This window comes from Balaenoptera acutorostrata, chromosome 7, assembly GCF_949987535.1.
Source record: "Balaenoptera acutorostrata chromosome 7, mBalAcu1.1, whole genome shotgun sequence".
NCBI classification, from domain to species: Eukaryota; Metazoa; Chordata; class Mammalia; order Artiodactyla; family Balaenopteridae; genus Balaenoptera; species Balaenoptera acutorostrata.
In genome coordinates, this window is record NC_080070.1 from 47,845,568 (window position 1) to 48,999,000 (window position 1,153,433).

General features: G+C 41.7%; 11 protein-coding genes, 2 long non-coding RNA genes and 1 pseudogene across 37 annotated transcripts in view; 7 read left to right on the top strand and 7 right to left on the bottom strand.

The window, feature by feature from the left end:
* Positions 1 to 52,169: 52,169 nt before the first annotated feature.
* On the bottom strand, positions 52,170 to 82,708 carry MTURN (maturin, neural progenitor differentiation regulator homolog). Of its 4 annotated transcripts, none has more exons than XR_452098.2 (4): positions 82,122 to 82,695; positions 72,011 to 72,133; positions 57,374 to 57,535; positions 52,170 to 55,972 (listed from the first exon to the last, which is right to left on the bottom strand). XR_452098.2 is itself a non-coding variant. In XM_007193514.2 (4 exons), the coding sequence occupies exons 1-4, from the start codon at positions 82,281 to 82,283 to the stop codon at positions 55,892 to 55,894; spliced, it is 462 nt and encodes a 153-aa protein (XP_007193576.2). In that variant the 5' UTR covers positions 82,284 to 82,698; the 3' UTR covers positions 52,170 to 55,891. The 4 variants fall into 4 exon arrangements, 3 of the variants coding, with proteins under 3 accessions (XP_007193576.2, XP_057406247.1, XP_007193577.1); XM_007193514.2 differs by having other exon boundaries at positions 57,440 to 57,535; positions 82,122 to 82,698; XM_057550264.1 differs by lacking the exon at positions 72,011 to 72,133 and having other exon boundaries at positions 57,440 to 57,535; positions 82,122 to 82,708.
* Positions 82,709 to 84,482: 1,774 nt separating this feature from the next.
* LOC102998959 (protein FAM32A-like) lies at positions 84,483 to 98,114 on the top strand. The gene is given in 3 exon segments (XM_057549650.1): positions 84,483 to 84,560; positions 97,756 to 97,867; positions 97,870 to 98,114. Coding segments are annotated over 3 exon segments (435 nt in total).
* A 36,329-nt stretch (positions 98,115 to 134,443) lies between these two features.
* PLEKHA8 (pleckstrin homology domain containing A8) lies at positions 134,444 to 228,868 on the bottom strand. 6 transcript variants are annotated; one of them, XM_057550322.1, is made up of 15 exons: positions 228,534 to 228,868; positions 225,640 to 225,802; positions 166,663 to 166,779; positions 165,494 to 165,649; positions 163,638 to 163,762; positions 159,983 to 160,141; positions 158,900 to 158,940; positions 156,917 to 157,074; positions 154,610 to 154,769; positions 154,118 to 154,203; positions 150,868 to 150,926; positions 150,353 to 150,483; positions 148,899 to 148,969; positions 140,074 to 140,135; positions 134,444 to 134,695 (listed from the first exon to the last, which is right to left on the bottom strand). In XM_057550322.1, exons 3-15 carry the CDS (start codon positions 166,682 to 166,684, stop codon positions 134,498 to 134,500), a joined length of 1,428 nt encoding a protein of 475 aa, XP_057406305.1. In that variant the 5' UTR covers positions 166,685 to 166,779; positions 225,640 to 225,802; positions 228,534 to 228,868; the 3' UTR covers positions 134,444 to 134,497. The 6 variants fall into 6 exon arrangements, with proteins under 6 accessions (XP_057406305.1, XP_057406306.1, XP_007193569.2 ...); XM_057550323.1 differs by lacking the exons at positions 225,640 to 225,802; positions 228,534 to 228,868 and adding exons at positions 168,344 to 168,501; positions 204,055 to 204,491; XM_007193507.2 differs by lacking the exons at positions 225,640 to 225,802; positions 228,534 to 228,868 and adding an exon at positions 204,055 to 204,490.
* On the top strand, positions 206,185 to 217,439 carry FKBP14 (FKBP prolyl isomerase 14). The gene is made up of 4 exons (XM_007193512.2): positions 206,185 to 206,575; positions 209,664 to 209,815; positions 212,635 to 212,762; positions 215,130 to 217,439. The coding sequence occupies exons 1-4, from the start codon at positions 206,379 to 206,381 to the stop codon at positions 215,286 to 215,288; spliced, it is 636 nt and encodes a 211-aa protein (XP_007193574.1). The 5' UTR covers positions 206,185 to 206,378; the 3' UTR covers positions 215,289 to 217,439.
* A 60-nt stretch (positions 228,869 to 228,928) lies between the features above and the next one.
* SCRN1 (secernin 1) lies at positions 228,929 to 288,076 on the top strand. 3 transcript variants are annotated; one of them, XM_057550326.1, is made up of 9 exons: positions 228,972 to 229,111; positions 233,663 to 233,720; positions 248,564 to 248,723; positions 260,763 to 260,944; positions 268,590 to 268,792; positions 269,815 to 270,009; positions 272,192 to 272,357; positions 281,394 to 281,574; positions 284,050 to 288,076. In XM_057550326.1, the coding sequence occupies exons 3-9, from the start codon at positions 248,565 to 248,567 to the stop codon at positions 284,206 to 284,208; spliced, it is 1,245 nt and encodes a 414-aa protein (XP_057406309.1). In that variant the 5' UTR covers positions 228,972 to 229,111; positions 233,663 to 233,720; position 248,564; the 3' UTR covers positions 284,209 to 288,076. The 3 variants fall into 3 exon arrangements, with proteins under 3 accessions (XP_057406311.1, XP_057406309.1, XP_057406310.1); XM_057550327.1 differs by lacking the exon at positions 233,663 to 233,720 and having other exon boundaries at positions 228,977 to 229,111; XM_057550328.1 differs by lacking the exons at positions 233,663 to 233,720; positions 248,564 to 248,723 and having other exon boundaries at positions 228,929 to 229,111.
* A 1,442-nt stretch (positions 288,077 to 289,518) lies between these two features.
* WIPF3 (WAS/WASL interacting protein family member 3) lies at positions 289,519 to 375,799 on the bottom strand. Its single transcript, XM_057550325.1, is given in 12 exon segments — positions 289,519 to 289,604; positions 289,949 to 290,066; positions 293,207 to 293,327; positions 295,509 to 295,585; positions 303,069 to 303,170; positions 304,208 to 304,357; positions 307,519 to 307,741; positions 307,743 to 308,257; positions 313,519 to 313,650; positions 315,796 to 315,928; positions 350,847 to 350,990; positions 375,668 to 375,799. Coding segments are annotated over 9 exon segments (1,443 nt in total). The 5' UTR covers positions 350,934 to 350,990; positions 375,668 to 375,799; the 3' UTR covers positions 289,519 to 289,604; positions 289,949 to 290,066; positions 293,207 to 293,303.
* Positions 375,799 to 529,926, top strand: LOC114235457 (uncharacterized). 2 transcript variants are annotated; one of them, XR_009008885.1, is made up of 4 exons: positions 375,799 to 376,822; positions 468,252 to 468,329; positions 509,810 to 509,919; positions 529,767 to 529,926. It is a non-coding gene; the product is annotated as an uncharacterized LOC114235457 (long non-coding RNA). The 2 variants fall into 2 exon arrangements; XR_003621628.2 differs by lacking the exon at positions 468,252 to 468,329.
* Positions 487,233 to 490,325, bottom strand: PRR15 (proline rich 15). 2 transcript variants are annotated; one of them, XM_007193497.2, is made up of 2 exons: positions 490,076 to 490,325; positions 487,233 to 488,317 (listed from the first exon to the last, which is right to left on the bottom strand). In XM_007193497.2, the coding sequence occupies exon 2, from the start codon at positions 488,174 to 488,176 to the stop codon at positions 487,787 to 487,789; it is 390 nt and encodes a 129-aa protein (XP_007193559.1). In that variant the 5' UTR covers positions 488,177 to 488,317; positions 490,076 to 490,325; the 3' UTR covers positions 487,233 to 487,786. The 2 variants fall into 2 exon arrangements, with proteins under 2 accessions (XP_007193559.1, XP_057406313.1); XM_057550330.1 differs by lacking the exon at positions 490,076 to 490,325 and adding an exon at positions 488,708 to 488,783.
* Positions 503,381 to 504,748, top strand: LOC102998408 (major facilitator superfamily domain-containing protein 1-like; annotated as a pseudogene).
* CHN2 (chimerin 2) lies at positions 511,619 to 840,610 on the bottom strand. Its single transcript, XM_007193498.2, has 13 exons — positions 839,929 to 840,610; positions 679,904 to 679,942; positions 670,212 to 670,267; positions 638,661 to 638,692; positions 633,762 to 633,875; positions 628,257 to 628,542; positions 545,683 to 545,760; positions 529,938 to 530,022; positions 525,619 to 525,792; positions 521,927 to 522,004; positions 519,147 to 519,284; positions 517,365 to 517,470; positions 511,619 to 513,404 (listed from the first exon to the last, which is right to left on the bottom strand). The coding sequence occupies exons 1-13, from the start codon at positions 839,975 to 839,977 to the stop codon at positions 513,233 to 513,235; spliced, it is 1,407 nt and encodes a 468-aa protein (XP_007193560.1). The 5' UTR covers positions 839,978 to 840,610; the 3' UTR covers positions 511,619 to 513,232.
* Positions 840,611 to 888,645: 48,035 nt separating this feature from the next.
* CPVL (carboxypeptidase vitellogenic like) lies at positions 888,646 to 1,001,057 on the top strand. Of its 2 annotated transcripts, XM_007193500.3 has the most exons (14): positions 888,646 to 888,835; positions 892,249 to 892,324; positions 901,407 to 901,595; positions 908,238 to 908,356; positions 924,647 to 924,761; positions 925,751 to 925,809; positions 927,221 to 927,300; positions 932,238 to 932,304; positions 944,707 to 944,829; positions 945,497 to 945,628; positions 949,430 to 949,528; positions 951,089 to 951,262; positions 974,815 to 974,997; positions 1,000,857 to 1,001,057. In XM_007193500.3, the coding sequence occupies exons 3-14, from the start codon at positions 901,430 to 901,432 to the stop codon at positions 1,000,959 to 1,000,961; spliced, it is 1,422 nt and encodes a 473-aa protein (XP_007193562.2). In that variant the 5' UTR covers positions 888,646 to 888,835; positions 892,249 to 892,324; positions 901,407 to 901,429; the 3' UTR covers positions 1,000,962 to 1,001,057. The 2 variants fall into 2 exon arrangements, with proteins under 2 accessions (XP_007193562.2, XP_007193561.2); XM_007193499.3 differs by lacking the exon at positions 892,249 to 892,324.
* On the bottom strand, positions 988,162 to 1,046,397 carry LOC103011907 (uncharacterized). 7 transcript variants are annotated; one of them, XR_009008884.1, is made up of 10 exons: positions 1,046,279 to 1,046,397; positions 1,030,092 to 1,030,224; positions 1,025,379 to 1,025,489; positions 1,022,411 to 1,022,512; positions 1,020,071 to 1,020,412; positions 1,019,860 to 1,019,970; positions 1,016,422 to 1,016,494; positions 1,012,901 to 1,013,119; positions 1,006,747 to 1,006,915; positions 1,005,958 to 1,006,079 (listed from the first exon to the last, which is right to left on the bottom strand). It is a non-coding gene; the product is annotated as an uncharacterized LOC103011907 (long non-coding RNA). The 7 variants fall into 7 exon arrangements; XR_009008882.1 differs by having other exon boundaries at positions 1,022,270 to 1,022,512; XR_009008881.1 differs by having other exon boundaries at positions 1,020,071 to 1,020,177; positions 1,020,331 to 1,022,512.
* On the top strand, positions 1,044,005 to 1,129,832 carry TRIL (TLR4 interactor with leucine rich repeats). Its single transcript, XM_007193503.3, has 3 exons — positions 1,044,005 to 1,046,743; positions 1,059,931 to 1,060,036; positions 1,129,677 to 1,129,832. Exon 1 carries the CDS (start codon positions 1,044,311 to 1,044,313, stop codon positions 1,046,741 to 1,046,743), a length of 2,433 nt encoding a protein of 810 aa, XP_007193565.2. The 5' UTR covers positions 1,044,005 to 1,044,310; the 3' UTR covers positions 1,059,931 to 1,060,036; positions 1,129,677 to 1,129,832.
* Positions 1,129,833 to 1,147,594: 17,762 nt separating this feature from the next.
* Positions 1,147,595 to 1,153,433, bottom strand: part of CREB5 (cAMP responsive element binding protein 5) — a 408,270-nt gene continuing 402,431 nt past the window's right edge. For all 6 annotated transcript variants that reach the window (XM_057549812.1, XM_007193493.3, XM_007193491.2 and 3 more), the window contains one exon: positions 1,147,595 to 1,153,433. This exon is cut by the window's right edge and continues 650 nt beyond it. The gene's annotated coding sequence lies outside the window, so the exon portion shown is untranslated.

Consider the following 1,153,433-nt stretch of genomic DNA (forward strand, 5'->3'; position numbering starts at 1 on the left):
GGCACTCAGCAAACAAGGCTTAAGGGCATGTATTACCACCAGCTGTATTTCACAGAAAGAGAAATTCAAATAGACTCTTGCTCTTCCTTTTCACATCTTTTTGCTCCAACATAATGAACTCTTTATCGAATCTCAGTTTTCCAGTGATGCTAAAGTATTGAAAAAAGTTCCGGCGCTGTGATTTCTACAATGAAGCTTCCATTTTTTGCTTTTCAGGACAAAGAGGCTACTTTCCAGAAGGCAGACCATTTTGAGCTTGAGTAAAAATTGGTCAGCTGGGAGGCAAGGATGGGAAATTGCTACCCTCACAGTCTAAGTTGGCTTACACCAAGGCAGAGAAAGGACTTCCAAAGATTGGAATCCCACTAGCCTTTTATCACTGCAGTAGCAACGCTTTCCCTTCAGTGATTGTGTGTGAGGTGGGGTCTCCAAGCCCACAGTGACCAGCAAAGTCTTGGAACGCAGCCCACCTTCAGCTATGTCAGCCCTTCCACATGTGGGCCTGGGCATCAGGTCCGGCCCTAGGCCTGCCCCTAACATTGGTGGGGCCCAGAGCAAGAGTACAACTGGATGCCCCCAGCACATGGCCTGCTCCATCTCTCCTCCCACCCTGCTTCCATCTTGCCCTGAGAGGGACTTCTGTACACAAGCTCCATCCATGCTCCCCAAAGACTGCCCTTAGCCACAACTCAGATCAATCGGAGAGCTCTCTGGGGGTGTAGCTCATTCTTGGGAGGATGGATCCAGGGAAGAGGTCCACACTGGCCTTGGAAATCAGCTTCTGACCATGTGAGCACGGAATTCTGAGTAACCGGAGCGTGTTCTAGAATCTCAGGCCCCAGCCAGAGATCTGAATCTGAATCTGCATTTCAGCATGATGCCCAGGTGATCTGTGTATACATTAAAGTTCAAGCACTACTGGCTGGAAGCAAACTCGGAGCTTGTAGAAGGCAGAAGGGAGCTCTCTCCTCCCACCCCTCCTTCTCTGTGCCTCGTTTTCCCCATGGCTTGCCAGAGGGTGCCAGCCCTGCATTGAAGGCCTCTCTAGAGAGCTTTAAAATGTGACACGTGGACCCTACTCCAGAGCTCTTATTTAATTGGTCCAGGGAGGGACCTGGGCAAAAGGTATTGCTTAAGAAGCTCCACAGGTGATATTGCCACGCAGCCTGGGCGGAGAGTCACAGGCAGGTCCAACACCCAACATGTGGCCTCCTTCAGAACTGCCATGTGGCGGGGTAAATAAACACACCCAAACTTACATCCTTGAGGGCTCTGGAGCAAGTCTGCTTGTATAAGCAGTCAAATCTCTGTAAAACTGTACAAATAGTCCTGTCTCACAAAATCCCAGATATTGATGCTGTATGTGAAAACAGTACCTCTCTGAGAAACTAAGTCTTTCTTAATTTGGCCACTGCGGTCCAATCCTGCTGTCCATGGCAGTTTGCTACCTCAGCTGATTCCTCTGAGGTGACTGAAATTTGGGAGAAATATCGAATTCATACATCTATTAAATAATTACTTGTTCTAATGAAAGTGCCCATGTTGAACATATTGATATAGCTGGTCCTTTCCGGTCATTTATTAACAAATAGATATTTATTGAGTCCCTACTGTGTGCCAGACCTAATGGGGCTGCAAAGATGTTTCAACATGACAGACTCTACCTTCGAGGACCCCACCACCTCATGGGGACAGGCAAGGGCCTAGAATTCAGGAGAGTCAAGTCCTATCTGCCCTTCAGTTTCTGAATCTGTAAAGAGTGGAATAAAATCTAAAATCTTTATGATTAGTGCTTAGGGTGTCTGAGGGATTTGAAGCACCATCACTTTTTTATATTATAGTTAGCATTTTCTTAACCTTAAAAAATAATCTGGAGTGATCTAGTTCCCTCAAGTCACCCAGCTGCTTACAAAAAAAAGCTTTCTGGATGAGGCATAAATGTAATTGTAAATGATTGAGGATCCAACTTGATAACTTTTTTCCCACAGTTTTGCAATATTGTATATTTGCATAATAATGAAATGGACAGAGATAGGAAACTTTTTATTATGCAAATCATGAACAATGAAAAGGAAGAATTTGGGGCACTCTCTTTCCTTCTAGAATGTGTGTGGGGGGAATGGGGGTGGTGAATGGGTGTGCACCTGTGCCCGTGCTTGTATTTTCTTGCCTGTTTGGGACCAGGGAAAGGCAGGAGGGCAGAGAGAAAGGGCAAAGGATCCTGGCTACAGCATAGCCCATCAACGTGTGTTCCTGGATATCTCCCTCAGACAGTACCCTGGCATTTGGATGATTAAATGGCAAGCATAGCCGGCAAAATGTATTTCTGCAAAAAGTTTAGTGCAAACTTAAAGCAGAGAGTCAGAAAGACAGTGAGAGCGGCAGAGGGTCAGCAGAGAAATATAAGAGAAAAGATGGCTTTGTCAGGCTGCTTGGGAGGAGAGCGCAAGGGCTGGTAAGACCAGGAGAGCAGCTGTCGGAGGCCAGCCTGCCCCACGCGCTGCTGAGGAGCTACGTTTTCTCCAAGAGCAGCCTGGGCTGCCCTGGATACAACTGACAGGACTTCCGCCGAGATAAAAAAAGAAGTCCCTTTTTAAGAACAAATCAATTGGACCGAGTCTGAGCCATTCTGTTGTACCACGGTTGAGTCTTCGCGTGGCCACCTTCAGAGCAGTTGAACAGACGTCGGGCTGCCTGCCACAGCCAAAGAGGCTCCCCGACAGAGCACATGGCAGGAGCTGGGTGCAGGCAGGCACCCCTGCATCCCTGGCATGCTCGCTCTCCACCCCACCCTTCTGTCACCAGGTGACAGAGCTTGGCAGGCGCCTCTCTGGCTCCGGCTTGCAATCCTTCATCACGGACCTGCTGCCCACGCTTCATTTGGGGGATGAAGACAACTGTTTGGCCCATGAGACAGTAAACACCAGCCTGCCATCTCCTGTCTTTCTGCGTTCATCATCCTGAGGGGCAGAGCTGACCTGAAGCAGACAGTAAGCACCATCATGGCAGGTAAAATGGGTACTTGGAGCCAGTGGGATGTGAGTAAAGGTCCAACTCCCTTCTCTTCCCATTCCTGGGCACTGGCCTGCTGAGACCCATCTCCCTGGAAAATTGCCTTTGTGACTGTGTGACACCTAGGAAAGAATAATAGCATGTTTCCCCAAGTGGCTTCTTTGTGACAAGATAATATGTCAGGAAGGAGGGAGAGAGATGGAGGGGCAGGAGGGAAACTTTGCAGCTGACGCTGGCAGTAGCTAAGTTCCCATCTTTGGATGCTGCCGAGGTAAATGAAGCCTTGTACGGTCCTGCTAAGTGGTGGGTGAGCAGCTGGGGCAGGCAGGCAGGGAGCTGGGAGCCTGGCGGTGATTCAGGCACAAAGAGCTTGCTAAGCCCGTGTATTTTAGAAGAAGGTGGCAGCAAAGGGAAGTAAGTGGGAAGTGAATGACTAATAAGGAAGTATTTGTGAAATAGAACCTGTCTAGGTTTGGAAGCCAGTGTGACAGCTCCTGGTGGGAGAGGTAGCAAGCCTATTATTAGGACTGATGGGCACAGAAGCGTCCCATCACCCCGCGCAGCACAGCCTGCCCACATCTGAAGCTCAGTACAAGTGGCCCTGAGTCAGGAGTGACCCACACAGGAACAAAGTACTTAAGACAGATACAGATTGACACTGCCAGGCCAGGAGCTGAAGAGGCCTAGATAACTGAATGCATGCAAAATAAAAGGATCGGGAGATGAATTCTAAAGAAAATACAGCAACACCATAGCAGAACATTTAGACAATTAAAGAGGAAAATCCATGGTATTCTAAACCCATGGTATTCTCCCTCCCTAATGAAGGTATTTTCATCTTGCAAGCTTTTCTAGCTTGGCTCACACATTTTCACAAAATTTTCAGTCCACCCAGAATTTCATATGGCTTTTTTCATTTGCCCTCATGTCATAAACATTTCCCAGTGTTACTTCATACTCTTCTTATCACGGGTAATTGCTATAAAAGATTCCACTTAATGGATATACCATCATTTATTGAAATATTTCTCTCTTCTGTAAGTAGATTGCTTTCTTTTTAAAAATAACTTTATTAAGGTATAATTGGTATACAATAAATTGTACAAATTTAAAGTGTACAATTCGGGGACTTCTCTGGTGGCCCAGTGGTTAAGAATCCACCTGCCAATGGAGGAGACGTGGGTTCAAGCCCTGGCCCGGGAAGATCCCACATGCCTCGGAGCAACTAAGCCCGTGCGCCACAACTACTGAGGCTGCGCTCTAGAGCCCGCGAGCCACAACTACTGAGCCCACGTTCCACAACTACTGAGCCTGCGTGCCTAGAGCCCGTGCTCCACAAGAGAAGCCACCACAGTGAGAAGTCCGTGCACTGCAACGAAGAGTAGCCGCCGCTTGCCACAACTAGAGAAAGCTTGTGCAGAGCAACAAAGACCCAACGCAGCCAAAAATAAATAAATAAATAAATTTATAAAAAGATAAAAATAAAGTGTACAATTCGGTAAGTTCTCTCTATATATATACGGAAATAAAATTTATATTTTAAGGCAGGACAAGAAAATTTAAACATAAAATTCCCTCTCTGTGCTTGTTTGGGCCTCCTCCCTCCCCCACTAATATGCAGTGTGCATCTGCGTTACACATTAACCAGGCTTCCTCAAAGATGGGAGTGCCTGCTCCACCATAAAGATCTTTTTTTTTCTTCTGACGCTAGCAATGCAACTTCTTAAAAGAATAGCGTTCCTTCCCAGCTCTGTAGGGGGTCATGGTGACTTGCTGCTTGCTTTGTACACTTGCTTTGTATGTGCTTACCTGGACTATGTATCCTTGCTGAACTTCATGTAAAATATCAATATGACATTTTGATGTAAGATTGTTTGTCTCAAAAATGTGTCTGACTGTGCCTTCTACTTCTAACAGGTGTAACAGCTCTCAGAGCTTTCTGAGAGTCTGTTTCCCTGGATTATAATCCTCAGTTTGGCTAGAATATAATCCCCCCCTTTTTTTTATTCTTCTTAGTTTGATTGTTAACTGAATTTTCACTGATATATATCACCTATGAAACCATCACTACAACCAATATAAAAAGATACCCACCACGTCAAAAAGCTTCCTCCCACCCCTTTGTAATCTCTCTCTTCCCTCCAGCGTCATTTCCATGTGGTAGACTGTTATTTTGGTGGTCCCCAAAACCTCCTTGTATTCATATACTTATGTAGTCCCCTCCCCTTATATCTGGCTGCCCAGTGATCTATTTTAAAAGATTGTGGTGAAGGTGATGCCATGCTAGTTTCAGGTCTAAGGCTTAGGAAGTACTAGCAGCTCATGCTTTTATACTCTTGAAATGTGTTTTCTTGGAACTTGGCTGCCATGCCACGAGGAAGCTCAAGCAACCATAGGGAGAGGACCTCTGGTCAATAAATAACCAGCCCTTTGGGCCTTCCAGACATCCCAGTGCTCCAGCCCACATCACATGAAACATGTTAGCTCAGTCATCCCACAGAATCCTGAGAAATAGTAAATTATTGTAGTTTAAGCCACTAAATTTTGAAGTGATTTGCTACACAATCATCAGTAAGCAAAATAGGTAGAGAATATAAGCAATTATTGTTAGGATAGGTTCCTATTCTTTGAGAATCCCATAAAATAGTACAAGAGAGGTGAGGCAGGATTTTTTTTCAACTCCATGTCATGCTCCAGTTATTACCTAGCTATTGCCTCCTTTACAGCTAAACTTTTTGGCAAAGCACTTATATTTACTGTCCATCCTTCCTCACTTGGAGTTTACTCTTAGAATTGAGCTTCTGATGCTATCACCCCTTGAAAATGCTCTCACTGGAGTCGCCAGTGAATTCCTTTTTGCTTAACCAAGAGGATGCTTTTCAGCCCTCATCTTATTTGACCTATTAGCTGCATTTCTCTCTGTTAGTCACTCCCTTTTTAACTTGTCTTTTCCCTGAATGCACTGGGTAGGATAGATATTGATTCAGCCACATTTAAGAGATCTAAAGAAATAGTTGCTTAAAAAGCATAGGATTTTATTTCACTTTCATGCCAACACTGGAGTTGGTGTTTTGGCTCTGCTCTGTGACATTGTCAGAGGCCCAGGTTCTTTCTATCTTGTTCCTCCAACATTCCTAGATGTTCCACCTGTGTGTATCGCCCCAGATGGCTCTTCACCACAGCTTCATTCCACCACTGGGAAAAAAGGAAAATACATAGGGGAGGACACACCTCTTCCCTTTAAGAGAATAACCTGTAGTTGTCCACATCTCTTCTGTTCAGATACCATTAGCCTGAACAGAGTCACATGTTCATATCTAGCTGCGCTAGAGGCTGGGAAATACAGTCTTTAGCTGGGTGGCCATGTACCCATTAAAAATTCTACCACCATGGAAAAGAGAATGAATGTTGGGGCAACTAGTAGTCTCTGCCACACCGACTTTTGTGACTACTATTTCTCATTCTGCTTTGTAAGCTTCTCTTCCTCAACCCCATCCTCAAATGCTGAGACCCCAGAGGCCTTATCCCACCTCTGCTTTTCTCACTCTACATATACTCCTTGATATTTAATAACCTAAAGGATGTCCTCAGTTTTACCCTCCTATGGCTGTCTTGAATCCTCCCCTCCTTTACCCACTGTCTCTAAGGAAAAGCAGATTTGTTTTGATATTAGCCATAGCTCATCTATAGATATAAGGTATATGTGTGAAAGGAGAGAGAGGTTAGAAAGGCTTTCCAAACTTAGGAGGATGAATATTTTAAAAATATTTTTCCTGTTTTGTGTTATTAGACTTTTTTTTTTTTAAACATAGAAAAGTATAAGAAGATTTCATGGAGAAAAGCCATAAGAAATCTGAATTCCCTGAAGACGGTTATATTATATAGCAGTTTATAAATTCCTTTCTCTCATGTAATCTCCAAAACAAATCCATAAGGACAGTACTATCCACATTTTAAAGATGAAGGTGAGTGAGGCCCACCTGCCAGAGTCGCAGAGCCAACAAAGTGAGCACATGTGTCAGGCGGGTCTGCACTGTTCTCCCACCTGGATGCTTTCTGGACATGGCCGGTAGTGTTACCAGAAAGAATACTTGGGGCTAAACATTCATAAAGGGGTCTGGTTGCCTGGGGGTGGGGCATGCTCACATATGGACAGGGTACAGGTTCAACTGCAGGTCTATGTAGGAGCAGGGAGAGTGGAGAAGGCTGATAAAAATTATCATTAAAACCTGAGTCCTAATTCTGGGAGGGGCCCACAATCAGAAACCTGGAGTGCAGGCAGATCTCAGGTCCTGCAAGGGGACCCCACCTGGGCAGCGTCGGTGTTACTGTCAAACGCTGATCTTTCTACTTGAGGCTACAAAGTCATCAGACTTCGCCCTAGCTGGGTGTTGGTGGCTGCACCCGGTTTAAGATCTCCTGGTGGTATCATTAATGGCTGGGCTTTGAAGGAAATTTCCTCTGCCGGTTTGAGCTTGTGCAGGTGAAAAGAAGGTACAGCTATTCCAGAGCATCCAGAGGCCTCCTGTGGTTCTGGGCATCACCAGGCCATCCTTCCACCTGCCTCTCGGACAGAGGAGGCAAGAGCAAACTGCAGGGAGGGTCTGTGGCATGTCTGGGGACTGGGAGGGAAGCAAGTTCCTTCCTCACCATTTGTCCTAATGTCGCGCCTTCAGTGATCTCACCTACATTCCTGAGGTTGGTAATGGGGTGGGAAAGGGTCAAAGCAGTGCTCAAGGCATCCCATTCACCCTCTCCAAGAAACAGCATTTATAGAACAATCATGCCAGGGTTCCCTCCTCCTAGAGTAGCTGAGAGGCTTTGGGAAAACATTATCACTATCAATATACATCACGCCTGCTTATTGTGCATCAATCAAAGGAGAAGGAGATGGAAAAAGAAGGCTAAAATTACCCATAATTTTACCGCCAAGAGATAATAAATGTTAATATTTTAGTGTATGCCATCCAGACATCGGAGTATTTAGCAACATGATTTTTTTAAAGATGGGGTCATACCATATATACAACCAGATTTTTTGGCAACCAGAGTTTTTTTCACTCATTAATGTACTGTAAATGCCTGTGGCATTAAATACACTTCAGCAACATTATTTGCAAAGATTGTATAGTGGAATATCATATGTGTGTACTGTAATATACTCAACTAATCCTCCTTACTGACCATTTGGGTCATTTCAATTTGTTCTTTATAAACAATATTAGGATGAACACCCTTGTGATTTCCTCAAAATAAATTCCTTGATTTGGGCCCAAAAACATTTCGAAAGCTTTTAACGTATATTCTTCTCCAGGTATGGCATTTCTTTAGTCTAATGTTCAATTTTTCCATAAACCTGATTCAAGTGAAAGCCCACAGTTGCTACCCATTTAACTGATTAGATTTTTCAACTTTATTGAGGTGTAATTATATACAATGAATGCCATCCTTTTTTGTAAAATTTGTATTTTACATTGGAGCATAGTTGATTAACAATATTGTGTTAGTTTCAGGTATAAAGCAAAGTGATGATCATATTGGGCTGGCCAAAAAGTTCGTTCGGTTTTAAGGAAAACTACAAGACGCATTTTTCATTTTCACCAAGAACTTTATTGAACAACGTATTCATTAACCATATGAACTTTTGGGCCAACCCAACACACATACATGTATCTATTATTTTTCAAATTCTTTTCCCATTTAGATTATTACAGAATATTGAGCAAAGTTCCTTGTGCTATACAGTAGGTCCTATTGGTTATCTATTTTAAATATAGTAGCGTGTACACGTCCCCAAATCCCAATCTATCCCTCCCCCCAACCCTTCCCCCTGGTAACCATAAATTCATTCTCTAAGTCTATGAGCCTGTTTCTGTTTTGTAAATAAAGTTATTTCCATCCTTTTAAAGTGTACAATTTGATGATGTTTAACAGAAATCCACACCTGTGAAATCACCACAGCAATCAGATACAGAATGAACGTTTCCACCACCCACAAGTTTCCCGATGCCCATTCCAGTACTTTCCTCCCTCCACCCCTCAGCCAGCACTGCTGATCTGTTTTTTGTCACCATGCAGATTAATTTACATTTTCTAGAATTCTATATAAATGATATCATATAGTCTGTACTCTTTTGCTTCTGGCTTCTCTGCATTAGCATAATGATTTTAGGGTATCATCAGTAGTCTGTTCCTCTTTATTGCTAGTATCCATTTCATAGATATGCCCTATTTTGTTTATCCATTCACCCATTGATGGACATCAGAGTTGTTTCCAGTTTTTAGTTCATGTGAATAAAGCTGCTCTGAGCATTTGTGTACTAGTCTTTGTGTGGACATGTTTTCATTTCACTTGAGTAAATAGCTAGGAATGGAATAACAAGGTCATACAGCAGCAGGTGAATACTGAATTATCAAAAATATTTATTTATTAAATAGACTTTATTTTTATAGCAGTTTTAGGTTCACAACAGGAAGTACAGAGAGTTCCCATATATCCCCTACCTCCACACACGCACAGCCCCCTCACCATTAACATCCTGCGCCAGAGTAGTAGATTTGTTATAATTGATGAACCTACATTGACATACCATTATCAACCAAAGTCCATAGTTAATACCAGGGTTTACTCTTGGTGTTGTACATTTTATTTTGACAAATATATAATCACATGTATCTACCATTATAGCATCATACAGAATAATTTCACTGCCCTAAGAATCCTCTGGGCTTTGCAGATTCATCCCTCCCTCCCCACCAGCCCCTGGCAACCACTGATTTTTTTTTTTTACTGTCCCCATAGTTTTGACTTTTTTCAGAATGTCATATAGTTGGAATCATAAAGTATATAGCCTTTTCAGATTGGTGTCTTTCACTTAATATGCCATTAAGTTTCCTCCATGTCTTTTCATGGCTTGATATCTCATTTCTTTTTAGTGCTGAATATGATTCTATTGTCTGGATGTACCACAGTTTACTGTTAACATACTGAAAGACATCTTGGGTGCTTCCAAGTTTTGGCTGTTATGAATAAAGCCGCTTTAAAGATCCATGTGTAAGTTTTTGTATGGACAATACTGTTCAACTCATTTGGGTAAATATCAAGGTGCCATTGCTGAATCATGGGATAAGAGTATGTTTAGTTTTGTAAGAAACTGCCAGTGATCTTCCAGAGTGGCTGTACCATTTTGCATTCTCACCAGCAAAGACTGAGAGTTCCTGTTGCTCCACATCCCCCCCCAGCATTTGGTGTTGTCAGTGTTCTGGATATTGGCCATTCTAATAGGTATGGAGTGGTATCCCATTGTTGTAAATTTACATTTCCCTAATGACAAAAGAAGTGGAGCATTTTTTCATATGCTTATTTGCCATCTTTTTGTCTTCTTTGGTAAGGTGACTTTCAGGTTTTTCTGCCCAGTTTTTAATCAGGTTTTTTGATTTCTTATTTGTGAGGTTTAAGAGTTCTTCGTATACTCTGACTCATAGTCCTTTATCAAATGTCTTTTGCAATTTTCTCCCAGTTCTGTGGCTTGTCTTCTCAACCTCTTAACAGTGTCTTTTGCAGAACATAAGGTTTTAATTTTAACAAAGTCCAGCTTACCAATTATTTCTTTCACAGATTGTACTTTTGGTGTATTAAAAAGTCATTGCCATGCCCCAAGACATCAAGCTTTTTCTCCTGTGTTAATTTTAGGAGTTTCATAGGTTTGCATTTTACATTTAGGTCTATGATCCGTTTTGAGTTAACTTTGGTGAAAGGTATAAGCTCTCTGTCTAGATTCATTTTTTTGCATGTGGATGTCCAGTTGTTCCAGCACCTTTTATTGAAGACTATCTTTTCCACATTGTATTGTGTCTCTTTCTAAGCTCTCTCTTCTGTTCCATTGATCTATTTGTGTATTCTTTCACCAAAACACACTGTCTTCATTACCATAGTGTTATAGTAAGTCAAAGCCAAGTAGTGTCAATCCTCTGACTTTACTCTTCTCCTTTAATACAGCGTTGGCTATTCTGGGTCTTTCACCTATTCATACAAGCTTTAGAAGGAGTTTGTTAACATTTACAAAATTAACTTGCTGGTGAATGCATTTGGTGTCACTGAACTGTACCTTCAAAAATGGTTAAAATTGGGGCTTCCCTGGTGGCGCAGTGGTTGAGAATCTGCCTGCTAATGCAGGGGACACGGGTTCGAGCCCTGGTCTGGGAAGATCCCACATGCCGCGGAGCGGCTGGGCCCGTGAGCCACAACTACTGAGCCTGCGCGTCTGGAGCCTGTGCCCCGCGACGGGAGGGGCCGCGATAGTGAAAGGCCCGCGCACCGCGATGAAGAGCGGTCCCTGCACCGCGATGAGGAGTGGCCCCCACTTGCCGTAACTGGAGAAAGCCCTCGCACGAACCGAAGACCCAACACAGCCAAAAATAAAGAAATAAATAAATAAAGTAGCTATAAAAAAAAAATGGTTAAAATGGTAGATTTTATGTTATGTATATTTTACCACAACAAAATAAATAAATAAGAAATGAAGGAAGAAACAAAGAGAGGGTACAGGGGAGGAAAAAGTTTCCTTGACCTTCTTAGGGTCTCTTGACATTTTAGGGTCTGAAAATTAAACTGACAAAGACGTATTAACAGGGAAAAGCACACAATTTATTTATTTATTTATTTATAATTTTTTTGGCTGCGTTGGGTCTTCGATGTTGCACACGGGCTTTCTCTAGTTGCGGTGAGCAGGGGCTACTCTTTGTGGTGCACAGGCTTCTCATCGCGGTGGCTTCTCTTGCTGCAGAGCACGGGCTCTAGGCGCGTGGGCTTCAGTAGTTGTGGCACGTGGGCTCAGTAGTCGTGGCTCACGGGCTCTAGAGCGCAGGCTCAGTAGTTGTGGCGCATGGGCTTAGTTGCTCTGCTGCATGTGGGATCTTCCCCGACAAGGGATCGAACTCATGTCCCCTGCATTGGCAGGCAGATTCTTAACCACTGTGCCACCAGGGAAGCCCCACACACAATTTATTTAATAGAAGTTTTATGTGACATGGGAGGCTTCATAAGGAAATGAAGATTATGACCTGTTTCAGGGAAGAAAGTTTGTGGGGGGAGGTCAGAGTGACCTTCCTGCTTTTGCCTTTTTTCTCAAACTCTTTCAGTTTAAAATGTTTAATATGCCAAGATGCCATATTTTGGGGTAGCCTGTCCTGATCACCATCAAGGGCAAGTGAGAGAAAGAGGAAGGAAGAAAGGAAGAAACAAAAGAAAAGGAAAGAAGGCAGGCAAACATCTGCTTTCCAACAGCAGCAAAACTTGGTGTTATAAAAATCTATTAAAAAATAATCCAACCCATCTTCAGCCCTAGACCTGTGACTTCTCAACTGAATAAAGAAGTGTTTCATTTCATTTCATTTGCATATTAATGCAATGCAAATACCAGAATGGCAGGAAGTGAATGGGGGGGGGGAGTGCCACCAGCAGTAAACACTTGGTTAAAAAGTTGAACACAGCATGTCAGTGTAAAGGGCATGCAGATAACAGATGAGGAGACATAAGTTCTGATAAAATAGAGTCAGTTTATTCCAAAGACCTAAGGACAGACAGAAATGTTACTCAGACAGCCGGCAGCGGGCTAAGTGGGCGTGACAACAAGACATGTCTTTGTTTAAAGTTCATTTGAGTTGTTGTCGTGACTGTAGTGATAGGAAAGGCAGGGAAAGCACGGATGCAGTTGTGTTCAGGCTGCACAGAAAAGAGAGCTAGAGGAAACACAACTTTTCACACCATGCCTCGGAAGCACCTGCTGCAAATTGAAACCTGTCCTTAAAAACCCACATTGCATGAATGGTTTGTTTGTGCAGACAGTTTTGTTGAAGATTGGAGTGTTACTTAGGTTTCCTTTTTCCTTAAAAGAGAAAACAGTTTTGTTTGGAATTGTTAAGTAGGAACATAGATTTCACTATTAGATACTCAGGGCATTGTCTGTAGATGCTGTCTGTCATGGTCTGCCTGGCATAAATTAATTAATAGGAATTAATTAATATGTGAATTAATATGCTATGTGCTTCCTGGCCTTTCTCTCTCCTAGCCGCATCTCCCACTCCTGGGCTGGACCCTGCTTCTCGTCCATCTCTCTCAGCCATGCAGTTGTTCTGGTGGTTCAATCTATCAGGTGCTCACTAAAAACTCAGAGAAAGAGTGGACTGTGGATTAACGAGGCACAAGGGAGTTGAAAGTATCTCTTGAAGAGGAAGGGATCAGAACTGGGCAGGGGTCTCTGACGTGAGTGGCAGCCTGGAGTGCTGGTGGAGAAGTACTCAGAGGCCTGGCCCTGGCCCTGTGGGAGAGCCGGCTGTGACCTACTAGCCATGTCCACCTGGGGCAAGTGATAGGGGACTGGTGACACTGGACCTGCATATTTGCATTTTTGGACTGGGACTATTCCCTCTTTCTAGTCTCTTACCTTTCAGTGACAGTCCCAGCCAGTTCATTCTTTCCTGGGGTCTAATTCTATGCAAAGCGCCTATACTAGTTTCCTAAGGCTGTCCTCACAAATTACTACAAACTGGGTGGCTTAAAACAACAGAAATTTATTCTCTCAGAGTTCTGGAGGCTGGAAGTCCGAAAGCAACGTGTCGGCAGGGTTGGTTCCTTCTGGCGGTTCTGAGGGAGAGTTGGTTCCGCACCTGTCTCCCAGCTGCTGGTGTTGCTGGTGACTGCTGGCATTCCTTGGCTTGCAGTGGCATCCCTCCCACCTCAGCCTTCATCATCGCATGGCCTTCCTCCCTTGTAACATCACAGCATCTTTTTATAAGGACACCAGTTGTACTGGATTAAGGGCCCACCCTGCTCCAGTGTGACCTCAAATTAACTAATTACATCTGCAATGACCCTATTTTCAAATAAGTTCACATTCTGAGACATAATTCAACCATAATAATGACTAAAGCTGAAGTTTTTTACTGAAGCGTTAAGCCACCGTGGTGCAAAGGCAGAATTGTTTTGCAATCCATCTCATCTGTTCTTATTTTTAAAAAACCCAGGATAATAGGGAGGTGGGGGGATGCATGACTTTAATCTGAGGAACTGTACCCTGGGTTTAAATATCTTCTCTTTTTAAAGGACTTTTCATTCCATAAGCTCATTGTTTCTTATATTTGAGAACTTAGGGCAGAATTTTCTCCAGACTCCTGGACTCTGGAATTCAGCCGAGCATGGTCAGAAGACACTTTGAAGGTCCCTCTGTTTCCTGTGTCCATGGCTGACTCCATGGCTGAAGTCCCATAGAGAATTCCCAGTACTGTCCTCAGCATGTTAACATGGGAAAACATACATGAAACTAAATTCTTCTACAAATTCAAACAGACCTGGTGCAGAGTATAAATTCATGAGGACGGGCCTTTAAGTCCCTAACAAACCAAAGCATTGCTTTTCTGAGCCTCAGTTTTATTCATCTGCAAAATGGAGAGGTTGGCCTCTAAAGGAAACTTTAGGCTTCTTTCCCCTCTCCACTCAAGCTGAAGCTCTGTGTGGTCAGGGTAAAGGCATTCCCTGGTCACTGCTGGTAGGTAAAACTTTTAGTAGGTCTGGTTAAGTGGACAAGTGTAGTATGTCCTTACTTCTATCTGTGGAGACTGTATTAACATCAATCAAGCCACTGGAATGGAGTGGGTGGGTGTGTTTGTGACACTTCAATTGATAACGCATGGACAGTCCCTGCTATGGACTGAACTGTGTCCCCCCAAAATTCATAGGTTGAAACCCTAAGCCCCACCATTGCGGCTGTATTTGGTGATGGGCCTCTAAGGAGGTAATTAAGGTCATAAGTGTGGGGCACTGATCCAATAACATTAGTGTCCTTATAAGAGACACCAGAGAGTGGCAGATGTGAGACACAACAAGAAGGCAGCCATCTGGAGCCAGGAAGAGGACCACTGAAGAGGACCAGCATCTTGATCTTGGGCTTCCCAGCCTCTAGAACTGTGAGAAATACATTTATGTTGTTTAAGCCACCCATTCTAGGGTATTTTGTTATGTCAGCCTGAGAAGGCCAAGACAGTCCCCTATTTGGTCCTAGGCAGGACCAGCTACTAGAGTGAAGGCTCCTTCCCCAGCCTTTCATGGACCAAAAGTGGCCATGGATGGTCCAGCAGGACTCCTGTGGGGCAGGACTGGTCATGATTACAGTCACTGAGGAGTGTGCTGTTTGTTTTGATCCTGAGGTATTTACTCACTTCCGTGAGTAAGTCAGGGGCTCTGTGTACCGTCCTGCCCTTGACCAGTCTATGCCCACATGCTGGGTCAGCATGAGCCTGTTGGGAAGAAATGTCCTCAGTGTGTCTTTGGGTTGCTCAGCAACTCTCAGAAAAGTGCTTCAAGACCTTTCATCCTCTCCCTGCACTAGTTCCCGCCAGGCATCCGCCAGCAGCACGTGCAAGACTTAGACACCACTTCTTTTCCATCTGTTCCCCCATTATTCTCCATTCTCATCACTGTCCATTCACAGTAAACTAGCAAAGAACATTTGAAGGGGTATATGCTCGGAGGCGGCTTACTACTAATTAAGAGCCTCAAACAATAAAAAGATTGGGTCATGCTTGCCATGGAAACTTAATTTGATCCACAAAGGGAAAATGGATTTCCATGTCCTATAGTTTTGATTTTTTTCCATTTACTTCTCAGCAGTGTCCAGGTAGTGGGCTCATCTTTTGGTGCTGATCAATTTGATCCTGTTTACTGGACACTTGGGATTTAGAAATGTGTCCCTACCTTAGACAATGTTCAGTGGCACCCTTTCATTCCCATGTGTGATCTCTAGATCTGTACTTTTTCCTCCTACTTTCTCTCATATTGTTGATTTCTCTAAAACCATTCAAATCAAATAAGCATATCTCCCTTTACTCCCCCACCTCCTTTTGTTAAGAGCTGCTTAAAAAATCAACAAATGCTGGGCTTCCTGGTGGCACAGTGGTTAAGAATCCACCTGCCAATGCAGGGGACACGGGTTCGAGCCCTGGTCCGGGAAGATCCCACATGCCACGGAGCAACTAAGCCCATGCGCCACAACTACTGAGCCCGCGTGCCACAACTACTGAGCCCGTGTGCCTAGAGCCTGTGCTCCGCAACAAGAGAAGCCACCACAATGAGAAGCCCACGCACTGCAACAAAGAGTATCCCTGCTCGCCACAACTAGAGAAAGCCCGCGTGCAGCAATGAAGACCCAACGTAGCCAAAAATAAATCAATAAATTTATTTAAAAAAAGAAAAGTCAGCAAATGCCTTGTAATCGGTTTGGAGAAGCCCTTGACTTCATTTTTGCATGTGAGTCTCTGCCCCCCATGAGCAGTGAGGATTAACCACCTGACACAGAGATTCCAGAAGCTAAAAGTGCATGGTTTCTTTTCAGAGGGGGAGGGATGGAGTCACCTCTCTGCTACTCTGGTCCGTGCAAATGACGGTCTGCAAGGAGAAGTCTTAGGGGCAGAGCTCTCGGAGCAGATGGACAATTCGGAGTGTACACCCCAAAGAAGGAGCTCTGCAAAGGATGGTGAACCACAAGTCAAATGTCAATGAGCTTAACCTGTGAGTCAGAGTCAAGCAGGCAGGCAGCAGGAACCTTCTGGCAACTTTCCCATTGTTCAGGCCATATCATTAAAACACCCTTGCCCTTTTATTAGTCTTTGCACTAGGCACAGTTCTAAGTGCTTGACACACTTATCTCAGTGGTTCTCAAACTGGGGTTCAAGGACCCCACAGGGACTAAGAATATCCTGGGAGAATTTAAACATTTTGTATTTTCACTTCAATAAGGTAGGCATACCTTGGAGATATTGTGGGTTTAAACCACTGCAAAAAGTGAATATTGCAATAAAGCAAGTCACATGGATTTTTGGGTTCCCAGTGTATATAAAAGTTATGTTTATACTATCCTGTAGTCTATTAAAAGTGCAATAGCATTATGTTTAAAAATCAATGTACGTACCTTAATTAAAAAATACTTTATTGTTAAAAAATGCCAACCATCATCTGAGCCTTCAGTGAGTCGTAATCTTTTTGCAATAATAACGTCAAAGATCACTGATCACAAATCACCATAACAAATATAATAATAATGAAAAAGTTTGAAATATTGCAAAAATGACCAAATGTGTGACACAGAGCCATGAAGTGAGGAAATGCTATTGGGAAAATGGTGCCGATTGACTTGTCCCACACAGGGTTGCCACAAACCTTCAATTCGTAAAAAAAAAAAAAAATGCATTATCTGTGAAACACAATAAAGTGATGTGCAATAAAACAAAGTATGTCTGTAATCTTCCAACACATTTACATAAACATATTTGGCTGGGTCATCTAGATGGACCCCTTATAACTGAATACTCATAATTCCAGCAACTCTTTTGCTCTTGGGTGTCTCACCTTTTGTGGGTGTCTTGAAGTGCTGTTTAATTGTCACTGGCTAGTGAAGAAAGAACAGATGCTTTTCAACAAGTCACACAGGGAGGGGTCACAGACCCGAATACCACAGGGGCTGGCAGCTGACATGAATGAGTACAGCCGGGGGAGTGGAGTTGGGGGCAAAACCGAAGCCCAGGCTTAAGCTAGAGGGGCCACCGTTCAGCTCCAGACTCTGTGGCCTTGTGGGAATGTGGGCCGCCTTTCAGCTCCAGACTCTGTGACCTTGTGGGAATGTGGGCCTCGTGGGGCTAGATCTTCCAGCCATTCAAGAGAAGCTGGAAAGACAGAGTTTGTGTGAAATGTCTTAATTCTTCTATAATAGCAACTAACTGAAAAAAACCCCCAAATATTGTGAGGGGCAAATGAAACATGTCTCTGAGCTGCAGACAGCCTGCAGTCCTCCAGGGTACAACGTCTAAGACTCAGGTTGTAGGTGAGCCGAATCATCATACAGCATGTAGTGGACTAGAGATGACAAGCTCAAAAGAACCATGCCCTGGCAGTTGCTAGAAGTGAACGTTTCAAGAAGCTGAATTAATTTCAGCAAAAATAACGTCTTCCCTCACGTTAATCGATTTTAATTTTGTTGGCTTTTTGTTTGTTCTTTTTACTTGTAAACTTGCCTTTGGTTTTATAGTTGTATAAGAATATATTTGTCAATATTTAAGACATGTTCTAATTTAAATAATTCAGATCAACAGTGGGGATCTGTAAGACAGAGTCATTCTCAAGTCTGAGAAATGACGTCCTATCTCATGTAATCTTCTCATAAGTCCTTAGGAATATGTATCACTATTTCCACTTTATAGATAAGAAAACTGAGACTCAGAGAGGTTAACTGATTTGCCCAAACTCACACAGCTAGTAAAAGGCAGAGCTGGGATCTGAACCTAGGCCAAGACTGACTCCCAAGCCCAAGATTTCAACTCTGACTCCCAAATTAATAGCACTAGACATGTAAATGATGTCATCCTTCTCCCATTGAGTCCTCTCATCTTGCTTTTGACCTTCCACTGCCATCTGCCAAACCAAATCCACACACCCTCCGAATTTAGAGGGCCAAGACAAGGGGAAGGGGTTCAGACTTGGACAGCTGAGATTCGGGTCTCAGAGGGACTTTGGAAGAATCTGTGATCAGAACTGTTACCAACGATCTCTCAGTTACGTTGTTGGTCACTTCAGTTTTGGTGAACTGGCCTGGAAATCTAAACACCATTTATAATCTTGTTTTTATAGATAAATATCGTGCAAGTTCCAATAAACGTTTGGAAACAGCTCAATGTCATCTAAACTGCCTGCATCAGGATCAGATCTGTGGTTGGTGGGGAATCTGCTGAGAAGGTGGTGGGTTTGCATCCTTTATGAGCGGATTAGCTTTCTCTCTGTTCTGGGTCACACATGGCACTCCTGGCTCCACCTGTGACCGTATGCATGAGTGGCGTGTAAAAGGTTTAGTACAGGTTCACTGGCACACCTGGGGCAGTGGGACCTGAAAGAGGCATGTGGCTAAAGACTTTAAACAATGCACGGGAAAAACTGGGAAGGAGATGCAGTAATAAGTTAATAGTGGTTGTCTCAGTGGCTGTGGCATAATGGGAGATTTAAAGTTTCTTCTTTATAATTTTCTACAATATGAAAACAGCATATTGCTTTTGATATAAAGAAAATTATTTTTGGATGAGAGAAAAAGGAATATATGAAAAAAAAAAAACCCACTCCTGACAGTGGGGAAGGAGTACTCTTGCCACACACGGCCATCTGTTACATCTTCCTAAGCATCTCACAGTGTGAGAAGACAATAGGAATCACAGATTGGATTCAGAGCAAGATATGGACAATTGTGACAGCTGGAAGTGTTCCAAGGCACTCGTTAAAGGTGTAGGCAGCGACACACTTCTTGGTTTCTTCCCCATTGACTCATATCCAGCTCTGAGCACGTAATTCCTCCCCTGCCCCTCAAGCCCAGGCTCCCTCCCCTCCCTCTAGTGACTGGCACAGGAACAGGAAGATTATGTGGTCCCATAAGCTCCTTAATCCACTGTGGTTGTCCTGGGTACTTGCTCTTTTGCCACTTGTGTTGCTGCCAGTGTCAGCGTCTGCCACCCTACGTCCCCTTGGTGGGCATGTCCTCACAGGACTGCCATGCTGTGTGCATATGGGCACCTGCCCTTGAAGCCCCTTACTGCAACCAGTGACTCCTTCTTCCAGGTATTAACATAACTTCCCACTGGGGCCCCAGATCCCAAATCCACAAACCCCCAACCCTTCCTGACATTGGGGCTGCAACCTCTCCCAGCCCTTCAAAGCCCCCATCTCAAATTCCTAGGCTCCACTTCCCTGCTCCAGCCCATGCCCATTTGGGATAACTCCCAATCCTCCCTAGATGGGTCCAGAAAGACCAAATCAACACCCAGGTGGGGTTGTCTTTTAAGCGGCCTTTAAAACACAGAAAAGACGATCATTCTCAATGGGAGAAGGGGGCAGAACACCAAAGAACCCAAACACCTGACTCTTCACTGTGAAGGAAGAGGAAGAGTTTGTTGTTGTATCCTTACGCTCAGGAGTGTAAAGCAGCAAAATAAATCACTCACTGGGTGCTTATATGGAAACTAAATACGTAAATAAATTACTCCAACTGCCCAGGTGTGTCTGGGGTGGGAGTGAGGAGAGGGGATCATCACCTCCTCCCAACCGATTCTTCCAATGTTGTGTCCCTGCAACAATTTTAACTGTGGTAAAATACACATAACATCAAATTTCCATCTTGACCATGTTAAAATGTACAGTTCAGTGGCATTAAGTACATCATATTTTGTGCAACCATCACCATCACCCATCTCCAGAAATTTTCATCCTCCCAAACTGAACCTCTGTGCCCATTAAACACTGACTCCGCATTCCCGCCTCCCCCCATCCCCTGGCAAGCACCCTTCTACTTTTTGTCTCTATGACTTTGACCACTCTGGGTACCTCACATAAGTGAAGTCATACAGTATCTGTCTTTTTTGTGACGGGCTTATTTCACTTAGCATAATATTCTCAAGTTTCATCCATATTGTAGCATGTGTCAGAATTGCCTTCCTTTTCTTTTTTTAAATTAATTAATTAATTTATTTATTTTTGGCTGCACTGGGTCTTTGCTGCGGTGCATGGGCTTTCTCTAGTTGCAGTGAGCGGAGGCTACTCTTCATTGCAGTGCACAGGCTTCTCACTGCGGTGGCTTCTCTTGTTGCGGAGCATGGGCTCTAGGTGCGAGGGCTTCAGTAGTTGTGGCACATGGGCTCAGTAGTTGTGGCGCATGGACTTAGTTGCTCCGCAGCACGTGGGATCTTCCCAGACCAGGGTTTGAACCCGTGTCGCCCACATTGGCAGGTGGATTCTTTTTTTTTTTTTTTTTTAATAAATTTTACACTTTATTTATTTATTTATTTATTTATGGCTGTGTTGGGTCTTCGTTTCTGTGCGAGGGCTTTCTCTAGTTGTGGCGAGTGGGGGCCACTCTTCATCGCGGTGCGCAGGCCTCTCACTGTCACGGCCTCTCCCGTTGCGGAGCACAGGCTCCAGACACGCAGGCTCAGTAGTTGTGGCTCAAGGGCCTAGTTGCTCCGCGGCATGTGGGATCTTCCCAGACCAGGGCTCGAACCCGTGTCCCCTGCGTTGGCAGGCAGATTCTCAACCACTGCACCACCAGGGAAGTCCTGCCTTCCTTTTTAAGGCTGAATAATATTCCATTGTATGTATAGACCACACTTTGTTTATCCATTTATCCATCAATCGACAAGGATTACTTCTACCTTTCAGCTGTTTTGAATAATGCTGCTATGAATATGGATGTATAAATATCTCTTTGAGTTCTGCTTTCCATTCTTTTTGGTTTCAATAACTTTTTTGAAGATTCTATGTCAGTATAATGGCCATTAAGTCTATGTTGAAAGATCAGAGGGTAAAATTAAGAAGTGAGATGCAGAGAAGTTGGTCCAAGGGCGACTCCTTTTCACGCTTATTCCTCGGCTGATGATGGCAGCTCATTGAGTTTGCTCTGCCTCTGACAGTGAATTTCTCAGTGATTCACTAGATAGGTCATTGAAGATAGGCAAATAAGAATACTGAGAAGAGATAAAGGGAACTAGGGCCTTTCAGTTTGTCCAGGAGCAGACTCAGGTGCCTTTTCCCTGATCTCAGATAATCTTGATGGATTCCTGCTTGAACATCAAAGCAGGGGGGACTCTAGGGGACTCTCCAGGGCCCAGGCTATGATTCTGGCTTGTCACATTCCAGGTAGTGTGACCTCAACCGAAGCAGGAGGAAAACTCACCAAGGTGTGAATGTAAGGCAGAAAAAAAGACATTAGCTATCTTCACACCTTGGCTGCCCATCCCAAAGAGGGACATGGCTTCAATAAACATCTCTGGACTTTTTTTTTTTTAATATGTTCTGTCTTTTTTGTCAAATCAAGTAATTAAAACATTTTTAATAGACTCAGCATTAACAAAAAGTGGAACGAAGGCTGTTTTGATTTTTGTTTTTAGAGAACTAAATCAGGCATCTGAAATCTAAAAGGCACTAACTTACTAAAATCCTGCATAGTGGTTTCCTTATGTAACTCTGCTTTTCACCAAACAACCAGGGCAAAGGGAGGGAGCAGGAATCTTTGGAGCCAAACTTTAAAATGGTTGTTACTCAAGATGCCAGGTTAAAAGTCAATTCAACTTGAGGGTGAAATCTTAATTAATATTATTTTTATATGAAAGCAAACTGAACGTATTATAGAGAGGAAGACAAATTTTCCATTCAGAAGCCTAAGAGGAAATTGAAACTTAAAGCAAGCCATGTGGGTCATGAGCCCCTGTATGGAGGACCAAGGGGAAAGGGCTGATCTTAGAGACATTCCTTAGGAAACAGCAGCCAGCCTGCTGATAGATGGAATGTGTTGGAGCCCTTGGCAAAGAAACTTCTATTGAATCTGCAGTTGTTTGGTCTCCTTTGAAAATACTGGTATTAATCCAAGTCTATTATTACCATTGAATTTTCATTTCCTCTTCTCTTTTATGTTTATATTTCTTGTTGCCCACACTAGTCCTGAATGGTTTACCTGCCATTTTACATACAAGCAACGCAAATATTTTTAACCACAGTGAGGTCACATCCGAACATTATTCATACGCCTTTTGTTCATTTTGAGTCAGAGGAAAAATTCTCCTGTTCTTCACGTAGATCTTAATTGGGCTTGAATAGGAAAATAATTTGAGTTTCTCCTTTAATATTTAGTAAGCACTGTGCTGTGCTAACATTTATCTGGGAGTTCAAATGATTTTGATGGAGTAGTTGGATGGAGGGACATCCGCCCCCAATTATCCCTCTTTTTCTCTGCCTTTTATTATTCTCCTTCCACACCACTTCCCCCAAAGAGAGTTGCCTCATGGGTCAGTCAAAATTCACAATGGAATCTTTCTGCAGTGCCCACGTGGAGCCTGCCCTCTTGCTCCATGGCAAATCTGTCATCTAGCGGTTGGTCCCTTTTCCTCACTTACACAATGAAGCTTATGATTTATTACAATCGGGGTCCAAGGCCTAATTTCTGTTCATAATACCTGTCATCTTTGGATAAACTGTGCTGTTTAAGGGCCAAGATTATAATGAAACACTGGTTTGACAGTTCACAACAGTGGGAATTAAGGAAATATAGGAGATGCTGTCTTCAGCTGTGAACAAAGACGTTTAGGATACCCAGCGCCACTGCTTCTCAGCTGTGGGTGGAGGTTGTTCCTTTCGTTCACTGTGCTGACATTTCCAAGCTGGATCCTCATACATTTATTGAACAACTAGTCTTGAGATCAGTCCAATGTCCTTATTTCAAATCTTTTAAAATACCACCTCTTCCAAGAAGTTCACTGAAATTAAGTAGAAGTGAAGTAATGATCTTCCTTCCTTATTCTGTTGCCTTGGAACAGTTTCTCACCTTACAGCACCCAAACTGGAACCACCTATTAACTTCATCTCCAGATGAGTTCCTTTATCTATAAACATGTTACTCTAATGTTTTCTAGAACTTAATGGCTAAAGACATCAAGACAGAGCTGGCACAGAAAATATTAAAGAACAGGAAGTTTGCCTTATTTAACTTTGTATGTTCCAAAGGGCCCAGTTCATAGCTGATGCTAATCATCGGGTGGATGAATTAATTTAATAATAAATAGGGGGGACTTCCCTGGTGGCACAGTGGTTAATAATCCGCCTACCAATGCAGGGGACACGGGTTCGAGCCCTGGTCCGGGAAGATCCCACATGTCGCGGAGCAACTAAGCTCGTGCGCCACAGCTACTGAGCCTGTGCTCTAGAGCCCGCAAACCACAACTACTGAGCCTGCGCGCCACAACTACTGAAGCCCACGTGCCTACAGCCCGTGCTCTGCAACAAAAGAAGCCATTGCAATGAGAAGCCCGCGCACCGCAACGAAGAGCAGCCCCCGCTCGCCGCAACTAGAGAAAGCCTGCGCGCAGCAATGAAGACCCAACGTGGCTAAAAAAATAATAATAATAATAAATAAATTTAAAATAATAATAATAATAAATAGGCTACTGGTTTATCACCCAAAAAGACTCTGAGATGCTCATAAGACCCTCCCGACCATCTTTTAGGGCTATTTAAGACTGTGTCTGTGTTTCAGAAAAGAAAGTATAAATAAAAGAAACAATTTGGATCTTGGACAAAGAGTAACAAAGCCAGACAAACCCAGCTCTGAAATGAGGAGTGACAACAATCCAGCCATTGATTTCTTAGAATCCAGACATTTACAGGAATGATGAGATGCTGCTTTGATAGTGATTCCAAACTGCTGCTTCTTAGTCACTTAGCTTCTACAAGATAATATTTTTTTTTTAACCCCAAACCACAACGGTCAGAACCACAGAGCAACATACTGTAACAAGAGAAGTATTCACTGCCATGGCATTTCTCAAATTGTGTTCAACCAGCGACCATCTGTGTCAGTCCCAGGAGCTATCTGTGTCAGAAAGTCTTTGGGGCCCAAATGAATTAGTCAACATCACGTATTATACCCCCATCTGGAGCATTACAATGTGCAGTTCTATATTAAAGACTCTGAGAAGTTGACCTGCTAAATATATCTGGTCACAGATTCCTATTTTCATATAATATCTATCACTTTTGCACGGAACCCACTTTAGGAAAAACATATCTGCCTGAAGTTCATTGATAGTGTTTCCATGCACGTGGAGCAGAGATTTGCACCTGCAAGAAATTTGTGCCAGAAGAGACATGCAGGCCCTTGGCAACCAACACATTTCCCCTTCTTCTTCTGAAAGGTGACCTTGACCATCTGTCAGGTTTCTTCTTCTGTATGACCTTGACATACCCTGCAAGTGAGGTTGGGCAGGTAGACCAGAAGGACCACACCTGAAGGACCAGAAAGTGGGAAGCTTGAAGCGTAGTCTTGCAAAGGCTGGCAACTATGGGATAGAGCTGCCAACTCCCAGCTTGGGTTGAGTGTGCACTCATTCCTAGAGACACGGCAATGTTCTGCTGATCAGAGGCAGACTCTTGGCCAGTCACAGGGATGAGTGGCAGCCTTGGAAGCACATCTGACACTTATGTTGGCAGCAGATCAGAGGCTAGCACATTTCCTATGAATGTTGGATTTGAGAGAATTTTCATGGTATTTGCTATTACTTTGAAATTGGTCCACAACCTAGCAGATGAGATGGGGAAAAGTGCACAGTTTTCTCTACAAAATTCAAATAGTTTCAGGGCTTATTGAGGCTTCCAGGGCAAAATATATCCCAGACATAGGTGTGTGAAACAGGTTTCCAAATCCTGATTACAGGAAGCTATGGTATCCTATTCAGTTGTAGCCCTGTGATTTTCCTGGTGTGGTCAGGTGCTAGAATGATGTATTTTCGGATGTGTTTCTCCCTTCCCCTCTGCCCTTCTACTCTCTGTCCTTTCCTTATCAGTCAGCCTGACACCCAGCTTGCCACAGAGATGAAGAGACACTGCAGAAAGCTGAGCAATATGTTAAAGAGTCGGTTCTTAGCTTTTGATTTTTAAAAGCCTAAGCCTCAGGATTAGCAAGAAAAATCGAGGGGATCAAAAATACATTTGGAAGAACACCTGATTAGGGGCCATAGTTTACCCTTATTCCAACTTCCTCACCCAATCTGGAACTCTCCCAGTTGGGGAAAGGAGAGGAAGGAGTAAGTAGACACTAATGGGTCCTGGAGGTGCACTGTGACCTGCTCTCCACTCCTGACTGAGACTCAGAGAGGGGGACGGATGATGGAAAAATCTAGAAGGTGGGAGGAATTGAAGTGTGCAGATTTGTGGAAGTGGCAAGATGGCAGAGAAGATGTTTGCAGACTTTCCTGAGTTCTCTGTGAGACCCACTGGGTTCCCAGGTGCCCAAGAAGGGCACTAGACTCACACAAAGAGAGACCAGGGATGGGAGGGAACAAGAGGTTGTTTGGTGGTGAATCAACAACCCAAACAACAAATAACCGTAATTCAACAATCTGAAGGGGTAGGGAGGCCCTGGGTGGGGTCCCTAGAGAGGATTCAGGCAGATCTGTACAATGCAGCTTAGTCGGATCCCGACCCCCTTCCACACCTCTGGCCCTGGAAATGCGTCCTGGCTTCCTTGTCCCCCACTGTCCCTCATCCCTGGTCCTGGTCAATGCCAACACGGACAGGTGCCCATGAAGGCCAGATGTGACTCATATATCGGTGCTACTCAAGTCCTGGGGAACTTAGACAATCTCAAAGGAAGGGGTGGTGGGAGAAGAAGAAAGCTGAATTTATTGAGATTCAGTTTCTTCCTCCTCCACCCCCAGAAAGGAGGCTTATGATATACATTAACTTCTGCTGAAGTAAAACAGTTTTATTTCATGCACACTTATGTTTGTGGGCTAAGATTTGCACTCAGTATGCTAGAATAGACAGTGATTTAATCCTAAATTACATGATCACTTCTTTTTTTTTTTAAATAAATTGATTTATTTATTTATTTTTGGCTGCATTGGGTCTTCACTGCTGCGCACGTTCTCTCTAGTTGCAGCGAGCAGGGGGGGTTACTCTTTGTTGCGGTGCGCGGGCTTCTCATTGCAGTGCCTCTCTTTGTTGTGGAGCACGGGCTCTAGGCACACAGGCTTCAGTAGTTGTGGCATGGGGGCTCAGTAGTTGTGGCTCACGGGCTCTAGAGCTCAGGCTCAGTAGATGTGGCACACAGGCTTAGTTGCTCCGTGGCATGTGGGATCTTCCCAGACCAGGGCTCAAACCCGTGTCCCCTGCATTGGCAGGTGGATTCTTAACAACTGCGCCACCAGGGAGGTCCCTACATGATCACTTCTATTATGACAAGTTATTGTTTATCATGCTGAATAGTGACAGAAAAAAGGGTATAGCCCCATGGAGCTCAGAGATAGACACACATACACACAACACACACACAGACACAGGTACACACATAACCCCTACACACACGTATAAACACAAATGCATACATTAGAGACACAAAGACACATAGAGCACCTCGTACTCACAGACAGACACATACACCAAACAGACATGCCCACACACACATGCACACACAAACATACCCCCAATCCCCTGAATGAATTTGAAGAACGGGTAACATTGGTCTTTATACGAATAATCCAGGCATAGCTACTACAGCAGAATGACCCTCGGCAGCTGCTGTTAGACTTCAAGCACATGTTTCCCATTTTGTTCCCATTTAATCCATCTTTTCTGACCATGGACTCAATCCACATCCCAGCGGGACACCATCTGGAGTTCCTCAATGAAGTCTGAAAATGCACATTGCCAACTTTGGCTCGATTGCCAGTGAGAGCAAGGAGGAAGTCTATGCCCTGAAATGGATTTCAGGATCTGTTAAATCTGTAGAAGTGGATCAAATCAGAGACTGAGAGCCTGTGCAGATTGCTGAACTATACAGACTAAGACACATCTGTCAGTATTTCTGGTACCTACCACTGAGAATAAAAACACTTGAAATAACACACACACACACACACACACACACACACACACATACACAGACACTTCCTCCTTTAAACCTATTTAGTTTGTCCACACCACCCATTGCCTGATGGTTTCCTCACGATTAGAAGTGTCATGGGCATTAATCAGCATCTACCACAGGTGGTGAAGTAGTGTTATATGTCTTTGATTTTCTAAATCAGATTTCATCTGCTCCGGGGCAGAAGAGCTTTGGTCTCCGCTACTATGGTGGAGACTGATCTTGTTTCTGCATCCCACCATATCCATACTCTCCAACTCTCCCTAATTTTTAGCTTGACACCTGGACATAGGCATGGTTGAGACCCCTTCTGGAGCATGTCAGCACCCTAGGATGATGGGAAGACAATATGGAAGGACCTTGAACTCCTGACAACGTCACAGGGCCAGGCTGCTATACCACCATGAACTGTCATGTGAAAAAGAGATACACTCTCTCGTTTCAGGTATTGTTATTTAGGGTCTCTGTCAAAGCTGCTTATGTCAATACTGTATCCCAGTTAATACCACATTCAAGGTGTTTGAGTTTGAATGTCCTTTGAGAACAGGAGAGAGAGCCTTGGGTCCATGAGATGGAGAGTTAGAACTGAAACCTACTCCTGAAAGCAGAGCCCCATCAGGGCTACACACTTAATGAGCCAGTTAGCCGGATACAGTCCATTCATGGCAAAGGGAGACGACAGAGAAAGCTGTCTGTCTTTGACTTGGCTCTGGATGGGGAAAATGTCTTTCATGATTATCCGTAACTCCACTTGTACTGGGGCTTTAAATTTGCATTGCTTCATGTCTGGTAAAAGAAAAGAACACAAAACTTGGTCCTAAGCCTATGATGTCCCTGAGACATTCGGCAGAATCAAAGGCAGAACCACCCTGAGGGACACATCTTCAACCCAGACTGCGCAGACAGAGGCTTGCTGGAGTGAGATTACAAAACATAAACATAAGAAAAGGATCCTCCATGAGCAAGAGTCAGCAGGTAGAGCAGGGTTATTGCTGAGGACAACAGGTTATTGCTCCAGCCTGCCAGAGACCTTCTGAAGTGCTGAGGAAAACATACCTCAGAACTGCTGCACCCAGGAGTGAGCGGACTGGGGAGCTGATGCCATAAATGCAGTCCCTTGTTTGTTGAAGGTTTGTCCTCAGGGTTCTAACCCCTGAGCACTCTAGCCTGTCCTGTGGTGGGCTGAGCACACTCCTCCAGGCAGAGAGACATGGGTACCCGAGGAGGAAGCTGATGATGAGTATGGACATGGTCCCTAGAAGCTGCAGGAGACGTCCAGACGTCCAAGGGGGTAGAGGCAGGGCACCAACGGCATCTGCTGCACCAGCGCCTCATCCATCATGCTTTTCTGCCTCCCCATCTTCCCTCTATTATAATAGCGTTTGTCACATTCTTGTGAAGTAGATTTTCTGCCTGTCTGCTCTATTAATCAGAACTCTTGATTTTAAGTGAAGAAAACCCCAAGTTCAGTTAACTTTAAAAAGGGAGTTTGTTGGTTCGTGTAGCTACAAAGTTGGTTATCTATCCATCCATCTAGGATGAAGTACTGCTGGGCCAGGGACTAAGGTGATGTAATCACACCCTTGCTCTGACTCTCTCTCACCCATTTCTTAGCTCTTCTCTCCTCTAGGTTAGCTCTCATTTCAGGCAAGATTCTTCCATGAGGTGGCAAAGGCGGCTCCTAGCATCTCCAGTCTTACACTGTCCTTACCTTGCTACCTCAGGTGCTGAAAGAGTCTTTCTTTAGTTCCATCAGAAGTCCTGGGGAAGGATTTAAGTGGCTGAGCTCAGGTCACATGTCCACTTATGAACCAGTCACCACAGCACTCTGATTAGCCAAGCCTGGTCATATGCCTATCCCTGGAGCTAGCGGAGGTGAAGATAGCACCCCTGGAAGCACGCTGACTGGGAGTTGGACTCCCCACAAAGAGATGCTGGGCAGAAGAAAGTGGGCACCCACTCTGCTTGTCTTCACGGCTAGAGCGCAGTCTCCTTCAGTGTCTGGTTTCACTTCATATTCCCAGCTCCTCACCTAGCACATGGCACATAGAAGGTGCTTACTTAACATTTGCTGAACAAATGAATGAGGCTCAGTAGCATTCTGAACATCCACAGGGCACCCAAGAGGCTTTGCGAAGTTGTTATAGGACACCCTGAGGTTAGGGTTCTCCCAGGGTTTGTGTTACCTGGCACAGGTGTCCTTCAAATTCAGACCCACTCTTACGTCTCTGCCTGGTCTCCTCCTATGTATCAAGGTCTCACCTTGAATGCCTCTTCCTCAGAGACAGCTTTTCCATCTCCTCAATTAGGGAAAGACTCCTGCTGTAGGCTTCTAGGACACCTCATCCATCCCCTTCGTCAGACTCATCACCTTATTGTAATTACTTGTTTCATTATGGACCTTCCCTGCTATCCTGTAAGCTCATGGGGGTGAGGGAACTCTGGGATGTTCTCTGACAACAACCAATATTCTGTGGACATCAGCTGGGTATCCTACAATTCAGTTCAGTTCTGGCACTAACTTCCCAGAGTTAGCACAGACCCCCACAGAGTAAGGACTCAGTCCCACAAAACTACCCCCGTTTTAGATGCCAGTCACAAGTCCCAGGCCACTTGTACTTCTGACCAACCAGCTGTAAAATCAGGGGTTCCCACAACCCCCTTCTCAGGTTCAATAATTTGCTAGAACACCTCACAGAACTCACAAACACACTTTACTTATGTTTACTGGCTTATTATCAAGGATACAAATGAACAGCCAGATGAAGAGGTACATAGGGTGAAGTCTGGAAAGGCCCTGAGTGCAGGAGCTTTTGTCCCCACGTAGTTGGGGTGTGTCGCCCTCCCAGCAGGGTCATGTGCTCGCCAACCCAGAAGCTCATCAAATCTCCACATTCGAGAGTGTTTGTAGAGCTCGATCTCTAGGTAGTCCTATCACAAAATTCCTAGGGTTTTGGAAGCTCAGTGCCAAGGACCAGAGACAGAGATCAAACACGTTTTAAATTGGGGCAGCCACTATGGAAAACAGTATGGAGATTCCTTAAAATTTTAAAAACAGAGTTACCATATGATCCAGCAGTCCCAGTCCTGGGCATATATCTGGAAAAAACTCTAATTTGAAAAGATAGATGCACCCCAATGTTCATAGCATCACAATTTACAATAGCCAAGACATGGAAGCAACCTAAGTGTCCATCAACAGAGGAATGGATAAAGAAGATTTGGCATACAGATACAATGGAATATTACTCAGCCATAAAAAAGACCAAAATAATGCCATTTGCAGCAACATGGATGGACCGAGGGATTGTCATACTGAGTAAAGTCAGACAGAGAAAGACAAATATCATATGATATTGCTTATATGTGGAATCTAAAAAGAAAGGGTACAAATGAACATATTTACAAAACAGAAGTAGAGTCACAGATGTAGAAAACAAACTTATGGTTACCAAAAGGGAAAGGGGGATTGGTAGCGATAAATTAGGAGTTTGGGATTAGCAGATACAAACTACTATATATAAAATAGATAAACAACAAGGACTTCCTGTATAGCACAGGGAACTGTATTCAATGTCTTGTAATAACCTGTAATGGAAAAGAATCTGAAAAAGAATATATATATATTATATATATATAAAATATATAAAGTTTTATATATATATATATATATAAAATATATAAAGTTATATATATATATAAAATATATAAAGTTATATATATATATAAAATATATAGTTATATATATATATAAAATATATAAAGTTATATATATATATAAAATATATAAAGTTATATATATATATAAAATATATAAAGTTATATATATATATAAAATATATAAAGTTATATATATATATATATATAAAATATATAAAGTTATATATATATATATATATATATATATATATATATATATATATATAACTGAATCACTTTGCGGTACACCTGAAACTAACACAACAGTGTAAATCAACTATACTTCAGTACAAAAAAAAAAAAAAAAGCCCAAACACGTTTCCTATTACACCACAGGAAGATGCAGACCATGTTCATGGTTGTGCCGTGCCTGGCACACAGTAGGCCTGCAGTCAGTATTTGTTCAATGAATGAATGAGCTCACAGATGAATACATTATTTCCTCTGACGTGTGCGAGAAGCTCCCCCAGGCACTGGGGTGACAGAACCAAGCCTTGGCCCCAGAGCCCACTTAGGTAATTAAAAACCGCTCACGCCAGTTTTCCAGCAGCACCCGGGGTGGATTTGGAAGTGTGGCTCTTTACTACAAGAGAAGCAGGGTTTTGGTTGGCTCCCTGAATGGCGGGTCCTAATGGCACCCCAGGGGAAGCAGCTGTCCTCGGGACAAAGGGGCCAAAAGCCACCTGGTTCCCAGTTTCCAGGCCAGCCCTGCAGCCCCTCCCTCCTCCTCCTGGGAAAGGCAACCTCAGAAGGGGCTTCAAGGAATTCGGTGCTGGCAGCCACAGGAAGCTCTGGCTATCAGTCTCCCAGTAAATCAGTCAGTGTAAAAAGAGATCCAAACCCACTGGGAATGCAGTTAAATAGGATTGTGTAGTCCCAAAACTGAAGAGAACTTTTTTTTTCTGAGAAACAGCTTCCCAGAGGTATTGAGGTAGAATGGAATCAACATAATTCCAAATAGAAAATGTCTATCGGGAGGTTGGGGGATGGGGGACAAATAACCATATTAATGATTCTGTTCAGTCACTTTCCCATCTGTTGTCTAAATAAAGCCCAAAAAATACGACAAAAAATCAAAGACAGGCATATTATTTCCTCTCTTGCCAAAACCAAAAAAGTGTGACTACTATCATAAATGAGAAACCTGGATCTTATTTCATTGACATTAATGCTCAAAGGGTTATAAAGATAAGACAAAATGGTATTCAAAGGATATAAAATTTGAGGATATTTTCATCAAATAATGTAAATTAAAATGTAAAAAAATTTAAAATGTTATCGAATATGTATTTGTCTTCTAAAACTTTAAAATTTATCTTTAAGATTCAAAGGCAAAATACAAATTACAATGAATGCTAAAAGTTTGAGTCAAAATTATTTAAATAAAATCATTTTAGAAAAATAAAACCATTCACGGTTCTAGTGTCCAATGTCCATCGAGTCACCAACGTAACAAATGTGTCACATTTCACTCACATTATAGCAAGACCTATATAAAAAATTGTCTTAAAGTAATGTAAGTTGTTTAACCTTGCAAAATGTTCTCCAGTTGCCACGTGCATCTGTTGTAAATACCGTGCCAAGCTGAGCACCCCCAGAACCAGAACCAGGAACTGAAACTCAACGAGAAGCCAGGATGCCTGGCTGCACCAGGAACTGATACTTTTGTTATGCAAGAGTCCACCACATTTCTGTTGTCTGAGAGGAAGGATCTGAGCAGTTAATTGATTTGTCATTTCTGTTATCTAAGTGCTTAGGCAGCTCAAATCGTCCTTGCACCCCAAAGCGGTGCCCACCTGAGTCAGGAACACAGAAGCCCTAAACCTTCCTTTGATGGACACAAGGCCGACGTGGAGGTCTGGAGCCTGAGGTGTGCTAGTCATGATAGTGGCTCTTAAGGGGTATGGGTCACCCGCTGCCAGTGCAGATCCTTAGATGGCCAGGGACAGGACGGCTGTGTGTTCTTTAATACTTTTTTTTTTTTTTGGTGTGGTTTGTGCTATTCGGGTCCTTGAAAGCAGGAATGGGCACATTTTTTCTGTAAATGGTCAGAGAGTAAGTATTTTTGGCTTTGGTCTCTACTGTGATTACTGTACTCAATTCCACTCTTGTAGTACAAAAGCAGCCAAGGATAATTCCTAAGTGAACGAGCGTGGACATGTTCTCATAGAATGTTATTTACCCAAACAGGCTGGATTTGGTCCAGTGGGCAGGCTAGCTAACTAACACACTAACTAACTCACTAACGAACACACTACCTAACTCGCTAACACACTAACTAACACACAGGGTGCTGGGCAGAGGCCTCTCTTCCCTGAATCTAAAGGCAGCTCTGACTGTTCCAACTCTACAATCCCATGAATTTAAGCATTTCTAAAGCAATGGATTCAAAAGAAATATGAAACCTTTGTGTTCATCAGCCGGATGAGAATGCTGGTGGTCATGGTTTCGTGACCTTGGGCAAATCCTTTAACCCCTCTCAGCTTTGGTTTCTTCAACTATAAAGTGGTCAACTTGCTCTATCTAGTTCCCCCAGAGGATTGTTGAGAAAGTCAAAACAATGATGACGATAATGATGGTAACAATACTTTCCATTTGCAAAGTGCTTTATAGTTTTCCAAATTGTTTTCCATTTAACCCTTGCAAGAATCTCATGAGGTAATTAGTCTCAACCCCATTTTTACATGTATGGAAACCATGAGGCAGAGTAAGTAACTTGCTGAAGGACTCCAAACTGGTAACCAGCAGAAACCAAGTCTCAAAACCATATATCTTAATTCCTAATATAGGGCCACTTTTATTTCAGCTTTGTGGGACCTCCATGTAAATATTAAGGGCAATGTAAAAGCAGTGATATTTGAAACATTATTTTTTTCATCTTGGATCCTTGACCCGCTGGGTTATAATTCTCCTAATATTTAAACTTACCATAGACACTAGACATTCTCCCACAATGTCTATGACACATTTGAGTTATTAGTGAACAAACACCATTTATACCTATATCCTTGACTGTGCCAGTAGGAACAGAAAACATGCCAACTTTATTAATTTCTCCCCATAAGGGCTCTTTCATTAGGCTGTCAATGAGCGAACTCATTGCCAACTCAGAGTGGGTTACATAAGCACTGCTTCCTCTTTTATCTTCCCCCCCAAAATGACTCTCACCTGTACAGGTTTAACATGTACTTCGAGAAGGACACTTAGGAAACTCTCCTCTGCTTGATGAGATCTGATGCTGCCTCATTTGTGCATTATGGCTGTTTACCAAAGGGCACAAATTTTGTGATTGTAAGTTCTGAGTCAAAGTTCAATCTCTTTTATTCCAGTGGAATTACAATTTGCCAGATAGCTCTAAAAACCGGACTGTTTGACATCTAACATTTAGAAATGGTTCAGATTTTGCTTGTTTTTACACTAAAGGGATAGAATAAGAATGATGTTCATCACTCATTAAAAATTTGGTTCTTTCTGATGTTTTCAACCCTACGAGCTCTATGCTTCCTTATATTTACCTTTAACTGCTCCCTGACAGTGTTTGCCCTTTCTCACGTAGATATGGCAATTTTAATCCTAAAAAGCTCTGCTGTCCAACATGGTAGCCACAGATCACATATGGCTATTTAAATTTAATAAATTTGAAAATTCACTTCCTGTAGCCAAATTTCAAGTGCTCTCAATATCTTATGTGACATGGCTGTACTGTATTGGGCAGCACAGATACAGGACTTTTCTATTCTTGCAGAATGTTCTATTGGACAGCAGTATATAATGGATTTAGAAACTAACTTGACAAACTTCATAATCTGGTACTAATTCATCTGAGAATTGCTCTTGACCCACCTACTTCCCTCTTTTAAACTGCTCAGACTAATACTAAGACCAAGGTTGCCAGTGATCACAGGTACCATTTGTTGATTACATGTCCTGTGCCAGGCACTGACTGTGCCCTTAGTGTATACTATCTCATCGAATCTTTATAAGCCCATGTTATAAAGAAGATGTGGTTTACATGTACAATGGAATATTACTCAGCCATGAAAAAGAATGAAATTTTGCCACTTGCAACAACATGGATGGACTTGGAGGGTATTATGCTAAGTGAAATAAGTCAGACAGAGAAAGACAAATACTTTATGATATCATTTATATGTGGGATCTAAAAATATAGTATAAATGAACTTATTTACAAACCAGAAACAGAGTCATAGACATAGAAAACAAACGTGTGGTTGCCAAAGTTGGGGGGAGAGATAAATCGAGAGTATGGGGTTAACAGATGCACACTATCATATGTAAAATAGATAAATAACAAGGATCTACTGTATAGCACAGTAAAGATTCAGTACCTTATAATAAACTATAATGGAAAAGGATAAAAAAAGAATATAGATATTTACATATATATATGTATAACCAAATCACTTTGATGTACACCTGAAACTAACACACTATTGTAAACCAATTAGACTTCAATTTTAAAAAGTTACTGAAAATAAGAAGAAAAACAACAACCCATGTTACTGTAGAGACTTAATTGGAACCTGAGGCCCAGGGTCATAGAGTAGGAGGCCGACTTGAGATTTGAACGCAGGTCTTTCTGTCTCCAGGGCCTGAACTCTTAAACACTCAGCTCTACCAACTCTTTCTCCTCCTCCTCCTCCTCCTCCTCCTCCACCCTCCTCACTCCGATGTGGGCCTGGCCAGTCAACCTGGGGACAGAGCCAAAACTGAATGTCATGCCGGAGGGGTACCCTGCCAAAGGCAAGGGCAGGGCTGGACATGAGTAGGCAGCAGGAACTCTCCAGGTGGGGGTAATTCAGCCCAGGCTAATTTTGTGCCCAAATGAAAGTAGTGTCCTTCATAACACAACCACTGAGGCTTTTCACAAACCGGATACTTTTCCACTGGAAATACCCAAATAAGAATAATCACTGGTGGGTCTGTTAGGATTGGTGAGAAAAATTTGATACTAACCAAAAAAACTGAATGTGTGGGCGGCAGCTCCTCCTCCTCCTCCTCCTTCTTTTTTCATTTTTTCTTTTTGAAATAACTTATTTCATCCCATAGGTCTCATGCACCAGCTAGCATTACAGTCTGTTTTTTAAACTTTTTCTCTGGGTCAACTCTATCAGACTGGCTGCTGCCACTCATTCAAAGCAAACAGTCTATATGTCTGCCCTGAATGTTGAGTGTTTGCTCTGAAGCTTAAATTTAGTTTTGCTCTTAATGCAAATAAATCTGTAGATTAGATAGGAGGAAATTGCGTCTCTAGGGGGCAGCCTAGAGGTTTTTTCTAGCTTGTTATGAAAACCCCGTGTTTCATTATGTCATGGATTTCTTACTAGTCCTTCTTTCCTAACATTCCTTTCTTTCCTTTTCTTCTTTCTTTCCTTTTCTTCGTTCTTTCACATGATTCCTTGAAATTCGGCTTTTCAGTTGTCAGGACTTACCATATCTATTATTACTTTTTTATAGGTCACAACACTGCCAGAGTGAGCAAATCTAAATTGGAACAAGACAGAGTTTTCCTCAAAATGAGTTTGCACAGAAAGTATGCTAAGCCCAGGATGCAGGGGAAATTTCCTTGGAATCAAACAATGTCATGGGATCTTCAGGATCTAATCTGGGCTCCTCAAACCTGCTCTAAGAGGAAAGGTGCTGGATGGTAGAATGGAGAACTGCACCAACCTCCTTCCCAGGACCGTGGTTCTCTTGAACCTGAATGTGGTGTGTCAGATTTCGTCATTAGGCCATTCCTTGAGCGTCCATCTGGTATATTGGACACATTGGGTAATTAGCAATAATGAGTAAGAACACAAGAGCAGACCAATTAAACAAACCTCTACCTATTAGTCACATTTGCAAGTTACTAATTATCAAACACCAGCCAAATCCTGTCTACAATCAAGAATAATAAAACACCCATTGAGAAGGCAGACCTTTGAGATCATGATGTCAGAATTGGGTTGAACTACATGAGTCAGGATGGAAATTCACCGGGTCAAGGGACAGAGTGAATAGTATAAGATAATAAGACTTGCAAGAGTCATAATCAATGGGCTCAGACATAAAATAATCATGTGGTCAAAGCTGAATTTCAAGATTTCAAGACTTGGGCAAAATTGTTACTGGACTTAATAATGTTAAGTGGTCTGTAGGCTCCAAGTGTCATGGACCATGTCTATTTTTACTTCCGATTGTACCTCTAGCACCAAAGAGCACTCAGCATAGAGTAGGCATTCAGTAAATATTTTTTAAATTAATTAATAAATGAATAAAGTGAAATTTGTTTTCTATCCTTTGTCACAAGTCTACCTCCCTTGGTCAAATATCTCCAAGGTGACTTGAGAAGTTCTATGGCTGCCCAGATGCCCCTAATGGGCAGACCACGATGAACAATGGTCTGTTCTTCAGGAATTCCTGTGTTGTTTTTCTGCTCTCCATCAAACCTTAACTATGTTGAATTCTTTCCCTCAGAGCCAGTTCATTCCATTAACTTGTTTGTTAATGGGTCAATGAACGCAAATAAGTGTATGGGAATAAGTGTATTCATCCCTTATAACGCATTTTCATTTTAATGCCATGGTTAAGAGTGAAACTTCGGTTAAGACTTTGGAGTCAGACCTGGATTGGAATCTGCCACTTAATAGCTGTTAGACCTCGAGCAAGTCACTTAGAGTCTCTAAGGCTTAGTTTCCTCATCTGTAAATACGAGATATAAATAGTATAATACCTACCTCAAAGCAACGTTGTGAGCACTAAATAAAACTATCTTGGTAAAGTGCCTGGCGAGGTGCCTATCACACAGAAAGCACACAGTTAATGAGCAGTTCTCAAAGTGCGTTCCCAGACGCCAGCATCAGCATCCCTAGGAATCTGTTACAACTGCACATTCTTGGTCCCTCCCCAAACCTATTGAGTCAGAAACTCTGGGTGTGGGCCCAACAACCTTTGTTTTAATAAGATTTCTAGGTGATACTGACGCAAGCTAAGTTTGAAAACCACTGCAGTAAATGCCAGTAGTAATAATAAATAATAATAATAAGCTAGTATTTATATCATAATATTGTCTTGATATTATTATTGCTTTGACAGGGACCATGCAGAATACTTTTAGCTCAGCTGTTTTCCAACCAAGTTCTGGGAAGCTTTGGGGCTCACAGAAAAATGTTGATGGGCAGATCCCAGACGAGGATCTAGGCTGTCCCCAGCTCTGCTCTGATGAGTAAGCTCCACTTTGTCAGTTTCATATACTTCAGTTCCATTCCAGGTTAAGTGCTTGACACAAGAGTTCTGCTCTGAGATAAATCTTAAAAATCACTCCCTTGTCCAAAATGCCAGTGGGAATTTGGCCAGACTATGGGGGAGAAATGGGGGATAGGAAGATTTTCCCGGGCCTGCCCTGCATTCCAATCCAAACTGCACAAGTATTCATTGGGAACTGTGCTAGGTACCTTTTGTCATACATCATATCATTAAATCCTTACAAGGTGTTCTTTCCCCTCCTTTTTGAGGGAGAAAATAAAAATGCAAAGAGGTTAAGGAAACGTGTTCAAGGTCACACAGCTAGTGCAGCTGGGACTAGAAGCCAGATCACTGGATACTGAGATTGGTTCTCATTCTCTAAGAATGGCTGCTGGTCGCACTTGAGCAGATAACCTCTCCATGCAGGAGAATCACCCATGGGGGCACTGGATGAACTCTTGCAGGGGTGTTCAGATCATACTTTTGGACTAACAAGTAGAAGGCAGCTGGCTTTTGCTCCACCATTTGCTCAGGACCAAGGCCTGGGACAACTGATTGGTTTCTTCCAAAGTGAGTCATGGTCACAAGGAATTAGAAAGTTCTAATGGGGCTTTTCCCTATTAGAACTTTCCCTATTCAGATGGGGCTTTTCCCTATTTGCTAAATCAGTCAGGCTGGGAAGATGACCTCAGCATACTGGATATGTAGGAACTTTGAGCTGAGAGTACAAGAATCTGAATCCCAACCCTATAACCATGCCAGCTCAACTATATGGTCCTAGGCAAGGCAGGCCTACCCCTTTGGGCCTTGGTCAAATGCCTAAATAAATGGCCAAACTTGTTATTTATCATCCAAGCTGGACTCTGAATTAGATGATATTGAGACATCTTTGAGCATCTTGGAAAGATGCACTAGATAAATATTTTGTCATTAACTGCAGTATTACTTATTCATTGATTAAGCCATTTCACAAATGTTTTTAAAGCACTTATCATGTGCCAAGTGTTGTACCAGGTACTAAGAACACAACTGTGAACAAGACAGATGTGGTCCCAGGCTTCATGGAGCCTAGAGTTTGGTGGGGATGGGGAATCTCTGCTAACGGTCTGTCCTGTGCCTATTGCATAGAAGTATTGTTAAGTATTTACCACGTGCTAGGCATGATACGAAGTGCTGCACACAAATTATTTCACTTAATTCTCACTATAGTCCTACAAGGTAGGAATAATGATCTTCAAATTACAGAAGAGGAAACTAAGGTTCAGAAAGTTTAAGTAACTTTCCAAAGGAGAGTTTCCTGTTACTAAATGGCAGGATCTATCTGACTTCAAAGCCATGCTCTTAGCCTCTATCTCCTAGGTATCTATGTACATGTATACCCACATACAAGCACTATCTCCTTTACAGTGCCTGCAAGAGTGTCCATCCGGCCTATGGTGGCTTCTTAATAAATAGTTATTAAGTAAATATGCCCATGTGGCTCAAGCTAGAGACAGAGGTCACAGACGATGAGACGAATGAGGGTCGTGGGAACTGAGTGAGCATTCTGAGGGGGAGGCAGGGGGGAGAGGAGACCCACCCAACAGCGGCCTGAGAAACAGGTATGAGCAGAGGGATGTCCGAGACTGTTGTCCAAGCTGCCAAGAAGCCACAGTGCTAGAAGCTGTTCGTGCCAGGAGTTTTCAGGGTGCGATGGCGGTGGCTGAGGGAGACAGGAAGAGAGGGCTGGCACTAACCATCTCTCCCAGCTGTCATCACAGAAGGATGTTACAGCCGTCAGTCAGGCCCTGGTCCGTCACACAGACTGGAAGCTGTCTACACCAGTGGTGTGGATGAAGGTGGCTCCCAGAGAAGGCTGCTGTGACCGTGTGCGGGCTGCTTTCCTCATGCTCTTCTGCCCCACCTGTTTCTCCAGAGTGGCAGCGTTCCATTAATGGCCAATTTGCCGGGCCGGGCATACAGAGATAATTTACCAGTGGTCTCTGAGTGCAGGACTGCGTTAAAAGGTGAGGACAGTTGGGACTTCCCTGGTGGCACAGTGGTTAAGATTCCGAGCTCCCAATGCAGGGGGCCCAAGTTCGATCCCTGGTCAGGGAACTAGTTCCCACACGCGTGCTGCAACTAAGAGTTCACATGCCACAACTAAGGAGCCAGTGAGCCGCAACTAAGGAGCTCACATGCCACAACTAAGGAGCCCGCCTGCTGCAACTAAGACCCGGAGCAACCAAATAAATAAATAAATATTAAAATAAAGTAAAATTGCACTCTCCCCTTTCCTGTTTAAAAAAAAAAAAAAAAGGTGACGACAGCTGTTATCAGCTGCCTTGATAACAGGACAACATTTGCTCCTCCCTTCATCACTTAAGCTGCTCAGCTTTAAATAACACTGTTTTAGAAAAGTGTGTTGGGCTTCCCTGGTGGCGCACTGGTTAAGAATCCGCCTGCCAATGCAGGGGACACAGGTTCGAGCCCTAGTCCAGGAAGATCCCACATGCTGTGGAGCAAGCCCGTGCACCACAACTACTGAGCCTGTGCTCTAGAGCCCACGAGCCACAACTACTGAGCCCACAAGCCACAACTACTGAGCCCGTGCGCCACTACTACTGAAGCCCACATGCCTAGAGCCCATGCTCCGCCACAAGAGAAGCCACTGCAGTGAGAAGCCCGTGCACCACAACGAAGAGTAGCCTCCGCTCACCACAACTAGAGAAAGCCCACACAGCAACAAAGACCCAACGCAGCCAAAAATAAATAAATAAATTTATAAAAAAAAAAAAAAAAGAGAAAAGTGTGTTAATTTGAAAGTCCCAATTATTACTTGTTAAATTCAGGTTGCTCAATATCCCTGGCTAAGAGTTTTTAGTTGATGGAGTCACATGATGAAGGTGATATCACTGTTACCTTTTTGTTCAGGTCATAGCAGGGAACAAGCACTGAGGATCCAGGCATGCATAGAAAGAAGAACCCAAACATTGGAGGCTGACAGACCTGAGTTAAACCCCCAGGTGTTACTTCCTGGGGCAGGCTGACTCAGATGGCCCCCCATCCTCCCCCCTCCTAGAATTCATGCCCCTGCTAGGCCAGCCCTCCCCTTGAGTGGGAGCAACTTCATTCTAGCCAACCAAATATAGCAAAGGTGATGAGATGTCACTTCTGAGATTAGGTGATAAGAGAGTGTAGGCTCTGTCTCATTAGCAGGCACTCTGTGCCTTCTCAGCCCACACACGCTGATGAAGTGAGCAGCCACACCACACAGGCCCCCACGGCAAGGAACGGACAGTGGCCTCCAGCCAGCAGGCAGCAAGGAATTGAGGCCCTCCGTCCAACAGCTAAAAAGGAATGGAATTCTGTCAACAACTGAGTGCCCTGGAAGTGGATCCTCATCAACTAAGCTATCAGATGAAACTCCAGCCCTGGCTGACCCTGATGTCGGCCCATAAAAGACTCTGAAGCAGAGGAGCCAGCTAAGATGTGCCCAGGTTCCTGAAGCACAGAAACTGTCAAATGATAGAGGTGAGTTGTTTTAAGTTGCTACATTTGTGGCAATCTGTCACACAGCAATAGAACACTAAGACACTTCCCATCTGGGTGAATTTGGGCAGGTTATTTCTCCTCTATAAACCTCAGTTTCCTCATCTGTCAAAAAGGCAGGGACAATAATAAAAATGATAATACGTCTGACTTTGAGGAATTAAATGAGAAAGTGTGCCCCAAAGTGTGCAAATGTTGAAATCTCCTGAGTAAGGGATCTGGGCTTTGCCTGGGCTGGAGCTGGAGGAATGGGGGTGAGTGGAGTGGTTGGAATTACTCAGGAGTGGGAAGGGCTTCCCTGTAGCCATGGGGCTTGGAGCACAGGGATCTAAAGACAGGATGTCAAGTGAAGACAAAGTTAGGGGTCCCAGAGACCACCAAAGGAGTTGAGCCAGACAGAGCTGTAGACTCAAAGGAAAAGTGGGAAACAGTGCTAAGAATGAGCTGGAGGGAGCCTTTTATATGGTGCCAGTGATGCGATGAGTGGGAAGAATAGATTAGGACACTATGACTGCTTAAATACATGGCAGAAATCAATTCGTGTCAAGGGCACTGGAATCCAGGGCTTGGGTACCCACTGCACTTGGCTCCAGGCCCCCACCCCATCTTATTCGTGGAACTCCTCTCCACATGGCCCAGGAATCCCAGGGGACCCCTTTTTAGTGGTGATTCCCAAACCCTACATCAGCCTTCTCTATCCATCTGCCTGCTCAGCATCTCGCTTTGTATCTAATGGGCATCTGAAATTTAGCATGTCCAAATCTGAACTCCTGATTTCAAATTCGTCCTCTAGATTCTGCTCCAGCTACAGCCCTCCCACTTTCGTCTTGCTCTGACACCTCTATAGGGAACTGGGATGATAGAAGAATAACCTTACAATACATATTGTGAAAGATACAAAAATGGAGATTTAAGTAAAAAGAGTAAAAAGCAAACATCTTCCTTTCTCTGTCCTGCTGTCCTCACTCCTCTCCCACCACGTAAGTTAGAAGTGTTTTTGTATCGGAACCTATGGAGCTACCTGCACTCACCTGGCCATGACTTACCACCTTTCTGTTATTGATGAACAGATTGTTTCCTCCCCAGCCCCCATGTTCTTATTACAAGCAACACTCCAATGAACATCCATGTCCATATGCACAATTATTTCTTCAGGATAGATTCTTAGAAGTGGGATGGTAAAGTCAAAGTGTTTACACGTGAAATGTTTGGTGGAAACTGACGAAACGCTCTTTGAACGTGTCTGAGCCAATTTACACCCTCACCAACAGCGTGTGACGATGCCTCTGCACCAATGCCGGACACTCTCAACCTTTTAAAAATTTGCCACGAATGAGGTCTTGTCTTAATTTGCAGTTCCCTGATGACTAGAGAGCTTGAACACATTTTCAAGTATTTATTGGCCATTTGTATTTGTTCTTCAGTGAATTGTCTCTCTGTAGCCTTGGTTCATTTTTCTATTGGGTTATTTGTCCCAAATCACTGATGAAAAATCCGAGCACTGGAGAAATTAACTTCTAAATTGGCTTGAAGTCTCACAACTAGTAAGCAGCTGAGCTGGGACTTCAGCTTGGCTCTGTTTCTCGAAAGTACAGGTCAGTTGTTCTGCTTTCTCACATATGGTCAGTGTTAACTAATGAATGAAAACCTGAAGGCTGGAACTTCCCTGGCAGTCCAGTGGTTAAGACTCCGCGCTTCCAATTCAGGGGGGGCACGGGTTTGATCCCTGGTCGGCTAACTAAGATCCCACATGCCATGTGTCCAAAAAAAAAAAAAAAAAAAAATCCTAATTATTCTTAGCCTTCATCTCCTTAAACAAAAAAACCAAAAAACCTGAAGGCTGGCTATCACTGTCCTGCAGAAGCCTGGCCCTTCCTGCTTTTAACTGAAACATCCCAGCTATATGATGCAGCTCCCACCAGGGGCTGGGCCTCCAGGAAGGCCCTGGGGAAGGCCATCAGGCTATCTGACTGACCACGACTGTTGCGCTGCACTGGCCCTTGCTGCCCACGCTACAGCATTTAGCTGGAGAGCAATTACATTGCCCCTCAAGACACAGGCAGCCAGAACTAAGTAGCAACCTCTGGTTTACAGCCATTTCCTTACTTGCCGATTAGGGCTAGACAGTCCTTGGCTTTTGGTGCAATTCATTCTCCAAAATCTAAACCTGATACGGCTCCCTGGATCTGGCAGAGCTCAGCTGGAAAGTTGGAGAGGGAACGCGCAAGCCGCTGCTGCCAACTCATCTGACATCATGCCAGGGCCACCCGACCATTGTCTGTGGCAGAACAAGGCCTTTCTTTGGCAGGGGTTTGCAGCCCGCCCTTCAGTGCCTGTTGGGAATCTGGCTACTTCTCAGCAGGCCCGAGAGCGTCTGAGTGCCCCAGGAATGCCTTCTCTATTAATAGAAGTCCTTTTCAGGGTTTCCACTGCCTGGCAGCCCGAACAGCATCCGTACCATGTTATACATTCTGCAGAGCACCAGCTGTGGGCGTGGTGGGAAAGATAATCTTGGGAGAGGAACCGGTGCTGTCAATAGGCAGCTGTTCAAATCCCCTAGCCTGGGGCCATCACAGACCAGCACGGGGGCAGACCCTTGCTGCAGGCGGCTGTGCTCAGTTTCACAGTGAGTCCAGGCAGCTCCGAGGTTTGATTTGACTAGCAAGTAATGAACCTGATTCTTTTGTCACTCCAGACTCACTGATCCTCTTGGACAGTGATTCCAGCTGGGTCTTTGTAAACAAGTTACTATGACTTGGGGGCTCCCTGAGGTCAACACAGACCCTACTGGAAGAAGATGCTATGGGGGGGAACCTGGTCCCAATCAGAACCCAGTTCTGCCACCCAGTGGCCTGGCTTTGAGGAGGTGTCAGAGCTTTAATACAGCTCTCTCAAACCAAAATCCCTGTTCCCATCTTTGGAAACAGCAGGGAAACACCACTCAACCTTCTATGGGGTCTAAAGCGGAAGGGTCAAGTCTATGGCTGGAGTGACCATTCCTGGGAACCAAAGCCTGCTCCAGTAGTCACAGGGAGAAGGGCAGGCCTACAACGGGAAAGCTTGTCTGTGCAGGACTGAGAAGGGAGGTGCAATCCCAGGAAGGAGAACAGCAGGTGCCACGGAAATGAGCTTGTCAAACACCCATGAGACACCACAAGGCCCACCCCAGAATATCTGGGAGGAATCTGAGGAGGGCTGAGAATCCCCAACGTAAGTGTCAGAGCCACAGAAACAAGAATTCGTGTCTGTAGTTGTGAGTCTCTCCTCACCCCAGGCTGGTGCGGTTTGGAGAAGATGGATGACATCAGTAAATGTCCAGAGGTTGGGAAACAGAATTAGTCACCCTGCCCAAGAGGATGAATTCCCTAGTTTCTGCCTGCTTGTGACATCACCGCTCCAAAGCATAGCCCACTGTGGTGCCAGATGAAAAGTTCTATTTCTAGAGGATTCACAAGAGTGCCATTGTCTTGATGACGAACTAACACACCAAGGCCATTGTATTTCCCAGCAGCTGCTCTGCCCAACTCCACATCCGTAACCCTCTCCCTCAGCAGCAGGCAGGACCGTCCCCGGGAGAGGGGCTCTAAGCAGCGAGTAGCATACCGAACTCAGTGTTTATTGTCTTCCGTCAAAATTCTGTCCGGAATCACCACCACTAGCTTCCAAATGGAATTTTCAAGAGCATGTGGCCAGTTTTGTTTGTGCTTTTCCAGAGCTGAAGAGCACAGGGTCAGAGTAAGGTTTGAAGGGCACCTCAGGGAATAAGCTTTCAGGCATTAAGCAAAGGTTTGGTCAGAGTTCTAAAGAGACTGGACCATGTGGATGGCTTGGATGAGTTCATTAGCTTTGAGCAAGATGATGGCTCTGGCTTGCTTACGGATAACAGATCTTTTTCAAAAGCTTGGGAGGTGTAAGTGGAGACGGTGCTTCCCGCCTGCCACAAGAAGGGCGCTGGTTTGTGCTTCCTGCACAACGAGAGCTTTGCACGAAGTCACTCATATTATCTCACTAAGCCCTTCTTGTAACCAGTTACAGGAGTCGCCGAGGAGCTGGCCAGAGTCAGAAATAGTCTTTGAAGGAAGGAGGTGGATAGTTGAGCTCTGTCACCAAGTATCACCCACTCTGCAGCCAAATCACCAGTTTTAATGGCACTGTACAAGCTAGCTAGTAAATGGCACGGGTTAAATAACAGTAACTTTCCATGCAGGGGTTTTCCTCTGAGCTAAGGCCGCTTGCAAATATGAAGGACATGCTTCTGAAGTAGTGGTGTTGTCTAGTAAAGAATTTCATTAGATCCCCATGTTAAATTTAGATGAACTTTGAATTATAAAGGGCTCAATGTCAGGCGAGCTGGGAGAGGAGGGGATGGAGGGAGGGTGGGTGTGGTGGGAAACGGAGGCCTGGAGACAGCCCTCAGCAGGGTGCACCTGACCAAATTCGCGTCCCATTGCAGAGTGACATCTGGGGGAGGCTGTATAGTTCGTGTCCCTTCAGTTGCTAGATTTCCATTTCTGATAACAGCGACTGCTGGAGTCAGTTGTTAGATTGGACACCTTCCAGACCCAGTTTACAGTTGATTCTCCACAGGAGTTTGTCTTTTTAGAGCCCCTTGCAGCCCAAGGCTCAAAGTGGCCCATAACATTTCTAAGCAGGAGAAACTCAAGATTTAAAAGACCAAGGCCATGTGGGAAGCAAGACTCCCATCCAAGACCCCCACTTTTCTTCATCACCATGTGACATCATCCCCTCCTCTTTCCGAGCCTGTGCAGCTTCATGTTCCTTGGAGAATTTGTATGCTCAAGGGTTTGGTTTTGACTCACCTTTTCTGCTCTCCTTCCTCGCATCCCAGCATCATTTGGAAAATGGAAAAGCACCGCTCCCGGGATTTAGCACCCTCTCCCTGGAGCCACTCACCAGCAAGCCCACGCTCGCGTGCACGACCCATGGGGTCCCAACCATGACGGATCTGTGTGACGACACTTGGGATCTCAGAAGCAGGGAAAGTAGGTTTGGAGCACTAACATTTCTTATGGGATATGATGTGGCCATCTTTTCTTTTCCTGCACTGGTGGAGGAAACAACGGCAGAGATCATCCAAACAAGCAGGTGAGACTCAAAGTGGAATTTGTCTTTGAAATGTGTTCTCCAATTCCCATGCACTCCTGCATGATACTGTACCAAGACAAGCCTGAGAATTCCGCGGCGGTGATAGGGTTACTGAGGGCGTGTGCTAGTGCCTCAGCAGGGACGTGGGAAAGGAAAGGGCTGGAAGGCAGGCTGGAAGGGTGTTCTCACGGTTCGGGGAGATACACAGACTGAAGTCATCAGGGTGTGCTGTGGCCCTACTGCGCGGCACCAGGTCTGAGTGGGTGACAACAGCTTCCTTCTGGTTCTCAGGGACTAGCCTGACTGCAGAGTGAATTTTTGCTCCTGGTTATTTCAGAGTAAGCTTGAGTAAAAGCCGCTTCATCATGAGGAGTCTGTAAGAGCCTCTTCTGCTCTCAGAAGAGTCCGTAATGGCCTTGTTCAGGGGGCAAGACCTAGGAAGAAGGGTCCAGATAGGGGGGCACGCTGGTTGTCTCCACGGCCTTGCCCTGCCTCAGGATCCTCTGATTTTATCAATCACTAAATTATTTCAACAAATCTGTTGCTCCAGTTCTTTAGGGCATTTTCAAATCTTCGTAACCACATGGATACTGGGAAAAAATGTGTCACTTATCATCCCAATCCACTCAGCACGGCCAACCTGGTCACAGGCAAGGCAAAGAGCTGATGAAACTGAATGAGGAGTTTTCCTCATTCCATCCTGTGCACGGGCAACCATGCAGACCAGCAGCGTTCACCACATCAAGTTTAAGGGTAGGGCCTCTGTGATGCTGAGCAAAAAGGACCAGGGATTTCATTAAAAGACCGATGCTGATGACACTCTTTGGAGGAGAGTAGGTAAGAGGGCTCTGAAGCCACACTGCCTGGGTTTGAATCTCAGCTCCAGCACTTACCAGCTGTGTGATCTTATGAAAATTACTTAATGTCTCTGGACCTCAGTTTTCTCATCTATAAAAGGGGGATATTATGGGAAAGGGAAGTATTGGGAGTTTGGGATTAGCAGATGCAAACTATTATATACAGGATGCATAAACAACAGGGTCCTACTGTATAGCACAGGGAACTATATTCAATATTCTGTGATAAACCATAATGGAAAAGAATATGAAAAAGAATATATATATGTATAACTGTGTCACTCTGTTGTACAGCAGAAATTAAACACAACATTGTAAATCAACTATACTTGAATAAAATTTTAAAAACACAAACCTTGAGATATAGAAAGATTAAAAAAAGGGGGGGTATCAATCCTAACATCTACCTTTTGTTGGGAGCATTGCAGGAGTCAAAAGGAGTTTAGTACAGTGCCTGGTACTTAGAAGGGGCTTTATAAATGTTTGTTTTAAAAAAATTATTGCATGTAACAGTGCACACAGCTGGGGTATATTCACTCAGCACTGTTTGCTTTATGGCAAAATGAATGAAACCTCCTCGGGCTGTTCCACACTTGCAAAGAATGCAAGCAACACTGGGGAGCAGGGTAACCTTGGACCTTGTCCACATTCACCAGAATCAAAAAACATCATTTTGAAACTTAACGGTAGTAGTGAGACTGCTGTTAAGCCACTGTTAAAATGTTTCTTGGGGGAGCAGGGGCTTCCGTTATGCTTGTGACATGTTTATTGTCCTTTTCACCAATATCCCTTCTCAGGGAGTGTCCCAGGCTCAGCCAAATCACCCAGCAAAATCTCATGACTGTGACATGGGTTAGACCTAATTCAGTAGAAAGAATAAAAACCCTGAACAGAAGAGGCAACACGGAGAGAGGGGAGGAAAGGCCTTCCTGTTCCTTCTAGGGACAAAAGGAAACCCTGGGGCAACTCTGGGAGCCGCTGGGAACTCCCAAGTCTGCCTCCAGTTCGGGCTTTGGCCTGCGGTGGTCTATGACACCTGTGGCCACCACCACATCTTGTTACTGCATCTTGTGCCCTGGAGCCCCCAGGAGTGTCGACCAGTTTTTAGGGGCTCCCAACTACCTCACTTCTGGCCAGATATACTACAGATGCTCAAATCCTTCCCCACCCACCCCTGATCTGTGCAGGCCTCAGGCAGCCTGATTTCAGCCAAGTAGAAACCCATGGTTCCAGCACCGCCCTCGGCACCCTGAATTTGGGTTGGAAGTCACAGGGCTTCACAAAGCCTGCCGGCTGATCATCAGAAAATCCCGGGCTGCCTTGGAACACAGAGCAGCCTTTCACCTTGCTCAGAGCAAAATGAAATGTGCCATCCATCTCCTCTTTGGCATTTCCCCAGCCCTTCTCAGAGTGAGCTAAATGCCACGGTTCGTCGATCGGTCAATAAGTCATGTTTATTGAGCTGACAGTGTGTACATACGGGGGTGTGGGAGCTGCAGAGAAAGATGGATGAGAAGGGAAGAAAACTAACCAGAGTCAAATGTTAGGGTTTATGTATAAAGAAGGGACTCTACACCTTCGTCTCCTATGCACAGCTGGGTTGCTCGCTCCTTTCACGCCACTCTGGGGGTCTGCTAGCACGCCGCTCCCAAAGGCTCCACAAGGAAATGGGCAAAAGGCTACCCAGCACTAGAAAGCCCTTTCCTTATGCAGTGCTGACCTCTAGAGGCTTCCAATTAAAAAGCATCCCACAGGACCAACTTCGTTTTACTGTAGGTTTTTACATCCCGCATCGTTGCCATATTTTCCTGGAAAACAAAGGGGAGAAAAATCTCTCTGCTCCTTTAAATGTTGCCTAATAGGAAATGCCTGCTTTATTCTTTGGCTCCCTAATTACAGCCTGCTCAGATTTTTAGAAATGTCATTGTTTTTTGCTCCAAAAAAGGGAAAAGCGTAGGTCAAAGATCAGGAATGTATTTCAAAGTATTTGCCCGCTGTGAAACTAAGAGGAAAAGCACTGTGCCAGCTATTTCGGGACACATTTCTTCAGTTTTCAAAGTACCAGATGGCCAGGCCCGCCAAGGGAGGAAGGCATGTTTGATCCTCACCCCGCCCCTCGGCCTGATTCAGCAGGAGAGCACGGGGTGGGGAGTGGGTACTACCTGCCAGCCCCTCCTGCACACACGCAGCCAGCCCACTGGCTCCAGCCCCGCGGCAGGGTCCAAACACTGGGTAGTGGGTTTTGTTCTGCTTACTTTGTTTCATTTCAACCCGTTCACATCCACAGCGAACACTAGGGACAATGGGGTATCCCACCTGGCCTGACTTGACTATGAAAACCAGACTCGTTTCTAAAGGAAACGAGACTATTTGTTACATCCCTAAGCAAAACACCCCAAATATTCCTAGCTTGTGGTAGTTTTTATCCTGTATTCTTGATCACAGAAAGAAGGGACATGTAGGAAGGCAGGAGAAAGTACCCAGGGATGTCAGCACTGGAGCTACTATACACCCACTATTTTGGCTGGGATCTTTATTTCTTTTCTTTTTATTAGAGTTGACTTTTTACAGTAGTTTTAGGGTCACAGCAATTTTGAGCAGAAGATACAGAGATCTCCCATTTAGCCCCAGCCCACACACACGCATCTCCCATTTCAACATCCCCCACGTAGTGATGCATTTGTTACAACTGAGGAGCCTACAACGGCACATCTTATCACCCCGAGTCCATAATTTACACTATAGTTCACACCTGGTGTTGTACAGCCTACGGGTTTGGACACATTTATAATATGTGTTCACCATTACAGTATCACATAGAGTAGTTTCCCTACTAAAAATCCCTGAAAATCCTCTGTGCTCCGTCTATTAATCCCTCTCTTTTGGGGTCTTTATTTCTAAAAGGGACCTTAGAGAAGATAGGTCAGTGTCAGTCACCCAGCCCTCGTTTCCTGAGACAGTATTTTCCTTATAAACTTTGCTTGCCACCTGCCCTAATCTCACTAGCCAAGATACATTCCTACAATGCTAGTGCCTGGAGGGAACTTGGAAATGAGTCCACACTCTTATTTTTACAGATGAGGAAACAAAGATGGGGCAGGGGGCGAGGGGGAGCTGGTGACAAGCCTGTGATCACACAGCCAGTCAGGGAGGAGACTGGGCTAGATCCTTGAACCCCGGGAACCAATTTGAGAAAGATTCATTGCAAAGGGGAAAGTGGCTCTTTCCAACACCAGTCCCTGCACTCAGATAGAGGAGCCAGCTTACATTTTTAAAAGGCTATCTGTTTCAAATTCTTTGCCCATTTAGGTTGTTACATAATGTTGAGCAGAGCTCCCCGTGCTATACAGTAAGTCCTTGTTGGTTATCCATTTTAAATACAGCAGTGTGTACAACAGAAACTAACACAACACTGTTAATCAACTATACTCCAATATAAAATACAAAGTTAAAAAAAAAAAAGTCTATCTGTGAGAGCGCTCAACTAACAGTAACAAAGGAGTTCTCTTGTAAGAAAGCCTTTGTCTGGGGAAGACCATGTCACCGCCCGCTGAGGTCAGAATCTTACACTGAGCGAGGTCTGGAATGCTTGCACACAGCCGACCACTCAGTACAATCTCTGACAACACCTATGTCGAAAACAAGGAAGCACGAATTAAGTTACCTGAAACACACACAAGAGCCTCTAGGCTGTGCCTATTAAGGCACTTGCAAATCTAATTTAACAATCTTTGGAGACCTATTCATTTGGGGAAAGAAAATTGCTCTTGATCAAATAATGGGACTTAGCACCAACCTCCAGACTTATTTTTTAAATGCCATTGTTTCTGAATAACAATTGGGCGGAAAGTAATGGGAAATGGTGTCATGTCATCGTAGAACGACCACAGGTTTCTAATTGGTGCCGTGAAGGATTCCTAACTAGGACGGGAAAGAATCTAAAGTTCGAAGGAAGAGTGGAAAATTACTAAACACCAGGTACCGCATCAGGATAGATTAATGTCTCCAAATACATCAATTATTAACATCTGAATCGTATCAGTGGTTCTTGTAATCACTCCCCCCTCCCCATCCCCCTGCCCCCCCCACCCCCCCCACAGCCAGGCTCCAACATCAGTAACCACAAAGCTGGCTGATGGTCCCTATTCCCGGTCCTCCTTTATAGCAAGTTAGGCGTCCTTTAGGACCAAACGTGGTGGAGAAAGTAAACAAGAGGCAAATAGCAGCGGAGTTCGGAAGGCTCTTTAATAGCAAGCGTATGGTAATTACATCGTTGGATGAGATCCTCACCCTCAGGGGAGAGAGGAAGGAGCAGGTGTGCACAGGGTTCAATTTCGCGTTTACACTGCTGAAGCATCTAATGAAGGGCAACGATTTTGGGCAACCCATTTCACAGTTTTGTAATTTACAAGAGATTTCTTTGAAAGGAAATATAAAGGCAAAGAAAGCAGAGACACCCTGCATGAAACATTTCTCACCTAAAAAACAAAACCCCCAAACCATTCCTTGCTTTTGCTTCTTACTGTAGATACTAAACTTTGCCCTCTTACACAAATTAAGACTGGTTCACAGATAGTTTCAGGTTTTCCCTAGAACTGATGACTTACTTTCTCCTCTAAAAAGCTGACATTTGTACAGAGTACTGCTCTGTATCTTATCTGCGTAGCTATCAGAAGGTACTTAAAGTAAAAAATGAATCTGAAGAAACAAAAAAGAAAAAAAAAAACAGGCAAAGGCAGTTTTACAAGGAACAGACTGTCAGCTCTCTCTGTGGTACTGAATAACTTGAATACACAGTTCTCAGAAAATTAAATGTTTATTTGTATGTGGCCTGGTGCCTGATTTTAACTACTTGGGCCTATTCAGCCATACCGTGCTTTAAGTAGACTTTCTACAACATGAAATGCTCATAGGTCCTCTATTTTTGTAATCCAAATTTAAATAAAAATACCAAAGACAACATATTATTTAACAATTTGCCCAATGAACACGAGCTATAGATATTTTACCATGGACACCACGTTGCCACGGATACCAGTGGCTACCGGCATTCTGGCACGTCTGAGAATTATTCTGTATAAAATCTAAAAGACTTCAGCCTTTCATGCCATACCTGGTATCACCAAACCAAGATAACTGCTTGTGTCTTTATGGAAGAGGATTAGTTTTTAATTCAAAAAACTTTGAGGCTTCTCTGATCATCTGAAGACTAAGCAATCAGGCAATGACATCTCTTTGGAGTTAACACTCACTAGAGGGAAGAGGGATCTGTGATCCACTTGAGTTTTAATTGTGCTCTTTTACAACCCAGAAGCGTGGTGGAGTAGGTGGGCTCTGCCCTCTGGCCGGCTGGGGCATTCCTGATCTGCAGCCTCCTCTGCAGCTGACAGCGAGGTCAAGTTTGGTCCCCGTTCTGCCTGCCAGGTGATTGGAGCCCCTTTCAGATCTGTCAGCACTTTGGAAATACAGGCTTCTCTGGCAGCTGGCTTAGTGAGGAAGAGAACTCCACCAGATTTGCAAGACACCCATTGTCTCCTTGGCTGGGGGGCATTTTTAAAGCCACAAAGCCACCCCCAACAGAGGCCTTGCCTCTCAACATGCAAGCAGTCCCTTTGAGGAAAGCAGGATCCTGGTGAGATAGCCAGGACAACAGTTCTCTTGTATTTTATATGATAACTGCCTCTTGCCTTTATATTTATGTAAAAAATCAGACCCTAACTCTCCCATTCTACCTTACTCATCTCCTCCTACCCCAGGTTAAGTCCTGCCTATACCTATGTGTCTCACAAACCAGGAGAAATAAGATCTATTCATACCACAGCTTCCCAACTTGTATATTTTAATATGAGGCAGATTCCTAAAATATAAATTCCAATGATGCTCTAGTATCACAGCTCTCCTAGGTCCATATACTTTGTGCTCTTATGAAACAGAAGCAATATTTAGACATGTACTTGTGCTAGGGAAAGGTTTCTGCTCCTATGTGGAAACACAGTGACTACGAGAGGAGAGGGGTTTTCACTTAAGGACACTGGAAACCTCAATTCTGGCACCAGGACACAAGGAGAATTCCTAAATTAGAGACTTTTCATGTTCTAGGCATGGGGAAAAAAAGCACTGTGTTGCTGGGAGCCTGGGAGACTTGAGTGGACACCATAGTGTCCATGGTGTTGGCAGGCATACTGTGGGGTCTCACCTCCCTCCAGAATCTGCTCTCTGACTCCCCGAAGTCTCCTTGGTATGATTATCAGGCAGGGAAAGTAACCAGGTAGCCACTAGAAAAATGTCTCTGTGATTCACTCAAACCTGGGACCAAGGTTTTGGAACGTTATCACAGGCGTGACTTCACAGCTAGCCCACAGTGATCAACAAGCAATCAACCATTCCCCTATTCACACACACACACACACACACACACACATACTCACACTCAGTCACTTTCTCTCTGTTACTTCTCTTTCTCTCTACTGGATGACACGGCAACAAAGTACTCATCTCTCACTCTCTTCCAGCTATTCTTCATGCGAATTCCCCGTCTCAGTTAAGTTAAACTTACCCTACTTCCAAAGCCCCAGTCTGTCAGAGCACAGGCAAATCCACACCTTCCACGGCACAGCAGCCAACTGGGACAAGTATTGATATGCTTTCCGTATCTCCGGGGCCCCCCCTTTACCCTCTCATCTAAGGACAGAATCTCATCGGCCCCTAAGCATCAGACCCGAGGGGGTTTCAACACTCAAAGACCAACACAAACATGTTCTAAGGTCATCCTGTGGCCAGGATCCTAAGGACAGCAAGATTCAAAATGCATTTCCTTCGCGTTTCTCGAAAAGTTTCCTTGATTGCTGCTCTTCATACACACACACATAGTAAGGCAGTTAAGGAAGGACAGTGGTTCAAGCAGGAAGGGCCAACACCCCTTTCTTCAGGCGAGTTAAGTGGCCTGTCCAAGGGCACGTACGTGGTCACTGGCAGAGCCAGGACTAAACCCGGGTCCGGGTCTCCCTCCTAACTCCCGGGTCTACGCTTCTCCTGTGGTACCACCCTGCCTCTCGGTAGGTGCGTTTACATGTTTGTGAGAGAGAACCACTTCCATAACGAGAACCACAGGCTGCCTGCGGCCCTGAGCGGCCAGGTGAAGCTCTGCACTGAGCCAGCTCTGATGCCGCCCACGACCCAAACAGGGAATCCACAGCGCAGGTGAGTGTGTACGTGTGCGTGTGTGTCAGCATGCGCTGGCCGGGATGCGCACAATCAGAGAAAACGACGCTTTAGAGGAAACAATCCGATTCGCGAGGCCCTTTGGGGTTTTGCCTTGAAAATAAGTAACACACAGCGCGATGTTCTTTCCTACCCCTGGGGCAGAACAAAGGCCAGATTTCTCCTCGGCCCACTGAATGGCTGAGTCTGTCTCAGCTCAATTTTTATAAACAGAAAACATTCACATAATAATACCACAATGCATTTGGTCAAAGCCTAAACACTTTTTTCATAAAATACATTTTATATGTCCATTCCATTTTCAAACGTATGTAAATTTAGATTTTAAGCCTCTACGTACAAAATTCCAGTTTACCTTTGAAAGGAGCAAGCCAGTCAAGCTTCTTCATTTCGGTGGCAGAAGTCATTCTCTCAGACTACTGTGTGAACACGGAACTTACAGACGTGGGCTCTACCTACGGGAGGCATAGCTCCCAATCACCTGTGCTCACGTTCAGAGCCAATCAGAACACAGGCAAGGGAGCAAAGCACGGAATCCGCTTGCCCCACTGGATAAAACCCCAAGGTCTGTTTTGTTAACAGGCTACTCCAAAGGAAATTCATTTCACTTGAAGTTAACCTTTAATATGTTTTTCCAAGAAACGAAAAAAACATGGGTACTGAAGCACGGATGGAAACCACGAAATTATTTTACCCGATGACTTAAAACTGTAGGACACCGTTTTACCACGCGCAGCTGTACTCCTCACGGCACCAATCAATTAAACAGAAAACGTTGAGATAATCAGGTTTACACCGACATGCCTGGAAGATATACAAGACTCCCGTAAACTTTGTGGCCTCTGCTGCTTTATTTTTTTTAATCTAAAATTTTGACAACCCAACAGGCATGTGTGTGCATGTTAAAAACAATTCCACCCCAGATGTTATGTTTAGTCAAGTGTTGTAAAAGAGGCATTCTGCATCTTTTATTAGAACCAGAGATGCAGAAGGGTCTAAGCAAAATGAATGTTTTAAATAATTCCATGTTAGCATTGCAAAGAATTTCCCCCCTCAGTGTGTGTTGCTAAATGATGACAGCAGTGTTTCCAGTTATGATAGTACTTGTTTCTGTGAGTTGTCTGAATATTTGATCATTAAAACTTCCCTTCTGAACCAAGCTAACCCACGATTAAAAGATTCCCACCTTCATACCACTTTAAAACTTCACTGCAGTTAGGTTCCTCAAAGCACTTGATTACAATTTTTAAATAAATTATACAGTGGGATCCTTTCTTGACTTTTTTTTGAAGAATAAAAGTCAGATTAAGAAAGTAAAGAAGGATTCCATCATATTTTTAAAAAATTTATCCTGGTTTATTTTCCTATTAAATTCATCTATGGCTTCAAAGTTTAAGTGGCACTTGGATTTGGGATGTTTTCATGATTTAACAAGTTGCCATCTTGTTATAAAGAGAGAAGGTAAATGTTTCATTTCATATGTGGGGTGGCTTATAAACATTTTAAAGAAATCAATAATTTATGTCACCCCATTTATATTCTCCACTATTAGACTTTAAAAGTGGCTTTGGAATCAGCATGTTTTAAAATAACTGAACATGCAAATAATGTTTCTTCCTAACCATGAACCAGTTGCTATATATCTAGGTAACTCAGTAATGGCAGAACACTTAAACAAAGGCTTCTTTGCCTCTCTTACCCTCTTAATCCAAAACTAAGTAATTCTCCTTTTCTGCCCTTGTATTTGCACTTGTGCAGTTTAATGACTAGATATTAAAACTCATGCTTTATAAGCAAAACCTTCCATTTTCATACACTTAAAAGGTACATAAAAAGTGCAGACTGCATTTCTTCTCTGCCATGCTTTCTCTCAATAATGTCACCTGTGATGACTCAAAACATATCCTTAATACATTCAGAGTTCTCTACTTTGGAGTCAGCAAATGTTAGTTCTCCAACATAAACTCAAGAGAGAACAGTCAGCCGCAAAATGGACTCTAAATTCAAAATGGCAAAGGCTACCGAGACAACTCCATAGAGACCCACTGAAACGGGAGTAAAATTCAGGTCACTTCTGAGCAAAGCTCATCCCAGATATCGTGTGGTTGTTAAAAAGGTATTTCATTTTAATTTGGATGCTGGGAGTCAGACGTCCTGTTTCGAAGTGCTATTGCAAAATGCTAACCCAGGAGCTTGTGACCCCACCTCGGGTACCACAGGGCCCACTCTCCTTCTCAGGTGGGAGCCCTTGTAAGTCTACTGCTGACTGACCCCCATTTGGGGGTGGTCCGCCTCTGGCTCCTCCTCTTCCACGTCCGCACTGTACTCTTCAAATGCGTCGTCATCTGCATCCGGAAGCCCCAGTAACTACAGGGGAGAGAAGAGAAGCAGCTGTGAGTGCCAAATGGCCCACAGGCAGGAAGACAACCAAAGGCATCTGATCCAAATTCAACAAAGGGGGCAAGAATATACTGTGGAGAAAAGACAATCTATTCAATAAGTGGTGCTAGGAAAACTAGACAGCTCCATGTAAAAGAACGAGATTAGAACACTTCCTCACACCATATACAAAAATAAACTCAAAATGGATTAAAGACCTAAATTTAAGACCAGAGACCATAAAACTCCTAGGAGAGAACACAGACAGGACACTCTTTGACATAAATCGTAGCAATATTGTTTTGGATATGTCTCCTAAGGCAAAAGAAAGAAAAGCAAAAATAAACAAATGGGACCTAATGGAACTAAAAGCTTTTTCACAGAAAAGGAAATCACTGACAAAATGAAAAGACAACCTACTGAACAGGAGAAATATTTGCAAATGATATGACTGATAAGGGGTTAATATCCAAAATATATAAACAACTCATACAACTCAATATCAAAAAAACCACCCAATCAAAAAACAGGCAGAAGACCTGAATAGACATCTTTCCAAAGAAGAAATACAGATGGCCAACAGGCACATGAAAAGATGCTCAACATCACTAATATGAGAGAAATGCAGATCAAAACCACAATGAGATATCACCTCAAACTTCAGAATAGCTATTACCAAAAAGTCTATGTACAGTAAATGTTGGAGAGGGTGTGGAGAAAAGGGAGCCCTCCTACACTGTTGGTGGGACTGTTAATTGGTGTAGCCACTATGGAAAACAGTATGGAGGTTCCTCAAAAAATTAAAAACAGAACTACCATATGACCCGGCAATTCTGCTCCTGGGTATATATCTCAAGAAAACAAGAACACTAATTCAAAAAGATACATGTACCCCCAATGTTCATAGCAGCATTATTTACAATAGCCAAGATATGGAAGTAAACTAAGTTTCCATCAACAGATGACTAGATAAAGAAGATGTGAGTTACACACCACACACACACACACACACACACACACACTGGATTATTACTCAGCCGTAAAAAAGAATGAAATTCTGCCATTTGCAACAACGTGGATGGACCTAGAGAGTATTATGCTTAGTGAAATAAGTCAGACAAAGACAAATACTCTGTTATTACTTATATGTGGAATCTAAAAAATAAAACAAATGAATGCATATAACAAAACAGAAAAAGACTCACAGATATATAGAACAAACTCGTGGTGACCAGTGGGGAGAGGGAAGGAGGGAGGGGCAAAATAGGGATAAGGGTAGGGGACTCAAAGATACAAACTACTATGTGTAAAATAAATAAGCAACAAGAATATATTGTATAGCACAGGGTAATATAGCCACTGTTTTGTAATAACTTTAAATGGAGTATAATCTGTAAAAATACTGAATCACTATGTTATACACTTGAAATTAATATAATATTGTAAATCAACTATACTTCAATAAAAAAATTTCAACAGCACTTAACAGGAATTAGCACAGTAGCTATGGATTTCTCATGGGAGTCAGCTACCTCTATAATTATTTTCATAAGCTTATTAGATGGAAGTGTCAATCGTACAATGGATTGGTGCCCAAAGGACTAGGTTTTACTGGAGAGCCTGGAGATTCTCTACTTTTAAGTATCATCCATGTATACACAAAGACATAACATCTATGCACACACACACATATCTGGGCTGTCAGCAGTGGTACAATGAACAGTGCTGACTATCTCATCAAGATGTTAAAAATCTATTCTCCTCTACATCTTCTTCTCTAAAAATGCATGCTGCTATTATTCGTAACACACATATAAAAATATAGAGACTACTGAAATGTTCAACAAAATGGTTAAATAAATTATGGTACATCCATAAAATGGAATCTTATATATCCACTTAAAATACTATTTTTGAATTTAATGATATAAAAAATGTGCTCATGTGTGTAAAAAGAACGTGATAAAAATTGCATTTTCATTATGATACAAATTTTTAAAAAGGTATACACAAATGCATAGAAAAAAAGACTTCAATGAAATATATCCAAATTTTAAGAGTACTTTTTTAGGCAATGTGATTATGGGTAAATTTTTTCCTTTTTATCATTTTGTATTTTCCAAATGCTCTATAATTATCATCAGGGAAATTCACAATAAATACACAGTAAACGTTTTCTTAGAACACTGGCTGGTCCTGGGATAGAAACCGTGAGTGCCCTTTGCTGGGCCTGATCAATATGGACGAACGCTCTGGTGCTGGCAGGAAGCCAAGGCTGCAGGCATCTTGGCCTTGTCTGCCATCACAGGGATGCCGACCCACAGCATTTTGATGAAGCTTTCTCACATGGTAGCCCCTTGGTTGACCATTTTCAGGCAACTTCACTGAATGGCCCTATGATCCAAACACTGACTGCATTAGGACAAAGTGAGATGGACCATTCCATTTACTCTGCATTGCTTCCCAGGGCCCTGCCACCCACCCCCCGACTTTCCATTCCCTCCCAAAGGCTTACAGGAGGAAAGGGTAAGCAGAGTCCTGATCAAAACAACACCTTTACTCTGAAGTTCTCAGACCACAACTCTTGCAGGTCTCAGAGAGCCCTCTGAACACGCTCAGGACAAAATCATCTGCCAGGCATTATGGGTCATATGATGCACGTGGCCTGCCAAGGCACCACGGCCAACTGCAGGCACGTGCCTTCCCCTTAGAGCTCAGGGCTACAGCTGTCTCAGAGACACTGCTGACTGGGGGGAGGGGCGGGAGGGGCGCATCTCAGCTTGTTCGCATAGTCTGCACCAATCGCATAGTCTGCACCAATCTCGTGTGTGCTGGGGAGAAGGGAAAAGCCCCTTTCCCCTACTACTGTCTCCCTTCCATATCTTAGTGGGTGGAATAAAAGGTAAAGTTTGCCTCTAAAGAGGGAAAAAAATGGCTGGTTACAATGAACACAGATGACTAATATTTTGGTGTTCAAGTTTATTTCAAGAGCTGCTAGATGACACAGCAAGGTGAAAGTATCAGAAGAGTGGTAACATTTAAATAGTTGATAAAATATATTTTGGGGGCTTCCCTGGTGGCGCAGTGGTTGAGAATCTGCCTGCCAATGCAGGGGACACAGGTTCGAGCCCTGGTCTGGGAAGATCCCACATGCCACGGAGCAACTAGGCCCGTGAGCCACAATTACTGAGCCTGCGCGTCTGGAGCCTGTGCTCCGCAACAAGAGAGGCCGCGATAATGAGAGGCCTGCGCACCGCGATGAAGAGTGGCCCCCACTTGCCACAACTAGAGAAAGCCCTCACACAGAAACGAAGACCCAACACAGCCATAAATAAATAAATAAATAAAAATTAAACTTTAAAAAAAAGAATATCACCAAACATTCCGAGAAGCAACTGGCCCTGAATCTGATCAGGGACCACTTCTAATCTCCTAAAAAAAAATATATATATATATATATATATATATTTTTGCCACTACCAAGAACTCCAGAATCACCTAAATGCCAAAAGAAGATGCATTAATTCAATAGTAAATGTAACTCCTCATTGCACTGAAGGGATGCTCCTTCAAAGAGGAATGGTCAGTGGGTTCCTTCTCAGTTAACAAATCTGACTGGATGCCTGGAGCCTTGGGTTCAGCAGGATTCTGAGGCTCAGTGGGAAAGATCCTGGTCAGTTAGCAATGGCTGTCATGGGTACAGGGGGCCCAGTTGAGGCATGCATCCACATATTTGCCATCTTGTCCTAAAGTGACATGCCACTGATTATTCTTTTTCATAATACGTTTAGATAATTCACATGGACTCAAACTGTAGGTACCCCTTAACACCCACCCTCTCCTCAGCTTAGGGTGGCTTGGTAGAAGAGGTTCCAGCAAGCCAAGCGTGAAACCCTTCCCCTCTCTCCTCTTCCTAGCTCTGTACCTTACCTTGATGTGAATCCAAAGCACATAGTTCTAGGTCTGTAGCATCAGCCACATGGGAGGCCCTTCCCTTTGGCAGGAAATCTTCAGATGCTAATTTGAGAGCTGCTCTCCCCCTGTCCTTAAAGGAGGGAGAGAGAAGAGAAGCAGCTCTCAATGGCTGTCAGGACGTTTAAGGCACCTTAGCGGAGAATCTGAAGATTGGTTGAGAGGCTGTGTGGAAATGGCACTGGACCTCGCATCGGGAAGCCAGGGCTCTAGTTGGGGACCACTGCCTTTGCTGAGCCTCAGTGTCCTTCTCTGTAAAGTGGGAACCATGACACCTGCTCTACTCCAGAGAAACTATGGCGATTCAATGAGAAAGTGCATGGGGCCATGGTCTGCAAACTGTAGAGTCTTAAGTGAATTATCTAATTATATTATATTATCTTGCTTCTCATTTTAAAGCACAGCCAGTTCAATTATTCAAGGGGAGTTACTGCTGCATCAGTAGACTGTCTCCAGACCCTGCTTCTTCCTCTCTCTTCTGCTGGGCTTGCTTCTGGACTGCCTCATTGTTAATTAGTACTGTAGGAAGTAGGAAGAGAACTAAGAAACTCAGTTCTATCAGCCTCTGCATTAGATTCTCAGGCTTACGTTCCATTGAACCAACCAATTTTGGCACACTTCGGATTCAATAATAATAGTTTATATTGGTTAAGTTACTATCTGCTAGGCACTGTATAAGCAGCTTTTCTGTACATTAATTCCTTTGGTCCTCATAATAACCCTGTGGGGTAGGTACTATTATTATCTCCCTTTCACAAAGAAGATCTGAAGATGTTGAGTAAATTTGCCCAGAGTTGCCCAGTAAGCATCAGAGCAGGATTCAAACCCAGGCCAGCAGGTTGTAGACATTACACGCCTAACCGCCAGGCTACCTGGGAGATATCCTTCCAGCTGTCCATGCTGCTCCTATAGCTGGAGCCTTCAATGTTTTCTACTCGGTAACACACTTTAAAAAATTCAATATGCAATGTTAATATCAACATTTATGAGTATGTACAATTTGGAAGCATGAGGAGGAAAACAGAAAAAGCACAAGAGCTAGAATTTGCCTGGGATTCCAAAGGAAATCATACAGATATGTAATAATCTAGCATTCCCACCTCTGTCTCCATTCTCATTTATGGTAGGTAAGTCTAACTTCTGGGTTACCAGAGGCAGGGGTGAGGGGAGGGAAAATTGGCTGAAGGCAGTCAAAAAAGTACTAACTTCCAGTTATAACTTAAATAAGTACTAGGGATATAATTTACATCATGATAAATATAATTAACATTGCTGTATGCTGTATAAGAAAGTTGTTAAGAGGGGCTTCTCTGGTGGCACAGTGGTTAAGAATCTGCCTGCCAATGCAGGGGCATAGGTTCGAGCCCTGGTCCAGGAAGATCCCACATGCCACAGAGCAACTAAGCCTGTGCGCCACAACTACTGAGCCCGTGAGCCACAACTACTGAGCCCACGTGCCACAACTACTGAAGCCCATATGCCTAGAGCCCGTGCTCTGCAACAAGAGAAGCCACCGCAATAAGAAGCCCGCGCACTGCAACGAAGAGTAGCCCCTGCTCACCACAACTAGAGAAAGCCTGCACGTAGCAACAAAGACCCAACGCAGCCAAAAAAAAAAAAGTTGTTGAGAGTAAATCCTAAGAGTTCTCATTACAAGGAAAAAAAGGTGTTTTTTTTCCTATTTCTTTAATTTTATATCTATATAAGACCATGGATATTCACTAAACTTACTGTGATCATCATTTCATGATGTATGTTAGTCAAATTATTATGCCAGAAACTTATACAGTGCTGTATGTCAATTATATCGCAATAAAACTGGAGCGGAAAAAAAAGAATAGATTGAATAGCCAGATTGGAAAAAAAAATTTAATTTCTGGATCCAAATTTTTAACAGTCAAGAATTCATATCAGAAACAGGAGTATAAACAGACTGGGAAGAATCCTGAGTCCTTGCTTTTACTGCACCCACACGCTCTTATAAGGGAAAGGAGACAGGCCAAGAAATCCTGTCAAGTATATTTAAATTGCTCCTGAAACTTAGAGTCATTCGTTCTTACTTCAGTAAATTTTTTTTTCAGTTGACGGGAAAAAGTCTTTATGATCACTCTGGACAACAGTGTTGGCATTCCCAGGGTCTTGCTTCTTCAGAACAGTCTCTGATCACATAAGAACTACTGGGGCCCACCCATCCTAACAGGGTTGTACCTGGTGGGTAGAGACGCCAACCCTTGAGAATTAAAGCTCTTCAGACCCAAGAGAGTATCAGTTTTCTGTAGGACTAACTCCAGGTCTTTTTGAAAGTGTTATAAACTAGTTGAGGCTCTATTCAGTTGGCACTTAGCATCTGCTGTCTCTGAAGGTGGCACTCACTCAAACACTTGGGCTAGAGTGTCTTTATAAAAGAAGGGGAGATAGTATCTAGGCCCTAGAGAGCACAGGCAACCAGCTAGGCTTTTGGGGCTTCCAGTAAGTGCCCTGTGGCTTTAGAGGTTCCTGTAAGCTCCTTCCAGAGGATTCTTTGAAGCAGCATTTCTCACACTTTGCTGTGTATGACTCACTCAGGATCTACCTAAAATGTAGATTCTGAGTCAGTGGGTCTCAGGTGGGATCTGAGATTCTGCTTTCCTAACAAGCTCCCTGGTGACGGGGATACTGCTGGTCCAGAAACCACACTCTGAGTATTGAGACCCTAAAGTATTTGGGGAATTGGTCACGATTTATCTTAATGATCCATGATGCTGGTGGTACCAAGAAACCTCTGATGGGATCCTGGTCAGTCTGTCTTTTCAATAATAGAGAGAAAAAAAAAGGGGGGGGGGTAGGTGGCAAGACTGATGTAAGACCCAAATGAGCAAGAGTAATAGGTACCCTCTTATTTTAGGGGCTATCGCACGTTCTACAAAAGACAAGGGTTTGAATGTTCACCATATGAGCAAAAAACAAATGCCATGATAAACTTAAATTGTCAACATTCAGTGTGTGTGTGTGTGGTTTTGTTTTGGTTTCTTTTTGGATGTAGTGGGGGTTTTTTTGTTTTCTTATCAATATTTTTTACTGAAGTATAGTTTATTTACAATGTTGTATTAATTCAATGTGTTTTTATTAAAACCCACACTTGTGCATAATCTTTCCTACCAGACTTTCTGACCAACGGGGGCAGCTTCCCACAAGTGGATTCTCTCTCTTCTTCCAGACTCTTGACCAGACTAGAAGAGTAGAAGCAAGAATTGAACTTTTTCTGGGTCACAATGGGTTTTCCTGTGGGGTATAATCCCTGGCTCTCCAGCCACTAGTGGCAAAAAAAAACACAACAACAACCAATCTTGCTCATGCCAGTAAGACAGAATTAAGGGAATTTTTCTGGTGGAAGGATCTCTGTTTCTCAAGAGAAAAAAACGTGGAGTCACACAGCAACCCCAGGCAGGGGACCAGGGTCAATCAGAGTGAGAAAACCTGGGGAAGCACAGGCTCTCACTCCAGGTAGGGCCATCAAAGCCACAATGAGGACCTGCTGTATGGCACAGGGAACTCTACTTCACTTCGCTGTACAGTGGAAAATAACACAACATTGTAAAACAACTGTACCCCATTAAAAAAAAAAAAAAAGAACATCAACCAAAACAGCACAGAAAATCGTCATAGCAAGAGGTGCCTCATGACCCTAATGTCCACAGTGCTAGTAAGAGGAGGAGTAATACTCCAGGAGAATAGAGTAAAGCTTTGAGAGAACTGAAAGGCAAAGATCAGTTTTGGTTTTGCAGCTAACTTGGAAATGGTAAGTTCTCTCTTCTTTTGTGAACTGTTTTCTAGTGGGGGGGGGGTGGAGGGGAGGAAGGACTGTTAATCATCACTAAATAAAAGATATAAAAACATGGAGGGAAAAAATGAATGGCATGGCCAGCATTATTTAGACCCATAACCACTATTTCATTATCTAACTCAATCATGTGATGACTGGCGACTGTCAATCCAGGGCCACTTAAACAAAAAAAATGTAGGACTCCAACGATTCTCCAATTCGCATTGATCAAGGCTAGTGACAGGTGTCTCCGAAGCCATTACGGGTGCCAGAACATGGATAAACCCTCCTGCTCACAGATGGCAATGACAGCGCTGTCATTTGCACACATGTATCATTTGGATATGACATTCCAGCAGGAAGGAAAAAAAAAAAACTAGGTAGAAGCCAGGAGGCCCCTGGAGTGGAGCAGAATATGGGTCAGTCCAGGAAGGAAGCTGCCCCACTGCATCCATGGAGCTGCATATCCACCCAATAAGCATTTCCTAACAGCAGTTATGAGCTAGAAATTGAAACAAACCTCAGTGGGGTGGCTGGGCTTTGACAGCCCTCTGTGTTCTGATTTGGAAGCTCCCCATGCATCCACAAGACACAGAAACATGTATGACCCCCATTTTAAAGATGGGGGCACTAAGGCTGAACAACACGGGCTGGGAGCCGGCCAGGCCAGGGCTAAGCCACCTGGCCCCACCCAGGGACATCTCTAAGGTTCTCTGAGCTAAGGGGCCAAGATGGGCCTTCCTGGTCTTTCTTCTTGGCCGGCCCTCCTCCTGCTCCAGCATTGTCCAGATCTCGCCCTTTCAAGTCCCCCCTCCTCGTGAAGCCACTGCCAGCACTTTGTTCCTCGATGAGCCCACTCACATCTGATATTCCCAGTCCTTATGACACACAGTAGATAAGGCAGTTTTTTAAAAAAAAAACACACAATAGTTCCTGATTATAAATGTTTTCTGTGACATCATGGAAAATTTAGAAAATCCAGAAGAGAAAATAAATATCACCCATAACTCTGTCACCAGAGGCTCTTTGGTCGTATGTCCCTCTGGGGGACAGGAGCATCCATTCGTCCCCCTTGTAGCACTAGCCTCAAACCCACTGAGTTGTACGAATCAGGTACTGAATGGATGATTATTATTTTGCCAAAACCAGTGTCGACAAACTTTTGGCAATAATACCCCAACACTGCCCCTTTAAAATCTCTTATCTTAGCCAGATGCTTCTGTTAAGCGTGTGTTGAAATCACTTAGCAAATTGTTTTCTTCCTCCATCAAAAACCTAAGGGTCGGGCTTCCCTGGTGGCGCAGTGGTTGAGAGTCTGCCTGCCGGTGCAGGGGACACGGGTTCGAGCCCTGGTCTGGGAAGATCCCACATGCCGCGGAGCAACTAGGCCCGTGAGCCACAACTGCTGAGCCTGCGCGTCTGGAGCCTGTGCTCCGCAACAGGAGAGGCCGCGATAGTGAGAGGCCCGCGCACCGCGATGATGAGTGGCCCCCGCTCGCCGCAACTAGAGAAAGCCCTCACACAGAAACGAAGACCCAACACAGCCAAAAATAAATATAAATAAATTAAAAAATTAAAAAAAAAAAAAAACCTAAGGGTCCTATGAAAGCTTTCACTACTGAGCTCACTTCTCAACAGTACTTTGCCGAGTGTCCCCATCCCGTCTGTGTCAATCCCAGCATTTACTCAATGCTTATCCTCTGTGCCGTGCGCTTCGCTAAGTCCCCAACAAGAATCGTGTCATTTAATCTTGTAGCAATCCTAAGGTAACTATCATCATTTGTTTCCTACTTTTACAAATGAAAAAACTGAGAAACAGCAAGGTCAAGTAACTTGCCTGAGGTCACACAGGCAGCAAGTGACAGAACTGGGATTTGAATCCAGGCAGCCTGCCCCCAGAGCTTGGGTTCCTCATCACTGTAGTAACCTGATTCTGCATAACTAGGTAAAGGGACCACAACCAACACCCTGTGGTCGGTGCACACTCACTGACATCCTGTCAGGAAACACTTCCCCAGAGAACCAGCAGATCAGAGTAAGCAGAGCAGGGAATGGAACTCTTTTGCACTGTACCTAGCAGAGCGTCTAGACCAAAATAAATGCTCGGTTTTGTAACCTGGAGTTTCTCTGTACGTTTTTGTGGCTCTGTCTCCTACCAGAAAGCCAGCTCCTTGAGCGCAACGACTAGGCACCCTGCCCTGCCTCTTACTCTCCAAAGCGGTGCTTTGGCAAATAGCAGATGATCATACATTTTGTTGATCATGTGATGAAGAGATAGAGAAAAAAGAGGAGGAGTAACATGGTGAATAAGAAAAAGAATAATTATTTTTTTCTTGTCAAATCGAACAACAGATTTCTTTGGTAGGGCATGGACTTTGTGATATTGATTGTTTCAGTGGGGGGAAGGCAAACAGAAACGGGGTGGGGGGGAGAAGGCAAACAGAAAGGGGAGGAAAAGCACACAGTCTACAAAATTGCAATGTCCAAAGGTAGAGAGTGCTACTGTGGCACGCAGAGCCTTGCGGGCGGGATCGCCGAGGACGGCCAGAAGATGACCCCATTCTCTGGCCCATGCAGGCAGGCACGTGTGGGCTTCAGCAGAGTTAACTGACCCTGCTTGACTGACGCCCCAAGAGGCAGCAGAAGGCTGTCGACAGAAAGGTCCTTATCTTTCTGGAGAGACTACCCAGGGTAGGGGCTGGCGACGGGCTGGCCAAGGTAAAGCAAGAATTCAAAGCCATGAATGAGACTGTTCTAAGATGAAGGTAAAAATATTCCTTCTGTGGTTTCCCCAACTAGAAACAAAAAGGAGCTACACAGATTGATCAGATTATCAAAAATTTTCAGGGAATGAGGTGCTCAAGCTTACCTGCGTGATAACCTTGTAGCATTTGGGTATGTGTTACTTCAACAAATGCTTTCAGCTACAACAGCAGTAAGACCCTTTCCGGGGTCTTATTTCTAAACCCAAAGCTCCTTTATATAAAACAGATAAATACCAGTGGGAAGAAATACACTCTTCAGTGGAGAGGGAGAGGGTAAAAGCTTCCCCACCGATCTCCAGCAGTCCTTCACCTGGGTGTGTAACACTCCCTCTCATCCGATCTGGGGCACACCCTGACGGAGAGAAACCCAAAGCTTGCGTGCATTTCACCCTCACTAGTCCTGAGAAGGCCTCCAGCCTCTCCCGAAGGCAAAAAGACCCAGCCAGAGTGCCCAGCACGCGACAGCTTCCCCACCAAAGGGGGCGCCGTGCCAGGTGAAGGCCCCGCCTTGGGAGCACCAGCCCTGCCCACTGTGGCGGAAGGCTCTGCTTTAGAAACCAACTCTGGAAGCCCGACGGCGTTAAATGAAATCTGTGTGTCTCCACGACACAAAGCAGCTTGATCTGAGAGAAAGTATTCAACCAAGTCAATCGCTTTTAGCTGTGCATCTGGATTTTTTGGACTGCAGTTTTTTCCATTTACGTGTGGCGGCCTGGTTGCTGAAATACAGCCATAGACTTGGTAAAGCAAGATGGCAAAAGGAGCCCTGGTGGGCGCTCACCTTCTGCAGGTAGGCCCACTCTGCAGGTAGTCTGTTGCTTGCCACCCCAGATGACAGCCACATACAGAGAATCAGGTGGCAGGCTAATGAGTGGAACCCCCCTGAGGAAACCAGCTGCACAGTGAGTATCATTTGCCAATTAGATAGTCTGGGGGGGTTGAGATTTGAGGGAACCAATTTTTTAAAAAAATTTTGCTTGCCTTGATATCTCTAGTTGGATGTCTAACAGGTATTTCAAACACTGGCGTGTCCATAACCGAGCTCTTGAGAGTCCCACCCCCAAACTTTCCTCCTGCAGCCTCACCCACCTCAGTCAAGGAACACCATTCCCTTCACTGAGTAGATGAGGACCTCTGGAGTCATCCATGCCTTCTTTTTCCCACACCACACCTCCAACCCATCAGCAAGTCCGGTTGGGTCTACCTTCAAGGCATCTCCAGAATCCCGCCCCTTTCTTCCACCTTCACTGTGACCATCCTGGTCCAAGACCGATGGCCTCGCCTGGAGGAAAGCAACAGCCCCCTCACTGGGCTCCCTGCTCCCACGCTCCCCCGCACAGCCTGTTCTCTACTCAGCAGATCCCTCCTGCGCTTAAACCCCCCCAGCGGCTCCCCAGCACACGGGAGAAAAAGCCCAAGTCCTTCTGTGACCTGCAAGCCCCTGAGGTTCCTCGGACTCATCTCTCGATGCTCCTCCCCTACCCCCCCCCCAACTCAGGCCGCACCAGCCCCTCCTTGTTCTCTGAACACTGGTTTTCTCTCCCTCTGTGGTCGTATTTGCTGTTCTCTCTACCTGGAAAGCTCTTCCTGTAGCTCTCCTCATAGCTCACATCTCACTTCAAGTTTTACTCACATTACCTCCTCAGTGAAGCTTTCCCTGCTCCCCTAATCAAAATTGTCAGTGCCTCTGACACTTCTCACCCCCTTTCCCTGACTCATGTTTTTTTCTCCTCAGCACTTGTCACTAACACATTATGTGCTGTACTCATTTACCTTATGTTGTACTCATTTATCTTATCTCTCTGCCACTAGAATACAAGCTCTGTGAGGTCTAAGATTTTCATCTGTCTGGTTCAACTGCTAGGAACAGAGCAGTAAAGAGTGCCAAGTGCCTACTGGGTACTCAGTAAATACATCTTGAATGAATGGAAGTGGAATAGACCAGTATCTTTAAGTCAAAAATCTATTTTGAATAAGCCAAACAGGCTTAGAAAATTAACAAACAACAACAACAAACAGAACTGGTTGGACAAATGATACAAATCAGATAAAGTGACAAAAGCCACTTGAAATTCCACTTTTTACAATGATGGATTAAGTGATAGTGATCGGGACAAACTCTTGCAAAGAGAACTAAAAAAATCTGGATTCAATATGAAAAATGCCTTCTTAAATAATTGAGAATTAGCACCCAGAGAGGTAAACCTATCAAAAAAAGCTGCTTTTGTCCTAAGGACATTTGCTGACCTGGAAGAAACTACTACTGCATTCTTGGCCTACTCTAAGAGCTAGGGAGACCAAAGTCAAACCCAGGGCCCTTCAAAGGAGCAAACTGTTATAAACACTCCTCACTTCAGGCTAGGACCCCAAAAGCCTATGCTATGGTCTGAGTATTTGTGTTCCCCCCTCCAAATTCATATGTTGAAATCCTGACCTTTGAGGTGATGGTATTAGAAGGTGGGCCCTATGAGAGGTGATTAGGTCATGAAGGTAGAGCCCTTATAAATGGCCTAGTGCCCTTATAAAAGAGGCCCTGGGGCTCTCTCTCTCTCCTTCCACCATGTGAAGTTCAAGTGAAAAGATGGCCATCTGTCTAGGAAGTGGGCCCTCACTAGATACCAGATCTGCTGGCACTCTAATCTCAGACTTCCAGCCTCTAGAACAATGAGAAATAAATTTTTGTTTATAAGCCACCTAGTCTATGGTATTTTGTTCTATCAGCCTGAACAGACTGAGGCTGCTCTCAGAACAAGGATGAACCAGAATAAACCAGGCCTGCAACCTGACTGTCCATCACCTGGAGAGTTCTAAGAACCACAAGTCTCAAACTGATTGAGGGTGGTCTCTGAATGACAGGGCCCCTCCAGCCCTGGCAGAAGCAAATAAAAATCCTCTCTGGAGGAAAGTACCATCATCTTAGGCCTCAATATACCCCTATATATAAATTTTCAAATACAAATATACAAATTTTCAAGCACGCAGAGATAATCCAACACGCAAAGAAACAAGATACCAGGACGGGGAACCAGTGGTAACAAAAGCTGACAAAACAGACTCCCAAACCTTGAAATACTGGAATATCTGACAGTCTCTTATGCAGCCAAGCCTACCATGTTCAGAGAAGCGAAAGACAAGTTTGAAAATTCCAGGAAAGAAGTAGACACTATTTTAAAAGATTTGAAAAAAGAAAAAAAAAAAAAGAAAAAAAGAAATTCTAGAGCAAATAACACTGAGCATGTAGAGTATTTATGGTGGGCAGGGAATTGAACTTGGGGCAAGTGTCACGTAATCTGACTTTCTCTTCCAATAAAAATAAAGAGAGAAGTAGTCTTCAAATTAGGGGTGAGTATTCATTTTACATGTTTTTCAGCTATAATGAAACAAACTGTCAGCTAACCATAGACATACAGATTCCTAAATCCTAAGGGGGTTAGGGGAAAGCAAGCTCTCTATAAGAGACTTCATAAAAAGAGAAAAGAACAGAACAACTATCCAATTTCCTCCTTCTCCATATCCATCAACATGGAGGTACATCCTTTATATAGCCTTCTGGCAATTTCCTACCATAAGAGAACCTCCATAGCACTTCCAAGCATTTTGGTTTTAAGTCTACTGGATGAGAACCAGAATACTCAGTTGTCTCATAAAGGCTCTGTTTGCTTCCCACCCAATCAGAGATTCTTAACTCAAGTGATGCTAGAAATAACCATCATCCCTGCAACAAACAGCTGTGTCGCATCCCGTTTCCCCCTCCCTCTCCGCCCTCAGCCTCCCTCCACTAGCTGCTATCTTTAAGCCACAGGGCAGACAAGAGAAAAACAATTAGTCACCCCAGGTTTTGCCCACTTTCCCCACAATCCATGTTATTCAAAGCACAATCAATGGAGACAACAAGATGGCTTTAGAAGCCAAGCAGGCACCTACAGGTCTGAAAGACTTGAAGACTTTTTCCAAGACTTCATGGAGCGTCTTCTTGCCGCAGGAGGAGATGTAATCCTGTGCTAGCTGCAAAAAAGGCAGGCAGTCCTCGCTCTCACTCCACACGTGCTACATGCCCGCCGGCAAGGGAAAGGAGAAAACAAAGACACACAGTCATTATACTCAGTTTGAAATACACAAAGCCAAGAAGATTTTTTTTCTTTAATTACGTGAATTTGAAGAAGGCCTCCATTCCAGAGTAAAATCCATATAGTCATTCTTGATTTGTTTGCATTGAAGGAGATCAGAAAACGCATACCCTGCAGAAACCCCCCATGCTTCTGGTCCATAATCTCACCTGCTCAATTTTCCATCAAATCTGCTCATACGTAGTAAAAGCGGCATTGGGATCAATATTCCCCCACCCATGATTTCCACCGCCCCCCTTCTGGTGCCAGCTATGGGTGGTTTTAAAACAGGAGGAAGGAGAAAGGAGAAAGGAAGGAGAAAGGCTGAAGGATTAATTAGGCATAGTTTGTAACTGCTTACTTGGAGATATTCTTTACCCAGATTAGCCTGTGATGGTAAATTTACTTCAAGATGAAATGAATTCAGGAGAACACACAGAAAAGTCATCACTAAGTCACCAGGAAACAAAGGCTTTCTGAAAGCTCACCTTCCCTTAAAATGCTTTAAGAGGGCATCATACCCAAGCAACACCTTGCAATGTTAACACGCACCAAGAGGAGACTGATTTAGGTTTTATTTTTTCTTAGGGCTAGACAAGTGGTTTTTTTTTTCCCCAAATGAGGATATCCATTTTAGCACATCTTTAAGACTAGGCTAGTTTCTCCCATAAATGTTCAAGGATCTGGAATAAGTCCAAGAAACAGGCTTGAGAGATGTAGATGCAGAAGGCCCCTGCATATCTGAGCAATGGAGGGGGCACTGAGCTACCAGGATGACATCAGGCTATCAGTCAGGTACCAAGAATCGCTGTTTAGAGGGGCCTGAGCAATGACAGCTCAACGCTGGTGAAAAAAGTGCAGAGGAGAGGAAGATATTTGGCAGATGAGAGCAAGGAGCAGGGACTAGGCAGCAAGAGACAAGATCAGTTTGGAGAAATGGTCCATGTCAAGCACTTGCCCCCTCCTATTAATACAAATGATTAGAGCATCACCCCAGAAAGTCATATGCCCAACACTCAATAAACATATTTCACTTCCTTCTTTCTCACTGCAGGATCTCCAGGAACTAGAAAGAACTTAAAACACTGCTCAGATCCAAGAGAGAATAACAAGGTGCTAATATGCCATCTTTACCACCCAATTATCTGTGTTTCATAGATGTGAAGGTCCATTTCCGACACGTGCTGCTCTAATTCCAGCAGACTTCTAGAGTAGCTATCGCCTTGACCTAATAACGATAACTTCTAGATTCTCCAACCTTAGAGAATAGCTCAAACACGATTCCCTATTAATTAGAGGCCCTTAAAGTTGCTGAGCCTCTGAAATGCCATTTATATAATAGTCTCTTGCATTGTACAAAAGCATAATAGTACAAAGTGCTTTTATATCCATTACTGCACTTGATTCTTAATTAGTGGGGATTCTGCAATACCAAATATGAAGTCCCACTTTATATAAGTTCAGCTCAGCACCCGTTTTCAAACTCAAATTTTAAAAAGTTCAAGCATATTTCAAATTCTTATCCAAGTCAGAGATGGGATTAACACCTAGCACCACAGAATGGAAAATTTTAAGCCTGCCTTCCCTAGACTTGTTGTGAAGATTTAGAGAAAAAGTAAAAAGTTTATTTAGTGTCTGGCACAGTGCCTGGCTGGCAAATAGTAGATATTCAATAAATGGTGGATATAAATCGCCTATTTCCCCTTTTGCATCTGCAGGAGGATTGGGGTTAGGGGTTTCCACCTGCCACAAGGCTAAATCAGACACCCTATGTGACTTCACTGAGAACACTATCCAAGGCAACTTGGGATATAGTTCATTCAGAAGCAGGTGTATCTATGAAAACCTTGCATGGCTATTTTTTAACTACATTTTTAAAAAAAGTACTTCAAATTACAAAGTAAACTAAGGAAAGTATATCACTCAAACAATAACAGAATCACAGAGTATCCACCACTGCTTGGTAATCAGTTTATTCAGTTTGAGTGTTTCTAGGGCATCTATAGCCTCATGAGGAGATTATTCATGCCACAATTTTCATTACTCCACTTTTGGAGTTGTTGATTTATGAATATATTGAAGAAAGACCTAACGCCTGCTGAAGGGCCTTATGTCCAGCGTGCCTAAATTTCCTTCCCGTGGCTGTCTAACTCATCCTGAATTCCCAGTAGTGTTGGTTTTGTGGTTTAAAAGAGTTTTAACTGAAGCCCTGCCCAAATGATAACATGAGGGAGCAGGGGGTTGGAATAAGACAGGCCCAGGTATACACGGCCGCTTAAAAGACATCACTTACTAAATGTTAACTGTTTCATATCCATTGTATCTCATAATAAAAGGTATTCAGTTTTATTTATTGAAACTGTCCCCTTCTACAATTAATCAAGGCAGTCAGCATACAAGATAAGATGAACTAAAAATTAAGTCTGCAGTTGAGAACATAAAGACAAAGGGGAAACAACAGAAGAAGAATAATGTAAAACCAAGTGAGATTAGGACAAACAGTGCCGGGTAAACAAGCCTGGCACTTGCCATGGATGGGACACAGATTTGCCTCCACTGCTTTCCAGAGGCCTATGCTATGCAAAGAAAGACATGCCATCAGTGCCCCGAGGCAGCGCCCACATATAAAACAGACCAGCTCTTCAGAACTAACAGGAAAGGGACTAGGGGCAGGAGGGTTACCTCTTAGGAAAATAGAGAGGCCCATTCCAAAACCAAGGGAAGGCAGAGAGAGCGTGCGATGGCTGGGCTGAAGCTACTGAAAGCAGGATCTGGGGTCTAGTCTTGTACAAAGACAAATGGGCACCTGAAGACCCAGAGTCCTGCACCACAGGGCGTGGCCACAAGGCCTTCAACTTGGAAAATATCAAGCATATGTAACCAAACACCCACTTTGGCCACGAAAAAACTATAGCAGGGGGTCAGAGAACCTGTGGCTTTGAACAATGTAATTCCCTGGCAAATATAAATCTGGGGACAGAATGTATTCAATTTCCAATAGGGTAGTAAGAGCCAAGGCAGATCGCAGACCTGGACTATTATAATAGGGGAAATGCCAAGAAAAGGCTTCGCAAGAAGGGGAAAGCAGTGGTTCTTAAGCTTTAGCTTGCATCACAATCACCTGGAGGCTAATTAAAACACAACTGTTGGGTCCTACCCCCGAGTTTCTGATGGGGAATGGGGCTGAGAATTTGCATTTCCAACAAGTTCCCAGGTGATGCTTCTGCTGCTGGTTCTGGGGCCGCAATCTGAGAACAAGAACCAGAGTGGAACTTTGACCAACTACATATTTGAGGGTGGGCGTTACATTAAAAAAAAATCTAAATGTCATTACTGACTAAAACCACCTCCAATTTTCAGGATGGTATGGGTTGCAGTGAAGTGGCCCCCCTTGTACCTACCTTGAGCAGCCTATAGATTCCTGCTCATTTAGAGTTGAAAATCCCCAGTGAGAACTCTGATTTCAGCACACACCATCTGTGGCCGTTCTTTCTGTTTTTAAGTTGGGTCAGAGTTTATTATCAAAGCTCGCCCAGCTTAAGACATTATAACAATGTCATCTGCAAACAGGAAAATGAGCGCCTGTTTTCTGTAGTATAGATGAGAACATCCAGCTTACCCAAAAATGGAATTAGGTCATCAAGGTAATTCAATCCTGCAAACATCTTATTGATCAGTCTGTGTGCTCCTACTGTTCTACCACTTGTGGGGATGGCACTTGACTTCCTGGTGCTTAGGCAGAGTTGGGGGTGGCAGGGGAGCTAAGAACACGCCCGTTGCCCTCCCAGGACTCAGTTATCTGTGTCAAAGGGCCATTGCCAAGGGCCTCCCTCTCACTGCATGGGTTTTCTGCTGTCAGCAGTACTGGGGGGTGCATTTTAAGTTGGTGCAGCTTAACGCACAACTGACTGCTCTCCACAGAAGAGATGGTGTAAGAGGGTAAGAGCTACAAGCCATCTCATGCCAGCCAACGTATTTCTGCCCAGGGAAGAGCATGACTGGCCACACCTACCATCTGCTCTTGGTGTCAAACACTGATCTGTTTTACCAACGAGGAAACTGAGGCTCAGAGAGGTTAAGCAACTTGTCTGTGGTCACACAGGAAACAATGGGCAAAGCCAGGATGTCAAGAGAGGTGTCATGCCTTCAACCTGAGCCTCAGCTCCTTCCTTTGTAAGTCGCAGAAAATAATAATACCCACAGGGTGGATATAAACATTCCAAGAGATAATCTGTAGATAACCCTGCCTCTCATTTGGCAGGGGCCCAATGAGTGCTTATTCCCTCCTATTTGAACTTATATTAGCAGAATTTTACTCTCCTCAGGATTACCACCCATGAACGATGAAGGACATATCTTTTTCCCTGAAATAATCTCTCTGTATGAATAATGCATGGCCACCGTGGAAGGCATTACAGTCTACCACTATTGCTCATTTAATCTGCAAATAATAATGTGATATAGGTATGATTATCCCCATTTGACAGAAGAGGAAACTGAGAAGAGAGTTTAAATTTAATAAGAAAGTGCCTTCTTTCCACTCTACCACCATGTAAGCATGATGCAATCTCATTCAAACAAGTTGTATTTTCTTTCTCCAAAATGAAAAGGTTGTTATTTAGTCACATAGTTAAGAATAGAGACATGCCTAGGACGAAAATGGAGAGAGAAAGACATAGGCATAGGCACACACATAAAATTAAATCACATAGTCCCTCTATAAATAAAACATTTTTCTTCAATACTATGACAACTGCTACCTTTGTTTTTGCATTGAGGAGGGATTAAACTCTACAAAACTGTGGACCCAAACATGTCGTGGACAGTAAGGGAGCACCCCCCTCCCTGTCGGCAGCGCCCAGGCACCAGGGAGGGGCCGGGCAGTGAGCTTTGAGAGCTCCTTTCTCCTGGCCTAGGCGAAGAGGGAAAGCAGCTGGTGCTGCCATGCCCAGGAGCACGTGCCCCTCTGTCTGTCTGGCATGTTAGTGGCTGCCAACACCCCATTCCTCAAGCCTGACCGAGCTCTCAGGACCTTTTGAGCTGGCAGAAGAGGGGAGCACACTGCCTGTGTGTGCTGTCGGCCACTTCCCCATGACACCTGAAGAGCCAGGCAGAGTAGCTGCGTCCTTGAACTTCCAGCACACACAAGGCACTGGCAGCATTTTATCCCAGGACCTGAACTCCTTGGCCGTCCATGGAGAGAGACCTGAATCAGGGCAGCAGTTTGGAAACGGACTGCAGGGACGGGATGGCCTATGAAGCAAGAAGGGGAAGGAGTGCACAAGGGACCCAGGAGCTGCCAAAGAGAGGGCAGACAAAAAGAAGTCCTTGTTCCTAGGCCTCTGGAGCCCCCAGCCTGATGCTGCCTGGGGTACAGTCTGCATGGCAGAAGGCACAGCCCTCTGGGCTTTGGCTCAAGTCCTGACTCTCTTACTTCTTAGTGGCATAGTCCTGGATGAGTCCCTTAAACTCATTAGCCTCGGTTTCCTCACCTATAAAATGGGGATATAATAATACCCACCTTAGAGAATATTTGTGAGGCTCAATAAGAAGTAGCCCTTGAACCCACAGTCTGAATTGGGTCCCCTGTTGTCACTCCTGTGGTGCTATATACTCACTACAAGGCTACCGTTCAAGATGCTCTACCATCTATTAGCTGTGGGTAAGTTAGTAAACCTTGCTGGGCTTCACTTTTCTCATCTGTAAAGTGGAGATAATTACAGAGTAGCTTGTGAGATTACTAAGATTAAATGAGTTCATATATGCAAAGTCTGACACACAGTGAACTGCACGTAAGTGGTAGTTGTCTTTGAAGCTGTCACTCTTGAAATTTAACATCTATCTTCTACACTAGACTGTTAGTCATTCATTCTTACAAACATGGATTGAACGCCTATCACATGTTTGACACTGTTCCAAGCGCTGCAATACAGTGATAAGACAAGTTCTCGTGAAGCTTACAGACTAGTGGGGCAGGCAGAAAATAAACAGTGGACTATCAAGTGCTGATGAGTGCTATGATAAGAATAAAAGGGTGAGGGAGGGAGTATGTGGTCAGGAAGGTTTCTCCCAGGCCGCAATGGCAAAAAGGAGCTGGCCATGTAAAGATGTGGGGGAAGAGTACTTTAGGCAGAGGGAACAGCACACGTAAAGGCCCTGAGTCAGGAATGAGCTTGGCTTGTCTGAAGACCAGAAAGGCCAGTGTGGCAGGAACACAGTAAGCAAGGGGGAAGAATGGTCCAGGATGAGGTCATAGAGGTGGCAGGAGACAAATCATGTGGGGACTTGAAGCCAAGAAAGCTTAGGTTTTATTGCAATAATGGGAAGTCAGTTCAGGAGAGGTAGGGAGTGGTGAGAACATGACTTGGATTATATATATATTTTTTTTTTATTGGATTTTTTTTTTAAAATTTTATTTATTTATTTATGGCTGTGTTGGGTCTTCGTTTCTGTGCGAGGGCTTTCTCCAGTTGCGGCAAGCGGGGGCCACTCTTCATCGCGGTGCGCGGGCCTCTCACTATCGCGGCCTCTCTTGTTGCGGAGCACAGGCTCCAGACGCGCAGGCTCAGTAGTTGTGGCTCACGGGCCTAGTTGCTCCGCGGCATGTGGGATCTTCCCAGACCAGGGCACGAACCCGTGTTCCCTGCATTGGCAGGCAGATTCTCAACCACTGTGCCACCAGGGAAGCCCTGGATTATATTTTAAATAGATCCAGAGGGACTGCTGTGCAGAGACCCTGCCAGAGCCACTAATATCATCACCCCCACTTTAGGCACTTTTCCCAAACAAGTCTGCTAGGGAGGTATTAATATCATCCCTATTTTACAGATGTGGAAATCATGGCAGAGAGGGGTTAAATAACTTCCCCCAAGGCTCAAAGTTAGATGTGGGGAGCTGGGGTGCAACTCGAGTAGCCTGACCCCAGAGCCTGTGCCCCTAACCATTATACCACTCTGCCTCTTAGATGAATAGAATGGCCCCATTCTAGGTAGCCCTGGCCAAGTGCAGAGTGAGCCCTCAATAAAAGTCTGTTGAATGAATGAATGAATGATATAAAGACACTCTGTAAATTGAGAAATGCTATGTAAATATTCTTATTGTTAAATCCTTCAGATTACATTCCCTTCATCTCAAATTTTTTCTAATGTTTAGCAGATTTTTCTGGGAAAAGAAAAAGAAGAGAAGTAGGACATTTATTTCATGTCTGAGTTCCCTTAGCTAGAGGCAAACAGCACTTGACAAATCTGGCCTGGGACAGATAAGAGGAGAAGTTTTGGGCGAAGAAAACTCCAGTGGTTGGCATCTTGTCCATTATGGCCTCTAGAAACTGAAAAAGTTCCAGTCTACCCAGTGAATTACTCCCCCCCACCACCATTATCTTTCTTCCCTATCTATTTCATTTAATTGTCAGTGAATGAATACTTTCAAAAGAAATACTTTCAAGCACTTTACTCATACAGGTGGGAAAACATTTAAAATATAATATGGGTGGCCTTGAAAAAGGCCTGATATACTTAATGTTTCTGAATGATGGTTTGATAAATATATTCAAGGCAAGAGAATAGCCTTGCTTTTCTCTACCTACTTATTCTCTTTGGATATGTCTCCTGCAGTGCCAGCAAGAAGGCTGTGTGGAACTCTCCCCCATAAAATCCAGAACCATGAGTGATTCTTGTCCCATCTCGAACAATAAAGAGGGGGAAAGGTCACTGGCAGACCAAGGAAGCCCAGGGCTAGAAGGGACTCCTAATCAAACCCTAACACTGCAATTACTTGGACCCTGATGCCCTTTCCACTATATCCCTGGAGCTTACTTACACTTTTACAATGGAGTAAATCCCTTTTTAATGATCTCCCACTGACAACACTAATTTACTTATTTTAACTACAGTTAACAGTGTTCTTACATACACTTATAGTTTACTTGCTCTTCACAAGTACCTATGATGGAGGCATTCTGATCAACCTCATTTTACAGGTGAGAAATTGAGGCTCTTAAAAAGAGACAAGTTCTGGGCTTCCCTGGTGGCGCAGTGGTTGAGAATCTGCCTGCCAACGCAGGGGACACGGGTTCGAGCCCTGGTCTGGGAAGATCCCACATGCCGCGGAGCAACTAGGCACGTGAACCACAACTACTGAGACTGCGTGGCTGGAGCCTGTGCTCTGCAACAAGAGAAGCCGCAATAGTGAGAGGCCCGCGCACTGTGATGAAGAGTGGCCCCCGCTTGCCCCAACTAGAGAAAGCCCTCGCACAGAAACGAAGACCCAACACAGCCAAAAATAAAAAATTAATTAATTAATTAATTAATTTAAAAAAAAAAGACAAGTTCTAAACTCTGGGGAACCCCAGATCTCTGACCCAAATTTGTGGGGCCCTTGCTGTGCACTGGAGACTATTAGGTGCTTTATCTATTTGATCACTTGGCAGTTGGTATTATACCCATTTTCTGGATGTGTACACTGAGCATCTGAAAACATTAAAATGCATCTGACCAGAGTCACACAGCCAGAACTCAAATCTGGCTGTCCCCCAATGCCATCCCTCTTCTAGAGTGTCGCAGGGCTGGGGCCAGGTGGGTTGTTCACCTTTGCAGGGTGGGGTGGAGGTGGTGGGAGGGGCATGCTTTATCGACAAGTCATACAGAAGCCTTCATCTCTCTGGGGCCAAGAGAGACAATCTTGCTGTCTCTCTAACTCTTTCTCGAACTTCCCGTGGGTGGTAGGGGCGCGCGACAGCCTGGACCTCGGCCCAGCTTTGTCTCACCCTACCTGAGGAGCCAGCGCCAGGCCTCGCCGAGGCGCTGCCCCACCTCCGTCCGCAGGGGCGGCAGCAGCGCCAGCTCCAGGCTCAGGCCGGCGACTCAGGCTGGTAACCTGAGCCCATAGCCGCCTCCATCTTACATTTGGGGACCATTATTTTTTCCTCGTCCTTACAAACACTTCATGAAGCGCCATCCTCGCCCAGTCTCTGCACCTCCCAACCCAACTCCCCGGCCCTCTACATCCCCTTCCTAAACTACCAGCGCCAAGATCCCAGGTGGGCGCAGGATGCAAAGTCGAGGTTTTGGACACCGCAGTTCCAGGTCCCGGTACCTCCGAGCCTGGGGCAGGGCGGGGAGTGGGGTGGGGAAGAGAAATTCCCCCTTATCTAGAAAAACCGAAGGGCTTTGGCAGGGCCGAGGCCGCCGCCTCAGCTGGACAGAACCTCTCGGGCTCCACACACCCCGTTGGAAGCTCACAGAGAAGCAATGGAAGCACGAGAGGAAAGGGGGATAGGCGTGCCTGTGTGTGTTTGTGTGTGTATGCGCACGCGCGAGTGCGTTTTTAAGATCCGAGGTGTAATTCCGCAAAGAAGGTCCAGGAGATGGGGCATCGCTAGTGTGGACATAGGCTTTGTGTCCAAACACCAATGAGAATAACATGGGGGAGGGGGACGGGAGCGGGTTCTCCTTGGCAGGGACAACTCGAGGAGTTGCGTCTGCGCATTTAGAGGGTAACGGGGTTCCTCACCTGGGCGGGACGCCTGGGTGTAGGAAGCTCCCGACTCCGGATCCTGCGGGAGGGGAGGGTCCGCGCGCCCTGGCCCGCACTGGTGCGAGGCTGAAACACCCCCGGAGATGCTCCAAGCCGAGCACAGCGCTCGAGCCGTGGGGTCGCGTCCCGGAACCAGCCCTCTCTAGCCCGGCTCCCCGGATCCTAAGGACGCCCCTGCCTGCCGCCTACCGGACGCACCCGGAGCGCTGACCCCAACGGGCCGGGCCCGAGGGCTCCCCCGGCGGAGCGCGGAGCAGCTGGGTGCGCCGCGGTCAGCCGGTTACGCCCCCCCACCTCCCGCCCCACCGCCTCTCGGCGAGGGAGCTCGGGCGCAGGGAATCGGCCGCGAGTCCACACTCCCGCGCGCTGCGGCGGTCCCTCCCCCAGGCACTCACAAAATTGTCCCCGCAGCCGTTGTCCGGACACAGCACGTAGAAGGAGACGCCGGGGTCGGCGTAGAAATCCATCCTGCGCTCGGTCTCCTCGGTGGCGATGAGCTCGAAGGGCGTGTTGGAACACCATTTCTCCGCAACGTCAGCCAGCTGCTGGAAATCCATCCTGGCCCGCCGCGCCCGCTGCTCCCTCAGCCTCCTCACTCGCCGCCCGCCTCCCGCTCCCTTCGCCGCCCGCCCTCCTCTCCTCGGGCGCCCTCCTCCCGGGCGGGCAGCGCGCAGCTCTGTGGGCTCTCGGGCAGGCGGCGGGGCCGGGCGACGCGGGCTCCCTCCAGTCCCGGGGCTCCTCCCGGCGGGGACTGTTTACATGCTGTGTGTAACGGGGTGGGCGGCGACCAGGGACAGCGCGGCGCCGCGCCCGGCTCCTCCCCGCTCCGCCTCTCCTCCCGCCCCGTTTCGGGCCGCCCCCGAGGCTGGCGCGGCGGCCGGGCGAGGTTGGCGGTGGGCGCGATCGGGCGGGACCTGGCGCGGCGGGAGGGACCGGGCGCTCCGCGAGCTCCCCTGTTCCACCCCCACCTTTTTAAAAACTAACCCTGAGCATAGCTGGGCCCTCCCGAACCCAGGGCCGCCCCGGCCCGTGACGTCATGGGCCCCAGCCAATCAGCCGAGCCTGAGGCCAGCGCCGCGGCCTGCGAGCCCGGTGACGTCACAGCGCGGTCCCGAAATCCGCGGCTCCCAGGTTGCAGTGAAGTGGAGTTATCTGGATTGCGTTTATCTGCCTTTGGAAGGCCGGGAAAGCGTTTTCCCCGATGCGACTGAAATGCAGGGAAGCTCACAGAATTGCAGATAACGTGTACCTTGTCTGAGGCTAGCAATGGAGGAGCTGAGAAAACCTAAGGGAAACAGAGCTTTTTTTCCCAGAAATCACAGCTCTGTTCTCTGATTAACGTAAAGAAATGTTTCCCATAAATACATTTACTAGACACTGAAATGAATGTCCATTTGGAAAGGAAGATGAAAGTTTTGGGATTTGGGGGTTTGTTTTTGTGTGTGTGTGTGTGTGTGTGTTAACATAAAGCTGAATATTTCTTAGAAATAAGCCTTATAAGACTAGCTTGAATAGTAGTCATCTTCAATCCATATTGTATAACCTAAAATGATCAACTGCTAATTTGGGAGAGAATAAAATACATTTTAAAACAAGAGTACAAGGCCCAAAGAGTGCACCTGTTGAATGCTCACTGGCTGCCGGGGAACAGACAGGCATTGCTGGCTTGCAGAAAATGCGTTGGACAGAGCCCTGGCCCACAGGAAGTGAATGACTACTAGCAGAGACAGGCTAAATAGCATTCATTCTACAAACATTTAATCAGCTTTTATCTTTAAAGTTTGTCTTCTGAACCAGGCACTGTGCTAGCCTTAGGGATATAAATATGAATAATATGTAGTTCCACCCTCAAAGAGCTGGCAGACTAGGGAAGGGCAGCTCATGACACCACAAACCCATTGAACACACCACTTCCTCAATAGAATAGATGCGATTCTGGAAAGTTGTTTTTCTTGCACATCTCTGGGATAGGAATTCTTTTTCCCTTGACTTCCCTTAATAAAATCAAAGCTGTATTCCCATAGTGAAAGTAGAAAATCCAGTTAATCTTTTGGTAGAGGAAGAGGTCACGACAGTGATCAGCCTAAAGGCATCCTGGGCATTGCATCCTATCTGATCTTTTTCCTGATGGGAGTTGTCCTTACCTGGAAGTTAATGCTCATGTGTAACAGTTTCATGACTTCGTAATTTCTGAATCCCTTTAAAACAATTCAGTTCAGTGAGCATTCCTGGAGTATCTATCGAGTACCAGACAAAGATGCACAAGGCCCAGTTTTTGCCATCGAGGAATTTACAGACTGAACTAGGGAGGATTCTAAGATGACCTTCAAGATTCCTGTGTACACCAAGATTCCTGGTATACCCAGATGTTCTCCCAATTATTCCAACAACCACTAATCTAGGTACTGCTGTGAGGGATTTTGCTGATGTAACTAAGGTCTCAAATCAGTTGACTTCAAGATAGGGAGATTGTCCTTGGTGGGCCTGATGTAATCACGTGAGCCCTTACAAGGGATTGGGCTTTTCTTGGAGATTCAAAGCATGAAGTCGATTCATCATCAGTGAGATTCTCCACTAATGGCTTTGACGATGGAGGGGGCTGCTCTCCTGGAGAGGATTCTAGGCGCTCAGAGCAACCCCTGACCGCCAGCCAGCATGGAAATGAGACTTGAGTCTTACAACTGCAACGACCTCAGTGAGCTTGAAAGTGAATTTTCTGCAGAGCCTCCAGAGAAGAGCTCAGCCTGACTGATAGCATGATTTCAGCCTTGGGAACCCTGAGCAGAGAACTCAGTTATGCCTTGGCTGTGCTAGAAATTCTGACTTACAGAATTGTGAGCTAATTAATGGGTGTTGTCTTAAGTTGCTAAATTTGTTTTAATTTGTTATGCAGCAGTAGAAAATTAATACACAAGACAATGAAGGAGACAGACACAAGAATAAAAAAATTCAATACGCTGTTGTGTTACAAAATGTTGCTTTTTTCTTTCTTTTAAATAGGGACACCTCAAGACAGAGCAATTGTCCTTGCAGTCTTACCTGGTTCTGCCACTTAAAGCATTACATGCATTAGTCTGGAAGTTTCAAAAATGAAGAGATTCTTTAAATTTGAAACTAAAATATATAAAAGACATAGCTTTTCTTCCTTTTGGAAAGGAGGGAGTTTTACAAATACATGTGTTTTTAAATCCATCTATCAAGTTTGCTCCAAGTGATGGATGACCATAATTACAAAGTTTTATTTATTTAACAAATACTTTTTGTCAGAATATGAAAAATTCTCAGGATGAAAAAGAGATCTCTGGGGCTTCCCTGGTGGCACAGTGGTTAAGAATCTGCGTGCCAATGCAGGGGACATGGGTTCGATCCCTGGTCTGGGAAGATCCCACATGCCGCGGAGCAACTAAGCCCGTGCACCACAACTACTGAGCCTGAGCTCTAGAGCCCGCGAGCCACAACTGCTGAGCCCATGAGCCACAACTACTGAAGCCTGCCTGCCTAGACCCTGTGCTCCACAACAAGAGAGGCCACCACAGTGAGAAGCTCGAGCACCGCAACGAAGAGTAGCCCCCAATGTGGAGAAAAGGGAACCCTCTTGCACTGTTGGTGGGAATGTAAATTGATACAGCCACTATGGAGAACAATATGGAGGTTCCTTAAAAAACTAAAAATAGAATTACCATATGACCCAGCAATCCCACTACTGGGCGTATACCCAGAGAAAACCGTAATTCAAAAAGACACATGCACCCCAATGTTCATTGCAGCACTATTTACAATAGCCAGGTCATGGAAGCAACCTAAATGCCCATCGTCAGACAAATGGATAAAGAAGTTGTGGTACATATATACAATGGAATGTTACTCAGCCATAAAAAGGAACGAAATTGAGTCATTTGTTGAGACGTGGATGGATCTAGAGACTGTCATACAGAGTGAAGTAAGTCAGAAAGAGAAAAACAAATATCGTATATTAACGCATGTATGTGGAACCTAGAAAAATGGTACAGATGAACCAGGTTGCAGGGCAGAAGTTGAGACACAGATGTAGAGAACAAACGTATGGACACCAAGGGGGGAAAACTGCGTTGGGGTGGGGATAGGGTGTGCTGAATTGGGCGATTGGGATTGACATGTATACAGTGATGTGTATAAAATTGCTGACTGATTTAATAAATAAATAAATAAATAAATAAATAAATAAATAAATAAATAAATAAAAGAGGGTTCATCATCCTAAGCAAAAAAAAAAAAAAAAGAAAAAGAAATAAAATAAAATAAAATAAAAAGAGAATTCTGAGTATAAAGCACTTGTTCAATAAATTGAATAGACATCGTTGGTTTCCTTAGAAAGGCATTGAGTTTAAAGAGCAGAAACTTGAGTTCTGGGTTGATTCCCACCTCAGTGAGTTTAAGTTTCATGTATTGATAACCTGCAATTTACTTAATTGCCCTGAGCCTCAGTTTTCTCTTCTAAAAATGGTGACAATAAGTGAGATAAAGTATGTGAAGTCCTTTTTCCAGAACCTGGCACACAGTAAGGACTCAGTAAATGCCATGATTACTCTTAATCTGCTTCTTGGGAATGATCTGTAGGAAGATCAGCTGATGAATTTTAAAAGTAAAATTCAGGAGTGACTTGAGGGTGATAGCATGGTGAGTACTGATCATAGCTGATGTGAAGTATTTTTTCCAAGCATTTGGAGCAGGGTTTCTCAATAGCAGCACTACTGATATTTGGAGCTGGCTATTTCTTTCTTGTGGGCAGTTATCTTTTGCATTGTTGGATGTTTAGCAGTATCCCTGGCATCTACCCTCTAGATGCCAGTAGCATTTCCCCCCCCCCCACTCCCCCTGCCACTGTGACAACCAAAAATGTTTCCAGACATTGTTAAATGTTCCCTGGAGGCCAAAATCACCCCCACTTGAGAACTACAGATTTAGAGAGAAAAGTCTTGCACTTTTTATGGAAAGGGTGCTCACATAAAAGCAGTGGAAATTAGTCCTGGAAAGTGCATCTACAGAGGCTGCTTGAACCTTGGTTTCCTTAATGCAACTGGAAAAGTCAGTTGCTTGGACAGGAAGCCAATAAGTCACTCTGCTTCCCTCCTGCTTGGACAGAGTCCTGTGAGGCGTCCCGTGTAGAGATGTATACAGGCTCCAGGTACAGGGCAGTGGTCATTCCAGAAATTCAGCCGGGTCTTTTGTGTAGCCCAAGGCTGAAGGAACATCAAGGACCCCTGAATCCCCTTTCATTTTTTTTTTTTTTTTTTTTTGCCTTTGGCCATTGTTCAGAAGTAGAAGGAAAATTAAACCATAGCCCCATTGGTGGGCAGAGAGTTGTTCAGGCTTCATTGTATTTAGAGAAATGTTTCTCTTCTTTTATAGGAATCTAGACTTTACTCTTTCTGAACACTATCTTTGGGAGATGTGTGTCGTTAAGGAGAGGAGGCATCTTCACACCCCATGCTGGCTGGGAGGTCTCAGGAGCTCGAATCGGAATTGCAAAGCCCACCTGAGATTCTCCTACTCAAGCCGACTCTTCCACCCACCCCTGTTCCCAAGTCCTCTGTGGCTTTTATTCTAGTGTGAGTAAGGCTGACTTGGATATATAATTTTACCTTTTATTTACTCCCACATTGTAAGTGCATTTAATTAGCCCTACCATCTGGTGAATCTGCTTCATCCACATAGCCTCGTGGTCATGTGGTACAAGGAACGAGGCAGAAAGGGAAGTGTGGCTGGTTCCACATTCACCCTTTGAACCCAAGGTAGTTGCATTGTATCAAGGGGGACTGTAGACACCAAGCTCCAGGAGGTGACCGTCAGTAGAGTGGTGTGTGATTTGTCACAGCAGTGATGGGAGAGGTGAAAGGACTCCAGGATCTGGAGACAAAACCCCCAAGAAGTCAACATAAGAGGGATGAGTGCCATCCCCACATCTTCCCAATACACTCAGGAGAGGTGACACCTGGGCAGTGGGGTGGGGAGGATAAATCGAAGGTAGTCGGGTGAGTTCAGCCTATGCCAAAGTTTATGTTTCATTGTAACTGGAGTTTGAAAAAAAAAATTAAATTGGAAGATCGGCAAAAATTAAAAATCTACATAAATGGGTCACTGTGACCCAAATACCCCATAAATCTCAGGAGAAGGATTTTCTTCAGCATTCTTGCCCTCTGGCCAGAAAAATCCATTCTGAATTTTGTTTCTGAATCTGTCAATCTTAACTTCTACAAAATCATTTCCTTTTTGTTATCCCTCTAAAGGCTTTGCATCTAGAATCTGAGGAAGCTTCGGGTTACATAATTGGGCTACATTTGCCTTCAAAGCATGTCTACCTGATCAAATTCCCTGATTAACATTTTCCTTTTACATATGTCAAAGAAACAGAAATTATTTTTATTTTATTTTTATTTTTTAAAATACATTTAAACACCTCAGCATTCTATTTTGTTCAGTCATTCCCCTCCTTGCCCTTACTCTCAACTAAAATAGTTTCTCATGTTCCCTGTTTCTAAACATTTTCATTGCCTTCTTTCCATATAACACACAAAACTCCCTTTTCAGCAATGTCTCTTTGGTGGTGCTGAAAGAGAAACACAGACTTTATGGTGGCAAAATGGTTGTTTTAACATTTTTCTTTTCCCTTTCTGATCATGATTATAGTTCTGCCTTTATTTTATTTGTCTGCTGAGGCTTATTAGCACCTAGTTATATTAGCTCATTCTCTAGTGAGGTGTCCCAAGAGCATTACTCCAGAACTCCTACAAGGATGTAGCTTTCCCTCTGGGAAAAGGCATGTATCCAGGAAATTTGCTAAACCAGAACCTGCTGTCCTTAAATTAGCAGACTGATCTTTTATGATACGTCCACTTAGGAAGATACAATGATCTGGATGACAGCAGAGCTTGCTTTACTCCAGCCTTGCCCTAGACAGAAAGCGTGCTTGTCCTGAGCTACAACACCAGCAAAGTAGTTGATAGAACGAGTGCAGCTAAGATTTGTGACACAAATGGAAGTTTGGGTGTTAGAAAGACTTCAAATCATGACTTTGCCACAATTAATTAATTAATTGTGACCTTGGATAGGTTACCTAACTCCTGTGAACCCCCATTTCCTCATCTGTAAAAACGCAATAATGGTATATTCCTTGTGAACTTGTAAGAATTTGAGAAAATAAATATGTGAGTGTGTGTGTAATAGGGGAAGACAGTGCAAAGATCAGCAAGAAGTTTTTTAAAAAGTAAGAAATTTGACAATAATCTAAATTTCTGATAGTAGTGGTCCTTGGTCTATAATGTGTGTAGAGATATTGATTAAGTTTAGGTTTTGTTAAATTAAGTATGCCTGTTAAAAAATTTAAGGTGTATCAGTTAGAAATTGCATTCAGCTAATAAAAGTCTTGACTAAATTGACTTGAACAAAATCAGAGTTGGTTTTTGTTTCACATGAATGAAATGTGGAGGTGGGCAGTTCAGGGCAGATTTGGCCACTCCTTGGTCATTAGGGGTCGGGCTCTTCTTTCTGCCCTACTATCCTTAGGGTGTGGCTTCCATCTTCAAAGTTTCCTCAGGGTGCATGATGGTTTCTGGAGTTCCAACTATCACACTCACATTCCAAGCAGGACAAAGGAGGGAAGGACAAAGGAACATAGGCCAACTGTCATTATTCTTTTAATGAGCCTTCCCAGAAGTTCCAACTAACTTCTCATGTACTGTTTCCCTTCTATCTTTGAGGGAAACTCAGAAATGTAGTTTCTCAGCAAGGTTTATTTCCCAGTTTCATTGCTAAGGAAAAAAGGGAGAATGGCTATCGCAGAGACATCGAGCAGGTTCTGCCATAAGGGTAACCACTAAATATTAGAGAAAGAATGAGAAACTTCCAAACAAATAGAAAGGAAAATGGGGACCAAAGAAAGTCCATCAATCCAACAGATAGTGGGAATGAACAGAAGCCAAGAAAAATCATTCTAATGAATGATATACACAAAATAAGATGGAGTAAATAATTCCAGGGCTTTTTTCTGTTGTTTTTTTGTTTTTTGTTTTTATTTTTGGCTGCATTGGGTCTTCGTTTCTGTGCGTGGGCTTTCTTTAGTTGTGGCAAGTGGGGGCCACTCTTCATCGCAGTGCGCGGGCCTCTCACTGTCGCGGCCTCTCCTGTTGCGGAGCACAGGCTCCAGACGCGCAGGCTCAGTAGTTGTGGCTCACGGGCCTAGTTGCTCTGCGGCATGTGGGATCTTCCCAGACCAGGGCTCGAACCCATGTCCCCTGCATTGGCAGGCAGATTCTCAACCACTGCGCCACCAGGGAAGCCCCTAATTCCAGTGTTTAAGTGTACTCATAATCAATGTGAATGGACTTAACCCACAGATGAGAACATAGATTGTCAAACAGGATAAATCAAACAAAAGTCATCCATATGCTGTTTATAAGAGACACACAAATTATAACAGAGGAAGTGTGAAAGCAAAGGACTGGGAAAATATGTAACAGGCAAATTCCTGTTAAAGGATAATGTTTTTAAAAGATAATATCATGATGCTTATATAAATAGAGAAGAAAACATCAAAGATTTTATTTAACTCTTTAATTAGTGAGGGAACTAGTAAGATGCTATAAAAGAGAATTCAAAGTATTACACTTTTTTTTTTTTTTAAAGCCTTCCATGTTGTGTAACCCGTTGGAGTATCTCCCTTTCTTTTTTTTTTTTTAAACTGACTTTTTTTTTTTTTAATAGCTACTTTATTTATTTATTTATTTATTTTTGGCTGTGTTGGGTCTTCGGTTCGTGCGAGGGCTTTCTCTAGTTGCGGCAAGTGGGGGCCACTCTTCATCGCGGTGCGGGGACCGCTCTTCATCGCGGTGCGCGGGCCTTTCACTCGCGGCCCCTCGCGTTGCGGGGCGCAGGCTCAGTAGTTGTGGCTCACGGGCCCAGCCGCTCCGTGGCATGTGGGATCTTCCCAGACCAGGGCTCGAACCCGTGTCCCCTGCATTGGCAGGCGGACTCTCAACCACTGCGCCACCAGGGAAGCCCAAAGTATTACACTTTTATAGTTGAATCAGGAATGAATACACAAATAGATGCAAAATAGGTTAATATCCACAGGGTGATAATCAATTACATTTCACTGAACATAATTTTTATATCGATGGAGAAAAATTATTTGCATTGCTATCAGTTTTCTATAAAACAGCTCAAAGACAAGGAAAGGCACAAACTACAGAACCTGAAAACTCAGCGGGATGCGCTCTCAAACAATGCTTAATTTTCCATTGAAGACACCAAGGAACCTTTTGGTCTATGTTAGTCTTTCACAACGTTCCCTAGTGTTCCCTCTCCTTCTATGATCATAAAAATCTCAAAGAAAGATTATTCTTTTTTTCTTTTTTTAAAAAATTTATTTATTTATTATTTATTTTTGGTTGCATTGGGTCTTCGTTGCTGTGTGCGGGCTTTCTCTAGTTGCGGCGAGCGGGGGCCACTCCTCGTTGCGGTACGCAGGCCTCTCATTGTGGTGGCTTCTCCTGTTGTGGAGCACGGGCTCTAGGCGCGCGGACCTCAGTAGTTGTGGCTCATGGTCTCTACAGTGCAGGCTCAGTAGTTGTGGTGCACAGGCTTAGTTGCTCCACAGTACGGGGGATCTTCCTGGACCAGGGCTCGAACCCATGTCCCCTGCGTTGGCAGGCAGGTTCTTAACCACTGTGCCATCAGGGAAGCCCTCGAAGAAAGATTATTCTTAAGTTTGACTGGCAAGATCCAGGTCCACAGAGTAATTTGACCAACTACAAAATTAATTTTTGTCTTGAAGTTTTCATAAGGAATCCCAGAATGATCTCTTAAAAGATTTGCTCTCCTATGGCTAGGAAACTCTTGCCATCAAATTATGCCTGCAGTGTCTATAAATTTGGGTGAATTTCTTTCTTCTTAAAATCTTCCAAATTTCCTAAGATTCCTGGTCTGCCAGGAAGTAACCTTCCTCACCTCCTGTGAGGCTGGGATCCTATAAGCCAGACACCAGCCAGTTTTCCTAGGAGGGCTTTGTAAGCGTCAGCTCCGTAAGCCAAGTCAACCTTAGCTCCCTAAAAGTGGTTGGTCATATCTGATGAAATAAGCATCATTCTCAAATATGGCACTCCAGGAAAGGCCCTGGTTGTACAATCAATTCATCCAATTGTATCCTGGTAAGGAGAACAGATTCTTATTGAGCCTTTGCAAATAATTATATTGCCATGAAAAGCATGGAGAATCAGTAAGAGTTTCTGAATTCTGTGAGATAGGTGGTGATCAAATATAATTTTTAAATGTTCCATTTCAGTTTACAAAAGCAGAACCTACTAAATTTTATAGGTTACAAATAGCTTAAGAAGAAAGAAAAGGGTTTATTTATACAACCAGAATATAGAACACTGAAATAAAATCAACATTCCAAAAAAATAACCACAGTGAAATTTTTCTCATCAGTTCACTCAGTCTTATGTAATTAATTCTTGTTCCCTGAGCTTTGGGTTAGTAGTCCTCTTGACTAAAAACAGTCCTGGAGATCTTGATTTTGTCCACTGGTATGGTATGAAAGTTATCTAAGAGATGCCAGCTCAGAAGCATGTACACTAGAGGCTAAGTTTTAAAGCACTGATAGCCTGAAGTACCGGGTACAGTCCTTTTCTATACTGAGAAAAGACTCTGAGACCATCCTTCTTAGTTGAAGACAAAATTGGCCTGTAGGAGGACTTCCCTAGTGGCGCAGTGGTTAAGAATCCGCCTGCCAATGCAGGGGACACGGGTTCGAGCCCTGGTCTGGGAAGATCCCACATGCTGTGGAGCAACTAAGCCCATGTGCTGCAACTGCTGAAGCCCGCACGCCTAGAGCCCATGCTCTGCAACAAGAGAAGCCACCGCAATGAGAAGCCCGCACACCGCAACGAGGAGTGGCCCCCACTCGCTGTAACTAGGGAAAGCCCGCGTGCAGCAACGAAGACCCAATGCAACCAAAAATAAATAAATAAATAAATTTATTTTAAAAAAAAATTTGGCCTGTAGCTTACAGCAGAGCCTTCAGGCAAGCATCAGAGTAAAACAAAAACTACTTGTAGATGGCAGAGACTTAAAATGGCTATGTTTAATTTATAACTAGTAACCTTCAAATGTGAAAGGTCTGATGAGGGGTGCCTAATAATAATGCAACCCACAGAAATTTGGTTGTTTCTATAGCATGTCAAAGAAAGATAATAACGTCACCCCCCTGGCAAAAAAAAAGTCTGTCCCTAAGGATAATGATTGAGCTTACATTCAAAGATACCTGATTCATTAAAATGGAGAAACATAATTTTATGGAGGAAAAATCTTGAGATATAACATAATGATCATAAAACATAATATACCAAGAATATACCAAGAATAGCAAGTAAAGAGATTCAGGAGTAGGGCCCAGACCTCTGTATTTTTATAAAACTCCATAGGTAAGTTTGATGTGCATTCCCATTTGACAACCACTGGCCCAGTAGACACCAGGTTCAAATTAAAGAAATAAGACTATGGCCAGGCCAAGGTAACATGTTAATTACTGAAATTATGATTGAGACTATACTGTTGTTGTCGAATGTCATCAGGCAAAGTATTGCCAGGACTCTGATAAATACAGGAAAACACGACACACCTATTTCATAAGAGTTTTGATCAGTATTTTCCTTGAGGATAAAAACAGAACACGGACAGACAGGGCACTGACAAATCTCCAGGGATTTCCTGGAAAGCATACCATTTCTGAAATATTTATTTAACAATAGTTTATCTGTACAAGTTTAACCTAGGGAAAGCTGAGCTCCTCTTCTGATCTGAAAACTCTACTCATGCAAGTCCTACAATAGTAATGCATTAAACAAATCTAGCACCTTTCTTTTTATAAGGTGAAAGAACAAGGCTTTGTGACTTCCAGGGGTCCTCTAGGGAATCTCAAGATTGTTTTAGATGTAAAAGACATCTTGATTTTCTGTACACTTTAAAATGGCTAAAATGGTAAGTTTTATGTTATGTATATTTTACCACAATAAAAAGGTTAAAAAAATTTTTTAAATTACAATTAAAGAATGCCCCCCCGCCCTGAATCCTGATTTTATTTTACTTTTTCTAAATTTAAGATCTAATTTTTGGGGAAATGAAAATAAATAAAATAAAAAACTTATCAGAAGATATTTGGATACTTAATTAGGATGGGATTATGGATGACTTAGAAACAATAATTGATTACCTATTTAATTAGAGTCACAATAAAGCATTTAAAAATAAACATAGATGGTAACAGGATTTTAAAAAATCTATGTTCTTTCACAAGTGAAGAACCTTGGTTCTTTTTCTTCCTTAAATAATCAAGAATATAGTAAAGTCAACATAAAGCACAGGAAATTATTCTGGTAAAACCCAGAATCTTTGGTTACACAGCAGGTAATGATAACCTTTACATTGTAGGCTGAAGCATTACTCAGTAAATCAAGGCAACAAGCCTACTAAAATTGGGCAAACTTTGCTAAGATTTTAACACATTACAGAGCTACTTTTCAGTCTCGAGTATTATAAACTAAGGCAAATAAAATGTAATTTCCAAGTTCTGTCCTTCATTATCCTTTTTCCTATTCTGAAACAGACTGACATTTTACTTTAGAACACATCTTAGGGGGGCTGCAAGGTCAAAACTAATTTTATTATAACACTAAGATGTTATCTATGTTAACATGCAGTGCATTAATCATTGCTGTTGGCAAATGAATCAATATGTATTTTTAAAAGTTCTCAGTTGCCACCTTTAATACAGTAAATGTCGATAGTTATAACCCACATAAACAAAAGTCACTGGGGCCCTCAATAAATCATGAGTGTACAAAGGGGCCCAGAAACTAACAAACAAAAAAAGTCTAAGAAGTACTGCCTTAGGATAAATTTATTCCTTTTCCTTGGAAAACAAAAGCACATCTACAGTTGTACATCTATTTATGATAAAAACTCTCTAGAAAGTGGGCATAGAGGGAACCTACCTCAACACAGTAAAGGCCACATATGACAAGCCCAGAGCTAACATCATACTCAGTGGTGAAAAGCTGAAAGCATTTCTTCTGAGATCAGGAACAAGACAAGGATACCCCCTCCTGCCATTTTTATTCAACATAGTCTTGGAAGTCCTAGCCACAGCAATCAGACAAGAAAGAAATAAAAGGAATCCAAACTGGAAAGGAAGAAATAAAATTGTCACTGTTTGAAGATGATGTGATACTATACATAGAAAATCCTAAAGATGCCACCAAAAAAAACTACCAGAGCTCATCAATGAATTCAGTAGAGTTGCAGGATACAAAATTAATATACAGAAATCTGTTGCATTTCTATACACTAACAACGAACTATCAGAAAGAGAAATTAAGGAAACAACCTCATTTACAATTGCATCAAAAAGAATAAAATACCTAAGAATAAACCTGCCTAAGGAGGTAAAAGATCTGTACTAGGAAAAGTATAAGACACTAATGAAAGAAATTGAAGATGACACAAACAGATGGAAAGATATACCGTGTTTAACCCACACACTTATGGTCAATTAATCTATGACAAAGGAGGCAAGAACATACAATGGAGAAAAGACAGTCTCTTCAATAAGTGATGCTGGGAAAACTGGACAGCTACACATAAAAGAATGAAATTAGAATATTTTCTAACAACATATACAAAAATAAACTAAAAATGGATTAAAGACCTAAACGTGAGACCAGAAACCATAAAACTCCTAGAAGGAAACATAGGCATAACACTCTTTGACATAAATCATAGCAATGTTTTTTCAATTTGTCACCTAAGGCAAAGGAAACAGAAGCAAAAATTTAAAAATGGGAACTAATTAAACTTAAAAGCTTTTGCATAGCAAAGGAATCCATCGACAAATGAAAAGACAACCTACTGAATAGGAGAATGAATTAGCAAATGATATGACTGATATGGGGTTAATATCCAAAAATGTATAATCCGTAAATAGCTCATACAACTCAACATCAAAAAAACAAACAACCTGATTTAAAAATGGGCAGAAGGGGACTTCCCTGGTGATCCAGCAGTAAGACTCCATGCTCCCAATGCAGGGGACCCGGGTTCAATCCCTGGTAAGGGAACTAGATCCCACGTGCATGCCGCAACTAAAGATCCCGCACGCCACAACTAAAGATCCCACACGCCACGACTAAGACCCAGTGCAGCCAAATAAATAAATAAATATTTTTTAAAATAATAAAAATAAAAATGGGCAGAAGACCTGAATCGATATTTTTGCAAGGAAGACATACAGATGGCCAACAGGCACATGAAAAACTGCTCAATATCATATATCATCAGAGAAATGCAAATCGAAACCACAATGAGATATCACCTCACATCTGTCAGAATGGTTACCATCAAAAAGTCTACAAATAACAAATGTTGGTGAAGATGTGGAGAAAAGGGAACCCGAGAACACTGTTGGTGGGAATGTAAATTGGTGCAGTCACCATGGAAAACATTATGGAGGTTCCTCAAAAAACTAAAAATAGAACTACCATATGACCCGGCAATTACACTCCTGGGTATATATCTGAAGAAAACAAAAACACTAATTTGAAAAGATACATGCACCCCAATGTTCACAGCAGCACTATTTACAATTGCCAAGATACAGAAGCAACCTAAGTGTCCATCAACAGAAGAATGGATAAAGATGATGTGGTGTATATATATACAGTGTAATACTACTCAGCCATAAAAAAAGAATGCAATTTTGTCATTTGCAGCAACATGGATGGGCCTAGAGGGTATTATGCTTAGTGAAATAAGTCAGACGAGAAAGACAAATACTGTATGATATTTCTTATATGTGGAAGCTAAAAAACAAAACAAGCTAGTGAACATAACACAAAAGAAACAGACTCACAGATAAGAGAACAAACTAGTGGTTATCGTCAGTGGGGAAAGGAAAGGGAGGAGGAGCAAGATAGAGGTAGGGGACTAAGAGGTACAAATTACCGTGTATAAAATAAATAAGCTATAAGTATGTATTGTACAGCACAGGGAATATAGCCAATATTTTATAATAACTCTAAATGGAGTATAAACTTTAAAAATTGTGAATCACTATGTTGTACACCTGAAACATGTAATACTGTAAATCAACTATACCTCAATTTTAAAAAGCACATACAGGTGTATTTCTTTGTCGTTACTGTTCCTAGTGTAGCCTCAATAACTCTTTTTTTTTTTTTTTGGCTGTGTTGTACGACATTTGGGATCTTAGTTCCCTGACCAGGGATCAAACACGTGCCCCCTGTATTGGGAGCATGGAGTCTTAACCACTGGACTGCCAGGGAAGTCCCAATAACTCATATTAATTAAACTTTAAACCACAATAATTAATTTCCATTTATAATGACCCAAAGATGTATCCTCTCTGTAGCATATGAAAATAAGAAGCAAAGTATATAAAATTAAATAGTGGTTACTAGTCAACATTTTGGTATTCTAACTTACCTGGTTGTGTGTACCAGAAAGCCAAACCAGCTTAAGCAAAAAGGAAATACACAGGGTCCGGTAACTGAGAAGTTTAGGAGTTGAATAACTTTGGCATGGTTGACTCTAGCTGCTCAAATAAAGTTACTGGGCATCTGTCTCTTTTCATCTCTTGGTTCTGTTTTCCTCTGAGCTGGCCTTGTTCTTCAGAGCCATCTGCCTTCTCGTGATGAAAAGAAAGTCCCTAGCAGCACTAAGCTCACATGATCCTTAGTGTCTCACAGCTCAGAAAATGGAGATTCAGGTCATCGCTTTCAGTATCTGATTATTCTCCCTAAAAGGTCCTTAAGTAGCTCTACTTGGAGCAGAAGCCCATCCCTGGGCCAAGAACTGACTCCAGAGGTCTGGGATACTCCAAATGCTCAGCCTGGACCACCTGCCCACCCCTGTGATCATTTAGAATAGGGAGCAGGTGTTCTCTGCCCCAAGCATGATGCTCACTGTTTTCATGAAAAGGCAGTCTTGAAACTTCAGCAGGGCGCCGTGGAAGCCTACGAGCAGGTCCAAAAGGAGCCCCTGAAGCTGAAAGGCGTCGCAGAGCTCAGAGTGACTAAGCGGAAGAAGAAAAAAAAAAGGACAAGGCGAAACTCCTGTAAGCGATGGGAACGGGCAAAAACGAGGAGGAGAAGTGGCGCAGCCTGGACAAGCGGACACTGGCCCAGGTGGCCTCTGAGAAGAAGCAGGAGAAATGGCAAATGGAAAGGATCCTGAAGAAAGCATCCAAAACCCACAAGCAGAGAGTAGAAGACTTCAACAGACGCCTGGACACGCTCACGGAGCACTATGACATTCCTAAAGTTAGCTGTACAAAGTAGCCTCCCCATCCGGGGTACGGAGTAGCACCGAGGAGAAGCAGAAGGCAAAGTTGGGATTATGTTTGGTGCCTTTGGCATTTTCTAGAAATATTCTCTTACACACATCCTTACGTCTTCTGCTTGAGACAGTGCTTTTCAAAGCTGTATGTCCTCATTCTGGAACTTGATTAAAGTAAGACTGTCCTTTTACTCTATTTTGACTTCTCGGTAGCACGTAGCAGGAAAGCTTTTTAGCTTGGAAAGTTTACCCAGAGATTAAGGTTATTTCTGTGTAAGTGCTGTGGAAAAGTGTTTTTACCCCCGAGTTGCATCTGACTCTTTGACAGCCAGCCAGCTGGCTTTGCCTAGATGAAACCAACTCCAGAGGACAAGGAGCTAATGCCAGCATGGCCTGCAGCATGTAGACCGCTGTAGGGTCCTGCAGGGGCTGCCTTTCCAAGCTCCCTCTAGCTTGGGGCTCATGCTCTCTCGTCCAGGGTCCAAGGAAGCCACTTGTAGCTTCGTGGCCTTCAGACTACCTCCTCAGCCACCTGGCCACTGAGACAATGTGGCCTGGGAAACAGAACAACCACCTAAGGCAAGGATGGAACGTACGTCTTGTCCCTTTCTGAAGCTGTGGCCAGTGTGTAGCCTCTTCCCCCCATGTCCCCATTCCAGACATGTCTAGTGGGTGTTGCCATGGCAGACACTGCCAGTTGAGCACAGCATTCTTTGTAATGGAACCCAGACACAACCTGCCTTCTTACCCTCCACCCTCGGCTCCAAGCAGCTCCCCGTATTTATTCAGAGTTGGCACATAACGTGTTTGGCGTTCCTGGCCTCAGGACACCTCAGGGGTGATGGGACCAAGGCAGAGCTCCAGAACAGACAGACATGGGTGCACTTGAAAGGAAGGACTCAGGTTCCCATGCTGCAGAGCCAGGATCTTTGAGGGCCTATGTGTACCCACCAGATGCGGATCAAGTTGCATATGCTATTGGGAGGAAGTGTGTTGACATAGATGTTGAAAGAATAAGAAAGTCAGAAAAGAAAAACCAAGTGTTGGGTTTGGGACTGTCATATGTGAAAGGCAGAATAAGACAAAAAAGTTATTAAAAAAAAAGAAAAGGCAGCCTTGTTTAGCGGAAAGAACACTAGACTGATATTCAAAATACCTTGGTTTTGCTTCTGGCTCTGCCACCTCCTAACTGTGTGACCTTGGGTAGGCAATTTCACTTCCTCAGACACCAGTATTTTGTGGTGTAGAATGAATGGGTTGGATTAGATGATTCCAGATTTAAATGTCTATAAATGTGTTTCATTAATTCAGAAGGAATCAAGGTTTATTTGTCTGTTTGGGTGCTCAAAACAAGATGTAGGCGTAAGTTCTAGCAGTCCTAGTCAATAACAGAAACTTATTCAAGCTAGGTTAAGCAAAAGAAAAATACGTCAGGAGAATTTGTACAAAAATCCAGAGTATCTCACAGAACCCAAGGACAGAAGTGGACGTCACGAAAGCCAAGCAGCAGGAACTAGAAAACTACCAGGAACTATTATTTTCTCTCAGTCTCTGTCTCAGTCTCTGTCTCTCCCTCTCCCTTCCTACCTCCCTCTTGCTCTCTCTCTCTCTCTAACCAGGTCATTTTTTTCCCCTTTTCCCTTTATTTTGCACATCAGTTCCGTTCTCCTCTTTCTTTTTTTATTTTTTATTTTTTCCGTTCTCCTCTTTAAATGTCTACTTTCTCTGCTTCTCCCGGCATGTGGATGAGAATGGTTTTCCATGATGGCAGCTTCTGCTCTTCAGTTTCCATAACCCTCATTCCAGCTAAAAGGCACAATCATCCCTGAATCTCACCTCCAAGTCTGACTGCCTCACCTCAGGTCAGGTGTCCATTTGTGGCCAGCAAAGCAGGGTCATCAATCATAAACATGGTTGCCTCATGGAGATGGAGATGTTCTCAATGAAATGGGGGTACTGAACTGAGAAGACACCCCCAAAGGTATCTATTTCAACAGTTAGGGTAATTTTTTTTTACAGACAAGTGCAAGGTACTATTGTTAAGAAAGAAGAACTCAACAAGAAATAACAAATGTCGGAGAGGATGTGGAGAAAAAGGAACTTTTGTACACTGTTGGTGGGAATGTAAATTGGTGCAGCCACTATGGAAAACAGCATGTTAGTTCCTTAAAAAATTACAAATAGAACTACCATATGATCCAGCAACTCCATTTCTGGGTATTTATCTGAAGAAAATGAAAATACTAACTTGAAAAGATATATGAACCCTCATGTTCATTGCAGCATTATTTATAATAGCTAAGACATGGAAGCAGTCTAAGTGTCCATCAATGGATGAATGGATAAAGAAGATGTCATACACACACAGACGTATATACACACACAATGGAATTTTATTCAGCCATGAAAAAGAAGGACCTCTTGCCACTTTTGACCTCATGGACGGACCTTGAGGACATTATGCTAAGTGAAATAAGACAGACAGAGAAAGACAAATTCCATACGATCTCACTAATATGCTGAATCAAAAAAACAAGTAAAACGGCTCATAGATACTGAGAACAGATTGGTGGTTGCCAGGGGTGGGGGGGTGGGGCGGGGAGTGGGTGAAATGGGTCAAAGTGTGGTCAAAAGTACAAACTTCCAGTTATAAAATAAATAAGTCCTGGGGATGTACAGCATGGTGGCTTCAGTTAATAAGACTGTATTGTATATTTGAAAGCTGCTAAGAGAGTAGAGCTTAAAAGTTCTCATTACACACACACACAAATTGTAGCTACATGTGGTGAAGGATATTCACCAGACTTATTGTGGTGATCTTTTCACAATACTTGTATATACAGAAATCAAATAATTATGTTGTACACTGAAAACTAATATAATGTTATATGTCAATTATATCTCAGTTTTTTAAAAAGGAAAAAGAAAGAACTTTACAACTATAAGGCTTTTAGATAGATAAACATGAGTTAAAAGAAAAAAACTTCTTGGAAGGGGATGGATTCATAGAGTATAAGAAACTGAGCATGAGTCATAATAACACCATTTTAAAAACGCAGTAGGAAAAAAAACACAGTGGGAAGTGTAACCAAAAGTATAACATAAATAGCTTTAGGGTCTTGTATGATTTATATATATTTGGCAATGAGGATTCTGATATATCAATATGTGGATCTGGTGGTATTTCTTTTCTGAACTCAATTAGAAAACCAGATGGATCAATTTCCAACAGCAGCTCCCAAGCTAATATGTTCTGATCCCACCTCTTAGAAGAAAGGCCATCTGACGGAATGCCCAGGTAGAATCACAAGGCATTTCATACTGATATCCTCATTTCTGGTCATACCTCTTATAGTTATTTATAAATAAATATTTATATTATATATAGAGAGAAATAAATCTGGAGATTTCATAGAAATGGCATCATATAATATGTGTGGTCTTTCGTGTCTGGCTTCTTCCATTTAGTACAGATATGCCACATTTTTTTATCCATTCATCAGCTGATGGACATTTGGGTTGTTTCCACCTTTTGGCTATTGTGAATAGTGCTGCTGTGAATATTTGTGCATGAGCTCTTGTTTGAACACCTGTTTTCAATTCTTTTGGGTATACACCCAGGAATGGAATTGCTGGGTCATATGATAATTCTATGTTTAACTTATTAAGAAACTGCCAAAATGTTTTCCAGAGCGGCTGTACCATTTTACATTCTCACCAGGGTTACATGATGAGGGTTATAATTTCTCCACATCCTGGCCAACATTTCTTTTCCGTTTTTTGACTACAGCTAACCTAGTGAGTATGAAGAGGGAATCTCAAGGTGGTTTTGAGTTGCCTTTCTCTAATAACTAAGTTCTTAGGTTTTTGATTGCACAGAAAAGATTGTTTACTCTCAGAGGCATGGATTGTACCTTAGAGGTTTAATATTCTCAGGGCTGAGAATACAGTAGGTGATTTAATCATTACCTGTTGACAAATCTTTCATTTGGCAGACATTTACAAGCAGAGTCTGGGCTTCGTGTGAGCTCAGCACCAATCAAAAAGAGTTCTATTTAGCTTCAGGAGGTCAAAAGATCAGAGCACATGGATACATTCTAAAGACTCTATGACAACAGGCCCCTAAGAAGGCAAATTCACACCTCAACATGACGCAGCAATGGAAGCTTTAGAAGCAATCTGATCCATTGCACCAAATGGTGGCTGAAGGTCAATTACAATTAAAATCGGTATTGGCTTCTGTTTTCATCTCCCTTTTCATTTTTAATAAAATGTGTCTTGGCAGAAATCTCTTAAGGCAGATGGGTGCCCACTTTGTAGAGGTGTTTGGTGGGTTAATGTGAGCCAAACACTTCATGATGATAAGATGTCTGCTGCAACTGAAGAGTCAGGTGCTCTTATTAATGAGACTTTTAATTCTGAGCATTTACTCCATGCAAGATCCTGTCCCAGGCAATTTATTAATAGCTGAGAACGTAATGCGCAGCTTTCAGACATTATCTCAATCTTAATAAATAGCTCTTTCCTCCGCTGCAGCACTGGTTCTGTCTGGGCTCAGATCTGAGCTCTGCCCCCTACTAGTTATGAGATTTAACCTCTGTGAACATCAATTTCCTTCTCTGTAAAGATGGAAATTAAAATGCCCATCTCTTAGGTTGTTTTTAGGACGAGCTAGGATAACCTGGTTAACTTATTACAATGTCTGGCACCTGGAGAGAAGTTAATAATGTTAGCTCTCTTTGCCTTCATTTAGAAGTAGGGATATTATAGATATTATTCCTCCTACTTTGTAGATGGGAGAAGTGAGGCACAAGCCTCACAGTGAATGAGTCATCATCCTGTCTTCCCAGCTCACAGTCATTTCCAGCTCCCTGAGGACTGCACCCTGAACCAGGGTGATGGACCACAGCAGTCATGTTTGTACCACAGGCACGGACTTCAGGTCATTGCTGATTGAACTGAGAGAGACAGACATGGGATTAAAGTGGGCCAATCAGATTCTTGTGTAAGAATTTGGAATTGAGACCAAGAGACAGAAAGTTAGAATCTGTATGTGGTTAGAACTGTGTCACATAGTTTAGGATCTTGATGCCACTATATTCTGGCCTATGGATGGAGGAGTGCAGGAAGTTGGTCCTCAGAGAGAGAAGACGGAAGTAGATGTGCAGAAAGATGCAGCAACGAGAGCCGAGAAGAGACCCCAGTGGTTTTCCAGTACTTGGTTCTAGTATTTTCTGAGCCCAGCTCACACATTTTCCCTTGGATTCCATGAGACACCCACCTACAGACTTATAATAAATTCCCTCAGGTCACTTCTCGGAGTTTGGCGGGCAAGATTTTCACAGGCCACCAAACTCCAGTGAGCAAGTGACTGAACTTTATTTCCTGTAACATAATTACATTTGAGTTCTCATTCCACCTGATGGCAGAAAAGCAATCAAGTTCAGCTCCAGGTAAACTCAGTCATTTCAGCATTTTTTTTTTGGCATTTTAGGTTTCACTCAATTCAGGGTATCTTCACACATTTCCTTCTCACCATAGTGTCATCTCCAGACTTCTTGGGCATCCTTCTTGCCATCAAGAGGAGGCATTTAGCCCATGCTCACCTCCCTGGAGAGAGGTGTAACCGCGGTGCGATGCATTCCATCTGCTCTGGGGTCATCACGTCCTTGCAGCCACTCTCCAGCCACCTGATTCTGCACCACAGCCTTCTACAGCTCTTTGCTCACCGTCAGACACTTTTGTGCCCCTTTTAGGAACTCACTAGCATCCAAATCTTTTTATATCTTTTTATTTTTAATAAAAATGGTTTTGACAAAATCTGAACAATCTTTAATCTGCAGGAAGTAGAGGCTTGTAGTTATTCTTCTGATTTCTTTCTAATATCTTGCTTACAACATAAACTTTGTGCATTGATCTTATGGGGGGAGAGTCTTTGGAAACTTGAAATTCCTTTTTCTTTCAAAAATCCTGGCTGTTGTAAATCAAAAGTGTTAGATTTTAAGACTATTGTTTCTACTATAAATTTCAAGAGCCTAAGTTGGAACTAATCTGAGTTTTAAGAACCTAATTTGGAACTCAAATCCATTTGGCTGAGATACTGCATAGTGGTGACTTAACTGGGGAGAGCCAAGGAGTAACTTATAGGAAATGCACATTTTGTCATGCTGCATGGATCTGCGTTGATTTCTTGATTACTGTGAGCTGGATAAACACTGGCTTCCCAAGAATGCTTTCCATCGTTTGACCCTGTCTGCCTTTTAGAATTTCCAGGATTATCTCCTCTGTAATGTTCCATCTGCTTTCCACAATCCTTGTGTCACTTGGTGCACAGATACTGGTGGGCACATGGAAAGGGTGAGTCAAAGTTAGACCTGCATTTGCAAGACCACGTGAAACCCAACGCTCATTCTCCTGAAGCCAGGCTGCTTTTAGAAAGAGAGAAGAGGAATGTCATTCCATCACGCATGCTTATCATTCCCCAACTTTGGTTTCAAACCATCTTTATACCCTGGCCCATGGAGAAACTTGCCATTAAATTCTGTTCTCTCACAGCCCTTATATAGCAACTGTGTTGGGGACCACTTCAGACATTCTAAGCTTCACTAAGACAGCAATTTTCTAACAAGAAAGCTAGAATGGGGGAGCATCTAAGATTTAGTTGCAGCAAATTAGAGACCAGACAATATAATCAACTTATTCAGAATAGTCAGTGAAAATCAGCTCTATGGGAGAGGCACAACATTGTCATGCTTTAAATGCAATGCATCTATCAGTTAGGATTATAGGGGTCTTAGAGTAAGTATTCCCTTTGTTACTTCTAGGTCACGGGGTACAGAAAAGTAAATTTAATGAATTTTAATGATATAATAAAAATATAATATCACATGAAAAAAGTAGTAAACAGATATACACATATGAATCCAGTTATTCATATATATATATATATATATACGCATACACATATATGTGTATCTAGACACATATAAGAATAAAAAATGGAAGCAGTAAACAGTGATCACTTCTAGGTAGTGGTATCATGGGTAGTTTACATTTTCCTCCTAACATTATAACACGTGGCCCAAATTTTTCATTATTCTTATCAAGAGAAAATAATTAACATCATCCTTTTTTAAAGGGTGAAATGGGACTTCCAATCTCATAAGATAACATGAGGGGAAATGATAATCTGAAAGCTCTCCTGCCACATTGCCTAGAAATGCTTGATAAAATATAGCAAAAGTTATTTTAAATCCCTGAGTGAACTAGTAAGAGAGAAGGGAAGGCCCAGGTGTGTCAGTTAGAAATAGGAAAGCCAGTGGCAAGGATGTGAGATGTTGCTGCAACTGGGATAGGGGCCTGGATCCCTGAATAAAGCAGTTTTTAAAGGGTTGTACTCTCATTGAAAGAGTAGATTAGGAAAAATATCAATCCACTGGCATAGAGACAAAAAGGTATTTGTATGCTTTTCTCTGGGTGGGAAAAATGTCCATCTGAGAAACAAAATCTCCAGGTTTGTTTCTACTCCAACTTTGGAGGTTTAAATTTGCAGATGATCCAGGAACCATGATTCTAACTGATCTCCAAGGTGATAAAATGACCAAAAACTTGGTCCAGATATGGTGATCTCTCCGTAGCAAACTCAAAACAGCTCTTGAGAGATACACCCCAAACCCAGGCCACAGGGGAGTCTCAGAGAAAAACAGCCTTCTCTAAAGAGGAGCTCACAAACAAAAATGATGAAATACAGAAGGACAAAATCCTCCATGAGAGTCAGCAGACACAATAAATAGCACCAAAAGATTCCCTAAAACTCTGCATAATAGAATGACAATTTGTTTTTGTTTTTGTTGTTTGTTTGTTTGAGTACAGGAGTGGCATGATCTGATGTAATATTCCACTGTATATATGTGACACATCTAGAATGACAATTTGAAAGAGAATGTAAAATAATCACCTTTAAAAGTCTTAAAAGGCCTGAACGATGTAATTAAAACACGAAGGGACTTCCCTGGTGGCACAGTGGTTAAGAATCCATCTGCCAATGCAGGGGACATGGGTTCGAGCCCTGGTCCGGGAAGATCCCACATGCCACGGAGCAACTAAGCCTGTGCGCCACAACTACTGAGCCTGAGCCTGCGAGTCACAACTACTGAAGCCCATGTGCCTAGAGCCCATGCTCTGCAACGAGAGAAGCCACCGCAGTGAGAAGCCCACGCACCGCAACGAAGAGTAGTCCCCGCTCTCCACAACTAGAGAAAGCCCGCATGGAGCAACGAAGACCCAACGCAGCCAAAAATAAATAAATTAATTAACTTTTTTAAAAAAAGGGTTTGTTTAAAAAAAAAAAAACACCAAAAAAAGAACAAGTCCTATGAAAGGCACTTTGCATGACAGTTATGAGTACAAAATCTGGAGCTAAACTGCTAGGTTCAAATCCCAGCCCTATCACCCATTAGCTGGATGGTACCACCTATTAGCTTGATTTCTTGATTACTGTGAGCTGAAAACCCTGGTCTCCCAAGAATGCCTTCCATCCTTTGACCTTGCCTGCCTCTTAGAATTTCCAGGATTATCTCCTCTGTAATGTTCAATCTGCTTTCCACAATCATGTCAATTGGGGTGAGTCACTTAATATTTCTGTGCCTCAGGTCCCTCCTCTATAAAATGGGAATATTAATGGTACTTACATCAATGGGGTGTTGTGAGGATTAAATGTGTTAATATATGTAAAGTGCTTAGAAGACTGCCTATCAAACTATATCAGAGAGATGGAAGTGGATAGATATAGACATAGTTATATATTGTATCAGTATATATATAATATATATTCTAAATGTTTATATACTAAATCCATGAATTTAAAAATAGACTCAGATATCAGACACAAAAACCCAGCCATACGCTGTTCATAACAAGGACACTTAAAATCTAATAACTCAGAAAGACTAAAAAAAAAATGAAAAAGCAAAAATATTATACCAGGTAAATACACATTTTTTAAAAATTGAGAGCACATACTCAGTAGCAACAAGAGGCCAGAAGACAGTAATTATGCTGATATTAGACAAGAAAGACTTTGAAATTAAAAAAATTTTTTAGATAAAGAAGGTCACTGCAAAATGAAAACATGAACAATTCACCAGGAATATTCAACAGTTCTGATGTTCTAAGCACCAAATAATATAGCATAATTGACAGAATGACATGGTAAAAATGGACAAATTCACATTTAGAATGTGGCAGGCAAAAATAGAATATGGAAGATTTGAACAACACAATTTACATGACTCAGTGTATACCAAAAAAGTCAAGGCTTTCTGAATACAATGTACTACAATTTGAAATCATTTAACAAGATAACTCAAAAAAACATTAAAAACACACTTCTAAATAGTTTCTTTGTCAAGAAAGAGACTGTAAGGGAAATAAATACATATTTATCACTAAAGGACAATGACAATAACACATAATAATACATGTGGGATGCAGCTAAAGCAGACCTTGAGTCACTTATGACCTTAATTGCATACATTAGAAAGGAAGAAAGCCCGAAAAGTAATAAGAGAAACGTCCATCTTCCAGTTGTAAAACAAATATGACAAACCCCAAAAAGTAGAAGCTAGGAAATAGTAAAAATCAAAACAGAAATGAATGAAAAAAACAAAAACAAAAGTTGTCTTTAAAAAAGTTAAAATAAGATGACGCTGAATATCTGCAACAATCTTGAAAAAGAATGAAGTTGAGGGGACTTCCCTGGTGGTCCAGTGGTAAAGAATCTGCCTTACAATGTGTGTTTGACCCCTGGTCAGGGAACTAAGATCCCACATGTCGCAGGGCAACTAAGCCCACGTGCCACAACTACTGAGCCCGTGTGCCTCAACTAGAGCCCATGTGCCGCAAACTACAGAGCCCACGCGCCCTGGAGCCTGCGTGTCACAACCAAAGAAGAGAAAACCCACACGCCACAACTAGAGAGAAGCCTGCGCACCACAACGAAGAGCCTGCGCGCCACAATGAAAGATCCCGCATGCCTCAAGGAAGATCCCGCGTGCTGCAACTAAGACCCAATGCAGCCCAAAATAAATAAATAAATAAATAAATAAATAAATAAATAAATAAATCTTAAAAAAAAAAAGAATGAAGTTGGGGGACTTACTCTTTCCAATTTCAAAATTTACTACAAAGCTCTGGAAATCAAGATAGTGTGGCATTAATAAACTGTTATATTAATGGTCAATCAACTTTTAACAAACATGCCAAGAAAATTCAATGGGGAAAGAATAGTTTTTTCCACAGATGGTGCTGGGACAACTAGATATCCACATGAAAAAGGATGAAAGTGGACCCCTATCTTACATTATATATAAAAAATGAACTCAAAGTGGATCAGAGATCTAAAAATATAAAATTCTTAGATGAAAGCATATGAGTAAATCTTCATGATTTTAGACTATGACTTCTTAGATACAATAGCAAAAGCACAAGCAATAAAATAAAAATTTTGATAAATTGGACTTTATCAAAATTAAAGAATTCTGAGTTTCAAATGATAGCACCAAAAAAGTGGAAAGACAACCCACAGACTGCAAGAAAACATTTGAAAGTCATATATCTGGAAAGGGACTTGTACCCAGAATATATAAAGAACTCTTACAACTCAATAGTATAAAAATAAATAACTCAATTAAAATTGGGCAAACGATTTGAATAGACATTTCTCTAGTGAAGATGTACAAATGGCCAGTAAGCGTATGAAAAGATGCTCAACATCATTAGGCATTAGGGCAATCAAATTATTTGCAAATCAAAACGATGAGATACCGCTATGCACCCACTAAGATGGCTATAGTAATAAAAGAATACTAATAACAAGTGTTGGTGTAGATGTGGAGAAATTGTAACCCTCATTCATGGCTGGTAAATCAGAAAATGATGCAACCACTTGAGAAAACAGCTTAATGTCAAATATGGAGTTACCAGTTACCATAGGACCAAGCAATTCTGCTGCTCGACATATATCCAAGAGAAATGAAAACGTTTGTCCACACGAATACCGGTACACAAATATTCATAGCGCCATTATCCATAACAGACAAAAAATGGAAACAATCCAAATGCCCATCAACTGGTGAATGGATAAACAAAATGTGGCACATCCATACAATAGAATACTTTTCAGCAATAAATAAAGCAGAATAAAGTACTGATGCATGCTACAATATGGATGAATCTCAAAAACATGCTAAGTGGAAGAAGCCAGTCATAGAAGACCAAATATTGTATAATTCTATTTATATGAAAGATTCAGAATAGGAAAGTCCATGGAGACAAAAAGCAGATTACTTGTTCCCTAGGGCTGGAGGATGGAGGAATGGGGAATGATTGCTTAATGGGCGCAGGGTTATTTTTGAGGGTGATAAAATTTTTTTATATTAGATTATGGTGAGGACTATGTAACTCTGTAAATATGATAAAAACCATTTAATTGTGCACTTTAGATGAGTGAACTTTACGGTATATAAATATGATTGCATTTTGAAAACTTAAATGAGATAAATGCAATGTGCTATCCTGGACTGGATCCTGAAACAGAATCCTGGAACAGAAAAGGAACACAATGAAAAAATTGGTAAAGTCTGAATAATCTTTGTACTAACATTAGGGATGATGGGTGATAATAATACAGGAATTCTGTATTAACTTTGCAACTTTCCTATAAATCTGAAATTATTCCAAAATGAAAGTAAAACAGAACCATGGCAAACCTTTAGTGCATTTGATCTAGAGATATGGGGTGGGGGGGCGGGTAGAGGATGCACAAATAAATAGTTAGGAGTGACACATAGGATATAAACTATAAACAGAGGAGGTGTAAACCTAATACTAAGAACTATTGTGTACTACTGCTGTGCAAGCTAGGTTCCTTCACTGTCACCACCTGAAAGTTCTCTGGGCTCAGGATGACTTCCACAACGTGACACAGTTTGAGATAAGGAACAGGCCCTATTGGGGGAAACCTACAACACAAGGGTCAGCAGAAGAGACGAGAAATGTGGTTCACTGTCTTCCCATCACTGCATGGAGAGTCATGTCTGGACCTGAGTGTGTGTCAGTGGGAGGCAAACGACTGCTTGGCAGAGTGATCTGGGTTCAAGTGCTTGATGTTTATAGCAGCTGCTGAGAAAGCCAGTTGCCCAGCACCTGGAAACCTGGGGTTGGGGGTGTGGGCTGTGGGAAGCTGCAGGCGCTCCTGCCAGAGGAAGGGAGCTACTGATCCAGTGGGAAGCTGATTTTGGGTGTGATCCCTCCCTCTAGGAGAAGGTGGTACAGGCGTAGCTGGCTTCTTGTCCAGTCCACCCAGAGGAAGCTCTCAGGGTTACTTTTGCACGGTTGTACTTGACACTCAGAACCAGTAAATTGAAAATATACACAAAATGCATGGTTTCTTAGAAAAATACAACTTAATAAAACCACTCAAGAAGAAATATAATTTTGGCTTAGATTTATAACTTGAACCAGGAGTTTTAAAATCCACCTTCCTCTCTTAACAAGAAAGAAAAGGAAGAAAGAAAGAACAAAACAGCCCATTAAGCCCAGAAGACTTTACCAGACACAAACTTCAAAGAACAGATCACTGTTTTCTGAAACAAACTGTTCCAGTGAATACAAAATGAGGGAACACTGCTCACCTCATTCTATGAAGTAAAATAATTCTGATGGCAAAATCAGATAAGGAAGGTATGAGAAAGTAATAATTAAAGGCTAATCTCACTTCCAAATATAGATGCAAAAATCCTCAATAAAATTTAGTCACATGAATCCAGAAATGCCTATTAAAAATATATCATTACCAAGTTGGAGTCATCTTAGGAATGCAAAGATGATTAAAATTAGAAAGTCTATTAAGAAGATTTATTATATTAACTGGTTAAAGGAGAGAACCATATGATCATCTCAATAAATGTAGGAAAACTTTTGATAATATTCAACCTTGTTTCACAAATATCCATAGCAAACTAGAGTAGAAAGCAAATTCCTTAGCCTGGTAAATGGTAGCTACAAAAATTATAGCAATTTTCAAAATTACACAGCAAAAATTATACATAATGGTGAAATGCTGAAAGCATTCCCTTTCAGATCAGGAACACAATGGAGATTTGTTCTATCACCACTTCTATTCAGCATTGTACTGGGGTTTTTCACTAGTGTGATAATACAAGAAAAAGAAATAAAAATTATAAAGATTGAAAAGGAAAAACTAAGAAATACAAAAGAATCTACAAACTACTAGAAATAAGGGTTTATCAAGGTTATTGAAGGCAAAACAGATATGTAAAATCAGTAACACTGCTGTTCACCAGCAACAAAAATTATAAAATGTAATTTTTTAAAAAGATATATTTTCAAAGGCAACTCTAAAATATAAGGTACTAGGAATAAATACAACAAAAAATGCACAAGATTTTTATCACTAAAATTATAAAACTTTATTTATTAAAAAAATTTTGTTTAAACTTTATTGAAGAACATAGTAGAATACCTAAATAGATGGAAATATAAACCATATTTATTGATGGGAAGATGTAATTTTGTAGCAACGGCAGTTTCTCTCCAAATCAGTCTATTAGTATGATTATAATAAAAATTCTAACAAGATATTTTTCAGAACTTGAGAAGATGATCCTTAAATTCTTACAGAAGATTAAAGGATGAAGAATAGCCAAAACTCTTTTTAAGAGGAAACACAAGGGGTGTGTGTGTGTGTATGTGTAGTGGAGGAAATTGATTCCAACAGATCATCACTTTCTTTAAAGAACAGTGTGGTATTGGTCCAGAGAGAGACAATCAAGCAAATGGAATAGAACAGAGTCTAGTATTAAACTCATGTCTATATGATAGTGGTGGCATTTAAATTACAGGAAAAGGATAGCCCCAGTGGTGCTAAGACAAGTGGCTATCCATAAGGAAAAGATAACATTAATCCAAACTACACCTCATAACACAATTTCTGGATGATTTCAAAGGCCTAAAGGTGAAAAATTATAAAATTATTGGGAAAAATATCAATGATGTTCTGGTGATATTTGTATATGGAATTATTTTCTAAACCAAACACAACAAGCACTAATCATAAAGAAAGAATGATAATTTGATTATATTAAAATTAAAAACTTGTTTTATAACAAAAGCCATGAGATATAAAGTGAAAAGACAAGCCACCAACCAAGAGAAGATATTTGCTACTCATATGACCAATATAACCAGAATTTTTTTAAAAAGATAAACAACCTAAGAGAAAAATGACAAAAAGTATGAATAAGCAGTATCAGGAGGAAGAACCCTGAATGTCCAGTAAACATACGAAACCATGCTCACCAACCCCTTTTTTTTAGCCATTTTTATTTCTTCATTTGTGAATTATCTAGTCATAGCCTTTGTAACTTTTTCTATTGTGTTTTGCATATTTTCTAACTGATTTGAGGGAATTCATGTTTTTGAACTTGCCATTTTGGTCTGGCTTTTCTGATCTTGTAACGTTGGCCCTGCTGTTTTAACGCTGTTGTTCCTTAGAACATGTTTGTTTGTTTGTTTTTAATAACTTCTAAAATTTAAATATGATTTACATACGTTTGAAACCTTGTCTGCTCCAAATTCACAAAGATAGTGCCCTAAGTTTCCTCATAGAACCTTTAGACTTTTAAAACTTTTACGTTCAGTTGTGTGATCTTGAATTATTTTTTGTGTGGTGTAAGGTATGGGTTGAGGTTCATTTTTTTTCCCGTATAGATAGGCAGTTGTTCCAGCACATTTTGTTGAAAGGATCTGCCATTCATCATTGAACTTCTTTGATATTTTGACCAAAAATTAATTGACTATATAAATGTGGGTTTATTTCTGAACTCTCTCTTGTTCCTTGATTCTTTATACCATACCATCTTAATTACTACAGCTTTATAGAAAGCCTTGTAATTAGCTAATGTAAGTCCTCCAACTTTGTTAACTTTCAAGATTCCTCTGGTTATTCTAGGCCCTGTACATTTTCACATAAATTTTAGAATTAGTTCATCAATTTCTGCAAAATCCTACTGGTATTTTTACAGGTTTATTGAGATATAACCCATATACCACACAATTCACCCATTTAAAGTTTACAAGTCGAGAGTAAAATTCAAGTATGCAATTCAAAGTATAGAATTCATGCAATGATTTTTGGTATATTGCTTTATTAAGTTAAAAAATTGTGAAAAATATATGTAATATAAAATTTGCCATTTTAATCATATTTAAGTAAGCATTAAGTACATTCACAATGTAGTACAAACATCACCAATATCTAGTTCTGAAACATTTTCATCATCCCAAACAGAAATTCTGTAACCGGTGTGCAATAACTCCCCATTACCCTTCCTCCCAGCCCCTAGTAATCTCTAATCTACTTTCGGTCTCTATTAAATTTGCTTACTCTAGATATTTCATGTAAATGTAATTGTACAATGTTTGTTCTTTTGTGTTTGGCTTACTTCATTTAGTATAATGTTTCCAAGATTTGTCCATGTTATAGCATGTATCAGAACATCATTCCTTTTTTTTTATAGCTGAATAATCCATTGTTTGTACAGACGACATTTTGTTTACCAATTCATGTATTGATAGACATTTGGGTTATTTCCACTTTTGGCTATTGTGAATAATGCTGCAATGAATATTGGCATACACGTGTCTGTTCAAGTCCCTGCTTTCAATTCCTTTGGGTCTATGCTTGGGAGTGGAATGCTGGGTCTTATGGTAATTCTACATTCAGTTTTTTTGAGAAACTGACAAACTGTTTCCACAGCATTGGCACCATTTTACATTCCCACCAGTAATGTTACAAGGGTTTCAATTTCTCCGTATTCTCTCCAATCCTTGTTATTTTTGTTTGTTTGTTTGTTTTTCATTATAGCCATCCTAATAGGTGTGAAGTAATATCTCACTGTTGCTTTCATTACATTTCTCTAATGACTAATGACGTTGGGTATCTTTTCACATTCTTAATGGACATTTATATATCTTCTTTGGAGAAATGGCTATTTCTCTTTTGCCTATTTTTTAAATCAGGTTGTCTGTCTTTCTGTTATTGAGTTATGTGTTCTATTTATAGTCTGGATAAAAGTCCCTAATCGGGTATATGGTTTGCAAATATTTTCTCCTATTTTGTAGTTTATCTTTTCACTTTCTTGACAATGTCTTTGATGAACAAAAGTTTTTTATTTTGATGAAGTTCAATGTATTTACTTGTTATTGGTGTTGCTCATGCTTTTGGTATCATATCTACATGCTGGTATTTTTACTGGGATTACATTGAATCTTTAGATCAATTTTGGAAGAAATGACATTGTGATACTGTGATTTATAATAAGAAATATATCGCATTTCTTCCATCTGGCTGTTCCTGAGTTATATCCTTTTATAATAAACTGGTAAGTATAAGTAAAATGTTTCTCTGAGTTCTGTGAACTAATTTAGCAAGTTAATTGAACCCAAGAATGGGCTTGTAGTCAGTGAGAGGCACAGGTAACAATCTGGACTTGTGATTGGCATCTGAAGTTAGGGGAGGGTAGTCTTGCAGGACTGAGCCCTTAACCTGTGGAATTTGACGTTTTCTCTAGGTAGATGTCAGAATTGAATTAAATTGAGTTGAATTGTAGGAAACCCAGCTGATGTCAAAGAATTGCTTTGTGCCGTGATAAACACACACGTACACACACACACACACACACACACACACACACACACACGTCAGAGGCATCCTGTCAATATCAGATCTTCTAACCCATAAACATGGTATAATTTTAAAAATTTATTTTAGGTCTTCTATATCTTGTCTCAGACATATCTTATAGTTTTCCATGTAGAGGTTTTATACATATTTTATTAAGTTTATTCTTGATTTTTTATGCTATTTTAAATGGCACTGCTTTTCAAATTTCATTTTCTAATTGTTTTTTGCTAGTATGTAGAAATACAACTTATTTTTCTATACTGATCTTGTCTCCTGCAAACATCCTATATTCAGCTATTAGCTCTAGTCTTTGCAGAGTTCTTAGGGTTTTCTGCTGAAGACATACATCCTTTGCAAATAAAAGGTTTTACTTCTTTCTTTTCAATCTGTATACTTGTATTTCTTTTGTTGCCTTACTGCACTGGCTAGAACCTCAACTTCAATAACGAATGGAAATGGTGTGGTTAGAACAAACATCTTTACCTGTTCCTGATCTTTGGCGGGGGTGGGGCGGGGGAAACATTCATTCATACTGTTAGGTATAATGCCACCCAGTGTTACAGGTTGAATTGTGTCCCTCCAAAAGATATGTTTAAATCCTAATTCCTGGCAGCTGTGAATCTGACCTTATTTGGAAATAGGGTCTTTGCAGATATAATCAAGTTAAGATGAAGTTATACAGAGTTAGGGTGGGCCCTAAATCCAATGACTGGCATTATAATAAGGAGAGAGAGATCTGGAGACACAAGGGGAAGACAGCCACTTAAAGATAAAGGCAGACATTGGAGGGATGCTGCCATAAGCCAAGGAACACAAGGATTGCTGACAAACATCAGAAGCTACGAAGAGAGAGCACAACCCTGCCAGCACTTTGATTTTGGACTTCTAGCCTCCAGAACTGAGAGAAGAAATTTCTGTTGTTTTAAGCCAACTAGTTTGTGGTAATTTGCTACTGCCCTAGCAAACTAAAATACCTAGTTTTGTAGTAAAAGATGTTCATGAATTTTTGGTTTTGCTCTCTCGTTGTTCTGTCTGTTTTTATGTGGAAATTCAGAGACTGAAAAATTATACTGTTGCCATTCCCATCTTCCCAGAATCTTTCTTCAAGTCAATGATTTTGTTTTACGGTTAGCACATGGTTTAGCTTGGTGAATGTTCCATGTGTACTTGCAAAGAACTTGTATTTTGTAAATGGATGTAGTTTTCTACATATGTCAATGAGGCTGAGTTGGTTGACAGTGTTTGTTAGGTCTTTGGTCACTTGCAACCAAAAGAGTGCTAACTGGTACGACATTCTTTATGCTCCCACTTCATTGCCGCTCCCTCTAGGGAGCCTTTGTGCTATGCCCTCAACTAAAAGGACACACTCTCCCCTCTGGGATCCCGAAGTATTTTATCTACACTTTTTGTAGAGCTTGTATTACATTCTATTTTATAAGAAAATAATTCAAGAACATGTCTTATCTCCATTCCTAGACTGAAAATTCCTGGAGAGCAGGGTGTGTATAATTCATTCCTATGTCTGCAAGGCACCTATCATGGTGCCTTGCACACCATAGGTACTCACTTGTTTGCAGTGTTTTACTTCCTGCCTGGTTGTGGAGACACTTCTGTCCATAGAACTCAGTTTTACAACGCAGGGACTGGCACGGGGCTATATTAGATAGATTTCACTTTTGGTGTGTGATTAAACATCTTATTTTCTAAAACATAAGATATTTTAAATAATTTTCTTTTAAAAGAAACTTCCTCGGGCTTCCCTGGTGGCGCAGTGGTTGAGAATCTGCCTGCCAATGCAGGGGACACGGGTTCGAGCCCTGGTCTGGGAAGATCCCACATGCCGCGGAGCAACTGGGCCCGTGAGCCACAACTACTGAGCCTGCGCGTCTGGAGCCCGTGCTCCGCAACAAGAAAGGCTGCGATAGTGAGAGGCCCGCGCACCGCGATGAAGAGTGGCCCCCGCTCACCACAGCTAGAGAAAGCCCTCGCACAGAAATGAAGACCCAACACAGCCAAAAATAAAATTAAAAATTAAAAAAAAAAGAAACTTCCTCTCCTACCAATCCTGAATATTTAGCAGATTAAAACAAATAACTATAAGAAACTTAAAAGAAAAAGCCTTAAGTATAAGTGATGACATTTATGTACAGTCTAAAGATGTCCTTCCTGAGAATGTAATTTCCTTTCTGTCTACGTGCAATTAGAGTGAGCTGAGAAGGAATTAACTACATGTCAGAAGCAGGTACCTCTTTAACCACTCCACCACCACAACTTAACTAGTACTTGCCATGTGCCAGGCACAGTGCTTTGTGCTATAGATATGTTCATCTCACATACTCCTCATAACAACGCCATCTCAGTCTTAAAGACAAGGAAATAAAGATTCAAGGGGTTAAATGATTTGCCCAAGGTGACCCAGAGTGTAAATTACAGGGGCAGAACCAGAATCCAGATCTGTCCATTCCAGTCCCATGCAGTTTCTACCCTCACGCCCAGGAAGATAAGAAGGGTACAGAAGGATCTGAACAAAATGTGAGCTCCCACTACGTGTCCAGGAGATTCAAATGTGGGCCATGATGAAAATACCTACAAGCTTGTGCCTGTCCAGGTGAGTAAGGCAACACGCCAGGGGATTTTCATACGCTGACACATTTAATCCCTGCAAGGAAATCAAGAGCAGGGAGTGTCACCTCATTCTCTCGGTTTACAGAGAAGAAAGTGAAGCTCAGAGAAAGTAACTAGCTTGCACAGAGCCCAGCAGGCAGGGATGGCAGAGCTAGGATCTGACTCCAGGTGTCTGCTCTCCTACATCAGTCACTTAGTGGTGAGGATGTGGGCTCTGGAGTCAGCCTGTCTGGGCTCACGGCTCAGTTCCACCTCTCACATGCATGCTCCTTGGGCAGACAGAACAGCATTTCTAAGCCTCAGTTTCTTCATATATAAATGGAGTTAATAATAATAGCATATACTTCTGGGTTATTCTGAGGGTTAAATGAGATACTTTGTGTGAAGTTCTTCACACAGTTCCGGGTGGTACATGAAGATTCATTTATTGTAACTTAGGAAGGAGGTAAAGACTAATGGAAAGCAAAGACTCAGCCCAGTGTCCTGGTGCTGCTGTAGAGTCAAGCAGTTATGACTTAACTGGATCCCCAGCTGGCCCTCGTTTAGGCACGTTGCTCATTTTCCTTCTATTAACCACAGAAGATCGTGTCCACATATCATGTGGAGGCGGAAAGCATTGAGAGAGAAGGTGATAATATGGCCAGAGGCAAATGTCTTGGACTCATTTGAAAATTGCTCAGGCTTCTTTCAGTTACAAGTGACAGAAGCAGGGGGAAGTGTTGGTTTGTACAACAGGGAGAGGCGGGTGTGGACCCGCCCCAGACACGGTCTGACACAGCACTCAGCAGCGTCTATCCACATCCTCTGGCTCTCTGCCCTCCGTGCTGCCGTTCCTCAGCTCTCTGCTGCCCCCATCCACCCCCTCCTGTCTCAGACCTCCACACGCAGCCAAGGGAGGCAGGCTGCCCACGAGTCATTCTTATGCCAACGCAGGTTGGTAACCCTAGAGAAAAGGGATGTCTTAGTCAGCTGGGGTTGCTATTCCAAAATACCGCAGCCTGGGTGGGTTACACAACAGATGTTTATTTCTCCCAGTTCTGGAGGCTGCAAGTTCGAGATCAGCGGGCAGGCTGGTTGGTTCTTGGTGGAGGTCCTCTTCCTGGTTATGTCCTCACATGGGCTTTCTTGGTCACGGCAGAGACCCCTTGCCTTCCTTTTACAAGAGCACTGATCCTATCAGGAAGGCCCCACCCTCATGACCTAATCTAACCCTAATTACCTCCAGAAGACCCCACTTCCTAATACCATCCCACGGAGGGTAGGGTTTCAACATATGAATTTTGGGGGGACACAAACATGCAGTTCATAACATGGATACTCTCTCCCAGGGTCCAAATATATGATCCTGGAGAAGTCCCAGGATGGGCCTATTCTGGGTCACATGCCCACTGCTGTGGCCAGAGGGCTGGGCGCTGTGACTGGGGGCCCAACCAGAACTCAGAGCAGTGAAGGGGCTGTCACTCAAAGAAATAAGAGTGCGTTCCAGAACAAGGGGAGAGGAGATTAGGGCAGAAAAATGTATTAGATGTTCTCTGGAGTGAGGGGGAATGTCCTGTAGAAAGTGTCATGTCCACCCTAATGCCCTGTGAGCTCTTCTTCTGGACTCCTCCAACTGGGATACAGCTATGAAGCATCACAGCTGGCTCTAGAGCTCAGGCAAGGAAGAGGAAATGCCGCGGTCTCCGTGGAAACGGGATTAGGTGCCGGTCTCCTTTTTGAAGGTGGCATGACATTCAGTGCGGGGAGGGGACCCGCCCTAGAGGCAGCACTGGATCCTCTGTGAGAGCAGGGACAAGCGGCCAAATTAAGAAAAGGCTTATTCAGCTAGGAAAACTCCAGGCATGATGGCCTTTAAAGTTTTACCTCCTGTTAAAACAGTAATAATAACAGCAACTATTACTATCACCACCACCATTTTTGGAGCTCTTACCTTGAGCTCGACACTGTGCTGTGCACATTATGTACAATTCCTGATTGGATCCTGATAACCTTTTGGGATACTGATTATGACCACCACAGACGAAGGAGTCTTCCAGTTCCACAATCCTGTGATCGTCTTTCTATAATAATCAAGTCAAAGATTTGGGATTTTATAAAACTGTGTGACAGAGAGAGGGTCCTGAGTTGCTCTCACGCATGCCACAATATAATATAGGGCTCCCGTGGGTTTCCACCAACATAATGTTGAATGGTCCTGAAAACATGCTTACTGAAGACAGGTTACTGCTGCATTCTTGCATCTGCCATCCCTGGAAGCTGAATTTGATCAGCACAAGCTAACACTGAAGTACAGTTCTATTGACCAGCAATTTCACTTGGGCAGGGAAGGGGTTGACGTTTCATTTCCAAGCTCCCAGAAGCACAAAGAAAGAAATCTTTCAGCACCTCCAGTGGACTGCAGCCAATTCATGTGCAAAATTCCCAAGTTGCTGAGTCTTTTTGGCTTCCTCTTGTAAAATGACTGTCAGCTACTCCAAATGGCTTCTTTTTCTATTTTTTCATGTTTCAGATGCACTGGGCAAGTCAGTAGGTCTCATACTGGGTGTTCCATTTTTTTCCCCCTTAGCCCCAAAGAATATAACACCATGAGCTGTATAAGATGGGATATTTAGATGAATAATATATGAGTAAAGAAATAGCGGCTTATGAGTGAAAAATAACCAGGGGGAAAAGGGAAGTGTGGTGAGATTAAGTTAAAATTTTAAGGTACCTTGCTAGAAGTTATAAAGCAAATGTCACTATAAGGAGCAGCATATGCCAGAGGTCCACTCACACTATACGATGATTTTAAACCTTGTTTTAGACTAGGCCTCCTGCCCTAATTTTAAAATAAAAAGATAGCATAGTTATCAAACAAAAGTCAAGCAATATAATAAATTACAAATAAAAAAGTAAAACTAAATCAATACCCACTTAAAAATAACCATCATTAACTTTAGTTAAATATCATTCCTGACTTTTTTTTACACAGATACAGATTAAAAAGAATAGAGGATATTTTGATAAACATAGATGTATACTTATTTTTTCATATTTATTTCTAATCATATAAATTTTTTAAAAAAGCATTCAGGTAGTTTGCTCGTATTTCGGATAAGAAACTAAACTGAAGCCATTACTAAACTTTAAATATTTCTTTATCCCAAGAGGTATTTCTTTCAAGATCCATTCAAGCTTATTAAAAAAAATACCATTACATACATACTTTATAACTTTTTATTTTAGACAATATCAGCTCTCTGCTATGAAAATAAGAGGAGATTGGCAATCTTATACCTCCCCTTCCCCACTCTCAATTTATTAGTTATATTATCAAGGTTTATAATATTTGCAATCTGTATCTACAATACAACTACAATTCCCAGTTTGGTCTTGGTTCTTTATATAAATTCAATGCTCACCACCAGTCCTTTTATTTGATTCATTTCTCCTATCAAATGGTCTCTTTAAGAAGGGCTCACGGGTGTTGCATTCTCTGAGTTCTTGCATATTTAAGAGTACTTGACATTATATTTGACAACTCGGTTGGCAATAATATACTAATCTTCAGAAAACTAAAAATAGAATTACCATATGATCCAGCAATCCCACTCCTGGGCATATATCCAGACAAAACTATAATTCAAAAAGATACACGCACCCCTATGTTCATAGCAGCACTATTCACAATAGCCAAGACATGGAAGCAACCTAAATGTCCATTGACAGATGAATGGATAAAGAAATGTGGTATATATATGCAATGGAATATTACTCAGCCATAAAAAAGAACAAAATAATGCCTTTTGCAGCAACATGGATACAACTAGAGATCATCATACTAAGTGAAGTTAGTCAGAAAAAGAAAGACAAATACCCTATGATATCACATATATGTGGAATTTAAAATATGGCATAAATGAACCTGTCTACAAAATAGAAACAGACTCACAGACATAGAGAACAGACTTGTGGTTGCCAAAGGGGAGGGAGCATTGGGGAGGGATGGATTGGGAGTTTGGGGTTAGTAGATGCAAACTATTATATATAGAATGGATAAACAAGGTCCTACTGTATAGCACAGGGAACTATATTCAATATCCTGGGATAAACCATAATGGAAAAGAATATAAAAAAGAATGTATATAGGTGTATAACTGAGCCACTTTGTTGTATAGCAGAAATTAACAAAACATTGTAAATCAGCTATACTTCAATAAAAAAAATAAATTAAAAAAATATACTTAAGGCACTCTTTTTTCCCACTCAGAACTTTGGAAACATTCCTCCATTGCCTCCTGTCACTGAATCTCTGAATCTGGTGGTAAAGAAGTTTGAGACCCTTTGGTGTTTCTTCCTAACCACTGAGGAATTTTTTTTTCATTCTTGAAGTTCATTAACTTCATCAGGATACGTTTTGGTGTCACGTGCTTTCTCTAAGATTCCCTACAACATAGTGTACTTTTTCAATCTGAAAATTCATTCCTTCATTCCAGGAAAACATTTCTGTATTATACCTTTCAGTACTTTTTTAGTTCTTTTTTTTTTTTTTTGGATACCAATTAATGTTAGAATACCTTTTTCTTTCTACAATTGTCCTCTCAAGAATTAATTTTGGTTTTTTAAATTCTTCATTCACTTGCAGTCATCTCAAGCCTTTTCTTCTATGTTACCAATTCAGTTTTCAACCATGTTTCTTGCTATTTCTAATTCATTTATTTGTCCTACAATAGTGTTATTTTGGCCAAGTTGTTTCCTTAGCTCTGCAATCTGCCCTTTTATCTCATTTTGTTTAATCAGCTCATATGTGAGCTCTTGTTTTACTGAATTCTTGTTCTTTTGATGTTCTTTGAGAACACAATATACCTGTAGGAACTTCTGTTTCTTAGGTTAGCTTTTCTTCCCTATTGGTCTCCTCTGTTCCCCACTCTGCTCCCTTTGCTGCCTGTAGCATATTTATACGGTTACCAGGCCATTTAATTGAAATTTGCTCATGCTTAAGGTGGGCAAGTCTGTTCAGACCATTTATCTGCTTTGATGTGGTGTTGGTATAGTCTCCTTGGCGTATTTCCCATCTTATTTGACAGCTATTTCTCTTCCTCTGTGAGTTTGTGTTCTATATACTTTCCTGCATGGATGATATTAAAAATATTTAATAACTAGCATGACACAGACACTGAATAAGCAGAAAACAGGTTGACCATAGCTCTGAGGCAGGGGTCTGAAGGCTCCTCGTTAGGCCACAGGTTATTCTTCTAGGTACCGGACTGTGGGGTGGTCTGGAGTTGGGTGGTTCTTGTGAGAGGGGCTGGGGTCAAAGCAGCATGAGTCACTTCAGAGAGTGATTATTTACTTCCTGGTATAGAAGCATTTCAGTATTTTAATAACCAGCACAGTCATACCAGTGCATACCAGCCAAACCTGAGCCCTGCTTGTCTATGTGTGTCTGCATGGGGGAAGGAGGAAGAGCTGTGTATACAGGCTCTTATTGGAGGGACTGGACTCTGCTCTGCCTTCTGATAGTTATATTAAGTCCTGCACCAGTGTGAACTCCGAATGGAGAGGAGAGATTATGTACTATATCATGGGGGAGAATACCCTTGGGATGTGGCTTTTTCTCTTAAATCAGGGATGGGCTGGTTGTTCCTGTTCCTTATTCACCCATCTCTCCCCAGCAAAATCCCCTTCCACCTACACACACACGCACACACACACGCACACGCACACACACACGCACCAGCCCCACTCAGAGGAAGAAAGAGATGTCTACTCATCCTGTCCAACTCTTCAATCTTCTTTCCAAAACCTGAGATTTTAATGAGAATTCTGGATTTTGCAAATTCCCCCAATAAGGGCAGGATTAGGAACTCTTCTCATTCTTGCCAGAAAAACCTGGTCTTTTTCTTTGGTGATCATCTTTTGAAGTTCAGGGCACAATGACAAGGCTGGGCTCCTTCTTTTGTTTCATCACTGGTGAAATTTTTTTACTGGTTTTTAATTTAAAATTTTTTACTTTTTATTTATTTATTTATGTATTTATTTATGGCTGCTTTGGGTCTTCATTGCTGTGCACGAACTTTCTCTAGTTGCCATGAGTGGAGGCTACTCTTTGTTGCGCTGTGCTGGCTTCTCATCGCGGTGGCCTCTCTTGTTGCGGAGCACGGGCTCCAGGCGCACACGCTTCAGTACTTGTAGCACATGGGCTCAGTAGTTGCAGCACGCGGGCGCGGTAGTTGCGGCAGGCCGGCCCTAGAGCGCGCGGGCTTCAGTAGTTGTGGCTTGTGGGCTCAGTAGTCGTGGCACGTGGGCTCTACGGCACGTGGGCTTCAGTAGTTGTGGTGCACGGGCTCAGCAGTTGTGGCTCGTGGGCTCGAGCACAGGCTCAGTAGTTGTGGCGCACGGGCTTAGTTGCTCCACAGCATGTGGGATCTTCCCAGCCCAGGGATCGAACCCGTGTTCCCTGCATTGGCAGGTGGATTCTTAACTACTGCGCCACCAGAGAAGTCCCTCCATCAGTGTTTTTTTTTTTTTGATTTCCATTTGCATGGAATATCTTTTTCCATCCCCTCACTTTCAGTCTGTATGTGTCCCTAGGTCTGAAGTGGGTCTCTTGTAGACAGCATATATATGGGTCTTGTTTTTGTATCCATTCAGCCAGTCTATGTCTTTTGGTTGGGGCATTTAATCCATTCACGTTTAAGGTAATTATCGATATGTATGTTCCTATGACCATTTTCTTAATTGTTTTGGGTTTGTTTTTGTAGGTCCTTTTCTTCTCTTGTGTTTCCCACTTAGAGAAGTTCCTTTAGCATTTGTTGTAGAGCTGGTTTGGTGGTGCTGAATTCTCTTAGCTTTTGCTTGTCTGTAAAGCTTTTGATTTCTCCATCAAATCTAAATGAGATCCTTGCTGGGTAGAGTAATCTTGGTTGTAGGTTCTTCCCTTTCATCACTTTAAGTATTTCATGCCACTCCCTTCTGGCTTGCAGAGTTTCTGCTGAGAAATCAGCTGTTAACCTTATGGGGGTTCCCTTGTATGTTATTTGTCGTTTTTCCCTTGCTGCTTTCAATAATTTTTCTTTGTCTTTAATTTTTGCCACTTTGATTACTATGTGTCTCGGCGTGTTTCTCCTTGGGTTTATTCTGTATGGGACTCTCTGCGCTTCCTGGACTTGGGTGGCTATTTCCTTTCCCATGTTAGGGAAGTTTTCGATTATAATCTCTTCAAATATTTTCTCTGGTCCTTTCTCTCTCTCTTCTCCTTCTGGGACCCCTATAATGCGAATGTTGTTGCGTTTAATGTTGTCCCAGAGGTCTCTTAGGCTGTCTTCATTTCTTTTTATTCTTTTTTCTTTAGTCTGTTCCGCAGCAGTGAATTCCACCATTCTGTCTTCCAGGTCACTTATCCGTTCTTCTGCCTCAGTTATTCTGCTATTGATTCCTTCTAGTGTAGTTTTCATTTCAGTTATTGTATTGGTCATCTCTGTTTGTTTGTTCTTTAATTCTTCTAGGTCTTTGTTAATCATTTCTTGCATCTTCTCAATCTTTGCCTCCATTCTTATTCCGAGGTCCTGGATCATCTTCACTATCATTATTCTGAATTCTTTTTCTGGAAGGTTGCCTATCTCCACTTCATTTAGTTGTTTTTCTGGGGTTTTTTCTTGTTCCTTCATCTGGTACATAGCCCTCTGCCTTTTCATCTTCTCTGTCTTTCTGTAACTGTGGTTTTTGGTCCACAGGCTGCAGGATTGTAGTTTTTCTTGCTTCTGTTGTCTGCCCTCTGGTGGTTGAGGCTATCTAAGAGGCTTGATGGGAGGCTCTGGTGGTGGGTAGAGATGACTGTTGCTGTGGCGGTCAGAGCTCAGTAAAACCTTAATCCACTTGACTGTTGATGGTTGGGGCTGGGTTCCCTCCCTGTTGCTGTGGCGATCAGAGCCCAGTAAAACCTTAATCCACTTGACTGTTGATGGGTGGGGCTGGGTTCCCTCCCTGTTGGTTGTTTTGCCTGAGGCAACCCAACACTGGAGCCTACCCGTGCTCTTTGGTGGGGTTAATGGCAGACTCTGGGAGGGCTCACGCCAAGGAGAACTTCCCAGGACCTCTGCTGCCAGTGTCCTTATCCCCACGGTGAAACAGAGCCACCACTCGCCTCTGCAGGAGACCCCCCAACACCAGCAGGTACGTCTGGTTCAGTCTCCCCCAGGGTCACTGCTCCTTCCCCTGGGTCCCGATGCACACATTACTTTGTGTGTGCCCTCCAAGAGTGGGGTCTCTGTTTCCCCCAGTCCTGTCACAGTCCTACAATCAATTCCCACTAGACTTCAAAGTCTGATTCTCTAGGAATTCCTCCTCCCTTTGCCGGACCCCCAGGTTGGGAAGCCTGAGGTGGGGCTCAGAACCTTCACTCCAGTGGGTGGACTTCTGTGGTATAAGTGTTCGCCAGTCTGTGAGTCACCCACCCAGCAGTTATGGGATTTGATTTTACTCTGATTGCGCCCCTCCTACCGTCTCACTGTGGCTTCTCCTCTGTCCTTGGACGTGGGGTGTCCTCCTTGGTGAAGTCCAGGGTCTTCCTGTCAATGATTGTCCAGCAGCCAGTTGTGATTCTGGTGCTCTCGCAAGAGGGAGTGAGAGCACGTCCTTCTACTCCGCCATCTTGGTTAATCTCTCCATCAGTGTTTTTGTTTGCTTGTTTTTTAAGTCCTTCTATTAATTCTAATGTACAAAAAGGGCTGAGAACCATGAGCTGGACTTTGCCTTCTAATTGTTCATAATTTGATACACATAAGCACCATTAAAAAAACATTTGATTACCTGCATTAACGAAGGCAAAATACTAAAAAAGCCATAAATTATTTATACTCTGAGTGTTCAGTCAGTAATTCTTGAGCAGCCAAGGAAGCAGGAAGGACTAGAAGAGATGTGTATGGCTTTGTTTCAAAATATTTTTATCTAGCTAGATAACAGTAGTAACACACCTGAAGGAACCAGGGAACACCATCGGAGGTAATGCCCAACTTCTAAGACAGTTCCGGAACCCTCTCACGGACAGGAAGGCACTGTTGGGTGCTGGGCACACTATTTTGAAGAAAGTGAAGTTTATGGTTTAGTGAGGGAGGCGGCTACAATGATAACCAAAACATGCACCAAAGAATTAGTCCAGTTCTTATGTAGTCACACTTCCCATCATCAAGTTCTAATTTATGTGGTATTGTTTAGAAGTGCAGGAAGCGTTTAGAGGTGAAATTGATGGCTGGGATTTACTGCGTCTGGGCAGTTTCTGAAGAGACTCAATCTGGGTTTTCAGGAAGGGGAAAGGGCAATGCAAGTCTGTAAAGCAACCTGAACCATGGCATGGAGTCATCAAGGATTTTCAGGAAGACAGTGACAGGCTGAAAAAGCACAGAACTCAGAGATCAAGGCTGTAGCCACTGGGAGTGTGCAGGTCGAGACAGGCCTTCATAACAAACTGGGAAAAGAGCGTAGAAGTGAGGGAGTTTAGGGTGTCTGAACTTCTTCCTAAGAGATGAGAATAATGGTGATGTCACTGACTTAGATGGCAAAGCTTAAGGGGCAACCACGTTTGGAACTGGGGTTTCAGACGAAGGTAGGACATCTAAGGATCAATCATCAGGAGGCAGATGGGTCTGGATTGGAGCTCCAAGACCACAACCCAGGTGAGTGACCTGGTTATCCACACTCCATATTCCAGGTGTATCCACATTCTTGTAGAATAGTAATAAAACAGAAAATGTACCAGTATTCTCAGGTTCTGGAAGAATAGGAAGCAGTAGACATTGCCTCTCCTCAGCTGGCCCCTCATTAGCCCAAGGCAACTTTGCTCTCCTGCCCACCAGAAATCAGGACAGATGTCCAAACATGGTCTCTTTTGAACCCACCTTGGTTCATCCTCCAGGAAGCTTATCTTTTCATGGTTTCCAAGTACTACAGAGGGCGGAGCTGAGGGACAGCAATTGACTCTTGACACACGCGTATCTGAGCACGCTGCTCCAGGTAGGTATGGCGGAAGGCAGGAGATGGTCAGCTGGTCCTTATACCGCCGTCTCTGGGAGAACTGATGCTTACGATTTATAAGAACAAAGTCATTACAAAAAGGCCCCTGGGGTTCTCTGGGGGAATTGCACGTGAGTTAGAATAAGCAGAGCCCATACAGACTGACTTCAGGTCTGGACAGGCATTTCCATTTTACACAGTGAGAATGATGGTGGTGGTAGTTCTTAAACGTATATCACTTGGGTGTTTCTGGACTTGCCCATATTCAGTGTGGAATGAAGACACACATGCTTGTCATAGTGATTGTTTCAAGGCATAGAAGCCCGCTAAAAGCAGTGTAAGCAAAAAAGGTTAGGGTCTTACTGTAAAGGTACAGGGCTCGCAAGGGGAGGAATTCTAGGGCAGGAGCTAGAAGTGGGAAAGGGAAAGTCAGCCTTCAAGGAAAGTTTGCTGGTGCGTGGCAACTATACAGTTCCTCGTCCTTGCTTCTTGGTGTGCCTGCACCATCCTTTCCTTTCCCACTGGCTTTCTCTTCTTCCTTCTCTTACACGTGGCCCAACATGGCCACCCCAGCTCAAACTCTACAGGACCCTTTTGCTCAAACACCTACCACACTTCACTGGTTTCTCTCTCTTCCTTCAACCCTCCCTGTCCCAATTCTAACTGGCCCAGCTCATGTATTTAAAGAGGTGGCTGGAGAGGAGGCCGTGGGGGCAGGGGTTGCACCCCATGGCCAGCCACACGTATCTACCTATCTGCAGGCATCTTAACATCCACCAACAAGTAACAGAGAGTGAAAACCTAACAAGTTCAACCCTACTTCGGCATCAAGTGATTTAGGCAAAAACGTATCTGCTTTGAATGTAACCAAAGAGCAACTCAGACGTTAAGCACAGCAAATTCATCTCTTTGTTCTGCGTTTGTGGTTTCTCTGAAAACAGAATTAAACCAGGCCAAAGAACACAGCCACCTGTGACAGGAGCTAGTCTTTCTAGTGTGCTTAGAACACCCGGGGGCAATGCCATTACAGTGGTCATTTGATGTTTCAAAATTATTTTTTGTTTAGGTTTAAATAGTTTGTTATAAAGATTTTGGAACTAGGCTGCCTCAGTTTGTAGCCTAGCTCTCTACTCCTCATCAGCTGTGGGACCTTAGACAAGGGGCTTCCCCAATCTGTGCCTCAGTTTTCTCATCTGTAACTTGAGGTTAATAACAGTACCAGCCCCATAGAGTGATTAGGAGGACTAAGTGTATTAATATTTGTAAAGAGCTTGGAATGATGCCCAGCAAATAGTATGTGTTCCATAAATGATACTTATTACTGGCATATTCATTAAGCAAAAACCCACACAATCTTTAAGAGAAGCACTTGATAAAATACTTTAAAAATAAGTTTATTATAACTAATGAATATAAAATCTGACAGATGTTTTCAAATATTTTTGCAAAAAAAGTAAATCCCTCCCTTGTTCCCCCTCCCCACAAGATACAGAGTTAGAACTTGGACAGAGTTTTACATGAAACCTAAACATGAGATTCTCATTTATCAGTTGATCCTTAAAGGCTCCAACACATTATATTCTAAGTAAAGGTCCATTAAAATTAAGGAATCAACAAACCACTGGACACTTGCTTTCTACTGTCATTATGATGCTCATTCAAAATGCTGAAGAACAAGAACAGGTAACACAGGATTGCATGTGACAGATATTCAAAGTGCATGGATCTATGAGATCACAAAATGGAGATGAGAATACTGGGGCTAGAATTAAACACTGACTTAAAAAAGCAATCCAAGGAAATCTATGTACATTGTAGCCTTTGGCATCTGGTCTAACATCTTTCTTCTTTATAGAGACAGCATTTTGTCCAATCTATTAACCAGATTAAATCAACCTTAACACATGTCTCATCTGACACAGATTGTCCACAGCCAATTTCATATGAGGTAGTTGGGCTGTTTACTGACATTCTAGTGAAATTGTCATGACACAAAGGGATTCATGCATCAAACATGCCAGGAGACTGGCTCATTAGCCTTCTGGGGAGCAACAGAATTACTTCTAGATCACCCTTCTTGTCACCACTGACTCCATATACACCTATAAACAGACAGATACACAGGAGTCTGTGGATGAGATCAGCTCTGCAAGGGGTATCAACCATTTCAGGGTGGTTTCTGTTTACAAAGTACAGGGAAGAAATACTGATCACACTTTAAAATATATAAAATAGAATGGACAGTGCTTAAAACAAGCAAGATCTGTTGTGTTCTCACATAGCTTAGCTGAAAACATTTGTTCACGCTGAAAGAGAAGTGATTAAAAAGGGTAACCGAAGAATTTTGAAAACTTTTGCTTTGCAGAGTAGTGGTATGTTTTTTCCTTTTAATGAAAACCTATATAGAAACAGTGGAGAAGAAAGATCAATGCCGGCATCAACCGTACCGCTGAGGATCGCTTCCAAGTGCCCTGATGCAGCAGCTCAACAAGAAATCATGCAAATGGCTTCTGTACACAGGCTACTGCCTGCGCCAGGATAGGACTGGGGACATTTCCAGAGGAGGTCTAGTGAACAGTATGTTCATGGAATTGCTGAAAGGACCCTAACACCCTTGTAATAGATAAGCAGTCTTAAAATACTATTAGACAGCTAGTGGGTATTTTTGTCATTCTTATGAACCCCTGAGTAAGCAACTGCAGACCACAAAGGGCCGCCCAGAAGCAGAGTGTATTTCTAAGTAAAGCACTCTATGTGCATGTCACAGGGACACGGGTTGCCGTAGACACTGAAGCTCATGTACAGGCTCCACGAGATCACAAACGGCACGGAAGTCAGCCCCTCCAAGACCAAACACGTTAGCTCAGCTAACAGAACAATGGCTTAAAATGTACTGTACTTATAAATTCTAAATCTAAAAAAATTTTTAAAGGTTGATAGTTCACCTTAAAAAAAGAAATGAAACACAAGGGCAGGGAAGCTGAAGAGTTATAAAACCCATGACTAATATCAGAAGCAACTGATTTTAATCGATGATTCAGAAATGCACCATCATGTAACCAACTTCTTATAGGACATGGTTGTTTAGTAGAGAAAAACATAAAAAGTGTTGTTTCAGGAAGTTTCCAAAATCACATCGTCTTGTATTGCTCACGACACTTTGACTCTTCCTATTGACGTAAATGATATTTCTTCATACATATGACTTTCACAATCAGATTAAGTTTCCTTAATAAGACACCTCTTCCTTCAGCTCTTTTACTTACTTCAAATTTAATAAAGAAGAGTATAATTTATTTACTGGTCCCTACCACATATTTTTCTTAATTAAAAACACTTTCCCGAAAATATAAAGTTGAAAGCATTAACTTTTGATTAATTAATAATCAAAAAAGAGAAGACTGCAAACCTTTCCAGCAGCACTCATCTAATAACAGATCACCTTTCCTAGATGCTACACACCATGTGGTCACCTGCTTTACAGCTACACATGGGAACAGGGGTTCTTTAAGAAGCTCTTGCAGTCTGGGAGGGGAAGAAAATGCCCACTGACTGGGCACCTGACCCTGGCTAGGTCTGTGCCAGAGGCTCCACATACGTGCTAGAAGCTGCTGCTGAGGAATGGAGCAGAACAGCTAAGAAAGGGGATGGATTTGGTGCTCTGATGGGCACTGTTCGCAATCATTAGTAACAGAAGAGGAGAGAGAAGCAGCAGGGCTGAACTATGGAGTTCAGATACCCCTCAGCATGGAATATGACATTTGGGGAGGATTTATGTTCAGAATGACATGCAAATAATGATGACAAGGCACCTGAAGCCACTACTTAACACAGCCTAACAAACATTGCCTTTCAAAGTCAATTCCCTGGGGACTGATGTGCTCAACATTCCAAGAGCCCCAATTCTAGAACTAACTACCTGAGGAGCTGGATCAAGAGGTGATGAGAAAATCATCTCTACCTCACAGTCACAAGTTGGTTCTTCCCCAAAAGGTATCCCTCTAACTTAACATTTTTGTCAAGATTAGCTATAATGAATCAAATCTGCTTTCAAGCACAAAAAAATTTGCCATCATTGAAAGGATTTTGTTCAGTTAGACAAATATACATTAATCCCTCCTAAGTGTAAGGGCTGGCTTCTGCTGTGGGGAGAAGTGCAGACATGATGAAATGATGTGTATGGAAGTGCCTTATAAGAGGTCGTCCAAATGCTACTTATTAGCTTCTAATGATACTTAGAAGACACATTACCTTTTCTTTTCCTTCAGGATCTCTCTAAAGGTTACTCTAGAAAGGGAATCCTAAAAACGTTTGAGCAACCAACAAACATACTAGCGTTTTCCCATCTCCTCTCATTGTCAGAGAAAGAAAGCTTAGAGGTCCCAGGAATCTTAGAGGATGATGGAGAGAAAGCCTTATCTTTTCTCTTTGTCCTCGTCTTAGATAGTAAATGCCAATTAGCACACATTATGCCTTTAAATAAAATGGAGAAGCAAATACTGCAGGTCCAGGAGGAAGCTCTGACTGTGCCAAGCGTCAGGTCAAGTTGAATTTGTCATCTAATATGAAGTTCAATTTCCAGAGCTTTACGCATCTTAGGTAAACTTAGTATGCTCCAGTGAGGAAAATACCTATCAAAAAACATTACCTCCTTTCTGTAGGGTTGGAAAAGTGTTGAGTAGGTAATGCAACTTATTCAAGTTAGTCAAGTTACTCTGATCTGGGTTCTCAAAGATCCCGGATAATATGAAACCCTTCTTTCCCAGAAAACTGGGTCATATACACCAAGGCAGTACCTATAGAAACGCGAAATGGCCATGCTGAGCAGCTTTCTTTTTGTGTGGATTCAAAGCCTCGGTGGAAAATCTGAGGTATTTTCAGTGTGCCCACCTCTCTCCCAGAGACCACACCAGTTCTCCTGAGGTGACGAGGAGCACCAGCATTTGCTCTGAACGGTCATGCTTCACAACACTTACAATCTCCTGGTAGCGTCCCCACCCAATGGCGCAATGTCTAATGTGCATTCATTCAAGGAAAAGCAAAGGCTGGTGGCTTTTTCTTTTTCCCTTTTAGGAGGCTCCGTAAGGGCAGGAAGTCTAAATTATCCCCTAGTCCTGCCATCATGTTCACACTAGCCAGAGATGGAGGTCCGCACTAATTACTCGTGGGAATGGGAGAAGACAACACACACACCTTAGCAGCTGCTAACAGCAAGCGCTAAGATACAAAAGAATCAACATCACTTTAGCACCCTTTTTCTCCCTAGCCTTAAAATATTTGATGTTGTTTTTCTAAAGTTTAAGCATTTTCCAGAAGTCCCTACTGAGCACACAGTATCTGCTTTGTTAATTTGAGCTACACAAATGCCCATTTGTTTAAACACAGACAAAAAAAATCAATACCCCTCCCTACATTAACCTCTCACCTAAGGAGAGAGTTCTCTTTACCCTCGGGACAGCATCACCTGTGCCCCTCAAAGGAACTCACCTTCTACCTGGGGAACTTCCCTTCCAGCTACTTTAAGCGAGTAGCCCCTGACAGGGAAGGCACCCATGGCCTCTCCCCCCCGCCCACTCTTGGCAGCCTGGCCTACTGAGAGACTAGGGCCACAGTCCTGGCGTCACACTCTTCAGGAGAACGCCTACACAAGGTTGTTTTGTGAAAGGCTTAAATCCCACCTTTAAACTGTGACACAGTCCCAGAGCTTTTAAGATAGATAAGCAGCTGCATTTAGCTTACTCTGCACCATTGGTGATAAAGCCAAGATTGATCAGAGAGCACATTCAGAACCGTGGTCCCTGAAGGCCTGCTGGCTCAATTAAGAAACCTGCTGAGTAAACTTGCTCCACTTCTCACTCTCCCTTTAACTACTTCATTTCAATGATAGCCTCTTCCTCTTTGAAAAAAAGGACACATCATTTAGTTCATGCAGAAGACTGGGAATTCTGTAAACTAGAATTTAATCTTGTAGCTCTTCAACCCTGTGTGCACAAGAATAACTTGGAAAGTTTATTCAAATTCAAGGTTTATTATCCTGAGTCCCAATCCCACAATTCTGGTTCTTCAGGTCAAGGTAAGGCCTGGGAATTTGCTTTTCAAACAAGCACTCCATGTGATTTTGATGCAGAGGTGGTCCAGATCACACAGGGAAATCACGTGGTTCTTCTATTTAGTGGCTGTGTGACTGAGCAAATCCCTCGACCTTTAAACCTTCCTTTTGAAGTTTAATAATAATCCCTGAATGTCACGGTTTTGCTGTGATGTCCAACTGAGATGATGCCGGGGAAAGCAGGCTGGCAAAGGGTGTGCACTGCACGGGGTCACCTCAGATGACCTGTCCCACCCCTCCCATACTGTCCTCCAGCTCGGGGCTAGGACACACCACTCATCTCTTCAGAGCCAGTCTCCTGGCCCATAAACAGGGATGGCACTGCTTGGTCACACCAACGCCCCGGACACGCTGACTACACAGGCTCTTCTGGCCCACAGAGCCACAGAGAAGAGGATTCTTTGCAGAACGTCTAGGAATAGCGAACTCTACATTTCAATAGCTTCAACAAAGGGGCTGAGCTCCCTCTAAATTTTTAGTCTAATTCTAAATTGATTGCAACACTGGCTATGAGTTACAGTCCTTGATAAAGAAATTGCTCAATTTCAGCTTGGGTTTGGGTGGCCCATTAAAACTAAAAGCAAAACACAATACTAACAAATTCATTTGTCAAATCTGCTCTTATAACTCGCCGTTCACGTCTGTGTAACAGCTATGATTTGGTTTCCAGGAGGCCCTTTGAACTGAATATATAGCACCTTGATTTTTAAACACACAAAACATATATGCATTTTAAAAATTATACATAAAAGCACTAGGCTTTGCCTCCTCCTCTCCATCCCCCCAAGTAAGGGATTGGAGAGGACTGAAGCTGCTGCTGGAAATTAAGTAGGGCAACGAAACACTTTAGCGAACTTTATTCCCTGAAGTTAGGAGGCGGCGCTGCCCTGCAGACATCATACCACCTCGTCAGACTCCAGTCCGTGGACCTCATATAAAGTGTCCAGTATCGCCAGCTGCTTTTCCATGGCGGGGAGGTAAAGGCTGAGGTCCCTCTGCATCCCAACACTGAAAGCTGCTTTCTGGTGGTCGCCTTCCTTAATGGTTAATGCAGCCACAAAATCTTCATAGGATGGAGCTGCCCTCAGAGCTAACTGCAAAAGAATTGCCCATGAGAAGCTGCACCACGGCTTGCTCTCTTGCACATTATACTCATGCACAAGCGCATGCGTGCACACACACTCACACACATACAGAGCTGAGGGGAGCAAGAGTGAAAAAAAAAGGCATACACCCTTTCAGTTCATGGACTCTAAAATTATGTTTCAAGCACCAAATCACTTTAAGGCTAGAAGAAGCAAGTATGTTCTTGGGCCATCTTGAGGATGCATAATCCCATCAAGTCAGGGAATGCTGAGAGAAAAACAGTTTGAGGAAAGCTCCTTTCTCATTCACAGTGATCCAGCCTCTTCCGGTTGAGTGCTCAGGTTGACCTGCATGCATGCTGCTACCATAGTCTTTGTCGGCACATGGCCAGCCTGGCAGGGCGTCTCACCATCCTATTTGTATCTCATCTCCACGTACTTTCTTTGCATGTCTCCTATTTCCCCCTACATGGATATTTCCTTTGTAGTCTTGAATATTTTCTAAAAAGGAAGGGGGTTAACATTTGTTGTCTGCTTGTACACTGATGCTTTAACATATTTTATCCCAGTTAATCTTTGTAAGAACCCTGTACAATTTACATTCCTATTTGACAGATAGACATCACACAGTTAGTGAGCGCCAGGGCCGGGATCTGAACTTAGAATCGTCTCTATGCTTTTTCAACTACACCTCCAACCACACTGCTTCCCTGATGTAAGATTTCCTAAGCTCCTTATAGCTCCCCTCCCTTTGCAGGCCAACTGTTCCCTAAGCTTGCTAAAATCTGCTATCTGGCACCTACTGGTTTGGCTCTGCTGAGTTCTCTGGAGACTTTCTGGAATCTTGGATAATCATTCTGCAGTTGCTTTCTTGAGCTTCCTTATATTTAAAGTCTTTTGAGAATCAACCCTCTCCTTTTTTGCAACTGAAAGTGACTGGCATTATGCAGTGGTTAAAGCACAGGCGTGGGTGAGGAGACCTGGACTTGAATCCCCAATCTTTTACATATTAGCTTGAGGAATTTAAGTAAGGTGATTAAACTCCTAGAACCTCAGTTTCCTCATCTATAGAAGATGACTGATAGCACTTTCCTTATTTGAGGGATTAATGGGACATGTAGGATGTGTTTATTCCACTGCCTGGCACATAATAAATACTCAAATAATGATAGGGGTACAGGGAGAGCAGAGAATGAAGGGAAGGCAACTGTCCAAAAATATAATGTGAGAAAATCTCCCAGAACTGAAGGATATGAGTCTCCAGATTTAAAGACCTATCCAAGTGCTCAGCAGAATGAATGATAAAGACCAAAAGGAGAACACGGTGAAATTTTAGAATGTGGGCACAAAGAACAGATCCTAAAAGCATCTAGAAGGAGGTGAGGAACAGTTTATACAGAGTGGCACATTAGATTTTACAATAGTAACATTGGAAGCTGGAGGACATCGGAGGAATGTCTTAAAAGTACTGACAGAAAATTACTATTAACTTAGAATTCTAAACCAGCCAAAGCAACACTCTAGGAAAAAGGGGCAGAATAAAGATAGTTTCAGGAACTCAAAAATTTAGCTCCCTTGCACCCTTTCTTAGGAAGCTACTAGAGTTTGCATACCATCAAAAAAAGGGATTGGAACAAGAAATAGGAAGTCATAGGACTTGGGAAATGGAATTAGGATGAGGTGGGGATGCCTTATAGGAAAACCTGTGAAGAAAAGTCCTAGGGCAATAGCAGTACAACAATTTAGACTGGAAGAAGAGTTTAGAAAGTTCTGGAAGGGCACACTCCAAGAAAAAAAAATACAGATAATCTGATACATTCGTGAGTTCAGAATGATGGTGATCTGAGAAATCCAATGGTACAGGGAAAAATGTAAAACTCATGTAAGAAAGAATGAAAAAAATCATAGAATTTTGGCTCATCATCATCATGTTACCTTGTGATATAATTATATAGGGAAGGTGGAGGCAGGGGAGGTGAGGTAGTGACAGTAAGGTCTAAGAGAGCTAATTTCTAATCTATAACAGAAATCAACAGTAATTAAAATTGATAAGGCCACAAAGAACAGTAAATAGTTTTAGAATTATGGAGGTATTGGAAGAAATGGTCAAAGCAGTTGAAAGTGGCAGCCTCTTTTAGTGAGTCTGAGAAGTATGGAACAAACTGCTATTTTTTGTTATAACCTTTTTGGACTCTGTGATAAAAAACAAAACAAAACTCTATGTACATATATTTAAGTACAATAAAAAATTTTTAAAGTTTCTCCAGAGTGGAACCCAGGACTACAGATTTCTCAAAGGCTCCTAGTGGACTGTGGTGCAGCCGGGTCTATTTGGGAAACAATGACAGAACTCAACTGAAGATGAAGCCAAAACAGGGAGCCACAGAAAGAGGCAGAGCCTAGACTGGGCATCAGTTCCACAGACAGTAACTGTCTGAAGATAAACGTTCACTACTTGTCTGGTAAATGAGTCAAATTCCTTGAGCATAAAAGCCATTTCCCTGAGCAACCAGGATTAGTTAAATGAATTTGCCCCTGATAATTTTAATTAGCACATTAGAAAACTCAATAAACTTTCCAAAGTAGGGATGACTTAGAGAATAACAGGAGAGAGACTGAAAGGTAGCTCCTCTACTGATAAGGCTGTTGCCAAATGCTCAACATAATCTATTTTCTTAAAAACCAGCAACTTTAAAAACTATTGGCAATAATATCAAGTCTTCAAAATGTTCTTACTCTATAACTTTGGGTGTATTACCTCACCTCTATGTGTTTCAGGTTTCTTTGTCTATGAGCAGGGAAAATAAGAGAACCTACCTTAGAGTTATGAGATTAATAACTTTATGTAAGTAAAGCACTTAAAACAACATCTAGTGCATGGTAAGTGCTCCAATTCTAAGTTGTGGCTGTAGTTTCTCGGTATTAGAGCAATTCTACTTCTAGGAACCTATTTTGAGGAAATAACAGTTTTAGTCAAAAATGCATAAAAACATGCATAAAAAATGCATAAAATGCTGTTCTGTCTGTAAAAACAAACTTAGAAGCAGCTGAAATTTCCAACACAGAGATTTGGGCAAATAAATTATGGTACCTCCATACTCGGGAAATATTATGCAGTCCCTAAAAATAAGTGGGGAAGACTATGGCTAACACTGCTGTTGGATACACAGCAAACTTGTTCCAAGAGTAAATTCTAAGAGTTCCCATCACAAGGAGAAAAATATTTTCCTTTCTTTTTTTTAAATTGTATCTATATGAGAAGATGGATGTTAGCTGAAGCTATTGTGGTAATCATTTCACAATACATGTAAATCAAACCATCATGCTGTGCACCTTAAACATACAGTACTGTATGTCAATTATTTCTCAATAAAACTAGAAAATATAAAAAATTAAAAAGTGGAGAAAAAGAATACAAAATTATACAACCAGCTAAATGTCAAAAAAATTTATATGCATATACAGAGTAGGTATACAAAATAAAGATAATTATACACATAGAATAAACATGTAAATATAAAAATATAAGTATAAGTAGACATTTATATAAATATATGAAATGAAATAGAACAATATTGAAAAGAATATGTAAAAATATATGAAAATAAGAGCTAAGAAGGTAAAACACAAAAATGTTAAAAATCCCTATTATAGAGTGGTGAGATTATGGACAATTTTAATTTTTCCCCTTTCTATTCTTCCATAATTAAAAAAAAATTTTTTTTTTACAATGAGTCTAAATTACTATATATTGAGAAAAATCCTGTAAGTTAAAATGTTCTTTTAAAGACTCATGCTTATGATAAATTTTGTGCTATAGCTTCATTCTTGTTGGCAACATCTCAGATCATCAATAATATTTCAGGATTAAACTCTGCCCTCTATACTGAAAAAAAAAAAAAACCCAAACCACATTTATGTTTCTTATAAATGGTGCAACTCAGTGTTTTTATGCTTTGTCATCTCACCAAGGGAACTCAGGTGTCAGGCACCTGCAGGCAATCACAGTATTTACTCAGGGAGACCGATGCATGCAGCAGCATCCTTTGCCTAATTTCTCACTCGCAGTTTCTCAGTTATTCTGTCTTCACTGTGGAGAGCTGTGATGGGTGGGATGAGCACCGGCCTTGGAGACAGCAGGTCTGGGTTTAGACCTGAACTCTGCCACTGCCTCACTCTGGGACGGGAACAAACAGTTTCGAACTTGTACAATACTGGGAGTTAATCCTGAGGATTACCAAAGATAAATGAACACAGAAGTACCTGGCACAGTGCCTGATACACAGTAAGTGTCCAACAGCCAAATGGTAACTATTATTATGTTATTAAACATGCACTGAAGGTAAGTGTGAGCAGTCTGTGGCTGCAACTGGTCTGGCTCCTATTCCAATGAACAGCAGGACATAGAGCTAGTCATCTCTATGCTTTCAGAAATGTTTCATTTTCACTAAAATTTGATTTCTTCCACGGTAAATTCTTCCCATTTTCTTTACCTGCCTCCTAGTAAATCATGACCTGAACAGTTCTTACCTTAGGCAAATGATGTCTCCCATGCTTTAAATTAGTAAAAGACCATCATCTGCAAGGCTATTTTTAATCCCCCGACCTTCCAAACAACACTCATATTCTATGACATTTCCTACTGTACCACTACATGAGACTCCGCCTTTTCATGGCCGCACCTGACTAAGGCTGACCTCTCCCCAGATGGGAGAATAACAGAGTATTACTGCTGACATAAAGGGGCCATCTTCTCCTTCTATTTTACAAAGCAGGCTAAGTGATTTGTCCAGGGCACTATGATTCTCAGGTGCGTGTTCTTCCTAGGTCATGCAAGGAAGGAAGGAGCGGTAGCTAACAGGAGCCAAAACATATGAATACAAACACCTCCATAAAGAAAATAACTGGGTAAGAAGAGATATCTAGTCCTAGCCACTGGCAACCCAGGTCAGTTAATATTCAAGACAAAATTCAATTTAGGGGGAAAAAAACTGACTAAAATCTGAGAATTAACAGGATTGACTTTAACAGGCAGCAGAGGGAGCTATGGGCTTGAAACCACCAGTCGTTTCCCCTCAATGGTGAGCATTTGACAGCTTCCTGCCTATCTCTACACTGACACTCTTTACTACCGCATCAGAAGGCAACCACTTCTGAGACAAATCTTCTCAGAGTCACTGGAACTAGATAAGGTGAAGCACATTCTAATAGTCTTTTCTTACTTTTTATTGCCAACATTTCCACACAACAAAGACCTATAGACTTAAATGAAACAAGCAATATTTTGTTCTTATTCTCAAAAACAAACAGAAACACCACACACACAAAGCAAAACAAAACACCTTGCTGTGACCATCAGAACATTAGGAGGCAGAAGGATTACTTACCGCAAAAACCCCTCGAACTACCCAGCCATGGTGTTGCCGTAATGTTTTACCATATGCATTATCTTGAAAAGAAGAAAAACTCCATGAGGAACAATTTCATCAGAATTTGATGTGCTATTTGTATCATGTCCTTTCTAATGTATGTAGTAGCACATTCCTATTGGTATTAGAAACTGATAAAAAAAAAGCTGAATTATGAGATTATGTACCCCAAAAGTCTTGAGTAGGAAAAAAGCCTACAGAGATTTTTTTTTTAAAGAAAAATTGGTATATCCACTCTTACTCTGTGTCGTATCTGAACTTCAGCTTATTATCATGGTTGGAAAATTCAATACATAGAAGGAAGTAAAGAGGGAGGAAAATATATTGTAATATAGAGCCTAAATACAATTTAAAATACACTATAAAAATATAAAAATGCAGTTCTTTGAAATGTTGTGTGATCCTGAGCCAGTCCCTTAGCTGATCTCTCTAACCACCTGTTTCCCCCTTTGTAAAATGACCTCCAAGGTTCTCTTAAATTCTAACATTCTATTCTGGGATGTCAAATGCTTGTCCTAGATGTCCCTATGACCCTGGATATACAGTTTTAAAGCTAGAAACCTTTAAAACTATTATGGAAAGAACAGCTTGAAGTTATTAAGGTAGATATAAAGTAATTGCTGAGGCCTATTGATAGAAGTCATTCACATTCTAGACTTTAAAGATAAAAACCTATTATTTTTGTCCCAATGAGTTTTTTAAAAGGAGATTTAAAAACTGCTATATAATAATTTTAATTACCCCCCAAAAATCTCAAGAACAAGATGACTGCATTTTATGCAAGGGATGTGTTCCTGAAGGCTTTGAATAATTCAATATATGCAAAATTCAAAACTGATTTTTCCACAGGAATAAATGCGCTCTCAGGAGGGCACAGCTCTACCTCACCACAGTGCATTTTTATTTCAATGCTCCATTTTATTTTCTCAGCATCATCTCCAGGGGTCTACAGAGTCCTCACACTCCTAAATTACAGCACAGAGTATCATGGGGGTTGTTTGACCTTCTTTATCATGTTTTACCACATCTAAATTTTATTCCAAACATTTATTTTCATGGGCTAGTTTCAACACTAGTACAAGCACCACCATCAACCATTTAATCAATGCTTGGGCGACACTGTAATAGGATATAAAAACATTTTAAATTATAACAAGAGCAGATGTTAAAATAACAAAAAAAAGACACCAAAACCACAACCACAAGCTCCTATGCAGTAAAAAGCAGTGCGGTTCACAGAATACTGCCAAAGAACATCAGGTATCTGCATTTTACTGGGCAAAACAGCACTGCCATGTGGCTGTAGCTTGAACACAGTTTACTATTTATGCAAGCTCTCTAGCTTTGAAATGATGTAATTCTTGTCAATTTCTATTTTTAAAATTTGGGTGAGGCTTTATTAATACTTTTAGCATACCATGTATCAATTTTACATAATTCAGGTTTGCATAAAATACATTATATTTTGTATAAAAGAAGACTGTACGTCTGAATTCTAACAGCAGATTTTGCTGGCTATCTAAAGTTTTAGGAATGGGTTGAAATGCCAGCATCCAGTGTGGTGAAGCTAAAGCAAAAATGATAAAAATCAATAAATTCAAGTGCAGAAAGGACTCTTAGAAATAGCCTAAAGGAGAACTCAAGATTAAATTCAATCTTTTTCTTAGGAGAACAGTCTGTAGGCTAGGACAGTGTCAAAGATACAAGTCTTCAATGTAAGCCACACTTAAAACCTATCTGATTCTCTAAGGGGACAGATGTTTTCAGGGACATTTTGGATGGTATCTAAGACCTTAGCGAAGAAAGGGTTGCTAGCACACAAAGCATATAGGTGCAGACGGGCAGGAAATACTAGGCACAGCCTCTGTGGTAAATCAGCAAGACAGTCAACTTTCTAACCGTCTAAGGAGCCATCTGGGCTGGTAAGAAGGTGTACAGGTCCATGGAAAACATCCTGAGGTGAGTCACAGAGGTATACTGGGAACACTTTCTTTCTTGTGATCTTAATCCATGTAAGGTATTAAATGCCATTAAAAATCAGTAGATGAAATTTAGTGCCATTACGATCTGCGCGTAGACATCTGTGATGGAACAGCTGCTCCATTCAACAAGAAGTTAGTGCGAGTCTACCACTGCCCCTTACTAAGTGCAAGGCAGCAGGGATCACTGGGTGATTTAAACTCAGTCCCTTGCCCTCAGGAAGTTCATGGGTTTATAAGAGAGCCAGCCTTTAACAAATCATTGCTATGCAAATTGCCAACTGCTAAAACAGAGGTCTCTATCCAGTGCTACAGGAAAAGAAAGAGAGATGAATCCAGCCTGGGAGCAAGTGGACAGAAAGAATTCTCCAAAGGAGTCTCAAAGGCTGGGTAGGGCAGAGAGTAGGGTGGTACCTGGGGCTGCAGATAGAGAAAGCTACATGGAGTTGTGAGAGATGGTGGCATGAAGGGGGAACAGTCCACTAGGGCTGCAGATCACTGGGGCTGGGGCCAAACTGTGAGGACCTTTTTTATGCCATGTCAAGGATTCTGAACTTCCCACCTGAGGCACAGTGGTAGTTTAAAATAACACTTACTGCTTTTTTTCTGATTTCACAAATAATACATGCTCATTGTTAAAAATATGGAAAATGCAAAAAGGGAAGAACTAAAGAAACCTATAATCATGCCTCCCAGAGGTAACCACAGAGGGCATTCTGGAGGTATATTCTCTTAAGTCTTTTTTCCTATACAGATAGTATTATTTTCTTCCACTAACAGTCATGATCATTCTGATTTGGAATTGTGGTAGGGAGGTAAAAGGAGATCAGTATTTCTTTACGGTATGCAGCAAACGCAGCTGACCGCTGTCCTGATCCCTGAGCCTTCGGCTCCAGAGTTCATCTGGCAGACAAACTGCCTGCTTACAAGGGCTCTGGGTCCAGTGCTACTCCAACCTCAGGGACCTTATACCTTTCCTACACTTTGCCTGTGAAGTCAACCACTCAAAAAAGCCCAGAAACCCTTCTCCATGCTCCCTTCTATGGGACAGCAAGAAAACAAGGATGCTGTGAGTCCAAGTAAGAGGGGCAGCCTGGTCTAAGGAAGAGAGAGTGTTTGTACAGCACCACGATCTGTGTCTCCCCCCAGCCCTTCTAGAGAAGGCAGTTGTTCCTTGCTGTGCCTGCATCTTGCCAGAGAAGAGTCCCACTGGGCAAAATGTGGGCCAAGTAAGTCTAATGCGAGAAGAGGGAGGCAGAGAATTTAGGCTAGGTCCTGACTCAGGCCTAGGAAGACCACCTCTGCAATTGAAAACCAACAAATAAAATAAAACTCATAAAAGAAAAAGACTTGCCCCAAGTCTTTAGCTGACTTCTAGGGCTGCAAATATCCCTGCCATGTGAGGCTGCATTAAATTAGGATGAAGTCTAAGCATTGACCTATTTTGGTTACCTAGAGAAGATTAGATAATGAAATACATTAATCTTCACTATAATACCCATTCATTATCATAATGCATGTTCTATAATCTGGAAGTATTTTTGGCCTCTGAAAGACATAAATGATTCCCTTCTCCCAGTTCTCTGAAATGTGTCAGTTCCTTAGAAATTGAGTCAGAATTTCTAAGTAGGAAGCGTTGACAATCACCTTGCCCAATTCTCTTCCTCTTACAGATGAAAAAAACAGAAGACCCAGAGAGACAGTTACCTGCCCAAGGTCACAAAGCTAAAAGCAATGAGAACTTGGGGCATTCTTGTCACATTAAACCATTTTGACAAAACTAATGTTTATTCTCTGTGATAAAACAAAATAATGAAAATGAAAAACGTGCCTTTTCCCAGCCATATCTTGAAAAAATTGGAACCTTATTCTATTTATAAAAATGCAGATTTGATTTCTTTAATGGTTAGTCAAAAACTTTCTATGAGGTATTTAGAGATTATGCCTCAACCTATCATAGCATCTGAACAAGAACTACCTTTCCATTACTGTTGGTGGATAGCTATTCTGTCCAGGAACAGAATATATGAGAGTGTTTCTCTATTGTAAATCTATAATTGGTGAGAATTCGCAAAGTTACTTTGGGTTGTAGAGAGGGCAAAGGAGAAATGCAAATCTAAGCTTTAGGAGACAGCTGGAGAAGTAGACAAGCAAAGCCAGAAAAGGTGAAATCAATCATTCACTGAGCTCAGGAAGTGACAATCATCTCAGTTCTGCAAATGAGCTAAACTAGGAAGTCCTTAGGCAAGAATCACGAACAAAGAAAGGTTTGAAAGTGAATAAGCAGTGAATAAATGTGAAAATATCGAGAGAAAAAGGAAGAATGTGTACACCATGTACATGAGTTTAAAACATGCAATACATTACTAGATACTGTTTGTGGACACATAAATATATAGTAAAAGTATAAAAACATTCATTATATAATGATAAACTACAAATTCTGGATGAAGATCTTCTCTGGGAGTAATGGGGTCATGAGGTAGTAGATGGTATTGTATTTACATATTTGGTCAAATGATAAATACTTGATATAATTTTAAAAACCTACTACTAGGAAAGTACCCCCAAATTCTTTACAGTGACTAAGCTTTGGGCAAAATGAATTGTATGGAGAAAAGCCAACTCAATAACCCGTTGACAGAGATGGAACAAGTACCCAGAGATATCCTTTGTTACCTTCAGGCACCATCGAGATGAAAACTTGTACCGTAAGCCAATTCTGCCATTAGAAGCACATGCTGTTAATAGTTCTGGAAAGGGCATGACTTGATTCACATTCCCCGGTACTTTCAGAATAATTAGTCAAGTTATGATTTGATGTCAAATATCTGATTATGAGTTCTAACTTCATCTCTCTCATATAGCTCTCCTTGTTTGTGAAAGCCTTTCATATTAAATGCATAAGTAGCCTCCTCTACATTTTTTTTTCTCCTATTCTGTGCTAGAGATCTTGGTTAGGTTAATGTTTACCTGACATTTATGGAATCATTCAGAGGTGAGGGATGTGGCAATATGCTATCCCACTGAGGGAATAGTGCAGAACACATAATATTTAGTACAATGGTGCATGAAATGGCAGAGCAACTTTTCTTCCTTTCACTTACAAAGATGCTTTCCAAAGCCTCTTCTTGATGTGGCATCTGTGAATGGAGGGGCTCAGCTACAGGGTGGACCATTAAACACATTTGCCTTGTGTACCCAACTCTTTCCTTAGAGTGATCTCTAGAGAATGCCAGAGGACACTAGAGTTCAGAGCAGCTCTTGGCATGAGACCACCCAAAATATTCCACTCTGATCATCATTATGGGGAATTCAAGTGATGGCTCAACTGCAAAAGGGGGCAGTGTAAAGCCCAAGGCCTCCTTCCGATTGCTGACAACTCATTCTAGGTCACAGAACTGCGGCAATACAATGACTATACATGCATTTTTCCAGAGAGTTAATAGATGTCAAGGCTTCCATTGTGTCATTTAGGACTGTTACATATCACCTCCCATTTTCACAGCCACTAAGACTATCCAAAATTATGAGCAGTTACCTCAAAACCTTTCTTAAGCAGTGTTTTCAAATTTGGGAGTGTCATCCAAGGTTTATCCTTAATTTATCCCTACTAATTGTCTTGCTGTTCCTACGTTAGGAAAAGTTTTCAGCCATTGGGTAACCAGCCAATTATCATGAAAAGGAGGCAAAAGTAACTGATGCTATGGGTAACTAATTTCAGTACTTTTATTCCTGCTTATTTAATAATTACTTAGATGCAGTCAAAATTCCCAAATAACCAAATGTAGCCTAGTGACGGGTGAGCTTCAACATCCCAGCTCTAGATGAACGGGTCTCAAACTTGAGCATGGATTAGAATCACTTGCATGACTTGTGAACACACGCGTTGCTGGGTCCCACCTCGGGAGTTTCTGAGTCAGCAGGTGTCAGGTGGGACCCAGTAGTCTGCCTTTCTAATAAGTCTCCAGGTGATGAAGATGCTGCTGTCCTTGGACCACTTTGAGAACCACTGATCTAGATCTGAGACCCTAGGGAAAGTACTTATCCTCTCTAAACCTCAGTTTACTTGCTGTAAAAGGGGAGTACTCAGAAGATTAAATGTTTATGGAGAACCTAGTGTTATGCCAACACTGGGTGCTCTATAAATGGTAGCTGTTATTACAATAACTCAAATTCAATTTTAGAATAAAAAATGCAAGCTAATTTGCCTATATGTGGCATATAAATTGCACATACCCACTCTTTTACTTACATACCCAAACTATCTCATTTTGGACAAGATATCAGTCTGCTTATAAAGCCTGTGATTTCAAAATGAGAAAAAAGAAGCCAGCAATCCAGAAGAAACAGGCAACAAGCAGCCTATGGGTTCTGAATAGTTAATGTGTAAACATTTCTCATAAATCTCTGATTTGTTTGCACAGAACTTGTTGTGCCTGTGTTTAGAGGGAAGGGGGCTGGTTAGGGGAGCTTTATCTCTCCACATTGAACAGCAGCAGGAAACTAGGTATCCCTATAAGCAGAGATGATTTAAATCATGAAAACCTCTGAAATAATCCTGAGCATCAGGATGAAAATCTCAAATTTATGGTCCCTTTTCCTTTCCACTGAAAACAGTCCAGCGGGGAAGAAAGGGAAGGAAAAGCTGAGATTGGCTGTGATTATTTCAGTTTTGAAGCAGCATTTACCCTTCAAGTCTCCTCTCTCTTCATAAAGTCAACATCTCTAGGCCCAGCTTTCAAATCAAGTAAAAGATAGGGGAGGAAAGGGGGCAGAATTAGGGATGGGGGCAGGGCAGAAAGGGTATATCCTCAACTATCTCTCCACCTCCAAGGGGCAAAGCTTTTCTTTTCACTTGCTGTGTCCGGTAAGCAGCTGGGTTCTCCTCCATCCCAGCTCCAGCAGAGGGGTAATGAGATTAGCATCCCCCACTTGCCCTCACACAGCCAGCCATCTGAAAGCAGTAGCATCCTGTGACATGTGGAGTCCACCACGCACACAGTGCTGAATCCCATATCTTCTGCGTTTCCTGCAGGTGGTGGAGTCTTCCTCCCAGTGTGAAACTTCCATACTAAGAAGTCAGTCTGGAGAGAAATTTCAGGCTTGGCAACTGAGCTTGGTAACTTTCCATTTGTGATTTGGGACAAATAAGTCCCATTTTCTGGTAGGTTATCAACTTTTTATGTGTCATGATGATGAGAATATAAACAACAGTAGAAGCTAACCTCTATTAAGTGCTTATTATGTACCAAATTTCTAATCTTTTCACATGCATAAACCTATTTAATCTTTACAACAATCTTATTAGGGAAATCAAATCATCATTCCCATTTTACAGATGAGGAAACTGAGGCACAGAAAGGCTAAGTAAATTGCCTAAGGGCACAACACTACCCAGAAAGCCCATGATCTTAATCACTCCACAAAGTCATCAAGTTTGATAGATACTGGTTAGGGAGTCCTAATAGTCATGGTGAATGTATTTTTAGTACTGAAATCAGGACACTTAGGGGAGGACATAACTGAGACAGTCCTGGAAATTCAAGGATGTATGAGAAACCCCAAAATGCAGGTAGCTCAGGGATGGTGGAGAAGACCTTCGGTGGGAGAAATGAGGACCTTAGAGCTGGGGATCCCAAAACGACCCTGCTTCAGATCCTTTGTGGTCTTAGCGTGTCTTTTAATCTTTCAGAATTTCAGTTACCTAACCCGTAAAAGTGGATTGATGTGAGGACTAGGTTGTCCAAATTTTTTATACAGTGTTACAGAAATACCAGCTTTTATTGTTTCATGGCACATCAGCAAGTTTCTAGACAGGGAGGCCTGGGAAGATCACACGGGGGCAGGGTCCCTCAAGACTCAGGACCCAAAGGAGGACTAACAAAAGGAAGAACTCACCCCTGACACTGACAAAATGCTGTGTGAACACTGGCTCCTCCTCCCCGGCAGAAGCATCTAATTCATTCGTTTCATTATTTATAATCATGACTGCCTAGAGCCTGACCATGTGCTTCTCTACATCATAATAATACAGGGCTTCAAAGTAATATGGAATCTCACTCCCGCCTGCTCACCTCAATGCCCATCCTGGAAGGATTTCCTAGAGACCAAGACTGAGAGTTTAGCCAGTCTGTTCGTAGCACTATGAGGATGCTTCCAAGTCTTCAGTGTTTTCCAAAAGTGGTCCGATAGGTGCGTTGATCCATCCATCTATCCACCCACCCACCCAATGTTTATTAAGTGCCTACAATGTTCCAGTCACTGCATTAAGATGCTGGAGATAACGGACGATCTCCTTTGACCAAGGCCTTCATCCGAGTCTCAACTACCACCACAAAAATGGGGCACGTAGGGTACTTGAGGAATACAAGACGATGACCAGCCCTTCATCTCACTTCAGAGCAAATTCCTAGGGTTCCCCACACCCTCCCTTTTATGGTCTCCAAAACTAGCTTCTCTCTGGATACGGATTTTAGAAAACTATACAGTTATCTCAAGATTCATTTAGGAAGAACTGACTTCTTAAAAATATTAGCTTTTCCTATTAAGATTAAAAGATGGCTCTCTATTAATTTAGCTCTTCTTTAAGATATACTGATTTTTAATAAGTTAGATCTAGATTACCAGGTCACTATCTCATGAGTTCTTTTTTAACAAAGCATATAAGAAACAAACAATTAATAATAATGAAATAGAAAAAAAACAAAATCAGATCTTGAAAAGCACACCCTATCTCCTCCTCCAGGGGTCTCCATTCCACATCTTATTCAATTGATCAACCAAAATGTAAATAACACTTACTCAGGGCTGTCTGGATGTCCTTTTCTCCATTTTTCACTTCTGTCAAAAATCCCTTCAAAAATTTGAGACCTCTAAAACAAAAAAGAGGAAGAAATATTATTTTCAAAGTTCATTTATGTTGAATGGGTATGAATAAATGGCAGACATCAGCTTCTTTTTCAGTAGTGTCTTGGGCGTAGCAATAAACAAGTCAAGTCACATGGCAGCCCTTCCTAAGTTTCCTCCCTGTGACTTCCCTTTAGCTTGCTCTAGACGATTCTTATCTGAAATACCTACACAGTGGTTTTCAAAATGTGGTCCCAGGACCAGCAGCTTTAGCATCACCTGGGAACTTGTTAGAAATGCAAATTCTGGAGCTCCACTCCAGACTTACTGCATCAGAAATTGGGTTTTGGGTGGAGCAATCTGCGTTTTTTAAAAAGCCCTCCTACTACAAATAGAACTACCATACGACCCAGCAATCCCACTACTGGGCATATACCCTGAGAAAACCATAGGTCAAAAAGAGTCATGTACCAAAATGTTCATTGCAGCTCTATTTACAATAGCCAGGACATGGAAGCAACCTAAATGTCCATCGACAGATGAATGGATAAAGAAGATGTGGCACATATATACAATGGAATATTACTCAGCCATAAAAAGAAATGAAATGGAGGTATTTGTAATGAGGTGGATGGAGTTAGAGTCTGTCATACAGAGTGAAGTAAGTCAGAAAGAGAAAAACAAATACAGTATGCTAACACATATATACGGAATCTAAGGGAAAAAAAAAAAAAAAAGGCCATGAAGAACCTAGTGGCAAGACGGGAATAAAGACACAGACCTACTAGAGAATGGACTTGAGGATATGGGGAGGGGGTGGGGTGAGATGTGACAGGGTAAGAGAGTGTCATGGACATATATACACTACCAAATGTAAAATAGATAACTAGTGGGAAGCAGCTGCATAGCACAGGGAGATCAGCTCGGTGCTCTGTGACCACCTAGAGGGGTGGGATGGGGAGGGTGGGAGGGAGGGAGATGCAAGAGGGAAGAGAAATGGGAACATATTGTATATGTATAACTGATTCACTTTGTTATAAAGCAGAAGCTAACACACCATTGTAAGGCAATTATACTTCAATAAAGATGTTTAAAAAAAAAAAAAAAGCCCTCCAGGTGATTCTGATGCCATTACAGTTTGTGATCCACTGACTTAAAGACAAACCAATCAGCTTTACTGTCCTTTATGATTCCTATCTTATACATTCTATTAATATTAACAATGTTTATCACTATCAAGACAGAGGCAAAAAAAAGTTGATATTCTATTCTTCAGGCCTTCTAGAAAAGGCTATACATGGGTTACAGCTTTCACTCAGAAGTAGCCTCTTTTGCATAACAATTTTTTTTGGGGGGTAACGTTTCAACTAAGCTGGATTTCAACTGCTGCCCCACCCCAGCTGCCTCACCTCTTCAGCCACAGGAGGGCTTCTGTAGCTGAATTCCTAACCTGGGCTACATCGGCCTCCACTTCGTGCAGCACTATCTTCTGGAGTGTGGTAAACTCTTCTTTGTTGGTTATATACTTCTGATTTACTTTCTGCAGGAGAAGCAGGGAAATAACCTAAGTTAAAAGCGCTAAAGCTATCAAGCAAGTCAGTTTACTGTTGAGACATAAGTTTGTCAACCAGGCCTCTAAGAAATCAAAATGAATTAATCCTCTCTTACCTTCTTCCTTATGCTTTCCAAGTAATCTGTTATATTTGTTTGAGGATTCTTATTAGGCTTAAGCTAGAATTAAATAGTTCGAGGGTTTTAAAGTACTGTTTTTAAAGTATTTTTTCCTCTGAGAAAGGTTCTTACAGCTGGCCTATACTTTTCATCCCGAGTATAAAACTCAACAATCATTTGTTTCTGAATGAAATTTCATGCAACTACTCCCTCCAAATATACAGTCTCCACAGAGACAAGCCAGTATATTCACCTTAATATTTCCAACTAGATCCATTTTAACAGGAGCAAACACTGTAGGGCCAAGTTTGTCTAGAAGAAAAGATTGAAAACATCTTTGAAAAAGCAATTTTTTCAAGTGGAAAATATTTTTTATAGTAGCAATGAATTTAACAGGCCCCCCCGACCCCCCGCCAAACTTTTATTTTTTGCTTTTAGATCATTTTCTAAACATAAGCTTCAAAGGTCCCTGGCACACTGTCATTGCTTTTTTCTACTGCACTGCTCTGAAGTGAGTAACTATAATAAGGGCCTAAGGGCAGGTGAGGATAACCTTATAAGTTTAGAATGCGCACTGTAATCCTTAGGGCTGCACTGTCCGATACGGTAGCCAGTAGATGTGTGGCTACTGAGCTCTTGCAATGTACCTATTCCAAACTGAAATATGCCGTAAGTATAAATATATACCAGATTTCAAAGACTTAGTACCAAAAAAAGAATGCCAAATATCTCATTAATGATTCTTTTATATTGATTCCACGTTCAGATGATATATTGTATATACCAAGTTAGATAAAATACAATATTAAAATTAGTTTTATCTGTTTTGCTTTACAATTTTAATATGCCTGCCAGAAAATTTTAAATTATATATGTAGTCTGAATATTTTTGTTGGATAAGAGCAACTAAAAAAAGTAACACAAAGGGGTATAGCCAAAAAGCCAAAAGAGAAAATATAATAAAATTCTAAAAAATACTTGACTCATCCAAAAGAAAGGCAGGAACAAAGATAGGTAGCTAAAAAGCTAAAAGAGGAAATAAAACAGAATACAAAAAATAATTGATTAACTGGGCAGAAATCAAGAAAGGAGTAAACAAGGAAGAACACATGAGACAAACAGACAATAAGTAGCAAGATGGTAGAAACAGACAGCAAGATAGCCGGCTTAAATTCATCCAAACAATGTAATTTATTACATTAAGTACAGGAAAAAAACATGATAACTTCAATAAACACAGAAAATACATGTTATAAATTAACTCATTCATGATTATAAAAAACAACTCAATGTACAAGTCAATTGTATCTATATGCTATTAATAAAAAATTGGAAAATGAAATACTTTTCACAATAGCATAAAAACACATAAAATTCTAAAATTTATTCCTAACAAAAGATGTGTAAGACCTTTACACGATACAAAACACTGTGAAAATAAAGAAGACCTAAGTAAATGAGAGATACAGCACATTCATGGATTAGAAGACTCAATGTTGTTTAAGATGTCAATTTCCTACTAATTGGTTCACAGATTCAATGTAATCCTAATCAAAATCCCAACAGGCTTTTTAATAGAAACTGAAAAGCTAAAATTTATATGGACATGCAAAGGACCTAGAATTGCCAAAACATCTTGAAAAAGAAGAACAAAACTGGAAGACTTACATTATCTGATTTCAAGCCTTACACAGTAATTAAGATACTGTAATACTACCATGAGGAAAAACAACAGATTGTTGAAACAAAAGAGAGTCCAGAAATAGACCCACACTTACAGGGTCAACTGGTTTTCAAAGCACTACCAAGGTAATATAAAAGGGAAAAAAGATGCTTTTTCAACAAATGGTTCTTGAATAACCAGATAAAGGAAAAAAAAAAAAAAGAAGGAATCTCAACCCTTACCTCACACCACATAAAAAACTGATTCCAAGATGGATCACACATGTAAACTTAAAATCAAAAATAAAAAGTGTAGAAGACAACACAGAAAACTATCTTCATGACCTTGGGGATAAGCAAAGATTTTTTAGGATACTGAAAGCACTAACTATAAAAGAAGAAAACATAGATAAATTGGATTTAATGAAAATTAAAAACACTGCTCTTCAAAAGGCATCATTAAGAAAAGAAATGAACAAGTCATAGTCTGGGGGAAAATATTCATAATGAGTATGTCTACAATGAAACGTTATTCAGAACATACATAGAACTCTTTCAATTCAATAATAAAAAGAAAATTAACCAACTTTTAAAAATAGGTTAAAGATTTGAACAGACTTCACAATGGAAAAGATAGCAATGGTCGATAACCGTATGAAAAAGTGCTCAACATCATTAGTCATCAGAGAAATACAGATTAAAGCCACAAGATACCACCAAACACTCACAGAAATGGCTAAAACCAAAAATACTGACACCACCAAGTGCTAGTGAGGATGTGAAGCAACCAGAATACTCATATATTGCTATTGGAAGTATACAACGGTACAACCACTCTTTATGAAATTACATGTATAAACCCTATGAATCAGTAATTCCACCCCTAGGTATTTACTCAAAAATGAAAACATGTGCCCACAGACACAAAAACGTTCAGAGCAATTTCACTTATAATAGCCCCAAAGAAGAAACTACCCAAATGTTTATCAGTAGGAGAATGAATAAACAAATTGGGGTAGAGTCACTTAATAGAATACTATTAAGCAATAAAAAGCAATGAGCTACTAATACATGTAACAACAAAGGTGAAAACATTATACCAAGAGTATAATGCAAGAGTACGTAACATGATTCCATTTATATGAAACTTTAGAACACGCAAAACTAATCTATGGTGACAGAAATCAGTATGGTTGCCTTGGGCTGGGTGACAGGTTGTGGACTGACTGGCATAGGGAACATTCTGGGGTGATGAAAACATTCTCTGTCTTGATAAAGGTGTGGATTACATAGGTAGATGTATTTGTCAAAACTCACTGAATTATAACAGTTAAGTTCTATGCAAGATATACCTTGATTTAAAAAAGAGATACAGAGTTCAATGGATTATATAGCAAATTTCAACACATTAGCAATTCCTGGTACTACTGGCTCTATAAAAAGTAAATGTAATTTAAACTTAAATAAAGTTATATATATAATTTTTTTAATCTGAAAAAAGTTTTAGCTGGTAAAATGTTTTTTCATAGTATCAACAGATTTGAAGATCTGTTCCTCAACTACTTTCACTTTTGCTCTTAAGTATGATTTCTAGAAAACAGAATTCCCTTTTTTCATTACACAACTCTAAGATCAATATTAATCATAATTAGAAATGAAATGGAAATATGTAATAATGCTTAAGGTCACACAGTTTTAACTATATGTGGCTAGTGATATGAAGAGGTAGATAAGAAGGGTCATCTCACTGTAAACATAGTTCAGCATATTTCTACTACAAAATAACTGCAGTGAAACAGATTCTAGAGACTGTGAATTTAAGGCAAATCCAGCAATCTTACCTAATACTGGAACCACAGCATAACATGATGCTAAGAACGCTTCTGTGGGAATGCCACTGTCTTCCAGAAGTTCAATGTCACTAAAGCTAAACAATTTGGTGATACAGAGGAGGAAAGATTGAAAATACATTAGCATGCTCTGCAGTTCAGAGGCAGTCATGAAAACAGCTGCCCCTCTGTAGGTCAAATCATTTAGCTTCGTCTCACAAATACGCCCCCGTGACTGTTCTTCTATTATAACACAGTCTAATAAAATCACTTTCCAAAGATAATCCACCAAAGCAAGCTAAAACTTGTTGACAGAGTATACTCTCACAATCCAATTCCTTCTTATCCACTGCTTTAGGCAAGGTGAACAGTAAAGCAGATGCTTGGTATGCCACATTCTCTATTCTGTTAGGATACGCCATCCCCTGAAAGGAACACCAAGACTGACTTTCCAGAAGGAAAGCTGGTATCCAACTGTCAGTGAGTTTAGAGAGTACCGAATACCTGGCGTTCATGGTACTAAAGAAAGTTGGGATGACTTCCTGGCCTTCCTCCCAGTGGGCTTCTGGAGAGCTGCTTGAGGAGTGTGATTCAGACTGTGCCAAGTGGCTGTCATGATTTCCCAGGTTTTCCTCTCCATCTTCCTTTATCATTTCACTTTGGACTGTAAGGCAGGAGATACCTATTACTAACCTTTTATTTATGTATTATAAGGTTAATATATATATATTCATTGTTGAACATTTCTAACACAGAAAAGTATACAGAAAGAAAAATCAGGGAAATACTACACATACACACACAAACAAAACTGAGTTTAAATACATGTAGATTTTCATCTAGCCTGTTTTCACTGAACAGTATATCATGAATATTTTCATTATCATTCAATACTCTTCAAAACATGGTTTTAATGACCATGTAATATTGAATCATGTTTATGTGGAGGGCATTTACATGGTTTCTAAAATTTCAGTATTATAGAGTTGAACCTCATTATTAGTGTATTCTGTCTTTGCGGATTTGCCTACTTGCTGAAGTTTATTTGTAATACTAAAACCAACGCTCATGGCACTCTTGCAGTCATTTTGGATATGCGCAGAGTGGTGAAAAAATTTGAGTTACCTGACACGCATGTTCCCAGCTGAGGTCGAACAAGGTGACATTCTGCCTTCTTGTTTCACCTTTCATACTGCACGCAAATGTGTTTATTTAGTGCCATTTTTTTTTTGCATTCTTGTGCATTTTGTTGTTGGTTTTGCTGTTTAAAAGGACCCCCAAGTGTAGTGCTGCCTAGTGTTCCTAAGCACAAGAAGGCTTATGGAAAAACACGTGTTATATAAGCTTATATAAGATAAGCCTCGTTCAGGCATGAGTTATAGTGCTGTTGGCTGTGGGTTCAATGTTAATGAGTCAACAATATATATAAACAAGGTATCTTTTTTTTTTTCCTTTAGGAGGAGGGACTCTTTTCTTTTTAATTTTTATTGGAATACAGTTGATTTACAATGTTGTGTTAGTTTCAGGTGTACAGCAAAGTGAATCAGTTATACATATACATATATCCACTCTTTTTTAGATTCTTTTCCCATAGAGGCCATTACAGAGTATTGAGTAGAGTTCCCTGTGCTATACAGTAGTTCCTTATTAGTTACCTATTTTATATATAGTAGTATGTATATGTCAATCCCAATCTTCCAATTTATCCCTCTCCCCAACAAAGTGTCTTTAAACAGAAACACACAAAACAACAATATGTTCTGATCAGTTGATGAAAATGTGAAAAGAGGCTTGCAGGAACCTAACCATGTATTTCCCCTAGGAGCAATCATTCAGTATTTGCTAATTCAGTGTTTGCAGTGACTTTATAGAACAAAACTACCATGAGTAATGAGAATTAACTGTAATGTCATAAAGGACATCCCTGTCCATATATATTTGTCTTTAAATCTGACTATTCCCTGAGGACAAATTCCTAGAAAAAAATTATTGGGTCAAATAAATAATAGTACTGTTTTAATAGAAATTCTCCTGTCTACTATTTACTCAAGGGATAAGACTTCAGTGATGTATGGATTGCTTGCTGCAGGTTAACAGCTATGAAAATGCATCTTTTCTTCCCCCCACTCACCAGAGGAGATGAGGAGGAAACTTTTAAAAAAATTTTATTTTCAAACTATTTAATACACACTTAGAACACAATTAAAAACTCTAAGATGGTTGTCATGGACTGATCTGAAGTTGGTTTTAGTAGTTAGAGCCAATGAAATTAGTAAATCGAAAAGGGCAGCACTTTCAACTACAGATTATTACCTAAAACTTGGGAATTTGGCTTGATGAACACAGAGACGGCCAGGCGAAAATCTGATGGTACTTGGTGAATCCGGACATCCTCAGGCCTCACCAGAAACCAGGAGGATGGAAAACTGAACTGCCATAACTCTGCAGACTCTTAAGTCTCACATCATAGTCTATGTTCAATGGACTTTGAAATTCTGAGCAGAAGACCCTAATACTCATACTCTCTAAAAAGTCAGCACAGACAGCTACAGCTCACTGAAGCCCATGAACATCACAGCTAAGAACAGTGAGTGGGAAACTCCTCTTCATTCTGCCTTTTCAATAGGGGGGTCAGGTGGGATGGCAGAACGTTTTCAAGTGAACTCTGTTATCTTACGAACATCTGCCTCGGGAGCTACCTAGCACGCTGTCTTGAGGTCAATCCCTATCAAGTGTCTCATCATGGATAATGAATCAAAGCCCCATGATCCTTTTATTCAATGGTCTGCCTCACATCTTTTTTGTTTTTACCTGTTATATTATCATCTGTATTTTCTTCACTTGATATGCTGCGATCTGTCTCTGCAGGTTTCAAACATAAGGAGCTCTTCTTTTTCATTAGGATTTCTTCATCATCATTTATTTCCATACTTAAAGATCCATTCTCACAACTGTTTAACTCTGTTTGCCTAAAATTTTTTTAAAAGGAAAAAAGCCAAAAAGTCCAATTATTTGGTCATAAATAGACTGCACAGATAGATCCTATTCTGAGGGATGGGGAAGGGTCCACAACCACAATTACCAACTCCTTTTAACACTAATTAAAAAACAGAATTGTTAAATCAAGCCAAATCTCTCACCCCACCCTCCTGCCTCCAAGGCAGGTATCCTCCTGTGCTGGGAGCAGGCCTGTCTCCAGGCTCAAGTTCAGAGACCAAAGAGCCATTCATGGCTCTTCACGCACCCTCAGCTGACTCAAACTTCCTGCTCCCCACCAGCAATAGGAAATATTCATTGATAGCACTTTGGTTTTCAATCAGCTTTTCTACAGGTACCACATTCAACACTTTTTCTCACTTTCCTCAGCTTCTCCCTGGAAGGTTTTTTCTCTCTCCTCACCTCTCAAATCACTGGCCACTTCCATTTGTTTGCCTAGCAGTTAACTGTCTAGAAGCCACAAGCTGTGGTCAAGGAAGACAAAAAGAAACCCAGGAGGACACAATACATCCTGAGGATCTGTTGCTCTTTAGGGTAACATAAAAGGCTATTTAACATGCAAGTGAAATAACTGATTCTGTTAAAGGGACAATCATAACATCTTATTATAAATAACTAGGCTCGGCCAAATTAGAACAAAACCATTTTCTTCTAATAAGAATAAAGGGAAAAGGTCCAAGCTACATGTTGACTCCAGGAAAAGCATTTGTTTTTCTAAAAAAATACCGTATTTCAACTTGGCAATTAAAAATATAGGAGTATATTGATGAAATACCTCAAAAGAAAAAAAAATCTACAAATATGTTCCTAGTAGAAATATTTACATCAGGAGAAAATTATTAACCAAATTGGGGAATAATCCTTGTACTAAAGAAACAAACAACAGTATATAAAGAGATGAAAATATTAAATAATAACTTGAAAGGACAAATACATGGCCAATGTCAAAACACAGGAATGCTTATATGAAATAATAACTGAATAAAGACCCTAAATAATAGGAACACAACTGTGTAAACGTGTACTTTTTTTCAGTAGTTCAGATTTTGATATTACGTTCTTTTTCCAACCTGTAAAGCTACCTAAGATTTTTATTTTTAAACAAAACAAAATAGCACTGTCTTTTCTGATAAAACCACACTTAAATCAATGCTCGGCTCCTTCACAAGAGAGGAGGTTCCAATACTCAGTACAACAGAGAAATGAAAAGTTATTAGATGTGGTGGGTGAGATCCATATCCTGGGGAAATGCAAACATCTTCCCTAGTAGTCAGTGCTGAATGAAAGATCTGCAGTGCTTCAGGTTCACCTCTGGTATCATCTCAAATGATGAGAAAAACCACCACATGATTTCTTTTCTTTTTTTTTTTTTAATTTATTTATTTTAATTTATTTATTAATTTTGGCTGTGTTGGGTCATCGTTGCTGCACATGGGCTTTCTCTAGTTGCGGCGAGCAGGGGCTACTCTTCGTAGCTGTGCATGGGCTTCTCAATGCGGTGGCTTCTCTTGTTGTGGAGCACGGGCTCTAGAGCACGTGGGCTTCAGTAGATGCGGCGCGTGGGCTCTAGAGCGCAGGCTCAGTAGTTGTGGCGCACGGGCTTAGTTGCTCCATGGCATGTGGGATCTTACCGGACTAGGGCTCGAACCCATGTCCCCTGCATTGGCGGGTAGATTCTTAACCACTGCACCAACAGGGAAGTCCACCACATAATTTCTTAAAAAAAAAAACAAGGAATACCAATATCCTTATTTTTATATTTTTAGAAAGAAGAAAAAACAAAAAATGTTACTGTACCTTTCCAATGAATTATGAATTGGTACAATAGGATGTTTCATCTTTAAAAGAAGCAAAGAAAAGAAAATTCACATGTTAAACTCCCAACAGAATATTTTAGAGTTTTATCACATACGAAAGTGGTAAATATGATCATAACACACACTGCCCCACTCAAGAGGAATAATTTTAGGTCTTCCCAAAAGAAAGGAGTCATTGATCCCAACCAGTCTTTAATAGTTATTCAAATAAGGGTACCCAAATTTCTAAGAAAAAGGAAGATAGTCTTTTGAAGGGCCTAATTACCATATTTATACCCTTGGTGGTTAGCTTTCTTGTAATTACTATTACACTCATTAAATATTATTAAATACCAAACTATGATACAGCATTGTATCAAACACTGGAAGCATAAAGGTAAACAGTATGGGGTTCTTGCCCTTAAGGTAATTTCAATATAGAATAAGGCTAAAATAGGGGTATGCGTAGAGGAGGAACTCTTAGCCCAACTAAGGGATTCAGGGAAAGAGAGATTAAATTTTGAAAGATGAATAAGAGCTAACCAGGGAAAGACAGGTGAGAAGGGCATTCTTGGTACTAGGAAATGGCCCAAAGAAGCGGGGGAGCTACAAGCAGTTAATATGTTCAAGCCAGGTTATGAAAAAGAAAGAGGTTGGCGATGTGGGAAGGGGCTAAGATGTTTTGACTTTAACCTGTAGGCAATGAGGGAGCCACTAAAAGGTTTAGGTAAAGTGGCCCAATTTACACTGCATGAACAGAAACACCATAGGCTGCCTGGAAGAGTTGAGCTGAAGGCAACTAGTTAGAAGGCTATCACCAATCTCAGCAAGACTCCCTGGACAAGAAGGCTGGAGAGAAGAAACTAGCTACATCAGAGAGAGACATGTTCAGGTGGTAAAACTGCCAACATTAACTGACTGGATACAAGGGACTAAAGGCATATATAATAGTGGACATAAAGGAAAGTCCACTACAAAAATGTCTTTATCAGTTGCCAAAGGGTGATGGAGAACTTAGCTCAGTATATCACTTTCTTAACTTTTCATCATGCCCTACTGCAGCCAAGCTGACCTGGTCTGTTACCTTGTTGGACTTGAGCATGGCCAGCTGAGGTGATCCTGGGGGAGTGCGATAGAGCAGCTCAGAAGTGAAGGCTGCGTTTGCGATCTGCATGCATTCTTCCAAAGTCTTCAGAAAAGTATTGCAGGTTGATTTCAGCAGAGTTCCCACATCAATTCCCTCCTACAAAACAACCAGAGTGAAGACTCCTTTACCTTGCCAAAAAGGAAAAAGCCCAGTTGTGGAATGTCCTTAGAGGTTTTATCCATCTAATAATGGGTAATAACAATAATCATGTACCCGTCTATTTTGCTGGACAAATATGTGTATCAGTTATAAAAGAAAAAGACTGAGCAAGTCCAACTTATCTATTAATCATACTCAAGCCTTACCCTCAATCTGCCCTTCATGCTCACCCACCACTCCAACCGAAGGCAACGACTTCTCTCAACTCAACAACACTATATGACAGCAGTATGTCAGGTGCTAGGCGCTGAGCCCTTGTGGAGTTTGCAGTCTATAAGGGATGGCAGACACCAAACAGAATCACATGGACTGAAGGCCAGTGGGATCAATGGAAAAATGTCTCCCACTGTCTGAGTAAAAATGAAGTTCTAGAATAGAAGCATTAGAAACCACAAATCAGGGGCTTCCCTGGTGGTGCAGTGGTTTAGAATCCGCCTGCCAATGCAGGGGACACGGGTTCGAGCCCTGGTCTGGGAGGATCCCACATGCCGCGGAGCAACTGGGCCCGTGAGCCACAACTGCTGAGCCTGCGCGTCTGGAGCCTGTGCTCCGCAACAGGAGAGGCCGCGATAGTGAGAGGCCCGCGCACCGCGATGAGGAGTGGCCCCCGCTTGCCGCGACTGGAGAAAGCCCTTGCACAGAAACAAAGACCCAACACAGTCAAAAATAAATAAATAAATTAACTAATTAAAAAAAATTAGCCAAAATGGAATAATTAAAAAAAAAAAAAAAAAAAAGAAACCACAAATCACACATTGTTTGCTCTCAGAATGAGTTTTTGGCTTTCAGTACAGAGGAGTCTAAGAGGTTTCAGCAACTGGAACTATTTTGAATATCTAATCATGTTTTTCTCCAAGTTATTTCACTTGCTCAGGTTGTTTTTCCTCTGGATATTGATATTAATAAGTTGTTCAGGAAACTGAGGCTACCCCCTGACTAGAGAGTTTGGTAACCACATCTTAGTGGTATTAAAGTTACCAGACTGGGCCCAAGATGGAGTCACTCATGCTAAGTCTCACATCAGCAAACCAAAAACTTATCCAAGTTTCTATGCCGGGCTCTCCCAGAAAAGGCAGGCCTAGGTCAACCAATCAGTGCTTGCCTGCTCAGCGCAAGTTACTGTACTGACCTGGCTCCAAGACTTCCCTTTGCTCCATATAAGAAAAGTAACCCTGCTTTAACCATTCAGCAAATGCCCAGTATAACTTCCTTGTTCCTGCTCACTTTGGTCCATAAAGATCTCTAGCCTGGTACAGCTCTTCACAGCTACTTTCTATCTGCTAGACTGGATGCTGCCCGATTTATGAATTGCTGAATAAAGCTAATAAGATCTTTAAATTTTACTCAGTTGAATTTTGTTCTTTAACCATAGCCTCTATATTTTCCTCAATTTTGTTTTTCTAACAAGCTAGATGTTACTGGTCGTGAACCACTATTTTTCAGACAACAATTACAATGTGTGGTTTTTTTCCACACCACCAAGAAATTCTTGGACACCAGCCGGGTGTCTTACAATTCTGACACAATTTACCTGGAAATAGTGTCAGATCTCACAGGTTAAGCGCTCAGTCTTACAAGATTGCTCCCCACTTCAGACACCAAAAGTTCAGGGTGTCACTTGTGCTACTGACTGACCCACTCTAGACTGAAGATTCCAACAACCCCCTCCCTGTGTTTAATTACTTTGCCAGAGCAGCTCACAGAACTAAAAGAAACATTTAACTATTAGATTGCCAGTATATTATAAAAGGATATAACTCAGGAACAGCCAGATGGAAGAGATGCATAGGGCAAGGCATGTGGGAAGAGGCTTGGCGCTTCCATGCTCCCTGAGTATGCCACTCTCCCCAGTCAACACATATTCACCAACTCGGGAGCTCTCCAAACCCCATGCTGTGGGTTATGGAAGCTTCGTTAAATGGTCACGATTGATTAAATCATTGACCAAGGGTGACTGAAGTCAATCTTCAGTTCCTTTCCCCTCCCAGAAGGTAAGGGGGTAGGAATGAAAGTTCCAACCCTCTAATCACTTGCTTGGGTCTACAGTCAACCAGAGCCTCCATCCTTAGTATTTTCCAATAGTCACCTCATTAACATAACAAAAGACACTTTTATCACCTGGAAATTCCAAGGGTTTTTTTTTTTGGAGCTCTGTGCCAAAAACTAGACAAAGACCAAACATATATTTCTTATTATAAATCACAATATCACAACCACAGTTTCATTAGCAAGTTCCCAAGGCACTTACTATAAACACTTCCTAGAATTAAAAATTGCTGTGTTCACTTTTTCCCTTCCCACTAGACCAGGGCTTCTCTACCTTGGCATCACTGGCATTTGGGGCTGGCTTATTGGAGCAGGGGATATAGGGGCAGTGGCTCTCCTATCCATTGCAGATATTAAGCAGCATCTGGCCTCTACCCCTTAGATGCCAACAGCACTCCCCCAGTAGTGACAACCAAAAATGTCTCAGACATTGCCCAGTGTCTCCTGAGGAGCAAAACTGCTCTGGGTTGAGAATCATTGCTCTAGGCTCTAACATCCCAAAAGCAGGACTGAAGTGTTTTGGTACCCCTCCCATCTCCCTCCCCCAGCACAGTATCTTGTACACAATAGGCAGTTGCTGAATGAGTAAGAGAGACCCCTAAAAAGTGAATGAAAGTGAGTTAAACCACCTTTATTAGAAAAACTTAGAGCACACATATTACTAGTAGCATAGTGATTACCTAAGAAAAGTAATTTAAAACCATTAATTATAATCTGCAGATTCTTCATTTTGTGGGCACTGTTTTTCAGATAACTTCTCTGAGAGCAAAGCAGAGACCCCTCTCTGGTTAATGTGAACCATTCAATACATAGCTTAACACCAGATAGATCTTTTAATATATGTTTTAGAATGAGTAAATAACAATTTCATTAATAAATGATAAAAATCGCAATCTTTGCTGATGATGGAGAGAAATAAAGCTGTGTCTCTATCTGTGAAAGCACTAGTCTCTACTCAAGCAGAACATCTATTACGGTGCAATGAAATCCTGTTACAGTCTCATCAGAGCTGACAGATACATATTACTGACACACATGATGCCGTCACCTTAGGAGCCACATGAGTAGTATAGAAATGGCTCTGCTAGACAGCTAAGGCTATATTTTAGAAAGTTATGCAAACTGGGGAGCCACATATTTTAGTACATCAGTACTAAAGTTAAAAGTTCCAAAATTATCAATTAATTAATCCTGAATTCATCCCAGGAAGGAAAACTATATGCTTCCATATGCTGAAATGCACACACTTCTTCTCTTTGTTGAAGTCTGTCACTTTTTTCCTCTGAAAAGCAGTAAATTCCAAGGTAGGGATTATGTGAGAATAAGTAGCACCTGTAAGCAACATCTGGTGCTACTTGTCATGTGGCTAAGAAGAATGGCATCTTACCTCAGAATTGGACACACCAGTTGCGGTCACTTCTTTTGTTTTATCTACTTGCTGAACAAGAAGATCACAGTAGAGTCTTAGTTCCGACATTTTGGTTTTCAAGTTTTCAGTGTTTTCAGCAAACTCTAAATAACAAAATGATGAAAACGTAATTTAATTCCCAGAATAAATAACTGATATACTAGTTAGCATACTATACAGATAAGTGAAATATAATCTATGCCTAAAGTCAGATGTTTATAGTATGAGTTACAGATATGACATAATTGAAGTTATGGGAGCAAGAAAAAGAGAAAAAGGAGATTTCTAGCCTTCTGAAGTAATCTACATTATTTCTTTTTTTTTTTTTTTTTTAAATCTATTTATTTATTTATTTATGGCTGTGTTGGGTCTTCGTTTCTGTGCGAGGGCTTTCTCTAGTTGTGGCAAGTGGGGGCCACTCTTCATCACGGTGCGCGGGCCTCTCACTATCGCGGCCTCTCTTGTTGCGGAGCACAGGCTCCAGACGCGCAGGCTCAGTAATTGTGGCTCACGGGCCTAGTTGCTCCGCGGCATGTGGGATCTTCCCAGACCAGGGCTCGAACCCGTGTGCCCTGCATTGGCAGGCAGATTCTCAACCACTGCGCCACCAGGGAAGCCCTACATTATTTCTTGAGCCAACATATTTAATGATCACCAGTACAGGAAGAAGGAGACAGTATACCTCTGATCCACTTGTGTCAGAACTGGGAACAGTCAAGGGTTCAGGGTTTTGGTCTCAGTTCTGCCACAGTTTTCCTATCTGTAAAATGGGGTCACAGCTATCTATCCAGTGCTCAAAACTGGGAAACAGTGTTCTGTAACATGCAATTACCACTAATAAGACAGCTCGTGAATTCAGAGGACTGGTCCAGCATGCTGCCTGGCAAGGAGAACGGCACCCTCTGCACACCTGCTGCTCCTTCATTAGCACGGCACTCCAGCCATCCTGGCGCTGAGGGCTCGGCTACAATCATAACTGCCTCTGCTTTCTTCTCCATGAAAAAGCTGCACATTACCACCTGATCTGAGTCAGAGCTGACAGTGTCTAGAATTTGCTCTCAACTTAGCATTGAAAAAACAACCAACAAATAGGTCATTTTACTGTGTCTACTTGAAGAGTTAAGCACATCTGCCATACGTGTCATGAGAAAGGTCCCCTGAAACACTTGTTCCCAGAGGCCCCTCTCTCCCACCAATCTTTTCAGGTGTACATTCGAGGCTGGGGGGCTGGGAAGGCAGAGCTCAGGCAGTAAGCCCTGGCACTCGTGACCCAGGCAAAATAGAAAGTTATGCCATGGTTCTCAAGAGACTTAATGATGTTGAGTTAATGAGCATTAAGCAGCAGCAACCTGACAATTAAGTATCCATCTACCCCAGGAACAGGGAGGGGAAAGCGGGGTGTTACTGCAGGAAATACCCAGATCCAAGGCTTCTCTGGCTCAGCTACTCTTTACCAAAAGTCAGCTTTGTGCCAGGCGAGGTACCTCATGGTAATCCTTCTAAGATAGGTAATTACCTCTTTTTAAAATATAAGGAAACTGAAGATTAGAGAGGCTAAGTGACCTATGTCAAGGTCACAAAGCCAGTACCCTACAAAGCCATGATTTGAACCCAGTTGTATCTGGCTCCAAAACCTGCATTCTTTCTACTATGACACGCTAAGAAAGAAGAGTCAGGTATAGACTGTTTAAGGTCCACTGAGATATACAGCACTTGCATGATATAAAAAGCTGGCTATGGCTAGGTGGTCAGAAGCAAGATAACAAATATGGGAACCCAGAGATGCCATTAGGTGATTCCAAGGGTTCCCAGTGCAGAGGACAATCAATACTTGCCTTTTTCTTTCTGGGTCCTACTGTCTGTCAGGCAAGCCTTGGCTGACCCCAAGGCTACCAGCCACCGTTGTCTCTCAGCCACACTTCTGGCCTTCAGGTAGAAATATTGTTCCCCAGGGATTATCAGGTCCATGCGTGTGTTATCTACAGAATGAACTGGGAGCAAGGCATAGGAAGGTCAGAAACCCAGAAAAGCCCTGTCTGGGTAGCCTCCACTCCACCCAAATTCTTGAGATTAACTGGCACGCCAGTCACTGAGAGCTTCTTCCAAGAGAGGATGTCAGCCCTTACTACTTCTCCTGGCTTATTTATCTCTTCCTAGAGGTCTCTGCTAATGGAGAGGGAAAACTGCAATTGGCTCCAAGGTCTCACCAGGACTTTGGCCTAAAAAAGAATCACCTAAATCTCCTTAGGATCGTTTGTAAGAGGAGAGAGGAAAAATCTCTCTTCTGGTGTGTGTGTGTAAAGTATGCTGCTCTGCGGCCAAAAAGGCTTGATGCAAACAAGTAAGGATGTGCTCTTTATCTCCATGGGTTATTGAAAAGCAATCAAGAACACAATATTTTTCCTTTCTACTTTCCTTCACTAGTCTTATCAAAAATGTGAGAATTCCCTTAGAACACTTTAGGAGAAGAAACAAGCAAGCCACACTCTCCTTCACCCCCCGAGCCCCAAGCCCCAAATTCCCTTCTAGTCGGTTTCTGAGCCACATCCTCTCAGCATGTCTCAAGATTCTCAAAACCAAGAAGAAAAGGCTATTTGTAGGTCTGTTAGGTGTTTGCTTGTTTAGTTTTGAGCATGATGGTGGTGGTGAGAAGGTGTGTACGTGTCGTGATTTAAACATAGAAGTGTTTGATGTTGCAATAAAAAGACAAATAATCTTAGCCAACTGCCACAAGCCCGAGGTAAGCAGGTGACTAAGGAATGAGCACTAGATGTGTGGTTGATAAGCACATTGCTCTCATTTATTCTGACTACCTCTTAACCAACCTCCTTGTAAAAACTCACTGCAGTTTTAGGTCTTACTTGTAAGACTTTTTCTGGGACATAACATTATATATCTTTATACTATGGGAGCAGCAGAGAAAGGCACACAGAAGCCAGTGTTTTTATATTTTGGGGGAGAAACAGAAAGAAAAATAAAGCCTGCAAGTGTCTTGGCTTCTCACCTTGAATTTCACACACCGCCATCTGGATGCTCCCTTTGCAACCTTTCCAAGCATCTTCAGGAGAATCATAATAAGATAATATTCCCCCACAGAGAAGGAACCACCGAGGCTGCCAACCTGAAAACAGAAGCAAGAGCATGGTCTCAATTACTGCTTCCCAGGACATAGGAATAGGACCTAACAAAGGATGCTGGATTCTAGCTCCAAGGAACTCACATTCTGGGGGAAAATTCTAAGGGAAAGAAATAAGTTAGAAAAGATCTGTATGTTTGATCTCATTTTTGCATAGAAGTCTGGAAGGATCAGCAATAAATATGGTGATGATTCTCTAGGTAATGGGATTACTTATGATTTTTATTCCTTTTCCCCCCTAATATAGTACTAGTAATCTTTGGTTTTACTTTTTCTAAGATAAAAGATTATTATTTTCCAAAGATTATTGTTAACATACTTGCTCTCCTCCCCTCTGGTTAAGAAAAATTATTCCAATTATTCCAATTATTCCATTATTCTAGAAATGAGATAAAAGATTATGTTGCCCTTTCAACATCATACGAAGTGCTGTCTAATAAGCCTGCCTAGGGTCATATGTTCCCTAAAGAAAGATAACTTTAACTTACTATTTGGTATTGATCCATTGAAATGGAATAATCTTAAAACATTCAAGGGCTTAACTACTTTTACTTCACAGCATTTCAGGGGACGAACCATATTCAGTGGAAACACACATCTTGTCTAGTCCTCTTACACAACCTATGTTCTAGTCAAACCAAACTTACTTGCTGCATGCCTGCCTCAGGGCTTTTGCTCAAATTGGATCTTCTTCCTAAAATGTCATCCCTGACTACCTCTGCACAAGCCTTGTTAGTCTCCTCATCAGATGTATTTTTTCCTTCTCTGAAATGCCATAGCCTTTTAAGGATACATTTCTCTCACTACACTCTTCTACAGCTCAGAGAGCTGGAGTGAAGGCTGGTAGGCGCTTTGCGCAGAGCCCCAAGGGCTGCTCAGGTACATACCTGATGGGCCCTTGGGAATTGAGTCACACCAGCTAAATGCATAAGTCACCAATTGATGTCAAAGTAGTATTGTTAGGGAACCACTAACTGAAACCGCCCACCTTGGCCAGGCAGAATAATAACTGCTTGCATGAGTTATCTCACAACAGGAGGTCTCAATAAGAAACATGGAACTGACCAGCTACCACCAGCTGGCAGAAATCGGGAGGGGTCAAGAGGAGGGAGGAGATGCCAGCCATAATATGTCCTGCCGACGTCCCAGAAACTGTGACGCTGGAAACCACCTTGACTGAGAGATGCGTGCGTCACTAGGAATTGGACCAAATATGGGCACAAGCAAGATGACTGGCCAGACACAACCCGGGAAGCTAACCCCATTCCCATAAAACCTGAGATGTGAGCTACATGGCAGAGCAGTTCTCCTGGGTTTCCTTTCCCTGCTGCTCTCCCCCCGGGGGGCCCCTTCCCAATAAAGTCTTTTGCTTTGTCAGCATGTGTGTCTCCTCGGACAATTCATTCCCAGGTGTTAGACAAGAGCCCACTCTTGGGTCCTGGAAGGGGTCCCCCTTCTGGTAACAGCATCAATTTATTACGTTATAACAGAAGATTAGTACACTTCCTGGAGCACCCATAGCCTAAGGTCATAGTTCAGGGAAACTTACATTTTTAATCAGGAGGCTGAATGGTCAGCACTAAATCTAAGCTCAGGCACAGGAGTTAGATGGCAGGCAAGATGTTTCACTCATCATTTACTTCATCAGGGTCTGCTTTCTAGGAACCAGAACACTCAGGCCTGCTCAGGTACCACATCTCTCACTTCCTTAAACAAAATTGGATAAAGACCAATTCTCAATATCCACCCTCATACCAGTCACTGAAATATCCTTCCCTAAAAGCCTTCTCAACCAAAGATGAGTAATGTATTCTACAACCATGGCTTATGTTCCTCTTATTCCATCTTATACTGGGGACTTCCTTCCCAGCGATGAACCTAGACCCTTTACTGGACATCAGGAGCCCCATGGCCTTATCTCAACACCCCCACAAGCTGATTACTGGCTAGAAAACCTCTTGAGGTGAACTTGAAAATTTTATTTCAGAAGGTGATGCTTCCTGACCTTGGCTTCAAATTCTATGGAAACACAAACCCGAAGGCTACTATTCTTGGCACAAACATTACAATCCAGGAAATCAAACTGATCATCAGATTGCCTTGTTGAGTAGATAATCAACACTCCTGGAGTCAGATATTATTAGTGATATTTTAGCCCTTTGCAAGAGAGTCATTATTTATACCTTATGCCATCTCCCCTCACTGAAACAGAAGAATCAATTCCTAAGAATCTGAGAAACGGAAAGGGCCTTTGAAATCACCTAGCCCAACCAGCTCATTTTACAGAGAAGGAAACCAATCCCATGTAGATTAAGTGACCTATCTAAGGTCACACAGGAAGTACACAACAGAGTTGGGAAGAAAACTATGTCTTTCTAATACTGTCCCTCCTGGCATAACAACCCCCAAACCCTAACTCCCCACTGCTAGAAGGCTATCCTGGTATAGAACAGTAGCATCTTCTCCCTTACAGCTCAACTCCCATGGTTATGTTTGGTGTGAACACTCTCCAAATCCACCATGACTCTCAAGTACAGGGAGTTCAGCATACCCTCAATTATCATATTTTATCAAATTTAGGACCCCATCTGTATTAGTCTTGGTTCTCCAAAGAAACAGAACCAATAATATGTATGTATATCTATATATAATTTATCATAAGGAATTGGCTCATGCAATTATAGAGGCTGCAAAATTCCAAGATCTGCAGTCAGCAAGCTAGAGAATCAGGAGAGCCAATTTGTAATTCCAGTCCAAAAGTCATCAGGCTTGAGACCCAAGAAGAGCCAGTGTTTCAGTGAGACTGAGAAAACAGGAAAAGACCAGTATCCCAGCTCAACAATCAAGCAGGAAGAGTTACCCCTCACTCAGCCGTTTTGTTCTATTTAGGTCTTTGACTGACTGGATGAGACCCACTCACATTAGGGAAAGCGATTTACTTTACTCAGTCTGTCAGTTCAAATGTTAATCTCATCCAGAAACACCCTCAGACACACCCAGAATGATGTTAGGTCAAATGTCTGGGCACCCCATGGCCCAGGCAAGTTGACACAAAAAATTAACCATCACATACCATTAATTTGAAGATAAACTAAAATATTTGCATGTGATGTGACCGACAAGGCTTAATTTCCAAAATACACAAATAGCTCATACAACTCAATAACAAAAAACAAACAACCCAATCAAAAAATGGGCAGAAGACCTAAACAGTCATTTCTCCAAAGAAGACATACAGATGACCAATAGGCACATGAAAAGATGCTCAACATCGCTAATTATCAGAGAAATACAAATCAAAACTACCATGAGTTATCACCTCACACCGGTCAGAATGGCCATCATTAAAAAGTCTACAAATAATAAATGCTGGAGAGGGTGTGGAGAAAAGGGAACCCTGCTACACTGATGGTGGGAATGTAAATTGGTGCAGCCACTATGGAAAACAGTATGGAGGTTTCTTAAAAAACTAAAAACAGAATTACCGTATGATCCAGCAATCCCACTCCTGGGCATATATCTGGAAAAAACTCTAATTCAAAAAGCTACATGCACTCCTATGTTCACAGCAGCACTATTTACAATAGCCAAGACATGGAAGCAACCTAAATGTCCATCGACAGATGAATGGATAAAGAAGATGTGGTGTGTACACACACACACACACACACACACACACACACACACACACTGGAATACTACTCAGTCATAAAAAAGAATGAAAAAATTCCATTTACAGCTACACGGATGGACCTAGAGATTATCATACTAAGTGAAGTAAATCAGACAGAGAAAGACAAATATCATATGATATCACTTATGTGTGAAATCTAAAATAAGACACAAATGAACTTACAAAACAGAAACAGACTCACAGACATAGAAAACAAACTTATAGTTATCAAAGGGGAAAGGGGGTGGGGGAGGGATAAATTAGGAGTTTGGGATTAGCAGATGCAAACTACTGTATAGAAAATAGATAAACAACAAGGTCCTAATGTATAGCACAGGGAACTGTATTCAATATCTCTTCTAACAACCTATAATGGAAAAGAATATGAAAAAGAAAAAAAAATATATAACTGAATCACTTTGCTGTATACCAGAAACTAACACACTGTAAATCAATTATACTTCAATTAAAAAAAAAACAGGGCTTCCCTGGTGGCGCAGTGGTTGCGAATCTGCCTGCCAATGCAGGGGACACGGGTTCGAGCCCTGGTCTGGGAAGATCACACATGCCGCGGAGCAACTAGGCCCGTGAGCCACAACTACTGAGCCTGCGCGTCTGGAGCTTGTGCTCTGCAACGGGAGAGGCCGCGATAGTGAGAAGCCCGCGCACCGCGATGAAGAGTGGCCCCTGCTCGCCACAACTAGAGAAAGCCCACGCACAGAAATGAAGACCCAACACAGCCAAAAATAAATAAATAAATAAATAAATAAATAAATACAAATTAAAAAACAAAAAAACCAAAAAATAACCTGCCCATTAAGCAATGACATGATACTCATTCTCAGATGCTTCCTGACTTCAGAGCTGTTGGAATGTGAAAAAAAATGCCTAAAAATTGAAAAAATGTGGTATAAACTAGGTTTATCTTACAGGAATCTGAAAAATGTTAAATAACCCAAACACACACACACACACACACAAACGCACACAGCACAGCTGCAATATATTTTAAAAGTAGCTTGTAAATGATAATAGTAACTGAAATAACACCTTCTCTGTAATAGGTTCTGTATTTATCTAGGAAAAGTTATAATGACACTAGAAGAGTTTCAATTATTTTATTCTGTAGTTTGTAACTATAAAAACTATGACCAAGAAAAACTTTTCCTTAAAGCATAAAGTTCCTAGAATTTCAAAAGGCATGTTAAGAGCCCACAGAAGTCTCATTCCCATTATCTGAGATTTAATGGCAGAGCAATGGAGAGTCCAGAGTAATGTAGAGACACACTGCTCTTTCACGATGTACAGTCCTGGGAAGCTCAGATACAGCTCAGGAATGATGGATGAATTGCATGAGAAAAGAGGCATGCATGATGAAGAGGCCATTAATGCACTTCCTGTTTTAAATTAATATGCTGTTACCTTGGTTTGGGTGATGGCTAATTTTATGTATGAACTTGACTGGTCTACCAGATGCTCAGATAGCTGGTAAACCATTATTTCTGGGTGTGTCTGTGAGGGGGTCTCTGGGAGATATTAGCATTTGGATCAGCAGACTGAGTAAAGATTGCCATCACCAATGCGGGTGGACATCATCCAATCTAATGAGGGCCTGAGCTGAACAGAAAGGCAGAGGAAGGGTGAATCCCCTCTCTTTGCCTGAGCTGCAACATCCATCTTCTCCTGCCCTGGGACACTGGTGCTCCTCATTCTTGGGCTTTTAGACTCAGACCAGGACTTGAACCATCCACCACCCTCGATTCTCAGGCCTGTAAACTCAGACTGAATTGTGTTACCAGCCTTCCTGGTTCTCCAGCTTGCAGAGAAAAGACTGTAGGACTTCATAATCTCCATAACTGCATGAGCCAATTCCTATCATAAATCTCCTCATATGTATACATATGGTTCTGTTTCTCTGGAGAACCCTAATACAATTGAAAATGATAAAATATTCAAGGTAACAAAAGAGCAGATGAAAACTGTGGGTCTATACCAGTCCCTGATCCATTCAATTACCATTAGACTATCTTCCTGTCCAACCCTACTCCCTTTTTTTTTGCCATCTCTTACTAGAGATGGAAAGTGGCATCAGCCAAACTCCCTGCTTAGAAGATTAGACAAGAAACTTCCATGAGCAGGGAAAAGTTTTAGCTCATATAAGCTACTGCTGCCAGGGATGGGCTAGGGGGATAAAGTATTTAAATGCCAATATCACATATTTTGTATTATCTTGGATTATTTCACTATAGAAGGTACAGTGGACATTTATTTTTGGCAACCCAGCATCCACCTCCCACATTTCTGTTCCTGAAAACCCCCTTCTCCACACTCTATCCATGTAGTTTGGGTTGGGCTGACTAGCCCCAGGGTGGGCCTGTGATTCAGGCTTAAATGGAGCTTCACATCCCCTTTCCTCAATGATATGTTCCAAGACAGGCAAGGGACCCAACCAGAAATAATTCTGGGACTTTTGCTGGGACTGGGGAAAGGTGGAAAGAAATGGAGACTGTCTCTCTTTTTTCTTTGGTCTCAAAGATGTTTACCTGGAGCTGCTGGAAGTCATTTTGCCATCACATGGACCTAAACATGATTTACACATACAAGGAAAGCGGGTGGGAGTATTTGAGGGAGGCAGGGAAAGGAAGCAAATCTAGATGACATTTTTTGAACACTTCGATCAGACTGTGTAATACCTATAGATAAGATACCCTCTGGACTTTTCAGTTACATGGACTAATAGATGTCCATTTTTCACTTCAACCCTGAGTTGAGTTTTTCTGTAATATTTCTAAGGTATCACATGATTATCTCACTAAATGTATAAAAAACATTTGACAGAATCTAATACCCTTTCATAATAAAAACTCTTAACAAACTAGGTACAGAAGGGAACTTCTTCAACCTGACAAAGGCATCTACAAAAAACCCACAGCTAACATCATACTCAATGACAAAAGACTGGATGTTTTTCCCCTGAGATCAGGAATAAGATAAAGATGCTTGCTTTCACCACTTCTATTCAACACTGCATTGGAGGTTCTAGCCAGGGCAATTAGACTACAAAAGGCATCCAGATAGGAAGGGAAGAAGCAAATCTACCTCTATTCACAGACATGCTCCTGTATATTAAAAAAAAAAAGAAAAGAAAAAAAAAGGAATCCACTTAAAAAACTATTAGAATAAATGAGTTCAGCAAAGTTGCAAGATATAAGACCAATACACGAGGAAGACCTTCAAGATGGCAAAGGAGTAAGACGTGCAGATCACCTTCCTCCTCACAAATACATCAAAAATACATCTACATGTGGAACAGCTCCTACAGAACACCTACTGAACGCTGGCAGGAGACCTCAGACTTCCCAAAAGGCAAGAAGCTCAGCACGTAACTGGGTAGGGCAAAAAAAAAAAAGGAAAAACAGAGACAAAAGAATAGGCATGGGACCTGCATGTCTGGGAGGGAGCTGTGAAGGAGGAAAACTTTCCACACACTAGGAGGCCCCCACACTGGTGGAGACAAGAGGTGGTGGTGGGGGAGGCTTTGGAGCCATGGAGGAAAGCACAGTAACAGGGGTGCAGAGGGCAAAGCGGAGAGATTCCCGCACAGAGGATCGGTGCTGACCAGCACTCACCAGCCTGAGGCTTGTCTGCTCACCCGCCGGGGCGGCTGGGGGCTGGGAGCTGAGGCTCGGGCTTCGGAAGTCAGACCCCAGGGAGAGGACTGGGGTTGGCTGCGTGAACACAGCCTAAAGGGGGCTGGTGTGCCACAGCTAGCCGCGAGGGAGTCCAGGAAAAAGTTTCAAACTGCCTAAGAGGCAAGAGACCATTGTTTCGGGGTGCGCGAGGAGAGGGGATTCAGAGCACCACCTAAACGAGCTCAAGAGACAGGCGCGAGCTGCGTCTATCTATGTGGACCCCAGAGACAGGCGTGAGACGCTAAGGCTGCTGCTGCAGCCACCAAGAAGCCTGTGTGCAAGCACAGGTCACTATCCGCACCTCCCTTCCCGGGAGCCTGTGCAGCCCGACACTGCCAGGGTCCTGTGACCCAGGTACAACTTCCCTGGGAGAACACACGGCACGTCGCAGGCTGGTGCAACGTCACGCTGCCCTCTACCGCCACAGGGTTGCCCCGCATTCCGTACCCTGCCCTCCACCCAGCCTGAGTGAGGCAGAGCCCCCTAATCAGCCGCTCTTTTAACCCCGTGCTGTCTGAGCGAAGAACAGACACACTTAGGAGACCTACACGCAGAGGCAGGTCCAAAACCAAAGCAGAACCCCGGGAGCTGTGCGAACAAAGAAGAGAAAGGGAAATCTCTCCCGGCAGCCTCGGGAGCAGCGTATTAAATCTCCACAATCAACTTGATGTACCTGCATCTGTGGAATACCTGAATAGACAACGAATCATCCCAAATTGAGGAGGTGGACTTTGGGAGCAACTGTAGACTTCGGGTTTGCTTTCTGCATCTAATTTGTTTCTGGTTTTATGTTTATCTTAGTTTAGTATTTAGAGCTTATTATCATTAGTAGATGTGTTTATTGATTTGGTTTCTCTCTTCCTCTTATATATATATATATATTTTTTTTTCTCTTTTTGTGAGTGTGTATGTGCATGCTTCTTTGTGTGACTCTGTCTGTATAGGTTTGCTTTTACCATTTGTCCTAGGGTTCTGTCTGTCCGTTTTCTTTTAGTATAGTTTTTAGCACTTGTTATCACTGGTGGATTTGTTTATTGGTTTGGCTGCTCTCTTCTTCTTCTTTTTTTTTTAATTCCTTTTTTAAATTTTAATCATTTAAAAAATTTTTTGACTTTAATAACTTTATTTATTTCTTTTTCTTTTTTTTTTCTTTTTTTTTTCTCCCTTTTTTTCTGAGCCATGTGGCTGACAGAGTCTTGGTGCTTTGGCCGGGTGTCAGGCCTGAGCCTCTGAGGTGGGAGAGCCGAGTTCAGGACACTGGTCCACCAGAGACCTCCTGGCCCCTCATAATATCAATCGGCGAAAGCTCTCCCAGAGACCTCAATCTCAACACTAAGACCCAGCTCCACTCAACAACCAGCAATCTCCACTGCAGGACACCCCAGGCCAAACAACTAGCAAGACAGGAACACAACCCCACCCATTGGCAGAGAGGCTGCCTAAAATCATACTAAGTTCACAGACACCCAAAAAACACATGACCGGATGCAGTCCTGCCCACCAGAAAGACAAGTACCAGCCTCATCCACCAGAACACAGGCACAAGTCCCATCCACCAGGAAGCCTACACAATGCACTGAACCAACCTTACCCACTGGGGGCAGACACCAAAAACAATGGGAACTACGAACCTGCAGCCTGAGAAAAGGAGACCCCAAACACAGTAACTTAAGCAAAATGAGAAGACAGAGAAATACACAGCAGATGAAGGAGCAAGGTGAAAACCCACCAGACCAAATGAAGAGGAAATGGGCAGTCTACCTGAAAAAGAATTCAGAGTAATGAGAGTAAAGATGATCCAAAATCTTGGAAATAGAATGGAGAAAATACAAGAAACGTTTAACAAGGACCTAGAAGAACTAAAGAGCAAACAAAGAATGATGAATGAAACAACATGAAACAACACAATAAATGAAATTAAAAATGCTCTACAAGGAATCAATAACAGAATAACTGAGGCAGAGAACGGATAAGTGACGTGGAAGATAAAATAGTGGAAATAACTACTGCAGAGCAGAATAAAGGAAAAAGAATGAAAAGAATTGAAGACAGTCTCAGAGACCTCTGGGACAACATTAAACGCACCAGCATTCGAATTATAGGGGCCCCAGAAGAAGAAGAGAAAAAGAAAGGGACTGAGAAAATATTTGAAGAGATTATAGTTGAAAACTTCCCTAATATGGGAAAGGAAATAGTTAATCAAGTCCAGGAAGCACAGAGAGTCCCATACAGGATAAATCCAAGGAGAAACAAGCCAAGACACATATTAATCAAACTATCAAAAAGTAAATACAAAGAAAAAATATTAAAAGCAGCAAGGGAAAAACAACAAATAACGTACAAGGGAATCCCCATAAGGTTCACAGCTGATCTTTCAGCAGAAACTCTGCAAGCCACAAGGGAGCGGCAGGACACATTTAAAGTGATGAAAGGCAAAAACCTACAACCAAGATTACTCTACCTAGCAAGGATCTCATTCAGATTCGATGGAGAAATTAAAATCTTTACAGACAAGCAAAAGCTAATATAATTCAACACTACCAGACCAGCTTTACAACAAATGCTAAAGGAACTTCTCTAGGCAGGAAACACAAGGAAAAGACCTACAATAACAAACCCAAAACAATTAAGAAAATGGTAATTGGAACATACATATTGATAATTACCTTAAATGTAAATGGATTAAATGCTCCAACCAAAAGACATAGACTGGCTGAATGGATACAAAAACAAGACCTGTATATATGCTGTCTACAAGAAACCAACTTCAGACCTAGGGACACATACAGACTGAAAGTGAGGGGATGGAAAAAGATATTCCATGCAAATGGAAATCAAAAGAAAGCTGGAGTAGCAATTCTTATATCAGACAAAATAGACTTTAAAATAATACTATTACAAGAGACAAAGAAGGACACTACATAATGATCAAGGGATCAATCCAAGAAGAAGATATAAGAATTGTAAATATTTATGCACCCAACATAGAAGCACCTCAATACATAGGACAAATGCTAACAACCATTAAAGAGGAAATCGACAGTAACACACTAATAGAAGGGGACTTTAACAGCCCACTTTCACCCATGGACAGATCATCCAAAATGAAAATAAATAAGGAAACAAGCTTTAAATGACACATTAAACAAGATGAACTTAAGTGATATTTATAGGACATTCCATCCAAAAACAACAGAATACACTTTCTTCTCAAGTGCTCATGGAACATTCTCCAGGATAGATCATATCTTGGATCACAAATCAAGCTTTGGTAAATTTACGAAAACCAAAATCATATCAAGTTTCTTTTCCGACCACAATGCTATGAGACTAGACATCAATTAGAGGAAAAAAACTGTAAAAATACAAACACATGGAGGTTAAACAATACATTACTTAATAACCAAGAGTTCACTGAAGAAATCAAAGAGGAAATAAAAAATACCTAAAAACAAATGATAATGAAAACATGATGGTCCAACACCTATGGGATGCAGCAAAAGCAGTTCTAAGAGGGAAGTTTATAGCAATACAATCCTACCGCAAAAAACAAGAAACGTCTTAAATAAAAAACCAAGCCTTACACCTAAACCAATTAGAGAAAGAAAAAAAAAAAAAACCAAAGTTAGCAGAAGGAAAGAAATCATAAAGATCAGATCAGAAATAAATGAAAAAGAAATGAAGGAAATGATAGCAAAGATCAATAAAACTAAAAGCTGGTTCTTTGAGAAGATAAACAAAATTGATAAACAATTAGCCAGACTCATCAAGTAAAAAGGGAGAAGACTCAGTAGAATTAGAAATGAAAAAGGAGAAGTAACAACTGACACTGCAGAAATACAAAGGATCATGAGACATTACTACAAGCAACTGCATGCCAATAAAATGGACAACCTGGAAGAAATGGACAAATTCTTAGAAATGCACAACCTTCCGAGACTGAACCAGGAAGAAATAGAAAATACAAACAGACCAATCACAAGCACTGAAATTGAAACTGTGATTAAAAATCTTCCAACAAACAAAAGCCCAGGACCAGATGGCTTCACAGGGGAATTCTATCAAACATTTAGAGAAGAGCTAACACCTACCCTTCTCAAACTTCCAAAATACAGCAGAGGGAGGAACACTCCCAAACTCATTCTACAAGGCCACCATCACCCTGATACCAAAACCAGACAAAGATGTCACAAAGAAAGAAAACTACAGGCCAATATCACTGATGAACATAGATGCAAAAATCCTCAACAAAACACTAGCAAACAGAATCCAACAACACATTAAAAGGATCAAGTAGGGTTTAGCCCAGGAATGCAAGGATTCTTCAATATATGCAAATCAATCAATGTGCTAAACCATATTAACAAAATGAAGGATAAAAACCATATGATAATCTCAATAGATGCAGAAAAAGCTTTCAACAAAATTCAACACCCATTTATGATAAAAAACCCAGAAAGTAGGCACAGAGGGAACTTACCTCAACATAATAAAGGCCATATATGACAAACCCACAGCCAACATACTTCTCAATGGTGAAAAACTGAAACCATTTCCACTAAGATCAGGAACAAGACAAGGTTGCCCACTCTCACCACTATTATTCAATACAGTTTTGGAAGTCTTAGCCACAGCAATCAGAGAAGAAAAAGAAATAAAAGGAATCCAAATCGGAAAAGAAGAACTAAAACTGTCACTGTTTGCAGATGACATGATACTATACGTAGAGAATCCTAAAGATGCTACCAGAAAACTACTAGAGCTAATCAATGAATTTGGTAAAGTAGCAGGATACAAAATTAATGCACAGAAATCTCTTGCATTCCTGTACACTAATGATGAAAAATCTGAAAGTGAAATTAAGAAAACACTCCCATTTACCATTGCAACGAAATGAATAAGATACCTAGGAATAAACCTACCTAAGGAGACAAAAGACCTGTATGTGGAAAACTATAAGACATTGATGAAAGAAATTAAAGATGATACAAATAGATGGAGAGATACACCATGTTCTTGGATTGGAAGAATCAACATTGTGAAAATGAATATACTACCCAAAGCAATCTAAGATTCAATGCAATCCCTATCAAACTACCACTGGCATTTTTCACAGAACTAGAACAAAAAATTTCACAATTTGTATGGAAACACAAAAGACCCCGAATAGCCAAAGCAATCTTGAGAAAGAAAAACGGACCTGGAGGAATCAGGCTCCCTGACTTCAGACTATACTACAAAGTTACAGTAATCAAGACAATATGGTACTGGCACAAAAATAGAAATATAGATCAATGGAACAGGATAGAAAGCCCAGAGATAAAGCCACACACATATAGTCACCTTATCTTTGATAAAGGAGGCAAGAATATACAATGGAGAAAAGACAGCCTCTTCAATAAGTAGTGCTGGGAAAACTGGACAGCTGCATGTAAAAGAATGAAACTAGAACACTCCCTAACACCATACACAAAAATAAACTCAAAATGGATTAAAGACCTAAATGTAAGGCCAGACACCATCAAACTCTTAGAGGAAAACATAGGCAGAACACTCTATGACATAAATCACAGCAAGATCCTTTTTGACCCACCTCCTAGAGAAAGGGAAATAAAAACAAAAGTAAATAAATGGGACCTAATGAAACTTAAAAGGTTTTGCACAGCAAAGGAAACCATAAACAAGACGAAAAGACTACCCTCAGAATGGGAGAAAATATTTGCAAATGAAGCAACTGATATAGGATTTATCTCCAAATATACAAGCAGCTCATGCAGCTCAATATCAAAAAAACAAACAACCCAATCCAAAAATGGGCAGAAGACCTAAATAGACATTTCTCCAAAGAAGATATACAGAGTGCCAACAAACACATGAAAGGATGCTCAACAAAAACTAATCATTAGAGAAATGCAAATCAAAACTGCAATGATGTATCACCTCACACCGGTCAGAACGGCCATCATCAAAAAGTCTACAAACAATAAATGCTGGAGAGGGTGTGGAGAAAAGGGAAACCTCTTGCACTGTTGGTGGGAATGTAAATTGATACAGCCATTATGGAGAACAGTATGGAGGTTCCTTAAAAAACTACAAATAGAACTACCATATGACCCACCAATTCCACTACTGGGCATATACCCTGAGAAAACCATAATTCAAAAAGAGTCATGTACCATAATGGTCATTGCAGCACTATTTACAATAGCCAGGACATGGAAGCAACCTAAGTGTCCACTGACAGATGAATGGATAAAGAATGGCACATATATACAATGCAATATTACTGAGCCATAAAAGGAAACGAAATTGAGTTATTTGTAGTGAGGCGAATGGACCTAGAGTCTGTCATACAGAGTGAAGTAAGTCAGAAAAAGAAAAACAAATGCTGTATGCTAACACATATATATGGAATCTAAAAAAAATGGTTCTGAAAAACCTAGGGGCAGGACAGGAAGAAACACGCAGACGTGGAGAGTGGACTTGAGGACATGGGGAGGGGGAAGTGTGGGCTGGGACGAGGTGAGAGAGTGGCATGGACATATATACACTATCAAATGTAGAATGGATGGCTGGTGGGAAGCAGCTGCATAGCACAGGGAGATCAGCTCGGTGCTTTGTGACCACCTAGAGGGGTGGGATGGGGAGGTTGGGAGGGAGACTCAAGAGGGAGGGGATATGGGGATATGTGTATATGTATGGCTGATTCACTTTGTTATACAGCAGAAGCTAACGCACCATGGTAGAGCAATTACACTCCAATAAAGATATTGGGGGGAAAAAAAGACCAATATACACAAATCAGTTGTACTTCTATACAGTTGCAATGAACAATCTGAAAATGAAATTAAGAAAATAATTTCAGGACTTCCCTTGCGGCACAGTGGTTAAGAATCCGCCTGCCAATGCAGGGGACACGGGTTTGATCCTTGGTCGGGGAAGATCCCACATGCCATGGAGCAACTAAGCCCATGCGCCACATCTACTGAGCCTGCACTCTAGAGCCTGCGAGCCACAACTACTGAAGCCTGCGTGCCTAGAGCCCGTGCTCCGCAACAATAGAAGCCACCACAATGAGAAGCCCGCGCACTACAATGAAGAGTACCCCGCTCTGCACAATTAGAGAAAGCCCATGCCCGGCAACGAAGACCCAACACAGCCCAAAATAAACAAAATTTAAAAAATTTTTAAAAAGAAAATAATTTCATTTACAATATCAAAAATAACAAAACAGGAATAAACTTAATAAAAGAAGTGTAAAACTTATACTCTGATAACTACAAAACATTATTCAAAGAAATTAAAGATTTGAAGATCATTATTCTGAAACTGTTAACAGCTTGCTTTTTTCTCACGTAGTGCAAGTGTCTTTTTATACTTAATTGACAGCAATTGTCTGCAAGTCATTTTTCAGTTCAAGTAATGTCAAACAGTATGTATTTTTTCAATGAGCACAATTTTCTTTAAAAAATGCACTTATATTTGGATCTAAAATGGCATAGCTCATGTTGGTTTTGCACTATATTTTCTTCCTTTTTTATTTCACAACAGTCACCATTTTTAAATCAAAATCTCTAAATAGAGATGCCCTTATTTCTTTAAAGATCCAAACCAAAAAAAGTGATTACTTGTGAGTCATACCCATGTCTGACTGTAGCTTTCCTTATTTTTTACTCAGCAGCCTTGTGACAAGTAGCTCATCCAAACACATCACTTAAAAAAAAAATAAAAAACTATTCCATTTAAAAGACACTTAAATTTTTTAGTATTTATTTTAAAATTTATGCATAGTGAAATTTCTTCTTTGGTTAACAGTTCTGTGTTTTGATAAATTCATAGTTCTCTAACAAGTACCATAATAATCAAGATACAGAAAAACTCCATTATCCTCCCCTTAAAATTCCTTTGTGCTATCCCTTTGTAGCCAAGCCCTCCCCCCACACTTTACCCCTGCCCAACCACTGTTATGTTTTCAATTTAAGTTGAAAATATTTTCTCATTTTCTTGGAGACTTCTTCTTTGACCCACAGGTTACTTAGAAGTGTACTGTTTAATTTCCTAATGTTTGGGGATTTCCTACATCTTTCTCTTATTGATTTCTAGTTTACTTTTTGTTAAGACACAGAACATTCTTTTAAATTTGGTAAGGTTTCTACTATGCCCGGAATATGGTCAGTTTTAGTGAATATTCCATGTGCATTTGAAAAAATGCAGTATTCTGCTGTTGTGAGACTCTTCTATATTGTCAATTAGGTCAAGTTGGTTGACAGTGTTCTGATCTTCTATATCTTTGTGTGACTTACTGTCTACTTGTTCTATGGATTACTCAAAGAAGAATGCTGAAGTTTCCAAGTTTAATTGTGGATCTATTTCTGCTTTCAGTTCTATCAGTTTTTGCTTCATATATTTTGACAATATGCTTTTAGTTGGATACACATTTAGGATTCCTGTCTTTTTGATGAATTGATCCTTTTATAATTATGCAATGTCTTCTTTATCCCTTGCAATTTTCCCTGTTTTGAGGTCTACTTTGTCTATGTTAATATTGTCAATTCAACTTTCTTTTGATTAGTGTTTGCATGGTATACCTTTTCCTATTTTTTTAAAACTTTTTAAGAAGACTTACAATTTTTAGAGCAGTTACAGGTTTAAAACAAAATTGAGAGGGAGGCAGAAATTCCCAACATGTCCCCTGCCTCCACATGTGCATAGTCTTCCCCATTATCAACATCACTCACTAGAACGGTACATTTTTTTACCATTTACATTGACACACCATAATTTACCTTAGTCCATGGTTTACCTTAGTGTTCATTCTTGGTGTTGTACATTCTATGGATGTGGAAAAATGTATGATAATATATACCCATCTTATTCATCTCCCACAACAATCACCCCCCTCCCTCTGGCAACCATTTATCTTTTTACTGTCTCCATAGTTTTGCCTTTTCCAGAATGTCACGTAATTGGAATCATTCAGTATATAGCCTTTTCAGATTGACTTCTTTCACTTAGTAATATTTAAGGTTCATCCAGGTCTTTTCATGGCTCAATAGCTCATGTCTTTTAAGCGTTTAATAATATTCCATTTTCTGGATGTACCACAGTTTGTTTATACATTCACCTACTAAAAGATATCTTGCTTGCTTCCAAGTTTTAGTAACTATGAATAAAGCTGCTATAAAGATCCCTGTGCAGGTTTTTGTGTGAACATAAGTTTTTGTGTAGACCTAAGTTTTTGATTCCTTTGGATAAATACCAAGGAGTGCTTTCACTGAATCATATGGTAGGAGTATGTTTAGTTTTGTAAGAAACCACCAAACTGTTCTAAAGTGGCTAACACCACTTTGCATTCCCATCAGCAATGTTTGAGAGTTCCTGTTGCTTCACATCCTTGTCAGCATTTGCTGTTGTCAGTGTTCTGGATTTTGTCCATTCTAACAGGTGTGTAGTGGTATCTCATCGTTGCTTTAATTTGCATTTCCTTGATGACATATGATGTGGAGCTACTTTTCCTATGCTTATTTGCCATCTGTATATCTTTTTGGTGAGGTGTCTGTTAGGGTGTTTCATCCATTTTTAGATTGGGTTCTTTGTTATCTTACTGTTGAGTTTTAAGAGTTTTTTGTGTATTTTGGGTAACAGTCCTTTTATCCAATGTCTTTTACAAATACTTTCTCTTAGTCTGTGATTTGTCTTCTAATTCTCCTGATATTGTCTTTAACAGAGCAAAAGTTTTTAACTTTAATGAAGTCCAGCTTATCAATTATTTATTTCATGGATTGTGTCTTTGGGATTTTATCTAAAAAGGCATCAAAATACCCAAGGTCATCTAGGTTTTCTCCAACACTATCTTCTAAGAGTTTCATAGTTTTGCATTTTACAATTAGATCTGTGATCCATTTTGAATTAATTTTGATGAAGGGTGTAAGGTCTGTGTCTAGATTCATTTTTTTTCATATAAAAGTCCAGTTGTTCCAGTACCATTTGTTGAAGACACTATCTTTGCTCCATTGTACTGCCTTTGCTCCTTTGTCAAAGATCAGTTGATTGTATTTATGTGGGTGTACTTCAGGGCTTTCTATTTTGTTACACGGATCTATTTGTCTATTATTTCACCAGTACCACACAATACTGACTACTGTAGCTTTATAGTAAGTCTTGAAGCCAGGTAGCGTCAGTCTTTCAACCTTGTTCTTCTCCTTCAATACTGTGTTAGCTATTCTGGGTCTTTTACCCGCCCCCACCCCTCCAAATAAACTTTAGAATCAGTTTGTTGGCATCCATAAAATAACTTTCTGGGATTTTTCATTGGGATTGCATTGAATTTATAGATCAAGTTGGGAAGAACTGAAATCTTGACAACACTGAGTCTTTCTATTCATGAACATGGAATAGCTCTCCATTTATTTAAAGCTTCTTTGATTTCATTCACCAGTTTTGTAGTTTTCCTCATATAGATCTTGCCTATATTTTGTTAGATTTATACCTAAGTCTTTTATTTTTAGGGGTTTTAATGTAAAGATACTGTGTTTTGAATTTCAAATTCCGTTTGTTCATAGTTAGTATACAGGAAAGCAACTGACTTTTGCACATTAACCTTGTACCCTGCAACCTTGCTATAATCACTTATTAGTACCAGTTTTTTGGTCAGTTCTTTCAGATTTTCTACATAGGCGATCATATCATTGGTGAACAAAGACAGTTTTATGTCTTCCTTCAGAATCTGTATACTTGTTTGTTTGGTCACTCCGTGCGGCATGCAGGATCTTAGTTCCCTGACCAGGGATCTAACCTGTGCCCCCTGCATTGGGAGTGTGGAGTCTTAACCACTGGACCGCCAGGGAAGTCCTCTGAATCTGTATAGTTTTAATTTCCTTTTCTTGCCTTACTGTATTAGAAAGGACTTCCAGTATGAGGTTAAAAAGGAGTGATGAGGGGGACATCCTTGCTTTGTACCTGATCTTAGTGGCAAAGTTTCTAGGGTCTCACCATTAAGTATGATGTCAGCTGTAGGTTTTTTGTAGCTAGTCTTTATCAAGTTGAGAAAGTTCTCCTCTATCCCTATTTTACTGAGTTTTTATCATGAGTGGGTGATTTGCCAAATGCCTTTTCTGCATCTATTGATACGATTGTGTGGTTTTTCTTTTTTAGTCTGTTGATGTGATAGATTAATTGATTTTTAAATGTTGAACCAGCCTTGCACATCCTGGATCAATTCTAATTGGTCATGGTGTACAATTCTTTTTATATTTTTTGGACTCAATTTGCTAATATTTTGCTGAGAATTTTTACATCTGTTCATATATACTTTTACTTTCAATCTTTCTTGATCTCTAAAATAGGCTTCTCATAGACAGCATATAGTTCGGTCTTCTTTTTTTCCCCTGACAATCTGTATCTTTTACTTCATCTGTTTAGACCACTTGCACTTAATAGATATAGACCTAGATATCAATATGGTTGGAATTAGGGACAATATTTTATAATTTTTGATTGTTTCCTGTTTTTTTGGGGGGGGGAGGTGCAGGGTTACTTTGTTCTTCCCTTTTCTGCCTTCTTTCAGATTGTATGAATCCATTTTAATTTATCTATTGGAGTTTTTGCTGTATCTCTTGGTATTTTTTCATTACTTGCTCTAGGACTTATGAAATACATATCTAACTTTCAGCCTATTTACTGTTGTTTTATCATTGCAAGTAAAACATACAAACCTAAAACCATATAAGTACTTTCAGCCTTCCCACTTAATTATAGTTATCATATATATTACATATATATACAATGAACACTATACCCCCAATGACAATGTTACAGTTTTTGCTTCCAATAGTCATACACATTTTAAAGAATTAAAAGGAGAAAAAGTCTATTTACCCAGATATTTATCATTTCTGTTGCTCTTCCTTTAATCCTGATGTTCTAACTTCCCCCGTTACCACTTCCCCTCAGCTTAAAGAACTGCCTGTAGCATTTCCTTATTACAATTTTCCTTCATCTAAGGATATTTTTATTTTGCCTTAACCCTTGAATACTATTTCATTGGATATAGAATGCTGTGTTGACAATTCCTTTCTTTCAGCACTTTAAAGATGTTGTTCCACTTTCTTCTAGCCTCTATGCTTTCTGAAAAGAAATCCCAGATATTGAAATTGTTGTTTCCCTATATGTATTGTGTCTTTCTACTCTTGCTGCTTTTAAGATTTTTTTCTTAGCTTTCAGCAGTTTCATTATGTTGTGTGTGGGTATGTCTTTCTTTGAGTTTATACGGCTTGGAGTTTGCTGAGCTTCTTGAATCTGTAAATTTGTAGCTTTTACCTAATTGGGGAAATTTTCAGTTATTATTTTTTCAAACCCCTTTTCTTCACCAATTTCTTTCTCCTTTCCCTTTCTCCCTTCTCCAGTGCCAGAATGTTAGACCTTTTGTTATTGTCCCACAAGTCCCTGAGATTTTATTCATTTTTTTCCCAATCTTTTTTCTCTCTGTTCTTCAGACTAGATACTTTCTATTGATTTATTCAAGTTCACTGATTCTTTCCTGTGTCATCTGCATTCTACTAAGCCCATCTACTGAATGATTTAAAAAATTTTTCAGATATTGTATTTTTTAGTTCAAAAATGTCCTTTTAGTCCTATTTTTTTATAAATTTATTTATTTTATTATTTTATTTTATTTTTTTTTGGATGCATTGGTCTTCATTGCTGTGCGTGGGCTTTTCTCTGGTTGTGGCGAGCAGGCTTCTCATTGCTGTGGTTTCTCCTGTTGCGGAGCATGGGCTCTAGGCACGTGGGCTTCCGTAGTTGTGGCACGTGGGCTCAGCAGTTGTGGGTCACGGGCTCTAGAGCGCAGGCTCAGTAGTTGTGGCGCACAGGCTTAGCTGCTCCGCGGCATGTGGGATCCTCCCGGACCAGGGCTCGAACCCATGTCCCCTGCATTGGCAGGCAGATTCTCAACCACTGTGCCACCAGGGAAGCCACCTTTTAGTCCTTTTTAATAGTTTATATTTCTCTGCCAAGAATCTCTGCCTTTCTGTTTGTTTCAAGAGTGTTGATCTTTATCATCTTGATCATTCAAGTTTTGTCTTCCCTCCCCAGTCTGCCTGTTGTTATACTTTTCAGAGTCCTCAAGTACTTGCTTTTAGTACTTTGTTCTGAGCTTTTAATCGTAATCAGTGGGAGAGAGGCTACAGTGGGCTTACTCTATGTTGGCCCAAAAACAACACTCAAACAGAACAAGTAGTGGGATGCCCACTTAGTGAAACGTCAGCCTCATGTTAGGGTACATCATTCTGCCTATAAACCCATCATAGCTTTTTCAGAACTTTTGCTGATTAGGTGTTATGAGAAACCAGAAGTTTACAATCTTACTGTTAAACAGAAAAAGAAAACACAGATAAAAATAAAACATTTACACACTGTAAATTTTAAAAAATCCATAATGAAATGTTGCCATGTAGAAATGCAGAAAAACATGAGAAGGAGCTATTTGAATCCATTACATGGGACTTCCCTGGCAGTTCAGTAGTTAAGACTCCACGCTTCCACTGCAGTGGGCACGGGTTTGATCCATGGTCGGGGAACTAAGATCCCTCATGCCATGCGGTGTGGCCAAAAAATAAAAAATTTTAAAAAATCCATTACAGAAACTTAGGCCAAAAGTAAAGAAAAAAGTGAAGGAAAGGTGCTTTTTCATCAGCCATAAGAAGAAAAAACTAGTGACTATAATTAAGCAGGTATAGAAAAAGAGAAGCAAAAGGGTTGAATAAGTCCCTAACTTATTTTGGCTTTAGTTTCCTTTTCTACAGAATTAAAGCATGAGTTTAATAGTCTCTAGTAGTCTCCTTCAGCTTTCAAAACCTGTAAACCTCTATCTTAATACAGAGTAACAGGAAACAATTCTTTCTTATAATCAGGAGAAAATAACTAATGTCAAGCAAACAAAGGAAGATTAAATTTCTTGATAGGATTGACAATCTTTCTCAAGTGGTGAGTCAAGACTTAATTTATTCACCACAAATTATGGTTGCTGTGTTCATAATCCATATAATTAAATGATGATTATAACTCACATATTATGAATGTTATATCTATATGTTAAAGGTGAAAAAAATCTACCATTTTAAAATTGAAACAAAGCTCAGTTATTGACCTTTGATCTCCATGGCCTTGGTGCTGTCCACTGTCCAGCCCTGGGTGTTCAGCTATACTCTACCTCATCAGAGCCCTCCATCATGACTAAGCTTCCCTCGGGGAGCTCCAGACAGGACAGCAGATAACAAAGTTTTGGGTTTCTCTGTCAGGTCAGTCAGGAAGAGTTTTGCTACAGCTGGGGAGGAAAGAAGAAGAGGCACCCCTAATAGTAACAGATAATAACTAAGCATTAGCTAAATTATAGGCTCCTTAATTTACCATTAATTAGTTCAAAAAGCATTTTTTTGAGCACTTATAATTTTCCAGGCATGGAGATTTAGAAAAAAGAAAATCCCAGCCCTCAAAGAGTGACAGTCTTCTGGAGAGTCAGGCATGCAGGTGGTGAGGAGACTATAACTGCAATATATGATACCAAATTCTCTTTAAAATCTTCTGTTAGTCACCTCTTCTGTGTGAGCTTTGGGCTACCAAACTAGATATTTGTTTTATTTATTTGTTCTAGGCAATGCCCTCTAATATGTCCCACCATCACCTTACTCAAAAAAATAGAGTCAGGAAACTTTGTTTCAAGTTCAGACTCATAACATCCAGATGTGCCATCTTTTTTTAACATCTTTATTTGAGAATAATTGCTTAACAGTGGTGTGTTAGTTTCTGCTTTATAACAAAGTGAATCAGCTATACATATACATGTATCCCCATATCTCTTCCCTCTTGTGTCCCACTCCCTCCCACCCTCCCTATTTCACGCCTCTAGGTGGTCACAAAGCACTGAGCTGATCTCCCTGTGCTGTGCGGCTGCTTCCCACTAGCTATCTATTTTACATTTGGTAGTGTATATATGTCCATGCCACTCTCTCACTTCGTCCCAGCTTACTGTTCCCCCTCCCCATGTCCTCAAGTCCATTCTCTAGTAGGTCTGCATCTTTATTCCCGTCTTGCCCTTAGGTTCTTCATGACCTTTTTTTTTTTTTTTTTTTTAGATTCCATATATATATATGTGTTAGCATACTGTATTTGTTTTTCTCTTTCTGACTTACTTCACTCTGTATGGCAGACTCTAGGTCCATCCACCTCACTACAAATAACTCAATTTCATTTCTTTTTTTTTTTTAACATCTTTATTGAAGTATAATTGCCTTACAATAGTGCGTTAGCATCTGCTTTATAACAAAGTGAATCAGTTATACATATACAATATGTTCCCATTTCTCTTCCCTCTTGCATCTCCCTCCCTCCCACCCTCCCCATCCCACCCCTCTAGGTGGTCACAAAGCACCGAGCTGATCTCCCTGTGCTATGCGGCTGCTTCCCACTAGCTATCTATTTTACATTTGGTAGTGTATATATGTCCATGACACTCTCTTACCCTGTCACATCTCACCCCACCCCCTCCCCATATCCTCAAGTCCATTCTCTAGTAGGTCTGTGTCTTTATTCCCATCTTGCCACTAGGTTCTTCATGGCCTTTTTTTTTTTTTCCCTTAGATTCCATATATATGTGTTAGCATACTGTATTTGTTTTTCTCTTTCTGACTTACTTCACTCTGTATGATAGACTCTAACTCCATCCACCTCATTACAAATACCTCCATTTCATTTCTTTTTATGGCTGAGTAATATTCCATTGTATATATGTGCCACATCTTCTTTATCCATTCATCTGTCGATGGACATTTAGGGTGCTTCCATGTCCTGGCTATTGTAAATAGAGCTGCAATGAACATTGTGGGGCATGACTCTTTTTGAATTATGGTTTTCTCAGGGTATATGCCCAGTAGTGGGATGCTGGGTCGTATGGTAGTTCTATTTGTAGTTTCTTAAGGAACCTCCATACTGTTCTCCATAGTGGCTGTATCAATTTACATTCCCACCAACAGTGCAAGAGGTTTCCCTTTTCTCCACACCCTCTCCAGCATTTATTGTTTGTAAATTTTTTGATTATGGCCATTCTGACTGGTGTGAGGTGATACCTCAATGTAGTTTTGATTTGCATTTCTCTAATGATTAATGATGTTGAGCATCCTTTCAGGTGTTTGTTGGCAATCTGTATACTTTCTTTGGAGAAACGTCTATTTAAGTCTTCTGCCCATTTTTGGATTGGGTTGTGTTTTTGATACTGAGCTGCATGAGCTGCTTGTAAATTTTGGAGATTAACCATTTGTCAGTTGCCTCATTTGCAAATATTTTCTCCCATTCTGAGGGTAGTCTTTTCGTCTTGTTTATGGTTTCCTTTGCTTTGCAAAACCTTTTAAGTTTTTAGGTCCAATTTGTTTATTTTTGTTTTTATTTCCCTTTCTCTAGGAGGTGGGTCAAAAAGGATCTTGCTGTGATTTATGTCATAGAGTGTTCTGCCTATGTTTTCCTCTAAGAGTTTGATAGTGTCTGGCCTTACATTTAGGTCTTTAATCCATTTTGAGTTTATTTTTGTGTATGGTGTTAGGGAGTGTTCTAGTTTCATTCTTTTACATGTAGCTGTCCAGTTTTCCCAGCACCACTTATTGAAGAGGCTGTCTTTTCTCCACTGTATATGCTTGCCTCCTTTATCAAAGATAAGGTGACTATATGTGTGTGGCTTTATCTCTGGGCTTTCTATCCTGTTCCATTGATCTATATTTCTGTTTTTGTGCCAGTACCATACTCTCCTGATTACTGTAGCTTTGTACTATAGTCTGAAGTCAGGGAGCCTGATTCCTCCAGGTCCGTTTTTCTTTCTCAAGATTGCTTTGGCTATTCGGGGTCTTTTGTGTTTCCATACAAATTGTGAAATTTTTTGTTCTAGTTCTGTGAAAAATGCCATTGGTAGTTTGATAGGGATTGCATTGAATCTGTAGATTGCTTTGGGTAGTATAGTCATTCTCACAATGTTGATTCTTCCAATCCAAGAACATGGTGTATCTCTCCATCTATTTGTATCATCTTTGACTTCTTTCATCAGTGTCTTATAATCTTCTGCATACAGGTCTTTTGTCTCCTTAGGTAGGTTTATTCCTAGGTATCTTATTCTTTTCGTTGCAATGGTAAATGGGAGTGTTTTCTTAATTTCACTTTCAGATTTTTCATCATTAGTGTACAAGAATGCAAGAGATTTCTGTGCATTAATTTTGTATCCTGCTACTTTACCAAATTCATTGATTAGCTCTAGTAGTGTTCTGCTAGCATCTCTAGGATTCTTTATGTATAGTATCATGTCATCTGCAAACAGTGACAGCTTTACTTCTTCTTTTCTGATTTGGATTCCTTTTATTTCTTTTTCTTCTCTGATTGCCGTGGCTAAAACTTCCAAAACTATGTTGAATAATAGTGGTGAGAGTGGGCAACCTTGTCTTCTTCCTGATCTTAGTGGAAATGGTTTCAGTTTTTCACCATTGAGGATGATGTTGGCTGTGGGTTTGTCATATATGGCCTTTATTATGTTGAGGTAAGTTCCCTTTATGCCTACTTTCTGGAAGGTTTTTATCATAAATGGGTGTTGAATTTTGTCGAAGGCTTTCTCTGCATTTATTGAGATTATCATGTGGTTTTTCTCCTTCAATTTGTTAATACGGTGTATCACATTGATTGATCTGCGTATATTGAAGAATCCTTGCATTCCTGGGCTAAACCCCACTTGATCATGGTGTATGATCCTTTTAATGTGCTGTTGGATTCTGTTTGCTAGTATTTTGTTGAGGAGTTTTGCATCTATGTTCATCAGTAATATTGGCCTGTAGTTTTCTTTCTTTGTGACATCTTTGTCTGGTTTTGGTATCAGGGTGATGGTGGCCTCGTAGAATGAGTTTGGGAGTGTTCCTCTCTCTGCTATATTTTGGAAGAGTTTGAGAATGATAAGTGTTAGCTCTTCTCTAAATGTATGATAGAATTCACCTGTGAAGCCATCTCATCCTGGGCTTTTTTTGTTGGAAGATTTTTAATCACAGTTTCAATTTCAGTGCTTGTGATTGGTCTGTTCATATTTTCTATTTCTTCCTGGTTCAGTCTCAGAAGGTTGTGCATTTCTAAGAATTTGTCCATTTCTTCCAGGTTGTCCATTTTATTGGCATATAGTTGCTTGTAGTAATGTCTCATGATCCTTTGTATTTCTGCAGTGTCAGTTATTACTTCTCCTTTTTCATTTCTAATTCTATTGATTTGAGTCTTCTCCCTCTTTTTCTTGATGAGTCTGGCTAATGGTTTATCAATTTTGTTTATCTTCTCAAAGAACCAGCTTTTAGTTTTATTGATCTTTGATATCGTTTCCTTCATCTCTTTTTCATTTATTTCTGATCTGATCTTTATGATTTCTTTCCTTCTGCTAACTTCGGGGTTTTTTTGTTCTTCTTTCTCTAATTGCTTTAGGTGTAAGGTTAGGTTGTTTATTTGAGATGTTTCTTGTTTCTTAAGGTAGGATTCTATTGCTATAAACTTCCCTCTTAGAACTGCTTTTGCTGTATCCCATAGGTTTTGGCTCGTCGTGTTTTCATTGTCATTTGTTTCTAGGTATTTTTTGATTTCTTCAGTGATTTCTTCGTTATTAAGTAGTGTATTGTTTAGCCTCTATGTGTTTGTATGTTTTACAGATTTTTTCCTGTAATTTATATCTAGTCTCATAGCGTTGTGGTCAGAAAAGATACTTGATACGATTTAATTTTCTTAAATTTACCAAGGCTTGATTTGTGACCCAAGATATGATCTATCCTGAAGAATGTTCCATGAGCACTTGAGAAGAAAGTTTATTCTGTTGTTTTTGGATGGAATGTCCTATAAATATCAATTAAGTCCGTCTTGTTTAATGTATCACTTAAAGCTTGTGTTTCCTTATTTATTTTCATTTTGGATGATCTGTCCATTGGTGAAAGTGGGGTGTTAAAGTCCCCTACTATGATTGTGTTCCTGTCGATTTCCTCTTTTATGGCTGTTAGTATTTGCCTTATGTATTGAGGTGCTCCTATGTTGGGTGCATAAATATTACAATTCTTATATCTTCTTCTTGGATTGATCCCTTGATCATTATGTAGTGTCCTTCTTTGTCTTTTGTAATAGTCTTTGTTTTAAAATCTATTTTGTCTGATATGAAAATTGCTACTCCAGCTTTCTTTTGATTTCCATTTGCATGGAATATCTTTTTCCATCCCCTCACTTTCAGTCTGTATGTGTCCCTAGGTCTGAAGTGGGTGTCTTGTAGACAACATATATATGGGTCTTGTTTTTGTATCCATTCAGCCAGTCTATGTCTTTTGGTTGGAGCATTTAATCCATTTACATTTAAGGTAATTATCAATATGCATGTTCCTATCACCATTTTCTTAATTGTTTTGGGTTTGTTATTGTAGGTCTTTTCTTTCTCTTGTGTTTCCTGCCTAGAGAAGTTCCTTTAGCATTTGTTGTAAAGCTGGTCTGGTAGTGTTGAATTATATTAGCTTTTGCTTGTCTGTAAAGATTTTAATTTCTCCATCGAATCTGAATGAGATCCTTGCTAGGTAGAGTAATCTTGGTTGTAGGTTTTTGCCTTTCATCACTTTAAATATGTCCTGCCGCTCCCTTGTGGCTTGCAGAGTTTCTGCTGAAAGATCAGCTGTTAACCTTATGGGGATTCCCTTGTACGTTATTTGTTGTTTTTCCCTTGCTGCTTTTAATATTTGTTTTTTGTATTTAACTTTTGATAGTTTGATTAATATGTGTCTTGGCTTGTTTCTCCTTGGATTTATCCTGTATGGGACTCTCTGTGCTTCCTGGACTTGATTAACCATTTCCTTTCCCATATTAGGGAAGTTTTCTACTATAATCTCTTCAAATATTTTCTCAGTCCCTTTCTTTTTCTCTTCTTCTTCTGGGGCCCCTATAATTCGAATGCTGGTGCATTTAATGTTGTCCCAGAGGTCTCTGAGACTGTCTTCAATTCTTTTCATTCTTTTTTCTTTATTCTGCTCTGCAGTAGTTATTTCCACTATTTTATCTTCCAGGTCACTTATCCATTCTTCTGCCTCAGTTATTCTGCTATTGATTCCTTCTAGAGAATTTTAAATTTCATTTATTGTGTTGTTCATCATTGTTTGTTTGCTCTTTAGTTCTTCTAGGTCCTTGTTAAACGTTTCTTGTATTTTCTCCATTCTATTTCCAAGATTTTGGATCATATTTACTCTCATTATTCTGAATTCTTTTTCAGGTAGACTGCCTATTTCCTCTTCATTTGTTAGGTCTGGTGGGTTTTCACCTTGCTCCTTCATCTGCTGTGTGTTTCTCTGTCTTCTCATTTTGCTTAAGTTACTGTGTTTGGGGTCTCCTTTTCACAGGCTGCAGGTTCGTAGTTCCCGTTGTTTTTGGTGTCTGCCCCCAGTGGGTAAGGTTGGTTCAGTGTGTTGTGTAGGCTTCCTGCTGGAGGGGACCAGTGCCTGTGTTCTGGTGGATGAGGCTGGTACTTGTCTTTCTGGTGGGCAGGTCCACGTCTGGTGGTGTGTTTTGGGGTGTCTGACCTTATTATGATTTTAGGCAGCCTCTCTGCTAATCGGTGGGGCTGTGTTTCTGTCTTGCTAGTTGTTTGGCATAGGGTGTCCAGCACTGTAGCCTGCTGGTCGTTGAGTGGAGCTGGGTCTTCGCTTTGAGATGGAGTTCTCTGGGAGATTTTCGCCGTTTGATACTGCGTGTAGCTGGGAGGTCTCTGGTGAACCAATGTCCTGAACTTGGCTCTGCCACCTCAGAGGCACAGCCCTGATGCCTGGCTGGAGCACCAAGAGCCTGTCATCCACATGGCTCAGAATAAAAGGGAGAAAAAAAGAAAGAATGAAAAAGATAAAATAAAATGAAACGAAATAAAAGAAAGTTATTACAATAATAAATAATTATTTAAAAAATTTTTTAATTAAAAAGAAAAGAAAGAAGAAAGCAACCAAACCGAAAAACAAATCCACCAATGATAACAAGCGCAAAAAACTATACTAAAAAAAAGAAAAAAAGAAAAAAAGAAAAAAAAAGGACAGAGAGAACCCTAGGACAAATGGTAAAAGCAAAGTTATACAGAGAAAATCACACACAGAAGCATACACATAACACTCAGAAAAAGAGAAAAATGGAAAAATATATATATATCTTTGCTCCCAAAGTCCACCTCCTCAATTTGGGATGCTTCGTTGTCTATTCAAATATTCCAGAGATGCAGGGTACATCAAGTTGATGGTGGAGATTTAATCCGCTGCTCCTGAGGCTGCTGGGAGAGATTTCCCTTTCTCTTCTTTGTTTGAACAGCTCCTGGGGTTCAGCTTTGGATTTGGTCCTGCCTCTGCGTGTAGGTCGCCTGAGGGCGTCTGTTCTTCGCTCAGACAGCACAGGGTTAAAGTAGCAGCTTATTAGGGGGCTCTGGCTCACTCATGCTGGGGGGAGGGAGGGATACGGAGTGCAGGGCGAGCCTGCAGCGGCAGAGACCGGCGTGATGTTGCACCAGCCTGAGGCGCGCCGTGCATTCTCCTGGGGAAGTTGTCCCTGGATCACGGGACCCTGGCAGTGGCCAGCTGCACAGACTCCTGGGAGGGTAGGTGTGGATAGTGGCCTGTGCTTGCACACAGGCTTCTCGGTGGCTGCAGCAGCAGCCTAGCATCTCATGCCCGTCTCTGGGGTCTGCACTGTTAGCCGTGCCTCGCGTCCATCTCTGGAGCTCATTTAGGCGGTGCTCTGAATCCCCTCTCCTCGCACACCCTGAAACAATGGTCTCTTGCCTCTTAGGCAGGTCCAGACTGTTTCTCGGACTCCCTTCCGGCTAGCTGTGGCGCACTAGCCCCCTTTAGGCTGTGTTCACGCAGCCAACCCCAGTCCTCTCCCTGGGGTCTGACCTCCGAAGCCCGAGCCTCAGCTCCCAGCCCCCACCCGCCCCGGCAGCTTAGCAGACAAGCCTCTCGGGCGGGTGAGTGCTGGTCGCAGATGTGCCATCTTGAGCACATCATTTAAGTCCTTTGGGCATTATTTTCCAGTTTACAAACAGAGAGAGATGGACTAAACTGAGTATCCAAGGTTTAATATGTCATCTTCCTTCAGACTACACTGTCTCTCTTAACAAACCCAGCATTCTCTTACCATCCTAGCTCCAAGCCTGAGGGTCACTTCTGCCCCATTCCTCCAGGTCAATCGCTAAATCCTACCCAATCACCCTCATTTCTACTTCCGGCTTCAAATGTTCCACCGTGCCCACACCAGGGCATGAAGTCACGGAAAGGACGCGGAGTCAGGCAGACCTGGCTCAAGACTTATTTGCAGTAGTGTTCTAAGTGAAGTATTTAGCACGTGACCTTGGTTTATTCATCTGTGAAATGGGGAACAATGCCTCCCCTCTTGCCTTCCCACATCATCTTGCCCTTGTATTTCAACCTTCCCTCTTCCCTTATCATGTTTCAGACGGCTGAATCTTCCTGAAGTACTGTTTCTACCTGTCCTTTCCTCCTATTTAGAAACCCCTAGAGATTCCCTACAATACTAACTCGAAACTCTCAGGCTTGGCTTGGTTTAATAATCTAATCCCATCCTAACAACACCCCAGTATATCCTCCTGCTCTCAGAAAAGAATCCTCCTTTTTAGTCCTGCTGGTTTCTTCATTGAGGGTTCCTTCTGTTCCCTCACACATTACTCTTTCTGTCCAGGCCAATCCCACCCACCCTTTGGTCCCTCCTTTTCCATGAAGTCTTCCCTGACCACTCCTGAAAAAGGATTCTCTACATTTTTCTTGACAAAGGTATGCCTGTCTCCTCAAGTTTTACACCTTCCTCACTTTCTTACTTTCTTCTCTCTTAATCTTTGGTGTCTTATACTGGCCTCAGAAGTTGAAGGGCTGGACTCCATCCAAGTTGTAAATACTGCCCAGCAGAGGCAGAAAAGCAACAGGACATCTGTGGTGTCAACCTGGATGACCAAAGACTAACATTACAGCTGCTCAGGGGTGCCTCAAATTTGCCTTTAACATTCCAGTAAAGACACCAGAGGGTGATAGGTAACATCTAACTACAACTAGGGACCAGCTATATGCAACGTGGTCCCTCTAAGCCTTGTCAAGCCACAGTCTCAGAACAACCACATAAAAGCTTCAAGGTCAAAATCACAAATTTATCTGGAAGGGCATTTTTGTAGTTGAGAAAGATGGTCACTGGACTATGACCTCCTTGAGAACAAGGATCATGTCATACTCAAAACAGTATTCCCAACAACCCACATAGGGTCTGGTAAGAAGTTGAGAAGCAGTGTTTTTTTATCATTTATTCTCAGTAAATGAAAGATTGATTGACTGGGGGCTATTAGACCATGTTAAAAGTAGGTTGCTGAAACAATTTCTCTGATATCTAAAAATCAAAACAGAGTCATCCTTGTCTTGGACTATATAGGAACTGAAGGACATGGAATAGATTCTCAAGCCAATGGTATTTTGCTTCCTCTGATGTGATAGGAATACTGAGAACGGTCAGCCCTCTCTCTGGCTAACTCTGTATTATCCATTTCTCCTTCTCTCCTGGTACTTTTATACCCTCCAAGGCCAACTTGAAAATGGATCTGGGGAGAAAAATGCCTAACCATCATGGTAATTTTTGGACTCACCTTCCCTATTATCTCATTCATCTGTCTTGTATACAAAAATAGCTCCACTGCTGGTTTTTTTGGTCTGTCTCAAATCTATTCCTAATGGAATTTAACTAGCTTTTTTGCTCAATTCTAAATAAGATGAAAGTAATGGTAACAAGAAGTGGTGAGGATTAAACACTGAGAGTACAGTCCGAGAACAATGGTACCCAGGCTTCTTCCATCCACAGACCACTTCAATCACATAATACTCCATAGATCACTCCTAGTACCTCCAGTCACATCACACATCAGAATCAAGGGGAAGACGGGTATTGCTTTTGATGCAGTGGCAATGAGGCAATGGTTTCACATCTCTTATGTTCCTTAACAAATTATTAATAAATTTTTGCTGGGAGCAAAAGTACATACCAGTGGTACACAGAATTACATGATCTGTAACCACCATTAATCCACAAGGATGACTGTCATAGGACTGCAGAGTCAATTCCAAAATTCTGATGGTTTATTTGAATCTTTTCCTTTATAATTTATACCCCTCCAACTTCCAAAAGGACGATTTAAGGAATTCAGGATACATATACTCTCAGAAACCGTAAGGAGCCACAATTCACACACAGGCAATACAAACTGATTTTTTCCCTGGTATCATTAACCAGGAAAACCTAACCTGAAGTGAATTATGTACAAGGCACATTCATATATGCTATCCATTTCACCTTTATAACAAACCTAGTATGGCTATTATTCTTGTTGTCACAAAACTGAGGCTCAGGGAGATTAAGTAAGAGCTAAAACTACAAAAAAACTTTTAGAAAAAAAAATAGGACCTAGGGTTAGGCAAAGGTTTAAGATTTGACACTAAAAGCACAAGCAATAAGAGGAAAAGATTGATAAACTAGACGTCAAAATTTAAAACTTTTGTGCTGCAAATGATACCATAAGAAAGTGAAAGACAATCTACAGAACAGGAAAATATATGTGCAAATAATATATATGATATGGAACTTGTATCTAGAATAAAGAGCCCTAACAATTCTATAATGAAAAAATAAATAACCCAATTAACAAATGGGCAAAGGATGTGAATAGACATTTCTCCAAAGAAGATGTACAAATGGCTAAATAAGCGCATGAAACGATGAACAACATCATTAGTCACTAGGGAAATATAAACCACACTGAGCTACCACTTCACACTCACGAGGATAGATATAATAAAAGAGACAGACAATAACCAATGTTGGTGAGGATGTGAAGAAACAGGAAACTTCTTTCATTACTAACAATAATGTAAAATGGTGTAGCCACTTTGGAAAAGTTTAGCAGTTCCCCAAACTGTTAAAGAGTTACCACATGACCCCACAATTCTACTCCTAGGTTTATAGTCAAGAGAAATGAAAACACGTCCACACAAAAATGTGACACAAATGTTCACAGCACCATTACTCATAATAACCAAAAAAATGGAGCAACGCAAATGTTCATCAGTTGATGAACAGACAATCAAAATGATATAGCCATACAATAGAAAATTATTTGTTAATAAAAAGGAATGAAGTACTGATACATGCTACAACACTGATGAATCCAAAAAAACATCACGCTAGGTAAAAGAAGCCAGTCACAAAAGACCACATAACGTACAATTCCATTTATATGAAATGTCTGGAATAGGCAAATTTATACAGACAGATTAGTGGTTGCCATGGGCAAGAGGGGGTGGGGGGAATGGTTGATAACGGGTATTTCTTTTTAGGATAATGCAAATGTTTTAAAATTGATTGTGGTGATGGTTATACACTGTAAATATATTAAAAACCATTGACTAGTATACTTTAAATGGGTGAAATTCATGAGAGGTTAACTCATATCTCAGTAAAGATGTTAAAAAAAAAAAAACAACAAAAAAGGTTGCCTAGTGGTTGTGAGACCATGAGAATCTTGCTCTGAATCACTCACATTCCAGATGGCCTCTTGGCACTGTTTACACAGTACAAACATATATGGACAAGCATTACCTTCTTCCACCTGCGGGGGTAAGCAAAATTACAGCACCTCCTCAGACAACCATCTGGTGAGCATGATGCATGCTTTTGTTATTTTTGGAATGCAGTGCTGCAATGTGCTTGTGTTTTAATGCACTGGAAGGGCCCAAGAAGCCTGCAACTGGCTAGAGCTCATGGCAGCAGCCCTCCTGTGTGCTGAGTGGGCAGGAAAGGGACCTAAAACTGAAAGTAGAAAGCTCAGAGCACAGCTCAGAAAATTTCCTTGTGACAAAACATATGCACAACACTAGAAAAGTCCTCCGTACTCCTGAATTCCTCCCCACCTCCCACCCCCAAATAAAGTCCGCTATTCTAGGTCGACATACTTTAAATATAGACACATTATGAATCAGCTAGAATTATATAACGATCAAGCAGGAAGGACCTTTACAAGTATTATGTAATGAATGGAACACAGACACTGGAGCCACTTACTAACTGTGTAACCTTGGGCTAGTTCCTTCCTCCACCTTTCTGTGCCTCAATGTCTTCATCTGGAAAATGGGAATAATAAAGGCAACTGCTTCCTAAAATTGCTGCAAAGATTAAATGAGTTAATCTATGTAAAATATTTAGAATAGGGCCTGGAACATTAGAAGTGTTAAGTTTTTTTTTGTTTTTTTACTATTCTTACAATTATTAATGGGTAAATCTCATCACTTTTATGGAGGAAGATACTAAAGCTCAGAATGATAAAGTGACTCTGCAGCTGGCAGTGACAGAGCCGGCACTAGACTTTAGGACTCTTTGACTCAACTAGTGTTCTACTATAGAGCATTAATGTATAACCAAGCAGGTATAATACCCCTTAACTAACTTTTAGGGCTTGAAAGATACAAATAACAAACTTACAGTGCCTAGTGTTATGTCTCATACAATGTAGGTGTTTATGAAATGTTTAATCCATCCCCTTTCCATTCCGGGCTTAATCTTCTAATATGTGAAGAGAGGGCTGGACACTAAATCCCAGAATATCCAATGTTCTACTGCACAAAAGGCAGGATGGCTCAGAATGTTGAAGAAAATACACAGAAGCTCTTTTTCCTTTTTCCTTTTCCTCTGATGGACCACAGGGTACCTGAGTTTGCCTAATATATTAGGGAAAAGAGACTTTTCTTCCTTTCTCTTTCTGTATTTTAGCAGTACACTCATGCAAGCAATTTAGATACTGCTATTCTCAGGGCTTGATGGATGTTTCCAACTTTCAGTAACTGATACCTAACAGTTTAACTCAAGAGGCAAGAGAAGCTCACAAAATAACTACAGTATTTGGCAAAATACAATAAATGTAGCCAAAATGAGCTTTTAAACAATCTCACCATTTCTCTCTTCCACACACACAAACACATGCACGTTCATGCACAATCACTCCGCAGTGTTTAAACCAGCCTATGGGGTCCTGCAATTTCAGGCCTGCCCTCCATCCCTGCAGTCTTGTTGGAGCCTGTTCTCAGCTCTCCAGCCATGTGGGTCTTCTTTCCTTTCCTTACACTTACCAGTTTTTTTCCTGCTTTAGGGCCTTCACACTGACATTCCCTGAGCCTAAAAAGATTTTCCTTACAGCCTCCAACTGCACCTCTGCTATGGCCTCACCACCTACCCAGCTTCTGTTTATCCTTCAGGCTCTGCTTAAATCTTTTCCTCAGTGAAGCCTTCCCCAACGACCCAGACTAGCCTCTCCCATCCTCTCCCCTCAAATCATACACGCTTGGAACTTGCTTCCAACCATGTATCCAATGAATGTCTGTCTCCCCCATCAGACTGTAAGCTCAAGAAAGGCAGGAGCAGTGTTTGTCTTGTTTAACACTGCTTGCCCTGTACCTAGCACGGAGCCCAGCACACCAGTAGCTGGTGAATGAAATTGACAACATCCACCAAGGATTCAAAGGATCAGCTGATAAACTGTTTCCCTAACCTCTCCACTCAAATTTGGACATAAGGCATCCCATATCAAGCTGTGGACATGACGGAAATAAACTACACAAATGGGTTAGGTACTCCCTTCGGAGAAAAATTCAAAATGAACAAAAACTTAGACTGATATTACATGTATTTTTAAATTACTATGTGCAAAACCATAAGAAAAAAATGTTACTTTTAAAAACCAGCTTCAGGAGAAGAAAATTAGTGATGTCTTCATCAAAGCTTGTCATTAACACTCACACTATGCTCTTTTGGGGAGACTAACTTGCATAGAAGGGTGGAAGAAACAAAAATGCATTTGCTCCTCCTAGGCTATTACCATTCCTTTCCAAAGTAAATGTATCTCCTAAGGAAAGAGAATGTGCTGAACCGTAATTCTAAGTGTACCCAGTGTGATGGGCTTCTATGAACAGTTTGTCCACAATGAGGTGGCTTGTGGGCCATGGGAACAAGCAGCATGATGTAAGGACAGTCATCTCTGGCAATGGCTCCAGCGCCCCTTTTCTTTAGGGCTTCCACTATGGCATCACTCACAAAATTAACTTATCTTACTTGGGGCAGAAAAAAGTAGACTCTTTTCCAACAGAACAGATGGTACAGCCACCACATGATAAAGATTCCAAAAGATCCTTCTAGAGAAATTTTGCTTTATTGAAGGATACATAAAAACAGTTAGGGGGAAAAAAAGGTATTTCATGACCAGGAAGTAGGTACAGTACCAAGAGACTAAACCTTGTATATAAAGGAGGAGGAGAAGAAGAAGAAAGAAGAGGCAAAAAAAAAAAAGGAGGGGGGGAGATGGAACAAAAGAAGGAAGAGTGTTGAGGATGAAAGAAAACAAGTTACAAGGTGTGTGTGATGGAAAGGGGGGAAGGACCAAGACCAGCGACTAAATTTCACTCAAGGGCATAAGATTATTCATCTTAGAGCTTAGACATACCTCAAAAGCAAATTACTTGATCAAGCACCCTCCCTTTAGGTTAGGAGAACGTTAGCCTCTGACATTCACCGGAGCCCAGCCATGAGGTATCCACATCTAATACAATCTCTTGACATCAAATGAAGGTCCCTGAAGCAAAGGGCAAGTCTTCTAAAACACCCCTCCTCACTCAGTTTCTACTAATGATCACAAGAAAAACAAACAGAACTCATTTGTAACCACACTATGCATAGGGAAGAGGTTCTGGGTATACCCACCAGGTGCACTTTTAGCTGTGCTCTATAACCTCATCAGTCACTATGCCAACTGCTCCTCCCAGACACAAATGTCCTTAAAACACCTCCAGAGAATCACACTACAACCTTAAAAAAAACTGTCCTATGGTCCCCTGGGATGGGAAAATACATCTCCGCCACTCTAAGAGATACTGGGAATATTTTTCATTTCAAATACATTGCTATTAAAATGTTAAGTGCCCACCTCATTTCTCATAATAAAAAGTTTAATTTCAAAAATGTGCCTAGCACAGTTTCCAGAACACATAAGGCTTTTATTTATATACTCATTTATGAAAATGCTCGTCCTGAATCATATTCGCAGCTGAAAAATAGCTGACCTTCTCAAAATATGAAGTACTTCCACAAATTGGAAAGGGGGTGGGGTACTATTTTTAAGCCATTCTGCTCAGCAGGGCAAGAAAAGAGTTGCTAATGCTTGCATTCTATTTTACGGTAATTTCTGAGTCTGTAAAACAAAAAGAAATGCTCAGTGAGAAAACCAAAAACCTTGTGCATACTTTGGAACTGAGACGCAACTCTGATACCTTGGTCTGCACTCGGATGACTCTGCAGGTGACAAAGGGAAAGTGCTTGCTCTGGGGACTTTGTTTGAAAAAGGACCTTTCACCTCTGGGATTCCAGGTTACTGCTGGCATTTATTTGAAACCTTCCGAGACCAGCTCCTTCGCCAGAATTCGAGACTCCCAGAGGACCCCACTGCGGGAATCAGCGCCTCCCTCCCGCTGCCACCGAGGGCATCGTGCCTTTCAAGTCACCCCATATCTCAGGATTTCTTAGCTTTCCTCGAAGTGAGGAAAGCTACGGCCCTCACCCAGCCCCTACAGGGGGCCGTGTCTGTACAGCACGGGAGACATAAAACTGCTGTGGGGAAACATTCCCGGTCCGCGCAGGCCTCTCTGGTCTCAGGAGGGACCGTGACCCCGACCCCCAGAAGGCGCGTCCCGACGCCACCCTCCCGCGGCTCAGACAAAGGACCAGAACCCGGGCACGCCTCCCACTCACCGCTCAGATAGTTGGTCCACTTGTACAGCACCCCCTCCATGGCGCCCGCGGCCACCTTGCCCTCGCCCGCCGGCCCCCTCACTGCCCCAGGCCCCAGGAGGCGAGGAGCACCGGCAGCAGGGCCATCGCCCGGCGCTGCCGAGCCGGCCACTCCCGGCGCCTAGGCCCGGTGCGGGGACACCCCGCGGGCCTCACATCCCGGGCCCGGGGGCGGGGTCACTGTGGCGGCCTCCGCACGTGAGGACGCAGCCGGCCGGTAGCCCGGCGCGGCAGGCCCGGCGCGCTGTCCTCAAGGAGGTAAAGGCACTGGGTGGGTCCGAGGGTCGGCTGAAGCCACCCAAGTGTCCCGAGTGAAGGAGCTGGTTGCTGGCGGCGCCACGGCGCGCTACCTGAGCCCTCGACCCACGGAGCTCGGGGCCCGCTCGCGCATGCCCAGTGCACCGCTTGCGCGCATGTTCCCAAAATCCACCCCGGGGTTTAGAGGCGCCGGCGCCATGGCTGATGTAGTGAGAGAGGCCCGCGGGGAAAATGAGTCCTGGGAGGCAGGCTTGGGACTAAAGGGAGGGTGAGACGGGAGGAGGGAGGCCTCTGGGACAATGGTGGAACACAGTCCTGACTCAATGGTGCGGTAGATGGGTTCCATCTCCAGATGTTTGGGAGCCACCGTGGCCCCTTAGGGTGCCCCCTGGATCCTAGTCTTCAGGATTCAATTCTTATTTCAAGGCTAATTAGTCCTACGGACTTTAAGGCTATTGAGGTACCCAACAATAAGGCGTACGGAGATGATGGGAATTTCACGATAGAATACTGTGTGTGGCCAGCGAGCGTAAACAGATGTTGTCTAAACTGTAAAACCTCGTTACAGGAAGTGTGGTCCGCGGACGGCAGCACTGACATCACCTAGGAGCTTCTTGGAATTGTAGGATCTCGCCACAAGCCCGGAAACTCCCGAATCGAACTTTGCATTTTAACAAGATCTCTCGGGGGATTCCTATGCATATGAAAGTGTGAGAAAGGACTGTGCTAAGGATATTTGACTGGGAAAATGTTAACTATAGATTCAGTGGTAAAAGCAGGTTACGAAACACAGTATACAATAGGATCCTAATTGTTTTAGGCATATGTCACAAAACCATGCACCAAAATGTTAAGATGATTATTTCTGGATGGTGGCGTTACAGGAGATCCTTTTTCTTTCTTTTTCTTTAGTGTAAGGTTACCAGATTTAGCAAATAAAAACACAGAACAATTAATTCTTTGTTTATCTGAAATTCAAATTTAATTCGGCTCCTTTATTTTAACTGGAATCTCGAGTGCTTTCCAGTTTCTTCCAAATCGACTACAATGAACACGTATTGCTTTTGAAATTACGCGAAAAATGTAAAATTAAAAATTTTAAAGACAGATGAGCCTGTGTAACTCGTAACTGTGATTACTACTTCTTGAAAGCGGAGGTCTGCACGTCCTTATCCTTGATAGAGGCTATTATTGACCCTCTACACTAAGGTCCTCTAAAATTATTAGCAGCCATAATGTTGTGCGGCGTTGTAGAATGAATCAGAAGATGGTTTGATGGCGGAGCTCAGTTGCTTTTGGGGCTGAACAACCTTAAGCAGGACGCTTAACCTCTCCTAGCCAAAATATACTTATCTTTTAATGGGATAAAAGAATCTGCCTTACCGGCAGTGTAGAGAGGTTCACGAAGAAGGCACTTTGTGAAACCTAAACCACTGTTAAAGTCTTTATCGTTCATATCCTAAGTTAAATAATAAGCAGTTAGTATTGGGCGGCCTCTCACCAACGGTGAGGGTAAACGAGTCTTTCCTGAGACCTGGACTTCACACCCTGGCCGGGTTCTTTACAGCTGTGAATCTGTCGAAGTTTCCGGTTAGCTCCGCGTTCCACCCCTCTCTCAAAGTCCGAGGTTGTGGAATTCTGTAATCCTCCGGGCTCCAGGACCTCAACGGGTGGTTCGCCTCTGGGCTTACCGCCCTGCTCGGCCGGGTGGTAAATTACACTGTTGTAGAGTCATTGGCTTGAGAGGCTCCTGAGGGACAGCACCGCAAGCCAACGGGAGCTCGCGCTTTCCAGGGGGCCGTGTTGTAAGAGCCAGTCAAGGGCCGGGTTTGGGTTTAACTCTTTAGAGGTGAGTTCGCAGTGCGTGGGAAAGTTGTCGGCGGTGAATGTGCCACGTCTGCTAGGAAGGGGGAGTCATGAACTTGCCAGAGGCTGTTGTCTTTAAGTCTTCAACTACATCCTTAACTCTATGAGGTCGGGGGGCCCTTTTTGTGTTTTTGTAGCAACTTGTTTCCCGCCCTGGCAACATGAGGCTTTTCTTGTGGAACGCGGTCCTGACGCTTTTAGTCACTTCTCTGAGTGGGGCTCTGATCCCTGAACCAGAAGTGAAGATTGAAGTGCTCCAGAAGCCGTTCATCTGCCATCGCAAGACCAAAGGAGGGGATTTGATGTTGGTCCACTATGAAGGCTACTTAGAAAAGGACGGCTCCTTATTTCACTCCACGTGAGTAATTATACCCTGCAGGTAAAATAGTAAAGAACCCGCCCACGTATGCCAGCTCTTGGGCAGGAACAGTGGCGTGTACCAGCTTTATCTCTATTGAAAAAAACTGAAATATCTAATTTCTTAGTTTGGGGAAATGAAATTGTTTAAAGTCAATCTTATATAACAAGGCCTTTGAAGGTCTTATTGGAAACATGTGGTCAGGATAAAGCAGTAATTTTTTTAATTATAAAAATTAGAACTAGAATTTCTGAAGTGCTGTAGAAATATCTAGGTGTATAATTAGGCAATAAGTAGAAAAGCCTTAAAGGAATTCTCATTTCTCAAACTTTGTCCCTGAGGGAAAATAACTCAATTCCATTTTTATTTTGGTGTAGGTGAAATTTACTTAAACTTTTCATAGCAACTTCATGAGCAGAATATACAATCATTTATTTGCTTGTTGTAGGTTATGTTAATGCTAGTCCATTGACCTAACTTTTGTTCTGATAGATGACACTTTGGTCAAGGCACAGGACCACGATTTGTTTCATTATTTGTTTCTTTCTAGAAATTCAAAGACTTCATTGATGGGTGTGGGTGTGGTTATGGAAGATTAATTCAATACCTACAGTGAAGGATTTTCAGGTGGTTACACTATCACTATTTCTGTTTTATAAAGAAAGAAATTGCAACATGGAAAACTTTTACAAGTGTAATGATTTCCAATTAGGCATTGATTCTCCAATTCCATTCCAAAAGTATTTACTGAACATTTCTTTATGTTAGGCCCTTTGTTTGATACTAGGGAGATTTTTAAAATCTGGCTTCTCTCCATCCTCATCCATTCATTCATCTATTCATCAATCAAATCCTTAATGAGTCAGGCCCTGGGGATGCAAAGATGACTAAGAGTGGGTTCTTCTCCTCTAGAAGAACACTGTCTACGGGGGGGAGGAAGACAACTCATGATGTAAAGTACAGAATGTTCGGGCTTCCCTGGTGGCGCAGTGGTTGAGAATCTGCCTGCCAGTGCAGGGCACACGGGTTCGAGCCCTGGTCTGGGAAGATCCCACATGCCGCGGAGCAACTAGGCCCGTGAGCCACAACTACTGAGCCTGCGCGTCTGGAGCCTGTGCTCCGCAGCAAGAGAGGCCGCGACAGTGAGAGGCCCGTGCACCGTGATGAAGAGTGGCCCCCACTTGCCACAACTAGAGAAAGCCCTCGCACAGAAACGAAGACCCAACACAGCCAAAATAAATAAATAAATAAATAAATAAATAAAGTACAGAATGTTCAAAGTGCTCACAAAGCATAATGAACTCTGGACATAATCATGCTCTGAGAGATGGGGAAAGGGAACGACTTCCCAGAGATCATAATTGAGATGGGCCTTGAAAGATGGGTGGAGGTTTCTCGGTGGAGAATGAGGATGGGAGGACATCCCAGGTAGGGGGAATGGCGTGAACTAAAGCAGTGAAGCTTCGTGGCCTTTCCTAGACCTCGTTTTCTGATAAACTGCCTTTACTGGGCATTCCGATCTGGTCTCTCATGAGGTTCTGAAGTCAGTGGCACTCTTCTCTGAACTCTGTTAGCCTTTGCAAAAAGTTCCAAGATGAGGGCATGCCATAGAATTCTCAACAGCCCTATCTTTTTTATCAACAAGGCCGGTGCCACAGTGGACAGTAAACAATATTAGGATTTGCATTTGAAACTTCCAATTACATTTTTTATTTTTAGTCTGATCTTTTTTAGACCCAGCCTGCTTTCTTTCAGGTCTCAGAACCAAAAGCCTGTGTGGACCCTGGTGGTAACCGCTTGACATTATTTAGCACTTTGCTACTAAAGTTCTAGTACCTGAAGAGGGGAATATTGTCATGCAGCCTCCATGTAAATGGCCAAAACCTGCTAACTCTCAGTATTATAAAGAAGTACCATCAAATGATCAGTTTATAAAGCATGTTCATTATTTCGAGACCCGTAGCCTATGTGGTAAATAGCCTAAGTCCTTTACCATGACAAGAAATGTTCCAAAACTGTAGGCAGTGCTGGGTGGTAGATTCTTTCTTCTTTCTTTATTCTTTTCTAGCCTTCCCCTATTTTCTATGGTTGCCATTTTGCTACTTTGATCGTGGGGGAAATTAAGGAAAAGAAGTGATGGCCTTTACCTAGATTTAGTAACCATGGTACCTGTGAAGCCTAGTAGAGTGACTTCGTTTCTCAACTACAAGATATCCTTGAATAGGACACTTTCCTTATTGCACTAAGAGGGAGCTAACTGGGGCTTAGATACTACTCAGCCCACAAGCCCCTCCAGTAGCTCAGCAGGTTGGTTTTCTTAGGCTGGCCTCTCTCCAACTCATGAGTCAGGATATCTTGACCATTTCCTTCTTCCCCAGTCCTTGAGGGGCCACTCCTCCAGACTTCCTTGCATAGCCCCACAATAAACTCCTGGGAGAGAACTCGGCCAGGGTCTAAGTGGGGATTCAGGGTTGAAGAGCAGCCTCTTGCACCTATCAGAGCCATCAGCAGGCTATACATCAGGAAAGGTTGTAGGCAGGATATAAGACACTGAGCTCCTGACTCCACTGTGCAAGTGGGCATGGACCCGTGAGCGCTCGCAGTAAATTCTTAGCTTCTCATTCTCCTTCCCAAACTCATCCATTTTCCATTATTTTATCCCTTTTCTGCATCCTAGTGGTCTTCCTGGGACAGCATCACTTTGTGATTAAGACTTTGCACTTTGGAGTTGGGTCAGATACTGGCACACTCCTCTGTACAATGGGGTAATAATGGTACTTATATTATCATTGTTAAACTTAAAAGAAGCAAAGCATTTAGGATAATACCTATAAACAGTAAATGCTAAGAGTTGTTTTTATTATTATTCCCTCTGCCAGCTCTAGCAAATTCAGCTATGTGAAATTTGCATCAAGAAAGGTAGGAAGTGAAATGAATTACTATAAAGTTTGATATGTGCATGTGTGCTATTTTCATTAATTTCCAAACTAATAAAATTAATCAATCATGGGTGGAAATGTTATACCACAGCAATAAAAAAATAATGATAGTTACTAAGGAGTTCTAATGTGTTTTCTTTCTACTGTAGTTACAAACATAACAATGGTCAGCCTGTTTGGTTTACCCTGGGCATCCTGGAGGCTCTCAAAGGTTGGGACCAGGGCTTGAAGGGAATGTGTGTAGGAGAGAAGAGAAAGCTCATCATTCCTCCTGCCTTGGGCTATGGAAAAGAAGGAAAAGGTAATAACAATCCTACATTTTTACTACAGCATTAGAATTCTTCTCTGGATTAGGGATAGAAGTTAGTAACTACTATGTATTTTTTTCTAGAAGTAAATAGAGGACTTGTATATCTTAGGAAAATATAATTGTCTTGATTAGCATTTGAAATGGCCAATTAAGGCCATAATATGTAAATGGTCAACTGAGCCAATAAGGAAAAACGTTATGTAATCTCAACTCTATTATTAATATTGCTCACCAATATGGCGGGTTTTGTTTGTTTGTTTGTTTTTGGCCGCACCACCTGACATGTGGGATCTTAGTTCCCCAACCAGGGATCGAACCCATGCCCTCTGCAGTGGAAGCACAGAGTCTTAACCACTAAACCGCCAGGGAAGTCCCTGGTGGTTTTTTTTTTAATGGTGGTATTATTTCCATAACATGATGTTTACCATTTTAACCATTTTTAAGTGTACAGTTCAGTGGCATTAAGTACATTAACATTGTTGTGCCAGTGTCACCACTATCCATCTCTAAGACTTTTTTATCCTCCCCAGTTGAAACTTACAATTTGTTTTCACAATGCAAAAAGAAAGACTACTCAACATAATTGTTTTGATGACTCAAACATTTGAAATATAGATTATTAAGGCAATAAATGCAGTTTTAGATGTGGGCTGTGTGTGACTCACAAATGAAGTCTCCCACGACAGAGCTCTTATGGGAGTTAATTTTCGTCTTTGTTTTAAAGTTGTTTTATAAAGTTTTTGATAATTTATTTAAATAAATAATGGAGTGACATGAAATGAGTTTAATAAAGCAGAAGCAAGTGGGCTAGTTGGTCCAGGGAGCCTTTGTGCTAGAGGTTCTAGGGCAGCCAATAACACCTGTTGTTTAGGTGGGAACCCATGCAGTTTTCCAAAGGGCTATTTACAAGAAGCCTGAAGATGTTTACATGCATGTATCCTGTAATTCTTTTATTAGAATCTTACCTAAGGGAATAGTCTGGTATTGGGAGAAAGGTTCATAAACAGGGATGTCCATCACTTGTTATTTCTAATAGCAAAAAGATTGGAACCAACTTAAGTGTATAATGAAAAGGGTGTATATAAATAAAATATGGCCCAGTTATTTTAAAATGGCATTTTAAAGATTTTAAAAATTACATCTAAAATATGTATAATGTTATATTTATAAAGGTAGAAAATGAAGATATATATATTATGATAGTAAGTATTAGGAAAAAATATATACACATACAAAGTGAATCACAAGGAAATAAATAAGAATGTTAATAATGGACAGTGGTTCTGGGAGTTATTTTTATTTCTGGTTCTGTCTCTTCCACATTCTCTACAATGGGCACATATTATATAATGAGGAAGAAAAAAAATTTTAAGAAGTCATCAGAACTAGACAGAAAACCACTCTGAGGTAGTAGAAATACAGACTTCACAGCATCCTGAAGTCCAAGCTTAACCATTTACAAGGTGGGGATTATGATTTCCTAGCCCCAGTGTACTGAGAAGAAAATAGGTGTCATATGTGAAGTATCACATATTCTAAATGGATCTTGCTATGTAAATCTTATGCATAGAATAGGATTTACTAACAAAATTCAATTCTTATTTTAATAATGATCCTTTTAGAGAAGTCAAGTATCTAGAAAATGTTTCTCTGATGTTTAAACATTTCTTTCACTTTCCTGTATCTTTGTCTCACCTTTAATATTTATGTATATAGTATTAGTCCATTTCTCTTTCTCCATACGCTATTTGACTTGATTTTATTTTATAACAAGTAGAGATCTGAATTTGAGTCATTTCCTTCAAACAGAATACCATGAAACTAATTCTGCTAATACGTATTAAAACACTAATTTTGTAGTTTTTTAGTACCATGTTTGCATGCCTCCTTTTGGAAAGATACCAGTTTTATCGATGACCTCTAGTGCATGCCCTTCTCTGTCTAGATCTGGAATGGTAAGCTTCGGCACACAGTGTAAGTTTTGTTCTTTTGGTGCTTACAGATGCTCTTTAATGGGATGAGGGGGTGGGGCACTGAGAAATATTTGTAATGTTTACCCGGACCTGTATGTTAAATATAGTTATAAAGAAACATGTTGAAAAAAAATTGTCCATGTGTCCCAGAAGTTTTTTGTTTGTTTTGGTTTTGGTTTGGTTTTTTTTAAGGTCCCTGGGGCTTTAACCAAGCTCTTTTCACTTTAAAAGATTTTTATCTCCCTTCTCAGAAATTTGCTTTAATGTCTCCCCTCCCATGGAACTTCCTCAACATGTGTTAAATTTGCTTCCAGATGAGAAAACTGAGGCTTTAAAGAGGGGCAGGTGTGAGCCTCAATCCCAGTGTGAAACCAGAGCTCATTCAGTTATATACTGCCTCCCAGTGGTGGAAATGGCAGTACTATATGTATTTCTAGGCCAGGACTTTTTGACCCAAAAGTTAGTAAATCATTTGTACTATATTTAACTCTGAATTATCTAAAGCCTTACATTAAGTCATTCTTGACATATAATATGTAACCTCTTAATTATATTTGAAATTTAATACTCAGACCATGAGGCATATCTGTGTGTGTGTGTAAAACAATTTTTAATTGCAAAGCCAAAAACACATTGTTTTTGATCTAATAGTTTGGATTGTTCCTTCTTTATTTTGTTTGAATAAACTATAAGTAATTTCTATATATGGGACAATCTTAGAAAGGCTCTTTATTTAATTCAATTAAAACAGTATTTTGTTCAGTACCACAAATTTTCTACCATCAAAACTTTGGGATCTATTTAATAAAACTTAACCCCTCTCTCTCTTCATGTCAGGTAAAATTCCCCCAGAGAGTACACTGATATTCAACATCGATCTCCTAGAGATTCGAAATGGACCAAGATCCCATGAATCATTCCAAGAAATGGATCTTAATGATGACTGGAAACTCTCTAAAGATGAGGTGATCTTTCCTTTTTCTTTCTTCCTTTCTTCCTTTCTCTCTTCCCTTCTCTCTCCCCCACTTCCTTTTTTCCTCCCTTCCTCCCTCCCTCCCTCCCTTTCTTTTAGTTTACTTTTTAAGAAATATATTTTAAAATAAAATATATTTTTATTTGTGTGAAATGTTATTTATAAGTTTTCTTAAACACTGATGCTTTGAAAATTGACTTTTTTTCATAGGAAATCATTGTTTTGGAGAGAAATATATTGAGACTTTTCATTTTTTGCTTTTTTTCTCCTTAATGCTTAGGGTTCAGTGTATCTTGCTCTCGCCCTGAGTTTTTGAAGATCTGTTTTGCCAAGACAATTCCCGTTTTGGAGCTACGATATAAGAAATGTAGATGTCCTGCAAAATATCTCACGTGGACAGTTTCTGTTTAAAACTTTAGACTGGTTGTTAAATGAGTTGCATAGTGATTTTCTAGCAGTTAGCATCAGCAAGCAGATCACATGCTCAGTTTTGCTCAGGTTAGGAGACCCCAGTCTGGATTTTCCACAGTAGGAGACCTTTCCTAGCCCGCACAGGGTCCTGGTGCTGAGTAAGGAGAAAGGAAGAAGACTTCTCTTTATAATTTATTTAGGTGTTTGCAGCCATTGCTACACATACCTGTCTTAGTCTGGCTTCTGTGGGGAAAGAAGTGGAGGTAGATATCTAGCCCTATGTTTTTTGTCTACCCGTATTCTCCATTCTGGCTTGGCTGGTCAGAAATCAAGTCCCTTTTTATGCTTTCATCAATTTCATTCTAATGGCTAGGAAATGATTGTCTTTTTTTTTATATATAAATTTATTTATTTATTTTTGGCTGTGTTGGGTCTTTGTTGCTGCACGCGGGCTTTCTCTAGTTGCAGCGAGGGGGGCTACTCTTCGTTGTGGTGCGCGGGCTTCTCACTGCAGTGGCTTCTCTTGTTGTGGAGCATGGGCTCTAGGCACGTGGGCTTCAGTAGTTGTGGCTCGTGAGCTCTAGAGCACACACTCAGTAGTGGTGGCGTATGGGGCTTAGTTGCTCCGCAGCATGTGGGATCTTCCCAGACCGGGGATCGAACCCGTGTCCCCTGCGTTGGCAGGCGGATTCTTATCCAGTGCGCCACCAGGGAAGTCCCAATGATTAAGTCTTAAGACATGTTGTTATAAACCGCAGGGTCATGATCCACAGCTACTAAATTCATAACACCTCAGAGTGTTATCAGTCATGGACTTTTTTCTATCCAAGATAAATTTGAATTCCCTTTCATTAAAAAAATCTTGAAGAAAAAACATTCACATGGTTCAAAAAAATCAATTCAGTATAAAAAGATTTATTAAGAAGTCATTTTCCCACCCACATCCTCTTCTACCATGTGACCTCCCCCTTCATATCCAGTTTTACTAGTTTCTAACAAACCCTTCCAGTGTTTCTTTATGCAAATACTAGCAAGCATGAATATATATTCTTATTTCCCCCTTGCTTACACAAGAAGTAGCATACTATACATACTGTTTGACATCTCACTTTATTCACACAATATACCCTGGAGACATGTTCTACATTAGTCCATAGAGTTTCATTATTACTGCCCCCCACCCCTTTTTAACAACTGCATTAAATCCCCTTAATCTTAAAAATAAATATACACTATATGTTTGCATGTTGGTGGTAGGGGGAAGAGAGAAGATTTGAAAGTGCTGATCTAACAGGAATAATAGGGATATGATTCAAAATGAAAATATAGGTTGAATTGCATTATGGTGAATCTAGTAGGTAATTGGGGGCAATATTTTGTTTATATATTTAAATATCTGTATAAAAATGGAAACTTTTAGTCTAAATACTCATCAGGCTGGATTTTGCTTTAATTTCTGAGATCGGAAGGTCATGTGGCGTGATTACAGCCAGTCCACAGCAGGTACTATTCCCAGACGCCTACTTAAAATTGAAAAAGGCCATCATTTAATCTGATTTTAAGAGAAATATCTGGAATTCTGACCCTTCTTAGAAACAAGATCTGGATAATTCGGTGGATTGAAAGATAGCAGTCTTTCAAATGCTTGGCTTTATTTAGACTCGGATTAACACATAATATGCTTTCACTGTGTGTTTTTCCCATGATATAAGCCATATATTTGCCTCTGAGCAATATTTTGTGTCTCTACTGTAGCACTATAGCAACAGCTTTTAAGGGGAAAAATTCCTTATAATTCTTTTACTATCATTAGAAATATATCATAAGGTAGTTGTTTAGTAGTTGTTATATATAACTAAATGCACTGCCCGTCCAGTCTGTGATATTGATTGGCTCGATGTGGGTGTCCTAAGAATTATAATTATTAATGTGACCCATTATTTTGTAGGTTAAAGTGTATTTAAAGAAGGAGTTTGAAAAGCATGGTGCAGTGGTGAATGAAAGTCATCATGATGTTTTGGTGGAGGATATTTTTGATAAAGAAGATGAAGACAAAGATGGATTTATATCTGCCAGAGAATTTACATATAAACATGATGAATTATAGACACGTCTGCCCATTTTATATAGCATCCATCCTTAAAAGAGAGGGTAACCATCTTGAAAGAAAGTCTTACTTGTTAACTATGTTCTGTTCATGCTTTGGTTTTTATTTTTATATATTTTTCTGAATATTATTAGAAGAACCCCTTAGGGCTTCTAAGTACCCATTTCTTTCTGGTAGGTTATTAGGAAGAAAAAATTGATTTGTCTTTGAATAGAGACTTCTGGACCATTTTCCACTTTTACATATGAAGCCTTATGTTTTACTTGCTTACTTGTGATTTTAAAATATTGCCACTGGGTGCATGCCCAACATAAGACCAGGTTATAGCACAAATCAGCACCCTCTGTTTCTTCTTCCCTCTATTTTCTCCAAGTTAGATGCTGATATTTGAAAAGCCTTTTGCAATAGCCCAAGGCTTATTATTTTCATGTTGTAATGAAACAGTGTGTCTGTAACTGCCTTTGAGTCTCTGCTTGAGGAAAAAGGGAAAATGGTTGTTGAGCTCTACGTTTAAGAGTTACTGCTTTACTGAGGAGATGTGCAAAGCTGAAATGAGGAAAGTTAATAATTTATAAATATGTTTACATTGAAATATTCTGCCTGGGATTTAAGCTACGTAAGGTTGGGTTCCTAGTGATGAATGACCTATTGTGATTAATAGAACAAATTATTTATGTGTTTATTTCTTCATAATAAAATGTGTCAAAGTATTGTAGAGGAGGTAAAGAGTTGTATTGAGTCAGTGTTTACTTTTTAAGGCTGGAAGATCACCCTTCCTGGTTCTTTAATTAATAAAGTCTATAACTAATGTATTATACTACAGTAACATTGTCTTATAAGAGAAATTAGTAATACAATAAAAATTTTCCTGTTTCTGCCTCATCAAAAAAATGAGGCAGACCCACAGCAGCTACTATTGAATACAGGTCTATCCTGGATCAAAAAGTTGATGATTTTATAATTTTATCTTAAATTGGAATTTTTCCTGAACACTTTAAAAAAGTGCCCAAATCTCCATTTGCTAAGAAGAATCCTTTATAAGTTTACAAAGTGATCTCAAGTGCATCATTGTCTGATTCTCATTAGTCTGAAGCCTATGGAAAAAAGAGGGTAGATCTTAATGTACCTATTTTATAGATGAGGGAATTGTCATTAAGAGAGACTTGTGCCCAAGGTCAACAACTAACTTATAGAACCAGATTTCAGTCCCCAAGTTAAGTATGTTTCTACTGCCCTCTACTATTGAAAAAGTAAAATTTTTCTTTGAATTCATTGGGCCTAATTCTCTCTTCAGTTTGCTCTCCTAGCAGTCAACTCTGTTTTTTGTCTTTGGGTCCTTATCCTTTGAAGATAGTTAACTGGCTGTTTATGGCGCTTTTGAATTCCCATGATCCAGAAATGGCTCTGGTTTCATTGAATAATCTTGGGGTGAACACTGAATTGCCTCAAAAACCTAGGGGTGAGAGGGTCCAGGTGTGTGTCTTAGTCCTTTCATTCCTGTTTACCTCTAGGTTTTTTGGTTTTTTTTTTAATACTTATGAACAATTACTACATCATGTATAGACTACTTTCACCAATTGTATATTGACATTTTCGCCACTAAGACGTAAAGTTCTTGAGAAGAACATATATAACACCTTTGTCTGATGAAATCACCTATATTTAGAAAAGTCTTAAGTTGTCACTGCTGTTTTCCTCAACCTGAAGGTGTTATAAGCCACAATACAGAAAGCTTTGGTCTGTATTATTGGGGGAAAGAAAGTAGCTTGTCATAGGGTGCTACTTTGTATAAACATTACTGATAATGCTATCTGTGGTAGAGCAAGTAAAGTAAAAAGAATTTTGGTTATTCAGGTAGCATATTTCTTTATCTTGTGTGAATTTGGATCAATTCCCACCTAAATAGGTAGACACCAGTATGAAATGACAATATATAAATAGGTTATGGTTGTTTTTATGTTACCTGCCTTTTTAGTTTAGCTGCATCTTGGCACCTTTTCATTCGTAAGAATAATCAGACATGAACTGTGACTTCACTTGTATATAATTTGACTCAGTAATACTGCTAAGATGTGTCATATTTAAATTTATACAACTCTGTTGTGGTATTCTTTTCAAAATAAAGTTTATTTGGGAAATAATTGGTTTTGTGAAAAATTCTTCAAGTCCCAGTTTCCTCAGCAGCTTTATTGATTTTCTTAACTGTTACTCTAGGTTTTATGTTGAAATTAAGTGAGGAAAATGGACAGGTAATGAGAGGAGAGGGGTATGGTGACATTTTGAATGTGTCTCTGGTTATTCACTCTGTTTAGATATATTTGTAAGGAAAGCTGTGGTGTGGTTTAAATTGTTTTTAAATAAGCATCAAACCTTGAACATTGAGGGCAATAGTTAATGGTGAATTTTTTGGTAGTGGAGAAGTGTATGTGGTGTTTTGCTTTGTTTTGGTGGTAATTATCATTATTGTTTTGGTTTAGGAGTTTATGATGTGTCACAGGTGGACATTATGACGATTAATGCCTACTGAGTAAATTAGTGCTATAAAATACCTTATGTAATTAAGTGAAATTCTGGGTTGCCATAAAAATAACAGGAAACAATGATTTCTGATTCAGATGGGTGACTAGCCATTTGAATCTTTCCTTGTGGAAATGAATTTGTACCTCTTATCTTATTTGATATACGATATTGCTTATACCTGTAATGCTATTTAGATATCAGTATGCTGTCTCTCCACTGAATTGAGGATATGGGTGATTTCCCAGTGTTGTTTGGAAACTACAAGAGAAGAAGGAACGTGGTGAAATGTTATGGGAAAAAATAACACCTTCTCACCTCTTGTTAAAAAAGCAAATTGTCTGGATGAACCTAGAGATTATCATACTGAGACAGAGAAAGACAAATATTATATGGTATCATTTATATGTGGAATCTAAAAAATAATAAGAATGAATCTACATACAAAACAGAAACAGCCTCACAGACAGAAAACAAAGTTGTAGTTACCAGAGGGGAAGGCAGGGAGGGATAAATTAGGAGTATGGGATTAACAGATACACACCACTACATATAAAACAGATAAACAAGGAATTACTGTATAGCACAGGGAACTATACTCACTATCTTGTAATAACCCTATAATGAAAAATAAAGAATAAGAAAATATATATGTGTATAACTAAATCACTTAGCTGTACACCTGAAACTAACACAATATTCTAAATCTATACTTCAATTAAAAAACAAAAGCAAATTGTCATTATAATAATAACTCTGGGAAAAAATAACAAGGGACTTATTTTCCAGAGATGCAAAACACTTGGACGTAAGAGTTTTGTTTTGTTTTGGTTTTGTTTCTTACCCACTTTAGTTTGAAATGAAATCTAAAATGTCAATCATGAATATAAATTAATATGCCCATTTGAAAACATTAAAATTATAGTACTTCTGTTTCTTAGTATCTATAGCAGTCTTTTTAGTAGGATTTGCACATTCCCTTTTAGTACAATGAAACTCATACATTCTTACATATGGGTTTGGAGTCTTTATGTGAAGGTAAATTCTTTTCTCTCTTTAAAATATTATTTTGCCTCTGCTTTCAGCTTTGCCTCTGCAACCTCCCTCTCCTTGCTCCAGACTAATAGGAGAAAGAGACCTTAACAAACATTGGATTCATAGCTCAGTCTTCTTCAAATACAGTGAGAGGCATGCTTTGGTTCCTAAAGGCTACAGAAATGTAGTAGTGATTCAAATTTCGTGTACACTACAATCATGTGGGATATGTGTTAAAACTGCAGATTCCTAACCCTTTCCCCAGAAATTCTGATTAATTTGTGGATTGGGCTCATGAATCTGCATTTTAACCCACTTGATAGATGATACCGATGCAGGTGGTCTAAAACCTTAATTTGAGAGACAATTAACTTCACTAATTCTCTGCCCTTGAATATACAGTCTCCTATGTTTTTCTCTTCTACGAATATTCTTTTTTGCATTCTGGAAAACATTGGGCATTGGGACAACTAATTGTGCCTAAAAATGAACATACAGTTAAAGGATAAGTTGTGTGTAGAAACCATTTTCCCCAGGGTTAGAAATTTTTTATGACTATGAATTCTTACAGCAGAAAGTTAGATGGTCAGTAAATCTATTTTGTGAACATATTCTCTATGAGAAACGAGAAAAGAGCTCCAGACTTTCCCCAAATTATTCTTCTATATTATTTTTTCAGAATTATCTACAACCCACCCCTTTAGAAGAATATACAGTTGAGATTTAGAAAAAATAAAACTATTCTCTTAAAAATATATAGATGTGTATATGTGTATATATATATATAGTGCAAACTATATACTGTATATAAACGATAAACTGTATGTATAAAGTATGTGTATGTATATAGTATGTGTGTGTATATATGTGTGTGTGTGTGTGTGTGTGTGTGTGTGTGTGTGTGTATAGTTTTGTACCAAACATAGCCATTGAAATGCTCTCTCTAGTACATGATTTCCTCTCTCTGGAAACTTCTTTACTGTGGAAGAAGTCAAACTTCCTTTTTGTCAATTTGGGGTCTGTCATCCTCTACTTTGCTCAATTTTCTGTGTTTCACTTATAATTTAGGTAAAATTTCCTAGTAGTTCTCCATGTAAAACCAACAATAATCTTTTTTTTTTTACCCCTTTAGCTTGAGGGTTGCCAAGGGGTTAAGTGGCTCCTTTTGATATGCATAGATTATTTTTAGGGAAATGATAAAAACTGTTGGAAGTTTCCCGGAGATCTGCAACATGCAGCATGGTGTCTGTGGATTCCTTTGTTTACCAGTTCTTTGTGTCCCTGGACTGCTAATAAAGCCTCTGGCATAAAATGGATGCCTTTAGTGAGTATGAGTCAGCCAATAATTTACAAAGCCAATCTAAGTGCCTGTGAGCTAGACTACCATCCATTTTATTTTATGATCTAAAAGCAAATGACATGAGATGTTAGCTGAGGTCTTATTTTAAAAATCCAGAGTAAAATGAATGCTGTCCCCTTGGCCCCTAATAACAGGTAAATTATATCCCACTTGGGGATTTCTGGGAATTTACAAGTCGTTTTATTAATTTAGAATTCCAGGCGGCAGTAGGATAAAGATAATTTCCTCTTCGGTAAACAGTTACAGTAAAAACAGTTCCATGCACAATGTAAATTGAGGTATTGAGGGATAGTTTTCATTATTATAAAGAATGAAGTAAGGGTAGGGAGATCCGTTGGGGCTTAGTTCCAATTTCTTATAGCATTTTCTCATTCATTTGTTGGACTTAACTCTGCCGGAGTGCATTTTGTGTTAATATAACTCTGAATTTAATTTTTACCTCTGGGTAGGAGAGTAGGACATTATAACATTCAACCATGTATTGTTGGCTCTTTGCCCTTGTGATCACGTCTCCTGGAATTGTTGTGCAGCTATTTTGTGCAGCATACGTTCTCTTTGAGACATCCTAGATTTTTAAAAGTTGGTTCTTAAGTTAATAGCTAAATTTTTTTTTTTTAATAGCTAAATTTAATGAAATGGGTAATTATAATTGTGTAGAATAACCAAGAAGAGGAGTAGTACCAGTACGGGAGATTTGCCCTAAAATAAGAGACAGCATTTTACTTGTGGGAAAATAGGGAAGAACTTAAAGAGGATCTTGCAATGAAATTAAAGTTCTTGCAATGAAAAGGAGGATCTTGCAATGAAATCCTCATTTGAATAGCCAAATTTCCTCCCAGCATAATTGTTCTCTCCTGTTATCTTTATACCAATGGTTCCTTGGGACTAATCACAAGTTTTTCCTTGCACTATTTTGGCTACATTTTATAATATATAATCTTTTACAAAATGTCATGCCACATACAGTAGTATTCCAGGTTTTCTGTTTTGAATCATAGTCTTTAAAGAAAATTAAACAGCCTACTAAAGTTAATTGATTCTCACATTAAGACTGAACAGTAAATCAACTCTACGCCCTGGAATTTTTTTCAAACATTTTACTACTATGGCAATAATTCTTTAAAACTATTAACTCTTATCATTCACCTATTTCCCCTGAACTGGGCAATGTTCTTTGGTTTTCAAAAAATTTTTTTTGACGTGGGGTATTTTATTTCATTTTTTATAAGAATTAATTTTTAGTACAGATTTTTTTTACAGTTCAATAAATCTTAGGACATTCGCAGAGTTATGCATCCATTACCACAATTTTAGAATATTTTCATCATCCCCCAGAGAAACCCCCATACCCACTGGCAGTTACTGCCCACTTTCCCCCCATCCCCTAAGCTACCAGTCTACATTCTCTATGTATTTGGCTATTCTGGAAATTTTCTAATAATTTTTAAAGCTCAATCCTTTCTTTATATTCAGGGTAAAGAAAAATCAATGATCTGATAAATTCATATCATGGTAAAATAATCTCTGCTTTCAATTTTTGTTTCAAAAAATATGAAAAGTGTGGGGACTTCCCTGGTGGCGCAGTGGTTAAGAATCTGCCTGCCAATGCAGGGGACATGGTTTCAATCCCTGGTCCAGTAGGATCCCACATGCCGCGGAACAACTAGGCCCTTGCGCCACAACTACTGAGCCTGCGCTCTAGAGCCCGAGAGCCACAACTACTGAAGCCCACGCCCCTTAGGGCCCGCATGCCGCAACTACTGAGCCCACGCACTGCAACTATTGAAGCTCACGCGCCTAGAGCCTGTGCTCCGCAACAAGGGAAGCCACCGCAATGAGAAGCCCGCGCACTGCATTGAGGAGTAGCCCCCGCTCGCCACAACTAGAGAAAGCCTGTGCACAGCAACGAAGACCCAGTGCAGCCAAAAATAAATTTAAAAAAAAATATGAGAAGTGCTTTTTGAAATTCAAGTAGAACCAAACGCAGATTCCAGGTCTAAGGAATAAATCACTCTACATATGCAAAAAGTCAAATCCTTTGCAAATGTAAGAGCTAGAACCAATGGTATAAGAGATTTATTAAGAATAGTAAAAACCTAGGACTTGGTTTATGATTAAGGTAGAAAGTCAGTGGAAAGGAGGGTAAAGAATAATCAAGAATTTAAAAACTAAAATATCTCTCTATATCTAGATTATTCTCAATTCTCTGAAATTAATCCAACAAGAAACGAAATAATGCCAGTTTTTTGGTCTTTTATAGAACACAGAAGAGCACCCAAAACGAAATACTCTTTCTCTAGAGTCAGAAACTTCACACATTCTCTCAATAGGTGAAATCATTTTATAATCACTTATAGCATGAAGGAAGTCTTCCTTTAATTGAAACTAAAATTCCTACAGCAATTTAGACAGAGCTTGTTTTTTCTGAAGAATTGGAAAATGACTAATAGTAACTTCTGATAAAGTCATATATTATCTCAAGTGAGCAGTGGTGTTAAAATTGTCAACATAAAAGGCTCAACATTTACAATTCAAAATAAGCTTTCATCTATTAAAAGGTGGCCTCAGGTGTCACTAGAATATTAAAAGCAAGCCCTATTTTAAAACCATACATAGCATAAGGTGAACCTTTCCTACACATGTAAACTAGGAAAACATATCAGCAAGAAAGGATTAGGTTGAAACTACTAAGTCCGATCAGAGAATCTTCTAGTCTGCCCTCTGATGATCATAAGACGAAGTTTTAGCAATTGTCCTTTAAATTATCTGTACAGTTGGCTAAACGCATGAATGAATCCTAGAGGTGCAGCAATGAATGTAAAGCATATATGATAATTTGTTTCTGAAACCAGGTCCAGAACATTCATCAACTGTTATTTAAAATTAAATAGGAGCCACTCATTGAAACGACACATTCGAATAACTGAACTGATAAACCCATCACCTAATTATATGAGTAGGATTTTACACCTTTTTGCTAAAATACAATTTATGGTTGTCTAAATTACATACCTAAAGGACTTGATTGATTATTTAAATTCTAAAAATAATTTTTAAATAGATTTGAATACTTACAATCTCTCCGTGTTGCCTATACTCAATATGCACAATAATTCTGTAAATTGTTTTAAGGGCATTTTAAAGGTTTGTTACCATGGTAACCAAATTCAGAAAACTAACCTCTTAAACATGGTTGTCATAGGATTAAGGCAGATGGCTGACTAATCTTAACTAGTGCTTTTCTTTCTCATTTTCCCATGGCTTCCTGTCAGCTTTCTTTGGTTCTCATAAGATTACATACAAGGCAATTACATAGGCTTTCTTGCCCATACATAAGTGTCTCATTCACATAATATTGTCTGTCATTCATCCCCATGAGAGTTGCCCAATGACAGATCCTTTTCCTCCTGCTATAATTACACGCTAAAAGAAGTACTAAGTGGAAAATATCTCTATATGCAATGTGTTAAAGGCATTTCTCAATTACACATGTACTTCGGCTCCTCAAAATCACTGCATGGGGTTCTCTAGATAATCAATAACACTGGTTAGAAGAAAAGGCAAAATCATCATCAATGTATTTTTTTAAGTGGTCTAGGTTTGGGTAACCCTCATTTATGATCATCTTTTAAACTTGTTTATATTTCCCAACATGCTAGATTAATGTATTTATCTATGCATAACTCTTATGTTACCCTGACAGCAACATACAATATATGCATATATTACTTCTTTTTTTTTTTTTTTTTTTTTTTTTTTGTTAGAATTTTTAATTAGCTGCACTTTGAACTCCTAGTACCACTGTTTTTTTTTTGTTTTTTTTGTTTTTTTTTTTTTTTTTAATGAGGATCTTGAATCAGATGCGTATGTTTGATTGATTGATTGATTGATTGATTTTGGCTGTGTTGGGTCTTCGTTTCTGTGCGAGGGCTTTCTCCAGTTGTGGCAAGCGGGGGCCACTCTTCATCGCGATGCGCGGGCCTCTCTCGTTGCGGAGCACAGGCTCCAGACGCGCAGGCTCAGCAGTTGTGGCTCACGGGCCCAGCCGCTCTGCGGCATGTGGGATCTTCCCAGGCCAGGGCTCGAACCCGTGTCCCCTGCATTAGCAGGCAGATTCTCAACCACTGCGCCACCAGGGAAGCCCGCATATATTACTTCTATACTTAATTAATTTCCCTGCTTGCCCCTGACTTCTTGAGAGGTAGGACTGATATGCCTTCTTCACCTTTGTAGCAATAGTGCAATTGCTGGTACAGGTGTCCAATAAATGTTTCTTGTTATATCAGTATGTTGAAGAAGTTCCATAAGTAAACTATGCATTTTCAGTTCTTAAAATAATGACTCTAGTTGTATCAGGACATTTGGTTCCTTAGGGGCATTAAGATTAGTGTTCCTTGCCTTCCACATCTGCCCATGAAGGAAGAATTGCTATGGGACTTGCTCTCCTATTGTGAACGACTAGAAAACTGGGCAAAATATATGAAACTAATTTTGTCAGACATTGGACAACCAATGAGCAACTGGCAGAGCAGGAATGTGATTCTCAAGAGAAAGGAAACAAATGAGATAAGAGCTACAATTATCCCAGTTTTCTGCTTGGAGGCAATTCCTGAACTATACATGGTAAAAAGGAGGGAAACAAAACAGAGCCCAGTTCTCTTGTGGGGTTGAGGAAACAGAGATCAGAGTTCAGGGAGGTCAAAACAGCTAGAATTTGTGGGGCAGAGCTCTGGATAAGAGAAAACTAAGCAGAAAAAAACTTCAGAAACTTGCATAAAGGTTTCCTTGAGTCATTGAGTGAATACCAATTGCTGCAGGCATATGGTGAATCACCATAAGGTTGGGCAAAGAATAATTCCTGAGGAAAGAACAACTACTGGGCAGCTGTGCACAAAAAAATTCCCAGAGCTTACACAAAACTGGGAATTGTCCAAGTTCCTACTAGCCAGAATCACCTTACTGATTACATGGAACATTCATTAGAACCCATATGTGAGTCATACCTTAGTAAAGAGTTAAAGTAGTCGTAGAGTTAAAGTTACCCTAGAGCTGTGGTAAACAGTTTATAAACAAGTCTCAAATGGGTGAAGCCGATTCTTAAGAACAAAGTTTACAACCTTTCTTTAAAAGAAATATTTTAAAAAATTCATTACTCAACAACATAAAATTCACTAAGTCTGATATCCAATGAAAAATTATGAGAGAGACAAAGAAGCAGGAGATAAAACAACCAATAAAAGACTAAAAATAGAAATGATAGAAGTAGCATACAAAGACTTTAAAACAGCTATTAAAATATAAATATGATCTGAGATTTAAAGGAAAAGGTGTATGAGAAATGGATGGTATAAAAGAACCAAGTAGAACTTAAAGAGATAAAGCATAAAATATCTGATATAAAACGTTCATCAACAGGCAGTGGCAGTTAATTCCTTTTACCGTGCAGCTTTGCTTCACTCCATCTGGACTTTTCTGAAGCTGTGGGAGATGGTCAGGTCCAGATCTCGACCAGGCCAGGTGAGGTCTGTGGACCTGATGCGTCCACTGTTAAGGATGGAGAGGGACTGAGGGAGTCCTCGGGCCAGGAGAACTGCGAAACCCCCTTTGAAAAAATTAAAACAAAGACAATGCTGCCACATTAAAAATGCTGGGAGAGGAGATGGGGGGGGGGGCACCAAAAAAAGAGAGGAAAAAAAAAACCTTTCATTGACAGTATTAACCATTAGTAGATTAGATTAGAGACTGCAGAAGAAAAGATAAGAAAACTTGAAGAAATATCAAGAGAAATTCAAAATGAAGAGAGAAAAAAGAGTGGTGGGTGGGGAGGGAAAGAATAGATTCTCAGTGATCTGGGGGACAATATCAAGTGGTCTAATATATGTATAACTGGAGTCTCTGAACTTGGGAGGGATGGGGTACAATGGGTAAAATATTTAAAGATGTAATGGCCAAAATTTTTCCTAATTTGATGAAAACTATAAATGTACAGATCCAAGAAGCTTAGTAAGCCCCAATGGGATAAAAATAGGAAAAAACAAACAAACAAACAAAAGAATAGATTCTCAGTGATCTGTGTGACAATATCAAGTGGTCTAATATATATATAACGGGAGTCTCTGAATTTGGGAGGGACGGGGTACAGTGGGTAAAATATTTAAAGATGTAATGGCCAAAATTTTTCCTAATTTGATGAAAACTATAAACGTACAGATCCAAGAAGCTTAGTTAGCCCCAATGGGATAAAAATAGGAAAAAAAAACCCCAAAACAGAACAAAGTGCTTTATAATCATATTGCTCAAAATCTGTGTTAAGGAGAAAACTCTTAAAAGCAGCCATAGGAGAAAAAAGGACATATTACGTACAGGGGAAGAAATAATCAAACACAGACTCTTCTTCAGAAACTTTGCAAGTCTTGTGACAATGTCTTATGACAATAGAATGGTACTTTTAAAGTGCTGAAAGAAATGAAGCTCTCAACCAAAAATTATGTATCCAATAAAAATGTTTCAAAAATGAAAGTGAAGTAATGACTTTTTCAGACAAAACTTGAAAGAGCTCATTATCATCTAACTAGCACCTACAACAAATGACAGCAATATCAATAAAGATGGGGTGGGGGATAGAAGTATCCTGCTGAAAGTGTTTTGCATTATATCTGAAATTATATTATTTGAAGGTAGACAGTGATAAGTTTAAGATGCATATTGTAAATCCTAGGGTAATCAACAAATAAAACAAGAAGTATGGCTAATAAACCAATAATGGGTATAAGATGGAATATGAACATTACTCAGTTCTTCAAAAAAAGGCAAGAGCAAAAAAACACAAAAAACAAAAAAAGAACAGAACAAATAGAAGTAGCAAGATGTTACATTTAAAACCCATCATATTGATAATTACGTTAAATATAAAAGGTCTACACCAGAGTTTCTCAACCCCAATGCTACTGATATTTAGGGACAGATAATTCTTAGTTGTGGGGACTTGTACTTTGCACTGTAGGATGTATAACAGCATCCCTGGCCTCTATGTGCTAGATGCCAGTAGCGGCCTCCCTCACCTCTGCCATTGTGACAACAAAAATGTCTCCAGACATTGCCAAATATCCCCTGGGGGCAAAACTGCTCCCGTTTAAGAGCCACTGATCTAAGAACTCCAATTAAAAGGCAAAGAGTATCTGACTGAATGAAAAGCAAGATCCAATTATATTCTGTCCAAACAAAGACAATCTACTATAATATAAAGATAAAGGCTAAAAGTAAAAGGACAGTTTCCTTGGTTGGCCTTAAATGCAGTCAGGTCCCTTTGTGCTCCAAGAGTCTATGACCACTACTGCTCTATCCTGCAGTAACTGCACTGATTCCCCCAGCCCTCTCCTACTATCCATTCACTCCTGGCAAACCACAAGCACAGGCATAACATTCAAAGACGTAAAAAAAGTCTCCTTCCTTGCCCTGCATTGTCACCCAGTTCTCCTCCCTGGTGGCATCTACTATTTCAGTTTCTTAGGTATCCTTCCAAAGATAGTCCACGCATTTGCAAATGAGTACAGGCATATTTTTTCCCTCACAAATGATAACACATTTACACAATGTTTTTCACATGGCTCCCCCCACCCTTAGTATAGGTTGGAAATCTTTCATATCAGTACATAGAAATAGATCTTCCTCATTTTTTCAACAGCTGGATAGCATACCATTGTGCTGATGTGCTGTAATTTATTTGAACAGTTCTCTATTGATGGGCATACGCTTCTAATCTTTGCTAGCACAAATAATGTAGCAATGGATAACCTTGTACACATATCATTTCACACCTGTGTTGGTGTATCTGTAGGATAAATTCCAGAAATGGAATCTTTAGGTCAAAGACTATATATGTATTTGTTATTTGGGGAGATATTGCCGAGTTGTCCTCTACGGACTTTATAAAACTTTGATTTTTGCTAATCTGACAGGTGGAAATGCTACTTTGTATATGTATTCGATTTGCAGTTAAGTGAGCTTGCATATTTTTTCACGTGCCTAAGTGGTACTGCATTTTCTTTTCCTCTATACTATCTCTTCATATCCTTTGAGATGGTCTTTTCTTATTAGTTTATAAAAGGTAGAGTCTGTGTTCCGGTAACAGACGGATGGTCATGTCCTGACCAATGACCTTGACGCCAGCATCAACACACCTGTCACCTGTCTGTGGATTTATTAACCCAGGTTTGGAATCTTGGCTTTGCTACTTGCTGCGTGATCTTGGGCGAGTTGCTTAACCTCTTTGAGCTTTAGCGTCTAAGTATCGGGCATAGAGTCTGGCTTGTCAATATGGCGCAGAACCGTACCTTTAAACCCAGGCAGGGAGTTGGCTTGGACTTGTGAGTCAACAAAGTACCGGACACGTTTCTCCGCGGGGAAAGCTTGCTTAGGCACAGAGGCCCGCACGTAGCAACCCAGACGGCGGAGTCCGGGAGAGGCGCTGGAGAAAGCGTCGCCTGACTCCTTGAAGCCCGAGTTCTCCCTTTCCAGAAAGCCGCAACCCCGCTGTGACCAACAAATAAAAATCGCGCAAAGAGCGAGCCACGTTCCACGGGGAGATTCGTCTTCTCAGCCGCCCTTTCTGCCCCCAGGCGCCCCCCCGGACCAGGCAGAGCGCGGGTGCGGCGCGGCGCGGCCCGAGTCCGGCGTGGGGCGGAGGCGGGGGCGGGCCCCGCGGTCACGTGAGCCCGGCCAGCTGTTCGCTGGGGGCGGCGGGCCAGAGCGCGGGGAGTCTGGGGAGGGGGAAGCGCCCGACGGCCGCCTCCGCCACTGCAGCTGCAGCCCTCGATGTCGCCACACTGATCTCAGCCGCGGCACCACCCGCACCCTCGCCGGCCGCAGCCTCAGCAACGCAGAGCCGAGCCCGGAGCCCGCAGCCCCGCAGGTGAGCTGTGGCGGGCACCCCTGGGAGCGCAGGGAATCTGCAGCTGCTTCCCCCGGCGGGTTTCACCCGGATCCGCCATCGCCGTCCCCTGTGCCTCGTCGCCTCCGGCTGTCCCTCCAAACCTGCGGGTGGGAATCCCGCGGATGCTGGCTTGGGCTGTCTGGGGTCTCTAGGGGATCAGGAGAGAGGGGGCCTCCGCCCGGGGTTGGGGTGGGGGACTCCGGCTACAGGCTGCGGGGGCGCAGGAGAGGGCTGCCCCACCCCAGGGCGCGGGCGCTGCAGCCTGGTTGGAACCTGTCCCCGCTCTCCACCCCCCCAACCCCATCCTTCCCACCACCTCTTTTGAACTCTCCTCACTCCCCCAGGCCGCTTTTCCTGTGTTTCCATTGCTTGGTATCCCAGTTGCTGGCCCGCTGGGGTGTGTGCCCAGTGCGGCCCCCGCCTTCCCCCCCCCCCCCCCAGACCGCTCCGGGGGTTCCCGGCTCGTACGGGCACACAGCTGGTGGCGGAGCGGGCCTGGCACCTTCCCGGTCGCACCTGCCGCGCGGGCGGGCTCGCGGGAACATGGCTGCCTGGCGGGCCCGCTGCCCTTGGCCCGGCTCTGCCCCCGCGTCCGCCGGTTCTGCGGTTGCGGTTGCCGAGTCGTGTCCGGAGGACTACCCTCCCCCTAAGGGCAAACGCGTCGGCTCTTGCTGTTGTCTGCGAGGGCCGAAGGACTTGACATAACACCGCCCGCCTCCTCAAGCCACACCCGGGGCGGATCTTGGGGATGGGGGGTGTCGGGGCAAGTTAAGGCGGTGGCGCCGGGGCACTTATTGGTAAAAGGCACTCGTATTTCTGAGATGATTATCCACTTCAGATTGCCTTTGCGCCCTCGGTTCGCTTGTCTGTCTGGGCACGGATTATTGGGCGACATCACTCGTTGAGGTCTGAGACGCGTGTGATCTGCAAAGCAGGAGGGACACTTGAACTTTAGAGAATTGACGAGAACTAAGATTGAGGGTTTAAAGATGTGCATTCAACTCAAACGCAGAAGCAGTCATTTTCTGTGGCTCCAAACTGTCCTGGTAGTGTTCCGTTAAATAATACGGTCTTTCTGGATTTGCTGTTTAATTCTGGCTTGCAAGTGTCTTGGATTACGCTTGTAGTCCAGCTTCCCGATGGGTGTGTGCGTGTGTGTGTGCCTACTGTGCTCCAAGCCTGACTAGAAGATGCATCAGTTGCAGAGGAAACCTATGTTAATTCAAAATGGCAGCATGAAAAATCAGGCCAGGCGGAAGCAACACAGACCAGAGCTAACATCAGCTGCCCCCTGACTGAAGCATTGATGGGGGGATCTACGGGAGGGAAGGCCCTCCTGGGTGTTGCTGCAGCTGGCCCTAAGGGATAGGAAGTGATTCTTGCAGCAGGCTAGATTTTAGGGTGCTGCAAGGTTCTGGGGAGGTTATGTGGGAAATTTGGGGAGTTGTAATTATCTTCAGGTGCAAAGACCTGATTAAAACTCTCTGTGATTTTGATCTGATTTTCTACAGGCTGCACTAAAGTTGATGTATCTAGCTGCCAATATCTGTTTGATAACTTCTGTGCTGTTTTGTACCTACAAGTGGCTCTTAAAAGAGATGAGTGTCTGGTATAAACATCATCCAAGAACAGTACATATAACAAATACCAGGTTCTTAGAGCAAGTTTCATTGGAAGAACTGATTTAACATCACGAGCAAGCACTCAGGCACCAGAGGATGGTAAATTCTTGAAAGGTGACTCATTTTAGGTTTTTTTTTTTAACAGCCTTTTTTTCCCCATTTCACTGCTGTGCTGCCAGCCATCTTCTCTTTTAGCAAGGAGGAAATGCATGAGGAGGCAAATGTTTCAGGGATAATGGGATAGAGGGAGATTAGTGCAAAGGTCAGGAATGGTGAGCTGGAAGCAGCCTGAGAAAGCGCTGTGCTGTCAACCCCTCTTTACAGCCCAGGAGGCTGAATCCAGCGGGGTGAATGGACTGCACCCAAGGTCATATAGCTGGTTGGCAGCTGGCAGTGAGAACTAATATCCAGGTGTTGTAACTCCCCATTTTAGGGTTCCACATGCCACCTATCAAAGCCTGGGGGAAAAGAGCAAACCTATTATTATTAGCGTAGCAAACTCTTCATGAAACCAAACTTTAACATGATTTAAAAATCTGTAGTATTTAAAGTAAGTGCTCACACCTTAGTTTCCTAACTTAAGCCCATTTAACTTCTTAAGCTGTGTCCACCTCATGTTCCCATTTTCCAGGGACTAGACTGCTTCTATATTTAAGCACCAAAACCATAATTTTATGGTTTTTACATTTTAGGATATGTCAGAATCTTTGAGGCGAGAAGTGCATTCTTTGATTAAAAAATTAGTTGCTTGTATTGCTTGTCTGGTTTTGTAAAGAAACCAAGGTGGGACATATAATAGCTTTTGAATATCTCTAACTTTAAGTAATAGTAAATAACAAACCTATTTTAAAATAACTTTGAAGCAGCACTGAAGACAGAGTCTTTTTCTAGAATTCGAATTTGAGTTCTCTGAGTCATATACCAGTGTCCCTAGCTCTACTAAAGCAGAACTAGAGATTGTGTGTGGGTTAGTAAATATATGTGCAGAGGTGGTGAGAACAGGGGAAATATTTCTTCTGAGCTTTCTGTACCGTCAACCCGGTGATCTGCAGAAGGAGAAGGTGGGTGCGCTACAAGGAACTGAGAGAATAATTGATGATGGTGAAGCAGATAGGAACTAGGTATGGATTGACAGATAATGTTGAAATGAAGACAGATGCTGATGCCACATGTGCCATTAAAACAATAACTTGCATTAGAGCATGAATGTGAAGGTTCATTCATTGAAATTCTCCCAATATGTCAAAGATATTTAAAATCACAAGTTTTAAAAAAAAGTAAACACGTGCAATCTGTGTTTGTTGGAAAACAATAAAAATACAAATAAGCCAAGGTTATTTTTAAAAAGCCACCCATGATCCCTTTATTCAGCAATAATCACTCATTCTGAAAGTTTGGGTATTTTCATTGGAGTGAGAGCCTAGGTTTGTGCTGTCTAATTCAGTAGCCACTAGCCACCGACCACATGTGGCTATTGAGCACTTGAAACATGGAGAGTCTGAATTGTGATGTGTTGTGAATGTAAAATATACATCAGATTTCAAAAATTTGTAGGAAACATTTGAAATATTGTGAGAATTACCAAAATGTGACACAGACATTTCAAACATTTAAAACACTTCATTAATAATTTTATTTATTTATTTTTATTACAGTATAGTTGATTTATAGTATTATGTTAGTGTCAGGTATACAACATAGTGATTCAAAATTTTATAGATTATACTCCGTTTTAAGTTATTATAAAATAATGGCTATGTTCCCTGTGTTGTACAATATATCCTTGTAGGTTATTTTTAAATACATAGTAGTTTGTACCTCTTAATCCCCATACCCTTATCTGGTTCCTCCTTCCTTCGCTCTCCCCACTGATAACCACTAGTTTGTTCTCTATATCTGTGAGTCTCTTTCTGTTTTATACTCATTTGTTTGCTTTATTTTTTAGATTCTCATGTAAGTCGTAACATACAGTATCTGTCTTTGTCTAACTTATTTCACTAAGCATAATACCCTCTAGGTACATCCATATTGTTGCAAATGGCAGGATTTCAGATACAGTTCATTAATGATTTTTATGTTGATTATGCAGGCATACCTTGGAGATAATGCGAATTGGGTTCCAGACCACTGCAATAAAGCAAATATCAAAATAAAGCAAGTCACATGAATTATTTGGTTTCCCAGGGCATATAAAACTTAGGTTTATAGTGTAGTTTGTTAAGTGTGCAATAGCATTATGTCTAAAAAAATGTATATACCTTAATTTAAAAATACTTTATTGCTAAAAAATGCTATCATGTGAGTCTTCAGTGAGTTCTCTTTTCTGTATGCTAACATCAAAGGACACTGATCACAGATCACCATGACAGATATAACAATAATGAAAAACCTTGAAATATTGTGAGAATTACCAAAATGTGACACAGACAGGAAGTGAGCAAATGCTATTGGGAAAATGGCGCCCATAGTCTTGCTTCACTCAGGGTTGCCACTAATCTTCAACTTGTAAAAAATGCAATTATCTGTGAAGCACAATAAAGCAAAGCACAATTAAATGAGGCATGCCTGTATTTTGAATTAATATTTTGGACATATTGGATTTAAACAAAATATGTTATTAAAAGTAATTTCACCAGTTTCCCTTTACTTTTTTAGATGTGGGTCCTGGAAAACATAAAATTACATATGTGATTCACATCTGTCTTCCATTATATTTCTATTAGGCTGCATCGGTCTAGGTCATTAGCAGAAAGTGGAGGTTGGTTGCGGTGTGTGATACTGTTCATAGAAATGGATGCGGGAGGTGAGAGAAGTTTGAATAGACACTGGAGGGGAGGAGATGGGGTGAGTGGAGAATGACTGACGTGATGTACATGTCAATCACACCCACCTGTCCTCTCACCCCCAGAAACTCCCAGCATCCTCAGGGCCTCCACCCAGTCTGGGATGGCGATGAACTGAACTGGGTGAGTGACTGAAAGGGGAGGAAGTTGGGGGCCTCCCAGCTTGAGCCTCATTGGAAGCAGAGTGAGGGAGCTTGAGATGGTTAATGTTCCCTTCTCCTTCTCTTCTTTATGGTTATATATTTAACCTAAATCTCCCAGTGCTTAATCTACTACCCTAACGTGAGCTAGGTGTTCTTGAAGGCTCCCATAAGCATTTCTGATCATTGTTTTAAGTTGTATTGTTGCCCTCCTCTCTTGGTTGTATACATGAGTGCCTCTTCTTCTAGTTGATGAAGGCCTTGAGGAGATCTTTTTAGCTCCATTTTCCCTTAGGTTGCACATGGTGCTTGTAGGTGGTTAGGGGCTCAAATTACATACCGGTAATTCATATGACTTCTTAAAAGTCCTAGTTAAAATGATGTAGTGATCAAAGGCTCTTCTGAATATCTTTTTCTCCTCTCAAAATGAAACCTTAGTGTATTTTAAAGTTGCACTTAGCAGTGCCTAGCGACCTGAAAGAATTAAATGAAATGTCTTAAAATGTCCTTTCTTGAGCACTGAAGTAATCAGATTTTTAAAAATAATTAAAAATCCAATAAAGTAATATGAGCTTGTTATAAAGAAATTTTAAATGACATAAGTAGATGAAATGTGAAGTTTCTTTCTCTATAGCCCACATTTAGTCCCACTTCCAACTCTCAGTTAGATATTAATCCTTCCAGGTCCTTTTTTTTTCCTTCCTCCGTTCCTCCCTCCCTCCCTTCCTTCCTTCCCTCCCTCCCTCCCTTCCTTCCTTCCCTCCCTCCCTCCTATCTATCTATAGTATATACTTATAAATATTTGCATAAGTGGGGATATTCACACCCATATATATATGTATTTACATACACCCACTAATATGTTCATATACATGTATATACGTTCCTTTTTGATAATAAAATGGGATAAATTTCCTAATGGTAAAAACATAGTGAATGAGTCTAGCATTAATGGGCATTTACAAAGTAGTTTTTAAGTCCATTTTGCTAGATGTAAAGTAACCCTATGGTTTCATACTAGCAAGATTTAAATTTCTTCTGTAGGAAATGAATGTTTAGCTGATTTTTTTACAGGGACAGAGTGTAAACCACTGTTTTAAGAGTGATTGGGAAGATTTTTTAAAATCCCAATTTACAGCATTAACAGGTACATATCAAATCATATTACTGGGAAAAGATGAGAATAGACAATCCATTATTTATATGGGAGAGGAAAACAGATGGTGGGAATAGGAAGGTCATCATTCAAAGCAACCTTGCCAAATTAGTGGACACAATGGCAGCAATGTCAGAAATGAGAACACAAGGAAATGAAAGAACCCTAGATGTGGCTTGTTCAGTAGCTCTCAGGTCTTTCCCACAGGGAATGCTTTTGGCAGCTAACCACATACCTGCCTATTTCAAACACATTCTTCTTCCTTTATCTCCATAATCATTACATTCCCGGAACCCTAATCTTTAAGAACAAACCTTTCTTGAATGTTTCTCTATTCCAGATACTCTGCATCTATTACCTCATTTAATCCCCATAACAGTACATAGTAGACATCATGGCCATGTTTTATAGATCAAGAACTTAGTAGTTTGAGGAGCTACACCTGGAATCTGGGTCTATCTGACTCTTTCTTAAACAGCCATAATGTAACCTCTTGGATAGATTATTCTGACTGCACAGGTCTAGTGTATACTATTAATGTGATGTAAGTCGTTTTCTTTCTTTCTTTATGTTACTGTAAAAGATGGAAAACTGTCTTTCAACCTGCCATGTATTGGAAAACATCTTCCTTATAGTGAACTTGATCTGACTATATTTTTCTAATTTGGCTAGCTTGAATGAAAAATGAATCCCACTTGTACTATTTATCTACTCCTTCCTACATTAAAAAAACAGTTGTATCTATGAGAAATGGATGCCATTCAACTAATCCCTTCTCTTCCCCTCACTCTAAAATTCCTAAGAGCTCTGCCAAAAGTGATACTCACGCAGCCTGAGTTTTCTTTTAAGTGGTACCATATTTTAAATGCACCAGAGTGATGAACAGATCACTGGGTGTAGTGGAGTTTTTGAAGGGGGGCCTTGAATTCACGTGTGTCCCAACATTGAATGGACACAGAAAAAATAATGAGCCATATATATCTTCAGCATTATTTTTCAGATGTGTAAGGATTCTATTACCAGTTAGTACATACAAATGCATTGAAAGTGTTACTAAATTCATAACATATATTCATTACATATTTTTCCCAACCAACTACAATCACTCTTATGTGGGGTGTCTATGAAAATTTTTTGATGTTAAAAAGTTGGGAAACATGTTAGAATATTTCACATTATAGAGAAATTCTGGAGTGATTTGAAGAATACTTTTGTTAAGTGACCAGTTACCCCCTAATTTATCCTATGAAGCAATGTAGATTTTGAAGCACAACATTCCACTTGACTATAGAAAAGTCTATGTTTCCTTAGTTATTAAGCTGTCACGTGAATCATTCATTAAGTTGGACGTTTTGCTTTATTCATATTTCTCATTGTCACCATACCTTGAAAATGAGGCAGAATCAGATGTGACCAAAAGATAAAATGAATTCATTTGCCATGACTGAGCTGTGGGGTTCTCCTTAATCCCCGAGTCTCTGCCTTATTGCAAGGCCATATTTATTAGCGGCAATATATTGTGAAAATAGATTATTTCTATTGCAACTCTTCCTTTTCTTCTTTTTTTAAAGTATTTTCATTACAAATTCTGTATTTTCATGTGGGAAGTTTGAAAATGCCTGAATATATATAGGTTAAGAAATTGCCTGTGATTCTGCAACCCAGCAATACTATTACTCTTAAAAATTTTGTTGCATTTCCTTATGAACTTTTTGCATCATCTATCTATGTAATATACATAATTTGAATGATACCGTATATAATTTATGTGACCTCTTTTTATTTCACCAGCTTGTTCTTGTGTATTGATATATTTCCCAGCTTTCCATGATACATATAGATAGCAAATTACATATCATACATTTGTTTTGTTTTGTTTCTGGATTCTTATGATCATCTAAGTGGCTATATTTTGGGAGAGGGTGATGCACCAGCAGTGGTCCATCAAATTATCAGGGGTTATGGTGAAGTTGAGTAGTTGTTAATTACCTGGAATTTTGGTTTTACAAATTTGAAATAGCACTCTTTTCATTTCCTCTAGCTAATCACCTAAATTGCAGTAGTTTTGGAATGGAAGAGCAAATCAGTTTGTGATCATTTCAGTCATTAAGAAAAAAGCATCCAAAGGATATTTCTTAGCAGGTCCTACTGATTTAGAAATATTCAGCTACATGAAATGATATCTAGCTCTTCTTTTTTCTGGCTTAACTTCTTATTTTCTATCCAAGGCAGAGGAGTCATGGTCATTACTAAATGATTTACCTTGCATCTATGTTAAATGAAGAACGCTTTTTTTAAAAAAAAGGTATTTTTAAAGATTTGGGTGAGACTTTATTTCTTTAAAATAGTGAAAACTGCAAAACATTTAAGTAACAATTAACAATCCAAATCTTCCTGATTATCATGTAGTGTGATTAGTCTGATTTCCCAGTTTTAAAGCCAAAGACCAAGAAAACACAGCCTCCTACATCTTTATTTGTCATACTTCTCTCAAGTTACCCAGGGATGGGTTTCACCCACCTTCATCTCGAAGGCAGAGAGTATTGCTGCCAATGCTGTTGCTGAATTCAGCAACATTCAATTAAAATTAAATGGTTTCCTTAGAAATAAAATTGAGAAGCAAGATGGCAGAAAGTTGATGGCCCTTGCCTTAAGGGAGCTTATTGTACTCTTGTATGTGTGTGTTGAAAGTTTCCACACTCAAAAAAAAAAAAAAGCTGGGCAGAAAAAAATGAATACTACTTTAGAGAAGCAAAGAGGTTTAATAACCTATAACAGTGGATATTCCACACCAGTCTGAACTGACTGCATCAGAATCACCTGGGCATTTGTTAAAAATATCCTTCCTGGGAACTCAGCTCAGACCCACTGAATCAGAATCTCCAAGGAGGGGGTGTCTAGGAATCTGCCCCTCAGACCATCATTTTGATGTGTGGTCAAATGTGAATCCCGTGTACTGAACCACAGCTTGGGAGCACCTTGTCAGAATCAGATTTTCCTGCTCTTTTTCTCTCATTGAAGATGAAATATCGATACCCCTTCCCCTTCATTTGTTCAACAAACATTTGTTGAGGTCTTATTATGTGCCAGTCTTTGCGCGAGGTGTCGGGGAAATGAGGATTTACCTACGTGTCCTTGCCCTCATGGGGCTGATAGTCTAAAGAGCAGAGATAGGCGTTTTAAAACTTGAGGGAAAGAGATATAGCAAGGTAGAGGAAACCAGGGACTTGCCTCTTCCCCCAGTGTGCTAATATACCAAGCCAACTGAAATCCCTCCCCATCCTCCCTGCCCCCAGTAATCCTTCCTCAAAGAGATATCTGAGCCCCCACATAACTTACTCATAAGTTATGACTCCAAGAAAGCATTTCCTGTATTAGATCAGTCCAGTGCTATTTCTAACCTTAAAAGAATTTTAAACATCTTATCATATGCATTACTTCTTAAGTAAAGAGAACAGTATGATAAACCTCTATGTACCCATCACTCAGCTTCAGTCATTTTTATAACCTAGAGAATCTCGTCTCATCCGAATTTCTCACCCTTTCTCCTCACCCTAGATTACTTTCATTATATCATTTCACATGGAAGTATTTCAGTATGTATTTCTAAAAATATAGGCTCCTTTTTTCGGACATAAATACAATATCATTGTATCTAAGAAATTAACAATAATTCCTTAGTATCATCAAATATTCAATGTGTTCATATTTTCCCAACTGTCTTTTGTTTTAAATTTACTTTTTGGCCGCACTGCGCGGCGTTCAGGATCTCAGTTCCCCAACTAGGTATTGCACCTGGGCCACAGCAGTGAAAGCCTGGAATCCTAACCACTAGGCCACCAGGGAACTCCAAATATTAGGAATATTATAGTTTTGTTTTTTTTTTTGGCCACGCAGCATGTCTCACAGGATCCTAGTTCCCCGACCAGGGATTGAACCCAGGGCCTTGGCAGCAAAAGCACAGAATCGTCACCACTGGACCGCCAGGGAATTCCCCTCAACTGTCATAAAATTTTTGTACAGTTTGTTTAAATCAGGATCTAAATAAGTTCCACTCATTGCAGTTGGTTGATACATCTCTTAAGTAACTTTGCCTCTTCATCTTTTTTTTCTTGCAGTTTTTGTTGAAGAAATCAGATTTGTCCTATAGAGTTTCTCATAGTCTGGATTTTGCTGATTTCATCCCCATGGTGTCATTTGTATTCTCTGTAAACTGATGGTTCAATCTAGAGGCTCCATCATTCCCGTCTGATCCTTTAAGCACATTTTAGTTACACATTGGAACGTGAGTGTGTCTGATGAGCCAGGGGCAAACCGTTGGTGAGATGGTGAACGAGCATAGTAGGGATTGGTGCAAAAGTGGCAAACCCATCCCCAGTGAGTAGTAGGAGGGAGGAAAAGGAACATTTATTGAGCATCCCACTGTATACGGCCACAGGACTGGGTACTTTCCATATGATCTCAGATAAACACATGTGCTGTGTTGTGTATGGAGGATCAGTCCCATTTTCACATGCGGAAACTCTGGCTCAGAGAGAGTTCATAACCTGCCTGTTTCCCACGGTTAGTGGGTGGAGTCAGGATATGAACAAGAGTCTGTTTGTCTCTAAAGTATGTCCTTCTCTTGCCCCTGTACACATGGGGCTACAGGGCCAACCAGGCATTGTAAATGAGCACAATTGACCTGACACTGAAAAAAGAAAGAACAAAAAAAGCAATAGCCCAAGGGTGATGATAGGCAGCGCTTCCAGTGGCCTCAGTGTTGGGAAGTGGAGAGGACTGTGGCAGGAGCCCCCCTCAGCTCCAATCCTGCCGTCATGCAAGAATGTGGATCCAGTGTTGCTAGGTCTTTTGAGTTTCCGAGAGACGCTAAGCATCTGAATTTCTGTGGAAAATCTCTAGGTTTAAAAATGTTAGCTGCTAATTCTGATTTAAAAAAAAAACCCCACACTGTTTAGGCCAGTGCTCTGGACCAAACCAAACGAATGTGCAGCCTGCCAACCCCGTACCTCCCCATGCTGCTAGGAAGTATGTCTGCAGAAGAGTGGCATTGAAGACTGCCTGAGTCAACTGTCAGAGGTAGGTGTTGCCCTTGGCCTTAGAGAAAGGGAATAGTAAGCAGCTCTTAAAAGACATCAGGTGACAATAGAGCACATCTTCAAAAGGTGAGAGAGCCTTTAGATACTGTAAAGAAAAAGCCAAGTTTCTGAAGTCTCATCTGTTCAGATCAGACCTTGACAAAGGAACAGCCTTCATCATGTACCTTTTTTCACCCTCACGGTGATGCGTCCTTACTGTGTCCCAGACAGCATTCTGAGCACTTTATGTTTCAGCTCATTTGAACCTCACCACAACCCTGTCGTTATCCCTGTTACAGAACGGTAACACGGGGCTGAGATTCGAACCCAGGTTGCCTCCAAAACCTGCTTCCTTACTTAATACCCTATGTAGTCTTTCTTCCATTAGGTAGTTCCTCATTCAAGGCATAGACTGTTAGAAGCTGGAAATCACTGGCTGTGGAGTCCTAAAGCTTTATGCTCTACTGTCTTGAGCTTTCAGTGAAACAGAAGAATCTTTCTTTTTTTCAGGGAGAGCTTGATGAGTCTGAGCTAATTTATGTACCTTTTATCAGCTGGCGTTTACATCTCAGTTCAGGTAGATAATTCCTTTCCCAAACACCTATTTATTCTTTACTATCTCAATAGCAGATATAGGACAGGAAAATAAATTTATAAGTGAGTATCATTTGTCGTGTTTTCAGTTCAGTGGGAATGTCAACAATTTAAAAAATGACTTTATCGATAAGTAATATAATATAATATAATATAATATAATATAATATAATATAATACATTCTTCTTTGCTTTTCTGGAAGGAGGTAATTCATAGACGTTGGCTTTAAACTTACCCAATCTTCTCAGTGAAGCTGGGAGCTTGGAGAGTAAGGACATTTGGGTTTCATTTCTTTGTGCAAGTAAAGGTACTTTGTCACAGTTATTTGCAAGAGAGTTAATAAGCCTATAGCTTATATAGACAGTCATTTTCTTCCTCTCAGGCAACTCAAGGCTTCCTTATTACTGGGTATGGTGACTAATGAGGCCCTCTGCAGCTTCACTGAGATAAAAGGGCAGGGCAGTTTGGCATTCAGGCGAAGAAAACCCCTACTTGGCTTGGAGCATTCATGCCCTTCAATAACTACTCACTGAACTTGAGGACAAAGACCTTCTTTCCCATGCAGCTTCCCCCCTCCTTGTCTAGACATTCTGTAAGCAGTCTCCTAGTTACAGGGGTGGAGTGCTGCAGCCCCCCAAGCCTGTACCCAGCCTCCTGTCACCAGTCGGAGGGTGTATGTTGGGAGACGCAGCTCCTGTGCTGTGAGCTCCAGGGCCTCTGGAGTTATAATTCCCAAGAGGAAGTCATGAATCCTGAAAGGACTTTGGTAAGGACAATGATGGTTAGAAATTGAGCTTAGGGGTACTTTACCACAGCTGATAGCACGATATCTAAAGCTGCCCAGTCCAGTATTGTAGCCTTGAGCCACATGTGGCTACTTGATTTTTAAAAAATGTTAATTGTGGTAAAAATACACATAACATAAGATTTACTGTCTTAACCATTTTTAAGTGTACAGTTTAGTTGTGTTAAGAATATTCATATTGTTGTGCAACCCATCCCCAGAAATTTTTCATCCTGCAAAACTGACACTGTGTACCCATTAAACAGCTAACTCTCTGTCCTCCTCCCCACTCCCACCCCTGCCTGGTCCAGCCCCTGGTAACCACCATTCTACTTTCTGTCTCTATGAATTTGACTACTCTAGGGACCTCATATAAGTGAAATTACACAGTATTTGCGTTTTTGGGACTGGCTTATTCTACTTAGCATAAAGTACAGATAAATGTACTTTGAAATATTCTTAACAAATACTTCCTAGGAAATACCTGTAAGTTTAATTGTCTATGGGGGTTAAATTGGAGTGTTTCATTAATTGGAACTGTTAGTTTATCGCTAACCTGGCAAGAATCCTAATTGGTATTTACCACAAAGAAGCCTATTCAGTAAACTTGCTCTTTAAGCCTGTGCTTTTAAAGATTTTTACTTGAAACCCATAGTAAGAGAGAAATGTTGTATTGCAACCCAGTACATACATATACTTATACGTGTATATCTGAACTTAAAGTTTCTTGTACCAGCGCTTACTCTTACTATGTGAGATGCACATGTTCTTTTCTCAAAAATGCTGATCTTGTCCACTATATTGAGTTCATAACCCACAAAAGGGCCACAACATGCAGTTTGGAAAACACTGCTTTAGATATTCCTGGGTTCAGTTTTAGGCCTGTAGTATAACCCTGTACCCACATCCCCAGCTCTGGATCCCCATGGCTCAGAAGACAGCTTCAGAATTGTGCCTCAAAGCAAGCAAGTTAAGAAAAAAGCCATCAATCATGGCTTTATTTCCAAGTAAGCTTTGTTCACTGATTTTAATGCTGGTTTAAGTAGAGTGTAGTTATAGAAAATTCATTATTGAATGGTTATACTGTTTTCCAAAGCTGAATATAAATGATAAAAAAATCTATGCAATACATTTCTGCATTAGCTTGTGTGATTGGGAGTTAATTAAATTTTATTTTATTTTTCTTTGTGGAAGAGATTATGACATTTCATAATGCTGTATAAGATTATAGAGGGAAAGGGAGAAAAATGGTAAAGTTGGTTTTTTTGTGTCATACATGAATGATTTAACAGTTTATAAAAATCCTGTAAACAGATTTCAAAATGCATGTTTTATACAGTATATAGATGAGTTAACTTTTCAGATTTTTTAATCTGGTATGTTAGCCAGTATTTTGACAAATAATGGGAAAAAAATTGAGATTCCTGGAATTAGTTTCAAAAGAATTTCATCTCAGGGTGAGCAGAAAATTGGCTTTCTGATGGGCCAGTTTTTCTTTTCCTGTTTAAGGAGGCGAGTGCAGGAGGCCTGCCCGCTATTTGTGTAAATAATAGTAATGAAAATTTGTGTGCTCCCTGAGTAACTCTGAATTGGGCAGGCTGTAAAGAAAGAAAAAAAAAGGAAAACAAAGTACTAGAGAATAACTATAATAATGCTGAATAAAAAACTTGTCCTAGGGCTTCCCTGGTGGCGCAGTGGTTGAGAGTCTGCCTGCTAATGCAGGGGACACGGGTTCGAGCCCTGGTCTGGGAAGATCCCACATGCCACGGAGCAGCTGGGCCCGTGAGCCACAATTGCTGAGCCTGCGCGTCTGGAGCCTGTGCCCCGCGACGGGAGGGGCCGCGATAGAGAAAGGCCCGCGCACCGCGATGAAGAGCGGTCCCCGCACCGCGATGAAGAGTGGCCCCCGCTTGCCGCAACTGGAGAAAGCCCTCGCACGAACCGAAGACCCAACACAGCCAAAAATAAATAAATAAATAAATAAATAAATAAGAAAATCCTTTAAAAAAAAAAAAAAAAAAAAAAACTTGTCCTAACTATAACTCAAATAAGAATTTGCCAGTTTTGAAATTTTAGATGTTGGGACATAGAAATAGAGCCAAATTTTTTATTTAAAATAAAATTCCTGGGCTTCCCTGGTGGCGCAGCGGTTGAGAATCTGCCTGCCAATGCAGGGAACACGGGTTCGAGCCCTGGTCTGGGAAGATCCCACATGCCGCAGAGCAACTAGGCCCGTGAGCCACAATTACTGAGCCTGCGCGTCTGGAGCTTGTGCTCCGCAACAAGAGAGGCCACGACAGTGAGAGGCCCGCGCACCGCGATGAAGAGTGGCCCCCGCTTGCCGCAACTAGATGAAAGCCCTCGCACAGAAACGAAGACCCAACACAGCCAAAAATAAATATAAATAAATAAAAATTAAAAAAAAAGAAAAAAATAAATAAATAAAATAAAATAAAATTCCTAAATTGGTAATATCCCCTGGGTTTATTTATTTTTTAATCTTTTGTGTGTGATTATATAAGTATAAATACTTGTAGGAAAATTGAAAACAAAGGAAAATATAAAAAACCAGAAAGAATTTAGTGGTCAGGCTACCACTTCTGGTCTTTTTCCATGCATATTTTCACGTAGTTAAGATAATTTTATTTTTTAATAAATTTATTTATTTTATTTATTTATTTTTGGCTACATCGGGTCTTCGTTGCTACTCGCGGGCTCTCTCTAGTTACGGTGAACAGGGACCACTCTTCGTCACTGTGGGCAGGCCTCTCACTGCGGTGGCCTCTCCCGCTGCGGAGCACGGGCTCTAGGCACACGGGCTCCAGCAATTGCAGCACGCGGGCTCAGTAGTTGTGGCTCTCGGGCGCCAGAGCACAGGCTCAGCAGCCGTGGCGCACGGGCCCAGCTGCTCCGCGGCATGTGGGATTTTCCTGGACCAGGGCTTGAACCCACGTCGCCTGCATCAGCAGGCGGGCCCTCAACCACTGCGCCACCAGGGAGGCCCTAAGATAATTTATTTTGGACACCCCCCCACCTCCCCAAACCATTTCTCCATGCAATTTAAAACTCCTCACAAACATTTTAATGGTTTTATAGTATTCTACCATATAGATGTAGCATAAATTTTTAGCCACTTCTCTGATGCTGGACAGTTAAGTTTCCATCAGTTTTTCACCTGTATAAATACCTCTGTAATGCACACTTTTGTGCATAAATCTTGTCCATACTCCTGATCATTTCCTTAGAGTAGATACACAGAAATGGAATTCCCTTCCAGCTACTGCTCTGTCTCCTCCCTATCACAGCCAACTTCTTTAAAGCTATCTGTGTGCACTGGCTCCACTTCCTTCCTAAAACCTGGCTTAAAAGCCTTCGGTGGCTTTAGTGTTTACTATGGGACAGACACTAAAGTCCCTGCCGTTGCCTTCAAGACCCAGCATGAGCTAGCCTCTCTCCCTGCGTCTCCAGCCTCTTCCCCGTTGCCTCTGGCTCAGCCACACTGGCTATTTGATGTAATGGCTCCTTCCCCTTTCTCCAGCCACAGGGCCTTCAAACCTGCATAGCCTCCCTCTGGAATAGTCTCACTTCCCCCGCCCATCTGTCCTTTGTCGACTATGAAGTGAGATATCTACTTAGAGGAAGTGGTTGGAAGTTTGAAGAGAAGTGAAAGTCTCAAAAGTTCATTTAGGAGTTAAAGAGAGGAATTGACCAGACAAAGTACACAAGGGGTTTCCAGGTGGCAATGAGGGCCACTTTCTGGGTATATTCAGAGTCAGGAATGTGAGATTCACATCAAGGGAAATGGAATTGTCCTCTAGGGCCATGATCACCTTTAGCTTCTGGAGAAAAGAGCTTGCTTAAACTCAATTCACCTGATGAGTTCAGTATCCACTTCCTGTGTTTATTTTTCTCAGTCTTGTAGCATTGTCCTACCTCCTCTTGACTAATTCAATGTATGTGGGTGATAGCACGATTTGTCATAGAATAAGTGGAGGACTTTACAAATAAATACTTTTGGGGTCATTGGAAACCTCAATGTGAAGGTCTTCATTTCTGGGTTTATTGGGAAGTTGTAAAGTTGCTCTGTTCAGTAGGATTTCTACTACCCACCTGTGGCTATTTAAATTTAAATGAATTAAAATTTGTAATAAAATTAAAAATTTAATCCCTTAATTACACTAACTACACGCCATTAGCCACTTGATGCTGGTGGCCACCGTATTACACAGTGGAGATGGAACATTTTCGTCATTGTAGAAAGTTCTGAACAGCACTGATCTAGAGAGCAGACAAGGATCCAGCTAAGTCATCTCTGAGGCTAGTCATTGTGTAGAATGGTGATCCAGGAAAAGTAATGGACAATTAGCTTTGGCTAGTTTGCTACAGGTTGTGATACACAGTTTATGGGTTCATCTAACATTAAAAAAAAATGACATAAAAATTCTGCTCCCTTCTGGCATTCCCAATCATTCCCAAAATTCAGCAGAAAAGCCAGCCTCTCTGGGCCCACATATCCCTGGGCTTCCTTTGCCTATGTATTCATCATGGTCAAGTGACTCAGATGACCTGCTGACCAAGCAGATGTCCAAGCTGAAGAATAAGTACTTGTCAAAAACTCCTAGCGGCAGGACAGGAATAAAGACAGACATAGAGAATGGACTTGAGGACACGGGGAGGGGGAAGGGTAAGCTGGGACGAAGTGAGAGAGTGTCATGGACATATATACACTACCAAATGTAAAATAGATAGCTAGTGGGAAGCAGCTGCATAGCACAGGGAGATCAGCTCGGTGCTTTGTGACCACCTAGAGGGGTGGGATAGGGAGGGTGACAGGGAGACGCAAGAGGGAAGGGATATGGGGATATATGTATACGTATAGCTGATTCACTTCGTTATAAAGCAGAAACTCACACACCATTGTAAAGCAATTATACTCCAATAAAGATGTTAAAAAAATGCATGCGCGTTGTTTATTTTCTGTAGATATATCTTGTAAATGCAAGACCAGTGGATTTTTACTATTTTTGAAAAAAGATTTATCTGTTATTTACTTATTTATTTAATTTATTTTTGGCTGTGTCGGGTCTTAGTTGCAGCATGTGGGATCCTGGTTGAGGCATGCAGGATCTTTTGTTGCGACGTGCAGGCTCCTCGTTGTGGTGTGTGGCCTTCTCTCTTGCTGTGGTGTGCGGGTTTTTCTCTTCTTTCGTTGCGGCGCGCAGGCTCCAGGGTGCGTGGGCTCTGTAGTTGTGGCTCGCGGGCTCAGTTGCCCCACAGCATGTGGGATCTTAGTTCCCCGACCAGGGATCAAACCTGCGTCCCCCACATCACAAGGTGGACTCTTCACCACTGGACCACCAGGGAAGTCCCAGATTTTTACTGTTTTTAAGGATCAAGTAAAGTAAGGTTCTGCTCATAGATCAGACACCAGCACTTTTGACATGGCCCAGCAATGGGGGCAGAAGGGAAGTGCTATTACATACGAGAGTCATACAAACACAGGAAAACGTGTTCTTTCCCGATCTTACCTTCTTCTGGGTCTGTTTCACTTTATTTGTCTCAGCCAGCAATTCTTCCCACCTCCAAATTCTTGGAATCCTCTATAAAGGCGTTTTATCTTATAATTATTGTAGGTCTTCCTTACACATACAGAGTCTTGGTTTATTCCTCTCTACCCCTCAAGTTTGAAGATAATGTAGTTTAGTGAAAATGGGAAAGGTTAAGAGGAAGAAGAACTGGAGTCTCTTTATCTTCTTGCCTTTTCTTTCCCCCAAAGGGGCTAGGGGCTATTTTCCTGAGCTAGGAGGAAATTATTTTCAGAGTTATGGACTACCTACTTCTCTGTGCCCTGGGGAGGGACCTGTCATAAGCACTGCCAGGAAGAATTCTGACAGCCCGGGGTATGTGTACACAGACTACCCTGAAGTAGCCTGGATGCAGACGTAGCAATATGGTCCCTCACAAAGATGTTTCTAAACATAGAATGTTGCTGACTCTGTGACTTGATAACTGGTCCAGTAATGAGTGAGGGGAGTTGAGTTTGATTGGCTTGCTCAACAGAAATTTTGAGACGCTGCTCTATTTGAGTGGTCAAAACCCAAAGAAAATATCTCGTATACTCATGTAGCCTCTACAAGTTGCAAAATATGTTCTCAAGAATCATTTCATTTGATGCTCATGATACATCAGTGGGCTGGGGCAAAACATGAGGCTCAGAGTGGTAAAGTGATTTGCTCAAGGTCACACAGCTAGTAGGTGACGAGGCTGAGTTTTGAATCCCAGTTGCTTTTCTGAGAATATTGCTTTACTTCTCATTTATATTTTAATGGAGAAGCAGATGGTAAGGATAGTTCCTGATGCTCCAGTGGGATGGATGATGAAGCTGGCTGCTGAGACAGGGAACCTTAGGAAGGGATCCAGTTTAGGCAAGATGATGAAATCAGCTTTGGATATCAGGTAGGCTGGGTCTGTGGGTCAGGAGCTCAAGGAGAGAACTGAGCTGGAATTATATATGTAGGTCACTGGTTCGTAAATGACAAGCGAAGCTCTGGGCATGGATGAGTTTTCCCAGATAGAAAAGAGCATTAAATGAGGAAGGAAGGGCCAAGAAGTGAGGTTGCTCAGTGGCCAAGTAGAAGAGAACTAGCCAGCCCAGGAGCAGCTGGAGAGGCGGGAGGAAAGCCAAAAGGTGCTTGAGTGTCATGTCATTGAGGGAGAGAAAGATATATGTAAAAGAGGGGGGTATCTTTCAGTTTATTTCCAGACCCATTTCCCCATGACCACCCCAAAAACTATCATATGGCAGCCATGCATCTCTAGATCAGAGGCACTTCTGTAGTGCACTGTTACAAGGTATATTTATTTATTTTTGTATTGCTGTGGCAGATGGCAGCGTGTGTGTTTTCCGCCTGGAACAATAACCTCCTTTCCGTTCTCCTGCGTCCTTGCACTTTTGGCTGTCACTGCGGTCTGTTGCGAATCTGAGATCCTTTAATCCCACAGAGTACTAAACAATATCTGGTGGCAGTGGTTCTGTGATTCTACTCCAGACACCCCACCTTCATTTGCCAGCTGGGCTCTCTTAATGAGCTCGCTGCACACAGTTCAATACTAGAACTCTCTTAGTGGGTGAAATATGTTTGAAGAACTCACCAGTGGAATGTTCCATGTTAGGCCTGCTTCCATTCTCTCTCTGGCATCTCTCTCTTTTCAGGATGGCTTTAGCTCCTCCAAGTTACTGTTTTGTGGCCTTCCCACCACGTGCTAAGGACGGTCTGGTAGTATTTGGGAAAAATTCAGCTCGGCCCAGGGATGAAGTGCAAGAGATTGTGTATTTCTCGGCAGCTGATCATGAACCCGAGAGCAAGGCTGAGGTAAGTCACGTGTTACCGTCTCTCAGTTAACATGTATTCTCTTTCTCTGGCTTTGCCCAGCACCTTGATGTCTTAACCTGGAAGCCTGCTCACAAGTCAGAACTGTCATGTGGGTTCTGTTGATTCCTGTTTCCATTCAGGTTTGTTCGTAGCCTTAAAAGCAGGGTCACATGGAGAATTCTACATTCGTTGCTATGGCCCATGTTTTATACTTAAGTAAAATATTTACACAATTCCAAAGTCAAATCTATGAAATAAGATATATTCATAGAAGTCTAGCTTCTACCTTTGTATCATTCACTCCATTTCCTTTTTCTCCTATAGGTTATCATGTTTTGGAAGTTTGGGGGTTTATCCTTCCATTTAAAAAGTTACATATTAATATATGGAATAAACTACACACATACACATACATACCCATATGAATATTTATCCCAGTCCCTTTCCTCCCTTCTTAGATGAATGGTAGCATGCTATATACACTTTTTTCCACTTTGCTCTTTTCAACTAAAACTGTATCTTGCAGGTCACTCCATCTGCTCTCTAAAGAGATTCTTCATTCCTCATTTACAGCTGTGTAGTGTTTCATTCTGTGGATGTAATCAGACTTTAATCAGTCCCATATTGCTGGACATTTGGGTTGTTTTCCAGTCTTTTGCTATTACAAATAGTGCTGAAGTGAATAATAGCCTTGTGCATCTGTCACAGTATCTGGTCTTGGTTTATATATTTTTATCATGTTAAAAATTATCCACCAGTTCTTATTTTGAGTGCTTAAAGAACTGTTTAGTCAGTATTTCTTTGGAATAAGTGCCTAGAAATGGGATTTCTGAGTCACAGGGTATGTAAGTATGTAATCTTGTTAGATATGATCAAATTTCCTTCCATAGTTGGTGTACCACTTTGCGTTCCCACCAGCAATGTAAGACAATGCCTGTTTGTTCATATTCCCAGAGTGTGTTGTCAAACTCTCATGATGGCTATTTCATGTTAGTTTTACATTCTGCTCTTTTACTAAATTATTTTATTGGTTGTGTCAGCTTTTATTATTGATTCTCTTGGGTTTTCCAGGTATGTTGTTATAAAACCTGCAAATAGTGATAGTTTGATTGTTCTTACATCTCTAATTATTTTCTTATTTGTTTGGCTTATAGCTTGGATTCAGTATTAATAGTGATGGAGATAATGGGTATCTTTGCCTTTGTTCCTGACCTGAGGGGGGACAGCCTCTAGTGCTTCCACATTCAGTAAGATGCTGGCTTTGGAACAGAGATTTATATAGTTTTGTCATGTTAAAAAAGTATACATCAATTCATACTTTGATTGCTTTTAAATCCTCAAGAATAGGTGTTACATTTTGTTAGAGATCTTTCCAGTGATTATGGAGATAATCCCCTGATTTTTTTCTTCCTATTTAATGATAAGTTGAACCATCTTTGCATTCATGGAATAAACTTCTTGGTTATGGTATATTTAGTTGTATGTGTTTAAATGGTAATTGTTTGTTGAAGGATGGAGAATTTGGATGAAAAAAATGGGGGCTAGTAGATTAACAAACTCTTGCCCCCGACATAATTTGTATTCTCTGATGTTCTATGCTTTACAAAATAAACTGATTTTTCTGGTGATTGTGCTAGGTTTTAAGTGGGTATTCATCAGTGTGTATTTCATTTTCTTATCTGAATCTTTATCTGTTTCGATCCTTTAAAAGCATTAAGCATCACCAGAGCAACAGAACTCTACAAGGAGCTGCTTATGCGAGGTGAATTTAACAGAGACAATGAGACGAACAGTCAGAGTGCATGAGTCTGTGGTCGAGGCGGTGGCAGACTGGCTCCCACAGGATTTTCGCCAGAACCACTTGCCTCTCGTGTTGCACCACTAACTTGGTCCAAGCCCCTAAACTTCAGTGGGACCTTCCTTTCATACAGGCAGAAAAGAGTGCTAGGTTCTCTGGCGCTCATGCTAGCTTTTAAATGGGTATTCATTAATGTTTGAATGTCCATGTTGTTTGGATCTGAATGTTTCTTTCTGTTCCTGGAACAGAGTGGACTTGGTATGGATGAAGTTGGCTTGGTTTGCGTTGTTACTGACCTTCCCTGTCTGTCTTCCCTAAATGTTTCTTTTTCCCAGAGAGTCATGCAAACTGAAACAACACTTTGATTTTCACGTGGGCAGATTTAATTTCCCAAAGATGGCTATACCAAATCCCATTCCACATGTACTTCCCACAGTGTGATAGACACACCTCCACGGAGTGGAGGGTTTATGCCCCCCACCCCTGCCACGAATCTTGGTGAGGGCTTCCGATGGCATCATGCAGTGAAGCATGACGGAGGTGATGCTGTGTGACCTCCAGGGCTGGGTCATAAAAGGATTCAGCTTCCGCTCGTCTCCCTCTTTTGGAACTCTAGCCCTAAGATCCCAGGCACCATGCTGGGGGGAACCCAAACTAGCCCACGTACAGAGACCATGGGGTGGGACCCACATGGAGAGCCTACAGCTGGTGTCAGCTGCCAGATGTGTGAGTGAATGACCTTTCAGTGATTCCAGACCTCAGACTCTATGGAGTAGAGACACACCATCCCTTCTGTGCCCCGTCCAGATTCCTGACTCATCAAATTCACGAACATAATAAACCGTTGTTTTACACCACTAAATTTGGGGTCATTTTTTAGTAGCCATAGTAACTACAATATTGCACAAAGCCTTTTATAAATATGGCTGAAATAAATATTTTAGAAAAAATTTGTTTTCTTTTTTGGGGAATAGGTTAAATAAGTCTGTATTTTATTCTCATGGTTACAATCATTTTAGGAAATAGACTAGATTCCTTTCACTAGTTAACCTATGGTATGTTAATGCTCAAATACACCATAGGTTACATCATGTCCCCTTGCATAAATAAGTGCAGCTTGATACATACCAGAGTTTGTCCCCAAGGCAGCCCTGACCTTTTTTCTGAGTTGCCTCTGCACGTTTCCACATCCATACTCTGCAGGTAAAATAACTCTACGGATCCAAAACCAAATTCACTTTCCCCGTCTCATCTGTTCCTCTAACAGCGCTATTGTCTGCCGCATCGTTTAATCTAGAAACCAGACAGAAGCGTTGACCCCCGTTTTCCCACTCCTCTGTGGATGCACGGGGGTGGCTGTCACTGAGTCTTGCTGCTTCCTCTCCTGTGTCCCCATCTCCACTCCACGGCCCCCAGCTCATTCTCACCCACCCCCATCTCCCTTCTGCTTTAATCTGCTTATTGGTGCCCAGGTCTCTTTCTCCTGAATTCTGTTCCCTGCAGTGTCACCGGAATTTTCTTTCCAGATCACAGCTTTGTCATTGCCTTGTTTAAAAATGTTTGGTTGTTTATAGGACGAGAGTCCAGGCTGATTTGTAGGCCATTCACAACTCTTCCTGATTGGCACCCTGCTCACTTTTCTTTCTTTTCTTTTAAATTAATAGACAGTTTCAGAGCAGATTTAAGTTTCTAGAAAAATGAGTATAAGTACAGAGAGTTCTCATATAACCCCTCAACTCCCCCCAACCCCCTGCCTCCCAGTTTCCCCTACTATTAACATTTTGCCCTAATATGGTGCATTTGTTACAATTGATGAGGCTGTATTGATATATTATTATTAACAAAGGCAATAGTTTACATTAAAGTTCACTCTTTGTGTTATATATTCTATGGGTTTTGACAATTTCTCATATCATGTATCTGTCGTACAGAGTAGTTCCACTGCCCTAAACATCCTCCGTGTTCTGCCTGGTCATTTCTCCCTTCCCCTAACCCCTGGCAACCGCTGATCTTTTCACTGTCTCCATAGTTTTCCCTTTTCTAGAAGGTTATGTAGTTGGAATCATATAGTATGTAGCCTTTTCAGATTGGCTTCTTTCAGTTAGTAATATACATTTAAGATTCATTCATGTCTCTTCCAGGCTTGATAGAATGTTTCTTTTTAGCTCTGAATAATATTCCATTGTCTGGGTGTACCATAATTTATTTTTCCATTCACCTATTGAAGGACATCTTGGTTGCATCCAAGTTTTGGCAATTTTGAATAAAGTTGCTGTAAAATTTATGTGTAGGTTTTTGTATGGGCATAAATTTTCAACTGATTTGGGTAAAGATACTTTTTAATGTAATTTTACGTTTTGAATAGGTGATATATTGGTGTGGTTCAAAGATTTAATAACATTAAAAGGTTTACAGTAAGCAGTCTTAATCTCCCCTTATTCCTGTCTACCCTGATTCCCATCTTTTATTTATTTGTTTGTTTGTTTGTTTATTTATTTATGTATTTATTTTTGGCTGTGTTGGGTCTTCGTTGCTGCGCGCGGGCTTTCTCTAGTTGCAGCGAGTGGGGGCTACTTGTGGTTGCGGTGCGCGGGCTTCTCACTGTGGTGACTTCTCTTGTTGCGGAGCACGGGCTCTAGGTGTGTGGGCTTCAGTAGTTGTGGCAAGTGGGCTCAGTAGTTGTGGCTCGCGGGCTCTAGAATGCAGGCTCAGTAGTTGTGGTGCACAGGCTTAGTTGTTCCGTGGCATGTGAGATCTTCCCGGACCAGGGCTCAAACCCGTGCCCCCTGCATTGGCAGGTGGATTCTTAACCACTGCACCACCAGGGAAGCCCCTGATTCACATCTTATGTAATCCCTTCTATTATCTTCTTGCCCATTTTTCCTTGTTTTGTGCAAACTACTGCAAATCAATATGGATATGTAGCCTTTTTTTTCTTTTTTCATGAAAGTAGCACATTATATACACTATTCTGAGACTTGATTTTTTTTAATGTATAATTTCAAACTTACAAAAAGGTCTACAATTTGCTTTTTTTGTTTAGTAACATTTTCTGAAGAGTTTTCTATTGCTGAACATAGAGATTATTATTATTTTTCTTACAGCTGATAGTAGTCTATTGTGGAGATACTCCAAAATTTATTGAATCAGTCCCCTCTTGGTGGATACTTGGACTTTTGGCTGGTCTAGAAAGTACAGCCGTGAAGAACATTGTACATAAATCTTTCTGTACTTGTGTAGGTACAGTCACTAGATACACTTCCAGATGCAGGATCACTGGGTCTTAGGATAAATTTTTTGTAATAATTGATCTCCATAAGGGTTGTACAATTTCCTGCTTTCTTTTTTATCCTCATACTTAGTTTTCCTCTCCTCACTTACACGATAGGCCTCAGCTATATTGAGCTGCTTGTCATTTCTTGAACAAACAGCGCTCTTGCATTTCTCTGTACTTTTGCTCTTTCTATCCCTTGCTGAGAATGTCCTTCCTCTCCACTCTTGTCATCTACTTGGTAGACTCCTATGCATGCTTCAAGGCCCCAGCACCAATATCCCCTCCTCCCTCTAGCCTGCCACCCTTCTATGAACATGTAGCATTTTAAGCATGTTCTATCATTATAAATCAATTGAAATTTACAGTCACCTGAAACTAGGGGGATGAGTTCTGGCTCAGGAGGCAGGGTCCTGGGTTCTAGTCCTGCCTTCTCCATTTAGTGCATCTTGGGCCTTTGAGCCTCTGAGACTCAGTTTCCTCATTTGCCAGAAGGAGATCACAGCACCCTCTGTGTCTGCCTTCCTGGGTTCTTGTAAAGCACGTGTGAGCTAACATGTGAAAGCACTTTGTAAACTCCAAGGAGAACACTGTGCAGAGAGAGGTTTTTTCTTCTTTTGAAAAAACAATCGACCAGTGTTTAGAGTTTCTGTAACTCCAGGTGTCAGTTCCCAAACTCCTATCTTTAGCACGTGCTAAATCTGCTTTTCAAACTTACTCTTATCCCTTTAATTCCCGAACAGTTACACCTGTCTCCCTCCGCTGTTTTTGCCCCAAGTACAGAATGACAGGTTCTTTTCCATATTTGGGCCTATGAGCTACAATAACTATAATGTAACTTTCATAATAGTCCTCATTAGCATACAGAAAAAGTTTAACTATGAAGAGTGAGAACTTCTCATAAAAACCCATCTATTCCTCAGCCATTTCATGACATTTTAAACATACATAGTCTGCAGTTTCCCTAGAAATCTCATACATGAGTGTTGCAGCCTCTGGAGTCCATTTTCTGAGAATAACCGTGTGCAAAAAGTCACTGTGGGACTTCCCTGGTGGTCCAGTGGTTAAGACTCCATGCTTCCACTGCAGGGGGCATGGGTTCAACCCCTGGTCGGGGAACTAGGATCCTGCATGCCGTGCGGCGCAGCCAAAAGAAAAATAAAATAAAATAAAATTGTGGGTTTTTTTTTTTTTAATGGAGGTTTCATTTAAAAAAAGAGTCACTGTGATTGCTCATCTGCCCACCTACCCACCCTTCCAGCTGGTCCATCCTACCAAGCGGTCTTCTCTTCCAGTTCGTCCCCTTTCTTACCCTTCATCTTTCACTCAGTCTCTCCATCGGTCTGCTTGTCCATCTGTCATCTACTCTATGTCCAGTTCACTTTGCTTGAGATGGAGGAATAAGAAATGGGGTCCTCCAAGCACAGAGTTCCTCAGTTTCTAAAATTACACTGCACATTTTTGTTCAGCTGCACAGCTGGCAGATTGGAACATTTTATTTTGTGTCCTTTAGTCTTTCTTCTGTGGATTCTGGGTTTTTAACAACTCCTCTTTTGGTTGAAGAGTAGGATGGATAAGTATGTATCAATCTGTGAGAGCCCCTGTGTCCTCTCTGAGGGTGCTGTACACTGTGCGTCACAGAACTCATCTCCCTTTGCCTCAGGCCCTGCTTCTCCCTGTGGGTAGGGGTGTTGAAGAATCAGATGAATAACCTCCTGGATCCTGATGTTCTGTGTGTGCATGGGTGCATTTGTGTGTGTGTGGATGTGCATCTGTGCTCATGGATGGGTATAGGTCTATTCTTAAATGGTTAAACCTTCTAGTTAAGAAAAAAATGGATCCAACATTAGAATATTTTCCTGGAAAAACAATGGATTTCAACTACAGTTTACATGAGTCATACTTGGTGCCCAAGAGAGTAATTATACCACAATTTATGGAGACAGAATTCTTGATAGGCAAGTCAGGTTTGATACATAATGTTTTTTGAAAGATTCTCTTATTATTATATATTAAACCTCACCTCCATTTTTCTCTCCTTTAGAATTCATTGTTTCCTTTTCTTTGAAAGTTAGTTTTAATTTATTTTTATTTTCTATTGTATGAAGTTCAGTGTGGGATTAGTATCCTCAGCAAGGTTATACAACTTTCACAATTGGGGTGGGTTTTTAGTAGATCATTTCCCTTTTCTTCCCCAATGAAAATATTTGCGAGAAGAATAGAAAATTACCAATTAGTGATAGCTGGTGGTGTTGTTAGTAGCATTGTTTGGGTGGTGGCGGTATTTGTGGTGTGTGGAGTATGTGTGTACATGGTGGGCAGGGGGTGGGTCCTGAATGTTAATTCTGAAGATTATCCCCTACAGCAGGAGAGCACAAGTCATTCTGGAATCAAAGAAATCTGACCAGAGCTCCATGGCCACTAAGTAGATTGTGTGTCTTTCTTCCTGTTTCCCTGTTTTCGTCTCTTCAGCCCCAGGAGCAGGAGTCCCCAGCCTTCTGTGGGGTCAGGGCATCTCCCTTGCTCCGTGGGAGAGTGGCTCGGCAGGGGGCTTCCTTCCATCACGTCCCCTTTCCCAATCCTGTTTCTGACGCCAGGCCTTTGCATTGTCCATCCTCAAAGATCTTACAGCTTCGGGGCAATAAAAAGCAGCTCTTCTAAAGTGTGGTCAACATCTTCTTTTGTCTTTGTTTAGACTCATATGAGCCTTAAGGGCACATTTTCAAAAACCAGTCAAGTAGCAGGCAGGACACTGAAATAAAAAAAATTAAAAAACGAACAACCTCAGTGATAATTAGCAGTGCTGCTTTAGAGTCACAGATTTTCTGAACCTAAAACTATTTCCCTGAAGCATCCCATTTTCCCTACCTTTGTTTCCCACCCTAAGAAGTCTGGCTGACTCATCAACTCATTTCACAGTGGTTTTCGCTGGTGGTGCCAGGGTTATGTTCACCATCTGAGTACAGTAGGAAAGGCACAATGATTGCGTTTCATTAATTGAAACGTCTATTGTGTGAGTGTCTCTATTCCCCTTTCACTGGGTGATATCCAGAAATAGTGTGTGCAGGAATGTGCAAGGGGTAGGCGACAGCATGACGCTGATTTTGCTTTTTCATTTTGGACACCATCACACAAAATAATAAAGGGTTTGCCCTGAAGAAGAATTGTCATTTGTTTTTGTCTCCGGGGCCTTGTCAAGGTTTATCTTTCCGTCCTCCAACCTGGCATGTGTCCCCAGGAGCCAGCTGAGAGCGACAAGCTCAGTGCAGGTAATACCTTTAAAACCTCAGTGATTAGCATTAGGCAAGGCTGACATTTAGAAGTGTGCCTCACCACGCCCCCTGCCCTGGGCATTCTTATGTTGTTGTGTGGCCTTGGCCCCCAGAAGTCACACTAGCTGACAGATTTGTTTTATTAAAGGCTGGGTGGGTGTGGCCATGGGGCAGCAAGACAAACTGCTCCTCTTTTTCTGAAGCCCCCTCGAACAGCTTAATCACCGAAGTGAGGCCAGAACTATCCCCGTAAAGACTGATCTTCTGAGTGGTGAACATTTTCTCTCATAGAAACTTGGCTAGGACTTTTGACTTTAGAACTAAATTGTTTTTCCAGGCTGAAAGAAAATTTCAGGTACTTTTGGATTTTTTTCCCCAGAGAAACCTTTCCTGCTACCTCAAATCCCACTTTTTCTCTGCCTTGTTAATAATGTGGAAATTGTGAGCGTCAGTGAATTTTACTTAAGAAAATGACTGCCTGCGGAGTTCATGTTCTAGATGGCTGACTTTACAAAGTTTAACTCGTTACATCTTGTGTAAATGTTCCTTATTTGTGAGGTTTGCTCCCAAACTGGGATTTTAAATAACCGATCTCTATGAGACAAGTGTGTCCATCCTCCCCACTCCCTCCCACACCTGGGTGTGATTAGACAGATTTCAAACCCAGTGGACCATGTGTGAATTGCAGCCACAGAAGGGCCCTTGTGAGGCCCAGACTTCTGTGGTCCATGACAAAGATGCCCCGAGGGGCATGTGTTACAGGCTCACTAAGGCTGGGGTGCACACACACCCACCTCCCGCTCCCCGACCCTGTGGCCTGTGAGGAGATCTGGGGAATCAGCTTTCAGCCTGGTGCTTGGGAGGTGCTGATGTAGCCCATCTGGCTAGTTGGGGATCTCCTTCCTTCCTCATGATTCTAAGTTTGGCCTGAAAAGTGTCAGGTTGGCTGCATGTATTTTGGACTCCCACAGAGACCATATGGTCTTTTGGATTCCGTGTTCAACATTTTTATCTGTCAGTACTTATTGAGCTTTTGCAGTCCTGTGACTCAATGCCATCATAGCTCCCCTAAGTGGCAGGGTGGAGGACCTCCCTGAACCGTGAACACATTTTTGACATCCCCACCTTTCTCTTCTCAGGCTCTTACCTCTGTCTGGAATACCTCGATGTCTGGCCTACTTTTCAAGATCAACCCAAATGTCACTCACTTGATAAAACCTCTGCCCACTTGGTTGTGTTCCCTTTCCTTTGAACCTCTATTATGCTCCCTCCGACCTTTGTTATTCATTCGTTCACTCATTTATCCATTCATTCATTCAAAAAAAGGTTTATTGATGCCTACTATATACCAGATTTGGGATATATCATGAACTAAACAGCAAATATCTCTTCCTCCTTCCCTTCTGTAATTTCTCAATAGAGCTTACATTCTAGCTGGTGGAGATAGCATACATAAACAGCACGTGCAATACATAAGTCAATTATATAGTATTTTGGAAGGGTCAAAATGGCATGGAATGGGGAAAGGAAAAGGAAGAGCAGGATGGTGTCGATCAGAGCACAAGGTGGGAGGAGGGGACGAGATGCAGTGCATATTAAGCAGACAGGCCTCAGTGACACTTACTGAAGTTGGCCTGTGGTCATAGTCTGCGTATGTGCCTTCTCCTTCTTTCCCAACTGAAGGGACAGAGGCTGGGCCTCCTAACTGATTTATCTGCCAGCAGCACTTAGCACGAAATGCCTTGTGTGTGGTCGGTGCTCTGTAGATAATTGGTGAAATGGGAACGAATGTGTAAAAATGAATTTGAGGGCAAATAAAAAGCTCATTTCCTATTTTGCTTTTTTCCTGTCCTTATAAAAAAAACCTTATGATAAATCTGTGCTTAAGAATCTGAGATTCCTTCCCTATTTACTTAGTCTTTTCAAGATAGAGTTTGTCACTGGACCTCAGTGGGTACAGGGGTTTTGGAAAGTATTGATCAATGCTGCTTTTTGCATGAAATAGTACAATTCTAACATATAAACTTCAATTCCATTTAGAAGAGCACAGAGGACCGTAGTCTGTTTACTGCTTTGGCCAGCTTTTTGCTGTAAAAGAATCATTTTTTTTAAACAATAAATAACTTTCGGGAACTGAATAGGGGAAAACATTTCAAGAGTATATTTTATTATCAGTTTGCCATGAAAAACTCAAAGGTCTCTTGACAACCTCCGGGTTTAATTAGCTTTCAGTTTACAAATACTTATCAAATGAAATAACATTATCCCAGTGCAGAGCAATACCTAACGTGGATTGTGAAGATACAGATGTCACGTGACCAGTGAGTGTGCATTTCCGCTCTTACCTGAGGTTTAGAGATTATGGAAAATCAATGCAGAGTAGCTTTCTGGGCTGCATTCAGTCCATATAAGTGGGTCTTGAATCAAAAAAAAGATCTGAGGCTGCAGTTGATCCAGTGCTTTCAGGTGCCCAATTTAAAATGCAAATGGCTGCTGTGGCTGATAAAATTCTCCCCTGAGAGCTAAAAAGCTCTGTGTAATTTAGAGCCCCGAGTTCCATACTGCAACTTCCACGGGAAGAGTATGTGTGTCATAGACTGCTAGCATGTCAGCGTCAGGAGGCTCCTGTGGACAGCCTAGTTTAGTGCTTTTCCAACTGCTCTAGCCGAGTCCTCCCAGGGGCCCGGTATGGGGAGGGGAAAGGCTCTGAGTTATCTATCCCCAGTCCCATGCCTGTTCTTCCATTCACCTCAGTACACTTTGACCAGTTTTATTGTCTTTATGCTTTTATGTAAGAGTTTGTATGGAGGAAGTGTTCTGAGGCTAAAAGTATCAATACTTGGAAAGAAGTAGCTTGATCTAGATTAGCTCATTCATTTTCCAGGTAAAGACACAGCAGCCTGGAGAAGGTAAGACACAGCTCTAAGTGGTTATGTACTGCAGTTGTGACAGCAGTTAGGAATATGCCTCTCTGGGACTGTTTCCTTATATGTCCACCTCATGGGCTTAGTGTGGGAATCAAATGGGACAGACCAGGAAGCACAATGGATAAGAGAGTGTACATTTAATGCATTAGTTAAATGTAAAGTATCACTGTCATTTTCTCTTTTCTACCACTAGAGCAGTCATGTGGGTTGTCAAACTGTGTTCCAGGGAGCCCTAGGGATCACTGCAGGAAGCTTAGGGGACCTCTTTTCTTCAGACAAAGCATCTTTCCTTTTATCTGCTTTCTATGTTAGGCATCTAGGTAAAGTTTCTTTTATAGATAGGACTCTATAACTTTTAAAAAGTTTGAAAACCACTGATCTAGAAGGAGTTTTGCAAATAAATAGCTATGCTTGTTTAAAATGCTGGTGGCCATCTGTGCCCATTGAAATGGCTAGATACAGAATATTCAGGGCAGAGATTCCTTGAATACCTGGTTCAAGAAGATGGACTGCTGTAGATGTAAACATTATTCACAGATTGGCCCGAACCAAAGAGACAGAAAACTGAGTGAGTGACAAGACTGAAACTCACTGTGGAAACCTTAGAGCTGCTTTGAGACGTGTGGTGTTTTTTAAGTCTGGGTGTTCGCAAGGCCTTTTATTTCTCGGCTCTGTTTGTAACCGATGTGGTGGTTTAATGTAAGTACCAAGGTGAAAACTAAGTGGTACCTGACAGGTGATGGCCTTTTCTTTCCTGTCTTCATTTTTTAGTGCACTTACATTTCAATCGACCAAGTTCCCAGGACCCATGCCATCGTGATAAGCAGACCTGCCTGGCTTTGGGGGGCAGAAATGGGAGCCAATGAACATGGAGTGTGCATAGCCAATGAAGCCATCAATGCCAGAGAACCAGCCGCTGAAACGGAAGCCTTACTGGGGATGGATCTGGTCAGGTACTGCCTGGTGATTCTTTGAAACAACTGCCCAGAACAGGTGGGGTGTGGGGATGGGATTTATCTGCCTCCAAACCTCATACTTCGTAACGCAGTCCTTCCAAAGATGACTTGTGCCTTTTGATATAAACTTGGAGGTGATGGAAAAAAGAATAGATTACAATGGAGTATTATTCAGCAATAAAAAAATTAAGTACTGATACCTGCTATAACATGATGAATCTTGAAAACATTATACTAAGTGAAAGAAGCCAGACACAAAAGGTCATTATTGTATGATTCCATTTACATGAAATATCCAGAATAAGCAAATTCATAGAAGCAGAAAGTAGATTAGTGGTTGCCTGGGGTTGGAGTGGAGGATGGGGAGTGATTCCTAATGGATATGGTGCTTCTTTTTGGGGTGTTGAAATGTTCTAAATTTAGATTATGGTGATAGTTGCACAACTTTATGAATATACTAAAGACCACTGAACTACACTTTTAAGTTTATGGTCTTTGAACTGTATCTATCTAATAATATATAAAAATAAAAAGAATACATAAAAAATACATAAAAGATAAAGGAAAAAAGAACAGAAATCACTTCCCTCCTTTCCCCTCTATGTCTTGGTCATCTTTTCTTCCTTTCCCTCCCCTTCCAGCCACAGTGTAACAGAGGGAAGCGGACGTGTAAGCTCGGCAGGATGGGGGTTCTCTGTTGCCTTGTTCACTACTGTGTCACAAGCACTAGGGGCTGTGTGCCTGGCACGTAGCGGCTGATCAACGACTGAGTTTGGAAAGAATGACTAAAGTAGACAGTGGGTGGGAATGAAACAACGTTCTGAAATGGCTTCCTTTTTTCTGAAATACTGAAATGCAATAGAGTAATGGCATGATTGAAAGAGGATTGGGCTGGGAGCTGGAGGTCTTGGTTTTCAGTGTGGATACTTGTCCCTTGTCCGATGTGAGGCCTCGATTGGGTGACCTCCAGAGAGCGTCCCACATGTAACATCCTATAAAAAGGAATAGAGGTTTTTACATTTTGTAGGTTTTGTAGGGAGAAATTGCACATCTACACAGAGACCTCCGTGGCCCACAGCTTCTTCCAGCTGATGGACAGGTCTGTTTGTGACACCCCTTTGATGCCATATTGCCTTTATACCTTCCTCACCCTTCCTTATGCTTCCTGGTTATTATAAAGTCAGAAGGAGCAGATTCCCTGAGCTGGAGAAAAGGAGGGAAAAGCCTTATATTTATAATCAGTTTTCTCTTGATCAACAGAATGAAATGGATAGAATAACAACAAGTTTTGAGCTTATGTTTTGACAGTTGTCCCAGTATTTTTACCTCCATGCTTAATAGAAATCCTAAAAATGAAGAGTTAACAATGAAAAATAATGTCCCCTTTATGCCTCATTCATAGCCTTGCATTTTGAGTTATTATTGACTTTATGGCAGGGGATTTATAGAACTGGCAAATACCACCGTTTAAACAGTTGATTTCTAAGGGACGACAGAAAAGAATTTTTTTTTAAATTTCTTCGAAGCCTCTGATGTATCTTCTCAAGTTCATCAACCTATAAGGCAACGAGAGTTACTGAATATCTGCTTTGTGGTAGACTCTGTGGGCACATGAAGAAGCTCAAAAACTTCAAAGAGAGTTTAGTCTGGTTGCTGGGAGAAGACAGAAAATTGAGCAATGCAAGATTTTAAGACCAATTTAAGATGACAGAAGGAGAGACGTGTCTCAAGGCAATCTGAGATTTGTAGCCACATGAATGACACAGAACCCCAGGCCCTCAGCAAACACCCCTGGATGTCCAGAGATGATAATGGACTGAGTCTGTTTAGGAATGCTTCGAGAAGAAGATACCTTTGACCTGGGTCTACAACGCTGCGGGATGTAGACCGAGAAGATACACTTGGCACATAATTGGGGTTGTGATAGTTACCAAGGTCTGGACAGTAACAAGTGTCAGGCATAGATTATAGGGTGAACTTAATGATAGTCATTTAACCTTAACGCCTTCCCTGGCCACCCATGTCCAGTTATGACAAGAAAAAAGCAGGTGTGCGAAGAGGACCCTGCCGCAGGTGTCTGCACCTTGAGTGGCTCTTTGTGAGTTCAGGGTCTCAGCTTTATACAAGCGATGATCAGTTCAGCCAAGCCCAGTCAGATAGTGAGGGGTCAGTTCATACTAACCGAATGCTAAAAGTGACCGCTGAGCCAGAAGTCCTCCTAGATCAATGTCTCAGAGGCTCCCAGGAGATGGGTGCTGAAGCACCACAGAGCACTGTTTGAGTAGCAAGGCTCCGGAGCAGTGGGTCTCAGAGTGTGGTTGGTGACCCAGTAGCTCTGGCATCACCTGGAAAGTTGTTTGAAATGTAGATTCTGGGTCCCCACCACAGACCTCCTGAATCAGCAGCTCTGGGGGGTGGGACCAGCAATCCGTGCTTGAACGCGCCCTCCAGGTGCTTCCGAAACACACGAAGCGTTGAGAACCAGCGTGCTAGAGGAAACTTGCAGTCCGTGAGCTGTGTTCTCTCAGTTTGGGCTCAGTGTCTCCAAGGTATTGCTGTTGGAGGGATCACTACTTCCTCTGTCCGTGCTTGTCTGCTATGCTTGGATGCCAGTTCTTTCCTGGACAACTCCTGGGAGAGCAAGCTCTTTGCGTTTTACACTCTATTTCTAGTGCTTGCTAGACCTGGGGTTGATTATTCAAAGATTATATAGGGCCAGCTGCCCCTCTATGGATTCTGATCTTTTGTGCTTTCCAACAGCACGTCAAATCCAGCCTCAGTCCAAAGGGACGTTAAGTGAACGTGGGTAGCACTTTATTGGGCACTGAGTTTAAGATAAAAGTATAATTTGTATGTGTTTCCTAGAGGTTTGCTGTGTGAATTCAAGCATTAGGCAATACTGTTTTTATATTTCATTTTCAGTTTATGATGTTAAGTAACATCTGCTACTTTCGATACACTGATCTCTGTGAGAATCTGTCAACGAATCCCTTTCTCCCGGGAAGAGGCACATAAACACATATACTCCACTTTTGCATGTTTCAGAAGGTTGGTACCAAGTAACAAGAAGCTGAATGGAGCTAGCCTAAAAAATGGGAATTTATTTTCTGCAGGTCAGGGTTCTCTTACAATCCAAGGTCTGTCTCTCATGATAATGCATCTTGGCCTCTTGGATGAGAACTAGAAAGCCCTTAGAACTCATTCATCAGTGGCATTCTGGTAAATGTTTAATAACCAGACTGGGGCGGGGTGGTGGGGGGCAGCTCTGATTTGTAGCCTTTTCCAGTTTCCATGGCGTAAATACTCCCACGATGACTGATGTCAGGCTACCAATGGTTTAACAACTAGATCGGAATTCTTGACGTAGAGCCGGCTGCTCCGAGCCGGCACAGCTGGCCCCCGGGCGTCACTGCAATCGTTCAGGTTTCACGCCTCTTCTTCCCTTTGCATGACTGCTCTATTCTCTTCTTTTTCTGCAGACTGACTTTTGCTGCTCCGTTTGGGTTTAACTTTGTCACTAAAACCCAGTCCATCCCAGTATCTTAGAGCATCTTATAATTCTGGACACTTTCCATCAGACCCTCAGCATGTAAAAAGACACAAAAGTCCTTGAAAAGAGGCCAGTGTAATCACTGGAAAGGGCCAAGGGTTTTCTTTAGGTTGTGGAGAGTGTGAGGACTCACAGGTGACCTGAAAGGGGGCCCAGCCAATGTCTGTAGGAGGAAAGAACCTGTGGATTAGAGTTAGTATTTCGCAAACACTATTGTACGATGCATTTTGGATAGAATATTTCATTTAACTTTGACAACAATCCAGTGAAGTGGGTCTGATTACTTCTGTTTGGTAGACAGGAAATTGAGGTTAAGGGACTTGCCCGAGGCTTCGACAGAGCCTGGTGTACCGGGGCCCGCTCCCCTCAGGGAGGCGACCCCTGTCTGTACTAGATCGCAGGTTACTTCTCCTTTCCAGGAGCCAGGAAGCTCTGGATACCAAGAGATGGAGGTTAGTCAAAAGGTTTCTCACATCCTTCTTCCAAATCAGTGCAGCCCTTAGCATCCGCTTTTTCCCCCTCCTGCTTCTATCCCTCTGGCTAGAGGCTGGGAATCATTCAATGTCCAAAAAATCATGAACCAAGAGGGGCCTTGCAGACCCCTGGATTTGTGGGGGAGAAGGAGGGTTATTTGCATCTACATCCCTATAGGAACACCAAGCTCATCCCTAAAAGGGGAGGGGAGTTGACTATTTTTATGACTTTCCCCAGGGCAGTGATTATATATCCACGGTAAATCTAGTTATAACTTGGTTTTACCTAATTGGGATTCAAAGGCACAGGGGTCTCCCTAATTAATGGAGACATAGGTGTCAGAAAGACAAGCAAGGGCTTCCCTGGTGGCGCAGTGGTTGAGAATCTGCCTGCCAATGCAGGGGACACGGGTTCGAGCCCTGGTCTGGGAAGATCCCACATGCTGTGGAGCAACCGGACCCGTGAGCCACAACTACTGAGCCTGCACGTCTGGAGCCTGTGCTCCGCAACAAGAGAGGCCGCAACAGTGAGAGGCCCGCGCAACGCGATGAAGAGTGGCCCCCGCTTGCCGCAGCTGGAGAGAGCCCTCGCACAGAAACGAAGACCCAACACAGCCAAAAATAATAAATAAATAAATAAATAAATAAATAAATAAATAAAAATTAAAAAAAAAAAAAAAAAGACAAGCAAGCCGAGTTTCCAAACACGAGGGCTTGCATTAGGGGAGAACACATGGTGCTCATCTTCCTTAGTGAGCTGTGTTAACCTTTCAGGAATGGGCGCAGTGAGCTTGACATACCAGTGAAAAGGTCACGGGCCCCAAAGAGGGATTTTCTCCAGGATTTCCCATAAAAAATAAGGATCTGAATTTGGGAGCATCTAACTCCAAGACCCAGAAAAACCCGGACCAAGCACGCACTCGGAAGGATTTGAATTGCACTGAAGGTTGATGTCAGAGCGAGACTCTAACATTGGCCCAGTTAATTTCATCCCTTTTCCTGCTCCAGTCAAGCCCATAATGAGGTGTAGCACCCGAAGTGAAAGTAAGCATGGGGGCCAGAAAGGCTCTGTTCTCATTTTGCATCAGATGAATCTGCCTCATCTAGGAGGGGAAACTGTCATGAAAAGCTTTAAAACAGGCCTCAGTGTTGGGAGACTTGTGGCCTGGATCACCAAAGTCTGGTGCATTTGTACCTCTGCGTCTCAGGCGGAGAGGGTGTAACCCGCTGTCATTCACAGCTCTGGCAGTTGTCCTGTTCTCAGCCCATGGCAGAGAGGCCGCAAGGGAGTGGTCAGGTGGGACAAAGGCGTATCTTTTCCCCATGGTCCTGGCATGAGGGGTATAATCAGAATCGTGTCTGTGGATGAGCGCTGAGGCGACCCTGCAGATGCCGTGCAGAGGGCATCAAAGTCAGTGTGGGAGGGCACGTGTGTTGGAATCTCAGCGTGGGACCCAAACAGGCAGAACAGCAGGAGAGTAAGTTAGAAACTGCACAAGAGAAGTCACAGCTTCCAAAGGTGGCACTGTTGCCCAGGCTGGGTATTCACAGGCTCCTAGCACACATTTGCACGGGTAAGTTGGGGCCCTGCAAAGGCCCTGGGCACAGGGTTCTCCCTGGAATACGTACATAAGACGATGTAACCAGGGGCCACCAGGGACCTGTGGAAAGCAGGACCTGTGGAAAGCAGGGGCCCTCCTGTGTGCCCAGCTCTGGGCTGTGAGACGTACTCACAGCACACTTGTTTGCTCTGGATCCTCAAGGTAAGGTGAGCGCTTATTTCCTCCACTCCTTTTTGGAGAAGATGGCACTGACCAACAGAAGAGTCCACTAATTCCATCTTCTAACGAGTTTATTCTTTTATCACTCCCATGAAGTCTCAGGCTTCAGCTTCTCAAAGCATTGCCTTGTCACCAAGCCTCCCTAAGTAAGCTTAAATTAAGAAATGCCAGGGGCTTCCCTGGTGGCGCAGTGGTTGAGAATCTGCCTGCTAATGCAGGGGACACGGGTTCGAGCCCTGGTCTGGGAAGATCCCACATGCCGCAGAGCGGCTGGGCCCGTGAGCCACAATTACTGAGCCTGCGTGTCTGGAGCCTGCGCTCCGCAACAAGAGGGGCCGCGATGGTGAGAGGCCCGCGCACCGTGATGAAGAGTGGCCCCCACTTGCCACAACTAGAGAAAGCCCTAGCACAGAAACGAAGACTCAACATAGCAATCAATCAATCAATCAATTAATCAATAAAAAAAAAAATAAATCTTTAAAAAAAAAAAAAAAAAAAAAGAAATGCCAAATGAATTGATATATAATTACCTATGAAAATAAGCCTCTTGCAAAGATAAGACCAGTTGCATTATCCGGCAGCACGGTGAAACGTCCCTTCAGGAAGAATCAAGCTGGGTGAATTTTAATAATGATTGCATCTCAAGTTGAAAACTCACCCAGGACTGGCCTCTGCTATCATCTTAGCCGGCTCATTGCTCTGTTCTGTGCTTCTGCCACCAGAATTACAAGTTGAATGAAGAGATGAATAAATAGACATTTACCGAGCACCCATTACATGCCATCTTCTTTCAAATCAGCCGGAGAGGGAAGTAGTACTGTTTTCACTTTACAGATGAGAAAATCAAGGTTCGGAAAGTTTACTCCCAGTGGATAGCAGAACCAGAATTAGAACTGAGGTCCCTTTATCTCTGAGTCATTTGTTTTTCTACCATAGTGTGCTATGTCTGGAAACTTACTGATCACGTACTTGGTGCTGGGCCCTAGAGCCATGTATTTTTGTGTTCATTGTCTCATAAAACCCATCCTCATAGTACTCAGTGATGTAGGTATTTATTTTACAGGTGACATAAAACTGAAGTTCAAGTATATTATGGAACTTGCTCAGGGTCACACAGAGGGCAGTCTCTGTGCCTGCTTTAAGGGGTCTATTAATTGGAAGGGCTGGGAGGGGACTGCTGTTTCACTTTGAAAGAAATATGTTCTTTCGGATGACTGAAGCTGTAAGCTACAGCAGTAGAGGTGCGCTGATAGGTAGGAGGAGAATATGTAGAAAAGGACTGATCATGTATGAACCAGCCGCCCATTGCTAATGAGATTGTGAGTGAATCATATGCACAGAGGACAATGGCTGGCTGTGGAGCACTTTTATTACTAATCAAAATATCTGGTGTAGAATAATAGAGGTCAAGGCTGGGCTGGGGAGAGGTTTCCTTTTGCCCAGAGGCAGGAGGAAGAAAAAGCCACAGAGAAGGGGTCCTTGCTAAGGGCTGCAACTGAGCTGACCAGCTCCAGGGGAGTCAGAATTAGAAAAGAGAAAGAGAGGTGGCCGAGCTTCCTTTCAAGAGGGAGAAGCCACTGGGCTCCTGACTCCTGTCTCTCTATGGAAGGGGTGCGTCCAAAGACAGAAAACGCCCCCATGATTTTGAACTGCATGTGTGACAGTTGTGTATCTGAGTTCAAGTGCTGTTTATCTGTTTGCGTATTGGCTTGAGTGCTTAACATAGTTACACACGTTGGTGTTCTTCATAACTCAGCCCCGTCCCAGCCTTTGGTTCCTATGCTGATAATGAGGTGGTGAGAAATGACAGAGGTATGCTTCTGGTTTTCTTACTTCAGGCTTGGTTTAGAGAGAGGGGCAACAGCTAAAGAAGCCTTAGATGTCATCGTCGCCTTGTTGGAAGAACATGGACAAGGCGGGAATTATTATGAAGATGCAAACTCCTACCACAGCTTCCAAAGTGCATATCTGATCGTGGACAGTGGGGAAGCCTGGGTGCTGGAGACCGTGGGGAAGTACTGGGCTGCGGAGAGAATCACAGGTGAGTGGGGTGGCCGGTGGAGAGTTTCGAGGACAGGAAAAGCTGAGGCCATGGTGCCTGGACTTACAGGAGTCATGCTGCTGTTGCAGACACTCTGTGCTTCATGTGTAGGCTCTGGAGTGCCTCTCCTTTCTGGGCTTCTGCTTCTAGAGAGGAACGGGGGTTTCCTGAGCCTGGAGTGAAGGATGTCAGTGCTTGGGAAGCACACTCCTGACATTTCATATTGACTGTTTGCCTGGGGGCAGGTCCCAATTCTTAGTTACAGAAACAAAGTCCCAGAGATTTTTCTCAACCTCATGCACACCCGTGTGCACACACATGCACCCAGACGCATGTATATTTGCACGCACATTCCATTAATTTAAAACAATTCATTATCGGGAATTCCCTGGTAGTCCAGTGGTTAGGACTCCGTGCTCTCACTGCCAGGGGCCCGGGTTCAATCCCTGGTCGGGGAACTAAGATCCCATAAGCCGTGCAGTGTGGCCTAAATAAATAAATAAATAAATACAACAATTCATTATCAGGGCTACTGTGTTTTTCTAAATGTTGGGAACTGAAAAAAATTTGAATGAAGACGTATCATATTTTATTTTATTTTTTAAAAGCTATATATATATTTGAGCAGAGGGCAGTAGTGTAAACTGCTCCTTCAGGTGGGGTGAGACTGAATTGGGGAGGAGGAATCTCCGGAGCTGCAATGTTCGTGAGTCTTGTTAGTAGCACAGTGCCTCTTTCAAAGAACCTTTCACTTCTCTTGTGAGTAGTAAATGCTTGGGGTTTAGTTCGCCAGATCAAGTGACTGTTGCTCATTGAAAATGTGATAAAATGTGTCAGGACTGGTCACACGTTCTGGGAAATCTTAGAACCAAGGATCGTCTGTTTCTCTCTTCAAAAACGGAATCCATTCCTCCCTATAGTTAGAGGCAAGTTGCAGGGGAGAGATGTCTTGTAAATTTCCATTTCGTGACTAAGTCTTTGTAAGTCTATTTCTAAATAACTGGGTTTTGCACTCTCTACAGAGGGAGTCAAGTGCATTTGCAATCAGCTTTCGCTCATGACTAAGATCGACGCAGAGCATCCTGAACTCAGGAGTTACGCTCAGAGTCAAGGCTGGTGGACGGGAGAGGACGAGTTCAATTTTTCTGAAGTTTTTTCTCCAGCTGATGACCATCTAGCCTGCTGTTCAGGCAAAGACAGCTTAGAAAAGCAAGAAGGTGAGTTAGTGTATCCCTTACAATTCTCCCTCTCATACCCTTCGTCTTGCAGCTATTTCAGAGACCTTGTTTGAACTCAGGAGAATGAGCAGAGAGGAAGAGTAGAGAACAGACCTTGTATACAGAGACCGACTTGTGCTAAAGTCCTTGCTGTGCAGGCAAGATGACAACTTGCATTTATGTTTACATGATGCTTTCTCATCCATGGATGTTTCCTTTTCCTATTTCTCCTTTAAATGCTGATGTCATCATGCTTGTCTTTTTGATACTTATTCCAGCCTTGCTTATACCTCAGCATTTGTGTATTTGACTTATCTTCTTCATGTATTTTCCTCTCCCGTTAGCCTGCTGAGTCTTGACATCAGGGGTGTTGTCTTTTACTCATCTTAGGATCCCCTTGTGAGGCTTGTTATAGTCCTTTGTTCCATGAACATTTGTTGAGTCAAATTGTTGAACTGAATTCCTTTCATGAACCCTCTATCTTCCACCCAGTATTGACTTAGTCAGAATCCATGTTTAGGTAAACATGGGTGACTGGATATCTTGTTACTTTTATGCATGAGTGGAAAACCCTTCCACATAAACACAGTGGCCACGTTTTATATTTGCCATTGGTCATTTAGAACAGGAGTTGGCAAACTATAACTTGTTGGCTGCTGCCTGTTTTGTAAATACAATTTCATTAGAACACAGCCACACCCATTTATTTACCTATTGCTTATGGCTACTTCCATGCTACATGGCAGAGTTGAGCAGTTGCGACAAGTAAGTTATGGCAGAGATTATAAGGCCCATAAGCTTAACATATTTCCTATCTGGTTCTTTAAGAAAAAGTTGGCTGACTCAATCTAGAAGAATGCTTTAGGACTTTTGCTATAGAACTTAATTAATATATTCTGGGTAGGAAGGTAAGAAAGTATCCATTTAAAAATGGGAACTTTATAAAAAACCCTAAAAGTTTTTAACTTAAAAAACCTAGCTTGGTAAAAGTATATAATACCAGTTGTAAGGTAGTCCTGCCAAAATATCAAATGTAAATCTGATGAAGCTTCTGGATCTAGCTACTAGTCTACCAGAAATACAGAGAATGGAGGAAAATATTCATAACACCATCTGCAAAGTCCATCTTGCAAAGTCCAGAGTGTGAGAAACTCAGGAGAAATGGCCCAACAAATAAAATGCAAGGGGGAAAAATGAGACGCAGTGATTAAAAGAGTTTTAAGAGACATTATCAACCTGTTGGATCCTGGTTTAAATCAGTAAACTCACTTATGAAACAGTGAGGATGTTTGAACCCTGGATAGTTGAAGAACAGAAGGACTTATACTGTTAATATTTTTAGGTGTGATGTGTTACTCATAGAGATTTACAAAGAAGATGTGAGTCGTGGTAGTGAAGTTTAAGGCACCTTTTCTCTATGTGATGCTCTGATTTGATCTTTGTGAACACACTGAAAAAATAATGTTTCAATGAATTATAAACAGAGGGAGAAAACGTAGAACCAGGATCCTGTGTAGTGAAAGATTTGTTAGTCCTTTTATCTGAAGTCAGAGCCAATAGTCCTCATGGCTCTAAATATTCTAAATACTTCTCTGTGTATATTTCCCACTGCAGGGAGGTCATTCTCCAAATATAGCATTGACTCTAACCAGCAAGATTGTACCAGAGAGCTTGCTTGGTGCACTGCATAGATTGCATACTTTCTTATGAATATCATTCTGTTGTGTACTGTACTAGTTGAGGAATTGCTAAGTGCTGTAACACAGAGACCCCAGAATAATGTGGCTTAAAGAAAATGGAAATTTATTTCTCTCCCATGTTACAATCCAGATGTATATGGACAGTCCAGGGTGGGTGGGTTATTCTGCCTCAACACATGACTTCCTTTTGTGGTCCACTCACTGGCATCTCCCAGCCAGCAGGAAGGGAGGGAAAAAAGTGAAGGGCAAGCATTCCTTTTTATGGATGTAATGGGGAAGTTGCACACATAATTTCTGCTCACCTCCCGTTGGTCAGGATCTATCACGTGACCACATCTAGCCACAAGGGAAGCTGGGAAATATAGTCCCTACTTGGGCAGTTCTGTTCCCAGCTGTAATTTCAGGGGTTCTGTTACTAAAAAGGGAAAGGACTGATGGATTTTGGTTACAGCTTGCCTCCTCTCTCTCTCTTTTCTTTACAGAAAGCATCACTGTGCAGACTATGATTGACATCTTACGGGACAAAGCCAGTGGAGTCTGTATAGACTCCGAGTCTTTCCTTACCACAGCCAGTGTAGTGTCTGTCCTGCCTCAGAACAGAAGCTCGCCATGCATTCACTACTTCACTGGGACCCCAGATCCTTCCAGGTTTGTCTGAGACACAGTCACACAGGTGGCAAGTGTGTGCTTCCTTTGAGAGCTCACCCAGCAATCACACACTGAGTTCCTGCACCTCCTGGTGTATAGCTGAGTCACATTTTTTAGTCATCTCACCATGGCCAGTACAGCACAAAGAGATGTGATGAAGGGAAGTTCTTGGCTTTTGTCACATAGCGTTCATCACAATCATGGAAGCCAACTGTTTTAAATTCAACAAACATTTATTAATATATATTATGGACCAGGCATTGTGTTGTATTTGAGGGATGCAAAGATAAATAAGACCCAGTGAGACAGAAAGATACAGGAATGCCCAAGATTGATCAAAACCACCAGTTCCTATGAGTTAGAGGACAGAATGGTCCAGAGGCAATGCACATTGAAGCCACTTCAAGTGCACTGGCCTCTTCTCTAAGACATTGTGTTTTAGGGTATTGCTTTCTGCCCACACACTTCAGCAAAGGGCTTGCACTGCACAGTGTTTAAGAACACAGCCTCTAGAATAAACTGCCAGGAGTTGAATTCCACCTCTGTCACTTAGTAACTGGTAAGTCTCTTAACCTCTCCAAGCTTGTGTCTGTCCTGTACAATGGACACAATACCAGCCCCTACTGTTATATGCTTTTTGGGAGGATTAAATGAGATAATCCAAGTAAATGCATAGTAGGTTTAACTATTATTTATTAAGACTATCTCTGATCTACCAGGTAGACAGCAGCCCTTCTCCTTGGTAACTTTCAGTCATGCACACCACAAATCATGTCATCAGTGGCTTAGACACAACCATCCAGTGATTTCTAAATTATCAGAATCACTTAGGGGAGTTTTTGAAAAATACAGATGCCTTGACCCAAACCTATTGTATCAGAATCTTTAAGGTGGGCTTAGGAATCTGTCTGGTGAGTCTGATCCTCAGGCTGGAGAGGTCTAGAAGACTGCCCATTCCAGTAGGTTTTCTGGTATTTTTCATGTGCTCCATTGGCTGAAAACCATCATCATTTGAGTATCGGGTATCAAACCTTTGACTCTGCTACCAGGGAATCTGTAGCTGTTTGATTTCATTCCCTTTCCAGCTGAAAGTATTTACTCTCCACTTATTGTTTCAGGAATACAAGACAATGGCAGTGTCCAGCTAGGGACTGTTTGATGACTCAGGGGAGAAGCCAAGTACCTTTCCTGACCCTTTGACCTCACTACTGCCAATATCAATAGATCTTTCTAACAAGACCTATTAAATTCAGTATAAGCTATCCTTAGTTTTTCATTCATTCATTATTCATTCAACAGGCACTTATTAGGCACCTGCTGTGTACCAAATCTTATGCTTGTTGGGTACTAGAGACAAAGTGTGAGCAAGATAAGAGGTGGCACGAAGGAGACAATGAAGGGGGAAACCACAGAGGAAGAACTCTTGAGCACTGGGGGTTGTAGGAAGAGAGGTTTGTTAGGTGCTAAAAGCAGGAATGACATTCTGGGTGGAGGGAACAGCATATGCAAAGGCAGAGAGGCATGAGACAGAATGACACACATTGCAGCTGTGCATCCTCTTGTAGTTTATGTTTCCATCCCTCCTCCACCCGCCCCTCCCTCCCCCAGTACACAAGCCCAGCGTGGGACCTCTGCTGGCCTCTGACAGCGAGCCTCGCCCGCTGGGCAGTATTCCAGGCAACCTCTCAGGGCACGCCTCTTGTTTGACTCCAGCTGCTTTCTCTTGATTTTATCTTCCAGTTCTGAACACTTGGTTCCATGGCCCCACTCCCACCCCCTTTTTGATCCATCAGATCTGGGGCTTGTCTTTCCTCTCCCTGGTGTCTGACTTCCCCTTGTGGACTCTGACCTCGCTTGCTGGTGGCTTTTGTGAGCACTTTGTGCTGGCCCGCAGGGGTACACGTAGGCGTTTAGAGGCTGTCTGGAACACTCTGCCGAGGTATTTAGACATTGTTCTTCAGGGAACAGGAGCCTTTGAAGGAGCAGGTTGAACTGAAGAATGACCACAGCAACCCCCTTGGTTCCTGATGTCTCAGATAGCTGCTCTAACTGTGCTTAGGAGACAGGGCTTTGTGATTGCTGGGATGTGAAGATAAAACAATTCTGTTTCCTAGGGTAAAGTACTCAGCCTAATACAATTCTAAAAATGAGCTGGAAAATAGCTTTCTAATATCTAAAATGGAAAATTTCAAGTAATTTTAAAAGAAAGTTATTCATGGTTAAATTAATTGAAAAGAACTTAAAGGCTATTAAGGGCTTCCCGGAAGACATTCATTTTTATCTTCTCTGGTTAAATGAGCTACATTTCCTACTGTGACTATAGAAATGTCATAGATTTTTTTTCTCCTATTCAACATTTCAATGTTTCTCTGTAATTGGGCATGCTCAACATTTTGTATTTTGTCATCAGGAAGCATAATTACCTACTCTTGGGTTTTTAGGTAATACAATTAGGGAAATTTTAACCGGCTTCTGCTAATGCTAAAAACATTAGAGAGATGTTCGCAGGAAATAGTTTCAGAGCAGTGGACTTGCAAAAGATTATGATCAAAGAAGACTATATTATTTATCTTCCCAATTAATGTTAGAAACCAAAGGACATTATCTTACTATTGGTCTGTCTGCTTCAGAACTTCTTGGCTCTTTGCTCATTGCATTAATTATAGATCCTTTTCTCGATATAGCTTGTTCTCACATTCCCTTTTTTTCTTCCTCCTTCCCTCCCTTCTCTCCTCCCTTCCTCCTAATATGTACCAGGTACTATGTAAGTTGGAGAGTTGGAAGCAGATGCAGAAGTCAGAGTTTGAGAGTGGGTGGGAGATGCAAAAGACCTTTAATTAATTTTATTGAGCAGGCAAATTCCATCATATTAATATTCTGTTGAGTCAGCTGGTGCCTTGGTCATCCATATAGTGACACTCATTGGCTTTAGTGCACCGGTTCTGACCTTTGGAGGCCATTTCTTACGTGGAAGCAGTACTCGCTAAAGCTTCATCGATATGAAGAATTGGAGAGGGAAATAGCAGAGAGGTAGCTTCGCATTTTGAGACAGTGTAAAATTCCGAGTCTCGTGGTGTGCCGGAGTCTGTGGAAGCAGATGCTGTCATCTCTTCCCAACCCTGTGTTCAGTGACATCACATCGGTAGCTTGAAATGGGCCCCAGTGGGCGTGTTTACACCGTGGAAATCGGCAGACATCATGAATTAGGGCTTGTTATTTTCACCACTGAGAGGCCCCCACATCTGAGAAAACACACAAATACTCAAGATACAGGATGGATAAACCAAGAGGGGGAGAGTATTAAAAATTTTCCATTTTAAATATTAGAAGGCTATTTCCCCACCCATTTCTTTAATTGTATTAGGCCGTGTACTTTAGCCTGGGAAACAGAAAATATGCAGGAAGTTCTAGGAAAAAGAGGGTGTTTGACCCACTTTAGTGACAGGGAATGGGGAGATGCAAGGGACATGGTGTGTGCGTGTTTTCTTTGTCTTCTCCCAGGTACTAGGCTTGAGAGGCTACATTGCATCAGCTGAGACTGTCTTGTCTGGTTAATTCAAATGTTAGTGACAAGTGGAACCTTTTCGTTATTGGAGATAATGTTAGGGGCTGTAGACACCGTAGTTTACTATGTAAATACAGTGTGGGGCGCAGCCTGCACAGACAGACACAGAGCTGAGGGCCTTGTGTAAAATAGCACTCCCTCTGATTTCATTCCCAATTCTCCCAACACTGTCTTTTTCCTCTCTCCTACCCCACGGTTTTGACTTTTCAAAACCTCCCAGAGTATCTGGATCCAGCCCTAAGGGTGTCCCATGCTCCAAAAGTACTAGTTCTCTTTCCCTCTAAATGAAAGCACCCTTCATGGATAAGTTCTGCTCTCCACCAGTTGTGGCTTTGACTATATGATTAAAGTGACTCACAGTCAAGCTGGGATGACCCATGGATGAACCATTCAGAGGGACACCTGCAGTTGAGAGAAACTGGTGCTTCCAGGCCCTTTTCAGATTGGTTCAAAGTTAGCAAATTCATCCAAGCAGGAGCCTTTGGGCTGCTATTTTATGCGCCAGCAGATCTGCTGGGGACTCCAGGGCACAGGATAAGCCCAGCTTTATCGCTCAGGGAGTTTCTGCATCTTCCGTATGAACAGAGCCATGTTTGAAGTCAGAAATGTGAGCTGGCCACTGATACTTAAGTTCCAAATCCCAAAGCACAAAAATATTTTGCTTTTCTGCAGTAGCATAATGCGTATATATATATATATATATTTTTTTTTTTTTTAAACCCGCAGAAGGGATATATAAGGGCGAGTGGTAATGGGGGAAAATGACTTTAGATTTAGAAGATCTGAATTTACTTCTCCATCTGGCACGTATTAGGAATGTGCCTGTGGACAAAGCACTTAGCTTCTGTGAGCCTCAGTCATCCCATCTGTGAAATGGTACAGAAGTTTTTGCCCTGCCTTGTTCACTGCTGCAGGGGTCCCCAACCAACCCCTGGTCCGCAGCCTGTTAGGAACCGGGCCGCACAGCAGGAGGTGAGCGGCAGGCGAGTGAGCAAAGCTTCATCTGCCTCTCCCCGTCGCTCGCATTACTGCCTGAGCCATCACCCCACACCCCGCCGTCCGTGGAAAAATTGTCTTCCACGAAGCCAGTCCCTGGTGCCAAAAAGGTTGGGGACCGCTGCCCTGCTGTATCCCCAGTACTTAGAATAGTATCTGGATCTCAGCATTACACACATATTGAATGAATGAATGAATGAAATTCCATGAGAATTGAATGAAAGCACTTTGGAAATTATGATATATTATAAAATGTTAGAGACTTTCATGATAATTCTGTTTTCCTTCCAAAGGAAGGAACAAATGAGAGGAAAACAGATTTTTTTACACTGGCTTGTTGCATCCATCTCAAGGTTTTAGAAAGAAAAAAGGGACAGAGAAGGCAAAGATGCCTCCAGTGAAGTGCCTTTCTTGGCTGTGGCTCAGAGTGTCACCCGGGACTAAAATCCTGCAGACTCTGAGACAGACCTTGCAAGCCCGTGCTGGCTTCGTGTCAGCGGACTGTGTGCTGTGGCCCTTCGGTTTGTCTCAGCGGGAGCTGACGGGTGCAGCGGCGGGGTTCCCTTTCGTGTTGCTCATGGCTTTCTTTGTTTAATTGTCCTGCTCGAGGGTCCCCTTAGCGTAGCTCAGCCACCTTTAAACTTCCTCATTAACCAGCTACTGGGCCGACCTTTGCTGGTGGAAGCACTTCCCCTTTTGGGCCTATCATTCTGTATTCGTGTCACACCACACCGTGGAGGGGCTGGGTGACCAGGGTGAGCTCTGGGTTAGGGGGCTTCTCTGAAGGTCAGTCTGTGAGGCAGCTCTGAGGATGGAGGAGAATGAGCTTCTGGAGCTCCCTCAGCTGTGTCCCACCTGCATCCGAGCCACCCACGGGCTCCTCTGGGGGTTCTCCACATGGCTGATGAAGTGGGCACCGCCCTGGCTGGGTGGGCCGGGAGGGGTGGTCACGACCCAGATGGCAGTTCGGCTTTGCCGCTGGCTGGCTGGCTATGCGGCCTTGGCAAGTCGTTTCCTCTTTCTGGGCCGTTAATTAGCATACATTTACTCAAGTGGCATTTAAGAAGCTACCATCTGAGGTTCAGTGTGAGAAGATGTCAGAGTATCTTCTCACCTATTTGGACTTTCAATGAGATCTTCTGTAAGGATTGGCAGGAAATAAGAACATTTGGAAACGGCTGAGTTATCCACGTTGCCCTTTCCTGGATATGTAGACATAAATTATTAGGACTGAGTTATAGATAATTCCCACACCCTGGTATATTAGTATTATTGCAGTTTCTTATTGGCAGTAATTTTATTTATTCAATCTCAAAAAAAACCTCCTTTAACCACCAGACACATCTATGGTTCATGTTTTTAGCAGCTGAGGATGCTGACTTCCTTACAGACTTTGGAAAAAAACTCTTGGAGAGCTTTGGCTGCCTTAGAATGTTATGGGAACCTCGTCATATTATTTACTTATTTATTTTTAAAGTTAAAATGGATTAAACATATGGTCCCTCCTGTCTTAGAAATGCTACCAGACACTCTCACTGATGTTAAAATGAGCGTGGACTGGTTTGAAGTTCCATCACATAGAGGGTTCTGATTTTTACTCTGCTATTGTCCTGTATATTGGGTGCAGAAGACTATGATTGTTCTTAGCATGAACTTCTTGAAGACACAAGTTCACAGGCCACATGACATAGAAAGAGAAATAACACAATAGCTTTAGAAGTTGAAAGGGACCGTAGAGATCGCTTCAGTCCAGTGAGAGACACAGAGGGAAAATGACGGGCCCCATAGTTGGTCAGAGGTGACGAGGGGACACACCCCCCATTCTGAGTCCCAGCCCAGTTCCCTGCCCCACTGTCATGAGGCAGGCAGACCTGGATGGTCGCTCAGCAAGACCCAGCGCCATCCTTCTCCCTCACAGGGCCAGTGTCGGGATGGTCCTGAGCCGCATGGTAAGAAAAGCACTGAGGTTCCAGAAACTGAATGACAGATTCCCCAATGAAGACATCACTCCCACATGGCCTTTTGAAGGGTGGAGAAAAGAGGCGCTGTGCGGGGGATTGTATGGGGTAGCACCACACGAGTGATCATCACCTGTGGCCTGGGGCCCGTGTAAAATGGGAGGACCCCTGTCCCAAGGAATCTCAGCAGCCCGGGCTCAGCAGCTCTGCTGGACGCTGCAGTTGCCCTGGCTCGCCATGGCTAAGCCTGCACCCACCCCGCCTCCAAGCCCAAGAGCAGGGGATCCCCCGGCTCCGACCCTTTCTGCCTAGCACTGGGCCTGGGGAGCAGGTGTGAACCGTGCAGGTTCTGGGGTGCTTGGCAGGAGCCCGGGCCCAGTGTCCCTCAGGGGGTCTCAGCTCAGGCCAAGGAAGCTGCAGGTCACATCTGCTGGAAGACGGTGTGTGTTGTGTGCACTGACTTTTCAGGAGACCCCGAGTGCTGTCAGGCCCTGAAGGATAGGACACTTGCCTGCTGTGAGGCTGCTGTGTTGTCAGAGACCAGAGGGGCACAGAGGCAGTTAGTTCTGGATGTCTCTATGCTGGACTCTGTCCTCTTCCACCTCTTTCCCTCCCTCCCTCCCTCCCTCCTTCCCTCCCTCCCTTCTCTCTCCCTCCCCATCCATTACCATCTGCCAGTGAACCCTCAAACTGCCCTTTTGCAGAGTCAACCAAATGACCAGTTGGAGAATTCAACTTCATGTAATCAAAATTCTTCAGACGCTTTAAAATTGTGCATTAATTCCTTTCACTTTCAACAGTCACCCATTCAACATTCAGGAGAAGGGAAGAGGAGTGATGTATTTTCAGGAGGCCGTAGGAAGTGGCAATGTGTGTTCCCTCTGTATAAGGTAGCTCCCCTGCATCTTGGGGAGGCAAGTTCCTTGGGAGGACTCGGCCTTGTGGAATTAGGTCCAGCCCACATGCCTGTGTCTTGTGCTTCACGGTGGATGGGCTCAGTCTCCTGCATTTGCATCACCTGCAGAAAACAGCACTTATCCTTAACCTGTACCACCCACTTTGCCAGCTTTGGGTGCAACTGCTTTCAATATTCAAATTAAATTAGGATGAGCCCGATCTTTCATGCTGTGATCTGGGTCTTTCTTCTTCACCTGAGCCCTTTTCCCTTGACAACCTCAGGGAACTAACCCAAGAGAGGTCACTCCTAGTTACTGTGGTCTCTGGTCATGCTCCTCAGACTTGGATGTCATCAATCCCCTGGGGACCTTAACAAGCAGGTTCCATTCAGCAGGACGGGGTTGGGGCCTGAGGGTGATGCTGACGCTCAAGTCCAAGGACACAGTTTGGGTGCAAAGGTCAGGGGTTTCCAGGTCTTTGCAGGTTGCGGCATAGTGAAAATGTTTGTGTGGTACACCGGCAAGGCTGCTCTGGCCGCCTCAAGTCCAGGCATCTCGGGGCTGAGGGAATCCGCCTCCCAGCTCACTTCTCACCCACTGGAGGCACCAGTTAAGAGGAGAGGAAATAACCCAAACCTGAGCCATACACACGGGGTGTGGGTGTGTGTCTCATTCTCTCCAATTGTTATTGCAGGTGCCCGCGTGGTGTGATTGAAAACAGGCCACCCTCGGGGCCCAGAGGTGCCTGTGCTCTGCCAGGAGCACCGCTTTGATCCAGCCGTGTTCTTTCTGGGTGCAGAGCAGGGAGAGTGAGGCTGTCTCCCTCTAGCGTTACTGTCAGCTGTGGTCACCACAGACCCCGCTGGCCTGGGATCCCAAGATGCAGTTTCTTAGACACATGGCTGTTTTGGGGTGTGTGCGCGTCTGGGGGGATGTGTTGAAATGTCCCCAGGTATGCACAGGTGCACACACACACACACACACACACAGCCATGTCCCCTAAGACACCCCTCGTGCCAAAAGAGCTGAATCAAAGAGTTCTTGCGTCAGCCGCCTACTATCCCCTCAGCCACACTCTCACACAGCCAGACTTCTGTCCTCTGTGGCATGCCCTCTCCGGGGCCCCGGGATTCTTTCTTTGTCATCTGTCTTAATCTGTCCCACCTTGAGTCTGTCAGAGATCTTCCAAACATTTTCAAATAAGGTAGAACCTAAAAAAAAAGGATGAGGTCTCAGACCCTGCCTTTCCAGGAGACCCCTTTCCACAGAGCACGGTGGAGAAAGACCCGCTCAAATCAGTGGCCCATTGCACCCTTTCCTCAGAACACTGTGTCTGTTTGCCTTCTTTCATGTGACTGAAAGGGGCTCTTGAATGGCCTTCCCAGAACAAAGCCAGTCTGTTTTGATGTCTCCTCGCTGCAAATAGAAGAATTTGCAGCTTATAAACGGCAGTTAGTTCTACTAAAATAGTTACTAAAATATGCAGTTGGGTCTCTCCCGGCAGGCACCCGCCTGCCACCGTGAGCTGGCCCAGGAGATGTTTGCTGAAGGAAAGGGCAGCCTCTGGTGTCCTCAAGCCCCCAGGCTCGGTTTGGCTGAAGTTCCTCTCCTTTCTCTCCAGGTCCATATTCAAGCCTTTCATCTTTGTCGACGATGTAAAACTCGTCCCCAAAGCACAGTCTCCCTGTTTCGGAGACGACGACCCTGCCAAAAAGGAGCCTCGGTTCCAGGAGAAGCCAGACCGCCGCCACGAGCTGTACAAGGCCCACGAGTGGGCCCGGGCGGTCCTGGAGAGTGACGAGGTGAGCCTGGCTGTGAGCCCCGGGAGCGGGCGGGGTCCCTAGAAAGGAGGCAGGACGGCGGTTAGCAAGCTCGTCATCTTCCTCCTCTCCAGCAAGTCTGCTTCCAGAAACCCAGGCTCCCGAGGCCCCTGCTAGAATGCTGGTGGTAGTTGTTCCTCCCAGCCTCTTGAAAGCCAGTGAAAGCAAGCCTCTGCTTTTGATGGATGTTATTCTAGAACTCAGTGGGCTAAGAATCTCCCTCTTTTACTTACTGTTCACCTGCAAATAACAGAAACGTGCAGTACTAATCAGGAGAACTGCTTTTCTGTTGTCGAGAATTCTTTGTATACTTTTAGGGGTAAAAATGTGTACGTAACGGCAGCACTTTAAAGATGCAATCGTGTTGGTGTTTTGTTTTGTTTTTTTTTTAAAGCTTGATGGTATTCACATTGCTTAATTTGTGTCATGCTTTTACTTATTTATCTATTTATTTATGGCTGTGTTGGGTCTTCGTTTCTGTGCGAGGGCTTTCTCTAGTTGTGGCAAGCGGAGGCCACTCTTCATCGCGGTGCGCGGGCCTCTCACTATCGCGGCCTCTCTTGTTGCGGAGCGCAGGCTCCAGACGTGCAGGCTCAGTAGTTGTGGCTCACGGGCCCAGCTGCTCCGTGGCATGTGGGATCTTCCCAGACCAGGGCTCGAACCCGTGTCCCCTGCATTGGCAGGCAGATTCTCAACCACTGCGCCACCAGGGAAGCCCCTCGTGTTGTTTTTTAACAAAGTTCTGGAGACGGATGGTGGTGATGCTTGCACAGCAATGTGAATGTCTTTATGCCACTGACCTGTACACTTAAAAAAGGTTAAAATGGTAAATTTTGTTATGTATATTTTTTCATACCAAAAAGTTTTTTTTTAAAGTTTCTAGTTTTAAGATAGTTATTCTTCAAAGTGCAGCCCTCCCCCTCCCTCCTCCACCCAAAGTTTTGATTAATAAAGTTACAAGACATCAATTCAAACAAGACAAACACTCAATATATGCCCACAGCAACCCTTAGTGGTGGACTTTAATATAAAATCCAAGCCTCTATTTGTCTGAAGGGAGAAGGAAGGAACATGGTTGTCAGATGCTCACCTGCTTCCCAAGCATTTATTTAACAACTTGCAAAGGTCCGATTTGTCCTGAAGAAAGTGACATCTTATAGGTAAATTGGTGCGTGCATTTTGCGTGGACTGGGTGAGCTTATTTTCTTAACATCCAGCACGGTGGACTCTCTAAAAAGGATAGCAAGAAAGGACAGCAGGAAATCCAAGTGAATTCAGAAAGTATCTCTGAGAAGGGTAGTCTCACTATTTATAGAACTTGCTCTTCTGTGCCCCAGAAATGACCATTCTGACGTGTAAAAGTCGCAGTTGTTTGACATCTGCCCTCCCTGCCAGACATTTCCCTGGAACCATGAATGCTACCGTTGCGTCACACAGAGTTCTGTCCAGGGCTGCCCCCCCTGGTTGCTGACGGTGCATGTTTTCTAGGTGGACGACAGTAAGCCCGAGCAGAGGGGAAATGTCACTCCCCGGTGCACAGTTTTGTGGCTATTTGGCAAACGAGGGCAGGGGTAGAAAGGGCCGTGTGTTCTGCAGTATCCTACACAAAATTTCAAAGAGATGAGGCTGATGAGGCTGGGTGGGCTTTGAAATTTGGCAATGACCATTGGTTTGAGTTAAGGCAGCACTAGGAAGTGGTGGATGGGTGGTGACAGCGGCTTCTCTGTTCTGGGACTAATTGGGCAAATAAAAGCTTCTCATCGTCATCCACTGTAAATGAGCGACTGCCACTTGGAAGAAGAGATGTCACCCCCTCAGAAAAAAAGTAAATCGGGGATAGACATGCCATGTGATTATTCACTGATCCATTTATTCTTTCAAGAGACATTATTGGGAGTGCCTCCTCTGTCCCCAGGCAGGAGGATAGAGATAAGCCCGGGTCTCCCTCCCTGGGAGGTCGTGGTCTAATGGGGGACACAGGTAAGTAGACAGACCATCGCAAGACAGAAAGAGAACAACCATGGCAGAAGGAAAGGCATTGGATGGGGGGAGCCTAGAGGAAAGGCGTTCATGGAAGCCTGAAGGTGGGCGCAAGCTGACCGAGTGTTGAGGGAAGCAGGGTTGCCTGTGCCGTGGCGAGAAGGAGTATCATGGGCTGGAGGAATGCAGCTAATTTTGGTCTGGCTGAAGAGCAAGGAGATGCAGGAGGCGTGGCAAAGGCGAGGCACGCTGGAGCCTCGTATGTTACAAAGGGCCTTACCCAGTGTCACTCAGGAGTCTGGAGTTTTATCCTGAAGGCAAGTACTCCAAGCAGAGCAGTGACCTCACCACACCTGCATTTTAGAACCATCCCCGTGGCAGTCCCGCGGGGAGCAGATTGAATGGGGTGGGGGGCAGGCCCTCTGGGGGGCTTTCAGTGTCCATTGCAATGACCCCCGCTGTTTCTGTCCTTCTCAGGAGCAAGGTCAAAAGCTGAGGAAGACGATGCTGGAACTAGAGAAGCAAGGCCTGGAAGCCATGGAGGAAATCCTGACCAGCAATGACCCCCTGGACCCCACCGAAGTGGGAGATCTCTTCTATGACTGTGTTGACACGGAGATTAAGTTCTTTAAGTGAAGTAAGCATTCCCTTTCCCCTTCTTATTTAAAATTTCCCACCTTACTAAATTACCAGCAAAACAAACCGCTCTCCTGTCCGAGTAAAATGAGAAAGTTCAGATGTGTTAACGTCACACTGTTCCCTAGTGTTCTGCCTCGGATCTCACAACGACCCCTTCTTCTGCAACATAGATCCCCTCCTTCTGCAGTGTAACATGTATCCCATTTGCCTGTTGTGCGATTGTATGACTGATGGTGGATTTTAAGCTGCTCTTACTGTGTTTCAGTGAAAATGGACACATTAGCCTTTTCATGGGAGGACTAGAGTCTATCAAGCCTTGAAAGACAGGCTCCACTGCGCCGAGTTTGAGGGGAAGGCAAAATCTTTTGAAGTCTTACTCTTTCTCTCAGTAGTGGTTTCTTTCTGGTTAACAAAAGGCATTTCTTTGGCCCAGGGCTCTTGTGTGTGTGCTCGAGGGAGGCTTCAGGCCTGGCCTCCCTTCTGCTGAGCGCAGGCCTGTAATGCAGAATGTCTCCAGCTGTGTCTTCTGAGAGACAAAACAAGTGGGAAGGAATAAAGGGGGCTCCTCTCCAGGCCCAGCTCCATCCCGATTCCTGTGATCTGAAAGAACCTGTGCACTGTGCTCGTGTGCGGTGGACCCGCAGACAGCTTCCCAGTGCCGTGCGAGCTGGAAGCTGCCCACTGTAGAGATTCAGAGGCAGCTGTGCGTGACGTCCCTGGATCGCGGCGTGGCTCTCCCACGAGGCACGGGGCTCTCCCCGCACGGCCGCTCACCCACCGCACGGATGTGCTTGTGTCTAGAAATGATTCTGGGCCTGGTTACCGCCATCTAGTTTAGGATTAATTAAATGGCCCTGCGGCAGAAGTTCCACCCCATGAAGCTGCAAATTTCTCAGCTAATGAGGGAAAGAAAAGGAGAAACTCTTGGCTGTTTAGATTCCAGTTGAAGTAGCTGGAATCTGAGCAGCCACTCCATTATCTCAGCAGAGACTTTAATTAAACTGATTTGTTTCCCATGTTGTGGGCGCATGAAGGATTTGACTTACCAGCAGAGCCCAGGAAAGCATGTGAGGAAGACCAGATGGGCCCAGCACGGGGAAGACAGAGGGCAGGAAGGGGACAGATGGATGGAGAAGCATTCGGCTCCACGGTGACAGTCCCACCCCCGCCCTTCCTACCCAGCCTGTTATATCCCCCAAAGCTGTGGAGGAGGCACCTGGCTTTCCCTAATCCTTCCCTTTATTCCTCTTGCCCTGCATGGCCCATTGGCTGCCTTCAGACCGGTAGCTGAAGTGGGCAGGTGCTGGTGGTGGTGGTGGTGGGGCGCTTACTTCCAGCTACTGAAACTCTCCACCACTCTTAACATGGAAGGGGGCAGAGATACTGAGAAGTGTGTGTGTTAATACAGCAGTGGGAGGGAGGACAGTGGCTTCATTATGCAGCCTCACCTGTCTTCATCACTGATAGGCATTTCCAAATGGAAATACTGTGAGTGTCAGTAGTCTTGGAAGTGACTTCGAGTTAGTGACTCCTTGTCAGCTGCAGTGTATCATATGCCGTGAGAGCTGGAAGGGACTTGGGCCCCATACACGGACGTGGACACTGAGGGTCACAGGTTTTACTGGAACAAATCCTTTTTTCTACCAACTCCCCTGTAAGGGTGTAAGCATAAGAGCACCGTGAGCTTTCTGCCCAGCAGTTTTGCAAATTGTGTATGTAAAATCAGTAACTACAAGTGGTGAGAGATGGGAGGAATATTTGTGCTGACAGAGTTAACAGCATCTGTTCACGGTGACTTGCGGTTGCTGAGTTTTGTCGGGGTTTGGCCTGGGCTCTCACTGTGGGTGAACTTAGGGTGTCCTCTTAGGTGGTGCAGCCACTCAGAGCGTCTGTCTACAGCTGCTGAGTGGGGAAGGGTGAGGCTTGGGGGTGACATATGTACCTCATCCCCTCCCAAGCCCACCTGCTGAGTGCTTATTTAAAACAAGATAGTGCAGAAAGCCACTCTAAAATTTCACCATGTGGAATCCTCTCCCCCTATTATGGAAACATTTCATCAGACCTGGCATGTCTGAGATACCCAGGGTGATTAGGGGTTTGACCAAAAGAAGTCTAGTGAGCATAAATTACACAGAGGCCTGCTTTCATTATTATGGGCCAAGCAAAGGTCACGGATAACCCAGCCAGACTTATGCCATTACTCAGCCATTGTGCAGTGGGAAACATAATGGCCACTTCTGTTAGGGACATTGACCTAATTCCAGCAACCCAAAGAAGGGCCAACTGAGAGATGTCTTGGCTGACGCTATACATCACAGTTGTGATGCCACTGTCTTACCACTAGAGGGTGTGGCAGTCCTTTCGTGGCAGAAGTTAAAAGGGGCTGGGATGCTTCCATCAGGCTGTACAGAGATGTTCTCTGTACAGTTAAAACCTGAGTAATAGCGGTGGACAGATTCTTTGTGCATTGGGATGCGAGGGGAAAGACAGGAAGACAGCAAAGAGCCTGCTTATGTGGCTATACTCACTTCTAGTGACATATTAACAGCTTGAAACATGTAGTTGGATTTTGAGTACGCCATTGCTGGGGGGATGTTTGTTTTTAAATGCTCCTAACAGACTCTGCTTTTGAAAAATGCTTATCATTACGTGGACAATTTCTTGACCAGGGATTGCTTTTCTAAAGGCAGTATGGGGAAAATGAATATTCAAGATGAACGATGAAAATAATGTTTAAAGGTTGGCATGTAAATAGCTTCCTAAAATACCATTTGTGTATCCATTAAGACCTGGGGGAGGGGGAGGGGGCTGTGTATGCCTTGTGCAGAAAGAAGACATGGCCGTGAAGGACAGAATCTCTCCCCTATCCCCGCGCCCCATAATCAAACATAAGCTAGTTAGTCTTGGCTAGTAGATGGGATTTACCACTCATCCTCTGAGGAGGGGCAGAAGCTCCAATAAAAGCAAATTAGCAAAGCAGAAGTAGTACTCTTTCATCCTTGGAGGTGGTTTGGAATTTTAGGTAGAGTAAGGATATACTTGAAATTATGGTAATTCTTTAGTGCCCAATAACATAAGACAGTGTTATTGTTAGAAAGAGTCTTTCTTATAAGCTGTCTAATAGAGAAGGTGTATGCCTATTAGATATTAGCAGTGAAGTTCCTTCACTATTGGGTGGATTATTAGGTATAAAAAATAATTATCAACCAGGCAAACTACTTTGCTTCCTGATGTCATCCCACATGGGTCCAGGTGTTACACAGCTCTGCCCAGCCCAGCAGGAAAGCCAGGTGGGACCAGCGTGTCTGTTATGAAACCACTAACAGCATTCTTGACTGAGGAGCAGTCAAGTTATTTCTGGGGAAGGTCTTCAGCTGAGCTTTCAGCTTTTGGGAGGAAGGAGGGAGGGGAACCCACTGAGCTGGCCTTTCTCGTGTGGAAGGGGAGGGGCGGCAGGTCACGTGCACCAGCTGACCCAGCAGTGCCTGTGCTTCCCTGTAGCCCTGGCATTTCATTCCATAGGGTCCTAGGTCCCAACTTCCCCTCCTATGGTTTGTGTCAAATGTGCTTTATCTGATTGAATCCAAACATCCCGAGATGTCACATGCCGATTTCTCGTGGGGATGAATACGTACATGTTTGCAGTCATGTTGTGAGAAGTCAGATGTGTGAGCTGGAAAATGCTGGGGGCAGGGAATAATAAAAAGGAAAACCTTTCTGCTTCCTGCAGTGGGAACTGACCGTGTAGTCTTAATAGCCTTTTGTACACATATCTACAAACCAGATAACTTCCCCAACCAGTGCTTGCCCTTGGAATTGTCTCTAAATACATCAAGCATACAATAAAAAAAAATACTGAAATTAATGTCCCTTGGCCTCTTCTATCTTGTGTTTCATTAATAGATGTGGGCATTGGCCACAACATAGAAAATGTATGAAAGGGGATATATTTTATGACTGGAATCTTCGGAAAACCCAACCGTTCAGCATTTTCTCCATTTACGCATTCTGTGGATAAATTCACTCGTTAAAAATAAACACAAAACCATGATATACCACCTCACACCCCATCAGGATGGTTACTATCAAAAAAAACAGAAAATAAGGGTTGGTGAGGATATGGAGAATTTGTAACCCTTGTGCACTGTCGATGGGAATATGAAATGGTGCAGCTGATATGGAAAACAGTATGGAGGTTCCTCAGAGAATTAAAAATAGAATTAGCATATAAGCCAGCAATTTTACTTTTGAGTATATACCCAAAAGAACTGAAGGCAGAGTCTCAGATATTTTTACACCCATGTTCATACCAGCATTATTTACAATAACCAAAAGGTGGAAGCAAGCCAAGTCTCCGTCAATGAATGAATGGATAAACAAAATGTAGTATATCCAAGCAACGGAATATTCAGCCTTAAAAAGGAAGGAAATTCTGACACATGCTACAACATAAGTGAACCTTGAGGACATTATGCTAAGTGAAATAAGCCACTCTCAAAAAGTCAAATATTATTTGATTCCACTTTTATGGGGTACCCCGAGTAGTCAATCTCATAGAGGCAGAAAGTAGAATGGTGGTTGCCAGGGGCTAGGGGGGAAGGGGAATGGGGAGTTACTGTTTAAGGGGTACAGAGTTTAAGTTTTGCAAGATGATAAGAGTTCTGGAGACTGGTCACACAACACTGTGAAAGTACTTAACACGACTGAACTGTACCCTTAAAAATGGTAAATTTTATGTTTATGTGTATTTTACCAAATTTAAAAAAATCATCAGAATGGCTATGCCGAGCATCTTTATTTTAAAGCCATAGAAGCTCCACTAGAGGAAAGGATGCCCCTTAAGAAAAAAGCCGGCTCTTCCCGCTCTTGTGACCTAGAAATGCCAGATTGCTTCCATGATTTTGTCTCCACGTGACAGGCAAAATGCAACTGGATGTCTGTTCATGAAAATAGGACTTAGTTACCAGCAACGTGACCTGTGTCAAGGTCAGAGTAGATGATGGCCCCATTTACATGACAAGGAATTGCTGACTCTTTAAACTTTATTCTCAGCTCTTTTTCATAAACTGTAAACTCTTGCAAAGCTCCAATGTAACACAGCATGTATCTGTTTGCTAGGGCTGCCATAACAAAGGACCACAAACTGGGTTGCTTAAACAACAGGGATTTATTATCTCACAGTTCTGGAGGCTAGAAGTCCAAGATCAAGGTGTTGGCAGGGTTGGCTCCTCCTGAGGGCTGTGAGGGGGATTCTGTCCCATGCTTCTCACCTAGCTTCTGGTGGTTTGCTGGCAATCTTCTGCATTTCTTGGCTTGCAGAAGCATCACCCTAATCTCTCTTTTCATCTTCATACAGCATCCTCCCTGTGTATGTGTCTGTATCCAAACTTCCCCTTTTTATAAGGACATCAGTCATATAGGGTGGATTAGGGGTCCACCCTACTTCAGTAGGACCTCATCTTAACTTACATCTGCAACTCTATTCCCAAATAAGGCTACTTTCTGAGGTATGGGGTGAGGACTTCAAAATATGAATTTTTGGAGGACACAGTTCAGTTCATAACAGAGCAGGTTCATGAAGGATGCGAAGCCTCCTGGGGCACAGTCTGAGAACCTGGAACATGCTTCTGCAGTCCATAGCCCTTCCCATTAAGTTGCTCCCCTCGCCCCTCCAGGCACCACCTCTCCCACCCGGAACTCCATCAGGGGTGCCTAGAACTATGGCCACTTCACCTACCTCTACAGTCAATGGCTTTAAAGTCCATCCTCCACTTTGTCGATTATCTTGGGCCATTGCTTTTTTTCTCCACTCAGATGGGCCCTTTTGGTCATGAAAAAGCTTATCTGTGCTTCTACTAATAAGACAGCAGATAAAACAAGTCAGGTTCTCAACTAATTCAGATGCAAAGTGTGTAGCAGCTAACTTTGAAATTACTTTCTAGACGAGATTTATTTCAGGAGCATCTGTGAATTTTAATTACTGCTCTCTCCTTTTACCCAACAGCAGAGCTAGTGATTTGAGCAGCTCAGCGAACATCTGAATGGAATGCCTGGAATGCAGCCAGCGAGAGCTCTGTGTGTGACTGGATGTATAATAAGCAAACCGCTTGTACCCTAGAGTGTGTGAGTGTGTGTGTGTGTGTGTGTGTGTGTGTGTGTGTGTGTACGCATGCGTGCACTGGTACCTTGGTCTCCTATGACCCGAGGGTTAAAGGCTAGCCCAGGGGTTATGTTACTCCATCTTCACCAGTATATGCTTAGATACATATCTATGCCCCCATTTTACAGATGAGGAAACTGAGTCATAGACTGGCTAAAATTGTTATTTCCTTAAACTTGTAAGATGCAAAATCGAAATTCAGATCCATGTTTTCCCTTAAGCCAACTTACCTATCAGGTAAACCTCATCTCCCCTGTACCTGAAGACACTGTAATGGAGATGGAGATGATTACTACTCCATATAGGAGATTTTTTGAGGGTTTGCTTATTTGAGGTGGCAGTGCTCAGTGCACTTTAGGTTGAGAGCTATTCCATTTTAACACAAGTCGGCGTAATTTGTAAACAATACTCTGCCCATTTGATATTAATAAAACTGAGTAAATATAGTGTCATCTACTTTTTACAAAATGCATTTGAGAAAGTTTTTCCCTTGGTTGGTTTTCCCAAATGCCCATTTGTTTAGTTAGCTACAAAAGCCAGGAAAACATTCTGTAGTTTAGTTAGAAAGTTCAGCTCCAAAAAGAAAGGCCCCATCTCTAACACAGAATGTTACAGCAAGTGTTGGGTCCTGTGTCAGTACCCTGTATGAGCCCTTCTAATCCTTAAAAATGGTTGGCTTAGGTTGGTGCTGGTGACCATCGATAGGCTTTAACAAGTGAACAGCTAGAAGCGTTCCCACTTATTAAAGTTTATTAGGTACAAAGAAATGAATCTGCAGAGGGAACATCAATAAATATAAAATACACGTGAAACACTGGGGAAGTCACAGACCACAGCGCCAGCAAGAATACGCGAGGATGGGAGGGGCGCTACATTTGAGTTTGTGGTCCAGGGGTGAAGGATTTGTCCTGCCGGAGGCTGGCACTGCGAGAGTTCAAAGGGCGAGAATTCAGTGATGGGTCTGGAGGAGGGATGTGATCCCAGGTTCCTGAAATTTCTCCCTAGTTGCAATTTTGGTTTCTCCTCATTCCTTCCCTCTGTCCTTGAATGGTTTTATTTTGAATTTCCATCCCAGCGGTGCAGAACATTAATGTGTAAATACCTCATCAGGGCAGGCAGTCTACTCTGAAGGTGGAACAGCCTTGGTCTTGCGCCTTCTTAATCATGATCATTAAAACCCTTGTAATTATTCTGTACAACTGAGAGAGAGGTGGAGTGGATACTGTAATAAACAAAAGTTCTGACCTTCTGGAAACCTTGCAGAACCAAAAAAACAAATCAGGTATGCCCATAGCTGATGACCTGCAAAAGCTTCTTTTCCATTGATTTAGCTGTTACAATTTGGCATGATTTATTCCCCAGGGAAGGGAACCTGACCTCGCTCAGTGGCTTCTGTCTGGAATGAGAAAGCATAACAATGATGGAGGACACCATCTTAGTCTCCACTCCAGACAGCAGCTAGGTGGGTGTAGTATCATGTTTGCCAAAACGCTCCTAACGGTCTACCTTTCGTGGATGGCGTGTTCTGGGCATTACATCCTTGAGGTGTGAGTGCATGAGTGGGCTATTTCAAAGGAAACTTATTTTTCACTGCTCTTCTCACTTCTGCCTCCCTGATTTCCTTTAATCTGCAGCTATTTTGAGCACAGATGAGGGATCAGTCTGTTTCCTTCTATTTTCTCTCCTTCCTGTCACAGCTTTTCCACCAAGGATGGGGTCATGCAGCAAGCAAAAACACACTGCCATTCCCTTGCCAGCTCCAGAAAAAGGGTGTGAGAGGAGCGGTCACAGGTCCCAGCCAGTCCTGACCCGGTCCACAGTCAGGGCTGGCTGAACCCACACACTTCTCCCCACCTAGAGAGGTGCCACCGCAGGGGCTGGGGGACTCTCAGACCAATTAGGTTCTCTTGGGCTCAGAAGGCAGCTAGGATTTGCCTGATGGGTGGTTCCAGGCTCCCTAAGGGTGGGCGCGGGGCACTGATATTTGAGGCAGACACTTCAGAATACATTTCAGTCTATACTTTTCCGTGTCACGTTTTTCACGAAAACCCTGCACTCGGGGGAGGAAAAAAAAGAGCTCTGAGACAGAATTAGGAATTTACTCATGATGGCTTACACAGGTTTCTAACTTGCAGGGAAAATACTGAAATCTCATACAGCTCACCTCACCTTGTCTGCCAGGAGGAGGCTGGGGACATGGAGAGACAGGAGGAACGCCATGCAGACTTGGGCACGAGGGGCGGTGTAAACAGTTAAGAGCATTGGCTACTTGCAGGATCATTCAGACACAAAAGGGGCCCTGTGGTCGGCCTTGGAGAGGCCAAGCCCGCTCTTGCCTTTGATTTGCGTTATGTTTACATTAGGCAGCAAAAGAATCCCTGTACTGCAAGATGGGAACGAGATGCGGCATCTCGTTCACTGGAGGCCGTGTGGCGACACATTACTCTCTGTGAGCCGCGTCATTTATAAGGCATTATCTGGTTTGATTTTGCAGTTTGTGTGATGAGACTAGAAAATCATGCCAATAAGAAGCTGCTGTGGATACTATGACTTTGGGAAACTAAGGAATCTTCTAAAAATGGTTCCGAATCTAGGGAGGGCCAGCCTGCACGCGTATTTACAGTCATGGAATGGACGCTCTGTGGTGGGGACAGGGCTCTCATCTGTGCTGACAGATGAATGCCAAGACGCATTTTAAACAATGGAGAAATGATGTGTATGCTTTTTAAATTACTCAAATAAAAATCGACTATAATACTGATTTAAAGCCTGTGCAAATCACGTATTTACAATAAATAAATGCTCCATGCAGAGCCTGTATGTCAACTGAATTACAGCTTGAGAATGGTGAGGTCTGCCGTTCTCCTGGGGATGTCCACCCCGCCAGATGGAACCCCAGGTGGCTCACAGGATGTTGGCTTCATCTGTCTTCTCACCAGAGTGTCTTTAGGGATAACTGTGGAAAACGACAGTGTTATCAGGTGGGGTCAGAAGACTCACAGCACATAAATGACACACTCCAGGGCCGGGCAGTGACGCTTTCCCTCATGCATGCAAGGCTGCCAGGGTCTGATGGTCCCATCGTACGTAAGGTGCTGATTTTCATCCAGGAGGTTGTGGGTGGAAAAGGAATGAAAGTGTAGCTTGTGGCAGGTGGGGACCTAATCCCATCAAAAACATTTAAGGGATCAAGCACCAGCAGACTCACTTGACGGGAAGCTCAAGAAAAGCAAAGAACTTGGTGGCGATCCCAAGAAAAGGCAACGGAAAACAGAGACAGGGTCCCAGGCTTTCAGATTTCAGGGCTCCCAGCCTTGCACGGATCACTTGGGCTCCGTTCTCATAAAAGAAGAGCACCCCCAGGGTGCTGTTCACCGTGTCTGGAACCCCTTGACTTCTCTGGGCGATTGCTTTTTGCCTCACTGAAGTGAAAATGAATTAAGATGGTGTCCAGCCAGACATAAAGAAGACCTTCTTGACAATGGGATGCCCAAGAGAGACTTAACAATTCATCCTTGACTAGACTTTATGGGCTTGGGGATTTAGATGTGTGCCTGCCATGAGGTCAGGGACCAGACGGTGCATAATGTTCCATCATGCTTGCCACGTCTTAAGGGGAGGGTGACTCCTGTCCTGTCAATTCTAACATGCCAGGCAAAGCAGTGAGGTACAGTGGAAGGAGCACTGGAAAAGGAGTCAGAGGTCTGCGAATGTGACCTTGGGTGAGTTCCTTAACCTCTTGGAGCTTGGTTTTCTCATATGAAAAAAAGTTTGCATTAAAGGTATCTCTCCAGCTTATACCACAGAGTTGCTAAAAGGAGCAAATGAAATAACACATGCAAGTTATCTAAACTATATAAAGAGCTATATAATGTAGGAACTATTACTTTGATTATTACTATATCTTTCTGATCACAGGAATAATGTATTTATTATAGAACATTCAGAAATTGCAGAAATGCCCCTAAGAAGTCAAAATCAGCCATAAGCTGGCAGACTGAATGCCTGTGAACAATTTTGTGTATATTCTTCCTGTCTTCCTTTTTCCTCTGTATACATACTTTCTCTGAACTGCAATCATACACCCAGTTTTGAGCCTACAATCATCTGAGAATGGTTATTGCAATTCTTGGATTAGCCATGGTGAGAAAGGGGAGAGGGTGCTTGTCCTCCTTCAGGGAACTCATCCCCACTTTCAGTAACCTAGTTCCTTCTTTCTCACGTCCCTTTCCTTGAGGTTCTGATCTAACAGCAGGCCACCCTTTTTGTTACACAGCACTCTGAAACAGGAGGAGGCCAGGGTGGATGGAATGCATGTCTTCAAAGAAACGAAGGGCCTTTAAAGATGAGACCCTGTCGTCTGTGGTGAGAGATGTCATCTCCGCCCAGGTTAGAAAACACTGTGTCCAAGTTGCCTCGTGTGAGCACGAGGGCATTTCTTCAAAGACTCACAATTATGACACAAGGGCCTCTCTGGTTCCCCTGATCCCCTCCCCCCAGCTTTCCTCTAGCCACCAGCAAAATTTGTGGCTGAATTTGGTCAAAAGAAATGATAATGTTGGGGACTTCCCTGGCAGTCCAGTGGTTAAGACACCGTGCTTCCACTGCAGGGGGCACGGGTTCAATCCCTGGTCGAGGAACTAATATCCCGCATGCTGTGCGGTGTGGCCAAAAATAAAATAAAATAAAAATTAAAAAAATAAAAAAATAAGTAAATGATAATGTTGATGGGAGAAAAACCCCCAGGGTGCTACGAGAAACCATGTATTCTGTAGACGAGAGAGAACACCAAATTATGTTTTATACATGTTATAGAGCTTTCCTCTCAGGCTTCTCAGGCCACGGTAACGAGGAAGAATGACGGGAGCGAACGGGGTGATGGTTGCAGAGTGATTCCCAAGGGGTTCTGTGTTGCCAGAGCTGCTTCTGTTTGTGGTGGTGATTCCAGAGAAGCTCCCCCCTTTCACTCTTCAGGTTTTGAAATTGTGAGTGTTTCATCCCAGCTGGAAACACAGGTACCCCTATGGCTTTCCCTGAGGAAAAGCGGGACGCTGTTCAGAGGAAAGCACACCCTCAACATTTCTGTGCTCCCTGAGGTTTCCCAGTTTTACCCTCAGAGACCTGAGGGCCGTGTTACCTGAGCATTTCTGCCTTTGATGTCATCGGAGCTCTGGCCGGCCGCCTCAGTGTGGAGCCAGGGACCAGGTGTGCGGCCTGAAAGACAAAGGAGCCGTCTCACCATCTGCTGGCCCGGGGCCGGCTATGTGCTTCACGGAGAACGTCTGGCTAAACCGGCACTTAGGGCAATGGTGCAAGGGTACCAAGGGTAATGTTAAGTCGGTCAACCTGAAACCCTCGGGCTCCTGGCCCTAGACTGTGCGTTTCTACCCGCTGCCTCTATGCCACACACTGTGGATACAGAGGCGTCACGTCCACTGAGCTGGGAGGAGAACAAGTGATGAAGGCCTCTCATCTAAATGCAGGTGCGAGCTTCTCAGCTCTGAACACGGCATCAGCTCCAGACGCGCTTGTGTGTCCTCGCCCCAGATGTGCCGGCGTCGTGCTGGGGTTGCTTAAAAAAGCAGTGCAAGTGTGTGCTGACATAGCTCAGACCCCGTTCCACGAGGATCCAACTCACTCTCTAAAACATATTAGGGGGCTTCCCTGGCGGTGCAGTGGTTGAGAATCTGCCTGCCAATGCAGGGGACACGGGTTCGAGCCCTGGTCTGGGAAGATCCCACATGCTGTGGAGCAACTGGGCCCGTGCGCCACAACTACTGAGCCTGCGCATCTGCAGCCTGTGCTCCGCAACAAGAGAGGCCGCGATAGTGAGAGGCCCGCGCACCGCGATGAAGAGTGGCCCCCGCTTGCCGCAACTAGAGAAAGCCCTCGCAGAGAAACGAAGACCCAACACAGCCATAAATAAAATAAATAAATAAATTAAAAAAAAAAAAGTTAAACATATTAGGTTTAAATATTACACAAGTTACGTATGAATATATTCTCATAATTAAGAATTCAAAGAATATAGAAAAGATAATAGGGAAAAAAAAAACCCTAAAGTGCTTCCTCTCTGCCTGCCCTTCTCTCTAATCCCAATTAATTATCCCGGAGTTACCTCTGCTAAAAGTCTGCTGTTTATCCCTCCAGCTTTGTTTTTCTTTTTGACATTTACTTACATAGACGTGTGTACACGTAGATACATGGTTTGGTTGGTCTAGCCAAGTTTTAAATCCATATTCCTAGGAATTCCAGAACTTTTCCTGTGAGTCAGGTGATCCAAATGGTGTCCCTGTGTCTCCTCTGCTGCATTTGGTACAAGACTTTTCTGTCTGCTTCTGTCACAGGCTAGGAATTAAATAACCATGTCCCAAAGCCCTCCCAACAATTCACGTTGCTGTGCTACTTACAAAGCAACATGAAAAGCAGAAATATCCATCCCAGATTATTTATGATAGTGAAAAGCTGAGAATAATCTGTATTCAACAACAGTGTTTAGGAAATCTAGGGTTCATTATCGTATGATGGAGCACCAAGCAGCCCTCTGAATGTCTACAAAGGCTCAAATAATTTGGGGTGATGTTTGAAATGTAGGACAAAAAAGCAGACTAGAAACTGTATAAATAGCAAGATGTCAACTATTTTTAAAAATCCATTTAAAAAATGTAAATAATATACTGAATTGATTCCTTTTGGATTTACTGCTTTTTAAAAACTCTTAAAAATACTCTTCAAGTTTTCTACAATGGGCATATAAGTCATCTTAAGAATCTGTTGTGGTAGGATATAGTTTTTTAAATGAACTGCCACATAGAAGGGTCTCTACAACTTACAAAACATTAATCCAACGGACACTGCAATTTTCATTAAAATACTTTTAAAATTACCACGTGCACTTGTTCTAGGATGAAGATATTTTTGGACCAATGGCATAGGGAGTATTAGGTTTTTAGCCAGATTTACAACTGAGCAAAAAGTAAAGAGCCACTGATAAACAGCCCCTGACCGAATTCCACGCGGCAGTATGGCCTTGACACTATTGTTCTTAGATTTACGAAACTCCAATCTACTACAGAAAAGCCTTCCTCTAGACCAGGGTTTCTTAACTTGGCTCTATTGACATTTGGGGCTGGAAAATTCTTTGTTGTGGGGTGCTGCCTGTGTGCTGTAAGCAGTTTCACAGCATCCCTGGTCTTTACCCACTAGATGCCACTAGCACATGCCCCAGACCATTTGTATCAACAAAAAAGGCCTCCAGACAGAATATCCCCTGGGGGGCAAAATCCCCCGCTTGGAGAACCACTGGGCAATGAAACAGGCTTCTCCATAGGTAAGCAGTGCCCACTAGTTTTCATAAATACAACTGGAAACAACAGAGCTAAGGAGAATCAATTTCTTCTTAAAACAGAAAGGAAAACTCTGCATCTTGTTGTAAAAGAAATTTCACTGCTGCTAGAATGTGTGGCTGAGAGTTGCCAGGGTTACCCAGGATGCTTTTAATACAAATATCTCCTTGGGGGGTTTTCCCTTACGAGATGCCACTAGAATCTCTTAGAATTAAACTGCAGAGCCCTTCTGCTTGAAACAGTCCTTCCCATGGGCTGTCTGCCCACAGAAGAGTATTTCAGATTCACTAAAATGGGGGTTTTGAAACTTTTGGTACCACAGCGCGCAGTAAGAAATCTCTTTTCCATCTCTATCCAGTCACATGCGCCTACTGCACGCAGAGCAGCCCCCGTGACCGCTGCTGCTGCCTCCTAGTAACCAGATGGCGCCTCTTCCCCCAGTTATTAACACGCTGTGTTGCAGGAGCCGCTGGCTACAGAGCAGCGGGATAGGAAAGACTTCGCTAAACTGTGGGGCTTCCCTGGTGGCGCAGTGGTTGAGAATCTGCCTGCTAATGCAGGGGACGCGGGTTCGAGCCCTGGTCTGGGAAGATCCCACATGCCGCGGAGCAACTGGGCCCGTGAGCCACAATTACTGAGCCTGCGCGTCTGGAGCCTGTGCCCCGCGACGGGAGGGGCCGCGATAGTGAGAGGCCCGCGCACCGCGATGAAGAGTGGCCCCCGCTTGCCGCAGCTAGAGAAAGCCCTCGCGCAGAAACGAAGACCCAACACAGCCAAAATAAATAAATAAATAATTAATTAATTAAAGCTGCTAATAATAATAAAAAAAAAAAAAAAAAAAGAAGAAGTCTGTGCTTGGGCTGGAGGAGCAGAGGCCTGAGGGCCACGCTGGTTTCCAACTTTCTTTTTTGTCACTTGTAAACCAAGCCAGCCTTGTACCTTTTCTCAGACAGAGACATATTTTCAGGTCAAAAAAAAAAAAAAAAAAAAAAAAAAAAATCCGTTCTGTAGCCAACCAACAAGAGGCTGAATGCTGCAGGGCTTGGAAAACACCCAGAAAGGATTTACAAACTTGGTTGGCCATCAAAGCTGGGTCTCCCAGGACTCCTCCCAGTCTTGGAGTACAATTCCAGGGGCTGGGTGAGGAGAAAGTGGGCTCCTAGGAGAAGCACCTCTAACCACCATCTCTGGGCCAACTCGGTCTCTCTCTAAGGTAGGGTCCACATGGCATAAGGTGGAGAGTAGCAGGTATGGTGCAGAGAACCAAGCTGTGTATCTGAAACAAATGGGATGCTGCATATACCGGCCTCACGTGCAGAGAAGGAATGCTGGCCAGACCACGACAAGAAAGGCAGATGGTTATACGGAATCAAAAGCACAATTCTCTGTGACTGGGAACATTTCACTGGCAACGCTAACTGTATGACACAGACGTTAAGTGGAACGGTACTGTTTGTGGAAGTGGAAGGGAACTGTTTCCCTTCCCATCCCAAAAGCAGCGCAACAGACAGGAAACGGTTGCAAAACAGAGGAGGATATTGTTACTAGGTGATTTCAGTGCGGATTTCAGTGCGGGGATGAATACATGGGCTGGGCCAGAGTGAGGGTGCCCTCAGCAGTCTTCCCCAGGGTTCTGTATGCTGTGTGATGATTGTTTACAGAAGGGGTAGACAAAATAATTAGCTACTAAAGGTATCTGAAAAAGGCCTGAGAAAATCTGGTTAAAATGTTAAACCTTATATTGCTACTGATGGGAGTAGTTGTTTTTATATCTTTTAAAAATAATAAAAAGATTCTGCTAAAAAATATATTTATCCAGAAAGATGTTGATTTGAACTTTAAAAAGGAACATGGAATCATCCTTTTCCCTTTTCAATACAGAGCCATTGAGTTCTGTTGGTAGCTCCCTTTCTAATGTCAAGTTCATCCCTTCCTCTCAAGTGTGCCTAGGGCACGTAGTGGGGTCTTCCTAGGCCTCTGCATGGAGACCCCTCACTCAAGAAGGCGTGGAACACACCCCTGGTTTGGTTCTATGCTGTTCCAGTATTTTGGGCAGCCTGCCCACATCAAGAACAAGCCTGGGGTTCTCTTAGGTTACATGGAACAAAGAACCTCACCTCAAGCCCCGGCTTTGCCACCAGCTGTGACCAGAGGCAGATCACCCTACTTCTGCCTCGGTTATTTCAGCTCGACCTGAAGGAGCTGGGCTGGAAAACCTCATAGAGCCTTCCCTGTTCTAATGCTGGAAGCCTCTCACAGTCTCTAACTAAAGGAAATGACGGGTTTCATTGGAAATGATAATTCTAGTATCTGCCAGAGCTACGCCTTAGAAATTGCATATCTGGCCTTTCCTCTCCTTCCTCGCTGTCACTGCCATAGTTGATGTTGGCCTGAGGGACCCACGTCCCCCTCGTAGAGAACTTACAGTGTCACCCTACACACCTTGGGGCACTCAGACCAGGGGGGGCGCTAATCATAGTCTCTCTCTCAATAATTTGGAATTTTAAAATTAGTTTTAACGCTTATTAAAAGTAATATATATTTATTATAGAACACTTGGACAAAATAGTGAAGCATAAGGAAAATAAAAATCACCCAGCATTCCACCATTGAGGGATAACCACTCTTAACACCGTACTGGATATACTTCTAGCCTCTTCTCTCTTTCCTTTATTTGGTCCACTTTTCCCTCTCCATATAAATTCATGAAATATTTTCTTTTTAAAATTAAATTGAGGTTTTAGTTAATGTAATTTTAGTATACCAGGTTTTTTCGTTTTGTTTTGTTTTGACTTCTCAAGGTAGCATTGCCATTTTCCCATGTCACTAAATATTCAACAGCACTATTATAACAGGTGCAGAACATTCCATCCTGTGGCTCTGCACTAATTTATTTAACCCTATTGTTGGATATTTGTGCTGTTTTCAAATTTCTTCTGTAAATGGTTTAGCAATGTATATATGTGTGGATATTGTTATTTATTAATTCAACAAGTGGTTATTGAGTGTCTGTGTGCCTGGCCCCAGGCCAGGAGCTGAAGATAGACCAGTGAATAAAAATGGATGCTGTCTCTGCCCTCCAGGGCCTTGTACTGTACTGGGGAAGACAGGTAAATATATAACATGTCAGGAGGTGATAGATGCTTTGAAGAAAACGATAAGGCAGCATAAAGAGAGCACAAGTGATAGGACAGGAAGTGCTGTTATCTTATCTGGAGTGGTAATCAGGGAAGACCATAAGGAGGGGTGCAGTCACCGGTAATAATCAGGCGTGGCTAAGGTAAGCACACCAGGGCAGAGGTCCTTACTGCCTAACTGCCCTCCACAAGGGCGGAAAGACACTGGCGTTGTCTTCTGATTCTCTCAGTCCTGGGACATCTAATCCTTTGATTTTACGGCGTGAACCACCAAGAGCTGTTAAAGTTACTGCAGTGCCTGGTGGAGAAGTTTCTCTGCTAATGGGAATAATGGTAGCTAGTTGTGCTATAGGTATAAAGTAACTCTATTTTAATAAAAGACCTAAAGGAGGCAGGGGGTAAGTCTCGCGGATATCTGAGGAAAGTGTCCCATAGAAGGAAGGGCAAGTGCAAAGAGCCCAGAGATGGGGGGTGTGCTTGGAGCGTTCTACACATTGTAGGTGGTCCATGCTGTTGGAGGGAAGTGACGATGGGGAGAGTGGCGGCAATGGGCAGTTCATGTGGGTCTTAGAAGCCATGACAGGAATTTCTGATTGACTTGGAGGGAGATGGGAATTCACTGGAGGATTGTAAGCAGGGGCAGCGTGACTGGGCTTTAGAGGAATCACTTCGGGCTGCCGTGTGGAGCAGGGACACCGGTTAGCAGGTGCTTGCAGCATCCAGGTGAGAAACGACAGTGGCTTCAGCCAGGGGTGAGTGACAGAGGACATGTGATCAGATTGGGGATGCATTTCAAAGGAGGAGGTCCCAGAATTTACTGGGAAATTGGATGTGGGAGCAGAAGAGTAAAAAAGAAGCCAAATACGATTCCAAGGTTTTGGGTATGACAAAAAATGGAGGAGCAGTGGGCTTGCAGTGGGAGGAGAGGGGAGAAAGAGGGCAGCCAGAAAATCTAAGCAAAGAAGTGCTTCAGGAGGAGGGTGTGATGGACTGCAGCTGACGCCTCTGACCCCTGGATCTGGCCATGCTCGGGTCCACTGGTAGCCTTGCCAAGGGCTCCTTCTATGGTGTGAAGGGAGAAGGCCAGAGAGGACGGGGAGAGGAGATGGTGTTGCCTGTAAGAAGAGCAGAGAAATGGCCCAGGGGAGGTCAAGGGAGATTTTTTTTATATATGTAAATATCTGGTAAGACTTAAAAAAAATTATTTTGGCCGTGCCATGTGGTTTGCGGGATCTTAGTTCTCCGACCAGGTATTGAACCTGTACCCTTGGCAGTGAAAGTGCAGAGTCCTAACCCTAACCCTAACGGGTTGTGGGGTGGAAAACACATTGGACCCTCACCCCATGTTGCTGGCTCTGCCTCCCTCTTACCAGCTCCTGCCCGCTTGGATTGGATCAGCACTGGACAAGAATTACGTTAACAGGCAGCATCACTGTGTGGTCAGCACCTACTGTGCTTTTCTTTGCTTCCTGTGCTTCCGAAGTACTGCCTCCCTGCCTGCTGGGCCATGAAGGGCAGGCCAGCCAGTCTTCCTCGATTCTTAGGGCTGGGCAGGTAAGCCAAGTGAAGGCCTCTCTTGGAGCCCGGCCGCACGATGAGATCGGGAGGAGGAAGGCTCTCACTGGATTGAGGTTTTCAGCCTTAGATGGACATTGGAATCACGTGGCAATTTTCAAAAATACTGACATCTGTGTCCTACCCTGGATATTCTGATTTACCTGCGCTAGGTGCAGCCTGGCCTTCAGATTTTTAAAAGTTGTCTAGGTCATTCTAATGCATTGCTAAGGTAGGAACCATTGACCTAAGGCATTCTCTATTTCAGAGTCTGCCAGAGTTTTGAATTGGGGGTTTTGGGGTTCTTCCCCAACTATTAATGCAAAGCTCCTGAATCCCATTTTGCTGTTGTCTTGGGGTGTTTAGCTCCCCAGTCAAAAGCCCCAGGGAGGGGAGGGACCAGTGGTGAATTTAGGCATCCAAATCCGATGCCAAATAACTAAACTTGGTGTTCTGTAAAAAACCTCTAAGTGAACCCTTGGAGATTAGGGCAAATAAATGTCCTGAAACTTCCAGAAGTATGAACATCACTGCATCCCTGCAATAGTACAGTGACATCCTGATGTCACACTTTACACAGCCTGTGGCCAGTCAGCGCACCCAAGCACCTAATTCCGGAGGGTCAGGGAAAACCAGGAGTCTTATCAAGGTGGTACTTACTTCTGGGGATCTTGCTGGGGTAAATCTTCTGGCATGGTTTATACTCATCCGGAGGAGGAAAATCTTCCATAGGATGGAACGTGAATTTAGACTCAAAGTCATCTGCACACACGGAAATGCCAAAATTACTCTGGTTACTATGAGGACCCAAGTTTTGATCATTTCCAGGAGCATACAGGTTTGCCTGCCCAGTGCAAGGTTTTAATGGCAGAGCTATTCCCCGCTAAGACATCCATTCACCTCTTAATTTTTACTATTTAGCTGGGGCAAGGGGGAATCAGGAAAAGTGAAATCATAGACTCTCCCCATCATCCACCTCAACTTACTTCAACCAGCATCTTAAGGAAGCTTCTAAAGGGAGCAGAAGTGCCACAGGCCTATCCAGGGTCCAGAGTCAGAGGTGGGGAAACTGGCAGCAACAAGGGACCAGCAAAGTCCCTGTGGCCTGAAGCCCCTCTTGTGTTCCTGGGGAGGACTCTGGCGGGGAGAGGTGGACAGAACAGGAGTCCTCGGCCTGGCTAGTGGGAAGGAGCACAGCCTGTGTGCAGTTGGGGACCTGGGCTTCCTAAAGCAAATAGGTTCCGCCCTGAGCTCCTGATGGCAAGAGGAAAGGGGTCTTGTGGCCCTTTCATGAGTTGAGTCCCTGCTCTGTGATCTAGGCTTTGTGTGTGACAGTAGCTCACCCCACAAAGGGATCCAAAGACTTTTGGTCACACCTGACCCCAGATGACTTTCCTTCCTATCTCCATATTTTTGCTTTCATTGTTCCTCTGCTGGTGGGCCTTCCAACCATCCTCTTACCTTGTCCAAATCAGTCTATCTTTCAGGCTTATGCCTGATTTCTCCCTGGAGACACACACAAACACACACACACACACACACACACATACACACACAGCTTAAATGTTGGTTTTCTTCCCTCTCTCTCGTCTCAAGAAGGTTGGAGAGTGGGTTCTGGAACCTCCCAGAAAGCCTCAAGAGAAACCCTATTTAACACAACCTGTAGGTTGTTCTGTGCTAGAGTGAACCCCCTGTTCTTGTGAAGCACACACCCTGAAATGACAGCACTGTGGGCTGGGAGACCGCGCCCCCATCCCTGAGCCAGGGGAAACCATTTCCTCGCTGACAGCCCCGCTCACCGATGATGTGCAGGATTCCATTCCGCAGCTGACCTCCAGGCTGCTGGGTCTGGGTCCAGGCTGGGGCCTGCTGGCTCCGGCTTGAAAGCTCCGTGGTGGGTGACCTCGCGGGGGGTGCTGGGGGTGGGTTCAGCTTTCCCCCACTGGTCCCTGACAGAGAAGAGGACAGCGTATTCAGATACAGGCCTTCAGATAGGGCATGGTGGATGCTATAACCTTCCGTGAGAGGTGAGGTATTGAGATCTTTGGATATAATATGATACAGTGATAAAAAGGCAGCCTCTGGAGCCAAGCTGCTTGGGACTGAACCCCAGTTCTCCTGCTGGGATAATAACACGACCTCTTTGTGCCTCAGTTTCCTCATCTATAAAATGGGAATAATAATATACATACCTCCTGGGTTTGTTGAGAGGGTTAAGCGAGATGATTTAACTCAAGTCGCATGTAAAAATAGATAACTAACGAGAACCTACTGTATAGCACAGGGAACTCGACTCGATGCTCTGTGGTGAACTAAATGGGAAGGAAATCCAAAAAAGAGGGGATATATGTATACGTATAGCTGATTCACTTTACTGTACAGTATAAACTAACACAATATTATAAAGCAACTATACTCCAATAAAAAAAGAAAAAAAATTCAAGTGGCATGTAGTAAGCATTAAATATATATTAGCTGCTGTGATAATATCAACCCTCATCATCAGATGGTACAGCCCAAAGAAGTGGAACCACTGCAGAGTCCTATGCAAGGGAAGGACTGTCTGCAGGTGAGGCTCAGAGGGGGGCTAGATGAACAATGTGTCGGGGGCTTGCTCCTGCCCCTGGGTCTGCTCACGCTTGTTCCCCTGCACTGCAGACCCTCGTTTCTCCTTCCAGTGAATCTAAACCCTACCTGCCCACCAGGGCCCAACTCAAATCTCACCTACTTCATCAATTCTTCCCTGATGACCTCTGTGGGAGGCTCACTCTCCTTTGCCAAGACTTTTTTGTAGGACCCATCTGGCAATTAATAACCCGCTGCCTTGGCACATCAACCCAGGTACTTGACTCTTCACTTCGCTCTTGAAGTGATGACAACTGCTCCTTTATCATCTGTGCCAAGATGTTCACAATTGCAACCTTTTACTCTTCCCTGCAGTTGGCCTGAAGCAGAAATTACCCTCATGTTGTTCACGGAAAACCAAGTTTCACGTCCAAAGACACAGTGAAAGGGGCCAGACGAGCATCCACTCCTGGCCTCGGGAGTGCAGCTCTGGAGCCTGCAAAGGCACCCGGCCGCTGCAGCTCTTCTCCTCCCCAAAGGCCATCAGAGCACCTCCCCTCTCAGCTCCGCCCTCTGCCTTTCTCCTTTCCCAGTCCCCTTCCTTTCCCTTGCTGGTCTTCCCTTCCTCTGTACCAGAATCCACCAGGATTTACTTGCTCCCACAAGCAGACTATAGAGGCTAAGGGGCTGCTGACCCCTCTTCTGGGTGAAAAGCTGCCCCTCCACTTGGTTAGAGGGAAGGAAAGGAAATCACGCTGCTGAGCCCCGGCTCCTTGCAAAGCACTTCAGGCATACTTCCTCACTTAGTATTCCTAACAGTCCTATGTGAAAGGTGTTTTATTGTTATTATTTCCATTTGTCAAATTAGAAAAAAGCAAGGTCTAAGGGCATTAAAAAAGACTGGCCTAAGGTTACACAGGAGTGAGTGGGAAGGCAGGATTTGAATTCAGATCTTTCTGAATCTAAAGCATTGGTTTTTTTCACCACATCTTGACCATTTAAGAATCACAAGCGTCAGAAGGGGCGCATGAGTACTAATGCTGGACCTTATGGTGATTAGTCAGTTGAAAAGAGAATGATTAAAACCTTATCTCTTGTAACCTAAAGCCTTAAAAATATTCTTGCTTTTTGTATCAGGAATTCCCTTGCAGGAACCTGTCTTTAAAAAAAAAAAAAATCCAAAATGTAGACTACAATTGCTATAAATGTATTTCCTGCAATATTATTCATAATAACAAAAAATGGAATCAACTTAAATATCTAACGCTGGAAATATGGTATATATCAATGATCGTATTAATATGCTTATAGATACATTTTAACAATTTGACAAATATCAAATTATATCAAAATTGCTTTTAATATAATACTAAATAAAAACAGAATAGAAAATAGTATATACAAAATAGTATTAACCCTGTAAATATGCAGATATATTCAGGAAAAAAAGAAAGGAAACATATCCAAAGATGACAGTTTTTATTTCTGAGTGATGTTATTATGCGTGATTTCAATTTTTTTCTATTTTCTCTACAATGAGCTTCTATTATTTTTAATTCAAGGGTATACGTTTAAGAAACTTTCTGCATCAAAAGATTTTCTGAAAAACCAAGGAGTATGTGTGTGTATGTATAACTGTGGATGTGTGTTGGGCTGTGTGTGTGGATGTGGGTGTTCATGAGTGTGTGCATATGTTTATGAGTGTGTGTGTGTGTGTGTGTGTACACGGGTGTGTGTGGATGTGTAGCGTGCTTTCCATTTAGAAGGACACCAAAGGTGATCGAAGCCTCATCACTTCATGGAAATCACAGTCATAGGGCCTGTATATTCAATCCAGAATGATCTCTGCTGGATACGTGAAGGGATTATTTTTAACGTTTGCCTGAAAATATGGACCCTCCGTTTTCCTGAGTCAGCTGGAGAACCTGCTAAAAATACGGCAAAATGCTAAGCTAATCTACTAAAGACCAGTGAAGATTCTGGCCCGGTTCCAGACTATAATAACTTAGGCAAAAATTAAACAGGAGAGCGGGTTCTGGAAACAACTGCACCCACAGACACCTCGACCCCTGGGAGTAGATTTGAGGTCTGAATGGTGATAGTAAAAATAAACAACCCTTCTCTGGATCTCACTGTTCCAGCAACCGCACGAGGGGGAACTATTGCTATCCCCATTTCACAGGTGAGAAGGAAGCACAGAGAGGCTAAGTGATCGCCCTGGGTCACACAGCTAGTAATGGCAAGGTGATGAAGGCCAGAAGCCCCGGCGTGTTGTCTGCACGATCTCGGACAAGTCTTGCGGCCTCCCTCACCCTGGTTTCCTGTCTCTAACATGAATACCTCCAGCATAAAGTCCCACACAACAAGTTTTCATTGTGCTCCACAGGGGCACTGAACAGGTGTGTTCTAAAACAAAATCCCAAGAGAAAGACATCCCGAGGAGCTCCCAAGTGGCCCACAGTAGCAGGCCTCTGGCTGTGTCCCTAGCACCTCCCCAGTTGCTGCCAACAGCCAGATGATCCTGGACAAGAACAGGGGTGCTTACCGGGGCCTCGGCCGGGCCTCTTCTTCGGCGGGAACGTCTGAGACCCCGGAAGGGCGGGCGGCGCCGGCAAGGCCTGAGCGCTGGGCTCGGGGGGCTGGGCCTGGAAGCACGGGGACTTGGGGGGCCGCGGGGGTGGGGCTTCACTGCTGTTGTTAGCGCCTGGCAAAGGGGGCGCAGGCAGAGAGGCTCTGGGGGTGCGTGGGGCGTAAGCGGGGAGCGGGGGCAGCGGGGGCGGCGGGGGGCGGCGGGGGCGGCGGGGGCGGCGGGGCGGGAGGCTCCGGCACATCTTGGGCAGGGCTGGCAGCATCCACACTGAGCCCAGGGTACCCGCAAGGTGGGAGGAGAGGGAGCGGCGGGGGGACGGGCGGTAGGTGCAAGCGGGCTAGCTGAGGCCTCACCGCCTTGTCACTGAGAGCCAAGGCCGGGGGCGGCGGGGGTGGAGGAGGCGGTGCACAGGGCAGAGGGGGTGCGAGCACCGGGGGGCTCCCCTTGGTCAGTGGGCCGGGTGGGGACACCAGCGGGGCTTTGGCGGGGGAGGACGCGGGCAGGGCCGGGGGTAAGGGCGGGGGAGGTGGGGCGGGCATGCTGGGGCGCGGAGGGACCGTCCAGGCCGCGCCATGCGCCTCGGAGGCGTCGCCTAGCCTGGGAGACGCAGGGGGGTTGAACGGGCCGCTGATAGTTTTGGTGGGAAGCCGGGGAGAAGGCGCTCGGGAGCCAGGGCCCTGCCCTGTCTTGCCGCCTGAAAGTGAAACGAGTTCTGAGTTAGCTCAGCGGGTAGAATTGGGAGAAACCCAAGGGTGTGGGCGGCAGTGACGGACGCTGTCCCGCACGACGTCAGTGACCCGCGTGGCGGATGCTCTCTTCCCGAGCGTCCACTGGAGGCCTCATGCAGCAGCTACCACACAAGAGGGGGCCAGCGGGACCAGCCCCAAGGTCCTTGCCAGAATAAACGCGCGGTCCCCCTCCTCGGAGAGAGGCCCAGCTCACGCCACCAGGTTGTCTGCTGTGCGGCGCCAGCCTTCCTGTTCCATTCTACCTCCACTCTCATCTGCCCGGGGCGCCGGGCTCCCAGCCCAGGACACAGGACTGCCCCGACCTCCTCCACCCTTCCTCATCTCAAGGCCACCGGCACACTCCTCCCCTGTTACCCACTAGGCCAGTCAGCCCGCATCTGCGGGTGTACCACCCAAAAGCTCCTGACGAGGGAGGTTTTCCCCCCGCCCAACATTTTGTGAGCAAGGACTCTGTTTCTGCATCGAGAGCAGAAGATTCAAGATTCCCTGAATGGACGAGGTGATTCGGAAGTCAATGGGAAGACATCCTGCCTTGGGCATCCAGGTCCAATGACCTTGAACCTTCCAGTTCCATGCACTCTGGAAGTTCAAAGCTCCCTTTCCCAAAGACTTGCGCCCATTTCTAAGGGGCTCTCTGTCTCCTGGTCACCTGGCTGCCCCACCCCATAGATCCTTTACCACATCAACTCCAGCTTGAAATCCAATGCCTCTTGAACACAACAGCAACAACGACTTGCTCACAGTAAGCATCTGTGTTTGGTGGACTTTATGGACGACTGGGGTGGAGGGCGCTCCCTGGTTGGGGCCTCCTCACTCTTTGCACACCTTCTCACCCTACTGCCACTTCTTACCCTTTTTCCCCCTCTGTCACTCTGAGGAGAAAAAGGTTCCTCTCCCTGTTTACTGCACAGAAGTTCTGCAGTCGCTTAAATATGTCCTTGGAGTATCACTCTCCACTCAGGAGGCATATTAAGACATTTCTTCTGAATAAATACACTGCTCTTCCTAAAAGGAATTTTGGGGAATACATTTTTCCTATTCCAGCACCTCTATATTTTATAATCTCCATGAAAACATGTGGAAAACACTTGAAAAAAACGTTTGCTTCTCACACCTCCAACTTCCCGGTGCTGCAGAATAGGAAACACAACTTTCGTATCAGATTATAACGCCAGCAGCTGTTGATGGTTCTGAGCTTTTCAGCCCATGAGTCTCCAGGGTGTTTACCCAATCAAGTGCTAAATCATGCCTAAAAAGTACTTGATGCCGCAAGTCAGGCCAATCAAGGCAAGATATGGAAGAGGTGATCCTGGGGCTGAAACTAAGCGAGCAGGACCGCGGTATCTGGCTTTCCAAACAGATGACCTCCTCTGGCTATGATGTGACAGCCATCTGGACAACACGACTCAGGACAAGTCTCAACTGTGGAACGCTGTGCTTGAGGCAGGGCGGTGGTGTCCTTACTCTCTGTTGAAATTTTCTTTGCGGTGGTTGTGGAGGAGATAATGTCTTTGCACCTATGCATCCACCCTGGCGGACTTGGTGCCACCGGAGGTCTAAGGCGGGCATTTCCAGAATGGCTGACTGACCATGACCAGGAGTGGAAGGTCCCCACCTGGCCTTTCCAGGGACAGGATCTACCACCTGCAACTCCAGCATGAGACATTTTATATAGGTGTCAGCCTCAGGGATTCCTGCATCCAAGGTCTCGAACCTGTTTCCATAGTACACAGCGAAGAACCAGTCTGGAGGACCCAGACTGCTCTCCAAACAAGGCAAGGCCTCCCTCTGTGCCCACCTGCCAGATGAACTTTAAAGGGATAACGAGTTTGAGGAAGAGAATCAACCCCTTAAGTGTCTGAGAACACCACGTATCCGAGATTCCAAAACCTTTTAAGTGGCCAACCTAATGAGAAATGGGCAAACCCTTTTTTTTTATCATAATGTGAGCAGCAGAAACAAGGACAGCACAAATCCTTGCCCAGCTTATGTTCATGCCCATTCCAGGATGAAGCAGAGAGCTGGGCAGCACGAATTGAAGGTGAGACCCACAGGAATCAGCATCAGTGCAGGTGAGGAAACCAGGCAGCAGAGAGGGCTCCAAAAGTGAGCACCAAGGGAAGGAAGGAAGGAGGCTTTCCTTCAGAACATGGATGCTAGCCCTAGATATCCAATTAGAAACACGAGAGGAGACCATGAAGCGGGTGGGGAAAGACCAGCTCAAGAGCATCCAGGGGGCTTCACTGATGTGAAAGGAATCAGCTTTTAGAGCCTGGGGTTTATCAAAAGATGAACTGTGGCTTCCTCTTTCCATCTGTATATGTTTCCAAGAGAACTTGGATTGCATGGAAGTCTCATTACACATTCCATACAAGCCAGTGATGTTTATCACTCACTCATCATATATTTTAACGATCCCTCCCTCGGAGCTCTAAGCCAGGGCCACATTATGTATGACTTTCAAAGACCCTGGGCGCTTTTGCCTCTGTGGGCCCCTTCCTCCTTAAAAAATGTTTTTAAAATTATGTTTCCTGGCTGCTTTGGTATAAAGACAAATATAAACTTTGACCCTAAAAGTTCACGTTTTTTAAATTTTAAAAGAAATTCAAACATTTTCATGGGCTGCTAAAAGTATTGTGAGCACTAGACACTGATTTCTGGGCCTGATGGCTCTAAGCAACCACACTACCCACTCACACATTCCACTCAACAAATATTTACTGAGCACCCACTACGCACCAGGCATTTGTAAGGCAGTGAACACAACACAGCTCCTGCCTTCATGGAGCTTACATTAAGAAGGAGAAGACAGAAAATAAAGAAAGAAACCAGTTAATAAATAATATGTCAGATGGTGATAACTAATATAAGAAAAATAAATCAAGGTAGAGGGAATATAGAATGAGAGGGTGGGACTCATATTTTATCAATATATGAGATGATGAGTAAAAGCCTCCCTGATAGGTTGATCAGCTGCCACTTGAGCAGAGACTTGAAGGAAGGGAGACTGGGCCATGTGGACACCTTAGGAAGAGTGTTTCAGGCCATAGGAGCGGTCAGTGCAAAGGCCCTGTGGTAGCAGCATGCCTGGTATGTGCAAGAACAGCAAGGAGGGCAGCATGGCTGCCAAAAGTGGTAGAAAATAAGATGAAACAGGTAGCAAGGGCTGAAGTCCTTTTCTCTGAATGACAAAGGGGCCAATAGGAGAGTTCTGAGAGAGGAAAGCCATGGTCTGTCTTACTCTGACATGACGCCCAGTCCGTGTATCTACCTATTGGCTTGTCCTTGAGTTTCTATCCTGTAACAGGCATAATTAGTCACTTCATTATGGATTTTGTTGCCTCCAAAAAGGTCAATTCTTGTCTTCACCTAGTGGCTCAAACATCTGACACTTGTGTCCTATTGGAGACAAGTTAGAATACTGCTGACTTCCTTTGGCTGGTCCCTGTTAAAAGCTCACTGGCGGTTATTTCTCCTATCTTTATTTGTGTGAAGAGAGACCAGTGGAAGTTTTATACCCTAGAGGACTTGTTTTTGGATCCAACTCAGGAATTTTGAAAAAGAAGTGGGCACTGAGGAATGCCAGCTCTCTTTATTCAGGAGGACTTAAGCACCTTCTTATCTGCCAAAGTCTCAGCAAAAATGAGGAAATGAAATGGCTCCGAAGGTTCAAACTGGACTTTATCAGTAAGTGACGGCAGCAAATGCACCCTGTAACATCTAACAGCCACAGAGGCCATTGAAGAGGTTAGCAAAGTCACATGGTAGAAGACTCTAGACCAGGAATGTTTGGGGCTTGATATTCCCTAGATAAATGAAATTCTTGGATTTTTTTTTATCTTTCTGACTAAAGAGCACAGTAATAGGAAAAACACTTTTTTTGCACATAATAATTATATGTTTGCCCGATTTTAATTCAGTGCTTTCAAAACATCTGGTACCTGTTAAAACACAAACGACTGTGGTAGACTGGTTGCAAAAATGGTCTCAATTAACCACGCATTCCTGATTCCACAGTCTTGGAAATGTGATTTCGCAGTTCCTTTCATCAGAGTTTAAGTCTCTTGCCCACCCTTGTCTCTGAGCTGGCCTGCGACTTGCTTCGGGCGACAGGCTGTGGTAGGAAATGATGCTTTGCCAGTTCCAAGACTAAGCCAGGACTTCCCTGGTAGCGCAGTGGTTAAGAATCTGCCTGCCAATGCAGGGGACACGGGTTGGATCCCTGGTCCGGGAAGATTCCACGCGCCACGGAGCTACTAAGCCCGTGCGCCACAACTACTGAGCCTGCGCTCTAGAGCCCGCGAGCCACAACTACTGAGCCCGCGTGCCCCAACTACTGAAGCCCGCGCGCCTAGAGCCCGTGCTCCACAGCAAGAGAAGCCACCAAAATGAGAAGCCCGTGCACCACAATGAAGAGTAGCCCCCGCTCGCTGCAACTAGAGGAAGCCCGCCCGCAGCAAGGAAGACCCAACACAGCCAAAAATAAATAAAGAAAATAAATAAATTTATTAAAAAAAAAAAAAAAGACTAAGGCTCAAGAGGCTTTACATACTCTGTCCTCTCCATCCTGCCATCACCATGACGACAAACCTAAATAGTCTGCTAGATCCTGAGAGACCAGAGGGATCAGTCAGGCCAGTTGTCCCAGCAGGGGCACCAGAGACATAAGAAATATACGATTAGCAAAGCCACTGACGCAACCTGTAGATGCTAGAGGGGGCCCAGCTGAGGCCACCCTAATTGCCAACCCACCGAGCTGTAAGATAAATAAATGGTTATTCAAAGCCCCTCAGGTTTAGGGTTTGTTACACAGCAACACCTAACAGATATAATGCTGGAGAACCATCACAACTCACCATTGCCAGCGAGTCCACAGTGATGCCACTAAGATCTTCTACTGTGATTTACATCCATACTTTGCAGTGTGGGCCACGATCACACTGTTGCTAAAGACTCTACACTATGGCAACTCATTCTTCAGTGATTACAATGGGATGATTTAAACAGGATGAGGATTTCAAAGATCCCTTAAAAACAATTCTGTGTTTTGGAAACTTCCAGTGCTCAGGCTTCCAAATATGTTATCTCCTACCATATAACTGTTCACTCTCAACATGTCACTTACTGGCAGGTGAGGATTGTCCTGTTGGTTCTACAAGGTAAGGAGATAAGGGTCACAGGGTAGCCGGTCTGAACTCTTCCTTACCTGCTGCATCCCTCTGGCCTGCTGGCCGTAACACTGGAAAGCCACCAGCAAACAGATCTCCCAGGGCTGGGGGCGTGCTCCCGCCTCGAGAGTTTGCAGGACCTCCTCCTTCTTTGTTGGTTCCTTTAGAACCTTTAGAGAGAAGAGGCGAGTAGATGTGGACCTGTGAGCAGAGCTGAGCGGCCAACTCTCACCCTGACTGTGGTCTAACACTGCCTGTGGCAGCCGTCCTGTTCTCCTACCACCAGTGTTACCCTTCTACCCAGTATCTTTCTCAAGAACCCCCTGCCTTGATACCCTATAGACTCATGTGCCCAGGCCTGTCTGCCACCCTCTCCAAGCTACCAAAGAACCATCAGTAGTGACCACTCTGAAAAGGGATTAAAAAAAAAAAAAAAAAAAGCATCCTTATACTGCCATTTAGTAGATGCCAATGGGGGAACTGGCAGTACCTTTCCAATTAGAAAACCCAGAGACTGTAGGTATAGAGCTGACCCCATTTTCACTTGACTATTTTTGTGGGAGGACTAGACCAAGAAAACCCACAGATTTAATTCAGGCGATAATTTTAACTTCTGATCCACAGAGCCTGGCCCAGGACTTGCAAGCAGGAAGTGAAGGTCTGCAGTGAATTTTGCTTTGGCATTTTCCTTCTCTGTCTCCCCAGCTCCCACTCCCCGCGCCCCATGTTCTTCCCTGCACTGGTTTTTTTTCTATGGAAGAGAAAGCTCATGAGCCCCTGAGGAGAGGTGTCACTAATTCCAGCCTTCCAGATGTATGTGATTACCAACTACATAAAATGAGAAAGATTACAAGAATTCCTGGCAGAAAATGTTCACAGCCTGAAGCTAATATGCACAGAGAAATCAGGGCACAGTGCCCACTGGTGGATGAATGTGGCCAGATTATTCCAAGTATTAACATTATACATTACCTCTTCACTAGAATGATAAAGAAATGAGTGTTCCAATAAAATGGATTTATCTGTTAATTGGGCTTAACTAATTAGATAGTGGGGCTAGCCAGAAACTAATTTTTATTGTAATCAATGTTGAAAATATGTCTTAAAATAATTTGTCTATCCATGTGCATTAACATATATAATTACAGATATTAGATACAATTATATCTTAGGACTATCTTTGAGAATTACCATCATGTATCATAGCAAAATATATGGAGACATAATAATACCTTACATAGAAAAATATTTCCGCATATGTTATTTCAGCCTTCAACAATCTTGACAAAAAAAGAGAGCAGGTATTATTATCTCCCCATTTTGCAGATGAGCAAACTGAGCCTCAGAGAGCTTCCCTGATTTGCCCAGTAGCAGAATCAGAACTCAACATGGTCATCTGACCCAGGCACAAGGCTCCTTTTACACCATCATACTCTAGAAGACATAGAAACATACAGTCATATGATCCTGTGAGAGAATTCAGCAGAAATATTTTTCCTTGTGAAAAACAAAAACTTTGCCAGGCTCTGTGGACATTTGTGTGCATTTGTTAATGTTGAGACTTGAATTTTTCTCTCATTCAATTTGCGGACTATGTTGACACAGGGTAAGTGATCTTTAAATGTTGTCTCACAATGGATAAACACAAAGTGGTACATCCATACAATCAACTCTTATTCAACAATAAAAAGGAGTAAAGTACTGATACATTCTATAACATGGATGACCTTTGAAAACATTATGGGAAGTAAAAGGAGCAAGTCACAAAAGGCCACATATCATAAGATTCCATTTGTATGAAATATCCAGAATAGGCAAATCCATAGTGACAGAAAGTAGACTTAGTGGTTGCCAGGGATTCGGGGAGATAGAGGGATTAGGGAGGGATTGCTAATAGGTATGGGTTTCCTTTTGGGGTGGTGGAAATGTTCTGGAACTAGACAGGGGTGATGGTTGCAACAACATTCTGAATATATACGGATAAATGGCACTGAATTGGATACTTTAAAATGGTTAAAATGGTGAGTTTTATATTATGTGTATTTTATCACAACTAAAAAATTATCTTACCATGACGTTTTCTTTTAAGCATTTGAAAAGTGATGGTAGACATGCTATACACCCTCTGCAGACCTGGAAGGGTAGCTCTGATTCTCTCGCCCATGTGAATTGTACACTGAGCAGCTCTAAGATGGCCTGATGTATGTCCTGGGTAGCATTTGTGGCTCCTGTCCTGAGCAAGCCAGGCGTGTCTGGCTGAGCCTCACATGGCCTGCCCTTGGCTCTCAGCCGCCCTGGCCCAGATGCTCACTTACTGTCTATTTGCGGGGCACTGCGGTCATTGATCTGCGTGACTTTTCGTAGGCGAGTTCCTTGCTGGATATCAGCCAACAGTGCACTCCGACCTTTGGGATCTGCCTTTCTCAAGCTGGAAGCATCTGTACTTACCTGTAAAGGATTAAGAGGGATCTGATTATAATCACATATAACAATTGCAGATAAGCCGTATGTCCTATTCAAGGTAAGTTTCTCCTCCCATACTTTTCTGCCTTTCCTGTTTGCCCTCCCCTGCACCACTCCCAAGGCCCATCTCACCAATGCAGTTACCTATGGGTCTCGGGTCTTGAGGGAAACTTACCTCCTGCCCGGCTCACATCCCTCTCCTGGGGGACCTAGAACAGACTCTTTCTTGTGATCAAACTCCCGTAAGTCTTAAGGAGCCCTAACGCAAAGCCCCTCTTTCTCCTCCTAAGTGAGCCCCACCCACTTATCTGGGCTTCTGTCTGTGTGTTCCTGACTCCTGCTCCCAGGTTCTGAATAATTACGCTGCCTGGTGCCCGCAGGTCCCTCCCGGACAAAATCCAGAAAGAAAGAAGTACAGGGGATTGCAATGAAGGTTTAGTGACTGCCTTCTCCTCTGTGTCTGGGTGCGTTATGTTAATCCTCACAAAACCTTGTGAGTTTCAAGTGAGTTTGCCCTCATTTTACAGATGAGAAAACAGATACGAAATCTCTTCAGGGTCACAGGGCTAGCTTCAAACCCAGATCTGCTGAATTCCAAAGGCCACGTGCTTTTTATTTTGAAGTACTACAGCGATCAAGGGCATGGTGCTGTGGTTAGCATAATTGCTCTCTAGACTGCTAAAATGCTTTGTAAATATGTTCACGAGAAGAACCTTTGTCCTATCTCTGCAAGTAACACTGAGGTCCAACTGTTTCACTTCCACTGTAGCTTGTGCTGACACGGCAGGGTCTCCATGGGCTATCGGAATCAGGGAGCACCAGAAAGAACATACACTGGTTGGTGGCAAATAAGGGAAGGGTGGGGTCGCACTGGAAGACACAGCCAGGAGGATCCTCCGCAGTTAGCAGTATTATACCACGTGACCTGAGAGCTGATGAAACATTTCTCGAAGTAAGAAGTACTTTTTAGTACATGGGGAATACCATGTCTTTGGTTTTCATCTTAAACATTTCCACTTTGGTGGTGTTTTCTGACCCCCAACATAAATAAGGCCACCCAGGGTTCTCTCTTATGGCACTATATTCTTTTTTCCTCTGTTAAGTTTTATCACAGTGTATATATTTATATTTATCTTTCCTTGTGGAAAATTTCCAGTTGTGGGTATGAGTTGAAGGTTCACCACTCCCACAGGCAGGAAAGAGATCTTGTTCGTTTTGTTCACCAGTACATCTCCAGAGAGTAAAACTTGGCCCCAGATAGTCTCAAAAACTATTTATTGGATGAATGAATGAGTGAATGAATGAATGAGTGTGAATGAACTAGACCCAGGATACACTGGCCTTGCCCTCAAGGGCATGTGCATCTACCAGGGAGACAGGACACCGTGCAAGGAGTTAAGCCACCATACAACGCAGCATATGACTGAGCGCCCATGTGAGTCTCACAGAGAGGAAGACCCCGAGAGTTCAGGCTGCAAGGAAGACAGGAGACCTTACTGAGATGGTCCTTGAAGGACAGATAGGATTTACAAGCTCTTGCTATTATAGCCATTTTCTCCATACGGCCATTTGTCAGAAAAGGACAAACCAGGTTTGCCAACTAGACAGTCAGAGACTCTCCAGTGTCACAGACTGGAAATGAAGGCAATTGTGGTTTTAGCTAAAAGGTGCTGGGTCCACATTTTCACCGGCCGACTCTACTGCACTGGTGATGCATCTTACACAGGTCTTGTAGGGCATAAGCTTCAAAGTCAGTTTCTTGTTGCCTGGAAACATGCTTTTTGACCCCTTGAGAGGGGCTCACGGATGATGGTCAATAACAGAGCTATAAGCCAGGGGCCCCAACCCTAACGATATATGTTTTTTAGGAATGTATGTATGAATGCACATGTACAGCGGGGTATTTTCCACACAATGTGATTTTTAAAATCTCTCTCTATAAGCAATTAGCCAGTAAGTCATTTTAAACTGCAAAATTTTAAGATTTTTAAAGTCTCCTCTCATATTTACAAATAATTAGTAATAAGAATAAAGGGCCAACAGAAATATCATGACCCTAGCCAAGAGACTATGAAAATTTTTGTAAAAATGTGGCATTATAATCTCAGGCATGTATTATGGTCAGGGATTAGGGGGTGAAAGTGCTTTGTAATTGTCTTCCTAGTTACAAGAAAAACAACACAATGAATTGCATTCTTCTGTTTAAAGAAGCAACTGGAACCCTATCTCTAACAACCCCTGAGTAGGGGTGGCGGTGTTCATCTCATCTACTTTAGATTTTTAAATTTATTACCAAAAATGCACCCCCCACTCCCTGACCTTGTCCATCTCAAGCTTTTTAGGTGAGGCCTATGAAGAACATTGTGTATCCTTGGAATAATGATTTTAATTTGAGTTCCTACTTAGCACAAGCCTCAATACATTCCTGACAATTCCACATGACAGACTTGTTGATAAATATCTTCCAAATCAGCAGGAGGATATGGCAAGTCCCATCATGTTTATGTTTTGCAGTTCAACTCGCTGGGCTAACTTTAACATTCCTTCTTTGACTTCTCTACTTTTTTTCCTGTGCCACTGTCTGCCCTGATGATTTTCCACCAGAGGGCTCTCCCTCACCTGATATTAGTATGGTATCCTTCAGTCCTCTCCTGTGAGGTAGGAAAGAGCGAATAACTTCATGGCTAAGGGGACCACAGCTTAATTGGTTTTGTACAAAAGGACATCTAAGGACATATTCATTTGCACATCGAAGACCATATTTTACCGTGACAGTTGTTTCTACTCCATCTTCAATATTTATTAACAATTCATCCGTAATTTGCTTTCTTAAAAATCTACAAGCCTAAGAAGTCTTGTTACCGCGGTTACAGTATACAGAAACAGGAAAGAGAAGATTTTCAAATATTCACTGGGTCTTTTATTCTATGTAAATCCTGATTATTGGCAACTTCACTAAAAATATAATCGAGAGAGACAGTCACTCCTGAACACTTTTCCCATGGCAAATATATCCACCAAACACGCCTCCCCGTCCCCCTACGTACAAAACAAAAAACTAAAACATTTCAAAGTTTGCTCCTGTTCTTTCTTAACATTGTTATCGAGTGTGACAATTTGTTGAGTTCCACACAAAGCTTTTGTTGACTCGGTTCTTCTAAAACAAGCTTCTAGTGGAATAGCCTGGATCCTAAAAAGAGGCAAAATAGTAGAACAGTAATGCAAATTAGCCCATCGCCCTGCCAAATACAGGCTGAAAAACGGAAGTGAACCAGGAATATTAGAAACAGGACTAACTGGGACAAGGGTGAGGATGTCCTCCTGTCTTGATAAATTATAAAAGCTTTGGCATATCCATTTGTCGTTCCAACAAGCCAGTTGATCAGGTTTCGGTATAGTTTGGGGGAGGGGGATGGCAGTCCAGCCCAAATGGAATGAAATGCATGTCCTCCTGCTATTTGTGACCCTGCCACCCTATGCCATTACTCCGTCTGTCTGATTGATCCTGGTTTCTGTGAGAAACCCTAATCAAAATCTAGGGGGTTGATCCAAATCTAGCAGGTTGTTTGTCTCAAAGATGATCTAAACCCAATCATTGCAGTACGATGCCAGCCTTGCAGTCTCCCAAAGGGGCTTTCTCCAATGTGGCTGTTAAACCTCAAGTTAGTACTCAGGTTTCCAGGTACACAACCTGCTCATTAGCCCAGCCCTCAGCCTCCTCCTGCTTCCTCCAAACTTGGGGGCAGACAGGTATCAGTCGCCAGGGTACTTGCATTTCTTTACTAAATCTGAATCCCAAGGACAGCCAGAACTGGCACTATCTTCCTCCGGCTGCTACTGTCTTTATGTAGGAGAAGAGAGAGCCTGAGATCCAAAAGAGAGACAGGAAATATTTTCAGAGAAAATGAACTTTCCCCTGTCAGGCCTGACACAATGTTCCCTGCACCCCAAATATGCACAAGCCAGGCTGTTCCAGAATGAGGCATTTTGAGATCTAACAGTTTCATTTCTCATTCTCAGAAATCCAAATACCTTCTATCCTCCTTTTTTAAAGCCTGGCTTCTTAAACAACTGTCTACAGACCCAGGACTGTTACCTGGAGTACAGAGCTGCCTCACAGAGTGCCACTTGCTTATCAGGAGGTAAAGCAGAGTTAGGACCCTTTCGTTGGGGCTATAGACTATAGGGGAGTCTGGTCCTATTCTCTACACCCATGAGGAAGTCCATCCCTCAGAGTCATCTCACCCACTGGCATCGCTTTGGTTACCATATGCTGGCAGCTACCTCCTTTCCCAAGGACCTGGAGGCCATCTCAGACCCTTCCCTCTTCCTTGTTCTCAACAGCCACTCCATCACAAACTCCTGTTGATTTTTCCTGAGTGATTACTCTAGAATCTGGCTCCTTTTCTCCATCTCTGTGATGCTGACTTAATGCAGGCCACCAGCACTTCTGGATTCCCTCACCTGGTCTTCCTGCCTCCTGTCTCATCCCCTTCCACACAGCCATCAGAGTGATCAGTATAAGGGACATGGCACTTACCATGTCCCTCCCCTCCATAAAAATCTCTGCTGGTGCCCCACTGCCCTCAGAATCAAGTTCAAATCCCGTCATGTTGCACAAGGCCCTTAGCGACGAGCCCAGACCTTCCACTTCTTGAGCCTTCCAGATTGGAGCTCACCTCTGGACCTTAGCTTGAGCTAATCTCTCTGCTCTTTTCACACTTGTCTCTTGGCTATTTTCCAGGAGGCCTCCTGATCCTGGAAGGCCAGATAAAGAGCCCTTTTTTGTTCCTAGAACAACATGCTTACCCTGAGTAGTGCCCCTGCCACCCGGATCAAGTGACTCTGCTCAAAACCTGCAATGGTTTTCCATTTCCCTTGGGATAAAAAAGTCAAAGTCCTCATTAATATCACCTGCTGGGCTTGACTGTATTTCTATATTCTACCCTGAGTTTACCTATAAATGCCAACATTTTTCTACCCACACCAGTGTAATAAAGCATTTCCACTGAATAGCAGTGCCTCCCTGCCTACAACTGTACTTCCAATCCTGTGCTCATGCTTCTGCCTCTTCTGGGAATACTCCTGCTGCCTCAGCCCTGCTGTACCTGCCCAAACTTTTTCTTCTCCTTTAAGCTCTACATCAAAAACAGTTTTCTATACAAGATGTTTTTTTTTAAACTTCTTCAACTAGCCTTTTCTTTATATGATCCACAGCCCCTCCAAAGCACATCATTTGTAATTCTCTATAGCACTACTCATATCTTGCCAAATATTATAGCTTTTACATATTGCTTTTCCTCTTACTTTTGAGTGGCAACTCTTAGCATGCAAAAAATAAGCCATTCCTCTATTAGTACCAGCATATCCAGCTTTAAAAAAAACTGTGAGCAGTATTTTATTGAAGTGAAATCTATATAAACTTTAAGCCCCTAGATTTTTGACATCTGTCTGCTGCAACAAAACATGCAGGTATGGGAAGAGAAGCCACTGCCTTTGAGGTTACGCCACAGCCCTGATTCTTCAAACTGTCTTCACACTTTTATCCTTTAGTCACTTTGTCCCAAGAAATGGGGATTCAGCACCATTCTCTCTTATTCGATAATGCCAACATTCCCAGGCTTTCAAGACTAAAATTAAAGTTATAAGAAAGGCTGCTTTAAAAACCTATGTTGGACCTGGAAAGAACAACCTTGTAAACTCAAAATAGAGCCTAGCATTGGTAGTCAAGGACCTGGCGCTAGGAACTGCTAAGAAATGATACATAGTTGGAACACTGTCTCAAAAACTGGTTGAGGTGTCATATCTTCTATTTATTTTAGACAAAAAGTACTATCAAAAAGAAATATGCTCCCATCCCAGCAGATTAATTTGCAAACTAGGGAGACAGCCCTACTGTCATCAGTTCCAGCTCATCACTCCCAGCATTACCATTTCTGTCAAAGGCCTTCTCCCATTCATCGAAGCTTGAAACCTGTGACTCCTTCCTCTCCTTCATTTAAAATAATCACCTTTCACTGAGATCTGGTTCTTTCTCTTTACTATGCACACACAGGTGACTTTGGAGTCTGGGTAAGGAAGCTGCAACATGCAAAGGGTGACAGCAACAGCAATAACACAAAGAAATGGGAAGGCAGTTGTGTGTGCCCGGCACTGTTCCAAGTACTTTATGTGTATTAATTCATTTAAAGGGCACTTGGACAATCTCATGATGTAGGTACTAGTTATGAGTATCATCTCCAGTTTACAGATGAGGCACAGAGGGGAAGCAGGCTATCTACCACTAGTAAGTGGAGAGCTGAGAGGTGAGCCCAGGCAAGTCAGGCTCTCTTAACCACCATGCTAACCCCTTAGTAATGACATCACCCAGGAAAATAGTGGAGGTTGAACACCCAGGAAATACATGGCAAGCCTGCAGCTGGGTAGGGGGAGTGGCCCGACTGCCTTCGGGCCCAGGACCACGGCAGATGTTGCTTCACATGGAGCGTGACAGCCAGAGTAGGAAGGAAGGGGCAGGGAAGGGCATCAGAAGCAAAAGAAGGGCAGAGAGAGAGAGAAAGAGAGAGAGAGAGGCTGGGGCCCAAGGAGCTAAGTGCTAGGCCTTTGCCAGGGCCAGAAAGGACAGCCAAGGCTGAATGATGGACTCTGAGAACAGTCTGATGGGTGTGGAGAAAAGGGAACACTCTTGCACTGTTGGTGGGAATGTAAATTGATACAGCCACTATGGAGAACAGTATGGACGTTCCTTGAAATACTAAAAATAGAACTACCATACGACCCAGCAATCCCACTACTGGCCATATACCCTGAGAAAACCATAATTCAAAAAGAGTCATGTACCAAAATGTTCATTGCAGCTCTATTTACAATAGCCAGGACATGGAAGCAACCTAAGTGTCCATCATCGGATGAATGGATAAAGAAGATGTGGCACATATATACAATGGAATATTACTCAGCCATAAAAAGAAATGAAATGGAGGTATTTGTAGTGAGGTGGATGGAGTTAGAGTCTGTCATACAGAGTGAAGTAAGTCAGAAAGAGAAAAACAAATACAGTATGCTAACACATGTATATGGAATCTAAGGGAAAATAAAGGTCATGAAGAACCTAGTGGCAAGACGGGAATAAAGACACAGACCTACCAGAGAATGGACTTGAGGATAGGGGGAGAGGGAGGGGTAAGATGTGACAGGGTGAGAGAGTGTCATGGACATATATACACTACCAAATGTAAAATAGATAGCTAGTGGGAAGCAGCCGCATAGCACAGGGAGATCAGCTCGGTGCTTTGTGACCACCTAGAGGGGTGGGATAGGGAGGGTGGGAGGGAGGGAGATGCAAGAGGGAAGAGATATGGGAACATATGTATACGTATAACTGATTCACTTTGTTATAAAGCAGAAACTAACACACCATTGTAAAGCAATTATACTCCAATAAAGATGTTTAAAAAAAAGAAAGAAAGAAAAAAAAAGGTGAGCCAGCAGCTGTCTTGGCAGGGGAGAGGGCTGAGAGTACTTAAAATGGAAACTGCTTAGAGTAACCCTACGCTGTGAGGCTGATGCCTTCAACTGTAAATAGCCTGTATCTGAAACTCCCTCTTCAGGTAACACAGAAGCTTGCGTGGGCCAACCCTGTTGGTCCACCTAGGTCCCCTACTCTCCTTTCACACCTCCTTGCTGGCTGCAGGGAAAAATGCAGGGTTTTCAGCATATGGCCTCCCTTTGTTGACTCTGAAATAAAGATTATGAGCACTGCTCAAATATGAAAGGAGACAAAGGTAACAAAAATAATCAAAAGATGGGAAATTCCAAAATTTCTAGAAAGTTCAAGATGTTTCCAAAGTATTTCACCTATTATAGATGATAATGTAAATGTATCTAGACTTTCTTTTCTCACCGTCACTTTATTGGGTCCTTTGGATGGAGAATCCAACAGAAGCCTCTGGGTCTGGACTTGGATTGGACCCTAGAGAAACAATGACTTACAGCTTAGCTCAAGGACAGCACTGAAAGGGTCTCGCTGCTGGATCCGATGATATTCTCATCCATTACAGAACCTGCTTTCAAACCCCTCTGGGTCAGGCCCCTAGGTCAACAGACCTAGTCTGCTCAGCATATGTGCTCTATAATTCCGTCATCACCCTTGTACCTCACTCCAGTTCTGGGCCCCATTGATGAAGAGTGGCAGGCCCTTCCTTCTCTATTTAGCACCCAAGGAGTCCTTCTTTGGCCTGCAGGTGATCCTCTACATCCCGCCTGATGTCTCTGTGGTCCATGCTCCTGACATCATTTGTTCTTCCCTGGCCACTTCTTTTGGTGCTGTTGGGCTGCCAAAAGTCTATTTGCTGGCTAGCTGTTAAGAAGGCAGTATGATATAGTGGAAAGAGCTGGGCTCAAGGGTCAGTTCTACAATGTACTATTCTGATCTGGCTGAGTTACCACTTACGGAAGCATCTGGGTCCAGTTTGTCATGGGCCAAGCAGTCTTGATAGAGTGAGTCACCCATGGAGGGCCCCATCAGCCTTCTATCAGTGGGAGACAGACGTTTCTGCAGTTAAAAATGAGGGTTCTAGAGTCCCCTCATCTTGGATGGGATCCTGGATCCACCATTTATTAGTGGCATAACTTAGGCAAGTTACCTTACCTCTACAGGCCTCAACTTCTAGAGACAAAACAAGAAACACTTAATTATGGTTACATAACAGAAGGCAAATGCTATTATCCTTAACTATGAAGAAGTTGCTAGAATCAAGTAATATATAAAAAGATTAATAAACTACAACTACGTGGGGTTTAGTCTGAGAACGCAAGGCTGGTTCAATATAGAAAAAGCAATCAATAAAGTCCACCATATTAACAGTCTAAAGAAGAAAAATCACATGATCACATACATTGAAGCAGAAAAAACACCTGAAAAAATTCAACATCCATGCATGACAAAAACTCTCATCAAAGTAGGAATAAAAGGGAACTTTATCAACTAGATAAAAGGCATCAACAAAAAAACTATAGCTAACATTGTAGTTAATGATGAAATATTTTCCCTCTAAGATCAGGACCAAGCAAGGATAATCCCTCTCATCATTCTTATTCAGCATCATAAATGGAAGTCCTAGTGAGTACAATAAGGTAAAGCAAAGAAATAAATGGCATACAGATTGGAAAGGAAGAAATAAAATTGTCCCTATTCATAGGCAACATGATTTTCTATGTAGAAAATTTCAATACACAAAAAGTGAAAGTCAGTTTAGCAAGGTTATTGGATACAAAGTCAACACACAAAAATTAATCATATTTTTATATAGTACTCATAAATAACTGGAAACTGGCATTTTGAAAAAAAACCCATGATACCTTAAAATAGGTCCAAGTGCAAATGAAATACTTACACATAAATCAAACAAAATATGCATAGGATATGGATTCTAAATACCACTAAAATGCTGATGAAATAAAGAAGACCTAAATAAATGAAGAGATATACTGTGTTCATGAATTGGAAGACTCCGCATAGTAAAGACCCAGAGACTTATAGATATTTATAGACACATAGATTTATAGTTCAATTCTCCAATGCCAATTAAAATCTCAATAAGATTTTAAAATAGATACAGACATGCTGATTCTAAAATTTATATAAAAAGGGAAAGGAACTAAACAGCTAAAGCAATTCTGCCAAAGTGAAAGTTGGAGGACTCACCATTATCGGATTTTTAGACTTACTACAGGCACAGTAGTCAAGGTGGCATGGTACTGGCAAAGGAGTAGATCCATAGATCAATGGAACAGCATAGAGAATTCAGAAATAGATCCACACAATGGTGTTCAACTGATTTTTGACAAAGGTGCAAAGGCAATTTAATAGAGAAAGGCTAGTCTTTTCAACAAATGATGTTGGAACAACTGGACATCTATATGCAAAGAAATGAAACTAAACCTAAGCCTCATACCTTATACTTAAATTAGTTCAAAATGGATCATAGATCTAAATGTAAAATGTCAAACTATAATATTTTTAGAAGAAAACAGAGAAATCTTTGTGGCCTGGAGTTTGGTAAAGAGTTCTTAGGCAAGACACCAAAAGCACAACCTATAAAAGAAGAAATTACTAAATTGGACTTTATCAAAAATTTTAAACTTTTGTTTTGGGAAAGACACTACTAAGAGAATGAAAATACAAGCTACGTACTGAGAGAAAATATTTTCAAATTGAAGATGCAACAAAGGACTAGCATCCAAATGTATAAAGAACTCCCAAAATTCAACAGTAAGAAAAAAAAACGCTAGTTAAAAAACTTAGGTGTTTTACCAAAGAGTATATATAGAAACAAATAAAAACATAAAAAGATGTTCAATATCGTTAGCCATTAGGGGAATTTAAACCATGATGAGATATCACCTCACACCTGTTAGAATGGCTAAATAGAGCAAAACAAAACAAAAAAAGATGTTCAATATCGTTAGCCATTAGGGGAATTTAAACCATGATGAGATATCACCTCACACCTGTTAGAATGGCTAAATAGAGCAAAACAAAACAAAAACCTGACAGTACTATGTGCTGGTGAGAATGAAGAACAACTGGAACTCTCATACATTGCTGATAAGATTGTGGAATGGTACAGCCACTCTAGCAAACAGTTTGGCAGTTTCATATGAAGTTAAACATACACTTAACATATGACCCAGTAATCTCATTCCCGGGTATTTACCCTAGATAAACAAAGACATATGTTCATACAAAAACTTGTACCTGAAGGTTTATATCAGCTTTATTCACAATCTCCAAGAGCAGAAAACAACCCACATGTCCTTCAGTGAGTGAATGGATTAAACGTATAAAATCCTACCCAGCGGGGCTTCCCTGGTGGCGCAGTGGTTGAGAATCTGCCTGCCAATGCAGGGGACACGGGTTTGAGCCCTGGTCTGGGAGGATCCCACATGCCGCGGAGCAACTGGGCCCGTGAGCCACAATTACTGAGCCTGCGCGTCTGGAGCCTGTGCTCCACAACAAGGGAGGCCGCGACAGTGAGAGGCCCGCGCACCGCGATGAAGAGTGGCCCCCACTTGCCGCAACTAGAGAAAGCCCTCGCACAGAAACGAAGACCCAACACAGCCATAAATTAAAAAAAAAAAAAAAAAAAAAAAAAAAAAAAAAAAAATCCTACCCAGCAATGGAATAAAAATAAGAAAATAAAAAGGAAGAACCCTTGGGCTTCCCTGGTGGCGCAGTGGTTAAGTGTCTGCCTTCCAGTGCGGGGGACATGGGTTCGAGCCCTGGTCCGGGAAGATCCCACATGCTGCCTGGCGGCTGGGCCCGTGTGCCACAACTACTGAGCCTGTGCTCTAGAGCCCATGAGCCACAACTACTGAGCCTACGTGCCACAACTACTGAAGCCCACGCACCTAGAGCCTGTGCTCTGCAACAAGAGAAGCCACTGCAATGAGAAGCCAGCGCACCGCAACAAAGAGGAGCCCCCACTTGCCGCAACTAGAGAAAGCCCGCTCGCAGCAACGAAGACCCAACGCAGCCAAAAATAAATAAATAAAAAATAAATTAAAAAAGAAAAAAAAGAAAGAACACTTGATATACACAACATGGATGACTCTCAAGTGAAGAAGTTAGGCTCATATAATTGCATACCATATGCTTATATTTCAAAGACATTCTGGAAAAGGCAAAACTATAGTGACAGAGAACAGATCAGTGTCTGCCAGGGGTAAAGGATGAGGAGGGTGTGACTACAAAGGGGTAGCACTGGGGAGTTTTTGGGTGAAACTGTATCCTGATTGTGGTGGTGGTTACACAAATCTCCACGTGTGTTATATGTAATTCACAGGGATGTTACCATTCCCTGAAAAAGTCAATCTTACTATATGCTAATTTAAAAAATAAAAACAAAATAAAAAATACAGCTAAGAAAATTTGGGAAGTGGAAGATAGAAAAGAGATGGAGCAAATGGTATGGGCACCAATGACCGCATTTCACAAAACAGAGGGCCCAAACATAATGTCAAATGCTGACCCAAAACAACAGGAGTTCAAAGTGTATTCTTTAAAGTTACACAGTGTGATGGTAAATTTTGTGTGTCAGCTTACTGGGCGAAGGGATTCCCAGATAGCTGGTAAAACATTATTAGAACTACCATATGACCCAGCAATTCCACTCCTGGGTATATATCTGAAAAAAACAAAAACATTAATTCAAAAAGGTACATGCACCCCAACATTCATAGCAGCATTATTTATAATTGCCAAGATATGGAAGCAATCTAAGTGTCCATCAACAGATGAATGGATAAAGAAGATGTGAGATATATATACATGTATACACACACACACACACACACACACAATGGAATACTACTCAGCCATAAAAAAGAATGAAATTTTACCATTTGCAGCAACATGGATGGACCTGCAGTGCATTATGCTAAGTGAAATAAGTCAGACAAAGATAAATACTGTATAATATCACTTGTATGTGGAATCTAAAAAATACAACAAACTAGTGAATATAATGTAAAAGAAGCAGACTCCCAGATATACAGAACAAATTAGTGGTTACCAGTGGGGAGGGAGGGGAGGGGCAGGATAGGGGCAGGAGAGTGGGAGGTACAAACTATTGGGTGTAAGACAGGCTCAAGGATGTATTGTACAACATGAGAAATACAGCCAATATTCTGTAATAACTATAAATGGAAAGTAACCGTTAAAAATTGTATTAAAATCTTTTTTTAAATTTACAATTTTGAAAAAAATTATGTGGAAATGTAAAGAGTCAAATACACCTCCCCAAAAATGAAAAAACAGTAAACAATCAATATCTAACATAAATAAATAAATAAATAACAGAGAAAGTAGTATAAAATACTATGTAATGTGTCAAAAGAAACAAACAAAAGAAAGAAGGCAGGATTAAGACTATATGGTTCTTTCACCTTTCTCTCTGCCTTTTTCCCTATGTATTTTTTAAACCTCTTGTGTAAAGTTATATTTTTGTTATTAGGAAAATATTTGTTACATCTAGATATATATGGACAAAACGTCAAATATAAGTAAATACTGGAAATTAGGTACTTGTATGCCATAATTTGCAAGAAAAGTATAACTCCTTAGTTCTAGCATTGCCAAACAGACTGTTGCTCTCATGCATTCTACAACAAAATTCATTGAACGTCTCCTATGGGCAGGGACAGAGCAGGCGGAAGCCAGACACTTCGACATATTACTTGCTGGGTAAGGTTCAGGAATGTGCCAGCAGAGCAGAAACACCTGGAATCTACTCAGTCTCCCTTTGGGCCTTGCTGGCACTTATGCAACATACATAGGTCACCTCAAAATGAGTTGAGTTTGCAGCCCCAGGCTTATGTTTCCAACTGACTGCTGAACGTCTCCACGTAAGTGTCCCACTAGCACCTTAAACTCAGCGCATCCAAAACAAACTCACTATCTCACGCATATCATCCCCCAAATCACACACACACGCGCACACACACATACAAACACACGCACACACACCTGTGCACCTGTTACTCCTCTTGTGACATGGATCTCAGCAATATCCTTCATGTTAACCACCTCGAAACCAAGAACTCCCTGTATCACACTCTTGACGTTCTATGATTTGTCAAATTTGTCTACTAGCAACTTTAATTCCAAAGTGTGTCTCAAATTCCTATCACCCTTTCTCGTTCCACCTCCACTTTTTGTGTCCATGTTTCACTTCTCCCCACACCACTTAAACCACAGCTCCCTTAGTAGCAATGGGAGTAGGTCAGCAGCCTTCAGGCTTGCAGGTGAGGGTAGGAAGTCTGAGAGTCATGGATTTAAATGCTCTCATAATATGTCTCTCACTTTCAAAAATCTCCACTCTCTGGTTAACCTTTCATGTTCTTCCTGCAATTTTCTTCTTTAGATCTAGATGAGACATCCACAGAATTAGGATAAAACTCACTTGGCATGGTGTTTAAGGTCTTCTAGAATCTGACCGCAGTCCATGTTTCCACCTTCCACCCCACACATTTTATATCCCACCCACCTGGCCCAGTTCCCCATCCCCTGTATTGGTCATGCGCTTGGTATCTTAAGGTCAAGATTCATGCATTCTCTCTGGATGATATGCCCCTTTCCTCCAACTCTGCCAATTAAAATCACATTCATCTTCCAAGGCCTAGCTATAAAGCCTCTTCCGGAGAAGCCTAAATTAATCCGAGTCAGAATTAATTCTTTGCATTTCAACTCATCCACTTATCGTATAATCGCCATACATTTTAGAAGTTTAACCCAGATATGCAGATATCAGCTGAGGTTTCCTGAGCCCTTAAGAGCAGAGCCATTCTTGATGCCCTTGGGAATCCCAATCCCTCCCAAAGATTTCTGCAATTTAAAGGGCTTTTATGCGTCATGCGCATGCTTGCTTCCAGATTCCAGGCAGCAACCTCGCATTGAGCGCTGGGCATCCCTGGCCCTCACATGGCCGCTCCTCATCCCAATACAGGAGGATTCATTTGGCCCAGCATCCCTAGTCACCCACCTCAAACCAGTGTTCTGGCTCCCCTCTCTCGCTCCCTTCTTAACTATCTTTTCCCTCTGCTCAACCTCTTAGGAACAAAGCAAATTCTTCCCCTTGCTTCGTGTGGTGCTGTTTAGTCATTCTTGTTATTGCTTCATTCCTGCCCTCAAGTTCCCCGCCCCGCCCCACCTCTTCACAGTTTATAAAGATATGTTCCCAAAGACAGGTCCCTCCTTAAGAAGAATTCTGGTGCCAGTTGCTGAGATCATATGTTTCACATCTTGATGTGCATCTGTCCTCCCCAAGTAAGTTCCTTGAGGCAGAAATTATGTCTTAACCTTTCCAGTGCTCAGCACAACACCTTATATATAATAAACACTGCCCAAAATTCACTAAAATAAAATTAGTTATTTAATGTGAAAATACACTGTGAGTTTAAAATAAAACAAGTATTTTTGTCATGAGAATCACAGGAGGGCCTGCCAGGGCACCGAAGTGTGACTCATACAACATACTCTTATTAATGACACTCCTTGTATATTTTTAATAAAATGGGGCCACCTCAAACCCTCCCTTAAAAATACAGTAGCATCTGTTTCACTGAATGCCAGCAACTCTAGAGGAGAGCAGAAATAGATAGAAGGTCACGACAGCTGCAATGAATCAAGATGAAATGTAGGCTTTCATTGTTCTTCATAATCATCGAAACATCTTCATGACAGTTATGACAGGGAAAGAATTTTGCTTAAATGGAACAGACCTATCATCCGAGGAAGTGAATTATAACAGAATAAATGGGGGTTTATTTTTAGTTCACTTCACTCAACTGAGTTTTTGTTTTACATCTCCTAAAATTAGGCCTGCTGATCGAGGCTATATGCAATCGGAGTGGTGCAACCATGGCTTCTGCAAACTGAGATATCTCCCCGTCTACTGTCCTTCCTTTGCACTGATGGATTGCTTGGCATCTCAGTGAAGTCAACCCCTCACCCCAAGGAAGGGGCTCCAGTCCTGCTTGGGGAAAGGCCATTTAAAGACCACCAGGCTACTGGCACCAGTGATGGCAGCCATTCTTCTTCCAGGCTGAAGTCTGTTCAGATGATGAAGCATCTAGAAGTCACAAGACTCTTTAAGGAACAGAATATCAATGAAGTCAACAAAAACTAACTGCCTTTGATGTGCCGGCTACGACTCTGATCTCTAAGACATTTAATTCCACCTTAAGAGCCAATAATACTTGGTATTATTGGCAGAAAATATGACTACATGACATGAATGTAAGACAGTAAAAAACTAACACGTAAACTGCGTTTTTAAAATTCTACGAATCTTTGGTACTTATTCTGTTCATTTTGAGTAACAACACTATCAAAGGGATGGTTTTCAAGATAAAGAACATTGGACGAAACACAGAATTTAAATCTTGATGAAAAATCAGCTGTTGACAGTGGGGGAGGCTGGGTGTCTGGGGGGCAGGAGGGACGAGGGAATTCTCTGTATTTTCTGAGAACCTAAGACTGCTTAAAAAATAGTCTATTAAATTACTCAGCCATTAAAATAAACGAAACGGAGTTATTTGTAGTGAGGTGGATGGACCTGGAGTCTGTCATACAGAGTGAAGTAAGTCAGAAAGAGAAAAACAAATACCATATGCTAACACATATACATGGAATCTAAAAAAAAAAAAAAGGTTCTGAAGAACCTAGGGGCAAGATAGGAATAAAGACGCAGATGCAGAGAATGGACTTGAGGACACGGGGACGGGGAAGGGTAAGCTGGGACGAAGTGAGAGAGTGGCATGGACATATATACACTACCAAATGTAAAACAGATAGTTAGTGGGAAGCAGCCGCATGGCACAGGGAGATCAGCTCGGTGCTTTGTGTCCACCTACAGGGGTGGGGTAGGGAGGGTGGGAGGGAGACGCAAGAGGGAGGGGATACGGGGATATATGTATACATATAGCTGATTCACTTTGTTATACAGCAGAAACTAACACACCATTGTAAAGCAATTATACTCCAAAAAATATGTTAAAAAAAAAAGTCTATTAAAAAAAAATCAAGTCCCATACATACACACACAGATACATTCCAGTGGTTATATGGAAATATTTTAAAGAAAATCGTAATATTAAAGCACTCTAGTCATCAAAGTCATGGTCTAGAGGGGGGTCAAGGAATAGTGGATGCCTCAGATGACACCAATGGCAACAGCTGGTCCCCAGGAGTTGGAGATCTGGAAGGTGTGTTTTACCACTGAATTAGCAGATGCCTGTACAGAACTTTTTGATTTGTTTGGTTAACCAATGAATTAAATACCTGATAAACCAGGAAAAAATATCTGTAGAAGCCAAGTACTGTGGAAAGGGTTTAGGAAACGTTTGCGGAAGCAGAATTTTAAAAGATGGCTGTGTCAACTCTTTGTGGAGCGAGATGGAGCATAATGAAATAGAAATCAAGAAGAATAAATTCATTTATTTATATTTTTCTCAAATAATTGAGAAAAATGGTGTCACGATTATTTTTGAAAAGGAAACAACTTGGTTTAGCTTCTGAAATGCTAGGTTATGAGGAAGTAAAGTTTAATTGCACTATGTCACGGAGCCAGGACAAGAGTGGGGTGGGAGAGGCTCCCAGGGTGCAAAACTGAGGGGGTTATGGAAGTGCCTGGAGTGAGTGCCTGGGCGCTACCTGCACTGTTTTCCACTTTGGTGAGGAAGGCAGCTATTTTAACACGATCCTTTAATGATCATGGTCTGTTATCACTCAGTTCTGGTTAACCTACACTCTTTTGTCCTTGCTGCAATGGATACACATTACTTTGTATTTCTATCTTTTCATGTGTTTTATCTGAAGGTAGACACCAACAGCCTCCACTGATTTGGGAATCTCGCAGCCTAGCACAATGATTTGAAAAAAATACCCCAGACATTAGAGTAACATGCCTAGTGACTGGTGGATTTTAAGATTTACTAATGAAACGTAACTAAAGTAAAAAAAAAAAAAAGTATTTCTCAAACTTCTTATACTGCCCACGAGGTTCTTACATGATATGAATCCCACCCCATCTACCTTCTGTCCAAGGGTGTGATCCCATTTTCTATTAAGAGCCAGCAGGGCTTACGCTGGGTCTACCCATCCACTCCAGCCATAACTAAGCCCCATTATTCCAGCAAGAATCGATAACAACAAGGTCCCAAGAAGGGATTTAACAAATGCTGTGCGGCCTGCAAGCAGAGCGATTTGCTTTTTGATGGCTGAAAGACCAACCTATAATGGATGCTAAAACCATCTAAGGTGGCAAGGATTAGACACAGTTCTCCCTATAAGCTTCTAGAAATAGAATTTATCTCTTTATTGATTCTGAAATGCATTACTTGTGCAGCACACTCAGCAGTTTATGTCATTAGGAGCAAAGGCCTTTAAACAAGGTCTTAGAGACAGAAGGCCCCTGCTAATCAGAGATTCTGCATTTTCTAAATAGTAGACAAAATAAGACAAAACAGAACAAGTAAGAACAGAACAGGAAAAAAAAGTGGAAAACCTTGGGCGAAAGGATGTGCATACACAGCAGGGAGTGAAGATGCAAGATGCAGATTCTGTCTGGGGAGGACTGACTCTGGAACTAGATTTGCCCCAAGTGACCTTTCCTCCCAGGGTGTTGGAGCAACAGAGAGGACAGAGGAGGGGTGTCACTGATCCGAGGGAGCCGGTGAGCAGTTTCTGCCCCTGCCGACTAATGCAGGCCTTGTGTATTTGTTTGCTAGGGCTGCCATAAGAAAGAACCACAGCCTGGGTGGTTTAAACAACAGAAATTTATTTTCTCACAGTCCTGGAGGCTAGAAGTCCAAGATCCGGGGGTCGGTAGGGTTGGTTTCTTCTGAGGTCTCTCTCCTTGGCTTGCAGATGAGCATCTCCTCCCTGTGTCTTCACAAGGTCTTCCCCATGTGTGTGTCTGTGTCCTAATCTCTTCTTATAAAGACATTGGTCATACTGGATTAAGGCCTACCCTAATCACCTTATTTAACCTTAGTTTCCTCTTTAAAGACCTATCAGTCACATATGAGTTTGGAGGGGGACACAATTCAGCCCATAACATGTTGGGTCCATGACATGGTGTCAAGGCTGTATAACCATCATCCACTTCCCACTACCGGGTGCCTCTGACATTTACCAAAAAGAACTTGGTAACTGTGAATAAGCAACACGGCTTAGTTGCTTGTTCTGCTTCAGGGTCCTCTTAATGCCTCAGTGGGTCTGAGTTCCTTGTTTGTAAAACAGGACACCCAATTTGTCCCTGACTCATTATAACAGTGTGTCAAGGTCAAACAGATGTTAAAATTAGCCCACTTGTTGTCACATAGCATTATCCATAATGAAACATTACATTAATACTGATAATTACTGGCAGACGTTAATACTGCACGTCGGAATGCCACACTCCATATTTTAGCTTCCAATTTCATCTCACGGAGGATTAAAGAACTGAGCCACAGCTGAAAATTCTTTTGAGGGCCTTAGAATAGTGTTCTATAAATACAGAGAAAATTCTGGGAGGAGCACATCTCTGGTGCAACTTTTAAAATTCTTTTTTTGTTGATGTCACCACCAGCAGGTGGCCTGGCTGTGTAAAATGAGCTTTGCTGTCACCATTGAGCGCCAGGGAGGGTGCGCTCTCATTCACTGAATGTGAATTTCCAGAGCAGCACCCAAGGCCAGGCACCACACTCTGCACTGCTCATTCCATGAAGGGCAAGGCTGGCGCGATCTCTGTCCTTAGGGAGTTTATCAACAGGCAGTGAAGACAGATGATAAACAAATCATCTGAAGTGTAATGATGTTTAAACTTGGCGAGGTGCTTCCCAGACATGAATGTGGCAATGAAATGTGAGCTCTTGTTTTGCAATGACTTCATATGAATTCTAAAGCCAGGGAAATGTGAGTAAAAAGGAAAAAGAGCATCCATATGCACAATAACACCACCAACAACTAACACGTCCACGGTTCTTATTCCCTGCTAAGCACTTGGCGTGTATTATTAATTCATTTAGTCTTCACTTCAACTTGGTGAAGTAGATAGTATTTTAACAGAGAACAAAACCAAGGCACAGAAAGTTTAAGTAATTTGCCCACACAATTTCCAAAAAAGACACACAGGAGGTCTGGCTCAGAAGTCTTAACCACTATGCTGTGTTGCCTCTAAAAGAAGGGCCACACCAGTCATGCAAAGGCTGCTGTAGAAATCAAAATGTGAGAAGCACTATCAGAGAAGGCCATTCGGGGCTGCCCCAGCCATCTCTGCCGTAACCGCAGCCTCAGAGGCAACGCGGTACAAGGGACAGAATGCAGGTCAAAGAGTCCAAGGACCACCAGCTGGGCGACTCTGAGCAAAGATTTAACCTCTCTGTGCCTCAGATTCTTCCTCTGTGAATTGGAGGTAAGTACGACAAGCAGATGCTGCCGGTGCCCTGCGCATATCCGCTCAGCCTATCCCAGAGGCTGACTTCACAGTTCCCACACGTGCTAACTGCTTGTTGGTCTCTGCCAGAGGAGTTCCCCAGATGGGAATGCTCTCGCCTGCAGGACTGCTGGAAGTATTGAAAGGAACAAGAGACCGTAGATAAACCCCCAGCCCCTCGCCCCTCAGTGGCTCAACTCCAGGCAGGCTCTCGGGTGCCCACCTGCAGGAAGCAGCCTGGTTTCCCGCATATTCTTCACGGCTTTCTTCCCTCCACTCTCTTGCTTCCTCACTCCCTTGCCAGAGCCTCTGGGAATCACCTCCCAAATAAACTACTTTAGGCCCACTTGTCTCCAGTCTACTGTGAGGGAAATCCCAAATTAGACAATGATCTGATCCATCTAACTGAGGGTGTGGAAAGGTCAAATGCGACTCCAGGGGAAGGTGTTTGTTCAGTTGTCAAGCTGTTTCGAGTAATAATACACAGGCACAATTTTAATTACTGTGGAAAAGTGTCCATGCCAACAAGTGACTGAATGCACTCGCTCTTTTTTTCCAGGTTTGTCCTGCCAACCTGAAACTCAGCCATCATCATGCGTCTGTGGCAGAAACCCCAAATATGGGGTAGTGGGCAACTATATTTGGCAACAAAGAGAACCAGAGGTTTGGTGAAATGCATTGATTCCTGAAGTAAAGAAGGTAAGGGACCCATCACCTGGAAGGTGACAATACACAAAAAGTTACAGTGGGTCGGGGTGGAGGCTGAGGCTTAGTGCTCTGGACATCGAAGCAGAGAGTTAGGGAATTGGGTGCTTGGGCGATTCTTGCTGGTCTTGGTTTTCCTGGGGTCCGGGCCTTAAAGTAACACATTCCAGAATGATGTGTCCTAATACAGCTGCCATATGTCCATTCATTTCGCCTAAGAGCTAAACCAAGGGTGCGTGTGCTTTCGTGTGAGTTTAGAGTTTTCATCTGGAATCTCACTGGTTCCTTGTATTCTCCCTAGGAGGCTGGTGAGGTGTGGTCATGTCCCTTTTTCTCCCCCTACCTGACCTCCCTCCATTTGGCACCCGAGAATCCAGTCTTTAAAGAACATGTTTAAACCTTTCGAAGAGCTTTTCTCTTAAGGCATTACCTAGCAACAATTAAAATGAAACAAAGCAGGGGCTTCCCTGGTGGCGCAGTGGTTGAGAATCTGCCTGCCAATGCAGGGGACACGGGTTCGAGCCCTGGTCTGAGAGGATCCCACATGCCGCGGAGCAACTGGGCCCGTGAGTCACAACTACTGAGCCTCAGCGTCTGGAGCCTCTGCTCCGCAACAAGAGAGGCCGCGATAGTGAGAGGTCCGCGCACCGTGATGAAGAGTGGCCCCCACTCGCCGCAAATGGAGAAAGCCCTCACACAGAAACGAAGACCCAACACAGCCAAAAATAAAAATAATAAATAAATAATAAATAAAAAATTAAAAAAAAAAATGAAACAAAGCAAAAGCAAAATGACATAAAATCCACAGCGGCCCCACCTCTCTCCCCTATAGGACTGTCCCAACTGTGCGGCCTGAGAGGTGAAGGGCAGAGAAGTCCAAGGTTACACAGAGGGCATGGGTGAGGCAGATGTGCAAGAAGCTCAGCTCCTGGGGCTCCTGCTTGGAGCCACCTAACCTGCAAGGGCACGTGGCTGGTCTTGCCCACAGACTGCACCCCTATGTGCCAAAGTGCAGCGGGAAGGAACACCGTTGAACTTCACAAAGTTTACTGAGCCTTCCAGGCCAATCATTTGACCACTGCTCGTATCCAAGCCAAACAGATCAAGTGTGCCCTGTTACTAGTGGCAAATCTATGTGCCTTGAACACAAAACTATATTATTCATGTTAACATACGTCAGTGGAGGGAGGCCGTGGTCTTGAATGGCCCTGGTGAGGAGAAGCAGCCATGGCTTTTTCCAGATGAGGGGCAGGAATTGCTGTATCAATGAAATAATCTGGTCAAAAAAAGGAGGGTGCTGGCCTAAAGGGATGGGCCCAAGAAGGGAAAGAGGGGCTGCAGTGTGAGTTTGCATGTGCTGAGAAATTATTGGAATGGAAATGGGAAAACCATTGTGCCAAAGAGAAAATCTTGGACATCAGGAAATGACCATCCCATCTTGCTGTGGAGAGCTCTAGGGCAAAGGGAAATTGCCCATCTCTGTCTCTCCATCCCCTTTCTTAGTATCCTCGGGAGGCAGCCTTTCCTGGCACAGAAACTGAAGGCTCCTCGATCAAATCCCACTAAGGTGGATGGAACTGACAAGGCAGGGCCTGGCGTAGCTGGATATGACCAGGGGGGGGTTTAGTGTACTCCTGGAGAGAACAGTGTGACACCCAGGGAGCCTGTGCTCTATCCCGGGGTGCAGGGGACGGGGGAGGGGCTGCCACGAACAGAGCTGCGTACTGGGCTGATGTTTTCAAAGTATCATTTCAATTAATTACTTTATCACCCCACAGAGTATTATTACTTCCATGTCACAGGTGAGGAAACAGGTCTAAAAGGATTTGGCCAGGTTCCAGTACCCACTATGCTTGGATCCAGGTCCGTCTGACACAAAAGCCTGTGGCTCTCCCTCACCAGCTCAGGTGTCCTCCCACTGCTCAGGGGCGGCACAGGTGTGCCCACTGGGCACAGTCCTCTCTGCCCCCCTGGAATCACCATTATTATCGGTGGTGACTCTCCACTTTTCCCCATCTCCACTCTAGGTTTCCGCGGTGATTCTCAAGGTGGGGAAGGAGGGTGACATGCTCCCCTGGGTCCGTCCAAATCTCCGTGGTGGCCTTTGCAGAAGTGAGCAAAGATAGGCCATATTTCTAGTGAGCCTTCCTCCTTTAGCAACCGGCTTCCTTTTTTCAAAAAATCCTTTCTATTGGATCCAACAGTGTGCTTTCAGTGAGCATTTTTTAGCAATCGTTGTGAATTAATGGCAAAAAAGCACAACTCATTTACCAGCCCTCAGTTGTGTTTGCACAAGGGGCCCCTGAGCTACAGGACTGGGTAGTACTGGGCCCTTTTGCCCTGTGTGCTGAGTCTCCAGCCTTCAGGGGCGGCTGTACTCCCTTGCTGTCATCGATCTGAGCTTCAGCATTATTGTACATTTTTTTCTGCTAGTCAAACCAGTAATATCTTCCAGAAAATCTGACAGTCTGCAATGCCAAAAGGGCTAAAAAAAAATCTGTATTTCACAGTTGCGAGGTTTAAAAAAGTCCCTGGGTGCCTATGATCTGACCTCTTGAGAACAGCTGCTCACCTGCTCAGGAACCCACAAGGGTTCGTTTTGGTTTTGTTTTCTGTTTTAAGCCATAACACACTTTCCAAGCTATCTCCACGGCCAAAGGTTTTGCCTCAGAGTGGGTTTTAAAGGTCGTTTCCCCTCACCATCCTCAGCAATCCTGCAGCAAACAGCCACAAGAGGCATTTAGTTAGAGAGGAAAGAATGCTGAAGGTGAACATTTTTCCATATCTGGGTGACCTTGGTGTTGAGAAGAGTTGCCGGCTGGGAAAGTTTTGCTTCAATAATTCCCACCATGTCCTCTGTGCTTTGAGGAGAAAACACCAGCTAGTGGGAGGTGTCCTTGTACCCAGGCAGAGGACAGTACGTGCAACAGTTTCACAAACCATTGTTAGTTATCTGGTGTTCGCACTGGGTCTCAAGGTTTATTTAAATAAAAAGTAGCAAGGGAGATTGTGACCGCCAGCTTTACAGTTTCCATGACACTCCGATTCAAAGTCACCTGTAGCAATTCTAAGTCTTAGGAGGAAAAAACAAAATTCCATAAATCCACTCAGTGATTAGAGATGACACCTTTGCTGGTAGTGGCGCAAAAAACCTTAACATTAATCCCTAGAAAACTAGGAGCCAGATTATGTGGGGGAAGGAGGCAACATAGATAATTTTAAGCAGACATTCTATGCCTATATAGGGCTTACTTTTTTTTAAATTAAAAAGCATGTACTATTTGGTCTCAAACTCCATTTGAATTAGTGACAGCATGCTATATAATTCCCTCCTTGGTTCTGTTAAATCATCTTTATTTTGCATATTTTGAGGTTGTTGATGTCCATTAACATTTTTTATTATGTAACATTAACATAGACAAAAGTTGAGTAGTATAATCAGTCCTCAGGTACCATCATCCAGCTTCAACAATTATCAACTCACAGCCAATCTTGTTCTCTTTACCCTGACCTGCTTTTCCCCTCCAAATCCCTGCTTATTAAAAAACAGATATGCAACATTGTATGATATCAAAGAAAAGAGCTCTTAAAAATGTAGCAATATTATTAAATAAAATTAACTATAATTTCTTCATATCAACCAATATCCCATCAGTGTTCAAATTCCCCTGGTCTAACAGTAGAGTTTTAAATGAAAGTTTGGACCAGGTAGAGAAAGACCAAGACACAGCATTTGAATCTCAGCATCCCCGAGCTTCCCCAAAGCCCAAAGAACATCTTTCTTTGCTTTAGATAGGGGCTCAGAGCCAGGCAATCTAGAATTCTTGCACAAGCATCACCATTAAATGGTTCTGATGAACCTAGGGGCAGGACAGGAATAAAGACGCAGCTGTAGAGAATGGACTTGAGGACGTGGGGAGGGTGACGTGAGAGAGTAGCATGGACATATATACACTACCAAATGTAAAATAAATAGCTAGTGGGAAGCAGCTGCATAGCACAGGGAGATCAGCTAGGTGCTTTGTGACCACCTAGAGGGGTGGGATAGGGAGGGTGGGAGGGAGACGCAAGAGGGAGGGGATATGGGGATATATGTACACACATAGCTGATTCGCTTTGTTATACAGCAGAAACTAACACAACATTGTAAAGCAATTATACTCCAATAAAGATGTTAAAAAAAAAAAAAAAAACTTCCAGGGAAATGTGTACCCCTTCCCTAGGCAGGCTCTTGGCCTGATACTGTCAAAGCTGCTTGTAAAATGACAAACCAAATAGCAGCTGAGAAAACAGAGCCTCCTCTAAATGTTTAAAATATTTGAATCAGGCTGCCATTTCACTGGAGTGGATCCTAAAGGACACCTCTGGATCTCCATGTACTCCTCCGTCACAGCTGCAATCCCACTGCTGAGGGCTCATTACTCCCATCTGTGGTTGACTCCACGTACCTCCCACTGGTACCCCATGGACTCAGGCCACTAAACTCAGGGCGAGCCAGTGAGAGGAGAAAAGGCAAACCACCCAGCTGTTCAGATCATGCTACAGGAGCAGGTACCGGCACCCTGGACTTGGAAGCCCTGAAGCCTAGAAGTGATAACCTCTGCCCTCCTATTTGGGGACTATTTTCAGACTGCTGGCCTGACTCCCCACTTTGAAAAACTCGGGCTCCCAGCCTTGATCTTGACTTCTGGTGTCTGACCTCCTGTAGCACTGACTGCAGGAGTCTTTGCCCTCAACTTAGTCCCATATCTGGTTACTTGCCCGGTTGTTTCCTGGTCCCTGGGATAAGAGTAGCTGCCACTGACTAAGCAGACACTGGGCAAACAACTGCTTCTCTCGTTATCTTACTAGATTCTCACAACAACCCCATGATCAGTGCATTCAACACATACACGGCGAATGCCTACTACATGCAGGCACTGCTCAGGTGTTGAGGATACACTGAGCAAAACAGACAAAAATCCCTCCTTTCCTGGAACTTCCACTCTAGGGCAGAGCCCTAGGAAGCGGTGGTTATTATTCCCATTTGCAGATGAGGAAACTGAGGCTCAGAGTCGCTGGGTAATTTGCTTGACACCATAGAGCTAATAAACGGCACAGCAGGGATTCAGTTTCCAGTCTGTTGGACTCTAAAGCCCACACGCCTTTGTTTTTGTTTTGAACACACCACGCTGCATCATTACGCGATCCCTACTGAAACCGACGGCCTGGTACACTGAGTGCCGAACAGATGGCGACATAGGAACAGACATGCTTTTCACCTTTGTGTTTTAAATACTTCATGTGGTACAGGTGGAATCCTGCTTTCACCAGCTCGAAAACACATTCACACACCTCCACTGTGAACAGACCTTATTCAGATGGGAATCTATTGTTATCATGTACAAGACAGGTACACTCTGTTGCTTTCCCTGGGTTTTTTTAAAATGTCTTTATGTAAAGCCAAGGTACAAAGTCTATTAGTCTATTCTCTTAGAAACAATAACAAATTGGAAAGGGGAGGATTGTACCAAAGGACATTTTATGGCTTTAGAAATAAAACCCAGGTGTTAACCTGTGCTATCCCTGAATATGTTACTTCTGATCTAATATTCTTAGCAAAACGTGAATGTGTTAATGGTGTTCTGACAGGACACAACATATAATGTGTCTGGCTTTCAGGGCTTAGACAGGTGGAGGATGTAAAGTAGTGGTTGGTTAGTTCACAGTGGGTTTGCTTTGTGAATTACAGTATCGTCACTAAACTCACTAGTTCAGGAAATCATGCTAGGTACTGGGTGCCTACTATGCGCCTAGTACTGACCTTGGCACAGAATCCCTGTCTCGGAGTAACTCTCTAATTGCTCACTGGCCCCAAGATCCTCTCATCCCTCGACTCGTCTGTTTAGGAGAGAACCCAAAGCATTAGCAAGACCTAGTGCTCGATGCTCAGAGAAGTAAGCTGAAGAAGATGAAAGGTGACTAATTCAGAGGACAGGAGGGCTCTTTAAAGGTAAGACGTCAAGGGTCCCATGTGCAGGAAATACATAATGAAGAAGCAATGCAAGGGACAATGTTCTGGTCTGGGAATAATCAACTATACTTTCAGCACTTCCATGACTGAGCCCCGTCTTCCCTGGATTCAGGTTCTAAACTCTTCAGAGGCAGAGACTGGGTCATTCGTGCAGCAAAAGGTCAGTAAATTAGCACGATGGTTTGGTCAAATTTAAGGACACAGTCTGCAGTCACTGAGCTCAGAGGCACTTATTGTCTCCACTGTGTGCCCTGCACCGTTAGCAGTGAGCCTGTTTTCTTGAGTCCATGAAGAGCCCAGCTGTAAACTAAAGACAAGACAAAACTGAGGGTTTTTTTGCATTGTACCTGCTTCTTTAATGCTGACTCTCTGCTTTTAAACCATGGGTTTTATTCAGAGGGTATCTCTGAATAAAATAAAAAATGTTTTTTTTTTCTATTAAAAAAGAAGAAAAAACCAATAAGCAAGTGAGGGGAAATGATGGAACCATCAAGAAAAGGAAAGAAAAAAAAAAGAAAAGAGCAATCTTAGGAGGAGGCTTGGGGATACAGGAAGAAATCTGGGAGCTCTGTCCTAGGTGTGAGAAATGGAAGCCATTGATTTCCTGGCTCTTAGATTCAAGGGGTAGCGGTAATCCCTGAGAAGGTCTACATCAAAGGGCAGCTGGTTTAGTGGTTCGGACAGGGACTCTAGAGCTATTCTGCTAGCATGCAAACCATGGCTTTGCCAGTTATTAGCTGTGTGATCCAGTGTAAGTCACTTCCCCTCCGTGCCACAGTTAACTCATCCATGAGAATAACAATAGTACCTGCCTCAAAGGGTTACTGTGAGGATTAATTCAATTATGCGCTAAGCACCTTAGGACAACACAAAGCATACAGTAAGCACTACATAAGTGTTTGATGCTGTGGTCATCAGTGCTGCTTATTCCAGCTGTATATATATTTGGAAGCAGTAGAGCACAGAGCAGTAAGGCTCTCAGAGAGCCTGGGGACGAATCCAGCCTCTACCACTTACTGGCTGTATGACATTGGGCACCTTAGTAACCTCTCTGTGCCTCCGTTTCCTCATCTGTAAAAGGGCACTATCATCCCACCTCACTGGATTGCTGTAAATATGAATTTAGATAATCCTCGTTAAGTGCCTGGCGCAGTACCTGGTATACAATAGCTGTTCAGTAGGTGCCTGTTATTATTATTGTAGATCATTATTACATGATCAGTAGGTAAGTGATCATTCATTCCTTTTTCTTTCTTAAAACCTTTTCTTCAATTTATAAAAGTTCCATGTAGACATTTGAGAAAATGCGGAATCATACAAACAAGAAAACAGAAATCACGCATACGGCCCCCAGATAACCAGCAACGTTATCATTGTATGTGTACTATTTCCTTACTGTCTTGATCTGAGAGCACACAAATGAGCAGTACACAGAGTTTTGTCTTATAGAGTTGGGACCACATTACCCATATGTAGCCTGCTTTTTCCACTTCATGTTACCTGTCTTTTCATTAAGCATCCTAGGAAACATGACTTTTTCTAGCTGCCAACACCCAATGCAAAGATATACTCGCGCTCCCAAGATCCCAGCACCCCTCACCCGTCGCTTGCAGCTTTCTCGACTGGGTCAGGGCTGGATATCTGATTGCCAGCAACAACCTGATGTTGGTAATTTTTTCTCTTTTATGGCAAGAAAGGAAAGAGCAGTCTGGGGGAAGGGGTACATGGCCCCAAAGAGCGCAGGCTCCAAATCAAGGTGGCCCTCCTCAGTATAACCGTGCATATAGGAAAAGACAACCCTTGGGTAGGGGAAGTGGTTCACCGGCAGTTTTTCTAGGAATTGTTAGTTACACTGTAATTGTAAAAGATTTCAAAGGCAAAGAGCCAGCAGATTCCAGTGTAAAATAAAGCTCCAGATAGTAATTGCGGCTACCGAGATGGCTGAGGCTTTCAAGGGCTGCCCTTTGGCCTCCTGGCCCATGGCAGCTTCCTGCCATATCCCTCGGCTCAGACGCTGTGTGAGTGGCTTAGGCTCCTGGGCTCCTATGAAATTTGATAAAGGCCTTTAACAAGCGCTCGCAGGCTTTTCTTGCCAAGTCCCAGGTGTTCGTTCTGAGGGCACAATTGCTGCCCCCAGCACACCACTGCAAGCTTCCCCTTTTTTTCCTGCCATCCCTCCTACCTGACAGCTATGAAAAAGAAACACATTTAAATACCATGCTGAATGGCCCTTTGGAAGTATGAGTGGCAGGTCCTGACACACCTCTCTTGCAGACCAAGTAAATCTGCTGCAGACTGCCTCGTTTTTTCACTGAAGCCCTGTTACTGCTTGCGGGTACAAACCGGCAGAGGAGGAAGGGAGAATCTCGTACTTAAAATTACTTGAAGACAAACATGCACTTTTGCAAACTGTTTTAAGCAAGGACCAAATGTCAACTTAGTACTATCCTAATAGCTTGGCCTAATGCAAAAGACTTTTCCTTGTCCCAGTGGCCACTGTCAACCCTGGGTAAACGTCCCCAATCCCTCATTAGTGACACTAATCAAAGCACCAGAATGTCACGAGAATCTAAGTGAGTGACAGTATTTAAGATTTTTTAAGGCTCTCATTATTCTAAATGCACCAGTCAACATGCAAATTACCGTTTCCAGAATATAGGGTAATACGCAATTCTACTGAGCCCCCTTCCACCTATGGCCCCCGACCCCTGCCTTTTTTTTTTTTTAACCACAGCAAACGCAAAACTCCAAAAGAGGCTCTTATGGGGCTTCAGATACCACTTCATTTTCCACATTTTCTTTCACAGATTGACATGTTTTTTATACCACATGAGCTCCTGCATCCTAGAGATGGTGGGAAAACCTCCCAATGTAAGCCTCAGATGGTATTTCCTGACACTGGGAAGTCCACCTCACCCATGAATCATGCAATCCTTACACTGCAAGGAGAAAAATCATCTCACTGAGTTTCCTGAATGCAAACAAAGACTCTGGCAAAGAGTAACGAGGGAACAGAACTGTGAGGGGCCACGATATGCTTCTCATTGTAATTTCCCTCCAGCACTTTATTAAATGTTACCCCTGGAACAGGCAGGCAGAGGAGTACCTGGACCCATGGTGTCTTTCTACTTAGAGTTTTGCTTATCATGGAAAATAAATGATTATCAAGCCAGTTTTCCTTTTGATTTTAAATAATAAGACAGAGGTCTCCCCTAGAAGTACTGTTGCCTCCTTGGGATATTTAAGCTTGAACAGCAACATTAAAAAATAATGCTATAAAACTTTACAAATCTTCTTTTAGGCTTTGCCTAGGCAACCCAACTCCAAAGAATTTATCATCTGGTCAGAGACCCATAGAGTCCCTTCCTCTTTTGTAGACAATGCTACACAATTGTGGCAAAAAAAAAAAAAAAAGAGAAATCACCAGGCCTTCAAGGAGCTCCTTCTCACATCTTGGACACTACCAAGGGGCCAAAGTAGATTTGAAAACAAAAGCTCAGTAAAAATTTTGCTGCGTTTCAAATATCAAATCCATTGTATTTTCTTTAGATTTTTTTAAAAAAGTTACATCGTGTAACCAAAGCAACAATAATTTCATTATAAGTGGACCAATGTACCATGTGGGCAATTTTGATATTGATTCTGGATTTCAAAGGGATGAGACAAAGGAGTAGTGCTCAAAAGACAGGGAAATAGGGGCAAGAAAAGAAGGGAAACCACATGACAAGGGCTGTCTGGCTTTCACTTAGAGCCTGCTTCAGAATTTTAGCAAGGCCCATCAGCCCTTTTCTCAGTTCCAAAGGATGCACATCAGGGAGAGGAGGAGACGAGGATGGGAGGGGCAGGAAGGGGAAAGGTGAGAGGTTAGGAGGGAAAATTCAAAAAACTTTTAGTCTTGGTCTAATCCCCAGATCTTCCAGAGCTCAGGTGAAGCCTGATCAGACATATCACACAAAATGCCCCCTCCTTGCAAAGATTACATATAATAAAATCTGCCATGCTGGTCCATGAGCGTAGACGTTTAAAGTCCTGAACACTGCTTATGAAGAGTTTAACTCCATTTCTTAATGCTATTTACACTGATATTCATTCAGTCATGCATCCATCCATCCATTCATTCAATGAGTAGCTATTGTGAGCCAGGCACTAGGGACAGAAAAGACCACAGAACAGAAAATGTGGACCCCAGTCAAATAAAAACTAACTTAAAAACTGATAACTGCTATGAAGGAGGGGTTTAAAAGTATGTTATGAATGCCAGTGTGGGGTGTGAGGAAATGATGCTTCAAGGAAGGGATATCTGGGCTGAGCTGAGCAGAGAGAGCTTTCCAAGCAGAAGGAACAGCCATGCTAAAGTCCTCAAGTAGAAGACATGGGGAGAGGGGCACCATATGAGGTCTGAGAGGTAGGCAGGGGCTGGGTCATGCAAGCGGAGCGAGGGGGATGGGAAGTCCTTGAAAAGTGATGGGGGAGGGGGACATGATCTGATGCAAGTGTACCAAGATCACCGGCTGCTGGTGACAAAAGGAAGGCTGAAGGAAGCCAGCTATCTTGTAGGACACGTGTTGGCAAACCTCTTCCGTAAAGGGCCAGATAGTAAGTATTTTAGGCCTTGTGGGCCAAGAGGCAAAATCATGGATGTTCTGTAAGTATGATATAGCAAAAAAGAAAACAAATTTCCACAAAATTTTTATTGATGAAATTCAAAACAAAATAATAATAATTGAATATAATTTTTAAAACACAGGTCAACTAGTGAGATGAAAAGAATTCTTTGGGGGGAGACAAGTTGTTTAATTGGTGCTCTGTCACTGTAACATAAAAGCAGCCAGAGACAATATGTAAATGAATAAGCATTGCTGTGGTCCAATAAAACTTTGTTTATGGACTAAAATTTGAATTTCATATATTTGTCATATGCACAAAATATTATTTTTCTTTTGATTTTTTTCAATCACTTGAAAATGTAAAAACCATTCTTAGCTCGAGGGCTGTACCAAAACTGGACCGTGGGCTCTGCTCTAGTTTGCCAACCTCTGTCGCAGAAGGTCCCACATTCTGGATGTGCCTAGTTGCTTTCTCAAAGAACACTAATTTTTGGCAGGTCACTGCAGGGTGATGCTATGTATTTCTTGTTGCATCACAGCAAAAGGCTGTGTAAAGGTCATTCTATGACAGGTGACACTTTGATCCCTGTTAAAGGTACATTTTCCCCTTTGTAATTAGAAGTAATCTGTGGGTGACACTTGGGATCCTGTGAACATCCTGTTCTCTAAAACATTTCCCTAAGTGGTTTTAGGTTTCATGAATGATCCTTGCCTGAATCAATTATTATACTGGGAGTACAAAATAATTTTGATATGATTTTCAGTGTTACCTAGAATACTGTTTTGTGGATTACATAATCATTTTTTATTGAATCTTCTGGTTTTAAATATTTAGATTGTTTCCTTTCTTTCTTTTTTTTTTGGTTGCTATCACAATAATGCTCTCATTAATAATCTATAGCTAAATATTTCTGTACACTATGATGAGTTACTGAAAGGAAATTACTTGAAGTGAAACTAGGTCATTGAGTACAACAACTTTTTAAAGGGACTTAATCCATATTAACAAATTGTGTTTTAGGGGATTATACCAATATTTGTTCCTATTAAGAGGTATAAGTGCCTGGTATAATAAATGACTATATAGTTCACCTGGAAAATAAGTGTTAGAACCAAAAGAACCTAAAGCCCATCCACCATGCCACAGACTTCTTGAATCAAATCATCCAACCTTGTGTACAGAGGGGGTGGGTAAATGGAAAGGGGGCAATGGATGTGCCTGTAGCAGTACATAAATAAATAAACCACTAAAAAAAAATGTTATAAGTGCCTGGTTCCTAACACTCCAGGCAACATTTAAAAAGTACCACCACCAAACTGATAGATGAAAATGATTTCTCATTATTTTAATTTGTGTTTATTCAATTATAGTGAGGTTGAAACATTTGTATTTCTTCTGCCTGGTCATATCCTGGGCCCATTTTCTACTCATCCTTTCCATATTGATCCTTAAGAGCTCTTTATATGCTCAGGTTGTTCATTCTTTGCCTATAATATGCACTGTAAATATTTTTCCCAGATTGTAGAAAAATGCGTCTTAAAAAAATATTAAAGGACTTCCCTGCTGGCACAGTGGTTAAGAATCCGCCTGCCAATGCAGGGGACATGGGTTCGAGCCCTGGTCCGGGATGATCCCACATGCTGCAGAGCAACTAAACCCCGTGAGCCACAACTACTAAGCCTGCACTCTAGAGCCCATGAGCCACAACTACTGAGCCCACGTGCCACAACTACTGAAGCCCATGTGCCTAGAGCCCATTCTCCGCAACAAAGAGAAGCCACCGCAATGAGAAGCCCGTGCACCACAACGAAGAGTAGCCCCCGCTCGCCACAACCAGAGAAAGCCCGCACGCAGCAACAAAGACCCAATGCAGCCAAAAATAAATAAATGAATAAATTTTTTAAAAATAAAATTAAAATTTACATGGTTATTTTCCTCCTAAATTGATCAGTTCCCCCATGAGATAGGTAGCCAAAAAAAAAAAAAAAAAAGAAAAAATTTAGGAATGAGGGAGGGAATGCACAAAACATGCATTGTTTTTAATTCATCATTCCATATCTACTTTCCATTATCAGCACAGTTATAAATGTAATTTTTAATTAACACTTTAACATAATGCAATTTTTAATTAACAGCATGACAATACAGTTCATTTAGTTCTCATAAACCATTTAAGATCTAATTTTTCACTAGAATAAATAGCTTTGCTGTGCACATCCTGTATAAATTCTTTTTTGGTTCCTTTAGGGTTAAATTCTTAAGTCAGTCTCAAAAATAAAACTACTTGATTACCAGGGGAAAAAGTGATATATTCAGGCTTATTGTTTTTTGTCAGAGAACACTCCGGAAAGACTCATTCAACATTTGTTGAGTCCCAGGTTGAGTCCCAGGTATGTCACCAGCAATGTTTAAAAGAGTTTATTTCCCCAAGTCCCCAACAATATGGGTTTTGATAAGTTTATTTATTCTGGCTAAGTTTATGGGCGTACTGTGGTATTGGGAGTTACTTTAAGTTGTGCTTCTTCAGGCCCAGCAAGTCTGTGTGAGACCCACATTATAGTTCCATGTATGCTTCTTTCACTTATAAACTGTTCATCTCCATGCCTTCTTTGTGTCAAATTCGGCAGTGGAAATTCAGTATTGATTCCTATTCTTTCTATATATTGGCCAGAGAGCTTTCAGGTGTAACTCACATTATGTGCTTTCCTTCCACTCTCTTCAAGGGCAAGGGCCAAGTTTCAGGAAGGTGTATGCCCCAGCACTTCAGATATGGTCAGTGTGCCACGCTAATGTCAAGGGGGTGACATATGACCTCAGGCATACCCTCGCTCTCACCAAGGCTGGTGACTGTGCAGCAGGGCCGCAGACCCTCCCTTCATAACCTATACTCCCGTGATCATGTCATCCACGCATCTGTGGAGAGGTGTGCACCCCGGGGGCAGGATAGCGGGTGAGGCTCTACTCCTGGCCCCAAGTGTCAATGGTGCTAAGGGTGAGAAGCCCTGTTGTAAAATAAAATAACCACTCTCTGTGCCTCTCCTAAGCCCAAACCAAACTATTAAACCAAGAGAGACAACACAAAGCGAAATAGACTGAATTCAGTCTTGGGCAGATAGGGAGATTTCATTTAGAGATTTATATTTCGTTGTGGCATTTCATATGACACTCCTCTTACTTGGTCCCAGAACCTGGCAACTGAAGCCCAAGCTACTGTTAGCACCATCCAGATCACACACTGGAACTTGACTTTGAGCACGCCTCCTTGGCTATGCACTTCATCGTGGCCTCCCTCCCCTCTGAGGTTTCCCGTGAGATGGAAGAGTCGATTAGGGAGACTCGGGAAGCCTGTATCGAGCAGCAGGAATTAGAAGAGAAATCATGTAGATGACGCTGAGGTAGAGGGTGGGAGCTGCCAAGGAACGGGGAGGGAAATACCTGGCCAGGCTGCTTTGGAATTAGACCCTGGAGCCGTACAGCCAGCTACCAAAGATGCCGCCTGCCATAGAGGAGCTGGGTGGTGGCTGATTCTGAACATTTAAAACCTGCTCAAGTGTATTCAAGTAAACCAGACTGAAAAAAAAACCCCAGGTCTTACCGGGGGCGCTGATGGTGGGGGAGGCGGAGGAGGCCCCAGCTGGGGGGGAGGTGGAGGCAGAGGTGGCAGTGGCAGTGGCAGTGGCATATGTCACAGCGTGGGTGTTTCTTCCTTAGGAATGGTCCCAGGAGAATGGTCTCTGCTCTGGAAAGGAGAAAAGGGTGAGTTTAAACTTGGATGTCTTTATTCACGCACAGGTAATACACGTCATGCAGGCATACAAATGTTATAGGTAGTTTCATTCCTTCACTTGTCCGTTCATTCATTCATTCTTTCTTCTTTCAATAAATACTGAGTGCCCACTGTGAGGCAGGCATTGTGTCAAGTGCTGGAGACTGAAAGAAGTAGCCAGATTTTAGAGAGAATTAGGTGACAAAACTGATAAAATTTAGCTATTTATGTCTCAATATAAACAGAACATATTAATATATAAATAGCAACACTTCACTCCATAATGAGTATTGCAAGTAACAGATTCTACCTCTTTAAGCATTAAACTTTTATCATTTTGGATGCAATTTAAAAATATTCTGCACATACCCCCATTTTCCTAAGCAGAGCAAATGGAATGAAATTTAACCTTTTCTGAATGTGGCAGGCTCAACGGTTACTCATGTTGCCAGCCTCCAGCCAGGCTTATACAGGCATTAGCTATTTTCCTGCTTCCTTCTCTGCTGTCACTCTTAACTTTGCTTGCTGTTTTTCTGTTGTTGTTTCTATACAGTCATCTGCGTGGGGTCATGACACTTCTCAGCAAAGAATTTACATCTGGTATTTGCTACACGGAGGGCTTTGGGGCATGATTCTGCAAAAATGGTTATGTCCCAAAGAGTTAATATTGTAGGATGTCTGATCTCCAGATAAATATGGCATTGCTCTGTAGAGTATGTGCTTGTATGCATAGGTTTGTATATGGATTTGTGTTTTAAAATCTATATGAAGACACACTGCAAAGACTTAAAACCTATACTGCAGAAAATCCCCAACAGTTTACAAAAATGAGGAAAACCTAGAGAATCTAAAAACAATTTAAGCAGAAACAGAAATAAACCTCAGACTTAGGCAAGGGTAATTTTGTGTTCTTTCTGTCCTTCTGGTCACTGGAAAGCTGGAGCAAGTCCTGTACCTCTGTTTCTTCAATGCTAAAATCCTACTTCATTTGTATTATTCTTTTTTTTTTTTTTAACTGTACGAAGGGCCTTTACTGTTTGCAACAGGAGGTGGAAGAGGAGGGGATGTGACAGCTCTGGCTCCTGGGGCAGCTCCACAGACTCAGTTGCTGCCATCCTGTATTATTCTGTGTTAATATTCTTATCTCCTAGAGGCAAAAAGCAATTATGTAAAGTGGTACTTTATTCTTAACACAGTCCACTGGATTTTGCTTGCTTAATATATACTAGTTTTCTTTACCTTTTTAAATAGTGGCTATTATGTGGCAGGCTAATCACATTAATTTCCACAACAATCCTCTAAGGTCGGTAGTTTATTTCCAACTTTATAGGTAGGGAAAATGACATTCTGAGACACTAAGTAGTTTACCCAAAGTCATACACAGCTGGTAACTGGTAGACCTGGGATTGGAACCCAGCTAGGCTTATCAGGCTCTCACGTCCAGGCTCTTTTCAAAGTGATTTTTTTTTAAATTATGGTAAAATATACATAACATAAAATTTATCATTTTAACAATTTTAAAGTATGCAATTCAGTGGTGTCAAGTACAGTCATCACCACTATCCATTCCCAGAACTTTTTTTATCATTCCAAACAGAAACTCTGTACCCATTAAACAATAATTCCCCATTCCTCCTCCCTCCAAACCCTGGTAACCTCTGCTCTACTTCCTGTTACTGTGAATTTGCTTATTCTAGGTACTTTAAATAAGTGGAATCATACAATATTTGTCCTTTTGTATCTGACTTATTACTCTTAACATAATGTCTTCAGTGTTTATTCATGTTGTAGCATGTACCAGAATTTCATTCCTCATTACTCAATTATATGTATATGCCACATTTTGTTTATCCATTCATCTATCGATGGACACTTGGGTTGTTTCTACCTTTTGGGTATCTTGACTAATGCTACTATGAACACTGGTGTACAAATATCTCTTCAAGACCCTGCTTTCAATTCGTTTGGACATACACCTAGGAATGGAATTGCTGGATCATACGGTACTGGCCTGTTTTAGAATCCCCTAAAATGGTATAGACATTTTGAATGGCATAAAATATATGTATAAGTTCAATTCTGGGGAGAAAGAGTCCATGATAGTTTTCCTAAGAGTTCCAAAGAGGTGCATGAGCTGATCATTATAGAAGACCACAACTGTCCTATAAAGTATTCCCCTGAAAGAAGGGGCTTGATAATTACTATGTCACTGCCTCTTTCCTTGATAGTAAAACTAGGACAGAAAGACTGAAAAAAAAAATACTCATCAGAGTCCACAGCATAAAACCATAGTAAAATTGGGCAGAGATCTCAGAGGACAGTAAATACTTCTTCCAGGTAGCATCAGTATTCTTTTATTACATAATCTAATACACACAGTAACATAGGGTCAGACAAAGTTGTCATTTTACTGGCTGAATGCTAAAGCAACAAGTTGGATGTGAGCCCACAGATTAGTTGAAACAAATATAAATGATCAGTTGTTTGTATTTTAACACTTTCTTTCATAGCAGGTGTTGGGTATATTCTTTATATGATCCTTAATTCAGTGGCAAAATAATTTCAGTCAAAAATTTACAGCAGGGAATAAAGGGTTGGCTCAAGTATTAATAGAACAAGAAAAAATATGGTCTCATTATATAAGGATTTTATCTTTTAACTAAGACACATGAGAGCAGACAGACTTGCTTCCCTTGGTGCAGAATGGTAATGGGTTCAGAAGAGTAACTTACAAAACTTAAATGTCTCTTTCCTAAGGGTTTTGCCATTTATCCAAAGAAAAATGACTGTAGGAAATAATTTTAAGGAGAAGTGTGGCACAACTATTCATGTAACCCCTCAGCACACAGATCATATTTTCCAGCCTCCTTTACAGTTAGGTGTGACCATGTGACTAAGCTCTGGCCAACAGAATGAAGGCAGAAGTGATGTGCTCTATCTCTAGGCTGGCCCATAAAGACTTTCCATACACTACTTTCCTGTCTTCCTCAATCCACTGGCTGGAAGCAAAGGTTCTACTGTGGGCAGAGCCACAGATGTAATGAGTCTGGGTCCCTGACTCACCATTTTAAGGCCATCTGCCAAACACCTGATTAGACTTTACATTCATGAAAAATAAACTTCTGTGTTAAGCCATGGAGAGTTTGGAGTTAATTTGTTATAGCCACTAATATTTAACCAACCTAATATGGAACTAAATTGAATAGAACGGATTCTCTTTTTCCTTTTTCTTTTTTCAAATTTTTTAATTTTTTAAAAATTTTATTGGAGTATAGTTGATTTACAATGTTGTGTTAGTTTCAGGTGTACAGCAAATGAATCAGTTATACAAATACATATATCCACTCTTTTTTAGATTCTTTTCCCATATAGGCCATTACAGAGTATTGAGTAGAGTTCCCTGTGCTATACAGTAGGTCCTTATTAGTTATCTATTTTATATATAGTAGTGTGTATATCAATCCCAATCTTCCAATTTATCCCTCCCCCCCTTACTCCCTGGTAACCATAAGTTTAGAGCTGATTTTCATTATTCATGGTAGCTAAGTTCTTTACAGTTGCCATGAACACTGCGTTAGCAAATACCTGAACCATTGCTCCTAGGAGAGACAAAGGGTTAGGCCCATGTGAGCCTCTGGTCACAAGATTTTTGTCAGCTGATTAATATATAACTTTGTTTTATATATTAGTGTTTCTGATTAAAGATACCGTGTTTAATATAGATTGTTGATTCATTAATATTATAACTCATGCCTGAACAAAGCTTATCTAACATACATATTTTCTCCATAAGGCAAATCACAGCCTTCCTGTGTTCAAGAACACTACGCAGCACTACAGCACTATACCTGGGGCGGGGGGGCCACTGAAGCGAACTCACCAACAATAAGCACAATAATTTGAAAAACATGGCACTAAATAGAATATGAAAAGGACACTTGTTTATAGTGTGAGAGCTGGAACGAGAAGGCAGAGTGCTGCTCGTTCAACCTCAGCTGGGAACGTGTGCGTGACGCGACTCGAGCTTCTCCCCTCCCTGTGCGTGTCTGTGAATAACCGTGAAGTCACCTCCGACTATTGACTTTGGGGTTACAAATAAAGTTTAGAGAGTAGGTGATTAGCAAACTGTGGAATCCATGAATAATTAGGATTGACTGCATAACGTTTTGAACCCCCTATATATATTCAGCACTGCACTAAGTACTTATAATACACTGTTTTATTTAATCCTCTCAACAACTCGATGGTAGATGCTGACATTTCCATAGTAGAGATAAACCAAATTTTGTCTCAGAGAGGTTATGTAGTTTCTACTAAGTTTCAGCAGGAGTACCAGAGCTGCATAAAAGCCCTGGCCTTTCTGATCCAAAACCTCATTTCTTTGTTTTACTAACTTGGTATAATTCAGATCATATTACTTCTCTACTTCCATTTTGCAAAGTATTTTAGAGACCCTCGAGTGAAAAGGACCTCCTACAGGTAAGTATCGATATAATTCTTCCATGTGCTCCCCCTAACCTCAGCATCCTTTGCTCTCCATCTAGTTTTATCCTCACAAATCTGAGAGTGACCATGTGCCACGGGGCTTCTGTCTTGCTGAAATCTCAGGAATGATTTTTCAAACTCCAGGATGAAAGCATATTTTTATACTTAGTACTTGATGGCTGTGAAGGCTTTTTCTTGACAGATATAATAATTAAGCAATTATCTAGAGAAGTATTTGTTAAAATCTGACAGTTAAGAATGCAGGGCTCCAGGAAGTCACAGGCTGTACCCAGGAGCTCTTTGATGCTTTGTGCTCTCCCGTACATTTAAAAATGTCATTTTGCTCTGCAGTGTATTAAAAAATGCTTAGGATAAAAAAAGCCAGATTCTCAAAGGCTTTTATATTTTCTCCCAACTCATGAAATAACTCTGAAAACCAGCATCGAGATGCAGGTAAAATACTCAAACACCATTAGAGGGGAGGGTGGCAAGAGGAACAGAACTAACACTGTTTCCACGTGAGACCCCGAATGCGGGGGACAGTGCTGGTCTTACAGTCAGACTTGGGTTCTACTTCTGCCGCTGCTTTTCCCCAGCTGTGTGGCCTTAGTCAAGTTACTTCACCTAAGTGAGTCTCATTTTCTTTATTTGTAAAATAGCTACCATGCTTAACTCTTAGTTTGTTATCAGAATTAAAACAAAGACTGTAGATGAAGAACGTAATACAGGTCCTGACACAAAGCAGACACTTAATTGAAGCTATATTTATCATCATCATACCACCACCTTCTCCACTGCCACAAGTAACTATAAGAAAAGGTGGAGTAGGATAAATGCCCCAAGAGAGGTGTGGAGTGCTAAGAAATGTCATCATCAATTCAAACACGAGGAAGGGGGACAATAAATAAATATTTGGTAGAAACTATTGCACTTTTCAACAGGTAGAAAGGTGGCTATTAAGAGTCGGTTCGTATGGTAGTTCTATTTTTAGTTTTTTAAGGAACCTCCATACTGTTCTCCATAGTGGCTGTGTCAATTTACATTCCCACCAACAGTGCAAGAGTGTTCCCTTTTCTCCACACCCTCTCCAGCATTTATTGTTTGTAGATTTTTTGATGATGGCCATTCTGACCGGTGTGAGATGATACCTCATTGTAGTTTTGATTTGCATTTCTCTAATGATTAATGATGTTGAGCATTCTTTCATGTGACTGTTGGCCATCTGTATATCTTCTTTGGAGAAATGTCTATTTAAGTCTTCTGCCCATTTTTGGATTGGGTTGTTCGTTTTTTTGTTATTGAGCTGCATGAGCTGCTTGTAAATCTTGGAGATTAATCCTTTGTCAGTTGCTTCATTTGCAAATAAAGAAGATGTGGCACATATATACAATGGAATATTACTCAGCCATAAAAAGAAATGAAATGGAGGTATTTGTAATGAGGTGGATGGAGTTAGAGTCTGTCATACAGAGTGAAGTAAGTCAGAAAGAGAAAAACAAATACAGTATGCTAACACATATATATGGAATCTAAGGGAAAAAAAAAAAGTCATGAAGAACCTAGTGGCAAGATGGGAATAAAGACACAGACCTACTAAAGAATGGACTTGAGGATATAGGGAGGGGGAGGGGTGAGATGTGACAGGGTGAGAGAGTGTCATGGACATATATACACTACCAAATGTAAAATAGATAGCTAGTGGGAAGCAGCCGCATAGCACAGGGAGATCAGCTCGGTGCTTTGTGACCGCCTGGGGGGGTGGGATGGGGAGGGTGGGAGGGAGGGAGATGCGGGAGGGAGGAGACATGGGAACGTGTGTATATGTGTAGCTGATTCACTTTGTTATAAAGCAGAAACTAACACAACATTGTGAAGCAATTATACTTCAATAAAGATGTTTAAAAAAAATAAAAGAGTCGGTTCTAGTTAGAAGAAGTAGCATATAAGCAGAGATAACAGAAGTAGGAGGATGCAAGCAGCTGGGAGGCTCTGTGTGTTTGGAAAAGAAGAGGAAAAGGCTGGAACCACAGAGGGGCTTCAGGGACATGACACTATTCTGCAAGTGTCTCCCTCCTTGCGTAGGGGTGGACATCTGTCTTGTTGTGGCCGTCCACCATTTTTGGACACTTTTCCTATGCCTGAGGAATTGCTCCCATTATGAATCCTTGTCCCTCAGCCAGAACCCACGAATTCCTTTTCCCAGCATTGCTTGTAGGCAGGGAGCTGACTTGTGAGCATCGACTCAGAGGTGAGGGAACAGTGGAAGGAAGAGGTGTGGAAGGAAGAGGTGTGGAAGGGCCCGGCCAACAGGAGAGAAGACCTGGGGCTGGAGGAGGAGGGCTCCCTCAGCTCTGGCTGATTGATATTCAGTAGGAATGCAAGTCCAGTACTGACCCCAGATTTTCCCATTTTTTCCCCAAAGGCCCCATATCCAGCTTTTCGTGTGAAATCCTGTTTTGAAATGTGGGTAACCAAATCAAAAAGCATTTTTAAAAACCAGGGGGCCAGCAGAACATGTCTGCAGGCCACCTAGGACCCACAGATTGCCAGAGGGCAACCGCTTTACAGGGAGCCAGTAGGGGTGGGGCAGGAGAACTGATGTCCACTTGGTGCAGGTAATGAACTCTTCCTCCAACCCCTCTGCTCTCCTTCCTTCCCTACCGGATCGGTCTGTCTGTTCCCATTTGGAGAGAGATGTGGACTGGGCTTGCCTATCTTTTTATGTTAAAAAGTTAAATATGCTGAGCTTTGTGAGTTATTTCAGAGAGAAATAACTCATGGTCAACAATTTTACACACTAGTTGCTCTTGTCATCATCACTTTTCTCCCCTAAGGATAGTTTGTCAGATCACAGCTGTTCACAAATAGAAAATGTGCCTATTTTTAAAATATAAGCAAGGATTACTGCTACTATTTGACAAAAGCATCTTTTGCTGGTTCTAAAAATACATTTGAATAGGAATCTGAAAATAAGGTTCTCTGGGCACTCACAACTCTTTATGTTTTGACACTGTCCTACTGAGTCCCTTGTTTCTTTGTCTATGAAGTCAGGAAAAGAGAAGAGAGATTTCTCACTTCTGCACGAATGCGGGCGAATGAAGCCCGTGAGGTGGTCCATTTCTCACACTGTGGTTTCAGCAGGGTCCTGCCACTCTACCAATCAGTCATTTATTTATCAAAGGTGCCCTGCAGCCAGGAAATCACAACCCAGGAGCCCATGAGCATATAAGGCATACATCAAAATGTTCTCGAAAAACATGTGGTAAAGTTGCCAAAGCTATAAGTAAAATAATAATGGAATTTTTTAAAAACCTTCTTTCCAGGTTATGGTGAAAATGATGTACGAGTGGTCACTTTCTGTTGTCACTTCCTCATTGTTTCAGAGCAAATTCTCTGGGCAGAGTCCTCTCCTGGGACTTCCCACCTGTAAGCTCTCATGCCCCGCCTCCACCTCACTAAGTGAAGACCATCCTCTTATTGGCCAAATGGAAGTTGCTGCTCTCACTCTCCTCAATGGTACAAAATTCCTGGAATATTTAGCTTTTTGGGGGAGGTGGGGCATGTCGATCTGAGTAAGCAAGGAAGCAGGGGATAAGGTAGGGGGAAATAAAAAGCACAAGATAAAAAATCTTTGAACATTTGTGTTCTAGATTATAGTAAGGTAAGTTAGCCCTGATATAGCCCTTGCGATGTGTCAGGCACTATCCTTAGAACTTTTCATATATGAACGTGTTTAAGTCCCACAATATCCCAATCAGATAGATACTATTATCGCCATTCTTCAGATGAGGAAACCAAGGCCCACAGAGGTTAAGAAACTTGCCCAAAGTCACACAGTGAATTACTGGAGGAGCAGGCATTCAAACCCTGGGTGTCTGGCTCCAGAGTCCATGCTCTTAAGCACCATGTTAAGTCACTTGTAAACATACGACTTTTTATAGTTTTTGTCACATCCACATACCACCTGAACTTACTTTAAAATTGTTTATTTTGCAAAAGAAACTTTAAATTATTACCATAAATGGAAAACCAATATTATTTGCCATAAATAGACGGTAATAATAAAAATCAACTTAACGATTATTAAAATAAAATGTTCATCTATGTACCATCTAAACTCATTTCAGGTTTCCATAGTGATACTTAAACCTTGTTGCTTTGGGGAACAGTGATCTAGAGCAGTGTTTCCCCAATTTTAATGGAGGACGAATCACCCAAGGGGTCCTGTTAAAATGCAGATTCTGATTCAGTAGCTCTAGGGTGGGGCCTGAGATCCTGCATTTCTAACAAGCTCCCGGGCGAGGCCAACACTGTTGGTCTGAATCCATACTTTGAGTAGCTCTAGAATGTGGAAGCTTGTAAGAAAGGCACAGTCTCCACCCCAGACCTACTGACTCAGAGTCTTTGGGAGTCTCTTGTCAGCAAGTGATTTTTGTGCCCGCTGACGTTTGAAAAGCCCTGTTCTAGAACAACCAGGATGATGAAATGCCCTGCCCCATCCAGTCGGAAGTTGTGTCCTCTACTGAGAAGGTTTTTTTTTCTGTAGATCCGTTTAATTTCCGCAGTCTGGGTCCATGAAAATGGCACACTGTACTTAGGACTGGAATTGACACACAAGGGAAACAGAAACTGAGCTGAGTGCCCATTCACCTCTCCCACAGGTGATATGAAGGGCTTCCCACACCTGAGATACACCAGCCTCGAGAGCAGCTCCTGAAGCTGAATCTGCTCAGGCCTGACCAGATATGATAGTTAATTATCTGCTGAAATGCTTAAAGGATTTATGAAGATTGTCCATGTGTGTTCTAAAACCAAGATACACTTTAACCACAATCTAATATGGAAGCTGCTAAGTCACACCTACAACGAGCTCAGAAATTGGTTTCCTTTTATAAGACTCTTATTGAAATGCAAATTTGTCCCAGATAATTGAATTCATTATAATATTTGAACAGTATTAGGTAAAAAGATATAGTGATATTGATAATATTTATCATTGACTCAAGCATTTTAATTATGGACTTCCCTGGTTGTCCAGTGGTAAAGAATGCACCTTACAATGCAGGGGACGCGGGTTCGATCCCTGGTCAGGGAACTAAGATCCCACATGCCGTGGGGGAACTAAGCCAGCGCACCACAACTACTGAGATCACGCACCTCAACTAGAGAGCGCACGTGCCCTGGAGCCTGCGCACCACAACTAGAGAGAAGCCCGTGCAATGCAACGAAAGATCCCTCATGCCACAACAAAGATCCTGCATGCTGCAACTAAGACCCAACGCAGCCCAAAATAAATAAAAATAAAATAAATTATGGCTAAATGCCATAAAAATCGTTGTGTGTGTGGTTCCCAAGAGTTAAAGGAGAAAATATTGATTTCCTGTCTTTTTTTTTCTGCCTTTGAATTAGCTAAAAGAAGAATGAGGCTTATTAAAAAGATATGATAAAAAAAAAAAAAAGACATGATGGGGAACCTCCCTGGCGGTCCAGCGGTTAAGACTTCGCCTTCCAATGTAGTGGGTGTGGGTTCCATCCCTGGTCAGGGAGCTGAGATACCACATGCCTCACGGCCAAAAAACCAAAGCATAAAACAGAAGCAATATTGTAACAAATCTAATAAAGACTTTAAAAATGGTCCACATCAAAAAATCTTTAAAAAAATAAATATTAAAAAAAATACATGATACTAATCACACATTTATAAGTAAGCCTCATTTTACATAACAGCTATGCTTCTGAAAAATGGCATGTCTAATTTTGGAAAAATCGAGGTATGATTTAAGCATACAAAAGGAGTTTATTATTCAATGGAAACCCATAATCAATGTTATAAAATAATGTCATTTTATAAAATAAATTACCACCTCTTTAATTTATTTTATGATGTTGGATTTTATAAGGAGGGCATTTTTTGCTTTCTAAGGCTAAGGTGGTCATTTTGCACTTAGGATTGTGAATACTCCTAAAAATGCTGTTCTGAGAATCACTGAGGAAATAATGTTCAGACTGGAGGGGGCACAGGGAACAAGTCTACAAGACAAATTCTTTCTTTTCTAGTTTCACTTCTGAGACTTTAGATTTTAGTTTCAGTATTTTCACAGTAGGGATACTGCGCCAGCCTGGGCCAGATCAGGATGGCTGGCCCAAGTTCTGGTGCCTCCAGTTCCCTGTCCAGTTTGAAGTTCGCTAGAATCTCAAACAACCTGTGGCAAGAAGGCATCCTCAGCTCTGTCACCAGGCACATTCCGCCCGTGGCAGCAAGCACAGTTCACTGACAGCCAAGCCTGATACACTGACTGGAGGTCTTACCTCTCAGACTACAGGGCTTCACTCCCCAGTTCACATACACTCCTTTCCTAAAGGCTCTTCGTCACAGAGTCAAGTTCTCCATTTCATCCTCCACTCTATTCTATGCATCCTATCCTCTGTCCACACCACACCTGTGACGTTTTCTTACATACCTTTTCTTTATATTTCTGTGCCTTTGTCCATGCTACGCAGGCTGCATGTGATGGCCTTCACCACCTGGAAAATTTCTACCAATCCTTTGAAACACACTCAGGTGCCAACTCCTCTGCACAGATATTCTTCTCCCTTCGCCAGAGCTAACTGCTCCTACAGTACTTTGTTCGCAATTTTATTACGGCACTAGGGACTCTGGCAATTTCCTTTCACATGTCTGTGTGTCTCCCTTCATTGGACCACGGGCTCCTTGAAGGTTCAAAGACAGGAACTGTGTCTTAGGTATCTTGGTATTGCCAAGGCCAAAGGTAGTGTCAATTACTGTTGCTTGGCTGTTGCTATGGGGAAGAAATAGAAAACATATATATCAGGGGTCATGCCAACTACTCAAGCAAAAGATGGAGACACACCTCGGCAGCAGCACATTATGTAAATTGTGTGTCTACAGATTAAATAATTATCTTAATGATATTTAAAGAAAAATATTACCAACTAAAATAGGAAGGGAGGAAAAGTGCAGGAGAAATTCCTGTCCAACTGTAGGCCTTGTTATCAGTGTGGGAATAAAATGTATTCTGGATGTGGGATTCTCAAAGCTTCCAGTGCTCACTAGAAAAGCTTCATCTGGCATGTTAGAAACGCTGTCATCAAAGAGGAATAGTTTGACAGTTGAGAGAACTGGTCTCTAGTTCTGGTTTTAATGGTCATCTATTTCTCCATCTATAAAAAAGTAAAGCATGTTCCTTCTTTCCTGATTTGCACAAGTGTGAGGACCAAATGAGTATTGCTTTGAGATAAGTATTAAACAAATCAAAAATAGTTTATGGTCCTCTCCAAAAAGCAAAGTTCTTTCAAATGTAATTTTTAAAATTAAGGATATGGTGGCTTCCTGGAAATGGAAACGCTTGTCCTAAGGGACAGCAGAGGTGAGGCTTTAGTCTTTTAAATTAGAAAACACTTTTCAAAATAAAGTTGAGTTCAAGGAGGTCTTCTGGTTTTCAGATGGTGGAGTGAAAATATCTCTGTTCCTTCCTTTTCTTGGAAACCATTTCAAAATAGGAAGGAAAGGGAATCTCAGAAATATAAACTCAATTGCAGAGAGTAAAAACTAGATTTCTGTAACCCTGAATTTCAATAAGTGAGACAGGGCTGCCTGCTGCCCAGGACGATCAAATACAGAGTCTAGGTAAGGTGTTGTAGAGAGTAGGCCTGTGGCTGCAGACCTCAGACAAGGTCCACACAGAGTCATTCTCCAAAATAAGAAGCTCTGGCTCCTCAGTGAGGAAGCCCCACCAACACTTGTTTAGAGTAATGGAAAAGGGTGTGTAGGACAGCACAGGAGTGACCCTGGACCTTAGACACACCAGGGAGCAGGGAAGGAGGCAAAGACAAGCCATTCCAGTGGGTACACGGCTAGAAATGAGGAAGGGTGAGGGAGAGAGTAAATCATGAGCAGCCTAAAGCCTCTCACTTTCTCTCTCTTCCTCTCTTCCTCCCTCTCCCTCTCCCTCTCCTTCTCTCCCTCTCTCTTCTCTCTCTCTCTCTCTCCCTCTCTGTCATAAGGAGCACTTCTCTGACCCAAAGAGAACTCTCCCTGGTCTAGAACCTGCCCTGATCTTTTCCTTAAACAAATCTCCTGCAAATAGCTGGTCTAAGAAGAATTCAAATCATTCTAAGATGAATACTAAATAAAAGGAAACAGTGAAGAGAACCAGCACAAGATCTATACAAGAAAACTAGAAAAAAAAAAGTGGGAAAAGAAACAGGACAAAGGACAGATGATAGATGAAAAACACTTATCAGAAAATATACTGCTGTGAAGCAGATGAAAACAGTGACAAGCTATAAAATTATTAACTGAAAAAATTGTATGAAACAGTTATCCATTTAAATTAAGGACACAAAGGAAAAATATAAGGAGAAGATGTAGCAAGGCAATAGGAGATGAAATACAATGTGGGAGAAGTGAAAGAGAAAAATGAAGACCAAACAAGGTCCTACTGTGTAGCACAGAGAGCTATATTCAATATCTTTTAATAACCTATAATGGAAAAGAATTTGAAAAAGAACATATATGCATATTATGAATATGCATATATGAATATATATGCATATATATATCACTGAATATACTGAATCACTTTGCTGAATACCTGAAACTAACACAACATTGTAAATCAACTATACTTCCATTTAAAAAAATGAAGAGCACATTACAAAGAGCCCAAAGAAAACAGGTATTGTTGAAAACACACTGAGGACCATGGAGAATTGAGAAAAATAAATAAAATGAAACAGAAATGGACAAAGAATTTAAAAGTGTTAGAGAGAAAATGATAGATGTGGAAGACAGACAAAAAAAGATAAATGGTTTCACTTAATAAAAGACACAAATGAATGGAAGAGAATAAATATTCAAATACATAATCACAAATATATAATTTAAGAAAATTTTTCAAAAATAAGGTTTAATTCTATAGATTAAAAGGCACATGATATCCGAAGAAAAAATGATATAGTTTTGGAGACATATTAGACATGCCACAGTATCCCAGAGAAATAATGTATGATCCAAAAGTTTATACCCAGCCAAACTGTCACTGTGGTCAAAAAGCAAGTATGACAGATGTTTTTAAACATGTAAGAATTATGTTTCCTGAATTTGTATTGAAGATACTACCATAGGAAAAACTTCAGCCAATTAAGAGTTGAAGAGAGAAATTAGGGCAAAAAGAAAGACAGTGAGTATTGAATTAACCATAGAACCAAGGCTGAAGAGCCTATGAAATTATGGTAACAGAAATGACTATAACTACTATTAATCATGGCAAAATAGAAAGATATAACTAACAAAAGTTGTCAGGTAAAAGGGAAGATAAAGCAGGAGATAATATATGTATATTAAGTTCCTTAGCTTGCAGACAAAAGGTGGTAAAAAACAAATCTTTATTTTTAAAATCTTTTAAAATTGAGATACAGTTGACATACAACATTGTATTAGTTTTAGGTATACAACATAATGATTTGATATATGTATACATTGTGAAATGATTACCTGTTTGCTATGACCTAGATATTTAGATTTCTTAGCACTTTATAGTTTGTGTGTATGTATTAATAGTTTGTATTAATAAAGCAATTCTTTGTTTAACAGGAAAAGAAAGCAATGACCCAACAGAAAAATGGACAATGGGCCAAACATATCACAGATAAAGAAATACAAATGGCATTTAAACACATTTGAAGGTGCTGAACCTTATCGATAATGAGACAATACAGGTCAGAACCACACCAAGATACCATTTTTCACTTAGGTTGACAAAGATCAGAGGTTTGGCAAATACGTATCAGAGAGGGTGCAAGGCATCAGACGCTCATAATTACTGGTGGAAATATAAATTAGTACAACTTTCTATAAAGGGCAATGAGCAAATTATCAAATTTTTTAAGTATACTTTCTAATTCTAGGAATTTATCTTATCACATAGTGTATCACTTACGAGAAATAATGTATACAGCGACATTCACTGCAGCATTGTTTTTAATAGCAAAAGGCTGGAAATAACCTATAAACCCACTGACTGGGAGCTGGTTATTAAATTACAGTTTGTACCTTAAAATGGCATACTAGGTAGCCATTAAAGGAATATGGCAGCCCTATATGTACCAATATGGAATGATCTCCAGGTTATATTAAGTGAAAAAAGCAGGCAGCAGAAAATGTATATAGAATGAATATGCTTTTATTTGTATTATATGTGTATACCTATAAATACAGGTATATGTAAATATAGGTATACCCATACCTGCTTATGCATATATATGTATGAAATATCTCTGGAAGAATGTATAACAACCAGGTGGTCTGAGACTGGGGTGTGAGAAAGACTTACTTTATACTGTATATCCTTTTTACACTTTTTGAAGTATGTATCTTGGGCATTACTACCCATTTGAAAAACTAACTTAAAAAATAAAAGTTCTGGATTGCTTTCTTTACTTGGGACAATTGTGGAGAAGTATTTTTTTAAATGCTTTGCATCATCTGAGTTAGGAGACCCCTCTACATCTAAAAGGTAAATACAAATGAATAAATGAATAAAGAAAAATATAAATTTGTGTTGACAATTTGGTCTAAGTGAGCTGGATCCACAAAGAACAGTACTGAGACCTGACCATGGGTTTCGCTGGGCTGGCCTTGCAGGCAGACTTCCATGACAGCTGAAACCACCCCTACGGCCAGCCACAAGTGTCAAAGGTGACTGACCAAGTGGGCTCGGAAAAGAACCAAGAGTAGAGTAAAATAATTCTCCTCAAACCAATCCATAACCCCTAAGATTTAATTCTTCTGTTAATACATGGTTACTACACAATGAGGAACAGCTTTAAAACATGATTGCCCATTAGGCATGAATCATTTGTGAGTTGGTTCCATTTGTAACCGATCCTAGTCATTCGTTAATTGGGAGAAAACAAGAGAGCACCATAAGGGGGTGCACAGGTCTGAAATGACAATGGTGGCTTTCTTTCTCCAGCCACAGAATAATGCACTCCTAGATCTTATGGACAGGTATCCTGACCCATCATTCTTAGGCATACGTAATTTATATAGATAATGTCAAAATGACTACAGGTCACCCACTATCACTTAAAACTCACTGACCATCCATGACCACCAGGAATGCACAACACCAGGCATGAACCCAGATCGGCTTTAGCCTTCCTTCTAAAAGTCTGCAGGTGAATTTCTAAAACCTTCGGACATACACACAGAGGTGAAAACCAGGAAAAAAGTCATGCAAAAGCTGTTAAAATGTAGAGGAAAATGTTGCTTGCTTGTCTTGTTTTAGGCAGTTATCTTACCTATTTCTGAAGCTACTTTATTCTTCCTCTGAAATACTGGAGAGCAAGATGATTGGCCAAAAAACATTTCATTCAAAAATTTAGAAGAGTATTAGAGTAAATGACAGCTTTAAGGAATACTGGAGACTTAAAATCTATTTCTGTGTCATTAAGAGGAAGTACAATTACATCTTTGGTCCTTTTTCTTGGTTCTACCATATGAGGAGAAAAAATGTCTCCGGTAATTATTTATGTCAGACACATAGCAAAGGAGCCAGCGTCATTTTTTACTATAAGTTTATTCCCTGGGCAGACATGGTTGATGATTTCATACTGATGTATGTGGTTGGGAGAGCTCTTTGTTAAACAATTCATTAACAAAAACAGTAGTTCACATGTACTAAGTGGATTCCCTGTGCTAGCAATTCTGATTGTTATTTACATAATTATCTTTCATTCCCCCAAACAACTCTGCACGAAAGATATTATTATCCCCATTTCACAGACGAGGAAACAAAGGCTCAAAGATGTGAAGTAACGGTCCAAGATTAAATAGCTGGGACGTGACACAGCCGCATCCAACCCAAGTGAGCTGCCCCTAAGCCTAGGCATTCTCCATTACTCTACCCAGCTTCTGAAAAGCATCTCAGCCTTTGCACAGTCTATGCAATGCAGAAAATACTTACTGAGCTTCTTCTACATGTTAGGCACTATGCTAGCCACTGACTAAACTATAAACATGAATAGCAGGTAATCAATAAATACTTGATGAATAAATAAATCTATAGATACATGGCGCCTGCCCACAAATGATAGCTTATAATACTTACATATTGAAAGTTACTATGTGCCAGGCACTTTGCTAGGAAAAGGCAGAAAAAAAGAAGAAAAAAAGAGGCAACAATAAAGCATATGGTATATAAAAAGCACAAAATAAGTTCCACTATATCAGTAACCACAATAACTATTGTTAAACAGATAATTAGCTTCTCTTACTAAAGGACAGAGATATTCAAATTGTTTTAAAAATTAACTATATCTCCTTTATGAGAAACGCAGCTAAAACAAAATGATGTTTAAACCTTTGAAAATAAAACAATGAAAACAATACCCAAGTAGACACTAAAAACTGGTGTAGAACCCTCATACTTTGCTGGTGGGAATGTAAAATGGTGCAGCCACTTTGGAAGAGTTTGTAAGTTCCTCAAAATGTTAAACAGAATTATCATAAGACTCAGTAATTCCACTCCAAGGTATCTATCCAAGAGAAATGAAAACATTTGCCCACACAAAAACTTATACATGAATGTTTATAGTAGCATTGCTCATTATAGCCAAAATGTAGAAACAACCCAAACGTCAATCAACTTATGAGTGGATAAAGAAACTGTAGTATGGGCCATGCAATGTAATATTATTCAACAATAAAAAGGAATGAAGGGGACTTCCCTGGTGGCGCAGTGGTTAAGAATCCGCCTGCCAATGCAGGGGAAATTGGTTTGAGCCCTGGTCCGGGAAGATCCCACATGCCGTGGAGCAACTAAGCCCGCGTGCCACAACTACTGAGCCTGTGCTCTAGAGCCCACATGCCACAACTACTGAGCCCACATGCCACAACTACTGAAGCCTGCACACCTAGAGCCTGTGCTCCTCAACAAGAGAAGCCACCGCAATAAGAAGCCTGCGCACCACAACGAAGAGTAGTCCCCGCTCGATGCAACTAGAGAAAGCCCGAGCGCAGCAACGAAGACCCAACCCAGCCATAAATAAATAAATTAATTAATTAATTAATTAAAGGAATGAAGTACTGATAGATGCTATAGCATGCATAAACCCAAAAGAGATTATGTTAAGTGAAAGAAGCCAGTCACAAAAGGTCACATACTGCATGATTCCACACATATAAAATTCCAGAATAGGTAAATCCATAGAAATAAAAAGTAGATTAGTGGTTGTCAGGGCTGAGGAGAGGGGGGATAGGAAGTGACTGCTAATGGGTTTCTTTCTGGGGTGATGAAAATGTTCTGGAATTAAGATGATGGTTATAGTTGTGTGACTCTGTGAATCTTCTAATAATCACTGAATTGCATACTTTAAAAGAGTGAATTTTATGGTATGTGAATTATACCCCAATAAGGCTGTTATTTTTTTTAAAAAAACTGGTGCAGCATGATTAATATCAGGCAAAATAGAATCCAGGGCAAAACATATTAATAGAAATATAAAGTGTTCTGGAAACATAAATGAAAAGGTAATTAACTGTTCCCATGGCTTATGGACCATGAAAAGCATAAGAGACCTCTGAGACAGGTCTTCTATGATTGAAGGGAGTGGGGAGGGGGTGAGCAAAGCTTTGCCACGTGGGAATGTCTGGGGTGTGTGGCAACCAGTCCCAGCAAGCATGGCGCTCACAGAACCAGGTTGAGCTTTAGTTTGTAAGCTTCTAAAGAAAGGAGAGATGTTAGACACTGGTGTTTTAAATACAGCACCCTGGGGGCATGAGTGGAAAATGAATTATAGGGCAATGAAGAAGCAGCAAATATGTAGACCAATTTGGGGATCCACATGAGCGAGGATGGATATTTATTTGAATTAGAGTAACGGCAATGGGACAGAGCCAAGGACGATAACAGTTTGGATGTCTGGGATGTGGGGAGAAGAAAGAGCCCAGGACAACCCCAAGGCTCCTTGCCAAGACAATCTAATATTAATTAAGGAAGGCAGGAGAAAATGTGTGGGTGTTGGGGGGTGGTGAATGGGCGGGGAGAAGTGAGTTTAATTTGAAGCATATGAGGTCCTTTTGGCAAACGGAAATTTAGATCTGAAATTTAGAAAAGAAGCAGGGCTGGTGACAGCGGTTTAGGAATCTACATAAGGCAATTGGGTGTGTTTCATCCTCTAATGCTAATTGTATGAAAAACTAGAAAAGTATAACATTTTAAATTACTGAGTCACTTCTGTAATTTCTAATTAAGTCAGGGACATGGCTAATAATGGAAGTTATGTCAGGTGGCTGATACTTCTAGCTGCCTACTCAATAACCATTTCCTCTTCTTCCTTAGAGCAAAATCCCTAATTAGAGAGAGGGGTGGTAGCTGCAGTTTACCCAGCTAAAAATATTTGACTTCTCAGACTCTTTACATTTTAGAGCAACATTGTGACACCATCCTGGCCAATGAGATGTCGTCAGAAGTAGTTGGGGAAGGCGTCACTTTCTATCTAAAAAGGCAAAACCTCCCTAATAGAAGGGCCCTCGCTCTTTAGCTATTTACACATTTCCTTTCTTCCTGCCTAAAGATGTAAGCCTAGAGATACAGCAGCCATCTTGTGACCATGAGGCAACTAGATTTAGGATGATGTCCTACATGGTGAAGATGGTGAAGCAGGGAAAGGCTGATTCTCTGATAGTACTGTTTGAGCTCCTGCATCACCCCTGGACTGCCTTTCTTGGGAGTCTAGCTCCACAAGACACTCTTGTATCTGTTTAAGCCAGATTCTGATGTGTGCATTGTTTTTGTTTTGTTTGTTTTGGCAGCTGAATGCAATCCTAACTGATACAAATCATATTTGGGCTAATGTATATGTAATGAGACTAAAAAGACATGACCATTATTTCAAGTACTAAAAAAAAGTTTAAAAATCAAATATCATTTATTCTTAATACCAAGAAGTACTGAAAGTATTAAGGGGCTTAAAAGGTAGTACAGAGCACTGGATATTTTATTCTTTTTCCAAACAGTGTGATAAAATCTGCAGCTAAAGGGAGATTATGGGACTACCAGTATTAAGAAAATTCATGAACACATCTATTAATGAGTTTATGTGCATGATGACACCCTTTGGACTTTTTCTGGATAAAGTAAACTGATCTGGCTCATTTATATAGCTTCAGCCAGAACAAATGTTCTTAAAGATGGGATTGTTCACCTGACTCTCACAAGAATTATAATCTTTGGAAGAATCTTTCTACTCTCGCAGGCACTCAGTAAGCATAGCTAAGGAAATAGCACATCCCCAAACCACAGTGTTCTGGCCCTTCACAGAAGAGCTTTTATTGGGCTGTGCTCTGAGAGTATGTCTCTGGAACGGCAGTCAATAACGTTGTAAGAAACACTTATTATTAACTTTTACCACAAAACTTCCATTGTCTTCATGGCAGGGACCATGTTGAAGACTTAGATCTCTATGGCAACAGTGACTGCTTTGAAGAACCGCCAGGAGAAAGCTATCCCAAGTTTCAGGACCAGGAAAAGCTGTGTAACTGATCTCATTTTATCTCATGGTCACTGTGGATTGGGTAACTATTTGTGTTTTCCTCTTTGTTTTGGTTACTGGGAAGCTCTGACAAATTTTTAATCCCATCTCCCAAAACTACACCAAACCTTATAGTAAACTCATCTTTAGAAATTACCTGCACCTTATAACATAGTCTTGTTCACTAAATTACCTTTGATTTTATCTTGCTTCCTTATCTGTGTGTTCTCTGTACCCCAGTTTCATTATTAATTTTATGTTGTTTACTCCTCAAATGCTTTATGGAACCAGAAACACTTAAGGCAAACAATTTTTAAAAGCATCAGATGATAATAATAATAAAAAATAGCTAATTTATTGAACATTACTATGAACCAAGCACAGTCCTAGGCACTGGACTTATTTTAAGTTAGTTACCCTAAATATGAGATAAGTAGTATTATTACTATGCCCACTTTACAGATGAGAAAACTGAGGCACAGAAAGGTGAAGTAATTGGTCCAAGGTCATACAACAAATAAATGATGAATGAAAGATTCCAACCCAGGTGTTTCAAATTACAACCGTTTTACAAAAGAAGAAATATTTAATTTCTAAAAGAAGCAGAGGCCTTCTGATCTTACAGGCTGAGCTTAGCGTCCTTCAGCTTTAAAGGAGATATCTACTATACATCTTGTCCATACAATCATGCCTGATGACCCATATTAACAGAGGGGAATGAGACAGTAAAAGTCAAAAGGACAGTTAATCCAAACTGACTTTTGACCTTTAAATATGAAGGTATTCATTCATTCACTCACTCATTCATTCACTACTCATCACATGCCACCCATGATGCAGCTGCTGGGAAGAGAGATGAAACAGATATAGTACCTGTCCTCCAGGAGCTCAGGGGCAATAAGGCAGAGTCAGACAGGTAAAGGGCACTTTGGGCTTATGAGTTGGCTGATAGCAGACCAGGGCAGGGTGTGGCATGATCATTCTGAGAACAGTTTAGCCCTTGGCCTCTCTGTCCATCTGATAATGGGAGTAAGAAAAATCAGCTCCCTTATAGGGCTGTTGGGTTGATTTCATATGTAGAAAGCTCTTAGCCTAGCCAGGCACAACAAGTATTCAGTATGAGGTAGCCTTTGGCTCTTAAGGCACTGTGGATGGCAGCCTGGGCACCTTGCTCTGACACACACCTGCACACACATGGACCCAAGTCCTCACAAGCTCCCTACTGCCTCCTCTTTGATACTCCCAGGAGCTGACAGGCTTACAGTCCATAGACAGGCCTGGCACTTCCTTTCTGGATGCCACCATCTCAAATTCAGTGTCTCACTGGAATACATCGCCCACAGAGGGTGAACATTCCTTCAAGATGCACTTGAAAATCTTTCACAGAGCCTGGCCCACATAATGCCCACCTGGCATTTTTGCCACATTTGCTCTGCTTCACTCTATCTCTTTGGCACTTCAGCACAGCAGTTCACCACACGATTCCCCTTCTGCAAAACGGGTCGGGTTCCTGCTTGGGCAGGCCTAAGGAAATACCCAACTAGAACGGCAAAGGGGAAGTTTCAAGTGCACTATTGGCTGAAGTCAGTGAGAAAACTTATGTGCTGCACCTGCTCCGCATCAGCTGGGAACCGTCCATCTCTTCGGTTTTGTGCGGTGGCTAAATAAGAAGTAATTAATCATTTTCTCACCAACCCTAACTCATATTTAATAGTTCCCTCTCGAAGTCTGTTTTGTCATGCTCTCAGTAGAGTCAGTCAAACATTATGACTCCTTTCTAAATATTCCAGCAGCCAGATGGCAAGAACACTAACTGTGACATGGCAAAACTCGCCTAAAGATAACTTTGTGATGCATAATCACGCTTGATGGCACTCAGCTGAGCAGATTCATCCAACTACCTCTTTACCTGCCCCACTTAATCCAGCTTCTTCAAACCAAAACTTTCTGATTCCAAGAACAAGACAAACATTCAACTCTGCAATGTGATATTAGCTGGTAAAACAAACACCATTCTACTCCTCCGGCTTCTGAATTTTAGGCAGAAGTATAAAATCACTAGAAGAACACACTTTAGGACATATTTCTCAAGATTTCTCTCTAGATAAAATATTCCTGTACCCTAAAGTTTCAAATATTTCTGCACCAAATGTAAGTATATTTACAACACGTTTGCTGGAAAACAAATTTCTGTCCTTCTGCTGAGTTATTTTTGTAGGTTTTTTTAAACATAAGCATTGATAAACATATATTTATAAATTCTAGAATGTAGGAAAGTTGACTGTTTTTCCCTAGTGAAAATCCTACATGTTCTCCTCTAGAGTAAATTACATTCTGGTTTCTCAGATCTTTTCTAGGTTATATTATTTATTTTGTGTGTGTATTTAAGTGACTGCAAAATCACAACCTGTACTGTATGATTTCTGAACAATAAATCTCCTAAAAACAGGGTTTCCAGGCTGGGCCAGCTGGCTTTCTCCTGTTCCTAAAACTGTATGTTCTTAGACACACACACACACTTCCTCCATCCCTTCCGCTGCTGGCTACCTTCAGTCTGTGACACAATCTCACACTCACAACTATATGAAAACAACAGAGGCTCCTGGAAAGGAACCAAAAGGGGGCACAGCAGGAAGCCAGCCTTCAAGTCTCTGTCACCCTGATGGCTCTGCCCTGATTCAGGTGGCCGAAAATTGCTTGTTTATGGTTGCATGTATAGAATTTGAAATCTGTGTACTCAGGTTCTTAACCCTGCTCCCCTGAGTAAGGCATTTAACCTCTGTGACCTTTTATTTTCTTGTCTGTAAAAAAAGGCACAATAACAATACTGTCCTTAAAGAACTGTGACTCATGTGAGGTGATTCGTGTAAAGGTATTTGGTAAGGCCCTCTGCAGTGTGTATTTCATTTCCCGTTATTGCTAAACTTTCTTTGCTCCCTGTTCTTATTTATTTATTTATTTTTCTGATTTGGTTTCTGTGGTTTTTAAATGTATCTCTAAAATTCATTGGCTGGAAAACTGCACTAATCTGTGTGCTACTACAATGAGTGGATTTTTAGCATTAAATTTTTATTTACTTTTTTTATTGAGGGAAAGCACAAGTGCACAAATCTCAAGGGAATAACTTCACAAATATCTATATGCGTACACCTGTGTTACCACTACTTAGGTCGAGGTAGGGAGCATTTCCGGCACCTGTGAAGCCTCCTTTTCTATCCAAGTCATTACCAGGCCCAAAGGCAACCCAACCCCTCTTCTAAGCTTCGTCCCCATTAATAGCTTTGCCTAAAATTTAAAAAAAAATTTTTTTGTTTTTCAGGGGAGGCTGGAGTCCCTGCGATAACTACTACTGCTGACCAGAAGAAATGTACTTCTCCTCCCTCTAAAGAGATAAAGATTCTGTAAAGGAGGAGAGAGGCACGAACTTTCTGAATCACACAGGTTATGCAGAACAAAGCCCTCATTCTGCAGTCAAGGACACCCCCAGGCTTGGAGAGGCGAAGTGATAGCCCACCTTCCTGCTGCAGAGTAACTTTCCTTCCAAACTGAGCCCGTCACGAAACAGCGCGAGCGTCGGGGCTGTTGTCGGCTCGTCCCAGCGCGCCAGAAGACCTCTCCCGGCCTCTCCCGGGAAAGAACTTCTTTCCAGGGAGCAGCGCGCACTGGGGCCCCACGCCGCCCCCGCTCCCGTCGCAGGCACACCCACGCGGCTGGCAAGCCACGCTCAGAAGGCGCTGTTCCTGCGAGCCAGTGCCCGCCTGCCCACGGGGACAGGGCTGGGTTCCCTGTCCTCCAGCCCCCACCCGGAGATTCGGAGTCCCCTCTCCCCCAGCCCTGCTCCCGCAACCCCGCTGCACCTCCGCCTCCGGTGTATACTGAGGGAAGCGGGGAACAGGCTCTGCCACCTTCTCCCTTATTCCTCCAAAGGAAACTTTAAAACCCATGCATGGCCAGATCTAAATCGCTGGAGCACAGACTACTGACCTCAGGGGCCTGGAGATGAGCACCGGGAAGGGAGTCCCGAGACCTGCGCTCTGGCCCCAGGTCAGTCACCACGAGCTGTGTGACCTTGCGTAAGTCACTTTACATCTCCGAGATTGGCTTCCTCACCGAGGGCTTCTGTATCCCCCAAGCCACCTTCAGTTCTGCAATTTCCTAGCTGCTCTTTACTTCGCTCCCGCTCATCCCGCGACAGCCCACTCCCCAGCGAGACCCCAGCCTTTTGTTCTGGGGGTGAAGTGGGGAAGGGAGGAAGGGAGAGCTTGGCGAAGACCAGGCCCGGGCGGCCTTGTCGCCAGGGGCCGCTCAACGGAGAGTCGGGTCGGGGGAAGTCACCAGGCAACCCCGCGGTGACCTCGTTCCCTCCGCGGTCCCGTTACGGCCGGGCCCTGGAGACGCCGCGCGGCGGGCAGCGGGCGGCAAGCTCCTGGGCAGCGCAGCGCAGCGCATCGCCCCGGGCTGGGGGCCCCCGGACACCCGCATGCGCGCACGCAGCACGCTGCCCCCGCCGGCGTTTCACTCCGCTCCGGGACGGCCCGAGCGCCCGCAGCTGCGGCTCGTCCCTCCTCCCTCAGGCACCGACCCGGGAACGCGCGCAGAGCCGCTACCTGCCGCTGGCCGTGCTGAGGACAGGACAGGATTCGTCTCTGGCCGACGTCCCCGCCGCCGCCGCCTCTAGGCTCCGGGCTCTGTCCCGCAGGGTCCGTGCTCCAGGCGGCGCCGCTGGGGCCAAGCTGCGCTCGGTGAGCGCCGCTCACTCCCCGGCCGCCAGCTCTGGGGCTGCCGGGACGCGGAGGCGGGGCCGTCGCCCCCACCTGCTCCTCCGGCTCCTGCCTGGGAGCCGCAGCCGGCCCGCGCGCAAGGACGCGGCCCGGGCGGGCGGGGTCGCTCTGGAACCCGGGAGGCGGGTCCTAGCCGCCGGGCGCGCCTCTGCCTGACGGAGTCCCAGGTCTAAGCTGAGGAGAGAGTCTAAGCTTGGGGCCCAAGGCTGGAGTTCCCCAGGTAGGAGGGGCTGTGATGCGAGCGACACCCGGCCCAGCACCGCCAGGCTGGGGACACTCCACTCCTTCATCAATTTATTCCAAAATATTTTGAACCCCTGCTGTGCTCCAGGCGGCGTCATAAGCGGTGGGGACAAAAGAACGAGATCGTCTCGTGCCCTTGCGGAGTTCACGGTGTAGAAAAGGAAACGACTAATGGACAACTACACTGCAGAGCCAAGAGGGAGCGGTCATAGAGGGGGCCCTGAACCAGACTTGGGGAGGTCAGGGAAGGCTTACTGGAGGAGCTGGTGGCTAAAAGAACTGAAGGATGTGCATGAATTATCCGGTTGGAGTGACCTGGGGAGGTAGATTGTCCCAGGTGGAGCCGAAGGGGAGAGGGAGCCGACAGTCTGAAAACTGAAGGGTCTGAGGAGCCGAAAGAACTTGGTATGGCCACACTTCACGTTCAGACCCCTGGAAAGATGCAGAAAGATTGTGTCTGAGGCTGGATGTATTCCACTAGGCGCATGATTGGTTGGTGAGGATTTGGTGAGGATTTCGAATCTCCCACGTGCTGCGCATTCCCGCTAGTGGAGGAGCTAAGAGGATACTCGTGGACCGTTCCCTGCAATTTACCTGAGCATCTGTGAGCCAGGCACTCTGCAGGACCCTTAGGATGTGCTGTGGAAGGAGGCAGTGTCTCTACGCAAAAGGAGCTACAAGTCTGCAGTGGGGGAGAGACCTGTACTCAGCGCTTGGATGAGGTGCATGGGAACACAGGTGAGAGAGCAGTTAATGCTGGTAGGGAGGGGGATCTCACACGTGGATAGCAAACTGTCTCCAGGTTCAGGTTATGTAGCAGCTGCTGTCAAGGTACGTTGCCCAAGCAGACCTTAGCTGGTTTCTTAATTACTAGTGTTTACAGGCTGACAATGTGTAGGCTTATATTTACAGCAAGGATAAATAATTCACTCCTGATGCTGTTCCCTTCTGTGTTGTCAAGAACATGGGCTTCTGTTTGACTTAGGTGAAGAAGGTGTAGTCAGTGGAAGCCAATGAGGTACTTGCTTCCCACCTGTTTGTCCTGTGCAACTCATGCCTTTCCTCCTTTAGAACCAAAATAAATGGGCATGGGCATGAAATCTGAAAAACTGTGCTCAACCTAAAATTCATAAACCGTTTTGCACAGGTGATCACTAAAAGAAAAACATCTGACACATTACCAGACAGTTTCCTTCTTGGGATCCCTAATGTGTATTCTCATTAAATACAAAACTACTAGTATTCTAATACAAAAGGAAGGAAAGATAAAATAGCAGAGAAGACATTTGCATGAGCCCAGAGTTCCCACCAGGTCTTCTGCTGAATGGCCCAAGCAGGAGTTAGTCGAATGGAAAGGCTGTTATCTTAAGAGATAGGTATGAGCTGGCGTGGATCAAATTATTTGTGCAAAAAGGCTACTGGTTGGGAAGGATGGAGAAATGGTGAGTGAGGAAAATATTTGGAAAGTGGAGACATTTGTGCTGAAAGCTTCAGGTGCCCAATGTCTCATATCCATGTGAAGTAACTGTGCCTTTGGTGCCTTGTTTTTTTTTTTGTTTTTTTTGTTTTTTTTAAATGTGAAATGGGACTTCTTTTTTTTTTTCTTAAGTATTTGTTTATTTATTTATCTATGGCTGTGTTGGGTCTTCGTTTCTGTGCGAGGGCTTTCTCTAGTTGTGGCAAGCGGGGGCCACTCTTCATCGCAGTGCGCGGGCCTCTCACTATCGCGGCCTCTCTTGTTGTGGAGCACAGGCTCCAGACGCGCAGGCTCAGTAATTGTGGCTCACGGGCCCAGCTGCTCCGCGGCACGTGGGATCTTCCCAGACCAGGGCTCGAACCCGTGTCGCCTGCATTGGCAGGCAGATTCTCAACCACTGCACCACCAGGGAAGCCCTGGTGCCTTGTTTTTATGGACATTAGAGAAGAATCCATTCCCCCTGGCTCCACCAGGATGTACATAACTACAGGACAGCACTAGCTATTCCAGGTGGATGATACAGGCATACCTTGGAGATATTGTGGGTTCAGTTCCAGAACACCGCAATAAAGCAAATATTGCACTAAAGTGAGTCACAAGAATTTTTTGGTTTCCAGTACATATGTTTACACTATACTGTACTCTATTAAGTGTGCAATAGCATTATATCTAAAAAATGTACACACCTTACTTTAAAAAAAACTTTATTGTAAAAAATATATGACTGACCATCATCTGATAAAGCAAGGTTGCCACAAACCTTCAATTTGTAAAAAAAAAAAAAAAAAGCAATATCTTCGAAGTGCAATAAAACGAGATATGCCTGTATTTGTTTAGTCACAAGTACTGTAAGTCACCTTCCCAATAGCCAAACCCTTTTCCCTTTCCTCGCTATAAACAGAACTGAGGATTATGATTGGTCCAATACTACCATGACAGTCCCATTCCTGATTTCCCAGTCTTTCTTGCAGCTAAGGAAGTCATTGACCCGGTTCTGGCCAATGAGTTGAAAGAGGGAGTTGGCTGGGGGGCTCCTGAGACCTCCTTTGCTGGCTCTGACTTTCCATTTTTCATGTTCTTTGTGCCTTGAACACAAATGAGATGGCTAGTGATGCTGCAACCAGATTACAACCAAGAGACAATGAACATGAGACCAAAAAGCCAATATAATCAGGATGGCAGAGTGGAAAATAGAGCAAGTGTGTATGGTACTTCTGGGCATTCAGACGAAATCCAGCAACAGCCCACCTCTGAACTTTTTATGTGAGAAAGATAGCCCTTGCTAGTTTAAGCCACCGAGACTGAGTTTTCTATTCCTTGTGGCCAAATGTATTTCTGATACCGTGGCCTGGTAAATGGCAAACATCTCTTCTCCTCCTGCTCACCAAATGCCTGCAATAGCTCACCTTTCACACTTTCTCCTTGTAAACTTGTATTTATATCTGCCTTGACTTATTAAGCTCTTCAGGAGAACAGCACTGTAGAAATCTTAAATGTTTTATACATGTATCCACATCCATTCCTCAAGAATTTGTAGAGCAGCTATTAGATGGTGATAATGTACTCGGTCTAGGGGTGCTAAAACGGATTCACAGCCCTGCCTCCAGGGAGCTGACAGCTTAGCAGAGGACACGGCTTGTAAATAGAGTATTACAGTTCCCTGGAGAGAGGGATAATACAGGAGAAGAAATGATGAACATTGCCTGATGGAGGGGAGAAGGGAGACAGTAATGCCTGAGCTGGGCTTTCGTGGATGAACTGGAGTTTCCCATCAGAAACTGGGGAAGGGAAGCCATTTCAGGGAAGAGAAAATCTGAAAGAGGTTGGTGGCCCAGGAGCCTCAAACTCCACATGTCTGAAATTGAACTCATGGTCTTCCTACTAAACCTGACCCATTCTTGGTGTTGCCCATCTCTCCATCCATCCAACCCAACCACCCAACAAACCCTCAGCTCCCTTTCCCTCATGGCACCTCCCCTCGGTGGATTTTGCCTCTTGGCCCCATCTGGTTCTACCCTTCCGAACCAATGCCACCTGCCACCAGAGCCTGTCACCTCTCTCCAGCACTTCCACAGTTGCCTCTTAGCTGGTCATTCTGCAACATGCTGCTTCTCTCTTCCAAACCAGTATTCACAGTGTGGCCAGAGATGGTCTTGAAACTCAAAGCTGATCTTAACTCCCATTATCTGTAATTTCGTTTTTTTTGCTTTGCTCTGATGATAATAACCAAGGTCCTGAGCTTTGTCTGAAGGCACTCACAGTCTACAGCATGACTTGCTCAGCCTTTTCCCTCTCCCTTGATCTCTTTACTCCAGTCGTGTTGGCCTGCTTTCAGATCCTTGAACAGGTAATATTCTTTATTGTCACTCGCCCTTTGCACATGCTTTTCCCTCTTTGAAGAGAACATCCCCAAAATGAACTCCTCATTGTTCAGATCTCAACTTAACTCAGCCATCACTTACCTGGAATTCGACAATGTCACCTTCCACTATAAGAGCTCATAATCCCATGTAACTTTCTATTGCAGCATTTATTACAGTTGTAATGATGCCATTATTGGTTTGATGATTTGATTAATGTCTGTCCCCCAGACTAGACCATGGTATCCATGACTTCAGGAACTATCTCTGTCTCTATTGTATCCTTATCTCACAGAACAGAGACTACTACATAGTAGGCACTCAACACACGTTTGTTGAGTTATGAAAGAAATGAACAAATGAGGCTTGGAGTCTTGAGCTAAGTATTTGAAAGTCTATGTATTTTTTAACTTTTAATATCAACCTGATTGAAAAGTAATTTATATATGAAAAAATGTACTCATTTTAAATGCCAACAAATATGTTCTCTGATGTAACCTCTACCCTTATCAAATATTTCAAAGACCCAAAAAGGTCCCTTGTGCCCCTTTGCAACTAGTCCCTACTCCCAGTCCCAGGTGACCACAGAACAATTATTGATTAGTTTTGTCTTTTCTAGAGCTCTGTATATTGAATATACATGATAAACTCTTTTTGTGTCTGGCTTTTTTGCTCAGCATAATGTATTTGAGGTTCATCTATGTGTTTTGTGTAATTTATTCCTGTTTATTGCTGGTTAGTATTTCACTGTATTTCACAATGCCAGTATTTGTTTATCCATTCACCTGTTGGTGGACATTTGGGTTGATTCCAGTTTTAGGCTGTTACAATTAAAGCTGCTTTGAATATTTGTGTATAAGTCTTTTTGTAGATAAATGTTTTTATTTCTTTTAGGTAAATACTTAGGAATATAGTTTTAAGAATCATTAGCATTTAAAGATAAAACCTTGGAATCACAATGAAAAACTACTTCACACCCACTAGGATGCCATAATTTTTAAAAAAGGAAAACAATAAGATGTGGAGAAGTTGGAACCCTCATACATTGATGGTGGGAATGTAAAATGGTGCAGCTGCTGCAGAAAACAGTTTGATGTTTCTTCAAAAAGTTAAACATAGAATTACCATAAGACCAAGAAATTCCAATCCTAGGCATATACTGAAAAAAATGGAACACAGGAGTTCGAATAAAACTTGGACCTGAAAGTTCATAGCAGCACTATTCACAATAGCCAAAAGGTGTAAACAACCCAAATGTCCATCAACAGATGAATGGGTAAACAAAATGTGATATATCCATATAATGGAATATTATTTGACAATAAAAAGGAATGAAATACTGATACATACTACAACATGGATGAGCATTGAAAACATTAGGCTAAGTGAAAGAAGCAGACACAAAAGGCTGCATATTGTTTAATTCCATTTATCTGAACTATCTAGAATAGGCAAATCCATGGAGACAGAAAACAGATTAGTGGTTTCCAGGGGCTAGGGGTGGGGGAAATGGAGCGTAGCTGATTAATGTGACCAGGGTTTCCAACTAGGGGGTAAAAATGTTCTGGAACCAAATAGTTGTAATGATTGCACAACATTGTGCATGTACTTAATGTACTTAATGCCATTGAATGGTATACTTTAACATGGTTAAAAGAGTAAATTTTATGCTATGTATACTTTACCACAATAATGATGATGATGATGATGGTAATAATAATAATAATAAAAGTTAAAACCGGACTTCCCTGGTGGCGCAGTGGTTAAGAATCCGCCTGCCAATGCAGGGGACACGGGTTCAAGCCCTGGTCCGGGAAGATCCCACATGCCACGGAGCAACTAAGCTCCTGCGCTGCAACTACTGAGCCTGCGCTCTAGAGCCTGCAAGCCACAACTACTGAAGCCTGTGCGCCTAGAGCCCGTGCTCTACAACAAGAGAAGCCACCACAATGAGAAGCCCGTGCACCGCAACAAAGAGTAGCCCCTGTGCGTCGCAACTAGAGAAAGCCCCGCGTGCAGCAACGAAGACCCAACACAGCCAAAAATAAATAAATTAATTAATTAATTTAAAAAAATAGGTACAACCTAGAGGGGTGTGAGGGTCTTGGGCAGTGGTTCCCACCCTCTGCAAAGACTGCTGCATCACCCCATGCATCACAAGCCCATAGCTGGCTGAGGGTGGGCCTACCTGTCAGGTAGAATTTAGCCATGGGTCTTCCGTGCAAGTTTCTGCCTAGGGAGGAGGCTTCACCTTGCTGAGAGTAAGAGTTAAGAGGCATGGCATTCTATCGCTTAACATCAGGCTGGGGCTGATTCCTGCAGGTTCCTGGGATGGCTGAGAAACGACTTCATGAACACAGCACAAAAAAAAAAGCAGGCAGTTCTATTTAAACAGCAACACTGTGCCAAAGAGTGCCCAAGGGAATAGTTTACTACCTGTGGATGCCGTTTAATCCCATCGTGCTGCCTCCCAAAATTCTACTGTTCTTCCAAAATGTGCTGTAAACACCCAAAGGTTGCAGTCTACCTTTCTTGCTTCCAGAGTAAGAATAGAGGAAGGTCGAGGCCCATGGAGAACACAGGATTTTACTGAACAGGCAGAGAAAGAGGATCCAACTCATGAAGGAAGAGGGAGAGAAGGGAAAAAGAGAGAGGAAAGAGCCTGGAGAGAAGGGGGTACAGAAACCAAGGAGAGAGAAGACGTGGCCGACAGCATCATGCTGCACGGAGGTCCCATTCAAGGGACAAGAAATGTGACAATGGGAGGTCATCGGTTACCCTAGCAATTGCAAGTTCAGTGCAGTAGAACAAGCAGAAGCCTGATCTTAGTGGGTTGAAGTATAAGAAGTTGCTGAGGGAGTATTGACCATACTTTGAGTGTGCATTATTTTTTCAGAAACTTCGACCAAGAAGAGGGGACAGAGGATTAAATCTAGAAGAGAAGAAAGAATCAAGGGAGAGTAGAGACTCTATCATATTGTAGGTTAAGAGAAAAGACCCAGTAGAGAAATGATTTCAAGATTTAGGCAAGTGAGGGAGTTGGAAATGTAGCAAGGTATTTTCTGAAGTACCTTTTTAGACTCATTCTTTGAGAAACTGAGAAGGGATTTGCTGAACAATATTTCACAAAGTTTTCAAAACCTTTAATTCTTCTAAGTACATAACATAAAATAGTATAAAAAACCTTGATCTTGGAGACAAAAGATGTGGATTCAAGCTATTATCAACTAGCTGTGTGATGTTCACTATTTCAATAGCTTGTTAGATCTTCAAAATCTTAATTCTTTCATCTGCAAAAAGGGGGCAGTGATTTCTGCCATGCCTCAGAGTCATTATCAGAATACCAAGAGGGGAATTCCATGAAATTCATAAAATTGAGAACACTTTGTTTTACTATTAGGGCCACAGAAATGTAAAGAACTTTACCTGTATTACTGTACCATATTTTAAATTAATCTGCACTCACTGGAAACAACAACTAAAAGAAAATTATTATTTATTTATTTTATTTTATTTTATTTCATTTTTAAGTCTTTTTATTAGTTATCTATTTTATACATATTAATGTATATATATATCAATCCCAGTCTTCCAATTCATCCCACCACCACTGCCCTGCCCCACTTTCCCCCCTTGGTGTCCATATGTTTGTTCTCCACATCTGTGTCTCTATTTCTGCCTTGCAAACTGGTTCATCTGTACCATTTTCCTAGATTCCACATATATGCGTTAATACATGATATTTGTTTTTCTCTTTCTGACTTATCTGACTCTGTATGACAGTCTCTAGGTCCATCCACGTCTCTACAAATGACCCAATTTTGCTCCTTTCTATGGCTGAGTAATATTCCATTGTATACATGTACCACATCGTCTTTATCCATTCATCTGTCGATGGGCATTTAGGTTGCTTTCATGACCTGGCTATTGTAAATAGTGCTGCAACGAACATTAGGGTGCATGTGTCTTTTTGAATTATGGTTTTCTCTGGGTATATGCCCAGTAGCGGGATTGCTGGGTCATGTGGTAATTCTATTTTTAGTTTTTTAAGGAACCTCCATACTGGCTGTATCAATTTACATTCCCACCAACAGTGCAACAGGGTTCCCTTTTCCTCACACCCTCTCCAGCATTTATTGTTTGTAGACTTTTTGATGATGGCCATTCTGACCGGTGTGAGGTGATACATCATTGCAGTTTTGATTTGCATTTCTCTAATAATTAGTGATGTTGAGCAGCTTTTCATGTGCTTCTTGGCCATCTGTATGTCTTCTTTGGAGAAATGTCTACTTAGGTCTTCTGCCCATTTTTTGATTGGGTTGTTTGTTTTTTTAATATTGAGCTGTATGAGCTGTTTATATATTTTGGAAATTAATCCTTTGTCCGTTGATTCGTTTGCAAATATTTTCTCCCATTCTGAGGGTTGTCTTTTCATCTTGTTTATAGTTTCCTTTGCTGTGCAAAAGCTTTTAAGTTTCATTAGGTCCCATTTGTTTATTTTTGCTTTTATTTCCATTACTCTAGGAGGTGGGTCAACAAAGATCTTGCAGTGATTTACGTCAAAGAGTGTTCTTCCTATGTTTTCCTCTAAGAGTTTTATAGTGTCCGGACTTACACTTAGGTCTTTAATCCATTGTGAGTTTATATTTGTGTATGGTGTTAGGGAGTGTTCTAATTTCATTCTTTTACATGTAGCTGTCCAGTTTTCCCAGCACCACTTTTTGAAGAGACTGTCTTTTCTTCATTGTATACCCTTGCCTCCTTTGTTACAGATTAGTTGACCATGGTGTGTGGGTTTATCTCTGGGCTTTCTATCCTGTTCCATTGATCTATATTTCTGTTTTTGTGCCAGTACCATGTCGTCTTGATTACTGTAGCTTTGTAGTATAGTCTGAAGTCAGGGAGTCTGATTCCTGCAGCTCCGTTTTTTTCCCTCAAGATTGATTTGGCTATTCGGGGTCTTTTGTATCTCCATACAAATTTTAAGATTTTTTGTTCTAGTTCTGTAAAAACTGCCATTGGTAATTTGATAGGGATTGCATTGAATCTGTAGATTGCTTTGGGTAATATAGTCATTTTCACATTATTGATTCTTCCAGTCCAAGAACATGGTACATCTCTCCATCTGTTTGTGTCAGCTTTGATTTCTTTCATCAGTGTCTTATAGTTTTCTGAATACAGGTCTTTTACCTCCTTAAGTAGGTTTATTCCTAGGTATTTTATTCTTTTTGTTGCAGTGGTGAATGGGATTGTTTCCTTAATTTCTCTTTCTGACCTTTTGTTGTTAGTGTATAGGAATGCAAGAGATTTCTTTGCATTAATTTTGTATCCTGCAACTTGTCCAAATTCATTGATTAGCTCTAGTAGTTTTCTGGTGACATCTTTAGGATTCTCTATGTATAGTATCATGTCATCTGCAAACAGTGACAGTTTTACTTCTTCTTTTCCAATTTGGATTCCTTTTATTTCTTTTTCTTCTCTGACTGCCGTGTCTAGGACTTCCAAAACTATGCTGAATAATAGTGGCAAGAGTGGACATCCTTGTCTCGTTCCTGATCTTAGAGGAAATGCTTTTAGTTTTTCACCATTGAGAATGATGTTTGCAGTGGGTTCATCATATATGGCCTTTATTATGTTGAGGTAGGTTCCCTCTATGCCCACTTTCTGGAGAGTTTTTATTCTAAATGGGTGTTGAATTTTGTCAAAAGCTTTTTCTGCATCTATTGAGATGATCATGTGGTTTTTATTCTTCAGTTTGTTAATATGGTGTATCACATTGATTGATTTGCCTATATTAAAGAATCCTTGCATCCCTGGGATAAATCCCACTTGATCATGGTGTATGATCCTTTTAATGTGTTGTTGGATTCTGTTTGCTAGTATTTTCTTGAGGATTTTTGCATCTATATTCATCAGTGATATTGGTCTGTAATTTTCTTTTTTTGTAGTGTCTTTGTCTGGTTTTGGTATCAGGGTGATGATGGCCTCATAGAATGAGTTCGGGAGTGTTGCTTCCTCTGCAATTTTTTGGAAGAGTTTGAGAAGGATGGGTGTTAGCTCTTCTCTAAATGTTTGATAGAATTCACCTGTGAAACCATCTGGTCCTGGACTTTTGTTTGTTGGAAGATTTTTAATCACAGTTTCAATTTCATTACTTGTGATTGGTCTTTTCATATTTTCTATTTCTTCCTGTTTCATTCTTGGAAGGTTATACCTTGCTAAGAATTTGTCCATTTCTTCCAGGTTGTCCATTTTATTGGCATAGTGTTGCTTGCAGTAGTCTCTTAGGATGCTTTGTATTTCTGCGGTGCCTGTTGTAACTTCTCCTTTTTCATTTCTAATTTTATTGATTAGAGTCCTCTCCCTCTTTTTCTTGATGAGTCTGGCTAATGGTTTATCAATTTTGTTTATCTTTTCAGAGAACCAGCTATTAGTTTTACTGATCTTTGCTATTATTTTCTTTGTTTCTATTTCATTTATTTCTGCTCTGATCTTTATGATTTCTTTCCTTCTACTAACTTTGGGTTTTGTTTGTTCTTCTTTCTTTAGTTCCTTTAGGTGTAAGGTTAGATTGTTTAGTTGAGATTTTTCTTGTTTCTTGAGGTAGGATTGTATTGCTATAAACTTCCTTCTTAGAACTGCTTTTGCTGCATCCCATAGGTTTTGGATTGTTGTGTATTCATTGTCATTTGTCTCTAGGTATTTTTTGATTTCTTCAGTGATCTCTTGGTTATTTAATAATGTATTGTTTAGCTTCCATGTGTTTGGGTTTTTTGCATTTTTTTCCTTGTAATTTCTTTCTAATCTCATAGTGTTGTGGTCAGAAAAGATGCTTGATATGATTTCAGTTTTCTTAAATTTACTGAGGCTTGATTTGTGACCCAAGATGTGATCTATCCTGGAGAATGTTCCGTGTGCACTTGAGAAGGAAGTGTATCCTGTTGTTTTGGATGGAATGTCCTATAAATATCAATGAAATCTATCTGGTCTATTGTGTCATTTAAAGCTTGTGTTTCCTTATTAATTTTCTATCTGGATGATCTGTCCATTGGTGTAAGTGAGGTGTTATTGTCCCCCACTATTATTGTGTTACTGTCAATTTCCTCTTTTATAGCTGTTAGCATTTGCCTATGTATTGAGGTGCTCCTATGTTGGGTGCATATATATTTATAATTGTTATATCTTCTTCTTGGATTGATCCCTTGATCATTATGTAGTGTCCTTCCTTGTCTCTTGTACCATTCTTTATTTTAAAGTCTATTTTATCTGATATGAGTATTCCTACTCCAGCTTTCTTTTGATTTCCATGTGCATGGAATATCTTTTTCCATCCCCTCACTTTCAGTCTGTATGTGTCCCTAGGTCTGAAGTGGGTCTCTTGTAGACAGCATATATATGGGTCTTGTATTTGTATCCATTCAGTGAGCTTGTGTCTTTTGGTTGGAGCATTTAATCCATTCACATTTAAGGTAATTATCGATATGTATGTTCCTATTACCATTTTCTTAATTGTTTTGGGTTTGTTTTTGGAGGTCCTTTTCTTCTCTTGTGTTTCCCTCTTAGAGAAGTTCCTTTAGCATTTGTTGTAAAGCTGGTTTGGTGGTGCTGAATTCTCTTAGCTTTTGCTTGTCTGTAAAGCTTTTGATTTCTCCATCAAATCTGAATGAGATCCTTGCCGGGTAGAGTAATCTTGGTTGTAGGTTCTTCCCTTTCATCATTTTAAATATACTGTGCCACTCCCTTCTGGCTTGTAGAGTTTCTGCTGAGAAATTAGCTGTTAACCTTATGGGAGTTCCCTTGTATGTTACTTGTCGTTTTTCCCTTGCTGCTTTTTTTTTTTTTAATTGTTTATTTATTTATTTATTTATGGCTGTGTTGGGTCTTCGTTTCTGTGCGAGGGCTTTCTCCAGTTGTGGCAAGCGGGGGCCACTCTTCATCATGGTGCGCGGGCCTCTCACCATCGCGGCCTCTCCTGTTGCGGAGCACAGGCTCCAGACGCTCAGGCTCAGCAATTGTGGCTCACGGGCCCAGTCGCTCCGCGGCATGTGGGATCTTCCCAGACCAGGGCTCGAACCCGTGTCCCCTGCATTGGCAGGCAGACTCTCAACCACTGCACCACCAGGGAAGCCCTCCCTTGCTGCTTTTAATAATTTTTCTTTGTCTTTAATTTTTGTCAATTTGATTAATGTGTCTCAGCATGTTTCTCCTTGGGTTTATCCTGCCTGGGAATCTCTGCGCTTCCTGGACTTGGGTGGCTATTTCCTTTCCCGTGTTAGGGAAGTTTCGACTATAATCTCTTCAGATATTTTCTCGGGTCCTTTCTCTCTCTCTTATCATTCTGGGACCCCTATAATGCGAATGTTGGTACATTTTATGTTGTCCCAGAGGTCTTCTTAGTCTGTCTTCATTTCTTTTCATTCTTTTTTCTTTATTCTGTTCCATGGCAGTGCTTTCCACCATTCTATCTTCCAGGTCACTTATCTGTTCTTCTGCCTCAATTATTCTGCTATTGACTCCTTCTAGTGTATTTTTCATCTCAGTTATTGTATTGTTCATCTCTGTTTGTTTGTTCTTTAATTCTTCTAGGTCTTTGTTAAACATTTCTTGCATCTTCTTGATCTTTGCCTCCATTCTTTTTCTGAGGTCCTGGATCATCTTCACTATCATTATTCTGAATTCTTTTTCTGGAAGGTTGCCTATCTCTACTTCATTTAGTTGTTTTTCTGGGGTTTTATCTTGTTCCTTGATCTGGTACATAGTCCTCTGCCTTTCATTTTGTCTGTCTTTCTGTGAATGTGGTTTTCATTCCACAGGCTGCAGGATTGTAGTTCTTTTTGCTTCTGCTGTCTGTCCTCTGGTGGATGAGGCTATCTAAGAGGCTTGTGCAAGCTTCCTGATGGGAGGGACTGGTGGTGGGTAGAGCTGGGTGTTGCTCTGGTGGGCAGAGCTCAGTAAAACTTTACTCTGCTTGTCTGCTGATGGGTGGGGCTGAGTTCCCTCCCTGTTGGTTGTTTGGCCTGAGGCGACCCAGCACTGGAGCATACAGGCTCTTTTGTGGGGCTAATGGCGGACTCCGGGAGGGCTCATGCCAAGGAGTACTTCCCAGAACTTCTGCCCAGTGTCGTTGTCCCCGTGGTGAGCCACAGCACCCCCCCGCCTCTGCAGGAGACCCTCCAACACTAGCAGGTAGGTCTGGTTCAGTCTCCTATGAGGTCACTGCTCCTTCCCCCTGGGTCCTGGTGTGCACACTACTTTGTGTGTGCCCTCCAAGAGTGGAGTCTCTGTTTCCCGCAGTCCTGTCAAAGTCCTGCAATCAAATCCCACTAGCCTTCAAATTCTGATTCTCTGGAATTCCTCCTCCTGTTGCTGGACCCCCAGGTTGGGAAGCCTGACGTGGGGCTCAAAACCTTCTCTCCAGTGGGTGGCCTTCTGTGGTATAATTGTTCTCCAGATTGTGAGTAGCCCACCCAGCGGTTATGGGATTTGATTTTCTTGTGATTGCCCCCCTCCTACTGTCTCAGTGTGGCTTCTCCTTTGTCTTTGGATGTGGGGTATCTTTTTTGGTGAGTTCCAGTGTCTTCCTGTTGATGATTGTTCAGCAGTTAGTTATGATTCCAGTGCTCTCGCAAGAGGGAGTGAGCACACGTCTTTCTACTCCACCATCTTCCACCCATGTCTGAAAATTATTATTTAAAATGAGAAATGTTACTGATAACTGTCCTCAGCTTTACAAACCCCCTTATGCGATTTCAGAGTATCTCCCTTTATCCACAAAAAAGGTCACCTTACTTTACACTATGGGTAAAAGGGACAGTTGATGTGGTGTAGGAAGAAGTGGGTAATGGACCTTCTGGGTCCCTCCTCACTTCTATCCAGATCTGTCACACTTCTATGTGATAGTTTTCTTCACCTGGCTTTGAAATTTTCTTCACCTGGCTTTTCTTGGCTCTTCTGTAGCCAATATGGTCCATTATCCTAAAGGCAAACTCTGCTTTCAGCTTCTTTGTTGAAATTATCGTCTGGGTTATAGTGATTACAATTTACCAAGGGCTTTCCCCAGTGTTGTTATAATGATCATCCTAACAAGCTATGGGTTTGGTCACCATATTTCAGATGATGAAATGGAAGCTCAGAAGTCAATGGGCTTGTGAAAGTCTCAGGGCTGGTGAGGAGTAGAATTGTGAATGGAAACTGATCTCATGTACAGGACTCTCAGGTCACTGCCCAGCATAGTGCCTGGTGTAGAACACATTCCTTGAATACATGGCTAGATGAATGGCTCATTCCCATCTCAGCTTAGTTGTGCCTAATGCAATCTCCATCATGGTAAGAGCTGTCATGCCATACTGGAAGCCTTTTAAAATGGATTTTATCCTCCTTCTGGGATTACTTGCTTCTTTTAATGGCACTAACACTCACCGATTCTCTCAAGCCAAAAACCTGGGTCATCCTTCCCTTCTCCCTGACTTCCACCTGATCCATCACAAAACCATGTCCATTCTGCTTTCCAGACACGTTCTTTTCCTGGTCATTCCCTTCTGTCGCTGCTTTAGCTCAGGGCTGGTCCACTGCCATCATCTCCAAACTGGTGTCTCTGGCTCCAGTGTTCTCCCAGATCCTCCCAACTGTTCTCTACTCTGCATTCACAGTGATCTTCCTAAAGTGAAAATTTAATTACCTAATTCACCTGCTTAAGATCCTTCAATTGCTCTTGTTTGCTTTTGAGGTAAAACCTAAATAACTTAGTATTGCATATAAAGTCCCGCAAAATTTACCCCTCCCACATCATCTCCCATCCCTCATCTTCCCTCTCCATATTACACTGTGTGCCAGCTATCCCAAAGGACTTGGAACCCCATGGATTCACCCTATGCTCTCCTGACTCTGCCCTCCCCCAAGCCATTTCCTTGTCTTGGAATACCTTTTCCCTCCTTGTTACCTGGAGAACTCCTCCTCATCCTTCAATATCAATGCTCCCTTACTCTAGGGAAGCTTTCTGAACCCTTGAGGTAGACCAGGGGCCCCTCTTCTGAATATTTAACGCTCTCTTCTTCTATTTGTACTGCAGCACTTAGAGTATGTTGTCATAGCTATTGATTTATTTGCCTATACCCTTAAGGGCAGAAATGGTGTCATTGTCCCAATACCACCAGCACCTAGCACATTAGGTGTCATATAACAAGTCAGTAGTCAGTATATGTTTGAGTAATTAACAAAACAAAACAAAAAATCTGGGGACTTCCCTAGTGGTCCAGTGGTAAAGAATCTGCCTTACAATGCAGGGACGTGGGTTTGATCCTTGTTCAGGGAACTAAGGTCCCCACATGCCGCAGGGCAACTAAGCCTGCGTGCCACAACTACTGAGCTTGCGCGCCTCAACTAGAGAGCCTGCGTGCCGCAAACTACAGAGCCCACACGCTCTGGAACCCGCACTCCACAACTACAGAGCCCAGGCACTCTGGAGCCCGCGTGCCACAAATAGAGAAGAGAAAACCTGCCGCCACAACTAGAGATAAGTCCATATGCCGCAGTGAAAGATCTCACGTGCTGCTACTAAGACCGACAAAGCCAAAAATAAATAAATGAGTAAATAATAAATCTTAAAAAAAATATATCTAGCCCTCTTTTTCTCACCTGTCCAGGGAAAATTCTGCACCTGAAAGACAACAGCTTAGAGGTGACAAGTCAGCTAACGGGGATGTTTTATTTCTTTTTTGGTGAGAAAAGACTCTGGCTAAACCTGCTTGGTGTGAAATCATGGAGCGGTTTGGAACAGAATGACAGAATAAGAAAGAGTTTCTGAGCAATTCCTGGGTCAGATCTCAACTTTGTAGCTTTGTTCTTTTGTTTCAAGTGGTACAAACCTTTAAACAGCAGCCACACACATTTCAAATGTTAAAACAAAATTGTAGCCCAAGGTTAAATAAACATGCTTTAAAAATTTCTGACATTTTGGGCTGGCCGTGTTCATACTGCCATAACAGAGACGCCCTATTTGCAAGAATGATCAAGAATTGACTGTTTTTGAAAGTCCTGGAGTTCTGCATATTAAGATGATAACAAGGGATGGTATGTGACATGGTGTTAAATTGTTATTTAATGGCAACAAAGGAGAGTGACAGCTTCTCAGTCTGAAAGGTCAGTCAACCAGGTGACGCAGCCAGGCCTTGGTTAGTCAATTCTTAAAAAGAGAAACCTTAGTCTTCCTCTTTTCACTTCTATAGGGTAACAAGTTCAAATACCAGATTAGTTGTTTCCCTATTTTATTCTTAATAAGAATAAAAGACTGCATCCTGAAAACACTTGAAAAGAGATGATCACGAATCAAAGTACATTTTATCATCAGCTGAAAGTATTTATCCTTCTTCTTGGCAATTCAAGGGAATAGTCAGGAAGCACTTAGTGAGGATGGGGGAAGGAATGACACTGGAAAAGGCTGCTGAGGAATGAAACCCCAGCAGGGAAGCCCAATTGTGATACTAAAGGCCATGTGACTCAGACCAGGAAAAAATGCATATGGGAATTTCAGGGTATAACTTCCAGCATATCTCCACACATCCAAAATTCACATTATAACAGAGAAAATGCGAACAGGTGGAAAATATGCTAGAAGTTCCTTCAGGGTAATAAATAATTGTTCGTTGTCTTGAAGAGAAGAGGACCTGGAGGGGTGATGGGGAAGCCAAAATCTCTGAGAAAAAAACAAACAAACAGCTAACAGTGCTAAACAGGCACCATTCTAAGTGCTTTACTTGTGTCAATGAACTCATTCTCACAAGAACAATGGGTTCCAACCTCTGGCCTCTCCTCTTAGCCACCACCCTACACTGTCTCTGAGATCAGAGCTCACTGAGATCTCCCAGGTGTGGGCAAAGACCACACAGTGGTGAATCCATTAACAAGCTCTGTTTCCTCCCCTTCCCGCCTCTCTCCCAGGCAGGCCAGCGATATGTCTTCTTTTGCTTTAAATAGAAAAAAAAAAAGTTCTATTTGAGGTTTCTTTTATTTTATCTTTAACGATAAAGTAATATATTTTCTTGGCTCCCTGTAGAGAGGATTTGGAAAACACAGAAAATTACAAAGAAGAAAATTTGCAGAGAACCCATAATTATTCTACAACACAGACACAGATGATATTTTAATGCATTTCTCTGAAACACACACACACACCCATCCATATGTATATAACATGTGTACACACATGTTCTGCTTTTTTCACTTAACATTACCTCATGAGCGAATTTCCTTGTCATTACATAGTCCAGGGGTAAGATGGAGGGACCTAGGCATCTGAAGCTTGGCTGTGGTTCACTCCTCATTTCAGGGGTCAACCTGGGAGTGATATTACTCTTAAGGGCAACTGGGTCTCAAAATCCAGCGTTTATTTGGAATAAGATTGAGGGCTAACACCCACTCATATGTGGAAAGTATGCATCTGTAAAATGAAAAGACATTTCACTAGGTATCAAATCACAGTTGAGCAAAGAGAAGAAAGGCATGGAGCTCAGGTCCGGCAGAACGGAGCCCCACTTGTTCTTTCTCCTTCTTGGGGGTCAGCACGGAACCCCGGCTTAGCCAGTGAAATCAAGGAGAGAGGCTTGATGTGGCGCTTATTTTGCTCACCTCTGTCACACACACTTTAAAGGCCCATTAACTGTCTTCCAGTCGTTACCCACAAAGAGAAAAGCGTCCTGGGGCTCTTCAATCAACTCCTCTTTCAGAGAGAAAGAACATAAAGGAAAGTCTGGGTACTTTGTCACATGTAAAATAACACCGTACATACACATTCTGTTATCTTTATCAGCCCAGGAAAATGCATCAGTAGCTGGATTTCTTAGTGACAAACTTGCACAATGAGTTTTCTAATAATGCTTATCTTTGGAGAGATGTTCTGTTAGTTGTCTCCTTCCCTGATTCAGTTTGACAGATTCTTTCCATTCATAGTTTATCTCATTAATGGCTTTTGGCTGCTTTTTTTTTTTTTTTTTCGTTAACAGTTAAACTGGGTTCCTAAGGACCCAGGAATTTAATAGTTTCGTACTTGATAAACCATTCCAGTGGATCTTTTGTTCTAAAGCCTTCAAATTGAATCAGTGAAACAGGGACAGAAATGCCCTCTGTGTGTGTGTGTGTGTCTGCTGTCTGGTGTCGACCTTCCTGAGATAAAATGACATTTCTTGTAGGTGCTGAGATTGAGATATATAGACTTAGAACAGAGAAACTTTGATTTCTAGGAGGCACGGAATCAGTTGATAGCAGTGTTGAATTCCTAATAAGGATAAAATTAATCCAGATTAATCTATTAGTTTAGTTCATTTATTATTTTATCTCTCAATAATTTCAGTGAAGGACACGACTGAGAAAGTTTGGATAATTTAGTAAAAGGACAACAACATGTCATTTGTTTTCATATTTTAAAATTGATTTTTTTAATCAAAGTGTTAATGTGGATAAGTTTTAAAATAATGCTAAAAAGCTTATATGAAAAATAGAATTTCCTTATTCCACCTCCCACTTTCCTCTTCTGCAGAGGCAACCACTCTCAAATCTTTTAGCTTTTTCTTTTTCTATCTATGTCCATATTTTAAATAATATGCATAAAATACTGTTGCTCGATTTATTGTTTTAGACATTATCCTCTAACTTCTATCATGGTAGATGGGGATCTAGCTTTTGTAATTGCTTTATTTTTTAATTTGTTTATTTGTATCTATTGTTAAATTTTCTTACGCCCTTCTCTAGTTTCTTAGTACAAATTTCAGATAAACTATCCATTCTATCCTCCTACTCCAGACTGAGCTGGTTGCCTCTTGGGCCTGCTAAGCAGCTGCCATCCTGGGAAACTCTCACCTTTCCTCCCGTGCTGGATGTCCTGTTTCCTGGGAACCACATTTTCTTCCTTCTTGGTTTCTTCCCTAGCACATTCTTCAGTAGTTGAGACTTTACATACTTGACTGTTAGTTTTGCCAGGTATGGAACTCTAGGATGTGTTCTTCAAAATGTTGATGGTACTGATCCACTGTCTTCCACCTCCCAGTAGTGCCATTGGCAAGTGCATTGCTATTCTTAGCCCTGATACTTTTTTGGGAACTTGCCTCAGATCTTCGTGGGGTTTTTTTTTTTTTTGCTTGTTTTGGTTTTTTGGGTTTTTTTTGTTTGTTTGTTTGTTTGGTATTTTTTTGGCCATGCTGCGCTTGCAGGATCTTAGTTCCCTGACCAGGGATGGAACCCGGGCCCCCTGCAGTGGAAGCGTGGAGTCCTAACCACTGCACCACCAGGGAATTCCCTCAGATCTTCTCTTTATGTCCAGTAATCTGAAATCTTTTGAGATGGGCTTTGGAGGGATCCTTTCTCATTCATTATGATTGATAATTGGCAGTTCATCAATGGGTAGATATGATTTCTTTGTACTAATTCTGTAATTTCCTCCTATCCTTTTGCTCTATTCACCCTTCATAGACTTCCTATTAATCAGAAATTGGACCCTGTAATAAAGACTGCTAGTTGCCTACCTAAATATTTACATCCTCCCCTTCTTCCTTAGTCGGAAAATACTTATTAGTTGCTAATGGTAAACTACCTAGAAGAAAGAACACATTTTCCAGACTCATTTGTAGCTAGACGGGACCACGTTACTAAGTTCTGGCCAATGAGATATAAGTGGAAGTTGGTATAGGATTTCTTGGAAAATGGCTCTTGGAGCTGACTTAGCTGGAAGAAGTGCCCTCTGTCCTTCCTGGATTCCTCTTTCCTGATACTGGAATGCAGACATGATGGCCAGAGCTCCAGCAGCTATCTTGGACCATGATACGAATTTGAGGATAAGAAGCCACATGCTCTAAAAGAGTAAAAAATAGGAGTCTCTCTGGAGCTGCCATACAAACCTCAGCATGCCTACCTCCATTTAAGGGACAATAAACCCTTGCACATTTAAGTCACTGTTGTTTTAGATTTTCTGTTATATGTAGTCAAACCTAATCTGATACAGACCTTCTATTGATAGATTAATACTTTAATTTTCATATTGTTTTCTCTTAGTTGCTTTTTGTTAAAATGTCTCGGAGTCTTTCTCAAAATTTTCATTTTCATTTTGGCATTCACTTTTATAATTTCCAAGAGTTCTTTCTTGTTCTGTGATTGTTCTTGTTTCATGGATGTGATATCATCTCTTATCTCTATACTTTTTGGGGGGAAGTTTTCTTCTGTTTCTGGCACTGTTTCTCTTGTCTTCAAGATCCTAGGCGCTCTCTCTCTCTCTCTCTGTATATATATATATCTATACACACACACACACACACACACACACACACACACACATTGTCTGATTTAATCATTACAGCAATACAATGACGTGCACATTATTATTACCCCCACTTGTCAAATGAGAAAAAGAAGATACAGTGGGGTTAAGCAACCTGCTCAGAACGCTACCGTGGACAGTGAAGGGTCTGGAATTTATAAATAGGTCTGTTTGACTCCACTCCTAACTGTAGCACAAATATACTACGTGTACATAATTTTGCATTAATTTTCTTTTTGAGTCATGTTGTGTCAGACATTAAACATTTGGTGTATATTTTTCTGGATTATTTTCCTTATGCATATGCTAATATTGACATTTTTGAAATTGGGGTATAATTTTATCCCAACTATGTTTTAAAATAAATTAACCATATTTTTTTTTCTTTTTTAGAATTTGCATTTCTTTCTTTTTTTTTTTTTTAATAAATTTATTTATTTATTTATTTATGGCTGTGTTGGGTCTTTGCTTCTGTGCGAGGGCTTTCTCTAATTGTGGCAAGCGGGGGCCACTCTTCATCGCTGTGCGTGGGCCTCTCACTGTCATGGCCTCTCTTGCTGCGGAGCACAGGCTCCAGACACGCAGGCTCAGTAGTTGTGGCTCACGGGCCCAGTTGCTCCGCGGCATGTGGGATCTTCCCAGACCAGGGCTCGAACCCGTGTCCCCTGCATTGGCAGGCGGACCCTCAACCACTGCACCACCAGGGAAGCCCAATTAACCATATTTTATATTTTGTAGTAACTGCCCAGAAGTTCATGCGTTCATTAAATCTTGATAGATCACCTACTCTGTGCAGGGAACTGTTCTGTCTCCGAGTAGGATAAACTCCACAGTACTCCCTCTCCCTTAGTCTTTAAGTATTTAATAGTTATAGACATGCAATCAGAGGATTCTACCTATTAAAGGATAAAACGAACCATCATGCTATTAGTTTGAACTTTTAAAAAGAGGCTTAAAAATATCTCTCACTAGGGAATTCTAAGACAAGTTTAAGACCATATCTGGCTTATCCCATGTAATGGATAAGCACATGGGGAATTTAATATCAAAGCCAAATATTTGGTCTCTGTCTTAATTTGTAGTACCTCCTTGAATCCTGTCTTCCCCATCTAGAAAATAAGGGTAATAATACAGCTAGCTCATGTACAGTTATGATAAAGAAATGAGAGACTATATGTGAAAGTCGAAACAATCCAGTCTTTGTGTTGATGAGGTAATTGAATTAGTGGAACAAGAGAATTCTAAGCAGGTAAACAAGCAACAGCTAATTAGCTGACCAAACCAATGATCCCACTTCTTTCTGAAGCACAAGTGCTCACTTAGGATTGAAACTGCTGGGCTTCTATCTTAATTATGCATTATGGTTGTTTTTTGGGGACGGGTGTAGATTTGCAAATAATAATTCAAACCCCACATATGCTTAGCTGCTTTAGGAAGTTGAAATCAATTAGTCCTGAAATCTTCTCTATTCCTCACTCACTCTCCCTCCAGTATAAAGTTTTACTTGGTTTAGTGGCAAGTGAATATTTGTAAAGCTGCTTGACCGTTCCTGGGTTTTGAATTCACTGGGGGTGAAATATGGCATGTGACCGAGTAAATAGTCAGGATTACACTTTATCTCTTTTCTTAAGGAAATAGGGTGGGAGAAGAGAAAAGATTGACAGAGCAATGTCTTCAGGGTTGTCCAGTGGGCCAGATTCTGATGACTCCAGCACAAATGTATCAGACACATTATTGAAATTGTCCACAAATTGCACCAAGTTTAAAACTCAGTAAATGCAAAAGCCGTTGGATAATGTCAGGTTTAATATAACTCAAAAGACAAGATAGAGGACGGGGGGATAAAAGCAAAACAAGCTTTGTTCAATCTCAGAACATCGACTCATTGCATTCTGTTGGAGGAGCCAGATTTTTTCCTCTTTGAAATTATCTGGGAGAAAAACAGAGAAAGAGGATGGAACTCTGTTTTTTTTTTTTTTTATAATTGAAGTATAGTTGACTTACAATGTTGTGTTAATTACTGCTGTACAGCAAAGTGATTCATTATACATATATATATACATTCTTCTTTTTATATATTCTTTTCCACTATGGTTTATCATGGGATATTGAATATAGTTCTCTGTGCTATACAGTAGGACCTTGTGGTTTATCCATCCTGTATATAAAAGCTTACATCTGCTAACCCCAACCTCCCACTCCATCCGTCTCCCAACCTCCTCTTCCTTGGCAACCACCAATTTGTTCTCTATGTTCATGATTCTGTTTCTGTTTCATAAATAGGTTCATTTGTGTCATATTTTAGATTCCACCTGTAAGTGATATCATATGGTATTTGTCTTTCTCTTTCTGACATTTCATTTAGTATGATAATCTCTAGTTGCATCCATGTTGTTGCAAATGGCATTATTTCATTTTTTTTATGGCTGAGTAGTATTCCATTGTATATATACCACATCTTCTTTATCCATTCATCTGCTGATGGACATGTAGGTTGCTTCCATGTCTTGGCTATTGTAAACAGTGCTGCAATGAACCTTGGGGTGCATGTATCTCCAGATATATGCCCAGGAGTAGGATTGCTGGATCAGGTGGTAGTTCTATTTTTAGTTTTTTGAGGAACCTCCACACTATTTTCCACATTGGCTGCATCAACTTACATTCCCACCAACAGTGTAGGAGGATTCCCTTTTCTCCACACCAAGAGGAGGAAAATCTGGGTTGTGTCCCCAAATGGACTCGAACAAGAAAATGTTTCTTAGAGACAGAGATTCAAGTGCTGTTCAATTTGGTGTCTGCCATTCCTCAGATTGGAACATCCACTACACTATCTGGGTATAAGGTGTCTCCTGGAGTCCTTTTGTGGACTTGTAAGGTCACGTGGACTTGCTCTCACCATCTTGTGTGAGGACCTTGGCAGAGACTCCCAGCTCTGACATCCATCTTTATTTTGCTGATATTACTGCTTGGCTGCCCTCAGAAGATGGAATCATGGTTCATTTTCAGTTTGAGTAATGACAGGATTCACCATTTTCCACCACACAGGTTTGCAGGAGCTTTTAAAGAAATCGTTAAGGGTAAAATAATCAGAGGCAGAGATCTTAATGCACTCTCATTGACAGCTGCTCTTTCTCCAGCCCAGAAATTGAAAAGTTCTCTCTCCCCTTCACAACAAGTACATCTGAGAATATTTTCTATGTGGTCAAGTAATGTCAAACTTTTAAAAAGCCCTGAGAGACGTGATGGGAAAGCATCAATCTTTGGACTAAAACTGAGAGCTTTTCAGATTTAAAAAACGTAGATAGAAGGTGAAAAATCTCACTGGTCCATGAAAAATCTCCTCCCTGTCTCCTTAAGAGGGGATTGAGGTTGCCCAGAGAATGAGCCCTAGAGAAGCTTAGTAGCCCGGTCTAGGGAAGCCCCACCCCTACAAAGAAGGTCCCACTTCCCTGGATGTACACAGTAGCTTTAGAAAGGGCTTGGAAAGCTCTCCCCAGGGTTCCTCTCACTGGGTGGGCTCAGGGAGAAGAACATCGATTGGGCTTTGGAATCACAGGCCCTGAGTTCATGCCTTGGCTGCCACATTCCCTTGCGGAATTTTGGGCAAGTTGCCTGACCTTTGGGAAAGTCTCTTTTTCCTTGTCTGGATTTCTGGGGTTAGTGGCAGTAGTAAAAGCTATTTCATAAGATTGAGTGTGAAGTGTGGTGACATTTATGAGGACCCTTGTGGATAGCAGGTGCCTAATCAATGACCATGGTTATAATTATGCTACTTACTGTATTATTTACCTGCCCATTCAACAACTTGATTTGTGTGTTTTGTAATCATCTCAAACGTATCATATCCAAAATGGAACTCTATGTCCGTGATTCTGTTTCTGTTTCATAAATAGGTTCATTTGTGTCATATTTTAGATTCCACCTATAAGTGATATCATATAGTATTTGTCTTTCTCTTTCTGACATTTCATTTAGTATGATAATCTCTAGTTGCACCCATGTTGCTGTAAGTGGCATTATTTCATTTTTTTATGGCTGAGTAGTATTCCATTGTATATATACCACATCTTCTTTATCCATTCATCTGCTGATGGACATGTAGGTTGCTTCCATGTCTTGCCTATTGTAAATAGTGCTGCAATGAACCTTGGGGTGCATTGCAGCACTTGGTTCCCAAGAGTTGGTTCCCTTCCACAGCATCCTCCCCCAAATGATCCATCTTAGCCTTCTCTATCCCAGCAAAAGGTGCCACCATCCCGCAAGAGGCTTGGGAATTATCCTCGATTCCTCTTTCCATTAGCATCCACAACAGATCCAAGTCAAGCCTGTTCTGCCTTTAAAATGTCCCCCAAACCCCAGTGCTTTTTCTATCTCCACGGCTACCGCCCTCGTCTGAGCCGCCATCATCTCTCGCCTGTATTACTGCAGCAGCCTTCCAAGTGGTCGCCCTGCCTCCACTCTTGGCCTCCTTACAGTCCATTCTCCACGGAGCTGCAAAGTGGCTTGTTTTTTTGTTTTTGTTTTGGCATGCGGGCTCTTAGTTGCGGCATGCATGTATGATCTAGTTCCCCAACCAGGGATCGAACCCAGGCCCTCTGCATTGGGAGCTCAGAGTCTTACCCACTGGACCACCAGGGAAGTCCCCAAAGTGGCCTTTTTAAAAGGCAAGCCAGATCAGTTCACTCACCTGTGTAAAGCCCTCCAGTGCCTTCCAAACTTTTCCACAGCCACAAAACCCTACACAATCTGGCCTTTCTGCCTCTCCAACTTCATCTCCTGCTTCCTGACTCATTATGCCCAGTCATGGTCGCACATCAGGTTTATTTGCATCTCAGGGCTTTTGCACATGCTATTGCCACATGCTGTTTGGAACACTGCCCCCCACTCCCCATCTTTGCATGGAGGGCTCTTTCTTATTATTGAGGACTCTGCTCAAATATTACCTCCTCAAAGAAGCCTTTCTGACTCTCCCATCTGAAGTCGCTTTGCCTATTTTTAAGAGCATACATTCCTCTACCTGACTTTTGAACATAAAACCAAGAGAGGGGTAGGATAGCAAACTTCTTTTAGACCAGTGCTTTGTAGAACACTGTCTTAAGGGTATTAACAAAAAAGATAAAAACAAACAAACAAACAGATGCCCCTACTTCACACAGACTGAAGGCTCATATTTCAGCTAAAACAGGGCAAGCCTCCATCTGCTCTACCCAACTGTTGGCAGCCAATGTGGTGGGATGACAAGCGCTTGGACACTGGAGTCAGACAGGCCTGTGTTTCATCTTAGATCTGCCTTTTCCTCAATCCCTTTGAACTCAGTGTCCTCATCTGTAGACAGAGAGGCTAAGAGCTACTTCATGGGGTTATATGAGGGGCTAATGAGCTAGCACATTTAAAACAGCTGAACCCCTAGTGTGTAGAAACTGCTCAATACGTATTACTTCTGCTTGACCTCACCATGATAAAAAAAAGTGCATCTTTTAGGAGTGTGTTTGGCTGCAAGCAACAGAAGACCAACTAGAGAGGCTTCAACTGTTAGAGGTTTATTTTTTTCAGATAATAAGAAGTTGGAGGTGGGAGTTGCCTGATGTTGATTCAACAGCTCAACAACATTAAGGCTGATATCTGCATTTCTCTTGGCCGTTTCCTTTTGATCACAGGTGACTACTGCTGTTCAACTATCATGTTTGTGTTATAGGTAGGAAAAAGGAGGAAAGAAGAAAGTAAAAGCAAAGGGGCAAAGAGCCACAACAAGCAAGCCTTTATCAGGAAGGCAGCCACTTCTCCAGAAGCTCCACCTAGCAGGTGCCTGCTTACATCTCATTGGCAGAACTGGGTCACATGGCCACCTCTAGACCAATCATAAGCCAGGGTAGGGGATGAGCATGCCATCCCTGGTGTAGATCCATTGCTCAATATTTCCTGGAGCAAAATCAGGGTTCTGCATTCAGAGAAGGAGTAGGATGGTGGTAGTGGGAAATGAATATTGAGTAGGCAGTAAGTCATGTCTGCCACAGAGGGAGAGCCCACTCATATAATTCTGGCTAGAAACAAAACAAAAGAAACTTCCATTTTGTACTGCAAGTTCCAACTATTGTTGGAGATCAGCAGGGTTTATGACACTGAAAAAAATTAGTGAGTCCCTCAGGGATAAATTTCCTAGAAATGGTCTTGCATGCAAATCTGTCCTTCCTTTGACCACTTGAATTAAACACATGGAGGCATTTAGTGGCCCAAATATCAGGCACCATCCAGGAAAATAACCCACAAGAACTTTGGTGCACTATGCACTAAATCTAAGGAAAATTCAGATTAGGCTGGAGTTAAACATTTACTTTCTAAAACTATATCGCTAACTTCAAGCATAGAAATGTTCACAGACTGTGAAGGGAGGCTGTGTTCCAATATTCCCAAATTTTTCTTGGCAAATGATGCCATTGGCTGAATGAGAAATTCATAGAACTGTGAGCATTGTTCAGTTGTAAAGGCCACAGCAGGAGTGTTGGGTGTCAGGAAGGGTAGGAGGAATCAGGCACCAGAAGCACACAGAATAACCAAGTAGTGGGTGTGAAGAAAGATCAAAGATAATTTACTAAATAAGATGATAATCACAGGCATTCATGCTTAATAAAGAATAATTGCCATGAAGGACTATATTTCAGTCTAAACTAAGCCCGAGAATCTTATGACAAATAAAACTGTGCCAGCATGAGAAAGGGCTGCTTAGGCATGTATTTTGCAGCAATAGGGAGTAAATCTATTAGCCTGCTGTCTATTTCTTTGTTTATCCCCTGGAAGTAATAAAAATAAATTGTTGGAACTGGGAATGGTGTTGGTGGTGGTGATGGTGGAACCAGATCAATGGTCCCAGACCTAAAGATCTAAACCCAAAGGGAAGAAAGAAACATGAACAAGGAGAGGAGGACTGTGTAAAGGCCAGCTGGATTCCCCCAGGGCACCAACCAGTAGCAAAGGGCTTCCTCAAGTGGACTCAAGGGTAAGAAAGACTTGATACTCACCTCCCCAACCGTGGCTCACTTTATTTTTATTTCTACCACTAGGTGTCTTCTTCTGTCTCAGGACTCTCATCTTCATAGGGGTCACCTGTGAATACGTTTGAACCAATTTACATTCCCACCAGTAGGATATGGGGGGGTTCAGTTGTTCCATATCCTCTCCCACACTTGGTACAGTCGGTCTTTTATTTTAGCCGTTCTGGCGGGGGAGTAGTTGTCTACCACTGTGATTTTTAATGACCATTTCCCTGATGACTAATGATGTTGAGTACCTGTTTATGCACACATGGGCCGTTTGGGCTTCTTTCTCTATGAAGTGCCTGCTCAAGTCCTTTGATCACTGAAAATTTTGGTTTTGTCTTTTAAAACTTAATTTGTAAGGGTCTTTTTTCACCATGGAGTTCTTAGACAGATACACATACTGCAAATATCTTCTCTCACTTCATAAGTTGCCTTGTAACTCTCTTTATGGTGTCTTTTGATGGACAGAAATTTGTAATACCAAAGAGAATTGTTTTTATCATTTTTTTTCTTTTGTGATTAGTCCTCTTTAGGCTCTGCTTAAGAAATCTTTGCTTACCCCAAGGTCGTGAAGATAGTCTCTAGTTTCTTTTAGAAGCTTGATTGGTTTTGCTTTCATATTTAAGTCTATGATTCGCCTCAAATAAATTTTTCTCATTTAATTGCCACAACCTCTCTTTCTAGTAATACCTATCAAATGATTCACAACATTCTGAAATCTTTTAATTCAAAATTTACAGTGTCACTTTCAAGTCGAGATGCAAAGGGAGGCTATGTGCTATTTATTTCATCTTGCAGTTTCAGAAGTACTCGGGCAAGCTTCAAGTCTCACACTAATGCACAGACAGCATCCTTCCTGCCTTCCCACCCACAGTTTGAGGTCAGAACATGTTCACGGAAGTACCAGAAGCAGAGGAGAATGGAGATAAACAACCAATCATTATGCTCTTTAAAGCCTTGACCTTCCAATTTGATTTAAAAAAAACCCAAAAAACCCTTCAACGTAGAAATACAATTGCCCTTAGGTTGCACTTTCACCAAGGACTTAAATAGTGCTTGTAAGCAAACCTCTCTGGCTCCTTGGGTTCCTTCAGCTTCTTGATGCTCTAGAGGACAGTCTAATGCATTTTTCTGGGACACCCTAGGCCCTGTTCAATAAGGCAGACAGCCCCTCTCATCAACTGGCCAGAGGCCATGGGAGCAGGCAAGGGTAAAATCTCTCTTACTTGGACCCAGACACATAGATCTCTCTTGTTCTGAGAAAGAATCACCCCCTTTAGAAACCCCTACAGCATTCCAAGGCAGAGTGATAAATCCTTCAGAGAGCTAAGTAAGGTGCCCAGAGTCATAGTCCTAGTGATGGCAGACCTGGCGTGTGAATCCATACCTAACCCTACATCAAATCTCCTTTGCACTAAACAATTCTACCTTTCATTTCTGTACAATTTCTTGAGCACTAATCTTTCTTAACATGCTTTTAGATAGTGTCTTAGTCACCTCAGGCTGCTATAACACAAGACCATAGACTGGATGGCTTAAAGAACAATTTACTTTTCCCAGTCTGGAGGCCGAAATCCCATGATCAGGGTGCCAACATGGTTGGGTTCTGTTGTTGCAGACAGCTGACTTCCTGTTGTATCCTTACATGGGGGAAAGAGAGAGAGCTCTGGTCCCTTTATCCCCTTATAAGGGCACCAATTTCATCATGGGGGCTCCACCCCCATGACCTCATCTGAACCTAAGTGCCTCACAAAGGCCCCACTGCCAAATACCATTGCACTGGGGGTTAAAGCATCAACATATGAATTTAGGGGTGACACAAACTTATAGTCCATAAAAGATGGGTAATTTTTTAAAATTAATTAATTAATTAATTTTTGGCTGCGTTGAGTCTTTGTTGCTGTGAGTGGGCTTTCTCTAGTTGCTGCGCGCAGGGGCTACTGTTCGTTGCAGTGCGTGGGCTTCTCATTGCAATGGCTTCTCTTCTTGTGGAGCGCGGGCTCTAGGTGAGTGGGCTTCAGTAGTTCAGCACATGGGCTCAGTAGTTGTGGCACACGGGCTTAGTTGCTCTGCGATATGTGGGATCTTCCCAGACCAGGGATCAAACCCATGTCCCCTGCGTTGGCAGGTGGATTCTTAACCACTGCACCACCGGGGAAGTACAGATGGGTAATTTTTAATCTAGGGTCCCCTTCTCATGTCTGTGGGAAGTCTGTGAACTCCTGAAATTTTAAGAAGGTGATGTTTGCTTGTGTGATTATGCACACAGAGGCCTCCCATTCATCAGATTCCAATTATCAAAAGGTTCCATGAAATAAAAAACACAAAGAGGAGTCACCGTGTTGGATGGTGATGAAGGAAACACCCATGAGGTGGCTTATTGGCCGTCGGGCATGGGCAGCCCCCTTGGAGGCAGTGGAAGTGTTTGGTGCAGTCCTCAGCTCCTGGTTATCCTGTTTGTGCTATTTGCAAAACCCCAGAGGCCTCCCAGCTTTCCGTTAATATCCCTCAACTTCAACAATATGCTTTCTTTTCTCTTGTGATTACAGGGAAGAATAATAATGCTCATAATAAATAATCAAGGTCCCTTGTAAATAAAATACAGAGTACAGAATGTTCTTCCAAGCTTATTACCTAATTCCCTTCCCACATGTTTCTCCTCTTTTGTGTTGTACACACATCCCACAGTAGTGAGCAGCCTTCAGACTGGTTCAAAATTGTGTGTAGACATTATTATTATAATTACAGAATCTCTGGGTAGCAAGAAACACAAGCTGCATTTGTTTAGTGAGAAGCCCAATAACAAGAACTGTAGTGAAGGTTATTCAATGAAGCTGTTATAGGTCAGAGAAAGGAGATATAGAAAGGTGAGGGGAAGGGGCGGGGGGGAGGCAGAGAAAGGGGAAATAAGCAGTGGAAGAAGAAGGCACAGGGCAGCAACTGGGATTGTAGCATTTTTGCAAATGAGAGCATTTCCATAGGTGTTTCAGTAGATCCAGGAGGCGTCCTGTCTTGGAGGCAGCCCTGTAAGTGTTCGCCACTGTCAGAGAGGGAAACAGAGCTGGTATCTGTTATCCAGAATCAGGTGTTACGTTGAGTTTGCACATCAGAGTTTGGCCCATGGGCTACCAGCACTGGTATCACCTGGGAGCTTGTTAGAAATGCTGGATTGCAGGCCCCTGACCTACTGAATCAGAATCTTTACGTCAACAAGGTCCCCCAAGTGATCCATATCCGTATTTAAGGTTGAGAAGTCCTGACCAAGGGAACACCCAGGCAGGTGGCAGAGGGGCTGGTAATGTGGGTCACAGTGAGACAGCGAGAACCATTACCAGAAGAAGCCAGAAACCAAAATGATGGGATAGGTTCTGCCGACAGGTTAATGAAGCAGTGCAGCAGAATGGTTAGGGAGAGTTCAAATCCCAGCCCTGCCACTCACCAGCTGGGGGCCCTTGAGCAATGACTTAAACTCTTTGGCCTTCAAGCTCACCATCTGTAAAACAGTGACAACCACAACACCTCCATCGGAGAGTGGTTGTAAGGAAAATTGAGCTTACATATGTAAAGTCTTAGAACTGTTCCTGGATGGTTGCTTACAATTGTTGTTGTTATTATTGTTATTATGCATCTAGCTTCAGCAAGTCCACTGAGGGTGGAGAAACTAGAAGCAGGGGACGCAGTTTCCAAGTTTCAGAGAGTCAGATCAGGTTGGGAAGAGAGCAGAGGTATCTTTGGAACTTGCCCCAGTACAAAAACAGCTGATTTCATCCCTGTGTAAGCAGCTCTCCTGTTTACCATGGGCACTAATAATAACCGTCCCTTGCATCTGTTCCACATATCACCCCACCTCACCCTCTCCAGCTCAGAGTTCTGTCCCAGGCATATCTTCCCCTCTTCCTCCTCCTTCCTGGCCTTGGGCATGAGCTTAAGAGGAATGTACCCTGAATAGGTGGACAGTAGGATAAACAGGAAAGTACATGACCCAACTCCAGGGCTCAAAGGAAGTCCTGGCTCTGCCTGGGACCCCAAGATTGCATTTCTTTGTCAAACCACTACTCACCTGCATTGATCAGCATGTAATTAGAGAAGAATATCACCAGTTGTCAGCTCCAGCACTCCCTGGCATTGGCCAGAACTCAGAGGATCACTTGGATCCTGTTTCCTACAGCTCTCAGTCTTCCACTTACAAGGATTTAAAAGGATTGACAGTTTTTTAAAGTTGTTGGCTCTGGGAAGTTGTATTGGCCGCTTTGTTAGTTTGAGGATGAGGCAAGTCGCTCAAAAAATTAACCTCCCTCCCTCCATTGTTCTAAGTCCAATGGGTTAACAAGCCCCTCTTTTAAAATGTGAATACCCCATGAAAGTAAATGTTAAATTTATGAGTAATTTTCCTTTATTATGAATTATTATAGCTAGATAATTTCCTATCTACCATCAAGAACATTAAGGGAAGAACCATTTTCTTGGTTGGGGGAGGACGAGAGGAAGAATGTGGGATGGTTTTGTAGAGTAGGGAACTCACTACAGGAGGGAAAAACCTGTGTGGAGCCAGGAAGTCAAGAGCTTTGAGTGGAGGGGAAGATATTAAAGAGAAAGTGGCAGGAGGTGGAATACAGGTCACAAAGTGTGATGGGATGGCACCAATGAAAGTCTTGTTGACTTTGGAAGTGGGCCAATGGCTGGTAGAAACAACCGTCTGAATGTAATTGCAAATCATCTCCTGGGCTGCTTTGGGCATGTATGGTATAAACTTCCAATATTTCACTTGCAAAATAAATTCAAGGTACTTCACTGGACACCCACAGCCCTCCCCAGTAGAGTGGAGCTCAACTTTGTGCTCATCACCCAACACAGCCCTGTCTGAGCTCTCTGTCCCTGTAAGAATGTCCCACCTCCACTCTGTGAGCAGGCCACTTTCCTGGCCTGAAGTGGCTTCCCGCTTCCTCTTTGCCCAGTCACATCTGTCCATGCTTTAAGGCTCAGCAAAAACCTGTCTCCCATTAGGCCATTCTTTTTTTTTTTCTATGAGGCCATTCTTAACACATGGCCCACAGTGAACTCCCCCTCTAATAATCTTGCTTACTATTGGAACTTTTTGTGTATGTGGCATTTATTGCCTTGCATTAATCATTTACCTTTTACTTAAGAAAATAAAGTGTTTTTTACATTAAAAATTATGCTATGCTATATGCTAATTATGCTAGTATATGCTATGCTAATTATCAAAAAATTGGGAAACATAAAAAACCAGAAAGCAGAAATGAAATCAAACAGAAACTGTTAAATTCTGATATTCTTCCTTCCAGCCATTTTTCTCCTCATACATTTCTTTTTCACTTAGTTAATACTATGGACATTTGTTGTGATTGGTTTTGGTATCAGGGTGATGGTGGCCCCATAGAATGAGCTCAGGAGTGTTCCTTCCTCTGCAATTTTTTGGAAGAGTTTGAGAAGGATGGGTGTTAGCTCTTCTCTAAATGTTTGACAGAATTCATCTGTGAAGCTGAATATGTAAAAGCTGAATATGAAATCAAAATATGTAAAATGTTCTGATTTTTGTAAAAATAACATCCACTTTTAATGATTACAAAAAAAGTTCATTCAAAGATATAGAAAAGTAGAAAAAAAGAAAAATCAGATCTCCCAGATTCCCAATATATAGAAATAATCACTCCATACATTTTGACATATTTCTTTATAGTCTTTTTCCTATATATTTTTTATGGTCAAGAGTATATTGTCATGATTAAAAATCTTCCAACAAACAAAAATCCAGGACCAGATGGCTTCACAGGTGAATTCTATCAAACATTTAGAGAAGAGCTAACACCTGTCTTTCTCAAACTCTTCCAAAAAGTTGCAGAGAAAGGAACACTCCCGAACTCATTCTACGAGGCCATCATCACCCTGATACCAAAACCAGACAAAGACACTACAAAAAAAGAAAATTACAGACCAATATCACTGATGAATATAGATGCAAAAATCCTCAACAAAATACTAACAAACAAAATCCAACAACATATTAAAAGGATCACCATGATCAAGTGGGATTTATCCCAGGGATGCAAGGATTCTTTAATATATGCAAATCAATCAATGTGATACACCATATTGACAAATTGAAGAATAAAAACCACATGATCATCTCAATAGATGCAGAAAAAGCTTTTGACAAAATTCAACACCCATTTATGATAAAAACTCTCCAGAAAGTGGGCATAGAGGGAACCTACCTCAACATAATAAAGTCCATATACGACAAACCTACAGCAAACGTCATTCTCAATGGTGAAAAACTGAAAGCATTTCCTCTAAGATGAGGAATAAGACAAGGATGTCCACTCTCGCCACTATTATTCAACATAGTTTTGGAAGTCCTAGCCACGGCAATCAGAGAAGAAAAGAAATAAAGGAATACAAATTGGAAAAGAAGAAGTAAAACTGTCACTGTTTGCAGATGATATGATATTATACATAGAGAATCCTAAAGATACCACCAGAAAACTACTAGAGCTAATCAATGAATTTGGACAAGTTGCAGGATACAAAATTAATGCAGAGAAATCTCTTGCATTCCTATACACTAACAACAAAAGGTCAGAAAGAGAAATTAAGGAAAAAATCCCATTCACCACTGCAACAAAAAGAATAAAATACCTAGGAGTAAACCTACTTAAGGAGGTAAAAGACTTGTATTCAGAAAACTATAAGACACTGATGAAAGAAATCAAAGCTGACACAAACAGATGGAGAGATATACCATGTTCTTGGATTGGAAGAATCAATAATGTGAAAATGACTATACTACCCAAAGCAATCTACAGATTCAATGCAATCCCTACCAAATTACCAATGGCATTTTTTACAGAACTAGAACAAAAAAATCTTAAAATTTGTATGGAGATACAAAAGACCCCAAATAGCCAAATCAACCTTGAGTGAAAAAAATGGAGCTGGAGGAATCAGACTCCCTGACTTCAGACTATACTACAAAGCTACAGTAATCAAGACAATATGGTACTGGCACAAAAACAGAAATATAAATCAATGGAACAGGATAGAAAGCCCAGAGATAAACCCACTCACCCATGGCCAACTAATCTGTAACAAAGGAGGCAAGGATATGCAATGGAGAAAAGACAGTCTCTTCAACAAGTGGTGCTGGGAAAACTGGACAGCTACATGTAAAAGAATGAAATTAGAACACTCCCTAACACCATACACAAAAATAAACTCACAATGGATTAAAGACCTAAGTGTAAGTCCGGACACTATGAAACTCTTAGAGGAAAACATAGGAAGAACACTCTTTGACATAAATCACAGCAAGATCTTTTTTGACCCACCTCCTAGAGTAATGGAAATAAAAACAAAACGAAACAAATGGGACCTAATGAAACTTAAAAGTTTTTGCACAGCAAAGGAAACTATAAACAAGACGAAAAGACAGCCCTCAGAATGGTAGAAAATATTTGCAAATGAAACAATGGACAAAGGATTAATCTCCAAAATATATAAACAGCTCATGCAGCTCAATATTAAACAAACAAACAACCCAATCAAAAAAGGCACAGAAGACCTAAATATACTTTTCTCCAAAGAAGACATACAGATAGCCAAGCGGCACATCAAAAGTTGCTCAACATCACTAATTATTAGAGAAATGCAAATCAAAACTACAATGAGGTATCACCTCACACTAGTTAGAATGGGTATCATCCAAAAATCTACAAACAACAAATGCTGGCAAGGGTGTGGAGAAAAGGGAACCCTATTGCACTGTTGGTGGGAATGTAAAGTGATACAGCCACTATGGAGAACAGTATGGAGGTTCCTTAAAAAACTAAAAATAGAATTACCATATGACCCAGCAATCCCACTACTGGGCATATACCCAGAGAAAACCATAATTCAAAAAGACACTTGCACCCCAGTGTTCATTGCAGCACTATTTACAATAGCCAGGTCATGGAAGCAACCTAAATGCCCATTGACAGATGAATGGATAAAGACGATGTGGTACATGTATACAATGGAATATTACTCAGCCATAAAAAGGAACTAAATTGGGTCATTTGTAGAGACGTGGATGGACCTAGAGACTGTCATACAGAGTGAAGTAAGTCAGAAAGAGAAAAACAAATAATGTATATTAACGCGTGTATGTGGAATCTAGAAAAATGGTACAGATGAACTGGTTTGCAAGGCAGAAATAGAGACACAGATGTAGAGAATAAATGTATGGCACCAAGGGGGGAAGCGGGGGTGGGGAGGGTGTGATGAATTGCGAGATTGGGATTGACATGTATACACTAATATGTATAAAATAGATAACTAACAAGAATCTGCTGTATAAAAAATAAATAAACAAAATAAAATTCAAAAAAAAAGAAAAAAAGAAGAGCATATTGTCAAGATCATATTACATGTATTCTCAACTCCAGTTAACCCAGGAGTATTAGCAGGTTCTGATGCTATGAAGAGAGATACAGCAGGAGGGGATACCTACCCCTGGGTAGTTTATTAGATTTTCCCAATTTAAAAGACTCCTCAGAATCATTTAAGATAAGTTTTATAGATCCAAAATACCATTATTCAGATTGGTCAACCGTAAAAATGTCCACTGTGTTGTTCTTTGTAATTCTGCTTTTATAAAGGGGGAAAAAGACTTTCTGTTAAGTGTTTCTTCTGGCACAGTGTTCCAGAAGAAAAATGGAGAAAAAACTTCACCGCTGTTAGCAAGTTCAGGAGGAACAACAGAAGTTATTGTTTTAAATAGTCATCAAAGTCAAGAGATTCCATCTGATTAGTTGGTGGAGATTATGGCTCAAGAAACATTACACTGGGAAAGGATGAAAGGAATAAGATGACTAGTTAATGGAAACGACACAAGGTCAAAGTTTATCCTGAGACTGCAGGATCCATCTGAAAATATATAATTCAACCAGATTCCTGAAGTTGGGGTGCAAGCTGAATAAGGGGAGGTCTTCTTATCCTTTTCAACTATAATTTCCCATTCTTACCATGCTAATTTTTATCAATTTGTCAATTGGCTAGAGTATATCTTCAAATAATTTTTTTTCCAAAAAGTGAGAGGAATATCTTATGAGCAGTTGAACTTATATTCATTCATTCATCAAAAATATTTGTTGAGGTCACCATATGGAAGTGACCATATGGGGCTATACAGCACTTACTTTCTGGTGGGAAAGATAGGCCAGTAAGTAACCTGCAATGAAGATGCTGTGCTGTGATAGACACACAGAATCCTAGAAAGTTATATGGGGTGCCATCTAACCAGACTTATAGGCTCAAGGAATCTTCCTCAAAGAAGGAATATCTAAGCAGAGGCTAGACGTTGAATAGGAACTAACCAGAAATCATTGCAAAGATGTAAGAGAGCCTGGTGTGTTTGGAGACTCAAAGATAGTATGGCCAGAATGCAGCATGTGAGAAGGAAAGGGCAAGAGAAGTATCTAGAGAGGAAGGCAGGGGCCAGATAAGCCAAGAAAGAGTGTTTAGACACTCCTTAAAGGATGTTAGGGAGCCATTGACGTGTTTTGGCAAGGAAAGAGCCTGGTTACACTGATAGATGGATAGAAGGAAAGCAAGAGTAGAATCAGGGAGATAGTCTAGCAGGCTGTGTTAGTATCCAGGTGGCAGCTGATGGTGACCTGAACTAGGAAAGAGGAATCGGGGATACAGAAAAAGGACTGAGTTTATTAGAATGTAGAAGTGCTGCAACTTATACTGGAATGTGGGGCATGAGGAAGGAGAAGGAGGCAAAAAAGCTTTTCTGATCTTTGGTCTAGGAAAATAAGTACATGGTGATGCCATTCACTGAAAGAGTGAGCCATGAAGAAGGGCAGGATTTTGAGGGGAAGTGATGAATTCCATTTGCCTATGTTGAATTTGAAGTGCTTTTAAATTTTTTATTTTTGTTTTTAGCTTTTAAAAACTTTATCTTTTAATTTATTAAAAAATTTTTTTCATTCAAGTATAGTTGATTTACAATGTTGTGTTAGTTTCAGGTGTATAGCAAAGTGATTCAGTTATACATGTGTATATATCTATTCTTTTTCAGATTCTTTTCCCTTATAGCATATCACAAAATATTGAGTATGGTTCCCTGTGCTATATAGTAGGTCCTTGTGAAGTGCTTTTAAAAATGGCTTTATGTTGATTGGCTATAAAATTTGGGAGTTACAGAGTTTTTTCTTCACAAAATTTGGTCAACTTTATTACATTAGCCTCATAAATTAAAATTGCAAACAAGTTAACCTTTTTTTTTTTTTTAGAAAAGTTAGCCTTCTTTTTATTACTTATTTTTACCTATTTTTTTCTGCCTCGTTGCTTGTAGGACTTTAATTCATCTATGTCATTTGAAAGTTTTGCCAGTACCTAGTTGTAGGTCTCTACTCACTGACTGTGGTCATCAACTCTCACTGAGTTCTTTTATTGACGTCCTGGTTTAGCACATCTCTTCTGCTCACGTTTTCACTTTGAAACCCTTGTATAGTTAGCTTGAATCTTTGTTCTCTCTTATCTTCTTTCTCATAATCTTTTTCTTTTCCTCTGAATTTGGGGAGGTACTCTCAAGTTTTTTCTACATTCTTCAGTGATTGTCTAAATTTTTATGGCCTCTGGTATGAATTTTTATTCACTAATAGTTTTCATTTCTTTGCATTTTTTCTTCATATTTCCATCTATATTTCAAATTTATCTTCCTGTATTTTCATTCAGCCTGTGACTTCTGTTTCTATTTCATAGAGGCTATTTCTTCTGGAAACTTATGGAGAGCCTCTTCAACAGGATAAAAGTTTAAAAATTTTCCAGAAGCAGATCTTTATTAGAGGTAGGATTTTCCTCTGAGTCTTCAGGACAATGTTCCTGTGGAGAGAAACAGGCAGGATTGTCCAGTCAGCGACTCCATGTGCCCAGTTGCCCCGGAATGGGCTCACTGGGGAAGGTAAACTCAGTTTCTCAAAGGAATGAGGGCTCCCTTCCCTCTGGCAGCTTGCATCCTCTTTCTTAAAGGGTCACTAGGAGCTTGTAGTTGGTGATGTCAGACAAACATTTGCACAGCTGGTGTATCACCCAGAGTGGTTTCTGTGTTCTGAGAGCTTATTACCTACATATAAGGTGTTCACATATTTGTACCATAAGAAAATAGACAACAAGGGGACGGAGGCTCTCTTTCCAAAACAAACTCACAGCATGTCCAGTTGTATCGCCATGGCCCTGGTACACCTCTTAGGTATGAAGAGAACACGGCACTTCCTTTCCCTCCTTGCTGGTCCTTGGCTTGTATGTTTCCTCAATAAAACTGGTCATTTACCCATACCATGTAACAATGTATATGGTATTTGCCTTTATCTCCAACCATCTTGATTTGCTCCTGACTGTCATCTTTTTAGCACTGAAAGTTCTTCATCCTGGGAAATCCCTCCGTCTTGGGCAAACTAGGACAATTGGTCACTCTAGCAAGGCAGATGAAGAAATGTCACATGGCTGGCATCCAATGTGGATGAAATTTGCTTGCTCTGGTTAGAGTGTTTCGGAAGTAGCAGAAACTCTGGAATGATGGTTCTACTATTAAATAGAAGCTAAGGGAAATAAGATTGCTCCTTGCCTCTTCTTCCCAAGTTTAAAAGTTGTGTTGAGCCCTACAGATCAGAAGGATGGGAGAGCACAGACCACACCCTTCCCACTACTGGTCACCATGGAGGGACTAGTATAGACCAGTCCTTTAGATTTGATACCTGCTATTATGCCTTTGGGGGGAAAATCAGGTACATATTGAAGAGAAACTATGTTCATATAGGAAACCGGGCTTGTTTTGAGAATTATATAAGTAACAATCAAAAGAATCTCTGAAAGTCCAGACTATTCATTTAAATGATAGAACTAATAGAAACGGAATGGTTTCATCCCTGCCCTGCCCTTGAGATTTGATTCACATATGCACATAGAGAAGACTTTCCCAAGACCACACATACAAAGTGAAATGCCCTCGATGAGGAAGTAGCCATGTTCAGATAGTGTACAGTTTAGCATGGATATATGAAATTCAAGGGCAGCAGAAACTCTGACTGTATGCCTTTATTTGAGAGAATGCTGGATGGGTAGAAATGAGGAGAACCTTCTAATTGGAACATGACCCCATCTTTACTCCTTTGACCTGGGGGTACGTACCTAAAGGTTAGAACAATATTTTTAGGAGATATATGTCACGTCTTAAAATGGAACATAGAAATAAGAGGCCTCAAAAGGCAGTGGTTCTTTTTTTTTTTTTTTTAGTCTGTGACAGTGAAAACAGAGACAGAAAGAGATACTCTGCTTCTGCCTTTGTTACTGCCTTCTGAGGCTGAGTTCAAGCTCCAAAGAGTCCCTCTATACAAATTTAGTCCTGTTCAAACTTAAAGAAGACTAGGGCTAGACCCTGTTTCCCAACAGCTTCAGAAAGATTTCAAGGCTTAAGTCATGGTAAATGAACCCCTCTGTCGGGATTCAGGACTAATATTGCTTGTAGTTGAGAACCCTGGGTCACCATCTATGTGAGTGTTTGACCTGTTTGATCAGACCGTACTTGTGATTTCTTTGTCAAACTGCTTAGCTGGAATGTACATTCTTAAATATCAGCCCCATGAAGGGGCACTGACACTAGCTGAGCATCCACATTATAACCTTTGCTGGAACCATTACAATTGTTTGTATTCCTGGGAGCTCCCTGCACTTCTTATGCTACAAGGATTGTGCTATTGAAGCAGAATTACTTACCTGGTGGGTATAAAGGAATTATTCTCATCATATAAGTGTAAGTGCAGGCAAAGATTAAATGCCCATTATCTACCATTCAACAGTCCAGTCTGGATGGTCAAAAAATCTCGGGGTGGGGATTGGACTTGATTTTTGATGGTGGATCACAAAGACTAAATAAAGATGTTGTCATGATTATTGAACTGATGGAAGCTGCTGTCTACAGTTGGTATGTGGCTCTAAATACTGCTGTTTCTCTTCATGTTTCTCTGGGAAGTAGATCAAGAGCAGTTTCTTTCACATAATAGGGCACATAGTATATCTTTATCACTCTGTTGTAAGGCAAGTTGAGCTTCCTAGAAATAAGGTCTAGATCCCTAGCACTATGTGTACAGCTCACTGGGATTCAAGTAGTCTGTTAAATGTATGATATCTTGGTCATGGCTCCACTAAGAAAGCTGCTTTCTCTATACTGCATGCTGACCAGACAATGGTGTCCACGGACAGCTGAGCCCAGAATCAGAAGAGAATCCAAGACTCCACCTCCCAGGTGTCTCTCTTGAGGGATTCTTTGGCAGTAACTTGAAGAGATATTCCATAACTGTCAAGGACACATTGCTAACCTCAGAGCTGTAAGCCACAGAAATAGAGGCCTAACACCTGGCTTGCCTCTCTGGACACAGCACATCACACACAGGCAGGCAGGCAGATTGAAGCAATGCTCTTTGCAGCATGAAGCCCTGGAAGTAGTGTAGGTCGCAGTGAAACAGTTTCTGCTCTTGGGCCCCTTATCCGCTTCAGACCTAAGAAGAAGTTACATGTATCTGTGACTCATCTCACAGATAATGGGAACAGTTGGCAATGAGATTCTGTTAGCATTTTATGGTTTTTTAAATCTTTGAACTTCTAGCCTTCCCACTGCTGAAAACTTTACCCCTTTTTCTGAGCTCTGGTAGGGACAGATGGTCTCACTAAAGAAAAAAAACATGACTCGCTGACCTGACATCCCACCTCATTCTCTCTCTGAGCCAAAGACCCATGAGGTGGGAAAATGCCAAGAAAATTCCATTATGATACAGAAATGGTATCAATACATCCAACTGAAGGTCAAATCTGGTTCTCAAGTTCTCATCCAAATTTACGAGCAAGTGGTTGTTCATCCGATAGGTATTTTGAAAGTCCCACCTGCTGGCTAGACTTCCTGATTGAGTAAGAGTCCCAGATGCAAGATTTATCTCCTGACAAGAAAGCCTTGTTCACCAATAGTATAGCTTGCCTCCAAGGCAGACAAGTCCCATGGAGTACTGCATTGGCTGACTTAGAAAATGGGTGGAATTTCAAGTGGTGCTCCTAACCATAGAATTCTCCTTCTTGGGATTGACTGAAATCAACCTCTACACAGGCTCATGAGTTATTCTTAGAGGACTTGTATAATCAGGCTACTATGTCATTCAGGACTGGACTATTAAGGGCCCAAACTTATGAGATTTCCCTGTGATAACAAATTCAACAACTCAGCTCTGAGCTTCATCTGTCCACATGTCCATAAGAAGAGATCACATCCTAAATAAAATAGTTGGATGAAAAATTTACCAAACCCAAGTGCTTCTCATATCCATGGTGGCCTGCTGAATCCATGCTCAAACCCCAAATGTCACAAAACCACCATGAAGGATGGTGGTACCCATTGAAAAATTCATCTGATACATGGAAAAATCATGATGTTCCCAGGACCTTAAAACAAAGTATATGAGTGAGATTTTCTAGAACATGACACAGGTAGCAGTTAAGACCTTAATGGTCTGTATGCTCTTAATCAGGGAGAGGAGACCAGTAAGCTCATATTACTAGAATATGTCCAAGGCAGTCAGGAGCCACCACAAGCTCCTACATGGGAGCTTGATACGAAAGTGGCATAATAGGATGCACATCAGGACCAGTTCACAAGTGGTGGATAAACTTCACAGGACCTGAGTATAGGGAGCAATGCAGGGATGAAGAATCTACTGGAGGGCTTCCCTGGTGGCGCAGTGGTTGAGAATCTGCCTGCCAATGCAGGGGACACGGGTTCGAGCCCTGGTCTGGGAAGATCCCACATGCCGCGGAGCAACTGGGCCCGTGAGCCACAACTACTGAGCCTGCGCGTCTGGAGCCTGTGCTCCGCAACAAGAGAGGCCACGATAGTGAGAGGCCCGCGCACCGTGATGAAGAGTGGCCCCCGCTTGCCACAACTAGAGAAAGCCCTCGCACAGAAACGAAGACCCAACACAGCCAAAATAAAATAAATAAATAAACAAATGTGGAGTTAAAAAAAAAAAAAAAGAAAAATAACCCAAAGCCAAAAAAAACTATATTAAGATGTATTTAAAAAAAAAAAAAAAAAGAATCTACTGGGCATGTTAGAGCCGTAGAGTCTCTATACCTACTCACTTTCCTCCCTTTTTCATTCCTGCCTGGATCTCTGTGGGTGACCGGGCAGATGAGGTTGCTGGTTTGGGAACAGCTTCATGGATGTAAATTTGGATGCTTTATGCTCCTGTGAGATCATCTCCGTGTTATTGCCACAAGGCAGGCAAGTTGACACTTTTTTTGTGTTGAATTTGTTGTGCTTCTACCATGTTCTTCCTCTGTGAAGTGGACATACCTCTGACATAAGGCCTTTGTAGCAATGCTCCTCTTCTCTGTAGTGACCCTCCTTCATTTGAGAAGGTAGCCTGTTTGCGTAATGATCACTCCTGTCCCCATGGAGCTCTTACTGGGGGGAAAGTTTAGATGGTCTGGACCAACCCAGAGTAGGGTTACAAGTGAACATGTCTGAGCAGGAAGATGGTGGAACTAGAGGGATGAATTATTTTACTTCTTTCCCATTCCAGATATGAGTAGGCAATGGAGAACAGCCTTCTGTGGGTGTCACAGGCAATGGTCTGTTGTGTATGCCATCCTTAACTTGAACTGGACACGAGATTTTATCAATATTCTACTCCCTCAGATAATGGCACAGGAGCAGATTCCATGTAACCATGGTACAACAGCTTACCTTGGCCCTACACAATTGGGCTCCTGTCCCCTGGGCAGTTGATGTCAATGCCAAATTGATGCAGAGGGTCACCTTGAACCAGACTCAGGTTGGCACTGTGTGACCCCAAGACTGGTTTCTCTTTCTCTAGGCGGTGGACAGGCCCATCTTTGCCTTTTTCTTGAACCTAATTCTGCTTGTTCCTTGGGAGTTACATATGACCCTTCACAATGACCCAAGCCTTGATGACAGCAGCCACATCCTTAGACTCTGGTTCCAATGTCAGGACTTCCCTGGGAAGAACGAGGATAAAGTGTTAACCATTTTACCCAGATTTTCTTCCCAAGTGCATGATGAAACCTCTTCCAGTAACCACAGGGAGATATTGCCAATAAGACAGCCATTCTTTGTTCTGGATGATTTGTTTTAGAGGCCTGTCTAGTAAATCTGCACTCCTAAGTGCAGTGAAGAAAATTTACAGACAGACCTTAGGGCTGAAAGAGACTCAGTTCTTCTGATAAATTTTTACTGTAACCAGCCAAACAATAAAAACATTCCCTAGATTACACACACTACTATATACAAGATAGATAACCAACAAGGACCTACCGTATAACACAGTGAACTCTGCTCAATATCCTGTGTTAACCTATATGAGAAAAGAATCTGAAAGAGAATGAATGTAGTATATGTATAACTGAATCACTTTGCTGTACAGCTGAAACTAACACAACATTGTAAATCAACTATACTCCCATAACATTTTTGAAAAATGATACACCATTTATTATAACAAAAACCCATTCCCTAGAGAAATCTTGTTTTTCCTGTTTGTTTCATGTATAAATTTTAATTTTAACATTGCATTATTATAATTTCCATAACAATGACCTACTCCCCAAGTCCCTGAAAATATTCACAGCATTAATTTCCCTAACTATGCAACTCCACAATTTAAAAAAATTCTTGTTCTAGAAGTCCATGGACTATCTGTGTTCTGGGTGAAAGAATTTTATGACATGTCCATTTAATTTGCTGTGACTCAATTGAACGTCGTGTAGGATTATGTTCTGTTTAGGCAGCTCATTTAAACTTTTCTCAACTTTTGGAGAACTAGCTTAACTTCTGTCCCTTAATCAGGAGTAGCTCTATGTGAAGTTCTATTTCAGTGTTGGTTGTTCCTGAGCTGCCAGAAAAATAGACATTTTATGGTATAAAAATAAATATAATAAGTTCCCTTATTTTAAAATGGCAGAACAGATTTTATACAACTGTTCCACCAAATTTACTGCATGACACTGGGTTTGGAAAGTTTCAACACCCAGAATAATAACATGGAAACTTTTGGGCATGAAAACAAGGGGTAGAATGGAAAGTACTTCCTTTCCTTCCTTGTGCAAAGAGAGATAACATTAGCTCTGTGTGTTGGCAAAGAGGGGAGCAAACGTACACAGTGTTTCTGGATTTCACATAGGACCAAAAACAAAAACAAAAAATTCCTCAGGAATGCAAAAACAATTAGTTTACGAAGTTTTCCTGGCCATTCCCCAAGTTTATCAAGAAGGGTTCTATTCACTAGCAGACACACTCTCTCAATTACTATCACTGTTCAGATCATTAGACCACTGTTTCTTGAAGAGTGTCCCAGGACTTACTAGCTCTAAAGGATAGGTATTATTTGAACAAAGGGTTTCAGGGTCAAGAAATACTGTTTCAAACAAGCCTTCATGAGTATATTTAATTCAGGACCTCAGAATATGCTGATTGATATGCAGGGTGAATCAAGAGTGAACTAGAGAATGCAGTTTGGGAATGCATTTTCCAATAAAATGGTGAACCAGACATCCTAAAGAGTCTTCTCTTCACAAAACACATAGAAGTTCTAGATAAAATATGTAACTTAAAATGCACAGGGACTTCCCTGGTGATGCAGTAGTTGAGACTCCATGCTCCCAATGCAGGGGCCTGGGTTCGATCCCTGGTTAGGGAACTAGATCCCACATGCATGCCGCAACTGAGAGTTCGCATGCCACAACTAAGGAGCTTGGTGAGCCGCAGCTAAGGAGCCCGCCTGCTGCAACTAAGACCTGGTGCAACTAACTGACTAACTAACTAAATAAATAGATAAATAAATAAATAAATAAATAAAATATTAACAAAATAAAATGCACAGCTATGCAAAATTAGGGAAATGCCTACAGGCAAAAATTATAAGCAGGAAACCAGACCAGTAAGCTAGTGCTGAAGCCATGTCTGAACTGGGAACATTTTCCAAAACTGGAACCGAACATTGAGAGGCTTAATAGCTACATGAGAGAGAGGGATTGGAACTGAGACACGTGCGCCAAGCTTGGATCCTCAAATGTCTACCCTGTTAGATAAAAGGGGAAACTAGGGGGGAAAATTCATTAAAGAAAAAGGAGATGACAAGGAGTATTTCTATCTTGAGCTATGTTATTTATGTGGGGAGAAGTCTCACATTGTATTTCATAATAATAGACCACCTTCATCATCTGAGAAACCACAAAGAAAGAAATTAACTTACTGTAGTTTCAGATTATGATGCTCTCATGCGCCTGGAACAAGAAATCAAAAATCCTTTCTGGGGCTTCCCTGGTGGCGCAGTGGTTGAGAATCTGCCTGCCAATGCAGGGGACACGGGTTCGAGCCCTGGTCTGGGAAGATCCCACATGCCACGGAGCGACTGGGCCCGTGAGCCACAATTACTGAGCCTGCGCGTCTGGAGCCTGTGCTCCGCAACAAGAGAGGCCGCGATAGTGAGAGGCCCGCGCACCACGATGAAGAGTGGCCCCCGCTTGCCACAACTAGAGAAAGCCCTCGCACAGAAACGAAGACCCAACACAGACATAAATTAAAAAAAAAAAAAAAAAAATCCTTTTTGGAGGGACCTTTCTCCACTTACACCTTTGAATACAAGTTTAAAATTCAAAATTACAAAACACGTAAAGAAACAAACTATCATGAGTTTGCAGAAACAATTAACATCAGAATTTTTTCTCCAAGGATTTCAGATATTGAAATTATTGGGTCTGAGATAAATGTATTTAAATTATTTAAAGAGAGGAAAGAGGAAATGGAAAACATGAACAAGGATAGATGCTTTTTAAAAAGAACAAGTAGAATTGAAAAAGAAACAGAATTTCTAGGAATAAGAAACATTGCTATTGAAACTAAAATTCAACGTTGAAAAAAATAAATAGACTCACAGATATAGAGAACAAACTAGTAGTTGCCAGTGGGGAGAAGGAAGAGGTGAGGGACAATACAGGGGTAGGGGAGTAAGAGGTAGAAACTTTTAGGTATAAAATAAGCTACAGGGATATATTGTACAACATGGGGAATATAGCCAATATTTTATAATAACTATAAATGGAGTATAACCTTTAAAAATTGTCAATCACTATGTTGTATACCTGTAACTTATATAATATTGTACAGCAACTATATTTCAAAAAATGCAATGTTCATATTAAGTAGTAGACAAGATGTTGCTAAAAAGAATCTGTAAACTAGAAGATAAATCTGAAGAAGTCCAGATGGCAGCACAGAGAAACAGAAATATGGAGAGTTTAAAAGCAATGGTAGAATGTGCAGATGTTACTATGTCCAATAGGAGTTCCAGAAGGAGAGAACAGAGAGAAAGAAAAGAGATAATATCTGAATAGATAATGGTAGGAAATAGTATGGAATTTAAGAAAGGCACAGATCCATAGATTTAGGAATCACAATGAACCCTAAGCATAACTAATAAAAATAAATTCATGTCTAAACCTACTGTAATGAAACTATGAAGACAAAGAAAAGATCTTTTATTTTGTCAGAGATAAAAGACAGATTTCATACAGAGAAATGTCCGTTACTCTGATAACATGACAGCAGACTAATTTACAACACCAATGCTGGAAAACAGTGGAACATTGAGTGGGATGCTGGGAAAAAGTAACTGTCAACCTAGAATTTTATATTCATCAAACTATCCTCCAAGAAATAAAGACAATTTCAGACACACAAAAACTAGGAATTTGCCACCAACAGACTTTCACTAAAAGGAACTTTTAGTTCTTTTTCACTAAAAGATTGTCCTTTAGGAAAAGAAAAGGAGAAAGGTCTGAGATATAAGAAGGAATGGTGAGCAAAAAGATTATTTGCAAAAGGTGATAAATCTAAACAAACTTTTACGTATAAAACTAATATTTGAAATATATATTTGTTATATAGATAACATTATATATTATGTAATAGATAATATACATAATAATATTATTATGTAGATAATAAAACAAGATAGAATCAAAACACTGGACAAGAATAATCTGTAAACTGGAACAGAAGTGTTTGGAGTTAGAGAGAATGCAGTTTCTCAAATTTATACGAGCACATATTCCTAATTTGCAAGCATCTTGTGGAATTTATGTTACTAAGAAATGTACTGTACTTGGTGTTTGGCTTGGCAGATATGGTGCAACAGAAGCAAGCCTGTTAACATCCTGGATCTTATTATTACATGCATGCTATATTCCAGGCACTGGAATTCGTTTAATCTCATTTAATCCTCATCACCCTATGAATTACAAACTATCATTATCTCCATTTTGCAGATGAAGAATCTAAGTCTCAGGACCTCATCCAAAGCCACACAGCTAATAAGTAGTAGTGCTGAGATCAGAACCTGGGAAGTTTTCCTCTAGAGCTCATGCTATTAACCAGAAGGCTTATTAGTTTCTATTCCTAAAGCACATGCTGTGTCCATTCTTCCTTAGGGAAATGTGGTACACAGTGGTACCCTTCATCTGGTATGGATGTGATAAGGATGTGAGGAGGAAAAAAAAGACCAGAATGATTCTTTGCTATTGGCCCACAAGGAAGGTATCATGCTTTGTGCTAGGCAGTGATGGCTGGAGAGAGAGTGAGGAAGCGTAGAGGCAGAAAGGACCAAGATCAACATGGTCCCTGTTTAAAGGAAATTATCTAGTTGGAAGACACTTAGATTGATAATTAGTTCTTGCATGCATTCGATAAATACTCATCAAACACCACAGAGAGGCAATGCCCCTAGTTCATCATTAGGGAGTAGGCTCTAGAGTCAGACTCCTGGGCTTGAACTCCAACCTCACTGCTATTGTTGAGTGACTTTGCATAACTTCTTCATGCCTCGGTTTCCTCATCAGTAAAAGTAAAAGAGATATTAATAGTACTTCTTTCAGGTTGACGTGAGGATTCAGTAAGGTCATATATGCAAATATCTTAGAACAATGATTAGCTTACAGTAAGTGTTCAATAATTGTAAGCTATAATCATACTATGTTTTTGGCAGGGAAGCTACATAATGATTAAGACAGTACCTGACCTCCAGATGTTCGGAGTCTAGTACAGAGACAAGCAAATTAATCATTGTGATGTGTGTGGTATGCAAGAGGCATGACGGGGGTGGGGTGGGGGTGGGAGCCTGCAGCAGACACATCTGAGCCATCCTAGGTGTGTGTGGTGGAGTCAGACAGCATAGGCTTTCTAGAGACATCTCTGTCTGGGCTAAGTCTTGCAGGACAGGAAGTTAGGGGGACCTGCAGTGATCCAGGCAGGGGGAGGAACAAGAGCTGAGAGAAATCATTTCCCATCTGTAGAGTCGACAGGTTTAGCAACTAACAATACAGAATGCCCCATTTAATTTGAATTTCAGATAAACAACAAAACTTTTTGGAATACATATGTACCATGCAAGATTTTTAATATAAATAGGTCCCAAATATTGTACAACAGCAAAAATCACTTGCTTATCTAAAATTCAAATTTAACTGGGCCTCCTGTATTTCATCTGTCATTTTTATCTATCCACATCTAGGGAAATGAAAGGTGTTTCAGGGTAGCTGGAGAGATGGGAGAGGAAAGGGAGAGTGAGCTGAGTGAAGCTGGGAGGCATCAGAAGAAAGACCTCATGCCAGGTCAGGGGATCTGGATTTTATCCTGAAATTAATGTTGGGCCATTGGAGAGCTTTAACCACAAGGATGTGAAACCACACACAGCCTTTTTAAACATGTCATCAGGCATAATGAGGGGAGTACTAGTTTCTATTGCTGCATAACAAGTTACCCCAAACTTCATGTCTTAAAACAATAAACATGTATTATCTCACAGTTCCTGTGGTTCAAGAATTCAGAAGTGACTTAGTTGGGTGGTCTGGCTCAGGGTTTCTTATGAGGCTGTAGTCAAGATGTCCACCAGGGTTGCAGTCATCTAAAGGCTTTATTAGGGCTGGAGGACTTGCTTCCAAAGTGGTTCACTCACATGGTTGATAAGGCCCTGCTGGCTGTTGGGAGGAAATCTCTGTTCTTTGAAACATGGACCCTCCTTAGGACTGCTTGAGCCTTCTCACAACATGGCATCTGGCTCAGTAATCCAAGAGAGAGCAAAGTGGAAGCCACATGTCTTTTATGACCTTAACTTTGCAAGTCATACAACGCCATTCCCGCAATATCCTAGCAGTCACACAGATCAGCCCTGCTTGATGCAAGTGGTATATATACAAGTAGGCAGGGATCACTGGGCCATCTTGGAGGCTGGCCACCACAAGTGGGAAGCTTAGATAGTGATGCCTATGACTTGGAAGGGGTGGAGAATGATAGAAGCATGGGATAGTGAAGAAAGGCTTGGAGGAGTAAAGATATAGGAGAGGAGGTGAGACAAAGAAAAGAGAAGGGGGGAAGGAGTGTTGGAGGAGTTTGCAGCGTGTCCACAGCAGAGAGCATGACCAAAGCCTGTACAAGAGGAGCTAGATTTACCTCCTCTCCTGGACATGCTCCAAAAATGGCTTGGGGTCCTGTCTGGAAGACAGGAGAAAGCACATAAAGTGGAGAATGGAAGGGCAGTACCCAAAGCCCCAACTTTCTGAGCTCAAGATTGAAAGTTTCCATGATGAAACAGGAAGTTGACATGCTTAAGGAGAAAAAAGTGGTAATTATTCCAGAGAACATAATCACATGTGGTTTCAGGTTTCAGTATTAATGAATAGGGAAGAAAAAAACCATAAAAGTAATCAATATACATATATATTTGAGTATATTAACAAGTTTATGGCCATATATACAACTTAAATATATAAATGTTTATATGTATATAAAATATATATTTATATATAATTATATAAATTAATAAATATTATATAACCTACCTGTATATAATTTAAATATATAAAATATATTTATTGATATATACTAGTATAAATAAATTTTATATAAAATATATGCATATATTTAAGAAGAGTCATAAACTTGTTAACATACACAAAGGCATTTTAACAACTTTTCCTTTGAGAAGAAAAGTTCTGGTAGAAACGAATCTGTAAGAAGAGCGCCCTCTGCTGCCACTTACACAAAATAGATTTTCTGTTTAGCAATACCAAGAAAAATATGTTAAAAGGCTCTTAGGCTTATCTGCCCGCTGTCTCTAACAAAAAATAAAATTATATTTAAAAAATAACTTTACATTTAAATAAATAATACCTCTGCCTCTTCAAATAGCCTTAAGATTTTTTTTCTGTCTTGTAGAAGGCCATGTTGCTACATCTTTCAATTTGATTTTATTCTTTCAGCGGTAACTATAATGCAAATAAAACTGAGAAACAGAGACATCGGATAACTATGCAGTATGCAATTAGGAGCATTTCTCCCAAACTCTTAACTAAATAAAGTAAATCCTTCTCCAGGTGCACAAATTCGTAGGTGAGAAGTCACAATTTCCCCATCAGGAGTAGTTCATCATAGTGGGCAGGAGGAGATGGCTTTATTTATTCCAGAGCAGTCAGGAAAGGTAAAGGCACTGACTTTTACAACCTGCTCAGCTGGCTATTTCTGGGGATAGTGGTAAGGGGTGGGGGAGGGCAGATCGATAACAATTCCACGGCAGCAACAACTCAAGAAAAGAAAAGATGCATTTGCTCGGCATTCTGTACCAAGCTGTATTTTGAAATGGATTGGCCCTAGATCCTGACTGCCCACCCACACCTGACCCATCTGGGCAAACTAAATATAGACATGCGTGGCACCACTGCCCCAGATGTTAGCCTGGAAACTTCCATCTCTTCCATGAATTCATTCTTGCTTTCCTCTCCATAGTCTGCAGGTTCCCTGGCTCTATTTCATGGCTTCTGGAATCAGCTTCTGAGCTCTCGCCATTCTCTATTACTACCGACTCACTGTTTAACTCAGGACTTTGTAGGTCTGTGACACTTCGTTACAGCAGCCCTGAGAAAGGAGCACACCTTTGTTCAGACATTCCCAGCTCTGGGGGTGCTCCCCTTCTGTGGCATGGGATGTGTTTGCTCCCCTGGGCTGCTTGCTCCAACTGTGGTTCTCAAGAGTCCATTTAACATAGTCTCCTGCAATTGGGAGCCTCACCCCGGTGGATGGGTACCCTTGGGCAGGACTTCAAAGGTTCTCTGTCCCCCATGGCCACCCTGGCCCCAAGATGCCCTCATCCATCCTTTATCTCTCCTGCTGACAGTGGGAGCCTTTCTCAGCACCGTAGCTCTCTCTGGCTCCCCCTCAGCACTTAGTCAGCCATTGTCCACCCTTTAGATTTCCTGGGCGGTACTCAGACGCCACCCATTCAGTCCCCCGTCCTCAACGTCCTCAGGGACCACGCACCAGGTTTTCTACTGGAATCCCTCTCATTAGATCAGAGTAGAAATTCCCTCCCCTGGGAATCTCTCCCAAAGAAATCTTACGAATTCTCTTCTCATCACTCTGACCTCTTTTTATATCCTTGATCTGTCTGAGGGGATCAGAAGCCTAGGAATTGGTGCTGACCATTTCCTTTGTGCATTTTCATGTGGGGCTGTTTCACAGTCACTCTAGTAGCTGAATTATGTACCCATACAACTTCGTTAATTGTTTCATGGTTGCTCTCTTTTCTTTGTGTAAATAGCATCATATCTCATATTCTAAAACTAATTTCTTTCACTCTACAGTGTGTCCTAGAGATCCTTCAATGACAGGGCATATCATCTTATCTTATACTTTTGTAACTGCTACAGTGAATTCCCTAGGAAAGATTCTCCATAGTTCATTCAGTTATTATCCTAATGATGAGTATTATGGTACTTCTAAGTATTTTGCTGCTGCAAATGAGCTGAAGTCAACATTCTCATACCGGTCTCCTTGTGCACATGTGCAATTGTTTCTCTCGGTTAGAAAAAGGTAGGTTGGATTGCTGAGTCAACGGCTACATGCTTTAAAATGTTTAACTGATTCTGTCAACTGCTCTGTATCGTGGCTGCCTCACTTCCCATTCCCTCCATCTACAGTGTTTTGGGGTAGTCTGCCCCACTTTCAGCAGTCCAGGTATTCTTCTACTTCCCCATATCATGCTCCAGTTATTGTGGGTTTATACTAATATCCATTAACCAACTGGATTGATGAATTCCTTCATCAATTCTTTCATTGACCTGAAAGCAGTCAACTGATATTCAGCCTTCATTTATTCCTCCTTTTAGTGCACCTTCCAGTACAGCAGAAATCGGAAAACTTTTAAAACAAACTAGATTTTTACACTTCCCTACAGGCAAAGTTCTTGGTACAAATTAGATCCTGCCAATAAGATGCATTCATTGGAAATTTGAAGGTGGACATGAGGTTGAGGCATCTCCTGTTACTTTAGGGGCTGCTTCTGATGTTGTGTATGATTATGGAATATAGTGTTTTCACCCCTGAGAAGTGGTCCAGTGTCTAATCCCCAGATTTGTGGATGGTGAGAGTGCCAGTGACTTCTGGATACCAGGTACTTGATCCTGGATTTTATATGCACTGACATTTTCTTGGACTCAGTAGTTCCAATGGCAGCTTCTTGATTTTCCACCTCCCTAGTTGGGACAGGTGTGAAAGCTTCCCTGGTGGGTCAGTTCTGTAGTGCTCTGAGTACCATGCTTGGAGACCTAGCCTACAGCCCAGTCCAACAGTCCTTCCACCAATTTCCTGAGCACCTAATTCCTACTATTAAATCATGTTCTGCATTAAATCCCTATGGTGGTCTCTGCTTCCTGTAATTGAATCCTGACTAATACATACTTGCTACATGGCAACTGATTTTTTTTTTTTTACTTTTATTTTTTATTATTTATTTATTTATTTTTTTAAATATTTATTTGGTTGTACCAGGTCTCATTTACGGCTCGCGGGCTCCTCAGTTGTGACGTGCAAACCCCCAGTTGCGGCATGCATGTGGGATCTAGTTCCCTGACCAGGTATCAAACCCGGGCCCCCTGCATTGGGAGCGCGGAGTCCTATCCACTGTGCCACCAGGGAAGTCCCTTGTTTTTTATTTTTTAAATTAATTTTTATTGGAGTATAGCTGCTTTACAATGTTGTGTTAGTTTCTGCTGTACAGCAAAGTGAATCAGCTATACGTACGCATATATCCACTCTTTTTTGGATTTCCTTCCCATTTAGGTCACCACAGAGCATTCAGTAGAGTTCCTTGTGCTATACAGTAGGTTCTCATTAGTTATCTATTTTATACATAGTATCAATAGTGTATATATGTCAATCCCAATCTCCCAATGCATCCCACCCCCCTTTCCTCCTTGGTATCCATACGTTTTGATCTCTATGTCTGTGTCTCTATTCTGCTTTGCAGATAAGATCATCTATAACATTTTTCTAAATTCCACATATATGCGTTAATATATGACATTTGTTTTTCTCTTTCTGACTTACTTCACTCTGTATGGCAGTCTCTAGGTCCATCCACGTCTCTACAAATGACCCAATTTCATTCCTTTTTATGGCTGAGTAATATCCATTGTATATATGTACCACATCTTCTTTATCTATTCCTCTGCTGATGGACATTTAGGTTGCTTCCATGTCCTGGCTATTGTAAACAGTGCTGCAATGAACATTGGGGTGCATGTGTCTTTTTTTAAAATATCTTTGTTGGAGTATAATTGCTTTACAATGTTGTGTTACTTTCTGCTGTACAACAAAGTGAATCAGCTATATGTATACATATATCCCCATATCCCCTCCCTCTTGAGCCTCCCTCCCACCCTCCCTATCCCACCCCTCTAGGTTGTCCCAAAGCACCGAGCTGATCTCCCTGTGCTATGCAGCTGCTTCCCACTAGCTATCCATTTTACATTTGGTAGTGTATATAGTGTATACATGTCAATGCTACTCTCTCACTTCATCCCAGCTTCCCCTTCTCTCCCGTGTTTTCAAGTCTGTTCTTTACATCTGCATCTTTACTCCTGCCCTGTCCCTATGTTCATCAGTACCAAACACTCCTAGTTTATCATTCTAAGACACTCAGTCCTATACCAGACGTTTCAAAACAACTACCATGGAAGTTCACACTGGACGCTGTGATTCCATTTTGAACTACTTAACACGGCTTAGGTTAAATCCTATAATTTTCACACAAGATGAGTAGGAATCATAACACAAAATAAATCACATTCTAACAGAGACAGTATCACGTGGTGCATAAAAAGAGCCCCAAGCTTCAAGTCTGTAGCCCGTGCTCTGGTCTTGGCTCTGCACCTTACCAGCCCAGTGACCTTAATTAAATCCCTTACCTCTTCTGGGCACGAGTTTCCTAGACTTTAAAATAAAAGGTGCCAGCTGGCTTTCAAGGCCATTTTATTTTATTTATTAATTTATTTATATTTAATTTATTTATTTTTGGCTGCATTGGGTCTTTGTTGCTGCGCGCGGGCTTTCTCTAGTTGCGGCGAGCGGGGGCTACTCTTTGTTGCGGTGTGCAGGCTTCTCATTGCGGTGGCTTCTCTTGTTGCGGAGCACGCGCTCTAGGCGTGTGGGCTTCAGTAGTTGTGGCTCACAGGCTCTAGAGCGCAGACTCAGTAGTTGTGGAGCACGGGCTTTGCTGCTCCGTGGCATGTGGAATCTTCCTGGACCAGGGCTTCCTGGACCAGGGCCTGTGTCCCCTGCATTGGCAGGCGGATTCTTAACCACTGTGCCACCAGGGAAGCCCTCAAGGCCATTTTAACTCAAAGACTTTATAGTCCTTTGAAATCAATATCTGAATCTAAGCATGAAACGGTTAACTACTGAATAACATCATAGCCCAGTTAGTATTAAAAGCCTTGCAAATGACATGTTTACTTCCCTTCCTCCTTGTTCTGCTTGTCAGTGTTAGGTGTTAAGGTTTCTCTGTTCTGTCTGCTTTCTTTTGTTTTGTCTTCCATTAATAGTAAATTGACATAAAATTGCAGTTCCAGAGAATTAGAGGTGTTGCTATGGAAACAGCCTTGATTCATTGATGTAAACATTAAGCTGTTGATGCTATTCTTTGAGGTGCTTGTAAAAAAGGAAAACACAAAATAAATGTTACAGTAAGAATGACATTTTGTTTTCAGAGTAAGTGGCCCACACGTTCAAGGCTGGATCTGAAGGTATGCACAGCACGTTATTGCAGGGATTTGACCCTAGGTCTGGTGATGCTCCCGACTCAGCAGCTGATACGATGTAGCAAGACTGAAATGTGGATGTTAGTCTTGTGTGCCTGCACCTGGGTTACAGAGGACTCTCAGAACTCATGGAGATGAACACAGAATCAAAGATACCTCTACCTCAGGCTTATTGGTTGTGGCCCAAAATTGTCCCCCTTTTAGGACCCAGTGAAATTTTTCTTCCCTTTCAAACAACTACAATACAATTCACTCACTTTAAGTGTGTATTTGGTGAATTTGGATGATGGTATACAGTCATTTAACTTCCACTAAAATCAGATAGAACAATTCCATCATTCTAAAAAGTTCTCTCTTGTCCCTTTTCAGTAGATTCCCTCTACCCTGATCCCCAGCCCCAGACAACCACTAATCTGCTGTCAGTATAGTTTTACCTTTAGTAGAACTTCACATAAATGAAATCATACTGTATGTAGTCTTTTGTGTTTGGTGTCTTTCACCTAAAATAATATTTTTGAAACTCATCCATGTGGTTGTATATATTACTTCATTCCTTTTTTCTTGCTGTATAAATAGTGCATAATATGGATATATCACAGTTTATTTATGCACTTACTGGCAGATAGAAATTTGGGTTGTCTCCAGTTTCTGGCCATTGTAAATAATGCTGCTACATGCAAGTCTTTGTGTGGATATAAATGATATTTCTCTTGAGTAACTACCTCAGAGTAGGACTGCCAGGTGGTATGGTAAGGGTACCAAGTGTCTTAACTTTATAAGAAACCGTCGAACTGTTTCCAAAGTGGCCAGACAGTTTTGCCCTCCGGCCAGCAATGTTTGAGAGTCCTGCAGCCTTGCCAACAATGGGCATCGCCCCTGATTTCTGTACGTGTCTTGTCGTGGACAAGCCCCAATTTGTGGACCATATTTTGAGCAGGACTGCTCCAAGCCTTTCATGGGAAGATGTCCATGATCCTAAATGGAATCTGAAAAATCGTCACAACCAGAGCAACAGGATCTAATGCAAAACTCCCCTTGGATTAAGAAAATGAAAATTACGCAAGTCTAGTTCTACAGCATTTTATGGATTCTGTTTTTAATGCCAACATTGGGGTCTACTTTTTGTTTCAGAAGCACTTGGAGTTTTCTTTCTTTCCTAAAGAATGGAAAATAAACATAGTATCTACTTTTTAAAAATGACTCAGTGAGCTCCAACGTGCCTAGTGGTCTGGAAATCATGTATGCCCATTAGCCTCATCTCTGGCCTTTCTAGCAGTGCTTGGACTGATCTTGGATGAACTAAACTATAATGGATGGATGAACAGCCAGACTCGGGACAGAGGGAGTGATACATGTGCAAGTGGGGGTGGATGGAGGCACAGAGATGCGCCTTGAGCCAGAGTAGGAAAAAAATCAAGCTGAACCCTAATTAGGAGCCGTGGAGGATAGAACATACTGACAGAGGGAGTAGTGGAAGCGACTTTTCTAACTCAGCTAAGTTTCTTAACATTTGGTGGAAGGGAGAAGGAAATACACCATTGATCTGAGATGTCAGGATAGCCTGTTAGCTATTTTATTTTCTGCCCCTTTGGAAGGCAAACTTGAGTCACAGCACGGTCAGGCAAATCAAGTGCTGCACGATTACATGTGCAAACCCAGACTCAACAGTGCCAGAGGCACGTAGCTTCAGGGCTTATTTGTGATTGAAGAGCGTATTAGAGCAGAATATTCAGAAATGCATTAAAACATACTTATCTCTAATTAATTATAGAGGGTGGGGTAGAGCTGAGTGGAGTTATTTTGCTAAATAGTGCAGAAGAAATTCTGTTAAAAGATTGATTCACTAAGGAGAGATTGTACTATTTTCAGAAAGCAAATAGCCATAAAGTACAGGAGATCCTGAGGAGACGATGAAGCTGCCGCCACTGCCAGTGGGTTATTTTTGGCTACATATTCTGGAATGGGATACAGTTATTGAAGACACACAACAAATTAGACCTGCATTAAAGCAGAGCACAGATTTTTTCACAAAAAGTAAAGTTTTAGGAAAGTTTATGGTGAAGAGTTTTTTGGGGGGATAAGAGAGGGCTATGGGGGATAAAGGTTTGATTTGGAAACCTTCTCTTTTTTCCCTTTGCTATAATTAGCCTTAAGTTACAATGGCTGGAAGAATTAAAATATACTTATCTTTTCAGCAAATATACCGGGATAAAAAAGCCCCAAGCTTATGAATAGTGAAGCAAAGCACTGTAAGATGCTTCACATATTTTACATACATTACAAATTCATTACATAATCAATGGGTCAGCAAATATGAAGTCTCCTCTAAAGGGCTGGTTCAAATGAAGTAAATAATAAGTATGAAAATAATTACTGGACTTTTGGGTTAAGAAGGATGCTGGGCATCCCCAACATGCTTTCTAAAATAATTTAAGAAACCAGTGGCAAATTGCAACTGCCCTGCAGATTAAACACATTAGTTCTCTCTGTCACATTCCAAGAGAAGTTTTATTAACCTAAGTGTCTAAGTGGCTCCTCATCAGGATGGTAAGAGCTTTCCCTGCATCCCTAAGCTCCAGAGATGTGGGGCCTTTATAGGTGAGCAACCATCGTTTGCCTCTCTATCACACGGACCACTCTATGAGGCAGCCAGGGCCATCTCACTCCAGACCAGCCTCCTCTCTCCACTTCTATTCAAGGGCTGCAGTTTAACATAATGCATGCACCTGGAGGAGGACACACTTTATCAGTGGCTCACCAAAGCCAGGAGCAGGAAGGTAATACAGGTGCAGATCCAGGAAAGTTCAGGGGAGTAGAGTTGCCAGTGGTTTTCATTTCTATACACTGCTTCTAGCAAACAATGAACTACAAACTACTTCAAATAATTCTGGAAGAAAGAACCCTCTAACTGGTCCACCCATTAGGTAACAGACCCTAAGGTCTAAGCTGACCTTAGATTGTAATAGTTTAGGATCTCAATAGTTGGTTAACCATTTGGGGAAAAAACAGATAGACCCACATCTCATATCATGCATCAAAACAAAATCCAGATGAACTAAAGAATTAGATGTATATGATTTAGCTATAAAATAACTAAGAATAAGAAACGTTATCTGAGTTTGAGATGGGAAAGAACTTTTCAGGCATAAAAATCAATAGAAAAATATTACAAAACAAATATTCATAATAAATTTGACCATAAAACACATATTACTTTGTATATGTATTTTAAAAACCACTACAAACAAAATAAAAATATAAAATTGAATAAATATTTATACAATTATTATAGCAGTGAGCTCATGGCCTTATTATAGAAAGATTTCATGGAAGTTAACAAGAAATTAAAATTTAAATGAAATGAACACAGGACATGAAAAGGCAATTCAAAAATTTAATTCTTATGAAAATAGCAAATAATGTATTAAAATGCCCAGCCTCCCTGGTAACTAAACAAATCTAAATGAAAACAAGATTTTTAAAAAATTATCATATGGCAACTAATTTTTTTTAAAGATAGTATACAAATATAACTGATAAAGACCTTGTAATTATTGGGTAGAGTAATTTGGCCATAATTGTCAAAATTTACTTTACTTCAGTAAATTTTCCTCTATATTCTAATGAACTGGTCAGAGACTCAAGGATTTATATATCAAGATATTTATGCATTAATTCATCAAATTTGAAAAGAGAAATCTTATCTAAACTATAGTACAGCCATATAAAAATATTATTTTTAATTATTTATTTTGAATTTAATTATTAATTTAATTTTCAAAAGTGTTAATAGTTATTTAAAATTATAATTAGCAACGTGAGGAATGTTCACAGTACCATGAGCTTTCTGAGGTGTAACAAATAACTTTATTTCAAAATGAAAATAGTTTATTTTTCTGATTATAAAAAATAAAATGTAAAATTAAAGTAAAAAAACAAAGCAACACAGAAGGCCCAAAGAAAAAAGTTAAAGTGAATCAAAACACCATCTCTCAGAGATGAAAGATGTTAAATTAATGAATATTCTTCCATATAGGTCTCTGTGCCTATACAGAGGCACACACCTTCATGCACAAATTTATATAATACTATTTTCATGAACTGCAGCATACTCAAGCTCAATTTAGCTTATTTCCTTTCATTCAAGATATTTATAAACCTCTTTCCAACTCAAAATTATATGTCCCCATAATGATTTGTAATGATTGCATAGTATTCTAGTTCATATTTGTCCCAAAATTTAGTTAACTAGTTTTCCATTGATGGATATTTTTAACAATTAGACAGAGTTAGAGCAATGCAGCTGTGAGCTTGTTTTTAGGGGAGAGTCTCTGTCCCCTTCTAGTCTATTTTCTTATGGTGCAAATAGGAGAACATCTTGTATGTAGGTGATAAGCTCTCAGAACATAGGCACCAAGGACTCTCAGTGATACACCAGCTGTGCAAAGGGTTGTCTGACATCACCAACTGCAAGCTCCTGGCAACCCTTTAAGAAACAGGATTCAAGCTGCCAGAGGGAAGGGAGCCCTCATTCCTTTGAGAAGCTGAGTTTACCGGCGCCAGTGAGCCCATTCCGGGGCAACTGGGCACATGGAGTCGCTGACTGGACAATCCTGCCTGTTTCTCTCCACAGGAACATTGTCCTGAAGACTCAGAGAAAGATCCCATTTCTAATAAAGAGCTGCTTCTGGAAAAATTTTAAATTACGGAGGGGTCGCTCCTGGAGCTAGAGGGCTGAGCTTGCCTTGCTTCTTCCTTTCTGATCTGGAGTTACCTTACCACAAACTCTGTGGTCTATCTGATCAGCTTGACTCAGCCTAGCTTGCGAGTTGCTTCTTGCAAAATCCTACTTTGTGTGTTGGAAGCTTAGCTTTAACTCTTACTCTCCCATTGCATTTCTGCTATTGTAATCCTAACACTTGCTAGTCCCTGCCAGGGATGCCCAACTAGGGAGAAGGTGGCATAATGCAGAAAGAAACGCACCAAGGAAAGCACATTGACATTTTTAAAAATATTTTTCTTATGGCATCCACACATAAATCCACACCCTTCAAAAAATAAACTTGCAAGATGTTTTAAAATGATTGCTATTGTTATAAAGCATTTAGGTAACAGTAGAGTTCTTTAAAAACTAACCCCAAATATGAGTTCCGATTTCATCCTGCTTGAAAAATTATAACGGCTTCCCAAAGCCTGCAGAGAACTTATCCTGCATGGTAAGAAGACTGTTTATAATCTGACCAACTGCCCGTCTTTCTTCATTTTCTACCTTATTATGTACACTAGAGAAAAGTGCTACGATAACAAACTTCTCATCATATCCCTTAAATGGCTCAGGATATATTACCCCTTTGTGACTCAGCTCAAACGTCTGCCTTTACCTAGAGTAGGGCTTCTCAACCCTGGCCGTCCATTAGCGCCACCTGGAGCACATTTAAACAATTTCTATTTATTTATATTTCATATTTTAAGTTTTTAAATGGTTGTAGATTTACAGAAGTTATAAAGATCGTATATAAAGTTCCTATGTACCCTTCACAGCTTCCCTTAATGTTAACATCTTACATTACCAGGTACATTTACCAAAACTGAGAAATTGACATTGGCACATCAGTAAGTAAACTACAGACTTCATTTGAATTTCATCAGTTTTTCCACTAGTGTCTTCTGTCTGTTCAAAGGGCAAAACTAGGAAATCATATTGTATTTACTTGACATGTCTCTTTAGTCTCCTCTGATCTGTGAAAATCTCCATCTTTCTTTGTTTTTCAGGATCTTCACACTAGTCAGGTATTTGGTAGAATGTCCCTCCGGTTGTCTGATGTTTTCTCATAATTGAACTGGGGTTATGGGTTTTGGGGGAGAAAACCATAGAGGCTAAGTGCCCTTCTGTTGCTTCATGTCAGGGGACACGTGATAGCAACAGGACTTATTTTTGGTGATGTTAACCTTGATCACTTGATCAGGTGGTGTCTGACAGGTTTTTCTACTGAAAAGTTACTGTTTTTCTTGGTCCATATTGCTGAGCTGAAACAAATAGTCTGCCAGATATTTCTCCAGCAAACAAAGGTTTATTCGGGATCAGCAGAGCATTGCAATCGGGGTCTGCAACCACGTGCAAGTTCCTGCCCGGCAAGGGAAGGAGAATGCTTTTATGGGGAGGAAAAGGAAGTTGGGATAGTAAACGGAGTCCATGGCTTTTCACTGGCCCAGTTCTTGCCAGGAAAGAAGAGTCGTCTTTTTTCTTCCTGCTGGTCTCCCCACTCTATTTAATTGAGATTTCCGTTCATTAATTTTTTTTGCAATACATATTAGTTAGTGAGTCACTAAGTCCAGCCTACACTCAAAAGGAAGGGAATTAAGCCTCACCCTTTGGAGGGAGAAGCATATTTTTAAAAATGTGAGCATAAGTTAAATAAATATTTTGAAGGAAATACTTTGGGGCTATGCAAACATCCCTTTTTTTACTTAAGTTTTGTCTGATGATTTTAACATTTATCTATGGATATTGCTTACAGCAATTATTACTGTGGTGTTCTAAAGGTGATTTTCTATTTCATTTCTTCTACATTTATTAATTTGAAATTTTTCTGTAAGGAAGTTTCTACCCCCGTCCCATTTATTTAATTATTTAATTGTTATTTATCAGTGTGAACTCATGGATATTTATTTTATGCTTTGGGTTATAACCCAGTACTACCCTTATTTATTTTGTTGCTCAAATTATTCCAGCTTTGGCCATTGGGAGCTGTTTCAGGCTGGCCCCTATATATCCTTGTGACATGCTCCCCTTACTCCCATCCTCATCTTTCTTTTAAATAACACTTCCTTATTTTCTACAAAGATGTTCCAGGGTCGTCTTATATTTTCCCTGCTTCAGGCCTGAGAATATGTCATTTCTGCAGGGAGCCCTGTTTCCTTTTATTGGAGATTGGTGTCTAGAAACTAAGATCTGGTGTTAAGTGTGTTCATTTATTGCTGGGTTATCATTGTCTCTAAGCCCTCTCAGTGGACAGAACTAGGAAACATATGCATACTACCCCAGGAATACATATATATTTACATTTATTTATTCATGTGTCTACCTGTATATATATTAAAATAAACATAAACTCATACTAATATCTTCAATTCTAATCCAGCACCACATTCTAACCTTCCCTGGGGAACATTTTTAAATGTCTTTGTCTGGGCCTCAACTCAAGCCAATTAAATCAGAAACTTGGGATGTCCTGCCTCCATTGGTTTTTTTTTTTTTTTTTTTAAACTCTCCAGAAGATTTTAATGGTTCAACTAGGATTGAGAACTACTGTCTAGGGTGGCCTTTCCCATTTGTCCTTTTGATGAAGTCCATTCAATGAGCTGGCCCCTCAGTTCAATCTTCCAGAGTCCCACAGACAATTATGTCCTTCCTCCCCGAAACTCCCACTCATCATTGCTTTGTTCCAGATGGATGTGGTATAGCCTTTAGCACCTGGACTGTACTTATTTCTCTAGATGTTGGTCTTAGTCAACAGACAGTGAGCCCCTTGAGGGCAGCCGATTGTACCATTATCTGCTCCCCTTCATAGTTATCAGACCGGGAGAACAAATATGGCTGCCACCAGCCCTAGAAAGGAAATCTTCACTGGTGAGATGCTCGTGAACTGGATGACCTCCCCCCACGCCCCCCGCCGGACCCTTCTCAGAGACCAGATAGATTTAGGGAGTGATTCTGCTGGGGAGGGGAAGGAGACAAGCTCAAACCAGGGATGTGATTGTTGCTACTGTAACAGTAAGTCACACGTCTTAATTGTCCGCCTGGACCTGTGCACCCTGGGAAACTCAGGTTACAGAAGTAAAACCTATGTACGTGGGCTTCCCTGGTGGCGCAGTGGTTGAGAATCTGCCTGCTAATGCAGGGGACACGGGTTCGAGCCCTGGTCTGGGAAGATCCCACATGCCACGGAGCAGCTGGGCCCGTGAGCCACAATTGCTGAGCCTGCGCGTCTGGAGCCTGTGCCCCGTGACGGGAGGGGCCGCGATAGAGAATGGCCCGCGCACCGCGATGAAGAGCGGTCCCCGCACCGCGATGAAGAGTGGCCCCCGCTTGCCGCAACTGGAGAAAGCCCTCGCACGAACCGAAGACCCAACACAGCCAAAAATAAATAAATAAAAAAAAAAAAAAAAAAAAAAAAAAAAAAAACCTATGTACGTGACTGGAGATCAGAAAGACCATAGAGAAACAGGGTTGTTATATTACGGAGAAAGCGAAATGTTTTTCAACTCTTGTAGTTGTTGAGGTTATAAAACTCTTTTTTTAAAAAAATTAATTAGTTAATTAATTGTATTTATTTTTGGCTGTGTTGGGTCTCCGTTTCTGTGCGAGGGCTTTCTCTAGTTGCGGCAAGTGGGGGCCACTCTTCATCGCGGTGCGCGGGCCTCTCACTGTCGCGGCCTCTCTTGTTGCGGAGCACAGGCTCCAGACGCGCAGGCTCAGTAATTGTGGCTCACGGGCCTAGTTGCTCCGCGGCATGTGGGATCCTCCCAGACCAGGGCTCGAACCCGTGTTCCCTGCATTGACAGGCAGATTCTCAACCACTGTGCCACCAGGGAAGCCCCTATAAAACTCTTTTGATGAGAAATATTCTTTTTAATATTTGTCGGTAAAAGTTTCAACCTCTCCTCCCAGTGTAATGAATATATAATAAAACCCTCAGATGCGGCACCAGCACATTCTGTTTCACCTCTAGGGGTCCAGGAAGGAGGAACTAGTGAGCAGAAAAAAGACTAATTTTAAAATGAGTGACTGAGTGATTGATGTAGTACATTTATTACCTCAAAAGGGATCAGTTATCAAGGGAAACATAATTTTCTATTTAAGAAACATAATTAAATAGAAAACTAAGATAATGAGAAAGTCGACTATGAGTATTATTCAAGCTCCTGCCTATTTGGGAAAATGCGCTGTGCTACTCAGGGTACTTCTGAATCTGTAGTTGCTAGAACAAAATCAGAAAAGAAATGGGGAAAGAAGTGCATACACAGCTCATTTCTAAAAACAGAGCAACACATAATGGATGACATCTGAGGTAGTTTGTTGTTGATGACATTAAGACAACAGAGTTTTAATTGACATTGACAGACATATTTCCTCTCAACCTAGGCTTTCAGCACAGGAGCTACAGGATAAATATCTATTGACTGACTGACAAGGAATCTCTCTCAAGACTAAGGTACAATTGTAATGGGAGTGGAGTAGAGTGGAAAACCATTTGACTTAATAGGTAGAGGAAGTATTTGAAAATTTAGAGAGATCTCATGGGGGAAAGACATTTAAGCAAAGGAAAGAATAGTTAGCAGTGGGTCATCAGGGGAGGGTTAGCAGGAGAGATGTTTCTTGATAAAGGGTCTTTCCTTTAATCATGCCACGTTATATATGCCCACTACCACCATCATCAACTCAGTTCTTAAAGAGTAGAGTCAAAGAAAATTTAACAGTCGAATGCACTGACTTATGAAGACATTCATAAACAGTTTATAGACACATACATTGTAGGAAATCTCACTTGAATACTTGAATTGTTTTTTTTTTTTTCACTTGAATTGTTGATGGAAATCTCCCACTGGAAATGCATGATTTCTCCAGAATTTATTTTTATAATTAAACCCTTGTGGCTCTAAGCCTGGATATATATGCAGAATAATCAATATTTGAATGAACAATGAAAAAAGGCAGACAAAGTAAAAAGAAGTGCCTTTTCAAGAATCCTCTATTTTGTGCATTTTTAATGATGAACATTCCTTCAAGGGAATGCAGCAGCAAACTAAAGTTAGGAACTATGTAGGATTTATCCCAGATTCCCCATCCACCACACAGTGCTTGGTACAGAGCAAATTTTTGTTGAATGAATTTTTAACATCTAAGACACTAGGAGCAGGTTTTAAGTGAAGGCTGAATTTGTTATTCTTTTTTCACACAATGGAGAACTGAGACCCGGAGAGGTTAACTGGGTTTTTTGAAACTATTGGAAAATCAGTGATAGCCCTAGGAACTGAATGCATACTTTCTACTCCTGGTCATTCACTTGTAGGAAATTATTAGCCTTGATTTGCCTTTTTGGCAGGCTTTGGTCACATCCATGGCCGACTTTTCCCTTAGTCACAGTGCCTGGGTCTCATGACACTTAAAGGCCCACAAAAAAAGATTTATTATACTTTCTTTTAAAATAACTTTTTAAAAAGTTATATCAACACAGTCATAAAATATCACCTTCAACATTTTTTGCATGGAGAAAGGGGCCCACGAAGTCATAATGCTGCCCTGATCACAGCTACCTCCTACTACATAAGTAAGGAAACAGACTGGCGTGTCCCTGTCCAGGACAACAGACACCACCATCAGTGTAAGACAGAAACCAATTTTAAAAAATAACACCTTTCAACCAGAGTTTCTCCCCCTCCCCCAAATGCCCCATTTTAAAATTCAAGCTTATTGAGGTCTAATTTACATACAGTAAAATTCGCTCTTTTTACTGTTCAGCTCTATGAGTTTTGACAAATACATTGTTGACCTAAAAATAAATAGACTGCCAGTTATTTCTCCAACAAAAAAAATGGGTTTATTTGGGATCCACAAAAAATTGCAATTTGGGGTCTGCAACCATGGTGAGCCATGTGCAAGTTCACAGCAAAAATGGAGAGGAGAACTCTATTATAAAGGGGAAAAGGAAGTCGGGAGGGGCTAGAGTAAACAAAGAGCCCATGGCTTTTCATTGGCTGAATTGTGACGGTCTCTCATTGGCTGAGCTCTTGCCAGGAAAGAAGAGGAAGCTTTTCTTTTTCCGGTGGCTCTGCTATCTTCATAGGGCATGAGAGCTCCCCCTTCTGGTCTCCTGACTCTATTTAATTTAGGTTTCTGTTTATGAATTTTTTATAACATATACTTGTAAACCTATAGCCACTATCAAGATATAGGATATTTCCATCACCGTCAAATGTTTGCTCATGTCTCTTTGTAGTCAACCCCTCCCCTCTTCTCTATCCACTGGTAAACCACTGATTTATGTCTATACAGTCTTATCTTTTCCAGACTATCATATAAATAGAATCATACAATACCTAGCTTTTTGAGTCTGGCTTCTTTCATGTATGTATTTGAGATTCATCTACATTGTTGTGTGTATCAATAGTTCATTCCTTTTTAGTGCCAAGTAGTATTCCCTGGTATAGATGTACAGTTTGTTTATCCACTCGCCAATGGAAAGACATTGGGGTTGTTTCCAGTTTGAGGCAATTACAAATAAAGATGCTATAAACATTCACCTATATCTGAACATCATTTTTCATTTTACTTGGGTAAATACTTAGGAGTAGAATTGCTGGGTATGGAAGTAATATTGATCCCCCAAAGATGAACACATCCTAGTCTACAAAACCTATGAATATGTTATATTATATGGCCAAGGGGGATTAAGTTTGCAGATGGAAAGTAGCTAATCAGCTGACCTTAAAATAGGGAGATTACCCTGGATTATCTAGTGTGCCCAATCTAATCACATGAGTCCTCAAAAGTGGAGAACCTTGTCTGGATGTGGTGAGTGGGAGATGTGATGAGAAAAAAGAGTCAGAGAGATGTGATGGTCCTGGCTTTGAGGATGGAGGAAGGGGGCCATGAGCCAAGGAACGTAGGCGGCCTGGAAAAATAGAGAAAACAGATTCTGCCCTGGAGCCTCCAGAAAGGAATGCAACTTGGCTGACACATTGATTTTGGTTCAGTGAGATTCGTATTTGACTTCCGTCTTACAGAACTATATAATAATAAATTTATATTGTTTTTGCACTACTAAGTTTGTGATAGTTTGTTACTGAAGCAACAGAAAACTAATACACTCGGTCATATAGTACATATATATTTACCAATAGGAAAGTGCCACATGGTGACCCTTGGAGGGCCATCCTTCAGCCCACCATAGTAGCATTAAGACAAGCAAACAGACAAACAAATAACAGAAACCCCCCAGTTTATTAGGATGATGAACTCATCCTGGTTTGCCTTAAACTTTCTTGGATTTCAGCCCTGGAAGTCTTGCATCCCGGGAGGTCCCTCAAGACTCAGTAAACTGTGGTGGTTGCTCACCTTACTTGGTAGACACAGTAAATGTTTAATAGAATGTGTAAATTAACAACAAATAGTCCATGAATTTACTAACTTAGAAGGAATCTTAAAATCTCATTTCTAAGAGCGGTTTTGCTTTCACGATGCAAATGCCAATATTACCAAGGAGGTCCCCACCGGTAATATCTATTCATTATCTGAGGCTTAAGGAATCCCAGAATAGGGAGAAAGGATTTCAGGTTATTTGAGGAAAAAAGGACATACATTTCCTTGACTCCTCTGGTGGCAAGGATTTATGAAACCCCACAACTCCATCTTTGACATGTGAAGGAGAGGGTTTGAAAATATAATTTTAAAACACAAGACCTAAAACATGTTTGGAGATTGAAGAAAGTGAAAAAAGTTCACAAGCGGGATTGAGACCTGTGAGACAACCTGGGATTTACTTTTAGGATGATGATCACAGAACTCTGGGCCTCAGTTTCCATCTGTGATATGGGGTTAAAGACTGTCCATTCTGAACTCACAGAGTTCCTGAAAAGAACAAACAAGGTCTCACACTGAAAATGCTGTGACAAAAGTAGAGCATCTTGAATATTTCTTGACTTCAGGAAAAATAATTAGCCTCTCCTTGGCTCGGTTTCTCCACCTATAAATGAGGGTTCATTCATTCAACAGAGATTTATTGAGGATCTTCTACGTGCCAGCACTCATTTGTCACAGGGTTACAACAGTGAATAAAACAGACAGAATTCCTTTTCTCAAAACAGTTATATTCTGGGATACGAGACAAATAAATATATGCTGGGGTGATATGTGCTAATAATAAAAGTTTTTTAAAAATAGGAAAAAGAATGGCTGGGAGGGTGCTATTTTAAAGAGCGTGGTCAGAGGCTGACATTTGAGTAAAGACTTGAGTGAAATGAAGGCAAGTACCTTCATTCCGAAGGTCTTTGTTCTGAAGACTTCTGGGGCAGAGGGTTTTGGGCACAGGGAACAGCAAAGTTGCTGCAAAGGCTCTGAGGTAGGGAGTGCTTGTATTCAAAAAGCGGAAAGGAGGCCTGTGTAGCTGAAGCAGAGTGAAGCAAGAGACGAAGTAAGAAATGAGATGAGAGGGGAAGAGAGAAGTGGGGCAAAGCACAATGGCTGTTTAAGCTGTGGAAAGAAGGGTTTTAAATTTTAACTCAACCAGATGGGAGGCAACTGGAGGGTTTGAGCAGGTGAGTGACATGACTTGACATTGCTTTTAAAATGATTGCTCCAGTTGCTGCAAGGAAAGGGACAAAGGGAGGAGCAAAGAGACCAGGTGGGAAGCTCTTGCAATCATCCTAGGGTGGAGAGAGGTGGCAGAGATGGCAGTGGTGAAAAGTGGTTGGATCTGGGTTACATTCTGAAGATACAGAGAGCTTTCTGATTGATTGGCTGTGAGGAGGGGTACCTAATAAAATACAGGATGCCCAATGAAATTTGAATCTCAGATAACTAGCAAATAATGTTTTAGTGTTTAAGTGTGTCCCAAATCTCGCTTGAGCCATACTTATGCTAAAACACTATGTATTGTTTATCTGAAATTCAAAGTTCACTGGGCATCTTGTATTTTTATTTGCTAAATCTGACAACCCTAGATGTGGGCCTGAGAAAAGACAGGAATCAAGGACGACTCCTGCATTTTAGCGTGAAAAACCACAAGAATGGAATTGCCCTTTTTAGAGAGGGAAGATATTTAGTGAGGGGGAGATACAATCTAAGTGTTCAAATTTAAACATGTTAAGATCGAAATCCTTATTAAACATCCAAAGAGAAATATTGAATAGGCAATATAAATGAGTCTGGAGTTTAGGGGCGAGGTCTCAGGTGAGAGATATACATTTAGTAATAGTCAAGATATAGAAGGCATTTGAAGCCACAAGACTGAATGAGATCCCCTAGGAAGTGAGTATAGTTGCAGAAGAGAAGAGCCTCTGAGACTGATCCTGGGACCCACCAGTGTGCAGAGGAACCAACCAAAGAAAGGAAAACAGGTCTTTATTCATAGGACTCTTTTTTTTAATTACTTTATTTATTTGTTTATTTATTTATTTTCAGCTGCGTTGGGTCTTCGTTGCTGCGTGTGGGCTTTCTCTAGCTGCGGTGCGCGGGCTTCTCATTGAGGTGGCTTGTCACGGAGCACGGACTCTAGGCATGTGGGCTTCAATAGCTGTGGTTCGCGGGCTCAGTAGTTGTGGTGCATGGACTTAGTTGCTCCATGGCATGTGGGATCTTCCTGGACCAGGGATCGAACCTGTGTCCCCTGCATTGGCAGGCAGATTCTTAACCACTGCGCCACCAGGGAAGTCCCTATTCGTAGGGCTCTTAATTCGTAGGTCTTAGGGGATAAATGAACACATGTAACATACTTAGAACCACATAGGAAGTGCTTAATAAATGTGAGCCTCTATTACTTATTTATTTAACAACCTGATTCCCTAATGATTTGAATGAGACAAGATTCATTAATTCCAGAAATATGTACTGAGTGCCTACTGTCTGCTAAACACTGATCTGGGTGCTGGGGAAATGGCAGTGACAAAATAGACAGAATTCTGTGTCTTCTAGTGAGGTGAGGGAGGTACAGACAATCAACAAAATAATTAAGTAAAATATATACTATATCAGATAGAGAGGAGATTTCCACAGCTGAAAATAAAGTGCTGGGGGCAGGGATAAGGTGGAACCATTTTTGATCTGATGTTCTTGGGAAGCATTACTTACATGGTGACATTTGAAGGTGAAGGAGAAGAGCAAATGAGGGAGTAGAATTCCTAGCAGAGGGAACAGCAAGTGCAAAGGCCCTGAGGTGGAAGCCTGCTTGATGTGCCCAAGAAGCTGGGGTGACTCAAGCAGTGTGAGTGAAGGGGAAGAGTAGCAGGCGATGAGGTCTGGGCAGGGGGGTCCTTGTAAGTCCTGTGGGGCCTTATAATTCATCGTCCTGACTTTGGCTTTTACTCCCAGAGAGATAGGAGCAGGTGGAGGTTTAATTGACCTCCACCTGCCTCCCATTTTATAAGAATTTTTGTTAAGCCAAATTTTCCTGTGAGGACACACTAAAAACAGAATGCTAGTTATATTCAAAGTCACTAAAAGCAAACAATCGGGTGCAATTTGTAATGACTTGGCCTTAGGAATTTAAAAATTCATTCATTCCTGGGACTTGCTGGCAGTCCTGTGGTTAAGACTCCACATTCCCAATTCAGGGGGCATGGGTTCAATCCCTGGTTGGGGAACTAAGATCGTGCATGGTGAGGCCAAAAAGAAGAAAAAAAAATTCATTCATTCAACAAGCATTTTTTGATCACAGGAAATAAAAACAGGCACTATGACACTGATAAAAGTGATAACACCAAGACTAAATGTGTAGTATTTATGTAACAAATATAATGCCCTGTCCTGGATTAATGTCAGTTTAAAGAAGTGCTGCCCAAGTAGGAATTCCAATGGCCTCATTTTACAGATAAGGAAATTGAGGCCAGAAATGTTAGGCAGCTTCCCCAAGGTCAGATGGTGGAGAAAGTGGTGCTACAGAGGGGTCTACAAACCACGGGATGCCTCCTCTTTTCTTCTTGAACCTCTGTTGGCACAGGATATGGTATTGGGTAAAGTAATACAGTTCAACTAAAAAAGTGCAGGCAGATTCCCATGATGTTCTTCTATTCAGTAAAAGAGCTGGTTGTGAAAAGGCCATCCCCTCCCTTCTTCCCTTTGCCTGTATCAAAATGCAGAAAGTGGTCTCTGTAGAAATTCAAGCCCATTGTTACAGCTGCACTGAGCCATTCAGCTGCGTGGGTCAGTGCAACTCAAGGAGTGTCTCATTGAGCTGCGGGCATCATGGAAAAGCTGCCCAGCCCGGGACAAGGTATTTAATTTGCTGGCCTCATTTTTTATATCCTGAAAATGAAAGACGCAAAGAGATGATCTCTGAGGTCTCTTCCAGCTTGGAAATGTTAAGATTCTGATGGGAGAGCTGCTTGGGATTTAGTGCACAAAGGAGACATAGGTGGAGGAAAACGTGCCTCCTCTATTCTTTATTTTCTATGTGGCTAAAGCTGGTACCTGAAATGTAAGTAACCTGTGTCTTCTGACCCTTTAAAAAAATCTTTCTCTCTCTTTCTATTTAACCTTCCTCCTTTTTAATGTCTTTTGTTTTCTCTGATTCACAGTCAACTTTGGGTTTCTATGACCCTTTAAAAGACTTGAGCCAACCTTTCTTGTAAACTGTTGGGGGCGTGGGAAGAAAGGAAGAAAAAAGAAAAGTTCTTGTTTCCAGGTGCACCGCCTCAGAGCAGCATCTGTCCTCAATTTGGACAAAGCAAATGAAAGGGGAAAGGAGGTCTTATTGATTGGAAGAAAGCAGAGACGGCAAAGCACAGAAGCTTCTCTTTGGCAATTGTGTTCCCCCTTCTTTGCTGTCCTCCCAAGGGCTACACTCCACACTCCCACCGAGGTTCTCACGACATTGACAGTTTAGCTGGAAAACCAAGTCCCGCTCCTGGGGGGATTTCTTGCTGCCTTCCCACCGACTGTCTATCCTGCAGCCTGGGAGGGGTGTCAGCACACAGAGAGAACAAGGCAAGGCCAGGACAGCAGGTGCCCGGCGACTACCTGCTCCCAGCAGCCCCTGGTGGCCAGGTTTGGCCAGCCAGCCTGTGAAACAAGAGACAGCCCAGTCCCGCAGAGACTCTCGGCCACCCCGACGCATTACTGTGTAACTAGGGCACTGGGGCCTTCTGGGGCCTGCTGCAAACATTCTTGCTCACAGAGACTGTCTCTTCCTCGAGTGGGGCTGGAAAGATAGATGCTGTGGGCTTTTGTTCTCTCCTTGCTTCTCCTTCTCCTCTTCTCTCTCTTCCTCTGCCACTTCTGAACATGGAGGGTTTACCCAAGAGTGACGCAAGCATTCCCAACTAGCCGCTGACACACCAGGTGTCCAGGTAGACACACCTGTCTCAGGGACTCCTCAAGATAAACACTCAGCGCTTATTGCCTAGGGGACTGGACGAGGTGTGAGACGTTTTCTTTATGCTTATTCCTGCAAAGACTTTTTTGGGGACTTAATGAGTCATTTGGGTTATTGTGTTTGGATTCTCTCTCTTGCTTTCTGTCTGATACTCTAGTGAGGTGTTGGAGGGCTTTGTTTCAAATATCATACTTCATCTGAAGTGACACACAGTGGGATCATTACTAAATCAGGACTAAATTTCACAGGGATTTAGAAAAAAAGAAAGTCAGCCAGTAACCTCCACTGAATGACATACAAAAGTCTTCTCTAAGACCCTTCTCCTCACTCAGGTAGGGAGTCCTAAAAAACTTAGAGCCCCAAAGAAGTTCATCTGCAAGGACTTTTTCACATGACTAACAATGAATCTCTTTTCCAAGTAAAGCCACAGCGCTGGGCCCCAGTGCTGTACTTTTTTGACACAGGTACAATGAGGAAGACTTCTCTTCCCTCACAGTGGGAGAGGGTATAGTGGTGAATGTGCACTGGGAGCCCAGTAGGGCTTGCTGCAATCCTGGGTGGGAGAAACAACCATTTCTGCCGTCTCCCCAGGGCTGAGCCCGTAAGCATCACTTTTTTTGACTGCTTTGGGTCTTTGTTGCTGCGCGTGGGCTTTCTCTAGTTGCGGTGAGCTGGGGCTACTCTTAGTTTTGGTACATTGGCTTCTCACTGTGATGGCGCCTCTTGTTGCAGAGCACGGGCTCTAGGCGCCCAGGCTTCAGTAGTTGCAGCACATGGGCTCAGTAGTTGTGGCTCGAGGGTTCTAGAGAGCAGGGTCGGTAGTTGTGGCGCACGGGCTTAGTTGCTCCGCGGCATGTGGCATCTTCCCGGACCAGGGCTCGAACCCATGTCTCCTGCATTGGCAGGCAGATTCCTAACCACTGCGCCACCAGGGAAGTCCCCAGCATCACTTTTTTGGCAGCTGCACAGAACGCCGCTTCTCCACACAGCTATGGAGAGACAGGCCCTCAAGGCAAAGGCCCTGGAGAGACCATGATGACAACTAGAAAGTGTACAGTGTCCACCCTCAACCTCTTCTCCTCAGACCGGTCCCCAAGAGCAGTGCATCTTGGGTTTAGTTCAATGACCGCTGTGACCTTGGACTCCACCGGCACATGGGGTGAGGGTCTCCTGAAGTGGCCTCTAGTTTTGTTTGTGTGGATTTACATGAGAGACTTCTGATGTTTCAAGCTAATAAACTTTAATGAGATTTCTTCAAAAACCGCCCATCTTTTTTTTTGAAGAAGGGGAGGTTTGTTATTTTGTGGTAAAAGTTGATATTTAATTGAACACGATGGTAGAGATGGTATATTCTTTTACCATTGATGAAAAAAATGAACTTAACACAATTCTGGGAACAGAAATGTAAATACTCCTCTGTCTTGAAAACTAAAGAATTAGGCGAAGTATGTCTTTATTATAATCAGAAGTGTATCTTATAAGTTCTATCAGTTCTATAGAAATAGAAAGCCACATATCTAAAATGTGCCTAAACATTCAACCTTAAATTTATGAAATCTTCCTCTTCTAAATTAAAAATCTACTAAATCTAAAAATCTAAAGTCTAAACTAAAAAAAAAAAAAATCTATAAACTAAAAATGCTACTTAAAATCGTGGAAAAGCCAATATCACCCCTACTAAATTCTGGTGTGCAAATCCTGTAAACCACATCTATGCAGCTTTGTAGTTTCCTTGGTGTGTTATGGGGAAGGTATTGGCTTTGGTGTCAAGTGAGGGTTAGGATCCCCGCCCCACATGGTACTTAATCGCTTGGTGCCTCACCGGGAGAGATTATAACGCCTACAACACAAGATGGTTGTCAGGACTCAATAAGGCAATGACAAATAGCATCTTGCTTGGCCGAGTACCTGCTTCAAAGTGAGTGAACAAGATCTTTGCCTTCCCTTCCTTTGTTGGCCTTTGACACTGGGAAGGACCCTGGGAGGCAGATCTTACTCCAGTGAACCACTAGATGGCACTATTTGGAGATGCCTTCATCTACCACCTAAAAGCATCAGAATTCATTAATACCACCATCCCAACTCCTCAATGTTTACCTAAGTGTTGGTGATCCCATCACTAGGTTCTGTACCTCCTAACTTAAGCCCAGTCATTGAGGGATGAATTACTTGGACTGATACTACTCTATTAGCCAGGCACATACTCCATCTAGACCTGTAGTATGGAATGTAGTCCATGGAAAGAGTGAGGTAGAAAGAAGAGGAAAGAAAGACAAGGAGAGTGAAAGAGAAGCAAAAAGGAAAGGTCAGGAGGGAAAGAGAGAGACAGAGACAGAGAGGCAGAGAGAGAGACAGAGACAGAGAGAGGCAAAGGACAGAACAAGAACCTGGCAGAAGGAAAGGGGAAGTGATCCACATTTGACTAAAAAGCGTAGGGCTTTATTTTTGTTTCACATGCTGTGAAGCCAAAAGAGATGCCTCCTCTCCTTTGTAGGCCAAGAGGCTTTGAGGGCTGTGTCCAGGGAGCAGCCTCTGAATGCTGAGCCATACACACCTGGGCCAAGACTGAACCCACGCCCGGTTACTTTTCAACTGTCAGAGATATCCTCTCCCTGAGTTGCAGAGGTGGGATAAGTGAGAACATAGCTTAGGGTTACTAGGAAGTTTGGAGTGTGAGGGCAGGTATGCATCCATTGTTGTTTTTACTCTGTTAATTCTGAAGGAGAAGCTATTCATGAGATGTGAGAACATTTTAGGCTTAAGGTTAATTCTTCGAGACAATGAGCTACCTGTCACTGGGAGGGAAGCAGGCTGCAGTTTTTAGGATGATGGGGGTGTGGGTGCGGGAGTCGTGCACTGAGCAAGAGGGTCTCCCAGAGTCCTGTTGTCCCCAAAACATGAAAAACAGGACTGTAGTGGTGGGACACTGACTGGCCTTCTTTGCCCACACCCCATCCATTGGGTCTGAATCTGGGGCTGCAGGTGGGTACAGGGGAAAGAGGCAGCAACCATTCAAGGTAAGATATAAGTCTTCTTGCCTCTGAGGTCACTTTTGCAGGTTTCACCTCCTCTGTGCTGGGGGAGGGAGAGGAGAGGAGGGGTTGAGCATGTACTGAGCAGTCCTTGAGATGGGAAAAACTAAAAAGGAGCCAACGTGTGAACTTGCCACTTTGAGAATGTGATGCCATTGCAATATCTCACTAAATATTTGCAGTTGACTCAGTCTAAGAGCATGAAGTACATATTCTCCTGAGACTGGGGGAAAACATGCCCCCCTGTGCCAATGCATGATTAATCAACGGGCTTCTTTCCTTCGCCTTTATCCTCACCATTGATGCTATTGTTTTAGCACATGTTCATTGCTGCTAAAGCCTGCTTAGTTGTCAATAGTGAATTTTCTAGAACATTTGTTAAGGAGCTTGTAGGCAAACAGTCTGGGTTGCATCTCGGCCCAGTGGCCTTGGGTAATTGACTTGATCTCTGCAAACCTCAGTTTCTCCATCTGTTAGGTGGAGCCAAGTTATCTTCATGCCTCATAGAGCCCTGTAAGAAGTAGATGAGATAGTATAGAAGACAGTCACTCTAGTGCCTGATACAGACTTATCAATGATATAATTATTATAACATAGACAACTTTTCCTTTTGCATTTCTGCAATATTTCAAAAGGAGCCTTAATGAATATTCCATGAACATATGAATTTATTTGCATACTTTCTCGTAGAGGTCAATTTACTATTGATTTTGAAAGGCGATTTGCAAAGCAGACATAAGAAATTATACAGTGTGATAAAAACTGACTCAAGAACTACAAAAGTACTGAGTTAGTGGAAGCTGGAGCACACACCAGAAGAAGAGGAAGAACTGCTACCTCATGGCAAGAATAACCACCAAGCCCTAGACAGATTAATGAGATTTGCTTTACTACACTTGCTAAGTAGCCATGCTCCCCATGAAAATATGTGTTCAGCAGGCACGTGGATACCACAATGTCTCAGTCAATCGGAACTAATAAAGGAAAACCTACTCAAATTAATAGTCTAATAATTCTTTGAGAAAAATGAATAAATTTTAAGTCCATTTCCACACTAGTTCCAACAATAAAATGTAATCTTATTTTAGCAGATTTCAAACAATGCTTTGTGATTTGACTTGGAAACTGAGTTCACATTTTTCATCTTTTGATTCAACCAAAGGCAACTCTGGAAAATACTTACTGGAAAATACTTGCAGGTGGCCAATCTCCAAATGGTAATCTGTCATTCAAACTTATTAATAAAGCTCTTCCCCATGCTGTCTAGACAAGCAGGACTCATTTTATTTTTAGTGTGCAGAAATTCTTTCACTGTTAAAATGTTTCAGAGACTCCCATGTGATATGTGTGGGTTTTGGCTTTCCAGCAACTCTATTTCCTTTCATAGGACCATTTCTTTCTTTCTTTTTTTTATTAAGGTATAGTTGATATCTAACATTATATAAGCTTCAGGTGTACAACATAGTGATTCACAATTTTTAAATGTTATGTTCCACTTATTGTTAGTATAAAATATTGGCTAGGTTCCCTGTGTTGTACAATATGTCCTTGTTACAGGACTTTTGGCCTTTGTGCTTGGAAGAAGTGGCAAGGGCAGGCAGGACACATGAATCTGGGTAAAAGCAATCACAAGCCCCATTCCTCTGGTCACAATGGTTAACTCAGAGATGGTCAAATCACCTCTTCAGAGCTTGGAGATAGAATGAGACCTTTGCTGGGAATTCTGGGAAAGATTCCCATTGCCTTCTGCTGGACTGAGTGTTGAGAGATGAGAACCTGAAATTGAGCATCCCCTCCCTGAGCCTTAGAAAGGAGCCGCTCTGGAGAAGCTGAGCGAAGACATGAGGAAAGACTGGTTCCTCGTGACCTCTTTGGAGCCATCTCTTTCCCTAGACTTTTTAAGTGAGACAATAACTTTTCCATGCGTTAATCCAGTTTGAGTTGGAGTTTCTATCACTTGCCACCAAGAAATCAATGCTTCTCACACAGGATTGTTGTGTAGATTAATGAGATAATCCAGGAGGAAGCACTCAGCACAGTGTCTGGCATAGGGGAGCTCAGTGTGCCCTACCCATCTCCACCAGCCACAGCAGCCCCAGGAGTCACTAACATGGAGTATTAGGATGCTCAAGGAAGCTTCATGAAGGGTCTGAAGGTTTAGAAAGGGCAGGGAAACATGGAGAAGAGGGACTGGGAAGGGATGAGAATTTCGGGTAGAGGGAGTAAAAGTAGTAATGGATAATGCATACTTGGGGCATGCTGAGATAGCCAATCAATAGAATGAGAGGAAAACAGATCAGCCAGCCGGGCTGAGGCCTGGATGACTGCAGAGCTTAGGTGCTGGCTAAAGAACTTAGACTTTGCCCTGTAAGGTGCAGGGAGATATTGACCACCTGGCTTGACCCGACAAATCAGCATTAATCTGACAAACCCCCGCCTGCTGTCAGAGATGTGGTGAGGAGGCCATTTCTGAGGCTGCTGCAGTGATAGAGGTGAGGAAGGGCAGCTGCTCTCAGCACTGTGCACTTAGCTCTTCCATTCATGACCTGTTCTTTACAGAGGATGAAATACCAGCCTCCAAGCACCAGATGCCTGTTAGCCTTTGTCCCTGAGCAAGAAGAATGGAGATTCTATGGCATTCACTTTGGCTGGCTGGATGATTATCAGTTTTCTGTTTCTGCTCTCTCACCGCGCCCTCTGACTCACCCTGTGTGCTGCTATAGGCCTGTGTTACTTTTCAGAGTTTTGTATGAAATTTCTTTTCTTCTACCCATATCTCATTTTAAATAGAGCATGCAATTTATACTGCTTCACACTTACTTTTCCTGAGGTTGGAAAGCAGTCCTGGTAGAATCTTTCTCACTAAAGCAAAGAGGAAGTAAGTCGTTAGTCGTTGATTTGACACAAAGATTTTATGAAAATGTCAAAGGTAGAGCAAAGCAAAAGGTTCCTTTTCATAACTGTGAACGTGGTGTTGTGGAATAAGTCCTGGTGAGGGTCAGGAGGCCTGAATTCTTGTCTTAGCTCTTTTGCTAACCATCTTGTGGCCTTGGACATGCTCCGTAATATTTCTGTCCCTGAGTTTTCTTATCCATTAAATGAAATAGCTCCATCTGAGGCACTCTAAATTTGCTCCCAGTTCTATAATTCTAAACATCTGTCTTGAGAGTCAGCAGTTGAATGCAGTTCTCGAACAGAATAAGGGAAAGTGAAGGCCTTTGCGCTGTGTCTGACTGAGCCCCTCAGGTGTGGTCCTTACTTGGATCCATTGTTGCAAAGTAGCCTGACCGGGACAAACTTTTCGGAAGCACTGCGTTTTATTCAACTGTATTTGGACCCAGACATAAAATGGAGCCCCCATTACAGATTGTTTCCCCCATAATTAAGTAGGAGTATAGTTTAAGGAGGCTCAGTAGTCTCCCGGAGAGAACCCATGAGATGTCATGCTTGGAACAGCTCAGATCTCCCCTCTGCTACTTATAGGCTGGATGACTTGCAAAAATACCTAACTGATTTGATCCTTTGTTTCTTTATGTTTAACTGGAGATAGTAACACAAATCTGATGGATTTATTTTGAGGGTTAAATGATGTATGTAAATGTGTTTAACACATACCTGATACTTAGCAAGAGCTCGATAAATGGAAGCTATGAGAAGTAGTGGTAAAACTGCTAATTTCACGGGATTATTTTCTGAAGCCTTAGTTTCTCAATCATGGAACTGGATCTAAATATTGATAGCTCCCGTTATCCCCACCCAAACTAACTAATCAAGAATGTAACTAATTTATGCAACACAGTGCCGTGGACCTTTGGTGTGTATCACAGCCTAAGATTTTCTTTAATACCTATGGCTTCTTTTTCTGCTATTTATCTTGAATTCTGGAAGACAGTTTAACCTACTATTGACTAACAGAGGGTTTACTGGTGGGTTAATACTTACAGGGAGTGCTTGAACACTTGCTGGGGTTTCGTGCTGCTACACCTGGCCCAAAGAGACAGAAGAAGACAATTATGCTTAGAAGTTAAAATGAAAAGTGTTATGAAACTTCAAGGTACTTCTATGAAAACAGTCAAGGAAACAGAGGCTAAAGTTTAATAGGCAATTAGTGATTGTAGGAACTCTTGACATCATAAAGGTCATCATAAACAACAGCTTAGACTGGAAGAATGGACCTACAATTACATAAACTGTAGCTGGAATCATTCGATTGTTTCAAGGAATGTGAGGAGCAGGGAAAAGCAGTTGCCAGTGTAGAATCTAAGAAATTCAGCTCCCTACGGGCAGGGCTGTAAGGACGTGCATAACCAGCTGACTCAGCTACATCTCCCATTTCCAGGAACTGATTAGTCCCTTACACTAAATAGAGTATGTGTATAGAGTACAAAGTATGTTGGCATTATCCTTTTAATTTTTAACTTTAAAATATATCAATATATTCTGGATATCTCTCCATGTCAGCATATATATAATCTATCTCATTCTTTCTAAACACTCAATAATATTCCTTTGTATTAATTTACTGTAATTTTCCTGGTTAGTCTTCTATGGACATCTGGGTTGTTTTAAAGTTTCTATATTACAAACAACACTGCAATTGCCATAATGCCCTTAGAAGATTCTATACTAATTTACACTGCTATTTGGCTTTGGAGAATATTTTCTTTCTCTATGTCCTCACCAACGTGAGGAATTATCAAGTGTTTTAAATGATTAAGTGTGATTTATAAGTGAAACTAATGTCTTATTGTTTAATTTGCAGTTCTTTAATATTAATAAACTTGGATATCTTCTTATGTTTGTAGGATATTTGCACTTCAAATTCTGTGAGCTCCTGGTTCATGTTATTTACCCATTTTTCTTTTAGGTGTATTTATAACACTAAAAACTTGGAAATAACTAAGTTGTTTAATATATTTAATATATTTCATGCAGTAAAATACTATGTAGTCATTAAAAACTATATTTTCAGAGGACTTTTAAATGATGGAAACATTCATTATATGGTAAGTGAAAATAAAATGGAATATAAAATCGTACATAATGTATCATACTTGTTTTGCTTTTAAAAATACATAGAAAAAAGGCTGGGAGAAAATGCCTACATATATTAATGTGATTTGGAGAGTTGAAATCATAGGTAATGTTAAAACTCTTTTCATAAATTTTATTATTTTCCAAAGTTACTACAAAGCACATTTACTCACGTGGTCAGAATGAACAAAAATGCTATTGTTTTGTGATATGACTGACATCGAACACTTGTACTGTTCTGTGCTTCAAGGGCACTGGTGCTCAGCACCTGAGATTATTATCACAGGGGCTCTTTAAGGAAGGACGGAACCCAATCAAAAAATGGGCAGAAGATCTAAATAGACATTTCTCCAAGGAAGACACACAGATGGCCAAAAAGCACATGAAAAGATGCTCAACATCGTTAATTATTAGAGAAATGCAAATCAAACCTACAAGGAGGTATCACCTCACACCCGTCGGAATGGCCATCATCAAAAAGTCTACAAACAAAAAGTGCTGAAGAGGGTGTGGAGAAAAGGGAGCCCTCCTACACTGTTGGTGGGAATGTAAATTGGTGCAGCCACTATTGGTGCAGCAACCTAAATGTCCATCGACAGATGAATGGATAAAGAAGATGTGGTACATATATACAATGGAACATTACTCAGTCATAAAAAAGAATGAAATAATGCCATTTGTAGCAACATGGATGGACCTAGAGATTATCATACTAAGTGAAGTAAGTCAGAGAAAGACAAATATCATATGATATCACCTATATGTGGGATCTAAAAAATGATACAAATGAACTGATTTACAAAACAGAAACAGACTCATAGACATAGAAAACAAACTTATGGTTACCAAAGGGGAAAGGAGGGGGTGGGGAGGGATAAATCAGGAGTTTGGGATTAACAAATACACACACTACTATATATAAAATAGATAATCAACAAGGACCTACTGTATAGCACAGGGAACTCTACTCAGTACTCTGTAATAATCTATATGGGAAAAGAATCTGGAAAAAAATAGATATGTGTATGACTAAATCAGTTTGTTGTACACCTGAAACTAGCACAATGTTGTAAATCAACTATGCCCCAATATAAAATATAAATTAAAAAAATTATAGCCATTAAAAAAAAAGGAAGGATGGAACTGTCTGTAAGATGACTGGGTTAGTAGAAAAAAGGCAACTAACTGTCCCTGTGTAGTCCAAATGGGGTCCGTGCCACACTGGTGGGCCATAAGTGTCCTCTGCCGCCCACTGACCGATAAAACCAAAAGCAAGTTCCTCGGTTTTGATTTTGGTTTTGGTACTTGTGAGTGACTCAAATGTACATCCAAGGATTTCATTTTTATGTAAGACTTTAGTTATGTACCACAGGTAACCTCCTAAATAAATTATTAAGGATGATTACAATTTGATATTTATAAAGGAAATTGCAGTGTTTCTAGGGTAATTCAAGTTTCCACACATTTTCCAGCCTTTCAAATCCAAATAAGCGCCTCAGCCCTCATCTCGGAAGGTCTTACCAAGGCCTTCTGGTTGTCGTCCATCCCATCTTGTTTTGCTTGGCGGTTCCTGGTCTCCCGCTGGTTACCTCTGGCGTTCTTGCCATCACTCTGCAAGCTGAAGATTTCTCTCCCAGCCGCTTCCTAATTCCTCAGGATCACCAAGCAAGGCTGCTGGCTTAACCGACTGAATATTGGAGGCTTCACAGTGCAGAAAAGGAAAGCTTGGGGGAGGGTGACGGCATATGAGCATCATGAATACTGCCTCTCTCCTGTCCCTGGCTGGCGTCTACTCTCTGCAAATCAGAGCCTCTTCTCCCATCTTTGCTCCATGGGGAGTCCCCACCCCTTGGTCCCCAGTGCTTCCTCCTACCCAGTCCTGGGACACCCTAGGAGCTCTCAGCACAACAGATGTGTATCTCTGTCCAAAGAAAGTAGCTTTTTTAACACAGAGAAGTTTTAGCCTTGTTTTGTCCAAACCACTCCTGCCCTTTCTACTTAAGTGTAAGTAGAACACCCATTAAAGTGTTTTCCCAATTTAAAAAAAAATCTGTTCTGGACTTCCCTGGTGGCGCAGTGGTTAAGAATCCGCCTGCCAATGCAGGGGACGGGTTCGAGTCCTGGTCCGGGAAGATCCCACATGCTGCGGAGCAACTAAGCCCATGCGCCACAACTATTGAACCTGTGCTCTAGAGCCCGTGAGCCACAACTACTGAAGCCCATGGGCCTAGAGCCCGTGCTCCACAACAAGAGAAGCCACCGCAATGAGAAGCCCGCGCATGGCAACCAAGAGTAGCCCCAGCTCACCGCAACTAGAGGAAGCCTGTGCACAGCAACGAAGACCCAACACAGCCAAAAATAAATAAATAAATAAACAAATTTATATTTTAAAAAAGAGTTATGTTGATCTAGATGTTTAAAAAAGAAAATCTCTTCCAAAGAAGAATTCTGCAGTTACTCAAAGTAAGGAGCATAAACAGCAAAGGGTCCTTAAAGCAGCAGGGTTTCCCCTCCTACTCTAGAGTTCGCTGAGTTCTCTCATTCAGTTCTCTGTTAAAGTCGCTGCCATACAAGGCTTGTAAAGATAAAAGGCTTCTCTTGTGAATGTGGACACCTAGATACTGTGATTTCAGCAAACTGGGGGAGAATTCTTTGTGAGCATCTTGCTGTCTTACGTGATTGTAATTTTTGACTGATGTTTTTCTTTTTAATTATACATTACTTTTAGTTTAACTTCAAGGTTTACTTTGTTGTAGGTAGTTTAACTCAACGGTGGGTAGTGGTGAATATTTTTATCAGTAATGTTGGGGTCCATCACATTTCAATAACTTGATTTTTGAGATACCTTATATTGTGTTTCATGTAAGAATCATCTAATCCTCTACTGTTAGAGTAGATAGATAGACACATGATTGTTCTCCCTCCCATTTGTTTATATAAAATATTCCACTGTTTTCATTGATTTCCTTTCCTAAAGGATGTGGAAGTAGGTGGCCTAGAAGGGCAGGGGATCTTGTGCAAAGTCTAACAAGTTTGAGAGACACTGATGTAGGGACAAGTGATATTAAAACTACTTAGCAATTGGTAGGAACTTCCCTGGTGGTCCAGTGGGTAGGACTCTGAACTCCCAATGCAGGGGGCCCGGGTTGGGGAACTAGATCCCACATGCATGCCACAACTAAAGCCTGCATGCCTCAGCAAGGATCCCACATGCTGCAACTGAGACCCGGCGCAACCAAAATAAATAAACAAATAAAAATAAATCTTTAAATAAAAAAAACTACTTAGCAATTGGTAAAACGTGGGCACCAATCAATTGGGAGGACTCTAGCTGTTAGGGTGGAGCCAAATCCTAGAGTTTGAATCCTGGGACAGAGTTAACTCTTAGTTACTGGGTCCTGGAGAGATCCAGGGCTCCTGGGGGATGGGAGCCCATGGTAGGGTCCACAGTGGCTGTTTACCAACCAGTATGGAAGTATTTTAATATTTTAATAGTCAACAGGGTCTTATCAGTGTGTACCTGCTAAGTGTCAGTGCTGAAAGTAGAGATACAGAATTATAGAATCCCTGAGTTGGGAGATACTGGAAGTCTCTAAAGAAATCATCTAAGTGATGCCTCCAGACAATGAATTCCTCAAAAAGCAAAGACCACATGCTTCCCACAGTGACAGCCACACCACAGATGCTCCATGACTGATGACTGGTTCAATGAGGGAATGAGCCAGCCCTCACTGCTGTGCACTTGGCAAGTTGTCACTGGTCTTTTCTGATTATCTCAAGTGATAGGAAACTCATTATCATGCAAGGCTGCTGGTGATTTTGTTTGTGAATCCCTCCCATTTTTTGCATAGGAAAATTTTGATTTCAAATAATTTTACTCTTCTTTTGTTTTCTGAAAAATGTTTACAGCAAATATCTGGACTTCTCTTTGTATATTATACATATATTAAATGTGAAATATATATTAACATTTGTCTAGTATATATATTTCTCTTCTGATTTCTGCCTCTTTTCAGAAAACCTTCTTTTCCTATCGTATTCCTTAGTCTCAAAATTTTCTATTCTTTATGCTTTAGCAATAGCAGATGAGAATTACTAACTGGGAGGTGGTGATGTGGATGCAAGAGGTACAGCAAAACCAAAAAGAGTGAAGGACAGACAGAAGGGGCATAGAAGAAACCTCACTAGCACTGAGCATTCCTTCCCTTGGCCTTAAGCTAAGATCAGCTGTCTTTGGTGGAATCATTTACATGGACCTTGAACACCGGAGCTCTTCAGAGGGTGGGGCAACAATTAATGCTCTCGGAAGAGCTGACGGCTTTGACAGCCTGGAATGATTGGCACATGAGTGTGCTGGAGACAGCAATCCTGCCAGAGGCTCAAACTAATCGCTACAAGGTTTATAGGGACATACAATAGCCGTACTGTGACCGAGGGAGATGTTTATCTTGTTAAATTGCCTTTGAATCCCTTTTGGAGCTGAATTTGCAATATTCTCCATGTTTAGTATGGGTATGATTTTTATTGCTCTTGTTAATGATAATGAGAACAAAATGCAAAGTACTTAACATACATCGTTTCTATTTGTTACAACACCACCAGGATGTGGACATTATTATTCTCATTTCACAGATGAAGACCACACAGGAAATAAAAAGAGCCAGTCAATAAATAGATCTAAATTCTGTAGACTCCTCCCTCTTTACATGGATTTATGCCAAGTAACATAAAAAGCCCTGGTAGCTCTTGACCGGGGCAAGGCTGTAGACTCGCACGCTTCCCAACTCCGGAAAGATAGAGGAAGTTTTTAAGTTTCAGATTTCCTTCTACTTTCAAAAAAGAGGAACCTTAGTATTATCTCATTTCAAGCATAGCAATGAGAAAAAGGTTCAAGAAAAGGTGCAATTCTAAGACTGCAGGAGTAAGAAGAAAGGAAACTTTATAGCTATCTAAACACCCCCAAAACGCAGGGGGACTTACATAGTCAACCTGCTGTGAAGGAATAACAGGCTCGTGTTACATTTTAGAAATGACACTGTGACTGCAAATAGTCACAGCTGCCAACAACACTGGCCTGACTTATTCGGTGATCGGAGAGATGCCCACGTGAACACACAGACACACGCATGTACACACAGGATATGTGTTTACTTGGTCCTCACTACTCATAGAATCCATATTTGTGAATTTGCCTGCTTGCAAAAATTTATTTGTAATCCCTCAAATTCACACTCAGGGCACCTTGGTGTCATTCACAGACAGGCACAGAGCAGTGGAAAATTGAGTTGCCCGACGTGCACTTTCTCAGCTGAGGTCAAAGTGACTCTCTAGCTTCCTGTCTCAGCTCTCATACTATAAACAGTGCCCTTTTCATGGTCTCTATCATGCCATGTTATTCACATTTTTGTGCTGTTTGTTGGTGATTTCCCTAGTTCAAATGGTCTCCAAGTGTCTGAAGTGTTCCTGAGCACAGAAGGCTATGATGTGCCTTATGGAGAAAACGTGTGTTAGATGAGCTTCGTTCAGGCGTGACTTACAGTGTTGTTGGCCATGAGTTCAGTGTTAATGAAACACCAGTGTATATTAAATAAGGGGTCTTTAAACACAAACACACACAAAATAAGGTTATGTATTAATCAGTTGACTTAAGCATTGCAACAAGAGACTCACAGGACCCTGTGAGTCCCCTAGCATTGATATTTCCCCTAGCATCAGTGGTTCAGTATTTGCCAATTTGGTGTTTGTGGCACCTTTATAGGACATAACTACCATGAATAACTGTATGAATCAACTGTATGTTTATAGGTGTATTGTACATGTGCATGTATGCATGTGTGTATTTGTGTAGCGCCTTATATGCTAATTCAGTGAGGCCCTGGAATTGTAATTCTATGTTAGTCAGTGATAAATGAGTTTTAGAGAAAACTATTACCATACCAAAATGTACATTTTTTTAAATTAGGGCTTAAAGAGCCTACAATTCATCTTTTGTTTCACTAGTAATATTTTTGATCAGCAATCATTTGATTGTACCAGCATGATAATGTTGCTTAACTACTGCTTGGAAGAGTGGGTGTACGTGGGCTAAAACTGTGAATATTATTGCAAAAACACTTGGACTACGACTGCATTCCAAGCAACATTTTCACTCCAGAAATCTGTCCAAGAGTTTGTTATCTAGTTGGTAAGTTGACTTTTGGACATAATATTCTGTTCAGATCTCTTTTGGCCATGTCAACATAGCCAATACCCTCAAATGACCACTCAAACTGAGTCAGATCTTGCCAGAGATGGGCGCTACCCTTCTGTGAAAGCCAGACCTGAATCCTCCCCAATTCACTCCCCTCCCAGCTACCACAGAGAGTGGAGCAAGATAGTTCCTGTCCATTTCTCTCTCTGCAGCACTGCCTTCCAGGAACTTCCCAGCATCTTTGGCTCTCCACATTTGACTAGATCCAGTTTCAACATATCTTGATTTTGGGAAAGAAATCAAATTTTAAAAAACGGTAAAAAGCAAGGCAAAATTTTTCTTCCTTATTTGATCATCTCCATAATTGAATTAGGAAAAGCAGCCTGTATGGTGGAAAGAGCCCTAGACTGGGTAACAGGGTATTATTTTCATCGATAATGTTAATTACCTATGTCATCTAGGCAAGTGACTCAACTAGGCCTTAATGTCCTTATCTGAAAAGGTTGAAGTTGGACAAAATATCCTTTAGAGTCCCTTTTAGGTGAAAAGTTCCTACACTCTATGCTTCTAGCTGGACTGCTCAAGATAATCTTGAGGTTTCCCAGATCAGCTTGTCATTAGAAAGACTTCTAATGTACTCTAGAGCCTGAAAATGGAAATTAATGAGTATATCACATCATATTGAATCTGACAATAGTACCATTCAGTCCTTGTTGGCTGAAGAATATGTTAGTTTTTTCCATGTCATCTTCAGAGATTACAAGTACCATTAATTTGTTAATTCATGCATTCAACACATATTATTGGGCCCCTATAATGTTGTAGCACATTGAAAACAAGATATGGTCCCCATCCTTAAGCCAAACCAAGATGTGTGCAAACCCAGAGTTTGATAAAAACTTGGTGCTCAAAGTAGGTTAATAATTTGATATCTTATTCTTTTAAAATATGCTCAACATTTTAAGAAATGAGAAGGGGAAATGTCAGCACCAAAGAGAAATGTTTTTCTATTTAACGCAAAGGTATAAAACTAACTTATATTTTACCATAAGAGAAATTGTGTATGGCAAGCTGAATTAATTGGCATCATGTTTTATAGTTATCCTAGAGATATTTTAGGAACCATAAAAACTGCTCCCGGGACTTCCCTGGCTGTCCAGTGGTTAAGACTCTGTGCTCCCAATGCAAGGGGCATGGGTTGATCCCTGGTTGGGGAACTAAGATCCCACATGCCTCACGGCAGCAGCCAAAAACAACAAACAAACAAAAAACACCAAAAAACCCCCCATCTCCCTCTCCTTCCAAGCGGCTACCTCTGGCCCACTGGCCCACTGCTGCATCTCCCCCACTGGAGATTATAACCTTTGTTTTTTGTTCCATTTGATAATCAGTTATCAAATAAAATCAGAAAATGTTTATTAAGTAACTTACTATAAGACCATGATTTCTGGGTTTCTAAATATTAATTTTATTGTTTTTGTTATTTTTGTAAGCTCTTCAACACTCTTTGTGAAACAAGATAAGGTAGAAATAAACTATTGGCTTAATTAACATTGTGACATTTCTATGTACCAATTTAGCTAATATTTAGTATCTGCTTATATTTAACCCTGACTAAAGGTTTTTTGTTTGTTTGTTTTTTTGTTTGTTTTAAGGTGCAAAATCTTCCAAACATACAGTCTGCTATGTAAAGCATTGTATTTCCTTTTATAGATTTTATACTATCTCCTATATAAATCAATGTTTGGCAAAGCAAATCAGATTTTTCTATTAGCTTACATTAAAAGTCAAGCCATTTTTGTTTGCTTATAAATTTATCTTCAATTTGGGGCTTCATTAGTCTCATTTTAGGAATTACCCCCCTTTGTCTTTTCTGTACCTACAAACACTATGGTGGTTCTGAATTCAAGAATATTTTTGGCAAATCTTTTGGCAGAGAATTTTGGTAATGATAAAAAACTTCTGTCCCTAAGTCATCTGTTCAATCTATTCAAACTTTTCTTAACTTACAGTTTATTACACTGGGACATACCTAAAAATATAAGATTTTGATAAGTAATGTTCCCTGTGAATCCTGAAATATAGAGGTTGAGATTTCACTGTAGAAATATCTATGTAAATAACTTTACTTCATGGAATCAAACTAATAAAAACCAAAATTTTTGTTAATATTCAACATGCTATGTTTGTTGTGAAATAAACTAAGTTTTGTATAGAATAGTGGTTTTTATGACATTTTTTTTATTTTTTTGGCCGCACTGTGAGGCTTGTGGGATTTTATCGGACTCGAGCCCTCGGCAGTGAGAGCGCAGAGCCAGCCCTAACCACTGGACCACCAAGGAATTCCCTTATCATTTAGTTTTGCTAATTAGGAAAATAAAACACTATGGCACTCACTGTGAATCTAAAATCTACAATTCCTCCTAGAATCTACCCAAACAGAGGGAAAATTAATACTTCTTTCAAGTTTTAATTCCCCATAGAAAGAAAATTATTTGTCTTAAGTATATTTCTAGAATTAGTCTAAGGAAAGTAAAATTTTGCTAAACAATTAAACTGATTTTTTTTCTGTTTCAGCTAGTCAGTATTTTAAATTGAGTCCCTTAGTGATCTTGTATTATCTTAAAACTCAATCATAATTAACTTGCTTCTCCCAACTTTATAGAAGAGGGAACAATTCTTATTATAAGACCTTTGCCGTTCAATACTGTGTTAAAAGTAAGTTAGAGAATTAGGAAAGATAAGGCTGCCTGTTACAAGCTGTTCATCTACTAAGAATGTATCTGTTCTTGGAATAGTTAAGGTGTGGCTAAAGTTTAAATGATTTGTTTACAGAAAGGATTTTTTAAATGCATAGAGTAATATTTGACCTTTACTATGTGAGTCAACAGAGTGCAAGAGAACTTCCAGTCATGTTTTTGCTCTTCCTCAAGAACATCGGTGAATTTGGGGAGAAAATATCACTAGTACGTCCACGTATACATGTATATGCTAAGTATTTTATATTTTTATTACTTCTTACCTTATGATAAAATACCAAAGAGATGTAATTGTGTTTTGCTTTGAGTTTTATTATAATATATGTGCTCAGAAATATTAAATTTTGCTGAAGAAAATATTAAATTTTGCTGAAGAAAATAAGAATATTAAATAATTAAAACTACTATGTATTGCATCTTACGTAAATCACGACTCTATTCAATCATGATGATGATGAAGATAAGGAAGATGATGACAATAGATATCATTTGTTAAGCAGCCATTATGTACCTAGTACCTGCTAGGCACCTGAGGTATAATAGTGTACATGGGAGGCACAGTCCCTGACCTTATAGAGATTAAGATTAGTGACAAGGTGTAAACAGATCAACAGTTATGATATAGAGTGGTGAGGGCTGTGTGGGAGAAGTATGGGTGTTACAGAAGCACACTGGAGGGATGTCTGACCCACATTTTATTGAGGCATAAAGAGAAGGTATGTGTCACACACACACACACACACACACACACAAACACAAAAACAGATATAAAAAGATGAATTGGCCACCAAAAAAAACAAACAAACCCCAGAATAAAAATGAGCATGAAGAAATATCCAGAGGGTGGAATATGCATGACACTTCCAAAAGAACTGAAAAAATTTTCAATATGGTGGGAGCAGAGAGGACCAACATGGACAAAATAAAACATAAGCTTGGGGGGTAAGTTTGAGCTGCCATGAAAGCCACATTGAGGAAATGAAATTTGGGATCAGAGCGGACAGTGTTATGATCAGACATGTACGTTAGAAAAATTACACAGCTACCATGTGGATGAACAATGGGGGCAGAGGCAAGACTGTTGGCAACAAAATGAATTAGAAAGGTTTCAGTCATTTGGCAAAAACAAAACAAAAAATGATTGTCTGACACCAGGGGAGTGACAATGTGAATGGATAAAATGTGATTTGATTCGAGACACGTTTAGGATGTAGATTTGGTAGGTCTCAAAGCTGGGAGTGAGGGAGGTTAAAAGAGAAAGGGATTCTGTGGAGAGGCAGTTAGCATTTAATGAAATTTGGAACAGAGGAGTAGGAGAAGGTTTTGGAGTGAGGAAAAAGCGAGCACTTACTTTTGATGTGCTGAGTTTTAGGTGGCTATTGAATATTCAAGTAAATCCAGAATTTACATATGAGGAAATGAAACTGAATGAAGTTAATAACTTCATTTGGAGCCATGACGGTCTGGCTCCAAATTCCATTAACCACTATACTATTCTCCTTCTCAAATCTTTTTTTTTTTTTTTTAAATCACTCCCTATTTTATCAAATTTATTTATTTATTTATTTTTGGCTGTGTTGGGTCTTCGTTTCTGTGTGAGGGCTTTCTCTAGTTGTGGCAAGCGGGGGCCACTCTTCATCGCAGTGCGCGGGCCTCTCACTATCGCGGCCTCTCTTGTTGTGGAGCACAGGCTCCAGACGCGCAGGCTCAGTAGTTGTGGCTCACGGGCCTAGTTGCTCCGCGGCATGTGGGATCCTCCCAGACCAGGGCTCGAACCCGTGTCCCCTGCATTAGCAGGCAGATTCTCAACCACTGTGCCACCAGGGAAGCCCGCCTTCTCAAATCTTTGTGCGAAACTCTTCTCTAGAGATATGGATTTTGACAATCTGGACTCTCAATGCTCCTTATTTGATCCTATAGAACAGTGTCAGGATACTGGTTTCTAATTCAGCTGTTCCACTAACTTCTTGACTCTGGGCAAATCATTAACCTTTCAGAATCACTGTCTTTAAGGAAGGAGTTGGACCAGACTGGTATTTTTCAAAGGGGCTTTGGAAGTAGGAGTGGAAGGAGCTTAGAAAAGAAGAGCATGAACAAACATGTCTCCCGAGAAAAGCCTATCACCTGGAAAGGTTCCTCAAACCATAAACTCTACATAGGTCCTTCTCCTCCCTCCTATTCTGATATTCCCCCCAGCAAGGGCATCCCTTCCAGTTGAGATCTATGGCTTTGGCTTGTGCTGTATCCTTCAGATGTGTTCAGAGAAATAAAGATTGATAATCTCCAGATAAGATGATCTCAAAGTCTTTCATGCGCTCTTAGATATTTCAAAATTCTGCCATTGCAAATCAACTTCTTTAAAATATACAAGAGAATAGTGTTTTTGCTTGTTTTCTCACTAGGTCTTCTTTCATTCACCATATATTTACTGCATACTTACTATGGGTCAGATCAGGCATGTAGACACTCGGGATATAGCAGCGAATAAGACGAAGTCCTGTACTTCAGACATTCGCATTCTGGTAGGGAGGGACAGATAATGAACTTTGAACAGCACAGGTTGAACTGTGTAGGTCCATTTATACACAGATTTAAGAAAATAAATATAGTACCTGTATTTTCATTTTACAAATCTTAAATTAACTAACGTGGGGAAATGTTTCTGTTCAACAGGATCACAATATGTGGAATCAAAAGAACTAGGGTTTGAGTCCTGATTCTATCCAAACTGTTTCAGCTTCCTGCCCTTGGGTGAGTCATTTATCAATTCCTTTGTTTTTGAGGCAGAGATAGCAGTACTCATATTTTCAACTCAGCGGGGTGTCAGTGCCTCTAACCCCCATGTTGTTCAAGGGTAACTGTACACAGAAAATCACTAAAGCTATAGAAGTCCTAAATAACACTATCAAGAAACTTGATTGAACTGAAATATTTTCATTTTCAGACTCTACTTCTCTACCTAAAAACAGCAGAACACACATTCTTTTCTAGTGTACACAGAACATTCACCAAGAAAGACAATACTCTGGGCCATAAAGCAAACCTTAGCACACATTGAAATGAATTGAAATCAGGACTATGATAAAATTAAACCAAAAATTAATAGCAAACTTATCTAGAAAATCCCCACATATTTAGAAATTAAACAACAGACTTCTAAATATCACATGGGACAAAAAAATGTCTCAATGGAAATTAGAAAATATTTTGAACTGAATGACAAGTAACATGTAGCACATCAAATTTGCACAATGCAGCTAAAACAGTTTTTAGAGAGAAATTTATAGCAATAAATGCTTATATTAGGGAGGAAAAAAAGGTCTCAAATCAGTAATCTAATCTTCCACCTTAAATAATAAGAAAAAGCAGAGCAAACTAAGCCCAAAGCAAAGAAAGAAAAGGATAAAGATAAGAATAGAAAGTCAAAGAAACTGAAAACACAAAAACAATAGAGGAAGTCAGCATAACCAAAAACTGGTTCTTTATAAAGAACAATATAATTGATAAAGCTCTAGTAAGAATGGCCAAGAAAAACAGATAGAAGACACAAATTAATATACCAGAAGCAAAAGCTGGACAAAGAAGGGGTGAACATTAAATGCATAATTAGGAAATACTATAACAACGTTATGCTCATAAATTCAACAACTTAAATGAAAAAGACCAATTCCTTGAGAGATACAAACTATCAAAGCTTACATACACAAAAATAGGTAATCTGACTAGTCATATATATATTAAAGAAATTGAATTTGTAGTTAAAAACCTTCCAACAAAGACAACTCAAGACTCATATGGCTTTTCTGGTGAATTCTACCAAAAATTTAAGGAAGAAATAATATCAATTCTACAAACGCTCCTCTAGGAAAATTGAAAAGGAGAGAGTACCTCTCTACTCATTTTATAAGGCCCATATTACCCTGATACCAAAACCAGACAAAGACACAAGAAAACTATACACCAATAACTCTCATGAACATAGATTCAAAAATTCTCAAAAAGATTTTAGCAAGTTAAATCCAGCAACATATGCAAAAGATAACATCATGAGAAAATGGGGTGAACACCAAGAAGCAAGGCTAGTTCAACATTCCAAAATTAATGTGGATTACATTGACTAAAGAAGACTGAAAAGGAGAAACTACATAATTATATCAGTATATATAGAAAAATCATTTGACAAATAAAAAATATATTTATGATAGAAACTCTCAGTAAACTAGGAATAGCAGCAATTTTTCTCAATATGATAACAAGCATACACTAAAACTTAAAGCTAAATTATACATAATTAGACATTATAAATTATATGTAGTAAATTATACATAATGGTGAAGAATAAATACTTTTGCCTTGATATGGGAATAAGATTCAAGACTGAAACAAGATGCTCACCACTCCTATTTAGTAGCATACTACTCAGTGCAATAAGGCAAGGAAAAGTAAAAGATACTGAAGTATCAGTTACAATGGCCCCCAAAATGAAATATTTAGGTGTAAACAACAAAATATTTGCAGAATTTGCATGATAAAGACTACAAAACACAGATGAAAGAAATCAAAGAACTAAATTTATTGGGTTTGTGTACTGAAAGACAATATTAAGGTGATAATTCTCCTCAAATTGATCTATAGATTTATTACAATCCCAATAAAAATCCCAGCAGGATTCTTTTTATCAATAGCTATTGACAATATCATTCTAAACTTTATATGGAAAGCCAAAATAATTAGAATAGACAAAATGATTTTGAAAATGAAAAACCAGGTTGGAAGATTCATGTTGCTTGATCTTAAGAGTTACTATGAAGTCACAGCAATCAAGACAGTGAAGTATTTGCAAAAGGATAGACACAAAGATGAATGAACAGAATATAGAGTCCATAAATTGATCCATACAAATATGCCCAATATATTTTTTGACAAGGGTGCCAAGATAACTCACTGGAGAAAGTATAGTTTTTTCAACAAATGGTACTAGAACAATTGAATATACATATGCAAAAAATAAATGTCATGAAATATAAAATTATAAAACTTTGGAAGAAAACTTTAAAGAAAATATCTATGTCCTTGGGTTTGGCAAAAAGTTCCTAGATATGACATTAAAGGTCCAAGACATAAAAGAAAAATTTGCTAACTTGGAATTCACAAAATTAGAAACTTTTGCTCTGTGAAAGACACTGTTAAGAGAGTGATAGACAAGATACAGACTGGGAGAAAATATCTGCAAATCATATTTCTGACAAAGGAATTATATCCATAATATATAAAAAGTTTCATAACTCAACAACAAAAAAAACCCTAAAAACATGGGCAAAAATTTGAACAGACACTTCACCAAAGAAGATATATAGATAGTACATAAACATAAGATATGATGCTCAATGTTATTAGTCATTAGGGAAATACACATTAAAACCACAATATGATACCTTTACACATCTTTTTAAATGTTTAATACAAAAACAAAAACTGACAATACCAAGTCCAATACAGTACAAGGATATGGAGTATCTGGAACTCTCATACACTACTGATGGGAATGAAAATGGTACAGCTACCCTGGAAAACAGTTTGTCAGTTTCTTGTAAAGTTAAACTTATACTTGCCATATAAATGTAGCACTCTTACCTCTATGTATTTACCTTGGAGAAATGAAAACTCAGGTTCACACAAAAACCTGTATTCAAATAATTGTAGCAGCATTATTCATAACTACAAAACCCTGCAGCAACCTAAATATCCTTAGCTGGGCAAACAGATAAAGAGGTACATCCATTAAATGAAATATTACTCAGTAATTAAAAGGAATGAATTATTGATATTCTCAACAACATTGATGCATTATGTTTATCAAATATATTATGCTAAGTGAAAGAAGCAAGACTCAAAAAGTTACATATTGCATGATTCCACTTATATGAAAATCTGGAAAAAACAAAACTGTAGGAATAGAAATAAGATCAAAAGTTGTTTACTATGATTGAAGGGTGTGTGTGTGGCGGGGAGTGGGTTTGACTATAAAGTTGCAACACGGGGGAATATTTGGAGTGAAGGAACTGTCTGTATCCTGACTGTGATGGTTGTTATACCATGCTATAATTTATCAAAACTCACAGAATGAATATTTTGAAATAATTTTTAAAAATAATAGAGATCACAAAAGAAAAAAATGGAATTGATTCTAAAAATACTTAAGATATCTTCTCTATGTAAAAATAATTCTAAATAAAATTCCTAACTAAAACACAGAGAAAATTTCAAAAAGTGGGTGGGGAATTTACAAACCATGAGGTCCTTTAGGAGAACACAACGGCTGGTGACCACTAGAGGCAGTACAGAGATGTCTAAAGCACTTTAGTCAAACCCAGAAGATAAATGGCAAATTAATCAAAACCTTCTTCCCACCTTTGGAATTTTTCAGAGGGCACACTTGGCAATTCTGGGTTACTTCCTTTGTTCCCTCACTTGTATTGTGGGCGGCAGATAGTGGGCTGATGTGACCGCAGAAGCATTCCAAGTGGGTGCTTGTAGATTTGGAATGCCCTGCCTGGGCAGGGGAGGCCCTGAATACTAGAATGGCCGGGATCCCAGGCCTCTGCTAAGGGTGACTGATGGAACAGTGGAGGGGAGCTTTCTGAGTGAGCGTGTGTCTCTGCTCAGGCTTCTAACCAGCCCACTGGTGCCTGCAGATTGGAAACCAGAAACGTGGGATGGGACAAAAAATGTAAAGAGCATAAAAATAAACTTGCTTAGTGTGGCCGAATGCCTGAGGGGCCGGGAGAGGCTGAGGGAGAGTAGAAGAGATGCCATCTGGAGAAAGATGAGGACCAAGAAAAAGGCCAAATGTCTGAGCAGATGCCAACCCATCCTTACCTCATTTTTCTCTTTTTTTATTTCATTTTTTTCTTTCTCTCTTCCTTCTCCTCCTCTCTCTTCTCTTCTCATTCTCCACCCCTACACCCACAACCCTGTGTTTTCCCTCCTCTCCTGTGCTTTTGTATCTCCTTCATTCCTCTCTCTCCTCACAGTCAACTGAATAACATGTATTCAGTGAACATGGCAGAGACAAGATCAAAGGCGTGAAGGACGATTAGCTTCTGGTGGCTGCCATAACAAACTACAATAAACTTGGTGGCTTAAAACAACCCAAATTTATTCCGGAGGCCCAAAGTTTGAAATCAAGGTGTTGGCAGGGCTGCAGTCCCTCTGAAGGCTGTAGGAGAGGATGCTTCCTTTCCTCTCCAGACATTCCTTGGGTTGTGGCTGCCTGACTCCATCTCTGCCCCCCTCTTCACGTGGCCTCTTCGCAGTGCATCTCTCCTCTGTGTGCCTCTCATAAGGACACTATTGGATTTAGGGCCATCCTGGGTAATCAGGATGACCTCATTTTAAGATCCTTAATTTATGAATCTGCAAAGACCCTTTTTCCAAATAAGATCATATTCATAGATTCTGAGGGTTAGGACATATCTTTTTTTGGGGGGAGGGGCACCACTTAACCCATGACAAATGAGATTCCAACCTCCACACAACATTTGATTCTTCTGTGCTCACTCATTCAGTAAGCCATGTAGTTATTGACGATGAATTATTACTTAGCCTCACACTAGAATAGAGCAAGTAAAAAGTAAACGCAATTCATGGGTCCTGTACTTAGAGAATAAACAGTGTGGTTGGAAATTCACAATAAATCCTCCCCCCAACCCCCCACATATAAAACATAACACAAGAAAGTTAAAGAACACAATAGTTCAATAATGTCATGTAAAATATAATTAAGAGTAATCTAAAAAAAAAAAAAAAGAGTAATCTAGTTAGAGAAACAAGACTAGCATATGTCTCATGATTAAAGAGCAATTAAACTAATAACGTGATAGAAAAACAGACAAAGGATGTGAACAGAGAGTTCATATAAAAGACATAGAAATTAAATGTTCCAAAAGATGCTCAAGCTTACTCATAAGAAAAGAAATGCAAACCAAAACTACCTCGGATATATACTATTTCTTACCTATTATGTAGCTAAAATCCAAAAGTTTGGTAATACTCTCCTGGTGAGGCAATGGAGAGAGTCACTTTCATACACTGCTGGTGAAGTGTAAATTGGTACAACCCTGACAGTGGCAATTTGATGATATCTCTAAAATTTATCTATAAAAATGTTGTGAAGTATATATTCTTTGATCCAGCATGCCTGCTTCTAGGATGTTACTTTACAAAAAAATTTACACAGGTGCAAAATGATCTATGTTCAAATTATTCTATATAGCACTGTCTTAAAGAGCAAAATATTGGAAATGAGCCAGAGATTTTGCAGTAGGCGGCTGAGGAATATGACTGTTAAAGAAGGTAGAGGCTCAGTACCAGGGAAGTCATTATTGGGGGTGGGTCCCATGACTCAAGCCTCCCTTCTTGGCCCTTGTCTATCATTCTTCTCAAGTAGCAATCATCTTCCATTCCAGTGAGGGTTTCTCTGCAGCCTTGCTTTCTTCCTGACCTAGTTTTTACAACTGTGTTCAGCATTTCATGAAAAGTTTTGGGAAACATTCTCATTGAGGTCCACACCTAAGGGGCATATTGAAGCCCATGCCCACTTTTACCCGGAGGCTGGTCCAGTCATGCTGATATAAACATGCAGGGCCTGGATCTATCACAGCCAATAAAACTATTCATTTGGAATAAAATAGCCTGATAAACCCTGGGTCTGTACCCTTCAGAGGAAATACAGGTACATGTACACGTACACACACACATGCACACACATGCACATACACACTCGCCCAATCTAAAGTCCAGCGCATTAGGAATTAATTTGCCAGGAAAAGGATCATAAATTGCCCCATATCAATATGTTTATGTTTCCAAACTCTGAGTCCATCTTTCCTGGCGTAGAATCAGAGGACAATGGAAAAAGCAAATATTTGAATTCAGAAGATGCAGCTCTTTAGGACTCACTAACCATAGAACCTTGAACAATCACTTAATTTCTTTGAGATTCCATTTCTCATCAACAAAATGGGGGTCAAAGTAATATCTGCAACATTAATTAGCTTTTGATGCCTAACAAACCACCCAAAACATAGTGGCTTAAAACAATTAATTTCATGCACAATTCTGCAGGTCACCATTTGACCTGGCTTAACTGGGTGGCTCTGGTTTCATCTAGGCTCTCTCCTGCTTCTGCAGTGAGCAGCCAAGCCAGCTGGTCTCAGGTAGCCTCAGGGAGACAGCTTATCTCTGCTCCTTGAGGTCTCTTCTCCAGTTGACTAGCCTGGACTTGTCTTAAGTTGGAGACAGCTTCTGAGAGAGAGTCAAAGCTCATAAGGCCCCTTGGGGCCTAGATTTGGTGCTATGGACCAAATTGTGTCCCCCCCCCCCAAATTCATATGTTGAAGCCCCAATCCCCAGTGTGACTGTATCTGGGGGCAAGACCTATAAGGAAGTAATAAAGGTTAAATGAAGTCATAAAGGTGGGGTCTTAATCTAACAGGACGTGTCCTTATAAGAAGAGGAAGAGACGCCAGAGATCTCTCTCTCTCTTTGCACAAGCACAGAGGAAAGGCCATGTGGGGTTAAGGTGAGAAGTTCTGCAAGCCAGGAAGAGAGGTCTCACCAGACACCAACCCTGATGGTACCTTGATCTTGAACTTCTAGCCTCCAGAACTGTGAGCAAATAAATTTCTGTTGGTTAAGCCACCCAGTCTGTGGTGTTATAACAGCCTGAGCAGACTAATACAATTGGAGTTGGCAAAATATCACTTCTACCACATTCCATTGGCCAAAGCAAGACACTAGAAATGAGCCCCAAGACAAAGCGTTAGGAAATAGACTCCACATCTTGATGGGAGGAGCCGCAAAGTCCCCTATCAAAGGGGCATGGATATAGCAATAATAATCTAAAGCATCTGCCACACATAGTTTTTGTATGGATCACATGAAATTACGGATATGAAGGCACTTCCTTAATCATAAAGCCCTATAGCAATGTTAACTATGGTATGCAGCCTGTCTCGCTTTGTAGCAGTTGTGCCTATTTCTTAACTACCAGGTGATGTGGTTGTATAGATGTGTCTGGGTAGTGCACTGTTCCCAGGGAGTTAGTAAAAGTCGCTGCCTAATGAATGAAGTCCTATAATTCTTTTATAAAAATTTTTGTGTATTTATTTATGTTTGTCCTTTTTGAAGTCCTATAATTTTTATAATTAACCAGAGAAGTAGCATGGTTTAGGAAAGCAAGACTGCATTTTCATAGCTAGAAAAGCCTGAAAATAAGTATTTGAATGAGTATCCCACTCAGTGAGTTCAGGAACAGGAAGTTTGATGGCTGGATGAATAGTAGAAAAGAAGGATGCAAATCAGGTCGGATTTAGTGAATTTAGTCATCCATACTCACCGCCTCCCTGAGAGACCAAGGGAAAAACGAGGCTGCTGAGTCAAAGAGGCAGCCCGCCAGGAAGGAATATCTGTGGCTACAGCATTGGACTCTTTTCTCATCGAAAGACCTGCCCATGAGTCCTAAAGACTGTGTCCAGGTTCACAAGCCTTTGCCCTGATCATCTCCCTGATCATCTCCTGTCCTTGAGCAGAGCTACAAGCAGAAATCCTACTGACAGTTGTGATAAAGAGAGGCTATTCTGTCAGAACGGATAGCCTGGCAAGCTGGTGCTTCTGCTCCAACTGCGAACAGGTTAAATTATACAGCATAGCATATTTCATCATTCTTTCATTGGTGAGAATAGACATGGAGCTCTGACTGCAATGGAGACATAGTGGTTCCTGGGAAGTGGATCTGTGTACCTAGAGAAGTCAAAAGGGTTGAGAGGATAAAGGAAGAGGTCTTGCTGAAGAGAAAAACCCCAGTTTTGGCATGACTCTAGGACCTTCAGGGAGATCCCCCCTCCCAGCGAAGGCAGCTTCAGCCTCTGGAAATCTGCAAACTTGAGGAGTTAAGAGGCAGAACGTCACACTCTGCTGGCAGTCTCTCCTATGTATTGGCTTAAGTAGGCAGGTGTGTTGGTCCAGAAGCAAGGGGGGTGATTTGCCCCCAGGGTTGGGAGCATGTTTAACACCTTCAGGTCATTCACAATACCTGAGATGTAATTAACTCATCAAAACATCTTGAATGGTTCCTGAATGATCCAACGCCTGTCTCCAAACTATTATTGCTTGTATTACACTGTATTGCAGTAAGATTATAAGTAGGTACAGATTAAGATCTTACTTTCTTCTGCATCTGCAGTTTAGTTCACTGCCTGGTACCTAATAGGCACACTGAATAAATACAAGAATGAATGAACTCAATAAATGTTTTTTCAATAAATCGATAAATCAATACAAAATAAATGAGGGACACAGTCAGGGTTTAAATTTATGAAGTATATGAAGGACTAAAAATATTGGTATCTACTTTATTTTTTGTCCCAAGGCCCTTGTACTATGTACTCAATAAATACTTGTTGATTTGCACTAAAGTTACCTAGCCCCCAAATTAAATATTACATTACAAAAATAAGACAGCTAACTCTCCCAACAATTAAAAGGTGCAATGGGCAAAATTCTACCCTTCATTCCTGAAAAGCCATAGCTCTGTGCCCCTGTAGACTGGAAAGAACTACCTTCTTCCCTCCAAAAAATTCCTAGTGCCTGTAGCCTTGGCTATACCAGGGTCAGGGGCATCTATAGCCCCCTCGTTCTCATTACAATCAGCAGGGGGCTGACAGGGAACTTTCTTTCAAAACTCATGCCCGTTGGGACCCTCACTAGGCTACATCTTCTACTCCCCCTGTGCTCCCTCTGCTTCAATCTCTCCATCTAATTCCTGAGAATTGGCTTCAGTGTAAAAGAAACTTAGAATATGTCCAAGGGTGAAGATGTGAGCGGCTGCCTTCAATCAAAACATACCCTTCTGCAAACTCAGACTGAGAGAGATTTCTTGCAAAGAGTGGTCTGTTAAGGCTCATAGGTGTTGACATATTCCACGGAACTGACAGTGAGCTACCTAAGGCTGCCTTGGATTTCCACCATCTGTAAAAGTTGTCCCATGTAGAGTCCCCACCTGCAGTAATACAGCAGTGGACAGCTAGAGGAGAGCATGTGGATCATGGGGAAGAAGCTGCTTCCTCGTCCTTCACCATCTCTAGGATCAGAAACGCAGGGAGAATGGTCACTCCCAGGGCTTTAGAGATTTTATTGTTGACAATGTGGTGTCTCCACAACCCTAAGCCATCCCCCAGGCATTCCTGAAACTTACCATTGCATTTCCCTACTAAGCTAATTGCCTCTTCTTCCCAATTTTACTTCCCTTTTTGGGGGATCTGGCAACACCTTAAAATGCATTCATCATATAATCCCAGATTCAGGGTATGTTCTTAAACATATAGATGACAGCACGGAATCCGATTCTCTTTTTTTTGTCATCTTGGACCTGAGGTTCTTTCTTTTTCTCCACCTCCTAGATGTCCAACTGCCCTTGAGTTTTTGAAACAAGAACATGACCACAGTTTTCCAAAATGCCTCTTGGCATTCCCCAAGGAGTGGAGCCTTCACATTCCAGACAGGGTTTAAAGGAAACCGCTGAAATAATTTCTTCAGGCCAATCTCAACCCATCACTCAGGAACAAGAATAAAAACAGCTGATATTACTGAGGGCTTCCTCTGGGCTATGCAGTTTATCTCTAAGAGATATGCTTTTATGTGTGCTTAGTTCAAGCAAAACACCATGAAGTGGTATTTGCATTTATTCACAAGGAAACCTGAGCTGGAGAAGGTAGATGACTCCACTCCAGTTCCATTCCATGTGGCTGCTCAAACAGCAGAAATGTCCTCAAAAGCACTGCAAGTCTGCAAAGAAAGGGTCTATCTAAAGAGGTTCATCAAGCTCTTGGGACCTTGGAAAACCTGACCTCCAAGGCAGAGGGGAGAACATATTGCGAGACCTGGAGCCTGCTTTGGCTGGAATAGAGGGTGTTTGAAGGGATGGCAGGGAGAGAGACATGGAGGAGTGGGCAGAGGTTGGACCCAGCAGGGTGCTTAAAGCACGTTTATTGGTTTAGGATTTTATCTGGAGGATACTGTCTCATCATACATCAGAGAGTGTTAACCAGGGGAAGGAGATACTGGATTAGCTTTCTATGTTAAAAAGTTTTGAAATCTAACTTTTTACAAAGTTCAGTTCAGTGGTGGGTTGGGGAACAGATTATAGTGGGGGCAGGAGTGGATACAAAGGACCAGAGAGCAGGCCGCTGGGCTGGGCCAGGGGAGAGAAACTGGTGCCTTAGATTCTGTTTGTGGCAGGGGAAATGGAGAGAGGTGGACAGATTTGAAAGAGTTTATTAAAAATACAGAACAGACTGATCAATTCAATGAAGAGAGCCAGTGATTTAGGAAGAATGAGGAACCAAGAATGACTTCCAGTTTTCTGGTTTGAGAGATTAAGAGCACTGAAGGAAGAACAGCAAGACAGGGGGAGGAAACTCAGGAGCAGGTTGAGTCATAGATGTTAATAGGAACGTTGCAAGTAGGAGACTGGTCAACAGGGTTAAGGACTGCAGAGAGGCTTCTTAGGGTCGGTCTCAAAAGGGACATAGTAACCATCATGGCGCAGTCATTCTAGGTCAGTGGTATAACCCCGTGTTCCCCACCATCCTTCACCTGGCTGTAGTATTCTGACTTAAGAATATGGGTCAATGATAGTAAGTGGGTGCAAATGGGGAAAAATTAAAAATAAAGCTTTGTCTCAGGGTTTTTAAACACACACATAAACTCACACCTATAAGACATCCATTAAAAAATTACTGGAAGAAAATACACTCAGAAGTGCTTACTCTGGGTAGTGGGCTTATGATAAAATTTTATTAAGTATTTTCTAAAGGATTCGTGATAAATTTGCATTAGTAACAGGAAAAGGAAAAAACAATCAGCAAAAAGAAAATCCTAACTTTGAAGATTGTAACAATAAGACTGTAGGTGAATAGTGAGAACACGTGCTCTTTCCAGACAAGAAAGGGACCTTACATCTGTGACTCTTCTGCTTCTAATATGTAAACAATTCTAAAGGTGACCACTATTTCAGATTATGATAAGCTGTCAGAGTGAGTTGGTCTGAGCTGTCTTGGATTTATAAAATTAGAGGAAAGGCTCTGAATTTCTAAACTGCTCCAGGGTCTTCTTTAAAGTTATGTAGAGACTGGGGCAAGACACACTTTACCTTCTCACTTCCTTCCGTAAATGTTACATGAGTAGAATTGAATATTGGTGATAATAATAAGGCTAATGTTTATTAAGAGTTTACTAAGGAGGTCAGTTCTGTATACATCCCATGCAGCCTTCATAGCAAATGAGTGAACTGGGTACAATTATTCTTGAAGATACAGAAATTAAAGTAAAATAAATCAGACAAAGACAAATACTGTATGATCTCACTTATATGTGGAATCTAAAACAAACTGAATAGAAACAGAGAACAGACTGGTGGTTGCCAGAGGGGGTGGGGGAAATGGGTGAAGGTGGTTGAAAGGTACAAACTTCCAGTTGTAAGATGAGTAAGTTCTGGGGATGTAATGTACAGCATGGTGACTGCAGTTAACAATATCACATTGTATATTTGGAAGTTGCTAAGAGAGTAGATCTTACAAGTTCTCATCACAGGAAAAAAAATTGTAACTGTGCGATGGTGGATGTTAACTAAAGTTACTGTGGTAACCATTTCACAATATATAAATCTATCCAACCATTATGTTGTCCACCTTAAACTAATACAATGTTATATGTCAATTGTATCTCAATATCGGGGCCAAAAAAAACAACACAAACACAAACAAAACAAAACTAACAAATAACAACAACAAAAATTAAAGCATGGCAGGTTGTGTAACTCAAATAGGTTCACAGACAGTAAATGGAAAAGCCAGGATTTAAATCTAACTCATCTGACTTTAGAACCCTCTGTCTTAACTACTATATTACTTCACTTCTCCTGCAAGAAATTTAAGTCCTCATTCACTCAACAAATATTTAATGAGTACTACGTGCTAGGCGCTGCGCTGGCCACAGCAGAGCCAGCATAAATTAGAGTCCCTCCCCTTTAAGAGTTTACCATCTGGTGGTAGAGACAGTAACAATACTGTCCGTGGGATGGGCTGCGGCAGGAGTCTGTGTGTCCGCTGCAGGGACACAGACGAGGGCATCTAACTCTATCTTGGAGGCTCTTAGTGAAGCAACCAATGTCACAGTTAAAACTTAGTGGAAGAGTAGGCGTTGTATGGCTATTTATAATATATATATTTATAATATATAAAAATAATATATATGCAAAGGAGGAAATTCCAAGTTAGCTGGAAGAGCTGGTATTGGGAGATCTGATCACAGCCCAGAAAAATATCATGTCAATGGTGAGGGACATGATGTTGACCACAATCCTACTGTAAAATTTATTGCATGCAATTGGAGATCTGGTCTGTTTTGAATATAAAGGTAGACACTGCTTCTCTTAATAGACACTATAATAACAGAATTTTTGAACTTGAAGTGTCTGAACTTCTTGTTTTACAGGTAAGAAAATGAAAGCCCAGAGCAGTTAAGTGATTTGCCTGAGACCACACAACTACCAGTTAGAAAAATGGGTCTAGAGCCTGGGCTTCCTTTCAGGCAGGCCAGTCTGTCCTTTACCAAAGCCCATCACCTTCAGGGCATAGTTCCATCTATTCATGGACTCTCAGCTGCTGTATAAGGCTGTGTAGGTTGTTTACTGGACAAGGGTTCCTGCTACGGGAGTGTGTGGGGGGTGCTGAAGCCCACCCAGAGGAAGTAGCCCCCTTTTCTCACTCTCACAGGCACTCTATAGGCAAGCAATTGCCCTCTTGAAATGAATGTAGCCCAGCCTACAGAAACACCAGTTTCCTCCCATACTGTACTAACACAGCAATATTTCCTGTATTTTTACCCATGCTGTTCAGAGAATTCAGTGATTAGTGCTTTAGTGCCCATTGGCACACAAAAACCAGTTCTGGTAGGTGGATTTCCAACAAGTTTCACTGGTGTGATTTCTCTGCCTACAAGTGTGTCTTAGCCATGCCCTTTCCAACAAGGTGCAGGGTTTTAGAGCGAAGAGGGGGTCTCCTTTGAGTGCTTAATCTCAGCTCCGGGGTCATAGTTGCACCTTATATTATTCCTGTGTTCTTTTGGGTTCCTGTTACTTCTTACCAGGCAATCCCTTCTCACTGCAATCTGTATCACGGGTAATAGTTCTGTATAGTAAAATGTTCCCTGTTCAAATTACTATGTGGTTTCTCTCTCCTGATCAGACTCTGACTGATTCACAACCCTCTTAAATTTTTCTATCAACCAGACACAGCCTGCTTTCCTAGAGGAGAAAAGATTATGGCCTTACCAAGAACTACATGCAAGTACAGCATGGAGGGCCCATGCCCTTGTAGATTAGCCAGGAGTTCATGAAGGGGCATGAAGAATGAACAGTGCCCTTGGAATTTCCCTGAGCTCCTCGACTAAAAGGGCAGTGAGACATGTGATCACATGCATATAATATGGTCAGTGGGAGCGGTAACACGCGCTTGAATGTACTATTCATAGGTGTTTCCCAACAGAGTGAACGAGGACCATGACAGTTGCGTGGGAAGAGACTCTTGAATCTTAACGGTTGATTGAGGCTTTGCCAGGCAGGTAGTGGAGAAAGAATATTCCAAGCAGAGGCAACAGGACAGACAGAAGCCTGCAGGCATGGCAAGGTACTCTCGGGAATTGTCAGTAATATGGAATGGCTGGATAGGGGTGGCAGCCCTAGTGAAGGAGTTTGACCTTATCCTTCACAGTTTTAAAGACAGTGTAGAGAAGAGTTAAAAAATGATTGTTTCCAGGCCCCTGGCCTAGAAGGGATGAATTCTTGACCAAGGACAACACCAATGAGAATGGAAAAAGATGAGTTTAAACAAGAGTACAGAATCAGGTAGATTGGCAGGATTTGGGGCCCTTGAGGGCTAGTTATGAGGAACTGAGATTACAGTTGTGAAAACACACTTTTTGAATAATATGTATATAATTATATAGCCTCGCTGCAATTTGATTCTAAGCATGAATAATGAGGTTCCATGCTCCTATACAGCAGAATTACACTGATTATTGGGCCAGATGACAGTGTGGTGACAGCACCATATGATAATGTGGTAGCTTTATTGCAATTTATGCTTCTCTACCTCCCTCCCAACTTCCCACCTGACCATCAGTACTGGACAGTTGGTGCCTTTGTCTTTTATAGTAAACAATGATCACTCTGTGAATTAGCTTTTACAGCCCGTTGTTCAAAATAGCAAATTCCTAAGAGAGAGTTTTAAAGTGGGAATATAGACTCCATCCCATCATTTTACAGAAGAGCAAACCAACACCCAGATCATCTAAGACTCATCTAGGAGCAAGGGAGAGAGAGAATTATGACCAGGTGTCTTGGAAAACTTTGCAGGAGCTCTTTGCTGCCATCTTTGTAGGATATGCTTGTTGACTGGCACGAGAAAAAGATTAATAATCCAGGGTACTTGTAACTCAAGGAATATCCCTTCAGAAAAAGCACAGGGAGGTCCTAGATGGGTCCCGTATTCCCCACTTAATGGCAGGTGAGTCAGCAGCTCCTTTCAGGGGTAGGAACCTTCATCTTCTTCAACATGAACCTTTCTAGTTTAAGGGCCGGAAATTTTTGTCTCGTGGGTAAACAGTCTTGTTATACATGTTAGAGATAAAGATACTCCATCTTTTTATTGCACGAGGTTATGTCAACAATTCTGACATGACAGTTTCACATCCATCACTTTGTCATCCGCAGCACAATTTGGTTTGGAAGAATGGCTGAATTCCTTGTTTTGAATACCTGGAAGGATCACTGATATCCTCTGTCAGTCTTATTTGTCGTGATCCTTGGCTACTACCACTTCTATACAGTGGTCAACTGTCCTCTGCCAGGGCAAGACCTGTGCGGTTTCCTCACAATTTATCTCCTTAATGATAATCTTCTCTCACCACGAATGCTATTCATCCCATGTTCCAGATGTACAGGGCCATCTTTTGACAAAGTGGTTGTTAATACACTGCCTGCAGGAGGCTGGGGAAGGGCCCTGTGCCTCCCTCCGGATGGCCCCTCTTCCACGTCTCTGAGCCTGATGGGGACGCATGGGCAATCGCTCAGAGGCGAGGTGAGAATGGGGCTGAGGGTACAGGAAACAGGTGAGAAGAAAAAAGCTGTGATGGGACAGCCAGCTTGTCAGTGACAGTGTACCCTGGGCTGCACACTTGTTTCTAGCCTAAGGTACTGGTTATGTTGACACCCAAGGGTATAAAATATCTCTGGTCCCACCCTCTACTTGCCATGGAGATAAACTCATGCTTATCCCAAGAAAGAATCTCTTACATTTCTGGGTAATTATCATAAGATGCTCTGCAAATAAAATAAGAGTTTTTAAAGATCAGTTACCCCTACATCTCTATCACACTAGCTTTTTTTAGTGTTTGTTTCTAGTCTGGCTGATACTTCTCAACTAAGGAAAAATAATATTCTCTATCTCTTTTTCTCATAAAAGATGCCTTGTGATCACTGGATATTAGTGCCCTATTTTCCCCCTTATTCCTTTCCAGTTCACCTTTTATTTGAAAGGTGCCCACTTTCTGCCCACTTTTATTATTTATTTATTTCAAGCCACCCAAATTTTCTTCTGTGTATCCCATGAGAAGAACTAGTTCTGACAAAGCTTCAGCCCATGCTACTGTTCATTAGGTTTATAGTTCCCTTCTAAGGACTCGGCAAGATCAGCGTTCTGAGTTTGCATTACATTTCAAAGCAGAAAAAAAATATTTCCCAGTGTTATATGAAGCAGAATGTCCTAACTGTATACAAAATAGAGTCTCTGCTCTTGAAATGCAAATCAGAATGGGATGAACAACAGAAGCACGAACACAAAGGGACGTGCAGGTGACCTATAATATGAGTTACTGCTCAGCCACCGACTGCAAGGACAGTCACTGAGGTAAAAACCACCCTGTGTGTATAATTATCATGGTTATGAAAATACTGAGGAAACACGCTGCTAGATTTTTGTCCCTTTTTCACATAATTTGGAAGCATGGCATAAGAATTTCTTTAATCGTTTCCAAATTTGTGAGTGAAATTTCATTTGTGAGGGATTTTAAGAAAACAAAAGTCTCCAACCTAATTAACTCCAAATTTAATTAACATTTTCCTTTTATTTACTATAAAATATCTTGAGGTTTAAACATTTTCAAAATCTGTATATATGTTATGGGAATGTAATTAATCATCTGCAGAGCACATAAATCCCAGCAAGACACTTTGTCAAATTATCTCATCTTACTCATGATCCTTTTATCCCACCAATTTTTCTTGGTTTCTGATTTCACTGAGTTGGGATTAAGTCAGTGCATTCCTCCCACTGCATAATTAGGACTGCTTTAAAACTATGTAATTACAAACCTCAACTGCCAATCGTGCATTGCATTCATTGTCATAACTGCCATTAGCATGGTTTTAAATTCTTTCAGAACAGTGGGGAAAGATGTCATGTTAATAAGTTCCACTGCTATATGTCTGCTATTGATTATCTGCAGCAATTATAGACTTGGACGGGATCCAAAACTAGACACAGAACCCAGGAAAATGCCAATGTTTTGTGAATCTAAAGGAATTTTTAAGAAAAAAAAAATTCTTTAAAACAATAAAACTGGATGAAAGAGTATAAGATTTTAAAAGTATGCAATGGCTGGCTTACTTTTATAAATGGGTACAGATCTAATCTGTTGGTCTTCCTGGGAGGGGAGAAGTATTTTGGGTAGTTATCCACTGTAATTTTGATTACCTTCTACAGAAATTAAAATACTATGAAGGTGTTCCAAAGCCTGATTTGACAGCATCTGCTCTATTCACTCCCACTGCTGGTCAGCCCACAATCCCCTCCCTTACCACGAACCTCTCCTCTGAGTCCAAGATCCCAACTCCCCCTTCTTCATCAGAGTCTAGAGGTGGTAGGTAGGCCCACTTAAAATTGATGTGAAGTCTTCCTCATCCAGAAAGCTCACCCTGATGAGACTTCAGTCACGTATTTCCCAGTTCTGAATACAAAACAAAAAAAAACTTTTCATGATTTAAAAAAAAAAAAACCCTCACAAACTCTCTTTTAAGAAACTAAGGTGTTCATAATCCCCACGTAAACAATTTCCTTTGGAGTAAGCCTTTAGTATGTGGAAGCGCATGTATCAAATGGTAAATTCTATGATTTTGCTGGTATCCAAGCTTGATTCACTAATTTAAATCCATTTTAGCCATTTTCATCAAGTCTCTTTGTTAAATCTCTTTGGACAATCAACATGCTTTGTTATAAATTACTAATTTAAGAGAAACCAAAAACTATATATAACAAATTCAGGAGCTGCAATCAAGTTCTTGCCTGTCATTATCCACATTATATATATATAATGTATATAATAATTATATATATAATGTAGATATTATATATATAAATTATATATATATTATATATATAATTTATATATAATATATATATGAGTGCAATGCACAACTGGCAGTTGAGGTTTGTAATTACATAGTTTTAAAGCAGTCCTAATTATGCAGTGGGAGGAATGGACTGATTTAATCCCAACTCAGTGAAATCAAAATTTTATATATTTATATATATTATATATATTATATTACATATGTTATTTTCTTTAACATCTTTATTGGAGTATAATTGCTTTACAATGGTGTGTTAGTTTCTGCTTTATAACTATATGTTATTAATATATTAAATATATTAATATATTTATATATAATATATATTATATATATTATATATATATATAATGTGTGTGTGTATATATATATATACACACACACACACTTTGATCATTATAATTTCCCCACTATGCATTTCTAAATGGTTGTAAATGAACTGAATTGTGGTGGGAAGAGGTCCCAGGGATCTTAACAACTACAATAACTCTCTTGTAATTTGCTGAAAGCAAGTGATTTCAGTATGGATTTACTCTTTTACTTGAAGTTCATAACAAAAGCAAACAGGTAGATTTTTGTTAAAAATCTACAGGTTGGTAGATCTTTAAGGCTTTGCACCTAGATAAATGCATACTTCAGACTAAAGAAATTAGCTTTTGAAGCAAAGAGGGTGGGGAAAAAGCCAGCTTTGCACAAACTGAGAGTTCAGTCCACCTGTTTGAATAAGTATTTTTAGACAATTGTGAGTCAGGTTATTAATGAATACAGAAAGAATTATTATTAGCATTGTGACTTACTCTATGAAGATGCACTGAAGTAAAAAAGAAAACTTAGGAATAGTTAATTGGTACCTCTCCCTCTCTTCCTCGAATTTGGTTTGTAAATAGGGATATCCAGCTAGCTGGTTCCAATCTGGGTGTTGGTAGTTTCTAGACATGTTCTCCTCCCTGCAGCTTTTCAAGAGGAACTGTCAGGTTATGTGGCAAATGTTTAACTCTGTCACCCTGGATTTTGCATGCCTGCTTTTAAGTATGATGAGCTTCAGTCTTGCAATGGAAAAAAATTACAAAAGTCACCTTAAGTCTTACAGTGCAACAGTTTTAATAGTCTACGCTAAAACAGGCAGTACAGTTTTGCAGTTCAACATTAAAAGCAATCTTGCCTTACTTAAAATGCTTCTACTTAAGAATGCTTCCTGCTGTCTCCCATCCCTTCACTTAAGGTATGTCTACAGAAGTACTCCTAAAGTGCATTTCTCAGGCATTGAAGATAGCACTGTGATTTGCTTTCCAATAGCAAGTTCGGAATCAGAGCATGCCATCCTCAGTGGAGGGCTGCGCAATTCCAGTTGAGCTAAGGTCTCTTACAAAAGTACCCTTCTCACTCCCACGGGCGACGCAAAGGTGGCCACTGAAGTTTTTTGAAAAAAAAAAAAATTGTGCCAACTTCCTCTGCGTTATCTTCTCTTACCACGAATAAATATTTAATGCACACTTGAGTCGTGATATATGGAACACTCAATTGTCACGTCAATTTCCAGGAAAATAAAATCTGGAGGCCTTGTGCGAATATTCAGAATTTGGTGGGATGAGACTCCAAGTACAGGGGCGGGGCAGAATTCTCGGGTTTAGCCCTGGGGGTTGGGGAGGCGTGGTGCGAAGAGAGTCCTAGAGCTCTCGGGCTACTGCTTGTCGTCGTGCGGGTCACCAGAGAAGCTCGCCTCCTCCGAGGACCTGACTCCCTCGGGGAGCAGAGTGGCGCGCACTTTCCTCTTCTCCTTAAAGCGGCCAGAGCGCGAGATCTTCAAATTTCGGCGGCTGTTGCCCGATTTCTCCCCGCCCAACTTGTCTGGCTTGTGGGGCTCGCCGGCGCCCCCGAGGAGATTGGGATGCTGATTCTCCCGGGAACTGCTTGTCCAGTCGGGGCCAGGCGGGGCGGGCGCCGCGGGTTCCCCGGGGTCAGGCTGGGCTGGAGGCTTCCCACCCCCCGCGGCGTCCTTGCTTTTCTTCCTGCTGTTCTTTAGCGAACTCCACCAGGAGCCCGAGCTGCTGGTGCCGCCGCCGTCGGCCATGGCCAGCGGGCCAAGTGGCGGGGGGCGCGGCGAGCGGGGAAGGGCCTCAGCGGCAGCGGTCCCTCTCTCGTCCACCCCGGCCCTGCCCCGGCTTCTCGCAAGCGGGCTGCGGGCTGGGAGCCGCCGAAGCAGAGGCTTGTGCTGGGGAGGAAAACACAACTTCGTTACTGGGTTTGTCGAAGTCACGTGCCCCTCAATCCCACTTCCGCCCCTTGGCTCCGGCTGGCACCGGAGCGGCTGGGGTCCGAGGGTCCGCAGCCGCGCGGGCCTCAGAGGGCACCGCCGCGCCCCCCCTCCCCCGAGGGCGCAGGCGGACGAAGGGCCTCCGGGGCGCCACCCTCTGGTCTCGAGACTGAGTCTTGGCACTCCCTGGCCTCAGCCTTAGCCTGGCTTCCAGGATAGCGCAGTGGTCCGCGCGCGAGGGCCACCCAGGGGTGGGTACCGGGGCTTCTGGATTAACCAGGCCCCAGAGGGAAAATGGCCTGTCCTGTCACTCTGCCCGTTTGTAGACGAAGCCCAAAGGTGACCCACCGGGTCCAGAACGGCACCTGCGAGGAGGGCGCCCGGAAGCAAGCGCGCCCCCGCTATAGGTGAGCAATGAACATTAGATCCCTGTCAAACAGTTCCGAAATCTCCTTCAAAGGTTTTTGCTCCCTAGACTTTTGTCCCGGGATCCTTTTTGATGTGATTCTTCAGGGGCGGGGCGGGGTGGGGCGTGGGGCGCGGATTTACAGGCCAGTAAGAGCGAGGGACAAGCTCATGGTGTTTGTTTCTTTTAAATTCTGCTTTCGACAAAACTTCTGTCTGATGACTTTCAGAGAAGCATGTCTAGACCTAACTCCCCTTGAAAACCGCCATCCTAACTCTTCCTTTTATTCCCCAGAGACCAATCTTGCGTCTCTTTGAAGCCACCCGCTGCCGGCGGTTGAGATGAGCCCAAGCCCTCTTCCCTTAGTTCTGTATTAAAATATGCACCGCGTCTGTTTGTACTAGGCAACTCAACTCTTGGGATTTTTAGTTACAAATTAAAGGCTTCTGTTCTTTTCCTTGCGCAATTCCCTCCTCCAAAGGAGAGAGCGCACAACCAGGAACTCCAATTTGCCTCTTCCCAGCTTTTAAAATAGCACTGCGGAGCGAAAAGGCAGTCTGTTAGCACTGAAGGTGCGAATATCGGAAGCGAGGCTCCTTTGCTCATTTTCTGTGCTGGGTCTATGCGGCACTAACTCCACGAAGGAGCAGGATTCGCTGGCGCCGCGGCTCATTTCCAGGTTTCCGCTGGGCTCCTTCCCATCCCACGCGCCCGGCGCTGCTGGGATTCGCCGGCGCTGGAGAGCGAAACTTCGGCGGTGTCTGTGGTTTGGAGGTTCTCCTCCCCCCAACAGGGGGAGAGAGCCGGAGGACCTACGCCGGCGGCCGCAGCGGCCTCCCCCGAGCAAGGAGACCTTGGCACCAGCTCCTCCCCAGGACGCCCCGAGGGCACACTTGGGCTGCGACTTGAAAACAATAGAAGAAAAAACGGCCAAAAGTTCTTTCCTTACAGGAGGCACCCACACCCTCAGGCACAGTTTGCAGTTGGGTTTGCAAACATCCATTCCCCCTCCGCTTTATAGATCGGAAAAGCACCCCCAAGTTATTCACTGGTGGTGGTGGTGGTGGTGATAGTGGTGGGTGTTCTGATGCTGCTTTCTGTCTTCTACCCTACGCTTTCTTCTCCACAATCAACGTTGTATGCACGGAAGGGTTTTGCACGAATTGCTCAAGGGAAAGACTGCAAATTACTCAAATTACGCAGAACGCCTGCAGCTAGTAACTTCTCCTCGGGCGCTGGGGGAGCGCCCCAGCGTGACACCCCGGAATGGGCTCTGTCTTGGCGGACGGAGAATCACCCTGATCGCTCACCTGCTCAGGCTTCCCAGGACCCCGCGGCTCCGCGCCTCTCTCCCCGCGCAGAGTCGGGAGGGGGTGCGCTTGGGTTAATCTGGAAGTCGGGGCGCGGCGTCCCTCTGCGCGGTCTTGGAGAGGTCGGGTTTCTTTCTGGAAGGTGTGCTAGCCGAAATCGCCGCAGTCCAGCTAAGCCGATTGCTGTTCCTGGTCTCCCCTGGCTCCTCCAACTTCCTGGCGCAGCGGCGGCAGTAGCCCGGAGCGCGAAGTACGGTTGGCTCCGACCGGAGGCCGCCCCTGCGAGTGGGTGCCAGGCTCACTGCCCCAGGTGAATGGCCAGGCAGGCTCTCCCGCCTAGTAGCCTTTCATTCTCCGGCGCGTCCCCTTTCCCTGATAGCGCCGCCCGGGAGCCGCAGGGAGATGGGATCTCAGGGGCTCACTCTGATGCATTGAAGCTCCCTACCGCGTCGGTCCTCCGCGCGGGAAAAGACATCTGCTCACCTGGTTATTCGCCAAGTGATTCTAGAAACCAGAACCCCGGGGCAGCGGGAAGAAAAAAATAATAACCCAGGAGGCGGCCACTGCTGCCACAGGTAGGAAGTTCGCGTTCCCGCCCTCCAGGGACGAGATTGGACCAGGTCGCCTACGTGGCGCCAGCCTTCGGATGTCTGATTGGAGAAAGGCTGCGTGCGCCGCTCGCGAGTCGGACTCCTGAAGAAGAAACGGTAGAGGAGAGCGGAGGCCGGGAGACCGAGGCTGCAGGTGGGCTCCGGTGGATAAACGTCGTCGCAGCTCTCTCTCCCTCTGCCCCTACCCCAATTTCTTTTTTTTCCTTTCCTCTCCGCGTCCCCAACCGCGGCCACTCAGCTCCCAGAATCTCAAGTTTTGTAACTTACAGGAGCCGTTCCATACCCAGGCACAATGTTGCAGAGTTGCAGGCGCCCTGAGTTGAAAGGCTGCAATATTAACAAGTTCGTCATGTGCCAGCCAGGCGCTCTTCCAAGCGCTTTCTGTGGATTAACTTATTTACTCCTCCTCACAGCAACCCTAGGAGTAAGAACTATTATTATCCTCACTTGACAGGCGAGGAGAATTTAGCTGTGAAAGGCTAAACGGTTGCCCAAGGTTGCACGGCTGGTGAGTGGCAGAGCCGGATTTGTACCCTGGAGACCTGACTCCGGCTCCCGCGGTCTTAACCGGCACCTTATACCGCAGCCTGCCAGTCCATGTCGGTCTCTTAGCACGACTCAGTGAGGATGTGAATTTCCTTCCCCCAGGTCTAGAAGTCCGTGGACAGCCACCGCCCGGGGAGTACAAATCCAGCCCTGAGCTGGAAGTCAAGTGAACCCGCGGATGGCGTCAAGTTTCAGGATGCTTTTGTTCCCAGGAACATATGGGTGCTTTTTATTACCTGGACGGAAAGGTTTTGACATAGGGCATTTTCACTAATAAGGCAGAGGTGCAACCGGCTGCATCTTCTAGGATGCTTTTCTTTTTCAAAGAACTATCTTGATGTTCCCTGAGCTCGTGTGTAACTCCTCTGAAGGACTGCGTATGGAGCAACTGAAATCCGAGCATCTTTGTCCTGAGGATTTTCTAAAGCAGTGAAGTAGTAAAAGACATGATGCCTACCTATTGCATAACTTACAATATGGAATTCATAGGAAGAAATTTTTATAGAGTATTTCAATGTATGAAATATGGTAAAAATTGAATATTTTATATCCTTAACTTAGTTTAGCATTCTTGGATTTTTAAATGATATGCACAGCAGCGTGTATTTGAAAGTGATACATTTTCATATATTTCTTGGGATTAGTTTTAGAGAGGAAACTTGCAATCATAGCACCAGAACTGAACAAAGACAGGCCACCAACCATGAGAGGAGGACGGGACATGTCGTCATAGTGCCATCTCATTACAGAGGAGACACTGGACCAAGGAGGAAAGTCCTGTCTGAAGAACCCTCAACCGCTAGAAAGTGGTGGAGCTGGGTTCCAAACATTGTTTGTTGATCAAATGGGTGAAAGAAGGAAGACATTTAGGAAAAGAAAATGAGTCCTGCAAATGGCTTCTCATCTAGCATGATTTAACAAAGGGCCAGCATTTTCTTAATAGATGAACATCAACTAACTGCTGAAATTAAAAAATTCATTCTCTTACATCTCTCCCATTTATATTTAATAACTTTAAATATTTCTACATTTCATTGACTTGATAACACCTTATAAGTAACCCTTGCATGCAGTAAAAACATTTAAATGGAGACATGAAAACTAAGGAGAAATGAGGCAGAAGGGACTAGGGAGGTGGAGAATGGGTGTCCCTCCAGACAGAGGGAATAGCTCGTGCAAAAGCTATGAGCTGTGAAGGAGCTTAGGATTTTTAAGGAGCAAAGAGGTGGTCAGTGTAATCTGAGTACAAAGTGAGCTGAAGCACTGCAGGAGACAAAGCTAGAAAGGTGGGTGCGACCAGACCCTTCAGGACCTTATCACTCATGATAGGAGTTTTGAACATAATCCATTATAGAGGAAGTGACATGGTAAGATTTGCATTTAAAATATCACTGAAACTGTAAAGAGTGGATGGTAGAGTGGACGAGGTGGGGCTACAGGAAAACCAGTTAGGAACTGTTGGAGTAGTTCAGGTGGGATATTTTGATGGCTGGTGGGAGAGTGCTGGCAGTGGGGGAGGTGAGAAGAATTAGATGTATGCAAAAGAGATTTAGGAGGTAAAATCAACAGGACATGCTTTCATTCAGTTCATACAAAAGAGGAGCCTGAGTTTAACTAGAGGCTTAAAACAGAGATGCTTTTACAGTCTTCCTTGTAACTAGGAGCATGCATGTGATCTAGTTCTGACTTATGGGGCTATAAGGAAGACTTCTGGAAATGTTTCTTCCTAAATAAAGGACAGAGCCTTCTGAGAGAAGAACATCTTTTGCAACACCCTTGATTCTTATGTTTAAGCACAGTGTGAGGATGTGCAGCAGCCATTGTGCAACAGTGAGGCAACAGACATGGAAGGAAAACCCAGCACACTAAGGATGATGGCATGGGAGTGTGACAGGTGTCTGGGCCCTTCATCATACTGGTGAGCCCCTGAAAGAACCCTGGAATGACCTATCTCTTGACTACTAGTTCGGTGAGATAAGGCAGATTCCTATGATTTAACCACAGCTTTAAACACAGTTTTCTATTACTTGCAGCCCAAAACATTCCTTCTTGGTACAGTCTAGTAGAGCTATAGAAAAAACATGATATTGTTCAAAAGGCAAAAAGGTAGTTTCACATTCTTTCCTTGACCAATCTGAAAAGTTCTTCCTGGAAGAAGGACTTAGTGAAATGTTTAAGTGATGGGGAAGTTTTTAGAGGTGGGGAATGCATCTGCAAAAGAAGGCACTTCATTGAAAAGGCTTGGAGTTGGAACTTCCCTGGAGGTCCAATGGTTAAGATTCCACACTCTCAATGTAGGGGGCATGCGTTCGATCCCTGGCCAGGGAACTAAGATGCCACATGGCAAGGCCAAAAAAAAAAAAAAAGAGGCTTGGAGTTAAGGGAATGAGTGGCTAAAGGTATGTGTACATGTATACATACGGTGGCGAGGAGCATGGGATTATCTGAGACATCATGGTAGTTTGACTTTTAAAGATAGAATTTTAAATCAGAACAATTGACTTATTTTCCTCCATTTTTTGAATCTAGAACTGTTTAAATCTATAAAAATTTTCATAACCAATCCCATGAAAAAAACCCCACCCCAAACCAAAAAACAACAAAGAGAGTTAGTGTTAAACAAATATAGTTGTGTTCTGTAACTATTGATCTAGGAATCCTGCTGTTTGCTTCTATAAGGAGAACATGGGCTGCCCTAAACCTCTGTGTTGGTAAGCTATGAATACAGTATAGATGCATTTAAAAGTTGATTTATCTACCCAGTGAATAGTAGGTGACTTTCAATGTTACAGAATTTAAATATGCTTAGATTGGGAAATGCTTATATTTCTTTATAATATTTTTTCTTGTCATTTTTTATTTTTCAAAAATGTGTTGATGGTTTGAGAAAGGACACAGTTTCTTTTTTTAAAAAATTAAATTGTTTCTTGGGTGGCCCTTTAAGTGCAATAAATGATTACACTAAAAGACAATAGAAAATGAATTTCTGGAGAGCAGGATTTGCATACTAGAAATTAAAAGAGGAACTTTAGAAGTTAAACCTGGCATTTGCAATCCTAGCAAATCTGGCATTGCATCAGAGGCTGAGAAATTGATTCTCTTCCTTTAAAGTATTTATGGTGGGAACTGGGCAAAGGAAGACACATGATGAGAAAATTTAAGAAATACAGCTAATCGGAAAACATAGGCGGAACACTCTAACATAAATCACAGCAAGATCCTTTTGACCCACCTCCTAAAGAAATGGAAATAAAAACAAAAGTAAACAAATGGGACCCAATGAAACTTAAAAGCTTTTGCACAACAAAGGAAAACATAAACAAGACAAAAAGACAACCATCAGAATGGGAGAAAATATTTGCAAAGGAAGCAACTGACAAGGGATTAATCTCCAAAATTTACAAGCAGTTCATGCAGCTCAATATCAAAAAAACAAACAACCCAATCCAAAAATGGGCAGAAGACCAAAATAGACATTTCTCCAAAGAAGATATACAGATTGTCAACAAACACATGAAAGGATGCTCAACATCACTAATCATTAGAGAAATGCAAATCAAAACTACAAAGAGGTATTACCTCACACCAGTCAGAATGGCCATCATCAAAAAGTCTACAAACAATAAATGCTGGAGAGGGTGTAGAGAAAAGGGAACCCCCTTGCACTGCTGGTGGGAATGTAAATTGATACATCCACTATGGAGAACAGTATGGAGGTTCCTTAAAAAAGTAAAAATAGAACTACCATACAACCCAGCAATCCCACTACTGGGCATATACCCTGAGTAAACCTTAATTCAAAAAGAGTCATGTACCACAATGTTCATTGCAGCACTATTTACAATAGCCAGGACATGGAAGCAACCTAAGTGTCCATCGACATATGAATGGATAAAGAAGATGTGGCACATGTATACAATGGAATATTACTCAGCTATAAAAAGAAACGAAATTGAGTTATTTGTAGTGAGGTGGATGGACCTAGAGTCTGTCACACACAGTGAAGTAAGTCAGAAAGAGAAAAACAAATACCATATGCTAACACATATATATGGAATCTAAAAAAAAAAAAAAAAAAAGATTCTGAAGAACCTAGGAGCAGGACAGGAATAAAGACACAGACGCAGAGAATGGACTTGAGGACACAGGGAGGGGGAAGGGTAAGCTGGGATGGAGAGAGAGAGGCATGGACATATATACACTACCAAATGTAAAACCGATAGCTAGTGGGAAGCAGCCGCATAGCACAGGGAGATCAGCTTGGTGCTTTGTGACCACCTAGAGGGGTGGGATAGGAAGGGTGGGAGGGAGATGCAAGAGGGAGGAGATATGGGGATATATGTATATGTATAGCTGATTCACTTTGTTATAAAGCAGAAACTAACACACCACTGTAAAGCAATTATACTCTAATAAAGATGTTAAAAAAAATACAGCTAATCAAAATGAAGAAAATAAAGATCATTTATATTCTTTTCACCCAAGGATAACTATGGCCCACATTTTCACATTTACTCCATTCATCCTACCCTTTCCCTACCCCCCCCCCTTCCCTCCCTTCCATCATCCCTTTCTTTTATGGACTCTTCCATTCTTTGAAAATTAGATTTGTCTCTCCTATGGCCTTTTCCTTTATAGTCACCCATGTACTGGTAGTTTAATATTTCTTTTCTCCTTTCTGTGTATTCACATCAGTGTTGTTGGGTTTAGTCTGTCAACTTTTCTTAAAATTTATTTATTTATTTATTTATTTTTGGCTGCGTTGGATCTTCGTTGTTGCGCGCGGGCTTTCTCTAGTTGCAGTGAGCAGGGGGTTACTCTTCATTGTGGTGCTCAGGCTTCTCATTGTGGTGGCTTCTCCTGTTGCGGAGCACGGGCTCTAGGCGTGTGGGCTTCAGTAGCTGTGAAGCACGGGCTTAGTTGCTCTGGGGCATGTGGGATCTTCCTGGACCAGGGCTAGAACCTGTGTCCGCTGCACTGGCAGGCAGATTCTTAACCAGTGCACCACCAGGGAAGTCCCTAGTCTGTAAACTTTTAAAGAGAGGGTGTTGCACCTGTGCCTGAAGTTGGAAGCCACTGTTCACAGCATCTCATCCTGTGCCCTGTCAGGTTAACATGAATGCATACCTAGAAGTATAAAAATTATAGTCACAAAATATGACTAATCATGTCAGTTTCACATTTGACCTAAGCAAGGCTGGTTTGTACAGTTCCGCCTCCCTCCGAAATTCAGTCAACACCAGCTGACTCTTCCTAACTTCCCACGCCTCCTCCTTTTGTGGGTCTGGTTCCTTTAGTATTCTTGGATATCATTGTATGTTCCTTATTTTCCTTAAAAAATTATTTGTAGGAAAATTTAAGACCTAAGACAAAAGTCACTTTTTCTAGAAAGGATTTTCAAGAGTTTAGGGACACTACCAGGCAGGACCACTTTACACTAAGTTCATGGCTTGAGGATTTGGGGATAACCAAAACCAAGAGATCCACGGGACCATTAGCCTGTAGTCACACTCCAGGGACAAGTCCATTCCCTCCCTACCCGCCCCCCCATCTTTTCTGCTCCAAATTAACTTAATTGTCCATGAAGACCTGTTAGGGGAATGGGTAGAGTTTACTTCTGGGCTGCCCGGACCCTGAGGGTATGGCCCTTTGGGGTCTGACACTTATCAAGGGAAAAATCTTTTATTAATTGCTCTTTTTTGGATGAGCCCTACACTCACTTATAATTCTGTCCCTTATGCTCCAGGGGGCTATGAAAACTGAAGTTGTTTTGGTGCCCAATTTTTTCCAACAGGAGAATTCAGCCAAATAACCTAGCTGCCACCGACAGGAGTGGGTGTGTTTTAATTTTATTGTAAATTGTTTGCTTGGTGTTTGTCCCCGCGACTAGACTATAATTTTCTTATTTATTTATTGTCTGACTCCCTCACTAGAAAATGAGTTCCATTTTATTTAATGATCATTTACAGAACACTTTCTGTGTACTGGGTACATTTCTAATTGCTTTATAAATATTAAGTCATTTAATCTTCCTGAAAGCCCTGTGAAATAGGCACTATTATTATTATAGATGAGGTAACTGAGACACTAAGAACTTAAGTTACTTGCCCAAGGTGACACAGCCAGTAAGTATTAGAGCCAGCATTTGACCCCAGGAAACCTGGCTTCAGAGTCCAGGGACTAAGGACTTGTAATATCTCTCTCTCAGTGTTGCTCTACCATTAAAAAAGTGAGAAAACTATCCACTTTTGGATAAGCACATAGTAAAGTGAAAGCCCAGAGTAAGAATTTAAAATTTGCCATTATTATAAAAGTTTTCTAATATAAAACTCTGTGCTGTGTCTCTCCGTGAGCACTAGGACAGGTCACTAATGAGCCTTTAGGACCTGGCATCTGCCTGACAATAACAGTTCTTAATATTGTTGAATGCATGACCATCCAATGCAGAAATGTGAATGCTTTCTTGGTTATAATATGACCAACTTGTAAAAAGAAATGTACTAAAAGTGGCAATGAAATAAAATTTCAATCTGTCATTACAGGTAATAATAGCCCGATTTTCTTTAATTCTGAGGAGTGAGTACAGTAGGTGGACCAAATTATCTGATACATTTTTGCTTTTTTCTTAAAATTGGCAGAGCACTATCATGTTGCAATACCCTTTGAAGGAGATGTGGTTAGGTGCTAAGATGCGGATGGGGAAGAATAATGTAATACCAGAGGACGGCTGCTGAGATTTTATTAAATATTGTACTTGGGGAATAAATGAATGATCTAGAGGACATGACATTTCAGAACAAGGCTCCACAGCACATCCTGACTCTCTCAGGAAACAAAGATAATTCCACTTTATTGTTTATTAGAAAATCACTGATGTAAATAAAAGTCATGTGTTACCACGCAAGGTAATGTTCTCTGGCTGGTCACCTGGTTCCAGGTCAGGGCCAGGGTAAACTAGATCCTGTAAAGGGTGACTTGCTGTCTGCAGTTGTTCATTTCCATTTTCAAAGGGTTGATTCGGTTATGCTCCATTTGCCAGGTTATATTTTCTCTTTATGGTTTGTCGATGTGTCAGCTCATTACGTCACATGTGTACAGGGAGGAGGTGGATATCTGATGGAAGGGTAACATGATGCAGGAAGGGAATCTTTTGGTTTCCTCACTTGCATCAAGGCCAGTGTCAAAACATAGTTAGAAATCCGTAAGAAATAGCTGCTTTCCTAAGTCACAGGCTGTCAGGGGAGGCGCACCAAAGTTTTGGGACTCAGCTTTCTGTTAGGTGCCAACACAGGTAAATCTCACATTGTACACTCCAGTGAACATTCAGTTTCATCTACTTTATGTCATTTCACTTACATACTGGGGGAAACTACTTCAGCTGCAGCTATAAAACTTTTATAATAATGGCAAATTTTAAGTTCTTACTCTGGGCTTTCACTTTACTATGTGCTTATCCAAAAGTGGGTAGTGTTCTCACTGTTTTAATGGTAGAGCAACCCTGAGAGAGAGATATTACAAGTTCTACAGTTTTATCCTAGAAATTTGAAGCAAGTTGCTCCAAGTCACAGGACCAGAAGAGGTGCAGTTATTTTGATTCGGTTTGAGTTACTCTTTCCCTAATACAATGTTCTTTTAATATTGCTATTTGAATCTCATATTGCCTTTTAGTTAATCATTAGATCAATAAATATTTGTTGGTATCAAGGCTATTACATAAAAAGAGGTAGTCATACTTAAAAGATTCGAATTAGGTCATCGTCTTCTAAGTTTCCCACTTAGAATAATGCTAAATCATATGTGGTTGCTTAAATATTAAAGCCCTATGGAATCACAGAGCACTCAAAGCTCAAATTAACACTGGGAATTGTAATTATATACATTTCTTGTGAAAAGACTTGATGGTTGGTTTGAATTACGAGCTGTGTGGCTTTGAGAAAATTACTTAATATCTTTAGGCTCTGGTTTCCTTAAATGTAAAGTGGGGATAATACTATCTACTTCTCTGGATCGTTGCCAAGATTAAAGCAGACAATACATTTATTAAAGTCCCCAGCACAGTGCCTGACACGTAATAGGCACTCAGTAAATGTTAGTTTCTCTTTGACTGATTTCTTTCATTGGCTGTGTAGGAAAATCATGTAAACAGACTCTACAGATCAATCACTTCCAAGTGCTTTTGGAAAATAAAAAGGGTAGAGAGTCTTAAAGTTCACTGTCATTATTGTTGGTTAGGGCCCATTGGTTTCCCCCCAAGAACATAAGGTTAAAATTTACTGGAGAGTATTTAATATACAACAATTTGCTCTGAATCTAACTTTTTTTCAGGAACATACTTAATGATTAAATCAAATCAAGCAGAAGTTTTCTGTATGTGATTCAAGAATGCTCTTCATCCTTTCGGCACCGAAATTGCATTACCTGTCATTGAAGGAGGAAGTGTGCTCAGTTAAGCTTGAAAGCAATGTTACCAGAAAAGGATTAACAAATCATAAGGCAGAATCCTTAGAAGTAAGGTCACTACCAGACTGTGGCTGAGGCACAAGCCAAGGAATATGTTTAATATGTGTTGCCCCATTAGCTCCTGGAATCTTAATATATAATCCACATCACCGAATCAGACCCAAAGGAGGGAAAGAACAGGAGCATCATGTCTCTGCTATGTAGACATGGCATTATTAATTATTTTAAGAAATTAGTTTTTATTTTATTAAAGTAATATATGCACACAGAGTTCAAAAGTCAAATGTTATTAAGGCGATTATAGCATGTTACAGGGGTTTCTTATCTCATTCCTTCCCTTAGTTCTCTTCCCCAACCACCTTCAACAATTTTGCCTTTTCGTTTCCGACATGTGCACATCTCTACATTTCTAATTAATTTGTGTATTATGCTCTCTTTTGATTTATCGATATTTGACCTCTATTAATTTCCTATTATGGTATTTGAGCATTCTGTTCTCTTATACCACCATGCCTTCTGCTTCCTTTCTCTCATATCCCAGTACGGTGGTCATATTACAGCCTTTGTTTAATTGACAATTCCATGTTGATATTATTGTGCCTTTGTAAATATTGTTCAGGCTAAGCATTATAGTGTACAGAACATTATATTTGCTTTCCTACTTTTTGTCTTTTCCTAAAGTTAATAATGGCCTCTCCCTGCCCGCCCTCCCCCCCACCTCAACCCTTTCAATCTGCTTGTTTTTAGTCCTATTTCTAATTCTTTCTACACTTTCCAATGGCTTCTTGGTACACTTTTCTGCAAGTGCCATCGTATCAGTATATATGTGTTCCATTTTGTTTTTCCTAAAAATATCCCTCCTGGACACTTCCTTCTCCTTCCACAGGGACTGACCTCTGTCTGTCTGTTGCAGTCTCCTCCTGAGGATGCCTTGAGTCTCCTTCTTTCTTGGTGGAGTTGCTTGTTTTGCTGGAGCACATTGTCAGATGGGGCAGCAGCAGAAGGTATCGTGGTGGCCGTCTTCAACGTGGCTGTCTCTTTAGCCACACAGTTCCATCTGGACTGTTTATCCTCCATGCCTCGCACACATCATCTTCCTGGGAGATCTTTCTACCCTTATTCTGGACAGTCCCTTTGTGCCAAAGGTGCAAAGTGAATCTTGACGTAAACATCACACAGTATAATTAATAATTAGATCATGGATTTTAAATGTAAAAATATAAAACTTTTAGAAGAAAATATAGAATGTCTTTGGGACCTAGGGCTAAGTGAAGAGTTCATAGACATGGCTAAAACGAAGATCCATAAAAGAAAAAATAACTAAGTTGGACTTCATCAAAACTGAGAAAAACTTTGGCTCTGAAAAACACTCTGTTAAGAGGATGTAAAGACACACTACAGACTAGGAGAAAATATTTGCAAACCATATATACCTAAAATATATAAAGGACTCTCAAAATTCTATAGTGAAAAAGAATCAATTATGAAATGGGCAAAAGACTTGAACAGTTGTTTCACTAAATTGGAGATACAGATGACAAATAACCACATGAAAAGATGTTCAACATCATTAACCATTAGTGAAATGCAAATGAGAACCACAATGAGATATCAATAAGAACTTATCAGAATGACTAAAATAGAAAATAATGACGACACCAAATGCTAGTGAGGGTGTGGAGAAACTGAATCACTTACACGTTGCTGGTGGGAATGTGAAATGGTCCAGCTGCTCTGGAAAACAGCTTGATAGTTTCTTAAAAAGGCTAAACATGCAAATATGACCCAGAAATTGCACCCTTTCCAAACTGGAAACAATCCAGATGTCCTTCAGTGGGTGAAAGGCAAAACAGACTGTGGTAAATCCATACCATGGAATATTTCTCAGCAATAGAAAAGGATAGCTTACTGAATCTTAGGAGTCATTTGGAAATGTTGACAGATAGCATTGGAAGGTGGAGTAGATGTGATTGCCTACAGAGAAAGTACGGCAAGAAGGCAGCCTTGGAGAGCGTTCCAAGGGACTTGGAGAGTTCTAGAGGGAGAATGGGCAGAGGAGCCTGAGCAGAGGAGCCTGAGCAGAGGATGGGGGCGAGGGTGGTGTCACAGCAGCCGAGAGAGAGGGGGTTTGAGAAGAAGGGAGTGGTCAACTGTGCCAGCAAATGAGAAGCCAAGTAAGCAGAGACCTGAAGCTGCAGTGAGGTTGATGGGGCTCCAGGGAGAGCACTCTGGGGGGAGCACAAGCACTGAAGCTGGACTTGGTGGTGTGAAGGTGAGTCGCAGCACCTCCACACCTGCTCCCACGCCATCTGGCCTCAGTGCTCACCCGTGAGGTTGGTGGCTCTGGCAGGCAAGCAGGCATTAATTTTCAAGTTTCAGAGGGGAGAAACCTGGGGCTCAGAAATGTTGGAAGCCTTGATCTGGGACCGAGCCAGATCTTGTGGCTCTAAATTCAGTGCTCTTGTAGGGCTCCCATGATGGCTTTCCACCACATCACAGCACGGGGCAGGTGTGGCTTGGCTTCAAAAACCCATTGGGCAGTAAACTGCTAGAATCCCCCTATAATTTGCTAGGCAGCAATAAGTGATGCCCTGTAACTGAAGAAAGGTTACTAATGCTTACTAATAGCGTAAGCATTCTCATAAAACTTTCCCACAGCTCTTGAGTTTTTAGACAAACATTTGTCTTACTGTGTGACCAAAATACTCTACTGGGTGCTGTACGTAGATTATCTTAAGCCTCACAATTACTTCACGGAATATGTACCGACACTAGTTCATTAAAATGACAAGGAAACTGAGGCTTAAGAAGTAAAGTAACTTTCCCAAATTATACTATCAGAAAGTGATAAGAGGCAGGATTGAAACAAGGGGGTTGTAACCTGCAATTGAACTTGTGTAACAGGCAATTGAACTAGAGACTTAGATCTTCAGATTCTCCAAACAATTATTTTGAGGCTTAATCATGCCTACTGGATAGAAGGAGAGAGAATATGGTGAAGATTAGGTGAGTTAATCCTCAGTAACTGAAGGGTTCAGATATTGGACAGAACTCTAAATGGTAGACAAGAGTCAATATGCATTTTCAGATTCTTCTGCTTCTAGAATCACCCCCTCCTCCATGACACCAAAATATTATAGGATATTTGAATATTTGTAGAAGGATTATTCTATTAATTTAGAAAATGTTTGAGTGCCTACTGTATGCGAGGCATAGTGCCAGTTAGGGACAGGGGTAGACTGGTGAGCAAAGTAGACCAATTCCTGCCTTCATGAAGTTTACAGGTCAGACAGTGTCATTTTAGAGATAGAGGTGATTCCATGGTTATGGAGGTGACAGGCCTTTGGGGACCGTGGTCTGTGGATGTGGAGGGTCTTTTTCAGCCTCTGAAAGTTTGAACATCCTTCCCAATGCTACAAAACTATTTCCCCTTCTTCATTAATAAGTCCTGAGTTTCTTCAGGTATCCAAACACCTCGGATAGGGTGGATTTAGCCCCAGTTCAGGTGAAACCCTGACTGTTCTAAACCAGTTCTCAAATTTATCCTGCATTGGAATCATCTGGAGGGCTTGTTAAAACGATTGTGAAGCATCACATGAACGACCGCGGTCACGTGAGCACAGCTTTCGCGGGGCTCTGGCGGCGGCTTCCTCCGGGAGTTGTGGTCACGGGCATCTCTCGGTCTCCCGCCGCCGGCCCGGGGGAGCGGGGGAGGAGGAGGAGGAGGAAGCGAGGGCGCTGCCAGGCGGCCCAGACGACGCCAGCATAGGAGCCCCCGCCGCCCCGCTGCCCCGCGGGGGGCTGCCGGACCTCTGCGACCCCAGTTCCTGGCGCACAGGCTTTTGGTGCTGTTGCTGGTGCTTCCTTCCTTGGCTTCGGCTATGATAATCCTGCTGACCCTCAGACTCAGATTAAAAGGATATGCAGGTGAATACCACGAAATTCATGCTGCGGTATGCCTGGTATTCTTGGCCCAATGTAGTTTTGTGTTTCTTTGGTGGCTTTTTGATAGACCAACCATTTGGAATACGATGGGGCACCATTATTTTTAGTTGCTATTTGTTTTTGCTCTGGGTGGAATATTTAATGCTTTTTGGCCGATGGACTTTGGACGGTTATGTTTGGGATGGGTGGGGAGTCCTTAGCAGTTGCCCAGAATACGTATGCTGTGAGTTGGTTTAAAGGCAAAGAATTAAACTTGGTGTTTGGTGTAAGTTGGACTCCAGCTTAGCATGGCTGGAATTGGAAGAACGGTAAACATGAACCTCATGAGCTGGCTGCATTCTAAGGTTTAAGCTTCCTTGGGCTCTGCTGGTCACACAACCCTTGGGGTCACACTTATGACTGGGGATATAACATGTATTCTTTGACTAGTCCGTGCCTTGGCCCTTGCTTGTTTGGATCAGACAGCGGAAAGAATCCTTCATAAACAACAATGAAAAACAGGTGAAGTTATTAAGTTGACTGATGTGAAGGACTTCTCCTTACCCCTGTGGTTCATATTTATCACCTGTGTCTGCTATTATGTTGCCGTGTTCCCTTTCATTGGACTTAGGAAAGATTTCTTTACAGAGAAATTTGGATTTTTCTCCCAGACAGCGAGTGATATTAACAGTATAGTGTTTGGGCTCCTGGTGGATAAAACAGGAAGTAACATCATCTGTGTGCAGTGGTGACCACGCTTGCTTCCCACATGATGCTGGCCTTTATGCTGTGGAACACTTGGATTGCTATGTGTCTCCTGGGACTCTACTATTCGTTGCTTGCCTGTGCATTGTGGCCAATGGTGGTGTTTGTCGTTCCTGAACATCAACTGGGAACCGCATATGGCTTCATGCAGCTCATTCAGAATCTTGGGTTGGCCCTCATTTCCATCATTTCTGGCATGATATTGGATACTCGGGGATATTTGTTTTTGGAAGTTTTCTCCATTGCCTGTGTTTCTTTGTCACTGTTATCTGTGGTCGTACTCCACTTGGTGAATCATATCCAAGGTGGGAACCTAAATTATTCTGCAAAACAAAGGGAAGAAACAAAACTTTCTCACGCAGAATGAGAAGTTTAAATGACTGTGTCTTGAGAATGGGCTGCACACATCATTGGTTTGAAAAACTCCTTTTTTTTTTTTTTTTCAAATTTAAAGTTTAGTTGTTAGGAAAAATAATGGTCTGGAGAGTTATTTATATTTTGAATACACTTATTTTAAAGTATAATTCTGAGGACTGTTTTAGCCTGTGTCTTTTGTATTGCTGAAGAATTCTACTTTGGGATAGGTTCATCAGTGGTGAAGTTTAGAAAATTGTACCTGGTACATGCGGTTGATTTTGAGTACGGACAGTGAATAATGGAAATCTTTGGATCTCGTACTGAGATAATTTTCACAAAGAGTATCATAGGGATATGGCTTTTTCTTTATCTTAAAGCAAAAAAAAAAAAAAAAAAACTTTTGAGGGAGTAGAAGGGATTTTTTTTTTTTGTGGTCTTTTTGTATCTTGTCCATAATGTGCCCCAACTGCACATGCACACAGTTATTTTTAGTCCCTTATAGTTTCTTTGTATTCTGTTGCTCCAGGAGACGTGTGTCCAGGTACAAGCACTGCAGCAAAGGGGCCCAGGTCCCAGGGCCCAGCCTGTCTCAGTTTGAAGTACATGGCATAATACTGTATGCTTAAAAGTTTTAGAACAGCTTGAAAGTGTATTCCTTATTCAGAGTAAGTTTATTTACATCCATTTTTTTTTTTTTTTTTACTGATTTATGGTGTATTGTGTCATTATTCAGTTGTTAATTCTTTAGGCTTTGACTGCCATGTGACTGTTCTAGCCCATTAGGCCTTACCAGTTGGGAAAAGTCTGCTGCTGTGGAGGGCCTGTGTGGTCTGGCCCTTGCCTTCCTCTTTCCACTACCTCTGTGCCTCAGCTACAGTGAGCTGCTTACATTTTTTTCAAATTGGTCACGTCTCTTCCCTTCTCAGGGGCTTTGTCCATGCTGCTCCCTTTGCTTAGACTATTTTAGCCAGGATTCTCTAACAACCTGGTTTCATAGGATTTACGACAGAAAATTTTAGCCCCCCCACTGGGAACCATTCTTCCTGTGGAAACTCTTCCAGACCCTTCAGGCTATATCAAGTTCTTCTAAAATTCCTGTGATCTTTGAAAACCCCTGTACTTTTTCTTCTTAGCTTACCTCAGCTTATCATGAAGAATTTGTGATGAGGTATGTGTGGGTGTCTCTTTCTTTAGGTTGTAAGCTCCATGAGGGCAGAAACTATCTCTGATATGTTAATAATGATTGTGTTGATAGTGCCTAGCACAAAGTAGGCACAAAATAAATATTTTTTTGAATGATGCATAAATAAAAAGGAGAGTAAACTGGGACAAAAAACAGATTGTGAGGCCCCAGCCCCAGTCAATGATTCAGGCCTGAGAAGTTGCATTTTTAACAAGTCCCAGGCCATGGTGTTGCTGGCCAAGGGACTATACTTCGTGCCACACTGACCTAAACTAATCATGGTAATCTCATTCCCCTTGCTAGTGACTGGTTTAGCCATAAACATGCTATGCAATTCTGGCCAAGGTGTTGTGAGGGGATATATGTCGAGGGAAGGATTTCTTAGCTATTAAATGGGACATGCAGGATGAGAAAGACATTGTCCTGCTTCTCCTTGAAGCCATCTTCTTATACGATGTTTGTCAAAGCCTGAGGAAAATGCCAATAAACCGAGCATGATGGAATAGAAAGAAAGACAGAACCAATCTTGGAGATGCCCTACATTTGGATTCCTTGTTGAGATAATTAATGTCCCTATTGTTGAAGCCCTTTGCATCATAGTTTCATATTATGTGCAACAGATACTTTCCTGACGGATGAATCTAGTGCTTCTTAAAGGTTAATGATCATCTCCTTACTATTAGAAGTCAGTAATCCATGCTCAAGCAGCGGCCTGTATAGGCTGTTGGTATTATATTGACCTTGCCATGGACTTGGGACTTGGGACTTTGTGACTGTTCCTGATTGTTCCAAGGTGATCATCTTGACCATTCCAAGAATCAAGAACCTGTTGGCCCATAAAACCTGATGGGTTTTAGCATGTGACCCCTGTGGGAAAGAACCCATATCACACACACACACACACACACACACACACACACACACTTCTTCCTCACTTGATCCATGGCACTCAATTCCTGAATTCCTGGCCTAAAGTGGTCTATTTTTGCCTTGTCACATGTGTTTTCTGCTTAGACTTTGGAGTCTGAGCATCTCTCCTTGGTGGGCTGTTTGGCCTGAGCTTCTGATTCTTGCAGCCCTACGTTGCCCCTGGCAGTAATGCCCTGCTCCAGTTCCATGCCTCCACATCCTCCAAACCTGCCAATTATGGACTAACCTGGGCTTGCCCTACCTAAGGATGGTCCTGCGTACAATAATCAACATTTGTACATTACTATCCAGTTTATACTGAGCTTTTAGTTTTTATATTCAGGATCTCAATGGATCCTTGCGTAGAAGCACTCTGACAAGAAGGGGAGATCAGGTACTCTGTTATTATGCCCATTTTCAGATTCCGGAACTAGAACAAACCAAGATTATACCCATTGTGTAAATTAGGACATAGAAAAAAATCAGGTAATTTGAGTGATCAAAAATCTATTCCAGTAATACTTGCTTAACTCTTTAAGAACATCTTGAAGTACACAGTTTTTCAAGAAAGTATGTTAAGGTTATAAATTTTCTGCAGCAATGAAAAATTTGCTCCCGTGGATGATTTATCATACATATGAGGTTTATAAGCCTATGAAAGGAGAGCTTTATGGGTTTTCTTTAAAAATACAGGTTTTATCTTCTTTCTTTAACCCCATTCACTGTAAAGGTTTAGCAATGTGCCGTGCACCACATTGTCCTCACTGAAAAGCCCCGTTAAGTTACAGGGACTCCTTAGTTGCTATATCCAAAGGGGACTCATCACCTTATCATCTTTTTTGTTTTTTTACTTTCAATTTATAAGTCCAACAAACTATAACAGTCACTTTATTAAAAATTTTTTTTATTATTATTTTTTATTTTTGGCTGTGTTGGGTCTTCGTTGCTGCGAGTGGGCTTTCTCTAGTTGCAGCGAGCAGGGGCTACTCTGTGTTGCGGTGCGCAGGCTTCTCATTGCGGTGGCTTCTCTTGTTGTGGAGCATGGGCTCTAGGTGTGCGGGCTTCAGTAGCTGTGGCACGTGGGCTCAGTAGTTATGGCTCACGGGCTCTAGAGTGCAGGCTCAGTAGTTGTGGCACACGGGCTTACTTGCTCCGCGGTATGTGGGATCTTCCCGGACCAGGGCTCGAACCCATGTCCCCTGCACTGGCAGGCAGATTCTTAACCACTGCGCCACCAGGGAAGCCCCACCTTATCATCTGTAGCAGCATTTGACCCTGGTGACTTCTCCATCCTTGAAGTTCTATCTTTCTCTGCTTTCTTCTTACACTCCTGACTCTCTGCTTCCTCCTCTGGCCATTTCTGACCTTCCTTTCAAAGTTCTCTAACTTTGCCTGTTCCTTAGATTTTATTGTTACCCAGGGACCTATTATTGGTCTTCTTTATTTCAGCTGACTATACAGTCTGATCTCATACTTCTTTCTTGAGCTCCAAAACCATGTGTTCAGCCATTTGCTAGACATTTTTACATGGGTGAACCATTAACACCGTATGCATCCTGCAAACTGAACCCATGATTTCTCCCTGCTGAACCCCCTTTCCTTCCTGTATTCTTTTATCTTCCTAAATAGTCATTTAATTGTAAAAACCAGAAATGAGGGTGTCATTTGTGATTTCATCTGTTCAATCTTGGCATCAAATCAGTAAGTCCTGACAACCCCCTAAATATCTCTCTTATCATGACTCTTCTCCATCCCTCCTATTGGGAGTCAAGTTCAGTTTGTCATTGCCTATAACATCTTCTTGATTAGCTTCTGTCTTTCTAATCTTATATCCTCTGGCCTATCCTCCATGTGTCACCAGACCAATCTTTCTAAGTGTGACTCATACTTGGCACACAAGGTTCCTTATTCCCTGGCACAGACCTGCTTGTTTAATCTCATTCCCCCTCCTCTTCCCTCACATTTCATGTGCTGGTTAAACCCAACTCTGGAGAGTTCTCTGAACTTTCCGTGCTTTCATGTGTTTACGGCTGGCACCTACGTACTCTGCCTGGGGAAGCCAGGGAAAGTCTCAGCAGAGAGGAAACTTCGAGTTGAGACTTGCAGGATGAGTAGAAGTGTGCCTGACCAGCATGTGGTGTCCACCATTCTTGATCCCACGGAGTCTGTAATTCAGTGGGAGACAGATGGACACACAATTGCAATACTTTGTGATAACCGATGGATTAGAAGTATGTACAAATGGCAGTAGAAGGCAATGAAGGAGGTCCTTGAGTACGATAATATCTTTTCAACTCAGGAAAAAAATGACCCTGGCTTATTTGCATTTACAAAGCATCCAATGAAGCAAACCCCTCCAAAGCATAGGGTCTAACATGGTGCCTCGCATGTAGCAAAATACATCGAAGGGGAACAACGAAATGGACTAGGACATTGTGAAATGAACCTGAAGACAAGGAAAGAGTCTTTCTGAACCACACTCATGAGACCCTCTATATTTCATCAAAATGGACTTCATTTGCCCTCTTCTTATCCTCTCTCCTGAATGTTGGTGCTCTAGAGAACTTTGAATCAGGCCTCTCCTGTATTTCTCTGTTCTGGGTCCCTGGGCACTCTTATTCAATTATTACCTTGGTTCCAATTAGTACCTCTGGTGTCGCTCCTAAATTCCTACCTCCAGCTTGGGTCTGTTAGTGCAATTGCTCATGAAATATCTCTTCCTGGAAATTTCACAGGTACCTCTAGTTCATCATGTCCAACATGGAACTCATCATCCTCCTTACTTTTTCCACCCCTCCTCAAGAACCTCTGGCTCTCTTTGTGTTCATTTCAAGAAACATTATCCAGTTGTCAAATTAAGCAGTGTGGGAGTCGTCCTTGATTCTCTAATCCAATCTATAACCAAACGTTTTCAACTCTGCCTCCTAAATATAACTCAGTTCTGTCTATTTATCTCTGCCTTGCTACCACCTGATCCAGGCTACATCACCTTAGACTTATAATGACAACAACGAACATCCAAGTGACTCCCTGCATCTACCTTCACTACGACCATCTGCCTGCATATTCTCTGATGGATCCACAGTCAAGTAAGTGATCTTTAAAAAATGTAAACAAGATTGTGTCATTTGTTTCTTAAAACCCATGAATGCTAAAGGCAATGTGGTGTCCTAGACTGTATCCTGGAACGGAAAAAGGACATTAGCGGAAGACTCATAAAATCCAAATAAAGCCCGGAGTTCAGTTAATAGTAATGTACTAATGTTGGTTTCTTGGTTTAAATAAATGTACTGTGGTTATATAAGATGTTAACATTAGGGGAAAGTGGGTGAGGAGTACACAGGAACTCTCTGTAGTATCTTTGCAACTTTTCTGTAAATATAAAACTACTCCAAAATTAAGTTTATTTAAAAAAAAAATTTGTAGCACCAGCGCCTTTTATGTTAGAGTCCAAAATCCTTAGCATGACCAGCTTTCGCTCTCCAGCCAAACTAAACTTATTATTTAATTCTTCCAGTGAGATAAACCTTTTCCTTGCCAGTATTCACAGTGTCTGGCCCATTAATAAGTGCTTGATAAATGTTGGTTGAAAATTAATGAACATTACATTTTTAAAAATCAAAAGATTGACTGTAAATTTGGGGATTGATAGATCTTGGGAATTTGTAAGCTACCTGAGTTGGGTTTTCACTTGGAGGCAGGATGGCCCAGGCAACACACCTGTAGTAGTATGTGACTTTCCTCAACTCCCCGTATCTCCCTTCCCTCGTCCCTTCCAGGCTGCTGTCCTTGAAATTCTGCACCAGGCCCCTTCCGAGCTTGGAGACCAGGTGCCCATTTATGTTAACGGGAGAAAGAAAAAGGTCTTCCCCCACCCACACTGCCCTGTCCTGTCTCCCACAACCCACCTGTGGGCAATTTAACAGTGGGTTCTGGAAACAACACTGCCTCCTTTCAGGTCTAACTACTAGAGTTATTTCAATGGCAGGAATTTCAAGCCAGGTAAGAGGAGCCCTGTCAGGCTGCCAGATGGTGGGGAAGATTGGCATGGGTGAGCAGGCTTCAGACTAAAGGCAGGTAGAGGGGATCAGGTGTTGTAATCACATTCGAGAAAAGAAGTGAACCTCATTACACATTATAGAGCCCGTTATAATAATACCCCTTATTATTACTCGGAGTTGGATTTAACCCGGGACAAATCCTTTTCTCTCATGTGTCTTCCTTTCCACCTCATGTTATATCCTTTCCCCTAAGTCATCATTCTTAAAATAATGATGATAATAAGAAGTAACTATGACTAATTACTTTAGATCATCATTTCATCTAAGGTGTCCCAATCAGAATATTTCCAAACCCAGTTTTTCAGATAAGCGAACTGTTCCCAAGGTCATATGCAGCTGATAAGAGGCAGATCTGCTATTCAAAGTCAAGTCTTTCTGACCCCAAAACTCTTTTTCTGCCCTCCTGCAAGTTGCCTAGGGTGATCTGCTCTAAGCACCACATCTCTCAGTGAAGGACATAAACAAACAAACACAATGGGTCTTTATAGAAAGGGAAGCTGGAGTATTGGAATCTTAACTGCAGGCAGGCTCCTCAGGAGGAAGCTGGAGGAGGGAGAGGGGCCAGGAGGTGTGGACTCCGTGGGGTGTTTGTTTGTTTTCTCATCACGTCTTGGTGATGGTAGACATTTTATTGCCCACAATCCATCTGGGAGCAGTGTTTTGAATATTCTGCCCCCCTTTCCCCCAACATCAATTTCCTTCATGTCTTCCAAAATGATAGACAGAAGAATTTAATACATTTAATGCTTTTCCTTCCATTTACACTATCATAAATTACAAAGTATTGATCACTTCACAAAATAAAACCATTTCCAGATAATTTTTTTACAGTATCAAGAAGTACATAAGCTACAACAAACAAATCTGTACAGTTGGGAGGAACGAAACTAGCAGGGACCAAGTAGAACCATTCTGACCCCCGTGTGCCAGCGGAGTCCATCCACATAGCCCTCGGGACTTTCTAGGATGACAACTGCACTGCCCTCCCCCCTTTCAGCTCACTTATCACACAGTAATTCTCTTCTGGTCACTCTGAAACAAGACTAGTGAGTATAATGACATGAATCATCTCAGATAATCAGAGGAAAAGACGTTGTAGTTGGGGTTAAGAAAAAAAATTGACAGTTTTTGACGTTTTGAATATTTTACCTATGTTATAAAATATAGAAATCTTGGTGTGGAAAGCTCATGCTAAGATAAATATAACCAATAAGATAGAACTATAGTAATCAAATCATATGAAATTATTATCCATCAGAGTTACTTTGATCAAGGAGGAACACACATTTGTAAAAACCAAACATTCATTCTTTAAAAAACAGGCTTGTTTATAAAACAAAAATGAAAAAAATCAACGACTCTGCAGATTCACTTTTCATAAATACAGAAATGTGGCAAAAATGCAACTTGACATTAACAGATGAATTCAGAATGCTTGCCTGAAAAGAAAGAAGTGCTAACTTTTTACATGGCCCAGATATAACCAGTGTTTCCAAATCATTTTATGTAAAATGACCATGTTCTGCATGTTCTGTGATGTACACACATGATATGAAAAGACTATGACCAATTTCAGAACATACTTTGGGATTTCACAAAATTTTTATGGAAAGAAAATTTGTGGATATTTCAGACAATCCTACAATTGCTATAAACATACACCGCACGACAGCAAATGCCAGTGCTTAACAGCAAAAACTATCAAAAGCAGGGACAGAGGTGGGAGGTAAAATTTCATTGCAAAGCACTGATAAGGACAGAGGTATGTCAAGATAATACTGCATTCGTGGTAAACTTTTCAGGGATCACAGCAAGAAGGCAGGACAAGGTACACAGGGTAATAATCAATGCACTGCATTGAGTTCTATTTGCTAAAATAAAGTAACATTCTTGCAGCTAAAATAAAAATACATTTTACAATATAAGTTTCATTTAACATTTAACATAGAATTGTCTTCTTTTTGTCAGTGGAAAATGTATAACTGTATCAAGTACCTCTATGAATTAAGTTCCCTTTTATTACTGATAAGACTGAAGTTTAAAGGTCTACGTTGTTTTTTAATAAGTTAAAGAAAGATTTATTAATCACTCTTCCAGCAAAACAGACATACAAGGCACAGCAAAGACCCAGGCGAGGGCTTTTTCTCACCTTCATCCTTGCTGTTCTCCTGTGGAGGGGGCCAGTGTCTATGAGACACAAGAGCCGACATGGAGATCCTCTGTGGTCCAGGAAATTCCGCCACTTGTTTGGAAAACAAATCAAGTGTAAAAGATGTTTTTATTTCTTTAGCCTTATCAACTTAGATGGGTCTGGGGCCATTCAGCTCACTTCCCTGGTGGATTAAAACAAAACATCTTCGTTTTCTATTAAAATCTGCACAATCAGCTTTTGGTACCGCATGTCATGGAGGGTGGTGAGGGTACTGTCCTCAGGGGGCCTCATCAGCGTGGGCCCAAATACAATCCCCAGATTTTCAGCATTCATGAAATTGTCCTTTTCATTCAGAGTCACCCTGCAAGACAGACATATACACAGAGGCATTATACAGACTGGAGGGTGGATTTGTATACTGATTATGAACTTCTCTGGTTTGGGAATTTGCAAAAGAAAATTGAGAATTGGAATTATAGAGAAGTATTTTTTTAAAAGGTAATTTTCTGACTAAAAAAAGTTTTAGATTATTGACATTGCCTTCAGCCAGTAGAAGTGAACTACTAAGTCAATCTGGTATAGACACACTTTTCAAAATTATAAAATCAGTCCTTCTTACTAAATAAACGTGGAACTCTCATTGAGGGAATATTGGTTTAAAGGGGCAGTAGATTATTAGGTGGCCCATAGTGCATACAGATTTAGTCTAGGCTTGTATGGATGTCTTTTTTTCCCTCTTGTCGCTGTCTACTGGTCTGTGTGCTGGCAAACCAGGAAGCTGAGGGCAGATTCCCTGTCTGCTGGCAGGGCTAGTGCCTGAGGAAAAAGGTCAAGCCATCATCATGGGACTGGGAAATGGCTGGAATGTGGCCAAACGAAAAAGCAGTTGGACATTACTTCTAGTTCCCACAGGATGAGGTCTGGAGCAGTGATTATTGTTGGAATTGAAAATCGTCATTTCATTACTAATCATTAGGGAAATGCAAATCAAAACTGCAGTGAGGTATCACCTCACACTGGTCAGAATGGCCATCAACAAAACATCTACAAACAATAAATGCTGGAGAGGGTGTGGAGAAAAGGGAACCCTCCTACACTGTTGGTGGGAATATAAATTGGTACAGCCACTGTGGAGAACAGTATGGAAGTTCCTTAAAAACTAAATATAGAACTACCATATGATCCAGCAATCCCACTCCTGGGCATATATCCAGAGAAAACCATAATTCGAAAAGATACATGCACCCCAATGTTCACTGCAGCACTATTTATAATAGCCAAGACCTGGAAGCAACCTAAATGTTTACTGACAGAGGAGTGGAGAAAGAAGATGTGGTACATATATACAATGGAATATTACTCAGCCATAAAAAGGAATGAAATAATGCCATTTGCAGCAACATGGATGGACTTAGAGACTGTCATAATGAGTGAAGTAAGTCAAAGACAAATACCGTATGATATCACTTATATGTGGAATCTAAAAAAAAATGGTACAAATGAACCTATTTACAAAACAGAAATAGAGTCACAGATGTAGAAAACAAACTTATGGTTACCAGGGGAAAGTGGGGGGGAGGGATAAATTGGGAGATTGGGATTGACATATACACACTACTGTATATAAAATAACTAATAAGGACCTACTGTATAGCACAGGGAACTCTCCTCAATACTGTGTAATGACCTGTATGGGAAAAGAATCTAAAAAAGAGTGGATATATGTATATGTGTAACTGATTCACTTTGCTGTACACCTGAAACTAACACAACATTGTAAATCAACTATACTCCAATAAAAATTATTAAAAAAATAAAAAGAAAATCATCATTTCAACATCCAGGTTCAAGAACTGCAAAGCCTTTAAAACATGAAGTTCAAACTCCAAAGTTGGCTTAATACCTTCCAAGTAGAATAAAATTATGATCTCTCTGATAGTTTGCTTTAAGGAATTTAGGTTTTAGGATGTTCCTAACAGATCTAAAAGGGATTACATTCTCCAAAGAAGAGCAAAATAGGATTAACATATGCTTAGGTTTTGCACAGAAAGCCATCCCTTTGTGTTTATTCTCTTGAAGGTAATTAAGACTAGCCATTTAGCATTATTTTAGGAAGGTTAATTCAGCTTACATTGCCTTCACCTTGCGAAATTAAGAGGGAGGTAAGAAAGAGGACATTCTTCACTTTCAAACTGCTCATATTTCCCTGCTAAGTCAGGCATCACACCTGACCAAACAAGATGGCTAGCAAACCCACCATAGTAAAAATACTAAATAATTGGCATTTAAGATTCAACTGGCACATGTTAGCATTTCTCCTGAAAATGATACTTTGCCTTCCAAAGTGTAACAGTTGGGCACTGAAAGAAATAACTTAGAGCTATTTAAAAGCCATGCTGACATTCAAGTCTATTTTTTATCCAAAAATTACTTGTACTCTTAAATTCAATAAATTAATCAGGGACTTCCCTGGTGGTGCAGTGGTTAAGAATCCGCCTGCCAATGCAGGGATCATGGGTTCAATCCCTGGTCCGGGAAGATCCCACATGCCGCGGAGCAACTAAGCCCACGCACCACAACTTACTGAGCCTGTGCTCTGGAGCCCACGAGCCACAACTATTGAGCCCACGTGCCACAACTACTGAAGCCCGCACACCTACAGCCTCTGCTCCGCAACGAGAAGCCACCGCAATGAGAAGCCCGCAGACCGCAATGAAGAGTAGCCCCCGTTCTCCGCAACTAGAGAAAGCCTGCACGCAGCAACAAAGACCCAATGCAGCCAAAAATAAATAAAATAAATAAATTTTAAAAAATAAATTAATCAAAATGGGACTCTTCTAAGCTACATGTTACATCCCGGATCACGTTGAATATGAGCAAGAGTATTTATATGTTTTAAAGGTAGAAAAATTAAAACCTCAATGCCTTACTGTTTCTACACTGTTCTCCACTTGCTTCCTTTCACTTACTGAATGGATCTGTAAGTTGGTCAGTATAGACAATTTTTTTTTTTTAACCTAAGAATGGGCTGTTGCCATGTAACTTCCAGAAACACAGAGGAAGGCACACAGAAGCACCCTGATCCTTCCAACATCTCAAAGACCAACTCATTGACTTCAGTATACAAGTACAGTGAAGGAAAGAGATCCATGATTTAGGTAAAAGAGTCTGGGACCAGAGACTTAGTATCGTGTGAGAACCCATCTCCATCTGTCTCACGTGCTCTCACACAGATAACCCGATGTGTAGCCCTCTGTGGCAGGCACCCTCTGGGATGGCTCCCAGTGATCCCTGCCTCCTGGAATTCATACCCTTCTGCAACCCCTTCCCCTAGAGCATGGGCTAGACCTAGTGACTTGCTTCTAACCCACAGGGTATAGCAAAAGCAACGGGATATCACTTCTGAGATTAGGTTACAGAAAGACTATCTTTCATCTTGGGTGCTCTTGCTTGCTTGCTGTAAGGGCGGCCAACTGCCATTTGGGTGAGCTGCCTATGGGGAGACCCATAGGACAGGGAACTGAGGGTGGCCTCCAGAGAACAGTCAGCAAGAGAGGCCTGCAGTCTAATAGCCACTGAAGAACTGAATCCTGCCAAACACCATGTGACTGACCTTGGAAGTGGAGGCTCCCCGACTCAAGCCTTCAGAGGAGGTTGTAGCCTGGCTGTCAGTTTGACTGCAGCCTCATCAGAAGCCTTGAACCAGAGGCACCCAGTGAAGCCACCTGGATTCCTGATCACAGAGACTGCGCGATAATAAATGTTTATTGTTCTAAGCCACTAAGTTTGGGGGCAGTTTGTTCCTCAGTGATAGATAATGAACACGTCAAGTAAAACAAGAGATCAGAGTGGGAATGTGCTTGTCCAGAAGGAAGGCAGCCTCAGGAATCTGGGACTCTAGTGCGCAGGAGGACGGGCAGAACACAGAGCACGAGGCCGGCATGGGAGGAAGGCGCAGAGGCGGAGGCAGTGCAGGCAAATGGTTAAGACAGAGTAAGGCCCACGGCCCAGACTGGGGTTCAGTCCTGGCTTTACTGCATCTCTCTGCATCACTTATTGAACCCCCGCAAGTTTCAGCAATATCGTCTAACAGTACCCGCCTCACAGAGATAACACATCTAAAGTGCACAGAGCAGCCCCTGCCACGGAGTGAGTGGCTGGCAGTTATGAATGGGGCCGGCCTGGAGAAGGCGGCCTAATTCACTCTGAAGGGCGGTCTGTCCGCTCAGCGGGTTGGGGAGGCTGTGAACCTTTCCTGATGCGTTAACTGCCCGGGGCAGGTAGGGGCTGCAGAGGCAGCGCCGAGGAGGAGTCAACTTACTTCTTTAGGTGGATCATCAGGTACCGGAGGGTCTCATAGTGGGCAGGGGGAAGCAGCATCAGCACTTCGTGGACTGCTTCCAGCCTCTCATCCGCACTGGAGATTTCTGTGAAGATCACACGTAATGAATATTCGGGCAGTGTTGAAACATTAAAGTTTTCAGGGAAGTAACAAGAAGTTTGGTTTGTTCAGGTTGCAGAAAAAGGGGCAGTCTACTAACATTTCACTTAAAGTAATCAATGTGTTCGTGTCTTGCCGTATTCCAGAAAAGGCTTTGAGGCTGGGAACCACGTGCGTATTGAACGTCCACTGGCTGTGTGGCAGGAGGCTGCCCACGGTCCTTGCCCTCCATGAATCTGCAGCCCTGTAGATGCTTGCTGGTGGCACATGCACCGACTGTGTTTTGCCCATTTTCTGAACACTGGATTTGCTAGAAAACTCACTATCCCCAGCTTTAGTTTAAATTGGACCACACTTGGGAGCGTTCTCTTGAAGTTGTCTACCAGCTCTTTCCGTGGCAGGCTTCCATGACGGAATACACTCTACAATGCAAGGGCACTGACAGGTGAGCCAGCCAACTCAGTCTGCACTGATGGCACTTTTCACCAGAACGTTGGCATGGTTAACCCCAGTGTGCCATCCAGGTTAGGAAGTAGATAGTAGGCACGTTAACAACGGGAGGAAGCATGCATGCTTCTGCTTTTTAGGACTCTGATAGGTATTGGCAGCGACTCAAAGAAAGCTCCCCTGGTCACTCCTCCTGGGGCAGAGGGCACCCTGCTGCCAGAACCTTCTCCCGCAAGACCACCAGGACCCAGGAAAGAATGCTCTCACCAGGGAGTAGGGCCACAGCTCATCTGGAAAGTACACCTTGCGCTAATCCCAGCCGGCCCACGTCTCTCTCCATCAGGCATCTTGTTATTATATTTAGCAACACATAACCTTTAAAGGTTATATTTTTTTTAATAAAAAGTTCCTTGAGGTGTGCTTGACTTCTACATCATTCATTCTAGCACCTGAATCTCCCCTTCCTCACTATGCTCCTGGACAAAGTGTAGTGCAGTTCCCCCCACTCCCCAACACACATATACACACTATGGTTCTCTCTCCTGACAGCGGTGGCCCAAGTGCCAAACCCTGAATGAGCAGCTATGGACTGATGGAAGTCCAATGCTGACGTTCCATTCCTGGGCCTGTGAGCTCAGCTCTCCAAGCCTAGCTTTCCTCCTCTGTACAATGGGATTAGAGTATGTGATTCATCAGGTAGATGGGAAGATTAAACAAGGAGATATTGGTGCGAGTTCCTAGTATAGTACTTGACACAGTATATTCTCGGCCTATTACTAATTTTGAACAGCATCAATGTGCAAAACTTGGGGTATGACTTTAATTGATTAGCAGTGGGATTCTGCCTAATAGATGAAAGTAGTTAATCTATACAGTCCTCATTGAAGAACATCTGATTGTTTGCTGCAGAAACATTCTGCTTTCAACATACAACAGAGTAAGCCTGACTGTGCTGGTTCCCAGCATAGAAGAAACGATGGGGAGAGACAGAACTGCCTGGCAGCCAGCTTCAGCCAAGTAGAGCTGGCTTAGTACTGGGTCAACTCAGCTGGTGAACTATGCCTCGTTTTCTCTTAACTGTACCATTGTGCCCTCGCTTGGCAAAGCAAATCCTCATGCAATAATTTAATCAGGTCTGAGTTTTAATTTTCTTGAAGTCAAAAGCATTGCACTTAAAACTTTGGTGCCATTAAAAAATTACTTCTCCATACTTACTTGCTGCTTCTATAAATTTGGAATAGGTATCATAGGTGATGACAGGAATGGGTAAGTCTCTGAAATACAGTTTAAGGGCTCCAGTGATGATGTTTATGTCTGGATAGATGTTGGCAGATATATCGGCCTTTTCACCATCTGAAAAACAATCAATGATCCAATTCCTAATTAGGACCTTATTTCACCAAGTTAAAGCATGCCCAGAAAGAAAAAAAAGATCCAACAATGAATGCTCCTTTACAAGTTTCAGCTGACTACTTTGGCTTCTAATAACACTGAGATGCAGGAAGTAACAAAAGAAGTTTGGTGAGAGGGATTTTGGGTCTGAGGGTAAGTGTAGCCAGAAAAGTAGTGAAATAGACTTAAAATAGTTCTTTGGGTCCCAGCCCCTGGTAATTTGCTAAATAGAAATCTAGCACAGTAATTTATATTCTAGACACAAAGGTTCATAATAGAATAACAATCATAATTTGAAGTAAAAAATCAAGAATCTTTTATTTAGTATTCTTTGGACTTGAATTTGAAGATCACATACAGAAAATAATGGTTGAATATCTTCAGTTTCTAATGTCTCTTTCAGGCTTACTGAAGTTTCTTTTCACTTGATTACTTCTCCCCTAGTCCCTAGGACTTTAATCTGGGAAACTTTAACCTTCCCTCATGTATAGGTAATGTTATATTTCTTACTATTTTTACAATCATTCTGAAGACATTTTTTGACTTTTTGTTTTACCATTAGTAAATATCAGTCCAATTTAATTGTTGCAGTCTATAAAACTTTTTGGATAGAAAAATGTTTCAATCATATAGGGACTATTAGCATTTTCCTTTATACAGAGAATTGAAAGAACAAATGCCTCAGCAAATTTGGTTCTGAGGATTAAAAAAGCTCCTAATGTACAGAAAACAATAAGAGTGTAGCAGATATGCCATCTGATCCCCTTATTTATGTATTTAACAAATATTTATTGAGAATCTACCATGTGCCAGGCACTATTAAGCCCTAGTGCATCAAAGAAGAAAAGACATATGGTTGTCCCTCAGTATCCAAGGGGGATTGGTTCCAGGAACTTCCCACTGTGTGGACACCATAATCCAAGGATGCTCAAGTCCCTTATATAAAATGGCATAATACTTGCATATAACCTATGTACATCCTCCAGTATACTTTAAATCATCTCTAGATTACTTACAATACCTAATACAATGTAAATGCTACATAAAGAGTTGCCAGCATGTGGCAAATTCAAGTTCTGCTCTTTGGAACTTTCTGGAATTTAAACAAATATTTTTGATCCATGATTGGTTGTATCTACGGATATGGAACCTGCAGATACAGAAGGCCAACTGTACTCCCTTCAAATAACTCTAGTTAGACTGGGAGTCAGGCCTGCAACTCAACAATTACAAGGAAATAAGACTGCTATGCTGGAGACATGTGGAAACAAGGGGGCGGGCAGAGGAAAAGGAAATGGAATTCTTAGGTCAGCTTGGGGTGGTTGGGGAGGAGTCATGACAGAGGAAGGACTTGAGCTGACACGTGATGAATAGGTAAGTGCTTGCCAGGCAGAGATGTGAACACATTCTAGATGGACAGAGCAACGTGAGCCCAGGTGATTGTTCATGAAAAGAGGTAGGGTGTATTTCAGTACTGCTGGGGTACAAAGTATACAGACAGGAGGAACTGGCTATGAGCCTGGACAGATAGGGCAGCTAGATCATCAGAGACCTTGTCTACTACTCTGCAGAGTGGAGGTCCTAGCTAGTGGGCTAGACGTTCCGTCTCTGATTGGCTGTACCAGAATTATTTGGATCATTCAACAGATATACAGATTCTTGGGCTCACTCAGCTTCCTGAATGAGTCCTCAGGGTGGGCCCTGGTGATCTGTATTTTTAATAGTTCCCAAGTTGGCTCATGATATCTGACCTACGAAAGAATATGGCCTAGAGGATGTATGGCACAGTCACAAAGAACAAAAGGAGTTACCTCCTAAACTTCCCCGACTTCAGTGCCAGGGGTACCCCCATCCCTATGCTCTCTTCTTTTTTTTTTTTTTTTTTTTTTTTAAGGATTTTCTTATTTATTTATTTATTTATTTATTTATTTTTGGCTGTGTTGGGTCTTCGGTTCGTGCGAGGGCTTTCTCCAGTTGCGGCAAGCGGGGGCCACTCTTCATCGCGGTGCGGGGACCGCCCTTCATCGCGGTGCGCGGGCCTTTCTCTATCGCGGCCCCTCCCGTCGCGGGGCACAGGCTCCAGACGCGCAGGCTCAGCAATTGTGGCTCACGGGCCCAGCTGCTCCGTGGCATGTGGGATCTTCCCAGACCAGGGCTCGAACCCGTGTCCCCTGCATTAGCAGGCAGATTCTCAACCACTGCGCCACCAGGGAAGCCCCTATGCTCTCTTCTTTGGAGGTTTGGGAGAAGAAATCAAAGGGATCTGAGATGGAGGATGCAGAAGGTACCCTGTTGCCATGGGAACTGACCATAAATGTTGGGCAACCAAGTCAGGAACTTTAATGGCACCAAATGCCGTCTGATCATTTTCAAGCAGTATTTTAAACTCACTTCTCCATATGGTCAACTGTGCACGACTTTTAAAAAAACACTTTCCCCAGAGAAGCAGAGAACTATGATATTTGTAAACCGTTACTCCTTGGCTTCCTAAAGAACAGCTCTCAGTAGCTCTAAAAACCCATTCCCATTATGAGTAAAATCTGGTTCCAAAAGAGAGGATGCTAAGGATAAATCATTTGGCGCTCAAGAAAGTGCAAGCCTACCTCTGTCAAATGCCATTTTGACATCTTCGATGTGTTCAGTAAACCCGGAAACTCTATAAAGCCCTTCTGACTTTAATCCTGTTAAAAAAAGGCAGAGACAGATTTTAACTTTAGCTTCCTAAAACATCTAAAAAAGAATCTGATTTCCTATCTACACTGCGTGCTATCAGGAAATGAGCAAATATAGTCAGTGCTCTTATATATTACATACTGTCACGTCAGAACTTGAACTTGTCCATCTCGGTTTCTGTGCAAGTCTGTCTTCATTTGCTTGTGTGGCAGTGGAGACCTCAGCGATCTGGTATTCCTCCTGCCTGGCTTTGCAAAGTGAACCCATGGTCAAGATTCTCATCAACCGTGGTCTCCTGCTTCCTTTGTTCATCTGACAGCTGGATGTGATTTCACTGCAGCAAACTATTTTCCCTGCAGCATCATTTCAATCCATATGCCATACTGCATGTAGCAGTGTACTAGGTACACAATACAAGTATGCATGTGTGTGGTACGTATTATCCTGATTTTACTGGAACTATCCAGATTTTATAGCCTTATATGTTTAACCATAAACATGACAATATGTTAAATGTTTAACTACATATGACTGATTTAATTGGTATACCTTCTAATAAATGATCATACAAACGGATACAGGAAAATAAAATTCTATTGAATGATTCTGGAAACTTGATCACTGTATATTTAGGCTAAGAAAAAGATGTGGGTTCTGCTCCTAGATCTCATTGATTTGTTAAGATATTTCCAAAGTATCAGAAGGGATAGAGGACAAGATTTCAGACCTTTTATGTCAAAAACTAGCTGCTATCAAACTATAGCTACAGCAATAATAAATAAGCAAATAAATAGCTTCTACTGCTGCTGCAGTATACTCTGTCAAACTCCTGATAACTAACATGCGTTTCTGTTTTTCACATGTACTATCTGCCATATATAAGGGTTGACATGGGGTACATCAGAGACAACAAATGCATGGCATAAATACTACCCCTCCTCTCTCCTGTGACCAGAGGAGACATTCTTAATTGACCTCAGCTTTTTCTCCCACTGAGCAGAACTCAGAATTCGTCTCAGGACAGCTGTCTAGGATGCCACTACTGATCAACTGAATTGGCCCACAAGATGAGGCCTGGTGTCACCCTGTTCTAGTTGGCAGTGCATGTAAGCACGCTCCAGTCCAGTTGTAACCTGCACTGCAGCAGAGGCAAGGACACAGTGGCACAGGGGAGCACAGTGCAGTGGACACTAGCCCTGCCTTTTGATAGAACAGGCCATGGGGAAGGTCTTACTCAGGAGCTATCTTTAAAGGACATCATGAAGGACAGGCTGGAGTTTGCCAGAGTTAGCAGAGGCTGCCAGCTCCCCGTCTAATACTAGTTCTCCACTTCCTCTGTTGTGATGAAACCCTTGGTTTTTAGAACAACATCCATCGCAGAGGCCATTAACTCCTGGCCAGTGTGAAGAGAGCAGAAGTGATGTGTATAGTGCCTGGGTCGTGGACTTGAAGAGAAAGGGTATGCTCTTTTGCTCTTGGTTGGAATGCAGATGAGATGGTGATAACCATCTGGGACCATGCAGATGAGGGCAGCACTCAAGGATGACAGAGCAACAGCTTGCAGGGCCTGGGTTCCTGTCCCTGGGCAGCTGCTCCATGAGCCCTGGGCTGCTGCCGGACACAGAGATTTCTATCTTTTTGAAGACACTATTATTTGGGGTCTCTGTGACAGCACTGAAACCTATGGGTTAAGTACATCGGTTAGACACACAGATTTGGAGGTGGAGTTAGGGGAGTTGATCATTCCAAGAAAAAACCAAAAGAAATAACACAGTTGGGTCCTATTATGTTGGGCCCTGTACTAGGTCATTTATATGGATCAACTCATTTTAACCCTCGTAACTACCTTAGGAGGTACAACTGATTGTTACTTTAAAGATGAGAAAATAGATATTCAAATGGAGTAAGTAACTTGCCCAAGGTCATACTATAGCTAACATGAGAAGGGTTTGGGAATCTAACTTCAAGTTCATGATCTTTTCACTCTGCCATATCATGCAGAAACAAGTGGCGATAGAAGCATTTGGAGAACAATAAGAAATTTGCTATGGGTGGAAGACAGGGTAAGATGTTGGCAGTGGTGGCAATGAAGCTGGGAATGGCAGCATCACGTGAATTTCTTCCAGCCCATCCTCTGGTTCTGCTCTCATGCACAGGGCCCTAATGCCCGTAGCTCCAGTCCCTTTGCTGTGACTTCCGTATAAATTCCTAACTTGTGCTATTCTAGCTCTTGTACTAGACATGCTTAGTGCTGTGCTCCCCGTGGACACATTAGACACCAGATGTGGTAGTAACTTTGCCCGAATTATTAGTTGTCTCTGATGAGGATCACTATGGGATGATCCCAGCTTCTTCAGAGAAGCACAAGTCCTGATTGCAGGCTCTGGAGAGGCTGATGATCTGACCCTTTGGGGTCACGGAGTCCTCTTAACAGCAGGACCCAGGGCTGCTCTTCCCAGCCACTCATCCAGAGTCAGGGCACCGCCCTCAACTCGTACTCAGCTCAGCCCCTGCATCAACAGCTTCACCAGATTCCAAAGCTCCCATTCAGCTCTGACAGACACAGCAGTCAAAAGGCAGGAGGCATTTCTTACAATTTGAGATGAAATGAGTAAGTCTTAAGGGAACAGAATAGCTATCGTTTTCATCCTGTATGGAAGAGGGAATAATTTCCTATCTCTAAAAGGTTTGGGATAACAAGTTATAATATCCTGTTTTGTTTTGGAAAGAATGGGATGGTTGGCAAATGCATAAATACCTGCAGACTATATTAAGCCAATTTGGACACAATGATGGATACCAACTATAGCAGGGTAAATACAAGGCAACAATGGTAAAAGCCTTTCCAATTATCCAGATTACATCCAACAATCCAGTTTCTCCCTAACCAGACTCTATCCACCATATCACTGAACATTTTGATACTGAAAAGTGGCCAAAGCACAAATAAAGGAAAGATGACTCAAGCATGATATAAAGAATCTCTTCTTTGAAATGTTTCTATCTTCCTTGCCTTCTCAATTTTCAATGAATAGATCTTTTCAATTTTTTAACTCTCCTCTTTGAAATAAACAGAACCAATACTAGGACTGAATTTCTATATGGTAGAAAATATATGTGTTGACCAAAAATTTCTTTACTTATTTAATAGAAGCACTTTCAAAGACTCGATTCAAACCTCACCTCTGCCATAAACCCTTTCTGAGCTCTCCTCAGATAAGATTAAAATGTTTTCCTCTGTGACTCCGTGGTTCTTTTTTAATAGTGTTTTGAATACATGTACTCACAGCATTTATTTATTTGCCCCCAACCCCCGATTCTGCATATTATGCTACGAATTTCCTGAAAGTGTGAACTGTGACTTTTATATCCCCAGTGTGTAGCACATGATAAATGCTTAGCAAGCGTGTGTTAAATGCATACATGCATGGTTTATGTACGACACAGAAATTGATGTCATTGGTTGGATTTAGCGTGTGTGCACGTGCACATGTGTGCATGGGCCTGGGCAGACCATTTCCCCGAGATCGGTACTGGAGAGTCAATTTAACAATTATAAGAAAGTCTCCTTGACAACAGTAAAAATAAAATCACTATAATAAGCAGGGTTTTTTTTCCAAACCTCTTGCTTCAATCTCCCGAATGCATATGTCTACCACCATGGGTCTCTGCATGTTGTGAGCCTTCACGAGTGTTGTCAGGTCACAACAGTACACCTTCTTGATCCTCTTGAGATCAGGTTGGCAGTCATTGGGAACATGCTTGGAACACTGTTTGTGTACGTTCAATCCACAGTCTGTAAACAAAGAAGCCACATTAAGCTTGCCTGGCCCTTTTGTCAAAGCTCAACACAAATTATACGTTACCAAAAATAAAAATGAAAACACCCAGAGTTTGCTGTATCTCTCTGAAACATCCATCCCACTTAGAGGTGATGCTGTCCACAAGGTGAGTATGAAATCTATCTTTACTCATGAAACTTATATAATTCCATTTTTCTCAATAAGCCTTCTCTGCGGCTGGACCATAAGAATAGAACATCTCATGGAGATAGTTTTGGTAATTAGCCAGGTTGTTTGTATGTTTTTTTTCCCTTTTGGAACTGGAAACTTTGGGTCCATATGAGGGCTTTTGGGTTTGGATTCCCAGAGCAAATTGTGTCTCATAAAGGGCGCCTAGGACTTTTGCTAGGTTGTTTCCCTTAAGTTCGTGACACTCATTTTATGGAAGACATGATTACTCTCTCTGTAGGAATCTCTAATCTTTGGTCTGAGAGACCCATGACCATTGGCATCCTCTTTCGCCTTCCTGGAGAGCTGCCCGTACTTTCCACTACTGTCCTCCTTGCTGGGCAGTTTCAGTAGGCCGTTCTCCTTTCTACTTGCCTTATTTTGACACCTGTTGAGTGGAAATACTGTCTAACTGGACACCGGTGGGAGTACCCGAGAGTTTACAATTTAGAACAATGCCATGTAATGTGATGATAAGACTAATTATTTATAAAGCTCATATCAAGATGCAAAGCTGAAAAGGTGCTTTTAAGTTCAGTGTGCACATTAAAAGCCTTATTAGCAGTTGGTATCCACTGATGGAATTTCTCTAACAATAACAAGGCACAGTCTACGTTCTGGAAAATAAAAATTTAATGCTGAAGATGTTCAAAGTTGATTTGGTATCTATTCAAAGTACCTTCTAATACTGATTGTTTTTATAGGTGTAAAGAATAATAATATCATTTTTATATTTTATATAATATTATACACACATGATAATGAATATTGTAATCAGTTGCTTTAAATAAAAGCACTTAACTACACCAAGGATTTGAGAGGATCTACACTTTTGTAAAATCATCAGAAAACGATTTTTGTCATTACATGATTTTCATGTCATGTTTACTGGCTGAGTTCTCTGTCTATCCCCTTCCAAAGACAAAAACAGTTCTAATTATCTTAGCTTTATCAACATGAGAAATTCAGCAAAGCTCAAGTAAACTTCAATAACATTTGATAGATCTATTTAGTGAATATAAATGTTGGTGAACTGAACTAAATAGAATAGGCTGGTTTTCTTGTTTGGATATAATAGCACCTACTCCGAGGGTTATCATGAGAATCAAATAAATTCATATATGTGGAGTGTGAAGTGTGAGGAGCATTACATGAGAGTTAAAGAGAAGAAACAGCAAATACGGTGATAGAAAATATAAGGATACCTGCCCAGCTATTCTTAAGTTGTTTCATTGGTCATTCTTACTCACTGAATTCTTATAAACTTCATTTAAAACAATTTTTTAGAAATGTGGTAAAATATACGTAAAATTCCCCATTTTGGCCATTTTAAGTGTATAGTTTAGTGGCGTTAAGTACCTTCCCACTGTGTGCGGCCACCACCACCCATCTCCAAAGCTTTCTGCATCTTTCAAAGCTGAAACTCTGTACCCATAAAACAGTAACTCCCTGGACCCTCTTCCCCTCGGCCCCTGGCAACCGCATTCTGCCTTCTGTGTCTATGAATATGACTACTTTAGATGCCTCACAGAAGTGGAATCATACAGTATTTGTCCTTTTGTGACGGGCTTATTTCACTTAGCATAATGTCCTTAAGGTTCATTCATATTGTAGCCCATGACAGAATTTCCTGAAGAACATTCCATTGAAGGCTGAATAATATTCCATTTTATGTATATACCACATTTTGTTTATCCATTCATCCACTGATGGATACTTGGGTTGTTTCTACCTTTTGGCTGTTGTGAACAATGTTGCTATCAACGTGGGTGTACAAAGATCTGTTCCTTTCAGGTCTTTTGGGTATATAACCAGAAGTGGACTTGCTGGATTATAGGATAATTCTATTTTTAATTTCTTTATAAACTTCATTTTAAGGTCTGAAATGACAGTGTTTTTATGTAGAGTTAAATACTGATATTTTATTAAAATGAAGATGTTTTCTAACAAGTATAAAAATACTCAGTTTTTGCAAACGAATACAATTCTATATGCTATAAATAAAGTCAAGTTAATTTAAAAAATATTTAAATTATGTAAAATATGGAGAGTTGAGAGGTAATGAAGGATATTCCAAACATTTAATGATCAGTTTTCAGTTCTCCTGCTGCCCAGAGGAAGTATGAGGTTAAACAGTGGCCACTGGAGAATAGTAACATAGCCTTAGAATTATGTTTTATTTTAAAAAAAACACACAGAAAAAAAACCCAAAAAAAACCCAAACTCTCTTATCCCAGAGCAAGTTGCTGTTCAAAGCTAATCTGAATCCCCCGAGTTTTGTTCTCATAATATTGACTTTGGACCAGTTTCCTGCTGAAATTGGATAATAGAAGCAATTAGGGATATTTTTGGTAGGTATAATCTGAACAGGTTGAACTAATGACCACTGAGCAATTCAGATAGTCCACCACTTTGCTCAGTGGTTGAACTGTGAGATACTTTGTAACTTCTGTGGTAATCAGGGGTATCTGGAACATTTCTGGAGAGTCTGCCTCCAAACCTACATTTACTGCTTGCCTCATGGATCTGGGATGCGGGCAGGTAGAGGAATTGACCTGCACGAGCACTCCTGGACCCGTCCAGGTATCACCACAGGTGACTGCTGTATCTATATAGTAGAAGCTGAAATAGCCCTTTCCAGGCAGAGAAAGGATTTAAGGTCCCATGATCCTGTGAACCAAAATGGGCAGTATGGGGAAATAGATCATCATTTTTAATTTTTATTTTTAAAATTTTTATTGAAGTATAGTTGATTTACAGTGTTGTGTTAGTGTCAGGTATACAGCAAAGTGATCAGTTATATATCTATCTTTTTCAGATTCTTTTCCCATATAGGTTATTACAAAATATTGAGTAGAGTTCCCTGTGCTATACAGTAGGTCCTTCTTGTTTATCTATTTTATATATAGTGTGTATATGTTGCTCCCAAATTCCTAATTAATCTCCCCCGCCACCTTTCCCCTTTGGTAAACATAAGTTTGTTTTCTATGTCTGTGAGTCTGTTTCTTTTTGTAAATAAGTTCATTTGTAGGAAACAGATCATCTTAATGTAGTGTCATTAGCTTATTTTAAATGCTTCATAAGAATTATTTTTTAAAATCATACCCTAGCAAGAAAGAAATCAGTCATGCTGTCAGTGGAAACCCAGTCAACATATCACAGGAGGCTATTCTTGCTCCCGGCCGGAACTGTTTGCCAGAAAAAGCATGGCATGATGAATTAGGAAGCCTGGTTAAACATTAATTTGGCAATTCTTTGCTGTTTTGTTAGATGTATCTTAATAAGATGTGCTGTGTGCTCTTAGCAATGGGTGTGTGCGTCTAGTTCTAGGTGGAAAAACACCTAGGGTTTCAAAGTACTTTGAAAATATGTGATATCAAATCAAGGTGTGTATTTTCACTGCTAATCTGATGGCAGAAAAATACTGGGTATGGGCTCTGGAGCCAAATCAATGTTCCACCACTTACTATGTAGCCAAGGGCAATTAATGATTATCAGTAAGGCTCAGTTTCTTCATCTATTTAATGGGGAGAATAATTGCATCTCCCCGAAGGTTCATTGGTGAGGCTAAATGGCATGATAAATAGAAGATGGGAAAGCAATGTAACTTTTCTATCTATGCAATTCCATTGGAATTGATTTGTTTTTTTCTTTTAAGGACAGCTACCTAGTTTGGGTGGCAGGTAGGTGCCTAAGAAAATATACTCCCCTGGATTTTTTTCTTTTCTTGTATAAACAGAGATATTCCTTTTCATTCTAGCAAACACCTAGAGGAGTCTCTCCATTAAGCACAGAGATGCCTTGAATCTTCCAGAAAGCTAGACTTCTGAGCTAATCTGGGCCTATTTCCCCGCTCTGGAGAGATGCCCTCCAGCTCATCATTGCGGCGCTTGATGTAAATGGAAAAGGGGAAGGAAAGCTCCGTGCCTACCTGAGCATCGGACCCCTTGGGCAATAAGCCCCCACATGAAGTTGGCGCAGTATTCACACCAGTGTGGGCCTCGGAACGTGTGGACCTGTGAGCCAAGATGAAGAAAAGTGTTAGAGAAGTCAGTCACCTGGAGGCAGGTGGCCTTGGACGTGAAACGAATAGATGACGCCAAGAAACGAAGGCCTGAGTGGGAGTGAGCATTCCTCACTGGGCGTTTTCTTTCCAGTGGGGATGAGTTGTGAACAGACCTGGAAAAAACATAGATGTGCTTTGATTTTTGAAAATCCTCCACTGAGCCTCCATGCCCCATACCAGAGCCAGAAAGGAATGTGGAGAAACAGTAAGAGGACAGGGCCATGCCATCAGCTAAGGAATGAGACTCTCCCTACCCCAAACAAGGCACTGTATGGAAAAACCCAAGAGAGCCTGAGCTGGTTGCTATAACCTGCATTTAGCTCAGCAAGTTCTGGAAGGCCGACCTCGGTTACTGTGGCCTTTTGACCAAAGTTGCCCTATCTATAGACTATCCAGGTAGGTATAAATAAGACATGACTGTGGGAAAATTAGAAGGTTCCAAGGCTTTAAGCCACTTCCAGAAAAGGCATTTTAAAAAGTGAGGGAGTTGGCTGAAAATGAAGGCTACCAATACGGTCTATAGAATTGCCTTCCCCAGAGAGGTGTCTGTATTCAGCGGGCCCCGGTGTGGCCTCTGGGTGTGTGTAGGTTGAAGGTGCCTTCTGATTGGCCAAGGTGCCAGTCTCATTGGTTGGTGGCCAAGTCAGTTGTTAAATATTTTGAACATTATGAAGTAAGGATGGTCTTATCTCTCATTATTCAGGTACAGGTCCACCTGTGACACGACCATGTATTAAGTCATGATTTAAAACAAAACAAAAAATACATGTTCCCTGGCACCAATGAGCTGCAGGAAGCAGAGCTAGGGGATTCCTTGAAAGCAAATGTGGTTGAAGTAAGCCAGAAACCATCACAGGCAGTCTATTTGGAGCACATCAATCTATGTGAAAAGGTCTTGAATTTTTACAAAATTAAAATATTATGAGACTGTGTGGCTCACATAAGGACTTTCAAAGTTTTAAACCTCCATCAACAAATAAAAGACATGCAGACAATATTATTTTTTTAAGAGACTGGGAGGCCTGTACAGGCCTGTATAGTCAGGATGACAACTACGGTCACAATTTGGGAAGATGTTCATCAGAGCTCTACTTAAGAAAAAGTGGCATCACTTTGAGATCTTTACTTATATATACTAGTAACTGGGTATACATAAAGTGACGAATGAAACAAGCTTGGTTCCCTCCTAATGGCACTCACAGATTTGTCAAGGCAGAGAAAGTAGTCAATTAACCCATCAAAAAGAGCAACTTCTGACCACGGTTTCTATGCAATAAAACTAAGTTCTAATAGTCTTTTGGTATTTCAGTTTGTCACATGCAAACTGCACACCTTATACTATTTCTGCTTTGAAAAATGATGGGGGGAAAAGAAAACCCTCTCAGAATTATTTTTACTAAAATGGAGAATCGTGCTGCAAGGAAATGACACTAAGATATGACAGAGCACCCCTTGCTGGAATGCAGAGAATCCATCCGAGGGAGCGCTTGCATTCTCCCAGAGCCAAAATGCCATGATTCATTGAAAGGCCCACTCACATTAAATGTGGTACTAAAAGAATTCCTCAGTAAAGTGTCCTACTGAAAGCTGAACATTTTACAAATTCAGCAATCAAAGGTTTCTTAATATTTCACTAGAAATGTTCTAAAGGGACTGCTGGTTAATCATGGCAACAAAGTTGATTGTTAATATACTGTTGAAACTGCAAGATCGATAAAATAATATGTAAATAATATATTTCAAAAAAAAAAAAAGAAAAGAGAAAAGGTGTGGAAAGGGCTATAAAAGAAAAAATGAGGCTGTTACTAGAGAGATTTAAGAAAGGCCCCGGTGTTATCCATGATGGTCAGGAAGTCATCTTTTGAAAGGTGACCTCAAGCTGCTTGAAGGAAGAGAAGGAGCCAGTCTGGTGGGGGCACTGAAGGGAGCATTTCAGGCAGAAGGAATCTACGGAGGTCCTGCAGGAGCAAAAGAGCTTGGTGTGACTGAGGGACTATAAGGCCAGGGTGGCCAGAACACCAGAGTGAGGGGGAGAGAAATTGGGATGAGGCTGAAGGTAGGACAGGGCCTTGAAGGCTTTATTAACGAGTGTGGATTTGGTTGTAATCTAGGTCCAAAAGGAAGTTCTTGAAGGACTTCAAGTAGGAAGATGATTTTTTAAAAAAGATGTTCCGACCACTGTGTTGAAAATGGAAGCGAGAGTGTTAACAGCAGAAAAGATTCAGAAACTGGGTAGTGGTTTCTAGTTGGGAAATGATCGAGGCCATGACCAGGATGTTGGAGGAAGAGACGGAAAGTGAATGGATTCGAGTTCTCTTTTGAAGATAGAATTTAAAGGACTTGACAGTAGAATAAATGTGGGTCTTTGAAGGAGAGAGGACTGAAGAGTGACTCCTAGATTCTAGCTTTAGAAACCGGGTGGATAGTGATGCCACTTGCTGAGATATGGAAGACATTCTTTTGGGAGAAATTCAAGAATTCAGCTTTGAGCAGTTTAAGGTAAAATGCTGCTGAGATTCCAAGTGTTATGGTCAAGCAGGAATTCACACACTATTCAATAACTCAGAGGAGGAGTGGAACTGGAGGTATACATTTGGCCATCCGTGACAAGTAAATGGTATTTAAAATCGTGTGAATGGAATAAAAAAACCTATTAGCAATAGAGAGTAGAAAATGAGGAAAATAGAGCTCAATTCCAAGCCCATGGTGCTCCAACATTTGGAGAGAACCAAGAGAGTAAAGCGTTTCAGAAGTCAAGAGGTGAAGTGTGTTGTAGGGAAGGAGTGGCCAACCAGGTTGAATGCTGGAAAGAGGTCCAGTTAAATGAGGGCTGAACTGTGATTCAGACACATGGAAGTCATTGGCAACCTTGGCAAGAGCTGTCTCTGGATTGTTGAGGGCAGAAGTCGTACTCAAGGGAACTGAAGGATAACTGGGAGGCATGGAAGTAGAGAAATGTGTAGGCAAATTCAAGAAGTTTGGTGGTGATGTCCAGCAAAGCAACAAAGATAGCTCCAGGGAGACATGGGGTGGGCCCTGTGAGGATTTTTTTTTTTTTTTAAATAAAAGATGGGAGACATTAGGGCATGTTGACTTGTCAATGAGATTGATACAATAGGTAGAAGAGACTGGAGTTGCAGAAGAGAGAGAAGCAAAGGAGTGATGATCCTGAAAAGCTGAGAGATGATGGGGTTAAGGGCATATATGGAAGCGATATTCAAAAAGAGAAACAGTTGAGATCTTTCCAGAATTGCTAAAAGACACAAAACCCTCAGATTAAGAAAAGCTAAATGAGCCTCAAACCTGATGAATAAAAAATAATTTAGACCTATATAGATTAGAGTGAAAGTGCAGAATACCAAAGAGACAAGCAAAATCCTGAAAAAACAGGTTACCTGCGAAAGGACAGCAATTAGGATGAAAACAGACTTCTCCTCACCAAAAAAGAGACAAGTAGATTACAGATTTCATCAAAGTGCTCAGAGAAAATTACTGCCAACCTAACTTCTATACACAGCTAATTACCATTCAAAAGCAAGGGTGAAATAAAGATATTTTCAGACAAATGCCAAGAGTTTCCACTCACAGGTCCTCACTCAAAGATACACTTAGGGATAATATAGTTCTGTAAGAAGCACACTGAACCTAGTGGGAAAGGACAGGATTCAAGAAGCCAGGGTGAGCAAGAAAACTGGGAAACACAGGCCAATCTAATCAAGCCTGTTTATGAAACAATAACAAGATGACTAATTTCAGAGGACTGAAACACAGGATGAAAAAAAGGATATGGAAGATTCAAACAGTAAAACAAAGAAACAAAAAAGATTATTGTAGAATATAATGAAATAGAAAAAGAAAAGAAAAAGGATTTAAAAAAACTAACAGGTGATTTTTAAAAAGATTTATAAGATAGGCAAACCTTGGGCAATTGATCAAGAAAAAAGGCACAAACAATAAAAGAGAGGACATGAATGCAGATGCAGTAATGATATAAAACAAAAACCTCGAGAATGCTAACTTTCTACCCACAAAATTAAAAGTTATATGAAATGGATGATTTTCTTAAAGAATATAAATTATCAAAATGACTCAAAATAATATAGAAAACCTAAATTCAGTTATACCCATTAAATAATTAAATCTGCAGTAAAACATCTACCCTCAAATAGTCATTGATCCCAAATAATCTTATTAGGTTTGATCGAATTTTTAAAAAACAATCTCTAGCCAATACAGACTACTGCAGAGCGGAGAGGAAAAAAAAGAAAAGCTCCACAATTCACTTAATGAAGCTAATGTAATCTTGATTCAAAAACCATACAAGAATGGTACATAAAAGTAAAATTATACATCAATTTCAATTATGAACATAAATATAAAAATCCTACTGAGTGTAGTATTATATTTAAATGTCGTGACCGAGGAGGGTTTATTTCAGAGATTTAAGGTAGTTGACATATTACTAGAATTCATAACAATAATAAAACAAGAGAGAGAAACCACATAATCATTTAAAAAATTAGAATACCAACAGTTAATAAAATTCAACACCTGTTCATAGTAATAGCAATTAGCATACTAGAAATAGAGGGAACTCTCCTAAAAATGGTTGATTAAAGATATCTATGATACACATATAATAAAATCACATTTAAAGATAAAACATTAGAATAATTTCCTTTAGAGTCAGCAGAAAGAAAAGGCTGCCTGCTATAAGTGCTTCTCTTGGGCATTATCCTTCAGAGTTTTAACCAGCATAATAAAACAAGACAAAGAAATACATCATATATGGTTGGAAGAAAGAACAAGGCCATCAAGTTTACTTAATATAAGAGCAATAAGAAGAAATCAGTAGCATCGCTATACATCAGCGATAACTCATTTTGTTAAATCATAAAAATTAAAGACTCCATTTATAGCATCAGCAATAATCTAAAATAATTATAAAATAATTAATAACATAAGTAAGGAGATATTCTATATTCATGTATGGCAACGTTCGATACTGTAAATATATCAATTATCCTCCAAATGAACCTTTAAATTCAATGCAATTTCAAGCAAAGTCTCCATGGTGCTTTTCACAAAACTTGACAAGATGACCCTACAATCTATATGGAAGAATAGAGCAGAAAGAAATAGCGATGATAATTTTGAATAAGTAGAAGAACATAAGAAAACACATCCGACTATATATCAAGACTTCTATAGTTAAAAAAAAAAAAAAAGTAAAACACCATGCAGGATGGACAAACAGACCAGTGGTACCAAGTGGAAAGATCAGAAACCAAATCACACATATATGGAGACTTGGTATATCTCAGAAATGGCATTACAAATTGGTGGGGGAAGGATGTCAGAGAGGGGAACTATTTCCTAGCTCATCCACCTATTCACCCACTCATTATTCACTCATTTATTCAATACTTACATGCTGATTGCCTACTTTTAACCTGGTACTATACTAGTCCTTGGATAACAAAGTCAAAATAGATCAGGGGAGCAAAACCTTCCTGCACTCAAGGATCTCATCTACAGGAATAAACAGGCAACATAAATAATTATCCTATGGTAGGATACTGGAGAGAATAATAAATTCTTCCTGAGAAGGCTGGGGAAAGAGATATTTGAACTGGGTTTTTTAAGGATGGATAGGAGTTCACTAGACTGGGAAAGATTAGGCTGAGGGGGAGCTGATGATGTTGACCTGGAGAGGCAGATAACTCAGGGAGAACATTCCAAGAAGAGGAAACAGCACAACCAAAGGCCAGTGAAGGTGGGTTTGGCTTTTTAAAGGCATTCTTTTCGTGTAGGTCATGCAAAAAAAAAAAAAAGGAGTGACAAAATTCTTATCTGGAACATCTCCAATGGATGAAGAACTCACATGGGAAATAACATGCCTTGAGGTAAAAATAAAAATGCAATATTTAGGAATTAGGAGAGTAGCTACAATGTTCACCATACATTGACAAAATGGAAACTGGTCTACTGGATGCTTCAGGAAATACAGGATACACTAATCACAGATTTTCTAAAATTTCACTTTTTGCCATATTTTAAAAAATAATTAAGCATATCAAGATTGCATTTAATGCTTATTAGCCCTGCTCATATTTACCAACAACCTTTCCCATCAGTGTTTCCCCACTGCCTTCCATCTCATTTCTTCAGCCAAACTAATGCAGGCAGACATTTCTGAATAGCAAATAGCTCCACTCATTGTCCCCACAAATACACATTCCCCAGAAATATAGCAAAATGGGGACAGAAGGGAATGTAAAGTTAGTTAAACATTATTTTAGGTCCACTGCCTAATTTCCGCTTTGTGATGCGACGTTGTTTGTTTTCACGGCCGATATATCGTTCAATTTTCTTTTGGGTTCACAAGGACAATCTCTAGACAGTAGGCTATATGTAAATGCTGAGGGTACACTCTCTGGATCCATTTTATTTTGGATTGAGTTATTATGTTTACTCTCCCAATGAAATGCCCCATATCTTGAAAAGTCACTGATCAGCTTTTTCCATTCTCTGAAGTTTATTGATTTTCAAGAATATCTTTTCAGAAAAAAGAACGTTTTGCAAACTTTAGGGCAGTAACTAAAATACCCCAGACAGGAAGAAAATACCCCAGACAGGAAGAATGTCTGTCCAAGACTATTATACTGGGCCTGGTCTGCCTGGAATTCAAAAACCACACCAAACAGAAAAAGATGATATTACAGGAGATAAGGTCTGTTTGACAAATAGCCCAGGAATAGCCACTTAGGAAAAACAAGAACAAGAAGAGTTGTCAAGAAAAATCTCAGGCATTTAGCAAGTATCCCCCAACTTGACTCTTTCTAAGTGAGCAGGATGTTACTTGTCTCACATCTGCTGAATCTGGAAAGCAGTATTCTCTGGTGGTTTCATAACAAATATGTTTTGATGGGTCAGTGTAGACACTGCCCAAGTGTATAATCAGCTCAGCCCAGGTTCTAGACCATAAGAAACAGAAAGTGCTATTTATGATGTGCTACAGTTGAGAAATTTTGCTTTTCCTTATCAGTATACATCAGGGTTTCTCAACCTTGGCACTATTGACATTTTGGGCTGGGTAAGTCTTTGTGCATTGTAGGACAGTTAGCAGTATCCCTGGCCTTTACCCACTAGATGCCAGTAGCAACCCCTCAGCTGGAACAACCGCAAATGTCTCCAGATATTGCCCAATATGCTCTTGGGGACAAAGTAACCTTGATAGAGAGTCACGGGTATAGACTAAAACCACATCACCTCAGTTTGTCATTTTTATTACTCCTATTAAAATGAGAACTTTATTCTTTTACTTTGATATGAAAAGGACTCTGGATCAAAGGCAATTTTTTCTTAGCTGCTTTATATGCAGAGAAGAAGGGGCTGGAGATGGCTAAAGTCATTTTCAGCTACAAGTCTCTGGGTTTAGGGCTCATCTAGTCTAGCTTTTGCCCAGAGTTACCTGGGCGGCTGGAGGACAGGCGGCTTGTCCACGGTCACCCAGATGGTCAGCAGCACTTGGCCTCCCGATCTCAGCCAAGGGTTTTTCCTATAATCGACTGCATTTCCCATCATCATGTGACATTGAACTTGTGTGAGAAATTAGGTTAAACTTTGGACTTTTCCCTCTTGCAAGATCAGATGAAATACTGGCCTTGAAGTGAACCTTTTCAGATGTAGGGAAATAGCCAAGGGGAATCACTGGGCCTGTGACTGAAGACTCTGGGTTTTCCTTGAGGCCTGCTGAGCAGACGCCGTGGGACAGCTGGGCTTCTCCCTCGTGGCACCACTGACCACCACCCCCCAAGGTGCGTCTATTCAGCAGCTGTTCTAGTACATTTAAAACAGGATTTCATTTCTAAAACACTGACTGCCACAAAGCTTTTTGGGATTCTCCCCATTGCATAAAACGAGATATCCTTATGCTGGCTGACTTCCTCTCAGGTTGATGAGGGCATCAGCGCCAACATCCTTTGACACTTCCCTGCTCAAAGACCACCAGGGCCCCCATTGTCAACTGCAAGTTTTCTCAACCTTGGCACTATTGACATTGGGGCCGATAACTCTTTGTGGTGGGGACTGTCCTGGGCCTTGTAGGATGTTTCGCAGCATCCCTGGCCTCTGCTAGATGCCAGTCATGAGAATGAGAAATGTCTCCATTGCCAAATGTCCCTTGGGGAGCAAAACTGCTCTGGTGGAGAACCACCTAGCAGGGGAAGAGCTCACATTCTTACGTCACCACCATCTTTCTTGTACCTGGCAGTGCCTGGCACATAATTGGCCCTCAGTCTGTATTTGCTGAATAAAAAAAAGAATGTCTAAATAGTTACCTCTTCTTAGAACTTATACCCAGCTAATACGTACAGTGATCACTGGTGTTTTTTTTGTCTCCACAAAACACAGAAGGAGTATTTCTCTGGACTTAAAAAGCCAGAATCAGCCATTTAGTCATTTAGAATAGTCCCTTTGAATGAAATGTTCTTTGGCATAAAAAAAACTCAATATAAAATTAATAACAACTAAGCATTTTATATGGGCCAGACTTGTTAGTAAATGATTTACATTTGTGGAACACCTTGGCCAAGCCACTTGCCTGGTATGTGGCCTAAGCAAGGAGTCTCTGTTGGGTTAGCTGTCAAAGCCTATTTTCTTTCTACCAGGCTCTGCTGGTTTGTAAAGGATTTACAATGACAGTGTCCCAGTATTTACATAAAAACATGCCAAGGAGGTATAAGATAAGCTTTAGGTCAGACCCTGGCAGGCAGAGAAGGTACTCACCTATGTGACAGCCTTGTCCAAAACTTGTTTCCTCACTTGGCCAAAATCCCTGCCATGAATGAAATTCCATTGCAGAAAGGCATCGTGCTGCTGGTCTCAAGAGGACTCATTTAAAACATGACTACTAGATTAATTTAGCTGTCATTTTCATGAACAAGCCCTTTTTAAACTGAGCACGTACTATCTGTGGAGTCATAGTAAATCTTGGTGAATCACAGAAGAAAGGGTTTTCGTGCAACCTACTAGGTTGGTTTGTCAGAAAACAGATGATATTTCAAATTAACCCTAATGTGTAGCCAATTTGTAGAATGCAAAGCCTCCAGAGGACGTGGAGAAGGAGAAGCTGAGATCTAGAAACTAGGGCTGGCAGGTCTCAGCAGAGTGGTCCATGGAGTAACTCGGCAGATAGGAGCAATGGAAGGGGGGCAAGAGGACCAATCCAGGGGAAGAGGGTGGAGGGTTTGCCAGACACAAACCTCATTTACTGCCCAGGTTTGCTGAGGGCTAGTCCTAGCTCCAAAATGGCACAACAGCAATGGGTACACTTTGTAAAAGATGGAACTAAAAGAATAGAGACTCTTCCTTATACCTAAATAGATGACAAGACTAACTTGTGCTGCAGAATGCCCAGGCTTTCAGATACTAATATTAATAATAACATCGAGGCTCAGAGTAGCTTCATGACTTCCTTCAAGCAGAACCCGGTGGAAAGAGTTGGACTTTGATGTGAAACTTTAAGTGGAATTCTTCAAAACAAGGAGGAAAGGATTACAGCTGCCATCTCCAGGCTATCGACTTGGGAGGATTCCTTTCTTTCACACGTAACCTGGGTACCATCCATCCTCCAGACATCCTATAGCCCCATCCATGTATTTACGGGGAGGGGGTGACCTCCATGGCCAGAGTTATCTGAGCATAGTAGACACCTGGTCTAAGTCAGGCTATTCCGATTCTCTCTCTGGAAATTTAGAATTGGGATTTTGTGGCCGGTCTTTGTAATATGTAAACTAGGGAGTTATCATCAGCCATATTCTGCAGACCATATGGACTAAGACTTCTTGTGCAGGGAGAGAACAATGAGAGTAGAAAGCAATGAAGTGATGGGAAGGGAGGGAGAGGGAAGAGAATGGAAGAGAGGGAGGGAGGGGGTAGAGAAGGAGACAGTGGGTCCAGGTGTACCCCCAGTTCCTGCTTCCTCCCTGCCTGAGTTCTGAGCAGTCCCTTGGGGGCTCTATGAGGCCTGCCTATTATTTCACTTAAGATGGTTTCCAAGGGTTCTATTATTTGAAAATAAGGGGTTTCTAATAACTATAATGGGGGAGCCAGGCTACAGTAGATAAAAATGACTCATCTTCATAGCGCTTTGAGAGCAGAAGCCTTATTTTCTTCATAAAGCCCAGTATTTCCAAGCCTGTTTACTCCAGTCTCACTTTGAGTCCCTCATTTTATATTCAAGGTGATGAAGTTAGCCTTTCCTTGAACTGTTCCTTCCAGACTTGCTTCTGCCACAACAGCCTTTTCTGATTATTAAACAAAAGAAACAAAATAAAACTCACAACCATTTCTGAAGTGATTTCTGCCTGTGCCAAAATGCAGGTGCAAAACCCAACCACCCTTTTCCCCAGGCACACGGAAGCGGGACCAGGACAGGCAGGGGCCCCTGCACGCCCGCGAGAATGCAGGGCGGGCAAGATATTGGGCGTGAAGTGCTGGCACATTTTATGAGGATAACAAAGATGAGGAAAAGCAAGGGGTTTGCACGTGGGAAGCAAATATGGCTTGTTCCAAAGCAAATGACCACCAGATTGATAAGAATGCAGAAACTGATGATAGGCAAAGAAACCGTCAAGGAGCCACAAAACCCAAACTGGGAGGTCGTGGTGCTGCCACACCCTGGATGGGTGTCCCAGCCTCAGCTGGGACATACTCTCAGCCTCCTGGACTTCTTGTCCTGGCCCCCAGAATCTTCGGGGTGGGAGGTGCTGCACGCGCACGTGCGTACACACAGTGTACTGCAGGAAAAGGATGCTGCTGGTGCAGCCTCGTCTATGGAGAGTGGGGGACATAAAAGGGCAAGTTGGCAACCGTTTAACTTAAGCCCAGTCAAGGCCACTTTTGAGAGTCACCACACAGGAAGCTGGGACAATGGGAGTAAACCGGGCACGTGTCTCCCCCGCTTGCCTGCATGTAAGATACCGGGTAGCATGGTCGGTGACCCTGGCAAGGACCGCTACCCACCACCTGGAAAGACTTGAGCACAACTAACACAAGCACAACAAGCCCCGGATGAGGGCAAACTGTGGGACAGGGAGTGAGGAGGGAAAGTGCAAGCTTAGGTAGGCAGGGTCAGGAGATACCTGCTACACATCCTGTCAACATATTCACCGACAGTCGGCTCTGGGCCAGGCCCTGATTGAGACACTGGGATTTCTGCAGAAAGTAAAACAGACAAAAGTCTCTATCTCCACCCCTTTTCCCCCACCCAGGGGGGTCTTTCTTTCTGATAAGGGGAAGGCAAACACATAAATACATGTGTACAATGTCAGCTGGTGATCAATGCTATGGATGAAAGTAAAGTTGGCAGAGGGTTGGGAAAGGGACGGATGGGGATAGAAGAGGACTGAAGAGAAGATGGACAGGGGAGGCCTAGGGGAGGGATTGGTGGGATGGGAACACAGGTGATATCAGGATCGGGTGGTCTGCTCTCTAACGTTTAGAACTTTCTGGACCTTTGCTCTCCATGCATATTGCACATAGGGAGAGAAGAGTGCCCCTGAAGTACCTGGGTGGAGGGAGAGAATTCAGGAGAAGAAGCGAGTGATGTACACACACATGCAGATTGGGAAGGCTGAGAGCATGGGTGAGCTAAGCGCACAAAGTGCCAATGGGTCAGCAGGCTGTGACCACCCGACCCGCCCCAGCTGACTCTCCAGATGTGCAGTGAGCAACTCTCTCTCCTGGATGGTATCTTCCCTGTACCCTGTTCACCCTTGGCTCATTTCTAATTCCAAGTTCTGACTCATGTCCTTTGCACTGCCTGGAATGCTCTTTCATTTTTTAACTACATTGTGTTGAGAAGAAGAAAGAGATGATAGAAAAAAGAAGGACAGGAAGAAGTGAAGGTAGAAAAGAAGAAATACAGAGACAGAGAGAAAGCTAAACATCAAAACTCAAGAAAAATGAGAGACACGAAAAGATGAACAATAAAGTAATAATAGTAGCCAAACTTACTGGGTGCCAGTGACCTTGAGTGATTTACATGTATTCTTTAAACCTTACAGCACTCCCATTTTACAGATGAGGAAACTGACGCTCAGAGAATTAAGCTCCTTGCCAAAGAGCACTTTGTGGGCAGGAGTACCAAGCTGGCCACAGCTACCTCATCACTGTGCTAAGTGGGGAAGGAAGGACAGTCATCCAGACTGATGGCGCTGCAGGGTTCTCGAGGGTTTCAGAGCTCAGCCATAAGGTGTTCTTAGGGCAGATCCTCTAAAAGAGAGCTAGTTTACCTACGGGAGTGTGCCTCTTTCAGTCCCATGGATAAACAGAGATGCGGACATAAGACACGTTAAATAACAGAACAGCTTTTCTATATATCAAACAGTTTTCATTTTAGAGAGGAGTCTTCTAATGTCATCATTCCTTCAGCAGCTACTCTTAGTTCCTAGTATGTACAAGTAACCCGAGAATTTAGGATTTAAATCAGCAACACTCGCATTTGTATACAGTGTTGAGAAGTATATAATTACTGCATGAAATGAGGCGCAACTTTAAATTGCTGCCGAAACCTTTTGTTTCCAGAGCTGAATTTCGGCTTTTCCTAGACACGCCTTGTTTGGAAAGCAAGGGCAGTAGATATGCCCTCAGGAGCAATGTCAGGGAGCCTTCTTAAAGAGCGCAGCGGGAGGGGTTCCAAACCGTACCGTGTCAGGAGTTTCCACTCATTGCTCTTTTTAAAAATTGTAATTATTGTATTTTTTTTTTTAATTTGAAGTATAGCTGATTTACAAAGATGTGTTAGTTTCAGGTGTACAGCAAAGATTCGGTTATATTTTATATATATATATATATATATATATATACACATATATATATATATATAGATATATATATATATATATATGTGTATGTATGTATTCTTTTTCAGATCCTTTTCATTATAGGTTATCTATTCATTGCTTGTGATGAAGCTGCTGGGGAGAGTGATGAGGAGAGGGCTTTTTACCCGGGGACTAGTCCTGACTGGGGCAGAAAATCCTGTTCTGAAGTGAGGCATCAAGATCTGCTGGCAGATTTGACTCTCTGGTAGGAGGCCTCTAGGCGAGAGTGCAGACAGGGCCTCGCAAGGCTTATTTGTTGATAAGCATGAAAATGTGATTACTTGTTCTTTTTAAACACTTTCTCTATGCCAAACACATAATACCCTCCAATAATAACCCAAATTACAAATCAAGAAAGTTTCAGAACAAAGCCTACTAGAAGTTAATATAAATAAAAACTTACTGCAAATTTAAGATATAAAACAGATTCCAAGCAGATGGCAGGGGCCTTTGATAAGAGCTTTCTTTCTTCTGTTAGGTCAGTGGCATGTTACTAAAACCCCACTGCTCTATTTATAGCAGGGACCTGCTTTTAGAATGTTCTTCTAAAGACCATGCAGAGTTCCCACTTAAAGTTGGTTGGCGGGTGAGGAGAGGGCTGAATGAGGCGGGGATGGGGAAAGGAGTGACAGAAAGAGCCATCCCTCCTCCTGCCTCAGCCACTCATTCTTAAGGACAGTGGCACGAGCAGTACCATTGAAAGCCACAATCAACTGACACAGCGACTCAAGGGTCTGTTATGTCTCAAAGGTGTCTATTTAAAACACGGAAGAGAAACGCTCCTGTCTGGCTTGTGTATTCCCCTCTAACAACCTGTCTGTTCTCTGCCTTTTCTTCTTTTAATAGCAGTAAGTTAGAAGAGATATTGTTAATAGATATAGCTAATAGATACTGACTTTTAAAGCAAACGTTTAAAAAGCTGTTGGTGTTTTTCAGTGATAAATAATTAATATAGTTCATGTTAGCAACAGAACTATTTAAGAAAATAAGATTCAACTAACTTTTTGTTTTAAATGTCTTTATGTCCCGTGCAGAGATCTAAGATTTAAAAAGATTGAAATTAGTTTTGCAACTATCAATCAACTAAATACACTTGGGTATTTTTCACACAAACTCAGACAGAGTATCTACAGAGAGAAGCTAGCCCATGTAAACACATAACTGCGTAGGGCAAAATTCCAGTTGTATCTTAAAGCCAAAAGAATCAGAATTTTCAAGAGGAAGGAAAAAAAATTTGCAAGTCCAAGATCCATCCTCCCATTCATGGTAGTGCATCTATAGGATGCAAAAAATCAGGGATTTCTGCCAGAAGTCAGAAAAATACTTTCGTAAGGCAAAAAAAAAAAAAAAAAAAAATTAGGGTAAAGATAGAAAAGAGGAAAGAGAAAAAACATAAATTAGACCTGTCTCTACTCAGTGATGCCCCAAATTAGACCTGTCACTATTCAGTGATGAGAGAAACAGCAAAAGCCTTGGCATGGATGAGGACCTATCTAATGCAATTCTTCACCCTCATGCTAAATATGGAGAGCTGAATAAATTCCATGCCTCAGGTCAATTATAGCATGCAAATGCCTGAGCTGCTTGCTTTCTAAAAACAGAAGCAGGGCAAACAGACCAAACTAACACAAATGTATATTTAATAGACACACATCTGTCTGTAGGAAGGATAGGAAAGCAACAGAATAAACTAGGTCTCCCTGGTCACTTCTGACAAAGGGTTATCTAGTTCCAGCTGTTACTCGGGCTACTGGCCCTAAGGGAAACGAGTTTTTAAAAGAGAATACAATTTACATTTAGCTGCCCCTGTCTCTTCTTTTCTTCCTGGATCCCTTCATCTCCACTCTCTCCAACTTCCACATCGTCAGCCCATTTGCTGGGGTAAAACCTCTAACGCTGTCCTGTCTCTCCTGCACTCAATGGCGTCTCAAGCCAGGCCATTTGGCATCAGAACCTCCTCCCAGCGCTTCTTGGAAAACACATCAGGGCAAAGGAAACACGCGTAATTTTCTGATGGCAGGCCGTTTCTACAACTGCTAGTCTGAAATGAAGACAGCAGTATTTCCAGTTTATAAATTCACACGGGAAAATCCACTTAAACCGCCACCAGCTCTCTGTATCTTTTTGTTTGGTCTGGTGAGCAGGACCAAGGCTGTGACCCGAAGGAGCTTGGTGGGGCTGCCAGGGTGCCCCCTGCACCCAGAGCACAGACAAAAGCTACTGGATGGTATCTCCTGTCGTCATTTGCTTTCACAGCTGTCTACACATAAACCAAAAGAGTTAGCGTCCCAGAAAACAAAAGACAAAACACAAAATGTGAAACGGGCAACTGTTTTCACTTGCTCAGAGATAACAATATTCTTTACTGCTACTCCGAGTGGAAAAGTACTGCTTGATATTCACCAGATGAGCTCTAAATGCCAAAGACTGGGCATGCTCTGTTTTTCTTTCATTGGACGTGGGAATGTGAAGAGGAAATGGGCCCAGTTCTCCAGAACTAAGTTAACATACATACATATAGGTGTTTCTAAGCATCAGCATCAAGCAAACTGCTTTCTGAAATCTCCTGTCTGATTTGATTCAAAGCAAGTAACTAAATGTGGAAAGCAGAGGAGTTTGCTGTCTCGTTACTTTACCATCAAAGACCAGATGGAAAGCATAAACTGGAGCTCTCCACCTGCCCTTTTATCACAGAAGAAAGAAAGCAGAGGCTCCCTTACCTTAAAGTTGTGTGTCTTCTCATAGTTGAAGTGGTTGTCGTTGTGTGAGAGGGCGGCCCTTCGGACCAGGGAGGAGATCTGTGGACAGGCAAAGAGTTTGAGAGGGGGCCAAAGAAAGCTGCCTTTGACTCCCACCTTCACCCCCAAGGCCACGGCCAGCAGCTCCTGGCGTTTCCTGCCTTGCTTAGGCTTCCGAACCACAGCACACTTTTTCTCATTTTCCAGCCACAGTTCCTCGGAGAACATAGTGCCCGGACCCCAGATCTTTCTAGTTTCCTCTGCGGAGCCTTGGGAAGCTCAGCGCTGTCAGGTTTTTTGAACCGCGGCTAATGTTAGGCAGCAGATTAGAGGCAGCTGCGTCCTGTCTGCAGAGGCCTCGGGCATGTGACCTGGAAGGGCTGGTTTGAGTGATGGAGGGGGCTCTGCATCTGAATAAGGACGGGCCTGTTTTGTTTTGTGCTATTTCTTAAGGCCGACGTGTGCCTGGAACAATAGCACACATTCATGAACACGGCACCCCCCAGAAGCTGTATCCAGTTAGCCACTGAGGAACCAATGCAGGAGGCAGGGGCAGGCAGCTTTATTCCTCCTGCCACAGCTCATTGCCAAGGAGAGACCTCAAACGCTCGCTAGCATATTTCACACACACACACGCGCGCGCGCGCACACACACACACACACACACACACACAACCCCCAACCAGCTCTGATGTTCAAAGCCTGAGGCTGTATCCAATTATTCTGGGGCTCTGAACCCCATCCTGGGCTGAATTCCAGCAGATTAAACCTTTAAACCCTAATGTTTAATCTTATAGGGGATAAAGCCTGTGTCTCTTTTTTTAAAAAAAAATCTGCCCCAGCACTGGAAAGCTTAATTTTTATTCTTATGCACGCATTAAATTAGAACAGTCTGACCACTGAATGAGGCATAAGAGAATGGTATAGCATTTCAGCTCTGGTTTCTGCAGTCAAAGTTTCAAAATAAGAGGCAGGATGTCTTGCTCCCATCCTGCCTCTTATTTTGGATACCCCCATCTTCACCCGACCCAGCCACAAACAGCTCCCTCCATACAAAGACAAGACAAGATTCCTTAACTAAAACCAAAACATCATAGTTTTATTCTTTAAAAAAAATTTTTCCGTGTTAATTCTGTTAGTATCCAAGCTAATGCCCTCCTTGCTCTTAAAAGCATCATCTGTTTGATGGTCTCCCTTGGGACCCTGGTTTTCTGGTCCCAGGTCTCTGCATTAATAGAAGTGAGGAAATCATTATGTCTTAGGAGGACTCCTAATCTGTTGGCAAAGTTTAATGCAGCTAATTCCAGACAGTATGATCAATGCTTTCGGAACTAGAAAACAAGAACGTAGATGGTTGGACCGTGATGTAGATGGGACTGTCCATGAATCTCACCCCATCCTCTATGGGGCCCCATGTTCCAGCCCCTCCAAGCAGCCTTGGGGAGAGTAATAAACGATCAAACTTTTCCTTGTGTAATTCTTTATTCCTGGCAATTACTGTCATTCCAACTTGGTTCAGAAGTCCATCCTCTCATTTCATCCTCTTTTTACTTTCAATAATAATAACAGCCAACTTTTACATTGGGCTTTTGAGCACATTAACTTATGTTATGCCAGACGAGATTTAGAATGTGTTAAGTGCACTTACTCATTTAATCTTCTCATGTGTATGTAAAACAAGACTTTTATTCCCATTCTGTGGATGAAGAGATTATGACATCAAGAGGTATCTCAGGGACATGCAGTTGGTTTAAGCAGCAGAGCCAGGACTACAGCCCAAAACATCTGCATCCAGCACCCGCGCTTCTGAACCCCATGTCCAAGCACCTAGGTAAGCAGTGCAGGGCTGCCTCCTTTACTTTGTCTTGCCAAATTCTTTATCTGAAATATCGGTCAAGTCTGGCCTCTCCTTACTATTCTTGCCTCACAATAACTCAGACCCTTGATATCTCTCCAGTCCACCTTATACACAGCTGCACAACAGCTGCCTTAGTCCAGTCACCACTCCACCTCTGCTCAGAAAATGTCACTGATTCCCCATGGCTTGACTGCGTCCTAGCATTGTGGGTTTTTCATGAGCTCATCTCAATCTATCCATCTTATTTATTTCCCTATACTCCCTGCCACAAATGCTACAAATCCTCTTCTCCGACATAGTCAACTTCCCACATTGGTAGTTTGCTCTGTCCTTTAGCATTTTCCAGCATCATTTCCACATCTACACATATCCACCAATATTCACATTCGAACTCAGATGCCACCCTCTCCAAAAAGACTTCTCCAAACTCCCCACTGGAGGCAAACACTTTCCTCTGGAATCCCATAGTGTTTTCCCCACATTTTTCTTATTGCACTTAATCACTTTATTAGAGTGATTTATAACAGGTCTTATGGTCTGCCATATTGAGAACTCCGTGTGACATGTTCTATGTCTGGTTCACCTTTGCTTCCTCCTACAAGAGGGTCTAGTAAGATTCCCTGCCATAGTAGCACTAAATAAGCTGTCGAAAGCACTTATTCATACAGGAAACCAGAGTTATGGAGGAAGGTGTGCAAAGGTGGTGCATGGAGTGGGGTCTCTTGCCCCACGCATCCCTATGCTTTAGCTTCCAAGGGTGTGAACCTCCAGGGGTCTGCCCTCCTCATGGTCTCCACCACACTCCTTAGCCCTCCTTCCCATCGCCCAATCCTAAAGGACATCTGCCACGCACAGGGACTGACTGAAGGTTTGGCATGCCTTTAACAGTCTTCCAATACTTAGCCTAAAGGCAAAAGGACAGAGAGGAGGAATAAGGGTCCCTTTCCCAAACTTCACTGCTAGCAAATCAGGACAGACCTTCTGATGGCGAGTCATTCTGTGTGAGAAGATATTCTGTGATCCAAATGGCGAGTCATTCTGTGTGAGAAGATATTCTGTGATCCAAACTAGACTGAGTATATGGATATATGGTTTTGGAATCTGATAAAATAACTCTTTAAATGGAAAGTGGGCAAAAGGGGGTCTCCTTTACCTTTTGGTGTGTGCGTGGTTGAATACAAGAAGATTTAATATTTTTCTTGTGTCTGTGCCTTTACTTATAACAAGTAATTTTTATTTCTGACAGTGATTTCTTTTTCAGATATTTGTTCAATAGAATTTACTCAAACACAAGACACATTCAGATATGTGAACAGACACTGTTCCCTCACTTAAGATGCGTCTTTATAGGGAACTGTTAAGTGCTAGCATCTGAGCAAGCATTATTGTGAGAAGTGTGGATGACCCCAGATCACCTCTTATTAAAGGAAAAATGATGACAAAAGTCTCTTGGTAAAAACTTCCCTCTTAAACAGCCCTGCACACACAGAGCTCTTCTTATCCAAACTCCTCCAGGACTGAGGCTGGGTTTCTTTTACATCCTCACAAAGTCTAACACACGTTCTCTATACACAGAGACAGGCTGGCAGTCATTTTCGAACAAAAATTTCTATCTGACGTATTTTTATTCATATATTCATTACATGAAGCACATGTCCCTACATGCTCCGTTTAAATCAGGGATTGTCCACCTTGGAACTGCTGACATTTGGGGCTGGATAATTCTTAGCTGTGGAGGAGGTGTCCTGTGCATTGTAAGATAGGCAGCGGTATCCCTGACCTCCACCCACTAGATGCCGGTCGCATCCCCCAATTGTGACATCACAAATCTCTCCAGACACTGCCAAATTTCTCCTGAGGCAAAACTGCCCCCAGTTGAGAATACCGGGGTTAGATTAATAACACAAATATTTACAGCATGCTTCCTCTGTGCCAGGTATTATGCTAAGCAAATGCTTATATTGCTTATATGCTTAAGTGCATATGTTGGCTTATTTAAGATTTATAACCCTCTGAGGTAGGTACTGTTACAGTTACCCCCACTTTGAGAGGAAATGGGAACTGAGGGTTTAAGTGATTTGCCCAAGGTCACACAGCTGGTAAATGGTAGAGCTGAGATTAGAACCTGGGCACAACTAACTAGGTCTATGCTTTCCCCCCCACCCCCCAAGAATAAGTTTATTTTTTGTGTGTGTGATAAAATATGCATAACATAAAATTTACCATTTTAACAATTTAAAAGTGTATAATTCAGCAATTCAGTGGCATTACGTACATTCACAAAGTTCTGAAATCATTCCCACTATCTAGTTCCAGAACATTTCCATCACCCAAAATGAAACCTTTTACCCAATTAAGCAGTCAATCACCATTCCCCTCTCCCTCCAGACTCTGGCAATGGCTAATCTGCTTTCTCTGTGGATTTGCCTATTCTGAATATTTCATGTAAATGCAATCATGCAATCTATGGTCTCTTGTGCCTAGTTTCTTTCAGTTAGCTTGTTTTCGAGATTCATCCATGCTGTAGCATCTATCAGTACTTTAGTACTTTTTATTGCTGAATAACAATCCATTGTATGGATGTACCACATTTTGTTTATCCATTCTCCAGCTGACGTACATTTGGGTTGTTTTCACCTTTTGGCTATTGTGAATAGTGCTGCTAAGAATATTCTTGAACAAGTTTTTGTTTGAACACCTGTGTCAGTTCTTTTGGGTATAACAGTAAATCTATGCTTTTAACCACCCTCTAAACTACCTCTCATCCAAATAAAGTTCACATTTTAAAATATTCAGGAATTCAATGCCAGAATTACTCTCTTCCCCATTGTTAACCTGTTAACAACTCACAGGGCTGGTGTTCCCTGGTCTGGGTTTTAAAGAGGAGACTTTTTTTCTCCCTGAGTCCTCTGCCAAAGCAGCCATGACTTAAGATACTTCTGGAAGTAGGTGGGGCTATAAATAAATGGGGACATAAGCTCACCACTTCCCTTTTCCTTTTTTATAAATAAGGGTTGGATTCTATTTTCTATGCATGGCATCTCACTCTTCTTTGTCTCTATGATTAGGATCCTGGATCCAAGAAAGAATCAGGTAATGAGAAGGCAGTGGAAGTTTGTCAGATGAAGACAAGGAAGCACGAATGGGTCACTGGGCAGGAAAACATGGGGAAACGAAGCCTGTTGGGGTGCATGTGTACGTATAAAGTGCCCAGGATGGTGCAAGGAAGGAAACCCTTCTCTCTTCTCTGACTTTAGTAACCTAGCATCTTAAATCCATAGGGGACCTCAGAAGCTCGTCTAATCAAAGGCCCCTTCTCCACCTGGCTGCAGGCAGACCCACGTCTTGGCCTCTGGCGACCACAACAGTCTGCCTTTTTAGTACCAATTTCTAGAAAAGGTGATTTACCATTCATCTGCAATTCTTCCATAGACTTCAAGTAAATTCCTGTGGTACATTTTAAGGAGGGCTTTTTGAAAGTGTCATCATCAATCCCAAGACAGTCTCTCCCCACTATTGCAATCCCGGTCCTAGTCATCCTGGGGCCACTCTCACTTCCATCTCTTGAGCCTGAGTCCCCCCCTTGGGTGTTGAAAGCCTGAGCTATACCCCTGCTACCAATACTACCCTGTAGATGTAGGCATCTGCTGCCTTGTGGCAGTATGTGAAATGAAAATCAATATTACTGATGCTGGTGAGGGTGTCATGAGGACAGCTCGCTAACAGACTGATGGTGTTTTTAAGAAGTGGCCCATTGCTGGGGAAAAAAGTTGGCAATGTATCAAATGCCTCATGTGCATTGATCAAATGATTCTGTTTCTAGGATTCTCTTAAGAAGGTCTTCAGACAAAGAATTAATATGTAGATAGATAGATAGATATTCATCATAATAATAACAAGAAATGAGAAAAGGCCTAAACATCCAAGACAGGGGAAAGGTTAAATACATTATGGTATAAACATGTAATGTTTATACGTTAGGTAGACACTAACAAAGATGATTAAAATCACTTTTAGTGATGAAGGGATATGCCCCTGATATAATGTTAGGCGAGAAGCAGGCTCTTGAACCATGATTTCAGGTTTGTAAGTAGATGCATGCAGAAAATATCAGAAGAAAAAACACCAAAATATCTCCAACACACCAAACAATTAGGAGGGGGCAACAGTTCTCTCTAGGTGGAGAAATTTTAATTGACATTTATTTTCTTCTTTATTGTTTCATGTATATTTTGAGCCTCCTACAGTGATTATGTTCTGGTTCTATTATATAAAAATACAGATTTTTAAAAAGTATATTATAAAGACTTTGTTAGCTTTCGTGTGCACAGATGATAGACTAACATCATAGGTAACCTTTGAGCTCACCTAATCCCACCTGCTCTTTTCACAGCTGAAGGGACTGAGGGTCAGAGAAGTTCAATGATTTGCACCTCCCTCCCCTCATCACAGAGCTATTCTACAACTAGATCTAGAACCAGGTCCGGACTCCAGGTTCTCTTGCCTGCAACCTTCGACAGCGAGTGCTTCTCACACTCAGGTGGATCTCAGGACCCCCGGAGGTCTGGTTCAAACACAGACTGCTGGGCCCCAGCTCCAGGGTTTCCGGCTCAGTCAGTGTGAGATCAGGGCTAAGAATCTGCCTGAGAAAAGTTCCCGGGTGACGCTGATGTTGCTGCTCCAGGGGCCACACTTTGAGGACCCGTTTTGTGCTTTCCTCTGTACCTGTGGGTCTCAGCCTTACGTGCTCATTAGAATCACCTGGGGAACACAAATGACCAAACAAAAGCCAGTTCAAGCTCCATCTAAGACCAATGAAATCCAAATTTCTGGGGATGGGCCTGGGCTTTAAAAAAAAAAAACAAAACCCCAGGGGATTCAAATGTGCTCCTAACATTGAAAACCACTGCACTAATCTCAAGCGCTTCAATTCAGGGGGATTATCAGAGAAGAGGGAAGTATGAATGGAGTAAATGCTATTGAAAACCACCCCACCATAGGAATCAACACCTTTTCAAACACAGAATGTGAAAATGCTTCTATTCACGCCCACCCCTCCCTCACCTCCCATCATGCCACTTAGAACTCCACAGACACTTAAAGGCAAAAATCCACACCATGGCCTATAGGGGCCTGCGTGGTCCAGCCCCTGCCACCTTCCCAGCCTCACCCTCCACCCTTTCTTCCCGCCACCTTAAGAATATATAACCATGACCTAGCAGTATGATTTTTAAATTATTACCTATGACCCTCCCCAGACTGCTAACTTTATGAGATCAGATACTGTGTGTGCTCAGGTCACAGTTAAAACCCCAGTGTCATACCTCAAACGTGGCACAAAGTAGGTGCTTGCTAAATTTTGCTGAATGAATGTCCATGGCTATAAGATATCTTGAAGTCAAAGTACCACTATAGAGGTTTATTATCATCACTACCTATTCATCTAGTCAATATACTCTTTTGAGTCTCTGATATAAAATCCAGGGGCCATGCCCTTTGGGGTTTTCTTTTGACCAAGCTATCAGATTTTTGGTATCACAAGAAGGGGTAGTGGAAACAGGGGGACTCTGCCCCAGGGTGAGGCCCTAAGGGTCACAACCAAGTTTAGGACTAGAATAATATTAAAAGTACCATTGTACATTTGTGGACTATATTATATGATATGGTATCTCTGTAACCAAGCAGAACCCTAGGGGCCTTCCCAGGACAGACCCCGCCCCTCCCCCCCACCATGTCCTCTGCCTGCCTCTTGTTTGTAGAAAAGATGTAGTCTCCAAGGCTTCCCCTGAGTCACACAAAAAAAGCCTGGCTCAAGAATTAATGATTGAAAGGCTGTGAACATGTAGTGACAAAAATAGCAGTTGGGCTAGGAGAACTGGAAACAATTTAAACAGTAAATCAGCCATATGGCAGTCACAGAATCTTTAGTTCCTCCCAGAAGTACACAGATAATAGTATCTGATGTACATTCCTGAGTCACTTTACAGATACTAAAGCCCCTACCAAATGAAAGAAGTTAACTACATGATGACCATGAGCATGTAGCCCCCAGTCCGGCTAGAGGGTGAGGATTGATAATGTGAACCCCTGTGACACTGCCCTGTTACCTCACCACCAATCAATTAGAGAATTGTGCACGAGCTGATCATATACCCTGCAACATCCCTCCCTCACCTTGCCTTTAAAAATGCTTCTCTGAAACCCATTGGGGAGTTTGGGCCTCTCGAGCATTAGCTGCCCTGGACTCCTTGTCTGGTGCCTTACAATAAATGCTGCACTTTCCTTCACCACAACCTGGTGTCAGTAGATTGGCTTTATGGCGTGTGGGTGAGTGGACCCAAGTTTGGTTCGGTAACATCTCTATTCTATGAGGAAGGTACAGCGGGAATCATTATTCTCATTTTTACAGATGAAGAAACCGAGGTCCTAACGGGCGTGTCCTGGGGAATGGAATCAGGTCTCCTGATTTTCTTCCTTTTTTTTTTTTTAAAGTTTTTTTGATGTGGACCATTTTTAGAGTCTTTATTGAATTTGCCACAATATTGCTTCTGTTTTATGTTTTGGTTTTTGGTGGCAGGCATGTGGGGATCTTAGCTCCCTGACCAGGGATAGAACCTGCACCCCCTGCACTGGAAGGTGGAGTCTCAACCACTGGACCACCAGGGAAGTCCCTCTCCTGATTTTCTTCCCATGGAAATCCCTGGCCCTCCTGTCGCAGCAGATCAGCAGTGGAAACCACTCACAGCTGACATGGGGCTCATTCCTCCTCTCTTTTCCTAGAGGACTTACTACAAACTTTTAAAATGGGCCCCCCCCCCGCCGAGTTCTTCTACTAGCTATACCTCCAGTGACTAGCATGAGGCCAACGTTAGCTCTCATGAAAGTTTTGTCTCATGAAAATAAACAAACCCACTTTTTTGCAGTCTATTTTTCTTGTCTTCCATCAAAATGACCTCTTGAGCTTCCCTGGTGGTGCAGTGGTTGAGAATCTGCCTGCCAATGCAGGGGACACGGGTTCGAGCCCTGGTCTGAGAAGATCCCAAATGCCGCGGAGCAACTAGGCCCGTGAGCCACAACTACTGAGCCTGCGCGTCTGGAGCTTGTGCCCGGCAACAAGAGAGGCCGCGACAGTGAAAGGCCCGCGCACCGCGATGAAGAGTGGCCCCCGCTTGCCGCAACTAGAGAAAGCCCTTGTACAGAAACGAAGACCCAACACAGACAAAAATAAATAAATAAATAAATTTACAAAATCACTTGCTTTAAAAAAAAAAAAGAAAAAGACTTCTAATTTTAAAAGGTTGCTTTTATTTTCTTGCTTAGACCATCAGTGTATTTCCCACACATCTATCTGAGGTTCTGGGGTTGAGTTATGAGTCTGAACTGCACATTATTTCCCCAAAGCTACAAAATGTGAAATCCAGCCCAGATTCAGAGACACCCAGCAATATGCTGCAGTCATTCATTCAGCCCAGAGTGCTGGTAAGAAATCTGTTTTTTCCTTTTGTTTTCACTCTCTCTGGGTCATACTTAAATATTTTTAATTGCTGGATATTGGTATATTAAATGTATGCTTACTACTTATTATTTCAGTATTTAAAATACACACCCGTGTGTGTGTGTGTGTGTGTGTGTGTGTCTGATTGAGAGAGAGAGATGGAGAGAATGCTTATGAGAGGACAGTGGATAGAGGGGCACGGAGATTTTCACTGTGGTTTTTGCTGTGGCATCCTACATCTGGTTCTCTGTTCTTGTTTGCAAGTGAAAAAACTAGAAATACTAAGTGAAAAAGCCCAAATCCCAAATTGCTGAATGATAATCAAAGTGGTAGTTTTTCTTTATCAACACTACTAAGCCCGGCCTGTTTGATCCTATGAACTCTGAACATTTCCCCAATACTGCCGAATCTCTGTTGCTTTGCCTAAGAACTGTCCCATTAGTGTTTGCTATATTCTTTGCTTGTGGTTTTCAGTCCTGAAAGAGGAGAAGGACAACAGAGGGATATGACTCAACTGCAAACTCATTCCCATGACAGCAAAAGAAATGAGAGACCAGGGTGGGACCCTGCCATCTTTCCCACCAACGTGCCAGTTAAAGCTGAATAATCCTGGCTTTACTGGAGTCTGTCAAAGCATCAGGTATCAAGGGCTGACCTGGCTGTCTCCTAAAACTCCCAGTGACCTCCAAATCTGCTGTGTCCTGGTCCGAGGAGGAGAGACCTTTGACTCTGATGGCACAAGACGCCCAGCTGCTGATCTAATTGTTCTCCAGGGACAGAGGGCCACTCTCAATACGAGAGACACAAAAAGCCTGGAGGATCGGTCCTGCCGCCTCTCTTACAACTCATTTCCCTTCATCCACAGAAGTCAGCGTTCATCCCAAACTGAAGACCTGTGTGGTCTCCAAAATGGACCAAACCACCTTGTTTGGAAGCACATAAACAATCTGATGCTTCTTGGGGTGATTGATTGTGAAATGTTGAAATTGCTGTCCTTCCCACTTTATTTCTCCACCTGTTTTATTGAGGCTGATGTCAACAATTTTGGCTAATTGCTCCTGTTTCTCACAGTCTGCTTCGATGTAGACACAAAAGTTACTCCCCGTTACAGAGAAAGACTTTTGGTTGCATTAAGCATTTCACACATTTCAACATGTAGTTGTTGGTATTTTGTTTCTGTGCACAATTTTTGAATGAGGAAAAAAAGAGGTTTACATCAGAATGTAGTAACCCATTTCCTTACGCAAGAACTTTAAAAATCGTAGTCAAATTTCTCAAATGCTGAGTTTCAGAAAGGACAGTAAGGTTATGTTCAAGAGTGGAGCATTTGTGGAATCAAATTGCTAAAACTGCCTTACGACACTTTAGGTAACCTTTTATAAAACTAAGACCCAAACAGGCAATGCAAATTTTAAGGGCGAAGCAGCTATTACAAAGTTCCCAGCTGCTATTTTCCTTCTTGCCTGATGTGACTCTCTTCTCTTATTCAGTATTTATATCCTTTGCTTTCTATTTTCCTTCCTTTGCACCTTCCCATCTCCGGCCAAAGAAGTAGGTACCCAAAACGATTGATTTAGGGGTTTTATTACAAAAGTCAAAGATGCTCAATTTCTGGCTTCTGGCACCCAACAGTATAGTAGAATCCAAATGTATTTCTCTCTTACCCCCTCCCTGCCACTGTCGCTCACTCAACTGAGCCTGAGAAATCTCTGCCAGAGGCTATAAGTTTGCTGAATTACACTTTCTGGCCATACTGCAGTCTGGCAATTTGTAGAGCATAATGTGCCACACAGAGCCTCAAGCTGCTTTTCCACCAGGTTCTTTGGTCAGCAGCTGGATTAGGATGCACCTTTACTAAAAGAGAAAAATCAAATTAACCAGCTGTTTTCTGCATGCAAACTGTCCCACGTTGCAAATGACAAGAGACACCTATTAAATGTTTTTTTCAAAGTTTGACACACAAAACACCTCAAATCCCCCACTGTGTTTTTTACAGTGAACAATCACCCAAACAAAACAGTCCTTGAGGCCACTCACGGCCGTGCAGCTGATCCTGCCCAATATAGTTCCTGGCGATATTTACCAACTCAGGAGTTCTGAAATACGGATGCCTGCACATTCCAAATGTGAACCTAAGATGATTTCTGGCCTCCTGTGTGAGTGGTGACTGGGATTTTCAAATTCTGCAGTTGAACCTCATACTTGTGTGTTGGGAAGACCAGCCTTATGCCAAGTATATGGCCCTGTAGCCCGTTCCCAGGTGGAATGTCAGAATACATGTGATGAAGCAGACACTTCTACCAGCCACTGGCCAGCCCTGGGAGGAGACACTGTCATCCTAGTGTGTGCACATGACTATTGCAGAGGGGCAGTTCAGTCTGAAATGACCACATCCAATTTGACCTCAGCTATGTTTTAATGCAACAAAATTATTCTTTAATATGTTTAAACATAGTTTTTTCCTTCCTTCCTCCCTCCCTTCCTTCCTTGTTTCCTTTCTTCCTTCCTTCCCTCTTTCCCTCTTTCAGCAAATATTTACTAAGTATCAATCATATGTCAGGCACTGTTTTAGGTCAACGGGATACAGTAGCGGACAACTGACAAAAATCTCTGCCCTCAGACAAGAAACAAAACTAGTAAATACATTATATAGTATTCTAGAAAGTGATAAATGCTACAAAGAAAAATAAACAAGAATACAGGATAGACATTAGTTATCGAAATTTGTGAACTGGCATTGAAACATTACAACAATGTTTTGTTGCACCAATTTTATAAGCTTTTACAGTGCAATACGTGTTATTTTTCAGAGACAAACCAAAGTTTAATTTCTCAAGGTTCATGCTGTTTGCTTTAGCAGCATTTGATGGTGGATCTTTTATATACGTTTGTAATAGATGAAAAATAAACTAGATTGCAAATGCTTTTTCTTTCTTTTTTAAAGCAAACCATGTACCAAGTTTTCTGGTCCAAAATGTGTAGGATAAGTTAAATTGTGCTCTCTAATTACCGATATGAGTGTATTTCTGTAAGTATAGTTATGTTGAAATAAAGTTTTAAAAAGCAAAAAAAAATACAGGATAGAGAGTGATGGGGAGGGAGGATGCAATTTAAAACAGGATGGCCAGGAGAGGCCTCATTGAGAAGGTGACACCTGGGCCAAGACTGGTAGGAGGTGGTGGGTGAGCCGTGTTGATATCTGGAGGGCGAGCATTGCAAGCAGAGGGGACGGCAAATGCAAAGGTCCTGAGACAGGAGCAAGGTTGGCACGTTCAGGAAAGAGCAAAGGTCAAGAGTGGCTAGAGCTGCATGGACGAGGAGGAGAGGTGAGGCTCCCAAGGGCCTGGTGGGAGAGAGGAAGGGCTTCGCTTTTACTCTGAGTGACGTGAGCCGCCACTGCAGGGCTCTGAACAGATGTGTGGTATGATCTGAATTACTTTTCAAAAGCATCGCTCTGACTGCTGTGTTGAGGACTGTAGGAGGGCAAGGGTGGAGGCAGGGAGGCCAGCCAGTTAGAGGCTATTATGGAAATCCAGGGGAAGAGAAGACAGTGGCTTGGGCCGGGGTGGGAGCAGCGGAGGTGGTGAGGAGGGGCCAGATTCTGGATATCATTTCAAGGTGGAGCCCAGAGGATCAGCTGACGGGTTGGATGTGGAGTGAGGGAGAAAAAGAGGAAGTGAGCCAGGCTGGGGCCTGTGACCCTTTGCTGCAGTGCTTGTACCTGGACAAATGTCTCCTGGAGCAACAAAATACAAATAAACTATAAGGGACTAAAAATAACTGTGTGCATGTGCAGTTGGGGCAAATTATGAACAAAATACAAGAAAAGACCAAAAAGCCCAACTGCCGCTCTTGAAGAGCCTGGAGCAAAGGCAGGGCACTGCGCATGCCCCCTGCACACAGCACCACCAAAGGCATGGGCAGACCACCTAAGCCACCCTTCTGGCCCGACCCCTGGACACACCCCTACCCTCACCCCATATAAGAAACAAGCTTGCCCCCTCCTCAGCGAGCAAGCAAGCAAGCGAACCTGTGGTTTGTTCTTGCTGCCCCCTGCTGCAGCCCCAATAAAGCCTTGCCTGAACTTCTTGTCTGGATTCTGATCAATTTCTACTGCTTAAGGAAGGCCAAGAACCCTGATCGGTAACAGAAGGACTCCAGGATAACGGCACAGTTCGGGCCCTGAGCAACTAGAGAGATGACACTTCCATTACGAGAGATGAAGAAGACCATGGAAGAGGCAAGAGTGAGGGGGAAGGGCAGAACTCCGTTTGGAGTGTATGAACTCTGAGTAGGTAGCTGGACATACAACCTGGGTTCCAGGGAGAGGTGGGTGCTAGAGACACACTCCTGAGAGTTGCCATGACCAGATGGATTTACAGCAAGAGAGTGAGTGCAGACAGAGGACTGCAGAGGCCCCAGGACTGAGCCCTGGGCCACCCCAAGCATTACGAGGTCAGGAAATTGAGAAAGAACTAACCAAAGAGAAAGGGGAGGCAAATTTGATATCCTGGAAGCCAAGGGAAAAGATGACCAACTGTGCCCAGCGCCGCTGACAGGTCAGGTGTGATGGGGACTGAGAAAGGACCATAGGATTTAGCAGCTTTTAGGCAAGGGAGTGATCACATTGACAAGAGCGGTTTCCAAGGAGCGGCGCAGGGGAAACCTGATTGCAGATGCTTTCAGAGAGAATAGGAGGAGGAGAGAGCGTTTGGAGCAGAGACTATTGTTAAGCTAGGAATGGAGAAGGTGGGAGCGAGAGGAACAGCAAAAAGGGGTGGGGAGAGGTGGGGTCCAGAGAGAATGTTTTTATTTTTAAGAAGGGAAGAAAGCCACTGTGATTCCCTCTGTCCATCATAAAACCATAGCCCTTGTGGAGAAGAGTCTGACTCCAATTTGGGTTAATGACTGCTGACGCTTTCATGTCAATCAGAAGGCCCGCGTGCCTCCTCCCTTGGTGCCAGCAGGACGTCAGAACCTCACAAGCCTCTGCGGGTGCAGCTCCCTCCTCTAGCCCACCCCCTCCCCCCCTCCCCCCCTCCCCCGCCTCCGCCAAGCACCGCACAGCCCTAAGCCAGTTGTCCCTCCCAGCTCTCTCAGGCCATTTCCAGACCTGCTGGGGAATCTGCCCTGCTCTCTCCAGAAAGTCTCATTATGTGAGTAATAAAACTTCACATCCTCTTGACGGGCACGTGGCATCATCAGTATCAACATCAAGGCAAATTTTGGGTGGGGGAGGTCCATCCACCTCTGTGAAGTGGCTACAACGGCCTATTAGAACTGAAAAGCACCTTCGTTGTGGCCCGTGACCCTGACCTTCCACCTGCTGCTTACTGCTCTTCCACATTTGTTCAGTGCTCAGAACCCAGGACCCATTCTTTGAACACATGATATTCTTTTGTGAAGCCATGCCTCTGCACACGTGCTCCCTGCCACTTAAGACTTACCAAATATATTAGATTCATATCAGCAACAAAAGAGAAAAAAGCAACCCTAACAATTACTGGACACATATTGCACCAGGCACATTAACCACTGTCTCATTCAATCTGCACGACAGCCCTGTGACAAAGATATTATTATCCCCTTTTCATAGATGAGGAAACCGAAGCTAAGAGGGCTCTCACTGCTCAAGCTTACACAGTTAATAAGTAGGATTTAAACACAGGATCAGTTGCTTCTGTAGTTCATACTCCTAAACTTCATGTGATTCTGCTTCCACATATTTGTCCCCCAGGAGGATGTAATATCCTGAGAAAAGACACTGCACTCATATTTTCTAATCTCTTTGGCATCAAGAACCAAAAAGCACTCAGCAAAGATTTATAAATAAATGAATGCGTCTGGCCTGGCCCAATCTCCCCATTATACAAGGAACGTTAAGGTAAGTTAGCTGCCCAGGTTCTCACAGCAGTTAGTTGTAGAGTCAGGACAAAAAGTCAGGTCCTTGGAGGGCAGGTTCAAGCTCTTTCCACTGTGCAGCAATGGATCTGGTCAATATCCATGCTCTCCCAGGCTGCACAAGTTAAAACACACACACACACACACACACACACACACACTAAAAAGCATATCAAATATAGGCAGGAAATTGCTAGACAATGTACACTGTTAAAATCATCTCAGAAAGTAATTTGGCCATCTGTATCAATAGTTTCAAAATACTAATATCCTTTAATATTCTGTAATTCAAGAATTATAGATTCTAAGAATCTATCTTAAGGAAATGATCCTAAATACAGAAAGGCATTCATGGCAGCATTATTTCTAATATTAAAAATGGAATATATTGTGCATGTCCTAACCTTAGGAAATAGCTAAATAAGTATGATGCTCATGCTGCAATAAAAAATAATCTTTGTGAAGAGTGCACAGTAACATGGTTGTAATATACTATGTGAAAAAAGCAGGATAAAAAATTATAAATGTACTATGATTACAAATATATTTTAAAAGCCCCATGCATAGGAAATCACTGTAAGGAAATAGCCCAATGTATATATTTTCTGTATCTTTCATAATTTCTTTAATTAATTACCATTATAATTGGAATGAGAAAAAAAAGGAAAAACTTGCCACAGAGAAACAAAAACCTTTTTTCCCCCAAGTTTGCATCAGTTTTGTTTTATACTAGGAGGTCTTTACCTTAGAGGGAAAATTAGGTAAGTTTTAAGCATAACTAGAAACCAAATAAATCTAAAATATTAGAGTTTTCTGTGGTCTGGATCTCACAGCTATAATATATTTAAAGAAACTAAGATTTACAAAAAAAGTGGTTAAGTAATGTTATTAGACATGAAAACTCTTAACCTAGCAGGTATTAAGAAAGGATTCACTTTCGGTGGGGCTTAATACCTGCCATTTTATGGTATCTCTTGATATGAATTGAAATCTTTTCAAAATGCAGGACAGAACACTATTTTATGTAAAAACAAGATTTAAATCTCTGAAGAGATTTTGACCTTGAAATAAAAGTTTTCAAATAAAAATACTGTTTCTGTTATATATTATTGTTTGTAAGAGTCAGGAGTTAAAAGAAGAAGGAATAAATATCAGGTTTGCATAACAGATTTTTCTCTAAATAAATTTATTCAACCCCCCAAAATTACATCCTAGCATGTATAATATACCTATGAGACTTTAGCTTTTGTAATATTTCAATAATGATTTGGGATCGAGGAGCTTCTATTTTAAATAATTTAAATGTTTTCTAGTTTAATTTTTTCACTTCAGTCTTATAATAATAAAAATGAAATAGGGCTCCGTTTTTACTTTTTATCAGTAAGGAAGGTTTCCAGCCATCTCCTGAAGAGTTGTGTAAGAAACTAACACAGTAATTGACCATGCGCTATTTTGGTTGAAAATGCTTTGAGCTTATCAAACCCCTTGGTCATAGAAACGGCAAATACAACGGTGTCTGTTTGCTAAGAATTCCTTGGTAAGAGTAAAGACTCTGGAGCTAAGTTGTCTGTGTTCAAATTCCTGCTCCAACCCTTCCCAGCTGGGAGACCTCATGCCAAGTTACTTAGCCTCTCTGTGCCTCTTTCCCTCAAATATGAAATGTGGATAATAATAGTAGTGCCTCACAGACGACTAAATGTGCAATTTAAGTTGTGAGTTGTAAATTGCTCAGATCCATGCCTGGCATCATTTTATATGTATATATGCATATATAATTTAATGAATAAATTAACTTTAACGATTATGCAGGTGATGCTTTCAAAGTAAGGCCTAATCTTAGGAAGGTGTTGACAACTGAGTTTAACTAAGACTACCTTTACTTGATGTGATATGGAGAAAAAATTCTTTTCTGATCTGCCACAGTTAAAAAACGCATGGTCATTTAAATTCAAGCAGAATCAACAGAGAGAGCCAAGTGTAAGCTAGAAGTATACTAACCACAAATGGCAGTTCTTCAAGGCATACGGTGGAACACATAGCGGGTTGCACTGAAGATGTGTAAATGCTGCAAAAGTAGGCTTGTCTCCTGAAATATTTTGATGATATCAGAAGGAATAAAGGTAACAGGGGTGTATTTTAGGATGTGAGTTTATAAAAAACAAACAGAATGAAGGAAGAAGTTGGAGCTTATATTGATCTTGGGGATTAAAATATGGCTGGTCACCTTAGTCCTGGGCTCCAGCATGGCACTCAGGGAAGAGCCTTCAAGACTCTTGGGGAACGGGGTGATCAGTAGCAGGACAGCCTGTGAACAGCTGAATGGGCTCAAAATCTTCACTCTCAGCCTCCTCACCTTGTACAACATGACTGGGTGTGGGGAGCACAGGGTGTTCCTTGCTCCTGTGACGCAGCAGGCTTTTTTGGAGAGTTGTGGAGCAGATAACAGATTTCTAAAAACAAACCATCAGCTACTTTCAGGAGTCACCAGGCCATCCTTGGTATATCCCCAGTAACTATTTTCAAAGACAGTTACACTAAATCCAGCTATAATGATTTAGACTTATATTTGTTTCCAAATAGTTCTTAGACTGAACTCATAGAACACTAAACATATTTTATGGTGACCCACTCAGGTTTCAAAATGGTGTTTCTAAACTATCAGTTATCCCAGTTGTTTTATGATTAAAGAAGTTTGTAAAATTCTACATATATCCCCTTCTTGGAGAATTACCTTTTATATTACCACTTAGAAGTAACAGCATTTTCTAAACTTAATTGTAACCATGTATGGCCAATGAGTATCTAGCAGTACTAGTGTCTGGGACACTAATCCTCGAAACTCAGGATTGTTCTGAGGATTAAAACAGATAACCCACATTGTCTGCAGTAACCAAAACACAACAAGGGCTCACAGAGGTTACCTATGATTATCATTAATAACAACTACTCTTTAAATAAGCTTAGCTAGTGATCCTGCTGTATCCTGAATGGTGTACATTTAAGAAGGCTGGTACTGGTTCTGCTAACTGGTCCTGAGTGACACTGTGGGGAGCGGAGATGGTTCTTTCTCTGCCACATGGCAAGTCATTCAAGGCAGCATGAGGCAAAGTAAGCACAGGATGACTGGCCATAGCTGATGGCCTAAAGTGCATGGTAGGACGTCAGTTCCAGGCGGGTAGGGCAGGAAGCACCACCTCTGGGCACTCATTCCAAGATTTGTACACCAGTGCAAATGGGACACGGCGTGGCTGGTTCTTGTGGGTCCCTCAGAGTCGCTGTGATGTCTCGCTGGACAGAGCCCAGGGTGTCATCTGAATCCCAGCATTCCATATCTTGACCTCTCAGCCCCCTGGTGCCAGTTAGTCTGAAGTCCCAAGATCTCTGGGCCCTGACACAAGGTCCTGGCGTCCACCCACCTTATTTTCCAAAACTCCTTGATGTATAAGAAACAGTCTCTTAGTCCCAAATGACATGTCCTAAACGATCTGAATCCACAGGAAACTGCCCACTTGCCTGTTGCCCTGAGTCCTTCCAGAAAATCGTTGCACTCTGGCAAAAGCACAAAAACCGGCTGCCAAGATCCTAAGGAGAAGGAGTGCATGTGTGGGGCAGGTGGAAGCTTGGGGGGTGTCACTGCTCTGGGCACGCTTGCTCGGTCGTCGGCTGTTACTCTGATACATGTCAATAAAAATGAGGCTCAAAGGGTGATGAAATGAGTTAAGGTAAGATTTCCTTCTGTTGGGTTCTAGGGTTCAGTTTCTAAGAATGAGGGGTGTGGTATTTTAACAATGGCTGCAAAACTCCTATCAAAAACAAAACAGTCCTGCAAAAACATTCCTCCTATCAAGCTATGGGGTGGATGTCCTCTCCCAGGAAAGCTGGATGGGCTTGTGTTTACTTCAACCAGTAGAATATATGATGGCAACATGACATGATTCCCAAGGCTGGGTCATAAAAGGCAATGCAGCTTCTGCCTTGGCCATGGAAACCCATGGAGCTGTGAGCTGTGAGCTGTCTTAGAAGAAGTTCAACTATACTGAGGCTGCCAAGTTTGGGGGAAACACATTTCATGGAGAGGACGCATGTAGACACTGATTTACACTCCTGCTAAGTTCAGTGCTCAAGTCATCCCACGTCAGGGGCCACATATGTGAACAAAGGAGTTTCCCAATGATTCCAGTCCCCAGCCATCACATTCCCCCAGCCTTTGCGCCTTCCCAGATGTGGCCCCAGACAGCATGGAGCAGAGGAAGTTATACCCACTGTAGCCTGTCCTAGTCCTGATCCACTGAACCTGTAACCATAATACAACAGATATTTTACACGACTAAGTTTTGAAATGGTTTGTTTCTCAGCAATAGTATCCAAAACAAGGTTTTAGTAACATGGCCTGTGAAAGTCCCTTCCACTCCCAAAGTAAAAAAGCTAATGGCCCTGGGGACCAAGCACATCTGTTTATTCAGGTGTATGCCAAATCAACAAGTCTTCTTTAAAGGATTACTGCTCAGCAGTGTTACAGTGTTATGGTGGTAGGTTTTATTCAGAATGCATTTGTATTTTAGTTTCTCTGCACAAACAAAACATACGTGAAACAATGGCTATATTTTTTCCATTATAAGAAAAATACTATTCCAAGGACTGTATTAAAATAGGTTAAATGAGTAGGAATTTATAGACCCAACTATTTTAGTATTTATGAAAATTAAGATGTTTATGCTGTAGGGCAATATAAATATATAATTACAATTTATTATGTCAGACACTGCTCTAGACACTTTACATTCCCTCTCTCCCATCCAACCATCCCCGCATCCATCCATCCATTCACCCACCCAACCAATCAACCAACCAATGGACCAACAAACCAAACAATCAACCAACATCAAGTGAACATCTCCTAAGTATGAGGCACTGTGCTAGGCTCTGAGCATCAAAATGCAAATAAAATCCAGTACCTGTTCTCACTTCAGGCAGTTCATAGACTAGGAGACGTGTTTATAGCCCAGGAAGTGTGACACATGCAGTGCCTTGCTGTTCATCACTGCTGTATTTCATACCTGAAAGTCTCTCTTTCTCTAGGCCTATTGCTTAGTCTTGACTAATGTCCATACTTGGCATTGTCCTGAGAATACAAACCTATATTGCCTGAAAATAAATTTTTGTGCTCAGTATATAACTTAAGCTTCGAGTTTATATATCTCTCTATGCATAGAATCCCAGGAAGGTGGGGTCACACTGTAAACTTGGATCTCCCCAGGATATACTCCAACCCACCCAACATCATCCTTCTTTGTTCACCTTCCTAACTCCTATTCATCCTTCCAGCAGTCTCTGGCCTCCCATCACTTTCTGCAGGAAGCTTTCCTTTGTGTCTGTTTTAGCTCAAATGATGCTTTTTTTAAAAATTAATTTTATTTTATTTTATTTTTGGCTGCATTGGGTCTTCATTGCTGCTTGCGGGCTTTCTCTAGTGGTCCAGTGGTTAGGACTCTGTGCTTCCACTGCTGGAGACACGGGTTCGATCCCTGGTTGGGGAAATAAGATCCCGAAAGCCGTGAGGCGCAGCCAAAAAAAAAAAAAAAGATTACACTTATCAAGACACCATGCTTTGTACTTTACATGCATTACTTCATTTTATTTTTAAAACAACCCCATGCAGTAGATACCGAGACGGAAAAACTGAGGCTTGGGTGGATAAATAATTTGCTCAGTTCCACAGCTAATAAGGGACATAGCTAGTTTTTGAGGCCAAGATTTGTATGGCTCATGAGCCCATGTCTTTAACCTTTACATGACTTTTGCACTTCTCGTAAAAAATTAGCCGCTTTAAAGTTTGTATACGTGTTCAGTATCGATGGGATGAGCCTCTGGGATCTTTGTTTCTTCCCACTCTCCCCTCATGTCCTGTGGCCTTATCAAATCATCCTCTCTCACATGTGAACACAGTGATACCTGTCAATCACCCCGTCTGAGGAGCATCTTGGAAGCAGGAAGCCACAGAACATAAAGATCAGACAGTTTACACTTACATTACAAGACAGCTTTGTGCCTCTGGAACAGGTACTTGCCAGGAACAGCACTCTGCTCCCCAAACTGGGTTAAGCTAGACAATGCATACTGTATTGTCCACAGGGCACGGCACATAACAGGTGCGCAATAAATATTGGCTGGATCTGAACTTGTCCCTTACAAAAGGGTGATGGGTCCCCCGGAGGCAGTGGAGCCTGTTCTGAGAGTGTGTAGGGCATGGACCCTAGGAACTACCTGGCTAATAATACAGTGGTTCCCAAAGCTTGTTACACGTTAGAATTGCCTGGGGAGCTTTAAAAATCCAGATGTCTACTTGCTATCCCAGGTCAATTAAATCAGAATGTCTGGGGGCGGAAGCCAGGCATCAATATTTTTTAAAGATACCCAGGTGATTCCAATGTGCATGTGCTTAAAAAAGTTTTTCTTCAAAAGAACACTAAGGGTCACAGTGAGATTGTGGCTGCTGGTTTGGAAGAGGGGCAGCTGTGCTTTGCCTTAGTGGCTGAGAGGGAGGAGGTGGAGGACAGATGTTGACATGTGGATGCAAATTTGATTGGTTGATTGTATTTTTTTTTAATTAATTAATTTATTTTTGGCTGCGTTGGGTCTTTGTTGCTGTGTGCGGCTTTCTCTAGTTGCAGCGAGCGGGGGCTACTCTTTGTTGCAGTGCGCGGGCTTCTCATTGCGGTGGCTTCTCTTGTTGCAGAGCACGGGCTCTAGGCTCACGGGCTTCAGTGGCTGTGGCACGCAGGCTCAATAGTTGTAGCTCGTGGGCTCTAAAGCGCAGGCTCAGTAGTTGTGGCGCACGGGCTTAGTTGCTCTGCGGCATGTGGGATCTTCCCGGACCAGGGCTCCACCCCGTGTCCCCTGCGTTGGCAGGCGGATTCTTAACCACTGTGCCACCAGGGAAGCCCGGTTGATCGCACTTCATGTGTTAATGGCTCCTCTCTCTCCTCCTCCACTTTCCTCTCCTCCTGGCCTCTTCCTCTTGCTGCTGCCTCATTGGCTGCCTGGTTTCTACTGGTAGCAGTAAAATCTAAGGACTTTCGAATGCAGGATATACAAGCTTCTAGAGGCTTCTCCTACGCCACTCGTGAATTTGCTGGAGCTTTGTTCCTGCTTTTCTGGATCTCTGGGAGCTTGGCATGCAGGCAGGGGAGGAGGGGTGAGATAGAGCCCGGCTGGGCTGCAGGCTGATGTCACACCTGGCCAGTGGGTATGCACAGCTGTCCCAGCAGAGGCTCCCACTTGTTGCTGTGGGCTGCTTTGTGAGGTTGGGTTAGCTCCTGCAATTGGCTTACTGACCTCAGAAAGGAATTCTTTGTTTCCTCTCCCATTGCACACTTAACCAGATGTTTTATTGTGTCCTGAGGCAATTGGGGCCTCTCTGGCTGGTCCATGGAGGTCTCACCTAATGAAGAACTTGGAAGGGGAGATGAACCGGACACGTTTGATCTGTGTGGGGAGAAGGATTAGCCAGGATAACCTCACCCTGATTTCTCTAGGGCTACCTTCCCCTTTCAATGGAAAAAGAAAAAGAAAATTCCAAATTACATGGGAAACCAGAGAAGGGGAAGTATCGTGAGAGAAAGAGAATTAGTGCCACATGAAAAAGAAGTGAGGATAAAAACACATGAGGAAAGAACTACGACAATTCTTCCCAAAACCCTGAAAGTCTTCAGAAAGACATTTGAGAATAAATTTTAAAAATAATTAAAATGTGTGGATGTGAGCCCTTCACAGCCTTCAGAGGGAGAGATTGTGACCCCTGATCTACCATGTTCCTGGCAAGGAGCATGGCTATGGGAGAGACTGAAGGATTCCTGAGAAAACTTGAGACTACATGAAAGGGAACAAGAAACTGGTCTCTCCTAGTTTAGTGTAACTTAATTCAAAACCAGGGGAGACTTTTTCTGAAAGAATCACTGTCAAATTCAAGGCAACAGAGTTCTTAACTGGTTGAATTTCACAAATGTGTTTTCTGGGCATTACATCTGTCCACTCCTGAATTCTGATATTTCGTCACGCCCTTGGATCATCACACAAAGCACTTTGCAGATGAGATAGGCAAAGGAAATGTCTTATCTTCTTGGGTGTGTTTGCCATACTAAAAGCACATCCTCTCACATATCCAAGTGATTGAGGGAAACTAAGAATTTTGATAGGGGACATTTGATAAATATTTTGATTTGATTAAAAATTCTCCTGCTCATTACTCATGCACTTGTTTTTTGTGTGTTTCATTTTTTTGTCCCGACTGCTGTGATCTTGGCTAAATAATCTGATGTATTTGGGCCTTGGTTTTATCTCTTCCAAAATGAAGGCTCAGCCAGGATCACTTTCCATCTGCAAATGTTCAATAAACATTAACTCCAGGCCCTAGGAATACAGATGCCCTTCAGAAGTCAGAAGTTGGGGATGGCAGAGACAACTAACAAGGATAATTATATAATATTGGAGTCATGGGAGAACAGAGATGGGACAGCTAACATTAGAATTCTAGGTCTATTTGTGATGGGTGTGTGGGTGTGTTATACAAACAGCTCCAGTGGTATTCCCTTAGTAAACCTATTATTTAGTTGTGTAACTTGCCCCATAGTTTAGAAACTCCAATAGAACCAATACATCCCACTATTTCTAGAATCTTCACCATCTGAAAATAAATGGAGACTTATGCTTCAATTATACAACAAAGACCCCAAATCACAAGTCATTGTATCTGCCTTCCACTGGGAAAGTTTGAAATTAAGCACCAATGAAAAAAATTATTCACTGCTTTTTGTGACATATAATAACAGGGACCTGGGCTCTGAAAGGTTAATAAGGGATCTATGAATATAAGGCACTAACACTGTTAAAAAAAAAAAAAAAAAGAGTGGGCAACTGAAATTGTGGCACTGCTACTATTTGTAAACTTTAGGTAGAGCAATGTATAAGATTTTAAAAATATGTGTTGATTGATAAACAGAGGCTGTGAGCCATGGACAAGCATTGCATGAGAATAACTCCAGCACCCAGCAAAAGGCTGGGTCCCCAGCACAGCTGCACGATTCATTAACATCAGGGTGTCAGGCTTCCCGGGCCACCCAAGGCCACCCAGCTGACTTCCCAAGTAGTGAATTGGAACCGTGCACTGCCATGTCAGGATGTCTAAGCACTTCAAAAGCTGCCCCTTTCAACACTTGGTTTCTCCTTATAATTACTTCTTGTGTTTCCCTCCGGATACTCATTTAAATGCTAAATAAAGGGAGAGAGTTCTCCTAGGCAAGAGACTCATGGTTGTAACCTGGAGCTACCTCAGAGTGAAAATTAAAATCAATTACACCCCATGTGGGTTTAATTATAGTCACTTAATGAGAGGGAATATAAAACAATCGTCTTCTGGGAGACGACTGTACTCTGTGAGGTGAGTGAGTGTGACATGCACTGCTCGGCACGTGTCAGACCTTTTCTAGGGCTCAGTTCTGAGATGGGCTCACGTGGGGGTCTGGAGGGGCGTGAGGTGCCTGGAGAAGGGCTCGGAGGCTGAAGATGTTGGGAACCAGACCTTTCCAAGGAGGTGACAGCCCTGTTGTGGCTCAGCCTTGAAGACGGAGGCGGCGGCTGGCGCCGTGCATGTGGCAGCCTTGGCGGTGGGTGCAGGACTTGACCAGAGGACACTGCTGTTGCTGAGGCTGGGGTAGGAGGGCCTGAAGGAGGCCCAGGCCAGCCTGGGAAGTGCTCTGACAGTGGCACTGGCTACAGTCGCAGCTTTGCTGGAGGTCTCTGAGCCCAGGGTCATGGCTCATGCTCTTGAGTCAGACCATGGCTAGTACCAGGATCCCACGTGGCTATTCCACAGCCCAGAATAATCAGATAATGGGCTAGAATTGGAAATATTCAGATGTGTCCTTAACATGCCAAAATTCTGCCAAATATTCTGAAACAAGAAGTACAAGAGGTCTGCCAGCATTTCTGCTGTGTGACCGTGGCCTGAGTGAGTCAGGCAGGGTTCTGGGTGGACTCCGCTAGGACCTTCCAGCTCCCTGTGATTTTGGGGAAACACTGTAGGCAGTAGATCGTCCTCTACAGCCCGGGGGGTACATTGGACTTGAGTCCGTACCCTCCTCCTGGCTCTTATCTTGCCTGCATTCCTGGAACCACCTGACCAATGCTTCGCAAAAGTGTTGGGCAGACCATCTGAGCAGAATATCTCCAGGAATGCTTGTAAAAACACAGATTTCTGCCCTGCCACCCTTAAACATGGCAATAAGGGTGAGGGAAGGGAGGTAGAAATCTACCTTTTAAACAAGTATGCCTTGGTGACTTTCCTACACAGTACGGCTGAGACTTGTTGCCCTGGGGCGTACACAGTCATCTGGTAACTCAGAGCATGACGGGCACAGGGAGGCTTCACTTTTCTCCAAGTTTGCTCTCATTCCAGAATGGTCTTTCCTCCCTCCCTCTATTCCTCTCTCCTCACCCTCTCTCTTTGGTGTCAATCATGGGCTAGGCCAGGCACTATGGTGGGTTCAGGAAACTAAAAATGAGTAAGACATGGGCCTTGACTTCAAGGGGCAAATATTCAGTCTGGTAGAGGAGACATACAGCTGAACAAACAATCACAAAACACTGTGATATGAGCCGTAGTAAAGGTAGAAGCAAAGTGTTCCAGGAACAGGGTAGAAGAAGCAATAAATTTAGAGGCGGGGAAGGGAGGTACTCCCATCAAGGTCAGATCAAGGTCAGAAAAGTCTTCAAACAAGAAATGACACTGGGATGGGCCTTGAAGGAAGAGCAAGAATTTGTTAGAGTGAGAAAGAAGAAAAAGGCACTTAAATTGTACGACCAAAGAGAGTCACACAAGCTTGAAATATATTTGGGGACAAGTCTGGCTTGGTCCCCAATCAGTCGTGATTATGGTAGAGTTATTATTTGTTTTGACTCTACCCTGAGACTTGTAGAATGCACTCATTCTCCCCAAAGACTCTTCTCAGCTACCTCAAAGTTTGGCTGAGATGGGAAAATGCTTGGTGGTCTGGTTCTGAACACATGGCTGCCATTGCTGTTCTTAACGTGGGGTGAGCTGGGAAGTTGGCAGCAAAAGGCCAGGAAGCCCATGCAAACTGGTTCCCATGGGGGTTGGGGGTGAACCACAGTCCTCAGAGAAGGTGCCAGCTTATCCTCTGCTCTCCCAGGGCGAAATGCATTGTTTGGATCAAACAGCTATCAAGTAACACCTGACACCCCTCTGCACCCTCTGTTCCCCGCCACTCTGTTCACCACAGGCGTGGTTTAGCTGAATGTTGACCTTTTAAAAACAATACTTGTAAGATGGCTGTCAGAAAGTGGAGTAGGAACAATGGTACACATTCAAAACCTGAAATCCCACAGTTCCTGCAGTGGTGGGGAAAACCACACACATACATTAAATAGGAAGTCAGGAAACTTGGGTTCTGGTTCCGATTTTGTCCCCAGTCAGCTGGGTGACTTCGGGCGCGTCTTTTACATTTCTGAGAGTCTTCAACTGTCAAGTGACTAGGTAATCTCCAAGACCCCATCTAGCTTTAAATGTATGATTCTGCCAGATTATTATTATTTTTTTTTATAATTTTCTAGCCCCATCAGTTTTGCTTTTTTAAAATTTTTATTTATTTATTTATTTATGGCTGTGTTGGGTCTTCGTTTCTGTGCGAGGGTTTTCTCCAGCTGCGGCAAGTGGGGGCCACTCTTCATCGCGGTGCGCGGGCCTCTCACTGTCGCGGCCTCTCTTGTTGTGGAGCACAGGCTCCAGACGCGCAGGCTCAGTAACTGTGGCTCACGGGCCCAGTTGCTCCGCAGCATGTGGGATCCTCCCAGACCAGGGCTCGAACCCATGTCCCCTGCATTGGCAGGCAGACTCTCAACCATGGCGCCACCAGGGAAGCCCTGCCAGATTATTTTTTAAAACTGCAGTATCTGGTTGGCATTATTATTATTATTACTACTACTAATTCTGCATTACTAGCAAATTGGGAATTTGTACAAGGCAATCCTGGGACATTAGGAAGTCAGTCATTATCTTCCTGCTTATTATAATGTCAAATTATAGCATATTTTAATATTTTTAGTGGTGTGCAGGGATTGGCTTAAAATGTGTGCATCTCTTCCTAGCTCAGTTCAGTGACATCACACTGGTAGCTTGAAATCAGCCATGGTAGGGGTATTTACACCATGGAAATAGGCAAATACCACTATTCCCTCCCTCTCCCAGAGGGAAAACATTCCCAGTTGCTAGACACTTATCAGCATATCACAGGTTATGATTTTTAAAAGGATCCATAAAATTACTTTTTAGGGATCAAATAATAATTTAAGTGACTGTTTGGATCGTGATTTTCATAGTTTTTAAAAGATGGCTGTTTAAAAAAAATGCACTGAAGTGTTTTTTAAAATCAGAATTGTTGGCATATAATTTACATATGGTAAAATTCCCTCATTTTAAGCATACAGTTCTATGAGTATTGACAAATGTACAGAGTCTTGCATCCATCACCGTATGGTAGGACTGCAGTGCCCTGGTCCCTCTGAAGTTAAGCGTGGCCATGTGACTTGCTTTGGCCAATGAGTTGGAAATAGTGATAGGTGTCACTTTCAGGTAGAAGGCTGAAGAAGCAGGTCACAGAAAAAGGACAGTACTGGGCAAATACTGTGATGGGTATGTAACGTGGGTAAGAAATAAATGTTTGATGCCTTAAGCCACTGACATTTGGGGGTTGTTCGTTAATGCAACCTAACCTAGACCATCCCCACTGACACACCTATGATTACCAATGAATGACAAAGCAGATGGATTAGTTTGCTAAAATGTGCTGCAAATAAAAATCTACCTCCGTTAGCATACTGTTCAAGGCTGTTCACAAAAAAAATTTCCAATTACCTCTCCAGTTTCATTTCCAGAACTTCCCTTCCTATATTCTAGCCATACTGGGTATTTGAAATCCCTTAAACATATAACTACCACTACCGCTCCTATTACTAATTATTGAGTACCTACTATGTGCCACATACTGATCTAAACGCTTCACAGGTATCAGCTCATCTGAGGTACCACGCCTTTCTCCCTGTTTTCTCTACTATGCACGTCCCTCTTTCTTTGTCCTACAATATCCTACTTACCCTTTATGATACAGTTCAAATATCATCTCTTTTTTGAAGTGTCCCTGACCCTCTCTCTGATAAAATTAATTGCTCCACTACTCAGCTTTCCTGAGCATTTGGTGCAAAACTGATATTGTGCTATTATTATCTGTCTACTGTGGTTCCCCACACCCTGTTCCCTCAGGTGGACTATGTATTTGCTGTGGCACTTATATAGGGTGGGATTTCAGGCCAGGGAGGAAAGGATGAGCCAGGGCAGCATTTTGGGTGGGTAAGGTCTCAACATCAATCACGAAAAGGCAAAAACAAGGCTGGTTAAAGGAATCAACTGTAACTGCATTTTAAACTAAAAAGTCCAAGTGAATCTTTGTAGAGATTCCTCTTTAAATAGTAAAATTGTAGAAAATTGTAGAGAATCCTCTTTAAATAGTTTATTAATCGATGGATCTGGAGTTAGCCTAGGTGGACCCTGATCGCTCTATCAATTCTCAAGCAACCACCAAAAACCCCCTATGTGACCTAGTTGGAGTTTAGCACTGGGGTTAGCATGGTGTCCTCGGTGCTCCCGTGACAGAAGGAGCAGGAGTGTCTGAAAATACCCCTAGGTGCTCAGCCTAGGTGATTTAGTTAAAGAGCCATGGGGGTGGGATCCTAACTCCCTCTCTGAGCTGCAGAGGCTGTGCCCAAGGTCCCCTTACCACAGGACAAGCCGTGTCCTCCTTCCAGGGCACCATTACTTGGGTACCAAGGTCCCCAAGGTGCTGAGAGCTTGATAATTCCTGTAAATGCCGGCACCCAAATCCAGACTGTCCGGTGCCAGAGTAGTTTCATTGTCTCCCCACTAACAAAACTGCTCTCACACTTGCCCCAGGAAAAGGGAAATAAATGGGGATGGGGGTGGCTTCTTCCCCTGGAACACAAATCCATCTAGAAGAGCCTATAGCCTCAGCAGGACTTTCCATCTTCTCTAATCTGGCTGACCCTGGCTTTGGAAATTTCTTCTTTTCCTCAATAAAGCCTATCCCAAGGCCTAGCTCATATTGTTTGATGTTGTGGAATTCACCCCTAACCTTGGTGGATGGCAGGTGGCAACTCAGAATGGACCCATCCTGCAAAACCATTGCCCTCCAAAAATTGAATAATAGTGTCAATAACCAGCTAGCATTTTATAATTTGCAAAGCATGTTCAGAAGCATCAGTTCATCATCCCATCATAATAATCATGGGAGATAGAGATAGCTTTATTATCCCTATCTTATAGGTGAGGAAACTGAGGCTGAGAGGGCATGAAGCGTTTCTGCAGGTCATGCAGCAAGTAAGCAGGGAACGCAGGACAAAAACCAAGGTTTTGTGACTTCACATCACGCCATTCTCAGTCTCTGGTGACTCAAGGAATGTGACTACCGGTGCCACTGACTCACCCTTCCTATAAAATGTTTTATGGTATTGACAATTCAGCTTTATATCAAATTACATTTACACAATAGAGCATTCACCTGCCAACCATGGCCAGTCTTGCAGAGAAAGGGGAAATATATTTCTCCCTCAACAAAGACTGGACAAATAAAGAACACTTTCAGAAAAAAATCTAAGAAAAAGTCAATAGGGTAGGTTTCTGTGTGCCACCTGATCTGGCTGATGAAACTTCAGCCACCATAGAGGCACACACTCATTTCCAAAGATAAAGGAAGCAGGAGAGAATAGTATATGGTAGGTGTAGTGCAGGTGTGGTACAGGTATGTCGCAGGTGTACTGCAGAGTAGGACCTCAGTGAGACAAATGAGGTGCAAAATTTAAGGGGCACTCGCTCTCAGGTGCTGACCCTGTATTTGCACAATCCTGAGAGTGAGCACTTCCTTACACTTTGGGCTCTCGGCTCCTCCCTTGCTTCACTCACATCCCAGCCCTGGTATACCAAGTCTCCTCATCCCAGAGCAAATGGTCTGTCAAATCCTCAGACGCAATAATGAAGGCTATATCTCCAGAAGGAGATTGGAAGCGAGCTAGGGATAAAATGCAGTTAAAGCCAAGTTGTCTTACCCAGACAGGACTGGCTGCATAATTTGCAGGGCCCAGTGCAAAATGAAAAGGTGTGCTTCTTTTTCAAAAATTATTAAGAATCTCAAGAAGGTGACGGCAGAGCATTAAATCAAGCAAGTGCTTTCCAAGCACCAGGCTCTGTGAGGCTTCATGCTCATGAAGCTGGCCCTGTGCCCAGGCATGTCCTAACTGTCCTGCTGTCCTCCATCAGAGGCGTGGCCCTCATACCATCCTCCGTTAGCCAGATTCAGGTTTATAAGCACACTCCCAGTCGCCTAGGAGATGACCTTTAGGAAGTTCATGAAGATGTTTCATCAGTGGCCACTGAAATAGCACGGGATGGGATTCAGAAGCTGGGATCCTGGGTTTGGGCCTGTTTCAGATGCTAATTAGGTCATAATCACCGAATGGCTTTACCCTCTGGTTTCCTTGTTTGGGTTGGCTTATAACTTTGAAACTTTAGGCTATGGAGTCCTAATGGTTCATGGTTACTCTATGTGGTTGGAGAATTATCTTTATTTGGAATAAATACACCCCCTTCCAAGTATCTGTCTCTTTCTCGTATCTATGGCCATTTTAAAAGGAGGTAAATATTGGTGCAGCCACTATGGAAAACAGTATAGAGGTTCCTTAAAAAACTAAAAATAGGTTACTATATGATCCAGCAATCCCACTCCTGGGTATATATACAGAAAAAACTAAAACACTAAGTTGAAAAGATGTATGAACCCCTATGTTCATAGCAGCTCTATTTTCAATAGCCAAGACATGGAAGCAATCTAAGTGTCCATCAGTAAATGAAAGGATAAAGAATATGTGGTGTATATATATATAATGTTACTCAGCCATAAAAAAGAATGATATAATGCCATTTACAGCAATGTGGATGGACCTAGAGATTATCATACTAAGTGAAGTTAAGTCAGAGAAAGACAAATACCATATGATATCACTTATAAACGGAATTTAAAAAACAGTACAAATGAACTTATTTACAAAACAGAAACAGACTCACAGACATAGAAAACAAACTAACAAACTTATGGTTACCAAAGAGGAAGTGGGGGAGAGATAGATTGGGAGTATGGGATTAACAGATGCACACTACCATATATAAAATAAACAACAAAGATTTACTGTATAGCACAGGGAACTATACTCAATATCTTACAATAGACTATAATGGAAGAGGGCAGAGTCAAGACGGCGGACTAGGAGGACACAGAATTCGCGTCTCCACACAACTAGGGCACCTACCAGGCACCGGTGGGGGACCACAGACACCTAAGGGGACAGGAGGAACTCCCAGTGACTGGCTTGCGGGATCTTGCTTCCCAGGCCAGAGGTCAGGTCTGAGCTCCTGTGGTGGGAGCTCTGAGTCCAAACCGCTGGACTAACAGAGAACCTCAGACCACAGGGAATATTAATCAGAGTGAGGCCTCCCAGAGGTCCTAATCTCAGCCCAAGACCCAGCTCTATCCAACTGCCTACAAACTCCAGTGCTGGATGCCTCAGGCCAAACAACCAGTAAGATAGGAAAACAGTCCCACCCATCAACAAAAAGAAAAAATGAAACAACAAAAAAATATGTTACAGAGGAAGGAGCAAGGTAAAAACCTACAAGACCAAATAAATGAAGACAAAATAGGCAACATACCTGAAAAAGAATTCAGAGTAATGAGAGTAAAGATGATCCAAAATCTCAGAAACAGAATGGAGAAAATACAAGAAACATTTAACAAGGATCTAGAAGAACTAAAGAGCAAAAGAATAGTGATGAGCAACATAATAACTGAAATTTAAAATACTCTAGGGACTTCCCTGGTGGTCCAGTGGTTAAGACTCCATGCTCCCAACACAGGGCGCCGGGGTTCGATCCCTGGTCAGGGAACTAGATCCCGCATACCGCAACTAAGAGTTCATATGCTGCAACTAAAGATACCACATGCTACAATGAAGATCTGATGCAGCCAAATAAATATTTTTTAAAAAATGATAAATTAAAAAAAAAACACTCTAGAAGGAATCAATAGCAGAATAACTGAAGCAGAAGAATAGATAAGTGAGCTGGAAGATAAAATTGTGGAAATAACTGCCAGGGAGCAGAATAAAGAAAAAAGAATGAAAAGAACTGAGGACAGTCTCAGAGACCTCTGGGACAACATTAAAAGCACCAACGTTCGAATTATAGGGTTCCAGAAGAAGAAGAGAAAAAGAAAGGGTCTGAGAAAATATTTGAAGAGATTATAGTTGAAAACTTCCCTAACATGGGAAAGGAAAGAGTCAATCAAGTCCAGAAAGTGCAGAGAGTCCCATAAAGGATGAATACAAAGAGAAACATGCTAAGACACATATTAATCAAACTACCAAAAATTAAATACAAAGAAAAAATATTAAAAGCAGCAAGGGAAAAGCAACAAATAACATACAAGGGAATCCCCATAAGGTTAACTGCTGATCTTTCAACAGAAACTCTGCAAGCCAGAAGGGAGTGGCAGGACATATTTAAAGTGATGAAAGGTAAAAACCTACAACCAAGATTACTCTACCCAGCAAGGATCTCATTCAGATTTGACAGAGAAATTAAAACCTTTATAGACAAGCAAAAGCTAAGAGAATTCAGCATTGCCAAACCAGCTTTACAACAAACGCAAAAGGAACTTCTCTAGGCAGGAAACATAAGAGAAGGAAAAGACTACAATAACAAACCCAAAACAATTAAGAAAACAGTAATAGGAACATACATATTGATAACTACCTTAAATGTAAATGGATTAAATGTTCCAACCAAAATACATAGAATAGCTGAATGGATACAAAAACAAGACCCGTATATATGCTGTCTACAAGAGACCCACTTCAGACCTAGGGACACATACAGACTGAAAGTGAGGGGACAGAAAAAGATATTCCATGCAAATGGAAATCAAAAGAAAGCTGGAGTAGCAAGTCTCATATCAGACAAAATAGAATTTAAAATAAAGACTATTACAAGGGACAAAGAAGGACACTATATAATGATCAAGGGATCAATCCAAGAAGAAGATATAACAATTGTAAATATTTATGCACCCAACATAGGAGCACCTCAATACATAAGGCATATGCTAACAGCCATAAAAGGGGAAATCGACAGTAACACAATAATAGTAGAGGACTTTAACACCCCACTTTCTCCAATGGACATATCATCCAAAGTGAAAATAAATAAGGAAACTCAAGCTTTAAATGACACATTAAACAAGATGGGCTTAATTGATTATTTATAGGACATTCCATCCAAAAACAGCAGATTACACTTTCTTCTCAAGTGCTCATGGGACATTATCCAGGATAGACTATATCTTGGGTCACAAATCAAGCCTTGGTAAATTTAAGAAAATTGAAATCGTATCAAGTATCTTTTCTGACCACAATGCTATGAGACTAGATATCAATTACAGGAAAAAAACTGTAAAAAATACAAACATATGGAGGCTAAACAATACACTACTAAATAACCAGGAGATCACTGAAGAAATAAGAGAGGAAATAAAAAAATACCTAGAAAAAAATGACAATGAAAACACGACGACCCAAAACCTATGGGTTGCAGCAAAAGCAGTTCTAAGAGGGAAGTTTATAGCAATACAATCCTACCTCAAGAAACAAGAAACATGTCAAATAAACAACCTAACCTTACACCTAAAGCAATTAGAGAAAATAGAACAAAAAAACCCCCAAAGTTAGCAGAAGGAAAGAAATCATAAAGATCAGATCAGAAATACATGAAAAAGAAATGAAGGAAACAATAGCAAAGATCAATAAAACTAAAAGCTGGTTCTTTGAGAAGATAAACAAAATTGATAAACCATTAGCCAGACTGATCAGGAAAAAATGGGAGAAGACTCAAATCAACAGAATTAGAAATGAAAAAGGAGAAGTAACAACTGACACTGCAGAAATACAAAGGATCATGAGAGATTACTAGAAGCAACTCTATGCCAATAAAATGGACAACCTGGAAGAGATGGACAAATTCTTAGAAAAGTACAACCTTCTGAGACTGAACCAGGAAGAAATAGAAAATATAAACAGACCAATCACAAGCACTGTTATTTAAACTGTGATTAAAAATCTTCCAATAAACAAAAGCCCAGGACCAGATGTCTTCACAGACGAATTCTATCAAACATTTAGAGAAGAGCTAACACTTACCTTTCTCAAACTCTTCCAAAATATAGCAGAGGGAGGAATAATCCCAAACTCATTCTACGAGGCCACCATCACCCTGATACCAAAACCAGACAACGATGTCACAAAAAAAGAAAACTACAGGCCAATATCACTGATGAACATAGATGCAAAAATCCTCAACAAAATACTAGCAAACAGAATCCAGCAGCACATTAAAAGGATCATACACCATGATCAACTGGGGTTTATCTGAGGAATGCAAGGATTCTTCAATATACACAAACCAATCAATGTGATACACCATATTAACAAACTGAAGGATAAAAACCATATGATCATCTCAATAGATGCAGAAAAAGCTTTCAACAAAATTCAACACCCATTTATGATAAAAACCCTCCAGAAAGTAGGCATAGAGGGAACCTACCTCAACATAATAAAGGCCATATATGACAAACCCACAGCAAATATCATTCTCAATGGTGAAAAACTGAAACCATTTCCTCTAAGATCAGGAACAAGACAAGGTTGCTCACTCTCAGCACTGCTATTCAACGTAGTTTTGGAAGTTTTAGCCACAGCAATCAGAGAAGAAAAAGAAATAAAAGGAATCCAAATCGGAAAAGAAGAAGTAAAACTGTCACTGTTTGCAGATGACATGATACTATACATAGAGAAGCCTAAAGACTCTACCAGAAAACTACTAGAGCTAGTCAATGAATTTGGTAGAGTAGCAGGATACAAAATTAATGTACAGAAATCTCTTGCATTCCTATACACTAATGATGAAAAATCTGAAAGAGAAATTAAGGAAAAACTCCCATTTACCACTGCAACAAAAAGGATAAAATACCTAGGAATAAACCTACCTATGGAGACAACAAACCTGTATGCAGAAAACTATAAGACACTGATGAAAGAAATTAAAGATGTTACAGACAGATGGAGAGATATACCATGTTCCTGGATTGGAAGAATCAACATTGTGAAAATGACTATACCCAAAGCAACCTACAGATTCAGTGCAATCCCTATGAAACTACCAATGGCATTTTTCACAGATCTAGAACAAAAAATTTCACAATTTGTATGGAAACACAAAAGACCCCGAAAAGCCAAAGCAATCTTGAGAAAGAAAAACTGAGCTGGAGGAATCAGGCTCCCTGACTTCAGACTATACTACAAAGCTACAGTAATCAAGACAGTATGGTACTGCACAAAAATAGAAATATAGATCAATGGAATAGGATAGAAAGCCCAGAGATAAACCCATGCACTTATGGTCACCTTATCTTTGATAAAGGAGGGAAGAGTATACAATGGAGAAAAGACAGCCTCTTCAATAAGTGGTGCAGGGAAAACTGGACAGCTACACGTAAAATAATGAAATTAGAACACTTCCTAACACCATACACAAAAAAGAAACTCAAAATGGATTAAAGACCTAAATGTAAGGCCAGACACTATAAAACTCTTAGAGGAAAACATAGGCAGAACACTCTAGGACATAAATCACAGCAAGATCCTTTTTGACCCACCTCCCAGAGAAATGGAACTAAAAACAAAAATAAACAAACGGGACCTAATGAAACTTAAAAGCTTTTGCACAACAAAGGAAACCATAAACAAGATGAAAAGACAACCTTCAGAGTGAATAGGAGAAAATATCTGCAGATGGAGCAACTGACAAAGGATTAATCTCCAAAATATACAAGTAGCTCATGAAGCTCAATATCAAAAAAACAAACAACCCAATCCAAAAATGGGCAGAAGACCTAAATAGACATTTCTCCAAAGAAGATATATAGATTGCCAACAAACACATGAAAGGATGCTCAACATCACTAATCATTAGAGAAATGCAAATCAAAACTACAATGAGGTATCACCTCACACCAGTCAGAATGGCCATCCTCAAAAAATCTACAAACAATAAATGCTGGAGAGGGTGTGGAGAAAAGGGAACCCTCTTGCACTGTTGGTGGGAATGTAAACTGATACAGCCATTATGGAGAACGGTATGGAGGTTCCTTAAAAAACTACAAATAGAACTACCATATGACCCAGTAATCCCACTACTGGGCATATACCCTGAGAAAACCGTAATTCAAAAAGAGTCATGTACCACAATATTCATTGCAGCACTATTTACAATAGCCAGGACATGGAAGCAACCTAATTGTCCATCGACAGATGAATGGACAAAGAAGATGTGGCACATGTATACAATGGAATATTACTCAGCTATAAAAAGAAAGGAAATTGAGTTATTTGTAGTGAGGTGGATGGACCTAGAGTCTGTCATACAGAGTGAAGTAAGTCAGAAAGCGAAAACCAAATACCATATGCTAACACATATATATGGAATCTAAAAAAAAATGGTTGCGATGAACCTAGGGGCAGGACAGGAATAAAGATGCAGACGTAGAGAATGGACTTGAGGACACGGGGAGGGGGAAGGGTAAGCTGGGACGAAGTAAGAGAGTAGCATTGACATATACACACTACCAAATGTAAAATTGACAGCTAGTGGGAAGCAGCTGCATAGCACAGGGAGATCAGCTCGTTGCTTTGTGACCACCTAGAGGGGTGGGATAGGGAGGGTGTAAGGGAGACGCAAGAGGGAGGGTATATGGGGATATATGTATGCATATGGCTGATTCACTTTGTTGTGCAGTGGAAACTAGCACAACATTGTGAAGCAATTATACTCCAATAAAGATGTTAAAAAAAAACTATAATGGAAAAGAATAAAAAAAGAATATATATATTCTGAAACTAACACAGTAATGTAAATCAACTATACTTAAAAAAAATAAAAGGTGGTAAATATGTTGTGATTAATAAAAATACAAATTCATTGAAAAACAACATCAAATTTACAGTAGCTTTTTATCAACTATGTTATTTTCTTCATCAGTGATATTTTTTAAAAAGCACTAAGAAGTTCTTCTGGAGGCTTCTGTACTACTGTACTTATTTCACCATGGACTGATAATAAATGGTTCTCAAAAAGACACCTGTCTTATGTATCACACTTCAATCAGGGTATTAATTTGGGGTCCCAATAAAATCTCAAGCTTACAGTTAATCCCGAATCTTACCTGCCTTTATTTCATTCATGTATTGAGTAACTATTTACTGAGTACCTATTATGTTCCAGGTACTGCTCTCAACATTGGAGACACAGTGAATATAATATACAACAATCTCTGACTTTATGTCAGAGATTATGTCCTCACGTAGGGAGAGCCAGACATTAAACGAATTAGCAAATATATTTAATAGATGCTATGTGCTATGGAGAAAAATAAAACAGAGAGGGGAGATGGCTGAGCCATGTATCTCTGCCCAGTTATCTAAAGCTTCAGTGAGTTTTCCCTTCCATGTCTCCATCCATTGCTTTGCTAATTCTCCCTCCATTTTCCCTGATCCCCAGTTCAGTAACGTGTACTATGTAACACCTGTCCCTGCTTGTATGGATAGAGAAAAAGGTGGGGGGAGGCTTTTGCTTCTGTCTCTCTCCTTGTAGTTTATCATGCACACTATTCACCAAATGAGTACATGGTATCAGTTTTCTGTGGCTGTTGTAGCAAATGATTACAAACTTGGTGGCTTAAAGCAATGCACATTTATTCTCTCACAGTTCTGGAGGCCAGAGGTCTGAAATCAGTCTTTGTGGGCCAAAAATCAAGGGCTATGCCTCTTTGGGGGTTCTAGGAGAATCTGTTTCTTGCCTTTTCCAGCTTCGGGTGTCTGCGGACGTTCCTTGGCTTCTGGCTACACCACTCCAGCATCTTCAAATCTCTCCGTGTTCCATCTTGACATTGATTTTTCCTCTATGCCTGTCTGTGAAATACCCTTCTGCCTCTCTTACAAAGACATTTGTGGTGGCACTTAGGGCCCATCTGGATAATCCAGGATAATCTCTTCATCTAAGAGCCTTAATTTAGTCACATCTTCAAAGACCCTTTTTCCAAATAAGGGAACCTTCACAGTTTCCAGGGATTAGGACCTGATATCTTTGGGGCCATTATTCTGCCTACCAGCACATCCTTAACAACCCACTCACTCCCTACCTCCTGCAGTATTTCCTCTCGGGTTACTTGGTGCTTCATGAGGAGACTGATGATGCGTGTACACTGCAAACAGACAAAACGAACCTGCCTATTTGCCCTAAAGATATCCATCAGGTGAAGTAAAATACACACCCTGGACTTCTTAAACCTCTACCACATCCGCTGGGGAAGATCCTGGAAGCCACTTCATGAAACTCAGAGTGAAATACTGACTAACCACAAATTGAGTTTGGCCCTCCATCCTTTTCTCTGGAAGTAGAGAAAAGGAAGTGATATAAACATTCCCCAAGAGTTGTTTTTCTTTAGAGCGGAGTAAACACCGGGTTACCACCCACCTGTAGTCCTCTTTTTCTCTTTGCTTGGCCTTTGCCCAAACTGTTCCACATGCCATGAACATCTGTGTTTCTGCCTTATGTAGAGGGGCTGTACCTTTGCCTACAGCCCAGTGTTCGTTCCTCAGTGCCCGGCCACCATATTACCAATCACAGCCAACGTTTATTTGGGTTAACTATGTGCCAGACACCGTGCTCAGTGCACTGTAGAGCTCCATCAGTGATTTGAAATGAATGTAAGTAGTCTCATGCATTCCTAGGTGGAGGGCCAGCCACTGTAAAGTGCCGAGAGTAAATAGTTTAGGATTTGCAGGCCAAATGGTCTCTGTCCTGTTGGGACTCCTCAACTCTGCCACTGGAGACCAGAGCCTTAGTCAATACTGAAATCATAGTCTATTCCTCAATAAATGGGTATGGCTGTGTTCCAGTAAAGCCTTATTTACAAAATAAAGTTTAGTTATTCCTGTTCTAGGCCCAAAGGACAGATTCTGACTTACTTCCCACCACAAGAAGTTTAACCATTTCTGTTGATTTAAGGACAACTTCAGATTTGCTTTCCATTATTACCTCTCCAAACTGGGTTTCCTGACACATAAACTATTTTTCAGACACTCACTGGGTTTATATAATCCTAATAAAACTTAATTTTTTAGAGACTTCCACTTTTCCTGTAATTCTCAAGTTGTCTGCTTCTCTCTGTGTGTGAAACAATGGGGAATCATTTCATTTATCCCCTCTGGGTTTAGTCTGCTCAGCTTAAGTTAACAGAAAAACCTAACTTTGCAAAGTTATCAAGTCTCTCTTACAGAATGAAGCCCTTATGGCTGAGTTTCAGTGGTAACTTCCTGGACGACTGGTGATTTGCAAATCAGAAATGTACTGTAAGAAAATGGTGCTACCCAGCACTTTATCGATCCTTGCATTTCTGATTGACAAATCATCAGTCCAGGCCCTGTGAGGGAAGCTAGGACTGGCTCCTGTCCTCAAGGAGTTTACAGTCAAGTTAATGATAATAGAAGTTAATAGGCAATTATAATACAATTATGTATATAATTATAATTATATAATTATGTTTATGTAATATTACATTATATAAATATAATATGCTATATTAATTATATATTAATTATATAATATAATTATATATTATATTATATATAATATATATTATATGTATAATATATATAATTTTATAATTATAATAATGCTAAGGTTGGGGAGGTGTAATGTGCTCTGGAAACACAGAGTCGTCCCTAAAGGATGAGAAGCATGTAGTGAGAATGAGTCCAGGAGAGTATTCTAGGAACAGGGAACAGAATTTGCAAGGACTTGGAAGTGAGTTAGAGGGTGACCCATCACATGAGTGTGGCTAGAGATAAGAAGGTAAGGGAGTGATGCAGGCATGCATGAGATCATGTAGACTCTTATAGGATATATTAGGAAGGCTGGACTAAATACTAAAAACCTGGGGTAGAGTGGCTGGGAAGTGACATGGTAGGATATATAAATGTTAAAAGAGTGAAGATAAAGCTGTCATGTGCTTCCTTAAGGAGAGCTTAGAAGTCTTCAGGAGGCTCGCTCTGGACCATTTCTGACCTGTAACACCAACAATATCCTTCTAAGAAGTCACTTCTTGGAGCTAAAAATCAAAGGGCCCAATTTGAGCATGACATCACAAAGTTCTGGGAATATCAGAAGCTGTGAATGTTCTCACAGGGGAAAAAAACTCAGAAAGTTTAGAAAATAAGGAAAAAGGTGTCAGAATCCCATCCTTTTATAAAATAAGGTATTGTATGCCTATAAGGAAAAAGACCAGACACAGGAAACCCAGAACTCAGATGTTAATGCTGTGTATCAAGTGGCCACATCCCTGAAATATAAAGCTACATATTTAGAATAAAGGTCATTAGCCTCTAGATCAGATTAATGGGGAAGTTTCTGAAATTTCCTGCTGGCAATGATTCTCAAAAAAGCTTGCCAATAAGAACTCTCTGCCAAGTTCTAAAAAATATGGACCTTGGGTCCCATCCCAGACTAACTGAACCAGAACCTCTGAGGACGGAGCCTTGTATTTTTACAAAGTTCCCCATCATTCTCATGTGCAGCCAGGGTTGAATTATTATTGTTTGTTTGCTTTTTAAAATCTATCAGCTTTATTGTGATATAACTGACATATAATAAATCGCACATATTTAAAGCTTGAAATAGTTTCACTTATACTCATATCAGTTATCAAACATATATGCACAGCTGGGGAACTACCACCACATTTAAGAAAATGAACGTATCCATCACCCCTGAAAATTTCCTTTTGTTCCTTGATAATAACCCCCTCCTGTCACTGATTTTGAGCAATTTGGTTAGGATGTATCTTGGTGTAGATTTTGGCACTTGGGGTTTGTTGAAATTCTTGGATCCCTGAGTTTACAGTTTTCATCAAATTTGAAAAATTTCTGGCCATTATTTCTTCAAAGATTTTTTTTCTGTCTTCCCTTTCCTTCTTATCTCTTTGGGAACTCCAACTATATCAGACCAGCTGAAATTGTCCAGTAGCTCAATGAAGCTTTTTTCATTAAAAAAATTCCTTTTGGATAGTTTATATTTCTGTCTTTAATTTCTCTATTTTTTCTTCTGTCATTTCTAGTCTGCTGTGAATATAATCTAGTGTATTTTTCATCTCAAGCATGGTAATGTTCATCTCTAAAAGTTTGATTTGGATCTTTTATATACATACCATGTCTCTACTTAACTCTTTGTATACATGGAATACAGTTTGAATACAGTTATAATGCCCATTTTAATGTCCTTGTCTGCTCATTTTAACATCTCTGTTAGTTCTAACTTGATATGTCTTCTTATTATAGGTCACATTTTTCTGCCTCTTCCCATATCTGTAATATTTCACTGGATGATATATATTCTGATTTTTTCCTTGCTGGGTGCTGGGTATATGTGTTCTATAAATATAAATATAAATATAAATGTTCTTCAGCTTTGTTCTCACATGCAGTTAAGTTGCTTGAAAACAATTTGATCCTCTTGTGTCTTGCTTTTGATTTGCTAGGTGGATCTGGCACAGTGCTGGGTCTAGGGCTAATTTTGCCCCACTCCTGAGGCAGGAACGCCCTGAGTACTCAACCCAATGCCCCATGAATTATGAGACTTTCCAGGCCAGCTGGTGGAAAGAGCCACTTTTCTTGGCCCAGTGTGAGCATCTGCAATGTTTCCTTTAATCTTTTTGCATGGTTCTTCCCTGACCTTGGCCAGTTTCCTCACACCCATGCCCTGGTACTGCTGAACCTGCTGCACTGATATCTGCTGAATACTCCAGGGCACCCATAACAGGAACCCAGATCTCCGGGTGTCTCTTTGTGCAGTTCTCCCATCTCGTTACTCGGTCCTGTGAACTCCAGCTGCTTTGCTCTACCTGGACTCTAAGGTCCACCTCTTCATCTCAGAGTCCTCTAGGCTCTGTCTAAGCTTCTCTCCTTGCACCACTGCCTGGGCACTCGCTGAAGGCAGTAAGCTGGGACAGTCATAGGGCTCCCCTCATTTGTTTCCAGTCAGCGTCCTTTGTTGTCTGATGTCCAGTATCCTACAAACTGTTTCCTCTCTCTCTCTCTCTTTCTATCATCTATCTGTCTATGTATCTATCTACCTACCTACCTACCTACCTGTCAATCAATCTATGGTTGTTTTAGTTGTGAGGGTAAATCTGGTCCTTATTCTATTTTGGCCTGAAGAGCTGGTCTAGAATAGTGAGTCTTAACTCTTGAGTGTACATCAAAATCACCTGGGCAGCTTCAAAGCTACCATCCTACCTCAAAGAATCTAATGTAATTGGTCTGCCATATGGCCTTAACATCAGGGTTTTTAGAAGCTCCCAGGTGATGATAATATGATTCCAAGATTGAGAACCATTGGACTAGATGGTCACCTTTCTAATGAGGTGCAGGTATAGCCACTTCCAGCGGGAGAGTAAGACAAGAATCTTGGGGGTCCTTTCTTTTTTTGTTTTTCTTTTATTAAAAATTTTTATTGAAGTATAGTTGATTTACAATGTTGTGTTAGTTTCAGGTGTACAGCAAAGTGAATCAGTTATGCATATACATCTATCCACCCTTTTTTAGATTCTTTTCCCATATAGGTCATTACAGAGTATTGGGTAGGGTTCCCTGTGCTATACAGTAGGTCCTTATTAGTTATCTATTTTATATATAGTAGTGTGTTGGGCGTCCTTTCAAACAAGGAATTCTGTAATTAGGCGTCTAAGTTTCTTTGCCTTTTGGTACTTCAGTGATGACTAAAGTGAAATCAGTCCCTCACATTTGATAATCAGTTTATTTAACTTGTTAAGTGAAAGCTACAGTATTTCACTATCTCTTTGGGGTTCAAAAATATATACTGTTCAGTTAAAAAAAAAATCCAAAACAAAAACCAAACCTGTGTTGATTGTAGCAGTGATTACAATACGACAATAGAAACAATGATGGGTAAACACCTAAAATTAAAAAAAAAAAAAAATTTCCAGATTGGTCTTAATGAATGCTCTTACAGTGCTGGATCTATTATGCTAATCATTCATTCTTAATTGGTTAACAGCTAATTAACAGCACTATTATGTTTTAAGGGCATACTATAGAGCTAGATTTTGCATATTCAAATGGTGGTAATAAAAATCTACACATGACAATACATTTTTGGTGGCTAGATGAGTTTATTTCATGATTTTCCAGAGTCTGATATTGAAAACATCTTAACTGAATCCAGAACCTCCCTCCATTAACAAGAGACCTGACTTTGGGATGGGATAGGCCTGTTGGGGGGGGTCTCTATCCCCTTATATCTAGTTGGAAGGCAGGGTTCTCAGTGTTCCCAACAGGAATCCAGCTAGGACTTTTACATATTTTGTGAGTCTTGTCTCCCACACTAGACCACCATCTTTCTGTGTGTTGGTAGGATCTCCTTCAGAATCTACACTAACTTCCTGCTCGTGAAAGAAAGCATGGGAGAAAGATGTATAACCATGTCATCTGAGGCCAGTAGGACAGGTTGAGGGGAGAATTTGGGGTAGCATTCTGTCTCTATCTCCTGATTCTGCTCAGATAGGCTTTGGATCCAGAACAAACCCTTCTTCTCTTCTACTCATGATTCCTTTCCTTTCTTATAATCCTTTCAAAGTGTCTTCAAAGTTGTCCAAATCCTGGAGTGACCCACTAGAAACTAACAACCTCAGAAATGCATGAAACAGATCTGGCACCATAGATCCTATCTGGTCCAAGGCTGAGGGTGGGCAAACTATCCAAGAGTGGTGTGGTGGGTTCTTTGCACAGATGGGTACTAAAACTTCCTCCCATCTTTGTATGTGTGAACTGTTCTTCCCTTTGAGAGGTGGAGTCAAGCTTCCTTGCTTTTGAATCTGGGCTGATCCTGTGTCTGGCTTTGGCCAATAGAATATGGCGGAAGAGATGTCATAAGACTTTGGAGGCCTTGTAGCCACTTGGTAGAGAAGTTGTTTTACATTACAACTAATTCATTTACTCAATTAAGAAATATTTCTGAGGACGTCCCAGACTCTATTAGGGATAAAGCAGTGAATAAGAGACACAAAGACGTTGATCTTCTACTAAGCAAAAGCAGGAAATAAATAAACAAGCAAATGACCCAAGACGATTATGCGAGATAGTGAAGAGTCATACAGGGGATGTGAATAAGGAGGGTCTGGGTGAGGGTGGTCAGCTGAGAAAAATGTTCTTAAAGGGGTGCCATTGGAGCTGACACCTGAAGGACAAGAAAGAGCAAAGGTGGGAATGTCTAGGGGAAGAAGACTCTAGAGAGAAAACCAGACATGACATGAAAGGCTCAATGTGGGAAAGGGTATGGCAGAGTCAAGGAACATGAGGAAGCCAGTTAAATTCAGTTCAACAATTTTTTTGAATGGCTGGTACATACCAGGCAAAGAACCATCCTAAGTGCCCAGAAAGATGAGACAGATGAAGTCTCTGTCATTAACAGTCTGTTTGGCATGTGGTTTTCTACCTGTTTTTTGTTTAATGTAAGCATGCTATTCCAATGGCTCTTACATATGTGTAGATATTCATGATGACAATCTCATGACAGAAGACTTTCTTGTTATTTAGTTTCTGTAAAACCAGGAAAGTGTCTTTCTTCATTCATTGAAATCGAATACAGGCAAACCCCCAAACATGCTTAGTACATAACAGGTTCTCCAGAAATAGTAGTTTTTTTCATGCCCAATAATAGACGAATGAGGCAAATGCCACATTCATTAGCTCTCTGATTTCAGGGAAATAGTGTCTCTGGTAACAGGCCAGTTAGTGGATTAATAGAACTGCAGTTATAGTAAAACACTATCTGTTCTTCTCCAACAGTTGAGGGTAACAATTCAATAGATATTTTGAATAGTTCTGCACAATTGTTTCCACAATGTCTGTTTCTAATATTACTTCTCACAAAGGTTGTTTAATCAACCAGTAATGGTCATCTAAAACAGAATGTCCCAAAAGGAGATGCAAAATATAAAGACATTTCCTCAAAGCAAAACAAAACAAAAACATGATCTTGATGGGATAATAGTTAAGGAAAGAGGTTTACAAAACACAGTGCAAAGAAAGTAAAGTTATATTGGCTATATAGTTTAATATGAGTGCAAATGTGTAAAGTAGGTACCTGAAATTTAACTTAAGGAAATAGTTAAACCCATTTGCTAAGGTTTAGCTACAAGAATGTTCACTGCAGAGTTGTTTCTAAAATTTTTTTTAAAAAAGAACAAACATCTAACCATAGGGGGTGGTTAAATTAATTACAGTACATCCGTTCAATGGATTGCTATGCAACCAGTAGAAATGATTTTATTAAGGATTACTTGAAAATATAGAAAAATATTCATAATAAATAGTTAAGAGAGAAAAAGACTTTGAGTTGTCAGGTAATCAGTGAGTGCTAGGGTTACTTGACTGTTAACATTGAAGTAAAGCTGCATAAATCTCTTGAATCTGAATGGTATTTATTTCAACCAGCAGAAACCTCAGTGGCCCTTCAAATATATCTGGGCAGTGGCAGGTGTTGTGAGGCATGTTTCTCCACCACTCTGGATCTGCTTCCCTGTTTTTGCTAAAGTAACACGCTGCTCTGTATCTTCACTGACTATCTTTTTTCTACCCACCATTGTCCTACACTAGCCATCACCGCATTTCCCTTATTCCCCACCATGTTCCACTTTAAAAGTATGTGTGTAGCGGATTTTACTGAAGATTCGGGGTAAGGGATGGGGAAGAACAGTGTTTTTAAAGCACCACCTAGCAAACCACTCACAACTGTTTATTAAAAGTCTGTGTTCTTTGAAGTTCCTGAACCATTCTCATTGGCCTCACAAAGCTCTAGGCTCTTGCTCTGACCTCACCTCCTCAACAATCCAGGCACTTGTGCTGTCTCTCTTTATATATAATGATCCAAAACAATTTTTTTTTAATTTTATTTATTTATTTATTTATGGCTTTGTTGGGTCTTCGTTTCTGTGCGAGGGCTTTCCCTAGTTGCGGCAAGTGGGGGCCACTCTTCATCGCGGTGCGCGGGCCTCTCACTATCGCGGCCTCTCTTGTTGCGGAGCACAGGTTCCAGACGCGCAGGCTCAGTAATTGTGGCTCATGGGCCTAGTTGCTCCGCAGCATGTGGGATCTTCCCAGACCAGGGCTCGAACCTGTGTCCCCTGCATTGGCAGGCAGATTCTCAACCACTGTGCCACCAGGGAAGCCCCAAAACAATTTTATATATACTATCAATTTTATACACATATAAATTTGAAAAACTTAAACATAAAAAGGTAGCTTTCTATTTTTCCCTTTTCCTTTTCCAACCTTCTCCTGAGAGCTTTCCCTTTCAAAAATGACCTATCAAGGTATTTTCCTAAACAAAGGTTTATCTACCCAGAGAAATTATGCTAAGCTCCTTAGCAGGAAGAAGCCACTAGGGTCTATTATGGTTTTAAATGGCCTAAGTGCTTGTTAGATAAAAACAGTAGCTGTCTCTGCAAGATCAGGTTAGGGATACTCAACAAATGATTTTAAAATGCATATTTTCTAACTTGTATACAATGAAAATGTAATATTTAAATTATTTGGTAAGAAAATAAAAATGATAGAAATTATTTTAAAATTTAAATTAATTTTTAAAAGATAGGGCAACTATATATTTCTCGTAAATGTTGGAAAGAAATAGTATCTCCATGTGATGGATTATTAAAAAAATTATCTTCGGACTTCCCTGGTGGCGCAGTGGTTAAGAATCCACCTGCTAATGCAGGGGACATGGGTTCGAGCCCTGGTCCAGGAAGATCCCATATGCCGTGGAGTGACTAAGCCCGTGCGCCACAACTACTGAGCCTGTGCTCTACAGCGCATGAGCCACAACTACTGACCCCATGTGCCACAACTACTGAGCCCGCACGCCTAGAGCCTGTGCTCCGCAACAAGAGAAGCCACCGCAACGAGAAGCCCGTGCACCGCAACGAAGAGTAGCCCCCGCTCGATGCAACTAGAGAAAGCCCACGTGCAGCAATGAAGACCCAACGCAGCCAAAAAAATAAAATTATATATATCATCTTTTTTGCTTATCTGTATCTCATAATTCAGTGAGCAAATATCAGGTAACAACAGGATCAAATAGTAAAGTTTATTATTATTAATTTTTATAGAAACAACTATCTGAAATCAAAGTTTAGATTAAAAGTACTTTCTACTAAAAAGAAAGCTGGGATTGGGATATAAAAGTTTGAAACCCTACAACATGGGGAATATAGCCAATATTTTATAATAACTATAAATGGAGTATAACCTTTAAAAACTGTGAATCACTATATTGTACACCTGTAACTTATAATATTGTACAGCAACTATACTTTAAAAAAAAAGTTTGAAACCCTGGGAATTCGCTCTTAACAAAGAACGTATTGAGAGCCCCATACATAGGAAACTATTTCATTGCATATCCACTTGAAATAAAGTCGTTTACTCAGATTCTCTCCCTCTACCCATTAAAGAGAGAATCAGAAGCCGTAGAAGCTTGTTGGGATGTACGGATAGAATTGGTTAACAACTCTGGGGACAAATGTTGTTCTCCACAGTTTCTCTCTGGAGAATTCAGACACTTCCTCCTGGTGTCTCACGTGGTGTGTCACCAGGCACAACCCTTCTGAGCGCATGAGACCAAATATCATCAACTGTCAGAAGGCAGGGCTGCCTCAGTTTACCCCAGCATCAGGTTGCCCTTCAGAGAGCCAAATGGGGGACAATGGGGCCTCACTCACTTGACATATAGATACAGTGCAACTGAGGTCAAACTCTACCTTCACAAATGCTTGTGGAGTGTTTAAAAATTGATAGCTTTTTTTCATCAATGTTCAAACATAATGTTCAATGTTAAACATAATATTCAAATATTCAGTATTTAAACATAATATTCAAATGTAAGTACAGTCATATAAAAGCTAATATGCCCACTTTAAAAAGCGTGGATAAACAGTGGGGTCCTTAACATGCTGCCTAGTCTTATTATTTAAAGACACAGACAGGGCAGGGGCATCCCTGGACCCCGTAGCCTCAGTATCTCTGGGAGCTGGTTAGAGGTGCAGAATCTTGGACCTCAGCACAGACCCACTGAATCAGAATCTGTCCTTTCAGGGGATCCCCAGGGCTGGTGGGAATATGAAGGCTTGAGGGGCACTGGTCCAGTATTCTGTGTTCTCCAATCCAAGGCCTCACTCCACAGCTTGGTACACACGCTGACTTTCACCTTGCAGTACAGATGCTACAACTTTAGGGCAAGCAGAACCTAGTGAGAGGACCACTTCATCCCACACCTTGGTTAATATGCTGGGCTGATTAACTCTATTCTAGAATTCACCAGTCCAATGTTCACCCCTCACCATGATCTAAAACATGAAAAAAAAAGTGGCGGGCTCTTCTGGTAAGATGTGGAGAAGTGTGCATGAATTCTCTCTCAGCTTAATGATTTCCTTAGATGCTGCACAAAGTCTTATCCATTCCAGCTTTGAGGAAGGTGACGTCTCTGAATTCCTTGACCAGTAGTTCTTAACCTTTGCCTGCATTACAGTCACCTGGCTTCAGATACTGACTGCTGGGCCCAACCCCAGAGTATCTGATTCCACAGGTCTGGGGTGGGACTGGAGCATCTGCATTTCTAACAGGTTCCCAGGCAATGCTGATGCTGTTGGTCCCTGGACCACACACTAGAAGTCACTCTCTTTTCCTAGAGCACTGACTTCTGGTTTCTCTCATTTGGACCTTTAAAAAAAATTGATTGGACAGATAGACTGAGAGGGGATATCCTTACTGATTTCTCTTGTTTATTCTCTCACTATGGTCTGTTTATAACTTTTCCAAATACTGCAAATGGCAAGTTCCCTGAGGGCAAGGACTGTGTCTTTAGATCTGTTATGGGTTGAATTGCGTCCCCTTCCAAAAAGATATGTTCATCCCTATAAGCTGTGTTTGTGAACTTATTTGGAAATAGGGTGTTTGCAAATGTAATCAAGTTAAGAGAAGGTCACACTGGATTAGGGTGGGCCCTTAATCCAATGACTGCTGTCCTTAGCACAAGAAGAGGGAAATTTGAACACAGAGACACACTACGAGAAAGCCATGTGAGGATGGAGGCACAGATTGGAGTGATGTGTCTTACAAGCCTTAATGTTCCATTAAGAATTGCCAGGGCTTCCCTGGTGGCGCAGTGGTTGAGAATCTGCCTGCTAATGCAGGGGACGCGGGTTCGAGTCCTGGTCTGGGAGATTCCCACATGCCTCGGGGCGACTGGGCCCGTGAGCCACAATTGCTGAGGCTGCGCGTCTGGAGCCTGTGCTCCGCAACAAGAGAGGCCGCGATAGTGAGAGGCCCACGCGCCGCGATGAGGAGTGGCCCCTGCTCGCCGCAACAAGAGAAAGCCCTCGCACAGAAACGAAGACCCAACACAGCCATAAATAAATAAATAAATAAATAAATAAATAAATAATTAAAAAAAAAAAAAAGAATTGCCAGAAATCACCAGAAGCTGGGAAGAAGCAAGGAAAGATCCTCCCCTACAGCCTTTGGAGAGAGCATAGCCCTGCACAAACCTTGACTTTGGACTTCCAGCCTCCAGAACTGAGAAAATAAATTTCTGTTGTTCTAAGCCACCCAGGTGGTGGTATTTTGTTATGGCTGCCCTGGGAAACCAATACAGGCCTTTGCATTTCCCAGGGCAGAGAATGTGGGTTACAGACAGTCAGTAACTCTCCGGGATGCAGACAAGTCACCAAGATCACCAGAACCACGTTAGTAACATACAGCCGACCGGTGTAATGATGCAGGGCAAAGAATGAAGACATTTAAAAAGGAAGGTGAAACTGCATAGACTTTTCTGGTCAGGTACAACATTCTTAACCGCTTAATTTATCTTAGTACACTTTTCATTTTACCAAGAAAACAAGTACCAGATTTGAAAAAAGAGAAAAGGCAGACAAGAGGGAAGATTCTCAGTGACAAATCAATGCTCGCTGCACATGAGGACACGTTACCCAGTTTATCTTTTGGTTGTTGAGGTTAACAGAGAACTGTAAGGCTCCTTCTCAATCAGGTGACCCTATAGCTAGATTTATTCCTGTAAGTATGTCTCATTTCACTCTAAAAAGTCTAGGTACACATCTAATAGTCACCCTAGTACAAATGATCATTTATGGTCAACACGAGGAAAATAACCTGGTACTTGCCACCTGCACGACTTTGATTCCCGCCAACTCCCTTCAGCCCAGTTGTTCCCAATTCCACACATCTTTCAAATCTCATTCCCCTTGCAAGTCCTTCCTTGATACCACAAAGGCTCTTCTTGGGTTTCCAGACCTTATAATCACGATAGAGCGTAAGTCAACCATACCTTGAATTTTACTTCTTTGTGTAGACATCACTTTTTGCCAACCAAAGTGCACTTGAAAACAGAAATCCACTGCCACAGTGTGCAGCACATGCATTCAGCACTTGAGGTGCAAAACAAATATTTGCTGGCATAAACAGTGAATAGAAGAGATAGCGCTAAATGAAACACTTCTGCCAGTAAGAGCCGGTTCCTTTGATGGAAGAAGTATGTGCAAGAGCTGCAATTCTTATTGGTAACCATGCTCTGGAATGTCTTTTTATGCACTAGGAGCTGCAGAGCTGTCAGCCAACAGAGGAATGTCAGAGCTGCAGACTCCCTGTTGTCAGCTCTGATTCCACACACACCTTTTTCTTCTGGTTGCAGCAGCCGAATTATAGCTCAAGAGAAAAACATAATTAAATTCCAGAAGGCCAGGGATAGCTGTTGAAAATACTCTATGAACAAAACAACAACAAGAGTTGAATGAGGATTACCCATGATGCATAGCTAACCCAAAATATTCCAGGGACTATTATAAAATGATTTTCCTTTTTTTTTTTTTTGTCTTCTCTTCTTCACTTCAAAAATATTAGTTAAATGTCAGTCTGGTTGATTGACAGGTGCAGCTAAACCTATCCTATTTCCATATTTATTTACTAAAAATGTAAATACGGTACAGACACATACCCACACTCCCATACCCACAGCCACACAGACAGCCCTCCCGTTTCCTCTGGTTGGCTCCCCAATATAAGACCAGAATGAATGCAACAATGCACGTGTGTATACACAAGGATCTTAGGAAAATTCTTGCTGCAAATAGGGCAGGGTAATCCTCATTCATCTCTTGTTGTTGAGATCACCTATACTTCTGACGTAGTGGGTAAGTAAAATGTAGATTTCCGAGTTAGGATCTTTCAGTTGGTTAACCCTGAAAAACTTCACTTCTTTCTGGGCTTCTCTGGCCAGCAAACTAGAGGCAATGAATTTACAGGGAGAAGGAAGTGGTGGTTAGCGTTCATAGCTGACAACAGGAAGAGAAGCGCAAACAGCACTAGACTAGAATACTGGTTAGCCTGGGGTCATTCATTGAGGGAATGTGCAGCCCTACAGAACTCCAGTAGCCTTTAGGGACATCATATATTGTAGCAAAACACATCATTCTTGCTTCTGGGTCAGGAGGTTATCACTGAACGTTTGTCCTCAGGAGTAAATATGGAATTATGAAGTGAGGCATACCAACTGAAGGCAGAGTCAGAGGAACCAGTGAATACCAGTTCACAACTCTTAGACCCCCTTCCCTTCCAACACAGAGCAGGATAAGAAAATGGAAGGTTGTTCAACACCGGGAAGGATTCATGAGGAGATTCTTTTGGCCAACTCAGCCGCGAGTCCCAAACCCCTGATTCCTGCAATGATGGAAGGGTGTCTGACTGATGCTGAGGCAATCCGGACAATCTCAAGGTGGAGCCTAGGGCTGTGGACCTGCAGGGTGAGATTAGAGGGCTGCATCTGGGAAGAAATGGCATTTCCACCTAACTCAGGGCAACCATAAATAAATGTTACCTGTGGACCAGAAGTGGGTCCCATGCCATAGAGGGTTGTCTAGGAGTTTTTCCAATTCAGGCCATCAAGATCATCTGGAACGTTAAGAGAACTTGAAAGGAGAGCTCTTGGTGAAGGGGACAGCTGGAAAAGCAGGGACTATGGGCCAAGTGGCCACTGGAGGCACAGGTGCATTGGTAAGTTGGACCTTTGGCCATTCTCCCTTATTGCTCCAGATAACTGATGGTCCCAAGTCATGACTGTTGGCCTGGTCAAATTAATACTCCTCCATCTCCACCCCCTTCACTCTCACTTGCACTGTCTAGTTTGGAAGATAAGTTATATGGTCAGCTATGCATTCACCCATGTCCTAAGAACAGCAGTCAGAAGGGTCTAGTGGAGCAAGCTCCATAACCCACAAATGTGCCTACCAGGCCCACTGAGTATGAAGCCTTCCTAGGATGACACCAGTCAAGTAAGAGCTCTCCCCGATCTGTGCATCCCTACCCTGTGGGCAGTGAACTTGGCAACAAGAGTGGGGACAGAGAAAAGCTGATCACAACCCTTGCCAGGCAGCAGGCATCCTCTGTCAGCCAGGGCTGGGAGAGAGACACTTAACTATTATCGACTTGGATTTTCTAGTATTATTCAGTACTGGGAATTCTAATTATTAAAACCAGATTGTGTTTTGAGATTGAAAGTGATGGTAGGGCTTTCTACCAGCTGCAAGTGGCTAGAAGAGTCAGGGGGCACGACAGAGTTTTTATCCCGGTAGCAGGAGAAAACTTCCCCAGCTGCAGGGATTTTTAACTGGGCAGCTGTACTTTGATCGTCTTCTGTGAGTTGTGCTTGTTCCAAACCAGGCACACTTATACTGGTTACCCTCTGGGGCAGATCTTCTCGGTTCCCTGCTCACAGCTGCTTTCCCCGTCTTCTCACTTGCCAACAGGACCCTGATTTGGTTTGGGCAGCAATGTACCTGGATCCAGAGAACTGGTCAAGACTGGCCCAAGCCAGTTATGGCTCCCTGTTCCCTTTTGTCAGTGACTGGCCTATGGGAAGGCATGGGCCCATGCTGGTCAGTGAGATATGATGGAAAGTCTGCTGGGGAGAGGTTTTCTCTTGTGAAGGGAGGAACGGAGAAGTCCCTTTGTTCTATCACCTCCCTTGCCCTCTGCTTTAAACATTGTCATGTGATGCCTGTGATGGAACTGTGATCTTACTGTGTATTTGCTGACCAAATCTGGAGGGAAGGCCATATAGTGAGGTTGGCGGAGGGGGAATAAAAAGAACCTGGGTCCATGATGAAACCACTGGCCCCAACCTGTCCTCAAACCACCTACATTGGCCTCTGTTAAGGAAACAATAAATGTCCTGAAGATTAAAATCTGTTAGCAGGACTCTGTTATTTACAAAGAACTGTTACCTTTAAACATTAAGAAACTACTAACCTATATATCCTATGCAAAGTTTGCTTGTCTTTTTAAACACAATAGCAGTGATCTCATAAAGGGAAAAGTCCTAAAGTGGATTTACTTTCTCCTAGGAACGGTGTGCTTATGTTCCTTATTCAGGTCTTATACCTCCAATAAATTAGAGCACGAACAATATATGAAAGCAAAGATACAGCCACGGATTGTCACACAACATGCTAATTATACAAGAGCCTCTACTATATGATAAAGTTCACTTATAGCGCAAAAGCATACCATAGTGTTACATATAAATTTCCAAACGTATATGTATTATAAACATCTAAACTGACTCTAGTCACAACAAATTTAAAAATCAAATTTCCACCTTACAATTTTGTCTAAGCCTATACTAGTACTCACTCAAGTCTTGCTTTCAAAGTTTTAGTGCTCTAGAACTCAATCACAAACTCCAGGCAACTGAACCCTGAGTTAGGGGTGTCGCTTTCTCCGTAACTCAAGCTTCGTTCCCCAAAGTGTAAGATGGCTAACCCATACTGCAGGTTGTCAAAGGTCATCAATTTCTCAATTTACAAAGCAGATTTTGTGTGAGTGGTATAAGATATCAAAGCAAAAACCAAGTCGAACCCAAAACAAAACAAAACAAAGAACCTCTCAATCCAGCTCCCTCACTGTTGGTTTCAACAGGGATAGGAAATGTTTATAGAACATTTCACTCATACTGTTTAATCACCTGGTTGGGTTTGGTTCTAAAAAGACTGATATCTCTTGTTTTACTTCTTTGGCTAAATGCTTTGCTATTTCAGATAAGCCTCAGCCAACTTCTAAACTACTAAGGCAAAAAGTAAGCTCATGTTACAATTCTAAAAATTTTTTTGAAGTTGTCTGAGTATGTTTAGCCAAATATTATTGCTCTTGGAAAACACTAAACAAGACGTGTGATACATGTGTAGGGCAAGATAAAATAAACTCTTGACAACAGTCAAGTACGGTAAAGACTGTGAGATGGTGACCAAACCCTTTTCTACTGTCTCTTGAGCAACAGCCAGCAACATTCTCCAGCCTCCCTTTTTTTGGTGTGGCCCTGTGCCTGAGTTCCAGCTAGTAAAATATGAGCGATAGTAATGTGCTGCTTCCAGGACTGGCCCGTAGAAACATCCTGACATGATTCTCTGGGCTCGCTCTGCCAGCAGAATGGAAGAGTTTCCCATGATACATCACCAGATCTCCAACTTTTGGTATCAGAACCCCTTTACACTCTTACCATTTATTTAGGACCCCAGAAGTTTTTGTTTCTATGAGTTACATCTATTGAGACTTACCAAGAACATTTCAGAATCCTGATTCATTAAAAAATAAAAATATAAACATTATAAACACTATAAGCCCTAAATATTAATGTAAATAATATGTTTTAATAAAAATTAACCATATTGGCCCAAACAAGAAAAAAATCTAGTGACAAAAGTGGCATTATTTCACATTTTTTGAAACTCTAATGTCTAACTTAAAAGAAGACAGTTGGATTCTCATGTGTGCTTCTTTATTCCACCTGTTATATTGTTTTGGTTGAAGAATATGAAAAAAAATCAAGACCTTCACAGATGAACAGCTGGAAAAGGGGTGGGGGGAGTCTTGTGGAAATAGTCTGAAATGGCCTCAGGGACTTAAGGTCCTTGGATTACACGTTGAGACCCAGTGATTCAGAGGAAGATGGAGCTACAGGATATAAGGTGTCTTGGTTCCTGAATGACCTCATGGAAGGCTGCCCACCAGAAACACCCCCACTGAACTATGATGCAAATGAGAAATGACCCTTGATGGCATTAAGCCACTAAGATTTGGGGATTTAAAAGAAAAAAAAAAAAAGATTTGGGGATTTATGTGTGAAAGCAGCTAGCATTAGTCTAATTAAAACATTAACTCTATGACAGGCACTGTTTAAGCACTTTACATATACTAACTCATTCAGTCATCTCAACAATCCTATGAAGTAGTTGCTTGTATAGTCTCCATTTTAGAGGTGAAGAAACTGAGGCACAGAGAGGTGAACTAAAATATCCAAGGTCATGCAACTAGTAAGCAAGTCTACTTCTAGAGTTCTTGCTCCCAGTCACTTCACCATACTGCCTACTCACCTTACCTACATATTTCCCAGCACCATCTTATACCTTATACTCCAGACAAGCAAGGCAGACATAAATAAAAAATATGTACCTGCACTAATGACTTGCTTGCTTGAAACAGATACAGTAGAAACTAGTTTTGGATTCTCCAGAAAAGATGAGAGTTGGAAGCAAACAAATAGGTGAAAAGGAGTTACTGAGGATTCTGGGAGACAGGTGGTACAATGGTTGGTGGGGGGAGGGGGCTGGTAGGGTGAATTCTAGATGGCCTCATGACCTTGCCACCTGGTGTTACTTCTCTGATTATGTTACATGGCAGTGAGTTGCATGATTACATTGTATGGTAAAAGGGATTTTGCAAATGTAATCATGGCTACTAATCAATTGATCTTAAGATAGGGAAATTATTTGGTTGGATGATCATGAGCCCTTTAAAAGTAGAAATTTTCTCTGGCTGGCAGCAGGAGAAGTCTGGAAGATCTGAAGTATGAGAAGGACTGGATGCTTCACTGATGGATTTGAAGATGGAGGGACCATGTGAGAAGGAATACAATGGCCTCTAGGAGCAAAGACCAGACCTCACCTGACAGCCAGCAAGGAAATGAGAACTTCAGACCTACAGCTTCAGGGATCTGAATTCAGCCAACAACTTGAATGCAATTAGAAGTGAATTTTTCCCCAGGGCCTCCCCCTGGCCCACACTTGATTTGGGCCTTGCCATGCTCTGAGTAGGGACCTGGCTGAGTCCACCTTGATTTCTGATGTACAGAACTGTAAGTTAGTAGATGAGTGTTTCTTTAAGCTGCTACATTTATGGTAATTTGTTACACATCAATACAAAACTAATAGAGAAGGTAACTCAAGAGACATCCTGTCCCAGGGTACTTGCTTAAGTAAGAACGTCTTTGCTATTTTGTCCCTATTCCTGGCAACTAGTGACAAATAACCCTAAGTACCAGTAAGTTTTCCTACACAAATAAAAATAAGTAAAAGAAACCCAAACCACATATTTCCTTATAAATATTTTCAGTCTACCACTGGCAACTTTAAAACTAGTGATCCATAATTGTTTATTATTATAAGCCACAGAAAAACTAAGAAATGTTTTAAGGCAACAAGTTTCATGTAATCTATTAACCTCTCTCATAGTCTACTCTTAAAAAGAAGTCTTAGAAAGTCCCAGAATTAAACCCCACACTCACGCACAGACCTTGTAAAATGTGTGCAGCGGATTCTCAGGGCTTTTATTTTTTAAGGTATTTAAAAATTTTTTTCAAGGGAGACGTATATATGTATTTGAAAGTAAACTCTATGGATGTAATTAATTATTTTTATATCTTGCTCTTTCTTTAAAAAACAGCCTCTTTACAATCCTGCAGTCCCACACCTGGGTATTTTTCTGGAGAAAAACATGATCGGAAAGGATACATGCACCCCAATGTTCATTGCTGCACTGTTTACAATAGCCAAGAAATGGAAGCAACCTAAATGTCCATTGACAGAGGAATGGACAAAGAAGATGTGGTACATATACACATTAAAAAGAATAAAATAATGCTATTTGCAGCAACATGGATGGACCTAGAGATTGTCACACTGAGTGAAGTCAGAGAATGTGAACATGGGGAACCTAAAAAAAATGATACAAATAAACTTATCTGCAAAGCAGAAACAGACTCACTGACTTAGAGCACGAACTTATGGTTACTGGAGGGAAGGGTGGGGGGAAAGGATAGTTAGGGAGTTTAGGATTGACATGTACGCACTGCTATATTTAGAGTGGATAACCAACAAGGACCTACCGTATAGCACAGGGAACTCTGCTCAGTATTATGTAACAACCGAAATGGGAGAAAACTTTGAAAAAGGATAAATACATGTACATGTATAGCTGAATCACTTTGCTGTACACTTGAAACTAGCACAACATTGCTAATCAACTATACTCCAATATAAAATTAAAAGTTTTTTTAAAAAAGAGGACTTCTCTGGTGGCACAGTGGTTAAGAATCCACCTGTCAATGCAGGGGACATGGGTTCGAGCCCTGGTCCGGGAAGATCCCACGTGTGGCGGAGCAACTAAGCCCGTGAACCACAACTACTGAGCCTGCACTCTAGAGCCCCTGAGCCACAACTACTGAGCCCACGTGCCACAACTACTGAAGCCCACATGCCTAGAGCCCGTGCTCCTCAACAAAAGAAGCCACCGCAATGAGAAGCCCGTGCACCACAACGAAGAGCAGCCTCCGCTCGCCACAACTAGAGAAAGCCCGCACGCAGCAACGAAGACCCAATGCAGCCATAAGGAAATAAATAAATATATTAAAAAAAGAAGAAGTAAAAAATAATATTAAATTAGGGGAAAGTTTAGAATACCCACCAAATATCACAAGTTCCTACACTTCCATAAGAGATGGCTTTGAGACTCCTAGATGCTAAAGAAGATTCTTAGAGTCCTTTAGATAAAAGGAAACTAGTTTCTGAGAAGAAGAATTTTTCTAGTTCTCTAAGAGAAATCTCTTTTATAGACTGTACCACTCAGTACAGGCTAGGGTCTGCTGCAGTAATTAAAAAAAAAAAAATCCGCAAATTTCGGTTACTTGGGTTCAACAAAGATCTATTTCTCACTTATGCTACACATCCTCTGTTGTTTGGCTGGGGGTTCTTCTCCATGCCTCTTCCTTCTGGGACTCAGGCTGGCAACAGACACTAACTTGTCATTGCTGGAGGAAAAGGAAGTCTGGAGGGTCTTGCACTGGCAGATCATGCCATGGCCTGGAAATGATGTGTATGCAACACAGATCAAATGCCATACATCATTTCCTGTCGTGTCGCCCCATCCAAGCACAAGGGGGCCAAGCTGTGCATCCTAGTATTGCTCGAAAAAGGCATGAACAAGTAATATCTCAAGAGCGCTAATGACTGCCGTAGATGTCGTTATAAAGCGTGTGATACAGTGTACCACATCACAAGTAATAGTGAGTGAGCATCCTATGACTATTTTTTATACAATTGCTTAATAAAGGTGGAAAACGTGACGCCAAACCACAGTCAGGTAAATAACCATACTATGTGGGGACAATACAATAAGGCCCAGGATGCAGCTCTGTCAGTCTTGGTTAATGTAAAGTAAAATCCTCCAGGAACAGGCCTCCAGAGGCCAGGGAGGGAAAGTAGAGGAGGGAAGCTGGCTGGTTGACCAAACTGTAGTAAACTGCAAAGCATCTGCCCCATGGATGGGGTGGCTTACTAACTTTCAGTAGGTTTATTGCAATATGAGGCTGTAAACCTCGGACTACTAGATATTCTGATTTTTTTAAAAAAGAACCTGGAAATGTGGGTTTGTTTGTAAAATCTCCAAAGTTAAAATGTTTTAAAAACAATGTGCACACCAGTCAAAACACGTCTGTCAGCCAGATGTGGCCTGTGGATTGCCAATTCATGGAGAAATTCTATGTATGCTGCTGATTCCTTACAGAGGCATCGGTTGTGACAATCAACTGAGCAGAGCGTTGATGTCCCCTTGGGAGAGGGTCACAGAGAGTGAGAGCTCACATAACTACGACATGCGAAATGAAGGGCAAATGCCATCTCATTGGTCTCCCTCAATGTCGAAATCACTGCTGAAGAGGTCTTGGCTTTGTGGGAGCCAAACGCCTGCGAAGAAAACTCCAGGGAGGCAGATTCTAAACGCTGCGAGACCAGGGGCTTTGCCTGTATTTGTTTACCACTGTGTCCCCAGAATCTCAAAGGAAGTCCAGCAAATGGAAGAAGGTACTCAATAAGTATATGTTAACAGAATGTGGGCAGTTGCATGGAACTAATTTAAAACCTGTATCTGCAGAAGGACGACATGTGTGATAGCCTTTTTCACCCATGGACACCAAAAAATAATTGCTTCTTCAGGACATTCTGTACAACCCTAAATGGTTTACTTTGAACAGAACCTTCAGTGCCTAACAATGGAACTATAACCACATGGCACTTTTCTTTTTCTTTTTTTTTTTGCCTTAAAGAAATGATGTCTAGAGTAGAAAATTCAGCAGCTTCATGTTCTCCCCCAAGTAGCCCAGCAGGGGTGGGAGGCAAGAGAATGGCCCCTCCCATGCAGCTACAAAGATGTGTCACCAAGAGATGGCCAGCAGGGAGAGACCTGAGGGTTGAACCAAGAAGCAGGTAGCTGCAAATGGGGGGTGGACCACAAACCAGGGAGTGGACAGAACACGGTGTCTCAGTGGATGCTGGCACAGAGAGGTGACAACTCCTAAGGTCCCACGGAAAGGAGATGTAATCCCAGGAAGAAGAGGGGAAGAGGGGAAGAGGGGAAGAGGGGAGAAGGAATCCCTGAACTGGCAAAGACTAAGGTATCACTATTAAGCAGCACGGAAGATTGAGATGGAAATTAAATTCAATTAAAAAGAAGACAGAGTGATTACTCTCCACCTCCAGTCTGTAGCCTGAGATTTCATACTCCCTGTAGGATTGTCATGGGCCCAGTTCCCTGGGAAGCAGACTCCAAGGTGAGCATAAGGTGCAGGAAGTTTATTGGGGGAGCACGCTCAGGATCAATACCTACGGAGGAGGAAAGGAAGCAGGACGGGGCAGGGGAGATGCTCGCTGCTACGATGAAGCCTCGACAAAGGCTTCACCTGATCCCGGGAGTTCTGAAGCCGCGCTGGTCCTTCACAGTGGTCCTGAACTGGGGCAAGGAGCTGAGCTTTTATGCCTCAGTGTTACCTGGTCATTTGATGCGGACCGCCCCCGAGTAGGACTATGTGGCTGTGGACAAAAGCCCCTTTCTTCAGCCTTCTGCCAGCAGCCCACCCAGGGCTGGGGGAATGAGCCTGTCAGTCCTGTGGGGCCCATGGGCGGTGCATTATAGTGACCACCAATTACCAAGTGAGATAACTTTGTACAGTGTGGCCATCCCTGAAGTGGTGCATAATAAGCATGAAATAAATGCCAGTATCACTGCCCTCCTCTCTCCATTCTGAGTGCTGAAGTTCTGTGATTCGGGGAACATAGGCACTCCCTTAGAGCTCCCATTTCAGTCACAGGGTCTTTTCCATAATGTTTCATGTACTACTCTGATAGTTGGGGCCTTGTATGGACAGACCAAAGTCAAGAACATGGCCTGGAGCAGACTGAAGGAGGAAGTGGTATTAACAAAGCAAATATGTAAAAAGGACCATAACAGTGCAAGTTACAATGCAGACCCCTGAATGTGGACACTTTTCCTCTATTTTTCATTTTCTTTGGTCCCAGTTTTTCCAAGGTGTGCTCTCAGAACATCAGTCTGGAGGGCTGCTCGGCACTGAAAGGGTTCGATGGGCAAATACGCTGGGAATCACTCATACTCTAATCCCTCGTGAAGATTCTTACATGACCCTACTGAGAAGTCCCGCACAAAAGAAACCTGTTTATCTTGGTAAAACACACATTTATTTGACCACAGGTAATAGCCTTAACATCTCATGGAAACACTACAAGATTCCAAAGGGTTTATGTGTATAAAGCAAGCAATTTACTAATGCGTTTGGTTTTTCTAAATAAATATTCCTTTTTGAAAACATCAGTAACTACATGACCCTCTTGGTTTTTTGGGTTTTTTTTAATCTATGGAGGAAAATCTCAGCTGAGGCTATTTCTCTAGAAATGAAGAGACAGTCACATTACAGCAACAGCCAGAGAGACAGGCTATTAGACATGGAAACAACTTTAAAATCTGACCTTAACCACGTAGGAGATATCACTCATTTAAGGACTTCATTTTTCACTAAGATTCTGAAACTGCCTTCTAAACCAGCAGTATACCAGTGGCTGGAATTTATAGCTCACCTGGTAGGTGGCAGCTGCTGTCCCAGAATATACTTCACACACACTGTGGTACTTAAGAAGATGCTCAGGCTGAAAGAGGATAAATGATGCACCCCAGGCCACGGGGACAGAGCTGACCAAAGAGTAGTGTGGTTCCTCGGCCCCTGCTCTGAACTGCCCCTCTTCACCATTCCTTCAAAAACGGATCAATAACAGCAAGGAAGGGCTAAAATCATACTTAAAATAAAACTAATAAACATATCCCCAAAGAGAGAGTCACTCAAAAAATCGTCACTTGGGGGCTTCCCTGGTGGCGCAGTGGTTGAGAGTCTGCCTGCCAATGCAGGGGACACGGGTTCGAGCCCTGGTCTGGGAGGATCCCACATGCCACGGAGCAAATAGGCCCGTGAGCCACAATTACTGAGCCTGTGCATCTGGAGCCTGTGCTCCGCAACAAGAGAGGCCGCGACAGTGAGAGGCCCGCGCACCGCGATGAAGAGTGGCCCCCGCTTGCCGCAACTAGAGAAAGCCCTCGCACAGAAACGAAGACCCAACACAGCCATAAATAAATAAATAAATAAATAAATAAATATTAAAAAAAAAAAATCGTCACTTGGGAAACTAACACAAATAGTATGTGAATTCTGACCTTTAATACTTGCTGACTTAAACAAAATTGAGTCTAGATATTTCAAAGGAGAACTCTACACACTTTTCTGTAACAGTAGGGAATCTTAAGTCCATATGTGGAGTAGATATATACCCCTATTCAGTAGTCCCCGAACATTTGACTGAAAGTTCTGTGTTCTGCTTGTCTGACACTTTTAGTTGAAAAAGCTGTCAACTTTCCCAAAGTACTTCAGGTCTTCCCCTCCTGAAAGACAGATCAGAAGGCCGGCTGGTTTTCAAACAGCCGTGTTCTTTTTAAAGTGGCCATGACAAGGACCAGGGCTGCTCTCAAACAAACCAGGGGCCAGAAGTCGGACTCACCCCCTTGGGTGACCTTCCCCAGCACCTTCCCAGCGCTTCAGCCGCGCAGGCAAGTACCTGCCTTCATAGGCGTTTGCACGCGTGCTTACCCTATACACCTCTGAGCTTTCCCCGCAGCCCATTTTTGATTTTATGGCTCATCTTCTCTGAGCTAAGATGTCTCTGCCAAAATAAGTCACTGGGCCACCCTTCACTTTGGAGGAAATAAAGCTGCAGAAGGCACGGTCACTAGGAGCTTCTGTTGTCCCAGGAGTCCCTTCTCTCATGTGTGCTTAGGGCGGCAGGAGCACGAGTACATGAAACCCAGTTATTTGAAACCAATGGCCTCAACTTCCTCTGTGCACAAAACCTCTTACCAGCTCTGCCTTGACTTTCACTTCCTTCCAGAGCCTTCTCTCTGGTGACCTGTCTCAGAGGCAGTAAAATAGCCCAAAGGCAGGAAAGCAGGGGAGTCTGCCCTTGAATAGACTGAGGATCTCCTAAACAGCCCAGCGGCATGGACTTGGCTGTGGATCAGCCTTTAGTGACTGGGGCAGAATGATTACTAAGTGAGAGAAATGAACCCAGCTGACCTTCGCTGAAAGTACAAGAAAGATGTGGGATCCGTCTGCTTCTCTAGATTGAATGTTAATCTGGTAGTAGGTTCAGAACGTTGTGCTGGGTAGAGACTGGGGGTGATTATTTCAAACTATCTGGCTAACAATTAACAAACAAACCCTCAAGGTGTCTGCCCCTGAAAGCCGATTTTACACACACACACACACACACACACACACACAAATGGTGTAATAGTTGCCAGTTAGGGAGTTTGGGATTGACAAAAAAACAAAAAAATTGTAAATCACTATATTGTACACCTGTAACTTATATGATATTGTACATCAACTATACATCAATAAAAAAGAAAGTGAAAAATAAATAAATAAAAAGAACTGCCACCTAGTGCCAAACCTATACTATTACTCTGATAAATCATCCTGTGTGGCCCTTCAGAATTCAGGACTTCAGTCCACCAGCATCCTTGTTGTAGTCTTATTAACAAATATTCATAGTGTGCTGACTATGTGCAGAGCAAGTATTACTGTGTTATACTTACCAGGGTTCAAAAGCACTCATATTAAATAGATATTAGTGACTTCCCTGGTGGCGCAGTGGTTAAGAATCCGCCTGCCAATGCAGGGGACACGGGGTCGAGCCCTGGTCCGGGAAGATCCCACACGCCGCGGAGCAACTAAGCCCGTGCGCCACAACTACTGAGCCTGCGCTCTAGAGCCCGTGAGCCACAACTACTGAGCCCGTGTGCCACAACTACTGAAGCCCGTGCACCTAGAGCCCGTGCTCTGCAGCAGAAGCCACCGCAATGAGAAGCCTGCACCCCTCAAGGAAGAGTAACCCCCGCTTACTGCAACTAGACAAAGCCCATGCGCACCAACAAAGACCCATTGCAGCCAAAAATAAATAAATAAAATAAATAAATTCATTTAAAAAATAGATGTGAGTTTGAGCCACATGAAATTGCCTTTTTTATAGTTAAAAAAACTATCAAATATCAACAGTTTCATATGGTTCAGCCTAAATCATTTCTAGGTTTTCTACCTAATGGATTTTCCTCTAGTTTCAAAAGTTACAGGAAGAACGTTCAGACAATGAGCAACTTGGAAAATTCCTTCTTTCTGTCGTCCTTCCTTCCTCCTCTTCCTTTCATCCCTCAGCAAACATTGACTGACTGTCTTGTAAGAACAGTCCCTTGGCTGTCAGTCCTGTGACGGCGCAGAACTAAGTAAGGCGCTGCCCTTGACCATGAATGGTTCCTAACTAGCAGGGAGACCAGCCTGAAACAACTCACAGCAGTGCACAACCCAGCTCTCAAGAAGGTGCAGGTGAGACAGAGCGGGGGGTGGGGGGCAAGGCAGGAAAGGAGGGTTCAGGAAAGTCCCAAGGAGAGTTCCACAGTCCCCGCCTTGGTTGAGAATTTGCTCTGTGCCGGGCACTGGGTGGTGTCAGAGGAGATGAGGGAAGCCTGGGATCCAGCATCACAGAGATGTAGGGGTGCAGATGCCTTAGGAGGGGGAGCATTTCTGGTTGTGGAGCTCACGGTGAGCAGTGACCTGGTTCAGGGGTCACAGCGAAGAGAGAACCAAAGGCTAGCCTTACATAAGGATGTTATCATGTGGCAGGCACTGCTCCTGGGGCTGTGCCTGCCATGAACTTAGTCACCAGGCACAACCCTTCTAGGAGGCGGTTATGATTATTTTCACAGGAGGAAACCGAGACACAGGGAGTATACATGCTTGTCAAGGGCCACACAGCCACTGGCCCCGGAGCCCATGCACTTAACCACTGTGCTGCACCTTTTGTGTGAGGAGACGTGCCCTTCAGAGGGCGCCGCAGAGAGCTTCGGAAGAGAAGGAAACGTGTCACACAAAAGCAATGGATATTCAGAGAACACCTAAGATGCAGTTTGCTTATATTCTAGGAGAGTAGGTATAAAAAATAGTGGGAATATATATATAATTATATATGCATTATATATTATAATATTTAAAAATTATGTATCCTCTATAATGCAAATATATTAACATATATTATATATACTAATATATAATATATATTATATATACTATGATATATAACATAATAATATAATATATAATAATAATTGTATATTACATAATATATAAGGCAACTCTGAAACTAGGGGAAAGTAACAGTTGATTAATGATAGATATAATTATTATATGTAATATATAATATATTCTTCATATAGTATATGATATTAATATATCCTTCATAAAATATTTATATATATAAATAACAATATATAATTGTATATATTATTAACTCTGAAACTATGACAAAATCATAGTTGATTAATAATAGATACAATAAATAACATATATATAATTATATAATATATAAGAATATATTACAGTATGTATTATATTAAATATTATATATAATATACAATATATAATTATATATATATATATATTACTTATCAACTGTTATTTTGCACTGTTCCAGAGTTACCTTATATAGTTAATAACTGACTAGACCAGTGGTTTCAAAGTGTGGTCCCTGGACCATCAGCCCCTGCATCTCCTAGGAAGCTGGACCTTAGCCCAGACCTACTGTATTGGCAATTATGGGGCTGGGGCCTGGAAAGCTGTGTATTAACAAACTTTCCAGACTATTCTCATGTATGCTACAATTTGAGAACCACTGGACTAGAGAAAATGTGATTAGCAGACTAAATATTGTCGACCTCTTTTTATCCCATTTTGAGCAGTTATACACTCATTGAATTGGAAGAAAAACTTTGCTCTCTTAAGTAATAAGCATTTCCATTTTAATGTCCTCTAAACTATTTAATTAGTAGGTAAATTTTTCCTAGATATTAGAGGTTAGGATTTGTGAAGTCCAGGTTAATGAGTATTTTTATTTTATTACAAAATTCAACATTGATTATTTTTCAAGGCCACAGCTTTTCTAAGAAAGGCATGCATTCAATTGCTTTCTTTACTGGTGGAGGAGGGGATGAGGGAAGAATACAACCACATTAATTTATTTAACAAGCACTTTTTCTGAGTGTTTGTTTAAGGGACCTTGGCAGAGGGCTCTGGAGAAGAGAAGGTCACGTCTTGAACAGTTTAGCCCTTCGGGCTAATGCAGCTCAGTGGGGCCCAGTTCAGGCACAGAAGTGCAGCAATGGCTTCCAGTCCTCCCCTTGCATCCCAACATTGAAAGCCTTGTGAAAAACCAGTTACCAAACTTACACTTTCTGAAATTGGGAAGAGTAGAATAATAATTAGCTTTGATAATAGTGTTAACATTTAAAAGCGGAAAAGGTAGGCTTTTAAAAATTTGCCAACAGATGTTGGCTTCTGAAACTAAAAATGCAGATGCCTCAGTATTACTGCATCTGCCTCCTACATGGCCCTAGTCTCTCTCCATCCAATCCATCTTCCTTGCTGGCATCAATTCATCTTTCTAAAACTTACATCTCTGGAAACTCCTCAAGCTTTCAGGTATAAAGTCCAAACTTCTCAGCCTGCTTTACATGGCCCTTCTCCAGCTCACGTATCTCATCAGCCTCCCTTCCCCTACCTGGCTCTCTTGTCTGCCGAGGGCCTTCCTCTTTACAACCCTGTCACTAGGCTCTGCCCACTGTCCTCCCTTTTCTATTTTATTTATTTATTTTTGGCTGCATTGGGTCTTCGTTGCTGCACGCAGGCTTTCTCTAGTTGCGGTGAGCAGGGGCTACTCTTTGTTGAGGTGCGTGGGCTTCTCATTACGGTGGTTTCTCTTGTTGCGGAGCACGGGCTCTAGGCGCGCGGGCTTCAGTAGTTGTGGCACGCAGGTTCAGTACTTGTGGCTCGCGGGCTCTAGAGTGCAGGCTCAGTAGTTGTGGCGCATGGGCTTAGTTGCTCCACGGCATGTGGGATCTTCCCGGACCAGGGCTCGACCCCCTGTCCCCTGCATTGGCAGGCAGATTCTTAACCACTGCGCCACCAGGGAAGCCCCATGTCTTCTCTTTTCTAGAAGGTCCTTCTCTACCAGGCATGGGCCTCTTTCCTTTGTGACTCCACTAGAGCTCTTTTGACAACAGAAAAGAGAAACTCTACCCAAATCGGTACTAGGAAAAAAAAGCTCAAAAGATCCACTTAAGAAAGGAAGAGCCTCTTCCTTATTTTTTTAGCAAAGACCCAGGGGCTCACTTACTGTGCTTGTGACACTGGCTTATCCTGAGCTAGTCATTGTAATTGGCCAGCCTTGAGAAGAACAGTGCTTGACACAGATTAGGTACACAATGGATATTTACTTGTTATTAATTATTGATAGTTAAGAATGAATGCATTAATATACGATATTTGTTTTTCTCCTTCTGACTTACTTCACTCTGCATGACAGTCTCTAGATCTATCCACGTCTCAACAAATGACTCAATTTCGTTCCTTTTTATGGCTGAGTAATATTCCATTGTATATATGTACCACAACTTCTTTATCCATTCGTCTGTCGATGGGCATTTAGGTTGCTTCCATGACCTGGTTGTTGTAAATAGTGCTGCAATGAACATTGGGGTGCATGTGTCTTTTTGAATTACGGTTTTCTCTGGGTATATGCCCAGTAGTGGGATTGCTGGAGCATATGGTAATTCTATTTTTAGTTTTTTAAGGAACCTCCATATTGTTCTCCATAGTGGCTGTATCAATTTACATTCCCACCAACAGTGCAAGTTCCCTTTTCTCCACACCCTCTCCAGCATTTGTTGTTAGTAGATTTTCTGATGATGCCCATTCTAACTGGTGTGAGGTGATACCTCATTGTAGTTTTGATTTGCATTTCTCTAATAATTAGCGATGTTGAGCATCTTTTCATGTTCTTCTTGGCCATCTGTATGTCTTTGGAGAAATGTCTATTTAGGTCTTCTGCCCATTTTTGGATTGGGTTGTTTGTTTCTTTAATATTGAGCTGAGTGAGCTGTTTATATATTTTGGAGATTAATCCTTTGTCCGTTGATTCGTTTGCAAATATTTTCTCCCATTCTGAGGGTTGTCTTTTCGTCTTGTTTATGGTTTCCTTTGCTGTGCAAAAGCTTTGAAGTTTCATTAGGTCCCATTTGTTTATTTTTTTTTCTTTTAAGGCTGAATTGGGCGATTGGGATTGACATGTATACACTGATGTGTATAAAATTGATGACTGATTAAAAAAAAATACAAAAAAAAAAATGAATGAATGAATGAACTCTCCAGTGCAGTGTGCTAAGTGCAAACAGAGTTAAATCTAAGTGACGGTGAGGTGGCCAAAGGAAGGCATGTCCAGGAAGGCTTGGGTGAGGTTAGGGAAGACTTTGTAGGTCAGAAAATGCCTAAGCCTGATCTACAAAGGTAGAGTTCCTTACATCAGGGCAGGGGGCTGGCCGAGAGGAGAGGGGGACCACTGCAGAGAGCTGGAGGAGGCTGGGTAAAGGCTGAGGGGCATGAAGCCAGCTGGTGTGCTTAGGAAATGGTAATGGTTCATACGTGCTGGACTCTTGGACACAGCTGGGGAGAGGAAGTGGATAAGGGCAAAGAGATGTGTGCATGTGTTAGCAGGGTGACAGGGCAAGGGGACAAGGTCATCAAAGTCCCTGTATATAACTCCAAGAAGGTTACTCTCAAGTAGTCAGGAGCTCTTGAAGGGGCTTTCACGTCAAGTCAACCAGGGGTTGGGTTCCGGTTCACTTGTCAGCTGGGTGGTCATGAATAAGTTACTTCAATCACCCCAATTCCTCCCTCTCAGAGCTACTGTGAGGACGGAACACGCAAAGCACCCCCTCCAGCACCTGGTGCATGACAGATGCTCAATAAATGTTAGTGTTCCTTTTCTTGTCACCTGGTTGATTTTTACACTTAATTTACTGGAGGAAGAAAAAATCCAGTAAATTAAAAACTCTGTGTATATCATTTTACAATCCCAGAGTTCAACCAGTGTTTCAAAGCTGGGGGAACTGGGTCATGTGTTACTTCCAAACATTCACGAGGGTAAATGTGGCTTCAATTTCCTCTCATCCCTATTTATTTCATCATGATCTGAAGATGTGGGATGCAGGCTTGCTGCTGAAGCATGTATTTCATACTTGTCACTTTGGGATTTCGGGGAGGTCCACATATAGAGCTTGACAATATTGCCGAATCCTTTTAAAATTCATATAGCTCCAGGCTAAAAATACACAGAGGGATTTCAGAACAGAAATCACAGAGGCAGGCGTATTTGTCTGTAATGAACGACTTGTCTTCTTAAGGAACTCCCTAAGCCAGACGTATTTCTTCCTAAGAACAAATTAGTCAAGAGCGGCTGATGATTAGAATCATGCCACAAAGAGACAGGAGGGCTGACATTTGAAGAGGGAAACAATTCCCAATATAATGCTTTGTTTAGCAGCTTTCAAATTAGACACAAAGCAAGTTAATTTACTTTGTCAGTGTGTAGAATAGAAAGGACAGCAGCTTTGAAGTCAACCAAGCCATGTTCTAATTAATAGTTATTAGTGATACAACCTGCAAGTTGCTAGTTCTATGACCCTGGGCCATCCCTGGGCCTCCCCAAGCCTAAGGTGTTGTTGGTTTTTTTTGTTTTTTGTTTTTTGTTTTTTGCTATTTTACTGATAAAGCATAGGAACTCAAAACTTAAAGACTGTTATGAAGCTGAATGAAATAATGTAGCTTTATAATGGATTAAAAACTATGCCATGCTTGATAAATGTAAAGCTTTTTGGTAACTATAAACTTCCTATAATCATTCAAGATTAAAAATATTAGAATTATTTTATATCATGAATTGTTTTACATGGAATTTATATAAACTGAGATAAACTATAACTCGCCCTACTCTGTTAAAGGCATGCTGGGACATCAATAGCTCACCATTCTGCAGCTTATTTCTGATTCTCAACATGAGTATTAAAGAAGGATCTGTTGCACATGACAGTGATTTGACTTCTTAATAATTATTTTAAGCCACCAAGTCACATGAGAGCAATAAAAGTTGCATTTTTAAACTTTAACTTATTCTTCTGATGGTTAGACACCATTAGCGACATAAATGGGGACTAGGTGCAAAGTGAATTACTAGCTTTGTGGAAACTTCAAAGTGATCATCTGTAAAGAGAGACAAAACCAATCCGGACATTTACAAACTGCTGTCATAAAATCCAGCCAGACATTTCATTATCGAGGAATGAGTAATGCCAGTTCTGCAACCTGTTCCAGAGGCAACAGACACAAATCACCTAAGATGTAGCTTTGACAATCTCACATCCATTAATATCAATGGAAATTATTCAGAAAAACTAAGCATGTGCTGCAACTAAGAAGTCCACATGCAGCAACTAAAAAAAAAAAAAAACAAAAATCCTGCGTGCTGCAACTAGGACCTGGCGCAGCCTAAATAAATAAATAAATAAATAAATAAATAAATAAATAAATAAATAAAAACGATTTTAAAAAATAAATCAAGACTACAGATTGGAACTTTGACCTTTCTTTCCTCAGGGTCTGCATGTTTCCAATTCGTATCCTCTGTTTTACTGATAATCTGGGAGGTCTCGTATTCAACAGAGGCTCTCTGGGCAGATCCAATACTGCAGATGGGGCTATGTTTCTTCTCATTCTGTTAAAAAAAAATTTCCTGGCAAAATCATGAGCAGATAAAAGTCTGGTTTATCAGAGTTCACTAGGACTCTTTAACAGATTGCCATAATCTTATGTAAGTGCATGTCATTATTAAGAAATCTACAAATCCACTTCTTCAGAGCTGGGGGCAAGAGATGGAGAGATGCACTCCAGAGGTGGCTTTGGGGTTATTTCTCAGTCTGCCTGGTAATCCAGGCACTACATTCCTACCCATTTCAGTAAACACTAGATGTCCCTTTTTCTGATTTGATGTTACCATGTAAAAGAAGGATAGTGAGAGTGATTCGATTAAAATGAAAATGGACCCTGAATGTGACTAGTGAGCTTTCTCGATAATGGTGACAAGCAGAGAGTGCAGGATGAAAGTGTGGAGGACAGGGGATGGGGGTGGTGTGAGTTAGAGCTCTTCTGGTTATAAAGACACAGACACCTAAACTCAACACAGACATTCCCATTGCTCGGCTCAAGAGCTAAGCAGGAATGACTTGGTAACCACTGAAACAGGCAGCAGAGCGCAGCGGGCCCCAGAGGCAGCTCAGACTGAGTCCTCGGGACTCAGTTTCTTTCTCCCCACCTCCAGGCTACACTTTCTCAGACTCTATGTGGTGGCTAGAAGGCTTTAGCCACCCAGACTCTACTTCCTGTTGGATCCAGCCCAGCAGTAAAAGGGCAGAAGGGCCTTCTTCCAGGAATTCACAGGGCAAGTCTATTCGTTTCATGGGTTCTGACTTGACCGCATGTCAACCCTTGAACCAAGCAGAGTGGCCATGGAAGTGTGACCCCTTGGATCAGCCTTGAACCACCAGCCCAACTCTGGGAGCAAAGAAGGACATACACTGAGAGCGGAAGGGGAAGTGGCTCTGGGTGCAATTTCCAAAAGAGGGTGCATGGCTCTAGGTGGCAAAAATGACAGCGACTCACTGTGGGGTGGAGGTGGGGAGACTGGTTAAGTCCTGATGAGACAGACGCAAAGCTGGTGGAAGGAGAGGCACCAGAAGAGTAAGAAAGAGGCCGACACCCTGTGCCAGGCCAGGGAAAGGGAATAATGGGACTCCCTACAATGATGTCTTGTCTGCCAGTGCTCACTGTCACCATGTCACCTTGAGCTCTGGGTCCCAGCTTCTCATCTGTACAGGGAAGGGAGTAAGAGCAGGTCGGTGGTTCTTTATTGGAATATGCATCAGAATTACCTGGAAAGCTTTTTTCAAATGACAGAGGCCCCAGAATCAGTGCTGCTGCCCACCTCCAGGGAGAGCCATTGGGAAGAACTCTGAGGTCATCATCAGGGCAAGCCCTGCAGTCTCCAAAGGTGGACGGCAGTCCCAGGCGACAGAATCATTTACCTCCCACAGTCAAAGGTGCTAAAAGTGGCATAATAATTCCTCCCAAACACCTCCCTGGAGACGTACAGACATAACCTTTAAAAGGTGTGCTTTCTGTCCATCAAACGTCTGCCTAGAGCAGCAGTTCTCCACGTGTGGTCCACCAATGTTTGGGGGACCCCAAGATCCTCTCAGAGAGTCCATAATGTCAAAACTATTTTTATCAATTGCCTTTTCCAACTCATTGACATTGTAAGTAACCTTTAAGAAACTACCATCTGTTAAGTTTTGTTCTATTATTAAAAAAAAGAAAAAAAGTAAAAAACTTCAAATTTACCTAAAAAGGCTATAAAAACATTCTTCCTTTTCCCAATGACTTATCTGTTTGAGGCCAGAGCTTCTCCCTACACTTCAAAGGAAATAATATATCACCACAGATTGAATACAGAAGCAGGAGTGAGAATCCAGATGTTGTCTATTAAGCCAGACACTTAAGAGATTTACAAAATGTAAAACAATGCCAATATTCTAATTTTTTTTTGTTTTGGAGAATGGGGTTATTTTTCACAAAAATATGTTATTTACACAAACACATAATGACTTTATTACTGTTATGTTTAAAAGAATTAAATGTTTTCTCAGTTTTACTTTCTAATGCAGTAAATATCAGTAGATATAACTCACATAAACAAAAGCTCTTTGGGATCCCCAGGAATTTGAAAGAGTATAAAAGGGCCCTGAGGCCAAAAAGTTTGTGTGACCCAGGACCAGAATTTCAGTGAATCAGATCATTGGGACCATTTTTATACCTAAGCGCCCCAAGCTGGAGGAACTGCCCACCTGCTTACACAAAGAATGAGCCCGAACCACAAAACAGACACCCCCTAGCCACTGCAAAGCCTGATCTATGCTATAAAACCTGAGGAAATGGGGACGATTCAGTGGGTTCATTGCCGAAAATTTGTTCTTGCTCATTACTCCCACATCTGTTAAGTGTGGTCCTTTGAGATTGCAGTCAGCATGTAACTCTTCTTTCAGCCACTAGATGGCACTGCCTGCATAGAAAATACTTCAGCAAGGGGTGCATCGCGCTGCTTTCCAGAGATTTTTGATGGGGATGAATGAGGAAGGTTTGTTTGGACCATCTTATTCTGACACACACTGAATGTATTAGGATAACTTTCCTTTTTGTTCCTGTAAAGCCCTAACCTTGAGACCACTGATAGCGAGGTACTGGTAAAAAAGAGAAGCATTCTGATAAAGATAAATCTAGTGTACAGAACAACCTAACTCATTTTTAGTTATTCCTCCATAGCAGGGGTTCTCAGCTTTACCTGCATATCAGAATCACCCAGAGAATATAAACACCAGATGCTCTGCCCTTATCCCAAGTAGTTAAATCTGTTTTCTGGGGGTGTGGCCCAGGCACTGGTATTTTTGAAAACTCCCCAGTGGGCAGGTAAGGTTGAGAATCCTAGTCCTATAAACTTAGTCATTAAGAAAACCACCCACTAGCCCCTAAAGAAGAGATACTGACTTTTTCTTGTCTCTTCATTAAATTCTCTTAATCCTACTACATTTAATTTTCCCCATCATTTAAATTTTAGCCAATAATCTGGGGAAAGGACCCAGGAAAAAAGGAGCAAAGCAAACCTTTGAACCAACTCAGGTAACCAGAACCACCAGAGTTTACTCTCTTAAGAATGTTTACATGGAGAACTTTCTGTGTGGAGGTAAAGGTAAGAAAGAATGCCAATGCCTAAATTAGGACATAAAAGGGTCTCAGAAATATAAGAGGCATTAGAGAAAGAGGGACAGGAGTCCTTAAAAGAAAATGCTCCCAAGTATCTGACAACCTTTACTTCCCCATCTGACCTTTCATCTAACCAGGGGCTGAGAACTTTAGAATCACCTGGGGAACCTTAAAAACAGAGATGCTTGAGCTTCACCAGTAGAAGCTTTGATTTAGTAAGTCAGGAGAGGTTAACATGTGTCTTTTTTTAAAAAGCTCCTAGGGTGATTCTAACCCGAAGCCGGTTTGAGAACCACTGACCAAGCCAAGTCAGCTCTTTTCCAGACTGCATGATAAATCCCACACCCTTAGAGGATTCTGATTTAAAATAACTCTCGGTAAAACCTGGTTTCATGAGCAAATGTAATCTAAGTTCAAATCCATTCTTACAGCATTATATCACATTGCATTTCATGACACCGTGTGTGTGAGCAGGAAGATGGATGATCAGAGTCATTACTGTACCTGTCACTTTTACTAGCTAAGTTATGCTCATCTTCATTTATCCTTTCTCCTGAGAAAAGACTGGTTATGTCAGTTACATATTATTTCCAAGAGACCTCCTGCGGAACAAATCTACAGGTTCTCCAGACCCTGTAATATGACTGTATCTTTTTCGGCCCCTGGATGCTTTCTATGTGAACAATGCAGGCTCTTTCTTTGGCAAATGGATGCAGCATCTCTGCTCGGGGAAGGGCAACGGGCGACACCATGCTTGAATTAACTGTCCTTAATGAAGTTACAAAGCCTCTCCACCCTCCAGGACCAAGACCCCTTCCATAATGGCACAGTGGTGAAGCCCACCCACAAAAAGGGCTACCTCGTCATCTTGCATTAATGCCAATCGTGGCTTCTGAACCTGGTGATTGAACGTTCTATAGGAATTAGAACAAGGCTAACACACTTTTATTCTATTCGTTCCTTGCATTGGTTATTCTCTGCCACATCCCACCCCCCCCCCCCCATTCATTCCCTCCTCGCCTATGGTGGGGAGACTGACTCCTATGGACGGTAACCCTGGCTCCTTTGTCCTCTGGCTGCTGGTTGGATTTGTCCAATGGGAGATACAGGCAAGAGATCAAAGGGTGGCAGGAGAGAGAAGCTGAGATATTTCTTCCCCTGCCCCTTCCCGCTTGAGGGGCGCAGCACCCAAGGGTTGCACCCTTGCTTGACTGTGAGGGCCTCTCTCTATGAGAGTCCCCTCCTGTGGGAGTTCCCTTTTTATGTGAGCTCCCTACCTACAGAAGCCCTTCTCCTGCAGTCTCCCCCTTCTGTGGCAGCCCCCTCCTGTGGGAGTCTCCCCTCCAGCTCTCATAAGACCCCAGAAACCCAGTGCCTTCCCATAGTCCCTTCAGCACTGGGGAGGTAACAGCTCTCGCCACTGTCAGTCCCTGGGAAAGATCCCTTGTTAATCAAATTCTCTTCAAAATCCCAGTGAATGTGTCTTCTATTTCTTACTGGGTCCTGACTGCTGGGACACCTTTAAGACTAACTGCAAGCTGAATTCATTTTTCACTTTTCAATCATTCACACAGGAGTCCTGTACATATAACTTGTGCTCCTCAAAGATCTTAACTTTAAGAGAACTTCTAAGTGGCAGGTTGTTTTAAAGCACTTTTTTCTATCCAAGCCTCTGTGACCTCTAGATGTCTCTGAAACACTCCAGACAAATGAGCTGGGTGCCTTAGTCTCCTGCTGTGTAAAACAAAGGGGATGCACAAGATGGTATCCAAGACCCTCCTCCTCCAGGCTCTAGCTTCTCAGGAAGCCACAGCAGGTCAGAGTTTAGCCCAGGGGTGGAAGGAGCCGCACTGAGAGAAGATGGTGGGAGATACTGATGCACCACCTTGGTGTATTCGAGATACGCTGTCCCTTAGGGTGAGTGTGAGCCAATCTGTTCCATTTTGAAAATTATCCATCTGTTCATTCAACAGAGTTTACTCTGCTGAGTCTTTCATGGGTTGGGCTTTAGAGCTGAGATGTAAACCAAGGAGTGACCTGGGCCTCCAACTGGTCAACTTCTAGAGGAAGAGAGGAGCGTCTAAACCAGGGGTTCTCAAACTTGGGCGTGCACCAGAGCCAACTGGAGGCTTGGTCACACAGCGGCTGGCAGGTGCTGCCCCCAGAGGTCCTGACCCAGTAGTGCTGGGGTTGGGGCCGAGCAGGTGAATTTCTAATCAGTCCCTTGGGGAATGTGATGCTGCCAGTCACTGAGGGAGACACTGAGAACCACTGATTTCAATAATTACCTAAGACACAGTATGTTCAATTATCTTAAAGGTTATGTGCAAAACATTAGGCTAAAAAAAACGGATACAAATGAACTTATTTACAAAACAGAAACAGATTCACAAACATAGAAAACAAACTTATGGTTACCAAAGGGGAAGGGGGGAGGGGTAACTTAGGAGCTTGGGATTAACAGACACACACTATTTTATATAAAATGGATAAACAACAAGGAACTACTACATGGCACAGGGAACTATAGTCAATATCTTGTAATAACCTATAATGGAAAAGAATCTGAAAAAGAATATATATATTTGAATCACTTTGCGGTACACCTGAAGCTAACACAACATTGTAAATTAACTATACTTCAATAAAAAGTTTTTTGTTGCGAAAGTGGTGAGATGAGATCAATCCTTTAGAGTCGGTGAGGGAGGGTGGGTCCCAGCAGGTTTTATTAGGGAGGCTGTGCTTGTCTCTAAAGGGTGAACAGAAAGCTGAAGATAACAGGAGAGGGAAGGCATGTCAGACGGGGCACAGGAACATCTGTAGACCACAGGCTGGCGAGGGGGGCCAGCCTCTGGAGACAGGCTGGGAAAGGCGGGGCCGGACTGCAGTGGGCATTGTCTGGCCCACCATCGACCCCGGGCATTGCTGTGGCTCTCACTTTCCGGCAGCCCGACAGCATCTGTCCTCACCGTGATCTCTCACTCCCTGCCCTTGGGAACCCACCTGGTTCTCTGCAGGCACGGCCTGGTGTTTGAGGGACTTAACAGCTCACAAGCACCCCTCAGCCAACAGAGGTCAGGGGGTGGTAGGCAAATACCACCCCCCTTTCAGTTCCTCCCAGGAGCAGTTCTACATGGCTCCTTGGAAGGTGCCCAACTCAATAATCTGCATTTCTACTGGCTTCTCTCCTTGTCTGTTTCCCTCTCCCTCCTGCTCCCTGGCTGCCTTCCCAAATTACCAATGCACCAAGCCCTTGCCTCAGGCTCTGCTTCCAGGGGAGCCTGGGCTTAGATGGGCTGCAAATGTCCTGCTGAGGAATCTGAACTTTGTCCTGTAGACAAAGCAAATCAGATGGTTTCCAAGATGGAAACAACAGCAAGAGCAACACTCTGATGAGTGAAAAGTCACCAAGGGGCACCAGCCATTGGGGGCCATCATGGGACTGGTGGGGAGAACCACTCAGGATGAGCTGAATCCACTGCTGAGGCTTCTGCCAGTAAGTGAGGCCTGCAGATTTGTGCCCTGGGGCGGGGGGGGGGCACTTTCTCTTGCTCCAGGAGTATGGAGAAAAATGTAACATGGGTATTAGGCAAAGGTATCTTGCAGGCCAGCTGATCCCTATGGTGGAAACTGAAATAAAAGACGAAAGGTTCACCCTGGACATAAAGAAAATAATTATTTCTAAAAGAAAATAAATGGTGGGGTGGAGGCTGGAGATCATTCCTCTCTGAAACACTCATCTATACAGGAGGACAGAGCCCTTCACTCCAGAACAGGTCTCTCTCCTGGTTTCACAGAGAGACAACCAGAAACGAAAAAGGCTTCCTCGCTGCTGTAGGAAAGCAAGAGGAATCTGGGAGCTGGCCTGGGGCGGCTTGAGAAAGGAGGGTGGGGTGGGGTGGGGTGGAAGGGCATGAAAAATGGGGGGAGGGCTGGAAAGAACCCCAGGGGAGCACTGCTGAGGGGTCTATAGGTGGGCAGGGGTCAAGATCAGGGAGGGAGCAACAGTCACCCCATTTCCAGGGACAGTCACGCCGCACTCTTTATTTGCTGATTCAGTTCTGTGCTATAATTACCATCTTCTAGCCCCCAACCTTCAGCAAAAGGCTTCTAAATACAGACTCTTTGCTAACAATCCAAAGGAGAACTGAAAGAAAAAAAAGAGCTATCAGGATGGGGAAGGGGGCCAGTGAGAAGGGATGGGAAAACAGTCTGGGTCCGGAGGGTTGGAACTGTATATGTGTGTGTGTGATACACTGAGTAGAGAAGATATTTTACTGAGGGTTTGCTTTAACATATGTGAATTTAGGACACGATGAATTTTGTTTGTTTAATTTTCTGAATGGGATCCTGCATTTATCATGGTTCAAAATTCAAAGAGTATGAAACAGCAGCAGGAGTCTCCTTCCCTCCCTTACATCTTAGACACCCCCTTCCCCTCCACACTGGCAACCCTGATACTAGCTCTTGCATCCTTCAAGGGATGTTTTATGATTTTGCAAGAAAAAAATGTGTAAAATCTGTTTTTCTGGTTTACACAAATGAAACCATACTACCCATACTATAGTATATTTGGTTTTGCATTTGCTAACTCTGGGTAATCTTTTCAAACTGGTCCATATGAGAGCATCCTCATTCTTTTCTGTGGTTGCATGATATTCCTGTACATCGGTGTACCATAACTCATCTAAGCAATTCCCCAATTGATGGGCATTTAGGTTGTTTTTTGATGTTTGCTATTATAAAAAACAGTGAAATGAATAATGGTAAACTATAATATATTCTTAAATGTGCTTGTATTGTATCAAGAGTACAGATGATTTTTCTCCAGTAAAGCATAAATGCAATTTAATTCAGCAAGCCAAATTTACTTAATAAATATGTGCTATTGAAAATATTGTTGTCATATATATTTGATTCAGTTGTGTATCGTTTACAAGACAGTTTAGTTATTAGAGCTATTAATAGCAGTGTATTTTCAAAAACACATCACGTAAATATTAAGTGATTCTTACCATCAATTGACTTAGGATGGTCAAAAGCAAGGGTGTTTGCTTAAGGCAATAAGGGCAATAAGAACAGAATGAGGTCCAGCTGCTCCATAGATTTAAGAAGATTTGAACTTGGAGTTAGGAAGTGTGGGTTTGATTCCTCATCCTGCCATTGTGACTTTTTCAATAAAGTGGGGATAACGATTCCTGCCCTATGTACCTGGCAAAGTTGTTCTGAGGATAAAATGGGAAACTATTTCACATGCGTGAATTCTGTTTACGAACTGCAAATGTCTGAACCAATGTTAAATCCTGTTGTTATTCTTACATTGCTTACAGCACCAGTTTTGGAGGTCAGTAGACCTCCATCTATGGAATAAATTCTGAAATAAGTTTCATAAAAGAAATGACACTGGGCATGATCATTTTAATTAAATACATGAAACGGTGGCCCTTATAGATCATAATGTTTTAAAAATCAATTAAAGAATCAGAAAGGAAACAGATCCCTTTTGGCTAACAACCACAACATTTTTTTTTGCACCCTCCCCTCTCCCCACCTCATCTGCAGTTATTAAAATCAAGTTCACTGCTAACCATCTTGACAGGAGGTAAATCTGGAAACCGCTCAAATCTGATGGGGTAGGTAATATCTTTTTGCCAATTTACACTGTTAATATCCTTGGATTTACAGGTAACATAGTCTCTCTGGATTCATTAGGAAATGATCAATAAAATAAACGGGCGGACGGAGTTTAAGCACTCTGGAAAATGAAATGCTGGGCTGTCTGGATTTGAGAAGTATTAGGAAACCTACCCATTTCACTCATTAAAACCTTCAAGACGTGCCATTACCGAAGCAACCAGGTGCCGCGGACATTCTCAGTCAATCCATTCAAGTTTCTGCTACCTCTTTTCTAGTCACTGTCTCCATGGCAGCAGTCCGCTGACCTGCCCTTAAGGGAAATGGAATTTCTGGCAAGACTGAGACTTGGTAATTCCACTTGTCAATACAGGTCAGAGAGAAACAGATGGAGGTGTACCAAGTTACTTCACAGACCCAGTAACAAAATGAGTGACCCCTGGCAAATGACCAGACCCACTATTCGGAGTGTCCTCCAGGAAAGCCAAACACTGCATCATTAGCATCCAAGAAACCCGCACCGCCAGCACCTGTCCATCAAACCTTTCACTGAGTTTGGACTTCCTCCTTCAACGTTTTTATTTACCTTTTCCTAAAAAGGTAAAAGTGTACTAGGTGGGGCTTCCCTGGTGGCGCAGTGGTTGAGAATCTGCCTGCTAATGCAGGGGACACGGGTTCGGGCCCTGGTCTGGGAAGATCCCACATGCCACGGAGCGGCTGGGCCCGTGAGCCACAATTGCTGAGCCTGCGCGTCTGGAGCCTGTGCCCCGCAATGGGAGGGGCCGCGATGGAGAAAGGCCCGCGCACCGCGATGAAGAGCGGTCCCCGCACCGCGATGAAGAGTGGCCCCCGCTTGCCGCAACTGGAGAAAGCCCTCGCACGAACCGAAGACCCAACACAGCCAAAAAATAAAAAAAAAAAAAAAAAAAAAAAAAGATCAGGAAAATATTAAAAAAAAAAAAAAGTGTACTAGGTGGCTCAAAGTGATTATTAATCTGATTATTAATTTCCTCCAAAATTTAATTTTAATAAATAAATACAAAATGATCTACAAGAAAGGACATATTTTGTCCTGTAAATTTCCTTATGGGACTATCATCTAGAAATATCAGTTTGCAGTGACCCAACTTCCCTTGTGGGGGGAGGGCAGAAATCGGTGAATGTCAATTCCAACACCCAGGATCTAAACTCTCATCCCAACTACACAAGAGTCACTTCCTACTCACCTCTTTTCCTGGAAATGTTCTAGTGTGTTGCCTGCAGTTGTAACAGGTTGCCTTTTTGGTGGCATCACTCCCCATTCAGAAATATAAACACCACTTCAGAGATTTATTTTACAATTCATCCTCTGATTTGTCATGGCTAGGAAGGTCAGCTTCCAGATTTTCTATTCTAAATTACTTTTGAACCGATTTGGCAAACAGTGTAAGGAACGGCTTTCGCCTAGACGGGAACAAACTCTGAAAGTTGGGACCCAAGTTCTCTCTCTCTCTTTTGTTGAAATGTAAACAATCAGAAACCCCACCATTTCCCAAATCAATTATTTGCAAAAGAATAAACAGGTGCTTTGGAGACTCTGGAGTTATAAAAAGAAAATGGCAAATGATATTTTTTATGAGCCAGCTGCCCAACTGACATGATTCTGAGGAAGGTTCTCCTAGGCTCTAAAGCTTAATTAGCAAATCAATTAAGATCATCCCCTGTCTGCCAACAGGACCGCCTGCCATCCTCTGCTCTCCTCCTCATTTCAGTGCTTTCTGGTGCATCCCCGTCGCCAAAGCCGAAGTCCAATCAGTCAACCTGAGGTTCCTTTGCTTTCTGCTAACACTGGACAACAGGGGGACGAAGGGGGCCATTCCAGTTTAATTAAGGATTCGTAACCACCAGAAGGAGCAGTGCTCGCCCTGCTTATTTATATCTGCCCCAGTCCAAGCCCGCCTTAGAAGCTGGGCTCAGCACAGACTCAGTGGGGGCTGACTGGCGTGGCTGGCTGTCACTTTCTTTCAGTGGAAAACAGATAGGACCAGGCAAAGCAGATGGTTCCTAAAGAGGCACATCCAAAAAATCTGCTAGCAAACTGTGGTGGAGTCTTTCAAATAAACAGCAGCTTACTGGAGAGGAAAATCAGATCTTCCTCGCCACATCCTGCCATGATGCAACCACCTTGAACATCACCCACTTAGGAGCTTCTAATCCTCGGCGAGGCATAATAACTCCTCCTTTGGGGCAAAGGATAGCCTGTCTTTCCAAGCCTCTCAGAGATAGCCATCATCATCGCTAATGCTCCCATCTCTGTCAGTAAAATCTGTTATCTAGGTAAAACCACCTTCAAGAGACGGCTGACCTGTGGATCACGCATGGTCACCCAGTCCTAAGGGAAGGAAATGCAAATACCATGTATTTGGCCAGCTGGGTGGAACTAGAGATGGAGCCAGTAACACCTCAAATGGCAATTAAAAAGCAAGTGACTAGTTTCATCATAAAACATTAATGGGATTTTTTTTTTTTCCTTTCAAACTCCAAATAAACTCACAGATAATTATCTGTGGAAGTCCTGGCTCTGACTGCACGAATTGGGGCAAATGATCAAACATTTCTGGACCTCGCTGTCCTCATCTGTAAAACGAGGGGGTTGAACTGAAAAATGTCCAAGGTCCCTTTTAGCATGAAAATTCTAAAGTTCTTTCGGTGGAGCTGGGGTGGTCTCCTATAACATATTGGCAAATCACATATAGAATTAATCGTCCGGTTTTTGAGCATAGATGAAAAACAGAGAGACTGTTTTTGTCCCTCGCGTAGCTTACCTTTTCAACCGCTGTGTGTTCTTCATTTGTGACGTTGGCTTTTCTTGATTCGTTTTTAGACCTGCTTAACCTCCTGGATACTTTTTCTCTGAGTAAAGTGGCATATCCAATGTGTTCATAGATGGGATTTGTTGTCATTTTGGAAATGTATTCAGAAGCTTTTGTTTCTATGTACAGCGTTATCAAGCCATCTGTGACCAGATCGTGAATCGATTCAAACCTCTTCTCACCCACAAAGTGTTTTCCATCATAGAAGAGCCTGTAGTTTAAGGTCTGGTTTCCAAACCTGCCCATGAGGAAGGAGAAATCACAGTAGTGTTAGAAATCAGGCCAGTGAGTGGCAGGCCAGGCAATGGCAGCTAAAACTTCCCGAGCGTATACTGAATGCCAGGCACTGGGCTAAGCCCTTGGACATGACTTTCCCCATTAAGTTATCATGGAGACCCGTTGAGACAGGTGCAATTATTATCCCTGTTTGACTGCTGAGGAAACTGAGCCTTGAAAAGATGGGGTACCTGATTGAGGCTATATCCCTGGAAAGAGGCAAAGGTGGGTTTAACCCCAGCCAGTCATATGGCATCATCTGGTCCTAGAAATCCCTAAGGCCATTGGGTCATGATCATTCTCATTCGTAAAAGTCAGGGAGTACTACCTGATTTACAGATATCTTACCTAAATTTCTTAATGGGAACTAGCCACGCCCCTCCACCCCCTCCTTGTACCAGGCAATTACCTCTGCAAGGGAAGCTATCACCACTGGCCTGATGTGCTTTTATTATGACATCTTTAACCACTATCAGTAAAGCACCCCATGCCTCCCACCCCAGTTGGTCCAGCAGAAGGGAAACAGGGGAGCCCTGTGGAGCTCCCTGCTGGAACGCCAGAGCCAGCATTCCAATGACCTAGTCATTACGGTGCTCTCCCTTTAGTGATTGTTCCCTCTTGGCCTTGGTCCTGTATCTCACAGCCCCTGCTTGACTCCCCACTGGGACTGTCAGCTCCTGCTGCTGGGGTGCTGGGAAGCTGGGAAAATACTTTGCATCTCTAGAGCACTTGCTACTCTTGAAGTGCTTCCTCATAATGACATCACTGAAGATATGCCATCCCCAGTTGCAACCTGGAAAGCATCTAGCTTTCCACAATCACAACATCGAGATGGTGGGTTGAACACACCTTTGTGGGCTGACCTGGGAAGTGTTTCTTTCTTTCCTTTTTTTTAATACATTTATTTATTTATTTTCTTATGGCTGCGTTGGGTCTTCGTTGCTGCACGTGGGCTTTGGCAAGTTGCGGTGAGAGGGGGCTACTCTTCGTTGCGTGCACGGGCTTCTCGTTGCAGTGTCTTCTCTTGTTGCGGAGCACGGGCTCTAGGTGCACGGGCTTCAGTAGTTGTGACACGCGGGTTCAGTAGTTGTGGCTTGCGGGCTCTAGAGCATGGTGTCCCCTGCATTGGCAGGCAGACTCCCAATCACTGTGCCACCAGGGAAGGCCCTGGGAAGTGTTTCATTGATACCATTTCTTCCATGGAGAAAGAGCTTCCCAATTCCAAAGAGTTCACGAATGAACTTTTGGAAAACAATCCAATTCTGAAATTGAAAACCTTCACCAGACCCTACAGGATTGCCATGAGGATCAAAGGACATAAAATATTTGATCCAGGTTAGGAAGGTGCAGTAAATGCAATGCCTTTTGGGTGCTGAGATTTTTATTTTATTTTTTTTTAACATCTTTATTGGAGTATAATTGCTTTACAATGGTGTGTTAGTTTCTGCTTTATAACAAAGTGAATCAGCTATACATATACATATATCCCCGTATCTCCTCCCTCTTGCATCTCCCTCCCACCCTCCCTATCCCACCCCTCTAGGTGGTCACAAAGCACAGGGCTGATCTCCCTGTGCTATGTGGCTGCTTCCCACTAGCTATCTATTTTACATTTGGTAGTGTATATATGTCCATGCCACTCTCTCACTTCGTCCCAGCTTACCCTTCCCCCTCCCTGTGTCCTCAAGTCCATTCTCTATGTCAGCATCTTTATTCCTGTCCTGCCCCTAGGTTTTTCAGAACCATTTTTTTTTTTTTAGATTCCATATGTATGTGTTAGCATACGGTATTTGTTTTTCTCTTTCTGACTTACTTCACTCTGTATGACAGACTCTAGGTCCATCCACCTCACTACAAATAACTCAATTTTGTTTCTGTTTATGGCTGAGTAATATTCCACTGTATATATTTACCACATCTTCTTTATCCAGTCATCTGTCGATGGGCATTTAGGTTGCTTCCATAACCTGGCTATTGTAAATAGTGCTGCAATGAACATTGGGGTGCATGTGTCTTTTTGAATTATGGTTGTCTCTGGGTATATGCCCAGTAGTGGGATTGCTGGGTCATATGGTAATTCTATTTGTAGTTTTTTAAGGAACCTCCATACTGTTCTCCATAGTGGCTGTATCAATTTACATTCCCACCAACAGTGCAAGAGGGTTCCCTTTTCTCCACACCCTCTCCAGCATTTATTGTTTGTAGATGTTTTGATGATGGCCATTCTGACTGGTGTGAGGTGATACCTCATTGTAGTTTTGATTTACATTTATCTAATGATTAGTGACGTTGAACATCCTTTCATGTGTTTGTTGGCAATCTATATATCTTCTTTGGAGAAATGTCTATTTTGGTCTTCTGCCCATTTTTGGATTGGGTTGTTTGTTTTTTTTGATATTGAGCTTCATGAGCTGCTTGTAAATTTTGGAGATTAATCCTTTGTCAGGTGCTTCATTTGCAAATATTTTCTCCCATTCTGAGGGTTGTCTTTTCATCTTGTTTATGTTTTCCTTTGCTATGCAAAAGCTTTTAAGTTTCATTAGGTCCCATTTGTTTATTTTTGTTTTTATTTCCATTTCTGTAGGAAGTGGGTCAAGAAGGATCTTGCTGTGATTTATGTCATAGAGTGTTCTGCCTATGTTTTCTTCTAAGAGTTTTATAGTGTCTGGCCTTACATTTAGGTCTTTAATCCATTTTGAGTTTATTTTTGTGTATGGTGTTAGGGAGTGTTCTAATTTACAAATGCTAAAGGAACTTCTCTAGGCAGGAAACACAAGAGAAGGAAAAGACCTACAATAACAAACCCAAAACAATTAAGAAAACAGTAATAGGAGCATACATATCGATAACTACCTAAAATGTAAACGGATTAAATGCTCCAACCAAAAGACATAGACTAGCTGAATGGATACGAAAACAAGACCCGTATATATGCTGTCTACAAGAGACCCACTTCAGACCTAGGGACACATACAGACTGAAAGTGAGGGGATGGAAAAAGATATTCCATGCAAATGGAAATCAAAAGAAAGCTGGAGTAGCAATTCTCATATCAGACAAAATAGACTTTAAAATAAAGACTAGGGCTTCCCTGGTGGTGCAGTGGTTAAAAATCTGCCTGCCAATGCAGGGGACACGGGTTCGAGCCCTGGTCCAGGAAGACCCCACATGCCGTGGAGCAACTAAGCCCATGCGCCACAACTACTAAGTCTGTGCTCTAGAGCCCGCGAGCCACAAGTAGTGAGCCCTCGTGCCACAACTACTGAAGCCTGCGTGCCTAGAGCCCATGCTCTGCAACAAGAGAAGCCACCGCAATGAGAAGCCTGCACACCGCAACGAAGAGTAGCCCCCGCTCGCCACAACTAGAGAAAGCCTGCACACAACGAAGACCCAGCACAGCCAAAAATAAATTTTAAAAAATAATAATAAAAATAAAATAAAATAAAGACTATTACAAGAGACAAAGAAGGACACTACATAATGATCAAGGGATCAATCCAAGAAGAAGATATAACAATTATAAATATTTATGCACCCAACTTAGGAGCACCTCAATGCATAAGGCAAATGCCAACAGCCATAAAAGGGGAAATTGACAGTACACAATCATAGTACGGGACTTTAACACCCCACTTTCACCAATGGACAGATCATCCAAAATGAAAATAAATAAGGAAACACAGCTTTAAATGATACATAAACAAGATGGACTTAATTGATATTTATAGGATATTCCATCCAAAAACAACAGAATACACTTTCTTCTCAAGTGCTCATGGAACACTCTCCAGGATAGATCATATCTTGGGTCACAAATCAAGCCTTGGTAAATTTAAGAAAATTGAAATCGTATCAAGTATCTTTTCTGACCACAACGCTATGAGGGTAGATATCAATTACAGGAAGAAATCTGTAAAAAATACAAACACATGGAGGCTAAACAATACACTACTAAATAACCAAGAGATCACTGAAGAAATCAAAGAGGAAATCAAAAAATACCTAGAAACAAATGACAATGAAAACACGACAACCCAAAACCTATGGGATGCAGCAAAAGCAGTTCTAAGAGGGATACAATCCTACCTCAAGAAACAAGAAACATCTCAAATAAACAACCCAACCTTACACCTAAAGCAATTAGAGAAAGACGAACAAAAAAAACCCAAATTTAGCAGAAGGAAAGAAATCATAAAGATCAGATCAGAAATAAATGAAAAAGAAATGAAGGAAACAATAGCAAAGATCAATAAAACTAAAAGCTGGTTCTTTGAGAAGATAAACAAAACTGATAAACCACTAGCCAGACTCATCAAGAAAAACAGGGAGAAGACTCAAATCAATAGAATTAGAAATGAAAAAGGAGAAGTAACAACTGACACTGCAGAAATACAAAGGATCATGAGGAATTACTACAAGCAACTCTATGTCAATAAAATGGACAACCTGGAAGAAATGGACAAATTCTTAGAAAAGCACAACCTTCCGAGACTGAACCAGGAAGCAACAGAAAATGTAAACAGACCAATCACAAGCAGGGAAATTGTGATTTTTAATACTGTGATTTTGTGGTAAAGTGCTCCGATGGCTCGCTGGCACGGAGCGTCATGACTGCCCCTGGGAGCTCAGTGGGTCAGCGTGATCTCTGAGAGAATCCCCTGGTTAAAGCGCACGGCTGTGCAGGCACACACGCACAATGTGAGGTGAAGACTTGCCGAGGGCGAAGGGAGGCAGAGGTGTGTCTCAATCAGCAGGCTTGATGTTTCAGAAGGAAGCAGCCCTAGAGCACCAGCTTTTCAGATGATTCTCCAAAGAATGCTGTGTATGCATAAACAGAGCCTCAGAGCCCATCAACTGATAACAGGAAATGTATAAGCCTCTGAGATGCTGCTGGCTGCTTTGTAAATGAAGTGAAAATAAAAAATAATTAGGGGGGGAATGGGGAGCAATTGATTTAATGGGTACAGAATGTGTGGGATGATGAAAAAGTTCTGGAAATGGATAGTGGAGATGGTTGCAGGACACAGAATATATTTAATGGTGCTGAATTGTACACTTAAAAATGGTTAAAGTGGTACATTTACATTGTATGTTATGTATATTTTACCGCAATAAAAAAATGGGAAGAAAATGTCAAGTCTCCTGTAAAGCAGTTGCAACAATGGATGAAATCAGGCTCACCTTAGTGCTAACGTGTAGCACCCTGGCTGGCGCTGGCTTTCTCTAAGAATGTAGGCGCCCTCCACGCCTCCGAGAAGCTCATCTGCCTGCTCTCGGGAGATGATCCCATGAAACCTGAGGAGAGACAAGACCATCTTTGTTCTGAACAGACCACATACCAATATGGACCGCAAAGAGCTGCCTAAAAAAGATGGTGGGTCGGGGCTTCCCTGGTGGCGCAGTGGTTGAGAATCTGCCTGCCAATGCAGGGGACACGGGCTCGAGCCCTGGCCTGGGAGGATCCCACATGCCGTGGAGCAACTAGGCCCGTGAGCCACAACTACTGAGCCTGCGCGTCTGGAGCCTGTGCTCCTCAACGGGAGAGGCCGCAACAGTGAGAGGCCTGCGCACCGCGATGAAGAGTGGCCCCCGCTCGCCGCCAACTGGAGAAAGCCCTCGCACAGAAATGAAGACCCAACACAGCCAAAAATAAATAAATAAATAAATAAATGTATTTAAAAAAAAAAAAAGAAAAAGAAAAAAAAAGGATATGAAAAGAAATAAAATGAACTTAATTTAAAAAAAAAAAAAAAAAAAAAAGATGGTGGGTCCACCTGGAATCTACAGCTCCCCATTTAAATGAAGAGGGGTGTGACTATTGCATACTTCCAGATGGGCTTGGACCTGGCTCTCAGCATGCACCCAAACAGATAATAAGCATGCAAGTAGGCAAGGCAACAGGAAGAACACCAGTCCACCTGGCTTTCTGCTATTGTCTTTGATCGTAAGCTGAAAATTAAAGTTGTAACCAAAAGCCAGGTTATGGCTCCTCTTTCATCCATGGAGAAAAGCAAAAGAGCATTTACCAATTTGGTACTCTGCTCACTAGGTATTATCCTGATTGCAAATGAGCACGTACTGATTATCACCCTGCTTACTTCAGTGTGGGGTGTTGTTCATTTTAGAGGCTCATTCTCTGGAAAGAATAGCCAGAAGTAATGAACAGTCTTCCATTCCTCTGAATTTTGAGAGCAATCACTTAGGGATGTGTTTGGAAAATGTACCTATTTTTCTTTTTTAAAGATAATGTTTATTTTTTCCCCTGCAATTTAAAAAGTAATACACATGCATGTAGAAAATTCGGTAGGATTGCAAGTTTGGCCAATAACTGCTTTGTTCTGGAGGGGATGTCTGGGACCTAGAGAGCGGACAGCGATGCCAGGGGAGAGGAGAACAGGACAGGAGTTAGGGACACACAACCAGCCAGCTCTCTCTGCTGCCCTAAAGCAAAGACAGCGGCTCACCCCTGTTATCAAGAGATTTGAGCAATCTGTGTTTCAGAGGAAGGTGGGACCTGGGTTGTGGCGGAGTGAGGCCAGGGCCAAGGGGTCCCGGGCTCCTGGGAGAGGGAACACCACCCTCTTTCTAGGATTACCCAATCTTAGGGAATTGGGGGGAATAAATTAGAGAAGAAGTTTTCTGGACAGAGAATCCCCTTTTACCTTCCTGGAAGGGAGAGGGGAGGGAGGGAAGCCGGCTACCCAAGAAGTGCTGTTGTTTTTTTCCGCAGGAATGCAAAGATTCTCAGAGGACACATGTACCAGGATAACATTTTGGAAAAAAATAAACCTATCACAATACTTATGTCCTAATTCCCTTCTATTCTTTACAACTAGACCTTACAAGCTGAAGCTTTAGTCCTAGGGAAGTGAGGTCAAACACTCTGGCCTGAGTTCTCAGATCAACTCTCAAAAGCCTAGGGCAGTGATAGCTTGGGAAAAAGGGGTGTTCTGGCTTCTCAAATTTTGGTTTTAAATCTCGAGAGCCAATGTATGGAGGTCTTGGAGCATCGCTTTTCCGGGGTGAGGATGAATGTGCTGTGTGACATTAAGAGCAACCCTCCTGTCCAAAAGGAGACCAGTGTCCCCAGTTCTTTTGGGAGGGAGATTGGGAGAAATTTGGCCAGAACCCATGTTCAGTGGGTCTAAGCTGGGAGGTGGAGAAGATTCCTGTGCAGCAAGAGCTGGGGCTGGAGAAGGCTGGACATGGTTTGGGCAGAGACCTGAGGGGAGCCCTGCAGATCCCAGGCCATCGAGAGAGAGAGACAGAGACAGAGACAGAGACAGAGAGAGGTGGGAGGGACATGGAGAGGATAGAAGGGCAGAGGGCACTGGAAAGTTTCCCACATCAGAAAGGACAAAAGCTGGTACCACAAGAGCTTTGAGACTGGGATGTCCAGGACACAACCTGACAGGGCAGGGCAGGGGGTGACCACAGCAGGAAGAGGCACACGCAGCGAAGGGCACAGAAACCTGACACCCCTGACCCAGGTCACTCTCTGGGGGGAGAAGGGCAAAAAAAAAATGGGAGAAGGAATATCCCAAATAGGCAGTTAACCTGAAAGCAGCTTTGTTTGAACTCCCTTGAATGACGTGTTTCAGGGATGGCCAGCAGCAGATGTCAGGTGTCAAGAACTAAGTTAAATTCAATTGTTCAAAAGAAGAAAATGACAATCTTGTGCATCTGAAGACCCAGTGTGTGGCTCATCAGCCCCTTTAGGCATGGATTTAAAAAGTATCCATCATGTATATATCTATGATCCCAACTTTTCAAAAAAAAAAAAAGAGCCTGCACAAAGACTGGGAAGAAAGAGATGAAGGGAAAAAAGTTAACAATGCTTCTCTTTCATGGTGGGGCTATGGTGTTTTCCACCTTGTAGATTCCTATATGCTCTAATTTTCCCAAATTAATTGGGTATTAATTGACTAACTTTTTAAGAACAAAAGTAATACCTACCCACAGTGGGAAAATTCAAAATTTGAAAGTTAAAAGGCACGAAAGAAATAAAAATATAAACAGTAGAGAAATAAAAATTCCCTTTCCCTAATGGTATCTATTGAACACACTTTCTTGTGATTCTTTCTAGGAAAAAAATATGCATATGTTTCCTGAATAGAGCATGTCTTACTTTTTGAATGGAACAACAACAACAAAAACTTTCATTTTTAAAAAAGAAAGGGAAACACAGAATATGAAGTTTTTAAGCTAACTCCCCTCTAATACGAAATGTTTCTTTTTTATGGTTAAGAAAATGTTTCTTTGGTCTCGTTTCACTCTATAGTTTATGTGGAACTGGGGGGAGGTTGGACTATGAGAACCAGAAGGTTATTCAACAAAACTTTTATGCAAAAAAGGGAAAGACAATAAATAGTTTCTTTTGGAATTCATGTACAAAAATGTTCTATTTGAGAAGTATATAATAGGTTTTCATTTTCTCTTTTTTTTTAAATTATTATATTTAAAAATTTTTTTATTTATTTATTTATTTTTGGCTGTGTTGGGTCTTCGTTTCTGTGCGAGGGCTTTCTCTAGTTGCGGTAAGTGGGGGCCACTCCTCATCGCGGTGCGCGGGCCTCTCACCATCGCGGCCTCTCTTGTTGCGGAGCACAGGCTCCAGACGCACAGGCTCAGTAATTGTGGCTCACGGGCCCAGTTGCTCCGCGGCATGTGGGATCCTCCCAGACCAGGGCTCGAACCCGTGTCCCCTGCATTGGCAGACAGATTCTCAACCACTGTGCCACCAGGGAAGCCCCATTTTCTCTTTTTTAAATTAATTCTCTTTTCTTTTGCTCTATGAGCAAAATCCAAATCAGTATACTGAAGAAAAATAAGTCCTATTACAACCAGGTTAGATGTTAGGGACATGGGGGTGGAAGAGAGAGGAGGCCAGTGATGCAGGCAGGTATTCCAGAGCCCCCAGCTGAATTCCCAAGGCCCGGTGGGAAGGTTCAGAAACGCAGCCGTGGCAATTAGGAAGTGGCTGCTGAACTGGGACAAATAAGAGGGTCATTAATCACGGAAGTGAAGCTCTGATGGGTAAGGGAATAGAGGAAGAAGGTTTTGGATTGGCTGGGAGAGCTTTGGGAGCTGAAAGAGACTTTAACCTTATAATGCCTCCAGGTGGGACATGGGAAGAAATCGAACTGTGCATCTGACTGACATCTCCCCTGCTCCGCCTCCGCCCTTTGCTCTGTCTGGGTGGTTCTGCCTGCTGTGAGCTGTGTACCATGCCACAGCCCGAGACTGCCAGCTATTTTTATGGTAATGCGTATTTGCTTTGCAGTAGGTTTCTGAGAAAGTAAAACAAGAGATGAAATTAAGAGGAAAATGGGGGGCACTTCCCTGGCGGTCCAGTGGTTAAGACTTCGCCTTCCAATGCAGGGGGTGCGGGTCCGATCCCTGGACAGGGAGCTAAGATCCCACATGCCTTGTGGCCAAAAAACCAAAATATAAAACAGAAGCAATATTGTAACAAATTCAGTAAAGACTAAAAATGGTCCACATTCAAAAAAAAAAGAAAATCTTAAAAAAAAAAAAGAGGAAAATGGGGGAAATCATAATTATGGTATTAAGGCAATTTGGCTAATAGATCCATGTCAAGAGAAATCATCATTTTGGTTTTAGGAGACTGCAAGGAAATGGGACGACTTTCCTGAGTGTTGTGTTTACTGAGGTAGATGAAAGTAAGGAATTCAGCCTCAGTTTACATTCTTCGACACCCTAGCTGTTTATATAGTATTGAAGTAGAAAGTGAAATGAAATACTAAGAGAGCCACAGTTATGGAAAATGCTGCCTTACACCTTACGTTTCAAGTACTTGCCAGGCACTCAGTGGCTGCTTTTGTGCAGAGAACTGAATGTAGCAGGAGATAGTCTCCCTCCCACATTCATGAAGCCAAGCACCTGGATATTATAAGAAAATTCAGTACAAAGGGATCTGATTGCATTTATCCTTATTATTAAACTCTTGCACAATGGACATTTGATGAAGACTACATATTGGAAAAATTGTAATATTTAAATGACATAGGAAGTGACTACTTATTACATTATTAAAACAATGAATAGCATAATACATACTCTCTTCCATAATATTTTGGTCTGTTTTCCACCTATATTGAAAAGAAGAAAAGTGTTAATAATGCATTTGAATTCAAATCAGATAGATAAAAATACTATTCAAATAAACAGAGCTAGAGTCCTGGGAATAATTTTATTCCAGTTTTTATTCCCCAAATCAGAGATCCAAGACACTGGAGTTAAGCAACACATCCCACTCTCTTGAGTAAAAATGACCTAGAATTGTCATATTTCTCTAATCATTAGGCTCAGTCCCCACGCAAACTCAATCACCCAATAAAAAAATTTTTGAAGGAAACACAGTGAGGCTTATTTTAATATTAAGGAATTTATAAAAGTATTACAAGGCTTCATCCTGAAGGATAGAACAAATACTTTTAGCATGAATAAAACACAAACATTTATTTCAATCTTCACCTAACTGTTTCATTATGTATTTATAATAAAAATGGGGAGTGCACCCGGATTAAAAAATAAGTTTAATTTGGTCTCTTTCCCGATAAAATCAATATCCTAACATTCTTATTTTTTTCATCAAATGGTGAATGCGCTAAAATTCACTTGACACCAGAGGTACAAGCTTTGGAGGATAAGATTTATGAGTTGACTGAAAAGCATAAACATTCCAGAAAAGATTTTTCCATCACATCTTGAGCCTTGGGGTTATCACATTGGATTTCTGCCACATATATGTGATAATCTACTTTCCTATGAACTTTGTTTTCTTACATTCAAGGTGTTGGAGTTGGTAAGAAATTAACATGAATTCTCATGTTCAACTTTTATTCTTCTGGTCTGATTCCAGGGACACTGAGAACATGTAGAGCTACATGAAGTTATGGATTTCATTGATGGTTGTAACAGCAAGGTCATGTTTGTTTACTAGAGTAGAATATGAGCTGGGCAGCTATTTCATTTACAGTCATTTCTGTCTACAGTCAAATGGACAGTTTTCTTAGCAGGGCACCGTGGTGGGATTTGAAGGCAGCTTCCCGGCCTATCCTTACTCTCCAAAGGATGCAGGGGACCTGAGTGGGCAGTAGGGAGGTATGGACTAGAGGAAAAGGTTCAAAAGGGGGAGCCGGGTCTCTCTGGACCATCTTGACAAGCCTGCCTTGGACAAGCCTAGCTGGCATAAAACTAATCATCTAGATACTTCTAAATGTGTTCACTCTTCCGTGCGTTTTACACCTGAAAAGCACTGAACCAAGAGAGGGCATTCATCACTCCTAATCTTTAAGGTTTGAAGCCTGCTGGGTGTCATTTATGAAGGAAGATCTAAATAATATGATTAATCGAAGCACAAAGTGTGTAAAAAGGCACCTTGTTATCTGATTACTCTACATGCTGGAAAGCTTTTGAATGTGAGTTGAACATTTTGTCATTTACATTGTTCTATTGGCTTTCACAGTTCTTTCTTACTCTCGGGATACTGTAGATAATGTGGCTGCAACACCAACATGCCACAGAAGAAAATTAGAATTTTAGAAAAGCTGATGGAAGTAGGTAATATATAATATGCAAGGTATCTCTCCTTTCTTTGAGAGTCAATGTTCCACATTTTGAAATGACTCCCTATTTATCAGGACAATTTTTTTTCCATCTTTTTGGCTGAGCCATAACACAGATTTGCAAATCTAGGTGTAGCTACCAACCCCATTCCCTTCCTCCATCCTCTTATCTTTCCAAAAGAGAAGGGTAATTTTTTTTTTTTTAATATGTGAAAGACAAGTTTATTTGCCTCCAAAGGACTCAGGTAATTTAGAGAAATTTAAAATACAGTCAGCTGGTAGGGGGAATCATCCCTAATCAGCAGCTGCCGAATAATCAAGCCTAACTACCCAGTTGGGCCTCAGAACACTGTTAACCTGTCTTTCCGTAAGAAAGAAACGACTACAGTTTTAATTATAATTTGGGGTTATCCATGTAGTCTGACCTTCTCCCTCACAACCCTTATTCCATTGAATATCGACTCTACCAGTTGAAAAGGAAAATATTTCCTTGAGATTAATAAAAAAACAAAAGGGTGGTAGACTATAATAAGAGAAGGGTAATTAATCTAATTTCCCAGATGGACAGCATGGTAGATGGAGCTTACTACTAACTCCTGGAGTGCAGCGAAGTAGTTAATTTAATTGACTCTTAAGAAGACAACAAATTGCTTTCAGTTCATCCATCACTCATAAAAATATATGGTACACTTATGTTCAGAGCTCTGTGCTCAGCCCTGTCATTGTTCGTGAAGTGATGACCTCACAGGTGTGAGAGGAAAGATATAAGGAGCTCAGGGGTGTTCTGTACTTGCAGTAAGAGGAAACACTTGAAAAATCTAACATAGGCCCCCAAATAAGGAAGTCAATATCTAGGGTGCCTTGAGGAATACCAAATAAGATCCCGCCTGCAGGACCCTTTGATCCAATTGAAGAACAAATCTGCATATGAAAACTGCAAGAAAATAAAACAAGAGCACTGAATTGTGTGGGAGAGACTACACATGGAATAGGGCCATACAATAGGTCCCAAATATTGCACAAAACGTATACTAGAATATTATTCTTTATTTAGCTGAAATTCAAATTTAACTAGGCATCCTGTTTTTATTTCATTTTTTCTAAATCTGGCAACACTACATAGGGAGAGAGGAAACGTGGAAGTAAGAGAGAGCGAAGACAGAGGATGTGGGCAGTCATCTGATCACTGCTCCCACTGTCCAGGCTGTTTTGATAGTGACCTGATTCAACCTCTCATCCCTGTGTTGTCTCTGTTGCTCTTAAAGAAAACATAGCTTCCTCGTTAATGTTAAAGAGAGAGAGAATGGCTGGGATAAAAAAAAATAACAACCATCACCTCTTCCTTTCTTAAACTTTTGCTCACAGGAATCTAAATGTAGTCTTTCTCTCCACCGTTTACTAAGCTTTTAACCAGTCAAGAGCTTAATATAAGTTAAATGACCCCAGAAAAATCATAGAATGTGCACATTTTTTTAAGGCGGATAATTTTGGGTCCTCAGATCCAGACAAAACACAGTCGGCTGATGTCAAGGCTCCAAAGGACAAGGGACCTGACTAGAGAAACTAGAGCCTCTACCCTGTGATGGAGTATTGCCTTAAAGGAGCCTGACTCTCTCCAGGTGCTGCCCCACATTAGACACTGATCGAGTCAGCACCCACCTGTGAAATGCAGATTTGTTTTATTAAAGAAGCCGTAGCATTGAATTTCAATTTCCAGGTGTATGAGATTCTCTTCAGTGAATGAGACAGAGGACAATTGATAAATAAAAAGTAAGGCAACTCAGAAGTTCTTGCATTTTCATTGAGAATTATGCTTGTTAAAGTCAGGCAACTTGACAAAAAATGGAGGGCTAAATTTAGGTAGTCATGTGAATTCAGGAAGGGACAAAAATGTAATATATCTCAACATGAAGGAAAGTTGGTTCTGGAACGAACTTGCCACTGTGATTATCCTAGGATAACCCATCACCTTGGTGAAACTGGTCATTGAGGATTTGATTAACAGAAATCGGATCTGCAATGCCTGCTCTTGGGGTTTAGTGATCCAGCTCCAAGAAGTGAAAGAAACCCACCCTTTTCAGGACAAAAAAGTAATAATTTGTATACATATTGCTGGATCTTCCAATACTGGATCCTTTCATGATCTACCTGGTTCTGAAAGAAACACCTCTTTTTGCAAAAGGAGGATACCAAGTAGATCGGTGAGCAAACAAACACCTGAAATGGGTCCTGCCCAAGACACAGGTGAATTTGGTGTGTGTGGTGTGACTGTGAAGAATGGTGGCTGATTCTTTTTATAAATATAACTGAACATCATATTCTAAGTAAGCATCATGTACAGGAGAATAGTCCCTCAAGGTAGGTAATACATGACACTGATGTCACTGTTGATGAGAACACTTTTGGAATTCCTCTTTTGGAACTGCCTTAAGAATCACTACCCTTTTTCTTGGATATACTTACAGCTGCATTTCTCAAAGTGTGGTCTGGTCATTCAAAACAGAAACTTCAGGATGCTCGTTAAAGACTGCAGGATCCTGATCCCTTCCTCAGACAAACTGAATCAGAATTACTTAGGGTGGGGCTTTAACGTGTTATGTAATCAAGTTCCCCTGGATGATATTTAAGCATACACTAAAGTTTCAGAATCACCTGGTAAATAGAAACATATATTTATTTTTTGAGAACGGATTTAAGAGTGGATGTTATTGTGGCAAACAGGTATAAGTTATTCAGAGCCAAATTCAGTAAATAGGGTGAGTGATCCGACTTGGAAACACATCTGAGACAAAAATGGGGCATGATCCTAAGATACTAAGATTTGCACTGTGACTTAATCTGAAGGTTCTTTAGAAGAGCATTCTCAGCACACTCTAGGCAATGGGAAATTGGTGGAATAAAAGCACAGCTTCCCAAGATGACTGATTGGAAAGGGACTACCCTCATGTAATATATGTTAAACTATTTCATGACTTTATAGTCACACCTCATATGTAATTATTGCCAGTACTGTGACTACTGAAGATGGTTTTTGTCCTGTCTAGCCCTGTCCATACAATGCACCCAACCCCGCTCAACAGTCCATCGTTTTTTGTATGTTCTTATTTTAAGATCCTGAACTTTCTTTTAATAAACTAAAGGTGGATCACAAGATGGTTAAAAGGGTAGGCTCTACACTCAGACTGCCTGTCTTTGAGGCCAGATCAGTGTGTCCATAAGGAGGTTACTAATCTCTCTGTTACTCAGTTTCCTCATCTTTAAAATGGGGATGATAACAAAAATACCTGCTTCACTGAGTTGTTGTAATAATTGAGTAAATACATGTAACATGGTTGCAACAGTGCCTGGAGTACAGAGATATTCAATGAATATTAGCTATTACTGGTGCCCAGAGAGACCCTCCTGTGTAGAGGAGGAAGAGGTAGGTCCATTATTTTCTGTGCTCTTAAAGCTCCTTTTACTGATCTCTGCTGAAAAACTTGACATCTCACCATATTTTAAATCTTTACTGGGCTGGTTCTTCTCTAACTATTCTGTGAGTGTTTTGAAGCAGCCATTTTTGTCTTCATCATCATCGTATTCCTAGGATTTCACCTGATGTCAGGCACAGAGTGAATGCAGGCACCTCTTGTTATCTGAATCAAATCCATTCCTAAAAATGTGTTGGGCAGCAGAGTTTCAAATAGCAAGAGCCTATATATTCCATTATTTTAAATGGAAAAAAATAATAATTCATTCTTAGAGCATCCAAAAATATCAATGTCCCAGATATTACTAAAATTCTTTTAAATAATTATATAACAATCTGATAAGAATTTCTGCATAATATAAAATATTTAAACACCAATTATGTAATTGTTTAACACTTCATGATGTAATTAATAGGTATGTTGATGTACAGTCCGCAGCTGAACAGAATAGGAATTTCATTATCCTTCTACACTGAGCATGTTCTATAATAAAAATAAACAATGAAATAATATTGTCAAAGATTTGAAAGATACTATCTAAATCAGGCCTGAATTGGTAGTGCCCCCAGGTACCTGGCCCAAACAAATACTGAGGAGCTAAACCCTCAGGGGAAAAGTGGGGGGAGTTATGGGTATAATGCGCAATATGTTTAAACAGGAGGTGGAGCGGGAGGACTCTGAGGTATGAGAGGAGCCCCTCTTCCATCACCTAGCTTTCCTGCTACTCAACGTGGGATCTGGGGACCGGCAGCATTGGCATCACCTTGGAGCTCGTGAGAAATGCAGAATGTGCGTTTCGAAGGGGAGTCATATACACATTAATGTTTGAGAAGCCGTCATGCATAGGAGAACTTGTGATAGCAGGTTTTTAACTGGGAGAATGATGTTGGCTAAAACCTTCTGTACATTGTTACAGCAAATATTCGGAGAGTGATTGTTTTGAGAGCAAAGGGTGCCTGTACTCATTAAATGTTTGCAGAATGAGACAAAGATCATGAATGAAGAGCCCCACTGTCAGTTCAATTGCTGTGTGACCCTGAATAGGTTATTAAACTTCTCGGCATCTCATTTCCCTCGATTTTCCATAAAACTGGAGTTATAAAAATGTACTATTTTAATAAGGCTCTTTCAAAGATTAGGTGAGATAATGCATGTAAAAACCGGTAGGGCTTGGAACGTTGTGGTAATAGGCTAACATTTACTGAGTGGCTATTCTGTGCCAGGAACGGTCCTTAGGGTTTCACGTGTTGATCTCATTTAAGCCTCCAAACAAAACTATGAGGGAAGTGAGTGCTATTATTTTACACAAAGCCCTCAAATAACGAGCTTGAGGTCATAGATCTAGTAAGTGGCTTTGGACTCAGCACACATACCTTTAACTACAATACTGTGCTTCCCAGCTTCTCCAGAGCAGATGCCAATCAATGTTGATGGCTTCATTGGCTAGCAAAATTCTACGGACTGGTTTCAGACTGAATTATCTGAATTGTCCTTGATTTTTCTTTGCCAGGACTGAACACCTTAAAATCTCCTTGGACTTCTGTCAGTGAGTTAACAAATGTGAACTTGGAATAAATTTGCCTAGATGTTGTGATATTTTGGGTCTCTCAACGATTTCCCTGTGATTTAGAATTAAATGTATTCCAAACTACCTGGTTTGTTTTTCAATTTACTCTTCTAATTTTAAGGAAAAATTCTCAGCATTTTGCAAAGCTTGAAAGAACAGTAGGGTGACAGCTGCATAGTGAGAGACAGGAAGCATAAGCCTTAAATGAGTTTGCTTTATAGTCAGATTATCATTGCCTAGATAAACACAAGTTCTTTTATATTTAACACAAAGGCATTTAAAGAATATTGTGAGTCCCCTGTAAACAAGGTTTCCAATTACTGAAAAAACTAAGCTTTTATAATCCCTCAGCAGCTGGTATGTGTTAAGTTTTTGCCTAATAGAAATAATTTAAAAACCCAATTTAGCAACCTCCTACACAGGGCAGCTAGACTGCTGGATTCTCTAAGATACAGATCAAGTGTAGGAGAAAAGGCTTTTGATGGGGGGATTTGTATTCGTGATACTGGGGCAATTTCATCCAGAAAAAAATAAATATGGATTATTCCCTTCTAATTAGAAATCAAAGATCTCTATTGAAAGGGAGAGAAAGAAAATGCAAGTACTGAAATTTACATTCTTGTGGTCAGATTGCATAGTATAGAATGAAAATTGAGTAAACTTGAAATCTCCGGTTTCTTTTCTTTAGTTTTCCTCATGGCATTACTTTAACCTTTCCAGGATTCTGATGGCGTGCTGATGAGGTGCATTCCTTCCTGTTTTGATTAGAGTGTATTATAAAAAATCTACTGGCCAGTTTTTCTGTAATAAACCTCTTTAAAAGATTACCAATGGTTTTCCTAAGTTATGTAAGTACCCACAAGTCGGGCGCCTTAGTAACCTGCTATCAACATTCTGCTAACATGTAGATGCGCACAATATCAGGTTGCGTGCTCAGGACCAAAGCGGTTTCTATTCACTTGGTTTGTTTTCTGCCTTCTTCTCCTTTTTTTCTCATATTTTTCCAGGAATTATGATTTAAAAATCAGTGATAATATTAGAACAATTAAAAAGACTTTTCATAGACCAGTGGTTTTCAACTGGGAGGGGAGGTGTTTTTTATTCCCCAGGAGATATTTGGCCACGTCTGGAGACAGTTTTGATTGTCGTGACTAGGGGGAGGGTGCCTCTGACATCCAGCGGGTGGGAGTCCAGGGATGGTGGTAAACATCCTACAATACACAGGTCAGCACACCCAAAACGTCTATAATGCTGAGGTTGAGAAACCCTACTTTAGACTAAAAGAACTTTGAACTCTTGAGTATTCCCAAGGAAGATTAGTAAAAAACATTCTTTTAACTAAAATGCAAATAAGCAGCAAATACTTTAAAAACATAAAATAGGGCTTCCCTGGTGGCGCAGTGGTTAGGAATCTGCCTGCCAATGCAGGGAACACGGGTTCGTGCCCCGGTCCGGGAAGATCCCACATGCCGTGGAGTGGCTGGGCCCGTGAGCCACAACTACTGAGCCTGTGCGTCTGGAGCCTGTGCTCCGCAACAAGAGAGGCTGCGATAGTGAGAGGCCCGTGCACCGCGATGAAGAGTGGCCTCCGCTCGCCACAACTACAGAAGGCCCTCGCACAGAAACGAAGACCCAACACAGCCATAAAAATAAATTAATTAATTAATTAATTTTAAAAAAAATTAAAAAAACCATAAAATAAAATGGAGTAAAAGGAAGGTAAGAGGTAATACTTGTTTTTGATAATACTGATAATTTATAAGAGCAGCTTTTAAGAAAAGACAGAAATACCTCCAACTACTCAGGGAAATAGCTCAGATAAATACAAAATTTAATAGACTAACAGCTCAATCAGATTAATAAGGGAACCAACCTCCCTCCCCCCTTGGAAAAATTATAAACAATCATATGAAAAACACTAAAGAAAAAAATTTAAGATATTATTCAAGAATATCAACCACGATATGCATACACGTGAACTAATCGATATATACACACTACCGAATGTAAAACAGTTAGCTAGTGGGAAGCAGCAGCATAGCACAGGGAGATCAGCTGAGTGCTTTGTGACTACCTAGAGGGGTAGGAGAGGGAGGGTGGGAGGGAGATGCAAGAGGGAGGGGATATGGGGATATATGTATGCATATGACTGATTCACTTTGTTGTGCAACAGAAACTAACACAGTATTGTGAAGCAATTATACTCTAATAAAGATCTATTTAAAAATAAATAAATAAATAAATCCCTTACACCATGGGACTCCACACCACAGCATGTTGCTTTGAAACTATGCTCTGATCCCTGGGTTGGAAACAAAACTTCCACCACTCATGCTCCCAGTGTTAGAGAGTGCACCCCGGGGAGGTGAAGCATTGAATGGCTGTCTAGTACCTCAGTGATGTCCTGATTTCCCAGGTTTAGTTATATAAGCACCTATACAAAACAAGCATCATAAAAGAGGAAGGTGAATTGCCCAAATTCCTTATATTTGGATTTGAAAAGTACTGGAAGGGTAACTACACCCAGACACACACCCATACAAATACGCATGCCTTGCACATTCAGCCCTTTGCTCCTGGTTCTGGTTTTCTCCAGGTTCAGACCTACTGACCCTGACCCAGGTGCCTTCAGTGTGTGTGCTTCAGTTCTCCCAACAGGTAAGTTATGTAGAGACTGGCATTCCTAGTCCACAGATGAGAAGAGGAAGGCCCCTGTGATTACATCACCTGAAGATCACACAGCGGCGTGGAGATGAATCCAAACCAACATCTGATTGACACCAGAGCCCATAATCTTCTCCTACACCAAGAGGAAGGGAAATTGTCCAGGGAACAAAAGAGATGGTGCACTCACAGAAAACACCGACTCTGCTGTAATAGGTGGGTTGATCTTCAGTTGTTAAACCCCTCAACCCGCCCATTCTGGAGACCTGGGTGGGCTGACTGTTACAGGAATACAGTAAGTCCCTTACATACGAACCTTCAAGTTGTGAACTCTCAAAAATGCGAACGTGCATCTGGTTCCAGCAAGGAACCAGAACCTGTGCCATCAGCATCAGGCGTGAGTGAAACTGCAGCTTGCCCTTCGTCTCCAATTGCTGACGATCCTTCAGCGCTACCATCTCCCACCTCCTCTCCCTCCTCCAGTCAGTAACTCTTCTTGCCTGTTCACTTGATGCCAGCCCCTGTATGCCAGCTGTTGTACTGTACTATTGTACTTTTCAAGGTACTGTACTGTAAGACTAAAAATGTTTTCTTTATTTTTTGTTTGCTTGTTTTTTATGTTTTATTTGTGTGAAAAGTATTATAAACCTATTACAGTACAGTATATATAGCCAAGTGTGTTAGTTCGCTACCTAGGCTAACTCTGTTGGACCTACAAACAAATTGGACTTACGAATGTGCCCTCATTACGGAACTTGTTCGTATGTAGGGAACTTCCTGGTATCTGTTCACCACATCTGATGGCCAACCTCCTTTTCTCCCCATCCCAGTGAATGGTACTACTCAGGGCATCAGCCACCCAGTGCCCAAGCCAGAAATTGTCATCCCAGATTCCTTCCTCTTTCCCAACCCCACTGTCATTAAGTCCTGTCCATTGTATGTAATCTCTTAATTGCTCTTGAAATGCTCTCTCTTTTTCCTCATGTTCACTGTGCTACATAGTCACCTGGACCACTGAAATTGTCTTTTTTACAGGTCTCCCTGTCTGCACTTTAATCATCTTCCAATTTATCTTTCACACTGAGGGCAGAAAATGCAGATCTCATTGTGTTACTCTCTGCTCCAAATTCTTCACTGCCACGTGGTCAAAACCACACAACTTAGTGGGGCCTTCCCAGACTATTCTACTTAAAAGTGGCGCCTCCTTTCTTTTGCATATCCCATATCTCTTCTCTGGTTAATTTTTTTCCACTACATTTATCAGCATCTGAGATACTATATATTTTAATCGTGTGCTTTTTGCCAACTATATATTTTAATTGTGTGCTTTTTGCCAGTCTCTCCCATTCAAATAGAAACTACACAAGGGCAGAGATTTTTGTGTTTTGCTTACTGCTGTATCTCCAGAGTCTAGAACAGAGCTGGTATATAGTAGGTGCTCAATAAATATTTATTGAATGAATAAATGAACAGTATACAGCATCTTCCTTTCTTTAATTAGTAATCTTTTGATGTTCCAACTACCTGCTTTTTTTTTTCTTTTTTTGCGAAAATTCCTATATATTCTGGCTCCTCCCTTACTTCTTCAGAGCAGTCCCTCAGAGCCATCTGAGAGGCTGTCAACCGGGCTTAAGTCCTCAGTTTGTCTGCCAAATAAAACATAATTCTCAATTTTTAGGCTGTGCGTTTTTTTCAGTCGACAGTCCTTAGCACACACACTCTTGCTCCACCACATCTTCGTTCCCCAATTCTTTAAGATCCTAATACAGAATGCCTTGTAGTTTCATACCTCGGTTGTTCATAAACTTTGGCCATTCTTTGGTTGTGATATTTCCTCTGCCTGGAATTCTAATACTTGCTCTCTAACCTGTCTATCCCCTAACCTGGCAAAATCTCACTGATCTTAAAACTAAGAGGCAAGATGCTGCTATGGTAGGAAAATCTCTCCTGGCCAACTCACACCAGTTTAGGTATGGTTTCCTAGCCTCTCTATGAACTGTATAAAGGCCTCAGTTAGGGCCATGATCTTATTAGGATTGGGATTGTTGGCCTTTACAACCTCAGGATGTGAGCTCCTTACGGAAAGGCCTCCTGTCTTTTCACCTCTGTTGTCCTAGCAACCAACAGCATATGTTATACAGAGCTCAGCTTCAGTGGAAGTAATACATTATTTGAAAGACAGCTCTGCTAATGGCCCTACATTCCCTTCCTGGGCTCACTGAAATTTCAAAAGGGGCCTGCATGGCAAGATAGGCAGTACTGTAGGCTCACACCTTGGTCCTTTATGCTTCTACACCATAGGACAAAACTTGCTCCCCTCCCAGTCTTCTGAATCTCCAAAGAGTGAAGAATGAAGCCCACAGGGAACAACCACGACTGGTAGTCAGTGATTCTGCTAATCAAGTTCCTGCACATTCTCGGGCCAAGGGGTGAACATGTGAACCAACATAAGCTGCTCAGATGCTCTGACCCTGGAATTTGCAAGTTGAGGAAAAACTATTAAGAGAAATGGTTAGAGCTGATTCACATGCATGGCAGAGCCTAACAGCAACAACAAAAATAATTGCTAATAGTCATTAAGAACTCACTATGTACCAAGAATTGTTCTTTAAAGGGTGTTGAATTTTGTCAAACTTTTTGCATCAGTTGAGATGATCATGTGTTTTATTTCTTCATTCTGTTAATGTGGTGCATTGCACTGATCGATTTTTTTTTAATTAATTAATTTATTTATTTATTTATGGCTGTGTTGGGTCTTCGTTTCTGTGCGAGGGCTTTCTCTAGTTGCGGTAAGTGGGGGCCAGTCCTCATCGCGGTGCGCGGGCCTCTCACCATCGCGGCCTCTCTTGTTGCGGAACACAGGCTCCAGACGCGCAGGCTCAGTAGTTGTGGCTCACAGGCCTAGGTGCTCCGCGGCATGTGGGATCTTCCCAGACCAGGGCTCGAACCCGTGTCCCCTGCATTGGCAGGCAGACTCTCAACCACTGTGCCACCAGGGAAGCCCTCTAAGCACTTTCTTGACGTATGTTGACCCATTCAATCCTCATGACTAAGCCCATAGGTAAAATCTATCACACCCATTTCCAAAGGGCAAACTGAAGCACAGAGAAGCAGGGTATAAAAGCAGGCTATAATATCCCAGAGCCTGGGCCCCGAACCACACACTCTACTGCTCAGAGGTGCAACCATCCTATTTCCTGGATCCCTGAAGATGTCCTGATTCACAGATCCTTCCCAAAGCCTCTTGTTCAGCATTTTTTTTTTCTGTTCAGAGACTTTCTTCATATCTGTCCAACCACTCTCCTCACCTACTCCCTCTTCCCAATCTTTTTTTCCCCCCTAAATTTAGCCAGATTTGGTTTCTGTTGCTCACAAAAGAATCCTAAGAGATATTCCCATTAAATCCCAATCTCTAAGGCTGGATCCAGGGTGGCTGTGAGGTTTACAAAGCTCCACAGGGGATTCTGACACATACACAGGAGTGGAAACCATGATTTTGGGCAGTAGTTTCCAAAAATGGAAAGAATGAACAACTTCCTAGGACTTCTACATGGATTTTGATCCACTCTCACAGTAGCCTTCCAACAGCACCTAAAAGCCTAGCCATGGGCATTACTCTCCTCAGCAGCTGGTCTACATCATCTTCCCAGCAGCTCACTTTGACCCACTCTTCCTTGCTACGTCTTCTCTGGCACTGATTCCTTGGCTCCATGTGTTGACACCCAACACCCACCTCTGGCACTGCTTGTATGAACCCAGCTGGGTGTATTGCTCTGGCTGTGATCTCTTGGCTAGGGCTTGGTACTCATCCTCTGGCATCCTGAAGCCACGGCTCCAGGAAAAATGACTTTCATTCCATCAAGCCAAAGCCCATGGAGGCCTCATTGGCCAGGCTGGCTGGCCGGCCTCTGACCAGGGCAGGAGAAGCAAATGTGATGGGTTCACCTGTCCCTCCTCCTGATACATCCTACAGACAGGCACCTTATTTTGAAAAAATCCCATAAAGGAGAGTCAAAGTCTAGGATTTAATCATGGACAGTTATTTTATCTTAATATCTAATCTCACATCTCTCTTGCTTCAAAATACACTTTTTCCCTTCCTTTGGTCTTCAGTACAGATAAGAACCTGAGAATATTCTCCATAGGAGGTTTCCACTATTAGAAGCCATCTCTGTGCCACCTGATGGCCTGTTCTTCCTCACACTAAATAATCCTTGTCCTTTTAATCTTTTCCAATAGATCCTATTTTCCAAACCTTAATTCATCTTCATTATTCTCCTTGGAACTCTCTTTAAATTCTCCACGTACCTCTTAGGCTCAAAGAGCTTGAAGTACCCAAAAGAATCGAATCAAATCAAGGGAAAACTAATGCTACTGTTAAATTTCTAGCAGGAAAAAGATTGGGTGAGTACACTCATTTAATTCCTCATTCTTGTTAGCAAATTCCTTCCTTCAAAGCTTAATGGTATTTGGGTTAAGTGGTACTACATGTGCTTTGGAAAAGACAATGTCCATCATTCTCATTCTTCTCCCCAGAAGTTTTTTTATTTTCTCCCTCCTCCTAGAAATATAAGATTCAAATGTAAGTATTCAATGTAAGAATTCAAATTTATGTGCTCAAACTGATGGATCAAATTAAGCTACCTATAGAAAAAGGGGACAGAACTTAGGAGATGGTAGGAATTAAAGATTATCCAGCAAAATGTTCTCAATATTGTTTGCATTATAACCTTCCTTTTTTGCATGTGTTTTTCTTCCCTAATCATCTCTTCCCAGTGAAATTTCAATACTACAGATAGATTGTATACCTGTTTATGTTCTATATGTATATCTGTGCTTTATACATTGAAATAGTAAAATTTTTTTATGAGCCCCCTCAAGAACCAATCGCCCCTCCTTGGGCATAATACTGCCCCCATTGAGAACTCATTGTCTGGTGACATCTTCATGGCTTTCAGAATGCTTTTATATTTATTCTTCTACCAGGAGGGTGGACTATGTATCTTTGCCTCCTTTTCATAGATGAGAAAGCTGCAGTTCAGAGTGATAAATTAATTTTCTCCCAGTCCTACACACGGTTAGAAGATTCAGGGTTGAAACCTAGTTGATTTCAGGTCCCATATTCATTTTGCTACATAGTGATGATGCCATAAAATCCAGAAGCCTGTTCTCTATTATTTAAAAAAATTACTTAATTTAGCATTTCCCCCAAACAATTCCCAACATGGTAATAAATAAGAGTAAAAGTGCCTTATTAATGTTTGTCCTTGCTTTCAAATTCTTTTTCTGACAAATTATTCCACATTAAAAATTCTTGAGCTTATGGTGTTTGCAGCAGCTCTGACACTGAGACACCCTCCTACCTTTCATTTTTGTTCCCTGGGCCGGAGCATGCCCTGCCATTGCTCTTCTTGCACAAACATTCTTTGTTTTTCTTCTTGACATTTTATTATGAAAATTTTCACACAGGCAGAAATATTGAAAGACTTTTACAGCAAAACACCCATATAGGCACCCCCTAGATTCTATAAGGTACTATATATACTTGCTCTATGGCATATCTATTTCTTCATCCCTCTGTCCATCCACTAATCCAAATTTGTGGGGGGCTGTATTTCATAGTAAGTTACAGACATGGCACTCTTTCCCCCAGATGCTTCAGCAGGCAAATCATTAATCAGAATTCAGTAACATATAGACTTTTAACAGGAAGGTAACACCAGCTCTGTTCCTGAAATTAAAGAAAGTGAGCTTAGTTTGCATGTTCAGATGGTGTTACCAAACAAAGAGATTCCACATACCTCTTCAATTTCCTGCTTATGGAGCACTGGGTTACCTCTTCTAACAGGCTACCATTTCTTGATGGGGAGGAAGTGGCCGTGAGAAAGCAGGTGAAAGAACACCTTTTTTTTTCTTTTTACAACTTCTTATTGTAACTTCCCTGGCTTCTTTCATCAATTTACATGTGTTAAATATGAAGGTCAAAATGTTCCTTATAATGGCTTGGGATCAAATTCATCCTACGTTACAGGTCTAAAATTCCCTTTCTGGCTAACATTTACACAAGTGCTTGGGAAGTGGTAGAAATTAAAGACCAATACTTCCCATAGATAAATGCCAGGCACTGTTCTGAGTGCTGTACATGTATTAACTCACTCTTCAAAGTTACTTCAAGTGCAAGACTAGGGGTCAGGAAACTTTTTCTGTCAGGGTTAGATAGTAAATGCTTTGAGGACCATACAATTTGTCTCAAGTACTCCACATGGAAGCAAAAAAGCAGCCGTAGACAATACGTAAAGGAATGAGCATTGGCTGTGTTCTAATAAAACTTTATTCACAAAAAAAGCTGGTAGACTATAGTTTGCCAATGGCTATGCTAGACTAACAAACATTAGAGTCCATTCTTAAAAATCGGTTTCAGGACATCTTATAGTTAGCTCAAAACTCTGAGCTTTTGCCAGTGCCTCAAAAGGCCTTTTTATTTAATGCTGGGTCAAATCATCTATTTGTGTTCATGCCCTTTTGTCTCTTACTGCGCAGAAAGGAGAGAATCATTCATTTTTACTCTATGGCATACTGATGGCAACTTACAAAATCAAAATGAACTAAGACAGCAAATGGTTGAATTATATTGTTAAACGACGGAGAATACTGAAACCCTGAGGGATCTGATCTGTATCCTTGAATTGAAAAAGGTGCTGCTGGAGCGTCATTAAGCATGGTCTTTGAGAAGTCATGGAACTTGGAGGATCACAGCAGAGCAAAGGGACAACCAGAAAAGTGTAATTACAGACGTGGTAGAAATATCCCTGGAGATACAAGAACAATTCATCAAACGATCGATGCGTAATTACCTAGGAAGACACAAGGTGCTTGATGGCATCCAATATGCCTTTGTCGGGCTGTGCCAAGGCTATTTAATTTCCTCCCACAGTAGATGGGGAGATGACACTGGCCATGTAAATAAGGAGGAGGAAAGAGATACTATCGCGAAAGCAAAGCTTGCTATTCTGTCCAACAAGACAGGGAGATACGGTGTACTGAGAGCTAATGCCAAGACTGTGGTTTGTCAGAGGACAGGGCCAAAGGTGACTGATTACCAATGGCGCCAGTCAACCTGGGGAAGGCAAGAGGAGTGGTAGACTGTGGTAGACTGAGGCGAGGAGGCAAGGTCAGGACTACACCAGCACTGGACTGGCTTTTATTGGTAAATTAATCGCCTTCAATCCTGAATTGAGAGCTACTCATCGAGCACAGAGATGATCCACTGAGTGAAGTGACTAGCACTTGGAAAACAGAAATATAATTCACAGTATTCCTGACATAATGATAATGGATTTGGTATTTTTATTAATGCAAAGGTCCATTAAAAGCAAGAGTAAAGGGACTTCCCTGGTGGCGCGGTGGTTGGGAATCTGCCTGCCAATGCAGGGGACATGGGTTTGATCCCTGGTCTGGGAGGATCCCACATGCCGCGGAGCAACTAAGCCTGTGAGCCACAGCTACTGAGCCCGCCTGCTGCAGCTGCTGAAGCCCGTGAACCTAGAGCCCATGCTCTGCAACGGGAGGGGCCACTGCAGTGAGAGGCCCGCACACTGCAGTGAGGAGTGGCTCCCACTCGCCACAACTAGAGAAAAGCCCACGCACAGCAACGGAAACCCAATGCAGCCAAAAAAAAAAAAAAAAAAGCAAGAGTAAGTAGATTTAGCCAGGATTTCTGCACAGTCACAAGGTAAGGAAAACATCAAAAAGAGCTGGAGTTCATAAGAATATATACCAAATATGGACAAACATGAATATGAATCACCTGATTAGAACTGAATTTGAATATTTTTGTTAATTAGTCCTGCAAACATAAGACTAAGAAGGGGGCTTCCCTGGTGGCGCAGTGGTTGAGAATCTGCCGGCTAATGCAGGGGACACGGGTTCGCGCCCTGGTCTGGGAAGATCCCACATGCCGCGGAGCAACTAGGCCCGTGAACCACAACTGCTGAGCCTGCGCGTCTGGAGCCTGTGCTCCGCAACAAGAGAGGCCACGATAGTGAGAGGCCCGCGCACCGCGATGAAGAGTGGCCCCCGCTTGCCGCAACTAGAGAAAGCCCTCGCACAGAAACGAAGACCCAACATAGCAATCAATCAATCAATCAATAAATAAATCTGAAAAAAAAAAATAAGTGAAAGCAACAGGTTGATATTGATAAAAAAAAAAAAAGACTAAGAAGGGTGGGAGGGCGGTGGTGGGCATAGAAAACCAGGTTAAATTAAGCACTGACCATTCCCCTACAAAGATTCATATTTGGCCTCTGCAACATGCGAGGGTGTGGGAAAGCTAGACGTAGCAAAGAAGAAAGGCAAAGGCAAAATACTTTTAAAGGGTGGAAAATAACATCTAGGAGGAAGTACATCTAGAAAAAAGGAGGCTATGGGGTAACTTGGCATCGACTTTGAAGTTCATGAAAAATCTAGCACAGTGCTGGGCAAACAGTAAGCATCATCAGGAGACAAAGCATCTTGATTCTCCTAGTCCAGGGCATAGAGAAAGCAGCATGAAACAGAAAGTAGAGAGACCATTTCATTCGAAAATATACACGCACCCCAATGTTCCTGGCAGCACTATTTACAACAGCCAACACGTCGAAGCAACCCAAATATCCATTGACAAATGAATGGATAAAGAAGATGTGGTATATATACACAATAGAATACTACTCAGCCATAAAAAAGAATGAATGCCATTTGAAGTAACATGGATGGATCTAGAGATTGTCATACTCTAGGAAGCGAAATAAGTCAGAAAGACACAAACAAATACCATATGATACCATTTATAGGTGGAATCTAAAAAAATGATACAAATGAACTTATTTACAAAACAGAAACTGACTCACAGAGATAGAAAAAAAAACTATGGTTACCTAAGGTGAAAGGGGAGGAGGAATAAATTAGGAGTTTGGGATTAACAGAGATATACTACTATATATAAAATAGATAAACAAAAAGGATTTACTGTATAGCACAGGGAACTATATTCAGTATGTTGTAATAACCTATAATGGAAAAGACTCTGAAAAAGAGTATATATATATAGTATATATGCATATATATATATAGTATATATGCATATATATATATATATATATATATATATATATATATAATTGAATCACTTTGTTGTACACCAGAAACTAACACAGCATTGTAAATCAACTATACTTCAATTTAAAAAAAAAAGAAAGTAGAGGAAGTGAGAACAATGGCTACAGCAGTGGTCCTCCCACTTGAGCGAACATCAGAATGACCTGCAGGGTTTGTTAAAACCCAGATTGCTGGGCCCCAACTCCAAGTCTGTGATTCGTAGGTCTGGGGTGGGCCAGAAAATCTGCATTTCTGATAGGTTCCCTGGTGATGCCGCTGCTGCTGGTCTTAGGACCACACTTTCAGAATCACTGGGTTAGAAGGCCAGTCTTGGATTTGGACTATCTGAGTCTGAATCTGGCTCTGCCCTTCCTGTGCTATTTGTCTCATTTCCTCTTGTAAAACGAGACAGATAACAATTGCCATGGCACTGTTATGAGAAATAACATATGTGAAACTCTTAACCCAGTGCTCAGGGTGCCATAAGTGATCCATATGTGTGGATTATTATGCAAAGACCGATAGCAGTAAATAATTAGGTAATATCCCTTAGAGCAGCCATAGTCAAATCGGGACGGTCTGAGACTGTGCCATCCACATTATTTTTCAAACGTCTCACTGCTTGATTAGCCAGGCCACACTACCCTAGGAAACATGGCTTGCTCGGGGCAAAGTGTAACCTGCCCCCATCAGCATTATTTCTCAGTTAATGTTTAATCAGATGAGTCAAATGTGAAGCATGTCTTTTAAACCTCACTAGTGCACACAGTGCTATGTACCTGTTCCCTTTCTCAGAGGATCCTGGCCACACCTGAAATTTTGTTGGACCTGACCTCTGAGTCACAGAGCAGACATACTGTGGGTTGTTCTAGATAGAGACTGGTGTGGAGACCTTTGCTTTCTGTTTGGGTAAGGTTGGCCCTACAAAAGCCAGCACCTCCTCATAACCTCTGTGCCCTCAGTCTGGACCAACCCTCTCCCTCCTCCGATCTGTGAGCAATGGTATCTTGGGTTATGGCTGTCACAGACTAAGTAAGGATAACAGAGTGTGTGTTGTAATCCATGATGCTGTCGGTTATTCTTTTTTTTTCTAAAACAACTAACTACGCAATGTAGTACTTCATCTCTAGTAGTACCTTCTTAAGAAATTTTACTTCTCAGAGGGCAGACAGTAGAAGCAAGAAGAACTACAATCCTGCAGCCTGTGGAACAAAAAACACATTCACAGAAAGATAGACAAGATGAAAAGGCAGAGGGCTATGCACCAGATGAAGGAACAAGATAAAACCCCAGAAAAACAACTAAATGAAGTGGAGATAGGCAAGCTTCCAGAAAAAGAATTCAGAATAATGATAGTGAAGATGATCCAGGACCTTGGAATAAGAATGGAGGCAAAGACTGAGAAGATACAAGAAATGTTTAACAAAGATCTAGAAGAATTAAAGAACAAACAAACAGAGATGAACAATACAATAACTGAAATGAAAAATACACTAGAAGGAATCAATAGCAGAATAACAGAGGCAGAAGAACGGATAAGTGACCTGGAAGACAGAATGGTGGAATTCACTGCTGCGGAACAGAATAAAGAAAAAAGAATGAAAAGAAATGAAGACAGCCTAAGAGACCTCTGGGACAACATTAAATGCAACAACATTCGCATTATAGGGGTCCCAGAAGGATAAGAGAGAGAGAAAGGACCTGAGAAAATATTTGAAGAGATTATAGTCGAAAACTTCCCTAATATGGGAAAGGAAATAGCCACCCAAGTCCAGGAAGCACAGAGAGTCCCATACAGGATAAATCCGAGGAGAAACATGCCAAGACACGTAGTAATCAAATTGGCAAAAATTAAAGACAAAGAAAAATTATTAAAAGCAGCAGGGGAAAAATGACAAATAATATACAAGGGAATTCCCATAAGGTTAACAGCTGACTTCTCAGCAGAAACTCTACAAGCCAGAAGGGAGTGGCATGATATACTTAAAATGATGAAAGGGAAGAACCTAAAACCAAGATTACTCTACCCGGCAAGAATCTCATTCAGATTCGATGGAGAAATCAAAAGCTTTACAGACAAGCAAAAGCTAAGAGAATTCAGCACCACCAAACCAGCTCTACAACAAATGCTAAAGGAACTTCTCTAAGTGGGAAACACAGAGAAGAAAAGGACCTACCAAAAAAAACCCAAAACAATTAAGAAAATGGTAATAGGAACACACGTATCAATAATTACCTTAAATGTAAATGAATTAAATGCTCCAACCAAAAGACACTGGCTTGCTGAATGGATACAAAAACAAGACCCATATATATGCTGTCTACAAGAGACCCACTTCAGGCATAGGGACACATTCAGACTGAAAGTGAGGGGATGGAAAAAGATATTCCATGCAAATGGAAATCAAAAGAAAGCTGGAGTAGCAATACTTGTATCAGATAAAATAGACTTTAAAATAAAGAAGGTTACAAGAGACAAGGAAGGACACTACATAATGATCAAGGGATCAATCCAAGAAGAAGATATAACAATTATAAATATATATGCACCCAACATAGGAGCACCTCAATACATAAGGCAACTGCCAACAGCTATAAAAGAGGAAATCGACAGTAACACAATAATAGTGGGGGACTTTAACACCTCACTTACACCAATGGACAGATCATCCAAACAGAAAATTAATAAGGAAACACAAGCTTTAAATGACACAATAGACCAGATAGATTTAATTGATATTTATAGGACATTCCATCCCAAAACAGCAGATTACACTTTCTTCTCAAGTGTGCTTGGAACATTCTCCAGGATAGATCACATCTTGGGTCACAAATCAAGCCTCAGTAAATTTAAGAAAATTGAAATTATATCAAGCATCTTTTCTGACCATGACGCTATGAGATTAGAAATCAATTACAGGTAAAAAAAACGTAAAAAACACAAACACATGGAGGCTAAACAGTACATTACTAAATAACCAAGAGATCAATGAAGAAATCATAGAGGAAATCAAAAAATACCTAGAGACAAATGACAATGAAAACATGACAATCCAAAACCTATGGGATGCAGCAAAAGCAGTTCTAAGAGGGAAGTTTATAGCTATACAAGCCTACCTCAGGAAACAAGAAAAATCTCAAATAAACAATCTAACCTTACACCTAAAGGAACTAGAGAAAGAAGAACAAACAAAACCCAAAGTAGTAGAAGGAAAGAAATAATAAAGATCAGAGCAGAAATAAATGAAATAGAAACAAAGAAAACAATAGCAAAGATCAATAAAACTAAAAGCTGGTTCTTTGAGAAGATAAACAAAATGGATAAACCATTAGCCAGACTCATCAAGAAAAAGAGGGAGAGGACTCAAACCAATAAAATTAGGAATGAAAAAAAAGTTACAATAGACACCACAGAAATACAAAGCATCCTGAGAGACTACTACAAGCAACTCTATGCCAATAAAATAGACAACCTGGAAGAAATGGACAAATTCTTAGGAAGGTATAAGCTTCCAAGACTGAAACAGGAAGAAACAGAAAATATGAACAGACCAATCACAAGTAATGAAATTGAAACTGTGATTAAAAATCTTCCAATAAACAAAAGTCCAGGACCAGATGGCTTCACAGGTGAATTCTATCAAACATTTAGAGAAGAGCTAACACACATCCTTCTCAAACTCTTCCAAAAAATTGCAGAGGAAGGAACACTCTCAAACTCATCTTATGAGGCCACCATCACCCTGATACCAAACCAGACAAAGATACTACAAAAAAAAGAAAATTACAGACCAATATCACTGATGAATATAGATGCAAAAATCCTCAACAAAATACTAGCAAACAGAATCCAGCAACACATTAAAAGGATCATACACCATGATCAAGTGGGATTTATCCCAGGGATGCAAGGATTCTTCAATATACGCAAATCAATCAATGTGATACATCATATTAACAAATTGAAGAATAAAAACCATATGATCATCTCAATAGATGCAGAAAAAGCTTTTGACAAAATTCAACACCAATTTATGATAAAAACTCTCCAGAAAGTGGGCACAGAGGGAACCTACCTCAACATAATAAAGGCCATATATGACAAACCCACAGCAAACATCATTCTCAATGGTGAAAAACTGAAAGCATTTCGTCTAAGATCAGGAACAAGACAAAGATGTCCACTCTCACCACTATTATTCAACATAGTTTTGGAAGTCCTAGCCACGGCAATCAGAGAAGAAAAAGAAATAAAAGGAATACAAACTTGAAAAGAAGAAGTAAAACTGTCACTGTTTGTCAATGACATGATACTATACATAGAGAATCCTAAAGATGCCACCAGAAAACTACTAGAGCTAATCAATGAATTTGGTAAAGTTGCAGGATACAAAATTAATGCACAGAAATCTCTTGCATACCTATACACTAATGATGAAAAATTTGAAAGAGAAATTAAGGAAACACTCCCATTTAACATTGCAACAAAAAGAATAAAATACCTAGGAATAAACCTACCTAGGGAAACAAAAGACCTGTATGCAGAAAACTATAAGACACTGCTGAAAGAAATTAAAGATGATACCAACAGATGGAGAGATGTACCATGTTCTTGGATTGGAAGAATCAACATTGTGAAAATGACTATACTACCCAAAGCAATCTACAGATTCAATGCAATCCCTATGAAATTACCAATGGCAGTTTTTACAGAACTAGAACAAAAAATCTTAAAATTTGTATGGAGACACAAAAGACCCCGAATAGCCAAAGCAGTCTTGAGGGAAAAAAACAGAGCTGGAGGAATCAGACTCCCTGACTTCAGACTATACTACAAAGCTACAGTAATCAAGACGACATGGTACTGGCACAAAAACAGAAATATAGATCAATGGAATAGGATAGAAAGCCCAGAGATAAACCCACGCACCTATGGTCAACTAATCTTTGACAAAGGAGGCAAGGATATACAATGGAGAAAAGACAGTCTCTTCAATAAGTGGTGCTGGGAAAACTGGACAGCTACATGTAAAAGAATGAAATTAGAACACTCCCTAACACCTTACACTAAAATAAACTCAAAATGGATTAGAGACCTAAATGTAAGACCAGACAGTATAAAACTCTTAGAGGAAAACATAGGAAGAACACTCTTTGATATAAATCACAGCAAGATCTTTTTTGATCCACCTCCTAGAGTAATGGAAATAAAAACAAAAATAAACAAATGGGACCTAATTAAACTTCAAAGCTTTTGCAAAGCAAAGGAAACTACAAACAAGACGAAAAGACAATCCTCAGAATGGGAGAAAATATTTGCAAATGAATCAACGGACAAAGGATTCATCTCCAAAATATATAAACACCTCATGCAGCTCAATATTAAAGAAACAAACAACCCAATCCAAAAATGGACAGAAGACCTAAATAGACATTTCTCCAAAGAAGACATACAGATGGCCAAGAAGCACATGAAAAGATGCTCAACATCGCTAATTATTAGAGAAATGCAAATCAAAACTACAATGAGGTATCACCTCACACCAGTTAGAATGGGCATCATCAGAAAATCTACAAACAACAAATGCTGGAGAGGGTGTGGAGAAAAGGGAACCCTCTTGCCCTGTTGGTGGGAATGTAAATTGATACAGCCACTATGGAGAACAGTATGGAGGTTCCTTAAAAAACTAAAAATAGAATTACCATATGACCCAGCAATCCCACTACTGGGCATATACCCAGAGACAACCATAATTCAAAAAGACACATGCACCCTAATGTTCATTGCAGCACTATTTACAATAGCCAGGTCATGGAAGCAACCTAAATGCCCATCGACAGACAACTGGATAAAGAAGATGTGGTAAATATATACAGTGGAATATTACTCAGGCATAAAATGGGATGAAATTGGGTCATTTGTTGAGACGTGGATGAATCTAGAGACTGTCATACAGAGTGAAGTAAGTCAGAAAGAGAAAAACAAATATCGTATATTAACGCATATATGTGGAACCTAGAAAAATGGTACAGATGAACCAGTTTGCAGGGCAGAAATAGAGACACAGATGTAGAGAACAAACGTATGGTCACCAAGGGGGGAAAGCGGCACGGGGGTGGGGATGGTGGTGTGATGAATTGGGAGATTGCGATTGACATGTATACACTGATGTGTGTAAATTCGATGACTAATAAGAACCTGTTGTATAAAAAAATAAATAAAACAAAATTCAAAAACTCAAAACAAAATACTAATTCATGTGAAAATTTAAAAAAAAAATGCACATTTCAAAAAAAAAGAAAGAAATTTTACTTCTTATCAATCACTGTTAATTCTCCCTCATTTTCCTTATTCTGTTTTAAGGAAAAAAACCTTCTACTTTTGCCTCAACTTTCACTCAACTTATATATATATATGTTGTTCCTTGGTGGCCCTCTCCAGTTTAGCCATCTGTCCTCTCGGCTTGGAGCCTCTGAGCATCTGAATTCTATAGCAGCTTCTCCGCAAAAGCCCTTATCCACTGCTCACGATATCACCTTGGAAATGAATAAATATTTTCTAGGTGCAAACGTGCAAAGTCTGCGTTACATTAGAAGAAATTCAGAATATTCCAAAGAGAGTAAAATTTTTGGAAGGTTATGTAATTTGGTAGATGGCCTCCCTTGTTAATAAAAAAAAGCAGCTTTTTATTTAAAGAAGCAGAAAACTTGGTTTTATCTTTAGAAAAAAAATAAAACTCATGTGTCTAAAATTTTTTTTCTAACATTAGTTTTATGAGAAGGTTTTCCCCCTTTACAACAGTGGGTCTACAAGCAAAGTAAGTGTAGCTCAGGATGAAATCACATCAGCAAAAACGCCTGACTGCATTAGGAAGTGAAATGAAAGCCTGGGGGTAATAATGATGGGAAAAGCCTTTTATTCTAGGTTGTATCAATAGTAAGGGGAGAAAAGAGACCAGTGGAGAAAGTCTAGGATGAAAAGAAGAGAAATATTTCTGACCAGGGAAGAAATAGCCTTCTGATTACTACACATAAAGCCAATTAAAAGGTAATGGGATTGATTTTTGTTTGTGGCTTATAGAATCAATCTCATTACGTTAAAGACATATCGTCTAGATGTCTTGAATCAGTAGAGTTTTCAAAAAACATTTATTTTCAATGAATAGAAGAAGAAAAGGGGGAAGGATGGTAGAATATTAGAAAAGCCCTCTGAGTTTACTTTAAATCTGTGATTTGAAATGTACTGAGTTAGTTGAGAATGATACAGCCAATCAGTATGGCTTGTTAAGATCTTCCAGACATGTCTAAGACAAGATAAACGCCTAAAGCTACAAGACTCTAAGACGTGAAATCTAGGTATGGTGAATGAAAATTTAAAAGCCTAATGATAAAATGAAATGCCCTTATAGGCTTAAAAGGACAGTTTTTACAAATAAAGGTAGAAGGGATGAAATGGGTAGATATTTAGGAACACCAAAAGCTAGAGAAAATGCATAAAAAAGGGGGAAGGGGCACTTACGGTAATATTTAAAAAGTGAATACAATTCACTAGGAGGTAAAATAAGGTACTACGGCAACTTAAGATAGTTCACTGTCATCTGTACTTGGCTTAACCTCTGACAATCAAGAAAATAAAAAGGTTCTGATCATAAATGCTAGAAACTTCAGTTCTACAATTCACTTCTGCATTAAAAAAAATTTCCAAAATACTCTGTGGTAAGGGAGAGGGGAAGTAAAGCCGCATAAAATGGAGAAAAATTTGAAATAATAGTATGTAATTTATTTCCCTGCTTTGAAATTGCTTTTTTTAATCCCATATTCACTACAACAATTTCAAAAAAGAATGACAAATGACACCAAATCATTTATAGTCATAAAAGAATTTCTGCATATTTTGTATTCTTCAGGTAATTCTTGGGGACCCTGCAAGTAAATCTTGACGTTTGGCCTTTTGGAAAGGTCAAAAAGAAAGTTAGAATGTTCCAGGAAAAAGTATTAGCCCATGTTTACGTAAGAACCTTAACAACAGCCAAAAAGTTCAACTCCCTCCCCTAATAACAGCATTGAGTAAATCTGATATGCTATTAGCAATAGTTTGAGAATTCTAAATTCCTTATGTTAGCAGTCTCTATCCTTTTTTTCATCATTTTACCATATATTTACCGATTGCCCACTGCTGCTTGGCCCTGGGCTTAATGCTAGGGAAGTACTTATGATTAAGACTGGTGACGTCTCTGGAGCTTGTATTCTCCTGGAGAGAGATGTACAAGCAACAAGTAAACAGTTAAATATGATCAAAAGTATACTAGAGAGTGTATTAAGTCCTATAAACAAAATAAACAGGGTGAAACGAGAGAGAAGGTCTGTAGGTGCTAATTTTTCGGGGGTTCAAGGAGGGCTTTATTAGGTGAAATTTGATCTGAAACTTGGACAGGCAGAGAACTCGAGGACAAGAATTCCAGGCAAAGGGCAAATGCAAAGGCCCTGTGGTAGCAGCAGTATGATCTGTTTGATGAACAGGAGCAGGAGCTAGTGGGGCTGCAAGGCAGTGCACTCCGAGAAGAATGGTACAGACAGGGCAGTGAGGAAGGCAGGAGCCGCACCATGGCTCACAGGCATGGCAAGAGGTCTTGCTTTTTTTTTTCTTTTATTTATTTCTAAATTAATTTATTTGTTTTTATTTTTGGCTGCGTTGGGTCGTCGTTGCTGCACGCAGGCTTTCTCTAGGTACGGCGAGCGGGGGCTACTCTTTGTTGCGGTGTGTGGGCTTCTCATTGCGGTGGCTTCTCTTGTTGCGGAGCACCGGCACTGGGTGCACGGGCTTCAGTAGTTGTGGCACGTGGGCTCAGTAGCTGTGCCTCACGGGCTCTAGGCGCACAGGCTCAATAGTTGCGGCACACGGGCTTAGTTGCTCCCCCGCATGTGGGATCTTCCCAGACCAGGGCTCGAATCCGTGTCCCTTGCATCAGCAGGCAAATTCTCAACCACTGCGCCACCAGGGAAGCCCGAGGTCTTGCTTTTATTTTAAGAGCAATGGGAAGCTGCTGAAGCAGTTGGATTTATATCTAACAATGATGGTTTGGGCTCCTGTTTGAAGGATGGGGTGTGCGTGTGTGTGTGTGTGTGAGTGTGTGTGTGTCCGGGCGAGTGCCAAGAGTGGAAGCAGGGAGATGAGGCTGAAGGCTGCTGAGCAGCAACAATCCGGGTAAGAAACGATGATGGGCCCGACCCCATGGTAGTCCTGGAGGCAGACAAGAGTGACAAATGCAAGATATATTTGGAGGTAAATGAAGCTTGCTAAGAGAAGAGGGTGAGGGTAGGAGAGATAAGCATGCAGGTTTCTGAAGTTAGATGCCATTTAATGGAGTGGGGTCCAGTTCTCCTTTGGGCATTTGGCTAGAGATGGCCGGTGGGACATCTCCCTGAAAAGGTCAAGAAGACAGATGGAGCGAGGTGTTTGGAGCCCAGGGGAGAGGTCTTAGCTAGAGATGCAAATTTAGGAGTCGATATTCTGCACAATTCCTAGCAGACCACCCCGGCACACATTTGGTGATTAATAGATGCTTATGTGAGGACTGATTGATAATTGACAGAAAGGGCAAGTGAGAATTCTGCGTACCGGAAGATGTTCTGAATCTCATGGCATGGAGCCCTCGGGAAAAGCCGGTAGAGAAGAGTGCCAGGTGCCATGGCTGCTCGATAAATATTAATTTACCACGAGGAATCTCAAGAAAGCCATGGACTATTATTTCAGTAACTGACCCTCCCTGGCTTAACCGGCGCCAGAGCCGTTGTTCAGCCCCTTGTACCTTCTGTTCCTCCTCCTCAGTATCCTTTTACATGGCAGCTTAATCCCTGACCCAGGCATCTTGCTTTGTTCTCGATCACTGCCTTTTTGGCCCTCACATCCAGAGAATACTGTCATTGCTGTGACTCTGTCCCTAATGACTGTCTCAGAACTTGCTCTCCACAGATTTCTGAATCTGCCATGAGCCATCAACAGTGAGTACCTCTGACGTGCCAGGCACCATTCTAGACACTTGACACATAGATCCCACCTACAACACCCTGCACAGTAGCTGTTTGCCCTGGGGGTAGAGCTTAATCCCCCTGAGAGAGTAAGTGCTTGGTTCTAAGTCAGGTAGCTGGAAAGTGGTAGAACAAGGACTCAGAACAAGTCCAGCTGACTCTGCAGCCGGGCTTCCCTTCCTGGGTTTGCAAAGCCCACTGGATTTCACCTGCTGAATCAGTCTGTACCCTCGATTGCCTAGTTCTCCAACAAAGTCCATTAGGCGGTTGGTATCCGTCGAGAGCCACCAAGCATTCAAGTCAGGTTGGCCTGTGTCTGTACACTTGAACGACAGTGCTCCATGACTGTAACTGCAGACTCACTTGGTGCTCTAATGTGGGATTTATCACTTTCAGTGGGAGGACCCGAACCTGAGAGAGGCCCATAGCCTGGGAGGTTATTAGTCATCAGAGAAACAAAAGAGATGGAGTGTGCTGCAGCAATACAGCCGGGCAGGCTTGCCAGGGACAAGGTGGCTGACAGGAGAGGGGCTGGAGACTAAGAAGGAGGGCAGCGAGGCTGTGTGCACAATAAAGCGAGGACTCAATGGCTAGCTAAGGGATACGATGGCAAAGACAGAAAAAATCATAACTCACTGTTCAAAAGAAATAGCCTTTATGGCTTTACATAAATGTGTTAATAAAGCTTCAGTCTTTCTGGCCACACACTCAGACTGAAAGGCTTCTTCATTAGGCATATCCCCGAGCACACAGGTGTGCTATGAGGCACAGAGCCGTTTGCTAAAACACCCTCTGCAGCAGAAGTGGTTTCACCAGCGACCACTCCTTCACTAGAAGGAGGCCAAGTCCTGGGAGGCCGAGCAGTGTGGGCAGGAATTATTTGCACAGGAGGACAAAGGGCCCTGAAGCTACCCTGGCTGGCGCTCGCCCTGGCAGCACCTGTTCCTCCAGCCACACTCGGCCCTTTTATCACCTGACATCTGCCTGGCTGGATGGGCCCCACGCTGCCTGCTCAGGAAATGGAGTTGATGAATGTCCATTTCGTGTTAGGTTTCCTGGCAGAAATGAGATATGGAATTCCTAGAGGCAAGTTACCTAGGAATCCAGCATCCACCAGGCATAACTTATTAATGAATCAGATTGATAAAGGTCAAACTGTGAAAAGCTTGGTTTAAAAGACGAGAAAGAAGGAAGAAAAAAGCTGTACACACGCCATATCCTTTAGTCATAGCAGATGGTGGTGGCTTGTGGCTCACAGCTCTGCTTTGCTAAGGCCTCTGGGGCACTTCCTTCTGATGCAAGTGTGACATTAAAGAGATAGGCTGTGGACCCTCAGCCCATAGGGTGTCTGAAGAGTTTCAGGGGAACCCTGTGAAGAGGCTTCATGAAGCTAATCTGAATCTACCCATCTCCGCTGCTAACATTCCACCTGGCTTAGAGGACAACGGACATGGTTCCAAGGATTTTGAGAAACAAAGAGGTGCTCGGACTCTTTCTCTCTCTCTCGCTCTCTCTCTCTTTCTTTCTTTCTATTTCTCTCTCTCTTTCTTTCTCTGTTTCTTTCTCTCTCTCTCTCTTTTACACCCACCCATAGATAACATCTTAAATATATCTTTAATTACATACAATTAATATGACACTCAGAGCACCAATAGCCAAGTTCTTTGCTGTATTCCCAACACCTAGATCTAAGTCAGAACAGAGCAGTCTCTCTCTCTATCTATATATTATATATATATAAAATAAATGAACAAATGAATATTTACTATATCCCCTTGGGTTTCAAGTTCTAGTGCCCAACCTTACCAGTAGACTTTTTATTAATACCCCTAGGAAGAGATTTTAGTTGTATTTTAATCTTACAAACATTCTTTTCATGGAGACATTTAAACTCCTCGAACTCCCTACACATGGTTATATTTTTCCTGATGGCAAAATACTAAACGTAATGTAGGATTGAAAGAATTTTTAACAACTTGTTTCTTATTTCTCACCCAAAATACCCTAATTAAAGCATCTCATTAAAATTTTTGTATTTATCCTATATTTCTCTTACTTGGATATTATTTAATAACCAAAAGACAAGTCAGCAGGGTTAGTGACAGAACAAGATCATACCACCAAATAAAGATTTGACCTCATCCTGGATTTTTCCTTACAGATCAAATATTTTCTCTTCTCAGGCTATATTTCTGGGATGAGAATGTCCACTCTATTAAAATTCAGATTACTTGATGAACTTCAGTACCCTTCAACAGAAGTAAAATTTCATGTAGAAACACTTATTAAACAGTGGTAAGTTGGCTCTGGGTGTGGGTACATATGTACCTAAGTCTTTGAGACAGATTCAAAACCAGATCCAGTCAGTCTGCCAGAAAGTACTGATGTTCAAGGAAAAAATCTCAAGATTGTTGGAATTAGAGCCTTTCCCTCTGATAAGGCAGATGTGACACTTTAAAAGAAATCTGCTATTCTGTATTTAATCAAAGTCATAATAACAAAAATAATCAAGGACCCATGGACCTTTGTTTGAAGGATATTGGTCTGGCTATTAAAGCACCTAGTCAGCATAAAAATAGAAAACAGAGCCTTAGTCCTGCCTTTCAAATCTTGCTGGCATCCCAGATGATAAGAGAACTGATGAGTAAAGGAGGGCTAGGGAAAGTTCTGTGCCTGGTAAGCATTTTTATGAGTCAATATATTTTTAAGCTTATCTCCAAGAATAAAAACCCAGTCACTTTTCTCGTAGGGATTTGTTTTAATATGACAAAATGTAAAGGTTTGCTAAATATGGGTGTTGAGAGTATCCAGATATTTATCATTCTCTGCATTTTCTCTTTTGGAAGCATTTCATAATAAAAAAGTGATAAAAGTATCAAAACTGCAGGAACAAAGAAAACAACCAGAACACACATTTTGGAGAGTTAACAAAGGATGCTTAATTTGCCTCTGTAGTAGTGAAAAATGTAAGCCTTCTGATTCCAAGTTAGTATTTTTCAAATAATACCTGATTTCAAAATATAGATTATTTAGATGTTAAATTTGGTGACACTTTAACAAACATTACCATTAAAAGAAATCAACTTCCAGGAAATCTGAAGGTCCTCCAGTATCAACATAGTGCTGACCATTCATCATATTTAACAAGGTGTATTGGAAATAGCTGAGTACTGACCTCCCCAGGACAAATGATCCTCTTGGGACGAGGGGCCTCTTGCTGTAACTGATACACTGCCAAATATAAAAAGAGAGAATTATAATTCAAAAGCATCAGCACATACCAACATGCCTTCAAACAGTTCCACCTAACCATCTTTCAAGAACTGCAAATTTCTCAACCAAAAAACAAAGGAGATACAGACACATTTTTAGACTGAATAAAGGCAGATCGTTTACATGGAAATTAGTCACAATGACTATAAACGGGCAAAACTAATTTTTTAAAATTTTTATAAGGACAATTTAGTTTCATAATTGTTACTGGCATTGTTCACGTTATGGCTTTCTTGGAAGACTAGATAGGACTAAAATTCTGTTGACAATTTTAAAGATGAAATTCTACTTGTGAGTACCTAGGTAGTAAGATCATATAATAGGATTCCTGAATCTCAATGCTGATGTTTCTTGACATACCAGGGAAAGACGGGCATTAGAAGAGGAGTGGCATTCTCTGAAATGTTACAGTTATGGACAAAGACACAGCTGATTCTGTGGGTGAATGAAGCCCCAACTCATTTCTCTTTTCACGAGTTCCATTTTTGCCCCGCCCATCACCACGGATACTTACGTACTTGACTATTTCCCACCCATTGTCATTCCTTTTTCTTGGGCCCTTTAGGATCTTAAATAATAATAACTCTCTCATATCCTGTTTTAAAGACAGACTTTCAGGCTTGGGCATGGAGGAAAGCAGGTAATTGTATACAAAAATGTAATTTATCAGAATATTATTTGTGATTTTTCAGACTATAATGAGTGATTTTCTGCTGCTCAGCCGGTTTGATTACTTCTCTTAGAGGAAAAGCTACTCTATGCAGGTACCTTGGGGTTCTACTTCCATGGAAATAGAGGTTGAAAATAAACCTACTTGATGTTATCTTCAGAATCTTGAAGAGGGAATAATTAATGTCAAATAAATCTATGAATCGTATCATAGAATACATCTATGAAACATTAAAAATTAGATCACATAAAGTCTTCTAGAAAATGTAATAAGAGAAGCAAAAACTTATGGCTTATTCTTAGGTCTAAAAATAAAAGAAAGAAATTTTAATTGAAGGGCAGATGGTCATGTGGAAACAGGTGGAAATGATGGAATGTATTTTGTACCTATGGCTCCCCAATGCCTTCAGCTCAACATGGTTATTTTCTTACCTAATTAAGGGTAGATGACTCAGCTTCCTAACAGAGAAGAAACCATCTAACCCTCATATGGCTGTTTTAACGTGCCGCATTTCTAAGCTTAGGTTGCCCACACTAATGATGATGCCTGTGTCACTTAAGGACAACTGTAGCCACGTATCAGAGACAGGTCAGAGAAGGCTTCTTGTGCAGGAGGAAACATGAGGAAGAACTGGCAAAAAAATAGAGAAATAGTTTTGGACATTCCACTGACTCTCCCACTAGAGCCCATGCTCTCCTTAAATCACGACAGAGCCTGCATAGAATCCTTTATTCCTCTCGAATGAGCTCCAACACCAACTAACTGCTTTTCAGCAGGGTTTTGCTGTTAATGAGTGTAAAGGGAACCAAAGGGGGCAGGGGCATCCCCTAGAATCACAGAGCTTTAGAGCAATTGCAGAACCTACATCCAGAGAATCCTATCCTCTCTTCTCTTCCCATTGTCAATGCCCTCGGAAGCCAGCGGTTATATGTGGGGGGCATGGCTGGAACAGTTTTGTGAACACTGTTTTTAACGCTTCCCTTGAAGGTGGCAAAGGACGTACAGCTGTTATAAGAGAAGCATTTTAAGCGAAGCGCACCTTTGCAATTCATATCGGCAAATATTTGAACATCTGCCGTAGAACAGATACCACAGTCAGCATTATGTGGAGGCTTTGAGGATGAATGGAGGGGAAGAGAGAAGAGAAGGGAACCAGCATATCGAGTACCTGTTATGTGGCAGGAACAATGTCTTACTGAACGTTCACAAGAGCTCCGAGGACGGAACGTATCATTACCATGCTCATTTTTTATATGAGGAAATAAGTGCCCAGAGTGAAATATTTGCCCCAGAGCATCCAGCTAAAATGTATCCTTTCGATTCCAAAGCCCTGGTTTATTTTTCTATGCCTCAGGGCCTTTGCACTTGCTGTGCCCTCCACGTGGATTGCTCTTTCCCAAGATGTTCAGATGGCACTCCTCCCCCTTCATTCAGGTCTTCCCTGACTTGCCCGACTTGGTATAAAATTCCATCCCATCACTCCGCTACCTTTACACCATTTCATGTTTCTTCACAGTACTCATCACCATTAACACACTGTATTTGTTTCTTTTGTGTGCTGTCTCCCTTGACTAATGTGTAGGCTCTTTGGGGGCAGGGACTTTGTTCTTTCCACTGTGGGACGCTCAGCACCTAAAACAGTGCTTGGCACATAGCAGATGCTTAATGCATATTTGTATGCATTGACTCATGGGTCACAAGCCATTCCTTCAAGGACACTGATCCAGTGAGGGAGATGCACGTGGAGAAACAAAACCAGGAAGGGCCAAGTGCTTTAATTAAGGGCAGAGGAGGAAGCAGTTCTTTTTACTCAGGTGGTCAGGATGGCTTCCCGAGGGGAGAAGCATGGGGCTCTCCTTGAAGAGTTAGCAGGGCTTCCACAGGTAGAGAAAAGAGAGGGGGGTACAGATAGAGGAAAGAGCCCCAGCAGTAAAAGGGAATGACGTGCTGATTGGTCCATGAGAGTCCAGTGTGCTGTTGCCCCGGGGTGGGCAGATGTGGGAGGAGGCCATGTGGGACTGAACCTTGAAGGTCATGGTAGGAAGCATGGACGTTCTTCTGTCAGCAATGGGGGGACAGTGACGTGTTTTGAGCAGGGAGGTGACATGATCTGGTCTGTTTCAGAATAATGACAATAAGGATAAGACTGTTCAGAAAAATAGAAGTTCTCATTTTCTGGAGACCTACTGTGTGCCAGACACCTTATCTACATTTCCTCATTTACTCCTCCCAACCAACCTCCAAGGTAACTGTGATTCTCCACCTCAGTGACAAAGTAGTGGAGACGCCAAGCTGTGAAGAAGCTGAAGGTCACACAGATAATATGATGAAATCAAGATTTAAGGCCTGATTTCCAGGTCCCAAGGTCTATATTTTTCAGCCTCACCAGTAGTCCCTAAGGCAGATGGTGGAGCGGTCCCAAGTGGGGTTGCTTGCATTAGAATCTTCGAAGAGCTAAAATATAAATTATATAATTATAAGATACAGATTCTCAGACACCATCGTCTCTGGCGATGCTCACTCTGCCAGCCTGGCAAGGGGTCCCGAAATATGTTCTTTTTAAAGGTCTTTGGGAGATTCCAACACACAGCCAGGAGTGGGGGCCACTGCCCTTTGCTTCACTGAAGGAAGGATCGGAGGGGGATCCTTGGAGGCAGGGAAGCAAAAGAGAACTGTATTTTAGTTGTACGTAAAGGAGATCCTGAAAGTGCGAGTTAGGACAACACTAGTAGAAATGCAGATGAGGAGGTGAGCTGATTGCAGAGGAGGATGGCCAGGGCTGGAATACAAATTGAATGGAGGAAAGGGTCTTGAATGCTTGAAAGATTGAGACGCCATTAACAATCACAGAGATTACAGGAGAAGGAATGTAAGGGACAGTTCCTCTCCTGTGTCAACAGGCTAAAGCCCTTAGCTGTATCCTCTAGGTATCCTCTGAGTAAAGAGAAATATGGTCATTCACCAGTCTTACAACCGGAAATAGTCCCAGCCAGGAGTAACTTTGAGGGGGGGGGGGGTCCCTGAAAAACCCTCAAGCCAGGGGTGCCACCTCTCCTTGCTGGTCTCTGGGCAGCACACATCATTAATCAATCGTTATTTTTCAGTGAGCAGGTCTCAGGATCTACAAAATCTGCTCAGTGCTGTTCCAAGCAATAGATATTGACAAAGCCTGTTTGCCATCTGAATAATATGTCTCAATAAAGATAATGAGATGACAATCAATTGCCATGGCAGCCACAGGAAAAAATGGGGCCCTAGACTCTATCTCAGCTTCAGCCCCAGTACCTCATTTTCAAGGTTGGCTATAACGAAACAAACATGCATGAGGCCCATTTAATATAACTGAAACATGTCACATAATCTTGAAAATGTCGTTTCTTGAATTTTCTTTGTTCAACAAACCCACGCCACAAGCAAAATGCAATAACAAATGTCACTGCTTGGGTGATTCTGTGCGCTAAGGGGCGAGATGACAGACTGTGCTTCTAGGGCAATGCTCCAAATCTGTCCCCGGCACTCCCCAGCCCTGGGTCCTTGCAGCACAAGAGAGAACTCTTATTCTGGAATAAGCTGTTAGGCAGGGGGATGGGGTGGGGATGGTCACTAGGGAACGTGGAGGTAAGAGAAGGGGATTCCCTGCTCCCCAGGAAACCTGAAGCAGATTGAGAAATCAAGAACTCACTGAGAGAGTGTTTTATTTTTTTCTTCAGTAAGGAAACTCGGCTCATCCTCTGGTAACACAATCAACCCACTCCCCATGGAGGCCGAGTGAAAGCCCTGGCCTGGGTGATGCTAAGCCCAGTCCAAACCCGTCAGCTCCTAAAAGACCCTGCAGGGATGTCCTCTAACAGCCACTTATCACTTAAGAGGGCATGTGGATCCAGGAGCCGAACCTGGCCACTTGGCTGTGACACTGACCCAGTGCCACCCCGCTCACTGCCCATGTCTTCCTGGTCTTCATGGGAAAAAACTCACGGGTGTGAGTAAGAAATAGCAGGGGCTTTCAATGGCCTCTTGGCTCAGCCCCACTTCCAGGCAACTGTGTGCAGGCCTTTTCTTGCTAACAGAATGTCCAGTCTTACTGGGGATGGAGCTCTCCTCTGGTCCCATGGCACAGTGAATAGCCTGAGGATGAGGCTGTGTAGACTTGAACCAGGGGGTCTCAGGCCTAAGTGTGTATGAGAAGCACCTGTGGGGTGTGATAAACTGCAGATACCCCCACTCTTCCGATTCAGAAATCTGGCGTCAGGCTGAGGAATGGTTATTATAACTATTCTCCCCAGGTGACTCTGATGCCTGGGGCCTGTGGATCAGAATTCTGAGGTTCTAAACTCTTTAGAAAAACAGGCACAAGCTGTGACTGCCTGACCTGCTGCCCAGGAGAGTCTCCGGGGAGAGATGTTGGCCACAGCATCTGCTGCCTAATTGGCACTTGGCCTCTTAAACAATAAAATCTTTCAGAGTATACCCATGGTGGTTGGCTTTTAAACTCATCTGCTTAGTTCATAGTTCTGGCTTAAAGTTTAGAATGTGGCTTTACTTTATTTTTAAAGTAAACTTGAAAATAGCTTTTTAAAAGAATTGAAACCAAATACTTCTCAGTGATTTCACCAATGCTTTGGGGTTTGGTCTTTAGTATTAAGGACTAGATGTAGATATATGATACTTTGGGACAAGATTATTCTTACCAAATAATCAGCTCAGGAAGTGATAGCATTAGCTTCTAAGAAAGAAAGGGGAGCAGGAAAGGCAGGAACTTAAGGGACTTCATGTGGCATCATTGTTCTTTGAGTCAAGATGGAGTCTTATCCATCCTTGCAGTCCCACAGTTCAAAGCACACTGCCTGGTCTAAGGCAAAGACTTAATATGCATTTGTTGAATGAATGAATGAATGAATGAATGAATAAATTAATAAGCAATCTACTTTATAGAAAATATTTAGAGAGCTGATTTCTAAGGTTCCTTATTCTTCTAAATTTCTAAATCAGACATTCATTGGTTGCCTTCTAGGCATCCATTTCCATCTTCCCCATTTTAATGGTAATCCAAAGTTTCCAGTCACTCCTATGTAAACCCTCCTGAGTTCCAGTGGTGAGCCCTGATGGGTTTAGGGCAGTTAGTATATCTCAACTCTCTGACCACAGTGATGGAGTCAGGGTTGGGAACCCATGTCAAATAGGGCTAAGACTCAATTCTAAGACTTTTGCTTGCAGTAGACTGTCCTTCTGCCTGTTGCTCTTAAACGTGGATGTGGTAGCCCTGGTGCTATTGGTAGCTCTCTGGGGGTTACAAGAGAAAAGCCTACTAACAGTGTAGACAAACCTAGGAAAGCAGAGCCAAGAAAGGAAGAGGTACACACTGGGTTCTAGTAATGTCGTTTGAGATGCTGGACCAAGTCATGCCTGAAGCCAGTGCCTCTAGACTTTTTGCTTATGTCAATCAATGCGTTTGAGAGGAATATTCTGTTACTTGCACCTAAAAGCATTGCAATTAGCATTAAAATTTAAAAACAGCTTCTTAAAGTGGATCATTATGAGGCAGACTAATTTTCTTTTAGGAATAACGTTATAATTGGGACTAAGGCTTCATAATAAGAATCTGATATCAAATAAGTCAATATTACAGCCAACAATAGGTGATGGATGAAAGCAAAGACATACCTATATACTCCTATAATCATTGTAAATAATCAGTTTTCACACCAAGTCCTATAATATGGCAAAAATGAACTGCATCTGGTAAATGTATGAGAAATTTCAAAGTACCAAGTAAATGCCAGAGCTAGAAAATTAAGTGTGTGATGGGAAGGTATGGATTCCACAGATGATATGTTAATGAGTTTGACATCAACATGTAAAATTAATCTCTGAAAGGACGGTTTGTATTTCAAAGAGAAACAACTTGGTGATTCCTGAGGTTCAGAATGGGTTTACCAACAGGTTATTTAAAACCAAACAAATTTCATATTCTGATAGGTTTGTTGGATTTTCAGATAAGGAAAATGCTATTGTTTTAACATACTTGGATATTAACATGTATCTCATGAAGTTCTTCAAGGCCCTCAGATTTCTTCTCCTTATTTATCCTTCAAGACCCACATGCAAATTTAACCTCTTTTATAAAGTCTTCTCTAATCCCAGGAGGTAGAGGAGCAGTATACTGTTGCTTCAGTCCATTTGCATGTTAATTGGTTACATCTGTCTCCCTTTCTAGACCGTAAATTGGAGGAAAGTATGGACCACATTTTAGCTACTGTTGATTCCTAATGCTTATCCTAATGCTTATAATGTATGTCTGCTGAAAGACCAAATGAGTAGATGATAAACTCGGGAATAAGAGGGAGTAGCATGAGCTTGGTAATGATATTGTTAGATGAGTTTATAGTAGTCCAACACCCTAACTCAAAGAATTAATGGACTCAGGACAACCAAAAGAGAGTGCTTTCTCAGTAGTACCCTGTGGATCTTCGATCAACCTGTTTTCGATACTGTGGATGGCCCTGCTATTGGCATACTCCCTTCAGTTGTAGAGTTCTGCATCACTAGAGACCCTCAAATACAGCCTGGATGACTATTAGTTGAGCAGAATAAAGAGGAACTTCATATATGTCATTAGGTTTGTATTAAATGGCCTCAACTATCCCTTCTGCATCTAAAGTTTTACGATCCTAGAGCAAATTAAACACACACACACACACACAACTTGTTTAGATCAAAAAATCAAACTTAAGACCAATATACTCTGGTAAAATTGATATAGGAACATGTATTTAACAACACCTTTTCTGGTTTCCTTAGGACATAAAAGTGCTTTTAAGAGATACACTGGGTGGCCCAAGGTCTCTTAACAAAAAGCGAAATGAATTTGAGCCAGTGCCATCTTCTCGCTTTGGTAAAGCTCTCTGCGGTGGCATTCACTCAACAAATATTTATTGCGTAGTTAACGTACGCAAGGCTGTGTATAAGGCAGTGTGCAAGGAACAGTGAGTCACGGGACCCCCAATACCTCTCACTACAGATATTTTGTTGATTTACTGTCAGAGCGCTTCACACTCCATTAGGAAACAAACAAACAAAAACATCCAATTACTTAGTCATTAGCATTGCCTTTTAAAATAGAAGATCAGAATGCATAACATTAGATTGGAAGGGCCCTTAGAGAGCCAGCACAACCCCTTTATTTCACAGATGGAAGAACAGACTCATGTAATAAAGAATGAGGTGCCTCTCTATATGCTGACATAGGAAGATAAAAACAAGGTATTTGTGAAGTGAAACAAGCAAATTGAAGGACACCGGGTACAGCATAAACCCATTTTTACAAAAGGGAACAACAAACTACTAGGCATGTGTATTTTAAACACTTGGAAAGATATGCTTTCCAAAATTGACAGGCCCAGTGATTGGAAAAGAGGAGTGGAATATGGGGTGAGAGCTGGTATGCGGCCTATGGGAAATTTTTGCTCTCAGCTTTATGTATTTCTCTAACGTTTGTCTTTTATGTAGCTTTGTATTGCTTTTGTAACAAATACATACATACACAGGTATATGCATATGTGTGTGTGTCTGTGTATATGTATATACTTATCTCTATACTTATGTATACAATTTTAAATAGAAAGAAAAAAAGATTGGCAACTTGCCGGCTGTGAGTCTGGCTTGCTTCTGGGTTCCACTCTGAATGCCACTCCAAGGTTTCTCATAAAACCTCTGCCAAGTTACTGAACCCCTCTGAGCTGTGGTTTCTTTGTATGTGAAACAGGGATAAGAGTGGTACTGGTCGCTTAGGGCTGTGGTGCGATTTGCGACTTCAGGGCACAGAGCTAGCATGGTGGCTGGCACGCTGCAGGTCTCAACGGGCGGTAGAAACAAGGGCAACATCAATAATGATAGAAAGGGGCTTCCCTGGTGGCGCAGTGGTTGAGAATCTGCCTGCCAATGCAGGGGATACGGGTTCGAGCCCTGGTCTGGGAAGATCCCACGTGCTGCGGAGCAATTAGGCCCGTGAGACACAATTACTGAGCCTGCGCGTCTGGAGCCTGTGCTCCGCAACAAGAGAGGCCGCGATAGTGAGAGGCCCGCGCACCGCGATGAAGAGTGGCCCCCACTCGCCGCAACTAGAGAAAGCCCTTGCACAGAAACGAAGACCCAACACAGCCAAAAATAAAATAAATAAATAAATAAATAAAATAATGATGGAAATAATTATTCTTATTATTGCTGTCTAGAAGCAGAGCCTGAATGAGAGCCTGTTCCCCTGGCTCTCAGCACAGTGGGCTCCCCACACCACACTCCTCCCCTCTGTCACTGGAGAACTACTTAGTCAGGCGGATGATACTAAGGAAAGAGAAAACCAGCTTGAGGTGATGACAAGTGCCTGCCTTCATGAGGGGAGATGGATTGATGATCGATGATCAGATAATGATCTCTGTTTCTAAGGAGTCACCCTTAGTGACCAAACATTATCCATTGCTATCTGTTAATTTTTCTGTGGTAAATGTCATTTGATATTACAGCTTTAAGATGAACAGCCAAGTACATAATTCATGGAAGTCAACACACCCTTGTTGACCAACTGTGAAAAAAAAGGAGGAAGGAAGGATGGAAAGAAGGAAGGATGGAAAGAAGGAAGGAAGGAAGACAAGGAAAGTCCCAAAGAAAGGTAGAGAGTCAGAATGTCCATCTTTTTTTTCCCTAAGCATTTCCCTAAGCGGGTCACAGGCAGCTGGCTCTCAGAGGTCCTGGCCAGGCGACAGGGCTCTTCCAGTTCTCTCTGACCAATATCTCTCCTTAGCAGAGAAAGAGAGATTTGGGTTTGCAGTGCTGTGATGCGAGAGTTTGTGTGCACTAAATCAACAGCAAAGATTGTTCAAAAGGCAGGCCGACTAAAGACTTCTGAGGAGATTCTGATTTTAGATACTCACAGTATGATTTCCATATTGGAGGCTGGTACTCTTCAGCATCTAGAATAAAAAGAAAGAAATCAATCCGTCAGCTTGAACGTCAAACTGTCAACTTGTGTCTTCTCTGGAGGAACAACTGTCTGTCAGCAGTACTTGCCTTCTGGTCCCGGGGGGCCTCTCAGCTCGTTTACGGGACAGTTCCAGGCATGAGGGGGGAAGTGTACATGGCAACCCTTGTGGATCCAACACCACTTTCTTCATGTCACTTTACCATGACAGAATCAATTGCTTAACCATTTTCATAGAGCCCAGTAAATCAAAAAAGATTTTTAAAGCAATTAACTTGATTGTACCCTCCGGTAATCCTTTCAAACAGTATTTACTTAACTTGGCATAATAAACATATAATTTATCTCACAGACTCCAGTCAGACCTTTAGCCCATTTATTAAGACTTGAGGGCAAGACGCAAAGTGGCAAGTATGTAATATTAAATCTGTTGAAGTTGTACAACTCAACCAACTGAACTCCTAGGTCTGACAGCTGAGACACTGATGATTCAATTGGAATCGCATTATGTCCTTGAATTTACTCCAGTGTGTGACTTAGGAAATTTCCAGAAAACCTCTCAGCAATCAGTGTCAGAGTGAAAGAGTTACAACAAAATGGAGAGGACGAAATTGTTATTCATCGATCTAGAAAGCAGACAATGGAGAAAATCTGCTTGTTCAGTCAACTCAACAATCCCAGTGCTGACGGCTGAATTTATAATTTTGACGGAGTTATTAGAGCCCTCCTGAGCTCATAGCTAAGGTCTTGGTAAAACGTACTCTAGCTTAAACAGCCAGAGAGAAAAATCCTTTTCCCTGACTCATAGAATGTTAAGCTGGGGAAGCTTTAAGAGTTCTCTAATTCAGCGCTTTTTGATAAGGAAACTCTGTTTTTGTCATCCTGCACGCCTATGATATCCCACACCCATCCTTATGCTGCCCTTGTCCTTGTGAACTGTCACATACTACTTTCATGCAAAGGAACAGAAATTTTCTAATCTCATGCAGTAAGAGAGTTTGAGAATTTTTCCCCTCCTGAGAAACAAATATACTTACTATCAATAAAAAGTAACTCAAGAGTGGTGAACTTCCTCAAATCCTACTCAATTACAGTTATGTAGCTTAAATTAAGTTCTTTCACAATTCATACTTGCTTTCTGGGGCCCATCCTATCACAGAGGCAACCAAACAACTCCTAAGATAGTTTCATACAAATGCATCTGGATTCTTAGGCTTGCATTGTCAGGAACCTACCTATGGATAATCGGCCACATAGGCACACACACAAATACAGTGTATTAATAATGGTTTATGTTGTTATTCAAACCTAGTTTGCTAAATAAAAGTGAAGCTCTTAATACTTTTGTCAAAGTAGACAATGTAATAGTGAGCTTTTAACCTAAAGAAGCAATTAATTTCATCTTATATGTGACACAGACCAATTTTAATGGGTTAAGATGAGTGTTTGTTTATAATAACATTCAAATAAAATATATCATGTTGCCGAGTTTACAACAAAATTCTAGAACCATCCATACAATACCATCTCACCAGAAAAACCAGGTCCTGAATGTTAAAATATTGATGACACCTTCAAAAATATTTTTCAAAGATAAAGATCAATACACACACACACACACACACACACACACCAGACTGCATGGAAGTATGAATCCCTGAGATGTCATCTATCCAAAGCTGTCTTGTTATTTTGGATGAGATTTACTCTATAAGGTAAGTACAACCCCCAGACCAAGAAGTTGTCAAGAATATTCAGAGCCTAGAGTGCAGCTTTCTACATAGTCAGGGAAGTTCCCCCCCAAATAAATAGTCTCCTTAATGCAGGTTTTCAAACATAGTTCAGATGCTCAACTTGGATTTCCTAAGGTCTTCTTACCTAAAGTCAGAAGTTTGGATTAGATGGCCTCTCACTGTTCATTTCAGTCTTGCTCTGTGAAAAACCTAGAATTTTGATTCAGCTGAAATGCTGGCTCCTAACCTTTAAACTTTCATTTAGGCTTCCCTGCACATAAACACCTTATCCCTTTCTGGTTGCTCCTTGTTGGCAACGTCACAAAGAGGTGAAGAAAGCCATCCACAGAGACGGGAGATCACAATGCTCCCTTGCTTAAAATCCTCCAATGTCTCTCATCTGCACTTGGAATAAAATATAAACATTATACTGTGGCCTCCAAGGCCCTGTGTCCTCTGGTCCCTGCCCTCCTCTTCACTCCATTGCAGGCACTTGCCCCCTTTTCGTGTATCATCCAACCATACTGGCCTTCTCTCTCTTCCTAGAACAAGCCAAGTTCTTCTGAGCCCCTGGCATTTGCTCCTGTGGACCCTCCATGTAAGAACTCTCCTCCAATAGAGCTTTGCACAGCTGACTTGCTCTGTCATGCAGGGCTCAGCTCAAATGTCACCTCCCATGGGCCACCCCCGTCAATCCTGTGTAAAGCAGCCTTCCCCCAACCCCACTCACTCTCCTTCACAGCACTTATTACCAGCTGAAATTATTTATGGATTCGTTGGCTTGTTATTACTGGGCTCATCCCACTATTAGCCAAACTCCATACAAGCAGAAATTTTGCCTCGTTCACTTAGGTCTCATCGGCCCTTAGAAGGGTGCCTGGCATATAACAGACATTCAAACAGCATGTGTTAAATAAATGAACAAACTCTCAGGGTTCATATCTTACCTCTGACAACTATTGGCTGAATAACTTGAAGCACGTTACTCAACTTCTTTTAAGAGCCTCTCAATACTTATCTTTATAAAACAGAAAAATAAATGTACCTACCTCATAACCGATCTCTTAGGGTTACTGTGTCAATTAAATGAGATAATATATATAAAGTTCTTGGGACAGTGCCTGGCAAATAGCAAGTTCTCCATGAAGCCCCACTAATGTTGTCATTGTGCTGTTGTCACTGTTATATCACCTGGTCCTGGTTCTTCCCGGGTGAGCTCAGGCTCTTGTCTTCTCTCGCTTGGCCACAGCCAGTGACTATCTCCATTCTTGCCCCCAGAGCCTGTTACTGGAGCCTGTAACTAAGTTCCAGTGTTGTTGTCATGGAAGGTTTCTCTTTCTCATAAATGCATTCAAAGTGAGAGGCCATTTGTCATGCTTCAGTGGAACAACTATAATTACCTTGGTCTTAGGGATTCGTTTCACGAGCCACTAAAGCGCACTGTCAGGAGGCCTTGGCCAAGAGACAAGGCACAAAACATTTTTAATATGTTGACACGAACCTCTAGCTGCGTCCAACATGGCCCTGCCAACATCACATTTGTCCCAGTTTCACACAATAGTTTTTAAAAGTCTGCTTTACTCTTGGATAGCCTGACACCGTATTTTTTTTTTTAAACCTGGAATAGGTTTTCTAGGTCATTTAGTTCACCTTCCTCATTTAGCAAATGAGGAACATGAAATGAGAATGATGAAGTGGCTTTCTCAAGGTCATAAAACAAGCGGGAGGCAGAGGTGGGATCAGAGCAGGGAGCTCTGCCCTCCAGCCTCTGACACACTGTCAACCTTACCAGGCAGCCCACCCTACTTTACAGAGACTAACATCAGGAAAAAAGTTATATAACAGATTTGTTACTGCAATTCTTGTGATGCTTGGAAGAAAAAATAAAATAGAGAAAAGAAAGAAAATCAGTCGTATGAGGCAGACAATGATAAATATCATATGATACCACTTATATGTGGAATCTAATAAAATGATACAAGTGAGCTTATTTACAAAACAGAAACATACTCAGAGACTTAGAAAACAAACTTAGAGTTACCAAAGGGAAAAGGTCAGGGGGGGATAAATTAGGAGGCTGGGATTAACATATACACACTACTGTATATAAAATAGATAAACAACAAGGACCTACTGTATAGCACAGGGAAGTGTACTCAATACTTTGTAATAACCTATATGGGAGAAGAATCTGGAAAAGAATAGATATATGTATATGTATAACTAAATCACTTTGCTGTACACCTGAAACTAACACAACACTGTAAATCAACTATACTCCAATATAAAGTAAAAATTTTAAAAAAAATTGACATCAAGTCAAATGGTGGGACAGTATTCCACTAATACACATACCCCATCTAACAGTTAAAGTCCAGGAGATATAAGACACAGGAAGTGCTGACAACAAAAGGCATTATGCTTTGGGGAAGGGTATTATTTTGTTAAACATTGTAGAGAAATGGGTATAAGGCAGAAGGAAGGAGGAGGAAGTAGAACAGAAGAAGCTCCATGTTCTAAGGAAAAAACTATCATTGAACCCAGATGGGCAGTGATACATTATCCGAAAGGAACAATGAATTATAAAGGTCAAAGAGTCTTAGAAAATAAATTGCTTAAAAATGTTGACTAATATGTATCCAAACTTTAAAAAATGTGTAAACTTTTTGACTCAGCAATTCTATTCATGGGAATTCAGCCTAAAGCAGTAATTGAACATGTGTACAAAGATGAATGTTTGAACAAAGTGTTCATTGCTGCTTTGTGTATAACAGTGAATCTAACAGCCCAGAAAGAAGGGAAGGGTTAAATAAATTACCATCTACTATAGCCATGAAAATGATGGCATGGGTCAGAGCTCTGTGGTCCAGAGCACGGCCTCTAGAGCTAGACTATCTGGGTTCAAAACCTAGGTCTGTCACTTACTAGCTATGTTACCTCAGGCAAATTATCTCACCTCTCTGGGCTTCAGTTTTTCAATTTACAAAATGGGAGTAATATTACTACCCAACATACAGCATGTTTTGAAGATAGGATGGGTTGTCTAGCATGTAGTAAACTCTATCTTTGTTGTTATTATTATCTTTCCTTAATGACATAGGAAAATATTCATGCTACATTATGCACTAAACAAATCAGGTTACAAAACAATTTAACAAATATGATCCCATTTTAAGGAAAAGATAAATATTTATATACACAGAAATGATCTACAAGGCTATAAACCCAATTATTAACATTTGCTATTCCTGATAGTGAAAACATAGGCAATTTCTAGTTTTCTCTTGTTGCTCAGCTGCATTTCCTAATTTTCTGTTCATATTGCTTGTATAAAAATTAACATGAATGAGAAATAAATTCATAGGAGCGCTAGGTGGTTTCTCTTTTTGAACATGCTGTCTAAATAAATCACCACCTTGAAAATAAAGCAGAAGTAAAAAGATCCAATAAAAAATAATTCCTATAATAACACATGCAGCATGCACAGTATTAGTCCAGAAGAGCTAAGGGTGAAGTCAAAAGAAAAGAGACCAGGGCTTCTGCAGTAAAAATCCAAGCCCAATTCCCTTGGCCCTCTTAAAAATTCTGCGAAATAAATACTAATGAGCAATTATAAGCAGGTTGGGAAGCAGGTATCTCTGCTCATTGAAGAGGGAGGGAAAAGGGGAAAAAAGATATAGATGCTTAGAAAACAACCAAAACCTTACAAAAATAGGTAATAAAACCACACAAATGAAATAATCTATAAAGACTGGAACATATGAAACAAAAAGAAAAGAAAAAAGAAAGAAAAGCTGGTTTGAGGGGCCTGGAGGTACAGGTTAAAAAAGGGGAGTTTGGGGGAGAATGGATACATGTATATGTATGGCTGAGTCGCTTTGCTGTGCACCTGAAGCTATCACAACATTGTTAATTGGCTATACCCCAATATAAAATAAAAAGTTAAAAAAAACACCTTAGAAACAATTTTGAGAAAACCTTACGTGCTGAAGTAGCTAAACCCTGAAAAGATAGCACTGCCATTCTGAACTGTTAGGGAGGATGAGGAATTCTGGGATCAGCATACGGAAAGCTCTTCCATGTGTGAGGCCCAAGGAGAGGGAGACGGGCGATAGAGAGCATGTGTCATAAAAAGTCATCTTTCTAGATCAAGAGCACGACAAAAATAATTTAATATGTCTGTTAAAATACACAGCATGTTGCAAAGCAGAAAAATCCCAACAATTAAAAAATGTATATTTTAGAAAGTGCCTAACCTCAGAAAAAAGCACCATAAATAGACTTATGCGAATCCTTCCAGATTTTGCCTTGTAAAAGGCTAGAATAAAAATTTATAAAAATGTTGTCATATCATATATAGTGTCCTGCAATTTGCTTTTGAACTTAATGATATTTCTTAGGCATGTTTTCCATGTCAGTACATATAGATCTGCGGCTTCCTTTTTTAAAACTGTGGGTTGGTTTTCCACTATATCTGTGTACCAGAATACCAAAATGCATTTAATTTACTTATGTAAACATTTCCAATTGATGGACATTTAAGTTATTTTCAATATTCTGAAACAATGCTTCAATGATAGGCTATACACGTAGTTTATATTCTGGGAAGTTGAACTGCTGGGTGATGGGTGTATTTCTGATTTTCAAAGCTATTGTGAAAATGGCCTTCAAAAAGATGTATCAATTGGAACTCCCAATCATGTGTGAAAGAATGCCCATTTCCCCACACCCTCACCAAACACTGGCTGTTATCAATATACATTTTAATTTTTGATGCCTTTAATACTCAATTAGAAAAAATATACAAATGAAACTAAGTACATTTGTATGGAAGCAAACGGCTGCACAGAACGCTCCTGGGAATGAACCTGTGGAAACATGGCCAAGGAGTAAGGCAAAAACACACTAATCCCCCAAGTTCTGGTGGCTGCAGCTGGAAGGCTATATTCTTCCAAGCATTTTTAGCTCCAGAAATATGCTGATTTGATGGAATCACCTGAGGAGCAAGTGTAAAGGAATTTGGGGACTGATTAATGAAGAAAAATTACAGAACACCATGTGCTACACTTGGGCAAGTGACAACCAGAGAGGAAATACCTGTAAACATCAAGGAGAGCCAGATTCCTTCGCTTGGCTCAGTGGAGGATGACGAGACTCACAGAAAAACACACGCAGGGGCTTTGGAAAATGAGAGGAGTGAAAGATTCACCAATTTTGAGAATGATCTACCAAGGAAATTGGAGATGACCCACCCTTAAGAATATTTCAAGCGAAGCTGCCTATACTGCATCAGGAGGATGATTTGGGAAATAGAGGGTGGAAGGATTGGGTCCCTCCCTCTGCCATCCCCTCTCCCAGAAGAGCCAGGTCTCTGCTGTCACTTCTGATTTATTGATGCACACATTTGCAAATGGGCTGCAGTTCATGGGCTTTTTCCAGGGCAGTTGGGTGGAAACAGGTTTTTCAATCAGCCACGGGACAGCTTCACAATGAGATGACAGTTTGGAATTTGTTGGGCTTGATGGGCACAGAATGGGTTGGGATCCAAACGAAAGCAAACAACGACAGCCCAAGGAGTATGCTATGTTTGTGTACATGCCACAACATATCCTAGACACACACACACACACGATGCCCAGGCTTGGGTCTTCGGAAGCGTGTGAGGGGCCAGAGCGGGCAGCCTGCGGCTATGGTCTTGTCAGGCCATTCCAGCCCAAGAGTGCCATGCGTGAGCAGTGAGATGACCTGTAGATCATCCTAACTGCCGCGAAACATTGAGATGTCAGGGCTATTATGGAGCTTTCTTGCTGTCACACTGGCTAAGGGATACAGAAATGTGTTCTAACACTTGTCACCTGTCCAGGCCCCCGGCACTCCCCTGAGAAATAAGACATCCATGCATTCTCTTTGGAAACTGCTGCTTGGGTAAGGAATGAAGCCCTGGTGTGCATCTGACTGTCGCTCTCATTTCAGGGATTTTTTGTAACTGATTTAGTCCTAATTGCAGAGAATAGTTAGTAAGACATATTCCAGAAATTACTGCTGGGCCCACAGGCTGGGCCCCAAGGCCAAGGCTAAACCGAGATTTTCTAAAGATGATGAAGCCAACCATCGAGGGCCTTGGGCTGGAGTTTGTGGTCACTAGAGGGCACTGAGGCCACACGGAGCTTCTGTCTGGGCCACTTATTCTGTATGTAGAGGCATGATGAGTTTCTCCTGTTCAACAGGTATTTATTGAATAAATACAGTGAGGCAGGCCCTGGGAACGCCTCAGTGAACAAGGCAGGTAGGGCTTCAAGCTCTGCGTGATCTTGCCCCTGGTCACCTCTCCCTGGTCATCTCATTTGTCTCCTCTCTTGCCCACTATACCTCAGCTACTCTGGCCTTTTTTTTTTTTTTTTTCCATTTTTATTGAAGTATAGTTGATTTACAATGTTGTGTTCATTACTGCGGTACAGCAAAGTGATTCAATTATACATATATACATGTGTATATATATATATATATTCTTTTTTTAAAACATTCTTTTCCACTATGGTTTATCATAGAATATTGAATATAGTTCTCTGTGCTGTATAGTAGAACCTTGTTGTTTCAGCCTTAGAGATGTTACACAGCCTTAGAGATGTTACACAGTCTTAGAGATGTTACAGTCTCTTCCCTCTGATTTATACAGGGCTGGCTTCATTATCATTTGGATCTCAGCTTAAGTGTTCTGGCTCCCCAGAGACATCTTCCTGTACCATTCAACTTAAAGCTGTGTCTTGGATACCTTTATAAATTCTTTGCAGAGCCTTTTCACTATCTGATTTTTTTTTTTTTTTTTTTTTTTTTTTACTATGTGCTTGTGTATTTCTTTGTTTGTATTTTGAGACAAAAATATAGCCCAGGCTAGACAGCACTTATGAGAGCAAGAACCTCATTTATCTTGTTCTCTGAAGTCTGGGTCACCCTTAGCTTATCGAGTACCTCTGATGAATTTTAGAAGGTGCCCCTTTCAGGCAGGTGCATGGCTTGGTCACTGGACAGCACCTGTGTGTGAAGAATATGCTTCCTTTGGGGGAGACAGCCCTGAGTCAGGGCACAGGCCTGGTGAGGGGAGCCCAGACTGGGTTCAGCCCTAACCCGTCCCCTCAGCTGGGCACTACCAGCATGACTGGAACGGCCCTGACTCTTGTATTCAGGAGGTAGTAGCTTCTCAATAAAAAGTTGGCTAAGTGAAAGGCAGATCTGTTGCCTTCCTGTTGAGGGATACAAACAAATAAGGAGGCAATCCAATAGCAAGAGGATATATAAAGGAGTATCTAGCAGAACTTCCTAACCCTCAGAAGGCTGAATGAGGCCTGGGTCAGTTACATCTGGCCTCGAGCAGCTCTGTCCAGGGCTCCTTCAAGAATCGTCCCAGAAAAGTGGAGTCTAAGAGCAAGACCTAGGGTCCCCAAAGACTGAGAGAATCATAAGTAACTTCAGTACCATTGCACATTAAGCCTAGTCAAGGAGGCACGCTATCGCCCAGATAGCTACTTACAGCAGCCCACGGCAAGGAGTGCCTTTGTGAGCAAACGGGCTCATGGATCGTGAATAGTAGACCAAGGTGTGGCCTGTCAGGACCAAAGGCAAGACAGAACATGGTGCTGAGAGCTAGAAGTGGTTCAGCCTGCTGGCTGAAACAGAGAGACCATGGTGTGTGTGTGGGGGACGGGTGTGTGTGTGTGTGTGTGTGTGTAGGTTTCAGAATGGCTAGGAATGAAATTAGAGAGGCACGCAGGGGCCAGATAATGAAGGGCTTTTAAAACCATGCTAAGGGCTTGCCTTTGTTCTAGAAGGAAGGGGAAATATGCACAAGGAGGATACAGCATCCAGTTTGCATTTCAGAAAGATCACTCCAACTGCAGTGTGAAATCAGACTGGAGGAAGAGAAGACGGGAGGGATGGAAGATAAGGGGGGTGGAGACCAATCAGGGAGCTGGGTAGTAACCTAATCAGGTGACACTAATGGTTGGAACTCGAACAGTGTCAGTGGAGATGGAGAAAATGGAATGGGTTTGGAAGATGTTGAGAAGACAGAATCTACAGGACTTGGTGATAAATTGGATGTAAACAGAAAAGGAGAGGAGGAAACATGACTTCTGGTGGAAGAAGATGAATGGTTTTTGGCATAAGGAACTGGATGGATAGTGATGTCATTCACAGAAATAGGCCAGACCAGAGGAAGAGCAGGTTGGGCAGATGGTGATGCACTCAGCTTTTCCCTGTTGGAAAGAGACGTCTATGGGACAGCCAAGTGAGCATATCTAAGGGGCTAGGAGTTTAGAAGAGAGATCTAGGCAAGAGATCTAGAAACGGAAGCCCCAACATACAGATGGCGACTGCAGCCCCTAAAGTAGTTGACACACAAGGCCTTTGACAGAACCCCCCAGGAACATCAACATTTAAGGGATAAGAAGAAGAGGAGAGTAAGTAGAGACCCGAGAGATAAGAGAGAAACCATGAGATGGGGTGATGTGAAAGGCAAGACAAGAAAGATTTTAAAAGGGAGATGTGGTCAAGTGTATCAGAAGCTGTTCACATGAGACAAGCATGAGGAGGACCCACTGCTTTAGCAACAAGGGGTTTATGATGACCTTGCAATGGAGTGTGGGCAGAAGCCACAGTTAAATAAGATGAAGGGTGAATGGAAGTTGAGAAAACTGAACTTGTGAGTATGAACAAATCTTTTGGGAGGTGTGGCAGTGACATGGAGGCGAACGTCTCTTTCCAATAAAGGGGGGTGGGGATCAAGAGAGATAAAAGACATAGGAGCTTTAATTTGGATATCATTGTCATTACCTCTTGCCCCTGTCCCTGGTCTCCCTTTCCTCCAGGGCCTTCTCCCCACTTCCTGGTCCTAAGTTTCTATAACATGCAGGTTCCTCCCAGCGTGATGGAGCTGCTTTCCTGGTGGATAAATTCCTCCTTTAAAATTCACATACTTCCTCCTCTGCTATTTCTTTAGAGACAACCCCACACTCACTACTTCCATTCAGTCTGGAATCCTCTCTTCTCCCCCAGCCCCCGACAATCTCCCTTCCAGCATTTGCCTGCCTCTTCACAAATTCTTTTCATCAGAGGAATGTCTTCCTGGCTTTCCTCCAGAAGCCAGGCATTCATTTATTCATCCAACAAATATTTACCTAGAACTTACAGACTACTTGGCACAAAATATTGCACTAGGCACTGGTGTAGCTATAAAGGCAGGATGCAGAATCTAATCACAAGAAATCAGAAGATGAAATAAAGACATCAGCTCATTCACTCCATTCAACAAGCACTGCCTGCTGGGCATCCAACTTCTGGCCACATGTGCATTGTAACCAAAGCATAAGGTAGAAAGTGGCATGTTATATAGAAAGGTTAGACCGAAAAGTGCTGTTAAAGTGGAGAGGAAAGAGAGATTGTTTTACTCAGTCATTTCTGTTTTTTAGTAGAAAATGGCTTTTTAAAATCTTTTCTTGGCATTCCCTGGCAGTCCAGTGGTTAGAACTCAGCGTTTTCACTGCAATATAGTTGATGTACAATATTAAGTTACAGGTGTACAACATAGTGATTCACAATTTTTAAGGGTTATACTTCATCTGTAGTTATTATAAAATATTGGCTATATTCCCTGCGTTGTACAATATATCTTCGTAGCTTATTTATTTTTATAAGCTTATTTATTTTTATACATAATAGTTTGTACCTCTTAAGCCCCTATCTTGCCCCTCCCCCATTCCCTCGTCCCACTGCTCAGTTATTTCTTGATAATTATTCTTTTAAACATCTCTTTCCTGAAGAAGATGTCTTCTTCCTTAGAAAAGACAACTTAGGTGTACCTCCAGGCAGCTCTCTACTCTTGCCATTTAGAAAAGCCATTTTCTTCTCCTATTATAATAATATCTTTCTTGTGTGCCTTGAGCTTACTGTGGGTATTTGTGTCTCTACATACATAGTGGTAGTGGCAGTGATAGACTAAATTCTCATGAAAGCAGCTCATAAATCAGAGCCCTGGAAATGTTGCTACTGGCAAGGAAAGAAAGATTTTTTGCCTGTATTATATTTGGAGTCAAATAGAGGGAAGTCTTAGTGCAGAGACAGAAGAGGAAGTGAGGTCTCCTACCAAGAGTGGGAAGGAATTTTAAGTACCCAGTAGATTCTAGATTTGGGGGTAGGTCGCTTATATACAGTATATCTAATCTTTACAATTTTCCTGAATCATCTCTCCATGCATTCACCCATCTATTCACTCACCCCTCTATCGACCTATCCACCTATCCATCCATCCATCCATCCATCATCCATCCATCCATCCATCCTTTTGGCAAATACTTATGTGCCAGGCACTATGCTACACAGTGCTATATAAAGATATAGCCATGAGCAAGGCAAACTCAGTCCCTGTTTTCAAAGTGCCTTCACTCCAGCAATGAAGGCAAACAAACATTTGAAAAGTAATTACAGGGCTTCCCTGGTGGTGCAGTGGTTAATAATCTGCCTGCCAATGCAGGGGACATGGGGTCGAGCCCTGGTCTGGGAAGATCCCACATGCCGTGGAGCAACTAAGCCTGTGCACCACAACTACTGAGCCTGCACTCTAGAGCCCGTGAGCCACAATTACTGAACCTGCGTGCCACAACTACTGAAGCCCACGTGCCTAGAGCCCATGCTCCACAACAAGAGAAGCCACTGCAATGAGAAGCCCGCGCACTGCAACGAAGAGTAGCCCCCGCTCTCCGCAACTAGAGAAAGCCCGCGTGCAGCAACGAAGACCCAACGCAGCCAAAAATAAATAAATAAAATAAATATTTTTTTAAAAAAGGAAAAATTACAATAAACTAGGAAAAAAATGACAGACAAAGTTCAGGGTGCTAATTAAGGAAGCATATAACGGGGGTCTTGTAAGTATTTTTATCTCCTAGCTATGAGGAAGATGAAACTCAAAAAGATTCAGTAATTTTCCCAAAGTCACACAGTTAGTGGCAAAATTCAAATCCAGGTCTGTTTTGCTTCAGAGCCAATTGATTTCTCTCCCCATGGCCCTAATCCCACAGAGGAATCAGCAGTGCAGAAGCTAAAGTGAAAATTTCAGCTGTTTCTTATTTCTCTTCTGCTTCAATGATATAACACAGTTTGAACACTGTAGAAAGCAGCATTAGAGAAGCAAGAATACTTAGGACATTATTCCTTTTTCTGCCATTTTTTTAGACCAAAAAATGTGAAATCTCACTAACTGGAATCCCCTCCCTCCTTTCTCTTCTCCTCCCCTCCTTCCCTCTCTCCCTTCTCCCTCTATCTATTTCTCCCACCATCCATCCCTATTCTTCTTCCTCAAGAGCCCTCTATGTATCAGGTTCTGTGTGTGACTCTTCCCCAGTTTCATTATCAATAGAAATATTCAGCCTGTGCCTAGACCTGGCTTATCAGCAACCAGTCTGGCAACAAATGGGCCCCCTCGTTTAACACCACCATTCTTCACAACTGGTTCAGTTCATAACAAACAGCACAGTTAATATAACCGTAGTAATTGACGGCAAGCATGGACATGTCAGCAGCCGTTCACTCTGGCCACGTTTGCCGGGTCACTGTTGGTCTTACAGGCTGAAAACAGAACCAGCTGCAGTGGAACCTGCCTTTCAGAGGGCCAATGGCTATGTGTCCTCCTGTGAAGGAGAGAACTAGTCTGGAAAATGGAAGATTTAGAGATTTCTCGCGATGGGCATCTCAAGCGAGGGCAGAAATCTGTGCTCTTGTTAATGACCCTGGGAGTTTCTCGCCCCAGCTCCACTCTCAGTTCACTCAGTGATTTTCACCCACTCCTGCAACCCCAAGCCAGGTGGGCCTCAGTTTTCTCATCTGTAAAAACAGGGATTGGGCAGGATGCCCTCTGAGAGCTCTCCTGAATCCCTTAAATTATCAGAGTTGTGGGGCAGCTACAATCTCCCCACTGCCGCATTCTCTGCTCAGAGCGGTTCCAGGTGACCTGGAGGTGAAAAGGCGGCAGGCCGACACCAGCAGTTCTGGTGAAGCCCTCCTTCCCCCGCTGATGGAACAAGTGAACCCCTCACCTGCCACAGAATAATCGAATTGCCTCACATGCGTGGTGAGAATCAGTCAAAGTGAGTATAGGCTTTATGCCCAAATACACAGTGTTAGTGGAGAAGACTTCCCCACTCCTGGCCTGTGAAGCTCACTCAGTAAGTGAACTCCTGCGCTCGATCTGGGCCTATGTTGTGTCCTGGGGAGATGGAAGCCATTTGTCGCCTGGCTTTGTGTCAGTACCTGGGAGCGCTGCCCTGGAGGTGAAGGGCTGCCTTTCTGGTGATCTAGCTCTGCAGTACCTGGGGGACAGGTAAGCCTACTTAATTCTGGGGTTCAATGGTGTGCAAGTCTACCTGGCTAACCACCCTCCTGCCTGCCCTTAGTAATACAGGTGACACTTCAGCCTATGCCTGCTTTACTTTGTTTGATTTCTGTTTGTTTAGAATAGACCTGCTAGGGGACTTCCCTGGTGGCGCAGTGCATAAGACTCCGTGCTCCCAATGCGGGGGACCTGGGTTTGATCCCTGGTCAGGGAACTAGATCCCACATGCATGCCGCAACTAAGAGTTCACATGCCGCAACTAAGAGTTCACATTCCACAACTAAGGAGCCTGCGTGCCACAACTAAGACCCAGTGCAACCAATAAATAAATAAATAAATATATTTTTAAAAAAGACTGGAACTGCTAAATACTGGGGAGTTCTAAGCAACCCCCAGCAGAAGGCAGCCTCCATTTTCCTAATGAGCAGATCCTCTACAAAAAGTTTTTGAATATATAAACTTTTAGAGGTATCAGTGAAATTATCAGATACCTACTAATACTATTTAATTCATTAATTCAGTTATACATATGTACTTAAAACCAGATATAAAATAATACACAAATTTAGAGATAGTGCTTTCATTAATTCATATTTCATAGGACAACTTTATTTAAGTTCTCTACGTATATCTTTGGCATTTTTGAGGCATCTAAGACATTTTTTTCCTAAAGTGCATCATATTCACTTCTTCCTTAGCCTTTTCGGAGTAAAAAATTTAAAGATCCATGTACAATGTGGCCACTGGACATCTTCTCCAACCCTGGCCACATAATCACATCACATGAGGGCAGCTGGCTGTTCATTCATCCTGTAGGTGGTCTCCACAACATAACCACTGGCTACATTATTTTTTTCAAGTGATCTTTAAAAACTCTGTTTATGGAAAACCACAAAGGTGCTAAAAGGAATAAGGTGGCTGATACGAAAAGCTCTCTAAGATGTTAAATTGTGAAAGCGAGGTACAGCCAGCCCAGTGTTGGCAGAGCACAGAATGGCTCTGGAAGATTCTGCCATGGTTGGAGTTGTGTCTGAGGAGGAAGAGAGCTGGGGACTGCGGGTCAGAAGAGACTGGGAGGCTTGGCTGTTAAGTAACCTCCACAAGAAGGCAAAACTATCATTGATTAAGGTGATTTCGGGTCGACTGTGTCTCTTCCAGAAAGTAGTTGGGGGTGCAAAATAAAGTAACTGAGAGAGAAACCCAACTACCTGAGAGGTTTTGTATAAATACAATTTTAAGATGACACCCCCTTTTCTGAAAGATCATTTGCGGCATATATCGTAAATAGAGACACAGGTATTTTAACCTCTATTGAGAGGCTTTCATTACATGACGTTGTTAGGTGTTTCAGGTGCAGTCTTATTTAATATTCATAACAAGCTTATAAAATACAGATTATCAGTCCCATTGTACGGGTGAGTAAACCGAGGAATAATGAGGTTGCCCAGAGTCACACAGTTAATAGGTAGTAAAGCTGAATATTCAAATTTAGGTCTGTCCAACTCTGACAACTAGGCTTCTTCCACTGTAAAATCCTGTTTCTCCCAATGAACCTTGCTACATCGTGAGACTTCATATATATTATCACACGGGATCATCAAACAGCACTGTGAGGTGGGTAGTATTATCCCATTTTACAGATATGGACGCTGAGGATCAAAGGCAACCGAACCTTACCCAAAGTTGGCCAACTCCTTTGTGCCCCATAAAAATAATACTATGTACACCCAATGGTCATCTTGGGAAGGCTGACCTATCATTTTATCACAAGCATTAAATACATTTGCTTCACAATGCTAAACCTGTTTACTTAGGTCTAAGGTTGCATTAATTCTGTCTTCATCTATAACCAACCTAAACCTCACCTATTACTGTAAGCCAAACAAAGACAGATGAGGCCCAGTCAGGTTGTCTGGTGTGGCCGTAGTTGTGGCTCTGATACTTGAAGCCTCCTGAAAACCAGAGCCTCAAGTTTTGCTTTTCTCCAGGGTTTCAGTGCTCTGCGGTTTCTTATCACTTGCTTTAAAAATACCTTCTTACAGAGAAAATATTTCTAAAGATCACAAACACGCACACTATAGCAACACTTCAGACATCTCACCCACCGTACCACAAAGCAACAAAAACAGCACAGGAAGCGCAACAGCAATGTACAGGAAGGAGAAACAAGAGTCAAAGCAACCCTTCACAAGCTGCAAGATGCTAATTAAAACCTCAGCCTTCAACTTGGCATTAGCGTGTATTTATCACTTGGATGCCGCATGCTTGAACAAATGTATGCAGGAAGGGAAGCCTTCCTGTCACCCTGGCAGGGTGGACGACAGCATTGGCAGGTCTATAATTAAAGGGTTAATAATAAGGCAAACAACAGGCGGGGCCAATGATTTCTGGAAGGGAGAATATTTACATTACATAACAGAGCAAGAAGAATAGACCACCCCCCGGCCCCTGCTGTTATCTTAGGGTCGCCTGTCTTCACGGCACTTGGGACAGCTGTCCCACGTGCTGGCGGGAGAGTCATATCCTCTTGCTGTTTGCACAGTGGCACATTTGTCTTCCTAATCCCGGTATGTGAAAGTTCCTGCTTCCACGACCAGAATCAGAAACCAAATATTAAAACAAATCTTTCCTTAATATTATCCTCCTGTCTGAAGATGTTTGTACTTGTAACCTCTGTTTATCTATTTCCAGTGGCACTGTCATAAGGAAGAATAGCATATTTACACACCTGTGCCTTTATAAAAGATCATTTATCAATTTCCTAATTTGTCCACATAACAAATATTTACCAGTCACTCTGTTCCTGAGCTCACGTTAGGTGCTGGGCCCACAAAGATGGGTAAGAAAGTTCTTTCCCTCAGGCGGCTCCCACTTCCAGAGGGAAAAGAATTGAATGGTGTCTATGGGAGGTGGGGTGTGCAAGTGCCACGTCCCTGGCAGGGGTGAGTGGGAAGGAGGAGGAAAACTTCACAGAGGAGATTATACTGGAGCTGGGCAGTGAAGGGTGAGTAGGAGTTCACTGGGCTCTGCATTACAGGGAAGAGAAGGAAGGTGAAGGTAAAAGGGAGGATTGGGACATTGGTTTCACTTTAAGCATTCTGAGAAGGAAGGAGACTTCTTGGTTTGTATGTTAAGTGTTTCTGACAAAGGAGCGTTTTCTCACAAAGGCTAGATCATCATTTCCACTGGAAGTTTGTGCCTTAACAAAGCCATCTTTCCCTGCCTATAATGAATGCAAAGGCAAATACAAGAGGCACCAGCAGGCTTTGAATGAAAGGATTGCTTGCATCCTGTCAAGGGGCGAGGAGAGGGTCACAGGGAAATTCCTCCAGGGCAACCTGCTGTCTCGCCTTCTCTTCTAGGCATGTGGCCTATTAACCCTGGCTGCTCAGGGCAGAGCCCTCACCATGATTACTCCCAGTGGGTGTCCTGTGGCTTCTGACTGAATAAAAGTGAGGTGTGAATCCAGCGGAAAGCCACCCTAGTGCCCCCAAAACCCCAGTGCTACCCTGCAGCTTTACTTTCTTCAGCACCTCCCAAAGCAGAGCTCTGTATACACCAGGTGCTCAATAAATGCTTGTTTGATCAACTGAGTGACCACTATCAAAGTAGAGCAATAAAATCAGATTCTCCTTAAGAATGTCTATTGCAGCCATCAGTACTGCATTTTCAGGGCTAGGTTCAAGCAAGACAAATCATCTTCACTGCTCACAGTGTCCACATGGCCAGTCACAAGCTGGCTGATGGGATTAAAAAGGAAAAGAACAACTGGGCATACTGGAAGTCTCCTTCAGCCAGGATGTGCAGTGTGCCCTACCTGACATATGCAAACTCTGATACAGACCAATCAGTAACTAGTGCGGCCATGATTTGGCTGTCAGAATTCAAAAACTAGAAAAGGAAAAAGCAAAGAGAGCAGCCAGAAATGATTAGATCTTGGGCCTCTAAACAACAGTGAAAGGTCCTTTGTCTCAAGCATCTGAGTCCAAGCACTTGATGGGAGCTTCCCCTGTCCAGGGTTTCCTACCCTCTGGTAGGAAGTGGGTGTTCCTCTGGGCACTAAGAAACCACTTATGCCGTACTAGTAATAATTCGCTGGGTCAAGAGGCTCAGCCTTTGGCAGGAGCTGTTTGTAGGTTTTTCATATGCAACTTTTAGCTGTTTAGGAGTTGGTTCTATTTTCAGAGTTCATTTGTTACATTGTAATAGGCTTTCCTGGACTGCCTGCCACAGTGACAGAGGATGCTGGAGGGACTCCATTGTTCCACTCCTGTGAGCACCAATGCACTGAATAGATGGATCCGGAAAGAAGGCATACTTGACCTTGACCACCACTGAGACTTTCACTATGGAATTTTAGATGTCTTTCTAAATGCATTTTATATCAACAATATTTTCAAAGCTATTACACTAAAGTATTCTAAATGTATCCACTGATTAAGATAACTTATCTCTCACACATAGTAAATGACTCAAGGTATCAATAATAAGGGTACACAGTAGCTCTTCCTCCATACATGAGCTTCCTGTATATACCCAGAGGGGTATTTCTGCATTTGACTTTCTCACTCCAGTCTAGTCCTTTGACCCTAATTCTTACACTTAGGGGACAGAGATGTGACAAGCATGGAATCTGATGGACATTTTCTAAATGGAATTTCTTTTCAAATAGAATTATAGGAAGAATGTTTTCTAATCCCTCACCATTGTAGCTTTGTGATGTCAAACTGCCACAATTCTCTCAGCCAAATTTTTCTACACTCATCTTGTGTGGTGAGATAGTAGCTATGAGATTGAATTTATTTATCATATGGCTTTTTAGATATGTTTTAGTATTTTCTGAGAGAAGGGGGGTCAAATCTACTGGTTGTCAAAGGCCAGGTAATCTTCAAAATATCAAGGACTGCCAGCCCCATAACACAGTGTATTTTTTTGTATCATCTGGTCCTTTCTCACCAGCTCACACACTCATCTCGTCTCTGACTCTTATCTATTACTGCTGAAAATCCAGAGATTACTGACACAAAATGTGCTGCCCCTGTAACCACTGGCTTATTCATGGGTTGGGGAGACCTGGGGATGGGTAGGGGATGAGGTGCATAAGTTGGAAAACCAGAAGGAAGTCCAGGGATGGAGAAGAAATCAGCCAGGAAAATGCTAGTGGTAGAAACAGAGTCATGTTGAATATGAAACCATGCCACGATTTCATGAATTTAGAACAGAATTTTGCCCCTAATTCCCAAGGCTGCCAGTGTCTTTATGTTCATCCAACTTGCTTCTAGTTTTTATTTTTAAAACTACAAAAATGTAAGGGAAAGCCAGCTAGTTTAGAGGACTCAACTACATCTTTAGATTCTTTTATTAGATCCTTTTTCCTCAAGAGACCCCAATTTCTTCTTGATCTACTCTTAGCTGCGTGTAACTCTCCCACTCACTCTGTCACCTCTTCTCCCAAGAATGGTCATTTTCTCAGGATAAGACTCTGAGGGGGGCCTGTGAATCCTTTTAACAGCAGCCCCGACATGAAGCGATGGAGGCCATGGGCTCAGAAAAGAGTGGGTCAGGACCTGGTGTGGGATGCAGGTGAAGAATGTGATCACACAGCCTGGGTGGGCCTCCCCCCTTTTGCTGTTGCTCCACATACACCCCCATCCAGCCCTGACCTGGTGGGAACCTAGCACGCGTCCTTCTTTAGTCAATTTCTCTGCTGCCTACTTCTAAGCTCCATAGGCTACCACCACCCGAGAGATAAGCAAGGCCAGAGCCTTCTTCACTCAGAGCCAAGAACGGAGGAGACAGTGGGTGTTTCTCAGCTGATTGCACTCCACGCTCCCATTTTATAAACATAAAGACCTCATGCCCTTATCCTCACCCATTCTGACTCCTGGTGCAGAAGGAAGGACATCTTCCGGGACAGGACCACAAGCCAAGACTGAGCCTTCCTCTCTATAATTTGGATTAGCAGCTAGCAGTTGTATTTCTTGAGTGCTGATTATGTCCCAAGCCAAGAATTTTACAATTATCTTTTCACTTCAGCCTACCCACGGGTAGGTACGATCATTATCCCTACTTCTAAAATGCGCAAAAAGAGCCTCAGAGAGAAACTGGCCAGCTAGTAAGAGGCCAAGCTGGGGTCCCACGTGAACAGCCTCAGGCCAGTGCAGGTGCTCTGAACCACTACTCCATGCGGCTGTTTGTTTATTTTCTCCTTTTTATGGATATACCTCATATTTTACTATTCATGATTTTTTTTCCAGATCATACAAGCCAACGCTCCACCCCAATTCTGATTTCATCCATCCCTTGTACCCTCTATCCCGCAGCAAATCCAATGAAAAATCACTATGTTGGTAACCCTGAGTTTGAAGGGAAGAACTGACTCTCTGACAGGAGTGGTCTCTGCTTCTCCCAATGGAGAAGTGTGTGTGTGCGGTAGGGAGATTAACATCTAAGAACTGTAGTCCTTAGGCTCCCTTGCTTCAGCCAATGGGAGGCTTGGGCAGGAAAGGGAAGGAGGGAGGAGAGATATGCTGCGGTATTTATTCCTGTTCCCTCCCTGCTCTGGTGCTGCAATGGATGACCTTCACAGCTACCACTGTCCGGGCTCCTCTCCTGTGGCTCTAGCCATCCCCTGGCTCCAGCAGTAGCACGGTTTCCTCCTGTTGCCCCTTCAGGCCCGGGAGTGGTCACAGCTTTGCACTGCTGGCGACCCCTGGGTGCTTCAGAATCTCTGGTTCCCTTGGCCTGCCTACACCTCTGTAGAAAAGCCCCTTCGTTAACTTCTCTTCAACACCCCAGTGTGCCTTCTGCCCCTGCCAGGACCCTGACAGAGACCATTCAACATCCCCTAGACCACAGGAAAGGCGAAAACAGTCTGAAACAAGACCTGAACAGGACGAAGGTCATTTATTTTTGTAGGGACTTTGGACTCACGTTTTATAAACTGGAATCAAATACATTGTCCAAAGGTGAGGAGGGAGCCTGGGTATCCTTCCAGTTTCACGTAGGTGCGCCTCTCTTACCATCTAGGGAGATTTTCAAGCCCACAAACCGAAACAGCAAACCCACTTCCCACTGCAGCATTAAAATGGGTTAAACTTAACCCACTAAAGTGGGTTACGTTTGGAATATGAATAAACATTTACCCTTGCTACGTACTGCATAATTCCACATCTGTAATGAACTTCCCATGCTACACTACACACCACTTCTAAATTGACTCAGTGCACGGAAGCTCTCCTCTGAGCTCTGGGCTTTTCTAAAAATAAAAATGATAACAACATCATCAACACTCCCCTCTTTACTCTTTGGTGATGTATTCTGAGCCTAAGCAAGGCCTCCAAGTTTAGTGGGCTATTTTTCTTTTCTTCATATGATATGCATGCCACAAAACCAGCAATTACGGGGTTTCTAAGAATTTAAATGGTATGTTCTCGATACTAACTTGATTCCTTTGTTTTTCATACACACAGAAACGCACACACACATATACAACATCCAAGAACATGAGTTTGTCTCCTGAACGTCAATCAGTGACCAAAATCAAATTCCAAAAACAGGTTTCAGAAAGGCCAACTTCATTAACCCTTTATGAATTGTAATTAAAAAACAAATAAATATCCACCTAAGAGAGGCATTCTCTCTTATGTTCTCCAATCATGGAAGATTCTCAGAGTTGGAACAATTCCCAATCACACTCACACAGAAATTACTCAGTCTGACCCTATGCACTGCCATGAAGCTCATTCAATGGAGTGACGCTACTTCAAATCACGCTTATTAGGTGTGATACCCAAACCATCCAGAGCCCAGGACTGAAGAACTTTACTGCAGACCACTGTGCTGAAGAAGGCCAGGGTCATTTTAGAAGAGGGACTGTCAAACACACTACATTTCACGATGACTTTATGATATTAAAATGGAATGAGATGCAATTCACTATTTTAAGAAGAAATGGGTCAGATCATTAAATGTGATTAAACACATAAAATCTTGTTACAAATGCCTGACAATCTACTGATTTAGGCACTTTGAGAAATAAACATTAAAATGATGCTTACCTTCAAGGAGTTTATAGTCTGGTTGGGACATAAAAAGAGAATTAACAGCACATGAAAGTAGATACTGAAAGATGAGAAATGAATAGTTCAGACAGTGAGAGCTCTGAGAGGTCAGAAAAGAGAGGAACCACAAAAAACTGCCATGCAGATTCCTCAAGAAAAATTTTTTTTTTCTGAAAAGCAACAGTTCCCGTTTTAAAAAAAACAAGAAGAAACTTTATTACCTAATTCAGTCAAACAACGTATTTTCTTTATTGCAGAGGTTTGCTGACTAAACACTGTAATATTAAAGTGCTTTAGGATCATCCAAACAATGATTAAAAGCACTTATTTCTTGATAAGTTTCTGCAGGATTAAGCACACACACTTTACATTTAGTATTACCGAGCTGGCAGGAAGTACATACAATGCAAGAATCCCTGGATTTCAGAGAAGTGAGGGCAGTGAAACTATATTCTCTTTCCTCACCACATTTCTACTGATCTTCTTAGAGCAATCTCAGAAATGTTGCAAACAAATAATTCACTCCTGATAAGAAAAGACAGGCCTTGAGAAGACAGGTGATCAGAAAAATGAGAAAATATCTCTGGCAGGACCATTTTCTATTATGAGGGGCAGGCAGTCCCAACGTTAGCCATTTTTCTTGCCTTATCTGAAGCTTAATGCCAGCGCTGGAAGATGAGGAGGAGTTAAATTCTTCCTTTTTGTTTGCTGTCAACCTTCACAATTTGCCAGACATGCTACTATTTCATTTCACTGAAGTGCTTTGCAGATTGTTCTGAAGCTTGGTGGAAATAGAAGCCATTCTTGGGTTCAGCCAGTGTTTTTCAGGGAAAGGGAGGGCACAGTCTCTTTTCCTCCCTCTTTTCCCTCACAGGGAATCCGCTGTCCAATTTATTTCGACTTATTTGGACTTGAAAAGGAAACACTTCAGTCTGCAATGAATAACCCCAGACAGTTGTAAAGTTAGACCAACTTCTAAAAGGATTCTGCACGGCCCTTCTAAGTGCAAACATGATTTCCCAGGTAATTCATAATTAGTTAATGGTGCCCTGAATGATTTTTAGCTGTCGTAAGCACCATTACTGTCTTCTGAAAAATTTAGAGATGTTTCTTCAGAAACGACAGCAGCTGTTAGCTTTATTTCAAAACTTTTCTTTCCATTAGCAGATGGCTGAATTTCTTTCTTATTTCCACTTATGAAAACATATGTCAACTTGTTATTTTAGGCCATTCTAAGCATTTGACCTCCAGCATAGGCACGAGGAGAAACAAGCCAGTTTACTTGAGACTTGGTTTTATAAAATAGTGAGTTGATTCAGGGTCCGAATGATCCCTATTCTGCTGTTCTTTTTTTTAAATTCAGGAACAGCATATAATTTAAAATGTCAGGAAATGGTAATAAAAGGGTGGAGGTATTTTTCCTGCCCAGTAATTATGCTCCAATATTAAAGTTATAACATAAAAAATTAAAACTACAGTTAGTTGGCATTTAAATTTTTTTTTCTCCATACCACACTGTTGGTATAAAAGCCTCTTTTACACACGTATCTTTGCTTATCTTTTTTTTTTTTTTTTTTTTTGGCTGTGTTGGGTCTTCATTGTTGCACGCGGGCTTTCTCTAGTTGTGGCGAGCGGGGGCTACTCTTCGTTGCGGTGCACAGGCTTCTTTCTCATTGCGGTGGCTTCTCTTGTTGCGGAGAACGGGCTCTAGGCATGTGGGCTTCAGTAGTTGGAGCACAGGGGCTCAGCAGTTGTGGCTCGCAGGCTCCAGAGAGCAGGCTGGAGGGCAGGCTCAGCAGTTGTGGCTCACGGGCTTAGTTGCTCCGCGGCATGTGGTATCTTCCCGGACCAGGGCTCGAACCCATGTCCCCTGCATTGGCAGGCAGATTCTTAACCACTGAGCCACCAGGGAAGCCCCTCTTTGCTTATCTGTTCACATTTGTATCCTCCATGTAAATTGTGCCCTGGTCAACCTCTCAAAAGAAATGTTTTTGCTGCGTCTCCATCTGGGTCTTTCTTGGCCGTTCATCTGCTTAAGATGAAGGGGGGAAAAAACCTTTATGCTAGAGTAAAAAAAACTGGCCTGTACTCTTGTAAATCTAATCTGAGTGTATACATAGGACAAGCAGTCTTGCCTAAAAAAGGAAGCATTTGCCTAAGCTGAATAAAGAACGACCGCGTAGAGAATATTATTCAGACTTTTTGGATTCTAAATAGGAAAAGGAGGGTTACCGTTAGAAAGATGAGAAGAAATGAAAATGTTCATAAAGTGAAAGGGTGAACCATCTTTAAATAATCACAGCTTGGAATCTCAAAGAACCAGCATTACCTCTGGCACCAAGCATCTCTGCCCATGGAGTCTCTCACCTGTCTGCTTAAATCATCTGAAGAATCTGTTTGACAATCAATCCAACATCATGCTTTGGAGAGGTTACTTTCTCAGAAGGTCCTGATTTTTTAAATGTTTTCTTTCTTACCCATTTTCTCCAGAAGTTTGAAGGAAGCACGCACACACACACACACACACACACACACACACACACTCTCTCTCTCTCACACAATTTGGGGCTAAAGAATGAATAAAAAATAAGTGCAAATACTGAACAGTTAAATTAATTTTCAACTTTACAATTCAGAGAAGAAATGTTAAATGTGTGAAGTTGCAGGCAGCATTTAAGGCCATAAACTGGTTATTATCCTACAGTATTTATAGGGCACTCTGGGCTCCAGGTGCCTTGCAGCCACTAATTACACATTTCTCCTGCTACCCCAATAGGGAACAGGCATCATTAACCACATTTTACAGGCAAAGAATCAGGAGTTAAGTGATGGGCCTTGGGTTACAGACTAAACAGAAGGTAGGAAAGGAATGGCATACTTAGTCTCTCAGTCCAAGCAAACATCTTGTGGAGTGTCATCTTAAGATATCAAAGAGGTAAATATTCGTGTCGATTTAGAACTTTTATTCCAACAGTGAGAAAACCAGAAGCTTCACCACTCTTCAGAAGTTGGTCCACAGCAGGATTCTCAACATGCATCAGAATCCCCTGGAGGGCTTATTAATTAACATGCCCTGTGAGCGTGTTCTGAGCCTGATCTCCAGCTTTTTGGAATCAGAAGGTCTGGGATGGGGCCTGAGGATCTGTAGTTCTGAAAAGTTATTGGGTGATGCTGATGCTGGTGGTCTAGGGAACCCAATTCTGTGGAACTGATCTTCCACCTCACATCTAAGCCCTTTCTCATACACCTTGAACCATCCCTCCCTCTCCCTCTCTCCAGGTATTATCTGCAGATTCACACTCCCCATCCTGTTGGCCTTGCATTTCAGCTTCCTCATCCATATTACTCAGTATGTCCCAAAGACAGAAATGAGGCCATGTAACAAGTGATTAAGAGCCTTGGTTTTTTTATATATATATATATATATACACACACACACACACACACACACACACACACACATACATACATATATATATATATATCAAATTGCCTCCATTCTACTCAAGTCTTAATACCTCCATTGCTGCATTTATAAAATGGGGAAAAATAATAACTACCTGACAGGTTTATTTTAAGGATTAACTGAGGTAACCCACTAAAGCACTGAATGCCTGGCATGGAATAAGGGCTCAGTAATAGTGATTATTATTATCATTGCATATTTATCCAACAAACATTTGTTGAAATCTACTATACTTTAGACTCTACGAAAGGTAATGAAGATAGAATGACAAGTCTTGATCCCTGCTCTCAAAGAGCTTAATATCTAATTTTTGAGCTAGATGGGAGCTTCAGAGTGTCCTGTGATATTATACTACATGGACGTACTAAGATACATTCATTTGTAGGCAAAAACAAAACAAAGCAACAACAACAAAAACCTTTCCCTGAATAAAAGCTTCTGCAGAAGACCGAAGGGTAAATATTGAGTTATTTTGGTTGAACAGGGCGGGAGGAGGACAAAGTCCCTCTCCCACATCTCTATCCTGCTTCTCCCCAGGCTTCTGTGAGCCCTGCTCATTTAGAAAACCCAGGAATTAGTCATTACTCCATCTTTAAAACTGAGGAAACTAAGACCTAGAGAGGTGACATAACTTGCTAATAGGACACAGAGCCAACTATAGTGGAAAAGATGGGATTGGATTACAATAAAGTATCACAGAATCATGCTGGGAATGACCTTCCAGATGAGTTTGCGTTGACCCAACTTTCTCATTTTATAGATATGGATACAGAGGTCTCTGAGTCTATTTAGGAGCAGATCATGGGAACATGACTATGTCTCTTAACTCCTAATCCACCTCTCTTTCTTCTACACCTCTCCTTCCTCCAGTTCCTGCCAACAATATTACAGGAACATAGCAGCCTCCCAAAATGAATCAGGCTTGGGCTCTTCTCCATACAGTGGCACCAGATAAAGTGTCCCAGGAAGGTCTAAGGTTTCAGCCCAGCCATAAGTGAGCCGTTAAGGATGTCTTCCTTTAAAACCCACCCTCACCCCTGAAACTACATAGGCTGTTAGCTTAATAACCCTTCTAAGAGATATTTGCATTTTAATAAGGGTCACTTAAAGACTGAAAGTAGTATTGAAAAGAATTTGGTAAGGCTCAGAACCAGGAGAACATCAAAGAAGGCCTGAGTCAACTGCCTGGCATCCAAGGTGTGACGCTGAAGGATGTCAAAAAGAGGCACAATCCCTCTCCCAGTTGCCACTGGCTTCCTTGCCAGGGAGAACAGTCTCTGGCTTGCAAACGGGATGGACAACCTGCTGACAGAGACCTTGGAGGAAGACATGATCCATGAGAGTGGGGCCAGAAGCAAGGAATTAGGCAAATGTCTTGATTTTTTTTAAAGAGACAGAAAGAAAATTCTCTAAGATATTGGTGGTTGAGCTGGAAATCGATCCCAGAAATTATAAATGGGATGGACTGAAAAAGAAAGTGATAATGGTGGTACCATAAAAGCCAATCCAGTCTCACTAAGAACAACTGAAGTCATAGTAATGCCAGTCATATCTTTCCAGAAATAAAGTAATAAGATTGGGATATCAGAGAAAATGAAGCAAACAAGAGGGATGTCTGCAAAGGATTTTGGACAAGGTTACAAAACACAGGATAGAGACCAGTACAATTAGGCAGATTAATAATCAATCTGATGATTGACAAGTAGAAAGGGTGCAAATTAGCTGATAGAAGAATATTTCTTGGCCTTATCCTAGGCAATATTTTTATTAACATTTTAACCAAAAGTAAGAGCATTTTTATCAAAATGATCCATGTACAGGAGATATAATTAAAGGTCACTATAGTTGAAAGAAGTATGCTCTTTACCCTTTCTGGAATAAAGATTCAGAAGCTTGGATTGCCACCTGTGAGGGGTAGATAATATATTAGACGGTAAAATGGGGATTAAAAAAAAAAAACTGAAGAGGCTGGCACCAAATTCAATAAAATTTCATTTAAGAGGGATAGATGTGACTTTTTGCCAAGAATTTAAAAAATCATTGCCAATACTGGGGAGACACAACCTAGCAGGGGTACATACAATGTAGATGTAAAGATTGTAATTGGTGTAACATCAGTAGCTATTATAGAGTAACAAAGCTCCCAGAAAACTCTGATCTCAGACTGTGCTAATAGGATGACAAGGTGGCCATCTCCTTTGGTCAGACTCTCTGGAGTGTCGAGTGTGGTTCTGGGGGCCACACTCTATAATATTAGGGGAGGACTGAAATACGTCTGGAGGAGAATGAGTAGAATGAGATGATTCAAAACCTCATCACGTGAGACATGGTTGAAGGAAGCTAGGTTAGCGATGTCTCTGGATGAGCATGGTGCGTGTCTTCAAAGAGCTGAAGGGGCCAGAGGTAGATGTGCTCTGCAGAGTTCGGGAATGCAGAGAAATAGCGCCAATCCAAGGAAGCACTTTCTAACGGTCTCCAGTGGCAGCTTCAGGAGGTGGGGAGCTCCCCATCGCAGGAGACATTCAAGCGTGACTGAAGTGCTTCCCAAAGAGAAGTGTGCCCATCCTTTAACTCTAGGCTGTCTGTGACCTGGATAGTGTTAATTTGACTGTATTTGCCATAAATGCTCTCTTTCTGGAATAAAGCCTTGGGACTCCAAACTACTGGCTGAAAGACCTACTTCTATGATCTACAGAACTGTATCCAAATCCCAATAAAGCAGGTTTAATGATATACTGGGATTATATAGAGCTCTTATCTATGGAGCTCAGGGCATCTTCATACCAATTACTGCCTTTTACCTTTACAATACTCCCACCAGGTAAAGAGGAGGAGAAAGCAAGTTTGATTTTGCCCATTTTGTAGCCAGGGAAGCTTGACAAGATTTAGCAAAGGCTATTCCATCATGATGGGAATCTGGTATTTGGAATTTGGAATTTTGTTCTTTAGCCATCTCTATTTTAAAGGGTAAAGCCACATTCCACCTTTCTGAGGGACACTGTCCCTGTTACAATGCATTTAAAAGCAACAGTAATCAGGGACTGACTTAAACTTTTGGTTCCAGGAAAGGCAGGGACTCACTAGTGGAGACAGGCAGAGGTGTTAGGAAGCAGAATGAGAAAAGCTGTTTGACCCTGATCAGTGGTGAATTACAAGGAAAAATGGCTTGGAGAGGACCCTTCTTCTCATTTTACCTCATTTTCCTCAATTATCTGAGTGGCTGATAATTCTCTGGGATGGAAGGCAGTTCCAAAAATGGCTTTTTACACCACATGAAAATATCCAGGCCTTAAGAGCACCCTATTCTGTGTTTCTGTGTGGTATTTAACACAGTATGTCTTAAATTAGATTGGCAAATGTCTCTGACTAATCCATAAGATCCATAAAGGAAATGACAAGCTTTCCTTGTCCTTGTGTCAAGAGGTAATAGAAGAAGGGGTATAAGCACAGTCTCTGAAACCACACTGCCTAGGTTCAAATCCCATCTCTACCACCCATGAGCTGGGTGACTCTGGGTAAGTCAGTCCACTGCTCTGTGCCTGGTTTCCTCATCCATAAAACGGGATCATTAGAGCACCTCCTCCCCCTCACAGGAGGGCTGTGGGGAATAGATCAGCAAATCTATAAAATAAATGCCGGGCACCTGGCATATGCTTCCCATGTCCACCCCCATTGCCACTGCACTGTCTGTACACCACAGAGCACAGCGAGCCTTCACCTTGGTGGTAAGAATCAATCTACTCCCTCGTCACCTGCTTTAAGATCTTGGGCTGTCCACACCAGAGGGCAATATAAGGAAAGCAGGCATAAATAAAAGGCAAAGATAACTCAGAAATCTACTCTCTCCAAAAAAATGTCCACTGTTTTCCACCAAGGAAGCTTTGTACCAGAACTGCTAGCGATCTGTAAAGATTTTCCCTAGACGGTCTGTTCTGTAGAAGAGATGATGGTGTTTTAAAGAAATGCCATTCTAAAGCAAGTTTTAAAAGAAGCCACTTTCTCCCGTGAGGGAGAAATTTACCTAAGTGCTCCCAGCATTGGGTCTAATTTTAAGTGATTTAGATTCTGGTGTTGGAGAACAAGTAAAGATGGGACCAATGTGGTCTCTCTGGTTGCAGCAGATGCACCCCTGCAAATAGGATGTGAGGCGAAAGAAAGAAGGGACATAGTAGGAGGCTGGAGGGAGAGGGCCAGATGATGACCATGGGACAGAAAAGGTCTTCCAAGGCCCAGAAGGAACAACTCTGAAAGCACTAGAGGAAAGAGAAAGAGAATCTTCAAGAAGGAAAGAACCCCAGGGAGATGTGCACCTAGGTGTGGCAGGACAGTCCGGAGGACCGGTTAAAATCTGGGAACCGTCATTCATATTGCTATCCCAAGTAGGGTCTGGGGTCCAGCTGGCTGTTAGATGTTAGTGAGGAAAGCTGCCATATCCCAGAAGTTGCTCTGTGGGTTTGGATGTTTCTTTAATATTTATTTGGCTTTAGTTCTTTTAATAAAGAGAGTTTTTTACAATAAAGTTGCACAAAGTGTACAGTCACAGATCTGTGGGGATGCCAGCCAAAAGCCTTACTGGCAAACCTTTGTGAGGATGACCGTGTGTCGTTCAGAACCACAGGGTTCTGTCACCCCTGGTTAGCAGTGTGTCTAAACCACAGGGGAGGTGAAGGACAAATGAATATCTTCCTGCAGACAGAAAGTGCAAAACTCAGAAGCCACAGTTCGGTGGCTCTGGGACTTCAGTCTCCAGTGTGTAAGGTTTGGGGATGGGCATGGTGGTGAAGAGCCCCACTGCCGGCCAATCTGAGAGAGGAGATGTAGTTCTCATGCAGCTCTATTACTTTCTGCCTGTACCACTTTGGGCAAATTCTGTAACTTCTCTAAATCTCTGTCACTTCCTCTTTAATAGAGAAATCTACTGGACCTACCCCCCGGGGGCCAGGGAGGGTTCAGTGAGCCCAGCTCCTCACTAAACGTTGAAGTTCATCATCCCACTCATCAATCTTCTACTTCACCCTCTCGTGGAGAGTCACAAAAACACGGAAATACTGCTGAAAGATAGGGGCTGGGGAGGGCAGGGGAGGGGAAGGGGAGGGAGGGGAGACTGCACAAAGGAACTGGGCATTGAAACACTGGCTCATTCACACTGGGAAAGCAAGACGTGATAAAGGGTTTGGTGCCACTCGGTTCCAGAGTAAACAAAAGCCCAGATGAGCCACGGCCCCGTAAGAAAACCCCAACACTGCAATACTGTGAACAGACAACTTCGGGCCCTCAAAGGAACTGGAAAGGCCGAAAGAAAATGAAGTTTGTTTTGTGGAAGTGGAGACCGACGCAGCGCCTCTAATAGAACCACATCTCCTCTGTCAGAGCTGCCGGCAGTGGGGCTCTTCACCACCATGCCCATCCCCAGACCTTACACACTGGAGATTGGGCTCCCAGAGCCACCAAACTGTGGCTTCTGAGTTTTGCACTTTCTGCCTGCAGGAAGGTATTCATTTTTCATTCCCCTCCCCTGTGGTTTAGACACACTGCTAACCAGGGGTGACAGAACCTCTAATGGAGCACTGCAATGTGCAACTGTAGGTTTACCAAAAGAGCTCCTGGAGCTTCTCAGAAGTAAGCATCTTACACCTCACACTGAAATCAAAACAAGTTTGGCAGCTCCGTTATATCTGAATTGTGTCCACGAGGATGTTAAACTAGAGGGTGTCTGTGAAGACACCGTCCACCATGCCTGGCACCGGAGAGTACAAGGACCACCTTCGTGCTGGTAAGAAAAGAAGGTGACATTAGGGTGTCTGCACCGATGGGAGGGTGCTGAGCTGACTTCCACCTGCATCCTTTTTCTCCTCCTCACCTCAACTCAACCTCCCCTTGGAGCCCAGGACTTAACACTATCTGCGTTATTTATCTAATAAAGGTGGGCTAAGAACTGAGGCTTGAATCCTTGACTTTTTGTGGTGACTCCATTAAAGTGTTTCATGCACAACTCCTGAGAAGTACGTAAGAGTTTATGGCACTGAACGGCTTTTAAATTTGCAGATTTCACACATGCAATTCCCTTTTTAATGCCCTAAACTGCTTCCGTGCTCCAGGAGCACCCTGCTTCCCTTTGCAGCTCCTCTCTGTCTGATCCAGTTCCTTGTATCTGGTAGAGAACGGCAGCCTCACGCCTGGGCAAAGCACAGAAAACATGCCAGCTTGTGGCCACACGGCTTTGGGACCGGATTAAGATAGGGGCTTTTCAGGAGCTGTGGGCACCCCTGCACAGCCGTGCCAGCCACAGGGGTCAGGCAAAACAAATTCACAAGGAAATGAAATTTTTCCTTTCTATTTCATGAGATGACGAGATTCTTCTCTGTTATTAGGCCCAAACTATTATGTTACTTACAGCTTTCATTGAAAGGTAAGCGTTATTTGTTACCATACAGAATCTGCTAAATTATTAGGATCATAAATGACGTACAGGATGGGTCACGGAACTAATGCAAGTTTCTTGGCTTAATAAATTTGCAAGTGCCGAGGCACCCCCTCCCCCTCCCACGCACACAAACAAAACTGCTGTAAAATTATCAGGGGAAAAAAAAAGAATTTGAATGGCCAGGGGAGCTACCCCCCCGGCACAAAAACCACACGAAGCCGTGTCTGTCTCAGGGCTCTGATCTTGCCCTTTTTTCTTCTCACTGACACCTCCCAGGATGGTCTTTATCCACCCGCTTGGCTGCTGTGAATTCCACATGGCTGTCTCTAGCCCAGACTTCTCCACTATGCTCTAGAACAGGACTCAGCAAACTTTTCCTGTAAAAGGCTCGAGAGAAAATATTTTCAGTTTTGTGTGCCACGGGGTGTCTGGGTCTCTGATGCACCTACTCAACTCTGCCCTCATAGGGTGAAAGCAGCCATAAGACAATGTGTAAACCAATGTGCATGGCTGCATGCCAGTAAAACTTTGTTTGCAAAAACAAAGAGAGGGCAGGATTTGGTCTATGCAGTCCCAGTTTGCCAACCCCTGTCCTCAACTCCAACTGCCTGCTAGACATTTCCACCTGCAGATTCCATAGCTGCTTCAAAACTCAATGTTTCAAGGCTAGATACATTCTCTTCTACCTCTAGTTAGCTGTAAACATACCACCAGCACTCGTGTGCCCGGGGCTAACACTGGGGCATCATCCACATTCCCCATCCTGACAACCCACAGCCAAGCACAAAGCCTATTAACTCTAACTCCTAATATATCTCATTTGTCCCACTCCAATTATGTGTTCCTTGAGTGCAGGGACCATGCATTCCTATTGTCTAATCTAGTTACTAGCAAATGGAAGGGGCTCCCAAAAAATGTTTACTGAATGAATGAACGAACTGTTATAAAGACTCTAGGGCAGTGCTTCTTTTTTTTTTCTTTTTAATTAACTTTATTATTTTTGGCTGCCTTGGGTCTTTGTTGCTGCACGCGGGCTTTCTCTAGCTGCGGTGAGCGGGGGCTACTCTTCATTATGGTGCGTGGGCTTCTCACTGTGGTGGCTTCTCTTGTGGTGGAGCATGGGCTCTAGGCACGTGGGCTTCTGTAGCTGTGGCACGTGGGTTCAGTAGTTGTGGCGCACGGGCTTAGCTGCTCTGCAGCATGTGGGAATCTTTCAGGACCAGGGATCGAACCCGTGTCCCCTGCATTGGCAGGTGGATTCTTAACTACTGCACCACCAGGGAAGTCCCTCGGGCAGTGCTTCTTAAACTTCAGTGTGCATACACATCACCTGGCAACTTCATTCTGCAGTTTCTGATTCAGTAGGTCTAGAATGGGGACTACGGTTCTGCATTTCTATCACACTCCCAGGATGCTACATAGGGCTGGTCCATGGACCACACTTTGAGTAGCAAGAATCTGGGAAATACCCTTTGGTCCCAGAGTGGCATATGCTAAGAGATTCCCTCCCCAATTTTGGTACATATGTTGACTTCTTTCCATGGTCATTTCATTAGATCATTACTTGCACCTATTCAAGACTCCAGAGAAATTAATAACATAGTTTATGGCACCCAAATGACTTCTAAATTTGCAGAGTTTACACACATTTCCATTTCTATGCCTCAGACCATTTGCTGTTTCAATTACTTCCTCCTTCCCTATTTACTCCTATCCCTTGGTGTCCACTTAATTTAAACATAACTGTTCTCATTATCTGTATAGTGATTTTTCTACAGGTGCTCTGCCAATGCAAGGCTTTCTTATCAAGATGTATTACTTATCATGAACGGTGCAAATGTATTAAACAAATTATTATTGTTTAGAAGTTCAAAAGAACAGTCTGTTTTCTCAGAACTCCAACACAATCACCAAATTGAAACTTATTTTGGGGTTACCTACACCTCTTTTTTTTTTTTTTTTTAAAGGTGCAACCCATTCTTCTTTTTTTTTTTTTTTAATTTTATTATTTATTTATTTATTTATTTTTGGCTGTGTTGAGTCTTCGTTTCTGTGCGAGGGCTTTCTTTAGCTGTGGCGAGTGGGGGCCACTCTTCATCGCAGTGCGTGGGCCTCTCACTATCTCGGCCTCTCTTGTTGCGGAGCACAGGCTCCAGACGCGCAGGCTCAGTAATTGTGTTTCACGGACCTAGTTGCTCCGCGGCATGTGGGATCCTCCCAGACCAGGGCTCGAACCCGTGTCCCCTGCATTGGCAGGCAGATTCTCAACCACTGCGCCACCAGGGAAGCCCACCTACACCTCTTTTTATAGCAACAAAACACTTTTTTATCAGCAGAGCAAATAATTGCTTACAGAGCTCCAGGAACCACATGGTTCTCCACCCTCCCAATCTCCCCTAATCTGCCGGATCCCCTCACACACCAAAAAAAGAGACAGAAGAAGAATATATCAAGATTATCTAGAGGAACTTCATACTCCATGAAAGCTGAGCTCTTTGCTTTGGCAAGTTAAAAGTATAATCTTAACATTATGGCAAAAATCACATTTCCTTGTATGAGTTCAATAAAGTTAGATATCACACTGGGGGCAGCAGCTCCAGCCATTCAGCTTTGCCTGGAAACCGGCTTTTAGCATAAAGATGCCACAGGTCCATAACAAGTAGGCTTAGGCTAGTTTATATCAGGTAATCTCAGCATTTTGGATAACTCCATCTCCTCTGACAATTTCTAAGGATATTGAATTGTGTCACAAAATTGGTGTTATAGTGAATATGTGATTCTAACTGGGCTTTTTCACTACTAAATTGTAGTAAAATACACTATAATCAACTCATACTACATAAATGGCTCTCTCTCTATATTTATTTCCAATGGAAGGAATCAAATTGCCTTACCTGAAATTACAGAAGAAAACGATTACAAAAGTATGGCAGTTTTATAACTGATAAACATCTTATAATACCTGTGTCTTAGTCCCTTCCGGCAACTATAACAAAATACCACAGACTGGATAGCTTATAAACAACAGAAATTTGTTTCTCACAGTTCTGGAGGCTGGAAGTCCCAGATCAAGGTGCCAGCGTCGTTGGATAAGGGTTGCAGACTTTTCATTACATCCTCACATGGCAGAACGGGCTAGGGAGCTCTGTGGGATCTCTTTTTTAAGGGCATTAAGCCCATTCATGAGGGCTCCACCCCCAGGCCCTAACTACTTCCTAAAGTCCCCACCTCCTAATGCCATCACATTGGTGTTGGGATTTCAACGTGTGAATTTTGGGGGAACACAAACATTCAGACCACAGCAACCTGATTTCATTGTGCATTATATATATGGCAAACATTCCTATTTCTTCAAAATCTAAATGACCAGAAAGCTCCAAAAAATGTGTTCGATAGTAACTGGTTTTCATATTGACAACTCTGGGGAACTGAAAGATCCTGAAGGGTCTTCTAAATCATTAAAGAAACATTAATACTTACAGAATTTTAGAGCTGAAAGAGATTTGGAGTTCATAAGTCCAAAATGCACATCTGACAGCTGTGTACTGAGTCCGAAGGAGTGAATAACTTGCTCATGAATGAAAGCAAGGCCTGGTACCCAGTTTCCTCATACCCTGACACATGGCCTTTGCACCATACTGATTAAGTGGTGTTAAATATCATAATCTTTCATGTGTTCAAATTTTTAGAAATTTCATAATTCATGTATGGTCCACCCTATCTAAACTTTCAACACCCACCACCATGTTTCAGAAACCCCTTCCTACTTTATCTCTTCTCTTTGGCATTCTCACAATTTTAAAAACATCATCTGTCTCCCCCATTAGAAGGTAAGATTCCTAAAGACAAAGATTTTTATCTTTTATTCACAGCTATACCACCTAGAATAGTGTCCAGCACAAAGTGAGAGGTAAATAAATTTGTTAAATAAAAAAAAAAAAATGAATCATATACGATAACCCTCAAAAATATCACTGCATTATCAGAATACCCCCTTTTCATGTCATCTATTTGACATTTTTTCCAGAACCTCTGATGTACCAGGCGTTTTACAAGGCTGAGGTGAACCTCAGAGTAAAAGCTTTATTTTATTCATTCAGGGAGCTTAATTTAAGGTGATCCTATTATTGTAACCTCCTAATGCAATGCCATCGCTTATCAGCTTAATTCTGCAGACTGGACCTAGACATTACTCCCTGAAGGAATTATTTTCACCTTCAGCCTGAAGTTAGGACTCTTAGGATTCAGCAATCAGCTTCCTAGGATTATATGGCAGGGAAATTGCCATCTCTGCTGGCCTGCCAATGCTAAGAAAGATAGATCAGATCAAAGTAAGCACTCCTGGCCAGGCAATTTTGACATATTCTCTCTTTCAGATATTCCCATCACAAAGTAAAGTATTTCACAACTACGGGAAGATCCTTAAATTAGAAGCACACGTGGCATCAGGTCTCTCCGATACTACACTGGTTTTTGAGGTAGTCAGAAAAGTAGAAGTAAATCTATGGCTTTGTTTTCTAAGAACAGGGTAAAAATAATCATTTCATAAGAATTCAGGAAATTGTACAATATTTTCACAATTGAATGCTAAATTACAGTAAGGTTGGCACTTTTATATTGAGAATGCTGGTGTTTAAAACCTGAGGGGTTTGGTACTTAGCACTGTCTTGTCCCTAAAACACACAATGTTGATTTAATCAAGTGACACTTTATGGAAGGGATGCCTGGAATTATTCCATCTCAGAACAGTTTATAAGAACTCAGAAAAATAAAGGGCCATAAAGTCTTAATTATTCATTCTTTAATACAGGCGCAGGGAATTTTAAAAAACTGTTTCTATCTGGCTTTAGATTCCTACCTGTCCTTCTCAGTTCACCTTAAGTGATCATCTCAAATGTTCTACCTTGTACGTAATATGAACTTGCACTTCTTGGAATTTTCATTCAATTAATATTCTGTGCATGTCTCATAACCTGGAGCACACCAGCATCTCCCTGGGGATAAGAACCATGCTGTATTTATCTTAATATTCGTCTTGGCTCTCAGCTCAGGTATACTGTATATAGTAATTACTGAGAAGTATTAGTTGACAGTGAATTATCTGAATTTTTGTTGTTGGTGGTGTAACTTTCCAATTCCTCTTCCCAGGTTATTATTTTTTTAATTTTATTTTATTTTTAATTGTGTCAAAATACATACCATAAAATTTGCCGTCTCAACCATTTTTAAGCATGCAGTTCAGTAGTGTTAAGTACATTCACATTGTTGTGTAACCAATCTCCAGAATTCTTTTTATCTTGCAAAACTAAAACTTTATACCCATTAAACAACAATCCCTCCTTTCCCTCTTTCCCCAGCCCTTAGCAATCTCCATTCTATGTTGCTTATCTGTGAATTAGACTATTTTAGTTACCTCACATAAGTGGAATCATACAGTATTTGTGTTTTGGTGACTGGCTTATTTCACTTAGCATAATATCCTCAAGGTTCATCCAGGTTGTAGCATATGCCAGAATTTCATTCCTTTTTAAGGCTGAGTAATATTCCATTGTATGTATATACCACATTTTGTTTATCCATTCATCCATTGATGGGCACTTGGGTGGTCTCCTCTTTTTGGCTATTGTGAATAATGCTGCTATGAACATGGGTATACAGATATCTCTTTGAGACCCTGCTTTTAATTCTTTTGGATGTATACCCAGAAGTGGTATTGTCCTGGGCTAATGTTAACATTAGTTATATATTGGCAAGCACTATGGACAGGAGGTGAAAAAGAAGGATTCCAAGAAGACACTGGGCCGAATGACTCTATAATCAAATAGGGAATGGCATTCCCCCAGACAGAATGTTGGGACTCTGTGACCTTGAGGAGCTCTTCATTGTGTACAATTTCTAAAAATAATAAACACCCACAGTGAGCTATGTCTCATAAACTACCTTAAGACCCCCGGTTCTGCCCTAGAGGAAATAAGGGTATGGACATGAAGAGCCAGAAGGGAGAGGAGGGGGAGATCAAGAATCAATGTATCAATAAGAGTTTCCAAGAGAAATTTTCCTAAGTAAAGCACCACGGGAATGAATGATTTAATGTTTAGGAAGCTTAATCTTTGCTTCCTGGCTTGGCCAAGTACCATGGTCCTAAGGACAGCACTTCTCTAACTTCGTTGCTTTCCCAGAGTTCAGTGGTCACTTAAATAAAGGGCCTTCGCACCTTAGCAGTCAGTAGGGTGCTACAGGGACCCTCAGGTGGGGAACAGGGGTACATCTGCATTTTTCCGAGACTGAGCTGACACCTCCGAGACCTCAACCAGCAAATCATTTGCCCCACCTGCTTAGTGAAGATTTTCTCACTAGTCCACGGTCCCTCTATTTCCTGGGAATCCTTCCAGCTTGGGTTCATATCAACTAAATTAGAGGCTAGGGGTTTGGGTATTTTTCCTCCAACCCTTCTTAAAATGTGACAATTCATTCCTGGGGGAAAACCCTGAAGGTAAGCATTGACCCTGAAACTGCATATATCTCGGGAAGGCTGAAAAGCACTACGGCTGAGGGAAAGGCTTGACCTTGGCGGCGAGCAGGTCATTGGTGACCTGTGAGCTGATATAGCGAGGCTCAAGTTCAACTGCAAGTGTTTAAAGAACACAGTTGACTAACAGAGATACAGGAATACTGACTATATTTTTGGAACAGAGTTTGACAAAATATCTGCACAAGATAATGTTCTGGAAATCTAGGCTGTGTGATTGCTCAAGATACAGGGAAACTATTGATAAATTCAGGGGCTTCCTACGGTCACGCTATGGACATTTGAATTTAATGTAGAATCTAAGGAATGAGTAATTTCCAATCCTGGAGACTGGAGTGCAGGGAGGGGAAAATGAAGAAACAGCATATTCCGGTGGTACATTTTTAAGCAAGTGCTTTGCAAGTATAATAAGTTATTGCTATTCCTGTAAGGCTCCATTTGTTTTAAAATAATGCCATTATTTGGGAATAGTCTGAGTTTCTTACCACCTCAATTTCACTTTAATACATGAGACCCCAGAAAAATACATCCCCTAGGTAGGAAAAGCAAATTTTTCTCAGAGCTCGCCTCTGTATAAGGTAGTAAGCAACAGAGTGTAGAAGAACATATTCTTTTACATGTTCTTTATTATTTAGGTGATTTTAGACAATTAATCCTTTTGAATCTCTGCTTTGTTATTAATAAAACAGAAATAAAGTCTACCTCATGAGATTATTCTGACCTCTAGAGCTAGCCTTTCTTCTTTCTTCTGCACCCAAATGAAATCTATAGTTGCTGGTGACACCAATTTTGATCAGATCAATGCCTTGCCATTTTTACACTACAGGTTGAAAGAGAAAATCATATCATCTTCCTGAGTTTTGATCAACTGTTAGAAACATACATTTGGGAAGGTAGAGGGAGAAGGAAAGAAGGGCAGGCAGAGGGCGCAGGAGGAAGCAGTGAGAGGCATTGAGATGGTTTCACGAGAAAAGAGGGGAGAAAAACAGAAAAAAACAAAAAATATGAGCAAGAAAGAAGAACATAAAGAAACAAGAGAAAGGTGATATTTTCAGATATGCACTGAAGTTTCAAAAAATACATTTCAAAGCATCAAGGTGCATCAGGCAGTCATGATGTGACCACTGACAGGTCGCTAACACTTGATCAGTTACAGAGCTCTCATGTGACAAAGGAAGGATTGGTATTAATTTCCAGCACTGTTATTGCCTCAAATTATACCCCAAATTTAAAACGAAATCTAGTGAAGCATGGATACAGAAGAAGTAAAAATGTCATGTAAATAACACCTGAGTCATTTACCCAACTTGCCCTTGACATTTTCAGTAGAATCTAAGTCACTGCTCTGCCCTCCCACTGAGGGCAGAAATCTTGATGTGTTTTGTTATTTACGTATTTCAAGTGCTTAAAACAATGCCTGGCATATGGAAAAGGCTCAATAAACACTTGTTGCATAAATAGTCGATATTTATGATGAGATTGCTATATGCCAGCCCTGGGCTTGGCATCAAATAAATAAAGATACATTTAAAACAGGATCCCTCCTCTACAATATGGTAAAGGAAGAGAGACACGTGAAAGGCCTCATAAATATGAGAAGCAGCAGCACCTAAATATGTTAAGTGTAGAGATGCTGGAGCTGTACTACCTGAGTATGACCCCATTCTTGTCAGTTTCTCCCTGTGATGCCTTGGACAAGTTACTTAACCTCTCTGTGCCTCCGTTTTCTCATCTGTGAAGTGGGGCTATAACCCTCATGGGGATGTTGCAAGGATCACACAAATTACCATGGGGGAAGTGTAAACACGAAGTGCCAAGAAGGGCAATAGAAAATAATAATAATGGTAAAGCAGCGAGAGGAAACTTTGGGAGGTGCTGGATATGACTCTGGCCTTGGTGGTGATGGCTCTATACTTATGCCCAAACTCATTCAGTTGTGTACATTCAACTTTTACATGTCAATCATACCACAATAAAGTGGCTTTAAAAAGAGAAAGAAATGCAGCAGAGGTTTAAAGCTTCCATAAGAGAGTTCAGAACAAAGAGTGAAGCATAAAAGAAGGGTCGATTCTGGGAATAGAAATGGAGACGGTCAGGAAAGGCTCAGAGAACATGTGACCTTTGAGCTGAGTCTCCTGAGAAGGGTCCCCCTTTGCCAGGGGGAGTAGGGGGTGTCAAGTGTGAGTCAAGGCCTGCAGGCAAGTCTCACCAGAAGATGACAAAGGGCTAAACTAAGGCAATGGTGGTGGGAATGCCATGGGAGGGCGTGGCGACCAGAGATGGCACTACTCCAGATACTGAGGAGGCCTCAGCACTTAGTACGGGTGGGTGGGAGGGAAAGTGAGAGACAGGGTCCAGGATGAGGTTGGGGAACAACAGAAAAGCAAGTTATTGGGCTTTTTTTTTTGTTTTTGGTTTGTTTTTTTTTTAATAAATTTATTTATTTATTTATTTTTGGATGTGTTGGGTCTTAGTTTCTGTGCAAGGGCTTTCTCTTGTTGCAGCGAGCGGGGGCCACTCTTCATGGCGGTGCGCGGGCCTCTCACTGTCATGGCCTCTCCCATTGTGGAGCACAGGCTACAGACGCGCAGGCTCAGTAGTTGTGGCTCACGGGCCTAGCCGCTCCGCGGCATGTGGGATCTTCCCAGACCAGGGCTCGAACCCATGTCCCCTGCATTGGCAGGCAGATTCTCAACCACTGCGCCACCAGGGAAGCCCCTGGGCTTTTTTTTTTATTGCACTTCAATGACTTGGTTTGTTCTTTCAAGTTCTGTCAACAGTCATTTTTCAGAAGCAAGTGTTTATTTGGGAACTTAGCCATCTAATCTGTAAAATAACAGTTTAGATTTTTATGTCCCTCTACAAAAGAAATGTGTGTTCATTATAGAAAATTTTTAAAATACCACTGGGCACTAAGAATAAAAGAAAAATTCACCTATCATCACATTTACACAATAACCACCCCATTTTGATCTTTATTCTTTTCATTGTTTATATATTATACATTAAAAAAAGTTTTAATTGGAAAAAATGGGATCACATGGTGTCCCTTATTTTATAGCCTGATTTTTAAAAATTAAATTACATGTCATTTAATACTCTCCTACACGATCAATGTTAATGACTTTCTAGTATTTCATTATATGGACGTACCATAATTTATTTCTATCTACTCCCTTATGTGAACGTTTAAGTTGTTTTCCATTTTTTTCCTATTACTGAACATACCTGTTGCTACATCTTTGTACACATCCTTGATTTTAGTGTTCATCTTGACGTACATCTGCACAAAAACGCCAAAGCGAGGGAAAGAAAGAAAGTGAAGTAAGTACACACTGTACTCTTCACAGGAATTACCCCAACTACAAGTCCTCGGTCCTCTACCCGGGAAATGCCATATGCCTGCCCCATGGGGGACAGAATGGGGTGATGGGAGAAACCCATCTGCGGTAGGGGGCATCCTGCCTAGCCAGCGATTCCAGGAATCTGCACTCTGGCCCCTCACTCTCCTACATTCCCCAAAGCCCAGCCAATCAGGAGCCATGCCAGAGACAGAGCCGCACAAATGAACTAGGTAGGGTGGACCTTCTCCGTGTTCCCCTCCAGGAGACAGGCAACAGCCCAGCCTTCCCGGCAAAGTAGCTGAGCATGCCATAGCATCCCTCCTTAGAGCCCTACTCACACCGCAAGAGGGGAAGCCTTGGGTTGGGCATTCTGCCTCTTGGACTGCCATACACTCCCGGTGCACGCTAAGCCAGAAAAGGACAATGGGAAGGGAAAAGAGAAGACAGATAAAAAAACTCGGTCATATGAAATGGTATGCTCCCATTCCCTGGGCCATTATGAGGATACTGATAGAGGAGGGGAGGGAAGGAGTAAGTCATCTGGCTTCTGTGAGTGGAGTGGGGGTGGAGATGAGGTGAATTAGGAGGGTGTCTGAAAGGTCTGCACCCCGCTCAGAAATACAACAATAGAATTAATCAACCAGAATAAACACACAGCACTGCTCCTCCCCAGTCTGCTCACCAGGAGAACTGAACTTCGCAGAAAGAGCAGTGCCATTCCAAACACTTTCTGAACCCTAGTACAAGGTCAATTATTTTTAATTCAAAGATTTTTGTGGCTTCTTAAAATTAATTATTGTAAAAGACCATGAGCTATTGGCTCTGTCTGTGCTACAATAGTGGATACCTTGTAGATAAGGGCTCTGTTTTCTCTTTATTCATTTGTTGGGTCATCGGCTCATGCATTCATCACACATTGATTAACTATTATTAATTGGTAAACTACTCTACAGGACCCAGTTTTGCCAAGTATTGTGCATACGGTCATGACAAAACAAATGATCTCCATCCTCACGCAGCTCTGGGCTTGTGGAGAGAACACAGTTAACAAAGAGGCAAATAAATTATTAAGGATAAAGTACTATGGAGAAAATAAATAAGGAATCATCATGAGACTAACCAGGCAGACCTGCTTAGGGATGTTATAGGAAGCATCTCTGAGAAGGGGCACAGCAGGGCAATTAGTCACCAAGTGGCGAGTTTTTTTTCCATCTGGGCTCATAGAAAGACTGCCTACCCCCTTGCACCTAGGTGGGGTCGTGTGGAATGTGAGCTCAAGTGACGCCTCTCACCCCCAGGCCTGGCCTGAACAATCCTCCATAGGTTTTTGATTTCTCACCGGGTGAAAGCACGTGAACCTGCAGAGGATTCCAAGAAGGCCAAGGGGTTGGTGGGGGTCCCATGAGGGAAAGGCTCGGGGGCCATGTAGAACACAGGGGCGTCCCCATTCTTATCCCTGATTCCCACACGCATCAACCACATTGGGCTGTGACCTGAGGAACAAATAAATGTCATTGTTTTAAGCCACTAAGGTTTGGAGTTGTACACGATACACTGCTCTGATAACAGAGGAGGAAAGGTTACACTAAGGCCTGAAGGATGCGAAGAAAGCAGTTGTTGGGAGATCTGGAACAAGGGCATTCATGGCAGAGGAAGCAGCATGAACCAAGCACCAGAGCAGGAAGTCTGAAGAACTGGCAGAAAGCTGGAAGAGCTGGAGTCAGGATTGTGGAGAAGTAATGTAAAGGAAGGCTGGAGTGCCAGGAAGGGGCAGATGATGCAGACACTGAGACAGTGGTAAGGAGTTTGGATTGATCCTACTTCCTCTATACTTTTACAACAACCCTCGTACAGTTATTTGTATGTCATGGTACCCAGAAGATACTGTTAACTGATTTTGGTTAAATGACCAAAATCCAGAAAAATACTACACTCAGTGCATTAGTTTCCTATTGCTGCTGTAACAAATTACCACAAACTTAATGGCTTAAAACAACACAAATTTATTACCTTCCAGGTCTGGAGGTCAGAAGTTCAAAATAGGTCTCTCACTGGGCTAAAATCAAGGTTTTAGCAGGGCTCGGCCCCTTCTGGAGGCTCTAGAGAAGAATTTGTTTTCTTGCCTTTTCGAGCTTCTAGAAACTGTCTGCATTCCTTGGCTCATGGCCCCTTCCTCTGTCTTCAAAAATAAACAGCATAGCATCCTCAAATCTCTCTCTGACTCTGCCCCTCCAGCTTCCCTCTTTCACTTAAAAGGACTCTTGTGATTACATTGGACCCACCAGATAATTCAGGATAATCTCCCCATCTCAGAGTCGGTTGATCAGCAGCCTTAATTCCATCTGCAGTCATACTTCCCCCTTGCCATGTATCAACATAGTCACAAGTTCTAGGGATTAGGACGAAGACATCTTTGGGGGGCTGTTGTTCTGCCCCCCACACTAGGAATGACATTAGTTGTAAATTGAGGTTGACTAAACCATAGTTACCAACCTTGTAACTCATAGACCCCTTTTATTATTTTCCCTCAAACTGGATGTTTCAAAAAATTTGATTTCCAAAGCAAATGGAATGTATTATATAATTATGTATAGATAATGATTTCCATTTAGATTTTTAAATTAGACTTTCAAAATGGGTAAAAGAGGTTGCAGAACTCCAAGAAACATTTGAAGTGATCCTTGAGTTGGGGGCCGTTAGAATTACAGGAAACTGGGCTTTTCAAATATCAACTTCCTAGGTCTGGTCAAAGGATTTAGCTGAAGGGGAGACAACGAATTGATAGGATGGATCTGGGTATATCCCCCTCCTGTTGTTCCCCCCAATGGGGGTTTGGGGCTGCTCCCTGGAAAATGTCAACACAATAAAATTATATTCTTAATACTAAAGAGGCTTGGACATGATGAACCACATCTAAAATGAAGAGGACTAGTTATTATACACACTTCACACCTCTGGAGGGAAATGCTCATTATTGTGCTAGAGGACAGAAACCTGGGAAGTCCGCAGAATGCAAATCACCCAAAACAATTCCCCTTGAGCTCGCCTGATTACATTCCCATGTCATCCCTCAAGGACGCTAACAAAGCTACTGGGACAGTAGGGAGTTTGCAGCAATTCTAACCTCCTGATCATCCTGGATTAAGTGGTCTGCCCAATATTTAAATACTAAACAAAACACATGAAAAATCACCTTGGACACAAGATTCCCTGGACCTCTGTTTGCTGTTGGAGGGTGAATTTGTCACAGGTCAAAGATACAGCAGTTCATGCAGCATCTGCTAGACCATTTCATTCTTTCTTATAGCTCCCAGGATCTCCTTTCCCTATTATGTCCCCAAGTTGATACCTTGGCAATCAGCACTCTCGTTAGTGATACATCATAGAGGGACTCTGTCTTCCCATCACTATCCCTCCTTCTATACTTTTTGCTTTGTGGCTCCTCCTCATTGTTTATTAAACAAGCTACTTAATCAGAACATTCTCCTTTCTTTTACATGATGCCAGTACTTCCATTTGCAGGAGATACTAATAATTAACTTCTCAGGAAATGTTTACATTGACTACAGTTTTTAAGCTTGAAACACCATCCCAGGAAGCTGACAAAGCAATAAGATGCTTTCAGATCTGCTTAAGACACAGCTAATTTGGGGACTTTCTTGGCTCACACTGTGCACTACTCAAATCAATGAGCTTTCACATACCAGCTTCCCGACAAAATCCGAAAGGGGGCCTAACTTGCAACGGGATTGAAAGCAAATCACAATCCTGGGAACATTCTGAGATATTTGCTTGACACCGATTCTGCACTTTTTCCCTCCTAGACGTGAGCATTCTAGACATGGAACACAGAAATCTAACATGTAAATAAGATTCAAATAAGTATGTGTCTAAAAAGCTTTGGCGGAGGGGCAAGGGAGTCGAGGAAGAGGGAGAGAAAAAGAGAGAAAAGGGGAGAAAAAGAGAGAGATTGAAAGAGAGAGAGAGGAAGGGAATTAGAAGAGGAGGAGATGGGGGAGAAGGAAGGAGAGGGAGAGCGAGAGAAAGCAAGAGAGATCCACAGTGTGTGGATGTGCTTTCTTATTCAGAAGAATAAAATGTGGGCATGCAGAGTAACTTTCTGGGCAGCCCATGTGGCTTTCTACACAAGTAAACTTTATCAGACTTTGCATTCTGTGCAATGTAAACCAAATAGCTAACTCTACAATTGCTTTGATTACTTCGTCTCTAAAAATTATCCAGCTATTGACTCAGTTTTCCATTTTATCATGTCTCTAAGCTTTAACAAATGCAAATTTTTCTTACAAATCACAAGCTTTGTAATAAATCAGGGTAAGGGTCAAAACTAAAAAACAAAACTCATCTTCGTCAAAGAAGAAACTATCCCTAGCGAAATGCTGGGTGCTGAATAGTTATTTTATGATTTTCAGCATGTAGAATATGAACAGCAGATAAAGGGATGTGCTTCTATGTAATTTCTAGCCCTAGCACCTAACAGGATTGTCTGACATACTAAGAGCTCAAAAACATTTGTTGGCTATAGACATTTTATATCTCTTTGAAACCTTAATATATGTAACAACTATTTTGAATAAGCAAAATTCATGGGCTATAAGCAACTTTATTTTCGTCTACCATTGTCCAAACTTTAAATTTATTCTGGTAAAGTTAACTCTTCCCCGTCCTGAAAGAAATTTAGGGCAAATCCCATGTCTTTCAGATTACTTTTGGATAATAAGAAGTTTGCCAGCAACTCAACTCACAAAACACAAAGTGGAATAATTAACATGTTCAGTCCAGTGTAATAATTCAAAGTTACAACTTCCCTTACTTTCCTGTCTCAGCCTGCTTCCAGCTAGTTGCCTGAGGGAGAAGATCTCTCTTCCCTCCTTGCCCTTTTATCCTTCTTGCTAACTGCAGTTTCTGATTCCTCCAGGTCAGGGTAGAGGGAAGAGAAGCAGAAGGAAAGGCATTACTGGATTAGTACTGCTGAAAGATGGCTTAGGGGCCCACAGCAACTACCGAGCGTATACTCCATACCTGAAACTAACATAATGTTGTAAGTCTACATATACTCAAGTATATACTACTATACTTCAATTTTTTAAAAAAAGAAAGAAGAGAAATCACACAGGCAAAAATAAAATAAAATATGCACTTCTTCCTCTGGAGTGTTTTCATGGGTTTCCCCACAATTACTGGGGTTCTCGCATCTGAGGTATCCTTAACACAGGCAAATGCTGTAGGGCTCCTTCCTCAGCTACTGGAAATCTAGAGGCTCACCTCCTTTGGGTGTCCGTTTACCCTCCAAGTGGCTCTCCTGGACAGCTGTCCCTGGGGCCCAGCTTACATCTGCTTCATGGGAAATAGTCGCTCCTCTACCCTGACAAATTCCAGATACTCAATGACCCCCAATCTGAGAGCAACCTGCCCTTTAGATTTTCTAGGTGTGAATCAGGCCCCTGTTCACTGTGTCCCCCAAAATGCAGAGGACACATATTAAACCCTCCAAGAGGTCTGGTGGAAGCTGCTCTTTCTGTGCTTGAAGAAAGAGGCAAGCACACTTCATACCTTTTTTGGAGAGGACGAGATTTAGAGCATAGCACACAGTTTGCTTCAAAATTCTAACTCTCCATCTTGTTACACCCTCAGCGGGTGAGGGGTCAGAGTCACAAAACCAGGTTGTGTGCGTGTCCTTCCCAAATTTTGAAATGGCACATTTACTGTATTGGGTACTCAGCCAACACTGAAATTAAAATAGGTCCATTTTCACATAATATTATATAATATTCCATTTTATCCTAAATATGAAAGTCTAGATTTCCAAACAGATTAAGCAGACAGTTATTGTTCAGTTGATCACATTTTACAATTTTTAATGCTATTTTGTTATGAGGTATCATCTCGCTCTACAATTATAGCTTGGCTAAGCCTCTCTGAATATGTTTTTTCACTTGCTCCCTCAGTCAGTTTTGGTTTCTTAACTCTCAGTTACACTTCACATCCTATAAATCTCTCAGGGATACCAAAGGATCAGGTTTTAGTCATCTGCAAATTGGGTTTGGTTCACTAATTTATGTCCGCTGCTCTCCCTGAACTTCTATTAAACCGCGGAGTTGAAACATTAGAGTTAGGAGGATATTTTTAAGCACTAACCCAGTGGCTCTTTGTGTGTTTGTTTTGTATTTTTCCCCGGTACCCAGTGACCCTTGCTCATTCAACCAGCTACGACCACTGCTTTCATTACTTTAGAGAGAAGGGATGACACAGCACAATGGCAGAAAACAAAGAAATCGATTATTTTCTGTTTCAAAATCTTGGATCCTGGCATGGGCTAAAGATTTGGAAGGATGGGTATTCAGTAAGCAAAGGCTCTGATAAAGTCCCATAGACGGGGGAAAGCAGCAGACCAGTGGAGGGTGGTAGAAGGGTATTAGAGGGCTTCCCTGGTGGTGCAGTGGTTAAGAATCTGCCTGCCAATGCAGGGGACACGGGTTCAAACCCTCGTCCGGGAAGATCCCACATGCCATGGAGCAACTAAACCCGTGCGCCACAACTACTGAGCCCGCGTGCCACAACTACTGAAGCCTGCGTGCCTAGAGCCCGTGCTCTGCAACAAGAGAAGCCACCATAATGAGAAGCCCACACACCTCAATGAACAGTAGCCCCCCGCTTGCCGCAACAAGAGAAAGTCCGCACACAGAAACCAAGACTCAACGCAGCCAAAAAAAAGAGAAAGGTATTAGAGGCCGGGGTTGGGGGGTCCTGAGAAGCAGCCCCAATCCCCACCCACCTTCAGGCACAGCTCTGAGAGGAGTGGACAAAGGAACCCTCAGGTAGAGCTGGAGCATATGAGGGCAGGGGTCACTGCCCCACCTGTCCTGGTAGATTGAGGGAGGAAGGGGAGATGCCACGTGGAGTGACCGAGGTGGCTCTAGATCTGCCCTAATTCCCCAACACATCACAAGAACGAGCGAATGATTTCTGGGTGCCCCAAAGGGAGCACATAAGTGGAGGCAAGCCTTACACAGACTGTCAAGCTCCCCCATGGAAAGAATGATCTCTATGAATCAAGTGTCTCATGAAAGAAACTCAGAGAGAGGCAGACCTTAAGCTGTCTTGCTAGGCGCACACAGCGATGACTCCAAGGAAAGGTTGCCTGGGAACCAGGAAACGGAGGCCAGCACCAACACATGACAGCAAGAAGTCAGCCTGTTGCCCCTGGTGTGAGATACAGAGTGAGGCCCCCGGAAGCGAGACAGACTGAAGGTGGGAGGGACAGGCCGCTAGGCCCGCTGGCTCCAGAGCCTGTATCCGACCACCGTGGTGGGTTGAATAGCGTCTTCCCCCAAATTCATGTCCATCTGGAACATCAGAATGTGACCTTGTGTGGAAATAGGGTCTTTGCAGATGTAATTAGTTAAGATGAGGACATACTGGGTTAGAATGGGCCCTAAATCCAAGGACTGGTGTCCTTAGAAGAAGAGACACAGAAAGACTCAGGGAAGAAGGCCATGGGAATAAGGAGGCAGAGACAGGGGTGATGCAGCTACAAGCCAAGGAATTCCATACATTGCTGGGATTGCTAGAAACTAGGAGAGAGGCAAGGAGGCATTCTTCCCCAGGGCCTTTAAAGATAGTGGAGCCCTGCTGACATCTTCGGACCTCTTGTCTCCAGAACTGCAAGAGAATACATTTTGTTGTTCTAAGCTGCCCTGCTGTAGTCTGTTACGGCAGCCCTAGGGAACTAATACAACCCCTAAGCACACTGCCTCTCCACAGTAGCCCAGTGACATGGGGGGTAGCCAGAGCCCAAGGAGGCCGGTCCAGACAGGAGGAAGCCAAGGGCTCCCAGGAAACCCAGAATTTTCATCTGACTGGAGGCCTCGACAGTTCTGAAGTTGATGGGGAGCCCTGCTCTCAAAAGGAGATCCATTTATGGTTTCACCTGGGATCTAAACACAGCACAAAGCAGAATGCTTGCTCCTGAGAGAGGCTTTCAGATGCTCCTGGTCTTTCCGTGGTGTCCTGCACTCTGGGTGACCCAGAGCCTTCCTAGGACTCCCCTCATCCTTTCTCTGAAGGGAGAATGAGGTGCACTGAAAAGGGCTGCAGATCTGGACTCAGAACACTGGGACTGACCCTTCTTCAGGCCCTGGCTTAGCGAGGTAACCTTGGGCAAGTCACTTAAACCTGCAGTCCTCATCTCATCTCACTAGAGTATATGAATGATACTACTTGCCCTACTTAATCTCAAAGAATTGCATCAGAATGAAAACACTCTTTGAGGTTAAATGTACTGTATAGAAAGAAGTGATTATTATCAACCTGGCTGTAGATTTTTCTCCCCCTTCCTTTTCAAATAAGGCCCCATAGTTGAGTTTTCTGTCTAGGACACAAATTGATAAAACTCCAAACTTAAAAATATATTTCTGGTTTTTTTGTTGAAACCATCTGGCAACCCACTGGAGCAGGCCACTTTGAGGGCTGGGAGGTGAAACACTGTTGTAACCACCTGTGGCACCGGAAGTGTGTGAGATGTACTTCCTCTTGGGGAGCAAGGGCAAAGCCAGAGGACCCCCGAGGAAGGGCCGACGGTCACAGGCTAGAAGACTGCAAGTATAAGGACACTCAACCGGTTCCAGATTGGCCACTGCCACTGTCCTTTTCTAAGAGTTTCTACAGAACTACAGTTTAGCAGAGAGTTCTTGTGGTTTTTTAGGGGGATAAAACGTACATAACAAATTCACCATCTTAACCATTTTTAAGTGTATAGTTCAGAGATCCTAAGTACATTCACATTGTCATGCAACCATCCATCTCCAGAGCTTTCTCATCTTCCCAAACTGAAACTCTGTGCCCAATAAACTCTAACTCCCCTTTCACCCTCCCACCAGCCCCTGGCAAACACCCTGCTACTTTCAGTCTCTATGAATTTAACTACTCTAGGTACTTATATAAGTGGAATCATGCAGTATTTGTCTTTTTGTGTTTGAGTTATTTCACTTAGCATAATGTCTTCAAGGTTTATCCATGCTGTAGCAGGTGTTGGAATTTCGTCCTTTTCAAAGGTACATAATGTTCCATTTTGCTTATCCATTCATTCATTGATGTTGGGTTGCTTCTACTTTTGGATATTGTGAATGATGCTGCTATGAATATCGGTGTACAAATAAATATCTGTTCAAATCCTTCCTTTCAAGTCTTTTGGGTAGCAGAGAGTAATTTTAAATTTATTTACTTTATTTATTTATTTTTGGCTGCATTGGGTCTCTGTTGCCGCGCATGGGCTTTCTCTTTGTTGTGGTCCGTGGGCTTCTCATTGCGGTGGCTTCTCTTGTTGTGGAGCACGGGCTCTAGGCATGCGGGCTTCAGTAGTTGTGGCTTGTGGGCTCTAGAGCGCAGGCTCAGTAGTTGTGGCACACGGGCTTTAGTTGCTCCGCGGCATGTGGGATCTTCCCGGACCAGGGCTCGAACCTGTGTCCCCTGCATTGGCAGGCTGATTCTTAACCACTGCGCCACCAGGGAAGCCCGAGAGTAATTTTAAAAAGCATTCTATAGAAGAAAACTAGGAACTTCTAGAAAATCCTAAAATAATTAAATTTACCTCTTTTAAGGATTTTAAAAGGAAGCCATTGTTAGGGTTTTTCAGAGCTGACATTATAAAAACTTTTCTTATTACAAGCCTTTAAGAAAAAAATCACAAAGAACTTTCTAGACTCTGTATTTATTATGAGACTATACAAATGACAGTAATCAAAATAATTAGCAAATTTTACTAGTCATTTTTATGTTTAATAAAAAAATTACAGTTTTAATTTTCCAAAATTGACTAACAGAAAATGAAAATGTACTAATTAAGTTTCTTAGAGTATTTATGTGATGGCTACTTCATACATATATAAATAAGTACTTTTTAAAATATTGCACATGGTAAAATGTAGCTCTAGGGGATATCATGCTTTATGTGATAAGCTTGCTCCTGTGTTTTATCAAACGCCTACAAATAAATCACATTTTAAATGAGTGAAGACAAGGTGCTTACTATTTAAAGAATCCTTGAAGGAAAGCTTTTGGAAAAGATTCCTTTTGTTATTCAAATAATCACCTGCTAATTTATCTACTTCAGAGTTTCTTGTTTTGGCATTTTTGAAAAGGAGAAAGTCTTCAAGTCTGATAAATGAATCACCACTTTCTTTTTTTTTTTAAACTCTACCAGTTCGACTCGTCATATTGTTTTGTTGGCTCAAAGTACTATGCTGTATCTTTGGCTATTTTGAGCACACTTAAAAGTAGAAAATAGCATTATACAAAATTGAGAATGAATGTAAAAGGGCAATATTTTCTCAAGGTTGTCCATTCAGAAGCCAGTGCCAAAGGCCCAGGGAGACACCTCATGACCCAATGAACCACCTGACCCCCTCCCCCTACCTCCTCTCACCAGCTCACCTTTCTCATACTTCATTCATGGCCAATTCCTGTCTTTTCTCCAGTTAGGGTATTTCTTGCCTCACCCTCCTCTCTATTCTCTCTGAAATGCCCTAGCTCGAGACATCATCAACTTTTATTTGGCGTACTGCCTCCAGTCTCTCTCATCACTGCTCACTATCACCTCTGCTCCAAAGTCCACACTCCTCAGCCTAACATGTAAGACCTTCCATAATCTGACCCCTATCTTTTTCCCTAGTCTAACTTCTGCTCTTGTCCCTCACGTGCCCTGAGTTCTAATGAAATCTACTCCCACTGGGCCCCCTCTGGGTTCCTGCCTCCAAGTCGTCATTCCACGCTGTTTTTTGTCTTTCCTGTTTCTTCTTCTTGGACACTCAGGCTCTCATCTGTGCTCTCATGGAGAGTTATTAATTTGTCTCTTAAAATGTTTGCCACTTTCTGCCCCATGTATCAATTATTTGTGTTTATAGTTCAGTCCTCTATGCTTCCTCCCGAGCAAAGCTCAATGAAAATACAGGAATTAGCACGGGATACCAAGCAGTATCAGTAACCCTGCTTCATAACTGCATTACTCTTATAAAAAGTCAGTTTTGAGTTATATGCAATAATAAATTAAATAGGACATTAAATACATGTTGTGGTTTCCAGGTCTATTATCTTTTATCTCAAGACTTCTGAAAGAGGTGATATCTCCATCCTTATTTGACATATGAGCAAAATGAAACAAAGAGCTAGCAAGAGGCAAAACCTGTATCAGGTGAACAGGAATTTCTGAAAATGCTTAGAAAAACATAAAGCATTCAGAAAAATGAAGCTCAGCCTGACTGTGGGCCCTTTGATATGGTCTCCAGACATCACTACCTATGAACTCAAGAATGTCCTGATTTATGTGGATCACCACAAACACCCATGACAAACAAGACTTCAGCTGAAATGAAAGAGTAAGTATGCTCTCTCATGAGAACAGATATCACCATGGATCATTATGAGTAATGTTCTTTAGGACAGTTTCCCCTTCTTAATCCAGGGGAGCCATTAACGGGGCATTTCCTGGATTTGCCTTGCTCCCAAGTGCAAATCTCGCCTCCAGTGGGGAGCCTGTCATACTGGTAACTTGGGGCACAAAATCAGGCTAGTGACAAAGTATCCCAAGGAGAGTTTACCCGTTATAAGTCACTCTGCACCCCTGCAAGGCAATTCAGAAAACGTTCATTAAATATCTGGCTTCCGTTGTGCCTCTTTGGACTGCTAAGTAGATTTGGACCAGTTTATCTCTTGTCCCTCAGGGCACATGAGTCATTAGAAAGAAACCTTTTAAATAAGTATACAATGGAAAGGAACCCAGCCCTGTAGCATGCAAATACCTGCAGGCCAGAGCTAGCAGAGTCTGTTAGGCAAATGTTCTCTTGGAAGTACCTTTCATGCCAGCTGGAGTGCCCAGCACTGACTGTTGTTTTACTCCACAGCACTTGGCAAAATACAAGTTATTTACCCAACATCATCAGAATCCTTACAAATAGAGCATTTTAGCTTATGCTTAAAAAATATGATACAACTAGATTTTTTTTTAAGGTGATGAAACAGGAACAGACACTTCCCTTTTTTGGAGTGATCAGGCTTCCCACGTGTTTCTTTCAACATGGATGATTTCCAGCACGTGGTGCCCACAGACAGCCCAGCCAAGATCACGCTGACTTTCCCTCCTCTGGGACCCAATACGCCATGTCTGAGACATCAGTGAGGCTCCCACAAGACCCTGCGGCCCTTTGCTAATTTGCCTAATCCTTTCTGCTGGCAAAGGCAGTAGTGCCACTGAGGCCAGATCCGCATGAGTCTCTTTCTCAGGTGCTCATTTCTCCTGGTCTTACTAACAAAGTATCATGAAAAGAGGTAGGTAAGTAGCCTCAACAGCCAAGAATCACTGGGATTCATCTATGCCACCAAGTGAGAACACTGGTAAGAAAAGCCTCAATAGCCCTCAATAACCATGAATGGTTTTACCTTTCTTTCTTGACGCCTGAGATTTGCACTTGTGTCATTTCTGATGAAGAACTGGCCTGGTATCAGTGCAATATCATGCTGAGACCCCCAGACTAGCATTTCAGAGAAGCAGGGGTTGAAATCCAGCTCTGCCTTGCAGGACATTCTTATGTAAGTTGCTTAACCTGTTTCATTCTTTGCCAAACAAGAACAGCCTCTGTCTGCAGACACATCCGAGGGCCCCTGGGCAAACACACAGTAGCATAGTTATGCCCTGGCCTAAGTAGGAGGCCTTAGTGTGGTGCACAAGGGGATTCTCTTAGAATGTCTGAATAGACACAAAACAGGAGGAAAAGGAAAATGACCAGTAGGAGGGGAATTTATAAGAATGGCCTTTATCTATTGAAAAAGGATTTGTGTCAATTTTATCACATTTCTAATTATATTTAGTGGCTTCACTGTCCAGGGCATTTTGTGTGTGTCGAAAACTCCAGAAAAGTAGAATGCAATCCCTGCCCTCGATGTGCTTCTATTTGGCGGGGGGCGGGTGTCTGTTGTACCTATGTGTGTGCATGTATGTCTGTGTCTGTGTGTGTATGTCTTTGTGTGTCTGTGTGTGTTCACAGCAAAACTGAGGCACCTGCAGCTTGCTATTCTAAGGTGCACAGTCCACAGGGGGAGTCCACGCTGATAGGCAAGGATCTGGAAAAGCTTCATAGGCAAGCCTGTATTTGTGCTGGGCCTTGATAAGAATGGGAACTTCAGCAAGCAGAAATAAAGGAGAAGGGATTTTTGAAGAAAGAAACAAATACCTGAGAAAGGGCAGAGACAGGGGATAGTACAAGGCATATGCCATGAGCTGATGTGCATGGAGAAGAGGAACTAAATGAGAGGGCCCTAGCCAGGTAGGAGGCACCAAAGACAGGCAGGAGGCACTGGCTACCTTTTCAGAAGTCTCTCAACCTGCACTTACAACGCCTCTGAAGCAACATGGGCCGCATGAAGGCAAGCTCTCAGCTGCTTCTCTCGGATTCTGCCCCCGTCATTCAGTTTGGTACCCAAATGGCACCTTCGCGTGCTTACAAGACAGACTCTAAAAATTATACTTGGAACTTAGAGTTCTGAAGAAGTGTTTCTGTGTATACAGAAAGGCTGGCAAAATGAGAAAGGCATTCCGCCTCTCAAAACACCCTTGTTTTTCCCAAGCCATAATAACTCTAAGAAAACTAGGAATCTGAAATTCCTATAAGGTATAAGACTCAGGAGGTTCTCCTGAAATATTTCTCCAAGTACATTACTAACAGACCAAGAACACTCATCATTCATTCATTTCTCCATTCATTCAACAAATATTTATTGGGCACCGATCAGGCACTGTCCCAGGCATTGGGGATGTGGCAGAGAACACAACAGATAACCAGCCCCCCACGGAGCTTACAGTCTAGTGGGTAGAGACTGACAATAAAGGAAACAAATACATAAAATAGTAAGCCAGATGATGAGATGTGCTGTGGAGAAAAGGGGCAGGCAAAGGACACAGGGAATGCTGGGGACATTTGAGCCAATACTTGAAGGAAGAGAACGGTGGAGACCCAGGCAGGTGTCACAGAGCAGAGCATCTGTGGCAGAAGGAACAGCAAGTGCAAAGGCCCTGAAACGCACCTGACATGGGTGAGGAGTCACAAGGAGGCCAGCGCGCCTGGAGCTGAGTGAGGGGAGGCGAGAGTAGTAAGATGCAAGGACAGAGAAGTAAGAGCCATCAGCAGTCGGGAGCAGGAAGACAATTAGTGGAGTGTGGACTGTGGGTGACAGAGGAAGAAACATGTCTCACGGTGGAGGAAAGTGAGTGATCAGTGTTAGCAAATGCGGCCGAGAGGTCAGGTAAGGTGAGGACAGAGAATGGACCCTTGAAGTTAATGCTGTGGAGGTTGCTGGCGACCCCGACTAGCCTGACCGCAGGGAATTCAAGGGAGAGAGGGAGGAAAAGAGTGGATGACAAAGCAGTTACTGAAAACGGAGTAGAGAAATGGAGTGATCGTTGGAGGCGGAAATGATGTCAAGAAAGGTGGTTGTTTTTTATTTTAAATAAGGAATGCATACAACTCAATAGCAAAAAGGCAAATAATCTGATAGAGATATCAGCAAAGGACCTGAGAAGATATTTTTCGAAAGAAGACATGCAAACGGCTAACAGGTAAACGAAAAGGTGCTCCACATCACTCATCACCAGGGAAACGCAAAGCAAAACCACAATGAAATATCACCTCACACCTGTCAGAGAGGCTATTATGAGAAAGACAAAAAGAACAAGCGTTGGTGAGGCTGTGGAGAAAAAGGACCCACCGCGCACTCTTGGTGGGAATGCAAACTGGTGCAGCCACTGTGGAGAACAGTATGGAGGTTCCTCAAAAAATTAAAAATTAAACCACCACAGGATCCAGCAATCCCGCTTCTGGGTATATGTCTGAGGGAAATGAAATCACTATCTTGAAGAGATGTCTGCACTGTCATGTTCACTGCAGCATTATACACAACAGTCAAGACATAGAAACAAGTGAAGTGTCCCTCAGGGGATGAATGAATTTAGAAATGTGATATATATATGATACAATATTATTCAGCCATAAAAAAGGAAATCCTGCCACTCTTGACAGCATGAATGAAACCTTAAGGAGTTATGCTAAGTGAAATAAGACAGAGAAACAAAAATACTGCATGATCTCATGTCTATGTGGAATCTAAAAAAGTCAAACTCATAGAAACGTGTATAGCATGGTGACTATAGTTATAATACTGTACTGCATACTTGAAATTTGCTAAGCGAGTAGATCTTAAATGTTCTCACTACACACCAAAAGAGGTAACTGTGTGAGGTGAGAGATGTGTCAACTAGTCTTTTTGTGGTCAGCATTTCATGATGTATATGCATATCCAACCGTCGTGTGGTATGCCTAAAAGTTACCCAATGTTATTTGTCAATTATATGTCAATAAAGCCGGGGGTGGGGAGAGAAAGAAAGAGAGAGAGAGAGAAAGAGAGAGAGGGAGAGAGGGAGAGAGGGAGGGAGGGAAGAAGAAAGGAAGGAAGGAAGAGAGAGAGAGAGAGAGAAGGAAAGAAAGAAAGAAAGAAAGAGAAAAAAGAAAGGTGGTTTTTGTCTGATTGATTGATGGTTTTTGTTTTGTCCTGTTTTTTAAATGAGAGGAATAACAGGCTGTTAGTAGGCTGTTAGGAATGGATCCAGTAGAGGGAAGCACTGGTGATGCTGGAGAGAGAAGAGGACTTGTCAGAACGAGCAGGGGGAACGAGTGGGAGAGGAGAGGATCTAGTGGGCAGGGAAACGAGGTTAGCTTGGGCAGCAACACGAACAAGTCATGGTCTGGCAAAGAAGAGAAGACAGGGGAACTGGCACCAAGGTTTGGATGCAGGTGAGTGCTGGGGGCTCATGCAGATCCTCTCCAGACAGCTCTGTTATCTTCTCAATGGAACAGCTCAGGGGGCCTGTGGTTGGAGAGGAAGACTAGGGCGAGTCATGTAGGGGCAGGGGTGCTGACTCTGAGGGAAGAGGGGCTACAACATGATCTGACTTACATTTTAGGAGCTCCCTCTGGCTTCTGGGATCAGAATAAAGTGAGGCAAAGGTGGAAACAGAGCAGCCAGTTGGGTGGTTACTGAAATAATCCAAGATGGAGATGAAATGTTTGTGGGGTTTTTAAAAATAGACCAGAGTGGTAACAATGAAAGTGGGAAAATGATCAGATTCTGAATGTATCTGAATACAGGTAAGTATGGCAGAGCCAATGAAGTACAGGGTATTTTATTGTTTTCCTCCCAAACCAATACAACAAAACCAAGACAGGTTATTACAGCATTTAAACCAAAAATCAGTAACATTTCAGCTGCTCTTACTGACACCAATCCAGCTTTTAACCAGCAAAGACTATTCCAGAACTGTGGCAATATCAATAAGTGATGCCGGTGAACACATAAAAATCCACTGGCCTTGTAAAGCATTATAGAAATTGAAGCTGAAGTTAAAAGCAAGGCATCTGTGTCTGTTCCAATAAGCCGATTGTCAAGGATGAATCAATAAATCACAGAATTAGTGTGGAAAAATATTTCAGCCTTTCCAAGATCAAAGAATGGATAGTAAAATATTAACCTGATGCCCTTTTAACTTTCTTTTCTCAATATTTATTAGTGTTTGACTTCCCTTGAAACGAGAGTTCCATTATAAGCTCTTTTGATAAATGGATTGAGAAGTTGCTCAAAGCACTCCGTCCTCACTAAGTATTTTCTATTCACCAGTGAAACACTATTAGTCTGCATTTTACAGTAACTGTCCACAGCATATCAAAAACATGCATCTCTATGCAACACGGAAAAGAACTAAGACGACTGCCCTTTCCCTTCCTCCTCTGCCACTTATAACTACAGTTACAGATAATCTTACAGATAAAGTTGGGATGTACAAATTTGCATCACAAGGTGAAAGTGTTGTTATAAAAATGTCCACCTCTGGTCTTCATGAGGCCTATTTTAAACCTATTTCCTCTAATATTTAGGACTTGGAACAACCAAAATACATGAGGAACCCAGTCTTTCCTTTCAAATTTATAACAGGAAATAATACACATAAAATTTCCAGACAGTAAAGGGCAGAAACCCCTTTCACTTCTTTCCCTGACTCAAGTTTTGTTTGAGAAGCATTAACTGCTAACTTTTGTCACCCAGATGTTCTGCGCCATCCTAGAGGGCATATAAGATAGATTCCTATAAGAATCATGGTGGCTTTTGACAAACAAACGTCTAGAATTTAATACTAAAGAAACAGTTAAAGTTGCATAAACATTTAGTTGCAAGGATGGTCACCACCGCATGGTTTATTAGAAAGAAAAACTAGAGACAATCTAAATGTCTGACAATTGGTGACTGGTTAAAAAAAATAAGTACCATTCATGCAACTGAACTCTCAGAGCGATTAAAGATTATTTCAAGTACTTAAAGATGTGGAAATAGGTTCACAGTGGATTCTGAAATAAAATTATTATGAATGGTCTGACCACATTTTTGTTCAAAGAAAATACATATTTACATGTATATATGCACATGGAAGGAAATTCGAAGCATAAACATCAAAAGAGTTATGTGATTATTTCTAAATGAAGGATTTTCAGGGAGGTTGCCTTTTTTGCTCATCTGTGCTTTGTTCTAATGTTTCCGTAAGTATCCTTTTATTCCTTGTGTAATTGGAAAACTGTCAGTAAAAGTGGCTAAACATTATCCATGGTGGACTCCAGTCTCACAAGAAGACTGCCTGGCCAAAGGCACCCCTGTAGCTCCTGACCTTGCTTGCTTTCTAGACATGTGGTTATGTCAGTGCTTAAGCCCTAATGTGGCCCACAGATGGCCTTCCATGGATCTGTGACAATCTGTTCAGCAATCAGGCCGATTGTATTCTTCAGGCACCAAGTGCAAGGAGATGAGGAGAGCGGCGGAGATTCAAATACCCACAGAACCACAGAGAACAGGCTTTAACCATAAGCTTCCAGTGGGATGTGTCATAGTATCGGTTGCCTTTGCATCAAAGCAACAAAATGTAGCCAGAACATCTATGGGGGTTAGAGGGTAGGAGGCACACAGGGGAGACAAGCAAAGCCCCAGAAAGGGAATAAGAACCCAGCACATATTTGGTCAAATGGGCCTTCTGCTATAAAACAGCACAGCACAATTAGGGAAATTCCGGCTAATTTCAGGAACAAGATTCAATACACGGCCCAAGCAATTTCCAAAGGCTCCTTTAAATTAAGAATGAGGTCTCCAAAGAACTAAATCCTAATACCTTGAACTTCAAACAAACTGCTTTAAAAGCAACACTAAAAACATCAAACAGAAAGTGGATTAAGTGTAGGCTCCATCTGTAAGAGCTTGCTTAAGACAAACTCAATTACTTGTTCCAAAATGAGATCCAGGTTTGTTTGGATTTACTGATACGCTTGTCCCGAGAAATGAGAATGACAGATCTAAGGGGAGAAAGCTTCAGTTCTCTTTCTCAGTCACATTCCAAACCAAACCTCCAGGTAAATGCATCAAGAGGTTGCACAGGACCACATCTAAGGAAAGCCAAGCTCAGTGCTGACTTTTATCTTCTGTGCCATCTATTTGAATATAGAAAGCACGAGGGCATATTTGCCTCTGGAAATAGTGAGCTTTTCCCCTTGGGATAGTGTTTATTCCAAATTAGTATTATATTTTCTCTCTGCCATCCACCCTCTGTTCAGTTCTAGAATTTTCTCTTATCCAATTTTGGCCTATCTTCTAGTTCTGAGTAGAGGGCCCAAGCATGTGCGCCTTGCTCTCCCGTTAGCTCACTCATGCCTACCCTCAGTCATGCTGGCCTTTGTGAGGCTGCCAGCATCCCCCTCTCGGAGACATCTGTTGCCTTGCTTAAACCAAGAAGCCTCGGATGCACGTGACAGGGCCACGCAGCATCAGAGAGTGCCATCTCCACCAAGAGGCGTCTGTCCACCTTGCCTCTCCCCTGCCATTTCCTCCTCTAGCCTGGCCCTCAACAAGTGGCCGAGCCTCACACAAGCTGTCAGGGACAGATGCTATGTGAAAAGAGGAAATTGGACTCAAAGATGCTACAGCTTTTTAAATTAATTCCAACCTAAAAGCCAAATAGTGAGGCACGAAATGAATACTTACTTGCAAGTAAGCGCCACGTTTCAGAAACAAATGCTAGTCGGCAACTTAAGAGCTTTCTCAAATATCTCACTGTTCCTCATTCAATGCCTCCTATGATATTTTCCCTTCTGCGGTGGAAAATGCGTTTTGCATTAGTACATTGGTATCCTGAGTCTTCTTTTGTTGTTTCCTCCCTTCGCTGTCCCTGGGCTAGTTGAGTTGGCAGGAGCCAGTGTGTCCACACACAGCCAAATGCTCGCATCTATTCATCACTCGCCTCCCGGCTCCACACACATCGACCGAGTGCCTATGACGCGTCAGGCCTGGCTTTACAGTCTAAGAAAAAGGAAGGATAACACAGTTCTGGCTTCCCTCTTCCCAGCTCCCTGAGCTAATTCTAGTCATTTGCTGTGTCTCTATGTCTCTGTCTCCATTGCCTCTAGTTTACTATTTGTTTGCTATTCTGGTTACCTTATTGTTTCTCTCTGCGTGCTGCCTGCTAATTAAAGCTGACTAGAGGCCCAGGGCCTCTGCTGCAATTCTCAGCCTAAATGGCCAAGATCCTTGTTGATGACCAAGGACCATGAGGACCTAGGGAGATGGCACATGGATTTTTAGACAGAAGAAATTAGGGGAAAAAAACCAAAACAAAGCGAAACAAAACCCCTCAGATCCAGATGGATAAACCTTAAAATATATACTACCAATTCTAAGGTAATCACAAAATACAGATGGGTCTCATTAAGATTTATTATTTTTCTCACTTCCTTTTCATCATTTCAACTACACAGAAAATTAAATCTATTATTTAAGGTGCTTAAGAAAGTTTCCATACATTTCAAAATCAATAAGGAGGGAACCTTAGAAAGCACCTTGCCTGTTTTACAGACCAGGAAACCAAGGAGAATAACTTGTCCAAGACCAAGAGCCAGGTATTTGCTGAGGCCAAGGTAGATTCCCAGGTTTTCTGATTTGTTCCCTACTCCCTCCCACCCACAGCCCCAGCCAACTACCCTCTTCCGCATTTAGCATGTTCTATTATATGAACATTTTAAAATATTTCATGAATTGGGGATAAAGAAGGTAAAGCATATGCTTGCTGTGAAAATCTGATGACAATGTTTGGAGTTTTCTTAGATAATCATGACCTGCAGTATTTTTAAAAGAATTTCTGAGAAGTAATTTCAAACAAATGCAACCAAGAAGATGGGAAGGAGAAGGAATTAGGCTGTTCTGAGATCATACTCACCAATGGATAACAATCAGGAAAGGAATATCTGACTCTGCCTTATTTTTATCTTAGTCTCATTAAGGAAGACAAAACTTAAACTTGAATAATAATTTGATTTCATTGAATCTACTAGTTATGATTCTTTGGGTTAAGTGACCAAAACCAAAATCCAAATTAGCTAATTACAAAAAGAGACTATATTGTTCTTAGAACTGAAAAATTGAGAGGAGGGTCTGATTTCAGGCTTGGCTGGACACAGAGCTCATATGGTGACAAACACTTGTATGGTCCATACCAAATGCAGGGTACTGTTCTCAGCATTTCACACAACTCACCTAATCCTCACAATAACTCTGTGAGTAGCTATTATAATGATTCCCATTTTACAGATAAGGAAACTGAGGCACAGAAGCAACTTGTCCTGAGTGATCCTGACAGTAAATGGAAGAGCAATTCAAACCCAAACAATCTGGTTTCAGAGTCTAGATTTTAATTGGTGCCTCCTCACATGACCATGATCCAGTTTTGCTCTATCTTTCAACTCCACCTCCTCTGTGGTTCCTTCTCTTTGAGATTCTCCCTTCCTGGAAGCAGACAGCCAAAACAGCTTAAGCCTCAAATCATGACAATTCCAAGTCCAGTGAAAAAGACCAAGGGTTTCTTTCCAAAAGTCCCAGGAAAAGTCTCCTGCATCTCATTGACTTAACCCAAACACAGGAGGGTGTTAATGTTTTGATTGTCCAGACAAGCCCGGGTCACAGAGCCCCACGGAGCAGAATATGGAGTCAACTCCACCAGAAACATCTGGACAGAAAGTAGACAAGGTGAGTACACCTCCTTCCCCAGAGAAACTGCAACAGTTATCAGAGATGGTGACTGAAATACTGGGTAGCATAAACAATAGGTGAACATTACATTGTAAAATTTTACCACAATAATTAAAATACTTCTTTTTCAATTATCTGATAGAAGCTCTTGGTCTTTGGGTATCACAGTTGTCCTATGAGACCTGTGGCAACTTTCATTTTTATAAAGGAGAAAGGTATATAAAAAAATGAACCAAGACAGGACCATCATGATTAATTTTCTATTCTTGGACTACCTCCACCAAGCCCATTCACATCAGTTTTTATGATTCCTCAATGAATCATGAAATCAGAGAATCTTCACTTGACAGGGGATATCGGCGTGCATCCACTCCAAGGTCCCGCATGGAACAGAGGCTGTTCCCAGTGCCACCAAAGATCATGCCCTCCACGTTAGCAGGTCGGTCTATTTCTCACCTTGCCCTGCTTTCACGTACGGCACAGCTGATACAGAAAGCACAGAAGGACAGGCAAAAAAGGCTGTTGCTGCAGACACCTGCACTTATGCCTTAGCAACCACGCTCATCTTACCCTCCGTCTCTCTCATCATCCCATCCCCACATACAAACCTTGCCTCTAACTGCACACGTCTCAGCTTGCCCTGCTCTTCATACCAGAGCCACTACCCTACTTCTTACGGGAAAACACTTAGCATCGGCTCTTCCTCTGAAATAAAAATGAACTCTGCCTCAATTTTTAGGCAGCCCAAGATCCACTGTTATCCTCTGAAGAGTCTTTATCTTTCCCCATGCGAATCTGAGTGGAAACAAACAAGATGAGAGAGAACAGAGTTGTGGGAAGAAATGTTTATCTCAGAAGGACCAAACTACAGATCGGCGGGTAAGAGGCACCACCGGGAAAAGATGCTGCCGAGTGTTTGTGAGCGCTCACTAGGAGCTCTTGTGACCTCCTGGCTTGGGAGGTCAGAGAACTCAATACCTGTACCTGGACTCCAGGAAATATTTCATTACATTTCCGAGGGTACCTTTATGAGTTGAATAACTGCCAGTAGGTGATACAATGAGTTGGACTGGTAACTGTTTGAAAGACCCAAACACTGGGAGTTGGCCCTCTAGGATGCCAGAGGGCTATGACCTTAGCTCTGTCCAGTTCCAAAATTCTGTCAATAAGCCCAGTGAGGATATTTATGGCATACTGATCAAATTGAGAGTTGAAGTGATGCTGGGAAGAAGAGTAATGTTGTTGGATGACCTAATCAGGATCAAGCAAGATATACACCAGATCCCTGATGAGACAATAGTGATGCATGTTAAGCCTGTGTTTGGGTTAAAATAAACACACACAAGTCAACTGTTGTGGAGACACACCTTAGCAGCCACATGTGTGACAAAGGAGCTTTGGTTGACACTACCAGCGATATGAGTCAACTCTGCACTGTGGTTGCCAAGAAGCTACTGGGGTCTGATGTTGCACTGATGGAAACAGAACATCTTACTGCGGCTGGTGTGAGGCGAGCTGTAGTTCATGTGAAGCAGACCACACCATGAGTTCTGTGCTTAGTTCCTGACCTTACTCTAAGAGAGACATAAATGAACTGAAGTTCAGGAGAGAAGTGACCATTATGGTAAAGGGACTGGAAACACCTAGGAGGGCATGGAGATGTTTTGCATGGAAAATAGAAGGCTCATGTGAAACTGGAGCGCTGTCTTTGATGATATGATAAGCCGTCTTGAGAAAGAAGGGATCCATTTGTTCTGTGCGTCACCTGTGGCTGCACCTAGACCAACGGCAGGAATTTTAGAACAGGTTTTAATGCAACGGAAAGAAAACTTTCCAGAGGAATGGTCCCCGGATCGAAAGAAAAGTTTAGGGAGGCAATCTAACAGAAGTCAGCAGATGACAAGGATGTGGTCGAGGGAAATATAAAGACCAGATGTGTTGTTGGATCAGACCAGTGGTTCTCAAACTGTGTTCCTCAGAAGTGCCTCAGGGCAGAGGAGACAGAAGCAGCTGTCTGCTTGTCTCCATTATGACACAAGTTTCCTGCTCCCACACCCCATTTTAAGCAGTGTAGCTCCCTTGACCTGTTCACACAATGCGCTTCTGCTGTGAGGGGAAGGCTGTATTAAGCCACGGGACTGGATGATCTCAAAGGTCCCTGTTTAACTCTAAAGTTCCAGGAATCAGTGATTTCTGAGATATGACTTCTCCTAAGAGGCAGACTAGAGTAGTGGGGAAACAGGTGAACTCTGCAGCCAGAATCATGCGGTTCGAATCCCAGCGCATTCATTTTCTATTGCTGTGGAACACATGAACACAACACGCCATCACCAGCTCAAGTCTCTGCAGGACAGAAGTCCAGGCAGAGCTTAACTGGGTCCTCTGCTCAGGGTCTTACAAGACTGAAACTGAGGTGTCAGCTGGATTGTGCTCCTTTCTTGAGCTCAGGGTCCTCTTCCAAACTGGCAGAACTCTTGTCCCTGAGGCTGACGCTGAGCTCCTCACTTCCTTGCTAACTGCTGGCCAGGGACCACTCTCAGCTCCTAAGGCCACTCTCTGGTTCTTGCCATGTGACTCCCTCCATAGGCTTTCACAACCTGACTGTGTGCTTCTTTGAGATCAGCAGAAGACTCTCTTGCTTTAATTCTCTCTCTTCAGGAAAAGCCTGGACCCTCTTATAAAGGGTTTGCCTGATTAGGTCAGGCCCACCCACCAAAATCTCCCTCTTGATTAATTCAAATCAACTCATAAGGGACCTTACTTGTATCTGCAAAAATCTCTTCTTGCCTGCTATATAATGGAACCCATTCAAGAGAGTGAAATCCCATCATTCTTACAAATCCTGTGCATACTGAAGGGGAGAGCATTCTCCAGGGTGTGTGCACTAAGGGGTAGGAATCTTGGGGGCCATCGTAGAATTCTGCCAATCACATGTAGCTTTTGCACTCACAGCTTCTGACCTTGGGCAAGCTGCTCTGCAACCCAGTTACTTCATCTATAAAGTGGGGATAATGATTCCTTAAGGTGTTGTTAGAAGGGTTAAATGAATTCATACGTAAAGCACTTGGAAGAGTAACCTGGCATCAGGTTCACCCAAGCAAAGTTATAAGGTATTGTCGTGCAGGAATACATGGCATCCTTTGGAAGTACTGGACCCGGTGGCAGTCAGACATCCTATGGTCAATGAGCTCTCAGGCAGGAGCTGCTAAAGTGGGTCAGATCCACAACTTCATGGAGAGGTGGCTTCTGTTTTCTCTCCGATGGGCCAGCTCTCCTCTTTGCTGCCACTTTCACTATTTGGCTTTAATTTCCTTTGCCACTTTGGGTGTCCATCACCTGCTGTTATTCTTCCTCTTCTGTGTGTGTGTGGGTTTTTTCTTTCAGCCTTTTCTTTTTTCTCTGTTGCTTCTTTCATTATTCTCATTTTTTACACTGGCAAGATTTGCTATTATTAGCCCAGCAAATGAAACTGTCTTTCCTTCAGATCAGCTAACATTCTATCATGTGATCCTTTTTGTTAGTATTCTCTACTCATCAGCTCTTAAAAATATTTTTTTGTATTTGCTATTGTTTCAGATTCCTGAAGTTATGAAATTTTGACTTATTTTCCCTTTAGTTAAATTTTCTCCTTTACCAAACAGATAAAACAGAAAATAACGTTTCACCTTTCAAAACAATTCAACACCAGAATTTCCTTTTAATAGAAACCCTCCCCCCGCAGTACAGTTAAAACATTGTTAATTTTTATAACAATTCATTTTCAAAAATAAGTTTCAGGAACCCTCCTATTACGCTAAGGGAATCAGCCCTGGTTTGCAACCAGTTTGCCAATGAAAACTATGAGAGGCTAGCAAAGGGAAAAGGCAAAGCAATGTCAGTCTGCCAAAGTCCATGGAAACAGCTAACACAACAGCTGTGGCTGTCGGCAGTATTTCAAAATACAATACATTGCAGCCCTGTGCCCTGCACATAGTAGGTACTCAGCAGACATTTCTTGAGTTGAACTGAGGATCTGTCCCATTAAAAGACTACCATGGATCCACTTAATTAGTGTCCTTCCTTCTCCCTGATACCTAACTCCAGTGTAAAATACAGTTTTCAAAACAAACAGAAGAACCAGTAGTAATGACACAGTTCGACACAGAAGGCTTTTATGGACAAATGAGCTGAGGTCATTATCATGCAGCCACTCCCCAGCGCTAGCATCAGCGCCTCAGCTCCACCTCAGATCATCAGGCATTAGGTTCTCATAAGGAGCACGCAACCTAGATCCCTCGCGTGTGCAGTTCACAGTAGGGTTCGCGCTCCTGTGAGAATCTAATGCTGCTGCTGATCTGACAGGAGGTGGAACTCAGGCGGTAATGTGAGTGCTGGGGAGCGGCTGTAAATACAGATGGCCCGCCGTTCACCACCTGCTGTGCAGTTGGTTCCTAACAGGCCACAGACTGCTACCGGTCCGTGGCCCAGGGTTTGGGGACCCCTGTCTTGGAGGCCATGGCTGGACAGGGTTCTAAGGGGTTGCCCCATTACATGTAACCATCACTTTTCATGGTGTTGACAGCAAGCTGTAGAGCTACTGTGTAGGGAGGCACAGGGATGAGGACGCTGTGAAAGTATAGACCCTTTCTCGGCTCACATTTAAAGTAATGTTTAAACACATTACTTCATATGACCCTCATAACCATGGGAGATCTTGCTGATAAGAACAGAACTTGGTAAAATCACCAAGATGAGAAATTTGCTCATCATCATCAAAATTACAAATACACATTCTCTTTGATTTAGCAATCCCATTCCTAGGGATGTATCCTATAAAGATACTTGCACATGTGGAACTGATGCAACATTGTTTATAATAGCAGAACACTGGAAACAACCTAAATGTCCATAAATAGCAAGTTACTTAAGTAAAATTGTGCTGTATAATGGATATATTTTGTTATGTAAAAAAAGCAAGGTAGAGAACAGTGAAAAGCATGCTACAATTTTCACAAGAAAAAAAGGAAGGGAGGAAGTGAGAAAGGAAAAAAAGAAAGAAAGGGAAAGAAAGAAAGGAAGGAAGGAAGGAAGGAAGGAAGGAAGGAAGAAAGAAAGAAAGGAAGAAAGGAAGAAAGACACGTGCACGTGCACACACATGCACACAGATACACACACACAGTGATAGGTTGTACATGCAAAGAATACCCCAGTAAGGGCACACAAGAAAATAGTAACACTGGTGTCCTCTGGGAAGAGGAATTGGGGACTGGGGACAGCATGGAAGGGAAACTCACTATTTACCTGTTCAGGAATTTTGTACCATCTGAATATATTGCTTATTCAAAACATACAATTTTTTAAAGCATCAAGGTTGTCAGTTTAAGTATTAAACTAGACAGTATGTGTAAGGGGTTATAAACAATAAGTCCTATACATACCTTAGTTATTGCTAAGGTTCTTATCAGCCACTTTTCAAGAAGTTTTTTAACTGAAGTATAGTTAATTTACAATGTTGCATTAGTTTCAGGTGTACAGAAAAGTGATTCAAAGTGATATATATATTCTTTCTCAGATTCTTTTCCCTTATAAGTTATTACAAGATACTGAGTATAGTTTCCTGTGCTACACAGTAGGTCCTTGTTGTTTACCTATTTTATATATAATAGTGTGTATATATTAATCCCAAACTCCTGATTTATCCCTCCCCTGTTTCCCGTTTGGTAACCGTAAGTTTGTTTTCTATGTCTGAGTCTATTTCTATTTTCTAAATAAGTTCATTTGGATCATTTTTTTAGATTACACATATAAGTGATATCATATGATATTTGTCTTTGTCTGGCTTACTTCACTTAGTATGATAATCTCTAGGTCCATCCATTTGCTTCAAATGGCATTATTTCATTCTTTTTTATGGCTGAGTAATATTCTATTATCTGTATATATATATAATATATATATTATATATATATCACATCTTCTTTATCCATTCATCTGTCGATGGGTATTTATCATAGGTTGCTTCCGTGTCTTGGCTATTGTAAATAGTGCTGCAATGAACATTGGGGTGCATGTGTCTTTTCGAATTATGGTTTTCTCTGGCTATGTGCCTAGGAGTGGGATTGTTGGATCATATGGTAGTTCTATTTTTAGTTTTTTGAGGAACCTCCAAACTGTTCTCCATACTGGTTGCACCAATTTACTTTCCCACCAACAGTATAGGAGGGTTCCTTTTTCTACACATCCTCATCCACTTTTTTTGAATGAAGACATTGAGACTGAGGAAGGTAAACGACTTGCCCACAATCACACAACTAAAAACGACAGGCTGTTTTCATGAAAACATCTGTTTCCAAGTTTATTGCTGAATGTCTGTCTTCTCTGCTAAACTATAAGCAACAGAGCATAGAAGCCACATCTACACCCAGTGCCCAGTAGACTGTCTTGCACTCAGTAGAATATTTGTTCTATTAGTAAATGAAGAAGCAAATGAATGGAGTCTTATACCCTGAATGGTAGGAGTAATGGCAAGGTTCCAGGGTAAATATTTAAGACATCCTGAAGCTCATCCAGTGGTACATCTTAGTTCAGTCCCAGGTGTAAACAGATTCCCATGCCCTCCTCAACACTGCCCCATTCATAACTGATCCAGAAATCGGGTCTGTTCTGTTGGCACTTCCTCTACTCAGTTCCTTAAATGCTGGTGTTCCCTGGGGTTATGCTATAGACCTGTCCTGTTCTCTTACCATCCTATCTCTTCCCTTCCCTTCTCTTATCTCTCACACACTGTGGTTAACTCATTCACTGCCATGGATTTAATTACTGCCCATGCATCATTTTTACCTCCAATCTTCCCTCTTCAGTTTCAGCCCACATGACCCACAGACTAATGGGAAACCCCAAACTGTATGTTCCTCAGACTCCCTAAACTCAACAGGCCCCAATCCCAACCCCTTAACTTCCCCGCCCCTCTAAAACACCACTCTTCTATCTTTTTAATTATAAAGAACTCCTCACTTGCCTTCATGATCCAATCACATCTCTTGAGCACAACCGTACCTTCCTGCTCCTTCTCATCCTAGCTTCCACGTTCTTAGTTGAGAACCTCTTTATTTTTACAACAGCTCCTAATAGGAAGCCCCTGCTTCCTTCCTTACCTCCCACCCCAATTCAGGATCCCCACGGCTATCAGAAGCTCTTTCTAAAACAGAAACTGGATCGAATTAACCCTCTATTTAAAAGGCTTGTATTGGCCCAAATTGCCCATTAAAGTTGGCACTGCCAGACTGGTTTACACATCCCTTTGCCCCTTTCCAGACTCCGCTCCCACCATTCTCCCAGGAACCACACACTCCAGTCACACAATTGCATCCCATTCCTGCCTTGACACGCCGGGCCCTCTCCCAGGAATGCCTTTCCTCCTGTTCCTGGTGGGGAAATTTATTCAAACAACTCAACTCGCCTCTCACTCCCTGGGAGAAGCTTTCCCTGTAACCTCAGGCATTGACTCCAGTCTCTCCTCCCACAGAGCTGTGTACACACCTCTCTTACGGCACTTCTGATATGGTTATAGAGTTATTTGTTTATGTGATGGATTCTCTCATGAGGACGGGAGCCTTATCCTGTATCCCTGACACACGGAACAGATTAGGGTCTCAATAAATGTTTGTGGAACAAATGCATTTCGATGTCTAAACAATTAACTTACAAAGAGACTTTGTGTACATGAACTGTTAATATCTTAGGTGTCACCTATATTAAGAGTTTTCTTTCAGTCTGGCATTTTTGTGGCGTCTCTTACACCCCATTACCAAGGACAAGTTGACATATGAGGGGAGATGAGGAAAGCAGGCTATTTTTAAGTGGTTGGGGCATAATTCCGATCGCCACAAGCAATTCCGCAGCTTTATTTTCTAGTTGCCCTTTTGACTTTGTAAATAATCACAATTCACAATTTCAGGAATACTCTATTAATATTCCATGAAAGAAAATTAATTGGTATACTGAATTCCTCAGACGAAAATGATGCTATTACTCAAACTACAAGCACCGGGCAGACGTGGAAGGTCAATTGGGAAAGGAAAGAAATGGGGGTCTGGGTGAGGAGGGGGTGGGAAGCCACACCTCCCTGGGAGATGGCTCTGGGGGGAGACGGGGGTAGGGGTGCAGGGTGCTGGGGCAGAAAGGGGAAGCATGATCACACAGGGGCAGTCCTCCTGTCAGACAGGTGGCAGCCTCGTGGGTCCAGCTAATCCTCCTAATTATAGAGGACCTGGCCGCCAGCCAAGACGAAGGGGGGCAATTTTAACTCCTCATGGGGAAGGGCTAGCAACCCAGAAAGGATCCCCGCCTAACAGGGATGGTTCATGGCAAGATTTCAGATCTGAGGGAAAGTGGGAGTCCTTGACAAAAAAGACAAATCATAGACACTGGGCCAACACCTCCAAGCCTGCAGGAAGGCAGTGGACTGAAGGGTTTATGGGTGCCCAAGGGGAACAGATACCACACCACAGATACCAGGTCCACAGAAGCAAGATGAATTCTAATTTCGCTGGCGATGGATAGAATCTACTAAGGAATTGACTGACTTGATCAAGCATTGGCAAACTATGGCTCGTGGGCCAATTCCAGCCAGCCACCTGTTTTTATAGATAAAGTTTTACCAGAACACAGCCATGTTCATTTGCTCATGTGTTGTCTATGGCTGCTTTTGCTCCATGAAGGCAGAGTTGAGTAGTTGTGACAGGGACCATATGGCCCTGCAAAGCCTAACACATGTGCTATCTGGCCGTTTACAGAAAAACTTTGCCAACTTTTGGTCCAGAAAATGCCCAGGCTGCCCCTCAGACCAACTGAAATCAGAATCTCTGGTGGCAAGACCCAGGCATGGGTACTTTTTAGAGCTTCCCGGGTGATTTCAGTGTGCAGCCAAGGTTGCGAACCACTGGCCCAGTCTGATGAAGCAACTCTGAGAAGCAGCTAAACACAGAATAAGATTCCATCTTAGCTGAATAAGTCACAGGGAAGGGTGGTTCAGAGCTTGAGCTTTGGGGAAGAAAGGCCTAATTTGCATCCTCACTCTGTCATTTGTCAGCTATCTAACCCAGACAGCTCGACCCCTCAACATCTCCGTTTCTCCATCTGTAAGATGGGCATAATAACAACACTTACCTCACGGGGTGGCTAAGAGGATTACAGGAAAGAATGCTTGTAGAGCTTTTAGCATTGAGCCTGGCATATGACTTGATAAAAGGTAGTTAAAATAGGGGATGGGCAAGAGCTGGGCTGAGAGGCTGACTTCATCCTGGCTTAGAGCAGCTGGAGGAGCTGGAGAAATTCTCAGGGCTGCCACATGTGGTGTCCAACGAGAGATGTTCATGTTGGAGGCTGAGCAACATTTTAAAGATGCTGCTGGGAAAGCCCTGTGCATGTGTGATGACCCAGCCTGTGTTGGGGGGCGTGGTCCAGGAGAGCCTGAGGGACGCCCATGGCTAAACTCTGCCCGTATCTCCCCTGCTCCTGGGGCTCCCCGTTTTGGGCCCTGGCTCACATTCTGGATGCCAGCAGAATCTCCCTGCAAGATTCTGGTAGCTCCTAGTGAATGCTTTTTAGAGACCTTGATACTAAAACCTGAAACCTGCTGCTTGGACCGCACACTGGGCTGTGGTAGGCGCCTGACACCTACCCTGCAGACTCCTGCTTCCTGCCCACCTTTGCCCTGCCTCCGTGCCGGTCAGGGTTTGACATCAGTCTGCTGCAGTCTGCCAAACTCGTACCCAGGGAACACAAGGAGGACTCTGGCCTGCTCTACACAGAGGACTTCTCTTTGGGGCAGACTCTCTGGCTCCTAAAGATGCTCCAACAATATCTGTCCTCGACCATTCAATTAACAAGTAAAGGACATGAACGCTGCAAAATCCTTGGGATTGCTTGCTCAGCTAATGACCTACACTGAGCAGGGAGAGTGATCCTGCATTTCACAGGCAGGCCTGAGTCTTATTCAGAGTTAGTAACCTCTCCCATCTGGTGTAAAGATGGGAGGCTCCTCATAGGCATGAGCAGAGTTCTTGGGAGTGCTGGCAGGGTTTGGAGACCCACCAACTCAAGAAATGGTAAACCATGACCTTCATCAGCTGAGCCAGGGGCATGACTGTTTGCAGTTGGCCATCTCTTCCTGAACATTGGCTTAAGGCTTGGGGTAGAACAGGATCAAGCTGTGTGGCTAGTTTCAGAAAAGCCTGGCCAATACTGTCATGAATGTAATACCTGCGTAAGGAAAGGTAGCTTAGCACCATTCCAGGCCCCTAGCCATGGGGCCCTGTCCTGAAAACGGGCATCACATATGATGATCTAAAATAGCTTGGGGGCTTCCCTGGTGGCGCAGTGGTTGAGAATCTGCCTGCTAATGCAGGGGACACGGGTTCGAGCCCTGGTCTGGGAAGATCCCACATGCCGCGGAGCAACTGGGCCCGTGAGCCACAACTACTGAGCCTGCGCGTCTGGAGCCTGTGCTCTGCAACAAGAGAGGCTGCGATAGTGAGAGGCCCGCGCACCGCGATGAAGAGTGGCCCCCGCTTGCCGCAACTAGAGACAGCCCTCGCACAGAAACGAAGACCCAACACAGCCATAAATAAAATAAATAAATAAACAAATGTGGGATTAAAATAGCTTGGAGTCAAGCCATGGTTAAGCGACAGCCCCTCAACACAACTGGAAAATCCAAGAACCAGTCAACGGGAAGATCTAATTGTAATGGTAACAATGATACTAATGGCTTCCATTTTTGGGGGGCTTACTAAGTGCTTGGTAATTTATTTATTTATTTATATGCAATTTCTTGTTTATTCTTTAAAAAAACTTTTTTTGATGTGGACCATTTTTAAAGTCTTTATTGAATTTGTTACAATATTGCTCCTGTTTTGGTTTTATGGCCACAAGGCATGTGGGATCTTAGCTCCCCAACCAGGGATTGAACCTGCACCCGCTGCATTGGAATGCGAAGTCTTAACCACTGGATCGCCAGGGAAGTCCTGATTTCTTATTTATTCTTTACAACCATCCTATGAAGACTTGGAGAATTAAGTGCCGGCACAGCCACATAGCTTTTAAGTGCAGGACTGAGATTTGAATTCAGGTCTCCCTGACTCTAAAGCTCCCACTCTATATTACTAACTTATAGAGCCTCCCCAGAAAGAGCTAGTTATGCCTCTGCTGTAGCATAATCTTGTCCCACCAAATAGCTTTGGACTGAGACAGGGAAAAAATATCCATGCCCCATGAGACAGCCTCCAGCCCCTTTGAGAAAGGGGCTGCACTTCTCTACTCTGGAAGTTTCTACCTCATGTCTGGGGCCCACCTCTGCCTTTTTCCTAGGGTCTCAGGGTCCCTTCAGAAACTGCTTGTGGATTTCTGTTCCAGGCCTCTCCTTACACTGTCTCACTTGGCTGCTCCTTGGAGAGCGCTTAGAGCCTTTCATCTCATCTCCCCCGTTTCTCAAGAATTGATTCTTGGCTCCATCCCTGGGTTATGTCTGGTCAACGATTTACTCACCTAAGAAGCAGCCAGCTCCTCTCCCCAAATAGTTCTGATAAAGCATCATATCTTTCATCTAAAGAGAACAAAAGATCTAATTCTTTCACCAGCAGGGCACAACACTGCCCTGCTGAGCTCAAACTCGGATGTTTCCCCGTCCACCTCCTGGACCTCTAGCCCTGCTCCTACACCGGTTAAGGGTGCTGATTGGGGACCCAGCCTGCCTGGGTTCAACCCTGGCCTAAGTGGCCTTGGGTGAACTCTCAATTTCACTTTCCTCATGTGCAAACTGGGAATAATAACATCACCTCTTTAAAGGGGCTGTGGTGAGAAGTGACACAATATATTACATGTAAAGTACTTAGCTCAGTGCTGACACAAGATAAATACTAACTCTTATTGCCAGTTGTGACTATATTGCTCTTTCTCCTCTGGTTGTTTTTATACATTCACTTAATTGAAATTAACTGCCCTACTTTCAAAACAGTGCAGAAAATCACATGTCACTGCTCCAGGACTGGAGTCTTACACATGGAAGAACACCCAGGTTCAAAAACTGTTCTATTAACTTGGCCCCCAAATAGAGTACATTACTTTTAATGGCACTTGACAGCGCTCTCCAAGACTTGACCATATATTCTCTAACCTAATCCCCACACCAACCGGCAAAATCTACTTTGCAGATGAGGAAACTGAGTTTCAGAGGTGTCTAATAATAATAATAGTAATGCTAATAAGACGATGATGATGACTAACATTTATTTTGTGCTTCCTATGTATTGTACACTGCTTTAAGAAGCATCTATGTATACTATCTTTCAATTTTCAAAATCACGCTATGAGATAGGTGTTATTGTTATACCCATTTTACAGATGGGGAAACTGAGATACAGAGATTAAGTAATCCTCTAAGGTGGCAGGGATCACAGAGATCGTGGGAATTGGCTAAATCCAATTCCCTAGTGTGGTGCCTGAGTTCCACAGCTAGGTCTGGCAGAGGACACAGAGAGACAAGACCCATGGGCCTTTGCTGTGGTGACACTGTTCCTACCCTGCACCTCCCTCCCATGTATACGCACTGCACACACTCACACACACACACCCTGGCCTTCACAGTGGATGATCTCTAACTCTCCTTCTCACTATACAATTCTGTGATTGTAACTGAATCTACAGAGACTATCCCACTGCCAGTTTTGGAGAGGTCAGAGCAATGATGCATGTAGTTTTCCCAAGGGGCAGAGAATGAAGCTGAATATTTTCCTAGCCACATTAGAAATGATGTTCCTGCTTTAGAACAACATAAAAATATGTTTTACTTTTGTCTTTTAACGGTCTTTCTTTGATCTGCATGTTGGCTGCAGACTGGCTGTATCCATTGTGCTGTATCCACCGTGCTTTTCTCGCTGGCCGAGTCTGGGCCTGAGCAAAGCTAGATCCCAGGCCTTATAAATCATCACTTTCCACCCATGCTCATCTTGCTGGTGTCACAGCTCTGTCACTGCCTTGATTAGTGCAGGAAAAAGGGAGTCACGATTAAGTGAGATAAATCTGTGCTGCCCAGGAAACACCAGATGAGTTGGTAAACTGCCCAGTTATTGGTCACTTGGAAAGCAGATTTTAGTTGCCCCCGGGCCCTGAAACACAAACCTCAGAGAGGATGTGGAGCAGCTGCTCCTCTCTTAAAAAGCTTGCAGTAACTGTGGAGAGGAAAAACGTCTGTGTTGCCCAGACTAAGTGGGGCTCGTAGCATTTGAGGTTCACATTTTGAAAAGTGTGGAAGGGAGACTGTCTCATGCTCTGGATTATCATTTTTGCCAGTCAATGAGCAAGAACTCGGCCAGATTGCCCAATGGGACGTTCACCGTCGATCTTATTCTAGCTTGTCCCTGTGATGCTTTGTGGAATGTTCACAGGCACTGTTCAAATGACAAAAGCTTGAAAAAGAATTATCCGCTTGGCTCATCATTACCCACTTTCTGCTAATGCAGAAATGTCATCATGCAAGATGGCCACATGTTAAGCACAGAGAGAGGCGCGTTTCTGGGAGCTGGCACCTAGGGAAGCATTTCTCAAAGGATGGTCTGGGGAACCCCTGGGCATCCCTGAGACCTGGGATCTGAGAGGTTAAGACTATTTTCATAAAAGCACTGAGACATGATTTGACTTGTTCACTCTCATTCTCCCTCAAGTGTAGCGTTTTCCAGAAGACACATGACATGGGATATAGCATTGGATCGGACGCATGAGCAGATAAGAGAATCCAACCATCTCCCACTAAGCCAGACACGACAGAGATTTGCAGCAAAGTAAAACAATGACATTATTCTCAATCATTATTTTCATAAAACATAGTTTTTTTAGAATAAAAATAATTTATGTTAACATACATCTGGCATATTGTTTGAAATAAATTGACAAATTATTTTTTACATTTCTCAGTTTTAATTTCTAATATGGTGAATACTGATTGCTATAATCCACAGAAAAGTATTTGGGCCCCTCAATTTTTAAAAGAATGACAAGGTTCTGAGCCCCAAAAGCTTGAGAACCACTGACCTAGAAGCATCTGATAACTTTATTTTCCCCTCGGTGGAAGCAGTCCTTCCTTCTTGGCTCAGCAGCCAAGCATCCACCTGCTTCAGACTCACCCCTTTCTGGGTCTTGGATGCAGGCTGTCTCCATTACCTGCCTTGCTCCAAATCCTTACCGTTGGCTTGTCTTTGTTCTGCCCATGACATGGGACCAGGAGAGTCCCAGTTGTTCATCCTCCCTGGCAAGCCTCTTAGCTCTCCATCAGGCAGCGTCCACATGCATATGAGGACTGCCACTTCTGCCTGGACTGTCAACCCACAAACGCTGGATGGGGGCTGGGGAGACAGATGCACTTCTATGGGTTGACAGTGGGAGGGAGCTGCGTCTAGACTGGGGAGGTCAAGACCCTGAGTCTGGACTGCAGAGACTGGGAGGGAGCCCCGTGCCTGTGGTGAGGGGCAGGCAGTACCATACAGATCAAGGGTCCCCTCCATGTGTGAAAAACCTTATGACTGACACCAAAGTCACAGGCAGGGCCATGTTCTCTGCAGGTTCCAGGGACCTCAGAAGCCCTGTCTCTATCTCTCTCCTGCAAATCACAGTAAAATATTCACTTCAATCTAGTCCACCTAAAAACAACAATCACTGACACTATGTAAAGTGCTGGTGGGGAGAAGTGCAAAGATCCATAAGAAATGCCCCCTCTCTGCCCTCCAGGAGCAGGACAAACCTTTAGTGGAGCTTCGTATTAGCAGTAAAATGATCAGACTTGAGTTTTTAACTCATGTCTCTTACCTTGCCTGTCTTCTAGAAACTGCACACAGAGAAAAAGCAAAGCTGCTAGAGAAAACGGAGAAACAAAAGCCCTAAATAATTCACAAGACTGGATAATCAACATCTGAAATACAAGAACTGATTCTGCAGAAGCCACTCTCTCTTTCCTCTTTATAAATGTTATTTCCTAACCTCAAATTCAATTGCTGGCCTGGACAGAAAGAGATTTCCGACCAAACTAAAAATTCCCGTGTCTGACCTGGTTATGCTCAGGTCCCCAGGCAGGATTCACCCACAAGGCTCTTCAGAGGCATCCAGCTAAAGGGCTGCCCAGCCTGGAGGGCATCTTAGAAATGGAAGGGGACTGGGAACATTTTTGAATTGCAAAATGCTTCATCTTTAAAGTAGGCTCTAGAATCAGGAAGTTCTATGCTAAAATGGGCAGTCTGATCACTACCTGCTTATTTAACGGGGCCAGAAGCAAACAACCAGAGGGCTTTCACTAATGTGAACAACCACCCGTGGCTCAAACTTGTCTGCCTGCTGCCAGAGTCAGGCAGGGACCTGCCACAGCCAAAGTTAAGATGCACTCGATTAGTGAAGATGAAGAAGATGACTAAAAGGAGAGTTGTTCGTGAAAGGATTTTCTGAAGCCGTTTTTCATCTCAATCCCCTTTCTCGTTCCACCTCCTCTCACCTCTTCTACCCCCCTGCCCCCCACTGTAATCATTTCTTGTTCAGCAAAGTTTTGAAATCCTGGGTACTGTCTCACTTTAAGCATCTTCTGATCTTTTATGAAGATTATCAAGATCATGTACTTCCAAATCTCCTGCTCTATGAACATCAAAAGCCCATTAACTAATTAATTATAAGCTTTTAAGGATTATCTGCATGTAAAACGTTAGAAAATCACTATTCCTCTCACACACATAAAATTACATCTTTTTCTCTCCGTCATGTATTCTCTTTCTCCCTCCCTCCTCTACACCTACTCTCTGCTCTCTTCTCTCTCTGTCACTGTAGCTCTCTTCCTCTCTCTCTCTCTTTGCTGAATAATCATAATTGTACAACATACTTTCTGGCCTTATGGTGCATTCAAACATTCAAAAAGTGATTCAGTTATTGATAAAATTTTTAATCATTTTAAAAGTGTCAAAACTGAAAATGAAGAACGCAGCCCGTTCATTTAGAAAGCAGATTAAAGGAAAGTACGTGGGCTTGTCTAGAAGATCATGATGGATTCAGAACCCAGTCTTACATGAACTGAAGGAATGAGTACCAATCAGCAAAGTTTTCATGAGGATTAAATAAAACAAGGCCTGTAAAGCATTTAGCTCAAAGCCTGGCACATAAAAAGTGCTTAGCAAATGATAGCTATTATTATTATCAGGAAGCCTTTACAATGGAGGCTGTAATTCAGAAGAGGAAGAAAATTAGAAGACAGAGACCATGCCTACCAGCTTCTGTTTCTTAATCCATCTGTGCATTCTATTTCAATTGGTTTGACAGTGGGCAGAGCATTTACATTAACTTCTCTGATCCCCAGAATGAGCCTGTGAAGTAGGTAGGACAGGTGGTATTATCCCATTTGGTAAACCAGGACATGATGGAGGGGCAGAAAGCTTTGGAGGTTTTGGCATAAGGTTTAACAGTCACTAAATGGAAGAGCTGGGACAAGAACAGGAGCCACATGGTTCAAGGCCCTGAGAGGGGATTGTTTTCTCTACTTAGCTGATATCCTCCATTCTTTTAATTTATGGTCCTGCCTCATCTTAAGAGCTGGTCTCTGAATAATTTAAGACTAAAATGCCAAAGTCAATACAATAAAACACTAACTCTGATTATCCAATTGTGGCCCAGTTGAGTGAATCAAGATGTTTTCTCCCATCTACCAGGCAATAGTTACAGGCTTCCTTCCCTTCCCAGAGCAGTGCATCCTTCTTTAGGGGATGGGGTCCCTGCAGACAGCAGCCGGCGGGGTTGAAGGAGGAGCCATGCCATGTGCAGGGACTTGAATCCCAGCAGCCCAGCTGCTGTGTTGCCTTCTGTGGCCCCAGTGCCAATTTAGCACAAAAGATTACAGGCTGCCAGCTGTCAATTATCCAAGCCAGATCAACTCCCCATTGGCGTTCCACATCTGGAAAAGCCTTCCTTGGGATTGGTGCAGAAGCATCCACGCATTCTCACGTCTATTATTATCTTCAAAGCTACCTAGAGAGTAGGTAGCATTTTCCAAATGCAAAGATTAAGAGAAGTTGAAAATGCATGGCATAGTTAGTAATTTTTTTTAGAAAAACATACTCTATAATGTTGGTACCCAGGGAGAATCTATTTTTTAACTGGTATGAAATACAAAAGACATGAAAAACACCAATGAGAATGGTTGATACACTAAGAAATAATTTACACTTCTTCCTATGTTATCTAAAATGGGTGACACTTTTGAGCCAATTGCATACACTAAATATGGTTAATTTGTTTCCCAAACCTTAATTCCAGGGTTTTAACTAAGCAAATAAAATAAAGAAGATACTCAAAAAGATACTCCCGTAACATGTATAGGAGAAATATGCCAGGTACAGGGAAGACAAAGGTTTCAGCACAAAAGATTCAGCCTTCAATGGAAAAGAACCTTCCATGGCACAAATCAATAACTTGGGCTGCCTCTCTGTTTGCCCTGTCTAACTGGGGTCTTTGCTATAAAATCTGATTACTATTATCAGTAGGAAGCTGATTTGGCTGTCCTGCTTCAAGGAGAGTCATCCAAATTACAGATAAGCCAAAACACAAGTAGCGTGATCCTGACACACACAGATGGAATGCTCTGGAGCCTCTTCTTGTACTGTGGTATGGGGAGGATTCTGTGATCTGACTCAGCTTAAACTGCTTATGCAGGTGACGAATACCAGGTTCCCAGAACAGGGACACATTGACATCCCCAAGTCATGGAGAACTAAAGGAAATTCAAAGGGGAACCAGGGCTTTGTTCTGGGTGCTAGGATCCACACCCCTCAAGTTCGTCCTGGAGAAAAGTCATTTGCTCTTTGTATCCTTTAAAAACCAATGAGAAACATGCATTTAGTGCCTAATGTACCAAAGATTCTGGGATACAGGGAAGTGTATCCCGATGACAGTTCTGCGAGGGAGAAATGTAGGCGAGGTCAGAAGGCACTTGGTGAGAAATGCCAACTGAACATAAAAATTCCAAGTGCTACCGGGGCTGAGGGGTGGGTGGGGCTTGAGACAAGCAGGAAAAGCATCAAAGGGAAAGGAAGGATTTGACCCATATTGAGTACTTCCATTAAGAGATGGGCAGGACTTCAAACAGAAAGTGACTTTAGCTTCTCATTTTAAAAAGAGAGAAGGGCCAGTACAGTCAATTTGCTATTTTCCAAACTATGATCATTGAGGCCCAGGCTGGATTTGAAGGATGTCACTGTTGGGAGAAGTGGAGGCTTTTTGGAAGGGTGCTTGGTTCTTGTTGGCTGCATGGTCAGCAGTTTGGATAGGAAGGGACGGGAGGAAGAGGAAGGGAGGGCAGTGCTCAAAACCAACTTGTCACTCATACAGAAGATGTGCTATAGTGGAAAGAATTGGGGAGTGGACCTGGGCTCAAAATCCTGCTCCACTCTCCCTGGCTAGGTGACCCTGGGGAAATTACAGTCCTCCCTGGACCTCACTTCCCTCGACTGTGAAATGGGGTAAATGCCTGCCACGTAGGGGCTCGTTAGCATTAAAGAATGCCTTGAAAACTTGGAACACAATATCCTGCACACAAATGGTCAGTAAATACTAGATCCCACCTGAATCTTCTCATATATCGTCTTGCCCCGCAATGGAATAACAAATGACTGGGATCACCGGTCATGGATTTTTCCAGAAAATGCATAGTTTCACAACTCTTGTCTTGTTGGTCCATCTGACAGGCGATAGTCAATTTGTGATTTAGCAAATATATTCTTTCAATCAGAAGTTAATAATATCGCCTGTTTAGTATCTTATTGGATCATCCATTCTTCAGGTCTTTTTGATGTGGGGGGTTGAAGGATAGAGAGGAGGGGAGAGAGGAGACGTTAGGGAGAAAGGAAATATTTATTGAGTCCCCCTTCTGGTGAGTGCTCAGTGAGAAAGGCCTACCAGTGGCCCAGTTTCCTAGGAAACTCTGCGTGGAGATCTCAGGCTATAAGTGTATCGGCAGTTTGCTTTGTAGAGGACAAACACATCTTGGCTGTCATTTGTCACACAGCCAATGGCATGCATAATATCTGAATCGGGGCTTTCTGAGATGATTCTTCATTCATGTGGCAGTCAAGCTTTTACTGTTTTATTTAAAACAGACTTTATGAGTTGACTCAAAACTTAAGCCTTTTTGAACCCTCCCACACTGTTGGTGGGAATGTAAATTGGTGCAGCCAGTATGGAAAACAGTCTGGAGATTGCTTAAAAAACTAAAAATAGAGTTACTATATGATCCAGAAATCCCACTCCTGCGCATATATCTATAAAAAGACCAAAACTCTAATTCGAAAAGATACATGTACCCTAGTGTTCACAGCAGCACTATTTACAATAGCTAAGACATGGAAGTAACTTAAATGTCCATTAACAGATAAGTGGATAAAGTAGATATGGTACACACACACACACACACACACACACACACACTGGAATACTACTCAGTCATAAAAAAGAATGAAATATTGCCATTTGCAGCAATATGAATGGACCTAGAGATTATCATACTCTGAGAAGTCAGGCAGAGAAAGACAAATATTATATGATATCACTTTTATGTGGAATCTAAACAAAAAATACAAACCAACTTATTTACAAAACAGACACAGACTCACAAATATAGAAAACAAACTTACAGTTACCAAAGGGGAAAGGGGAGGGGGAGGGATAAATTAGGAGGTTGGGATTAACAGATACACACTACTCTATATAAAATAGATGAACAACAGGGATTTACTGTATAGCACAGGGAACTATATTCAGTATAATAAGCTGTAATGGAAAAGAATCTGAAGCTGTACACCTGAAACTAACACAATATTGTAAATCAACTATAGTTTAATAAAATTTTTTTAAAAAAAACTTAAGCCTTTTCCTTCTTGTTACACTCATCCACCATGGCAAAGGGTATCCTTTGTACCTAGTCTCTTTGGCATCAAAATTCTCTATTCCTCAGCTGTAACTCATCACCCAGGCTGCAGGATTCTCTTCCCTGAATGCAAGAGGGAGATGTAGTACTTCTGGACCCAGAGACACTACTCCCCTTGTCTCATGTCTCTCGTGAAGCCTCCTCCCATCTCCAGTAAAGTTCTTTGGACTCAGAGTGACAAGGCAGGTGTGTTAATCCTAATCAGAGAAGATTTTTTTAATCATCTCATCTTTGCTCTACAAGTCCCAATTGCCTACCCACATCTCTTAAGCAGTTTACAAAGCTCTGTTAGCTAATTAACAGCCTCCACAGCTTCGAAGCCAGGATCCTTAAGGTGGCAGAAGTAAAAACTCAGACCAAGGTTTCAAGAGGTTTCATGACAGTGAGTTTGGTCAGCCTAGTCTAGAAGAGCACATGAAAGTCGTGCCCTCTTCTTGGGCATCGGATTGTACCTTTGTGCCAGCTGCCTCCTCTTCCCGGGATGAAAATGTGTGGTTTCATAAGCATTGTTTTCATTCTTACCTTGTGTCCTAGCCCTTCACAACTTCTTTCATTTTTGTTCTCTTTTGTCAAACTGGAATCTCAGTTAGGTTCTGAGACACATTTTTGTAAGAGCAGTATTATTCTGCAAATCCTTTCACGTTTTTATAAACTTTCTCTCAAGCCATCAGTGGATGAAAAGAGGAACAACCAACTTCTGTCCAAAACCCTAAGACTCAAAAATTCACTTAACTAACATGTTCTGTGAATGTAAGGCTGAAAAGAAATCTAGGGCCCCAAAGCAGTGCAGCTCCCAAGGAAGGACAGTAAGGAAGCCAGGTGGGAGACCAAGGGCACCCAGACAAGCAGGGAGACTGCACAGTTGGAGCCTTCAGAAACCTGAAGCTCACTAAATAGGTGAATGTTCTGTGGAGTTAGGAGAAGTTGAAGAAATAGGGGCTGCATCATTGACTATGCAGTCAAAATAGTTATGACACCTCAGGAGAAGGGCCAGGGTACAAAGAGCTAGGATTGGGGGGGTGGTCTTTGAGGGTCTCAAAGGAGAGTCTGTTTCATGCTATGTTTTGTGACTCTCTCCAGCAATGTACAGTCAACGTGCAGAAAATGTTTGCTGAATCAGAAACCTCTAAAATTCAATGTGATAGGGAAATAATAAAAGCTCTGGGCTCCATCCTAAGTGCTTTACATGTATTATCTCATTAAATTCTATGAGGCTGGGGCCAATGTGACAGGTGGGGAAACTGGAGGCATACACAGGTTAAATTAACTTGTCCCAGATCACACTGATAATTGATAGTGGAGTTTGGATTAAAACCCAGGCATTCTGGCTCCAGATTCTGTGAGTTCAACCACTACACCACACAAACCATAGAGAACACAGTCCCTCTGGGTAATTTCTTGATCACTTTTTAAAATATATCCACCCCAGCTAAAAGTATCTTCAGGAATTATGCTGGTCCTTACAGTATAAGGCCTTTTAAAAATCAAATATGTAATTTTTAATATTTTATCTAGGAAATAAACATTGAAGTGGGAAAAGGAAAGTTATGGTTTAGTTACCATTAACTGAATTTGGCAGAAATAGGCATTTTTCTGACTTTCTGTCTCTGTGGAATTCTCCATAACAGCTACTTTAAACCCTCATGATTTCACTGGGATTGGAGAGAAATAATTTTGATATCATTTCTCAATGGATTGAATTTATACTGAGAAACAACAAACGTCTTTTTAAAAGGCCAATGATTCTATTTCATCTAAAACTAGTTGCACTTTTTTGGTTAACAGTCAATTGTCTTTTCTATTTTTTAATTTTTTGTTATTTTAAAAAATTGTGGTAAACTACACATACCATAATTTGTACCATCTTAACCATTTTTTTTTTTTTTTAATTTTATAGCTACTTTATTTATTTATTTATTTATTTTTGGCTGTGTTGGGTCTTCGGTTCGTGCGAGGGCTTTCTCTGGTTACGGCAAGCGGGGGCCACTCTTCATCGCGGTGCGCGGCCCCTCCCGTTGCGGGGCACAGGCTCCAGACGCGCAGGCTCAGCAGTTGTGGCTCACGGGCCCAGCTGCTCCGTGGCATGTGGGATCCTCCCAGACCAGGGCTCGAACCCGTGTCCCCTGCATCAGCAGGCAGATTCTCAACCACTGCGCCACCAGGGAAGCCCCATCTTAACCATTTTTAAGTGTATAGTTCAGTGGAGTTAAGCGTATTCATTGCTATGCAACCATCCTCACCATCCATCTCTAAAACTCTTTTCATTTTGCAAAACTGAAAACTGTACCCATTAAAATCTACTTTCTTTTTAGGAAGAAAGTTTCACTTTAACAGATTAAAGATAAAAGGAACAATTAGACAAAGAAAAAAGGAGTTAGGGAGCTGAATGAAGTCAACCCAAAGAAAACAATTATATTCAATCTATTCTCTATACTGATGTTTTTTTTTAATCCAGATCTTTGTCATCTACATTGACAGTCTAATCCTGATATAATTCAACTCTCTTTAAGGTGGTGTAACTTATTTCAGCCTAGTAAAGAGAAAATAGTTTAAAGTATTAACCATGGGGGTTATCTTTGTGACTGACACAAAGCAGGGTTAATGCTTTCTTTAAAATGTATTACCCACTGGACCCTATGCCCAGGATTCTGTTCAGCTGGTCAGAGATTGAGCCCTGATCATCAGTATTTTTTTTAAGCTTCCCCAAAGAGACTCACGTATAGCCAAGGAGGGATCCTAGAGTTACGGGAGTTGAAGGCATGGAGCAAATATGCAGAAAGCAGTGCGTCTAGGCCTTTTGTTTTTTCTTAATTCAGAGACAACTTTGAGAATGTGATGAAGCTCTGGATCACCTCCTAGAAATACGTGCTTACGCACATGCTCACAAAAGTCACAGCCCATCTCAGTGGCCCATGGTCCACCAGAAGCCCACCTTCGCAAGGCTGAGTATAGAACAATCAGGAAAAATAGCCAAGGGGGAAACCCAAGAAATAATGAGCTGCCTGAGATAAAGGAGCCAGCCCAGGGGACTGAGACGGTGCAGCCAGAGAGGTGGGAGGACAGCCAACTAAAGCCAAGAAATGGAAGAGTTTCAAGAGAAGAGGGTGGTACAGAATCAAATGCTGTGAATGGGTCAAATAATGGAGCTGCAGATGGTTTAAGAGTAGAGCAGTAGGACCCATGAAACACTTATCCAAGCATACTCTGCTGGAAGACAGGCTTGGGGGCAGGTGCCATAAGAGGGCAGAAAACCCAATGGAAGTGGCCGTTAGAATTAACCACAAAGAGGTATCTATGTTGGAGTGTCAAGGCAGTGTTGGTTCAGAGGCCAGAATGCCGAGGGCTGGATTGAGGATATCGGATTTTAGACACTGTAAATGCTACTGTGAACAACTGCTGGACCTCCTTCCCGCATACACTTGTCTGCCTCTCTTCCCTTTTTTTGACTGAGGCACACCCTTTTCCTGACATCCAGACTCGAAAACATCCAGCCAACTCTCTCCCTAACCCTACATTTTCATTCAGTTGCTTAGACCTCATTAATTCTATATCTGGTTCCCATCACTACCTTTTCAAATGTCTACATCCTACCCTTCCTCCTTTGCCCAAGCCTCATCCATAAATCACTTTTCTTTAAGGCCACAGAACATCCGCTATGTTTTCTATCTTTACTTTCTGTTATATGTGGGCCAGGCGAAGATCTTTAGGTCAGGTTGCATTTTTCCAAAAATGGGCACAACAATATTTCCCAACCTACATGATCTCCTACAATGTGATAATGACACTCATCCCACAAGAGGTGGGGTCTAGGTCCCTTCCCCTGAATTCAGACAGAATTCTGACTTGCTTATAACCAAAAGACTCTGGCAGGAGTAACAATGGGTAGTCATCATCAGAAAAAGACCAGGTCAGAAAAAGGCAATGCAGCTTCTACTCTTCAATGAAATTTTTGTGCTTGGAGCTCTGAGCTGTCATGTAAGAAATCTGACTACTGTAAGGCCACCGTGCTGTGAGGAAACCCAGTGCCAATGAGTAAAGACATCCTAAATGATTCCAGCTGAGCCTTCAAGTGTTCCCAGTAGAGGCCTCAAACATCACGGAACAGAACAAAGTTGTCCCCTCTGTGGTCTTCTGGAATTCCTAATCCACAGAATCCATGAACCTAATAAAACAGTTGTTGTTTCATGCCACTAAATTTGAGGAGGCTTTGAGATAAAGGAGCCAGCCCAGGGGACTGAGACGGTGCAGCCAGAGAGGTGGGAGGACAGCCAACTAAAGCCAAGAAATGGAAGAGTTTCAAGAGAAGAGGGTGGCTGTTACACTTAGTACAGACAGCTACAGTACAGCTTCCCTGATGGTGCAGTGGTTGAGAATCCGCCTGCCAATGCAGGAGACACAGGTTCGAGCCCTGGTCTGGGAAGATCCCACATGCCGCGCAGCAACTAAGCCCGTGCGGCACAGCTACTGAGCCTGCGCTCTAGAGCCCGTGAGCCACAACTACTGAGCCTGTGTGCCACAACTACTGAAGCCCACGTGACTAGAGCCCGTGCTCCGCAACAAGAGGAGCCACCACAATGAGAAGCCCGCACACAGCAATGAAGTATAACAGCTACACTTAGTAGCTGTTACACTTCTCTCCTGGGTTATGAGTGTCCTGAGGGTAGGATCTATATCTGATTTTCTGTGAGTAGTACAGTGTAGAGACATGACCATAACGTGACCCTGAAAATAAAACAACTGTCTGTCTTCTCAATGAGAAAATAAGGAAAAAAGAGTTTTGGTCAGTTTAAATATGTAAACTTCTAAGGCTGAAGATGAAATAGTTAATTTTAATTTACTTAATTTATATTTGCATATTCACAGTCATAGACAGCATAAGATGATACGTTTAGAAATATTGCTCTTTTTCATTCCCATATTTTTTGAAACAATTTTATTACTCTCTTGACACACATCTTTGTCAGCAGCATCTTAGTCATCATTAGAGTCACTTTTTGAACCGTCTAACAGATTTCTGGAGCACACCATCTTCACATCCATTTACACAGTTTGAGACAAAGCACTTTGGAATCTGTGTATGATGTTGTCACTGGAAATGTTATCCCAGCCACAAAGCTGCATTTATGTAACACAAGACCGGTTTTTATTTGATTGTGTGGATGTGAATTCATGAGCACTACGAAATTAGTGATCACCACTTTATTGCTTTTTAAAGAAACTTGAAAAGGCCTGTGTACAATGATATCTAATGTGCACTTCTATGAGGGCAGAGCCTGTGAACAATCACTAGAGCTGTGCAAATCTGCTTCCTTTAAAAAGTCATTCCAGGGCTTCCCTGGTGGCGCAGTGGTTGAGAGTCTGCCTGCCGGTGCAGGGGACACGGGTTCGAGCCCTGGTCTGGGAGGATCCCACATGCCGCGGAGCGGCTGGGCCCGTGGGCCACAATTACCGAGCCTGCGCGTCTGGAGCCTGTGCTCCGCAACAAGAGAGGCCGCGATAGTGAGGGGCCCGCGCACCGCGATGAAGAGTGGCCCCCGCTTGCCGCAACTGGAGAAGGCCCTCGCACAGAAACGAAGACCCAACACAGCCATAAATAAATAAATATAAATAAATAAATAAAAATTAAAAAAAAAAAAGTCATTCCGTTCGATGACCACTATGAGCATCCACTGCTGGTATTTATTTTAGGTGATTTCAAGCTAATGTGTCTTGCCCCAACAGTGTTTAGGGTTCCAAGTAAATAACTGAACTTTCATTCTACTGAAGATGGAAGACTTTGTAAGGACTCAAATTGAAAACAAAATCCTATGTGCTGAGGAATGATATTTTGAAGGAAAAAATCACCATGTATTTGGGGAGATACCCCAGAAAAATGTGTCGAGTGGAGGGAGGATACTTGTGGCCCTTCAGAGAGACTGAGCTCTAGGCAGTACGTAGGATCTCCAGGTTATAAGAGGAAGAACCTGGAAACTGAGCCTCGCCGGGAGGCAATCACAGTGCTCCAGGTGAGAGGTAATGAGGGTGCTCATAACTGCTCTCAGTGGGTTTGGAATTGATGTGAAAGATAACAGCAAAGGTAGAACTGACAGAGCTTGGCCAAGTTACGGAGGCAGTGAATATAATGCAAACACCAGCTTCACAGCCTGAGGACCTGAGTTCAAACCCAGGCCTGTCATTACACTGTAGGCTGTGTGACCTTGAGCAAGTTATTAAACCTCTCTGAGCCTCAGTTTCCTTCTCCATAAGCAAATAATAAGAGATGACATACAAAACATAAGAAAAGTAAAAAGCCAGCTGGATAGAGCATTCCTGAAGACATTTCATGAAGAAAATCTATTATTATGGTTGATAACTGCTTGGATGCAGGGGCTGGGAAGGAGGAATCACTATTGCCTACAGAGTTTCTCTTAGAATGGGTCATTCCAGATGTCTGCATTAAAAAGTCATGTCCTAACTTCCCCCCCCCCCCCATAAGAGTCAAAGTGTGTTAGAAGGAAAATAAAATATAATTGCAAAGTGGTTTATTAATTGGGGGTTATTTCTAAATGACATTCTTTCTTTAAAAATAAATTTATTTATCTTATTTTATTTATCTTATTTCTGGCTGTGTTGGGTCTTCATTGCTGCGCACAGGCTTTTCTCTGGTTACGGCGAGCGGGGGCTACTCTTCGTTGCGGTGCGCGGGCTTCTCATTGTTGTTGCTTCTCTTGTTGCGGAGCATGGGCTCTAGGCATGCGGGCTTCAGTAGTTGTGGCACGCGGGCTCAGTAGTTGTGGCTCACAGGCTCTAGGCACGCGAGCTTCAGTAGTTGTGACTCGTGGGCTCCAGAGCGCAGGCTCAGTAGTTGTGGCGCACAGGCTTAGTTGCTCCACGGCATGTGGGATCTTCCCGGGCCAGGGCTCGAACCCATGTCCCCTGCATTGGCAGGTGGATCCTTAATGCCTGCGCCACCAGGGAAGCCCTTAAATGACATTCTTAAAGAGCTGTAAATTACATTTGTCAGAATGAGACGTGATGAGTGGAACAAAGGACCTGTTTTCTCCCTCCCTCTGCTATTGGGAGAAACTACCACATACATCACAAAGTAAAACAAGTCTGGTGCTCAAAATTACCAGGCCGGAAAATCGTGCTTCTGAATAAACGTTCACCTGAAAACAAAACTCCAAACTCTTGAAGGCCAAGGGCAACAAGAGGGAAATGCTGAGATACGGAGCCAGCAAATGGTTGAGCTTCTTATAAAGAAAACTGGTTGACAGAGCCACATTCAAGACTGGAGGCTGGGAGCCCTGGGTGCCGATTCCACCTGTAGATCACCCCTTCTTCCAGGCTTCCTCCCTCGTCCCAACACACCTTCAACTGTGGCAGAAAGAGCTTTTTAAAGCATAGCTCTGATGTCCCTCCCCAGATGGTTATTCAGTTCCACAAATCCAAACATGAAAATACTGCCAATGAGGGAATGCAAAATTAATCACACTGTACACTACTTTATAAAAGAAAGAATGTCATGAAATAGAGTAATTAAATGTTAAATTAAAAGTACTTAAAGGGTAGCAAATCACATCCACTCTTCTGTACCTTGCTTCTCCCCTTCTCTGTGTCCTACAGATCTTTCCATATTCATACACAGAGATTGTCCTTCTTTTTTTTTTTTACAGCTACTCCACTGTGTGCTATGTGCTATATCACAGTCTGTTCAACTAGTTCCCTACTGCTGGACACTTAGTTGCTTCCAGCCTTTTGGGATTACAGTAATGCCACAAGCAATAACCTTGTACATATGTTATTTCACACTTGTGCAGGCAGCAGTGGGATTGCATTTAAACTTCTGTTACATAATGCTGCATTCTCCCTTGCAGAGGTTGTATAGTTTTCCACATTCATCAATAAGTTCTTATATCCATTTTGAAAGTTTTGTTCATTTTCGTTATTTTCTGGGTCTCTCTCTTTTCAGGCAGACACATTTATAGTGAGGCTGATCAGAGACTACATCCTCACTATGGAGGAAAAAAGTCAAAACAGCTCATTTCACCACTTGTAAATGTCAGAATAGTAGTAGAGACAGCAAGTGCATGACTTAGGAGGAGCTAGACATCCTGGGGAGATGCAACTAACTTAGAAGATTTTATGGAAGAAAGGGGACCCAATTGGGCCCTTAAAGAACACGGAGAAGTTCAGTAAGCAGAGAAAAATGTTCAGGTTCCAAAGCAGAAATATACATGAAGTATGCCAAGAAGGATGAGCACATTGGCTGGGGCAAAGTGCTGTGTAGGTTATTAAGGACAGAGCTTAGAAATGTAATTGGGGGCTGCATATGGAAAATCCTAAGTTCCAGAGGGGAAAGTCTGGTCTTTATGATTTATACTACATGAAGTATGACCATATGTCCTGGTTTATGTCTGTTGTCTTAGCATTTCTTTCACTCTCAAGGGTCCCAGCTTGAATGGTAATTTATATTGTCATCATCCTAGCAATAGGGACCACCAAAAATCTGTGGACAAGAGAGAGAGATGATGAAAGAAATATTTCAGCAAAATAAATGTGAATGCTGAGTGCACAGAATGGATGAAGGGAGAGAGGCTAGTGGAAGGGGGACCAGGACATCACCTGGCAGGGTAGCGAGAAAACAGGACCAGGAGGAAGGATGCTAGGCCTGACTCTCCTAGCTTGAAACAAAGTAATTTATCTAACCTCTCTGGAGCTGCCATTTCTTCATTTGTACACTGAAGATATTGGTTTAGTTGCAAAAGGGGACTTTCAGATCTAATACTTATGGGTCTAGGAGATTATTGCTACAATCTAGGTGCATGGATATGTGGAAAATTAGAAAGGAAAAAAAAGATGAAGCAACAGTGAAGTACAGGGAACAGTCAAAACAGTTGAGCATAGGTGACAAGGACAGCAGAATTGTTGCCACTGGCATGTAAAAGTTGTGTGGACTATTGAGCTGAATTGTGAGACAGCCCATGAAGTTAGTTTCATACACACTGTATTTGAGATGACAGCAGGCCACTGAAGTGGCGATTTAAAGATATACATAAGAGGGCACAGTGACATAACCAAGCCAGATGGAAACCAGGGCTGGGCTGGACCACACTTAGACAGTTCTACCAGATGGACTCAGGGAAGGTTGTCGTCCCTCACTCATGGTGCTCATGTGTGGTCAGAGAAGATGAGTGCAAAGACAGCAGGTGAGTAGACAAAGGTTGACAGTCTAAGTTTCAGGTCAGACAGCCTGGGAAAGCAAGTAGGTTTTTGACGGCAAGGCCAATTGACAGTCCCAGTCTTTATCTCCGATGGCTCTGAAGGAAATCTATGGCTTTAACTCAGGATGTATTTAAGGAAAACCCATACCTATAACTGGATGGCTTTGACTCCAAGAAAGTACCATGTCTAATTCCTTTGGGCTTCCCTGATGACAAAAGGGATGTGCAGCCAGAACTCCTTATTATTAGAATGTCTTTGGTTAATGAAGGGCCCTGCAGGTAGATCTGGCTCAATGGGGTGTCAGCTCCCCCTCATACGCTAGTAGGATTGGCTCCTAGGCTATCCAAGTCCCCTAATCCGGAGCTCACGTGTCCAGGTTTCAAAAGATCATCAAAGAGCATCCTCGCCAGACCAGCCTGATGCAGCTCTAACTTATGCGAAATAGAAAATGGGCTTTAAAATAATTCCTCGAATAAATGATCCATGAGCACCAGCTTTCTAGCAGAAGATCCTGGGGAATGAAAAGCTCCCCACCCCCCAGGCTTCTACCACTTCTCTGTGAGGAGATCAGAAGCAGATAATTAAATCACCTCGAGGCATACATTCAAAACTGCAAAGTGAGAGTTAAAATACTGCGATTGTGTTCAAGCTGAGAGAATGGGGAATGGCTTTTTCCTTCCTCTTGAATGTTCATATGCAAACTTTTTCTTCTTCAAAAAGAATATTTTCAATTGAAAAAGAAACACTAATATCATGTGGGAAAGAGTCATTAAACTCCAGGTTTATTAGAGATAAAGTATTCTCACATGATCACATGATTCTGTGATTCTAAAACAGTGAGAAGTCGCCTGGGGCTTGAGAACAGGGCTATGTCTCATTCACTCACGCACAAATATCTGACACACGCAGGACACTGAAATCAAGGGATCATATCTGATACGGCAGCATCTTTGTGTCTAGAGCTGACCACAACCCAGTGGTGAACGCTCACTGTAACATGACACCAAGATGGTAATAGGAAGTGAATGAAGAAGAATCAAGCAAGAAAAGGCACCTGTTACAAGCCAAACTGCTGTGTCTGAGAAATGTCCACTCTGGCTGTCAGGAACTTAAATACCAAAGGAAAGGTAAATTGGATTAGGTTACATTTGGAAGAGAGTTCCAGTAAGATGCTTGGGAACTTCTGATTGCATTTAATGGCATTAAACTGAATCAGTTTCTAGAAAATCGTTTTTGCACACTGCAAGTTGCATTTATAGATTTCGTCCTCACAAAAGGTATAACTGAGTAGAGGACTAACATGGATGTGTCTGCAAAGGAAGAAATGATGTCAGTAAATCCGCCAAATCCTCCACAAAGCCTACAAAAATAAATAAATAAGTAAATAAAAGGGGGGTAGGGATAAATCATGGCTGGTTTTTTGAGGCTTTTTTTTTTTTTCCTCTGTAAAAGATCCTTTCTGAACTTGAATTATCAGCTTGCCACTTTGGCTGTCTACAAGATCAATTCCAGCTAATTGCTCAGCTGCCCCACTGCCTATTTCACACAGTCTATAAAATATGACTCAAACTGAAAAGACAAAAGGAAAAAAGAAGAGAAAGAAAGGAAAATCACACCTTCAACCAAGTTTTTGGGTTTTTTTTTTTTTTTTAAAGATCACCCAGCTCCTTCCTTCCAACCTCATGCCTGAAAGGTCCTAATAAAAGGCTCTCCAGTGCGGCGGGTACCCCTGCTCCTCCTTGCTTCCTCATCATTCCTCCCCACAGTCTACGTTTTAGGACCGGCTGTAGGGTCATACAGGTCGGGTCATGGGAGCCACATTGCACAGCTGCCCCTCCTTTGTCATCCCTGCTTTGGGATGGATGGGGGTGGCTGGGCAGTGAGGTGAGCTTGATGGCCCTGCCTGGAGCTGAGCAGCTGGGACCGTGCCAAGGCAACAGGAAATACAGGAGCAGGTCTCCCTCTGCACACAATCATGCACACCCAGGGACAACTACCCTCACCTTTCCTCCTCTCCTGACTCCCTGCATCCCCTCATCAGCATCCTGTTGTCCATTCTTGGGTGGCTGTTCTGCAGGCTCCTGGGTTATGTGGGCCTGAACTCTTCAATGCGTTCCTCTGGTCTTCCAGAGCCTCCTCTCAGTGGCCACACCCCCATGTGACCTCTACGTAGTCTTTTTTTTTTTTTTTTCTCCGTAGTCTTGGTGAGACAACTGCATGCAGCTGCACAGAGCGACCTCTGTGCTAGACACTGAGCATTAGCTAGCTAAGCACCCCTTCCAATCCCCCTTTAGCAAACCTGCCTGGACTACAGACGTTGGAAGGCTAAAAACTACATTTACCAGTCTCCCTTGCAGCTACAGGTCTGCATGTGACCTAGACTCTGACAAGCAGACACATTCACATGAGATTTGGAAGGAGTAGGTGTTGAGCCGTGGCTGTAAAGCGAGATTGGCTCTTATAGACCTGATGTGTGTGATTTGTCTGGGGCAGCTATGGCAGAGATTCTCACTCCACTACCCCATAACACCAAAGGTGAGTATGAGCAGTGATGGCAAGGAAGTTACTGCTAGAACAGTCCTGGTTCTTTAAGGTTCTTAATACCCTGTAGCAAATCATTTTCTGCTTAAATTTGTTAGAGTGGCTTCTATTGCCTGAAACTAACAGCACTGATCAAGACAACTTCTTATCCTTAAGCCTTCATTCTTTTCCCTTAATGTAGAGTGTTCCCACCTCATATTTAGAGAAGGTGCTTCAGATACATGCACCAAAACCTCACTTGAGAAATGACAGATCTCAGTTATTTTGAGTAATCTTTATACAGCTGACCCTTGAACAACACAGGGGTTAGGGGGCACTGACCCTTTGCACAGTCAAAAATCCTAGTGTAACTTATAGTCTGCCCTCTGTATAAGCGGTTCTGCATCCACGGATTCAAACAGCCACAGATCGTGCAGAACTGTAGTATTTACTATTGAAAAAAATCCACATATAAATGGACCAGTGCAGTTCAAACTCGTGTTGTTCAAGGGTCAGCTGTATTAGCATTAGGACTGGCGATCTTATCCATTCATTCACTTAACAAAGATCTGTTAAAGGCTGACTATGTTCTAGGTACTGAGTTACCAGGCGAGCATGTCAGATACAATTCCTGGCTTCAAGGAGCTTACCCTCTAGTGGAAAAATAATAGCTACATTTATTTAGCAAATTAACACTCTAAATATTTAACTCATATAATCCTCAAAATAACAGTATAAAGAAGATATTATCCTTCCTATTTTACAGATGAAGGAATTAAGGCAGAGGATAAATAACTTTCCCACAATCAGGATTATTGTATCTAGTCAGGGCTAGAACTGGGAGTCAAATCCACACAGCTGACACCAGAACCTGCCTCCAATATAAACTGTAAATGCCTTGAGGGTAGGAAATGATCTCTTAATTGCATCTTTGAAACTCACAGTTGGAAAGACTCATCTAGTCTAATCTCCTACCTATTCCAGAATCCCTTTTATGGCTGACTCTACTAATTAGCTACCCCAAATCCATGATCCCCTGCTTCCTTACAAACAGAATGTTCATGTTGTTCAAAGCAGCACCAAGCCCAGCTAAAAGTTAAATTTCCTGGACACCCTCATGTTTAGGGGAGGTCATGTGACCCAGTTCTGGCCAATGAGAATTAACTTAAGTGTACTGAGAATTTCTGGAAGTTGTGCTTTCTTAATATGGGCTGTCCCTTCCTTCTTGACATTGCCTTCTTCTTCCTGCTGGAATGACTTTGTGAGGCTGGAAGTAGGGCAACCAACTTTAGGCAGCAAGGATGAAAAACATGTAAGGATGGAAGGGCAAAATGAGAGAAGCAGCCTGGGTCCTGGATGGCACCCTGGGGCTTCTTTCCTAGCTCAGAAGGCATCATTTAGGACATCTTATTATATGAGATCCTTATTGGCTAATCCCTATTTGGTTAAGCCACTCTAATTGGGTTTCTGGTACTTGGACTGAAGTACAGTCTCTAACTTATACACTATCCTCCATACCCTGGATCTTAAATCTTTCCATCGAGGGGAAATTGACTGCCCAGAAGATGTTGCTTACATTTTTGGATGGTCCTGTAGAAAATAATTTTTCCTCTCCTTAAGCTGAAATCTCACCCTGAACAAGGGGTAGCACTTTGTTGCATAAGAACAGAATTTAACACAAAAAGCATGTGTCAAATACTTGTACATAGACTATCTCCTGTAATCCTCATGTAATCTTGCGTGGTAGGTTTTACTGGGCCCAATTTAAGGATAGAAAATAGCACATCAGTGCATTTAAGTGCATCTCTGATAAGTGGCTGTATTAGTATCCTTGGGCTGCCGTAACAAAGCACCACAAATTGGCTTAGAACAGCAGAACTCTTCTTCTACAGTTCTGTAAGCTAGAAGTCTGAAATTAAGGGGTCAGCAGGTCCATGCTCCCTCTGACAGCTCTAGAGAAGAATCCTTCCTTTCCTCTTTCAGCTTCTGGAGGTTGAGGGCAATCCCTGGCGTGCCTTGGCTGTGGCAGCATCACTCCTATGTCTGCCTGCATCTTCACATGGCCCTCTTTCTTGTGTGTCTGTCTGCATCTTCTACTCTTCTTGTAAGAACGTCAGTCACACTGGATTTAAGAACCACACTAATCCAGCATGACCTCATCTTATTACTACTTACATCTGCAAAGACCTTATTTCCAAATAAGTTCACGATCTGAAGTTCCAGGTGGACATGAATTGGGAGGGGCAACTATTTGACCCACTACAGTGGCAGAGCCTTGATTCAGGGCTTTTCTACCATTGTTTGGGGGTTAAAGATAATGCGTTTGTGTCTAAACCTGTGTGTACAGCACATACGATTCTTGAGAGAGATGTAAAATTTAAAGCACCTTCAAAAAGCTAAACAACAAACCACTGTCACCTGAATTTAATTGCTTGAATCTTTAAGTGTCGTGCACCAAGTCTTACACTGTCTTGAATTGTACATAATTAGTTCCATTTCTATGATGAAAATCTTCCTAATTCCAAATTTGGCTTCACGTTCATAGCTGAAAACAAACATTCACAGTTTACACATACTGACACATTTCTCCTCATATGAAGTTTAAAACACTGTGTGGAGAAAGAGTGAAGTCTCTGTTTATCCAAACAGTACTAATATGTCTGGATGGCCTTAACTCATTCTCTCTGAAATTCTGCACAGGTTACACAAAGTTACGTGAAAAACACTGCCTAGCATTTATTCAGCACTCACCATGCCAGGTGCTTTACTACCTCTCAGCCCTATAACAACCCTAAAAAGTGGTCTTATCAGAGGTATTTTATTTTAAGTCACAGTCCTTTGCAAGGTGTCCTGCACAGTAGATACATAACAAACGTTGGTTTATTTTTTTTATTTTTTATTTTTTTTAAGCAGAGGGAGACCTGCTTTTTTTTTTTTTTTAAAGTATTTGTTTATTTATTTATTTATGGCTGTGTTGGGTCTTCGTTTCTGTGCGAGGGCTTTCTCCAGTTGCGGCGAGCGGGGGCCACTCTTCATCGCGGTGCGCGGGCCTCTCACTATCGCGGCCTCTCTTGTTGCGGAGCACAGGCTCCAGACGCACAGGCTCAGTAGTTGTGGCTCACGGGCCTAGTTGCTCCGCGGCATGTGGGATCCTCCCAGACCAGGGCTCGAACCCGTGTCCCCTGCATTGGCAGGCAGATTCTCAACCACTGCGCCACCAGGGAAGCCCCAAATGTTGGTTTATTAATTTTAGTATTTTCATTCAATTTTGCCTTCCTTGCCTATAATTAATATGTATTAGAACTATTACTAAATTATAAAGAAGATTCAGACATGCACAAAAAAGGAAGACTCTTTATAGCAGGAAGACTTACAGGAAATCAGAATTCCTAGTCTAAAATATTTAATTATTTAATTACTTGCAAAGTACTCTTATATCCTTTAATGAATCATGCTATAATTCATGCAAGTCTCATATCTTCTGTACATTCCTGAATCAGAAATCTCTGTTGGCGTTGCCTGGTTCCCTGAGACATGCACTCCTTATATCGCCAAAGCATAACTAGGTTAATCTCCTATCTGTAACATCTGAAAATAAAAAGGAATTTTAACTCTCATAGAATTATCAAAGAAGAGCCTTTTGGTCTTTTAAGGATTAGGAAGAAGGCATTTCTAATCCAATACATCTCCTATCTAATTTTGGTAATGGATACATAATTTCATTTTTGCAATGCAGATAAAAGGATATTAAAGACACACATATATATCAATAAAGGTGTTGCTATAAAAGCTACAAACAGCTGACTCCTGATGTCCTCCTTTCATCTCAGAGAATTCCATAAAACTATGCCTGTTAACAGAAGCCTGAGCTAATAGGTGTTTCTGCTGGTGAACAAAAGCAAATATAACAGAAAAAATGGTTGCAGACAAACAATAAAATCATAAACCTTATGTTATATATTACGTCAGCAAAGTCTTGGCAATACAGATACTCTCAGAAGCTTTACACTCTCTTCACTAGGCAAGACAGTGAAGAAAAAAATTCTTATACAAGGCTTAACAACTGAAAATGCTACTTGTTTAAATTCATGTTTCCAAAACTTTTTAAAATGGAGTTGATTGGAGGTATTCATGCCACTATCATTCTTGAGATATCTTTTCTTTTTTTCTTGTAGATGTAAAATAGCAGGTAAGTGAATATAATATCTTTATATCTTTACTTGGTTATTCGATTGCATGCTATCTTTCACATTTGAGCAGCTGTTAAATTTCCTGGAAGCTGTAAGATACACATGGATGAATAAAATGCCCTCCTTACACTCGAGGAACTTATAGTCAAGCAGGCGAAAGACAAACAGCTTAGAGCACAAAGGCCACAGGACCAACCTACAGGGTGGAAGAAGTCATTTTTGACTGCTGGGCTCAGGGAGTTCTTCAAGAAGGAAGTAACATCTGATCTGGACACTGAAGAACAGAGTTCTGGTGATGGGAGAGAGAACACCAGCACACAGGAATGGTTATGGCAAAGGCGCTGGTTCTCCAACCTGGCTCATCCACAGCGCCACGGGGCCAGAGTTTTAAACATGAAGCATCCAGATTCCAGCCCCCAGTTTACTGCTGTGTGTTCTTCGAGGTGGAGCCTGAGAAACTGTATGCTTAACAGTTAGCAAGCTTCCCAGTGGATCCACTGGGCAAAGCAATGAGAGTGGGAATCTACAGGAAATATTCAGAGCACAAGAGGTGATCATACTCCTTGCAGAGAATGAGACAGGAAGTGGTATGAGAGGCAAAGCTGATGGCCTGAGGCCTCGAAATAGCAGGCTTACTGGGTGGGAACCCCCAAATATCTGTGGGCAGGGGAATAACGTGATCAGAACCGCGTTTCAGGTAAAGACATCTGGCAGTGATTCAAAAGGCAGACATGATAGGGAGAGACTCCAGGCCGGGAATTAATTCATCACTAGGTCAATAATGGTAACCTGGAGGAGATGCAGGGCCTGCATGAAGGTCACGGCAGCAGAAGCAGAGAGGGAGAAATGGATGCTGGAGACAACTGGGGAAGCAATGGCTAATGAGCTAGAGGCAGAAGAGAGATATAAATTGGCAGGTGAGTAGTCTGAAAGCAGGTCTGACTGCGAGGCTGTGTCCTAGGCGGCCAGTCTGGAGCTCAGGTCTGGGGTTGGATATCAGGGGTTGCTTCTTCCGAATATTACTACTGCCTAACTGGCACTGCCTCTCCAGACTCTCCGGACCTCACCTCCAGCTGCCCTGCCAGACTTCCTCCCATCTCCTGCAACAAAGTCAGACCCAATGACTGTACTTGGCTGCAACGGGCAGGGTCTGTTTTCCAAGCCCCAGGCACCCAGGTACCCTCCAGCCCCAAGTCAAACTGACCCGCTAGCTGCCTGGCCTCAGCTCTGCTCTCACAAGCTGGTGCATCGGTTCCTCACACACAGAACCAGAACAAGGCAGAGCAAACCCATGGTTCCACGGACAATAAGGCTTTTTCTATAAAAACAATGCTTCCACTAAAAACAACAGCAAGAACAAACCAAAATTCAAAATACTGTAACACTGACCACCTGAGGATCAGGAGTAGGGAAGGATTTGGGGCTTGCTGGACTTTCATTTTGCTTTGTTTTGTTTTTCACTGGAGAGCAAAGCCTCGGAAAGGGAAAGCCGGCCGAGGAAACAACAGAACTGTGTCAGCGCTCCTGTCTCAATGAATCAGGCTGTGATACGATGAAGGTCAAGACTGGGTGGTAAAAGGTCAGGACTTGTGATGCACCATCAGGGGCAGGAAGGCTTCTGTTAGTTTGTTTTGTTTTGTTTTGTTTTCTGTAACCCAGGGGCTGGCAATCTTTGTAAGGGGGCAAGACAAACAAGTTCTGGCCCCTCCTAGGCCACTGAACAATGCCAGGCCGTCAGGGTGGTCTGTGTTTGCAGTGCCGCCCGCAGTGGTGCAGCACAGCAGCCTGCATCCTTCTGGCAAGCTGAGCTCAGGAAGCGGGGTAGACTGGCCGTGGGCAGAAGGCGAGGGAAGCATGTGGTCACAGGACAAATGGGCACTTGTTCTCTGGAGGGTGTTGGGCAGCCACCTGCATAAGTGATGAAGGCAGGGAAGGAGGCACCAACAGCAGGCCTGTGCGCCAGATGTAGCACGGAGGAGAACCCTGTGCTGGCATCTTTGGGCGACTGTGTTATTTGCATACATATCAGCAATATTTGAAACAGAAAATCCAGAATTTGTGGCTCTCACTGGACCTCACTCCTGCACTCCCCAAGCTCCAGCTATGCCAACCTGCTCTGTCTACTCTTTACACTTCCTGGTCCCTCTTCCTGGAGTGCCCCTCCCCCACCCCTTCTGAGCCTGGTCAAATCCCATTCATCCTTCAACTTCTGGCAAAGGTGTCACCACTTCCGTGGAACCTTCTCTTACACTCTCAGGCACGACAGATCGTTCCTTCCTGTGGTCTCTAAAGGCATTAGGTGCACAAGGCCATCATAACCCATACATGATGTGTGATATTGTACTTAAGCTAAGTAAGCTGCTTTTCAGCTGCAGTTGTGCCTTATATATATATTTTTCAAGTCCATTCTCTACGTCTGCATCTTTATTCCTGTCCTGCCCCTAGGTTCTTCAGAACCATTTTTTTTTCTTTTTTAGATTCCATATATGTGTGTTAGCATACGGTATTTGTTTTTCTCTTTCTGACTTACTTCACTCTGTATGACAGACTCTAGGGCCATCCACCTCAGTACAAAGAACTCAATTTCATTTCTTTCTATGGCTGAGTAATATTCCATTGTATATATGTGCCACATCTTCTTTATCCATTCATCTGTCGATGGACACTTAGGTTGCTACCATGTCCTGGCTATTGTAAATACTGCTACAATGAACATTGTGGTACATGACTCTTTTTGAATTATGGTTTTCTCAGGGTATATGCCCAGCAGTGGGATTGCTGGGTCTTATGGTAGTTCTATTTTTAGTTTTTTAAGGAACCTCCATACTGTTCTCCATAGTGGCTGTATCAATTTACATTCCCACCAACAGTGCAAGAGGGTTCCCTTTTCTCCACACCCTCTCCAGCATTTTCTGTTGGTAGATGTTTTGATGATGGCCATTCTGACTGGTGTGAGGTGATACCTCATTGTAGTTTTGATTTGCATCTCTCTAATGATTAGTGATGTTGAGCATCCTTTCATGTGTTTGTTGGCAATCTGTATATCTTCTTTGGAGAAATGTCTATTTCGGTCTTCTGCCCATTTTTGGATTGGGTTGTTTGTTTTTTTGATTTTGAGCTTCATGAGCTGCTTGTAAATTTTGGAGATTAATCCTTTGTCAGTTGCTTCATTTGCAAATATTTTCTCCCATTCTGAGGGTTGTCTTTTCGCCTTGTTTATGGTTTCCTTTGCTGTGCAAAAGCTTTTAAGTTTCATTAGGTCCCATTTGTTTATTTTTTTTTTTAGTTCCATTTCTCTAGGAGGTGGACTAAGAAGGATCTTTCTGTGATTTATGTCATAGAGTGTTCTGCCTATCTTTTCCTCTAAGAGTTTCATAGTGTCTGGCCTTATATTTAGGTCTTTAATCCATTTTGAGTTTATTTTTGTGTATGGTGTTAGGGAGTGCTAATTTCATTCTTTTACATGTAGCTGTCCAGTTTTCCCAGCATCACTTATTGAAGAGGCTGTCTTTTCTCTATTGTATATTCTTGCCTCTGTTATCAAAAATAAGGTGACCATATGTGCATGGGTTTATCTCTGGGCTTTCTATCCTGTTCCATTGATCTATATTTCTGTTTTTGTGGCAGTACCATACTGTCTTGATTACTGTAGCTTTGTAATATAGTCTGAAGTCAGGGAGCCTGATTCCTCCAGCTCCATTTTCTTTCTCAAGATAGCTTTGGCTATTCGGGGTCTTTTGTGTCTCCATACAAATTTTAAGAAGATTTGTTCTAGCTCCGTAAAAAATGCCATTGGTAATTTGATAGGGATTGCATTGAATCTGTAGATTGCTTTGGGTAGTATACTCATTTTCACAATGTTGATTCTTCCAATCCAAGAACATGGTATATCTCTCCATCTGTTTGTATCATCTTTAATTTCTTTCATCAGTGTCTTATAGTTTTCTGTATACAGGTCTATTGTCTCCTTAGGTAGGTTTATTCCTAGGTATTTTATTCTTTTTGTTGTAATGGTAAATGGGAGTGTTTACTTAATTTCTCTTTCAGATATTTCATCATTAGTGTATAGGAATGCAAGAGATTTCTGTGCATTAATTTTGTATCCTGCTACTCTACCAAATTCACAGATTAGCTCTAGTAGTTTTCTGGTAGAGTCTTTAGGATTCTCTATGTACAGTGTCATGTCATCTGAAAACAGTGACAGCTTTATGTCTTCTTTTCCGATTTGGATTCCTTTTATTTCTTTTTCTTCTCTGATTGCTGTGGCTAACACTTCCAAAACTATGTTGAATAATAGTGGTGAGAGTGGGCAACCTTGTCTTGTTCCTGGTCTTAGTGGAAATGGTTTCAGTTTTTCACCACTGAGAACTATGTTGGCTGTGGGTTTGTCATATATAGCCTTTATTACGTTGAGGTAAGTTCCCTCTATGCCTACTCTCTGGAGGGCTGTTATCATAAATGGGTGTTGAGTTTTGTCGAAAGCTTTTTCGCATCTATTGAGGTGATCATATGGTTTTTATCCTTCAGTTTGTTAATATGGTATATCACATTGATTGATTTGTGTATATTGAAGAATCCTTGCATTCCTGGGATAAACCTCACTTGATCATGGTGTATGATCCTTTTAATGTGTTGTTGGATTCTGTTTGCCAGTGTTTTGTTGAGGATTTTTGCATCTATGTTCATCAGTGATATTGGCCTGTAGTTTTCTTTCTTTGTGACATCTTTGTCTGGTTTTGGTATCAGGGTGATGGTGGCCTCATAGAATGAGTTTGGGAGTGTTCCTCCCTCTGCTATATTTTGGAAGAGTTTGGGAAGGATAGGTGTTAGCTCTTCTCTAAATGTTGGATAGAATTCGCCTGTGAAAACATCTGGTCCTGGGCTTTTGTTTGTTGGAACATTTTTAATCACAGTCTTAATTTCAGTGCTTGTGATTGGTCTGTTCATATTTTCTATTTCTTCCTGGTTCAGTCTCGGAAGGTTGTGCTTTTCTAAGAATTTGTCCATTTCTTCCAGGTTGTCCATTTTATTGGCATATAGTTGCTTGTAGTAATCTCTCATTATCCTTTGTATTTCTGCAGTGTCAGTTGTTACTTCTTCTTTTTCATTTCTAACTCTATTGATTTGAGTCCTCTCCCTCTTTTTCTTGATGAGTCTGGCTAATGGTTTATCCATTTTGTTTATCTTCTCAAAGAACCAGCTTTTAGTTTTATTGATATTTCCTATCGTTTCCTTCATTTCTTTTTCATTTATTTCTGATCTGATATTTATGATTTCTTTCCTTCTGCTAACTTTGGTGTTTTTTTGTTCTTCTTTCTCTCATTGCTTTAGGTGCAAGGTTAAGTTGTTTATTTGAGATGTTTCTTGTTTCTTGAGGTAGGATTGTATTGCTATAAACTCCCCTCTTAGAACTGCTTTTGCTGCATCCCATAGGTTTTGGGTCATCGTGTTTTCATTGTCATTTGTCTCTAGGTATTTTTTGATTTCCTCTTTGATTTCTTCAGTGATCTCTTGGTTATTTAGTAGTGTATTGTTTAGCCTCCATGTGTTTGTATTTTTTACAGATTTCTTCCTGTAATTGATATCTACTCTCATAGCATTGTGGTCAGAAAAGATACTTGATACAATTTCAATTTTCCTAAATTTACCAAGGCTTGATTTGTGACCCAAGATATGATCTATCCTGGAGAATGTTCCATGAGCACTTGAGGAGAAAGTGTATTCTGTTGTTTTTGGATGGAATGTCCTATAAATATCAATTAAGTCCATCTTGTTTAATGTATCATTTAAAGCTTGTTTTTCCTTATTTATTTTCATTTTGGATGATCTGTCCATTGGTGAAAGTGGGGTGTTAAAGTCCCCTACTATGATTGTGTTACTGTCGATTTCCCCTTTTATGGCTGTTAGCATTTGCCTTATGTATTGAGGTGTTCCTATGTTGGTTGCATAAATATTTACAATTGCTATATCTTCTTCTTGGATTGATCCCTTGATCATTATGTAGTGTCCTTCTTTGTCTCTTGTAACAATCTTCATTTTATTTTTATTATTATTTTTTATTTATTTTATTTTATTTACTTTTGGCTGTGTTCGGTCCTCGTTGTTGTGCGCAGGCTTTCTCTAGTTGTGGCGAGGGGGTGCTACTCTTCGTTGCGGTGAGCAGGCTTCTCATTGCGGTGGCTTCTCTTGTTGCAGAGCACGGGCTCTAGGCACGCAGGCGTCAGTAGTTGTGGCATGCGGGCTCTCTACTTGTGGCTCGCGGGCTCTAGAGCGCAGACTCAGTAGTTGTGGCACATGGGCTTAGCTGCTCTGCAGCATGTGGGGTCTTCCTGGACCAGGGCTCGAACCTGTGTCCCCTGCATTGGCAGGCAGATTCTTAACCACTGCACCACCAGAGAAGCCCTAGTCTTTATTTTAAAGACTATTTTGTCTGATATGAGAATTGCTACTCCAGCTTTCTTTTGATTATCATTTGCGTGGAATATCTTTTTCCATCCCCTCACTTTCAGTTTGTATGTGTCCATAGGTCTGAAGTGGGTCTCTTGTAGACAGTATATATATGGGTCTTGTTTTTGTATCCATTCAGCCAGTGTATGTCTTTTGGTTGGAGCATTTATCCATTTACATTTAAGGTATTTATCGATATGTATGTTCCTATTACCATTTTCTTAATTGTTTTGGGTTTGTTTTGTAGGTCTTTTCCTTCTCCTGTGTTTCCTGCCTAGAGAAGTTCCTTTAGCATTTGTTGTAAAGCTGGTTCGATGGTGCTGAATTCTCTTAGCTTTTGCTTGTCTGTAAAGGTTTTAATTTCTCTGTTGAATCTGAATGAGATCCTTGCTGGGTAGAGTAATCTTGGTTGTAGGTTTTTCCCTTTCATCACTTTAAATATGTCTTGCCACTCCCTTCTGGCTTGCAGAGTTTCTGCTGAAAGATCAGCTATTAACCTTATGGGGATTCCCTTGTATGTTATTTGTGGTTTTTCCCTTGCTGCTTTTAATATTTTTTCTTTGTATTTAATTTTTGATAGTTTGATTAATATGTGTGTTAGTGTGTTTCTCCTTGGATTTATCCTGTATGGGACTCTCTGTGCTTCCTGGACTTGATTAACTATTTCCTTTCCCATATTAAGTAAGTTTTCAACTATAATCTCTTCAAATATTTTCTCAGTCCCTTTCTTTTTCTCTTCTTCTTCTGGGACCCCTATAATTCAAATGTTGGTGCATTTAATGTTGTCCCAGAGGTCTCTAAGACTGTCCTCAATTCTTTTCATTCTTTTTTGTTTATTCTGCTCTGTGGTAGTTGTTTCCACTATTTTATCTTCCAGGTCACTTATCTGTTCTTCTACCTCAGTTATTCTGCTGTTGAGTCCTTCTAGAGGACTTTTAATTTCATTTATTGTGTTGTTCATCATTGTTTGTTTGCTCTTTAGTTCTTCTAGGTCCTTGTTATACATTTCTTGTATTTTCTCCATTCTATTTCCAAGATTTTGGATCATCTTTACTATCATTACTCTAAATTCTTTTTCAGGTAGCCTGCCTATTTCCTCTTCATTTGTTTGGTCTGGTGGGTTTTCACCTTGCTCCTTCATCTGCTGTGTGTTTCTCTGTCTTCTCATTTTGCTTAACTTACTGTGTTTGGGGTCTCCTTTTAGCAGGCTGCAGGTTCGTAGTTCCTGTTGTTTTTGGTGTCTGCCCCCAGTGGGTAAGGTTGGTACAGTTGGTTGTGTAGGCTTCCTGGTGGAGGGGACTAGTGCCTGTGTTCTGGTGGATGAGGCTGGATTTTGTCTTTCTGGTGGGCAGGACTGCGTCCGGTGGTGTGTTTTGGGGCGACTGTGACCTTATTATGATTTTAGGCAACCTCTCTGCTAAGGGGTGGGGTTGTATTCCTGTCTTGCTAGTTGTTTGGCATAGCGTGTCCAGCACTGTAGCTCGCTGGTCGTTGAGTGGAGCTGGGTCTCAGCGTTGAGACGGAGATCTCTAGGAGGGCTCTCGCAGTTTGATGTTACATGGAGCCGGGAGGTCTCTGGTGGACCAATGTCCTGAACTTGGCTCTCCCACCTCAGAGGCACAGGCCTGACACCCGGCCAGAGCAACAAGACCAAAAAGAGAAAAAGGGAAAAAATATATATATATCGTTGCTCCCAAAGTCCACCTCCTCAATTTGGGATGATTCGTTGTCTATTCAGGTATTGACAGATGCAGGTACATCAAGTTGACTTTGGAGATTTAATCCGCTGCTCCTGAGGCTGCTGGGAGAAATTTCCCTTTCTCTTCTTTGTTCGCACAGCTCCTGATGTTCAGCTTTGGATTTGGCTCCACCTCTGCGTCTAGGGCATCTGTTGTTTGCTCAGACAGGACGGGGTTAAAGGAGCAGCTGCTTCGGGGGCTCTGGCTCACTCAGGCCGGGGGGAGGGAGGGGTACGGATGCAGGGCGAGCCTGCGGTGGCAGAGGCCAGCATGACGTTGCACCAGCCTGAGGTGTGCCGTGCATTCTCCCGGGGAAGTTGTCCCTGGATCACGGGACCCTGGCAGTGGCGGGCTGCATAGGCTCCCGGGAGGGGAGGTGTGGATAGTGACCTGTGCTCGCACAGAGGCTTCTTGGTGGCTGCAGCAGCAGCCTTAGCATCTCATGCCCGTCTCTGGGGTCCGCGCTGATAGCCGCGGCTTGCGCCCGTCTCTGGAGCTCGTTTAGGCGGTGCTCTGAATCCCCTCTCCTCATGTACCCGAAACAATGGTCTCTTGCCTCTTCGGCAGCTGCAGACTTTTTCCCGGACTCCCTCCCGGCTAGCTGTGGCGCACTAGCCCCTTCAGGCTGTGTTCACGCCGCCAACCCCAGTCCTCTCCCTGGGATCCGACCGAAGCCCGAGTCTCAGCTCCCAGCCCCCGCCTGCCCTGGTGGGTGAGCAGACAAGCCTCTCGGGCTGGTGAGTGCTGCTCGGCGCCGAGCCTCTGTGCGGGAATCTCTCCGCTTTGCCCTCCGCACCCCTGTGGCTGCGCTCTCCTCCGTGGCTCCGAAGCTTCCCCCCTCCACCACCCGCAGTCTCCGCCCGCGAAGGGGCTTCCTAGTGTGTGGAAACCTTTCCTCCTTCACAGCTCCCTCCCACTGATGCAGGTCCCGTCCCTATTCTTTTGTCACTGTTTTTTCTTTTTTTGTTTGTCCTACCCAGGTACGTGGGGGAGTTTCTTGCCTTTTGGGAAGTCTGAGGTCTTCTGCCAGTGTTCAGTAGGTGTTCTGTAGGAGTTGTTCCACATGTAGATGTATTTCTGATGTATTTGTGGGGAGGAAGGTGATCGCTTACTCTTCCGCCGTCTTGAAGGTCTCTCCCAGTTGTGCCTTATTAACCTTGGAATCCACAGCACTGTGAGCAGTGGCTCAAAAATTTGAGCCCCTGCAGAAGACATAGAGACCAACCTCACCACTTACTCATAGGAAGATCAGTGAATATAATAAACTATGCCAACAGCGGCCTTACTTTGACCCTTCACTCCTGGATGGAGGGAAGAAGCTCTGACATGCTTCCAGAAACCTACTCTTGTTGTGCAACTCCCAGCAAATCAGTTCCTTCTGAGACTGTCCACTCCTCACAGTGCCCATCTCCCCTCACCCCTCCGGGCTGCATGGACCAGAACCAGGAAGAGGACAAGAGAACTCTGGGAACCTTCTGCTTCTGCCTGAGGCAACAAGTAATTCTCTCCATGCAACATAAATCCCAGACAATGATCTCATGATGGGTGTCACCCCAGCCTCTTCTCCTATAAAGCAGAGAACAGTTGTTCTAACGCTGGGGGAGTCTTCCTCTTTAAGTTGTCAAAGCCTTGCCAAGTGCTCAATAGATGTTTGTTGAACGGAAAAGAATTCTCTGCTCACTTTTCATTAGATGTTCTTACCTCACCCTTAGAACCTCGTAATGAAGAAAGAGAAGTTGGCATTAATGCGTTCATTTTATATATGTATAGATTCACACATTATCAGGGACCCAGCTGGAAAAAGGGAGACAGCCAAGACTTGAAGAGGGAGATATCTGAGACATATTTGAAGCATGGAAAACCTTTTCATGAGCTGACAGTCATGGAAGGGGAGAGTGTTCCAAGTAGCCTGAAGAGTATGAGCAAAGGCTTGAGGATGAGAAAGTAGAGTGTGTTCAGGGAACTGCCCCTCCTTATCAAAGGCTCCCCACGTGGGAGGCATGTATTAGAATTAGCAGAGGTACTGAAGTCAGTCACTCCCTTACCAACTCTATGTGGCCTTGGGCAAGTCCCTCAAACTCTCTGGGTCTCAGCTTCCTCATCAGTAAAATAGAGATAATACCTTGCAAGTTTGTTCTAAGAATTTAGGATATAGGTAAAGGATGTGGTAAAGAATATGCATTAAATAAATGGAAGCTATGGTGATTATGGTGATGATGATAATGATTCATAAGCTCCTTGAAAACAGAGACTATTTCTTACTCTTACTTGTCCCCACTGAAGTACCTCATCCTGTTTTGCTCAAATTCAACAGGTACTAAGTGTGTGTTGACTTAAATGAATCTCCTTGCCACGTTATTTCTATCCTTGTTCCTTGGTTTTTGTTTTCCTCTTTGAAGAAATGTTTACTACAATTTGTTAGCCTGATTAGACATTAAAGTGAATGAATAAAACACAAATCCTGCCCACCATGAATTTCAGGCAGGATTTGTAGGCAACCTGACAAATGCATAGCCAGTTGGAATAGATTGTTGAGTTTTAAAGGTTCCACAAGGGAAAAAGTTCTATGAGTCTCAGAGTCTAAAAAAAATGAGTAGGATTTTGATAACCAAAGAAGAGGAGAAGGCAGAGGCATTACATTTAGAGACATTTCTGAAGAAAGGAGATCAAGACGGGAAAGTGTGGAGCAAGCTGGAGAAACCAGGGGTATCTGGCCTGGCCAATAAGTGTAGGAAATTGAAGACATGGCCTGAAAAGTAGTACAAGGTCAGACTGGAAAGAAACCTAGAGGCCAAGATGAAGATTCAGGGCTCAGCTCATGGACAATGGACAGGCACACGTAACCTGGCCTGGGTTCACGGAATCCGAGTCCTGGAAGGTTCATATAGTCTAGTCCCCTCTGAAAGGCCAGGAAAGCAAGTCTAAGGGAAGTTAACTTGCCTGAAGTTACACTGCTCATTAGGAACAGAACTGGGATGAGCATGCTGTTTTCCTAATTATTAATCAGAAGCTGGAACACCCATCACAGGGAAATGGCAACATATGGCATATACACCACACCTCCTTATCCCTCACCCAAAGCAGACATTTCTAATCGATCAGGGCACTCTTTCCTATTGAGTCCAGACCCAGCCTTGCCATCTTCAAAACAGCCTTCCAGTCTGCCAGAAGGTTGCACTGCTCCTGGAAGCAAAACCCATCAGCCATCACGCTGGACCAAGCCTTGCTGCCTTAATAATACTGTAATGCTTGCTTTGAAATTCTCACAGAGAATGACAGAAATGACCAAGGAGGATTCAACCACTTACTCCTCCAAGGAGGAGTCACTTGGTTGGTGCATCCCTCCGTGTGGGAGGTGAATTGTGTCCTTCATGGCCTCAGACGTTTCGTCCCCAGCCAGTGAGAGTGGTTAACTTCAGCCACCTCTGCTCTCTGTGCCACCTTCCCTCCCCTGCAGTTTCTCTTCTACATCAAAATTCCAAGAAGAAGAAGGGGAAATCCCAGCCTCGGAAATGAGAGCACAAGAGCGTAAATAAGTGAACACACCACTTACGAAATGACAGGGAAGGGGGAAAGTGGGTGTGGCGAAGCAAATAATATATAACCCACAAACTTGAAATTAAGCACCATTCAATATTTCCTTTTCAGTTTAGAAACCACTAAATAAAAATGAAAAAAAAAATTCAGGAAGTTCCCTCCTTAGTGTTAACAATAGAACAATCCAGTGTGCTGTTACTCAGGGCAACTTCTTTTTTAAAAAAAAAGAGGCACTGAATGTTCAGATCCTGCGGGAACCCTGCCTGGTAGTCCGATGTGGGTGCACTTTTGGCGTCTAAAAATAGATTTGTGATAGCACTGAACTGCAATTAACTTCAAACTTATTTAAATTATGTAATTTTAGATCAAAAGGATATATCTGGCAAGCACACTAACAACAAATGTGGAAACTGGGGATTTTCTTCCCTCGATAGTCTTGAGACTTGGCGACATTCTTCTTGGCTCTCTGTTGTAATTTGTTCCAACCCTACAAGTGATAACACCTATCTGCCCATATTTTGCAAGCAAATTTCTGGAGTATTTTAAGATCCTCTAATTCAGAATCTGTATAACATATACAAAGTAAAACGATGTCATTTATGAATACAAACATGCCTACTTTATGGTAAACTGGCATATTGAAAATCTGAATTTTAAAAATTGGGATATTGAGTATTTGCACATAAAATGTTTTATTCATTTCCCAAAAGGACTCCCCATAGAACCCCTTTCAAATGAGGAGTTCTTTCTATGTGAGTACATTCTGAATGGTGCAACTTAGGAAACTGATTTGTACATAACTTTTCAGGATTACACCTGTGACCCAAAGTGAAATGCACCTACATAAAGTGAACTATAATGGTCTCAAATTGGTGAAAAATGCCAGAAATGGGTTTTTTTTCTATGAAAAATGAGACATAAGAACAGAAGTAGTATATTTTTGAAAGGTTGCTTTTTTGATTTTTTTTTGTGTTTCTTCACGGCATTGAAAAAAGAAGTTACATTTTCTGAAAAGTAATTTACTCCCGTTACCATATTTTTCAAATGTAGTTATTAACTGATTAGATTACAACAGAATTCTAAAATAACTAAGCCGTCTCAAAGAAAACACAAAACATGTCTGTTTTTACAAATCTCTCTCAGTGATATTTATTTCCATACTTGTTTTTTGACTACATAAATAATGAAGGCATTAATGAAATGAATTTGTTTCCCTGCAGATGGGAATACTTTTAACATGTGTAGAAGGTTTGAAGTTCATTTCCAAAAAAAAAAAGTCATGCTGTAAAAAGACTAGCATTCACCCTGAGAACTGCAATTCCTGTTTTCCTCATAGAAATACTATCTGATTCTTTGACTTTTCCCTTCCTTTATTTTTAAGAAGAAAAGTCAGTGCTGCAGATTTCTCCAGACAACAATCAAAGACTCTCATTTCAAGATTTTAGCATTTAGACTTCTTCCTTTCTTTATCCAAGACAGTTCTTAACTAGTGTGCAATAAGCATCAAAGAGAAATTGTAAAGCTTTCTGAACATAATGGATACTTACTCTATTTAAAGAGTCTAATCACCCTGAATCCAGCCCTCCAGAGTTCTTGCAGAAAATTATCTAAAATACTGAGAGACCGATTCTGTTTCCACCAAGACAGATCATTGACTGCCTTAAAAGATGTGGCCATGGGCTGCACCATTTCATGTAAACACGGTGACATCCAAATCAGCAGTGTGCAGCAGGCAGCCATAGGTAAATGTGCAGCTCCCACTGCCTTTGAATTAAGGCAGGGTCTCTGACGATTTGCATTTATAATCGTCACTCCCAACAATGCCAAAGAGATGGTTTTATACAAATACAACAGCCCCGTCTCTGGTTGCTAGACATCTGCTATCTGCCTTACAAAGCCTCTGGTGAGAAACACCACGATGTGGCAGACAGAAGCATTGTAGAAGAACAGTCAAGAGCAAGGCCACTAAAGGTAGCCTGCCTGGGTTCCACTCTTGCTTTGTCACTTACAAGTCATATCACCTTGGACAAGTCACTTAACTACACTGGGACCTACTACGTCATAGGGTGCTTTTGAGAATTCAGTGAGTTATAGGAATGCATCACATATAGAGCCTTTGGGACAATGCCTTGCAGAGTAAATACCATACAAGTGCTTGATATTATTATTATGTTCTATGTCTTATATGATTGGCCCGTCTCAAGGGAAATTAATGAAGGTTACAGCAAACTTTCTAAGTGGCTTCAGGTTGATGGTGGCTCTCCTCTTGGCATAAATTTTGGAAGAAAAAGGGGATTTTTGTTTGTTTGTTTGCCTCTCAACCAAGATTATGCTTGCCCCAGCAGCCCTCTAGCGAAGATGGGAATGCATTGGTCCCTCTTTCTTCCTCTTTGACAAGACCCTTCAGGACTTGGTCCCTGGCACTCTCTCCTGCCCTGTCCCCTCAGGCCGGGCTTTGCCCTTTCCTTCACACTTTAAGCTCTTGCAATGACCAGAGTTCCTTAACTACTCCATGTTACACCATACCTCTGAAACCTTGTACATGCAAGTCATTTTTCTAGAACGCTTTCCCCCAGTGGTCTACCTGGTAGACTTCTCCTCATTTTTCAAAACTTGGCCCAGCGATCACTGCCTCCAAAAAGACTTGTTTTCACCCTCCCTCTACCCCTGCTCTTTGCTCTGTGGCATTTCTGTCCTGCTGCTCTCCTCACACTGCTACAGTTTGCTTCCTTTCATATTTGTCTCCTCTACTAGGCTGTGACTCTCTTAGGAGCAGACTGTGGTTTATTTATTTTTTCTGTACACACAGCACCTCACAAGTATTCAATACATAATTGTTGAAAAAATATATAGTTTCTTCTACCTGCCCTCAGACTAACTTGCGCTCTCAGACTCATTCAGCTACTATTTTACAATCTTTTTTTTTTTTTTTTTTTTACCATCAGGCATTTCAGACAGAGGTGCTGATTCAATAGTCCCTACCTGTCTCACCTATGAGATACGATCAATACTCATTCTGCTTTTGAAATGAGATACAGTATCAGGAGGGAAGGGGATGAAGGAAAACTGAACATAAAATGTTCTCGAGACAGGTGCTGGGGAAGATGTCTCGTTACCCTTTCCAGAAAAGCAGGGTCTTTAGGAGCCAGGCTCGGGGAACAGTGTTCCTTGGGAACCTCCCCAGGGTGGGGGGCTTGTGCCCTCTGCCTGCACTGCGGGAAACCAAGGTGGACAATCCAAGTGGTTCTGTTCAGGAGCCAAACCCAGCCAGCCAGCCTGTCCAACAGGCTTCTCCTCACTGGTAAAAGGTGAGCGGCCTGTGGACTACATTTGGCCCCCAGATATATTCTGTTTGGCCCACAGAGTCTTGAAAAATGTGTAAGTTAGCTGCCAATGTTTAAAAACCAGGAGACTGTACATTTTTTTAAATCACGGATTTCTGGCTTGATTTTGAGAAGAACTGGCTACAGTGGGTTCCCCTCCCTGGGCGGAGCACCTGGTGGGAGCTGAATCGCGCTGTTATTTGTAGGTGGGGCATGTATTCTGGAGTCCATCACGCTCCTCACCTGGGTCGGTTTCTTTAAGTGCCTAGGCACTGTGCAACTGAGTCTGTAACCTCAGGGCTAGGCTCAGCGAGAGAATCCAAGCTCTGATGGAAGGAGGTGGGAAATGGAAAAATCAGACCAGAATACGGAAAGAAACACAGAACCAAGCGGCCAAGAGCTTTTTATAAGATCTTCATTACTTAGGCCAAGGTAGGGGGGCTGCTGTGAAGAGCAGTGGTAAATGGAGGCTAGAATTAATGGTTTCTAGGAAGTGTGGTGTTGGGGACCCGAGTTGATGGCTTTATGGTATGTGTGTATGTATAAATATAAATTCGTATCTCCAGCCAGGACCTCTCTTCTGAGTTCTAGACCCACATATCCAACTGTCTACTTGACCTGTCTAATGAGTATATCAAATTGAATATCCAAATTGAACCATTGATGGTTTCCACCAAACCTGCTCTTCCTGCCATCTTTTCCATTCATTCTTCCAGTTGCTCAGGGCAACAACTTTGAGGTCACCTCTGACTCCACATGCTTTCATTCCCATGTCTAGTCCATCAGCAAATTCTGTCCTAGCTCTACCTTCAAAATATCCCAGGAATTCAACCCTGTGTCACCAGCCCCACTGCCATCACTCTGGTCCAAGCCATCATCTCTCTCCTAAATTACTGAAATAGGCCCCTAAATGCTACTGCTAATTCCGCCCATGCACCCTGCTGTCCGTTCTCAACACAGACGCCAGAACGATCCTGTGAAAATAAAAGTTAGGTCATATCGTTGCTCTGCTCAGCACCTGCCAATGAGTTCCCATTCATTCAGAGGAACAGAGCCCCTGCTGGGATCTTCAAGATCGCCCATGACCTGTGAACCACCCTCCATTCACACACGCCACCTTCATTTCTTGCTACCCTCCCTGCCTCGCTCACTCTACTCCAGCCACACTGGTCTTTCTGCTGTTCTTTGAAGCTGCAGGCATATTCGCACCTGTACTTGCTGTTTCCCTGTCCAGGATGTTCTTTTCCCCCACATATCCACTAACCATCCCCCTCAATTCCTTCTGACTTTATAAAAATGCCTCCATCTCAGGAAGGCCCTCTCTGATCACCCTATCTCAAATTCAACCCTCTTCAATACTTTACAACCCTGCCCATGCCCTGTTTTTCCTTCACTAAATTTTTCCTATTTTCGTTTGTAGTCTGTCACTCCCAGGTAGAACATAAGCACCTCAAAGACAGGATTTCACCAAATGTAAAATAGATAGCTAGTGGGAAGCAGCCGCATAGCACAGGGAGATCAGCTCGGTGCTTTGTGACCACCTAGAGGGGTGGGATACGGAGGGTGGGAGGGAGACTGATTCTCCTTGCTGTAGCTGATTCACTTTGCTATAAAGCAGACACTAACACACCATTGTAAAGCAATTATACTCCAATAAAGACGTTAAAAAAAAAAAGACAGGATTTCAATGTGTTTTGTTAATATGTATCATCAGTGCCTAGAAGACTCCTTGGCACATAGTCCAATGAATACTGGATGATCAACAAATATTTGTTAAATAAAATGAATTCATATATATATATTCTACATTCTTAAGATCATACTTACATATGATCATTCCCAGTGGAAAAAAAAATTTACCAGTTTGCCTGATAACATTAAATTTGGGGATAATACACATAGTATTAGGCCTAAAGCTTTAAAAAGGGTAGATGTCAGGGACTTCCCTGGTGGTCCAGTGGTAAAGAATCCGCCTCCCAATGCAGGGGACACGGGTTCAATCCCTGGTCAGGGAACTAAGATCCCACATGCCGCGGGGCAACTAAGCCCACCACAACTACTGAGCTCGCACCTCAATGAGAGAGCCCACGTGCCGCAAATACAAAGTCCATGTGCTCTGGAACCCGCACACCACAACTAGAGAGAGAAAAACCAGCAAGCCACAACTAGAGAGAAGCCCGCATGCCCAACTAAGACCCAACGCAGCCAAATAAATAAATAAATAAATATTAAAAAAAAAAAAGGGTAGATGTCACAGTATGAGTGACTGACAAAAATTCAAAAGATGGAGTAACAGTAACTTAAAACACCACATATACAATGCTGTGCAGTACAAAGCCCAGGCCTTCTCCTTTTAGATTTTGCTCTGGCCCCTTGAAAGACACTGGAGAGAACTCTTCATGTACAAGATGTGTCCACTCTGCACCTCACTTTATTCAGCCTCTCCTTTGTCCTCCTATTTGCATCTTTTGCTTCTCTAGCTTTGGAACCTCTGTTTGTCTGGTCCTGAGGCTGCTAGCCCTGTTACCTCATGTCCTGGCTCACAGCTGATCTCCTGCCTCCAGGCTTGGCCTTGAGACCTGCTTTCCTCTCTGCTTTAGCCTGGAGGGTAGATGTTAGACAGAAAGGAACCCAGGAAAGTTTTTGGCAAAGGCCCTTGTTCTTTTCAAATTTTTTTTTTTTCCTTTTCTCTTTTCCACCAGACTTTTGAAGTTATCTGGAAAAAAATACAAAGCTTCGTGGTGACACCAAACTATGAGAAAATAAAGTGGAAATCTTCATAACAGCTTCAGAAAAACACAGGCTGAAAAGGTATGTCATGTCTGTCCAAAAAAGCAGTGTAAAGCACACTCTAAAAGGCAACGGGATGAGGAGTTACTGAAACAGTCTGGAGTCTGATGAGGAATTTACAGACCTGCAAAGGCAAGGCAGATAGCCTGGAAATCTGCCATTTTCCACCAACTTTCCCCACTGAGCCAAACGTGAGATAAGACATTGCTGATTCCATTCACATTAAAACATTTCATATCATGTTCATTATAATGGGAAATGGAAAATGGGCCATCTTGGGGTTACAAATGTTTGTCTGGCTCCAAAACTGGACGGGGCTGAGATTTTGGTTTCAAGGCCTTAAGCAAAACATTTTGGCTGTTTGGGTGCCATCGTCTTTGACACTTTGTGGTCGGCAGAATAATAGCCCCAAGAGGTCCACATTCTAATCCCCGGAACCTGTGAAAATGTTACCTTCCGTGCCAAAAGGGACTTTGCAGAGGTGATTAAGGATTCTGAGACAGCAGATTATCCTAGATTACCAGGGTAGGCCCAATATAATCACAAGAGTTCTCATAAGAGGGAGGCAGGAAGGTGAGAGAGAGAAGGAGATGTGAGAATTGAAGCAGAGGCCAGAGCGATGTGGGGGTCAGGGGTCAAGGAACGTGGGCAACCACCAGAGGCTGCGAAAGGCAAGAAAACAGATTTCCCTCTGCGTTTTCAAAATGCAGCTCTGCTAACCCACTCGAGAATGGTGACCCTCCAGAACTATAAGATGGCAAACGTGTGTTGTTTTCAGCCGCTGGATTTGTGGTAATCTGTTACAGCAGCAACAGGAAACCAATACACATCTCTTCTCTCACTCTCACATCCAGTCCTTCAGCATTTCATGGCTGAGAATGTCCTGAATGTTCTAGCAACCAGGCTCAGGTAGAGACAGGGAAGTTTTTTTGTGAAATCACAGCTCATTTTGTGGCAGTTCTTCATCATCTACAAAGGTGCAGTCTTACAAACAGCCATGGCTAGGTGCAGCAGAGCCTGTGGGAAATGCCAGACTCCCTAATGCAACCCATGTGCTCAATGAGTCACAAAGATGGGCTTCAAGCCAGGTCTAGGTGGGTCACACTGATCACCTTTGGCCATCCCACACCTTCTCTGTCACTTATCCACTCTTTACCAGAACTTTTAAAGAATAGTTTGGATCCACTCGAAGAGAAATTCAGTATGAGTGAAAGTTATCATTCACTGACCCCATGATGCTATGCTACTACCATCCTTTCTTATCTTCTTACAGAAATCTTATTCTTCCCCCTCTGGCTCTTACTGGACTTCTAACCTCTCCTCCTCCAGTGAAAGCTTATTTTCAAGACAAGATCTGGTAAACTCATTCACTATAAAGTCCACAATGGCTGTGACATTTAAACCATACCTCCAAGGGGTATTTACTTTTTAACAAAGATCACAAGACTGTAAACTCAAGAACAGAGTCTACATTCAACTTCTTTTTCATTGGTATCCCTCATCCCTAGTACCATGCCTGGAATTTAGTTGGTCTTGGATCAAAACTTACTGAATGAATGAATGAAACCATACCAACAGAGAGAACACCTATACTATCTGCTAGAAATGTTAGCACTTCCTATGATATGGAGATAAAACCTGTTTTCATGACTGCCCTAAAACAAACAAAACCTTGGAATAAGGCATACTAAAGGTGACCACTACTCCAACGTTACCTCAGCTTTCAAATCACCTTTTAAAACACCAATTTAATTACTTTAGTGATGATGAATCTTTTCTAAAAATGGAGAATATGAATGCAGAAGGATCATGTGACTTGGGATATAATATTGCCACAGTAAACTGAGAAACAGAGAACAAGGTTCTAAACTTTCAATTTCACTGAAAAGGGGGCCCAAACCTCTAAGTTACCTTATAGCTTTGATTAGCATTCACAGAGTCTTCAGCTACTCAGAAGAACCTCAAAGTACCAGACAACTCTAACAGTCCAGTAGCAAATGCTCCTAGGTCATTGTTTAAAACTTGTCATTGGCTGAGTCTTAACAAATCCTGAACAAACCTAGGGTTATAACCTGGGGTCAATGGAGGGTTTCCACGTGGTCTGTGGGCCTTGTTAAATTTTATGGAAAACTTTATATTTACGGGCATGTGAGCTGTTTTAAAGGAATGATTCTGACCAAGGAAGGTTTAAAATCCACTGCTTTAAGAACTGGTTCTAGCCATTATGTCTTCTTAATGTACAAATTCTTACACTGGTACCTTTTTTTGGTGTCATTGTCTCAAAAAATCATCTTTTCATTCAGTCAGTTGGTCACTGTATTCGTTTTCTATTACTGCTTTAACAAATTACCACATACTTAGTTGCTTAAACTAATATAACTTTATTATAAATTTTATATGTTTATATTATAAATTTATTATATGACAGTTGTGAAGTCTTTCTGGGCTAAAATCAAGGTATTGGCAGGGATGTGTTCCTTCTGGAGGCTCTAAGGAAAAGAGAATCCATTTCCTTGCCTTTCCCAGCTTCTAGAGGTTGCCCAGCAGTCCTTGGCTGGTGGTCCCTCCCATCTTCAAGGCTAGCAATGGCTCACTGAGTTTTTCTTACTTCAAATTCCTCTGCCACTGACTCCTCTGCCTCCTTCTTCCACATTTAAAGGATCCTTATGATACACTGTGCCCACCAGGAAGATCCAAGTAATCTCCCCATCCCAGTCAACTGACAGCAACCTTAATTCCATCTGCAAAACCTCAAGTCCCCCTTGTCATGTAACATAACACATTCACAGGATCCAGAGAGTAGGATGTAGACGTCTTGAGGGACCATTATTCTACCTGCCACAGTTACTTAACACGTTCCTTGAGTACCCATTTCTTTCTTTTTTTTTTTTTCACATCTTTATTGGAGTATAAATGCTTTACAATGTTGTGTTAGTTTCTGCTGTACAACAAAGTGAATCAGCTATACGTATACATATATCCCCATATCCCCTCCCTCTTAAGCCTCCCTCCCACCCTCCCTATCCCACCTCTCTAGGTGGTCACAAAGCATCAAATTGATCTCCTTGTGCTATGGAACAGCTTCCCACTAGCCATCTATTTTACATTTGGTAGTGTATATACATCAATGCTACTCTCTCACTTCATCCCAGCTTCCCATTCCCCCGCCCCGTGCCCTCAAGTCCGTTCTCTACATCTGCATCTTTATTCCTGCCCTGCCACTAGGTTCACCAGTACCACTTCTTTAGTTTCCATATATATGCGCGTTAGCATACGGTATTTGTTTTTCTCTTTCAAAAAGATACATGTACCACAATGTTCACTGCAGCACTATTTACAATAGTCAGGACATGGAGTACCCATTTCTATTATGAGGTTTTGTAAGGGATTTTGAAAAAAAACTGTGTTTCACATAGTCCTTACTCTTCAGGAGAGAACAATAAAGACGATTAACAGCTGCCACTGTTGAGCATTTACTGTATGCCAGGCTCCTTTCTAAACACATAATATGACTTAACTCATTTAATCTCGCAACCACCCCAGGAGTTAGGTAGTATTATTACCATCATTTTAGAGAAAAGGAAACTGAGGCACAAAGAGACAATGTTTCTTGCCCAGGTCACACAACTAGTTTGGTGGCAGGATGGGTTTTAAATACAGGCACTCGGACTCTGGAACCCAAGCTCTGAACCTCTATGATCAGTGTGTTCTTTAATATAACTTTAAGAGAAAAGGGCATTAACTGGGTAAACAAAAACAATATAAACTGTAGAAATAACATAAACCTCCAAGCAAAAACAGGACAATGGAAATGAAGACAAACAAGTCATAACAAGGAATGTTAAAAAGACTGGCCCATACTATAGATGTATGAGGACCATTCAATGAAAATAATCAATGAAGAGTCATTGTCACCACTGTTCCTTTAAAATGTTTGTCATAAAAATAACTGAAGTTTTCACAGGGTGTATAAATAACAGTTCAGAAAGAAGCCTGCAAAATTTAATGGCATCCTGCATTCAATGGACATTCGACAACTCTAAAATATGTGAGTGCACACAAAAGATCACACGGTCAGCTCAGATTGGAAAGAGATGGCCTCAGCCAAACCCCAGCACTACGAAAAAAGATGCACCTCTATTCTCGAATGAAAATACATATCAGGTCACTCATTTTGTTTGTAGGTTTGAAGCTACCAGAATGAAATTAAGTATGCAAAATTCAAGGGTGACTGCTTCTTAGACATGGAAATTGTGTCTGTTGAATGCAACTCTACAGGGGAAAAAAAAAAGGAAGAGCTAGAGTATATTGTTTCTCAAAGGGAGAAAGCAGCTGTGATGTTGGGAGAGTGATTTAGGAAGGCTTCCTGGCTGTGCACATAAAAGGATGAGAAGAAATCTGGTCAGATGAGAATAAGAGCTGGCCACTAAACTAGAGAGAAGGTTAGGAAAATACAAAGGAATTTTTTTTTTAAGTAGCTTTTAAAGGAAGACTGGAAGAAAGGGTAAGAAAAGAGAAATTCCCATTTTAAAGTCCCATCTCACTTTAATTCTGACTATAAAAATGACAGCAAGGTCCTGAATCTATTCTCTCCCAATGATGTCCTCATAAAATGTCACAGTTTTACAAATCTGTTTACAAATCCAAGGATGAATGTCCTTGCTGGCATCTCTCAATCCCAGCCTTGGGTCTCATAGTCAAAGTGTGCCCTTTCTGCTCCTTACACAATCACCGGGAATTGCATGATTCAGAAACAAATACACTGGAGGGAAAAGTTGCTGCTGTTTGTGTAAGGAAAAGTGGTTTAGGCTTCAAATTATCGACTAATATTATTAGTAATAAAAATGAATACTTAAACTGCAATAACCTGAAGACACACAACGAGAAACTCAATTAGTAAGATGATCTGTGTGTATAGGAGTCATGACCTTTTGCCAGGATAAAAGGTGAACAACAGGCAACATACAACCAAAAAAGGAAACACTGTTAAACTTAAATACAAATGCAGAATGTTCAAGAATCAGCCTGTATCTCCCTTAATACACTGCAACCGATAATCTAAAGTGCTAATGACAGTACCAGAGCTATAATTTGGTCCACAAAGAAACATCTAAAAGGCTAAAGTAAATAAGTTGGAAAATATCCGCCCCCAAAGTGCAGTAACGATTGTTTTTTCATACTTCTATAGCAGTGCCCCTACGCTGTCTTTGTGCTTGGTTGAGAACGATATATTATTATTAAGGAGACATCGTTTTGTTTCTGTTGCTTAACATTTTCATTAATGACTCAGAGAAGAATTTCATGGTAACACCATATGATGATGAAAAAAGGGGACAGCAGAGAATAACTTCAAACATAGACTCCAAAATCAAAGTAATTTGGGCAAATTAGACTACTAAATTTAGTACATCAGAAGAGGAAAATAAACGGCACAAAATAAAACAGGGGGATGGGCTGGCTATGTCTAACACAGGAAAGATATGTAGATAACATTGCCCACTGTACAGAAAGATGACACCATGGAACATCTTCCTCCCGGCAAAATGCACACCTTTTCTCCTGCTGGTGATGGATTTTTGCTAATTTAACCACACTCTCCTCCAGTTCTTCTAACACATAACCTGCTTGCTGTGACTGTAGAACACAGTGACAATACTTAAATAGTGCACCAAGGACCCACTTCACACTGGCCCCATGGACAAACAACTTTGAGTTGAACTTGAACCAGTAGATATACAATGAAGGACAGAATATCTCCCCCAAAGCAAGCTCAGTATTGCACCAGACACATGCAATATAGTTTATTGAAACTGTCCTCCTGCCAGGCTCATTACAAAGCAATGGGCAGTGCAGTAAGCTAGAAGAGGTTTATCAATTCCTGGTTATGTGATCACGGGGCTGTGTATTTAACCTTGTTGAGCCTCATCGCCCCTCATCTGCAAAATGGGCGTAGTAAAAACCCTAGCTGGCCTCCCAAGATGTTTTGAGATCCAAATTCATTCTATACCTGAATGCACTTCGTAATAGGTAAATATTATCAAAGTACAATGTCCAGTTCTTGGTATAATAAAGAAATGTCATCACAGTGAATGGAAAAGGCTGTGTAAATGAGCCATGCCAAAAAAAAAAAAATTCAAGATTTGGGAACGCTAAAAGGGATGGATTTTATCCTGTGGGCAGGGGGGTGGGGGAGGGAAGACAAAAATTGGGCCATTTGATAGTCTTTAAATATATGAAAAGATTTCATTGAGCAGCTAAAACAAAAACAACCAAACTAAAGACAAAAGAAGAGGAACTGGGTCTACCTTGTACCATGAAGGATTTAGGTAAGTTATCTCTACAAAGAATTTTTGGGTAGTAGGAGTTGGAATACCAATGAGACAACACAATCTTCATCCCTAGGAATCGTTACTAACTGGGCAAATACTTTTCTGAGGCAACAAAAATACAATCATTCCAGAAAACAGGCAAATGGATTTAAATTGCCTTCTAAAGCAAGCTCAGCAAATTTTCACTGTAAAACACCAGACAGTAAATATTTTAGGCTTTGTCAGCCTTACAGTTTACAGTCACTGTCACAAGTACTCAGCTCTGCCGGTGTATGCGAAAGCACCTACACGCTTACATACCACAGACAACACTTAAGTGAAAGGCTGTGGCTGGGTTCCAATAAAACTGTATTTACAACAACAGGGGGCAGGCTGGATTTGGCAGTAGGCTGTAGTTTTCCAGTCCCTCGTCTAAGGGTTCCTTCCAGTCCTGGGATTCTAACCTATAAAACACAGCTGTAGCAAACAGCGACAATCAAACCAATGAGAAATACCATCATACTCACTAATGCAGCTATGTAGTATGTCACTGAAGTGGGTGCCATTCTTTCCATCTAGAGCTTGGGAATATCGCTAATTGATCTTTGTAATCAGCTCATTAGGATAATACATCACTGGTGATTTTTTTCCTTTTGCGCAAAACACAAAAATGTTTACATACGTTTATGGTTGTAATATCCAGACTTTGTAATCCCAGTGTATAATATTACAATCTGGTGCACTAGGAAGCATATGCCATATGCTCAGCTTCATCTTTTTTGTCAGTGGCAAGTCTTTTCAGATAAGGTAAAGACTTGTGTGGGAACATACTACCTTTGCCCTTTTTCTATCTGCTAGTCTTTCATCTCAACTTTCTTCCTCACCCCACCGTCCTCTTACAAAGAAGACTGAAACAGCACCCCTAGCCCAGGGGAAGAGTGGCCAGGAGCTGGTCAAACCAAGCTAGTGGGCCTGGGAGCTTTAAGGGTTAAAGTTGGATATCGATTCCATCCTTGAGTCCATGGGCCAGAAAGGAAAGCATGTGACTAGGCTTGGAAATCAGGCCAAACTGGAACAGAGTGGGGGCAAAAGGAAGAGTAGGCGTGAACCGAGAGTTCAGGAAGGAGAATGGGGCTGCAGTGCCACAGGCTCATTTATCTGGCAGCCTGCCCTGGCTATGTGGGTGGATCGGCCTCCTTGAAACCTGGGGTCACAAGGGACAAACAACCCCCCACTTTGCTACTGTGCCTGCAGCCAAATCATCTTGGACTTTGATCACATCAAATTCTCTACCTTGGTGTATTTATTTCCTGATATTGCCCAATGGGGAGCTTATTTTTTTAAATCTAACAAATTTAATTAATTAAATATTGTTGACCTAGCCATTACAAAGGTGTAACACACATCTATATGTGTATTTGTGTGTGTGTGTGTACATATATATATACACACACACACACACACACACACATTTTAAAAGGCAGCTTCTCTGTGAATTAGAAGCAGTGACTTGTAGGTACCCTGATTTTAAGCAACTTGATACTATGCTTAGCACTGAGTACATGGGGCTGAGAACTTATTTGTTGCACGATCTGAGGCCTCAAATTCAAGACCAATCTTGTTGGTGCCAGCATCCATGGGTGAAGAAAGGTTCTGCAGCCTTGATGTATTAGTGGCGATACCCAGGATAAAACAAAGAAGTGAAATTCTTTTGAATTTGGACCATAGATACTAGGCTTGGATTACTCAGGGTTATTTCTGTGGAGAGTGACAGATGATAGAAGCCCCAATTCCAACTGGTTTGAGCTAAAGAAAAAAAAAAAATTGTGGTAGCTAAAAGGCCAGAGGTAGAACTTCAGCCACTACTCCATTCAGGTTCAGACACCGTGATGCAGGGCTCACGTCTCCATCTCTCACCTCTGCCCCGACGTGGGTGTGGTCTCTCTCAGGTCCCATGTGGATGATCGTAAGGTGACTACAGTTTAAATCCGGCAGGCAAAAGCCAGAGCAAACGGCCGATGGTTCCTGTGCCCCTTCCCGCCCAATCCCTGAAGCTCTTTTCTGTGAAGCTGGAGTCACAAGCCACCCTCAGAAGCTCTGAACGTGTATGGACTGAGTTAGGGAAAAGTGGGCACCCATGAGAAAATCAGGGGCTTTGCTACAAGAAGGGAGAGTAATGGTGGACAGTAGACAACCCTTATCAAGGAACTCGACGCTTCTATCTCTATGGAACAGACAACTTAATGGAGTTCAGGTGGCTAATGGCAGAAAGGAGATCACTGAGTTGGGAAAACGACTCCAAGTCAGAAAAGTATGAAAATGGAAAAGCTGATGGCTTGATGTGGGCTACAGTACCCAGCAAGGCACGAAGACATCTCCTGAAGAAGCTTCCTGCTGCCAGTGGGATGCTGTGATGGTGGGAGCCAGGGGGAAACAAGTCCGATTAACTCTGCCAAAACAGTTACAGCCGGTCATAATGTCATACCAAACAGTGAAGTAGTATAGTCCTAAAACATTCTAACAAATGGCAGCATCACATTACATCTCCCCACAGATCTAATGACTTGAGATCAGGGAACTGCTATTACTCCTTTCATAAGCACAAAATGCTGGGAATTGTGTGTAATTATACATTCCAACTTGCTTCCGAAAACATGAATGCCCTCCACGTATTTCACAGCTTCAGGAAACCTTTTATATTCTCCACTTTGTAGATGGGAAAAGTAAAGACCAGCTTAAGAAATTCATTTTAGGAGGAACAAAGAAAAAATGGGTCATCAAAATCTATCTTCTACGCTTACAATAAAATTATCTTCTTCTTATTTGGGGTCTACATTGAGAAAGTTAAAAGCAAAATTATGATCCCCAGGATAATTTCAGAGAAAACCTGAAAATTCATACCATCGATAAATTGGTATGAATTTGATTCTGATTTGTATAAATTGATTTTTTTTTACCTTAATGGTATAAATTGGGTGACTGTTGAATTCTCTACTTTGGTTTGCTTAAGAACATATGACATCTTAGCCAAGATCTTAAAATACAGACCCAAGCTGATGCTCAGGGTCACTTCTACACAGTAAATAAACAGGATAAAGCTCTGTGAAGTTTCCAAGGAGAAACTAAGATAGTAACTGTCTTCATGTCAGGAAATATTGTCTATTTTTCTTCTTTAAAAATCACACTAAATGTGCTGCTTTTCTAGCTGACTATAAAAATCGGTGACTCATGTTTGCATTTCATGCCACCATGCTCTGTGGGCTGGACTATCTCAGACTTACTTAAGCTTACATCATGGAAGTTTCCAAAAAGTCTAAATACTTTAGGACTTTAGTTCATTCTTCCCCACTCATAATAAAAGATTTCTAAAAGATCATTTTAAAATGTTACATTTCCCTTCATTTTTCAAAGCGTTTGGAACACTAGGCAATCAATTGAGAAAAGACAGCTCATTGTTCTATGTTTTTTCCCCACAGAGAATTTATGTCTCAAAAGATATTTTTAAAAAAGGAAGGTTATTTAATATGTCTCCCCAGCCAACCCAGAATCTGCTATAAATTCAAAATTCATTCTTCTACAATGTTCTTAATTATAAGATAAGTAATCTTTCTGTGTTAGTTTAATTCTGTCCTATTTATCTTCTCAAGTGGAATGAAACATTGCAAATACCATTTGGGGAGTTTTATTAATAAAGGCCTAATCCCATGGCTTATAGGACATGTCTCAGAATAATGTTTTAACTACACGAAAGCTCGGTGACTATAACACCCACTCAATAATTATAACTCTCCCCCATGTGAGGTAAGTCGCCTTCCCCAGTGTGATTAGTGGTGATTCCTCAAAATGGGTCTCAAAGAGCTCACAGCAGGAGATCAGCTTCGGTCTCCTTCTGCCTTAGAGATTTTCCACGGTATGGATAGGAAACCAAGAGAGATGCTAAACTACAACACTAATGTCCTCTAGAATCTAATTCAGTTTTACAAAGAGAATCTTTGAAGATTTTGCTCTAAACAGATAGGTACATATCTCCATACAGATAGACAGTCAGAAGGTATGTGTGTGCGGGCACACACACACGCACGCACACACACACACACACACACACACACAGAGTTTTCCATATATTGGTTTGGATTGACTGATCTGGGAACTTAGTCACTGTATGTATAATAATATTGTCTTTCTTAGATCTCATATGTATATAAAAGCCCAACAACTACTTCACATTAAGTTTGCATATTTGATGGCTAACATACCTTTCTGGACTAAATTTGCCGTGTCTAGATATAATAGGTCAATGTTATAATTGGGCCATATTTCCCCTTCTTGATTTAGACAAATTATGGATTAATTTAAATAATTTGTAAAGCATGTGATGACAATTACAAGAGAAGATCCTATTTTTTATTCCATCTGCTTTAAATCTATAACGAGTTTGAAAAGGGTTCAGATTCAGGGTTTCAGAGCTCTGGCTTTAGCAATTCCCTGCAACTAAAAGCAATCTTGCTGTGATTGAAAATGGAGGTGTCAACTCAGGCAGGCTACAAATTGCCAATAGAGGGAATAGCCATTTTAAATTACTTCCAAAGCCCAAATAAATTCTCCTGAATGAAAATCTGCCTCTATCCTTATTTTCTATCTCCAGGAGATGATACGTGTTTTACTCATTATTCATCATCCTCTCTATTCCTTTCTACTGAGGCAAAAGAGAATGAGCAAATGTACTTCTAGACTGCACTGCAATGGGCTCTGCTTACGACATAAGATGTATAACAAATAAGATTATCATATGAAAAATATGATTTATCGTATGAAAAAAATACCTTCCATTAGAATAGCATTTTACCCATTATAAGATTATTTTAAATATAGAAATGAGAATATGTGGAAAATGTTCTGTTGACTTTAAATCTCTATGTGGATTAGCTGTTACAGGCATTCAATTGCTTCTCACAATAATCTTTTTGGTAAACAGAGAAGGTATAATGTTCCATAGCTTTAGCAGACACTTGAAACTGAGACAAAAGATATTAAGTGACTAGGATCACAAAGTTAGTAACAGCAGAAACAGCTTCTGACTTTTCTCTCCTGTGACCTCTCCTTAAGCAAAGCAGGGTTTTAGAAATAAACCCAGTTTATGCCTTCAACAATACAAACAGGAAAAAAATGTTTGTATTGTGAGAGTTCTTCTCATCATAACTTAGTTATGTTACTTAGTTACATACGTAACTTATTTAAAATAGTAGTATCTGACTAAGCCTAAAAGTCTACCCTTTTCAGTTATATTTACTGTTTCACATGTAGTGTCACTTAATCAGGAATCATTTCATAATTTTTCATAATTGTGACATTTCTAGGGGAAAATAAGAATTAAGTTAATGATTAAGTGGTAATGCCTTCTTAAATGGGAGAGCAATTTCACCTAATTGTTTTCCTTTCAGTAAGTGGCCTTTAGGATGATCTGACTTGGGAATATCAGTTGGGACTGTCTCTCCTATCATGTTTGTTTGCTGCTTCTGCTACTGTGGTGGTTTTAACAGTCTAGTCAAATGTGATTACCTTCAAAAGAATTTTAAGTCAACAAGAAATGGGACATGAAAATGGAGAAGATATGGAATTTTCATACACTTCTGGGTGGAAATATAAACTGGTAAAACAATTTTAGAAAACTATTTGGCGGTGTCTTATAAAACTGAATATATACATACCCCACGACCTAACAATTCTACTTTCAGGTATATAGATAACAGATAATGTACATAGGTGCACATACAAGAATATTCATAGCAGCATTTTTTGGTAGTAGTCCCATACTGGAAACAACCCAAGAATCCATCGGTAAAAGAATACATAAGTATACAGAGATAAACATATAGGAATTGGAATATTCTACAAAAGTGAAAAAGAATGAACCATGGGTAGACATAATATATGGATGAATCTCGAGATATAATGTTTAGTGAAAGAATCTAGATATAAAAGAGTATATAAGTGCATACTGTATGATTCTATGCATATAAAATTCAAAAACAGACAAAATTCATCTATGGTGAGAAAGTCAGAATAGTGGTTAATTTGGGGAATGGCAATAATGACGAATCAGTGTTTCATTGGAAGCCCTAAGTAGATTGGCTAAATCTACCTGGGTGATGTGAGAAGGCTCTGAGCAAAAGGCAAGACTAAATTAATGGGAAAATATTTGCAAACGAAGCAACCGACAAGGGATTAATCTCCAAAATATACAAACAGCTCATGCAGCTCTATGTCAAAAAACAAACAACCCAATCAAAAACTGGGCAGAAGATCTAAACAGATATTTCTCTAAACAAGACATACAGATGGCCAAAAAGCACATGAAAAGATGCTCAACATTGCTAATTATTAGAGAAATGCAAATCAAAACTACAATGAGGTATCACCTCACACCAGTCAGAATGGCCATCATCAAAAAGCCTCCAAATAATAAATGCTGGCGAGGGTGTGGAGAAGAGGGAACCCTCCTACACTGTTGGTGGGAATGTAAATTGGTACAACCGCTATGGAGAACAGTATGGAGGTTCCTTAAAAAACTGAAACTAGAACTACTATATATATCATCCAGCAATCCCACTCCTGGGCATATATGGGGAGAAAACTCTAATTCGAAAAGATACATGCACCCCCAATGTTCACTGCAGCACTATTTACAATAGCCAATACATGGAAGCAACCTAAATGTTCATCAAGAGAGGAATGGATAAAGAGGAGGTGGTACATATATACAATGAAATATTACTCAGCCATAAAAAAGAATGAAATAATGCCATGGACCTAGAGATTATACTAAGTGAAGTAAGTCAGACAGAAAAAGACAAATATCATATGGTATCACATATGTGGAATCTAAAAAATGATACAAATGAACTTATTTACAAAACAGAAACAGACTCACAGACTTTGAAAACAAATTTATGGTTACCAAAGGGGAAAGCGGGGGGAGGGATAAATTAGGAGGCTGGGATTAACATATACACGCTATTATATATAAAATAGATAATCAACAAGGACCTACTATATAGCACAGGAACTCTACTCAAGAGTAATAACCTATATGGGGAAAGAATCTGAAAAAGAATAGATATGTGTATATGTATGACTGAATCACTTTGCTGTACACCTGAAACTAACACAACATTGTAAATCAACTATACTCCATTATAAAATAAAAATTAAATTAAAAAAAAAAGACTAAATCAATGGGGAAATGACTTGGGATGCTACAGCCAAGAAAATGGAAGAAGAGCTGCTAATAGAGTTCTAACTATAAGGACAGGGAGGACAGAGTGAATTCCTTTCTCCAGGTCACCTAAAAGTCTAAAATATCAACTTGATATTGTCAGCCTTTTTAATTTTAGCCATTCTGGTGGGTACGTAATGGTATTTTTTGGTATTTTTATTTGCATTTATCTAATGACTAATGATGGTGAGCATATTTTATATGTTTACTGGCAATTGTGATATTCTCTTCTGTGAAGGCCCTTTCAAGTATTTTGCCTAATTTTTAATCAAGTTGACTTTATTTTTCCAATTGTTTTGTAGGATAGGATTCTTTACGTGTTCTGGCTTTAAGAACTTTGTCAGATTTACAGATATCTGTAACAATTATTTCAGAACTCTATTCTATTCCTTTGTTCTATTCATGTACCCTTGAGTCAATGTCACACTATCTTAATTACTGTAGCTTTATGGTAAATCTAAATCTCTGGCAGTGTAAATTCTCCATCTCTTTTCTTCTTCCTTTATTCTTTTAATGAGGCTTTGATTATTTTTTAAAAGTTAAAACAGCCATGGATTCCTGAAATAAATCCCGTTTGATCATAATGTACTCTCCTTTTATAAATCACTGAATTTTATTTGCTAAAAACAATTTTAGGGTTCATGAGAGATACTGACTTGTAATTTTCCTTCCTAGTAAGTACTTGTCAGAATTTGATTACACTGAACTCACAAAATGAGTTAAGAAATGTTCCATCTTTTGCTATTCTCTGGAAGAGTCGAAGATTGTATAAGATTGGCATTACTTCTTCCTTAAATATTTGGAATAATTCATCACTAAAACAGTCTGGGTCTGGAATTTAATTTGTAGGAAGACATTTAATTTTGGTTTCAATTTCAATATGTAGGACTATTAGATTTTTTATTTCTTCTTATGTCCACTTTGGTAAGTTATGTTTTTGAAGGAATTTATCAATTTTCTCTAAGTTGTCAACTTTATTGACATAAAGTTGATTGTAATATCCTCTTACTTTCCTTTTAATATCTCTGACCTGTAGTTGTGATCCCTTCTTTTTTTTGCTGACATTCCTTATTTGTGTTTTTTCTTCTTATTTTCTTGGTTGGTCTTCAAGGATTTATCAATTATATTAACATTTTTAAAGAACCACACTTGGTTTTGTCAATTTTTTTATTGTCATATATATTTTTCCTATTTCTTTGATTTCTGCTCTTCTTTTTGTGATTTCCTTTCTTTTTTTCTTTTGGGATTAATTTGCTATTAATTTTCCAGTTTCTTGAATGGATGTTTAAATGATTTATTTTCAACTTTTCCTTTTTTATGCTGTATACATTTTAAAAGTATAAATTTCCTTCTAAGTATTGATTTAGTTCCATCTCATAAATTTTCATATGTTGCATTTTCATTACCTTTATTATTCACCTCAAAACATTTTCTTATTTACATTGTAATTTTTTCTTGTGTGGGGTATTTACAAGTGTTTTGCTTAATTTACAAATATTTAGAGATGTTCTAGGTATCTTTCTGTTATCAAGTCCTAATTTGATTTTACTCTGGTCAGATCATATACACTGATTCCAATCCTTTGATATTTGCTGAGACATATGTTATGGCCAAGATGTGATCTATTTTGTCAAACGTCCCATGAGCACTTAAAAGGAGGGCCCATGTACATTTGAAAAGAATGCAGTTGTTGGATGTAGCGTTCTATACTTGTCAATTAGATCAAGTTACATAATCATATTTTTCAAGTCTTCTATTTTTTATTGACTTTTATCTGCTTAAAATCTCCAACAATGATTTTTGGATTTGTCTATTTTTTCCTTTGAGTCTGTCAATGTTTGAAGACGTATCATTAAGTGCCTACAAATTTAGAATTGTTATAACTTCCTTTTTTCATTAAGAAATGTCCCTTCTTATGTCTCATAATAATTCTAGCTTTAAAATCAGCTTTGTCTGATATTAATATGTTGTTATAAGCTTTATTTTGTTTAGTTTTTGCATGGTAAATCTACCTCTAACTTTCAACTTTTTTGTGTCTTTATAAAGTATATTAAAATTTAAACCTGTTACAGTTGGTTTTCTTTATCCATTCTGACAACCTTTATATTTTTGTTGGAATGTTGATGTACATTTAATGTAATTACTGACATAGTTGCTTTTAAGTTGACCATCTTACAATTTGTTTACCGTTTGTCCCATCTATATCTATTCTTTGTTCCTGTTTTTTCACTTCCCTTTAAATTAATCAAATTTTTTAAAAATTATTTTTATCCCTTGTTAGCATTTTAGTTATATCTTTTAAAAATTATTATTTTACCCTAAAAATAAATTTTTAGGTTTAGGTTACCCTAAAAATTACAAAATACATTCTTGATTTATTTCAGTCTTCTTTAAATTAGTAATTTTACCCCATCCTAAACAATGCAAGAAACTTATAACAGTTTAACTCCATTTACCCTTGCCATCCTTTGTGTTATTATGGTTATATATTTAACTTTTATAAATGTTGCAAATCCCACAAAAGGACTATTGCTGTTATTTTAAACAATCAATATTTATTTCTATTCATGCACATATTTACCATTTCTAATAGCTCTCCATTCCTTCCTGCAATTATGTTTTTCTATTTGAGATCATTTTCCTTCTGCCTAAAAAAATATCTTTAATATAAGTCTTCCATTTTCTTTAACTGTTAAAGAATTTAATAATACCAATCATGATTATTTTGAGGCCCATTTCTAGTAGCTCTAACATCTGGATCATCTGCAGATCTGTTTTTATGCCTTCTTTATCTCTTGACTGTTGGTCACTTTTTCTGCTTCTTCACAGATGAAATAATTTTAATTTTATGATGTACATTATAGAACTCTGTATTATGTCATTTTTCTTACAGAGGGTTGAGTTTTGTTTTGCTCACCTGTTAAGTTACCTGTGGATCACCTTGATCCTGTCAGGGCATTGGTGAAATCCTCCCTCCCTAGGACCTCACCCTGGTCTTCTAAAGCCTCACATGAATGCTCAGAGTGTTCATTTAGGTCTGTCTATTCTCATTAAGCCCAAACTCCAACATCTCTTTAGCACCATATGGCCTCTGAAATCTCCAGTCTTCTCTCCAGCCTTCTCTCTGCTACTTCCCACCTCTCACCCTGCACATGCCCAGCTTAGTAGTTGACCAAAGATCCTAAAAGCATTTTTATGGAGATATTTAGGGCTCCTTCTCTCTAGCTCCCTCCTCTCTGGGACTCTGACTCTCAAATCCTTGATGCCCTCAAACTCTGACCTCTGTTTCTTCTGCCTAGGGAGACTGAAGTTTTCTGTTTGGGTCCTATTTTCCTATATCTTGGTTTGAAAAATGGTCTCAGAGAAAATGTCATCGTACATGTGGGATCTCCTAGAGAACTCCTCCACCTCTCACTCAATTACTGTATTTCTGTACTGGTTGTTTTCCAATAACTGAATGAGTTGTTTATATATTATCCAGTTTTCACAGCTTTTCATAACAGAAGGCTAAGTCCAGTACCTTTTATACCATTTTGCCTGGGACCTCAAAAGTGGAAATTCTTTCTTTAATGTTTAAGTAGAGACAGTGTCTTACTATAGATACAATTCTCTAACTTTCTATTTCTCTCTTAAGAGCTCTAATCAAAACTAATCAGTCATCAAAAACTCTACCCAAACTTCATTTAAGCTAGCAGCAATTCATTGTATGGAGATCTTTTTCCTCACTTAACCATGGTCCTAATCATCTGTGTTTCTGACCCTATTTCCTGCTCATGTATTTAAGGGCTTTTAATAAATGCTTCTTACACTTGAAAGTACATAAAAATCATTTGGAGATCTTGTTAAAACTCAGATTCTGATTCAGTAGGTGTGGGGTGGGCCTGAGATTTTGCAATTCTAACAAGCTTTAGGTGATGCAGTCATCAGGGACCATCCTTTGACTGTTCAAGGCTCTAGGTGACTCATCATTCTCAATGTTGGGGAAACACAGGGTGTTTCATTACCTTGACTGCACATGAGTATCTCTCAGCCTTATCTCTAAAAGATTCTTTAGAACTGGAATGTGGCCTGGGCCACTGTGTTTTCAAAAACCATCCCTGGTGAATCAGGACTAAGGACCACTGGATCAATCTCTGACAGAGCCTGTCTCATCGAAAACAATCTAAATGTCCTGTCTATATTAATAACTAACTTTAAAAAGCATATCTTAATAGGACATAACCTTTTAACACAGATATTGTGTGATTCCACTACTCCTCATGCCTCCCTTCACTAAGCATGACTTCTACCATCTAGTATTTATGGTTACAATAAAGAAGAAAAAGGAACCAACTCAGGAGCTGAGAACAGAGGTGCTGCTGTGCTGGAGGGGGTCAGGGTTGTGGATGGGTGGGAGGGGATATCAGAATGCCAAATAAGACTAAAATCACCCAGCGCCCTTTACAGCTTTGTAGTTAATTCCAGTTCCTTGTTTCCCTTGAATCGTCTTTTTATTTCTTCTTAATGTAAGATAGTAGAGGGTTAAAACTATAGGCTAAGCCTAGTTTTATTAATATCTGAACTCCACCAGTCACTTTCATGTTTTAAACAAAAGTTCAACGTCTTCTAATTGCAATGCTAGCTAATCAAGATGATAAGCCTTCCAAGGTATCCTGATTAAACTGCTTTAATGCCAATTCCTTCAAATCCAGGAAGAGACACACACCCTCTTGCACATATGCATTCATTCACATTCAGGTTAAGTTACTGCATTCCAGCCTGCTGCCCAAGGGATGAAGCTGAGATGGCAAATTATCAGAAATATATCTTTTATTCAGATATCCTTAGGAGCATGCATACAATCTAAAGGAAATCATTTTTCTGTGCTCCAAGCAACTAAAGGAATAACCAGAATTAAAAACAGTAAACCCAAAGGACCTTAGGTCCTTAAAGACATCCTGTAACCTATATCCCAACTAAATATTTATATTCAAATGAAAAGCATTGTTAGGACTCTTTGATCTTGAAGATTACTTTTCTATTTTAATTAAAAATAGCTGAGACCTCACAACTTTCAAGACATTTTCAGCTAATAAAAGTGCCAAATGCTTTTATTTTCCCAGTGGTCCTCCCAGTCTATAAATGTTACCACTGGTCCCAATTTAAGGTATCTTTCCTATTCAAACTAAGAGATTACAGAGCACTTGAGTCGCCTCCAGATAGAGGGCTGCTGAAGTTAAGGAATGTGCATACGGCACATAGTTAGTGAAAAACATGCTGAGTCTTACATAATTACTGTGTTGAAGAAAAGGCAAGGGTAGAGCAATAGGTCAGATAACTACTGTGGTCTGCTCTTTGCAAGGCACAGCCTGAGATAATATAAAAATAATTATACACACAAACCAGATTTTCCAAACTGCTTATTTAGTTTTCTAGGTCAGTATAGCTGGTCAAATCCCTCTGAAAGTTACATTTTCCAGCTGACCACAAATGGTTACTTCACTTAACATTATTTCTGTAAAGTGCTGCATACACATAGAAGTTTAAGGGACTGTGATATTTATTCCTCACTCTCTAGAGAGTTTTTCCCCCTAATAAGTACTGTTAGGAGATTGGAAAGAAGAAACAGATCAAAAGCCATGCTACTGTAAAAGTTTAACACCATCTTCAATACCCTGTAATTAAAACTTCAGGTACAGGGGGCTTCCCTGGTGGCGCAGTGGTTGGGGGTCTGCCTGCCAGTGCAGGGGACACGGGTTCGAGCCCTGGTCCGGGAAGATCCCACATGCCGCGGAGCAGCTAGGCCCGTGAGCCACAACTACTGAGCCTGCACGTCTGGAGTTTGTGCTCCACAACAAGAGAGGCCGCGATAGTGAGAGGCCCACGCACCGCGATAAGAGTGGCCCCCACTCGCCGCAACTAGAGAAAGTCCTCGCACAGAAATGAAGACCCAACACAGCCAAAAATAAATAAATAAATTAATTAAAAAAAAAAAAAAAAAAACGATCACAAAACTTTTTAAAAACAAAACAAAACAAAAAAAAACTTCAGGTACATACAAGTAAGTTCCAAACGACTTAAAACTGAATCCACTCGATCTTAGCGTTTGCATGTTAAAGTAAGTATTATTTTCATAAGTATAGCCAGCTCTATGAGAACATGCTAATTTTCTCTTTGTTCCAATTTATCCTGTCCTCAATAATTTGCACCAAAAAAAAAAAAATTGCAATGGTGTTATTTTGCCTTTATAGAGGAAAAAGTTGATACATCAATTGGTTTTTGTGATTTCCAGGCTACATCAGTGGTCTCAGAAATTTAAAGCATCCACTATCTTAAACCAACACAGATTTGAACCAGCTCACTGAGATGTTGATTGTTAGGAAGAGGAGAGCCCCAAGAATGCCCTGAGCACAAAGAAGGGCAGGGGGCCCACGTTTCAGCCAAAGGATGAGCTAAAAGGTGAAAAAGAAAGGATGAGCTAAAAGGTGACAAAGAAAGCACTCTAATTTGATAACAGATCTTATTTGAGGTTTCCCATAAAGAGACAATAGACAGTTTTAGAAAACATGGTTCGTGGGTTTCCAAATGGGCACATTTGTCCCACTAAGAAGAGCCAACGCCAGATAGTTTTTGGCAGGTTTCCAACCTTGTCAATTATCTCAATCCTAGTGCAGTCTTCAATCCTGGTGGGATTTCCACCTACCCAAGTGTCCTCTACCAATTTCCCCAATCCTAATTGTTTTTTCCTTTCTCTCGGATATACTGCTGAGTCTCCATGTCTCTGGAAATTAATCACTATTTGAGAGATTAATTGGAATTTTAAGACTATTCATTGTAATTTCCTCTTCCTTTTGCTTTTTTAATTTTGAGGGGAATCTACAAGGACTCTTTCAGCAACTAAAAACGTCTATTTAAAAAGAAAATGTTCCAACCCCTCAAAATAGTTGCTTCTTTGACATTTTGACTCTGTGGCTTGTCATTCATCATACCTGGAGAATTACTTAGGCTTAGTTACAAACTCCACCGGGGATTAAAAATAATTGGTTTACATAATAAGATTAATTATATATAACCATTAAAATGTTAAATGATATCTTTTCCATTCTCTGAGAGAACTCTTTCATATTCTGAATCAGTCACTTCAGGAAGAGGAGTAAATAATTTAAAACCACAAGAAAAGATAGTAGCTGAAAACGTGTCCCATGGGTTGTGGGCCTCTGAAAGTTTTCTTTCCCTTGGGAACTGAACCTGCCTTATGACACAAAGACACACAAATATCCCGCAAAGACACACACATACACTGACACACAAACACAAACCGAGACAAACAGACATAGACACACACGTGCACACATACAGCAACTCACAGACACACCCTGACACACATAAATGCAGACATTCACACATACACACACACGACATTAATTTCCACCAGAGTGAATCCTTGCCCTGGAATGACAGAGCAACAAGTATTTTTAATTCCTCTTTAACCAGTAGTAAACGTCTCCTGGCAGAGCATAAACATAAAATTGTAACTCAGAGAGAAGAAAAGACAGACGTAGATCTGTGTGCTAGTTTTAAAAATGCTTTCCTCATGGGAACGAGTTACAACTACAGGGCTGCCTCCAGGCTAAACAAGCCCCATAATCAGGACATCCGGGAGGCCTCCCAAGACTGAGACATTTCCAGAACCAGAGAGGATGAGCAACTGGGAGTGTCTCATCTAGCTAGAGCCACATACGCAGGAGAGGTAGACAGTGAAGGAAGTGGAGCCCTCCCCCGCCCCCCCCCCCCCCGTTTCAGTCTTTTTTGTTTGTTGTCCGAGGCCATACCTATGCCATTGTGTGTAAGAATCCCCATGTCAAGCTTCTGGCATCTTTAAGAGGGTACTGAAAACTCAGGAGATAGTGGCCAGGAGGGGTAGCAACTTAAGGGAAGAGTTTCAAACTGCAAATATTTATAAATGATAAGGACCTTACAAGTTCTACCAAGTTCCACCAACTCCACACTCACTATCAAATCCTGGGCTGTAAACTCCTTTGTGGTGAAGTTCATATCTCCATTCATTCAACCATTCACCCAAAAACTGTTCTTAAGATCTATTATGTGGGGCTTCCCTGGTGGCGCAGTGGTTGAGAATCTGCCTGCTAATGCAGGGGACACGGGTTCGAGCCCTGGTCTGGGAAGATCCCACATGCCACGGAGCAGCTGGGCCCGTGAGCCACAACTACTGAGCCTGCGCGTCTGGAGCCTGTGCCCCGCAACGGGAGGGGCCGCGATAGAGAAAGGCCCGCGCACCGCGATGAAGAGCGGTCCCCGCACCGCGATGAAGAGTGGTCCCCACTTGCCGTAACCAGAGAAAGCCCTAGCATGAACCGAAGACCCAACACAGCCAAAAATAAAAAAAAAAATAAAATAAATAAATAAAAAGTAGCTATAAAAAAAATTTAAAAAAAAAAAAAAAAAAAAAAGATCTATTATGTGGCAGGCCCTCTGCTAGTAGCTGGTGACCTGAGGGTCCCTGCCTTTATGGACTGACAATCCACTGGGGACAAACTCTGAACAAGAAATTACAAGGACGCTGCTTCCCATCTTTGTGTTGCCCAGAGCCACACATGGTGGTTGGCACAAGTATGTACTCAATTTTTATGGAAACGAGAAGGGGAAAAGGTTGGAGAAAGCAAGGATGAAAAGAATAAGGCTTGGAGTATTGCCACTTCCCTTACCAATCTTACAGATAAAATATTTGGGTAATTAATTTGTTAAATAAGGGATACTCAACACTGAATTAGTATACACCATATACTCAAACATACAAATATTTACTTACCTCTATCTGGAATTCGGACTATTACACATATTTAGAAATGACAATGTTTCCAGTAATGTAATACATAGCAAATTAGTCTCTTGTCAATAAATTGGTGGAGATTAGGGCCGCTATCACAGAAAGAGAAACACCACACTCTACTGATTGAGGATAATGAGCTCAAGAAATAGAAGGACAAAAAATGCTCTGTAAGAACAGAGATCAACTTGAAGGCTCCTGTCAAAGAGTTAATACTGATCCAGAAAGCTTTCCATCGTGGTAGAAGTGAGGCTTCCTAGAAAAGTCAGATTTTAATGATGCTACAACATATGGCCAAAGGAGTAACGGGCCAAAGGGCCAAGAGACGTTACCCCAATTCTGCATTTAGAAAAGGAAGTAAGAACATTAACAAAAGTGTGATGGCTGCTGTGTGCGGGGAACCATGTCAAGCCACTGGGTGGTACAAGGGTCATAAGACCCAAGACCTTCTCTCAAGGCGCTTACTATTGATTAGTCAAGAGCCACAGAAAAGGAGCTCACACTTCAGAAGAAACGAAAGTATAAAAGGGGAATAGGATTGAACTGACTCATTTTTGAAAGTAAGAAAGTATTTCTTCAACAGGGGCTTGGCAGCATCCAGAAATACCATCTTCAGCATCAGGAAAGCATGACCACAATGACCACAGCTTCATTTCATTAAAGTCACTTGCATTTCTGTCCTCAGGCGAATGAAGAGAGACACTGCTGACCAGACTAAACAGGGGGGATTACTGCTCGTGTGTGTGTGTGTCTGTGTCTGTGTTTCTGTGTCTGTGTGTCTGTGTGTGCGCTCCTGTGAGAGAATACTAATGTGGCATATTTTTGTAAAGAGTTCTTATCTTTTAAGATAACAACTGAAATATTTACAGATGAAATAACAACAGGCCTGAGACCTGCTTCAAAATGATCCGAACTATAGGGGTTGAGTTTAGATGACACCAGGCCATGAGTTTACAACTGTTCAAGTTGTTTTATTATACTTTTCTCTTTACTTTAAGTATATTTAAAATGCTCTATATAAAAAGTTATTTCCAAAGTGGAGAGGGAGTAGGGGAGGAACATATTAGGAGTATGGGATTAACAGAGACACACCACTCTACATAAAATAGATAAGCAACAAGGATTTGCTGAAAGCATGGGAACTATATTCAATATCTCGTAATAACCTATAATAGAATATAATCAGAAAAAAAAACTGAATTGCTATGCTGTACACCTGGATTGTAAATCAACTACACTTCAATAAAAAGAAAGTTATTTAAAATACAAATTGGTAATAAAAGCTGCTGAATATGTAGGAAAAGATGAAACTTTTAAATCAGCATTTAATTAAATAGCTATTCGGTATAAGTTTAAAAATGAACAAAAGCTCCTTGAAAACTATTATTGAGTGTGAATACGAGGTTTCCATAGGATGCCATGTATACCACAACTATGCCTTGAGCAAGGAAACTCAACCGTTACATCTTCGGGGTTCTAGGCCAATTTATAATCTGTTTTTCAAACTGCCAGTTGCCACCTGATAGTGAAATCAATTTGTGGGCGCTGACCAGTTTTTAGACGAATGAATTAGAATGCAATAGAAAAGAAAATACAGCACGTCACACATGAAGGGGTAAGCACAGCTTGTGGAGCTTGCTCACACACACAGAGTGTTCATGTTTAGTCTACTCTCAATATAACAGCCAGAATGGTTCTTGGTTAAAACCCAAGTCAGATCATGTCACTCTTCTAGAACCCTATGGATTATCAAGGGATAATGGATCTCAGAGTAAAAGCCCAAGTCCTTACAATGGCCTGTACAGCCCACCGTGATCTGCCCCACCCCCCTTCTGCTCAGTCCTATTCACCCCTTATTCACCCCAGACCCATTGATATCACTTCTGTTCCTGGAACACATCAGGCACACGCCCGCATGCAGGCATCTGTAACTGCTGTTCCCTCTGTCCGGAATGCTCTTCCTCCAGATATCTGCATGCTGGCTCCCTCACCGTCCATGTCACCTTCTCAGTAAGGCCTTCCCTGACCACACAATTTAATAATCAGACACCACCCCCCACTACTTCCTATCTCCCTTCCTGCTTTATTTTTCTCCATAGACCTTACCACCTTCTACTACATTACGGAAATTATAAATTATATATAATACAATAATGATGCATATATTTCATAAATATACAGATTACATGTAGTTTCTTTGGTTTATTATTTCTCTGTATTTAGAAGCTCTATAAGGACCAGAATTTTTGTCTGTTTTGTTCACTGCAATAATATTTCTAACACTTAGAACATCATAAATACTCAATAAGTATACACTGAATTATGTGTGCGTGTGTGTGTGTGTGTGTGCGCGCGCGTGCACGGTGTCTGTGTGTTCTGGGTTGTAGTATAAAATATATTTCTTAGTGTAAGAAATTCCAAAAGGCTTGTATAATATTCCCCTGGAGCACACTTGGGATATCTCTGGGCTTACTGTAAGGACTGAAAAGTGGGTGCAGGAAAGGCACCCAGTAATTCTTCATATCTTACAGACTGGGTGCCAGGAGCAAATGGGGCCAGTGATAACTGCTATGTGAAGTACACGTGGGAGGACAGAGGGTTGTTCCCTTGAGCTCACCACCAAAACACTGTAAATTGGCAAGAGGATATCGGCAGAATCACAAAATAATTTTCAAGACCCACAGAGATGATCTGGTCCGACCTAATAATTTGACAGATGAGCATCAAAAATTTACAAAATGATAATGTAATTGGCCCCAGGCCATACGAAAAGCAAATGCCGAGACACAACTAGCATAGACCTGGGTCACATGACCCCTTGTCCAACGATCTTCACACACTCTGGCCTGCCATAAAAATGAAAAACAGGAATCTGCTCTCCAAAAGCCTTCTGCCTGTTCTCTTTTCTTTGGAAATAACCTGAGATTCTTTCTCCAATTAGGTGCCAGTCATCTCTTCCACTCAAGCCTTCACAGTTTGCGGGGCTTTCTGTTTTAAAAACAAAGAGCTGCTAATGATCACCATTTCTCATAAATCAAAGCTTTAAAAATTCCTCACCATAGCAACCAGGAGTGGTTGAATCATCTACTATTATTCCCTGAATTTCTAATAAAATAATTCCAACTTACACCAGGCTCAGGGGTGTTAAAGTCAGTTGAGAATCAAAACCTTCAACCCTCACTGTCCTACTTTTCATTAGAGCTGAAGAATCCATCCATTTTTTAATGAATGGCTCATAACCATAAAACAAAATGTTTCAAACCATAAGGCACTAACAAGTGAAAACAATACATCAGTAAAAGCTGTCAGTCACCTTAACTTGGAAGGGAAGCAGATACATTTTTTTTGTCAGGGACTGAATATTATTACAGAATGAGCAGGTTCACTAATCGTTGGGTTCTCAACTAGACGAAATAAGTCATTTGACTGGGGGAGGCCAGGTTTCTTAGAACTCTCAGTATTTCTAGGTGCCCTTAGAAATTTCGAGGGCTGCGGACATTCTTGACCTACCTGTGGCAGACACTTTCTGTTCCTCCACCCTCCTTCACAGAACCCTGCTCCCTCCAGATGTCCTCACTTTTCCAGAGGAGGCTGGCCCCATCTCCATTCCAGGAAGGGGGTCATGACTGGACTGCGTGCACCATGGGAATCCTATTCTTGCCAGTGATTGGCTCGCATATAAGCATGTGACAAAACTGTGACCAATGAGGCAAGGGGAAGTCTGCTGGGGGGAGGAATGCTTCTGAGACAGGTGTTCTTACTTTCCACCAAGTCAGGAGGAAAATAGTATCCCTTTTCTCTTTCTAAACGTGATGCCAGGGACTGCCGATGTCATCTTGACGCCAAAAGGAGAGCGAGGCTGAGGACAGAGCCCATCCACCAAGAGGGAGAGCCCACAGAACTGCAGAGAAGCAGAGTGGAATGCCACAGTGTATAGTATCCCTATCTCCCACTTCTTTGGGGGTTTTCTGCAGAAGCATCCTAACCCATGCAATAATCACGCCCTGGAATGTTCTAGTCAGGAAGTTAGGAAGTGTGAACGCGTTAGGCATGGTGGTGTCAGCATGAGAAAAATTACACGCACAGGATGTCCCAGGGACAGTGTGTCTTTTGTTAGGGAAAGCTTGGCCAGGGACATTAGCAAGTAGGAGGACCAACGTATAAAATCCACACCTGGGGGCTTCCCTGGTGGCGCAGTGGTTGAGAGTCTGCCTGCCAATGCAGGGGACACAGGTTCGAGCCCTGGTCTGGGAAGACCCCACATGCCGCGGAGCAACTGGGCCCGTGAGCCACAATTACTGAGCCTGCGCGTCTGGAGCCTGTGCCCCACAACAAGAGAGGCCACGATAGTGAGAGGCCTGAGCACCGCGATGAAGAGTGGCCCCCGCTTGCCGCAACTAGAGGAAGCCCTCGCACAGAAACGAAGACCCAACACAGACAAATAAATAAATAAATAAATAAATAATTAATTAAAGGTGCTAATAATTAAAATAAAAAAAAAATCCACACCTGGGGTGAGACGTGAGGGCAGCTGCAGAGGCCAGCACAAGGCACAATACCCTGCCCACGTTGTCGCAGGGGACCCAGGGCAGCCAGATTTCCCCTGAGGGAGGACACAGAACAACAAATCCACTGTAGCCCATACCCACTTCCTCCTCTGGGTGCCAAGAAAATACTGCAAATGGGACCTTAAGGAAAGAACTAAGGAAGACGTTTCGGTACTTGCTTTGCCTTCACACTCCCATGAATGGGTATTTATGTGGATTTTGTGTGGGTACCCATCTTAGCTCTCCCTTGGGGAGAAAGAAAGAGGACAGGCCATGAACAGGTTGAAGTGGAGCCAGTCATCCTATAAATTCATACAAGCCTTTGAAGATTGAAGCCTGCCCATGAAAGTGATGACCCAGGGACTCTGCTCCCCAAAGATGCCAGTCTCTATCTCCATAAGCTCCCCACCAGAGCCAGATATTCCTCCAACCAACGGGAAGTCTATCTTGCTCTAGGAGACTCTAAACTTGTGGGGAAAGGAGGATTTCTACAACAACCTGGTACTCAAAACCAACAGGTCTTGTTAAAATGCTTATTGACTGGATTCATTGTAGTGAACTATATGTGGTTCTAGAAAATTTCTATTTGTAATATTCATATTTTACATCTGATCTGATCAAACGCATTTTTCTTTACTTGTTCAGGGTGAAAGTAAGCACTATCAGAACAGCTGAGACAGCTGTATCCGTGTAATATTTTAGTCTTTCTAACAAAGTATTTACAGTACAATACTGTGATCTGACATGATCAAAGGGTGTCAGCTCTTTGATTAGAAACAACAAAAGAGCCAACAGATGATACCCTTGGAAACGTTTGCACATGCATCCATCTAGTGGGGCATGGAAGAGAGGAAGAGCGGCATCACTGCACTGATAACACTCAGCAGCACCACGTACACAGTGGGAAACTTGGTTCCCAGATGACCGCCGTTCCACTTGGAGGGCATAAGAGCTGTGCCCAGGGCTTGAAAAGCTGCATAAAAATCTAATTAACTAGTCATGAGAAATGCATTAATTGCTTTGTCCAGGATCAGCAGAGACCTGCTGCTGTCCCTCATTTTTCAGCCAGAGGAGGGAGGACACCGTGGCCTTTAGCGGACACTGGGGAAGGAGGTATCTGCCTAGTGCAGGCGGAGCTGACCCTGCGAACCAGCCACAGAGAACAGCTTTCTGTGGAACCTTTACATGAGATCGGAGGCTGGCAGCAGAAAAAGATGAATGTGCAAACAATAATGGGAAGAGGAGAGGTACCTCCATGTGTTGATAAAGATATCAGTGAATATTGGAGTGAATGCCTCCTATCTGATTACAAGCATCCTTTCCAGATAGGATACTTAAAGATCAAGTATATTCCAGTCTTTTCACCCTCTCATGCCTACTCTATTAATTTTTTTGGCTTCTTTTAAATAATGGGTTTACTGAGATATAATTCACACACCTACAATTCACCTCTTTAAAAGTGTACAATTCAATGACTTTTAGTGTAATCACACACAGGTGCAACCATTATCACAATCAATTTTAGAACAATTTCATCACCCCCAAAAGAAAGCCATACCCATTAGTAGTCACTCCGGTTTCCCTCCAACACTCCCAGCAGGAGGAAATAACTAATCGACTTTCTGTCGCTATGATTTGCCTATTCTGGACATTTCACATAAGTGGAATCATACAGTATGTGGTCTTTCTTAGCTGGCTTCTTTCACTTAGCATAATGTTTTCAAGGTTCATCCTTGTTGTAGCACGTATATTTTATCTGTTTAAAACAAATTTCTCTATAGCTCTCCCTGTTGAACACTAGCTTTACTACTTATGTTCCTTGAGTGTTCACTATTCACACCTGAAAAATGCTTGTGAGCTACAAATAAAGTTTAAAACGAAGTCCTGGTTCAGAAAAGTCTATGTAATTTTTCTGGGAGTCTCCTATTGCAACTAAATGCAAATAATCTATATTATCAGTTTAAAAAATACTAATTTTCTAAAAATCATTAAAGGAATGCAGCTAATGTGAAACAGTGATGGAATTTACATCACTTACAGAACTGATTTACATACAAGAGATAAAAGAGGGACTACAGCGGCATTCCTTTGATAGACTTGGGATACTGACATATTCATTTACTCAACAACTAGTTACTGAGTGCCTACTACATGCCAGACACAGTTCTAGGCACTGGGGATTGACTGAACAAAACAGACAAAAAATATCCACCATCATGGAGCATGTATTTTAGTGATATGTGATAAAATCATTTAAAGAAAGAAAACCAAGGGAATAATAAGCAGGAAATTCAAAGTAGTGGTTACTTTGGAGGGAGGACATGGTGGGGAAGGGGAGGGTGGGACGAACTGGGAGATTAGATTTGACATAAATACTCTACCATGTGTAAAATAGCTAGTGGGAACCTGCTGTATAGCACAGGGAGCTCAGCTCAGTCCTCTGTGATGACCTAGATGGGTGGGATGGGGGGGATGGAAGGGAGGTCCAACAGGGAGGGGATATAAGTATACATATAGCTGATTCACTTCATTGTACAGCAGAAACTAACACAACATTGTAAAGCAATTTTACTCCAATTAAAAAAAAAAAAGAAAGAAAGAAGGAAGGAAGGAAGGGAAGAAAGAAAGAAAGAGAGAGAAAGGAAGAAAGAAGGTGGGGGAGGGAAGGGAGAAGGGAGAAGAGAACCCAGGAAGATGCAAGGGAACAAAGTGTTTTAGGTTGGGTGGTAGCTCTCCTTATGTGAGTTACCGTGCTGTGCTTTGTAACTTGCACATCTATTACAGATATTCATTTGCATATATTGATTATTACATCAAATTTGATTTATAAAAGAGCCACTCCTCTGGATTGCAAAGTATAAACAGTGATGTACCTTTGGATGAGAGATTTGTCCAGGCTCATTTAAAATGTTTATGGGAATATGGGATGCACAGTAGTCTCACACTGAGTGGAGAAATTCTAAACTGGTGGGATTACGCTTCAAGATTTTGAAAGGCTGTTGAAGAAGAGCAAAATAATATATTTAGAAGAGATTTTTCCAGTTATAGTAGATGATCATGAACTCTGGATGATCAACTTATCACCCAGGAAAGGAACCTATGGATCATCTATTAGAATGGGAACTTCATGAGACCAGAGATTTTTATGTTTTGTTCACAAATTTTCAATTTTCAAGTTTCTTTCACAGACATGTTCCCATTTGATTCTCACAACAAGTATTATTAGCCCATTTTATGGATGAGAAAATGGAAATTCAGAGGGGGTCAAGTTAACACAGCCGTTGGTGCTGGTGTTTGGGCCAGATCCCCAACTTCACAGCAAGTGATACGTGACACATCACCCTTGAAGTCCAGGGTTCAAATGAACCCACATTTATTTACAAAGCCTAAGAATGGATGTTAAAAATAAGTTTCAGAGTTACATTTAAAGCAATAAAAAGAAATACAAGTCCACTCTGAGGACAGAAAATGGATGGAACTCATTACTATAAGAAGAAGCACAAGCTAGAGCTACATATGCTCTCAGAAACATGTTTACATGAATTCCTGAATGACAGGTTTACACTCAGTTATTTATGAAAAATAAGATATCTGCAGGGCATCTCTTCCCTCAAAGACTGCTGTGCATTTTTACAAAATACCCCTTAATGTTATTCCTGGGGTTAGAATATAGAACCAAATAAGTACGGTGGCAATTATTATGTTCTTGTGACAAATTACATTGTCTAGTTCCAAATCATGTCTTCCGTTCATAATTCCCTAGGATTTGCTGTGGTTATGCTCCTAATCTGAACCTGATATTATTTCAAGAGAGTTGACAAAGCCGCTGTCAATTGCTTTTTCCTCTGAGGAAGAACTCACATTTGCTTTAAAATAAATAAATAAATAAATAAAGCACGTGGGTTAGTTTGGTTGCTTAAAACAAGCATAGGGCTCTCACAGGGACAAAGTTCAACCCTCAGGCATAATAACATCACATAAGAAAAAAACCCCCTGTGCCCAGGTTACTGACAGTACCTTCAACCCTAGATATGGATCACGAGGGAGGTAACCAGAGGACACCCGGATTGAACTCACCAGACCCCCAACGAGAACCTAACTGCTCACAGCACTTCCTGAAGGAGACATCATAATGCTCTCTTTGCATGTGAAAGTCAGCAAAATAGTATTATTTACCCAATAAACAAGGTTTTACAGTCTCACTGTCTGCAGGGACAAACACTGTAGAACAAAATGGCTAATTTTTCTGTAATAAAATGAATTTGAATGAGCAACTTAAATCAATATTAGGCAGCCAAATTATGTGTATTAATATCTATACATCATTAGCAAAATCCCAAGTGAATTTTTTCATTACCAAAAGTAATGCTAGGCTTGACTTTTCACTTCCCTTGATATTAACATACATTTGGCAGGAAATAACTTTTGTTTGAAACCCAATCCACTTTGGCTTTCTGTGTATACATATAAACACACACATACAGACATGTACCACGTGTGTACACGTGTGTATACACATAGGCATACTCATGGCAAGAAGCTTCAGGTCAAGAGAAAATGTGTTCCTTATTCTCTCAGCTTCTCTTTCCAACTTCATAGCATTATCGCACAGCAGGCTTTCTTTGGAAAGAGGGGTATACATAAAACTCACAAGTAAATATGTAAAGTCTAGAACTATCGTGAAGCAAAAACCAAAAATAAACAAAAAACAAAGCACAAAACCTATATAAACAAGAATCTGATGAAACTCCCAGTCTGTCCCTCTCTATAGTATTTCATTTCAAAGTCACTGTACAGACCCAGAAAAATGAAGGACGTCTCTCAGTGTCTGAGACTAATCCAAAACAGGGACTTAAGAATCAGGGCTGAACTGGACCTGGGGGGAGGGTAAGTTTCTGGTTTGGAAAGTGGACAGGACGGCAACCATGAGAGCCACTGAGCCAAGCAGCAGGTTTTGTATGGTAGATTCCGTGAGAAAGCCTAGAACATTCTCACTGGAGTTGTCCAGACCAGTGCTGTCTAATCCAAATGTAATGTGAGCCACATAGGTAATTTTAAATATTCTGGCAGCTACATTAAACATTTTTAAATAAGTTTCTTAAAATAATGTTTTCTTTAACCTAATATCCAAAAAATGTTATCATTTCAACATATAATCAATATAACAAAGTTATTCATGAGACATTTTACATTCTTTTTGTTTTGTACGAAGTCTTCAATTCTGGTGTGTATTTTAGCTTGCAGCCCATCTCAGACCAGCCACATTTCAAGGGCTAAATTGCCCAGGTGGCTACCATATTGGGCAGTGCAGGTCTAGGTCTCGAGAAGACCCCTACAGGTCAGTGTTGCAGCCCTCACACTCTAGTAGATGCTGCAGAAGATTTACACCCAAAACCATGCTCCCTGCTTCCTGCTTACTTGCTGCCCCAAAATTGATCTTTCTCAAGTTTATTCCTTGGAAGCAAAATTATTTAAGAAAAAGCACTTTACATTGTTAGAGTGGCATTATGTGAAATAACTAAGAAGTGCTAGGTTTCCTTTCCTTGAAGAAGATAGTGTTCAGCCAGGACTGAGGGTAGAGGGCAATGATGGGGCATGATGAAATCTAGGTACTGGGCCTCTGAAGAGAAAAGAACTATGTAAGGTTATCACCCAAGTGATTCTGTGATTCATACTGCCTGAAATTTGTGATCTGAGTTATGTCAATAAAGAACAAGCGTTCATGCCACAGGCTTCTGGCTAGTGTGGTTTCTGAGGCCAGTGGCCTCAACATCCACGTCTTTCTTGACAGTTGCTTGACACTTGAAAGATACCCTCCACCTTTTCATTTTTTTGTTCCACTTGAAGATGGTAACAGAAGTTCAAGGAGGAAGGTGGCTTCCTTTTCGTAGGAACTGTCACGTTCCTGCATCTTATATGCATGCATTTCCCCCAATTAAATATGCTGAAAATTCCAAAAGCTAACTTTATTTTCCAAAAACCAGTGCATTTTCTTTGCCCTGTATGTGGGCTTTTGCAGAAGCAAAATACTTCTAGGCAAATGGTTTGCTGATGGCCAAGTTGGCAGAAAATCTTTTAAATAGCATAGCTTAGATATGCCACTAGCAACCTCAGTCCACACATTCACAATTTCCCTATTTTCTTTATAATTTTGGGGAAGAAATGCAATTATAAGATCCAAACTTCTTCTGGATATGGCATTTTTTCCTCTTTGAGGGTGAAATTACAACTCACTGTGGGTTTATTTCAAAAAGAAATGGAGCTGCCATTAAGGAAACTACAGACCATTTTTTAAAAATCTTGAATCAAACTTCAGGACTAGCAGTGTTTATCAACATTTTAATTACTCTCCCCAACATTATATTCTAGCTGTCATTCCACAGTTTGCCTCAAAGTTATGAAAAAATTACTTACGAAAAGCCAATTTGCAAAATTAGTAAAATCCAACCCAATCAGCACAAGGAGCAAACACAAGAATGGGAGAACATTTTATCAAATTTTCTATCCTTAGCTAATTAATTTTACGTTAGTAAAGTCCCTGTCTTAGAACTTCATACCCTGTCTACCAGTGTTGCCCAACAGAATCTTTTGCAGAATGGTGGAAATGTTCTATTTCTGCGTGGCCTTAATATGGTAGCCACTAGCTACCACAGTAGTACCATGTGTACTACTGAGCCCTTGAAATGTGCCTACTACAACTAAGGAAATGAATGTTTTTAATTTAAATTTAAATAGCTACATGTGGCTCGTGGTTACCGTATTGGACAGCATAGCTATATATAGTTAGGGCAGACACCAGATGACTTAAGTCTCTGTCTCTGTTGACACAACAGCCTTGAGTTCTAAGGCCCATTTAACATACAAAGCACTTTATGACTTCTTTGTTGAAAATATTAAATAATTAAATAGAACAGCCTGTATGAAGCCAGACAGAAAAAACATCTGCGAGAAGTTCTCCAAGGATGATGCTACTCTTTAGGATGAGCCAGGAAGGAGGATGGAGAACGATGTTCTGGAAACGTGGGTCCTAGACTACAGTTCAGCTCTAGCCCCACCACCAACTAGCTGAGTGGCACTGGGCAGTTCCTGGAGTTCCTTGGACCCTGATTCTCTTGCTTATACTATGCTGGCATCTTCTAAACAACCTCCAAGGTCCCTCCTTGGTCCAAACCTACAGTGAAATGTCAAGTCAATCCAGGTCGGGAGGAAAAAAAAAAAAACAATTCTCAGGTAGAAATTGTTGCGTGTGTTCTACCTGAACTGCTTCTGTAATTTCAGCTCCTTTATGCTTTTGCTTAAGATATAAGCTAAGAAATAGATATTCTGCTGCCTGAGGATTCAGAATCTGGGAGTTTCATGAGATGATATGCTCACACAAAATGGAACGCTTTTGAAATGCCAGTGAAGAAAATCAACTGAATGCTAAGTAGTACTTTTCTTTTTCTGCCTCATTTTTTTCTTTCACTGAGAAAATTTTCAAACCTTTAGAAAAGTTGCACGAATAGTACAATGGATACCTATATACCCTTCACCTTGCAAGACTATTCTCAAGTATAGATACTCACAAGTCCAATATCCTGGGTGTTCACTCTGAAGAGTAATGACTTGGTAACACCTCCCAGTTCGTATTGCTGGTGAGAATAAGCTTTGGTCAGACTGAGGTGAGGGTCTGCCTAACTACTGAGGGCAACAAAATAAAGCTCAAGTATGTAACTGTATTTTCTCTGTCAACCATGAGCATGGATATCAGCGGTAAACTCTAATGTCAGCAACTTTGTAAATAGATAGAAACGAACCAACCCCTTATGTTTCAAGAGGGAAAAGCATGATCTTTGAAATTAGGAAGACTTTGCTCTAATCCTATCACCTCAAATCCAAGCCCCATCCCTCTCTGAACCTACTTCTTTGTTTACAAAATGGGATATAATGTCTACCTCAGAGAAATATTGCGAGAATTGTGTGAGATAATGTAAACAGAATGACATGTAGCAGCCATTCAGTAGTGTTAGTTGCTTTTACAGTTTACTACGCATTTTCCCAAACAGTACTTCAGGAATGACAACCCCATGGGATAAATTCATCATATATCGCTATTTCTGGTTTACAGCCAAGAGAACTGAGGCTCAGAGACAGTAAGGGAAGGAGAGAGGGAAAAGAGAATTGGCCTCTAAAAAGCAGGTGTGCTGGCCAGGTCTGCAGAGGAGATGCTTCTATCACCTCTGTCGATGCTCATCTCAGCTCCAGAAACAGCCTCTCATAACTGCAGTTTGCAGCGAGGCATTTAAGGCTCAGAGGGGCTAACTTCACCAAAGACCACATTGCTAGCTAGTTGGTTTGGTTAAGTATCTGGTTAAAGTGCCTATGTTAAGGGTTTAGGAGCCTCGGTAAAGGGTTCAAGGGCCTTGGTTAATGGTTTAAGGGTCCTGGTTAAGGGCTTAAGGGCTCTGACAGAGGATTTAAGGGCTTTGGTAAAAGGTGTAGGTGCCCTGGCTAAGGGTTTAAATATCCTGGTTAAAGGTTTAAATGTCCGAAATCTTCTGATTCCATATTTAGGGCTCTTCCTACGACATCTAACGAAGACACATTTCAGAAGGTGGGATCTCTCCCCAGCTCAAGGAAGCAGACTGTTTCTCCAGATCTGTTTGATTTTTTTTTTAATTGGAGTATAATTGCTTTACAATGTTGTGCTAGTTTCTGCTGTACAACGAAGTGAATCAGCTATATGTATACATATATCCCCTCCCTCTTGGATCTCCCTCCCACCCACCCCCCATCCCACCCATCTAGGTCATCACAGAGCACAGAGCTGAGCTCCCTGTGCTATATAGCAGGTTCCCACTAGCTATCTATTTTACACATTGTAGTGTATATATGTCAATCCTAATCTTCCAGTTCATCCCACCCTCCCCTTCCCCTGTGTCCACCCATCCATTCTCTACATCTGCGTCTCTATTCCTGCCCTGCAAATAGGTTATTCAGTACCATTTTTCTAAGTTCCACATGTATGCATTAATATATGATATTGGTTTCTCTCTTTCTGACTTACTTCACTCTGTATGACAGACTCCTTCCACATCTCTACAAATGACCCAATTTCGTTCCTTTTTATGAGTTAGTATTATTCCATTGTGTGTGTGTATATATGTGTGTGTGTGTGTGTGTGTATGTGTGTGTGTATATATATATATATATATATATATATATATATATATATATATACACACACCACATCTTCTTTATTTATCCATTCATCTGTTGATGGACATTTAGGTTGCTTCCATGACCTGGTTATTGTAAATAGTGCCGCAATGAACATTGGGGTGCGTGTGTCTTTTTGAATTATGGTTTTCTCAGGGTATATGCCCAGTAGTGGGATTGTTGGGTCATATGGTAGTTCTATTTTTAGTTTTTTAAGGAACCTCCATACTGTTCTCCATAGTGGCTGTATCAATTCAGATCTATTTGATTCTGCCAGGCAACTTGCATCCAGCCTCTCCCCTCGACAAAATGCTCTCCTCCACAGGCCCACCAAAGGCATGGGGTGATTGGCGGCCTGCATAGTGAGTGGGCGATATCTCAATTCCAGGAATATGATCAATGTCCCCTCTGACCTGAGGTAATGATGACATTTTAAATAAGGTTATTAAGCGAACACCTTTCTTAGAGAATGTCTATGGGAACTCAGACATTGGATGATTGAAAATAACACTTTAAACTGTGGAGGTGATACTGTGAATGGGCTGAAGTTGGGTGACTTTGACAGGCCAAACTGTTGAAGCAAGGCCATGCTGTCATTAGGCCATACTGTAAAGACTATATTAGAAGATTGGTCCCCACGAAGGTGTTCAGTTAGTAATAAATGAGGGAAGAAGCAGGTTATTTGCACAAGCAGCTGGTGGATGGCGCTCCCCCAGTGCACACATGCCATCTTCAGCCTCAGACCCCAGCGGACAGCCACACGGGTCCCCTGGCAGAGCAGACTGCATGTGGGTTCAGCACATTCCAACTGGGTTTTCCTCTAGCCATGGAAACTTTAAATAAACCTCTGCTTTCCTTAGTAACTTTGAGACACATGAGTGTGTTCTGTCACACCCACCAGCCTGCACCAGAGATGGAGGCGTCCATCTTGACGCTCTGGCCAGAATCCATGTGAGAAGCAGAACAGTAGCTGCCTTTCCCACTGAGCAAGTGGAAGCAGAAGCAGCAAGGTGCTTGGAGGACTGGGAAACTATTAACAGTAAAGTAGACCAAAGGCAGGGTTTCTGAAAACATCTCTAAATAGAAATCTGACCAACACAATAACTGATGAGAAAAGCAAAAGGGAGAAAGAAAGAAAGAAAGAAAGAAAGAGAGAGAGAGAGAGAGAGAGAAAGAAAGAAAAAGAGAAAAAGAGAGAGGGAGAGAGGGAGGAAGGGAGGGAGGAAGGGAGGGAGGGAGGGAGGGAGGGAGGGAGGAAGGCAAGTCAGCCATTCATTTTGAAAATTCAATGACATATTTTAGGAGCCATGAAATGTGAATACATTCATAAAAGATAAATCATGGGTGAGTGATAGCTGGGTGCTATTAATCTTATGTCTATCACTCAGTTCCTTTCTCTTTCTTTATATCTAACTATCTTGGCAGGAATCTTAACGTTCTGGCAGAAAATGCTTTCCCAAACCATACCAAGATGACACTGCTCATGTATAGGTTTTCCAATCCTAATGTCCGGTTATTTTCACCATTGTGTGAAAACAGGAGACCCTGCAGAGCAGCAGACGGCCCTCAGCAGGACTGACACTCGGGCCAAGCCCCAGGAGGCAGCGCAAAGAACACATTGTTCAGTTAAACCCCACAGAGACTGGCCTCAGAAAATACCTGGGGTTTGCATCCCCCAAAAGTTGAACAAATGTCAAGGTCATTCAAAACTCTTCATAGGGTTAGTGGGATTGGGGGGGGGGCATCTGGCGTTTTAACAGAAGTACACAAATCAGTGGGCCTTTGTCAAACACTGCAAACAAGCTGTCATGATTAAGAAGAGCCTCCTTTTCGCTCAGATTTTATATCACTGGGTTCAACTCAGGTACCACAAAGTACAGTGAAAATCTAATAAGTTAAAATAAGCTGTGGAAAGGTCACCAAAAAAAACAGCAAAAAACAATATTCTTCATCTGAGTGAATGATTTCTCTCAGGGGATTAACTTTTAGCTTTGTGATTTAAAAATATTTGCAGTGTTTTTGAAATTGCAATTTTTTTGTGCACATGATTTCAAATAAAGGTGATCAAATCTTCCTGCCGTTCTAGGTGATTGAAATTAAATTGCCAGCAGTTATCACTAAAACAAAGGTAAAGATATTTTGCTTACACATAATTGACTATTTCTGAAGTCTAAACGACTAGAAGACTTCTCAGTGTGAGTGTCTGTTTCAACAAAGATACCCTGCTTTGTAGTATTGGATCCATGGAGTTTCTAATTACACATATATAAGTCTTGGCCGCATTACTATAGTTCAATTTTGCCTTCTGCATCTAGGAATGTGAAAGATTTGTATATGCCGCTGGTTGTGACTCGTCAATAACAAGTAATGAAAATTCCTATTTATCATTTCTAGGATCAACACCAATTTGACAGCAGAAAATGGCATTACTTACCTGGCACACAATTACTGTTGTATAGAATCTGGAAAAATAAATCTCTCAATCCATTCAGGAATGTTCTTTTCCCAATTAAGGTTTCAATGACTCTGCACATAACACTGATTTTTACCTTTTTCTATTTGCATTTTAATTTCAAAAGTCCCTGTCGATTTCATTTCTATAATACAGTGTGTTTATGTTCTCAAAATCTTAACAACTTCTTATCCTGGGAGTCCCTTTATTATTTAATTTTTTACTTTGTTCAGTTACTGGAAAACATCTAATAGCTTCTTTATCTATTACTTTACTTGAGTTGATTTTTTTCGTTACTTTGTGAAATTATCCATTTGGTGATCACGTGACTAATATGCAAAAAGTTCTTATTTCAATTATAAAAGCAAATCTAATTCATGATTATTAAGAAAAGTATTTTGCAAGTCAACCACTGTTTATTTCAGAATATAATCAAGTACCACAGGCTAGATGAAAAACTTAAGGATAGGGATTTTTCTCCCCCGATTTAAAATAATACAGGTAGGGCTTCCATGGTGGCGCAGTGGTTGAGAGTCTGCCTGCTAATGCAGGGGACACGGGTTCGAGCCCTGGTCTGGGAGGATCCCACATGCCGCGGAGCGACTGGGCCCGTGAGCCACAGCTACTGAGCCTGCGCGTCTGGAGCCTGTGCTTCACGGCAAGAGAGGCCGCGATAGTGAGAGGCCCGCGCACCGCGATGAAGAGTGGCCCCCGCTTGCCGCAACTAGAGGGAGCCCTCGCGCAGAGGCGAAGAACCAACACAGCCAAAAAATAAAATAAATAAATAAATAAGTCAGGAGCTCTTAAAAAAAAAACATGTAAAATAAATCGATTCACTTTAAAAAAAAAAAATAATAATAATACAGGTAATCAAACCTTCCTGCCAATCTAGGTGACTGTGAAATTTAATCACCAGCAGTTATCATTAAAACAAAGGCAAAGCAATTTCTTTTACACATAATTGAATACTTCAGAAACAAATTTCTGAAGAGTTCTCAGAAAATGTATTTAAAAATTAATTTTAACTTGATTATTTCATCTGTTGTGTCTCAGCTGGTAATGTAGAATAAATGAGATGCTTGGGTGATGCGGTCCAACAACAGCAGGTAAGAACATATTCTCAGGAAAATCAAATAATTTTGAGCTTAATATGAGTAAATTATTAGATTTTTACTCTTCACACAAATCCATCCAAACCTGAACCTCCCACGGCTATTCCTCTAAGAGAGGTTTAACCCATGGTATGCTATTCAAGTTCACCTCTCCATATCCTGGACACTACAGAATCAACCGTTCCTTTCTCAGGGCTCAATTGCCCAAGTATGTCCTAAGGTGTTGGAGAGCTGTGCCATTAAACCCATTGCTGCCTGAGCAGAAAGAAAGCGTCCTATATCGGCACCAAAAGTGAGTGGTCTGGTAGCTCTGTGCATGAGGCTGCTGATGGGCCTATAAGCACAACTGTCCAGAGAAGAGGAACCACCAAGAAAATGGGTCAATAGTCCTAAGAAGGGAGTTGAAAATTAGGCAATGAACTTCCCTATCTCCAGACCTTTGCCTAAGATCTTACCTCTTCCTGAAATGCCTTTCCCACGCTCTGCTTTTTGAAAACATTCCACTCATCCTTCAAGGCTCAACTCATATGTCACCCCCTACTGACCCCTCACAACTGAGGTCATCACTCTCTTCCCTGCACTCTCCTCCCCATAATTTATTTTATCAAAATGGAAAATAGATTGCTATTTGCTTGTTCATCTCTGCTGCTGGATGGAGAGGGAAAGGATCTTGATGCATTTTTCTATTCCATACACTTGGGATTATGCCTGAAACCTAAAAGAAACTTAATAAATGCTTGTTTAATGGAGCTCAAACCTCAAGACCAAACTTAACATGCAATGTAAGAGGCAGATTTGATGTGTGTTGGACTTATTTTTGTACCTAAAGTCTGAGTCAGTGAGAGCTTTCTTTTTCATTCCTCCAAGGAACAAACTTTATTCACACCAAGCACTTATTAAGTGCCACACCCTGTGCTAAATGCTCTATACACATTATCTCACTTAATCCCCACGACATTCTTACAAAATAGTTCCTATTATTAGCATCAGTCTCATTTATTGATGAGGAAATTGAGGCTTGGAGAAGCTAAATAACTTACCCCAAGTTACCCACTGCTGGAGCCAAACTCAAGAACAATAATCCCAGAACTTCAGAACTAGAAGGAATCCTTTAAATTATCTTCCTCACTTAACCTCCTTGAATCTGAGGCTTATAACTTACTGCCTGGCACATAGTAGGCCCTCCAAAACGGTGATTAATAGATTGATGGAGTGTCCTAATTTTTCAGACTCTGGCCTTTGTCTGAGAGAACCCAGCTGCCACCACAAACAGGCTCTATTCTTTCCTGCCCAACACCTCCCACAGGTGTGAATTGCTTGTGTCACCTGAATTATTCATGATCCACACGATGGTAAGTGAGCTTAAAAAGAGAATTCTGGCTCTCAAATTTTTCAAGACCAAGTGCCTGATTAATTAGTGAATTAGCCAATATAAGCTCATGGCCCATGGTTGAGTCATACCAAAAAATATACCTCTGCCCACTTTTTGAATTTAAGCTTTTGCATAATTTTCCAATTTTCATTAGGATTTAAAACAGTGGTAACTAAAGCAGAAAAGAGAACCATCACAAGCATCTCTATTCTATCTACAAAGCAATTAACATCATCTAAAGCTTATACTGTGCTGCTTCAAACCCATGTATTCTTCCTAAGGCTGAGTTAGGTTTTTCAATAACATTCCTTAAGCTTAAGGAGATCTTTCATCAAGATCTGAAAATTCAGATGCCACAGCACCTGTAATTTATACCATCAGTAAATCATGTGATAACACTGCCTTATTGTCCTTTATCCTTTCTTCTTTCCCTTCGTCACCTCTCCCCCACCAGTTTATTTTCTTGTGGGCCATTTTCGGAGAGGGATAACCATATGCTAATTATAAGCTAACATCACTGTGTTTTAAATTCAATGTTAGTCAACCAAAATGAATTGAAAAGCAGCAGCAGTGGTTTGGGGGTACTAAAAATACGCTGTAGCATTTGCTGAGTTCTCAGAATTAAACCCACAGGCGGTCAACTTGTTGCTGCTCTTAATAAGATATGACTGTTCTGCCCCATTGGTTGCTACTACCAGAAACTTCAACTACATCGTACACATAACAACACTGTGCTTTTCATTAGTTGGCAGTGATCAAGAAAGGAAGTGCTATTTCCCTGGAACTAAAACCTGCCAAAAAAGATAATAAATGGCTTTCAAGTGATCACCTTGTTCCACGTCACAACTGCACCTTAGTCAAATCACCTTGCATTTATGATTTAATTAGTCACATATCTAGAGATATGGCTCCTTAATGCTTGGCTTGCTGTCCAATGCCTCCAACAAAGTGTTTCTTCCTTTGAGTTTAATTTTTGGGTAATAATTTAAAACACACACACAATAGGAATTAATACAATATTGATATATTAAGCATTTCGATTAGGACTTCAAGACCTTCTTGACCCCTGAATACTGTGAACTACACTAAATGTCTTATCAGCTAACCCTTTAGGGTTTGTCATTAAAGTTTTCAATGACTAGCGAGGTAGAAGAATTCTACCTAATGCATCATCCTGATTAGAAACCTGTCATACTCAGAATCCAGTGCGTCTGCTTCTATTGATTCCTACTCCTTCAGATTCATTAGCAATTTTTTCTCTTCAATTAGACCCGCTGTTCAACGTAGAAAAGCTGAAAGAAGCCCTTCCTTCCTCAGCCGCACTTGGGAAAAAAAAAAAATGTATGCCTGGAAAGTAAAATCGCAGAACGTATTCCAAGAGGCCACAGAGGAAAGTCACACACACACACACACACACACACACACACACACACACTTGCACACTTGAAAAAGGGCAAATTGTCAGAGGCTGGGCTCGACCTCGCGTCCCCTAACTCGCTTCGATCAGAACCAGAAAGAGAATTACCTCTATCTCAAACCCATACCCCAAGCGTGTGTCTCCACGGAGCTAATTTCCGAAACAAACAAAGAAAATCAAGTCTGCGAGAAGCGAGGGTTTGCTCCCCCCTGCCTTGAATTTGGACATCCAGCGGAGCGGGCACCGCACAGCCAGCGGGTCGGGGCGCCCAGCGTCACCCTAACCTTCCCCGCCCCGCCAGCCCGGGTTCCAGCGGCGCCAGAAAGTGCGAGCCCGCCCCTGCCCGGTTCGCTTCTCGCCTGCTGCTCCCCAAATCCCCAGAACCCCCGCGTCTGCACACTAAGGGCGCCCCGCTCCCCCACCTCTGCGCTGTCAGACGCCAGGCGCGAAGGTGCTGTGGGCACCGAGGGTGCTGGCCAGCCAAACAAGTGTCACACCGGTCGCCTGCCCTCACCCCGGGAGAGCGGGCAAGACGGCCACAGGTAGGATCTCTCCATCCCAGAATGCGGGGCGAGGGCAGCGGGCGACAGACCCAGCGGGGCAATCTCGCCCGACGGGCTGAAACTCACCGGAGGACACTGAGGAGCCGGACAGGCTGGAGTTGCTGGACGCTGCCATCTCCGCGCGCCCCGCGCGACGCTGCTCGCTCAGCCCCGGTGCGGACGCCGCCGCCGCTGTCCTGGCCCGGCAGCTCGCAGCCTCCGCGGCCCCCAGCCCATGGCAAAGTCCTGGGGACGCGCAGAAAGCACCAGCCTCCGGACTCTGCCTGCACTTCCTGCTCCGCCAGATGATGCGCTGCTGCCGCCGCTATTTATTTGTGGTTTCCGTCACTCTCGGCGCCTTCGCACGCTTTTCTCCAAGTGTCGAGGGTAGGTGGGAGCGGAGGGAGGCCGAGGGGCGGCCGGAGCAGACGAATCGTGCCTCCAGCTGAGCCCCAGCTGCAGTCCGCGCTCCCCAGCGCGCGGCTGGGACCAGGGCGCCCGGGCGGCCCCGAGCCGCCCCGCCAGCTCCCCGCACCCTCCCCCCGGCTCCCGCCTCGCCGGCGGCACTTCAAGCTGCCCGGGCAAAGGCGGCGGGAGACAGACAGACAGAGCGACCTCCCCCTTCTCCCTCCGCCCCAACTCCGCTCGCGCGCACACAAAGGAAGGAGAGGAGACGCGGGAGCTCGGGGGCTGGTTCAGCTGCCGCGGGCTTGACAGCTCCTGCGACGGGGGCTGAAGGGGGAGGCTGTGGGCTGCAGGGCGGGGCGACACTGGCCCGGGGAGCCGGACCCCGAGGTGCCGGGGAGGCCGCTGGGGGGCGCGGGGCGAGCATGGCTGCGGTGCGCAGCGCGGCTCCAAAGGTTTGAGGGCGACCGGGTGTGGGGCGTGGGGGAAGGTGGCGGGGCTCGCGACGCCCGGCCGGACTAGGGAGCAGCGAGACAGCCGGGGTGCGATCCAGAGGGCGAAGGCGGGGTCACTAAGGACACGGTGCTAGGCGGAAGGGGGCCTGGGATGCCAGAGCGGCTGTGGAGCGCTCCTTCCACTCCTCTCCAAATTGTCCTTTGTTGCTCTGGAGCTGAGGATTCCTGCCCTGCAAGAAGGTGCGTTTCCTAAAATACCCTCAAAACACCCGGCAAGCCAGTCCGGCTGCTCTTAAGTACCCCAGCCATGGACAGTGTCCGACGGGTCCACTGGGCTTTTGAGATGGGCCTTCAAAGAAATAGAGACGTTCCAGATATGTCATCAGGCCCACACAAAGCCGGGTGTCAAAGAAAAAGAGGTTCTCACACTGCAGTCTTGCAAAGGATCCTCACAAAAGACTTAAGACGTAGCAGCAGGTCCAATTGTGCCCTTTCTGGATAAGGAGCTACTCAGGTGTGTGAGAAAGAGAGACTCTGGCACAAGGTGTGTACTTTACTCCCGTATTTAAACCTAAATTAATTTCACTGGGAGGAAATCATGCAGATTTTTAAAGTCTATTTCACGCTCCCAGCAGGGTAATCGGTTCTTTCATTCCTGAAGCCACAGAAAACTGTGAAATTTGAACAGAAAATTGTTAGTTCAAAGGAAAAAGCAAACATTAAAGGAATGAAAGTACTCTCATTATGTAGCAAAGTGGAAAGTGTTCACGTTGTGGTAGTTCAATTTTTAAAAACATGGTTAAAAGGACATAGTCAATTTAAAAATTATCAGGAGTGACACAGGAACAGCAGCCAATCCTAGGGGGTCCACCTCAACCAAGCACGTAACACACAGTGAATAATAAATGGTAAATAATCACAGTATGCACCCATGTCACATTTTCTAGTTGATTTAAACATTTTTTTTTTTAATTCCCTCCAGGATGCCATCCCAGTGTATGTTCCCAATAAGGCTCTTTTTTTTTTTTTTTTTTTTTTTTTTTTTAATGCAGCTTGCAGAATAGTTGAGGGCTCTGGAGCACTCTGCAGTCACATTGGACTGAGTCCTCCTGACGCTCATCTACATGGAACCTGAAACGTCCCAGCCTGGTATACGGAGACCCAAGCACCTCCACTCCGCCCCCCTTCCATTTTTCTTCTTCTTTGTGTAACGCAGCCTTGATGCAGCTTAATGTGGAGCCCTTCAAGGACATACGGCCCATCGCAACCTTGACCTCTCTGTCAGAATAGAACTTCCTGTTTTTTTCAGAGTTCTTCTGATCAAAGGCATCATCTACCTCTCTGACTAGTAATCTATGTATCCCTCCAGATCTTTAGCTGGTGGACTGTCTGACTTGGCTATGTCACCTAGTAGGGTTGTCTCCCTCTGGGCTTTGAAGGAGACAACACCTGGATTCAAACTCTGGTTCTGCCACTTATTAGCTGTGTGACCTTGAGCAAATTACTCACATTTGCTGAGGTTCAGTTTCTCCACCCGCAACCAAACTCCCGATAACGTAGGGCATTGTGAAGATTAAATGACATGAGATGTGTAAAGTCACAGTGTACCTGGCATACAGTTTGTGCTCCATAAGTGATTGTAAATTTTTTACTTGAAAGATGGAATCTATGATTTGAACAACTTTTGCTTTCTCCATTGCATCTGGAGATAACTGGAGATAACTAATCAGCAGTGACTTGTTCTACCAGGGGAAATGCTCATCTTCGGCCCAAGGTTTGTATCTTTCTTGTCCCAAATCAAGAAATATGCAACAGGTTTCATCACTCAGAAGTCTCACAAAGGGATGTCAAATTCTATTTCTGCAGTTTGGATGATAATATTTACCCTCATAGAGCTTTACAGTCCTTAGTTAGAGAAAGTAAAGCATGGCCCTGTGAAGTAGATTATTTTTTTATTCCCAACTGACAGATGAAGGGACAGAGGGACACTTGCTGTGAAGGCATCACCCCAAGGCACCCTGTGCTGTATAAAAGTAGAATAAGATGGAAAATAATTTTTTTCCACTGGGTCCAGAGGTCAGAAGAATACAAGACCAACAAACATGCTTGCTGAGTAGAAATGGGATGACTGGGGAGGCTTAGCTAATTGGTAGGAGATGGACGGAAACTCTGAAGTCCATTATTTTGAAGAACGAAAGGAAAGCTCTAGGTTCAGAACTAAACTCTGAAAGTTAATCAATAACTTAGATTGTTAAAGTCATAACCAACAGAGAAAACTCAGCAGGCACGATCACTCAATATCAACTTAGTTTCAGAGGCTTAATGGCTCGTTGCTACTTGCAAAAATGTTTAATATCAATATATTAGCAGAAGGTGGAGGAAACAAGATGCTAACCTCCTCCTCAGTAGGCCCAGGAACCTGTTTGTGGACCTTCCAAAGCATCCTCTAAATGAAGCAGTAAGAAAATGCATTCATATATTTTATTCACTCATGTACGGCATTGTTTCTAGGTAATGCCTATCTGCTGGTAAAAAGGGGAATATTGGTGCTACAAAGATCTTAAGTCTGTTTGAGAAGTAGGGATTTTTTAAAGATATTTCTACTTTCTTTCTTCAAACAGTAAAGTACTTATGGGATGAAAGGAGTCTTGTTGATAACTTGGTCTTTTTAGGCTTAAAAATTACCATTTTGTTTTAACTTAGCATTCATGCTTAGCTTAGCATTTAAAGCCTTCCCACCTTCCCTTTCCAAACTTATTTCCTGTTGTACCCTTCACAAACGTAACCCTGCCTCACCTCGCCCCATAACAGTTGGGGCTGCGGGCACTGGCCTTTTCCCGTCCCTCCCTGCTGGACCTCCTACAGACCGTGAAGGTTCAAGAAGAATGTACCTTCTTGGGGAATTGTCCCTGAACCCCAAGCCAGAAATTGGCTCTCCTTCTGTTGAATTCCTATAGTCTTTTCTCTGCACCTCTCAAATGGCAGATGCTCTGTCTTGCTTTGGTCGCAATTGTGGAACATATTTGACCTCCCTACTTTATTAAAAGCTTCCTGGTGGGTAGAATCCTTGTCTGGCCGGCCTTTGTAGTCTCTACCATGCTTTACACACAATAGGTGCTCAGTGGATATCTGTGGAAGAAGTGAGTAAACCAAGGAACAAATGAATCCATGAACAGTTCTCATGTACACCAATTAATTTTCACATCAGTAGCTGTGACCACTGAGCAGCTAGGTGATGAGTGACGCATCTGGAGCACAAAAAAGTTGACGGGCATGTTAAGGACCCACTATTTTGCTGTGAACAAGAAAAACTAAAATGGTGAAAACAAGAATAAATTTCCATGGAGCAAATGTCTGCATTCCCCACCCCCACTCCCATCACCAGCTGTTACAACTCCTGTAATTTATTGTTTACAGAGTAGCTCTTCTGTTACTGTAATTTGTTTATTTTTGCTTTACGGTTCCTTCCTTTGAAGTTTAAAGGCAGACGTGAAAACACCGAAGGGTGCATGCGGCTGTTGTGGCTGGAGCTGGGCTCCCACATTTCAGGCACTCAGGGGTGTTTGTGAAAGTCATTCCTCTTCTCTGTGCTAAGCATAGAATGAAACATTCCTGACTTTGAAGATTAATCCAGGGGCCAGCTTTCGCGGGAGAAGAGTGGGGCTATTTGTCAACTAGCTTTAAATATTTTATGGCAAATACTCTACTATAGAAAAGGGGTCCTTTTGCCATTAATTTCTCAACATAGATATACTCTTTGTTGTAGTGAGAAATATTTCCCTTTGCAGTTTAAGCCGTGTTTCTAATGCAAAGATACCTAGTCCTGTTAAAGAGAAAACACTGGCTCTTCCGGGATAACGTCAGGTGTAACTAAAGGCAGAAGCTGAGAAACAGTGCATGTCCTCCGAAGAGGTGCGCAGGCAGCCCAGGGCTGGGTGACTGGAGCAGACAGCTCAGACGCTGCAGGTAGCAGCCCAGCCTCTGAACAAAAGGAGTCCACACCTGGGGTGCAGACAAAGGAGGCCGCCTCGGCTACCCAAGTCCCAGTTCACACCGCCTGCTGCTGGCGACCCCTAGTGGCGACATGCCGCAAGCACAAGTGTTCCTGAATCTGAGATGCGGAGGGGTCCGGGGTAACACCGAGTTTCCCTGTTTGCCACTTAGCTTGGGAGGATCAGGCACACACTTATGGCACGGCTGTCAGCTACAACCTCTTTGACTTGAGAGAGAAGGGGGGAGGAAGAGAGAGAGAGAGAGAGGTATTGAGAGAGAAAAAGAAAAATGATGGCTTTTCTTTCTAAGGAAAAAAAAAATCAGAGTTCAGAAATTCAGTGACAGAGTTCAAAAACTCATAGAATATGCATTCTTCCACAGATCACCTCTGGCTTTGTTCCCTGACATTTTAGATAACAAAAATCTTTTCTACCCTCTATGTCCAAAGAGAAATCTAGGATAAACTAAACTGAAGAGAGCTCTAAGCCTACTCTGGGCAAACGTGTGCAGTGAGTTTGTTTTTCATGTCTTCTGGGGTACCTCTGGCTTTATGCTTTCACTATCGAAGTTTGGCTTTCATAAAAGTATCAGATGGATTTGTCCTCTGCTAACTTTTCACTCATTTATGCATTCATCACTTCACTCAGTGATGTTTATTGAGCACTCACTATGTGTCAGGAAGGAAGTATGCTGGGAAGAAAGATAAGAGGAAAACTACATTCTTGCCCTGGGGCGTCCTACAGTATGCTTATTATGTGGAAGGTGATTTTTCTGTATCACTAGTGGCAGGGAACGTACTGAACATTTACATTTTAGCTGGGACAAGGTTTTAAGCTACAGAAATTACCTCTAACTGGGAATTATAGGTATTATCTATGCTGGTGGCAACTTTATTTTCAGCATTTTTTTTTTTAACAAAACATCCAAAATTAAGCCTTAAAGTCTGTTTCTAGATAATTGGCATTTGCTCATTCAGTTTTAGCTTGTCGGCTCAGAGAACTAAGCAGATACTGTACTCTAAATGTTCTGTGCCCTCACCTCCCAGAAAAGTTCTGGATCATTATTCTCATTTCATTCCCTGTGGCAGCTACAGACACAACAACAAAACAGAAACAAACCTTTTTTTTTTTTTTTTTTTAAGGAGGGAGGGTAAGTGGGCATTGGAAGAAAGCTAACAGACACAATATCTGGGCCAATTTTCTGATATAAGAAAACATATTTTAGCCTTTTGCAAATATTCCAGATTTGTCTGTAAAACGAGGTATGAAATGATTCTGGAAAAGCTGAATGTGTATCTACGGGGTCAGACAGACCCAGATTTCAATCTTAGTTTGTCATTTATTAGCTGTGAGACCTTTGGCAAGTTACTTCATCTTAGTCTCCTGATCTTTAAAATGGGGTGAACAGTACTTACTTCAGAGTCTGTGAAACCCAAATGAAACAACAGATGTAATGCAGCGTCTACCACATAGAAGCCCAGTTAGGAGTTCTGGGTGTCTATTCCTCAGAGCAAAGCACAGTGTGCTTACACCTATCTCTCCAGAGTAGTCTGGAAGAATAATGGTCTGAGGCAAAAGTAATTTTCATCTCTACCTACCACTCCTATGTTCCATCACTTGTGTGAGATTACATTAAGACAGGTGAGAGAGGCCTGGGCTTTGGAGATAAATCAGAGTTCAAATCCTGATTCTGCTACATATCGTGTGGTAACCTTGGACAAGGAGCTTAACTTTTCTTATTCTTAGGTAAAAGGCAATGATATTAGTGTACGCAACATTATTTTAGCACTCAATAATATTTATGTCCAGCTGGAGAGAGGGTGACTTTGCTAGGCGGAGGGTGTTTCAGAATCTCCAGGGAGTGGCATGTATAATATTAAAAGGTTTACTCAAGTCCTCTCTCTCCCTCTCTCTCTCATATATATACACACACACACACACACACACACACACACACCCTACACAAGATGGCAATGCCTCACATTGAGACATTTTCCCACCAGCCTCTTTGGATAAGAATCCTGGTAGAATCTGAAAGTAGGGTTCAGTGTAAGAATGTAGGCAGATTACATAAACTCTCTGTTAAATCTGGCCCCCATAAGAAAAAAAGGGAGAAAACTCATATTTGCTGACGACTACTACTGCTGCTACTTTTATCACCACTCAGTACGTTCCCTGCCACTAGTGATACAGAAAAATCACCTTCCACATAATAAGCATTTATTGAGCCAGGACCACGCTGTACATATTAACCTATATTCACAACAATCCTGAAGTCAGAATCGTGAGCTCCATTTTCCATTTGGGGAAACTGAGGCCAAAACACTTACATCACATCTTAAAATGAACGACAAACCTAGTGGTACGTATCATCATCCTCACTTTATTTGGTTAAGAAAACCAAAAGTGAGAGAGGGTACATAATTTATCACGGTTACAGGCATCAATTTGAACCCAGCTTTGGCTGATTCTTTCCAGAACACATGAAAAGAAAATCTACCTTTTAGTTTTTATCTGAAGTTTCTTTCTGCTTTTTTGGTAAACATTTTCCTGTTCGAGCCTTTGCTCAGGTGAGAAATGAAGTCTTTAAAATACATTTTCTTTGCTTTAAGCATTGGTGTTTCTCTATTTGAACCTAGAAGGATACTATCATTTTCCTTGCATAAAACACACACCTTTGCACAGGCCGGGCTCTGGACAGTTCACAGGATGAGCTTGGGATCTGACTCCAAGGGCCTGGGCAGGGACGGGCATAGTGTTGGGGATACTAAGGCATTTGCCCAAGTGAGGGGATCTCAGGGAACCACGAATGCTCCTGATCAAAAACTCCATCCTATCCAGCTTCCAGTTGCTGGAAGTCCCATAAGTAGAACTTTCACTTTTTTTTGGAAAAAAATTTTAATTGAAGTACAGTTAATTTACAATGTTGTGTTAGCTTCAGGTGAGAATTTTCACTTCTGACTTAATCAACAGTGCTGTGAACACCTACTAGAATTCAATCACCTTTGGGGTACCTAAGACATTAAACCATAGCTATTTTCACTTGAGTGAGTTTCCCTATCCCCTAAACTGATTTTAATACCCAGGGATTTTATACCAATTTTAATTGATTTTTAACACCAATACATAGGACAGGGCTATGCAACATTTAAGATGTCTACAGATTACCTAGGAGTCTTGTTAAAATGCAGATTCAGATTCTGCAGGTATGGGGCAGACCCCAATTCTGCATTTCTAACAAGCTCCCAGGTGATGCAGATGGTGCATCAATACACCTTGAATAACAAGGGTCCTGGGGCAATGGTTTGCAACTCTGGCTGACATCAGAGTCACCTAAAAGGCTTTCAGAAATCCCAATGCCCAGCTTGCACCCCAGGACAATCAAATCGAAAATCTCTGCAGGTGGGAACCAAACATCAGTATTTTTTATAACTTCTTGGTGATTCCAATGTACTGCTAAGATTTGGAGCCACTTATGGGAAAGACGGGATTTAGAAAAGAGAACATACTGTCAAAGGAGTCAGTTGGGAATGGGGAGGGCTAATGTTGCTTTAATGATTTTTTTTAGGACTGTCTCTGGTCATAAAGGAAAAAGAGAGAATCAAGTTCTTGTCAAGACCTTTTATAAGACCACATGACCCCAGCCACTGTGATGAAAGAAAACAGAACATAATCTAACATTTGGATAAAATCTTCTCAATCAACATGGGGGCAATTCTTCTTCGAATTTTAGTCCACATTATGATTTTTAAAATATACTTCTCGATGAATAAGCATCAATATGCTCTTTCCTTAGGGCCAATCCTACAAGAGCCACCAGCTGTCAGGGAGGCAGATGTTTCCCAGCAAATCCACTCTATCATTTCTCAATCAGAAAGAAGATTAGAGATGGGATTTTCAGCTCAGATGGGGTTGAAGAGTGATGTTTATGCCAGAGAAGTACTTCACACCACAGCTAGAAAAATCGCTTTGGAGAAGAAAACCCCTCAACTTCTTATGTGTTATGAATATATGAAAATGAAACCCTCAGGTTGGACATAAAGAGGCAGTAACATAGGTGAATGAACTTGACTTCCACTTCCTATGTGGCAGCAGCAGGCAGGCAAAAGGTATTTTAGCTAACTCTTTATACCCAAAGAATTTATCCTCACCCACATACACTCTCATTCCTCAGGGTTGAAACTGAAAAGGTGACAAGGTAAACCAAAATGTTTACAGCAGGTAATTCAGGTATGATGGTTAATTTCATGTGTCAACCTGACTGAGCCATGGGGTGCCCATATATTTGGTCAAATATTATTCTGGGTGTTTCCGTGAGGCTGGTTTTGGATGAAATTAACATTCAAATCAGTAGAATGAGTAAAGCAGATTGTCCTCCCTAATGTGGATGGGCCCCATCTAATCAGCAGAAGGCCTGAATAAAACAAAAAGGCTGATCCTCTCCGAGTAAGAGAGAATTCTTCCCCAAAGCCTTCAGACTGGGACACCAGTTTTTTTCTTGCCTTTGTTTCCTGATTTGAAACATCAGCTCTTTCTGGGTCTTAAGCCTGTTGACCTTTGGACTAGAAATAAACCATCAGTTCTCCTAGGTCTCCAGTTTGCTCACTGCAGATCTGGAACTTACCAGCCTCCATATGTAAAGGAATTGGTTTGGCCATATATATTCTATTGATTCTGTCTATCTGGAGAACCTTGACTAATAATTCATAAGGGTGGGCTTCCCCGGTGGCGCAGTGGTTGAGAATCCGCCTGCCAATGCAGGGGACACGGGTTCGATCCCTGGTCCGGGAAGATCCCACATGCCGCACAGCAACTAAGCTCATGTGCCACAACTACTGAGCCTGTGCTCTAGAGCCCGTGAGCCACAACTACTGAGCCCGCATGCCGCAACTACTGAAGCCCGCGCGCCTAAAGCCCATGCTCCACAATGAGAAGCCACTGCAATGAGAAGCCCGTGCACCGCAACGAAGAGTAGCCCCCGCTTGCCACAACTAGAGAAAGCCTGCATGCAGCAATGAAGCCCCAACGCAGACAAAAATAAAATTTAAAAAAATAATAATAATAATTCATAAGGGCAATTTTTTCATCTTTTGTATTTCTCCATATTTTCATATTTTTCTAAAATGAGATTGTATAATCACTGATTTTTAAATTGTGGGCTATTAAATGAACAACCGGAAGAACCATATCCTCTTACATCACAAGTGCCTATACTTCAGAGCAATGTGGCTTCTCCAACTTTAAAACCTATGAATATTACCTGCAGAGCTGTTAAAACTGGGTCCCACCCTCAGAGATTCTGATTCAGGAGGTCTGGGCGGGGAGAAGGGGCTGAGTGTCTGCATCTCTCACAAGCTCCTGGGTGATGCTATTCCATGAACCCTGCTCTGAGTGAAGAGGTCTACCATCATTGTAATAATGATCACAGCCCCCTTCCAGGGGACTACCCTTTAATCTCCACTTCCTGTGTTTATACCACCAGTTCAGCCCTTAAAAAAATTCCACCATGATTTGCAGTTTTCTATCTGGCGCTCTCATGCGATGGGAAGATTCTGGAGGGCAGCAATGATGTTTTGCCATTTTTGCATCTCCCTTCCCCAACCCAAGAACCTTTCCTATAATAGAATTTCAAAAATGTTTGTAAAATCCAGTTGAGTGTTTATCTTTGTTCTGGTTTCCCAAGCCATTTAAAGGCGGCAGGCTGTCCTGCCTGCCACACAAAAAGGCAGGAGTAGAATTAACACAATAGGATGCTGTCTGATATTCTCTTCTGCCCTGTCCAAAGAATTTAACCTTCTATAAGCCTAGCTCCAATTCTTTTTGGGACAGTTATATCTAGAATCTTAATGTTTCATACCCTCTTGTGATGTTGAAGTCTTTTCTATTGAACCCTAATGATCTTGGGGGACACCGAGTTCACTCAATTTATATTTCTAGACATGTAAATTTATGGAATTGTGTAGATAAAATGTTTAAATGTTGAACTGACTTTTTCAATTTTGATCCAAGTGTGTAATATTGGGTAAAAATATCCTAGGGTTATAAGTGAGTAATATTGACTGAACTTGTCAAGTAGTTGAATATGATGATCTGGCAAGACTTAGGGAGAAGTCTGAACAAAATTGCAACTTTATACATTTTCATTTCGATCTGAGTCTTCATCTCCCCATTCGGTTACATTCTGTGTGTTATAGCACAATGACTAGCTTTCTTCTCTTAATGCTGTTTGTAATCTTATTTTATTATTGTTAGACAGAACACTATAGGCTCATACAATTCTTTTAAGGCATTCAGAATAGAAATCTTCCACCACTGCTAACCTTCCTCTGCCCTCCTACTTTTCAAGCTCTATCATTACCTTCTCTTTTGCAGAGCATCCTGTCATAGCCTCAGAACAGAAGTTCAGCTTGTTTGCATACGCATTTGCATGTCTTCATTAAGAGGAAGACGGCAGGGCTTCCCTGGTGGCGCAGTGGTTGAGAATCTGCCTGCTAATGCAGGGGACACGGGTTCGAGCCCTGGTCTGGGAAGATCCCACATGCCGCGGAGCAGCTGGGCCCGTGAGCCACAATTGCTGAGCCTGCGCGTCTGGAGCCTGTGCCCCGCGACGGGAGGGGCCGCGATAGAGAAAGGCCCGCGCACCGCAATGAAGAGCGGTCCCCGCACCGCGATGAAGAGTGGCCCCCGCTTGCCGCAACTGGAGAAAGCCCTCGCACGAACCGAAGACCCAACACAGCCAAAAATAAATAAATAAATAAATAAATAAGAAAATCCTTTAAAAAAAAAAAAAAAAAAGAGGAAGACGGCAAAGTGATTAATGAATGTTATTTCACATTTTGCAAAAGAAATATGTCTATTTTTTTATATTCTGCATTCAAATCACTGAAAGAAATAGTTATAAGTTAGCTGAACATCAAGTCATTTACAGCATTTGTTATTTAAAATGTTTTTCTTAAAAAGTAATCATGCTAACTGTAGATGTGTTAGAAGTAAAAAAGAGATCAGCAAAAGACAAATTGTCCATAATCCCATCAGCATGAATAAGTATGTTAATACTTCTGTTGTATTTTTCTCCCTGTGGGGATTAGCAGTTTAGCAGTCTGCTCTTTGCAGTTTATGTAGGAATATGAATGTACATGTGTAAAATACTTTGTTAGGATATATATCAAAAGTGGCTATCTCTTCGTATGTTGAAATTATTATGACTACTTTAATTTTCTATATTGTGTCATTTAAAATGATTATATTTTACTTTTATATTGGAATCAGTAAGAAAGCTACCTTTGTTTTGGAATAAACTTATATGAACATTCCCCATGTCATTACATAGTCTTAATTAAAATTTAAATTATTCCATGGTTTCTGCTTTTTGTGAATTATGCTGGGATAAAAATCCTTGCACATAAATCTGTACGTGCCTTTCTGTCTACTTTCTTAGGCTTGGTTGCTGTAAGTTGAGCATGTCACTGGCAGGGCCCCCAGATGCGTGACTCTTGAGGGCACCAGACACGGTGTGTTCTATATAAATGGTGCAATTTCAAACTACAACGTGAGTTGAGTCCATTGGAGTAGAGCAATGGTTGAGTGTCGTCAAAGATGAAGGAAATGTTTAAAGCCCTTAATAAAAACTGGCAAATTGCCTTCTGGAAAAATTGTCTCAATTTATATTCATTCCAGGACTCACCACATACATATCAAAACTGAGAATGAGAACATATTTTCATTTGAACATTTCAAATTTGCTAGGAAAAAAAATGGTATCTCATTGCTGTCTTAATTTTTATCTTTGATTACTAGTGAGATTAAAATTTTTGCTTATGTTTATTAGTCACTTGTATTTCTTCTTTTGCAAATTGCCTATTCATGTCTTTTGCCAAAATCACAATAAGTACTGGGTTCCAGTAATTGCACTAAGAGTTGTACACATATGTTCTTACTTACTCTTCTCAATTACATTGTAAGCAGTCACTTTTAGTAACTCTGTGTTACACATTAGAACACTAAGAGGTGTGTGAAAGTTAAGGATCTTGCTCAAGGTCCCTCAGCAAGTGATAGGACTTGGACCTGAACCTAGCTCTAACTCCAGAGTCTGGGCTCTTTATCATTGCATTATAGTGCTCCTTCATTGCTATGTCAGTGTTCCTCTTACTAGTTTGTAATAACTCTTTATATAGTAATTGTAATAAAAGCTGGTTAAATTTGTAGCAAATACATTTTTCTTGGCTATTTGCCTTAGCTTGATATACTATAGATTTAAGCCTTTCTTTATATCAACTTACATGACTTCTTTGTATAACAATGATATATAATGATATTAGCCCTCTGTCACATGTTTTAAATATTTAAAATTTGATTTAGGTATTAAAATGCTTGGTGTGAAATGATATTTTCCTTTCTAGGTAAAAAAATATTAGAGGAAGAACTGACTTTGGAATATTAAGAATGGAACACGTAACCATAATATGTGAATATTTGGAAATCAAATAATCTGCATCATTAATGAAGAGACATCTTAATTCTCAGTGGTGTTTCTACCACCTCTAGGGGAACATAATAAATCGGAAATATAAGACAAATAACAGATTAATCAAATGCTTAGCAATGTAAATTATTCTAATATTTTCAAAATAAGGTGGTGATTAGATAAGGTTTGTAATACCTAAGCTAATTTGCTGAAATAATAAATATATCCTCACGTGCACTAACTCACTGAAGGTCTAGCATAAGAAAAAATAAACACAATGAACACTAAATAGTCCCAACAAATGTCTAGTTCTCAACTGTGCTTTGCATTTATATGATACAGAATAGTTATTAAGTATTTTATATTTTGTCATTTGAGAAGTGAATGCATAGTAATTATACCTGGTCCCTCTACTTAGAAAAGGCGAGTATTTATTTACATATATCACAATAATTCTATTTGACAAAGGATATATATAAACTATTGACATATTGATGTCTGCCTTATTCTTGTTGCTGAAGAAGACTTAGAATAAGTGTGAGAATTTTCCCTTCCTACCACAAGAAGTCTTTGTGTTGAGCCTGGGTTCCTGGGTCCCCTAGTGTCTGAAGGTGGTCAAACAACTCTTATATGGTAAAATTTAAGCCTGAGGTTTCTGAGCAGAACCTTCAGGAGTCCTTTCTCCATCAAGGCTGACCGAGAGGCTGAGGCTGGGTGGTGGAAAGGCACAAGTGATCTTTCCAGGGAGTGAAGCGAGCAAATTTCCCCACGACTTGGAGTGGGGGTGGCAGTTCTCAAGGATGGCAGCCCGTGCCCACCATCACCCAGTGCTCTGTGAGGGGACAGAACCTTCTTAAGGGTCCTCCCAGATGGCGGTGTGACCTAACACAAATAAGCCTCATGCCCAGGCTTGGCAAAAAGAAAATGGAAGCGTTGCTTTCAAAGGGACCACGAGGGGTATAAGCGTGTCAGCACAGATTAGAGAATGGTTTCCTATTCCCTGACAGCACGAGACACTCCTGGATCCTCTGCAACCCTAAGGGGTCAAGAGATCACTTAACAATGACCGAGAGGGTAGAAATTCTTGTTAGCTCTGGTAGATGGGATCCCGGCCAGATTATTTGATTATTAAAAATGAAATGATGTAACCACTTTTTTACCCCAAGTTGTGGAATTAATGTCAAATGGTCATCCAACAAATAATAACTGAGCTCCTACTATATGCCAAGGCTTAGTTATGCACCACGAGAGGAGCATCAGGGCACAGCCGCAGTGACCTCCTCCCTGCATCCTGTGCCATCAAAAGGGGCTCTCTCCAGCCTTTGACCTACCCGCAATCTTTCTCAAAAGCACCCAGTGGAGACCAAGGGGAGGAGCTTGGGAGTGGGTACAAATCCCGATGTGTCTGGGGTACCCAGTTATTCTAATTGATATACTAGTGCCTATTCAGCCTTTAGGAATTCTTTTTTTTTTTTTTTTTAATTTTTTCTTCCCCCACCCTATGGCAGCCGCCTCTTCCTCCCAGGCACTGTCAAAGGTAAAACAATCCATGTGTCCTGACTCTCCTTGAGGGGGACTTTTTACTATTTGAAATTCAGTTTCCTGGCTGCCAGTGACCTCAGCCCTCTGATGAGTTCAGGAAAACTGTGATTGATTTTGTACACCGTTAAGCATTTTCCTGTTGTTAGGATGGGAGTGACACACTCTCGCAGCTTTCCAGATCTTGAGCAGGAGCGGAATTCCCAGTGTATTCCAAACAGCACCACCTTTCACTTCCCAAGCACTCCGGTTTGGAGGATAAATTACTACGTGGCCACTGAAGGTCAGGCCCAAGCTCAAAGCCAGGAGCACCTGGCAGGTGCCTTCAGGGCAATGCCAGCTGCAGGGCTCACTGCGTCTCTGGATTCCTGCTGTCTTATTTTGCTGGCCTGAGACGATTTCCCTTATTTTTCTGTAAGCTCAGACATGCATTTAAAAAGATGTTTTTTAAAAAACTATCTTACAGCATTTTAAAGTGATACATAACAGAGTCTCTTCCAGATATCGAGTAAGTCATATGGCCAGAAACAAAAGTTGAAAAAAAGTGTTTTATAATGTTAAAATTTTAATAATTTACTTTTTTTCTTATTAAGATGAATGATTCTCAAAATTGTTGATTAGAAGGCTGCATAAGTCAAAAAGCAATGGTTAATGTGAAATTAATATTTTAAAAATGAAATCCATTAATGTAAAAGATTGACTTTACTAAGCTTTTCTTAAATACTCTAAAAATTCAATTTATCTAGAGGATGTTAACATGAATAATTTAAAATTCATTTTCCAACTGCAAGAGAAAGAAAATTGATTTCGAGGATTTTCCTGAATCCAAAATGTTAGTTATTTTTAACAAAACATTTTTTGACGAATGGATGGTTACATGATGATAGATAGACAGATTCACAGATTGTTGTTATAGTATACTAATGTAAACTTTAGACACTGATCTCATCATAAGCAAAGGTGAGCCTAAGTCTAAAAGTCAGAGGATACTTGGGTCAGAAAGTTGATCAACTAGATACAACCAATCAAATAACAGAAATCAGCTAAGATGCCTACAGCACCTATGCTACCATGACCGCAGTGGGACTAGATCCTGGAGAGAAGATAATGCTGACTTTTAATGACCTACAGTAAGAGGTTTCATTAAGGGAATGGATCATTGCGTGAATTCCCTTCATAATAAACCTAGTTACTTCTTGGGTTCCATTTAGGAGGTAACGTTATCCCAATATGTTAACATGATCCATTAGACCCTACATCTGATTTGGTTGATCTGGCTGACTAGATGGTTGTCTTCTTCCTCCTTCATTATTCCATGAGTTTTCCCCTGTGCACACTGAGTGCTCAATTGAGGAGGACAACCTTTTCAGACAGGACTGACTGTTCTTTACAGTCAAGGATATAGGAATTAGGGGCTTCCCTCCAAATCAGCTCTTAAGTTCCATTTGTAGGAACTATATGTGAAGGCATGCTTGAAAGCTTCAGTTACAATTACTTCATTCCTTTAAAATGATGGATTCGATAGTTTATTTTTGGCATTTCCCTACCACTCTCTGGCTGGCCAAATAATGGCCTCCCAAAGATGCCCTCACTCTAATCCCTAGGACCTATGAATAAGTTACCTTACATGGCCAAAGGGACTTTGTAGATGTGATTAAGGTTATAGATCATAAGATAATCTTAAAATTACCCTAGATTCTGAGTGGGTCCAATTTAATCAAATGAGGACAGTGGTCCCCCACCGCTTCTCTACGGGGGATATGTTCTAAGACTCCCAGTGGATGCCTGAAACTGCAGATAGTACTGAACCCTATACATACTATGTTTTGTCCTAGAGATACATACCTGTGATAAAGTTTAATTTACATATTAGGCACAGTAAGAGAGTAACAGCAATAACTAATAACAAAATAGAACAATTATAACAATATATTGTAATAAAAGTTATGAAAATGTGGTGTCTCTCTCTCAAAATATCTCATTCAAATTTAATGCCTTTTCCACCTTAACTAGGCACTTATCACGACTGTGGCCGTAACTTCTGCAGTTTGAGGTTCAACAGCAAAATTAGCACAAATTTCTTTTTCCTTTTTCTCAATTTCATAGATAGAAGATTCATTTTTACCGTAGATCTTAGCAACCTCAGCATATAATTTTTTCTTTCCTTATTAAGTTGAGAGATTTCACCTGTAAAGGAAGCACTTTACAGCTTCTCTTTGGCATATCTGAATTGCCAGCATCACTACTCTTGACCTTTGGGGCAATTACTAAGCAAAATAAAAGTGACTTGAACACAAGCACTGAGATACTGCGACAGTCAATCTGATAACCGCAACAGTGGATCAGATAACCTAGACAGCTACTAAGTGACTTTCAGGATATACTGGACATAGGGATGATTCAGGTCCTGGGCAGGACAGAACTGGACAGCTCGAGATTACATCACGTTACTTAGAATGGTGTGCAATTTAAAACTTATGAATTGTTTATTTCTGGAATTTTCAATTTAATATTTTTCACTGTGCATGGCCTCGGGTAACAGAGCCATGAAAAGCGGAACTGCAGATAAGGGGGGACTGCTGTACTTAAAAACAAAGACTCTTTGCCAGCTGTGGTCAGAGAAATCCAATGGAAGAAGAGACGGCAAAGATTCAAAACAAGACAGGGACCTGACCCACTGTTGATGACTTTGAAGATGAAAGAGGCCATGAGAGAGCAAATCCAGGCAGCCTCCAAAAGCTGAGAGTGACCATGACCTAGAGCCAGCAAGGCAATGAGGACCTCAGTCCTACGAATACAACTTGTGAATTCTGCCAACACCTGCGTGAGCAAGGAAACAGACTCTTCCCAGAAGCCTTAAGAAAGAATGCATCCCTGCAGACACCTTGATTTTAGCCTGGTGAGACCCATTTCAGACTTATGATCCACAGAACTAGGAAATAATATATTTTATTTGTGTTCCTGGAAGCCACTAGATTTATGGTAATTTGTTACAGCAGCACTAGGAAACTAACACAGCCTCCTGTTCTCATGTCTCTCATTACCCACTTTATGCTTTACTCTGTACTGACTCTACCCAGGTATTCCAGTGCCTTCCTGGGTTGTGATGGTCTAGGGAGCCCCACTACCCAGGTGAACAACAGGGCTGAGCAAGGCCAATCCAAGTCCCTTGTAAGTTCCATTTGGGATTGATAGGGATGCTGGGAGAGTGAGTATGTTTCTCCTCTTGAGATGACAAACCAAAACAGAGGCCATGTAAACCGGGAGATCTCATAAGGATAACTCCAAAGGCAAAAAAGGCTAAGAGATTCTGAAAGCACAGCTCAAGCACCCACATCCAGCTGTACCTGAAAGAAATAACCTCTAGACTTTTTAGTTACCTAATTAAAAAAAAAAAAAGAGAGAGAGAGAAGAGCCTTTTAAGTTGTACTGTGTTCCCTGCCACTACAAGAGGCCTGGTTGATAAAAGTATGGGTGTCCCTGGATTGCTCAATGAACTGATCATGATGGCCTCAGGCACAACGCATAATGCCTGGAACATAATACGCCTCAAATTACTAGTTTTATTTTTCAATCCTTCCCAAGGAAAACCTCACACTTTAGATGTGTCCTCCCCACTCCAGTCTCCAATCTCAAACTCTTAGGACTCTAAAAGGAGACATGTAAGCCATAGAAAATCTTACTCAAGATGATAATGTTGATTAATGTGCTCATGAATTAACCTTTTTCATTGAAACTGAAACCAAGCAGGACCCTGTGGGGCTCCTGGGCACAAAGACTTTCCATGTCCCCTGTTTCTTGTTTGTAGGGAATAGACTCCAGCCTCCATAACCTTCCCTGTGTTCCAAAGGGCAGATTCGAACAGTTGCTAATCAGGGAAGGGAGGGATGCAGAGAAAAGGGAGGAGCAGTCAAGAAACAATAGTGCAGCCTTGGGGCAGGGTCCTGCTTCCACCTCAAGGGATACACATAACACTATCTTTGACCTCTTCTACAGAACTAAAACCCCCAACAAATGAAGGATAAACTACTTGACGAAGCAGTCCTCATTCCAGAGAGAAGGCTACGGTTTGATAGCCTGGAGAACCAGAGAAGCTCATCAGGAGACCACCTGAGGCCCGATGAAAGGACTGCAGGCCCTGCACACACCCTGATCCTTATTAGCAACTCCACCCTTGAACTACTGCTATAAAACTCTACACCAAATCCTCCTGGGTTGGGACACACAGTTTTGAGGGGCATGAGCCTGCTGTGTCCCCCTTTGCCTGGCAAAACAATAAAGCTATTCTTTTCTACTTCACCCAAAATTCTGTCTCTGAGATTCGATTTGGCACCAGTGCAAAGAGGCTGAGTTTTCAGCATCAAAACTACTAGAGAGGGCTTCCCTGGTGGCGTAGCAGTTGAGAATCTGCCTGCCAATGCAGGGCACACGGGTTCGAGCCCTGGTCTGGGAAGATCCCGCGTGCCGCGGAGCAACTGGGCCCGTGAGCCACAATTGCTGAGCCTGCGCGTCTGGAGCCTGTGCTCCACAACAGGAGAGGCCGCGACAGTGAGAGGCCCGCACACCGCGATGAAGAGAGGCCCCCGCTTGCCACAACTGGAGGAAGCCCTCGCACAGAAAAGAAGACCCAACACAGCCAAAAATAAATAAATAAATAAATAAAATTAAAAAAAAAAAGAGCTCTATAGATATAAAAAAATCACATGACTCTCATTAAAAAAACAAACAAACAAACAAAAAAAACTACTAGAGACTAAAATTTGGGAGGTACTTTAGCTCCCAAGAGTGTATAGTGAATTTCAGGCACTGTGATATGGATATGGAGAAAACATTTTGCACTGGGTATCCTTTCCTTGGTACCCCTTAAATTCTATGTCAAAGGATTATCACTCCACTACATCTGTACCTTAAGAACAACCAAAAACCTCTTAACTATAACTGGAAAAGGTTTTACCTAGGTTTGTTATTCTGCACTGTTTGCAGAACATATTTGTTTTCCTGTCTATTTGTCACACTACATACCCTAGAGACAAAGGCCATATGAGAGAAGGAACCATATTTTTATTTTCCAAATCAAGAAATGGCTACTTTTAAACAGCAACATTAGTATTCTAACTTGGTATTGGCTTGAGATTAGGCCTATCCCTTTTTGGCATGTGTTTATATTGAAAAACGAACATGCATTATTTGGAGACACACTGGTAGTTTTCTTAATTATGTCACATGCCTGGATTTGGCTGCAACAAGTTTATGCTCTGAATTATTTGTCTCTTGGCAGATATTTAGTTTGTGGAATTTGATTAAATAGTATCTCAAGATTTTAGAGCTTGTCTTCCCTGCCCGCATGTGAATGAAATATTAAAAGTCTCTGACCTTACACTCTGTATACAGAAGACTCTTGATAAAAACCTCAGGATTGAATTGAAGAGGATTCTGGGTAAATTCATTCCCCCTGGGGTCCCACCCTACTCGCTTATTTGGGGCATTGTGCTCTTTCTCCTGGCAAGCTCATCCTCAGGGCTCTAAACAGGCTAATGCTCTAAGTTATTCCATTACGCACATATTATGTTGGATGCTATCCCCACAGAATAACCAAGCCCAATTAACAGGTTGTTCTTCTTACAGAGCTGTGAAATCCCCTGGGTTTTCCTAAGGGCTTTTTGGTTTCTGGAAGTGTGGCAGAAAGAACGGAGTGGGAAGCTTATAAGGTGCTGTCAGAGCCCGTTATTTCCTGTGAAAGAGCAGTGCATATGTAAGTAGTAACAGGGCTTTGCAATCAAGAGTCAGAACTGGGAACCAAACTGGCAGTTCATTACTTTCAGCACCTTTCAGCTTGATTGACATACGTGGTAAACAGTCATTTTCAGTAAGAGAAATGTGTGTTTGTATCCATTAGAGAAATGGATCGGCTGAGTTACAGAGCACTGTAAGTTGTTTTTGCCTGAGGTCAGATATTACAGAAAGCCAGAAGGATTCCACGGAGCTTGGGAACAAAAATACTAGAAGACATACATTTGTCACGTAATGATTGGTCTTTCTTAGAAATACTCACTAAATTTTCAAAAGCCAGTATAAAGTGGGGATAGGTTACAAGTTACTTAAATGAGCCATCCGATGAACAACTGGAGAAAATATGAACTATGTGGGGAGCAGGGGAACTAACATTCACAGCATCCAAATTAATTTAAAGGAAGGGCAAACCTCTGGGATCAAATAGAACAAATGTTTTATTAAGGATGCAGATAAAAGAAACACTGGCATGAAGGAAAGTGTGATCATTAATTTTATGCATCAATTTGAGTGGACCATTGGATGCCTAGATTACACATTGCTTCTGGCTATGTCTGTGAGGTGTTTCCAAATGAGATTAGCGTTTGAATTGGTAGACTCGGGTCTGAATAGAACAAAAGGTGGAGGAAGGAGGAATTTGCCCCTTTTTTCCTGCCTCACTGCTTGAACTAGAGCGTCTCATCTCATCTCCTGCCATTGGACTGGGATTTACGCCATTGGCTTCCCTAGTTCCCAGGCCTTTGGATTCGACTGAATTGTACCACCAGCTTTCCTGGATCTCCAACTTGCAGAGGGCAGCTTGTGGGGCTTCTCAGCCTCCATAACTGTATGATCCAATTCCTCATAATAAATCTCTCTCCTCTCTCTCTCTCTCTCCATCTATATCTATATCCTATTGGTTCTGTTTCTCCGGAGAACCCTAATACAGAAGGCATATTAAAATCTTGCGTTTGAAGATTCATTGTTCCCTAGAGTTGCTCTGGTACTGAAGATTGGAAAAAAATGTCAGATATTAAAACAAAGGAAAAGTTTCATTAGTATCACCAGCAATCAACTGCTAAACATAAAGTGGCCAAGAAAGCACATTAGAAGCAGGTTCAAGAGCTCAGGGAGGGCTTCCCTGGTGGCGCAGTGGTTGAGAATCTGCCTGCCAATGCAGGGGACACGGGTTCGAGCCCTGGTCCGGGAAGATCCCACATGCCGTGGAGCAAACTAGGCCCGTGAGCCACAGTTGCTGAGCCTGCGCGTCTGGAGCCTGTGCTCCGCAACAAGAGAGGCCGCGACAGTGAGAGGCCCGCGCACCGCGATGAAGAGTGGCCCCCACTTGCCCCAACTGGAGAAAGCCCTCGCACAGAAACAAAGACCCAACACAGCCATAAATAAATAAATAAATAAATAAAATTTAAAAAAAAAAAAAACTTGCTAATGGATTGGCTCTAGGAGTAGAGTAAAAAAGAAATTAAAAGTGCATCATAGATTTAAAAAAAAAAAAAAAAAAAAAAGAGCTCAGGGAAGCCTCTCTACTCTGTGAGATTCCTTGAGCACAACTCTAGACCATGGGCTTCAGCTGGAAGTCTGGAAGCACCGGGTTAATCAAGAAGGTCAAATATAAGGATCAAAGGGATGCACAATTCTTATCCCTGCCAGATAACCATGGAATAAGGGCAAGCAGAGCTATAGGCATGCCAACTGCGCAAGCAGCGGTCAGAGGGAAGGGAGGGGCATTTCTGGATCAAACGTATTAAGCAAGCCCCAAGGAAAAGAGACAGCGCTGCAATGACAGCCCTGCAAAGGATGCGAACTGGTAGAAACCAAAGGAGAAAAAGCAGGAAAAGGCAGTGATCCTGTGTTGGTCTTTTCAGTTACTCTTTGATATACTGTCAGCTACTTAATCTGCTCTTCCTCCTTTTTTAAGTGAAAGATAATATAAAAGCAATAAAACCATTGTATTTATTTTTTAATTAAATTTAGACATTTATAAAAAAATATAGGACAGAAATCACTAACGGAGTGTTGCTTAAAATAACTATTAAAAACATTATTTTAGAGAGGTATGCAAACGGAATTGTTAAACTCTGAAAGACAAAGTACACTGTACACAAATAATTGAGAAGAAGCAACTTGATTAGATGATACAGTTGAAGGGATTAAATGACAGAATGCTCCTTCCAGATTCTTGTAGAATGGTAAGATCAGTATAGTGCCTTTATCCATAGTAGGACCACATATTTTAAGTACCTTTAAAAAACAACAGTGCTGAACATACAATGCATAGACTACCTAGAATAGGTGTGAAAAAAAGAAAACTGAAATGAGTAGAACACGGAAAAATCCCACATTTTGTTCCATGTGAGATAAATTTCTTCTTATACCCATTAGAACTATCTATGAAAATCAAGCCATAACTTGAGTTCATTTTCCTCACGATATCCTAACAATTACCAGGATGTCCACTTTCACCAAATATAATTTATTCTATATTTAATTCTGAATCACATTGGGCTGGGCATTATTTCAAACAAGGCAAATAGGAACAATTCATACATTTTAGAAACTTATAGGTTAAAATGGACAGTGGTAAACACACACGTGTAAAAAACATACGAGCATAAAACACACCTACTAGTAAATATCTAAGCAACATGAGTATATACTAAACTTAATTATTTCTAGTGCTTTTAGCCCAATATAATTGAAAGGATGGCTAAAGCCACCTGTTTGGCTGAAACACAAATGCTCCTCAGAAGCCTACAGCTTCGGTTTGAGGGGAAGGGGAAAAAGCCTTCGGCCTGTGCAGGGTGGGAGATGGGAACAGAGTTTACACAAAGCTGAGTCTACAAATAGCAAAGAGATCTTCTCTTCAGACATACACAGATGAAATTATGTGAGGACTGGAATTTTCTTCAGAATAATCCACCAGTGAGGGGAATGAATAGGGATTACTGATGAAACAAGCGTGGCCATGAGTCAATAACTGCTGAACCTGGGTTATGGCTCCATGAGGGTTTATTATACTATTTTTCTCTACTTTTGTATATGTTTGAAATTTTCTAAAATGAAAAGCTGTTTTTTTAAAGAACCACAGGATTAAAAGAAAAACCATAAATTATAGAAAGAAACTTGAAACAAAACCGACAAAAGAATCCAAAATGTTTTAAGAACTCCTATAAATCAATAAAACAAAGACAAAGAAATCAATTGAAAAATGGAACAGCTATCAATGAGCATTCTACGAAGGGGCAAAAAATGGCCAGCAAAATATCAAAAGATGTTTGGCCTCATTAAGTAAGCAGGAAAATGCAAATTAAAACCACAATGAGATATTTCCTACATCATGATAGACTAGGTTATATTGTTGCTGCCAACACCCAAGAATCTTATACTAACAAAATTTTATGTCTCACACTAACTAGCCATTGTAGGTCAGTTGGGAGGCTCTATTCATCATAGTCACTCATGTTCCCAAGGTCATACAGCAGTCACTTCCTGAATGTTGTAGGTCTCCTTTCCAGGGGGAAGAGAGTCAGGGAGGTATTTGCATCAGCAATTAATTGCTCCAGGCTGGAAGCGGCACGCATCTTTTCAAAACTCATTAGTCAGTACAAGTCACATGAACTCACCCAACCACAAGGGGTCAGGAAGTGTAATTCCTCCTTCTTTGTGCTTGGAAAGGGGGATAACTGGAAATGTGGTTATAGCAGCCCTATTGGGAAGCAAATAAAAATCAAACTGGAAATAGCTTTCACAGGCAGAAACAGCAAAATAGATAATTTTGGGAATACTTATTTATGAGATACCATTCAGTATAGAAAATGAATGAACAAAAGATATACACTTTTATTCAGTTCAATTTCAAAAACATCATATTGAGTGAAAAATATATGTCAAGAACTGTGGTGTTTTGGGAAAGTCTTAAAATAATCAAAAATAATATATTGTTTTAGGAATATAAATAAGTATGTAAATAAATAAATACATCTTAGTGAAGCACACAATTCAACATAGATGTCACCTCTGAGTGGACTGAGGGAGGGGTGTGATCAGGGAGGGACTGATAAGGTGGTGGTAATATTTTTTTTTTTGGAACAATAAGCTTATTATTATTTTAATAATGGAGCTTTAAACATGTGTTTATTTTATTAGTATTCTTTAACTTGTATGTATACATTATATACACTCTTGTTTATTTGTGCACACACACACACAAAAATAACAGTGAAATACTTCTCATATTGTGGAGAAAAACCAATCAATAGGAACAAAACAAAATGGCACAAATGGTAGAATTAGTAGTCAAGTTTAAGAAGGTAGAGGAGGGCTTCCCTGGTGGCGCAGTGGTTGAGAATCTGCCTGCCAATGCAGGGGACACGGGTTCGAGCCCTGGTCTGGGAGGATCCCACATGCCGCGGAGCAACTGGGCCCGTGAGCCACAATTACTGAGCCTGCGCGTCTGGAGCCTGTGCTCCGCAATAAGTGAGGCCGCGATAGTGAAAGCCCCGTGCACCGCGATGAAGAGTGGCCCCACTTGCCACAACTAGAGAAAGCCCTCGCACAGAAACGAAGACCCAACACAGCCATAAATAAATAAAACTAAATAAATTTAAAAAAAAAAAAAAAAAAAAAGAAGGTAGAGGAAAGCATGAACACAATGAAGAGAAAAATTAAAAATATTTTAAAAACCCCAAATCAAATTTCTAGAGATGAAAAATTAATAATTGATATTAAAAAATCCACTGAATGGCATTAACAAATTAGACACAACAGAAAAAAAGCTTAGTGCACTTGAAGACACAGAAACTGCAAAAAATGAAACACACACAAAAAAAGACAGGACAAAAATGAACAGGGCATCAGTGATCTATACATTAACACCAACTGGCCTAATACATGTATAATTGGAGTCACAGGGGGATCATGGGAAGGGGAGACAGAAAAATATTTTAACAAAAAATGCCTAAAATTTGTCCCAATATGAAGAAAACTATAAATATATAGGTTCAGGAAGTTCAATGAACTTTTTAAACTGATAAAATCTACAACATAGCACATCATAATCAATTGCTGAAAACCAGTAAAAAAGAATCTTAAAAGGAGCTGGGTTGGGGAAGGGAAAGGGAGACACATTTTACATACAGAGGAATAAAGATGAGAATTACAGTAGATTTCTCTTCAAAAAAAAAAAAAAATGCAAACCAGAAGACTGGAGTAAACTCTTTAAAGTATTTGGGAAAAAATACTGTTAACTTAGAATTCTTTACCCAGTAAAAATATCTTTCAAAAATGGAGAATAAAGATTTTTTGATAGATGCAAAAGCTAAGGACATACTTCACTAGCAGTTCAGCACTACCAGAAACACCGAAAAAAAGTCCTTTAGGAGAAGCATGTTACAAAATGGAAACTTAAAAAATACACTTCTAATCAACCCATGGGTCAAAGAGGAAGTCAGTCACATGAGAAATTAGAAAGTATTTTGAACTCAATGCAAATGAAACAAGATATATCAAAATTTGTGTTATGTTGCTAAAGTAGTATTGTAAAGGAAAATCACTCCTGTTTCTCCTCTACTTTCCTACAACATTCTGCTCTTAATATACTTCACTTCTGGTCACAAATATGTAGCAGGTTTTTCCCCACACCAAGCAACTCTCAGCTTCATCTGGGTGTCCTATAATTTTACTCAATTCTACCACCATCTACCTGGAGATAGCGTCAAATCCTACAGGTTGTTAGCTCAGTTCCACAGACTGTCCCCACTTTAGACACCAATTTCAAGTCCAGGTTGTCACCTGTGCTTCTGACATATCAGCTATAAGTTGGAGGTTCCCATGACCCCCACCTAGGGTTTGATAATTTGCTAGAGCATCTCACAGAACTCAAGAAAACAGTTTACTTACTAGATTACAGGTTGATTACAAAGGATATAACTCAGAAACAGCCCTATGGAAGAGATGCATAGGGCAAGGTATGGGGAAGGGGTGTGGAGCTTCCATGCCCTCTCCAGACCTGCCCCCTCTCAGGACCCCCATGAGTTCACCCACCTGGAAGCTCTCTGAACCTCATACTTTAGGGATTTTTATGAAGGCTTCACAACCTAAACATGATTGATTAAATCACTGGCCATTAGTGATTAAGTCAGTCCCCAACCCCTCTCCCCTCCCTGGAGGTCAGGAGATGGGGCTGAAAGTTCAACCCTCTAGTCACAGGGTTTATTCCCTTGGCAAAAGCCCCCACCTTTAGGGGCTCTCTGTAATCACCTCATTAATGTAAACTCAGGTGTGATTGAAAAGGATTTGTTCTAAATAACAAAAGACACTTTCATCACTCTTATCACTTAGGAAATTCCAGAAGTTTTAGAAGCTCTTTCCAGGAATGGAGACAAAGACCAAATACATATTTCTAATTACAAACCACAATATCACAAATGTTTAGAGAGAGACTTATAGCATTAAATCCTTACATTAGAAAAAAGCTCTCATCTGTGACCTAAGCTTCCACCTTAAGGAACTAGAGAAAAAACAAATTAAACTCAAATTAAGGAGAGGAAAGGAAACAATATAGATAATAGTGAAAACAAAAGATAGAAAATTAAGTAGGAAATAAACAAAATATAGAGAATATCATTAGAATTAAATGCTGGTTATTTGAGACCAATAAGAGCGATCAACCTTTAGCTAGATTGATAAGAAAAAAGAGACGATGTAAATTACCAATTATGGTGATGAGGGAGGATACCACTACAGATGTTGTAGACACTAAAAGAGAATATTATGAACAACCTTGTGCCAATATATTTGTCAACTTAGATGAAACAGGTAAACTCTTTGAAAGAAACAATCTCCCAAAGATCACTCAAGAAGAAACAGATAATCTGAAAAGCTCTGTCTTAGTCTGCTCAGGCTGCCATAACAAAATACCATAGACTGGGTGGTTTAACCAACTGAAATTTATTTTCACACAGTTCTGGTGACTGGAAGTGCAAGATCAAGGTGCCAGCAGGGTCAGTGTCTGGTGAGAACTCTCTCCTTGAGGTGCAGATGGTCACTTCCTCACTGTGTCCTCACACAGCAGACAGAGATCTCGCTCTCTTCCTCTTCTCATAAGGACACAGTCCTATCAGATTAGGGCCCCACCTTTATGACCTCATTTAACCTCCTAAAAGACCCTATTGGGGTTACGTTGGGGGTTAGGGCTTCGACATATGAATTCTGGGGGACACAGTTCAGTCCATAGCATTCTGCCACTGGCTGCCTAAAATTCATGTCCTTATCACATACAAAATACATTCATTCCATCCCAACAGCCCCAAAAGTCTTAACTCATTCCAGCATCAACTCTAAAATTTTTATTTCTCTAGGATAAATGCCTAAGTGCTATTGCTGAGTTGTGTGGTAAACATATGTTTAATAAGAAACTGCCAGATTCCCAGGGTGGCTGTATCATTTTACATTTCTATCAGCAATGTCTGAGAGATCCAATTTCCCAGCATCCATGCCAACATTTGTTATTATATTTTTTATTTTAGACATTCTAATAGATGTGTATTGATACATCTTTAGGAGTTTAATTTGTATTTCCCTAATGGCTAGTGGTGTTGAACAACTTTCATGTGCTTATTTGCCAACCATATATCTTTGGTGAAATATCTATTCAACACTTTTACCTATTTTATAAATAATTTTTTATTTTCTCACTGTTGAGTTCAGAGAGTTCTTATATATTCTACATATGAATCCTTTATAAGATATGTAATTTGTAAATTTTTTCTCCCAGTCAGTGCCTTGTCTTTTCAACCTCTTAACAGGGTCTTTCACTGAGCAAAAGTTTTTAATTTTCAATTATCAGTTTTTTAATTTAAATTGAATTAAATTAAAAGTTGGGTAAAAAGGCCAGTCTCACTATGCAATTTTCAGGTACCCACATGGAGCCTGTGGCTAACTAGTAAATAACACAGTTTAGAGGATGGGTAGAATTTGGATGGGCATCCTTCCAGGTGAGGGACCAATATAAACAGGACCAGAAGCATGAATGGGTAAGGAAAGTTACAGGCAAATAGACAGATCCAACTGGGTAAGGAGTGAGATTCAGGACAAGCAGAGATGCTCCTGCTGGAAAGGTCAATTGGGTCTAGATTGTGAAAGATGCTGAATACTAAGAAGAGGGTGGAAGCCTTATCTGGCAGGCTCTACAGAGTCCTTGGGATTTTCTAAACAGGAGAAAGATGTTATTGCAGGCAGTGTTTTAGGAAGATTCATTGGCAGCAGTGTTCAAAGAGGACTGGAAATGTTGCAACCATGCTCTCTTCTCCTTCCTCCTGTTTCCCTCGCCAAACTCTCAGCCATGAGAGCCTGGTCTAGGATAATGTTGAAAACATTAAAGTTTTTCCCCTAATCTTGAGCACCTTACCCTATCTTGTTATTAAGGTACAAAGAAGGGGCTTAAGATAATATCTCGTAAGAAGTGAGACAGCTTATAGGTATTATTGTACAGAAAATAAATTAATAGAATCAAGTTTTTATAAAAGAAGGTTGAGAAAATAAAGTTAACAAAAGTAAGAAAATCTCAATGATAGAGGAGAAGTTCAAGAAAGTAAAATCTTTTCTTAATATTATTATGCCAAGGTTGACAGACATTTTTAGACAAAAATAGTCTATAATTTTTCACATTGATCAAAAATAGAAAAGACTACAGATTTGATATCAGTGATTAAGAGATATCAATGATTAAGAGATATGTGAACGTGACCAGTAAGTCAGGAGATAGAGTGGTCTCAGACTGGACTTGGCTTAACAATCTCATTAAGAGCCCAGGCACCTTCAGTCCTTCCTCTCTGCCATCCTTAGTGCACATGTGATGGTTTTCCTCACGGTCACAAGATGGCTGTCACAGCACCAGGTATCACATTCTCACATGACACCACCCAAATTAGGAATCAAGACTTTGGGATTTGGAGTGGGGATTGCTGAACTTCTCCTATCTTTTAACACGGAGGAAAATCTATCCCAAGCCTTCCATTAGAATTCACATTACAATTCACTGACCAGGACTGGGTTACATGACCACTTGTAGAACAGTCACTGGCAAAGGGGAAAGGGATTGCCATGACTGACTGAGGTCAAACATGACTCAACTCCTAGCACATTGTTGCCCTGACCAAACTAAATTGAGACAGCAAACAGGAAGGGGAATGACTGATGGATAAGCAAGTAACCTTGTCTGCCCCAGAGAAGTACAAAAGAATTGACCGGAGGAGTATCAGGGAGTTAGAGAAGCTTTATGGGACACTAGTCTAATAAATTCCAGAATATACTACACGTTTCCTGTCACCATTGAATGTCTGGCACCAACTGCGCATATTGTAGGTGCTCAATACACATTTTAGGTTAATGTAGAATGTAGAAGGTGGCAAACTGAGTAGGATTTAAACATGTAGAAATATTTATGAGGGCTGAAAAATCACACTGATATTAAGAAAGTGGGCTATCTATATCAGAGAGCCAAAACCACAGTGTTCATTTTTCAGGAGGGCAAGGTAATAATGAAGCCTGGCTCTTCACCATGACTGGGTGTTGATGGACAGGGCATGTCCAGGCAGAAGACGGTGACCACCAATGGGAAGAAGAAAAAGGTGGGCACCTCTGACAGCCCAAAGAATGCCATTTGAGGAGAAAGCATTAGTTCCTTCTGCAAATACTTATTGAGACCATGTTATATATCAGGCACTGTTCTAAGTACTTGCAATACATTAGCGAACAAAAAAAACGAAACACTTCCTACTCCCATGAGCTTATTGTATTCTAGCATAATAATGAGTAAATTACAGCCTGCAAAGTGAATTAAGTTAGCAAGTGATTAAGTGCTATGGAAAATAAATAGAACAGGGTCAAAGGGGTCAGTAATCCTGGGGTGGGCACTGTGGGAGGGGTTAAACAGGGTGGTCAGGGACATCTCACCGAGAAGGTGACAACTGAGCAAACTCGCCAAGGAGGTGAAGGAGAGCCAAGAGGACTTGTGGGAAGGCTGTGTCTAATATCAGGCATCCCATTTCCCCGCTCTACAGAGGGACTTTATTATTGGCACTTGCCCTTGCCTCCAGCCCTCTAGAAACATGGGCCTTCCAAACCTTCCCTGAGAGATCTCACTGTATCAGGGAAGTGAGCCACTGCTTCTCCTTGAAACAAAGTTGAGGACCTCTGTATGCCCATTTCGATTTTTGGCACTGATGTGGATTTCATATTTCTTTGCCATTTCACATTTAACACCAAAATATAGTGCTTGTGTTTAAGTGATTAAGGACGAATTGCCTTAATTTTATTGTTGCTTGTTATTATCACATTAATATACTTTTCCAGTTAATGTTTATTTGTGAGAACTGTAACCTGGACAGTGTCATGGGAATGATTAGTCCTTGTCAGGTAAGCTGAATCAATGCACTGGATTTAAGATTTGGATAAATTATAAATTCTACAAAAATTTAGAGAACATTTATGAAGTCATCATGATTCTACCCTGATGTTCTCTGAGTGAGACTTTCTAGTTACGTAGAAAAAGAGATCAGTCTTGTTTTGGAGTGCTACACTTTCCAGTTCTGTCACTGGTTTGTGTGACTTTAGGTAAACTAAATGGGCCTCAGTGTCCTTTTCTGTAAAATAAAGGGCTGAATTGGCTGATCTGTGTGATCCCTTCCAGCTCCCAGATCCTTTGACTCTAAATAATTAGTTTCAACAAGCCATGCACAGATTCCACTTTCTGCTTCTTTAAAGGAGACATTTGCTTTGGCCAAAATTGCATTTTCAAAAGAGTCGAATTCATAATTTTCAATTACCTTGCTTTCCAAACTACTTTAGGTAGTGATCACTAGCAGTTTGTTTATACAAAATACAGATTAAATGCATATCACGACACCATGGAACTCAGGATCAATTCAGTGATAGTACGTGATATGTTACAAAATAAAACACATTGTAAATGCTCTACCTTTTAAAAAGAATAGGCTTTTTATTTCTTCTGATGCAACCATCAACCCAGAGAGTTTTCAAATTCCACCATCCAAAGCACATGGGTCTAGAGAAATTCACCCTACCTTCAGGACTAGTGGGCTCTGTGATTTCAAGATGTTGTAGGGATTTGGGGGTTAACTCTGAGTCTTCCTCAAACAGCTGTGGATTTTGGATTGTGGATTCCGCAAATTGAGGGAGCTGAAGAGGATGATGCCCTAGGTCCAACTCAGGTCTAAATTCTGTGATTCTTAGATAAATCACACTCCTGCTTACAGGAGTCTGCAGTAGCCTCTCCTCACCTGCTCTGGAAGGCCTTCTTCCTCCCTGCAACCCAGAAGGCACACGAGGCTCAAAAAGACTAAAGAGCCATCTAATGACTGAATAGGCTTTAATTTGGGCAGCTAGGTTTTAATTTCCTCTTACAGCACATTCCTTGGGGGTAAAGGGTACTTTCCAGTGGAATAATAACTGCATAGGTTATTTCGATTGCTGGAGGATGTCTCATTTGGAACAAAGGAATGTTTATACTTAGAGTTTAAATCTGCTGGAAAATGAAAAGTATCTCTCTAAGAGTTAAGCATCTGTAAATATTTAAGACAGGATGAAACCACAAATACTACTTCTAATAATCTCTTTTAAGTTCGAGTAGAAGCCAAAAGGAACCAGCAAAATCCCAGGGAACACTTTGATGTTAAACTGTTAACTCCCGCAACTAAGATCTGATGAAGCCAAATAAATAAATATTAAAAAAGTTAACTCAAATCATGTCTAACTCATTATAACAGAGAGTTGGGGGAAATGCATAAATTGTCCCTACAAATACACAGTCAACTCCACACATGAGAAAACGGATCATGCAGAGGATGCCGAAGAGTCACTTTTCCTCTCTGATAAACTTTGATAGTAACGCAATCACATAACGACCAGGCTACACAGTAAATAAAGTCAGTCTTTCTGCCTGAATTTTCATGATTTAGCCACCCCCACCCTTACATACCTGCATCATAGCTTTACACATTACTCTGGCTTTCTATGACTATGGACCAGACATCATGTTAGATGTTTCATTCCCATCATGGTATTTAATCTCCTCAACAGCCCATAAATGTAGCAGTTGTTTGCTCTATTACAAGATGGTGGAAACTGAGGTCCCAAGGGGTTATGCGTATGCTGTAAACTGCTTTTCCTTCAAATTCCAAAGAACATTAAGGAAGACAGTCCTTGATTATAGTCATTCATTCAGAGACTCACTCTATTTCTAACATACCCTACTCTAAGGAAAGCATCCTCTAAACCCAGCCCACTTCCCTTTCCTTATTCAGTTTTCAGTGAAGATGGGAACTCAGAGAAATGATTAGTTCAGTTGCATCTTTGCCTCCATTATCTGATTACCCCTCTATCTTGCCTTTTCCGGGATAAATTATAAAATTTCCTTTCTGCTTCTCTTTGGAACCATTTTTCAAAAGATATCTTCTAAGAGCAGAATTGCAAACAAGAAAGAGTAGTTTAGGAGAGAAGAGTAAAACAAAAAGATTACCACAGCGTTTTTCCATTAGCACCATGACATTTCTAATAATCTACAGAGAAGGATTTTTTTTCTAGCATCCTCCTAAGTGCCTCTTGAAAACCTCTGTGACATACACGATAGCTACTGACTAATTTGTTCTGGCAGAAAAATGAGTTCAGTATTACTGAAAATATGTTTCCTATCACCAGATCTTATTCAGGTCATTGAGTGGCTTTTCACTGGTAGAAGGGAGTAGAATTTACCTTTAATGAAACATTACTGAGAAGAGAGAGAAAAATAACATTTTGACCCACTCCAACATTAGCAAAATGCAAATCACAGTCAATTTTCTCTGAGGCAATATTTCAACAGTTTGCATTTCTGTGGTTGTGCATCAATCGGAAATTTTTTAAAGCAAGGTGAATGAAGGGTGCATGAAACAGACTGTGAATAAACAACTGTGAAAAACTAACTTTAAGCAGCTTTCAGCTTAGTGACTGAGACAATGCCATTTCTCTAGAGAAGTTCTAAATATAGAGGAATAGTGGATAGCAGTTTACCACAAGCTATGTAGCTGCCTCAACCAGCAGGGGCTGGGCATTGACTGGGGTAGGACTGTATAGTTCCCACAGCAATTTCAGAGATTGATTAAGGATGTACTAGCGACAGGTTCCAATGGGTGTGGCAGGGGAGGGGGAGGGATGTCACATCTCATTCTTTTTTTTTTTTTTCTTCCTGTGCAGAGGTATGGGTAGTTGCAATATAAACTGCAGATGTGGATCATTAGGATGTTAAGTGGAATAAAAGAGAGCTCTTCATTCTTCTTCTTTTGGAAATAAAGAGGGATAAAATTCAGCAATCATTTCCCTACAATTTGTCAGCACAGCTAGGATACTGGCTTCCTTTCCAAAAGTGAGATTACTTCCTGCTGACACCAAGAGGGAGCAGAATGGACAAATGCATGAAAAAGAAAATTAAGCTCAAAGGGTAGCTTTTGTTTTGATGTTTGCTAGACATTTTTTTCTTGTGTTAAAATTAGATGTACTGGTGACTGGCAGCCATAGGATTTTAACGTTGAGAATGCAGGGCAGCGTTCTCTACACAGATCCCCAAATGCATAAAATAAGTGTCAGTTTTGATAAAGAATTACGACTTCTTGGACTTTGTCTTTAGCTATGCAGAACCGAAAAATCTCAACATTTAGCATAATGCCATGGATAAACTATGTCAGAGAGTAATAGTCACTTCTATACTAATAAAAAGCTCCCTGGACAAAATCACACCAATAAATGCATATTTAATTAGAGTTTATAGACAGAGAAAAAATTCAAAGGTTCTCTCATAGATGACCTTTATAAGAGATGTCTTACTCTCAGATGCCTCAGGGCAAAATTTCAACCCAAATGAAATAAAACAAGATGTGGCTGGTTATTTAACAAGATCACTGTCATTATATAGAATTTAACTTTTTTTTTCAGAGTTAGAGCTTTATACATATTTTGGAGGTGGTTTGGAGATACAGTGGCTTAGATTTATAATTTTCTAATTAAAATCATATCAATTTTAGAGAAGTAAAAAGCTTAAAGCTTAATCCATTGCATTTAATCATTGAGATTTGTTTTGACATTTTTAGAAATGGAACCTAATACAGAGATGTGATTACTTCTCAACAGATTTGCAAGGAAGGTGACATGCCGTGTGAGAATTTACAAATAGAGGGAAAATGGACTAGTCTGGTAGGGGAAGGGAAGACAAAAAAAGATCGTGATGTCAAAAAATTCAAAGTACATGCATGATTTTCAAAGCGCCTCTCTCTGAAGTCTAGGATAACCCTGTATCTAAACTTTCTTCCATTTTATCATGTTTCACTGCTCTACCCCTGGCCCTCTTTACATTTGAGAGGAAAAAACAAGGTTGAATGTAAAAGTAAGTTTGCTAAACCAACAGCCAAAGGGTGAGTGCTTGATCCACTCTGTAGGAGTATGTGGCTTCCAATGGACCCGTCAGCTCATGGCGTATTGCCCAGCACTCAGACCCTAACAGGATGCCCTAATACTGTCTCAACACAAACAGAGGGTATTTAAGAAGTGTCCTCTCCGGCTGCTCTGTACCCTATAAGAAATCCACCACAAAGATGAGATTTGTCAACTGGCCCCCTCCAGCCAGACTAACTTCCTGGTCCCAGATGAGGGAGGACTGTCCACTGGTGACCTTGCAAAAGGGACAGGATTTAGAAACAGGGAAGCAGAGCAGGTGATGTGAATAATCCAATTATTTATTTTAAGCTTCAGAATGGAGGCCACTAGACATAGATGTAAAAAGGATGGGGGTTTTAGTATCAGATAGGCCTCAATTTGAATCTTGATGCCGACACTTAGTAGCTCTTTGACCTTGGACAAATTGTTGAACATCTCTGTTCTTCAGTTACTTCTGTTATAGAATGGTGACTATGACACCTACCTTTTAGGGTTAGGGTGAGGTCTAAATGAGATAATGTGTGTGATACACTTAGCATGGCTTTTGGCTAAGGGCCAAAAGGGCTTAATAGCTTTTGTTTTTTTAGGGCTCAGTGCCTTTTTTGCTTTTAGAGCTCAATACATTTTTCAAGGACCAGAGGGTCCTTGTCTTCCCCTCTAACTTTGAAAAGAGATTTATTTTTTTGATAATTGCTTTTTCTATTTAGGCCGTTAAAATGTATTTGTTTTCTCTGAAATGGTGTCAACCAAGTTTAGACGATAATAAGAGTACTTTATATATTGGTCAGATGTGCACTGTTTTGTCACACCTGGAGTATAAGAAATGTCCTATCTTTTTATATTGTTGAAAAAGAATCCAGTTTGAGCTCACCCTTGCTGAATTTGGAGAGAAGTCCAAAAACGATTTGTTTAAAGGGATAGGGAGAAGGGATAGGGAATCTCCCTTCTCCCATTTAGATCCTAGAACATGCTAGTAGCTATTCCTTATTTATATAAGGGAAGGGGCCTGATCTTCGGGATTCACAATCTTTCCGGTCCTACTGCTCTGCCACTTACTCCGTGCAGCTCTGACTGTTGCTCCTTATCTGTCGGCACCCTGCCGCAGGTAGATTACAGGCATGCCCCCGTGGCAGCCCTCACCACAGAACACAGTCACATTCTCAGAGGCTCCCAGCACTACTTGCTGGGTTGAGCCCCTACTGGCACCCATGCTGCCAGATCATACGGCTACAGAGGTTCTGTAACTGTGAAACCCACTACCCTGGTATAATAGTCAGAATAAACCAGGTTATGATAGTCCCAAATATTAGTAACCCGACTCACCAAAGGTTCATTTCTTTCCAAGCCTAAAGTACGAATGCAGCCCCAAGTACCATACGTCTAAGTATTTAAAAGTTATAAACCAAGGTAACAAACAAAATACGTTCTACCCTCTTGTATGGCTGTTAGCATAACCAATACCATCTTGGGCCTGTTCGGTTCCTCCTGCCCTTCCACTGAAACTACCTAGGACTGTACTGTGTAGTAAATCTCTTCTCTATTGCCAAGGGCTTTATAGTTAATAGATATTGTTTAATGTTCGTTAGTTCTGGGTGGCCTCTATGCTCTGTTAGTCTCCAAACAATGATACTGACGCATTTCTGGCACCCACAAGACCAGTTACCCATCATAAGTCAGATACGATTGCGACTTAGGAATACACTCCTTGTCTCTGAGCACATACCCCCATATCCTAGTTTAACTATAAAAACGTCCCAAAGGCCCCTCAGCGGAGCAGAGAATTACAGTACAAACAGGGGTATCGCCGTTTACCCAATTCCACTCTGTATGTAATTTATCCAACAATAAACTGATCCATTGATTATATGCAACTGCTTACCTCATTTTTCAGTCTCAAGATACCTTCTTAGTTCAGTGGTGGGCACTCTTCATTCTCTCCATCTTCTGACACTTCTTACCTTGAAAAATATGCCTTTATAACAACCTGGAAAATGAGATTTGAATTTAGGATTCCGAGACTCCTTCCTTAATGTTCTATGTTAGAACATGGTAATATAGGGCAAGATAGCCTTTTAGCCTGTCCTGCTCCTTGACACTCTATCCTATACATACAAGATCTGTAAGTATGCTCCCTGGACACCCCCCAAGGGGAGCCGGAATCCAAAAAAGATTAGCATGCAGGCTCTGGAATCAGACTTGTAGACATTTGGGCAAGGAATTCTCAGGGCCCTGTTATCTAAACCATGGAGGCAAATCTGCAAATATGGAATCCACAAAGAATGAATAGTGACTGTGTTTTGTTTTGTTTGCTTGTTTTTGTCAAGAATTTCCTGAGAGAAATGAACAACACAGAAAGAGGAAAAGTGGGGTTATTAACTCTCCTGACCATTCCGGTTGCAAAGAAGCCCAGATTTTTAAGAATCTAGTGTTGAGTTCTTCTGAGAAGAGGAAGGGATCATTCCTTTTCTATTCTTTTTGCTGACAGATCTCTGTGTGGGGTGGAAGAGGACCAATTAAGCACTGGCAGTTTATATCACATTGGTGATCACTGTGCCACCCACGACATGCCCTGCACAATTAGCCCAGGGCATTCTTATTCCTCAGCTCACTTAGTTATCCATCACCACTCTCTGGGGTGAGGACAGTAGTAAAGGTGGATGGAGTAGATGAGTTGTTACAACATCCACTTTCAGACGAGGAAACCAGAGTTGAGAGACAGGCTGTAGCCAGTGACAGAGACTAGAGAAGGAAGAGACCTTGGAACTGGTCTTCTAGTGCATCCTCTCTTCCCAACTGTTGTGTGCTCCGAGAGTATAGCCATCTTAAATTCAAGGGAGAATCTTTTAAACCCATAGAAGTCAACCAAGCAGGAGGTTCTGAGCAGTTTAGCCTGAACCACCCTATATAAAAAACAACATGATGTTTCATGTCATTGACTGAGCATTCCTGCCGAGGACCACCCTTCACCTATTTCATTTGTATCCCTTTATTTGGTAATATTACTTAGTTCTTGAAGTTCTTGGAAGCCCTCAAGAGGTTACAGATCCAGAAAAACAGAGAATCCCTTTTCTAGGCCAACTCTTCTTTGAATCATGCAATTAATCACAGGCACAATATTTTTTTAGTAAGGAGAGCCCCTGGACTAACCACTATTGGCATCAGAGGAAAATAAAATAAAACTTGAATAAAAGAAAAAGAGGAGACACCACATGCCATTTCACCAATTTGGTTCCTTTGACCTCTGTTTATCATTTGTAAATTTTTTGCCTTCAACAAATGAATAACTTGCTTGCAATGGGCCAGGCATTGTTATATCAGCTCTATGTGCAAGTCAGTAAATCCTCAGATCAGCCCTGTAGGGCTGTCCTCTTTCCATATATGAGAAACTGAAGGCTTAGAGAGGTTAATTAACACAGCAAAGGTCACACCGCTAATGAGCTGGGATTCAAATCCCCATCAGTCTTCTCCATGAGCCATGCTGTGCCCTTAATCAGATACTTTAGTGAGCGTACTGGCAGGTTCATCATCACATCAATATATACCTTGCAGGGCTGGCGTGCAAATTAAAGAGATGATATATATGAAAAGTGTTCGGCAAACCATGAGGCCCTGCAAAGCTTCACTGTGATTATTTGTCACGGCTTTACACAGAGGTAGCTCTGCTGTCCTTAGTGACCAAGTCTATATTAATCCCATAATTCATCCTTAATCCACAAAAGTCTTGTTTGCCTGGCTTTCTCTATAACCAAAGGGATACTGAAAATATGCCTTCTGTAAGAAGGCTTAACACCTGCTGCCAAAGGGTGCTGGATCATCAGAGGAGACTAGATTCACTTACAAAACGATGTAGATTAATTTGGACATTACTTCCCTACATAAACCAGGCACAAGAAGGCAAGCAACCCAGGGACGGATAATCGTGCTGAGAGTGGAAGCGCTTGTTATAAATAATTACCATGTAATTATCCACAACTTCCCTGAGGCTGTAGCCTGTGGCTGGTCTTAGGAGGTGGCCCTTCCTAAGTGTAAGGAGACTGAAGCACTTCCATAAATTTATCAGGGCATGTGTCTGTGCCTTACAGCTGGGTCAACGCCACCTGGGCCTGCTTCTCAAAGCTGATGGCCAAGGGGCAGAACAGCTGTGGGGTCTGAGCCACTGGATCCACTCTCCTCTCCTCTCCTCACAGCACAATGACTTTTCTTGCAAGTGTGTGAATGCGACACATCTGACTTCTTTTCTGAAGCAACGGGCTCATAGAGCAAGTTAATACAATGGGCAGGCTGTGACATTCCTCTTTCTGATGTACCTCCAAGCTGTGTTCTCAAGCCACGAGGCGCTGCTGAAGATACCAACAACACTTAAAAGGAGCAATGGCAGAGGCCACGACAAGTGTAGGGAGAGACACAGACACTTCCAACAGCGGCCTGGCTGTCTACAAGGTTAATCAATTCCCTTGGTTTTCATTCCAGGTCCACATTATCTTGGCGGCAGCAGCTACAAATGTGAAAGCCAAGACGACTGAAATTGTATTTACCTGCTTGAGACATGGAAACGAGCTATTCTCTGTGTCTTCTTAGACAGGATGTAAGACATACTGCAAAGCTCCGGCGGTAGGTCAGTGAGGGACACACTTTTCGGTGGTGTCCAGATACAATGGAAGACACTGCGGGAGAGGACACAATTTAGTACCTTGGGTGAGACAGCTGAAGAGCATGATGGTCACAGGCCTGAAATCTCACAGACTGTCATGCTCATCATTACTATTGCTATAGCTAGGGTTCATTGGGCCCATTCTATATGACAAGTGCTTGATGGACACGCTCTCATTTCACCCTCCTAATTAACACTGTGAGGTAGCTAATATTATTCTTACCATGTATGGTTGAAAAAGCTGAGATTAAGTAACTTGCTGAGGTCACCAGATGGCAGGTTCTAGATCTGAACCTGGGTCCAACTCATGCTGTGAACCACCAGGGCTTAACAAACTAGAACCTCCCCAGGATATGCAGGTGCAGAGAACACAAGGGCTTAGGGGACCCTGAAGTCATGTGGACTGATCAACTGGCCAATTTAAAGTTGTTCTCAGAAAAGCCAATCAGAGAAGAAGGCTTAACCAATCTTTTTACAAAGCCATTCTTTTGTCCACCTTTGAGAACTCTTGATACAGAAATGGGCTAAAAATACTATTTCCAGCAGTTTGATCCTCCTCTGCAAGTCATATATTTTGATTTTTCAGCTGTTAGGTTGATTACAATTATGGTCATTTGGAGAGAAATGTAAAGAAATACTCTTTAAAGTATTAGTAATATTTGACCAGCTATGCCAAAATATGCCAGTGAATAGTGTAGAAAAGGAATACGTTTGTCTCTAAGGAAAGAAACGCACCAAAATCATCTCTCCCACGCTGCTGCTAATTATACCTGCACAGTCTGGATGCAAGCACACCCTACAGATGATCTCCTCCATTGCAGTGTGGTTTCCAAACAGAATTTGCTCATGGGTTCACTAGATGTGTCATTTCAGAAGCCACAGTTCACTGGAGAATGGGTGTGAATAAAGACAGGGAAATTATTATTTCATGAAAATGTACGGATTCATCCTTTTTGCCCATCCCATGGTTAGCTGTCCCCATATCCTCTCAATGCACCTAAATATCTTTCAAAGTTGTACCCTTTCCATAGGGAATGTAGTGGGTTGAATAGTGTCCCCTCAAAATTCATGTCCACCCAGAACCTCAGAATGTGACCTTATTTGGAAATAGGGTCTTTGCAGATGGAACTAGTTAAGATGAAGTCATACTGGATTAGGATGGGCCCTAAATCCCATGACTGGCATCCTTATAAGAAGAGGAGAAGACATGAAGAGACACACACAGAGAAAAAGCCATGTAAACATGGAGGCAGGGATTGGAGTGATGCAGCTACAGGGCAAGGAATGCCGGGGATTTCTGGGAGCTGGAGGAGACAAGGAAGGATCCTCCCCGAGAGCTTCAGGAGAGAGAGCAGTCCTGCAACACCTTCATTTCAGACTTCTCCGGAACTGTGAGAGAATAAATTTCTGTTGCTTTAAGGCATCCAGTTTGTGGTCATTTGTTACAGCTGTTCTAGGAAACTAATATAGGGACTACCACATACAATTTGGCCCAAGCCCTCATCATCTTTTGCAGGGATTAGTTTTAGTGAATTAATAGCAAGAAAAAATTGGAAGCAATTCAAATGACCAAATGTTGGAAAATGGTTGAATAAATTATGGTATATTCATATAACTGAACATTATGCAGCCATTAACATTATGTTTTTGAATTAACTACGTGTGAAAATAACTGGGATATAATATGCTACCTGTTAAAGAAGATAAATAACTCTGTATAATTCCAGTTTTGTTTTCAACGTATGTTTGTATAGATAAAAGATTAGAAAAAAATATATCATTTGGTTATCTCTTAGGAGTCACAACAGGATTTTTACCTTATCTTTTTATATGTCCTCATATTTCTATAATGATAATGTATTATGCTCATAATAAAAAATAAGCAATATAGCTTACTTGAAAAATTCAGAAGACTTCCAGTTCAGTGGTTTTCAAGCTATTTTGACCTCATCTCCTAGTAACAAATATGGTTTGCATTATGACTCTAGTAGACTGAGTAATGCCACTCCCTCCGAAGATGTCTATACCCTAATCTCCAGAAGCTGTGAATGTCACTGTTGGGAAAAGAAAAAAGTTCATTCTACCCTTTCTAGGTTCTTCTGGCTGGTGAGAATTAAACTGACATAAGACAGATTAACAGGAAAAATTCAAATTTAATTATGTACATACAGGGGCCCCTTAAGAAAAATGAAAGCCATGGACAAGTTAGTAATTGAGGCTTATATGCCATCTGAGAGAAGGAGAAGGGGGTAGGGGTTTGGGAACCTCAAAGGGGAGAACGGAAATTCATATGGAGATGGAAAAACAAATGTTTGGTAAACAAACATTTGCTATGCCATGCAAAGACAATGGGACTCAGAGAGAACTTTGGTCTTAAGGCCCTGCTGAGTCCCCCTACCACACCTAACCCATATTCTTTGTAGATATCTCTGGTGATGGTGCTCTTCCGGGACCAGGCCCCTTATCTAAATTCTCTTAGGCAGCTTAAGGGAGAGGTTAAAAAAAAAAAGACTTCCTGAGTCTTCTGTTTCTTAAAGACAATCAACCTAAAATAATCCTCATGCCAAAGAGCAACATTTTAAGGTGGCAAATTTTGCTTCCCTACAGTATGCCTTTGAAACTTCCCCAAGAAGTTTCACAGTCCAAAAGTTGAGTTGGTAGATTGTTCTACCTCACTGAACCAGATTCTTAGTCCTGACAATAGGTCACTTTGGCTAAACTCATTTCAGGAGGTGGTGATGCAGGTGAGCTCCAAGAGTTAGGACTATGGTGCAAGCAATCAGGTGTTTAATAAGAGGCACTTCTATGGAAACAAAGTAAAATAACGGCTAGGGATTGGAGCAAAACATAATCCCAGTTTCTGAGTTCTGAGGGCAGCCAGTAAATATTTCTAGATGTCTGGCTCAAAGCGTTTTCAGATAGAGTGAGGGCAGGTAGCGGCAAACTGACAGATTTTGCTAGTTTGCAGTTTGAATGTCTCTTGTGATCTTTCTGAGTGGCTTACATGGCAACAGATATGAAGACGCTATATATGAGCTATCATGGTGATTTCTCTGAAGTTTATATCAGGTTGTCCAATTTTAGCTTGCATGGCTTCAGAAAAAGGACAGTTTTAGTTCTTAATGATTTCAAGTCAAAAGGGTGGGAGAGAAAATTAGAAATGTTAGTTTGGAGAGTTGTAGCCAAATATTGGAGGAAACTGGAAGAATTCAGGATCCAATCCAGTTTATAGGTAGAAAACAAACCTCAAAGACAAGGGACAGTATTAGAATCTAATAGCCACAAGTTTATTACTAAAACATAATTTTTCTCTCCAAAATCATCCTCATTTTTACCAAAGGTAGAAAACTTAGGACTAATTTGTTTGCAAAACAAGTTTAGTTTCAAAAAACTTGGCCTGTTTATATAAGTATAGCAAGAATAGCAATTGACCATGTAACTCTTTTAATCTGCTTTGTTGGAACTTTTCATAAGAAATTTCAGATTGGACTTTTAAATGCCTCTTCAGGCCAGGAAGCCACGCTAAGGATTTGCCATCAGACTCACGTGCAATACCTACACATTTCAGTGAATTCTTCTCGAGGTCCCCAAAATACCTTGAGGTTCCTGTACCTTCCAGGAAGTGACCATCCTTACACACCTACCTGGTAAGGCTGCCAGGAACCCTGTAAGTGAAGTACCTAGGAGGAATATGCCATGGGGTTGGGGGTTATGTGTTGTTTTACAGAGTACCTCATTACATGGAAATTTTCTTGAGGTTGGCAGGTGATCTAGTGTTGATCTAACCCATTCCGTGACCAACTTATCCTCTCATGCCTTTTTGAAGTGGCAAGCACCCTAATGGCTCTTAAATGCTCGATCCATGTCAACCAGTTTTGTGGCTTTGGCTTCCAAGATGTCCCTTAGCAACAGCTTTTACCTCATGTGCCTATTAATCCACAGCAAAGTTTGTCTAAACAGATGCCAGTCTGCTGAGAACTGTGAACTCACTAGTCTTTGAGGCTCGAACTGCAGGTTATAGGGCCCTATACAGCCTATGCCTCTGTAATTATTCGGTGGTTTTTCCTCCTTATGACAAACATAAAAGACAAGGACAAAGAAAAAAACAGTGACTGTCTCTGGGAGGAAATGGATCATTAAAGCCATTTGGTAAATACCAAATTGATCAGAGTCACTAAGTCCAACGTACTATAGTTCCACAGACATTTTCTCCTACTAATCTAAATTTAGAAAGAGAGAGTGAAAACATTCACACCACTTTTGCTCTACCAAATCCCACAGACAGAGATTCTGGAAGGCTGATATAATAGGAAATCTTACCTTCTGCCAGCTTTTGTCAGATGTCCCAGGATCTCTTTATCTGCAGTGGTCTTCTGGAAAGCAGTTTTTCCAGCCAGTGAAGGATCCTGCTGGATACACCACCTACTTAAAAAAAAAATTTCCTTATACCTTTTCCAGGTTCTTCTAGCTTGTCTAAAAATTAAATTGACCTGAGACAGATTAACAGGAGAAAATCAAATTTAATTACATACTTACAAGGGCCCCAGGAAAAAAATGAGACTCAAGAGACACACTTTGGGGTGGCAAATTTTGCTTCCCTACACCCTGGATTATCTGTTGGGCCCACTGTGATCATGAGGATCCTTATAAGAGAGAGACAGAAGGATCAGAATGATTAGTAAGGGCTTCCCTGGTGGCGCAGTGGTTGAGAATCTGCCTGCTAATGCAGGGGACACGGGTTCGAGCCCTGGTCTGGGAAGATCCCACATGCCACGGAGCAGCTGGGCCCGTGAGCCACAACTACTGAGCCTGCGCGTCTGGAGCCTGTGCCCCGCAACGGGAGGGGCCGCGATAGTGAAAGGCCCGCGCACCGCGATGAAGAGCGGTCCCCGCACCGCGATGAAGAGTGGCCCCCACTTGCCGCAACTAGAGAAAGCCCTCGCACGAACCGAAGACCCAACACAGCCAAAAATAAATAAATAAATAAATAAAGTAGCTATACAATTAAAAAAAAAAAAATACTTAGAATGATTAGTAGGAGATGTGAGGATGGAAGCAAGCGCTTGGAGTGATGCAAGTACAGGGCCAGGAGACAAAGAATGTGGGCAGCTTCTAGAAGATGAAAAAGGCAAAGAATCATATTCTCCCCTGAATCCTCCAGAAGTAATGTAGCCCTGCTGAAACCTTGATTTTACACTTCCAACTTCAGAACTATAAGACAATAAGTTTGAGCTGTTTTCAGCCACTAAACTGTGGTAATTTGTTACAGTACCAACAGGAAACTAATGCCATGAGACATATGTACACACATTGAAACAGTTAGTTTCATAACACATGATATACTCTGATGTTTTCTTTCCCATCTTCATGGATTTAATTATGTCCCCTCAAAAAGATATGTTGAATTCCTCAACACCTCCCCTCCCCAGTACCTCAGAATGCAGCCTTATTTGGAAATAGGGTCTTCACAGAGGTAATAAGTTAAATGAGGTCATTAGGCTGGCCCTAATCCAATATGATTGGTGTTCTTATAAAAAAGGGGAGCACCCTATGAAGACCAAGGCAGAGATTAGAATTATGATGCCATAAACCAAGGAGTGCCTGGGGCTACCAGAAGCTGGAAAAGGCAAGGAAGAATCCTCCTACTACAGTGGGAATGCGGCCCTGCAGACACATTTATTTCAGACTTGTAAGCTGCAGAACTGTGAGACAATAAATTTCTACCATTTATAACCACCCAGTTTTGGGTACTTTGTTATAGCAGTCCTGGCAGATACATGCTGTTCTGTCCTAGTCTATTCTATCCTATTTCATTAAGAAAATTGATTTTCCAGTCTACTAATTCTGAATGTCATCAGACTTCATTCAAGCTTTTTCCACACCAATTTCTTAACCTCCATTTAGCCAACCTCTGATCCATCCCAAATGCACCCAGTAGCTCCAAACAGTCAATCATTCCCAGAACATAGCATCAACTCACAGACGGCATGCTATGTGCTTGTGCTATACCCTTTCCCCTCAATGTCTATTCATTTTTAATGCCCAGCTTCATGTCACCTCCTCTGGGGGGTTTTCCCTGGCTCCTATGCAGAGTCAGTTGGTCCCTGCTCTCTGTTCCTACAGCTATTTTAATAGGCCTCAACGATAGTACTTAGCATTTAAGTGTCAATTAAAGGATCAATTTAAGTGCCTGCCTCCCCCTGCCCCCCCAGCTAAACTCCAAGTTTCTTAAAGAAGACTGGTAAACAACAAGGGTCTGCTGTATAGCACAGGGAACTATATTCAATATCCTGAGATAAATCATAATGGAAAAGAATATAAAAAAAGAATATATATGTATAACTGAATCACTTTGCTGTATAGCAGAAATTAACACAACATTGTTAATCAACTATACTTCAGTAAAGTATACTGGGACTGGAGCTTAGTGGGAAAAAGGGAAGTGGCTGCAGCCCAGGGGCTGGAGACCAGCTCTCCCTGCATCACCACATTTAGGTGCAGATCATCAAGGAGTTTGTATCTGGCCTTGCAGGTCATTACAAAGGTATATTTGCCAAGGTAGGAAGGTTGCACCTATTTTATTTAATAGTTTGTTAAGGTTGGTCTGATTTTGGTCTTAAAGGAAAAATTTTTCCCACCAATAAATTTTTCTCCATAAAAAGATAGGTGTGTAGAATATACTTCCTTGCATAGTATATGATGGAAGATAGGGATGGCTGCAGCCACCCAGCACATACTCTGGGCCAGATGACTTACATTTAGTGCCCACCACAACCCAATAAAGTTAAGTATTTATGAGAAAACTGAGACTCAGTGACATTAAGCAATTTGTTCCAGATCCGAAAGTTAATGCTACAGTTAGCTTTAGTGGCATAACAAACTCCCCAAAACTTAAGTGGCTTAAAACAACAGTGATTTTTTTTCCCCTGATTGGTGGGCTGGCCGGGCTAGTCCACTGCTGGTTTCACCTGGGCTAGCTCATGCAGCTGCACCCTGCTGCAGGGTGGGCTGAGCTGGAAGGCCCCAATGGCTTCTCTCACCAGTCTCCCAGTTGGTGCTCCTGTCTCTGCGATGCCTCGGTTCTCCTGCACATGACCTCTCACTCTTCAGGAGCTACACCTGCTTCTTGTCATGGTGGTCCCAGGGCAGCTGTCTCAGAGCAGAAGCTGCAAGGCCTTTAGATTCCTGGGATAGAACTGGCACTTGCCCACATTCTAATGGTCAAAACATGTCTCAAAGCCAGTCCTGATTCAAGGGGAGGGAAGAGAGACTTCACCTGTTGATGGAAGGAACGGCCAAGTCACCTTGCAAAGGAGCATGGTGACCTTGTTTTGGCCACCTTTAAAAACAATGGATCAGAGCTAGTAGCTAAATAGCAGAGCCAGGATTCGTAGCCAAGTGGCCTGGCTGGGACACTCTAATAACTGTGCCTTCTCTGAACCACGGGACCTGTTGGGGACTTAGACATGGGAATGATGACACTCCTGTATTTTGTCTTATCCCCTTGCTCTTGCAATCTCCTTACCTTTTTAGTCTTAAAAAACAAAATTCAATCAAGTAAATTTGAAGATCTAATTGGCTTTGTTAAATCGTGAACTGGGTAGAATCCCATCTGAATCCCATCTAGCAAATAGAAAGGAGTCCCAAATAGCTGCAGAAAAGGAAAGGTTTTTAAAGGTGGGGGTGGGGGTGGGGGTGGGATAGGAAGTCATAAATGAAAGAAAAAGAATTATTTTAGGCTATTTCAGGCAACGTCGCCTTCTTTTGGGGGACAAAGGGTCCATCAGGTGAATTACCTCACTGGTGCTGACCAGGAAATTTCAGACTGACTGGTTAAGATTACGTTAATAGGGAAGGTTGCAATTGCAATCAGGTTAGGTATTAGGTCTTGGTTTAGTGACAGGGGCTTAGCACAAGAGACCCCATTTTGGGTCTGTTGTTTCTTTTTTTTTTTTTTTTTTTTAAATTTTTTTTTTTTTTTTTTTATAGCTACTTTATTTATTTATTTCTTTATTTTTGGCTGTGTTGGGTCTTCGGTTCGTGCGAGGGCTTTCTCTGGTTACGGCAAGTGGGGGCCACTCTTCATCGCGGTGCAGGGACCGCTCCTCATCGCGGTGCGCGGGCCTCTCACCATCGCGGCCCCTCCCGTTGCGGGGCACAGGCTCCAGACGCGCAGGCTCAGCAGTTGTGGCTCACGGGCCCAGCTGCTCCGTGGCATGCGGGATCTTCCCAGACCAGGGCTCGAACCCGTGTCCCCTGCATTAGCAGGCAGATTCTCAACCACTGCGCCACCAGGGAAGCCCTGTTGTTTCTTTTTTTTTAAACAAGTCTCTGTCTTCCTCCAGTGTCTGGCTTAGTGGCCAGCACCTGGTGGTGGTTAATACTACCTACTCAGGTAGGTCACTTACAAGAGATGACCCTGAATGGGCTCCTTAACCTCTCTAAGTCCCAGTTTCCCGCCTGCAAAGTGGGGATAGTTATAGCACAGAACACATCGGGTTGCTCTAATATTCCGATGCAGTAATGCAGAGAACGCACTGGACACAGTACTGGCTCTCAGTGTCTCCCCAGTGTTAGCGCCATTACCATGTGTAATAACTATCCAGGAATGCATGTGGGCCTTTTAAACGGGGGGAGTAAAACACCACTCTGCTTCCAGATGCGAACACCAGGCTTGCAAGCACGGGCATGGGGACATTATTTCAAAATACGGTGGAAATTCTAAGATAGCAGCTTCAAAAAAGCAGGCGAGAAAATCAAAAGGAACACAAAGGAACAAACAAACCAAACGGAGCTGCACCGTGGTCAGTCTTTCTCTGTTCATTTTTAAGATTTCACTCTGCGACTGCTGGCTTCTTCCACGACGGAAAGCGCTGACCCGGCGCGGCCAGGTCGCGGGGAGAGACAGGTGGGGACGTACCTTTGGCTCCGTAGGTCTAGGTCACGTGGGTCTCCTCCTCCTCAGAGGAGCACTCGAAAACTCGCGGTCTGCAGGGTACGCGTAACTGCGAGGGGCGACGAGGGGAGGCCGCCTCACTCTTTCCGGACTCGGGAACCCGGCGGGACCGGGTCTCCGCGCACCGCGAGGCAGGGAGGAGCGCCGTGTGCCCTGCGTAAGTGCGCGGCTCCGCAGGGGTCACTGGTCCCCGGACGCACGGAGCGCAAGGAGGGCGGTCTCAGAAGCCTTCAGCACCGAAGAGGAAGAAAGCCCGGTGGGGTGAGATTGGGGTCAGGTGGTTTGGGCCGGCTAGTAGTTTCCAAATCAGAGTCCTAGGGATGTTTGGTATTCTGCTCTGTGTGCGCTCCGCCCGGAATGTGCTCCCGAAGGCCTCTGGCACAATCTGAGGAGGTCGCCCCCGGGATTCTTCCAGGCCAGGCGCCCCTCCAGGGAAGCGCGAAGCTGTGTGGTCCACCATCACTCTCAGTGCGAGGGGTGGGCGTCGGACACGTCCTCCTTCTCCTTCAGCGAGTCTGTTTGGGATGTTTTATTTCGTGGGTGCTGTGGAGGAAGGCGGAAAATGCCTTTAATTAGTGCGTATCCCACAAAAGGAGACTTGGCTTGAGTGAAGGAAGGCACACGAAAAGGCTATTTTTCCCGGAATGTAGGATTAGGAGAAAACCAGGGGCATGGCACAGGTGGAAGCAGCTTTCTGCCAAGTGGATTAGGTCCTTGCAGGGGAATTCTTAGGAGCCAGAGGGACACGTAGAGATGTGTGTAAATGGAAACATCCAGTGCCTTTCAGGTCAGCTTGGTGTCCTGAAAAAAAAGCTGCTTTGGCATATGTATGGATTTGAATCCTAGCTCTGCCTTTGGCTAGTTGGTGACCTTGAACAAATTATTTAAGCTTACTAAGCTTCAGTCTCCCCATTTGAAAGATATTTGTACGACTGCTTTTTACTTTTTTTGGTGAGGGATGAGGAAGAACAGAGATGTAAGGAGAAAGAAAAAATCCAAGGAGCATTTTAGTAACTTGAAAAATAACTTTTAAGAAAGCTGTTCAAAATAGGAATTGGGATGCTTTTGGCAAAGTAGATTGCACTGGTTTTGCTGGCATATGAAAGCCTGAAAAGTTGTCAAAACCCCTTAGCTGATTGGGCTTTCTAGAATTGTACTGCCCGCTAATCTAAGTCCAGTGGAAACCCTTTATAATGTAATGCAAGTGTTCTTAGCAAGAAGCTGTTTTATTCTTCTTTTATAGGAGTTGGTTCTTTTGGAGGGACATAATTGGCCCAACAATATATATGAGTCCAGCTTATAAACCAATTTACAGTGGGGTTCTATTAGACTGATTTTATAGCCTGAGAAATAAGTGGGCTTTGACTGACAGGCAGTTCAAATGACTTAGAAGAGTGTTTAGGAAGTCCACTGGGCTTATCAGTTCACTCCCCTTGGGGGGAGAAAAAAAAAAAACCAAAATGCAAACAGCATAACAGTATTTTTTTAATGACTGACTTTTTTTTTGTTTTGGAAAGTGTATGATTTGTTAGAAGAAAAATTGTGTTGAATATTACCCTGGTGTGCATGAAACTGAGACAATAAGAGAGGAAAAGCTTAGTTACTGCCCCAACTAACATCAGATGCCCCTTTATCTTTTCCCAAATACCCAAGGTAAATAGGTAATGACCCATTCTTAATAGGAAGTATAGTTCATTTTAAAGAGCAAACATTATTATTTTTGTTTAACGTTCCCAGCGGTTTAATGATGTGGGGTTTTCAGGAACTGAACTAAGAACATTTGAAAAGAACTTAAGAAGGACAAGTTTCCCATAATTAGAAAGGTTCCTCTAGAATTTGTTCTAGAAGAACAAATCATTAATCTCTATATTGATTCGGGAGAGGGGTAACCTGGACAGAGGGCTAAGAACTGTACTTGGTCAAAACCAGTGATGGAGTTTGAACTTTCATGCTATGTAGTTGCAAGTTCAAAGCTTTAAGCAATAGACTCAGTTCACAAGACAGTGATCAGGTGCTTTCTTCATAAAACCTATGCTCCTGAGTGTAACTGAACCAAAACCAGAATATTGAGATTCCTCTCCCTTGAAGATATTGCAGGTACTGCCTTGGACATGAAACCACATGCTTTTCTTTTACTGATTTAACCTTAGAATCTGGGGAGTAAGATCAGGGTGGTGGTAATAAGTCTTGATGTCCTTAGATCCATTAGCCTGAAAAAGCAAATTCTTAGCATCACATCTCTCCAGTATCCTTAGGTCTTACCTCTTAACCTTCTCTTTGTGTTTTGATTCTAGTTAGTGGCTGTCTTTAAATTGCTAAGGTTGCTTACTGGCCAAAATATTTATTTAGGCATCCAGGGGCTAGCTCTTCCTCCTTTCCCTTTTGCGACTCTATATTCTGTTACTCATCTTTCAGAAAGACCCCTTGACGTATCTTCTTGTACCTGTATCTGGGGAGGATAACCCACCTCCCAAGAGATTCATTCTTTCATCCTAAATGGACTAATATTTTTACTGATGTTCGATTATGAGAATTTTCAAACATTCAGAAAAGTTGAAAGAATTTTACAGTGTACTGTATACTCCCACCTAAATTCTATTATCATTCAGCTGATATTGATTTAGTGCCTACTATTTGCCTGGAGCTATGCTTACCTGTAAAGACATAGAAGGCAGAGTAAAGTTAGGGAACGCAAAAGGGTTTGATTTGGCTGGAACATAGAGTTTATGAAGGGGTCGTATCACTTTGCTCTGGAAAGTTATGCCAGAGTCACATTGTGGAAGACATTGAATTTCATGGCAGGAAGTTTATACTTTATTCTGGTTGCAGTTGGGAACCATTGAAGGCATTTGAGGAGGGAATGTCTTGTGCTTTAGACAGCTCACTTCGGCATCAGTGTTAGGCTGAATGGGTGTGGAGAGGACCTGATGTCTGAGAGACAAGTTAGGAGGCTTTGCAAATGTCCCCAGGGCAAGTGAGGGTTGACTTGTGAACCAAAAGGGAAAAAAAGAGGAAGAAAGGTGGGACTTTGTGAATGACTTAACATGAGGACTTGGTTTTAGAGTCTTGGGTGTCATAAAGAATCAGGAAGTTAGAGGAGGGGGAAGTTCAGGGGGGATGTTAATGTTTTGTTATAAGACTCGATGGGTTTGAGGAACCAGCTGGGTACCTATGTGAAGGAGACTTCTGAGTGTGGGGAGCCCAACAGCAAGGTCAGGAACAAAATTCTAGACTAGCTGTTAGTGATCAAGGGATGGTTGAATGAGAATGTACAGAAGGAGAAAAAAAGGGCAGGACCTTGAGGAAAATCTGAATATATAGAGTTCTTGAAACAGAAAAAAAAATACGTGTTAATTGTCAGTTTGTATATTAATGATGGTTCTATCTACGGCGTTATTGTAGCCACAGTTCTCCTTGATAACTTATAACAAACTAAAAAATGTACCCATATGAGTGGAGTGGAGTCTTTCCTGCTCCCACTGTAGGAGGCACGGGGCAGAGGGGGCGGGTAGGGTGTGAAAAGAGGATGGAGAATCAGGTGGCAGAGGGCAGGAAAGAGGGAAAGTGAAATATTTTTTATCTTGGACTTTTAGAGTACACAGAGCTTTATCCATGTCAACCGTTTCCAAATATAAGGAAGCCAGGTAATTTAATGAATTTATCTATCTTTTCAGAAGGCAGTGCCTACTTAATCTGGGAACCATAACAACCTATCGTGATGGTGGCCATATTTTCCAAATGAAACCTCAGGTGGGACACATTCTGAATGCATGGTCACCAAGCCTTTATCCAAATATTTAACAACCAAAACTCCCCTCCCCCTTTTTATATTAATATTTTCATATATGCTCTATGTGTTGAATAAATATTCAGGTCTGTAAACCCATCTTATAATAATTCACTGACAAGGCAAAGGAAATTAGCTTTAATTAGCATCTCTTCTGTGGTCAGGGACTGTTCTAAGGTCTCAGTTAGAAGGTGAGGGCAGGGACTGTCTTTCATCTCTCTGCTATACCTGGTATGAGTTTATATACGTACGATATCATTGTCACCATAACAATGAGTGGTAGTGTGGGTCCACTCAGTATACAAGTACTTTGTCTAGTGGTACAGAGTTTTTAAGTGACAGAGCCACATTTGAAGCTGTGTCTAAATTCTTTCTGCTCCTCCCATTGGACTGTATTACCTTCCAAGATACTTACTGTGTGCCAGGCATTATGTCAGGTGTTTGCACATGTGGGTTCCTTCATTTCATCCCTCTGGTTTGGTAGGTAATTCAGAGGAAAGCTCAAACCAAAATTGCTCAATTGGTTATTATTGGTGGGGTATCTACCCTCTGACCCTATCTTATTTTCGCTCAACTTCTTTTTTTTAAAATTTATTTTATTGAAATATAGTTGGTTTACAATGTTGTGTTAATTTCTGCTGTACAGCAAAGTGATTCAGTTATACATATATATACATTCTTTTTCATATTCCTTTCCATTATGGCTTATCACAGGATGTTGAATATAGTTCCCTGTGCTATACAGTTGGACCTTGCTGTTTATCCATTCTATATATAACAGTTTGCATTTGCTAATCCCACACCCCCAATCCATCCCTCTCCCAACCCCCCTTACTCTTGGCAACCACAAGTTTGTTCTCTACGTATGTGTCACTCAACTTCTTTAACTCTGCAGGAAGAGTCAAACCCTCTCAGAAATGCCACCCCCTAAGGCTGAGTTTAACAATCACTTCATTAATTCTCCTGAAGATCACACCTTCAGTCCTCTGCTGATTTCTTTTTAAAGTGAGCTAGAGAAAAGCTCTCTTTTTTATTTGTTTACTTGCTTGTTTCATTCCATTAATCTTCTGCTTTTCCCATTGTCCCACTTGTTTACATATTATGTTCCTCTTTTTCCTTACTCCAGCCCGGAACTCTCTTCTCCCTAGATAGTCACTTGAAATTCTCTAATACCTTCAGATCTGCTCACCTGCCACCACCTCAGAGGGGCCTTCCCTGACCACCCAATCTAAAATAATATCACTCCTTGACCCCATCCCTCTGTAACCGTTCATCCTGCTTTGATGTTCTTAATAGATTTCCTCTCTCTTATCTCCATAATATGGGAAGCTTCATGAAGGCAGACACTTTGTCTCTCTTGTTTTCTGTGCCTGCATTGGAGTCTAGCACATAGTAGGAGCTAAAATATATTTGTTTATCGAATGAATAACTGGTCCAGTGAACTTGGAGTCTGTCCCAGCTCTGCTACTGACTAGAGTGTCATTACTTGGGAAGTTGCTCCATCCACCTGGGCCTCTGTTGAAGAGCTGCATTAACTCCTTTCAAGAGTGGTGGTGGGGCTTCCCTAGTGGCGCAGTGGTTGCCAATGCAGGGGACATGGGTTTGAGCCCTGGTCTGGGAAGATCCCACATGCCGCGGAGCGACTAGGCCCGTGAGCCACAATTACTGAGCCTGAGCGTCTGGAGCCTGTGCTCCACAACAAGAGAGGCCGCGATAGTGAGAGGCCCGTGCACCGCAATGAAGAGTGGCCCCCACTTGCCGCAACTAGAGAAAGCCCTCGCACAGAAACGAAGACCCAACACAGCCATAAATAAATAAATAAATAAATAAAATTTAAAAAAAAAGAAACCAAGCCTCCTTAGTGCCCACCAGTGCTTCTTATTAAAAAATTAAAAAAAAGAGTGGTGGTGAAGATCCAATGAGACTATGTGTGGAGAAGAGATGTGGGAAGCACTGGAATAATCTAAGAGAGTGTTGTATGGAGATTACTCCCAATGACAACATTATCTCTTTTGGAATCAAGGAGGAGTTACCTGTCACCTGGTTAAGGTGACAACATGGAAGGATTTCCCAGGATCATCCTCATATAAAATATTCTTATCCATTATACCCCCAGTCTTATCCTTGTATTTGCCACACTGTGTATCCTGAATTTTTGTATGGAAAATTTAGTCATAGTAGATAGCAAAAAGGAGGATCATTTTAAAAAGAATGGGACTACATTTACTTCAGCAAAAATAAGGAATTTCTCAGTGGAAGACATTTCTTTTGCCATGAGGATTGAGGGCTTCATCCATCCCCTCAAATTATTTTCAAAACAGAAGGAAGCTAGAGATTCATTTTGAAGCAATCTCCGGTCATGTGAGTTTCACTTCTTTGCAAATAAACGTGCCCTTAAATCACTTGCAATTTCAGCACCGATAAATCTTGCATATGGCATGCCAAGATAATCCAGTTTACCCAGAATTCTGCTTTTGTCAAAAGTTGCATGGAGGCAGATTTTGTTGTATTATGTCATTTATATAACGATATATGAAAAATACATGGACTTTGGAATCTCTAGATCTGGCTTCAAATTCGAGCTTTACTGTCTAGTGGTTGAGTCGGGGGCTTGAGAAAGTTAAACCTAGTGCTTGAGAAACTAGTCGACCTAGGATTCAGTTTCTTCATCTGAGTATGTCTTATATAAATCTCGGAACTTAGGGCCTAAGGATAGTGACACAGTCAAACACATGCTATCCATTAGCAAGTGAAAGGCTCGGAAATGTTCATTCTGTAACCAAGAAACCCGTTTAAGTTTGTTTAGCCCAGATTTTCCCCAAGTTTTGTTCTTATAAAATCTAATTATATATTGCTGAACTAGTATTCCATAAAGGATTCTGTGGGAAATCCTGGCTTACCAGAATGCCAGACATGTCTTAAATACAAAATCAATTTAGCTTCCCTTTCCCATTTTATTGTTGACCTCTCAGAATTTTCGCTTGGATGCTAAATAATAACTAAGTAGAACTGTTTAAGTTCCACTCTTTGTAATCCCCTCCACCTTGACTCCTTCCACAGTCTTCCCAACTATCCATGTATTAGTTTTCTAGGGCTGCTATAGCAAAGTACCACAAACCGGGTGGCTTAAAAACATCACAAATTTGTCTCAGACTTCTGCAGGCTGGAAGTCCAAAATCATTGTGTTGGTGGCGCCATGTTCCCTCTGAAACATGGGGGAAGAATCTTCCCTCATCCTCATCTACCTTCTGGCAAAAATTTTATTTTTGTATGTTGTATTTCCAAACTTACCTGAATAGGGAGATAAGCCTGTGGCACACATAGCACATTTTGGGAGATGCTAGTATGGGACTATAGAATGGTCTTTGAAAATTGATTGGTACTGGCCTCAATTCGTTGCTCTACTGCTTTTTAGCTGTGTGACCCTGGACAAGTAACTTAAATTCTCTGAGGATCAGTTTCTCATCTGTAAAATGGGGTGATAATAGTACCTACCTGGTAAAGATTAGAAATAAAAATATAAAGCAGTTAGCACAGTTCATGTACCTGGAGTGCATTCAATTATTGGTAGCTTTTACTGGTATCATTATCATGAGGATGCCTTGGATCATGGGGATGGTCTTTCTGTTTCAAAGCTGTTATTAACATTTTGGGACATGTCTACTTTGTACTTCCTACCCCCATGCAAATTTTCCTTCTGGTTGGAGTGAGATTTCAAGGTAAGCTCCCTACTATAGTGTCAGATAGTATTATTTCCTCTTCTTCCTGATTCTTTTTATTCTCTACCTGCCACGTAACTCGAGTTTGTTTCCCTTTCCTGTGAGCCCAAGGATATGGTGGCAGAGATAGGGATGACTAGTTCAACTAGCAAGATTAGACACCACTGTCTGATGCCAGAGGGGTAGCCTGTGGAAGGGAGATAGGCATGTAAGTCTCAGTGATGCTTCAGCAAAAGGTTGCCCATCACCTTGTGTCATATACTATGTCCTTTCTGGGAAAAGAACGCTTCAAATATCAATTTTAGAAATTAAAATGATGTCCTAAGGAAAATGAATACTGGATCCTTCTAAATAAAGGTTTTCTTTTACCATTTGTTGGCATGGAAATCCTTTAACAAAAATAGCTAGACTTGGGATTTGGGTTGATATTTAATTCAGGGTTGCACAATAGCCCTTCATTACAGGATTCAAATGCTTTGGATATGCCTGAATAATCTTGTGAGGTGACTGAGTCTTTTTTGAATAGAGGGATCACTTTCTTGTCCCTTTCTTTAATTACAGATTTCATGGAAACGTCTGTTACTAGTTGGCCTGTTTTTTGTTTGTTTGTCCAGGGGAATGTTTGTCTTATGTTGGGAGCTATTAAAGCCGGTTAAATATGTGAGGGGACTCCAAATAATTGTTTTAATTGCAACTATGACATTTATTACGTGAACGATTTTTATCCTTTGGAATAATCTATAATGTAAAATGGAGACGTGGGAAGGAGAGAAGAGGAAAACATAGGGCTGCTTTACACGGTTGCTCTTTGTTTCTTTGTCCTCATTCTGGAGTTTTTGTTTCCGATTCTTTTTTTCACTGGTAGAACACACACTTTCCAGTGGCTTTTTCAGGTTTCTTTTCTCGAAGCCTTGCCTATCTGGGCATGTTACTGGTTGCCTCTACACACGGATGACAGCTTGGCAGATTTTCTCCTTTTGTCTCTTCTGATCATTTCCATTAGATTGGGGTGTGAGTTGATGGAACGTAGTTTCCAGCTCATTTTTCAAATAAGGAACGTGAGACTCACATGAGCAGGTAAATGTTGAACATCTAGTTCCCTGGGGTAGGGTGGGCAGGGGAAGCCCTGATTTGTGGTGTCTCTGATTTCTGTGGTGTAAATACTCCCACCATGGCTGATTTCAAGCTACGAGATGTTACTGAACACCAAGTTGGAAAGGAATGCACAGTAGCAAACCATTATATAATCTGTCCATTAGACAAATATGAAAAATATAACTCCAGAGCATAGATGACAGTAAAATGTAGTAAAATAGTTAAGAAGTGATGAGCTTTGAGTATTTATTACTTATGTTTTTAATATAACTTATTTAATGGTAAGCTTTTATAGTTTAATTTTAAACAATGGCGGTGTTGAACAGCTGGCTCTCACAGTTCCTGGAAATCTAACCATTGGTTTTAACACATTGACCAGGACCCAGAAAAGTCAGTGTCCTGCCCAAGGTTCAGTGAATGAGTCGTGTTAGAACCTGGATTAGTACAAATCGTTTCTAAAACCCAAATTTCTCTAGAAAGACTTACTTATTAATGTTTCTGTATATTCATGTGTTTATTTTTTTACTGCATGCTCTAATGATCTAATGAAAGGGGTTTAGGACTATAACAGACTGTTAATATCTACTGAGACAATAAGAGTCAAAATATTTGAGTATATATAATCATAACCAAAGATGGGAGAGTGGAAAGCAGATTAGATTTAGAGCCGTAAGTGAGTCCTGGCTTTGAGTCTTGGTCTCACTGCTCACCAGTGGTGTAATCTTACTTACAAGTTACTTGCTTACTTCTCTAGTTGTCCGGTTGTCTAGTCTGTGAGATGAAGGAACTGAACCATATGAACATCTACTATCGCCCATATGTCTAACATATCATGATTCACTATTTAGACCCACCAGTTCAACAAATATTTGCTTAGTACCAATTATATGCACATTCGTTATGGACTCTACTCCAGGCAGAACTAAATATAAATATAATAAGAGTAATTATTATTAGAACAACATCTCACATTAGTGTAGAGCCTTTTAATTCACCAAAGACAAACTTTACTTTGAGTCTCTGAGGTTCTATGGTTTTAGGAGATCAGGACACATCTTCACAGAATGTTAGTGAGAGCAGAACTTATTCTAAAAGAACAAACAGAACTCTTACTCCTAGGAAACGCGAGAGGTCATAACCAGGTAGTAATAAGGAATAAGGAACAAACCATGCCTACCAGTTGCTTCGCTGTGTGATAAAAAAGCAAAATCGAAAATAATTTTCTTCTAATTATAAGATTAATTATTGTAGAAAATTTAGAAATTCTTAAGTGTATTAAATAAGGAGAAAATACCATACAACGATTTTAATAGTCTGCTTTTCTTTACCTAATATTTTAGTATATTTTCCAAAACATTCTCAGTAGAGTCATTTTAATTGCTGTATATAATTCCATCTTTTTGATGTACCATAACTTACTTATCTAAAATTGTTTACATTGTTGACAGTTTTTATTATTCTAAATAACACTGTGATAAATAGCTTTTTTATATCAAAAAAATTTACATTAGACACATGATTTCCAATTGTAATATTTAAGGCTTAGTAAGACAGTTTTAGTGAATCACATGTTTTTGACCTTTAGCTTATTTGATTCTGCCAATATTGTTTTGTATCTGCCTAGATTTTATTCTGTTTCTGAACATTTATTAAGAGGAATAGTTTGCCTGAATCCTTCAGTTGGATGTATTTGAACTGGAAATAGCACAAATGTTTTCATATCACTTCAAGTAGACACGTGATACAGTGTAGGGTTAATAATTTTTTTTTCACTCTCTGTGGGCAATAACTTCCAGTACAGGGTTTATTAGTTTAGAAAGTACTCAATAAATGTTCAATAAATAAAAAGATTCTGGCTAATTTAGGATAGGCAAAAACATTTGTAAAAGATGTTAAAAAAAAAACAACACTTCTCCATTCATGACATGGCTTTCGTTTTCATTAGGAGAGATGACAGCTAAGCACAGTCCAGGAATTCTGACCATTAAATGAAACAGTGAAATGAAGTATGTTGTTGCTTTAATTCACCTACATGGGAAACCATGACTCTAATAGTTATTTGATTAAATGTCAATGGGAGCTCCTAAATTGACCCAACTCTTACTTTCATGTGTTAGATTTATGTCAGTTGAAACGAGACTGGTTTTACCTTTCTGTCTTTAACATCTTTGAGTCAACATCTGCTTACAGAAGAAGTGCTGTAACTACCCTGGTTATTTAAATATTAATGACTTCCATTAACGGGGGCTGGATGTTTGCAGCAGAAAGATTGAGAAATTAGATGGTATGATTAGTTTCTTGTTTCTGCCCACAGGAAAAAACCTCTTAATGGAAGAGCTTCTTCCAATATGTTTTTAATAACACAGATTTTTTTTTTTCCCTGCGAACCTGTTAGAGAGTAAGATTGTTGATTCAAGCCTTCCTTAAAAGTAGCTGTTAGTAAAACGTTAGCGTAACAAGTTCTCATAATTTAAAAAAATGTATTATCAGTGCCATCGTGATCATTATATTACCCTTGGGCTTCTTGGGAACCTAAATTTAGTTTCTAAATTCATTTTGTTCCTTATTGTAGTAAATAATAGAGAAAAGCATTTTTTAGCTACATACTCTATTTGGTTGGGCTTGTTTACATTAAGTCTGGGGGGTTCTATTAAGTTAACCATGAAAGACTTGACAAGGATTATGTATTCAATCAAATTATAATTATAAACTTTTATCTTATTGGGGAAATGTGGCTGAAAAGCTTTTTAAATTTGCTACAAGCAATATTTTCCTATTATGCCAAGTTGGGTTGTGATAAGCATGTGATTAATAGATTTCTACACATTTTGAGTTTTTAAGGTATTTTAGTGGCTTTGTATTTTAAAGCACTGAACAGTCGAAAGCGGGCATTATATTTGCATAAATTGTATATTTCTTTTTGCATCCCGAAATCTGAGTGAGCAGAGTATTTAACTAGCAGCAGTGCAGAGTAATGTAATAGCACTGATGTAGGCATTATAATAGTTAGCAGAGTCAGGATTAAGGGGAAGCAGGTGAGGTACCTGCCTTGGATATAAAAGTTAAGAGTGCCAAAAAACTCAGTAATCAAGATAAATAGTATTTTAATTCAATATTTGAAAAAATCAAAAATAGTACAAAAAAAACCCCACGATAGACAAAATCTCAAAATTTAAAAAAAGACGAGTTCCCACCCTGCATCTGCACCAGAGTCACCTTACTGTGGTCCCCTCCCTGATTGCATACTAGCTCCTATTTCTCTACTTTGATGTCCATGGATAAGGCACTCCTTTGAGTCAAGTTTTCTTTGTCTAAGATTGATGATAATAATCCTCGCTTTCCTGCTTGATTTATTAGGATGTTCAAATCAGCTAAAAATACATGGGAAAGCCCATTGTAAATACAATTTATGTGTTTACAAGTTTAGAGAAATCACCGTACAATTTTACGCCATTATTATTATCAGCTCAGATGAATACTCTAAGCAAACATCAGAGTGGAAGATCCTTGGAAAGCTTTGTGTTAATAAAGTGTGAAGTCTAACTCTTGAGTTCATTTGTCAGCTAGCTAGAGGGGCGGGGGCCTGAAAATTGTTGTAGGACCCTCCCTCTCCTCTTTCTTCCTTTTTTGTTCTTGGATGCAAAGTTTAGTGATTTGTAAGAGATAGAAAGGTGACCAGAAATCACATGCAAAATGCCCAGGGACAACTCAGGTCTCACCTTTTCTCAAGCTCTGCCTCCCACCAATGATGCCTTCCCCATTTCTTCTGCCTAGCTGAGTTCCACCCACCTTTTATTCACCTCCGACCTTGGTAAGGCCTTCCTAGGTTCTCTTGGCCTGAAATGTGTTCTCAGTCCTGCCTGTAGCAGATGACTGTCTCTCCCACTCATTTCATGATCTATTTACAGAGTCCCTGTTGTCTTGATGCTTCATGTAATCCTTCATCAAATTTACTTTCCAGACCACGGCTTTAGAAATATAAATCGTTTCTTTAGTTGCATTGTAAATCCCTTGAATAGCCTTCCATTAGACTGTTAATTTCAGGGTGAGCAAGGATTGGGTCTTTTTTTTGGGGGGGGGGTCTATCTTATTTAGGTTGTATCTAAGGTACTTAGCAAAGAGCTTTATATATATTTTTCTTTGAGTAACTAAATGAATGTCTTGCGTGTAAAGGGGCTCGGTACATATTTACTCTGTATTTATTTGTGGAATGTTATTGTTTCCATCCTAGGTCTAGACAGAACGGTTGGCGCCATGTGGAAGGCACTTGCTTTGCTGGCCCTGGTGGTGCTCAGCCCTGGTGGTGATGGGCTGTTTCGCTCCTTATACAGAAAAGCCCATGTTTCCACACCACGTAAAGGAGATCCAGGACAGCCGTTATTCCTAACTCCTTATATTGAAGCTGGGAAGTTTGCAGAAGGTAAGTTTAAATCAGAAACCACTGGTATAGCTTCAACAGTCGGGGTTTTTTTTTAGCAGTTGTCTCGCAGGATCCAAAATACATTCTGGTATTTTATTCAATTGTTTTATTTCAAATATTAATGATTTGGTGTCATATAGTATCAGAGTTGAGAGCTAAAATGAAAGTTCATCAGGGTCAGATTAACCAGTGGTTGAGTCCCTGCATATCTGTTTGTAAAACTAGTATAGGGCCTATCTGCAATTGGTTACTACGTGTCAGTTACTGCTTCCAAGCATTTGATATAAAAATCATTTTAGCATCGCAGCAAGCCAGGAAGTGCACCTGTTTTACGCACAAGAAAACTAAAGCAGAAGGAGATGAAGTTACTTGCCAGAGTCATACAGACACCAGCTGGTAGATGCAGGATTCACACCCAGACAGCTTCATTCCAAAGTCTAAGCTCACAGCCACTGTGCTGGGCCCCTTTGCCTGGTAAGTTACCTGAACATCCTAGGACTCAGTTTCCTCATTAATAAGATGGAGAAAAAACAACCCACCCAAGTCTCAGGGATGTTAAAAGAATCATATGAGGAAATGCATGTGAAAACTCTTTATCACCTGTAAATTGCTCTCTAAATATTAGTGTTTGCTGACGGCTTTTATTTAGAGTTTGTGGGGTTTTCTATTATTAATACAAAAAAGTATCTTTTGATGTCATCAGAGACTAAAAATTATAACATGCCTCTGCTCTTAATGCTTCTTCATGCTTAGGTAAATCACTGTGTAGGATCAATTATGTAATCTTTCTGGACCTCAGGACACTCCTGAACTATAAAATGGTATATAGGCAGAGCTGTTTGTAAAAGGGAGCAGAGAAATGGGGTGGTGGCTGGAGGGAGTTATGGAGTCAGGAAGGGTCGGGAAGAGAGTTACGGAGGGTAGGAGATAATGATGGAAATAGTCCAGTAGAGAGGGGAAAGTTGATTGGGGTGGGACGTCTGTTGCTGGAACATTTTCTTGAAGGAGATGAGCATCCATGGATGGAGGTCTTGGTGTTTGCTTCGGAGTTTATCCCTAGTCACAGGTGGGAAGGCAGAGTTAATGCTTGTGAGGCTGATAAGTTGGTAGATTTCATGGGAATGTGGAACTGAAACTGGAAATTTTAGGGAAATGATCATCTTAAAGATCTAAAATAAATGTATATACTCTGTATGGAAGTTTAAAATAAAACAACTTTTCTTTAGTTCTCATAGTCAATAGGCTGTCATCGTTCTTGTCTTTGGTTTGATTTAAAACCAAAATATTCTCCCCTCTTAAGGGTGCATTGGAGTCCTGCTCATATATCTTTGTCTGAAATATACATTGGCTCCATGTTTCACCATCTCTTTTCTAAGAAAAGATGAAAAACTTTGATAATATAGTCAGTGATAATGTAGTGAGGCTGTGTAGTCTTTTTTTTTTTTAAAGACTCATTTTTGCTTGATGTAGAAAAGTCATGAAAAGATGGTAGCCCAATGGCATAGGCTGACATCACTAGACATAAATGAAGAGGCAAAATATCATTAATCCAAATCCACCAAACTGGATCATATGCCTTCCTTTTGGCTTCCATGGATACTGATGACTTAGATTATGTTTATTCACAGTAAATCAAAGCAAACCATTTTGTTTAGAGCTGAAAAGGAGTTAAATACTCATAACTAAACCCTGCCAATTCACAGATGAGGAATTTGAGACTCAAATATTTTACATGACTTGCCCAAGGGGACACAGGTAATAGTAGCAGAGATGGGTCTAAGACCCAAACTTTCTGACTTGCGCTCTGTAATTCGCCTGCTATAATTTATTTTCCTTTGTTTAAGAAGCTTGTCCTCTTTTGGAGTGACCAGATGCACACATATGAAACAATTAAGGAATCAGGCAATGCATACTAAAGTTCTAAAGTATTACATTTGAGGTAGGCATGCTGGAAATTTTTAGAAGGAAGCTATCCCTGTTGGTTGGCATAATCCAGATAGAAAGTATTAGTAGTAGTAGTAGTAAGAATAATATCAATAAATAGCTAACATTTAGTAGTAATTATATCCCGAGTACCTGGCACAGCAGCTGTATGTAATAGGCACTCAATAAATATTTGTAGAATTTAAATTTGAGACCTATGTTTCAGGCGTTATGCTTTACACAAATTAGCTCTTTTAATCCTTACAGCAACTGTAATGAAAGATGAATACTTATTGTCCCCATTTTACGAATGAGAAAACTAAAGCCCAGAGAAATTAAGTGTCTTGCCCAGGACCATTTAAAGGTAGTAAGTGGCAGATCTGGAATTAAAACCTATCTCTGCTGACTCCAGAGCCTGAGGTGTGAACCACTGTGCTATGTGACCAGACTTGAGGGTGTAGGGTAAGATTTGGGCAAATAAGAAAGGGCCTGTGCATACTGAGTAAGACAGCTTAAACAAAGCATTAAGGCAACGTGGCCATGGTGTCTCTGAATCGTACATCTGGTAGAACAAGTGCAAAGAATACAGAGAAATCTGCCTGAGAGATTGTCCACATCCCTCCCATTCCTGGATTTCTTGCCTACAAGCATTTCACGGTCATGGGTGTCAGCAGTAGTAAAGAAAGATTCTGAGGGAGATAGTTTTATCTTCTGTCCTTTTGTGCTAAGCCAGATAGATCACCATCTGATGAGTGACAACATTTAAAATATTAAATCTGGTGTAATGTCACTTTCTAAAGTTCTGTCAAAAATCTTTGAACAGAATTTTAAATGGCTAATCCAAAATCAGGTACATCTGGGTATTCAACTGCAGTCCTGACAACACAATTAAGGATAATTGTATTCATCCGCTTTACTGAAAGTTCAGGAAGCTCTGGACAGATGGTCAGCTCACTCCCCTGAATCCCTTTTGTTTATCAAGTCTGTCAGAATCTTAGGAACATGAGTCTTAATATCGTAATGGAACATTTTTGAGATAAACAGTAATTCACAAAAAGACAAGGGAAATTTTAATTTTTAAAAAAATCCCCAACATTAACTGGCTTAGTTTTATGTAACTGTAATTGCATATTTGCTTTCTCTGCAGCTAGAATAAATCCTCACTCTCTGAAACAAAATGAATGTAGGAGGCCAGTTTTAGCATGTTTCCGGACACTGCCTTTTCACCAACTTTAGAGAATATTTTGCTATTAGGTCTTAATTTATTATTACTTATGGCCTGGTAGTGTCCTGTCCATCCTGATGATGATGCAAGTCTTTGCACATATGAAGTGCCTGATTAACTGGTTCAAGCCCTTCTTTGGTCATACTCTAATCTTTTTGAAAGTGTTACTATCACAAGCACTGGTAACCACAGTAAATAGCAAGTAGGAAGTGAAGTCGCTTCAAAGAAAACCTTTTTCCTTTTTTCAACTGTTTTAAACATTTGTATTATGAGTCACGGTTCCAGGAAGAAAGAAACTCCTCCATCTTGGGAGTCTATTTTCCACATTCCATTAATAGATTCTAGAAGGATGAATGGGGGACATTTGAAAATGCAAAAAATCAATTTAGTTGAAAGAACTTTTATTTTACTGGGGTTTAGTTAAAGGAAATTTAAAACAGGATGAAACACTTTTTTGTGGGCCAGAGAAAAGTTTTTCTAAATTTCTTGAGATCTTAATAAGGCCTGCCTGCCTTAGGAGGTTTTTGTAGAAGTAAGCTAATCCTAGTGCATTGCCAGTGTGTCATGTTTTAGTTCATTCATTCACATTTATTCATTAACAAATGTGTATCAAATGTCCTAAGTGTGTAAGTCAGCATACTGTGTCCCCGGGGGTACAAAAATAAACAAGACAAACTCCCTGCTTCCCAATAGCCCCTGATCCAGGAGGGAAGGTAGAAAGTATACCCCAGTCAGTACAAGGCAGCAGAGAAACAACTTTACAATGCTCAGAAAGGGAGGACTGGGTAAGCATCTGAGTCATTTTCAGAGCAGGCCAGCGGACCTTGTGTTGTGCTGGTCTCAGAGAGATAGATTGATTCAATCACCCCATCTCCCATAGTCCATTCCCTCCAGCTCCTTTCTATTATATGTTTTCTCTTTTTCTCATTCTACTTTGACCTTTCTCATTTTTCTCTGTCTTTCTCAAATGCTCACTTAGCCCTCTGGGATTCACATATCACTCATTCCCAACGCTTCAGCCTTTGGTTCTCTGCCCTCCTTTTTGGGGGGATCTCTGTTGGATTTTGAGAAGATTAATAGTTTTGTGAAAAATATTTCAAAAGTGTTTTAGGTACAAACTACCAGCTACAAAAGACATAAGTTCCAGGGATGTAATGCACAGCATGGTAACTGTAGTTAATAATATTGTCTTGCTATTTGAAAGTTGCTAAGAGAGTAGAGCTTAAAAGTCCTCATCACAAGAAAAAAATTTGTAGCTGTGTGTGATGACGGATGTTAAATAGATTTATTGTGGTGATCATTTCACAACATATAAAAATATTCAATCATGTTATATATCTGAAACTAATGTCATGTTGTATGTCAATTACACCTCAATAAAAAAAAAAAGGCCAAAAGAAGTGTTTTAAAGGCTGCCCAGCCCTGGAGGTGATCTTTCTGTGGGCTAATTGAGAGTGGAAGCAAAGATGGGAAAGGGAAGGGTGGGGGATGGGAAGGGCAGGCACATACCACTTTCCCCAAAACATCTCCCTTTTCTTTTCCTTAAAATCTTTCTTTGTTCTTTGCCTTTTTTTTTTTTTTTTTTTTTTTTTTGGTGGGGAGGGATAGATCTCATTGGGAAGAGAATGGGGAAGAGGTAAAGAGGTTGGATTAAACAATCTTTCCTGGGGGAACTGGACTAAGCCCCAAAAAGGCAAAGTCTTCTAGACTATTCTTGGGGTGGCCCACAGGCTGATGAGAATCATCCCTCTCTTTGCCTGAGCCCTTATTTTATGTCCATCTCTGTGCTCAAGGGTCATATGCATGTTTTCATTTGATCCTCACACAAAGCCCAGGGTGGACAAATCAGTATCCACATTGACACCATGGCTTACTGCATCCTATCTGTGCTGTCACTGAATGCCGAGTTGGGAAGAGATGTCAATTAGCACTCCAGGGCCCATGGGCTCTGTTACGCCACTGAAGACATCTTTCGTTGGTGGCACATGAGTAGGATCGAGCTTCCTTACCTACTGTCTACTAAACAGTCTCCAACTTAATAAGTCTCAGACTTAAGTAGCTTTTCTTGAACGATTTTGTTTTTACTGGGGACACTTGCTTTGTTCCCCCTAAAGGACTCTTCTTCACCCAGACTTCCCCACCACACCCTGCTTCCTACCTGTTTACTGTTCCTTCTCCACTCCTTTCCTAATCACTGCTGCCCCCTCCACTCCCTGCTACTTATACCTTTTGACTAACTCTCTAGCTGAGATGCAGTGTAGCAGGGTAAGGGCAGGAGCTAACTCTGCAGCCCGACTTCTGGGTTTAAATCCCAGCTCTCCTTTACTAGCTGTGTGACCTTGGGCAAGTTACTTAACCTCTCTGTGCTTCAGCTTTCTCATCTGTAAAGTGGAGATAATAATTATACCTACCACGTAATGTAAAGCCCTTGGTATTAGTTCTATTGCTATTAGTATTGTTTACTCCTGGGCGCCTCACCTCTCTGAGCATTCCCTCTTTCCTCCTCCCTGTCCCTGTCCTTTTGCTGCCCTTAGAAAACCAGGACCTCTGCCCTCTACAGCTGCCCCTTGTCCTATTTGGCTCCTTCTGAGTAGCCACGTGAGCACCCACAGTCTCACTGCCTGCCTCTCCCCACCCTCCCCAGCCGGCCCTAGCCATCCTTACTCCCCACATGCCTGGTGCATTTCCCTTAGTGGAAGTGGCAGGCCCTTTGCTTTCACCACAAGAAGAGTGTGGAGAACACAGGCCTCCCCCAGGCTGAGAGCTCCTTAGCTGTTATTTCTCTTTCACCCCCCCCACCTTTCGGGGTTAGGTGACTTTATCCTGCCTTGGCCTTCTAGGTGGCCCCATGTGAACACCTTGGTTTACTCTTTAGAGTGGAGCTGAGGATAGGTGATTTTCTTTTCTTCTTAGAAAAAAATATTGGGCTTCCCTGGTGGAGCAGGGGTTGAGAATCAGCTTGCCAATGCAGGGGACACGGGTTCGAGCCCTGGTCTGGGAAGATCCCACATACCGCGGAGCAACTAGGCCCGTGAGCCACAACTACTGAGCCTGCGCGTCTGGAGCCTGTGCTCCGCAACAAAAGAGGCCGCGATAGTGAGAAGCCTGCGCATCGCGATGAAGAGTGGTCCCCGCTTGCCGCGACTAGAGAAAGCCCTCGCACAGAAACAAAGACCCAACACAGCCAAAAATAAATAATAAATAAATAATAATAATTTTTAAAAAATCTTATTATAGTTCATAAGATATGAACCAAAAAAAAGGTTTAAAATGTCACTTGCCCTTGGCTAAATGGTGAATTTTGAATATGTGGAACTGGCCAGGGCAGGCTGGAAGTTGCTACCAGTAAGCACCTTTATACCAATCCCCTTGTAGCCTTTCTGATCACTTCATGCCAGACCTGGCCCCTGGGAGAAGTCTGGCCAAGATGGAGGTGGCTCACCCTGTATTTATTATTTGTCTAATCCTCGGGTAAATTTTTTTTCCCCCACTAGGTAGACGGTTGAGCTCGGTGGCTCCTTTCCCAGGATGGAATTTGACGAGTTATTCTGGCTACATCACTGTGAATAAGACTTACAACAGCAACCTTTTCTTCTGGTTCTTTCCAGCTCAGGTAGGCCTGCAGCAGCGCCCTCACAGGACATTGATGCTCAAGAGCCGACTCTGTTGCTTCAGGTAGAAACGTTGGTCTACAACCAACCTAAGGGTGCTTTTCTTTTCTTTTAAATCTTTTAGATTTTTTTTTTTTCTAAAAATAAGTGCCAGTGACTCTGCCGTGGTGTTCCTGTTTATGTGCAGGAAACAAACGTTAGTGGGGGAGGTCCGGCTTTTAAATTCCTTGCAGCCTTGTTCAGAATATTAATGCTGCCACCTTCTTCCTGCCACAGTCTTCTTCCTATCTTTTTGTTGTTTTGTTCTAAAAATACTTGGGGGCAGGGTTGGGCGGTGGGGAGCCGAGGAAGGACAAGGAGTGGGGAGATTCCTGAAGTTTACAGGTGATGCCTGTCTAAGCCTGTTTAAATTTAGTCAATTGTAGTCTTATTTGGCTGCTCTGTCTATGGATTTTGCTGTGCCAGTTACCATTCTTACACTCACTCCTTCATGCATCCAATACCCATTTACTGAGTAGTGCTCTGTGGGGATACAGAGGTGAGAGAACTGAACTCACTCTGTGGGCCTTTAGGGGAGGGGTGGGGAGGACCAGTGACCCAGGATGGCTTCCTGGATGAGGGAGCTATTTACCTTCTCACATCCATACAGACACAGGTTCGTATATGCTTGTACTTCAGCATTTCTATTTAGCTCACGTCAAGGTCACACAGTTCTTCAGCAGGAACAAATTACTTTAGGCTTATGGATACTATTGGGGTTATTGTAAGAGGTAGTGAGATGCATAAACAAATTTTATCCCACCACAGGGTAATTTTCTATTTTTATTTTCCAAATTGAATTTGCTTTAGAAGCCAGAGAAAACAAAAAAAGGTTACCCTCCTGTGGAGGGTAGTATTTATATTTGCATGTGATTTGCATATAACAGCATTGCATATGTAATGACTGGGTAAATTGCTTGAACTAAATTGCTTCTCTTGGTACTGTTAGATCATATTTTCTTGACTTTTCATTTCTACTTTCTCAACCATGGCCTCTGACAGTTCACCAGGTAGTTGTGGGTGGAAGGAGGCATATAAGAAATGGTGAGGAATTCTAGATACTTTATAGTTGGAGCTCATAGCAGTTTTCAGGCTGTCAACCACTCTGGGAAGGCTTCTCCTGGACCCCTTACATATTTCTTCCTCATTGTTACTGTTGAGTGAGGCAAGTAAGGCGCCGAGAGCACAAAATTTAAGGGAAGACTCACTCTCACGGTTGTACAAGTGCAAGGCTGGTACCTGAGTGACCTCTAGACTCTCCTGCTGGTACCTCCCATTGGGGGAACCCAACTGGAAACCAAAGGGCAAGGGAGTCTGGTCCATAGAGAGCTGCCTACCAGGGCACAGAGCAGAGTAGAGACTGGATCTTCAGAAGCAACCAAGTAAATATCCCAATATCCAGCACAGCTATCTTGAGGAGATAAATTAAGCCTAGAAAGATGACCTGTTTCTAACAGGTGGAAATTTTCCTCATGTTCTTGGAAGTCCCTTAAACTCCATGCCTTTCAGAAACCATATTGTATGGTTTGTGATATCACATCTATCCATATCATTGAATACAGGCGTTTATCATGAATACAGGCATTTATCATAAATAGGAGCTGTATTAGTTTTCTATTGCTATTGTACAAATTTGCACAAATTTAGTGGCTTAAACAACACAGATTTATTATTTCACAGTTCTGGAGGTCAGAAGTCCAACACCGGTCTCACTGGCCTAAAATCAAGGTGTCAGCAGGGCTGTGGTCCTTCTGGAGGCTCCAGGGGAGAATGCGTGTCCTTGCCTTTTGCAGTTTCTAGAGGCTGCTGGCATTCCTTGGCTCATGGCTCCTTTTCCCATCTTCAAAGCCAGCATCAGTGAGTTGAATCCTTCTCACATTGCATCATTCTGGCTGACTCCATACTCGTATCACCTTCCGTGCCTCTTGTCTTTTGCCTCTCTCTTCATTTAAGGACCCTTGGGATTACTTTGGGCCCACCTGGATAATCCAGGATAATCTCCCTGTTTTAGTGTCAGTTGACTAGCAACCTTAATTCCATCTGCAACCTTAATTCCATCTGCAACCTTAATTCCCCTTTACTGCGTAGCTTAACATATTCACACGTTCTGGGGTTTTGGATGTGACATCTTTGGAGGCCATTATTCTGTGCAAAATGGAGACTTGAAAATCTTACCTGGATTACTGATTTGCAGTATGTTCTCTCTCAGTGATCATCACATTTTATTGTACTTAGGAATTATCTTCACATTTCCCCAGAGATTCTGACTTGTAAACTGGGAGAGGCCAGCAAGTTGTAGAATTAGCAGGTGGACCACACTTGAGAAACCATCACTCTAGCCTACAGGCTACCACCCTGGATTCAGTGCTCCTGGCCCCAAAGTGGCCCACACTCCTTTTATTGGAAACACCTAGAGCAGGCAAACCCCGATAGAGGTGGTATGTTGTCCCATGCATCTGCCTAGGATGAGGGCTAGAATGGAGGACTGAGGAGGTGAGTGCAGCCTGTGGGGTCAGCTCTCCTAATCCTGCTTGGTATTCCTCGAAGTCCTGCCAGGGCTCCACCTCCGCTGCACTCTCTGCCTCTCCCACCTCCACCCCAGCCCTGCCAAACCTGATTCCTTACTCTCTCTTCTGCTTCTGTGGCTGGTTATGATACCAGTAAGTTCCCCATTGACTTCTACGTGGTGGCTTTTTTTTAGTAATGATCCAGATTTGTGAAAACAGCAATTAATGTTGAGGGAAGTGATCAAATGAAAACCAAACAAAGACCCAGTCTTTTCCTTTTTAGGTTGCCTCTGAGAGGTGAACAGCTTTATCTAGGATATTGGTGATTCTCTGGGACTATAAAGCTAGTCAGGGAAGTGGGCTTAGGATCTGCTGTACCCACTCCTGGTTTCCAGACTGAAACCCCCTGCAGTAAACAATAACTGTGCTATTGGGGCCCCCCTTTTGATTAAATGAAGACCTACCTATGCACCCCCTGACCAGATTATGTTCTTTTGGGCCCAGAATACATTCTTTTATAACCCTAAATACATTCTAAGGTGATCCCAGAAGACATAAAAACAACACCACCACAGCAGGAAAGAAGATGCTTAAGCACACAGTGTTCTGTTGGAAGTGATAGGCTGAGCTTCAGGAAGAGGCAGAGATGAAAAGATGGTACCATTGACAGCTGTCACCACAGACGGTACCAGGTGTCCCCACATGGCAGCTGGGATAGATTTTTCCGAGACCTCCTTACAGGGGAGCCCACATGCACAGTCAGGTCTCCGAGGCCCCAAGGCAACCATTCCTGCGGAGCCAGTCAGTCTGTAAATTATGGACCAGGCAAGTTTAGGTGAAGGAGATAAAGCATGCGAGAAGGAGAAGCAGTGGTCACCGAGATGGGAGAGAGTTCCTTTCCTTTGGCAGAAATACTAGTTTGTTGCCTGTCACAGGGAAGCAGCTGATACGATCATCAGGAGAGAAGTGACCCCTTAAAAAAACTGAAGGTAGAGAAAATGAAAAACCCAGGAAGGATGCCACACTTGTAATATCCTCTGAGTATTTTTTTGGACTGCCGTTTCTGAAATTAATTGTCTTTTCCTGTTATTTCTGTGAGGCTCCCCTGTTATTATATACAAATCAGTGCATAATGGGTTCTAGAACTTGAAATCGGTGTGCAGTTAGGGATGCAATCTACAAGAGAAATGAATAGGCATTTTGCATGGAATAAAAAGTACAAGGAAGGGCTTCCCTGGTGGCTCAGTGGTTAAGAATCCGCCTGTCAATTCAGGGGACACCGGTTCAATCCCTGGTACAGGAAGATCCCACATGCCATGGAGCAACTAAGCCCATGCACCACAACTACTGAGCCTGTGCTCTAGAGCCCATGAGCCACAACTACTGAAGCCCGCATGCCTAGAGCCTGTGCTCTGCAACAAGAGAAGTCACCGCAATGAGAAGCCCACTCACCGCAATGAAGAGTAGCCCCTGCTCGCCACAACTAGAGAAAGCCCGCGCGCAGCAACAAAGACCTAACTCAGCCAAAAATAAATAAATAAATTTATTTTTAAAAAAGTACAATGAAGCCAATAAAAATGTTAACAATTAAAATAGCTGTTCTTAACTGAACGTTGACCATGTGCTAATAAAGCACTGTGCATTTTCTTCTTTAGACCTTACTAAAACCACATGAGGAGGGAATTATTATCCTCATTTTACAGATGAAGAGGATTACAGAGATTAGATAATTAGCCCCAAGTTACCCAACTAGAAATGGGCAGAATTAGATTTTAAAATGAGGTCTCTGGTGGATAAATCTTTGCTCTTGATCATCCCATGTTGATCCTGAGAAAATGAGTCATTAAAGGCAATAGATTACAGTCGTTAAAAGTATAGCTCTTGAGTTAGTCAGGCTTGGATAAAACCTTGGCTCCACTCCTTTTGCCAAATGTGATCTTCCTTGGGCACATTCTTAACTTCTCTGAGCATTGGTTTCCTTGTTTTAAAATGAGGATCAAAATACCTACTGAACAATGGTTTTGAGAGAAATTAGATAATATGATAAAGTCTCAGAATGGTGTCTGATACATAGTAAGTAGACTTGCTATTAGATACATAGTAAGTAGATTGGCTATTATTATGTCATTATCATCATCACCATCATTATTGTTAGTTTTCCTCGTATTAACACAAATACTCTACAGAACAAAACCAGACACAATTTGGGAGGTTAAAGAAGGCAAGAGATAAGGAGCAATTCCAAATTGGAAGGAGCTGGATGCCAGCCAAGAATGTGGATGAATTGTTACTGGGTAAGGAAATTACAAAGTGAAATTGGGATTTTTTCATGTTCAAGAATATAAAAAGGCATATGGATTATTATTTTTTGATATTAGCATCCTTTTCATTGGAAAAAGATATCCAGCATTGAACTTTGTTTCATAGATATAGGAATAGAGGTAATTTATTGGATGCATTTAGCTAAAGCCTGTAGATTATTCAACTGTCATGGAGTCAAAATCTGAGATGTTTAGAGTTGGGCCTAAGCCCCTTTACTCAGGGCCCCATCTTGCTCCTCGAGCCGAGGACAGTGGCTGGGATTCCTGGAATCTGACTAGTTGGTGGTTGAGAAAGGTCAGTATCATACTGAGGAGTCAGCAAGGCCAGGATAGGCTGAGGCATGGGAGGCACCTGGAGGCAACATTGGAGGTGCTCCCTCTCTCTCGGGATCATGCAGGTGCTGACCCTGCTTAACCAGACACCAGGAAAAGCAGGAGAGCACGGGGATTAGGCGAACACGGTCCAGGTCCACAAATCCACAGTGCGGTGCAGGGGCAGTGAGCCACTCTGATGCTCATGGCCAAAGCAGAAGGCATTCTCTCTGGGAGCAGGAGAGCAGGTCCCCAAGGGTATCTGGAAGCCAGTAGGAAAGCCCACCCAGGGAGTGCAGACATGGAATCAGGCTCCACGGGGCCTCTGCACAAACTCAGTTCACTCCCTCCTCTGGGTGTCTGGACTGCTTCAGTAACAGTCAGGGTGGTAGAGAGCAGTAGCTCCCAAATTTGCTACAGCTCGTCAGACATACCTGTGGAGCTTTACAAATATAATAGATTCCCCAGCTCAGTGTGCGGCCCCTCCCAGCAGAGATTCTGATTCATTCGGTCTGGAGAGGGCCCAGGGATCAGTATTTCTATCAGGCTCCACAGTGATTCCAGTGCAGTTGTCAGTGCACTTGAATTTGGGAAGAGAGAACTAGAGGTCAGGAAACTGGGATTCTAGTTGCAGGTCTGCGGTTCCTCACTATATAACTTGGGACAGGACATTTATACTCTCTGAGCCTTCATTTTCTCATAGAGAAATAAGGATGTTAAAGTTGATTCCTAAGGTCCCTTCCCAGTCTTACATTCTATGGTATCTATAGTTTTAGTCGGCTTGCCTACAAAACATCCTTAAATGTGCAACCAAAGTTATAAAAGCATCCGAGAACTCTGGTTTGTGAATGAACCCTTGAATTTGTGGCCTCTGTGGTAACTGGCCTTCAAGAGAGTCCCCAGTGATCTTCATTTCTTGGTATGTGTTCTCCTGTGCAGTCCCCTTCCATACTGAATCAAGGCTGGCCTTGGTGACCCACACATTAATAGCAGAAATGATGGTGTGTGACTTCCAAGCCCGGACCATTAAGAACAATGCTGCTTCTGCCTTGGTGTTTTGGACCACTCACTCTGAGGGAAGCCAGATGCCATGTTGGAAGGATGCTAAAACAGCCATATGGACAAACTCTTCTGGAGAGGAAGTGAGGCCTCCACCCTCCCGTCAACCTTGGAATCAGGCCTTCAGACGACTTGCAGCCCCGGCTGATATCTTGACTACAATCTCATGAGAGACCCTGAGTCATAACTGTCCAGCCAGATAGCCCCAAATTCCTGTCCCACAGAAAGCAAGAGAGATAATAAGTGATTATTATTGTCTTCAGCCCCTAAATATTAGAGACATGTTATGCAGCATTAGATAGCTCATAGAGCCTCTTGTCATGTACTTTTGGGCTACGTTTGTGATATCTTGTGACATCTAGAACTTCTGGAGTGGTGACTACTGTACCAGGTTTTTTTGATTGTGTGTGTGTGTGTGTGCGCGCGCTTTTGTGTTTTTTGTACAGTTTTTTTTGTTTTTTTTTGTTTTTTGCCTGTGGGCTCCAATTCTACCCTCTTACCTGCTCCACAATACTAGAGTTTTAAACATTTTTCCTATTCAGCAAACACGATATTTTTTTTGAAGACAAAAGCAAATTTATTTACATATTAAATCATAATATAAAAGCAAGAATACAAATGCTATCAAAATGTTCACAATGATTTTAGGCTAGGAGGATTAAAAACACTTTTTTTTTCTGTCTGTTTTATGCTTTCCAGATTGGTTTCCACGAACAAGTATTATCTATTATAAATTTTTAAACAACTTTATTAGACACACCAGATTCCTTATGGACTAGTTCCTGCATTTTTTCTCTAGTGTAATCTCCAAACATATTTTCTTATACTCCCTATGTTCAAATAGTAACTGATCAACTTAACATGTATTGAATTTTCAGTGAACACGATATTAAGCTTTGTCAGTAGAGGGTGCTGGAGGGACATTGTAGGAGGAAGTTGGCTTCTTTTCCTGGCCCCTTGTGCTGCGTTTTGCTTTCTCTTGGCCCTGCTGCGCAGTCTGTCAGCAGTGTGTGTGGAGGGACAACCAGTGGCGCTCTGCCTTAGCTGGGCACCCAGACCGCGAAGACCCTCAGCAAGCTTACAGTCTGGACTCTGTCCCAGTGACCACCTGACTATGGCCCTCGCAAGATAGACACCATTCGTCCCAGGTCTTGCCAGCGAGCAGGCTTCCTACAGCCCAGCTTTCTCGGGCACCCTCTCACCAGCCTGGACCACCTGCATCCCAGAGAGTGGCTTCCCGCAGCCCTCCTGACGTGGGCACCGTGCACTCCTGGTTGTGTGCCTTCCTTCAAGCAAAGAGGCTCCCAACATCCTGACTTCCTCTGCACTCCCGGCCCTGCCACCACAGCCCACTGTCCAGGAGGCCTTTCCTACTTGCCCAGGGGTTGTTGGCCAGCTTTGCCTGGGCACCTCAGTGAACGTCTCAGCTACCCAACAAGGTCTGGACCGTAGCCTTGGGAAGGGCCGCGCCCCATCTTATGAGTTTGTCCATCCGTGGACATTCTCCCTCAGCCCAGGATACACTTTAGAGTTCTCTTTATATATTTATGGTTATTCTCCCGTTATAATGAATACCCCTTTATGTTAAAATCTTCCTGTTCCTTGGTGGACACAGGAAGCCTACCTAGCATGCTGGCATTTGGCGAACACTGAGGAAGTGGCTCAGGGGGAAGCAGACCCCTCTGGCATTCTGCCCCTACTCTTGCCCTGGGCTGGATATGATACTTATGGCTTATGGGGGCCAGGGCAAACACTAGAACTTGTAACAGAATTGAAGGTCAGTGTTTCCAGGTTAAAAAAATAATAGTTAAAAAAATAGAAAAATGTATTGTGTGTTTGCTGAGAAGGCATCAGGAGCCAGGGCAGCCAGTTTTTCTGTCTCAGCCTTATTCTGTCAAGACCAGTGGATCACTCATCTGTGCTTTGTTGCAGATCAACGTGCTTTGCTTCTACAGGCATTTGGCAGAAGATGGGTACCCTACAGTTTCCAAGCCTATCTGTCCTTGGATTGTGCAATCAACAGAGATTAACTAGCACTTCTCCTGGGGGCAAAGTGTGATTGGCCCAGTTTGGGTCAGGTGTTCTTTCTTGGTCCAGTCAGCTGAGGCTGAGGTTGCTGGGTCATGTGATAATAAACATGGCTAATGGGCTCTTTCCATTGGTGAATGGAGAGTCAATTCTTAGAGAAGGGAATGTGGTCTGGACAGATCTCTTAAAATATGTCTACCACTGATGGCTACAAATCCACGAGTAACAGTAAAGATGTGGAGGTCACAGACATTTATCTTTTTAACTTTCACTGTTTATCTTCTCCTTGCCATGTACTAATGGCATCAGAGACCTAGAAAAGTAGAAGTTAGGTGAGTGAGACAAATCAAAAAGAAAGTAGCTAAGAAAGATAAGTTACAGATTATCCCATCCATAGATACATTCAATCTTTGAAGAAACCTTTGCGTGCCTGATTCCCTTTGAGAAATGAAATTTTAACATAGAGAAGAAAGCAACTTTTTCAGCCATTTCTTTCTATGCATTAAGAAAGGAAAGTCAGGCCTTTTCTCTAACACCTTCCCCCTGATTCCTTCTAATGTCCAACTTTCTTGAAGGAGGCACAGAGAAGCCAGAATTACCTCATGAAGGAATGAGAGCCAGGTAGAAAGGTTAAAGAGGAGAAAGGTAAAGAGAATTCTAGTGGGATATGAGTTGACTCAAATTAGTGAGACAATTCAAAGCTTGTTGAGAGTCAGTGGGAGCTTGGGAGTGATGTAAGGAGGCTTCAGAAACAGAAAAAAGTTTGGAAAAGTTAGTTGTCTGTATGATAGTGCAGTGGCAACAATCATTGTACAGGAAGTTTTAAGTGAGTGGTCGAAACCAACCACTATAAGTAAAATTCCCGTGAAAAGGACTGAATGTCTTAAGCAAGTTGTTTGCATGTGTTGGGAGTATGTATGTAGAATTAAAATGTTATTGGGGGGGCTTCCCTGGTGGCGCAGTGGTTGAGAGTCTGCCTGCCAATGCAGGGGACACGGGTTCGAGCCCTGGTCTGGGAGGATCCCACATGCCGCAGAGCAACTGGGCCCGTGAGCCACAACTACTGAGCCCGCGCGTCTGGAGCCTGTGATCTGCAGCAAGAGAGGCCGTGGTAGTGAGAGGCCCGCGCACCGCGATGAAGAGTGGCCCCCGCTCGCCGCAACTAGAGAAAGCCCTTGCACAGAAACGAAGACCTAACACAGCCAAAAATAAATAAATAAGTTAAAAAAAAAATGTTATTAGGGGGACTTCTCTGGTGGTGCAGTGGTTAAGAATCCACCTGCCAATGCAGGGGACACGGGTTCGATCCCTGGTCTGGGAAGATCCCACATGCTGCGGAGCAACCAAGCCCGTGCACCACAACTACTGAGCCCGCGTGCCACAACTACTGAAGCCCACGCGCCTAGAGCCTGTGCTCTGCAACAAGAGAAGCCACTGCAATGAGAAGCCCACGCACCGCAATGAAGAGTAGACCCTGCTCGACGCAACTAGAGAAAGCCCGTGCGCGGCAACGGAGACCCAAAACAACCAAAAATAAATTAATTAATTAACAAATACTATTAAAAAATGTTGTTAGGTACCTAGTTAACAATTCTAGGCACAAAACCAATTGCTTTAAATAAAAAGCTCTGTCTTGATTAATACCATTAGTGTAGCAGCTAAACTGGGATCTGTGTGGCACAATGGGAGTCCATTCAAACATACTTGGGGGAATTTCAAGACATTTACTTGGGGTACTAATGACTTCCTTTATGACAGAACACATTACTTAAACCAAAAATGATCAGCCTCTGCATATAGAAGTGTGAAGAGAGACTTAATTAATTTACTAATTGCACTTCTTATTTTAAGTGGTACATTGATTTGGGTCTATAGTGGTTAAGTTGCTGTTTTCTCTTACAAAGTGTGGTGTTTCTTGTTGGGGGTTCAGGAAGAGGGTGGCTAGAATATGTACCCAGCCCTAGGCATTGGCAGAAAATATTGCCCCAATACTTGTTGGGTACCTAAGATTCCCTAGAGTTACTCCAGCAAGTCCTCTGTGTAAAATACAATCTTGTTACCTGACAGTACTGAAATCGGCAAGTCTTTATAGTGCTCCCCTGGCCCCGACGTATGAATGTACTACTTCAGTGATTATGTGTAAGGCCTGAGTAGAAGGTTATCTCTACCACGTGATGTAGAGGAGGGCCTGGGAGGATGGAACGAAGATAGGTATGGTTTGATGGGGAGCAGGGATGAAAAGGAAGACTCAGAACATAAGGGGATGCTACCCACGTGGGAAGCAGTAGGGCAGGAGAGTTGAGTACTGGTTTCATTTCATTAGTGTTCCCATATAGAGTCTCCTCTATGCTCACTTAGAAGCAAGGAGAAAGGAAAAAGCTGGGTGTTTCTAAGAATCTCTTTAAGTACAGAATGTTAAACCAAATAAATGTTTTACTTACTTCGAATGACAATCTATTAAGGCATAGGGTAGATTTTTTCACTATCATAGTGAATAAATAATGGAATTCGCTAATGTGAGACTGAAATTTACTTCAGTAGGGATCTAAAAAACAATAGATAACCTGCCTCCTTCTGGGCTGTTCCTTTAGGAACAAACCCTGAGGGAGGAATGTCCAAGTTCATGAATTGGCCACCAGGGGTCACCAGAAGAATTGAAAGGACTTCTGAGGCAAAGCCATAGTTTCTTGCTCACCAAGAAGAGGGCAGATTTGTGGGACCTGCGTGCCCACCCTTCTGTTGTTAGAAAGACTTTTCACTTAACTATTTAGGATTCCTTTGTCCCTTCTTTTATATTTAGAATTTCCTTGTCCCTTCTTTTTGATCATCAGTTCTTGCTACACTACTCTGACCTATATGTCATTAGTAGAGATTTTATTTTCTTTTTAATTAAATATATAAATTTTTATCAATAGGGGATTACTCACCTTTCCGGTCTCAGCTCAAATGTTAGCCCATGACCAGAGGACTTCTTTAAGTGTTCAATCTAACGTCTCTCCATTGCTCTTTCATATCACCTGCTTATTTATTTATTACCTGTCTTCCCACCTTACCAGAAAAGTAATCAGAGCTAACATTTAAGTAGACATGTCAGAAACTGTTCAAATGCTGGGCGTATATTAACTCTGAATCTGCACAGCAATCCTGTACGATAGACATTATTATTATAATTTTCAAGCAGAAGACACTGAGACACAGAGACGTTAAGTAACTTGCCCAAGGTCACACAGCTCTAAAATCACATAATTAGAATTCATACCCTGGCAGTCTGGTGCCAAAACCCATGCTCTTAATCGTTAAGTATCCTTCCTGTCCATGATTGGAGCTGGTCTGAATCCCCAGCCCTAGAATAATGCCTGTTCATGTTATATGTTAAATGAATTAATACATTGTTGTAAATTCAGAGTGTCGGACTATTCAGCCAAATGATAATATGTACTGATATGAAGATATTTCCACAACATGTTGTTAAGTGAATACAGCAAATACAGAATATTATGTATAGCCTGATTCTATTTTTGAAAAAAAAAAGTGCTTATGTATATCGCATATGTAACATCTATAAGATACGTGTATATGTACATGTGGGGAGGTGAGGTGGGGTATAGAGAAAAATCTGGAAGACTAAATATTTCTATGATCATCTCTAGGGAATAGGATTGGTGGGGCAAGGGGGAATTTTTTTATACCCTCTTAGGAAAAAAATTAAGAATAAGTACTTTCTTTATAATATGAAAAGCTTTAAGTAAAAATTTTCAAAATTTTGACAAAAATAAACACTCTCTCTTGTTTCATACACTCTTGAATTATAGTTTCAAAATAATAAGTACTTTAAAAGTCCTGAATTTTGTAAATCTGTAAATGAAGTAAAGCAGCTGTTTCTTACTTCATTTGATCCTAAGTTTTGCAGTGTGGTTTTGTTCAGGGTGTCTTCATTTACTTTTATTCTTTCCTAAATGGGGGGTAGCGAGTGGGAGAAGGGTTTCATTCTCACAACTGAGAGCTGAATATATCACCCAAGGAATTATCACATAATAACTTTATGCCATTATTATTGACATAATTATTGTTATATGTCATGACATTGTGATGTCATAGCATATTACAGAAGTCCGCAGGCTGCGTTATAACGAACTCCTGGGCTTTTTGTGATGTACACGTGAACCTTTCTTTTCCAGCATCTGACTTTTGCATTTCATTCCAGATAAGGGTAGTATTAGTTCACAGGTTGGTTGGCTCATCAGAATAAGAAGATGTATGCTTGGAGTTTTCTTTTAAAAAATGAGCTTCTTCAGAGGTTGTTGAGCTCATTCACCTCCTTCAGGAAAGTAAATTTGAGGAGCAGGGTCAGCTGAGGTTGGAGGTGTGTGTGCAGATCTCCTATTATTTAAGCATTCCAAGAATGCAGTGTCCTGTGCTTCAAAGTCGCATAATAAAGATGTTTGGCACTGAGGTGTTGGACTTGACTTTGTAGTGTGGCCTCTCAGGGTCAGCCTATTTTTCTGAGAGCCCGGAGGTCCCATCATTGTGCCAGGTCGCAGGAAGGGACATGAAAAGCAGGGGAGGATAGGGTGGAGATCAGAGGGCCCTGGGCACCCAAGAGGGCAAACTCTCCATCACCCTCACAGATTTTCAGCCCTGCCTGTACATTTAACCACCTGGGAGCTTTTAAAACAGACTGATGCCTGCCTCACCCCAGACCAGTTTAATTGGAATCGCTGGGATTTGGGCCTAAGCAGTAGTTTTTTTTAAAAAAGCTCTCCAGATTATTTTAATGGGTGGCCAAGGTTGAGAACCACTGGCTCATGGGTAGCTCTCCAGGGCTTCTAGAAGCTCATGTGCACGATAGGAGGGAAGTGGGGGGCTGGAGGTCTGCTAGAATGGATGAACTCACAGTATCTCACACGCCCGGGAGGCTGGAACTACTTCCATCTAGATTCCATCCTCTCTCCACCTCTAATACTCTCCTACTGCTGAGTGAATACAAGTGGAAGGTGGTCCTGGGGAGTGATATTGAATAGCAAGATAGCGGATCGGAGGGGAGATAAAAATCACTTGTTCAAACAAGACACACAGTTGGGGCCAGGCAGTCTAGGGCAGAGGTGGTTATATTTATTCAGCACAGTAGAGCTGACAATATCATTTCATGATACATTTTCTCATTAGGGTCCTTGGGCAAGCCTGTGAGGTGGGCATTTATTGCCCTTTGATGGATGAGGCAGCAGAGGGCTGGAAGAATCTGAGGCCCAGGATTACACAGCTATTACGTGGCCAAGTAGAACCAACACCTGTCTGGCTACCAGTTCCAGGGTCACTCTGCTTCCCCACAGTGGCTTTAAAAGTCCAGCTTTGATGTTAATTTTTTCTGCTTCAACTTATAAGTTCCTGGTTCTCTTGAATTCTTCATAGACATTTGCAACACTTGAGGCAAGAGAACCAACTAGCAAAAAACTGACCAGGGAAGATGTCCAAAGGAGCAAGAAAAAACAGCAAACAACCCACTTTTCCTATTCTCTCATTTATAGATGGTTTACATGAAAACTGTCTATAAATTCCTAGTATTTTTCTATTATATTGAGTTGGCCAAAAAGTTCCTTCGGGTTTTTCCATGAGATGGTACAGAAAAACCCAAACGAACTCTTTTGGCCAACCCAGTAGCAATAGCTAACATCGTGTAGAACATGCACTATATGCCACTCACTGGGTTTTATGAAAATTAATTTATTTAGTCCTCCCAACCACCACATGGCATAGGTACTATTATTGATCCCCATTTTACAGGTGGGGAAGCTGAGGTCCACAGGGCTTAGGCAACTTGCCTAAAGTCGCACAGCTAGTGGCCCAGATTGGAATCCAGTTTGGGACAAGAGCTCACAAGACTTATCCATTACACTGTGCTGACTCTTGGAGCTACAGCCCTGCTGATCTGAGTTCCCAGTCTGACTCTGGGCTCCTACCTTTTCTACCTGCTTCCTTAGTTATAATAATCATTCATGCTTAATGCGCTTTTTATCATGCATTAGGTTTTGCTCCAACGGCTTTACAAATATTATATTATCTCATTTAATTCCTTAACACTAGAGAGTGGATCCCAGGTGGCCTCTCCTAGGGAGGCTCTTCCCCAGCTCACAGCTGTTCTGACCACTGCCACTCTTTCAGCACGCTCCCTTGGCCCCTTCCCAAAGCTGCCAAAGGACTCCGTAGATATTTGGTGACTAGATAAGAGAAATCCCTCTGTCCCCCCTGTTTTCATGGTTAGAACCCTGTAAGATCAGCTCTTCTTCCAGGTTCTTGGCTGTGGGTCCCAGGTCCCCTCCCCTTGAGTTCATCTTGCCTTCTGCCCACAGCCTTCTCACATCATCCAGGTGGATGAGCCAATCCACTCTGACCTTCTAATGCAACACTGATTTGTCTCTGTGTGACTGGGCTAAGTAAGAGGTTGCAGGATTTCATTCTGGGCTGAAGCAGTAGGATCCTTTCTTGCCAGACCTGACTGACCGCACATCAGATGAGCCATGACATCAAATGAGGACTCACTGTCAGGTTCTGCTTTGAGCCTTGTGGAGACCAAGTGGAGCTTCTTTCAGATTGCTCCCAAGGCTTCATGTAGGGCCAGGCAACCTCCATACTCACTGCTCTCCCACCCAGTTCTTCTCTGTCTTGAGGATTTCTTCCATCTTCAGCATCGTTCCCTGGCTCTCCTTGTGGCTGGATCCTTCTCAGCTTCCACGTCTCAATTTCACTCTCAGGATCTCACTGAGAACTTCCCTGATCACTGTGTCCAAAGGAAATGCCTCTTTCTTTGCCCTCACTCGCTCTTTTAACATCATCCTTATTTCCTCCCCACACTCTTTTTTTTTTTTTTTTAATTATTAGCACCTTTAATTATTATTTATTTTATTTTATTTTATTTTGGCTGTGTTGGGTCTTCGTTTCTGTGCGAGGGCTTTCTCTAGTTGCGGCAAGCGGGGGCCACTCTTCATCGCGGTGCGCGGGCCTCTCACTGTCGTGGCCTCTCCCGTTGCGGAGCACAGGCTCCAGACCCGCAGGCTTAGTAGTTGTGGCTCACGGGCCTAGTTGCTCCGCGGCACGTGGGATCTTCCCAGACCAGGGCTCGAACCCGTGTTCCCTGCATTAGCAGGCAGATTCTCAACCACTGCACCACCAGGGAAGCCCCCTCCCCACACTCTTTAATCCTCGTATTTATTCATTTATTGACTGTCAGTATTTCCAATGAAATGTAAGCTTGAAGAGGGCAAGGAATTGTCTTTTTCACTCACTGCTCTGCTAGGACCTCCTCCTAGCGTGGTGCCGACCTCTGAGAGGTGCTGCGTGAAAGAAGTAAAGACCCCTCTGTCATCAGGGGTGATGGTGTTGACCACTGCCAGTGGCTCACTTCCAGCATCCCAACCCTGCCAGTGACCCTTCCTTATTTATATCGGCCACATCTCCTAAATAAATCCATACCTTGTTCAGGGTTTTGTTGCTATTGTTTGCATGGACTAGATGACTGTCTCTGTTCTTCTCAGTTTCATCATGTTGAATGAAGTTCCTGTTATCTCTGTGGACACCTTCTCTGTAAATAAAATCAGAAAGGCAATTTGGGCTCTCAGTGAAAGGGGCAAATTGTCACTGAGGAGGATGGATTCTTTGTTGTGCCTCTTTGGGAATATGTTGGTCAAATGGAAGAGTCCCCAGAAAGTTTAAAGAGTTAAAAAAAATCTAACCGTGCCCTAGGCAGTATGCTGGGTGTCTAGGGGCACACAAAGGCTAAGCATCTACAATCTGTGGCTTTTCTGGCTATTAGTGAGAAAAGACTTAACTGCACAAGATTGATACCGGCATATGAAACAAATACTAAATCAAAACAACAAGAGATGACAGTGGAGAGTGGTCACTGGGGTCTGGGAAGGCTTGATGAGACTTAGTCAAGGCTGTGAAAGACGGAGGATTTGGGTAAATTTGCTTGGATGTATTCTGCAGCCTTAGCACTCTGTGTAGTCACTGGGTTCTTCGTCCCTTCTAGATAGAGCCATGGAATGCTCCAGTCGTCCTCTGGCTGCAGGGCGGGCCGGGAGGCTCATCCATGTTTGGACTCTTTGTGGAACACGGACCTTATGTTGTCACAAGAAACATGACCGGTAAGTGCTGCTTGGACTCTGTTTTCCCATGGAGAGTTCTTCATTTGAACCTTATTATCTGCTCTAGAAATAACTTAAGAGTGAACAGTGAACCACTAGAAATAGCTTTGCAGTTCCAGATTATAAAAACATAACTTTCTGGCAATGTTTGTCCAAGAAGGAGGAGCCACCAGGGTGCGTGTCCTGGCTGGGCTGCTTTCTCCCTTAAAATTTGGGTGAAAGGTTCCAAGCTTTGTTCTGCCAGTCTGCTGCTGACTCAGGCGATCCGGGCTTGTGAAAACAGTTGGTATTTATTACTATTTGGGTAAGCCCTTTTGCGTAGGACAAATGGGTGGAATTATATCCCTAGTTATTCACATGAACTGAACACTGTACGGTTCAGTCACATGAATGATCGGATATCTTGGAAGCAAGATACTGAGGGCTGGGGCTGGCATGAAGGAAGGAATGGAGAAGGAACCATATCCAGCTCTAACCCAGGTTTACCTCCATCTCATTTTTTTTGGTGGGGAGGGGAGACTGTTTACTTTCCCTGGGTCAGAATTTGGAGGGTGAACCAGTTTGTGACTCAGTATATTCATGTACACAATTCTGTTGAAGTTGTGGTTCTCTTCAGCATTGGATGGGAGGAAGCAGATTCTGGAGAATTGGACATTAAGGATGATTCACCCAATTGGACAGATGGGTTTATTGCATCCCTGGTTGATGGGTGTTTCTGCATGAACCAGTTGCACGGGGTTTTGTTTCCAAAGTTCATCTTAGATGTAGAAACTCTCTGGTTCTGGGAAAAGTAAAGGAGAGGAGGGGAGAAGAAAAAGGTGCTGATATCTGTTCCCTACTATGAGAGTATAACGCAACGTCAGAGGGACACCAAGGGTTCGCTGACCTGGAGAGGACAGGTAGGCATGTTGGGCTCCTAACCAGAGCTAGGCATTAGATGGGATGTTTTATTAATGACCCAGTCTAAAACCTCTTCTCTGCTTTACTAGTGCGTGCCAGAGACTTTCCTTGGACCACTACATTTTCCATGCTCTACATTGATAATCCAGTGAGTATCTCCAGGGTCCTGTGAAATGGCAGTGTTGGTCTCTCTTGTCTTTTTTCTTTCATTAAGTACATTTAAGAAATAGAAAAAAAAAAAAAACAGATTTAATTTTTTTCTTTTTAAAATGTAATTGTCTATGTAAAGAACACATTCGAAGTTTAACTTTTCTAACATGTATCATTACATCCAAGTTTGGGAATTTTACTTGCTGCCTTCTCTCCTTCCCTCATTTCTAATCTTATAAAATGTCCTGATCACTGAATTATACCATCCAAGATAAGGGATTAGTTTCTTTCTGCTGATGATATGGGTTTCTCTATAGCATGGGTTATTATATAGTATGGGAAGTCCTAATCTTTCAAATTGAGTTCTAGATATAAAAAGTCAAAACTGGCCCCCTTCACTTATCACAGTGAACAGAATGCCACATCTCGGGGGCAGCAAAAGGTGGAATTCTCCTTGGGAAGTTCTTATGAAATTAAATCCTATAAACTGCAGTATAGGAAAGTAACTTTAGGCTCAGCTTCTGCAGATTGGGAGTATCTTTGTCCTCTAACTGATTTCTCTAACTTCTTTCATTTCCCAGATGGTTCAAAGATAAAACAGAAAAATAGGGAGAAAAAAGTACAACATTCTTGCCCTCCCCCATGTTTTGTCAACCATCCTTTTTCCTAGTCTATAATACCATATTTAAATAAAAGTTTAATTAAATGTCCTGTTCTCTTGGGTGTTTGCAGAAAAAACAAAAGCAAAAATATTTACAACTGGTGTGTGTGGAGGAGGTGCATTCCTTATGTATATTATTGACCCAAAATAAGTAGTAGCTTCTTCTATTGATTTACAGCTCAATTGTCCATGAACTTCTAGGTATAAGGAAGTATTAGTTTAAAGCTAATCTTTATTTTGAAGCCGCTTGTCTGCTGAAGGTGAAAGGGCTTAGTGGCCATATTTCCCATAAATAAAGAAATGGGAAAAAATAACTACACACACACACAACTATCTTTTATCTCCAGCCTAATTTCCTTCTTAGCAGGCAGAGCAGTGCACCCTCCAGGTTTCAGAGAGGAGACAACTTGGGGTCTTTTGATACTGTAGCAGGAGCCAGGAAAGGTGAATTTCTTGTTCTTAAAGCAACATCTGGCAGGGTCCCCACTGCAGGATCGGAGCAGCTCAGTCACTGGCTTCAGGGCAGAGCTTTGCGCTGCTATTTTGTTTGGGCTTGGAGGGGGGAAGGGGGACATAGGTGACATGCAGCATCCTCCTGTGAGGACGGCTGAGTGCATACGGGTGATGGCAAAAATCTGAGGTCAAAGTCACGGCCTTTGGAATAAGATTGATTTCCTTCCCATGTGGTATCTCTCAGCAGGACATGTGTTCCTCTGTGTTTATACCTGCTTATTCATTTCACCTTCAGGTGGGCACAGGCTTCAGTTTTACTGAACATCTCCAGGCATACGCAGTGGATGAGGATGACGTAGCACGAGACTTATACAGGTAAAAGGCCCTGACTCTTTCAGCCTTCTTCAGACCAAACGTTTTTCTGTTTCAATAGGAAAATTCTTCCAGTAGTAGAAGTATTATTGATTGGTCTTCATAGTCCATTTCCTGAAGATCTTTTAAGAATACTTCTATGTGAGGTGTGTGTGTGTGCACACACGCACATGGCCTATTTTCCACTTTATTATATTATCATTGATAAGTATGAAAGTAGAGAAAGTAGCAAGAAGAACTGACATCTTAAGGCATAATTTTAATTTTGTAAACATAGCTTTTGAAAAACAATGGAAACAGAGCAGAATTATTCAACCAAAGATGATTTTCCAACCTTTCAACTAGATGCCTGAGAGGTTTCTGCTTGCTTTCCAACATTATATTGAACTTTGCACTTGCCAGGAAACCACATCTCGGATGTTTGTTTGTTTTCTTTCCCAGGATTCCTCCTTTTGTGACCTTCACAAAATGCAATTTTTTACTCTTGTGTTTCTCCTTCTTGCCTTTTCCAGGCTGAAAGCTCAGCTTGTTAGCGAGTCTCTTACCTTTCCCTTCATATTACAAAATTATTCTTTTACTAAAAAAAAAAAAAAAATTAAGGAAAATGTGACGTTGTAAACCTGATCAAACAGTATACATATAATGTCTTCCTTTCTTTTTCTTACATTCATTATAGCTATTTTTGAGTACTTGTTTTTAAAGTAAGTGACCTTTCTTATTCGGTCACATTTTTTTTCCAGTCTGTAAATTATTACTAGAGACCAAGTCCTGGATTCTTTCAGATTACTAGGGCACCGCTTTACGCATTGTAATAATTTACTAAAAGAATCCTAGTGGCCAGGAAGAGTTAACTAGCTCCTTTACCCTGCCCCCCACTTTTACCAAACACTCATTCTGCTAATTACTTGGTGAGCAAACCCAACCAATCCCCAAAGTGAAAGTGAATCTAATAGGAGTCAGAGTTTTTTGATCTCTGACAAAAGCTTTCCGTTTTATTCTTCTTTCTCCCCGAGGCCAATGGCTGGGAGGGGTGGGAGAGGGGGAGAGGAAGGAAGAACTTCCGGCCTCTCTCCCAGAGATTTTTCTCTCTTCTCTGCTGCCCCAGAAAATGATATGGCTGTTGTCTGTCTTGCACACTTTCATCTGCCACATGTCCCATTATTTGAACACTTTCATTCAGTTTCTAGGCGGGCTGGATAGGACCCACACTTCTGCTTCCAGATACAATGGGTCCTGGGGGCAGATTAGCCAGATCCTGACAGGGGTCTCTCCCCTGCCCCCAGCTCACGCACCTCCTTTTTCCCGCCACAGACATAATCCTGCCGGCTGTCTTTACAAGTTTACTCAAGCGCCATGTCTTTCTCATTTAGCACTGACTGTGAGCTCTCATTTTTCAGATCGGAAACCTACTTCTCCCCCATACCCTCCTCCTACTCCAACCCTCTTTTGGCTTAAATCCAAACAACCTCAGTTGTTTAACTAGCAAACACCCTGAGGGCGGAGGGTCTGTATTAAAGAAATGCATCAGACCCTCTAAGCCAGAGCCTTGCACCCTTGCCCTTCCTTTTCTGGCTCTCCTGCCCCTCCCCCAGAGATGGTCACAGCTTCCAGTTGACCCTCTGAGTGGATATTTACTGCTGACATGTGGTTCATCTCCTCTTGCAAGACATGTAAAGAGAACCTATTTCAAAGCATCCATTGTTTATAGCTGTTTTAGTTCTTTTTGCTTCAGGCTCTTAGAACTGGAAAGTAGTTAATCAAGAGTAGTGCAGAAAACTGATTTCAGCTGTTTCCTTTATGGTTTGCACTATTTGTTTCCCTTTGTGACTACAGTCTTCTCTCCAGCTGTCCAGATGGGTGTTTGGAATAAGAAGGTCGCTTTGAAACCTATAAATTGTCTACTATTGGTTTAAAGAGTAGAACATTCTTTTTCTCCCTTTGAAAACCATCTTTCTTTTTTTCTGAAAATCCAATTCCTTTTCACTATTATTAGTGCAGGGCTGTAAGGAGGAGACTCCTAAAGACATTTGACATTCACATTTAGGCTGCTTTTCTTTGTGTTTGGAAGTGAAACTTTTTCACTAACAAGATGTTTAAAATTTTTTTTTTCTATTTGGAATGTGTTTCGGACCACAGTGCCTCTCTGGTTTAGAAAAAAATATAAATTTCCTAAAGAATAATAAATTTTCTAACTTTGGAGTAGACCATCTGGTGCCACTCTCCCTCTACCACTATTTTTTGATTGCCTACTATGTGCCCGACATGGTTCCTGGTGCTGCTGATACAGTAGTACGCAAGCTCCCCAGTCCCCACTCTCCCGGCGTGCCTTAAGTTATTTTCTTAGCAGCCAAACGGAAATGCTGCTATTCTGTTCCACGTATTGGTTTGCATGGGAGATAGTATGTATTGCTAAACAAAGCTTCATGACAGCGTGACTATGAAACAGGTTTCATATATTAAATGAGAACAGTACTGCACGATGGGTGCAGGCAGAGATCATGGCCTGGCCATACTAGAAGTGGAATGAATGAATGCAGAGAATGGCTCCCCATCTGATGCAACAGAACGAAACCACCGAGATTCTTGTTGCTGTGCTTCTTTCAGCCTGTCAGCGACTAAAGCCACACCCTGTTTGGCTTTTGTTCGTACGGAGCTTCTGCTGAGATTATTTTAACCTCAGTTCTCCTGGATGTCTTGTATTTACTATGACTCTGACTCCACTAGAGCTGACCAAAGTCCAAGGCTGTCTTTGGATCTATAATGCGTTATCATTTACATCTACCTTCTCTGCCCCGAACCCATCTTCCCTTTTAAAAAAATTATCTGAGGAGTATTTTCTCCTACTCATTCACCCTTGCAATCTGTGTTTCATCCTATTGTCGTTTAATGTAACTTTCTGCCACCAGGTAGCCTTTGACTAAAATTTGACTCAAATTGACAAGGCCTTGGCACAATGCCAGCAAGGTCGCCAAATGGAAACACCTGGAAGAGGCATGCTTTGTGTGCCATGTGGCGCTTGTGCCTGAGTAAATGCGAGGAGTGCATAGCACACACACACGTGTATGTATTATGCCTTAATGCCGTATTTTGGCATTTCTACTTCTAAAATTTGCAATTTTATGTGAGCATGATTCTAGATATTATTTTGAAACAACCCTTCACCACGTAATGGTATAGTCCTTGATGAAAACACAGTTCAAAGAGCAAATGACATATGTACATGCAACTTACTAAATTTACCTTTTTCATTCTTCCATCCCATTTAAGAAAGACCTACTAAGGCCTTGCTATGATTAGCCAAATTTTTGTTCATATCCTACTGTGAAATTAAATCTCTGTGATAGCTTCCTTAAGTGGGACCTTGCCTTGGAAACTTCAGCTAGATAATCCTGCTTTTTCAGGCTGGAAGCAACCTGGGAGATTATCTCCTTCAACTAAGATTGTCAGATAAAATACAGAATGCCCAGTTAAATTTGAATTTCAGATGAACAACGAAAAATGTTTTAATCTACGTATGTCGCATGAAATATTTGGAACATATTTATACTGAAACATTATTTGGTGTTTATCTGAAACTCAAATTTAATTGTACATCTTTTGTTTTTATTTGCTAAATCTAGCAGCCCTGACAATCCTCCAACAAATTCTTTAAGGAAATAAGCTTTAAGCTAAAGCACAAGGCTTAGTTCAGATTTACTATATTAAAATGTCTATTGCCATTCCAACTAGCAGGCAGAGAAAAAGACAAGTAGTTTTTAGCCTGAAGGTTGGAGAGGGAAAGCTGGAGAATAAACTCCTATTTTTATCTCAGCTCTAAAGCCAGCTCATTGCCAGCACAAACATGGACGCTATATAATGCAGCTTCCCAGATTTAGTTGCTACAAAGATTTTAGTTACTATAAATAATAAACAGAGAAATACACTGAAACTCTACAGTAGAGTTTAATGGTGGGTTTTTATGGAGCCTTTGAAAATTAAGTATTTCCAGGATCACGGTGATTGTAATGACCCAGTTTTGCCTCTGGGTGACCCTTGAACTTTCTCCTTCTCCTGGTTTTGCAGGGCCTCCTTGCCTTTCATGTTCACTGGCTGGTTTATGGCTTTTAGTCCCTCAGCAGGAAACTGGAACAGAAACCCTGCCTAGCTTCTCAGGCATCGCAATCTGGGTCAAAACATTCATAAAGCTTCTGAGTTTCACAGGTTTTTGTTTCCTTTCTGAAAGATTTTGTTCAAGTAGAGAATGATTCAATAATCCACCCTTTTCTTGCTTATTATAAAATAATTTCTTGAGGCTGTTTAAATCTATTTCAGCATACCAAGGTGGCTGTTGGCATTCTTTCCTAAATGTGATTCTTTTGACCCTGGAGGCCACTGTGCATTTACTTCAATGTCTGTGACCATTTGGTGGTTTTCCCTTAGACTACAGTCATTTTACAGCTTTTCTGTTCTTTGGTTATTAAAACACTGAAATGCTGGGAGCCCCGTTAGAATATAGAAATGTTCAGGTTCCCCACAGAGAGAGGTTGGTAGGCAACTAAGGTTCCCATTACCTCACCGCAACCCGAGATTAATGGGGTCATAAGGTTTGCAGAACTAACTCCACAAATTGCTAAGTAATAGGTGAAAGCCTGTAGCACTTTGCTCAAGGGTCCCCTCAACAGGTGGGTGATCCAAGTTGGTAACGCAGGGATTTGGAAACCTTCCCAGAGTGTTGATGTTCACTTGTCTCAACTTTGAGTATCGCAAAGTAAGCCCACAAGTATTTTTCTAACCATCCACAGAGTATGGAGTGTTATGCACAAGAGTCGTTGAAAAAATGCCTACAGGAACTTATAGCATAATGGTATCTTAATTCAAATGTGAAACCTATTGTCCAAGGGTGAGATTGGGTAGCATAGCATGATTCCGTGTGATTTTTATTGTTGTTGTTCTTTTTGCAGTGCACTTACTCAGTTTTTCCAGTTGTTCTCTGACTATAAAGACAATGACTTTTATGCCACTGGGGAGGTGAGTTGAAGTCATGTTTTCTTGCATGCTTCCAACATCATCAGGACTGAAATATATTATGACACTTGTGGTTTATTCATTCAGTATGTACACACACACACATCAGTATTAATTCAGCCCATATAAAAAATTCTCCAGTTATCCCCCAAACGTCCTCCATAACGTAGTTTTAAAAAATTCAGTGCCCAATAAAGGTTCATATGTCACAATGGGTTGTCATGTCTCAGTACCATGTCTTTGTTGGTGTTGTTGTCATTTGTGATGATGATTATTCAGAGTCTAGACAAGGTGCCTTGTAGAATGTCCCATTTTCTGACTTTGTCTGACTCTTCTCCAATGCTTAGATTCACTGAAAACATTTGGCAAGACACTACATAGAAGTTGTTGTTTACGTTCTATTCTATCACATCAGAAGGCATATAGCATCTTTGTTTCATTACTGGTCACTTAGTCAAGGTGGTATCTGCCAGATCTCACCATTGAAAAGGTACCATTTTCCCTTTGAAATTAATAAATAATCTGAGACCATGTGAACATCTGTTCCCCCCCACACACACACCAAATATGTCACCAAGTAGTTTTAGCATCCACTGATGATTCCTGTCTGAATCAGTTATTATACTGGGGGTTATAAAATGGTGATTTTTCTGATCTATCTTCCTTTAGACATCATCTGGCATTCTTCTGTAGAGAACACCTTTCCCTCCTCCTCCTCTCTGATATGTACTTTAAAAATATCACTGGGGACTCATGGATTGTTAATTCTGTTTGCTGTGTTAAATTTTATTGCTATCATTATTGTTTTTGATGCTTGTATTTTCCTATATTTGGTCAATGGGAACCCTTCAGGCTGGCTCCTGTGTCCTTTTGACACATTGTCCCCATTTGTCCCTGTTAGCCTTTGAGCATTTCCTTGCTCTTTGGCACAAATTAGTTATAAGTTATAGGATTATCTTGTACTTTCCCTGCCCTAGCAGGGAATTAATTCTATTTTTTTCCAGGGTGATTATGTTACAATTTAATGAACAGGTTCATTTGCATATGTTGGTTTCAATCTTAAGGTTTGCTTTTTTTCATCCTTTTAAATTTAAGGTTATTTTAAAAATGTATAGCAGCCAATATTTTGAGAACAGAGAAATTCTTAGGTGCTAGGAGTACAGTTGTGAACAAAACAGAAAAATTCCCTGCATTCGTACATTCCAGAGGTGAAAGCAGTGATAATGAAAGAAATAAATATGTACCATATGGTCAGGCAGCGATATGTCTGAAAAAGATGTCATGAAAAAGATAAGCAGGGTGAGGGCTGGAGAGTGATGGAAGTGTTATTTTGGATAAGATTGTCAGAGAAAGGCTCTTCGGTAAGGAGACAATTGAGCAGAGCCCTGAGTGACGTAGTGGAGCGATCTCTGCAATATCCGTGAGAAGAGCTTTCCTGGAAGAAGGAACAGCAAATGCAAAGACTCTGAGGTAGGGACAGGCTTGGTGCACTCAAGGAAAAGCATTGAGCCACTGTAGAAGGATCTTAGATGGGGGAGGCAGGCTGATCATGTAGGGCCCTGTTGCTCATGGCAGAGTGGTTAGACTTTATTCTAAGTGTAATGGGAAACCATTGAAGGGTTCATTGTTCCCTGAAAGAGTATTTAGAATCAAATTCAATTCAGTTCAACACACATATATTGAGTATGTACTATGTCTGAGGCTTTGGACAAGTATTAGAAAGTCAATGATTAAGACATTAACTCTACTGTAAATCTGAGTCTAATAATAAGTACCATACAGAATGAAGAGTACAATTAGAGAAGTAGTTGTAAAGACAAGTAGTATAAGGTGAGCAAATAGCTACCTCTCAATATGGGATCCTCAGGAAAAGTCAAACAGAGGAGACAACAATTAAGTTGGATTTGAAGGATAAATATGGGTGTATTAGTCAAGGCTCTTTTGCTTGCAAGTGACAGAAACCCTATTCAAAGTGTCTTAAGTAAAACAGGGGATTGAATTGTTGGCATCAGGCGTGGCTGGATCTGGTTGCTCAAACCTTATCAGGATTTTGTCTCATGTTCTCTCCATCTATTCACTTGGCTTTGCACTTCACTGATTTCATTCTCAGATAAGTTCTTTTCACCTGTGCCCTTGACTCTCCAACCCACTCCAGAGCTCTAGGTATAGCCTACCAGCTCAACTTCTCTTTCCCAATAATTCCACCAGATACCTGAATCTCATTATCCATTTGAATCCCATGGCCATTCTAGAACTAATAACTGGAGTCAGGGGGATGGAGGAAGTGACACTCCTGTCATTTTGGTAGCAACCCTGGAAAACACCCAGTCTCCACCTCCAACAGAAGAGTGATCTGCTTAGTGTGTAATTCCTTGTCTTGCAAATAATGTGACAATGTTGTTAACCATCATGTTGAACTTCCAGCAAAGCTGCCAAATTCCGGATGAAAAATCTGACTTGTCTACTTCATGTCTGTCTGGTGGTTTCGTGCATGTAGTTTCTGAATGTGTGTAGCAAAGGACAATTTTATTTTTATGTTCTCTGCTGCCAGGATGAATACTTTTAAGGAAACACTGTGCCTTCCAAGTGATGAAGGAAGATGGGAATGAGGGCAGGCAGAGCGTGGGATGGAGACGCACTTGCCAGGCAGCAGCATCTTCATAAGAACCACACAAGATACATTAAATCTGGGGCACATCTTTTTCTAAAAGGTAGAGCTCTAAATAATGCCTTGATGGTTTATTATTGGCAGAATGCTGTGTTTCTCTAGTCTACTTTGTTCCACCTGGTCTTCTGTTTTAAGGCTAGGAGGCAGAATGGAGAAGTGGAAGGAATTCTGGATTAATAATCAGGAGACCTCAGGTTCATTGCTGGCTTTGCCTCTCTCTGGATGATTCCAGACAAGTTCTGTAACCTCTCTGGGCCTCTGCTTTTCGTCTTACAATCAGAAGGGCTGGTTTTTAAGTTAGATCACTTCCAGGGATATTTTGCTTTACTGGATACTCAACTGTAGTTACCTAGATGTACTCTTAAAGCATCTGTATACAATTGCAGTTTTAACATAATACCAACCCACCCTCCCTGTGTCCGCCACCAAAAAAAATGTTGTAATAGGTTTTTCAAGAAAGGGAAATCTTTTCTCTTGTGAACTGTTAATTTCCTGAACAAATAATGCCACTAGATTTGTAGAATTGTTCTTGGAAAACAAATGCATAAACTCAGAAATGGTTTTCTGCTTTTGATTGCAAAGGTACTGGACCTAAATATGGTCCACATTTGTGTGCTATGAATGAGGGTAGCCTGATGTTCAAAGGGGCTGGAACAGCTGTTTAGCACCCTAACTTTGGTGTAAGGGAGTCTGGAAGTAATAACAGTACCTACTGCATAGGGTTGTTTTGAGCATTTAATTAGATAATCCTCCTCAAATATTTAGCAGAGTGACTGGCTGTGGTGAGTACCCAGCATATGATGACTATTATTACCATTCATGTTGAAAAGCTGGATTAAAATGTTATGGCTCCAAAGCATATGGCCTAATGCATGTAAACAGGGGCTGAGATGTTTAAAAAGCTCTGCTCACTTGTTCTTGGGGTATGGCATTGTCTCCCCTCTTATTTTGAAATCATCTTTAAAAGAAATTGTTTGCTTCATCAGAAAGTGATGGTGGAACTTAGAAGTTTTGGATGGTAACAAAATGTGTGGGGACCGATCCAGGCCCTTTGCCCCTGCCGTGTGGACCACGCGAGGCCACAGCAAGGCATAGTGTAGACCTGCAGTTGGGGCAGCGGAGAAGGAAGAACTGCTTTGTCTCCTTCCCTTCTCTCCATTTCTGCCCAAAACACCAACTGGAATTAATTTTCTCTAAAGAGAGACAAATGTGTCTATAAATCACCCTCCTCAAGGCATGAAAAAAATGTACTTCAAAAAGAGAAACAAGCTGCATTTAATTCATATAATTAACTTTCTTCCTAAGTGTTATCCTTTCCGAGCCAGTAACTATTAGTGAGATTGCTCTTTTTCTTGAGGTACAGACACTCTTTAGAATCCACGCAAGTGTATGTGGGCCCAGCTAAAATTTAAAGCACGACAGCCCTGGCGCCGGAAGGCAGGGAGGTGACGGTAGGGAGGGGTCTGCCCACTGTCCTCTGAGCCTGTGGCTTTCTGTCCACTCATGGGAAAGATTTAGCGTGTAGAGGCGTTTGTGCCAATGGGTGGGAGCGCTTCCAAACTGGCAGGGCATGTGGTTAAAACTGGGCATCTCCTGATCAGCGGGAGAGGCCTACTTTCCTTAGAAGCAGTTTTGCAACCGTGATTAATTCGAAGGCTGAATCTGAGGCAAAACTTTGAAGCTATTTAAAAATTAGTGAGCTTAATAGGATACTTTATCTTCATCTGCATGAGTGAAGTCCTGCTGGGCTCACGGAGTCTGATTTCTTTATTGAAATCGTCATGGTCCACTGGGTTCCCGTGGCAGGCTCCCAGGAGGTGAGAGCCAGGTTTGTTTCATTTGTTTCATACAATACCAGGCACAGTGTTGAATGGATGTTATAGAGTGGCTTCACACAAGGCATTTGCCAGATAAAATAAAAATATCAATGATATTTCTCTTTGGCTTTTTTACATCTCTTTTCATGGCTCTTCTCTCCCTGTACTGCACCCCAGGCCCTGGGGACCTTCTTTCTGCTCCCTTATTTTCCAGGGTCATCCAGTGCCCTACCTGCCACCCTTGACCTTCCTTTCCTTGGCTGTGTTGTGCTCAGGTCCTGTTTCTCTCGTGCTTCTTCCATCCGCATCATGATTGTTGTGTTTCTCTCCCCCATTCTGACTTATTAGCAGCTCACTGTCCGTTAGAGAGAATCTGATCCATTAAATGTACTTCCAACATACTTGTCTTTGAATAGAGGACAGAGCCTAAGCCATAGAAAGATACTTGTAATAGGGGAACTTCAAGCACTGACATACCTGTGGAGGGGGGGGAAGGGAGAACTATCCTAACTATAGGCCTATAATTGTTTTATGGAGGCCATACCTTTATCTTATTAGTCCAGGCTTGTGATCATTGAATTTGGTGATTAGAAGGATGCCTTCAAAAGTATCTAGTCCCTTTGTTTTATTTGTAGATCTTATTTGAGAGTGTTTATTGAGAGTGGGTCGTATGACAGGCATGATGCTAAGCAGTGTTTCATGCATTACCTTGTTTAATCCTCACAGCTGCCTTATGAAGCTGGCACTGTTATTATCATCCCCATTTTACAGTTGAGATGACTGAGGCTTAGAGAGGTCATGTAGGCTTTACAAGCCCACCCAGCCAAGATTGGAACCTAAGCAGCCAGACTCCATCACCCAAAGACTGTAGTCACAGGATGGGCTAAGGATTGTAACCCGCTTCGTGAAGATGCTCTCTGGAGCCTGGCTCCTCCAAACTGCACTGTTTCCAAGACTTGCCTTTTCCCACAGAATAGATGCACTGTCTGTACAAGGGAGTCGGACATCCCTTACATATTTTGTACAGAATCTCTAAGGGTTACTAACCTTATACAAACAGAAAAGAAGTTCTCTAGCTTCTTGGATATTTCTGTCTTTTGATCATAAAGTTTTATGGGGTAAATGGACGTTTCAAGTGATATAAAGGCTTGAAGTCCTTGGAATGTAATTATTTCTCAAAGTTTGGAACTTGCTGAATATTACTAGATGACATTCGAGCTGCCTTAACTCTTGAGCTCATGACAGATGTCTATTTTCAGTTCTGTTCCTCTGACTTGCCAATATTTTCTTTTAGAATTGAAAACGGATTTGTGACTACTTAATGAATTTAATATTAGAAAAGTCAAGGTTTAAGCTGCAACCTGGAGAATTGAACAGGGGCATATGGAAATGTTTGCAAATTGGGCCTCAGGCTTTTGGATAGCATATCTAAGTCAGATCAACACATATTTGCTGATTCTTTAGTTACGTGGAAAAGAATATGAGTAAATCAGACGTCAATATAAGCTTTGTCTGAAGTGAGCTACTATGCTGGACCAAGTGGCATGGCGACACAAATAGTACCCAATTGGATGAGATGTCTAGGCTGGGGACCAGAAATGCTAAATTATATCTATTGAAGGTTATATCTTCAACCTTCTGAGTTCTATCTATAGTGAGCAAATGAAGGACTCAGTTTGTTGACTGTGGCCCAGTATATTCACACTCTTTATTTAAAAGTCAAATTAACTGTAATCTCTAAACAAAAGGGTTTATTCATCTGTTCAAGTCACCTGGCTTCAAGCTGGGTATGAATTTCTCCAAAACTGGCACTGAAGTTAGAGTTGGGGGGAGGTGAGGTACATCCTTTTCACCTATGTTTGTCACTGATGGAATTAATTTTTAAAGAAGCATCATCTCAAAACGAAATAAGAACATATTTGGAAGGCAGTACATACTTTTGCATAAATTTATGTGACTAAAAGTTGGATACAGATCAAAATGTTTTTCTCATATGTGTATTCCTGTAGATTCTACATTTCTTTTTAAGCTCATAGTCAAGAGAAATAGATGTTTAGATAAAGTCATATTCTCATTAGAAGCCTTTTTTTTTTTTTTAATCACAGCAGTGTGGTCTTGAAATTAGATGACACATGGTCTAGCAATGTCTAGGAAGTTGTAGAGATTACCACAGTACCAAAGCTCCAGTTTTCTCCATTCATTAATTTTCTGAACTGGCCATGTTAAGGCCACACATCTTCTCTCCTCAGAAGAAATAATGGTGCCAAGTGAAGTAAGATTCTACCCCAAGGCTAGATGAAGTCAAGGTCACCCTAGCTTAATCCTGTCCTCTTGGTTGCTGTGTCCTGTGTGACTCTGTTAAACTTAGGCTTTTCACCAAGTTTTGTAGTTTTCAATGTGTGTATAAAATTCTCTTCAAGACATATCCCCCTATTCACTCTGATCACCCCTGTACATGGGGCTGGTTCCACCATAGTCTGTGTTTGGGGACAGCTAGAGGACATGACACCAATGTGACCCCTTCCAGAAGGGCAGCCCACCTGGTTTCCTCCCGGAAGACATGGAAGTGTTCTCACCAGCCCGGACGTGAACTCTTCAGAGACATTCATTCTAGCTGGAGTGGCTGGGGGTTTGGGGGCAGAGCAGGGAAACGGACGTAGAATGACCCTGACCATCCTTGACATGCCATTGCCGAGGATGACAACCCCCTTTTTCCACTTCCAGGCAGAGGTGAGGAGCTAGGGCCAATGAATAGTGACACTTGGTAACCAGGTTCAAAGGCCATTGCTCATTATCACTGATAAAGGTTCTGCAAGTTTTACCATAAAAGGTATACTTAGAAGCAAGTCAGAGAATGAACATAGCTGCATCTACTTTTTTTTTAAACTAAACTTCAGTAAGAAATGCAGACAACTAAGAGTAGCTTAAACAATAGTAACTGCTAACATATGTGAAATTTCTGTAAGAGGACACTGTTTCCATTATAATATTATTCTCTGACACGATTTTGTTTCTTCTGGAGGAGCTGATTGAAGCTTGATTTTCGATGTGAGTTTTTTGACTCCCTTAAAAGTAACCGGGTGGCAGGGGTACAGTAAGTCGGCTATGAATGTTGTTGAAACATGTAAGAAGGGAGAGATTCAGATGGAATGCACAATTACAAGTTTCTTTAAGTCCAATTTCATTTTGCTTTTACACATCTGGATAATTAACCAAGTATTACATTCTCTCTAGACTATTTTTACAAGTACAATATGTTCCTAACGTGATTTCCATTAGGCTGTTCCAAACATCATTTAAGAACACAGAAAGATTGCAAACCAAGATTCAAAAACACTATTCAACTCTGATGTTGAGACCTTTTTTCTCTCACGGGGGAAATAAAAGTTTGAGAGCTGAATTCTGAGATCCTTCTGATGTCAGAGGAAAACTGGAGGTTTACTGCTTCTTTAAGCTCCAAATACAAGCACATACAAACATACCCTAATGGCTCTGGCCCTTCTTGTCAGAGGTGAGCTCAAAATGTTGTCACCGTGGGGCAAAGGAACCATACAAGAATAGTGTTGGAAATTGCAGCTTCTTTAAATATTGGAAAGGAATAATTACTAAGGGCAAACTAAAATCCTGATGTGTTGATTGCTAATCTAGTTTGAATTATTATGTTAGTTAAATATATTTGTCTGACTAAGTTCCTCATTTGAAGGTCACTGCTGAATTCTAAAATAGTATGTGTTCAAATAGTTTCTGGCCACACTTTTCCTCTTTCCTTTTATAATTGCTTTGATGCTGTTCAGAGCTTGTTTGAGGCCAGTGTCTGATCTGAGGGTAGAAGGTTAGTGTTAGTTCACAGACTTCAGGAGCTTCGTTGGCCAGCTGCTGCCCACATTGGTGAACCCCAGCCAGAGATCAGAGAAACCACAGGGCTAATAGTTGTGGCTGTCATTGCTTTAGTTGTTGTTATGGGCAGAACTCAGAACAAAAGAAACAAGAGTTCATAAAATTACAGGATCACAATTGTAAGTCCTAAGGGCCATATAGTCCATTTCTGATCCATCAGACAACCACACCTAACTTCTCCCCCCAGAGTCTGGCATTCTATTCTATTTAAAACATATCCGGAAAAGGGAAAACTGGGTAAAATCAAACATACTTGATTTATTGTCTGGTTGTCTTTTAAAGTGCTCCTGGTGGTCAGAGAATCATTCAATCGAGAAACAAATGGTTCAGGAAGAATAAACAAATCTGATCTTGAAGAAAAAAGAAAAAAAGAAATGTGTCTCAACAAGGAGAGTGAAAATAATTGAAATTTCATTGTAATGTTTCAGTGTCTGTTTTCCATAAAATAATCGTATAATTGTCTACTGTGTGACAGCCTGAGTCGCTCAACCAGTGGAATGATTAATGAAAACGGCAGTGAGGAATTTGTCACACTGACACAGGGCAAAGAAGTGTGTGATAGTCATTAGAATGCAAAAACCAAGGTAAACGTCATCACTGTTAGGTTAGCAGATGTAGACTGAACATTAAGGAATCTGTTTTGGATGTGGTTATAGAACTACCCATCTCACTGTCTCATTTTCCTAAATGGTCCGCTTAGCAAGTGTGCAGTGGATAAATCCAAGGGTGGGTCCCAGGTTGGGGGACCAGAGATCCATAGTCTATCCGGGACCCTTGACTGAAATGTGATTTGATATGAGAAATGGGAAGCGTGGAGGCAGCCAAACCCAGATAGAATTCCAGGTGGGCATGTGAAACACACAGACCTTTGTTTTCATCATTTTAAAATATAGAAAGATAATGTTAACTTTACGTTGGCTCAAATTAAAGTAGGTGAAATAATCTGTTCATGGTGGATGCTCAGATTGAGTGGGTGTTCCTTTTGAATCTCCTGCCTGAATCCCGGACACATATGATGGTCGCAAGGGGGAAGGTGCCATAAAAATGTGACTGTTGGGGCTTCCCTGGTGGCGCAGTGGGTGAGAGTCTGCCTGCCAATGCAGGGGACACGGGTTCGAGCCCTGGTCTGGGAAGATCCCACATGCCACGGAGCGACTGGGCCCGTGAGCCACAATTACTGAGCCTGCGCGTCTGGAGCCTGTGCTCCGCAACAAGAGAGGCCGCGATAGTGAGAGGCCCGCGCACCGCGATGAAGAGTGGCCCCCGCTTGCCACAACTAGAGAAAGCCCTCGCACAGAAACGAAGACCCAACACAACCATAAATAAATAAATTAATTAATTAATAAAAAAAATAATAAAATCCTCTGGTAGGAATCTTTAAAAAAAAAAAAATGTGACTGTTGTAGCCTAAGTTTGTCATCACTACCTATAAAGTACATACCCTTCTATCTCTGAAAAAGTCAAGGGAGGTGTTCTGTGGCTAGGTCTTATAACAAGACAACTTGAGTGACAGCATCACTGGAAGGTGTACTTTTTTAGCATTTGTACTAATTTCCAATAGAGAAAACATGTTTAGAAATAATGTCAGATGAGTCATTCAGTTATCAACTATGTTTTTATGTACCTACTATGTGCTGGCTATTGTACACATTGTGGAAATAATAAGCCATGAAATGGTAGACTTTGCCTTATCACATTTGAGTCAAGTTTTCCATAATGTATTTTTAAAAGATATTGTGATCTTTACAAGTTTTGTGCTTTATTCATTTTTGTGTCTACTCAAGTATCTGTTATGATACCTTTGACAGAAGAGTTGCCCAATAAACCATCATTGAATGAAGATTATATAATACATCTGTACCAGTGAAATGATTAGTCAAGAAAATTTGCTTTTTTGGTCAATTTACAGAAGTTTTACTTGACAAATGTTCACGTACTGTCCCTAAAAGGAGAATATAGCAAAGTTATACAACAAACCAAATTTCAGACATGGAAGCTAGAAAGTACTCATGAGTATGAATGGATAAGCTGCTTTGATTTAATACTTTGCCTAAATAATTCTTATTGCACAAGAGGAGTGCATCAGTGAAGGGATCTTGTGTGAGTTATGTAAATTAAGTTCTTCCATCATAATTTGGAAGGGGTTTAGGATTTGGAGTAGGTCAGACCACGTTTAATTCTGACTCTATCACTTAACCTCTCTGAGCCCCAATGTCCTTACGTTGAAATGGGAATAATGATAACTGCAGCATATGATTATGGCATGGAAAAAATGAGAGCTCTCCAGAATTCCCAGTCTTTGAACTTCAGGGCCCTGGAGAGCCTTGGCCATATTGTGAAAGTTCTGCAGATCCATATGTACCCACGTAATGCATCTAGTCTATCTAGAATATATGTGCATTGCTGTTTTTCAAATGCATGTAGGCTAATTCAAGAATCATTCATTGAGCAGCTGTTTATTGAGCACTAACAAACAGCATCAGGTACAGGGGATACACTAATAAACAAAACAGACAGATATCCCTGTGTCTGTGGATCTTCTATTCCAGTGTGGGTAGGGGAATAACAGTACACAAGGTAATAAGTAAAAGTTTGTTGGACAGTGATAAAGATTAAGATGAAAAAGGAGAGAAGGGGAATATAAAATATCAAAAAAGGGGTGTTAAAGTTTTTGATAGGGTGGCCATGGACGGCAACCCTCAGGAAGCCACACTGAAGGAAGTGAGGGAGTTAACCATATGGATATCTGGGGAAGAACATTCCAGGGACAGAAAGAGCTAATGCAAGGGAAGGAACAGTACAGATCACAATTATGATTTGGTCTGAGAGAGGCTGGAGAGGAATGAGCAGGAGGATAGTAGGGGATAATGTGAGTGAAGTGACCAGATCATGTCAGCCCTTATGCCCCAGAAAAAGCACTTCACTTTTGCTTTGAGAGAGATGGGAAGTCATTAGAGGGTTTGAGCAGAGGAGTGGCATGATCTAATTTAACAGACCCTTGTCTTGAAATTAGACTGGATGAGGGTAAGAGCAAAAGCAGAGGCCCATTGAGGAGGCTGCTGCAAGAATCCAGGTGAGAGATGACGGTACCTGGAGCAAGGTGATAAAGGGGGGGTGTGCAAAGACACTGGATTCCGGATGTGTTTTGATAGAATAGGTAGAGTTGATGAGATTCACTAATGGACTTTCACGAGGTGTGAGTGAAAGAGATAAACAGTGGCACCAGGATTTTTGGCCTGAGCAGTTAGAAGAACAGAGTTTACATTAATGGAAACGGAGGCTGCAAGGAGGGCTTGGGGATTGGAGCTTCGTTTTGAACATAGGAAGTTTAATATTAGACATACAAGTGGAGATGTCAGGAAGGCAACTTTTTAATGGAAGAAACACAGAACTATTTTTAAATATTACTGAACCAATAGTGGCTCTTTTCAGCATAATCTAAAAGCAGAATTATCATGTTTGTGTTAGCAAGCTATTTTGAAATTGAAAAAGAGCCTTGTACTGGAAAGGGTTGGAAACAGAGGTAAGTTCAAGTGACCATTTTAGTGGCCAATAAATATTATTTATCCTTTTCCTCTTCCTTTAATACATGTTGATTTCAAATTTTGGCATCATTGTATAGATTTTGAAATCTTAATTTTGGCCTTGGGATTTTTTTTTTTTTTTAATAAAGCTTGCAATGGAACTTTCTGGTAAGGAAAACCCTAAGGGTGGCAGAATTGTGTTCACTGGTGTCCATGTTATTTCTTTTGGAAGGAAATTAGAATGTTCACTTAGGACACGTTCACTTATTTTTTTCTTGCGCTCCTAACCTGTGACCTGCATGTCACTTCATGCTATTCGCGATGACAAAAGAAGGAAGGGACAGAGCTCCGTGCTGTTGTCAAATTTGCAATGTAAGGTTAAGAAATACATGTGTCTTGTGGAAATACTGATTGTTTTATTGTGATTTTAATTTGCATAAACACCTCATTTTAGTAGCATTGATTTGTGATGGTTCATTTTAACGTCTACCCTTCTCAGTCTTACGCGGGGAAATACGTGCCAGCCATCGCCCACTACATCCACATGCTCAACCCCGTGATGATCGTGAAGATCAACCTGAAGGGAATTGCTCTTGGAGACGCGTATTCTGATCCCGAGTCAGTAGGTGGCTCTTTTTTCCTTTCCATTTTGTTCCTTAAGGAGATTAAATACCCTTTAATCAGATGGAGGCTCCTCTTACCCTACAGACCTAACTTCATAAAGGGAAATACTGTTGCTCAGTTGACTTTCTAATGATTTAAATCTTCTAATTTTTACCAAATGTTTTACAGTGTCAACTTACTATATGTCAGCCTATGTTGGCTGTGAGTGCAAGTGTCAGTGTGTGTATGTATGAGTGTGTGCACCTGTGCTTCGTGTGTTTGTGTGTATGTTGTGTACATGTGTGTTGTATGAGTGTTTGTGTGGTTATGTGGTGTGTGTTTGTGTATGTTTTATGTATATGTGTTTGTGTGGTGTATTTGTGTTATACACGAATTGTGTGTGTGCTGTGTGTGTATGTGTGTGGTGTGTGTGTGTATGTGTGTTTGTGTGTATGTGTGTGTCGTGTATATGTCTTATGTCTGTGTGTTTGTGTGGTGTATTTTGTGTTGTGCATGCATTGTGTGTGTTGTACGTGTATGTTTGTGCGGGGTGTGTGTGTATATGTGTGTGTGTTGTCCTGCTCCGCTAACTGAGAAGTTACAGAGGGATATTTCACAAGCAGATGGGCTTCCCTTACGTCCCTCTCTCTCCATGTAGCGTCTGTGTTTGCTTCTTTTCTCCTCAGATCATACAGGGCTATGCACCATTCCTGTTCCAAATTGGCTTGTTGGATGAGAAGCAGAGAAAGTACTTCCAGAAGCAGTGCGATGAGTGCGTGAAATACATCCAGGAGGAGAAGTGGTCTCAGGCCTTTGAAGTGAGTTCTGGGGCCTGCGCTGCCCTGGCGCAATGAGCACCATCTGAGAAGGTCCCGGAAGCACTGCGGTGCCTGGCCTGGCTCTTTGTTGTTAGCAAAGGTGTTTCCGTGGTGCTGTCCCGAGATCAGGAGGCGAGACAGTGGGCTCCTAACGAAGAAAAGAACCATCTGGGTTTCTTTGAATTTACTTTGACCATATTTTAAACCTGAGATCACCTCGGGGTGTTTATCTAACTGTGTCTTTCATTAACTGTTTTGATTTCTTGAAATGCTGTGTAGGCCCTCAAGGCATCCCTACCATAAAGAAATCAGAAGAAAGGCAACCTGGAAAGTGGTTGCACATGCTTCCACATGTGCTCTAAACCCTTCAGAGGGTAATATCCACACACAGGGCTCCAGCTGGGGAAGTGGCCACAGTGTAACAAATGTCACATGTTCCTGTGTGTCAGGAACAAAGAGTATAAAGGGTGGTCGCTTGAAACTTTTACAAAGAGCCATTGGCATTTGTAAATATCGTCACATCGCTCTCCTAAAATTAAATTTGAGGATCAAGTAACATGGTTATATTCTTCAACCTTTTTTTCTTTGGTTGTTTAAAATGGAAGACTATACTAAATATTAGGATGCAGGAGGGTCTTGTGTGTTGCTCGTTTGTTTTTTGGCCAGTGCAGACAAAGATCATGTGTAAGCAATCTTCCTTGGGGGTTTTTGTCACCTTTCCCATAGAGCCGGCGTGTTTGACACATTAGTAAATGAGGTGAGGACTGAATTTTGAGACCTTTAATCTTGTTACTGGGAGCACAGCCTGTCACAGTTTACCTACCAGCATTGTTATTATTAAGGCTGAGGCCTGGTATTAATAGTCTTTTAGGCGCTGTAGGTCAGCTGGTTCAGATCAAAACAGGAGACATACAAACTTATGGAGAAGGGTGGGGTAACAAAGTTGTGCTCCATTTTACAAATAGCGTGCCAGGGCAGTGACTGCCCGTGTTGTGAGTTCTGACAGCAGCAAGCTGTGTAAATAGGAGAACTCAGGAAGTCCCGAGCCACCCCACAGCACCCTGGCGGGCTCCCCTTTCTGTGCCAGGACACTTGATGTGGCCGCAGAACATGGATTCAGAATTTCTTCTGCAATTGTGAATGCGAAGGAAAGAAGAAGGATCTTCTCAGGGACAGGTTGGGTCATTCTTCAACTTGCAATCACAGTATTTTCAAGGCTGGTTGTAGGCTATCTGCTGTGGTAGGCAGAAAGGGTAAAAAGGACGAAACGTTTAGAATTTAGAATTAATAGGAAATTTTACATTGCATGAGACCCATCTGCAAGTGAGACATTTGATGTGTTTTTTTTTTTAATTAATTTATTTATTTATTTATTTTTGGCTGTGTTGGGTCTTCGTTTCTGTGCGAGGGCTTTCTCCAGTTGTGGCAAGCGGGGGCCACTCCTCATCGCGGTGCGCGGGCCTCTCACTGTCGCGGCCTCTCTTGTTGCGGAGCACAGGCTCCAGATGCGCAGGCTCAGCAGCCGTGGCTCACAGGCCCAGCCGCTCTGCGGCATGTGGGATCTTCCCGGACCAGGGCTCGAACCCGTGTCCCCTGCATTGGCAGGCAGATTCCCAACCACTGCGCCACCAGGGAAGCCCTGATGTGTTTCTGAAGAAGCATATGTCAAGAGCAAGCATAAGCAGTGTCAAGAGCAAGAATATTTGATAGGGGCTTCCCTGGTGGCACAGTGGTTGAGAGTCCGCCTGCCAGTGCAGGGGACACGGGTTCGAGCCCTGGTCTGGGAAGATCCCACATGCCGCGGAGCATCCAAGCCCGTGAGCCACAACTACTGAGCCTGTGCGTCTGGAGCCTGTGCTCCGCAACAAGAGAGGCCACGATAGTGAGAGGCCCACGCACCGCGATGAAGAGTGGCCCCCGCTTGCCGCAACTAGAAAAAAGCCCTCGCACAGAAACGAGGACCCAGCACAGCCAAAACTAAATAAATAAATAAATAAATAAATTTGAAAAAAAAAAAAGAATATTTGATAGACTCAAAGGGATAAAGAAAGCAGAAAGATGTCTGTGGTGCGTGATCCAGCAGTCTAAGTGTCCACAGGATTAGTGAAACTGTTGAAAAGTTCAGATATTGTGTGTATTCAGAGATGATGAGAAGATGGCCCATGAGGACTCTCCCAAACCAGATTCATCAAAAAATAGAGAACCCCCCCGACCCCCGCCCAAAAAAAAACTCCTGAAGGTATGCAATGTCTCTGTGACCACTGGTCCAAAATCTTGAGTGATAAAAGACTTTTGCTTTTTCACAGGAAATAGATGAAATGATACTTAGGAAAGTAATCAAGTAGTGGTAAAATGTGTTTCACGTTATGCAATACAAGACTCCAAGAAATCCTGAAACCCAAGAGAATACAAATGTCAAAATCTCAAGCCTAAATAATAAAGCCTTTTTGATGTTCTGATCCCCTTAAAATGATTTAGTTAATAAAAGAGCGGTAAGTTGGAGCTGAAGGGAACTTGAGGGATCAGCTTCTCTCCCGACACACACCCCTGGCGATCGCCTTCTCATTCTCTGAATATTTTGGCTCCTGCCTCAGTGTCACTTTCCAGCATTACTCTTGTCATCATTTCTGGTGACTGAAGTCTCCACATGGATGATCTTTTTAATACTTGGTCCCTCTGTTTCTTAGTCTCCTCTCATTTAGTGATCTTGTTCTCTTTACCTTAGCTGCTCATTCCCATTACCCCCTGCAAAAAAGCCAGCAATCACTCCACAATCTCAGATCCAACAGATTCAAACGTCTTCCCCCAACTGCCGCCTCCTATCGTCCCAGCTCACTTCTCTGAATATGCCAACTTGAATTACAGTCCTGCAATCCCATTGTCTTTCAGTCCATGGATCCTACTACCTCTTCTTGGTCCCCTACCCCTGCAGGTCTTAATTTCTCTAATTACCCAACATAAACCCAAGCTCAGTCATCACATACATTCCCGACCTACGCCCCGCTTTGCACCTCCTCCAACTCCTTTGGCCAAACCACAGTCCTGGCTAGATGCCCCTCTCCGCCACTCCATGCCTGCCTTTGTGCAGCTCAACATGACCTGAGAAAAGCACACAGCCGTGCCGACTGCTCTCATCTTCAGCTGATGACCAGGTTTTCAATGTCAGCAGTCCAAAGATAACTTCCACCAGTGCCAAGCACCTGGGTGTATGTCCGTATCCTCTGCCCTGTCTCCTCGTACATGGGTGAGTGGTCAATGATCATGTATGGTAACCCTTCCCCACAAGACTCACTCCCACAGTCGGGGCCTTTGGGCTCACTGTTTCCTCTACTTGGAAAGTTCTTTTCCTAGATGTCTGCCAGGCTTGCTTCCTCCCTTCCAACAGGTCTTTACTCAGATGCCACCTTGTGAGTGAGACCCGTTTCCTCCTCTCTGCAGTGTCCCCCACACCCACCACCCAGGCACGCATAACCCCACAGGCACCCATGGCACTTCCTACTCCCCTTCTCCTTGTTAGTTTTCTCCTTAGCCCTTATCACTCTGTAATACACTGCATATTTTACCTATGAATGCTTGTTTATTGTATACCCTCTAAAATATAAGCTCTATGAGGGAGCATTTTTGGCCTGCCTTGTTCACTGCTGTTTCCCCAATGCCTTGGACAGTGTCTATAGCGCAGAGATGTGTGGGAAGCGGTTGTTGAATAAAACAGTTATTGAATAAATGAAATGACAAATGCCTGTACATTTTTACCCATGCTGATGTTTTCCTCCTTTCTTTCTCCCCTCTCTCCCAACCTAGTTACTGGATAAACTACTAGATGGTGACTTAATAAGCGAGCCTTCCTACTTCCAGAATGTTACAGGATGTTCTAATTACTACAACCTTTTACAGTGCACGGTAATGACAACAATTTAAAAAACCATAATAGTGTTTGCTTAAAACTTTTGGCAAAACCAAACTTCCTCCGATTTAGGAAATAGGAGAGCTGACTTTACACTAGACAAACATGTCCAAACTGTATTGCATTATTTGGTCTACTAATCTATAGGATTTTTTACCCTGCCAATCTTGTATACATTATAATCTGACCATTGAGACTGTGTGATATTCCAGATAACTCAAAAAAAATCTCCGATTAACACAATTTCCCCCCACTAGATCTTGTTATACAGAAGTTCTTTTGTGAAGGAGAGAGGCCAGGATTGCAGTTCTGGGTATCAGGTCCCAGAGCTCCAATCCTGTAGTGAGTTTCTTGAAAATGCCCACATTATTTGTTCTGTACTTAAGACAGCTTGGATAACCCAAACTGCCAAAGCCTTTATGAAAATATTTGCTTTGTCTTACTTTTAACTTAAGATGTTTCATGCATTCAGTACGGCCCTCACTTCAAGCCCTCTGGAATATTTCTCAAAGTATTCGGATAGTTTCTTTCATAAAAGTGGGCCAAAATTTGATGTCTTTTGGGTAGAATTAATCAAAGAAGATAGAGGGAGCCAGAGTGGGAATTTGGATTTGTAGAACCATATCTAGTGGATATGACAATACATTCTGTTTTTTAAAATTGTCTTACTTATGAACTATTTTGTAAATAAAATATAAAGCTAATTTCAATGAAATTTGCCAACCCTGTGGTTTTGGATTTAGATTCTACCAAGAGAAAAACATATGCTAGGCAAGAAAGAAGCAAAATTTGTGATTAAATTTTTTTCTTTACAAAGAAAATGTATTCACAGTTAGCAAAAAATATTGATGAGTCACAAAATTGTTGATTTCAAACTCTTTTTTTTTATCCTTTGTAACTTTTTAAAAACAGCATTTACTCCTTTTTTTTTTTTCTTTTAGCGTAATGAATCTTACAGAGACTTTTATGCAGTATTTTTAAAAAATAAGGCTCATGGACAACTTCTCTTTTGTCTTATGTCCTTCATAAGGTATCATCTGTTCTTACACTTGATATATTTTCCCCCTTAAATTATGGTCAGCTGATTATTTTGTGTGTGTGGTTTTAATAAACGGCAGAACATGAAAAAGAAATCCTCAGCTTTTAATCCACCACATCACCTTCCTGTCCCCTTGTGGTCCATTTCACCTTCTTTCCTGAGAGCCTCCAACAAGGAGCAAAATGATTTTGATAATCTCGCCTCTTCGTTTTTCCTATCTTTGCCTTGAATGGGGTTTTTAATTGGAGTTACAGATCACAAAAGTTTCGTTGTTACAAAAAGGAAAATCCAGCATTTGCAAATTGGATACTGGCTCTAAGAGTATCAGATCATCCAGATTTGCTTGGTAAAATTTGAATTTCCCCAAATCCCCAAGTTAAGATATTCATGGTAGAGACCAGTTAATAGTGGTGTCACATCTTGTTCATTGTGATATATGTTAGGAGAAATTTGAAGCTTTCCCCAGAGTGCTGTTCCCACCACCCACTCGTTTTCCCTAATATTTTTCTGATGCCAGGAACCTGAGGACCAAAGTTACTACAGGAAATTTTTGTCCCTCCCACAAGTGAGACAAGCCATCCACGTGGGAAACCAGACTTTTAGTGATGGATCCAAAGTTGAAAAGTACTTGCGAGAAGATACAGTAAAGTCAGTGAAACCATGGTTAACTGAAATCATGAATAATTATAAGGTAAGAGACTTAACTTTAGTTACTATCTATTTTAGGAACTTTTCAGATCACCCAAAGCAGAAGTGACCTTCTTTTACTCTTAATTTGACTCCTGCCATTTTTTACTTTTATGATATATTACAAGTGTAAGTAACAACTGCTGCATTGTTTGATTTCTTTGAATTAAAAGTTTTATTTTTTTCCTTCTAATTAAATCACTTTCCCCCGAAAGTTCCTAAAAATGAAATTCTCTTTGGCACATGACACCTCCCATCATTTCTTGAAAATAGAAGGAGAGCAGAGCCGAGAAGATGACTGGCCTTGTGTAAGCCAATTTTCCCTTATTGTTTGCTTTATTATGTTAATCCCAATGAAGTCAGGGATAAATGAAATCAACTGGTTATTCCAAAAATGCTTTTTGCTTGATAATTGCATTCATTCACGTTGCTCAACCACAGTTTCTTCAGGGCCGGCTTTACGCCAAACGTTGTGCTAGTCTGTCAGGTTGAAGCGTTGAATGAGAAAAGGTCCCTGTTTTGAGGCATGTAAAGTCAATCACTGTGTTATCTGACTGAGATGTTCTGCCTGATTTGTTGCTGGTGGTACCAGAGGTTCAAGCAGAGGAACTGTGGACCCTCGAACTCTCACTGTGAGGGAAGGACACCACGAGCAGGTGACAGGGGGACAGTCATCCTGTGCATTTCTTTCCCCTTTATTTCTCTCCTTACCTCCTCCTCTGATCCTCCAGGACTGTTAGCATTTGTCCTAGGCATGGTCTGGGGGTAGCTCAACAGGATAAGTGTGTTAATGATAGAGAAGATCACCACCAGAGGTGATCCACTTTCTCTCTCTTTCCTGGCAGAGGCAAGAGTAATGTTTGGAATGAACAAAAAACAGGGCAACCAGTAACCAACACATGAATTAGACAAAAGACAACCTCTCCTCAAGATACTTTATTTCTATCTGTCCAAAAATTGTCCTAGTATACTGCTTTTTTTTGAACCAGACTCTTTACTGCCATTTTCTGACATAAGGAAAACACATTTCAACAATGTCTATGTTAGGAACAGTGTCTCTTGGGATTGTTCAGTGCACAACCTTCAGTACTACCAAGGGAGCCCTTGACCTAATGCACCTTTACTAGATTGTGTTTTAGAATATGCCCGACCTAGAAGACCTATTTTCTGATCCTGCCTCTAGTACACAGAGTTTGAATCCTAGACATACAACTTTTGTTCAAAATAATCTAAGGCCAATGGCATGCAGAGTCTACAAACCCATTATATATCTGCAGAACTTCATGAAATACTTACTTTGTAGGCAAGAAAGGGCCTAACTAGATGAGATCAGGATTTCAGCCACTCTTGTGTTTGGTTCTGTCAGGGAAATGTAGTGGCCCTTAGTGCTTGCCTGCTTGGAGCCTTCTCTGAGCACCTTCAGGTTGTCCTCTTCTCTGAGGTCTCAGACCATGTGGTCTCTACTGCTGTGGTCACACTCAGCACACTGTACTGCCATTATGGGCCTCGAGCAGAAGTCAGTAACACATAAATGAATGAATGAAAAATCAGTTCTATAAATTAGTGGTCTATCAAAAATATATCTAATAAACTTGTTCATAATCCGTCAGGTATTTATTATCCACAAATTTATTAAACCAAAAAGAGCTTAGCACTTATGTTTTCAAGATGTAAACATTGGGCTATAATGTAACATTAAGGAATGCAAAATGGTTTTTTTGAGTGGAGAGCAGATAAGGAAGTTCCCATGTGTATTTTTTTGTGCCCTTGCAAGATAGGTTTTCTCACTGTATAAATTTAACTAGGGTATGATTGCTTTCTCAGCGAAGTGAAGATAGCGTGAGATATATAGTTCACCTGATGGTGTAAACTCTCCTGGTATTGGCTGATCGCCATACAGTGTCCACTTGCTTGATAAGGGGGAATATGCTGATTGAAGATGAGCCTGCATTTTGATATTTAAACATATCTGTTTCTGTTTCCCATGTATCCTAAACCTACCAATATGAATTCCAATGAAATCAGAATGTTTTCTAAACTTTCAAACTCTGAATCAGTTGTCAGAAAAAGAGACTAGATTAGTGGTGCAGATAAACCATGTTTCCAGAAAGAAAGAGAACAAAGTATGCAGTCAGTCTGAGTGCAGACCAAACAGCGGCTGTTGCTGAAACAGACCGCATATCCATGGCTACAGCTGGCATAGCCCACAGGGCAGCGATTATCCTTGGCTTGTCTGTTAATGGTGGTGAACCTCAATGTGTATGCAGTGGAATCAGAACAATCTAGGTTGGCTTAAAACATTAGTGCCCTCAAGGTTATATTTATGTAAGACTCAGTACTAATTTGTCATAGAAAATAGTGCACATGTTTCTATTCATAGGAACATGGAAGTCTCTTTCTAGTACTAGATTCATTTTAGGCAATGTGGAATATCTGATGGGCTGAGGAAGACCTTCATCAGTTTCTGGAAACTAATAGAACTAAAAGAACAAGGGTGTAGTACATCACTTTCTGTACAGACTATGTGAAAACATAATCCTTTTCTTGTAAAGACCTACAAGGGATGTGTACTCAAAGTCATCCTCTTTTCAGTAATTTCAAATATTTAGGTGGTAAATTGAAATATCATTTTAGCAGTTTCCAGAACAACTAGAATGAGAAATAATCGGTTGGACTATTGGAATTCATGATTAAATCAGATCATGGTTAAATATTATCAGGATTTCTAGGAGTTACCTGGGTCCATAGCACATGGTGGTTATAAGCATGGGTTCTCAAGTTAGACATTTTGAGTTTGAATTCTGTTTCCACTATTCACTGGCTATATTCCTTTGGGGAAGGATACTTAAAATACTCTGTGCTTCAGCTTCCTCATCTGTGAAATGGGAATAATAATAGTACTTACAGGTGAGTTCTTATGAGGTTTAAATAGATTATGTAGGTAAAACACTTAAAACAATGACTGGTGCTTAGAAAGTGCTTGAAAATATAAGCTATTAATAATGATGTTCAACACATTTCAGCAGAAGCCTTTAAGCACCTGCTATATACAAAAGGTATACAAAAAACCATGGAAAATACAAAAATAAAAAAGACTTGACAGACTTCTGGTTTCCAGTCTGTCATGTAAGGAACTTAGAAGTTACCATTCTGTCCTAACAACAAGTAAAAAGCTGAACAAACTGAAAAAGCAACAACTCCTCTTAGATCTCTGAGAGAAGTGAAGTCATCACAGGGCAAACTACTTCTTCACAAACAGGAGAGACCAGCAGGTGGGTACAGAGAATCACAACTTTTCTAAGCAGAAATCCATGAGCAGAAACCTCCACAAGAACCAGTACCAGGATAGGAAAACCTGAGCTGTAATTCATGAATTACTGGAAGTTCAGTGGGGATAAGCCTGAGACTTAAAAACTCCAGGGGAATCCAGTCATGGGAGGAAGCCCCCACTTTTGTAGTTTTATCTCCAGGAGTTCTGCAATGTCGTCACAGTGAATACTGGAGAAAAATCCCTTCTGCTTATGGCAGGAGGAGGTAAAAAGTAGCCACCTTGAAATACACCAGAGCATTTTGTTTTTTGTAACAAGGCCTGACCTCAGAAAGCTATTTTACCACAGCCTAACCCACTGAGGGGTTATCAGAGCCTGATCTACCTGTGGGAAGGGAAATACTCAACTTCAGCTCTAGACTTCCATGTGGGGGAAAGGAAATACCCAATTCCAGTTGCCTTTAGCTATGCTGTCCCACCTAAGAGGTGAGGGGGAGCAACTACAAAGCACTGGTGAAGTTCACAGTCCAGGGGCATAGGCTCCTAAAAGACTGAGACCTAATCCTAGGATTCTAGTACACTTCCCATCCCCCACATCTTACCACCATATTACAAAAGGGTTATTTACCACAGTGCCCTGTATCCGGTGCATCACGTACATCTTTCAACAAAAAATTACCAGGCATACTAAAAGGCAAAAACCACACTTTAAAAAGACTGAACGAGCATTAGAACCACAGTCAGATAGGACAGCGATGTTGAAATTATCAGACCAGGCATTTTTGCAAACTATGATTAATATGCTAAGGGCTTCAATGGACAAAGTAGGCAACATACAATAATAGATGGATAATGTAAGCGAAGATATGGGAGTTCTAAGAAAGAATGAAAAAAGAAATGCTAGAAATCAAAAACTAACAGAAATGAAGAATGCCTTTGTTGGGCTCTTTAGTAGACTACATGGCTGAGGAAGGAACTGCTGATCTTGAGGATATGACAGTAGAAACTTCCAAAACTGAAAAGCAAAGGGAACAGAGACTGAACAAAACCAGAAAATCCAAAAACTGCGGAACAACTATAAAAGATGTAACATATGCATAATGGGAATACCAGAAAGAAAAGAGAGAAAGGAACAGAAACAAAATTTGAAGAAATAATGATTGAGAATTTTCCCAAGTTAATGTCGGACACCAAACCACAGATCCAGGAAGCTCAGAGAACACCAAGCAAACAAATGCCAAAAAACAACACCTAGGTATATCATATGTAAACTTTAGAAAATCAGAGATAAAGAAAAAAATCTTGAAAGAAGCCAGAGGGGGGGAAAAACACCTTACCTATAAAGAAGCAAAGGTACGAATTACATCTGACTTCTCCTCAGAAACCATGCAAGCGAAAAGAGAGTGAAATATCTGAAGAGAGAAAAAAATCACCAACCTAGGATTCTGGTCCTATGAAACTATCCCTCAAAAATGGGGCAGAAATAAAGATGTTTTCAGACAAGTACAAATTGAAGGAATTTATTGCCAATAGACCTACCTTGCAAATTATGTTAAAAGAAGTTCTTCACAAGGAAGGATAATGTTATAGGTCAGAAACTCAGCTCTATATAAAGAAAATAAAAGTATTAGAGAATGAATAAATGAAGATGGCATGATTGTCTATGTAGAAAATCTGAAAGAATCAATAAAAAAGCTCCTGGAACTAATAAGTGATTATAGCAAAGTTGCAAGATACAGGGTTAGTATACAAACACCAATCACTTTTCAATATACCAGCAATGAACAACTGGAATTTGAAATTAAAAATCCAAAACCATTTACATTAGCACCGAAACTATTGAAATACTTAGGCATAAATCTAACAAATTATGTACAAACCTATATGCAGAAAACTACAAAATTTTGATGAATGAAATCAAAGAACTAAATAAATAGAGAGATATTCCATGTTCATGAATAGGAAGACTTAATATTATCAAAATGTCCGTTCTTCCCAACTTGATCTACACGTTCAATGAAATCTCAACCAAAATCTCAGCACGTTATTTTATGGGTATTGACAAACTAATTCTAAAGTTTATATGGAAAGGCAGAGACTCAGAATAGCCAACTCAGTATTGAAGGAGAAGAACAAAGTCAGATGAATGACACTTCTTGACTTGGAAACTTACTATAAAACTGCAGTAATTAAGACAGTATAGTATTGGCTGGAGAACAGACAAATAGATAAATGGAAGAGAATAGACAGCCCAGAAATAGACCCACATAAATATAGTCAACTGATCATTGACAAAGGAGCAAAGGCAATACAATGAGCAACCTCACTTATGAGCATATATGTACAAATCCTAAACAAAATATTAATACAACCTAATCCACCAGTGAATAAAAAAGATCAGGTTGGGTTGATCCCATGAATGCAAGGATATTTTTGCATTAGAAGTTCTATCATGTAATTTACCACCTAAAATGTTAAAAGAGAAAAAAATTTTCTATCTTAATAGATGCAAAAAAGTGGATTTGATAAAATTAAAACCCACTTAGGACAAAAAGTTTTAGCAAACGAGGAATAGTAGTATCTGTATTAATTTCCTATGCTTGCTGTAATGGATTACCACAAACTTGATGGCATAAACTACAGAAATTTATTTTCTCGAAGTTCTGGAGGTTAGAAATCCAAAGTCACTTTCACTGGGCTGAAACCAAGGTGTCAATAGGGTGGCTCTAATGGGATAATCCATTCCAGCTTCTGGTGGCTGTTGGCATTCCTTGGCTTGGGACCATATCATTCTAACATCTGCCTCTGTGGTCACATTGCCCTCTCCTCTTCTGTGGTCAAATATCGTCTGCCTCCCTCTTAGAAGAATACATGAGATTGCATTTAGGGACCTCCTAGATAATCTCCCCATCTCAAGATGCTTAAGTTAATCACACATGCAAAGTCTCTATTTTTTTAAATTAATTAATTAATTAATTTATTCTGCATAAGGTAACATTCACTGGTTCCAGGGATTAGGACTAGATATGTTGTGACAGGGCATTATTTAGCCTACCATAGTATGGGACTTTCTTGACCTAATAAAAATCTACCAGTAAGCATTACTCTGTTTTATAAAACATAATATGCATTCCCTTTAAAATCAGGGTTCATGATGATGTAAAGAAATAAAAAATGAATGGGAGAAAAATCCAATTAATAAATGTGTAAGAAATAATGGAATAGAAAATCATTATTTGACAAATAGGACAGTAATAATTGCTTCAGAAAAGAATCATCAGTGGATACTAACATCAGTTAGTGAAAGTATGATGAGAATCAGAATATTTACGTAGTCTCAAAGTATCCTCCTTCAAAATATTTATGATGAAGAGGAAAATAGTAGCTTTATAGTGGAGAAGTCTGGCATATGAACCAAAGGATCTAAGTTAACATCACCAGTAATGGGACAAATCAACATTTGTGCCTCCTGATATGTTGTACTGAGAAGGACACAACAACACTAATGTGTGTTGCCAAAAATGAATGAATTTGATCATGAGGCAACAGCAGACAAACTCAAATTAGGGGACAAATTTAGCCACAAAATAACTGGCTAGTACTTGTCAAAGGACATGAATGACACACACATACCTACACACACACAAACACTGAGGGATTAAGGAGACTTTACAACTAAATATATATAACATGTGACCTTTTATTGCATCCAGGATCAGAAAAAGGTTATTAAGGGACAAGTGGAAATTTTTTAATAAAATCTGTAGCAAGACAATAATATTATATCAGTGTTAATTTTCTGGTTTTGATGATTGCATGGTGGTTATTTAAAACGTTAATATTTTGAAGGCTACATAAAGAGTACACAGGATTTCTTTATACTATTTCTTTAACAGCTTAATTGAAGATATAATTCACCCATTTAAAATGTTCAAGTGTGTAGTTTTTTAAATATGCACAAATTTTTGCAACCATCATCACTATTTAATTTTAGAACATTTTTGTCATGTTCCCCCCAAACCCCTTATGCTTTAGCAGTAATTCCCATTTTCTCCCTCCCTCCACCCCCTGGAAACCACTAATCTACTGTATCTATGGATTTGCCTATTTTAGATATTGCCTATAAATGAAATAGTATTATATAGTGGTTCTCTCTGTGGGGTAGACAGAGGGGGGTTGGGATAGGGGAGAAGTTCACTGGGTAGATTCAATGATATTGGTACTATACTAGTTCTTAAGGTGGCTGGTGCATTTGTGAATGTATATTTATTATTATACTTCCTAACCTACAGATATGTTATAATACATTCTTTGGCGTATATGTAATATATACAATAAAATTTTGAAGGAGGTAGACTGTGATTAGTGCTTTGCAGAGATTTAATTGACCATGTTGTGAGCATGTGGACTGCTTAGTATGACCATGACTTTGAAGTCCCTCAGCATACTTCAGAGAATTATGAGGCATTGTGGTGGAGGCAAGGACACTGATCTACTCTCACAGAGAATTCCATCAGTTTTCCTCGCTGGTAGACATTGATTACATTATCCAAAATAGCAGGTAATTAAAATAATCTTTTTCTACCTGGCTCTGTATGCTCATTGGTGGGTAGCCAATTTACTTGCAAATTATGTTACAACTCCCTGATGGTGATGTTAAAATATGTCCGGTGTCAGAAGTCAAGCTGCCTGGAATTGAAGTTCTCCCTTTAACTTCCTAATCTGGAAAATTCTATCTCATAGACAACAAACCGTGTAAGGGCAGCCATCTTACCTTCTTGTTCACACTCTGTACCCAGGGCCTACCACTGTGCCTGGCACATAGTAGGCACTCAACAAACGTTAATAATGAAAGAAGAATTGTCTTGGGAACAAAGGAAGTAATAAAAGGCTTCACAGAGAGTAGATGTTGCTTAGAAGATTTTACTTCCCTTAATCTTCTCTTTTCCTACCATTCTTAAACTGTTCTTCCACTTCAGCTGTGGTTCACATTGTTCTCTTTGCATTAGAAGTACCTGGGAAGCTTTAAAAAATACTGAATTACGACCCCCTCCACCAAAGGTTCTGATTTAGTTGCCTAGTATAGCAACTAGCACATAGCAGTGTGCAGTAAACTTTGAAGAAAGGAAGGAGGGATGGAAGGAAGGAAAGGAGGGGGAAAAGGACAGAATGACAGAAAGAAGACAGATGATCTGTTCATTTACGTCGTAAGCTGTCTTTATAGTAAACTTATTTGAATTTTAGTAAGTGCAAATAATTCACCACTCCAGTTACTATTGATTATATTATGTATGTTATATTCCTTCCTCTTTTAAGCAGCATTTTTTAAAAAACAAAAACAAATACACTGATTGTAAGATGTATCCTGATTTTCAAAGTAATAAAATACAGTAGCAGGTGGGTAGATAGATAGATAGAGAGAGAGATAGATAGATAGATAGGGATAGGGCATCTCTAAAATCTAGAAAATGCAGCCCATACCCCATAAAAGCTATTGGTTTTGAATCCCGTGTTCTTTGTAGAAGTCCCCTGGTCCTTAGTACTTTCTGATAAAGAAGTTACATTTTCTTATGAAGATTCTTGCTAAAGATTCTGAATATGTTTCCAACCTCCATTTCTCTGTTTGGTTGCAGCTCTTGCCTTCCTAAAAATATACGAGCTATATTTTCAAAGACTAAGAGTACACGAAAGAGAGAATGTGAGTGTGTGTGTGTGGTGTATTTCCTGTATGAAACCATTATTTCAAAAAAACAGGAGCTACAGCTCTAGAGGCCATTTGGATCCAAAGCAAAATGTTGCCCTTGGATTGAGGTTGCCCTTGTTGCTAAGTTGCCTGGAAGGCCACTGCAGTTTTAAGAGGTACCATCTCCAAAGGCTAATACCTCCATATGCTTTTGCTTTTAAAGGTTAAAATTGCCCTTGGGTAGGGCTTAGTTTGCTGTGTTTAAAAGTTCATCTAGTCAGGAAACTGTAAATATAAAGTTACATTTCCCTGTCACTTATCATTCTGCAGCTCATTAAGTTTCAACTAATTGCATCTTCAGAATTCAGGATCTTAATGTTTCTCAGCTTCACCACCAGACTGAAATCTTAACACCCAGGTCGTTAAGAGTTTTCTTTACTTATCCTAGGCTATCAAAAGATCTTCGTTTAGAAATGGGCAATTCCTGGCTAATGGATGTGACTTAGAAGTTTGAAAGGTAAATATTTCTAGTAAATCTGAGTCATTTTAGCAGTCATTTTAATTGCTTGTGGCATTTTCCTTCATAACATCTTCTGATGGCAAAATGTCAATGGTAATAGTGCCAGGAAACTAGATTTGATAAATGTCTAGCATACCAATAAAAATTTAACACTTAAATGGGTCCGATTCTTCAACTGCTAAGTTGGACTCTGAGCTTTCATTGGACCGTGATGGGAAAAGTCTAGCTTTGTTGACTATAATCTGATGTGATCACTTTTCTTTCAATCCCTTTGAAGACGGTAAAGAGAATGCCAGTACCATTCTGTGAAAAACTTCTGTGAGGAGGGAGTAGTTTTTAGGGAAGCATAACAGAAGAGAGGGAAGCTAATCCTGGGACATGTGTTTTATGTAATCATACTATCAATAAGCAGTCATCACTTTGCAGGCAAATAAAAATAGTATGCATTTGAAAATCAGTTATACTGTCGAGTTCCTTGTGAATTACTTTTACCTATTTTAGTTATAATCCAAGTGCAAGAACAGCAGTAATTTTTTTTAATGAGGCATGCTTCTGCTGGGTTTCTTTGATTTTTGAGCATTTCAATGAATAAAGGGAAAAAAGCATACCCATAAATTATTAAACAGACTTTGATTTCACCCCAAATTGCCATGCTGTTGACACCTTTTCTCGTTTGTCCTTTAAACTGATGTGGGGATGAAATACTCAAATGAGAACCAGCATATATTTTTATTTACTCTTACTTATTTCTTTAAGCCATTTGGTAATATATTCTGCTGTATGAATTGGTTTATTTCAAATTGCTTTGCTTGGTGATGATGTCATCATTTTGTCAGGGCTTTATTTTGTTGTTGTTTGAAGGTCCCTCATGCTCAAAACATTAGAAGGTACGTTTGTGATTTATGGCAACATAAGAGTAGAATTTAATCTGGAGCCACCCAAATACAGCAGAGTGAGGGTGTTACAAGAAGAAAGATATTCAGGGGTGATACCATTTGTTATGTAGATTCCAGGGACCTAAAAATCAACAAGCTAAGAAATGCACACTTAAATCTAGTTGCTATGAAATCCAGCTGGTATGAGACACAGGCAATTACATCAGTTGACTTTACTTTGAAAAGATAAATACGGAAAGCGTGAGAAGAGTATTGCTCTCTGGCTACAATGAGGAATATCTCTTGTGCAATAAATGTCACCACGCTGCAGTAGCTTCTCAGTCTTTATTTCTTGTGTCTTAGTATAACAGAAGATGCAAAACGATGCCAACATGTTCTAAAAGGTTGGATCATTGGAAACCAGTGGTCTTCAAAGCAGCGTGTGCCAACCACCATCCCCTGGCGTGTGAGAGGAAAATAGTGTACATTAATATTTTTTTAAAAAAGGAAATTAAGAAATAAGCTTTACTCATGTTTAATGGATAGATTGGCACTAGGGCGCTTATTTGCTCTCTATGATAGTCACATCAGATGTGATAGAGCCAGGGTTTGGGTTTGGGTTTGGGTTTTCCTAATCATAGTCATCATCACCGTCATCACTGAAGTCTGTTTGCCACAGGATCTGCCTCCAGGCCCAGGGCTCTTTGCACTGCAGTTTCCTCTGCTTCCATCTGAATGTGGATGACTTAATTCCGTGGCTTTTGGCCCTGGCCTTGTAGTCCAGTAAGGAGAGCAGCATTCACATACTTCCCACTGCCTAAGGAAGCCACATTCACAACCTCTCGGGCCCTTCCTAGGGGCTTTTTTCCCACTGGATTTGCCTGGCCTGCACTGTAGAAGTCATCCGACCCCGCCCCCCCCCCCCCCAATGGGGAAGCCTGTGCTATCTACTTGCTCGTTATGAGCAGCTCCCGAGTGTTGTCACCGGGTAACAGCACCCGGCACAGTATCCTTGTGCCGAATGGCATGTGACTAAATGAAAGCCAGAAGAACCTTCAACCAAGCTTTGGAAAGAATCGCTCTGGGCAGGAGCCCTTGACCTCCTCTGTCTTGATTTTCCTCACCTGGTGCTCCTTTCACTCTGCATCTTCAAGTCTGTTTCTTCAGCCTCCTGACAGTCCCCCTATTTGTTACAGGGATGTGTACAATCCTTTTGAGACCATTTGATGTTCTCTAGGAAGAAAAGGGAAAGGGATACTTTCCTTACCAAATAAGGGGGAGTTGTGTTTGGGGGAGGAAAAAACCACCAAAAAAACCCTAATTGCAAAGTAATGAGGGGACCTTGGTGAATATCACTATTGAGAGTATGGGGCAGAGAATCTTGCAACCTGACTGATACCAGGTTTTCCCATGTAGATGAAAACATAAAGATCCAGAGCACCACTTAGACTTTTTAAAAAAATTTTTGGTAAAGAAAAGTAAGCTGTACAACCAGCCACTTGCTTTCTTTCGTGAGATCAGCCTGGCTGGAAACTTTTCACTGACTTTGCTACTCACCTGGAGATTGCTAACAACAGGTAGGAATTAGACTTGTAGAAGTGACCCCTCTGGCCCTTAGGATGAGGGCCTACTTACTGACACTCTAGTCCTCTCCTAAGAGAAAGGCAAAGTAATCTTCATCCACAGAGAACTAGAATTTTCTCAAGCTGGAAGGCAAGTTTGTTATGGGAGAAGTGGGTCGACTTGTCTCAAAGGCCAGCCCGAATCCAAAGTGAGCTGCACCTTGCTGCTTGCTGAGTACTCTGCGGCCTCTCTAAGGCCTCCCTTCCCACTGTTTATATTCCTTTGGGAGCTTCCAGGTGCCTCTAAATTAATGCTTTTTCCAGGTGGTTTAGCATTCCTCCTGCAACAAGACCACTCTGCTCTCAGCTGGCCCTCAGGATAACTTCAGCAGGGAGGTCATTCCCTGTCCTGCCTGGGCACAACGGGTAGTAGGGCAGCAGTGACACTGTTTAGTGGCAGGGGCTTAGCTCTCAGGTTTTGTTCACCCTCAAAATCCTTGGTGAATCCATTCAATTTTATGGCGATAACTATTGTTTTTTTGAACTTGAGTGATGTTGATAATGTGGGGGAACAGGGAGCTGGCAGGGGGACTTGATGGCAAGGGGTTTTCCTGTAGCTCCTGCCTATTTCTGCTGTAATGATTGAGACTGTAGGAGCATCTTCCACTCCTCCATAGGAAAGTCTTTCTGATTTGCTTAATCCAGCTTCATGAACCGCAGATCACTCCTCTAAGAGTGGCTGTCCTTGGAAGTTACTGCTGTCATCTGGCAGCTGTTGACAAAGGGACCAATTTTCTTTGCAGGATATACCAAATCCAAGGTATATGGCTGCTGTCCAATAGAAATGCAAGTCACATATAGAATTTTAAATTTTCTAGAAGGCACATTAAAAATATCAAAAGAAACGGGTGAAATTAATTTAATAACATGTTTTCTTTAACCCAGTATATCCAATATGTTATCATACCAGCATTTAATCAATATTAAAAAATTATTGAGAGATTATACATTCTTTTCTTTGTGTTAAGTCTTCACAATTCAGTGTGTGTCTTAGAGCACATCTCAATTTGGACTAGCTACATTTCAAGTGCTCACTGGCCACTTGTGGCCAGTGGCTACTGTATTGATGAGTGTGAGTCAATTCCTGTAGACTTAAATATTATAAATTATAGCAATTCTTGTTTGCTTTTTGGGGCTGTCTCTTGTTGGTTTGGTTTATGTGCAAATGTGTACTGGTTAATTAAGTACATTTAATAATGTGGAAAGATAAAGAAATTGGTTCCTCAGCCCACCTTTTAGTAGAGTGATAACATTGGCAAGCATGGGGCAGTGTTTGGAGAGGACCCTTGGCATGACCTTGAAGCTGACATTCTGACAACCAGGGAGGACACTCCTCTCTGGAGAGACTTGTCTGGGGGAGAGGCGGGCCTGCTCCTGGAGCACTTTGAGTTCATTAAATCCAGTTACCGAGGATGGACAATAGGTGAGAGGTGATGGTTAGAGGTGAGGGGATCAGAAAAGGGCTATGAGAACAGACCCTGAAACAAGAAGCAGAGCAAAGGACCCCCTAGAGTGGGCCCCCAGGACTCTTCTATTCAAATGGGAGGAAAATATTATTCTGGGTCATTATTAAAAGTCATGTTAATTATGCTGTTCTAGGTAGTTAAAATTTTTTCAAAGATCCCTGGGTTGGAGTGATGGCTCACTGGATTATTTTCAAGTTGGCTTTGCTTCTTGTTCCATTCTAAAAGCAACTAAATTATTTAGAGTTAAGTTGCAAGAAAGCAGGAATAATTTTCCTTGGCGGAAAGACATTATTTGTGTAATCACTGGACACTCACTCAAACTCCCTGCCCCACTCTCATTTTTCTTTACTCATCTTGGCAAAACCAGCTGGTAGGGGAATGGCACGAACATGGGGGTGTTTATTCTAAGTCCATTTTCTCTCTTTCTTTGTCTTCCTTAAACTTGGAAGAAAAATATGTCTCATTTGAAGAACGACTTGGTTGCAGAAGTGATTACGGTTTCATTCAATGCTGGCATTATTTTTCTGCCACAGTCTCCTCCAGGCAGGCCCTGGGGGCTCAGGCTTCCTGAGTGTTATAGCCCTATATCCCTGCAAAGTCACCAGGAAGAAGTAGGGCCAAAAGTGCGAGCGATGGGCAACTGGGGCCCAGGCGCTGTCCCTGGAAGAATAACAACTTTGCCTCCAGTGGGGAAAATTGCTAAACGTTATACTATATAGCTGAAATTGTTTTTCTTTTGCAGCTGAGCTTTTGAGAAACCCTTGGGAATTGCCCTGGGTTAGGTTGGATATTAATGAAATTAATTCTCTTCTATTTGTGAGAAAGTTACTGGTGGGTCATGCTAATTGCTCCAGGCAGAAGGAACTCCTGGCTATGTTGGAGTTTGTAATAGAAGAATGATAGGTAAGGCAGCCAGAAGAGGAAGTGTGGAGGGCTGCTTTGTAGGAGTTTCATTGATTTAGCATCTGTAGGGAAGGCTTCTTTTTTTAAAAAAAAATTTTTTTTGATTAGCGAACAGGAGAACATTCAAAACTAAGACAGATAGCAGCCAACTGGGAATGCTGTGCAGCCTGGAATAGCTTAGGCTGTTTCCCCAAACAGGAAACCACAAAATGTTAGAGATTAAGGTCACTGGATCATTGGGAAAAGAGCATAACTTTGTCTGCAAAGTATTATGATGGATTGTAAATGGGCCAAAATATAAGCATAAATCTTTCGTCTAAAAACGCAACAACAAAAATCCAGCCTTCTCACAAAAGCTCAGTTTGCTTTCCTGTTGTGCTGAGAGACCAAAGCCTCCTTCTGTGGCATCTCTGTAATTTTCCTACTAAGTAGGGGAGTTATCGGGGATTTAAAGAGAAATGCTTTGTGTTCTCTGTCAGTAACACGTGTGTTTCGGTTTGGATTTTTAAAAAGGTAAAGTTTAGACCAGAAAGTGGGCCTCATGTGATTTATTTTTCAGTCTTATGCTTTAATACAGGCAACAATGAAAATATAACAAAATGCACATTTATATACATTTTTGCCCCAAACCCCTTCTTTCAAGTGTTCGCAGGCACCATCAAAAACACAGTTGTCTCTTTTCCCCTTTGAGTATCATCCCTTGCCCCCCGAACTTACTTGAAGTCAAAATCTGAGTTTAGAGGGTATGGGATCTTCTTAGTTGAGTTGGCAGGTAAACTGGCGTGCAGCTCTCTTTAGCTGACACAATTGGTTGCTTTATATCTGCCTGGAAAATATTTATCCTTCAGAAGCTTATACTGTGTAAAATAAGGGTTAATCATCATCTGATTCTGTTCACTAGGTCTTTCCTAGAGGGAAGTTTTCTTGCTGAGAGGGTGAAATCCATGAAAAAACTACTGATTTATGTACATCCAGAACCTGAAAAGTTTATGGTTTTAAATGTTAAAATGATTTAGATTTTAGAAAGATTTAAGTGAAACTGACTTTTTTAAAGTCCTCTTTTTAAGGAAAACTTAGAGAACGAAAGAGTAAACTTGCTTTTCCTCTTTTGATTATTCACTATATTGAAAAGTTAAAAAAATATCTGGAGTATAGGGAGGACAGGGTCACATCTTTTCATGTCTGTTCTCTTGGTGCCCAATCCTCAGGCTCACCACAAAGATTTACTGTTGAATAAACAGAAATTTCACATGAGCAGATTAAACAAACAAACAAACACATTCCATGTATAAGTGAACACGAACTCTTTTCTCCAGCTCAGACAAAAGGCCACTTCCTTTCCATTTCAGATGGAAGTGAAACTTAGCTGAAGAAAATGAAATGAACGAGTAGAGCTGGACTGAGACCTATTGATCTTTCTTTTCTACCCGTGACAGAGACATGAATACAGAGGAATATGTTTCTCTTCTAAGAAGAACGACAGCATAAGCATTGAATAAATGACAGCTGCCCTTGCACCTCTGTTGGGGGTGAGGGAAGGACGCTCAGGAAGGGGTAGGACTGTGTCTTAGGGAGATAACTATTGCACAGCCTGCACTCATCGTGGCCGAGTGGAAATATAGGCCTGGCGTGGTCAGATCTCTGAGTATTTAAATGACAGCATCTAATTGCAAAAACAATAACAACACCATGTGGACCTAGATGAATATATCTGCAAGCTAAATGCAGCCAATTGAAAACGTTTGCACACCACTATAGAAATTTATTTTTCAGATTATTCTTAATAAAGAGTAACAAAAACAATAATAAAACCTTGCTCTTCAGCTTATAGGATATTTTTATAACTAGTATCCCATGGGGTCCTCCCAAGAACTCTAGGATGCAGATATTCCACTTCACAGAGGAGAAAATTAAGGCTCAGAGCGAGTAGATGACAGCTCCAAGGCACTCAGTAGCACAGGCCTTGGGAGGCTGAGCCAAGGCTGGAGCTCAAGACTCCTGTCTGCAAGTGTCATACGACTTTTATAAGCCCCTGCCATTTGTTTTATGAAATTGATGACCTAGTGCAGTTACGTTAGAACTCTTGCCATCCTAAGAGTTATTCTGACTCTTACCTCCTAAATCACAATTGAAATCCACAGGTAACATCTCATTTGGGAATTTTGGAGCTATTTGAATAGCTATGTTGAATTATTCAAATGCAATAATAATAATAGCTAGTGTTAACTGAACACTTACTGTGTGCCTGGGACACAAAGAGCTTACATGCATTATATTATGTAATTCTCCCATTGACCCTCTCTCATATATGTTTCTCTTCTATCCATTTTACAGATGAGGAAACTGACCTCTAGACAGGCTATGTAACTTAATCAAGATAATCCTGCTAGTAAGTGGCAGAGCTAGGTTCAAACCCAGCTACAGAGCCTGTGCTCTTAACTATAAACATGTATCCTTCATTCCAAAGAGTCATACTTACATTTAAGTTTGCTCCTTGCATGTGTAATTACAAAGAATAAACCACCTGTTCAGTGTATTCTCTGGGCGGGGGGCAGTGGGGGGAGCGGAATACACTGCGCAGTGTGGAAGAGGGGTTAGAAGCACACTTTGGACTCAGGCAGATCTGAACTTGAATCTCTGTTACCAGCTGGCTCACCTCCCTGCATCTCTGTCCCTTTGTTCCTAAAATGGCATAAATAACACTTGCCTTCTGGGGGTGTTGTGAAATCATGGATGTAAAATGCTTAGCAGAGTGCCTGCAACATAATAAGAACAATGAGAGAGTTCTGCTATTCCAAAATGTCCTTTTAAAAGCTATACTCTTAACCATACTTTTCTAGCATTTAGGTATGGGGAAATTTCTTGGGATGCTTCAAAATTACAAGTTCCTTTTAAAGGGTAATTTATAGACTTATGGCTCTGAGTACCAAGAAAAGACTGCTGAGACACCATGCCCAATGTGTGTAAAATTAGTCATGAAAGGCATGTTATTTCATGCATTTGAGTACGTAGAGTTCAGGTTTACCCTGGCTGCATTCCCTCCTACTGTCGGCCTTTGTCTAAAAGAGTGAGATTGACAACCAAGTATTTGACACAGAAAGACCATCTGCATATTTTGAAGGTTTATTCTAGAAGAAGTTCTTTGTTGAGTCAGTCTTCCAAGTCATTATCACGTTATCAACCTACTTGAAAAGGAGGACTATATTTACCTAACTCCCCCAATTTGTATCCAGTGCTGTGCTTAGAACCCTGTTATATTTTCTCATTAATTCTCACTACAGTGAGATGTAGGTCTTACATCTACATGTCCAGGAAAGGCAACCACAACTCATGGAGGTTAAACCACGTGTCCAAGAATTCCCAGTTACTGCGTGCTGGGGCATGTGAGGCACTGGTCCAATGGTGTATGAGTATGGATTTCATACTTTTAGCAACAGCAGCAACTGTGGTTACTTGAAGCATGAAAAGAACTGGTCAGAAGACAGGATAGGTCACAGAATTCATGGACAAACTGAAGAACTAGAGTGAGGAAAGATAGGGACCAGGGAAAACTCTGGGGATCCAGGTAGCAAAACTAATGGGCAGACTCATCGGGGAACCCTGTGTCATTCTGTCCACAATCCAAATTCTAGGGAGAGAGCATTTGAGTGCCCTAGCTTAGGTCACATGCTCACCCCTTGCATAGAGGAGGAAGAACACTGATCGCCAGCCTCCACTAGGGCTGTATCCATTGAGGGAATGGGAATACAGTTACCAGGGGAAGGGGGAGTGGACCTGGGCCAAACAAAACGGCAATCACTCTACAGCGTTACAGAAAGCCTTTAAAGAGCGCAATTGCCTATACTCTACAAGTGTCCATACGTCTTATGGGGTGTCAGGCACTGTGCAAGGGCTGCAGTGGAGTGAGGGCTGAGAGCTCTGTTCTTCAGGAGCTGATGCTGTTCCCCAGCTGCTCAGTCAGGGCCAGTCCCTCTAACAGAAGTGAGGCATCTCTTGCCAGCTGAGTAATGTCCTTGCACACATCCTGGTCCATAGAGCCAAAGTGAGGAATGAGGGATGTCTCCAGAGCTGGACAAACAGATGAGATTGTTTCTGAACCGGACATGTGAACTATGTCTCCTTCTCCACCAACTCTCTGTTTCCTAAGGCTTGGAGTAGCACTTAAACATGTAGCTGTGGAGAGTCAGTAAATGCTTGTTGTTTGCAGGAATTTAGCTCCTTTCTTAAGGCGTTTTTTTTGTTTGTTTGTGTTTTGATTTTCTTTCTTTATTTTTTTTTAACATCTTTATTGGAGTATAATTGCTTTACAATGGTGTGTTAGTTTCTGCTTTATAACAAAGTGAATCAGTTATACATATACATATATCCCCATATCTCTTCCCTCTTGCATCTCCCTCCCTCCCACCCTCCCTATCCCACCCCTCTAGGTGGTCACAAAGCACCAAGCTGATCTCCCTGTGCTATGCGGTTGCTTCCCACTAGCTATCTATTTTACATTTGGTAGTGTATATATGTCCATGCCACTCTCTCACTTTGTCACAGCTTACCCTTCCCCCTCCCCATGTCCTCAAGTCCATTCTCTACATCTGCATATTTATTCCCGTGTTGCCCCTAGGTTCTTCATGACCTTTTTTTTTTTCCCTTAGATTCCATATATACGTGTTAACATACTGTATTTGTTTTTCTCTTTCTGACTTACTTCACTCTGTATGACAGACTCTAACTCCATCCACCTCACTACAAATAACTCAATTTCGTTTCTTTTTATGGCTGAGTAATATTCCATTGTATATATGTGCCACATCTTCTTTATCCATTCATCCGAGGATGGACACTTAGGTTGCTTCCATGTCCTGGCTATTGTAAATAGAGCTGCAATGAACATTTTGGTACATGACTCTTTTTGAACTATGGTTTTCTCAGGGTATATGCCCAGTAGTGGGATTGCTGGGTCGTATGGTAGTTCTATTTTTAGTTTTTTAAGTAACCTCGTGTGGGATCTAGGATGCATTCTGACACCTCCCTGTGTCACGATTTCCTTTACAGTAAAGTGGAGGCGGGCCTTGTAATACTTCTCATCCCCACCTTGTGAAGCTGGATGTGAATAAAGCCATGTGTACATGAAAACACTTTGAAAAGTAAAGAACATTAAAAAAATGATTTTCTCATCTCTTCCTTTTGAAAAAAAAAAGAGAGAGAGAGAGATGCTCGTAATCTAAATCACCTAGTGTCATCTCTTGTAAATGCTTGAATTCTGGAATGAGTTTTTAGGATCATCTGTGATTGAACTAAAGTTATGCTGTTTACCTAGTTGTCATGAAAAAAAACTGAGAGCTGGTAATACTTGAGTTAGCACAAATTATTCCCGAATAAAGACCCATCATTTGCCAAATTGAGGTGTCCAACCTCTTAGTGTTATTGTTCTTTTTATTATTTTTTCGTTGTGGAAGCATCCCAACATACCCAAAAAACTTAGAAAATAGCCAAGTTAAAACAAATCGCCCATATTTTGACTACCTTAACTGCTAGTATTTTGATGTATTCTTTTCCCAAGTTTGAAGCATCCTTTTAAAATATAGTAATTATAGAGCATGAACAGTGGGATCATAGTTTTTCATTGATTTTTTTAATAAGTATTTTTCCATGTCTTCGCATCACCATCAATTTCAACAAACTAACCAGTCAGACCTCTAAGTAGTAAAAGAAAAGAAAATTCTCTAAAAGGAGTGCCTCTGCTCTTTAACTGAGGCCTCACAGCTGACCAGAAAGGAAAGTGAGGACACTGGTTGTTCAGGGGTGCTGCCTGGTGTGTCCCTGGGAACCTACTACAACCAGCGCTTTCCCTGCCCCTCGTTTTGTTAGAGTCACTCCTGACAAGGGAAGCGTAGCTAAAAGCTGCATTCACTTCTGTCTCCACCTCTCTATCTTTACACCCTGTTGCTTAAAATACCAGCAAGCCTCAGGGGAAGGTTTGCCCCAGACTGTCCCAGTTTTAGCCTGCAAGCCCTGTATCCTGGGAAACTCCTCCGTCCAGGGCAAACCGGGACAGATCACCCCACCAGGAAGAAGTGGGCGAATGTGTGCAGATCCTTCGTAAGTGGCCAACCCGTTGCGGTTTAAGCCTTGTCCTGGAACTTCTCTGTCTCTCAGGATGTGGGTGGCCAACATGTGCCCTCCAGCTTCAGGACCACCCAGCCCTGTGCTACACCCACCTGGCTTCTCAGCTCACTGTCACCGGATCCTGGGATATCTCACCCACTCACCCAGCCCTGGAGGCACCCAACTGGGATATTCCTGTGGGGGCTGAAGAGAGTGAATGTGACATTTAGATAAAAATAGAAGCTCTGGAATTCTTATATTTAAGGCAGCCTTAAATGCCAGCTCTGAAATCACTTCGCTTGATCATTAATCTGATTTCTTTTTTTGTTGCATTTGACTTACGTGCCCTTTAGTAGTTAAAATTGTTTTCCTTGCTTTGCAAAGGAAGGATTTCCATTTGCCCCCAAAAGTAGGCTTTCTGCACATCACATGTGCAAAATTATGCAGTCCAGCCCTTCGCTGCCTCATTCTGGAGTGTTAGTATTCTTGTTTATGATGTCTTGAAAAACAAGGGAAATGGCTCAGGCAGGGATGGGCTTCGTTTCAATTCATTTCAACAAACGTGTACCCTAATGCTGTACATATCAGCCTGTTTTTGCTGTAACCTGTGGATTTTGCTATCATCCCTCCAAGATGAAAATTCAAATCAGTTTCAAAATATCCTGATGATAGTAAGGTGACAATATCCTGATGACACTCAGAAAGATGCAAGCTTCATAGAGTAGCCACGAAGAAGGAAGATGGCTACGGACACTTGTGTGTGTGCTGGTTAATCAGCATCTTTTCACTGAATTCTAGAAGAATTACCTTATAGATGATTATCTTTGTTAATCAGCTATAATCAGGCCTTCCTAGAATGGTGAAGTATTTAAGGCTTGTTTCCTGGTACAGATCATGTGTAATTGTTTCCATACTGTTGGCAAAACAGCTGTAGGAGTTTTGCATGGGCCATAAGTACTCAAGGTCTTTGAGGCAATTTCTTTGTATAAACAATGCAAATTTTTATTGCTATAGTTGAGTTTTTTAAAGAGGCTTTAAATCCATCAGGATTTTCTGAAAGGGGGGGTTCTTCATAGGAGAGTGGAGGTGGTGATGATGACTGAGTAACATGAAAGACCCTGTGTTCCTATAGGTGAGGCCCAGGGCTCTTTCATCTTAGGCTGAATCCTGGCCCACTGCTGCTTGAGGATTTGGAGTGTGTAAAAGTCCTGGGCTTTTTAATTATGTATAAGCCTTTTAAGAAGCCTGTACCAGGGGGGCAGAGATGGAAACATGCAGTGAAACATTTTATATCCAGTTTGAGGATTCAACCGAAGGTCTTCACTTGAGTCAAACCAGAGCTTCCAAATAGATCAAAGGTAGCATGGAGTTGAAGAAAATCTCTTTGTTGGTGGTGGAGTGACAATACCTTATGAGAATCAACAAGTGTAAAAAATAGCCTAAAGGGAGTAGAAAACAGAGGGGAAAATTACTCAGATTTCCACCACTAAAATTAATCAACTCTATTCCTTTTTTTTAAAGTTTCATTCCATATATGTAAATAAGTATGTCAATTTTATATATCATAATTGGGATATATATTTGGCATTAAACTTTCATACTTAACATTATGTGATAAGCATTTTCCACATTACTTCATGGTTTAGTCCAACAGTTTATTTACTTATTTATTTTTACCAGGAAAAAAAATTTTTTTATTTACAGAGAATAAATGAACCACAACTATTTTGTGAGAAAGCTGATGATGAACCATTTTTTTAAAAATCAGAATTCTTCTTCTGGCATTATCATCCACTGAGTTTGCACTTACACTATAAACAGATATAAGATGGACATAGTATATGAGGCAATAATTTTCAGACTTTATGAACAGGCAGTAAAGAGCGCAGATCCAAAGAACAGGGAAATAAAGGCAGTGAGCCCCATAATGTGCACTTCTGGAATGAAAAATGGGATGAGGAACACAAGCTTAAGATAGCCATCTCCCTGAGTTCAGGAGAAAGAGGCTGGACTTAAGGAGAATGAGGTGACAACTTTGTAGTCCAACAGTTTAAGTGGCTTTGCAGTATCCCATAGAATTTCTGTACCGTGGTTATTTAACCACTCACTAATATGGAACTTTTAGACTGTGTTCAAATTTGTCATTATAAAGTTTCAGTGAATATTGTTAAATAATTTTTTTTTTTATTTCTTCGGGCTTATTTTCGTAGAGTTTATTCCACAAACTGGGATTACTGGGACAAAGTGTCAACATGATAAAGTCTTTGCATTAAAAAGTGACTGTTGCTTTCCTGAAGAGTAAGGCCATTCACACTGCCCCCAGTAGCTTCACAACTTCAGCAGCATTGCGTATTATCTGAATATCTTGAAAGCTGTTTGGGAAGAAAAGACAAGAGTTGCCTCAGAGTTTCTCGTACGGTACCCATCAACTTGGCTAAAAAAAAAAATGTATCATAGGCATTTTGAAGGACGTTCCTCATTTTTGACAAGTGGCTATCATATTTAAGAAAGGACGTCTTTGGAAGTGGCATAGCAGACATGGTTGCCTCCAACAAATAACAAATTTGAGGCACCTGCATCTATCTGTCTGCCTCAAAAAATTAGAGTTGTCGCTGAAATGTAGGAGGGAAAAGCAACATGGATTAGCAGCAGCCACGAGGGAATGCCCAGCTTGCCAGCTGCTGCAGGGCCTGAAAAGTGAAGATAATCAAATGCAGGCTTCGTGACAATCCTAGTGTGTACCATTCCTTAGTTCCACCGAACTGTAACCACAGTCTTCTTCCTTAACATAGCCATACATCCAAGTAAAACCTATATTGCTGGGTAATACAGCACAAATGCTTTTGCAACAAGAGAGATGTATGCAGATTCCTATGAAGAATCAAACTTTTGGAAGAATGCAGTGGTTGAGACAAGGCTTGAGTTTATTTCAGGTTGTTGGTATATGTAGCCAACTGGAAGAAAGTGACCCTACTGAGTTCCTGGGTTGGCGTCTCTGAGCAGCGCCCCAGAGCCGCTAACATTCCCTTTTCTCTCTTGTGTGCACTATCTGTACCCAGATACATTGACTGGCTTCCCCTGCTGAATCCTGCATTTGCCCACGGCTCAATTTCGTTTCAGGTTCTAATCTACAACGGCCAACTGGACATCATCGTGGCAGCTACCCTGACAGAGCGCTCCTTGATGGCCATGAACTGGAAAGGATCCCAGGATTATAAGAAGGCAGAAAGAAAAGTTTGGAAGATCCTTAAATCTGATCCTGAAGTGGCTGGTTATGTACGGCAAGTGGATAGCTTCTATCAGGTATGAAAATGCTTCCCGGCACGCAGGTTGTAAGAATGGGATGATGAGATTGAAATGAAAGCCTGAATACCCGTAAGACATGGTCAGCCTTAAGCAAAGTCATACAACAACCAAAAGGTGTCTTCTGTTGCCCTCCTTTCCACAGGGAAGGGTGGTCTGAGTTCATATTAAAATACAAATACTCAATGTTTAAGACAAAAGTTGACAGACACAAGTGTAGGTATGATTTAAGAGATAAGGTGACAATTAAAAAGATTAAGAAAAGATAATACTCAACCCCAAAAGGTGAATCATTAATGAGAGAATTAGTCTATTTTGGGAACAAAAGAGAGCGTGAACAAATTACATGAGGAAGGTTCAATGCAATCTCCTCTGGCAAACCTATGATCACATTCACGTATTACACATGGAGCCCGAGGACAAAATTTGTCTGATGCCCTAGTGTGACCTCTCCTTTAGGGGTCAGATGTTACTCTGGCCAAGCCTGTCCACTGCTCCTCCAGTTTGCAGGTCTCAGCTCCTGGAAGATGAATAGGTCTTCCTTAATGTTTACACGATGATTATACTGTTTACCTCCAGAAAGTTTCTGGAGAAATTAAGAAAGCCCCTTAGTTTTGCTTAGTTAGTCTCAAGAGGAGAAATTTATTCTTCTAGACTTGATTTTATTCCCCAATTTTTTATGTGAGGCAACACTGGGACCTCAATTCTGTACCTCCAAGTATTTGGAAGAATAGCTTTCTAATGCTTGAATTTTCCTTTAGGCAAATCCATGCTCCAAACAGAAATTAATCACAGGAATACTACTTTAAAAGTACTTTGCTTTGGGATTGTAAATGAGAGATCACAAAGTATTTTATCAGGGGTCACTGGGTTATCACCTGAATTACTCATTTATGTTTAAAAAAATGATAGATCCAGCAGAAATTACGGGTATTCTAATGTGAAAAGGTACCCTTCCTACCCTACCCCGGTCATTCTAACCATTAAATAACATGAAATTTAACAGACATTTAAATATTACACAAAATGTTAACTACCTTGGACAACGGAAACAGTTGAGAGACATATTTCTGGGCTCAAGTGAAGGTAAACTTGGAAAAGTTATAACGTTACAGTTTCTAAATCGAGATAAATTATACCAAAGAATTAACTACTGGTGGAATGGCAAACTAAATGACTCAGAGCAGGAACAGTTCTGGCAGTATATATATGAAGTCTGAAAATGGGACAGGGAAGGACAGAAAGAAGTGTCTGTTTACATGCAGAGAGATCTAAAGAGAGGATGGAAAGTGCCTTGTCAGCCCCATCTGCTTTTGTAAATTTGAGCGATCTTGAATCTGGTATTGAGTTGGGGACCACAATAAATAGTTAACTCTGAAGACAGATTCCAAAATATTGAAATTCCTGGACAAGTGGAGGCTCTTGAGTGCAGAAAATAATCTGGACTTAATTTTGTTGTTTGTCTCTTTTTAAGTAACACAAGTTATATAGCAATTCAAATATTTTTTAAAAAGAGAAAAAGAAAAAATTAAACAATTTCAACATCTGAAATTACATTTTAATTGATTCATATGTGTACAGGTTTTTGCATAATTTTAAGTGTAATATAAGGTTGATTCTACTTTGTTACTTAAAACAAAACTTACTGAGTTATAACATAATATGGAAAAGTAAACAAGTCACAAATATACAGGTAAATGAATTTTCACAAAGTGAACATACCCCTGTAACTGTTACCTAAATAAAGAAATAGAATAGAACCAGTGCCCCTCCCCCCCCACCCCATAGTCACTACTCCCCTCCTCCCCAAGGTAACCACTGTCCTGACTTCTAATAGCCTAGATTACTTTTGCAAGTTTTTGAATTTTTATAAATGGACATATTCAGTATGTACTCTTTCCTGTGTGGTATGTTTGCTCAGCTTTGTGTTCATGAGATTTATTTATTCTCTTTTTATATGGTAATTTGGTACTTTTTTCTGATATGCTTAGAAATTTTCAGTTGAATGTCAGACATTGAACAGGTAAAATTATGGAGATAGTTTGAGTTTTTGGCTGATGATATTTACCTTCAAAGAGATTTTGCTTTGCTTCTGTCAGGCAATTAGAATAGAGGCAAGCACCTTTATCGAGTCTGGAATTGAGTGACTTTAAATCTGTACTTTAGCTGGCCTATTTCCGTGGCCCTAAGTTGACGTTTGTGGCATTAACCAGGGCCTCTACCGTTTGGCAGAGCATGAACTTCAGTATTTGTCTCCCAAAGCTCCATTCAAGTTTCCAGTCTCTTAACTACCACTTTATGCTTGGTTTTGTAACCTCTTGGCCGCTGAATCAACTATTGCTTTGATGCGGACAGGGCCAGAGAATGCCAGACTCAGCTTGTTGCCCTCTCCTTCAGTTTGCAAGCCTGGCCCTTTGTAGTGGGCAGAATAATGGGCCCCCAAAGATACCTTCCCCCTAATCTCTGGAGCCTGTCAATATATTGTATCATATGGAAAGAAGGAATTAAGGCTACATATGGAAATAAGGTTGTTAATCATCTGACCTAGAGATGGGGAAATTATTCTGGATTATCCAGATGGGCCAGTATAATCACAAAGATCCTTATGAGTGAATGAGGGAAGCAGGTGAGTCAGAGTCAGAGAGGGTTTCAAAGATGCAGTGTTGCTGGCTTTGAACATAGAGGAAGGACCATGAGCTAAGGAATGCAGGCAGCCTCTAGAAACTAGAAATCACAAAGAAACAGATTCTCCCCCTAGAGCCTCCAGAAGGAATGGAACCTTGCCAACATCTTAGTTAGCTTAGCCAACATCTTTAGTCCAGTGGGACCATTTCTGACTTCTGACCTCCAGAATTATAAAATAAGAAATTATTGTTGTTTTAAGGCACTTAAATTTGTGATGGTTTGTTACAGCAACAATAGGAAACTAATACACCCCTTATATCCTGGCTGCCTTGGGTGATCCTCAGGATTTTCAAGTGGGTGTGTTCTGTATTTTGTCCAGCTTTTCTAGTTTTTCTTAGTAGGAGGATTGAGGGCAACAAGTGTCTCTGCCAGTACAGGATGTGGCACTTGCTGTTTTGTTCTTTTAACATTATATCATACATATTTTCAAAGTTACAGTATAGATTCTTAACTTATTTTTAAGTAATACTCCATTGAATTGATAAAATTAATTTTCTTAATTACCCTCTTACTGGCCACGTAAGGTTGTTTCCTTTTGTTGCTGTTATTATTATTATTAATTATAAGCTAATTTTCCAACTAATATCATGTGTGTCAGTAGTCCTACTGATCTACATAAACTATGTAAATAAATCAGGCAAAATACAGATTATGATTTTTTGTGTGCAAAATAAATGAAAGAGAAGAGGCAAATAAAACATCAGAGTTATAAGGGATGGGCTCATCTACCTATATTTAAGTTCAATAATGATAAAGATAGCTTTCATTTGTTGAACACTAAATATGTGCCAGCTGTTGTGATAGGTACTTCATGGATATTATCAGAGCAAACTCTGAAAATTATATAATATAATTTCCATTTTACTTACATATGAGGAAACAGACTCTGAGAAGGTAAACAGTTAATCCAGAATCATCCAATGACAGCATTGGGATTCAAACTTTATTCAGTTTGTTCCCAGAGCCTGTGTGCCTATGTCTGTCAGATTGCCCCTGATATTTAATTGCCAGTAAGGTGGAGAATGTTAACTAAATAGGAGAGAAGAGAAACACTCAGGAAAAAAACTTGTTTATTTAATCTTTTCACATGTTTGAAAGACATTTGTTATGCGTTCCTTAGGGGCAGTATAAAAAACAGATATTTATCAGTACTCATGAGGTTCTAAACTTACCTCCACATGATTAGAATACAGTAATACTTCGCCTGTGGCTAGAAATGAAGAAATATTAGTTTAATAATGAAATGCCCACATTCTTTTATTTCTGACTGCATCCTCCCATTCACTGACTGGATGGTCAGACTGAATATGATAATAAAGTCTATTCTATCAAGGAGATTTTACTCAAAGGAGGGAAGAAATAAAGGCAGAAAATAAGCAAATATAGACATTCACAAATCAGATAATGCCAGAAAATAAAACTGGGTGATGTGAAAGAGCTGGTACAGGGACTACTTTGGAGGGTGGATCCCAGAAGCCTCCCTGAAGAGGTGAGACAGTAGGACATGAAGCAACCTCCATGTGCAGATGTGGGCCAGCGTTTCCATGCAGAGAATGTCTAAGTGTGCCAAGGGGCAGAAATAAGCCAGATGTGTGTGAGGAAAGGAAGGAGGGCCAGTGGCCCTGAGGGAGGAATAGGGAAAGGGAGGAAGCAAAGATGGAGGATTGGCTGTGGCCACATTGTACGGGACCTGGCAGGTCAGGGTAGAGTTTGTACTCGGAAAGTTAATCACACCCCGTAGACAGAGCTCTAAACTTCTTGCTCTGGTTTGAGATCCCTTCCAGTACAAATTCGGAGTATATTCATGCTATCCTCTTTGGTATCATGACCCTCTACACACACACTCTTAATTGAGTTCTTTTCTCCCACAAGGAAAAATTTGCTTGTAGACATCTTTCTGTTGGGGAGATTTTTTTTTTACCTCAACTACTGACTAGTTTAGGAATGATCATTGTTACTGAATAAAACTGTATACAGTATTAGGTTGTATGGATATGTGTGTTTGTGTATGTGTGTTGTACATGCGTATACCGATAACATATGTAGAGACTATGTAACAGAGTGGTTAGAGACCACTATAGAGTGGCCTCTAATACTGTAATAGACTATTATAGTGGTCTCAATACTATAATAGGGTATTATAGTGGTCTCAATACTATAATAGAGTGTTCCAGTGGCCTCAATACTATGATAGAGTGTTCCAGTGGCCTCTAATATTATAATAGAGTGTTCCAGTGGCCTCCAGTACTATAATAGAGTGTTCCAGTGGCCTCCAATACTATAATAGAGTGTTCCAGTGTCCTCAGTACTATAATAGAGTGTTCCAGTGGCCTCCAATACTATAATAGAGTGTTCCAGTGTCCTCAGTACTATAATAGAGTGTTCCAGTGTCCTCAGTACTTTAATAGAGTGTTCCAGTGGCCTCTAATACTATAATAGAGTGTTCCAGTGGCCTCCAATACTATAATAGAGTGTTCCAGTGGCCTCCAATACTATAATAGAATGTTCCAGTGTCCTCAGTACTATAATAGAGTATTTGAGTCAGGAAGACCATGGTTTGCCTCCTTAATCTTCTACTTAATAGCTATGTGACCTTGGGCAAGTTTTTCACCTCTCTATACCATGACTTCATCTCCTATAAAATAGGGGTAGTAATAATATCTACCTGTTATGGACTGAACTGTGTCTCCCTAACTTAGGATGTTGAAGACCTAACTTAGGATGTGTCTGTATTTGGAGATATGGCCTCTAAGGAGGTAATTAAGGTTAAATGAGGTCATAAGGGCAGGGCCCTGATTCTGTGGGATTACGAAGAGACCGCAGAGAGATGGCTTGCCCTCACTCTGTCTCTGCCATGTGAGGACACAGCAAGAAGGCAGCCATCTGCAAGCCAGGAAGAGAGCTCTCATCAGAAACCCAGTCAGCTAGCACCTTGATCTTGGACTTCCCAGATGCCAAAACTGTGAGAAATTTCTGTTGTTTAAGCCACTCAGTCTATCGTATCCTCATAGGATTATTGAGGGGATTCAATAAGCTAATTAGCCTAGAGCAGTCCCTGACTCATAGGAAACATTTGCTGCTATTATTGTTACCGTGGATCACTTATAAGAATATACACAGAAAAAAGGAAAATTATAAATGGTAAAAGTCAAGATCAGGGAAAATATTTGATTTTCCCTTAGAGGAAAGTTGGAATATTAGTATTCAGGCCATTAAGGGCAAACACGCATGCCGAGCTGCCAGGGAGCGATGGGCACGTCCTTAACCCCCTGTCCGCTGCACTGCTTTATGATGAGAATCCCACCAGGCACATTCAGCATGTCCTCCAGATCCTTTGATGGCTGCCTCAGCCACCTGTTATTCTATGTCCCCTGGCCCTTCCTTGTGAAACGCTCCAGTGCCTGACATCACACATGTCCTGCTCGGTGCTGTGCATGGAATGCCCAGCTTGGGAGACGAGATTGGGGCTGCAGGGCAGCCTGGGCCGTAGAGGTGGGAAAAGGGATTGACCACCACTCAGAAACTTGTGGCAAATATCATACTGAGCCCGCTGACTCTTCTGGTGAATGCAAAACACATTGAGAGATGAAATGGCACTCCTCCGGCTGCCAAAAACCGGCTAACAAAAGAAGCGAGGCCCACATATGTTTGTGATAGAAGTGTTTTACCACACAGCGGCGAGGGATCTGCATTTTATGTAGGTGATTTTACAATGCTGGCAGCGCTCCTTCCCCTAATGCCTCAGCATAGGATTGGGGGTGGTGTGTGGAGATTGGGGGGAGGGGCAGGGATGAAGGAGGGAAAGGAGCTCTGGTGTTCACAAAGGCATTCTCTGTGGATTAAGGATACTGTTCAGATGTCAGGCATCTGATAATGAAAGAAACGGGCCTCAACCATGGACTTGGCTTTTTAGCATTTGACACACAAAACAGAAGCATGTGTATGTGTCTGCCAAAAAAGAAAACTCACTCTCTGCCAAACTCCACAGCTCTTAATTTAAAAATCGAAACCAAAGTAGACTTGTCTCCGGATGGTTCCCTAAAATGTCCACTTAAAGGAATGACAGCTCTCGCAGGGGAGTGTCAAGGTACCGAGATGGGGAGCAGTTTCTCCATCAAGGGAGGCCCAGGAAAACCAACCAGCTCCATCCAGCCTTCGGAGATCAGATGAAGAATGAGTGCTATTTGTTGCCCCTTGTTGGTCTGGCCTCCACAATCTGTGCCATTCTAAGACTTGGACCCTCCCTTGTTATATCATCTGGGAAGTCATAGGCTTTTCTGAGCCTCTGTTTGTTCATCTGTAAAATACAAGGTTTGAACTGAGTTATCTCTAAGATATCTTCAAAGAAAGATCTGAAGTATATTTTTCATTAATGTCCGGAGGGGCTCAGTTTGCAAGCAATGTAGAATAGATAGCTGCCTTCAGAGTGGGATGTGTGTGTTTGTATGACTCAGAAGTGTTGCAGTCTAGATCAAAGGTCTAATCCTCTCTCTCCCCCTAGCTGGTGACAACCCATGTCCATCACTGTCAAGGCCACCCTGCTGCTCCTTTTGGGGTCTTTCTCTGCCTTTCTCCAAATGTCACAGTTGCTGTTCATGATCTGTTTTGATGTTGCCACTGCTTTTGAAATGCAGGACATTTTGTTCTTACATCACTGAATTGTCATTTCAACTCCAAAGACTTTTTGATGCCACATTTAATATAAAATTTAATCAGAATATAAAATTTTAATCAGAATAATAACACTGATACATTTCTTTAAAAACATCTTTCTAGAAAAAAAACTTCATGAAGCTAAATTTTCTTTAAAAAGCATTTTTTCTATCTTTATTTCAATGAAAATATTCTTACGGAGATTACTTATTTTCCATGTAAACATTAAAAGGAAGACTTGAGTCCCTGGTCAGTTTTCATTCCTATGCAATCATACTGGGTGTAGCTTCTTCTACCATGAGTTTTGCATTGTTTCTAACAACTCTCTTTTCCTGATTGCAATTTGAGTCATCATTAATTTTATTTTATGTTTTCATTATCAATATCAGCTTAGGTTATTCAATAATTACAGGATGGATTATCTCCATCCTCTAGGTAGCATTTTCCAGTTGAAACAAATTTTAGATCTCATTTTCCAGGTGGGGAAACTGAAGCCCAGAGGTTAAGTGACTGTTCCAAAGTCTCCTACCCATTTCATGTCTGAGCTGAGATTAGATTCTAGACCCCCTGGCTTCCAGCCCAGAGGTTTTCTGCTTCACAAGGGCACTCACCTCTGGAATGATGGATTGGCAGTAGTAAACTAGTACAGTTAAAATTGGAGCCTGCATACACATCTGCCATAATTAAAGCAGGCCTGAGAAATAATGTGTTTTACTTCCAGTGTTAGCTCTTCAGTTACATGCATGTGCCCTTCTATAGACAGACAGAGTACCGGGACTTTTAAAAAGGTGCTAGAGCTCAGTAGGTGGTGAGGCAAGGTTCATCCAGTGTTAAGAAAGGTTATAGCTTTACCTGGGAATTTCTGATGTTAGTAAAAGAACAGATGCTGAAATTGGCTAAAATGAACAGTGGAAACATGGTGGGCAGAGGCTCAGAATGAGAGCGTACAGGGCAGGGTACAGGCAGAGCACGCAGTCTGGTTTCTAATCTGGAGCCTAAAGGGTGAAAGCTGGGAGAGAAACTGGAAAGAGATCATGGGACCTTGATGGTAGGCAAAGGGGTGAGTGTTCCGTTGTTTAAGTAGTGGCGGGCCACTGAAGGGTCTTTTTTTCCAATTTTTTTTATTGTGATAGAATATACATAACAAAATTTGCCATCTTAACCTTTTTAAAGTATACAGTTGAGCGGTACTAATGCATTCATAATGTTGTGCACCATCCATCTCCACAGTTCTTTTCCTCTTGTAAAGCTGAAACTCTGTAACTAAACACCAGCTCTCCATTCCCCCTTCCCTAGAGCCTGGCAACCACCGTTCTACCCCGTCTCTATGAATCTGACTACTCTAAGTATCTCATATAAGTGGAAGCATACAGTGTTTGTCACCGTGGAAGATGTTTAAGCACATTTTCAAAGCTTTGGAAAGTTTAAAATGGCAGCAATAGGATGAATTCAGGGTAGAAAGAGGTCAGAGAAGGAGGATCCCCAGGAAATAGGGAGTCATGTTAGGAGCTGTATTGGAAGAAGGTTCTCCATCTACTTCCTGAGACCACCTTCTTGATACTTGATTTTGAGGTCCTGAAATAGAGGAGACAAGCTTTGTCATGTCTAAGCTGTAAGGACTGATCGCTGTTTGAGACATGGTGTTTCCTGTGTAGTTAAACCAGCTTGAAAGCTAAGTATCCACAGGGAGCGCCTGGCATGCTGGTGTCATCCTGGTGCCCTCCTCAGGCAGCCACAGTGAGTCCCCCAGCCCCCAAAAGCACAAGCCCTGAGCCATGACTTATACTTTGACCTTGACCCAGGTTTGGCTTATGGAGTCCTCAGGACGGTGGTCTGCTACACTCTTCTCACGGGGCTTCTCCCTGAGTTTCCAACAGGAATCAGACCTTCTGTTAGGGGTTACATACATTGAAACCAAGGGAAGGAGCCCACCACCCTCAAAGCTTGACTGTTTTGGAGAGTCGTGACCAATGGGAGGCGGTCTGGGGTAATGAGAGGAAAGTGGACTGTGGAGTTAGACCAACCTATGTGAATTTCAGTTTTTGCCACTTACCGGCTGTGGGCTGGTCGCTGGTGCATGGGGGTGTCAGGAAGGCCAAAGGAGATGCTAAGGATGGCTACCAATCCTTCAGCATTTGCAAGCCCTCAGGCCAGTGGTCTGCCACACACTTTCTTATCCACAATTTTATGGAATACTCATAGCTCCCCTGTAAATTATGTGATTGTATTTATGAATTTATAAATGTAGAAACAGAAGTTTCACCTGGAAAACTTGATTAAGGCTTCAAATAGTAATAGTATCTGAGATTTGACAGCCCACATCTTGCTCTTTCCCCGGCACCGCTGTGCTTTAAGTACCTGTGGGGGCCATGGAGCGGGAAGGATGGAATATTCTGGTTGGCCACCGGACCAAGGCTACAAGTCTGCCCTTGGTGGTGGTGGTGACAGAGGTGGGTAGAGTGTGGGTGGTGGCCAGTGTGTTTGGCAGTGCATCCCGTCCACATAGAAGAGGCTGTTTTCTAAAGAAAAGCAGAGTGCTTACAAGGAGTAGGAGGATGGGGAAAGCCTGGTGTGCAGACAGAAAACAGTGAACAACTACGGCTTCTTAATTGTGCTTTTCTAAAACTAACATCAACCATTTTGTTTCTTTGACTACACACAACTGAAAAATGGAGAAAAGAATAACCACAGTCCTTCGAGTGGAAGGGAAGTTCAGGCTAGGATTTCATCATGTCCATGGATAATCCACAGAGAGAATGACCGAGCTGGCCACCTGCCTCTCTTGAACTTTCTGATAATTCTTTTTTTTTTTTTAATTTAGGATTTTAAACATCTTAGGGAGCGTTAGAAACTATTTCTGAAGAAACCAACAGTTCCAGAAAGGTCTTCAACAAGTCCTTGGTTGCACTGACAAAATCAGAGTAAGCAAAGAGCAATAAATGTAACTATTGCATTCAACTAGTTGATAGGGCATGAGAAGTTAAAACAATATTTAATGGAGGAAAGTAACTGTTAAACAGATTTGAGACAGTGATTACCAAATGCAGCTAATTCCTGGGAAAATGTTTTGGCTTTCTTACAGAAATTGTTAAACAGAATCTTCATCTCTCTCCCAGGTCTGGATTTTTACCAAGAGGGATGGCCTGATTCATGGGTTCTTTGTCACCATCTTCCAGACCTGGGGAAAGTTCTTCTGTCCACTTTTGGGAATCAGACTGTGGGCAGAAAATCAGACATAGCAATCAAAACATACCCCTGCCCTCAATATAAACCTTGCCATCAAGAGCTTCATGGATTCTCCAGAAGCAGGCATTGAGGCAAAGTTTGGAGTGCAAGATGTTTATTAGGGATTAACACCTGAGAAAGGAAAGGGTAGGAAGCAGAATTGGCAGAGGAGAAAACCAAACTATGATAGAGGCCTGACAAACCTTGGCCAACCTGCAAGGGAGCTCCAGAGAGAGTAGTTTCCATCAGTGTATCTTACATCAGACAAAAATGATCAGGCCTTTATACCCCCAGCCTCACTTAGTCACCAAATGTGGGATGCCCCAGGAAGGGCATCATTTTGGGGAAAGGCTGTGCTCTGCAGCTGAGGCAGACCCCGAAGGAGCTGGAAGCCGTCTGCTGACTGGACTTCCCACAGCTGGGCCGCAAGTCCATCCTTGAAAGGGGATCTGATGATGCATCTGTCTACCACAAAGGCCACCGAGACAATGCAGTTGCAAGCTCTCAGGGTTTGCGTGGGGGTGGGTGAATAGACAGCAGCAGGAGTTGGTGGTTTGCCTAAGGCCACATGGGGTATCGGTCTTCCTCTGTTTGCATAATGTAAGCTTTCACTTGAGCTCTTAGTGTCATTATGTCTTCTATCTGCATTAGAAAGATGGATCCAGCCTTGTTTTTCAGTTCACATCAAGATTCCAAGATAGGAGCAACAGATCTTTCAGGGAAAAGAATCAAGAATTGTCAGGAAATATTTCCCTTTTTCAGTTATTTATTACAGAATAAGAAATCGCTCCAAAACTTACTGGCTTACCACAACAATAATTTATTATTTCTCACAATTATGTGGGTGGAATGGGCTCAGTAGAGTGGTTCTTCTGATTGGGGTAGGCCGAGGTCACACACGCAGCTGCATTCAGCTGAGAGTTTGGCTAAAGCTGGGTAAGGTAGTCTCCTAGGTAGTCTCCAAGGGAATCTCCTGTCCTCCAGCGCTCTCTCCATATGACCTCTAACCATGTAGTGTCCTGGTCTGGACTTCACAGCATAGCAGCAGGTCTCCCAAACTGAGAAGCAAAAGATGCCCGTCCTTTTAAGGCCAGGGTTCAAAAGCCCCAGACTGTTATTTCCATTGCATTCTCTTGGTCAAAGCAAATCACAGAGCAAGGCCAGATTCCTCCTGATGGCAAGAACGGCAAAGAATTTGGAACCATCCTTGTCCACTACATTTTCCTAAGCCATTGTGTCTCAACCCTTGCAAATATAGATTCCCAAGGCCTATTTCCAGATATTCTGACTTTACTGGTCTAGGGTAAGAGCTGAGCATCAATATTTAAACTTCTTAGGGAATTTAATATGCAGCTGGTTTTGGGGAACCCTAAACTGTGATGTCTTTTGTTCCTCTATTGATAAGGAAATGGCTTCCATCTTGCAGGAATCCTGTGTGGTTTATGTTTGGATAAACTTCCGTTCTGATGCCTAAAGGGTGCTCTAAATCCTGACCTATTTTAGTTACTTACAGGCCAACCAGAAACCTGAGAACATGGATTTACTCTTAACAAACCAGTCATTGATCTGAAACATCACATTTAGAAAAGTGTCCTCTAGTCAACAGTATTTACTGGTATGGCTCTGGTTCTCTGAAATCCTCAGCCAAAACCTTAAACTAAATTTTAAACCTCAGTTCCCTGCCATGCATTGTAGGTTTACAAGTGACCTTTGTTCTCTCAAAATACTGATAGACCATTGGTAATTTAGACTCATAGAAGAACTCTTATTTACTCAAAACATTAGCTTCCTTTTCCCAGCAGCATTCTGTCGCATACTGAAATGATGTGATCCTCATATGCAAAGTCTTCTGTTACTTTCCAACAAAGATACAACTAGATTAAGCAGGGTCTGCTGTAAACATCATCCAGAAGAGTTCTCAGCAAAGATGTTGCCCACCAGTCACAGTGTGTTTCTGGATATTAATTATTGATCAAATACTATTGATATAATAGATTGATACAATTAGTTCCATGCCAAAGCAAAAATAAAAATGCAGTGATTTAGACTGAAGCCTTATTAGGAGTAAACTTAGCACTTCCATTAGGTGATCGTTAGGTTATTTAATAGATTCCTAACCTGGGTTAAGGGTTTATGGTTAGGATTCAAGGGGTCAGTGAACTTAGAAGGGAAAAAAATTGCATCTTTGTTTTCACTAACCTCTAACTGAAACATCATTTCCTTCCATTATGAATGTAGGCAACAAACCACAGCAGTATTAGCAGTGCCTTTGACTTTGTAACTGTAGAAAGCAGAGATATTTTCACATCAAATACAGATGCTGTTGCAAATAGCTGGAAACAATGCTTATGACCATCACTACATTAAAGTTACAGGAGTTATCAGACCCACGGGTTGCTCTTCTATATGTGTTCATATAGAAAGGTGTATGTTGATGTATCACAAATTCATGTTTAGCTGTTTTGATCATTTCAATGTAATGGCTTCATTTGTAATCTATAATATATATGTATATATATTATGATATGTATCATAATATATATATGAGTGAATCATGTATTTAAAAACATTATTCTGAGAGGTATCTGTAGGCTACACTAAACAGCCATAGGGGTCCATGGCACACAAAAGACAAAGAACCCATGGATTAGACTATTTGAATTGTTGAAAATAATTCATAGACTCTCCCCAACCCAAACCATGGACCACCTTTGGTGACCTCAGATTAAGAAGTTATGAGCTTGAATTTTATTTATTTTTTATTACCTTGGCGATTCTCACTACTTCTATTATCACCATACTCAAGTGACATTATAGTTTAGGGATTAAGATAATGAATACTGTGTTAGACCTGGATTAGCTCCCAGCTCTACCACTTACTAGCTGTGTGACCTTGGGCAAGTTACTTAACCTCTCTAAGAGGTTCCTCATCTGTAAACTGGGGTTGATGTTAGTACCTACCTCTCTTGCAGAAAGGTTCATTATTAGAATTAATTAAGATAATGCTCATTTATTACTTGACACTCTGTCTGGCATCTAGTAAGCATGTAATAAGTATTTATTTTATTGTCTTTGTTGACCTCTCCTAGCATGAATCTGTTTTCACAGGGCAAGACGCTTCCCCCAACCCCATCTAACAGGGTCTTTAAGAGATACTATGTCTTAAAGGCTCAGGTGATGAAATGGGCTGAGTATTATTCATCAGATAGGACTAGAAATACTGCAGTTGTATCCAGTTTTCCCTTCACCATAACAAGGAAACTGCCTTGATGAGAGATGGAAGAAGTAGAGGGGACTGGGGAGGAGTTCCATGTTTTGCTGCATGGCAGTCTAACAAAAGTATATGAAAATCACTAAATTGAGTGATGAGATGTTTCTAAAGCATTGAGTCCCATCTAGTTTAACAACAGTCTGAAACATCCCTGTTGACAATAAATGAAGCACCCAGCCTTAATGCTTTTGTTCTGGGGTTTTTTTGGGGGGTTTTTTGGTTTTGTTTTTTTTTTTCATTTGTACTGAGTTTCTAACATATAGAAACAGGGAAGAAGGGGAATATAGGAGCTTAGATTTAGAGAGTAAAAAATAATCTAGCAAAAACAAAAAAACCAAATGTTCGGCAACTTCTTGCTCTTCTGCTGTCCAGCATGGAGATGTGGGTGTTATTTTTGTTCCTCTATTTATTTTTTTATGCAGCAACTGGAGTCCCAAGGTTTCCATTCTGGCACCAACTCTGTCTTCTTGGAGCTGCTTGCCAGAGGGGGACTTCCCACTTTTGCCTTTGTTTCCTTCAATTGCTTCTCTGTATCCTCCTCACTTAACTGTTTTTAGACAAAGGGTCCATCTCATCATCCCTGTGTTGGGCAGAAGGAAAAAGCACAACAGAGAACATGTTAAATTTCTTAAAGATTCATTTTTGTGAGTTTGGCAGCATCAGTAGGTGGGTTTTTTCTTTTCTTTTGTAGTTGAAAATTGAATAATATCCAAAAATATGTAACATACTTGTGTAAGATAAAACAAACAATGATAAATGAATACCCTTGTGCTTACCAGTCACTTAGGAAATGCAGCATTACCAGCAGCCCATCCCCTTCCCTCACTGGCCCTGGAGGTAAACCACTGCCCTGGATTTTTTTATCACCCTTTTCCTTTTTTAAAAAAATTAATAGTTTTACTGCAGATATACATCTCCATAAATGATATTTTACTTTTCATGTTTAATTTTATACAAAAGGAATTATTCTGTATGATTTTGCAATATACTGTTGCTCTTCAGTACTTTGAGATTCATCGTGTTGATACATGCAAAATTGTGCTTCGTTCTTTTACATTGCTGCATAGTATTCCATTGTGTGATTATATCATTTGTCCATTCCACTGCTGATGGGCATTTGGGTTGTTTCCAGCTTTTTGCTACTATAAATATTGCTGCTGTACACAACCTTGCAAATATCTCCTTGGGCCTGCATGCAAGACTTTCTCTAAGAATAATTCCTAGAGGTGGAATGGATGAGTTCACAGGGTTTGAGCATCTTCAACTTCTTTAGGTAATGCCAAACTGTTTTCCAAATTGATTGTATTCTTTCCAGTAATGTACAAGGGTTCTGGTTATTCCACTGTCTCACCGGCTCTTGGACTTGTCTCTAGGCATCTTTCAGCTGGACTTGTTAAGTGGAAGGGGGCACTTAATGTCCTTTCCCATGTCTAATATACATGGTCTGTCTTCTTTTTCTCTTGCTCTCTTTCCCATCTTCTTCTCTGGCTACCATCAATTGAAAGACTGTAGCATCCACACCCAGTGAAAGGGTGGAGTGGACATGTCATATCCAAGTCTTGGTACTGCTTTGGTTCTGTGGATGCACTTTTCTTTCTGGATGGCCTGGGCTGATGCTGGCTATCAAAATAACCAGCTTTAAAAAAATTAGAAATTTATTCCTTCAGCACCTTATCACTTCAGCTTACCAGCAGTGGCTCAGTATAAGAAGCAACTAATAAAATAGACATTTCAACTTAAGCCTGGATTTGCAGGCAAGGCCTAGACCACAGGGAGAAGAACCTGAATCTTTTTTCCAACACAGCACAAATCCCCTCACTTCCATCACTTTTCCATTGAAATGACAAGGAAGTGAAGTTTTTTAGCCAGTTGCTTTGCTGTGAGTCTTACCAGAAAATTAAGAAGAATAGTAATTGGCAAATACTACTCACCCAGTTCTTTATCTAGCCTTTCTCACATCTGCTTTATAGTATCCTTCTCACTGACCTGATTTACTCACTTCCTAGTGCTTGACACAGAAACCACAAAGAACTACTTAAAAAGAAAAACACTGATTTTATACAAACCAATAAAAAACGTACAGCATTTTGGGGGACATAAAAAAACAATGGCTACCCTACATTATAAATTCTAAAATGAAACAGTCTTTGCCTTGTGGTGTTTTAAGAAAAGGCACAAATTTTAAAAGATACTATTCAAGAACACTCTGAATATGTGTTTTTAAGTTGTTTAAACTTTTTCCCTTTTACAATAGCCTCATTAACTGGTCTTAACTAGTCTCCTTTCTCTCCAACCTACCCTTCTCTCTGTGCTTTTTCCAAAATGCAAGTCCAATCCTCTTTTTCCTTGTTTAAAATCCCTCACTAACTCCCTGATACCTGAAGAATGAAGTCTGAACTCTTTACATAAGAGAGTAAAGATGTTTGATCTGGCCTCTGCTTCCTTCCCCAACCTGGACTCTCACTCTCCCTCCTTCTTAACTAGAATCCTGAAAAACAAAACAAAACACCTTATAATTCCCCAAGCACACCTTACTGTTCTGTCAGCCAATAATTCCCATGGATTCCCTCTGCTTTTCTTATAAGGCCCTTCCTACTCCTCTGACTGCCTGGAAAACCCCCATTTGCCTTTCAGAGCTAAGCTCCAGCATCACCTCTAGGAAGCCCTTCTCCCAGAATTCCTCCTTCTCTGCATCTCTTTCTATGTACATCTCCTGTTGCATGTACCACACTGGGTTTTCATTTGCCTCTTCAATTTCCTTCCTCCTCTATTTGACACTGAGCTCCTTGAGGACAGGAATAATGTACGATTTATGATTGTAGCAAACCCCTTAGCACAGTTCCTGGCACTCAGTAAATGTTCAGCGAATTAGAATTAAAATCAAATTGTCCCCTACCTTATGCCCACACCCCTCTCATTTGTGTGTATATTCAAATACTACAATTCTCAAGGAATGCAATAGTTGCTCACCATTTGTACACACTAGAATGTCTTCTAGGAAATAGACTAGACATGCTGAGATGATGAATAGTTCAAAACAATGCCCATCAAACGAAAGGATGCATTGTTTATGTCCACTGAAGACTATTTCCTTTCTGTGTTACATAAGAGGAAAAAGGAGAAATATTCTGGGAAAAAAATTTATGGAAGGGGTTGTAGAAGTTTCATTATCTCAGTGGCTGACTAGTGTATCCTCTCCTTTAAAAAAATTGAATTCTCGGTATTTGAGGGTTTTTTTTCCCTTTTCTTAAAAAAACATACAGCTCGCTTCTTGAAAACAAAGGCAATAATAAACAATAGCAACTCCCAATTTTACTCTGATTATTTGCCAAGAGTCCTCTTAGTTCATGTGGTTCTATTTCATTAGAGAGGACTGATTAGCTTAAAAAGAAGGCTACTAAATTAAGCTACCCAAATATGCACTTAGTTAATACTCAGGGGGCTAATTTATTGTATTATTTAAAATATAAATTGGATAGCAGATCTAGTTGCTGAGGTATAGCAGCTCAGCAATGATGCATAATTTTCTCTTAGCTATTGAGTGGTTTTCAATAATCTATGAAATTTAACAGAGAACCATTTCATTATGAGAAGTGAATAAATACTAAGAAGGCTAACATTTAAAGTATTATCTGCACATGGAGAACAGGTTTTAAAAATTAATGTTATTTGAGGAACAAAGAGGAATGGGGGTTTGCCTTTTAAGCAATAACTTTTCGTTGTTTCAATTTGAAGCATAACCAGATTTACAAAGTTGCTTGTGGGAATAGTAAATGGAGCCAGAAAACAAACAAGGTAGAGCGTGGAGTTGGGTAGAGAAATGGGCAGCATGAAGGAACAAAATAAAGTTGTGTTGCAGTATTGCTACGTTGTCAGCTGGACTAAGGGCATTATTTTTGCCTTGCGCTCTTTGGTTTAGCAGTAAAGACAGTGTGCCTTGTTCTGTTTCAACAAATGGCATCATTGAAAATGTTGCACCATTCGCCATATTTTGTCTTCTAAACTCCCGGAACCTGGGGGCATTTGCGGGTCTGGGGTCCCCTTAAGCTGTGGGTCAGGAACACAGTTGAATGTAGATACCCTCTGTGGTCAGGAGTGGCCCCAAAAAGACCACGTTTGGAGTGTCTTAGGGGCTCTGATACACAGAAGGATCCTGACAACTTGGTGGTGTGGTCTTGAAACTATTACTGCCAGTAATACTAGAACTCAGTGGGAACAGGCAGGAATGGAAGCAGGCAACAGGACCTTCTTACCTTCCTGCAAATATTTGAAACCCAGCCCATCTGATATCCTGCGCCAAGGTTTCAGAGAAGATAATTTACCCATTTGAATGGATATTTCTTTGATTTATTTTGGGAAAGAGGAAGAATGCCTTAATGTGTCATGTTTCCCCAGGAACATCAAAGTGTCAGAGAACCAGTGGTCTGAGAGTAAACCAGCTTGGGAGGGAGGGGAGCCACTGATCTGTAGTGTTTGCCAATCTCCGTGGTGTAAATACTCCCACCATGGCTGATTTCAGGCTACCAACATGATGTCACCAAATGTGGAGTGGGGCAGCCACGTGCATAATCCAATCTCCTAAACCAGTGGGAAAGAACTCCAGCACACCACTGCTGGAGCTAGCCTACACTACTGTTTGCAGGAAGCAAAATTTTGGCAAGTTGGCTGGCTCTTGTTTCCATGTTACCCAGAAGACAGTGAGTCAGGATCTAAGTCCTCACAACACTCCTGGCAGAGAGCATTTGCTGCTATAACCTCTGCCCTCTCCTCCCCCATTCTCATTCTCTCTTCCCAAAGAAAACTACAAATGTGGATCATAAAGCTAGATATTGAGTAAGGGTAATTAATGAACTGGATTGTGCTTTTTATCCTCTTGTGGATATCTAATATAAAAACTGCACATGGAGGGAGTAAAGTTTTGATTACTTTTTAATTGCATGAAACCCTATGTTGTAAAGTGGGTTCTTAAAAGGGAAAAAAGACACAACAGCTTTTTGCCATTCTGCTGAGACAAGTAAGGTCTTGCTTGATTGACATTTCTGTGTGGGGAGAAGAGGGTGTTTGGCATTGCATGAGGTGAAAGAGGGTGGAAAGAATGGGATGGATCCTGGTGTTGGCAGGCTTAAGGGATACAATTCACTCTAGACAGTTAAGCCTATTGACAGAGGTTTGATTTCTTATTTAAGTTGCTTTCTTACTTTAACTGGAACATTCTTTCCCATGGGAAGGAAAGATTCATAGCACGGAAATAAAAGAAGCCTGGAAGAGAAATATTTCCCCTCCTAAAGAAAATATTATAATCTATCTTTCCCCTCCTAAAGAAAATATTATAATCTATCTTCTGAAAAAGTGTAGTAATGAAGTTTACAGTTCCTAGTAACTTCTAATCTTTCTCTGCTCTTAAAGGGAAAACATATTCCTTTGACCATAAAAATTCAGATAATAATAGTATGATGACCTTTGGTTGAGTGCTTATTATTTGCCTGTATGATATGTGGTGCAAGCTTAATACACATCTGTGAACCAAGTGCCACGTAACATTTTATATGCATTATTTCTATGAATTCTCACAGAAAGTTAAATATTCTTAGCATGACTAACCATTCCAGATCGCCTGGCACTTTTTCAGTGTTAGCACTAAAAGTTTTATGTTCACAGTAACTCCTCAGTCCTGGGCAAACTGGGACAACTGGTCACCCTAATTCTTATCTCCATTTTACAGATGGGAAAATAGAGTTAAGTCATTGTGCCCAAGTCACGGAGCTGGGTTCCAACCCAGATCTGCTAAATCCTGAGTCCATGCCTTTAAGCTTTTATTGTTGTTCTTAATAGAGTGGGGTTGGTTTGACCCATGCTATTATTGTGTCATAATCAAAAGTGGAAATCCTAAATTATGATATTGTTGCAACTGATTAAGTTAGATGGTGCACCTAGAGAGCCTCTTGGGAACTGTAAGGTAGCATCAAAGCTCTATATTGACTATTCTAGAAACGATGCCACTGCGATGGCTACATTTAGGTCAGCTAAAGCACCCTTTCCCCTCAATAATTATTTGCTACCCTAGAACTTACAGTGGTGAATCTGAAGGCGTTTTCCCTGAGTGTTGTGGGAGCAGCCGTGAGCCTTGACCTTCACTTTGCTTTTTGTTTTTTTTTGGAAGTGACTTGCCTCACTCTTTGTTAAGAGGCGGCTGCTAACAAGCTTTGGCTTATTTTTTATTCTCGTTACCAAGTACCCTTTCTTTTTAGTACATTTTTTATTTGAGTGCATATTTATTTTATTTCTACTCAGGGTTAGTGTCTGAAAACAGAAAGGTAAGAGTTTGTAAGTGTGGAATGGAATAAAAATAATAAAAGAAATTTAGTGTAAATCAGAAACTAACAAACAAGATTCTCTTGAGTGTCTGCATCAACCTGTAGTAGAAAACAAGGACTATAAACTATGCTATAACACCTGCCTCCCAAACCTGCTTCTGCCATGTGCCTCTTTTCTTCTTTCTTGGTTAATAACATCACTTCTTGCAAAGCTGCACATGTCAGAAGCCTGAAATGGGGAGGTTGTTGGTGTGTTGGAGGGGGATGCTTTCACTTAAACTTTGTCTGATTAATCACTAATTTTATTATTTCTACCCCAACATCTCTCTTCCCTTCCCCTTCTCACCATCTGTCTTAGGAGCCTACATCATCTCTCACCTGAAGATCTAGTCTCCTAATTTGCCTCCTTACCCCAGTATCATTTCCTTCCAAATCAGCCCCCTCATTACATATTAAGTCATCTTTCTACAATGCAAACCTGAGCGTATCACTACTCTGCTTAAAACCCTCGAGGATATGGGCTTCCCTGGTGGCGCAGTGGTTGAGAGTCTGCCTGCCAATGCAGGGGACACGGGTTCGAGCCCTGGTCTGGGAAGATCCCACATGCCGCGGAGCAACTAGGCCCGTGAGCCACAACTACTGAGCCTGCGCGTCTGGAGCCTGTGCTCCGCAACAAGAGAGGCCGCGATAGTGAGAGGCCCGCACACCGCGATGATGAGTGGCCCCCGCTCGCCGCAACTAGAGAAAGCCCTCACACAGAAATGAAGACCCAACACAGCCAAAAATAAATATAAATAAATTAAAAAATTTAACGAAAAAAAAAAAACCCTCGAGGATATATCCAGAATAGGCAAACCCATAGAGACAGAAAGTAGATTAGTGATTGCCAGGGACTGGCAGGAAGAGGGGAATGGAAAGTGATTGCTAATGAGTATAGGGTTTCCTTTGGGGTAATGAAAACGTTCTGCAATTAGATAGTGGTGATGGTTGCACAACACTGTGAATATACTAAATGCTACTGAATTGTTCAATGTAAAATGGTTAGAATGATAATTTTATATTATGTGTATTTTAACACACACACACACACAAATCCTATAGGATAAGGTCCATGCATCCCAGCAGCATGTCATATGGGGTTTACCTGTTCAACTGTCCCTTCTGCTTTCCCACTAACTCTTTACAACTGGGACCTCTTTTGGATTACTGCACGTGCCATGCAGTTTCATGCCCCACTGTTTTTTGTTTTTTTTGTTTTCGTTTTTTTTTTTTAATAAATTTTATTTATTTATTTATTTATTTATTTATTTATGGCTGTGTTGGGTCTTCGTTTCTGTGCTAGGGCTTTTCTCTAATTGCGGCAAGTGGGGGCCTCTCTTCATCACGGTGTGCGGGCCTCATTATCGCGGCCTCTCTTGTTGCGGAGCACAGGCTCCAGACGCGCAGGCTCAGTGATTGTGGCTCACGGGCCTAGTTGCTCCGCGGCATGTGGGATCCTCCCAGACCAGGGCTCGAACCCGTGTCCCCTGCATTGGCAGGCAGATTCTCAACCACTGCGCCACCAGGGAAGCCCCTGTTTTTGTTTTTTTTTAATTTATTTATTTTTGGCTGCGTTGGGTCCTCGTTGCTGTGCGTGGTCTCCCTCCAGTTGCGGCAAGCAGGGGCCACCCTCCGCTGCTGCGCGCGGGCCTCTCACTGTCGTGGCCTCTCCTACCGCGGAGCACAGGCTCCAGGCGTGCAGGCTTCAGTAGCTGTGGCATGCGGGCTCAGTAGTTGTGGCTCGCGGGCTCCAGAGCCCAGGCTCAGTAGTTGTGGCACATGGGCCTAGTTGCTCCCTGGCATGTGGGATCTTCCTGGCCCAGGGCTCGAACCTGCATCCCCTGCATTGGCAGGCGGATTCTCAACCACTGTGCCACCAGGGAAGCCCACCCCACTGCTTTTGAACTCACAGTTTCCTTTGTCTTTAGTGCATCCCTTCTCCCCTCCCCAACCCACCATTGTCCGGTGATCTCCTCCTCCAGGACTCCCAGGAAGTTTCCCCTGACACATCTATGTCAACACACCCATTGTGAATTTCCGTCTATATTTCATCTCAAAAGGCACAACTGAGAAACCTTTATTGCTAGGTCCATGTTTCTAGTTCCAGGGAGCATTGTATTGTTTTCTAAAACGTAAAGTGGAATGAAGCTTTAAAGTGTTTTGTATAACCCTTTGAAAATTCATGACATCTGGAACACATGAGTTTAGGGGTTTCAGTTCTAGTGTGAAAGCACCCAAAAAATATAGTTTCTGGTGATGAGACCATTTCTATCCAGGGAGCCTTGAGATTAATCTTGTCACATTTAAATATGTAATCATGACCCTGTCACATTTTTTTACACAGCTCTAAAAACTCTGTAGTGATTTGTGTTCTTGATTTGTGAGTGGTGAGTGGCTTGGTTATAAACAGCAGAGTGGGTTTTTTTCAGCACTCATAAATTTATTTTTGAGGTTAACTTCAGTAAAATGCTGTATGGGAATCTGATAGAGAACATCGAGAATTTTGTGGTATGTGAAAAAGACTTTGTTCCTAAATGAGCTTTTCTTTCCATTCTTAATGACACCATTTAGGATGTCATTTGGTCATTACATATGGCAGCTCAGAATTGGACCAGGGATTAGGCAACTCACTGTGAATAAGAATTATAACACCTAACCCCTGTCATCTCTTCTTTACCACTTGTTTATCATGGATGTAGAAGGTGGATGTTAGTGTGTGTGTGAGTGTGAGAGAGAGAGACTGTGTGTGTGTGTGTGTGTGTGTGTGTGTGTGTGTGTGTGTATAAACACCAGGAGAGCAGATGATCAGGAAAAAATACACTAAGGTGAGGTCATGAGTAGATGTTAACTAAATTTCTCTTTGTATTCTCCCTTGATGTAAAAACATAACTGCCTGATTTCTCACAAAATAGAAAGTTGGTTTAAATAGCGGTTCTCAAAGCGTAGTCTTTGGACCAACAGCACCAACAACAATACTTCGGAACTATTTGAAACGCAAATTCTTAGGGGCCTCCCTGGTGGCGCAGTGGTTAAGAATCTGCCTGCCAATGCAAGGGACACAGCAGTCTGCGTTAACAAGCTCAGGTACTTTTATGCACGCTTGTTTGAGAACTACTGTGTTAACTCGCTTAAACCAAGATTTTTCCATGCTAATGTAGGAACACAATGTTCTAGGTTGGTTAGGTTGATACAAGCATTTTGATCTTGGATTTTGAACACAGATAATTACTGGAAGAATAATTACAATGGCTGATATTTCTTAGGTACCATCCCAGGCCAGGCACTGTGCCAAGTGTTCCAATGGATATTATTCCATTAATTCCTTATACAACTATCCCAGGACATAATATTTTATTCTCTGTTGTACAGTTAAGGAAACTGAAACTCAGAGACATGAAGTTAATTGCCCAAGGTCACACAGCTTGCTGTGCCTCTGGTCATGCTCCTGCACTTTGACTCCCGAGCCCAGGCCATCAAGCACTATGCTATCCCCCCATTAGTGGCAGCTCTGGTCTGGAAGACAGGATGACCTTTAGCTCCTGAGTATTCAGTTTATTACTGTTCTGGCTGGTTGCCACCAAACTCATTTCCAGCTTAAGCAGCTGGGTTTTGTCATAAACATGACTTCGTTAAATGTCCTCAGCTGAGCTGAAGCTGCATAGAAATCACTCATCGGATTCCTGCCAAGGCCGGAGAATTGGATGAGAAGCTACAGGAAGAGAATTCTAGCCTGGGATAGTGGGGGCAGCAGAAGTTTCCCTCCAGAGCCACATGCACGGGCTCTTGTCACAGATGTGTTTACTTTCAGTCTGTGACAAAAAGTGGGACACGGTGGGTTTCCAGATGCAAGCTGGAACACAAATGGTAGATGGACGCCTCTGTCATAGCAGCAAGGCACAGATGACGGCTGGTGGAGGGTAGCATAAAGCAGATGTCTCCAATGGTATATGAGGGGTAAGGCCAACCTCAGTCCTTACCTACCTCAGAGGGCTCTTCAGAGGCGAGTGAAACGTTCTGTGACTACGCCGTAAAGTTCTGTTCAAAGTAAGGAATTATTGTGTAAGTACTGTAATTTGATTAAAAACACTGGTGTTTGCATTAGAAGCCAGGGTTCTAGCCGCTTCCTCCACTTACAATTGTATGACCTGGACAAGCCCCCTTATAGCTCCAGTCTCCTCGACGCTGCTGTGAAGGGTGCTCTCTGCCGTTGTTCAGGGCACAGCTTCTGCAGCTGTAAGCTGCAAAATAAAATTCACCTAATAACGTTGATCCGCTTATCTTACAGCAAGGTTGGAAGATGGTGGGTGTTGGGGGGAGGGGGTAATATAATCAGCACACTATGCAAATCTTTTTTTTTTTTTTTCTGCTTCAGTTCTTTTCAGATTGATGCAGGTACAAGGTCGGCCTCTAATAAAGGGACTTTTTAAAAGTAGTCTTTAATTCTTGATTGTGATTCAGCAGCTAGAAGTCACTGAATGTGATTGCTTTACTGCATGTGTTCACTTACATCAGCCACTACTAACTCCTGTCCATTCTCCACATGTGCAACAGGACCTCTCAGGCCACAGGGATCTCTCCTGCATGCGGCCTCCCAGCACTCAGTGTCGATTCTTTCCCTTTTTGAATCATGAAGGCCCGCCCTTGTTGTAGAGAGGTCCTTGGGACATTGGCTGAAACCATAGACTTTCCGAGTGCAGAGCCTGGCGTAAGGGTGGCCCCTTGTAGGCTCTTGTGTGAGTCTGAACTCACCTCAACTACAGAAGTTTTAAGGATTCTTTATATATCCTGAGAGGTGACAGAGGGGTCCATTGTTATCCAAACCTCTTGAGTTTACCCCTAAGACTAGTGGATTCCGTTATATGTAAATTTTACACAGAATTTGGGGAGAAGTATACTGATACCCCCATTTTACTTTGAAATGAGTCAAAAAGATAAGGTGGATTAATAGATGGATAGTGAGATCCATCTGTAAGAAGACAAGTGAGTGTTAATGAGAATATCTCAATGGTGTATATATGAAATTCTTTCAAATTTGCTATATGTTTGAAAATGTTTCATAATAAAATGTCAGGAAAAATAGAATGTTCTAACTCTTTGCTGCTCAAAAATGGGCTTTTAAAATTTCAACTATCAAGGATTTCTCTTTTGTTATTGTTTTAATTTTTTGGAGGATCAAAATATCTCCTTTATTAATGGTACAGGCTAAGGTGGAAGGTATAGCTTAGTGTGACAGCCAAGTGGACCAGCTAACTGAAGGGTGGAATTAGGTAGATTCCTCCACCCAATTGCAGGCAGAGCTGGTCTGGGGTAGGTCTCCCCACCTTAGTGCCGTAACCGGGTAAGAATTACAGCACAGCACGGAGGCGCAGACAGCTCCGTCCCAAGAGGAAAAAGACAAGGGGGAATTTTCCAGTTCTATACATGTCAAAGATGAACGCAACTTGGTATAAAATTGAATAACTACACAATTTTAAAACTTTCTTACATTAAGGTACCTATTATTAATGCTATCAAAAGCAGACAATCAGTATATCCAAAGGCATGGATTGATACAATATGTTCTTTATTTCATGTAAGCTTTAAGAATACTTTAATCCAAATTAAAACTTTCCATTTATCTAGAATATCCGATTCTCTAAATTTCAGTTTTTCTTCTGTTTTTCTTCTTTAAGGTAATTGTTCGAGGTGGAGGCCACATTTTGCCCTATGATCAGCCTTTGAGATCTTTTGACATGATTAATCGATTCATTTTTGAAAGAGGATGGGATCCTTATTGATGGATCAGCTACTTTCCTAAAAGAGAATGTCAGGGATTTTAATCTTTGAAAAGAAAATTTTCAAAACAGAAAATGTCACATAAATAAGAAAATTATCTTTTTTTTTTTTTTTTTAATGAGGATCTTGAATCAGATGCGTATTTTTTGATTGATTGATTGATTGATTGATTTTGGCTGTGTTGGGTCTTCGTTTCTGTGCGAGGGCTTTCTCCAGTTGTGGCAAGCGGGGGCCACTCTTCATCGCGATGCGCGGGCCTCTCTCGTTGCGGAGCACAGGCTCCAGACGCGCAGGCTCAGCAGTTGTGGCTCACGGGCCCAGTTGCTCCGTGGCATGTGGGATCTTCCCAGGCCAGGGCTCGAACCCGTGTCCCCTGCATTAGCAGGCAGATTCTCAACCACTGCGCCACCGGGGAAGCCCAGAAAATTATCTTTTTAAATCTGCAAAATGTTTCTCATCAATAAAAATTATCCTTGAAACAAGTGAGGTTCTGTTTTGGAGGATCACTACAAAATTAACTGTAAGAAGATGCTGTGCATGAGTGAGAATTACATCTTTTAACTTAAAGGATGGAAAGGATGGATTCTGAGACACCGATTCAGATGGAAATGGATAAATAAATAGGATGTTGGGGCCTTGAATAGGAATTTTAAATTCCTTCTAAAATGATGTGAAAAGTGCAGTAAATGAATAAAGGTGTAACTACATCTTGTTCTATAAATAACAGAAAAGTTTATCATACCATGCATCTGAAGGTGTTTGGTAAATATCAGGTAAGAACATCTGACTTATCATTCCAAAGGAATGGGTGACCTTATAATAGTGGTGAGGAAGAGACTTTGGAATGTAGAAAGTCTTAGCAAGAAAGGTAGCTTGAAAAAAAAGAAAGGTAGCTTGGAATTCTTTGAATTAGAAATCTTATATGTAAAAGAAATGATGTACTGATTGATGATAAGCAGAGGATCTTAATCAGAGAACATACTAAATCCTTGCCTTTTCTTTCTTCTTTTTGTTTTTTTTTTTGCTCGTCAGTTCATTTGAAATATATGCATTTATCAAACAGCCTGCAGGCCACATTAGTTATGAGCCATTTTTAATTTGGGTTTTAAATTCTGTACTTCTTTTAGCCAAATAAAAAATAACCTAATTTTGTATAATAATTGTTGGAATATCAAAAAAATTTGAGATCATCTTGCATCAAAATATATACATTTATAAATATACATACATGAGTAATTTTCCAACTAAAATATCACATCTCGGCACATCTTTCCTATTTATGCATCACACACTCACATCTCTAATTCTACAGCACATTTGGCTTTTTCCACATCATTTCCCCTTCATATTACCCATCTATGAATTGGCTTACTGGGGAACTAAATTTAAAAAGTCAAAGCCTCTTGCTGCAGATATTTTATTGAGTTCTTTTAATTTCTCATTTTGTGCCTGATTTCATTCAGGGTTGAGATTTTCCTTTTTTTTTTTTATACATGTTGTTCATTTTGCCCATATACTGTGAGACCTGAAATTGAACATTCTGATCAAAAGCAAATTTTAATTATTGCAGAGAATAAACTGGGGGAAGTGTGCACAAAGCTTTGCATATCGCCCCACCTGCAAGTTAAATAGTTGCATTTGGTCCCAATGATGTGTAGTGGAAAGAGCACCAACTGTGGCTGGGAGACCTGGGATTTAGTCCCAGGTGTGTCGCACATGCACTGGATGTTTTGGATAAGTCATCTCACTGTACTAGCCTCCCAAAGCCTCAAAGAAGATAGCCAGAAGAGATTTCTGAGGTTCCTTCCAGCTCATATATCATTGTCATAGTGACTGTTTCACCAAGGAACCATGAGATGATATAGTCAAGCCTCATTATCAGTGGATTCCATATTTGCATCACCTACAGATTAAAATTGATTTGTAATCCCCAAATCAATACTTGCTCGCTTTGTGGTCATTTGTGAGCATGCGCAGAGTGATGAGAAATTTGAGTTACCCAATGTGCACATTCTCAGCTGAGGTCAAACGAGGCAACACTGCCTTCTTGTTTCGGCTCTCCTAATGTAAACAAGCATCCTTTTGGCAGTCTACTTAGTGCCGCATGTTCTGCATCTTTGTGCTTTTATTGGTGATTTTGCTATTTAAAAGGGCTCCCAAGCGTAGTGCTGAAGTGCCGTCTAGTGTTCCTGAGCACAAGAAGGCTGTGATGTGCCTTATGGGGGAAGATGTGTTAGATGAGCTTCGTTCAGGCGTGAGTTATATGCTGTTGGCTATGAGGTCAATATTATTGAAGCAACGATGTATGTTAAATAAGGTTGCTTTAACACACATAGAACAAGGTTATGTTTTGATTGGATGACCAAAATGTTGTGACCAAAGGCTAGTAGGAAACCAAGTCCTGGATTTCCCTGGGAGCAGTGTTTCACAACTCTAATTCAGTGTTTAGGGAGGTGTGATAGAAAATATCTACAGTGAACAGACAGAATGGACTGTTCTTATGGAACACTTAGAGTAGGGATCAACACAAAATCATAGCTCAGTAAGTGGAAGTGGTAGATGATGTTATCATTTTTATCATCTCCCTGTCCCAGGCACCAGGCCAGTGGGGACTGTTGGGGACAACTTGCCAGGCCTTCCCAGAGCAACCCTAGCCAAGTCCCTTGAGGCTACAGTCCTATGGAGACTGAATCTGGCAGGTATTTCACATTAAAAGAAGGGAGGGTAGGGTAGTTCAGAGACTAAAGAAAAGCAAGTTTTTGAATTTAATTGGAGAGAGTCCTTTGTGGAGAGACTCTCCCAGTGAGGTAGGCATCGCCCATGAGACACACCAGTCCATTAAGGTGCCCTCCCTTAGTCCAGACAAAAGACAGGCAGAAAGTCTCACATGACTGTCGTTACTGCAAGCAGACAACTTATATAAACAAGGGGAATTATAGTGAGGACAGGTGAGGCATCTTCTCAAGCTTCTGGGTCCAGCATACTCCCAGTGACTGCAATGTACATGCCTGTAGGATGTTATCAATGTGGTTCATTTCATAAAAACAAAGTCTTCAAATAGTAGGACCTTTATAACTCTTTGCCATGCGATGGGAAATGGCCAGGTCGGTCTCTCGTACCACATGGGCTATCTCAGGGCAGTGTATTTAAAGGAGCTGTAGAACCTGAGAATGGGTCCTGCATTCTTTCTTTCTTTGACAAAAAGACAAGGGTTGCAGATGAGCGAGTGGCTATTGTTAAGTATGTCATCTAGCAGATATTTTTTTAAAAAGTAAACACATAATCTGCCCTTTCAAGGTAGAAGTGATACTTTAAAAATTAGTGAGAATGTAATTTCTTTTCAAAAAGACATTTAATCTATGGCAAGAGCATTTTGAAAACAGATGTTTGGAAATGTTTCCATTTACTGTGTGTGCATTACCAAAAAAAAAAAAAAATCCTTAACTCAGGAAAAATTTCAACAAATGTCTTTACATAAAAGATGGGATTGAAAAATGCATGTTGGGAGTTAATAAAGCTCATCTAATGAGGTACTGCTTCCATTTGGATCTACATCTCTGGAATGTGTCTTTTTCAGCTCTGATGGACTTGGAAACCAAGTGTCAAAATAAACTGAACATATAACCAGACATTTGAACATTATCCCACAAAAGGGTAACCCAAGATTTTCAAACATGACAAAGCATATTCAACACATTGATCCTATTAAAAATACTAACAGTAATATTTTAGAAAGTATAAATATTTTGTACTACTAAAAATCAATTTTTAAGAATTAAGTATTTAAAATTTCATCCTTTATCATTTCAAAGTTTCCATTTTAATTATTTCATAGTATATATGTTATTAGTACAGTAGTGGCATGGTTATACTTTATAAATGAGTGAATAGTTATACATTTTTTGGTATGCCTTCAGCAATTTTTTAACAATAGGGGTGACATAGCATAAAGGTTTGGAGAACACTGAGAGGACAGAAGTCTAAATTTAACAGTGGCCTTAAACTATGCACTGATTTTGTTAAGTTAAAAAAACAAGGCATCTAAAAATATAGTATGTTTCATTTATAAGAAAGGAAGGGAAATAAAATCAAACGAATACATAAATAAGGGCGGGAGAGAGAGAGACACACAGAAGTTTTGTAAGGAATAGAGTACCTCTGGAAAGATAAACAAGGAACCAATAACAGTAGGGGAGGAAGGACAATGTGTTGCTGGGCATGGGTGTGAAAGAGACAATTTTTTAAGTATATTTTGATTTTTATACCATTTTGTGCTTATGTTATGTATGTAAATATTAAAAATCTGGCCCCAGGATCTCAGAGAAAGAACTGCCTTTTGGGTTATGTTTCTGTGGAAGCAGAGCCCAGAGGATAGGTCCATGGACTAAGTCTGCTCAGCGCCAAGGCCAGAGGGAGAGTGTTTGGGTTCCCTGGGCAGCCTGACATTGGAGAGGAGATGCTGCTAAAAATTCGAGAAAAGGCAGGGTTTGAGGAGGTAAGAGAGGGAGACTCTGGCCACATGTCTGCTGAGATCAGAGGAATGCAGAGTTCTGCAGGATCTGGAATGAGAAGCAGCGTTAGCCCTGCCCTCCCCACCCCCACCATGCACAGAGTAGGGCAGGGGGAGCTTGCTGAATGCTGTCGTTGCATTGTGCTGGGGGGGGCGGTGGGGAGTGACTTGATTTGACCTTTGGGTTGCAATTGTAAAGAGGCAGAAAAGCATTTCTGTTGCAGTGGAAGTCTGTTGGGTGGCCCATGAGTAGGTCTGGAAGGCCCAGCCTCGACCTCTCAGAGGTTGTTACCAAGGGGCGAAATAGGCCTTCCCTGGGGATTCATTTCAGCTGTAGACACCTAATTCTGTGAATCAGAAGTAATAATAACAGCTATTCTTTTTAAGCCCCTAAAATGCGCCAGATGTTCACCAAGACATCACCAGGTAGATGGTTTTCCCATTTCACAGAGGAGGTCATGGAACTTCATTGATACAGAGAGACTTGCCTGAGGTTCCTACAGCCAGTGGCAGAGCCAGTCCAGATTCAAACTCATGTGTCTCTCCTTAAACTCCATCCTCTTTCCACGGAGAAGGCACCCTGCCTCCTGATCCTGAAGCTGTTTCTCACCTGATGACATCAATGGGTAAGTGTCAGGTGACCCCATTTGGGGTTAGAGTGTATACCAGCATTAAAAATGGGCTTTATTTTTAAATATTACATACACCAGATTATTGGAAACTAGATGTTGTATCTGCTCCACCCAAGAGGAACTAGTTTAAATTGGAATCCTGATTCTCTGGAAAGTACTAAGAGCTTTCATTTAATTACTTATGTATGTGAAGTTCTTTAGCCATCTTTTCTCATACTACCAGAAATGCGGTAGATAAGGCCAGAAAACAAAGACAGATCCTGGAATAAACTGCTTGACTTGAGCCCTGATTTGTCTGGGAAAGTCTGGCATTCCCTTTCTTTCTTCATGTGAATGACAAGACCCCTCCTCTTACTGCTGATGATATGTGGGCATGGCCGTATTGATATTTATGCCATGTAGGCCCCTGGTTCTAAGCTCAGAAACCATTTCATTCTTCATGCTGAGCCCTTTCGGGGTTGCTCTCTGGTCCATGGGACTAACTGCAAAGATGAGTGATGGGGGGCCATTCAACTCCACCATCACAAAGGAAGTTTGTACACTGGGATGAAATACAACTACCTGCTCAGATTACCTTTTCTTACATACTGTAATGGTTATTGCTATTACAATTTGGAAGATTTAAAAAACATTCAGAAAACAAACCTGAGAGTGATTGATTTTGCTGCCCCTAAGACACCGAGTTAGGAATTGAAAGCAGACCGTTGTGATTTATATCCGCTCGACCCCAAGGAAGGACATCTGTTGGATCATTTTAAAGGGATTTTTGGCAACTTCAGGAGTGTGACGTGGGCTGTCTGCATTCCCCGGGGCTCTGCAATTGAGTAGAAGAGGCCAGGCCTGTGGTTGCTGTTCAAACGGATTTAACAGGAAAATTCGTTGCATCTAGCCAGATCTTTTGGGTCAATATTACTCTTTTTCTTAAATCTTTAATTTGCAAATTGTTCATTGCAAAAGTTAAGTAAAAACATCCCCTCCCCAACCCCACACCATACCAGTGGTGACCACTGATAACTCATCCCAGGCTAAGGGAGGGTGGGCTACCTTGAACTCAGTACCACTAAGACTGCACCCAGTGGGGGAAGACAATTACCGCCCCACCGAAAAAAAATCAAACCAAGGTGTTGTTACTAGAAGGAAGGAAGCGCGGATGCCAGGCAGCCCAGAGCCAAAAAATGTCCACCATATGCAGAAGTCAAAGCTCAGTAGAAAGAGTCAAGCCAACCTCTACATTTTGACATAGAGTGGGAATACACATTGGTAATCTTCCTAATTTCCCAAGGAATATTTATAATCAAAACTCACATGTACATCTAGTAATCTTTGATGATACTTAACATTTTCTTACATGAATCCAAGGGGAGAAAGGAAGTGAGTGCCTGACAGAATTGAGGAGGGGGAAGGGGGAGCATTGTTGGAAGAGAACAGGAAACCCAGACACTCACATCAACATTATGACTAGAAATTCTCCTGGATCCCTGGCCCCATCATGGCTGCCATCATGGCTGCACTAGGATATGCCATATTAAACCTCATAGGTGACAGGACCTGTTCGGGGTGCTAAGGACACAGAGACAATTTTTGCCAACACTCCCCTGCCTCCGAGGCCCTCTAACTGGGGAGAGGGGAGCATGGGAGAGGGAAGGTGGGTAACCACTGCACAAATAACCATAGTCCCAGAGTGCTAAGTGCTTTCGTAGAGGAAGGTACAAAGCGCTCTGAGAGCAGAGAATAAGGAGTGATGAATTATTCCCGGGGAGGAGAAGTTTTCCAAACTGAGGGGTGGAGGAAGGCTGGAGGTCCAGAGGTCAAGAGTGGCACTGACCTTGCCTAAAGCATGAGCGTAAGTGTGCTGGGGGAATGGTGAGGCTCTGAGCACCCCTGCCTTCTCTCCTCCTGTTTTTATCCTCCCACCCCTGGTAGTTCAATTATTTTGTTACAAAATCTGAATTCTCAAAGAACTACTCTAAACTTCTGTGATGGAAAAAGTAGAAGGACAGATTCCCATATTCAGCTGATTTGAGTAAACCCCTAACGACCATGCTTTCGTTTTTCCATCTTGTCTCTATAGAGTTGGGGAAAGATTTAGAAGGCGATCTGCCTGTAAGTCCATCCATCAAGTGGCTTTGGTGGCATGCAAAATGGCATTTCTTTATTAAAATCCCCACACACTATACAGTAACATATTGCGACAGGCTGTCTTATACCAATTTCCCATCTCCCCGGGGAAGAGAAACATCCTGTAAGGAGGTCATTTTGAGATGGTCCCAGAGTGTGACTCACTGGAGGGAAATGCCAAAAGCTTTGGGGCAAAAATAAACAAAAGTGAAAAAAATACATCAATTCTATCCAAAAAAAAAAAGACTGGGAGTGGTGTTGCACTGGAAAATTGAAGCTGATCTTGAGCACGACTGAGGGAATACTGGAGACGGATTTTGTTTAGTAAATTAGGTAGTTTGTTCAGGGTGAAATTTCACCAGCATATACTTTCCTGGGTAGGGCTGTGAGGGACAGAGGGAAAGGGATCTCTAATAAGACACAGCTCCCTCAAATGGGCACCTTCTACCCCTGAAAAATCTTAACATTTGTTAGCCTAGAACCTAAGAGGTTCTAAGAATATTTAAGAGTTCTAGTTTCTTATGCACTGAGAGATGTAATTCTCTTTTGGCCTCTTAAGTAAACCAAACTCCATGTAGCTTTGCTTCTAGATCATATTCTTCCCTTGCTGAGTGGTCAGAGAGTAAAAAAGATGCACCAGCCCAGGGAGCATGTGATTTTGAACCCCAATTCCAAATTTTCTGGGATTTTCAACTCTTTCGTGGAATTTTTTCTCCCTGGGCTTAAGTAGAGTAAAAGGAGTTGTTAGTCACATATTCAATTTGGAAACGTTGTTAGTCACATATTCAATTTGGAAACATTACAAAGACAAGAAAAAGAATTCAATAAACTTGAGTTATTAGAATACACCCAGTTATTAAAACTGGAATTGGGTGGTTTAAAAACACTACTGCCAATCATTAGAGAAATGTAAGTTAAAACCACAATGAGGTACCACCTCACACCAGTCAGAATGGCCATCATCAAAAAATCTAGAAACAATAAATGCTGGAGAGGGTGTGGAGAAAAGGGAACCCTCCTGCACTGTTGGTGGGAATGTAAATTGATACAGCCACTATGGAGAACAGTATGGAGTTTCCTTAAAAAACTAAAAATAGAACTACCATATGACCCAGCAATCCCACTACTGGGCATATACCCTGAGAAAACCATAATTCAAAAAGAGACATGTACCACAGTGTTCATTGCAGCACTACTTACAATAGGCAGGACATGGAAGCAACCTAAGTGTCCATTGACAGACGAATGGATAAAGAAGATGTGGCACATATATACAATGGAATATTACTCAGCCATAAAAAGGAATGAAATTGAGTTATTTGCAGTGAGGTGGATGGACCTAGAGTCTGTCATACAGAGTGAAGTAAGTCAGAAAGAGAAAAACAAATACCATATGCTAACGCACATATATGGAATCTAAAAAAACGGTACTGATGAACCTAGTGGCAGGGCAGGAATAAAGACGCAGATGTAGAGAATGGACTTGAGGACACAGCGGGGGAAGGGGAAGCTGGGACGAACGAAGTGAGAGAGTAGCATTGACATCTATACACTACCTAATGTAAAATAGATAGCTAGTGGGAAGCGGCTGCATAGCACAGGGAGATCAGCTCGGTGCTTTGTGACCACCTAGAGCGGTGGGATAGGGAGGGTGGGAGGGAGGCTCAAGAGGGAGGGGATATGGGGATATATGTATACATATAGCTGATTCACTTTGTTGTACAGCAGAAACGAACACAACATTGTAAAGAATTTATACTCCAATAAAGATATTAAAGAAATAAAAAAATAAAAACACTAGTGCCAACAATTCCCAAGGAATTATCTTTTGGTGAATACTGGTAAGGCTAAGAATGCAGAGAGATTCCTCTTATTATTTCCTGCTTCTCACTCCACACAAATCCCTAAATTCCCAACAGAGGTACCATCAAATAAAAGACAAGAGATCAGATCTAGAGAGATAGGGGAGGCATGCTTGGAAAAGACCAAAAGGAGGTAAATAGGGATGGGTCCTGAACCACCAGGGCAGCATGTGGTGCCCTCCTCAGAGACTGAGATGGATTTTAGGATCCCCCTTTCTCCCCTGCGGCCCTTGTAGATGCAACAGCGGCCTGGAAGGCCCAAGTACCACTGGTCTTCATGATAAGCTCTTTCTCCCCTCTGCCCAAAGCCACCGAGTAAAGAAAACAACTTGGCATTAGGAGTGGAGGGCACGTGATGATGGGCTTCCCTGGGGACAGATGTTCAACACTGGGAAAGATAGCAGAGGAGTTGGGAATGTTGGCAATGAATAGTTGCTACTTTTCCATGTTTATGATGTTGAAGGATTCTGGCATCTTAATAAATTCCCAAAAAACAAATTCCTAATGAAAGGCATAACAATATGTAAAGAAGAGAGAACTGTCTAACAGAAAGCAGAGACAGTGATAAAACTAATATATGCCTCAAAATGGATATACAATGTCAAGGCTATTCCTTCTCACATCTTCCTGAATAGTTTTCATAAAACCACTATAAAAGGATTCTATATTTATTGGAGAGAAAACTGCATGGGTCTGCCCTGCTGTTCCTCAGGAGTTGACTGTATGTTCACCAGAGCAGTTGTTTCAAACTGTGCCTGGGCTCAAGTTCCAAATGACACACTGACTGTTCTCCTTACTTTCAGCAAGTGGCCTTGCCTCCTACTCTACTGAGACGATCAAAAGGATCCGACACTGGATCCCTGTTTTCCTCCTTCACCCCAGCATGCTGCTGCAACATCATTGCCCATATTCCCTTTCTACCATGGCAAAGTCATGACCTCTCTTCAGAGCCTCTCACCCACAGCTCCAACTTTCCGGATGGAAACTCAGATTTAACATGTCCAGACTGGTCCTCTTTCCCCCCAAACCAGAAGCTCCTCTTAGTTTTTCTTTGTCTGCTGAGAACACGCCCATTCTTGCAATCACCATCCGTCTCTTGCCTTTCTCTCCGATTCAACCAGTGGTCAAATCCTGTTTACTCTACTTCAGCAATGTCTTTTGCATCTCTGTTCTCCTTTTCCTTCCTGTTTCTAGACTATTGCACAGCCTACTGAAAGTTCTCTCTTCTTCTAGCCTTACCATCACCAGCCCCAACCATTAATCCATCCTAGACAGTGTTGCTATTTCATTTCCAAAGGTACAACTCTAATCTATCTACTTGCTCTCTGACCCAATGGCTGCCAAGTACTTTCAAGGTAATATCAAAACACCCTGACTTGGGGACTTCCCTGGTGGCACCGTGGTTAAGAATCCGCCTGCCAATGCAGGGGACACGGGTTCGAGCCCTGGTCCAGGGGAAGATCCCACATGCCGCGGAGCAATGAAGCCCGTGCGCCACAACTACTGAGCCTGCGCTCTAGAGCCCATGAGCCACAACTACTGAGCCCGCGTGCCACAACTACTGAAGCCTGTGTGCCTAGAGCCCGTGCTCCATAACGAGAAGCCACTGCAATAAGAAGCCCGCGCACAGCAACGAAGACCCAACCCAGCCAAAAATAAAATTAAAAAAAATAAAAAAATAAAAAAACCCTGACTTTGAAGGCCTGTCACAACCTGACCCCACCAACTTTGGGAGGGTGGCTTCTTTTCCCACTGCTCAAATACAACCATTCAGATGAGGTTATTTGCCCTCACCTATATGCCTATTTTCTCTTTGCTCATGCCTCTCTATCCGTCACATTCTCTGAAATGAAATACTCCCATCCCTTCAAGACTCACTCAAAAGTGCAAGATGCCTTAAGCATTCCTCCCGCCTTGGTTTCTCTCTTCCCACTCATCCCCAAAGAATCACTTTCTTCTCTGCATTATCTGTTGCACTCCTGTAACACACATTTCTGTCTTGTGTCAGAGTTGTCTGAAGTTCTTCTTTTTCGTTCCCCATTTGAGCAGGTAGCAGACTCCACGACCCTTGCTTCAGGGAGGTAAGGGGCAGGATGAGAAGGAGACGATTCTGGCTTTTGCTTTCTAAAAGCCAGAGGCCCAAGGGGAGGATAGAGTTTGAGGAAAGGTTAGTGGCTTGGAAAAACGGGAGAAACACCAGACTAAAAGGACCTTCTCCCGATTGGGGGTAGAAGCAAGCGCTGCAGGTTCTGCTTCCTGGCAGGGGCAAGACCCCGAGAGGAAGAGCTTCTGGGTGAAATATCTGGGGAGTGGGGCCGTGGGCAATGACGTTCTCAGTCTTGCCCAGAAGCAGCAGACTGCCACCAGGTGTGAAGGGACCATGGGGACAGACACAGTGTGATGGGCTGATTAGCAGAGGACCTTCTCCAAAGCCCTTGTCACTGCATAAGACTCTTGACACCTTAACACAACTCCACCCACAAACTCTGGGGATGGGTGGGGGGGGAAGGGAGCAGAGCAATGACTAAGATGAAACTTCCCACCGGCCCAGCAGCGTAGGGGTGCAGAATTTTAAAATTATTGTAAAAAACAGAGATACCATCTTTCTTATCACCTGAATTTGTGGATTGATATTCATTCCTGATATGTTTAAATACACCTATCGCAACTTTTCCCTTGAGGAAGAGAACTTCAATTCAACAATATTTATTGAGTGCCCACTATGTGACAGGCACTGTTCTAGCAATGAACAAGCCTGAAGACCCCTCCTCCAAGGCATTACATTCTGGTGGCAGGTTAGTGTTCAAGTGCACACATACCTACAGAGATACATTTTGACAAACGCCATGAAGAAAATCAAAGCACGATGGGGAATCCGACGTGGTGGGAGGTGAGGGCATGATCACATCGGGTGGTCCGGAAAGCCCTCCTGATGGGCTGACATCTGAGCTGGGTCTGAAGGAAGAGCAGGAGGGAGCCTCGCCCATACCTGAGAGAGTATACTACCAACACTGCAGGACCAGCCGGGAGTCCTGGGCCTGTGAAGGGAATAAAAGCTCAGGATCTCATCCTGGAGGAGGGGCCGGTGCTGTCAGAATCACGGAGGCGGTAGTTCAAGGTAAAGCCCTGGAACGTGCTCAGCTTTGCTCCCTGCGCCAGGTGCCACGCACAGTGTGTGCTCAGGAAGTATTTAACTGAAGGGGGCGGGGGGGTGGTCCAAGCATCAAGCACCGCTATTTATGCCACGTTGAGAAGTAATAGATAACACATAAAAATACGAATAAATATAGGACCTAAAAACCTAAATAAATATAGGACCTAAAAACGATCCATAAGCTCGTAGCCCAGATATAACGAACTTTAAACTTTTAATACTAGTCCTTCTGGTCATTTATTATTTGTAGATCCTATTTTTGTTTGCATTTGAGACAACAGTATGTCCTGTTGTCTTCACTTAATCCTACTGCGATTTTTAATATCACCCACTAACTCACTGAAGATACTTAAGTGATACTTAAGTGTATCTCTAACTGGTTTCAGCAGCTTGGACAAAGTGGTCACAAAGCGACTGATTCTTTCTTAAGGGCCACAGGAGGTGCTCAGAAGCCAGTGAATTTTATGAGGAGGGGGATCTACGAGCCACCAAACCTGTAGACTGAGACAGAGTGACAGCATGGATCTCCTGGCTGCAGGATGCCCGCTGCTCTCTAATGCAGGGAATGCCCAGGCTTCCCTGCGCACAGGGTGTGGATCATTAGCAAGATGGTACCTGTGAATTCTGCCCCCGTCCCTCTGGTCTTGAGGCATTGGCACATTTCCTAGAGAGTCATTTTGTTCTTCCTGGGTCTCTGTTTTACCTCTAGTAACTGCTCCCACCTGTTCCTAATGCTCTCTCAGGATAAATGATTCAGCTCAATTCAGTGTCTACAACTTGTGGCTTCCTAAAAGAGCCAGACCATTTTGTAACACAAGGAAACATAGCTCAAACCAAGTCAAAACATCTAAGAGAAAATGTATTTATCTTCAATGCCCAGGATTATAAACTCTTCAGCTATTTAAATAAACATGTGCGTGGGTTTAAAAAAAAATCAGAAAGGACTTAACAGAAATCAAGCCTAAGCTCTTCTCTGATGCAGCCTCCTATCCTTCCATCTGCTTTTGGGACAGCTCTTTCTGGAAGAACTGTAGGACCTGTGCTGAGGTGTCCTTTTAGCCCCCAGAGAAATATAATGGGTGTGTTCATGGCCCAAAAGGAAGACACCATTAAGTGTGTGTAGAGTAAATGCAGATTTTTACAGGTGAATCAACATTGTTGGTTTGGGGCTGGTTGCTGAAGCCACTTTTTTGCCCATGAGCAACAAATTAATTTATTCAAGACTTGCATTACTAAAAGGAAAACAAAACTAAGGCAGGACAAAATTAACGGGAAATTTAAGAAAAGAAAATCACAACCACCAACAAACAACCCTTAGTTTGGCTGAGATGATTAGAGCCAGATGGAGGGGGGAGCCCAGGTGACCAGATGGTTGGGACGTGTCTAAGGACAGAAGCGGCTGTGCATCAGCCAGCACAGTCCCAAACCTTCAAATCACTTGCAGTAGCAGAGAAGTATTTCCTTCCTTCCTCTTTCTCTTCCTCTTTCCTTTTTCAGCAATGGGGACGTTCAAAGTTGGAGCTCTTTCAAATGAGAAGGCACAGTGGGATGCAGCTGGGTACCAAAACTGAGGAGCGGGGTGGGTGGAATAGAGCAAAGCAGCTAGGACTTTAGTCATGATCACTCTCCCAAAATTCTGGATTTCAAAATAAGCACTCCCTTCTCAGAGATAATAAAAGGTACATTTGGCTGCTCTAAGGCTGTCCTACAATCAATTCCTGGTGGGTTGTTAGACATTTTGAGCTTAACCAGACCTGCACAGATCCTCCATCTAATTCTATCATGTGGCTTCTAATGCCTTCGTATGTAGCCTCTGGCAACAAAGCCATTTTCCAATTGCTAATATCCTCTCCCTTCAGCACTCATCCTGCCAGAATCATTTACAGCTCCATGTCTGAATCTCCCCAGAAAAGAGACTTTTTTCTCTTCGGCGAGATGGTATCCGGAAAACAACCCTTTGCACAGGACAAATGAATATAAGAGTTCTGTTCATTACAATTAGCACAACAGTGAAGAAATTCAGGGACCTCGGTGCTACATGAAGGAAAAGAATGTCGCAGAAGTTGTTTACGTAGTATTTTAAAATTTATGATTCTTATCACATTTGCGATTTCACCCATTTAGTGAAGAACACTAGTTTGTTCATCGTTATCAACGCTTTGTTAATGTTTCAATTCACTCCAGAAGCCCTTACGAGAAGCTTGCATGAGCTCTATAAAGACAGGGACTTTGGTCTCCTGTGTTCAACCCCGTACTCATACAGCTTCTAACAGAGTAGCTGGCACTTCACAAGTGTTCATTAATATTTACTGTTGAATGAACCGAGGTATTTTCTAATGGGAAACTGAAAGTCTGGCCATCGTTTGACTTGTGGTGTTTCGTGTGAAACAGAAGTGTTTATCTATCTTGGGGTTAAGAAGGGAAATTCTAGTTTCACTCTTAGGAAGCAACAAGGCTCTTAAAATAGATTTTTATCTAGCTTACTTTAAAATTGCGATCTACCACTAGGTATTTAGAAAGTCAACCCTTTCTTCCATTACAAATAAAAATTCCATCTTCTGTCATAGCAGTACTCCTTTGTCAGCTACAAGCTAAGCCCTGTCTGGAATAACAACATATTGCACACCCTATGTTATGCCTAACAAGAGGATTCTAGGCGCGGGTAGAAGGGACAGACTTCAAATTACATATGCCAAGATGACATTTTCTCAATTCTCTTCATCTTTAGGGAAACAAAACAAAAGTAGAATGTACAGTCCCAAAATACTCCATGTTGTTTTATTTTTAATCATTCTTAGCTATTTGATGGAGCTGTTGAGGACTTGAGAAAATACAAACTTTCCACCTCTTCTTTTCACTGTTAGAAGAAAGCTGATTTAATAGAACTCTAACAACTGTTGGCCAAATCCCAGATGAAGCTGTGCAGTGATTCTGAAGTGACTCTTTAAAAGTCTCTCTTATTTATAATGAAATTATAAACTAAAATCTAGACTGCTGTAGAATCTTTTGCCAGAAAGAAAAATCTGTTCCAAATGTGCTGACAGCTAAAGAGAAAACCAGTGGTGCTCCTGACAGGAAAACTGGGCTGGGATGAAAGACGCAGAACTGAATCCTTTGACTGAAATTCAGATGGAGATCTAAGAGTTTTCTGGGTTTTCTTTGAACCTGAGCATAGGGAATACATACCAGCAAGAGGTAAAACCAATTCGTGTTGATGTCAGACCTGGTACTTCTAATAGCACCTTCCTCTGCTTCACAACTTGCATGTGGAATTCCCATGAAAAGAAAAGCACGTGCATTAAGAGATCTCCAATGGGCCGTTGAGGATTTGCGGATGGAATTTCCATGTTCCTCCTGTTTTGATAGTTTTAAAACCAATTACCATGAAATGTGGATGTGATCCAGTTGTGGACTTAGCCTGTGGATGTGGCTATCGAGAAAATGAGCATATCAATGGACCATTTATCTTGGATAACTGCTGTTTAATCTACTAAATGTTCAGTATAAACTACTTTGTTAACTGTAGTAGAAGTGATCATAAATCATTGTTATGTGTGATTATTACTGAAATATAAAAAATTAAAAATTTTCCTTTTCATGCATGCCTTCTCATTTTTTTGGACTATTTGGAAATATAATTAATGCATATCTTCTCAGATTCAGCCTCATAAACAGGAAATGTGATTTAACAGCATTTAAGCTTCTGAGAGTTAAATGGACTTGGCTATTTATTTCTCACTGCATTAGCTGGGTTATTAGAAATGTATTTTGTTAATTTGACTGACAATGAGGTTGACAGTGTAACAGCATTACCACCAAAAGCAGCTTTGATTTTTGCCTTTAATTAGAATTTTCATATCATAGCAGCTTGGATTTGCCAGGGATTCTTGCTTTAAAGGGATTATGTTGAAGATTATAAAAGTAGAACCCTCGTGGAAAAAGCCTGGATATTCATCTTAGGAACTGCAGCCCCACATCCCTATTGGCCAAGTTGCTTGTGAATGTTTGAAGATTCCTGTCACACTATAAGTTGCTGTGAAAGTGTAGAGCAGCTAAAGAAAAATCCTCCCAAGGAAAAGGCTGATTGGGAGTTGGCATGGTAACTGTAAACAGGACCCAACCTTTCCCATTTTAGAAAATTCAAATAAATCTAAGAGCTGCAAGTAGAATGCCAGAATGATCTGAATACCTAAAAGATGAGAAGATAGCAAAAGTGCTGTTTAATTAAAGAAGATACAATCAGAAGACAGAGTAGAAGGATGGTGTTAGCAAAGAGCTAAAGAGGCCTTCATTCTTTAGTCTAGCGGAAGCAGAATATCAGATGGCTGAGATGGGGACTGAGGCAGCCTCGCGGGGACGAGGGCATTGTGCTGGGCTGGGCAGCCTTCCAGCCCTGAGGTGGACCAAGGGGACAGGCCACACAGGCGGAATTAGAGCACTGCCCACAAATCAATTAAAATATTTTATAATTAAGGGAAAATGGTTTCTAAGGAGCACTGCCTCCATGAAAGGGATTTGGAGTAAGACCAATAATAAAATTAACTGGACCTTGATTTGAGCCACTACGCTATGTGGCAGTGTTAGCTGCGTCATCAGCTTTTTTCTCAAAAGAAAACCTGAGCCCCATTCGCATGAAGGCATGTAGGGCTCTTCCCAGACTGCCAATCAGATGACACATTCAGATGACATTAATCATAAGGGAAGAGGCACTACTAAAACTTCTCCCCACACATTAACATATTCAAAAGGTGATATAAGATCCAGCCTCAAGGTGCTTGAAATTCGTTTGGAAGAGATAAGACTAGGATATATGCGGACAATACTTTAGAATATTTATTAAGCAATAAATAACTAGCTGCAGATGGACACTCTCTAGATTCTAGAGTCTAGTTGAATCTCATTATAGCCATTTAGATCCCTGCATAAGAACTTTAGCAGGTATCGTTCCAGATTGAGGGAGAGACAAACAATTGCCAAATATATGCCTTGATGATACTTTCCTAAAATGGAAATGTCTTTATTGCCCTTACTGATTAAGAAAGAAGATTGAGAACAACTTAAGTATCCATTATCTGGGTCTTCTTATATAAATATGACGCATTTCTTTTTTCTTTTTTTAAACTAGAGAATGAGGAAGCTGACTTTGTTCTGATACAGAAAGATCTCTGTAGCACTCGGTGTCCAAACAGGAGAGTAGAAACCGCTGTATATATTTCAAGCAGGGAAGGTTGCAGTGTAGGGAACTGGTTAAAAACTGCTGGAAGGGCTAGGAGCAGACAAAGAAGGCAGCTGTAACCTAAAGAATGGGAAGCTGCCACCATCCCTTGGCTGGATCCGAGGAGTGGCTATTTACTGCCAATGTTGCTGAAACCACCCCCAGGCTTGTGGAGCTTGTAGCACAAGCAGTCAAGCCCAGCTGCACATCCTTGCTGCTGCCAGTAGAAATGATTAATCTCTTTCTCGCACACTGGGACCTACTACCTATGCCGCCCATTGGAAGAACCTAACATGAAATTGGCCAGATGAGTGAGTCTGGAAAAGGGGATGGAGAGTATCTAGAAGGATGAATTCGGACCTAACAGCCAAGAGACACAATCTGGTATATCCATTCTTTTGCTACTCAGATCCACACATTCCATTGTATCCATCCAACGTCATACTTCCACGTCATATAAAAGAATGTAGGCTCACTCTGTCCCCAAAAGGGGGGTAACACAGAGTGGCGCCACTATAAGCAGGCAGCCTCAGCCACTGTATTGAGCTCTGGGTGATGTCAGTTCTTCTCTTTTAGTCACCATAGCACCTTGGATATTCCTTAACCTAAAGACTAAATTGTAAATTTAACCACCAGCGACACTCAGTGTTATGCTTAACAAGCAAAGAAGAAAATGCAGAGTTGCAATAGTTCTTGTTTTGGTAACTGGTAGCAAAACTAGTTGATTGATAATGATAACAGTTGAATAATAATTGTTAATGAGCTTCTTCCAGTGTCTATCCCATGTTCCATTTGCCTTTAACCAACACTTCAGTTGTTTGGGGTTCCTTCCTGGCAAGATGATTTAAACCTTCCTTTCTAAGGAGTGTGACTATTCCAGTAACGTTTTTTTCCATAATGGAAAGAGTTCAATGTAATAAACTTGCTACGAGGTGGCTGGCTGGTCCCCCTGGGGAATGATGCCGCATCAGGGCTCAGCATTAGTCTCTGCTGTCAGCAGCTTAGGCATCCAGCAGTGACAATAGCCAGAGCAGCCTTGCTGAGGGGAAGTCCATATTGTTGAGCCCACACGTGACTTGGATTCCTGCCACAATGGCCACATCCTACGTGAGCCTACTGAGCAAGCCTCAGGGTGGCTGGGAAAGGGGCTGCCTGACATCCACAAAATGGGCATCCCGTCCAATTGGTTACTGAGAGCCTCATCCCAGATGCCCTACGGTGAGCATTCACATATGAGGGTGCCCATATTTAGAGGTTCATCTGCAAACGCCTTCCTCAGACTCCTGTGCCACCAATATACCAAAACACTAGTCACCCACGAATTGGCATATACCCCTACTCTGGCCATCTCTCCATCCAGACAAAGTGGACAACTGCTCAGGGTTCAGCCTTGAGAGAACTTCTCTTACCCCATTCCTGCTTTGGGCTGTAATGCTTCTACAGTCCACATCTATCTGATGCCTTCAAATTGTAAGGAACCATCCTGTGAACCTGGTCCAAACAGTTTCTTCCTCCACCATCTGTCAATCCCAAAAGGACAAAGGTGTGGGTTGAGGGAGACTTACAGCGCAGCAAGAGGAGGGGCTATGGGAGTAGGAGCTGCCTGCTCACGGAGCTCACCTGCACATTCAGGACGTGCTCAACTCCAGTCTGGTGTACACTACCTACACTGGACGACAATTGCTGCTGTGTACGTCAACCGTATGGCTCGGTGGATCAGTGTATTGCTGCACAACAAATTATCCCCAAACTTAGCAACAAGCATTCATTATCTCTCATGGTTTCTGAGAGTCAGGAATCGAGGAATAGCTTAGTTAGAAAGATCTGGCTCGGGGTCTCTCACGAGGTTGCAGTTAAGTGTCAGCCAGTGCTTTACTCACCTTGAGGCTTACCTAGACATGCTGTAGGCCAGGGATTCTCAAGTGAGGGCAGTTTTGCTCCCCCAAGGATATCTGGCGATGTCTGTAGAGATTTCTGGATGTCACAACCGGGGGTAGAGGCCAGGGATGCTGCTAAACAACATCTTACAATTCGCAAATAGCCTCCCACATCGAAGAATTCTTTGTCCCCCAAATGTCAACACTGCTGATGTTGAGAAATGCTGCTAGGGAGGCTTTTTATGCGCTGGTCCCCACACAAAACTTGGCAGCTTTGTGGATTACTCAAATGTTGCTTTGAACAATACTCAGAAAGAACCTATGTTATCTCAAAAATCAAGAGACAGAGAACACTGTAGCTCTTTCTCAGTGGTAGGTGGTACAAAGTATAGCAATTTGCCCTTCAATTTGGAGAGGAAATGCCAACATTTCTCAGACCACTGGACCCCTTAGAAACTTCACTGAGGTAGTAGGCCTTTGACTTTTCTTGGAGTTTCTCTCCCACCCTCTGGCATACATATGTCTTATTAAGGCATCTAGAGTATGTGCTGCTTCCTGCTCACCATGTCAATAATGTAATATATTAGCATGGTGTTCTGGGGAATATCAAGATGATCAAGGCCCCTGCAGACAAGATCTTGTCAGACAGCGGAAGAGTCACAGAGGTCTGAAGTAAGACAGGGAGGGTGTTTTGCTGATCCTGCTAATTGGGAGCAAACTCCATCTGGTGATCTTTGCTAATTTGGTATTGAGAACAAAAAAGCATCTGCCAGATCAATAGTTGCCTTCAAAGTACCAGAAGCACTGCTGTGTTATCCAGTAAAGAGCCTACATCTGGTCCGGTACCTCAATGATTCTATAAGAATCCATAGTCATTCTCCAATAACCATCTTCCTTCTGTCATGCCAAACAGATAAGTTAAATGAGGATGTGGTGGAACAACCCCTGTATTGTTCGAATATTAGATGGAAATACTAATCTCTGCAATTCTCCCAGGGATGTGGTATTGCTTTCAGTTTACTCTTAGGTAAGAAGAGGAAATTCCAGGTAGCTTCCGCGTGGTCCTGCCTACCATAATAAGGCTCATCACCCAGGTCAGGGAATCAATACAGGGGTTCTTTTAGTCGCTGAGGACACCTGTTACAGCTCTATTCAGGGATGGGAAAATAACCATAGTGGGGGTGAGTAGAGCCACTGTGAAGCAGCCACACCCCAAAGTTTCATTTATCATTTGATCACCACACGAGACCCCTACCCCCAACCCCTCTCCGTGGTCCAGAGGCATGTTGGAGCTTTACAGATTAGCATCGACTCAGAGCTAACGTCTAGAAATGTCCCAAAGGCCTGGATATTCCCCCTTCCTCACTGCAGTTACCCTAGTTAATGGCTGCAGATCTTCTGGAGAAGACTTAAAGGAAGACTTACACTAGGTACTTACAGCAATGTTACAGGGTCCCTTCTCAAGGCTTTCCAGCCTCTCCTACTCTTAAGGTCAGAGTTCTCAGACCTTAGCATGCACAGGACTCAGCTGAAGTGCCTGCTAAAACAAAGACTGCTGGACCCTCCTCCAGAGTGTTTGCATCCATAGGGCTGGGGAAGGGTCTGGAAATGTGCATTTCTAACAAATTCCCAGGTGCTGTTGCTGCTGCTACTCCTTGGACCCAGCTGCAAAATCAGTGATCCGGGCATTTCTATGTCTTTGAACTGATTCAGATCTGAGACTTGGGTGATGAGCTATGACTGTACATTGAACAACTCAGGTTTCTAGTCACCGGATCTAGAGATTTCCCAGTTACATAAATCAAGCGATTCCTAGTAGAATTCCAATCTGTTTTGGTCCTAGGGCCACCATGAACAATTAACAAACATCAAAGGTTCTTGTGTGCTGAAATACTCTGCTTGCTGCTGCAGACACTCTGCCCATTATAGTAACTGCACCCACCTTGCTGCTGGCCGTTAAGGGCTGCCACTTGGCTCTGCCCCTCCAGAAGCCTGTCACTGATGGAAATCCAGAAGTCTATTTTAATGGAGGTGTCTTCTTGCATCGGTGGGTTTCTGAAGAATCCCCACATAAGAGAGTTACCTTAAAATATCTGCCGAGTCTGGAGAAGACTGACCACAATAATATCAATCAGGAAAGATGTTTTCCATTCTTCTTAACACTCTGTCTCCCCAGATCTCCATCCTGGAGAAGCCAGAAACTGTAGTTAGCATAATAGGGTAACAAGAGTAGAAGCCCTGCTTGGGCAAAAAGAGAAAAAGCTGATCACAACCCCACCCCTACTGCAGGCTTAGAGGATGAGGTTTATCTGCAAAGCAAGGTTTTAATTATTACATGGAATTTAATTACTAAAATGAGTGGGCTTTTGCGATTTAAAGTGACTGACTGGAGATCCATTTGTATTATTGAAGAGTCATCAGAGAACTCAGGGGTCTGCCTGAATTTTCATCTAGGTGATGGTAAAGAAATATCCCATGGAGTGGATTATAGAAGATACCTGGAAATACAAATAATGTTGCTTTGCAATTGAACCTTCTAAGACCTGCTTGTTCAATGTACCAGTTATGATGGCAAATGATGTGGAAACACATAGAGATGGTTATATCTCCATAGAGAAGGTAAGAGATAAGACGGCGTGCTCCCAGACACAGCCACAGCTTCCCAGGTCCGCAAAGGAGATAGGCAGCTGTGGATGGTACTGTCTTGAGCACTGAGGGTTCCACTGTAACCTAGAAGTACACTCGTGGGCTTTTATTCCCTCCTGGCCCTGCCTCACATCTGTTTGTTCCTGAGACTCTGCTAACGTGCCTACATACTCATGGGGTGCAAAACAACCCCCGTGTTTCTGAGTGTTAACTAGGAGATTGGGTGAAATGAAATGCAATTTCACAGAGTATCCCTCAGGAGGCTCAGACTTTAGATCTGCCTGCATTTCATTCCTGAATGTCCCAAAACCATTTCTTGGAAAGTATATCATTTCCCCCCTTTTCAGTAAATGCTAAAACAAGCATTTTAAATAAAGCATTTAAATATACAGATAAGTCCATTTCTGGATTCTGTTCTTTTCTTCCCTTAGATCCCTTAGCTTATGCCTGCATTGGCACCAGAAGAATAGCAAAAAGGCCAATGGGACTAGAGCAGAGAGAGAGAGGAGCAGAGTAATAGGAGATGAGATGAGAGAGGAATGTTCTCAGGGGGTGGGGGGAGAGTCACATTCTGCCTTTAAACTCTGTGAGCCATGGAAATGTTTTGAGCAGGGGGTGATGTGATTTGATAGGTAATAACAAGATCACTCTGGTTGCTGTGTTGTGCTATGGAGAACAGATGGTGGGGGGCGAGAATGGAAGCGGGAAGTTACTGAAATAATCCAGGTAAGAGATGACAGCTGCCTGGACCGGGGTGTTGCAGGTGGAAGTGCCAAGTTGTGGACAGAATCTGGATATATTCTGAAGGTAGAGCCAACAAAGTTTCCTAGTGGGTTGGATGTGAAGTGTGAACAAAAGCGTGAGGTCAAGAATGCTTCTGAACACACCATTGTAAAGCAATTATACTCCAATAAAGATGTTAAAAAAATTAATTAATTAATAAAATAAAATAAAATAAATTAAAAAAAAAAACAAGAATGCTTCTGAGTTTTTTTGTCTGAGTTACTGGAAGGATGGAATGACTATAACCTGAAATGGGATAGAGTGTGGAAGAAAGACGTTTTAGGGAAATACCACACTTTAGACATGTCTAATTTGAGATCCCTCTGATATGCAAGTAGAGATATCAAGTAGGTAGTTCAACACACAAGTTTGTATTTAGGAGAGAGATCCAGGCCAGGGATCAACCAGACAATTTGGGGTCCTTGAGACAGACAAGGTATTTAATGCCATGTAGGTAGACTGGATTGCCAAAGGAGAGGCACAGGCAGGGATGAGGTCCAAAGACTGGGACCTGGGGCACTCCAACATCAAGACGTCATGGAGGGACTTCCCTGGTGGCCCAGTGGTTAAGAATCCGCCTGCCAGTGCAGGGGACACGGGTTCAATCCCTGGTCCAGGAAGATCCCACATGCCGTGGAGCAACTAAGCCCATGCACCACAACTACTGAGCCCATGCGCCTAGAGCCCGTGCTCTGCAACAAGAGAAGCCACCACAATGAGAAGTCTGCACACCGCAACGAAGAGTAGCCCCCGCTCGCCACAACTAGAGAAAGCCTGCATGCAGCAACGAAGACCCAATGCAGCCATAAATAAATAAATAAACTTATTAAAAAAAAGAAAAAGAAAAGACGTCATGGAGATGGGAAGAAACCAACAAAGGAAAGTGAGAAGGAGCAGCTTGTATGGTTGGAGGAGAGTGTGGCATCACTGAAGCCAAGAGAAATGGTCCAAGAAAAATGGATGGATCAACCCTCTCAAAGGCTGCTCACAAGCAGAGCAGGATGAAGACTAAGAATTCACCACTACTGAAGCAGTGGTCATTGGCAACTTGCCGGAAGCAGTTTTGGTAAAGTGGTGAGGCTGAAATTCCTAACTGGAGAAGATTCAAGAAGACAGAGAAGGATTAGAGACAGTAAGTGTAGACATCATTTTTCTAGTAGTTTTGCCACAAAAGGGAAGCAGACAAATTGGGCAGTAATGGACTGGGCAAGCGGGGTCAATAAATGTTTTTTTTCTTTTAAGATGCAAGAAACAACAGCATGTTCGTATTCCGACTGGAATGATCCAGTAGAGCGGGAGACACTGATGATATAAGAGAGTGAGGAATGAATTGCTAAAATGATGTATGGGCACCCATACAGGCAAACAGGCACCCTCAAACCCTTCTGGAGATACTGCATATTGGGTCAAGCGTTTTGAAGGGAAATATGGCATTATGTATCAAAATTATAGATGCACATATTCTTGGACACAGCAGTTTTATTTTCAAGATTCTATTCTGCAGATATGAGCATCTAGGTGCAAGGACACATTTTCACATTATTTATTAAACACTGTATATAATATCAAAAGCCTAGAAAAAAACTTAAATGTATATGGATAGTGGATGGTTAAATCCATACCTGGAATACCATGCAGCATTGAAAATGAGCTTGATCTACATGTACTGTTCTGGAAAAACCTCCAAAATTACTTAAGTGAAAAATATCAAGGTACAGAAGAGTACATGGTACCTGTGAAAAAAAGCAGAGAATAAGATGATATGCAAAGATAGAGTTATAAATTGATATAAAACATATGTTTGTATGTGCATGGAACACTTTTGAGAGATGTGGACCTACTTCCCACTGGATATCCTTTTCTAATGTTTCAATTGTTTTTTTGTTTTTTTTTTAAAAAGGGATTTTTTTTTTTTTAATGAATCTTTTTTTTTTTTTTTTTAATAATTTTGGGGTGGCATTTTCACCAAGTTTCTTTCTTTCTTTCTTTCTTTTTGCTGTGTTGGGTCTTCGTTTCTGTGCAAGGGCTTTCTCTAGTTGCGGCAAGCGGGGGCCACTCTTCATCGCGGTGCACAGGCCTCTCAGTATTGCAGCCTCTCTTGTTGCGGAGCACAGGCTCCAGACGCACAGGCTCAGCAGTTGTGGCTCACGGGCCTAGTTGCTCCGCGGCATGTGGGATCTTCCCAGACCAGGGCTCGAACCCGTGTCCTCTGCATTGGCAGGCAGAATCTCAACCACTGCGCCACCAGGGAAGCCCCTTCAATTGTTTTTAAGAAGTGTATTTATTATTTTTCATTAAAATTTAATAAAAATAGAAAAAAATCTTTGCTAAAAGGAAAAAGGTAAATTAAAAAATTCTGTCTGTGTATTACTTTATTAATGTAAAGGAGATTTTCTTATATAATGTTTAAGGGAGAAATGCCATTATCTTCTAGGTTGTTTTGGAAGGAATGGGGGAAAAAATCCTTTTAAATTGATTTTTACTGAACCAGCAAGGTCTTTACTCAATATTTGCAATACTGGGATATAAATTCTCATTATGTTTACCCAATATAAAAGATTTTTAGTTTCAAATATAATATTTTAAGTCAACTATAATTCAATTAAGAAAAAAGGATTTTTAGTTTCAAAGTGTATTTCTGTTGGGCACACAATAGGCATCCCATAAAAACGTTTTGGGTTGAATCAGATCACTAATTAGATGAATGTCAACTGTAAGCACTGGGAAATGGAATTTAAATACAAAACATTATTGAGGCTCCCTTCTTTGAAAGGTGAGTTTGTGGGACTTCCCTGGCGGTCCAGTGGTTAAGACTCCGCACTTCCACTGCAGGGGGCACAGGTTCAATTCCTAGTCAGGGAACTAAGGTTCCGCAAGCCGCGGCACTGCCAAAAATAAAAATAAAAAATATGTAAGGTTTTAAATAAATAAATAAATAAAGGTGAATTTGTAGGTGTGTATACATGTATGTGTACTTAACATAGATTAGCATTTTTTCTTTTTCTTTTTAGTTTATTGGATAGAACATAAGGGTGCTATGAACTAAACCAGAAAGTTATTTTGATATAATTTAGCAAACCATGTAATTATATCATTAATAATGAGGAAGTTATCAATTAGGAACAGAAAGGAAAATGAGAAGGAGACCAATCGGCAGTAGCAGAAATTATCCTTGAGGCTGGAGTTTAAAAACACACTTGTACTGAATTCAGAGGATATTCTAAACACAAAGGTTCTCATATTAATAGTTCTTAAAAATAAAGAACTATCCATTAGATACTTCTGAAAAGGGAAAGTGGAAATTCATCATTTTTAGTGTGTCAGCCTGGAATTTCTTATTCAGTACTTTCATGAGCCACATTCATATTGAAGACCACATTGATGATCTTGATGGATGACAAGACCTTGAAGTGCCTTCTGAAACATCAGGTAAGACTGCATTCCTTTCTATATTTTTAGTATTAAGCATAATTATTGTAATCAAATCTTTTGAAACCTAGCACTCTATGCCACATAATAGCATCATATATAATAATCTTCTCATTTCCCAACCTTAAGGATATTTTAAGCATTAGGAATTCTCTGCTGTTTGTTTAAGCTTGCATGTTTTTTCTTTCCCTGGTTTACTGAATTATTTAATAGTTACACAGTATTCAGACTCTGTGCTAAATGCCACTTCTCTTTCAGTTAGAGTACAAGTACCTTATTCTGTTTCATTGTCAATTTTAAAGCTCACCTGAAGCTAAGGAAGTAATCATTCATTGTGATAGAATTGCTGGGATGGTAGTATAAATATTTTCAAAAACATTGGGATTTTGTTTTTAACATTAGGTCTATTTGCTGCTTTTTTGTTAATAGACAGTGATATACAGGCAATATATAAAAGCTTCACACTAAGTTGCAATTATTTGTAGGCAAGATCTGCACCCTGTCAGGCTTCCAAGATGAAAAAAAGCTGAAATTTGGTTTGCTGACAAAATGTTCATCTATTTGGATTTAAACAGGAATTGACTGATGAAGCATTCTTATACTAACATGAGAGTCTATGCAAGATGCCGTAAACCAGCATTTTTCAAATTTTATGGTGCGAAGGAATCAGCTGGGGATTTTGTTACCACACAAATTTGGGTTCACCAGCCTGGGATGGGACCAGAGATTCTGCATTTCTAACAAGCTGATGTTGTTGGTCCTCACCTTGAACAGGAAGGTACAGAGTAGTCCTCAACCCTAGCTGCATGTTATGGGGGAATCTAAAAGAAATACAGATGGCCAGGTCCCACTTCAGATCAAGAGAATCAGGATCTCTGGGCATGAGATTCAAGCACTGCTAATTTTTTTTTAATGTTCCCAAGTGCTATGCACTGAATGTGGCCCCTCAAATTCATATGTTGAAGCTGTAACCCCCAATGTGATAGTACATTTCACATTGGAATGAAGTGTAGATGGGGAGATGGGGCCTTTGGGAGGTAATTGGGTTTGGATGAAGTGATGAGGTGGGGCCTTCATGGTGGCATTAGTGTCCTTATAAGAGGAGACACCAGAGAGCTTGCTCTCCCTCTCTGCCATGTGAGACACAGTGAGAAGGCAGTCATCTGAAAGCCAGGAAGAGAGGCCACACCAGAACCTGACTATGCTGGCATTCTGATCTTGAACTTCCAGCCTCCAGAACTGTGAGAAAATAAATCTCTGTTGTTTATGCCACACAGCCCCTGGTATTTTGTTATGGCAGGCTGAGCTAAGACACCAGGTGATTCTAATAATATGCAGCCTAGGTTAACAACCATTGTTGTAAAGGGTATTGAGGTGGCATGATCCTAACTCTGTTTTAGGATACTTACAACCTACTCGGGAAGTTAAGACTTGGGCCTAGGGGCTTCCCTGGTGGCGCAGTGGTTGAGAATCCACCTGCCAATGCAGGGGACACGGGTTCGCGCCCTGGTCTGGGAAGATCCCACGTGCCGCGGAGCAACTAGGCCCGTGAGCCACAACTGCTGAGCCTGTGCGTCTGGAGCCTGTGCTCCGCAACAGGAGAGGCCGCGATAGTGAGAGGTCCGCGCACCGCGATGAAGAGTGGCCCCCGCTCGCCGCAACTAGAGAAAGCCCTCGCACAGAAACGAAGACCCAACACAGCCAAAAGTAAATAAGTAAATAAATAAAATTTAAAAAAAAAAAAAAAAAAGACTTGGGCCTATAAAAGTAAAAGCTAGTCAAATGTTAAGACTGGGTCACAGAGGTAAAGAGTATTAAGAGATTCAGAACAAGAGAGGAGACAGGGTTGGGGTGATGAGGGAAGAAGGATATGTCACTTCTTAAAGAGTCTTGCTGAGGACCAAATTTTTAAAAATTGAAGGCATAATTTACATGATACAATGAAATGACTACAAAGATATTAAGCATTCAGTTGACTGTTGATCATTGAATACACTCACGTAATCAACCTTAATCAAAATATAGAACACTGCCATCACCCCAGAAAGTTCCCTAGTATCTTGATCCTATCTAGCCAATTCCCAACACTCACAGAGGCCACCACCATTCTGATTTCAATCACCATAAATTAGCATTATCTGTTTTAGGACTTCATATAAATGGAACCCACGGTACTTTTTTGGTCTGGCTTCTTTTACTCAGCATAATTATTTTGGGATTTATCCACATTACTAATGTATCAATACATGTCCTTCCTTTTTATGGTTGAGTGACATTCTACAGATATACCACAATTTGTTTATCCATTTACTGTTAATGGACATTTGAGTTGTTTCCAGTTTAGGGTTATTAGAAATAAGGCTGGGGGCTTCCCTGGTGGCGCAGTGGTTGAGAATCTGCCTGCCAATGCAGGGGACACGGGTTCGAGCCCTGGTCTGGGAAGATCCCACATGCCGCGGAGCAGCTAGGCCCGTGAGCCACAATTACTGAGCCTGTGCGTCTGGAGCCTGTGCTCTGCAACAAGTGAGGCCGCGATAGCGAGAGGCCCGCGCACCGCGATGAAGAGTGGCCCCCGCTTGCCGCAACTAGAGAAAGCCCTCGCACAGGAACGAAGACCCAACACAGCCATAAATAAATAAATAAATAACCCTGGTCAAAAAAGGTGATGATTTAAAAAAAATAATAATAATAAGGCTATTCTGAATATTCTTCTTAAATTCTTTTTCAGAAACGTGTTTTCATTTCTCTTGGGTAAATACCTAGAGGCGATATTTCTTGGCTATGGGATAGATGCATGTTTAACTTAATAAAGAATTTGCCAAACAGTCCCCTAGAATGATTGTATCATTTTATGCTCCGCCCAGCATTGTACAAGAGTTCTATAGATAGTTGCTACATGGTCTCACCTTAGAGTTGTTAATATTTTTTTATTTTAAGGCTCCATTTTTTTTTTAATGCACTCATCTGTGTGATGACACCAAGACCTTCAAGAAGCAATTTAGCATAGTAGTTAAAAGTATTGAGTCCTTGCAGGATAATCTAGAAACACAAAGAGAATTACTGATATAATAACCCTTTGACCCAGCAATGCAAAGTCTAGGAATCTATTTACCTTTATATCTGCTCAAGTACAAGATAATAAATGTACACGTTTATTCACTGAAGCATTTTTTTGCAATAATATAAGGTTAGAAAGAATGCAAGGGTTCAATAACAGGCAACTGGTTGAGTAAACTGCAGGACATCACACAATGGAGTTCTAAGAAGTTCTAAAGAGAATGAGAAAGGCTTCTGTGTACTGAAATAGAGAGATCTCCAAAATATACCATTAAGTGGAAGAAAAAGGCAAGGGGTATATATACGAATTGGAGAGGGATTAAAGTAAGGCTATATATCTACACCACACACACACACACACACACACACACACACACACACACTTATATATGCAAAAAAAACCCACTACACTGGACATATAAATAAGAAACTAATAAAATATTGTTATGTAGGAGAGAAGGGAGCAGGGGTAGAAATAAGAATTCTTTGTGAATATTTTTCCATATAATTTTGATATTGAATTATATAAATGCATTACCTGTTAAAAAATTACAACTAAAAAAAATCCTAGAATTGAAAAACCTAAACATATATCAAATTGGTAACATGATCACACAGAACAATTATAGAAAGAAATACCCTGATTTTGTGAAAGTCTGTGAGCTCATAATGATACTCGAAAAGAGAAAGGCAGAAACAAATTAGTTGTCATCATTGAGGTTGTTGTTAAATTCCTCCCTTTGAGAATTGATGACTAAAGGAAGAAGCAGTCCAAAATGCTTCCCCAGTCCAAAATGTTTGTCAGGGTAACCAAACAGATCTAGTTGATTAGGGAAAGAGTCTCTTCACTAAGAAATGGCAGCTAATTAATATAGAAAAAAATGATAACATTAGAAAAATCACCATTTTGTGATTTCTAATGAACAGTAATTCAGGCAAGGGCTGTCAGATGGAGCTGGCCAGTAGGTGCATAGTTGAGGGGAAACTGCACATCTGTATGGTATTAAAGTAAATCCACACAGAATACTTTCTGGTTACAGGGGAATAACATCCCTCTAGAGCAGCAAGCTCGGGCTGCCATCCCATAACCAGAGGACAGTCTGAGTTTCAGGATCTAATGGTGGAAACCAGATGGCATGTACCTCCTGATGGAGTGCCATATGAAACACACAACAGCACCCAAAATGTATCCTAGACAAAATTTTATTAACGTGAATTGACCAAGCTCTTTGATGTAACTTCCAATTTATAGGAAATACAGGGGACAGAGGAGCAAGCTAAGTGACCACATGAGGAAGCAATCAGACAAACATTGACAAGGAAAATTAGTAGATGAAAAAACTGACTGTTTTAGATTAAAAATACCTAAGGGACATAAAACCATTAAAAATGCATGGCCCAGACCTAAATCCTGATTTGGACAAACCAGCTTTGGGGGAATAGCTGGGGAACAATTAGGGTAATTTCAATATGATTGCAGTATTAGATGCTATGAAAATTTATTGACAGGGAAAGAGAAAGATTATTATTAAAGGAAAACAAACTCATCATGATCTTGTTTTCGTTTAAAAAATACATATGTGTGTATAAAAAGATCTAGAAATATATATAATAAAATATTAACACTTAACAGTTTCTGGTTGGTGGGTGTATTAGTTTTCTATTGTTGCACACAAATTACCAAAAATTTGGTGGATTAAACTTCTTCTGTAAGTTAGAAGTCCAACATGGTCTCGTGTTGGCAGGGCTGCATTCCTTTCTGGAGGCTCTAGGGGAGAATCCATTTCCTTGCTTTTTCCAGGTTCTAGAGGCTGCCCACATTCCCTGGCTCATGGTCCTTCCTTCATCTTCAAAGCCAGCAACAGCAGGTCAAGTCCTTCTCGTATTGAATCGCCCTGAACTTCTCTTCTGCATCCCTCTTCCACTTTTTAGGACCTTTGTGATAATCGGGTTCCATGAAGATAATCCAGGATACTCTCCCATCTCAAGGTCAACTGATTAGCAACCTTAATTCCACCTGCAACCTTACTTCCCCTTTGCCATGTAACTTAACATGTTCACAAGTTCTGGGGATCAGGACATAGATATCTTTGAAGGGCCATTATCCAGCCTACCACAGTGGGAACATGATATTTATCTTCTTATTGTTGCTCTCTGTATTTTCTGGTTTTCTACAATGCATATATGCTGCTTCTGTAATAACAAAAGGCTATTCTTCATTGAAATATAAGTATAGTGACGGGGGAGGAAACAATATCATTAAGTGGTAGTATTTTGGAGATCATAGCTATATACCTATAGTAGGAATAAAGAAAACATGTGACCTAATTATATGTGAATAAGTATTGGTGGCTTGGAAAATTTCCACTGACAGAATCATATTAAAAAATCCTATAGTTCAAACAACGTGTATGAAATGGCAGATGACATTCTGGAAAATGCTATGTATCTGAAAAATGACTCTAGTGATGACAAGGACACTGTGATCAAAGATTCATGTGAAAAGTGTGAATGACAATTTTCATAAAATGTGAGTTCAAGTCTCAGCTCTGTCACTTACTAGCTGTGTGACCTTGTGCCAGTTATTTAACCTCTTCTTGCTTCCATTGCATTATCTATAAAATGAAGCTAATAACTGTACTTTCCGCATGGTGTTACTGAAGGATTAAATGATTTAAAACCTGTGGAGGGCTTAGAACCGTGCCTGGCACATGACAAACACTCTGTAAATGCTAGTCATTTTTGTTTATTTTTCTGGCAGGTGTTTGTAGCCACCTGTCTCGGATGGAAAATCACTCTGGATTAGTTAAGCTGGTACTTATAATCTATCACCTCTAAAAATCATGAGAGTCATGCACTGATTATCAATAGGGTTCTTACACCCACAGGAGACTAGAGTAATTACCCTGAGGGTTTCACTATTGGGAGTTTTCCCCAAATGGCTAGGTTCCCAGGAAACACTCCACCAGTGCCAGTACAGTGGCTAAATAATAATTTTGAAACATCAACAATTACTTAGCCCAGAATCATCAATATGACGAATGGCACTTACCACTATGGGATTCTAACACCCGTAACCTGTTAGAAAGAGAAGTCTAATAATTTGCTAGTTTGACAACTTGGGGGCAAAGAAAACAAGTTTTCCAGGAGGATGAGAGACTGGAGACAACTTCAGTATATATCATCCTGCTCATTGTGAATTGATATTAAACCAATCGGATACTGTGAGTTGTTGAGATCAGTCAAGCACAAATAAAACACCACATTTGAAGAACTTTATCATTAACAAACTCTAGTGATATTGAATAATGTTCCACGGAAGAAATGCAATAGATTCTTTAATGTTTAAAGCTGGAAGGGATCTTAGTGATCATTTTAATTCAGTGTGTCTCAGACTAGATTCATGGTCCTACCTGCCACCTCCCATTTCTTTTTTCTTTTGTTTTCTGCAGGATTTTTTTCCCAAGCCTTGAACATGCTCTTGTACACTGTGACTCTCCAAGACCAAGACCTGGTATATGACCCATCCTGACCACAGAAGCTCCTCCTTTTTGCCCTTATAATTTTTAACTTCACAAGGGCCGTTACTGGTGATAAGAACCCTCCGGGCAAACAACGATGTATTATAGTCATTTCATAGAGCACAATGCCCAGAGCCGCCAAATGATTCACTTGGTGAACTAAATGATCACAGAGCTGGCTCAGAATCTAGGCCTGTTTGTAGAGCTCTCTGGAGAGAATCTGTGTGCTGAAGACTTTGTGCCCTGGGCCTGAGCAGCCTGGAGTAGAGCAAAGGAACAATGAAAAGATGGAAACAGAACCTACAAGGAAAGGGAGAAAAAACAGTCACCTGAGAATATGCCTTCCTCCTCTTTGCCTTTCTGCTCAGCCTAACATTTATTAAAGACCTACAATTTAAGAAAGATATCGTTGCGTGTTACAGAGGATGACAAAAAGCTGTGCATAAGACTTGGTCTTGCCCTGGAGGACCTCAGATTCTCAGTGAGAAGGCACACAGGAAGTTGAAAGGTTAGCAACAATCCTATTTTCCTAACACTTATAGTTTGTAAGAGCTTTCACATATATTTCCCAAAACTCATATATTGGGCAAGTATTATCTGTCCCTTTTTATACATGAGAAAATGAACCACTGATCAGAGAGACTGTGACACGGTTCAAGGTCAGAGACCCAGCAAGTGGACTCCATCTTCTGACCACCCCATACATATCACATGGGCAGTTTATGACAAATGTTTGGCTTTTTGATGACAACTGCAAATGCTTTTGGGGTTTTTACACTGCATACAGTAAATTGTTTGACTGTATCCAAGATGATTGACATTATTAAGACTGATTTTTTAAAAAGGTTTATAAGAAAAACAATTTGTAACAAGGGAAGGAAGACATGGCAGGGCAATGGAGAAAGCAAGAGTGAATATGGTATCATGTACGTTTTTACCAAAGATTTTTAACTGCAAAAATAAATGTTCAGGGGCTTCCCTGGTGGCGCAGTGGTTGAGAATCCGCCTGCCAATGCGGGGGACACGGGTTCGAGCCCTGGTCTGGGAGGATCCCACATGCCACGGAGCAACTAGGCCCGTGAGCCACAATTACTGAGCCTGCGCATCTGGAGCCTGTGCTCCGCAACAAGAGAGGCCACGATAGTGAGAGGCCCGCGCACCGCGATGAAGAGTGGCCCCCGCTTGCCACAACTAGAGAAAGCCCTCGCACGGAAACGAAGACCCAACACAGCCATAAATAAATAAATAAATAAATATTAAATAAATAAATAAATAAATAAATGTTCAGGGACTCCCCTGGTGGCACAGTGGTTAAGAATCCACCTGCCAATGCAGGGAGCATGGGTTCGAGCCCTGGTCCAGGAAGATCCCATGTACCACGCAGCAACTAAGCCCGTGCGCCACAACTACTGAGCCTTTGCTGTGAGCCCGAGAGCCACAACTACTGAAGCCCGTGCGCCTAGAGCCTGTGCTCCACAACAAGAGAAGCCACCACAATGAGAAGCCCGTGCACCGCAACGAAGAGTAGCCCCTGCTCGCTGCAACTAGAGAAAGCCCATGCGCAGCAATGAAGACCCAATGCAGCCAATAAATAATGAATAAATTTATTTTAAAAAAATGTTCATCGCAGAAAATTTTGATTGCAGAGAAAAGTAGAATGAAAAAAAAAATCTGTTCTCTCATCAACCAAAGCAAAGCAGTGTTCAGCCATCCCTCACTCTCCCCAATTTTTAAAGTCATATACACTATAAATCTTGACAATTAACATTAAGCTTTTGAAAATTCTTTAGTTCTAAATATCTTTAAATGGTAACAACCACTTTTTTTTCAACCTACAATGTATCACAGCAGACAATAAAAAAGCATTCAAGTTTGAGGTACATCAATTACATTTTGGAAATTAAATAGGGATGCGTAGAAGCTGGAGAGGTGTCCTTACAGATACATTAGCGTTCTACCAACAGAAATGTTTGATCCTGCCCACAGCCAGGCTCCAGTGCTGCGGCTGAGACCTTTGATCTTGAGTCCCACTCCAGCATATGGTGCTACTAAGCATAATCAAAGTGCAAATCTTTATAGAAATTACAGAGACTGAAAAAGGGACGGATGCTTCCTTCCTCTAATTTCCTTTCCTGCCATGTTCCTGGTCTTAAGTAAAAAACATTTGGTCTTTTGATGAAATCTGCAAATAGTTTGAGGGTATTTTACACTGTATATAGTCAATTATTTCACTGTCCAAGATTATTTCCATTACTGAGATTGACAGTGTTTCTTGCCAGAACAGAGTCATGGTTTTCGTGCTCAATTACCACATGGGTATGAAACTGCCTCCACTATTTTGGCCCCATACAGTGATATTAGAATAAGGAGACATCTACAGTTCTGGGGGAGGTTTTTTGGGTGGGGAGTACTTGCCACTTGTATATTCCAGATTTTGATAAGAAATCACTGAATATTTGCAGGATGAGTTGCTAATCCTTGAAATTGATACTCTTCAAAAGAGGTGTCTTCCCTACAAATGTTGTTAAGCCATTAATTATAACAATTCAGATCAAGTTGTGAGAAAAATAGTATTTTTTTATGAAATTCCCTTCAAATGTATCTGTCAGTCCACCAAAGACAATGGGAGACAATTTCTGAATTAAAATATTGAAAACAAAACTCGTATTTTGTCAAAGTGGATCATCTGTGCCCTCTCACCAACATCCTGCAGTTAAGTTTGAGTGACTGCAACGCACCAGGCCTCAGGCAAGTTTGCAGTTTGGAAGAAACGTGGACCCAGGAAAACTTTGTGGGTTGTTTCTCATGGTTACTGATTATTGTGCCCAAGCCTTACATAAATTGTTTTAAATAATGCAGTTATTAAGAGAAAAAAGAGACACCTAAAGCACCATTCAGAAAGTTTAGTCAAGTGCAGGTGAGTGCACTCTCAGCTGGTGGGCACTGGCCCGGCCTCTGTCTCTCCTGACCAGGCAGCACCAAACCTGGTTGGTAAACCTGGTTGGCTGGTGCTTTTATTGGACCAGTTGCTAAATATTTTGACTATCACCCTGAACTGGCCTCATTAGTTGTAAACATAGGCTTGTATCAACAGGGAGCCCAGTGAGGTCTAACTATAAAATCCTGGGGTCATAAGTCAACAGTTTAGATTGTGGTCTGAACTCTTATCATTACAGCGGTGGATCATTCCAGAAGTTAGCTAATTCCTTTAATTCTTAGCATCCTTGCCTCCAAACTGGGGATATGAATATTCCTCACCTAATTGCCTTATGAGACGTGTTGAGGTGAAATCAGATATTAAATATGAAAGCACTTGTTTTAAAATTTTTTATTCATTTCAAAGAAATCCATAGTAATTGTATAGCATTTAGAAAATGCCAAAGCATAGGGTGTAAACAATTACTCATCTTATCACCATGTAAAGATAACAACTGTTAACATTTCAAGAATTTTCTTCTAGCTTTTTATGAAAACCCTTTGACAGTTCAACAATAGTTGCTGAGTACTACAAAAATGAACTAAAACAAGGCTGATGTCCTTCCATCTGGGTGGGGATATAAAGTGGTTAAATAAATGTTATTACTGTAGTATGAAGAAATCCAAATGAAAAAGTACTGAAAAGCTGTACCATCATACTCAACTACAGGTCTGGTCCCTGGAGATGACAAATATTTCAGTATTTAGGAATAAGGGACACTTTTATACCTAAAGCATTTCCTTAGGCGACTGACTCAATTCTATTCTAAGGGAGAACATCATTATATTACTGCTATAAAATTTCAGGTGCACAGAAACACTGTACACTGTAACCGTAAACAGTACGTGGATTTGCCTTATTTCCTACGTTACGCTCAGCCACCAGCCATCTCTCCTTTTTTAGCTTTTGCCAGACTGCCCACGGTTCACTGTAGTTCCTGTAGATACACAATCTATTTGTACACGTCGGTTTCAAATAATCAGGCATCTCTGAACTGATGGATAAGGCTGTTCCTTGGACATAAAATCCTTGGACTCTTTTTTTCCCAGACGTAATTTCCTTGAACTGTTGGAAGCAGTCACCTTGTAAATGGCCTTAGACACATACAGTATTATGTGGACTGATGCTTTCTACAAAGGTTTTAGCTCTTTATTATTTTCTTCCCAAAAGGTAATTGCTGTGAGCATAGCGAATGGTGCTCATCCTGTGTATGATGGGACCATGCTCCCGGATTCTTATATGCATTTAACTCCCCGGCTATGCTTAGCTCCCAGAAGGCACGGACCTTGTCTACTCTGTCAACCCCTAGGCTCCTAGAAAAGGAGACATTGAAATGTTTGAATAAGCCCGTAAGAATTCTCGTTCAGTCACAATACCTAAGATGATACCTGGGAATGTGCTAAATAAAGGTCCTGTTCTGGAGGTTCTGAATCAGATTCTCTGTGGCTGGGCCTAGGATCCTGTGTTTTTAATAAGCTCTTCGGTTTCTTCTTCTGTAAAATGGGGATAACAGTAGTTCCTACCTCCCTAGGTAGGTGTGGAAATGAATGAGTTACTTTATGTAGAGTGTTTAGACTACTGCCTGGCACTCAGCACTACATCAGTGCCAGCATTACTACTGTTGTTACTAGAATATGATCAGCCAATCATGAACAGGTGTTCTGGAAATAGTGTCTATTAATTTTCTCAAACTTAAATGTGCATAAAAATCATCTGGTGGCTTATAAATGCAGGTGCTGGGGCCTTGCCCACTGAGATTCTGATTTAATAAGGCTAATACCTATCCAGGAATCTGCATTCCTATATTTCCTTAAGGGCAAAAATGGAGAATCAGCAGATATACTGTAAACCCGTGATTCTCTCATTCACATTGCTAATCCCCAAGGCAAAGAAACTTGCCTCTCAGACTGGGGCTAAGATGAGGCTCAATTCAGATAAAGAGAGTTTTGGGGGTCATTTGATAGCATGCCAAGGAACCACTGGGACTCTTGGTTTCCTACTTCATCTGTGTCAGGGGCCACACTTGCCTGTCTGGGGTTGGCTCACTACGGATGAGGAAACAGCTGCCGTCTCTGCAGGCTGCGCTGAGTAAGTTAAGTCTGCCGCTCCAGCAGGGAGTGGCAGGCCTACCTCTCCCTGCAGCGGGGAGCTAGGCCTGAGCTCTTCTCGCCTAACCTGTCCTGCACCAGGGGAGCCTGGACCAACTCATGCCAGCTCCAGGGGCTGCTGAAGACATGGCCTGGAATCCTTCCTGCCTCTGTAGCTGAAGATCAAGGGAACCACAGGTTGCTTGGGAAGAAAGTGTGTACATCCCTGGCAAGCCCAAGATTCCATGCCTGGGCAAGAATAGCTGAAAACCCTTACGCCACATATATGTGTCATGGAACCAGCCCAGAGTTGCTTGTGCTTCTGACCTCTGAAACTACCCCCAGAGTGCTTGAGATTTAAAGGGCAAACTTTCCAAAAGTGAAATGACAAAGCTCTTGTTTCTCTTACAAACAGCTTTCCTTCCTGGATTTCTCTACTTGTGATTATGCAAATTATACATTTAAGCATAATCAATACTTGACTCTCCTGGAACCTGATCAAGCTGGGATCCATCCATAAACAAAGACATTACATACTTAAGAGATAGGCATTTAAATGGAGACAACTCTGTCCTTACTCTTACTAAAAATTATTGCTTTTTATAGAAAATTAGGTATAGGCTACGTTATAATAAAGTAGAATTTACGTTTTAAAAAATGCTTTCCTTCAAACTCCTGTAATTTTTCTTCTTGTTCTTTAATCCAAGTACATGTACTTTCTTCTCCTAAAATGCTACATATGGACAGACGTCTCCAATGTTTGAGAAGCCTGGGGTTAGAGCACTGGTCCATGATTCCTCCTCTTAGCTCTGGGTTCTGCGTTACCAGGAGTCTCCTGGAGGTCTCCCAGGCATTAGAGTTGATATCCCAACACACACCTCCAGATTCTTTTGACAGCTACCCTTTAGCCTTCTCTTGGCCCTAGGGGTATACACTTGTGACATGACTGGTCTCCAGGAGGAGAGATGGGAAAAAGGCCTGCACAGACTTAGGCAATTAAGTAAGGAATTCCAGGGTCCCAGGAATCCTGAGCAGGAGTGGGGATGTGGGCAGTGGGTGGTTACGTATCTTTGGAAGCCTGAAATCAAAATCCTGCTCTTATGGTGAGGGCCAACCAAAGGAGGACTGGAACACGGCCCTCTAAAGTGCAGGGTCCAGGGTAGGGACCTAGGTTGCCCTGGTCCAAGAGTGTACTGTATATATAGTATCTATATAATGCCTGCACGTATGTTACATAAGTGAATACCTTGGTCTGGATGTTCTGTCAAAACATGTCCCACACAAATCTCTGTCAGAGATTTCAAGGCTAGAGACGGCAGGAACTAGAGAGATAACATTTTCTTTGTGTGGCACCTACTTTATTTAGGCAGAGATACCTCTTGACGTTGCAGTGCAGATGTGATTATGTCAACTCCCTGCTGAAAGCCTTAAAGGGGAATAAGGGACTATTTATTTGGAAGTCATTGTATGAACAGGTTGTGTGACACTATTAAAAAACACAGATGTCAAAAGAATCTCACCAACAAAGATTCAGACAGAAGATTTGGAGGTTTCTCAGTCACTCTCTTGCACCTGTCCCCAGGCTTCCCCTCTTCCTGCCCTGCTCCCCATCACATAGGTAGTACTCAGCACTCCCCTCCTCTGGAAGCCTTCCTCAAGCTCTCAGTCCAGCCAGGTGCACCTCCTCAGGGCTCCCACGGCACTGCAATTGCTCCCCGCCCATCAGTCTCCCCGCTAAGTTGTTGCACCCTGAGGTCGGGCCCTGTGTCTTATCAGCACTGCCTTCCCACAGCTCATCCTGGGATTCGGCACATGCTAAATTCTCACTAAATGCTTCTTGCCTGATCACCAGCAGCAATACGGAGTTACTTTTATAGCTCTTCACTACCAGGGGCTCTAAGACTACCAAATTCAAGCAAAATTTTAACTCCTGAAGAGAGACATGGTCTGAGAATAAATCAAACACCTGAACACATAGCACCACAGACATGGAGACCATTGGGGGCACATATGGATATCACATATGTGTACTCTGAAGTTTTTTAATGTCATTCATTTGTAAAGTGGACCTCAGGTTATATGCCTTTAAAAAGGGAAGCATTTCTTTAAAAGATGGCAATCACGCTTTTTCAGAAAGAACGTATACGCACACATACACACACATACTTTACCTGCAGATCTCAAAATTTTACCCTTACTGAAACTAGATTAAGGGTGCTAGCGACACCTATCAGAAACTGCTTCTACTTATTTGAAATCTGGCATACTATTATCTATTTTAAGCAAGGTTAACTACATGGGGCAGATGTGTTACTTCAAGAAAACGGAACGTCATGGAAAACCAATTGCCTTTTGACATGAAACCATGGAAGATGTTATTTTTACCTGCAATCCAGGACTACTGGTAGAAATATTAGGCACTGGACAATAATACCCAAGACATTAAAAAATACTGAACAACCGCAGGGGTCTGATAACTTTGTTAATCTTACTTAGAGGCATCTACAAAGGAACAACACCCTCAGTGGAGTAAGCGATTAGTCCAAACTGTAGTGACCTCTGAGGGAATGCCCCTCCTGGCCTCGTTTACTCTGAAAGTTTTCTTGGAAGAGTCAGGAAAAGAGGAAGCTTATGCAAAGGAGGAGGGTCTGATTTCTGCTTCTTCCTCTTCCACATCACACCTCTCAGTTTCCGACCTCCTTCCCGCTCAGAAGGCCGTTTGTGCGTCCCAAGGCTGGGGCCTCAAAAGCAGATGCTGCTACAGCTGCATCCCAGGTAGATCTAGTGGCTCAATTTGAAAGCCAGCAGCTTCTTAGTATTCTTTCCTCTGAACAATCGAATGACCTCTGTTGCCACCAAGGACTGAGGTCCTCCTCGCAGCTTCTGGGGCCCAGATCAGAAATTGTGCTACACGGTACAAGCTTGGGCCTCACCCTCTAGGGCAGCCAGACCTTCATAAGGAGGACTGGAGTCAAGAACTAAACGATTTCAGACGTTTCTCACAAGGAGAACTAAAACCCAAACTACCAAACTGCCTGGGCAACTTCATCTTTCATCTTGTTCAGAAAGATACTTGGTTCCCCAAGTTCATCCTTTATTAGAAATCTCAAAACAAATCACAAGCAAACTTGCTCTGCTCACTGTGCCCTGAATGGACATTTCACTGCCTACCTACCTTCCATTCTCCAGCCCCATCTCCCTGGACCCAAGGTCCCTGCTCATCCATAAGTGTTCACTGACTATGCTGCCAATGGTCTCACTTTTCTTTAAATTCACTTGCCTATATGAATCGCTAAAGGAGCCAATTAATCACCATTGAACATTGGAATTATTCAAAATCATTTGCATCTCAGCAGCTTTCTCTTACTACAGCCTTACATTGTTATTTGACCTTTCCTGTCTTGCCCTCCCCACTAGATTGTCAGCCTCTTGAAGTGAGGATATGTCTCTCTCCTTTAATTTTCCACACAGTAGGTCCTTAAAATTACGTTTTCTGAACATCCTGGGATGAGGGTAGGGAATGGCTTGCAGGAACAAACAGTAATTAACAGCTCTTTCTTGCCCATTCTCCTTCTCAGCTGGGGCTGCCCTGAATGGAGCCATTAATAAATGTTCCACTCCCTACTGATAATAAGTGTGAAGACTCCCCCAACTAAACCAGGTCTGAAAAATTGTGGGCCAAATTTCTGAAGATCACCGCAAGCCCAGGCATAAAGGGGGAGGGCCCAGCAGGTAGCAGTTACCAGAGGGTCTGTGAAGGTTACTATATATATATATATATATATATATATATATATATATATATACACACACACATACACACACACACGTGCAGAGCCTGCCCCAAGGGCTCTAAGACTGGAGGAGGATTAATGGGACTAAATCACCTAAATCTGACACTTTCACGGTGGCAGAACCAGTTCTGAGCTTTCTCCATGCTCTTGCCTACAGCAGGGCCAAGCAACTACTCAGTTTAGATCCCTAAGAAGGGGCGGGGCCTCTCCTCGGCTATTGGCCACCAGTACAACGATGTCAAAAAGCCAAGCACGGGGGCTTCCCTGGTGGCGCAGTGGTTGAGAATCTGCCTGCTAATGCAGGGGACACGGGTTCGAGCCCTGGTCTGGGAAGATCCCACATGCCACGGAGCAGCTGGGCCCGTGAGCCACAATTGCTGAGCCTGCGCGTCTGGAGCCTGTGCCCCGCGACGGGAGGGGCCGCGATAGAGAAAGGCCCGCGCACCGCGATGAAGAGCGGTCCCCGCACCGCGATGAAGAGTGGCCCCCGCTTGCCGCAACTGGAGAAAGCCCTCGCACGAACCGAAGACCCAATACAGACAAAAATAATAAATAAATAAATAAATAAATAAAAAAGAAAATCCTTTAAAAAAAAAAAAAAAAAAAAAAAACCCAAGCACGCAACAGCCAGAATGGCTTGACCTAGCCTCTTCTGACAGTAGCCCACCGACAGCTCCTGGCAGCCAGCCTTGTGCTGCCCGAAACTTCCCGTAGAACGCTGGCAGGTTCCGTGCTGCCCCAACTTCTTGCAGGGGGCCACCAGGAAGAGCAACTGTCTTAAAAACGAATAAAACGAGTCGCGCTCCCACTGCTTCGAAGCGACTGGTGTGCTCGTCTAAAATAAAAAGGTTTCTGTCTGCAAATCCCGTTTGCTCGCCCGGTAATCCACCCCCGCCCCCAGCCCGGCGTGTCCGACTCGTACAGCTGTTTTTAATCCCTACTTTTCTCACTTGGCGTCCCGGGCTCCGGTTGACCAGACGCGGAGCCACTTAGCGTTTCCTCCTCCCCCTACCGGGGTCTGTCCTCCCTCCGCCATCTCCTTCCCCCCGCCCCCCCCCCGCCTGTATCCCCGGGGGGCAGAGTGTGGGAAGAACGAATTTCCGCCCGGTTTGCTCGCCACTCGCAGGCTTGGGTCCCTTCCGGACGCAGCCTTGCACACCCCCGGCTCCTCCCGGGGCTGTTCCACCCAGGCCGCGCTACCGGTCCCGGACTGGGAGCGAGAAGGCGCGGGCTTCGGGGGCCGAGCCGCCCCGGCGCAGCAGCCAAGCCGCGCCCGGAGGAGCTCTTGGAAGGGCTCCCGCCTGCAGCTGGGGAATCCGCTGGCGGGGAGAATCCGTGCCAGGGAATCCAGCTCTCCGGACTCAAGCTGCAAACAAAAAGCTCAGGTCTTGCTCCCTCCCTCCACGCCCCCCCGCCCGCGACGCGCACCCGGAGAAAGTTCTGCAAAAATGCAACAAGTAGCACCCGGAGCTCGCGGAGCGCCCTGCGCCTCCTGACTTGGCCAGGCAAAGCCCGCCTGCAGAGACCCGGGCCAGCCACCGGACAAAGGGCGGAGGAGGGGCTGGACGGCGCTGCGAAGTCCGAAAGAGGCCATTTAGCGACTCTGGCCAGGCCAAGGGGAATGCAGAGGAGACACAGAGCCGGCGGGCCAAGAGGACGATCCGGCCGCAGAACGCAGGGCGGGCGGCGATGGAGGCTGCCCGCGCCTTGCGCTTCCTGCTCGTGGTGTGCGGCTGCCTTGCGCTCCCGCCGCGGGCCCAGCCGGTGTGTCCGGAGCGCTGCGACTGCCAGCACCCCCAGCACCTCCTGTGCACCAACAGGGGGCTCCGCGCCGTGCCTAAGACCAGCTCGCTGCCGAGCCCGCAGGACGTGCTCACCTACAGCCTCGGCGGCAACTTCATAACCAACATCACGGCCTTCGACTTCCACCGCCTGGGGCAGCTCAGACGGCTGGACCTGCAGTACAACCAGATCCGTTCTCTGCACCCCAAGACCTTCGAGAAGCTCTCGCGGCTGGAGGAGCTCTACCTGGGCAACAACCTCCTGCAGGCGCTCGCCCCGGGCACGCTGGCGCCGCTGCGCAAGCTGCGCATCCTCTACGCCAACGGGAACGAGATCAGCCGCCTCAGCCGCGGCTCCTTCGAAGGACTGGAGAGTCTGGTCAAGCTGCGGCTGGACGGGAACGCCCTGGGGGTGCTGCCGGACGCCGTCTTTGCCCCCTTGGGTAACTTGCTCTACCTACATCTGGAGTCCAACCGGATCCGTTTTCTGGGCAAGAACGCCTTCGCCCATCTGGGGAAGCTGCGCTTCCTCAACCTCTCTGCCAACGAGCTGCAGCCCTCCCTACGCCACGCGGCCACCTTCGCACCGCTGCGCTCCCTCTCCACCCTCATCCTCTCGGCCAACAGCCTGCAGCACCTCGGGCCGCGCGTCTTCCAGCACCTGCCGCGCCTTGGCCTACTCTCGCTCAGGGGCAACCAGCTCACGCACCTCGCGCCCGAGGCTTTCTGGGGGTTGGAGGCCTTGCGCGAGCTGCGCCTGGAGGGCAATCGGCTGAGCCAGCTGCCCGTGGCGCTGCTGGAGCCTCTGCACAGCCTGGAGGCGCTGGACCTGAGCGGCAATGAGCTGTCCGCTCTGCACCCCACTATCTTTGGCCACCTGGGCCGGCTGCGCGAGCTCAGCTTGCGCGACAATGCGCTCAGTGCCCTCTCCGGGGACATCTTCGCCTCCAGCCCAGCCCTCTATCGGTTGGATCTAGACGGCAACGGCTGGACCTGCGACTGCCGGCTGAGGGACCTAAAGCGCTGGATGGGTGACTGGCACTCGCAGGGCCGGCTCCTCACCGTCTTCGTGCAGTGTCGCCACCCTCCGGCCCTGCGGGGCAAGTACCTGGATTACCTGGATGACCAGCAACTGCAGAACGGGTCTTGCACAGATCCCTCACCCTCGGTTTCCCCGACTGCCGAGAGTAAGCCGCATGCCCTACCCACAGCCCCGGGGAAGGAGGTGGCGCCCCCTGCAGGTGCCCTCGCGGAGGAGCCGCCGCCGCAGCCACAGCCACAGCAACGGGGTCGATTTCTGCCAGGGGTGGCCTGGGATGGGGCCGCCAGGGAGCTTTTGAGTAACCGCAGCGCCCTAAGGCTGAGCCGGCGGGGCCCGGGCCTCCAGCAGCCGAGCTCCAACGCCGCTGCTGCCGCGGGCCCGGCGCCACACCCACTGGACCTCCTCGAGAAGCCTGAGCGGGGACGTCCGACTCCGTCGGATCCTACCCACACGGAGCCCACCCCGACGGCCACGCTGGGCTCTGCGCCAGCCGGCGACCCCTGGCAGCGCGCGGCGAAGCAGCACCTGGCTGCGCAGCAGCAGGAGAGCACCGCCCAGTCCGACGGCGGGGTCGGCCTGCCGCCGCTGGTATCCGACCCGTGTGACTTCAACAAGTTCATCCTGTGCAACCTGACCGTGGAAGCAGTGGGCGCCAACAGCGCCGCGGTGCGCTGGGCGGTGCGCGAGCACCGCAGTCCCCGGCCGCTGGGCGGCGCGCGCTTCCGCCTACTCTTCGACCGCTTTGGCCAGCAGCCTAAATTCCACCGCTTCGTCTACCTGCCTGAGCGCAGCGACTCGGCCACGCTTCGCGAGCTGCGGGGAGACACCCCCTACCTGGTGTGCGTGGAGGGCGTGCTAGGCGGCCAGGTCTGCCCGGTGGCTCCCCGGGACCACTGCGCGGGGCTGGTCACCCTGCCGGAGCCTGGGAGCCGGAGCAGCGTCGACTACCAACTGCTGACCTTGGCCCTGCTGGCCGTCAACGCACTGCTGGTACTCCTGGCCTTGGCGGCCTGGGCGTCACGCTGGCTGCGTAGGAAGCTGCGTGCCAGGCGGAAGGGCGGGGCCCCCGTGCACGTTCGCCACATGTACTCTACCCGACGGCCCCTGCGCTCCATGGGCACCGGCGTGTCCGCCGACTTCTCTGGCTTCCAGTCGCACCGGCCGCGCACCACCGTGTGCGCGCTCAGCGAGGCTGACCTCATCGAGTTCCCGTGCGACCGCTTCATGGACAGTGGGGGCGGCGGCGCGGGCGGCAGCCTGAGGCGGGAAGACCATCTCCTGCAGCGATTTGCCGACTAGGTAGATCCGGGCCTCCAGGGGTGTGGAGACCATCTCACTGGCCTTGAGGAGCCACCTCTCCGCGGGCTCCCGCAGCCCACCTCAGGGGAAGATCTTATTTTATCCGACCTTCTCTTTTCCCCCTTTTGTGCGCTTGCCAGAGAGGCCAAAGGGGACAGATGGCTAATTCTGCACCACCTCCCAATCCCAGTGCTCACTCGTGAAGTAAATGGATGGTATTGGTGGTCAAGACCAAGAGTAGGGGACAAATGGATGGTGGGGTCCAGAGGTGGGAGGCCTTCTTAACGTGCAGACATTGGTGCAGCTATGAGAATGGATTTTTTTTTTTTTTTTTTTTTAGCATTGTAATGCTGTAGGCTGGTCCCCTTTGGGATAGAAAGGGGTGCACCTTGCTCCCTACGTCACCAGAAACAGATTTGGATGCATGCTTTTTTTGTTTGTTCAGTGTCAAACTGAGGAGTTTTGTTTCTATTTAAGGAAAAAAGAACTTATTACCATTACAAAGGAGGCTTGGCAACTGACTCCACTGGCCTGGTGGTCTCTGCCAAGAAGGGTGATGTTGTAAACAGGTGGTAAAGTTTAACACACTCGCGGAGGAACTCTTTGTTGGTTGATAGAACATTCAGGAAAACTTAATGTTTAAATAATTAGAGACGCTATTTTTTTTTTTTCAACAATGTGAAGAGCTCTAACATTTAACAAACTGACCAATAAACTCAAGGACTATTTTAGTTGAGCCGGGCAGTTCAACTATTTCCCTTTTAACATTAACACCACAAAAACTTTTGCTGACCTTGGGGTTAACTAAGATTACATAGTTTCTCAGGAGAAGGCTGCATGCAAGACTTCTCTGTCAGGGTTGCTCCTGTGGCTTTTTAATTTTATTTTTTTAAACCTATATGTGGAAAAGGAAATGTCAATGCCACGCTCGATAGAAGAATGTAACGTGTACATAACCGATGACCCCATAGGGAATGCCGGTGTTCTAGTTCACTTACCACATCTCTGACAACCTGTCCAGATTGGAATAAATGTGATGTGGTACTTCTCACGTTTTTATCAGTGACATTAAGTCGACTGTGCCCTACTTCTCTTGAGCTGCACAGTTAAGTGATCAAGGTAATTTCCTAATAGGAAGTGAGCAAAAGGTGACTTGCAATTGATAGTATAATGTTTGATCATGTTATTGTCTTTATATGAAAGAGTAGAGGGGGAAAATGTGAAAAAAATGTACATCGGTGGTTGTGTGTTTCTACTAAAACCAGAAGATTATGAGTACTTAAACCTCACTGTGAAATAATTATATATTTTGCAAATGAATCCCTCCATTACCCAGTGTTTTTTTCCATGTTATTAAATCTTATCTTTTAGTTAATAATTGCAGTATTTCTTTTAAAGGTTTTTGTTTTAAACTTAGGGTTAGGCTCCTTTATTTGTTCAGTTGTTTTCAGCTATTTGGGATACTTTCATTCCCTGATATTTATGAAGTAGATGTTTATCACTAAATGTAGTGCTTTGGTTTACATTAATAATTTTGTGTGTGGTCTAAAAACGCAGTCCCTTGGAAGATGTACAGGATGGTTGTATTCACCGTGCTTATAGATTCATTGGCAGTGGGGTGCCGGGGAGGCCACTGCAAAGGTGCTAAGGCTAACAGTGAATCTTCTGTTTAGGGCCTTAAGCCCCCGAGGGTCCTGAAGACTCAGGGAATCTATCATAGTCCAGGGATCCTTCAACCCCATTCCACTCCTTTTATGTTTGGCGTCCATTGAGCCAGGCCTGCCGTTGTCCCAACAGCTGAGTAGGGACACAGGGATTTAAATGAGCTGATCTTTGTTTATGTTCAGATGAGTAAATGTCCAGACCACTTAAAGTACAGCTGTTTTTCTGGCAGTCTTATCCGTGGGGTCCAAACTTAATAAACCACAGGAAATAGACTGTTATTCTTAGTTTGCTGCCAGGGCTTGCTTCAGATTCCAAGCGTATTGGTACTCGGGAGAAGTGTAGTTGTTTGCTCTTATTTGCAACCTTTTGGTTATCTTGCACCTTTTGTGCTCCTAGCTTTTTCATTCAGAGAGCAATTGCATTTCTTAGCTCTTGCTTTTACACAGTAGTGTAATAAAGTGAGTCCCATTGAAAGTCTGAAAAAGACCTCTGGTTCTTCCCACCACCTACCCTTTCAACTGCAAAAATCACTGAAAATGCTTAATGCCTAAATCCATGTAAAAACACTTTCACTGGAAAGTCTTTCAGTGGGAAATGAATAAATGTTATACATTGTTATGTTCAGTTATGTCAATAAACCCACTTACTAACGGAGATGTTTTCTTGTTGGAGTTTCCAAATATTTTATACCCTTTCGTAATGGTACACTGCATTTTTCTACAGCAGTTTTCATCAATGGAAATGAAACATAAGCTGGGAGTCTTTCCTCTTTCATTGTCTTTTAATTTCCATTTCCACAGTAGAGTGTGGACTTAATTTTTAAGAAATGCTGTGTGACTTTCTAGCCAGAGAAACAATGAGATGACTCTAAAAGCAGGTGGTCAGCTGTGGTGTGAAAATGCTGTTAAAACACCAGTGACAGCAAAATGATGGGTCTCAGCAGGATTCAGCTGTTTAAAGGACACTGAATTAGAAGTCAAGCCCTTTGACTCTCATGGTCAATGAGAAGGAATTACCTTGAACTGGAGGCCATCTTTGCCATTACGAAGTACATGAAAAATAAAATTCCTAAAGAAAAAAAGAATAAACTTTGTAAGAGGTAGGAGTGTTCAGTTAAAGAGCCATTGACACAGTCTGGAATGTGTTGGGGTCCTCGGCTCAGCCAGTAAGATGATTGCTTTCATGAGGGCAGATCATTTTGTGATGCTGCCAGGTAATAATTAGCATGTGATCAGACCACCTTCACTGATTTGCCAAACACCTGGTTTTCACCAGAAGTACAGTAACAGGGGCAGCTACTGTATATTAAGAAACTATTACAATAGACACTGGATTACCTGGTATTTGTACTTAAGCACTCCCCCCTTTGCCTCTGAGAGTTGGGGATAAGTGATAATGAAGCATTCTCACGCCAGAAATGTATTCAAAATTCCAGACCATGACCCGGGATGAAGACAGATTTCTACCCAGCCTCATATCTTCATCATCTCAGAGAATTATAACATCACTAAAGTTCAGAATGATTTTAAAGAAGTGGTGAAAGAATTTTAAGTCGTCTGAGATTGCATTCTTTCCATTTACTTAATCTCTTTGCGCCTTAGCTTCTGCAGCAGTTAAAATGAGAATCCTGGGTCCTGACTCCATAGTGCAATTTTAAGGAATAAATGGGTAAAAAACGTTAGCACCGGTTACAGGGCAAGTGTTCAATAAATATTAGATGTATTATTGGTAGCAGTATTCTGTGTGCAGGATGACAGTTGTATGATACATTTTAGAAGTTTCACGGACAAGGCATTCTGCCCTAACCAATTAGAAGATTCATATAATGAGATTACGGTGACTCTCCCTTCCCCTTGTTTTGTTTAATTGAGACTCTTCTATAATTTAGTGTGGAAGGATAGCTCTTGAAATACTTTCTCATTACTTAAAAAAAAGAAGTGAATATGCTAGTACTTGAGCAAACTTTCCTTTGTTTAGTAAACTGTTGGCGTAAGTTAATTCATCCTTTAGATCGGAACTAAGGCTGCGTAAATGGTCTTGCTTACATAGGGCCCCTCTTCCCATTAACTTAGTGATAGCATTTCCAAGTGTCCTTTTAGTTTACCCAGAAGGATACTTTGCACACACAAGTGCTTTTTTCCTAGGGATTTCAGGTCACTTCATCCTTCTCAATCATGTGGCAAATAGTGTTCTTTTCATTTTGCACGGGAGACTGAAGTTTTTGGAGATTATACTTACTTTTATTGACTACTGAAATAATTAGGAAAAAATGTAGCTTCCTGAAACCTGGTTGCTTTATCTTGAGGCAGACAACCAACATATCCCATTACATATGTTTGAGAGATTTTTAAGCTCCAGGCAATGTGATTCCGTAGGGACACAGAAACGTGGCTTTGTAATTTGGCTGTGAACTGGCATCGGACACTAGACAAATAAATGGTCATGTGCCAACATTGCAAGCAACAGCAGCTCCTGGCTGTGGAACTTCGTAACATTTCTTTCAAACTCACCAAAGTTTTATAAATGCTAGCTCTGTGCCATAGTTAATGCTGAGACAGGCAGCACTGTTGTATGTTAAGACCAGCTGTAGCCAAGTAGCAATTATTCACCTTTCCAAGTTACAGTTTTTGATGAAGTAATGCTTACCCTACAGCTGACTGTATACTTAACTCTTAGTATATGTGCACTGTAGCATGTGCAGACATACTTTTAATGGTGACCACCCTCTTATTCCTTTCTTTCTCAATTGTGGTGTCTTTCTAAGGATTTTTATTTTAGGAAATTAAACTGAGTGCAAATAATACCAAACACCCATATTAGCACCATTCAATGACAGTTAACATTTTGCACTGTTTTTTTTTCAGCCTTAATAAATGTCTTTATTGACAAAACCCCTGATTTCCTTCCCCACACTCTGTCTTCTCAAGTAACTACCACTGTGAGTTGGATATGTGTCCTTCTAACAGTCAGTTCTCCTTATTCACAGAAGTTATGTTGTATAAGGTCACAGCAAACATTGAATTAGCAAATACTGAACCATTGCTCCCAGGAGAAATTCAGGGTTAGGTTCCTATGAGTCTCTGGTCACAACATTTTCATCAACCTATCAATATATACCCTTATTTTATGTGTGTTTCTGTTTAAAGACACCTTATTTAATATATATCATTAATTTATTAACATTGAACTCATGCCCAACAGCACCATAACTCGTGCCTGAAGGAAGTGTATCTAACTTGTGTGTTTTCCCCCAAGACACATCACAGCCTTTCTGCACTTAGGGACACTAGCCGGCACTTTTGCACTGTGCTTGGGAGCCCTTTTGAACAGCAAAATCTCCAACAAAAAGCAGGAAAATGCAAAAAATGTGGCACTAAGAATATTCCCTTCTTTTTATGGCTAAGTAATAACCCATTGTGTGTGTGTGTGTATATATATATATATATATATATATATATATATATATATATATATACACCACATCTTCTTTATCCATTAATCTGTCGATGGAGACTTAGGTTGTTTCCATATCTTGGCTACTGTAAATAATGCTGCCATGAATATTGGGGGTGCAGTTATCTTTTCAAGTTAGTGTTTTTGTTTTCTTTGAATAAATTCCCAGAAGTGGGTAGCTAGATCATATAGTAGTTTTATTTTTAGCAATCTTTTGTCTTTTAAATGGTAACCACATCATGTGGTTGTATTGTTGATGATGGTGGCTTTGGTTGTGTGTGTTGAGGCTGGAAGTGGGAAGGGTTTCTTTTAAAACAATTTTAGTTTGATATTTTCTAGTTATTCTCTCTGAAGTGTTTTGCTCCCTTGCTACATGTGCAGAATCTCTATATTTCTTCTTTGGGACTGCCTATCATACATTTAAACTGTACCTACTTGTGTGTCTTTTCTTACCTTTGCACACTTACTACTTCCCCAATTCTCAGGAAGGGCTCCACAAAGAAAAAAGGACTAAGTACATCCCTGGGCTAAGTATATCCCTGACCCCACCCGCTCTGGAACCACTTTTCAGAAGGTGTTGACCTCTGCTTCCCATCTCCTTTGAAAGACTTTCTGACACTCTTTGTGCCAAGGAAAAGGGTGACTCGCTCTGAGAAGAATATAGTTTGCTTCTTGGAAGATCTCATTTATGTGCTCCTAGTGCCTTCACACACCTTGTTTGGTTGTATGCTTTTTCTATTTCTATTGTGATTGCTGGACACACACACACATACACACCAATTTCTGTTTGTTTTTGCCTTGTGCTTAATTCTGCTTAGGCTGTTCTTTCTTATACCTTGTTGGTGTCACTCATTATAACCAGAGTACAATTATCAAGATCAGAAAATTTAATGCTAATAAAATGCTATTGTCAAATCTACATTCCATATTCAGAATTTGTCAGTTGTCATAATAATGCCCTTAGCTATTATCCCCTTGGATCAATGTAGAATCATGCATTGCATTTAGTTGTCATGTTATTCTCTCTTTTTTTCTTTCTTTCCCTCTCCATTTTTCAATTTTGTTTTCCTTTTTTTAAAGTAAGGTTTATTGAGGTATAATTTATGTAGAGTTCAATTTACCGTTTTTGAGTGTACAGTTCCATTAGTTTTCACAAATGCATACAGTCATGTAGCTACCACCCCAATCAAGATATAAAGCATTTCCATCACCACAAAAAGTTCCTTTGTAGTCAATCCCCTTCCCCCTGACTCCAGCCATGGGCAATTACAGATTTGATTTCTGTCCCTATAGTTTTGCCTGTTCTAGAATTGCATATATATGCAATCATACAGTATGTTGCATTTTGTGTCTGCCTTTTCCCCTCATCAAAATGCTTTAAGATTCATCCATTTTATTGTGTGAATCAGAAGTTCATTCCTTTCCGCTGCTGAGTAGTATTCCATTGTGTGGATGTACAACACTTTGTTTATCTATTCGCCAGTTAATGGATATTTGAGTTGTTTTCATTTGGTGCTGTTATGAACAAAGCAGCTAAAACGTTTGCATACAAGTCTTTGTATGGAAATGTGTTTCATTTCTCTTTAGTAGATTCCTAGGAGTGGGATTGTTAGGATGTTTGGTAAGTGTGTCTTTAACTTTATAAGAAACTGCCAAACTGTTTTCCAAAGTTGCCCTACCATTTTGCATTCCCACCAGCAATATATGAAATTTCACATTGTTTTACACACTTGCCAGCACTTGGTTTTTCCCTGTTTCAATAAAGACATTCTATTAGGTGTGTAGTATTATTTTATTTGGTTTAATTTGTATTTCCCTAATGACTGATGATATTGAGAATCTTTTCATGTAAGTATTTGCCACTTGTGTATCTTTGGTGAAGTGTTTGTTCAAATCTTTTGGTTTTTATTGGGTTCTTTGTATTCTTATGAGGTTATAAGAATATTTTATGTGTTTTGGATACAAGTCCCTTGTCAAATATATGTTATGCAAATATTTTCTCCCAGTCTGTGGTTTACCTTTTCATTTTCCTAGCTGTATTTTTCTTTACATTTAGGACTATAATCCATTTCAAATTGATTTTTTATATGGTGTGAGGTATGAATCCAGCAAAGTTAACTTTTTTTTTTTGCATAGGTATATCTACTGGTCCAGCAATTTTTGTTGAAGAAACAATACTTTCGCCATTGAAAAATCTCTGCAACTTTGTTGAAAACAATCTATTGACCCTATGTGTGGGTCTGTTTCTTGAAACTCTATTCTGATCCATTGATCTATATGTCTGTCTTTGTGCCAATACCAAATTTTCTCGAAATCAAGTTGTGTGAATCATCCAAATTTTCTCCTTTATCAAAGTTGATTTTGGCTGTTTAGCTTTTTTAATTTTCCATAAAAATTTTAGAATCAGCTTGTTATTGCAACCAAAAAAAGTTAAAAAGCCTGGTGGGATTTTGATTTGGATTGCCTTAAATTTATAGATCAGCTGGTGATAATTGACATCTTAATACTGACTCTTGGTCTGTGAATACAGTATATCTCTCAATTCATTTAGTTCTTTTAAATTTCTCTAACAAATGTTTTATAATTTCAGCCTGCAAACCTTGCACCTATATTGTCAGCTCTATCTCTAAGTATTTCACGTTTTTGATACTTTTGTAAATGGTACTTTTTAAAAACTTCAATTCCCAGGTGTCCATTTCTAGCATATAGAAATACAATTGGTTTTTAAACATTGACCATGTGTCTTGTGAACTTGCTAAACTTACTTAGTTCTAATAGCTTTTTAGTAGGTTCTTTTGGATATTTTATGTATGTCGTCATATTATCTGTGATAAAGGATAGTTTTACTTTTGCCTTTTATAACTTTCTCTTGCCTTATTGTGCTGGTTAGGAACAGCAATCCAATGTTGAATAGAGGTGGTGAGATAAGGTTTTCTTGACTCATTGCTAATCCTAGGGAGAAAACAGTCAATCATTGACATTAAGTATGATGTCAGCTCAAGATTTTGTATATTAACAGATTTCCTTTATCAGAATGAGGAAGTTAGTTTGCTGAGAGTTTTTATCATGAAAGTATGTTGAGTTTTGTCAGTTGCTTTTTCTCCATTATTGAAACGATCATGTTATTTTCCTTTTTAGTTTGTGGATATGGTGAATTAACATTGATTGATATTTTGAGTGTTGAACCAATCACAAATTTCTAGGATGAATCCCACTTAGTCATGATATGCTATCATTTATTATGTATTGCTAGTTTCAACTTCTCCATATTTTGTGAAGAAGAATTTTTTTCATTTATGTTCATAATGAATATCTGTCTCTAGTTTTCTTTTCTTGTAATGTCTATGTCTGGTTTTGGTGCCAGAGCAATGCTAGCTCCATAAAGTGAGCACTGTTTCTTCCATTTCTATTTTCTCGAAGAGCGTGTATAGAATATGCATTATTTCTTCCTTAAATGTTGGTGGTTCACTTCTTTGCCTGAAGTTTTCTTTGTGGGAAGGTTTTTAACTATGAATTAAATTTCTTAAATAGATATAGGACTCTTCAGATTATCTAATATTATTGAATAAGCTTTGGTAATTTATGTCTTTCAAGGAATTTGCCCATCTCATCAAAATTATCAAATTTATTGGCATAAAGCTGTTTAGACTATTCTCTTATTATTCATTTAATATCAGTAGAATCTATAGTGATGTCCCCTATTTCATTTTGGATATTGGAAATTTGTGTCTTCTCTCTTCTTTTCGGTTTGGCTAAAGGTTTGTCAATTTTATTGATCTTTACAAGAGTCAGCTTTTGATGTCATTGACTTTATTGATGTCATTGACTATTGTTTTTCAATTTTATTGATTTATGCTCTTATCTTCATCATCATTCTCAACTTTCTCCTTGCTTTGGATCTCTTCTTTTTCTAGTTTCTTAATGTAAAAACTTTAGATCATTGTGACCTTTTTTTTTCTACTAATACAGTCATTTAGTACTATAAAGGCTATCAATTTCCCCACAAATTTTGTTATGTTGTATTTCAATTTTGATTCAACTGAAAATATTTTCTGATTTTCATTATGGTTTCTCCTGAGAAGTGTGTTGTTTAATTTCCAAATATTTGGAGATTTTCCAGATATCATTCTGTTGTTGATTTCTAGTTTGATTCCTTTGTGGTCAGAGATTTCAATTCTTTTACACTTGTCGAAATTTGTTTTATGGCCCAGAATATTTTCTATATTGATAAACGTTCCATGTGCACATGAAAAGAATATATATTCTGCTATTTTATGTAAAGTGTCTAATAAATGTAAATACGGCTGGTTGATAGTATTATTCAGCTCTTCTATTTTGTTGCTGATTCTTTTGTCTATCTGCTCTATTACTGAGAAAGAAATTTTGAAGTCTGCAATATAATGTGGGTTTGTCTGTTTCTCCTTTCAGTTATCTCAATTGTTTTTGTGTATTTTGAAGCTCTATTTTGGCTTGTTTTATCTTATTATCTAACAAACCCTTTGCATTATGTAATGTTTCTCTTTATCCTTGCTAAAAATATAGCCAGTTCAGTTTTCTTTGGGGGAAATTATATATATGTTTATATAAAATAATATATGTACTTATATATAACATTATATATGTTATAATACATACATATATTCTCATTTAAAAAAATCATTTCTGGTGCTCTATAATTATGAGAGTAAGTCCCAGTTTCCTTCTGCCTGAGGAGCTTCCTTTAACATTTCTTGTAGTTCTGTTGGCAGTGAATTATCTTGTCTTTTGTTTTCAGAAAATGTCTTTATTTTCTGAGATATTTCTTTGAGGGTGTAGAGATTTCTTCATTGACTTTTTTTCTTTCAGTACTTTAGAAATGTTTCTCTATTGTCTTCTAGCTTGCTTAGCTTTTGGCAAGGGGTCTGCTCTAATTACATTGGTTTCTCTATATAATGTCTGTCTTTGTTCTAGCTGCATTCAAGATTTTTCTCTTTAAGTTGTCTTTCAGCAGTTTGCTTGTGGTGTGTCCATGTGTTTTAAACATTGTTCAAACTGCTTAGGTCTCTTTGAGCTTCTTGCATCTGTGGTTGTCTTTTAGTAGTTTTAGGAAATTCTTAGCCATTTGAAACAGTTTTTCAAATATTCTGCTCTGGTTTCCTTCTCTCTTTTACCTGGAAATCTAATTACGTGTATGTTAGACCACTTGTTATTTCCCTATGTACCTCTTGGATATTCTGTACTCCTTTTTCTTTTACACGTTTAAAATCTTTGTAATTCAGTTTAGATAATCTCTATTGGCCTATCCTTAAGTTTACTAATCTTTTTCCAACTCTTCTAGTCTGCTAATTAGCCATTCAAGGAATTACTCATCCCTGATACCTTTTTATTTTCCTAGCTTTTTTTTTGGTTTCTTTTTTTTTTTTAATAAATGCTTTTTAAAATTAATTAATTAATTAATGTATGTATGTATATATGTATTTTTGTCTGCACTGGGTCTTCATTGCTGCACACGGGCTTTCTCTAGTTGCGGCAAGCGGGGCTACTCTTCATTGTGGTGTGCAGGCTTCTCATTGAGGTGGCTTCTCTTGTTGCAGGGCACGGGCTCTAGGGCGTGCGGGCTTCAGTAGTTGTGGCGCACGGGCTTAGTTGCTCCATGGCACATGGGATCTTCCCGGACCAGGGCTCGAACCCGTCTCTCCTGCATTCTTAACCACTGCGCCACCAGGGAAGCCCTGGTTTCTTTTTAAAAATGTTCCTCTCTGTTGAAATTCCATATCTGTTCATGCATGTTGTGTAACTTTCCACTAGATCTTTTAATATGTTAATTCTTAGTTGTAGTAAAGTCTCTGTCTAATAGTTTCAACATCTAGGCATCTGAGTCTAGTTTTATTGATTCCTTTATATTTAAACAATAGGCTGTTTTATCATGCTTTTTTCTTCTGAGCTTTATAAGTCTTATAAATGAATGCTAGACATCATGTCAGAAGAATATGCAAGACCGAGACAAATAAAATTTTGCCCAGAAGTGGATACAACTCTTCTTCTGTTAGGCTATACCAGTGAGGAACTGAATCAACTAAGTCAGTACTTGAGCTGAGTTTGGATTTTCTTGTTGCTATTAGTGTACCACAGACTTCAAATTTATTCAGTCATATGCAGATTTATTTGTCAAACAGCATGTTTAACCTTGATTTTTTTAAAGTGTTTATTTTCAGAAGCATTTATTATGTGTAGTAAATAAGAAATTTCCTTGATTTGACAGACTGTGTTTTTGGAGATTTTATACACCTGGATGTTCTTAAGTTTGTGTAATAATTTATGTTAATATAATGCAAATTAGCACCCAGGAATATGTTTTATTTTTACTTAACTCTTAACCCCCCAACATTATATAAAACATGGAGACTCCTTTCCAAATAAAATTAATGTGAGATTTCTTTTGTAATGAACAGCTCTATGAATTGGATTACATGCAGGGAGCATCTGAAAGAGTTCAAGTGAAGGAGAGTGAAGAGTTGTGTACTTTTTAAAGCCCTATGTTTGGGACTTTCAGTGTCAGCTTGAGAACATCATCAATCATGGTATCATGAATTCTCAATTAGACATTTTACTATATACTTCATTTGCTTAGGAAGAAGCCCTGTCTTGTAAAAACCAATGCCTTTCTATTGTTCACATTGAACTCTAAACAAATACTTAACCTGAACCCAAACTGGTGGAGGAGGAACACAAAGACTTAGATACAGTAGGATTCTTGTTTAGTGGAATAATCCACAGATGCCCCACTCCTGGCAAGGACTGTGTAAACCTGATACTGTGTAATAATCACCAGATCTCAAACTTTTAGATGACAAAAAAATAGCTCATTGTCACAGAGAAAATAAAAATACTTAGTTTTAATATTGCCTATTATTAACTGGCAACGTGGAATATCTTACAGAAGGGAGATGCTCTATCTGAGATTTTTATCTTTGTTTTTTTTACATTGCCAAAGCTTTATTTATTTAGTAAATTTACACAATATTTTTCTTCCAAAGTGCTACACAGTAACAGCAACTAGGCAAGATCCAAAAGGCACTTAGTCTTCCCTCTTCAGTTATTTTCACTGAGCTCTTTTCTAAGAGCTAACTCCAGTATCCAGCAGCTGTCTGGTTTAAGATGCAATGCACTCTCCTTTTTTTGCCTTCCAGACTCTCCTGTCTAAATCTTTTTTTTTTTTTAACATCTTTATTGAAGTATAATCGCTTTACAATGGTGTGTTAGTTTCTGCTTTATAACAAAGTGAATCAGCTATACGTATACATATATCCCCATATCCCCTCCCTCTTGCATCTCCCTCCCACCCTCCCTATCCCACCCCTCTAGGTGGTCACAAAGCACCAAGCTGATCTCCCTGCACTATATGGTTTTATATCTGTATTATTTCCTGTATGTAAAGATTTAAAGTGAGTGTTGCATAAAGTGGGTATGTAAGACTCAAGTATTGACTATTTGGGGACAGAAGGCATTTAGTTTTGTTTCAGGCATTGTTTTAAGAGCTTTCCCTACACTGATTCAGTCAGTCCTCACAGTAACTCTCTGAGGTAGGTACCATTACTATCCTCTCATAAGAGATGAAGGCACAGAGAAGTTATATATTCAGACCAAGATCCCTGAGTGGGGAGGTGTTTGAGTCTTGATTGGAAGCCAGGCTGGCTCGAGTCCTAGCTGTCAATCCTGACACTCTGGGGCCTTGCATGCACACAGGACAACTGATAAAACATCAGGGGATTGTTCTTAAGGTTCACTGCAAACATGTCTTTTTTTCCCCTAATACAACACTTTAAGAATCATCTGTAAGTAGTTTGGCCTTTATTTGTGCCCATTTTTCTTAATCTGTACTATACGTCAAGGACAATACCCAGAGTTACATTATTCATCTGTAAATATTTAATGAGAGACATGTAGTCCATCTCACAGCCACAAACGCTTCCCTCTGTCTTGACATGGATGGGTCACTGTCTTATGCTGTGAGGTTAGTTCTCTCCACTGGTTTGCGAGCTCCCTTAGGACAAAAATCCCATTTTGCATTTCTCTTTGTGTCTCCACAGAGCCTGGCGAGCTTAACGTAGAGTTCCTGGCTACCTGCTTATTAATGAGTGCTGCAAGGCAGCTATTCAACCTTTCCCACTGAGACACACATGCCAGACTGTTCACGTAAGTCATGTACACTCGTGTATCAGGGCAAGTCATTTAATAGCTGTAATTCCATCCAAATGTCCATTTATATAGCGATGGTTGAAAACTGATGGGTGCTGTAAGATGGTATATTTGACTCGGGGTACCATATGATTCTACTTTTCCTACCTTTAATGTAGGAACATAGTTCTTAAAAAGTGAACATTTGGGAAATTTAACATACATTTCTTCCCTTTGTGTACTATGTACAGATTTCATGTTGCTTAGAATAAATCTGGAATTGTGTCTTATTTATGTTGGTATTCCTATCATCTAACATGGTGCATTTCACATAGTAGCTTCTCAATAAAAGCCAGTGGATTTTTTTTTTTTTTTTAATTTTAAGCATTAGTCCTATTAGAAGAGAGTTAGGCTAGGAGGAATTTTCCATAGAAGATCTTTCGGATCTACTGAAGCCTGAGTTTTTGCTTTCTAGGATGTGGAACAGAATATTTTTGTCAACACACTGATGTTATTTTCCGCCTAGGCCCGGTTTTTAGTAACTTCTTCCCCCACAAAATCATGACTAAGACTTTAAAAAAAATCCAAGGCAAAACAATCATGTATGAATTTCTTTGTGCACCAGAAAGACACAGTAAGACAAGTGTTTTTGTGAGATAAGGGACATTTCAGCGATATGGTGAAGCATGAATTGACGTATAGGCAACCAGTCTCACCAGGTGAATGATTACCTGCGGTTGCCAGAGTGAGCAGCTTCCGTGGCTGATGAAGCTGCTGACCTTGGCATACTTATCATCATTACCCCAGGGGACAGAAACTAGTATCTGTCTTCTTGTGAATACACATCCATAAAAGGAGACGCAAGCTAGTGGAAAAGAATTCGTGTGTATAGGTGGTGTGTGTGTGTGTGTGTGTGTGTGTGTGTGTGTGTGTGTGTTGATAAGAGAGAGGGGGGTGGGGAGCTAGAGATGGTTTCTTACATTTTCTTTCCTCTTTTAACTCTTTTCTATTTTTACTGAAAAGAGAGGATGACATCAGTCTCTCATCTGCAAGCTCAGATTTATAATAGCTACTCCAGTTTGCAAGAGTTCTAGGGGCATAGTTTTTCCTTATAAGGGAGCTGAATAAGGCTGCAAAACATGGATAATCTGTGTTATCATCTCTCAGGCTATGATTGCCATCCGATGAGGGGAGGCCAGGGGTGAGGGATGTGACCTTGGATGATGCTGGTGCTGTCTCCCCCTAACCCCCTACCCCAGCATGGTACTAACTGCTTCCTGGCCTGGAGTTTAGAGGCAAACTTTGGGACCTGAGTTCACAGACACCACCAAGCCTGTTCCCTGAAGCTGTTGTGGAGAAGGGGGTGTGGGTAGCAGGGTGCTAGGTGCTCAGGTCACAGTGGTCCTGGAACAAGGTTAAGGAGATAAAAGAGGCTTTATTTCCGGAACAAAGTGGTTGCCATGTGTTTTGTTTGCTAGGGCTGCTGTAACAAAGTACCATGGACTGCCTGGCTTAAACAACAGAGATGTATTTTCTCATAGTTCTGAGACTATAAGTCCAAGATCAGGGTGTCAGCAGGGTTGATTCCTTCTGAGGGCTGTGGGGAAAATCAGCTCCACACCTATCTCCTAGCTGCTCGTGGTTTTCGGGCAATCTTGGGTTTTCCTTAGCTTGTAGATGCATCAGCCTGATCTCTGCCTTAATCTTCGTGTGACATTCTGCCTGTGTCTAAATTTCTCCCTTTTATGAGGACACCAGTCATATTGAAGTAAAAGCCTACCCTACTTCCATATGACCTCATCTTAACAGTAATTACAACTGCGATGACCCAATTTCTAGATAACGTCTCATTCTAAAGTACTGGGGGTTAGGAGTGCAACGTCTGAATTTTGGGGTCCAGGGGGAGACACAACTCAGCCCCTAACAGAATTCAACCTGTTGATGGTTGATTTAGTTGGGAGTATTTTCTTGATTATTACTTAAAGGATATAGGGAAGGGACATGGAAACAGGGGAGGAAATGGTGGAGCAGTTGCTTTTTTTCTTCTGACAAAGAATCAGGACCTGGGAGACTGAAGCCTGTGGGGAGAAGTAGTAGGGTTCCCTCATTGTGCATTAGGATAGTCATGTTTTCGAGGACACAGACAGTATCTGAGTTGAAATATGATCTGTGGGTCAGAGCACCTAAGTCCCCATAGCTTTTGCAAACTCCCAGTGGTGTGTATTTCAGCCACCCAGACAAAATTACCCAAAGTCTTTGCCTGATGCCTTTATAAATTTGGTGGTGCTCACCTGAGGGGCCTTTCTCCTTTCCTGGGCTCTCAAATATAGTGGGAACTATTTGAGAAGGAGCAGGTCCATCAGAACAGTCCTATCCTGTCAGCCACTTATTTTCCTAGTAGTACAGTGTTTTCAAGATAAGTGATCTATTTCCTTAACAAATGCCAAGGTAGAATGATGTTTCGCTAAGACTGGGCGCCGGATGCTTTGTGAGATATCTTGTATGCATTATGTCAGTCCTCGGAGAAGCCCATAGTATGATTATTCCCATTTTCCAGATGAAGCAATCAAGCCTTAGAGTTCAGCGACTTGCCCAGGGGCTTATAGGCATCAAGTGGCAGTTGATTACTGTCTGTATTTGTTGCACTCCGCCTCCCTGCTGCCCTAAGTTTTTGAAGGTAAATCTTTGAAAGACGTGGATTTTTTAAAAACAAATCTTAAATATCACATTGAGATAAGAATTCTTTTTTTTAATTTTTTTTTTCTTTTGAGCATCCTGTGTAAAATGAGGAGACTGGATTTACTTAGATGATCACCCTGTGTCCATGTAGCCCTAAAATGCATCTAAAGTTATGATTTTTATTTTCCTGTTTTGGATGTAAAAAGGAGAGGATGTAGGCTGTCGATCTGCTTTTTTTTTTTTTTTTAAGATGGAATTTCAACATCTCCTTGTGGAATTTCCTGGTTCTTAACCAAGTATGTAGATCCCGCCTGTCAGAAGCTGGTCTATTTTGGACTGCAGTGGGATAATAATCTGGTTATTTGGGGGGGTCTGGTCTTTGGAGCCCCCTATTTTTCTTTTCTTCTGTTCCTACTGCTCCTGCAGATGTTCAGAGCTGACCACATGCAGCCTCCCTGGCACCCAGCAGTAACCAGTCTCCCCGGCCAGGGAAACATGCCCGCCTTTCTATGCTGAGATCAGCTCCCACTCTGGGCACATCTCCTGTGGGCCAGCCAACAGGCTTTGACTGATTTAGTTCAGGAAGACTCGCTTGTTTGTGGACATGGTAATGACGCCAGTAAAATTCAATTACTGGATCCCAGAGGACTGCAGCAAGCGATAATAAATTAGGAAACATGAGCTTTGGAGTATCTGAACTGAAATTATAATGGGGCTATTGAAAAACAAACAAACAAAAATCCTAAGCATTCATTTAATAATAGGCGCTGCTGCTTTCCCCACCAAAAATTAGTTCATCAACTAACCCTTTGTTCTTGTCACAAGGAATATGCCTGAGACACAGCCAAGAACATTTTGTCTTAATTACTTGGTATTGTTGTTGCCCCCAGAGCACACCTGGCTTGGGGGGTAATTGGTACACAGGGAGGAAGCAGACGCCTGGAGGGGCCTCCCAAGGCCACGGCACTAATCCATGCCGGGCTCACAGATGCTCGCTGCCCATGGCCTTGGGTTTCAGGTTGCCATCCTAGGCTGAGGTTTGAATGGAGGTTGTAACCTCAGAAGGTCCGGCTAGCACTTAACCACTGACATCCATCAAGAATGTCAAGGCTCGCATTGTCTCATTAATTTGAACCAGCTTTCCTGCCCTCAGATCCTTTTTCATTCCTATCCTTTCCACTCTGTCTTTCTTCCTTTGTGAGCAGTTTATAGCCTCCCCTGTTTGTGCCTTCCGCCTGTGAGTTGTGGCCTGGAGGGCCACTCTTGGGGAAAAGGCACCTTTTCCCTCCTCCATGCCATAAGTGGAACTTGCAGAATTGACTGATGTTTCTGCTGCAATATGGATTTCAAGCACGTGAAGTGAGAAAAAACATTGCAGGCAGTCTGGATATCTCTGTTTTGCAGATAATCTTAACGTTAAAATGGTTTGTTATTGCTGTCTTCCTTCACTTTATTTCCTTTCTCATCCAGATCCCAACATCCTAGCGGGTAACACAGAACTGATGAGCAGAGGAGATATGAAAAAGATGTCAAAGGTGCTAGAAAAAATTTCTGACTTAGCAGCACAACATTTTCACCTGCAGTAAATGTCTTTTGAGGTATCTACTGAGACCAAGCCCCTTTCTTGGAGAATTGGTCCTGACCTCCCATACCACATGAAGGACAGTGAGTGTGGATCATGCTTAATTTACGAGACCCCACAAGGCTGGTCAACTCATGACCCAAGCTGGGCACAGTAGACTCTTGCTCCAGGAACTGGAAAGTGGGCTGGTTGTTTGGTTGGGCCGGAGCTTGGAGAAGGCAGAGCTCTGGAGTTTGGGGCCACCATTTTCAGCCATGTGTCCAGAGAGGTGGAAAGCGAGGGGTTGGGGGAATTTTGCCGTGAATCAGAGACGGTGAGGGAAGCAGATACCAGAGACTGCCCATCCCTGGAGAGCCAGGCGAGTCACTTCCTTGATTCAGAGTGACTCTCCACTTCCTATTTTCAGACCCTTGTGAAGCCTGATTGCCCTTCATTGGGAACCCTTAGGGTCTCCCAGTAAAGTCTCCCTTTTTGCTTTGGCTGCTCTCAATAGGTTAGTGTGTGTGTGTGTGTGTGTGTGTGTGTGTGTGTGTGTGTGTAAACTACATTACCATCTAACATTTCCTTGGGCTTGGATGGCATCTGAGAACAGTGTCATGAATGGCTATCTATCATGAGACTTGGAATATGGTAGGTAGGCCCCATTACATATGTGTCGAAAGGATGGTTAGAATAGCCCCGGCATTGAGGGCGGTCTTACTGTAGAAGGGGAAACCTTCTATAAAGGATGGCCCTCCATTTCCCTTTTGGTCTCCCCCCAGATCTTGCATGTGTCCTCTCTATAAGACCTTGTGCCAGGTGCTGCCTCTTCTTTAAAAAACATTTTTTATTTAAAAAACTTTTTTATTGAAGTCTAGTTGATTTATAATGTTGTGTTAATTTCTGCTATACAGCAAAGTGATTCAGATATATATTTAATATTCTTTTACATTGTGGTTTATCTCAGGATATTGAATATAGTCCCCGTGCCATGTAGTAGGACCTTGTTGTTTATGGATGTTACTTCTTTTTTTTTTTAAATTTATTTATTTATTTATTTTTATTATTTTTTTTTGGCTGTGTTGGGTCCTCGTTTCTGTGCGAGGGCTTTCTCTAGCTGCGGCAGGCGGGGGCCACTCTTCATCGCGGTGCGCGGGCCTCTCACTCTCGCGGCCTGTCTTGTTGCGGAGCACAGGCTCCAGACGCGCAGGCTCAGTAGTTGTGGCTCACGGGCCTAGTTGCTCCGCGGCATGTGGGATCTTCCCGGTCCAGGGCTCGAACCCATGTCCCCTGCATTGGCAGGCAGACTCTCAACTACTGCGCCACCAGGGAAGCCCCCTGGATGTTACCTCTTAAGCTTCAAATCTTCATTACCTCTTCGTCTCATTTGCTTCTTGGCCAATGCCTGCGACACGTCCCTCTTCTCAGCACTATGAAAGATTTTCTTCTAAGATGTGCAGACATGATAAAAATTTAATGTATTATTTTATCAGGGGTGAGAGAATTTGTGGCACACTATCTTAGGGCTTGTCTCAATTAGGGGGCGATTCTTTCCATCACAAAGAGACCAGAAGTTTCAGGACATCCGGAGACAAAAAGCAGCCAAAGGATTTTACTGTCTTTTTATTTCCCATGAAATATAGCGCTAAGCAGTGTTCATATTTTACCCACACTGCTTCTTGGCCTCTGTCAAAGGAGGGATTTCCTCCAGTGCCCCAGCTGTTCTGGGGCCTGCACTGGGGTGGCCGGTGGGGAAGGAGGACACACAGAGGGTTCTGCTCCTGCCACAGCTGTGCTTGCGCAAGCGACCTTCCCTCAGGGCAAAAGCCTGTGGAAATGTCCAGTCTGACTCTCTTGTCATCTGGCACGATGAAGGGCAACTGTCTCTCTATTGTCTACCAGAAAATGGACGAGCAAGCACAATCTCTAAATAAAGGGACACTTGAAGAGATTATACCCCCTATTTTCTTGGTGTTAGTTATCTTCTGGAAAAAAGGCATGGGTCTTTGTGTAACTTGTTTAAAGAACTACGGTCACAGTTCGTTAACCTCACGTTCTCCTTAGAAGGAGAAATCAGAATACCAGGTGTTTGTGCCAATTATAACTCATGGCATGTCAAGCCCTGTGCTAGGTATTTTTGTAGGTACTTCATTTAAATGTTACTACAGTAAGGCCCTATTACTACTGATTTTCTAAGAAGTTAAGTCAGTGCTTAAAAGGTCACATAGCTGGTAAGTAAAAAAATCTGGTAAGAAAAGGCCACACAGCTGGAGTGTGGCCCCAAGTTTGCCTGACTCTTAAAACTATGCTAGTTCCACTGCACTCTCATGCGATATTTCCCGAATTTGTCTGCTAAGACTTCTCAGCGTGAGTGCTTGTTGAAAATCCCATCCTGATATACGTGTATGTATAACTGATTCACCTTGCTGTACAGCAGAAAGTAACAACATTGTAAATCAACTATACTCCAATAAAAATTAAAAAAAAAAATCCAATCCTGGGACCCACTACAGATCGAATAAATCAGAATCGTCTAGAAATGGGTATAGGAATTCATCCCAGGTGAAGCTTATCAGGCAAGTTAGAGAAATGCTGCTGTCATGCCTTAAATGCTTTCTTTTTTTCCTTTTTAACCCAGTAATTCTTGACAAGGTGTGTGCTACAAAAGTCTTTTCTCTTTTTAATAAGCTTTTTATCTTGGAATAATTTTAGATTTACATATAAGTTGCAAAGTTAATACAGAGAGGTCCCATATACGTTCTCTAACCTATTTCCCTCTGAAGTTATGAACTTACACAACCATGATACATCTGTCAAAACTAAGAAACTAACACTGATCAGTTATTATGAACTGTATGAGGCCACCACTTACCCTGGACACAGTAACAGAGAAGGAAAGGGAAAGACAGGACAGCCTGTAGTTCCTTTTTCTTTCCTTAATTCTCAGTAAGCAAAAGGCAGAGAGCGTCGGTAGAAGGCCTGTGATCAAGAAGCGATTTGAGTTCATTTTGTGCAACATTTCCACCATTCTGGTAAGAATGAAATACATATGCATGCATGAGCTATGAAACGGAAGCTGTGTAATTTTGATGGTTTCATGTATGAGTTAAATGCACTTCTATTTGCCTTTAAAACTAGCATTGCATTGTGTAAAGATGAACAGTGAAATTCACATGAACACTTTAAAGTTGTTTTTTTTTTAAAATTATTAGCACCTTTAATTATTTATTTATTTATTTATTGGCTCTGTTGGGTCTTCGTTTCTGTGCAAGGGCTTCCTCTAGTTGCGGCAAGCGGGGGCCACTCTTCATCGTGGTGCGCGGGCCTCTCACTATCACGGCCACTCTTGTTGCGGAGCACGGGCTCCAGACGCGCAGGCTCAGCAGTTGTGGCTCACGGGCCTAGTTGCTCCGCGGCATGTGGGATCCTCCCAGACCAGGGCTCGAACCCGTGTCCCCTGCATTAGCAGGCAGATTCTCAACCACTGCGCCACCAGGGAAGCCCCACGTGGACACTTTAAATTTTAAAGTTTTCTTTACTTAGCATGACATTAAATAGCAAGTTAAAAATACCCTAACAAGTTGAGGTAGAGACTAGAGAAGAAGGAAAAACAGTTATATTTTTGTTCAACTGCACTTTTTCCCTACTTTTTGGACAAAGGGCCCCATATTTTCACTTTGCACTGGGTCCAACAAAATATGTAGCCAGTCCTGTTGACCCCTAGTCAAGAGCCATTGCCTTAACTTAATGAAGTCACCAGTGGTGGTGATGGTGGTAACCAGGCAGATGTATGGAAAGATGTCAGGGACAGAGAACTTTCTGCCATCCTAGGCGATTACAGCCATGGAGGGGGCTTATATTAACCAGCCCTGCCTGCCCAGATGGCTACAGGCCTCTCAGGGTGACTCCTATGCTTTGAACACTCCTGCATATGGCCCAGGGGCAGGAGGATTCCTGCTGCATCTTCTCAGTGGCCAAGTGCTCTTTGATGCAGAAAGTGTAACAGCAAATGCCGCATCAGGAAGCAGTTAGACCTTTGACCTGCCCCAGGCATGTGGCTTTTGCGTGGACCACTTGCTATTATACTGCATACTTATTTCTGTGCTCCAGTGGGCAGTTTTTCTTGTTTAGCTTGAATATTAAATCAAAGAAATACCTTCTGCATCTACCAAACCTACTAACTCATTCACCACGGAAGGGGGTGTTTGTGTGAAGAGGCAGCACAGTGGGTTCGGGACATCAGCTTTAATTTATATCTGAAAACAAGTTAGCCTAATGGAGCAGAACGGATACAAATGGCTGTACGGCAACCTGCCCCAGCAAACAAAACGTGGCTCTGGTAATTCACAGACACAGTGGCATTCTCCTCTACTTGGAAATTTTCATTGCCGTGCGCCTTTTAGGATAGGGTGTTCCTTTCAAAATAAGCAAGATTTGCAGCTGGTGGTGTGGGTGCATCCTTCCCCGGGGAGTGAGGCCATGCTGTGTGACGTGGAGAGATGCTGACCACGAGCAGGAAGAGTGACCCTCCGTGTGCTAGGGTGGCTGCTGGCAGCCCTGGGTGTGGACTGGCCCTTCTTGTCCTGGTGAGAGTTGTGTCCCTGGTGGTAAGACATGTGACCAAGGATCGGGCAAGGTTAGTAGGTGGCCAACTCAAACCTGCCCCATAGCCCTCCCCTCTGTGAGAATCAGAACAGGGGTCATCGGAACCTCCATCCCCCCTGCCTCCTCCTCCCCAGCCAGTGTCACGGGGATCCTACCACCTTGGAGTTCTTCTCTGTATGTTCTTGCACTGCACCCCCCCTCCCCAACTCCTTCTAATTTATACCCTTAGAGTGTCTTTTCTGGAATTTTCTGGAATTGTTTCCCAATTGGTCTCCCAGCCTCCTTCTACCTACCTGCTGTATAGAACTATGAAAATGGTCCTTTACAGACTGAAATTTGATGGTTTGGATCCTTGGAATAAAATCCATTGTTTCCATAGCTGTGAGGACAAAGGTTTCCCTCTTAGTATGTGAGGTCCTAAAACCTCTTTCCAGAATGTTTTTCCCCCAGCTACCAGCAAAGCTCATTCCTCTCTTCCTTCAGAACATGTTTCAAATATTCAAACTGAAACCAAACACCCTTGACACTCCTTATCTTTCTCCCCACCCCTCATTCCCCCCTCTCCCCCCCACTGGTGTGTTTCGATACCACACTGCACTTGTCAGCTTGTTGGCTGATAGACTCTTATCTTCATTTGCCTCCTTTATGGTCTTTTTCTTCACCTGCACCAAGGTAATTTCTGCCAAGTTGGGTATTTTTCTCTAACTTTCTCGCTGCTGTATCCCATCCCTGGCACACTGCCTGGTCCATAGTAAGAACTCAATAGTTATGTGTTGAGTGAATTGTCATATGGATCTGAGCCTCACCTACTTCTCTAGCTGTGTCCCCTGGCACCTCCCTAAAACACCCTGCGCTGCAGCCGTGTTAGATCCGTGAAGATCTGTATCACGCTTCCATAAATTTGTTCGTGCAGTTCCTTCCCCCTGCAATACCCTGTCTCCCCTTTTTACACATGCCACTCTCTTCTTCATCCTTCTGCATTCCCCTGGGGCCTCAGCAACCCCATCGTGCCTTCCATAGTGCGCACTCAGCACTGGACCACGCTAAATGGGGCTTGGTTAGTCAGCATCCAATCCCAGAGATGCTGAGCAGCCCGGGACTGGATAGTGCCATTTGGGTCTTTCTCCCCACTTTGGTGTTTCAGATGTTTGACGAATAAATACACAAATGAGATGCCCAAAGACAGACAACAAGTTAGTGGCAAGGACCAGAGTAGTGCCCAGATATGCTGGTCTTCCATCCATGGTACTTTATTTCCATCAGAGAACTCCTTTGAGAAGACATTCTGCCAACTTCCTGAAACCCACAGTGTAGTTTCTGCACTTTACATCCTCCTTTACCAGCTTCCTGGTACCCAGCCTCTATTTTTTCTTTCAAAAACACATTTTTCTTCATTTGTCATTCTCCTAATTCCCTACATTAATAACAATATCACCTGATTTATCAATTTTCACAAAGTGACTGTTAAAGCACAGAGATTTTAGGCATGAAGGTTTTGTTGAAATTTGTTTCAGATGTTTTGACGTTACTCAAACCAAAGGAATATATCCTGGGCACCTTGGCAAGTTTTTTTGGTGTCTGTTCCATGAATACGTTTTATTTTTCATGATGAATTTCAAACACACATAAAAGTAGTAGGGATAGTACAATAGTAGGAATAGTACAAGCCTCAAAGATTCATTACTCAGATAAACAATTATCAATGATTTGCAACATTTCCTTTTTCTTTTTTATTCTTTGTTGAATTATTTTAAAGCTTATCCCAGACATCACATCATCTTATCCTACTTCAAAATGCCTCTTTTTAAAAAGAAAAACATAAACACAGTATCTTTATCACCCTTTACAAAATTAAAAATAATTCCTTGGAAATATAATACAATTTTCATGGAGGTGTTTGAGGTGCAGCTTCTCTGTATCTCTCTAATTGTATAACAGAACAGAAATAACCCACACTAAGGAGGGATAGGGGTATCCATTTTACCTCCTCACACATTTTAGTTGGAAGTTTGAAACGGCCCATACTTTTTTCCTGGATGGATGGGCCTTCCTTGGGGCTTTCTTGCTAATCTGGAATTTTCTCCTGTCAAGGGTCTCAGCAGACTTTGGCTTTGGAGAGTTGCGTTCTCTCTCTGGCCCGTCCTCAGGCCGTGCTTCCACAGTCTAGTGCCTTTGAGGGCTGGTACCTCTGCTCACCATCTACAGGCCACCTATATGCCGAGGTTAAGTTGAACTTAGATGACCAGGGATTTCCATTTTCTGCCTTCCTTGTTGGCCCTGGCACCTCATAAGCAGAGTGACCAGTTGAGAATAATAAGGAGAACGTGTTCAGATTAGTTAAGTGAACAGCATTCACGTTAAAATGTTCAAAATCCCGATATCACCTATACCATCCATAAGGCCAGGGAGAGAGCACCAAAGAGACATAGGGTCTGGGTGTCAAAACAGATGGCTCTGCTAGCCCTGTCATCCTCCAAGGCTAGCAGAGCCTTTCTTGCTTTACAGGAAAGCCCTTGGCCGTGGGCGTGTCCTCCCCACAAGATCCTCTCCTGGCTTGCAAGGGCCGAAGCCCTCAGTGCCCATCCCGCTCACAACCTCCCAGATTCGGCAGGATCCAACCCCTCCCCCGCCTGCCCTCTTTCCTCCACCCACCCCTGAGGCTCATTTCCCCTCCCTTCTGCAGCGCCCCCCTTGTTTTCCCCGTTGCTAAGTAGCGGCGTGCTGCACTCTGGCAGTGCTGGCCTTCGCCTGCCTGTCCAACCCTGCCCGATTCAGATTATTCAGATTAACCCTGTGAAGCCAGACTTGGTTTAAAAATCTGGGGCTGTGTGACAGTCCAAAGAACCACATCGAGGAGTCAATAACAACCCACAGCTTGCCTTCCCTAGCAGCCTGTCCTTTCCGGGAGGAAGGAAGCATGGTGGCTGCGGGCTCCGTGCCCACATGCACTTGACTTTGAGTTCTGCCCCCCGCCCCCCACTTAGTGACCGAGTGACTTAGTAACTTCTAAGAAGTTACTCACCCTCTCCAGCGAAGTCTTGGTTTTCTCATCAGTGTTAAGGGGTTAATAACATAACGGTTTCTGCATTTGTCTGCTCTGAGGATTAAATGAGTTCACGTGTGCAGAGTGGGCAGGATAGTGTCTGCTGTGTCCTCAGATGTTTCCACCCGCATCTCACAGGTAAACATCAGTCACATGGTCCCTCCTGACTGCAGAGGGAAGGGGAGCAGAGTTTTGTGGGATATTTGCCAAGCACAACTGCTTCTGCCGCAAGGATGGAAAATGGAAAACTGATGTTGTCACTTGCTGTGAATAAGAGACGGTCATAAACAGATGTAATGAGGACAGTGTATTAAATTCTTGGTAGATATTTTTGCCTGCTAAACATTCTGATTCTTAGGTTTATTTAGTTTGTCTGAGATGTTGGGGGTGGGGGTGGAGAAAGAAGAGTTGAAGACATCCTAAAACATATTAGCACCAATGGAAAATTTCTCCCTGAAGGAATCAGAAAGATAGAAGGATGATTGAAAGAGGGATAACTTTCTCATTATATAATTCAATGTTGTTTAATACCTTGTCCATGTCCTATCTAAAATCATCTCTCTTTCTACTTAAAATCTGAGGGAGAGCAGTGGTCCACATGCCACACTCTGGGAAATGCTGTCCTCGTGGGCCTGGGTCCACATCATCCTCCAAGGCAGCAGCAAATATTTGTAAGATTTGCTGTGTGCCTGACACTGTGCTCTGGCTGCTATGGGCACAGGGTTCATGGTGACAGTCCCTGCCCTTAGATTTCATAGACTGGAGAGAGAAATAAGCCAGCACTATACAGAACACATTTGGGAAGTACAGGTTGTTATTGGAGTGACCCTTGAAGGACAGCAGATTTTTAAAGAACAATTCCATAATGTCCTTCTTGTGGTGTGTTTACTGATTTTATTTCCTTTTAATTTCTCTTTCAGTGGTATTAATGGTATTCTAGTTGAGGTGAAACCCACTGGTAGAAGAAAAAAAAATCAGCTATTATTTTCTAGATACTTTGAATTTTGTGCCCCTGAGACATCAAACGTCCTCGGAGGGCCACATGGTAAGAAACATAATGCCGCTTCAGGCTGTGGGGAAGCTGGGTTGCAAGTCTCGGAGAAGGTTCATAACAGTGTCAGATCAATACTGCAGTTATGGAACTCACTAAATGGAGGGAGAAGGGTAGCCAGCTGCGGGTCTAGCCCAGGTCCTGGTCTTCCTCCCTCTGAACAAGGCAGCACTGACTACGTCGTGCTCAATTTGTCTTCTTGGTAAAATTAGAGGATTGGACCAGACGTGCATTTCCTGCACACAAATGTTCGTAGATGGAAAGGAAGATTTCCCCTCAAGCCCCCGCCCACAGAGAATGGATGACCTTGGAGTTCTTGCCCTCTAAGTTTAGTCTCAGCCATTCCATCATTTGTTATTCTGGCACATTTGGGTTCTGTTTTTAGGTACTGGGGAAATAGTATTAACCTCATCACTGTTGTTTTCACTTACATATATCTTATTTAGTACTTACTATGTGCCAGGCACTGCCCCAGATACTTTAACAATATTAATTTAATCTTATAACAATGGGTACTATTATCACACCCATTTTAGAGATGAGAAAACTGAGGCATAGGGAGGTTAAGTAACTTGTTCAAGATCAGAAATCTAGAGACAGGCAGAGAGAGATTCAGTCTCAGGCAATCTGGGGCTAGAGTTTGCAATCACTGCTCTGCACTGTCTCTGGGCAAAATAGTTGAAAGCGCTAATAATAAGGTGAAACATATAGTAATGACATATAAAATAAGTATTTTTTAAACAATTAAATGATGAGACAATGACAGAAGTTGCACATGCACTTGGACGAAGCCCTGTGAGAGAAGAAACAAAAAGTGGATCATGCACTATGGGGGAGAAGAGGGAAATGTCTCATGTTTACAGACCTACTGGGATTTCCATATATTAGCTCATCTGCTCCTCACGTCACCCTTATGGGGCTGGTGCTGTTATCATCCCCATTTTACAGGTGAGGCTAAGTGACTTGTTTAAGATCACACAGCTTACAAATGGTAGAAACCCAGACCAGAGTGCCTTGGGGTAGAGTTGATCTCCTGCCCACTGGCTTGGCCACCTCCGGGGGCAGGGCCAGGGGATCCACTGCTGTCAGTCCAGGACCCCGGAGTCCGGGTGTGGTGAGGGGGCAGCTGGTGACAGCTTTTCTGGGGACACGGAGGTTTCCCCAAGCGCTTCACCACTCCTGAGATGAAGGAGTGAAGTGCAGTGGAGGGGTCTCGCGGGTCTGGCAGGGATCTGAAAAACCAGCTTATCTGCTCAATACATGTCAGTCAGACTGACAGGTCTACTTAGGGAAAAGATGCACAGTGCATAGGAGATGCATATAGACAACAAGAAGAGTGTGTCTGGTTTAAAATGCTGCAGGACTAGATTACATCCCTGGGTAGAAATGCATCTAAAAGCTGTGCTGTCGCCTTGGACCAGGATTCCTCAACCTCTGCACTATCGACATTTTCAGGAGCAAAACCCCCCTGGTTGAGTTCCACTTCTTTGATCGTGTAATTTGGGTTTATGAGCAGAGAACGCTTCCAGAAATTAGACTGTTTTGAGGTTGAGGAGTTGAGATTTTCTCTAAAATTCCTTCTAATTCTCAGAGCCTAAGAGAAAAAATGATGGATTAGCATCCACAGTACTTTATCACTCACTTAATTTTTGATATTTTGGGGAGTGTATGGAGAAGAAGGATTGGAAAGCATACTCAGCACACTTCTTTGCAACGCCTGTCTGTTTTATTTTGTTTATCTATATGGCTATTATTTCACCTCGCGGTGAGACCAAGCTCCTGTCTTGCACCATATTGCCCTCTAGCGGCCACTTCGTTTTGTAGCGCACAGAAGAAAGGCGCTCCTGAAATTGCTTTTAAGAATGAAGCCAAGGAGGGGACTGGGGAAGTGGGCGGGTGCAAAGAACACTGTAGCTTCTGCCTCAGCCTCGTTGTGATACGTGGACGCCTTCGTCCAGCCGCGCCCGTTCCTCCCCGAGCCCCACCCGGCCTTCCTGCGACCCCACTCCTGCGCATCCCAGCAGCCCATGACCCCTTGCTCCTTCCCGCCGGCGTTCTGGGCCTCTTCTTTGCGGAGAGAATTCAAAGCTGCTTCCATTTTAAATAAAAAGAGCATCCTGTAGCTAGAAATATCCGACGAGAAGCGTTTTATGAATGCCCTGAAGAGAGTTGCTACGTGAAAAGAAATGATTCAGCTGAAAAAATATAGATAATTTGTTGTTTGTTTTTTTAAGCTGGACCTCAGAAACTTCCCCAGGATGTCTTTCCTCCCCGGGGGAGAGCGCTGCTTTGCAAGGGCCCCTGTATCCTCCTCACCCACCTCCAGATCATTTAGTTAACCCCGTGGGTCAGGAGCAGCCCAACAAATGCATGTATTTGTCATCTTAAGAGCTTTGGCAAGCCGACTTGAATTTCAGGTAACTAGAGACCATTCTAATGGCTTTCTTCTGTCAGTAGGTGACATTGGGTAATTAGTAATCCTATAAAGCTTTTGAGGGTAGCTTTATTAAAAAAAAAAAAGATGAAAACCAAGAGAATGGAGACAAAGAAAGCTAGTCTACAGAGTTAAACCTCGTCTTCAAGGAGGATATTTTTAAAAGTAACTTCACATCTACATGTGGGCTTCAATTATATATTTACCTGTCTCAAAATATAATGCTCAAACATCAACCCACCCAAGCTTGGATGGTGAGTTCATGATAGATATTTACTTTTTTTGCAAAGGGTGTTTCCTATTTCCATAAAATAAAATTTTATTCAAGACTATGGGAGCTAGACTTTCTCTTAACAATTAGGTAAAACAAATGACCCAGAAGTTTAATTGTAGACTAGAGCTATTAATGTAGTTCTGAGTTTAGGCCATACAAACAAAGAACAACAAATAACAAAGAGCCTGGTAGGTCAGACATTACGAACAGGAAATTTGCAGAAGCCTTGGAGATGGGCAGCAGCTGGGTTCCCTTAAGATTTATAGGCTTAATAGAATAAACATGCACTTGTTTATTTCTACTTTACATGAACATACACCAGATGAAGACACTCCACTACTTCCTTTAAATGCCCCACATTTGAAAAAAAATCTCTCCTCTTTTCTTGTCTCTTAATGTGAATGACTTGATTAAGCAGCAGCTTGTGTTTTAAGACCATAAAACAAGCGTAGATGTTTTACTTAAAAAATGGAAAGAATAAGCATTTCCTATGTGTTTGTTTATATTTCTGAAGCTTGTTTAACCTTTTTTCCCTTGTCATTTTACTTAGTATGACTCTGACACCCCAAGTTGACATGAGCCTGAGCCCCAATACTCTGGAGATAGATACTAACTGAAAGAAAAGATGACATCTATGGAGGTATAAAAGAAGGGTTATCATCAATGAACTTGTCAGTATGATCCTCATAGATGGTGAACCCAGGTAACTTGGGCCAATGAAGTTGGAATAGCAGTTACATTACCCATCCTCAGATCCAAGGATCTAAATGACAGTTAAAGCTCTGTAAACACAGCACCCAAGATGACTGGGGGCAGCTACTGTGTGACAAAGGAGACAGGGCTGCTGCAAACTTCTAGAACAAGTGGCTGAGTTGTTTAAGGAATTTCAAGACCCTCCAACTGGATGAGGGCCAAGTAATACATGATTGATCATCAGTGGTTAATATAATCGTGTAATTCTTGTTAACAAAATGTCCAAAAAAATCACAGGAATAAAGTCTAGATCTTGTCTCTAGCCATACGGAGGCCCTGATAAAGTGAGCCTTTTGGCTTATTATTGGATAGTCTATTGAAGCTGTCCTAAGTGTGCTAGAATTATCAGAAGAGCAGAGATCCAGTTTATTTAGAAGGTTGCTTTTTTTTTTAAAAAAAATGCTCTTAACAGTGCTGACTCTCCCTCCATGGATCAAACCGATTTCCAACTACATATAATCCTGTCCATTTCCTTCTCTCCATTCCTTTTTTCTTTCCTTCCCTCTCCTTTTCCAGGACAGCTGTGTTTCAGGCACTCTGTTAAGCCATGACATCCTGAAGATTTGTGAGAAATTGTTTCAGCCTCTTAGGAGATGAGAGGCAAAATATTTAACAAAGGCACAGGCAGGGGCAGATCCTGACTTTGTGAAGACTGAAGCGTATACAATTTGGGGAACTCTCTCTTTTTTTAAAAAAAAATAATTAATTAATTAATTTATTTATTTTTGGCTGTGTTGGGTCTTCGTTTCTGTGCAAGGGCTTTCTCTAGTTGTGGCAAACGGGGGCCACTCTTCATCGCGGTGCATGGGCCTCTCACTATCGCGGCCTCTCTTGTTGAGGAGCACAGGCTCCAGACGCGCAGGCTCAGTAGTTGTGGCACACGGGCCTAGTTGCTCCGTGGCATGCGGGATCTTCCCAGACCAGGGCTCGAACCCGTGTCCCCTGCATTGGCAGGCAGATTCTCAACCACTGCGCGCCACCAGGGAAGCCCAGGAACTCTCTCTTTAAAAAAAACAAAAAAAAAGCTATACAATGACAAGTACAAAATTAGGCATGATGGAGAATATTTACTGAGAATGAAAAAATAAATCACAACAAATTACTAGAAACTTGGAGGCTTCGGTCCTTTCTCTTGAAGACCTCTTTAGGCAGTGTACCAAAGATGCTTAATTAGAAATGCTTTCTGATTGCAACCTGGCTTCCTCTGCTGCCCTGGAGTCCTCAGTGACTCCTAGAACTCACAGTGGCCTGAGCTAAAGAAGGCAGGAGGCTTCAGCTTCATTCACTTCTTCAAATTTCACATCTAGTCTCAGGAGCCATCACTCAGAGTGGTCAGCAGCTGAAAGCAGCCTGTGGCCATGCAGGAAGGTCCTGAAGAGCATCAGAGGGTGCGTCCCGGAAACATGCTGAGAGGCAGTGTAGTTCATGGTCAAGAATATCGGTCTGGGTGTGCTCGGCAAGATGGGTTCCAAGTCCTGTTTGTGCACTTCACTTCTTGGAACCTCTTTTTTCGTGTCTATAAAACAAGGGTGATTAAAAGAGATGAAGTATATAAAGCACACAACCAAGTGCCTGGCATGGAGCAAACAGCCTTTGCCTGATGGAGGGATTTACTTGAAAGTTTGATATGGAAAGTTATTTGTGTGTCTCTTTGCATTTGTCTCACCCCCCTCTTTGCATTTGTCTCCCTTCCCTGTTGACTACAGGAGACACTGAATATCAGTGAAAAACCCATTCCCTAGTTAATGTTCTCCGGCGTGCCTTTTACTGTCTGTCGGATCCAATCCATCATGTAGGTAATCAGATTATACATTGCCTTCTCTATGAATAAGAAATGAGGGGATGGTATTTTGTTTCCTGCAGTCCCCTATCATGAGACTAGATACAGGATGCAGATTTCTGCTCCATGGCTAAAGGGAGGGTGCAGATAATAAATCATTTCACATTTCTGGGATGGAAGACAGGCTCCTTGGGGATTCTGTGGTTGTGGAAGCTGTGGTCTTCTTCATGATAGGCACTGTGGATGTAGCCTGTGCTGGCCGATGGGGAATGGATGGAAACTTTAGGATACAACCAGTTCCGCCTGGGTGGGGTGTGGGGAGCACTTGAGAGCCAGAGTGCCCAAGTGGCTTAGGTGAAGCACCAGTGGAATTTATACTCCCTCCCAGACATCAGTCAGGTGTTAGGACCCCAAATGCTCCTCAGCGCTGCAGAAGGTTTTGCAATTTTTGAATGCCAGGAGCTATCACTTAACTTCTTAATGTTTCAGTTTCCTTAGCTGTAAGATGGGGACAAAAGCTCCCTTGCCTGCTTCACTGGAAGAACAGAATATAACAATGCAAGTGGAAATTCCTTGTACATCTAGAGAGAGCTATAAAATATTGCTATTAAAAGCAATAGTATAAGTTAGCATCGTGGAGCCGTTATGCGTAATTTCTTAACTCACTTTACAACAATGAGATTTCCTCATACTCCTTACATTTGCACTTTGGTGCTGCTTTATTGTTTAGATAGATTATAGAAATTAATTGAAAACATTAAACTCTACTGGATTCTTTCCTCCTAATTGGGGTAATACTATGAAGGCAATTCATTCGCATATAGTTAGGGTCTTCCTGTTTTCACCAGGGTTGTTTCTAGCATTTCTCAAGTCAGTGAAATAGCGCCACCGTGTGGTCTCATGGCTTACTGTCTTCACTACTCATTTAAACCTTTGAATTTTCAGTTATAAATATTGGCAGATAAGTATCAAAAGTCTATTTTCTGTTTAAATTAAAACATACTTGCCTATATTTACATGTAAAATATATGGACGTAATGGAAATTTTTCAAAATTCAGTGGAACCCCCCTTCAGCTGCATTTGTGAACCACTTGTTAGTAAAAGGAAGTTTCCATTTGTCCTTGGCATGAAAGTGATTGAATAATGTTTGTGAGTGATAACAAGCTTAATCTCGGCCACAATTCTGCCTCTGTGATGATGGTAACTAAGAAAATGCACTTTTAAAAGGATATCTCCCCCAATATGCTGAAGAAAAAGTACATATGATGTGTATATTCCACAAAATATATTTTATTGGGGGGGGGTACATAGGTAATACATCTTTAACAAGAAATAAGAATCAAAACAAAGTTTTAAAGTGTACTTAGCTAGACTCCCTCATCTATACGTGAATTAATCAAACAGTTCAAGGCAGAAGCACTTTTGGAAATGACGCAATAACCCTGCATTTGACCGATATTGAATGGAAGAGCATGACAAGGATATATTTGTTAGGGAGACTATCACAGCAAGGGATGATTCTCTGTTTTTTACCATGGGATAAGAGAGAAAATAATAACTAAATGTTTATTTAGCAATGCACTGTGTAAAGCACTTTACCTGCATTGTTGCATTCAGTAATTGGGGAGGGGGAGGTCAGTCATGTCCCTTTAAAATATTATAAGGGAATTAAAAAAAAACAAAACAAAAAACTAGCCAATGTGAGCAGAAGCACACATTCAAGCTAGGGGCTGAACATCGGCCTGGCAGTGCTAGGGGCTCAATAGCTTTGAATGCTCTGGGTGGTTGTTGCCCTCTGGTGGCCATTTTGAGAATTTACTAATTTAACACAAATTAAAAGCAGCAATGAACTCTAGCACCCAGGAAGCCTGTTGGTGAGTGCCAAGTCCTGTCCAGGGAACCTGAAGCCACTGACATGTGACCAGTGAAGTATGACCATGTTTGATGTCATTAAATTCCTGCTGTAGATGAAAGAGATCATCAGCAAGTGAATTCAGCTCCACTGATGTGTCAGGATTCAATGGGGAATGCCTACAATGACCATGGGCTGACATGGCCACTGTCTGTTTTCCCATTTTAGCTGTTAAATCAAATGAGAGCAAACATTGAAAACGTTAAATAGATCACCCAAAAGATAAACAAACTGTGGTATATTAATTTGATCCAGTTACCATGGAAAGCTTCTTTTTGTAGTGTATCAATAACATCACAAATCTGTGCATTTGTGTGTGTGGACACATAGGAAATTCAAGAATGACAGACATGAAATGGTCAGTAATCCTAAACTCTGGAGATGAAGATGAGGGCAAGAGAATGAAGACTTTTACTTGATCATTCATTCATGTATTAACACAAATTTGTGTATCTTTCATAATAAAACAATCCTAAATAAAATATACAGATTAAAAAAATGAAGAACCAAACATATGCCCATCTGAAACATAACACACCCTGAAAATATGATAAACAGGTTAGGGAAATATTGTATTTTATTTTATTATTTAAAACTTTAAAATATATATTAGTTTTGGTAGAATTTGTATTAATTCCCTGGTATTTTCCTTGCTTCTTAAGGTGAAATGGAGGAGCTTATTTGACCACAGATCTAAAATAGTTTCATTACCTGCTGAAGAGTGTGACCCAGCAAGGCAAGAAATGTGGATTCCTTCTCCCAAGTTCCAGTTTCGCCATTTCCGTATTTGTTGATCTTGTTTAAAAATGTCCTTTTTAAGGCAAATAATATTTTATAGAGCACAATTACAAAAAGTCACCCTGGTGCCGTTTATTTTTACCAGAACTTCGTGTCAAAATATTTAAGATGGTTTTTGAAATCTAGATAGAATACAAAATAACATAAAATAAAAATAGGCACAAGGCATAAGGAAAAAGGAGAAAAGGATAGGGACATAAAACAGAGCCAGACCGGACAGCCCACACAGCTCACTAAGGAAAATGAAGTTCTGTGAAACTTTTGGTGAATCATAGGTTTAGTTTGGAGTTTGCTAGCAATTGAAACAAAGAAGAAACATGGTAAGTTCCAGGAGTCCCAGGTCCTTAAGACATGAACTAATCAGTAGTGAAGGAGAAACAACAGCTTCTGGGCTATTAAGACAAGAAAAAATTGTCCCTGCTTGACTGGCTTCTAGATCAACTTAAGATGTTATTCATCCCTTGCAGAGGAAGACAGGGTACAAGTGCTGAAACACTCCTTTATCCTGGGCTTGAGGCACGGCAGCTACTGTTAGTTAATCCTCCAGAAGTTTTCATCATCTGTTTTTAGTTGTCTTCATTTTCTGTCTGCCCAGATCTGGACCCCAACCTCCCCCTCTGCTTCCAGGGCTCTGACATCTACTCCATTTCTTTTGGGTCAGACTGTGCTCAATGGAATGGCTCTATAAGACTCTTGCATGTTCCTACTCTAGTGATCCGTAATACAATGGTGCCCCCTCCCCACTTAGGGCATGTGCATTTATATTTTGTTCTCTTAAAGTGGCAGCTGGGCAGATGGGTGTCATTATTCATTTTTTATAACAATTATTTTGTTTCACTTGGTTAGCATCTCCTCTGACTTTTCACAGTATTTACAAATTCTCCTTTGGCCACGCAGATCACAAGTGAACCCCGGGTGATTAAATGTGTCAACTTTATTTAATGCGTGCTAGTGCTATCTTCCACATATTTTATTCTAGACTTGTTTATTTTCTTACAGCCGTCGCCCACTGATATTCAGGGTAGGGTCTACTACGACCCCATCATCTTTTAAATCAATCTTGAAACAAGTCCATTCATTCCCACCAGCTGTCATCCCCCTACTGCCTCCCCCACTTTAAGGGTTCATATAGCATCCAAGTTCACACATAAAAACACATGGTGCAATGACAGACTCTGATGTCCTAACCCAGGGCAATAAATGGACTATTCATCTCACCAACATCTTGGCCTCCGAAGGAGTCTTGAAAGGAAAATAAACAAAGTTGTGAGTTGATGTAGGTGGAACCCTCCACATTTCCTTTCCCAGACAGCACTAGAAAATTAGGCCAAGTGCCCAAAGTGTAGGCACTGACATTTTTTTTTTTTTGCTTCTAGAGTTTTCCTGTACATAAGACAGGAAAGTGGTACTGGGTCCATCAAGTTTCACACACCAGGTAATGGATGGGCCAGTTCAAAGATCAGAGATTCTCTTGAAGATCAGCATTCCCACTAGTTATTTTTGGTCATGAGTGCACAATCAAGGTCTAAAAGCAACAAACTTTACAAAGTGTGCACACATGGACCAAGATCAGTGATGGCCTTGGGGAGGAATCAATGCTACCAGTTTCCCTAAAACTTTCTTGTCCCACTCTGGCCCACCTGATACAGCCTCATCTCTGCTGTGTCACCTCCTGTCCCAGATGTACAGTGCACAGTGAGAACAAATCGCCACCCCTCCTCTAGAGAGGGTCCATATACATTGGACCTGACATCAAGTAGCTGGTTGGTCCTCACGAGGAACAGAAAGTATTAGGTTACAGGTTTTCTGACCAAGGGGGTGACATTCGTGCAATTAGCCTTAGTGAGAGGAAGTTCAAGATGAAGACCCTGCCTCTGCCATCATTAATTATTGTGTACATGTTTATAAATGGGAATCTACGTGGTATACCTAACAATATTGTTTTGGTAAATTTCTTTTTCAAAGATTTTACTTAATATGATTTGATTCTAGTTCATCTGATGCATAGAGGTTTGCAACTGATTACCTTGATGGGGGATTGATCTGGTCGATAGAAAATGACATTCTTTGATTCATGTAATACTGCATGCCATGAAATGGCCTTTTCTGATATTATGATTGCGACTTCTGCTTACTTTTAGTTTGTATTTGCTTGAAAAACCTGCCTATAATTTGCGTTTAACACTTAAAAAATTTATGTTGAAGTATAACGTATATACAGAAATGAGGATGTGTAACTTGATGAATTTGCCACGGCGAACTGCCTGGTGTAACCAGTTCCCAGATCAAGAACTGGAATATCACCAGCGTCACAAAAGTTTCCGTCAAGCTCCCTCCCTGTCACAACCCCATGCCAAAGATAAACATTAATCTGACTCCTAACAGCAAAAATTAGGTTCACCTGTTTTTGTACCTTTTATAAATGAAATCATACAGTTGTACTGTTTTGTGTTTGACTTCTCTCATTCATCATTATGCTTCTGATAGCCATTCACTTGTTGGCATGGAGAAAGAGCACAATCATTGTCATTGCTGAGTAGAATCCATTCTATGACTATACCACGATTTACCTACTTAACAGTAATGTACATCTGGGTTGTTTCCAGTTTTGGGCAATTGCATCGTTCTGCTCTGAACATTCTTGTACCCGTCTTTGGTGTGCACGCACATGTGTTTCACTTTGCTATAAAACAGGATGGGCCTGCTGGGTGATTGGATATGCTGGTGTTCTGACTGAGTGGACAGTGCCAAATCATTTTCTAAAGTAGCTGTGCCAACTTCACTCCCAGTAGTAGTGGATCAGGGCTTTGGTTGCTCTGCATCACTTGGTATTGTCAGGCTTTTTACTTTCAGTCATTCTAGTGGGTATGCCGTGGTATCTCATTATGGTTTCCACTTGAATTTCCCTGATGTCTGATGATGTTAAACACCTTTTTCTATGCTTATTTGCCAGTTGAATATTCTCTATGTGAAGTGCCTGTTTGAGACTTTTGCCCATTTTTCTATTGGGTCGTCTTTTTAATTTGTATAAATTCTTTATATATTCTCCATATGTCTTTTGTAAATATACAGATTGCAAATATCTTCTCCCACTCTGTGATTTGCCTTTTCACTCTCATAATGGTGTCTTCTAATGAGCAGACATTCTTAATTTTAATGATATACACTTATTTGTCCCTTTGTGGTTAGTACTTTTTTGTAACATGTTTAAGAAACCTTTACCTACCCCCAGGTCATGAAGATATTTTCCAAAGTTTTTTTTTTTTTCATAGTACTTTATTTTTTTTATCTTTCACACATTTATCAGTTATCTGAAATTATTTTGGTATATGGTGTGAGGTAATGAATGAGGGTTTTCCCCCATATGGTTATCCAGTTAACCCAGCACCAATGATGTAAAAGTCTGTGCTTCCCCCACTGCACTGTAGTGTCATATTGTCATGAATGAAGCAACTATATAAGTGTGTTTCTGGATTCTCTGTTCTGTTCCCTGGTCTATTTGTTTATCCTTCTGCTAGTAGCACACTCTCTTAATTGCCTATAATTTAACTTTTTAGTGTCTTTTTGGTTTAGGCATATCCCCTATTAGCAGCATATAACTGGATTTAGGTTTTCTAAACCCATCTTTTAAAAAGAGGTTTTACTAAGCCATTTATAGTTATTGTTATAGTTTATATGTTTAGCCTAGTTTCATGTCTCTGTTTTTATTTATTTCATGTTTACCTTCTTTTCATTGTTTTATCCTATTTCTAAAACACCCCAAAGCTGAATGATTATAACTATTAAAATCAGTAAGTTCATAAGTATTAACTTCTTTTCAGTCATATCTTTGGTATCAAGTCGGTTGCAGCTTTCCTTGAGCTTTTCTGCACTTTGTAGGTTGGAATCCCTGTGCTTTATAGGTTGAGTCTTGCTTGTGCCTCCATAACTATCACTTCCCTTCATCAGTTTGTCCTTTCTCCTGATCCTTCAAGGGATTTTTTCATCTCAGTGATTTGTTGTCCTAAAGCAACATTTCTACTCTTGACCATTTTACTGTTAACTTTATTTTTGCTATCATAATTATAGTTTTTGACTGTTTTGGTTAGTCTCTCAGTCTGAGCCAGGAATCAGACCACGAGGGAGGAAATAAAGCTTATTCCTACCTTTTTTTCATCTGGCAGGTTGGTTCCGTGTTGTTAGCAAACTCTCTGGGCTTAAAGGGCTGGTGTTTTCAGTCCAGCTTCATGCTCTTCATAAGTTAATGGAAAACCTTCCCTGGTTATGGCTGTGAGATTTCATATTATCTGTTAAGTAGGATAGATGCTAATAAAGCATTGAGAGAGATTTCCTCACCAGAACCTCTCCCTCCAATACTGTACATACTACATCTTTCTAAGGTGCTTCCTCACAAATATATTTTTAAATAGTAACAAAAACTGTAAATTTAAAGGTTTCATGTTTTGGCCATCTTTCAACTTTGGATTCTCATTAATTCCTTATAAATTATTCAGCGTCATTCACTCACTCTTGTAATAGCCTCCTTTATGAGCCAGAGTCTTGAATCTTCCGCTAGATGTATGTTCTCGTTTAAGTCACTCACTCACCTACTGATGGGTCTTGGATTCCTCAATTCAGACAATGAGGTGATTGAATTAAACTGATCTCTAAGATGCGTTACAACTAGAAATCTCATGCTTATGTGAAATGTCATACAGTCATTATTTTTTAAACTACACTAAAATGTCACAAAACAAAACCAGCTTGCAGAAATCACAGTTCTTGGAATTAATGACCTTTCCTTCCTAACAACTTCTTTTAGCTGACTTTTGCCCAGAAACACCTGGCATTGTGGCAGTGAAGTGCTTGTTCATACCCAAAATATACCTGCTCTGCATCTTTTCATTGGTTAGGATGATAGAGTTAATGCATCGGCTCTAGATACACTTATTTATAAGATTTTTGAAATTGCCACCTCACAAGGCCTCTGTGGAAACTGTGTGGTTAACATATTAAGCCATACTTTGGGGACAAGTAAGATCCTGCAGTGGGGGTTAAGAGGAATCGTTTAAATTCTCTGAAAATATAAAGGATATTAAGGAGACATCAGTGATTCTAGAAAACATGAAGTTATAACCTATAACCTTTTTCATATACACAAATTTCATAGTTTTCCTACTATTCTACCCGAGAAAGGAGACATTTCTATGTAGTGTTTTTGTTTACTTATTTAAACCAAAAGCATTCCCTTTTGTAGACTACCATCATAAGCATAATCAATGAGTCATCACACAAAGCCAGAATATCCATATACAAATAAAATAAGCCCCAAGCCTGAGTATTTTATCTCCATACCGCTGAGCCCAGGCACTTTGCGACAGAGGCATAATTGGTTTTCCTCTTTCTATTTGGCTGTCTGGAGCTGCATGTGTGGAACTTGTGTATGGGTACACGTGCAAGATGGCACTGGGATGGTAGCATTTTTCTTTCACTGTTTAAATAACTCCCTAAAAAATAAGTAATTTTTTAAAAATGTTCAAATAAGTTTTGGTAAAGACTTTAAAGTGTCGCCTCCAAAAAGATTTTTGGAGTTCACCATGGGAATGATTTTAACATCAAAGACATTGTTTCCAGCCTGTAAAACACCATTTTTACCCACAATGAAGCAAAGTTTAATCCTCAGGAAAGCAGGGTTAGCACAGACCTGTGGTATTTTAGTACCAGAGATTCTTGGAAATGACCTGGAAAATTTATAAAAAGGTTCTATCATGAATTCAGAGAAAGGTGAAATGAAATGTGTCCAACACTCTGGCCAGGCTGCAGTTGCCTTGCATCCTAAATGAGAGGCAGGTGTTGCTCTGGAGCCAGGTGAGACAGTGATCATAAAACACACCCGTATCTGCTCAAAAGTTGCAGGGTGCATGACCACTTACATCAAAGGTTTGCAGTGATCCTCGACTATGCAGATGTGCACAGGTCAGAATATTTTTAAAACAAAAAAAGTTGGCGAGGCAACCTTTCAAACAAGAAGCCTCTGTTTTGAGGTTCTTTTTAAAAGCAAATCAAAATTTAAGGCAATATAAAAATACCGAAAAATGTAGCATCAAAGGAAAAGTAGTACAACACATATTTTAAAATCTGTCAGCAAGAGCTGTCCCTTTCTAAATAATATGTTGTCAAGTGTTCGCATTAGGGGGAGTTTTAGAGATTAACTAGTCCACCTCTGTGTCGCATTCATTTAGGCTACAAATATTTATATATTCGGCCTTACTCTGCACCAAGCAGAAGAGAAAACTGAGGCCTGGAGGTGTTAAGTGGTTTTTACCAACATCACACAGAATCTAATCGTTATCAGTGTAGGTTACAAATTACCCCCCAATTTAGCAGCCTAAAACAGCTTATTATCTTGTAGTTTCTGTGCATCCAGAATCTGGCACTGTTTAGCTGGGCCCTTTGCTTCAGGGACTCCTCACAAGGCTGCAATCAAGGTATCAGCCAGAGCTGGGGTCTCATGTGAAAACTTGCATGGGGAAGAGCCCCGTTACCAAGCTCATTTATGTAGTTTTGGCAGAATCCAGATCCTTGAGGCTGTTGGGCTGAGGACTTCAGTCTCTGTTTGTTGGCTGGAAGCTTCCCCTAATCTTTTGCCGCAGGAGCCTCTTAAAGGTGCAGTTTTCTTCATCAAAACGAGCAAAACAGTATGTGTGCTAACAGAAGGCAAGTCTTATCTTTTGACCCTCCCTCCACCACAACCTTTCTCATATTCGATTGATTAGAAGTAAATCACTTGGTCCAGCCAAGGAGAGGGGATTTTATGAGAACGCTCAAGCGATGGGGATTATATAGGGCATAATTCCAGGACGTGGGGATCATTACGGACTATCTTAGATGTTTACCTACTCCACAGAGTAAATGGTAAGACAAAGTATACTATGATGTGTTTCCACCCTACAGACAACATACTTTAGGCAAATAACAGAGAAGAATCGTTTTCTCTTTTCTGAGCCATGTAGAGTGGTATCTGCAGAGAAATTCAGTTGATTTCCAAGAATGTTTTTTTTTTAATATCCTATCAATTACTTAGCTTTTGAGGAGGTGGTCAAAAAATGTTGTCAGCATAGCAGTCATAATCCAAGGGGCCCTGTTCCTCATTCCCCACTTTAATCCATTTATATTAGGGTGACTATATAATTTATCATCTGAACTAGGACAGTTTTGATAGTGAAAGGGGAGGGTATGACATTAGAAACTACAGGAATGAACCAGGACCATCCCTGGTAAACCTGGCCATTGAGCCACCCTACTTATATCCACAATGGAAGAATAACCTTCCTCCAATTTGGAAACTCAGAGGAAGGAAAGAAAAACATGGAATCAACCTTGACCATCCATGAGGTTGCAAATCTGCAGCCAGACAACACTTCCATCCTGTATCTGAGTTGGCTTCTTTGGAAATCTTTTCATGAAATCAGGGGCCTCTAGAAGAGATTCTTGATGCTCTTCTGTTACCTCCCCTCATTGTCACTTCTCATTCCTTTCTCTGTTCAATGAACAAACATGAGATGCACCTTGCCTTTTTCATGGTTTTGTGATAGCTCTGTTGTTCTTCAGCCCTTTTATTTCATTTTTAGTATTCCCAAATGAAGTTGATGTAGGATAGATGGCAAAGTTCGCTGATGACTGGTGTTTGGATGAACAGGTCATTTCTTCATATGACACTGACAGTAGATTTTCAATGGAAAATGATAGTCCAGTGTTTCATCAAATGCTTTCTTAAAAATGAAAATCTGTAACACCACTGTCTATTAGTTGTCAATTCCTCTTCCTTTTTTAACACTTACACCATATACTTCCACATTAAATTCATAGAACTTAAGTTGATTAATTAAAGACAACAAGCATTTGCAAATATTTGTTGACACTCATGGAAATTCTGCCTGAAAAGCAAACATTTCTTTGGTAAAAATCTCTGTCGAAAGGAGTACTTTCATTGAGAAACAAAAGCTGGTAAAACATTTACTTTGTTTGAATTGATGTACTTACCACTTTAAACAGAGTTCTAAACATGGAAATCATTTCTTTATGCTCAGGGCATCAATTAAAAGTGAGGTCAGACAGAGAAAGACAAATATATGATCTCACTTATATATGGAATCTAAAAAAAAAAAAAAAAAAAAAACCCATGCTCATAGATACAGGGAACAGATTGGTTTTGCCAGAGGCAGGGGTAGGGGGTTGGTAAAGGTGGTCAAATGGGCAAACTTCCAGTTATAAGATAAATAAGTCCTGGGGATGTAATGTACAGCATGGTTGGTGACTGTAGTTTTTAAAAAGAAAGGAGGTCTAGGACAATTTCTCCTAAGAAAGAATCCAGGAGTATAATATATGCATGATTGAACTTGTCCTCTGGTGGCTTCATAGAGGACAACACTCTCTCCATGTCTAAGTTGTCCATCAGGGGTACCGTATTGTTTTCCAGCCATTTAAACAAGAGAACCAGAGCAATGTGCAAGAGGACCAGAGCAATTCCACCTCATCCCGATTTGAGCATCTCTGCACTTTTTCTTGATTATATATATATATATATATATATATGTATGTATATATATATAATGATATGATAAAATGTTTCCAACTCTACAAAAAACATACAATCAAACACACATTACAATCCCATTCCCCGGGGCAACCATTATTAATGATTTCTTATGTATCCTTCCAGATTTTTTCTATGTATATGCAAGTATATAAACATTTGCATATATGTTTCTTTTTTCTTTCTTTTTTTTTACACAAACGGGAGAGTATTATCACAATTACAGAAAAAACACACAAAGTTCACACTATACTTTGAAGTTCTTTCCAAGTCAGTATTTATTTGTTGATCTGCCTCATTACATCTAGCAATGCCCCAAGTATTTCACGAATGGATGCACCGTATTTAATGTAGCCAGTCCTAAACATTTAGATTGTTTTCTATTACTAAAAACTTGCTGTATATCTATTTGTAAACCCTTAGAAGTAGAGTTGCTGGAGCAAAGGATATATACATTTTTTGTTCTGCTAAATATTGCCAAACTGATTAAGTCTATTTCCGTTCAAACTATCTCCAAATATACAGCCAACTCATAGAGAATAAACATGCCATTTCCCTACATCTTTAACTTGTGTGTCACCAAACTAGTTCATCATTGCTTATCTCATGGTGAAAAACATACTTTTTTTTCTGATTTGATTTTCTTTCATTATAATTATGGTCAAGTATCTTTTCAAATATTTGTATTCTACTTATTTTCTGTGCACAGCATGCTTTCAGATTACTTGCCCATTTTTTTTTTATCAGATTGTTGGTTTTCCCACTCTGAAATTTGAAAAGTCCCACTAGCTTTGGGTGGAGTTTTCATATAGATATATTCCAAATTTATATAATATATACCAAATCCTGGATCAAGAGTTCTTGGGAACAATCTAACCACCATAATGTTCTTATATGCGATTTTTATTACCCTTTAGTTGCTATGGCTTTGGGCTTTAAAAAATACACAAGGCCTGTCTTTTACAGAATGGATGTCAATTTTTAATGTCAGCTCTTAAGAAGGCCTCACTCCTATCTTTCCCTTAATGATGTGCTGGCACTCAGCGTCAGCAAAGGGCATTTTTTTTTCCATGAAAGCATTTAACTCTCTCTGGTCCTGGTTTTCATTGGCCTTCTCTGGATTGCTGTCAAATACTGTGGTAACAATAAAAGTAATTCAGTGTGTCACTTTGAAGTGTTAAAGTTGAGGGTCACTAGGAGAGGCTGATTTTATTTGGTCAATGTGGAAAGGGTTTTTGAAACCGGGGCACGAAGGTTTGTCTTGATCTAGCTAATGCAACTCTTCAGAGCGGCTATGCAAATAGAATATATTTATCCATTCTTTTGATTTATATATTTTCTTAAAGCTTATGATTTACTTTCTGGTTCCCTAGCTCTCCTAATGTTGCTTTCAGAGAAATGCAAAACCTGTGGGGAGAAAGAACTATATTCCAGGATCTGGCTTTTGAGAGATTTTCAAATGTAACTCCCATTAGTATCACTGGAGGCGGGGCTCCCCCCCTCCCTTACCCCAGCCAAATGCCTGGAGGGTAATGGATTATCTTCCTCTCTGCAGACTCTATGGAAGATATTCTCAATGGTTTATGCATTCTGGCCGGAAAATACTCCCTGCAGACATGCGGGGAGATTTCTTCCTGTGTTCTCCAGCAGAGGTCCGCTGGGATTGAATCTGGCTCACAAAGTGTAAACCCCATGTACTGTAAAAAGAAGATCAAGGGCAGTGTTGGCACTAAGTAGTTGTTCAAAATTTCCAACTGTTCTAACTTTTCAAAAACAGAGAGTGAGTTCTTGTTGCTTTAGCCTTAGGGAATACTTGAAGAAGGTGTCTTTAAACACCCACTCAAATATGCCCAGATTTTAGGAGGAGGAAAGAAAACTATAATGGGAACAAAGCTATTGGTTTCACATTTGGATAAGAAAACAGAAAGGCAGGAAAAAAATGCAAAATCTTCCAGAGCAGACTTTTATGTTTGTCTGTTGCAAAAGGCATTTTCAAATTGAAAGCCAAACAGTGGGTAACCAAAAAATTATGTTGTAGCTCCAAAATATTTCCTTGACGTGTAATTGTATTGAGTTAGAGTTTAAGTATCTATAACATCTTTTGTGATGAAGCAAGGGGTAAGCTTACTAAATGAATAATGCGCTTTTGGAAATCAGCAAGAAAATCTTTGAGTGTAATCCAAAGAAACAAAAGAGCTTTCTAAAAAAAATCTTCGGGGTGGAGTTGTTTCTGTATTTCAAATCCTGGATCGGGAATATTCGAAGATTGATGCCATTACCCAGTGCACATTCAACCAGCGCGACTTCATCACGCAATGTTTTTCTGGTTGTTCCACGGAGCTTAAAGGACAAAAGGTTAGCAAACACTTAAATTACCAGTCACATTAACTTTTGTTTTGTGATTCTTAAGCTCCAGGGAGGCCTACAATTTTGGACTTGAGTTGGTAAAAGGCAGATTCAGGGAATTATTTATTTTGCTCTTTTTTCCATCTGAGCTTCCACATTAATTGAATGGATTCATTTGGTGCCATTTTCATTCCCTTTAGAATTTTGGTCATGAAAATTAAGAATCATAACTCTAGTATCTCACACAGTCTGTGAGTAATGGCAGGATGCTTTATTGCTCTGACCTTTCCAGTTTTCTAAGTTTTGACTTGCTGAGTTCTTTCCTCCTCTTTTTTTGCAGTTTACTTATTATGATTATTAATGAGGAAGCAGAAAAATGACCATTCAGTCAAACTTTAGGGAATGGGCGTAATAAATAGTCTCTGTCTAAGATCTAACATTTGCCCCTAAATATGGTAATTATTAGGTTGCCTGATGATGTGCTGAATTTTACAAGGCTCTTATTAGGGAAAGAAAAAGAACATAATAAATCCACTAATGTGGGTAATGACTGGTACGGAAATTGAAAATGGTTCAAAATTAACCCACTCCTTTTTTTCCATCTTTTAAATGCCCCCTGGGTCCTAATATTATTCATCATATAAGTACACTTGCTTTTCTCTCATTTCAGTTAGCTCTGCATTGCCAAGAAGCTCCAGAATTATTTGCAATTAAGTGCTATCTGGCCTTACCCAAGTACTGCCAACAAATTAAACAGAATCTAAGGAAAAATATAACAAACCTGCATTAGCAGTTTGATTCCAAAACTGGACGATAAGCCCTTTGTGTCTTACTCATTGTTAGTTCCCTGGCACTCTGAAAAACACTGGAACTGAGAGGCACCCAATGAGTGGGAACTCTTAGCATTATCCCTGGGTACTCAGTAACAACTGCTAGAGGGTTGAACAGCATAGTTTTCTCTTTGGGCTTTCCTACTTCAATGTGTAAAGATAATCTTATATTAGCTGTAAGACTTTCTATTTGTCTTTTAGAGAAGCCAAAAGACAAAGGTGAATGGAGGGCATGGTGAAGATTTAGGCAGGGAGAGTATAAAGGAATGTTTTCTATTTCATGGTTTAAAGAATATTTGAGGTCTGATCTTCACTCTTTGCAGTGCTATTGTCTAGCTCTCAGGTTGTATGAAACACGGCATTTATAAAATACATTTTTGGAATAAATCCCGTGTCATTCACAAACATAATTATTTGTTGAGGATAAAACTGAAAAAAATAGTGAGATTGAAAACAGATCTTAATGTCATTCCAAATCTCTTCCATGTACCTCTTACTGGTGGTTGAAATATTTTAAATGTTTAATTGAAATCAGGGTGGGGTAGAGGGGAAAAGTCAAACTCAGCTACAATCAAATAGCAGCTCTACAAAAATAAATAAATAAATAAATAAATAAATAAATAAAAATAAAAAACAACAAAAGAAACAACAACCAACCAGCCAAACAAAACCCTACCAAACCTTTAGTAAGCTGTAAGAGAAGGAAGTTACTCAACCTAATAAAGATTATCCAAGAGCAAACATCACACTGAACACTGAAACCTGGGAAGTATTCCTATTAAAATTAGAAAAAAGAAAAAGATGTCCATTATTACCATAGAATTCAACACTATATTAGAGAGTTAGATAATGTAGTAAGACAAGAAAAAGAAATTAGAAGTATGACTAGAACAAGAGGAAGAAATAAAATTGTCACTATTTGCAGATATAATTGTTATTATGAACTGAATTTTTGTCATTCCCCTCCTCCCCCACTGAATTTGTATGTTGAAGTCCTAATCCTCAGAATGTAATTATATTTGGAGATAAGGTCTTTAGAGAGCTGAGTAAGTTAAAATGAGTTTTTTAGGGTGAGCCCTAATCTAATATGTCTGGTGTCCTTGTAAGAACAGGAAATTTGGACACATAGAGACACCAAAACATGTGCAGATGAAGGTGTGACCATATGAGAACACAGTGAGAAGGCAGCCATCTGCAAATCAAGGAGAGGGACCTCAAAAAAACCAAACCATTCAAGCATCTTGATCTCAGACTTCTAGCCTCCAGAACTGTGAGAAAATAAATCTCTGTTGTTTAAGCTACCCATTCTGTGGTAGTTGTTATTATGGCAGTCTTAACAAACTAATACAAATATCTACTTAAAAATGCAAGTGAGGACTTCCCTCGTGGCACAGTGGTTAAGAATCTGCCTGCCAATGCAGGGGACACGGGTTCGAGCCCTGGTCCGGGAAGATCCCACATGACGCGGAGCAACTAAGCCCGTGTGCCACAACTACTGAGCCCGCGTTCCACAATTGCTGAAGCCCGCGTGCCTAGAGCCTGTGCTCCGCAACAAGAGAAGCCACCGCAATGAGAAGCCCGCGCACTGCAACTAAGAGTAGCCCCCCACTTGCCGCAACTAGAGAAGGCCCGCTGCAGCAACAAAGACCCAATGCTGCCAAAAATACATAAATTTATAAAAAAATAAATATATAAACTCTCTGGTCGTGGAGAGGAAGCATTATTTTAAAAAAAAATGCAAGTGAATCAAATAAGGTCAATAAGTGGCCAGATAGTGATCAACATATAAAAATCAACTGTGCTTTTATACACTGTTTTATTGGGGAAAAATATATCCAATTCAAAATACCAACTTGAAACATAAAATAAATACGTAAGTACAAATGAAACCAAAAATATGCAAGACTTTAAAAAAGAAAATGATAAAATTTTACTGAAAGACATTAAAAAGACTTAAATAAACAAAAATGTACCATGTTCCTGAATAGGAAAAAATCAGTTGTAAAAATGACAATCTTATCCCCAAATTAATCTAAAAATTCAGTTTAATTCCAATGAAATTTCCATCAAGATGTTTTTATAAGGCTTAGCAGGATGAACTTTATGTGTTGCTCTGTATATATTTTTCTATTTACTTGAATAATTTATAATGGGAATGAATTTTAAAATTACTTAACTTAATAAATTACTTAATAACTTAATAGAATGACACATGCACATACACAAAAGGAAATTTTGAGTTCTGGGTTGAACAAAACAGAATTTATAACTATTTAACACTGTAGGATGTTTTCAAAATTCCACCCTCTAAGAGAGTCCAAAGCAGCCCTAACAATTTCTTTCCTCTCTGCTGTTTGCTTTCACAGGGAATGTGAATTGATGCCCTGATCAACTGGCAGAGTGATGTAAAATTAAGAGGAGGAGCTAGCGAAACACCTCCCAGCTTTTTCTAAAGAGACCATCGTTAGTGGGGGTTAGGGTTAGGGTTAGCTGGGGAGTAGGGCTGCTGATACTTTAGTCTTTTGTGTGACTTAGGCTGATTTTCTAATATTTCTGCCCCTTTTTCTCCATCTGAAAGTATCACATATAATACTGGCCACCCACCTTAAAAGCATTGTGAGAATTAATGAATTCAATCTGTAATGCATTGTGAAATATCAATACCTTTATTTACACATTTTAAGTATTTTTTTATCTTTTGGGGAAACACTTTCTCCCAGTTTGTCAGTTGTCTTTTGGCTTTTTAAAAATTGTATTTTGTTGTTTTTGTCATGCAAAACCTTTTAATTATTATTAGTCAAGTTTATTTTCTGTCTCTTCTTGTAATACCTCTAGATTTTGAGTCATAGTTAGGAAGCCTTTCCTACATTAACGCTAAAGAAGAATTGACCCATATAAACTTCTAGTACTTTATAGTTTCATTTCTTTTTCTTTATATCCCCAGGCCATTTGGAGTTTATTCTTATGTATAATGTGAGATATGGATTTAATTTTACCTTTTTTCCAAATGGCCACTCAGCTGTCCATCATCATTTATTTAAAAGTCCATCTTTACTCCAGTGGTTTCAAATGCCACCCTTATCATATATTAAATTTTCGTATGTTTTTGAGTTTATTTCTTGACTTTCTATTCTATTCTACTGGCCTTGTGCCAGTACCACACTGTTTTAATTATAGAGACTTTATAGTATGTTTTAGTGTCTGCTAGTTCCCCCTCATAAATATTTATTTTCAATGTTTCCTGGCTATTCCTGCATGTTTGTTTTTCCATATAAACTTTGGTATCAACTTAACTCCATAAAATAGCTTGTTGGTATTTTTATTGGGATTGCACTGCATATGTAAATTAACTTAGGGAAAACTCACATCTTTATAATGTTGAGCTATCCTGTCCGAGAAAAGAAGATGTCTTTCCATTTGTTCAGATCTACTTTTTAGTCTTTCAGGAGTTTACTAAATGTTCCTTGTATATATAAGTTTTACACATTTATTATTAAATTTATTCTTAAGTATTTTAGCTTTTTTGATGCTAAATGAAGTTTCCTCTACCATTATAGCTCTTAACTTTAGATTGCTTGTATATATGAAAGCTATTGATTTTTAATGTTGGTTTTATATCCTGCTACATTACTGAATTGTTTTATTGTTTAAGTTAGTTTCATCATTGATTCCTTGTGGCTTTACTAGTATACTTTTATATCATCTCCAGATAGAGATCATTTTACTTCATTTTACTCCTTATACCTTTGAGTTCTGTTGTCTGATTGCACTGGCTAATAATTCTAGTACAATGTTGAATAGAAGAGACAGTGGTCATCCTTGCCTTGTTCCTTATCTTAGTGAAAATGCCTGTTATATCTTTTATGAAAGATCATGGACACTGAATATGAAAAATTGTAGAGAATCTGGATTGTGTTATCTTCCTGAACCCGGACATTAATTTTCTTCTGGCAAGCATATAGCATATTTAAAAATCACCTTGATCCAGTTGAGGACTGTAGAGTTCTCATTTGCTCTTACTTTTAAGGTGTATCGCTTTCAGGGCTGTCAACTAAAAATCATTGGCGACTCCTTGTTATAGGCTCAGAGCTCTTATTTTGTCTTCCTTGTGCTGCAAAACTGTCAAAATCTCTACCTAATAAGTACTTTGGGTTTAGTTTCACAAATTTCACCTCGCATATATACATCTCAGGAGTCAGCAAATACCTTGAGGGGCAACCAGTACAGAGTATTGGGCTCTCCTCAGTGCACTTTTCCTCTCCCTAGGATCTGAGCATCTCAAGTCCTCTTTTCTTTGGATACTCTCTGATAGCTTCAAACAGTTGATTTTTTTCTTTGTATCTTTTCCAACTTGACAGTTGTTCCCAGCAGGAGGTGTAGTCTGATACCAGGTATGTCATTAAACTGGAAGCAGAAGTCATATTCATATCATGTTTCTTAAAGTGAATGTTATTCTCTGGTGACATTTGAAGACCCTGTCAGGCTAAATTTTGAATACAATTGGGTACTCACATTGGGGATTTATGCATTTTTTTCTACTCAAACTTATTACAGCACCATCATGCAAGAAATACCATTGCCTCAGGTCATTTATATTGGAAATCTTAATAGCTATGTTCAAGTAGATTTTAGTTTCAGCAGATCTATTTGAAGTTATCGTACATTCCCTGAGTTATAGTACTCAGAAATCTTACGTGTTTTAAACTCTCTTCTCTCCTTTACATCTCTTATTTGGTCCGTCTTAAAGACCTATTGATTCTACCTCTTCAATGACTCTTTTCTATCCTTTACTTTCCATTATCAATGATAATGCCCAGATTCAGACCCTATCATTCTTTTCCTGGACTACTGCAGTGGTCACCTATCTGAACTCCCAGCCTCTCATTTCATCCATTTTTCTCCCCTCTAATCTACCTGTTTTCTGATATCAGAGGTGGGCAACCTCATACGTAGCTCAGAGTATGAAAATCTCTTCCTCAGAAACCTCTCCACTGCTTCATGAGTGAAGTCTAAATTCATAAGTGTGGCATTCACTATCTGATCTCACACTGTATTATCTTCCACAACTTCTCCCATTCTTATTTCATGCATATGTGATCTAGACATTCTGTCCTTGAACATGCCACACTGTAGCTCACCTACATACTTTGCTCATGTAGTTTTTTCTGATGAAATCATCCCTTTAAAATCTCAAATTTTTGAAATCTTACTCATCCTTAGTAACCCAGCTAAAGTGCTATCACCTCTTTGAAACCTTCCCTGTTCCTCCAAGTCAGAATTGTTTCTTCCTTTGTATTCCCATAGCACTGCCTGTAACAATATTTAGCATTTACCTTATATAATATTAAGAGTTAACATATAGTCAGCGCTTACTATATGCCAGAGAGGGAGTTATGCTCTTGAAAAACGTATCTTGTTTATCCCTCTAAATTCAATGAGAAAAGGACTATTGCTATATCCATGTCATTTGAGGTGCAGAACTAGCTCATAAATTAATAGCTACGATCCCAGTGCCCTCTATAAAGTAGACTCTTGTTAAATCAATTTTGCTGAAACAAGGAAGCTCTTTATTGGATGACCTCTCATTGGCCTGGAAGTCTTATTATTAACAAGAGGTCAATTCCTCCCTTCAGGGAACTAAGTCAAGGAAACATTTATTGACCACTTATCATGTGAGCACTTGTGTATTTCATATAATCTTTTTTTTTAAATTAATTAATTTATTTATGGCTGCATTGGGTCTTCATTTCTTCACAGGCTTTCTCTAGTTGCAGCAAGCGGGGGCAACTCTTTGTTGTGGTGTGTGGTCTTCTTACTGCAGTGGTTTCTCCTGTTGCGGAGCACGGGCTCTAGGCGAGCGGGCTTCAGTAGTTGCGGTGCGCGGGCTCAGTAGTTGTGGCGTGCAGGCTCAGTAATTGTGGCGCACGGGCTTAGCTGCTCCACAGCATGTGGGATCTTCCTGGACCAGGTCTCGAACCCGTGTCCCCTGCATTGACAGCCGGATTCTTAACCACTGCGCCACAAGGGAAGTCCCTCATATAATCTTTAACACTGGTTCTATTATGTTTCCCATTTTACAGTTGAGGAAACTGAGGTTTTAAGGAAGTTAAGTAACCTGCTTATGGCCACACAACTAGTAAATGGTAGAGCCCAAACTAGAACTCATGGCTTTCTGCCTCCAGAGCTAGAGCATTTGGCCATCATTCTATAGTGCCTTGAAGAACTGATGATAATTGGAATTGGTTCCAAAATTGATACCTCAGAGTACCTATTACAGACTACTATTTATCTCTTTAAATTCCTCCTCCTTTTTTCCTGGGAATATGGCTTCCCAGCTGGAAACTAGATTTCCCAGACTCCTTTGTAGTTAGGAATAGCTCTGTGGCTGTTTTTCACCAATGAAATCTAAGCTTCAATGATGTGAGCATTTTCCACCTCATTTATCTGAAAGGAAATTGTTTGCCTTCTATTTCCTTTCTTTCCCTTTCCCAAGGGTTTAAAATCAGGCAAAACAATAACCCAGTTTCAATCATTTAGACAAAGATAACATTTTAAGGATGGCGGGCACAACAGCAAGATGAAATGAAAATGAGCCCCTCAATGAATCTGAGCAGAACTGCCCCACTGCCTATTTATGTGAGAAAGAAATAAAATCCAATCTTATTTAAGCCATTGTATTTGAGCGGTGTCTCTTTGCTACAGAAGCCTAACCCTAACTAATAACCCTAACTAATACACCATCTATTTCAAATTGATGCTATCCATGCTTTTCTGAAGACAATTTGAAGTTTCTCATCATGAGATTCTCAGTGTAGGGGATGGCTATGGTTCAAGCAGGTACTTATGAATGCATAAGTAACAAACCAAGAATCAATGAATAAATTACAATACTAACGACACCATTAAAACGTTTTTCATCATGCTTTCTGACCCCCAATTAGAATCTCTTCCCATTGTAAACTTCATTTCTGCAACCAATATACCATAATTTATACTAGCTTTCAATTTAGCCATGAAAAATATTTTCCTTCAGGTAATATGGAGCAAGCCCTGCGAACTTAATGAAATAACCAGCTGGGTGATACTGAGTATATTCTTCTCAGTTCTCTGAATGCACAAAGGGGAGAAGAAAACCACCCCAGCAGGAATAAAAGTGGGAAGACACCTGGCCAGAAGATAATGAGAACCACATCAGCCTGGAGAAGGGAGAATAGACTCCAGAGGACTGTTTAAGTACTGAAGTTTCAGAATATGAAAACTGTCCAAGGGAAAAATCATGTTTATCCTATAGGTGCCATGAGCCAAGGTGGGGACTGGTTTGAAAAGCTAAAGAGATTTAAGTCAGGGAAAAAAAAAACAAAACAAAACAGGTTGAGAATGAAAGGATGAGAACAAGAAAAAAGATAGGAAGGAAGAAAAGGAAGGAAAGGAGGGAAAAAGGAAGGAAAGGGAATATATGGAGAAAAGTAAAAAATAAGCTTCATAAACTGTATAGATAGGTTAGTTCATGTTCCTCCCTTAGAGGTTGTAAAACTTTCCCGTGGGGCCTCCCTCTGCAGATGTGTGACACCCCCAAAGGAAGTCCAGTGTGGGAGTTCAATGACGCAAGACGCACACCTCATCTCAAAGCCCTTCCAGCTTCTGGCAAGGCTTTTTGTGAACTTTACACTTAGGCAGAGCTTCGTTTCTTAGGCAGGCACCTCCCTTGTACAAGTAGGAAAAAGAGCCAGAGGCAACAGAGAAGCATCTTTGCTCCAAGGTCTAACTTCTTTGGGGATTTTATATTTTCCAGTGGTACACCAGCCATGTCACCATTTATACTCGTGGTGGTTAAACCTTGGGAGAGCTAAGGAAGTTTGCTTCTTAGTCCATCAAGGAAAGCAGGAGGTGGACCAAGATATGCACAGACCTTTCTAATGCAAGAACAGGCCTGGGGTCCACAGTGGAGTGGAACATGAGAGGAGAACTGAAAGAGACAGAAAGCGCTCAATGAGCACGTGTAAGAAAGATAATGCTGCTACCTGCGGGTGGGCGAAGGGAAGACAAGGGTATCAGGGCTTGGAAGGGAGTAAGAGAGATGACGGGAAATGAAAGGGAACCCAGAAGGCTGGCTTTCTTCTTTCTAAGCTATTGCTTCCTGCTCTTCAACCATGAGTATGTTCTCTAGTAGGTGATACTTAAATATATATTGCTAATTCTTTGCAACTTTAATATTTCTTTGTAAGCCAATTGTCAAAGTTCTTCAAAATATACATTTATATAGATACACATTTACCAACCCCAGGGCTACTTTTTATGTGCTCTACCATGTATTGGACTGAATAGTGAGTACTGTGTATACTATATATTGTCTCTCTTTCTGCACCTTCATATATAACCCCATTTATAAACATGACTTACAGTGCATCCTGGGCATCACATTTAAAAGATTCTTCAATTTGTATGACTATATCTCCAATGAGGAAGTCCAAATAAACAGCCTGAAAAGTCAATGTCACCACTGAAAGGAATTTATTCAACATTCACTGGATGGAAAATGCTCAAAAGATTTGGGCTGTTTATACAGAACGAGTTATAAAATGTGTGATCCATAGAGAGTAGAGAGTTTATAGCAGAGTCCCTAAGACTCCCCCACCCCCCACCACCCCCGCCCCGAGGAAACTTCAAGTTCGTCCAGTTATCTTAGCTCTATAAACATGAAGCCCTGTATAGATAACCTTGAAGAAATGCAAAGACATGTCACAGCATTAGAGATACTTGAGAATAAGCACAAAAGTAACATTTTAATGTGGCCTTATTTTCTAAGGGTCATAAAGGGCTGATCATCTTTGCAACATATCTCAGCTGATGGCTTGAAGCAAAAAGAGAAGAGTAAAGTCAAATTTCACCACCTTCATCTGAATCACCGGGGAGTCTGAATTTTGTATATCAGCTAGAATCACTAACATGCATTTCTAATGACAGCAATCTTAGTCTAGCCTGAAGGAACAGGAGAGAATAACAGATATTATTTTTAAGCAAACAGTGGGCTAAACTCTTTAACATCTTTTCTCTTATCCTCTTCATTAGAATGTTTGAGCCTCATTCTTTGCCTCAAAGTCAAACTGTAACCTAGTTACCAGGAGGTTCTACCAGATATCAAGATTTATTGTAAAGCCAGAGTAATTGAGATGGTATGGTTTGGGTACAGGAGAAGACATACTGATCAATGCAACATCCCCTGTACATGAGGCAGCCTTGCTACCTGGAAGAGGTAGCCTTGCTACCTGGAAGAGGTGTCCTTGCAGATGACTAAGGAGGTGGATGGGTGGGAGAGTCACTATCATTAAATATTTTGAGATAATGGGTTATCCACATGGAAAAAAATTCATTCAGATCCCTACCTCACACCATAGCTTCACCCCACCCCCCAAAATCCCAAATAGATTAAAAGCTTAAATGTTCGAAACAAAACTTTAAGACTTTTAGGAGACAAATGGAGAGTATATCTTTATGAACTTGGGGCAGGGATATATCTCTAAGAAAACACAATGAAAAGTTTGAGGTACTTTGACTACCTCAAAGCTGAAAATTTCTGTTTGTCAAAAGACACCATAGAGGCTTCCCTGGTGGTGCAGTGGTTGAGAGTCTGCCTGCCAGTGCAGGGGACATGGGTTCGACCCCTGGTCTGGGAGGATCCCACATGCCTCAGAGCGACTGGGCCCGTGAGCCACAACTACTGAGCCTGCGTGTCTGGAGCCTGTGCTCCACAACAAGAGAGGCCGCGATAGTGGGAGGCCCGCGCACTGTGATGAGGAGTGACCCCCGCTTGCCGCAACTGGAGAAAGCCCTCACACAGAAACGAAGACCCAACACAGCCAAAAATAAATAAATCAATTAAAAAAAAAAAAAAGACACCATAAAACGAATGAAAAGACAAGCCACACAATGGGAAAAGATGTTTGCACTATATGTAATTGGCAAGAGATTAGTATCTAGTATTTATAATGAACTACAATAAATCAATAAGAAAAAACCTAGTAGAAATAAGAAAATAAGCAAAAGAAAGAAATGAGTATTTCACTGAAGAAGAAACATACATGGCGAATTAAATCATGAAAAGATGCTCAACCTCATCGGTAATCAAAAAATACAAATTTAAACTACAACGGAATTTGTTTTCTACCTGCTTGATTGGCAAAAATTTAGAAGTCTGACAATACACAGTGTTGCTGAGAATGTGATTCTACAAGAACTCTCATACCCTGCTAGTGACTTACAAACCGAAAGAATCACTTTGGAATAAAATTGCAAACAACAGTGTAAAAGCTTTTAAAGCAGAAATTCCACTCTGAATTACATATCCCAGAGAAACTCTTGGGTACGTGTATCTGGAGACACATCCAAATTATGAAATTGTTCATAATAGCAAAAATGAAACAGCTTAAAATGTTTACGAACAGGAGAATGAATAAGCTGGTATATTTCTAATAAAGTATATTGTGGAGCAGTGAAAATGAATAAAACATAGCGACTCCAAACCATGAAGAATTTCAGGGACATAATAATGACAAGGTGCAGGAGATTACATGTAATGTGATGCCATATTTATAAAACTCAAATACCAGGAAAACTAAGCATTGTCTCCTGCATGTTCAAGAATGTACATACAGGATATGACAATTTTTTTTAAAGCAAGAGAATTATCAACACAACATTCTAAGAGTGGTTTCCCTCAGGAAAGAGGTGGAGCGTACAGGTGGATGCTGTAAGATACTGGTTTCTAAGGTGAGCAGTGAGGTGACAGGTATCATTTTATATTCTAAGTTAGTATATATTACATATCTTCTCTTTCATGTATCAGATATTTCATCATCACTGTCATCAAAGAATCTCACAGCTTTCAGAGATACAGTGTCCAACTTCGCTCCTGCTTGAGAACTAGGCCACAAGACTCTCCCAGAAACCTCACCCTCCTTCCATACTTTTTCTCAGCAGCTCCACCTTCAGATCGCCTTCCTTTTAGCAAGTTTTCTGCTGTTCACCCTTCTCTCTGACCACCCCGTTGGACTCCTGGCCCAGGCAATCCTCGCAGGCTCAGGGACACTCAAAAATACTCAAGCTGGCCCTACTCAGTTCCCCTAAAACCTCAGCCTCAGTTTGAGCCTCTAGTCTCACCGGCTGGGGAGAGGCGGTTGGACAGCAGGCCCCAAGCGTGGCAGGACCCAGAGAAGCATCAGCAGACAGGCCACGTGAACAGTTCTAATACCCTGGGCAAAGGAACACAAAGGGACTTGTAGACCATTTGTTAATATATTTAGTAAACCCTTAGAGCTGTTTCAAGAGTGTATACTTTATTTAGCCCAGGCTTGGGCAGGTTCTAAATAAGCAGGCATAAGAGTAAAAAAAAAATTATTGTTACATGCTGCATTGACTGAACTTGAATTCATGGTGCCAGGGTTCTGTGAATTATTTAAATAGACAGATTAAATTTTTTATTGTATGGTCCCAAGCTGAATTTTACACATGGGTCATGGGAGATTGAATAATTGGTTCCACTTCTTCATTCTTCCTGGTATCTACCCCTTTTGCCATTTGACTTTGCAGTTCTCCCTAGAGATGGAGGGGAAATCCCTGCCCCTTGACTAGGGTGCGGGCATGTGACTTTGTGATGCGAAAGGAGGCTTTCTGCCTCCACCGTGAGGGGACTGTGCCAGTGGCAGCCTGCTCATCTGAGACAGATGAGAGCTCCATATGGCAGACCTGATCTGAACCCACAGGCTGGAGCCAAACCCAAATGAGATCGGCAAAACTGCCCAGCCAACCTGCAGATGCATGCAATAGAATAAATGCTTACTATTGTATGTCACTGAGTTTCGAGTGGTTGATATGACATTCCTTTGTCACCAGGTGACTGATACACTGGTCTAAGGATTACTACAGCTTTCCAAGGGATAGCAAGTACCACAGGAACCACTTGGCAGTAATCACACTTCTCACCACCACCACCATCATCATCCCTTTATCATCATTATTAGGAAAGAGTAATTGCTGTGAGCACTGAAGCAGTTTCTGAGTTTGATTCCTAGTTCTGCTTCTTAATAGCTCTGTAATCCTGGGCAAGTTACTGCTTTAAACCCCAGTTTTCTTATCTACTTACTTTGTCTACCTCTTGGGGATTCCAGTGCTTCTTAACACAATAAAGGCTCTAAGAAGTTCTTTAATAAAGAAAGCTTTAACTTTCTTTCATCTGGTTTTATCCAAAGTTGTTTAACCATGAAATCCTTATATTTGCAGAAAACCATTTAATATCTCCCGGGACCCACATCAGTTGGGACATGAGAACTGGTTTTCAGGTGTTGCTTAGTGGCCAGTAACGTGGTCAGATGCCCTCCATGCAGGGGAGCATTTGCCTGGTTCTAAAATATTTCCTTTCTAGCAACAATAGAACTTTACTGTCTTTTTCTCATTTTCTGCTAAATATAATAATGATCAGAAAGCCTTGCTTTAACTATCCAATTTAAGCACTAAGTCTTTTGGGTAACTTTTCAAATATGAGACAGAACTCAATCCATTTAAAAGTGGAAGATTAAAGTCAAAATTATACTGCCTACAGAATCACCAATTTTCCTTCATTTTTTTTTCATGTCAATGCACACTGTTCCAAAAGCCAAAGCCTCACCTCTGACCCCTTGCCAGAGTACCAGGTTCACGTCTTCATCTTTCTGCTGAACATTCTTACCAGCACTTGAAACTCAGAATGTCCAGAATGAAACCAACAATTAAGTGAAACTGTTCTTCCGATTTCTTCAGTGTAGTTAATGACAATGCTATCTTGCTGGGACCTGGGCTAGAAACCTCAAGGTTATTGGTCCTTTCTCTTGCTCTCTCTATTTCCCTAAGCCCGAGCATTTGCTGGTCTTATAGATTTGACCTCTGTCCTCTCTTTTACATCAGTCACCTCCTTTTTCTTTCTGATGCTCAGGGTCAGGGGTAGCAAACTTTTAATGTAAAGGGCCAGAGAGTAGATATTTTAGGTTTTGCAGGGTCATATAGCAACTCTTCATCTCTGCCATTGTAGCCTGAAAGCAGCCACAGACAATATCTAAATGCATGGGCATGGCTGTGTTCCAGACAGGCTGACTGAATATGGTGGGTTGTTTGCTAGCTCCTGCTCTAGGCTAGCTTTCTTTATCTTCACAGCTAAAACCTGCATTTGTTTAGGGATTTATAGATTGGTTTGTGCATGTGTGTGTGTGCTCATGTGTGTGTGTGTAATGTTTTGCAAGCTCACAGCCATTCCACACTGCAAGTATTGTCTTAGTTGGCAGAAGAAGAAATTGAGTTTGGAGGGATAAAGGGACTTCCAAAAGTCCCACAGATAGTAAGTGGCAGAGCCAGGATTCAAACCTAAATCTTCTGCCAAATTATCTAATATTCTGCCGATGGGAGTTGTCTGGGCCACCAGCTTCTCTGTGAACTCCCAATCTTCTGTCTCCATCTTCAACATTTGTCCTCATAAATGACCACACCATTTTCTAAGTTATAGCCTGCTTCACGTCACATCTCTGCTCAAAGGCTTCAAAGGTGCTCTATTTCTCAGCTGGGTACAAACTCCTTATCTAGTTTTCAAGACCTTCTATAGCAGAGTCACAATTGCCTTTCCAACAATAACTACATGGTTGTCCTGTTGGAATCATACTTGTCATCCAAGACCTACTTCATGTGCTGTTTCCTGTGAAGAATTTTCAAATCTATCCAACTGTCGGTTGTTGGTTTCTTTGGGAAGTAATCTCTGAGTTAGAGCTTAGCATGTAGGATGTTTATTAAGGAGTGTCCTTGGGGTCAACCCCTGTGGAAGGGAGGGGATGAAAGCAGGAGCTCTCGTGAAGGATCAACAACAGATGCAGCCAACACATGGGGAGCTCTGGAGCTAGAATGATCCTTAAGAGGTATACTGAGTCGAGCCAAGATGTCCAAGCTTTTGCTTCCACATCGAACAATCAGTAGATGTGGCTTCTTGGGAAAAGGTATGACTTTAGACAAGGTAGCTCTATGTAGATGAGACAGTCCCTGAAGGGGCTGACAGCTGAATGGTTGTATGTCACCAGCACTCCCAGCAGCTGAGACAATGAGTCTGTCATTGAAAGGTAATCATGGAAATGTCCACCACATCAACCTTATGTTGAGTTTCTCTGTAACTCTTTTTCTTTTTTTTTCAGAAATTTATTTATTTAATTTATTTATTTTTGGCTGCATTGGGTCTTCGCTGCTGCACGGGGGCTTTCTCTAGTTGCGGCGAGCGGAGGCTACTCTTCCTTACGGTGCTCATGCTCCTCATTGCGGTGGCTTCTCTTGTTTCGCAGCACAGGCTCTAGGCACGTGGGCTTCAGTAGTTGTGGCTGGCGGGCTCTAGAGCGCAGCCTCAGTAGTTGTGGCGCGCGAGCTTAGTTGCTCCATGGCATGTGGGATCCTCCCGGACCAGGGATCGAACCCGTGTCCCCTGCATTGGCCGGCGGATTCTTAACCACTACACCACCAGGGAGGTCCCTCTTTGTAACCCTTTGATTTGACATTTCTTACACAGTTTACTGTAATCTGCTTTGTTTTACAGTTTTGTGTATACTTGCATTTCCAAACCTGTATTATCCCCTTCTTTGCAAGTTAAAGGACACAGTATGGAAAGAGCATGGATTTCCAATACACCTGGCTTGAATCTCAGCTCTGCCTCTTACTAGCTGTGACCTTAGGCCAGTCCTTTAACCTGTCTGGGCTCCTGCTTCCCGATGTGGAAAATCATAGCGCCAAAGTATCACAGAGTCTTCATGAGAGTAGCATGAAATGACAAATACAAAGGGCTTGGCTCATATGAGTTCTTGATAAATATTAGCTTCTTCCATTTTGAAGGATGAAACTCATTTTGGTGTCCACCAAAGCAACTGTCATAGTGCCATAAACATATAAGGCACTTGATAACGTCTTTGTTGAACCTTTGAAAGCTTCTTAAATTCATTCCTACTGCTGATATGAATTCCTTATATGTATATGGCCTATCCATGTTGGATCTAACTTACTTAGAGACTTTGGAAAAAGAACTGAGTGAAAGAGAGCGAGACGAGGGGGGTTGGGAGAAGGAAGATAAAAGATCTTATAATGTTTCTTTGTATGGGTTTGAGTGTCTGTATATGCATGAGGCCATTGGGACCACTAGGTAAACACTTCCTGAGTGTCTCTTGTTGAAAATCCATCATTTAAAAACCATCTGTCTTAAGAACCATAAGACAGCAACAGAATCACAAAAAATTAACCAAGGCCTTTGTTCTCATAGTTGGCAGTGCTTAATGACAGTTCTGGCCCTCTCCTTGCAGCTACAATCTCTTTTGCAGCAAACAGCAGTAAATGTCAACTCTGAAAGCCACCCAGTTTGACAACAAATGATTTAAGCACCAAGGGTGACAAGAAGACCATATTTTATTGAGCCATTGAGCTGGCTTTGAGGACTTACTTGCTGGCATTTTATATCAGATGGGCAAAAATGCCTACATTAGCAGATGCAAAGTGTTGGCCTGGGAGTTCATATTTAAAAAAAAAAAAAAACTCAGTTTGCAACAAAACATAGAAACTGGAGCTGACTTTCCACATTGGTTTAAAAAAGAATTTTGGAAAATTCTCATGATCCATGTTCATCTAAGTATAAATTCCAGAGAGTTATACTATCCTCATCCTAACTAGTAGGTAATTGTGCACCTTGGATGCTACCACTTATAACTTTCCAAGAAACCCCTGAGATTGGCCGCAATTTCTTGATTTATCTGAAAATTCCTCATTTCAGTGGAATATTATCAATGGCATTTTGCAAAAAATGAAGCTTACTAACACATAATGCCTCATTTCTTTTTTTTTTTTTTTTTAATTTTTTTTTTTCCCTACTTTATTTATTTATTTATTTATTTTTGGCTGTGTTGGGTCTTCGGTTCGTGCGAGGGCTTTCTCCAGTTGCGGCAAGCGGGGGCCACTCTTCATTGCGGTGCGGGGACCGCTCTTCATCGCGGTGCGCGGGCCTTTCACTATCGCGGCCCCTCCCGTTGCGGGGCACAGGCTCCAGACGCGCAGGCTCAGCAGCTGTGGCTCACGGGCCCAGCCGCTCCGCGGCATGTGGGATCTTCCCAGACCAGGGCTCGAACCCGTGTCCCCTGCATTAGCAGGCAGACTCTCAACCACTGCGCCACCAGGGAAGCCCATGCCTCATTTCTTATCACTGTTGTCGCCTTGAATGCAAAGCACACACGCACTTGTGCAGGCTAGACCCTTTACAAAGCTGCCCATCCGGGTAGGTGAGTGGGGGCTGAAACCAGGTGTAGAAATCAAGCTCTGGCCGCATCCATCACAAGGGGACACCTTTCTTAAAAAGCTCAAATGCTTTCATTGAAGGCAACTAATTTTCATAATTTGATTTCTCTTTATTATGCATAAAAGCTCAAAAAAGCTCAAAGAAAAACAGATACTATATAGGGAAGGGAGAGGAAGGAAGGTGGGTGTGATTATTAAAGAGTAACACAAGGAATCCTGGTAGTGTAGAAACTACTCAGTAACTTGACTGTGGTGGTAGATACACAAATATATGCACATGTGATAAAATTGCATGGAACTTACACGCACACACAAATGAGTACAAGTGAAACGGGAAATCTGAATCATATCAATGTCAATAATTTTGTTGAGATATTGTTCTGTAGTTTTTGCAAGATGTTATTTTTAGGGGCAACTGGGTATAGGGCGTATGGGAGCTCTATTATTTCTTACAACTGCATGTGAATCTACAGTTATCTCAACATAAAAAAGTTTAATTAAAAAAATAGATACTCCAGACTTCACAATAGGCTATGCCTTTTGTAGGGTGGTCCTCTTCCTCTTTATGGCAAAGCTTCAACTTTCTCAGCTAGTGGGAAAAGATGAATGACCTACCCTGTTTTATTAATAATAACAAGACTTGGCCAGGACTGGAGGGAAATGATTCTTGATCACTGTCTGTGTGCATTACAATGACCTTATCACAAACATTTTTTTCCACTGACATTTAAGAGAGAATATAAATATGGGTGTGAATGTTTTAAGCAAGCCCCAAGAGACAGGAGCTTGAGATTACAAATCTTCAGAAGTGTTTTAATAGTCTGTCAAACTCAGTTGACAATGTTTTATCAATTATGGAAGCTATTTCGATAATGATAAAATTAATGGTCGAGAAGGAGTTGGAGAATTTCTTTGACATCTAAGCACAAAATTCATCCCAGGGGTTTTACAGATAAATCAAACCCAGTGCTCCCTTTGTTAATGAAGAGAACCCATATCAAGAGGATACTTCAGTTCCAGAAACATCATTAGTAGGGAAGGAAATAATAGAGAAAGTACAAGGAAATGTTCCAGGATGTCAGATAAAAGGCAGCCTAGATTAAGAAAATATTAAATAGTAACTAAAATGAAATCAAACATCACACAAAACACACATCACTGTGGGGATGGTTGGGCTACAGTTTCCATGCTCTTTATATCTTTAGTTTGCACAAGAGACTTCAGGTGACGGAGAGAGACTCCCCATTGAAAGAAGAGTGTATATTATCTTGTCTCCCTACCCATGCTTCTACAACTCCACACTCAGCCCATTTCTTTTTTTTTTCTGGAGACATAATATCATAAGCACATCTGAGAGCATATTAAGAAACCAGTTTTTAAATGTTGTAAGTGTACCACGCACGATATGTCCCTCTTTTCACACCTTAATTCTGCCTCCTTTTATTCCACACCTATTATGTCTTTCAGATTTATTTGGTAACATTCCACCAATGCTGGAAGAAACTTAAAGATGAGCCCCTTTATCCCTTAAATAGCTTTAAAGTCAAATAAATAAATATACATTAAATAAGTCTGACACAAAATAACATTTTTTATTTTCCCAAGCTACTTCAGAGAGGGATAATATCCCTCACATAGAAGGCACTAAGTGCCCTTGCGCTTCTATAGTAAAATTGATAGTTTCCTTTATTATAGTTAATGCTAGCAATGAACTTGGCCAGGGGGTTTGTCCAGATCAAACAAACCCAGAGCCTTTCAGTACAAAATCTCATCAGGCACAGCTGATCCTATAAAAGGCCAATGGCAGGTAAATTTCTTCCCCATCTGCCATCTCAGAATCATAGAAAACTTACACTTTAATCTTTGAAGGAAATGTTCCCTTATTATTTGAGAATAGTAGAGTTCAATGGATTGGTTTGGGACTATCCAGGGATCATCGGAAATATAGTTCAACAAGGCTACTTTGTGATAAACTATTTTTCGGAGCCTTTGGCCAGGAATCATTTGTTTGTACCACGTAAGTTTTCCTTTACTTAGCCAATGGGGCTTTCTGGCTTTAAAGGCTTTTAAGGACAGGGATCATTTATCTTTGTATTTTTTATAAGAATGAACCCCAGTGTCTAGAGTGGACCCAACTGAATTTCCACCCAGTGTGATTGTGTTTCTCTCCCACACAGTGTTGACTGGCCCCACGTATTTACTCAAACCTGTCAGTGCATTGATTCCTGTGGTTCTTCAGACCTCAGGGTAATGGCCAAAGTCCTCTGGGTCACTTTCCCGGCCCTGCATGATCTGCTCCTACCAACTTCTGTAGCCACACTGGCCTCTTGCCTTTCTTGCCCAAGTTCCTCAGCCCCATGGTAGAGCCTCACTGTGTCCTCACTGGAATCTTCCCTGAGCTCCTTGACCAGCTCATTCCCCACAAACGGCACTTAGCACCCGCACCGATCCTGGACAACCCCATCAAGGGGTGATTTTCCATTTATTTGTGAGCTTTTAAAAATTAATTCCTGGCTTCTCCAGTAGACCATAACTTTCCTGGTGGCAGAGTTTCTTTCTTCCTCCTTTGCCATGAAATCCCCAGCACCTAGCACTGTGCCTAGCACATGGTGAGCATCCAATAATGCTGGTTGATTGGATTCATGAATGCAGGATGCAAAAATATTTTACGGGTGGCCAGGTTTAGAAGTGGGTGGGTAGGAGAGAGAAGAAATAGAAGGGAGCACGGGAAAAGCAGAGAGAAAGAGAGACAGGGACAGGGACTACAAGGTATAACCTAAGTATTTTACAAGAGCAAAGAAGGATCATGTAATTACATCCCCAGTACAAGAGGATTAATTATATGATGTAAACCAAACCCATGTAAAGATGCAAGAATAATTCCTCAGTTCGTTCATTCAAAAAAATATTTCTTAAGCACCTACCAAGAACAGTGCTCAGCATTAGGGGCACAGCAATGGACCAAACACTCTAAGTTCCTGCTCTCGGGGACCTTGAGTTCTATTTTTGAAAATATTTAATGTAGAAGCGGGTGCTAGAATATGTAGAAAAATAAAGGAGGATGAGAGGGAGACAGTACAGAAGGTGCTATTTTAGATAGGGTGGTCAGGAAAGGCCTCTTTGATGGGGCAGTGATCTGAATGAGGCCAGGGAAGAGACTTGTGAATCCTGGAGCAACAGCCTTCCAGGCTGAAGGAAGAACAAGTTCAAAGGCCCAGAGGCAGCAGCGTGCTTGGTAGAGGAACAGTTAGAGAGGAATGCAAATACCTTCCCCAGATGTGGGGTTTTCATCTTAGTGCTCACCCATTGGTGCTCTCCTGCCTTCTCTGGGTAAGTTCTCCTGGGCCTGGTCGGGGAAGGCTCTGCTCCTTTAAGCCATGAGGGATCTCAGTTTCCTATATAAAGGGATCCAGCAACCAGGAGCTTTGGGGAGCCTCTTCTGCCTTAACTCTGCTTTTGTCTTAACTCTGACTTATTGGCCATCTACCTTTCTCTCTGGGCTGTTCTCATCTTGCCCTTTATGCCTGACTGCCTGCAGTGCCCTTGCCATGTCTTGACTGTGACACTCAACCGACGGCTGCCAGGTTGACCTGACCTGGAATCTGGTTCTCCACGGCACAGACCCCCCTCTCAGGGGTGCTCCCTCAGGCTTTATTAGGTTCCTGGAGCAGAACCAGCATGGATTAGCCATCAGCAATCCTTGCCAAGGTGTTGCCTGATAGACTCTTAGTGTTAGTCCTCCAGAGAAAACATCACTGTCAAAAATATCTGAGTAATTTCCAAACGCAAAGGCATGCTTCTTAAAAGGGTGCAGAACATATTGCCATGCGAGGGAGGGGGTTGTCTCTGCTTAGCATGCTTAAGTCACATCCCTGATACAGTCTCTACATTATTAGAACATTGAACTTGTCTAGCAATGTCATTGACAGTCCTCTCTCTCCCAGGAGACAGAATTCAAGGCCACCAATGGCTCCCTAGGTCTGTTCTGGATGATCCATCTATAGAAGAGGGTGTGGAAACAAACAGTGCCACCCCTCCCTTAGAAATATACCTTAATGCTCAGTGACAATCTGCAATCTCACTGGCTGCTTTCTGCCTTTCCTCTGGAATTCAACAGTTGTTTGCATTTCTCTTAAGAAGATGCTGTTAATCTCAAGACATAAAAAAACATGCAGTTCCATGGTAGTTTGGCTTTTAACGAATACAACTAATCATTTCTAAGGGCTGGTGGAAAGGATTGTAACAAGGGTGTAGATGGAGAAAGTAATGAAGCCACTGTTCTTTATTATTGCCCTAACATGCTGTGAAAATAAACTCAAATATTGTAACAAAGAGATATAATATTGCCTTCTTCTAGGCTTGGATAGGACAGAAAGAATTCTTTTAAACTCTTAAAGGTTATTACAGAACCCAGTTTATAAGCATCAGCTATTACATTACAGGTGAGAACTTGGATTCTAGATGCACATAAGGTACAAGAGTGCATTTGAAAAGATAGCAGAATCCTCTTGTCATCTTTCTCCTAGCCGTAGTATATATTCCATGGTTAGTGATCATTAATTATCAAGTTATTGATAGAAAGTGTTTCTTTTAATACTTATTTGTTCGACCTAATAGTTGGTTATTTAAACAACAGTTTCTATTATAGGACTTACTAACTCATCAAACCAACATTTATTAAGCCTTGGCAAATGATACGTTATACTGATATCTATTCCTTTGTTCATATATCTAATTTGTCTTATTGAAAATATAATGTTTAGAGATTAAGGGCCCTTAATAGGATCTTTCTTTGCTGTTTAACTCAAGACAATGATGAGTATCAATGACTACATATACTTTCTCTGATGAACACAGAGAGAGAGAGAGAGAGGGTTGGTGGGGGGGGAGTATAACAGTAACTTAAGTAATAAAAGTTCCACATTTATGCATTCAGGTTATGATTAATTTATAAAACAAATGAATATGCATAAAAACCCAAAATAAAAATGGGTTGAACTCTGTGGTGGGCATTCTCTCATTCTGGCTGCCCTTTCCTATTGTCACTCCAGTTTCCTTTGGGGGAATGATGAAATCTCAGGGCAAGTCTCCCAGGAGATCTGTGGTGTAAGAATCCCTTTGACTTAAATTTTAAGAAGTTTTAGCCAAGAATCCCAACCGATGTATACTTAATGAAGAACAAGGAAAGGAAGGAAATAAATAGCGCTCAGAATTTCAGACCACATCTTATTGTCAATGATTAAGATACCGTATCTTAATGTCAACAGACATGGTGGAAATAAATGGGTTAATATTCATGCTTCATCTTAAATGTCTTTGGATGGAAAGTGCTTCATTAGGACAGCAGATTACTATTACTGACTGCTCACTGGGGTATGAAGAGGAGAAAAAAATCAATAGTCACTACCTTCCTTGGTCAATAGTGTTTTCTAAATCCCTATGTAGTCTAAGCTGAGTTATTTCACTTTTTAAAACTGTGAGTCATGAACAAAAAAATTAGCATAAAGTAAGATGCTTGTAACATTAAGAAAAGTACTTCCTATTTATTCTCCTCTATCGTCTACTCATCAAAACCCGGTGTGTGCCGCCTCTCTCTGTCAAGGGGAGTGTGTTTCAAGATCCTTCCTGCACTATCAACAGGGCTGAATGACCTGGCACTGGGGCAGATCAGGGGTGGGATGGGGAACTGCTGCTCCCCTCCCACCCCTGTGGACTTAAATTTTGCCACAGAAGCATCTTCTCCATGGGCTACTGAGATAATGAGCGATTTCCTCATAGTATTCTTTGTTCACGATCCATGGCATGTTAGATGGAAAGGGTGCTTCAGACATCATTTGGTTTAACCCTGTCACATTTTGGAGGAAAAAACAGAAGCTAGTCTAAAATAACACACTTAATTTGGGTGTGAGAGGGCAGACTGGATTTTGGTTCCTAGACATGACTTTAATCCTTTCATTGAAGCCATTGACTTTCTCCCACAGAAATCATGGTGAGGCACGGTGCTGTGGTCAAGTGCCCTACTTAGTAGAACTGTACATTCATTTACGACTGTAGGCAACACTGTCCAATAGAACTTTCTGCCATGATGGAAATTGTCCATGTCGATGTGACCAGTGGACACTCAAAATGTGGTTGGTGTGGCTGAGAAACTTTCTTTCTTTAACTTTTTATTGTGTGAGCACAGAGAGTTCCCTATATCTTTCTCCCAGCTTCTCCTGACATCAACAACTTACATAACCCATTACACTTGTCAACATGAAGAAATCAACCTTGATACAAGACTACGAACTCACCTACAGGCTTTATTCAGATATCACCAGTTTCTTCTACTAGTGTCTGTTTTTCTGTCCTAGGATCCAATCCAGGATCCCACATTGCAGTTACTCATCATGTCTTCTTAGTCGTGAAGGACTGAGTATTTAAGTTGATTTGATTTAAAGTTAAATAGCCACACGTGGCTAGAGGCTACTGTAAGAGACAGGGCAGCTGAGAACGTACAAAATACGTTCACGTCCGTTACTTTCATTAATTCTGGCGACAACCCAAACCTATGACTTATCTCATCACATCACTAGTAAGCGGCAAAGTGGCTGAAAGCTTCCAGGGTTTTCTGACCCTCGGCTGCATGCACTTCCCACTATACCACAGCTGCTTCCCCACAGTGACACGTGTGACTTAAAACTCACAGGAGACTCTGATGTAACATTTATTACTAAGATATGTGGAAAAATCTATATGTCTTAGAACATCTTTTAAAAAGCAAACCGCCCTTTGGAGTGGAAAAGGTCTCAGTATTCTGGAAGAACGACTCCTCCTCTCTCTGACCTCGAGATAGATGTTGGATCCTAGACCCCAGTCTTGGGACCTCTTGTGTATTTACACACTCTCTCTAAGTGATCTCATTCAGTTCCTTGGCTTTAAATAACATTTATAAATTGATTGGCCCCAAATTTATATCTCCAGGCCAAACCTTGCCCTGAAACTCCACCTGCTTCCCTCGCATAGTCATGGGAATGTCTCACGGCATCTCAAAGTGAGAATTTTGCATGCTCTCCGATGCCCAGTCCAGACTTCGCCAAGTCTTCACAGCTCCGTGTATGGCACCGCTACTATTCATTACTCAAGCTGAAAACCTACAAGTCATCCTTGATTCCTTTCTCTCTTGTTCTCATTTGCAACATCCAAACCATCTGCGAGGGCTGTTTTTCTCCAACATTTATCCACGATCATCCACCTCCTTTGAAGCCTCATCTTCTCTTACCTGGGTTGCTGCCACTGCTGCTAATCAGTCTCCAATCAGACCTTGTAACGTCCCTCTTTTGAATCATCTAACAGCTTCCCACTGTCCTTAAAATAAAACCCAACCACCTCAAGATGTCTTTAAAGGTCCTAGACGATCCCCTATCTACTTCTCTGATTTCATTCTCTGTATTCTTGATTCACACTTTTCCAGCCAAATCAGACTTCTGTCAAACCGAAAACTCAAACCCACCAGATAAGAACTCATCCACTTCAGGGCTTTGGCAGCTACTGTTCCCTCTGTCTGGAAATTGCACCTCCAGATCTTTGCATGGCTGGTTCCTGGTATTAGGGTCTCAGCTTAGCTGTCACCTTCTCACCAAGACCTTCCCTGACCGCCCACTCACTTTCTACCACATTGCCCCAATTATTCTCTCCGTAGCAGTTATCCACTCTCTAAAATGATCTTGTTTGTTCTTTTTGTTTCCTTGGTTATCTCCGACAGGGATGTCAGCTACCTGAGATCAGAGACCTTCCCTCTTTTGGGCACCGTATCTCCAGCGCCTATAAATGTTTGGTACATGGTAGAACCTCAATAAACACCACTGAGTGAATGAATCAAAGAGGGCTCACACACCGACATTTATGTGTTGGGCTTTCAGTAAATCCATTCCTATTGCCTGATTAATGATTTTCGGAGTAGCATTCAGGGTCAGCCCATTATTGTGTCTCTCTCTCTGGGCCTCACAGTCATGTGGGTAACAGAATGACTCACCAGAAGTCATAGCCATTGTGTTAGATAGGCTAGGTGAGGTGAGGCTGCAGTAACAAATACCCTGAAAACCTCAGTGGCTGAATACAACAAAAGGTTTTTACTCACACAAACCCCATTGCAGGCTGGTCCACTCTCTAGGGCACCTCTTCTCCATGAGGCATTTCCACTATCTAGACTGTTTTGATATTATCATGCTGCCATCATAATACATGGCTCCCTGGTCTCCTAGCAGGCAAAGAGAGACCTGGCAGTTCACACACCAGCTTCTAAATGCTTTGGCCCAGAAGCAAGAAACTCTTTTTCTTTCTTTCTTTCTTTTTTTTTTTAAAGAAAGGATAATAAATGGATATTTACTGAACATTTAAAATATATGATACATTATGTTGCATGTTTTTGGAACATCGTGGTCATTTAACACACAGCACCCACCAGCTTATACTTGACTATGACAGAAGGGATGTTACCTGGTTAGATCTTAACATCACTTTTAGGTTATTTACAGATAAGCTAAAATGCATATTAAAAACCGGTAATTTTTCTGGATATAAAATTATAAACCTAATTCTAATTTATTAGCTATTTACCATTCTATTCTTATAACTGGACATGGGAAAAGGGTGAACATCTTTGCCAGGTTAAAAGGGATTATAAAATGAACAAACACTCTTTCTGATCACAGCCCATTAGCCAGAGCTGCCCACAAGACTCTGCCTAATTGCAAGGGGGCTTGCAATATGGAGGAGTGAATGACTATTTGGTGAGGAAAATGTCTCTACAACAGTCTACCCTTGAACACACATAAACCAACTCACACCTGTCCAAGGGAGATTATCTGAAGTCCCACCTAGTCATTGCATCCAGCTCTAAGTCCTGGATCTGCAGGGGATGTGCTATATGTAGCATCTCTACTGGGTCAGGATAAAGCTCATGATGGTCCAGACCTGTGAACTAAAATGACAAATTATCTGCCCCCTCCCCCCACGCCCAATATACAATGGTGGTACAGGGATGGATCAACCACAAAGCACGCTCCCTTTTAGAAAAAAGAAGATTGTAAGACATAACGCAGTATCTGGTCAATAACAGGGTTCAACCTCCTGCACTGTCGGTGGGAATGTAAATTGCTACAACCACTATGGAGAACAGTATGGAGGTTCCTTAAAAAACTAAAAATAGAACTACCATATGACCCAGCAATCCCACTACTGGGCATATACCCTGAGAAAACCATAATTCAAAAAGAGACACGTACAACAATGTTCACTGCAGCACTATTTACAATAGCCAGGACATGGAACCAACCTAAATGTCCATTGACAGATGAATGGATAAAGAAGATGTGGCACATATATACAATGGAATATTACTCAGCCATAAAAAGAAACAAAATTGAGTTATTTGTAGTGAGGTGGATGGACCTAGAGTCTGTCATACAGAGTGAAGCAAGTCAGAAAGAGAAAAACAAATACCGTATGCTAACGCATATATATGGAATCTAAAAAAAAAAAAAAAGGTACTGATGAACCTAGTTGCAGGGAAGGAATAAAGAGGTAAGCATAGAGAATGGACTTGAGGACATGGTGTGGGAGGGTGAAGCTGGGGCGAAGTGAGAGTAACATCGTCATATACACACTACTGAATGTAAAATAGTTGGCTGGTGGGAAGCAGCAGCATAGCAGAGGGAGACTGGCTCGGTGCTTTGCGATGACCTAGAGGGTGGGATAGGGAGGATGGGAGGGAGGCTCAAGAGGGAGGGGATATGGGGACATGTGTATGCATATGGTTGATTTACTTTGTTGTGCAACAGAAACTAACACAGTATTGTGAAGCAACTATACTCCAATAAAGATCTATTAAAAAAAAATAACAGGGTTCAAGATTCTTCATAGCGTTTGGCTCCACCTGTTGAAGTCTCTTCCTTTTTCATTATTTTCCTTGGTCAAATATGAAGTGGGTGTTAGGGAACACATCCTGTTAGAGAGATGAATGGCTTTCTCAGCCCATTTCCTGCTTGCAAAATATTAAATCTCAAATAGATTCTTTCAAACCAATAGCAGTTTTCTCATCTATCTGCTTCCAGTCAATTCTATGAGCCAGCAACCATGCCCATCGTTCTTTTAGAGGAATGATCCAATCTTTATTTCCTTGCTTTCTTACCTCCGTGGCCCTCCATGTCGCAACTTCATGGTGCTTTTCTGCTTTGGTGGGAAAGCTACTCCTTTCACAGGCTTTTACCCCGAGTCTTTTTATCCAACGGAAAGGTTTCATTGAGCACCATGCCATTAGTCTGATTTTTTTCCCTCAGTTGCTTTGAATCTTTGTTGCTTGAATGTTTCCTCAGTACTATTAGGAATCAGGAAGTGGTCCCTTGACCAACTTCATCAGGCCTCAAATTTTTGGAATGTATTTCCTTTCTTTTCTGCTTGTAAAACAGTCAGTTCTTTCTTAAGCTCATCTTTCTTCTTACACTTTGCCACGCAGAGTCAACAGCAGCCTCTTCCCCGGGAGTGGTAGGCTTACTACCCTGTGATCGCCTACATTTTGGTCTCCTACGTTCTTGCAGCAAATAGACTGCATAACAAGGAGGAGCATTTCCCCCAAATCTGACATTTGTTTCCTCACTGTCCACCGCTTAACCATTGAGGCAGTGCCACAGATTTCCATTTTGAGTTCTTTTGTTATGGCCGCACTCAGACTAGGTGATCTCCCAGATCCCTTCACACCATAACGTTCCAAGATTCCAAGACGATGCACCTTGGTCTCTCCTACAGTAAAATCCTGTTGCTGGAACATTATTGAAAAACACTAGTGAACACTATTGAAAGCACATGCATTACGCCTATAAAGAAATCAGTATACAGAGTAAGTACTGATGTGTATTTTCCCCCTACGCTTGCCTTAAAAAGACAGAGCAGGAGAATAAAGAGGCAGTAGTGTGATCTCGAGTTGTAAGTCTTGTGTATTTTTGGTGTAATGGTATCGTGTCAATACAGTAAAGGAAGAACAAGAGACAGAGAGCAATGGAAAAAGCAGTCCAGCATGACAAGGGAGGGAGGAACAGAGCATTAAAGAGTGTAATTGAGATGAATCTTCCTGTAGTCAAAGAGGGTGTGGTGGGCAGAGGCTGAAGGGACTCCACCTTTCTGAGTCTCTGGCAGCTGCTCAGGCAAGGAGTTTATGGCCAACTTCAGGAAATGACTCAAGAAAGAAGCAGGGTTAGCAATGAAAGCTCAGGGTTTTAGAGAGCACTGGTGATGCCAGGCTTCAACGACTTTCTTTAGGGGTATTTGAGATTCTGTTAATCCTGGGCTTTGTAAGAGCCATAGGCAAGTTAAGGGATGGGACTCTGGTCATGGTGGAAGCTGGTGATGCAGTGAGAACAGCAGGGCCCAGGGGCTGTTTGACTCTGGGCAAGTTACTTAACCCTTCTGAGTGTTGCTTTCTTTCTTCCTTCGCAAAATGAGGATAATAAAAATACTTAGGTTGTGGTGAGAAATAAACAAGATAATGTACATAAATAGCATAAAGTTAGTACTCACCAATTGCCAGTGCTGGTGCCAACGATGACGCTAATGATAATGATGCCTCGTAGGAGGTAATGGAGGTTCTCAGCCTTGTCTGTATATCATATGCACTCGGGAGCTTTTAACAACCCACTGCCTAGGAGGCATCTCATCCATTAAATAGGAATTGCTGGGGGCAGAATCCAGATATTAGCTCTCTAATACCTCCCCACTGGATTCCAACGTGCAGTCAACATAGAGAGCTACTAGTTAAGGGTAACACCTCTGGAAAGCAGGGGTAACTTATTAGGATCAAATGCCTCTAAAAGTATTGTACATTAATTAGGCAAAATTTTAAGAGATAGCATTTCAATGTGATGAGGATTGATCCACAGGAGTCATGGGTGTGGACCTACCCATTCATACAATCGTTTAACGAATGTTTACTCATACCCTTTATTTATTTCCATCTGGCAAGTCCCGGGGATTCATAGATGAACAAGAGAGGGAAACCATTATTGGGAGTTAATAATCAAGTGTAAGAGCTAAGCAAACAAATCAACCCCAAACTTGAACAGTGGTGGCTTCAATGATAGACGAGTCACAAAGGGATCTCAACTATTTTTATCATGGCTAATTTCTTTTAAAAAGAAGTACTGAAATCAGTACATCAAAGTTTTGTTCAATTTGGGTGGTGAGTATGTTGGTAGTTGTTATGCTATTTTTTTTGCACTTTTCTCTGTTTGAAATATTTAAGGAAGAAAATGCTACATTGTGCTAAGTGCTATGATAGGGGTGAGATTGGAATGCAGTGGGAACAAAGAGGAGGGCCACCCATCAGCTAGCTCAGAGTGGGCACGGGGAGGGAAGGCAGAAGGTCATGGAAAGCTTTCAGGAAACCACTGACACTTCTGACATGGGAAGGTGTCACAAGAGGATTTGCATTTTAGAAAGATGAATGAGGGAGAGAGCAGACACATGCAAGCAGGGATATCATTAGAAGACCATTTGCTCCTGATGTGAACTTCGTAAGGCCTAGACTAAGGCACTTCCAGTGGGTCTGGGAAGGAGGATTAGAGACCGGAGACATTCTGCAACAGATTGATAAAACTCAGCTACCAATTGAACGCACAAGGTAAGGAAGAGGAAAGCAGGAATGCCTCATGAGTTCCTGGAGTGGGCTTTTGGGTAGGCACAGTTCTCAACACCATTAACTCAGCTACGGCTTTTAGAATGAGCAACAGATTAGAAAAGAAGGAGAGAAGATGCTGAGTTCTTTTGGAGGAACTGGTGCTCATGCTACACCCAAGTGTCCACAGCAATAGAATGCATGGCTCAGGAGAGAGGTCCATCCAGAGTATAGATATGGGGCCATCAGTGTACAGTTCATCTCTTGAGGTGAGGGAGTAGATTCAGACAACAGAGTGACCAATACAGAGCCCTTGAACACACCTGCTTTATAATCATGAGGACTGGGGTGAGAAGAAAATCCTTCCAGACGGGGCTGAGAGGAAGCGAAACAGACTAACAGAAGGTAAAATCAGAAAAGAGTTCTGACCCAGCCCAAGTGAAGGTGTCAATATCAAGGAGAAAATAAAAGGTTAAAGAACAACAACAACATGGAGAAGTCAATAGGATGCCCATGAAATTATCACTCAATATAGCAATTCATTTGCAGGCCAATGGTGATTACAAAAGCTATTTCAGGACATGAGATTGTAGAAGGTAAACTTGTAGCATGGAAGGTACTCATTAAACATTTGTTGGATTGAAATGCACTGGGTTCCTGCCATCATGGGACAGGCCCTGAGCCTTGAGGCAGGGGTAGGAGATGCTGGAGAAGGAATGAAGTCTTTTATTGGGCTTCTCAGTTTGGCTTAGGACCAGGGGTTTTGCTGATGAATTTAGAGAGGAGCCGCCCTTTTGCCAGCCTGACTTGAGTTTGCTTTTGCCAACATTCTACAGCTCTGATCCATTATCAGTTAAGTGTCACCCCTTTGCCATATATAGAAACAGTAAGGGCAAAGAAAACGCACCTTGGGGGCCAATGACTCAGGATGTTTGGCAATGGGATAAATGAGCACTTCACCTTTCCTGCTGATAGATGGAGAGCCCTCAAGGCAAAGACTGCTCTCTGGTTCTCCTCATTGGCATTCTCCTCCTACTAGACTTTTGTATAGCTCCAAGCATGCCACTGGTACCCACAACAAACCATTAATTAAATCTAGCTTCTGGGCCAGGTTTGAAAAGACCAAAGTTGCCACATGGAGCTGGGTGTGTGTGTATGAGAGAGCTTCCCAAGGGAAGAAACCCTGTCAGCTCTTGGTTGCATCTCCAGAGTACAGTGCCTTGTTCCTGCCACCAATAGACATTCAGAAACTATCTATTGGCTGACAGTTGGGAGGAGCTGGGGTGGAATCTTCTGGCACTGTGAATTTCCTTAGTACTTTCTTCTGATTTGGGCCATATGAATTGTATCATCTAGGTTCAACCAGACACAGAATCAATACATTTATATATTGAGATTTATTACAAGGAACCGGCTTATACTATAGTGGGAGCTGGCGGAGCAAGTCGAAAATTTGTAGGGCAGGCAATCAGGAAGAGAAGGTCACAGCAGAGTGGGGCTGTGTAGGCATGGCTGAAGCTGTTGTCCACAGGCGGAATTCTTCTCCGGCTCTCTGTCTCTCTCTCTCTCTCTGGGGAGTCGTGGCCCTGCTTTTAAGGGCTTCCAACTGATTAAGTCAGGCCCACCCAGATTGTCCCTTACTTAAAGCCAACCGATTAGTGACTTTAATGACATCTGCAAACCCCCTTCACAGTACATCTAGATTAGCGTCTGATGGAATAACTGGGTACTTTAGCTTAGCCAAGCCGACATCAAAAAAGCCATCACATGGGTTTAAGAATGTGTTGGAGATGCTGTGGATGAGTAAAGAAAATAGGTGGTTGGTGTGTGTGTGTGTGTGTGTGTGTAGATGGAGCTGGGGGGCGGGCGGGGCGCGGGGAGGTGGGTACCAGAAATGGTGGGACTTCCTTGCTCTCCTTTCTAAATCTGGGGTCTTAGGAAAGTCTGTTTGGGGTGCATTGGTGACTAACATATAGCCCAGGGAAGCCATGACCTCAGCTTCCATCACCTTGACACACTGGGGAAGAGCCCAGTCCAGTGTATTAGGTAGGCGGCGGGCCACCAGATCCACGCCCACCTTGCTTTCTTCCTGGCCAAAGGCACGCGGCTGCTCTGTGTTTTCCCCCCACGGCTCCCCGCGCCGGGTGAATCTCTCCATAGCGCAGCCAGAGGGCGCGCGAGCAGAGGAAAACGCCGCGGGGCTCCAGGAGGAGCCAAGAAGCCGGTGCTGAGACGCCGGCGAATCTGGGGCGGTGACCCGGAGCCCCTGGCACTCATACCTCCCCTTCCCCAGGACCCCTATCAAGGCTGCCACCCTTTCTGTGCATGTTTCAGGGAGGGGCAGACGGGAGTCCTGGGAGCGAAGAGCGCTTTCCTTTGTAAGGGATGGGAAGGGGCGCTTGCTGGGGAGGGAGGCGGCGGCCCCAGGACAACTGAGGAGAGACCGGAGGTGTCTCCTGCCTCATTTGTCAAACTGTCGGCCCCTACCTCCTACTCCTGAAACCCGAGGGCAAAGTGTCTCAGTGTTCGGGGCGTCGGAAGGCCCCCTGTCCCGAGAGGAAGGCACCTGGCTTCCGCTCCCCTCCCATGGGTGCGCAAGGACGCCAGGGCGCAGGCCAGGTGGCCACGCGCAGCGTGCAGCCCGGCTGCTGCAAAGTTGCAGCCTGGCCTGCATCTCTCTCCTACGTAACTGCCCCTCTCACCAGCAGTGCTACCCCCTTAAAAGTCAGGGGCCCAAGGCAAAGAGGCAGTTCTTTTCTGTAGTTTTGGGGGTTTTGTCTTTATTCTTAGGATTAAAAAGGATGTCTACCGCAGCTAATGTCACCCATCTCTCCTTTCTCTTTCCTCCTTAAAAACGCAGTCTTAATGAAATGCTTTTAAAAGCAATATAGATTTTGAGGGAAAGAAAAATCACTAGAGGACTTCAACCAAGGTTTTAATGCAACGGCATTATTAAAAATAATAACGGGCCTGGGATTTTGCAATTCTCAAGGGTGGATGGTGAGAAAGGACAAATAGAGTAGATCAGACAGTTGGAAATTATAAAGAGTGGCTGCTCTGCTCATAATTTGCACTCAAAGCACTCATAATTCGCACAATAGGGACATTTAAACACTCAGCGAGCCTGAGCAATAAACACATTTCTCACTCAATCATAACCGAGGTCAGGGAGGGAAGCCGCGGTCTTCTTTTCTTGTCTGATGTAGGAACCTCGTGGCCTCAGCTTATGTGTGGTTTTGGAAAACTCTGACAGGAATGAGTGTCTGGGAGACTTCTCAGTTGTCAAGAAGCTTCTTATGTTTCCTAAAGAAACTCAACCTAGATTCATTAAGCCATGTCGCAGAGCAAAGAGAATTAAATATTTTTTTAAGACTGCAGCTAATCCTGAAACTTAAATATAGGGGTAAGAATCCTATATATGAAAGGTCTGTGAAATTTTTACAGGAAATGTGCAAAGATGTTGTGTTTAAATATCCTCAGATGAGAAAAAAAAATTGGGATTCCACCCCCCCCCGCAAAACCCAAATGATTTTCAGCCATCTATTCCCAGACCTCTCCTCACAGACTTCAATTAAAAACAATAACATCTTTTTGAGTCATTTAGGAAAATATTTATATATCAGTGAAATCAAGGAGATTCTTTGAAAGATGTTGCTAATATATATTCGAGTAAGGCCAAACCTTGTATTTATGCTTTTTTTTTTCGTTGAAATTGTAGGCTCACATTAAGGATTTTCCCTCCCTTTAAAAACATCAGCACAGTACCATAACTTCCTTTATTTGCAATCAGTATATCCCATGGTTAACAAAGAACTTTTTAAAGAAAAAAAAAATGTGCCCTAATGAAATTCAGTACTTCTTTATAAAAAGAAAAAAGGATCTTTTATATGCACTTTTATATGCACTAAATATATAAGCATAGTGTGTACCTGGTAAAGTTGATTTCTGCTGACAGGGTAACTCAGGTAAATCAACATAGAGTCCACAGCACATTATAGGGTACACTTTATTGGGTTTTACCTTCAGGTAAAACTTCTATTAAGAATGTACAAGTGCCTGCATAGCTAGCCTGCCTTGTTTTCCACAGTGCTGTATACATAATCTCTTAAAAAAATTTTTTTTAATCAAAGCTTGCTCTATTGAATACATTTAATTGGAATCCAGTGGTTAAAAAATATAAAAATTTACTGCTGTAGAAAAGTTTTGATTAGTACTTTCCATTAGCAAATGTTGTTGAGTAAACCCTCTAACAGTCTATTTGCATTCAGACACGAATTGACTTAGCAAAACAGGTGATGCTTTCAACTGTACAAATATATTATTTCCCGTAAATATTCCTAATGAAAGAGGTGGTCTGTTTCAGAGGAAGTAACTGCAAGGAAGACTTTTAAATAATAATAAAAAAAATCGTTCCCAACCCTGATAAGTACGGGCATGAAGTCTTGAAGGGTGAGTTATTAGGTGTGGAAAGGCAGAGTCTAGAAACCTCTCCCACGTACATTTTAAAGTAAGCTGCCCTAAAGCGTGGCAGAAAGCATCTGGGAAGCACTGCCATTCTCTTATGTCAGAATCTCGCCCTTTCTTCCCCCATCACCCCCCCCCAAAAAAATGAACTCAAATACAAAGAAAGGGTGTTTTATAATGAAACGTTTGGGGAAGATGAGAGTTTATGCTGGAATTCCTTGACTTGATGCTAAAATTTTTTAAATAAATAAAAGAAACAAAAGAAAGAAAATATTCATACTTTTAAACAAAATTAAAATGTAAAATAGGTTCATTATCAGAATTTTTGGATTAATCTTCCTTTGATATTTACATAGGAATTTGGACTTCATTTGTTAACAACAAAAATAGAAATGAAATAAGACTCAGGTTTGAAGGGGCATTTTTGGTGCCCCTGTCCCATTTATGATTCCCCAATTCAAGAGGGACTGCATTTCTCTTCAGTTGTTTGTCTAAATCTGGAATCAAGATGGGAATAGTTATACCACTGGCTATTTTCTAAGTAGCAAGTCAGTGTTAGTGTTTCATAGATGACAGACCTCTGACTTCACACAATGAAACCTGCAAAAACCCCACGTGCCATGGCCAGAGGTCTGAATCTAGACTTTTCTGGTACATCATTTCAGACTATTCTTAGAGTTGAGTGCAAAAATATCTTCAATTTTTTTTTTTTTTTTTTTTAGTATTGCTATGTTTTGGTAAATTCCTAGCTACTTAATGCTGTGTGTGTGTGTGTGTGTGTGCGCGTGTGAGATGGGAAGGGGGGCAAAGAAGACAGAGCAACAGGGGGGAAAGGAAGAAAAAGAACTGGGGAGGCAGAAAGCCTCTGCTTTGGGATAAGAATATTACATGTTCTTTTCTACTATCTTATTCACAGTGAATTTAAAGAAGGATATTATTTAACGAAGTGAATCCCTCCTTTCTTTTTCCAAATTGGTCACAGTTATAGAAGACTATTCTGTTTCATTATTGTTTAGATGTAATGTTTCTGTTCTATGGCTTATACTGTGTGCATGATATACACACACACAACTTTTCTTTCTCTTTGAATACCATCACTGTTGGCTGACAATGAAATTGTGAATAACATCTTATTCTTTGTTGCATCCCAATGTTCTTTATTTGCAAATTTGATACCTCTATATAATTAATGTAATTCAATGAGCAGCAAACAATACCAGTTACAATGCTGTGCATGAAAAGAATGTTACACCATAAGAATACCTTGCAGGAAAGTGACATTTCTTATTAGAATTATTTGATTTGATTAGGATGAAAAGAAAATATTAGTATAATCTAATCAAACAGTAAGTAGTCAAGAGAAGCAAAATATGTAAAAGAATCTCAATTTTCAGATGAAATGTATTTGATTACTATTCGTTTGACGTTCTACTACCAGTTTAAATTTTGTTAATTAAATCTGAAGTTATATAACCTGTTAATCTTGTAGGTTAATCAGCAGAAGAAATTTAGTTCAAAGCCTGACTAGAATGCAGTTGTATTATCAGTACTTTTCAGTATAAAAGGAACCTTTTTCACAGTGTTACTTCCAAGTGAATTCGACAGAATGACTATTGATAACTTCCATTTGTAAGAAATAGCCTTACTTGCATGTAAGGAATGAACTGTAAGTGCATTATAGTAAAGTAATATGAAATGTGATAATAATAATAATAACAACCCTTTTGTCGAGCACCTATGATGTCTTGCACTGCACAGAGTGGGCTTACATAAGAATTAAGAAGGATGCGGTTTGTCCCCTAGAAGACACAATCCAAGTGGCTCTTTTACGAAAGTTAAAGAATTACTTGTTGTTTAATAGGTCTTTCTTAATAAATAACTTTCCAAAGATAACTTCCATTCAGCTCCTAAAGACTTCTTACAAATTCTACATTTATGGGATTTGAATTAATAAAGTGTTTCTATAACATTTCCAAAAACTGTTTAGGTTGAGAATTTAAAAACACCCTGGATATGTGGTCTATTCATTCTTTATTGCCAGCCTTATATCTTGAATATCTCTTTATCACCTCTAGATTTTTTTGCACTGTCTTCCCCCGTAAAAGTGTCTTTGAGGGCAGACACCTTCCTAGCCATCCCAGAATCTTCAGTGTTGAGTGACAGAATGAGATAACACAGTTTAGAAATGTGCTAAGAATCCACATTTTAAGGAAAAATATTTTAATTGAAAATCTCATTATTTTTAGTACAAAGTAATAGATATTCTGAATTAAAATAAAGTCACACCATAAATAAAAGTGTAAAGAAGAAAATAAATATCCCTCATAATTCCACCCAAAACTCAGGCATAAGCACTGTTCCATTTTGACACATACACTATTTTGACATATGTTTGTCCAGATATTTTTCTGTGGATCTACATGCACCTTTAAAAAAACCAAAATATGCATTATACTATACAGTCTAATCTACTTTTTCACTTAATGTATCATGAGCGTCTTTTGCTATGGATAAATACAGAAGTCATCGCCATTTTAAAAAGCTTTCGAGCATTACACCATACAAATATATCAAAATTAATTCAACTGACTTTCCAAAGTTAGCCATTTATGTTGCTTTCAGGGGTTTTTTTTTTTTGGTATGAAATGCAATTTTAAAACAGTGACTTTTAAAGATGAGATGTGCCTCATCTCTCCCCAGAAAGGGCCAGTTTAAAAAACTCCATGCAAACAATCAAGAGGCCATTTGTGGCCACGTCATTGTTCTATTTTCCTAGATTGTTCCAAGGATCTTCTTCCGAAGGTGTATAGTTCTAAAGTAAATTCAATTTCTTTAATGTTTGGAGTGTCGAGAAAAGAAATCATGGAACACATGGGTTCTGCTTGCATTCCTCATGAGTCTTGGATTAAGACAATCTGCCTGTACGGAAAACATAGCACTAAGCAAACTTACACCAAGTGATCAGAAAATGCTGACAGGGGCTTCCCTGGTGGCGCAGTGGTTGAGAATCTGCCTGCCAATGCAGGGGACACGGGTTCGAGCCCTGGTCTGGGAGGATCCCACATGCCGCGGAGCAACTGGGCCCGTGAGCCACAATTGCTGAGCCTGCGCGTCTGGAGCCTGTGCTCCGCAACAAGAGAGGCCACGACAGTGAGAGGCCCGCGCACCGCGATGAAGAGTGGCCCCCGCTTGCCACAACTAGAGAAAGCCCTCGCACAGAAACGAAGACCCAACACAGCCATAAATAAATAAATAAATAAAATTAAAAAAAAAAAACAGAAAATGCTGACAATTTGAGATTTCAGCGAAACCTCAGATTACTATAAGAAAAAATCTATTTCTAAAATCAATTACCTTTTATGCAGGCAGCACTGACGAAGTTTAAGAGAAGTGAAGAAAAACCTGTTCTTTACTTAGAAATGATACATGATGGATATAAGGGAGTTCTCAAAAGAATTAATGTTTTTGAGGATGTCCAAATCACACAATGATTGCTTAAAAAATCAAGAGAGCAAAAAGAAAAATGAATGGCTAGAACATTTCACTAACTGCCTTTATTCTTTATCTCATCCTGCAGGGCCTTGGAAGAATAACAGAACTGCTCTACCCTTTCTGCTCATTTCCTGTCACAGGAGATGTGATTTTTCAGTGGTGGTCTCCCTTGTCATTCACCTATGGCTGCTAGATCAGAAGATTGACATTATCTAGAAATCTATGAAGTAAAAGGCGTCCAAGACCCAGTCCCTGCGGATGGTGTGCCAATAAGGGTACAAAAAATAAGGGAAGTGAGAATCTCTCATCAGAACTCTGTTCATTGTGTGCAGAAGGTTCTAAAAAGAATAGGAGTGTTTCTGAGTGTCCCTGAGTGAACATAAATTCTAATGCTTCTATGGAATTTTCTTATTTCTTTGACATCCAGCGATAGGCTGGATTAAAACCCTTGGCCCTAAATGAGAATCCAGCCTTCTGTGGGGTGAGGAAGGAGGCTGAGTTCTCTCTGCCTCGCTGCTTTCTCTCTCCATCATCTCCCCTGACACACTGCCTGGTATGTCAGGCCACATTTGGCTTGCCCTCATGAGCATGATGACTGTAGCCCAGGGTTGTCTGAATAACATCTTTCTCTGTCATATTTTGATAGTTCCCTACTGTTTTTCTAACACAGATGAGGAAGGGCGAGCCTCTGAGGGGAAGTTACTCTTTCTTTCCTGAGATGCTCAGGGAGGACGAATATGGGCCAGGGTAGGGTGAGGACCTGGCTGAAATCTTGGCGAGAGCCTACGAGGGGATCCCACCTGGAAGCTGACAGAACACAACGTCCTGGTCTAAGCTGTTCTGCAGGTGTAAGCCGTTGTCTCCCAGTTCCAGCTGATCTGGCTTTAGTGGATGAAATGGCGTCTTTCCCTTAGGAACCTCCATTCCTGAAATTTTACTCAAGAGATATGCTGCTTGTGATAACAGGGTGTCAGAGAAGACAGCTTTTTACACGAGTCCTTGGGTGACCTACGACACAGGAGACATACCAAGAGCAGGCTCCTGGGAGGACAAGATACCCTCCTTGTTTGTGGCGACCACTCGTGCCCCGCGGAGAACATGGAGACTGGTGTGGGGAGCCCGGCCCCCTGGCCTGGGAGCGTATGGGGAAGAGCTGATGTGGGCGGCAGGGCTGCCGACGCGGTTATTTATTATTTCACTGAATTACTGCTGAGTGACAAGGGCTCCTCGCGTCCTAGCGGGCTGGCATCCGTGGAACATATTTTTAACGTGAATCGCAAAAGAAATAACAGAAATGTGAAATGGCTAATTAGAGAGCCATTTCACAAAGGTCCTGCCTGATGACAAGTTTTTTGGTCAGTGTTGCCATTTGCTAATTTCCAAGTGGAATGAAATCAGAGTCCATGAATCCAGGACTGAAAGCTGGGGCTGGGGCTGGATGAGGGCAGGAAAAGAAGACAGAAGGCTGAGCTACTCAGTCTGTTTTCCCGCCTTCCTAATGTATTGGGTGAGTTCATTTCATTTTGGAAAGCTCTATGGGGCACCTCAGTGTTTGGTGGGAGGTGTGGACTTATAGTCACGTAGCAAGTGATTCTAACCTACTCTGCTATTTCTAAGACTAAACTAGTCCCCGCTTAATGTAAAACTCGATGCCCTTAGCTGATTTTTCTCCCTCTTTCATATTAACCATGCATAAAAACTTGAGTGACTCTTTCCCTACAGTGCAGTGAAGTATTACAGTATTCGCTGGGAGATTTTAAAGGCCTTCAAAGCAGGTAATCATGCCTCTGGGGTCACATGAATGATGAATACCCAAGTCTTTATTAATCTGTGTGCGAGTATGCCTTTAGAATTTATAGCAAAGATGAAAAATGGTTGGAAGGTGTTTTCTCCATTATTTGACAGGCTAACACTTAAACAGCTCTTTTACTTGGAGGCTGGGCACAGGGAAGACAACACCCAGGTAGCTTCCACAAAAGATCTTTTAGGCATTAGGAATATTATGAATTGCTGTACTGTTTGCCTTTGACCTACATAAAGGGAGAAGATCAGTCCCAGAAGTGGAATGGAAGTACACACGAAACAGCAGAGAACACAAAGGGACTTGGGTTTCTCTTTCATCTCGATATTTATGGGATAACAAGATGACAACCTACGTCATGTTAGGATTCTGTTTCCCTAAGCATCATGTACCTACCTTAGAAGCTCTGTATTTCAGTAAGTGCTTCACTGCACACACAAAAAAACTATCCCCAAACCTAGTGGCTTAAACCAACCATTTTATTTTGCTCACAGTTTTGTGGGTCGGGCATTCCGGAAAGCATTGGTTGGGCAGTTCACCTCTGATCTGCATGAAGTCAGCTGGGACTGCTCGGGCTGGACGATCTTTACCAAGACGGCATCTTCATTCACGTGGCTGGAACCCTGGGCTTCTCTCCTCCTCCTCCTCCTCCTCCTCCTCCTCCTCCCCCTCCCCCTCCTCCTCCTCCTCCCCCTCCCCCTCCCCCTCCCCCTCCCCCTCCCCCTCCCCCTCCTCCTCCCCCTCCTCCCCCTCCTCCCCCTCCCCCTCCTCCCCCTCCTCCCCCTCCTCCTCCTCCTCCTCCTCCTCCCCCTCCTCCTCCCCCTCCTCCCCCTCCTCCCCCTCCTCCCCCTCCTCCTCCCCCTCCTCCTCCCCCTCCTCCTCCTCCTCCTCCTCCTCCTCCTCCCCCTCCTCCTCCTCCTCCTCCTCCCCCTCCCCCTCCTCCTCCTCCTCCCCCTCCCCCTCCTCCTCCTCCTCCTCCTCCTCCTCCTCCTCCCCCTCCCCCTCCCCCTCCCCCTCCTCCTCCTCCCCCTCCCCCTCCCCCTCCTCCCCCTCCCCCTCCCCCTCCCCCTCCTCCTCCTCCTCCTCCTCCTCCTCCTCCTCCTCCTCCCCCCCTCCCCCTCCCCCTCCCCCTCCCCCTCCCCCTCCCCCTCCCCCTCCCCCTCCCCCTCCTCCTCCTCCTCCTCCTCCTTCTTCTTCTTCTTCTTCTTCTTCTTCTTCTTCTCTCTCTCTTCTCTTCCTATGGCATCTCATACTCCAGGGCCTCTCTATGTGGATGTGCCTTGGCCTTTTCACAGCACAGTGGGCTCCTGGGGAGGCACACGTCTTACATGGGGGCTGGCTTTCAAGAGGTAAGAAGTGAAAGAAGCCAAACCAGTGAAGGCCTATGCCTGGGGCAACCTCAGTGTTACTTCAATGCAACTCTACTGGTGAAAGCAGTCCCAGGGCTTATTCACGTTCAAGGAGTGTGGATACAGATTCCCCCTTTTAACGGGAGATGGCCAAGATCATGTTGCAGAGGGGTATGTGGGATGGGAGATACTGTTGTCACTTTTAGAAACTATAATCTGTCGCAGTGAAAAATAAAAGTCTAAAGGCTATGCTTGAGAAAGTTTTGTTGTTGTTAAGACATAACCTATAAAGTCTTCATTTTCCATTCCTATATCCAGGGTTGAATTTCTGTCGTAAATCCTGCTGCTTTGGAATCCGTGCCCATTGGGAATCTCCATGCAGGTCACCCCTTCTCAAGCATCCCCTCCTCTGTGAAGCACACCAGGCAGATTGTCATGCCTCTTCCAGGGCTCCAGCGCTGGGCTCACCTCTGTTATATCACCTCTCAGCCTGTTCTCCTGCTACCTGCCCATCCTCATTCATGGTCTGTGAATTGAGGCAAGAGCTGTATTTTATTTATTTCTATGATTTTTAACTGAGTGTTTATTATTTTAATTTTAGCTCAGTTGAATTATGTTGATTGACTTAATAAATGAATAAATGTCACCCTGATTCCAGGAACTTGGCCTTGTAGGTTCACTAAAGAACCAGTAAAAGAAAAACCTGAGGACAAGGCCAGGAAGACTTCTTCCTCCTTGGAATCTGGGGTTAACCAAGTCCACACCTTCCTCAACTGCTAACACCACTGATGAGAGAAGTTGAAGAACTGCAAATAGCAGCTAACTAGCCTATTTATTTCTAGAATATAGGATTTAATTAGACACATTCTCTTCAACAGCTCTTACCAGTCAAAGGATTAGAGCTGCTCTGGGTGCCAAGCACAAGCTCTACAGAGGAAATGATCTGGAAGAAAAATAATTTTCTCCACCTCAAAAATAGGAGTAGGAAAAATATGAAAACAAATATTTTTGGTCTTAGGTTTAGTAATTTTTAAATTCCATACTCAGGTCTCCAGTGTCTATTTCTTTCCTTTAGATTGAATGTCATGTTTACTCAGAGGATTTTAATGTAATGTTGGGGATGTTTTAATCCATTTCTGCAGTTTATCACCTTTGAGGTTTGCCCAGTGTCTAGAATGAAGAGTGTATTTGCTAAATTGAGGAAAATGTAGACAAATGTTTGTGCTTGCTAGTTGGTAAACAGATTGGGATGCCCAGATCACAAGGGCAAGTTGTCAGTCTGCTCTAAGCAGTACCCCGCAGACACGTCTGTGGGATCACGAGAGGGTCTAACCCAAGTGGAGACTTAGGAAGTTCCTCCCAACTTCAACAACAATTCACGTGCTTATCTGGCAAAGATTGTTAGACTGAGGCAACTATTGGGTCAGAATCAGAAAATGGCTGATTTGGGAGAAAGTGACTCACTGAATGAAAGGGATGAAAGCACTATTAGTGTAGAATGCAAACCAGGGAGCCCAATTTGACGGTCTGAAGGAGCACATCTGTGTGGAGTGGGAGTAGAGAGCTCTGCTGGACTCCTGGAATGGCTCTCCCAACGCAGAGTTAATGCCCATCACCAGAGAAATGGCCGGGAGCTGTGCTGTGTGTTTCCATCTACATGTGCTTTTAAGGGGGCTTGCAAGTTACATGTTCTTCATATGACTGATGATCTCACTAATTGCCTGAGGAGGTCACATGAGAAAAATGAAGGCCTTAGGCTGGACATCACTGGACAAAATATTCTTGTATGTGGATATCAGAGTCCTTAGGTAAAATTTTTATTTTGGGTTGGGGCCAATTATGTATGTGTGTGTGTGTGTGTGTGTGTGTGTGTGTGTGTGTGTGTGAAAGAGAGAGAGAGAGAGGGAGCAGGAGACAGAGAATGTGTATATCTCTGACACTATTATAGAAGTCGTGGCATATATTCAAGCTCTTCTGAGCTCTTTCTCAGTGCTAAGTAAACTGAGTGCCAAGCCATATGGGATTATAGAAATGAGTAAAATACAACACTGATCCAGTAGATACCGTCGTCTAGTGGGAGAGACAACACATATAAATATTGATATGAAGCACAGTGTGCTATGATAAAAATAAGATTAAAGCACTGTGAGAGAAGGGTAGAGGGATAGATGCATTTTAGTTGGCAATATCTTGGAAAAGCTTTGTGGAAGAATGGGTAGCGGCAGGGGCTCAGAGGTTGAGTGAGCTGGGCAGGCTCACTCGGGGTGGAGGGGTCAGGGAAGGATTCCTGAGGAACAGTCATCCAGGAGAAGGTTCAGGCCTTGTGTGGGGAAAGGCATCACTGGGGTGGTGGGGGCAGAGTGTGGGGTGGGGAGGAGGATATAGAGGATGTGGGAAGATAGAAGGAGAGGGTAGTCTGAAGTGATACTGTGGAATCCTATCGATGCATCAAGTTACTAAATCTGGACTTGGCTTGCTTCACAGTGAAGAGCCACTGAAGATGTATGAGTTGGGGCAGGAGTGTGTGTGTGAGTGAGTGTGTATGTGAGTGTGTGTGTGTGTGCGTGCGTGTATCTGCATGCAGGAGGGAGGGGGAGCGGGAGAGAAGGAGGAGGGAGGGAGAGGCAATCTGTGCTTTAAAAAGGAAGTGGGTTGGCAGTTGGGGCAATGCAAGGACATGAATGGAAGCAGGGAGGCCGGTTAGCAGGGGATTGCAGTGACCCAGCTCAGAAACAATGCGGTCTACGGGGAAGACGTGGGCATGGTGAAGAGGAGGTAGATTCGAGTTTTATTATGAAGGCAAAGTAGCCAGGGTTTGCCAAATAATTAGAACTGAGGGTTACAGATGATGGTGAAGGTGTACAAAATAGGTACAGGGGTTCTATGGCAGCAGGCTGGCTTGGGATGGGGAAGGAGAAAAAGGAACCACTTTGCATATCCATGTATCCATTTATTAATGCACAAGGCAAATTGTTACTGAGCGCCTGCAGGCACTGAGTGGGGACTGGGACACAATGGACTAAGACAGCTATGGAGGCCCAATGGCACTGGGAACTGGGGTCGAGAAATCATGACAGTAATTAGGTTTCTATGTTATAGACTTGGGAGTTGTCCTTCTAAAAGCGATCTGTGAATCCAGGGTGCTGAATCAAGGAGAAAGTTCACCAGTGGGAAAAAGCTCTCAGAAAATTATCTGATCCTCCAATCCTCAAATTTCATTTGGTGTGACTTGTAGTTCTTTTGCTGAGAAGAAAACCACATATATATATATATATATATATATATATATATATATATATATATATATATATATATATATATATATATATATGTATATATCATCTTTGCCCATCATTCAAGATCACCCGTTCTTTGTTTTTTCCTATGATTTCAATGCTATAGGTACAAATATTTAATCTTTTCTTAAGTAAAGTTACCTGAGGTTCGGCACTGCTTGAACCTAATTAAAGTAACAAGAGACAATTAAAGTAGAGAATCGCTTTTCAAGAAGGGTCTGGGGTGTTTGGTCTCTGAGCTTGTAGGCGTCTACACCTTGGAATCTCTCTGTGCAGGTCAGCTCTGCAGCCATCGCTGGATTGTTTTCTCAGTCCTTGGAGACTGGCCTGATCAGGTTCACTAATGGTTGGACTTTTCTTGGTATTTGCTTACATAACACTATCAGGACACATGTCTTAAATATTTTATCAGGTTTAAAGGGCAGTTTTCATAACATGGCATTGTGTGGCCTGCAGAACAGACAAGGAGGGAGGAAGAAGGCTCTTAGCCTGTACTAAGTGACCTAATTTTAATACACATTCTGATATTAAAATTTGATTAACTTGATAAAAAGACTGCAGGTATTAAGATGTTGGTTTTCCCTGTACCGTAAAGACAGCTACTAAAGCATAGTGCACTTTACTTAAGTGCCTCTCCCTTAGCTAGTGTAATCAACTCCTGAACATAAAAATTATGTAGTCCTGACCTGTGTCTAAGCTGCCCCTGATTTGGGAGAACTGAGCATGCACTAATTGCAGGATCGGGCTGTTTGCATACCAAAATGGAGTTGAAATGCTTCTTATGATAAATGAACACTCGAAAGGGGGGGTGGAAATTTATCCATTAGCCGAAAGGCCTGAATGCACTATAGGATACAGAAGAGCCACTCCGATTATTAAGTGTTTTGTAATCTGAAAGTGTAAATTAACAAGAGTAAAATGATGTGACCCAGGAGCAGACTTTTTATAAACCTTAAAAGCAGAGAAGCAACACCACCAGCGAAATTGCCAGGATCCCTTTCGATCTTTTCTAGGCTGCTAGCTGATTATGAAACAGTGTCTTCTTTGAAAAACACCCCCATATAAATGAATATTTGAATGTTTGCCACCAATTAAAATCACCTTAGGAAACAGGTATTTCTACTTGACTCTTTAAACAATGGAATCCCTCGTGTTTTGCCTTTGACTAAGCTGGCTCTGAGGATGAGAGTCATGATCCTAGTTGGAAATACTTGCTGTGAGTATGTTTTAGTTTTTTTCTATGAAAGCTCCTTGGTTCTTTTGGCCTGATCTGTCTTTCTGACGGATTTATCTGTTCTTAAATTATACCGGTAATTTAAAAATTTGAGTGGGCGTCAGAATCACCTGGAGGGCTTTTAAAGACACAGATTACTGGACCCCACTCCCAGAGTTTCTGGTTTAAGAAGTCTAAGGTGGGGTCTGAGACTTTGTGTTTCTTACAGGTTCCCAGGTGATGTTTCTGGGCTGGTGCCAGGACCACACTTTGAGAACAACTGAATTTGGTGTTTTCTAAGATCTCTTAGTAGCTCTGAACGATGCGATGAACTCAATGGAGGCTTTTCTGTCATGATAACTGATTAATTCAAAATAATGAAATCTGTCCCGATTTCCTATTAATCAGAAAACTATCTGACCTCTACTAGAAAGTAGATTTTTTACAAGTGCATTTGTGTAGAGTAAGTGGTAGAGTAGTTGTGGCAACATGGATAGACCTTGAGGGCATTATGCTCAGTGAGATAAATCAAGGAGAGAAAGGCAAATTCCATATGATGTCACTTATAGGTGAAATCTAAATAAATCAGACTCGTAAAGACAGAGTAAAATGATGGTTACCATGGACTGGGGGGGTGGAGAAAAGGAGAGACGTGGTTTAAGGGTACAAACTTACAACTCGTAGATAAAAAAATCCCACAGATCTAATGCACAGTGTAGTGATTAGAGACAACAATACTGTAGCATAATCATCAAACTTGCTAAGAGACTAGATCTTAATTATTCCCACCACAAAAAAGAAATGTGACGTGACAGCGGAGCTAACAACCACTACAATGGCAATCATATTATCATATATAATCGTTCCAAATTAACATGGTGTATACCTTAAATTTATACAATGTTATAAGTCAAACATATTTCAATTATGTTTACTGTTTAGTTGTTTATTTTATTTATTTATTTCGTCTGCATTGGGTCTTAGTTGCTGCACGCAGGATCTTCGTTGAGGCATGCAGGATCTTTTGTTGTGGCACACAGGCTTCTCTCTAGTTGTGGCGCGTGGGTTTTCTCTCTCTAGTTGTGGCGCGCAGTCTCCAGGGCACATGGGCTCGGTAGTTGCGGCGTTCAGGCTCTCCAGTTGAGGCACGCCAGCTCAGTAGTTGTGGCGCATGGGCTTAGTTGCCCCACAGCATATGGGATCTTAGTTCCCTGACCAGGGATCGAACCTGTGTCCCCTGCATTGTAAGGCAGATTCTTTACCATTGGGCCACCAGGGAAGTCCCTTCAATTATAAATAAATAAATAAATATTTTAAAAGTAAAAAAGAAAGTGGTAGAGTGCTATAACCTTAAATGTTGGATTCTATTCCCAAGAACAGGGCTAATCAACTGTTGAACTTCTTGTGAGCTTTGTTTATCAGCAGAATGAGTTTCTGCTTTACAAAAAATTTAAAGTCAGCAATCAATATTGATAATATTTACCCTTGATGTAGATTGGAGGCCTAAGTTAGAACTAAATGGTGTTATTGTATGAAAGGAAAGTCTGAGGCAAGTGTTGGAGTGGAGAGCAGAAAAGGAACAGAAGAAAGCTGAATTGGAAATAAGCAGTGGAGGCTGTATGTTTACCAGTGAACGAAACCTGTATCAGCACCAGTGAGTATATGTGGTCTTCTGAGACCCTTTAGTTCCTTTCCTGTTACTTTCTTTCATGACCAAGGTCTCCAAATCAAGGCTACCAGATGGAATAGGTCTACCTAAAGGAATGCTTTTCAAACTCTAACTGCTCGTCAAAGACCTGAGGTTCTTATCAAAATGAAGATTCTGGTTCATTAGGTCTGGGGTGAGGGCTGACATTCTGCATTTCTAACCAGCTCCCAGGTGATTCCAATGTGGCTGGTCCCTGATCACAGGATGCATCAGTGCAGTCATGAAGTGCATCCCTTCATTTCAGGTGAAGCCTTAAAGCATCACATTACTTTCTTCTGATTTATCCTCTTACCTTACAGCCCTGCCATCAAATGTTTAGTTGGCTTGCATAACTGCTGCCACATACTAAGCCAGCAGAATTATCTTTCTCTCCCTTTGTTTAAGTGATCCTGATAACTGCCTACTTTGTATCTTGAGATGGCTTAACAAATGCTCCCCTTCGCTATTTTTCAACTCTCTCTCTCTAAGACCTGCACCATTTTATTGTGCTAAATTGTTAGTCGGACTTCATTTTTCAAATGAATCTTATTATTCTGGGTTTTGAAGTCAACTCTAGTTTTCTGAAACTTCCCCTTGAATCTGGACCACAGAGGTGAAACAGGACAAAGCAGGTGGTGAACCCCATGGCTGTCTTGGAATCACCAGTAGCCCCCAGCCTAAAAAATGGATGATATCTGATAATTCTTTTCACATGACACGCCAGCTTTCTTCATTTGCACAGTTTCAATCCTTTTCAATGCCTGATGTGTATCCAGACATCAGGACGGTTTAGTACATTTTTATTGAGCACCTTATTTGTTTGAAGTACTGACGGGATACCAGTCTACGTTCTCAGTTTGGTTATAACCCAGGAGAAAAACTTGGATGGAAGGGGAATTACGTTAGGTGAAGACTGAAAGAGTGTGTTCTACTGAGCAGCGAACCAGCAAGTAAGGACCCATTGCTGGTATAATGACAATGGCCTTGTAAGAATCAGGATTCTTCCTCTTGATCTTTTCAGAATCCTCCCAACTCTCCGGTTTTCAGTATCCATATTAGGCAAAATAGATCTGGCTACTTCCATGGGATTTGCAACTTTCATAAACTTTTTCTACAGTCAACATATTCAGTGATTGTTTTGTAGCTAGCCCAGGGGGAGTTCAAGTTTCTTAGTCTGAAGGCTTCCATTTCCTAATTGCTATGCTGGTCTTCATGCAATGTCTCATGGACACCTCATGAGATATATACTGTTGTCCTGATTTTATAGATGCAGTAACTGAGGCCTTGAGAGGTTAATTTGCCAGGTGAAACAGCCAATGACAGAGCCAGCATTCAGGCCTGGAAATGCTGACTTCAAGTCCATTGTACTGACTCATGGGTTTTGTGTACTGAATAAGATTCATTTGAAAAGTAGAAAAAGGTAGAAAAGTGAGGGTAGGGGAGAGCCGTGGATACAAGATTTAAGGTGATCAAGGCAGACTCAGCACCCCCCCATGAGATGCAGACAAAATGGCTTTGCACAAGACATTGTTCTCTTGAAACTCTTTGTTCTCAGAGGCTGGAAGATGGCAAAGGAATAAGAAACAGTGTAGCCATCCCAGTTCAGTCAGAAAGCTTGGCTTATGGCTGGAAAAATAGTCTATTCAAAATGGAGTTATTTTGTAATGTTGCTATTAAGGTAATTGGACCATACTCTGAGACATACCTGGAGGAAAGAGCTATGCACAGATCTACTTCATTTAATTGCTTTGTACAAGGGGCCAAGTCTTAGCTTACCTTTAAATGAGAGCTAAGGAAATAAGCATACACAGCTACTCAATGCTCTGAATTCAATACAATGGAAACTTATAACCCATTGTGGCAGATGCTGTCAGGCTGCCCAGATGCCATTCTTTCACCCAGTCTTCTTTGCGAAAAGGACCTCAGTGTGTTTGGGATGGTGGCGTGCGCACCTCTGGGGATGGATGGTAGATGATCTCACCCAGTGCTTCCAAATATTTTTTCATGACTCGCCACATAGAAAAATGATTAAATTTTCACAATATGCTGTGCTAACCTGGAGGGAATTTGTAGGCATAAATATGGGGCTTGGAGAAAAACAAATCTATTATATTCTTTTCATATTATATAATTATGGTAAGAAAAATGAAATACAAATATTTAGAAAGAGACAAATTGTTAAATTTGGATGATATTTCCAAATAAGATATTTCCTAATTTTTTAAAATAAGAAACTCAATCGTGTTTCCACAAACCTAAAATTTAAAGATCAGATTTTAGGCTTGAAATGGTTAAACATTCTGCCATTTCTCTTCCAGAATTTTCTCTTCAAGTCCTTGATCGTCATCACAATTTTTGCTCACACAAAATTGGTGACTAAAAAAAAAATCAGAACCATGTTTACAACCATTCAAAATTGTAAAAGTTGAAAAGGTTTTTTCTCAAGTCTAATGTTTCTTTGACAAGTATTAGAATTTTATGTGATAATGTGAATGTATTTCAAATCCAGTAAAACTTTTCATATCAAGTATCTAAAGATCATGATGAAGTTCTAATCTTCAGAATGTGTAGTCGGCCTGCTGGTAGGTTGGATGTTACTAAAATGGTACATCAATTGCCCAGGGACAGAAGTTCCTGATAGAGGTAAAGGCTGAGATTGGGGGTAGCCAACCAGAGTGGGGCCTACCAGAAGCCCCTATTTGACCTCCCTGATCGATCCCCAACCCCTAATGACCACACCTTGGGCTATGCAAACTCCTCCTTAGATGCCTGATATAGGTGTCTGTTAGAAACCCCTTGTCCCTTAGAAACTCCTCCAGCAGCCCCAGGCCTCTCGTCCCTGTGCACCATTGTAGACTCTGCAGCTGGCTTCTCCAGTACATGCCCGGGGGGGCAGCACCTCTGCAGCCGTGCTCACCTGTTGTCAGCAAGTACCAGATACTACTCCCTGTGCTTACCCCCTGAAGGTACAACAGAGCGTGTCGTTGGACACCACCCTTCTCAGCCCACCCTGCAAGGATTTCTGGAAGACCATGCTAATAGCCAAAGACAACCAGCCAGCAGGCTTCTGCTATACCAAGAAATGAGGGGAACAGTTTTATGTGGCTTAACTGTAACCCATAGGCCTTATTCGACACAGGGCACTAGTTGGGAAGCTTGGGTCCAAGCAAGCATGATGATCTGGTTCCCCACTGTTGCAGCCTCTTTGAAAGCTAAGAGAGGCTAAATGACCTAGTTCTGGTCAATGATACACAACTGGGTTGACCAGGGATAGGAGTAGTTCAGGGACAGGTTTTGTTTTCCAAGTAAAAGAGAACAAAAACGAATGTGTCTGGTACTGATCCTCCCCCAATCCTTTCTCCCTGGAGTGGGGATGTGCTCTAGAGCTTCAGCAGCCATCTTGTGACTAAGAAGTGAGAGAGGTATCAGAGAGAGGCCAGGAGTACTGCAGAGCTGCTGGTGCTGACCTCATTCAGTTTCCAGATTAATGCCAAGAGCCCTATCTTCAGATTTCCTATTATGTCAGAAAAATAAATCCCTATTTGTTTAAGCCACTGGAAGTTGAGTTGTCTGTTACTTGTAGGGAAAAGTATTACATGTTTATTTTACTGTGCCTATAAGGACCCATAGAGAATGAAGGACATTAGCGTTCTTTATCCATTCAACAAAATATTGAAAACAATTCCATGCTCGGCAAGTATAACGCTAGTTTTGCAAACATTCCTTAAGAAGAACTTAAACTTGACATGTCACCTGTGAAGTGGATGGTGTGGACATCCTTCGGTACCTGCGGCTCGTAGGTGTAGGGAGCCACTTCAAACACATGTTCAAGTGTGGCAACGCCCTGGTGTGTGGAGTGAGAATAAGCTGCGTCTGCTTGCGACGGCTGGGAATGTCGCATTTCCTTTCCTGTGTTGGTGCGGCAGAGTCTTAAAGGGCTGGAGAAGCCCTTCAAGTGGTTTCCCATGGCAGCGTTGGGGAGAGAGCAGTTACTAGACCTCTCTTGCCTCCAAGAAACTCACCTAGCTTAAGTGAAAGGAGAGATTTATCCAAAGGACCTTGGGCTATTTTATGGTAAAACCATGCGATGGGGAGGGACATGGTTACAGTGAGCCGTTAAGGACTACGTCAACAGGAAATGACCATCACCAGAGTTCTCTTTCTGCCTCTTGCTTCTGCTTCTGCTGTTTTGGCTTTATTTCTCTCTCTTGCTACAGACTAGTTCCCTTACCGGGCAGGAACTTAGCTCCTGGTAGCTCCCAAGTTTACATCTTTTAGATTCAGCTACCAGAGAGAGAGAGGCTGACTCTCTAGGTCCCCTGTCCCTATATCCAGTTACTGGGGCTCATTGTTCATTGGGAGCCAGGGGCAGAGTATTAGACTGCGAAGCTATGGCCAGGGGGCTGGGCCATCCATCTCCTGCCAGAGGCAGGTGGACAGAGTAAGGGGAAGAGAAATTTCCAGAAAAGGGTATGGTAGCAGTATTGGGCAGAGTTCCTTCTGTAGCCACCACAGAAATAATTCCCACTTCACTCTGCGTATTTATACTGACAAAGGATACAAGTAAGGAGAAGACAGCTGTGTTGGTTTAAGGTCATGTAGGAAATCAGTAGACAATTTAGAATGAAAATGAAGAACTATTCATTCTTACTCTGTCTAGGCTGTTATGTTCATTTATTCTAGCCTTTTTTTTTTAACATCTTCATTGGAGTATAACTGCTTTACAAATGGTGTGTTAGTCTCTGCTTTATAACAAAGTGAATCAGTTATACATATACATATGTATAGCCTTCTAGCCTTCTTGGTAGCAGTTCTCATTGCTTTCTTGGAGGCTTGTTGCTAAGAGCTGCCCTATTTCCTTGTCACAAAGCCTTCTTTAGAAAGTTACTATAGTACCTGGAGGGAGTTTTGGGACAAGAGTGTTTCCTAACCTCATCCTGGAGACATTATGCCAACATCTTTACAAACACAAACACACTGGAATCACTTATGGAGAATATGAGAAAAATATAGCAATGATCTTTCTTGGAAACTGTAAGTGTAATCAGTCAGTTTAAAGCAAGAGAGTAGGAAGTTATTAAACATGACAAGCAAAATCTTTCTCACTCTTGTTGATGGTTAATTTTTATATTTTGGATATTATGGCCTTACAAACTGAGCCGTAATATCCAGAAAATTTCTTTGCTTTGTAAAATTAGTTTTTAATGTTTAATGAATATTCAATTTGTTTCAGTTCCAAGCTTCCAGTAACATAAGAATTTATTAGCCATTCATTCATTCAACAAACGTTTGTTAACATCTGCTCTATGCCCAGCTTTATGCTGTCTCCTCACTGCACTTTTTTCTCTTGGTATGTTTTAAGTGTTTCTATGAAGTGGTTTTAGAAATAACAACTATTTCTCTTAGCAGTCATTTTCTCCTCACTCCCTTTTTGGAAATCCTGCTCTGCCCCCAGAAGTAGGAGCTATAATTCCATGTAACCCTGCTTCCGTAGACACAGTTGATTGTACCAGGGATAAAAACCTGACCCCAGATGGTCAATCGGATTCTTTCTCCTGAGAAATTGTAACAGAAAGACAGAAACTGAGTTGGTGTTGGGTGTTAGAACTAAAAGACCATAGATATGCTGGAGGCTGAGACTGTTATTTTGGAGCAGAAATGATGGGCCCACAGAGAAGCAATTGAGTATACAAACCAGTTTGCAGAGAGAGAAAGAGAGAGAGAGAGAGAGAGAAAGAGAAGGAGAAGCAGACATGGAGCAGGATGAGAAAACATCTGGCATCAGAGGCCAAGACAAACCGGAGAGATTAGCTATTTAATGACTTTCCGGAGTCATTGTCATAGTTGCCACCATACCTAGTTGGGCTCCATGACCTACCTCATACATCCTAAGAAATTCACCTTCACTCAAGCATACTTGACAGGGTTTTTCTTTCTTTAAGCAAATCCCCTCTGACTAAGGGATGAGCTGATGAAGGTCAAAGTCAGTGAGCTAATTTAAATAGAGAGCGCTCCATTTAAGGTAACTTGAATATAATATTAGTAGATCAAGGACTTATCCTGTGTAAATGCAATACAAGCAATCATGTTTACTCAGAACAATTTTCTTGCTGTAAGAGTATTGAGGAATTAGAATGTATTGTGAATGTAGGATCTTCCTTTTTTTATTCATTTAAGGGAACATGTAGGCAGATCTCTTTCTGAGAAAGTGCAAGTGACTTATGGGAGAACTTTTTATAGCCCATTGCATCTATGTTGTAGTAATACTGGTTTCAAGAAATTGATGGAAGATTACTGATAATTGCTGCAGTTCAGCCTCCAGTTGGTATAAGGAAATATGATGTGAGCAGAGACACAGTATCTGACAACATATAAGATGAAACTTAGTGGTTACTAAAAGTTTTATGACTTAATTTTCAGGTTTAAATATCACCATTTTCTTTTTTAAAAATTTTTATTGGGGTATAGTTGATTTACAATATTGTGTTAGTCTCAGGTGTAAATATAACCATTTTCAATAACAACAATAACAATGATAACAGTAATAGTTTTGCTAGGTTTACCAGCTAAAAGACTATTTTTCAGATGTTATCATTTATCCATCCTTTCAGCCATTTTGAAAAATCATCTACAGTTGCTAAAAGGAAGTAGCTTCTGAAGTGGGCAAATCTAAACCCAGACTCTGTCTTTATATTTTTAAAATCAGTATTTTTTTCTCTTTTGCAGCTGAAATTTTCATGCTTGTTCTGCTAAAGTTGATGTTACTGCCATGGGAACAGATCTCACAAAATGTCTTGCTTTCAATTACTTTAAAAAGGGGGCCCATTGTGCTCCAGAATTTTATGATCTCATAATGAAGACACTTAGGTCCCAAACCACAAGGCAGGTTGTCTTGCTAAAAAACTATTTTTCTTGGATAAGAAAATATGGAATGCAAAATTAAAATGTGATCCAGTAACCAACCAATAATCAACCACAATAGCAAGTGTGAGATAAAAGGACATTATGAAGCCCCAGGGACACACAGGGATGAAAGGAAGGGTAGAGATTAGAGTCGTCTATCCTCAAAGTATAAATGTGGGATCATAACAATTTTTTTAACCAATAGTAATGGCTTTAAAATTGCAAATGAGTGTGGAATGGGTATTACAAAGCCTCTCTTGGGAACCATGAGTGTACTGAGTGGTCCTAATGCAAATGTAACAGATGGGATTGCCATTAGAACAGCAATCATCGCCCCATACCCCAAACTGTTGTTTCTGTCCCAATTTCAAATATCCTATCCCAAGGTCAGGCAAGGTGTCAGATGACATGCCCTGTTACTTGGTTTTAAAATCGGACTGCTGTGGTCACAGAACCAGGTGGATGGGTTGGAACATTCTGATAATAAGGGAGAAGGCAGAAAGGAAATAACAGATCCCCATCTTGCAGATGTTCACTGTGTGCCCATCGTGTATCCACTGTTCTAGATCTTGGGCTGCAAGGGTGAAGAAAATTGAAAATGCCCTTTCTCTTGTGGAGCTTACATTCTACTTGGGGGAGACTGACAATAAAAAAAAATAACTAAATATAAATTATGTTAGATGGAGGTAAATTCTATAGAAAGTATAGTCTGGGCAAGGCAGATGAGAAGGAAGAGTGAGAGTGATATAATTTTATGTAGGATAGAAAGGCTTTACTGAGAGGGAGACAGATGAGAAAGGGAGCTAGGCTGACATCTGGGGGAAGAATATTTTGGATAGAGGGAATGAACAGTGTGTGAAAAGGCTCTCTGGTGGATAGTGAGAGGATGTTTGAGGAACCTCGAAGATATTAATGGAGCTGGAGAGGTGTGAGCAGGGAAGGAAAATGGTAAGAGATGAACTCAGAATGAACAGGGTGAGGTCAGGTGGGATCTTTATAGAACTTGACAGTAAGGTATTTGGCTTTTGCTCTGAATGAGTGGAGAAGTCCTTGCAGGGTTTTAAGTAGTAGAGGAATACAGTCTGACTTCCATTTTCAAACGCTCCCTGTGGCTGCCAGTTAGAAGAGCACTGCACTAATCCAGATAAGAGATGCTGGTAGCTTGGACAGAACTGCAACAGTAAAATTGGTGATAAAGGATGGCTGGATTCTGGCCATGCTGATGGATCAGACTGAGTGTAAGAAAAAGAGGAGCATGACTAGAAAAATAATAAAAGAATAAGGAAGAGGAAGGAAGGCAGGAAGAAGAGGAAGGCGGGGGTTAATGTTTATAAGAGTGCATGCATACTGGGCTAAGCCTGTCCTTAGGACTTCTCTGGAGGTCAAACAAAGAACACCAGGATTTGACTGTCAGACTAACCAGCATGTGATTCTTGGTTCACAGACACAACTTAAACATGAATTTACACTGGCTGTATTTCTTGACTGTTAAAATCTGCTGATCCCAAAGTCATGTGGCCAACCCATTGTGAATGCGTTAGACTCATGGCCTTAGTAGGGAAGTTGGATGGAAGAGGCAGTGGGAGAGTACTGATGGTCTGGGAAGGAGAAAATCTCACCTGCTTTTGTCCCTAGATGATGGTGACCCTGAAGGCCTAAGCCTTGGTTTATGAGGCATGAATAAGATCTTGTGCAGAATAGATGTCATTACCCCCAACCCAAATTTCATCATACAGAGGGTACGTATATTATTTGCATTTGAGTGCTTTATTATATTGGAATTGCAGTGATATTATTAACATTTGTACAAATGCACAAAATCTTGTCTCTTCTTGCTAGAAAGAGATGTAAAAATCTGACCTAGTTGAACAGTCTTAATGAACTCATTGTCCGTTGGTAACAATAAATGTGTTCACGATGCAACAAAAAGCTTAACATAAAATTAAACATATTAAATGCTGTTGCAAGTATTTACATGTATGTACCCCCAGTTTTTTTCTCCTTCCAATAAGGAAGGTGGTTGCTTTACAAACAGACAAACAAACACAAATGCTTTGCTGTTTACAATTACAAACAACCCCCCCCCACCCCACGGAGTCCAGGACTTAAAGTGACAGCACCTTTTATGAGGACTTCCTTAGTTAACACTTACTTTGCACAATGTTAACCTTTTTTCTCTTAGTTCTATTTTTTGGACAATATTTATATTCCAATTGTCCTAGAACACTGTATTTGAACTGAGCCATTTTTTCTGGGCCTTTTCAGAAGATCCCAAATCCCATGTCCTCTCCAGGGAGAATATTTCAAGCTTATCTTTTCTCCAAGACAAACCTCAAAGGCAGAACTCCTCTCTCTATGAGGCAGGTGTGATTTAGCAGAACATAGAAGGAAAGAGGGCGAGCAGTTCTTCTGTTCTACTGGCTGGCTGGTGGGGAAGGGTCCTTTCTCTGAAACCCCCTCCACTTCAGCATGGCTGATACCTTTCATCATGTCCTGTAGCGTCTATAGCCTTGGTATTCTAAAGGAGCAAACTAGACTCTAATGAGCTTATTGTGCATAAGATTTTAATGATGTATTTAAAGCTAATTTATTCAGGTTCCACATTCTCAGTCCTGAGGCTAAAATGATTCTGTTAAAAAAAAAAAAATCCTATAAAGTTCTATAAAATGAAACACAATGCAAGAAAATCTTCAATGGCTTAAGAAGAGCTTTCTAAATCCTGGCTTCTAATGAGCTAGATATTGTAAGTTGGTCTAAATATAACAGCTGACAATTATTGATCTCCCTCTGATGATAAGCTTGGAAAGGTATCAGAGTGCCACTTAAGAATATTAATCTCTTAAGAAATGCTGGCAATTTGGCCTTACCCCCCCTCTTCAACTTGTGGTTAAATAGCTTTTTTTAAAAATAGACAATTTATAAGGAAAAAAATATATAAACACTCTTCAAGCAATTTGGCTATAAGCATTACATCACTGAAAAACTCCACAAGAAATAGTAAAATATTTTGAACGGACATACACTTTTTCATTTTCACAACATGATGAGCTGGGTTGGTTTTTTTTTTTTTTTTCTTTGTTTTGGTATTGGATTTTACTTGTAAGTTTATTGCTTCAGTGTCTTCTTGTCCTTTCTTAGATTATAATTGTAAAATAGAGGTGCTGTCCCTAATTATGGTACAAGGCAACATTGTATTTTTGAGACCTAGGAATAAAATAGTTAGGGTCACTGTTTTTTTTTTCAGCAGCCCAGAGAGACGATGGCGAGCACGACAGTCTGATGTGCATGTTGATGCACAAAAGGATAAGTCTCCTGGCTCATTCAGCACACTTTGGTTGGAGGATAAGATAGAAAGTTGTTAAGTGTAGCATAGCTGCTCCCTCACATCTGTTGCATAACATTTGTTAAAAACATGCTATGAATAAAGGGAGAAAGAGTATAAACTGGCTCTTCTCCTTGGCATTCTCATAGCAGGCTTCATCTAGGTTGATGTGAGCAACGCGTCTTGGCTATGCTACTGGTGAATGCACGCAAATGTACCTGGTGCAAATATTCCGTAAAGTATTTTAAATGATGCAGCTCAGAGCCTAAGAGGAAGCGTGGGGGACCTGGGAAGGGGAGGGTGAAGGCAAGTTTCAGGACAGGGAGGAGGTCTGAAAGAGAACAAGAGAAACTGACGGGGATTACAAATGCTAAAGTGCAATTTTAAAATATAAATTATTTTAAAAGCAAAGAGAGATTCTAAATTGCTACTGTTCGCATAGGCACGATTTTATTCCAATTTAAACGGGTTATTTCCTTTCCCTTCTCAGATATACTGCATAATGGAACTTGAATGGCTTAAAGCTACTGCGCACGGTTTGGGAAGGGGCGAGAAGAGCACTAAGGAAGCTGAATAGTGCAAGGTATTCTGGGAAGCTGGGGTGCGGCGGGGAGCAGCGGAGATGAAGCTGTTTTTACACTTTTACAAGAGAGCTGTTCCAGTTATAGTTACCGATTCCCTTTAGCTGAACTCTGCTCCCGAAAGGAAAGAGCTTACTTTCAAAATGAAAAAAGAAATAGATGATTTAAAACTGTTCCGAACATAGATTAAAAAATAACTCACAGAGCAATACAAATCCTTGGAATTTCTATGCACAGAGGTCTAAACAAACATTTCCACCAAATGATGGAGAATAGCCATTTGAAACCCTGTAAAATGAAGATACACACAACTAGAGTAGTTTATTATGAACTAATCCTTTAAAAACAAGTAGATCCTACAGAAGAATATTGTTCAAATGGAATGTTTAAAAATAACATTTATTAATAAATATCTTATAAAATTCTAAATTAATAGATTCCTGTTCAAATTTTGCTTTGGTCCTTGAATTCCACTGTATACACACATACATACATATATATTTTCTTAGATGGTTTTTTATTAACCAGAAAGAAGCACATTCTATCCTAACTGGATGGCTAGGTTTATAGCAGTTACAGATGCTTAAAACCCCCCAGCCAAAGGCTGGTCTTTTATGGCAGCTGGTTGATTTTAATGACAAGCTCAACTAACACACGACAATTTTCTGAACTAACAGACCACAGCCACCTGCACATTCACCACGGATGCCCCTCTATTCGGAACATGCACTGCATTTGATTTCATGGGACTGACAGGCTCCAAAGAGCAACTGCTCCAAGTAAGTCACCCTAGTGATAAGAAGGCATGCAGTGACAGTACACAAATTGCTCGTCCCCATGGGCCGTGTTAAGACTGTGACCGGCAAACACTGATGTGGAGATAGGAGAGGGCTGAGGGGAAGGGTAAAGGGAAAACATCCGACCTCACGCCAGGCGTTAAAACGAGTCCATTCATGTACAGGGAGGATTTTCACTGTACCTGTCCTGGCATATGTTGAGAAATGTCTTAAGGAGAAACAATTAAGATGGGAATGCCTCAGTGTAGGTAAGGACTGACCTGGTAGAAACGCTATCAGGTGTCCCTATCTTGGCTGCTAATTCCTGTCACAGGAGGCAGGGGAGGCGCTGTGGAAGTTTCCAGGCAGGTTGGCAGTGACTTCAGAAGCAGATCCTGCTGATAAAAACCCACCTGTGAACGAGGAGAGGCAGTGCTGCGCTGCGGGCCCTCCCTCCTCAGGATGGGTGCTCTGAAGGTCATTGCAACTGATCTGTGACCATATGGATGGATGACCCAGTAGCTGGGTGGGAGAGGAGAACGGGGCAGAATGTTTCCCCAGATTGGCAAAAAGTGTGGGACAAGAAGGAGAGATTTTCAGGCAGACCGATTATTCTACGGTCTGGTGAAAGCTAGGCCTTCAAGTGAAATACTTAATATTGATAAGTCGAGTGTTGGATTTGACCAATGAGCCTTTCTGTTCAGGATTTCAAGAAGCTCTGACAACGTGCTGGCATCCTCCATTTACTGTATTTCCACACTGCTAATGAACATACCTAAAGGCCCTGAGTATAATAAGAAGATAGTTTATTCTAATTATACGTTGAGGCCCGTTTGCTCACCTGTGTGTGGTGGTTTGCCTTCTTAGCATAAAAAAACAGACATAATTGAGCTATACATAATGCATGTCAGTCAAACCGTCAAGCTGCTGAATTAAGAAAACTCAGGCAAGTTCTTAACTGCAGAGGCTTTCGGTTTAACAACTAAATATTTCAATTAAGAGGTGGAACAGAAGTAAAGTAAACCATAATTTTAGTGACAGCCCACTCCTTGGACATTCTGATATCACCAGTGGATTTTTTAAAAATCCATTTCATTAAGTGCTATGCATGCAGTAAAGAAAGAAAATATTTTTCACTTAAAGCAAAACAAAAATAAAAAAAAAATTAAAAAATTTAAAAACCCAAACAAATATTTCAATGAGCTCTTTCTCCTTTTTAGGGGGACACATAAATGGTCCTAGGAAGGAGTTTAGAAAAAATTATTTTTGATTTCAAAATAGAGACAAGAATGTTAACTGCTTTTTTAGCTAAATCTTAAACTTCTTAGGAAGCCAGTTAGGTTAAACCATTCAGCTATTACAGCTGGGATTCAAAACAAAACAAAACAACTGAATTCAGTATTTAAAATACTTAAAAATGATATGTTTGTCTAAAATATAATAGAAAATCCTTTTCTTGTTTGCATTTTTTTCTTTTTTCTCTTTTTGTTTTTTTTTTTTGCTTTTGCTTTTGTTTTGATTTTTTAGATCATATATCCAAGTTATGAGTTTCCCTGGAAACTCAAAACTTTCTTTTTGAAAGCACTGCATACATGAAAAGATTGTTGATAAATACTGATTTAAAAAGTAAGTTATTAGATAAAACTGAAACTAGTTATAAAAACCATGCTTCATGACCCTTATATTTTCTTTTTTTCTCCAAAATAGATTCTTACACTATACTGAGAGAAAAAAAACCACATCCTTCCCTTTTCCGAACTCTTATAAAAGCTACACCTTTTGTAAAATACTATTTTTTTATATCCCATTATCTCTCTCTCTCTCTCTCTCTCACACACACACACACACACACACACACACACACACATACACACACTCATGTTTGGAGGTCAAGCTTTCAAATGGAGATGAAACACCAGCACCTGCCTAGACCACTAGAGAAGAACATTAGCCCCAGTTATTTGTGAGATGTGATATTAAAACAGCACAGTAGAATGGCTTGTTTCAAGGAGGCACAACTGTGGTTCGGACTATCAGCTTTCTATAATGGGCAAGTCCAGGAAAGTTGCTGAAAGTATAAATCAGAATTATTCAGAAGAGTGGAGTAGCCATATCCAGGGGATACTTTGAGCAGCCAGAGTGCTTTAAATGCTGTGGGAGGGCTGAAAGCACCTCCGTGGAAACATTAGGTTTTCTTTCTCTCTATTGCTCCAGTAGTTCGTCTACTTTCACCCACCAGAACAGCAAAGACGGTTCCATTGCTTAAGAAAAAAATAATAATATATCTTAGGCTATTAGCAGCTAATGATTGAACAGTGTAATCTGTGTAGTGAATAGAGCCCTTCTGAATTATTATATAGTACATGGATTTTCAACATTATAGACAGGCCATATAAAACCAGTTGTAATTCGAGGGTATGATATTCTAGCCCTGCATCATAATTTGGACTTTCACAATTGAGGCTTATAAAGCTCCCTTCCCTAGTGTCTCCACAGCTGGCATTCAACAGTGCTTCACCTACAGCTAAGCCACCTTTTATTTGCTCTGATTATTAAAAACATTAAACCAGGCACATTAAACATCTCCCAGTTACTATTTTGTAAAAAGCAAGAGTTGAATGGGTCAGGGGCAAGGGAAGCCATGGCTAGGTCCACATTAGCTTTTTTTTTTTCCTTTAAACATTATTTTCTTCTTTACATGCAATGTTAAAGGGGAAAAAATAAAACAGAAGGAAGTAAAAATAAAGAGTCAACAGGGAGCCCAGGTAAAAGTGGAAATGGAAAGGAAAATTGGGCATTCAAGGAAGTGGACCAAGAGTAGAAGGAGAGGTGGTGAGATGCTTGCTGATTTTATTTGGACATCAATGGAGCTTATACTTTTTTTATAGTAAGAGAAACAGGGTTGTGGAAAAGG

Excerpts from the sequence above, each read along its gene's own strand:
- MTURN (XM_007193514.2), bottom strand. The coding sequence starts at position 82,283 with ATGGATTTCCAGCAGCTGGCTGACGTTGCGGAGAAATGGTGTTCCAAC. Across the intron at positions 72,134-82,121 it reads ACGGCTGCGGGGACAATTTT|CACGTGTGGAGTGAGAGCGA; the intron begins GTGAGTGCCTGG and ends GCGGGCATGTAG. Across the intron at positions 55,973-57,439 it reads CGGACCACCCCCAAATGGGG|GCATGTCGGTGTAAACCTGA; the intron begins GTCAGTCAGCAG and ends TATATCTTCCAG.
- PLEKHA8 (XM_007193507.2), bottom strand. The coding sequence starts at position 204,094 with ATGGAGGGGGTGCTGTACAAGTGGACCAACTATCTGAGCG. Across the intron at positions 166,780-204,054 it reads GTGGACCAACTATCTGAGCG|GTTGGCAGCCTCGGTGGTTC; the intron begins GTGAGTGGGAGG and ends TTCTGTTTTCAG. Across the intron at positions 134,696-140,073 it reads TAGTTCGAGGGGTTTTTGCG|TTAGCTCTGAGGGCAGCTCC; the intron begins GTAAGTAATCCT and ends ATTCTTTTGCAG.
- FKBP14 (XM_007193512.2), top strand. The coding sequence starts at position 206,379 with ATGAGGCTTTTCTTGTGGAACGCGGTCCTGACGCTTTTAGTCACTTCT. Across the intron at positions 206,576-209,663 it reads GGCTCCTTATTTCACTCCAC|TTACAAACATAACAATGGTC; the intron begins GTGAGTAATTAT and ends TTTCTACTGTAG. Across the intron at positions 212,763-215,129 it reads GGAAACTCTCTAAAGATGAG|GTTAAAGTGTATTTAAAGAA; the intron begins GTGATCTTTCCT and ends ATTATTTTGTAG.
- SCRN1 (XM_057550326.1), top strand. The coding sequence starts at position 248,565 with ATGGCTTTAGCTCCTCCAAGTTACTGTTTTGTGGCCTTCCCACCACGT. Across the intron at positions 270,010-272,191 it reads CAGCTTAGAAAAGCAAGAAG|AAAGCATCACTGTGCAGACT; the intron begins GTGAGTTAGTGT and ends TTTTCTTTACAG. Across the intron at positions 272,358-281,393 it reads GGGACCCCAGATCCTTCCAG|GTCCATATTCAAGCCTTTCA; the intron begins GTTTGTCTGAGA and ends CTTTCTCTCCAG.
- PRR15 (XM_007193497.2), bottom strand. The coding sequence starts at position 488,176 with ATGGCCGACGGCGGCGGCACCAGCAGCTCGGGCTCCTGGTGGAGTTCG.
- CHN2 (XM_007193498.2), bottom strand. The coding sequence starts at position 839,977 with ATGGCAGCGTCCAGCAACTCCAGCCTGTCCGGCTCCTCAGTGTCCTCC. Across the intron at positions 670,268-679,903 it reads TCCAATATGGAAATCATACT|TGTATCAGTTACAGCAAGAG; the intron begins GTGAGTATCTAA and ends TATATTTGGCAG. Across the intron at positions 638,693-670,211 it reads GGATCATTTGTCCTGGGGAG|GTGGAAAACAGACCAAAATA; the intron begins GTCAGTACTCAG and ends TTTTCAATATAG.
- CPVL (XM_007193500.3), top strand. The coding sequence starts at position 901,430 with ATGTGGAAGGCACTTGCTTTGCTGGCCCTGGTGGTGCTCAGCCCTGGT. Across the intron at positions 927,301-932,237 it reads GTAGCACGAGACTTATACAG|TGCACTTACTCAGTTTTTCC; the intron begins GTAAAAGGCCCT and ends TTCTTTTTGCAG. Across the intron at positions 949,529-951,088 it reads ACAACCTTTTACAGTGCACG|GAACCTGAGGACCAAAGTTA; the intron begins GTAATGACAACA and ends TTCTGATGCCAG.
- TRIL (XM_007193503.3), top strand. The coding sequence starts at position 1,044,311 with ATGGAGGCTGCCCGCGCCTTGCGCTTCCTGCTCGTGGTGTGCGGCTGC.